At 50.6% G+C, this 903188-nt stretch overlaps 345 protein-coding genes and 5 non-coding genes across 351 annotated transcripts; 166 read left to right on the forward strand and 184 right to left on the reverse strand.

Annotated features, from left to right (window-relative positions):
• The first annotated feature begins 2531 nt into the window (after positions 1 to 2531).
• Positions 2532 to 4291, forward strand: LDX57_011455 (GMC family oxidoreductase). Its single transcript, XM_046093201.1, has 2 exons — positions 2532 to 3239; positions 3293 to 4291. Exons 1-2 carry the CDS (start codon positions 2573 to 2575, stop codon positions 4249 to 4251), a joined length of 1626 nt encoding a protein of 541 aa, XP_045949179.1. The 5' UTR covers positions 2532 to 2572; the 3' UTR covers positions 4252 to 4291.
• A 768-nt stretch (positions 4292 to 5059) lies between these two features.
• On the forward strand, positions 5060 to 6537 carry LDX57_011456 (uncharacterized protein; the record flags this gene model as incomplete). The annotated part of the gene is made up of 1 exon (XM_046093202.1): positions 5060 to 6537. The coding sequence occupies one exon, from the start codon at positions 5060 to 5062 to the stop codon at positions 6299 to 6301; it is 1242 nt and encodes a 413-aa protein (XP_045949180.1). The 3' UTR covers positions 6302 to 6537.
• Positions 6538 to 6565: 28 nt separating this feature from the next.
• On the reverse strand, positions 6566 to 7772 carry LDX57_011457 (uncharacterized protein; the record flags this gene model as incomplete). Its single annotated transcript, XM_046093203.1, has 4 exons — positions 6566 to 6807; positions 6868 to 7079; positions 7146 to 7664; positions 7768 to 7772. 4 exons carry the CDS (start codon positions 7770 to 7772, stop codon positions 6566 to 6568), a joined length of 978 nt encoding a protein of 325 aa, XP_045949181.1.
• Positions 7773 to 7993: 221 nt separating this feature from the next.
• LDX57_011458 (uncharacterized protein) lies at positions 7994 to 8452 on the reverse strand (the record flags this gene model as incomplete). Its single annotated transcript, XM_046093204.1, has 1 exon — positions 7994 to 8452. One exon carries the CDS (start codon positions 8450 to 8452, stop codon positions 7994 to 7996), a length of 459 nt encoding a protein of 152 aa, XP_045949182.1.
• A 680-nt stretch (positions 8453 to 9132) lies between these two features.
• LDX57_011459 (glycoside hydrolase family 88/105 protein) lies at positions 9133 to 10233 on the forward strand (the record flags this gene model as incomplete). Its single annotated transcript, XM_046093205.1, has 1 exon — positions 9133 to 10233. One exon carries the CDS (start codon positions 9133 to 9135, stop codon positions 10231 to 10233), a length of 1101 nt encoding a protein of 366 aa, XP_045949183.1.
• Positions 10234 to 10783: 550 nt separating this feature from the next.
• LDX57_011460 (SMP-30/gluconolactonase/LRE family protein) lies at positions 10784 to 12073 on the forward strand (the record flags this gene model as incomplete). Its single annotated transcript, XM_046093206.1, has 3 exons — positions 10784 to 11613; positions 11750 to 12011; positions 12065 to 12073. 3 exons carry the CDS (start codon positions 10784 to 10786, stop codon positions 12071 to 12073), a joined length of 1101 nt encoding a protein of 366 aa, XP_045949184.1.
• Positions 12074 to 12368: 295 nt separating this feature from the next.
• Positions 12369 to 13770, reverse strand: LDX57_011461 (uncharacterized protein). The gene is made up of 3 exons (XM_046093207.1): positions 12938 to 13770; positions 12561 to 12861; positions 12369 to 12495 (listed from the first exon to the last, which is right to left on the reverse strand). The coding sequence occupies exons 1-3, from the start codon at positions 13490 to 13492 to the stop codon at positions 12488 to 12490; spliced, it is 864 nt and encodes a 287-aa protein (XP_045949185.1). The 5' UTR covers positions 13493 to 13770; the 3' UTR covers positions 12369 to 12487.
• Positions 13771 to 14062: 292 nt separating this feature from the next.
• Positions 14063 to 14150, forward strand: LDX57_011462. Its single transcript has one exon. It is a non-coding gene; the product is annotated as a tRNA-Asp (tRNA).
• Positions 14151 to 14281: 131 nt separating this feature from the next.
• Positions 14282 to 15349, reverse strand: LDX57_011463 (putative NmrA-like family protein; the record flags this gene model as incomplete). The annotated part of the gene is made up of 3 exons (XM_046093208.1): positions 14282 to 14795; positions 14861 to 14955; positions 15041 to 15349. The coding sequence occupies 3 exons, from the start codon at positions 15347 to 15349 to the stop codon at positions 14282 to 14284; spliced, it is 918 nt and encodes a 305-aa protein (XP_045949186.1).
• A 366-nt stretch (positions 15350 to 15715) lies between these two features.
• Positions 15716 to 21801, reverse strand: LDX57_011464 (uncharacterized protein; the record flags this gene model as incomplete). Its single annotated transcript, XM_046093209.1, has 8 exons — positions 15716 to 17338; positions 17435 to 17944; positions 18027 to 18503; positions 18564 to 18774; positions 18840 to 20277; positions 20339 to 20596; positions 20670 to 21411; positions 21475 to 21801. The coding sequence occupies 8 exons, from the start codon at positions 21799 to 21801 to the stop codon at positions 16007 to 16009; spliced, it is 5295 nt and encodes a 1764-aa protein (XP_045949187.1). The 3' UTR covers positions 15716 to 16006.
• A 1236-nt stretch (positions 21802 to 23037) lies between these two features.
• On the reverse strand, positions 23038 to 24599 carry LDX57_011465 (aldehyde dehydrogenase family protein; the record flags this gene model as incomplete). Its single annotated transcript, XM_046093210.1, has 3 exons — positions 23038 to 23664; positions 23742 to 24521; positions 24582 to 24599. The coding sequence occupies 3 exons, from the start codon at positions 24597 to 24599 to the stop codon at positions 23038 to 23040; spliced, it is 1425 nt and encodes a 474-aa protein (XP_045949188.1).
• Positions 24600 to 25222: 623 nt separating this feature from the next.
• On the reverse strand, positions 25223 to 25826 carry LDX57_011466 (uncharacterized protein; the record flags this gene model as incomplete). The annotated part of the gene is made up of 2 exons (XM_046093211.1): positions 25223 to 25311; positions 25382 to 25826. 2 exons carry the CDS (start codon positions 25824 to 25826, stop codon positions 25223 to 25225), a joined length of 534 nt encoding a protein of 177 aa, XP_045949189.1.
• A 320-nt stretch (positions 25827 to 26146) lies between these two features.
• On the reverse strand, positions 26147 to 27212 carry LDX57_011467 (class II fructose-bisphosphate aldolase; the record flags this gene model as incomplete). Its single annotated transcript, XM_046093212.1, has 3 exons — positions 26147 to 26417; positions 26488 to 26997; positions 27112 to 27212. The coding sequence occupies 3 exons, from the start codon at positions 27210 to 27212 to the stop codon at positions 26147 to 26149; spliced, it is 882 nt and encodes a 293-aa protein (XP_045949190.1).
• A 343-nt stretch (positions 27213 to 27555) lies between these two features.
• On the reverse strand, positions 27556 to 28747 carry LDX57_011468 (Ldh family oxidoreductase; the record flags this gene model as incomplete). The annotated part of the gene is made up of 3 exons (XM_046093213.1): positions 27556 to 28497; positions 28552 to 28680; positions 28736 to 28747. 3 exons carry the CDS (start codon positions 28745 to 28747, stop codon positions 27556 to 27558), a joined length of 1083 nt encoding a protein of 360 aa, XP_045949191.1.
• A 491-nt stretch (positions 28748 to 29238) lies between these two features.
• On the forward strand, positions 29239 to 29309 carry LDX57_011469. Its single transcript has one exon. It is a non-coding gene; the product is annotated as a tRNA-Gly (tRNA).
• A 1760-nt stretch (positions 29310 to 31069) lies between these two features.
• Positions 31070 to 31603, reverse strand: LDX57_011470 (uncharacterized protein; the record flags this gene model as incomplete). The annotated part of the gene is made up of 1 exon (XM_046093214.1): positions 31070 to 31603. The coding sequence occupies one exon, from the start codon at positions 31601 to 31603 to the stop codon at positions 31070 to 31072; it is 534 nt and encodes a 177-aa protein (XP_045949192.1).
• Positions 31604 to 33234: 1631 nt separating this feature from the next.
• Positions 33235 to 33717, reverse strand: LDX57_011471 (Dabb family protein; the record flags this gene model as incomplete). Its single annotated transcript, XM_046093215.1, has 3 exons — positions 33235 to 33355; positions 33412 to 33640; positions 33699 to 33717. 3 exons carry the CDS (start codon positions 33715 to 33717, stop codon positions 33235 to 33237), a joined length of 369 nt encoding a protein of 122 aa, XP_045949193.1.
• Positions 33718 to 34294: 577 nt separating this feature from the next.
• On the forward strand, positions 34295 to 35945 carry LDX57_011472 (uncharacterized protein; the record flags this gene model as incomplete). The annotated part of the gene is made up of 3 exons (XM_046093216.1): positions 34295 to 34498; positions 34563 to 34836; positions 34903 to 35945. The coding sequence occupies 3 exons, from the start codon at positions 34295 to 34297 to the stop codon at positions 35943 to 35945; spliced, it is 1521 nt and encodes a 506-aa protein (XP_045949194.1).
• A 1702-nt stretch (positions 35946 to 37647) lies between these two features.
• LDX57_011473 (Zn(II)2Cys6 transcription factor) lies at positions 37648 to 39989 on the forward strand (the record flags this gene model as incomplete). Its single annotated transcript, XM_046093217.1, has 3 exons — positions 37648 to 37808; positions 37882 to 38828; positions 38878 to 39989. The coding sequence occupies 3 exons, from the start codon at positions 37648 to 37650 to the stop codon at positions 39987 to 39989; spliced, it is 2220 nt and encodes a 739-aa protein (XP_045949195.1).
• Positions 39990 to 40195: 206 nt separating this feature from the next.
• Positions 40196 to 41221, reverse strand: LDX57_011474 (uncharacterized protein; the record flags this gene model as incomplete). Its single annotated transcript, XM_046093218.1, has 1 exon — positions 40196 to 41221. The coding sequence occupies one exon, from the start codon at positions 41219 to 41221 to the stop codon at positions 40196 to 40198; it is 1026 nt and encodes a 341-aa protein (XP_045949196.1).
• A 434-nt stretch (positions 41222 to 41655) lies between these two features.
• Positions 41656 to 42718, forward strand: LDX57_011475 (RraA family protein; the record flags this gene model as incomplete). The annotated part of the gene is made up of 4 exons (XM_046093219.1): positions 41656 to 41721; positions 41871 to 42041; positions 42191 to 42361; positions 42434 to 42718. The coding sequence occupies 4 exons, from the start codon at positions 41656 to 41658 to the stop codon at positions 42716 to 42718; spliced, it is 693 nt and encodes a 230-aa protein (XP_045949197.1).
• Positions 42719 to 43252: 534 nt separating this feature from the next.
• On the reverse strand, positions 43253 to 45031 carry LDX57_011476 (putative amino acid transporter; the record flags this gene model as incomplete). Its single annotated transcript, XM_046093220.1, has 1 exon — positions 43253 to 45031. The coding sequence occupies one exon, from the start codon at positions 45029 to 45031 to the stop codon at positions 43253 to 43255; it is 1779 nt and encodes a 592-aa protein (XP_045949198.1).
• A 723-nt stretch (positions 45032 to 45754) lies between these two features.
• LDX57_011477 lies at positions 45755 to 45828 on the forward strand. The gene has a single exon. It is a non-coding gene; the product is annotated as a tRNA-Ile (tRNA).
• A 2018-nt stretch (positions 45829 to 47846) lies between these two features.
• LDX57_011478 (glycoside hydrolase family 11 protein) lies at positions 47847 to 48813 on the reverse strand (the record flags this gene model as incomplete). Its single annotated transcript, XM_046093221.1, has 2 exons — positions 47847 to 48431; positions 48521 to 48813. The coding sequence occupies 2 exons, from the start codon at positions 48811 to 48813 to the stop codon at positions 48032 to 48034; spliced, it is 693 nt and encodes a 230-aa protein (XP_045949199.1). The 3' UTR covers positions 47847 to 48031.
• Positions 48814 to 49608: 795 nt separating this feature from the next.
• On the reverse strand, positions 49609 to 50999 carry LDX57_011479 (uncharacterized protein). Its single transcript, XM_046093222.1, has one exon. It carries the CDS (start codon positions 50996 to 50998, stop codon positions 49709 to 49711), a length of 1290 nt encoding a protein of 429 aa, XP_045949200.1. The 5' UTR covers position 50999; the 3' UTR covers positions 49609 to 49708.
• A 366-nt stretch (positions 51000 to 51365) lies between these two features.
• On the reverse strand, positions 51366 to 52250 carry LDX57_011480 (arginase family protein; the record flags this gene model as incomplete). The annotated part of the gene is made up of 1 exon (XM_046093223.1): positions 51366 to 52250. The coding sequence occupies one exon, from the start codon at positions 52248 to 52250 to the stop codon at positions 51366 to 51368; it is 885 nt and encodes a 294-aa protein (XP_045949201.1).
• Positions 52251 to 52790: 540 nt separating this feature from the next.
• On the reverse strand, positions 52791 to 53099 carry LDX57_011481 (uncharacterized protein; the record flags this gene model as incomplete). The annotated part of the gene is made up of 1 exon (XM_046093224.1): positions 52791 to 53099. The coding sequence occupies one exon, from the start codon at positions 53097 to 53099 to the stop codon at positions 52791 to 52793; it is 309 nt and encodes a 102-aa protein (XP_045949202.1).
• A 1323-nt stretch (positions 53100 to 54422) lies between these two features.
• Positions 54423 to 54922, reverse strand: LDX57_011482 (uncharacterized protein; the record flags this gene model as incomplete). Its single annotated transcript, XM_046093225.1, has 2 exons — positions 54423 to 54766; positions 54835 to 54922. 2 exons carry the CDS (start codon positions 54920 to 54922, stop codon positions 54423 to 54425), a joined length of 432 nt encoding a protein of 143 aa, XP_045949203.1.
• Positions 54923 to 56974: 2052 nt separating this feature from the next.
• On the reverse strand, positions 56975 to 57316 carry LDX57_011483 (uncharacterized protein; the record flags this gene model as incomplete). Its single annotated transcript, XM_046093226.1, has 1 exon — positions 56975 to 57316. The coding sequence occupies one exon, from the start codon at positions 57314 to 57316 to the stop codon at positions 56975 to 56977; it is 342 nt and encodes a 113-aa protein (XP_045949204.1).
• A 2090-nt stretch (positions 57317 to 59406) lies between these two features.
• On the reverse strand, positions 59407 to 60968 carry LDX57_011484 (uncharacterized protein; the record flags this gene model as incomplete). The annotated part of the gene is made up of 2 exons (XM_046093227.1): positions 59407 to 60534; positions 60594 to 60968. The coding sequence occupies 2 exons, from the start codon at positions 60966 to 60968 to the stop codon at positions 59407 to 59409; spliced, it is 1503 nt and encodes a 500-aa protein (XP_045949205.1).
• Positions 60969 to 65499: 4531 nt separating this feature from the next.
• On the forward strand, positions 65500 to 66336 carry LDX57_011485 (uncharacterized protein; the record flags this gene model as incomplete). The annotated part of the gene is made up of 1 exon (XM_046093228.1): positions 65500 to 66336. The coding sequence occupies one exon, from the start codon at positions 65500 to 65502 to the stop codon at positions 66334 to 66336; it is 837 nt and encodes a 278-aa protein (XP_045949206.1).
• A 767-nt stretch (positions 66337 to 67103) lies between these two features.
• On the forward strand, positions 67104 to 67526 carry LDX57_011486 (2,4'-dihydroxyacetophenone dioxygenase family protein; the record flags this gene model as incomplete). The annotated part of the gene is made up of 1 exon (XM_046093229.1): positions 67104 to 67526. The coding sequence occupies one exon, from the start codon at positions 67104 to 67106 to the stop codon at positions 67524 to 67526; it is 423 nt and encodes a 140-aa protein (XP_045949207.1).
• Positions 67527 to 68320: 794 nt separating this feature from the next.
• LDX57_011487 (uncharacterized protein) lies at positions 68321 to 69361 on the forward strand (the record flags this gene model as incomplete). The annotated part of the gene is made up of 3 exons (XM_046093230.1): positions 68321 to 68552; positions 68614 to 69038; positions 69326 to 69361. The coding sequence occupies 3 exons, from the start codon at positions 68321 to 68323 to the stop codon at positions 69359 to 69361; spliced, it is 693 nt and encodes a 230-aa protein (XP_045949208.1).
• Positions 69362 to 71800: 2439 nt separating this feature from the next.
• On the forward strand, positions 71801 to 72365 carry LDX57_011488 (uncharacterized protein; the record flags this gene model as incomplete). Its single annotated transcript, XM_046093231.1, has 2 exons — positions 71801 to 71879; positions 71932 to 72365. 2 exons carry the CDS (start codon positions 71801 to 71803, stop codon positions 72363 to 72365), a joined length of 513 nt encoding a protein of 170 aa, XP_045949209.1.
• Positions 72366 to 72989: 624 nt separating this feature from the next.
• LDX57_011489 (oxidase ustYa family protein) lies at positions 72990 to 73963 on the reverse strand (the record flags this gene model as incomplete). The annotated part of the gene is made up of 2 exons (XM_046093232.1): positions 72990 to 73189; positions 73309 to 73963. The coding sequence occupies 2 exons, from the start codon at positions 73961 to 73963 to the stop codon at positions 72990 to 72992; spliced, it is 855 nt and encodes a 284-aa protein (XP_045949210.1).
• A 3330-nt stretch (positions 73964 to 77293) lies between these two features.
• MDR1_2 (GTPase-activating protein) lies at positions 77294 to 77857 on the forward strand (the record flags this gene model as incomplete). Its single annotated transcript, XM_046093233.1, has 2 exons — positions 77294 to 77566; positions 77621 to 77857. 2 exons carry the CDS (start codon positions 77294 to 77296, stop codon positions 77855 to 77857), a joined length of 510 nt encoding a protein of 169 aa, XP_045949211.1.
• Positions 77858 to 79333: 1476 nt separating this feature from the next.
• LDX57_011491 (uncharacterized protein) lies at positions 79334 to 80454 on the reverse strand (the record flags this gene model as incomplete). Its single annotated transcript, XM_046093234.1, has 2 exons — positions 79334 to 79937; positions 80003 to 80454. 2 exons carry the CDS (start codon positions 80452 to 80454, stop codon positions 79334 to 79336), a joined length of 1056 nt encoding a protein of 351 aa, XP_045949212.1.
• Positions 80455 to 80733: 279 nt separating this feature from the next.
• On the reverse strand, positions 80734 to 82901 carry LDX57_011492 (uncharacterized protein). Its single transcript, XM_046093235.1, has 4 exons — positions 82347 to 82901; positions 82070 to 82276; positions 81151 to 82001; positions 80734 to 81087 (listed from the first exon to the last, which is right to left on the reverse strand). The coding sequence occupies exons 1-3, from the start codon at positions 82732 to 82734 to the stop codon at positions 81619 to 81621; spliced, it is 978 nt and encodes a 325-aa protein (XP_045949213.1). The 5' UTR covers positions 82735 to 82901; the 3' UTR covers positions 80734 to 81087; positions 81151 to 81618.
• Positions 82902 to 82978: 77 nt separating this feature from the next.
• On the forward strand, positions 82979 to 84236 carry LDX57_011493 (uncharacterized protein). Its single transcript, XM_046093236.1, has 4 exons — positions 82979 to 83555; positions 83621 to 83728; positions 83788 to 83944; positions 83996 to 84236. Exons 1-4 carry the CDS (start codon positions 83248 to 83250, stop codon positions 84161 to 84163), a joined length of 741 nt encoding a protein of 246 aa, XP_045949214.1. The 5' UTR covers positions 82979 to 83247; the 3' UTR covers positions 84164 to 84236.
• An 876-nt stretch (positions 84237 to 85112) lies between these two features.
• Positions 85113 to 87133, forward strand: LDX57_011494 (fungal specific transcription factor domain-containing protein; the record flags this gene model as incomplete). The annotated part of the gene is made up of 5 exons (XM_046093237.1): positions 85113 to 85473; positions 85523 to 85827; positions 85898 to 86317; positions 86378 to 86610; positions 86665 to 87133. 5 exons carry the CDS (start codon positions 85113 to 85115, stop codon positions 87131 to 87133), a joined length of 1788 nt encoding a protein of 595 aa, XP_045949215.1.
• A 1354-nt stretch (positions 87134 to 88487) lies between these two features.
• On the forward strand, positions 88488 to 89745 carry LDX57_011495 (uncharacterized protein; the record flags this gene model as incomplete). The annotated part of the gene is made up of 4 exons (XM_046093238.1): positions 88488 to 88531; positions 88598 to 88889; positions 88974 to 89569; positions 89628 to 89745. 4 exons carry the CDS (start codon positions 88488 to 88490, stop codon positions 89743 to 89745), a joined length of 1050 nt encoding a protein of 349 aa, XP_045949216.1.
• A 1100-nt stretch (positions 89746 to 90845) lies between these two features.
• On the reverse strand, positions 90846 to 92020 carry LDX57_011496 (uncharacterized protein; the record flags this gene model as incomplete). Its single annotated transcript, XM_046093239.1, has 3 exons — positions 90846 to 91118; positions 91185 to 91813; positions 91906 to 92020. The coding sequence occupies 3 exons, from the start codon at positions 92018 to 92020 to the stop codon at positions 90846 to 90848; spliced, it is 1017 nt and encodes a 338-aa protein (XP_045949217.1).
• Positions 92021 to 92399: 379 nt separating this feature from the next.
• Positions 92400 to 93110, reverse strand: LDX57_011497 (zinc finger CCCH domain-containing RNA-binding protein; the record flags this gene model as incomplete). Its single annotated transcript, XM_046093240.1, has 2 exons — positions 92400 to 92728; positions 92810 to 93110. 2 exons carry the CDS (start codon positions 93108 to 93110, stop codon positions 92400 to 92402), a joined length of 630 nt encoding a protein of 209 aa, XP_045949218.1.
• Positions 93111 to 94137: 1027 nt separating this feature from the next.
• Positions 94138 to 94896, forward strand: LDX57_011498 (uncharacterized protein; the record flags this gene model as incomplete). Its single annotated transcript, XM_046093241.1, has 2 exons — positions 94138 to 94280; positions 94344 to 94896. The coding sequence occupies 2 exons, from the start codon at positions 94138 to 94140 to the stop codon at positions 94894 to 94896; spliced, it is 696 nt and encodes a 231-aa protein (XP_045949219.1).
• Positions 94897 to 95418: 522 nt separating this feature from the next.
• On the forward strand, positions 95419 to 97306 carry LDX57_011499 (uncharacterized protein). Its single transcript, XM_046093242.1, has 2 exons — positions 95419 to 95845; positions 95900 to 97306. The coding sequence occupies exons 1-2, from the start codon at positions 95493 to 95495 to the stop codon at positions 96744 to 96746; spliced, it is 1200 nt and encodes a 399-aa protein (XP_045949220.1). The 5' UTR covers positions 95419 to 95492; the 3' UTR covers positions 96747 to 97306.
• A 108-nt stretch (positions 97307 to 97414) lies between these two features.
• Positions 97415 to 98752, reverse strand: LDX57_011500 (NAD(P)/FAD-dependent oxidoreductase; the record flags this gene model as incomplete). Its single annotated transcript, XM_046093243.1, has 2 exons — positions 97415 to 98243; positions 98298 to 98752. 2 exons carry the CDS (start codon positions 98750 to 98752, stop codon positions 97415 to 97417), a joined length of 1284 nt encoding a protein of 427 aa, XP_045949221.1.
• A 579-nt stretch (positions 98753 to 99331) lies between these two features.
• On the forward strand, positions 99332 to 101175 carry LDX57_011501 (SDR family oxidoreductase). The gene is made up of 4 exons (XM_046093244.1): positions 99332 to 99541; positions 99635 to 99948; positions 100070 to 100440; positions 100503 to 101175. The coding sequence occupies exons 1-4, from the start codon at positions 99502 to 99504 to the stop codon at positions 100537 to 100539; spliced, it is 762 nt and encodes a 253-aa protein (XP_045949222.1). The 5' UTR covers positions 99332 to 99501; the 3' UTR covers positions 100540 to 101175.
• A 270-nt stretch (positions 101176 to 101445) lies between these two features.
• On the forward strand, positions 101446 to 102190 carry nctB (negative cofactor 2 transcription regulator complex subunit NCB2; the record flags this gene model as incomplete). Its single annotated transcript, XM_046093245.1, has 4 exons — positions 101446 to 101467; positions 101532 to 101558; positions 101726 to 101985; positions 102071 to 102190. 4 exons carry the CDS (start codon positions 101446 to 101448, stop codon positions 102188 to 102190), a joined length of 429 nt encoding a protein of 142 aa, XP_045949223.1.
• Positions 102191 to 102764: 574 nt separating this feature from the next.
• ARP9 lies at positions 102765 to 105372 on the forward strand. Of its 2 annotated transcripts, XM_046093246.1 has the most exons (3): positions 102765 to 102856; positions 102964 to 104410; positions 104466 to 105372. In XM_046093246.1, the coding sequence occupies exons 1-3, from the start codon at positions 102827 to 102829 to the stop codon at positions 105068 to 105070; spliced, it is 2082 nt and encodes a 693-aa protein (XP_045949224.1). In that variant the 5' UTR covers positions 102765 to 102826; the 3' UTR covers positions 105071 to 105372. The 2 variants fall into 2 exon arrangements, with proteins under 2 accessions (XP_045949224.1, XP_045949225.1); XM_046093247.1 differs by having other exon boundaries at positions 102765 to 104410.
• Positions 105373 to 105529: 157 nt separating this feature from the next.
• Positions 105530 to 107181, forward strand: LDX57_011504 (putative C2H2 finger domain protein (Kin17)). The gene has a single exon (XM_046093248.1). It carries the CDS (start codon positions 106129 to 106131, stop codon positions 106804 to 106806), a length of 678 nt encoding a protein of 225 aa, XP_045949226.1. The 5' UTR covers positions 105530 to 106128; the 3' UTR covers positions 106807 to 107181.
• A 303-nt stretch (positions 107182 to 107484) lies between these two features.
• On the forward strand, positions 107485 to 108557 carry LDX57_011505 (uncharacterized protein; the record flags this gene model as incomplete). The annotated part of the gene is made up of 2 exons (XM_046093249.1): positions 107485 to 107565; positions 107664 to 108557. 2 exons carry the CDS (start codon positions 107485 to 107487, stop codon positions 108555 to 108557), a joined length of 975 nt encoding a protein of 324 aa, XP_045949227.1.
• Positions 108558 to 108657: 100 nt separating this feature from the next.
• LDX57_011506 (uncharacterized protein) lies at positions 108658 to 109104 on the reverse strand (the record flags this gene model as incomplete). The annotated part of the gene is made up of 1 exon (XM_046093250.1): positions 108658 to 109104. One exon carries the CDS (start codon positions 109102 to 109104, stop codon positions 108658 to 108660), a length of 447 nt encoding a protein of 148 aa, XP_045949228.1.
• A 1156-nt stretch (positions 109105 to 110260) lies between these two features.
• Positions 110261 to 111566, forward strand: LDX57_011507 (pyrroline-5-carboxylate reductase). The gene is made up of 2 exons (XM_046093251.1): positions 110261 to 110635; positions 110695 to 111566. Exons 1-2 carry the CDS (start codon positions 110599 to 110601, stop codon positions 111525 to 111527), a joined length of 870 nt encoding a protein of 289 aa, XP_045949229.1. The 5' UTR covers positions 110261 to 110598; the 3' UTR covers positions 111528 to 111566.
• A 435-nt stretch (positions 111567 to 112001) lies between these two features.
• Positions 112002 to 113531, forward strand: LDX57_011508 (putative proline oxidase Put1; the record flags this gene model as incomplete). The annotated part of the gene is made up of 2 exons (XM_046093252.1): positions 112002 to 112567; positions 112621 to 113531. The coding sequence occupies 2 exons, from the start codon at positions 112002 to 112004 to the stop codon at positions 113453 to 113455; spliced, it is 1401 nt and encodes a 466-aa protein (XP_045949230.1). The 3' UTR covers positions 113456 to 113531.
• Positions 113532 to 114004: 473 nt separating this feature from the next.
• Positions 114005 to 114406, reverse strand: LDX57_011509 (uncharacterized protein; the record flags this gene model as incomplete). Its single annotated transcript, XM_046093253.1, has 1 exon — positions 114005 to 114406. The coding sequence occupies one exon, from the start codon at positions 114404 to 114406 to the stop codon at positions 114005 to 114007; it is 402 nt and encodes a 133-aa protein (XP_045949231.1).
• Positions 114407 to 115422: 1016 nt separating this feature from the next.
• Positions 115423 to 118890, forward strand: treA (alpha,alpha-trehalase treA; the record flags this gene model as incomplete). The annotated part of the gene is made up of 4 exons (XM_046093254.1): positions 115423 to 115434; positions 115505 to 117247; positions 117300 to 117584; positions 117640 to 118890. 4 exons carry the CDS (start codon positions 115423 to 115425, stop codon positions 118888 to 118890), a joined length of 3291 nt encoding a protein of 1096 aa, XP_045949232.1.
• Positions 118891 to 119544: 654 nt separating this feature from the next.
• Positions 119545 to 121969, reverse strand: cat1 (catalase catB; the record flags this gene model as incomplete). The annotated part of the gene is made up of 5 exons (XM_046093255.1): positions 119545 to 120639; positions 120689 to 120853; positions 120912 to 121327; positions 121381 to 121606; positions 121679 to 121969. 5 exons carry the CDS (start codon positions 121967 to 121969, stop codon positions 119545 to 119547), a joined length of 2193 nt encoding a protein of 730 aa, XP_045949233.1.
• A 2092-nt stretch (positions 121970 to 124061) lies between these two features.
• On the reverse strand, positions 124062 to 125239 carry LDX57_011512 (cupin domain-containing protein; the record flags this gene model as incomplete). Its single annotated transcript, XM_046093256.1, has 2 exons — positions 124062 to 124704; positions 124797 to 125239. 2 exons carry the CDS (start codon positions 125237 to 125239, stop codon positions 124062 to 124064), a joined length of 1086 nt encoding a protein of 361 aa, XP_045949234.1.
• Positions 125240 to 134893: 9654 nt separating this feature from the next.
• On the forward strand, positions 134894 to 135271 carry LDX57_011513 (uncharacterized protein; the record flags this gene model as incomplete). The annotated part of the gene is made up of 1 exon (XM_046093257.1): positions 134894 to 135271. One exon carries the CDS (start codon positions 134894 to 134896, stop codon positions 135269 to 135271), a length of 378 nt encoding a protein of 125 aa, XP_045949235.1.
• A 548-nt stretch (positions 135272 to 135819) lies between these two features.
• Positions 135820 to 136861, reverse strand: LDX57_011514 (uncharacterized protein). Its single transcript, XM_046093258.1, has one exon. The coding sequence runs from the start codon at positions 136642 to 136644 to the stop codon at positions 135910 to 135912; it is 735 nt and encodes a 244-aa protein (XP_045949236.1). The 5' UTR covers positions 136645 to 136861; the 3' UTR covers positions 135820 to 135909.
• Positions 136862 to 138353: 1492 nt separating this feature from the next.
• Positions 138354 to 139459, reverse strand: LDX57_011515 (Gfo/Idh/MocA family protein; the record flags this gene model as incomplete). Its single annotated transcript, XM_046093259.1, has 2 exons — positions 138354 to 139357; positions 139414 to 139459. 2 exons carry the CDS (start codon positions 139457 to 139459, stop codon positions 138354 to 138356), a joined length of 1050 nt encoding a protein of 349 aa, XP_045949237.1.
• Positions 139460 to 142571: 3112 nt separating this feature from the next.
• cbhC (putative cellobiohydrolase) lies at positions 142572 to 144462 on the forward strand (the record flags this gene model as incomplete). Its single annotated transcript, XM_046093260.1, has 8 exons — positions 142572 to 142653; positions 142710 to 142778; positions 142829 to 143123; positions 143176 to 143429; positions 143490 to 143627; positions 143715 to 143972; positions 144111 to 144352; positions 144418 to 144462. 8 exons carry the CDS (start codon positions 142572 to 142574, stop codon positions 144460 to 144462), a joined length of 1383 nt encoding a protein of 460 aa, XP_045949238.1.
• A 146-nt stretch (positions 144463 to 144608) lies between these two features.
• LDX57_011517 (uncharacterized protein) lies at positions 144609 to 146414 on the reverse strand (the record flags this gene model as incomplete). Its single annotated transcript, XM_046093261.1, has 1 exon — positions 144609 to 146414. One exon carries the CDS (start codon positions 146412 to 146414, stop codon positions 144609 to 144611), a length of 1806 nt encoding a protein of 601 aa, XP_045949239.1.
• A 787-nt stretch (positions 146415 to 147201) lies between these two features.
• On the forward strand, positions 147202 to 148935 carry LDX57_011518 (uncharacterized protein; the record flags this gene model as incomplete). The annotated part of the gene is made up of 2 exons (XM_046093262.1): positions 147202 to 147955; positions 148021 to 148935. Exons 1-2 carry the CDS (start codon positions 147521 to 147523, stop codon positions 148933 to 148935), a joined length of 1350 nt encoding a protein of 449 aa, XP_045949240.1. The 5' UTR covers positions 147202 to 147520.
• Positions 148936 to 149064: 129 nt separating this feature from the next.
• Positions 149065 to 149869, reverse strand: LDX57_011519 (uncharacterized protein; the record flags this gene model as incomplete). Its single annotated transcript, XM_046093263.1, has 2 exons — positions 149065 to 149718; positions 149768 to 149869. The coding sequence occupies 2 exons, from the start codon at positions 149867 to 149869 to the stop codon at positions 149065 to 149067; spliced, it is 756 nt and encodes a 251-aa protein (XP_045949241.1).
• Positions 149870 to 150652: 783 nt separating this feature from the next.
• On the reverse strand, positions 150653 to 151888 carry LDX57_011520 (NAD(P)/FAD-dependent oxidoreductase; the record flags this gene model as incomplete). Its single annotated transcript, XM_046093264.1, has 1 exon — positions 150653 to 151888. The coding sequence occupies one exon, from the start codon at positions 151886 to 151888 to the stop codon at positions 150653 to 150655; it is 1236 nt and encodes a 411-aa protein (XP_045949242.1).
• Positions 151889 to 153064: 1176 nt separating this feature from the next.
• Positions 153065 to 153436, forward strand: LDX57_011521 (uncharacterized protein; the record flags this gene model as incomplete). Its single annotated transcript, XM_046093265.1, has 1 exon — positions 153065 to 153436. The coding sequence occupies one exon, from the start codon at positions 153065 to 153067 to the stop codon at positions 153434 to 153436; it is 372 nt and encodes a 123-aa protein (XP_045949243.1).
• Positions 153437 to 154539: 1103 nt separating this feature from the next.
• Positions 154540 to 155586, reverse strand: LDX57_011522 (uncharacterized protein; the record flags this gene model as incomplete). The annotated part of the gene is made up of 1 exon (XM_046093266.1): positions 154540 to 155586. The coding sequence occupies one exon, from the start codon at positions 155584 to 155586 to the stop codon at positions 154540 to 154542; it is 1047 nt and encodes a 348-aa protein (XP_045949244.1).
• A 1749-nt stretch (positions 155587 to 157335) lies between these two features.
• LDX57_011523 (uncharacterized protein) lies at positions 157336 to 159102 on the reverse strand (the record flags this gene model as incomplete). The annotated part of the gene is made up of 1 exon (XM_046093267.1): positions 157336 to 159102. The coding sequence occupies one exon, from the start codon at positions 159100 to 159102 to the stop codon at positions 157558 to 157560; it is 1545 nt and encodes a 514-aa protein (XP_045949245.1). The 3' UTR covers positions 157336 to 157557.
• A 241-nt stretch (positions 159103 to 159343) lies between these two features.
• On the reverse strand, positions 159344 to 161214 carry LDX57_011524 (uncharacterized protein; the record flags this gene model as incomplete). Its single annotated transcript, XM_046093268.1, has 6 exons — positions 159344 to 159477; positions 159541 to 159680; positions 159733 to 159858; positions 159911 to 160450; positions 160509 to 160918; positions 161047 to 161214. 6 exons carry the CDS (start codon positions 161212 to 161214, stop codon positions 159344 to 159346), a joined length of 1518 nt encoding a protein of 505 aa, XP_045949246.1.
• Positions 161215 to 163749: 2535 nt separating this feature from the next.
• Positions 163750 to 164966, forward strand: LDX57_011525 (uncharacterized protein; the record flags this gene model as incomplete). Its single annotated transcript, XM_046093269.1, has 4 exons — positions 163750 to 163979; positions 164039 to 164162; positions 164221 to 164794; positions 164860 to 164966. The coding sequence occupies 4 exons, from the start codon at positions 163750 to 163752 to the stop codon at positions 164964 to 164966; spliced, it is 1035 nt and encodes a 344-aa protein (XP_045949247.1).
• Positions 164967 to 165866: 900 nt separating this feature from the next.
• LDX57_011526 (uncharacterized protein) lies at positions 165867 to 167001 on the forward strand (the record flags this gene model as incomplete). The annotated part of the gene is made up of 4 exons (XM_046093270.1): positions 165867 to 165955; positions 166004 to 166257; positions 166306 to 166395; positions 166451 to 167001. 4 exons carry the CDS (start codon positions 165867 to 165869, stop codon positions 166999 to 167001), a joined length of 984 nt encoding a protein of 327 aa, XP_045949248.1.
• A 706-nt stretch (positions 167002 to 167707) lies between these two features.
• On the reverse strand, positions 167708 to 168553 carry LDX57_011527 (uncharacterized protein; the record flags this gene model as incomplete). Its single annotated transcript, XM_046093271.1, has 1 exon — positions 167708 to 168553. The coding sequence occupies one exon, from the start codon at positions 168551 to 168553 to the stop codon at positions 167708 to 167710; it is 846 nt and encodes a 281-aa protein (XP_045949249.1).
• Positions 168554 to 168619: 66 nt separating this feature from the next.
• Positions 168620 to 169429, reverse strand: LDX57_011528 (ankyrin repeat domain-containing protein; the record flags this gene model as incomplete). Its single annotated transcript, XM_046093272.1, has 1 exon — positions 168620 to 169429. The coding sequence occupies one exon, from the start codon at positions 169427 to 169429 to the stop codon at positions 168620 to 168622; it is 810 nt and encodes a 269-aa protein (XP_045949250.1).
• Positions 169430 to 169573: 144 nt separating this feature from the next.
• Positions 169574 to 177723, reverse strand: LDX57_011529 (type I polyketide synthase; the record flags this gene model as incomplete). Its single annotated transcript, XM_046093273.1, has 5 exons — positions 169574 to 170593; positions 170656 to 175694; positions 175755 to 176373; positions 176426 to 177427; positions 177478 to 177723. 5 exons carry the CDS (start codon positions 177721 to 177723, stop codon positions 169703 to 169705), a joined length of 7797 nt encoding a protein of 2598 aa, XP_045949251.1. The 3' UTR covers positions 169574 to 169702.
• Positions 177724 to 178413: 690 nt separating this feature from the next.
• LDX57_011530 (uncharacterized protein) lies at positions 178414 to 179778 on the forward strand (the record flags this gene model as incomplete). The annotated part of the gene is made up of 5 exons (XM_046093274.1): positions 178414 to 178609; positions 178683 to 178759; positions 178822 to 179207; positions 179270 to 179331; positions 179429 to 179778. 5 exons carry the CDS (start codon positions 178414 to 178416, stop codon positions 179776 to 179778), a joined length of 1071 nt encoding a protein of 356 aa, XP_045949252.1.
• A 519-nt stretch (positions 179779 to 180297) lies between these two features.
• LDX57_011531 (uncharacterized protein) lies at positions 180298 to 181488 on the forward strand (the record flags this gene model as incomplete). The annotated part of the gene is made up of 1 exon (XM_046093275.1): positions 180298 to 181488. The coding sequence occupies one exon, from the start codon at positions 180298 to 180300 to the stop codon at positions 181486 to 181488; it is 1191 nt and encodes a 396-aa protein (XP_045949253.1).
• A 1316-nt stretch (positions 181489 to 182804) lies between these two features.
• Positions 182805 to 183972, forward strand: LDX57_011532 (SDR family NAD(P)-dependent oxidoreductase; the record flags this gene model as incomplete). The annotated part of the gene is made up of 5 exons (XM_046093276.1): positions 182805 to 183121; positions 183178 to 183255; positions 183326 to 183471; positions 183597 to 183698; positions 183773 to 183972. 5 exons carry the CDS (start codon positions 182805 to 182807, stop codon positions 183970 to 183972), a joined length of 843 nt encoding a protein of 280 aa, XP_045949254.1.
• A 1107-nt stretch (positions 183973 to 185079) lies between these two features.
• Positions 185080 to 190614, forward strand: LDX57_011533 (putative DEAD/DEAH box helicase). The gene is made up of 3 exons (XM_046093277.1): positions 185080 to 185126; positions 185171 to 187008; positions 187082 to 190614. Exons 1-3 carry the CDS (start codon positions 185103 to 185105, stop codon positions 190221 to 190223), a joined length of 5004 nt encoding a protein of 1667 aa, XP_045949255.1. The 5' UTR covers positions 185080 to 185102; the 3' UTR covers positions 190224 to 190614.
• Positions 190615 to 191005: 391 nt separating this feature from the next.
• rrp3 (RNA-dependent ATPase RRP3) lies at positions 191006 to 192403 on the forward strand (the record flags this gene model as incomplete). Its single annotated transcript, XM_046093278.1, has 1 exon — positions 191006 to 192403. The coding sequence occupies one exon, from the start codon at positions 191006 to 191008 to the stop codon at positions 192401 to 192403; it is 1398 nt and encodes a 465-aa protein (XP_045949256.1).
• A 354-nt stretch (positions 192404 to 192757) lies between these two features.
• On the forward strand, positions 192758 to 193762 carry LDX57_011535 (sugar phosphate isomerase/epimerase family protein; the record flags this gene model as incomplete). The annotated part of the gene is made up of 1 exon (XM_046093279.1): positions 192758 to 193762. One exon carries the CDS (start codon positions 192758 to 192760, stop codon positions 193760 to 193762), a length of 1005 nt encoding a protein of 334 aa, XP_045949257.1.
• Positions 193763 to 194179: 417 nt separating this feature from the next.
• On the forward strand, positions 194180 to 194935 carry LDX57_011536 (uncharacterized protein; the record flags this gene model as incomplete). Its single annotated transcript, XM_046093280.1, has 1 exon — positions 194180 to 194935. The coding sequence occupies one exon, from the start codon at positions 194180 to 194182 to the stop codon at positions 194933 to 194935; it is 756 nt and encodes a 251-aa protein (XP_045949258.1).
• Positions 194936 to 195003: 68 nt separating this feature from the next.
• On the reverse strand, positions 195004 to 195897 carry LDX57_011537 (putative short-chain dehydrogenase/oxidoreductase; the record flags this gene model as incomplete). Its single annotated transcript, XM_046093281.1, has 2 exons — positions 195004 to 195612; positions 195691 to 195897. 2 exons carry the CDS (start codon positions 195895 to 195897, stop codon positions 195004 to 195006), a joined length of 816 nt encoding a protein of 271 aa, XP_045949259.1.
• A 1282-nt stretch (positions 195898 to 197179) lies between these two features.
• LDX57_011538 (carbon-nitrogen hydrolase family protein) lies at positions 197180 to 198567 on the forward strand (the record flags this gene model as incomplete). The annotated part of the gene is made up of 5 exons (XM_046093282.1): positions 197180 to 197327; positions 197378 to 197868; positions 197978 to 198190; positions 198267 to 198311; positions 198388 to 198567. 5 exons carry the CDS (start codon positions 197180 to 197182, stop codon positions 198565 to 198567), a joined length of 1077 nt encoding a protein of 358 aa, XP_045949260.1.
• Positions 198568 to 199200: 633 nt separating this feature from the next.
• Positions 199201 to 201384, reverse strand: LDX57_011539 (extracellular metalloproteinase; the record flags this gene model as incomplete). Its single annotated transcript, XM_046093283.1, has 5 exons — positions 199201 to 199387; positions 199491 to 199905; positions 199984 to 200534; positions 200586 to 200980; positions 201031 to 201384. The coding sequence occupies 5 exons, from the start codon at positions 201382 to 201384 to the stop codon at positions 199201 to 199203; spliced, it is 1902 nt and encodes a 633-aa protein (XP_045949261.1).
• Positions 201385 to 203027: 1643 nt separating this feature from the next.
• On the reverse strand, positions 203028 to 205129 carry LDX57_011540 (flavin monoamine oxidase family protein; the record flags this gene model as incomplete). Its single annotated transcript, XM_046093284.1, has 2 exons — positions 203028 to 203305; positions 203356 to 205129. The coding sequence occupies 2 exons, from the start codon at positions 205127 to 205129 to the stop codon at positions 203028 to 203030; spliced, it is 2052 nt and encodes a 683-aa protein (XP_045949262.1).
• A 1819-nt stretch (positions 205130 to 206948) lies between these two features.
• On the reverse strand, positions 206949 to 208471 carry LDX57_011541 (MCT family MFS transporter; the record flags this gene model as incomplete). Its single annotated transcript, XM_046093285.1, has 5 exons — positions 206949 to 207102; positions 207172 to 207269; positions 207328 to 208092; positions 208149 to 208365; positions 208419 to 208471. The coding sequence occupies 5 exons, from the start codon at positions 208469 to 208471 to the stop codon at positions 206949 to 206951; spliced, it is 1287 nt and encodes a 428-aa protein (XP_045949263.1).
• A 464-nt stretch (positions 208472 to 208935) lies between these two features.
• On the forward strand, positions 208936 to 211275 carry LDX57_011542 (Zn(II)2Cys6 transcription factor; the record flags this gene model as incomplete). The annotated part of the gene is made up of 2 exons (XM_046093286.1): positions 208936 to 210137; positions 210195 to 211275. 2 exons carry the CDS (start codon positions 208936 to 208938, stop codon positions 211273 to 211275), a joined length of 2283 nt encoding a protein of 760 aa, XP_045949264.1.
• Positions 211276 to 213797: 2522 nt separating this feature from the next.
• On the forward strand, positions 213798 to 215442 carry LDX57_011543 (putative aromatic-L-amino-acid decarboxylase; the record flags this gene model as incomplete). The annotated part of the gene is made up of 3 exons (XM_046093287.1): positions 213798 to 213846; positions 213899 to 214829; positions 214881 to 215442. The coding sequence occupies 3 exons, from the start codon at positions 213798 to 213800 to the stop codon at positions 215440 to 215442; spliced, it is 1542 nt and encodes a 513-aa protein (XP_045949265.1).
• A 712-nt stretch (positions 215443 to 216154) lies between these two features.
• On the forward strand, positions 216155 to 217465 carry LDX57_011544 (uncharacterized protein; the record flags this gene model as incomplete). Its single annotated transcript, XM_046093288.1, has 1 exon — positions 216155 to 217465. The coding sequence occupies one exon, from the start codon at positions 216155 to 216157 to the stop codon at positions 217463 to 217465; it is 1311 nt and encodes a 436-aa protein (XP_045949266.1).
• Positions 217466 to 219246: 1781 nt separating this feature from the next.
• On the reverse strand, positions 219247 to 220755 carry LDX57_011545 (mannitol dehydrogenase family protein; the record flags this gene model as incomplete). Its single annotated transcript, XM_046093289.1, has 1 exon — positions 219247 to 220755. The coding sequence occupies one exon, from the start codon at positions 220753 to 220755 to the stop codon at positions 219247 to 219249; it is 1509 nt and encodes a 502-aa protein (XP_045949267.1).
• A 1718-nt stretch (positions 220756 to 222473) lies between these two features.
• LDX57_011546 (uncharacterized protein) lies at positions 222474 to 223130 on the reverse strand (the record flags this gene model as incomplete). Its single annotated transcript, XM_046093290.1, has 1 exon — positions 222474 to 223130. The coding sequence occupies one exon, from the start codon at positions 223128 to 223130 to the stop codon at positions 222474 to 222476; it is 657 nt and encodes a 218-aa protein (XP_045949268.1).
• Positions 223131 to 224851: 1721 nt separating this feature from the next.
• On the reverse strand, positions 224852 to 227110 carry LDX57_011547 (putative GABA permease). Its single transcript, XM_046093291.1, has 5 exons — positions 226619 to 227110; positions 226486 to 226556; positions 226312 to 226425; positions 226173 to 226255; positions 224852 to 226118 (listed from the first exon to the last, which is right to left on the reverse strand). Exons 1-5 carry the CDS (start codon positions 226787 to 226789, stop codon positions 224899 to 224901), a joined length of 1659 nt encoding a protein of 552 aa, XP_045949269.1. The 5' UTR covers positions 226790 to 227110; the 3' UTR covers positions 224852 to 224898.
• A 742-nt stretch (positions 227111 to 227852) lies between these two features.
• LDX57_011548 (uncharacterized protein) lies at positions 227853 to 229808 on the forward strand. The gene is made up of 4 exons (XM_046093292.1): positions 227853 to 228413; positions 228582 to 228800; positions 228868 to 229010; positions 229092 to 229808. The coding sequence occupies exons 2-4, from the start codon at positions 228642 to 228644 to the stop codon at positions 229567 to 229569; spliced, it is 780 nt and encodes a 259-aa protein (XP_045949270.1). The 5' UTR covers positions 227853 to 228413; positions 228582 to 228641; the 3' UTR covers positions 229570 to 229808.
• Positions 229809 to 232938: 3130 nt separating this feature from the next.
• LDX57_011549 (uncharacterized protein) lies at positions 232939 to 236038 on the forward strand (the record flags this gene model as incomplete). Its single annotated transcript, XM_046093293.1, has 3 exons — positions 232939 to 232978; positions 233032 to 234377; positions 234428 to 236038. The coding sequence occupies 3 exons, from the start codon at positions 232939 to 232941 to the stop codon at positions 236036 to 236038; spliced, it is 2997 nt and encodes a 998-aa protein (XP_045949271.1).
• A 926-nt stretch (positions 236039 to 236964) lies between these two features.
• Positions 236965 to 238016, reverse strand: LDX57_011550 (Kelch repeat protein; the record flags this gene model as incomplete). The annotated part of the gene is made up of 2 exons (XM_046093294.1): positions 236965 to 237797; positions 237857 to 238016. 2 exons carry the CDS (start codon positions 238014 to 238016, stop codon positions 236965 to 236967), a joined length of 993 nt encoding a protein of 330 aa, XP_045949272.1.
• Positions 238017 to 238874: 858 nt separating this feature from the next.
• On the reverse strand, positions 238875 to 239900 carry COQ2_2 (4-hydroxybenzoate octaprenyltransferase; the record flags this gene model as incomplete). Its single annotated transcript, XM_046093295.1, has 1 exon — positions 238875 to 239900. One exon carries the CDS (start codon positions 239898 to 239900, stop codon positions 238875 to 238877), a length of 1026 nt encoding a protein of 341 aa, XP_045949273.1.
• A 524-nt stretch (positions 239901 to 240424) lies between these two features.
• On the reverse strand, positions 240425 to 242250 carry LDX57_011552 (uncharacterized protein). Its single transcript, XM_046093296.1, has 5 exons — positions 241948 to 242250; positions 241756 to 241882; positions 241582 to 241705; positions 241083 to 241522; positions 240425 to 241007 (listed from the first exon to the last, which is right to left on the reverse strand). The coding sequence occupies exons 1-5, from the start codon at positions 242173 to 242175 to the stop codon at positions 240694 to 240696; spliced, it is 1233 nt and encodes a 410-aa protein (XP_045949274.1). The 5' UTR covers positions 242176 to 242250; the 3' UTR covers positions 240425 to 240693.
• A 1721-nt stretch (positions 242251 to 243971) lies between these two features.
• On the forward strand, positions 243972 to 244948 carry LDX57_011553 (uncharacterized protein). The gene is made up of 2 exons (XM_046093297.1): positions 243972 to 244361; positions 244501 to 244948. Exon 2 carries the CDS (start codon positions 244545 to 244547, stop codon positions 244911 to 244913), a length of 369 nt encoding a protein of 122 aa, XP_045949275.1. The 5' UTR covers positions 243972 to 244361; positions 244501 to 244544; the 3' UTR covers positions 244914 to 244948.
• A 539-nt stretch (positions 244949 to 245487) lies between these two features.
• LDX57_011554 (uncharacterized protein) lies at positions 245488 to 247339 on the reverse strand (the record flags this gene model as incomplete). Its single annotated transcript, XM_046093298.1, has 2 exons — positions 245488 to 245604; positions 245678 to 247339. 2 exons carry the CDS (start codon positions 247337 to 247339, stop codon positions 245488 to 245490), a joined length of 1779 nt encoding a protein of 592 aa, XP_045949276.1.
• Positions 247340 to 248805: 1466 nt separating this feature from the next.
• On the forward strand, positions 248806 to 250235 carry LDX57_011555 (FAD-dependent oxidoreductase; the record flags this gene model as incomplete). Its single annotated transcript, XM_046093299.1, has 2 exons — positions 248806 to 248967; positions 249030 to 250235. 2 exons carry the CDS (start codon positions 248806 to 248808, stop codon positions 250233 to 250235), a joined length of 1368 nt encoding a protein of 455 aa, XP_045949277.1.
• A 3347-nt stretch (positions 250236 to 253582) lies between these two features.
• LDX57_011556 (uncharacterized protein) lies at positions 253583 to 254347 on the reverse strand (the record flags this gene model as incomplete). The annotated part of the gene is made up of 1 exon (XM_046093300.1): positions 253583 to 254347. One exon carries the CDS (start codon positions 254345 to 254347, stop codon positions 253583 to 253585), a length of 765 nt encoding a protein of 254 aa, XP_045949278.1.
• Positions 254348 to 254469: 122 nt separating this feature from the next.
• On the reverse strand, positions 254470 to 255052 carry LDX57_011557 (uncharacterized protein; the record flags this gene model as incomplete). Its single annotated transcript, XM_046093301.1, has 3 exons — positions 254470 to 254579; positions 254670 to 254799; positions 254882 to 255052. The coding sequence occupies 3 exons, from the start codon at positions 255050 to 255052 to the stop codon at positions 254470 to 254472; spliced, it is 411 nt and encodes a 136-aa protein (XP_045949279.1).
• Positions 255053 to 255824: 772 nt separating this feature from the next.
• Positions 255825 to 257209, reverse strand: LDX57_011558 (uncharacterized protein). The gene is made up of 2 exons (XM_046093302.1): positions 256719 to 257209; positions 255825 to 256661 (listed from the first exon to the last, which is right to left on the reverse strand). Exons 1-2 carry the CDS (start codon positions 257059 to 257061, stop codon positions 256129 to 256131), a joined length of 876 nt encoding a protein of 291 aa, XP_045949280.1. The 5' UTR covers positions 257062 to 257209; the 3' UTR covers positions 255825 to 256128.
• A 1606-nt stretch (positions 257210 to 258815) lies between these two features.
• Positions 258816 to 260784, forward strand: LDX57_011559 (uncharacterized protein; the record flags this gene model as incomplete). The annotated part of the gene is made up of 2 exons (XM_046093303.1): positions 258816 to 260347; positions 260415 to 260784. 2 exons carry the CDS (start codon positions 258816 to 258818, stop codon positions 260782 to 260784), a joined length of 1902 nt encoding a protein of 633 aa, XP_045949281.1.
• Positions 260785 to 261638: 854 nt separating this feature from the next.
• On the forward strand, positions 261639 to 263043 carry LYS9_2 (saccharopine dehydrogenase (NADP+, L-glutamate-forming); the record flags this gene model as incomplete). Its single annotated transcript, XM_046093304.1, has 1 exon — positions 261639 to 263043. The coding sequence occupies exon 1, from the start codon at positions 261649 to 261651 to the stop codon at positions 263041 to 263043; it is 1395 nt and encodes a 464-aa protein (XP_045949282.1). The 5' UTR covers positions 261639 to 261648.
• A 321-nt stretch (positions 263044 to 263364) lies between these two features.
• LDX57_011561 (fungal specific transcription factor domain-containing protein) lies at positions 263365 to 265635 on the forward strand. The gene is made up of 2 exons (XM_046093305.1): positions 263365 to 264824; positions 264879 to 265635. The coding sequence occupies exons 1-2, from the start codon at positions 263467 to 263469 to the stop codon at positions 265315 to 265317; spliced, it is 1797 nt and encodes a 598-aa protein (XP_045949283.1). The 5' UTR covers positions 263365 to 263466; the 3' UTR covers positions 265318 to 265635.
• A 139-nt stretch (positions 265636 to 265774) lies between these two features.
• LDX57_011562 (TauD/TfdA dioxygenase family protein) lies at positions 265775 to 266617 on the reverse strand (the record flags this gene model as incomplete). Its single annotated transcript, XM_046093306.1, has 1 exon — positions 265775 to 266617. One exon carries the CDS (start codon positions 266615 to 266617, stop codon positions 265775 to 265777), a length of 843 nt encoding a protein of 280 aa, XP_045949284.1.
• A 578-nt stretch (positions 266618 to 267195) lies between these two features.
• Positions 267196 to 269143, forward strand: LDX57_011563 (uncharacterized protein; the record flags this gene model as incomplete). Its single annotated transcript, XM_046093307.1, has 4 exons — positions 267196 to 267441; positions 267688 to 267900; positions 267956 to 268601; positions 268658 to 269143. The coding sequence occupies 3 exons, from the start codon at positions 267196 to 267198 to the stop codon at positions 268568 to 268570; spliced, it is 1074 nt and encodes a 357-aa protein (XP_045949285.1). The 3' UTR covers positions 268571 to 268601; positions 268658 to 269143.
• A 149-nt stretch (positions 269144 to 269292) lies between these two features.
• LDX57_011564 (alkyl/aryl-sulfatase) lies at positions 269293 to 271137 on the forward strand (the record flags this gene model as incomplete). The annotated part of the gene is made up of 1 exon (XM_046093308.1): positions 269293 to 271137. The coding sequence occupies one exon, from the start codon at positions 269293 to 269295 to the stop codon at positions 271135 to 271137; it is 1845 nt and encodes a 614-aa protein (XP_045949286.1).
• Positions 271138 to 271770: 633 nt separating this feature from the next.
• On the forward strand, positions 271771 to 273297 carry LDX57_011565 (uncharacterized protein). Its single transcript, XM_046093309.1, has one exon. The coding sequence runs from the start codon at positions 271840 to 271842 to the stop codon at positions 273190 to 273192; it is 1353 nt and encodes a 450-aa protein (XP_045949287.1). The 5' UTR covers positions 271771 to 271839; the 3' UTR covers positions 273193 to 273297.
• Positions 273298 to 273868: 571 nt separating this feature from the next.
• Positions 273869 to 274204, forward strand: LDX57_011566 (uncharacterized protein; the record flags this gene model as incomplete). The annotated part of the gene is made up of 1 exon (XM_046093310.1): positions 273869 to 274204. The coding sequence occupies one exon, from the start codon at positions 273869 to 273871 to the stop codon at positions 274202 to 274204; it is 336 nt and encodes a 111-aa protein (XP_045949288.1).
• A 2705-nt stretch (positions 274205 to 276909) lies between these two features.
• LDX57_011567 (uncharacterized protein) lies at positions 276910 to 278055 on the reverse strand. Its single transcript, XM_046093311.1, has 2 exons — positions 277597 to 278055; positions 276910 to 277529 (listed from the first exon to the last, which is right to left on the reverse strand). The coding sequence occupies exons 1-2, from the start codon at positions 277913 to 277915 to the stop codon at positions 277024 to 277026; spliced, it is 825 nt and encodes a 274-aa protein (XP_045949289.1). The 5' UTR covers positions 277916 to 278055; the 3' UTR covers positions 276910 to 277023.
• A 492-nt stretch (positions 278056 to 278547) lies between these two features.
• On the reverse strand, positions 278548 to 279960 carry LDX57_011568 (uncharacterized protein; the record flags this gene model as incomplete). Its single annotated transcript, XM_046093312.1, has 1 exon — positions 278548 to 279960. The coding sequence occupies one exon, from the start codon at positions 279958 to 279960 to the stop codon at positions 278548 to 278550; it is 1413 nt and encodes a 470-aa protein (XP_045949290.1).
• Positions 279961 to 280492: 532 nt separating this feature from the next.
• LDX57_011569 (fungal specific transcription factor domain-containing protein) lies at positions 280493 to 282292 on the reverse strand (the record flags this gene model as incomplete). The annotated part of the gene is made up of 4 exons (XM_046093313.1): positions 280493 to 280855; positions 280939 to 281305; positions 281359 to 281959; positions 282016 to 282292. 4 exons carry the CDS (start codon positions 282290 to 282292, stop codon positions 280493 to 280495), a joined length of 1608 nt encoding a protein of 535 aa, XP_045949291.1.
• Positions 282293 to 284247: 1955 nt separating this feature from the next.
• Positions 284248 to 286019, reverse strand: LDX57_011570 (cytochrome P450; the record flags this gene model as incomplete). Its single annotated transcript, XM_046093314.1, has 4 exons — positions 284248 to 285239; positions 285306 to 285558; positions 285614 to 285786; positions 285869 to 286019. The coding sequence occupies 4 exons, from the start codon at positions 286017 to 286019 to the stop codon at positions 284248 to 284250; spliced, it is 1569 nt and encodes a 522-aa protein (XP_045949292.1).
• A 616-nt stretch (positions 286020 to 286635) lies between these two features.
• LDX57_011571 (uncharacterized protein) lies at positions 286636 to 288378 on the forward strand. Its single transcript, XM_046093315.1, has 5 exons — positions 286636 to 287030; positions 287099 to 287462; positions 287536 to 287653; positions 287710 to 287774; positions 287850 to 288378. The coding sequence occupies exons 1-5, from the start codon at positions 286884 to 286886 to the stop codon at positions 288194 to 288196; spliced, it is 1041 nt and encodes a 346-aa protein (XP_045949293.1). The 5' UTR covers positions 286636 to 286883; the 3' UTR covers positions 288197 to 288378.
• Positions 288379 to 288835: 457 nt separating this feature from the next.
• On the reverse strand, positions 288836 to 289249 carry LDX57_011572 (uncharacterized protein; the record flags this gene model as incomplete). Its single annotated transcript, XM_046093316.1, has 1 exon — positions 288836 to 289249. One exon carries the CDS (start codon positions 289247 to 289249, stop codon positions 288836 to 288838), a length of 414 nt encoding a protein of 137 aa, XP_045949294.1.
• Positions 289250 to 290919: 1670 nt separating this feature from the next.
• On the reverse strand, positions 290920 to 292867 carry LDX57_011573 (polysaccharide lyase family 1 protein). The gene is made up of 3 exons (XM_046093317.1): positions 291912 to 292867; positions 291754 to 291850; positions 290920 to 291675 (listed from the first exon to the last, which is right to left on the reverse strand). Exons 1-3 carry the CDS (start codon positions 292382 to 292384, stop codon positions 291115 to 291117), a joined length of 1131 nt encoding a protein of 376 aa, XP_045949295.1. The 5' UTR covers positions 292385 to 292867; the 3' UTR covers positions 290920 to 291114.
• Positions 292868 to 296142: 3275 nt separating this feature from the next.
• Positions 296143 to 297505, reverse strand: LDX57_011574 (cytochrome P450; the record flags this gene model as incomplete). Its single annotated transcript, XM_046093318.1, has 5 exons — positions 296143 to 296307; positions 296379 to 296414; positions 296472 to 296883; positions 296944 to 297330; positions 297387 to 297505. 5 exons carry the CDS (start codon positions 297503 to 297505, stop codon positions 296143 to 296145), a joined length of 1119 nt encoding a protein of 372 aa, XP_045949296.1.
• A 2392-nt stretch (positions 297506 to 299897) lies between these two features.
• LDX57_011575 (uncharacterized protein) lies at positions 299898 to 300233 on the forward strand (the record flags this gene model as incomplete). The annotated part of the gene is made up of 1 exon (XM_046093319.1): positions 299898 to 300233. One exon carries the CDS (start codon positions 299898 to 299900, stop codon positions 300231 to 300233), a length of 336 nt encoding a protein of 111 aa, XP_045949297.1.
• A 535-nt stretch (positions 300234 to 300768) lies between these two features.
• aspf34 (cell wall protein PhiA) lies at positions 300769 to 301773 on the reverse strand. The gene is made up of 2 exons (XM_046093320.1): positions 301295 to 301773; positions 300769 to 301212 (listed from the first exon to the last, which is right to left on the reverse strand). The coding sequence occupies exons 1-2, from the start codon at positions 301593 to 301595 to the stop codon at positions 300956 to 300958; spliced, it is 558 nt and encodes a 185-aa protein (XP_045949298.1). The 5' UTR covers positions 301596 to 301773; the 3' UTR covers positions 300769 to 300955.
• Positions 301774 to 308939: 7166 nt separating this feature from the next.
• Positions 308940 to 310126, reverse strand: LDX57_011577 (alpha/beta hydrolase; the record flags this gene model as incomplete). The annotated part of the gene is made up of 2 exons (XM_046093321.1): positions 308940 to 309806; positions 309872 to 310126. The coding sequence occupies 2 exons, from the start codon at positions 310124 to 310126 to the stop codon at positions 308940 to 308942; spliced, it is 1122 nt and encodes a 373-aa protein (XP_045949299.1).
• Positions 309940 to 311973, forward strand: LDX57_011578 (uncharacterized protein). The gene is made up of 4 exons (XM_046093322.1): positions 309940 to 310974; positions 311032 to 311216; positions 311288 to 311408; positions 311473 to 311973. Exons 1-4 carry the CDS (start codon positions 310673 to 310675, stop codon positions 311876 to 311878), a joined length of 1014 nt encoding a protein of 337 aa, XP_045949300.1. The 5' UTR covers positions 309940 to 310672; the 3' UTR covers positions 311879 to 311973.
• A 645-nt stretch (positions 311974 to 312618) lies between these two features.
• Positions 312619 to 313949, forward strand: LAP1 (M28 family metallopeptidase; the record flags this gene model as incomplete). The annotated part of the gene is made up of 4 exons (XM_046093323.1): positions 312619 to 312771; positions 312839 to 313271; positions 313336 to 313652; positions 313716 to 313949. 4 exons carry the CDS (start codon positions 312619 to 312621, stop codon positions 313947 to 313949), a joined length of 1137 nt encoding a protein of 378 aa, XP_045949301.1.
• Positions 313950 to 314500: 551 nt separating this feature from the next.
• LDX57_011580 (uncharacterized protein) lies at positions 314501 to 315940 on the forward strand (the record flags this gene model as incomplete). Its single annotated transcript, XM_046093324.1, has 4 exons — positions 314501 to 314702; positions 314772 to 315116; positions 315171 to 315839; positions 315897 to 315940. The coding sequence occupies 4 exons, from the start codon at positions 314501 to 314503 to the stop codon at positions 315938 to 315940; spliced, it is 1260 nt and encodes a 419-aa protein (XP_045949302.1).
• Positions 315941 to 316600: 660 nt separating this feature from the next.
• LDX57_011581 (NADP-dependent oxidoreductase) lies at positions 316601 to 317578 on the forward strand (the record flags this gene model as incomplete). The annotated part of the gene is made up of 1 exon (XM_046093325.1): positions 316601 to 317578. One exon carries the CDS (start codon positions 316601 to 316603, stop codon positions 317576 to 317578), a length of 978 nt encoding a protein of 325 aa, XP_045949303.1.
• Positions 317579 to 317719: 141 nt separating this feature from the next.
• Positions 317720 to 318693, reverse strand: LDX57_011582 (RTA1 domain-containing protein; the record flags this gene model as incomplete). The annotated part of the gene is made up of 3 exons (XM_046093326.1): positions 317720 to 318174; positions 318234 to 318482; positions 318546 to 318693. 3 exons carry the CDS (start codon positions 318691 to 318693, stop codon positions 317720 to 317722), a joined length of 852 nt encoding a protein of 283 aa, XP_045949304.1.
• Positions 318694 to 319960: 1267 nt separating this feature from the next.
• On the forward strand, positions 319961 to 321376 carry LDX57_011583 (RTA1 domain-containing protein; the record flags this gene model as incomplete). The annotated part of the gene is made up of 3 exons (XM_046093327.1): positions 319961 to 320111; positions 320169 to 320417; positions 320487 to 321376. The coding sequence occupies 3 exons, from the start codon at positions 319961 to 319963 to the stop codon at positions 320954 to 320956; spliced, it is 870 nt and encodes a 289-aa protein (XP_045949305.1). The 3' UTR covers positions 320957 to 321376.
• A 339-nt stretch (positions 321377 to 321715) lies between these two features.
• LDX57_011584 (uncharacterized protein) lies at positions 321716 to 322144 on the forward strand (the record flags this gene model as incomplete). Its single annotated transcript, XM_046093328.1, has 1 exon — positions 321716 to 322144. The coding sequence occupies one exon, from the start codon at positions 321716 to 321718 to the stop codon at positions 322142 to 322144; it is 429 nt and encodes a 142-aa protein (XP_045949306.1).
• A 1468-nt stretch (positions 322145 to 323612) lies between these two features.
• On the forward strand, positions 323613 to 324074 carry LDX57_011585 (uncharacterized protein; the record flags this gene model as incomplete). Its single annotated transcript, XM_046093329.1, has 1 exon — positions 323613 to 324074. One exon carries the CDS (start codon positions 323613 to 323615, stop codon positions 324072 to 324074), a length of 462 nt encoding a protein of 153 aa, XP_045949307.1.
• A 2897-nt stretch (positions 324075 to 326971) lies between these two features.
• On the forward strand, positions 326972 to 328403 carry LDX57_011586 (carbon-nitrogen hydrolase family protein). Its single transcript, XM_046093330.1, has 2 exons — positions 326972 to 327249; positions 327340 to 328403. Exons 1-2 carry the CDS (start codon positions 327205 to 327207, stop codon positions 328204 to 328206), a joined length of 912 nt encoding a protein of 303 aa, XP_045949308.1. The 5' UTR covers positions 326972 to 327204; the 3' UTR covers positions 328207 to 328403.
• A 69-nt stretch (positions 328404 to 328472) lies between these two features.
• LDX57_011587 (putative toxin biosynthesis peroxidase) lies at positions 328473 to 329642 on the reverse strand (the record flags this gene model as incomplete). Its single annotated transcript, XM_046093331.1, has 5 exons — positions 328473 to 328622; positions 328673 to 328808; positions 328861 to 329096; positions 329147 to 329218; positions 329268 to 329642. The coding sequence occupies 5 exons, from the start codon at positions 329640 to 329642 to the stop codon at positions 328473 to 328475; spliced, it is 969 nt and encodes a 322-aa protein (XP_045949309.1).
• An 803-nt stretch (positions 329643 to 330445) lies between these two features.
• Positions 330446 to 332376, forward strand: LDX57_011588 (putative arachidonate 5-lipoxygenase; the record flags this gene model as incomplete). The annotated part of the gene is made up of 4 exons (XM_046093332.1): positions 330446 to 330484; positions 330548 to 330805; positions 330864 to 331458; positions 331508 to 332376. The coding sequence occupies 4 exons, from the start codon at positions 330446 to 330448 to the stop codon at positions 332374 to 332376; spliced, it is 1761 nt and encodes a 586-aa protein (XP_045949310.1).
• Positions 332377 to 332552: 176 nt separating this feature from the next.
• Positions 332553 to 333407, reverse strand: LDX57_011589 (TMEM53 family protein; the record flags this gene model as incomplete). The annotated part of the gene is made up of 1 exon (XM_046093333.1): positions 332553 to 333407. The coding sequence occupies one exon, from the start codon at positions 333405 to 333407 to the stop codon at positions 332553 to 332555; it is 855 nt and encodes a 284-aa protein (XP_045949311.1).
• Positions 333408 to 333633: 226 nt separating this feature from the next.
• Positions 333634 to 335101, forward strand: LDX57_011590 (putative MFS monocarboxylate transporter; the record flags this gene model as incomplete). The annotated part of the gene is made up of 2 exons (XM_046093334.1): positions 333634 to 334174; positions 334227 to 335101. 2 exons carry the CDS (start codon positions 333634 to 333636, stop codon positions 335003 to 335005), a joined length of 1320 nt encoding a protein of 439 aa, XP_045949312.1. The 3' UTR covers positions 335006 to 335101.
• Positions 335102 to 336130: 1029 nt separating this feature from the next.
• Positions 336131 to 337970, forward strand: LDX57_011591 (cytochrome P450; the record flags this gene model as incomplete). Its single annotated transcript, XM_046093335.1, has 3 exons — positions 336131 to 336463; positions 336537 to 337146; positions 337207 to 337970. The coding sequence occupies 3 exons, from the start codon at positions 336131 to 336133 to the stop codon at positions 337968 to 337970; spliced, it is 1707 nt and encodes a 568-aa protein (XP_045949313.1).
• Positions 337971 to 339752: 1782 nt separating this feature from the next.
• On the forward strand, positions 339753 to 341585 carry LDX57_011592 (uncharacterized protein; the record flags this gene model as incomplete). Its single annotated transcript, XM_046093336.1, has 1 exon — positions 339753 to 341585. The coding sequence occupies one exon, from the start codon at positions 339753 to 339755 to the stop codon at positions 341583 to 341585; it is 1833 nt and encodes a 610-aa protein (XP_045949314.1).
• Positions 341586 to 342262: 677 nt separating this feature from the next.
• Positions 342263 to 343891, forward strand: LDX57_011593 (FAD-dependent oxidoreductase; the record flags this gene model as incomplete). Its single annotated transcript, XM_046093337.1, has 7 exons — positions 342263 to 342373; positions 342430 to 342555; positions 342626 to 342700; positions 342757 to 343117; positions 343306 to 343497; positions 343548 to 343748; positions 343800 to 343891. 7 exons carry the CDS (start codon positions 342263 to 342265, stop codon positions 343889 to 343891), a joined length of 1158 nt encoding a protein of 385 aa, XP_045949315.1.
• An 840-nt stretch (positions 343892 to 344731) lies between these two features.
• On the reverse strand, positions 344732 to 345068 carry LDX57_011594 (translocon subunit SSS1; the record flags this gene model as incomplete). The annotated part of the gene is made up of 3 exons (XM_046093338.1): positions 344732 to 344772; positions 344841 to 344927; positions 344984 to 345068. 3 exons carry the CDS (start codon positions 345066 to 345068, stop codon positions 344732 to 344734), a joined length of 213 nt encoding a protein of 70 aa, XP_045949316.1.
• Positions 345069 to 351169: 6101 nt separating this feature from the next.
• LDX57_011595 (DUF4267 domain-containing protein) lies at positions 351170 to 351565 on the forward strand (the record flags this gene model as incomplete). The annotated part of the gene is made up of 1 exon (XM_046093339.1): positions 351170 to 351565. One exon carries the CDS (start codon positions 351170 to 351172, stop codon positions 351563 to 351565), a length of 396 nt encoding a protein of 131 aa, XP_045949317.1.
• A 556-nt stretch (positions 351566 to 352121) lies between these two features.
• Positions 352122 to 352696, reverse strand: LDX57_011596 (uncharacterized protein; the record flags this gene model as incomplete). The annotated part of the gene is made up of 3 exons (XM_046093340.1): positions 352122 to 352169; positions 352218 to 352564; positions 352624 to 352696. 3 exons carry the CDS (start codon positions 352694 to 352696, stop codon positions 352122 to 352124), a joined length of 468 nt encoding a protein of 155 aa, XP_045949318.1.
• Positions 352697 to 353060: 364 nt separating this feature from the next.
• LDX57_011597 (glycoside hydrolase family 95 protein) lies at positions 353061 to 355500 on the reverse strand (the record flags this gene model as incomplete). The annotated part of the gene is made up of 2 exons (XM_046093341.1): positions 353061 to 354745; positions 354798 to 355500. The coding sequence occupies 2 exons, from the start codon at positions 355498 to 355500 to the stop codon at positions 353061 to 353063; spliced, it is 2388 nt and encodes a 795-aa protein (XP_045949319.1).
• Positions 355501 to 356408: 908 nt separating this feature from the next.
• On the reverse strand, positions 356409 to 357390 carry cp6 (putative carboxypeptidase S1; the record flags this gene model as incomplete). Its single annotated transcript, XM_046093342.1, has 4 exons — positions 356409 to 356473; positions 356524 to 356790; positions 356845 to 357358; positions 357385 to 357390. The coding sequence occupies 4 exons, from the start codon at positions 357388 to 357390 to the stop codon at positions 356409 to 356411; spliced, it is 852 nt and encodes a 283-aa protein (XP_045949320.1).
• Position 357391: 1 nt separating this feature from the next.
• On the reverse strand, positions 357392 to 358023 carry LDX57_011599 (uncharacterized protein; the record flags this gene model as incomplete). Its single annotated transcript, XM_046093343.1, has 2 exons — positions 357392 to 357749; positions 357812 to 358023. 2 exons carry the CDS (start codon positions 358021 to 358023, stop codon positions 357392 to 357394), a joined length of 570 nt encoding a protein of 189 aa, XP_045949321.1.
• Positions 358024 to 359089: 1066 nt separating this feature from the next.
• Positions 359090 to 360034, reverse strand: LDX57_011600 (uncharacterized protein; the record flags this gene model as incomplete). The annotated part of the gene is made up of 1 exon (XM_046093344.1): positions 359090 to 360034. One exon carries the CDS (start codon positions 360032 to 360034, stop codon positions 359090 to 359092), a length of 945 nt encoding a protein of 314 aa, XP_045949322.1.
• Positions 360035 to 361339: 1305 nt separating this feature from the next.
• Positions 361340 to 362892, reverse strand: LDX57_011601 (uncharacterized protein; the record flags this gene model as incomplete). Its single annotated transcript, XM_046093345.1, has 2 exons — positions 361340 to 362168; positions 362243 to 362892. The coding sequence occupies 2 exons, from the start codon at positions 362890 to 362892 to the stop codon at positions 361340 to 361342; spliced, it is 1479 nt and encodes a 492-aa protein (XP_045949323.1).
• Positions 362893 to 363718: 826 nt separating this feature from the next.
• On the reverse strand, positions 363719 to 365099 carry LDX57_011602 (uncharacterized protein; the record flags this gene model as incomplete). Its single annotated transcript, XM_046093346.1, has 5 exons — positions 363719 to 364121; positions 364182 to 364335; positions 364413 to 364722; positions 364803 to 364987; positions 365048 to 365099. 5 exons carry the CDS (start codon positions 365097 to 365099, stop codon positions 363719 to 363721), a joined length of 1104 nt encoding a protein of 367 aa, XP_045949324.1.
• A 1642-nt stretch (positions 365100 to 366741) lies between these two features.
• Positions 366742 to 367661, reverse strand: LDX57_011603 (putative short chain oxidoreductase/dehydrogenase; the record flags this gene model as incomplete). The annotated part of the gene is made up of 2 exons (XM_046093347.1): positions 366742 to 367312; positions 367369 to 367661. The coding sequence occupies 2 exons, from the start codon at positions 367659 to 367661 to the stop codon at positions 366742 to 366744; spliced, it is 864 nt and encodes a 287-aa protein (XP_045949325.1).
• An 866-nt stretch (positions 367662 to 368527) lies between these two features.
• On the forward strand, positions 368528 to 369977 carry LDX57_011604 (F-box protein; the record flags this gene model as incomplete). The annotated part of the gene is made up of 3 exons (XM_046093348.1): positions 368528 to 368776; positions 368831 to 369229; positions 369285 to 369977. 3 exons carry the CDS (start codon positions 368528 to 368530, stop codon positions 369975 to 369977), a joined length of 1341 nt encoding a protein of 446 aa, XP_045949326.1.
• A 1003-nt stretch (positions 369978 to 370980) lies between these two features.
• On the forward strand, positions 370981 to 372964 carry LDX57_011605 (cytochrome P450; the record flags this gene model as incomplete). Its single annotated transcript, XM_046093349.1, has 7 exons — positions 370981 to 371173; positions 371241 to 371370; positions 371417 to 371608; positions 371677 to 371828; positions 371898 to 372142; positions 372238 to 372509; positions 372571 to 372964. The coding sequence occupies 7 exons, from the start codon at positions 370981 to 370983 to the stop codon at positions 372962 to 372964; spliced, it is 1578 nt and encodes a 525-aa protein (XP_045949327.1).
• A 401-nt stretch (positions 372965 to 373365) lies between these two features.
• LDX57_011606 (uncharacterized protein) lies at positions 373366 to 374750 on the reverse strand (the record flags this gene model as incomplete). The annotated part of the gene is made up of 4 exons (XM_046093350.1): positions 373366 to 373520; positions 373591 to 374463; positions 374519 to 374637; positions 374692 to 374750. 4 exons carry the CDS (start codon positions 374748 to 374750, stop codon positions 373366 to 373368), a joined length of 1206 nt encoding a protein of 401 aa, XP_045949328.1.
• Positions 374751 to 376347: 1597 nt separating this feature from the next.
• Positions 376348 to 377457, reverse strand: LDX57_011607 (uncharacterized protein; the record flags this gene model as incomplete). Its single annotated transcript, XM_046093351.1, has 1 exon — positions 376348 to 377457. One exon carries the CDS (start codon positions 377455 to 377457, stop codon positions 376348 to 376350), a length of 1110 nt encoding a protein of 369 aa, XP_045949329.1.
• A 1326-nt stretch (positions 377458 to 378783) lies between these two features.
• TRP3_3 (anthranilate synthase / indole-3-glycerol phosphate synthase) lies at positions 378784 to 381012 on the forward strand (the record flags this gene model as incomplete). Its single annotated transcript, XM_046093352.1, has 3 exons — positions 378784 to 378919; positions 378993 to 379296; positions 379371 to 381012. 3 exons carry the CDS (start codon positions 378784 to 378786, stop codon positions 381010 to 381012), a joined length of 2082 nt encoding a protein of 693 aa, XP_045949330.1.
• Positions 381013 to 381216: 204 nt separating this feature from the next.
• On the forward strand, positions 381217 to 382625 carry YEY2_2 (aminotransferase-like domain-containing protein; the record flags this gene model as incomplete). Its single annotated transcript, XM_046093353.1, has 3 exons — positions 381217 to 381693; positions 381742 to 382118; positions 382178 to 382625. The coding sequence occupies 3 exons, from the start codon at positions 381217 to 381219 to the stop codon at positions 382623 to 382625; spliced, it is 1302 nt and encodes a 433-aa protein (XP_045949331.1).
• Positions 382626 to 383072: 447 nt separating this feature from the next.
• On the reverse strand, positions 383073 to 384807 carry LDX57_011610 (putative MFS transporter; the record flags this gene model as incomplete). The annotated part of the gene is made up of 5 exons (XM_046093354.1): positions 383073 to 383211; positions 383292 to 383456; positions 383523 to 384217; positions 384283 to 384672; positions 384730 to 384807. The coding sequence occupies 5 exons, from the start codon at positions 384805 to 384807 to the stop codon at positions 383073 to 383075; spliced, it is 1467 nt and encodes a 488-aa protein (XP_045949332.1).
• An 882-nt stretch (positions 384808 to 385689) lies between these two features.
• Positions 385690 to 387351, forward strand: LDX57_011611 (cytochrome P450; the record flags this gene model as incomplete). Its single annotated transcript, XM_046093355.1, has 4 exons — positions 385690 to 386248; positions 386305 to 386805; positions 386862 to 386979; positions 387042 to 387351. The coding sequence occupies 4 exons, from the start codon at positions 385690 to 385692 to the stop codon at positions 387349 to 387351; spliced, it is 1488 nt and encodes a 495-aa protein (XP_045949333.1).
• Positions 387352 to 387499: 148 nt separating this feature from the next.
• LDX57_011612 (alpha/beta hydrolase) lies at positions 387500 to 388664 on the reverse strand (the record flags this gene model as incomplete). Its single annotated transcript, XM_046093356.1, has 3 exons — positions 387500 to 387670; positions 387823 to 388408; positions 388468 to 388664. 3 exons carry the CDS (start codon positions 388662 to 388664, stop codon positions 387500 to 387502), a joined length of 954 nt encoding a protein of 317 aa, XP_045949334.1.
• A 253-nt stretch (positions 388665 to 388917) lies between these two features.
• pks3_5 (Mycolipanoate synthase) lies at positions 388918 to 393885 on the reverse strand (the record flags this gene model as incomplete). Its single annotated transcript, XM_046093357.1, has 5 exons — positions 388918 to 390665; positions 390717 to 391917; positions 392006 to 392031; positions 392079 to 392175; positions 392227 to 393885. The coding sequence occupies 5 exons, from the start codon at positions 393883 to 393885 to the stop codon at positions 388918 to 388920; spliced, it is 4731 nt and encodes a 1576-aa protein (XP_045949335.1).
• Positions 393886 to 394404: 519 nt separating this feature from the next.
• pks3_6 (type I polyketide synthase) lies at positions 394405 to 397010 on the reverse strand (the record flags this gene model as incomplete). The annotated part of the gene is made up of 7 exons (XM_046093358.1): positions 394405 to 394862; positions 394912 to 395024; positions 395079 to 395410; positions 395465 to 395577; positions 395632 to 395755; positions 395806 to 396313; positions 396379 to 397010. The coding sequence occupies 7 exons, from the start codon at positions 397008 to 397010 to the stop codon at positions 394405 to 394407; spliced, it is 2280 nt and encodes a 759-aa protein (XP_045949336.1).
• Positions 397011 to 400069: 3059 nt separating this feature from the next.
• On the forward strand, positions 400070 to 401344 carry LDX57_011615 (cytochrome P450; the record flags this gene model as incomplete). Its single annotated transcript, XM_046093359.1, has 4 exons — positions 400070 to 400121; positions 400189 to 400331; positions 400382 to 400868; positions 400935 to 401344. The coding sequence occupies 4 exons, from the start codon at positions 400070 to 400072 to the stop codon at positions 401342 to 401344; spliced, it is 1092 nt and encodes a 363-aa protein (XP_045949337.1).
• A 247-nt stretch (positions 401345 to 401591) lies between these two features.
• Positions 401592 to 403107, reverse strand: ERG4_3 (C-24(28) sterol reductase; the record flags this gene model as incomplete). Its single annotated transcript, XM_046093360.1, has 2 exons — positions 401592 to 401603; positions 401665 to 403107. The coding sequence occupies 2 exons, from the start codon at positions 403105 to 403107 to the stop codon at positions 401592 to 401594; spliced, it is 1455 nt and encodes a 484-aa protein (XP_045949338.1).
• Positions 403108 to 410131: 7024 nt separating this feature from the next.
• On the forward strand, positions 410132 to 410593 carry LDX57_011617 (uncharacterized protein; the record flags this gene model as incomplete). Its single annotated transcript, XM_046093361.1, has 2 exons — positions 410132 to 410214; positions 410272 to 410593. The coding sequence occupies 2 exons, from the start codon at positions 410132 to 410134 to the stop codon at positions 410591 to 410593; spliced, it is 405 nt and encodes a 134-aa protein (XP_045949339.1).
• Positions 410594 to 411583: 990 nt separating this feature from the next.
• On the forward strand, positions 411584 to 412567 carry LDX57_011618 (uncharacterized protein; the record flags this gene model as incomplete). Its single annotated transcript, XM_046093362.1, has 1 exon — positions 411584 to 412567. The coding sequence occupies one exon, from the start codon at positions 411584 to 411586 to the stop codon at positions 412565 to 412567; it is 984 nt and encodes a 327-aa protein (XP_045949340.1).
• A 2859-nt stretch (positions 412568 to 415426) lies between these two features.
• Positions 415427 to 418712, reverse strand: LDX57_011619 (HET domain-containing protein; the record flags this gene model as incomplete). The annotated part of the gene is made up of 3 exons (XM_046093363.1): positions 415427 to 417382; positions 417439 to 417729; positions 417783 to 418712. The coding sequence occupies 3 exons, from the start codon at positions 418710 to 418712 to the stop codon at positions 415427 to 415429; spliced, it is 3177 nt and encodes a 1058-aa protein (XP_045949341.1).
• Positions 418713 to 418740: 28 nt separating this feature from the next.
• LDX57_011620 (uncharacterized protein) lies at positions 418741 to 420658 on the reverse strand (the record flags this gene model as incomplete). The annotated part of the gene is made up of 2 exons (XM_046093364.1): positions 418741 to 419395; positions 419454 to 420658. 2 exons carry the CDS (start codon positions 420656 to 420658, stop codon positions 418741 to 418743), a joined length of 1860 nt encoding a protein of 619 aa, XP_045949342.1.
• Positions 420659 to 421016: 358 nt separating this feature from the next.
• LDX57_011621 (uncharacterized protein) lies at positions 421017 to 421741 on the reverse strand (the record flags this gene model as incomplete). Its single annotated transcript, XM_046093365.1, has 2 exons — positions 421017 to 421036; positions 421159 to 421741. The coding sequence occupies 2 exons, from the start codon at positions 421739 to 421741 to the stop codon at positions 421017 to 421019; spliced, it is 603 nt and encodes a 200-aa protein (XP_045949343.1).
• A 1525-nt stretch (positions 421742 to 423266) lies between these two features.
• Positions 423267 to 424343, reverse strand: LDX57_011622 (uncharacterized protein). The gene has a single exon (XM_046093366.1). The coding sequence runs from the start codon at positions 424305 to 424307 to the stop codon at positions 423288 to 423290; it is 1020 nt and encodes a 339-aa protein (XP_045949344.1). The 5' UTR covers positions 424308 to 424343; the 3' UTR covers positions 423267 to 423287.
• Positions 424344 to 426025: 1682 nt separating this feature from the next.
• On the reverse strand, positions 426026 to 427347 carry LDX57_011623 (terpene synthase family protein; the record flags this gene model as incomplete). The annotated part of the gene is made up of 4 exons (XM_046093367.1): positions 426026 to 426572; positions 426655 to 426755; positions 426948 to 426973; positions 427059 to 427347. 4 exons carry the CDS (start codon positions 427345 to 427347, stop codon positions 426026 to 426028), a joined length of 963 nt encoding a protein of 320 aa, XP_045949345.1.
• A 681-nt stretch (positions 427348 to 428028) lies between these two features.
• Positions 428029 to 428478, forward strand: ERG20_3 (Farnesyl pyrophosphate synthetase; the record flags this gene model as incomplete). The annotated part of the gene is made up of 1 exon (XM_046093368.1): positions 428029 to 428478. The coding sequence occupies one exon, from the start codon at positions 428029 to 428031 to the stop codon at positions 428476 to 428478; it is 450 nt and encodes a 149-aa protein (XP_045949346.1).
• Positions 428479 to 428541: 63 nt separating this feature from the next.
• LDX57_011625 (uncharacterized protein) lies at positions 428542 to 428883 on the forward strand (the record flags this gene model as incomplete). Its single annotated transcript, XM_046093369.1, has 1 exon — positions 428542 to 428883. The coding sequence occupies one exon, from the start codon at positions 428542 to 428544 to the stop codon at positions 428881 to 428883; it is 342 nt and encodes a 113-aa protein (XP_045949347.1).
• Positions 428884 to 429357: 474 nt separating this feature from the next.
• Positions 429358 to 430158, forward strand: LDX57_011626 (uncharacterized protein; the record flags this gene model as incomplete). Its single annotated transcript, XM_046093370.1, has 2 exons — positions 429358 to 429393; positions 429448 to 430158. The coding sequence occupies 2 exons, from the start codon at positions 429358 to 429360 to the stop codon at positions 430156 to 430158; spliced, it is 747 nt and encodes a 248-aa protein (XP_045949348.1).
• Positions 430159 to 430417: 259 nt separating this feature from the next.
• Positions 430418 to 431711, reverse strand: LDX57_011627 (aromatic alcohol reductase; the record flags this gene model as incomplete). Its single annotated transcript, XM_046093371.1, has 3 exons — positions 430418 to 431151; positions 431210 to 431623; positions 431676 to 431711. 3 exons carry the CDS (start codon positions 431709 to 431711, stop codon positions 430693 to 430695), a joined length of 909 nt encoding a protein of 302 aa, XP_045949349.1. The 3' UTR covers positions 430418 to 430692.
• Positions 431712 to 433274: 1563 nt separating this feature from the next.
• On the forward strand, positions 433275 to 434339 carry LDX57_011628 (transcription factor domain-containing protein; the record flags this gene model as incomplete). Its single annotated transcript, XM_046093372.1, has 1 exon — positions 433275 to 434339. The coding sequence occupies one exon, from the start codon at positions 433275 to 433277 to the stop codon at positions 434337 to 434339; it is 1065 nt and encodes a 354-aa protein (XP_045949350.1).
• A 388-nt stretch (positions 434340 to 434727) lies between these two features.
• LDX57_011629 (putative NUDIX domain) lies at positions 434728 to 435273 on the forward strand (the record flags this gene model as incomplete). The annotated part of the gene is made up of 1 exon (XM_046093373.1): positions 434728 to 435273. The coding sequence occupies one exon, from the start codon at positions 434728 to 434730 to the stop codon at positions 435271 to 435273; it is 546 nt and encodes a 181-aa protein (XP_045949351.1).
• A 317-nt stretch (positions 435274 to 435590) lies between these two features.
• LDX57_011630 (Zn(II)2Cys6 transcription factor domain-containing protein) lies at positions 435591 to 437124 on the reverse strand. Its single transcript, XM_046093374.1, has 2 exons — positions 437019 to 437124; positions 435591 to 436831 (listed from the first exon to the last, which is right to left on the reverse strand). The coding sequence occupies exons 1-2, from the start codon at positions 437109 to 437111 to the stop codon at positions 435665 to 435667; spliced, it is 1260 nt and encodes a 419-aa protein (XP_045949352.1). The 5' UTR covers positions 437112 to 437124; the 3' UTR covers positions 435591 to 435664.
• Positions 437125 to 437883: 759 nt separating this feature from the next.
• On the reverse strand, positions 437884 to 438861 carry LDX57_011631 (RTA1 domain-containing protein; the record flags this gene model as incomplete). The annotated part of the gene is made up of 2 exons (XM_046093375.1): positions 437884 to 438608; positions 438675 to 438861. 2 exons carry the CDS (start codon positions 438859 to 438861, stop codon positions 437884 to 437886), a joined length of 912 nt encoding a protein of 303 aa, XP_045949353.1.
• Positions 438862 to 439887: 1026 nt separating this feature from the next.
• Positions 439888 to 441251, reverse strand: HBN1 (putative nitroreductase). Its single transcript, XM_046093376.1, has 3 exons — positions 440414 to 441251; positions 440246 to 440360; positions 439888 to 440174 (listed from the first exon to the last, which is right to left on the reverse strand). The coding sequence occupies exons 1-3, from the start codon at positions 440747 to 440749 to the stop codon at positions 439972 to 439974; spliced, it is 654 nt and encodes a 217-aa protein (XP_045949354.1). The 5' UTR covers positions 440750 to 441251; the 3' UTR covers positions 439888 to 439971.
• An 807-nt stretch (positions 441252 to 442058) lies between these two features.
• On the forward strand, positions 442059 to 443018 carry LDX57_011633 (uncharacterized protein). The gene is made up of 2 exons (XM_046093377.1): positions 442059 to 442541; positions 442606 to 443018. Exons 1-2 carry the CDS (start codon positions 442417 to 442419, stop codon positions 442727 to 442729), a joined length of 249 nt encoding a protein of 82 aa, XP_045949355.1. The 5' UTR covers positions 442059 to 442416; the 3' UTR covers positions 442730 to 443018.
• Positions 443019 to 443332: 314 nt separating this feature from the next.
• On the forward strand, positions 443333 to 444479 carry LDX57_011634 (M20 family metallopeptidase; the record flags this gene model as incomplete). Its single annotated transcript, XM_046093378.1, has 3 exons — positions 443333 to 443868; positions 443927 to 444237; positions 444286 to 444479. The coding sequence occupies 3 exons, from the start codon at positions 443333 to 443335 to the stop codon at positions 444477 to 444479; spliced, it is 1041 nt and encodes a 346-aa protein (XP_045949356.1).
• A 3555-nt stretch (positions 444480 to 448034) lies between these two features.
• LDX57_011635 (uncharacterized protein) lies at positions 448035 to 449900 on the forward strand (the record flags this gene model as incomplete). Its single annotated transcript, XM_046093379.1, has 3 exons — positions 448035 to 448761; positions 448824 to 449410; positions 449495 to 449900. Exons 1-3 carry the CDS (start codon positions 448450 to 448452, stop codon positions 449898 to 449900), a joined length of 1305 nt encoding a protein of 434 aa, XP_045949357.1. The 5' UTR covers positions 448035 to 448449.
• A 247-nt stretch (positions 449901 to 450147) lies between these two features.
• Positions 450148 to 452350, forward strand: LDX57_011636 (oleate hydratase). Its single transcript, XM_046093380.1, has 2 exons — positions 450148 to 450880; positions 450960 to 452350. Exons 1-2 carry the CDS (start codon positions 450312 to 450314, stop codon positions 452023 to 452025), a joined length of 1635 nt encoding a protein of 544 aa, XP_045949358.1. The 5' UTR covers positions 450148 to 450311; the 3' UTR covers positions 452026 to 452350.
• Positions 452351 to 453705: 1355 nt separating this feature from the next.
• Positions 453706 to 455396, reverse strand: PELF1 (polysaccharide lyase family 1 protein; the record flags this gene model as incomplete). The annotated part of the gene is made up of 4 exons (XM_046093381.1): positions 454904 to 455396; positions 454502 to 454838; positions 454368 to 454448; positions 453706 to 454311 (listed from the first exon to the last, which is right to left on the reverse strand). The coding sequence occupies exons 1-4, from the start codon at positions 455044 to 455046 to the stop codon at positions 453706 to 453708; spliced, it is 1167 nt and encodes a 388-aa protein (XP_045949359.1). The 5' UTR covers positions 455047 to 455396.
• Positions 455397 to 457448: 2052 nt separating this feature from the next.
• LDX57_011638 (uncharacterized protein) lies at positions 457449 to 459418 on the reverse strand (the record flags this gene model as incomplete). The annotated part of the gene is made up of 2 exons (XM_046093382.1): positions 457449 to 458656; positions 458779 to 459418. 2 exons carry the CDS (start codon positions 459416 to 459418, stop codon positions 457449 to 457451), a joined length of 1848 nt encoding a protein of 615 aa, XP_045949360.1.
• Positions 459419 to 459812: 394 nt separating this feature from the next.
• LDX57_011639 (uncharacterized protein) lies at positions 459813 to 460511 on the reverse strand (the record flags this gene model as incomplete). The annotated part of the gene is made up of 1 exon (XM_046093383.1): positions 459813 to 460511. The coding sequence occupies one exon, from the start codon at positions 460509 to 460511 to the stop codon at positions 459813 to 459815; it is 699 nt and encodes a 232-aa protein (XP_045949361.1).
• Positions 460512 to 461179: 668 nt separating this feature from the next.
• On the reverse strand, positions 461180 to 461380 carry LDX57_011640 (uncharacterized protein; the record flags this gene model as incomplete). Its single annotated transcript, XM_046093384.1, has 1 exon — positions 461180 to 461380. One exon carries the CDS (start codon positions 461378 to 461380, stop codon positions 461180 to 461182), a length of 201 nt encoding a protein of 66 aa, XP_045949362.1.
• Positions 461381 to 462986: 1606 nt separating this feature from the next.
• LDX57_011641 (putative MFS multidrug transporter) lies at positions 462987 to 464872 on the reverse strand (the record flags this gene model as incomplete). Its single annotated transcript, XM_046093385.1, has 4 exons — positions 462987 to 463715; positions 463775 to 464204; positions 464263 to 464642; positions 464714 to 464872. The coding sequence occupies 4 exons, from the start codon at positions 464870 to 464872 to the stop codon at positions 462987 to 462989; spliced, it is 1698 nt and encodes a 565-aa protein (XP_045949363.1).
• A 1583-nt stretch (positions 464873 to 466455) lies between these two features.
• LDX57_011642 (EGFR-like transmembrane domain-containing protein) lies at positions 466456 to 467644 on the forward strand. The gene has a single exon (XM_046093386.1). The coding sequence runs from the start codon at positions 466572 to 466574 to the stop codon at positions 467517 to 467519; it is 948 nt and encodes a 315-aa protein (XP_045949364.1). The 5' UTR covers positions 466456 to 466571; the 3' UTR covers positions 467520 to 467644.
• A 376-nt stretch (positions 467645 to 468020) lies between these two features.
• Positions 468021 to 468403, reverse strand: LDX57_011643 (uncharacterized protein; the record flags this gene model as incomplete). Its single annotated transcript, XM_046093387.1, has 2 exons — positions 468021 to 468313; positions 468376 to 468403. 2 exons carry the CDS (start codon positions 468401 to 468403, stop codon positions 468021 to 468023), a joined length of 321 nt encoding a protein of 106 aa, XP_045949365.1.
• A 9925-nt stretch (positions 468404 to 478328) lies between these two features.
• On the forward strand, positions 478329 to 480265 carry LDX57_011644 (uncharacterized protein). The gene is made up of 3 exons (XM_046093388.1): positions 478329 to 478605; positions 478658 to 479151; positions 479242 to 480265. The coding sequence occupies exons 1-3, from the start codon at positions 478350 to 478352 to the stop codon at positions 479809 to 479811; spliced, it is 1320 nt and encodes a 439-aa protein (XP_045949366.1). The 5' UTR covers positions 478329 to 478349; the 3' UTR covers positions 479812 to 480265.
• A 136-nt stretch (positions 480266 to 480401) lies between these two features.
• Positions 480402 to 481635, reverse strand: LDX57_011645 (terpene synthase family protein; the record flags this gene model as incomplete). The annotated part of the gene is made up of 3 exons (XM_046093389.1): positions 480402 to 481048; positions 481120 to 481468; positions 481534 to 481635. The coding sequence occupies 3 exons, from the start codon at positions 481633 to 481635 to the stop codon at positions 480402 to 480404; spliced, it is 1098 nt and encodes a 365-aa protein (XP_045949367.1).
• A 1505-nt stretch (positions 481636 to 483140) lies between these two features.
• On the forward strand, positions 483141 to 483998 carry LDX57_011646 (class II fructose-bisphosphate aldolase; the record flags this gene model as incomplete). The annotated part of the gene is made up of 1 exon (XM_046093390.1): positions 483141 to 483998. One exon carries the CDS (start codon positions 483141 to 483143, stop codon positions 483996 to 483998), a length of 858 nt encoding a protein of 285 aa, XP_045949368.1.
• A 441-nt stretch (positions 483999 to 484439) lies between these two features.
• LDX57_011647 lies at positions 484440 to 484512 on the reverse strand. The gene has a single exon. It is a non-coding gene; the product is annotated as a tRNA-Ala (tRNA).
• A 126-nt stretch (positions 484513 to 484638) lies between these two features.
• On the reverse strand, positions 484639 to 486235 carry sdh2 (succinate dehydrogenase iron-sulfur protein subunit SDH2). The gene is made up of 3 exons (XM_046093391.1): positions 485583 to 486235; positions 485370 to 485521; positions 484639 to 485304 (listed from the first exon to the last, which is right to left on the reverse strand). Exons 1-3 carry the CDS (start codon positions 485998 to 486000, stop codon positions 484981 to 484983), a joined length of 894 nt encoding a protein of 297 aa, XP_045949369.1. The 5' UTR covers positions 486001 to 486235; the 3' UTR covers positions 484639 to 484980.
• Positions 486236 to 487585: 1350 nt separating this feature from the next.
• Positions 487586 to 489014, reverse strand: LDX57_011649 (polysaccharide lyase family 1 protein; the record flags this gene model as incomplete). Its single annotated transcript, XM_046093392.1, has 6 exons — positions 487586 to 487924; positions 487986 to 488219; positions 488269 to 488365; positions 488422 to 488547; positions 488611 to 488754; positions 488812 to 489014. The coding sequence occupies 6 exons, from the start codon at positions 489012 to 489014 to the stop codon at positions 487586 to 487588; spliced, it is 1143 nt and encodes a 380-aa protein (XP_045949370.1).
• A 2967-nt stretch (positions 489015 to 491981) lies between these two features.
• Positions 491982 to 495224, reverse strand: LDX57_011650 (putative nitrate reductase; the record flags this gene model as incomplete). The annotated part of the gene is made up of 6 exons (XM_046093393.1): positions 491982 to 492744; positions 492792 to 492915; positions 492964 to 493349; positions 493401 to 493564; positions 493623 to 494885; positions 494964 to 495224. 6 exons carry the CDS (start codon positions 495222 to 495224, stop codon positions 491982 to 491984), a joined length of 2961 nt encoding a protein of 986 aa, XP_045949371.1.
• Positions 495225 to 496300: 1076 nt separating this feature from the next.
• LDX57_011651 (uncharacterized protein) lies at positions 496301 to 497940 on the reverse strand (the record flags this gene model as incomplete). Its single annotated transcript, XM_046093394.1, has 3 exons — positions 496301 to 496978; positions 497048 to 497806; positions 497899 to 497940. 3 exons carry the CDS (start codon positions 497938 to 497940, stop codon positions 496301 to 496303), a joined length of 1479 nt encoding a protein of 492 aa, XP_045949372.1.
• A 1654-nt stretch (positions 497941 to 499594) lies between these two features.
• LDX57_011652 (SDR family oxidoreductase) lies at positions 499595 to 500062 on the reverse strand (the record flags this gene model as incomplete). Its single annotated transcript, XM_046093395.1, has 1 exon — positions 499595 to 500062. One exon carries the CDS (start codon positions 500060 to 500062, stop codon positions 499595 to 499597), a length of 468 nt encoding a protein of 155 aa, XP_045949373.1.
• A 40-nt stretch (positions 500063 to 500102) lies between these two features.
• LDX57_011653 (uncharacterized protein) lies at positions 500103 to 504222 on the reverse strand. The gene is made up of 6 exons (XM_046093396.1): positions 503641 to 504222; positions 503553 to 503585; positions 502108 to 503485; positions 500923 to 502052; positions 500500 to 500859; positions 500103 to 500450 (listed from the first exon to the last, which is right to left on the reverse strand). The coding sequence occupies exons 1-6, from the start codon at positions 504171 to 504173 to the stop codon at positions 500324 to 500326; spliced, it is 3561 nt and encodes a 1186-aa protein (XP_045949374.1). The 5' UTR covers positions 504174 to 504222; the 3' UTR covers positions 500103 to 500323.
• A 390-nt stretch (positions 504223 to 504612) lies between these two features.
• On the reverse strand, positions 504613 to 506189 carry LDX57_011654 (putative protein kinase; the record flags this gene model as incomplete). Its single annotated transcript, XM_046093397.1, has 6 exons — positions 504613 to 504788; positions 504834 to 505002; positions 505050 to 505360; positions 505424 to 505770; positions 505824 to 506099; positions 506170 to 506189. 6 exons carry the CDS (start codon positions 506187 to 506189, stop codon positions 504613 to 504615), a joined length of 1299 nt encoding a protein of 432 aa, XP_045949375.1.
• A 1788-nt stretch (positions 506190 to 507977) lies between these two features.
• LDX57_011655 (uncharacterized protein) lies at positions 507978 to 508508 on the forward strand (the record flags this gene model as incomplete). Its single annotated transcript, XM_046093398.1, has 1 exon — positions 507978 to 508508. One exon carries the CDS (start codon positions 507978 to 507980, stop codon positions 508506 to 508508), a length of 531 nt encoding a protein of 176 aa, XP_045949376.1.
• A 208-nt stretch (positions 508509 to 508716) lies between these two features.
• LDX57_011656 (uncharacterized protein) lies at positions 508717 to 509330 on the forward strand (the record flags this gene model as incomplete). The annotated part of the gene is made up of 2 exons (XM_046093399.1): positions 508717 to 508784; positions 508919 to 509330. The coding sequence occupies 2 exons, from the start codon at positions 508717 to 508719 to the stop codon at positions 509328 to 509330; spliced, it is 480 nt and encodes a 159-aa protein (XP_045949377.1).
• Positions 509331 to 510479: 1149 nt separating this feature from the next.
• LDX57_011657 (sugar porter family MFS transporter) lies at positions 510480 to 512285 on the reverse strand (the record flags this gene model as incomplete). The annotated part of the gene is made up of 4 exons (XM_046093400.1): positions 510480 to 510937; positions 511006 to 511246; positions 511324 to 512021; positions 512069 to 512285. 4 exons carry the CDS (start codon positions 512283 to 512285, stop codon positions 510480 to 510482), a joined length of 1614 nt encoding a protein of 537 aa, XP_045949378.1.
• Positions 512286 to 513112: 827 nt separating this feature from the next.
• On the forward strand, positions 513113 to 514362 carry LDX57_011658 (NAD(P)-dependent alcohol dehydrogenase; the record flags this gene model as incomplete). Its single annotated transcript, XM_046093401.1, has 3 exons — positions 513113 to 513127; positions 513205 to 513333; positions 513406 to 514362. The coding sequence occupies 3 exons, from the start codon at positions 513113 to 513115 to the stop codon at positions 514360 to 514362; spliced, it is 1101 nt and encodes a 366-aa protein (XP_045949379.1).
• A 4644-nt stretch (positions 514363 to 519006) lies between these two features.
• Positions 519007 to 520103, forward strand: LDX57_011659 (TauD/TfdA dioxygenase family protein; the record flags this gene model as incomplete). The annotated part of the gene is made up of 2 exons (XM_046093402.1): positions 519007 to 519816; positions 519927 to 520103. 2 exons carry the CDS (start codon positions 519007 to 519009, stop codon positions 520101 to 520103), a joined length of 987 nt encoding a protein of 328 aa, XP_045949380.1.
• A 1638-nt stretch (positions 520104 to 521741) lies between these two features.
• Positions 521742 to 529761, reverse strand: PKS2 (type I polyketide synthase; the record flags this gene model as incomplete). The annotated part of the gene is made up of 9 exons (XM_046093403.1): positions 521742 to 522386; positions 522450 to 522623; positions 522681 to 527742; positions 527798 to 528260; positions 528317 to 528510; positions 528563 to 528658; positions 528706 to 528731; positions 528784 to 529054; positions 529109 to 529761. 9 exons carry the CDS (start codon positions 529759 to 529761, stop codon positions 521742 to 521744), a joined length of 7584 nt encoding a protein of 2527 aa, XP_045949381.1.
• Positions 529762 to 533556: 3795 nt separating this feature from the next.
• On the reverse strand, positions 533557 to 536600 carry LDX57_011661 (uncharacterized protein; the record flags this gene model as incomplete). Its single annotated transcript, XM_046093404.1, has 1 exon — positions 533557 to 536600. The coding sequence occupies one exon, from the start codon at positions 536598 to 536600 to the stop codon at positions 533673 to 533675; it is 2928 nt and encodes a 975-aa protein (XP_045949382.1). The 3' UTR covers positions 533557 to 533672.
• An 803-nt stretch (positions 536601 to 537403) lies between these two features.
• UBA4 (HesA/MoeB/ThiF family protein) lies at positions 537404 to 538978 on the forward strand (the record flags this gene model as incomplete). The annotated part of the gene is made up of 3 exons (XM_046093405.1): positions 537404 to 537632; positions 537696 to 537909; positions 537976 to 538978. The coding sequence occupies 3 exons, from the start codon at positions 537404 to 537406 to the stop codon at positions 538976 to 538978; spliced, it is 1446 nt and encodes a 481-aa protein (XP_045949383.1).
• Positions 538979 to 539101: 123 nt separating this feature from the next.
• On the reverse strand, positions 539102 to 540011 carry LDX57_011663 (RlpA-like double-psi beta-barrel domain-containing protein; the record flags this gene model as incomplete). The annotated part of the gene is made up of 3 exons (XM_046093406.1): positions 539102 to 539232; positions 539341 to 539585; positions 539737 to 540011. The coding sequence occupies 3 exons, from the start codon at positions 540009 to 540011 to the stop codon at positions 539102 to 539104; spliced, it is 651 nt and encodes a 216-aa protein (XP_045949384.1).
• Positions 540012 to 540579: 568 nt separating this feature from the next.
• Positions 540580 to 542557, reverse strand: LDX57_011664 (putative amidase; the record flags this gene model as incomplete). Its single annotated transcript, XM_046093407.1, has 5 exons — positions 540580 to 541641; positions 541717 to 541982; positions 542051 to 542118; positions 542175 to 542296; positions 542372 to 542557. The coding sequence occupies 5 exons, from the start codon at positions 542555 to 542557 to the stop codon at positions 540580 to 540582; spliced, it is 1704 nt and encodes a 567-aa protein (XP_045949385.1).
• Positions 542558 to 543012: 455 nt separating this feature from the next.
• On the reverse strand, positions 543013 to 544770 carry LDX57_011665 (sugar porter family MFS transporter; the record flags this gene model as incomplete). The annotated part of the gene is made up of 3 exons (XM_046093408.1): positions 543013 to 543378; positions 543492 to 544636; positions 544701 to 544770. The coding sequence occupies 3 exons, from the start codon at positions 544768 to 544770 to the stop codon at positions 543013 to 543015; spliced, it is 1581 nt and encodes a 526-aa protein (XP_045949386.1).
• A 1155-nt stretch (positions 544771 to 545925) lies between these two features.
• Positions 545926 to 546750, reverse strand: LDX57_011666 (uncharacterized protein; the record flags this gene model as incomplete). The annotated part of the gene is made up of 1 exon (XM_046093409.1): positions 545926 to 546750. The coding sequence occupies one exon, from the start codon at positions 546748 to 546750 to the stop codon at positions 545926 to 545928; it is 825 nt and encodes a 274-aa protein (XP_045949387.1).
• Positions 546751 to 546832: 82 nt separating this feature from the next.
• LDX57_011667 (uncharacterized protein) lies at positions 546833 to 547018 on the reverse strand (the record flags this gene model as incomplete). The annotated part of the gene is made up of 1 exon (XM_046093410.1): positions 546833 to 547018. One exon carries the CDS (start codon positions 547016 to 547018, stop codon positions 546833 to 546835), a length of 186 nt encoding a protein of 61 aa, XP_045949388.1.
• A 344-nt stretch (positions 547019 to 547362) lies between these two features.
• LDX57_011668 (uncharacterized protein) lies at positions 547363 to 548385 on the reverse strand (the record flags this gene model as incomplete). The annotated part of the gene is made up of 1 exon (XM_046093411.1): positions 547363 to 548385. One exon carries the CDS (start codon positions 548383 to 548385, stop codon positions 547363 to 547365), a length of 1023 nt encoding a protein of 340 aa, XP_045949389.1.
• A 3541-nt stretch (positions 548386 to 551926) lies between these two features.
• LDX57_011669 (alpha-1,2-mannosidase family protein) lies at positions 551927 to 554530 on the forward strand (the record flags this gene model as incomplete). Its single annotated transcript, XM_046093412.1, has 5 exons — positions 551927 to 552012; positions 552090 to 552631; positions 552706 to 553139; positions 553203 to 553969; positions 554074 to 554530. The coding sequence occupies 5 exons, from the start codon at positions 551927 to 551929 to the stop codon at positions 554528 to 554530; spliced, it is 2286 nt and encodes a 761-aa protein (XP_045949390.1).
• A 1673-nt stretch (positions 554531 to 556203) lies between these two features.
• On the forward strand, positions 556204 to 558112 carry LDX57_011670 (uncharacterized protein; the record flags this gene model as incomplete). The annotated part of the gene is made up of 1 exon (XM_046093413.1): positions 556204 to 558112. The coding sequence occupies exon 1, from the start codon at positions 557213 to 557215 to the stop codon at positions 558110 to 558112; it is 900 nt and encodes a 299-aa protein (XP_045949391.1). The 5' UTR covers positions 556204 to 557212.
• A 1315-nt stretch (positions 558113 to 559427) lies between these two features.
• Positions 559428 to 561129, forward strand: rhgB (putative extracellular rhamnogalacturonase; the record flags this gene model as incomplete). Its single annotated transcript, XM_046093414.1, has 4 exons — positions 559428 to 560063; positions 560117 to 560155; positions 560216 to 560417; positions 560489 to 561129. 4 exons carry the CDS (start codon positions 559428 to 559430, stop codon positions 561127 to 561129), a joined length of 1518 nt encoding a protein of 505 aa, XP_045949392.1.
• Positions 561130 to 561767: 638 nt separating this feature from the next.
• On the forward strand, positions 561768 to 564300 carry GLC3 (1,4-alpha-glucan branching enzyme GLC3; the record flags this gene model as incomplete). The annotated part of the gene is made up of 8 exons (XM_046093415.1): positions 561768 to 561822; positions 561889 to 562013; positions 562125 to 562224; positions 562274 to 562386; positions 562442 to 563133; positions 563187 to 563522; positions 563585 to 564215; positions 564274 to 564300. 8 exons carry the CDS (start codon positions 561768 to 561770, stop codon positions 564298 to 564300), a joined length of 2079 nt encoding a protein of 692 aa, XP_045949393.1.
• Positions 564301 to 565743: 1443 nt separating this feature from the next.
• ATP2 (F1F0 ATP synthase subunit beta) lies at positions 565744 to 567904 on the reverse strand (the record flags this gene model as incomplete). The annotated part of the gene is made up of 7 exons (XM_046093416.1): positions 565744 to 565823; positions 565883 to 566732; positions 566786 to 567102; positions 567252 to 567294; positions 567387 to 567472; positions 567641 to 567810; positions 567894 to 567904. 7 exons carry the CDS (start codon positions 567902 to 567904, stop codon positions 565744 to 565746), a joined length of 1557 nt encoding a protein of 518 aa, XP_045949394.1.
• A 1369-nt stretch (positions 567905 to 569273) lies between these two features.
• On the reverse strand, positions 569274 to 569489 carry cox5_1 (Cytochrome c oxidase subunit 5B, mitochondrial; the record flags this gene model as incomplete). The annotated part of the gene is made up of 1 exon (XM_046093417.1): positions 569274 to 569489. The coding sequence occupies one exon, from the start codon at positions 569487 to 569489 to the stop codon at positions 569274 to 569276; it is 216 nt and encodes a 71-aa protein (XP_045949395.1).
• Positions 569490 to 569719: 230 nt separating this feature from the next.
• Positions 569720 to 570049, reverse strand: cox5_2 (Cytochrome c oxidase subunit 5B, mitochondrial; the record flags this gene model as incomplete). Its single annotated transcript, XM_046093418.1, has 1 exon — positions 569720 to 570049. The coding sequence occupies one exon, from the start codon at positions 570047 to 570049 to the stop codon at positions 569720 to 569722; it is 330 nt and encodes a 109-aa protein (XP_045949396.1).
• Positions 570050 to 571285: 1236 nt separating this feature from the next.
• Positions 571286 to 571570, reverse strand: LDX57_011676 (uncharacterized protein; the record flags this gene model as incomplete). The annotated part of the gene is made up of 1 exon (XM_046093419.1): positions 571286 to 571570. One exon carries the CDS (start codon positions 571568 to 571570, stop codon positions 571286 to 571288), a length of 285 nt encoding a protein of 94 aa, XP_045949397.1.
• Positions 571571 to 573283: 1713 nt separating this feature from the next.
• LDX57_011677 (SH3 domain protein) lies at positions 573284 to 575023 on the reverse strand (the record flags this gene model as incomplete). Its single annotated transcript, XM_046093420.1, has 4 exons — positions 573284 to 574507; positions 574565 to 574727; positions 574795 to 574878; positions 574932 to 575023. The coding sequence occupies 4 exons, from the start codon at positions 575021 to 575023 to the stop codon at positions 573284 to 573286; spliced, it is 1563 nt and encodes a 520-aa protein (XP_045949398.1).
• Positions 575024 to 577852: 2829 nt separating this feature from the next.
• On the forward strand, positions 577853 to 578432 carry LDX57_011678 (putative stress response RCI peptide; the record flags this gene model as incomplete). The annotated part of the gene is made up of 2 exons (XM_046093421.1): positions 577853 to 577910; positions 578002 to 578432. The coding sequence occupies 2 exons, from the start codon at positions 577853 to 577855 to the stop codon at positions 578430 to 578432; spliced, it is 489 nt and encodes a 162-aa protein (XP_045949399.1).
• Positions 578433 to 579020: 588 nt separating this feature from the next.
• she9 (putative mitochondrion biogenesis protein (She9)) lies at positions 579021 to 580592 on the forward strand (the record flags this gene model as incomplete). Its single annotated transcript, XM_046093422.1, has 2 exons — positions 579021 to 579618; positions 579691 to 580592. The coding sequence occupies 2 exons, from the start codon at positions 579021 to 579023 to the stop codon at positions 580590 to 580592; spliced, it is 1500 nt and encodes a 499-aa protein (XP_045949400.1).
• A 911-nt stretch (positions 580593 to 581503) lies between these two features.
• Positions 581504 to 582494, reverse strand: rip1 (ubiquinol--cytochrome-c reductase catalytic subunit RIP1; the record flags this gene model as incomplete). Its single annotated transcript, XM_046093423.1, has 4 exons — positions 581504 to 581685; positions 581748 to 581898; positions 581975 to 582063; positions 582215 to 582494. The coding sequence occupies 4 exons, from the start codon at positions 582492 to 582494 to the stop codon at positions 581504 to 581506; spliced, it is 702 nt and encodes a 233-aa protein (XP_045949401.1).
• A 595-nt stretch (positions 582495 to 583089) lies between these two features.
• LDX57_011681 (histone-fold domain-containing protein) lies at positions 583090 to 583854 on the reverse strand (the record flags this gene model as incomplete). Its single annotated transcript, XM_046093424.1, has 4 exons — positions 583090 to 583454; positions 583508 to 583598; positions 583648 to 583733; positions 583782 to 583854. The coding sequence occupies 4 exons, from the start codon at positions 583852 to 583854 to the stop codon at positions 583090 to 583092; spliced, it is 615 nt and encodes a 204-aa protein (XP_045949402.1).
• Positions 583855 to 584343: 489 nt separating this feature from the next.
• Positions 584344 to 587188, forward strand: GEF1 (chloride channel protein; the record flags this gene model as incomplete). Its single annotated transcript, XM_046093425.1, has 7 exons — positions 584344 to 584806; positions 584866 to 584933; positions 584983 to 585342; positions 585392 to 585469; positions 585516 to 585841; positions 585902 to 586256; positions 586304 to 587188. 7 exons carry the CDS (start codon positions 584344 to 584346, stop codon positions 587186 to 587188), a joined length of 2535 nt encoding a protein of 844 aa, XP_045949403.1.
• A 685-nt stretch (positions 587189 to 587873) lies between these two features.
• Positions 587874 to 588525, reverse strand: LDX57_011683 (uncharacterized protein; the record flags this gene model as incomplete). Its single annotated transcript, XM_046093426.1, has 3 exons — positions 587874 to 588107; positions 588233 to 588332; positions 588422 to 588525. The coding sequence occupies 3 exons, from the start codon at positions 588523 to 588525 to the stop codon at positions 587874 to 587876; spliced, it is 438 nt and encodes a 145-aa protein (XP_045949404.1).
• A 186-nt stretch (positions 588526 to 588711) lies between these two features.
• Positions 588712 to 589998, reverse strand: PDX3_2 (pyridoxamine-phosphate oxidase PDX3; the record flags this gene model as incomplete). The annotated part of the gene is made up of 2 exons (XM_046093427.1): positions 588712 to 589769; positions 589833 to 589998. 2 exons carry the CDS (start codon positions 589996 to 589998, stop codon positions 588712 to 588714), a joined length of 1224 nt encoding a protein of 407 aa, XP_045949405.1.
• Positions 589999 to 590698: 700 nt separating this feature from the next.
• On the reverse strand, positions 590699 to 594535 carry LDX57_011685 (pentatricopeptide repeat protein; the record flags this gene model as incomplete). The annotated part of the gene is made up of 1 exon (XM_046093428.1): positions 590699 to 594535. One exon carries the CDS (start codon positions 594533 to 594535, stop codon positions 590699 to 590701), a length of 3837 nt encoding a protein of 1278 aa, XP_045949406.1.
• Positions 594536 to 597027: 2492 nt separating this feature from the next.
• Positions 597028 to 598020, forward strand: LDX57_011686 (alpha/beta fold hydrolase; the record flags this gene model as incomplete). Its single annotated transcript, XM_046093429.1, has 1 exon — positions 597028 to 598020. The coding sequence occupies one exon, from the start codon at positions 597028 to 597030 to the stop codon at positions 598018 to 598020; it is 993 nt and encodes a 330-aa protein (XP_045949407.1).
• Positions 598021 to 598491: 471 nt separating this feature from the next.
• LDX57_011687 (NAD(P)-dependent alcohol dehydrogenase) lies at positions 598492 to 599382 on the forward strand (the record flags this gene model as incomplete). The annotated part of the gene is made up of 1 exon (XM_046093430.1): positions 598492 to 599382. One exon carries the CDS (start codon positions 598492 to 598494, stop codon positions 599380 to 599382), a length of 891 nt encoding a protein of 296 aa, XP_045949408.1.
• A 1184-nt stretch (positions 599383 to 600566) lies between these two features.
• Positions 600567 to 602078, forward strand: erg8 (phosphomevalonate kinase; the record flags this gene model as incomplete). The annotated part of the gene is made up of 2 exons (XM_046093431.1): positions 600567 to 600922; positions 600974 to 602078. The coding sequence occupies 2 exons, from the start codon at positions 600567 to 600569 to the stop codon at positions 602076 to 602078; spliced, it is 1461 nt and encodes a 486-aa protein (XP_045949409.1).
• Positions 602079 to 602804: 726 nt separating this feature from the next.
• Positions 602805 to 603218, reverse strand: LDX57_011689 (uncharacterized protein; the record flags this gene model as incomplete). Its single annotated transcript, XM_046093432.1, has 1 exon — positions 602805 to 603218. One exon carries the CDS (start codon positions 603216 to 603218, stop codon positions 602805 to 602807), a length of 414 nt encoding a protein of 137 aa, XP_045949410.1.
• Positions 603219 to 603744: 526 nt separating this feature from the next.
• Positions 603745 to 606319, reverse strand: LDX57_011690 (uncharacterized protein; the record flags this gene model as incomplete). The annotated part of the gene is made up of 2 exons (XM_046093433.1): positions 603745 to 605667; positions 605714 to 606319. The coding sequence occupies 2 exons, from the start codon at positions 606317 to 606319 to the stop codon at positions 603745 to 603747; spliced, it is 2529 nt and encodes an 842-aa protein (XP_045949411.1).
• A 1380-nt stretch (positions 606320 to 607699) lies between these two features.
• Positions 607700 to 608527, reverse strand: LDX57_011691 (uncharacterized protein; the record flags this gene model as incomplete). Its single annotated transcript, XM_046093434.1, has 1 exon — positions 607700 to 608527. The coding sequence occupies one exon, from the start codon at positions 608525 to 608527 to the stop codon at positions 607700 to 607702; it is 828 nt and encodes a 275-aa protein (XP_045949412.1).
• Positions 608528 to 609502: 975 nt separating this feature from the next.
• PAT1 (deadenylation-dependent mRNA-decapping factor PAT1) lies at positions 609503 to 612124 on the reverse strand (the record flags this gene model as incomplete). The annotated part of the gene is made up of 3 exons (XM_046093435.1): positions 609503 to 609626; positions 609678 to 611873; positions 611982 to 612124. 3 exons carry the CDS (start codon positions 612122 to 612124, stop codon positions 609503 to 609505), a joined length of 2463 nt encoding a protein of 820 aa, XP_045949413.1.
• A 524-nt stretch (positions 612125 to 612648) lies between these two features.
• Positions 612649 to 613005, reverse strand: LDX57_011693 (uncharacterized protein; the record flags this gene model as incomplete). Its single annotated transcript, XM_046093436.1, has 1 exon — positions 612649 to 613005. The coding sequence occupies one exon, from the start codon at positions 613003 to 613005 to the stop codon at positions 612649 to 612651; it is 357 nt and encodes a 118-aa protein (XP_045949414.1).
• A 1740-nt stretch (positions 613006 to 614745) lies between these two features.
• KRE2 (glycosyltransferase family 15 protein) lies at positions 614746 to 616144 on the forward strand (the record flags this gene model as incomplete). Its single annotated transcript, XM_046093437.1, has 4 exons — positions 614746 to 614793; positions 614865 to 615668; positions 615728 to 616016; positions 616080 to 616144. The coding sequence occupies 4 exons, from the start codon at positions 614746 to 614748 to the stop codon at positions 616142 to 616144; spliced, it is 1206 nt and encodes a 401-aa protein (XP_045949415.1).
• Positions 616145 to 616864: 720 nt separating this feature from the next.
• Positions 616865 to 617678, reverse strand: LDX57_011695 (mitochondrial 37S ribosomal protein uS12m; the record flags this gene model as incomplete). The annotated part of the gene is made up of 3 exons (XM_046093438.1): positions 616865 to 616930; positions 617023 to 617123; positions 617261 to 617678. 3 exons carry the CDS (start codon positions 617676 to 617678, stop codon positions 616865 to 616867), a joined length of 585 nt encoding a protein of 194 aa, XP_045949416.1.
• Positions 617679 to 618061: 383 nt separating this feature from the next.
• On the forward strand, positions 618062 to 618870 carry LDX57_011696 (proteasome maturation protein; the record flags this gene model as incomplete). The annotated part of the gene is made up of 3 exons (XM_046093439.1): positions 618062 to 618064; positions 618192 to 618633; positions 618806 to 618870. 3 exons carry the CDS (start codon positions 618062 to 618064, stop codon positions 618868 to 618870), a joined length of 510 nt encoding a protein of 169 aa, XP_045949417.1.
• A 1266-nt stretch (positions 618871 to 620136) lies between these two features.
• LDX57_011697 (uncharacterized protein) lies at positions 620137 to 621088 on the reverse strand (the record flags this gene model as incomplete). Its single annotated transcript, XM_046093440.1, has 3 exons — positions 620137 to 620294; positions 620361 to 620444; positions 620503 to 621088. 3 exons carry the CDS (start codon positions 621086 to 621088, stop codon positions 620137 to 620139), a joined length of 828 nt encoding a protein of 275 aa, XP_045949418.1.
• Positions 621089 to 623215: 2127 nt separating this feature from the next.
• Positions 623216 to 623491, forward strand: LDX57_011698 (uncharacterized protein; the record flags this gene model as incomplete). The annotated part of the gene is made up of 1 exon (XM_046093441.1): positions 623216 to 623491. One exon carries the CDS (start codon positions 623216 to 623218, stop codon positions 623489 to 623491), a length of 276 nt encoding a protein of 91 aa, XP_045949419.1.
• A 51-nt stretch (positions 623492 to 623542) lies between these two features.
• Positions 623543 to 624664, forward strand: LDX57_011699 (uncharacterized protein; the record flags this gene model as incomplete). Its single annotated transcript, XM_046093442.1, has 2 exons — positions 623543 to 624427; positions 624497 to 624664. 2 exons carry the CDS (start codon positions 623543 to 623545, stop codon positions 624662 to 624664), a joined length of 1053 nt encoding a protein of 350 aa, XP_045949420.1.
• Positions 624665 to 625841: 1177 nt separating this feature from the next.
• LDX57_011700 (uncharacterized protein) lies at positions 625842 to 626345 on the forward strand (the record flags this gene model as incomplete). The annotated part of the gene is made up of 1 exon (XM_046093443.1): positions 625842 to 626345. The coding sequence occupies one exon, from the start codon at positions 625842 to 625844 to the stop codon at positions 626343 to 626345; it is 504 nt and encodes a 167-aa protein (XP_045949421.1).
• Positions 626346 to 626460: 115 nt separating this feature from the next.
• LDX57_011701 (uncharacterized protein) lies at positions 626461 to 627246 on the forward strand (the record flags this gene model as incomplete). Its single annotated transcript, XM_046093444.1, has 1 exon — positions 626461 to 627246. The coding sequence occupies one exon, from the start codon at positions 626461 to 626463 to the stop codon at positions 627244 to 627246; it is 786 nt and encodes a 261-aa protein (XP_045949422.1).
• A 599-nt stretch (positions 627247 to 627845) lies between these two features.
• Positions 627846 to 628848, reverse strand: LDX57_011702 (uncharacterized protein; the record flags this gene model as incomplete). The annotated part of the gene is made up of 3 exons (XM_046093445.1): positions 627846 to 628019; positions 628115 to 628352; positions 628427 to 628848. The coding sequence occupies 3 exons, from the start codon at positions 628846 to 628848 to the stop codon at positions 627846 to 627848; spliced, it is 834 nt and encodes a 277-aa protein (XP_045949423.1).
• Positions 628849 to 630396: 1548 nt separating this feature from the next.
• Positions 630397 to 630786, reverse strand: LDX57_011703 (PaaI family thioesterase; the record flags this gene model as incomplete). The annotated part of the gene is made up of 1 exon (XM_046093446.1): positions 630397 to 630786. One exon carries the CDS (start codon positions 630784 to 630786, stop codon positions 630397 to 630399), a length of 390 nt encoding a protein of 129 aa, XP_045949424.1.
• Positions 630787 to 633299: 2513 nt separating this feature from the next.
• On the reverse strand, positions 633300 to 634347 carry LDX57_011704 (alpha/beta hydrolase; the record flags this gene model as incomplete). The annotated part of the gene is made up of 2 exons (XM_046093447.1): positions 633300 to 634121; positions 634177 to 634347. 2 exons carry the CDS (start codon positions 634345 to 634347, stop codon positions 633300 to 633302), a joined length of 993 nt encoding a protein of 330 aa, XP_045949425.1.
• Positions 634348 to 637419: 3072 nt separating this feature from the next.
• Positions 637420 to 637864, forward strand: LDX57_011705 (uncharacterized protein; the record flags this gene model as incomplete). The annotated part of the gene is made up of 2 exons (XM_046093448.1): positions 637420 to 637595; positions 637651 to 637864. 2 exons carry the CDS (start codon positions 637420 to 637422, stop codon positions 637862 to 637864), a joined length of 390 nt encoding a protein of 129 aa, XP_045949426.1.
• Positions 637865 to 637928: 64 nt separating this feature from the next.
• LDX57_011706 (uncharacterized protein) lies at positions 637929 to 638710 on the forward strand (the record flags this gene model as incomplete). The annotated part of the gene is made up of 3 exons (XM_046093449.1): positions 637929 to 638060; positions 638113 to 638187; positions 638246 to 638710. 3 exons carry the CDS (start codon positions 637929 to 637931, stop codon positions 638708 to 638710), a joined length of 672 nt encoding a protein of 223 aa, XP_045949427.1.
• A 2000-nt stretch (positions 638711 to 640710) lies between these two features.
• LDX57_011707 (fungal specific transcription factor domain-containing protein) lies at positions 640711 to 642536 on the forward strand. The gene is made up of 2 exons (XM_046093450.1): positions 640711 to 642196; positions 642249 to 642536. The coding sequence occupies exons 1-2, from the start codon at positions 640787 to 640789 to the stop codon at positions 642339 to 642341; spliced, it is 1503 nt and encodes a 500-aa protein (XP_045949428.1). The 5' UTR covers positions 640711 to 640786; the 3' UTR covers positions 642342 to 642536.
• Positions 642537 to 642804: 268 nt separating this feature from the next.
• On the reverse strand, positions 642805 to 642876 carry LDX57_011708. The gene has a single exon. It is a non-coding gene; the product is annotated as a tRNA-Arg (tRNA).
• Positions 642877 to 645501: 2625 nt separating this feature from the next.
• LDX57_011709 (putative SNF2 family helicase) lies at positions 645502 to 649686 on the forward strand (the record flags this gene model as incomplete). The annotated part of the gene is made up of 13 exons (XM_046093451.1): positions 645502 to 646010; positions 646070 to 646805; positions 646859 to 646879; positions 646926 to 647010; positions 647073 to 647160; positions 647218 to 647337; positions 647397 to 647554; positions 647613 to 647712; positions 647790 to 647877; positions 647930 to 648125; positions 648203 to 649110; positions 649169 to 649345; positions 649420 to 649686. The coding sequence occupies 13 exons, from the start codon at positions 645502 to 645504 to the stop codon at positions 649684 to 649686; spliced, it is 3453 nt and encodes a 1150-aa protein (XP_045949429.1).
• Positions 649687 to 650058: 372 nt separating this feature from the next.
• Positions 650059 to 650904, reverse strand: LDX57_011710 (uncharacterized protein; the record flags this gene model as incomplete). The annotated part of the gene is made up of 1 exon (XM_046093452.1): positions 650059 to 650904. One exon carries the CDS (start codon positions 650902 to 650904, stop codon positions 650059 to 650061), a length of 846 nt encoding a protein of 281 aa, XP_045949430.1.
• A 1309-nt stretch (positions 650905 to 652213) lies between these two features.
• LDX57_011711 (uncharacterized protein) lies at positions 652214 to 654821 on the reverse strand (the record flags this gene model as incomplete). The annotated part of the gene is made up of 3 exons (XM_046093453.1): positions 652214 to 654396; positions 654509 to 654636; positions 654724 to 654821. 3 exons carry the CDS (start codon positions 654819 to 654821, stop codon positions 652214 to 652216), a joined length of 2409 nt encoding a protein of 802 aa, XP_045949431.1.
• A 532-nt stretch (positions 654822 to 655353) lies between these two features.
• Positions 655354 to 659047, reverse strand: LDX57_011712 (NPA1/URB1 family protein). Its single transcript, XM_046093454.1, has 5 exons — positions 658871 to 659047; positions 657031 to 658809; positions 656174 to 656967; positions 655798 to 656124; positions 655354 to 655743 (listed from the first exon to the last, which is right to left on the reverse strand). The coding sequence occupies exons 1-5, from the start codon at positions 659016 to 659018 to the stop codon at positions 655420 to 655422; spliced, it is 3372 nt and encodes a 1123-aa protein (XP_045949432.1). The 5' UTR covers positions 659019 to 659047; the 3' UTR covers positions 655354 to 655419.
• A 415-nt stretch (positions 659048 to 659462) lies between these two features.
• PRP22 (putative RNA helicase-like splicing factor (HRH1)) lies at positions 659463 to 663149 on the reverse strand (the record flags this gene model as incomplete). The annotated part of the gene is made up of 1 exon (XM_046093455.1): positions 659463 to 663149. One exon carries the CDS (start codon positions 663147 to 663149, stop codon positions 659463 to 659465), a length of 3687 nt encoding a protein of 1228 aa, XP_045949433.1.
• An 861-nt stretch (positions 663150 to 664010) lies between these two features.
• SUV3 (ATP-dependent RNA helicase SUV3) lies at positions 664011 to 666311 on the forward strand (the record flags this gene model as incomplete). Its single annotated transcript, XM_046093456.1, has 2 exons — positions 664011 to 664163; positions 664224 to 666311. The coding sequence occupies 2 exons, from the start codon at positions 664011 to 664013 to the stop codon at positions 666309 to 666311; spliced, it is 2241 nt and encodes a 746-aa protein (XP_045949434.1).
• A 538-nt stretch (positions 666312 to 666849) lies between these two features.
• On the forward strand, positions 666850 to 669365 carry sec1 (Sec1 family protein; the record flags this gene model as incomplete). Its single annotated transcript, XM_046093457.1, has 7 exons — positions 666850 to 666883; positions 666970 to 667007; positions 667069 to 667156; positions 667219 to 667365; positions 667419 to 667621; positions 667677 to 668143; positions 668243 to 669365. 7 exons carry the CDS (start codon positions 666850 to 666852, stop codon positions 669363 to 669365), a joined length of 2100 nt encoding a protein of 699 aa, XP_045949435.1.
• A 429-nt stretch (positions 669366 to 669794) lies between these two features.
• LDX57_011716 (putative G-patch domain protein) lies at positions 669795 to 670592 on the reverse strand (the record flags this gene model as incomplete). The annotated part of the gene is made up of 1 exon (XM_046093458.1): positions 669795 to 670592. The coding sequence occupies one exon, from the start codon at positions 670590 to 670592 to the stop codon at positions 669795 to 669797; it is 798 nt and encodes a 265-aa protein (XP_045949436.1).
• A 198-nt stretch (positions 670593 to 670790) lies between these two features.
• Positions 670791 to 672195, forward strand: LDX57_011717 (putative oxidoreductase; the record flags this gene model as incomplete). The annotated part of the gene is made up of 2 exons (XM_046093459.1): positions 670791 to 670967; positions 671038 to 672195. 2 exons carry the CDS (start codon positions 670791 to 670793, stop codon positions 672193 to 672195), a joined length of 1335 nt encoding a protein of 444 aa, XP_045949437.1.
• Positions 672196 to 672445: 250 nt separating this feature from the next.
• On the reverse strand, positions 672446 to 673294 carry GAL10 (NAD-dependent epimerase/dehydratase family protein; the record flags this gene model as incomplete). Its single annotated transcript, XM_046093460.1, has 1 exon — positions 672446 to 673294. One exon carries the CDS (start codon positions 673292 to 673294, stop codon positions 672446 to 672448), a length of 849 nt encoding a protein of 282 aa, XP_045949438.1.
• A 149-nt stretch (positions 673295 to 673443) lies between these two features.
• Positions 673444 to 673704, forward strand: LDX57_011719 (uncharacterized protein; the record flags this gene model as incomplete). Its single annotated transcript, XM_046093461.1, has 1 exon — positions 673444 to 673704. One exon carries the CDS (start codon positions 673444 to 673446, stop codon positions 673702 to 673704), a length of 261 nt encoding a protein of 86 aa, XP_045949439.1.
• A 3898-nt stretch (positions 673705 to 677602) lies between these two features.
• LDX57_011720 (uncharacterized protein) lies at positions 677603 to 678904 on the forward strand (the record flags this gene model as incomplete). Its single annotated transcript, XM_046093462.1, has 1 exon — positions 677603 to 678904. The coding sequence occupies one exon, from the start codon at positions 677603 to 677605 to the stop codon at positions 678902 to 678904; it is 1302 nt and encodes a 433-aa protein (XP_045949440.1).
• Positions 678905 to 679090: 186 nt separating this feature from the next.
• On the reverse strand, positions 679091 to 682161 carry MCM6 (MCM DNA helicase complex subunit MCM6; the record flags this gene model as incomplete). The annotated part of the gene is made up of 4 exons (XM_046093463.1): positions 679091 to 679228; positions 679298 to 680272; positions 680330 to 680465; positions 680519 to 682161. 4 exons carry the CDS (start codon positions 682159 to 682161, stop codon positions 679091 to 679093), a joined length of 2892 nt encoding a protein of 963 aa, XP_045949441.1.
• Positions 682162 to 683293: 1132 nt separating this feature from the next.
• LDX57_011722 (uncharacterized protein) lies at positions 683294 to 683635 on the reverse strand (the record flags this gene model as incomplete). Its single annotated transcript, XM_046093464.1, has 1 exon — positions 683294 to 683635. The coding sequence occupies one exon, from the start codon at positions 683633 to 683635 to the stop codon at positions 683294 to 683296; it is 342 nt and encodes a 113-aa protein (XP_045949442.1).
• A 19-nt stretch (positions 683636 to 683654) lies between these two features.
• On the forward strand, positions 683655 to 684872 carry LDX57_011723 (uncharacterized protein; the record flags this gene model as incomplete). Its single annotated transcript, XM_046093465.1, has 1 exon — positions 683655 to 684872. One exon carries the CDS (start codon positions 683655 to 683657, stop codon positions 684870 to 684872), a length of 1218 nt encoding a protein of 405 aa, XP_045949443.1.
• A 4915-nt stretch (positions 684873 to 689787) lies between these two features.
• PHM7 (putative DUF221 domain protein) lies at positions 689788 to 692612 on the forward strand (the record flags this gene model as incomplete). Its single annotated transcript, XM_046093466.1, has 5 exons — positions 689788 to 690169; positions 690242 to 690859; positions 690938 to 691264; positions 691325 to 691723; positions 691783 to 692612. The coding sequence occupies 5 exons, from the start codon at positions 689788 to 689790 to the stop codon at positions 692610 to 692612; spliced, it is 2556 nt and encodes an 851-aa protein (XP_045949444.1).
• A 629-nt stretch (positions 692613 to 693241) lies between these two features.
• LDX57_011725 (uncharacterized protein) lies at positions 693242 to 694120 on the reverse strand (the record flags this gene model as incomplete). The annotated part of the gene is made up of 1 exon (XM_046093467.1): positions 693242 to 694120. The coding sequence occupies one exon, from the start codon at positions 694118 to 694120 to the stop codon at positions 693242 to 693244; it is 879 nt and encodes a 292-aa protein (XP_045949445.1).
• An 813-nt stretch (positions 694121 to 694933) lies between these two features.
• Positions 694934 to 695849, forward strand: LDX57_011726 (GPALPP motifs-containing protein 1; the record flags this gene model as incomplete). The annotated part of the gene is made up of 2 exons (XM_046093468.1): positions 694934 to 695530; positions 695646 to 695849. 2 exons carry the CDS (start codon positions 694934 to 694936, stop codon positions 695847 to 695849), a joined length of 801 nt encoding a protein of 266 aa, XP_045949446.1.
• A 1802-nt stretch (positions 695850 to 697651) lies between these two features.
• hasH (cytochrome P450 monooxygenase hasH) lies at positions 697652 to 699859 on the forward strand (the record flags this gene model as incomplete). The annotated part of the gene is made up of 5 exons (XM_046093469.1): positions 697652 to 697792; positions 697877 to 698061; positions 698153 to 698783; positions 698849 to 699068; positions 699137 to 699859. 5 exons carry the CDS (start codon positions 697652 to 697654, stop codon positions 699340 to 699342), a joined length of 1383 nt encoding a protein of 460 aa, XP_045949447.1. The 3' UTR covers positions 699343 to 699859.
• Positions 699860 to 700029: 170 nt separating this feature from the next.
• Positions 700030 to 701603, forward strand: hasG (FAD-linked oxidoreductase hasG; the record flags this gene model as incomplete). The annotated part of the gene is made up of 4 exons (XM_046093470.1): positions 700030 to 700197; positions 700248 to 700490; positions 700549 to 700902; positions 700959 to 701603. 4 exons carry the CDS (start codon positions 700030 to 700032, stop codon positions 701601 to 701603), a joined length of 1410 nt encoding a protein of 469 aa, XP_045949448.1.
• Positions 701604 to 702002: 399 nt separating this feature from the next.
• Positions 702003 to 706218, forward strand: hasF (Zn(II)2Cys6 domain-containing transcription factor hasF). Its single transcript, XM_046093471.1, has 6 exons — positions 702003 to 702653; positions 702708 to 703220; positions 703281 to 703951; positions 704027 to 704522; positions 704577 to 704899; positions 704958 to 706218. The coding sequence occupies exons 1-5, from the start codon at positions 702129 to 702131 to the stop codon at positions 704616 to 704618; spliced, it is 2247 nt and encodes a 748-aa protein (XP_045949449.1). The 5' UTR covers positions 702003 to 702128; the 3' UTR covers positions 704619 to 704899; positions 704958 to 706218.
• hasE (7-dimethylallyltryptophan synthase hasE) lies at positions 704825 to 706301 on the reverse strand (the record flags this gene model as incomplete). The annotated part of the gene is made up of 2 exons (XM_046093472.1): positions 704825 to 704942; positions 704998 to 706301. 2 exons carry the CDS (start codon positions 706299 to 706301, stop codon positions 704825 to 704827), a joined length of 1422 nt encoding a protein of 473 aa, XP_045949450.1.
• A 486-nt stretch (positions 706302 to 706787) lies between these two features.
• On the reverse strand, positions 706788 to 712795 carry nrps5 (nonribosomal peptide synthetase hasD; the record flags this gene model as incomplete). The annotated part of the gene is made up of 2 exons (XM_046093473.1): positions 706788 to 709741; positions 709807 to 712795. 2 exons carry the CDS (start codon positions 712793 to 712795, stop codon positions 706788 to 706790), a joined length of 5943 nt encoding a protein of 1980 aa, XP_045949451.1.
• Positions 712796 to 713540: 745 nt separating this feature from the next.
• hasC (O-methyltransferase hasC) lies at positions 713541 to 715275 on the forward strand (the record flags this gene model as incomplete). Its single annotated transcript, XM_046093474.1, has 2 exons — positions 713541 to 714144; positions 714203 to 715275. The coding sequence occupies exons 1-2, from the start codon at positions 713922 to 713924 to the stop codon at positions 715273 to 715275; spliced, it is 1296 nt and encodes a 431-aa protein (XP_045949452.1). The 5' UTR covers positions 713541 to 713921.
• A 422-nt stretch (positions 715276 to 715697) lies between these two features.
• Positions 715698 to 717148, reverse strand: hasB (MFS-type transporter hasB; the record flags this gene model as incomplete). Its single annotated transcript, XM_046093475.1, has 3 exons — positions 715698 to 716488; positions 716552 to 716910; positions 716979 to 717148. 3 exons carry the CDS (start codon positions 717146 to 717148, stop codon positions 715698 to 715700), a joined length of 1320 nt encoding a protein of 439 aa, XP_045949453.1.
• Positions 717149 to 718717: 1569 nt separating this feature from the next.
• On the forward strand, positions 718718 to 719458 carry hasA (Zn(II)2Cys6 domain-containing transcription factor hasA; the record flags this gene model as incomplete). Its single annotated transcript, XM_046093476.1, has 1 exon — positions 718718 to 719458. The coding sequence occupies one exon, from the start codon at positions 718718 to 718720 to the stop codon at positions 719456 to 719458; it is 741 nt and encodes a 246-aa protein (XP_045949454.1).
• A 1753-nt stretch (positions 719459 to 721211) lies between these two features.
• LDX57_011735 (uncharacterized protein) lies at positions 721212 to 721535 on the forward strand (the record flags this gene model as incomplete). Its single annotated transcript, XM_046093477.1, has 1 exon — positions 721212 to 721535. One exon carries the CDS (start codon positions 721212 to 721214, stop codon positions 721533 to 721535), a length of 324 nt encoding a protein of 107 aa, XP_045949455.1.
• A 663-nt stretch (positions 721536 to 722198) lies between these two features.
• On the reverse strand, positions 722199 to 723607 carry LDX57_011736 (uncharacterized protein; the record flags this gene model as incomplete). The annotated part of the gene is made up of 2 exons (XM_046093478.1): positions 722199 to 723554; positions 723605 to 723607. The coding sequence occupies 2 exons, from the start codon at positions 723605 to 723607 to the stop codon at positions 722199 to 722201; spliced, it is 1359 nt and encodes a 452-aa protein (XP_045949456.1).
• A 1271-nt stretch (positions 723608 to 724878) lies between these two features.
• LDX57_011737 (SGNH/GDSL hydrolase family protein) lies at positions 724879 to 725938 on the forward strand (the record flags this gene model as incomplete). The annotated part of the gene is made up of 5 exons (XM_046093479.1): positions 724879 to 725008; positions 725061 to 725100; positions 725177 to 725255; positions 725311 to 725701; positions 725805 to 725938. The coding sequence occupies 5 exons, from the start codon at positions 724879 to 724881 to the stop codon at positions 725936 to 725938; spliced, it is 774 nt and encodes a 257-aa protein (XP_045949457.1).
• A 361-nt stretch (positions 725939 to 726299) lies between these two features.
• Positions 726300 to 728157, reverse strand: LDX57_011738 (putative GABA permease; the record flags this gene model as incomplete). Its single annotated transcript, XM_046093480.1, has 6 exons — positions 726300 to 727084; positions 727160 to 727529; positions 727588 to 727598; positions 727659 to 727738; positions 727797 to 727981; positions 728044 to 728157. The coding sequence occupies 6 exons, from the start codon at positions 728155 to 728157 to the stop codon at positions 726300 to 726302; spliced, it is 1545 nt and encodes a 514-aa protein (XP_045949458.1).
• Positions 728158 to 728994: 837 nt separating this feature from the next.
• Positions 728995 to 730495, forward strand: LDX57_011739 (uncharacterized protein; the record flags this gene model as incomplete). The annotated part of the gene is made up of 6 exons (XM_046093481.1): positions 728995 to 729174; positions 729237 to 729341; positions 729409 to 729633; positions 729692 to 729834; positions 729885 to 729952; positions 730014 to 730495. The coding sequence occupies 6 exons, from the start codon at positions 728995 to 728997 to the stop codon at positions 730493 to 730495; spliced, it is 1203 nt and encodes a 400-aa protein (XP_045949459.1).
• Positions 730496 to 731786: 1291 nt separating this feature from the next.
• LDX57_011740 (uncharacterized protein) lies at positions 731787 to 732886 on the forward strand (the record flags this gene model as incomplete). Its single annotated transcript, XM_046093482.1, has 3 exons — positions 731787 to 732090; positions 732225 to 732564; positions 732637 to 732886. The coding sequence occupies 3 exons, from the start codon at positions 731787 to 731789 to the stop codon at positions 732884 to 732886; spliced, it is 894 nt and encodes a 297-aa protein (XP_045949460.1).
• A 96-nt stretch (positions 732887 to 732982) lies between these two features.
• LDX57_011741 (uncharacterized protein) lies at positions 732983 to 735788 on the forward strand. Its single transcript, XM_046093483.1, has 2 exons — positions 732983 to 734022; positions 734103 to 735788. The coding sequence occupies exons 1-2, from the start codon at positions 733821 to 733823 to the stop codon at positions 735569 to 735571; spliced, it is 1671 nt and encodes a 556-aa protein (XP_045949461.1). The 5' UTR covers positions 732983 to 733820; the 3' UTR covers positions 735572 to 735788.
• Positions 735789 to 735899: 111 nt separating this feature from the next.
• LDX57_011742 (putative isochorismatase family hydrolase) lies at positions 735900 to 736739 on the reverse strand (the record flags this gene model as incomplete). The annotated part of the gene is made up of 4 exons (XM_046093484.1): positions 735900 to 736440; positions 736502 to 736555; positions 736625 to 736640; positions 736709 to 736739. 4 exons carry the CDS (start codon positions 736737 to 736739, stop codon positions 735900 to 735902), a joined length of 642 nt encoding a protein of 213 aa, XP_045949462.1.
• A 319-nt stretch (positions 736740 to 737058) lies between these two features.
• THI6 (bifunctional hydroxyethylthiazole kinase/thiamine-phosphate diphosphorylase) lies at positions 737059 to 738982 on the reverse strand (the record flags this gene model as incomplete). Its single annotated transcript, XM_046093485.1, has 7 exons — positions 737059 to 737313; positions 737396 to 737496; positions 737553 to 737929; positions 737988 to 738398; positions 738464 to 738599; positions 738654 to 738830; positions 738883 to 738982. The coding sequence occupies 7 exons, from the start codon at positions 738980 to 738982 to the stop codon at positions 737059 to 737061; spliced, it is 1557 nt and encodes a 518-aa protein (XP_045949463.1).
• A 937-nt stretch (positions 738983 to 739919) lies between these two features.
• Positions 739920 to 745928, reverse strand: LDX57_011745 (uncharacterized protein). Its single transcript, XM_046093487.1, has 2 exons — positions 745801 to 745928; positions 739920 to 745744 (listed from the first exon to the last, which is right to left on the reverse strand). Exons 1-2 carry the CDS (start codon positions 745831 to 745833, stop codon positions 742298 to 742300), a joined length of 3480 nt encoding a protein of 1159 aa, XP_045949465.1. The 5' UTR covers positions 745834 to 745928; the 3' UTR covers positions 739920 to 742297.
• TIF5 (translation initiation factor eIF5) lies at positions 740600 to 741868 on the forward strand (the record flags this gene model as incomplete). The annotated part of the gene is made up of 1 exon (XM_046093486.1): positions 740600 to 741868. The coding sequence occupies one exon, from the start codon at positions 740600 to 740602 to the stop codon at positions 741866 to 741868; it is 1269 nt and encodes a 422-aa protein (XP_045949464.1).
• A 544-nt stretch (positions 745929 to 746472) lies between the features above and the next one.
• cdc17 (DNA ligase (ATP) CDC9) lies at positions 746473 to 749385 on the forward strand (the record flags this gene model as incomplete). The annotated part of the gene is made up of 4 exons (XM_046093488.1): positions 746473 to 746513; positions 746625 to 748485; positions 748550 to 748780; positions 748840 to 749385. 4 exons carry the CDS (start codon positions 746473 to 746475, stop codon positions 749383 to 749385), a joined length of 2679 nt encoding a protein of 892 aa, XP_045949466.1.
• A 650-nt stretch (positions 749386 to 750035) lies between these two features.
• On the forward strand, positions 750036 to 752736 carry dppV (dipeptidyl peptidase DppV; the record flags this gene model as incomplete). Its single annotated transcript, XM_046093489.1, has 6 exons — positions 750036 to 750159; positions 750245 to 751681; positions 751742 to 751964; positions 752020 to 752252; positions 752317 to 752528; positions 752595 to 752736. The coding sequence occupies exons 2-6, from the start codon at positions 750656 to 750658 to the stop codon at positions 752734 to 752736; spliced, it is 1836 nt and encodes a 611-aa protein (XP_045949467.1). The 5' UTR covers positions 750036 to 750159; positions 750245 to 750655.
• A 488-nt stretch (positions 752737 to 753224) lies between these two features.
• Positions 753225 to 753716, reverse strand: LDX57_011748 (uncharacterized protein; the record flags this gene model as incomplete). The annotated part of the gene is made up of 1 exon (XM_046093490.1): positions 753225 to 753716. The coding sequence occupies one exon, from the start codon at positions 753714 to 753716 to the stop codon at positions 753225 to 753227; it is 492 nt and encodes a 163-aa protein (XP_045949468.1).
• An 886-nt stretch (positions 753717 to 754602) lies between these two features.
• LDX57_011749 (uncharacterized protein) lies at positions 754603 to 755253 on the reverse strand (the record flags this gene model as incomplete). The annotated part of the gene is made up of 1 exon (XM_046093491.1): positions 754603 to 755253. The coding sequence occupies one exon, from the start codon at positions 755251 to 755253 to the stop codon at positions 754603 to 754605; it is 651 nt and encodes a 216-aa protein (XP_045949469.1).
• An 814-nt stretch (positions 755254 to 756067) lies between these two features.
• On the forward strand, positions 756068 to 758761 carry vtc4 (putative vacuolar transporter chaperone (Vtc4); the record flags this gene model as incomplete). Its single annotated transcript, XM_046093492.1, has 4 exons — positions 756068 to 756565; positions 756666 to 756911; positions 756962 to 758273; positions 758346 to 758761. 4 exons carry the CDS (start codon positions 756068 to 756070, stop codon positions 758759 to 758761), a joined length of 2472 nt encoding a protein of 823 aa, XP_045949470.1.
• Positions 758762 to 759410: 649 nt separating this feature from the next.
• CDC54 (MCM DNA helicase complex subunit MCM4) lies at positions 759411 to 762707 on the reverse strand (the record flags this gene model as incomplete). The annotated part of the gene is made up of 5 exons (XM_046093493.1): positions 759411 to 759992; positions 760054 to 761246; positions 761311 to 761382; positions 761436 to 762293; positions 762344 to 762707. 5 exons carry the CDS (start codon positions 762705 to 762707, stop codon positions 759411 to 759413), a joined length of 3069 nt encoding a protein of 1022 aa, XP_045949471.1.
• A 1164-nt stretch (positions 762708 to 763871) lies between these two features.
• Positions 763872 to 767631, forward strand: LDX57_011752 (putative DUF221 domain protein; the record flags this gene model as incomplete). The annotated part of the gene is made up of 3 exons (XM_046093494.1): positions 763872 to 764038; positions 764100 to 766552; positions 766616 to 767631. 3 exons carry the CDS (start codon positions 763872 to 763874, stop codon positions 767629 to 767631), a joined length of 3636 nt encoding a protein of 1211 aa, XP_045949472.1.
• Positions 767632 to 768029: 398 nt separating this feature from the next.
• On the reverse strand, positions 768030 to 768648 carry LDX57_011753 (lysozyme; the record flags this gene model as incomplete). Its single annotated transcript, XM_046093495.1, has 2 exons — positions 768030 to 768323; positions 768391 to 768648. 2 exons carry the CDS (start codon positions 768646 to 768648, stop codon positions 768030 to 768032), a joined length of 552 nt encoding a protein of 183 aa, XP_045949473.1.
• Positions 768649 to 770688: 2040 nt separating this feature from the next.
• rmt2 (protein-arginine N5-methyltransferase) lies at positions 770689 to 771978 on the reverse strand (the record flags this gene model as incomplete). Its single annotated transcript, XM_046093496.1, has 1 exon — positions 770689 to 771978. The coding sequence occupies one exon, from the start codon at positions 771976 to 771978 to the stop codon at positions 770689 to 770691; it is 1290 nt and encodes a 429-aa protein (XP_045949474.1).
• A 356-nt stretch (positions 771979 to 772334) lies between these two features.
• On the reverse strand, positions 772335 to 773832 carry PHB2 (prohibitin subunit PHB2). Its single transcript, XM_046093497.1, has 4 exons — positions 773542 to 773832; positions 773387 to 773455; positions 772963 to 773318; positions 772335 to 772888 (listed from the first exon to the last, which is right to left on the reverse strand). Exons 1-4 carry the CDS (start codon positions 773828 to 773830, stop codon positions 772568 to 772570), a joined length of 1035 nt encoding a protein of 344 aa, XP_045949475.1. The 5' UTR covers positions 773831 to 773832; the 3' UTR covers positions 772335 to 772567.
• Positions 773833 to 773870: 38 nt separating this feature from the next.
• LDX57_011756 (putative polyadenylation factor subunit CstF64) lies at positions 773871 to 776055 on the forward strand. Its single transcript, XM_046093498.1, has 2 exons — positions 773871 to 774121; positions 774180 to 776055. The coding sequence occupies exons 1-2, from the start codon at positions 774070 to 774072 to the stop codon at positions 775013 to 775015; spliced, it is 888 nt and encodes a 295-aa protein (XP_045949476.1). The 5' UTR covers positions 773871 to 774069; the 3' UTR covers positions 775016 to 776055.
• A 1584-nt stretch (positions 776056 to 777639) lies between these two features.
• Positions 777640 to 784285, forward strand: LDX57_011757 (putative SNF2 family helicase; the record flags this gene model as incomplete). Its single annotated transcript, XM_046093499.1, has 5 exons — positions 777640 to 777799; positions 777955 to 778099; positions 778265 to 779008; positions 779060 to 784009; positions 784075 to 784285. 5 exons carry the CDS (start codon positions 777640 to 777642, stop codon positions 784283 to 784285), a joined length of 6210 nt encoding a protein of 2069 aa, XP_045949477.1.
• On the reverse strand, positions 784033 to 785955 carry NUO24 (complex I 24 kDa subunit family protein). The gene is made up of 3 exons (XM_046093500.1): positions 785743 to 785955; positions 785310 to 785600; positions 784033 to 785226 (listed from the first exon to the last, which is right to left on the reverse strand). Exons 1-3 carry the CDS (start codon positions 785863 to 785865, stop codon positions 784834 to 784836), a joined length of 807 nt encoding a protein of 268 aa, XP_045949478.1. The 5' UTR covers positions 785866 to 785955; the 3' UTR covers positions 784033 to 784833.
• Positions 785956 to 786138: 183 nt separating this feature from the next.
• LDX57_011759 (uncharacterized protein) lies at positions 786139 to 786978 on the reverse strand (the record flags this gene model as incomplete). Its single annotated transcript, XM_046093501.1, has 2 exons — positions 786139 to 786785; positions 786975 to 786978. 2 exons carry the CDS (start codon positions 786976 to 786978, stop codon positions 786139 to 786141), a joined length of 651 nt encoding a protein of 216 aa, XP_045949479.1.
• Positions 786979 to 787101: 123 nt separating this feature from the next.
• aah1 (adenosine deaminase) lies at positions 787102 to 788160 on the reverse strand (the record flags this gene model as incomplete). Its single annotated transcript, XM_046093502.1, has 1 exon — positions 787102 to 788160. One exon carries the CDS (start codon positions 788158 to 788160, stop codon positions 787102 to 787104), a length of 1059 nt encoding a protein of 352 aa, XP_045949480.1.
• A 494-nt stretch (positions 788161 to 788654) lies between these two features.
• On the reverse strand, positions 788655 to 789959 carry LDX57_011761 (L-threonylcarbamoyladenylate synthase; the record flags this gene model as incomplete). The annotated part of the gene is made up of 1 exon (XM_046093503.1): positions 788655 to 789959. The coding sequence occupies one exon, from the start codon at positions 789957 to 789959 to the stop codon at positions 788655 to 788657; it is 1305 nt and encodes a 434-aa protein (XP_045949481.1).
• Positions 789960 to 790676: 717 nt separating this feature from the next.
• LDX57_011762 (putative DUF814 domain protein) lies at positions 790677 to 794184 on the reverse strand (the record flags this gene model as incomplete). The annotated part of the gene is made up of 4 exons (XM_046093504.1): positions 790677 to 792303; positions 792356 to 793944; positions 794017 to 794085; positions 794152 to 794184. 4 exons carry the CDS (start codon positions 794182 to 794184, stop codon positions 790677 to 790679), a joined length of 3318 nt encoding a protein of 1105 aa, XP_045949482.1.
• Positions 794185 to 797318: 3134 nt separating this feature from the next.
• Positions 797319 to 800776, reverse strand: LDX57_011763 (bifunctional cytochrome P450/NADPH--P450 reductase; the record flags this gene model as incomplete). The annotated part of the gene is made up of 6 exons (XM_046093505.1): positions 797319 to 798122; positions 798186 to 798748; positions 798804 to 799299; positions 799346 to 800207; positions 800254 to 800533; positions 800731 to 800776. The coding sequence occupies 6 exons, from the start codon at positions 800774 to 800776 to the stop codon at positions 797319 to 797321; spliced, it is 3051 nt and encodes a 1016-aa protein (XP_045949483.1).
• A 1188-nt stretch (positions 800777 to 801964) lies between these two features.
• On the forward strand, positions 801965 to 803778 carry LDX57_011764 (fungal specific transcription factor domain-containing protein; the record flags this gene model as incomplete). The annotated part of the gene is made up of 6 exons (XM_046093506.1): positions 801965 to 802040; positions 802088 to 802353; positions 802402 to 802416; positions 802464 to 802667; positions 802719 to 803188; positions 803237 to 803778. The coding sequence occupies 6 exons, from the start codon at positions 801965 to 801967 to the stop codon at positions 803709 to 803711; spliced, it is 1506 nt and encodes a 501-aa protein (XP_045949484.1). The 3' UTR covers positions 803712 to 803778.
• A 425-nt stretch (positions 803779 to 804203) lies between these two features.
• Positions 804204 to 804916, reverse strand: RET3 (coatomer subunit zeta; the record flags this gene model as incomplete). The annotated part of the gene is made up of 2 exons (XM_046093507.1): positions 804204 to 804444; positions 804552 to 804916. 2 exons carry the CDS (start codon positions 804914 to 804916, stop codon positions 804204 to 804206), a joined length of 606 nt encoding a protein of 201 aa, XP_045949485.1.
• Positions 804917 to 806041: 1125 nt separating this feature from the next.
• On the reverse strand, positions 806042 to 808072 carry LDX57_011766 (uncharacterized protein; the record flags this gene model as incomplete). The annotated part of the gene is made up of 2 exons (XM_046093508.1): positions 806042 to 807357; positions 807424 to 808072. 2 exons carry the CDS (start codon positions 808070 to 808072, stop codon positions 806042 to 806044), a joined length of 1965 nt encoding a protein of 654 aa, XP_045949486.1.
• Positions 808073 to 809432: 1360 nt separating this feature from the next.
• Positions 809433 to 810018, forward strand: RPL30 (60S ribosomal protein eL30; the record flags this gene model as incomplete). Its single annotated transcript, XM_046093509.1, has 3 exons — positions 809433 to 809505; positions 809589 to 809743; positions 809926 to 810018. 3 exons carry the CDS (start codon positions 809433 to 809435, stop codon positions 810016 to 810018), a joined length of 321 nt encoding a protein of 106 aa, XP_045949487.1.
• A 1293-nt stretch (positions 810019 to 811311) lies between these two features.
• RPL10 (60S ribosomal protein uL16) lies at positions 811312 to 811677 on the forward strand (the record flags this gene model as incomplete). The annotated part of the gene is made up of 1 exon (XM_046093510.1): positions 811312 to 811677. One exon carries the CDS (start codon positions 811312 to 811314, stop codon positions 811675 to 811677), a length of 366 nt encoding a protein of 121 aa, XP_045949488.1.
• A 967-nt stretch (positions 811678 to 812644) lies between these two features.
• Positions 812645 to 814480, reverse strand: LDX57_011769 (uncharacterized protein; the record flags this gene model as incomplete). Its single annotated transcript, XM_046093511.1, has 1 exon — positions 812645 to 814480. The coding sequence occupies one exon, from the start codon at positions 814478 to 814480 to the stop codon at positions 812645 to 812647; it is 1836 nt and encodes a 611-aa protein (XP_045949489.1).
• A 1740-nt stretch (positions 814481 to 816220) lies between these two features.
• Positions 816221 to 817014, forward strand: YSA1_3 (ADP-ribose diphosphatase; the record flags this gene model as incomplete). The annotated part of the gene is made up of 4 exons (XM_046093512.1): positions 816221 to 816262; positions 816329 to 816421; positions 816477 to 816717; positions 816773 to 817014. The coding sequence occupies 4 exons, from the start codon at positions 816221 to 816223 to the stop codon at positions 817012 to 817014; spliced, it is 618 nt and encodes a 205-aa protein (XP_045949490.1).
• Positions 817015 to 817186: 172 nt separating this feature from the next.
• LDX57_011771 (cupin domain-containing protein) lies at positions 817187 to 817777 on the reverse strand (the record flags this gene model as incomplete). The annotated part of the gene is made up of 1 exon (XM_046093513.1): positions 817187 to 817777. One exon carries the CDS (start codon positions 817775 to 817777, stop codon positions 817187 to 817189), a length of 591 nt encoding a protein of 196 aa, XP_045949491.1.
• A 272-nt stretch (positions 817778 to 818049) lies between these two features.
• On the forward strand, positions 818050 to 819203 carry LDX57_011772 (uncharacterized protein; the record flags this gene model as incomplete). Its single annotated transcript, XM_046093514.1, has 4 exons — positions 818050 to 818145; positions 818213 to 818323; positions 818396 to 818608; positions 818670 to 819203. The coding sequence occupies 4 exons, from the start codon at positions 818050 to 818052 to the stop codon at positions 819201 to 819203; spliced, it is 954 nt and encodes a 317-aa protein (XP_045949492.1).
• Positions 819204 to 820336: 1133 nt separating this feature from the next.
• Positions 820337 to 822587, forward strand: LDX57_011773 (fungal specific transcription factor domain-containing protein; the record flags this gene model as incomplete). Its single annotated transcript, XM_046093515.1, has 2 exons — positions 820337 to 822090; positions 822156 to 822587. The coding sequence occupies exons 1-2, from the start codon at positions 821737 to 821739 to the stop codon at positions 822585 to 822587; spliced, it is 786 nt and encodes a 261-aa protein (XP_045949493.1). The 5' UTR covers positions 820337 to 821736.
• A 181-nt stretch (positions 822588 to 822768) lies between these two features.
• LDX57_011774 (uncharacterized protein) lies at positions 822769 to 824208 on the reverse strand (the record flags this gene model as incomplete). Its single annotated transcript, XM_046093516.1, has 1 exon — positions 822769 to 824208. The coding sequence occupies one exon, from the start codon at positions 824206 to 824208 to the stop codon at positions 822769 to 822771; it is 1440 nt and encodes a 479-aa protein (XP_045949494.1).
• A 1109-nt stretch (positions 824209 to 825317) lies between these two features.
• On the reverse strand, positions 825318 to 827723 carry LDX57_011775 (protein kinase family protein; the record flags this gene model as incomplete). The annotated part of the gene is made up of 2 exons (XM_046093517.1): positions 825318 to 827518; positions 827576 to 827723. 2 exons carry the CDS (start codon positions 827721 to 827723, stop codon positions 825318 to 825320), a joined length of 2349 nt encoding a protein of 782 aa, XP_045949495.1.
• A 762-nt stretch (positions 827724 to 828485) lies between these two features.
• Positions 828486 to 831636, reverse strand: LDX57_011776 (uncharacterized protein; the record flags this gene model as incomplete). The annotated part of the gene is made up of 8 exons (XM_046093518.1): positions 828486 to 828877; positions 828933 to 829218; positions 829276 to 829644; positions 829699 to 830319; positions 830376 to 830384; positions 830447 to 830615; positions 830680 to 830901; positions 830963 to 831636. The coding sequence occupies 8 exons, from the start codon at positions 831634 to 831636 to the stop codon at positions 828486 to 828488; spliced, it is 2742 nt and encodes a 913-aa protein (XP_045949496.1).
• A 2019-nt stretch (positions 831637 to 833655) lies between these two features.
• LDX57_011777 (uncharacterized protein) lies at positions 833656 to 834437 on the forward strand (the record flags this gene model as incomplete). The annotated part of the gene is made up of 4 exons (XM_046093519.1): positions 833656 to 833710; positions 833771 to 834108; positions 834172 to 834338; positions 834416 to 834437. The coding sequence occupies 4 exons, from the start codon at positions 833656 to 833658 to the stop codon at positions 834435 to 834437; spliced, it is 582 nt and encodes a 193-aa protein (XP_045949497.1).
• An 854-nt stretch (positions 834438 to 835291) lies between these two features.
• On the reverse strand, positions 835292 to 837584 carry MTM1 (putative mitochondrial carrier protein). The gene is made up of 2 exons (XM_046093520.1): positions 837132 to 837584; positions 835292 to 837048 (listed from the first exon to the last, which is right to left on the reverse strand). Exons 1-2 carry the CDS (start codon positions 837379 to 837381, stop codon positions 835904 to 835906), a joined length of 1395 nt encoding a protein of 464 aa, XP_045949498.1. The 5' UTR covers positions 837382 to 837584; the 3' UTR covers positions 835292 to 835903.
• A 320-nt stretch (positions 837585 to 837904) lies between these two features.
• LDX57_011779 (putative F-box protein (Pof7)) lies at positions 837905 to 839615 on the forward strand (the record flags this gene model as incomplete). Its single annotated transcript, XM_046093521.1, has 2 exons — positions 837905 to 838294; positions 838362 to 839615. 2 exons carry the CDS (start codon positions 837905 to 837907, stop codon positions 839613 to 839615), a joined length of 1644 nt encoding a protein of 547 aa, XP_045949499.1.
• A 356-nt stretch (positions 839616 to 839971) lies between these two features.
• Positions 839972 to 842582, forward strand: prh1 (putative ATP-dependent RNA helicase (Hrh1); the record flags this gene model as incomplete). The annotated part of the gene is made up of 2 exons (XM_046093522.1): positions 839972 to 842140; positions 842241 to 842582. 2 exons carry the CDS (start codon positions 839972 to 839974, stop codon positions 842580 to 842582), a joined length of 2511 nt encoding a protein of 836 aa, XP_045949500.1.
• A 715-nt stretch (positions 842583 to 843297) lies between these two features.
• hsp60 (chaperone ATPase HSP60) lies at positions 843298 to 845258 on the reverse strand (the record flags this gene model as incomplete). The annotated part of the gene is made up of 3 exons (XM_046093523.1): positions 843298 to 844811; positions 844878 to 845019; positions 845148 to 845258. 3 exons carry the CDS (start codon positions 845256 to 845258, stop codon positions 843298 to 843300), a joined length of 1767 nt encoding a protein of 588 aa, XP_045949501.1.
• A 721-nt stretch (positions 845259 to 845979) lies between these two features.
• On the reverse strand, positions 845980 to 846849 carry LDX57_011782 (uncharacterized protein; the record flags this gene model as incomplete). Its single annotated transcript, XM_046093524.1, has 1 exon — positions 845980 to 846849. The coding sequence occupies one exon, from the start codon at positions 846847 to 846849 to the stop codon at positions 845980 to 845982; it is 870 nt and encodes a 289-aa protein (XP_045949502.1).
• Positions 846850 to 848004: 1155 nt separating this feature from the next.
• LDX57_011783 (ATP synthase subunit epsilon family protein) lies at positions 848005 to 848384 on the forward strand (the record flags this gene model as incomplete). The annotated part of the gene is made up of 3 exons (XM_046093525.1): positions 848005 to 848033; positions 848112 to 848226; positions 848307 to 848384. 3 exons carry the CDS (start codon positions 848005 to 848007, stop codon positions 848382 to 848384), a joined length of 222 nt encoding a protein of 73 aa, XP_045949503.1.
• Positions 848385 to 848867: 483 nt separating this feature from the next.
• On the forward strand, positions 848868 to 849406 carry MAK10_1 (N-alpha-acetyltransferase, non-catalitic subunit; the record flags this gene model as incomplete). The annotated part of the gene is made up of 3 exons (XM_046093526.1): positions 848868 to 848961; positions 849035 to 849102; positions 849221 to 849406. The coding sequence occupies 3 exons, from the start codon at positions 848868 to 848870 to the stop codon at positions 849404 to 849406; spliced, it is 348 nt and encodes a 115-aa protein (XP_045949504.1).
• A 23-nt stretch (positions 849407 to 849429) lies between these two features.
• Positions 849430 to 849696, forward strand: MAK10_2 (N-alpha-acetyltransferase, non-catalitic subunit; the record flags this gene model as incomplete). The annotated part of the gene is made up of 1 exon (XM_046093527.1): positions 849430 to 849696. One exon carries the CDS (start codon positions 849430 to 849432, stop codon positions 849694 to 849696), a length of 267 nt encoding a protein of 88 aa, XP_045949505.1.
• A 5-nt stretch (positions 849697 to 849701) lies between these two features.
• On the forward strand, positions 849702 to 851692 carry MAK10_3 (N-alpha-acetyltransferase, non-catalitic subunit; the record flags this gene model as incomplete). The annotated part of the gene is made up of 5 exons (XM_046093528.1): positions 849702 to 849707; positions 849738 to 850196; positions 850256 to 850513; positions 850572 to 850670; positions 850733 to 851692. The coding sequence occupies 5 exons, from the start codon at positions 849702 to 849704 to the stop codon at positions 851690 to 851692; spliced, it is 1782 nt and encodes a 593-aa protein (XP_045949506.1).
• Positions 851693 to 853161: 1469 nt separating this feature from the next.
• LDX57_011787 (Zn(II)2Cys6 transcription factor domain-containing protein) lies at positions 853162 to 853956 on the forward strand (the record flags this gene model as incomplete). Its single annotated transcript, XM_046093529.1, has 1 exon — positions 853162 to 853956. One exon carries the CDS (start codon positions 853162 to 853164, stop codon positions 853954 to 853956), a length of 795 nt encoding a protein of 264 aa, XP_045949507.1.
• A 761-nt stretch (positions 853957 to 854717) lies between these two features.
• LDX57_011788 (transcription factor domain-containing protein) lies at positions 854718 to 855596 on the forward strand (the record flags this gene model as incomplete). Its single annotated transcript, XM_046093530.1, has 1 exon — positions 854718 to 855596. One exon carries the CDS (start codon positions 854718 to 854720, stop codon positions 855594 to 855596), a length of 879 nt encoding a protein of 292 aa, XP_045949508.1.
• A 2912-nt stretch (positions 855597 to 858508) lies between these two features.
• On the reverse strand, positions 858509 to 859414 carry LDX57_011789 (aromatic alcohol reductase; the record flags this gene model as incomplete). Its single annotated transcript, XM_046093531.1, has 1 exon — positions 858509 to 859414. The coding sequence occupies one exon, from the start codon at positions 859412 to 859414 to the stop codon at positions 858509 to 858511; it is 906 nt and encodes a 301-aa protein (XP_045949509.1).
• Positions 859415 to 860819: 1405 nt separating this feature from the next.
• Positions 860820 to 862196, forward strand: LDX57_011790 (glycoside hydrolase family 5 protein; the record flags this gene model as incomplete). Its single annotated transcript, XM_046093532.1, has 3 exons — positions 860820 to 861548; positions 861628 to 862042; positions 862129 to 862196. The coding sequence occupies 3 exons, from the start codon at positions 860820 to 860822 to the stop codon at positions 862194 to 862196; spliced, it is 1212 nt and encodes a 403-aa protein (XP_045949510.1).
• A 599-nt stretch (positions 862197 to 862795) lies between these two features.
• LDX57_011791 (uncharacterized protein) lies at positions 862796 to 863299 on the forward strand (the record flags this gene model as incomplete). Its single annotated transcript, XM_046093533.1, has 1 exon — positions 862796 to 863299. One exon carries the CDS (start codon positions 862796 to 862798, stop codon positions 863297 to 863299), a length of 504 nt encoding a protein of 167 aa, XP_045949511.1.
• Positions 863300 to 864355: 1056 nt separating this feature from the next.
• Positions 864356 to 866547, reverse strand: LDX57_011792 (carboxylic acid transport protein). Its single transcript, XM_046093534.1, has 3 exons — positions 865628 to 866547; positions 865446 to 865576; positions 864356 to 865386 (listed from the first exon to the last, which is right to left on the reverse strand). The coding sequence occupies exons 1-3, from the start codon at positions 866179 to 866181 to the stop codon at positions 864530 to 864532; spliced, it is 1542 nt and encodes a 513-aa protein (XP_045949512.1). The 5' UTR covers positions 866182 to 866547; the 3' UTR covers positions 864356 to 864529.
• A 47-nt stretch (positions 866548 to 866594) lies between these two features.
• LDX57_011793 (uncharacterized protein) lies at positions 866595 to 868638 on the reverse strand. Its single transcript, XM_046093535.1, has one exon. It carries the CDS (start codon positions 867362 to 867364, stop codon positions 867011 to 867013), a length of 354 nt encoding a protein of 117 aa, XP_045949513.1. The 5' UTR covers positions 867365 to 868638; the 3' UTR covers positions 866595 to 867010.
• Positions 868639 to 869399: 761 nt separating this feature from the next.
• LDX57_011794 (flavin-containing monooxygenase) lies at positions 869400 to 871040 on the reverse strand (the record flags this gene model as incomplete). Its single annotated transcript, XM_046093536.1, has 1 exon — positions 869400 to 871040. The coding sequence occupies one exon, from the start codon at positions 871038 to 871040 to the stop codon at positions 869400 to 869402; it is 1641 nt and encodes a 546-aa protein (XP_045949514.1).
• Positions 871041 to 872019: 979 nt separating this feature from the next.
• LDX57_011795 (uncharacterized protein) lies at positions 872020 to 873798 on the reverse strand (the record flags this gene model as incomplete). Its single annotated transcript, XM_046093537.1, has 5 exons — positions 872020 to 872065; positions 872115 to 873009; positions 873070 to 873412; positions 873479 to 873622; positions 873715 to 873798. The coding sequence occupies 5 exons, from the start codon at positions 873796 to 873798 to the stop codon at positions 872020 to 872022; spliced, it is 1512 nt and encodes a 503-aa protein (XP_045949515.1).
• Positions 873799 to 874434: 636 nt separating this feature from the next.
• On the forward strand, positions 874435 to 877301 carry LDX57_011796 (uncharacterized protein). The gene is made up of 2 exons (XM_046093538.1): positions 874435 to 875077; positions 875126 to 877301. Exons 1-2 carry the CDS (start codon positions 874758 to 874760, stop codon positions 877146 to 877148), a joined length of 2343 nt encoding a protein of 780 aa, XP_045949516.1. The 5' UTR covers positions 874435 to 874757; the 3' UTR covers positions 877149 to 877301.
• Positions 877302 to 879016: 1715 nt separating this feature from the next.
• Positions 879017 to 880117, forward strand: LDX57_011797 (uncharacterized protein; the record flags this gene model as incomplete). The annotated part of the gene is made up of 1 exon (XM_046093539.1): positions 879017 to 880117. The coding sequence occupies one exon, from the start codon at positions 879017 to 879019 to the stop codon at positions 880115 to 880117; it is 1101 nt and encodes a 366-aa protein (XP_045949517.1).
• A 3924-nt stretch (positions 880118 to 884041) lies between these two features.
• LDX57_011798 (alpha/beta hydrolase) lies at positions 884042 to 884983 on the reverse strand (the record flags this gene model as incomplete). The annotated part of the gene is made up of 1 exon (XM_046093540.1): positions 884042 to 884983. The coding sequence occupies one exon, from the start codon at positions 884981 to 884983 to the stop codon at positions 884042 to 884044; it is 942 nt and encodes a 313-aa protein (XP_045949518.1).
• Positions 884984 to 886020: 1037 nt separating this feature from the next.
• LDX57_011799 (acetyl xylan esterase) lies at positions 886021 to 887383 on the forward strand (the record flags this gene model as incomplete). The annotated part of the gene is made up of 2 exons (XM_046093541.1): positions 886021 to 886813; positions 886931 to 887383. Exons 1-2 carry the CDS (start codon positions 886154 to 886156, stop codon positions 887381 to 887383), a joined length of 1113 nt encoding a protein of 370 aa, XP_045949519.1. The 5' UTR covers positions 886021 to 886153.
• A 128-nt stretch (positions 887384 to 887511) lies between these two features.
• Positions 887512 to 889134, reverse strand: LDX57_011800 (MFS transporter; the record flags this gene model as incomplete). The annotated part of the gene is made up of 3 exons (XM_046093542.1): positions 887512 to 888492; positions 888561 to 888947; positions 889015 to 889134. 3 exons carry the CDS (start codon positions 889132 to 889134, stop codon positions 887512 to 887514), a joined length of 1488 nt encoding a protein of 495 aa, XP_045949520.1.
• Positions 889135 to 891874: 2740 nt separating this feature from the next.
• Positions 891875 to 893197, forward strand: TRK1_2 (low affinity potassium transporter; the record flags this gene model as incomplete). Its single annotated transcript, XM_046093543.1, has 1 exon — positions 891875 to 893197. The coding sequence occupies one exon, from the start codon at positions 891875 to 891877 to the stop codon at positions 893195 to 893197; it is 1323 nt and encodes a 440-aa protein (XP_045949521.1).
• Positions 893198 to 893292: 95 nt separating this feature from the next.
• Positions 893293 to 893865, forward strand: TRK1_3 (potassium transporter; the record flags this gene model as incomplete). Its single annotated transcript, XM_046093544.1, has 1 exon — positions 893293 to 893865. The coding sequence occupies one exon, from the start codon at positions 893293 to 893295 to the stop codon at positions 893863 to 893865; it is 573 nt and encodes a 190-aa protein (XP_045949522.1).
• A 4984-nt stretch (positions 893866 to 898849) lies between these two features.
• LDX57_011803 (uncharacterized protein) lies at positions 898850 to 899695 on the forward strand (the record flags this gene model as incomplete). Its single annotated transcript, XM_046093545.1, has 1 exon — positions 898850 to 899695. One exon carries the CDS (start codon positions 898850 to 898852, stop codon positions 899693 to 899695), a length of 846 nt encoding a protein of 281 aa, XP_045949523.1.
• A 1775-nt stretch (positions 899696 to 901470) lies between these two features.
• Positions 901471 to 902916, forward strand: LDX57_011804 (universal stress protein; the record flags this gene model as incomplete). The annotated part of the gene is made up of 3 exons (XM_046093546.1): positions 901471 to 901709; positions 901775 to 902165; positions 902233 to 902916. 3 exons carry the CDS (start codon positions 901471 to 901473, stop codon positions 902914 to 902916), a joined length of 1314 nt encoding a protein of 437 aa, XP_045949524.1.
• Between the last annotated feature and the right edge of the window lie 272 nt (positions 902917 to 903188).

Consider the following 903188-nt stretch of genomic DNA (forward strand, 5'->3'; position numbering starts at 1 on the left):
CGACGTTCAGCCTATTCATAGCGTGAAATCGGAAAGTTTCAAGGGGCGAGAAATGGTTTTGAACCTCTCACATGGTTGAGGCATTGAATGTCAGGCATGATCATCCACTAGACTCGCTCGAGACGGTTGACAGAATGCGCGTCCTCTCGTCCCCACTGAGGACAATCGGTAACTATCACTTATAGTTACAAAATTTGCCGAGTCCATCGCCTTCGATGATTGAGTACAAATTGAAGCGTGTTAGATGCCGACGCATTTACTCCCCTTTCCAAACCAACCGTCGTTGAAGGTTCGTGGCTTCTAGGTTTCGCCCACAACAGCGACCTAATCGTCTCGCACCTCCTTGACGTGACTGAGAAATTGGAACACGGTTGTCGACCAGATTCTCGAAAAAGCCTCTTTTCTTGGTTCCTTGGCTGGACGACGACGCCCCGTTTGGTTGCCTGGACTTTGGGACCATCGGCAAATGGCCAAACAGTACGGATAAATATATCTCTTAGTTGGTCAGGCCCACATTCATCATGCCATGCAAGGGTCGAGACTTCAGACCCTGTCCCCAAAGGCCCCTGTACCTGGATGGAAGGATGGGAGGTTTATTGTGGTCCAAACCATCAGCGAACATAGAAAATTCGAAAACCCAATGCGTGTCGCCCAAAACCTCTCCAACAATCCAAGAAACCTTCCATTCACCCTCCACCGCGCCATGGAGTCTAGCTTTTGCTCCACCTTCCTTTTTCGGAGCATTGACTCCTGCGCTTCAAGATTGCTTACGAGGGCAATTTCATCCTGTATGAATATCTAACGGCCAGTGCGACACAATCACTTTGATATTCTTATAGAAAGACAATGCGCACTGTTCAGGTACTGCGGCATGGGCAAGTGCTCTCTGTGTACTGAACAGAGAACTGGAGACTCGAGGAGACTTTTTCTCCCCTTTTTGTGGGGCAGATAGTCTAGTCCCTTCCTGGGCTCCGAGACGAGAAAAGATGTGCCGAACATGTGGGTCCAACCTTGCATTTTGCTGCTTTGCATGATCCGGAGTGCGTACGTCGTACCCCCAGTCTCCGACACGTAGGCATATGAGGATGGCCAAATTCAATTTGCCTTTTTGCGATCATGCAATTCCAGCCGGCTAGGATCAGCCAACTTCTGAGAACTTTCATCTGTCGCCAGAAGGATCTTGCAGATAGTTCCTCGCCTCCCACTGTAAGGTATGGATTTCATTCGGAGTTCTGCCGAGGGTTTGATTCAAACCACCGTGGTACGCTCACCTTCAAACCAAGTGACCGTAGTCGGGGCAATGCTATCTCATGATATCTGAATTTAGCAGAACAAGAGCAAGAGCAAGAGGTATTCAGGAATTATTTCGCTGTTTACTCGGTGGTGATTACTGAGCATCGACCTGAGCATTGGCCATTGAGCAGCAGCCAGCAATACAAAAATGGTCATTGGATCGCAGAGCTAGAGTACGAAGTGGATTTGTGATTTCAGATTTACGGAGTATGTCTCAGATCTTGCCACCCAGTGGCTGTCTCTTCACCTACAGGCTATCTCATTCTATCCAAATTTGTGCGCTTTCCGGAGGCTCAGAAGCATTAACTACCATCGCTTCTTTCATTCTGGATCAAACAGCAGTATACATTCTGCCGATTGTTCCCCATTCATCAAACATTTACCGACTGAAAATGAAATATAGGTCCAGATAGCCTCTCCGGGGAGGATATCTGTTGGTTTAGAGGCAAAGCTCGAAGAACCACTAGTTTATGAGCCACTGCAAGCATTTTTCAAACACTGAATCAGTTCGAACTGAAGCAGGGGCCTGTTAATCGATCGTTACGGACTCAGGGAGAACAAAAACGATCGCTTTGGGGCATCAGCCGCAAGCCCGAGTGGAGCCGCGAATCGACGGAGAATCTCCATGGGCCTCGGATGTGCAAACTGCAAAATGCAGCCGGATAGATAAGGTTTGCTTTATTGCCGGTCCCTCCAACTGTACGAAGTAAGCACTAAGGAGTAAACACCACAGTTCTCGACAGGATACGAATAGTAGTATTAATAGAACGGGATTTGACATGTCCCAAGCCACGGTCTCTAAATGATTCAATGTCCTTCAATTTGTTTGTTCACCGACACTTCGCTCACCGAAAGGACGGCTACCTCCATAGTACGGAGTAGCACCATAGTAGTTCGACTATCTGTGGAATCACCGCCGATCAGACATTAGCAACTCCACTCAATGAGCCGCGCTTTGGATTTCTATTCCTCCGTCTCCCACCACTTAACCCCTGCCTGCGTTGCTGTCAATTTTTTCATCTTATCATCATCCTTGGTGCAAATTCCGACAGATACATGACTGCGATCTCGTGCATTCAAACCTAATATACTATATCAACTCCATCATGGGCTCCGCTAACCCGTCTTGGGACTTTATTATCGTCGGTGGTCAGTAATTTCGTATTTCGCACAGTACCGCTCATGCCGAGTCAGCTCGTTTCGAGATTCACCTGTTAACATATAAATTCCAGGTGGCCCGGCGGGATGTGCTCTTGCTGCAAGGCTCGCGCGGTCTTCTATGCGACCCAAGGTCCTCCTCTTGGAGGCTGGACGGCGCAACAATGACAAAGACCTGAAGGTCGATGGCCAAAGATGGACGACCTTTATGAACGGTGACCTGAACTGGGGCTACAAGACCACCCCTCAAGAGCAATGTCACGGACGTCAGATCGACTACTCCCGCGGAAAGGTCCTGGGCGGTAGCAGTGCCATCAACTTCGGTGTGTATACTGTAGGTGCCCGTGATGACTACAACCAGTGGGCATCTGCGGTCGGCGATGACTTCTTCAAATGGGAGCGCATGCAGCCGCGATTCAAGAGCCTGGAATCTTTCAGCGGCGCTATCGCTGATGCTAAGAATGCTAAATACGCGACCCCTAATGCATTTGACCATGGATCTCGCGGTGGCTTGAAGCTGGGATATGCCGCCGAGTGGGAGCAGGACTTGCCTCTTGTGATGGATGCGTTCGAACAGGCGGGTCTTCCTCGAAACCCGGATCAGAACTCAGGCGATCCTCTGGGGATGGCCCTCGTTATCAACTCTTCTCATAACGGTCAGAGAGTCACTGCTAGTGACCTCTTACTCGGCGCCCCTGACAATCTCACTGTCATTACTGAGGCGCCGATTCAGCGAGTTGTTCTCGATGGCAAGAAGGTCATCGGTGTGGAGTCCAGGGGAAAGAAATGTAAATATTGTCTCTGCAGATTAGACGGCATCAAGACTAACGCATACGTCTAGATCTCGCATCTAAGGAGGTTGTATTGACCACTGGCTCTTTGGATACTCCCAAGATCCTGATGCATTCGGGTATTGGGCCTGCACAGGAGCTCCAGAAGTTCCAGATTCCTGTGATTCACGATGTGCCCGCTCTTGGTAAAGGTCTTCGCGATCACTTCTTTGCGCCCTTGTGCTTCCAGCGCAAACCGGAAACAAATGACCGCAACGCCTTCTTCGGCAACAAGGCCGCCATGGACTCTGCCATGGAACAATGGAGAAAAGACGGCACGGGGCCCTGGGCCAAGCATTCCTGCCAGATTGCAGCTGGATGGTTCAAGTCGGACCGCGTCACATCTTCGGCCGAGTTTAAGGCCCTCCCTCCGGCAGTCCAGGATTTCATGAAGCGTGAAACCGTGCCCCAGTATGAATTCTTATCGCATTTCCCTCTCCACCTCCTCGACCCCGACTTCACGAAAGACTACAGCTACGTCTGCACGCTGGTGTTCTTGATGAACGAGCAGTCTAGCGGCGAAGTTACGCTGCAGTCATCCGACCCCGACGTGCCTCTTCTCTTCGACCCGAAGGTCCTTTCCCACCCATTTGACCGGCGCGCATGCATTGAAATTTACCGCCAGGCGATGGAGGTGTGCAACCACGAGGCGTTCAAGAAGGACAATGTTTCCACATTGATTGCGCCCGCCTCAGACTCAGACGAGGACATCTTGGAACACTGGAGGAACACTATGGGCTCTAGCTGGCATATGACCGGCACAGCCAAGATGGGCAAGCCCGGCGACGCTGATGCGGTGGTGGACCCTAAATTCCGGGTCATTGGCATCGAGAACCTGCGTATCGGTGACATGAGTGTGGTGCCGGTCTTGACGAACAATCACACTCAGGCAACCGCTTATGTGACTGGTGTGACGTGTGCGGATGCCTTGATTGCCGACTATGACCTCGATATTCAAGCCCGGCTGTGAGCGAAATTTTTCTTTCTTCTGAATGTTTGGACAGGTTTTTTTTTAGATATTAACGGTTACATTTGTCAATAGCATAATACGCGAGTAAGTAATATGAGTACAATATCCCTAAAATTCGACAATCTACTGCTTTATGTCACGATATAGATAGTGACATCATGCCGTTCAAATCAGGCATTTATGCCTTAACAACAAGGCATAAATTGCCTGACTAAGCGAACACGAGAAAGCGAACACGAAGCGGATTCGCATCTAACTTTTGCCTCTATCCCAACGATCATGTACAGATCACCATGTTCGCAGGAAACGTGGCCCCAATGACTAATACATCTATTCGCGTGCGGCCAAAACAAAGAGCCAGTCACACCAAGTCCCGGAATGGCTGCTACACATGTAAGCAACGTCGAGTCAAGGTGAGACGTGCCCAAAAATGTGTCCAGGTTCTGATACGCATGGTGGCGACCGGGCACAATTGCTGCTGGTCCTTCGGGATACCGATTTACCCGGGATACGCATACTTACTACTTTCTAGTGCGATGAAGTCCGACCGGTTTGTGGCGCCTGCTCGCTGAGGAACACTGACTGTTCCTTCCCCAGCCGTTCGCGGAGCTCCCCTAGTAGGCGGGTCGTAACTCATTCGGAGCCTCGATCGGAGGGTCCTCCTGAGCCCGACACACTTTTCTTTCCAGGCGACACATGGTCACGGGCATTCAGGTGCTCGATATCTGGTCCACCGCGGTCGGTGGACCCCAGGGTCGCCTCGACAGCGCTCGACGCAGAAGCCAGTCATGGTAGCGGCGCTATCAACATGACCGATCTGAAACTCCTGCAACATTATATGTCAAATATCTCCGGGCAATTATCTTTCAGTCCTGATAAGACGCGAGCTTGGAAGATCTTAATCCCCGAGATCGCAGCGGAGAACGAGTACATTATGCACCTTCTTTTGGCACTGACGGGCCTCGATATGCTTTGTGAAGACAACACGCCCGGCTCCAGTATATCAGAGCACCAGAGCCCCCTGGAGCAGCAACATAATGCCAACAACGGACCTGAAAGCCATGATCGCTATCTACACACTGTGATTGAGCACCATCAAAAAGGTATTCAAGGGTTTATACGAGAGTTGGGAACACTGTCGGATTCAAACGCGGAAACTGTTTTTGCGGGATCCCTTCTTCTGGTTGCCTTTGCCTTTGCGTCTCTTCGTGTGAAGAATCTAGACCTCACTGTCAGCGAATCAGAAGCCAATACGGGGTCCACAAGCTATGACACCCTCTCGTCTGACTCCACGATATTGAATCGACCTCGGCTTGACTGGTTATATCTTGTCCGGGGGCTTACATCTGTTGTTGAACAACAGTGGACTAAGCTGCGAACCGGTCCACTGAGGCAGATGCTAGTATTTAGCAATGCCAAAGATGGAGAAGTCTTGGGCAATCTCCTGGAAATCGTACCGGGAAATCTACCCCACCGAATGGCATGCTTCGCTCAAGGAGCCCATCAAGCGATAACCAGACTAAAAGCCTTCTCCAAAAGTTTAAAGTCCATTGTCAGCCCGACGACTATCGACTCGGATGCTCAGTCGCAAGAAACCCGCGAACAGACGGGCGGACCGCTCACCCAAAGTGAATTGATCGAGGAACAAGAATCCACTATCAGCATTCTCGATACCATATATAGTCGAATCAAAGCTGTCCTTCTCTTTTCAGACAGCGGTACCAAGGGCTCTGCTCATGCTGACTTGCAAGGGGAACTTGAGGACGCTGCAATCATGGCATGGCCGCACATGTTCCCTCACGGTTTCATTGCCTCGTTAGAAGCGAGAGAAGAACTAGAAACTCTTCGGTGTCAATCTTTTGTTATTCTTGCCCATTTTTATATCATTGGGACATTGTTCGAAACGCTTTGGTATGCCACAGGCAGTTTTGAGCGTGAAATCATGAAGATCCATGACCTCGCTCGAAGCACTGGGGACAGTCAATTGGTCTCTTTGATGCAGTTTCCTATGGAAGTCATCGCTGCTCGAAGCGGAACCACTCGGCCCTAATAATTGGATCATCGTCCAGATTTATACGACAATAATCGCTGCATGGCCCTACAATTGCGAATGGTCTATCGCAAGTCTACTACGTTACTTGCCGCGCCCAATCGGGCTTCTCATAGTTTCATCGGTACACCTGGGGCTCTTCGTCGAGGCCCCATGATTCATTATTTATTTATGTATAACATTGGATATCTCATGACAAAAAGCAAACAGGCAGTGACACCAAAACCTGACTCGTTCATCAACATTGTCGTCATAATCTTTGTCCTAATAGATGTAGCGGAAGTGGGGGTTCTCCTGGTCCGTTCGATCTTCAAATGCACGACCAAGGTTGTCATCATTGGGGTCTAGACCCGCCTCCTGCAACATACGCTCCTTCTTCTTGTTTTGCGCCTTCAAATAGAAGCGCAGGAAGATGACAGCCAGAGTCATCGCCGAGTAACAACCAAGATGGACACCGAAGGCGATGAAATAGCGCGGGGCATCATATTCCAGGAACACTTGGGGGCCTGGGTTCATTAGCTTTCGTCCTTGCCATAAGGTGAGAAATGTTGCGAGACTCTACTTACCGATCGCATTTCCCACGGCCCAGGAGACAAAGGTTGCGGCAACAACCACGGACTTCTTGGTGGCACCAGCAATATTACGAGAGACCATGGAGAGACACAGATTCTGAGCCGACCAGAAGGAAAGCGTGATGTAGTAACTGATGAGCAGACCAACTTTGGTGCCCATGTTGTGGTTCTCCACGGTCATGAGGACGATGGTTCCGATAAAAGACCTTGAATCGGTGTCAGTTAAATTGCTCCAGAAGTACAGAATACTCAAAGGGATCTTGAAAACATACGGGATGATAAAGCCCAACATGACCAACAAGTTCTGGGAGGTTCTCTTGACCAGCCACGCGGAAGACAGAAGCACAATGATGATATAGAAACCCAGAACCATGGCCAGCAGCTGGGTCTGGAGAGTGTTAAAGTCGAACCCGGTGATGATGATGTTCGCAAACGCTCCAAGGCCGCTAGTAGGCAAGGTTGTGAACACCTGGATGGCACAGTAGCAGTACATTTGAGGGTCACGGAACGCCTCCCACATCTGGTACGAGCGGAATTGTTTGTTCTGCAAACCTGTCTGATTGCCACGGACACGCTCGACCATCAAATGCTTGTCTTCTTCGGTGAAACACTTAGCTCGCATGGGCGAGTCGGGCATCCAGAAGATGACGAACGCTCCCCAGAACACAGAAATGATTCCGTATGTCATGAAGAGAGCTTGCCATGATTGGATAACGCGTTCGTTGCCGATAAGACTGAAGCAATATGCCAGGAGACCTCCGACGATCTGCTGGCCTCCGTTCATCATATACCTGCGTGGTGTTAGATCTAGGCCATCGATGTCCCTCCGTCTTAAGGTTGGAGCTAGCCACTTACCAATATGTAACCGTATTGGCCTGTTCTTCTCTCTTGTACCACATACTGGATAGGATCACGAAGGATGGCTGGCAAACGGCTTCGAAAATACCGAGGAGGGTACGGACTGTGACCAAGCCAGCGAAGTTATGGCAGGCGGCGTGCAAGGCCAAGCAAGCACCCCAAAGGATGATGTTGATACCCAAATATTTGGCAATGGGGACTCGTTGAATAATCCAGTTGGTGGGGTATTCGACGATCAAAACGGCGATGTAAATACAGGTTGTCAGCCAGGAGTACTAGATGAAGAGGGTACTCGGTCAGCATTCATTCGTCCTAGGTTTGAGAGCTCAAAGGGAAAACAAACCTGCTGTCCGTGCAGATTCAGTTGCTCTCGGATTCCCATGATAGAAGCAAACGACATCGTTCCCTTGTCAAGGGCTTGGAGGAAATATGTCAAGATCATGATTACCAGCACACGCCGGTCGATCATCCGTCGTAGTCGACGACTGGTAGCATCGTCGACTTCGACTTGACCTCGTGTGGCATATTCTTGGACCTCTCTGTCGACCCTCGAAAAGTCCATGTCATCTTTCTTCGGGTTGTCACTAGGAGAGAGCACCCGCTCAACATGCGAGATGTCTTTCTTGTCCTTGAATTCGCCCATTTCCGTCGCTGTCGGTGCAGGCACGGGGTCGATGTTGCCCTTGGCGGACGACACCGAGGGGGGTTTACCTTGAGCCATGACAGAAAGAAAAGATATCAAAGGAAAAGAGGACGGGCAACAGAATTGGCCGCTAAAGATCCTCTGTGGTACGTGCCAACAACAGGAAAAGAAGGAGACAAGTCAGGCGGTCCTTCCAGGGGTGGGTGGTCCAGCTTTTTATTATCGGTCAACAGGAGAGGGATCAACACTTATCCTAGCAGGGAATGTTGAGCACGGTGCCGGTGTGGCTTACTGGATAGTAGTACGGACAGCACGGTGTGCCTCTCATCTCATCATCCCCAGACAGCATTCCCCAGTTTTTTTCTTGCCTCTTCGCTGGCCATTTCCGGAGTAGACCCTGTCTGGGGACACGCGGGGATGATGGGCCGAAAAGACGGGGGACGGCAGGGGGCCATTGGACGGGATGGACCTGATCCATCAGCTCGCTAAGCCCAGGGCCAATGGCGACTTGGTGACTAGAATTTGGCAGCTGCTTGGCGCATGAAACTCGGGGGGTGATAGCCCGAAGCCACTGCATCCCCCGCGGAGAATTGCCCGCAGTTCTTCCGCTAATCAGCCGTGACTCCGCACGGAGAGGGTTATTAGTGCACGCCCCCTCCAGCCTTTCGTCCGTCACACGCCTCGCCGTTGGCTTTGCTTATTCTTTTGCTTATTTTTCTTGACTTTGGTTTTCCGCACCTCGCGTTCCACCTCCCATCATGGCCTCCAAACCGTCGCCTCCCCAGGTTCGCGAGAAAGTGGACTTGCTGATCCATAACCTGGTCAACATTAAAGATGCCACCGGTCAGTTCCTGCTGCGTCTGCAGGACGGTCGGGTTATCGACACTAAATCCTGGGCCGGCTGGGAATGGACGCACGGGATTGGTCTATACGGCATCTGGAAGTATTACGAGATGACCGGCAACCCGGACCTTCTGCGCATCATCGAGGACTGGTTTGCCGCCCGCTTCGCCGAAGGCGGCACCACCAAGAACATTAATACCATGGCCGTGTTTCTGACCCTGGCCTACGTCTACGAGAAGACGGGCAACGCTACCTACCTCCCCTGGCTCGACGCCTGGGCTGAATGGGCCATGCACGACCTCCCCCGCACGCGCTACGGAGGCATGCAGCACGCCACCTATCTCACAGAGAACTACCAGCAGCTCTGGGACGACACGCTCATGATGACCGTGCTCCCGCTCGCCAAGATCGGCAAGCTGCTTAACCGGCCCGCGTACATCGAGGAGGCGAAGCGCCAGTTCCTCGTGCACATTAAGTACCTGTTCGATACGCGCACGGGGCTCTTCTACCACGGCTGGACCTTTGAAGAGGGCGGCCACAACTTCGCCAGTGCCCGCTGGGCCCGCGGAAACAGCTGGATCACCATCGTCATCCCGGAGATCATCGAGCTCCTAGACCTCCAACCCACCGACCCCCTCCGCATTCATCTCATCGACACCCTCGAGGCCCAGTGCGAGAGCCTCCAGCGTCTCCAGGACCCTTCGGGCGCCTGGCACACCCTGCTCGACCACGCCGATTCCTACGCTGAAGCCTCCGCCACGGCGGGATTCGCGTACGGTATCCTGAAGGCCGTCCGGAAACGGTATCTGAGTCCTCAGTATCGCGAGGTCGCGGAGAAGGCCGTCACTTCTGTTTTGGGGTATGTTGACGCTGCCGGCGAGTTGCAGAACACGAGTTTTGGAACGGGGATGGGCGATAGTTTGGAGTTCTATAAGTTGATTCCCTTAACGGCTATGCCGTATGGCCAGGCGATGGCTATTATGGCTTTGGGGGAGTATCTGCGGGGAACGCTATAGATTTGGGGTGAGATGAGATGAGATGTTACGATACATTTATTTATGATTATATATCAATGCATATAGATGGTTAGGTTTTACATTCGCATTTGCTTGTTCTCCTGTTTACTCTTAGTAGATAAGCTTCTGCTGGTAGTAGCTTATTTTGCATCCCTAGCGTTTGGTCAGCCCTGCACTGCCATTGCAGAACATGTACAGAGTAAATAAATGTATGCAGTTGAAACCTTCCACTACGAGTCGTCTCGATGTCCAACAAATTAACAAACGTGCGATCATTCCTTATCGCTCATTGTTATCTCCACAATTTCCCCTCATTTTCGCTTACGCACGTCGCCTATCGTCCTGGGAGCCAGCTAAGCTCTAGTATAGGTCTGGCCTCGAGACGAGTCCCCGCTTCCCCCACAAACCGTCATGACTTAACTTCTCTTCCCCATGAACTTACCCCGATCTACCAAAGCCAACAACGGAAGAGATCTCGAACATATACTACTCATTTCATAACTAACAAGCAATCCGTGCAGAGAGTATCTACTAACTAACAGACCTCATCATGAGCCAACCCGATCCAGCTGCCTTCCGCATCCACGACACGCGCTTCCTCTCCATCCTCGGCACTACGCCTACCCTCGAGCTCCTCTACGAGAACACATCCTACCCATTTGCCCACGAAGCAGGGATCTACCTCCGCAGCACCAACACAGTCATCGTAACCAGCGCTCGCCTGACGGAAGACATCACCACCGACGCAAACCCTACCCAAACACAACCCCAGATCCAGAAGCAAAGCGTCCGCATAACCCGCATCAACCTCCCCACCACCCCCGTATCATGCTCCGAGATCCCAACCACCATCCCCATGGCCAATGGTGGTGTAAACGCCTCCCTTGACGACGACAACACGGTCCTAATCTGCGGTCAAGGGTCCCTTGACGCACCAAGCGGTATCTACAGTCTCTCGTTGACGGAACTGTACGAAGCTAGACTCTTAGTGGGCTCGTTCTATGGCCGTCCGTTCAACTCGGTGAATGATGTCGTCGTGCATAGTGATGGGTCGGTGTGGTTCACGGATCCGACGTATGGGTTTGAGCAGGGGTATCGTGGGAAACCGAGATTGCCGAGTCAGGTTTATAGATGGTGTCCTCCATCATCCTCATCCTCCCCCTCTGGCTCCTCTGTGGCGGGGGAGGTGGCAGTGGGGCTGAGAGATAGGAGGATAGAACTTGGTAAGGAGGAGAAGGAGGGAAGTATTCGCGCAATGGCCGATGGATTCGGCAAGCCGAACGGGATCTGTTTCTCGCCGGATGAGAAAACGTTATATGTCACGGATACGGACTGGTTGGGGGGCGATGGGAGCGTGGATGATGCGAGGGTGTCGTCGATGTATGTTCCGTTTCCCCCTTTTTTTTCTCCTTCCTTGTCCACGGTGTGTTGTATGAGTAGAATAGCTAGTTACTTTTCATCGTCGCAAGTTCTGGCTCACTTATTTATCTACTCTTACCTGGCTGACAATGTGAAGCTACGCATTCGACATAATCCACCGCCACAACTCCCCCTTCCTCACGAACCGCCGCCTCTTCGCAATGACCGACAGCGGCATCCCCGATGGTATTAAATGTGATCTCGAAGGGAATGTGTACAGCGGGTGCGGCGACGGGATTCATGTCTGGTCGCCGGGCGGCGTGCTGCTTGGACGGATCCTGATAGACGGAGGTGTTGCGAATTTCTGCTTTGGGAGAGAAGGTGAGATATTTGCGTTGAACGAGCATCGGTTTTGGAGGGTAGGACTGGGGGGACATGTTAGGGGGGCTTTGTTGGGAGTTTAACTCTTTAGGTCATCTGATGGGATGTTGATAAGTGTGTATATCACCTTGGATTTCGGGTGAAGACGTTAATAGGACGATAGGTTTATGCCAATGAACAAATAGAAAACACCAATGCTAGTGTTAGTCTAACGGATTCCTCAAAAGAGCCAGGTGCGGAGTTGAACGATGCAATATGCAAAGGTGTCAGCAGCTTTCCAAAGATTTACTGAGCCTATAGTATCATGACCCTAAAGTTGTCGGGAGTTTTTGGGAAATCATAACGCAGACTAGCCATTTGAATCAGACAACTGTCTTCTAAGTAACTATATGTCAGACGAAACAAGCCAGTAGAGAATAGAAACATAAGTAGGCTGTTCTGCCTGTTTTATCATAAACGCCCTGTCCATCTTATCCACCAGAAAACATTCCCGATCTGTTCGCGTCCCCATATATCAACAAACTATAATGTGACCATTAGCATCAATACAACCAATCCTCAACACAAAAGTCAGAAAGAGCACTTACTCCCAACAACCCCATTAACCGGAATATCAATCGACGTCGTATAACTCGCCGCATCACTCAGCAAATAGACATACGCACCCCCTAATTCCTGCACCTCCGCCAACCGCGGAAAGCCACCGTAGTACTTCATCTGCTGCTCCCAGTCCGGCTGCTGCGGCACCCAATACGTCATGGCGGTGTTCACGAGGCCAGGGGAGACACTGTTCACGCGGATGCCGTACTGCGCCCATTCCATGGCTAGGGTGTGGGTTATGTTGCGGATGCCCGCCTTGGAGGCGCCGTAGGGGGCGGATGGGACGCGCTGATTTATTTTCATGTTAGTTTCTCACAGGACAGCACCTGCAGGGGATATTGAGAGGATAGGATTTCCGACGTACCTTATTCGGACGATAAGAAGCCATCGACGCCGTAAACACGACGGAACCCTTAATGCCTAACTTGATAAACGCGCGGGCAGCCGCGCGCGCCGTATAAAACGCCCCGAACAGATTGACATTGAACAGCGATTCGATCTCCTCTGTCGTGAAGTCTAGCGCGGCTTTATGGTGCGTTCGGCCCGCGTTGGCGACCATGCCATGCAGGGCTCCGGCCTCGGCGATGATCTGGTCGATTGCGGCCGTGATGGACAATTCGTTGGACACGTTGGCGGTTAGGGAGAAGAGGCGGTTTGGGTAGCGGGTTGCGAGCTGGGTGAATTCGTCCCCTGGGGGGCTGATGTCGATTGAGTAGACTCGTGCGGCGCCGTTGGTGAGGCAGCATTCGGCGATGCCGAGACCGATGCCGCGGTTGGCGCCGGTGACTGGAGAGGGTGTGTGAGCTGGTGGGCTTAATTTAGGTTGGAGTCTTGTGGGGGACTTGCTTGCGATGACTTTTGAGGTCAGACTGACCTGGGTTTGGGGACCGGGGTTGGGGGCTTCAGCTGTCGTGGCCATGATGATAGTAGATCTCGAGGGAATAGGGGACTTTGGGGCGTTGTCGGTTAGAATTTGCAGTGACAGGTGCCTTCTTATAGTGATTTCTGGACTGCATGTCTGCAATTCCCATATGAATTGATCACACCTGACGGTTGCACGGCGTGGGATTCATTCGCCCATTAGAGGCCCTCGAGTCGGTGATACGCGGGGAAGATCGGCGCGGGGGAACCTCGAGACGAGGCAATGATGAGATTCCCCTGTTGAACCTATAATATATGTTTTAAGACTAGATGCGGGGAAGTTTATCGCCCTGCACCTCATCATGATTCATTGAGGTTGTAATATATATAACTCCCCCCGTCAGCAGAGCTCGGTCTGTTCAAAGATGAATGCGATTGAGATTGAGAGGACTTACTTTATAAAATCGGCATTTTGATGAAAGAATTAGTATATGAATGTAGACAAGAGAGGATAAAAATGATCCAAATTGCGTGTAACGTGAGCCTAGAGAGAAGAACATGTCAAAGATGTGATTTTAGAAATCTTTTGCTTGATAGAACCAAAAAGTGAGGCCGATAACATATCAATTCCTCGATGGTCTAACGGTCATGATTTCCGCTTGTCACTCAACAGAGAACGAGCGCGGGAGACCTGGGTTCGACTCCCAGTCGGGGAGATTTCTTTTTTCTTTTTCTTTTTTGGTCCCGCTGTGTCTGTCTCTCAATCTCGTCTATTATTCAAGACGTCTGTTGATTGAATCTTGGTAAAATCATTATCATAATATAATGCACTATGGTCTTGTGAAGACTAAACATAATTCTGATGCCACGTAAAATCCCGATTCTTCGTCAACAAGTCCCGAATAGCCTCACTCGCCTTAACCGGCTCTCTCCCCAAAACCTCCTTCATCAAGGGATGCGTCGTCCGCAACTCCCCCTCCTCAATACCCTCCCACCACGACCTCGTCATCTCAAAGAATGCAGCCGGCTTCCCACCCAGATCATTCGCCCCGTTCTTCCGCACATACTCGTCCCCGGAGACGATCTCGAACTTGACCTCCCGACCGGTCGTCTTGTTAATAATGTCGACGATCTCCGACGGCCGAATGGCCTCTTCCGCTGTAAGGAGCACGATCTCATTCTCATGGCCCCCGGCGATCATCAGGCGGGCGGTGGCTTCGCCGAGCTCGCTGCGGAGCGTAAGCGCCATGGGCCCGTCCGAGGGCAGGGAGATGGTGCGCGTCTCGGGGAACCAGTTGATGAAGACGGGGAAGGCGTCGGTGTAGACGCCTTCGCGGATGGAGGTGTATGTGATTCCGGATCTGCGGGTGAGGGTTAGATTCGATAGACTTTCATTGCTGAAATGGGTGAATTGATGGTGACTTACTCTTTGAGTAGATTTTCCGTGATGAGATGGACTTGCTGGACGGCTGCTTTCGAGGTGGATTCGAATCCACCGAATGCGAGTGATGTATACCATACCTATACATAGTGGACAGATTAGCCAATGGTTTCTATAACCCCCCGCTAGAAGCAAGAAACAAGTAGTAAGGGAGCGGGAACGTACATGCTTCACGCCAACCTTCTTCGCCGCATTAATGAAATTCTCATGCTGTTTCTGCCTCTTCTCATTATCGAACACGTTCGTGCTAACGAAGAGCAGGTTCTCGACATCCTGAAACGCAACCTCTAGCGACTCCGGGTCATCGTAATTCGCGTGACGGAACGCAATGCCTCTGTCTTCGAATTGTGCTCGATTCGACTCGCGCGAGGACGCAGCTGCAAATTCATGCGCGGGGAGGTTTTTGACGAAGTAGGCGAGGACTTGTTCGCCGAGACCGCCGGTGGCGCCGGTGATGAGGTACTTGAGGGTCATTTATGGGATATGAGATGTTATGTGTTGTGTTGTGGATTGGGGGCTAGATCCAAAAATGCCAGTGGTAGAGTTGGAGGGATTTGAATATGTTAGATTGAATGGTTGTTGGGTTCAAGGAGTCAGAGCATAGAGATGCTTTATATTTTGCATGTGCATTTCGTCATGGCCAAATAGAATCAATTAGCCCTCAATGGAACGCCAATGCGGTGTTATGTTGGTTGGTAATCGCCCTGCCGCATCGCGCCATGGTGGAGTGTATACTCCGTCCCCGTACTTGGGGGCGGTTAACTACACCGTAGTTGGTTAGTTACGTGGTAGCTGGGTTCACTAGGAATTAGTAATTCAAGCCTACTCCGGAGTACGAACCGATCATATTCATGATTGGTTAATCCTTCATTTATTTAGAAACAACTGCTTAGAAATGCGAACTGCTTCAATATTCACCCGCAAGGCAAGTCCATCATTACTGGTAGCAACGCGCTGCGCCAGTCCGAAAAAGAAAGAGGTCGGAGGAATCGATTCGGGTGCAGAGCGAGAAGATACTGGGAGAATATCTTTCCGCCAAATGCATGAAATTGCAGCGAATTTTACTACTAAATAACCACCGCAAAAGACGATCATGAGGGTTGAAAAGAAGACAAAGAGAAAAAACAAAAACTAAACCCGCTGCAACGCGAACTGCACCTGGCATCGATCCTTTAACCCATTCTCGACAATCTCAATCCAACTGACAGAGCTGTCATCCGAGTCGCCCTTGTTGTTGATCTTGGCCGTCCAGACGGACTGGATATATTCGCCCGACCTGACGACAAGTTCCTTCAGCTTGGTGGACGTGGCCCGAGGACCCGCCACCTGGAGATCATATTCGTAGTACGCAGAAGTAGTGCCCAGCCTTGCGGGAATGGGCAATTGTGCCGCCGTGGTGTCGGCAGGAGTCACATATGTGTACCCACTGCTGTCGTGGTTTGGATCGCTATCATCCACCAACTGAATATTCTCGGTCTCGTCGGCCCCATTGCGGAAGAGACACACACTGTCATCCCCGGAATAGAGAGTTATGACGGTGTTAGATATGGTCACATTGTCGGACGACTTGTTTTCTCCCTTGATTGTGATGGTCTTTACTTGTCCTGCGGCCACCTTGAGGTCGGAGATTGTGTATGAGAGCTGGGGGGAAGGAGCAGTATCAAAGGTGCCGATGAGCGCATGTGCCTCGTCGTCGATGAAATCGGACACAGGGTCGGGAGGCTGTTTGCTACCCGTGAAGAGGTTGATGAAGACTTGGACAACCATGAGAACGATGCCAACCACCGCCAGAACGGCCCCAAGAATCGGTAGCGCCACGCTCATGGTTTCAGTCACGGCCCAGAGCCCGATGTCGGATCCGACCTCGATCACATCCAGCAGTACCGTCAACCCCTGGACAACAACATTCAACACGCCCAGGACTTTGCCGGGGTCCGACAGAGAGTTCCAGTCATTGGCGAGGGAGAAGGACATGGCAACTATTAAGCCAAGGCCCAGGACGGCGTTGAACACCCGTAGCAGCTTGCCCGACCAGTTGAACTTTTTGGCTGCTTCTTCAAAACTGGGGGGAACGTCCTCGGCAATGGCATTAATATCTTCGTTCCACGTTTCTTCGCCCTCCGGCGCCGTGGTAACTCCCTCGGAATGAAGCCCGTCCGCCATGACCACTCGATAGTCTTCATCACCTGCGATCTTCTCCGCCACCTCGCCTATCGTCTCCCCATGCTCCATGATCTCTTCCGTCAGGTTCTGGCCGAGGGTCTCCATGTTGAGCTCATCGGCAGGTGTAGAAGCCGGCTTGGACTGGTAACTCTTCCAAGCCTCCAACCCCTTATCGAGACCGTCAGTCACCATGCGAATTACCTCAATGATCACGTCCGTTCGTTGAGCATCAGACATGTCATTCCACGATTCTGTGAGGGTCCAAATAGTCACCATTACCGTTGCCACCGTCATGCTAACCTGGTACGCATTCAGTCAATCTGCCTGATAATTCTTATGCTTGGTGTTGGCACCAAAAGCTACTGCCAAAGCGATAGCAAGGGCGAATGGACCTACCATGCATATCGTTGAGATTCCTTTCAACTTGGCCGCACCAGGGAGGGAGACTTTGCTTGCCACTCGATCGAAGGCTTCCCCGACCCATTTCCAGAGCGAGGCACCTCCAAAAGCAGCCTGGACCCCTTTGCCAATGTACGTTAGCCAACCGGTGAGTTCCTTCATGAATGAGGCACTTTTTTCGACGATCGCCGCCGCGCGCTGCGCAGCATCAGCTTGCTGGTTCAAGTTGTTCTGTTTCTCAAACTCTTCGATTTGTTCCCGCAACGCCGCCTCCACGTCACCTGAGATGGAAGGATCGTCATTGAGGACCTTCACGATGAGATCGTGCATGGAATCATGCAGCCATGGGTACTTGGCATCCTGATCCCCATCTTGTTCGATGTCCGCATATTCCAGACCATCCGACAAGATAAGGGCCATGAACTGGTTGAAAAATTGCCCTGCCCAATCCTTTGACGGACTCAGTATATCCAAGATGTTACATTGCTTGTTGATCAAGTTATTACCCTACCCCAAAAGAAAGGCTGTGTTAGTATGAAACTAGTTACATGGGAGCTAGAGGGTAGGAGGGTGTCAAGAAGGTACTAACACTGTCGTCGATGGGAAAGTTCGCCCACTTGCGCAGCTGGCGAGGGTTATTGAGAAGGAAGGTGCAAAGCTGTTCAGCCCAGTTATCCGGATTGTCTGCTCGGTACGGTGCCAATTTTTCCTCGTTCATCCGGAACATCGCCTCCCGAGAAGCTAGGCGGTTGATGTCGTTGTATTCTTCACTCTGCGAGAGGCTGTTTTTGCCATTCCCCTGCCACCAATACCAAAGGTTGTTCATCTCCTTTTCCGTGAAACTGTTCATGTACTTTGACGTCCGCCCAACGTAGCGAGAGATGAAAGCAGGGGCGTACTTGTTCTTGAAGAATTCTTTCAGCTTCTGTGGAAGGTCGTCGGCGAGAGAGACTGGAATATCCTTGTTCAGGACGGGCTTGGGCTGTTGCAGGATCTTTTCTCTTTGATTGCTATCCATGTGGTACAACATCATTTCCTTGATAAGCGTTTGCGTATCATTGTGAACCTGGTTGCTTCAAGTTAAGATTGACATTAATTGTATGACCGAGAAAGAGATAGGACGCACCGATATTTCATTGTAGCCTGCGAGGTTGACGAGATCTTTGATACTCAGCGCGCTGGAAGAGAGAAGAGTCTCCGTGATCCGCGCTGGTTGAAGCCGCTCGTTGGCGGTGTCGGTCTGTCCAGGTTTTGTGATGGGCGCGTACGCCTGGGAGATCTTGGAGCGACAGGCTTGAACTGCCATAGATGTGGCCAAAGTTCCTGTTACCAGATGACTAGACTCACGTCAGCACCATGAAGCCTGGCGATGGGTTATTTGTTGCTTCTCAGGACTTCTTACCGGTTGCCCTTGTTTCCTCGTTTCGTTGGATCGTATTCAAAGAAGTAGCCAGTGATCTTCTCATCAAGGAAGTCGCTGTCATCTAGTTTGAGCGTCATCTCCTGGAAGAGTGCTGGTATAGTCACATCAATGTCCAGGCCCGGGAAGCCCACATCGAAGGTCTTCTGGACATCCAGTCCGGTGTTAGATACAAAGGGAACCAGAGATGCACGATTCCATCGCACGTTGTACAGGTCATAGCTCTCGTAGGTCTCGTCACTGCTGTACAGCTTCCCTACTGACTGGTACAACTCTCCCAGGTGTTGCCCATACTTTTGGTTGATTTGGTCTCTTAGATCGTCAAGTGCAGGCAATCGAACCCCGGGGATGTTGACTCCCTGTGAGGCCCACCAGCCATCTTCAATGATGCCTGCATCGACTGGGTCCTGGGGTTCGGTTCTCTCTTCCTCATCGGCAGGCCAGATACTGCGATCATACGTAATCTGCCACTCTGACAAGGCTTGCCACTCACTGCCATCGTCATCCGCGCGCCTCGTGCGGGTGAATCGGGGGTCCAAGCTTCGGGCCTGTGCTTCAAAAGAATGGGCCTGGTCCCGACAGAGCGTTCTCTGAGGCTCGAATTCGGAAGATAAGTAGATAGCCCCGCGTCCTGCGGTCGCCTCAGAGTAGATCTCCACGACTCCATGCTCGAAGAGGTTGTGCTGTTGAAGTTCTCGCGTCCATCGGAAGCTTCTGTGGTAGGGGTCGTAGGTACTTCGGAGCTGCACCTCGTCGTCGACCATGAGATAGCCATCGACCAGCGTTAAAGTAGGAAGCTCATACCCGGCTGGTAGGCGGTCCGGGGCATGAGCGTCGAGAGCAAATTTTCTTTTGAGCCGTTCAATTGCCACTCCTTTGGGCACGTCAATGGCCTTCCTGAGCTTGACCCGGTCTCTGAACGACAGAGAAGCGATGGACTTCAATGGTACAGGATGATTTCCCTTTGAAGAACTGTATTGACCGAATAGTTCCCAGTTCAAGCGCTGGGAGATGGCCTGCACGTCGAATCGCTGGAACATGAAAGATAGCTCTTTGCAAGTGGACAAGAGGACCAGCCGTTGATCCTCGGGGACTTGGCGCAGCCTCTCCCCTGTTTCTCGGAGTGTATGACAGGGGGCATTCGTGTCAATCACATAACCATGTGCGTGGTAGGTCTGGTGCTCGGCAGCCAACGCCAATGTGTGTGTCAGTTCCGATCGAGGCACCTTGCCCCGGTCGATAGACTTGATTTCCACTGTAATCCATTCATGCCCCTCCAGCCGGAAGAGCATGTGCCCGACGGCGAGCTGGCCAATGTTTCGATAGGGATTGAAACATCGGGCTCCCTTCACATCCACTGCCCGTGGTCCGGTCGTCGTCTGAAACACCTGCGAGGCAGGCATGCAGGGAGGCTGTCCGTCTACACCCACTCGTGTTAGTAAAGAGCTATGTTAATCGTTTACAGTGGCAACTGTACTTACTGAACCCAACCAGCCTTGTCTTTGGTGACCGTCCAAGGCGATTCTGGCGAACTACAACCGACTTGCCCGGGTGATCAGGAGCCAGAATCACATCCCCTGAATATATGTCCTCCACCGGTCGTGAGCTTCCATCGGCAAGTGCAATAGGGGTTCCCGGCAGGAGACCAGACACCATCAACGGATTGAAGATACCGCAAACCTCTTCTCTGACCGGACGGTTATCCCCCACCAACCCGTACTGGCCCTCCTTATTGCATGCTATTACATAAAGTCAGAATTTGAAAGGCCAAGAGCCGAAAAGCCTTGCTTGATAACCGGATTTGCGACATACCATCGTGCAGCCAGGACTGGATCGAGGACCACTTCTTGGCTTTAAAGGCGCGATACAAGCCCTCCTCCCAGAGGGGCACAGCCTCGGATTCCCATGCATGGGTCAGCGCCATACAATATGACTGCCATTCATTCACTATCTCCTCCTGGTCCTGTAAGCGCTGCAAGCTCTCCCGTAATTCTCGATTGTACATATCATCTGCCACAGCTCGGGCCCCGTTACCGGTCTCACTCATCTCATAGAAAGCCTTGGTCACGGTAAATGTCTGCGCGGGGACCTGGAACCCGGTGGTCGCATCGAGAGGGCACAGGGCGAAGCTGGCCACGCGGCCACAGAAGCGGACGATGGAATCCATCTGGTCGGGATCTCCCTTTCCCCCGGCCTCCGCCCAGAGGGTATAAGACCATTGAACCAGGGCCTGGTAGCTCGGCCTGTTTTGAAACTCGCTCCCGGCGACCGGGGTGTTGCGGCAGACATGGTCCCGGTCGGACATGTAGTCGGCGATGAGCAGCCAGACAATACTGAACAGATGATCATCCCGGAGCACATCGGTGCGGACCTCCGTCCGAATGAATTCCGGATTGGTGATGAACTGCATCAAGGATCTCTTGAAGTCCTCGTTGTGCCACAAGTCGTCGATAGTCAGGGCTCCTCGGGATTTGAGGTCGCGGTTGACGTGCTCAACCAAGCAGAACCCTAGAAGGTTGGTGATGCATTGCAGATACCAAAGGTGCGAACTGTTCTGAAGGTTTTCCTATCAACCAACCGGTGATTCGGCAGAGTAGAAGAGTGCCAGTGAGCTTACCTGGTCCACGTACTGCCGCAAGTTCTGAGGGTCATCATCGCTTTCCAAACCCGCAATCCCATTCGCGACCGAGGGTATCATCAGCTTGGTCAACAGGTCGCCGATCCCGAAGATGTCGATAGCCCAATTGTCGGGATCGGGGTCATCTTCGGGGTAGGTCGGCGCCCGATCCACGCATGCTTGCAAATCTTGGAGACCACTGGTCCCCTGGAACTGGTTCCGGACCTTGTTGTGCAGCCGATGGGCATAGTCGACGTAAGGTAGCTTCTTGAGGCCTTTGGTTGCTTTCACAGCCTCAGCGAAAACTTGCTCCACGTCGCCTGACATTGTATCGTTGCACGCGGTTCAAGACGGCGAGAGATTCTTGCTTAAATTACTCTTGGGTTTGAATCCCTCTTTAGTCTGAGGAATGATGATAATTTGGAAATGAAAGAAGAAGTTGTTCATTGTTTTATACCCCCTAGTCCCCGTCCCTGGCTCCCCAGGCCCGCGGAGTCATTTTCATGGGTACTGAGGGGAATAATCTATCCTGCATATAATGACGACAAAGTGTCTCGTCAATTTCTAGGATTACTGCGATGGTGAGGTCAGTCTTGTTTCATCCAAGGCATGCATGGTAGGGATTGATGTGGGGTCTGCCTTGAGATGCTACTGAGTATACGCTGCAACTGGCACAAGGCTGGCTGAAACCCGAGATAAGCCATACATCTAGCGTTGATCAATTACTCGAGAAAAAGCAACGAGAGCCAGAAAGGTGGGGACTGGGCTGTAACCCCTCATTTGTATATTAAAGAACTGGGATCATATCAGGAAGGATCAATCCATGGAGAAGAGGAGAATGAGAGGGAGCTTCCCAGCCCTGGAAGCTGGAGGGAAAGGCTGCAATAAATGTCATTCAAACATCACACGTACTTTTGCAACTGTATTAGGCACTCTTGTCCTGGACGGATAAATGATCCAGACCACTGAGAAGTCGGAGGGGTCGGTCCACTCGCTCATTACAAAAGTACGAAGTTGCAACTGACTCGTCATCATCATTTATAGATGCAGACACCTTACCTCTTTTGTTTATCGGGAGATGTAACAGCCTGTCAGGGCCCCAGATCTTGTTACACATACTCCATAAGCTTACGCACCTGCGACTGGGAAATGATGTTGATCTACTTGGCCAAGCACTGACAGCAATTCTTATGGATTGTCCCAGGGGCCTGTAATGCCCTTTGTGTAAGGGCTGTGCCAATAATCTTTATGATTACTCGCGTGGGAATACTTGCAAAGGAGATCGCTACGGCGTCAGCCTGAGACACCTGTTACTATATTAACTGAGCACAAATCCACTGTATCGAGAACGCCAAACCCGACATTGCAATTCCGAATTGACACGGGCATTGGTCCGTTTAACGGTGGAATAGCGCCTTAGTCTTCAAACTAAAGTAGAATTTTTGCCACATCCTTGCGCGGGTTGGAGTTAGTGCATCCTAGGTGGGAGTTATTATAGATCCTTGAACAAATTACATGAATCAGACTAAAAGTAAACACAAACAACTTGTAACAGGACAGTATCTACAGGTTTTTCTTCAACCACAATCTCTGAGAATTACAATAGGATTTCAACCCGTCAACACCCCATTCCACACCGATCCCACTCGCTTTGTGGCCCCCGTAGGGAATGTTCGGCAGCACGTCAAAGTGTGAGTTCACCCAAACATTGCCAGCCTCTAATTGACTCGCGATACGCTGCGCTCTCTCCAGGTCCTTGCTCCAGACCGACGCACCCAGCCCCATATCGGTATCGTTCGCCCGATCAATTACATCAATCTCTGAGCTCCACTTCAACAGAGGGAGTATCGGCGCAAAGGGCTCCTCTTGAACCACGCGCGATGCCTCGGGAGGATTGTCGATGATGGCCGGCGGGACGAAATATCCATCTGACTCCGGAATAATGCCTCCCAGGACAGGTTTCAGAGCATCTTGCTGGATAGTCTCGAAAATATTCTTGGCTTTTTCGAACTGCATTTCGTTTTGAATCGGACCGATGAAGACGTCGGGTTCGTTTCCCTCGCCCATCTTGAAAGCTCGAACAAATTCCACCAGCTTGTCGCGGAACTCATCGTATATGTTCTCGTGGATGTAGAGTCGTTTGATCATCATGCATATCTGACCGGTGCAGAGGAACGATAGGACTCCCACCTATTTACGAAACGGAATTAGATCAGCAAGGATGATGGATGATGGTTTCAGACCGTCATAGATATGGCTTGACTCACCTTGGGAACCACAACATCTACATCAATATCATCGCACAAAATCGCCGGGTCATTCCCTCCCAGCTCCAACGTAACTCTCTTCAGGGTCTTCGCACAACTAGCCATAACCCTCCGACCCGTGACACTCGAACCCGTGAAGCTAATCTTGTCGATACTCGGATGTTCCGTCATCATCGGACCCAGATCATCGCCACCACTCAAAGCCTGCAACAGACCAGGCGGGAAGCATCTCGTGCCCAGTTCCGCAATCTTAAGATCGCAGTACGGCGTGAACGGTGACGGCTTGACGATCACTGCGTTACCCGTGTAGATGGACGGCACAATCTTCCCGACGGCGAGCAGGAGGGGATAATTCCAGGGTACGATGGCACCGACGACGCCCAGTGGCACGTACCGCTGAACTACCTTGCGTTCGTCTGTCTCTTCGACTACAGTCTCGGGCAGGTCGAGGGTTGTCAGAGTGCGTGCCCATTGTAAGGCCATACTGGTTTCCATCTGGGATTGGGCTATAGGTTTCCCTTGTTCGCGCGTCAGCAAGGAGGCTAGCGGGTCTTTGTTCTCTTCGATAAGGTCGGCGAAGGCGTTCAGTGCCGTTCGACGCTCCTCGAAAGAGGTGCGAGACCAGATTTTAAAAGCCGCGTGAGCTGCACGGACAGCATTGTCGAGGTCCTTGGCCGTGGATACTGGCACCGGCGGGTTCGGTTGGCGGTTGGCTGGGTTGATGCCGTGACGGGTGGTCTCGGTGCTGGTCAGTTCGTTATTGATGACATTATAGAAGGTCTACCACTATTAGTGTGCTAGTTCTGGTTTATCTTAACGATTAATGTCTGGGGACTTTACGGTAATATCCAAGGACATGATGGAATGACCGACACGGGTGACGACGAGTTCAGGTTTTCGGACGAGAAGAAGGAAGAGAAGGAGGGCAAGACATCTTATATGCCTGTCTTCTGTATCACATCTCATCCTGAAAGTGGCCGACAGCCCCTCAATTTACCGTGCCTCGTCACAGCCTATCTGAGTCGCACAATCTGCGTGCGACGATCTTTCTCTTTGGCTGGGCATGCGGGGTTCTGATACACGAGGCCAATCAAAACGCCATGATGAATCTCACAAAGCACGATGTGATCATATTGCAGAATCTGACAGCCAGTGGCACGCCCAAGGAAGTATCTCCCGCACTGAGGATACATCGTCGTAGTAATTGTAGAAGCAGAAAGGAAAGCTTTTTAATAGGGCGCGATACGACAACCACATAATCTTCCACATAATACTACAAATGACAGAAAATGAGTACAAGGTAACAAGCAAGAATTCATTTCCTATCGATTTACCAGTTCTAACTCTGTCTATGGAGTCGCAAAATCAAAATTTCATGCTAGGGCGACGACAGCAATGCCTGGCTCTCATATCACAACTAAGAAACAAGCAAAACATAAGCGAAACATAAGTGAAACATCCCCAGGCGCCACATCCTAACACTAACAGTAATCCTCCCCATTGAATGTCATGAAAACATTGCCCACATTACACGATGAGCTGCCCCCATCTGCGCTGTAAAGTGGCGACTCTATAATATGGTTAGCCTGGTTCCCTTGATAACATAGAACACCGCTCAAAGAAGACAAAAGAAAACTCACCATTCACCGGCAACGCCTGTCCCGGTCTCCTCACAATTGACAACGGCGACGGAGTCAGCGTATTCTCACAGCTGACTTGGTCCTCCGCGCCGTTTACAATGGCCGAGCCCGTCCACACATCGATGTGCCAGACGCCCTTTTCCCAGTTCTTGTCGCAGGTCGCGCAGAAATCCTCGTTGCGCAGGTACTTCTGCAAATAGGGCACGTAGATGATCTCGCACTCTTCGAATTCGCCGGTGCCTGTGGCGAAGGTGAGTGGGTCATCGTACGTGCCGATGCCACCGGCGCTGTTGCCCCGGCCGCAGTTGTAGAGGATGTCTGGGCCGGGAGGGTCGTTGTCGGGGTAGCCGTAGAAGGTGTGCGAGACGTCTTTGAGGACTTCGCAGGATGCCCTGACGGAGGGAAAGATTGCAAAGAGGAGTACATAGTCAAGGAACTTGTACATTGTGGAAGACATGGTGGATGGTGGATGGTGATTGTGTGTTTGAGATGGCTATCTTTGTTATACGTTTGAGCAGGAAGGTGCAGGTGGGAAGGAATTTGTGGGGAAAGCTGGGCGAAGGAAAGGCTTTTTGAATGACTTTGATTAGGCTTTCTGTCGAGTGATTGTGAGTCATTTGAAAGATTTTGAGGTCTGAGCCATGGTCGTGTGGCCATGTTGTCGTGATGTTGTCGTCATTTGGAAGGATGCGGAATATCATGGCTCACCATGAAGCAAATAATGATTAATAGATAGATCATCAAAGGATTACGGTCCGGGATCCGTCAATAGCGTCCTGATGACCCCAGCACGTCCATCATCCGCACAATCGACTTGGTATAGACCTCCACGGCCTGAACACTGAGCACAGTCAGCTCCATGGATCCGGTATTTTCAGCAACAAATTTCGTATATTCATCCCGCACAGTCCGATTCAGGTTGATCTTCCGAACACCGCACTGAATCGTTTCCAAGAAGAGCTCGTCAGAGACAGGGTGCGTTCCGTGAAGTGCCAAGGGAATGGTCGGGGATAGTGACTTCCCGATGGCTGCGAGTCTAATACATTCATTCATCAGCACCTTCCCTCATTCACCCTCCATACATAGCTTCGATAAATATGACATACCTCTCCAAATCCCACGCCCTCTCCGCCCCTCCCTCCGGATATCCACCATGAATATTCCCAAACGAAGGCGCCAGAAAATGCACCCCGGTGCGCCGAACGAACTCCTCCGCTTGATCCTCCCTCGTCATCACAGCCTCCATATCGACCGTAGGCAAACCGTCCTCGCCGCCCTCAATACGTCCCATCTCCGCTTCGATGGTAATATTCAAAGCACGAGCTCGCTGCACGATTCCTTTACAGTAGTTGATATTAGCCTCCTCATCGAGCGTCGACGCATCCACCATGATGGAATCGAACGGCAGAGTCAGCGCCAACTCGACATCGTCGGCCTTGATGCAGTGGTCGAGGTGCACGGCTATGGGGACGTGTGCAGCGTGAGCGCTGCGGACTACGTAGCGGATGAACTCAGGACCTTGGAAATGCATTGTCCAGGGGAAGAGTTGAATGATTGCTGCGGAGCGTGTGCGTTCGGCGGCGCGGATTACGGCCATTACGCCGTCGGTGTTGTAGCTGCGTTGTTGTTAGCTGGGTGTATATTCTATAGTCGGTAGGTAGCTCAGAGTATTTGTTAGGGCTGTGTTGTTAAGGTTCTGATATAGATGGAACGGTGGTAGTTATACATACCAGTTGTAGGCTCCGACAGCGTAGTTATGCTTGCTGGCATGATTGAGAATTCGCCATGTGAGGTTGCTTTCAGGATACATGTATTCATCCTTTGAGGCCATGATGTAGATGTATTTTGTCAATATCTACTGGTAAACTAGTAGATTTTCTTCGTGTATAAAGAAAGTTTTTGTATGCTTAGCGCAGGCAAGAAGATGGCAGCTGGATCTCAGTTTATAGCGCCCACTGGGCATGATCGGGCTCGGACCGGGTCCGAAAGAAGTGGGTAGGGTAGTTTGAGTAATCCTAACATTGATGTAGAGCTACCATGTAGCCATTCTTCTATGTATGTAGAGCTTCGGGCCTGCTGCAGCATATCGCATTTAGGGTTCTATACTGTGCCAATGAACGTAGTATAGAGTAAGCATACTACTCTAAATTAAATTCAATTAATAAATCTCTTGACTAATTAATAGAAAGCGGCGTATCCGACAAAACCAACTCATCGATCCCATACTGTTTGGCCGCGTCAGCAAACATGCACTTTTCAGCATCTGCATACGGAATTCCCTCCTTCTGGCGCTGTATACCCAACCGATACTCCGGTTCTCCAGGGAATAGTACCTCCGAGAACCCCGGCGCCGGACTCACCCCATGAACCCTTTGCACCAAGACATCCATCCTGGCCTTAAAGTCCTCCGTACTCATAAAAACATCCGGCTTCAACACGACAAAACAATGGCCCACATTCTGCGGCTTCACATCCTTATACTGATCTCCCACCTCCCCACCAAACGCCGCCCCCGTCAAAACCCCCGACATCACATCCATGAGGATGGCAATTCCCGAGCCCTTCGGCCCACCAATCGGCGCCATACTTCCATTCAGCGCGACCTCGGCATCAGTCGTTGGATTCCCATTCGCATCCAGCGCCCAGCCCAACGGAATCGGCTCCCCCCGGCGCGCCGCCTTGCGGATCTTCCCCTTCGCCACGACCGACGGCGCCATGTCCAGCACATACGGGACCTCAGAGCCGGAAGGCGCACCGGCCGCGAACGGCGAAATCCCCAATAGCGTCTCCTGCCCGCCGAACGGCGGCATCTGCTTCGCCGAGTTGGTGAATACCAACGAGATCATGTTTGCGGACAGCGCCTGCAGCACGTAGGTGGCGGCCATGCCGAAGTGGTTGGAATGGTTGACGGTCACCATGCCGATGCCGTAGATCTCGGCGCGCCGGATAGCGTCCTGCATGGCTTTTGTAGCGACGACGAATCCGAATCCGTTGTCACCGTTGAGATGCGCGACCACGGGGGTCTTTTCCGTGATCTGCATGTTGGGCGTTGCGTTTACGCGGCCTTTGCTGACGCGGTCGAGGTACTGAGGAAGACGGGCCAGGCCGTGAGTGTCCTACGTGTACTGCGTTAGTATGGATGGAGTCAGAGGAGGTGCGGTGGTACTCACGACGCCGCGCACGTCAGCCAGAACTAAGCATTCCGCCATGGACTTGGCGTCGTTTTCGCTTAGACCGGCCTTGACGAGCAGGTCGCGGGCAAATTTAGTCGCCTCGGCGGGGTTGGCATAGTATCGGGCCTGTGAGCATTGTTAGAGATATTGAATCGCACCTATTCGTGTTCATAGTACGCACGTCGGAAGCCATGGCGTAGATATTGAGATCGACCGAATCAAAGGCTAGGGAACAACAGTATACTGAGTGCAGGCCAAGCGGTCGTATAGAAACAGACAGAGGGATATGGGCGGTGCTCCAAACAGTTAAGAACTAATCGGAAGAGTCAATGTCTTTGTAAGATAAAGGAAGTTGAAGGGAGGAATAAATCCCGATATCTTCGTCGGATTCGGTCCGAAATCGCTCTGATTGGCCCGGGATATCATGTAGAGGAAAAGGGTTCGGACCGTAACCGATCGGACGACCCGGCAGCGAGCCGCAGAATCGAATATTATCATTCGGAGTGAGTTGCATAGTATCAATTGAATAGATCCCGTAGAAAATGTTGCTACCTAACCGTCCTTTACTTTCGCTCCTGTCGCTATGCACATGCCTAACAACGCAAACAGATAATGCTTACATTACTACAAATTCTAGATATCCACGTTTCTAATTCAATCTTCGATGTCTTTGTTTTCATTGAAGCATCATTGGTCTAGTGGTAGAATTCGTCGTTGCCATCGACGAGGCCCGTGTTCGATTCACGGATGATGCAATTCTTTTTTTCTGCATCTGTATAGCTCATTTACTGCTCCATTTAGTCTTGCCGCAGCTGACTGGTCATTGGAGGTCTTGAGCCACTACCGAACAGCTCCAGAAACACCCGAACCGGACCTTTAGCAACTGAATGAGGCAGTATCGCTGGCTGCCACAAATTATAAAGTGATCATCATTGACATTTTTTCCGCCAAGGTCCGGCAGCCACCAGACCATTTAATATGATATAGTGAAGGGCCTTCGCTGGTAGGTCTTAACTGAGCAGGCAGATACCATAAGTAGCAGCTTGATTATCGAGTGCTGTCCTTCTAGCCATTGGCCTAAATCAAATTAAAAGAGAAGCACGCCGCTAAAGACGAAACACAATCATTCAAACGGATTTCCAAATATAGATCAAGCCACCCCATTCTAGGGCGAGCACCAGAAATACTACAGCCGAAATCGTGAGGCAAACACCAAGCGGATTAAGCTGTTTGATCCGCTCCCAAAGACGCATACTACTACCACTAGCAGTAATCGCTGTCCTATCCTATCTCATGTCATCATTATCGCCCCCTTTCCTCCCATCAGGAAACACGAAAAACATGACTATCATCGCAACCGGCACAAGATACTCGTAGTTAGAGCGCTCCGAGCAAGAGTCCAACGACAGCCGAGACGCCAAAATCGGCTCTCAGAATTCCTACATATATTAGCCCTTTGGGCAATGGAACGGTCTCGGTGATATTACTTATACACCTAGCTGTAATCCCGCCGATCCGATTCTCTAAAGGGCACGGCCAAGAATCATCGCAAGGAAATTCGAAGCCCCGGCGCTCCCACGATAAAGACCAGCACGATCGTCTTTAGATAGATATATCAGGTACACGATTTCCAGTGGCAACTGCATCACCGACCCGGTTCAAATATAGGCGCACCCGCACCATGCGATATGGTTGGAGGAATGGATTTTGTTCGTGATTCTGGGGATGGCGGTCGACGGCGAGCGTTCCCGGGCCAGGTCATTTATCTTGTAGTTCTCAAAATGGGAGGACCAATGACACTAGGAACACACAAAGGGATGTCGAGATCATGAGAGCGGCAAGCTCAACTCCCTCGAGATAGTTGTTAGAATCCTCAGTTTGGCCCAGAAAGAATAGGGGGGAAGAATCCCAGCTTAGCGGTGCGAGTGATTGAGACGAGGAGTCTATATAAACCTATCTTGCTGATGGTTCGGGACAGTTAATCTCCGAGGCGCATTTAGATCTACTAAAATTTGCGCTATACCATGCACACATATCCAAGCTGAGTGAATTACGGACCTATGGGGGCCATCTCTAATAAATCTATTGCTATACCGCCTATTTTCATCGAAGTATTTCGGATTACAACATAAAAAAAGATCAAAATACAAGATGTGATTGACTCGGCATCCCGGAGAGTGGGCCTCGGAGACACCGGAACCAATCGGGGGCCTGTCATGACAAGCCCGAAGAGCAGTCTCCGAACAAAGCAAAATAAGTATAAAAAGGAGCACATCTTTCCCTTGACAGAATTGATTATAAGACCTTACCGTGCAAAATCAATCCCCAATTTTTTTTTCGGGGCTGAGTCCGATCCCGTCGGGCTGTACAAGAGTTTTGTCTACGATGTAAGTAGCCTTTGACTTGGGATCAAATTCCCAGGTGGCAGTAGTTAACTGGGGAGCAGTGTCTGTAATCCCGGTGTACCACGAGTAGTCTGCAGGGAGGATTAGACAATCATGAAGGGAAAAGAGGATCAAGAAGTCGGCACAATGGGATCTGTAAACCACACTTCCTTCGTCACTGGATGAACGGCCAGATCGTCGATGGTGTTGAAGTAATAGCCAAAGTAATTATCGAGCCAGGTTTTCGTTTCGTTCGTTTCTGAGTCCCAGGTCTGTAAAGAGGGCTTGAACTCCAGGCCAGAGGAATGGTTTCCACCAGATGCGCCAAACCAGACCAGACCGTCGCTGTAGTGAGCTCCGTTTGGCACGTAGACCGGCGGATTGGTTGTGAATTCGGAGAGAACCGGGGGATCGTGATTTAAATCTACAGATAACAATGGCAACTGATCAACGGCGAGCTCAGCGAACACCAGCTTGTTTTGATCTGGGAGATAAACATGGGCTTCGTGGACATCCTGGCTAACATGGAAGACAGTCTCCACAGAAGGCTGGGACCCCAAAAGCTCAAGTCCCCTTTCACGATCGAAAATCACAAACTTGACGTCACAAATCAGGTCCCATGATAGGCCTTCGCGGTTTGTAATTCTAAGGGCATCCGGTGACATTGCTGCAGTGTCGGAGCAACTTCACTCAAAATGGTATCTAACGATTAATTTTATTAGTTCAAGTCCATATGTTGGACGCAAGCAAGCCCACATACGATATAACTGCAGCATAATCATTGATACAAACACCATCCGGTCCGTAGGTTTCCAATAGCGGATTCTTAACTACCGACATGACGGCCTGGGCACAGTTCATAAAAGCCCGAACGCTTAAAGGAGCCATGATGTGAGAATAGTCGAACAATCTTTGCTGGTGATGGAGAGTACGACAGTGGTATGTGTTGAGTGTTGATCGAAATAAGACACGGCAACTCTCGAGAAATCCTGCATGCGTCTTTAAGATGGGGGCGGAGTGATTTCAAGTTCACGCCAGAGTATGGCATTTGAACCTGCACACTGAATTTACTACAATAGATAATTGTATCGGGTATTCGGCTATAATAGTTACCTCCGTGATGTCCCCCTTTGAGAATTCTACATTCGGTTGGGGAACTAGGTATTGAGATTATTGTTACTCGCGGATTCAAGTTTGTCCGTGGAGCTTTACTCGAAGAACCCCTAAACAACTATATCTATATGTTTGTCCAGCCGTTTACCTGGGTGATGGAGCCTGCGATCCAGCCATCGTGCGGAAGAGCCATTCTAGCAAGAACTCTTAAACGCATCTCCCCTGGCTCGATCGACCCTACAGTCAAAAATCCCCAGTTGGGGGATTCCATCCGAGGTCTTTTCGAAGCACGCTGTCGCGATGATCTGTATCCATTCTTGACAGATGTGGATGTCAACCTTACTGAAGGGACTGGCTTTAACATATTCATTGGTACACTCCGGATCGGGGGATATTAGAGGGTATCACTCGTATAAGCGCTATTGAAGCTGGTCTGGTTCTCTCTTTCGATGCTTTTGTCCAGGTCGTGCCTGTTGAGATGACGTACCAAGCAGACGAGATATTCATGTGCACTACTGCTGGGGGCATCATGCCCATCACAACCTTGGACGGAAATTCTGTCAATGACGGTAATGTTGGGCCGATCACAAAGTCTATCTGGGATCAGTACTGGTCGATGTATTACAATCCTAGATATACTATGATTATTGATTATAATGAGCCAAAGTTTTGACTGCAATTTCCATTGACTGGCTGAACAATACCGTATGCCATAACGTAATTCCAAAGTAAGCTGGTCTGGGCCCATGTATAGATTAACTCCCTCATTTTAGGTCTGCCGTAGACAGACCTCGACTTTTCCAATACGTACTAGATATCCGACATCTAACTAAACTCAACCACATACGACCACAGGGTGTGGAGAACAGGGCTTCCCGTCCGCTCAGCCGTACTTAAGCCACACGCCGGCCGGTTAGTAGTTGGGTGGGTGACCACCAGCGAATCCCGGCTGTTGTATGTTTTTCTTTTTTGAACTTTTTGCTGTTTGTTTGTTGTGCCTTCGTCAGAAGAGTATTTGTTTGGTATGACCTGATCCAGATCTTACTACTCGAACTATACCTAATCAATCTAAGAGCAATTTGCCGGTCCACTTACTCTCTTTCTTTTACATCGGGAAGCAGATAGTGGGGATTCAGACAATTTCTTAGCAATGAACGAAGACAGTATACAAAAACGGTAAAACCTAATGTTTAGCTGTGCTGTTAAGTACGGGAAAATCCCACATATGCTCATCCTCCTCCGCTACTTCAAAATCAAATCGAACAAGGTCTCCCTTATAAGGAAACATGTATGTGCTGGTCACCCTGGATCCAACTTAGAGTCTCCAACAAATACTTTACTCATAGGAAAAACCACTTACCAGTGATGCTCTTTACTTGCTTGATACTTCTCCAGTGCCTCAAGGTTCTCATGGAAGCTGAGGAGCGCAAATTCGAATCCCTTGCTTCTCTCGATGGGATCGGTGACGGACGGGCCACCGACAACGAGTCGATGCGACTTGACGCAGTCCAAGTCTTTCAGCTTCTTGAGTTCGCGCACGAACTCTTGTTTGTGTTCTGCCGTCACTTCGGGACGAAATTTGAACATCACTGATTGGTTCTGTTAATTGATTAGGAGCATGGTGGAGGGTTTTAATGTGTGGCTCACCCATGTGTACAATCGTCATTGTGAAATATTCGGTAAAAAAGGTGGATTAACGGATTAAAACCTGGTCTAAGTCCCGCAGAATATGAAGAGTCAAAATAATAATGTGATGATTTGCAAAATGAATTGACAGTTGAATGTACCCAAGCTAGGTGGTTCTGTTTCTTTTAGATCAGGCGGTCCGTAGCCATCTTTGGTCTGATTGTCCTCGGCCGGACTCCTGCCGTCATCCTTCGGAGTCGGAGCCGAAGCCCTCTACTTTCCGCGCCTCTCAGCTAGACAACGAAGCTTGGTCTGTGTTGCATGACAAGACGGTGCCAATGCTGATCCCCCCAGCCAACGGTTCCATTCAGCACTCCACTGAGTGTGGGCATTCCTTTATTTCCGTCTTGACATGAGCCCTACCCCATGGGGAAAGAATGAGGGGGTGAACTTAATGGGTGCTTGGAAATAGCAAAAAATGTATAAAAAGGTGTCTTCAAGTAGATTTGAACTTGGTTTCTTCCCCTGGAGGACGGATTATTTCCCTCTGTCTCATCTCCAGTCTTGTTTCTTTCCTATCTTCATTTTATTCTTTACATTCCAAGTCTGCCTCTATCATGGCTGACACTAAGAAAGCCGCAGCGCAGCCCCTTGAGCTTTCAGTCTCGCAGAAAGAGACTGGAGGCACTAATAGACTGGCTACTGCTCAGCAGATGTCACAGGAAGACTTTGCTGCCGCAGAAAAGCGTCTCAAGCGAAAGCTCGACATACGTCTTTTGTTATGTGTTTGGGTTATCTTTGTCATGAATTATCTCGACAGAGTGAGTTCAAGGGATCCATACCTCGTTCTATGTCATTTCCTAACATATTCTCTTCGTGCTACAGAATAACATAGCTGCTGCCAAAGTTGCCGGTATAGCAACATCCCTAAATCTGACCAGTACCCAATATGCCACGGCTGTGGCTATTCTTTTCGCCGGCTACGTCCTGATGCAACTTCCTTCGAATATATTCTTGGCTCATTTGCGTCCATCTATCTACCTCCCCACCTGCATGGCTATATGGGGCATGCTGTCAGCTCTGGTAGGAGCAACTCACAATGCTGGGGGGCTGTATGCTTTGAGGTTCTTACTGGGCTTTGTTGAAGCTGCTTTCTACCGTGAGACACTTCCTATCAGAATACCTTGTTTTCCTCACATGCAGTGGATACTGATTATTTTCATAGCGGGAGCTTTGTTTCTTATTTCCTCATGGTACAAACGTGAGGAAATGGGCGTACGCAGTGCATTTCTTTTCTCGGGGTCCCAGCTAGGAAGCGCCTTTTCCGGCTTAATCGGTGCGGGCATCGAGAGCGGCCTTAACGGAGCTCGAGGACTTGAATCATGGCGCTGGATCTTTATTATTGAAGGCTCCATCACTGTGTTTATTGCTTTGGTCGCGATATTAGTTTTACCCGACTACCCATCCAATACTCGCTGGCTCACCCCCGAAGAGCGCGCAGTGGCCGAATGGCGCCTGATCTCAGATGCCGGGCAGGTAGATGAAGATGACGAGCGCTGGAGCTACGGATTCAAAATGGCCTTTGCCGACTGGCGACTTTATGTCTTCGCATTGACATTCCTCTGCATTCAAGTGGCCAGTGCTACGTCTAATTTCTTCCCTTCCGTCGTTCAAACACTGGGTTTCGGCCGTGTTAATACGCTGCTGCTCACGGTTCCGCCATACATAGCGGCGCTCACCCTTGCGATCCTGAACAACTGGTCTGCAGACCGGTTGCAGAATTCCTCTTTCCACATAATATGGGTGTTGGCGGTGGCTATCGTCGGCTTCGTCGTTGCAGCCGCGTCCTTGAACACCGGAGCTCGCTACTTTGCTATGATACTCATGGTTGCGGGAGGTCATGGTGCAAATGCCGTGCTGCTGGCTTGGACGCAGAAAACCATGCTTCGACCTCGGATCAAGCGCGCATCATCGGTGGCTTTTGTGAATGCTGTTGGGAACTTGGCGCAGATCTTCTCTTCCTACCTCTACCCAGAAGAATCTGCACCGCGCTACGTCCTCGCCATGTCTGCAAATTCGGGATTCACGTTTGCTGCTATCTGCCTAACTCTCTTCATGCGGATTGTTTTGATCAGAGCTAACAAGCGTCTGGCTAGCGGTACATCCACCGTGGCGGAGGAGATGAAGGGTCAGAGCCAGGCCGAAATTGCCGGCTTGACTGATGAAGAACGTCTGGCTCGGAGGGAGGAATTCCGTTATGTTGCCTAGAGTGGGATTCCATCTCTTCTTTGTGTTCTTTTGGTAAAATTCGCATAGTATGACGTGCATTGAGCGTTTTGCTATGGATTTAGTTCTTCGGTCATTTTCATCTTCAGTCAATTACCGTCTTTGCTATCTTCGGTCATTTTCATCTGCAGTCATTATCTTCGGCCAATTTTATTTTCAGTCATTGCCCGTTCTTCAACTATTCCCCTTTTCGGTCGTTTTCCTTTTCGGCCCTTTTGAAACAAGGGCCTAGATTGACTGAGTCATGGCCTGCTTTTGTCGATTTCTTCCTTTTCTACTTCAGTCATTGCCTACTTCGGTACTCTTCGGCATTGCTCCAGTTATCTAGCAGTTATTTATTTCTCTTCTACTTTAGCCATTGCCTGCTTTGATTATCATCTACTTCAGTCAATTACTTCCATTTCTACTTCAGTAAAGCCCGCTTCAGTAATTATCTGCTTTGGTAAAAGCCTGCGTCAGTAAAAACCTGCGTCAGTAAATGCCTGCGGTAGTAAATGCCTGCGGTAGTAAATGCCTGATTCGGCTATTGCCTACTTCAGCCATTTTCTTCCTTTTTTGCTTCGGTCATTTCTTCCTCCTCTACTTCGGTCGTTGGCTTCTTCAGTCACTATCTAATACTGTCATTTTCTTCATCTTCCTCTTCGGTAAAAGCTTGCATCAGTAAAAGCCTGCTTCAGTAAATACCCGCTTCAGTAAATATCCTCTTCTATTATAATCTTTGATAAGATCTATACTTAGTAAGTGCCCTGGATAGTTAGAGGTTTTGAATTTTATGATTATTCTATTAGCTATTGCAATCTTCAGCAAGTATTCTTATAAGCAACTACTTCATTAGTCTTGAGTAGGCATCTTCTGAAGCAGGCAATGACTGTCACGAACTGACCATGAATTACTATATAGAGCGATACGCAGCCAATTCTGGGGACTTGGTTTTCTAGTCTTATAATAGTCTAGTAAATAAACGATCTATCAAATTCGAGCAGCATCAGATAGTAGAAGTGTATCTACTATTAACCCTGTAATAACAACAGAAGTAGGAACTTACTGAAGTAGGCATTTACTGAAGCAGGCATTTACTGAAGCGGGCTTTTACTGAAGCAGGCTTTTACTGAAGGAGTTCAGGATACCAGCTTCGGTCGTTCTACGAATTATTTAAAGACCCCTATATGATATTTCAATCCTCACTTCACAAGCTCTTTTTCTTAGCATTTCAAGACATGGTTTCGGGATAGAGACACTCATTACTATTCAACTAAGAAATTTTGTTGAGTTACATCCTCATCAACCAAATTGAATGACGAGCATGCCCTTACGATGCACGAATGACTTTATATAATCATACTCTACCACGATAGATGGAACTTTGAATTAAACAGAATGAATGTTAAAATGAGTATCGTAGGAAGATGAGGTCACGTGGGGATGGGATACTCGCGTCCCTCCCGGCTGCACATCCGTTTTTAGTTCCCTTCGCATCCATCGCGAGATCTCCATGATCATCAATTTCATCGAAATTGACTCTTCATATTGGTGTTGGTTCATAATTCTACTAAGATCTTGTAGGATCAAGTTTTCTTCATGGCAAAGTCCTGGTGAAATTGGTATAACCTCGTTCAGCCATGCCAGACTCTTGCAATATTTGACCCTCTCCGTCAACACTTGGTCGCGATACAACATTGCAGGGATGTCCGCATCCAATACGCCAATTCGGCGACGTCCCCTGGCATGTCTTCGATGTCGCCGGCGCAAAGTGCGCTGTGACGGTGGGGTGCCGGCTTGCTCGAACTGTGCAAAAGCACATGTGGAATGCTTTGAAGGATTGGCGCAGGCAGAAGTGTCTCGGAGGTGAGCTTAACATCATCATTTGTCTTCGCCGAGCCAAGAGCAACAACAATAAATAATCAATTTACGTGTTCAGCCGTCTCAGTTACCTCGAGAATCGAGTCCGTGAACTCGAGGCCCTCAACGGAGAACATGCCCGTTCTTCGGTATCCGCCCGTGGCTCCCCCGCGGACAATAACCGAGGCCTGTCTTTGGGAGAACGCGACTATCTCCTCCAAGAAAGACGCGACCACGATTTTACGCAAGTAAACCCAGCCCTATCACAACTACCATTACAGCCTCAGAGTCAAAGCCAAGGTCCTCCGAACAGCGATACACCTGCTGCTGGAGTGTCTCCGGCCGTCTCGGGCTCTAGCCGAATCACCCGAGACCAACCGTTGGCTCATGAAGTTGGCCTATTGTCTCTGGCGAACGCAGCCGATCCGAAATATCTCGGTCCATCGTCGGGAGTTTCATTTGCGCGTTTAATCTACGAGAGTGCACCGCAGTCCCAAGGCCTCCCGGCATCATACCTGCGAGAGCAAGGACTCGATTTCGGTCATGCCACCGACAGGCTGACGCAGGACGCGCTTGCGTCTGATTTGCAACCAATCGGGCTACCCTCGTTGGCTGACTGCAACCAGTACATGGAAGCTTATTTCGCTGCGACGTCTCTTTTGCCCTTTATCTCGCAAGATGGGTTCAGTGGTCTTCTGAATCATGTGCATCGGTTCTCTGAAACAGCCCCTTGGGATCACCCGTTGCCTGTCAAGTTGGCTTTTGCGCAGGTATTTCTTGTTTTGTCTCTGGGTGCTAGGTTCTTGGAAACAAAGCTTGGTGCGGACTTTTGCTCGCGTGGTCTGTTCGCCTCGGGTATGAATTATGCTTCGCAGATTAAATTGCATGACAACATTGAGGGTGTTCAGATCTTGCTTCTGTTGGTTCTTCACAGCTTCTTCAATCCTGAGGGGCTTAATGCGTGGTATTTATTGCACACGATAATCGCCAGTTGTTTGGATTTAGGGTTGCAGCGGCGTGACACGAGTGGGTTTCTTTCAATATATTCACAGTAAGAGTCACTAACATCGTTTAGATGTTCGACCTTCAGAACCCCTGGAACATCGCGCCATGCGGCACCTACGAAGTGCTCTGTTCTGGTCTGCCTACTCTATGGACCGAACGCTTACCACGATCCTAGGGCGACCGCTCACCTTGCGAGATGAGGCTATTGATCGTGATTTCCCTGGAATGGAAAACCAGGAGGAAATAGGAGTAACGGCCACGCATTGGAATGCAGCTCATCATGATCAGAATCATCACTTCACACTTTTGGATGCAGAAATGTCCCATTACCTGCCGTGCATATATTCCCTGCGCTTCGATCGGATAATAGCGGAGATCAAGCTAATGATCTACCGGGTATCCCGCGCACCGCAGCGATTTCCATGGCCTAACGATCTCGAGTCGTGGCAGATGGAGACCGAGAAATCGTGCGTTGCGCTTTTCCAAGAGATTCAGGACCGACAGCGTGGTCGTGCCATTAGCAGCTCTGGGCACTTATCAGGAGTCGTTGTCCAGAAATTGGAGCTCAAATACCACCAAAGTATTATGTTACTATATCGCCCAAGCCCTCAGATCCCTAAGCCCACTCCCAAAGCCGCTCAGGCTTGCTTCACCAGCGCAATGGAAATCATCCGGGTGCAAGCTGAGCTTCACCGATTCGCGAACATGGAATGCTCCTGGCTGTCAGCCCATTCCATCTTCGTGGCCACTATAACCATACTCTATTGTTTATGGACGTTTCCAGCCGTCCGGCAGGAGAACTCCCTCGGCTCGTGCCTCAAGCGTGCGGAATTGTCTGTTCAGCTGCTGGATTCTCTCCGTAAAACATGGCTTGTGGCACACGAAGCATGTCAGAAGCTGAGGAGGCTCATCGCGTTGACTGCGGAGGTTTATAATCCCAAGCAGCCTGAGCATACAACTGGCCAGCAGCTAGGCGGATTGAATGAGCATGCTTACAATTTAGGCTATGGTTCGCAGACGAATGATGGCGAGGCACCTTATTTCGGACAGCCTAGGGCGGCAATGAATCCGGAGCCGCAGGACAGAACCAACGTTCTTATCGACGAACTAGGAATTCTTCGCGACTTATTCGATCTCGGCTGGCTGAATGATGTTGACTTTGCAGCTCAGTCTGAGATCTAAGTGGGACGATAAACTTGAAATGAAAAAGGTATAATTGGCGTGTTATCCTCGGCTACCAACCCATAGTTATCAGACCGTCGCCTATATTTAAACACCATATCAATTCGACAATCTTTCTCAACGCATTTATATCTCCAAGATATTGCCTAAACACCCTCATCATCATAATCGTACAAAACTCTCGGATTCCCTACCCACATAAGCTCCTACTCCCGCTGCGACACCCACCGACTCAACGCCTCAGCCCAGGCCTTATCATCAACCTGCAAAAACGCCTCCTCCTGACTCGCACTCTTTCCCACCCGATCCTCGTGTCTCTGCGTATGAGGCCAATCACTCCCCCACAGCACCCTCTCCGGGTTCGAATCAACCAGGAACCTCACCAGCCATTGCAAGTCCTCATACCCTGGCGCTAGATTCGAACACCGATACGGCGCAGACAACTTTATCCACATATTTCCGCCCCGCAACAACCCCCTTAACGCCTCTAGTCCTTCCCTTTCCTCGGATCGAAGGTGCCGAGCGTCTTGGATGCAGGTAGACTCGTCACCAAAGCGATGACTACTCCCCGGTACCAGAGCGAAATGATCCACCACGACAGGGAGGGGACTTCTTGTGATAGATGCGCGCAAGTGGGGCCAGTGCTCTAGGTGCGATTGTTGGATTTGAATACTCCAATTTCCAGTGCCGTTGTCATTGTGGCCTTGTTTGGTGCAGCCATCTTTCCTGGCCCTTCTTGACTGCCACCATTTCTCCAGCCGCGCTCCTGTCGTCTCAATCAACCGCTTTTGGACCTCAACGTCATGCATTGCTTTCTCGCGGAAGAAATCGATCCGGACAGAGCGTATCCCTGCCGCGTTGTACGCGTCTAGGACGTCATCGGTGACGGTGTTGATGTCTAGAACGCAGATTCCGCGTGCTTGGGTCGGTCTGCGTCTGTTGTGTTCTTCTTTTTCTGCCTCTGGGTCATGGGCTGGAGCATTGAACTGCTTTAGAAAATATAGTAGAGAAGAGCAATCCGGTCCGTAGGATAGACCATGTGCGATGCAGACGTTCTGGACACCGAGGCTCTTCTCGAAAGCTTGTAGATCTGATAGGGATGCGCGGGCGGGCGTGAAGTGACGGCCTGAGGCGAAGGGGAAGATGTCGGGCTCGAAGATGTGATGGTGCGTGTCCCAGGCTCCTTTGGGGATTGGTTTGGGGGGGTAGGAGGGTAGCGAGGATATAGTCATGGTGACTTTTGTTAGCTGGTTGGGCTTAGTCTAGATGGGACAGGGGGGGGGTTCGGAGTGTCATTTGTTGATGGTTAGGGATGAAGAGAAGAAGTGAAGAATAGCTTTTGGATTTAATTAATAACAACTATTGATTTTACGTCCATCGTTCTCCTTCCAATTTATCTAGGCCAAACATATCCCGTATACTAACCCATAGTACTATCTCCGGCGACGGCTCCGCTCCGAAGCCGCGTCGGCTAAACCCCGTGTCCTCCATCGGCTATTCCGAGGGAACAACCTTTGCATTTCGCCGTTTCATATTTGGCTCTGTTAACCAGGCATATACCTATCAGGTACAAGGAATCAAGCCGTTCATGAATCTTTTCTTCTCACAAGAAAGTAACGCAAATAAATCAATCAACATCCGCCCACTACCCTCTCCTTCAAGCAAGATGTCCACCACCCCTACACCTCCGCAAACAATCATCGAACGTCTCCAACAATGGGGTGCCTGCGATGTAAGTCATTCAATTCCTATACATCACTACCTACATTTCTATAATGTTCCTCACTTCTCTTCGCGAGATCATCTAATCCCTCATACCCAACCCAACCCACTACCAAACACAACCTCAATAACAAGTAGTATACTAACACACATCCACAGGTAGCAGACGGTCTCTCAAAGCTCAACCACCCCAACGGCGGCTTCCTCGAAGGATTAACCCTATATTCGCCGGACTTCCAATCCGGAGAAACGAAGCTCATCGGCCAGGCCTTCACGGTGAAACTTGTCCCGAAGTCAGACGTCACGGCGCCGAAGTTGAAGGGGAATTATGTATGTTTTTCCCCTTCCTTGTTTCGTTGCTAGAGGGCATGCTGTTTCACGCCTACCTACTTACCTGAATATCTACTCATACACCCCATATATCCTATACTTATGTATGTCGGTATGGATCTTGTATTAACCCAACGTCTCCCTTCTAGATTGATATGGTCCCCCCATCTAGCGTGGTCTTCATCTCGCAGCCCCCTCCCCAGGTAAACGCCGTCTACGGAGGCCTAATGACTCTCCGGGCCCAGAAACTCGGTGCCGCGGGGGTAATCATCGATGGCCGGGTGCGTGATCTAGGTGAGCATCGGGCGGCGGGGTTTCAAGTAAGACTTTAACCTTTCTTCCCTAGGCGACTAGCAATTAGTAACATGATAACTAACAAGCTCCATACATAGCTGTTCGCAAAATCCATCGGCACAACCGCCGGCGGTTCCGTATGTCGCCCATCCGAAATAAACGTCCCCGTGCGCCTGAACTCCCACGATCAACCGAACGCGTGGATCCGGCCGGGCGATTACCTGATCGGCGACCTGAATGGCGTAGTGTGTCTGCCGCAGGAGATGGCGGAGGAGGTCCTGGATTTGATTCCGGGGATTGCGGAGGCGGATGAGAAGTGTGCGGAGGGGATCCGGGCCGGGAGGAGTGTGGAGGAGGTGTTTAGGGAGTTTCGAGGGAGATAAGTAACATATCTCTCTAGTATGCTATTGAGGGGTTGGGTGGTTGGGAGGAGGAAGGGAGTTAGGCGGTTGTTCATTGGAGTTGTGGTTTGTTTTGAGGGATAGAGATAGTAGTTTGTCTTTGGGCTAGGATAGAGATTCTATGTTGAAGGGTGATCGAATGAGTCAAAACAAGGAAGTGTTACAATTCAGTCGATCAAGTACTATTGACCTATTTAGATATGAGTATATACTGATACTAGCAATGATACAATTACGAAGCCTGCATCTGGGATTCAAAGTGATTCGTAGCTAAGCTTGAAAAATCAAAATTAGCTTGGTCTAGTAAATGCTTTTCAGATCAATATCGTTAAGTGCGTAAACGGGAAGCCGGTTCCGATAACAGGGTGGTCCAAACATGTCCGATGTACTCCGTGGGTCGTGGATTCGTTCAAGGCAGGGCGGATGAGACAGGTACTGCATACTATCCAGTGGGAATGGCAAATGACGCAGGGGCATGCAATTTCTACAAATGGCACTGGCAACATAGTCTGTGAATCACCCCTGGATCCACACAGACACCGTGGCGGAGGTGGTATAGATCATGAAGACAATGCCTAGAGCAACCATTACCATATCGCCTCGCTTGGCCCATGGGGACTCGGCCACTCCCTTCCAATGCAGATAGGCGGGGTATATGTACACCAGCGGGACGCAGGCAAAGGATCCGATCAATGAGACAAACTTGTCGAGGTCCCCTGCTCCAGCGGCCGAGATGACACCGCAGCAGATGACCAGTCCGGTGCGGAAAACGTTCTTCTTCCATTTGATGGATGTGTCGTGTTTACCGGACTTCGGTCCGAATAGTTTACCCTCGATGATGCGTGCGGCCGGGAACATCTGGATGGGGGTGCCGACTAAGATTGCGAGGGCATAGACGAATTGAATGGTGTTCACGAACGGGTCGGTCTGCGGGAAGTTACTGAAGATCTCGGTCTCCGTGTTCTCGCCAAATGTGGCGTAGGACAGAGCGCCAACAGCCGTGAAAAGAACCGTGATAATAGCCATGATGAGGTAGAGAAGCCGGTTGAAATGCTCCGGTTTCTTCATAGACGACTGGATGGGAAGTATCAACCCAATCCCTTCGAATGTGAAGATGGAGGATCCGATCGTCAAAGTAAACGAGCTGGGGTTAAATAGCTTGACGGTGGGCTCCATACCACGGGACATCAGCGAGGCAATGTCGTAACAGTAGATATAAGCCAGACCCAAGAGAATAAATGCATCCGCAAGCAGGGCGATCGGGCCCAATTTGGAGATGTTGCGGATCCAGCCGAGCGGGATAAGGATAACCAGCTGCAGCACGATCAGGTACCCGGCCGAGATAATAAAATCCGGGTTGGCAGTCACAGCCTGGAGGAAAGCGTGCAGGTTTTCGGCAGTAAAAATGATACAGGCACAGACAAATCCGATTTGGGAGATGGCGATAGAACTCAAAATGAGGGAGCGCAGTCGAGGACCGGAAATCCGTTCACCAATATCACCATACCCGCCACCGTACTGACGGCGACATTGCAGGAGCAAATTGAAGCACGCCGTCGAGATGATCGCGACCGACACTAGGGTAATGGACGAGAAGAGGATACCTCCGTTTCGGAAGGCCCTGGGCAGGAAGATGATGCCAGTGCCAACAAAGGCCTTGAGCAAGGTCAAAAAGGCTTTCATGTCGGACGCATCGCCCGGTTGGCCCACACGCGACCGTTTTCGAGATCCTAACAACGCTGTGCGTTCCGAGACATGTCTGCGACCTTCCTGCGAGTGTCGATCGTGCCGGTCCTCGCTGACCACCGACTCATCCTCCTCGGTATCAACCAGGTCCTCTCCCGCGAAATTACCGTACAAGTCCAAGAAGTCCACGAAAGAGGTTGTCACCCGGGGGTGGTCAAAGTCGGCATGTCGATGATGTTGAATGAAATGGCGTCGAAAGCTGCCTGGTTCTAGAGCGGCCACCCCCTCCTCGATGGCGTCTTCGGGCTCTCGATGGGGGTAAGAAAAGCTATAGGCTCGCTTGTCTAGTTTAGCCTGCTTGGATCTGGCCTCGATGCGGTAGAGATCACGGTGGACGTCACCGCCTTGGAGTTTGAGGGAGGACTGGGGCTCAGGCGCAGTGCTACTCGACTCTCCGTTGTCGTTCCCATTTTCCGACGGCGATGGGTACTGGTCGTGTAACGATGCGGTGAACTGCGGGTCGAGGTGCTGAGCGAGAATGTCGGCCTCTCGGGGGTCGGGTTCGTGGCCGCCCGGTAACAAGGAGCCGACGGGCGTGTGGTTGTCCATAGTATACTAAAAAGATTCAAGAGCACAACAATGGATAAGGAGATAGTCTCATCCTGTAGAGGATAATCTGAACGATGGATGGGTTTGTTTCAAGATGCCCGAAAGGCAGAGAATGTGGGAGAAAATCGACGAAGAGAGAAAAGAAGAAGAGACAAGAGAGACAAAGGATGACGTTAAACAATCCGTCCCGATGGGGAATAGCGGGCGTGCTGAGTCACCCGACGCTGACCCGGGGCGCATCACGAGAAGAAGCGAGAAGATCCGGTCTGGCCTTTGCTCAATCTTCAGGTCGGGGAACTTTATCTCTTTTCTCTGCCTAGTTGCCTCGGTGTCGGATGGTTGCGTCCGATGATGATCTAAATGACTACGTCGTGGTCACACGGTGGCACTATGTTTCCTGAACCCATGCCGGTGTTACTATATATCTTGGAACACCGGAGTACAATCTTCAACTACTAGTCCAACATTATCGTATGGAGATATCCTCCGAGGAGATATCTTGCGCTTCTCAACAGATCCCAGTACCCCTCGCATAGCACAATAAATTGCACATTCCTTATACCCGTATGGATATGTTGAGCAACTAAATTCAATCCCTGTACTCCGCAAGTTCGCAGCCAAGGCTCTTGGCTGTTTGCTTTCAATGTGCGGTGTGGCCATTATTTCTACAGATTTTAGTTCTAGAATCATATATGCAAGTATTTTTCGCCTCTCTCAACAAATGGTCCCATAACTCAGTCGGTTAGAGTGCGGAGCTAATAACTCCGAAGTCGAGAGTTCGAGCCTCTCTGGGACCAGTGTTTTTTTTTTTGCTTTTTCCGTCGTCTTCCTGGTCTTAACCTTTTCCGCTTTAAATTTGCTTTTTTGGATCCTGCAGCCCGGAATTTCTACAAGCTGACTTCTGCCTCCAGTATCCTTATTTGGACTCATCATAGATAACGTAATCCACAAGCGAGCCGCGGATACAACCGAACCGCGGATACTTTGCCATGGCCACCACTATTTGAAGCTATTCAACCACCAACTCCATTAAATTTGATTAACTAAATATATGGAAAAGTAGCTATTTATTAGGGCAATTTCGTATCGTATGTCCTATTATTCCACAGTCACTGCAGCGGACAGGAGCTTGTCGACGAGGCATCGGAGTAGATTTTTTAGGCTGTTCATTAAGTTGCGTATTCAGCTGTTGAATGCGATTTTGGCCTTTCTATACAGATAAAAGAGTATTATTTTCTAGTAGAGCACGTCTTCTTGCTTTCTTTTTGTATTTTCGCTCATTTTCGACTTGTAGAATCTTGATTTCTTGTTGTAAAAAAAGGTTGGTTTGCATCGCCATTTGAGCAGCCTTTTCAAGATGTTGAATATGAGCAATTGGACTATTAGAAAGTCTTCGTTTAGCATTAAGGTTGCTCTGTAGATTGCGTATCTTTCGATCTAGTTGATGAGTATTCTGTGGAGTCTGAAAAGTAGAGGAAATCGATTCTTCAATCAGTGATAGTGTTGGTGTACATGGTTGAAAGATAAGCTTAGAAAGAACTCGCTTTTGATCAAATGGCTTAAGTCTTGCCCCTGCAAAGCCACTGCAGATATTGGTAGAAGTAAAAATTTGAGCCCGAGTGTCTGGATATAGCGATAAAAAGTCTTCTTTATCAATATAATTATTATTTGCAACCATACGTTTTTCAAAAAGCTTCCCGTACGTTTTTTTAAGTGGACTGAAAACACTCACATCAAGCGGTTGAAAAAGATGTGAAGCGTGGGCAGGCATATAAAGATATATTATTGCATGTTTTATGTAAAAATCATCGAATTCAGCAGTCAAATGATTACTATGGCCATTCAGAATAAGCAAGCGCTTTGCATCAGTCATATAATGTTTAGAAAAGGGTTCAAAGACATTCTTTAGTCAAAGAAGATCTATTTCATCGGTAATCCAGTCATTTTGATTAGTTGCAATCCATCAGTCTTTAGCAAGCTTAGGTTCTTGAAATCATGCGGCTTGTTGATTGCCTACTTTGAGTATAATGATTGATGATATATGTATGCTTTTTGAACTGACGGTTTCAATGATTGTGATTCATTCACGATTATTTTGAATAATCCTGCGTGGCCGCTCACTACGTTTTATTGCAGTAATAATTTTAGCAGTTGAACAGAGCCTTATTGCAAAGTCAGTTTCATCGAAATTCCAGATATCGTTTTCATGTATGCTGTGTTCTTGGATAGTCTCATGAACAGTTTGAAATCATGATATTATAATCTTCGGATTTTCTTGTTTTGTGTGTTGATATGTAATCCGTCTGCTGTATCGTGTACGTAGTTGAGAATGACATTTAGTAAAATTATATGACCAATTAACTCCAATCATTGCTGTGGGATTTTGAAGACGTGAATGAAGTAATATCTCTGTCATTTCACGTAGGAATTCGGGCCGAATCAGAAATCCTCGTGTATCTGCATCTAATAATCGCTTAAGAAGAGTTTCTTCTTTGAGTTGAGAAAGTTTATGGCCATTGGCGCGTTTTTCTGATCGTGGTTTTGCACCGCGGAATCAATCGCGTAGAGTATTTTCAGGGATCGCAAAAATCTGTGCAGCGCGTAATATCGATTTAATTTGACCCTTCTGATAAGCTGAAATAGCCATCTGAATACGCGATTCTTTAGAAGGAGGCATATTGCATTTGGTGTTGAAGATATGACGCGTTGAATAAAGAGGGTGGAATCTTGATTGAGGATCCGCGGTTTCGCTTGTGGATTACGTTAGCATACACTGGTCACCAATACACCATCTGCCGAGAAATAGATAGTATCTCTGCGTAGAAGAGGGCCAGAATTCGATAAACCAAAGTGAATTCAGAGCAACGACATATAGTAAGACAGCATCATCTTCACAATGACCTAACTAACATAACCCACTCCCTCCGTCTCTGCATATCCTGCAAGAGCCCAGCCAGCCACATTCCAGGCCCCCAGAACATACATCCGTCTCGTCATCCCTTAGTAGACAGTAATCGACGAACTCCCACTACTCTGATAGCCCTCCGTCGCGACGATCTGATAATTATGGTTCCCCAAGCTCATGCCTAACCGGGACCAAGCGGCGAAATGGTTCGCGGTGGTCACACTCCCCCCGACGCGCTTCGACTGCCTGACTGACCAAAACTGCGTAAAGGTCTTGGTGCCCTCGATCGATGGCGCGTTGTACCGCACCGACGTGTAGATGTCATACGTGCCGCCGTCAGAGGTCACCGTGCCCTTGTAGGTGCCGCCGCTGCCGGGGTTGTAGTTGCCGTAGGACTCGACGATGTAGTACTCGATGAGCGGGTTCTGGGTCCAGCCGTAGATGGCGAGGTAGCCGTTTCCGCTGGGGTTGAAGCTGCCGCCGTAGTTGATTGTTCTGGGGAAGGTTAGCTGGGTGGATAGATAGGGAGGGAGGGAGATTGGTAGAGTGAGGAGGGAACTGTTGAGTATAAGGTGGATGCTTGCCTGGTACTTCCTGGATTCCAACCCTTTCCGCCGACAAAGTTGCCGACGTTGGACCATTGCACGGTGTAGGAGCCTCCGGCGCCGTTGGTGTAGGTGACGTCGCCGCCGCCGTCGGTCCAGAAGGAGTAGTAGTAGCCGTTGCTCCAGCCGGTGCTGCTGGGGGTGGAGCGTTCGACGAGCTCGTGCAGAGTCTCGTTGAAGGAATCGTTGGCGTACTCTGCTTGCTCAACAGGTGCGGAGAGAACTCCGACGGCAGCAGAGAGCGCCAAAAACAAGGCGGAGAAGGAGACCATGGCTAGGGAGTAGCTGTGTTGTGTTGGATTGCAAGTATGTTAAGGTAGTGTGAATCTGTGTTGATAGACTGTTTCTTTTTTTCCCATGAAGGATCGCAGGAGCCTTTTGTATACCTCCATCTCGGCATATTGAAGGCTTAGCTGGGATGCTATGTGCGGGGCCCCGGATGTTTGGAGAGCCTGAAGAAAGGGCCTGGAACGTCGGCTCTTGTTAGTTTAGGCTGATCAGTCGATCATCCATTTTTGCCGATGTACGGGACAACCCCATTGGTAGACAGGCTGAAGGGGTTCATGAAGGATGAATGATTGCCACAGCCTAAGACAGGTGCGGAGATCGTAGGAATTCGCTATCAATAAGCTGTTCATCACGCCATTACCCCGTAAAAGCCAAGAACCCACGAGTGTTGAGCCATTGTTTGGACGACACCATCTTTGCCTAATTGTGGACCCGTCAGAGTCAGGACTCGAGCTCATAAGAACTCGAACATAGCCTGAAATGTTTCAAATAGCCTCCTGAAGACACGCCCCTGAGACGGCTAATTCTTCACATTTGCTCATTCGGGTTGCGTTAGGACAGTGCTCAATTTAGCCTCTGCATTCGAGAGCGCCACGGAGGGAAACCCGGCTAGCACCCGCATTGAAGAAAGTGACAAGTCTACCCCGAGTTCTTGGGTTACATCGCGGGCGTTTATAGTCCTGCCAAGATATCGCTTAGAGGGTTCATTGTGACTAAGTTACCAATGCATAGCCGATGGACCTTTGGAGAAAATTTACTGCGAGGAAGTTCAAAAAATGAGAGCAAAAATGCATGGGATAATACCCGGTATTAATGAAAACAGACGATACAGATTCTATCATGGCTCACAAGCAGGATGCGACAGAAAGGCACGTAAGTTCACCTATCACCTTTCTCAAACGTTGTCGTCGACAAAGGAGATACAGATGTATAGGCCGGAGGGCTGTCCTCATTATGTGGCGGCGTTGAAAATGAGGTCTCCGTGACTCCCAATTCTTGCCTCGCGAACTCGGCCTCGACCTTCTTATCCACTCCACCGATTTCTTGGACATCGGCCATTATATTTATGGCTAAGTCGGCAAGGTTGAACTCCAGAGATTTGCCGGCACATTCAAACACAAACGACGCCGAAAGCGTGTACTGCCTGGATACGTTGAACGTGCTAAACGACACGTCCGATTTCTGGAACACGAGAGGTCCAAACATTTGATTCAAGTCGATCCGGCCCGATACTGGTGCTCCGACTGACGATCTCGACAGAATCTCGATGCGCTCGTCGACTTCACCGGATATAGCACCCATCAGGGACGGCGAGGCCCGCGCCGACGTGCGACTGACAACGAACATCGACACCGACTGCAGCACAATATCCGGGGCAGTAGAAACCGAAGCGTTTTCCATGAACGGAACGATTTCCAACACACACGGCAATGGCGTCGACTGAATCACCTGGGCGGAGTAGGTCAGAGAGACCTGGAAGTCAAAGCGAGGTAGTCGCGCAGGCGACAACCACGAGTGAAATTTCTCCTGGATGCCCAAATTCCGGCCTCGATTTTCAGGAAGCAAGCGTAAGCTCCGAACGGTGAACAGTTGCTCTCGGCTCTGTCGATACAACGACGGCGAATCGCGCTCCTTCTCCACCTGCGCTGCCAGCGGGAGAAAATTCAGCCGAACAATATCATCGAACAACGGCGTCCTCTTCCCCAAAAAGCTCTTTTGGGGTTTCAGCACTTGGGCCCGGATCCGATACTCGATCGCACATTCTAACTGGCGCAGAGTATCGCCCACTTCCGCCGCAAAGGAGGGCGGCAGCGGATGATTGACATCGCTCCGGAAGGGGAGTTTCTCAGGCCACTTGCCGCCCGACTCAGCGTGCGCCGGGACCATGAACTGAAATGGCCATTCATATGTGTCTGGTGAGACAGGGCCGCCGTTTCGGCTCATGAGAATTCGCTCTTTTTCAAACAGAACACATTTGCTGCGATAATTTGCGGAAGGGGCAGCGGAGCCTTTGACTTTCTTCACCGTGGCCTTGGAGCGCCCGGAAAAGGTCACCCGGACGTCTTGAATTTCAATCAGATTGGGGCACTCGAAGACCACCCGGCCATGGATGACTTCATTGCCTGAGTATAACGGCAGTGGGTTATCTAGATGGATGGCGAGTGGCATGAAGGCGGTCTTGAGGTGATGTTGGTGTCCAGTGAGAAATGGGAGGAGAATCTGACGATCACTTGATCATTTGGAAGGCATTGAATGGAAGGCGGTGCATAATTCAAACGGATCTTGGGCCGATCCAATAATAGAAGAGAATATAAGATTTTGGTGAAAGTGTAACCTTCCGTCATGCTTCTCAGGCTGCCACCTCAGGCATCCACTCAGTGCCCGTGGGGCGCGCGGCTGCCTATCGACCAATGAGAGGTAAATTGCTACGAGTACGCGATAACTGCCTCTTCCGGCGACAGTGATTGGGCCCGTTTATCTCAAAAAGGGTCTATCACTCTGCAGATCCCTGTTTTATTTTTGCTTGGGCAATTCTCTACTTCCTAGACAAAACCCCAGTATCCAACAAAGACTGCACAAACGACATAATGGCCCGGGTCCCTATCTTAGCAATCTTATCTCCATCCCCGGCATCCGGATCAAATGAGCAGACGGTCAGCGACTTTGGCGTCGACTTCTTCGGCACCAAACCCATGCATTCGACCAAATCCGATTCCGTCAATCCACCGGGCGAAGGATAATCATTCACCTTGCCGTACGACTCATCCAAGACGTCCAGATCAAGATGCACAAGAGCAGGACTATACGAGCGTCTCTGCAACTCCGCCTCCAACTCGCGCCGAAAGTCCACCTTCTTCGCCGCATCGCCCCAAATCGAAACCATCCCCGCATCGACAACCCGCTGTCGCTGAACCTCAGATTGGTCGCGTAGCCCGCAGTACAGGAAACGAGAGTAATCGAAAGGCTCGAACCCAGGGACGGTGTTCATGAGCGTGTGCCAGCTCTCCCCGCGTAGCATGGAGAGGCCCATGGCGTCGAAGTACCCGTTCTCGTTGACATTGGGGGAATCGAGATCGTCGTGGGCGTCGAAGTAGATGAATGCCAGATCGCGGATTTGTAGACCGCATGCGACGGCCGCGCTGGCCATGCAGTTCCCCGATAAGATGAGCGGGAACGTGTTGTTGTTCACGGCATCCGTGACGGCTTTGGAGGTGCGGCGGAGGATCTCAAAGCTGCGACCGATCTCGCCTTCGAAGGTATCGACTCGGTCGATTTCGGTGATGGTGATGTTTATGCCCAGCTTTTCGAGCTCTTGGATGAGGCCGATGGAGCGGAGTCGGTGCGGCCCATTGCCGACGCGATGGTCGCGGAGACCGACGTGGTAGGGGGAGAAGATGATGGTTATTCCGTTGGTGGACATGTTGGTGAGTGATTTGGAGGGGTTGGTGGGGAGATATGTGCTTTATATGGGGTGTTGCATGGACGTCATGTTTCCTGTTTCGGACATTTCCCCAACTCAGTGGGTCTCCTGGATGTGGTGTCATATCTGCTTCTGGATGCTTCTCCAAATTAACCCCAAGATTAGTAATGGACATTATTAACCCCATCACAGGACAGAAATATAAACAAGTCTTACGGAGTATACTGGTATCAGGAAAAATTAGCATTGGCAAAGACTTAATAAACTGTGTTAAGATCGCACGGAGTCTGGCATACATGACCTCCATGTAACGGACCATGGTCTCCTCCACCTAAATCTGACCAGTAGACGCGTTTTCAGCAGAGGGAAAATGCTAAATCAGCCATGCTACACTCATATAACAGAATTCGGTAATATCAGATCATTCCAATAAATATGAATAAACACTCAGATTCCCCCAAACCAACCAACAAACAAAAGCCTCACAGATAAGACCCAAAGAAAAGGATCCACACAAATCCCACCCCAAGAACCAGTCCCCTAATCCAACCCCTCAATAGTAACTTCCATATGAATCTTCGCATTCTGATGATTCTCCAGCGTAACAAGCCCCGTCTTCGCCAGATCCTGCATAGCCAGATCAAAATTTACGCCGACGACCCCGGCGTCGTCATCGACCTTCCACACATCGGCCTTCATGGGAAGTTGGCCCATTAGGGAGTTGACGGTCTTGATGGCCGACTCTTTCGTCCAGTCAAGGAGGATGGAAGAGCTGCGCGCGGCGATTGGGGCCGCGGACGCGCAGGTCATGAGAGCCATTGCGGCGGTTGAGAGGGTGGTGAAGCGCATTTTGGTGTTGAGTTGGTGGTTGGATGGTATTTTCTAGTTTGTTTGTTCTTAGATAAAAAAGAGTGACGAGGGAACTGGGATTGGGTTAGTTTAATTGGAGTTCTGAAAGCGACAGGTGAGTGGTAATGGTGTGACGTACGGACGGTGATGATATTAGAAAAGCGAGGCGAGGCGTAAAGAGCGACAATATAGCTATAGTAAAATGAACGAATGACTAGATGTAAAGTTCAAAAGAATGGCAGCTAGATGATTATCATAGCTTGAGGTCTGGATGGAGGGAATCAGTCGCGAGTGTCAATCACGTTCAGGAGATGACATTTGACAGGGTGTGATATTTTGAGCCTCGTTAGGAGATCGATCGTTCCTGTCTAGGTTAAGGGCCGTTCTATTTACTGTCTAAAATTTAGAAGAAGTATAAACAATGGTTGGGATGCTGATTGGGGATTGCATGGCGCTACTTTCTGGGAGATCCACCAAGGGGTTGTTGTTGTTGGCAGAGGCACTGAGATGGAGACTATTGTTCCTGCGCTGGGTGTCTTTTGCATTGAACACCAAATTAAAGATTTGGAAGCCTTCCATCCATTGCTTGAATTATCTTTGGTATTGAATAAGTTTTCAACATCCGTCAAATCCGATGGCTTGTTCCTGAGAGTTTTCTGGATTTATGGAATTTTCGCTTATACAAGTGGATCACAGATGGATCCTAATTTCGGCATCGGGAATTCTTAGTGGCTTGGTTCCTCCTGACGAAGATCGGTTCTATTTCCGGCTTAGATGGAAAGCGGGTGCCAGATCCATGATAAGGTTGGATAAACAAGCCATGCATGCGATAAGAGTTCAAGAGGCCAAAAAGGTAAGATGCTATATACAATAGGTTAGATATACAGACCCGATGATCAAATGTTAATCCGGACGGTACCAAAGCGCTGCGCAATGTTCAAGATTTCTACCGGGCTCTATCTAGATAAAGGTTTTAAATCCGACTTTCGCCGTAGGATTGGTGATCTTGGAGTTATACTATACAGAGAGAGAGAGCCAATGTTCGGAGAAAGTCGGCGTAAGGGCTTTGCCAAGCAAGCTGGTAATTGCGACTTTGCGCAATACCCGGGCAAAGCCGGAGAATGATATTTGAATGGCAAAAGCGATTAAAGTCGATGGACATTCTATTCCGACTGGATGGTGCTACCAAACCAGTGGCATGAATAGAAATTCGAAAGTATTGATTCGTCTTTGCGCCTGATCTAACCGAGTAGGATGGCTGTCAAACGGCAAAAGTAATGCTGATAATCACTCCTATAATCTCCCCGGTGCTGAACAACAAAACTAATAGTAGACGACAGCGTCCTCATTCATCTGGCCTTTGGCCTGTAGCTCCTTCACAGCCTCCTTGATACGAGCCACCAGCGCCTTGCCGTATTCCGGACCCAGTGGCAGTGCGGGTTTGGAGGTGTCGACTCGCAGCCAGGGAACGGGCTTCAGCCCCTGGGAAGCGTCTCGAAGCAGCTGTACTGCCTGATCACTGTATGCAGCGCCAAATATAATGGCCTCGACGCCCCAGTCGTAATTCTTGCTTCCCAGCGCGCTGTTGGCCGGGACGTTCTTTTCACCGCGCAGGAGGGCGGGAATCTCGTCCACTCCCGTATCGGTGGTCATGATGAAATGAATAACTGAAAAAGGATTTAGAAATTGGTGCATGGGCATCGGGATCTGATTGAAATATGGCCTATTCCTTTACCTTCTAATTCAGGTTTGACGGCTTCAACGACGGTAGCACCGATCTGCTCGCTCCTACCGCAGAGAATAACGGGGACAGAGTCTGACATGGTGAAATAGGGACCTGAGTTAGAAAGCTCAATAATGGAGTAAAATGGGAAAGAGAACGATGTTTTGCCAAACGAATAACAACGTGGTCATTGGACTCGCCTCCTTGGGTATGGACGAATGCTTCCCCGGTTTGAATAGTTAAGACGTCAGTGCGCGACAAGAAGGGGCCATAAATCTTCCTGCAGTTGACCTTAACCAGCGAATGATGTTACCGTCCATGGTGGCTGTGATCCCTGACGGGATGACATGTCATTTCGCTCCGCCATGCTGATGGTGCCCTTCTAGTGCTTACTTGACGCGATCCGTGAGGGGAGCATTACTTAGATCTTGTGCTTGGACAGCAGATGGAATCAAGGATGACTCGTGCTCTAGGCATCTCAGGTACATTCAACTGACTCGAATAGCCTTGCGTACAATCAACCCTTCCTAGATAAGGTTGAGTCGGTGTCTTCATGAAGGAATATTACCGATAATGACGAGATGTACTTTAATTCTCTTTTCCGCTCAAACCCGCGGATTTCGTGATATCCAATGGATTTGACACTAGAATTAAGTCATCACGGACCTCAAGAAGTAGACATCCAATTGACATTCCACTTTTTTGCCTGAAAGTCTCCTCTCCAACGTCTTACTATCTAAAACGAGCAAATATCTCACGATCAAAACACCAGGTTTACTATTGTGTTTTGTACCTCATCCCAATCCACAAACAAAATGGTTTCCTCATCCCTTGCCCCGGGCCCAGCTGGCAGACCAGGCTGCAAACTATGCGGTGCACCAACCGAAGAATTCCGAACGAAGGACTCAAACCCAAACGGCAACGCTCGCCGCCCGTTTCTCAAATGTACACGTTGCAGATACTTTCAGGGCTTCAATGATACTAGAGGCAATGACCCAAACAACCCTCCCTGTCACTGCGGTGCGTCTAGCAAATTGCAAATTTCAGGACAGAACAAGAAAGTTCCCTGGGCCTTGCACCTTGTGTGCCGTCTATGTCGCTGCCATTACTACGCGCCTGTCCTTGGGCCTGACGGAGAGCAAGTAACTTCAACTGAGGATCAAATAGTCGGTCTCGTTTGTTCTGGGGTAATTTAGTTCAGCTCTTGTTGGAAGTTTGATTGTGCTGGCGTCCTCATACGGAGAAGTGGACCATCCCAACACCCCTCGTACAGCTGGCTCACAAAATTATTTCTTATTGGTTTGTTAAACTAGTATCGTGAATGCGTTTTCAATCAGCTTATATCAAATTGATGACCTGGATTGATCTTATGCATTGGAATGATGCATGGAAGACCAGTAGTTCAAAACTTTGCATTTTCCACGGCATCAAAAGGAAACCTGAATTTTTTAGGCTATGACTTATCATCAGTCTGACTCACCGATCTTGATGAAAAAGCCCAGTATATTTACGAAATAACATTCTGGATATTTGCTTTTTATGTTTGGATTCCAGTATAATATCTCTGTAGTCAATTAGACAACCATAGTACCCACTTACAGCATTTGTCAGTTCGCCTTACCGGTTCCAACAGTGGATGCTTCTTCTTGCATTGATGGTGTCATTCGGGGAACGTCAGGACATGCGGAGTTGTATCGTTTGGTCAGATGATGATACTGAGGATATGTGTGCTAAATGGAGGTAGTAGTAGTAGTAGTAGTAGTAGTAGTAGTAGTAGTAGTAGTAGTAGTAGTAGTAGTAGTAGTAGTAGTAGTAGTAGTAATGACAACGACTTATCTCTGGACAAAAACCGAAACTGGTTCGTTTCGCTACAGACTAACTAATTATCCTTGAATTTCCTCACATTGTCACTCTTGAATATATCATTTTTACTTCGATCGAAAAAGGTGTCTTACTACAATTACGATCAAAGTAATCCTATTATTTGCTGTACTTGTATTCCATTCCCTTTTTCGTTGACTGCACCGAGATATGTCTCTAACCATTGAAAACCCCGTAAAACATCCTGAACATCCCCAGGCACAATCGAAGAACATTTTCCTATCATTTCCCTTGAAAGCCCTTCACTTTGAAACAACCGAAGTTAGATACCCTAAGCGGAATCATCTTGACAAGGGGTCGGGTCATCAACAACACAGCGCTTGCTGAGGACCTCACGCTTGAAGTCTTCGGCGCTGCACGAAGTCGGGTCATCAGGGACGCAGCGCTTCACAGGGACATCACGCTTGCCAAAGTCCCCAGGGCTACAGGAGCTCGGGTCATCGGGGATGCAGCGTTTTTCGGGGAAAGCGCGCTTGAAGTCCTCAGGGCTGCAGGATGTAGGGTCGTCGGGGATGCAACGTTTGTTGAGGGCAGCGACGTCGCCGGTAGGGGCTGCGGTTGCGCAGACACCGAGCAGGGCCATGACGACGTATATGGAACGGAGAAGGACCATTTTGGCGGAGCGAGGAGAGGATGTGCTGGTAGAGGATGGAATTGAGTACGGGATTCAAGAAGGATGGGCGGATATGCTACCGTTAAGATGTGGAAATGCACTGCTTATATACGATGGATCCATGATCACAAGCTAGCGCAGGAAGTACCTCTGTGCATTGCCTGATCGACATGCAAAAGGGTGCGTATGACGACGACAACGGGAATTACAGGGTCTGAAAGATTGATAAACGGAAAGCTTTCTCAGCGATGACGATCTTCTTGGCTGTCGGCGAAACTCCGAATCATAGAAGGCGTACGGAGTAGATTAGATCAGGATAGCCCGTGTCATTGGCAAGCGATGTGGAGAGATCGGCGGTGTCGATATTAACCTGCAGGACAAGCCGAGGAAATAGATGGAGAAGAGGGGATTGCTCCGGGGGATATTCCTGACGAAGAAAATTGGCCGTTAGTCGTTACAGATTATCATATCAGATCGGCAAGACAGCCGCAGAAAATACCTCATTATGCCGGGCTTAAAATAGATGTATTGAATAGGCCTCTCGAGCAATATGGAATTGTGACCTCAACCAGTGGGTGCTCTGTAATAATCTCAAGTAACCATCAACAGTAACCTTGCACAGTCAACTTATGAAGATCAAACTTGGTCCGATAACTTCTATAGCAGGATAGCTATTAGTCCCAATTTTCCTTGCAACTAAAGCTGTATCCTGCGCCGATTAGCGGGGCCTGTAAAGTCCCTAGCTCCCATACTACTATTACTTCTAGTGTCAACCTCGAGACCTAGATAAAATTATCCGTTATGCCTAGATAAAAAAAGCCCGGAGAAGAAGAAGCGCTATTCCCACGGAGCGACACCACCAATTCCAATTTCCGGCGTCTCAACCCCATTTCCCCTCGAGTAGCAAGAACACGCACAATATGTGGTAGGGTACGTGGTCTGATAATCTCACTGATAACGCATTTCAAAATATCCCCGTAATAGTAGCGACCACCGGACGTGATGATATAGCATACTTTCCCGGACATGGGTGCGTTTACCAAAATGGGCGTGATATTTTGCAGTCCGTGAGTTCGGGCCAGATAAAGCTGCTTAGAACGAGACCAAAAAGAGTACTTGAGTCGTCGAGGATCGTCAGTCCACCCTTCCGGAATTTCTTCGGGCTATAACTAGATTAGAATCTTTTGTGTTTTCTATGTTCTGGGGCATCGGTGATGGTGGGGCTTACAGGAATTCTGTTGACAGTAGTGCAGTGCGGGCACTGGTGGGTATTGCGGAAACGAGGCATGAGGCTTTTTTTTTTTTTTTTTTTTTTTTTCTTTTTTTTTTAACAAGTAAGGTCAGGGTGGTGGCTGTAGAAGAGACTGGATAGGAGAAGGGTGCGTTGACGTAGAGATAGAAGGTTATCTGGCAAGTCTGGTTCAGGTTGTTGATCAGTGAACGATGACGGCACAATATGGACACAAAACATGGACCCCCGTGACCTCTGTTTTAGCCCAATCTATTAATAACTTTAACAGAAAAAAATATTCCCTCTTCAGGTAAATTGACTGTCTGAGCAAGATAGATAGTCTAGATATGCAAGCATTCAAGATACATCTTATGATCCTGGTAGTAAGAGAAACATACTAGCAATTTAATCTCCCCGGCATGCTTTTTTCTTTCAAAGTAGCTACCTGGAGTTATCACATCAAGCAAGGAAGTAGAAAGGCGTCTTCAAATGTTTAGCAAGAGGATCTAATTATGGGGATGTCCAGTCGTCTAACAAAATGAATAATCATGATGATGTATAAAGACTGTCCTAGAATTGGTTGTGACTAGTGTTTTCTGTGCATTAGCATGATAGCAAAACAGAGTACCCATGAGCATCATAACCAACTCAAAAAAAGACCCAACGTTTCATCTATAAGACTTTTTCAACTGTTGGGTACAATCAAGAGTAGAAGTTTATCTCCAGTCATGGAGGATCAGCTAAGGTACCCCCGCTACCTGCTGTCTAAGCATTGCAACATAATCTCCATCATGCTCATTTGGTACATTTTTAGTGGTCAATCATGGCCATTGCCTCATGTATCTAATATACAAACATTTCATGAAGAAGCCGTCTGGTTGGTAGTCTGGATCAACACCCGCCGATAGGTTGTCAGTGGATGAGCTCCGTTATCCGTGACCTCCAAAATCAAATGCAACAACCAGCAGCCCGATGGGTTATCCCCCTTTCCATTACAGCTGTCGCTTGAAGAAGGAATGCTCATTCGCACCTGATGACCGTTTTCCGAAGTAGTCAAGTTCAGCGCGGGAACCTGGCCAGCCACGTTCCAATCATCCGATCCAGGCTCTTGGTACTGGAACCAGGTGTACGACAACTCATCGCCATCAGGATCATAAGTACCAGATGTATCAAAGCTGATACTGGAACCCGCCATAGCGGTCACCTTAAGTGGACTCAACTCTGTACTTCCATTAACCGAAACAACGGGGTGATGGTTCGCCTTGCTGAGATTCGCGGGTAGAGACCACTGCATGCGAGCGGCAAAGTCACTCTGGTAGGCATCACGCCATCTCCAGATACTCGCGAAGTTCGATTTGAACGTCCGGTTGTTGAGACCGACTACGCGATCCGCCGCATCGCTGTAATGGTTGTAGTTTAGAGCCGTTGAGGGATCAACCTTGGTGTATCGCCCGCCCCAAGATCCGTAGCCGGGGTTCTCGGGGTCGCCAAGACCGTTCTGGATGAGATACAGGAAGGTCGGGGTATCGCCTTCCATGATATACTTGAAGTCGGGATACGCGACGCTGCCATACGGGCCGATCTGGATGTTGTCGCGGAGCCACTGATGAGTGACGGTGCTTCCGTTGGGACCACCCTCGTCGACGCCGTAGTAGGTCTCGCCGGAGATAGCGATCCAGGTAGCAAGGCCGTATTGGTTCCATCCGTGGGTGGAGGAGATATAGAAAATGTCGGGATAATTGCGACGGATCCAGGCACCGGTGTCATCCTGATCGGAGATGGCATACACACGGAGCCGAGAGCGCAGAGTAGCAGCTTTTTCGGGCGAAAAGTGCTGGTGAATCTTGTATAACACTTGAGCGAGGACGTTGGTACCGCCCCAGGCGAGAACCCAGAGAGGCTGATCGGCCGCCTGGATACGCTCGAGGAGAAGCTTTTCGCCGTCGCTGAGGGTGACGTTGCTGCCTACTGCCTTCATGCCGTAGGTCTATGATAAGTTAGTTTTAGTTGAATGTGAGGATTGGGAATGACGTGGAAGTAACCCACCTTAGCGCCGCTACGCAGAATACTCCGGAAATAGTCTCCAGAGGGATATTGCGCATTAGGAGGGGCATGCTGGTTGAGGTTTGCCGTGACATTGCCGTAGGCGTTTATCACTTGCAGCATATCCTCTGGGTGAACTTCATCTCGAAGCCAAGTGGATGTTGAAGCGACGAGACCCTCGGTCTGAAATTGGTTCGCGTAGAGGAGATAGCGCGTCAAGGATTCTTGATCATCAGGTTCGTTGGAAATGTCCGAAAGAATGAAAACCCGAGGCCTGTTTGGGTAGGACACAAGGGACGATCTATTAACAGTCTTGCACAGCACTTGCACTGCTAAGATCCAAAGGATCGTCGACCTGAGCAAAGATGATGCCGCCATCTTGCGAGACCTCAAGGGAGCAATGATAAAGCAACTATAACCCACGAGAAATGCACAGATGACCCGGGCCCGGCAGGTTTTTATAACCGGCACGTGAGTCGGACCCAAGTCAAGATCTTAGTGTAAACCCGGCATTGACGAGCGAGGCTCTATCCGACAAAATCCGGGCACAGGCACTCTTTGCGGAGTTCTGCCGTCAATTTTGGGGTTCCGAAATCCCGGGGAACGCACCCTGCACTCGTCACGAAGCATGGTATGGACCCATGGGGAAGCAGTGGAGTGATGAAATCCACACTGGGAACGGCAGACCGTCCTCTGACTGGCTCAAGACTGAAGTACCTCCTCAGTATCCCATTGCCTCTCCGCCAAGTTGGGAAGTTGTAACCACAGCCTACCGAATTGCCCTCATCATTGCAGAGTTTTGAAGATTGGCACATCGTATAGCCTGAATAGGTTGTATCTGTGCCAAGCACCCCACATCTCAGAGAGATGCCAAAAATCTTGCATTGGTGAACATATCTTTTGTCGGGTAACAGTCCCAGACCACACTTCCGTGAAAGACTCAAACAAGCCAAAAGCCCCTTGGATTAGTTGAACTATGATTTGGTAAGTTCGAAAAAGGTGTGATTGTAGAATATGATAGTGAATGTTCTACAATGGCTGGGCCAAGGGGCGATTTGAGCACCTGAAAATTTACGTCATTGGACTGTTGGGGCTGGTGTGCCGACGGGCGGTATACCGCACGTTATCACCTGACGACCGGCCCCACCTGACGACCGCTTTTTCCCATACAAAATAACCCAAGATCACTAACTTTAAAGAGCTACAGTTCAACGAAAATAAGAGATATTGAAAAGATATTTTAAATAGATAATTTGTAAGGCTAGTTCTATAAGATTATTATAAAATATATATCAAAATCGCGTTATAAATATATATATAAAAGCTAAGTTTTTAAATAATTAAAGATAACAGTCTTTATATTATAATACTAAAGGATTAGTAGATATATATATAAAGAAGATACTATTATAAAAGTAATTAATAAAAAGTACTATAAAAATAATTTTATTTATTCTAATCTTCTATTAAAAGGCCATGTTTTTGAAATAATTTAAATTTTAATAATTATATTAAAAATCTGAATTCTATTGTAATATAAAATTAATAATAAAAAAATAAAGTATTAGCTTTAAAATATAGATATTTATTTTATATATTATTATAAAAAATATTTAAAAATTTATCAATTTAATAATATTTGTTTAGTTTTCTTTTTAAAAACTATCTTTATTTTAAAAGTTTTAATTACTAGTCTATAATAAATATATTTTTAAAATTTAAATAGCGTAAAGGATTATATTTATTTTTATTATATTGATTTATATAAAAAAGTAGAAATTACTGAGTAACTATAGTTTTATTTAGATATTACTAAGTTGTATTTTATATTGTATTTTTAAGATTTTAAGATAAATAATAATTAATTTAAAATATATTTGTAGGGCCTATATTTAGAACTTTTAATTTTAATTTTTAATATTTTTATATAATTTTTAGCTCCATTAAATTATTAACTTTTTTTAATTAAATCCTCTCTAAAATAGTTCATTCTTTTTTAACTATTTATAACTAATAAAGAAGATATAATATACTTTTTAATTATAATTATAATATTTATATTTAAAATACTTTAATTATAATTTAAATACTTATTATATCCCTAAATCTATATTATATAATTAATTTTTTAATTAATTTTATGTATTTGCTATATTTTATTGTAATTTTATACTTTTTTCGATATTTTTTAAAATAATATAATATATTATTTTAATTTAAGCGTATAATACCATTATCTATTTATTAATATTAAATTTATTAATATATTATTATTAAGTTAATCTTTTAATTCTTTTCTAAAAACGCCTATATTTAACTTGAATAAAACTATATAAGAATTAGTATAAAGATTATATTTTTACTATATTAAAAAGATATAATATATTCTATATCTAAATATAAAATATAAATCTAATATCTCTTATTTTCGTTGAACTGTAGCTCTTTAAAGTTAGTGATCTTGGGTTATTTTATATGGGAAAAAGCGGTCGTCAGGTGGGGCCGGTCGTCAGGTGATAAGGTGCGGTATGCGGGGAGCCGAGCCGATGCAAGTCGGGCAAGTTACCCGATTAGTCGTGGAGGTTTCCCATTTGAGAGACGCGAGTAATGTTTAACAATCTTGCGCTTCGGCATACCGAACAATAGAAAACATTGCTTAATATACACGGACAAACGACAGAGACTGCTTATATGAAAGACTGGATTCCTTGAAGCACCCTGAGCTTCATCGTCTCATCCTCCGACTTCTCTATCGATAGCCAGTTGGAGGTATCCCATCGGTCTACTTGTGTGTAGCTCAAGTACCTAATGGAGTGTCAGCAGCACCCAGCTTTTCAAAATATATACGATATGTAACTTGGGGTCCTCAGACAGTGATAGTCTTTCCCAATCAGGCCCAAGTATTTGCTACCGAAACCCAGGGCTGCCGTCGTGAAGCGTTGGAAAGAGGTTGGTCTGATACTATTATTTATGAGAGAGTGCTATCGTTCTGAGGGACGCCCAGAATATGGGCAGCCGATGTTAGTCATAGATGTAGCGGGCATGCTAATCCAATATACTGGACTTTATCTACTCCTCACTGGTCCTTGCGCGCTATGGCTTTTTTCAGAATGAATTGCTTCTTCGCTGCTCACATTTATCTCTTGGGTGTCAATATCCATCCTCTCGTGAAGTGTTCATTAATAGCTGCTACTTTATCCCGGAATCAACCTCAAATCACACACCAAGCGTATTGAGTTTAGTCCAAGTATTTAGACCAAACTTTTGTTGACTAAGTCATGGAATTGTGTCCAACAATCATCACTGAACAACCCCGAGGTCCATCCAATTTCGATACAATCATGGCGTTAATTCTACACTTGCAGATAGCAAGGAACTATGAGGAAGCCTGGCTGTCATTGTCAAGTGGCGTGCTGTTCACATAGATCCTATCCTCGGTAAGTTAACACCTAGAATCGAGGGATACAGACTTATCGGGTGTTGAAGACTGAAATAATTGAGATAGCGGGGGCAATATCGGTATATGCGCTTTTGTACTAAGCCGAAGCGATAGAGTGGTTAGAGGGGAACCCGATGATAGTTGTAGCATGATGAGAGGTTTCCTCAGGCAGAATAAATTCCTCAACACTGGCCGTGGAAGTGGACGCCATATCGTTATGGCAGCTGTTCGAGTCTTCACAGGACAGGCTGGTCAATATTGTTCGCATAATCGGCGTGCACAATGTGTCAAGATGACAAGACCGAAACCTCTTTGGCTTAACTGCGGAAGCTCTAATAGCCTTCCGACTCAAAGAAAAACTCGTGGTTCTTATTAAAACGATAGATTGTCGGGGCGGCGGACTATTCTCCGCCTAGCAGATCCCCCACAAAGCTTAGGGCTTGAATCGCCGTGCCAAAGCAGTAAGTTTATCAACATCTTGATTGCTAAGGGAGGTTTCCCCAGGTCATCTACGATATGGCCTTGCCCCAGCTCTGGTTGTGCCGCTGGCTCATGGCCAGTTATCGGATGGAACGACCGTAGTGTGCGCCGTGCTGTGGGTCTACATGAACCAACCAACACCCAACTAACAGTAGCAGTAAGCACTAAGATTCTTTTTGTTTTTTTTTTTTTTTTTTTTTTTTTTTTTGTAGAGAGTGGTATTGTTTAGCACGATTCCTTCGAAGGCGTGGGGGCGGAGAAGGCGCCACCTCCACCTCAACGACTTCCCGCCTCCGTTATCGTCTTCTGCTCTTCTCTTGTTCCGTCGCAACGCAAGTTCTGATTATGGCAACCTCCAGATTTAGAGTGATTGAGCACACTGTTCCTTGTCAGTCTATTCGGGAATATCATAGGGCAGTGAAGTCAGACAGCCCTGCGTTGCGGCTGGCTGTCAGGCAATATATTCCCCTTAAAAATGTCAGCCCGGCACCCGACGACGTCACAATCATTGCCGGCCATGCGAATGGAATTCCCAAGGTAGCTTCTCCAGGACTTGATACATTCGTAATCTCTTTTTGCTAAGCTTCACCCGATCATAGGAATGCTATGAGCCTCTTTGGGAGGAACTCCTTTCTTTGGCAAATTTTAGAATCAAGGCCATCTGGTTTGCGGACTGTGCCCATCAAGGTGCTAGTGGCATACTAAATGAGAATGTGCTCGGGGATGACCGTGAGCCACCCCTTTAAAGCATAAAGCCTGGCGGACTAACGATGGCTCTCTAGCAAATTGGTTTGACCATTCGCGCGATCTCCTATCCATGGTAAACCATTTTCGAGACCTAATTCAACCTCCAATCGTGGGAATCGCACATAGCTTCAGTTGCTCGCAGTTGTGCGTAACCAATCCTTCAGATTAACAGCCAGCTTGGCTTGCCATTTATAACGTAGTGCACGCTAAATATTATCGTGAATCAGTGTCCACCTTTCTATCATGCACCCGCGGTTATTTCACTCACTTGTTTTCCTGGAGCCCATGATTCAAGTCGAAAGTCCCGGCAAACCAGGTGGACAGAGTCCAGCTCTTTGGGCCAGCTCTCGCCCAGACCTATGGTCTTCACCGCAAGATGCCGAGAAATATGTCCGGAAAAGTCCGTTCTGGCGCAGATGGGACCCAAGAAGTGTTGATCGATATGTCCGCTTCGGGCTGCGGTCCGTCCCGACCGCTCTCTATCCCAACCACGACCCTGGCACTGTGACACTTGCCACGACAAAGGCGCAAGAAGCCTGGACATACTTGCGTCTGAATGCTGCTCCTCGAGACAATAGCGGAAACAGTAATGTGGAGCGTTTCCTCACCGCGGATCTCGCGGCTACGCCAAGAGACGGGCAGAACAACAGTCCCGAGTACGTGAACGTTTGTCCCTGGACGTGTATCGCCTTTGAGTATCTGTCCTACGTGCGCCCATCAGTTCTGTACGTGTTTGGGGAAAAGAGCCACATCAATATCCCTGAACGGAGAAGGGATAAGCTGGAACGCACCGGCAAAGGGCTAGGAGGGAGTGGAGGAGTCGCTGCGGGCCGAGTAAAAGCGGAGATCCTCCCAGGTGGATCGCACATGGCACCGTTCGAGAAGATACATGAAACGGCAGATGCCATATCGAGCTGGATAAGCTCGCAGAATGAACTGTACCAGACAGAGAAGGAGTTCTGGGAACGCCAGCACGACAGCGGAAAGTCGGAGCGCAACAGTATGGCTTTATCGTCGCAGTGGATGAAGTATGTCACACAGCCAGTTGATATCAAGCGGGAGAGGAAGTCAAACTTGTGATAGCCTGTTTAACCTAGCTATGGCAGAAAATCGAGTTTCGGATCGTGTGTGGGATGTGAGATGCTGGTAGAACAGTACTCAAGGGAAAATCGCCTGGTTAAAGCGGGCATGACATTGGCATCTCTCGAATTCGAGTTCATATATTTCTTGGCTGTTTAATTATTAACTGCTCTTGTACTCGCCTACCCTCGGCTGTTCATTATTCCAAATTTAATTCGCTATTAAGGAGACAGTGCTGATGCCACTTCATAGGCACAATGTATAATGTAACGAGAGTCGGGGGTGAAGCGTTTGCTTGTCCGAGAATCTAGAATTAAAAAGACTGTTTCTACTAATTATTCAGCTTTGACTCATAAGCAAGGTAATAATTAGATATCAGGTTTTCTTTTCTTAAGAGTATGGCATAATTTTGAACTTCCGAATGACCAGGCCCTTGTTCCTTCCGCATACGGTCGACATCCGAGGTCTGTTCGGATATCCGAACCAAAACGGCAAGGATATGTTGACTGGCGCCACACCGCGATGGATGACAATGCTGACCATATCATAGTACAGAGGACCAAAGAAAATTCTGCAATCCAAATAGAGCTATATTATAGGTTCCGAGATGTGAAATTTTTACTAATAGCAACAGAAGCACTTGTACAACGCCAGGGCAAGCTACTATCTATCGCTTTCACCTAGCACTAGAAACAACCTTTTTGCTATCATTCTATTCCATCCTATCCTTCGTGCATTCATTGAGCCAATTTACGAATTCGCCAAAAATGCAGACCTCTACGAACCAAAGCCACGACGCTGGAGATACCATCAACTGCAACAGCCTCCCGTGGCTCCCCCTCGCCCCTCAAGTCTGGATCAAAATCCTCAGACTTTCGCCAGAGACCGAATCCTACACCGTTATTGTGCGCGCCGAGCCCGGTGGCGTGCTGCCTCGCCACCGACACCTAGATAACGCCGAGATCTACATCCTTAAGGGTAACGGCGCTCATCCTCAGACTGGTGCGTTCGCGCAGGGTGACTACGTGACTGAGCGCAAGGGTGCCACGCACGAACCATTGGTGTTCCAGGAAGAGACCGAGTTGCTGATGATAAGCAATGGGCCTTCGGCTTTCCTTGGCGAGAATGACGAGGTTTTATACCTGATGGATGTGCCGATGTTGCAGCGGCTGGCGGAGGTCGCTCACTGAGTATACGTAGTGGGGCGTGAAGCATGATATAAGCATGTCATTGAAGCAGGTGTTTTGGTTCATTCAGTACCCTGAAAGCTTTGATTTTGAGATATTGCTTGGCAAGATTCGATTGGAAAACACCATCCCGCCCTTTCGGTTGGTGATTTGCATTGAAAAGCAGGTTTCATGGGATGAGCTTGCGAACCAAGAAAGGAGGGTGGAGGCCGCATGTTCTGGCCAAATCCAGTTGTTTCTCGGTACTAGGGGGGAGGTTAAAGTGTTTTACGCATTTGAATTGATGTGTCAATGCTATCTTGTGTCTTAACTGTTGCTATCACGTTCGAGGTAGCTCTACATCTTTTCATTCAGCTGTCAATCAACTCCAGGTTTAGGAACTACCAAGAGAATCTCGGCCATCTAGCACAGAAGAATTGCGAATCGTGTATATTAGGGCATTGTGCATGGCAGTTCATGATTACAATACAAATGTCATCTGCATGCATTTTACACGAAGAATTCGGACTTCCGAACTGTAGAGGCATGTATATGCGCGAACTTGGCTCTCTCAGCAGTTTGCAGGGATAAGAGTCTTAGATGCGTGCGGGGAAATTGGCCTAGATAAGTGATATTATCTACATAAATAGAGATTGTGATACAGGTTTAGAAGGTCACACAGGTACAGTCCACCATATATTTACCATAATCTATCAGACCCATCAACAGTCACTATGACTCAAGCAAGCATCTCCCTCAAGCCCTTGCCTAAGCCATGTATATTCACACTAAAACCAGGGGCCTTTCTGCTCCCCGTTATGTCTCGCCAAGGTACTGGACCCGGCATGATTGTCATGGTCCCGGATGACCCCTCAGACCAACTCACTCAGATCAATAATATCCCTTCTCCATCACTGAAATGGGCCGAAGAGGGTTACAATGTGATTGAGATTCAGGAATCGGCAATTGATCGAGGATACGTCCTTAACCAAGCAATGAAGACGTTTGAGCAGCAGGACAGGTGTACTACGGGTGCTGTCGGTCTTGTCGGTAGGCGAATATTGTTGTCTCGGTTTCATTCCATGCATACTCGCTAATGCAAACCTACAAGTGTACGGCTCTCAGCTTTGGAGAAAGGCAAAATGCCTTGCTGGATTTAACAGAATTACCGCGGCAGCTGTCTATGCGGAGGCTGCTGATGTCGTTCAGCTGGGATCAAATCACATTCCCACCGTTCAACACTTTGCAGGCCGGGCAGGCGTGCAGCTTCAGCGGAAAGTCTATGCCATGCAATATGAATATCCTGAGATGAATAGCTCGTCTTTTGCTCTCCCGGCTTCCTCAGCATTTAACTATGCAGAAGAAGGGGTCTCACATACTCGAAACTTGGCCTTTCTCAAGAGACACATGAATGGCCCTTACTTTGATCTAGAGGCCATTTGGGAGGAACATACCTACTATGAATTCGAAGATCGGTCCGTCGAACAAACTATGAACACCATGGTACAAGAGCCTTATGTGAACCATATACCAACGGTGAGTGGCACACCTAAACCATATACGTCGAGGATCGGCATAACTGAAACTATCCAAGATGACAGGGGGGATAGGTCGGGATGAACTGACACGATTCTATCGAGATCATTTTATCTTTAGCAACCCACAGGACACCAGAAATCAGCTTATCAGTCGGACTGTCGGCATCGACCGCGTTATCGATGAGTTTATCATGACAATGACCCATGATTCGCAAATTGACTGGCTGTAGAGTCTCCCCACGCTATCTAGATCTAGGGCGTCCGTTCCATTGCTGATATTTACAGGATCCCTGGAGTCCCACCGACTGGTCGCAAGCTTGAAATACCATTCATGGCAGTGGTCAATATTAGAGGAGACCGCCTCTATCATGAACACATAACGTGGGATCAGGGAACCGTGCTTAGACAACTGGGGCTACTTCCGGAATATCTCCCATACTCATATCCAGTCCCCGGAAAACCCTCATTGCCGGGTCAAAAGTTCGAATTTCAAGTTCCTGTGGCAGGATCTAAGACTGCTGCTAAGTTGCGTGACAAAAGCTCCGTGCCTTCGAACCAACTGTTGGGTCTGCACTTGCGAGTTTGTTTGATGGACAGGATTTACAGGCTATGACAGAATGACTGAAATTTGCCGCAAGGAAACGCATACAAAGCTGGCTGACTGTTCTTTACTCTACTTTTCTTCCCATTTTCTCCTTTCTACGCTTTTCTATTTTCTTCTTTTTTTCCCCTTTTGCTTCTTCCTAGCCTTTTATTTGATCTTTCAAGAGTGTTCAGAAATCCTACTTGTTACATGTCTACTCAAGCGATGAGGAAAGTCACCTTTTAAAATGGAGCGACAAAAGCAGTTAAATGCAGGGAAGTATTTCTCCTTTTAGGTATCCTGACACAGGTCTAATGGTTATGTTCACTGGCTGCAATAAGTGTGTCATTGGCCACTCCAGTAATATTTTCCGTACCATCTTTATACGCCCACCCTGCCAAACGTTCATCAGTCAGTGGTCTTTTCAACTACGAGAGATTCACCTGATACGTACCAAACTTGGGATGCATCAATAAGCCAGGCTTGTATATATCCACGCTTCTCGATCGCATCCAATCATCGATGCGATTCCAGTCTTTACATTGGTGGCGGCCTTGGTCAATGCCGAACGGAATTCGTTGTCTGGATCTGCGTGAGTACTCGAGACAGTTATCTTCACTGCGTAATGAGAAAACATACCCAACGCCCCATTGCATTGGAAAAATGGTTAAATCGGCATTGCATCTCACGGCATCCAAAAGGTATTGCAAGCAGTGTTCTGAAGATACAGTCAGCTAGATTAATTTGTCCTGGCAGGGAGAAGCTCACCGGCGTGACGTAAGAGCTCCACTTTCTGTTCTTCACTTCTTCCTGGATGGTAATGATCAAAGTACAACATGTGATGAACTCGCTTGATGCAATGCACGGAGTGGTATACTGCAACATTTGCGTAGATGTCGCCCGACCCGTCATTGAACTCTACAAGACCCGGCTGGCCACGGTAGTCCTCTGGGACCTCGTCTGGGGAGATCCGGATGTTGTTGTCTGCAGTCAGCTGTTTGTTAGTTCTGTGATAATCTGTCTATGACTACTATGCTCACGTTTCACAATATCCGCCCAGGCAGCGTCAGCCTCGGGACCTGGTGGCAAGAACATTGGGTGCTGTGAATCGGGCACCTTCCTCCCCTCTTCGTTATACGTTGATTTGTCTTGTAGGTCGAGTACAGTCCATGATATTGCTTCTTCCATGGGCGCTGTGAAAACCTGTCAGCAAAATCTACCAAAACTTCGAGTCGTGGCTGGTCTAACTGGGTACAAGGTTTGGTCCATTGATCCCATAGGAGCATTGCCTCTTGGTAAAGAGAAACCAAGTTGCACTGAAGAAAAGAATTGCATGGATCAAGACCGATAGGAATATCCATAGAATGAGTGACACGCCGCCTAATCTGCGCTGCGTCTTTTCCGTACAGGTGCCGTCCCCGGAGTCACTGTCATGTGGCAGAAAAGCCTCTGTTGACTCGTGTCCTTCAGACCTGGAAGAGCCGTCTCGGAATGGGTTCCTCATGCTCAGTGAACCATTCAGTGTGAGTTAGTCTCATTCTCGTTGCAAGCGATATGTTATCCCAAAATCTTGGACCTTGGGTTTTTGAACAAGGGTGGGCGGATCGCCGCTCACGCTTTCGCCAACGCATCCGGCTTTCCCCTTGCATGGTCGGTATAGTACATGATAAATCCATGTACAGGCAATAAATCCACTACCATACATAAAATTCACGCAGCGACGTCATCGCACACCAGTGGTATTGGTCTTTCTTGAACATCGTTTGTTAACATGGTATCCATGCGCCAAGTATCCTCAATTGCGGTGAGTATTGTGACTCGTAACACGTCAATATCGCCCAAGGATCGACCATATCTTACTCAACTTGTTCTTTTCGACCAAGAACCTCGACCTGCAGAGGATCATTGTGCAGCTTCGTTCTGCACCATAGCAGGATTCATGGTTCATAGTGGTACGTCGATCCCGAGAGTTTCCGCGGACGGATATCCCGTAGGAGAGTCTCCATTGCTTCCCATAAATATAACCATCCGAAATTCTCTGCTTGAACTAAGCTCTCAATCTCCCATAGTACTGAATTCAGTGATACCCTAAGCATACTACCGGCATAACACACTAGATCCTCACGTTTTTCTCACCTTTTCTTCTGACCTCAAACAATCAACCCTTTCCACACACCATGCAACTCACAAACCTGCTTTGGACCATGGGGCTCCTGGCTATTGGAGCCCAGGGATTACCACTCAGCAACACACCCGGTAAATAGAACTCCGTGTTGCGAACAAGAATCCTTACTGACAATGATCTAAGGTGCCCTTGATGCCAGTGTCCAGCGCAGCGGCGATAATGTTCCTCAAGTCCACAATGACCTCAGTCACGAACATATTAGTGGAGATCATCGACCCGGAAAGAATGCTGAAGCCGACCAGGGATATGAAGGCGCGGCGAAGCGCCGTTCCCCAAGCAAAGATGCGGATCAGGGCTACCATGGCGGTCCCGCCGGCCCAAGAAGTCTTGATGCCACTCGCGCTTCTATGTACGGCGTTCCACATGATGCGCATCAGGAGGCGGACCAGGGCTATGAAGGAGCTGCGAAGCGTTCTGGTAAAGATGCGGACCAGGGCTACGAAGGAGCTGCGAAGCGTTCTGGTAAAGATGCGGACCAGGGCTATGAAGGAGCCGGCGCGAAGCGTCTTTCTTCTGGTAAAGATGCGGACCAGGGATATGAAGGTGGTATTGCCTGAAGAGGGCTTGATGCCACTCCAGTTAGCAATGACCGTGTTCAACACAATGCGCATGGGGAGGGGATCAGGGATACAATGGGTTGATTTAGAGGAAGGGGCTATGTTGAAGTTGAGAAAGGGGCAAAGAATGTTAGAATCCAGTTTTATGATCTCATGAAACGTATTGTACGCGAGAATACCAAGATGGGCTACAGTGAAGATGCTCCATAAACTTCTTCCCGAATACAGCAGGTAATGGTCGCTCCATTTGAGACACTTCTAAAATGTCTCTTTCTCAATACAAACACTTAATAACTACTTGAAGATAGAAACTAATCAGATCAAGTATGCCATGCAGTTGGCGAACACGGATGACAATGTGCTCCAGACAGCTTACAAAAAGAATAGACCTTGTTGCTCATGAGCAGGTATTAACGACAAGTGGCCATAATGAGTGCAATTTGGGACTAATTAGAAGAGGATGCCATTGACATCAGAGGATTTGTCTGGAGCTTCTATTATCCCAAAATATGCCGGAAAATTGTACCTCTTATCATAGGTAACACAAAATCCTAGCACACCCTGCCGGAAGCACTGCTGTTCAAAACCTTGTCGCCCATTTTCCAGATCCTCAAACCTCAGTCATTAACTTTTGAACCAGTCCCTGCTAAGAGACCACTCCCGTATAGCCTCAAAGTTTCGGCAGGTGTGCGGTCGCTCCGTTTCGCCCACAAAGCTAGCACCACTAGGATTGCTCTTATCCCCAAAGTACAAGGGTTTGAGTGTCACCGGCGTCAGGTCAGCCGAGCACATAATACCCTGTCGTAGATGGTCCACACAATGATCTGCCGGCGATAAAGAAGCATTAGCATAGATTTCCTTCATTAAAGTTCGGCTCTTAATGCCATTGCCGAATATCAAAATTTGAACCCATGTTGAAAATCCAATGTAAGGGAATAATTACCGATATGTATTCGCATTCCTCCTTCTTCTTCAAGCCTCCGTCCGTGGTGATGAGTTTGACCGTTGATGTATCTTCTGAGCGCGTCCAAGCAATGCAGCGAGTGAAAGACTTCAACGCCACCAAACACGCCGGAGTGTCCGGTGTGGCTTCGAATGCCGACTAGGGGCTCAAGGGCCGGCAGGGATGGCTCATCTCGATCAAGCTGATCGACCTCGTCATCTTGCAGGACAAAATATCGACGCCCAAACAGCTTGTCCCAGGCTTTGTCGACGGCATCTAGGTCGCGGCCAACATATGCCGTCTCGCCAGGTTTTCCCTCAGCGCGATAGACGGTTCCATTGTCTGATACACGGAGACCCGATGAGAATTGACGTTGCTCCAGAGAAATGTGAGGTTTTGCGTCATCAAAGTCGGTAGTGAAACCGGTCTCGTAAGACCTTTTGAAGTGAAAGAGCGTATAGGTAGAGGGAAGCAGGAGAAAGAATTGTATAGTCGCGATTACCAGGAGGGCGAATGTCGAACATTGCCAACCATATCGTGAGAAACGCCTTTGGGAAGGCGATCCCTCTTCTGCTGTATCTTTTTCACAGTCGGAACTGTCATCCTGGTACTCTTGCTCGCGTTGCAGAAGCTTATAGCGTTGCGCTTCATCCATCTTGTTTCTATTGACGAAAAGGCTATAAACGCAATACACAGGTGGCATCACCACGGACAGGTGCAGGAAGGTAAGAAGATGAACATTCCACATGGAATCCACAACTTAAAAAATTCCCAGATTATGAGTTGAGGTTGTTGGAGAACCTCTAACAGTGTCACTGCTTTCGGGCATCAATAACACGCCGAGCCTGAGCCAAGGAAAAAAACTAAAAGTTACTTTCCATTCACACAAAGTCAATTTTACAGTAACTTATTCATAATAATTTAATGACTTAATCCCTCAATTAATTCTACATTAACCAGTTTGAGCTAGTCTGCTTGTGCTGGCCTATTCATTGTGTAGCCTACAAATCAAGTGTTCTTGGCATGGATGTAAGGGGGTTGAGACAAGGCGCAGTACACATCATTAAATCTACCGGTTCTCCTCAGGCGAGCCTTATGCATGCAACCTCGTATGGTGAAGAGGGGGCATACTTTCTCGTCTTTGTATTGATGTGCCACCCATGCAAGGCAAAGATACGCTGACCGACACTCTGCTTCTCGAAATCAATGCAGAGACATTTCCACTAGTAGCCCCTCGCTTTCTGCAGAATGAAAGAAATTTTTATTAGCATTAATAAACTAACATTTATGTTACGATAGAGTACATTCTTCATCATTTTGTAGTCTAGAGGGTCGAATAATCAGTTTGGCTGACTGACAACGTAACAATAGCAGGGGAAAACTATATGGTAGATTTATAGTGGCGCGCACACAATGAGGAGTAGAGTCTGAGATTACCTGTCGCTTCTAGCTCAGGCTAGATCAGTAGATTCTAAAAAATATGGTTTGGTAATCGACGGCGCGATCACGGTACGAATGGATACTTTGTCCGCAGCCTTTCTCCATACTTGAAGAACATCAGGGGAAGCGGAAGCATAGCTAATGCAACGAACGCTAGTAAAGAATTTCCCCATCCGACCCCTAGCGCGTCATACATGGATGGCCCTGCAAGTGGCAATACGGCTCCCATAAGTGAGCGAAGGACCGTATTAGCGGCTGCTGCTGACGCGGCTTGAGTGGCGAATGCATCGACTAGATACGCTTGGACCCCGGTCTGGAAGATTGATACAGATTAGCTTCCACGTTGAGGATACCAAACCGAAATGCAGAGCACTCAATACGGTAAGCGAAAGGAGACAAGGTAGATACCTACAAAGGAGACCACCACCCCAACCCCGACCCAGCAGGTCCCGATGATCGGGAGTATCCAATGCGCCTGCTTCTGAGCAGCCCAGCCGTACCAAAACAAGCCGATGGGCATGCATAGGCTAAGTGGGATCATGAGTGACAATCGATATTCTGGTTTATTTTGACCTTTGGACGCTGTAGCCAAGCGATTCGAGATCTTATCGGAGAAAAATCCCATTGCCAGAAGGCCCAGAGCAGACCCAAGCCCCAGTCCAATGTATGTCAGCCCTACAATGCTCGCCGAGAAGTTATACTGTTCTCGGTATATTTTCGACATGGTCGTGAATAGCAGATAGAGGAACCCATAGACCACCGCGACATACCAGGAGAGCAGCGACACAATCGGAGAGAACAACAGCATCTGGATCGGGCGAATGATAGTTGTCGCAAAGAGTTGTAATGGAGTCAAGTCCTTGTAAAGAACAGACTTCAGGTCGGTATTCCCGGTTTCTCGCATTAGGCGTCTTGCTTTGCGTGCAAGAATGACGGGAGCATATGTTTCACGGAGAAATATGAACGATATCCCAGTAGAACCGCCTCCCTGCATGTGTAGTTTGTTGCAATAGCGCTACCTTATCGATGGAACGCTTACCGCAATTGCAATTATCCAGAATACCCAGCGCCAGGAGACATCTTGGGTCAAGAACCCGCCACAGACACTAATGAAGTGTGTAATAAGTCAGCTTTCACATTTATTTATATCCAGAATGCATTCTCCTGCCACTTAGACAACGTACGGGCCTACCACGGGGCCAATCACCGGACCAACAGCCCAGATGGATATTGCTAACCCGCGACGTTCGGGAGTAATAACATCCGCTATAGTTCCAGCACCCAGAGCTAAGGGTGCACATCCAGCAGAGCCGGCCAGGAACCGGAATCCCACTAACGATGGCAAGCTCGGAGCCAGAGCACAAGCGACGTTTGAGATGACGAATAGTATGTTACATCCGTGATAGAGCGGCAGACGACCATAGAGTTCTGAGAGTGGTGCCACTATGAGAGGTCCGAAGGCGAACCCGAGAAGATATACTGAGACCACAAAGGATGACATTGGCTGGTTTGTTGAGTGAAATTCTTTCATGACCTCGGAGACGCCCGGGGCAAACATCGCCGATCCCAGTGGACTAGCACATGCTATCAACATGTGCTTCTACCTTCAAAAAAATGGGATATAGACCGGGGTTCAAAGCATACGTGAGAAAGTTGAAGATCGAAACGATTATAACTGTCGTTATCTTGAGGCTCGTTTTCCAGTTCATAGGATTTGCCTCGTCGTCGAGCCCATCCCAGTCGACAACATTGGGCATCTGAGAACGAGCTGGGGGTCCGGTCTGGATATCATGTTCGACATTTCGGCTGAATATCATATTGTTTGCTCTCAGTAAAGGGGTAATCCAATTTCAGGAGCACCAAGAGGACTTGGCGACTCATGGATTTGGGCAAGGCTCGACCTATAAGTGTATAGTAGGCAGGGATCAAAGTAGCAGAAGCCCGGACCTCACCAACGAGCTGATAGTGACGAAAGCTCGGCTATTCGGCGCAAATATGAAGGCACAGTCTCCTATCCGCTAATTAGGAAGTGGGACATGTATATCATTTCTCCCGTTAAACCCGTTGGCCTCATGGCGACTGGAGTGGCGCGTCAACCGAGCTCCGGCGTTAATCAAGCCCAGTTCCACCAAGATAGATCATCAGAAATACCATATTATCGAGACCACATGGTCTATCTTTCTCGCAAACTATGGACGTTGTCAGCTCATCCATTGCCTCTCGGCAGTCGCCCGGATAGATACCCAATCCGGTCGGCTTTCCGAAGCACCGAGAACTCAAGTGGGTCGAGAACCAGTCGCTCCCTTTTTTTCTTCACTGCACGACTAAGCACAGAGGTGAGTATGTCTTTAATAACCCACTTCGTCGACGACGGGGTGGTCTAGCGGAAAGTTCCTCTAGAAGGTGGGGATTGGTATGTGGTCGAGACCTTTCAGTATCCTTATTCAAAAGTGGCTTTCAGTTCCTCCCTCACCTAGATCATCATGCACACAACAATATAACTGCCTAGAGTGGAGGTGGTCATAACCTAGTGCGAATATTGAACATGCACGAATTACTGACAGACACGGCTTTCGGAAAACTGATCCGAGTCCTAAGCGGCCATCGGGTTCTGCTCTATCCCGAGGAATACGGTTCCGTTGCTTCAGAGTTGACCGATACTACGGCTAAGACAGAGCCAAGCTTGGGAAGACCTGCACTCAGTCAAAGCGTCGTGGAGCAGAGCTCACAAGAAACTGTTGCTTCTCAAGTCATCGACACTGCTGAACTTCCAAATGGAAACATCATCGTTGTTGGCTGGGGCCCTAACGACAGCGAAGTACGTTCACTTACCTACCTCTTTCTATGTAAATCTTGAACTGACGCTTGACAGGATCCCCAAAATTGGAGCTTCGGCAAAAAGCTGCTGGTCAGCTCCTTAATATGGATTCTGACTTTCGCTATCTATATTGGCTCAGCTATCTATTCTCCCGGCATTCCTGGCGTAGCCACTGAATTTGGTGTGAGTACGGTCGCCTCGACACTTGGCCTCACCCTGTTTGTGCTAGGATATGGTATCGGTACGTTCAATGCTCCTGGAGTTTCTTGTCCCCTTCTCACAATGATGTAGGGCCCATGATATGGTCACCTCTTTCCGAGCTTCCTGCAATTGGGAGGAATCCAGTTTACCTCTTGACCCTATTCGTTTTTGTACTCCTCAATCTGGCAGTTGTCTATGCTCCCAACTTCGGAGCGCTCCTAGCTTTTCGATTCATCACTGGGTTTATTGGCTCACCCGCTCTTGCCACTGGTGGCGCATCTATGGCCGACATATGGAGTCCAAGATCCAGTGGTTATATGATAATCATATGGGGAACATTTGCTATCGCTGCTCCTGTCCTTGGACCCATGGTAGGGGGCTTTGCCTACTCGGCCAAAGGTTGGACATGGACTATATGGCAACTCATATGGGTGTCTGCGTTCGCATTCGTTTTGTTATTCTTCCTCCTACCGGAAACATACGGACCTAATATTCTGTATCGTCGCGCTCGACGACTGCGTCTTGCCACCAAAAGAGGCATCTTCTTCTCTCAGGCGGAACTTGACAGTCATTCATCTTCACCAAAGGTTTGTTACTCACGAACATTCCCTTCAAACCCTCAGGCACTTACCTCACTTTAGGAACTCTTATTCGAGGCTCTCGTTCGCCCATTCCAACTATGCTTCTTCGAACCGATTGTCCTTGTCATGAATATCTATATCTCCTTGGTATACGGTATTCTTTACATCTGGTTTGAAGCATTTCCGATTGTCTTCGGTGAGATTCACGGATTCAACCCCGGCGAAAGCGGAGCTGCCTTCTTGGGAATCATCACAGGGACACTCGTCTTTGCCGTCCCGGGCTACTTTGCGTGGAAATATTTCTTCCAGTCCAAGAAGATTAATTATGATGGGTCTATGGCACCAGAGGTGCAAATGCCTCCAGCATTCGTGGGGAGCATCTGTCTGCCTATCTCTCTTTTTTGGTTCGGCTGGACTGGCAATTTTGAATCGATTCACTGGATAGTACCTATCGCGGCATCGGCACTGTTCTCAATCAGTGGATGTCTGATATTCAACCCCATTCTCTGCTACCTGCCACAGGCTTATCCGACTTACGCCGCGTCAGTTCTCGCTGGAAATGACTTTTTGCGTTCCTCGTTCGGAGCTGGGTTTCCCTTGTTTGCAAGTGCGATGTTTCACAATCTCGGAGTGGGTTTGGCCTGTACGGTGCTGGGGTGCATTACTTGTCTTTTTATTCCGTTCCCGTTCATTTTGTATTGGCGTGGCAAGCAGCTCCGATTGAGAAGTAAATATGCACGTCATGACATGTGATCACAGGATCTCTGGCTGCCGCTTGGAATATACTTTAGTGTTCAAATTACCATTTGGATGCTTTAGATTGCAGGGAATGATTTGAAATCGAGGCGCTCGCCTTGTCGAAAGGTCTCTGCCATCAACTAGCTCGCTAATCGTGGTGTTCTTTGATATATGCTAGGATTGACCGCCTTCTTTGGATATTGAATTTCTTATCTCTTTACTCCATCATTCCTTCAGTATCCATAGTCTATGCTAAATCAGTAAATCTTGTAGCTGGGTTAATTAACAGCCCATCCAGATCACGCATGTTATATGCTCCGCTTTCATCATCTCGAATAGGTACTGGCTTCGGCATATTCGCGAGACGACTTGTGAAGCCACGGGATAGTAGTAGGCCTGTAATTCTGGCTGCTTTAATGGCTCTGATTGTGTTACTGCTCAACCCTCCCGCTTCCTTGGTGAATGTGCTCCAGAATATGTTCTCCAAAGTGATGTAATCGTCAAACCGAACCCAACCATTTTTGAGGTGGATCTTACTTATTAGTCGTTGGTGAGAGTATAGGTTCAAGCCAAATGGCGCAATCTCTGCTTCGGTCCAATCAACCACCCCAACCAAATTGCAAGACGTTTCGTTCACGAAAATGTTGCAGACACCGAAGTCTCTGTGAAGTAGCACCATAGGGAGAGAGAAAATGGTCGGCAATAAGTTGAGAGACTCTTGGATTAACGGGTGGAAGCGATATGGGAGAGAAACAAGCAGTGAATCCAGTTCTTCTTGGTATCGATGGTACAAGTTGTCACGGTACGTTCGATCAACATGTTGAGGACTTTTCCATAAAAGAGCGAAAAACCTGACAGAAGGTATATTTAGCAACTTGGTGCATGTGTAACGAGAACAAGCGAACGATAAGCATACTTCGCGTTATCAATTACAAGATTCTTGCGCCATGAAGAAAACTCAGGTGAATTTTCGGGCACCTGACTGTTATGTGCCAGAATAAAATCCAGATAACTGATGCCTCGTACTCGGCTCATGGCATAGATGTAAAGAGGTTCTTTCCTCTCGATATTATCTCCAATCTGCCCCAAAAACCTCACGTGAGGCGCAAAGTGGCCGTAGATGCTTCGGGCAAGTTTTCCAATCTCCATACACAGTTGTAGAGACGCAAGGCGAAATTGGACGACGGACTCGGCATTGGGTCCTGCATAGACGGTATAGCTGCATACACCTTGCACGGGCACCGGAACGATATTCCCACCAAGATGCTCCCTTGCAAAAGCTTCACACGCTGAGCGAGTCACTGCAGTCTTCTCGAAAAAATCTGTAATTCCCTGGTCAACAGAGTACGCGAGGTCACTAGTAGCCATTGTGGGCACAGATCGCTTTGTCAAAGTTGAGAATTTAGAGATGTAGCAGGAGGTTGTAGGGTGAAGCGACGGGAGACAAGAAAGGAGGTATCTTATATATCCTTGTCAGGTGACAGAGCATTGACACGTCGACGCCTGACGTTTCTGGCCGAGAGATTGGTCACCCATCATGTTTCTGGCATTAGTTTTCTCAACGATTATTTGGCCATTCCCCAGGAACAGACATGATTCCCCCCCCTAATTCCAAATATTTTTGAGGTTTGAACCGTCAATCCATGTCCTTCATTGTTATCTCACGTGCGCAACACCTAGGGAGGCATTTTTCTGAACAAGACCTTTCTCATACTTCGACTTATGACATGAACAGTCTCCATTGCACCAGCCCCCCCTTACCACAACATGGAAAGATTGAATTAATGACTAAAATTGTTCAATGACACTCGACTTCGTTTGGCACCCACTCCCGAAGATATCGGACGCCTCGATGATAAGAACTGGAATCACTTAGCATTCCCGATTTCGCTACGGATAACCGATTTACGCATCATAGGCAGTGATCAAACCCTTGAATTTGTTCTTTGGGTCGTAATCTCTTCTCGCGGTCTGCAACTTATAGTAATGGGGTCCCCAGGTCTAGTGTGTGCGTTAGAGGCCTGGTCAGGAAGCTGCGACTTTTCAAAATCGAATGAAACATACCTTTCTCGCATCATGGAAGTCTTCAAATCCATTTGGCAGGTAGTGGACCTCTGCATCGTCACCGAGAACTCGGGATGCGGCCTGACAGGCAAGGTCTCGTGCAAGCTTCTCTTTGGAAGGGTCAGCATCGCTAGGACATCCGGTGCCGAGTAACAGGATGTGCTTTGCGCCCTCCGGCCTTGGCCAGGCGCAGTTCGATCTCGGTCCAGCTGGTTCACACTAAGTCTGACGGTTAATCCGTGCTCGTGCCACTCTTTCTAGTCGTTGGTTCTACTGACCGAGCTGAGTATCTCAAAAATGAGATAGGTGCAATCAGCAACCGACTCATCAAGTTGTTGAATCTCTTCAGACCATCGGACAGCTCTGACGACGGTCTCTGCAGATAGTTCTCGGATCATCAAAGGAGCCCAGAACTGTTTCATGGAGCCTTTGACAATATGTGCCTTGTCTGGACAGATGGTCAGCGCCTCATCCCTGGATACGAAAATCTAGATATCGCCCCGGTACAGGAGCCTCACCTTGCAAATTTGCAACTCCTGCTAGAGTGTTGATCTTAGTCTGATCGATCGCCCCGGGAATATCCAACGCCCATTGGAAACTCATACGGCCATGCGCTTCGCCAAGGGCGTCGAACGCATGAATGACGAGCATGTCCGAGTCCGTTCCGATGGATTCGAGCAGTTTCTTCTTGACGACATAAAGAAACATCGTGACCTTAGGATCAAGCGGCTGAGAGAGGAACGTGGCGATCCCTTCTGCTACCTGCTCAAGCCGTTCCCGGGGGACCAGGATCCGGCCAGACCAGATATCCTGAGGATAAGGGAATACTCGAAGCACAACCTGCACCACGACTACGTATCTGACTGTCAGCCATTGCTCGTGGTGAAAAGATTCCGAGGGTAATTGAAGGGTCACTTACCTCCAAAGCCACCTCCGCCGCCACGCAATGCCCACAGCAGCTCCGGCTCTGCCGAAGCCCAGACGACTGAGCCGTCATACTTGACGACCTTCGCATCTAACATATTCGCGGGGTCCGAGACACAACCTCGCTCGCCGGAGAGCCATGAAAAGCCTCCGCTGACAATAGTGCCGGCCACTCCGACACAAGGGGTGCGGGCTCCCACGACTTAGCATATCACGTCAGCTTTAGATCCCAAAATCCCTGATTAGGTCAAGGAAAAGCGAGATATACTTACTTCCATATTCCGGGGCCGCTTTTTCTAGGTTCCGATAGACCTCCGACCACGTCTGTCCGGCACCAATAGTCACCAGTTCCGAGTGTTGGTCAAAGTGGAAATCATCAAAGGCCGACGTATTGATCAGGACGTCCTTTGCGGATGCGGACATAAACCCCTGTCCATATATTCCGATATCTAAATCGGTCGAGTAGAGGTAGGCAACGGTTTTACTCAGTGACTCAGCTGATTTTGGTCGAACCACGATACCGGGGTTCATTTGCTTCTGAGAAGCCCAGGTTTGAGCAAAGCATTGGTATTCCGGTGACTCGGGAGTGATGATCTCATCAGGGCGTAGCAGCGACCGCAACACCGCATGCTGCTCTTCACTTATACGCACGTCAACCATGTTAATCGTTTCGATGTAGAGTGGGAAGAAGCTTGATTTGAGTTGCAGCTGCCTACAAAATATATGAAAATGATCGAGTGGATTATATGTAAAGTTTTCCTTCTAAGCTGTCCGTAGCACAGGGTGGGAAACATCAAGGAACCCATGCTTACATGGCATGATCGACATAATCGGTGGACACCAACTTCACTCTATTTCCCAACAACACTCTATTCTCTGAGACTGCCGGATCCACAACACTATTTGTAATTATAGCCAGTTGAGACATTTCTTCAGCGTCGCTTTTCGCGGTCCGAGAGTGAGCGAAAGGTTCCGAGATGAGGCCGACCGAGTCTGTTGAACCTCCGAGGAGGCATTACCTATTTGTCTCGGACTTCCGAGCCGTTTTGGGTGGCCGCCAATATCCCGAGGTTATATTCTTCAGAGAGAAGGCTAAATTAAAAAGGGGTTTTATTAACTAACTGCTACTTTATCGGCACTTAGCCCTTTTCAACTAGCACACTGAACAACATTATGCCCAACGTTCTTGTCACAGGAAGTTCCCGCGGCCTCGGGCTCGAGTTGGTGAAGCAGCTCGCTGTCCGTGCCAGCACCGAAGGAGGATTGATTATTGCTTCGGCTCGAAAGTGCAGCCCGGAGTTACATGAGGTCATCTCAGAGTTCAATGGGACTGTTGTGTTCATATCGCTAGATGTGGCAGATGAGGCCTCTATCTCAAAGTCGGCAGAGGAGGCCCGAACGGCCTTGCACCAGCGAAGTCTGGATATCTTGATCAACTGTGCAGGAGTACACAGCGACACTCATGGAAAGCTGGCTGACATGTAAGTATACGATCCTTACTCGGTTTTTCTGTTAGTATGAGCTAAGCCAGGGAAACAACCAACAGGTCGGACCTCGCATTCCAGCTATCTGTCAACGTGACCGGCACCCATAATGTCCTGCGCCATTACATCCCGCTCATGAAAGATAGCAAGCTCAAGAAGATCGCGAATATGTACGGTTGAATAGTCCTTCAGCTGTGACCATCTCCGGATGCTGACCGTTTACTCACAGTTCGAGCACATTCGGATCCCTAACAAAGGCTAAAGACGCGTTATACGCACCTTGCCCGGCCTACAAGATCAGCAAATGTGCCCTCAACCAATTAACCCTGCAGTACGCACTTTCGTACCAAGACGAGGGCTTCGTCTGTATTGCAGTAAACCCTGGGGTAAGTCAGTGCCTTCATTTTAGCGGCAACATCATGCTAACAGGTTCACAGTGGCTCCAGAGTGACATGGGTGGCAAAGATGCCGACCTCACCCTACCACAAGGGGCACAGGCGGTTTGGAACGTGGTAGAATTCGCCAGCGCCTCGGATAATGGTCGTTTCAAGAACATCTATGTGCCAGGCTGGAAGGCCTACGATGGGCAAGACATTCCTTGGTAATCCACTCAGTCGATGTATATAATCTGCTGTAAGTCGGAGCCTTCGGGCGCGCACATTCGGTTGTTCAATAGACTATAGACTCATTATTGTTCAAGATAGAATAGCAATTTTTTGATCTCCTATCAAATGCAATTCCTTTGCCCGCAAATTGTACACTGTTAAAAGATATGGGTATTCTAATTTTGATCAGATGGTAATCTTCCAAGCTTACTGAGCTAAAATTATTCAATTATTGGTTTCCCGCTCATACCCATGCGTTAAAGAAAACAAAATTCTGTAAAAGTATACAGTTGTAAATCAGGGCCTCTTCTCTGACCCACAACCAGACGTGATCAGTCAGCAAACAACCTCATCCCTTCCCGCCGCTCCGCTGGAATGCAGGCAGATACATCGAAGGAAGAGATACAAGGAAAAAATGGCAGAAGTTTCCACAAGTCTTGATGATATTCTCCCCGCTGTAGGTCTAGACCGACTTTGGTGTTGGAAATCGGTGAAGTAGACAGAGGCTAACCTGTGCCAACAGTGTGACCAATGCCATGCTCGAAAGGTTGTGGACCCTCCCCTCGTCCACTCAGGAAAAAGCTGGGTCCCTTTTCTAGGTTGATTCTGACTTAGGTACTTCCAATAATAGGTCAAATGTAACAGGCGATCGCCTTGCGCGAACTGCGCGGACGCCGGTGTGGAGTGCCGACGCTTGCGTCGCGGACGGTCATCTCGAAAACAGACGTCCCAGAGGTTCGCAATCCTCTAAAGCTCTCGGGGGTTTGAACAGATTCGGGGATAACTAACGATTATTGGTAGAGGATTCAACCCCCAGGAATCCATTTTGGATCTAGATCTTGAAACGCAATCACCTGAACCCCAAAGGAATAGCGCGAATAGCCACCGGTGGAGATATCAGGCCGGATCAGTAACGCAAAATGCGCCCACGCAAAGCCATTCATCCGATATGGATATGGCAGATGGCAGTATGGATGAAACAGCTGGTCTGGAGCAACCACCACAGGATCACGCCCGTAACTCGGGGCAAACTCCCTTTCCTGTAACAGCCCAACCGACCTCGGGCGCCAATGATTCAAACTATCATGCAATCCAAGCAAGAAACATCATTGAACTGGAGCTCGACGACTGCCAAGCCATAGGCCGTGAGCGGCAATCAATACTCAGATCTGCGCTTCAGTTGGTGAGCAGCGTCGCCGAAAATGAGCCTGGCCATTCGGGCTCCATCCCGGTGATCCCCCGTCCCACAGACCCGGCAATCACGATTCCAGAGGCACCCCCTCGAGAGCTGCTTTATATGCTTCTTGGAGGTACTTATGTGTCAAGTCCGTTTTTGACGCTATTACTTACTAAATGCAGGTCCTTTAGATGCCGTGCGGACACAGTGGCCAGATCATATACCGCAAAAGACCTATGAGCGGATGGTCACGACTCTCCTCCAAGCGGATCAGAGCAATGAATTTTTTCATCAGCATTCCGTCTGTATCTACGTGAAAGCTATATTTTACTTGTATCAAGTAACACGAACTACTGACAATCCTGTTCTTAAGAGGGAACTGTCACAGTCCAAGTCCGCCTACATAGCGGCTGCTGCTCAAAGCATTCAGCAGTTCAACATCCTTCAGCGACCAGATCTCTTGACTGTACAGGCTTTACTATCAAGTGTCAGTCACTCAACAGTATCACTTTCTGGGGCTTTTAGATTTGTCTATTCTACTGACATTTGTGTCATAGGCCTTGCTCATGCAGCACATAGGGAGATTCAACCAATGCTGGCTTCTCACCTCATATGCTGCTAGACAGATCACTTCGCTCAACTATCATAATACTTGTCACGCACCGGCAAATTCGGGATTGGAGCTGGAGATTAATTGCGCCGTTTATTGGTGTTACTACCTCGATCGGACTTTAAGTTCCCTTCTCGATCGACCTCCTTCTCTACCAGACCCTGTGGTATCTCCAACAGACCTTATTGTCATCGAAAGCTCTTCGGCATATAGTGGGCTTTTACACATTATTATTGAACTCGCGCAAATTCAAGGGAAGCTACACGAAATATCCTCCTGTCGAGAAAGCTTACCCAACAGTGTCATGTTGGAAAAGTGTCAGCTACTTGAAGCCGACATGCAGACTCTTCTTCCATACCTGAAATCGGTACGTCTCCTTGTACTATTCCTTAAATATTTGATTTATGCCAACGTAGATTACTTCTAGAATCGGAGCTCTTTTGCGAAAATGATACAATGCGATTGGGTCGCGGTCGACTTCTGCTACTATGCGATCTTTGTCGAGATCCATCGAATACACTTGAAAAGCTGCTTCACACCGCACATCTACCGGGAATGTCTAGTTCATGCCCGAAAGTCGCTCGAGGCATTTCACTTCCTTCAGCAGCACTCCGCTGAGATGCCAGGTTTTGACGACCCGTACCCGTCATTTTTGACATGGTTTGGCAACATCTTTCCCCCTGTGTCACTCGCTATATACTGACATACTGCAAGGACCTTGTTTCTATATCCTCTCAGCGCTTTCTTTGTGGTCTTCTGTCATATAGTTGGCACCTCCGATGTCAACGATTTTCAACTCTTGCGCCAGATAACCGGAAGCTTATCGCATTTCAAGCAAGATCCGCACCTTGGAAGACTGTTGACCCTGCTTCAATCACTACAACGACTTTGTGAGCCTTTGTTTCCAAAACAAAGCCATAACAGCGCTACCGGAGAAGACCCTCTGGCAGATGTCAACCATTCACTGGCACATTTCTCCGGAACAAGTGGCCCAGCTACCGAATCATTCACCTTCCCACAGTCCTCTCCCTCTGCTCTATTCCGTGATGACATGCCGCTGGTCAACGAGCCCATTCAGAACACGGAGCTAGACCCCTCGGCGGAATGGCAGATGTGGCAGCTCTTCACCAATCAGGTCCCAAATGGCTGGCTTAACAAGGGTGTAGACCTGTTCGATCTTTAGGCTGGTGGTCGCACGAAGCATGATCGGACAGGTTTGATTGACTGGCAAACTTTGGTTGCGATCTCATTAGATCGAAGAAACCCCAGCTTGTTCCATGGCAGTCGAATAGCCACGGATAGCCTCTAGATGGATTCGCTCATGCAGATCATCCCTACCGGCAAGCAAGAGGGAGCTACCTGCTGTACAATAAGCTATTTATACTCATGAGCTCCTCGACTAAGCAATAACGAATTTCCATTTCTAGCCCTTCCGTGAATATGTAGTCACAGCTGATTAAGTTAGAGAACTAACTATGCCACTTCCGGACCTTAATCTTCAGGGTTTATTTCAATAAAGCAGCCTCCTTATGTAACCGCTTAATTCTGCTAATGGCCTAAGGCAGCCCGGCTAGCTCAATCAAAAGAGCGTAGCACTTCTATTAGTAGTAATTCTAAGGTCGTGGGTGACCCCCACGTTGGGCTTTTGTCTGAAAATCTTTTTTTTCTGATTAAGTCACACCTGCTTCTCCCTCATTCGGGTACTCTCATGCAAATGAAGTAGCAATAATGAGAGCTATGATAGCTCACGAGGGCTAGGCCCGAGTCCACAGGTATTGTAGATACTGGATATTATTAGATTGTATATTTTAGTTAGAAATTAAACAAGATATAGTACTATTCTACTATATGTATAGAATACTAATTCTAGTAGAACATACAATATCAGTAGTTAGTAGAGGATCTGGGAGCTCTTATACGGCGTTACTACTGGCCTAAGAGAGGTTAAACACGGTTCTATTAAAAGCTGATGAGTTTCCGCGATGTGGCTGTCCCTAATACCTTTGGTTGAGGATTGAGCACTCCTGTCCTTTTTTATTGGCGAATCCATGAAGTGAAGGCCCAGTATAGATTGCGATATTGATGTGGAAAATGTGGGCGGAATACAATTTCCGCCCTGAATGTCTCCACCAGCAGACCCCATGTTGATTTTATTCGCCATTAACCCTGTACAATTTGGAGAACCCTTGCATAACTTGTTGGCTACAATCTGTCAAAGATACGCAACTCTGTGACTGGTTGAGAATAGTTGGAGGGGAACAGGAAGGACCGAATGCTTTGAAATCATAATTGGAGAGACACGTCAGAGGCGCTATTCCTCAAAAATGGGAGGCTCGCGTACATTCTCTTTACCTGCTAAAAAGTATCCTTTCTAGCCAGCAAAAAAGAACATACATACTGTAGTACTGGTTCGTTTGCATTTTTCACAGTCACCATAAACAGGTCCATCTTTCCTACACCTTCGCACCCACAACCTCCGCTCCGCTTCGCTATATCTCCTTATTAATTGACGGCCCGAGCGCTTCGTACACTATACTATGGCTCCTTTGAAGCTTCTACTTGTCGGAGCAACCGGTTTCATGTAAGTTGCGATCGTCCTATGCAAACTCGAAAATCTTTGGAATACACCAACTCTGAATGCCTGCAGTGGAGGAAGCGTATTGCAGGAGCTACTCGAATCATCGGAAGCACAGAACGCGAACCTCCAAATCACCGTCGCTGTGCGCCAACCCAACCAAGCAGAAACTCTTTCTGGCAAAGGTGTGCGAGCAATTCTGATTGCCGGACTTGATGACGCCGATGGACTCGAGAATGCAGCGCGCGACCACGATATTGTGATAAATGCCGGGACCGGTCAACATACCGAGGCTCCGAAAGCCCTAATTCGAGGTCTCGGGAGAAGAAAACAACAGACTGGACAGGAGGGCCATTTTATTCATGTGTGATGTCCCGCTTCTTTCCTTCATTCCTTACTATCCTCTAAAATAGGCATCACACTAATATTGTGCTCTGGATACCCTTAGCTCTCAGGAACAACGAACATCGCCGTCCCAAACATCACGCCTTCACCGTACCAACTGAGGGATTTCTCGGATGAAGATAACGACCTCTATGAGTACGAAAAGTCCCGTGCTGCAAACGACCCATACGGACAAAGAGTTGCAGATGTCGTGGTGATCGAGGAAGGCATCCGATTCAACGTGAGAACCTATATTGTCATGCCACCCACAGTCTACGGGCACGGCACGGGATGGTTCAAGAAACAATCTCATCAGGTCCCTACTCTGATCAGAAGTGCAATCAAAAGTGGTCGTGCTGAGTATATCGGTACTGGCGAGGTGCAGTTGGGCCACGTCCATGTTACAGACCTTGCACGTCTGTTTGGTCTGCTAGCCACAAAGGTAGTTGCGGGCGAGACCGTTCCTTCAGGCCAACAGGGCTATTATTTCACAAACACCGGATCTCATACGTGGCTTGATGTTGCAAACCTCATTGGCAAAGCGGGCTTTGATCTTGGAGTCCTGGAATCACCACTTCCGAGGTCTATAAGCCTGGAAGAAGGAGCAGTCAAGTTTGCGGATGGAGATGTTAAATTTGCGGAAGCTTGCTTTGCATCAAGGTGGGTTTCCTCTGTGACTTCTCATGATTTGGACTTTGGGTACTGATTGAGTCGCTAGTTCGAGCTCGCTGCCTCGCAGGGCCTTTGGCTTGGGTTGGAAGCCTCTCCATACCGAAGAAGATTTCAAGGCTTCGATCAGAACGACGTTTGAAAAGATACACAACGGAGGAGTGTAACTGATGATGGGTTCATTGCAGCCCTTGCTACCTGCACCCTTTAGAGCAGTGTCGACATGGATGAATGCCTGATCAATCTGCTCGACGACCATGTTCAGCTAGATACCTCGTCGAGGTAGCCACCTGATTGGATTAGCATCTGGGTTGCTCAGATGGGATGAGGATGGGTGGAGTACCTAGCCAGCAATAGATAAAATAATGGATAAAATCACCCGTTCGGACAGCTGGTGAGTACCAGTGGCCTTTTCTGGATCGCTGAGTCCTTTGTAGACGTACTATCGCATAGAAATGGTATATTGTTTATTGTTAAACCTTTGGAAGTCGAAGAACTAGAAGTAAAAGACAGGCTTGGTGTTTACAGAAGTGGAGGAGAAGTAGGTATCCAGTTGAAAGCTCGCTGAGTGGGACATCTCTCCCATGCAGCGGAAACCATTCTACGCTTCGCTACTTGCCCGTGCATATGGAGATGATCACCTAGGCTAGTAGAATCCAGTAGGTCCAATCCAACCCAGACTTGGGATACCACGAGCTACATAGAGATATCGGTTAAAGGTTACCTCTATGGTGACTTTGACAGCCGGGAAAGAGGTTTGCCAAGGTTGCTGCCAGTTTCAAACTTGAATGAGCTAAGGTCGTCGAAATGAAATTAAATTGCGGATCAACACGTAGTCTTGTCATGTAGCTGATGCGGTTACATTCCTTGCCACTTGGATTTTCTATGCTAGTCATAGACCTCTTTTCTTTTTGGCAATATTATCATAGAATGAGACCTATGAAATATGAGTAGATCATATGTCAATAGCGGCTACCTACATTGCCCAGGCCTGCCTCGCCTGGTCAAGGTTCATGAGATCACACGGGGATGGCACCGGCCCATGTATAAATTGAGGGCCCTGTTGCGGCGGCTTTGTATGGGTCCGCCTAGGAGTAAAACTCAAGGTTCCCGGTGCCAAGTCTGGACGTGATGCAGATCATGGCGAGGCCACCGCCAGTGTATGCCATCTGTACTTGTCCGCGCTTTCCGGGCGTCAATGATGAGGTGAAATATGAAGAACCTGCCGTGCAGGACCAGGATCATAGCAGATCAGTTGACCTGCCGTTCAATCACTGTCTTCATCCTCTTCCTCATTGACATTCGTGCTTGGTAGCTGAGAGCTTGATCCGACTTCGCTTTGTCGCTGCGTATCAGTGGTTCGTCTCCGGTTCTGCGTGGACTGTTCTGTCGAGGTGATCGCCCTCTCTCCAACGAACTTGTCCCCAGGCCACGGCGCCTTGCAGACAGGACATTGTTCCGCCTGCTGCACGCGGAAGAAATTTCGAACACAATGATCATGCAGTCGGCCTTTGCAGTCGCGGTTCGCGCAGCGTTGTCCCTATACCATGTCAGTCAGCAACAATCTTGTAAATCAAACCAAGACATTGAAAGTAAGCGCACGCACCACCGTGATGATATCCCTGCAAGCCGCGCAAAACTTAATCTTCTCTATCCTTCCCCCGTCCTCGTTCTCGTCGTTATACGTCGCCACCAACCAGCCTCGTAGCTCCATCAATCCGCGCGGACTCAAACTATAGTATCCCTTGCGACTCTTCTCAAACCATCCATCATTGACGAGCTGCCGAAGCACCGTTTCAGCCTGCGACATGCTCAACGACTGCGCTGCCCCGCCCTGCGTCTGGGTCTGAGCCTGCGAGTCCATGTTCGATTCTCGACGATTCGAATCCCCCGCCGATGCCTTCGCCAGCTGAATGGCCTGTATTCCACTGACGACCATCGCCTCGGATCGTCGCGTGTTGTGCGTGTCGAACATGGCGTCCAGGACGCGCTTCACGAAGGCGATTTCATCGGCTGTGTAGGTCGTCGCGAGCTGGGTCAGGGCGTCGCTGGTTGTGTTGACGAGCGCGTAGATCCGCTCCGGTCGTGGATTCGTAGTCGCGTCGGGATCTATCGTTGATTGGGTTAACGTGCTTCGGATTTCGAGATCGAATGGCGAGATCGCGCTGTTCGCTGCCGCAATGTACGAGGAGAAATCATCTTCTGAGACGTCTTCAGGGGAGACAGGTTCTCTTTCTGTTTCCAGGACAGGTCGGCGATTAGCGAGCTATTCCGGAATATAGAGGAAATTCTGTGGTTCGAAAAAGAGAAGGGAAAGAAGAAGTTACCGTTGACCGAAAAGATGGCGGCCAGGACGGCCGTGGCTTCCTCGACGGTCATGGTTGATCGGGCCATGAAGGCTTGAAGAAAGGCGCGATGGCCGTCATTATAGCGCTCAGTCATTTTGGATCTCGAGCTTCTTTGGGGTTTGAGATTGGAGCTATCGGAGAAATGAAGCTCTGACGAAGCAGACAAAGAAAACGCGGTCGACGCGGGGCGCGTCCTTCTCCAAGTGCCAAGACTTTCCGCCTTTAATTGGTTTCTACGGACATCTCACCCTCGACACTAAAAGGAAGCATATCATGATGAATATCACGACCAGAGCTTGATATCATAGCAATTAGAACAGGAAAAGAGAATGCAACACACAAGATATGAAGAAGGAAATAGTACAGGTGACAAAGAAAGGCCATTATCCCCAAACGCCCACAACAGACGGAAACAACAGCAGATTCTCTTTCTCAAGTAATAAGCACCGCCACCGCTAGGAACACTTTCAAATTTAATATCTCCGCCTCGTCGGCTCGGGGCTCGGACTGCGACTGACGCTGCGAGCGTCCCGGCCCCGTTCCTTCAACCACTTCTTCGTGCTGAGGCGAATGTCCCGGTCGAGCTCATTGCTGGGATCTTTCCGGTGGATGAAGTTGCAGAATCCCCCTCGTACACAGCCCTCGCCACTATTTAATCGACAACACGCTTCTCGGAAATCCGTCACCGGTGATAACTCGCAGTATATCGGCCGCGCTGCATACCAGCGCGAATTCAGCGCATCGCAGGCTGCTTGTGCATCTTCCTCGTATTTGAATCGAGCGTAGACGTTTCCGATGAGGTCTGCAGCGGAGAAATCGCAACGTCAATAAGACTCCAACACATCGCAAATCACGGATGCTAGGGGGCAGGGCAGAAACTCACGGTCATTGTTGTTATCGCAAACCACCAATTCCTCTAGCTCGCCGTATTTGCACATCTCACACCATACATCCTCGTAAAACGCATCGAAGTGGTTCTGCAGTTGGCTGGGGTTCATTTTGTTCTTGGGGTCGTAGGCGGGATTTTGGTACATGTTGGGCATCAGGATCGTCTGGGAGTAGGACGGCTTAACGTGCTTCCGGGAGCATCGGTCGCCGTGTCGGCAGGCGCCGATTTTGTAGTAGAAGGAGCAGTTGACCTTGTCCTGCTCCGTACCGAAGATTGAGGCGAGATAGTTGGCCATGGTGGTTGATGTGAATGCGCCCGAGTCAGATCCGCTGGAGGAGAGTCGCCGAGGGGAGGGATAAGTGAAAGGAGGTGGATAAGAGGAGCGGAACTAGAGGATAGGGTAGTGATAGGAATGGGCGATGATGGAGAAGCAAAGGAGGTCGTGCGGAGAAGACTCGCTGGAGCTCACTTTCATTGAAGATTCTGGAGATGGCGGGAATGCTGACTAACCTCCCCGGTGTTTGGTGCCTCAGGTGTTGATTTATCAGCCTTCCTTTCGTGTCTTCCAGAAGTGACTTTGACTTCAGACCTTCTTCCTTAGTTATTTCCTCTTGCACTCCTGATGTCATTGAACCTATTTCATTCTCCAATATCTGGAGAGGTCCCCGGTACTATGGAACCACCATCCTATATCTATTTGTTCCATTCAATCGTGTATATATAAAAGAGCTCAAATGCCTCAAAATACCCCAGAATGCTTGTCTCATTATTGAATCTACTGGAGAAGAACAATACAAAGTACATGCGCAAAATACACCGCTCACCTCTCACCTGATGAGCTCACTTCCTATAGAGAGATAACCCTACGAAACGCTACCAACACCACCTAACCATAAACGGTAAAAGTATGGAAGATGTCCTATAGTACAGTCAGTACAGAGCTTAAGCGAAGTACGGAGTACCAGTCAGTGAGATAAGGATTAAATCAACAATACTATGTTGTCATAAGGAGCATGTAAGTCTAGAACAACTATCTCAGCTTATAATGTGTGCTTACTCGCTGTCCTCTCGAATCTCACAATCGGGGCATCGGCTGTCCGTGCAGGACTTTGCTGATTAATGTCAATAAGCAGCACCATTGGGGTACTCTTGACGCATCAACAGCAGAACTCGTAGGTGTTGAAATTATCAATACTAAATGTGTACATGCCGAGATGAATATGAAGGAGTCCTTCAGGCGTAGTATATAGAAGGGCTGGGACAGTGACATTTTCAATATCATCAATCACAGAAACGTCTCTTCCAAGAACAGAACCATCACAATGTCCAACCAGGCAGCCTGGATCAAAGAGAAGCACGGCCGGCTCGGGCTCGACGAGGCCGAAATCCCGATTCCCGGTGATAATGAGGTGTTTGTGAAAATCGAGCTGATCGCCTTCAGTCCTATCGATTTGAAGATTCAGACGTAAGAGCGTTCCTCAGCTTTTCTTGCTCACCCTGCTCATTTTGTACCCAACGAACTCATCAGATTCGGCACCCATCCTGTCCCTTACCCCAACATCCTAGACAAGTCCTTCGCCAGTACAGTCCAATACGTCGGTTCCAACGTAACCGACCTAAAGCCTGGCGACCGAATCGCAAGTACGCGAGGAGCCAAGGCAGTCGGGGATCCTCGCCTCGGCGCGTATCAGAAATACGCCCTGGCGTCTGTATCCTCCAGCTCCAAGGTTTCCGCGGACGTTGACTTCCAGGGCGCAGCAACTTCAATTATGAACCTCGTCACAGTGGTTTCTGCGTTGTCGATTCATATCGGGCTTGATCGTGCGCCTCTCTCGGGCAAGCCGGAACCCAAGAACAAGACGGTCTTGATCTATGGAGGCTCCAGCTCCACTGGCGGATTGGCCGTCCGGTATGCTGTCACGGTAGGATACACTGTCGTGACGACCTCGTCGCCGCAGAATCGCCAGTTCGTGGAGTCCTTGGATCCGGCTTATATCATTGACCATACGGCGCCGGCGGAGACGATCGCCAAAGAACTTCGCAGCCAGGGTCCATTTGATCGGATCTTCGATGCGATTTGATTACCTCCTGTGACCAATATCTTGGTCAATGGGCAATTGGTTCGTTTCTATGGACCAGTTGGACTAGAACCGGACGGCCCAAAAGGGTCATGGGGAAAGGTCTTAGACATGGCTGTATATTTATCTTGAAGACCAAACCTGGTCGGGTCATTTATCCAATCTCACGTTCCCGAAGCAGTCCGCTGTTTCGTTCACGAGGTGTGTCGACTTCTTCTCCAGGGATAGATCACGGCATTTCTCGGTCCAACTCTCCCTCACCAGGGATTGTTTGCCGCATGAGAGGGGGCCAAACAGCCGCGTTTTCCCTCGCCCTGATGCAAATAGAAAGATTGCCTGACCGGAGGGGCCGGACTCGCGCTCAAGACAGGGATCTACGCTGACCGCGTGCGTTAGTTCAAGTCCCAAGGATCTTCGTTCGTCCGGGATCCGTAGGGCCTGCGTTTCCCATTTCCAGTTTAGCTGGGCGTAGGGACAAAAGAACCCGTCCTGTTCCATACAAAAACCGCCTCCGCTGCTCCCCGATTCTTCCTTTCTATTCTTCAACTCCCTCCAAACCCTTCTCAAAGGACACAAGGAACGACCTTTCTGCAGCCACAATGAATACCATCCTCAACCCAAAGGCCCTACTGTGTGCATTTGGCGTCATTGGGTTTTTAGGCACCCATGGTCGCACCGGGGCGGACGGGTCCACAGCCCTCATATCCAATGCCCTGGAAAGTCCCAACCCTTATAATCTTCCTGGCACCCACTCTGCTCTACATAAAACCTTTACCGGACTTCCACCGGTTGACTTCATTATCAGCATGCTGGTTCTATTCTGGTGGGAGACCATTGACGGTTCCCATCCAGCCACCTCGGCCATTGGGCTTTATTTCCTTGGGCAGCTACTACCGTGCATTGTCATCACCTATTTGAACGCCCTGCGAGGGAATAAGCCCAGCCTGGTCAAGTATGTACCAGGCCTCCTGTTGTTTTCGATCCAATGCTAACTCTCTATACCCAGACCCACTCTTTGGCTTACTCTGTTCCAGATTGGCTCTGTAGGGGCTACTAGCTTCATCTGGGCTCTTGCGTACACAATGAGGTCCCCGACTACCCACGCCATTCTAGAACCGCAGGTCTTGCAAATCTCTTCTCTTATTTCCTGCCTGGATTATGCTTGGCTCCTTGTTCCTGCATTGTTGCTTGGATACGTGCTTCCGGCGTTTCTTATGGGCCTGCCACCGACACTCGTGAGTAATACTTTTACTCAGTATGCACTCGCGGCCTGGAACATGTATCCTGCGGTAGTGTCGGTCTTACTTTACCTCCTGCGCACCGTATTTGCAAGATTTATTCGCCGTCCAGCTGCCGAACACGGAGAAAGCACTCTTGTCAAAGCCAAGTCACCAACAAGAGAAGCGGAGACTAGCCACCTCCACGCAGTTCGAGTCACCACCATCGCAACGCTCGTCCTTAGTTCAACGATGCACTTGTTTATCGTTGGCCTCTCAATAACTACTCTCTTATTTCCCTCCATCTTCAAACCCGCTTACGTCAACGAGCTTAGCCCCCGCGCTATCTTCATTCCTCCGGTAGCTCCAGGACCACGGGCCTTGACACCAGGAGACGGGGTTCGTGGCTTTCTACTCTGGGACCAGGTCGCGGGTTACTCTACTGTTCTTCTGGTTGTGCTTTTGGAGTTGCGTGGCGCATTAAAGGCCGCTCAGGGACTCGGTAGCAAAGCACCCACTCCGTCTGCGTGGATTATCGGAGCGCTTGGAGTCGGCCTCTCCCTCGTCCTGGGACCGGGAAGCGCATGCCTGGTGGCCAGTTGGGCCCGTGATGAGATTCTCTTTGGAAATTGGTGAAGCACATGACTTTCTACGCAGAGCCACCATACCCGTTCTATCGGCCTTATAGTTTGGGATGTCTACGCAGTTCATAAATGGACCAAGTATCGAGGCGGCGGAAACTTAGACCCGACCCTTTCAGCACAACAACATCCATTGGACCGTGTCTCTTGAATGATGAACGGTTATAGGAACTACCCCTGGGTATAGTTGAGAATCATGGTATATAATCCGTTGTGAGTCAAATTGGTAAACGGAAAATAAGTCTGTAAATCGTGCATATCAGGGGGAGGTTGACAGAGTGAGCAATTTTAGGTACTGCTCAGAAATACAATCTGGCATCCCGAGTGCAACCGACCGCGAAGAGAGCCATAAACATCCGTCCCTATGAGCCTACAGTTATAGTAACTGCCATATCAATCATAATACTCGTCCCGTTAATGCAGGACAAAAACGCAATTATATCAGACAGCTTCTCATTGTCTATAGTATATTCAATAAGTATGATTGTGGGTATAGACTACCTTAGTATACGTTAGTATATGCGACCAAGCAAATCGGAATCAACGTGTCATGCCTACTGCGATATGTCATTAGAGATCCCTACAGTGATCCAACAATATGAGATACTACGGAGTACTTCCCATGACTTTGCGAAATTGCCTCATTGTCGATAGCATAGTCATCTAGATACCCAATTCGCTCACATCCGCTGCAGGCCGAACCCCTCTCACCATATCGGCAATAACCTTCCCTGTTCCTAGAGACAATGAGATTCCCCAGGGCCCGTGTCCCGAAGCAAGAAAGACGCCTCCCTCGCGATGGGTCTTGACGCCTTTCCCTAATAATTCATCCTCTATCCTTGACACTACCGGTGTTCCCCACTGCGAAATAGGACGGAAACATAATCCTTCACGAATAACTTCCAGGTCATCGATAATAGCAATCTCTTCGTTAAAATCCACGGCATCATCATGAAGCTTCCCCATAAGTTGGACAGATATTTCCCTAAGCTTATCGAGATCCCTCCGTTGCATGGAATTCAAACTATCCTCTGCGCGTACGGGGAGCTCGGCACGAGGATTGTTCAAACCGGCGATGTAAATCTCACCACCTTGACGGGAGAAGATCTCCGGACTGATCCCCGACGAGGCAGGACTTTCGGCGAAGATAGCATGGCTGCGGCCGCCATGTAATTTCTGCTCATGCTCTGGCGTATATCGTGGGGAGCGGAGGACAAGGGAGTACCCCGCTAGAGAAGAAACAGGTATATCGAGCTGAGAGGATGGAAAGAGATCATGAAATGCCTGTGGGGTCCAAGGACCTGCGCACACAATCAGGTTCGTGCATGGTATAGTAGTCTCCGTATCCGTCCCGAGGTTCAAGATCGTGACCCCTGTGATGATTTCACTGTCTCTACCTCTAGCAAGTGAGACGGCTTTGGCAGGTTGATGAAGTTGGACCCCACGAGAAATTGCAGAGTTCATGAGAAACGTGGAAAGTCTTAGTGGATCACTGTTGCATTGGTTAGTGTTATAGTTCCCCATCCCTCCCTAAGAAGTTGCTTACACTTGGGCAGTATCATCATCACTAATCCTCTCCAACGCCATACCCTTCTGCCTAGTCAACCACTTTGGGACTTCAACTGTAGCTGGTTCACTTGATCCAACAGCAGTCTCGGATCGACTAGCACCTGCATCGAGCCAGTCGTCACCGTGAAGGCCCATTTCGCTGCCCACGCTAGGAGCCAGACTCAAAGCTGTGCCTTTCATGTAGCCCCATTTCTCTGAGCCACCATTCTCAGCTGCTAGAGATTCGTGTAGATTGAACGAAAGCTCGCCCAAAGGAGCAAGAGAAGGCGCGAACCAGTCTTTTGCGAGGAAGCCTGCAGCATAGCCAGATGCGCCGCTGAATAGTCGTGAAGACGGCTCGATGATATGAACGTCTCCGGCTCGTTGGGATTCGGATAAATAGTAGGCGATGGAGGAACCAATGATTCCTCCCCCGAGGATGACAGTTGACATGTTCGATTCCACGTTTAGGATTGAGTGGAACAGAAAACCACGATAGGCTAGTTAGATCGGATAGAGTAACTAATATGAGAGATCTTACTCACTTAGAATGCTGGGATTTCTGTTTACAATACCTGTGCGGTTGAATCCTGAGTAATGGAGAACGATTGTATTCCATGAGCAGGGACTATATTTCTCGTTATCATCAACGAATAATATCCATTGATGTTTTTCCTGATAGCCTTACCCAATGATGACCTCAGGATTAGTCTTGATGCTTCTGCGTAGGCACACAATCTATAGCAGGGTGCTTAACTACCTCCAGCATTAAGTAGACACACAAGAAAACACGCTATGCAAATAATCAACCGAGATAGACGGAACTTATTCTCAATACTCATAAGTCATAACAGATAATGCCAATCAGGGCCCCACCATCCCCTCATAGTTGGTGAAATGACATCACCATCAACCTTCGTATTTTCCTGGACTAGAGATGCTTCATCGCATTATTAATACACTAGGCATAATAAGAGCACACTAAGATAATTACATTCCATTGTGAAATATAAATAGAAATGTCAGAATGACCCGGAGTTTCACCAAGGGTCCCCGGTGTGCATGGGGGCGCCGCCGTTTTCCCGGCTAGCGGTGCTTATATTCGGAATCGTCAACTATATTAACCGCAATTCCTTCCCACCCAGTTCCATGCTTCCCAATTCACATCCTCTTCCACCACGGCCCAAACCAGTCAATTCAATATGTCGCCCAAGACTTTCATCGTCACCGGTGCCTCGCGAGGTAGGCAATCAATCCATCGGTCAATTGAATTCGATTTAATTCAATCCGCCGCTCGCGAACCCAAAAGCTAACTCTTCCTCTCCCACGATCCAGGCATCGGTCTCGCCGTCTCCAAGTTCCTGCTCAACGCGCCGCAATCCCACAACGTGGTCGTGATCGCTCGCAGCCTCGAACCCCTCCAGAAGCTGAAAGACGAGTACACGAAGCAAGTCGAAGTGCTGAACGGCGATCTTGCCGATTTCTCGCTCGGTCAGAAAGCCGTCGATCTGGCGCTCAAGTCGTTCGGCCGTCTGGATGGCATGGTCCTCAACCACGGCGTGCTCGGACAGGTGGGCAAGATTGCTGAGGCGGATCCCCAGCAATGGAAGGAGGGATTTGATGTCAATTTCATCAGTTTGGTGGCTTTTGTAAGTTGATTGCGCGGAGTTCCGCGAATGCTAGCCAACAACCCAATCGGTGGTGGGGGATGGCGGGGTTTTCAGTGTAGAAGTGTGTTATAGAATGGTTGCTGATGCTCGTTTGCTACAGGTGAAAGCTGGCCTTCCTGCGCTTCGTGAGGCCAAGGGCAGAATCGTCTTCACTTCGTCCGGCGCTTCCGTTACGGGCTACCCGGGATGGGGTCTGTATGGCGCGACCAAGGCGGCCATGAACCATCTCTGCCTAACTCTTGCCGGAGAGGAGGCCGATGTGACGTCCATTTCGATCCAGCCGGGCCTGGTCAACACCGAAATGCAGCGAGAGATTCGCGAAGACCACGCCACCACTCTGCCGTCGCACTTCCACGCGAAATTCACTACGGCCCACAAGGAAGGACAATTGCTGCGACCCGAGCAACCCGGACATGTCATGGCCAAGTTGGTCATTGATGCACCCAACTCGTTGAGCGGCAAGTACCTCCGGTAAGTTCTACACTCAACCTCTACGACTAGTGACTTTTACAACGATACTGACGAGACAAAAGATGGAGCGATGAATCCCTTGCAGCCTTCCAAGAATAGATTACTAGAGAAGATATCTGTACATGACAGTTAGTATATACCGCAATAAACATTTTCACGACATATAAGCAGCATGATTGGGTAATAATCAGCCGAAAGATGAAAAGCAATACATTTTAGAAGCATTAGGTGCAGAGCACCTTCATACTTAGCATGGAATGTGTAGGGTGTTCATCATATTACGAAAGGAAAAAACAGTGTCCAAGTATTCTCCGTACCTTTTGATTCTTCATTTATTATTGCAACTGAAATCGCTACCTCCCACCAATCGACATGCATTCGACTTTTCTCAAGCAAAAAGACATATGGATGAAAGGAGATATGGCTTGTGATTCCTAAAATTCTTGGAGCAAGTCAGTAAAGATCATCACAATGACTTGGCAGTAAACAAATGAATGTAAGGATTTTATCAGTGAGTCCGTTTGGCTAGGACAGTGTAGGTCACCACAGAAGGTCTGATAGGGGCGACAAGCAATGTTCATCATGGTAAAAAAAATCAAGAACTGGGCAGATGTGAGGAACGTACCATTACTACAGTTAGTGATCACATTGGCTGTGTGTGAAAATTTCCTCGAATCCTCAACATGAAAGGATTCCAGCCAGATTTCGGCTGTTTTTGTTGTGGGAAAAGTAATTGTCTGGAGTGAAAGAAGAAGAGGAAAAAAAAGTTGCTCGGCGAAGAAATACTGCCCGCCGAAGCGGTGAGTTTCTGCCGACCCATAGTGGCTCGCCCATCGTTGTTCCGTCCCGAAGGAGTCCCTCCGCGCCGGAATTCAAGGCAAGTTCATTCTTATAAGGAACAAAAGGCGCCCGCCTGGCTTGGAAACGTTCCAAGAAACCTTCCTCTGACAAGAACTCTGCATGTTTCTATGATCTCCCTTTGATTTTTCATATCTCTCTTTCACCATGTCCGATCGCGAGTTCAGTTGTACGTCTGATCATTCCATGTCTTGGCATTCTTTGAGGTTCTGTGCTGACTCGCGATATTGCAGCGAACGATGACCTGTCGCTTCCCAAAGGTGTGTGTTGAGCGCATTTCTTCCATGGCCTTTACGTTACTCTTCGCGCCCCTCGAGCTTGTCCGCATCACCGTGAACCTCTTGCTCGTCGTCTCGTGGAGATAACCCCCCATCGCTGCCTTTCGTCGCGTTTGCACCTCGCCCATACTAATCGCGACAATCTACAGCTACGGTCCAGAAAATAATCACCGAGATCCTTCCCCCCTCGTCGGGCCAAACATTTTCTAAAGATGCACGCGATCTGCTCATGGAATGCTGCGTTGAATTCATCACCCTAATCTCCTCCGAGGCCAACGACATCAGCGAGAAGGAGGCTAAGAAAACAATCGCCTGCGAGCATGTGGAGCGGGCCTTACGCGATCTTGGCTTTAGCGATTACATCCAGGACGTTCTCGCCGTGGCTGAGGAACACAAGGAGCAGTTGAAGGTATGTTGTGGGTTTCCGTGCGACGTTTACCGTCGTGGGGTTGCTAGCTAGGGTTGCTTGCTAACATGTTCGTCTCTGCGCACAGTCTCGAGAAAAGAAGCAAAGCAAGATGGAGCAGAGCGGGTTGTCCGAGGAAGAACTTTTGCGACAGCAACAAGAGCTGTTCCGCTCCGCGACCGAGAAATACCATGCCGCTCCTGAATAAATGTCCTGGGATTTTACACATACGTGGAGTTCGTGCCGTTTTGCTCGTGCTGGCCATAGAGGGAACTGGTTTTGGAGTTTTTGTTTCTGTGTTTTCTTGGCTTATTGGTCTTCGAAAGAAAGAAAAGTCCTCGGAGTTCAGGTGGCTGGGGATTCAATCCATAGCTTGTTGACAAGGTGGGCGGGTTCTTTTTTTTTTAGTCGTCATGCTTTGTGCTCTGTGTCGTCTTAGTACAGCAGTTGAATTGATACCTTTTTAATTGTCTTGCAACTGGTTGGTGTCCAGGATTTCTGCGATGCGTTTGGGGGTATTTTGCATGAGAGCATATATCGTCTGCTTTCTAAAATAAACCGAGTTACAGACACAAAGTTACACTTATTGACAGTCATTTCTTATTCATATAATCATAATAGAACAATCTTAGAAATGATAGATTGACAACAATGGGAATTTCACTATAACAATCGACACCAGCAAAACCAATTCACGGGTCGCGCTTAACCCGAAAAGGCGACCGCCCAACCTCTCGCGCGCGCAAAGTCGCCCGCTGCAAACACCGCGGAGGCATCCGTAGGCTGCGAAGGTACTGCGAACTGATTCCCTCCCCCCAAGTCTCATCACGCTGGATCGCCCAGGATGCCCCCATTCAAAGATGAGCATATCTTGGTATGTCCGACCGCCTTTGTCCCACCACCCACCTCGTCTCAGTCTGGTTCATGCACATCCAGCAATTAAAAGGCCACACCCCCAACTAATTCTCTCCACCTCTCCAGATAATTGCGCCAGGTTCGCAAGTGACCCTGGCGCAATTGGGTCTTCCGGAATCGTTCACGCCCGCCCGATTTCGCTTCCCCTCCCGCATGTTCCCCGCCGAGAAAAAGGGCGAGTATGAACCGTACAAGATCCGCGAGCGCCGACACGAGGTCAAAGTCGGCAATGGCGTCGACGCGCCGCCCAAGGAGGATGTCGAGATGAAGGATGCGGAGTCCGCCGCACCCGATGCCCCTGCGAAAACGGAGGCGCAGACAGAGGCGCCTGAGAAACCCGACGGTGCAGAACAACAGGAGGGCAAGACCGAGTCTGAGCCTGCGGCGGGACAAGACGCCGAGGGCGAGACGAAGCAGGAGACCGCGGAGCAGATCTACTACGAGGAGGATATCATGTCAGATGAGGGTGCTGTGTATCCGCTCCGGAATGGAAACATTGTCGATTGGCCGTGTTTCTTCGCCCTTCTTACGCATATTCACAACACGCTCAGTCCGCCGTTCCATACGCCAATCATGCTCATTGCCGAGCCCATCTGGACGGCGCGCGATCGGGAGGTGATTACCCAGTTTGTCTTTGAGAAGTTCAAGACGCCTGCGTTCTGTCTGATGGACTCTGCGCTGGCCATCTGCTATGGCTACGGCACGTCCACGGCCACGGTGGTCGATGTCGGAAAGGACAAGGTTGATGTCACCGCCGTTACCGATTTCCTCGTGAACGAACATGGAAGAGGAAATGCCCTCGAGGGATGCGGTGGAGACTATATGACCGATAGACTCCTCGAGTTGCTGGGTTCCAAGGGGTTCACGCGAGAGATGTGTGAGCAGCTCAAGAGAAGTAACATCACCGAGATTCTACCCGCCGGAGTACCTCTTCCTGGCGCGGCTGCTACCGCCCGACAGAACATCAACCCTGGAACGACCGCATCGGCAGGAAACCAAGGCGGCAATGATGCAGCACCGAAGGGGCCAGGAGAAGGCACTCAGGCCGGCCAAGAAGGAAACAATGAAGAGGACGATGAGGGAGTGCTAGATGTCGCAGCCATTGTTAGCGGCAACACGAGCGAATTCTTAGCCAACAGGGAAAAGGAGAAGGGTGACAAATCGACAAATAAGAAGGGTCAGGTTGACCAAGCAGGGAAGCCTCTTCGTCTTCCCAACTCCAAGAAAGAGAAGGCTACGTTCCAATATGAGGAGTTCGTGCGGATTGAGCCGGAGCACAACGGCGCCAGTGGTCCCGGGAAGTTCATTCGCCAGACACGAGATATCGAGGTTGGAGTGGAACGATTCTTGTCCGCAACCCCGAAACAGAAAACCGGAGATCGGTTTTCAAGCGGTATTCTGGATGATATCGCAACTCAGATTCATCACACTATCCTCGCTGTGCCTGATGCAAGCAAGCGAAGCGAGTTGTGGGACTCGCTGATCGTCGTTGGCAATGGCAGCAAGGTTAAGGGTTAGTGTTGCTTGCTCTTACAGGTCTCAGGATCCCAACTAACTATCTTCATCAGGATTCACGCAATCTTTGCTTGGCGCCATCACACAGAGGTTCATTCTCTCCCCATCTGCAACCATCTTCACCTCCGAACTTCCCTCCAACTTTTCCACGCCACTTCCTACGGGGGGCACAAACACGCCGGCACCCAGTGGCCAGCCTGGCCCAATGCACCACCCTGCAGGCCACGGGGTCAACCCTCTGCTTGTCGCCGCAACCCACTCCAACAACGCTGCGGTCGCCGGTATGCCTCCTGGAACTCCTTCGATGGACGCTGCCATGGCCTCCCACTACCGTTCGACCGGTCATTCTCAAACCCCAACCTCAGTCAAGACCCTTAAACCGCCAGAGTATTTCCCCGAGTGGAAGGAACAAAGCAACACCAACGCCCCCGGGGCCAGCGGCGCTGGCGGTATGAACAACGCTCCCGCCGCTGCCGGTGGACCTGGCAACCAACCCTCTCTAAGTGGCGGACACGGAATGGAGGAAGCAGTCTTCCTGGGTGCTCAAGTTGCTTCCAAGGTGATCTTCGTTCTTGACCAAGGACTGAGCAAGGGCTTTATGAGTCGGGTGGAGTATAACGAGAACGGGCCATCCGCGATCCACGAGTACATTATGTGATGGTGCTCAATTAATAATCACAACCATTGTATGAGAATACGTTGTTCGACAGAGTATTCAGGGAAAGATATGAAATTTCATAAAATCTTGCGGGGTTTCGGGCCTTTATTTCTACTTATGAAGCTTTTTTTTTCTTTTCTTTTTGCCTTTTTTGCCCGCTACGTTGGTTTCCTCTTCTGCTTTATATCTTTTCATTTGTATTCTATGTGGTGGCGTTTTCGTATAAAAACAATTTCCCCAAGGATGCGATCGATAGGCGGGGAGTCAGGTCAAATACATTGTTTGGGTATGAGCTTCTAATATGGAAGATTAATCTGTAACTGACTAGTACCTCAGTAATATTAGTAGAGACCAGAAGCATCATGGCCATTGTATGCTTCCCTTTTGGGAATGGCCGACTGTCGAAGTCACGTGCGTATTTATATAAGCCAACGCTCCGGGCGTCGCCACTCGCCGCAGATTGTCGCATCACCCACCGTCTCTTGGCGTTCGTTGTTTCTCTTTCTATATCCACCTGGTTCTCATATCCAGCCGCCAACATGCCTCGCGCCGAAGCCGGAAGTACGAAGTCGCTCAGCAACAAGATGAAAGCCGTAAGTCATGAGCTCCGCCCGTCGAGGTCATTTCAACGCTAACGTCTCGCAGAAAGGCTTGGGCAGGTTGCGATGGTACTGTCAGCTTTGCGAGCGACAAATGCGCGACGAGAACGGCTTCAAGTGGTGAGTTTGTCGACTCGGACTTTACAGGGTCTACCAATGAGCCAAGAAAAGGCACAGCGCTAACTCTCACGATTCCTTACAGTCACGTCCAGAGCGAAAGCCATGTCCGCCAGGCGCTTCTCGTCGGCGAAGACCCCAAGAAACATATCGAAGATTACAGCAAGCAGTTTATGAAGAATTTCTTGGATTTGTTGAGGACGACGCATGGGGAGAAGAAGGTGCATGTTAATCAGTTCTATCAGCAGGTTATTGCGGATAAGGAGGTGAGTTTGATACTCTTGTTACTTGTTTCTTGCGGGGTGGTGGGGTGTGCTAACGACTTGAATCTAGCACATTCATATGAACTCGACGAAATGGACATCGCTGTCCCAGTTCGCGGCGTACTTGGGTCGAGAGGGATTGGTTCGCGTCGAGGAAACGGAGAAGGGCCTTTTCGTGTCGTATATTGATCGGAGTCCGGAGACGATGAAGCGTCGGGAAGCGATCATGAAGAAAGAGCGCCAAGATCGAGGAGATGAAGAGCGGGAACAACGGCAGATCCAAGAACAGGTGGAGCGAGCCCAGCAGAACGCTGAGAAGGAGGAGGAAATCGATCCGGAGGCCAGAAACCTGCAGCGAACGGAGGGCGAGAAGGTCAAATTGAATCTCGGCTTCGGTCCCAAGCCCACTGCCACCGAGGAATCAAAATCCGAGTCCGAGTCCAAGTCGAAGTCGAAGTCGCCCACGGCAGAAAACGGTACACCTTCGGAATCCCCTGCCCCGGCGCCGGTCGAAGCGGCTCCGCAGCCAGCTCCCAAGATCTCGATGTCGTTTGGTGGGGATAAGAAACCCAAGAATGTGTTTGCCTCGGCGGTGAAGAAGAACCCTCTTGCCGGCAAGAAGGGCTTGGTCATGGAAGCCCCCAAAAAGATGTCGGAGCAGGAAAGAATCATGAAACAAGAAATGGAAGCGATGGAACGGAAGCGCATGCGTGGACCATCCGGACTCCCCAATGCCAAGCGCCCCCGAGTGACATGAATAATGAGGCCGAATCTTTGATTCAACATTTGGTGCTAGATCGGCACCTACGACTCGTCGCGCCGAGGCCATCGACCTCGTGATGACTTTCCACGACCTCGCAGGTCATCAAACTAGTGACCAATGATCCCTCAAATAGATTGCTGACACCGATCATTGGAGGAAACGCGTCGCTTCATCCCACCCCGATCAAGACGCTTACAGGATAGGTGATGGCTATGGTTGCGGCATACCTAACGACTAGAGTTCTTTTTTTCGAGCGGGTAGCGCGTTGGCGACGCCTTACTATCATTCTTGGTGTTCTCGCATTCTCACTTCAGAATATACTAAGCTACATTATATAAAGATGGCGACATAGATGCTGGGACTACGTCATTCGGGATTAGACCTGCCTTGATTAGCGTAGTCATTCAGTCAGTAATTACAGTCACGTTTGAATGACCCTTGCATAAACGCATAACTTAGACCAGAGTCAATTCTCCAAGACTATTTAGCCTCGAGTATTCTGCCCACGGCTCCACTCGTATCCAGCCGAACAATTTGGTCGAGGCGGTTCACTAATAGTCTAACCAGCCGGGTTTCGTTTCTCCAGTTCCGAACTTCGGCCTCTTCACCAGACAACGAACATCTCCGCCTGCCGTCACTTGGCCACACCTCGTGGGGGAGATTCACTCCACGATGCCAGCTCCACCAGGGAGCAAATCAAATCAAAATGCCGATAACGATACCAATCTGTGGAAGGAGCTTGGGTACGAGGCAGTCAGTGTGACCCTCCCCTCGCCTCCTCATCGCCATGCTTTCTTTACTAGCTTTATTTCTTATCTCTAACGCTCTTTTCTACTTCTTACTCAACTTAGCCAACGACTGACGTGGACTTGATGGAGCGGATCTGCGCTGTCACGAGCGCAGCCACCAGCGTGAAATTCACGCCCTCGTTGCGCGAGAACCCGCCGCCCCTTGTCCCCGTGGATCGGATCCGAAAGGGTCTGAATATCTGCCCGCATCGGCTGAACGGCTGTTTTCTGTTAGAGCTGGACGCGGCGACGATTTTGAAAGTCGGGGAGACGGTGCGCATGGGCGAAGCGGAGGCTATGATTCTGGTCCGGAAGCAGACCTCGGTGCCCGTGCCGAGGGTCCTGAATGCGTATGTGATCGAGGAGATAGGGTTCATTGTGATGGAGAAGGTGCCGGGCGACGAACTTGCGGAGACTCTACCCCGTGCGGTCAAGGAGTCCCTGGCGAAGGAGTTACGGGGGTATATACAGCAGTGGCGCCAGATTCGGGGCCCCTTCTTTGGTACCGTCGATGGCGGTCCGTGTCAGGACGTAGTCTTCAAGCATGCCTGGGAGAACAAGGAGTATGACTATGGGCCGTTCACATCCCGCCAGGAGTTCAATCTGGGCATGGTCGAGGCCTTGAGGAAATCGAGGCCTAATCTGACGCTGGAGACGGAGGAGGATACGCTCTTTGCGGAGGAGCTCCTCGGCTCTGGGGTTGACCAGGCCGACACTAGGGTATTCACCCACGGCGACTTGGACCAGTCGAATATCATGGTCCGGGACGGGAAGATCTCGGGCATCATCGACTGGGGGGCAGCGGGTTATAGCGTGCCGGAGAGGGAGTACTTTGGACTGCGATGGCCGACGCTGGATCTAGATTGGCGCGAGCTCTCCACGTCCATCTTACCGTCGGATGGGTACGAATTTTGGAAAAACGTCAACCGCGAGATGATGCGATACACATGTATCTAGATAGCATATAGACCTTCCTCTGCCCTTTTCTTCAGAGAACGGACGGACTAAACGAGCGAACGCCTTCCATCCAGCCCCCTTTCTCCTTCGCCCTTCCCCATCAAAACTTCCTCAACGCTATCCAATTCGCCCCAACAGCCCCCCTCACATATCTCGCCGGCTTCCCAATCATCTCCTTCCAGAACTCCGCCGTCCCAGGGGCAACCAGCTCCTCAATCTCCAGCGCAATCAACGTGCTCAGCACCCAATCCTGACAATTCCTCTTCCCATCCTTCGGCGCCTCCTCGTTCGCCACGATCTGAGTCGCCCGCTGCCGCTGCTGATCCGTCAGCGTCGAGATCACACAGAGCCCTAGTGCCTGTTGCGTATTGAGCCTCGTTCTCAGCCTCGGTTCGAATTGGAAAAACATTCCCTTGGCGTCGAGCGTGCGCACATGCAGCAGGTCGCCGTATGGGTTCGGGGGCTTGTTGATGGTGAAGCCCCAATGGGATGGGTCGTTTGGGTTTTCGCCGTCGCCGAAGACTTCAACAGAGAGTTTGTATGCCATCTCTTCCTTTTCTTTTGTCCCGTGTCCGTTTCGTTATTGCGCTCGCTGGAGGGGAGTGTTAGTTTTGTTGGGGGTAAGATGTGATGTGATGTGATGTGCATTGATAGATGGTCTGGTTGATCATACCTCACTTGATGTATAGCGAGGTGTGGTTTGTCTCACTGGTGGTCTCGAGGCTTCATCGTTTCATCCGTCGTGGACCTTTCATTGGGCGTGGATGTATGCGTGAGTAAGGTATGGATGACGACCTAGGTAGGTAGGTAAGTAGCTAACGATGCGGTACTATGACGCAGTGCGCACGGAATCCTTCGATCCTTCCCCAGTACCTAGGCCGGTTACTGGAAGCAAATAGCAACAAGAGCAGAGAAGCGAAGCGAAGCCGACCCGAGCCGATACGAACAGGTAGATAGGCAGAAGCAAGATAAACTAGCAATCCGAGAGAGGAAAGGATAGAGAGATACCATCTAGCTATCTCCATGAAGCTACTGCAGTCATAACTGATGGGAAATCAGGAAATCCCCCTCTCAATGGGGTGGCACATGGTATGTTTTGTTGGACTGGATTCTTTGTTTGGGGGAAGACCGGGCTGGCTTTCGCCTAGCCGGGCGCTTACAGGGGGCCCATGGGCTAGACTCCGGCTCTAGCATCCGAATTGCGGTCATCCGTTGGCTTGGATCCTGGAGGTTGTTTTCTTGTGGTCTAATGGGCTGTCTATTTTGGTGACTTTGTTTTGAGTGTGGGCACGATCTAGATGGTCGAGTGTGTAGTTGCATTGGTAAACCTGGCCCTTTGTTTATTAAGTCAATTATTGTCTGGTCTAGGTGGGTTGTCTATGAATTGTCTCTTCCTTGTGTCTCTTTCCTTGTTATAATAACAAGATAGGGGAGATGGTCATGTAGCCCTAGACACTCACCCGAGATATATACAACCGCACCTCGCAGCGCCAACACAAATGCAAACCACCCCAAATCACTGTTTCAAAGACCCAAGACATCTATGAACCTACACATATATATAGAATAGCTCACTAACCCAACCGCCTCCTCAATTTTCTTTCTCTTACGAGGGAACAATCATGGATGATGGATGCATGAAAAACAAACAGAAAGGAAGGAGTGGGTGAGTCTATTGAGCTCCACTGCCAACTTCCGTAGCTTGAGGCGCCAAGCATTCTGCTGCCTACCCCTCCATGTACTAGGACTTATGGGAATATATATACATGATCAGTGAACTATTCTGAATATTACCTAACCTTACAGGAGTTTGCGATCATATTGTATCGAAGGTGATTGATTATGATGGGAGGAGGGGCAACAATAGAGACCCCTTGCGGGTCTTTATCTGTTGTTCCTGCTCGGCTCCAACTCCCGAGCTGCATCCCCATCCCCATCCACTGATCATCGACTGTCATCATTGCAATTCTTCCATCCTGTCTCCTCTTACCTCTTCACCATCTCAATTACTATCCATATTCATCACACAGCCACCGAAACAATGTCATCCAGCCACACCATCGCATTCATCGGATGCGGTACGTCCAATTGATCCCTTCCAGCGATTCGGCTCAACCCCGACTGACTCACCATCTAGGGAACATGGGTTCCGCCATCCTCGGCGGTATCTTGGACGCAACCCGCGAGGAGTCCAAAACTGGAGCAACGCCCAAGATTCCCCGCTTCATTGTATCCACCAAGAGCGCAGCATCGGCGGAGCGCCTACGGTCGGCTTTCGAGGCGGACAAGGACCGCGTGACTATCGGGCATGGACAGAACTTACGCGCCATCCAAGAAGCGGACATCATTCTTCTTGCGTGCAAGCCGTTCCTGGCGGCGGAGATCCTCTCAGAAGATGGTGTCCCGAACGCTCTCGAGGGTAAACTGGTGATCAGCATCATGGCTGGAAAGAATCCTACCGAGATCCACAACTTTATTTACCCATCCGGCTGCAGCGGCAAGGCCCCGATCATCGTCCGAGCCATGCCCAATGTCGCCTCGCGGATCCGCCAGTCCCTGACCATCATAGAGGAGAACACCGACCTATCAGAGCATCTGTCGGAGACCGTGACGTGGATGTTCTCGCAGATCGGAACCGTCAAGTACCTGCCATCGAACCAGTTTGACGCTGGAGGCCACCTGGCGGGTGCTTCGATGGCCATTCTCACCGTCCCGCTTGATGGGATCTTGGATGGCTGCGTGGTGGAGGGAATCCGTCGGGCGGAGGCGCTGGAGATGGCGGCGCAGGTTCTCACGGGGATGGCGGGGCTGCTGAGGGAGGGGGATCATCCGGCATTGATGAGAGAGAGTATTTCGTCGCCGAGAGGATGTACGATTCAAAGCTTGTTGACGCTGGAGAGGCAGGGAGTGAGGGGGGCGTTTGCGGATTCGTTGATCAACGGGGTGAAGCATTTGAGAGGAGAGAAATAGATGTCGGACCGGGGATGTATTGAACACATGACTAGAGATGAAAATTAGATGGCCAATCAGTATGGCATAGATGAAAATAGCACTGGTTAATTAGTGCCTCGTCGAGAGCCCAAGTCTGTACTAGAATCTAGTCGGATACTGTAGTGGACAGCGATGTCATCTTCCCGTGACGGAACCACTGACCGAACATGACGGAAGGTGCCTCCGAGCTTATCTCCTCCTCCAGCAGGAATCAATCAAATAACCCAATTGAACAAACTGCAGTGGAACTGGATCTTTCGTTCAAATCCAAAGAAACCAATCGGTCCTCGAGCCGGACTACAATAACCCCTCGCCTGTATTCGCTGGCATTCGGTATCAACCAACCCCTCACATAGCGCATATCGCAAGCATGGGGAAAGGTATATAGTGCGTCGATGACAGCAAGGAGATGCACTGATTACTCTCCCCAGATTTACAGACGCGTCCACTAAAATGGGACTCAAGATCTCCTGGCCCAAGCGGCCAGGGCTCCTTCATTCCGGAACCAAACCACTCGGATATGCAAAGTCCTCGTCAACGACTCCTCACCATGCGATTCCGATTGAAGCTGCCTCTTCGCCGCCCAGAAAGGCTCCTCTATCGGTGATGCCGACGAAGACGTTCCTTCGATGCTTGTTGTTTACGTCGGTCATGTCTTCGCCGCTCTTGAGACCTTGTGTTTCGATACTGAAATATGTGGTCGAGTCGAAATCGTTCCTGCTCAGTCCTTCTAAGAATCCGGTTATGAATTACCTACTACGTACAACGATTTACAATCAGTTCTGTGCGGGGACAAATGAGGTCGGAGTGCGAAGGACAGTTCAGGATATGAAGAGTCTAGGATTTAAGGGGGTTATTCTGGGATATGCCCGGGAGTCTGTTGCGAGAATGGAGGGCGCTGATTCCCGATGGGAAACTATGAGTCAGAAGGCGTTGGAAGAGAGCGCCATAGAGGAATGGAAGCAAGGAAATCTGCGAACGTTGAAGATGATTGGCGAAGGAGACTATCTTGCCGTCAAGTGAGTCCACACACCAACTCGACCTAAGGATTTCCCTATTTTAACAGACGCAGATTCACCGGCGCCGGACCCGCGGCTGTCGAGGCTCTCGCGCGTGGCGACCCCGTTCCTCCCCCGCAGATCAAGCAGGCCATCACCGAGCTCTGCGCGGCCACTGCGGCACAGAAATCTCGTCTATGGATCGACGCCGAGCAGCAGGTCTTTCAGCCGGCAATCGACGCCTGGACAATCGTTCTCATGAGGCAGTTCAACCGACAGGGAGCCGTCGTGGTGCTCAACACTATTCAGGCTTACCTGAAGTCATCTGCAGAGAATGTTCACCATCACTTGTGCCTCGCCGGAAAAGAAGGCTGGTCGTTGGGTATCAAACTGGTCCGCGGCGCATACATCGCCCATGACGTTCGCTCGCGCATCCACGACACCAAAGCGGATACCGACCGCAACTACAACCGCATCGTGGAATGTCTGCTCACTCGGAAATTTCCACTGGGAGAGTCGGAGGGTACACCTGTGTTCCCCGACGCGCGATTGTTCGTGGCCACGCACAACGCGGAAAGCGTTCGGAAGGCATCTTCCCTGTTCCAGCACCGCGTTGTGAACGGGTTCCCCACGATCCCGGTCGAGGTGGGCCAACTGCAGGGCATGGCCGACGAGGTGAGCTGCGGGTTGGTGGCACAGCACCAGGCCGGAGATTATCTACCAGCAGAAGGAAAGCCTGTCGCTGCTAGCGCGGTCCCCGGCGTGTTTAAATGTCTGGCGTGGGGGACCACCCAGGAATGTCTCCATTTCTTGCTACGTAGAGCAGTTGAGAATCAATCCGCTATGGAGAGAACGCGAGATACGGCTGCAGCTTTGAGAGTGGAGGCGAGAAGGCGGATTGGATTGTGATTTTATTTTCTGACTCTATTAGCGTTTTCTACTTTTTATTCTTCTTTTCGTCTTTTTCTCATGTTCATCTTATGACCGACACGCAAATGATGTCTGATTTTGTTTATAATTGAAATCTGCCCAAGCCCCAGACGAGAAGTAGTTCGTAAGCCGATCTTGCAGGCTCAGATACATTATGCATGAGGCTAGTCTAACTAGATCTTGCCAACTCACGACATGCCGGTGTGCATGTGGACGAGATTAGGACAAAATTGCGGGGAAAGAAAAACATGGAGAGACCTATGTGTACTGCTATTGGCCATTAGGTAAAGAGTACAGACGCAGATCGAGATCTCCACCCCAAAACCGGTCATTTTACATACGGTTTAGATATCGGCTGTCGAAGCCGAGCTCGGTGCGAGATTCCGTAGGTAAGGTAGTCAGGTAGTCAGTCCTAACCCTTCTCGGAATTGAGTACATAGGCATGCAGCATGGACAGTCTCTTACTCGTATCCAACAGACCCTTCCAGGTGGACCAGGTAGCTCACTAGCTCAGACAGAGAGGCCAAATCAAAGCATCGGCCCACGCATCCCCTTCAACGTCTCCTTCACCTCCATATATTCTGCATCATCTTCCTCTAGCACGGCTTCCTGTTCACACGCCTCTAGTATCTCCAAGACATACTCCTGACAGTCCCATTCGAGCGTCTCGTTATCGACGCGAGCGGCGTCCACGATGGCTTGGATGGTCGGGATATCCGGGTCTCCGACTTCGCTGACGAAGATGGATTTGATGAATGTGTTCGAGTCGGAGGGAGGGCCGGTTGATGTGGCTTTTTGGAAGTGCGGATGCTCGCCGTCGACTTCGTAGATGTAGTCTTGCGTTGAGGTGTGGAGGTGGAGAGACCAGTGCTGGAAGTTGCCGTATCGGGGGTGGTAGATTGCTACTGCGAGGTAGGGGCGCGTGGTCATGGTGGTTTTGATTTATGGTTATAGAATTTAGGGACAAAATTGGATGGAAGAGGGAGGAGTTGAGGGTTGGTGTATAACTATAGAGTATAGGTATAGTATTGAAGTGAAGAGAAGGGAGACATCGTGATTGTTTGCCTGGAGCAAGGCAGCAGTGTGCCTGAGGCCTTCCAGTGCCTGAGGCCTGCAGTGGAGATCTTCTCCATCTGAAATTCCCCGACTTCTCTTCATCTCCCAACCCCCCACGACTATCTTCGTTTCCTACTACTATCCCTAAACCAGTTATTGGTGTTTGACTTTATCTCAAGCAGCTAGTAAGTGTCAAAATCCCATACTAAACCCAAAGGATCTCACCGTGGCTAAGGATTCTTCCCCAAGACGTAACATCGTCCATCATAGCGCATTCCGGGCCCTGCGGAACCCCAGATGCACCTGGACACCCGCCAACCCCACACGATGATGCAAGAGGCTTCCTCCACATTTTGTCATTGAGCTCGTCCAACCCGACGGGCTATTATCGGCCAAGCAAAACTCTGGTTCCGGCATCCCGCGTTTCCCTTCTTTGTGTGAATCCAGTTTTCTGGTGGATTTCTTTCCCCCCGGAAGTGTGGCTTGTTGTTACCCCGCATATTCGCTATTCCGGCGTATACGGCTGGCCTCTGAACAGTATCGGGGCTTTTCTCTTGCTATTCGTCTCAAGTTATATTTGCTATTTCATAAGGAAGAGCCGAGTGACCTTGGGTTGGAAGAAGAAGGCCGACCGACCGGGTCCCGGCATTTCTGGCTTTAAGCTAGAGGGGATTTCAGTCTGGGCGCTCGTTGGATCAGCGTCTACTTTCCCGGTCTTGGATACGAGTGGGTGGGGACTCATAGTCCACGAGCGAGGCGGGATTTTTACGTTATTATAACTGCCGTTGCTGCCTGCTTGAAGTTGGTGAGGCTTTGTTTTTCTACTTAAGGCCTACCTGGACTTGGTTCTCATTGTATGATTGTTGTTCGACGGCTAGAGACATTGCGCGATGAGATTGAAGGTACGTGATTTATGCTTTTGGGACGGTTCCTCTGCTTAGGAGTTAGCAACGAATACTCATAAAACTACAGGTTTTAGGAGCAGTACTGCTGCAGTCGTTTCTGTCGACAGCAGCCGCTGGCTCTTCTGGGAAGAATGATCGCATTACCAGTGCCTTGAATAGGCATCGCGGCGGCCATGAGTCACCTTCGGGCACAGGAAATGCCACAAATTCATACCAGACGAGATTCGACGGAGTAACATGGGATGACAACAATTGGATCCTGCAAACCACTGCTTTCGACCAAGGACGTTACCAGGCGCGTGGCTCGGTTGCCAACGGATACCTTGGCATCAGCGTGGCCAGTCTCGGGCCCTTCTTTGAAATCGATCGCGAGGATAACGGTAACGAGATTAGTGGCTGGCCCCTCTTTTCAAGACGGCAAAGCTTTGCAACAATTGCCGGCTTTTACGACTCCCAGCCCACCACTAACTCAACGAACTTCCCATGGCTGTACCAATATGGATGGGACAGCGTGATCAGTGGCTTGCCGCACTGGGCCGGACTCATTCTCGACCTGGGTGACGGAAATTACTTGGATGCTACCGTGGACAACAAGACCATCAATGATTTCAATTCTGCCTACGATTTCAAGGCAGGTGTCTTGACGTGGTCCTATAGCTGGGCTCCGAAGAGCGACAAGGGATCATTTGACATCAAGTATCGACTCTTCGCGAACAAGCTCAATGTCACTCAGGCGGTGGTCGATATGGAAATCACCCCCTCTCGGAACACAAATGCTACGGTGGTCAACCTCATTGATGGCAGATCGGCCGTGCGCACGGATTTCGCGGAATCGGGACAAGACGACCACGCTATCTTCACGGCTGTTCGGCCCTGGGGGATTTCCAATGTCACAGCTTACGTATATGCCAACTTGACAGCCTCTGCCGGGGTTGACCTGACGACGCGCACTGCTATCAAAGACAAGCCCTATGTGAGCGCAAATGCATCCTCAATCGCACAAGGCGTCAATGTCAAATTTGCAGCGAATCAAACCGTACGCGTCACTAAGTTCGTTGGGGCCGCGTCCTCCGATGCTTTTGAAAATCCACGAAAAATCGCCAAGCAAGCGGTATCTGCAGCATTGGCTGCGGGCTACCAAAAGTCACTCCAGTCGCATGTATCAGAGTGGGCTACTATTATGCCTGATAGCTCGGTCGATCATTTCGTCGACCCCAAGACCGGCAAGCTGCCCCAAGATGACCACGTGCTCGATTCAGCAATCGTCTCGGTCGCGAATGTGTACTACCTGTTGCAGAGCACTGTTGGCAAGAATGGAATTGCAGCAGTCGCGGGAGCCCCGGTGAATGACTACAGCATCTCGGTCGGTGGACTGACTTCTGATTCCTACGCCGGACAAGTCTTCTGGGATGCCGACGTGTGGATGCAGCCGGGGCTTGTCGCCTCCCATCCAGAGGCTGCTCAGCGTGTGACCAACTACCGCGTGGCGAAGTTTGGACAGGCAAAGGAGAATATCAAGACATCGTTTGCTGGCGCGAAGAATCGTACCAGATTCGAGCCCTCGACGGCAATCTATCCCTGGACGAGCGGTCGGTTCGGTAACTGCACGGCTACTGGGCCTTGTTGGGACTATCAGTATCATTTGAACGGAGATATAGGGCTCTCGATGATATATGAGTGGGTTGCGAGTGGCGATACGCAGCATTTCCTAGACGAGCATTTCCCGATTTATGATTCCGTGGCGACATTATACTCAAACTTGGTGGAGCGCAATGGGTCATCTTGGACTTTGACGAATATGACCGACCCTGTGAGTAAGGTGAGCTAAAATTGTTCTTTTCATTTTACTAACGGTCTACTAGGATGAATACGCAAATCACATCGATGCTGGTGGCTTCACGATGGCGCTGATATCGGAGACACTGGACAACGCCAATGCATTCCGCCAGCAATTCGATATGGAGGCTAACGAAACCTGGTCTGAGATGGCTCAAAATGTGCTGATGCTTCAGGAGGACGGAGTGACACTTGAGTATACCTCGATGAATGGAACCGCTGTGGTCAAACAAGCGGATATTGTGCTCATCACATATCCTCTGGCCTACGACAACTATAGTGCCGAAACGGCGCTGAGTGATCTTGACTACGTGAGATACCGTCATACCTGCGTACTTTCCCTCTACCCTACTAACCTCTTCATAGTACGCCAACAAGCAATCGGCCGACGGTCCAGCCATGACCTGGGCGATATTCTCCATCGTCGCCAACGACATCTCGCCCTCCGGTTGTTCAGCATACACCTACCATCAATACTCCTTCGACCCCTACGTCCGGCCCCCATTCTACCAGATGTCCGAGCAGATGATCGACGACGCCAGCATCAACGGCGGCACCCGGCCTGCCTTCCCCTTCCTGACGGGCCACGGCGGCGCCAACCAAGTCGCCATCTTCGGCTACCTCGGTTTGCGCCTCCTCCCCGACGAAGCCATCCACATCGACCCGAACCTTCCCCCCCAGATCCCCTACATCACCTACCGCACTTTCTACTGGCGCGGATGGCCCATCTCCGCCGCCTCCAACTACACGCACACCACGATCCGTCGCGCCACCGACACTCCTGCCCTTAAGACGGCTGACCCCCGCTTCGCCAACTCCTCCATCCCCGTGCACGTTGGCCTGGACTCCCCCAGCAACACGACCATCCACACTCTGCCCCGATCGGCCCCCTTGACGATCCGAAACCGGCAAATCGGCACCATCCCCACCGTCGACCAGAACATTGCGCAATGCCGCCCCGTCTCCTCCCCATCCGACTTCGAAGCCGGGCAATTCCCCATCTCCGCCGTGGACGGCGCCTCGTCCACCAAATGGCAGCCCTCGTCCTCATCCCTTACCTCCCTCACCGTAACACTCTCCCTTTCCGAGCACGACCGCGTCTCCCCGGCCCAAGTCCAGGGCTTCTACTTCGACTGGGCCCAGACACCTCCTGTCAACGCAACCGTCATCTTCCATGACGAGATTATCGAAAACCCGGCGGCTTTGTTCACATCCAGTTCCACTTCCAATTCTACCAAAAGCTACAGCGTGGTCACCCACCTCTCCAACATCGCCCTCTCGAAACCATGGCTCGCCACTGAAGATTATAACCAAGTGTCCATCCCCGTTGGAAACACGACGCACATCGAGCTCGACCAGCCCGTGCAGACGACGAGATTCGCGACGTTGCTGATAGTAGGGAACCAGGGTCTGAGCGCCAGTCAAGGTGAAGGCAAAGAAGGAGAAAAGAAAGAAGAAGATGTAGGAGCGACGGTAGCCGAGTGGGCGATTCTAGGACCGAAGCCGAAGAGTGGCAAGAAGAATGCGCACGAGCATGATGGCGCGAAGGAATTAGAGAGACGGAAATTAAAGGTAAAGGATGTGGCCTGGTTGGAGAGACGACAGAGGAAGTTGTAAGACAGGACCTACGGGAGTAGATACCTAGATGATGGGATATTCTAGCTCTAGGTAGATTAGAACAAATCTACTTACTGATTAAGGTATAGCAATGAATCAAATCTGGCTGATCTATCTATAACTAGTGGTTGATCTTTTTAAACAGGTAACTATTAACCTCAGTCACATAGGGATTTCAAAAGTAGAAGAGACACAGAGACAGAAACACACACACACACACACACAGAGAAAGAGAGAGAGAGAGAGAGAGAGAGAGAGATAAACCATGAGAAGCATGTCCGATATGCCCTTGTTCCCGTCACAAGTAGATAAAATCACCCATACGTCCATCTATCTAAGTAATTGTTTGCGTAGCAGCAGAAAAAAAGAAAAAAAGCCTATAATAAGTGAAAGGAGTTCATCACAATTCGACCATTGAATTGAATTGAATTGAATTGGATATAGAATGGCTAATACGAATGAATGCCAAAATCTCTTAAAAAGTAGATACAAGGAAAGATAAGAAAACCAGATGAAAAGATGCTTGAGATATGAGAAAGCAATGCCATGCAAAAAGCAAGCAACTCTCTAGTGTAATAATACCCCCTGTCATGAATGAGTAGATCATGAATCAACTAAGAAGAGGTAATAGAACAGACGAGACGAGGGTGACATCTAGTTATCCCTCGCAAAGCGATCCAAGAACTTGAACGTCCGCAGACCCTTCTTAATCGAATCCGCAAACGCATCAGTCGCCGACTGCGCCACATACACACCCTGACGACTGGCCGAGATACCAGCGCCCCTGAGCGCAGCAGCACCGTCACCCAGAGCACCAACGGGCTTACCAAACCGGAACCCATCGACGAGGATCTGCAAGGGCCGACCAGCAGGGAAGAACGTGGCCACGGACGCCGTCGCGTTGGAGGGGGGCGCCGTGAACGAGGACGGAGCGAACAGGCCCTCCGCGCCGGGGGCCACGACAACAGCATCGAATTGGATAGCGTCAGAGCCCGAGTACGTCTGATCGACGCCGTCGACCTGGCGCTCGGCGACGACGACGGTGTCGATGCCGCTCTTGGCGAGGGCGTCGCGGAGCTCCGAGGCAGCCTTGATGGAGGAGGCGTTCTGGGCGGAGGCCAAGAAGCCGAGTTTAAGGCCCTCGAGTTTCTTGAGCGGGTGTCCGAAAGCGCCGATGTTGGTGGTCGTGTTGGTATGGTAGAAGGTGGGGTCAGGGGAGGGTTCCTTCTCGCCGATGGCGCGGGCGACGCGACGGGCGAGGTCGTTGTCGACGCGGTTCAGTTGCAGGATGACGTTCTGACGGACGATGGAGCTCTTGACGTTCGAGGTCTCGAAGCGGATGGCGTCAATGAGGAACTGCTGCTCGGCGGGCACGAGCGAGTTGTAGAACAGACGGGGCTGAGACCACACGTCCCGGAAGGTAGGGCTGACGGAGCGCGTGAGATGGCCGCTGGGGGAGCGGTTGGGGGCCGTGAAGAAGCCGTCGCCGACGGTTTGGTTGGCTTGCTTGGGGGATCCCTTGTTGAGGGTGTTGGGGGTGTAGGCGTTCGGGTTCAGCGGAATGAACATCTGGCCGGCACCGTCGCGGTTGTTGTTGTGGATGGGGACGCGAGGCTGGTTGATGGGCAGCTGTTCAAAGTTGGGGCCGCCGTGACGGTTCAACTGCGTGTCAAGGTACGAGAAGAGACGGCCTTGCAGAAGAGGGTCTTCGGTGAAGTCGATGCCGCGGACGATATGGCCGGGTTGGAACTGGTTGGGGGTTAGAAGGGAATTATTGATATGGAAGGAAGGAACATACCATGGCCTGCTCGGTCTCGGCGAAGTAGTTGCGCGGGTTGCGGTTCAGCGTCATCCTACCGATCGGAGTGATGGGCACAAGCTCTTCGGGGACGATCTTGGTGGGATCGAACAAGTCGAAGCCGAAGCGGAGCTGGTCCTTCTCATCCATGATTTGAACGCCCAGCTAGATGCATGTTAGTCTAATGGAAAGTAAAAGAATGAAGCGGGAAAAATTGGCGTACCTCCCATTCCGGGTAGCGCTCCTCCTGGATGGACTCAAACAGATCCTGGCGCAAGAAGTCGGGGTTCTTGCCCGACACCTGCTGAGCCTCTTCCCAGACCAAACTGGCCTTACCCTGCAGGGACTTCCAGTGGAACTTGACGAGCTTGGTGGAGCCGTCTTCGGTCACGAGACGGAAGGTGTGCACTCCGAAGCCGTCAACATGACGGAAGGACCGCGGGATACCGTGACCGGCCATGGCCCAGAAGAGCGTGTGCAGCGAGCTGGGTTGTTTGCTGAAGAAGTCCCAGGCTGCGTCGTGCGCGGTGGCAGCTTGAGGAATCTCGTTGTCACCTCGGGGCTTGACAGCGTGAATGAGATCGGGGAAGAGGATGGCATCCTGGATGAAGAAGACGGGGATGTTGTTTCCGACAAGATCTAGGCGAGTCAATACGTTTGCTTGTGTCAAGTCTGCGGAGACAATGACTCACCAAAGTTACCCTCGTCGGTGTAGAAACGAGTGGCGAACCCGTGAACGTCACGAGCAAGGTCGGAGCTACCACGACTGCCGGCGACGGTGGAGAATCGCACAAAAACGGGCGTCTCCTTGCCCTTCTTACCGAGGAAAGAAGCGGCAGTGATGTTGGAGTAATCACCGTACGAGGTGAAGACACCGTGGGCACCGGCACCTCGAGCATGCACGGCACGTTCAGGGACCTTGGATACGTGTCAGAATTTGCATACTACTGGATACATGACAGAAACATCTATAATATGGGAGGGACATACACGTTCATGGTCAAAACGCTGGATCTTCTGACGGAAGATAAAGTCCTCCAGCAGGGTCGGACCTCGGTCTCCGACCTGAAGGCTGTCCTGATCGGCAATCGGCCCTCCCACATCGGTCGTGAGGAATGCATCCTTGTCATTGAGATAGTACTGAGACAAGAACTCCTCGGTGTTGGCAGCCGCACCGTCGTTCGAGGCGTCGCGACGTTCATGCTGGGTGCCCTCAGCGGCCATGTAGGGGCAGACCGCGTTGGCGGCGCCAACGAGGCCGATCAAGGGGGAGAAACGCATGGTCACTAGTATGCCGGTTGAGATTAGTGTGTGTGCATACGGAGTAAAATGACGGAAGTGGAAGGGCAAAGGAATAAGAATGGGGATGGAATGGAAGGGAATGGCGTGCCGATAGCAGTCGGAATGGGAAAAGGAGAGAGCAAAAGAAAAGGAGGAATGTGTGGGGTAGACAGGAAGACGAGATAGTATTCCAATACGAACCAATTGGGAAACCAAGGCTGAGACAGAGCAATTGTGAGTTCGGAGAGCGACGAACTGGCGCAGATCGAGGTACATGTCAGGAGTACTTATATGCAGAGGAGCTGCACCGGGGGGGTCCATAACCAATGACGAAGGGGGGAGTCGAAACAGAAAACGGAACAATCCATTGGGAGGAGATGATTAAACAAATTGAGTAAAAAAATAAAAAATAATGTGATACGGTGGAAACGGGCAAAGGCAACGATCAGGCCAGCAAACGAGCCCCGAGAGGCTTGGGAAGCATGACGCAGGAACGCCCATTCGTTCAAGGTCTCGTAGATCCATTCTTGGCGGAGGAATTAAAGGACGACCGAGATAAAAGTGGGTATCTCGTCTTTTAGACCGAAAGACAGCGGTCGGTCGCGGTCGCCATCAGTAATCCTGGGCCTGCGACTGGTGCTTGGTAATCCCCATGGTCTGGAGCTGCCCGCTGACTTATTATTAAGTGCCTGGCTTTAATTCATCAATCATCAATTCATTCTGGCCCTCTGACGATCCATTCCTCCAGGAGATATTACCTACTGTGTATGTACCCAGCGCTCCGTCGGTGGAGGCTGTTTCGGCATAACGGCCGATTCATCATCTTTCAATTTCTCTGAGACACGATCTACTCGGGAGGTTGAATCCGTCAATGACGATGCAGCACTGGAGATGAAGCGAGTCTTTGCAGGGGGGACTTGGCAGTTGGAAGTGAGGAAGATCTTGGAAGGTTCGGATTTTAGTTGGATTTGGCTTGCATCCGCTGACGGTCCCGTGCGCCTTCAGGCCCTAACTGACTGACTGCACTCGAGTCAATTCTTGAACGGCCGAAACTAAACAGTAAACCAGTCCACTCGCTACGAACTATACGCAGTAGTCATAATTCCTAGTCGTACAGGACTACACTAATCACGATCCTATGCAATCCCGCCTGCGTTGTCACACCAGTAGCGATCGTCATTGGCCTGCTGCGAACCTGCGACCGGCACCGGGATCCTGGGTTATGCAAGGGGACTCTTACCCATTTCTAAGAATAAATCCCCCTCTCAACGGCCAGTCTGGTTGGGGGAATTACCATTCCATTTACTATTGAGTTGCCTAGTAGGGATTAACGGTCGGGGTAGGTGGTTATTGAATCCGCTTTCATATATCCTTTTTGCTATCCTTGCTCAGTTATCTTACTTTGTCCTCTCTTCTCTTTCCTTTGCTCTGTTGCTCGCTTGAATTATCCTGTCCCTGCCTGATTTCGCTAACCGGTCTAATCATCTGCCTAGTTCCTCTTACCTCCCTTACTTGACCTAATCCTGTTTTCCGCCATCGTCATCGCCATCAGCCCATCCGGCATACACCCAGACTGAGTGCCAAGAAGCATCCCCGCACCAACAAAGCTCTTGGTAACGCGACTAGTCAAGCACTTCGCCGACTAAGAGCTCTCCATCTCGCCATCTCCTCGTCCAACCTCCTCCCGCTGCTTCCCCCCCACCGCGCACGCCTGGCGTCATATCCCCGGGCGGTGATGGATTCGCTCGGCCTGCATATACCTACACCTTACGGAGAATGGGCTATTCGGGATAGTTACTGTTAGGGATAAAATGCCTAGCGACCGCTACTCTGTAGTCCGTACTTTTCGGACGGAGGCCAATCGAATCGACGCAAATTCAATCAAATCAATCAATCATCACATCCAGGGATTTATTTTTAAATGGACGCCCCGGGCTAAAAATATATACACCCTACATATGCAACTCATGTCACGTTGTGTTCTTCCTTCATCACATTGGCAAGTGGACTCATTTTACAGGTAGTAGAACTACCTACTAGTGTCTATAGGTACCTCGGACAACAACCCCGACCGATCTCCTGTTCGGCCAATTTAGTACCGCGGGAAAGTGGGATAACTCCAGGTCTTGCCCCCGCGGATCAATGCCTGATCGACTCCCTCGCGACCGCTGCTGACATACAGCGCCTTCGCATAGGCGCCCTCGTTCCAGTACCGGTAGGAGACGTGTCCGGGGATAAATGCCACATCGCCCGTCTGCAGCCGGGCCTCCGGGTAGTCTCCGATCTGGATCGTCAGGGATCCCTCCAGCACTTCGAACGCCGCCGCCCCGGCCGCGTTCCACGTCGGGGCCTTCGCCGATGCCGTCTGTCGGCTCACGATTAGCGTGGACATGGTGAAGTTGGTGTCCTGCGACTCGGTGTTGGTGACCAGCGGCTGCACGATCTGGTATGCGCCATGCTGCGAGTTGAGGTACTTCGGGCCGTAGTTGTTGGCGACGAAATAAGGGCTGCCCGGCTGGCCGAGGGAGTTCGACTCGGTGTGCCAGCCGGAGTCCGAGGGAGCGGAGCCGTTGGCGAAGTCGCGACGTGGTTCGAAGTCGAGCTCGGCGTATACGTCGAATTTCTCCAGGCCGGAAACGCCGCCGGAGCCCTCCGCCGAGTCATTGCTGGCTTGAGGAATGTAGGGGGTGTTGGTCGTGGAGGAGAAGTTCTGACCGAGCGCGTAGAAGAGTTCTCTGTGAGTTGCGACCGTGCAAATCAGCTAGCTAATTCTTGGGAAACTCATGTGGACGGTGACCATCTCTGGGGCTCCTTCTCCGTTACTTACTCGAATCCGCCCGGCACGACGACGCCCACCATCTCCGTGTCCGGGTCCAAGATCTGAAAGGTATGCGTGGTGTTCCTGGGGACCGACCCGTAGTCTCCCTGTGTCAACAGACGGGCTTGCTGCTCTCCGTCGTCCTTCTGCGCCCACAGCTGGAAGCGACCCTTGAAGTTGAAGAAGTTCTCATAGTGCTTCTTGTGGATGTGAGGGAGGACGCCCAGGCTGCCGCTGGACGGGGCATTGGTGCTCATCAGAGTGAAAGCATAGTCGGACGAGGGCCCCGTCACCGTGAAGCGATACAGCTGGCTGCCGACGGTGACGGCATGCGAGTCGGCATAGTGGGGAATGATGTACGGCCGCGGCGAAGAAGGCGCGTCGTTGACATAGAGGTCACTGAGGGACTGCGACACCACCAGAGGCAGGAGGGAGAGGAAGAGGATGTTCATGGTGACTCGATACTGCAGGAATTCTGGCTGCTCGTCGGCTGCTCGAGCGATGTCTTGCGATCCCTTTCCTTATATGTACACTGACAGCTGCCTCCAAACGAACCGCCATTCGGAATTTCCAGACGACTGCCGACTCCATCAGGCCCATCTGTCGCTTAATGCCATCATGCACCCCGTTTTTCTCCATCGGCAACCCAAACCGTTTATCAGATCAAACTGGTTCTGCAGACTTCTGCCAATGGGTGGCCGGGTGGACGGTCGGGAATTCCGAGGCAGAATGAAGATCAGCGTCCCCACAGGGGGGAATTCGTCATTGAACCAGGCAGCTCCGTGCAGACGATCCGGTGTGCTTTCGGCGTAGAATTAATGCGAGATGGCCGAGCAGAAGAAGGATACTGGTCGATACTGTCTCCGTACTATGTAGGTTAGTCGGACTCCGGCCAGATCCCGGGGAATCAGGTAAAGATACACAGTACTCGCATTTTTGGGGGAGGTCGTAACCCGTCGCAGGATGCAGGATTCAATGAGGATCCGGGTGGATTGAACCGCTAAAACTTCGGACGTTTCGCGTTGGAGGAGTGGTTCAGGGACAACCGAAGCCCATGGCCCATAACCCATGGATGACGAAGCGTGGCTTCTCGTTACTCAGCGGAACAGTCGAACCGTTCCGTTCCTGCCTCATCGAGCTATTATTAGGGCTCACTCGACAGTGACACTGACAGGTACCAGGAGCTCCATGGCAAGCATCTCTCGGGCGAGAAGATCAGAAACCAGACCGCGGCCAGACCCGTCGGTGGAGACTCGTTTCTGCAGGGAATTTGACTATGGATTTAAGCTTATCACTCTGGTGTAACCTCCCCAAAGATGTACTGTACATATATATCGGACTATCAGTGCTACTTCGCTATCATAAGGAAGATGGCTTTGTTGACTCGATTTTCCCTCTCTGCAACAATTCCATCATCTGTTTCCATCCGCTTCCATTCCGTCCGGCGCCGACTTTTTCCTGTCGTGTAGTCTTGTCCTGTGATGGGAAGCCCTTCGAGTCAACCGTACGGAACTGACCAAGTTCGAATCAACCCAATTCTGGAACCCTTCTGGCTAACATACCCCTGACTACCCATAAGTATCGCTAAGAATCGCTCTGCACGATAGCTCCTACGACTCCACCGTCAACGCCGATCGCGCTGTCACAGGGTAGAACTTGCTCCTAGGCAGCAGCCTCCGATATGTATACAGCATTGCGTCGTAATGCAATCAGAATTGCTTCACATTTATCGAGCATGAGTGAGTGCCTTTCTCTGGAATCCGTAGTCTCCGTAGCCTATCAGCACTCGTTTCTGCCTTTTGACGAGAGAATGATGCTATAGTCCGCTCGCAACGGCTTTCTGGATTGGCCACCCTCGGGTGCATACTTCATCCTGGCAGCATCCTATGCCAGAATGGCCGCATTACGCGAGTCCTTTCCTTCATTAAGTTCAGCTATGACAGCACTCTCACGTCGACCGTGTGAGTCACACCAGAGTCCTAATGATGGCCATCTCCCCCCGTCCCTGAGATCTTTCTTTCTTCCCTCCCACGTCTCTCTGCTTTGTAGTATAGACAGCCTACTGTAGCACGATTCCATCCACTTTTCTGCTGCAGAATCACACAGACTTTACTCTTCTTGCTGTATTCTCCTCTTCCATGCTTGTCTTTCATGATTACTGACGGTTTGAATTAGATCTCTTGTGTCGAGCAGTTGACGCAGCTCCTGCTTCTTTCTGGTCAGCCTGGTCAGCTCAACGATTCAGTCGTTGCTTCTTGGCCTTGTCTTCGACTTTCTCTTTTTTGACTCGCTGCTTGAGGCCGTCTTTGTCTTTTTCTTTCTTTTGGGGGCGTGTTTGTGCTGTTTCTTTCTCTCTCTTATGTTGGTGCTGCGGTGTTGAGAGCTTTAGTGTGTCAAGAGGATGCCGTTTCTTTCTTTCTGTGTTATTCTTATCTCTTCGTCGGCTTTTTGCTGACATCTCGTCGACATTCAACTGGGCTCCCAGATCAACCAGCACAACAGGCCAAGTACCTAGCTGGGGTCATCTGGGAGTTGGGTGGGCGGGCGTTCCTGGTACGTCCTTTCTTTTGTTGCCCTGGACAGACCCAGTCCAGTCTCCTCCTTGAGAGGTGTGCGCTTCTTCCTCGCGTGAGGTTGAGCTTGATCTTGCATGATCGGTCCAACGACCACATCAAGAGCCATTCACATGGCAACTTCCCTTTCTTTTCTTTTCTTTTCTTTTCTTCTTTTTCTTTTCTTACTGCATTCTTCTTCTCCACTTACAAGATCGTCTTATACGTTCTTGTCTTTTTACGGAGGGAGGGAGGGACTGTATCTTCTTATATAGCTTAGGCAGTTTCTTTTGTTTGTGGTGGGTGGGTGGGTATGTACCTACCTTGGCGTTCTCTTTCTTTCTTTTCGTTTTTCTGCTTCTTCTTCTCCACCTACAAGATCGTCTTACATAGGTCTTACTTTTTACGGAGGGAGGGAGGGACTGAATTATCTTATATAGCTTAGGCAGTTTCCTTTGTTTGTGGTGGGTGGGTGGGCATGTACCGACCTTCGCGGCTTTCGCTTTCTTATCTTTTCTTTTGGCGTGTCGTTTGGGCGTTGTTGACCTGGGCTTTTCTGATTTGGGTGTTTCTTGTTATCGGGTTGGCATTTGCTGGGGGCACTTGGTGATCGATCTGGACATACGGACTGGTGGTCGTCTTTCTTTTCATTGGCGCATTGGACATGAAGGGATTTGGTGCTGGGCTGGGATGTTGTTTTTTTCTGGTTGAGGAGGATTGGACTAGGGGGCGGTGTTGGGTGTGGGTGTTGTGTTTTTCTGGTTGTGGAGGATTGGTGTCGACTCTGGCTGGACTGACTATCAACGGCGTCGACATCGACAATCTAGGGCGACTGGACCAAGCCCTGGCAGGGTGGCAGGGACGGGCTTGGGCTGCCTCGAGGTAGCATGTTGGTTTGGCTGATCATCGAGAACAGTGAGTCTACCCATTCTGAACTTGTAAAGTAGGTGCTGATATTGTGCAGCTTTACTGCAACGTGCAACTGGACCAAGCCCTGGTAGGGTGGCAGGGACGGGCTTGGGCTGCTTTAAAGCAGCGTGTTGGTTTGACTTCATCATTGAGACTAGTAAGTCTGATTATACCAAACCTGAGAAGCAGCAGCAGCAGCAGCTGATGTTGGTCAGGTTTTTTTGGCAACATGCAACATAGCCAAGCCCAGGCAGGGTGGTTGGGACGGGCTTGGGCTGCTTCGAAGCAGACTTGTGGCTTGGCACGATCAGTGAGAAACAGTGAGTTTGGCTTTTATCTTAGACTTGGAAAGTGGCTACTGATGTTGTGAGGTTCCTGTATAACTTGACCAAGCCTTGGTAGGGTGGTAGGGACGGGCTTGGGTTGCACTGCTTCGAAGCAACATTGTGGTTTGGCTGGACCTTTTGGGGATAGTGAGTCGACCTCTCATTCTATAATTGAAAAGCAGTTGCTGATATTGAGTGGCTTCTGTGATAATCGACCAAGCCCTGGTAGGGTGGCAGGGATGGGCTTGGGCTGCTTCGAAGCAGCACTGTGGCTTGGCCTCATCATTGCGAACAGCGAGTTTGGCTTTCATTCTAATCCTGATGAGCAGCAGCTGATACTGGGAAGCGCTCTTGCGTCTTAACCAAGCTCTGGTAGGGTGGTAGGGACGGGCTTGGGCTGCCTCGAGGCAGCGTGTGGCTTGACATTGCTATTGAGATCGTGAGCCTATCTTCCATTCAAATGCGAAAGTAACTACTCAACTACTAATACTGGCAGAATTTCCTGTACTCGGCCAAGCCCTGGTTGGGTGGTTGGGTCGGGCTTGGTTTGTCTCGTTTGGGCATATGGCTGGGTTCTTACTGGAAAGAGTGAGTTTAAATGTGCGGTTTTGGGAAGCACCTGCTGATATGGGAAGACTTCCTGCAACATGGTCAAGCCCTGGTGGGTGGTTGGGACGGGCTTGGGCTGCCTCGAGGCGGCGTGTGGCTTGACTGTTGTTGAAAGCAGTAAGTCTGACATTCGACTCGAATTTGCAAACAACCACTGATCGATATCTGCGATCTGCCTTTTTCAGCATCAAAAGCACCTAGGCCAAGCCCTGGTAGGGTGGTAGGGACGGGCTTGGGTCGCTTCGACGCGACGTCGTGTTTGGCTCCCGTGGTGGAAACTTGTAAGTGTCGCACTGAATCCAATTATTCAGAGCATCTGCTGATATCAAGAGTTCTGCGTGCAACTTCTTGGAAATACGCGTTTTGGCCTTCTTGGATATGGGCGTTGGTTATCGGCTTCTGTTGTCTGGTTTTGGGTTTCTATCAGCTTTCGTTCTGGCGACTTTCTTTTGCGGCGACATCGGGATTACCTCTTCGCGGTTCTGCTCATCATCTTTAGCTCAGATACATCACCAACGACGTCGACATAGAAGGCTGCTTGACCAGGCCTTGGTAGGGTGGCAGGGACGGGCCTGGGTCACTCGACAAAGCAGAAAGAAAAATTCGACGTTATTTTGAAGAGACTGTGAGTTTGATGCTGTTCTCAAGATTTGTGGACGTTTGCTAACTTCGTATGCAGGGGTTGGGAGGACACTTTAGTGGTACTGACCGACTGACGGCTGATGATTGACAACCTGTGACTGACGATTGATGCCAGATAATCGATAGCTAACAAACCACCGATTTTCTTTTATAGCTTTGGAATTTGACTTAATCTGACCAAGCCTCGGCGGGTGGTTGGGACGGGCTTGGGTCACAAAGTGATAGTGGGATTTGTGCGGCTATTGAACTGTGAGTATTCGACTGTCCAAATCCCAAGAAAGATTGCTGACTAGCAAAAGAATTAGCAGATTATCCTTATGGCCTTTTTTGCCACTCCGAGTTAATCTCGTGCTTTTACCCACCCTGGTTGGGTGGATGGGACGGGCTTGGGTCACAAAATTGACGGTGGGTCTTTGTGTGGTTACTGGACTGTGAGTATTCGACCGGTCAAATATCAAGATTATGTGCTGACTGGATCAAGGTGGTAGTGGGCCATGCTGCTGCCTATATTGAGTATGACTTCGTTTGACGGATTTCTTTCGCGCTTTCACCAAGCTCTGGTCGGGTGGATGGGATGGGCTTGTGGTCACTGTGAAGTTGGCTTGCTGCGGTGATTGCCGTTGGGAAACGGTTAGTTTATGATTGGCCCCAAAGGGGAAGAAGTAACTGATATCAAGCGCAGTATAGTTGGCGTGTCCGAAGCCACGACAATGACGTCTTTTTGGAGAAACCCGACCTTCTCTTAGGACTGCTACCAAGCCCTGGTTGGGTGGATGGGACGGGCTTGGGCCACTGAAGTGGCTTACTGTGCGGATTATTGCTGAGAAAGGCAAGTTCAGGATTAGTTGCAAAGATAAGGAGGTGACTGACTTTATGTGAAGTTCGAATGCTATAATAGCATTGACGTTCCTTTTGAGAAAGAAGGCGAAGTTGGCATTGGGATTGCTACCAAGCCCTGGTTGGGTGGATGGGATGGGCTTGGCTGTCTTTGCAGAGATACTGGGCTCTGACGGTGACTTGAAAATCGTGGGTTCATATTCCATTTCTTCATTTACTTATACCTACTGATTTTCCGAGGCCATTTGGATGAATTTCCTGCAACCTCAAGGCCTGTCTCAGAGCTGTTATCGAGTCCTGGCTGGGCGGATGGGACGGGCTTGGGTCTCTTCGCAGAGACATTGCTTTGGCGGTTATTTGAAAATCGTGAGTCTAATTGCCATGCTTTGGATCGAATGTCCGTACTGATAGTTCGAGGCCATTTGGATGAGTTTCCTGCAACGTCTGAGCATAACGTTTGACTGCTATTAAGCCCTGGCTGGGAGGATGGGACGGGGTTGGGTCTCTTCGCAGAGATATTGCTTTGGAGGTTACTTGGAAATTGTGAGTCTAGCAGTCATGCTTTGTATTGTTATTTGGCTTGTGATACTAGAGAAGACCGACAGATAATGTTGGTCTATTTCTCCACGACTTACTTCAGGGACCATGCTAACGATTCTTTTTTATTCTTCAGTATCCTCGGACCTCCGACCACGGAACCCGACCATAAGCGACCCGTTCATTCGAGCTATACCTTGGTAACATTGGAGTCTGGAGTTTCTATTCGGTTCGCGTCGCTCTATGGCAAGGCCGGGATGGCCATTGGATAGGGTTGAGAGTTACCGACTGAGTGAACGGGCACGAGGAGGAACACATCGGGACATCGGCGTCATTTCTCATTCTATTGTATCGTCACTGACTTTCGACGTAACTTTTTGAACATCAGACAGACGACAACCAATTCGGTAGCCACCTGAAACAAGGTGGAGGGTTAGGGGCGGGCCTTCGGTCGTTCATTTCAACCTGACGATCAATCAACGCAACTTCGACAAAACATTCGGTAGCCACCTGCGATAAGGTGGTGAGATGGGCCAGGAGAAGACTAATCTCCTTAAGAAAGACCTATACTTGCGACGACGTATCGACACTGGGACTCTTCAGCAAAAAACATTCGGTAGCCACCTGAAATAAGGTGGAGGGTTAGGGGTGGGCTTTCGGTCGTTCATTTCAACCCGAGGACCGATATATCGACATCAAACTATAACGATACCACCCGATTAGAGGTGGTGGGAATGGGGCGGGCCTTCGATCGATTATTCAGACGTGACGACCAATCGATATCGACTATATTGATACTGCAGCTTTTCGACAAAAAACATTCGGTAGCCACCTGAAATAAGGTGGAGGGACAGGGGCGGGCATTCGATCGTCTATCTCAACGTGAGGATCGATTAACACCAACTATCTCAAGATCACGAAATTTCGACCAAAAACATTCGGTAGCCGCCAGAAGAAAGTAGAGGAGGGGCGGACTTCTGGTCGTTCATTTCAGCCTGACGACCAATCGATATAGACTATATTAACACTGAAGCTTTTCGACCAAAAACATTCGGTAGCCACCTGAGATAAGGCGGAGGGAAAGGGGCGGGCATTCGATCATCTGTTTCGACCTGGATCGACTAAAAGCAAATATCTCAAAACCACGGTTTCTCGACAAAGTATTTGGTAGCCGCCAGAAATAAGGTGGAGGAACAGGAACGTACTCTCGGTCCTTTATCTCTGCATGGCGATCAATCAACTATAACAGCACAGTTCTTCGACAAAAAACATTCGGTAGCCACCTGAAATAAGGTGGAGGGATAGGGGTGGGCCAAGAGAAGCATAGCTTCTCGTTCTCAGTTAAACCAGTACCGACACATCAACATTAAATTATAACGATACCACCCGATTAGAGGTGGTGGGAATGGGGCGGGCCTTCGATCAATCATTCCGACGTGACGATCACTATCAACATCCATACACCAATATTGAGCCTTCTTGGCCAAATACATTCAGTAGCCACTTGAAACAAGGTGGAGGGAATGGGGTGGGACAACGATCGTTCATTTCAACATGACGATCAACAGCGACGACAGTAGCACTTTGACTTGCGATTTTCCGACATTGCAACTTTCCGACCAAAAAATATTCGGTAGCCACCTGAAATAAGGTGGAGGGAATGGGGTGGGACACAGATCGCTCAAACACTCGATATCAGGATCATCATCAATATCAGAATTGACATCGCTTCGACTTGTCGACAACAGAAGCATACGGCAGCCACCCGCCGAAAGGGTGGAGGGTTAGAGGGCGGGCAACCTATCAACTTCCAGCATATGCAGGTTCGATTTGATTTCGGACGAGAACCGCACGACGTCGCTTCTCGACGCGATCAGCGGAACCACGGACATATGCGACTGGGTATCTGGTAGCTTATATCGTGGCTTGGAAGGTGACGAGGCATTGGCGATGGCGGTATCGTCGAGTTTCAATTTCAGAGACCATTGGGACGTGGGTGCACAGGGAAGAGACTACCTCTGTGAGTCTATTCCTGCAAAGTGGGAAGAGACAGTCGATCAACTGCTAATATTGGTATCTAGAGCTTGGCGTATACGTACACCAAAACCAGACTGCGGAGTGCATTGCAACTGTCCACGGATTGCTGCGTCCATGCGAATGGGCGGGTGGTTGGTGGGAGCAAACCAAATATTACGGCCATGTTGCAGCTTCCAATCATTTTGGGCTTGGGCTTGGGCTTAGGAAAGAAAACAGTGGCTCTGTCTCTCGGAGGAAATGGTTTTCTATATGAGTGTCTGTGTTCTCAATGTGCGTCTTTGTGAATGGGTGGGTGAATGGCGGACTTTGCAATCCTGCAGGGGCTGGTATGATGTAGTGTTCGGTTGGTGAAGCCTTTATTGATGACTGTATAAAAGTGTGAGAGCAAAAAAATGGATTGTTCGGAGGTTTGGGAGCATTGCAGGAAGAAATGACATTGCTCACCTCAATATGCTCATCTTAAGCTCGAGTAAGCATCAATGGTAGCCGGCAAGGTCTGGATGAGCTCAGCAACTGAGATCTCGAACGCAATCCTTCTATGTGGATTTGTGGTCGAGGCCATCCAGTGGGTAGGCAACTAAGGACTTCGGGAAGAGAGAAATTTCAGAGTGGATCTGATTCACTGCGGTGACCTCGCTGCCTGGAGCTTGTGGAAGGATCCAGGGAAAAAAAGGCAAGTGACTACGGAAGTCGCAATGCCGAGGTATGCAGTGAATGGTGCAGGCCTAAGTTTGGTGGCGAGACCATTTTGATGAAAATCTCCGGTTGAAGGGAGCTTCCAGCAAGGTGATGACTGGTCAGAGAGTGAATCTCTAACTGCAGAGGCTGGCGAGGATGGGCCGTTTTTGATCAGCTGACCCTGGGCATAAATACTCCCTCAAGCTCCCCCGTTCTTCCACCTTCTTCCTCGCCTTCCCCAAGACTCTCAACAGAAGACCTGGCTTCTGAACTGCTTTCCAGTCTTCGTGAGCTGATAACTTGATGTTGATTGGTATAGCCATCGCATGACTTATGTTATCACATAAGCTAGGCTGCCATCGTCAGGACTTTGACTTCAACTTCCACCTTGGTTCGATATACCCTCGCCATACCCTCGACATACCCTCGACATACCTTCGGTGCAACTCCGGATTTAGAAATGGAAGGCGGCAAGGTCCGACATGGATGATTGAGTCTGGGGTTCAACAAATGATCTGGATGTGGGACTTCGATATGGACCTCGGCAAGGGCATCGACAGGGAAATCGCGCGGCACGAGGTGGATCTCGACTTGGACTTTACTTCAACATAGAGGAGCACTCGGATAAGCAATATCTAATAGAGCTGACTGCACGATTTCGACAATCTACAAATACTAACTGGTTATCGGGTGGTGCCTGCCTTTAGGTAAGGCTTCACCCCCATGCTAATTATTAACATATAATCTAGTTCTTTTCTATTTGGACACGACGGTGTATGAACTGTAGGGATTGGGGGGTAGGATAGGACTGGACTACGACATAACGAAAAGCGACAGTTGGAATCCGACAGGGTCAAGTGTTGAATGCTTTGAGGGATGACTTCGATCGATGCGAACGAGCCGGACGAACCGAACGAGCGAGCCGAACCGAGGACACCGGACGAGCGAAGAATTTAGTGGAAGTATGGGGGCCCGACCAATGTCGACAGGATATTGCAAGAGGGTGGAGGATCTCAACTTGGGCGGGCTTGAGGCTTGGGACACCACATCGACTGGAACGAGCGCGCGGACCGGACCGGACCGAGCGAACCGGACAAACTGGAAGGACGACCAACTATCGACACGGGAGGTGGGCGGGAATACGACAACGGACGAGCTCGGCGGCACAGCGAAGAATAGAGGGGCAACGACTGGAAACGAGGACCAAATCGACGAGCGAACCGAACGGTCAAACGACGAACCGAGCAAATCGATCGAACGGACGAACGGGCAAACGAGTGGAGGAACGACAGGGAGCTTCGACAGGGGTGGGTGGACCGAAGTACGACAACAGATTCAGCAGGATAGCGAAGGATAGAGGGACAACGATGGGGAACGAGGACCGACCGGCGAGCGAACCGAGCGAACGGACGAACGAGTGGACGAACAGGAATGGTATCTCGACAAACTCGACATGGAGTCAAGAATAGAGGGAAAACAACAAGGAACCGAAAGAAAGGGACACAGGTGGAAGACCAGCAAAGAAGATTCGACAAAGAGGGGGATGGCAGGAGAAACAACGACGGGACGCCAACGAAAGAGATGGACAAGTATAGAGACTGAGGGCCGAACGAACGAACCGAGCCGAGCGAACGAATCGAGCGAACCGGGTGAACCGAATGGACGACATTTTATACTCCCCGGAGTACACTCATGATCCCTCGGGTCACGGAATCTTTTGTTTATCTTCGTTGCTCTGTGCTTTGCACAAGCAACAACCCCCTCTTTTTCACCAATTTGGTCGGCATGCCCGGCTGCTTGGAGAAGAAAAGTAGGCACTACTCAGAAAAGGAATCACAAAGATGGATGGCAAAGGAAAGCCATGGACGATGCTTCATGATGATGCATGCAAATAGAAAATGTCACGGCTAGCAAGCATGGATATGATATTTCGCTTCAATGATACTCTGTCTGTTACTCTAGATATACAGGATCTGCATCGTAGATCAACCCAATTTAGAAACCAACAGAAACCTCATATCCTTCCTCTATCTCCTGCACATCGAAATTAGCTTTGCCCACACAGTCTCCATACTCATACGGCTTTCCAACGGATCCCTCAACCCCCTCAACAGAAGAGATCGGATCCCAAAAGCTCGCATTCGTCGCAGGCAACGAGTCACACGTATGACTGGGCTGTGCGTTCCATGGATAATATTCCACAAACCCGACCTGCGAGTTCGTGATCCCGCCAGCGCCCTGAGGCAACGTATACGAGCCGATATGCGTAGAGTTTCCATCCTGGGTATCGACCAGCGTCCCTGTCCAGGTTGTAGTCCCCTGCTCGTTCTCAACCACCAAGTGGTAAGTGCGGTCATAGGGGGCAGGGATCTCGACGCTGCAGCTCACTCCTTCGCCACCGTCTGCGCCGTCGCTGCAGTTGTCGTCGGAGCTGGTGGATCCGGGCACGAAGCTGGAGAACACGGCGTGGATGATGCTAGTACCGGTGGTGGTGTCAGGACGGGGTTGGAGTCCTGTGTATCCGATGTCAGAGAGGCCGTGGAAGCCGTATTGCTGGGCAAAGTAGAAGCCTGTTTCGTGGGGCGCGTTGGCGATGGATATCGGGAAGGTAATGTCTGTGAGGCCGGTGGATGGGGCCCCTGTGACGCTCCATTCTACTCCGACGAGGGCGGAGGTGAGGGTTGGGAGGACGGAAAGAATGGCGGACGTTTTCATGGCGAGGTTTGGCATGGTGCTGGTGATCAATTCAGTGATCGATTGCTGGAGGATGGGAAAAGCTAGACGGAAAGGACTGGTTGTATATAAACACTTTATTGCCTGGCTGGAGTGTTTGAAGAATGAGAGGAATACGCAAGGGATAGCTAGCTAATATTGTAAAGAATGTATGATTGATCGCTCAACGACCAAGGAGGATGCAAGACAGAAGGACAAGGAACGAGTAGAGATTGTTGAACAATTCTGATAATTTGTGTTCCGTCAAGGCAGCCATATGTCAGTATTTATAGCTATTGCCTGGAGGGTAGTAGACGGTTAATTCGGCATAGGTACTCATAATCGACTGAGTCGCGCACTGACCCCATGATGAAGCCATTAGAAAATCGAAATACAAAACTGGGGTTGAATGGTAATGAATGGTAACATCAGGCTAACCGACCATCTAGTTGAAACAGGAGTTAATGAAGGGTTCGAGATTGGCCTCACGATGATTTGACAGGCAGCTTGCCGATCGATCGCTTATTGTCCTCGGCTCCACTGGACGAACCCAATATCGACCTAGCAATGTAACATTGATCAGATCATCAAACCCTGAATGCTCCGGGACTCGTGTTTCAAGATTTTAACGCCTTGAAGACGGACAAGCGGCCTAGGCTTTTGAGCAAGCTCCGACAAGTGAAGTATCGTTCTTGTTTGGAGAAGGTGGAGCCTGTTCCTCAAGGAAGCTATTGTGGAGCAACGATATTATCTAGGAAGACGGTATGGGTGGGTCATTATCTTCAACCAGGAGACGGACGACAAAGAATTGTTGGGACAAGAAAATAAAAACAAAAAAGATGAAGGATAAGGCGACAACCACAGGGTCCAAGTCCACGAGATTAGTTCATCTTGCAATGCTTCGTGCACATTCAGGAATCTGACCTTCTCTATGCGCAAGTCTAACCCTCTGCCCAGCCCCAGCACGGAACAATTGTAGCCTTGATATTCCCTCGTCTCTGAGTTCCTCTGGATATGGTATTTTCTTGTCGGAAATCGCGCTTCAGTAATCACATGAAAGCCCGCTGGTCCACAGCAGCCGATCGATAACAATGTCCGGCAATGCTTGTTCATGATTCATCACTTTGCTATGGTATTCGGTCGGGAACAAACTAGAATCATGGGAAAGAGCGATATGCTCAGGCCAGTGACTAGGAGAACGCACTGAACCTGGGGTAAGGCAATTCTTTGGCAAGTACCGATGGCCGAAGGACGTACGATGAGCAATCCGGGGAGTCATTGGCCTCGAAAGCTATTAGTAGACTTTCTGTAAGCAGTTGCGAATAAAATGAACGCATGGGTGCGAAATGATTATACGACCAAAATTCCCTATGCCCTTGGATCGTCTCATTCATAGCTTTATTCATATCATTAGAGAAAGGCTCGGCGACATACGGGCTTTCATGGATGTGACAATGAGGTGTTCGGAATCCATGGGTATGAGAACCGTGGCTGGCCAGAGAAGAGGAAAGGCAAGAGCAAGTACCAACGAAGCCTGAGGCATCCGTGGTAACCTTGCGAAGATTTCGTCACCGATCATCCATCCTCTCCCGTTTCAATCAACGTACACAACAGAAGTTTCTCCGAAAGCCATCTTGTGGCACCCTGCCTGTATTTGTGTCTGCCCTTAAGATCTAGCAGCTCGAAACCACTGGATGAGCGGAATTGAGCTCAGGAGACTAATTACACTAAGGACCAACAGAAACGTCCCCACCTCCAGAACAAATGCTTTCGATCACGGCAAGATCAGCAAGAGCTTCCCTCGGTCCAGCCTTCGAATCTGCCTTTCCGAGTGATGAAGCATGAAGAAACGCTTTGATTTCTTCTGAGACGCCTTGCCCATCGATCACATCCTCACTCAGAACCTTACCTCCTCCATCCTCGAGAACGATTCGCCAACCGCCATCTGCCCCAGAGACTGTGACAACCTTTTCATCACCCACAAAGATGAATTCAAATTTACTTTTGGCAGATGCGAAACAAATACTCAAAGAACCCAACGTCCCATTCTCGAACCTTAAAGCCGCATTCACCGTGTCCACAGGTGGGAGATGAGAATGGGTTTGCGCGACAAGACTTGCAGTACTGACGATTTCTTGGCCCGAGATATACCGGATCAGAGCGACAAAATGCACTCCACCGTCCAGGATAAATCCCCCTTGATACTCGGGGTTCTTGCGCCATTCGGTTTCGTACCATTTGTTGCTAACAGGACGAATGTTCGACCATACCCGTGCGTGAACGTGCTTTAGACTTCCAATTTTTCCTTCCGCGACGAGATTCCGGACATGGGTGAAGCCACGGTCATAGCGAAATTGCTCCGCGATGGAGAACACCAAACCTTTTTGTTGAAAATCCTTCTCGTATTCGAGGATAAGCTGGGAAGCGGCTGCCACGTCTTTCGCGATCGGCTTTTCGCAAAGTACATGCTTGCCTGCTTCAAGACAGCGTCGGACAACGGTGGGTTGTACTAGGATGGGCAGAACAACGATGCAAGCTGATATGTCGCTACGAGAAAGTAGATCCGATAAACCTCGGCCATGGGCTTCTTCCTCATCGGAGTACACGTCGATTTGGGAGGCTGAAATACCGAGATCGTCGGCTGCAGATTTCAAGGATTCGGCTGAACGAGTTGAGCGCGAATACACCGCAAGGAGATCGGCTTTATGCTCGGCTATCGCAGGAAGATGGGCTGGTAGATACTTGTTATTCTCGTCAATTTGTGACTTTTGAGGTGGTTTCATTTACCCTCTTTAGCGAATATCCCAGCCCCGAGAAACGCGATTCCGACCATGATGTCACGAGCTTGAAGTTATGCTGCTATTTGACCGATCTCAGGATTTACAGCAGACGCTGTCGTTGGAAAACCCCCGCGTTTATCGAGCCAAATAATGAATTGATGTTGTCAGTCAGCTCCCCGCATCACCAAGTATAATCCGGCCCTTGCTCCGGCACCGAACCGGCTAGCGTGAAGTGAGGATTCGATCTACTAAAGGAATACTTGGGAATATGTCCGATCAATTCTCGACAGGAGCCCTCGGAGACAAATAGGGATTCTTAGAACGAAAAACATGAATGACATGTCATCATTGACAAGACCGGTTGATTTAAACATGTTTCCCCGTCATCAATGTCGATATGGACGAACCATTCGACTTAGTGGATCCCAATTTTCAACCAAGCAATGAAAAAAGCGCGTGGGCGCTAGAAAGCCGGTCCCTGAGACATACATCAGATGCCTGGGTTTTACTTAATGAGATGTTACATCTTTCATTCGGGTGGATCTGGGGCGATAAATCAATGACATATCAGTGGCTGATAGCAAAGTGGTAGTCAAGGCAGATCCAAATTACAGCGTGTTCCACCTACCGTCTTGGTGAAATGGGCTTCCAATTCTTGCTCGTGAGTAGGGCTGTGTCGGAGGCTCTCTGCAACTGCCCACCACAGGATACATGGGTCCAACTCGTTCTCCTGAGCTGTTACTCTGCTGGCGCGCAAGGCTGTGTAGCTGGAACTGGACAGCACAAGTGCTTGTGAGAGGCAGAGACTCTCCCCATTCTTTCACTTTCATTCATAATATTTTTGGCTCATGGTCACTCGCTGACAGGCCTATACTCCATGCGATCCTTCATCAGGAAATTGCTTTTCTGTCTCGGTATTTTAATTTGCTGCGTCGCGTATGGAAAATTGCATTTTTATCGCGACCCTGGTAGTTTTTTGACGACAAGAACAATGCTTTCGAACAGCTTTATTCAGAGCACCGCAAGAGAGAGATAGATGATTTTTACAATCACGAATAACTCCTACCACAGACGAAGACACGAAGTCGGGTCCTCGTCCAGCCCTGTGTGCGGCATTGACTTCGGTACAAAGAAGGAATGCCCAATATCTGGAAGTACGTGCTCGATCAACAGTCGTGACTGTAACATGCTGATCCAATAAGTCTGCACTAGGGAGCCTAGTCCAGGGGCTGACCAGGCAGGAAGGACAAGGTTTAGACCTTACCGTTCTTATCGCCGAGGCCAACGCATCAACGCATTCAAGCTGGGACAAACAATAGGCTCACAACTTGGCCGACAACCTATATACGTATAACGTGTCGACCAAAGAACAGTCGTACCTATATCGTCTGCAACAAACAAGGAAATACTCGGAGAAGGGCGCTTACGATTATGTTTACGCGTTGAAACCATGCTTCGAAGCGGGAACACCGTACGTTGCGATGTTGGAGGATGACATTATCCTCGCCGATGGGTGGCTCATCCGTACATTGACAGCTTTAAAGCGAATTTCCTCTTCGGGTAGAAGCAACTGGCTCTACATGTGGCTCTTCAACAAAGAGCTATCTATCGAATGGGCAAATCAATATGTACGGGGGAACAATGAACACTGGATTATATTTGGAATTGGAGCATTCCTCTCTAGCTCTGCGCTTTTTGCACGGAAGAGATGGAGGACAGCGCGGAGCTGGATTAACATTGAAACATTATGCATTGTGGTTTTGGTTTTGAACTCGACCTTGGTCATATTATTCTTTCCGTCGGGCAAAGCTTCGTTTATGCCGCCGTCGCCGGGAGTCGTCGAGGAGCCGTTTGGCTGTTGCTCAAAAGCAAAGGTATTCCCGAGAGAGAAGATACCGATGCTTATAAGCTTTTTGGAAAAGAAGCGAAAGGGTCAAGTTGATTTACTACTGAATGATCTGGCGGAGGAGGAACAGCTGGGTAGATATGCCATGTATCCGGTCAGGCGCAGCATATCGGTAAGTTATATTTCATTCTTTTTCTTTTTCGTTTCTGCACTTCTCGATCTTTCTTGTCTCTGTTCCACACTTCTTCCTTCTGCTTTTCCTTTATTGAAGTGAGCTAACATAAAGAAAGGTCTTGAATCTGCTAGAAAGACATTAAAGACCGAAGCACAAGCCATTTGGAGCATGGCGTTCGAAAACCCCGATGCTTCGGCGCTAAGGACTGAGTATCTACAAATGGTTAACGACTATTACTCTCGCTAACAAGAATAGTGACACAGCCTGAATTTGTACATAGACTATTATGACAGCCATCGGTGAATATGACCAGAACAAATCGTCCGCGGATGTCCTAGTGGACCGACAATCACTTCCCCACACAAGTAGACCGAGCATTTTGTCTATTGGGTTCTAAATGCCGTGAGTAACCCCTAGTTCATATTGCATGGGAGAACGGCCCGCGGAACCGTGCAAGAAAAACCCGTGCACACCAATAGAATCGGTCGGCAAAAGTAGACTGAAATGAGACCTGAAAAATTGAGCCCTGCAGATATGCGGAGTCAACAGCATAATTAAGCTTAACCGACAGTTCGATCAGCTGCAACAACTGCCGGGTGTAGTTCCTTGCCGAAAGAGGCACGGCCATGGAGAACGTATGATTTCGCCATGCGGGGAGCAAACAGGTCTGGTCAATGATTATGGACGCTAATAGCCCGAATTCTTAGACCCTGAAATCGTCATTTTCTAGACTGATAGAATGGTCTGGATGTCTTGGCTAGGGTCGAGGTGGAGGGGATGCACTACCAGGACATGATTCCGGGTAAAGTGCCATAGCCTAGACCTACACTGCTTCAATGTACCGACTAGGCGACATTCATTGCACAGAACGCCACATAAAGCCACTCATATCGGTTCTGAGCGGAGACAATGTGGTCTCTCCGGACACCACACAGCCGATATGCAAGTGACGAGCCGTCTTGTGACCTTCTCTTTCCTGCTTATTCTCACGATGGCTAATGGGCAAGAAGCATTCTCATGGCCATGCCAAATAAACCACGGAAAGCCGGGAGTTCGGCAGCCGATTCCGCATCGTGTATGGCTTTTGTTACTATATAATGCGCAGTTACGCCGGCAATTGGAAGTGCAACCCATCACAAACAAAATGCGGTACACTTCGAGTCTTGCATTACAGGTGTTGCTCTCCGCTGCAGCCGTCCAGGCTCAGCAGACTCTTTGGGGTCAATGTGAGAACTTAAGCCCAGCGTTCCTTTTCTTCACGAAAATTGACTCACCATTACAGGTGGCGGAGCTGATTGGTCTGGACCCACGAGCTGCGTCGCAGGTGCAGCGTGCAGCACCCAAAACCCCTGTATGTCTGCCTCCAAAGCCTTTTGCAATTGAGACTTACCCAGAGACCAGACTATGCTCAGTGTGTGCCTGCAACTGCAACTACCTCGACTACCTTGACTACCTCGACCACTCTGAGCACCACGACTCGGGTTACTACTACCACCGCAGGAGGATCAACCACGACGAGAACTACCACCTCGGCCACCATCACGTCTGCGCCATCTTGTAACCCGTTCAGCGGATACCAGCTCTACGCAAACTCCTACTATGCCTCGGAGGTGCAGAGCCTGGCTATCCCTTCTCTGACAGGCTCTTTGGTCGCAAAGGCTAGTGCTGTGGCAAAGGTGCCGTCGTTCGTATGGCTGTAAGTAACACTTTCACCGCACCTGCAACGAAACTTCACTAATTGTATTCAGCGACACGGCTGCCAAGGTTCCCTCCATGGGTACTCACCTGGCGGACATAAAGTCGAAGAACGCCGCCGGCACCAGTCCCCCGATCGCAGGTATCTTCGTGGTTTACGATCTCCCGGACCGGGACTGTGCCGCTTTGGCCAGTAATGGCGAGTACGCAATCGACAAGAACGGCGTCGCGAACTATAAGGCATATATCGATTCTATCCGGGCCCAGCTGCTGAAATATTCTGATGTGCATACCATTCTTGTCATCGGTAAGTCCCACTCCATCTTAATTATTCGGGAAATGGGTCTTTGAAACTAACGCAAACCAGAACCTGACAGTCTGGCCAACCTCGTAACAAACCTGGACGTGCCTAAATGCGCGAACGCCAAGTCCGCCTATCTCGAATGTGTCGACTACGCGTTGGAGCAGCTGAACCTGCCCAATGTAGCAATGTATCTGGACGCGGGTATGTCCTCTCTGCCCTGTGGACCTCACACCACAACCTCTTTGGAGATATGAATCCCTCAACTAACCAAGTCCATGAACAAACCAGGACACGCGGGATGGCTCGGCTGGCCCGCCAACATCAGTCCGGCCGCGCAGCTCTACGCATCGGTGTACAAGGACGCCGGGTCCCCCGCCGCACTGCGTGGCCTGGCTACTAACGTCGCTAACTACAATGCCTGGTCCATCGGCACTTGCCCTTCATACACGCAGGGGAACTCAGTTTGCGACGAGAAGAAATTCATTAATGCGATTGCTCCGCTTTTGCAGAATGCTGGCTTCCCGGCTCATTTTATCATTGATACTTGTGCGTTCTTTCCCTCCCCCTCTTTCATTCCAGTCAGGCCCAATATATCTCTCCTATGTCTCACAGGCCCCCCAATAAGGATAGCAGAAACAAAGAAAGGAGAAAAGCACTAACCACTGACTCATCTAAACAAAACAGCCCGCAACGGCGTCCAACCCACCAAACAAAACGCCTGGGGAGACTGGTGCAACGTTATCGGCACGGGCTTCGGCGAGCGATTCACCACCAACACGGGCGACTCTCTCGCCGACGCCTTTGTCTGGATCAAGCCGGGTGGCGAGAGTGACGGGACGTCTGATAGCTCCGCGACTCGGTATGATGCGCATTGCGGATACAGTGATTCTTTGAAGCCGGCGCCTGAGGCGGGGACTTGGTTCCAGGTATGTTGAGGTTCTATTCTTGTTCCGGTTATCTGATGGGGGTTTATGCTGACGTATTGGGGTAGGCGTATTTCGAGCAGTTGTTGGTTAATGCGAATCCGTCTTTCTAAGGGGTTGATCGAGCAGGGTGGCTGAGGTAGTGACCGATTTTGTTGACTAGGGTGATAAGGGAATTTGAAGAGCCCTACGCAAACTTCCAATTCTAAGTTTCAGAAGCGAAGTGCTACTCAATCATTTCAAAACCCTGCCGACTCTCTCACCATCTCTCAACATACTTCTGAAAGAAACCCACATAATCAAACAAACTCCTCTTATAAAACCTCGTAAAGCGTCCATCCGTCCGATTCACCCCCTGCAACCCATACTGTTCCCCATAACTCCCAAACTCGTTATTATCTTGCAACGACCACGCCAGCGCCCCAATAACATTCACTCCATCCTCCTCCCTCGCCTTCATCGTCTCGGATAGGAAATCGTAATAATACAGCGTTCGCTCGAGGTCATATCGCTGCGCCGACTCGGACCGCTTACTTTCCTCGAATGGGTTGAATCCGTACTCCGCGATCAGGATCCCGGACGGTCGGTACGTGTTCCAGATGTATCCGAGCTGTTGGCGCACGTACTGCGGCGCGATGTATGCGTAGTCGTTGGATGCGTGGCCCATGGCCCAGCCGTTGGATTGGATGTTGGTGAGAGAGACGCAGGTGGGCCAGGATGGGTGCGAGGTGTTGGTGACGCATGATTGTTCGTCTGCGAGGGGAGTGACGAACTGAGCTGTGTAGGGGTCGAAGGACCAGAAGTCCATGGTACTGTGTATGTGTGTAATCTGGGCGTCTGTAAGAGGTGTGAGGTTTGTGCCGTTGGTGTTGGTGTTCAGGGTTTCCTCGGGGTATTGCTGGCCGAGGAAGAGTGGGTTGGCCATGATGCCGAGGATGAAGGACTGGTAGCGCGTGGCGGCGGCGTGGTGGGTTGCGTTTTTGAGGTCCTGTGGGACGCCGAGGTTGTGCGCGAATTTGAGAGTGACCTTGCCGGTACCGCGGAGGGTGTCTTTGTACCATCTGTAGACGTCGGCGTGTGCGAGGAGAAGCTGCGTGAGGTCGCCGTAGGAGGAAAGCATGAGGCCAGGGGAAATGTTGGGTTCGTTGAAGGTTACCCAGTAAGGTACGCGGTCGGCGTAGCGGGTCATTGCGATCTGGGCGTAGTAGAGAAAGTGGGAGCGCAGGGAGTCGACATCCTCAGTGACAGAGGGGGGCATGTCGGCGTGGTTGAGCGTGACGATGGGCGTGACGCCGTACTCAAGACAGGTGTTGATGAGGTCGTCGTAGTGATCTAGACCTTGTTTGTTGATCGGGGATCCGGCCACACCGAAGGGCAGGATGCGCGACCAGGAGATAGAGAACGAGTAGTAAGGAACCCCGATGGCGGCAAGACGAGCAATGTCTTGCTTGTAGAGGAAGTAGTGCATGTTTGCTACGTTGGAGTCGTTGAGACTGCCGGTCTCAGAGGACAGGACGTTGCCGAGTTCATCCAATTTTCCGGGTCCACGACCTTCGAGCTGTAGAGCTCCTTCAATTTGCCATGCGCTGCTTGAGACGCCCCAGATGAAATCCTTGGGGAATCGGTATCCCGTGTCCGGAGGCGCATTGTATAAAGCCGGAGGAAAGACCAGCTCAGATTTTGCCACTGGAGTCGGGGATGCGGTCGTTGTGAATGGAGGCGACGTGGTATAGGAATAATCCTTCCACAGTGCAGCGTATGCGCTTTGGCCATACTGACCGTCCGGGGAATGGGTAATCGTAGGATTGTATGAATACGTCGTGGTAGTGACGTTATCCGGTAGCAACGTAGAGGCATCACGGAACGGAGGAGCGAAAGGGGTTGGGAAAGAAAGCGAGGAAGGTAGTGGCGTCGCAAAAACATCTGACGTCACCGGAGTATACTGGAACGATGAGTAGGAATGGGATGCCTTAGGTGAGGGTGAGGCCTGTGGAAATGCCAGCGCTGGAAGAGCGCACTCGAGCGCAAGACTTCCAATGGTCAACCAAGATTGACTTGAAGGCATTTTTTTGGGTTTAACCTGTGTACATTGAATCGCGCACTGGAAACCCCGCAAATTCAATTCTTAAATATTTGCAACCGGAATAACCTCGGGGTGTCCGATCAGCTTCACGATCCCCGCAATATCGCGGGGAATGACGATCATCGCCAGTTCGGATAACCCGAGAACTCAAGGGGAGGCTATTTATTCCCTTAGGTAACGGAATCTTTTAGCTCGGAGCAAACGGGCGGCAGTTGAAAGTTCCATGGCTCTGTTTTCGCGTGGTCTTAGTAAGGATTGAAACTGTCGGTCTTTGGGTTAAAATATCACATACCCCGCAACCCCACAGCGTTGTTATAACCCTGAAGAATCAGATATTTATTCAGTGGAGTCAGGAAAGGCGCAGGCGTCTACCCCACGCTAGAGTTATAGGTCTCCACTCCGAGATGCTGCCCTGTTTTGAATCGATTAATATCCCCAGATAAGCTTTTTCATGACGCGATAGGGGAACTTCTGGAGCTCACGTCTGCATCAAAAGGTGATATAAAATGTGATATCAACATCTTTCACCTGTTGTGGAAGCAAGGGGTTGCTGTGGGAAAGGAGAGAACCGAGGCAAGGGATGGCGGGATGGCATAACAGAGATGATGGATAACTGCTGCCTGCACTTGAATACAGAATATGAGCATTTAGAAACAAATCATTATTTACTCATTATTCTGCTGCGATTCAAGAGGGCTCATCATATTCAGCCTACAATTCACCTTCTGTTGGGCATAACAGCATTGACAATGATGGCATCTGACAATTACATTGCACATGCGCAGCGCAGCCCTAGCTAGGGGTTGCCATTTTGAGCTACTACAACTGACCTTACGATATCTATGTCGCAATAGAGACACAATAACCTTCAATAAAACCCCTATTCCCTAGATATCCGCCAAGCAGAAGATATACCCGGAGATCTAGAGCTCCCCGACGCCAAAACCTTAGACATTCTAAGCACATTCCAGGGGCAAGGCATCCTTCAAGAACAGGAATGCACTCCTGCAATAAATACAAACACCCCTCCTCCCAACATTCACAGTGGGCCATGTCGCATCTGAGCCCTGGTGCTCACACACTGCACCATGTGGACGCTCCTCATACTCGCATTCATCGCGGGCCACATATCACTCGCAATCTGTCAACACGCTATTCCTCCATCGCAAGATGCCTGGTATGATCAGCCAATCGACATCGACAGCTACGCGCCGGGTCAGATAATTCGCACCCGTCAAGTCTCTAACAGGCTTCAATCGCTACTGACTCTTCCCGTGGACGTCTCGGTCGAGTCCGTCCATCAGTATATGTATCGGACGACAGATAGTTTGGACAATGCAGTCGCCGCGGTGACTACTCTCATGGTGCCGTATGATTCGCATCCCACAAAACTACTCGCCTATCAAACCGCCTACGACACCTCCAACGCGGATTGCAGTCCGTCTTATACACTCCGGTACCGATCTTGGCTGGACGGAACAACCTCGTTAATCAACAGCACTGCCCCAAGTGACATGCCACTCGTAAGACCCCAACCCCTCCATCCCCTTCAACCCATCCAAACTAACAGCCTATCCTTTTGGAACAGCTAGCCGCAGCCCTCAATCAAGGCTGGTGGGTCCTCACAACCGACTACGAAGGCCTCGACGGCCACTACGTCGCGGGTATCGAATCCGGCCGCAGCACACTCGACTCCGTCCGCGTCGCCCTCACCGAAGGCCAAAAGATCGGCCTCTCGCCCGATGTCCGCTACGCGATGGCCGGATACTCAGGGGGCGCACTGGCCTGCGGATGGGCCGCCGAGTTGCAGCCCTCATACGCGCCGGAGCTCGAGTTTGCGGGCGCCGCGCTAGGCGGGACGATTGCGAACGTGAGTTCCGCGCTCCGACTCATCCACGAGAGTCCGTTCGTGGGGCTTGCGTTTCAGGGCATCCATGGGTTAGGGAAGGCGTATCCGAACTTGACGGAGTGGTTGGATGAGAACTTGCGGCCTGAGAAGAGGGAAGAGTTTTATCATATTGCGAGGGCGTGTACGGTTAAGGAGACGGCGGAGAGGGCGGGGAGCCAGGATATCTTTTCGTTTTTTGAGGGTGGCGGGGACGCGATTGAGGAGGATGTGCTGGCGTCGGTGCTCAGGTGGGCTGGAACGATGGGGGTAAGGGGGACGCCGAGGATGCCGATGTTGGTGTATAAGGCTGTCAAGGATGAGATTAGTGCGGGCGAGGATACGGACGAGTTGATTGATAAGTATTGTGAGGATGGAGCGACAATTGAGTATCATCGGGATCTGGTGGGGGGACATATCACGGAGGCGATTACGGGGTCGGCGAGCGCGTTGAATTGGATATCGGAGAGGTTGGATGGGAAGAGGGTGAGGCATGAGGGATCGTGTGTAAAGCGGAATGTGGTTCTCACGGACCTGGATAGAGGCACGATTGCTTATTTCGGGAAGGAGGTATTTAGTTTGTTGAAAACGGTTCTGGGTGGGATGTTGGGGAAGTAGGATGTTTGGTTCATATGTATAGATTGATATTTGGTATTCACATAGTGCTTCACAAGATAATATGGCTAGAGAGAATTGATATCACCAACTTGCGAAACCAGCGACTTGTGGGGAAGTAACCCTCCCGATCTACTCAATGGCGACATCTGCGCAGGACAGATAGATCTGTCCAGTCTGCCAAGAGTTCCACTTGAAAGAAAGCAGAGTATGGTTGGAGACGTAGTCCGGAATCTTCACCTTCTTCGTCACCGTATAACCCCCGGCAATGCTGGTGTAGCACGAGTTCAGCTCCGCGTTATCCACACCTTGACACTTGGGCCTGTCCGAGGCCTCGAACCCATTACATGTGAACCAGTCATTGCGCCAACACGCCTCGCCCTCCTCGCAGTCCGCACTGTACCCGCATTCCTGGCCGTCGACGTCTGTGCACTTCAACAGGCCCTCGTTGAAGCAGTCTTCCGCCTCCTGCTTCTCATCCTCGGTCGGCAGGTAGTCGGGGTCGAGCAGCTTGTCGACAATATCTTGGTTCTGGCAGATGCGGTAGCTGAACATGCCGCCGTGGTCGCCGTTGTGGTCGACACACCACTGCACTTCGATCTCGTCGCCGGCTTTGTACGTCGCGACAGTCGAGGTGCCCCAGTTGCTGGTGGGTTGGTTGTAGTCGATTCCGTCGCGGGCGTTGTAGCCGCAAGGGCCGCTACGGCTGATTGGGGCGGCGTCGAGATCGGGCCAGGACTCAACGGGCTCAAGGATGGCGCATTCGGGGCAGGAGTCAACTCCGGCCTGGAGCATGGTTAGAACTTTGCTATAGAAAGGGAAGAGAGGTGCTGACCTCGTTGCCGAGCTTGGTGCGGCTGTCAGGGATGTACATGTATCCGTGACCTGCCACGGTGGTGGCAAGGGCCAAGGAGAGGACGGTGTTGACTGTCTTCATTTTCAATGTGAAGAGAGGCTGTTCTTGATGTAGAGAATTGCTCTGAGGTTTGCTGTTGAACAATATAATCAAGGCAAGACCTCAACGCCCTTATATACATGACTAGATTAAGATCAACACCTAACATCGGCCCGAGATAAATGACTCAAGTCCGACGAGACAGGGAGCGGAGAATCCATGCCAGTGAGACGAGTAGCTCAGGCACCGGAGAATCATCTCCAGTCTGCGGGACCGCTGATCATCTGCGCTGCAGAGAAAGATATTGAGATCGGATTGGTCAGGGTCGGACTAGCAATGCCAAGGGTAATTTATCGTGCCTAGCCGACGTCGTATATCGCGGTCACTAGGAGGCTAGTCGCGACTTGGCAGGCTGGGAGATTGGATGAGAAGGTCCGGTAAAAGTCCGGTGCCTCGACTGCCTGTTTCGACGTCCGTGACGATTGTAGAAATCCTGCTGACATGGTCGACTTTGGGAATTGTATCTGTCAAGTTAGTTAAAGGTGGAAGACGTATTCCTGCCAGGTGTTGGTAAACAAGACAGGTGGATAGTAGTAAGGTCAGAGCAAATTGTATGCTTATGTGACATCATGCAGTCGGGTAATAATAGAATAACAAGAATTATTGCGTGCAGAAATGGTTTGATGGTGGCGCTGTATATCCTGGTCGTTTCGCGCTCGACCGCGGGTGGCGCTCTGCTACCCCGTATTCCTCATCTCTGCAGAAAGTGGACTTATTCAGACGCTCTAATCATTAGATCCCCATAATTCTACACAAGAAACCACCCTAGTCCCACTGTTTCCCGGTCCATATCTTTACCAGCATGGATGCCCAGTAGTCTCGGCCTTTGATTGCCCACACCACCGAGCTGGGCAGAGTATACCCGAAGGCCATACCAACGCCCTTGTTCTGCCCGATCGGCACTAGCTGCGATACCCTGGTGTCTTCTTTAAAAATCTTGTCGCCCCCAACTTCGGTTTCGGTCTTTCCCGAAGCGAGAAGAAGATCGCGCTTAATGTTGGCGCCAAGGACGGGAATAGCCTCGGTGATATTGTGAACCGACGGTTTCCCAAACGACGAGGCGTCGCCGATGCCATAGACCCGCGGACCGGCTCTATCCACACGCAACGTTGATGTGTTGGTTTCGACACGGCCGTCGGATGCTAGAAGCGATTCAGACAAGAAGCTTGTATTAGGTACTGCTCCCATCGCGGGAATGTAAATGTCGGCTTCGAGCGTCTCCCCATTGTCAAGAGACACAGTCGTTTTGGTCGCAATTGCAGTTTCAGTGCCTGCGTCGGCTGGCGTCACACTTTCGACCCGGGTGTTCTTGATCACGGTCACGCCAACGCGAGCGAGGAAATCCTCGGCCTTTGCCGCATTCCCGGGAGTCATGTCGGGAAGAATTTGTGAGGCCGATGTCACCACCGTGACTGGGACTTTTGGATTTTCCAGCTTGCAGCTAAACCAGCCTGCCCGACCGTTCAAATACTCGGCCAATTCGCCGGCGACCTCGACACCGGTAGGACCTCCACCAGCGATGACGATGCTCTTGGCAGCAGGAAGCGCTCCCCGCAGACTGGCCCAATTTTGGCGCAGGAATTCGTCGTCCCGGAGTAGGGTGATCAGTGGCGAACGGGTGGATGCGCCGGTTGCAATGACAAGAGCGTGATAGTCGATCGTCTCTACATTCCCATCTACCAGATCGATAGTGACATCTCGACTGTCGTGATCGACGCGCGTCGCTGTGCCATGCACAAAGCGAAAATGCTCACCGGGGTACTGCTCAAAGGACTTGGGAATGTTGATAAAGAACTTATCCTGTGCGATCAAGTCGTCGGCAATCATGGCGCGAGGACAGCCGGGTCGACAGATGGCGGTTGCTGAAGGGCTGACCAGGATGACCTGGTGCGTTTCCTGGTCGGGTAATTGAGGGATGACGTGTTTGAGAACATAATGGGCGGCGGAGATCCCACCGAACGAGCCTCCCAAGATGACGATGTTTTTATGCGGCGTTGACATGTTGATGATGATGGACTGTTCTCTTTGTGTCGTGGTGATCTATCACCTAACTTTTCTAGTGCAGACTGACCGTTTTATATATGTTTGGCAAGTGTCCCTGATACCTGGCTGAATATCGGATCGGCGGGTGGTTTGGAGGCCGACCGTCGGGCGATTGTCCGATGCTGTTTCCAGGAGCGAGGGAAAAAAGCAAGATTGAGAGATGATCGCAAGGGCGGACTGTCAGATCGATGGAGTCCGAGTAGCCCATCTGGGATTGTTTGGGTCCGTTCGTTGCCTGAGCGCCAAGAAGGTTTGTCTGGTTTGCACTGCAGCTATTGTGGGGTGCCTGAGCTCTGAGGCAGGAAGTTAGACACTATTCAGGATTCAAAAATTATTTCTTACAGTTGTCTTCTTTTTCTTTTTCTTTTTCTTTTATTTTCTGTATTTACAAAAGCACTTTTCAGATTTCGGCCCTGCAATTAGCATTCCGTTCTTAAATTTTGCATTTATCCCATAGTATGATCCCTTATTGATCCTGAAAGCCGCTCTAGCAACCACCTCTCTATGGTTTGATCCGCCCTGTTGACACCAACGGACAAGGCATATACTTCGACGTTCAATTTGAACACCATATAACACACTCATTTATATGCACAAGTACATACGACCACAGGGTGTGGAGAACAGGGCTTCCCGTCCGCTCAGCCGTACTTAAGCCACACGCCGGCCGGTTAGTAGTTGGGTGGGTGACCACCAGCGAATCCCGGCTGTTGTATGTTTTTGCCTTTTGCCATTTTCTTTTTGGTGCAATGGAATGGGGGTTGTTGTTGCTATTTTTTCTACTGGTAGGGTTGACCAAGTCATATATACCCTCTTCCTCCTCCACGGCTCCGTTGCGCTGATGACCCCATTTGCGAGGTCTTGCCAGTCGCCGAAATCTACGGCTGAATCGCCTGATTACCATTCATGTCCATTGGCATTGTTAGAACATGGAATTATGCAAGAAACGATACAATTGGCTGAATTAACACCAAGAAAGGAACGAGGATAATATCTTAGTGGCAAATGTGTGGTATATACATGTACAGGTATCCTCCTTCTATCCGACTCTCAGGACAATTTCGCGATATGGCACAATAATAATGAGGTTTACCATCCTCCGTGATGCTATTGAATGTTAGCCATTTCTATTGTATGTCTCAATTGTTGAGCTTGTGCTACTTACGCCGCCGGGAGGGCCATGATGACCAGGACCACCAGGACCGCCAGGAGGACCCCCGGGAGGGCCACCATGAGGGCCAGGGCCATGAGGACCAGGATGACCGAAAGAACCAGGAGGCCCCTGATGTCCAGGGGGAGCATGCTCTCCAGGGGGTCCCTGGGGCCCTGAGCCATTATTCCAAGGACCTCCGGGACCCCCAGGGCCTCCTGGTCCAGGCTGGCCGGGTTGACCCCAGCCTTGTGGGTTGTGAGGACCTCCTTGAGGCCCAGGGGGAGGGGGGCCCTGAGGCTGGTGGTGTTCGGGGTGGTGATGATGATGATGATGCGAGAATAGTCCCATGGTGAGTTGAGAATATGTTGATTGTTAGATTCTTCAGAAGATCAATTCAGTTTATCTGGGTGTGGCTCTGAGTTGATATAGGCATCTATCTGGCTTGCCTTGGCACTATCCTCTGACTAGGCGTGTGGAGTCAAACGCCCTGTTGTGGGGGATTGGCTCAATTTAGTGAAGCTTAGCCCCAGATTGCGTTGCGCCTTACGAAATGCCAATGCCGAATATTGCTGCTGCCTGCTCCGAGATTTTGATAGTTGATAAAGACTACGGAGTACGTCTCTTTGGCGGACTGTTGTTGAAGTTTTGAACTTAATGGTATCACCCATCTCGGCATAGTTCATGGTAAAATATGCAACCTGACTCCTCTTGATAACGTTGAATCTTTGTTTCCCTTATGGAATATATTCAATTGCTGCCTTCTGCATATATCCAAGTCCAGATTCGCCGTCGACACCACTCGGAGATAGATCGCCACTAATATGTGGATAGGGCTACGTACGCCCTCCCGTAATGGACTAGCGCGGTAGAGCCCTATTTATGGAGCTCGGATATACTCCGGTACTTCGGAGAAATTGTGTTCATTGATTTAACTGAGAGTAGCAGTGGTTCTAGCACTAAAGATTATGCAGCCTACTGCGTAGTATGTTGAGCAATTCTGTAGGGGTTTTGAACGGTAGGCCATCATGACAGTAATCGAAAGTGTGACGTGGCGAACATAAGTCCGGGGGTGACGCGTGAGAACCATATCTGTTAAAATTTTCTTCTATTTTATCCGTTCTGGAATCACAAGTGGAATTTGTACGATTCAGCCTTTTCGTCAGCCCAGCAGACATAGTTATGCAACGTTTTGGGGGCTATGAAGCTCCACTGGGTCCTTTTAAGGGGTGAGCACTGAGACGGAAAGCGCAAATGTCTGACTTGCCCACAAGTAACAAAGTATACCAAATGGAGTTGTCGATTGCTTACAATGGTTCATCGTGGAGATGAACGCGAAAGGTGTGTATAATGCTGGTTGCAAAGGTTAGGACCACATTAAAATCGTTTTAGATTACATCCACAAAATACAACACACTATAACATGACATTCCTTCACGTCCTCCAGCATCTGGTATTATCAATTTGGCTGCCATGCATCAAACTTCGATTTGATCAGTTTCAATGTCCTTGGAAGGTCAGACCGATTGCTTTCTGCCAAAACTCCCATCTCCTTTTCGATGAACCTCTGCGCAGATTCACTATTCACACAAACCCCAGTGAAAACAGAAACCTCCATGCTAATCTGACCGAGAAGCTCGTTGGCACCCCAAGCTGAAACAAGATCCGACACCGCAACGGCGAGAGCAAGCATATTCCTCTGAATTGCCTCACACGCCAAGACGTCCTTTACATGATAGCCGCCTAGAATCCCATCTCCAAACTCCACAACGATCACATCGGGATCACTTTGACTTGCTGCCACTAGTACTCGCAAGGCCGAAGTAATCACCTCACCAACATCACCACAAGTTGACGGAATCCCACCGTCATGCACCGCATATACTGGATCCGCGCCTTCTCGTCGCAACTTGGGCTTATCGCGCGGGGAAGCCGAGCCGGTCACTTTGCAGGCTGCGACGCGCAGGCCCTTCGCGGTCAACTGACGGATCAATTGGCGAACCATTCCCGTCTTGCCGACTTCCATGCACGTACCCGCGACCCCAATCAGCGGGGCCAGACGAGGGATCTCGTTGCTGGTCGGCAGAGGTGGAACGGTGGCTTTAATCGTGAGCGGTCGTCCGTCCGCGCCAGGGATAGTACCTAGCGCTGTCAACGTTGGTGGACAGCCGTAGTCTTCATTTCCGCCTTGTAGAACGCCGGCGAATCCACTCTCGCAGAGTAATTCGATGGTATCCCCTGGGGATAGCTTGCTCGGTACGTCACCGCTGTATCCGCGGATGGCGTGTCGCTTGCCCAGGATGACGGGTAGGATGTCATCGTCGGACACAGTGGTGAAGTCCCTGGGATTTGTGTCTTCCAAGGCGTTCATCCGGTCTCTTGTAATTGTTACTCGACATAGTACGATCAGGCCTTGCACGGGGTTGATGTGCTCATCGACAGTGACAAGACGGGGGATGTCATAGCCGGCGAGCAGCGAAGGGATTTTGGTGATATGATATTGCATGCTGAAGAGGTGGAGGGGCGGTTGAAGAATGGATAACTCAAATCAAACATAGAGGGTAAGAGTGTTTACGGTGGCTATATAACCATCGTTCATACCGTGACGTAAACAGGTCTGATCATTTACTCCGTATGTATTAGGTGTTTACGGGACTGTGCCCTAAATGACGTCCACCTGGCAGAGACATATTTGTTGACAAGAATAATAGTTATAATCTGTAAAATGGAATAAAAGGTCAATTGTTTATGCTCATGTCTTGTGTCTGTTCAAATCATGAACCATAATACTGGCTGGACCTTGAGCCGTATGCATTGGGACTCGATCAGAGGAACAGATAGAACCGAGCTTCAGTTCCTACCATGGGCAGACGCAGGGTGATTTCACTACCTAATGTTAGGCCGAAAGCTACCCAGAATGGCGCTCGAGAAGCAGTGACAAAACCCACACCATATGTGGTGTCCAGGGAACGGGATAATTATTCTGACTTATTGAAGTTAGATTTCGCGAGACTAGAGCGCTTTGGAATGTACCTACACCGTATAGAGTATCTTTCCTGAGCCCAAACGAGGGTTTCCCGGGAATAGGTAGGCGTTTGTGGATTGTGCTTGCTGCTCACCGAGATATGATCAGCGCTGTTGTGCAGATCATGATATCATAGTTCGATCAAGCCACTGATACAAGATCTATGATGGTTCGTGCCTGGTTTGGGGATGTGAGGCCGATCATCTAGCCACACCGACTTGGCATGCGGTCACATATGAGCTAAGACAGACAAAATATTTTCTTTTCTACGGAGAGGGGTTGCTTAGATAGAGTAGGTAGAGCCGGAAGTAGAACTGCTCGGCAGAGTTGTAGATATAAATGAAGTAGATCGAAGACAGGAAAAGATAGACATTTAAGTAGAGTAGACTGCAGAGTTAATTAGCTCGATAGAGTACAATGTAGATCTAATGGTTAGAATATCAACAAATTGCGCACGTGTATGCCTGAAGGGAACGGAAGTATAGTGCGTGCGGATTGTAGAAAAACGAAATTTTTGCAAACCACTAATTCAGTCAAACGGTGACGTTTGAAATTTGCTTCTATGCTTCATTTCTTGTCGTGTAGAGACATCTATCCTACCTATACTCTTGTCTGTAGGCTTTATCTTTGTCTTGAGGCCTTTTCTGAACAGCCTTGTGGCTTGAAGGTGAGCAAGAAAATCCCTTTATTTCTTTCTGAGTCAGGACTGACAAGAATGGGACAGTAAGATGATTGAATCGGCAGGATTGCCAGATATGTGGAGTTCGGATAGTATAGGTTTGATCATTCTAGCCCGCCCGTTTGCAACAGCGAGATGTTCAATTTGGTCTCAAGAATAATATAAGCTGTTAAAGCAGGAACAAAACCAGGTATACGGTAGACTCGTGACTCTACACAAGATGACTCTTGGATCGGGTAGTATCCTGCGTTCATACATCAAGTGACGAAATAATAAGCAAATAACAAGCATGAGTTAAGAAACAACTGTGAAGGAATGAGTGGAACTAACGATAGACAGGCAGGAAGAGGGTTATCATGAGGACATCACGGTTGGGTGAAGCAACTCCTTCATCTACAACTTTCCTTCCTAGAGTGAATATCTTGCCTTAGTTTCTTGCATACCTACCCTTGCCCTTGGTCTTATCCTTGGAACGTTAGACGCCAAAAGGGCCCACAGAGCAACTAACGCCAATTTAAGTCTCACAGGCCCCCCCCCCCGCCCCCCTCACAGGCTGTGGTCACAGTCACGGTGGCTGTTGTGGTGGCAGTGACAGAGCTAAAGACTGTAGGGGATGAGGCAGTCGTGGGAGTAGGCGAAATGCCGAGGCAGGAGCATGCGGAGCCATAGGCCGTAGGCGCTTCGTTGCATGGGCCAGTAGCGTATGGTGGCATAGCGGTCGGCGTAAAAGTTGTTGCGAAGGCTGTAACTCCGGGTGCCTGTCTTTTCTTCATCTACTCCACACATGCCACGGTTGTGGTTTGCGTGACGGTCGCCGTTGTGTCGTCCATGAGCTGCTTCGGAGAGAAGCCACACCAATTCACAGAACTTTCCCAGACTTCCTCCCCGCCATCCATGGCTCGCACTAAGTCTATAGTCTCAGGACTGACATTGACCGTCGCTGCTAAATAATGCAATGCGGTATTTCCATCCACATCTTGGTCCCGAACATCGAATCCACCCCATTCCAGAAGCAGCTGGATAGTAGCTAGTTGAGCACCGTTTTCAGCCTCAGTCATAGGGACGGGCTTGAAGGGTTTGTGCAGAATGTGATAGGGTGGCCTTGATGCACGGGTCTGCACATGTTCTGGGCTGGGCCTACTGTGCTGAAGCCATTTCGAATCGAGGGTCCGCGCGCAGCGGATACTGCGCTTAACGGCTGGTTTATCTTGGGTAGCGTAGTTGCCAGTTAACGGAAGCGACGCCACCAGGAGCAGTGTATGGCCTAGGGCTGTCTGACCGGCTGCGAGATGCCCCCCCTGGATAGAGCCCGCAACCCAAGCTAGTAAATCCGGGTCGTGTCTGGCGGTGGCGAAGTGCAGCGGATGCACGCCAAACACCGGGGTTCGCAAATGAGGCAAAACACGAGGATGAGCAAGTAGATCACTGATGCAACCTCGCACACCTGGTATTTCCAAATCACATCGGGCAATTGCGAAGGAAAGAGGGGGGAGTGCGACTGTAGGAGCCACCAGGGGTCGGTAGTTCGGGGAGTAGTTGTAGTTGTGGATGAGCTTCTGGAGCATATCCCGATGACCAGAAGCGATAGCTTGATGTATTGGTGATGAAACCGACAATGCCGAGAGGGATGCTTCGCTCGGGACTTCCAGCATATTGTTATCCTGGGCGGCTGTAGATGCTTGCCATGCGGAATCTTCAGCCCCTGCTTGATGCAACATGTCGAATATTTCCTCGCACCCGCATTGCGCTGCTACCTCTAATGACGTTAAAGCAATAGACATGCGCAATCTTTGGGCCGGAACATTAGGCTCTGTCCAAAAGCGGGGGAATCCAATACGTCGTTCATCCAGCTCGGCAGAGGTCAACGGAACAGTTTGGGACTCGATACCTTTAGCTTTTGCGGTCGCTAGGAGTTGTGCTCTCGGGGGACAGAGAGAAAAACTGGTGACATCGATAACAGAGTCACGACCACGTAAGAATCGAACAGAATAGTCTGATAGATCGATATGGGCAATGCCATTAACGTCCGCGCCCGATTTCAGGAGCAGGTCCACGTTCCGTAGCGATTTAGCCCGAATTGCTGCCGTCAGCGGAGATTCGTAATTTCCCCATATCGCCCCTGACACATCCATGTTAGGCGCAAGGAACTGCAATTCGTACTGATCCTCTTCGGAGAGCTCATCCCAATGACTGAGCCTGTCCTGGTAGAATGCCATGAGAGCCTCAAGTACGGCAGGATTAGGATTGCGTGCAGCTCGAACTGGTGCTGTATCCCACTCCAAGTACTCCAAATCATCGTTGGTAAGGTGATAGGCCATGACGAGCGGCAAAGAGTGAAGAAAAGAAAGATGGTTTGGTTGAAAAACAAAGTGGGGGAGACTGCGGTTTATGTACTCAGGCAATGCTAGAGTCACATGACCAATCCCATGCACGTACCCTAGTAGGCTTTTTTTTCTGTCTTTCATACAGACTATAAACTTGACTAAGATAAATTCACAGGGGCTGAGCTCTCCGCTCACAAGATCCACCTACGTAATCCCGCAGTATTCGAACCTACTTCTACTCAGAAACGCCGATGCAGTAGGCATAGTTAGGCCACAGTCCAGAACAATCTCCATTCAGAGCCCGGTTCCACTTGTAAAGCTGATCGAGCGTGATACCAGCATTCTTCGCCATGTCTGCGCAGTATACTCCTGGAGATTGTAAACATCATATTCTAGCCTGTTTGTCATAGGTATAGGGATATTTGTGCTCACCTTCTTTCTGCAACACCCAGCGATTGCAGTTTTTTGCAATACCAGATTGTGTTGGGCCAGGGGGCGTGTCGGTCGATGTGGGTGTCGGGACAGCCGAAGTCGTGGTAGGTGCAGCCACGGGATCGCCTTTGACGCAATATCTGACGGAATCGGTTAGAAAAGAGATAGATGGGAAATAGATGAAACACTTACGCAGTATTAGACAGGAGATTGGAGCAGATTGGGTTAATCTGAGGGTTCCAAGCACGCAGTTCCGAGAATGAGACCCCGTAAATCGCCTGCAGCCTTGTACAGTCTTCTCCATCTTCAATGATGTGCCTGGGGTGGTTATCAGTACCTAAATCGAGGGCGTGGCTTATTCGAAACATACCAGGCATAACACTTGGTAGTGGAACCAGTCGGTGTAGCTCCTGGAGCAGTGACATATGTCGAAGTGCTCGTGTTGCCGCTTGCTGTAGCGTTCCAGTCCCGAGTTGGAAAGACGCAATATAAGATACCTGGGGAAAGTGCAGAACAGTCTTTGCCCGCTGAAGGATTTATAGCAATGAGAAGCTCGACACTGATAGAATATCTGATAGAAAGTTGCTCGCAAGTGTCACCGGCAGAGATTTTGTGATATTTTCCACATTTGTCAGTAGTTCCACCCGCGGCGGTATCACTCGGCGTCACTGTAGACGTGGCATACTGGTTTGTCTTTGTGGCAGTTGCTCCTGGGATTTTTGTTGGGGTGTATTGTGCACCAGAAGGTCCAACACAGATGTTATTGTCGGAGATGAGGTTAGAACATGCCCTGTTAAGCGTTGGATTGTAGTTGATTAGGCTTGAGATAGAGATCTCCTGGGCAGATGCAATGGAAGCACAAGTATCACCGGCCTTGACTTTGTAGATAGAACATTTTCTCGGAAGGCATCTAAACATACGTATCCCTTGTCAGTGGAAAACGTAATTTTTGTTGGGGCATAACTCACAAGACTTGATCTACGGCCAAGTTAGTCCCGTCCGGGAAAATCCCATTCAAGATTCTTAATGCCCCAGTGGAGACCTCTTGTGCTTCAGCAATGTCTTGGATATTATCTCCTGATTTCACGGTGTAGTATCGATCTGATAAACACGTAGTGTTATCTGGATTGGATTGATCGGTTCCCGGGATCGAGGTCATGTTCGTCGCCGGGGGTTGCACCTCCGTGGGCAATGCCTCTGTGCCACAGGTCTTCTGTATCTGTGCCCAGTCGGTAGCAAGCGCCTCATCGTAGTTTGAATAAGCCGTCTTCTGCATTTGTTGGATCAAAGCCAGAACGCATGTGGAGCATAGCTGATCTTTGGAAAGCGCAGTCAACGAAGTGTCTTTCTGTCCCAAAGTCTCCTGGATCTTCCCGATCTGGTCTGAAATCATTTTAGCACAGATAAATGTGTTAATCAGCTAGCTAAACTTACTTGTACAGAACTCCCCAGTAGTCTCATCTTTTAGACAAGTACGATTATATGTTGACCAAAGATATCGCCTACCCATACCGCCGGAACACCATCCCACGGCTCAGGGTCGCCAGCGCACGCCTGTTGGACTTCATTATGGTATGAAGCCAAAGATGAGCCACAGGAGACATCACAAAGGCTTTGCTGCAATGTGTCATTCCCAATTGGCCCGTAGTAGTCGACCGTAGCCAGGGACTGCATGTACGGATCGCAATCCAATGCCCGGTGAAGTGCGTCCGTGCAGCCGCTCGATAGGGTAGCGGTCGAATTCGTGCCATCTTGGTACAGCAGAATCTCTCCTGATATGGGGGCAGCTGCTGAAGCAACTAACCCAAGTGATAAAAGCCACATGAGTTCAAGAAGTAAGGCAAAACACTGTTTATGGACGTCAATGCTGGCAAGCTGTCTGCGAGATAGTCTGATAGGATTCTAGTCAAATATAGGGAGAATCTAAGACTGCGTGATCAGCCTTTTCAATTGTGGAGGATATTAGGAAGTGAAAGAACTTTTCAATGCAATATCCTAGCAGTTGCGTTACGTAGACAATGCAAATTATCGCTCTATTCCGATATACTCCGTAGGAATTATCCTAATAGTCCATGTCGTTTAGGCAGGAGCATCTGCCCGAAACCGGCCCTGGGCATTAACGATCCACTTTTTGAGAATTCATTAATGGTGACTTGATAATAACAAGCGACAACAATGTGAGTCTACCAAATCGTTCTAAAGGGATAATGCGCGATTTCCTGGAGTGGTCTATGTAACCACACATCCTGTTCTAATGCATGCATAGTCTCTCCGAGAGCTCAGCTATGAGGGGTTCAGGGAGGAGGGTAATAATATTCCCTGCTAGCGTGGTCTAGATTATGGGCTTAGGCCTCTCAGACTGAGTTCAACTGATTTAATTTAAACTCGGCTATCGGTTTGTCGTAACGAAGAGCTGTCGGGTTCCTTGGCAGGCAGGCAGTGGCAAGATATATACCACGCTTCATACAATCGAGCGGCAATTAGTAACAAATTTAGTCCGTATTGTACCTCTACACGTACCCTGTGAACGGTATGACAGAGTAACGGATAAAGTGGAAAAGTAGTAAGGATGTAATAGAACGACGTTCTCAAGCAGTACTGAGTAGTTCTCCTGATCGATGCAGTATTGATTGATTACCCACCGTAACAGTATGCAGGCCAAGCCACCAAAGCCACCCGTCTCCGCATAGGGCAAAAATGGTGCAGCTAGCAGCTAGCTTCAATAGTGGCATTTTCTTTCCGAAACTAGCAGACACCGTTTCCATTATCAATTTAGTGGGCAGCTGAGCTCACTCAGAGACTGTAGTTACTCCGTATGTGCCTATGTGCATTAGAACAGCAGCATGCATTGTTACATCGTCTAGTCTGGGGTATGGCGTATGACCCATATGCACGGAGTAACTCCTTGGTATTCTGCAAATCAATTTGATCTTTTTTTTTTATCTTACTAAGTACTAATTCCATAAATGCGAGGCGTACGGGAAGTAGATCATCAATACTTGGTGCATGATTTCGAACAAAACAGTACATACTAAACATGATATGAACTATTCAGTTATTTTCTAAACAAGAGGAATTTCTGTGGCCAATATAATTATTGCTCGATAATGACGTAGAGGTTTACGATATTCCTTGACCAAAAAGACCGACCATACTGTCCAACGTCTGTTTTGGTGGCTTGGCCACGCTAGCAGGGGTTGGTATAACTCTCCGAGATGAACCCCTCACAGGGCAATTTCCGAAATGCCATCACTATCCCATGTGAATTGAGAATTCTTCGCTAGGGTAAAAGTACTCTGGTCAGGTTCTGGGATAACGAGATGTGTGCCCCTGCATTAGGCAATTTTGTTGGATCCGAGGTATCCGAGGTATCCGAGTTAGGACCGGCCAAATGCTGCACGATGGTGGGTTTGTGTCGGACTATTATCAACTGCAATAACCGACGGGAAGAGAGTAGAATGATAAGAAGAGAAGGTATTTCCTGGAGAATGGATGAGGGGAACCAACTCACAAAGCGTCCTACTTGCTTCGTTCCTTCGCTTTGCTTTCTTTTGTTATGATGAATTTGATACCTCTCATTTATATTGGTTTTGCTTTTTTTACAAGCTACTCAGTTGCAGAAGACTACACATGCAGCAAATCCAAGCCATGTGAGATTGGATGTTGCTCTAGCACAGGAGTCTGTGGCTATGGCCCGAAGTTTTGCGGAGAGACTTGTATCTCTGACTGCAATCGCAAGGCCGAGTGTAACCCAGGATGGGGTAGCAAGGTGAGTGAACTTGTCCGCTAACACAAAAACCTCTTCCCCCGGCTGATCATGAAAAGTGGTCTGAGTCAGATAAGTGCCCGCTCAATGTGTGCTGTTCTGAGTTTGGCTTCTGCGGGACCACCAAGGACTTCTGTGGAAACAAGACTGTCACGGCTCCAAAATGCAGTGGAGGATCTAGCTCGTCCAAGAGGACTATTGGCTATTTCGAGTCTTGGGGTATTACTCGCGGCTGTGATAGAATGTATCCTGAGGGTACGTTGCGTGACTTTGAGAGTGAACAATACTTATATTGCTGACTGCTGATAAGCTATACCCATTGGATCATATACGCACCTAAATTTTGCTTTTGCATTTATTGTAAGAAATGGGATAAGCTGCCCTCAAGTGGAATATGCAATTAACCACATGCTTAGGACCCATCATCATTCAAAGTTGCGCCAATGAACGACGGCGACGAAGAGCTGTACAAGCGCTTCACAGGTCTGAAAAATCTCTATCCTGATTTACAGACTTGGATCTCAATCGGCGGCTGGAGCATGAATGATGCAGGTCAGCCTACGGCTACGACTTTCTCCGACCTCGCGGCTTCTGAGTCCGCACAGAAGAAGTTTTTCGAGTCACTCCTTTCGTTTATGGAAACATATAACTTCGATGGCGTTGATGTTGACTGGTATGTTTTCTCACCCGCTAGGGAATCTGAGCATTCCTTTGTTAACTGAAGCAATGCAGGGAGTATCCCGTCGCCGAGGAGCGATCTGGCAAAGAGGAGGACTTTAAGAACTTCACTTCCTTTTTGCAAAATCTACGTGACTACCTTAGCTCAAGTGGACATAAATATGGACTAACAATTACGGTAATGCGCCCTTCTTTAAGATATCGAACCCCACTGATAATCGCTATGATCCATTCAGATCCCTTCGTCTTACTGGTACCTTCGTCATTTCGACATTGCGAACATGAAGAAGATCGTTGATTGGTTCAATATCATGTCGTATGATCTTCATGGGACTTGGGATAACGACAATGATTGGACAGGACCCTATGTACGGGCTCATACCAACCTAACCGAGATTGACAACGCACTCGAGCTGTTATGGCGGAATGATATTGACGCGGACAAAGTTGTTCTGGGTCTTGGATTCTACGGCCGATCGTTCACACTCCAGGATCCCAACTGCAAGGAGCCTGGGTGTGTCTTCAGCGCCGGAGGAAAAGCTGGACGCTGTACCGACTCTGTGGGAACTCTTTCCTTTGCAGAGATCAAGAAAATCGTGGATGATGGAGCGAAAGTGGACTTTGACAAGAAGGCGGCTGTGAAGATCGTCACCTGGGACGAGGACCAGTGGGTCAGCTATGACGATAGCGAGACATTCAAGTTGAAGTTGCAATATGCGAACAACCACTGTCTTGGGGGTACCATGGTGTGGGCAACCTCCATGGATGATTCACAGGGTTCTGCGTCTGCGGCTCTCTCCAAGCTCACTGGTCGGTCTGCAATAGCGTTGTCGGCCCGTTCGTCCTCCTCTAACAATCAAGTCCAATCTTGCCAGTTGGGAGAATGTGGCAAGAAATGTCCCAGTGGACTCAAGCCAGCCCAGCGAAGCGATGGCAAGAACAGAGGCAACACGGGGACGAATACAGGATGCAAAAATGGTGAACAGCGGTTATATTGCTGCCCTCCAGACAACATGCCAACCTGCGAATGGCGAGGAGGCGCACCATTCTGTGATGGGAAGTGTCATGACGGGGAGGTAGAAGTATCTAGCAGCACAAGTGGAACTGGCTCTGGTTGCTGGACTGGCCATAAAGTTCTTTGCTGCCTGCAGACGGCTGCAAACAAAGCGGTTTCTGAATGCAAATGGACCGGAAGCGCGCCTTTTTGCGCTGGCCTTGGTGGAAAGGCCGACTGCCCAGACGATCGGACGAGGCTCACGTATTCTAACTATGGAGCTGGTGGTGAACAGCCATGCATAACTGGAAGCAAAGCAAGTGGCCCTTTGATCGATGTTAATTCTATAGTACTGACAGTTACCCCCAGTCGTTCTGCTGTGACAAACCTCCCCCATATGAAAACTGCGACTGGTACTACCACGGCGGTAATATCTGGGGAGAAGTGCCCTTTCAGTGTACGGGGACTTGCCCTGCGGGGAAGGCGACCATTGCGACCGATCCTACAGGCTGTCTATCGGGTTTGTATTTGTCCTTTCTCAGACTAAGCTGATTGTTGGAAGTCGATTTCGGTGCTCTGGCTGACCACGTTGCTGCAGGCTACGGCTCTTTCTGTTGTGATTCGCCCGCAACAACGGTATTTCTGAGATATCGCTTCCAAAGACAAGATGCTAATTTGTGTTCCTAGAATGATCCTCTAGTCTCCGCGTTCTCTGAACGACTAGAAACGTTTGCTAAAGATCCAACGTGTGGCAAAGGAGACCGACAACACGGCAAACGCGACGATCACACCCAACTGACAAAGCGGCATGGTCTCAGCAAGACAGATTGGTCAGATCTATTAGTTCAGATTGCAGCTATTGCGGCAGGGACGGTCCAGACGTATCAAATGACCTTGATGAGCGAAGAATACAATACATCCTGGGCTGGCGACTCTGGACTAGGGCTTGGGCTCATGGGAGAATACTTTGGTGCTTGGTATGTGAGACTATAAATCGCAGTGGTATACTTGCTAAAGCTAGGCAGGCCCAATGCGGACAAGACTCTCCTCACCGAGAGCCTAATGTGTCTGGGAAAGAAAGGTGGTGATGTGGTCGATGACTACCTACAAGCCCGTTCGGATGTTTGTATCAGCACATGCCCTGAAGCCAGCACGAAGCGCGCAAGCTTAGAGGCTTTGGGCTTGCTTTCGAATCACAGCACTAAAACCCTGGGTGCCCGGAGAATAGATCTAGATGAGGAGCCATCTCCTAGTGGAAATGGGTACCTGCCAACCTGGAGTAAGTTGACCAACTTCGGCTCCCTGTGCTCTAGCTGACTCGCCATAGCGTACATGATCCAGGGTCTAATGGACGGTACACTCACCCTGGTCTATGAACAGCTAATTTACACCAATAGGGGTGAACAGTTTCTTGAGAGTAAGTCTGCACTGCATCCTATATAGCCCACCAAATCAAGGCTCACTCTTCATAGTTGCTTGGCGAATTCCGAGTGGTGACGAGGGCGCCGGTTATCGCGAACGTAATGATGATGAGTATGTGGTTTTCCACTTTCACTTTGAACATCTTCTCAATATCCACGGCACCGACTACGCTGGGGTCTACGCAATGGTTGCTTTCCACGGCCAGGGACGTAGTCCCAACAGCCGTGTAAATGGCAACGACCGTACCGACCGGAATTTACGAGCCGAGATTCTTCGCTGTAACACCGAAGATGAAGCAAATGAGTTTACGCAATACTGGTACCCAGGGTATGCTTCGGTTGACGCCAGGAGCAATTTCGGAAACTGGATAGTCGACTTTGGGGTATGGTTGCATGAACAGGATCTAGTCACCGCGCGGACTTTCACACACTTTAACCGTGGACAATTGGAAACCTACCATGATGAAGACAGCTTTTGTCCAGAACGCCGATACTTCGATTGGGGGGGGTATACTCGAAGTCGTCAATTTACTCCGGGAGGCGGATCCGAAGGAGACCCTAGCCAGGGCGAAGACGATCAAAATGACGATGACGGAGTATAGCCGACTATTTCGGTTGGAAGCTTTTGTCCCGTCTAGCCTCGTATGCAGAAACCAGATGTTATTATTTGTAGATAATAAATAGGTGCCGGGTAGACCTTTGTTTCTGTGATTTCCATTCATCATGCGAGATTATAATTAAGTTTCTCTGAACCCTTGGGAGGCTCTGTGATACGAATTAGGCTTGAAAAAGCCACCAAGCTCTTGATAAAATGGATATTATCTCAAACGTGAGTTGAGGCGAACCAGGCCACCTTACCTCCGCATCTAGGGGGCTTGAATTACCGGACGCAAGATTTATCAATGCGCTTGCAGAGACATATGTGAGTCCTTCTACAATCTTGGTAAAGCAGAGAAAGTGGACCGAGATCACCGTAGAGCAATGATATGTCTTCACTGCAACTTCTACCAGGTTATATGACTATTGAAGATGCTCACTGCTAGCTAGATAGTACAAGAGGAAATATACTAATTACTGGCTACTGGATACCAATTTTCCCAAACCCTCACCAATGGAATCGAAAGGCAAAGGTTCAAGAGACAATAGGAAGGGCTATTAGATATATACATTTTTCCTGACGTCTGACAACGATGTAGAATCAACTATTCTTCTACTATAGCCCTTATAGAGTCCGTAAGCTATTAGAAAAAAACAAACAGGTACCAATCCCAGTATGCTGTCGTCTTTGGCATACAATGAACTGGACCACTACCTACGCCCTCCAGAGGATCGCATTCTCCTAGCATAGTCTTCCCACCACTTGGCTCGGCCCTTCTCAACAAGCTCTCGCGGAGTCTCCCCCGCCGAATTAGGCTGATCCATTATCTCACTGCCCCCAGCCTCCAACAAGACGCCCATAATCTCACCCTGCACTCTGATCCGGTCATGTACCGTCGGGCCCTTAGCAGTTCCACCACTGGAGGCACGCGCAGAGAGAATGGCACGCATGGCCACGAGATGGAGAGGCGTGTTACCCTTAGAATCTGTCGCAGTGGCATCGGCACCGAGTCTGAGAAGATACCTAGTTGCCCGGATCTGTCGCAGATTCACGGCCATGACATGAAGAGCGGTGACGCCATTCTCATCAGCCTGCTGTACCTTAGCACCGTGAGACACCAGCAGATCTATCAACCTGGTATCGATGATATCGCCCTGCGCGGATTGATACCCCAAGGCGTGTAGTACACTCTGCCCCTTTGAGTCACATATACTCGCATCTGCGCCATGTTCGCATAGAAAGGTAGCAGTCGCATTCAAATGCTCGCAGTCACAAGCTGCATGGGCGGCCATGGCATGGAATAACGCCGTCTTCCCCTCATTGTCCCGCATATTGATAGTATCGTCTTTGCTATCCAGCAATAGCTTGAGTGGATCGATCATCCTAGGGGTAATAATTTCCTCCAGAAGCATGACCTCATCATAGCCAGGGCCACTGGCAGCCCAATGAACTGGCAAGCGTCCGATGTGATCGCGAACCATGACCATATCCGCAACGTCGACATCGCAGCCCCGATGGTCCAGCAATGCTCGCATCCCTTCGACGTTCCAATACATGCTTCCAAAGTGCAGCGCCGTCGCATCTCGCACAAGACCCCCGGAAGAGGAAATTTGTTCCAAGTACTATTGTTTCGCGTGCAAATCAGCCCCGTCGTCAACCAGCCGTTTCACCAGCGCATAGCTGGCCCGGGAAGCCGCTAGCCCGAGCACACTGCATCGCAGCCGTGGCGGGTCGTCCCGGTGATCGCGGACAGAAGCTCCCCTGTCGACAAGCATATGAATCAAGTCTTCCCGTCGGGCGAGTTCCTTGGCGACCCAAGCGTGCGTATCATTCCCGTGATAGTGCTCTAGCTCATCACTCAAATAAACAAAAGACTCTGCGGCCGCCAGTAAGGCCGTTTCACCTCCAGGTGCTTTGTCCTGAACAGTGCCAAGCGGAGGATCGCTATCCAGCAAGAACCGCGCCGTCTCGAGCTGCCCATATCGACAGGCGAGATTGAGTAGGAAAATTCCTCGCTGCTCGAGCGGTTCTGCCTCATTGATGTTGGCATGGTAATGGTCTAATAGGACGCGGAGAGCATCAATGCAACCGTGTTTGGTGGCGGTGAAGAAAGGATCAATACAATCTGGTGAATATGGATGCAGACCCACTGCTGGGTCTATTTTATCTTGGATGTATCGTTTGAGCATGGCCACATCGTTACGCTCAACGATGGTGGTGAGAAGGGCCATATCATCTGTCTCGTATAGACTGGACCCGTTGGTGTCGCGAAGGGTTGTTTTCCAGCCATAGTGATGACCTTGCTGGGCGTGGAACTGGGTGTATTCCGTATTTCTTTTGGTAGGTATTCTTGTGCGCGTAATGGGGTAGAGAAAGACGAAAGAGAAGACGACCTTGGAAGGGAGGAGGGTCGCTTCTTTTGAGAGATACATTACGCCTAGCAATACAACAGAACCAAAGTGGCCCCACCATGGTCTCACACGTGAAATAGAAAAAGGAAGAAAAAGGAAAGAAAAAGAAAGTAATGCCAGAGGTGTAGCTGAAGGCTTGCCAATCTAACAGGCTACTCTGAATGCCTTTCGAATAAAAGACTGATTTGCGAATCTAAATTAAGCCTAGACTCACCTGGTTCTATCGCACGCAAGTAAAATATATACATTGGTTTAATGAGTTAGACACAAATATAGGATATCCCTTCATCCTCTCTAGCTTTGACCAAATTGGCTCTTTGCTGTAACCAACTGACACAGCTCACCCATGCTAGTTTCCGCCATGATCTCGAAAATGCTCAGATCCGACCGAAATTCCTTGGAGACCCAATACCGCAGCTCGACGGCAACTAGCGAGTCAATACCGTACGTGTGGATTGGCTTCTGCGTTTCAATGTCCTCCTCTGGAATGCGAAGAGTGTTCGCGAGTTTGTGTTTCAACGCCGAAGCCACAACGCGCGCGGCCGTGGACGGATCATCAGCGCTCAAAGCCTCAACAAACTCCTTCTGGAAAGCCATGTCCGCTCCCTGAGAAGCGGCGGCGGTCGTGTCTTTGGACCGAGACGTGTCATAATCGACCAGCGACGCCAGGTTGCGGAACTGGGGTCGTGGGACCCAGCGCATCCATTCCTGCGCGTTCTGCCTCTCGCGCGAGTCGGTGTTGCTGCGCAGGTACTCGGGAATTTCGAGACCGGTGATCACCTGTGCTTTGCGCGGGTCTTGAGGGATTGGCAGATCCGCATTGCACAGGTAGTCCAACATGGCGAGATACTCTGCCTCTCTGATTCCTCGGTATCCCAGTTTATGGATCTGTTGGAGGGTTTCGCGGTTCTCCGCTGCGAATCCAATCCCAATGACTAGACCCAGGTCGAGCGACATTGCCTTCAGGCCGCGTGACGCGCGGTAGCGAGCTAGGACGTCCTGGTAGGTGTTGCCGCTGCAGTAGTTGGTCTGTCCACGAGTTCCAATGATGCCTCCAGCGGATGCGAGCATAACGAAGAAGTCCAATTCCTCGGGAAGTGCGCGGTGCAAGTTCCACGAACCGGCGACCTTGGGCTGCACGGTGGCATGGAAATCGTCTATAGTCATGGGTTCGAAAAGGTCATCCTGATACACGTGTGTTAGCCAGCGTTATTTCCTAATCGGGGACAAGTGAAGGTTGAACTTACGCGTACGACCATCGCTCCCTGGATACATCCTCGCACCGGGGGCATCGTCTGGGCACACACTTCCAGAGTCGATGACAAGGACTGGAAATCCGTGATGTCACACGAAGGCGCCGCCACGGTCACTCCTCTGGCAGTGATCTCGTCAATGAAAGCCTTTGCTGCCGCGGTCTTGGCTCCGGATCGACTGAGCAGAATGAGGTATTTAGCTCCTCTATCGGCCATCCATCGCGTCGTGCTCTTTCCTAGACCTCCGAGTCCACCCACAATCACATAGCTGGCGTCCTCGCGGAGCTTGGAACTTGCTGCCGTTGACGGTATCACCGAGAGGGGCTCCCCTTCCTTCATCTCCACTACTACCTTTCCTCCAGTCTTTCCTTCTTGTACGCACCGGAACGCGTCCTCGACTGACGATGCGGGGAATCTGTTGATCGGGCCCGGTGCCTGGATCTGTGATGTCGACATTAACTGCTCAACGGAAGCCATAAGCCCCTTGACCAGCGAGGTGGGCTGCTCAAGGGCGAGGGACAGATCGAAGCTCGAGTATGTGATATTCTGGGTCATCAAAATGTTAGGAAGATCCTCCAACGCCTTCTTGTCGCCAGACGAGATGTCAATGAAGCGCCCGAATGGCCGGAGGCATGCCAACGATCGGCGCAGTCCGTCTCCGGTCCAAGAGTTCAGCACGACGTCTACCCCATCGACTACCTGATTCAGCTGCGCCAAGGAGGAAGTGCCTCGCCCGACCAAAATGCGATCGGAGGGGACTCCATACAGCCGGGTGAGAAGTTGCTGTTTTTCCTCGCTCCCAGCTGTGGTGTACACCTCCGCCCCTCTTGCTCTGGCAATCTGGATCGCAGCTTGGCCTACCCCTCCAGCGCCGGAGTGAATTAGAATCGAATCACCTGTCTGCAGGCGTGCCAGGTTAACTAGCGCATGGTACGCGATCGCAAAGCTCAACGGGATCGAAGCCGCCGTCGCGAAGGACATTCCGTCGGGAATCTTCGTTACTGCCGAGGCCTTGGTCCGAATCTTGGTCGTGAAAGCATTCGGGGCAAGTCCATAGACGCGGTCCCAGGGCTTCAAAAGATCAGATGGAATTCCCGGTCCGACCTGCACGACCACACCCGAGAACTCCGTTCCTAGGCTGTCAGCCGGGATCTGGCCCAAGGCGATCTTGCAGTCCTTGAAACTAATACCAACGGCCTTGGTCTGAATCTCGATTTCTCCCGGTGCCAAATCATCACTGTTTATTTCCTGTTCTTGGAATGCTAGAGTAGCCAGGAGACCGGGGTTGCGGATGGTCAGGGACAGTGGCTTTGCCTCTTTCTTGTACGTCAATGCCCGCTGCTGTGGCCCCTGAACGTCAACTTTCGAAGCAATGTGTTGGTTGAAATAGTTCGCTTCAGTCACTCGGTTGATGTGCAGAGTGCCGCCTCGCTCTTCGTACTCAGTCTCGATTTCATTGGTAGAAACCTCACGAGATCTCAGGGATCCGGTGATGATGCGCTGCGTGTGAAGAGCAGCCTTTCTCCAGTCTTCATCGGGCTGTAGGGCGAGATCGATGAAATTGAATTGGGGAGTCTCGGAGGCAATTCCTCTCTTCAGACCTGTCACCATGCCCATCGTAGGGTCATCGTCTCGGCCGCGGGTAAGCCAAATCATACCCCAGGCCGACCGGACGAGAGTCTTTAATCGGCGCCAGTCTTCATTGCGGATGTTGGCTAACAACCCTCGCTCAACCTCAAGGAGGGAGATACAGAGGGCATCATTAACTTCGACTTCAGCCAGGTCTTCGTACACAACCACGCGCGTCGCAACACCCAGATCACGGACCACAACTTCCATATCACCCACCAAGGGATGCTGCAAAGACTGCTGATCAGCGACAAGAATCAGAGCCTGCTGGAATGGCAGTTCAGGCACCGGCTCGGGTTTCTTAGTTGCTGTCGAAATAATCATGCTCATGGTGTGACGATGGTCTTCGAAGTCCGGGGAAGAGAGATCCGCCCCGTTGAAGCCTGCCTCCTGGAGAGTATCAATCCATCCGTCGGGTGAAAGAAGGGGCCCCCAGTATCGAGTCCGCTCGCAGCTGAGCCACCATCCTGGCAGCAAACCGAAAATGAGCGGAATACGCAAGCTGCGCAGATTGGAAGGCTCGATCAGCACCAGCTTCGCATTTGGCTTCATGAGCGTGTGGACATTTCGAAGTGTCTCCGACAGATTCGTCGTGGCATGAAGAACAGCCGATGCCACCACGACGTCGTACTTTTCGGGTTCAAACCCTTGGGCTTCGGGATCCTTTTCTATGTCGAGAACTTTGAAGTCCATCCGGGGCAGGTAATCTTCGAATCGGTTGGCCGCTGCCTCGAAAAACGCCGGGGAGATATCGGTGTAGGTGTATTCGCCACAGCGCATCTGGCCGATTTTGCCATCAGCACGTCGGGCCAGTCGGTCCATAATAAAAGCGGAACTGCCTCCAGTACCTGCACCGATTTCCAGAATCTTGATGGTGGGGTCCTTATGTGCTAGGAGATCGATGTAATTTGCCGCTTTCTTGTTGCTGGATAGGAATGTTTTCCCGCCATAGAAATGCTGCGCCATGTTGTCTTCACCGAAGAGGACCTCCAGGGCGTCAATCTCTCCGCGCAGAATTGAAGCAAGGTTCTTCCCAACTTCATTTATCAAATCCATCTCCGGTGACGGGCGGATCTGCGGAAGTAGCCGCTGGAAGTAGTCTCGGTCTGTCAGCGAGGGTCTCTCCCCAGCCAGGGACTTGCTGGCCGCCTCATAGCGATAGACTTCCATTTTCATCCACTCAATATACTTCGTGATGTGATGTTTGTCGCCAAGCCAGCCATTCAACTCCTCGATGGCCTGTTTGGTGTAGAAGAGACAGGCGAGCTCGCCTTGATCGATCTCTGCTGGGTCGGGGTTATCTTGAGGCGTGACCCCCTCACAACATACATCGGCTAGCTGGTCGTCCGTCAGCAGACTGTGATCTGCTTTCCAGTCCATGTCAAATCCAATTATTCGAGGCACCGCGGGTGGCTCGAGGCTTGTGATTGCCGTCGCACGGTACCCTTCAATTGCAATCTGACATTCATCGGTCCGAGTATCGTACGCGATTGCAGTGACCACGGTGTCTCGATATCCGCGGAAGGTAGGTTCTGCGAAAATATGCAGTCGTTGCTCCGGAGTGTGGCTCAGCAGATCTTGAGATATCCAAAGTCGGTCGATGCGAGAGGGCACCATGGTGCGCAGAGGGTTCCAGGTTCCGCCAGACTCGCCCACTGCCGACAGCTGCATGAAGGCGTCAAGGGTGGTGGGATGGATAACATGATCCAGGGCCCATTCACTGTTTGGAACTTTGCTGGTCCATCGTCGGGGGTCGAGAGTGGCTGCGGCTTCCAGGCGATCAGGATTATAATGGACGTTCTCTAGACACTGGAAGCTCGGGCCATATTCAAAGCCATAGCTATGCAGGTTCGCATACACATCCGTGGAATCAACCGTTCGGGTACAACGGCCCACTCCATGTTCCCATTGCTCACGCAGTCGCGTATCCTCTCTGCGTCCTGCGGCCTGACCCTTGTATTGCGTCACAATCGTCGCTCGGCTAACTTCGGACCAGCCCTCGGATCCAACTTGGTAGAGTTGGAACGCATGACAGTCGGAGTCAGGGGTGGATTGTTGCTTCTGAGGTCGCAGGTGAACCCTTGTTTCTGTCCCTTCCGACGTCAGATCCACTAACAGAGCTTTCTCCAGTACTACATCCTGAAGACTATAGCCGGAGATCTCGCGGGTGGAATCTGCCATTTGCCGTGCGGCCTCGATGGCCATCACCATGATACCTGCGGCTGGGTAAAGCTCAGATCCATTAAAACAGTGCTCCTTGATCCAGGGGAGCTCCGACATTCTAATGATGTTTCTCCACTGCGGCTCGAGGGGATTCCAATCCATCGCTCTGGCTCCTAGAAGCTCATGCCTGGGTACAGCATTGAATCGGTAGTTGTGACTCAGTCGCCCTTCCAGCCAATGACCCTGGGTGTGGTTGAAAGGGTACTGCGGGAGGTCAACGAGCAGCTGCGCGTCAAACTCCTCTTGCCCCAGAGCATTCGGTGACAACAGATCGCAGTTGTAACCGTGGCAATGAAGATTGCCAACTAGCGTCAAAAGGGACTTGAGAGCATCTTGGTTCGCAGCCTGGGCGGCATGGTAGACAACTTGATCGGCAGCCGGCGTCGTCTCTAGTATTTCCTTCACTGGGCGTTGAAGCGCCCCATGAGGTCCAACCTCGACGAGACAAAGCCTTTCCCCGTCAGGTGCTTGGCCCTGCAAGGTCTCGCAAAGCGCCTGAACAGCCGGCGAGAACTTCACCTGAGAAACCATGTTTCGAACCCAGTATGCGGGGCTCGAGAGCTCATCGGGCGAGATCAAAGACCCCGTAACAGAAGAGAAGACTACCGGCGAAGTTTCCATCAACGCATCGTCTCGCGGGATAATGTCCTGGATCGACGCCTGGTATCCGGCAGCCGATTCCTCCATGCTCTTGGAATGGTACGCCACGGGCACTTTCAGCTTTCTGCAGAAGATCTGGTCCTTGTCGATCAGCGTCTTGACCATATCCACGCAGTCGCCATCGCCACTGAGCGTGACATTCTTCGGACTGTTGACACATCCAATTACCAGACGACCTTGGCCCATCTCTGCGTCGATGCGGTCGAGGTAGGGCTGAACAGCTTCTTGTCCCAACGCGACCGCGATCATCGATCCAGCCCGATCTTTCTGCGTATGGGCCAGCTTTGATGAGAACTCGCCGCGGAAGTACGCAATTCTGTACGCTGACTCGCGAGAAATAGACCCCGCGCAGTATGCGGCTGCGATTTCACCGGACGAATGCCCGACCACGGCGGACGGCGAAATGTTCCATTCGGTAAGAAGGTCGACGAGAGCGATCTGTAGGACTGTGCATAGGGGCTGTGCCACGGCTGGATCGTCAATCATGGCTGCGAGCTGGTCGTTCTGGGCTGATATGAAGTCTGCAGCGCGACAGTCAGTCTTCTACGTTCATATACGGACAGAACGGATGGGAAGCCTACCGGTCACCTTCCAGGAACAACCTAAGAATGACAGATACTTCTCGGCGTTCTGCAAGCTTTTCATGAACGTTGGGTAGATCGACAGCTCCTTACCCATGCCGTACCATTGCGCTCCCTGTCCAGTGAACACAAAAGCCACGGTCGGGTTGACGCCGGCGGACGATCGAACAGGCCGCGACAAGAGTCCACTGGCGAGGGCGTTCCGGACCTCCGCAACTGAGTCACCCACCAGGAATGATTTCCACGGCATGTTAGTGCGTCTTTGGGAGAGGGTATATGCAAGATCTTGCAAGTATGACTGGGGCTCCTGGCCGACTTCTGGTAGCCGGTCCTCATACCGATCGGCAAGACGTTTGATGCCGCCCTCGTCCGATGCAGACCAGATGAACAATCGGTGCCTTTTCTCCTCGGGGGTCTTCTTAGATGAAACCAAGCTATTGCTGTCTGGCAGGGATGGGGGGTCCTTGACCGTACGATGTCTCCCATTCAGGTCACGCTGCTCCAGGTAGTGGTAGGCGTCATCTAGAATGACATGGGCATTGGATCCACCATAACCGAATGAATTGACTGATGCTCGCCGCAGACCACGTCGAGGCCAGCTCATTGTTGTTGTCGGGAACTGAAAAGGAAGGTTAGTTTATTATGCGCCACTGGATTGTCAATTCACTCACCAACAATTTCCACTCCTCGGCAGGGATATCGGGGTTCAACTTCTCGAACCATGTATTCCGCGGGATGATGCCCTTTTCGAGAATGAAGATGGACTTGATCAGGCCTGCCAGCCCTGATGCACCTTCGAGATGGCCGATATTTGTCTTCACCGCACCAATGACTAGAGGCTCTGTTCGATGATCTTTGAACACATCTGCGATTGCTCCTGCTTCTCTTGGATCCCCGATCGGCGTTCCCGTGCCATGGGCTTCGAAGAATCCGGTCTCGCTGAGACTCAGCTCCGCTCGGAGATAAGTCTCTTTAATCAGCGCTGCCTGTGCCTCGCGGCTGGGCTGCGTGATTCCCGGTGTCCGGCCGTCCTGGTTCGATCCGGTATTCCGGATCACCGCGCGAATTGTGTCGTTATCACGGAGAGCGTTTTTCAAAGGCTTGAGAACAATGACGGCCGTGCCCTCTCCTCGTGCGTATCCGTTCGCGCGGTGGTCAAAGCTGTAACAGACACTGTCGGTGCCTAGGAACCCCAGATTCGAAAGGGGGATGTAGTTGGTGTCGGGGTTCAGCATCAGGTTACACCCGGCCACTAGGGACATTTCACTGTCGCCTCGTCGCAGATTCTGCACTGCCAAGTCCAATGCCACCAGACTGCTCGAGCACGCAGTATCCAAGGAGAGACTGGCTCCTTTCAGATCGTAGAACCAGCTCAGTCGGTTAGAAAGCATGGATGATCCCGTCCCAGTGGCCGTGTACTTGGCGTCCAATTGAGGGTCGCGGTTCATGATGGGATCAAACTCTCGCGAGAATGAGCCAACGTAACAAGATGTTCGGGATCCGATGACATCGTTCATAGGAATTCCTGAGTTCTCAAATGCATGGTATGTGCACTCAAGAAGACTCCTCTGCTGCGGGTCCATGCAGGCTGCTTCTGCCGGGGGGAGGGAGAAGAATGGAGCATCGAACAAGGTAATATCTTCCTTGAGAAAGTGTCCGCCCCGTGCGCTCATCTAGTCATTGTCAGAGCTTGCTATGAAGATGCTAGTCCCGGGATACTCACCGTATCGTGTCTGTCGGAATTAGGATGGTAGAAGGAGTCGATGTTCCATCGGTCCTTGGGGACCTCGGTCATGGCCGAACGGCCATCCAACAACAATTTCCAGAAGGTCTCTGGCGTGTCGGCATCTTGGGGGAATTTCAAGCCCATGCCGACGACGGCAATGGACTCCAACGCATCATCGTCGGTGGGAAGAGGACTCGAAGCAATAGAGTCCTCGGGTGTAGACGTTGAGATAATGGCAGGCATGATGACGCTAATATGTGGAGGACAGTTTGATATTATTACAATCTCTTCGTCTGTATTTCTCGAGAGTCAGAGGTGTCTTACGGTGTACTCGACATACCCTTTTTATATACTTCTCTGTCGCCTACCCAAGTTAAGAGCTATATCGCGACGTGCCGGCTATCAAGCCAACAGATCCAACGGCCCCATGTTCTCCGTCCACATGGCCGACGCCTCAAATCGCCAAGCGTGATGGCTGACTGCAGATAATCCTTGTCCGTGTTACTATAGCCCCCAAAACGCCTTCATAGACTCAAGTCACATTTGATGCTATGGCCGCCGCCCCCCGCCCCCACGAGCTAGGACGGGCGGTTGTTTGGCCTACATTTGTCCTACATCTCATCAGGCCAGCCATGCATGGCCCTTGCATATGCACAACCTACATTGGTTCGTGTATCACGAAACCAATGAATGCCGATCGCGGGGCTGACTCTGTTGGGCAGCTCATTTGCCAGGATGTTGCATCCGTGCGGTCCAGATGTCAAGTTTCTTGCTTATCCATCCTGCTCGACATTTTCTTTATTTATCAGTCGATCGGTCTTCATCGTCAGAGCCGTGTCTTCCGAGCCCTTTTCTGACCTAAGTGACGATTCCCCTCTCTATACACAAGCCAAACCATCAGTCAGCTTCGCACAAACAAAGAGAAAAAGAACAATGTCTGGGGTTCCTCTCCAACCGAGCGGTGCCATGGCACTCCGAGTGTCCGCGTCTATGATGGCTTTGGTGCTCGTTGCTCTTGGAATCCGAATCTGGGCTCGACTAAAGGCCCACAAGAGTTTTCTTCTGGAAGACCAGCTCATCGTCGTAGCGAGTGCTTTGTTCTATGCGGACCAAGCTATCTATCTATACGGTGAGGCACAACACCGACGGGAGAGACGGGAGAGACGGAGAGAGAGAATATCGGCGTGCTAACTCCAGTCTAGGGGTGATGGGAGAAGGGGCATCTGGTGGATCAGAGCCCACGATGATGCTGCCTCCCATGCTGAATCGGTACTTCCAGGTACGATTCCTTGCCACGTGCCCGCATCTACCGACTGATTTACTCACCACGCAACCCCACAGTATCTCTTCGTCCAACAAATCCTCTTCGTGCTGTGCATCACCGTGGTCAAGCTATCCATCCTTGTCTTTTATCGCCATATCTTCTCGACGAGGGCGTTTAAGCTGCTCAACTGGGGTCTCATCGCCCTCTGCTCGGTTTGGGGTATCACCACCCTCTTCCTGATCATCTTTCAATGCAAGCCTGTCTACGCCATGTGGACCTTCGAGTTGCAGATGTCCCCCATGGCGCAGTGCATCAACTCCTCGAAGTTGATTTTTGGGTTCGAGGTCACAAACATCATCATTGACGTGGCGCTGCTAGTGCCCCCTATTTTGATGGTGCAGAAGCTGCAGCTGCGGACGGCCAAGAAGGCTAGTGTCATTGCCGTGTTTTTGCTGGGCGGGTTGTAAGTTGATTCCATTCATGTGAAGCTGAAGACGGGATGTCCATTGCTAACCGATGGCTCAGCGTCTGCATCACCTGCGCTATTCGATCTCACTACATCTGGGACCCTGCCACGGGCCAACCGCGTAAGTTGAATAACCCACTCCTTGCATGAGTGAAGGGGCTAGTTCGACCAGCCCGGGGGAACTTAGTCGACGCAACAGAAACGCTAACATCCGATAGGCTCCCTGCCTGCCGCTATGGACTGGAGCACGGTGGAACTGGCCAGTGCCATCATTTGTGCCTGCCTACCAACGTACGGACCGCTGCTTAGCGTCCCGGCCCCCATTCGCACTTGGACCTCATCCCTGCTGGGCTCTTGGCGCTCTGTCAACAGCAAGAGCAAGTCCAAGATGTCGTCCAAGAACGAGACTTTCGCCGACAGCCAACATCTTACTAAAAATGGTACGCTGCATTCGACCTCGCAGTATGTGCCGCTGGGGGAGGATGGGGCCGATGCGCCGGCTAAGGCGGCTCGGAGTAGCGAGACGTATGAGATGCGACCATCGGAGAGGGGATTTCAGGTTGTCTAGTTTTGATTCTCTTGGAATCTTCTGTTCTCTGTTCTTTACTATTCCCCATGTTTTCTTTTGTTTTGTTCTGTTCTTTTTGTTCGCTTATTCTATGTAATATATACTGTGTCGGGATGATTTCCCCAGGGATCAAAGTCCTTGTTTGATTTATCCCTGCGTCGAAATGTTACAATCACACATTCCATGCGAGATTTACATTCTACCCCGTGTACTCGGTAAATCATGTCGACTTTCTGATCTGACCACCATCGTGGCTGACGGTCCCTGCGGACCGATGCAGAATTAGGGCTGACATCTCTTTGTTCGTGTCTCGTGCAAGTGCCTGTTGAACTAACCCTTTTCTCATAATGCCAATAATCCATGCAAGAAGATCTTTCTGATCCTGCCGAGGATGCCTTGTGCCAATTGCTCCTGAGGGGCCGTTCTTTGTCCCCTCACAGCCCACCGACTATATTAAAACGCATTTTCACACTTTCTCAGCTGCTAACCCGTTGACCCGCCAATTCATTCTAAGCGACTATGCCTTCTGTCCAGACCGTCCTCTACACCACCTACACCATTGTTTCCATCCCCGCACGCCTCGTGGCCATTCTCCTGTATTACATTCCCCAATCCACTCGCCCCCACCCCAAATGGACCTACCACCAAGCCGTAGGCACTAAGGTCTTCTCGCTCTGGTGGCGCTACGCGACCGCCGTGAACTTTCACACCCGCAAGACCCTCCTCCCAGGGAGCGAGGGCGACCGCTTCATCGTGATCCCACCCCCGTCGGATGCCTCTACCTCGACTAATCCTACGATCTACCGCGACATCCTCCTCTCCAATGACCAAATCCAGCCCCTCCCCGTCGGCGCTGTCTGGTACACCGCGCCATCGGTCCCACAGCCATCGCTCTCCACCCCGCCCGCCCGCCTCGCGATCCACTTCCACGGCGGCGCCTACGTCCTCGGTGGCGCCCGCCAAATGGAAAGCGGCTGGGGTCCCGAGGTGCTCAGCACCGCGCTCTCCTGCCCCGTCCTGCAGCCCCAATACCGTCTCTCCGTCGCCGAGAACGCCTCGTTCCCCGCCGCCCTGCAGGACGCTATCACGGTCTACGCCTACGCGCTGAACGTGCTCCGCGTGCCCGCCGACCAGATCATCCTGTCTGGCGAGTCGGCGGGCGGGAACCTTGTGCTTGCGGTGTTGCGTTATCTGAATAATGCTGCTGCTTCGTCTGGGGCTCCGCCGCTACCGCTCCCTCGTGCTGCCCTACTCTGGAGTCCCTGGGTCGATTTGTCTCGCGCGGCAGAGGACAAGGCGTCGTCGCATCCGCGTCGCGGTATGGACTATCTCTTCGGCGAGTTGGTCGCGTGGGGTCGTGAGCGGTTTATCCCCGAGGGATGGGAAGACGAACACAAGCAACCCCAATCCCAATCTCAGAACCAGGCCAACCCGACCCTTCCCAGCGACAAGTTCGCGTATATATCTCCCCTCAGAAACGAGTTCTACTCGCCGACGCCGGTGTTCGTGCAAACCGGCACGGCGGAGATCCTGTACGAAGATCATGTGCAGTTCGATAGGGGCATGGAGGAGCAGGGCACGAAGGTCGAGATGTTGGAGATTGTGAATGCGCCGCATGATACGTTTGGCGCGGGGTTGTTAGTGGGATTTGCGAAGGAGGCGGAGGATGCGGCGCGGAGGGCGGCGAGGTTTGTGGATGAGGCGGTTTGATTCCTTTTCTCCTTTCTGTCCTTGGCTTGCATTGGGGGGAGGGGTGTGGTTTGAGTTGTTACAGATGATTCTTTCAGGTTTCTTTGTTGTTTAGACGAAGCGATATATATTAAAAGCCTGTAAAGAGCTGGTCACGATGGATTCATTTGGCTTCACCCTTGACACACTTTATCCTCCATGGTGTTTCTCAAGGGGAAAACGTGCATACATAGTTCAACATCATATTCTAAGCTCACCCTTACCCAGGCCACGAACTGTCACCAGTGTGCAGCGAGATTAGCATCAACAACCCTATCTTTGCGGCAGGGATAGCTAAGACAAGAATGTCTACGGAGTAGGCTAACCTCGGCCCCTTATCTTTCCTTCTGACCTATTTGGAATGGTACGGTAAATTTACTCACAGTCTACATTTTGACTCGCCAATTGGATATCTCGTACATTCCTAGGCTATGCCAGTCTGAGTGGGAACCACGCGCTGATCACAATATATTAGGTTAAATCGGTCCAGTATAATATAATCAACCCAGCCAATAGCTGGTCTAGAAAGCCTCATCCCGCCACATATGCACTATGTAGATGAACTGTTGGGGGCGAGAACTTCTCATCCAAAAAAAAAAAAAAAAAAAAAAAAAAAGCGGAACAGAGGGCAAGTGACGGACCCCATTCCAACCACGCCAAAGATTGGGGGCCATTTCAAGACTGCAGAACGCCGAAGACCGACGCTCAGTTCCTGCACCGTGCACTCTGCACCGCTCAGACCAACTCACAAGGAACAATTAACTACTTCACTAGGCTGTAGGCGCCAGGAATGATTTCCAACGCCAAGCCCTGTCAGCTTACCCACAGCATTCCGGCAGTCGGCTTGAATGTAGGTACCTATTAGAATTTCAGCCCCCGCACCGGATCAAACCGTCTTTTCATAAGCAGTGAGGGCGGAGGCTTTAGTCTTGTCTTGCCGATGTTACATCGTTGCGAGGTATCTGGTGTTGGTGATGGTGGTTGAGTGGCCCGGAGGTATACGGTATGCAGGTACATTGGGGGCTGGAATTGTATCCAACGCACGGATAGGTTCTTCATTCAGTTTTGATCGAGATTAATGTGATGTTGCTTGTGCTTACATGGGGCGGAACCTGAACATTTTATTAGATATGGCCCACTGATATTTAACGGTCGACTTCCTAATTAGGAGTAGATTGGTGGTAACGGTTCTCAACGTGGCCTCTAAGGAAGACTCCTCTTCTTTTTGTTCCTCTTTTCCAAAGCCCCTGTGAGTTCGTATCCTCATTTACGTTCCTTCGCAAAAGTTCAATCCAACAATGTCTCGCCTCCAATCCAAGGTTTGCATAGTCACGGGCTCCTCGTCCGGCCTAGGCCGTGCCATCGCTCTGGCCTTTGCAAGAGAAGGCGCTTCGCTCGTCGTCTGTGGCGATGTAACCCGCGAACCCCCTCCGGCCGAAGGAGAAACTGAGGGAGAGACTGAGGGAGAGACCGAGACCGAGACTCTCGCAACCGATGTCCTCGTTGACCAGGTCCCCGGCGCTAGGGGTATGTATGTGCAAGTAGACGTGACAGATCCCGAGCAGGTAGCAGGGTTAGTCCAGAATGCAGTGCAAATCGGAGGGAAGGTTGATATGTTCGTCCTCTCCCTGACTACTAAAAGTGAGACTGCTAGGCTGATCAAAACCCCAGATTCGTGAACAATGCCGGCTGCGGGCCCTCGTTCACCAAGATCCACGACACCCCAGAAACCACCTGGGATGCAACGATGTATGATGATTCTGGTTGTCAGATCCGCCACTAACCATGACTGATGTATTGCTGTCTTCAATTGATGTAGAAACCTCAACCTCCGTGGCCCCTTCCTCGGCACCAAGTCAGCCATCCAGCAATTCCTCACCCAAGAGCCCGACCCTGTGTCCGGAGCTCGTGGGAAAATCATCAATGTAGCCAGCACGGCCGGGCTGAGGGCGTTGCAGTCATCGTGTACGTTGTTACCTTCTCTTCTTTCATTCCCTTCACGCGATATGGCTGTCCCTACCCGTCGGCGTCAGTCCCGTCACTCATGCGAAACACGATGAACTGATACGCCCGGATGTATCTCAATCTAGCCGCATACTGCGCCTCCAAAGCAGCCGTGATATCACTGACGCAGACTACCGCGCTCGAGTACGCTGCTGACAAGATCACCTGTAATGCCATTTGTCCAGGATGTAAGTTTTCCATCCTCTTCCCGGTTGTCTCTTTCTTGTCGACTAGTCCGTGCAGCAAAGCTAAAAGTGTACAGTTGTCCAAACCAGCATGACGAACTTTCTTTTCCAGAACCCAGATGTCAACCAGTTCATGCAAAAGAGCACACCACTGGGTCTGTCTCAGTCCGCACCCGAAGAGATCGCCAAAGCGGCGGTGTTTCTGGCCAGCAACGAGGCGGCGTGGATGACGGGGGTTGCGATGCCCGTGGATGGAGGGTTTACGGTGCATGATTGAGTTGGTGGATTGTTGGAAAGCAGGGGATGCGTCAAGCTCCCATATGAATGGAAGGAACCGTCTATACGGCTTTACTTTATGTAGCTCCAGCTTCTCGCACTTGGAATTAACTGGAACACACATACCTTGATCCTGAGACCTTGCAGTAAGAGAAAAGCAGAGATTTCCATTACCATTTCTTCTCAAAGGTACATGCAACTGGTTACACAAACAAACGCGAGCCTCCAGCAGAGAAGGTGGAAGGTCCCTGTGGTTGCCCCGCTGCAGACAACTTCTCCACTCCACCTTTTCTCTCTTTCCTTTCCTTTCCTGTCATCTCCCCTGAGTTCCCCAAATTTTTGCATTGAAGATTCCTCATCGTCCATCATTTTCGTTTCCAGTGATTCATCAAATCAACATGTCTCATCACCAGGCGCTTCTCGAATGGTATGTACTATCGCTACCCCTCCCTTGTCGACCATGGATATTGATGATTACATCCTGTCAGGTTTAACGGCCTCTACTCTCGCACACTCGACCTCGTCGGCGACTACGCGGGAGACGAGCTGTTCATCATCGAAGGCGACTCTCTACTGCTGCACTGCTTCTCAGACGACAAGCTTGACTTTTCTCCTGGTTTCCAACTGCTCCATGCGACGTATCTGGTCGAAAGGTTTCTTGCCCAGCTTCACCAGCGAAAATGCAATTTCCACATCGTGTTCTTTGCTCAGCATTCTCAGGCCTGTATACCCCCTCATGCAGCTGCGGATGTAAATCAGAGGTATCTGGTCGCGCGCGAAGCCATCTTGCATCATCTTACCCAGCATCTCTCAGAGTCGGCTTCTTCCATACAGGTGCGGTCGTTTGACTCGTATGGCTCCTTAGCCTTTACGGAGTACCTGGCTTCGGTCGGTGTGTACTTCTTGATGTGCCACGACGGGGCGTTCTCTCGACTTGGTTTTCCTGAGACAGAAGGGAAAGACAATCAAGTTGTTGAGGACGAGGCCTTGGACGAAGATGACAATGACGATGGCTCTACAGCTGGCCCGATCGTGGGTGTCCATTCGGCAAGGATGTGGAAAACCAGCATCCTTCTACGCAAGATGATCCACTGGTTTGTCTCAAACGGATACAACGTGGCGTTGATAAGCATGATTGAGTGCCGAGACACCAAGGTAGGACTCTTGCTTTGTTGATAGAACTTGTGCTAATGGTTCAGGTCATGGCGACGATACTAGAAGGCCCAGCACAAGCTGCGAAAAACATCTACAACTCTTCTGGTGATGGTTTGGAGAATTTTGGTGACTCCGCAGTGGACACCAGGGAATCCACAAGCTCCGTGGCCCCCATACCATCGGCTCCCGACCCTGAGCTTTCTGATGTCGCTGATGAGGTCTTGTGTGCTCTTTTGGCTATGATGATTGAATATGGCCTTACTTTAAGCCAACGAGAGCTGGCCATGCTGCTTACGCTAGGCACTTTGTTCAAATCCGGGCGCCATTCAGGTAACGACGACATCCTGTCCGCTCGAGCGATTGTGCTGCATGTCGTCATGATATCTGAATGCCGACTGCACGAAAGGTCGGCCAGAACACTAAGCTCAGTCCGAGCTTCCTCATTCCTCCAACGTTATGTGACCATTCTGCACCATACCATAACCTCGCAGTACTGGCGAAGCATTGCCAACTTGGCATCGACTCATGATGTGGCTGACCTGTTGGATAGAAGGCTTTTTCTTCAGACACTTGACTTGTTGGCGCATTGCAATGGGCTTCCACAAATGAGCTCCTCGGTCCGCAACAGATTTGATGAGCTGCAATCTCTTGTAAAGCGCATCTGCGATGTTAACCTCCAACGGGAACCCACAGCCGAGACTTTCGCAATCGGCCACGAACGTCCGCAATTCTCGGGTTCCACTCACGGTAACAGTGCAAGCCCAGGTCTATCGATGGAAAGCCTGGAAACAAGCTTGAATACCCTACCCACTGTTCTCCCATTCAACAACCTCGTCATGAATCCCCATCTTGCCCCCATATCAATTGCTGTGGACAAGTCTTCTGAGAAAGAGCTCAGCCCGGGCATGTCAAGAACATTTCAGGAATTGAGCCATTGGCACAGCCACCAAAGACCCCTGACCAACAAGCTCAAAACTCCTTTGACCACAAGACAACTTACTTTCCTCAACCGCCGCGATCAATGGTTTATGGCTGAGATCCGAAATTACGCTGCCAGTCTGACAAACCCCAGAGGCGGGACATTGGAGCCAGAGTCCGTCTTTTTTAAGCCTGCACCGGACAAAGATTGCAAACCTGGGAGATCAACGCCTTCGAGTTGCCCCAAGAAGCATGTCCCGGCAAAGAGTGGTCATGCACAGCGATCAAAAAAGTCGAAACCACAGAGTTCAAATGTTAGAGCCCAAGCTGAAGCTCGTCAGGAGTCTAAGCGGGCTGAAATCCATGAACAATACTTGAATGCTTGGAAGAACATGCTCGGTACCTTCCAGAAGGAGCCCAATCACATCAAGCGATACATGCAAGTGAGCCAATACCTGAAAGGTCTTACAAAGGAGCGGCGAGAACTTATCGAGCCAGAGGTTTTGCTCTATATCATCGATACTTTGATTCACATCTGGCTCGATGAATGCAACTCCAACAGAAAGGCAGATTCTCTGCACATCCCGGCGCTCATTTGGCACACAATTCTTCAAATTCAGAACAAGCGAGGTGTCACGGAAAGCATCGCTAAATGTGTCAACAATACCATCAAGACGTTAGAATTCCCGGCTATCAGTGTGCCATCTGAGGGCAAAAGACCCCTTTCTTTCTCATTCATATCGCTCTCTGCTTCAAAGACCAATTTGAGCATTGAGCTCTCCCCGATTGACTTTCAGCTAACCCATGCCGGTCCCTATTTGAGCCGCAGTATGGGGTCTGCGCCTGATCCCCGCGTGCATGACTTTGAGCCAGACCAATGGCAGCGGGAGATCCTTGACCAGATTGACGCGAAGAAGAGTCTGTTTGTTGTGGCACCAACTAGCGCAGGGAAAACGTTCGTCTCGTAAGTTGCCATGTCCTTTTCAACAGCGAAGTTCTTCAAGCACCAAAGGCTAACCAACGTTCTTACTTCGCAGGTTCTACGCAATGAAACAAATCCTCGAGGAAAGTAACGACGGTGTTCTTGTCTACGTCGCCCCCACAAAAGCTCTTGTCAATCAAATCGCTGCTGAGGTGCAGGCGCGATTCTCGAAGACATTTTCCCACAAGGCCGGCAAGTCTGTTTGGGCAATCCATACGCGTGACTACCGCATCAACAACTGCACGGGCTGCCAGATTCTTATAACCGTGCCGCATATTCTGCAGATAATGCTTCTAGCACCATCTAATGCCAAGTCATGGTCGTCGCGAGTCAAGCGTATCATTTTCGATGAAATCCATTGCATTGGCCAAGCCGACGATGGTGTTGTCTGGGAACAGCTCCTTCTTCTCGCACCTTGCCCCATCATTGCATTGTCTGCGACGGTTGGCAACCCACAGGCTTTTAGCAATTGGCTCTCCCTCACTCAGCAAGCCAATGGCAATGAACTGAAGATGGTTCAACACAAGACTCGGTATTCGGATTTGAGAAAATACGTTTACAATCCGCCTGCCGAATTCGCATTCAATGGCCTATCGGCCCCCTCACAACTGGCATCGCTTGGACTTGACGATAGCCCCAATATGACTTTTATGCATCCAGTCGCAAGCTTAATTGATCGGTCCAGAGGAATACCCGATGATCTGACACTTGAGCCACGCGACTGTCTAGAGTTGTGGAGGATTATGGAGAAACACAAGACAGATAGGTTTCCGGTTGAGACCGGTCTTAGCCCTGCGAATGCTTTGCCGATGGTTATCGCAAAGTCCGATGTTATTCGGTGGGAGACAAATTTGAAATCAACATTGAGCAGTTGGATGAAGGACACGAAGTCGCCGTTCGATAATGTGTTGAACGAGCTGTCCACAAATCTGCATAACAGAATTCAGCCGCCGCTTCAGGTCTCCTCAACCGAAAGCCAAGAGCCAAACACTGCTCGCACAGTGAGAGCTAGTAGTCTTCTTGATACTACCCTCCCACTCATCTGTTCCCTACATGAACAAGGCGCCCTTCCAGCGATCCTATTCAACTACGATCGAAGCCAGTGCGAGAAGCTATGTGAGCACCTTCTCGCCGAGCTACAGGAAGCAGAAAAGCGCTGGAAGACTTCGAGCCCAGTCTGGAAGAAGAAGATAGCCGAATGGGAGGCATGGAAGAAATCTGAAGCCAAACGGGCCAAGATCAAGCCCAAGAAGGGAAAGAGATCTGGTAATGATGAGGACGAGCCCTTGTCAAAAACGGAGAGGCTGCAAGAATCTGCGTCAGTAGAATCAAGCCTGTACGACTCGTTTGACCCCAATGAGCCCGTTGCTGGCTTTCACCTGGCAGATACGAGATGCCTTTCACGATCGGAGTTTGATGCCTATGCCAAAGAGATGCGGAGGCGATCTATCCCTGAATGGCTCATTGACGGCATGAACCGCGGGATTGGGGTTCATCATTCGGGAATGAATCGCAAGTACCGCCAGGTCTGCGAGATCCTTTTCAGGAAGGGCTATCTCCGCGTGGTCATAGCTACCGGAACACTGGCGTTGGGAATCAACATGCCTTGCAAAACGGTGGTCTTCACCGGTGACTCCGTTTTCCTCACAGCACTTGGATTCCGTCAAGCTGCTGGTCGAGCCGGTCGTCGCGGCTTCGACTTTCTCGGGAATGTGGTGTTCCAAGGTATCTCGTATCCCAAAGTCTGTCGCCTGCTGAGCTCCAAGCTCCCCGATCTCAACGGTCACTTCCCGGTCACGACTAGCTTGGTGCTGCGCCTGTTCATCTTACTCACCGAGTCCGGACAGTCCCCATTTGCTATTCAGGCTGTTAATTCCATTCTTTCGTGTCCCAGAATATATCTCGGCGGGCCAGAGGCAAAGCATACGGTTTTACACCATCTTCGCTTTTCGATCGAGTACCTGCGACGAAACCACCTGCTCGATTGGAGTGGCTCTCCATTGAACTTCGCAGGAACAATATCCCATCTCTACTATACCGAGAACTCAAGCTTTGCATTTCACGCACTCTTGAGCAAGGGGTATTTCCATGAGCTCTGTGAAGATGTCGATCGGAGCCCTGAAGTCGTCACGCGCACATTAATGCTTGTGATGGCACATATCTTCGGTCGACACTACCTTCCTCGAAAGACGATCGAAAACCACAAATCTGTTGTCAAGCACTCGCCATCAGTTGTTTTTCTTCCGCCCTTGCCCAAAGCAGCGGCCAAGGCAATCCGAGCTCACAACAAGTCTACCTTGGATATTTACGCAGCATATGTGACCACATTCATCCAGCAGCACATCAAAGATCCAGACTGCACGCTCCCACTCACAGGCCTAAAGCAGGGTGGAGACAAATCGCCCGTTGACATTTGTCCTTCTCTGCCCGTGCTCCCTCCGACTATCGTAAACTCCTCGTTCGTCGCCCTGTCCGGCCACCGCGACACCTGGTCCAGTATCTCCGAGCTTTGTAAAATGGTCCGCAGCGGCGTCTGGCTCGAACAATCCGTAGTGCCCTACGTGGCCATCGACCCCGAGGAGGATCATGCGCCGTTGAACGCCTATCTTTACGACTTCTTCAGGCATGGGAACGTGCACGCTCTCGAACATGGGAACATGGTTCGCAAAGGCGATATCTGGTTCGTGCTGAATGATTTCTCGCTCGTCTTGGCAACTATCGTGACGAGCTTTGAGAACTTTCTGAAACTGGCGCCGAACACCGATCCAGACATGTTGGACACACGTGGAAGTGGGGATGCATACGAAGACGAACTTGACAGGCAAGATATCGAGGGGGGGAATCCGTCATCCGAGAGCTCGTCGAGTCATCAATCGGTGACTCATGCGAGAGGCCAATCGACAAAAGTGTCTGGGAATATTGCTCCCGCCAAACCTAAAAAGTCGAAAGTTTCAGAGAACTGGGACGATGGACTCAGTGATGATGAAGCTTCTGATAATTTGGAACAGGCTTCCAATTTTTCTAGGGGCACGATCAGCCCATCCGAGAAAGCCAGTTCCTCGGCACCGGACTCCGAGAGAAGCGACTCACACTCACAAAACGAGGTCCTTGAGGAGCAGCGACTGTTGAAAGTTCTCAAGGGGTTCAAGTTGCTTCAGGCTGAGTTTAACGAGAAGTTCAGGGCCATGTGGGCGTAATCTAGTCGCGGAGTCATTTGTCGATTTTGGATGAGAGAATGATTTTTGTGACTTGTCATAGACCATTTATTGTCTGGACGGTTCTTGTTGTCAGTTTACTAGCATGGTTTGGAATCACTCTGATAGTTTTATCGTACTGAAGTTCTTGGAGAAATTCTTATTTTGGCGCGCTCCTTCCCCTTACGATCTGCACCAGCGGTCTAACCTCATACGGAGTAGTATATGCTGCCTTGCTGCCTTATCATGAGTAGAGCCATGGCACGTTGATGGTCACTCCATTCCAGTATTAGCAATTCGATGATTCATCTTTACCCACAACTTTCAACTCCTCCGTATAGATAGCACCGAAATAGGGTTTCCTTGGACCTCCTGGCTGGCTCGGAATCTAAAACACGTAGCGATACCACGGAAATATATTTCGGAATACTGAACACTGGGGCAAGGTGTGCGTTGTAGGGCACACAGCAAAGTCTAAATTACTCTCCATTTTGATACTAAAAAGCAGACGCTCGGTTGTTTCTCAAGTATTAAGAGATCTTCATGTCCTGACACACACACACACATCCAAATTGAAAGATGTGCTTGCATTTCGCCCAACTACAGAGCACTGACTAAGCAACCAGCCCACGTGACCGTTACTATCAGTGCAGCTTTTCCTTATCAGGAGATTTTTTTTTTATCTCCGCGGCGTTGCGATTTTCTTCGGGACTCAATTCGAACGCTGCCCACCTCCCTCTCCCACAACATCGATCCTTCAGTTCGAGGCTAGGTCGTCCGTCACCATGGCGCAAATCACCAAACAGCGAAAACTGAATCGCGAGCCCGTGAGCAAGAAAGCTCCTTCCACCTCTCCCTCGCCGTCCCCCGAACCCGAAGCATCGACAGAGCAAGACATCGCCGAAGAAGAGCCCGCGAAGAGTTTCCAAGAACTCGGCGTCATCGAGCAGCTATGTGACGCCTGCACGGAGCTCGGATACAAGGCGCCCACGAAGATCCAGGCGCAGGCCATCCCGACCGCCCTGCAAGGACGCGATCTGATCGGATTAGCAGAAACCGGTAGTGGAAAGACGGCCGCCTTCGTCCTTCCGATCCTCCAGAATTTGATGGAAACGCCGCAGTCCCTACACTCGCTGATCCTGGCGCCGACGCGTGAACTGGCGCAGCAGATCTCGCAGGTCGTTGAGGCTCTGGGATCGTTGATTTCGGTCCGCTGTACGCTCTTGATCGGTGGTGTGGATATGGTGTCGCAGTCTATTGCGCTGGGGAAGAAACCGCATGTTATTGTCGCGACGCCGGGTCGGTTGCTGGATCATATGGAGAATACAAAGGGATTTTCGCTACGTCAGTTGAAGTTTCTGGTGCTGGATGAGGCGGATCGGTTGCTTGATATGGATTTCGGGCCTCTGCTCGATAAGATCTTGAAGATTCTCCCGAAGCAGGGCCGCAAGACGTATCTCTTCTCCGCGACCATGTCGAGCAAGGTGGAATCCCTGCAGCGCGCGTCGCTGGTTAACCCCGTACGGTTGTCGATCTCTTCCAAATACCAGACCGTGTCTACGTTGATCCAGCGCTACGTGTTCCTCCCGCACAAGTACAAGGACATTTACCTGGTGTACCTCCTCAACGAATGGGCCGGACAAACGGGCGTCATCTTCACGCGCACCATCCACGAAACCCAGCGTGTGACCCTCATGCTGCGGAACCTCGGGTACGGCAGTATCCCCATCCACGGACAGCTGTCGCAGAGCGCCCGAATGGCCTCCATCACCAAGTTCCGCGCCAAGGCCCGCAACCTGCTCATCGCCACCGACGTCGCCGCTCGTGGTCTCGATATCCCCTCCGTCGATTTCGTCTTGAACTACGACCTTCCCCAGGACAGCCAGTCGTATATCCATCGTGTCGGGCGAACGGCGCGTGCGGGTCGCAGCGGTATCGCCATCTCGTTCGTCACGCAGTATGATATCGAGACGTGGATGCGGACCGAAAAGGCACTCGGCAAGAAGCTGGACGAGCATAAGATCGCCAAGGACGAGGCTATGGTGTTTGCGGAGCGGGTGGGCGAGGCGCAGCGATCGGCGGCCATCGAGATGCGGGATATGGATGAGAAGGGCCGGGGGTCGAAATTCCGGCACAAGGGGGGTAAGAGAACTCGTGATGGTATGGATGAAGATCAGGGTTGATTTTGTGAGATGTCGTACTAAAAGCGTTTGATTTTTATTTGAGCTTAATACCAATTTCGATTGTGTTTGATTTAATCCCGGTGTCTCAGGTCTATGGTTTACTTGTAGAGATCCGGTTGCGATAGGACCTGTATACCTCCCGGAATTCATTCTATAGCCAATGCGGCATGAAGTGAAGCTCATCATTAAAAACTGACAACGATTTGTTGCTATTTGCATGCTACGGATTCCGAACTCACCAAACCGGAAATCTGATTCCGATCATGCGGGGGTATACTTAACCTACCTGTCGAACCCTAGTATACATCCATACGAAACCAAACACTTCACCTACCTGACCCTGAACTTCAAGCCATGCAGTCCAACAAACAAGCCCTCGGCTCCCTCTCATTAGGCCAACACCCGTCACACAGCCTGGACCACAAGATCCAACTCGCCTCCAAATACGGCTTCAGCGGCATCGAGATCGTCTACTCAGACCTCCAGCACTACTCCTCCCAGCACAGGATCCCCATCCTCACCGGCGCGTCCCGCATCAAACAGATCTGCAACACCCACAACGTGGAAGTCCTATCCCTCGCGCCCTTTGAGAACTTCGAAGGCGCCCGCACCCCTCTCGCCGACCGTCTCGCCACCGCAAAACACTGGCTCAGCATCGCGCGCATCCTCAACGCCCCGTATCTGCAGGTACCGTCGCAATTCGACCCGAACAGCATCACCGACGAGACGGTCCTCGTGCAGGAACTCCAACATCTCGCGGACCTCGGGAGCGCGGAATCGCCCCCCGTCGCTATCGCTTACGAGTACCTCTCCTGGGGCACGTATTGCTCGACGTGGGACACTGCCCTCCGCCTGGTGAAGCTGGTCGATCGCGCGAACTTCGGCCTGTGTCTGGATACCTTCCACGAGCTTACGAAGCTCTGGGCTAGTCCGTTCGAAGTGTCGGGAAAGTACCCGCGCGGGGACCAAGCCCTGCGTGACTCGTTGCAGAGGTTCAAGACCGCCGTTCCGCTGGAGAAGATCTTCTACGTGCAGCTCTCCGATGGCGAGCGGTTCGATCCTCCCTTCTCGGATTCGCATCCGTGGTATCTGGAAGGCGAGGCGTCGCAGTTCACGTGGTCCAAGCACGGGAGGCCGTTTCCGTTGGAGACTGACCTGGGCGGATACATGCCTGTTCCTGAGGTCGTGAGGGCCTGGGTGCTGGAGACTGGGTTCAAGGGCTGGATCTCTATGGAGGTGTTTGATCGGCAGATGCGTAGCAGGGAGTTTGAGCCTGAGACGGCGGCGATTCGGGCGCGTGAATCCTGGCGGAAAGTCCAGGCGGCCGTTGTCGCCGAGGATTTGCCGGGGAAACTGTAGTTAGTGGGTTGAAACACGTGATGGCTGTCGGCCGAGTGAAAATGCAAATGCAAATGCCGGGTTTTTCCGCTTTCCGTCTTCTTCCGCCTCCGCCTCGCCGTACTTTTGTTACTACAGGGGAGGATGATGCTTTCTCAACCCCCCCAGCCACACACACTGCGTCGGTCGTGTCTGGCCTGTGCAAAGGGTAAACGTCGGTGTGACCAGCGATGGCCGAAGTGTAGCCGATGCCAGAAGAGAAAAGTCGACTGTGAATACGCCAATGTACCGCTGACTAGGGAATTGACAGTGTCAAAGCCCGGCACTCCGGGGATAGTTCGGGCCAGAACTTCCGCCGATCCTCGAATCTATCCTTCCTTGAGTCTGGAAATTGTCAAAGGGTATAGCCCTGATGTCATTCGTTTTCTTGAAGACGGGATGCGGAACCTTCCTGTCGTGTTTGCGCGATCTATGAAGACGATGTTCATTCATCCGGATTTGTTCGAGGGAGAAAACACCCCGGCTTCGATACTGGAGGCTCATGCGCTGTGCAAACTGCATCTCACGGCGACTGAGAAAGGGGATCTTGGCTCTCTAATTCCCGTTTTACGTTGCAAGTCCGCCCAGCTGCAACGGCAGATCAACCATGCAGCCAACTTCGAGGAGCTGCTCAGCTGTATTCAAGCATTGATTCTGATCCAGTGCATGTTGATTCTCAATGAAGACGATCGCGAGGCAACTCCGTACTCGGAGACAGTCAGCACGATGCTCATGGACCTGGCCGAACGACTATGGCAGCATGCCCCCATTCAATTACCGAACACGCTCAGTCCGAAACGCGCCTGGATTTTTGCCGAGAGTGTGCGCCGCACAATCATCGTGGGGTTGCTGCTTCGGAGCGTGTACTCGCTCAAGAAGAGGAATTATTCTGTTCGAAATCCGTTCATCGATTCGCTACCTTTCGACGTGCGAGTCTCCCTGTGGGATGAAGACTCGGCCGAGGTGTGGAGCGGAGTACTTTCTGAAACGGAGTCTTGGCGCTCGATCATGTCTCTGCATCAGTACTCTTCGCTCATGGACAGCGGCCGCACTCACGGCATTCCGCCGTTCGGAGCGTTGATCCTGGCGGCTTGCAAGGGGAAGACTGCGTCTGATGTGTCCTATCCCGCCTTGAGGTCGTACTACGTTTCGTGATGCGGATCAGTTTGAACTCTTCTACTGAGTTTCCATATCATTTACTTCCCTCTACTTAGACTAGGCCCTTATCGCAGGAACTGCTTCAGCAAACCCGACAACATCTCCGTCATCTGATGATACATCTCCTGTCTCTTCAGCTCAAACGCCTCGAAAATACCCCTCGCCGGCCCCACCGGGATCTGGTCCTCGCCCCGACACAGTTTCTCCCATGTCTGATCCGTGAACTCCTGCAGCGGCATGCCGATCAAATGCCCGTCCTTCAAATCCGGCTGATGCCTCGTATCATGCAACTCGGTCTGCACGGCTGGCGGGAAAATCTCCACGATCTTGACATCGCCCGGGCCGCTCTGCAACTGCGTGCGCAGCGCCAGGATGAAATGGTGCAGGGCCGCCTTGGAAGCACCGTAGTTGGGGCATCGCATCATTGGCACCAGCGCCATCTGGGAGCTTGTGAATGCGATCGCGGTCTTCGAGGGCCGGCTCTGCAGGTGCGGCAGGAAGGCTTTGGTCAGATGCACGGCGGAGGTGTAATTGGTTGTCAGTTCTGTTTCGAAGATGTGTATGTCGACGGATTCGGGGGTGGCGAAGTCGAAGGCGCGCTGGATGCCGGAGTTGACGAAGATGCAGTCAAGGTCGGGGTTGCTGGCAATGATTTCGGCAGCGAAGTTAGGGATCTGCATCGTTAGTCGTCTGTTTGATGATTGCCTTACCATCCTAACGATTCTAGGCTATGTCCGGGACGGGGAACTCACTTGATCCAGCTTCAAGCTATCAAACACCTTCGCCTGCACTTTCTTCTCGTCGCCTCCATACTTCTGCACGAAGTCATCCAGGTTTTCCTGTCTCCGACCAGCCACGATCACCGGGATACCATTATCCACGAGCTTGATAGCCAAAGCCTTGCCAATGCCAGACGTGGCACCAATGACCAGGACTTTCTTATAGTCGAACGACATCATATTATGGACAGCTTGAAACGAGTCAACAAAGTCTGCAATTGGATCAAAAACACAAGTGAAACCTGTCCTTCAATTCCAGAACAGAACACCCCTTTTTATACCCCTCCGAACCCTCTCGCCTTCAAAGTCTTGCTGCGTTCTCCCAACTTCTCGCTCGTCCTGATCTCACTCGCCCTGCGGAGACTAAACCGAAAGGAGCCGAAAAGTGGAGTCGGAGAGGTTGATGCCTGTGGGCCTGAACATCGTGAATGTGCTTTTCCGGGCTCATTGGAGGTGTGGCGGCGAGAACTCTGCGTCTGTGGCTTGTGTGGTCTGCTTGTAGTCATTGTGTTTTGGATTATCAAGCAACATGTTGGTGGGGAGGAATTCTAGAAGGAACTGTCTTTCGTTTGGGTGGGCTTATAGTTAGTCGGATGAGATGAAGAGAACATGGTCTTGCAAGAACAACACAGATAAGACAAGTGAATATGCATAACATTCTCAATTATCAAATTGCATATGAAGTATAGCAAAGCAACTGTATCTCTATGGAATGGAACAACCCAAGTCATGTGACCTTGCGTATACCTTCACAGTTCGAATGGACAAGGCTTGAGGGGAATTGCAAGAAGTAAGAATCCAAACCAAGAAGATCCCCATCTCTAAAGCAAATAGCCCATCCGAGGGCTTTGCACACCCGGCCGACAGCAACGCTGAACGGCGGCTGACATAAGCGCATCCCGGGATTTGCCTCCAACGTCTCCATCTGCCTTCTCTCTCTCGACCCACTTCGATCTGTAGACTAAACAGAAAAATCCCCCGACGACCTGTGGCCTTAGTTTAACCGCATCTTCCCCTCACCCTCAAACCCCGGCCTGCATCACGCCATGACTTTCCCCGACCCGCTGCTCCCTGTTCCGCGGTCAAAACCAAACGCAACGCTGAAGCAGAGACCGTGGTGAGGAGGTCTTCTCCACTATGCTGTCGCATCCCGGTCGGTGGTATATGCTGGATGACTGCGGCGAGTTGATCCAGACAGGCCGTTCATGCAGAGGCCGTTTCCGAGAGGCCCGGGTGGACTGAGATGCAGTGAAGTGAGGCGACGAGGTGGAATCGACTTCCGAGAGGGGATGCAGGTTGATTAGATATGGAATTGACGAGGTATAAAGAGGGGGTGAAGGTGCATTCAGTTTGAGGTTTCATTCACTACAAGATCAACTCAATCTTCGAGTCTCACACGAATCTTCAGTTCTCAATCTCTTCCCTTTCCGTATCTTCCACTTTCCACCAACCAATCTTCATCATGGCCCCCGTCCTCAAGAAGTACAAGGCTGCTGCCGTCAACGCTGAGCCTGGATGGTTCAACTTGGAAGAATCTGTCCGCAGAACTATCCACTGGATCAATGAGGCCGGTGCCAATGGCTGCAAGTTCATTGCTTTCCCTGAGCTCTGTACGTTCCATCCAAGATCACCACTAGACAACATCTTTTAACAGAACCAGGGATTCCCGGATACCCCTATTGGATGTGGAAGGTCAACTACCAGGAGAGCCTTCCTCTGCTGAAGAAGTACCGTGAGAACAGTCTGCCTTCGGACTCTGACGAGATGCGCCGCATCCGCGAGGCCGCTCGCAACAACAAGATCTACGTCTCGCTGGGCTACTCCGAGGTCGACCTGGCCAGTCTGTACACTACCCAGGTGATGATCTCGCCCTCCAGCGACATCATCAACCACCGTCGCAAGATCCGCGCCACCCACGTCGAGCGTCTCGTCTTCGGTGACGGCACCGGCGACACCACCGAGTCGGTCATGCAGACTGACATTGGCCGCATCGGTCACCTCAACTGCTGGGAGAATATGAACCCCTTCATGAAGGCCTACGCTGCCTCTTTGGGCGAGCAGGTCCACGTCGCCGCCTGGCCTTTGTATCCCGGAAAGCAGACCCTCAAGTACCCTGACCCGTACACCAACGTGGCCGAGGCCAATGCTGATGTATGTCCTTCCCTTTCTTGGGCCCCTTTCACCATCTATCCACGAGTGAGAAAAGCATGGGGAAAATGTTTGAATTCACTCAGCTAATAAGATCTTTTCTTCCGCGCAGCTCGTCACTCCCGCCTATGCCATCGAAACTGGCACTTACACTCTCGCTCCCTGGCAGACCATCACCGCCGAGGGCATCAAGCTGAATACTCCCCCCGGCAAGGAGCTCGAGGATCCCAACATCTATAACGGCCACGGTCGCATCTTCGCACCGGACGGCCAGAACCTGGTCCCTCACCCGGACGTTGACTTCCAGGGTCTGCTCTACGTTGACGTATGCCATCCGAGCCCTCAACTCCCGTTCCATATTCTCAAAGAGAGTATCCACTAACACGATTCCCGAATGATAGATCGACCTCGATGAAATCCACCTCACCAAGTCTCTTGCTGACTTTGTACGTTCCACCCCAGCATAACCACCCCCCAGTGACAACAACATAAAACCTGATCCACGCTAACAAAGCAAAACAGGGCGGCCACTACATGCGTCCCGACCTCATCCGTCTCCTCGTTGACGGCAACCGCAAGAACCTCGTCGTCGAGGAGGACCGCATCAACGGCGGTGTCAAGTACACTCGCACCGTGGACCGCGTGGGCTTGTCTGAGTCGCTGGACGCTAAGAAGCCTGCTGTTCCGGAGCAGGAGGAGTAGAATCAGCGCATGTTGATGATGGATAAAATAAGCCGTCATATGTACATTAGTTAGTTAGTGATATCTTGATAAGAGGGGAATTTGAAACACTGCTCTTTTATGCTTAATATTCTCTTCTTTTGCAATTTTACTTTCAGTTACCCTTTGGTGCTTTCTTTTTCATTTCTAGCAATCAATAGTTCTTCTGGATTGAAAGCGCGAGGCTTCTTCTGTTCTGTCAACGAGAGTCTGTATGGAACTGGTGCGTTTAGTCCCAAACCCATACTTCATTTGAGGGAAGGCAACTCAGCCAAGTAATAGATGGCTGGCCCGAACCATGGGTGGATTACAAGGGCTGAAGATCCACAGACCACCTTCCATTGTTTTGGCCTCTAGTCACGCCAAAATCCCGTAGCCCTAGGTACCCTACTACAGATAGTTATCCCCAATAACTTCAGTACATTTCTGCAAAGTTCATTCATTCGTTTTTACTTCCTCACCCCCCAAGTTCCCGAAACCCATAGGCACGGATTATGAAAGATGGAACCTCATAAATCACAATATCATGGTTTGTTCATGCCCCATCAGCATGAGGTATTTCCCATCCCACAATGTAGTTTAGATATCTTCCATGACACAACCCCTTATCTAGTTCTAGCACGCGCCAGAAGGAATCGTCGTGCTAGCCGTCCGGCTCGTGGCGCTGTAGCGAGCTCCGGAGCCGAGTCCGCGCTTCGCGAAACCCTTCCAGATCTCGCAGGTGTTTTCACCGCCGGTCAAAGCGGTGTCGGCGTCCAGGATGGCGTCGCGGGCTTGCACGAAGTTGGGGTTGCAGGGTTGTCTGGTTTGCATTAGTTAGTAGCTTTTCTTTGGGGGATTGGATTGGGGGGAAATGTGTGTCCCAGTCCCCAGTTAGTTAGGAAAAAAAATGAAAGGGAACGTACAAAGCCATCGCATCGATCACCAATTTCATAGTCAAATACTTCCCGTCAGTCGGGACACCATTCCGGAACGTCGGTCTCGGGGCATCGTTCTTGCCATGCTTGTCGATCAGGTTCCACAGCACCTCGTAGAGCATGCTGGCCCAGACGGTGCCGGCGGCGTGCACGGACGTCATGCCGTTCACGCTGGTGTAGGTGAGCGGGTTGGTGCTGGTGCTGGTCGAGTAAGGGTAGGCGCGGATGCCGATGTTCTTGTTCGCGGCCCACGCGCCCATCGGGTAGTCCTTGGAGCGGGTGTCGCCGGACTTCAGGCGGATCGCGGTTGCCATGAAGTCGCCCCATCCTTCGCCCATGCCGCCGGACTCGAAGGCGCTGAGACAGCCGGAGTTGGCGGGGCCGCCGGTGAGACGGGTGGAGACTATTAGGTGGTGGTGGTTAGGGGAGGGTTGGTTTGGTTTTGGAGATGGGGATGGGGATGGGGAGAAAGGGGACTTACGACCGTGAGTGTACTCGTGGATAACGATACCCGATTCGAAAGAACCGTCCCGGTAAGGAGTGGACTGGGTCCAGACGTACATGCGCATACGTCCGGGCTGTCCATCCGGAGGCGTGGCGAAGTTGGCGTTGTTGGTGCCCGAGCCATCCTGGGCGTTGAGGATCACGTAGTCGTTTCCGATACCGCCCTTGCCGGCGTTGTTCCACTGGAAGTTACCGGCCTTCTCGGTGAAGCCGAGAACGTAGAGCAGGTCGTGGTAGGTGTTGCCGGTGTAGAAGAGCTGGGTGATGGAGGCGTCGATGTAGGACGACGGGGGAGTCGAGCTGGTGGTGTAGGGGTAGCTGAACTGAAGCGACGCGCTGTTGGGGCGGTGGTTGTTCAGATAGCTGGATCCACCGCTAGGGTTGGATTGCGCGATGGCGTTGTTGCCGCGCGTGGTGGTGTAGTTGGTCGAGCCGTCGCTGATCCAGGTGAACTGCGAGGCAGAAATGTCCCAGGGGTCCTTGATTGTAGTGCGAGATCCTTCTGTAGGGTCGTTGAGGCCCCAGGCGCTGTGCTTGTCAGTATGCAACAACCGTTAATGGAGTTTGTTCAGAACTCACTAGACTTGATAGTCCGCCTCGGCGACGTAGTCAACGACACCGTGAACCGTCTCCTCATTGTTGGCATCGACATAGGACAGGAGCCAGTTATCCTCAATGTCGGTCTCCACTCTCCAGCTGAGAGCGAGCTTTCCATCCGGTTTCACGAAGTAAACGAGCTTGGCCTTGGGGTCAGAGACGGCACCCGAAGTACCCTTGAACACGTAGGACTCCTTCTCCTGAGTGGACTCGGTCGAAACCGTGTCCGAAGTAATGGACAGTTTCAAGGTGTTGGAAGCACCCTTCAGGGCAGCAACGGGATCCGAGAAATCTCGCTTGTTCAGCGGGTTGGCCTCGGGGATTGCGCCAGTGTAGAAAGAGTTGCCGTAGGAGAAGACCTTTCCGTCTTTTCCGATCTATAGACAATTAGCGTGGAAGGCGCAAAAGGCGAGATGACGGAACTAACGTTGACGTTAAAGTCGGCATTGTCAATATCAATGCCGTGAGCAGTCTGACGGAAGTTGACATGCGCAACTCCGTTGTCGCCAACGTAGTGGTCGTTGACGACGCGGAATTCAGCGTCGGGGACAGTGCTCTTCACGAGCTGAGTCGCCGTCTCGACGTAGCTCTGCTCTTGGAAACCACCGAGCGAAGAGGGGGCGTCCTCTACCGCCTCGGTCGAGTTGGTATACTTTGCCTGGGACACCAGGCGGAAAGCACTCAGATCGACGGTGCGACGAGTAAGGGCATTGGTTTGATGGGTGGGGTGAGCAAGAACAGCGAGAGGAAGGGCAATGGCCCCAAGAAGCAAGTTGCGCATCGTGATGAACGAAGACGACTAACTTGGATACGGAACGAACGTGAAGGGAAGTTAGATGAACACAAAAGCAAGAGACGTGGAAGAGAACGAGAGAAGAGGGCGGGGGGAGGGAAAAGGAAAGGAAGGAAAGGAAGGATGGAGGGCGAAGGATGAAAGTGACTACATTGTGGTCACCCCAGGCTCTATTTATACCAGAGCCCCCAGTGTTATCCAAGTGCTGGCTTAACAGCGAGGAAGATTCCGCGAACCTCCGTCTCTATCCCCGACGAACTCAGTCAAGATGCCTAACGAACAATAAGTTGCAGGTTCCCCTCATCTCATCTCCGAGAGTTACATTGCATTTGATCACACTCTCGCTATCTTCATGCGCCTTCGGGCAGGGGGATCAGCTGAGGAAAGCATCCGCTGGGGTGCTTTCTGCAGCAGCACAAACCGCAGTAGGATTGGCGCAGAAGGGAAGATTGGGGTGGATGATGTTGACCGTCGGGTCTCCGAGTAGACTTCCTGCAGAATCCACAGAGGATCCTGGGCAGGGGTATCGGACCAAGACAATTATATTGACCTTAGCGCCAAAATAGCGGACCCTGATTAAATGCGAGAAATACAAGCCGGAGAGTGCATGATTGCTAACCAATAGTAGTAGACAAAGCAGAAGGCCCTCCGTCGGCCTGAATTAAGAAGCATCTTGGCAGTTTCTTGGGTTACATGGAGGGATTTAGGCCACGCTAACTTAGCTCAGATATCAACCCCGCGGATTCTGTCTTTCACTTTTGTCAGCTGAAAGCGGCGATGCGAAGATGAGAAACATGTGGTGGGCGTTTTTGTTTGCTTGCCAAAAAAGAATAATCACGAGCGAGAGTGCGAAATGACTTGCTGGCAAATGCTGTGCAACCTGCAAAGGCACCTCGTGGTTCAGTCGTTATCAACGGGGCAAATCCGTTCGCGTTGCGACGTCGTGCAGAAGTGCCCAGGCGCGCCGTCGACAGGGGATATCCTGGTTGATTGGCGGGCAGCAGCACGCTAAAGGCAACACTTGAGGCCCCTGACAGCAGATAGACGTGCCCCGTCTTATTGGGTGCTAAGGGCTTGGCTGCTGCATTTGATTCATGGCGAACGTGATGCATGTCTTCTTTGATCATTTGGTGATACTCGACGGGAGAGTCTGACAAGATGTCCTGTAGTACTGCCTCTGACCTTGGGAGGAAGGATGGGAACAGATGAATTTGAAGAAAGGAAGTTGAAGAGAAGGGGAATATTTCCAGTCTAATACTTCTTATGCAGCTTAGGTAGCGAGTAATGCATCTCGGTTGTGCCTGCATAAGATTGATAAGGCGATTATCAGAGACGATGACGCCATCGACATTCTCCTTTCCTCAGGCATTCCACTTCCACCTCCTTCACTTCTTCTCTTCTGTGCAGCGAGTGAACCCCCCCAAATCATTATTCTCCTTCTATAACTATCAGAAAATACCCACAATTATCGGCAGTAATACAAGACGAATACTTCTCGAAGCGATCGCTCCTGATACACATGTCTAAATCTCTTAGGTCTGATAAACGCATAAATCATCCCATATGTTCTCACTGACAGTATTTACAGAGACCATCCAACCGATTCATAGGACATAACAACCCTATCACATCTACACCTTGATCCATCGTCCCATCCAGGTGTGCACAACACTCTTGGCCTCATCCACCAATCCAAGGTCCAGAAGGAGTTGTGTCGTTCCGCGGACAGCCGAGTCAAGTGCGGAGAAAATCCAAGCATGGGTGTAGCTCGTATGTTCGCCAATGAAGATGGTCTTCATCTCGGTCTGGTAATAGGCTGGGAGATACAATTCCTGCTGCCCAGCCCAGGGAGAGGCCCAAGCACCAGCCTGGTGCTCGTCGACTTCCCAGCATTGTCGGTCATAAACACCTATTCTTGTTAGTGGCTTGCTAAACAGCGGGAAAGGGGCTTGGAGGTACCTGTGAATTGCTCGGCTGCGATGGGTCCGTGGACCTCCACCATGGCGCGCTGCACAAGAGCGACATGGTCTTCAGTGCTCAGAGACGCTGTCGAACGAGATGGGGTGCCACTGATGTACGATGCGAGGATCACACCCGGTCCAGTACCGTTGATGTTGAAAGAAGGATAGCAGACATTGCCGACGCCAGGCACGTCCACGGTACCGCACCCGCCGTAAATGGGGTTCTCTTGGTGCTCCCAGAATCGCGTCTCGTAATGCAGTGCCACCTTGCAGGATGGACTATAGTTCATACTGGAGATGGCGCGACTGAGCAGCGATGAGTACCGCGGCAGATCCCATAGTCGGACCTTGCTGAACGGTGCTGCAACCACGGCATAGTCGTATTCTTCGCTTTCCGGGACCATCTGCATGGGATCATTTCGCCAGTTCACGGAAATCTTCTCGGTCGTTGCGTTGTACGTTAGACCGTCGACCTTGCGACCGAGGGTTGTCTTGTCCGCGATGTGCGGCCAGAATGCGCGGGGAAGAGACTCCAGGCCTTTGTCGATCGTGCGCCACGTTGTCGCTGCGAAGTAGATGTTCTCAAAGAAGTCGCCCCAGATCGCATTAGGACTGATTGCGCTAACGTAGTCGCTAATGTTGGCGTTATATCCCATGGCATATCGCAGGTAAGCTTCCTCAGACCAGTCAAGCAGTCCGTGCTCGACGGCCGCCTTGTGAGCACGGAACAAGTTCGAAGCTACCTTCTTCATCATGCTAACGTCCGTTTCTTGGGTAAATTTCTCGAAGTCGGCCTCGGCATCTGCAACGGCTGTCGCATTGGATGAGGCCGCCACGTATGACAGCGACGGATCTGCGTCTACCTGTCCGGCAGTCGGTATCCGACCGTTGGGGAGACGGTTTCCTCCGCTGGAGATGGGCGTGTTCGGGTTCTTCTGAACAAATGGGATGAAGTCAACGCTAAGTTCGGGATGGTCTTTCGCATTCATCTTGTTCAGCACGTCAGCCAGCTGGAACACCATCTTGTGGTCCTGGATGTCGAAAGTCTCGTTGGTCTCGGCATACGTGATGCTGACGGGGAAGCGCATAGGGCCCATTTCTTGATACTGATACTGGTCGGGGCGAGTGTCGTTGAGGTACTTGGTGCGGATACGGCCTCCAACACGATCCGATGATTCGATGATATGCCAGTTGTGCATACCCACGGACTCCAGAAGATGACTGGTGAGCAGTCCCGCCATTCCGCCACCGACAATCGCAACCGATGCGTTCTTCGCTTTGCTCACGACTGCTTTGCCCGGCTCCTTTCCTTTCATGTATGCCACGCCGTCAAACCACGGACCCATTGCATCTGCAACATCTGCGATACTCTCTCGACGAACGATGGGAGCAGCCACAGAGATAGGCTCGGACCTGCCAACTAGCGAGGAGCCAGAGAATGCATGCAAGCAGTGCAAATGCGGTGCGTCGGATGGCGTGGCCCACACGAAGCGTTCGGGGTATGCGTCGCGCTTGATGGACATCGTGCCGATGTCATGGTGACGTTCGGAAATGCTGCCAAGCTCACATTCCCCATAGACCACCTCGATGTCGCCGTGAAGATTGTCGTCCAGAAATTCCAGATGAACGTTATGTACCGAGTCGGCTGTGATACCGGATGGGATATGGAAACGAAGCAATTCAGACTGCTTATAGACAGCAGCCGCGGAACTGATGCTAGAAAGTCCCAGAGCCAGCAGAAGCCGACTCGTTCGCTTCATTGTCGCCGTCATGGTTAAAACAAAACTAATGATGTGTACAGAGAAACAGGGCTGCTGCTTCGTTCGGGTCTTTTATAGGCCTCCGACACACGCAACCCCAGACCGCTGAGCTTACCGCTATCTTCGACGGAGAACTTTCTAACATACATTGAGTCGGATCCAACCTCGTATCTATCCATGCCATCGATGGCGGTTTACGTAAATGCGACTTCTCGAGGGATCCGAAATCCATCTGAGGACTCCGAACACTCCGATGCTCCGAAAAAGAATGGCCCGCTGCAAACGATACCGAGTGCCCCATAATGACTCAACTATATCTCTCGCTCCTTATTCTTATCTCAGGCCTTGCAGTTAGAAGGCACGTTATCAACCCATGGCACAGGATAGCCATTCAGTGGCTCCGATTCCGATCCCCAGATTTAGCCAGACCACCACTACGTTGCTTTCCTCAACGTCATTATTGGCTAGATAGGTCGGAAGCAACATACCCATCTGGGGATCCAGCTAACACTCGGAGAAATTCCCCACATCTCACCTTAACTAGCATCGTTTTCGCATAGCGCTGCCTCCAAAGGCAATGATTGACACATCGCGGGATATCCGGAGACAGCCCTTATCAATATCGGAAGAGGGCAATCGAGTAAGGCTTCTCGGAGTGATGATGATAGGTCATGAACGGTGTCCCTCCTCTGAAGACTCTCGGAACCTGGGCAAGCGCGGGTCGAAGTGTTCTTGGCATAAGATTTAGGGTGCTCCGTAGCGTCGTTTGCTTTATCATCCCCACATTTGCAAGGCGGAAGGCTGCGATATCCCTTATCAGTTCGTCAAACACAGGGCGTGGAATTGTCTTATCTTGGGGGTTTGAACTGATAGAGCGATAAGACGAGAGGGGCTTCCTATTCTTACTCCCTTTTTTTCCCACTAACTGTAATTGTCTCCCTAGATTGGTTCGTTTAGACGATTACGACTACGATGTCTCTGATGACTTTTTAGGGCATATTTCACGAGGCTTAGAGGCCGCTAACGCAGAACATCACTCGGGTTCGGAATCGCCAACAAGCCGAAGCGATGCAGAGTAATAAGTATAGAAGCTCAATATATCTAACTAAAGAGGTGCCGGGGAAGGTCGAACAGGGGGATGTTTATATTCCACCGATAGTTGGGCTAGTAAGTGCAGTATGGAACAGTATATGAAGAGCTATCTCATATTCAGAATCTGCTAGCATACGTTCTAAGCCTCGTATAGGGACACGGCAATATAAAAGGCTATCCCAAAACCATAGGCATGTAGTCCCTGAGCATGTGGATTCAAATCCCTTTATTCCTATCATTCCCAGCATTTCATGATCATTCGTATTAATATTCCACGGAGCGAATGAAGTAAAAGAGGAGATATTAGTATATAATTTATAATCATCTATATGCTATCCAACACCTTAATGCACCATAGAGAAGAGACGTCCAAACATGCCTGGTCAGCCCTAGCTTCCATCCAAGCCACGATATGTCATTCGCAAGGCGCATCAGCCCTCGTATTCTCATCCGATCTGACACTCGACAGAAGTACCTTGCATGTCTATACCCCTCAGTCAGACAATAAGCACGCCCGTCTTCCTCGCAATTAGTGTCTTTCCGGATTCCATACTCGACGGCATCCGAAGATGGTTCGTGCCACATCATAATGCACATGCTGCTCAATTTATGCAGTCTCACTCCGCTTACACGAACCCCTCCCGCGCCCCCTTGCTTGTATGTATGCACCTGTACCCGTCATCGCATAACCGAACATCAGGCTATTTGATTATTGCTGGCTGTGTCACAACGTTCGATTTTAAACAGCAGCATACAAACTTTTGTTCTGTGCTAGCCGTGCAGCGATGAGAAGAAAGCTGCCAAGCAGGAGGCTGACACCCGAGTAAATTGAGAGGGGAAGGTAGCCGTATTTTCCGGCTAGTTCACCGCTGATGGGGACGCCTGCCATTGCTCTGTGGATGTGGGAGAGAGGGAATCAGCTTTTGTCAAGCAGATTATCGAAGGTGTTTAGGGATACATACGAAAGAGAGGTAGACGCCATGACGACACCGATCGTGAGGCCGAGCGTTCGTGGAGTGGCGATTTGTGCGGCGCAGGCTTGTTGGAGGGATAGGATTCCCTAAAGAATGTCAGCTTTAGTTGATATCCATATGAGAGGGAGGGCATGAGTTCCTTACACCGGAGGTAAATCCATACGCAGCAGCGAAAATGACCAACCCTGCGACAGAGGTCGCCTTCGTCCAGCACAGGGCAATGATCCCTGATAAGAGAGTGGCGACGAAGCAGCAGTTGAACCTGCCGTAGCGATCAGCGAGAAGGCCGGGAAGAAGGCGGCCGAAGAACGAGGCACCGTTGATGATGGACGTCGTGTAGAAAGAAAGATCGGAAGAGAACCCGTGGTCAACGGAATATGAGGTTGTATAGAAGAAGGGCGAGAACATGCCGAAGTAGATGATGAAGAACGCGACACAGGTGAGGACCACGGACGGCTTTCGGAGGAATGAATAATCTGTCTTCTCTGGAGTGTCTTTCTCTTCACCTTTCGATTCGGTATCATCGGAGCTGGGCTGCTGGGCCGTGGACGAGGAGGATTCGAGTGGCGGACGACACCACAGGCAGGTGAGAGCCAGAAGAGGAACCATAATGAACCCGGCAATTCGCATGGTCCAGCCGAATCCAACATTGGGCTTTTTCAGCAGCTGGGTGAGGACAATGGGCCAGACCACACCTCCCAGGGATGACCCGGAGATCACAATCGCCATCGCTAGCGCGCGCTTGACCTTGATATATTGGCCGATCAGTGCGAGTACAGGACATACTACCAGTGCCATTGATATTCCAAGGAGGACACCCTGGGCGAGTATGAATTGATAAAACTCCTTACACAACGAGGTCATCATAAGAGAGAAGACCACGCCCACAGAACCGATCAACACAGGCCACTATCCAGCTTTGTTAGTTCGAAGCACCAGCCGATTGAAGCGGCATAACGACCTACCCTAGGACCAAACGCATCTTGAATCGGGCCAGATATTACGGATACCGAGAAAACGAAGAATATGGCGATGGCTCCCAGCCAGGCGATCGTCGATTGCGATTTGTCGGCCAATTGGTTCTTTGCATAGTGTTCTTCAAAGACTGCGAACGAGTTCACGAAACCGACCGTGCAGAAAGCTCCAAGAGTTGCTCCTATGATGACGAGCCAGGCACGCTTCCTAAGAGGGAATTGTTAGTGCCTTTGCTTCATCTGGGAGAACGCAGCACGAACGTATATTCGCTGGGCGGGCTTTGATCCGCCACCGAGTTATCTGGGCTTCCCATTGTTCATACACGACAAGTGCTTAAAACAAAACAAACTCGTTGATTACAGCAAATTATCGAGATGAAGAGGCGTTTGGCTAACGTGCTGAGGCTGATTCCGTTCGGGATTTTGATCCGGGGGCTTCAGAAGCCCAACAGGCCCCTTTATAGCCGGAGTAAACAGATTCTGGCATTTTGTGATTTTGATCATGACGGAGGCTCCGGTGGAAAAATATGGACGAAAACAGAGATACCTAGCACTGCTGCACTCGACCTAGGAGAGCAGAGGACGCAGATTGCCTCCGGGCCCGGAGACTCCGACCGGAGAGTCCATTGCAAGATATCGGGAGACGAAATGCCTGAAAAAGGGCCATATGCCCCGATGGTCAACGCTGCAAGAGTCAGTATCCCGGACCTAGTCCAGCTAAAATTTCCTTCTTACTCTGCATCCCTTGTCCCAAGAATTCTTCCCATTTTGCGCGCCGATGAACTCTCTCAACAAACCCCCTCCGGCCATGGTCGGGCGATGGCACGTGACCCAGCCCGCGGAGTCTCCGGCGAAGCGGCGCAGCGACGCTCGGCCATCCGCGCCAACTGCCACGATGAAACGAAAGGACTCATCCCAGCTACCCGATCCAGCCCCGAAGCGTCGTCCCAGGCAGGATCCGGTCTCGTGTGATTCATGCAGACGGAAGAAACTCAAATGCAACCGACAGCAGCCGTGTGAGAGTTGTGTCACTCGAAAACTCACATGCAGCTACAGCCCTGGGGTTTCTGTCGCTCCGTTGTCCAAGACAGCAGCACACGATGACAATCGAACGGACTGTGACTCCACCCAGCCATATGCTACGGATGGGCCTCGAATATCCGCTGGGGTGCCTCCGCCGTCCGCTCCGGTCTGCCAGCAACATCCGCAGCAACGGTACAGTAGGGAATCAGCGGCCACCGCGGATCTACTGGAGCACATACACATGGGAGCGCGAGTGCCGACGGCTGCACCAAGGTGGTTGAGAGATGACTTTGATGAAACCATGAAGAGAGGTCTGTTGTCTATCGGCAGCCCGAATTCTCCATCAGGGGCTCAATCCTCATTACCTATGCGCGAGTGGAATGCTTCCCGTGAGAACCCGGCAACGATCAATCTGATCCATTTTGTGCCCACGAGACAGGAGGCGACCGCTCTTTTTCGGTACTATTCAAAGTATGTCGATTACTTGTATCACATCATCATTTTGAAGCGGGCGGAAGCACAGATCAACGGTGTTTACGAGTGCATCGAACGAGGGTCGCCGGTAAAACTCGATCATCTAGCCTTGTTGTTCAGCATCGCTGCGAGTGCCTTGTATTTGCAGCTATCGTCTGAATCATCGCCCTATTCGGAAATATGCTGTCAAGAGTTCACATTTCTGACGGGTGCTGCTTTGATTCAGAATAATCACTCTGCATCTCCCACCCTGGAAGGCCTCCAGGCGGTCATGCTTGTCGTACATTATGTTTGCAACCTGAGCTCCCATGAGTCAGTTAGCGCGTTGTTCATACACGGGGCTGTCGTGAGCCAAGCGAAAAGTCTCATGCTGCACTGTATCGACTCCCCTCGAACCCGCGAGGCGAGGGATCAAAGCAAGGTGGACCCTGTTGAGGTTGAGATCAAAAGGCGGCTTTGGTGGGATATCACGAGTAGTGAATGGTAGGTCTAGTTACCGTGCCACTCAGTCTCATTTGCTGATACTCTACACTCCTTCAGGTTTCTAGGTTTCCTGAGCGGCCCTCAAGAATGGACCTACCAAATTTATCCCACACACATGAGTGTGAACCAACCACGCAATGTCGACGACGAAGCTTTGGAAAAGAACCCGAGCCTTGCGTCATCACCCAAATCCGTGCCTACTGACATGTCTTTCACATTGGAGCGCCTGAAGCTCTCTTTCGTGATCCGCGACATTATAGACAAAATAGCCTACGAGCAGCTCAACGGGCTCGAAATCGACTATTCAAAGATCCTGGAACTAGATCGAAAGATCCACCAAGCTCTTTCGGAAGTCCCAGAGTTCTTCCGACTTGATCCCGGCTCACGGCGACGGTTTGCGAATCTCTACAAAGAGCGGCCAACCCTAGCGTGGCAGAGGTGTGTTCTGCAGCAGGCCTACTACTCACGCATCTGTCGCTTGCACCGCCAGTTCTTCATCCGCGGGGCGCGGGAACCAACCTATTCTTATTCTCACGTCATCTGTCTCCAATCCGCTCGCAAAGTGCTCGAGATCAAGAGGATCATGGACGAAGAGGAGCCCAAGTTCACGCCACCAAGCTCTGTTGTGTGGTCCGTGATGCACCACATATTCATGGCCGCTGTGATCCTGCTGCTCGACGTCTGTTTCAATTGGGACGACATCCTCGGGGATAAGCGCAAGGAGGAAGTCCTAGATGCCTGCCGCATTCTGAGTAAGGCGCAGCAATCGTCTTGTCTCGTGAAGGAAGGCATCCAGGCCATGATGAACATCCTCCAGAAGCACTGGAAGAATGACAAACTGGCAGTCCCTGGTGGAACGCAGCTGAACCAGCCTTCTTCACTAGTTGTTGGGCCGGCTGAAGATCCTACACAGCCGGTGATTGTTCCTTTTGAGCCAAATGACAAGTCAGTGCCTGTTGCGCAGACGTGGGACAGCGCTCCAAATGTACCTACAAATCAATTTGCCGATGGCGATGAGCGACAGCTCGAAGATGTATGGTCGGAGTTCCTCGAGAACGGTTACAACTATACATTCGAGGATGCGGACTGGACTGGACTTTTGACCGAGTTGACTAGCGCGACGATACCTTGCGGGTGATGTTGGTTATGAAACTGAATGCATTCATAGATTCATTATGAATAGCTAATATACCCCAAGCCTATGTTTCTTGAGATTACCTCGTCGGCTCAAGCTTGATTGCTCTTGATTCAGAAAGCCAACAACGATCGTACAAAAGCCACTTGGTCATCCCTCTTGCCCAAAAAATGACATCTGCGAAAACTCTACTCAACCACAACCTCCACCTTACTCTTGTCTAACATCGTTTGTCAGCAACGTCCACCATGAAAAGAATACCCACTCACAAAACGCAATATGATCCTTAATATTCAAAGCCGCATCATAGGGCTCCGGATAATACCACGCTACATTAGGAAACGTTTCATCTAGCCGAACCAGCAAGAAACCGTCAGCTCCGATCAACTTTTGACCGCAGGGTTAAACCTACCACCAACTGTGACTGAATAATACGACGCTGTTCCTTTCCATGGACAATATGTGGTCAAGTCTGTTTCTGCGAACTGGGATTTATTCTTCAGTGCTGATGGTGGGAACTAGATTGTAAGCGGGTTAGAATGTATAGTTAGATTGTCTGCGATGCGGTGCTTGGAGGAGGTGGGTGGATATACGTAAACGTTGCCCTCGACAGATTCCCAGGTGGGGGACTCTGCTAGGACGTTTCCGTTGAGGATGGCTTTGGCAAGAGGCATATTTATTTGGGTTGCTGTTTATCAAAGAGTGCGCATAAAAAAGAAAGAGGGGAAGGTGAGGTCAATGGTCGAGATCAGCTGCGGGGATCCCGGCAATGAGGGACGCTGCTTACGCGATATGCTACTTTGTGACTTACTTCCTTTGATCCACTTGTCTACTCCGAGCCCAGCTATATCCTAGGGGTAACCAATTCCCTTGTCATGCAACGCTTCGAAAGAAATGTATAACCAAGGCAAATGCGAAGGAAAGAGCAAGTGCATTTTGCCGGCTATGGCTTCGTACTTTATCTACCATCAGCAACCATATAAGGACTCACAATATTGCCACGACTCACTTTTGTCTTCAATACATTTGGCGATCTCACTCATATGGCTAAAGTCCGAGGTCCAGCATCTGAAAACAACCGATCCGAATCGTCCAATGCCAGTAGTATCGGGGAAAATATTCCGTCTAAACAAGTCCTCAACCTCAGACTCATCCAGTCCACTGTACGGTTCATCCCCAGTCACCATTTCATATAAAGTCGAGCCGAATGCAAAGATTTCTGTCTTCTCTGAAATGATAATTCCATCAGAAGTCGAAGGACGGTTCTGGGGAAGCTGGTGGCTAGCACTGTAGCACACCTTCGCAGGCGAGCCATTAATCGATGACCCAGCAAAGTCTCCAAGTTTTATGTTCAAGTTGCGATCAAGACAGAGATCCCCGCAGTTGATATGCCCATGTAAGACACCCTGGCTGTGACAAAACGCCAACGACTCTGCTGTTTGTCTCGCCCATTGAAGAAGAATCCCTTCAGGAGGTGCTTCATGTTTGCGCAGAAATCGTCGAACATCACCCTTCTCAGCGTACTCTAAAATGACATTGCCATTGAAAGTCTCAAAGTACTGTAGAATGGAAGTAGGTCGGTCTTTCGACCGGGCAAAGTGTTGGTAAATCTGCGACTCTATTGAACTACGTTCCTGTGCCTCTGGATCTCCATCATGGGGGATTTTCGCGACCCGAAGAGTATCCGGGTAGCGTGCAACAGGGCCTGTTGTTCCAAAGGCAATGATGTCTTGACAGTCAATCCCTGGGGGAAGTTTTGTGGTGTCGTTACTTTCTGTCATAATGGATAGCGAAGGAGTGGCCAATGTTGACAGAGAAGGGGTGTTTGTTGATCTGTCCAGGAGTGGAGATTATTAATCACATGGCTGGCGGATGCGTTTCTTGGCATATCTTGACATGTTTACACCGCATCAAATCTACAATGGACTAGTAGATAATTGATAGGGAGAGCATGGGTTATTGAAGGACGAATTTTCTGTTGCTCTTCAAACAAAGAGAACTTTCTGTTTGGTTCGTTATTATACTCGTCTGGCATATAATCGTGGGTTTTTACGATTCAAAATTTCTATATATATTTGATCAGGAATGCTTAAGCGCAGGGTAAAGATTGCACTTGGTAATGTTTTAGCTCACCAGGTCCTTCCTGATTCAGTATCCTAGGTCATGCTCTAGTGTTACCCAGGCAAATCCGTAGTTATCAAGTTGGATGAAAGTACTTGAAATGCAGGGACCCCCTGCCTCGCTGCCTGAGGCAAATGTGACGGTGCGGAAGTGCGGAATCTCGGAATGAACGCGCCCTAGTCGTGACAAGTTTTCCTTCCCCTCCATCATCCTTCTGACACTTCTCTCTCGCCCTCCTAGACCAGGTATAAGTTGACAGATTGATCCTCCTGTCGTCATCTATCTTCGGCCAACCCCCCTTCACTTTTAACGGTAGAGTTTCTACGCCTTCAACCGACCTCAGAAGCCCAATTGAGTTCACCCCGCATCCTCGGAAGCTTCCGACCGCCGGCAAAAATCCACAGATGGATCGAGAGCAATTCAGAACGGCGGCTCATGCAGCCATTGATGATAGTCAGTCAATCATACATCTTTTCCCAGATCAGCTCCACTAATGAGCTGACAGTTATCGGATACTTTGACGGCCTGCCGTCGCAGCGCGTCGTGCCCACGGTCGAACCGGGGTACTTGCGTCCTCTGATTCCTGAGAATCCGCCCGAGGAGCCGGAAGAATGGTCGCAGATCCAGGCCGATATCGAGAACAAGATCAAGCCAGGGTTGACGCACTGGCAGTCGCCTAACTTCATGGCTTTCTTTCCGGCCACGGTGACCTATCCTAGCATTCTGGGTGAAATGTACTCCGCCGCGTTCACGGCTCCTGCGTTCAATTGGCTTTGCTCGCCGGCTTGCACGGAGCTGGAGACTATTGTCATGGACTGGATGGCGCAGGCCTTGGGTCTTCCTGAGTGCTTCCTTAGTACGTCGGAAAACCGTGGCGGCGGTGTCATTCAGGTCACGGCCAGTGACACCATTGCGACGGTGATGATTGCTGCTCGTGAGCGACGGGTGTATGAGCAGGCGCGCGCTGAGGGGCTGAAGGAGGGTACGGTCGAGTTCGAGGATCGGCTGATGGATCTCCGACCGAGATTGGTTGCGCTGGGCAGCAATCAAGCGCACAGCAGTACCGCCAAGGGCGCTCTGATCGCGGGAACCCGCTACCGCAGCGTCACCGCGCAGTTGGAGAACAACATGGAGATGACTGGCGAGGGGTTGCGAGCTGTGCTGGAACAGTGCGAGAAGGATAACTTCACGCCGTACTATATCACTCTTGGAATGGGCACGACGAACTCCTGTGCCTTGGATCGCTTTGCCGAGATCAAGGCCGTTTTGCGAGAGAAGCCGTCATGGCAGAAAATCTGGGTCCACATTGACGCTGCCTATGCTGGCGCGGCTCTGGTGGCGGATGAATTCCAGTATATTGCCAAGGACTTTGCAGAGGGCGTGGACAGCTTCAACATGAATATGCATAAATGGCTCCTCGTGAACTTTGACGCTAGGTATGTTTTCAAAAGTTCGATCGCGGGACTCATCGCTAACAGTTTCGACAGTCTTCTGTTTGTCAGGAATCGCCACGATCTGACCGATGCTCTTGACATTACTCCAGCCTACTTGCGCAACCCCTACTCCGACGCCGGCACGGTCATCGATTACCGGAACTGGTCCATCTCGCTCGGACGACGATTCCGCGCCTTGAAGATCTGGTTCGTGGTTCGCAGTTACGGACTCAACGGAATGAAAGCCTTCATCCGGCGGACCATCAAAATTGGCGAAGTGTTCTCGGACCTGGTGCGCAGCCGATCCGACCTTTTTGAGATCGTTACCAAGCCTGCCTTCTGCTTGACTGTTCTCCGAATCAAGAACCCGAGTCACGCCGTCATGAACGGAGAGGCGTCCGTTGCGCAGCCGGACGAGAAAGCGAACGCGCTGACCAAGGAAGTTTATGAGCTGATCAACTCGCGTGGCGAGATCTTCATCACCTCGACGGTCATTGCTGGCGTTTATTCTATTCGCGTGGTTAGCTCGAATGAGCAAGCCGACGAGAAATACATTCGTCGAGCGTTTGACATTCTCGTCCAAACGACCGAGGAGGTCTTGCAACGGGAGAAGTAAGCTGATATAGGAAGTTGTATTTTTGGATATCAACCTACGTACATATTGCTTGACTAGATTGTTTGTTCATGTGTTATGATATATTTGTTATGAAACTTTCGAGATTTGGACCCGGAGAGCTTTTTGACGAAGTTGCGTTTCCTTCACTGTCGCCATAGAATTCATGGCTTGTTTTGGCTTGACAAACAATTGAGGTGACTGACCAGGAAAATTCAGGACACCCAGTCAACTAAAAGCTAACACAGTGAGCAAAAACGTTTAATCAAGGAGGTAGATCATATAAACATCGGGCTAGCCCAGAGACAAATTGTCGGAACCCGTCCGTCTCGGGATCATCTCTCACGAATTCCACCAGGCTGGCAAGGGTGTGACATTTCTACAGTCTGCACCCAGTCCAAGACAGCAATGCACACCAAACCTGAAACATCTAAGCCTCCCTGACAGTCACACAAGGCTCACTGAAGATTTCCAAACGGTCGAAGATCCCTTGCGAATTTACGAAGCGGCCACTAGCAAGGCAGACTGCGCCACGAGGGGGGCCAAAAACTAGTGCCAATCCTCTAAAATGTCTCCTTTTCCCAACATCTTATGATCCTCGTCGCGTCGTCGGTAATCCAAATTCTTATTCTCCACTGTCTTCAAGAGACGTTTTTTACCTGCCAATGGTCAAGGGTTCTTGAGTTAGTGTAGTAGAGCTAGAGCCCGCGCCAACATGCCTCGAAATGTACACAATCCGCTGCCATCGTCGCTGCATAGTAAGTTTCGATTTCCTGGTTTGCGCCTCGGTGACACTAACTCCGGGATAGGCGAATGCTTGAAGGCCCGACAGATCTTGGAATCGTTCATCGATGGCTCGTTCACAGGTAGTCCCGGCAAGGAAATGCCAGCGCGTTTCCTCGGCGAAGCCAAGGTCCGTAACCACCACCCCAGCAGAGCTTATGCCATCTCGAACACCAACACAGGAAGCAACACACGATCTAACCAGATACAGGGACTCGCCATCATCACGGTCACACGCGCCGGCTTCCTCGGATCCATCCGAATCGGGTCAGGGATTCTGATCGCCCGACTCGACGACGGCCGCTGGTCCGCGCCTTCGGCCGTCGCCACCGCCGGGCTCGGATTCGGCGGCCAGTTCGGCATCGAGCTGACGGATTTTGTATTCATTCTGAATGAGCGCGCCCTCCGCACGTTCTCCCGCACGGGAAGCTTAACGCTAAGCGGGAACATTTCCATCGCGTTCGGGCCGTTTGGGCGTAGCGCTGAACTGTCCGGCGGAGCGAGTAGCAACGGCGTGGCGTCGATGTTCAGCTACTCGAAGACGGTGGGCATGTATGGCGGAGTCACGGTGGAGGGGGGCATGTTGGTGGAGCGGAAGTCGGCGAATAAGAAATTCTATCAGAGTAAGGTCACCGCGGAGCAGTTGCTTCGGGGAGAGGTTGTTTTGCCGGCCGCGACACAGTCGTTGATGCGTGTTTTGGGCCATAAGATGTTCGATCCTCCGGTGGAGGTGGAATCGCGTGAGGTTGAGGTTTTGCGTGAGATTCCGCAGCCAGAAGGCATGGTGGAATTGTCGGCGCGAGCGGAGGCGCAGCCGCCGTCTGAGCTGCCGGTTGAGTCGAGTCGAGCTGGTCCATCACCGAGTACATCCCCGGGTCACGAAAGTGCGAGAGACTTTGGAGTTATGTCGGAACTTGATGGAACCCCGTGTACACCGCAGCCGGCTGAGTTGCCTTCAGAACCGAACGCGCAGTCCCAACCGAGCGCGCAATCTCCGACAACAGAGCTCCCTGCCCAGGTGTCGGAGAAGCCTTCGAGAAAGCCTCTACGGCAGGATTCGGGACAGTCATCGGAGACGCCAGATCCGCAGCCTACTGTTCAATCATCAGGGACACAAGAGGCGGAGCTTTCTGTGCAACCATCGCCAGAACCCACGGTCACGGCTGATGCCACGGAGAAGCTTCCTGCAAGCAATATTTTACCTCCACAGTCTCGTTCGGAGGGATTCATAATCAGCGCATGAGGGCAGCGACATACTCTTCTCACTATGGAATACTGCATAATATACCCCAAAAAGAGTCGTGATAGGCTGTTAATTTGAGACAAACAACCACTTTACACTGCATATAGACTGTTAAACCGTTCATATTGGTTATTCCCTTACCATAATGTTGATCTAATATCTCTTTCTGATAAACCTCCCATGCTTAGCCTTCAGGTGAGATAAAGAAGCTTACTTCCGTCACCCTCCACTCAAACTCAACAAAAACTTCTGCAAGCATTTTATAAAACCCTAAACCCGAGAACAGAATACGTACAATCGAAGCGCATACAAAAGTACCTAACCTCTCCCAACACCGTCGTAGTAGTCAAAAGTCCCTACCTACGAAAGCCTTACAGTAAACCCCATTCAGCCTAGCCGCCAGCTACATGGGTCTAGCCGTCTTCGGCAGTTCCTTTAATGCTCTGAATAATAGCGTGTGAGTAATCTTATTATTATTGATTAATTAATTAGATCTGACATGAACACTGGCGGTGAAGAATCCCTTCCAACCCCATGACCGTTGAAATTTTCCCCATGTGCATTTCTTTTTACCACCTACTTACCTACCTCAACCACGACAAACGGTGTACTCCGATACCAGACACCTACAGTACTTGACAACTAACCCCACGGGGGCTCCACGAAGCGGTCAATAGTGCTCCGTACCGTGCCCGTGGAACACTCCCCTCCAAATCCATCTTCGTGTTTTGATTGAGATCTGCATGATCCCTTTTACCACGATTCTGGACAGAAGGGAATTTTAGCAATTTAGAAAGAGGTATTTTCTGGGTTCTATAGTTCCAGAAGAACGGTTGATCGTGAAGCTTGTCAATAAGACGCAAATCCCGGAATTGAGTTTTTCTTTTTTTCTTTTCCCCCTCACCCACTAACTAAATCCCTACCTTATTTGACTAAAAAATTAATGCATATATTTAATAATAATTGAATAGATTAATAACTCCCGCCATCTGACCAGGATGAATAGCCCTAAGAGCCAGCCCAGCTGCACGGCGCTTGACCGACCAGGGATAGAGTTGCAGCTAAACTGGAAGCAGACAAAGAAGCTGTGTTCCTTTGTTGGCTTTTAGGACCTGCCGGAAACGTTGAATGGTTTGTTTTGTGGGTGAGGTGTTTTAGCTGGTGAGTTGGAGGGGGTTTGGGAACCTTGGTGCCCCTCCTCTCTTCCAACTTCTTTACCACAAGGCTACTAAGCTATCCACTATTTGGCTTGTTATCTGTCGATCTGCTCCCTCACGGTTATGGACCCTAGCGTGGGGACAAGCTCACACAGCAAGGGTTGGTTCACCATTATCCTTACTGGGAAGTTATCCACAGTTTTACAGGAGACACCGGACCCTCGATTCTGCAATTGCATACTCGGTACATACATGGAGAGAAAGAAGGTAGGTGTTCCGAGGTGGTGGAGGTCGTGTTTCGGCGTCCTCAGTTAGGTGCTGAGTATGAGAGGAATAGGTGAGAATTAAGAGAATTTTTATCTATCATCATCTATCTCTATATAGCTAGGTACTATTTTTTTCTCATAACTCACTCCTTCATAACGTGTCCAAAAAGGAAATAATAAACGTAGAAGCATTAAAGGAAAAAGTGTTCATAAACAAGATCAAGATCAAAATCATCGCTCGCACACGTAATACCCCGCCCGGTATTTTTTTCCCAAAAGAAAAAAAAAGGAAAAGTCTCGCCAATGTCAAATAAATACTTCATGTTCATATACCGTAGCACTGTCGGCTGGTTGGCATTTAATCAACATACTTGGGAAGAGTCTTGAGGACTCCATCCCGGGAAATCTCCTCCAGAGCCTTCGTGATCTCCTTCATGAACCGCTCGTCGTTGCGCAGGTCATCACCGAACAGGCTCTTGATGCTGAGAACCGACGAAGGATCGGTACCTCCAGCACGAGCCTTCGCCTGGAGCTCCTCACGCATGGGGTCATCGACTTCGAACTTCTTGCCGTTGTCGTCGACCCCGTTGATGTAGTGGAACCAGGCGGCGGCGACGAAGCACAGCCGACGGAAGGGACCCGTCACCCAGATGGCCTCGGCGATGGAGGGCATGATGAACTGGGGGATCTTGCCGGAGGCGTTCAGACAGATACGAGGCAGCTGGTCTTTGATGGTGGGGTTGGAGAACCGCGCCATCAGCGTCTTGCAGTACTCGTCGATGTTGACGCCCGGGATCTCGGGCAGCAGCGGCTTCACTTCCTCCTGCATCATCTGCCACACGAGCTTGTTGAACAGCGGGTGTTCCATGACTTCGTGCACGTATTGGAAGCCAGCCAGCTGGCCGGGGTATCCGATGGCGGAGTGGCTGCCGTTCAGCAGTCGGAGCTTGTGCTTCTCGAACTCCTCGACGTTGTGCACGTTCTTGACGAGCTGCACGCCGACCAGGTCGAAGGGGGGTCGGCCGTCGGAGAAGTGGTCCTCGATGACCCACTGCATGAAGGGCTCGGTGACGACGGGCCAGGCGTCCTCGATGCCGAACTTCTCGGCGAGGGCGGTCTTGTCGTCGGCGGAGGTCTGGGGCGTGATGCGGTCGACCATGGCGTTGGGGAAGTGGCCCTGCTCGTCGATCCACTTGGCGAGGTCGGGGTTCTTGAGCTTAGCGAACGACACGAGCATGTGGCGCGTGATGGCGCCGTTCTTCTGCATGTTGTCACAGGACATGGTGGTGAAGGGCTTCAGGCCCTGCTGGTGGCGCCGGGCCATGGCGGCGTAGAGGAAGCCGAAGGTGGTGCGGGGGGCGGCCTCGTTGGCCGGGTCCAGGTCGAACTGGATGTCTGGGTGCTCGCTCTGCAGCTCGTGGGTGTTCTCGTTGTAGTAGTAGCCGCTCTCGGTGATGGTGAGCGAGACGATGTGCGTGTCCGGGTGGGCCATCTTCGCAATGACGGCCTCCCGGTTGTCCGGGGCGAAGAGGTAGGAGTTGATGCTGCCGACGACGTTGGCGAAGCTGCCCTTGGCCGAACGCTCAATGACCGTGTACAGATGGTCCTGGGAGTTCAGGACATCGCGCATGCCGGCATCGAACGGTTGCAAACCCACGCCGCAAATGGCGTAGTCGGTGATGCCGTGCTTCTGCATCAGCTGGTCGACGTACACGGCCAGGTGAGCCCGGTGGAATCCGCCCACGCCGACATGGACGATGCCCTCCTTCACGGCATTACCGCGCTGGTAGGTCGGGACCTTGACCTGGGACTCGCCTGCCGTCGAGATCTGCGACAGGTTCTTGGTGTTGAGCTTGAGGGGAGCCATTGTGAATCAGACAAAGAGAATTGAATGAATGACAAGGGCGAGGATGTGCGAGAGGAGAGGGAGAGGAGATGAAAGGATGTAGGAGAGTCAAAGAACAGCTCCTCCAGGGTCACCGCCGGTTTTGACCGCTGCTTACCAGGGCAAAAAAGTCCAGGTAATCGCATTACATCATATGGTGGGGGGCAAATTAGGGGAACGCGATGGAGTGATGATATCAACATTAATTGACCTATCGTTTAGCCCACCCAAACAGCTCACCTGCCAAGACTTTCGCTTGTTTTTCTCGCACATTCCAAAACGGGTATCCCTTGGAGTTATGCAGACCAGATAAGCTGTTCTAATTTAGTCGGGGGGGCAAGCCGAATCCTGCGCGTTACTAGACTTACTAGGCCGAACACACCGTCTCCTGCGTCCGATCATCAGATGTGACTGCGTAATTCCCGTAAGAAAATCTCTTCTGCCGGTTGATCCTGATTAGATAAGCCTTCCAGACGCCGCCACCGGTGTCTGCCTGGAGAATCGGGCATCCCGACGCGGGCCTGAACGCGGCCCGACTCTTCCTTAACTCCGACCGGGTCAGTCTAGGCCTGGTCCCTAAGGCACCCCGGTGGGTCGGCCCATCCCACGTTCAATGAGCGGCTGACAGCGCAAGAATGCCGAAGACCTATACAATGCGCTTGAGTATCCATTCATTAATGTTTATTTATTACAACAGCAAGAAAGCCTTGACGTGGACATCCGCCGAGAAGTGAACAGGTCGCCGGCAGTTCAAAAGAAGTGAGCGAGGGTACAGCTACTCCAGCAAGTGAATTGACTCACTGTGATATATCATTTCTGAGCTTTCTAGACCCTATCACGAGGCCACAGGTAGTGTAGCGGGACACTAGATCTGCAGGAGAAAATTCTGCTGCATGGTGGTGGCGTGAAAAAGGCAAGTTAGGCGCATTCAACGTGGTCAGAGATTGCGGATGACCTCCCTGAAGAACGCCATTGGGTTAGGTAACACAAATAGCTGTCTAGAACTTTATCAGGAAGTCTGAATGGCGCATGCACACCGGGCCAGCTCAACCCCCCACACGGCCGAATTGACGCTGATCGCGTTCCTACATTGCGGCCCGAGTATCGCGGGGTGCCGAAATTGTATGGCGCACGCACCCCGTGCTAATGGTTTGTATCAGATTAATAATATTTTGCCAATTCATGGAGCCCACACTAGACTGATTCAGTAAATGCTATGAACAGATCAAGGCTTGTCTTTCTTCGCAAGGAGAATTTGACTCTCGAAAATCACCCCCAACTAAAAGATGTAAAAGGAAGATTGTGACATTGAATGGGATCGTTGTTAGTGAATAGAAACATGGCACCGAGGAGGGAAATATTCTCGAAACATCATTCATAGAAGGCCAAGGCTGGAATTAACTGCTGGGTGTCTTTCAGAGGGCATGGATGCTCGATTAGCTGTCTGGCATAGTGCACGTGCTTCAGTAACCCTATTTTGATCCTCAGGCCACGAGCTGCAGGTTTGGACTTGAACAGGAGAACTCCGTCTCAACTAATTAATGCCTGCTTTAATTTGCTTCCAGCAAGCCATTAATTTCTATTTGAGTATCCAATACAATACAAAGCCCGCATCTATTCAATTGTGTTAGTCAACAAGTACACCCAACCCTAAATAACAACAAACGCCAAATATCTATCACCTACCCACGAGGCCCCCTCTATTTGATCTTATACAAGTTCTTCAAAGCCTGCACATCCTTCGCGCTCGGCTTCGTCTTGGGCTTGGTTTCCTCATTCCCCTTCTTCTTCAACAGCGCCGGCGCCCGACGATCACGCGTCTGCGTCGATGCCTGCCCCCCAGCCCCGCTAGCATACAACATGATCGAATCCCAATCGACATCCTCCGGCCCCGCAGCCAAAGCAGTACTCCCCATCAACGGCAGAAACTCCACAGCCGAGAAGCCCGCCTTCGCGGCCTCCTCACGGGACTCGCAGATGCCATTCGCGCCGTTAATCTGCTCCCCAGTCTTCCCCTTGGTCTTCTCGTCATGATCCTTAAGATCCTGACAGTTGAATGTGAAGACTGGCTCGCTGATACCCGTGCCCCAGAACATGCTATCCTGGTGCTCATGCAGCAGACCAAACATATGTCTAATTTCGTGCGCCACGTCTGTGACCGCATCCAGCATCCCGATATCGCTGCGCGTGATGAGATGCGAGGCAAGCCCTGACCCGCTACTCGGGATGCCGTTGGACGTCAACATAACGTTTTTATTGTTGTAGTGGATCTTCAGGACATGCCTCTTGCTGAGTTTGAACTGGGCTTCTTTCAGCTTGAATTGTTTGGGGAGGCCGTTGCGGTACCGGAGCTCCATGGCTTGTTTGAGGATAGATTCGAAATCTTTTTTGGATTGTTTGTCGGCGTAGAGGTATTCGACTGTTGCGTCGGGCCAGAGCTTGTTGTTCGCTGATGGTTTGATGGCCAGCGTTTGGAGAGGGCGTCGGTTGGGTCGAGGCTGAAGTGGTCGTGGTGGCTGGGGTATGCGAGCACATGGAGGGCAAAGATGAGAACGGCGAGAAGGAGAGGGTAAAAGCGGAATGCCGTAAGGGGAGACATGTTGATGCTAGTGTTGGAGCGACCCAAGAACAAGCGTTCAGCGATAAGGCTGTATTGGACCTGGAGTACCAGATGGATAACATCCGCAACATATCCTGCTGAGGAGCCCTCTTATATACTACAGAATAAACATATATCGAACCAAAAGATAGAAAGGCCCTGGCATACGATCACCTGACAAGGCTGAGAATCCCGGGGTATATTCGGCCCCAATCCAGAGGGCCGCGTACTTCGCAGAATTCCAAATGACAAGCATCGTGAGGCTTATGCACAACAACTAGCCTATAAGGTTGACGTGATAGTTATTTTTTGGCACTTAATTATACGATGTGATGCCGATTCGATGGTCATCAGGAACGCAATAACAGTATTACCCTGACAAGCAGTCCTACGAATCCTGAGCCAGGCACCGCCAACGATCTCGAAGGCCGATAGATGGTTCTAATAAAAGCATGTGACCGAACAATCTGAATTCCTATGTTAGAATGTACTAACCCAGAAAATCCTTTTGTTGGTGTGATATAATGTGGTTCGGGCGATTCGGATTGCTATCTTATAAGCCCGAAGTGATCACCTATATCCTCAACGTTCGTAGATTAGAGAATGGAATAAAGATGTGGTTTGAGAAAGCGATCGCCTTCGAACCGGCATCTGTCTCCCTAAAGTCTGAATTATCCCCTGAGCCCCACGTCCCTCTTGATCCCCAGCCCCCAGACCCTTAATCGCCCCAGGCCTCACGGGATCAGCGTTCCTGTCAATCATACCAACGACCAATAAAAAGCTCGGCTGCCTCAACAATGCATGATGGTTATTATAAGATGTCCAACTAAACCCGGGCCCCATTGGCCACCCACGAGAGTACAACAAGCGTGATTCAATTAGGCGCCCTCCAAGTAAGCAGCGCCACAAAAGCTTGGTACAGTTGAGGTCTGTGACTAGATTTTCAAAGGGCACATGCAGATAGATCGGTGGATTATCAAATGAATAAAAGAGCCAGAGCGCAATTTATCGGTTGTTAGAACAGGCGGACAGTAAAGACATGACATGGGCTAGCATGTAGACCTCTGGTGTCAGACCCAACCCTCAGGGGATACGTCCTACAGGATTCCGGCGGCAAAGATCCTTATTCCTTCATGCTAAATTGTTAGATGTGGGTTTTGTGGAAGGCATTGTTTAAGGGTCAGAGATCTGCTCTTCTGTGACTGCGCCCTGGCACACGCTGATGATTTAAAATGTGATTCAAACTAAGGATGCCATGGTGGGCCTTGAATCTTACGTTTTCGTTTGCGCTATCGGGTTGCCCTTTCTTTAAACTTGGTGTTATATTGGTTCCAGATCCTTTTGTCACCGATTTGCAGACGTTGCTCTGGTTATTGTTCTTTTTGAATCTCTTGTGTTAGTCTTGTCTCGGGATGGGCGTTTTGGCTATGCTTTAAACCTAGGTAATTATTCGGCTCTAACATTATAATGATACATAAACGATTTTGATCTAAGCGGGTTTAAGCCCTTCTATACATATTTTCATCTTAACTCTTCTCCCCATCTCTCAAATCCGTCTCGTTCACCCCCTCAGCTGAATCCCCCAACTCAGCCCTTTTCACATCCACAACCGGCCCCTCATACACCCTCCTCCCAACGGCAACATACATCACCAAACTGATAATAAAAACCCCTCCGAACAACACAACACTCCAATTAAAATTGTCCAACGTCACTGGAACCTCCGTCGGCCAGAAGGACCAGAACAGCGCGAAAAGCGTATACAAGAGCGCCACGAAGTTGATCCACACGCCGTGCCGACCTAGACTCCAGCGTCGCGAGGGGAGTGTCTCGGGGTGGAAGATCTTGCGCCACATGACGCACGTGATGGAGACGGCGTAGGTCCACATGAGCGCCGCGACGTTGAGGGAGATGATGGCGTTGAAGGCTGTCTCGGACCCGATGTTGATGAGCGAGAGGAGGCCGGAGATGACGCAGGATAGGCCGATTGCGTTCACGGGGAGCTTGCGACGGGTGTTGACGGTGCAGATCCAGTTGGAGAAGGGGAGGCCTTTGTCGCGCGCGAAGGCGTAGGTCTGGCGCGCCGTGGACGCGTTGAAGAGGATGTTGCTGAAGATGACGGGGATGAGGATGATGGCTGTGAGTCCGTTTACGCCGGCCTGGGGGACGGCTTGCGCGAAGACGTAGATGAAGGGGAAGCCTGTTGGGTCGTCTAGCGCGGCCTGCACAGATGGCATGGCGAACAAGAGGGTGATGATGAGCACTAGGGCCATGAGGCCGTTGCTGAAGTAGCCCCAGGCGATGGCGATGGGGACGTAGCGGCCGGCATCGCGCACTTCCTCGGACATGTGTGCCGTTGCGTCAGAGCTGAGCGACCCGTAGATGGCGGAGATTTGACCGATCATCAAGGCTAGACCAACGTTGTTCCAACCCCCTAGGGTGCTGAATTCAGTGAAGACGGCCGTTGCGGGCTGGCGAGGCGCCATGGCCCAGAGGACGACGATGACTACGACCCAACAGAGAACGTGTAGTGCAAGGAGTAGGTTCTGGATACGAGGCATCCAGCTGGCTGCGTAGACGTTGAAGAAGTAGATTATGGCAATCATGGCAAACACGAACAGAGTACCTTGCCACCTTTGAGGCTCGTAGTCCGGGTTACGCACACTGATGAGACCCTGGATGATGGTTCCAGTCAGGAAAGAGCCCGAGGCAGCACCAGCTTGCCAAGCGAGGACCGACATCCACCCTTTGAGTTCATTAGATCATGTTTGTGCGGAGGACGCTATAAAGGTACACGAACCTGTGATATAACTGAGGAACTTCTGATACCGCGGCGACGCAAACTCCGACACCCAGTGGTATTGTCCGCCAGACGTAGGTGCCCTGGAAAAGTATTAGCGATGATAAACAAAGACGTCCTGGATAATCGAGGCACTCACATCGATGCCATCTCGGATAGCGAGACAATAATAAATCCAAATCCGACAAAAGTCCAAACATATGTCCAAAACAGACCCGCAAGTCCGCCGTCAAGAAGGCCTTCGTAATTCGATCTATGGAAATCAATGTGTCAGTGAAGGGGTCATCTAACAGCTCAGTAGAGTAGGACATACATCAAGATGAACTCCCAAGTAGCTTGAAGGACTGAAGCGAAACTCAGAGCAGCTAATGGTCGGAGATTTCTCTAGGAAGGATACGTCATTAGATTCTAATCTTCAATCCCGAAGTAGTGAACGTGAGACATACCTTGAACTCTTGCGCTTTTCCCATGCGCGTCATATCATCCTGATCAAAGCCCGTGCCATGTTCGATGGCATCTTTGCCACTGCCTTCTAGCTCTAGCTGATGAAACCCCGTCGACGTGACAAGCTGCTCTTCGTTTTGCACATGGGCGCCCTTTACCGTAGTGTCTGCCATGATTGCAAAAGGCTTCAAGGTCTCTGGAAGACGATGAATATTCTAAGAATCAAAAACCTCGCAACACCTTTAAGATTTGTGGAGAGAAAGTGGAAAGGAAATGCGGCGAGATAAGAGACGGGAAATTATCAGAGCAGAGGACGGAAGATTGTCCTCCACGGTCGCAGAATCTCGCAATCAAAAAATTTCTGCGCTGTGTTGTACGACAGGGGGGATGGATGCACGTTATTTAACTGGCCTGAAAATGACGGAGCACGCTTGATGCTACTGCATGCCGTCCCTTTAGTCTACCGGTGTGGAGAGCACGAGTTAACATGGGAGGCGAGTAGAAGTTCTCGCCAGGGCGATAACAAGGAGCTCTTGTTCTGGCTTCATTTAAGTTAATCTATCTTAATTCATCGTCGCCTCGAGGAAGAATGCAAGGGGTTACCACCGAGTTCGCTTAATGCCCAGCCGCTGAATCCCTGTGCACGGAAGATTTCACCATTGACCGACTGATATAACCTAATTATCGGCATACTGCTACTGCGAACAGACACTGACCTTAATTCTTGGCAGAAATGCGCCGCCGAGTTGTCTCCGAAGCCAGAGCATCCGGTATATGCCACCGTTCGCCTCGGCCGCACGCATACCAGGTCAACCCCTATACTTATCTTTAATCTCTCCTGGCCTCCCAAGAACAAAGAAGCAGTGCGCCTTTTTCATTAAACGGCGGTTTCAGCTGGCCGCGAAGCCATTTCCTGATCCCTGCTCTTTGCTCCATAGTACTATCAGTGTTAATTAACGCAACTCGCCGGGTTTGCGGATAGCCAGCCCGAGCGACCTGGAAAAGCATCGACCGACTGTCGATCTTCCGGGGGTTTGATCCTTCGGCGAAGCTAACCTTCGACCGGTCCTCTTAGCGTCTGAACGGGCTGTTCACTGCGCCCGGTCCGTCGCTCCGGACGAATCCCATCCGATCCCATCAAATTGTCGATGTTACCTTGACTAGCCATGCTAGTCCGTGGATGCAATTTTCTTTTCGTACTTTTCGGGTCGGGGTGATTCGTGATTCAGGGGAGCTGCGGTAGGTGGTCATTGGGTCGACAGTATCATAATCCTTGCTAGATACAGGAGAAGACGGGATTAACGGGAGTCAATGTATCAAGGGAGACAAAACAGATAGAAAGCAAAGCAACCCGAGGAAGCAAAATGGTCAACATTGCGCACGATTAGAGAAACCCGGAATGATCAGTGGCCCGTCTTACTTGGTATATCCCTGTCAATCCTACGATTCTCCCCGTTGAGTCCCGATTAAAATATCTGTATCGTCCGGATTCTCGCGAGCCTGTGGTTTATACGACGAGCCACTGCTATGGGGAGAGCGACTGTTCTTCCTCCGGGTATCTCTCCGCCCTTGACGGAGAACAATGATTATAACCATAATGCTCTAATCGTTATCATTGCGTCGTTTTCCCTTTTCCTCGCTATTGCGTCTCTCGCAATCCGGGTATACGCCTCCCAGAATAGGGGAGTTATTCTGAAAGATGATTACGTTTTGCTCCTAGTAGTGGTGTGTACGGCTCAGAGTACCGTGGATTTGAGAAGGCCATGTTGATTTATGCTTACAGTTTTTCTTCGTTAGGTAATTGCATGCACCCAGATCTCAGTGGCTTTGACCCAAGTACATTATGGCTGGGGAAAATCAAAGGATTTGATCTCCACTAACGACTATGAACAAATGACGAAGGTATAATTATCTTGGTTCAATCTCGTGTTTGTGAGTGTGTCGTTTACGATCAGGGAGAAATAGACTGGCTTTGCTGTAGATATCCTCTACATCATCGTCATCGGATTATCCAAAATATGCACAATGATGTTCTATCGGAATTTATCTCTACGCCGAAATACGCTTATTAGTAACATCATACTGGGGTTTTGTAGCATCTGGATCGTACTCGGAACGGTCCTACTGGGAGTCCGATGCAGCAGCAAATCCTGGGAAAATATCGATAATAGCTGTGCTGGGCTTGTAAGCACTCCTTCATGCCATTCCTTTGCCCTTGGTATGAAAAACGCTAACATATTTGGTGTCCTAGTATCCGCGCTGGCAAACCGTCTGCGCACTCGATATTATTCTTGAAATCGCGATCCTCGCCTATCCTGTGAAAATCATCTATAATGTCCAAATCGCGTTCGTCAAGAAAATCAAAGTTCTATGTATCCTGAGCTGCCGGGTTGTGTATGTCTGCCTGTGTCTCCTTCTCACCTTTCATTCCACTCCACCTCAGTCCGACTAACTCAGTAAATGTCATTCGAATAGGCTCATACCCATATCCGCTATCCACCTCATCTATATCAATACTCAAACCGCTTCCCCGAACCCATCTCTCGACGGCGCCTACGCCACCACAGTGGCAGAGCTACATATCGGCCTCAGCGTAATCCTACTCACGATATCATCTTTGAAGGTTTTCGTGGCCGCCTACGAAGACGACCAAGGCTTCGCCTATACCGATGACGGGTCAAAGTCACATAGTCAGAGTGGAAGGCCGACGAGACCGGGAACGTGGCGGGCTTCGCGTCCAGCGAAGGATCCCATGTTCAGTACCCCTGCCTGGGACGAGGAGCCGATTCTGCGGTCGTCGGTTCCCTCTTCACGGAGCCATGACATGGGAGCACTCGGTGGTGGGGCGATTATGAAGAGTGTGCAGATATCGGTGACGAGGGAGAGTATTGAGTTAGAGGACCGAGGGGCTAAGGCAGCGTCGGCGTCGGCGGAGGTGTCAGGGGCATTATAATCTCTGTGTGATCTTTTTATCCAGCGAGTCAATGTATATCAGCGGCAAACGGGCGGACTTATAGTTTTCAGGCATGCACTATTGCAAAATGTATTCCAAGCAAAACTCTACCCATATCGACCCATTAATCTTCTGGTCTATCTAACTTCATCATAGTTCCGGTAATGAAACCTCCCTAACTATCTCAGCTGGTCCTGTCAGGGGAAAACACAGAAGTCCAAGCGTGTCTAGCACAGCACAAATTTGTACATGTTGTTACGTACACTAATGCCTGAGGCAACTACCCTTTCCATCTATGTAACACCTAAAGATCCAAATAACGTTCGTCTCTCCAATACTCTTCGTAATGATGATGTCTTCCACTTAATCAGGTATTCATTGTCTACTGCACCAGAGTTCTTTTCTTCCTCAGGAACAGACAGAGGCTCAACCGCCAATGATGCGATTTATCAACTAGTAAGAACGAAAGAAGGTTTGTGTCGGATGCGCGCCTTGCAGTATGGATGTAGTATAACTCCATCCATTGACACCGCAAGGGCTTTGATAACTGGCATAAATTGGAAGCGTGACAACGACCAAGCGTTTCCATTAGATAGATAAAAGTATTGCGCAAGCTCACATCGTCTTTCCTATGTGGAATACTCATATTGGTGTCATGTTAGGAGAACAGCCTTGCGGTGATATCATCCATAGCATGTTTCATCATATCTCGTCTATTCATACTATCGCTAATTCAAGATTGATATTTCAGCGTCAAGAGACGTAGAAGTTAACGTGACATACCACAATGACAGTCGTCAAATAAGCGCGATAAATCCGCGTACAGGAGATGTCAAACGAGTGCTACCAGTTGGATAGCTGCCCTGCACAGTAAGGTTAAAATGCCTATGACGCATTGCACGACGCTTATTTCTTCATCGCGCGAAATGAAATACCAGGCCGCCCCTTGATAGTGGCTAGCATGGATTTCAATTCTTGCTCAGGCTCCTCAACTAGGCCCCGGTATGCGTATGATGCTCCACCGATTTTGTCTCAGCGATGATGGCATTTCAAATGACTTTTTCACGCTCCATCCCTCCTACCTCAATTACTCGCCACCAACAGAGAGGCTACACAGCCTACTGGCAAGGAAAACCCCTGTTTTCCCCATTTGTTAGGCTGCAGATACCCGGTGACACAGGGTGGTTCACGAATGCCGGACTCGTTAGCGCCATGATATCATAGCAGATAAACAAGCATTTAACCCCGAATTCAAGCCGCTGTGACACTGACATAAGCGAACAGTGTCAAGGCATCGCGTCCAATCTATCAGACCTGTCATGAACTAAGTTATAACCTAATTTACCTGTTTGAGACGCCACGTGAGAAACGGGATGATATAAGCGGGATCCCGGGTCAATCAACGAGCCAAGGAATGTAGGGATGGGGGATCCTGGAGAAATGTAGCCTGTCATCTAAACCATCGCCATAATATTTGAGTTTGCCTACCTGCCTACTCAGGCAGTACTATCGGCGCAAGGGAGAAATCAGGAGCAGACCAGGATATGCGCATCCGGACGGGTATGACAAGTTGTTGGGGATGGATACGTAACTGATTGAGGGCTCAGGTACTTGATGCTGTTGCCTTGAACTGGTGGCGCTGAATATATAACTGCGTTCCAATCCACGATTTGGCAAGGGTATGCTTTAAGACAGTGAGATTATTGACGTTCATCATCTGTCTTTTTAGAGCATTTCATTATACAAATTATTCCAGACGCTGAGCATTGGGGCGAACTCAAGAAAATGTCGAGCATTGCAGCAAAGCAATGGGCGCAAGTATCGCAGGACTCTGGATCGAGTAGGCAATCCCTTCCTCCCTTTATTCGCAATGATATCTCTAACCAAAACGTTATTCGCTGGCCGTTAAATTAAAAGAAATCCCGATCCCGTCACCTAAACCAGACGAGATTTTAATCAACATCAAATATTCCGGGTCGTGCCATTCATACTTACATCTATGGACTGGTCTGCTCAATCGGTTCCCACAATTTGCGATCTGCTACTGACCCGGCCTAGGCGATTATTCCACGAGTCCAGCCAAAGACCATGTTGGTAGGGCAAACCCCAACCTTATATATACGAGCATGTACACTGACCGAACAATATAGATGGCCACGAAGGCGTAGGTGTTGTCACCGCAATTGGCAACGAAGTCAAAAATATCAACATCGGAGATCACGTCGGAGTACAAGTGCGTTGAAGTCCAGTGACCGGTATTTCTTCAACAACTGACATATACAAAGTGGTTGAACAGGACATGTGGCAAATGCGAACCATGCAAGACAGGCACCTACCTAGATTGTCCTGATGTGGCGTTCACCGGCCTTTCAGTCGGTGGCGCCCTAAGCGAATACTGCACCTGCCAAGAGAGGCACGCAATCCCGATTCCAAAGCACTACCCACTGGAAAGTGTTGTTCATGTGAGAATATCCCTGTCTGTCCCTATCAACCGATATTAATATGCGAACTAGTTTCTCTGCGCAGGACTTGTAGCATATAAGGCCATCAAAAATTCGAGCGTGGCCCCGGGCCAGACTGTGGGTGGGTATACTCCTCATCAAACTTTATTTCAATGGGGATTAACATAATCTAGCTATTTCGGATGCTCATACGGGTCTTGGAGTCTTAGCATGTCAATATGCTAAAGCATATGGGCTGCATGTTATAGCCTTAGTCGAAGGAGGCGAGAGGTACAACCAGCTTAATGGGCATGCCAATCATCTCGTTGATTGCAAATCCACCGAGGACATTGTCAGCTCGGTTAGAAACGTCTCTAGCGGCGGTCCTGATGCGGCAATAGTTCTGGCGTCGGGCGGGACGTCATTGCAATCTGCTATACAAGTAGGTGTTGACAGGCCCTTTGAATGACATATTTACTGACGCGGAGGCAAGTTTGTCAAAGCAAGCGGTACGGTCGTTTTAGTTGGACTGCGACCAGGTGGCTCAATGGAAGCAGATTTCAGCGAAGCAATTTCGCGTATGGTGAACATTAGAAGTTCATTTGGAGGGTCCAAGCAGGATACGCAAGATGCGATGAACATATTCGTGGATAAAAAATTTCACATACTACCCCAAGTGTTACCACTCGACCGGTTGGACATGCTTCTACATGAGATGAAGCGAGGTATGTAAGATGCCCCCGTTTCTATGGTTCTCTTGATTGATTGAATCCTAGGTGTGCTGGTAGGGCGCACGACTTTCAAGACCCCCGAAAGACGTGAAGGGCGGCCTAGAATCCAAAAAGTAGACCAAGAGTCGCGTCGACGCTCGATTACTACGGACCAGACGGACACTGATTATAATATTGGGACCTTTTTAGGCCATAGGATGCAGGAGCTTGGCGTGAAAGATTTTTTTGCAGTGCCAGGTAAGTCTCTTCCGTCGTTGAACCCATGATTGATCTTACTAACATGTCCGTAGGCGATTCAAACCTATCGCTTCTGGATAGCCTACTCAAGAACTCACATTTGCGTATGGTGTCATGCTGCAATGAACTAAATACCGGATACACAGCTGACGGATACGCCCGCACATCCAAATCAAAAATTGCCTTCGTGGTAATTCCTTATATTGTCGGCGGACTGTCGATTATAAATGCAATCTCTGGCGCCCACTCAGAGCATTTAAAGGTGGTTGTGATATCGGGTTGTCCGAACACAGAGATGCTGACAGGCGATAAATTCCTACATCACACGCCCTCCCGAACAAACAAAGACCAAGCACTGCGAGCTTTTCAGGGCGTGACTGCATCGTCCGTTCGAGTTGATTCCCCGGAGACTGCAATTGATGTCATCGATGGGGCTCTGCTGAAATGTCTCGATAAGTCTCTACCGGTGTACATTGAAGTGGCAAACGATATGGCAACTGCACCCTGTCCGGTGCCGTCTCCGTTGCAAAGAAATGTCGATTCTGTTCATCAAGAGCGCGAAACAAGACACGCAATTGAATCGATAAAAAAAGCTTGGAATTCCGCCAAAAGACCCATTCTTCTTGTTGGGCCTCTCGCGCGCCTGGCGTCCTCCAAAGATGATGTGCAGCTTCTAGCCGAAAAGCTCGGTTGTGCTGTTCTCTGTCAGCCAGATAGTCGTTGGATACCCGAATCTCATCCCCAGTCGTGCGGTGTTTTCTGGCCGGGTGTTGCAAACGTTGAAGGTGATGAGATAGTTATGAGTTCTGATTTGTGGGTCGTCCTCGGCGGATGTTGGTCCGACCTTCACGTCCTCAGCATCAATACTCAGAATGAGCGCCATCGTATGCTTGATATCCAACCTGAGGGAATTCAACTTCCTGATGGTACGACTTTGGGGCCCGTGAATATTGAGTCTCTCGTCTCAGGGCTGATCAAGTCCGATATCACGACCAACGGCACCTCCATTCCTAGCTCGCATCTGCAAGTTTCAAGCCCAGTTCCAGGGGAGCTTGAGCTTTCCGAAAAGCCATTAACCATGAGGAGCCTGCTTGCTGGAATCCAAGGCATACTACGAGGGTACCACACGATTATCGCAGACACGGGAGAAACATGGTTTGCGGCAAGTCGTCTCAGGCTCCCAAGCGGCGCTGACTGCCAGATGCAAATAGCATATGCTTCTATCGGATGGTCTTTGGGAGCGGGCCTTGGGGCACAGATTGGACTTCCCGATCGGCGGGTAATCATTATGGCTGGGGATGGAGGATTCCAGATGACGGCTCAGGAGCTCAGCACGATGATTCGTATGAAGCTGAACCCGGTCATCTTCCTTTTCAATAATCTTGGATACAAGACCGAGGTAAGCTCTTTGGCAGTGGTACATGTTCAGGTCACTAATAGTGTGGATAGACTGCTGTCCACGAGGGCCCGTATAATTATATCGCCAACTGGGACTATACAAAACTAGCCAAATCTCTTTATCGCGAACCTCATGCGGAATCACACAATCCATATGCAACTGAAGAGGTGCCGAGAATGAAGAACCGTCCGATGTTCGCGGCTAAGATTCAGACCCAGGCTGACCTGGCATTGGCACTGCAAAGAGCCGAAGCGGAGAGCGGAAAGTTGGCATTTCTGGAATGTTGCATTCAGCCCGGCGATATGACTGCGGAGCTTCGCAAGTTAGGAGACAAGGTCGGAAATGAGATGGGAGCCTCCGACTCAAGCACGGAAACACCTGCCCCGACCCCTTCGCCGACTCCTTCGAGCGACAGTAGAAGTACGATTCCCTCCTCCCTGTCATCACCAGTTCCACGTCCTAGAGATGTTGGAAACCTTCGTGATCTGAACGCTTCAGGCCTCAAGATAACACTCACTAAGGAGACTCGTGAGGTGCCTCCACTTAATTCTCCAGATGTTCTTTCCCATAAGGTCTGTACGGACCACATGGTGCAAGCACGGTGGTCAATCGATGGAGGCTGGAATGATCCGGAGATAGTACCCTACGGCCCACTGAGGTTGATGCCCAGTGCAAGCGCCCTTCACTACTCGACGATGTGCTTCGAAGGCATGAAAGCCTTCCGCGGCATGGATGGACAATTGCGTCTTTTCCGTGCCGGCCTCAACTGCTGCCGGTTACTAGATTCCGCCACGCGAGTCTGTCTACCAAGCTTTAGTCCGCGGGATCTACACATCCTAATCAAGAAGCTCTGCAAGATCGACGCACCAAAGTGGCTCCCTCCCAGTCAGAAGGGCTCGTCCCTGTATATTCGACCCACTTTTATCGGCACATCCGAGGGGTTGGGATTGAACCGTCCAAAGGAGGCCCTCTTATATGTTATCGTCTCATTCTGGCCAAATTCCACAGTATCTGCGAGTCAATCCATCACTCCAAGCAACGGGCTGCGCCTATGGGCAAGTCCCAGGAATATGACGAGATCGTGGCCGGGCGGATATGGATCGGCGAAGCTCGCCGCCAACTATGGACCATCTCTTCTTGCGCAGCAAAAGGCCCAGGCAGCAGGATACGACCAAGTCATGTGGCTCTTTGGACCCGATCGTCAAGTCACCGAAGCAGGAGCGTCGAATTTATTCTTTATCTGGAGATCGCTCCAAGGAACTTTGCAAGGCCGGCTACAACTCATCACAGCGCCACTAGAGGACAACCTCATACTGCCGGGTGTGACCAGACGTAGTGTTCTTGAGCTCGCTCGCTCGAGAATGTCTATCGATCAATGCTCAATAGGCGATACAACTCATTCTGTCGAGCCGGTTGAGGTTGTGGAGAAGAAATTCACGATTCACGATGTTATCGATGCGGCCGACCAAGGGAGATTGCGCGGCGCTTTTGTTACCGGCACTGCGTGTTTTATTACACCAGTAACTTCTATCTATTTCGAGGGCCGCGAGATTGACATTGAGCCGGATGCTACTCCTCATATCGCATTGTTTCGGAAATGGATGTCTAACATTGTGAATGGCGAGGAACACAGCTCTTGGACGGAGGTGGTAGAGGGGTAGGCGAATCTAGTATAAATGTTTCGTTATATATTGTGCTATTTAATCACGGACTCCCTAGTCAGAATTCCGATTGAGCGTAGGCAAATATTACTTCCAGATCTGGTACTACAGAAGAGAACGCGGGGAAGCAAAGCCGTTTATTACCTTAGAATATTACCTGTCAACCATGACCATGATTTGGGACCGTCCTACTCGGCCCACAGTGTCAAATTTCCGCACGCGCAAATAACACACTATGTGATTGATATATGCAGCCAAGGCCAATCTATGCGTTGCTCATGTACGATAAAACATAGTCTGTGCGTGAGGCTGATGGGACACCGGAGCCAGGAACCTTGAATAGCCAAGGCAGTGTCAGGAAAGTATAATCGTAGTGTATAGGTCATATAGGTGGCTTGACTATTGTTATTGAGGGCAATAAATGAATCCCCTTGCCCCTTTCTCTCCTTTTCTCAGGGGGTGGATATTGGTGATATGGATCTTGGCCGTCACGGCTGCGTGGGTTATAAATGAGGCTACCCTTTGGCCATCTACTATCCACTATCCACCCTCCACAATCCACGAGCCATTAGCTATATCTACCTATCGTTCTACGCATCCATCTCGAATATCGGATAATCTCTACATACGTATATATCTCTGAAATGCGTGCCTCTTCTTTCGCCGTCTTCTTCATGGCTGCCTATGCTATGGCAAATCCCATCACCAACAACAAAGTGTCCAAACAATGTATGTGAATTGATTTCTATTCTATGACTTTGACAGCTAACTCCTGTTTACAGTTGGCAAAGGATTCGTGGATGCATTCTGTTAGCGAACGAGTCAAGGGCGGTCTATGTTATGCAGCGAGCTTTCAGATACCATTGTACATGTACCATGTAACCTAGGCCAACCATCATCCCATAATCCTCAATCAATCAATCAAATCAAAAATCCAAACGAAGCTTCCACAGATCTCCCAATCTCTCGTTATTCTCTCCCAACCCACCCTGAACCACTACTCCGTCGCCAACAGCCTCCGCATCAAACCACCCCCTCGCCACCGGCCCATCCCCCTCAACCCTAACCTCCTCCCACTTCCTCTCCTCGACATCAAAAGCCCACACATCAGAAAACATCTTCCCCGCCCCTTGATGCCCCAAAGCACTTGGATTCCCCTCCCCAAACATCGTAATCAACTTCCCCCCAACAGCAACCAAACAACTCACGCTCCGAGGCGCTGGTCCAGAAACCCCATCGGCAGCAAACGACACCGACTCCCACGCCTCCGTCCTAATATTAAACACATCAACCGCACCTCCAATCTCACTCTTCCCGTCAAACCCATTCATCCTAAACACCATCCTTTTCGCAAATGCAATCGACGTCCCACCTCGTGCTGCCCCGGGCGCAGCGGGTAATTCCCGCCAAACACGCGTGCGAAGATCAAACGACCAGAAATCATTCAGGCGGCCTTGCTCGGGACATCCTGCGTGCAGGAAAATCGTTGAGTGACCATCGTTTGTCAGAGCGTGGTAGCTTCTTCCGACCGGGTAGTTTGACCCTGCATCGGAGGGAGATACATGCTCCCAGATGTTGGTGGTCGTGTCGAAGACCCAGAATGAACCGTTCTCTTCGATGGGAGCCATGGCTGTACCGCCTCTGCCGGAGAAGATGTAGATCTTGTTGTTTAGGGTTGTGGATGCGGCGCCGACGCGCGGTTGGGGGGTCTTTGGGGGGTTCAGCTGGGTTATGGTTTTTTCGGTCGTGGGGGTGGCGTCTGTGGGATTGTTAGCTACGTTGTGTCATAGTTGGAGGAAAGAATGTATGGATACTCACTCTGGTTCAAAGGGATGCAGTATACAGAGGAGTCAACAGGTTCGCGGGGCTTTAGTTCTCCGCCGTATATGTATGCGTTGCCGCCCAGGACGGAGAGGGTTTGGGAGGACCTTTGAATGGAGCTGTGGGAGAGAAGCTTTGTCCATATAGGAAGAGCCATTCGGCTGGGATTTATGCTAGAATGACAGCGGCTTAACAGGTGAAGGTTAGGAGAGTGAGTGATTGCTTGTTGATGGAGAGATTCGAAGCGGCTTATATATTTCTCTCGAGGGGGGCTAGGTACTACGTTTTTTTGCACTGAATGAGGAAGAGTACCTTGAGGGCGAACGAGAACTATACTATCAAGGCCAATGTGAGGAGAGCGTAACTTTTTTCCCAATCCATCTAGCGCGATGTCTTCCTCCTGTAGGTATTGATTCTGATGTGGCTGGCAGGGTGTGGCGGGATGGTATTAGGGGAGCTGTAAGCTATTACACCTAGCTTACCAGTGTGGCGTATTAAATGAATACTTCAGGTAGGTTTAGATGTCGATCCCTTAAAATACTGTAAGGAACCGTAAGGCTGCTTGGTTTGGAAATATTGATGCCTGAGGTTGAAATGCCAAGCGCCCCCAGGTTTGCAAGACGAAGACGCAGGAAGGCCATTTTCGTCTCATTCACATTTTTTGATTTATCCCAGTAAGGTTCGCCATTTGTTCAACTAAGTTATGAGCATTGGGTGTGAGGATAGAAGAATGCCTACTGTAAAAATGTCCTTCTTTCTTTCTCTAACGGACAATTCCAGTGTGGGCTCGAGTTTACGAGAAATGAAAGCGATATAACGAAGCATTTAGAGTGAATGGTGGAACAGATGATTGAAAATACCAAGTGTTCATATTTTATTCCTGTGCTTTACATGCATATTTGACACTGGCACCTATAGACTGGAATCGTTCCATACACCTCACCTCCACTTTCCGCTGTCGACAACATATTCTACTCTTATTGTCCCTCCAACAATTTGTCCCGTTTAGGCCAGTTCATGATTGATTGAACCACCAGCTTTCCAGATAGGCGACCAGGAAGCCACCGTTCATCGATCCGCCCACAAAGCAAAATCCCAACTTGAACCACCGAGCACAACTCGCCGGTACATCTAGCTCAACCGAGGCGATCATTACGGCCAGCGCGACAGCGGTGCCGGACACACCCACAAGGAAATAGCCGGCTGGCATGTCAGTCCACACACCAGCCAGGGTCAGGAGAGCGAGCTGCAAGACGGCCAAGAGGGAGCAAAGAGGCTTGGTGCAGTGGCGAAAGCGCACGGCCATAGACTTGACACCGGCACGGACGTCGTCGGGGAGATCCTGGTGGGCGTAGATGGTGTCATAGATCATGGTCCAGAAAACCTCGGCAGCGCATAGAGCCAATGTGGCAGGGCCATTTCTTGCATTGAAGAAGGCCACGTCAATATCGAGGGAGTAGGCGGAGATGACAATGGAGAGGGCAAGGGGCACGCCGAGGATGGCCTGTGGGTAGTGGGTGAAGCGCTTGCAGAAAGGGTACAGGGCGTACAGGGCACCCATCACGGTGGCGACAGCGGCGCAGGGCCGGGGCAGTGGGTTGAAAAGCATCGCAAGAACTACCAGTTGCACAGCCAGAAAGACGTGGGCCTGCGTAGTCGACACTGCCCGCCGTGCGATCGGGCGCTGGCGGCAGCGGAGCACCTGGCGGTCGTACTCTTGGTCAATGTTGTCGTTCCAGGTGCAGGCGGCCCCGCGAATGAATATGTTGGCTACCAAGAAGAAGCCGCTCCCCCATAGCAGCTGCATCGGCTCCACCTTCTCTCTGCCGAGGCTGGCCGCGTAGACGAGACCAAGTACCGAAGGCATGTAGAATCCTATGAAACCTGCCGGTCGGTCGAGACGCATTAATTGCATATAGGGCACCCAGCTAGCTGGGCTCATCAGACCCAGAGGAAGGTCACAAGGAGGGGGAGGAGCGGAGCTCATGGGAACCGGCTTGACTGCGGCGCAGGTCTTGGTATCCTTTGAAGAAGATGCCATTTGTGCAATTCCGTGCGTGTAGAGTTGCACGGTTAAGGAAGAATAGACAGGATCAAGGAAGGGGAAAAGAAGAAGAGAGGGTAAAATGCGTCTGCGTTGACTAAATCAAAGGAAGGGTAGGGGAACACTCAAATACCTAAATGATCACCAGGGGTCCGCGGGGATATACAGTGACCCAAGACACTGTTGTCTTTACGGGAGAGTGGATTGCGACCCCTGGCCAGGCTAGGTCATGGTGATATGAAGCAAACAGAGAGCCCAAACTAAAGTGCGAGCAGTGTTATGTAACACAATGCATGCGAAGGCCCAAAAAGGTATCCCGTCTCAACGCCGAAAGGCTCCGCCAAGAGGCGAATTGGACAACTATGTAGCTTTTCAATGACCCAGTTTGAGACGTGGCCATCTCTTTGTGGCGAGCAATGAGAATAATAGTGCGTCAGCACGTTGTGGCTGGATGCAACGGTGCCAGAATCACAGACTCTGTACGGCAGATGGAACGTACAGAACTCCCTATCTGAGCACACCTTATTGATACATTGTCCCGGCATGATCGTGGGATTGTGGTCCTGGTTTATCCAGGTGTGCTCTACTTTATGAGTAGAAAGACGAAGAGATCACAATTCCGTACACATAGAACGGACAGCTAAGCAACAGGGGTGCGTGTAAACATAAAAGATTACTTGGCTTTAAAACTAGGTATGACAATTTGAGGATTGAATTTCGACTGGACAAAATCACTTCTGGCAAATCCTGAACCAATCAATCACTTTCTGGTTCACCGCGAGACCCAAGTTCAAACGGGCACAGTCTCGATGATGCTGTCCTTCAGAGTGGCGGTGTATGTATAGATTTTATTCACCTTCAAACCTGCACTGTTCAGAAGCTGATACCACTGATCCTGGGTGCGCTCGCGGGCAGCCAAGGTTGTCATCATCAGGATATCCAGTTGTGCGGCCTGCCAGTGAACCCCAACATCCGGAAGCACCATGTCATCGATGAGAATAACCGAATCGCTTGCCAAGGCATCGATGGTATTCTTCAGAATGGTGCGGACCTTATCATCGGGCCAGTCGTGGAAGATATTGCGCAGGTAATAGAACTTTCCTCCTACAATGTGTGATTCCAGTTAGGCCTATGTATATCTGAAGGTTGCGAAAATACTGGGAAAGAGAACAAACATACCCTTGACGGCTTGTGGCTGAAAGAAGTCCTGCGCCATGGTTTCCACCCTTGGGTGCTGCAGCGCATGTTGCAGGGTCGGCGCTAGGTCCTGTACAATAACTCGGCCCTCGAGGTGAGAGTACTTCTCACGGAACGCGATCGCTTGCTGACCGAAACCACCACCGATATCAACAAACAGAGCACGCTCTGGGCTCAGGCCCGTCGCGCGATCCAGAACTGGATACGCGTCCAGGAATGTCGGCATCCCCGCGCGATTAGTAGTCAGGTACTCCTGAAAGAAAGCCATCTTCTGGGGCTGCGTCTGGAGCCAGAAAAAGGCAGGCTGATCAGTGTTGAAAGCCTTCTGAAGTGCGGTGTTGGCGCTGTCTTCAGGATCCGCATATTTGGTCTCCTCCAGGAAGCTCGGCAGATTCTGGATGGAGGGGCCCATAGTGTCAAAACTACGCCGCAGAAAGGTGGTCAGTAACAGTTTCCTTAGTCAAGAGCATCTGGAACTGACTAATGGCAAATCGCCGCCTGAAAGCCAGACTGGGAGAAGGTCTTGGTGATGTTGTTGGCGGTGAAGGCATCTTTGCCTGTCTCCTGGATGGCACCGAAAGACGCCAGATAGCGAAGCAGGCGTCCTATAATTGTATGAGTGAACTGTGGCTCTCACATGCCTGGCTGCACTTACCTAGAAAGACGGAATCGGCCCCCGTCTTCTCGCTCAGTTGAGCGACGGTGAGAGGTGCCTGACCCCCTTCCAGGGAGCTGAACAGTTTGAGATTGACCCCAACGCGCAAAGCAGCCAACTGCAGATTCTATAAAACGATGACAGGTGAGTCATCCAAAAGAGGTATGGAGAAGCGGGCACGCAGAAACTTACGTAAAAGGTGAATCGTTGAACTGTGTCATTGGGCTGCTCTATCGAGTTTCGCAAGGATTGCAACGAGTCCAGGATTTCCTGGCGTTGCTTCTCATCGCCATGGTGAGCCAGAGTACGAATCTGGTCAAGCAGGTCTTCCATAGCAAAAGTGATACGAAAGGGTACAGAAATGTAAGCCTGATGACTGGAAGTGAGAGTTGTAGTACAAGGAAGAGAGACAGGAGACATAAGAGTACCAACTGTTTCAGTTATGGCCACCGTGAGGACTTAAATAATGCGATCCAGAGAGCCTACTAATAGGCATAGCCACGTCGCTGTACTAAAACACGAGTCAGCTACTAATCCCTAAATATAGTGGTGGGAATTTTGGAGGGGAAGTTCTTTGTGGCGTACCGCGGACGGGCAAAACCCGGCATGAATCATTTCATACTAGCTGGTATTAAGATCAATAGCCCCAGACCCCACAGGTTCAAAGCATGTCAGACAAAAGCAATCGTAATCAAGCGCATCAGGATTATTGATTGCATTATCGCGCGAGTCAAACACGATGGCCAAGGTGTGATTAGCATGCCCAGCACACTTAGCCCACCTGGTAGGGCCTTTCTTGCGTTCGCCGTAGAAATGATGCCCGAAGTCAATGCCAAGATAGCGTTGAAGGAAGAATTGATGGGCGTTGCAAATTGAAACAGGGGTATTACCCAGATCTGGATCAGTTCACCAGATGCCAACGGAGGCTGTATGGAACCACTAGCACAGCCGTATCATCAAACCAACATAATCCCTCAGATTATCCGTTTCGTCCGCGCTTTCCGCGCAGTATATTCATACATACACCATATCTACGGGGGCATGCTGAAGGTTTGATCGGAATGAGGTTGACTGTGGCTTCCAGCCAGGGCCCGGTTCCAGTCCAAGGCGCTAGTTGCGCAGGAATGGTATGCGTTTTCTCTCGGTGCAACCTTTGATCATCCCCCTCCCCCAACCAGCGAGGAATATGTACGTGATTGGAAGATTACTCATTTCATTGGACGCAGTACCCGGCCGGTTGATAGCAAACATACGTTGAACTGAGCAAACAATTTGCCGGTCTGATGACACTGTTTGTACTGCGAGAATATTCTGGCCCCATCCCTACCCCTACATAATGTTACAAACCCGGCCCTGGGTCTACCCATAAGTGTCTCAAAATATGTAGATGTAGGCCAATTCACAAACCTTGCTCCTACGCCGTCAATGGCCTATCTCGGCATCAGCAGCACACAAATTCGACTTTCATTCGAATTTGATGGCTTCATAAATAGACTGTTTTGCATCCCATTGCCTTGCTCAGTGCTCTTCTATTGCCTGATTTTGAGATAGATCTGCTGATCCTGTATCTAACTTATTTTCTTCGCCTTCCCACATATCGTCTACAGAGCAATATGTCGGCTGCATCAGCGGCAGTAGCTCCAGATCGAGGTCCTTCAATTATCATCATTTATTGGGTGGAAAGTGGGGTCGCGGTTTTAGTGGTTTCCTTGAGAGTCTACGGACGGCTGATATCCTCAAAGTTGGGCAAAGATGACTATGTCATGCTATTCACTTTAGTAAGATCTGGTCGCGAATGAATAGATGTCGGGTGCTCCAAGAGCTAATGGGTAGATGCTTTCTTTTAGACTTTGTTTCTAATTCTAAGTGGGTTTGCGACCTTCTTGGCCAAGAATGGAGGTTTCCGCCACCTAGCCGACCTAAGCCCCCAGCAACAGATGAGGGCAATCAAATACAACTGGATTTCCCAAGAATGGGGGATCTCAGGTCTTGTGACCGGCAAGGCATCGGTAGCCCTCCAGCTGCTGCGTATTATTGGGCCGAGCAACAAGCGCACGCGGTGGACATTATATGTCTTGATCATATCGCTTAGTGTGGTGAGCATCGTGAATTGCATCATTACATTCACTCAATGCAGCCCCCCTCGTGCACTGTGGGATCCCAGCGTTCCTCACACTTGCTGGGACTCCAAGGTTCAGAGTAACTACGCTATTTTCGTTGGAGGTGAGAACAGCTCCTTGATCTGATTTTGTACAGCGGCCTCGTTCTCACACACCCTGTGTCTTCATCTTCCCTCATTTAGCCTACAATGTCCTGGGAGATTTCACTCTGGCTCTGCTTCCCATTGGTATCGTAATGAAAACCTCTCTGAGCCTGAAGAAGCGACTGGCAACGATCGCTCTGTTAGGGCTTGGTGTTGTGTAAGTCGCACTTTTCTTCTATATCATCCTGCGATTCTGCACTTGTGATCTCTTCTTTTCCCTTGGATTGGCTCAGGATCTCGGATTCATTGAATTCTGACATTTGTGGTTCTTCCAGAGCAGGAGCGTGCGGCATCGTCAAAGTGACTCTCTTAGTCACGTTAAGCGCCCGTGCCGACTTTACCTGTACGTGCCTCATGTTTCTCTTTCCATTCTTATTCTACCCCTTCAATTCTACGCCCGGTTACTTCGACAATTCTTTACAACATTGACCCCTCTGCGGCCAATTACTGAAAGAGAATCAACAATTGATCTCGTTGCATAGGGAGCACCTACCCTCTCTACGTCTGGACTAGTCTTGAATTCTGGATGATCATCGTCTGTGGCTCCATCCCCCCCATCCGTCCCCTGTTTGGCCGGCTGTTCGGCTCGCGCAAACGGACTCCACCGAGTTCGAACGTTTTCGCCGGCGGCGACTACTCCGAGTTCAGTTCAGAGCCCAGTAATCGATCGCACAGACTCAAGCGGTATATCTACAATATGTCCGGTGGCCTAAACACTGGGCTGTCCGACTCTGCGTCGGATACTCAGATCTTGCAGTCACGCGTGGAGGTCGAGGCCAAGGGGTGTATGGGCAAGGGCCATGGTCATGGCCATCAAGAACAGGAGTTTGGAGACAGTACGAGGATTGTTCGCATGACTGATATTGTCATTGAGACAACGAGTTCGAGGCCTTAGGAAGTGTTTGGAGGAAGGTGGAAGGGGGAGGAAGGGGGGAGAACCAAGGCATCAACACACCACTGCTTAGTGCTTACATTCTCCAATACACTGAAAAGGGACGATACAGTTTGTATGCACCAATCATTTCAGTAGTCTGTCTTCCGTGGGGCTCCGTAGGAAGATTTAGGTTAGGCTGCTGCTTTACGATGGCGGGTAGCGTCAACCGGATGATGAGCCGAGGCGGCTAAACTAGGGCGGTCGAATGAAAATTCTGTGGAAAAACAACGCGGACAAAGTAGGTTCAGAAAAGAAAATCCTGGACAACAAAAACAACAACGCAAATAAGATACGAGGTGCATAAAGAGGGGAAAAGGAGGGTACAGCTGCGGCTAAGTTTGGCTTAATGGGCACAAACAAACACTCAGTAGCTTGGATAGCGGTGTGTAGCCGAAATTGGTTAGTCTATATTAGGCTATATTAAGGTGTGACTAGGGTCAATTCCTCCTGCCGGCCGCCAGATCATTTGCTTTAGTTACATCCCTTCGGGTCTGGACCCTCTACTCCGTACTCCCTACGAACCTACCCCTCTTCATCAAAGACCCGAGTCAATCTCGTTCACAAACTCATGTCCACTAAAGTGGGCCCATTCCCGACATGTTTGTACCATACTCCGAGGAATTTGGAATTTTTCAAAATCCTGGGGATGTTCCTGATAGGTCGTCAGAATGAAACCAACCCAATTAGGAAAAAGGACGAAGGAAGAAAAAGAAAATACAACTCACAATGATGTTTAGAAGTAATCCCGCACTGACATGATAGGACATGTGGCAATGCAGCGGCCAAACCCCAGGATTATCAGCCTGCCACTCCAAGACAATGTAAGCGGGCTCTTCGACCGACCCCGGCTGGAGGATCTGAGTGTCTCGACGTTGCGGGTTTTGTGGGTTGTTGACCACGCCATCCCACGTTCCGCGACCTTCGGCCAGGACCCAGAAGTTGTGGCCGTGGAGATGCATCGGATGTTGCATCTCGTAGAGGTTATATACAACCAGTCGGATCGACGAATTGGCGCCAAAGTTCCAGAGGTTCAGATCCGGGCTCTCAGGGTAGGAGAAATTCCCGTGGCAGCCGAGTAAAAGGACAGGGGTGTTGTAATTGACGCGGAAGGTGACATTGTTGACAAAGAAAAGAACATTTCCGCTCGCATTCTGGGCGAGGGTGATTTCGAGGGTCTCTGTCGTCGAGACTCTCGATGGCGGTGTTTGAGGGTAGTAGGGAACGGTGCTACTGAGAGGCTCATTCCGGCAGTTGTTGCTCGCCAACGAAGCAGTCGAGTTGCTGGTCGGTGTAGCGCTGGAATCGGCCTTTTCATAATAGATAGCCGCCCGAACTGTCTTGTACGTCGCCGTAGCGTTCAGACAATCCATATCAATTGACGCGCGCATCCAGTAGGCGTCCTCGGGCTTCCCGGCGGCCTCCACGACCACGTCTGTCCGCTGCCCCACGCCTAGGGTGATGACCTCGGTGGTATATGGCTCTAGCGGCACGAAGTCATTGGCAATGACCGTCATGACATGCCCGTCAATGCTGAACTTCTGATTGGCATTTGATCCGGTGTTGAGAAGCCGCAGCCTGTGTTTCTTGCCGGACGTGAAATTGAATCGCGCGAACCCCACACCAGCCTCGTTGTTATCCGCTCCATGGCCATTGATGAGATTGTTATCTACATTCGGGAAGGATGGAGGGATCGAGAGGATTTGTTCCAAGATGGTATAGTAGCTCTCGTGGCCATAGTCCGAGATCATCACAGGACCCACGTCCAGATCGTAGGAGGCGCCGGGCTGGACCGGACCGTGTATTATCATAGGACCATAGGCACCGTCAGTGTACTGAGCACTGTAGTGTGAATGGTACCAGCTCGTTCCGTACTGGTCGGCTTGGAAGCGATAGGTAAAGCTGGCACCTGGGGCGATCGGGCACTGGGTGATCCCCGGAACGCCATCTTCCCAAGGGGTTTTCTTCTGAGTCAATCCGTGCCAATGAAGGCTCAAGCCCTCTTCCACGGACTCAATTCTATTCCATACCGTCACCTCAATCATATCGCCCCAATTGGCCTCGATCATAGGACCGGGAAACTGTCCATTGATCAGGAGCCCGCTCTTAGCGTAGCCGTCTGGAGCAGTGTCCCCCCTTGAGATAGTGAAATTATAATACCGCGTCACGCCTGTGTCGGGCGGGTCGCCAGAAGGGAATACCGCTGACCAGGGCAGTTTGGCGGAACCAGGTTGCTTGTCTTTGCCCCCATTGTCCTGACGCCACAAAGAGAGAGGTTGCGTCGGCAGGCGGCCATAGGGATAGCGAGGTTCTGAGGAGGTATGCGGGGAGCCAGAAATTGCGGCCATAGCCCCCCCGAGGAGTGTCCAGAGGATCCAACCCAGTAACATTGTAACAACGGTCCCTATGAAATCAGATTGCTGAAGTAAATGAAGTGCAGTTTCAAGTTCCGTTTCAGGCACCTTTAATTCTCTCTGGTGGAATGGGGCCAATTTATACGTTCGGTTGGTCCTTGTGGCCGTAGTCGAAGAGCAAACCTCGTGGACACCGTCAACGACACCGCGCCATTGTTGAGCAACATTGATCAAAAAAACCCCTGGTCCTCTAGATCAGGAACGACAGGTTCTGTTCTGTTCGAAATAGTTCATCGCCCCCACAAGTGGTCAGCAGCCACAATCCGAGGAGGCCAGGGCGAGGTTGTTTGGCTCATAACCCCGCGAGAGAATATCCGCGATTCAAAGGGAAGGGCTGACCACTTAGCATACTGATCTGAGGTGTCCATCCAATACTGCCCCCATATATGGTCAGCTCTTGTTTGTGATGACAGCAAACATGCAGCAGTCTAAAATCTTACGTTTTCCAAGGCTTGCATCAGCGGGCGCTTCCGATCACAGGAAGATTCATGGGCTCAGTAGGACTTAGACATATGCTGATTGAACGGATTGTCTCCCGGATGGTAATAGTAGGCAAATTACCATACATACCTGCCGGTGCTAGCGCGAGCCGGGTCTTGAAAAGAGATAGTTATACTCTACGGACTGCAGAACCGTCAGAGAAAACATATGTTTTGTTAGTTTTGTCTTCAAGATTTTGATTTATCTTTTCATGAGATCTGACCTGCCATTTACGCAAGGTTCATGTAGAAATACCAGGCTCCTGCCGCGTTGGGCTATAAACTTTTCAAAATGAAAACTCGATCAATATTGATATAGTACAGGCACATATATTATCTCGAAACAGGGGATCCTTACATGTTTGGATCTGATACCTCGTGACCAGCATAAGGAGTTCGGACACCTTACTATCATGGTTCTTTACTCTTCGTTTTTCTTTCCCCCCTCCCTCGATAACCCCTGACTGTTGGCTTGACAGGGGTGATCAGGAACTACCGCTACGATACACTGACAACGTTTTGAGAAGGCACATGACATGTGAAGTATATACAAGGGACACTTAGATCCTCGATTAATTACACTAGATGTAAGTGATCTCACAATTGAGGTCTCACAATTGGGGCCAAATGTGGATCTAGAACACTCAACCTTCATCCTGTTCAAGCCAGCAGGTAGTCCGACCCCAACACGAAGTGGTTAGCCGAGATATCCGAAACTTAACAGTAAGAGTCAGGAGAGATTCAAGCAGCCCAGCAGACAACTGGATTTGTGGCACATTCCCATTAGAGAGAGCATTTATCGTAATGGGGCAGTAGCTTGGCGATGAGGTGTATTGGGAGGGTATTAAAGTGGACGCATTCCGGTGTCAATGGAAGGGAGGTTCGTAAATTCACCAATTAAGGAGATGAGGAGCCTCTGCGCACTATCGAGAAGAGCATTATACACGAATTCAATCGAACGTGATGTCTACTTACGGCAGCCTCTCGCACCACGGCGGCAACGGTGAATCGATCTGTTCCGTTCTGATAGTCGGTGCCGGCTTAACGGGACTGACGGCGGCCATCCGGTTGAGGCAGGCTAACTTCCAGGTCGTCGTGCTGGAAAGAGCCTCGGCATTGCAAAAGGTGAGGCCCGTATCGGGTAGTCGAAAATTAACGGCATACTGATGATCAATTGAGAATGAAAGCTGGGCGCTGGACTTCAAATTCCCCCCAACTGCTCCAGAGTTCTTCGGGAGTTGGGTGTCATGGAAAAGGTTGAAGCCGCAGCAACAGCACCAAAAGCCTTGATTGTTCGGTCTTATGTAGGGAGCCAACTCCACCACCAGACTATCAACTTTCAGCAGGCAAAGGGGTACGGGGATGCTCACCTTGTTATACACCGCGCCGACATTGCTCGGATTCTGTATGAAGAAGCGTTGAGGCTAGGTGTTCGCATTCTGTTCGACGCCCGCGTGGTAGATATCAACTTCGACCTGGGTTGCGTCCAACTTCACACCGGCGAAGGAATGAGGGCAGATTTAGTCCTGGGTGCAGATGGGGAGCACTCAGTCTGTCGGCATCTGCTCCTTGGCTCGAACAATGCCCCTTCGTCTAGTGGCAATGTTGTTTATAGACTCATGATTCCTTCATCGGCTCTCACAGCGGATGCTGCCCTCCAGGCTCTGATCAGCCCGGCCAGCATCCAGGCTTGGTATGGGCCTGGCTCGCATATTATATGCTACCACCTAGATCGTCAGAAGGTTTTGAACGTTGTCATGACACTACCAGCAGCCCATGGTGCATCACCAACAGGCCCCCAGCCAGCCGATGTCCAGGTCCTCCGGGATTACTTCCGAGACTGGGACCCCACCATTCAGCGATTGATGGAATTGACAGAACTGGCCCAATCGTGGACTCTGCTCGAGCATGAAACATGCTGGCAATGGGCCCATCCAAGTGGAAGATTCATTCTATTAGGGGATTCAGCGCATACCATCCTCCCTTATATGGCCCAAGGCGCGGCCATCGCGATTGAATCGGCCTTCATTCTTGCCGAGCTCCTCGCCCGCCAACGTCCATTGGGTCCGGCACTACCCGACCTTCTACGAGCCTTCACGGCTTCTCGCATGCTCCGAGTCCTCTGTATTAAGAACTGGAGCAAAGCCATGGAAGGCGCTTTCGAACCTGTGGGACACTCGGTCGATTGGGCTCGAAGTTGGTTCGACATGATGCGCGATTATCGTGATCGAGAGGACCATCTGAACGAGCAGCAGCTCTGGAAAGAAAGTAATAAATTTCCTTATCCCTTAACTGATCCGATGGTCCAAGATCTGGTCTGGGGCTTTGATCCTCAACAAGCGGCCGTTTCTGTTTGGAGGCAGTATACTAGAACATATGCCAATCCTATCTAGGATGCGGGCCGGCTACAATAAGTTTCGTCCTCGGCTCGGTTCCTATATGGCTATTTTCGCGTTCTTGCCTGTCTCATGTCTTTCTGCTTTCCCACCATTTTTGGGCTTTTTTTGTTGCCAACTATGATTAACAGCCGTGAGAAGAGATAATTAACAGTGCTTTGTACATAATTCTGGAAAGTACCGAGTCATTCATTAAAAGCCCTGGAATCAATCCTTCAATGGTCTCTCTATTTTCTTCCCCGGTTCCATCCTCGGCTCGACACTGGAAAAGCATCCCAACTGGCCGCGGAGACTGTGCAGCTAAGTATAGTGACGATGTAGTCAAGCGCCGTGAGGTAGGCTTCTCTGATATATTTGAGCTCCCACGTAGCTTAGAAACCTATATTAACGGGATCATCCTACATAGAGCCAAAACGGAAGTGGAACCTCGTCTGGCAGGCATTTGGAAAACACCATAGAGAGCTGCGAGAAATTCCGTATTTATAGTAACTGATAGCTTGTGACTGGATATGAACGTGCGATTGCTGGCTTGATTAGTACTCTTTAGTTGTTGTTATGGTCTAATTGATTTCTGAGGGGTGTTTGTAGGGATTGGTTTCCCTACTACCCTTCGTTGGAAATGCATGAGATGACCAATGAGACGAAAGAAAATAAGAAACTTATTTGCGGACTGGTGGTAGAAGACTCGCAAAAATCTGGGACCTATCTAAACTCTTCTCCAAGGAGACAAAGGGATCATCAAACTTGTTGGACACCCAGAAGCAGGAATTCGCCTAGCGTAGAACGCTGTCGTGGCACGGGGCAAGGCTCCTCCAGTAAGATCAATCTTTAAGCCTATTTCTTTGTTCTCCCATGGAACCCATCTAGCGGTGGTATATCACACAGCCTAGAGTCCCACATATCACAACCTGTACTTTTGTTCTGTCCAATGATAAATAAAGTAATTTAATGGCGAGACCCCCGAGCCTCGAGGTGTCGGCTGCATTAGGCTTTAGGGGGACAGACCTTACCACAGAAGCTTGTATATAAGAGACCTCTCTATAGCTTAGCTAAAGATAATAGGGCACACAGAACAGTTCCTTTACCCCTTACCTTGGTCCTATGGCCCCTGTACAACCTTCCTAAATGTCTTGTCCTAAAGCTCTCCAGCAATTCCTACCATTTCGCCGCTCTTGCAGTCTGAATTCCATATCGCCCCCAGATTCATGCACTTTATTCAACGCTGATATCATGCATCCATTCTTGCAAGTCGTCTTAGACCGAAAGTGAGAAATAATATCCGGTATCTATGGGCTAACCTGCCAGGACACAACGATTCGGCATTCATTGTCTGGCGTTTGCAGGTGCCAGGTCACACGGTCGGAAAACGCAGGGATCATAAAGGTATTCCTGGACTTGCCAACCGGCAATTATGGAGTCCTCGCCGCCGGATGAGAGCAGAGCGACGACACTCAACATCTTGGGTTGGGTAGGCTTCGGCCTGACGGCCTCATTTGTTGGGGCGCGGGTCTATACAAGAGTGATCATCCTTCATGGCGCAGGGTGGGACGATGCGCTATTAATAGCTGCTGTTGCAAGTAAGCCCTGTTTCTCTAGGATTGAGATTTCCACCTTCCATACTCTATGTGGAGTACAATCATGCCCTGAGGAAAGCAGCTAACAGGTCATAAATGGGGTGAAAGATATTGAAGGTCGTCTGTGTCTCCGTGACGTCTCTCGGTGTCACCCACGGGCTTGGTCGCCATTCTATTTACCTCACGCCGGAACAGATGAGTAGCACACTGTATTGTGCATCCATAATTCAGCCGATCGGGAACGCAGCCTTCTGTCTTCCGAAGTTGTCCATTGTGATATTTCTAAAGCAGCTCATGGGCCCGAGCATGAGCATCCGAGCTCTCCACTTTCTTTACTTCCTCCTCATCATCTTGTTTATCAGCTTCTCCATCTGCTCCATTTTGATCTTCGCTGAGTGCAACCCACCAAACAACCTTTGGCATTATACTCAGCCCGCCGAATGTCTTTCTCCAAAAGTACTGGACGGGATTTCATTATTTGCAGGGTGTAGGTCTCACTGCTTGACACCCCAAGCCTGAAGAATCTGACGTTTCCTGTAATCAGCTTGGTCTGCATTCACGGACCTGATATTGGCGGCCTATCCTGTTACAGTTCTATGGAAGTTGCGAATTCCATGCACTCGGAAGATCGGCGCTTGCGCTATCATGGGCACAGGTCTTATGTAGGTTGAATTGATTCGTGTTCACTGGTCATCCGTCGTGAGATCCAAGGAGATGATCGGGGTACGAGAGTGAGCGACGGAGCCGGACATGACTAACTATCTGCAATTTAGAGCCATGGTCTGCGCAATAATAAAAATCACTACCTATCCACACTACTACGGTCTCGATTACCCATGGGAATTCTGTTCTCTCCTCATAACAACATTGGGGGTTGCGCCTCATCTTACACATACCTGGAGACCATTCATCACCCACGTGAGATGTCGTACTGACCCATATGCCTCACCATTTTACAGTATCGAAACCGACGTTGTCATCATTTGCGCCTGTGTTCCAAGCCTCCCAAAGCTCGTTCGCCGAATTCTGGGAAAAGACACCCCAGAACAATCGGACGGCATTTACCCTTCCGACGAAGCCGAAAGGTCCTTGACCAATTTCGCGGGCTATCGACGATTCGGGATAACTCACGAGGACCATAGTTTATCGGATGTCAACCAGGGGGCTCCTAAAGTTGCCGCAGAAGGGAGGCCAGCTCATAGAAAGATTACCCAGACAATCATCAAGCAGACAGAAGTAGAAGTGCTCCGCGAGGAGTCTTCAGTTTGATGATATGTATACGGAGAAATTCAATGCATGCGCCAAGAGTCAAGTGTCCCATCGGCAAAATCCGTATCCGACTTTTCCTGGAAGTGGAGCCGAAGGATTACGCCTGTATAATAGTAATTTGAGAAATTCTTCCAACACTTGTCAGATGTGAATAGGTCTCGCTCATCATGGGGCCAGCGAGCAGCAGTCTATGGTCTCGCGCCATTTTATGCTTATTCAGGCTTGCACCAAAGCACTTCGCAACCCCCAGCTCATTCCGAAATGCTGGAGGATTCGTAGACTAGATAAAGCTTCCAATATTTGTGCTAGTGCTGGTCGTGCACCAAATGGTAGACCTGGTAGGATACACTCAATGCTAATGAGGTAAAGTGCTACTTTGACCCGCCTATCTCTTCGCAGAGCCTTAGTTTTGATAAAGAGACTGTAAATTTGAGATGGAATTAGAATAGGAAAAGAACCGTGTATTTCTTCCAAGAGAAACATGCTGTCCAGAGTATCAATTTAGATAGGAACGGCCTCAAACAAAGCATTAGACCCCACACCCTGGTTATCCGCTCGCCATACCTTGACGACCTTGAACTGGGCGCGTTCCAAAAGACTCTGCCACTGTTTCTCCGTACGCTCCAGTGACGAGAACATAGTCATCATGATGAGATCCACACTGGCATTAAACCGAGGGACGGCAATTTCGGGGAGGGTATTTTCGTTGATCAGCAGCACTGAATCGTCCGCCATCGCCTCCCGGATGCGCTGCAGGGCTTGCAGGGCCTGGTTGTCAGGCCAGTCATGAAGCACTGTGCGCATGTAGTACGCCTTTGCGCCACGGACGGGCTGCGCGTCAAACATGTTGTAGCCCTGGACCTCGATGCCCTGGGCTAGCGGTACCCGAATATCCCGGATGACCTCGGGAACGTCCTGCAAGATCAGGTGGCCGGTGGTGTTCGTTCTCTCCCTGAAGCGCGCAAGGTCGTGACCCTTGCCACCGCCAATGTCGACTAGGAGCACGCGGTCTGTGTCACCGTCGGACAACAGCCGCTCCTCCCAGGGGTAGAAGTCGTACCACTGTTTGCCCTCTACCGCCCGGTTTCCGGTCTCCATCACCACGTTGAAGGCATGCTGCTCATCTGGGTGCCGTGCCAGCCACTCAAAGTGGTGTAGCTTGGTGCTGTAAGCCTGCTGGAAGGGGCCGTCGTAGGCGTCATCTGGGGTCTGGTATCCTCTTGTTTCCAAGAATTCGGGCACGTACGCCGTGGCCCGCAAAATCATGTGGCTGGTAGTGGAGATCGAGTTAGTCCGATGTGGTTGGTCAAACCCGCTAGTATTTCTTTGTCCTTCTCGGCAAAAAAAGCAAGGAATGCGCAAGGGCCACGTACAAATTTCTAATTAGCTCACATGGTGGAGCGCCGGTCGCGAATCAAGGCTAAGGGTTGGGGATGGTATTTGTCCACCCCGGTCTCAATGAAGAGGCGATGGGAACTCAGGAACCGCATGATCCGCACTGCAATGTGGAAAGGTCGATTAGGAAATCAATGGGTCCCGGGCTGTTACCTTTACTAATAAGGAGGGGAAGAAATGGAATTCCTCTTACCCAACAAAGTTTTATCGCCCTTAGTTTTCTCGTTCAGCTCATTGACGGTCAGCTCCGCGCCGCCGGCAGCGGCAAACGCATCAAAAACGCCCATTCCAATAGCAGTTCGGATCATAACCAGAGGATGGGCCTACGGCAAGCTCTCCCAAGGAGTAGTGTTAGCACGTATTATTTATGATACCTGTCCAGATAGATTCGGGGGATTATCTTACCGCCCAGCAGATGTTTAGAATCGACTGAATAGGAGGTTCAACAACTCCACGTAGTTTGTCCAATGCATCCAGGAGATGCAAGCGCGCGGAGTCCGGGATCTCATCAGTAGGAGAGAGCTTGGACAACGCTGCGTTGACAGAAGCTGTCAAGTCGGCCACAGTTTCAGCCATTGTGTACATAAACGACGGAGATCGAGAAGGGAGCAGAAACAAGTAATTTTCCTAGATGAATTGTGTTCGTGGAGAATGACCAAAGGGGATAGCCATTTGTTAACCCATTTATACTGTCCCATCACTCTTGTCGGTCCGCATAACGGCCCATTCGTCTCTTTCCATTCTCTTTCGCCATCATAGCTGGCAGAAGGTATGAAACGATAAGCGTAGCTATTCTTGGGTGTATTATCGGCTTTAGCTTTTGCTAACCTTGCCAAGGTACTGCGGTCAGCAGTAATATGTTGCATTAAGGAGTCCAAAGGAGGCGCAGTATTGTTCCCTGTTGCGTAGTCTGGCAATCTCGAGAGTTGGACGAGATGTTCCCATTGCTCTTGCGTGTGTTGGTCATCCGCCAAGCACGCCATCGCCGCGACATCCAGATCGACGAACGCACGGGTCACCCTAGAGAGAGGACGTCCGCATAGATTCCTCGATCAGTAAATTGAGTCGGTTTCTAGGGTAATGCACTGGAGCCGCAGCAGAATTACAAACTGCCCATCTAGATAGTTGTGTAGCACGTACCAAAAGAAATAGAAGGCGGTTGGTTCCTTTTACCCGTTGGGGCATCCAGAAGTCGTTGGCCAGACGCACAACCATTTGGGAGCATGGTTGCTAACTAGTAGTTGCAAAAGCTATCCTCATTCAAGATGTTGATTCACAAGATCCGAAAGGACACCTGCTAGCAGGGCACGGAACATCCCCTGTGACAGCTGGCTGCGTAGAGTAAAATCCTCGGGCGGCTGTTTCCCCACCACTATGAGGTAGAAGAGGGGTGTCCGTGTTGTGGGTGCAGACATGAATTTTCATGTTGATGCAGGCAGCTGAAACAGTCATGTTAAAGGTAGGGACCGTCAAGTGTGACGAAGAACATTGGGCTGGTAAATGATGCGGTAATTGCCGTGGTGCTGGAAGCTAGCTGCGTTTACAAAAGTCCCTCCATCCAGTCACGCAAGAGGTTATATCTGTAAAACGGCTGAATTATAAACTCTATATCCAAAGACTCGAACCACACTCGATCGTTTCGTACCACACCTCTACGTGGTATGACGCGAAACACTCGGCTCCACTCCCTCTGCCCGATCATCATCCGAAGTATCATCCCAGACACTCTGCGGAGAAGGTAAAGGAGGCGACTTCCGGTTACGATCTCGGGAGGCTCCAAAAAGCACCATCTCTTTGAGAAGCCCTTGGTATGGATCCCAGAGCGAGAAGCGCCCACCAATGCCGTCAGACTCTGTCAACTGCCAGCTGCCGGATTCATCACCATGATGTTCACGCAACGCTTCCGCAAGCGTCATGTAACAATCCGCGAAGACTTCGTCATAGGGGTTGCCATCGTCTATCAGAATTGCACGCCTCTTCGGGTCTTCTTCAAAGTGCCAGAAGTAAAATGTTAACAGTTCAGATATAACCAGTAAATACTTTAACTTTAATGTACCAAGTCTCCGTTGTCGGGTCGCACGATCGACGATGAAAAAGCTCCAGAGTTGGTATATTCCTCGCGCAAATCGGTGTCGTTCATTGGCCGATAGAGCTTTAGGTTTTGGGGCCCGCGACATATGAAAGACTGAGATATTTGGGTAAGCAACCGCGCGAAGCTATTGGAGATGATCTATATGCTTACCTTTCAGTGCGGGCATCCATTGTGCGTTGAACTGAGCTATATTCAGCTCCACCACCTTCGCGTTTCTGATAAGTTGAAGAACGTCCTGCAATGCTAGACGATTTGCAGTTACGGAAGGGCCACCTTGATCGGCAAGTAGGGTGCGCGCAAATTTGCGGCATGGGATAGTCCGAGGTCCGACATTCGTGAATATCGAGAAAGCCTGGTTAATCCATAATATTCGATAGAGGCGACAGGTTGCTGCAAAGTATGCCACGTCTGAAAAAGATGGAAGAGAACAGAAAATGGACAGGATTAACTCATTCGGTAGCGAGCTGATGGGTGAAGTGGCTCTCTCCGGCATAGTCAACAGTTGATAAAGAGTAGATGATTGGGTTGTGTGGGAAAGCAAAATGAGTGAGCTATACTTACTCTCGACTCGAGAGAAGTCCAATCCACGACTTGGAGGATTTGAATAGTTGGGGTGGCCACCTCAGCAGATGAAGGTTCACTCGAGACGGAATTAGCAAAGGAGTATGTAGACAAGGTGAAAACATGGCTGCTACGGACAGAGAGAATTCCATGTCATGTCATGATCAACTTGGCGCCAAGTCCAACCATGAAAACAAAAAAACAATATCCACATAACACCATAATTATCTCCAGCGAGGCAAACACCGGGAGCAGCCCTGCTATTGCATACAGCCCTGTTGGTTTCTTTTGTTTCAGCCTTGTCGGGCACAAACATACACAACAGGTTACAGGGATCTAGCTGCGCCGACTGGAGCCGAAAATACATACATGTATTGGCTCAATGTAGCGATTTCTGTTCAAGACCCTATCCATTTGCTATTGACAGGGGTCCCCACCAACGTGCATAAACGAGGCCATCCTGATTTCTGTCTCTTTGTTAGCGAGTCAGATATATGCTCCTAGATTAGATGTTGGGACTTATTCAACTAAGCCATGTATCTACGGCGTAGTGCTGAGGGGGCTGAGTGGAATATCGTTTGATGGAAAATCAAGCTAACCTCGCGTTACTGGATACTTTGGTTTTAACAGAAACTTGGGGCAGGGTTCGTTATGGGGGCGAACATGGGTCTCTAAGTACGCGCTAAGTACGCCCAGCGAACCTGAAACATTGATCACCACTAGACGAGCTCCATGGCTTAGCTAGATGATCTGCGTGGTCAGCGATCAGTGCTCGAGCCTCGGTTAGATCAGCCAGCTTTGGTCAAATGCCAAGAAGACATAAATTTGCATAATTGACACATCAGCTTGCATAATGTCATTTCCTCGTCTGTATTGTCCCCTTGTACAGTACATTACATCCGTGAGGGTCTGTTGACAGACAGAGATGGTGCGTTTGGTACTTACGGCCGTTAGGGCCTGAAGTAATGAACTAACAATAGAGCACATCGTTACCAACCCGTAACTACAACTTAGCCAATTACAAAGACATAGTCATTATTAGGCCATTCGAACCCTCGACATGCCTCAAGGGGCCGAGGGGGGTGTCGCATATTCTATTATGGGCAAGCCCTAGGGTCACTGCAGATAAAATGGTATCAGGCCCGTAAGCTGCATTTCCGGGATCATCCAGGGTGTATAATTAATTTGGACTATTGTTGGCCAGGGAATTAATTCAACACTTCGAACCACGACCATCGTTCGTGAGGGAGAGTTTTACAGATATCCCTGAAAGTGGAGATGTTCTTAGGCAGCTACCCCAGTTCAAAGGCCAGGCTCTCGATATATCATCAAACAGACCACAAGGTATTGTGAAAAGTGGATATTTTTGGGTCTACCCTTTTATTTCGGATATGCAACAATGCCCTCTGAGTTCCCTGTACAGGTTTCACTCTATGCAAAGCCCCCAATGCTGGTTCATCTATTTGTCATGAGCGTACTTGGCCGCGATGAAAGAGATTGGAGGACAGTAGACACAAAATCACGAAGAGTATTGAGGGCGGAAGATCTATATAAAGGTAGGCGTATTGCGAGAGCTGTTTTGAATATCTATAACACAAACTCAACTTCTTGTCACTCTTTTGTACTTCTTTCATATTTTTCTTTTGAACTTTTATTCTTTAATCTGTTTCTTGTTACTCTTTCGTCATGCACCTGTCTCGCCTGGTGCTGAGACAAGTGGCAGTATGCCTGATTTCTCTCTTTTTACTATCTGCGCTTGACCATGCTTCCGCCTTGCCAGGCAGCAAAAAAGGCGGCCTTCTGTCTTCCTCCAAAGGCAAGGCCGACGATTCATCGAAGAGCGGGGGCCATTTACTTGGTGGAATTTTCTCCAGCGACAAAAAGGGACATGGTGACTCTGGCAAACACAATGGCCCCCGAATTGGCAGTTTTCTATCCGATGATAGGAAGACAGAGAAGGAGAAGGAGAGGGGCAACGGTTCCACTTCAAACTCCAGGCCAGGTAGCCGTGGAGGGTCTCGTGGGTCTTCGGGTGGAAAGGGTCGCGACTCGTCTCAAGGTCCATCCCGTGGCTCTTCGAACAAGCATCCAATCTCAGATGGAGAGGGCAGCTCGAACACCCATTCCACTGGCAAGCCCCAGAAAGCAGATGTTGGTGATATTAATCCCAAGGATGATGGCCCGACCCCCGACAAGAAGGCTGGACTTGGTATTGAATTTGAGGCTGGTCAGCTGATATTTTCAAACGATGATTGTGAGCGTCAGTCTACCTTCGATCTGAAAGGCATGGAGATAGAAGGCCGGAATCATCGAACCCAGAAATCTGCTGGAGGGCGTGGGACGAGCCTCAAGAGTAAAGGTGCTCGCACTAGACGTGGCACGCCTCCTCACAGCTGGTCAGGAAGCTCCCAGGGAAGTCGAAACAGCAGTCCTGGAAGAGGTCGCACCGGAAGTTCAAGCGGGAAAGGATCAAGTGGTCTTCATGACTCCCATCCGGGAAACGATTGGAGTTTAACAGTCGACACTACCAACAACATGAAGGGTAAATTAACTGGTGAGTACATTCTCAATGGTAAGACCATCAAGCTAGGCACCGGACGCGCGGGCAAAGCTGCGAAGGAGGTCCACAATGACTTTGTGAGTCACTACATCCCTATTCCACAGGCCATATTCATTAATTTTACATTCAATCAACAGATGGGCTGGAAGTATTCCCCGAATGAAAAAGTGACCATACCCACTGCTAAAGACAAGAAATGCCGCGAATGGAGCGTTGACGGTCCCAAATCTGATTTAACGAAAGGAATGCTCATGTGGCAATACCAGGTCACGGCACCACTGTCATTGGGAGCTGTGAATGAAGTAATCTCTATAGCGAAAAACGGGGGCAAAAACCCACTCTTGCGCGACGGAGATTTTGCCTCAAAGAAAGCGCTTGTTTGGGTGAATGAGGACTTCTTTCAGGCTATTCCAGAGGGTAATAAGCCAAAGGATGTCAGTGCGGATGCAATGGGGTTTCTATCTCTGATTGTCTCCTATGTGAAGGGTGCGCAAAACCGGTTGGAACAGGACCAGAGCCCTAAAACTCAGATCGCCATCATGCCCCGCTCAAACTTCGTGACATTGTACCAAGACGCCAAGGACGGATTCAAGGGTGACCTCTACAAGCTGGTTACGCTCCTTACATGCTATCAGAATGGTGAAGGCAAGGAAGTCCTGTATGATCTCCCCACTTTCCCCGGTACAACAGTTTTGCGACCGATACCTAATGTGCCACGGTTATAGATTTGATAACAGATTCTGTGACGGTGATATGAAGAACCCAAAACCGAGAAAGGACATTGATGAGATGGCGTATATGAAGCTCAAAGGCGTCAATCCCAAGACTAAGAAGCGGGAGGATAGGGAAGTGAAGTTGAGAGAATGGATGGATGGATTGTCCAAAGGCGAGGATCTGCTGTCCTATGCTGACGAAGTCATTGACGGACAAATCGGAGGACTGAAGTCAGCTCGTGAGGAACTTCTCAACTCCAAACGCCTAGTTCCTCTCTTTGAGTTTCGGGACATTGGTGCTGTCTCGAGCAATCGTTTTCAAAAGGTTGTTGATGATATCGAGGACAGCCTTGTGACACTCCATAAGAAGTACAGCAAGTGATGATGACTACTGCGTCATTTTCTGGTGTCACAACGCATCCCGATCTTCCTCTGTCCGCCTGTCGCCTGCTGATCTTCTATCAGCGCATTTGGGGATATCCATTGACAGCAGCTCGCTTTGTTGAATGTTGGTCTTGATTTATCTTTGTATACTGACCTTGTTACTGTCTACTTCTACATTTGGCTACCTGTACAGCACGGGTAGCGTTCTGTATTGGACTGAATTTATTCACCTTGTATAACATTTCGGAATTATGCTTGGGCCATAGATTGGGTGTGTATTCCGGTAGTTCAAGGACCTTCTCACAGATAGCCAGCCCACGAGAATAAATATTCATGCTGACTTTGTGCATAGAGATGCTGAGTCACGGAACGATTTTCGCCCCAGTTGTCCCAATGCGCGTGCATAACTTTTGGCCCCAATCATACCTCTCGACTCGCATAATCATCACTTCCAGAATAGCAAAGCAAAACAAAAGATAGCACAGAGTTCCATGCGTAATGAATGTTGTTACAGGACATAGCGCTCTTTCCCACTCTGCTGAACAATCAAGGGAGATCGTTGTTGCACTCCAGTTCCAGCAGATGAGAATGACTCAGAGCCAATGGCGTGATTTTGACATAACCGGGCTTTTAATGCTCACTGACTAAAGCTAAGTCTATCCTGTCAGCTAATAAGATTGTCATAAGCTTTGCCGATGTTGAGCTGATCGCAGTGCATGAGGCGGGCACCCTTTTTGGCCCCAGGACCCAATTTGATAAACCTGGCCTTAAAACACGAGGAGTTTAAATATCGAGCCTTGCCCGTCAGTGAAATTAAAACGAGTAATCCTTCAAGTATCACCGACTAAGAGAAATAACCAAAATGTCTTCTGAACATAAAGCTCTTCTTCTTGGCGCGGGATTCGTCTGTCCCCCGGCTGTACAAGCTCTATCTGAGGCCGGCGTCCACGTCACAGTTGCTTCCCGCACCCTCTCTGCCGCCGAGGCAGTCACCGACGGACGCAGTAACACATCGGCCATATCGCTGGATATTACCGACAGCGATGCGTTGGATTCAGCTGTCGCCGACGCTGACATCGTGATTTCTCTCGTCCCATACACACTCCATGCAGCGGTTGTCAAGTCCGCAATCGAGCATACCAAACCGGTCGTCACAACGAGCTACATCTCCCCAGCTCTGTGGGAGCTCAATGAGAAAGCCAAAGAGGCCGGTATCACTGTCCTGAATGAAATCGGCCTCGACCCGGGTATCGACCACCTCTATGCCGTGAAAACAATCGACGAGGTCCACCGCGCGGGCGGAAAGATCACCTCGTTTACGAGCTACTGTGGCGCGTTGCCGGCGCCTAATGATGCGAATAACCCGCTGGGTTACAAGTTCTCGTGGAGTCCGCGTGGAGGTCTACTTGCGCTTTTGAATTCGGCGCAATGGTATGAGAATGGCAAGATTGTGGAAGTCAATGGCGAGGATCTCATGGCTAGCGCTAAACCCCACGATCACTTTTCTCAATTTGATCTGGTCGGGTATCCAAATCGCGACTCGGTTGGGTTTAAGCAGTTTTACGACATTCCTGTGGCCGAGACTGTGTTTCGTGGGACATTGAGATATAAGGGATTCCCGGAGATCATCCGAACATTAGTCGCGATCGGATATTTTTCGCAGGAGAAATTGGCTGCTCTAGATGGAGAAAAGGACGGCTCGTTGACCTGGGCGCAGCTTACGGCAGAACTGCTTGGCTTGTCGTCAGATGCGAGTCAAGGTGATCTTGAGGCGGCTGCGTTAGAAAAGGCACCCTTCCTATCCGACGAAGAACGAGAACGCGTTGTTTCCGGGCTGAGATGGATTGGACTGTTCAGTGGGGACCAGGTTGAGGCGCATGGCTCCCCAATCGATACACTCTGTGCCGTGCTTGAAAAGAAGATGGCATATGGTCCTGGTGAGCGGGATATGATCGCTCTGCAGCACCGATTCGAGATCTTACGCGCAGACGGGGCTAGGGAGACGCGGTCAAGCACCCTTATTGAATATGGCGAACCGATCGGACCTGGCTCACGAAGTGCGATGGCTAAGCTGGTCGGATTGCCCTGTGCAGTTGGCACTTTGGCTGTACTTCGGGGACAGATCAAGGAAAAGGGCATGATCGCTCCCTGGACGAGCGCTCAAATTGCGACTCTACTGAGAGATGAGCTCAAGAAGAAGTACAAGATTCAGCTCAACGAGCGCTTCGCTATCGAGTTAGAGGAGCAAGTATTCTAAACGACATAGCCATAGATCACCACATATTTCTATGGAATTCGAAATTCCCCCCTATCACTTAAGCGTTCTTCTGCTACTAGGCCTGTAGAAGAGACTAGTGCGCTGCAATTTCTATGCTAATGCATCCATAAGCGTGATGACGTGCTGCCCCATCGCTATGGTCTCACAAGCACCGATTGGCGCCTCGGCTTTCAACCATCGAATGCGGGGAAGCAATATTAATCCGACTCACATCACGAAAAAAGCACTTCTTGAGAAAGGACCATGGCAACAGAGGTGAGGATTCGCAAGCGTATCCCTAAGTCTTGCAGGCGATGTCATAGACGCAAGCAGAAGTGTGTTGGCTTCCCGATATGCACAGGCTGTGAAGCTGCAGATCAGCAATGCCTTCGGTCGGAAACAACTCTGTCATGGCACCATGCGATGTCTAAGGATGCACTTGTCCAGCGGATCGAGCTGCTCGAGTCTAAACTGGCTGAAGCTGCTGGTCCATCATCCGATATCTATGATGCCACCAAGCTCACTGGGAGGCCATCCCCTGCCCTGTCCATGGACGAGAATAGAAGCGACACTTTGCCTCTTGTCAGCCTTGTGGACTCCAAATCGACATACCTGGGACCATCATCAGGTAGGACTATTGCCAACAGCCTAGGACGCATAGTGCAAGACGCAACTTGGACAAATTCTATCCCCGTCGAGACAACTCATCCACTCGACAGTCCATCTAGTCCTGCGGATGAAGTTGAGGCAGCACTTCCAGACGATGAACTAGGGAGTCGTATCCTTGAAGCGTATTTCCAGAACACGCATGTGCGTTTGCCTTTCGTGGATCGCTCCAAAATTCTCGAACTTCATGCCACACGAAATCTATCAAATTTCACAACTCCTGAGAGCGAGTTTGATCGCTTTAAACTATTCATGGTCTATGCCATCGGGACTGCCAATCTACAGATGACCGGGTCATATACCGGGATTCAACCAATTGCATTCTTTGGAAAAGCACTTCGATTCGATTCCTCAATCCGCAAATCCTTGTCTTTGGCCGGAGCAGAGGCAATGACCCTCCTTGTCCTCTTCAACTTACGGTCGTCAAACGCTTCCAAAGTATGGTACATGATAGGATCAGCTATGCGGATATGTATCGATTACGGTCTCCATCGAGAAGCCCATTATGCGAAACAAGGACCGTTCGAAGCACAGCTGCATCGTCGGCTTTTCTGGAGTATTTACATTCTCGAGAGATACTCTTCATGGTCTTTGGGGAGGCCATTTAGCATTGCAGAGGAGGAAATCGACGCCGATTTACCAGCCGATCTTGATGACTCCATTACCGATGACGATGTGATTGAACGTCTTCTGTTGAGCCCTAGTGACCCGTCTGATCAAGCACCCGGTCCAAATTTAAGACGGTTTATCTCATGCGTCAGACTTCAGCGGATCATGTCTCGCATCCATTTTCGCGTCTATCGAGTAGATGTGGCCCCGAGTACACTGGTGCCGGAGATATCTCCGCTTCTTGCTTCTTTGGAGGCGTACAAAGAGTCTTTGCCAAGTATGGCACCCGATGAAACAGATTTTGTCAACATGCACTGGAATAACTCCGTGCGAATGCTGTTGCAGCCCTTCCTCAATATCCTACCGCCTCACGATAACCTTATCGCGAGTTGTCTTCACGCATCGGGCCAGATGTGCCAGTTGTTCAAAAACCTTCGACAACGGGATCCATCAGGTTACTCTTTTCTTCTGGTCAATGGGATCTTCATGGCTGGACTCACTATGTGGTAAGTAGCAGTATCATGGGTTCTCGCGTACAAAGCTCACGGAACATAAAATAGTTTCTGTCTCTTCCGATCACCGACCCTACTAACGGGTAGTGTATCAAATGACTTGCGCGCTGCATCATCTGCCCTGTTTGTCATGGCAGAACGAGATTCGAATCTCAAGAAATATCGAGATGCGTTAGAGGCATTGATAACGAGGACGATGCACTTCGTCAATGGCTCGGACAGCACGAATAACTTGGACAGCCAAACCAGTTCAAATATGGATAACCATACGCCTGAATTTGGGCATACCTCCGATAACTCACTAGGACCTTTTCCATTCAAAGAGCAGGATTACACATCTAGTCACATACGAGGGTACCAAGGACCCGGATACGGCCTAGCTGCAAACATCGGCTATCCTCTCCATGACATTCTCACGGACGAGTTCTGGACGGGCGATCCATTCATGGCCATGAACATGGCTGATCGACTCAATTTCGGCATCTGAGCCTTCAAGATGGGGAGTTTATCGTATATAAGAAAGCCAATTACAAATGACATGCCGCCAACGTATCCACAATCCCTAGATCCTCCCGCCTCGACTTGCTTAACGGGTCAAAAAACGGCACCTCTCCAACGCCAACAGCACGATTTCCACTCCGTGCACCAAACCCGTCATGATCCCCAGTAGCCGTATGGAACACACTTCGGTTATCCCAGATAGCTACACAGAGTTAGCATGATTCCGACCCATTCAAGCTGAAAGACTTACCAATATCATTTGGATCATTCCATTTGAATCTGACTTGCAGATCGTGTCCATAGGTAATCAGGTCCTGAAACCACTGCAACATGTTTGCACTCTCTTTGCGGTTCACCTCGTTAATACGCACTGGAAATGAACCTACGCCGGAACCTCATGCATCAGTATCACACCCATTGTATTACATAGGCCCGCAGATAACTCAAGACCTACCGATCGGGAAAATCGACCTCCACCCGGTAATCGGATTCGTCCTCACCACCGGATGCGTCGCCCCCAGTTCCCCGCCTACATTAACGGGCGCTCCTCTCGGGCCCAAAAACAAATTGAACTTCTCCGACTTTGCCATAGCCCTAAACCCCGCGCCTATGTGATCGGCACTCAATCCCTCCAGAAACCGCTGATACGGCTTGCTAATCCGATCATAGACCTCATAGCCGCTCGCCCAGAGAGTATCTCCACCAGTCACCGGAAGTTGAGTCAGTCGAAGCGAGGAAAAGTCAGCCGGCGCATGCTCGAATGAGATATCGCTGTGCCAGACAGCCGCTTGAGTGGTGTACACGGAGCCCTTGTAGAGCTTCTTCCGGCCCTCGGAGCTGATCGTGCTGATTTGGGGGTCTGGGTCGCCGAATTCGCGCGCGTCGTTGGTCACTGGATGAATGTGGAGGCCATGGGAGGCGGGACGGCCCGTCAGTTCGCCCATGCGGAGGATGAGGTCTTTTTGGAGGTCGTTGGTCAGGTTGTCTTGGGCTCGGAAGAAGACGACTCCCCGTTCGGCCACTGCTTTTGTTAGAATAGCTTCCTTTGGGATGCACGGGTGATATTGGGGTGGGTTGTGTGTACCTAGAATGGCGAGGTCTTTGATCTTTCGGTCCGCGTCGTCAGCGTGGAGGATATCGTCGACGATGTTGCATGTGTTCTTTGGGAACTCAGTACCTATGACTGGAGTAACGAGGACTGGATTGTATGAGTCCAAAGAGCCGGAGGAATACTGGCGTTGGACTTGAGGCGTGGCACTCGTCATGGTGTGTTCGGACGAAGGCATAGTTGCGGTGTTGTTTCAGATACAAGTCACTCTGTCAAATATATCCATCTCTTTGCGTCACCCTTGGCAGTTTCTCATTTATATCTGTTCAGACCTAGATGGACTAAAATCGCTTACGAAGCCTGGATCAGGCGCGTCGGCTTTCGGCGTTTAGCGCACATGCCACCGTACGCCTGCGATTTCCTTCCAACACCTTTTTTGTCCTTTGGAATTAATCAAAAACCCAAATCAGAACGTCGCTCTACTTAGATCATAACGTGATTTTGTAAAATATTGCACATCGTCCTAGATATCGGACCCTTTCGGCGATAGGAAGCATTTCTTGGCACCCGTCTTCACTAACGCCGAAACCCGACGGCAATCGGGTTCTTCTCCGCATTTCATTTCAAGGGGATCAGGTATGGGTGATCGTTGATCTCTACCATTGTCGAATAAAGGCAAAGCAATTGCCAAGTTCCAGGAATTGTGCAATCGGCTTGACAGATCGCGTCGTGACAGGATAATGGAGAAGATATATTTTCTGGATCTTCCCGTAGCCGAGATGGTCCCTTTTCTGCATAGTGGTGGGGATACTCAATATGTCTGCTACAAGTGAAAACACAAGGTCTCCGGTCAATTCGACCCAGAAGATACCCAATGTGAATATCGATGAGGATCCAGAGTTTACGCCGCAAGAACAGCGAAAGATCATCCACCGAGTGGATCGCCGACTCATCGTTATACTTGGGGTCTTGCACACGGTCTCTTTGATTGACCGAGGTAACATCGGCGGAGCAGCAGTAGCTGGTATGAATGAGGAATTAAAGCTGGTTGGCACTCAATATGTACGACATTATATTACACGTCTCTACTCCATGATAGCTAACTATGGCAGAGTACCATCGCGGTGTCTTTTTTCCCGCCCTATATATGTCTACAGGTGCTGGGGCCGTTGCTCGTGCGGAAATTGGGTCCTATTCCATACTTATCTGGGATATGTTTTATTTGGGGTGCTGTGATGGTAACCCCCCCCTCCCCCCCCCTCTTTTCTTTTGAGCAAAACGCTGTCCTAGAAAGCTAATGTTGCTTAGCTATGCGCGGGGTTTGTGACGCATTGGTCTCAAATGGTTGGGATCCGGATTATAATCGGTGCATTGGAGGCAGGATTCTTCCCAGCGACGTTATACCTTATCTCGACCTGGTATACCCGATTTGACATCCACAAACGATTCGCTATATTCTACCTCTTGGGATGTGTCGCAGCAGCTTTTACCGGATTGTTATCGTTCGGCATTACGCATATGGTAGGACTATCCGTGTCCGCCTCATACGCTCCCCACATGAAACTAACCAGAGCAGCGTGGTCTAGGAGGCCTCTCCGCCTGGCGTTGGATCTTCGTCATCCAAGGTCTCCTCACCTGCGTTCTAGCCGCGATTAGCTACTTCGTCCTTGTCGACTTCCCCGACCGCATGGCAGAGAGCAAACGCAAATTCATGAAGAAGAATGAGTACGCCTTGATCCTTCGTCGGATCGAGAAAGACCGCGCAGACGTCACCGTCGAACCATTCAACTTAAGAAAATATTTGACCGCTGGCTTGGACCTGAATATATTGGGTTTCGGGCTGATTTACTTTTCGACTACCACGACAGCATACGCTATCACGTTTTTCCTGCCTCTCATATATCGCGAGGGAATGGGGTTCTCGCAGGGGGCATCGCTATGCTTGTTTGCCCCGCCGTATGCAGCGGCGGGGATTCTGATGTATGCGACTTCATGGATAGGGGATAAATATCGCATTCGCGGGCCGATTATTATTTTCAATGGGCTGTTGACCTTGGCCGGTCTTCCGTTGATGGTAAGTAATGTCGCCTTCATCCGTCTATCTACTATTTCTAAAGAGACACGACTAGGGGTTCGCGAAAAGCAACGCTGCCCGGCTGGTAGGCTGTTTTCTCATCACTATGGGCGCTAACTCCAACGTCCCAGCTGCCATGGCATACCAGGTACGTCCTTTCATATCTCCGCCTCATTCCTCCAGTGGCGCCTAAAACAGGATTAGGCAAATAACGTCCGCGGGCAATGGAAACGAGCCATCTGCAGCGCCGTCTTCGTCGGCCTGGGTGCGTCCGGCGGCATGACGGGATCACTTGTCTATCGGTCCCAAGACGCGCCAGATTACCACCCCGGGATCCTGACCTGTGTCGGACTAACTGCTATGAGTATCGTGCTGGTGATTCTTCTAACTATTCGTCTTCATTGGTGTAATCGGAAGGTTGATCGGGGAGAATTGGTGATTGGGGGTTTGCCGGGGTTCAAGTATACGTTGTAATTGGGCCACACAAGTGTCATAATGTAGAGGCAAATATGGCCAGTAGGGTGGGTATGGATGGAGAGGATATGCTTGGGATAAAAAGAATGTATTAGGTTTCTACAGTCGAGACTGAAATAATATATCCGTAAAATGGAGGCCGTCCTCATACGATTGTCTCGGAATCTTCTTCAGAAGCCAGTAGCCGAGGAGTCAATTGACAAATTTGCTTTCGACCGATTCCGGAACAAATAGTAAAGACTCGAGCGGGGTAAATGGCGTCAGCTTTTTATCGTGGAGCCCGCGTGTTCACTAACCGAAGGACATAAAAGCAGCCGATTTCCCCTGGTAGCTACATTCGACATTACCAAGCGCTACCCTTCACCATGGCCCCGCAAGAGCATCAGCCTGACTTTGCAGACAAAGCCGACTTCGAGAATGCTTCTCGTGGCTTTCTTGGATCTCTCGAGCCATGTATTATCCGCTCTGCTGATGGACGCGTGGTATGGAACAACGACGAGTACAGTTTCGTGCACAATACGGAATGTCCGGGGACGGCCAACCCCAAGCTCTGGCGCCAAGCTCAGTTAGCCTCTCAGCAGGGGCTATTCGAAGTCACCACAAGCATCTATCAGGTCCGTGGGTTTGATCTTGCCAACATGACGATAGTCGAGGGAGACACCGGTATCATTGTCATCGATCCTCTCACTTCCTCCGAATGCTCCGCTGCAGCGCTGGCTTTGTACCATAAGCATCGAGGCGACCGGAAAGTGACAGACCTGATATACTCGCACTCTCACATCGATCATTTTGGGGGCGCGAAAGGCGTTCTTCCAGACACTGGCAATGTACCGATTCTAGCACCGGAGGGATTCATGGAAGAAGCGACCAGTGAGAACACACTACTTGGTCCGGCTATGCGTCGCCGTGCCATGTATATGTATGGAAGCGGGTTATCTAAGGCTCCCGATGGCCAGCTGGGCTGTGGTATCGGTATGGCGGTCTCCAGTGGGACAAATAGCTTGGTTCCGCCAAACGAGACCATCTACCAAACTGGTGAAGAGAGAGCCGTGGATGGAGTGCGGATTCAGTTTCAGATGGTCCCTGGGACCGAGGCTCCGTCTGAAATGAACTTTTACTTCCCCGATCATCGCGCCCTGTACATCGCTGAATGCGCGACTCATTGTTTACACAACATCATCACCTTGCGAGGAGCATTAGTCCGGGACGCGAAAGCGTGGGCTCACTATCTTGATGAGTCCTTGGTGCTGTACGGAGACACATCAGACGTGTTATTTGCTGGACATAACTGGCCGACCTGGAGACAGGAGAATATCACGACGATGATTTCAGAGCAACGGGATCTGTATGGCTATCTGCACGATCAGACAGTCCGGATGATGAATACAGGGATGATAGGGAGCGAAATTGCAGAGACATTGACTTTACCACCGGCGTTGCAGAAGGCGTGGCACACACAAGGGTTCTACGGCTCGGTCAGCCATAACGTCAAGGGTATCTATCAGCGCTATATGGGTTGGTTTGATGGCAACCCCGCTCATCTATGGGAACATCCACCTGTCGAGAACGCTAGGAGGTATGTGGATTGCATGGGAGGGATCGATGAAGTTGTTCGCAAGGCGGAGAAATATGCACAAGATGGGGATTTGAGATTCGCGGCAACATTGCTCGGTCATGCAGTTGCACTTGATTCCGGGCATGAAGATTCCAGAAAATTGCTAGCGAGTGTGTTTGAAGGACTGGGATTCGGAGCTGAGAACACTACCTGGAGAAACTCTTATCTATCCGGCGCACATGATCTCCGCAGTGGCCAGAAAGGCCGGGCGGCACCTCGAGCAGTGCAAGGTTTCTCACCAATGCAGTCGGTAGAGCAGTGGTTGTCTGTTCTGTCTGTACGCCTAGATGGATTGAAAGCTGCCGAGGAGTCGTTCACGATTGATATTTCACTGAAGGATCTCGAGCAAACCTGGCGAATGATCATCAGTAATGGCGTTCTTACCTACAGACAACAGCCTCGTCAGTCGGTGTTGGTGAATGCGTTGCAATCTGGTTTGATCATCAGACTCGACAAAAGTCAGCTGAACAATATCCTCAATGGGGCCTCGGAGAAAGGGAAGATCGAACAGGAAGGGGATTACTCGCTGCTGGAAAGGTTCCTGTCATTGACAGGTGTGAAAAAGGATGTAGTCGGTGCCAAAAGCCATATATAGTTCGTTTGATATCCTATTAATTCAGTTTTTCTTTACAGTGTCTATCGGTAAGATGCTTTCCAGGAACTAATAGAAACACTGCCTCCCGTTCTTCAGAATTGAGCCTTGTCAGAACCAATCTGCCTATATTCCTAGGTATCTGTACATGTCAAACAGATAATAAGCAGACATCTGAACATACCGTGGAATCAGGCTGAAGATACCGCCAAGCAGTCGGTAACCCCTTCAAATTAGTGCCAAATGAGTGCAAGGGAAGTCGGGGTTCTAATTAGGAAAAAGCCTTGCAGAAGCTGCAAAAGTGAGTCATTCTTTCCTACACAAGAATGTTTGACCAGGTGTGGTTGAAACAAGTCCGCCTCATGGCGGGTAGAAAATTGAGAACATATTCCAGGGCATGTAGAGGGGAAGGGCTATGGTTACTGGAGAAAGCTTGTAGAGACGGAGCAGGCCCGGGAGGATTCAGTGGGGCTCTCTAAGCCACATCCTGTCCACTCCTGCGAGGTAGCGCTTAGCAAACTGTCGGAAAGGATTATATATAAGACTATTAAGGTGAAGGATTGATCGATAGTATGGTTTCTGGGGTGCCTGTAAGATTAGGCAGCATCTTTCTTCAACTATTTAATCCCCAACGCAGCGCCTCATTCCACATCTCATTCAACATACTTCAAACTCACTCTATTCTACCACATCGCTCAAAGCACAATGGACCCTGCTATAGAGCACACGCGGAAAGATGAACTGTCGGACATCGAAAGAGTGGCAACGCCTATGATGACTAAAGCCTTCATCTTCTATGAGACACTGCCAACCACCGATCTGGACAAAGTCATCGCGTCATTCAGAGAAGGCCTGAAGAACGCAACTCGTCAGGCTCCATTCGTGGCTGGAGATATCGAGCATGACACCACGGGCAAACCATGTATCATGACATATCCTGGAGAGAGAACAGAACTATTCCTCGTCCGTCGCTTCTCCACCGCGGAACATAAATCGTTCTCAACGCTCGCTAGTGGCGCATTCAGCCCTTCAGACTTTGACCCCGACCAACTGCTGCCTAATTTGCCATTAGTTGGAGCAAAGCCGGTGTGTGCGATTCAATTGAATATCATCGAGGGCGGTCTGATCTTGGGATATTCGTTAAACCACGTCGCTGGCGACTGGACATCCATGGATACGTTGTTGTCATTGATTTGCCAAGGTAGCAAGGCACACCAAGAGGGACGGGAGATGCCCACATATACTCCAGATCTCAATAGAGGCCCGTACAATGCTCAATTTTCGATCAAGAAGGATAACTTGCCCGAAGAACTAGGCATGTACTACGTGAAGGAGAAGGCGAAGGTCCCATTCATTCCCCAGCCACCACCGCCCTTTCAAACGAGCATCTACAGAACCACGGACGCGTTACTTCAGCAATTAAAACAGAGATGCACCCCCATGGATGGATTGGAGTATGTTTCATCCTATGACTGTCTATCCGCTCTTCTTTGGACGTCAATCACTCGCGCCCGGCTTCAGCTGCAACCTGAGAAAAGTACAACACCATCAACCTGCCTTCACCCCGTTGGCCTCCGCTCTCGAGACCCTGAAAAGAAAACATCGGAATTGTACTTCGGAAACTCTGTCTTTCCGGCTCGGGTGGGTCCGACAGATAGCCAGGCTTTGATTTCGGAGAATGGCCTCGCGTTCGCCGCCTCCTCAATCCGCAAATGTATTCAGCAGGTGAATATCGACTGGGCCGGAAGTTTGGCATCATTGGTGGCATCCCTCGGTCCGAACGAAGGATTGGGCTATCACATTGACTTTCACGATATGGATGTTATGATCAACAGTTGGTATTCTGGGACTGCTGAAAAATACGACATTGGAACTGGGTCATTGCCAGCTGCTTTTCGCACCGCTCGGCCCATCACGGGGGGTTGCGCTTTGGTTCTGCCTAACTTCAGCAAGGGAGATACGAGAGAGTATGAGATCTTCGTTCAGTTGGAGTCGCAGCAACATGAGTTGTTACGTCAGGATGCGGAATTTGCGAAATATTTTGAGCTTCTAGCATGATTCAGGCGGAACCACAAGGACGGCTCATTTAATTGCTGCCTGGTGTTAGTTTATTTAGTCACCACACGTTTTGAGATAATACAGGAATGAACTTAAACCTAATTCAAACAAGTCAAATTGGCGAAATCGTTCCATTCATAGGATGGGGGCCAAATTTTCGCGCTCTAGTAGCAATTGAGTGATACCAGATTCGGGATGGATCCATCATTTCAATGGTATAATAACTGTAATCACAGTCAAATCCTTTTCTGAGCGACTTGGACCTAGGGAATCGTATTTTAGATGTCGTATCCAATGGATCTTGTTCTAATAAGATCCAGTGCTACCAATGTGCCAAGATGCTTTCTTGTATTATGGTTCCGCAGCAGATGTATGAAGCTTTATATATCAAATTTGAAATTGGATGGTGACGCCTCTCCACTTCTTGTCAACTATACTGTATTGACCTTTTGAATCACTGAAATGTCACGATTGCATCCAAGAGCAGTAAACCTACACCACTGAGCCCCTATGACATCATTCCCTTCCCTAGTTGGCCCGACTAAAAATCCGAACCAAATCCGATCGTCTCCTTCTCGAGCCAAAAATCAACAAACCCAAACACAAAGGTACACTAAATCACTATCCTTATCCTCTGCTTTATTAACAACTGAAAAGCTTTTCAGTACACTCCACAATGTCCGAAGTGAACTATACCTGTCCAGTCCCTTTCTTCATGCGGATGCTCATCCTCACAACCGCGACCGTGGCAGCGATCATCTCCTGGCTTTTCTTAGGGTTCAACGCGGCCCCAACGCGGACTCTTTGCTTCATTTTTTACACCCTCCAAATCACTTGGTTTGTGATTGATCCTGAATTTTGCTACATTTGGTTCTCGCGAACGCAGCCGGATGGGACCAAGGTGAAGGTGAAGCGCCCGGTCATCGGGTTTAAGCGTTGCGAGACGGTCAGGGGGTTGGTGGACGATGAGGATGATGGGTATCGACATGAGAGGGCTTTTTTGAGGATATGATTTATTTTGTGAATGCTTGAATAATTTTTTCGGTCGTCTTATGTTTGAGCTTGGGGTTTTTTTTTTTTTTTTTTTTTTTTTTTTTTTGTATTTTGGAGTTGCAGGTTGAGGAAGCCGGCTTTTGTTTTGTCCTTCGTGATATATAAAATACCACCAAATGGACAAGGTTTTATGCGAATGTCTCGAAAATGTCGTTGTCTTCCATAAGAGGTTATTACTGATTGAGACCTAGACGATTCAAGGTGTATGACACTTGTTTATTTTAGTCAATCAAGGTTGCCTTGAACTGAGGTCCATTCTTCCATTCCTATGCGGCAGGCATGGAATAGCCAAGCCATGATAATCAAAAGGGGCGGAGGTCCTGCCGCCGTGCCGCCGACACAGCCCACGGCAAGCCTATCATGGCGAGGCCACCCCTGGGGAACGGTGGAGCTGCACATGCAGGTCCTGCACAACCGCTTGCATGCTCGGCCAATTGTGACTGCGGCGCAGGCGGTCGTCCAAAGATGATCAAGTTTCCCGCATGCATTACCGACAGTTCGATCGTTTACCATGATGGGTTGATATTCCTCGTTTCTCATTTCAGGAGAATTCAAATTATAGTTACTATTTGAAGGTTGGTGGATATCACAAAGTGTAATGCCATTCAGTTGGTCCATAATTAACATGTATAGCTGAAACACATCCTGGTTCGTGGACAGGCATTGAGCGCATAAACAGGGTATCTCTTATTTAACCTGTAATGCCTGACTTCAATAACATATAGTGATTATCCGTTCTATCTTTACCGCCCACATAGGTCCACATATACTTAGTTACCGCCGCTCTGTACCCCCCGGCACTCCAAGCATGCCTTCATCCCAGCAAGTCCCTGTAGTTATGGGCCTACGAGTTCGGCGCTTCAGATGAACCAGGGTGTATCGGTCAGCCTTGATCGTACTTTGTCATATGCAGCGTTCAGGTATGAGCAGGCCGCTGGAATAAATTTCAGCGCTACGCCGCTCAAGGTGTGAGCATCATCATCATCTCTAATTCAGCATGTGTCCGACAAAGATGGACATCGCGACGTTCGAAATGCCAAAGCTGCCGGCTGTTATGACCCAACACAATAAACCCAGAAGATTTATACACGTCATACAAGCAGTGCTGGGGCTGCTATGCCTGTACAGCTTGCTCGTCACTCATGGTACATACATTGGTATGTGCTCTTGTCCGACTGTGGAAGAAACATGCTGATAAAATCCGCCTAGCCAACCTGAGTGCCCCAACTATTCATCATCGGCCGTCAGCGGTTGGGAAGATTACAATGCTATATGATGATAGCCCTTTCCTCGAACGAGCGCTAGACACACACAGAGACCATAGTCACCGACAAGGCTATCCGCTATCTGTCCGACGTAATTCAGTTCTTGGTGGTGGATGGAACAAATACGCCATGCTTCTGTCCGCTATAGTCCAGGAGCTGGAAAAACCCCTGAATCAACGGGTGAAGTGGCTGTTGTAAGCTGCGGACCCTAAATCCGAGCACTCCATGTACACATTTCGCTGACTTTCATGAAACAACAGCTGGTTCGACAGCAACGCAATCCTCATGAATCCGAACATGCAGCTCGAGACTTTCCTCCCTCCATCAGAGTTCTCACACGTTCACCTTCTTCTCACCAAGGACTGGAACGGGATAAAAAACCATGTGTTCTTTCTCCGCGTTCATCCATGGTCCATCAAATTACTCTCCGCCGCGATCGCATACCCAGCAACACATGACACTGTGTCATCTGACCTGTCAGCCCTAAACAGCGCCGTACAAAAAAACGATTATTTCTCTCGATCGGTCGTCTACTGCCCACCACGATGGTTCAATGCTTACGCCCGCACCTCAAATGACGAAGGTTGGAGAGCAGGCTCATCCCCACATTTCCAAATTCACCCTGGCGATCTGCTCGTTAATTTCCCGAGGACGCCATATCAGCACTTGAACGAGAGCATGTTACCATATCTAGCTTTGGCGGAGAGGCACGAGAAAAGGTGGGAACCAAATGTGGAGGAAACGGGTTATGTGGAGGAGGTAGCGCGATTTTGGAAAAGTATCCACGGGTCTCCTGCTGATTAGTATTGAGTTGTTTGTGCGTGGGTTTTCTTGTATTTGGAAATTTTGTGCCGCTGTCATATATTGAATTTGTCTGATGCGGGCCATCTCTCATGTTTCTTTGTCTGATTTTGTTGTGTTCTTGGCAAAATATATCCCTTGTTTGGGTCGGTAAGGATTCTCAAATTAGACTAAGCCATAGTGCTATTCTTGGATCTTTAATTAAATGGTGCAAGGCTATGATTATTGTATAACACCAGCGCTCGTCAGCCTAAGAAGCGAGAAGAAAGAAAACCCACACGGCAAATCGCTCCAAATGCTACGGTGTCTCTCAATTGAGGGGAAGCAGACCAACTGCCAAGGAAATGCTGCATTCTTGACAGGGGTTCGGTGGAGATAACACCTGCGCCGCAATTTTGTGGACATGACTCGAGCCAATCAGCGTGATATTTGGAAATAGGCGCTTTCAAGGGGGTGACTCCTGTATTCTGAGCCGGAACAGTTTATCCTCTTGTCTTAATTCGGATTTCGAGACAGGAGTTGTGAGCGAAGGCGCAGGATGTCAGATATTAGAGATTGTTGACAATTCATGGAAGCCTCGGCCGCTCGATTCTATTTCCGACTCAAGTAAGCACGGATACATGTGCGTAGATTGTCTGCTGGCTGAAACAGAATTGTGCGACGGCTGCTGAAGTATGTCATCAAATCATAACGATAGCCTCCTAACATATCCCTATATAAACAGTCCCCGTCCCCGTGGACTCCCCGCCGGCATCTCAAACACAGTCTGCTGATAATTCGGAGGCAGCTCGGTCGGCGGCATCACCCTCACAGGAGCGAAGTTTTGTTCATAAGTCTGTGCCTGCACAATCTTCGACTCCCGTAATCTCTTCTCGTACATTCGCCGCTGGAACCAAAGCGCGCCCGCCATCGCCAAGATACAAGCGCCCAGCCCCGCGCCCACACCTGCCCCAACGATAGTGGTTTTTTCGTTGTCCTCCTCGCTCTGCACGCCGGAAGCCATGACTTTGCTCGTCACAGTGGAAAACACCGTCGCAGTCGATGTCGTCACCTTTCCGGATACCGTGGTAGGCGCTTCATCCGACGGAAGCATCAACGTGCCCATATCCATTTCGAAGGCATTGCCGCAGCAATCGGAACCGCTGGGACTACAACACCAATGTTTATTGCTTATGTTTGTGCACGGAAGGATGTGGATTCCGAATGTTGTGCGCATGTCTACAATACCACTGTCAGCAAACACCTCATCTTATTTTCTCGAAATTTAATCGCAGAATGGACTTACCCTCAGGGCAAATCTTCGGACAATCCGAGCTCTTCCATGTCTGATCGGTACATGTATTCTGTAGAATCAAGCCCGTATAGGGCTGCACCTGCGCAAGACACAACCCATTCGACAAGCAGACATCATTGGCTTCGTCGCTTTTTTTGTTTGTCGAGCAGCAAGCACTGTTTTCTCGAGACGGGAAACATGGTTCCATCTCGTCCAGAGCTACGCTGCTATCGCGCCAGAAACATTTCGTTGCGAGAATTGTGGGAAGGATTATGATTTGGGCAGTGAACCACACGAGGGCGCTTTCTTGTACTTTCCCTGAGATAAGCATCTTGACGAAGATGTCGAGTTAAGTGACTAAAATTGGAAACTAATGTCTGGCTTCAGAAAGAGACAACGAAGATAGAGGGGCAAGGTGACACAAGCAAACGCCAGGATGCAGCTGACATGAATAGATACTTATGATAAAATGATTATCGAGGAGCTGCAGGAGGGGGCGGGATATTAACCGCCGACCCTGTTCATAATGGTGGTTGAAACCGGTTCATGGGTGTTGGCGCCTACAGGACATTTCTCATTTGTGTAGATATTTGGGTTGGCCCGTGTTGACGTGATCCCTGCAGCTTCCCTGCATTTTAGGCGCTCAGCCCCGATTTTGTCAGCTTTAATCCGGAAAAGACCTGCTGGTGCGGGAAGCTCTCCTCTTTCTGTACGCGAGTAAGCAAAGACGTGAGAGGAGATCCCGAAAGGGGAGGTTCTATTTGATATTTGGATATAGATATCTTACAACCGACCTCGGTAGTGTGTGTTCTTTTTTCGCGATAGGGCTTCTGCAATTTCTTTCGTCGACAAATAATGTTTGATCTGCCGCCTATCAAACTGTCTATTGAATTGTGTTATGTGCTTCCTGTGTCTGACATGCGGGCGCAGCGGGTGGGGATAAAACACCACAGGATTCTCGAATCATGCAAGAACTTCACTTTCCACGGCCCCGATCGCCTCTCGCAGGACCCGACAGACTGTTTTCAACTGCTCCTCCGTTATGATAAATGGCGGCGCCAACAATACATGATCACCTCGGAATCCATCAACAGAACCAGCACCTGGATAGATAGCCACGCCCTTCTCGAACGCAGCCTGCTGAACACGCAGGCCGAATTTAAGAGCCAGATCGAAAGTCTCCTTGGATTCTTTATCGCGAACAAACTCAACAGCCCAGAATAGACCCCGGCCACGAATATCACCAACCGATCGGCAATCCTTAAGCTCGCTACGGAGCAGCTCTTCCAGGACGCGACCCATGTCCGCACATCGCGACACAAGACCTTCCCGGCGAACGATCTTCTGCACTGCTAACGCCGCAGCGCAAGATGTGGGATGTGCTTGGTACGTATGCCCGTTGTTATATGCGTTACTTCCTTGCCGAAGCACATCGATGACTTTCTTGTGGATCAAGACACCAGATATCGCTGCGTAACCACCTCCAAGTCCTTTCGCGACGGTGAGAATATCGGGAATAACGTCTTGTTCCTGCTCGAAGGCAAAGAAAGATCCTGTGCGGCCTACACCGCACATGATTTCGTCGAGGATCAGAAGGATGCCGTATTTATTGCACAGCCCACGGACTCCCGCAAAGTATCCCCGTGGCGCGGCCACGCAACCAGACGTTGCACCCACTACAGGCTCCGCGATAAAGGCAATGACCTTTTCAGGACCGATGCGCAGAAACTCATCTTCTATCTCTTGCAATAATCGAGTTTTGAATTGTTCCTCTGTTTCAGTATCCCCCTTGTAGCGGTAGGCATACGCCGGCGAAACATGGGAAACATGCTGATACGCAAAATCCTGATAAGGCACCTTTCTCGCCAGGTTACCAGAGATGGACATCGCAGCCAATGTATTCCCATGATAACTTTGCTTTCTAGCCACTAAATGAATCCGTTGTGATTCGCCCTTTTCATAGAAATACTGACGGGCAAGCTTCAATGCCGACTCGACGGCTTCGCTACCACTTCCGACAAAGAAGGCCTTTTCGAGGCCATAGGGACTCCCTTCGAGAATGAAGTTCGCTAGCTCCTCTGCGGCAGCGGTCGTGTAAGATTGGGTGTGCACGTAGCTGACTTTTGCAAGTTGGTCGATGATTGCTTGGTGGACTTCTTCGTGCCCGTGACCGATTGCTGCAACTGCCGCCCCGGCGCAGGCGTCGATGACTGTTTGGCCGTTGGAGAGGTATAGTTCTACCCCGTGGGCTTTTTCCACTAGCGAGGGTTCTTCGATTAATGATCGATGCAGCAGGTGAGGCTCTTGCTTCTTCTGCGTGACAGGCTCGGGGCCGTTCTGCCGGGGTAGAGTGTAGTCGTCTCGAGAAGGCGACATGATAGGTGATGACTATGAACCCTCTTTTGGATAAGTGGTGGGGAGAATGGAATTGATTGAATGTACTTTGACTTCAATCCCCGGTGACGGCGCCTCGCAAATATACCACTCTTGGTGTGGGCACTGGCCATTGTGATGTGGACCATAAACCGGAGAAACGGGATAGCATCTTGAAAGGTCACTGGCTGGCCAGGCGGGTCGAAGCCGAAAGCCGAGAGCCGAACATCGGTTTTGAGGTACTTCGGAAAAGAGTCGATGATCTGCTGCTGGATTCTGCATAATTGCTCTCAATGAATCCAATAGTATTTATTTCTGATAAAAATAAGTTCTCACCCCACCTAGTTGTAGTTGATTTCGGCCCTGCCATCACACATACGCGTGAATCCGTCTCGTATCTCAAGGAATGTTCGGATATCCCACTGGTTCGGAAACAAGAGTCTGTATTGATTGATTGAATGTGATTATCGCTGTGAATGCTGCTTCCCCAGTTTAATCCTTATACAGAAAGGCTATTGTTCACCCTTGCCTTAGCTTATGTTCCATCCAAACCTAAGGCCAGATCGACCTCCTCAAGAGAAGGCCACCAATGACCCCAAGCACCGTGATCATGCGCAAAAGCACTAGCTTCTACCAGCAACTGACCGAGCGGCATGTCAAGGTCGACTGTGTTAGCTCGCGTCTCTGGGATGTTGGATAGAGAAACATGGCCTGCGTGACCAGTGGCTCTTTCCGCACCCTCGATCTCTTGGATATGGTCATTGGATCTGTCAACTACACGAAATTCATGGATTGATTGATGCAGGATGTCAAAGTCAGCTCGCGTTTTTCCTTGATAGCGATGGCGGTCGGATGCAGCTCGTTCGTATAAGAGCGATGAATGTTCAATTGTTGCCAGCTAAACAGATGTCAGCAATTGCTCAGACTTCCAGCAACTGGGAGAAACTAAACAAATATGGCGAAACGCAAAGGCTCACTTACCCAACCGTCCCCTAGCTTGCAAACCTTCCGAAACTCTGAAAGATAGGCAAGACAGTAACCCAACCCTTGTTCTGCTCGCAGACTACGGCCGAGATTCATCTGCGGGAAGCGATGCACATAGATGTTATTAAAGGCCGCAGAAAACGCGCAAAACCCGATGAACGGCGTATACAAGCTGACACCACATTCCGAGGCTTCATGCAACAATAAAGCGATGTGTTCTGCTGCTCCGAATAATTGCGTCGCACTCTCTTCCCACCAGCCCGGTGGTGCCTCGGCTTCGAGTGTAGGGTGATCGACGGGACCGCGAGGGCCAGTCTCATTCAAAGGCAGGAATGGGAAGTATTCGCGATGCAACATTAGCGTACTAAAGGACCGCATTAGCCATTCAACGAGCAAGACGTTACCGGCTTGACATACCTGACATAATATAGTAGATTTGAGTACGTAAACGACTCCCCGTAGCCCAAGCTCATATGTGCAACGACACCATTATTCGGGTAGTATAGCCGATCATGCTGGCTAGCTCTCCATCTTTCGAGTTGGCTTCTAGTACGTGACCACGGAGATCCAGGGACCCAAGGACAATTCTGGGGAGCGCACATTCCCGGAGCCCGTCTTCCGTCGTTTAATATAAATGTCATTACCTGAGCCCAGATGTCGAATCCCGAGACCAGGATCTCAAAACTTTGTGTAATGTCCAAAAGCCCCGTAGGATGGTGTTCCGATCGCATCAGGCTTTCCTCGATACCGAGTGAATGAGACGCTAAGTCTGTCCCGAAAGCAAACTCCACAGTGCTCAGTGGGCGTAAGATCCCTAATTTCTCCATCTCCGACATAGGAAGCATGGGCGGGTTATAAGTACCCGAGCTAACCATCCGGTCCATGATAAAGCAGGCCCAGAAGACTCTGTTCTCGATTGCGACTGACATAACGTCGTTTCTCGTATCAGCTTCGGTATCCAGCGGGTACCTGGTCACTCGGAGGCTATGGATAGCCTGCATGATGCGGATCGCGATACCTTTGTCAAGTCAGCATGGGTTCATAAGAAGGTTCTAGGGGCATTCAGAAACCTACCACAGTATACCCAAGCTTTGTGGAAATTGCGAGATCCCCACTCGTGCAATGTTATGATAAGAAGCGATTGCACGACTTGTATGCTAGGGGGTTCCAGAACAAGACCAGAAAGTATCTCTCTGGTATAGATTGCATACGTGTCAGCGTCTAACAAGCCGTCCACCCATGCCGGATTGAAAATCATCCCATGAGGCTTCGTCACAACAAGAACAGCCCCTAGCAAAGCCTTGGTCTGTTCAGAGCGTGTGCAATCCAGCTCTCGAATCACAGAGGGCATGTGTAAAATTCCAAGTTCAGGAAACTTATTGTTGAAAATGTTCAGACATTTCAGAATCATATCCTTAGGCAGGCTTGAGATATGTTCATCGACTCTTCTCCTGTCATATTGCTGGCTAGAGTCATCACATTCGGGAAGCGATCTCGGGTTGTGTGCCGGCTGTGGCCTTGGCTGCACTTGCTCCTCGAGCGTCGATCGCTGATTTCCATTCCTCTGCCCTATTGAGGCGACTCGGGGCAGTTGTCTACTCTCTTTTGGTCTATAGGGGGATGGTCTTGTTAGAGAACACCCCTCTAGCCCTGATTTGGCACATTTTCGACAAGGTGCTTTTCCAGAATTCACGCATTTGATCTTCGATTTTCTGTATCGTCCAGGGATCAATTCACGTCCATCTATTGTTCTGTAACTACAAGGCCTTATGATATTGACTCACCGACAAAAGGCGCACGACAAACTTGAACGCATGGTGACAGTGTGGTCAAAAGAACTTCAGCACTGTGCGGTCTTCGGAACCGATCGGGAATGCTCGGCTAAGAAAGAAATCAGAGGAAAAGGAAGAATTCGCTCAAGAGCACTGTTCTGAGATGACTGTATATTATGTAATGTATCTCAATGATTATGACGATGAATGTGGTGTGAACGGGTGCTATCGTTGCTGTTGTGGCCAGTCCCGAAAGGTTCGGGTTGGCGAGTGAGCAAACTGCTGCTGATGCCTGAGGCGTCAAATGAGCGAGTCCACCCGATTACGGCATGGCGCTTGAGGACTCGGTGTCCAAGTTACATACAAACTGCCTAATTCTCGAGTTGGGAGTTCCGAATTATAAGAAATCTTTTTAAGCTAGATTCATTTCTGCTGAGATCCTGACAAGGGGTGGAGCAGATTGGGAAGGAAAAAGAAAGGAAGCCAATCTAATCTTCATCAGACCATTCCACGTCCGTTCTATACCATGAGACGCTCCCTTCCACTAGGGGATCCTAGTCCTCGCCGTCTGAGATCGTATTTCCAATTCCACTAATATCTCTGAGTTTGAACGAGGCATTGTCTCTCAGAGAAATCAGACCGTCAACCTGAGCGTCGCGCACCGTATTCACCCCTCTCTTGTACCCCAAAATGATAAGATATTCAAGGTTAGGGGGCTAGTGGTTTGCCAACTTGAGGTTATTGCTCCTTTTCATGTTGACCCCCTTAGCAAAGTATATCAAGAATATGACCCCGAGACTGAGCTGTTTCAATGCACAGAAGTTGTGGCGAAAATGGGCTTGACAAAGATCTGATTAATCTACCGATTTTGTAGGACCCTTGTGACATGTTTAGCTATAGAGGCCTTCGCAAATGACTCAGCCACAGGCTAAGTTATTATACGTGATAGTTCATTTTTGTAGAAGAATATAACTTGGTTCTCTAGAATTAATTTCTAATATCGGTCTTATTCCCTAATCATCCTATTACTGTATGTTTGGCATTTAAAAAATTGCTATAGTGATGGGAGAATTCCCATATTTAATCAATCAACGTCGATCCTGTGACTCTGTGAATTCGGAATATAATATTACTCCTTAAGCACCAACAAGAGGAATGGAACTTTTTCTATCAGAGTAATTTAAGGGAGCCCTTGTGAGTTACTTCTTACGATGAACTCTCCAGATAAGGGAGATAAGGCGTCTCAGTGGAGATTTAAGTAGCATACGTCTCTGTGCTTGCCATAGGAAGCATTGAAATCTGCTTCGGCCTTACAGCATATCTATCAATCCGCTATATATATATATATATGATGTGCAGGAAAGTTTGTTTGAATACTATAATGTCCTTATATCACGCATGATCGCGGAGGTATCATTAGCCACATGTTGGCAAGGAGGGCTTCAGGTGAAAAGTTGGAAATGGAGTTCAACATGTTTCCTAGGTGGTGAATGTTGGTGTGAGAATATATGCTGTTCGTATATTAACAGCCTATCTAGGTCCGACGAGACAAGTTCACCTTTATCCCAGTCTGCCGAAAGAAGAAGCTATTGTGGGTGCTCCAGACTTCCTCAGGGGACGCTAACTTGATATTGTAACGCGACACCAGCGTAGCCAGGACCTTATACACTTCCAACAAACCCAGATGCTTTCCAATACAAACTCGGCTCCCGCCCCCAAATGTCAGGTCGGCCGCATTCATCCGCCGGAGACGTTCCTGGAAAGCCTCTTCGGTCTCGTGTGCGTCGTCGCGCAACCAGCGCTCGGGACGAAAGACGTCGGCATCGTCGCCCCAGACGGACCTATTCCGACCGATTACATAGGGGTTCATTCCGACTATAGAGCCGGCGGGGACATGACGTCCGTCGGGAAGGGCTAAGCCGCCCACCGGGACGTATCTTTCGAGAAGCATCGCGACCCCGGGGTGAAATCTCATTGCCTCCCGGATCACAGCGTCCAGGTATGGGTATTTCTTGGTCGATTTATACGGTACCACCGGTGGGTTGGATGATGAGTCGTAGACAGGAACCTCGGTCCTGAGGCGGTTCCAGACGCGCGGGTTCTTCAGGGAAAGGTACAGTGCTGCATTTAAGGTGACAGCTGTTGTGTCAGCTCCTGCAATCATGTTTATCATCAGATAGGAGATAATCTGCATGTCATCCACCACGTCAGGGTACCGCTCCTTAGCCTCAATGAAGTTATCAAGAAAGTCAGGCTTTGCAGGATCATGAAAATCCGTGTCCTTGCCCTGAAGCCGGTCCACTAGATGCTGAATCGATATGTTGGTAATGTTGCCGAAGGACGGCGGACCAATACGGTAAACAGGGTTCTTGTCCAGCAAATGATCCAGGATGGGCAGTTGGCCAACTAAGGAAAAGTAGTCCATCGCCGTATCGGCGGTGCTCAAAGTGCCGTCGAAGTCAAAGCCTTTTCCCAGGTATCCAATGGGCTGGCTGAAAGTTGCTTTACCGACCACATCCCAGGTATCTGCGGGACGTTAGCTCGGGACCTTCAAAAGCTAAGCGACAGAGATCGACAAGGGCCAGTTCTCACAGAAGGCAATCCATTCGCCAAGATCGCAGGTTTTGGTGGCGCCGGATGCATCGATAAACCTCTCCTCCAGTCGCTGGCAAAGGTACAGGATCATCTCATCGATATGTGGCTCTAGTGGCAGCACCCCGGTCATTGAATAATGTTTGGAGATAGGTCGTTTCTGCCGTGCATGGACCTCGGGTTCGCACTCGCTGAAGAGATTGTAGATGATTTTTCCGTTACTCTTGGCGCTGCTGCCATGGTAAAACTCAGTCTGTTACAACCGTTTAACAGGATGGCTAACCGGTTGCTGGATGGGACGCCCTTACCTTGACGTAATTGGCCTTTGTGTTGTAGATTGTCTTGATCAAGTCGGGGATGTCTAGATCCAAGACATTCGGCGCGATACGCACCACCGGACCGTACTTCTTGTGTAGCTCCTGGATTACGCGCTGAGACTGCCCCTGGCGCACATAGAACATTCGCCACAGGTTCGTCCATCCTGCAAGAGCCAAGGTGAGCACAAGATCGACTCTATCAACTGAGACTTCCGGTCGATCTAACGAGACTGTCGTATGTCTTACCTGCCAGGAATGGGCCGGGAAAGCGGCGTAGAGGAGAGTTGAGATAAGCTGCCAAATACCACGCAGGCAAAGAGGCAAGACAGAGATAGAGAATCACGGTGGCGCCCTCTCTGACGCTCCAGCGTAAGCCTGCTGCAAGAGATGCCTCCATTATTACGATCGAACTGGAATATATCGAGCAGGATTTGTGACAGAGACTTCGAGGGATCTGAATTGATCTCAAGTAAATTGCAAGCGTCAAAATTTGGCGATGGACCAGGGGTAGTGTCAGACTCTAGGATGTCTAGGATGTGAGCGGGGGAGCAGACGGCTCCCTTCTCCGTTTCTCTAGTCTTTGGATAGTTTAGAGTCTGTGCCCTAACGAAGGCCTAGATTTCCGCCACCAAACGCACGGTCCGGCTGTTACACTGCGCCCCCGTGGCGCTATTGGCCTCTGCATGCCGCGATCGAGCGAATCGCAGCGAACAGACGGCAATCCAAGAGGCCGGAACGAACTTCCCCCCGTTGACACTTGACCTGTCCAGGGCACGGACGGCCGCGCTAGTCCCGCAAGTTTAACAAGGTATTTGTCTTAGCTTTTGTCCTTCCCCAACCGAGCGCCACGGGGATTCTTCCGATCTAAGTCCTCATCACGGGCCAAATATAGCTGGCGGCCAGAGAGCGGCCTTAACATAGTGCCCAAAGTAGAACGGAAAAGTACCCCAATGCTCTGGTTGGGACAGATCCCTTCTTCTCATCCCCGATCCGTATGCTCGATTTCAGGGAATTGGAATTGAGGAACAGCGTTACCCGTTGATAGCTCACAATCGCTCTATTCACCTGTCGTCTCTGATCTTCCTCACGGGCCACTGGACAATCGAGGTCATGTATTTCTATCGCCAATATGCCCCGAACTTGGGTCCTCGCTTTTCACGTCTTTTACGGGATTGTGTCGTCAAGAGCGGCTTCATAGTCCACTTTCCTACGTTCGCTTTTTGTCTATAACGCAAACAACGTTTACACTGCTTGTTCGAAGATGCTGGCCGGGCAAGGTATCAAGGCCGTTGCGGTCATGTGGGCGATGACCTTCATCTCCTTTGTCCTGGTCCCGCTGCGGCTATACACACGGGTATATATCATGAAAGGAGTTAGAGTGGACGATCACATCTTCAATTTGGCCTGGGTAGGTGGAACCAAATCTCACCGCAGTCTGCCATTCTTCAGTAAGACCAGATACTCACAGGGATATAGGTATTTCTGCTTCTCTACAGCGTCTTCATCACCATTGCCGGCGTCCACGGATTCGGACAACCCATAACCTCGCTTCCCATGGACTCCGCCGTCCAAGCCGTGTATACCGAGATGATCGGGCAAACCTTTGCTGTCCTAGGCATGGCCATTGCCAAGCTGTCGTTGGGCTTCTTCCTGCTCCGCATCGTTATCGAACAATGGCATCGGATCTCCATCTGGATCTCGATGGTCAGCCTATCACTGGTGTCGCTACTGACGGCAGTTATTTTCTGGACCCAACGCCTCCCATCCAATTCTATATATGATCCGCGTGTGCCAGGGCGTACCGTCGTTGCCGTGACTCCGTTCTCGGTTCTACTTGGCTGTGCGTATGCCCCTCGCCCCCTGGGCTGTTTGTTCTTTTTCGAGGTGTTCTTGCTGATATCTCTTACGTCCAGCTTGGTGTGCTGTAGTGGATTTCTACTTTGCCCTGCTTCCGTGGCTCTTCATATGGAAACTGAATATGAAATTCAAGGAGAAGATGTCGATTGCCATCAGTTTGAGTCTTGGTTTTATGTGAGCCACGTCGATGTCTCCTTCATTTGTTCCACTGACTGACCTTGCATGGACAGAGCCTGTGTCTGCGGCATCATCCGCACCATCGAACTGGGTGGACTGTCTAGCGCCAACTATACAGGTGAGTTGCTCGCTTCCGACATTGTACTCTTTCCTTGTCATCCTTGACTGACATCGTCCCTTCGATCCAATCCAGAGGATACGGTCAGTCTGGTAATCTGGTCAGGGGTGGAACTCGCCGTCACCCTCATCTGCGTTGGCATTCCCACTGTTCGCCCTCTTTACCGAAAGATCGTTCATGGATCTAACCTAGAGGACTCGGAAGGTAAATACGTCAAATATGACGATTCCAACCGATCGTCCCGCTTCCGGATGCGGAATTTGGCAAAGGACGACACTCTGTTTAGCGTCGTGCAGGAGAGTAACGTAGAGTCATATATCACTCGCGACAACCGGAGCGATGAGGGAATTCTTCCAGGTCAGAACGCAAATGGCAGTGATGCTATCCGCATTCAGGAGGAGATTAAGGTGGAGAGAGTCTAGGGTGAAACCCGTGCTGCAGTGTGCCTTTTGTTCCATCATATTGTGATTTGTCTGTTCACGCTAATCCTGCGTGTCATGATTCCGGAAGAGCTCGGTTTAGGGTCAGAGGTAGCATGGGTGATCTCAAAAGATATGTCTTTGTCCTGACAACATATTAGCTATATGTACTCCGTATACTCTACACCTGGTTGTTCTGGCCTGCATGGCATCATGCAAGGACAAACTTGTTGGGTGGAAATTGTTATGCATGATGTTGCAACTCGCTATGAATGAAGGACTTAGATAGAAAACTATAAAGTAAGTATTGGGAACCTGAACCGCTTTCCCAATGAAATTTACAGAATGCGCTGTGTCAGCGGACTAGGACTAGTGAAACACATAAGGCTTCGTCACAAGTGATTTTTAAAATATTAGTCTTGCGGCACCCTTCATTGTACAGATCGTACTAGCACTACAGTAAATTGACAGGAATATATTGGACCAAGAAAGTAATAATAAGATGGTCTAGAGACTCTTGTGGCTGTGGCTAAAGGCAAAATAAATCAGAAAACCAAGACTTGCAATTCCTATAACACCTCAAGTAGGCACTGCTGTATATGGGGAAAACAGACGTTGTTTTATCAAATGTCTGGCTGCTTTCTATTGCAAGCTGCGGTCGATTGTCAGACCCTGCTCCTGAAACTGGTGGGGGAAGACTGCCCGACCGGGGGTGATGGAGAGCCCCTGCAATTTGTTTCGAAGTTCCTCGTAGACTGCGTCAGGATCAGCAGCCTTGGTGGAGAAGCTTAAAAAGAATCGAGCATATCCACTCTGCACTGGTCCACTAGGGACTCGGTGATTTTTGTCGAGATTCATCGTATAGAAAATAAGGACCTGAATCACCCGCTTGAGACTAGACGTAGAGCTCAGCTGGCATTTGGTTTTGTCGCCGTTCTCATGAAGTGGGATGTCAAGCACGACCACGACTTCGTCGTTTGCCTGCTTGGGATTTGAGTGATCCAGCACAAGACCCGCTTCCTGTAGACCCGTCTTGCGAATGGTGTCCGTCGACATCGTTTCTTTGCTATATAAGAGATACTATGTATATACTAATAGACAGTTGAACGACGCTGGACTCGGGAAGTTGTAGGGTGGCTGTGAATTTTAGGATACGTGGGAAGAGAAAGTCCTATTTATATCTGCAGCAAAAATGGGCAGTGGCGGCGAATGCTTCCTTGACATCGAAGCGATGCATTCAATTGAATATGAGGCTGCCCTAATATCTCCAAGGCCTCTCGGTCAAAGCCGGTAGCTGATTACACTCATCAAGAGAACAAGAAAGGGCCATACAATGGGAGCTTCTGCCGTGGGCGGGAATTCTAGCAAGAATGTTGTGAAATGCCGCTTTTCCGAGGTTCAACAAAGACCCTTACCACGTTATTATTTCCTGAAGACTAGCGAAGTTCTTTGTTACCAATGTGGACCGCTTAGAAAGAATGAGCTTTGGTATGGCCATTCTAGATTTCTCCTAGTAACGGTTCTGACATTAGGATCCGTCCCTTGGGACGTTTGACTCTGCCCGGAAGGACAAAACGCACAGTTTGGTAATTTGTCTACATCGTTTCTCCAATTTGAGCAGCCAGCGCTTGTATACTACCGGTGACGGTCGACTGGTCGTGCGTGGGCATGATCCAGTCTATAGTCTAGTTGCCATTATCTTGAAGAGGATGAGCCGATGGGCGTCGGACGCGTATGGGGAGATACACAAACCCAAGGAGTCTTGTCACTGCAGTTGTGGGTCAGCCTTGTTAAAGGAGCAAATATTTGTTCCATCATTGGAATTCCAGGCCTATCACCAGCGAGGATGGTCTTGCAGCTGCGAGTCTCACAATGTCAATCCATCTGTCGTATCTCATGTCGGAGCTAAACGTGGGGACCAACACAACATTCTCTACGGAAGCCGAGTGACCAACCTGACTCTAATCAACCCAATCGGGATCGCATTCTGCAACAACCACATACTTCCGAAAAGGTCGAGATTCAGGGTATCGCGGGGAATCATGACAGCATGATATCGTCAGACAGCGTAGGCCAAGTAGCCCTAAGCTGTACCACGGAATGCCCGCTGTCACTCGCGGGGCGCAGTTGACCCACGCCACGAACCTGTCAATAAGAATTGGTCATTTACCATACCCCGACCAATCTATCTGGGCGCGGATGGCATCAGGGGAAGTACACCGTAGGTATAGGTAGAACAGACAGAGTACCTACTTAGGAAAAGGTTGGCCGAAGGCCTAGACACTCCTCCAGGTAACCTATACGGACACTGCATCGGCACGTCGTAGGAGATAAAACGACGAAGCCTGCGCCGGAGAAAGCGGGGCTCGTGTCAGCCGGGTATACGGCCGGCCCAGCTCACTCTCGACGACGGATAGGTAGTCTTAGAATCATCAGTCCTACCCCTGCATGACGCAGGACTAGGAGTCGGGCTGACACGCGCCAAGCGTTCGCGCGCGCCGCCGGCGCTTCGGTATCTGCAGCCACGTCTCGTCCGTGCGCTACCACAACAACGAGGTGGAGAAGGTAGGGAAAGGGGCATTTTCTCGCGTCGCAAAGGCCGACGCAAGAAGGCAAGGGAAAAGGTCCTCCGGCTGTCTCTAGCCTGGTCATCGCGGTGGCGCGTCGGTAGATGACATTCAGTTCCGCTCATTCCCAAGAGAGGCACGAGCCAATTAACTACAACAATCTTCTTATGATCTGCAGGTATAGATGCGAGGAAACGGCGTGCTATCTCAAGGATTATATTATACTAAGCTAAGATAGAGAACCTTTCGGGGGCCAAACATTCGAATCTCAATCCCGCGCAGGATTCATGGCGTCAATCTGTCCTGGCTCGGCGTCCTCCACTTAATTTGACTAGTCCAATCCGTGAACAACCTTTACAGGTTACCCTGGCCGGCGTTGGAGGCAGGACCGGTGCCAGCGGCGTCGGCGTCGGCAACGCTCTCGCCCTTGAACTTGGAGAGGACGTCAGTGGAGGTGCCAGCCAGGTCGCCAGAGCTGGAGAAGGAGTTGGCCACACAGGCGCGGTCGATGTAGGAGCTGCAGGTGTCGGCGTCGCTGCTGGACGAGAAGAGCTCACCAGCCATGGAGGACTCCTCAACGGCGGCGGTCACATCGGAGAAGGTGTTGCCCTCGGCAAGGACGTAGCCACCCTCGCCGATCTCGAAGGCGTGGTTGGTGTTGGAGTTCCAGTAGTTGTTGACGGCGTGCAGGTAGGTGTTACCCTGGACCTTGGGGGCACGGCCGCTGGTCTTGTAGAAGTAGTTGCCCTTCATGGTGACCTTGTCGCTGGAGCCGGTCAGGTAGACGTTCCAGTAGTGGTGACCGTCGCAGGTGGCCGAGTAGTCGGACTCTCCGTTAATGTAGTTGTTGGAGAGCGTGACGCGGTTGTCCGCCTCCGTGCCCAGCACGTAGTGCTGACGACCGATACGAGCAGTCTAGGAGACAGAATTTAGGTCAGTGCTGTGGTCTAGCTGGGACGGCAGATGCCCATCCCTGAGGGCAAAGTGGCTTACCGTAACGTGGTCAATCCAGACGTTGTCGGCCTCGTTGAGGGTGATGGCATCACCACCCCAGACGTACTGGGGGTTGATGTCGGTGATGGCAATGTTCCTATCGCATCCTGTCAGCCAATTGCTTGCTCCCTCGCCTCCCCCTTTTTCTGGCTACATACTGGACGATGACGTTCTCGACACCGTTGACGATGCGGATACCCTTGCCCTTGATGACACCCTTGGTGCCCTCGCCGATCAGGGACTTGTTGGAGCCGACGGTGATACCGAGCTGGCCAGCGTTGTCGTACTTGACGTCGGCGCTAGGGGCGTCCGACTCGTAGTTGGTGCACCAGTCGTCCTTGTTGATGGCGAGCTGGCAAGAGGAGCCGGTACCCCAGGGGGCGCAACCAGTCTCGGAGCTGGTGCCCTCGGTGCCGGTGAAGTCGAAGGTCTGGGAAAGGACGATAACGCGGGCCTCGTCGTCACCGAGGTAGGAGACCAGCTCGTCGGTGGATTCGGGGTAGACCGGGGTGGCACTGCCACCACCAGTAGCACCAGAGGCGAAGCCCTCGGCGGTGCCCTGCACGGAGGCGGCGGCCAGAGCCTTAGCGCTGAGAGCAGCGAGAGTGGTGAGAACGGCGGCGTACTTCATCCTGGAAGTTTAAATGTGGTATAATAAAGATTATGGTTTAAAAGAATGACAAAGCGTGACAAAAGAAACGAATGAATGACCGAAGGGAGTTGGTTGGGTTGGAAGAAGAAACGTTCCAGAAGAGCAGATCCGTCGGCACTTATATACCTTTGCTGCGATCCTTTCCGCTGTCTGCTTCGATCTAACTCTAGTTGTCTCCGTAAATGCCCACAGATGCCGATTCCCAATTCCCAAACGGACCTCAGGAAGCCATCGTTTGGGATCGGGTTGAGGAAAGGCTGCGGTAGGTGGGTAAACCCGCCCATGGTTATCCCGAGCAATATCCGCCGTCCAGAAGCTCCAAACTGGACGTGGTGAATGGCCATGTCGATCCTCTGGCAGGCCGATTTGGTTTGGGAAGGAGATCGACAGCGTTGAAGCGGCGTCTGAAACACCCCCACCGCGTCCATCCGGTCAAACCTCCGACCGGGACTCCGTAGGCACGGAGTTGGCAAAGAAGGGGGAAAGCAGTCGACCGGGGCCACCATCCAAAGTGCTTAATCCATTTAATTAATTAAAAGTTGAGTGTTTCGGGTTAATGGGCAAGTGAAAGCCCTTCCTCAGTCAGCGCTGCTTCATTAGAGCCCTCGGAAGTTTCCCGATTGAGGCTAAGGCCATGACGCGGCTCGAAGAGGGAGACATTTGGACGCAGAGAGACCGGATGGCAGATGCCAAATGCCCCGGGCGCGATTTCCCCGGGCTTTTTACTGCGTCGCGAGAGTGGTACTGTGGTAGAGACACCGTGGTTGCCAAATGGCTCGCGCAACGGGGATAGGCATGCCTGTAAAGCCCTACCGGTGCCTATCACCCGGCTGGACAGAACATGTTCCCTCGCCCGAAACCGCAGGCTTTACTCGGAAAAGACATGAAATGGTTGATCATACGACCCGTGTGGCCCTCCTTGGGAGTCTCCTGGGTACCCCGTAAGCGTCGTCGACTTCGTCGGCTTCTCCACCGAAGCCCTAATCTAACAAGGGTGCTCCACCACCAGCGCGCCTCCTCCGCAATATCCAACGCCGACCGGCGAGATTAAGCATGCATATTGCATTCCACAGTTCATCAATCCTGGTTCCTCTGAATGGCTGGCTGTTGGTTTGTATTTCAGCACTCAATTTACCCGTCCACAAAATGGTTCCACGAGCCTCGTTCAACGTTCGGCATCACTTTCTCTTCTTCCCATTCTCGACTTCATCCACCCCTGTCGGTGGCCTCGTGGTCTCACCTCCTGAGCGATCTTTATTACCGGGCAATGTCAGCTCCCACTCCGATATTGCCCAGGTGTGAACCAGGTCAGCCGTATAGTGTCACAGTGTGTCTCATTCGGTATAATTCTAAAGTGGGAACCGATGATCACAATCACCAACTGTCAGTTGGCTGTCGTTGTAGTGTAGAATGCAGCCTCATTGCCCTTTCAGATGAAAACCGGATCCGAAAGAGGCGAGACCTGTTTCCCAACATACGTACGGTCTAGCAATGCTAACACCTTTCTCAACAGACTATTACCATCGGCACCGTGATCCCTCATTTGGCGTCTCAACCTTCAGCAAAAGATACGCTGGCTCTTCTTGATTAAGAGAATGTCCTGATTATCTCCAGTTTGACTACGTTCTCAGTAGTGTCGGTCAAGGTCTCATGGCCAAGATTGTCGATCAGTCTCTCCGTACGGGTCTGCTGTGGTCCTAGAACGGAAGGAGGTTCTATCCTCGAGCATACTGTGAGATGCATCACAGTCACACATGGTGTCATCAATAGTGCCTGTTATCCTTTCGGGGGTTAATGATTTCGCCACTCGATGTCACCCGTCCTCCTCCGCCGGGCATCCCTTTTATGAAGGGATATTCTCCTACCATTCATGGAATAATTGTTGTCATAACAGCCCGATGTGCCAGAATGAACGATGGTCGCACTCAGGATTGCTCACTGCGTGTAGTGCCGGTTCTTTCTTCTGCTGGAATCGCCGATGATGTGCTCCGGTGTCCGCAAGTATTTGATACTCACGCCTCGTTGGCCACTTGTCAGTCAGCCTATTATGTACCTATACTTACTACCCAGAGACCGAGAGTAGAAATAAATATTATCGCATTCCTGCTGCATGTGCTCGATGATTTGGTTTCTGTTTATGCAGTTCTCCACTGCCTTGTCATTCAGTATCCGGATAACTTGGATGGGCACCGACGACATACCTCACATAGTTACATTCAGTAAGACATGACATTTGAGTCCTTACTCTAAACATGTGGAGATGCGAATATGCGTTTGTAAAGGTGTGGTTAGGATATGAGTGATTTGCTACTCATCGCGGCCGAGTCTCTATTTCCATCAATTCCTTCAATTCCTTTAGGCGCTTGACCACATATTGAGACGGACAGATAGATTATATATATCTATATAGGCTCATAGATTGCCTACGAGACATCAAATTGGTCTGAGGAAGGCATCTCAGGCACAGCATTCTATTGCTCTTGTTCACTTCTACGGAGCTCTAGTGGCCGCTTTGTGAATGCTAGATCGTCATGACGTTCGGTGACAAGCGGCTAGTTTTTGGAGTCACTGGTATTCTGAGATGTTGCTCTTTGCGAGACCTCAAAACCGCTCTAGGTTAGTAATAAAGATGGCTTGCTGACCGAGCGGCAGGATGGACGCAGAACAGAGTGGAAAACAGGAAAGAGGGACGTCGCCGCATTGGAAGCGTCGACCCCACTACTTTAATTAGAGTGGACCCACGGGGCCTTTTCACTATTTTAGTAGCTTTCCCCTGCCGCGTGGATCCATTCCTTCCTCGACCATGGGATGATGTGATGCCGTGATACCAGCGCACAATCCCTGTAGTGCGTCGGGATTGATGCAAGAGCACAAAGACCAGCTTGTCATGATATCAGACAGGCTCTATGAGGCCCGTTACGAAATACAACTTACTCTGTACCGATTCGAGACGGTCTTGGTCATTCCCTCCTATGATCAGTATTGGAATGAAAATGGACTTTCAGGAGGGAAAGGCTGTCGCTGGATATCTGGGATGATCAGGCTACCACGCTCCCTTTTCATATTGTATAAGATAAGGCAACGAACGGCCATGGACAACTCCCGCACATCGGCGCGCCTGGGGTCAAGGATAAACGCGGTGCTCAGAATTTGGGATGTAACAAACCCTGCACAGGCCTGTGGTTCCTGACAACCATGCTGCTGTCATTCGGAGGATGAAAATCCACGAGCTGGAGGCAACATACGTCCGCGGCATCAATCTCAGCAAGTTCCGTATACACCTCCTCATGCTGCCAATGCAGTCGATCTCATTCTCCGACTGTCCATTTCTTCCACCAATCACGGTCTGGTGGACCCAACCAACTGACTCGAAGGTCCAGTCTTGGCTTATCCTTGTTCGTACTCGGTATGTGCTGGAATCCTCGGACTAAGGCAGTCGCCAAGTTCGCTACGAGACTTTGGGTTGGCTAAATGCCAGTCCATCACTGTTTTTCTCGATATACGTACAATGTTACGCATGATTAGTGTGCATATTTTGCTTGTTTGACTTAGGAAAGCAAGCGCTGTCTTTTATCGGTCACAACATGTGTGATACTCAAACTAATCATGTACAAATCTAAGCACGAAAGAAGAATGTCAATCTCGCGGTAAGGATACTGAAAACATCTTGCACCACAATTTCCTAATCTGAGCTGGAATGGGGTTACTGACCTTCAGCACCTCAGATCTAGTATCTCTTATTCCATTTTGCCCTTCTTGCGTCGTCGAACCTTAATCTTGACCTTCACAGGCTTATAGAGCCAGTATGCCGTGGTTTCGATTTCTTCATTCTCAAGATCAAGCTCCATGTCGTACGATCGGATCAGCTCTGGAATTACCTTGTATATTTCGCACAGTGAGACCTGCGAGGAAAGTCAGGCGTTGCTCAATTGACGGGGCAATTTATGTGTGATTGGCATGGCGATGCTCTTACATGCTTTCCCATACACGTTCTGGAGCCTGCTCCAAACTGAAATCTGTCAGCTCTGGACGTAGCCAGTTAGGGACAAAAAGAAAAGGAACACACCTGAATGATATATCGACTCATTTCATCAGCACCGGAACCGAGCCATCTCTCCGGTCGGTACCACAGAGCGTCGTCGCCGAACACGGTTCGGTCCAGGTGCACGACTGCCGGGTTCACGCCGATACGGGTTTTCCCTGGGATCCAATGCCCGGCAATCTCGCAGCCGTGCTCTGGCACATTGCGTGGGAGCGTCAGACCCACGCTTGGATGGATCCGCATCGCTTCTTTGACACATGCGCCCAGGTAGGGCAGTTTGACCGCTTCGTCATAGGAGACGCGTGGGAAGCCGAGCTCACCGTTATTTGTGGCACGATCAATCTCCCGGCGAAGAACGTCGAGGACAGAGTCGTTTCTTAGTATATGATACAGGACGCCGGTCAAGGCAATGGACGTCGTGTCACTTCCTGCAAAGCTAGGTTGGTGATTAGACGATGTCTGTGAAAGATATGTTAACTATGGGCTTTCAGCTTACAAAGCACCATATGCCTCCAGCTTAACGTCATCGATATCGAAGTCTATTCTCTGACCCTCTTCGCGGTGAATCTTCAGTACTTTACTGAGCACATCGTGGCGTTTTGATACATTGTCGACTTCCTCGGACTGCCTTAGACGGTCTTCGACCGCAGCGTCGGCAGCCTTTGTCAGGTTTTTCAAAGCATTAAGGGAAGCCCTCATTCTAGGAAAGAAAAGGCCACTGAGCATGAAGAAGGGGCGAATGTATGTTGGCATAACGGCAGACAGTGTCATGACAGGAATCAAGGCATCCGTGGAAGACAAGTATCCCAAGTGATCGCTCTGGGACTCAAGAAATCCAAACATTTTGCCAAAATACAATTCGCCAATTACATCATATGCGTACCTGTTGCCAAGCGGTTAATCAGGACGGGAAACTGCATCTTTGCTGGGGTCGCCTACATTCGCGACCATTTGTAGAGGTCCACCGTGGCCTGTTGATCCGCGACTTCTCCGAATCGTTTTACAAGGAGGTCGGTACATGTATCCATGTGTTTCTCCGCTTGTTTGACACTTCCCATTGAATAGACATGACTAACAATCCTTCGCCGGCTTGCGTGTGTCTCTTCATCGGTTGCTGTGAAATGATCAGGGTATCTCGCTGTCGGGTGCGTGAGCTCGGGTCAGAACTTCATTCAAGTCTGTAAATTCCTACCGAAAGGTGATCGAAATGGTAAGTAGAAGTCCGTCTGCATTAATTAGAACGTCTGCCTGATTAAGCTAATGTCTTTGGAATTGCATTTATTACCTTAGTGAATCCGGACTTTATTCCATAAATCTTCCTTATCGCAGCTGGGTCGCTAACTGCAAGTTCATTCGGTGCGATGCGAATCACAGGACCTGCTGATGGTCGGTTACAAGGACTATATCGCAACTGCTTTCTGACTGACCGTGTTTCATATGCAGTTTCCACTGCTCGTTCTCAGCATTTCCTCGAGCCACCATCATCACTATCCATAGCCTTGAAACAGCAGCAAGTGGCGGCCCCGGAAATTTTGCCAGCGGATGCAGCCACCTAGCATAAAATATCCAGCCTAGCCAATACAATCCGGCAGACAAGGCCAGACCTTGGAGGATAGTTTGAATCTGCATTCTACCACTCAACGTCGACTGCCCGAGATGATGGATTCCAGAAGACGCTCCCTCCGGAAGTGCGTCAGCCTGGCTATTATACGCCACGCTGTTCGACAAATCACGGAGGGCTTGGCGTAATCTCCATGAGCAGGGATCATGGCACCGGCGTTCGCTAACATACTTAATAGTGGAGTAAGGTTGCATACGGCGGACTGTACTGGCTATGCGGCAAAAACAATTTTTGGATTTGGATTTTGCCGGTAGTACTCCGTGGCCTCAGATTAATCCCCTGTCCCTACCTACTCTACCTACTATGCTTACTCTGCATGTTAGATTAAGAGTAAAATATATAAAAAAGAAGATAGGGCAAGGAAAGTAGATAAAGTTCGTAAAGTATGATAGACGGGGTAGGCAGGATAAACGGGGTAACCGGGGTAAGTAGACAGGTAGGTAAGCACAGTAAATGGAGATAAAAGGGGTGAATTTCGTGTATTTTGCATGTAGAGCAGTGGTAATAAGTCTTATTACTATATAAGGAAGGAAAATCTGACATGTCATTATTATAGCGGTGTATGCGGTGAAGGCCTTAATGCAAAACAATAAAATAAACCGTTATTTTTTGCCGCATGGCCAGTACTGTCCGTCGTAGTTACATTTTATTATGATACTAATAATCCGTAGGATGCGCGCAGCTTAGCACTTCTTGGTCGGCATTTGCAACGAACTTCTTGCCTATCCCAGCAGCCCCCTGGAATGAACTTTGTCTATTATATTCGACCCCCTCCCCACCCCAATTTCTTTATGTACTACTTGCCTCTCGCGCTATCATGGGCGTTAACCTGCTAGCACGAGCAGCCCTTGCTGGCGCCATTTCGGACGACCAGGGTTCCCCTTGGGCCTGCCGATGTCGCCCCTACGTTCGGAGAATAAAGAGCACAGGAAAGCCCCGTTGACTGCTCTCCAATTCTTCTCCGCCAACTGAACGCAAAAATGCAATTTCTTTGGCTGATTATGCTTCTTGTCTACTGCCCGTCTCGGGTCAATACTGCAACAGCCGGGGTACCTACGTGTGCGGTAAGGTTTGAAATTGCCTGCTTCTCTCATGACTTGGTCCTGAGTCATTCTTCTAAACCCAGAAATATTGCGTTTCTCAGGGTCAGCAGATGACCCCGTGCAGTCTCTCCAACACGACATGCACCTGCGCGGACACTGGGTTCAAGGCAAGTTTCATTACTTGCGTCATGATGAATTGCCCTTTAAAAGATGCGCTTAGTATGTCCTCCACCCTCATTTCTTTCCTTTTTTTTTACTAGTCTGAGTTTAGAAGCAACACGCAATTGGACCAGTGCAACGTGTAATGAACCCATTCGCGATCGTTCCCATATTACTCCTCTCGTCACAACAATATTTGGCACCTTCGCCATTATCACAACGTTCTTGAGAAGCTTTCATTTTAGAACTCACTTTGGTATTGAGGACATATGCGCAATCTCAGGCTTAGTAGGTCTGTCTCAGAGTTTGACATCAGCAACTGCTAATTGGCTCAATAAGTTGGCTGCGGTGCCAATGGGGGCACTGGAATATCCGAGTAAGCATGCCATACCCATCGGGATCCCAGAAGTTCGCCCGATAAATATGCTCATCATGTTGTATTCAGTGTCAGCCGACGGTTTTGGCAAGGACATTTGGACAGTACCCTTTGATAATGTGACCAGGATTGTAAAAGTGAAAACGAAATGCCCGCGATATTATTCTTCAACTATGGTCTTGATTCTAACATATGCATAGTACACATGGATCACGCAACTGCTCTATATTGCTAGCCTTTCATGCGTGAAAATGGCGTTTCTAATTCTATGTCGACATATATTTCCCAACGACGGTCTTCGGAAAGTCATATATATTCTCATGGGAATTGTGCTGGCCTATTGCGTTGTCTACATGGTTGGTCTTGCATTTGAATGCCTTCCAGTCTCATACATCTGGACGCAGTGGACGGGAGAAACGATAGGTCATTGTTTGAACATCAATGCTTTTGGATGGTCATGCGCGATTTGGAATATCATTCTGGATTTGGCTATCATGGCCGTCCCTCTTTTCGGGGTCCGAAAATTGTCTCTGCGCAGGAGAAAGAAGATTTTGATAATGGTGATGTTTGGGGCTGGTCTTTTGTAAGCTCTTTGTCCCGATGTCGCTCTATTCCGAAGAATGAGCCGGTTTAACTTCTCTTAGCGTGACAATCATTAGCATTGTCCGACTGAAGGCAATAATTGCGTTTGCGAACACAACAAACCCCACATGTGAGTCCAATGGTGTGCCGTCAAACTGAAGTTAGAGGATTAACCTTCTCAGATGACAATGTACCGACAGCGTATTGGTCCGTGATGGAATGTTACAGTGCCATAGTGTGCTTGAACATGCCGGCCATCCGGCGTTGCTGGAAGTCATGCATATCCATGTGTGCATTTCGCTCGACTATAGTGCCATCGGATGGTGACCCAGTCTTGCCTATGAGAGGCAGGTCCAGGAGGCATTCTGTTTCTGCGGTCGTTGGGAGGATGATAGGGGCTAATGGCAACCAGCATAGCGACGTGGAAGACATCGAACTCCTCGAGACGAGGACACGAGAGAAAACCGCAGATGCGATATGATTCCGACAGTGGTTCTAAGCAAAATTGGAGTAAGGAAAGGAGAAATATTATGGGATGGGGCAAAATTAAATAAATCAAGTAGGTTTGTTCAATAGCTAGATTAAGATTTATTTATATACATTGGTAACAATATGTATCGCTGAGGATATCTGCCGTCTCTAGGTTGTGGAAGCGCCAGGTTCCCCGACAAAAGTATTATTCACATCCCAGGATGGGAAAGGATGACCGGCAATGCATGCTGGGCATTTACTCGGTGTAGCGGCAGCCGTTGGGGTTGGTGGTGGGGATGACACGAGCGGCGATGCCGACACAGTCCTTGTTGCCGCCGGGGTTGGCGTTACCAGCGGAGGCCCAGATGCTCCAGGCACCGTCGATGCTGTTGGGGCAGGCAATCAGGCTGCTGCCGTCGAACTCGAGGTGGCCGTTCTTGACGGCCCAGCCCTCACGCTCACCGTTGCGGGGAGTGGGCTGAGCACCGGTGGTGTAGCCGATCTTGCCCTGGCCTGTGATGGAGTTAGTTTACGTTTTAACTTTTAAAAACGTGGATCGATCTCGCAAGAAGTGCGATGCCAAGGAAATACGTACCCATGCCGGAACGGTCGACGTAGATCTCCTGGGGAGTAGCGGAGGCGTCGTAGAGGTAGAGAGCGCCGTCCTGGATGTAGAAGGTAGCGGACTGCTCCTTGGGGCGGGCACAGCTGGCACCCTGGTTGGGCAGGCCGGCGAACAGGCTGCTCTTGGCCGCGTTGAAGCCAGCGTTCTGGACACCACTGCCGGAGTGGATGGCAATGACGCCGAAGGTGTCGTTGTCAGAGACCTGGGCAGCAGGCATGGCAGCGGCGGTGGCAGCGGCCGCGGAAGCAACGAAGAAGCGAGAGAAGTGCATGGTGATTGAGTTGGTTGGTGAGGAAGAGAAGTTGGAAAGTAACTTGGAATGGAAGATGAAGATGAAGATGAGAGTGAGTGAGTGATGATAGAGACGATTCGGGGAGGGAATCAGGCCGCCTTTATAGCCATCGGGAGAGCAGCGATCCTATCCATCTTGACTCTTGGTCCAGAATCCGTAGACCACTGGGATAGTGAGTACAGTACTCACTTCGTCACCCGGTTTCTCCTCCAGACTCCTCAGGGCTCAGCCAGCGGGCGACGGGAGATGCCGTCATGCCGGCCGACGTACCTAAAATCAGGGCCCGGCTATTATTAGGTGTATTCGGTTCCAATTGGCCCCGTGTCGTGAGCGTGGAGCCCCTAATCGCCGCTAAGGGACCGCTAACCGCACGCTAAGGGCGTAACCCTGGCGGCTTGTTTCGGATCAGACGTGCCCGCAGCCCCCGAACGGCCAGCAATCAAGACATTGTCTCAACTGCGTTCTCTTCTAAACTTCTTCATTCTTTCTAGTTCCCTGTTTCCCTCTCGTCTCTAGTCTACTTCGAGTTGGCCTCCGGTGGGGTAGATCAGGAAACCATTGACAATAAATCAATACATAATACTAATAGGCACCGCTCAGCCTCGATGTCTGACCTCGTGCGCCTTGGTTGTCTCAAGCTCAGAATAGTCTTGTCAATAATTGCCTCTTCCGAGGTTCTTTTCCGTCGTATGATTAGACCATGCATGCGGTGAAGTGTGGCTAGAGCCTCGGTCGGTGGCAACGCTGCCACCGGTCACTCAATTCCGGAATGCCTGCCTGGGATCGATCAGGGTCTCCGGGGATTCGGGAGACTACTAGTAGTCTAGCAGTCTACGGAGTAGTACAACGGTGGTTCAGTCACGCCTCACGACAAAGAATAAGTAGCTTACACTGTGTACACCGTGTACTCCCCACCGTCGGCAATCCATCACCCACGTAATGAACTCAGCAAGCCCTCCGAGGGACTGCTAGAAAGGTTTGATTGAGTACCACGAGTCCACGACCTGACATCCGATTGACATCATTCCACCGTTAATGTGGTTTTCTCGCCACAACGGAAACCTCATTTCCTTCGTTTCCCCGACTGAGACCTGCAGGACGGACAACGATACCCACCTTCCCAATCGAACCTCGTCCCCGAGACGTGGGGACGCGCAGATCTACATGGTGCTAGGGATCGGAATTGACATTTTAAAATTGAAATTTTCATGAAATTAAATCTCCTTTCATGAAATGAAAAAACCCTTTCAAATTGCCAAGACTTTTGGGCCCATTTTTATAGTAAGTTAGGCTTATCATTGGCCCTAAGAGAAGGACTTGCTCTTGGAGTTGCTTACTAAGGAAGATTACCTAGATAGGAAGAATCCCCACATTTCATGTTTTGAATGAAAGAAAAACGTTGAAATTTCACCTTTCATGAAATTAAATATTTTTTTTGAAATGTCACCTACCCTATATGGTGCACCTTTTTTTAAATCACACTTCCCAACTAAATCACTTTCTATGAGGGACTAGACCCTGACCCTGAGGTCAAAACGAGGTAAGTTTTCTGCCAGTAGAAACCGACAGAAGAGATATGATGGCCAGCGCACGCTTGACGGTTCCTGGCCGAGCTCAACTCGTGCCACGGCGGACGTGAGAGAAACACTGGCCGTCAGATCTCCGGTCAAGGGTCAGAACATGCGCAATTGAGCGACGCTATAGCTGCGCAATAAGCGGGGGACGGCAGAGATCGAAAGATCGTATAGTATGACATTGACAGGGGATCATAGTCTCTGCCCCTCCGATCAGGAATGCAGACTCGCCCTCGTGCCAGTTAATCCAATGATTCGGCATCTTGATCCAGTCCGATCGTGGTATACTGATCGTGATATCATTTTCTCCTCCCGTTCCGTAGTCCAGTCTTCTTTGCTTGTCCATACCAGACCGAATCCGGAGTACGGAGTACACACTGCACAGTGTACACGTCAATTCGAGCTTTAGCACACATGGACGACCAAGTTTCCTAGTGCCCCGTAGCATGATCTGGTACTCTTCGAATTAATCAATTCTGCTCACGGTCATTGGAAGACAAGATCGAGATAACGACGATCCCAATTAACCTGGTTAACGAGTTGCTGCGATTGCACATGGCCCGTCCTTCTAATCAATAACTTGGAGAACTGGCAAGGCAATTCGGATCAATTGAGAACTTTAGGAATTGATTTATCTCCACGGGCTGAGCCGTATTGTTGCAATTTGCAACAGTTGGGTGAGCACTCAGGGCGTTGCCTGAGGCTAACGCCCAAGCATCTGGGAGAAACAACCCCCTCACGCCCTGCCATCTCTCTTCTAGATAGTAAATTCATCTCATAGAATTTGTTTCGATGGACATCTTCATCAATAGTCACCGTAGAAATCATTCCCAAACCCTGTTTCATCTACAGAAGTTGTTGTGCTCATCGCGATAAGTCACTGTTGACCTCAAAATATATACCCACAACGGGGCGAGAGAATATTGAAGGTTGTGCGCAGTACTCTAAACTTAACACTTATTCTTTCTCGAGACCAGATCAAACGACACCGAGTGAGTGTACTCTCCTATATAATTTTGTCGACATCCAGATAGGATACTGTGCGTGGGGTAACGTTATATAAAGTGACTACTGCTACTGTAGGAGTTTGGGATGCCTGAGGTTGCAGTCTGCCAACAGTACAACTCCATGGCCATTCCATGTATGCAGGCCTAGAGCATTGCTTCTGATCATCTCATCCCGTTGAGATGATTGCATCCATTCATTCGAATACCCTCGGCAATCCCCCTTACCTGGTCCTGTATTGCTGAGCGGGACAGCAGAAATCGGTGGCCTGAGGCTCCAAGGCATCGATTTCTCTCCACTCTCTCCTCCCCTTCTCTCTCTCTCTCTCTCTCTCTCTCTCCTTCCTCTCCTTCCTCTCCTTCCTCTCCTTCTTCTCCTTCTTCTCCTTCTTCTCCTTCTCCTTCATGTCTCGCTACTCCCCTTCTTCCGTCGCCCCTTCTAATCCCCAGTCGAACTAAACCGTCATCTTCCTCGTGATTGTCTAGATTAAAACTGGATCTATCTAATTGAGCCTGTCGCCGAAATACGACCGCCTCAACACTCGAGCCCGCGCGGAAGGACTGGACGAAGGGAGAAAATTGCCTCCACTCCTGATTCTGTTTTCTTTTTCGTGATTGCCCCATGTGGGCAGTGTTCATCCATTAAGCTGCATGATAGCTGGCGTGCTGAATCGATTAAAGGAATCACGAAGGCAACGGTCAATGGCGAAAACCAATCTCCTATCGACCCTTGGCTAGCGATCGCTTTGCCTCAGCGAGAAATGCATCTGCGAGTGGTTTCGACCATTGTAAGGTCACAATGTATGGGATTGGTGAATTTTGGTTGGACAGGGTGGCCGTCGCTCATCTGATGCAGGGGGGCTTGAGCAATGCCGTGGTGATGGCGGGGACTGCGGTCGCGCTTCGTAATGAAGCGACGAACTATAGCCAATAATTCTCCCTCACTTGTTTCGGGAGTCTTGCATGCCGCTGCAGCCCTTGGAAACCTGCAAGCCTTGTGCAGGTTTTCTCATATCTTCGTGCTGTTCGTTCGGCTGATGGCCGACCAGGCGATGGTAGAACGGGGCCGACCGTCAAAGTTCAACGAAGGAAGGCTGCCAGGCGCTTTATCGGATCGTATTTTCGTTCAAGAAGTAGTGCTATCGCTCGGAAACTTTCTGATTACATCCTGCAGGAGCCACTTGCCTACGGGCCAAAGCAGACGATGCAACAATGCCAGAAGGGTCGCGTCCACACGATAGCCTTCTAGGGAGAAGTTTCAATCAGTTCATGTCCTTGCGGGCGACATGCTTAGCGCCCCTGACTGCATTGATCCTTTCGCAAGACCTTCTCCTTGTCTGTCGCAACGAATCCTGCGTATCTCAAAATGCTTCTACTGAACCACCCACTGACAAGTACTGACGCATTGAAATGATCGGATCCTTTAGGCGCCGTTCTCTGGAGAAAGTTCACGACAAGCTTTCATTATATACGGAGAATGCGACCGCGAGTTGGTTGGTAGTCCTGCCTCCCAAGACAAGCCTATCCAAGATTCAGATGCCCGATGTTGCCACCCGAAACTGCAAATCCCTTTTTTTGCGAGCGAATGAAGGACCCCAAGAAATTGAACATTTCCCAGAAGCGTTTGAAGCTTGGCGGAGAGCGCATTACTTACATTTTTGGACCTACCCTGTCGCTTTTGACCAGCCCCGTCAAGTCGTCAACTCCTTGCCAAAGAAGGTGCTGTCCAACCCAACAAACTCGCCGCGAGCGGCTGTTGCTGGCATGCCACCTGTCGGAGGCCGATTCGCCAAAGGCCCCTTAACCATATTCACATGGAAACCTAGGTTGCCAAGAGATGTAGGACAGACAGGTGACGAGATCTCGCCGAGCGGAGCCGATGGCACTGCTGGTGAATGGCATCTAAAACGATCGCTTGTTCCGATCTTCCGGGCCTGAAGGCGGATGGACACAGTATTTGTAGGGTGGGTTGTATTGTCGCTTGGCCATTTGCTTAGACACCTGCCATCACCGGAAGGCAGCGTTCTTCCCGATGTGCTCGAGTTTGTTTCGGTCCAGGCCTGACGACGACTTGTCTAGTCTTATCAGGGCAACAACAACGATTACCCGAAGACTCTCCCTGCCTGATTCCTCGCAGATCCAGACGAGACCAGCGGAATCTCTCCCGTCGCCGAGTATGGAACAGGCTTCCAAGTAGACACGAGGACTTTAAACAACCTTGACTCTTCCATGTCGTTGCTCATCCTCTCTCCGATTAAAACAACCGATTTTCACGATCCCGGCCGGTCAAACTAGTCGGCACATCCTTAGAACCTATGGTACCGTACTGTCTAGTGCTCTTGTCTTCGAACCTCTATCGTGGTTCAATATAGAGCCATCGCGCTCACGAGGAGATACGTATTCTGATACACGCGCATATAGCAGAGCAACGAAACGCAGCGATTGAAATTCGCTGCGTTTTCATTATGAACCTCTTAGGTCGAACAGACCGTGGGTAGGACTACAACCGACATGAACGTAGGTAGGTATTTGTGCGGCGGGACTGCGAGGCGGCCGCACCTCGCAGGCGACCTCCGTGGAACTCGACTCCGCGAAACGAAGCGGCATGTCCTATGATAGGCTTGATGCTCGGTGATTCGGGCACCTGCTTGAGCATCTACTGCCCGTTCTCGCGGCCATTTATTTTGCGGTTCTAGTCACCCGTGATCTCTAGGTGTAGGAGTCTTCTCGAATGGCGTTGTATCGCACTCACACTCAAGTCCGTGGATCCACGTGTCTTTCAGGCGTAGGCGGAGAGTGTTCCGTGGCGTCACGTTCCAAGATGCATGGGATGCTTGGTTGACGGAGCTACGGCCTTGAGGCATTCGGTATTCGTCCAGATACACATTTCCTTCGTCAGCCGATCCAAACGTCTTGGCCGGGGGGGGCGAACTGCAATGGATGAACTCGCGGCTATATATTGCTCGGCCCGGACAAGTAGCGAAAACATGAATTATCCGCAGATAGACGGGTTTGTTATATTGACGAGAACAACAAAATCTTCAATTGAAAAGAGCGCGCCATTGCTAGCCGGGTATTATCCCAGGAGGCGCAAGGTCATCGATGTCGGAACAGAAGAAGCCTGTGACCAACCAAAAGACCACCTTTGCAAGCTTGTGCCAGAGCTATGAGTAAGAGAATATAGCCATGCCGACATTGTAGGTCATTCTGTATCAGGAGAATATGGAGAGCAAATCAAAGACCATGAAACGGAATCCAGATGGACCCAGCCACTCATTTCAGATTCACATGCGGCTGACACAAAAGGATTGGAACTACCAAGAACATGATGTTTAAACAGTTTGGGGGTGAATTAAATAGCAACAGCAGCGGTCAAAAAGAGCAAAGACGCCCCGACGACAGAAATCCCTCGCGCGCTGTGCATTCACCTTGATGAGAATCCAGTTGATCGAGCGAGTATCCTGGGCCTGCGCTGACCGTCGATCTTTGACAAGCGCCGACGTTGAATTTGGCTTTGGCTAGGCCCTTGTTGAATTTGAAAAATGAACGATCAAACCGATCTTTGACTTTTGCACCTCAAAACACTGATAGCGACCCAGCGCGATTCCAAATCCTTCAACAATTGAGACGGCCTGGAGTGTTTACTATGCCTGCCTCACCGGCCGGCGCTGGAGTTGTCTCGGATGCTCGAGGGACCAACATCAGGCATTGACCTGCTCGTTAAGGGGCTTCCCTCGGTCGTTGTTGCTGGTCTGAACAGGCCGGTGAATTAGCCTCATTCATAGCACAACCCGATGCGTTTTGGCTACAAGAGGAAACAGTGCCGTTAATATGAGAACTCCCGTAGTCCGATGCGGGCCATCACTCATCTTGCACCGATATATGGCGAATTAATTGCACGATATTACTGTGATATTAGGATTGCATAATGGCAGGTTCCAGCCTGTCCTCGGGCACACGCTGATGCCCTGATTGTGAGATAGGAACGTTTTCATCCCACCATCAGAAGGCGCCCGCGCCCCCCCTTTATCCACTGTGGTTCACTTCTAGACTTCACTAACGGGAGTTTTGGGAAAGAAGAAAAGGAGATCATGGCCACCCTTCGGCCGACAAGACCCACTGCCCTGCTTCAAGCGGTAAAAGAGGCCTCCGATCCTCCTGTTCGCGTCCTTCGCCTCGCCATCCTCCACGTGGAATCATCCCCATGATTTGCGGAAACGCGTTGTGATGTGCATGGTCAGTGTGTTTGGTGTTTGCGATGTATTCCTTGAATCCTTCGGCTGCATTGATGGATTAAAATCCAGTCAACATTGTACATGCAATTCAACTCTGATAGTGGAGGTGCCCGCGAGAATTGCAGACCCACCGAGGGCCCGTCGGGTTATATCCCTCAATTTATTTTTTTCAATTTTGTTGGCTGCTAGAGTCCAACGCAAGTTGAACTTGCTCCGTAATTGCCATTTCCCCTTTTTTGAGACGCCCGGAAGTCGCCCGAGCCGGGGTTTGTTCGGGTTCGCGATCCGAGGCTGCCGAGAATGCGAGCAATAGTCGTGAGTTATGCGAATTTGACTGTACGTGGCCACTGGGAAGGCAGTTGATGGTCGCCGAAGCATCAATATTATCGAGAATACCATGGATCTCATCACAATGAAAGATAAATACAAAGTATAAGTAAATAATCAGGTAGAAGCGTATAACTCCACGCACAGCAAGGAGTGAAGCTTATCTCCACGTAACACATCGTTCTATTGCTTTTCGATCCATTTCTGGATCACGCCGGCCACTTCGTCGCTGTTCTTCTCAAGGAAGACCATGTGGCCGTTGCCGTGGATACCGAGCTCGCCAAGCTGCATGTGCTCGGCGGAGACACCGGCCTGCTTCAGGAATTTGACCGTGCACCAGTCGTAGGGCGCGTGGTAGGAGGACTCGGTCGTGACCAGGACGACAGGGACCTTCTGCAGGTTGACCAGCTTGCGAGGCGTTGGGTGGTCGGCCTGCAGCACGCACTCGTCGCGTGCGGTCGAGTTGCTGGGTAGCTTCTTGAGCGCGAAGTCGGTCTTCGGGTTGGTGACGGCGGGCGAGTAGGTCAAGGGAATGTCCGATAGACCGTAGGCCAGCGACGAGGCGTTCGCGGTCACACCACCAAAGGGCGGACCGGAGGGCTCCAACGAGACGATGGCATGCACCAGGTCGGGGCGCACCTCGGTGAGAATCCAAGGCATAATGCCGCCCTGAGAATGAGACAATAGGATAACCGGGCAGCCGATGAGGTCCAACAACGCCGCACCGGCCCGCTGCACGGTGATCTGCTGGCCCACGGCCTCGCCGAAGAAGTCAACGGTGGAGGCGTAGTAGGTGTCGAAGATCTTGTCGCCCATGAGGCCGGTGCCGGGCCACTGGGTGTGCAGCGCCGCCTGAGGCCATTGCATGTACTTCTTCGGGGCCGTGAACAGCTTCTGCAGCTTCTCCGCACTGTAGGTCTTCATCGTCCCATTGCCGGGGACGTGAGGGCTGCGACCCCGGAAGGTCTGGTCCAGCAGGTAGCATTCATAGCCCTGCTCCAAGAAGTATGAGGCCCATCCGCGGCCACCGTCGGGCTTGTTCAGCCAGTTCTGCGACCGGAGCGAAGTCAGCCTGGGGAATTAGGGTTAAGGTTCGGAGATTTCTTATGACGTACGGTGCCTGTCTGCGCCTGGCCATGGATGAAGACGATGGGATGCGGTTTGGAGGCGCCCCCCTGGGGGGTGAGCTTCTCCACGTACATCTGGTCGGCGAACAAGTGATCGCCGTCCGCATTTTGAACGTACTGGCCGCCCACGTACAGGTACTCCCGGTGATAGGCAATCTCAGATGCAGACGAGTTGGCGGCGACGGTGTTGCGTGCCAGGCTTGCCAGGGCGATCAGCCCTGTCAGAACGCCACTGGACCACATTTTGGATTGCAGGGGTAGAATATAGATTGACAAGGCAAATGGAAAAGGAAAAAACAACAGCAAAGGAACGTGAAGGGAACAAGGATTAGGGAACGCCCGGAAGCAGCACAAGGTTCTCAAAAGACAAAAAAGCAGTGCCGGCCAGTCCGATCACAGCAACCGGGTGGATCCACACACATACGAGCCTCTCCACTGCAGAGCCGATCCTCATTTCCTTCAGTCAACGCCGTCGGGTCGACCAGAATTCCACTGCGGCGGAATCCACCCGCAAGTCTGGTGAGCCGCTGGTCGGCGAATGGACTCAATGGGGGTGGCATCATCCATCGAGCAGTTGGGGCCCAAGGGAAAAAACCTAAAAGGTTAAAAGCATCCGACCCCAAAGACGAAACTTAGTTGGCCTTGGTTCAATTTGTGCCCATCTCCGAGGCTGTTTCTGCTTTCTCTCCTTCTCTGGTTTCGTTCCTCCGTGGAGAGCTTTTTAGTGTGGGCGTCGTCCGCTTCTCGTTCTCTCTCCCAGATGGCTGACTTGGTCCCTGCTCGTTCATCATGGCGAACACGACGCTGGTGCTGCTATGGCTTTTCACCTGGTTGACCGTCGCCCTGATCACCACGCGCCTGCTGATGCGCAAGGTGCGTCGCAAGCCGTTTGTTCTGGGTGACTATCTGTCCTTCGCCGCTATTCTCTGTGCCCTCGTTCGGCTGGCCCTGGTGCATGTCATCCTCATCTGGGGCACCAACAACATGTCCCTGGAAATGCGGCAGGCGCACCACTTCACGGACCAAGAGATCCACCGGCGTGAGATCGGCAGCAAGTTCACCTTGTGCAATCGGGTCTTCTACAACTCATAGTATGATTGTCCTTGCCGCCCAGACACGGAGAAAGGAGGACTGACTCGTTGATCTAGTCTCTGGATCCAGAAGATCGTCCTGCTCGATACCTATCGGCACTTGATCCGAAATCTGTCCTGGGAGAGACCGACTCTCCTGGCGTACTTGCTGATCTTTGCATCCACCTATATCACCGTCCAGGTGGTGACCTTTACGGAATGCGACCCATTCAATCACTACTGGCAGGTGCTGCCTGACCCGGGTATGTCGCAGGCCCTTCACGCTCTTCTGGAAGTCACGAAAGGATGAAGGATAGCTAACCGGTTGCAATAGGCACCTGCTCCCAGGCTCAACTGCAACTGATCGTCCTAGGGGTCCTCAATATCATCACGGATGTCATGTTGATTGCGCTGCCGGTCCCCGTCCTGGTCATGGTCAAGCGATCGTTCGCTGAGTACGCCTCCCCCGCGTTCGCCTGTTTCTGTACGTAGTTCGTATGCTGACTTGGTGCATGAAAGAAAACTGCAGCTTGCCGCTCTCTTTGCGATCGGTCTATTTATCGTGGTCATTACAATTATCCGCTTGCCGCAGAACGCCGAACACTCCACCGTGCAGGTGAACCGCACGACGTGGGCCAATGTCGAATTATTCGCCGCCGCGATCGTGTCCAACGCCCCCGTGCTGTACGGCTTCTATCGCGGCAGTCGCGAGAACTCGCGCTCGAGAGCTACCAACACCGGGACGGGACCGCACTCATCGCGCGATCGGGCGCTGGCCTCGCAGGATCAGCCTTGGGAATTGCATAAGGTCAATCATCCGCGACGGACTTCGGCGCTAGGGTCCAAGCTGGCGGCACGCCCGGCGCATGTCTATACGGAAATCCACGGCGAGAGCAGCGTGAGCGTCGAAGCCCGAAAATCGTGAAGGTTTCATTTCGTTGGTGGTAAAATAAAAACGGTTCATAAGAGTTATACCATAATAAGATAAATAATACCAGGCATTTTCACGATGAAGGCCAGTTACTCTGCATGTCGGACTCCGTAGGATTTGGCGCCGTCCGTTCCATTTCAATCATGGAGGCCGACGTGAGCCAAGGATGCAGGAGACGGCTGGAAGTCTTCTTTCACTTCGCAATAACCGCCATTCACCTATCAATCACCTCGCGTCCCAGTTCCTGACGAACTGGCTGTCTTGGCCTTGCTTGGCGTCTCGGGCCTCCCACGGACCTCCGCGCGGGTTGTCGATCTGAGGATCGCCAAGTTGGATGCAACCGTGGTATGTTGTCCGGATGACAGAAGAGCAGTCAAGGGGCAGGAAAGACGGAATTACCTAGGAGCGTACAAGGCAGAGTGAAGGGATATTTTAGAAGACAACGGAAAATTGACGGGTAACCAAGCCGGGTGAAAGAACCGGGGAAGGCATCAAGAATCGGTGTCTACCTAGTCGATCGCTTTCTAGGCCCAATTGCCGTCACACAGCCTTTTCTGCAGCTCTGCAGGGTATTTGAAATGCGACGGGACTCCGGCGCGATGCAACCTGGGGAGTCGTGGCTTGCCAAAGTCGCTCTATAAATTGCCCGGGGGTCCCCCCTAAAAGGATGTGCGCTTGCTGGTTGTACTGTACCACCCTACATCCTTCATCCTATCTTACTCCCAGTCCTCATCATGCGGTTCCCAATCTATGCCACAGCGCTGGCAGCAACTGCGTCGGCCCTTGTCATCGGCGAGCGAGCCTCGTCCGAGGATCGGTACATCCTCGAGTTGGCCCCCGGCGTCACCAAGGTGGTCACGGAGGCCGAAAAATGGTCCCTCAAGGCTGTAAGCAGATATGCTTCCTAGACCTGACATGGATGGTGGTTTCTCACTTGGATTGTTTTTCATCTAGGAAGGCAAGCGGTTCTTTGACATTACCGACGAAGTGAGCACCATCAAGACCGCCAATGTCGAAGACTCGCAGCAGCAGCTGGCCGTCACCTATCCTAGCAAGGTGCAGTATAAGGATACGGTGGAGAAGCTGATCCCCCAGTTGAGCAAGGCCAACTTCCAGACGGTGCTCAAGCCTTTCTCCGGGTTCCACAACCGCTACTACAAGAGTAACTACGGCAAACAGTCCTCGGAATGGCTGCAGGCCCAGATCCAGTCGGTTGTGGATGCTAGCGGAGCTAAGGGTATCACCGTCAAGCCCTTCAGCCACTCTTGGACACAGTCAAGCATTATTGCCACGATTCCCGGCAAAAGTAACAAGATCGTTGTCCTCGGCGCCCATCAGGACTCGATCAACCAGGCGTCGCCTTCCACCGGTCGGGCTCCCGGTGCGGGTGAGTTGACTAGCCGCCGTTGTCCCGCAATAGCACTGAAAGCTAACATGCGTTGCTTCTTCAGACGACGATGGCTCCGGAGTGGTGACAATCCTCGAGACGCTTCGGGTCCTTCTGAAGGATCCGAAGGTGGCGGCGGGCGAAGCGACTAACACCATCGAATTCCACTTCTACTCGGCCGAGGAGGGGGGACTGCTGGGCAGCCAGGCCATCTTCCGACAGTATTCGTCGCAGAGCAAGCAGGTGGTGGCGATGCTGCAGCAGGACATGACGGGCTACACGGAGGGCACCAAGAAGGCCGGCAAGCCCGAAGCCATCGGCGTTCTCACCGACTACGTCGACGCCGGACTGACCAAGTTCCTGAAGACTATTATTGACACGGTCGGTCGCTTTCCATTCGTGTGACCTGTGAGCGTGGTGACTGACCGGACCTGCTTTCCATAGTACACAACCATCTCCTGGGTGGAGTCTCAGTGCGGATACGCCTGCTCCGACCACGCATCAGCCAACCGATATGGATACCCCAGCTCCTTTGCCTTTGAGTCGGAGTTTGGAGACGACAGTCCCTACATCCACACTGCGCAGGATACAATCAGCACGGTCGACTTCGATCACGTGTTGCAGCATGCGCGCCTGTCTCTGGGCTTTGCCTACGAACTTGGCTTTGCCTCGCTGTGAGGACTGATGGAAGGCAGCGATGGCGTTCAGGGGTCGGAATACATACTAAATGTGACCCTGGTCCTAAGATATCTGACATGTATGGAGTGAACTATATGATGATCTGATAAGATGTGCCGCTATCGACCGGGGTATTTCCGTCACATAGATTATGAAATCGAGATAAATCAGACCAGCTGGTCGGAATGGACCTTGGTTTTGTGCATGATGTAGCTAGGAAGGAGGAATTGGTAAGAGACTTCCCCTCTGACTCCAGGATCATTGGGAGAATTGGAAGTCAGCGTAAGTAGCGTGCTGTCAAGCCAAAGAAACGAGGATCTGAATGCATGTAGGCAAAAGACCTCCAGAAAGGGCCAAGGGCCAAGTCCCAAACAAAAGGGGCCATGTCAAATGCCAGGTTGCCCCGCCCCCCACTGCAGGTGGGGACTGATTGATAAGGCACTTAAATTGTTCTGGCTGTGATGGTCGCTGTAACGCTGCCCCTTTCACCGATCCTCCGACCTTTGATCTCCTGTGCCCCTCTTTTCTCCGCTGCCGTAAACCGACACGCCATGCTGAACCCGTCGCAGCCCGGTTGCGCACCTTTCAAGGTCCTGGTGGTCGGGGGTTCCTATGCCGGGTTGGCCGCCACGCTGAACCTGCTCGATCTCTGCCAGGGTCGTCGCCGTCGCTTCTCGTTGGACCCGGCTGATGAGGGGCCTCAACTGACGGTCCCGGTGCAGATTACCATAGTGGATGAACGGGATGGATTCTGTATGCGCATTGATCTGCAAGATTTTCTTGGTTACATTTGAGAGCCATGGCTGACCGGAGGCGTTGTAGATCATTTAATCGGCGTGCCGCTGGCCATTGCCTCCGAGGACTACGCGCATCATATCTGGAAGACATTCGATGACATTCCCGCTCTGCAGACTACCGAAATCCGGCGCATCCAGGGACGAGTCGTCAATGTCGACTGCGAGACCAAAACTGCTCGTATTGAGGACATCACAAAAGGGGGGACGGTGACCGAAGAGAAATACGACTATTTGATCGCATGTTCTGGCCTGTGGAGGGACTGGCCCAGTGCACCCAAGTCTGTTACTCGACACGACTACATAGCCGAAGCGACGCAGTGGGTAGAAGATGTCAAGAACGCGACGCAGGGAGTCGTCATCATTGGGGGAGGTATGTGCTCGGTCGCCTGAATCCCTCGACGCTTTCACTGAGAACTTTGTCCAGGCGCCGTGGGAGTCGAGATCGCGACGGAGATCAAAATGATGCAACCCCAAGTCAAAGTCACTCTCATTCACTCGCGCTCCAAGTTACTCTCCTCGGAACCCCTCCCGGATGAGTTTAGCACCAAGACGCTCGCGCGCCTTCAGTCAGATGTAGAAGTAATTCTTGGCGTGCGAGTACAGCAAACTACCGCCCACGAGAGCAACGGGGCTGGCGTGGCATCCGGATACACGCTGACGCTCTCGGATGGCCGACAGCTGCAGACAAGCCATGTTATCAACGCCGTGTCGGGGTTCTCGCCCACGACATCTTACCTTCCAGACGCCGCCTGTGACGAAGAAGGCTACGTATACATCACGCCGCAACTGGACTTCGCTGGCGATGTTCCTAACGCAGGAGACCACTATGCAGCGGGAGATGTGGTTCACTGGTCGGGAATTAAGCGCGGAGGAGCGGCAATGCATCAAGGTCACTATGCCGCCTTTAATATCCACCAGAAAATGTACGCACAGCTCTACGGGTCTGAGATCAACGTGCTAGATCTGGCAGAGGTGCCGCCCATGATGGCGCTGGCGCTGGGGAAGCAGGCGGTGGGTTACTTCCCAACGACGGGGCTCTCGGAGGGGAACGAAGTGCTGAAGACCTTTTTTGGTGACGATTTGGGATTCATGAGTAAGACGCCCGGTTCATTGTGAGAAAGTCGCTCCTGTGTACTGACTGGGTCAACAGTTTGTTGGAACTGGATGCGGCTAGGAGAAGCACCGCCGGCATGAGGAAATTTCATTCGAGTCGAGCACTTCTTAGCAGGGCCGACGATAGAGCGCTCCACCGTTGATAGTGTGTCTATATAAAACCATGTTTAATGAATCATGACAAGCATTGAATTATTGAACAAGACCTGGGACAGAAATCCACATATGGAGCTTATAAAACACGCGTCCAAGGTGGCACTAGAGTCGGTGGTGCGCATGCAAGCGAGTTTTCCTTGACCCTGAGAGAGCGTAGCCTGTACTGCCCCTCTCCAAACTCTTATAGTCTCGTAATGCAAAGGCAGTCCGGCCACAAATGAGCGCATCAACAGAAGCCCGACCGTCCGCGGAAGAACAGGTCTTTCAGCGGCCGAAAAGAGGCAGACAACGCGGACACGAACGCCACGTTCCCAAATCCGCCGTAGCCAAGAACATCTTCGCCCCGCGATGTCAGCAGTGGCGTCCGGCCAGGCCTCGTCAACTGCCTCTATTGGCGCAGAATCGCCTTTGCAGCGGTCTTTCCAAACCCCGCGGACATATCTTGCCGAGTTGCTGTCCGGGGAAACGAGTATAAAAGGACCCCCAAGCACTGGTGGCTACTGCTCATGAAGTAATGAACCGAGCAATTCAGTCTATTGGTCAATTTTGCAACAGGTAACAGGAATCGAAAGCCTTTATTTTACGATGCGAACCATCTTGCAGCCAGACCTCACGTCTACTCGGCTGGAATTAGTTGATCGACCGGTCCCTATCGCCAACCCCGAGGCTGACGAGCATCTCATTCGCGTGCATTGCACGGCCCCTTGTGCCGGCGAGCTCTTCTGGCCATCGATAGTCTCGGTGCCCGACAAGGAACCGGTGCCCTGCGACGACGTGGCCGGCACCGTCGTAACGGCACCGCCCAACTCGCCCTTTCGACCTGGGGACGAGGTCTACGCGCGCAGTAACTACTTCCGCCCCGGATGCGCGCGCGACTATACGGTAATCGTGACGGATGAGCTGGCGCACCGGCCGCAGAATATCAGTTGGGTTGAATCGGCTGCCACGCCACTCTCCGCCGAGACGGCCTGGCAGGCGCTGTTCGAACAGTCAGGCATTGGTGGCATCGACAGCGAGGCTTGGAAGAACAAGCGCATTCTAGTAACGGCAGCGTCGGGTGGCGTAGGCACCTGGCTGCTGCAGTTGGGGCGCCTCGTGGGCGCGCAGGTAATCGGCACTTGTGGGCCAAAGAATGTGGAATTGGTCAAGGCCTTCGGGGCCGCTGAGGTCCTCAATTATCGCGCCGATTCGCTTAAGGAATGGGGCCAGAATGAAGCGAACAAGGTTGACTTGGTCGTTGACTGCGTCGGGGGGAAGTCGCTCGAGGACGCCTGGTGGTGCGTTCGAGATGGCGGCGTCCTTATCAGTATCTACCAGCCTCCAGATAAATTGCGCCCGAATGATGTCAACGTAAAGGACGTGAAGGACATATTCTTCATCATGAAGCCACGCCGGTCGGATTTGGAGGAAATCACCAAATTGGTGGAGGCAGGCAAGTGCCGTCCACTGGTCGACAGCGTGTGGCCATTGGAGCAGTTTCAGGAGGCCTTCGATCGCCTGGGAAGTGGCCACGCGCGAGGAAAAGTAGTGCTGGATCTGATGCTGAACGTGCCCCGAGATTAATTCACGAGGGAGGTTGACACTGGAACGTCCCTAAGGCTTTTGTGGAAAAGAAAGTGACGAGTAATGCCAGGATATATGCTAATAATATTCATTGCGTATCGGGAATCTATGCAAGAAGATCTTGCGTGGCTCGTACATGCCCTATGGAACGCTGCGATACGTCGTGTTGTTGTTCAACATCTCCAGGTCATCCGTGTCCCACTGCTTCTCTTCGCGATTGGAGACGATCTTGCTAGGATGATAAACATTGAAGATGATGCAGCAGAGAAACATGAGGGCAGCGTCGAAGACGTACAAGTAGGCTTCCGTGCCCTGCAGGGCGCCGTCACTGCCTTGGACATACTCAGCCACTCGATAGACCGAGCGTACCATGATAAGTACGCTAACGACGTAGAGAACCTTCATGTATTTTGTCCACGGGAGCCGACTAGATACCATTTGGTGCATCGGCGTGGCTAGCATGCGTCGGTGAAAGACGATAGAGACGACGATGAAAAAGCCAAAGAAGACGATCTGCACGAACAGACCCACAATGATCATGTGTTCTCCCAGATCCTTCTTGTCTTTGCTGTCTGCCTTAGCCAATATACCTCCTCCTGCGCATGTATTAGCCTCCCAGTCATAGTTAGGCGGGTGCTTCACTCGAGTTCCATACCTCCACTCTGGATGAAGAACGACAGGACGTCGCCAGTGACGAAGATCTTGGTCAGCCAGGAGGGCCGGATGAGGGAGACAGAGCCGGCGTTTAAGAGACGAATGATGCGGCCCAGAATCATGTACACAGAGGCGGCGAACAGAGCCGGGGCGAGCAATAACATTAGGCTCTGCCCGATGTAGGGCTTCATCGTCCAGTCGGGAGTTTCGGTGGAGCTGATAAATCGGCATAAATATCCCAGGGCCTCAACTACAATCACCCCATAGGATTAGTGGGTTGAAGATGAACGGGCTCTAGCCAGAGGAGACTTACAAATGCCACCGATGATGAACGGAATAAAATACCACGTTCTGGATCGGAACATCTGCCACAGATGTGTGACTGTCGTCAGACCAAAAACCGCGGCGAAAGCCACGGCGGCGGCACCGGACGGATCGTAGTGATAGAATTTGTAAGCCATGATCGCTTGCTAGATTTGACGGATGAAAGAAAGTTGAGAGACGGCAAAAAGAACGTGAAGAAAGGTTCTAGAGGAAAATTAGAAAGAAACCGAAATGGATGGTGAACGAGAGTAAGAATGAAAGACAGTGCAAATGAGCGTCTAGGTACGGACAATTCACGATAGTCGCCGAATCATCAGGTGGGATGAAGGCATGATGGGTGTATATAACTGAGAGAACAGGAGATCCAAATGGCCGCCTGAAGGGGCTCACATTGTCTCGACCCTGTGCGAGTATCAGATTCTATCGATGTTGTTCCAAGAATAACATCCGGAGACGCTTGTCCCGAAACGGCAGCTGGTACGAAGTACGAACTGCGCCGGACCGATGCCGATAGTTAGTGGCCTGGCTTAAATGCCACAGAGTAATGTTAATCACCGCCACCTCTGGCCCCGAAATCTCTGCTGATACGTATACGAGACCCCAAACAAGGTTTGAAGTTTCAACGCCTGCCTTGTGCGATCGAAGTCATCATTATTGTGACTGCCTTCGAGCGCCGACTGGTACATACTCCGTAAACCCTTCGGGAATATCTTGGCGTCTACTCAGCGTAGGTACTGTCTGCATCGAATTCTGGGGCGAGCTCGTGGATCTCCGTAATGAGAGTTGGAGCACACGGCTACTCACCACGATAACATGAATATATAGAGATCAAGAAGTGATGAAATTGCCAAATGTTGCCGAGATATCACCTCGCGCGGTCGTTCGAGAATTCTCGAAAGCACGGGGTAGTTAGGGTGCTGCACATCACGTGAAGCGAAGAAATCCCCGATCTCCTCGATCAATGTCGAGAGTGGATAGATTGGAGGACCTTTCATTCCTTATCGATGGCAAGCTTCGTATACGTACCGATTCTCTTCGAGAGTCGAGCGACAGCCAGTGTGGCCGATCCTCTCAACTTCAATTTGCACGGGACCCACCCAGGCCACAAGGCACCCCACCCAGAGCTAGGCCCGACCGGGAGCGGCGTACGAGAACGAGGTTCCTCGCCCCCCAATCTCCCTCCCCTTTGGCACCGCCCATGCGCATCCAAAGATGGCACTTATGGCTGGATCAATTCTTATATTTTCTCATTATGGGCCTGTTCGTCGGGAAAGACATATATACCCCCGGAGTCCCACCCGGAGACTGGAGTCTCTGTGCACTATCTATTACTAGCAATATCACCACTTGCGGCCGACTTCACATCTACAGTGTGCAGTGCCTCTCAATACCCTCTGGCCAGCCATGGAAAATTTTACATTTTACTATTACAAGCCTTCGGGTCCGGCTGCAGGCATCTTTTTGGTGCTGTTTGGCCTCAGCACCCTTTTGCACTTCTACCAACTTATCCGCACGCGAACCTGGTTCATGATCCCCTTTTTTATCGGAGGAATTTGTACGGCATTCTGTCCTTAACCAACCCAGACGTCTGGATGCTGACTTGCTTGTGTAGTGGAAACCATCGGTTACGTTGGCCGTTTGCTCTCCTCTATAGAGTCCCCCGATTTCACCAAAGGCCCCTATGTTATGCAAAGCGCCCTGATCCTCATCGCCCCGGCTTTCCTCGCGGCTAGCGTCTACATGACTCTAGGTCGAATCATTGCCATGCTGCAAGCAGAAAGATACTCGGTCATTAAGCTGCGGTGGTTGACCAAGATATTCGTCGCGGGAGACGTACTATCCTTCCTCATGCAGGCATCAGGTATGTCTGCAGCAGTCCTACTGCTGGGTTGTCTATCGATTAAGCCGTTCATGAACTGATGGTGAGAAGGTGCTGGCATTATGGTGAAAGACTCGACTGATCCCACGACCGGTGAACGAATTATCATCGGTGGTCTGTTCGTGCAGATCATCATGTTCTCCCTCTTCGTTATCACAGCCATCGTATTCGAGATCCGAATGGCTCGGGCCCCCGTAAATGCTTCGCCAGAGGCATCGCAAATCTGGCGCCGACATATGATTGCACTCTACGCGACTAGCGCTCTAATTCTGGTTCGATCGATCATTCGAGTCGTCGAGTACCTCGACGGGTACGACGGATATCTGATGAAACACGAGGTATTCATCTACGTCTTTGATGCACTTTTGATGTTTCTGGCGATGGGTGTCCTGCACATCGTCCATCCCAGCCAAGTCAATGCTCTCCTGGGCCGGGGCGACCTTTTCATCGAAAAGGTCGTGATGACTCGCAAATCCGTCGCTGTCCCACCAGTGGAGATGCATGGTGCCATGGAGGCTTAACAATCGAGATAGTCCTTAATATTGATGATTCTACGGCATATGACAATGGGAGACTGTGACATCTGTGTTTCAAAATTTTCGGAGTCAAATAGGACTGGCGTTTCGATGTATTATATTGCTACTGGCCATGGAATTTCAAAGGTTGTCTTTTTTAAACATGTTAGCTCTCAGAAAAGGCGTGTTCACGTAGCAGATTTGCTATGACAACAGCCAGTAGTGTTGAATTGCCGAGCCCTGTGTGGGCACAAATGCATCCGGTTGACCTCCCTCGGGTTTTTTGTCCTTTGTTGGGTTCCTCTTTGTGGCTCTCTAGAGTCCATCACTTTCAATCTTCAGGTGGAAAATGCCATCCCGGGAACAAAGGAACTACATTACCGATCAACAAGACTATGTGCTCGCCTATTATCCGCCATATATTCCTCATCAAAATCTTGATCTTCCATCACGATCTTCGATCATGATGCCGCACAATGACATTCTCCGGTCAAAGACATCTTTACTCAATCTCTATGAAAGACTTGGATGGCGCTATAAATAGATCTCTGATTCAGTTGAAATTCGGCTTCCTTGACCACAGCCATCCCATCATCCCATCATCCCATCATTATTCTTTCCCTCACCCTCCCTTTTCTAGCAAGTCGAAAGCCTTGGAAGCCACCAACATATTAACCGATAGAGGGAAGGAGCTGACGTAAAGTGATATTGCTTTCATTTCTTTACTCTGGGTTTGAAAATCGCTGCGTAACAAACCCGAGAAAAATGACCGACCTTGTTTTCCAATCGCGCTGGGACTGGCTTGAGCAGGAGCACGGAATGGAGTTCGGGAACCCTGGAGGTGAAGAGATTGTCGTTCGCGTGGATTCCCTATGGTACAGCGGCGCGTCTATGAACCTTGTATTGGAGTCGATTCAAAAAAGCCTGGCAAATCGCTACATGTCAGGCGACTTTCGCAACCCCATATCTGCGCCCGTAGATGGGCATGTCCGTATTAAGATTGGTTATAGGCTCTGGGATTTTGATCGCTACTTTGATGAATTCGAGAAGGAGCATCCCGCAAAAATCATCGAGCGTATAAGACAGCTTCTCTTGCCCCTAGCCACCCGCGAGCCGTACAAGGACACCACCGTCTGGGGAAGAATGGGCGACGTGTCCGTCCCCAGCATGGTGATTGAAAAAGAAGAAACATAAGATCCTTTGATTATCGTTAAAGTCTGTGTCACTGTCGGGGTATGTTACTATTGTATTCTTTACCAAACCAAGCGCAAATTGAACGAGATTTTTGAATGACCAATAGACAATAGCATGCTGAATGTAAGTGTTATTTCCCGGATATAGCAGTAAAATAACTGAAGTAATCCGATACGTTCTCGTCACGTGAAACATAATCAGGACCGAAGTAGAGTAAAAAATCTAACCGGGATATTTCTTAGGAGGATGATGTGGTTTCGTTCCTTTCACTCCTTTGACCTGGAGACTCCTCCCAGCTTCTCAGTCGAGAGATGGCGTGAAGAGAGTAGATCACTGCAGTCCCCTGGGCCAACGGCACAAATATCTAGTACTTATATAAAAAAGCCTCCGAGCCTCATCGCATAAAGAAAACCGAAATAATGTGCGAAAAATGTTCGTTAGGCATATACAACCATTTGCATCCCCGTTCTCGGAACATCAACTCATCGGCGATCTCCACTACCAACATGGGTCTTCGTATGACTGAATACTACATCTCTCCACGACTAAATCTCGAGGATAGATATCAATCATTGGAATTTGGCTCCGTGGATCGGCGCAACGAGAATGAGATTGTTATACGTGTGCCAGTCCCTCTGAGCGAGATTCGACCCCATAGGCTGATGCCACTGACATACATCACCATGGAACTCGGATTCCGGATTCATTGGCGACATTTTCGAAATCCCCGGGAAACCCTTCGAGGCTACATAATGAAGATAACCTTCAATCTCCGGTTTCTACTAATGGATCCGCCACAAATGACCCCCGAGATAATTTTCGGAAAAGTGCAAATGATCCTTGAACATCAGGCAAGATCACGTTCTTTGCCTAATTCAGACTATTTGCACTTGGTGGAGGATACACCTAATGGACAGATGGTCTATCTCAAGATGACTGAAGGAACAGTCACCGGGTTCTGCCGCCCATATCTAGAATGCCCAGAAAGATCCGTTTGTCTTTCAGTCAGCTCCTTGATACGCCGTGGGCTTATTCTAGCGCTTTGCCAGAATTGAACGTGACAAAGGTACATTGTGATTGGGAGGCAAAGTGCCCTATTATGGAATCCGTTTTGAACGACATACTCTGTGCACAGGGTAGTCACTTTAATCAAAAGTGCCAGATGCCTCCTTGCACACGCAAAGATAAACAATCGTGTGTAACAAAGAGCATAAGAAATAAAGATACCTTCGGAAGCTTCCGCAGATCTCCGATAAAATATCCACAATGACCAATATCGGGTTGATGATCTTCATTTTTAGGCTACCAAAGAAAGTATAAATAAAGTGTTGACTCCGCATGAGCCCAGTTGATATTATGACCTCCATCAATCGACGACTTTCATCGCAGGTACCTTCCAACTTTGATATAGACCCCTGACCAACGTTAACCACCTGTATCAAGATCTTTATCCTTCAAATTCTGCACAATGTCAACCGGCTCATCCGACCCCTTCTGGGAGCGACGGTGCCGGCTTGAGCGGGACTACAACATGGGATTTTCGCCGATCACTTCCAAGTACGACCCCTTTTCGGTCACTCTATATTTCGATGTAGTGCTACCCATGGCAGCCCCGACTATCCACGAAATAACCTGCCAGATAACTTACCAAATCGAACAGTGTCTACAAACCCGCGCTTACCGGCGGACTACTATTTTGCTGCCACCGACGAAAACTCGCATGAGTGTCACGTTCGACCTACGCAGGTTCGGACCTGTCCACGATCCGAGAAAAACGACCCCGCAACTGATTTACAAGGCCATCATCAAAGAGCTTCAGCGATATGATAATGACTGTCGCAAATTCACGAAATTGGAGAGGAGGTATCAGATTGGGGAAGGGATGGCTCCATACCTTTGCGTACAAATGGAACCACGTAAGGAATTCTGAACACCGCTTCCGTCCGGAAATTCTTGTCAGTTGATCTATATGTGAGTTCCAATGGAGGAGAGACAATGAGAGAAAGAGAGTAGACAAATAAGAAAGCTCACAAGCAAGTATTACACGGATACAGTAATTCAAGAAAAGGTATCCACAGAATTGTAATGATATATTTTCTAATCAACGTAGGAAAATGTCATCTAGCCAGAGAGAATTCCCACAAACAAGCAATCCGAACAGAAAGCATTTGACGATCGCATTGATCCCCTTCAAACATAAAAGATCAAGATGATCAGATACATCGAATCCACAATATGCAAAGGGCCGGGTCCATAGAGTCGTCACATTGGCTCCCCGGTGCAAAGGGCCGGGGCATTGCCCGTCTTTAGACCGATTAGAACCATATACGCTTTCACTGAGCCCCTGCGGTGTTTTTTTTATTTTCCTTTGAGCTACGAGGGTCTCCATTTAACATGGTCCGGGTGGGCAAGCATGGGGATCTATGGAGGAGGCACCGAGATGCCTACCAACACGGCCGATTTCATAAACCACCCGATTCCTCAAAAAAGAAGACCGCCGCCCAGCAGAGCCTGGAGAACGTCACCTGCCCTCGGTTTTGCCTTAAATCGTTGTCACCTGTCATACATATTTCATGAAGGCCTTAAGCTCAGCCAGATCATCAAAGTATGTTGCATTCTCCGTCTTAAACTCATGACACCGTTGGAGAAAACTCCCATCAATCGTGAGGAAGCCTACAAATCTATCAGCGGACTTTTCGCAATGTTGGAAGCTTTTGTATCGATGTTATGTAATCTAGCATACTAGGAGTATAAGAAACACGTTCTTTGTCGGTGGACAGTATAAAACTACGTAATTCTTCCACAAGAAACCGGATCAAGAACTTTTGCTACTTTAACCACCGATCACCAAATGTTCGAGCGCCCCTCCTGATGTAAATAAAACATTGCTTCAAGCAGTATGCCTTAAGAAGCGGAGAGTGCATTGCGCAGCACCTGGTTCAAATGGCATTGGATAAGGCTATCACGCAGGCCATACAGATGAACAATCTGGCCTAAAGCAACCAGAATGTGAAAGATCTGATGACTAGCACCCTGCGCTGGAGAATTAGAATTTGGATTAAAGGGCAGAAAGCAGACAAGCGTACCAGTAAATCAAACTTTCGAGGCCAAAAGCGCTCCGGAAACCTAGATATATAGACAACGGTTCCGGCCGCATATGACATGCATGTAACGGACAGAGTTTCCAAAGGAAACGTGCCCAGTCCTGCTGCTCCCTCGACAAGAGATACATGACATATGGGTGCCAGTCCGCTGGCTGCCAAAAGAAGGAATACGGTGGCTCTGTAACATAACAAATTAGCAAAGCGAACAACGACAGCCGTGTAAAGTAGCTAAGCATACCTCCAATGCCCAGCTTGAGCTCCGTCCATGCGAGGATCAAGTGCAACCCAAAAGACCAATGCAGCGCAGAATACAGTGAAGGATATATACATTGTCTGAAGAATCGGGGAATTGTAGAGCCCGAAATATGTCACCGATGTGCACGTCGTAGATATAGTCATGATAATTCCCAGGTAGTCGAGTTTAAGAAAGACCGTCGCAACCTCCTCTGAATGGGCATTTGTGGCATGAAATACCGCCTGAAGCATGTTAGACAATTTTCACTTCGGCTCTCACACACCCAACACTCACAGAGAATATGAGGCATCCGGCCGTCCCGGCGATGTAAGATTGAATTGCCAGAACATCCGCCAGACTGACATCGAATGGTATGTGAGACACCCAATACTCGACCGCTAGGAGCAGCGCAACAAAATAGGCACCGGGAAGGAGATGAGACCAGGTATTGATAGATTCGTTATGGAGATAAAACAAAGACCAAAAGCATTCTTCGAAGGTGTCCAGTTGTGGTCTGTACCAATGCATAATATATGGATCCAACTGCATCCATTTTGGAAGGCGTGAGACGTGGAATACCTGTTGTTTAAGGGGGGCAACCGGTCTTGCGTACTTCTGCTTCCCTGCCTTAGGGGGCGAAGGCTTCAGCAAGAACGAGAGACCGAGACGCAGAGATTCGGATGCCATGATCTATGAGAAAATATCATCAGAGAATGCAAGATTCAACTGGAAGAAATCATTTGGTGAACGCTGGTTACTACACCTGCCCCCTGCTATAAATACGATGACCGAGATCGGTCAGGTAGGGCCGCGGATACCGAAGTCAACACGGGATGACGCCAGCTACATCAGTGACAATAGATGGTTCAGGCGAATGACTCCCCACTCCCAGAGGTTAAATCAATCTAATCCAGAGAAATCCATGCTAATCAGGGGGGCTGGAGACCGGTTCCAGGGCCATGGAACCCGAGACAGCAGCTGCCAGCATTTCCATTACCGGAACCCATTTGATAAACACCCATACATGAAGCCAGGAATGAATATTCAATCGGACCTGTTTCGGGATTCACCTTCCATGGGATGCCAGACCTGCCCTCCGAGTCCCGACTGCACCTGTGAGGACGAGAACCAAGGCCATAAGCAGCTCGGAAACGACACCCAAACGAGCAGGAGGGTGGCAGGATCCTTGGAATGCATGTCAATTTGGTATTCTTGCAGGCCAGAAAGCTACCAAACACCCGTATACTGAGAAGTACATGCGTCTCGGTCTTCAACATAGTTCGTATATAGCCATACTGTATATGACATACCACCCTCCATCGATATAACAGACGATACGATACGCCATCATCCCTTACCATACCGGACTGACGTGGCCCCAGAATAAGCTTATCCGCCGTTGCGTCCGACAGCCACCAAATGCTTACGAGTCCTGCCCAGTGAGGACCGCCGTACGCCAGGCTCTCTGATTGACCACTTCTGCCATGCCTTCATGTGGCTAGCGCCTTCTGGTTGTCGTGGAGGCTGAGTCATACCCAGCCGCATAACTAAGTTATCGCTCTGCCTCGGTATATCGAACCTCTTGCTCCGCCATGATTTGCAATCCACGACGCAAGCAATGACCTCCACTGGCTTCGCAACTTCCTAGTTCCATCTCGTTTCCGGAGTGGTGACGTTCTTTCGATTGCCAGATCTGATAGGGAAGAGGCAACCGTCTAGTCATGGCCCCCGTTTACAAGATTGCCGTTGTTCAACTCTATGTGAAGGTAAGCCTCGTGTTAACCCTTCTGTGCAGGATGACGAGCATCTGCTCTAAACCTATAAACTCTCTGCTAACACGACAATCTCTGTCATAGCCTTTCCGCCCCGTGGGAAATTTCGCAAAGGCCACCAAATTCATTCGAGATGCGGCAGCACAAGGGTGTCACCTCGCCGTTTTGCCAGAGTTCCATCTGACGAACTTGATTCCAGACGATCCTCGGTTCGCACCTCTGTGTGATGAATGGGAAACATATTTGCAGAGGTATCAAGCGCTGGCCAAAGAATGCGATATCTGTATTGTGCCCGGATCTATCGTGCGACCCACCCCCGGCGCATCATTCCATCCACCGGACATGCCGAAGCTTGAGAACGTGGCCTACTTCATATCAAACACGGGGGAAATTCTAGGATCCTATACGAAGAAAAACCTCTGGGGCCCAACGGAAAGAAAGCATCTGCGCTCCTCGGGTGATGCTCCGCATCAAGTCATCCAGACCCCCTTAGGACCGGTAGGGTTGCTAGTCTGCTGGGATCTGGCCTTCCCTGAAGCATGGCGCGAGCTCGTATACCAAGGCGCCAAAATTATCATCTTGCCAACCTTGTGGACACGAAGCGGTGCTTCCGATGCGGGCCATCGCTGGAACCCTTCGGCCGAGTCTCTGTTTCTCGATAGTATCATGACGGCGAGGGCATACGAAAATACCTGCGCCGTGGTATTCGCGAATGCCGGAGGACCACCGGGACGCAATTACTGTGGACATTCGCAGATTACCATCCCCTACGCAGGCCCACTGGTTCATCTGGGAACCTCCATCGAAGGTATGGCTATAGCAGATCTTGACATGCAGGTGTTGGAAGACGCCGAGACCAATTACTCCTTGCGGGCGGACTTGACCCAGGAGGATTGGCATTATAGACATACGCGCCGAGGTGGCCATGCACCCTCGAGAGGAAAACTGTAAGCCTTGTTGCAAAAGTGAATACATGTCAATTTCCCTCCATGGGTGATTCAATATTGTTACATTGACGACCGTTTATTTGTAATGGAAAAAAGGGCTGTGTATAACTAACATCGTCGACGACCCTACCCATCCCTCTGCTCGGACGTTATTATAGATAATTTTTAGCATTCAATATCTCAATTTCCCGAACTATCTGATGGTTGAAACAGCAGTCTCTTTCCTTCTCGAATCCGCTGATACTCGTATATTGTTGGTGTGACTTAAACTCAATCGCACTTCGCTCTTTGGAATCGTGCCTGCATTGGGCAGATGTCACGTCCTGGGTCCTGATCCCCTTCAGGGAATGGTCTCTGGATAGCGTAGCCAACGTGATGCGCCATGCGGTCGACGAAGGCGTTTGACTCCGGGGAGTAGTGCTACCCGAGTCAGCAAGAAGAATCAATATAACGAAGCAAGGGAATCCTACCGCCATTTCCCTTCGCTGGTAATTCTTGGGAATATCCTCATCCAAGTAAAATGTCTTCACATCATCCATGTAGAGCGTCGTCCATCCGTGCTTACCCTTTCTCCCCAAAACGCCCACCATATTTGTATACTGGGCACTATCTGATTGTCAGATCATGGGTTCAGCGGTTGAGACATGTCAGGTCTTACAGTGAACAAATCGCCCCTTGGTTTCCAAACACAAAGCTTGGATTTTCGGCCTTACTCTGGTTATGTCGTAGGTGATGGTGCTCCGCAAGATCTTCCAAGGTAAAGGTCACGCCATCCTTGGAAAACGATAGAAGTGATTCAAAGAGTGTCATGTTAATGTTGACATTGTCACCCACAGCACGGTCATTTCGCGTGGGTGCGGCAGGACAATTGATCACGTACTGAACTAGATCGTCCTAATCCATCATCAGTAGTTATCCATCTCAATCGTAGGATGACTGGATACATTGAAGTTGTCCAAATCAATGGTTTCCGGCCAGCCATGCATCGCGAATGTCGGGGCCAAAACAAGCATACTCTGATTCGATTAGTCAGTTTTCTAAATGTAAAACCAGCTGGGGACCGACATTATCGTCACCAAAGTTCCATACCCTTCGAACGGCGTGAGCAAGGTCGGTATAGGAAACGTTGCGACCGCTTCGGTTGATATAACCCCTGTTGGCCAAAGCATTTATCGCTGGACAAGAGGATCTTCGATACTCCCCATTGTGAGAGCCATTGAAGAAGCGTTCATAGTAATTGACCCTTTCATCAATGAAGAAGTCTTTTTTCTCCGGCAAGATATGAGAAGGGGTAGGAATGAAAGGCTCATTCACCCCAAACCCTGGACTAGCTTCCTGGAGCACCCGCTGACGAAAGTCCACCGCAAACGGCCAGTCAATCAGGGCGGTCGACTGAGTGGAAAAGCTTAACAGGACTCCGAGAAAAGCAAAGAAATTCATCTTGTTCAGAGATGTGAAAAAAGTGGGCGGGCATGCTCTTCGACTGTAATCCCGAGTCGATGGCCTCATATACTACCGTAGCACCTCGAGGGCACAGTCAGATGCCGTCCTAGGAATTCAAAGAGCAACCGGTTGCTCGATGCGGTAACCTCCTCTACAGAATCTCGTACCCAGATCCCATCAACCGAAGGATCCCTCGGACCATATCAGTGCCAGGTTGTCGGTTCCTCCCGCCTAAGACCCCGTTAGTGGAGGTGTTACAGGTGGTACCTGCTCTCGTATCCCGTCCTGTATGTTATGTACGTATGGTGGATACGGTATTGCAATGTTACTTGCCGTATATGCTTCCCATTCGTACCAGAAACTGTATATCAAACATCTGCGCGGCGTTGGTCAATGCCATTGTAAACCTGGACATCGTGTTACTATCCCGACCTGGACGTCCGGTAACAAAGGGTCCATCTCCCAATGGGAATATTACTCCTCGGGATTGACTCACAGCAGCGTTACACCTGATGTATGTGGCTCGCCGCCAAAGATCTATACGGATAAGATTCGAGATCCCGCCTCTTCAGGTCGAGAGTACTGCTTGAATTGAACACGAGGCAGCCAAAATCAAGGATGCCAGGGTCTCGACGTCAAGTTGTCATCGGGTGCGTTCCGCGGGGTGCGCAACGGACAAGGACAAGGAGATATTAACCATGGTGCCGGGGGCTCTGCCGGATATATACGTGCATTGTTGTTGTCTCTGTACTCCATAATCATCAGTTTTGATCAATTAACCCTATAGATTCTCATTCAGTATGAGAGTGTCCTACGCCTTAACTGCCGGCCTAGTGGCCGTATGTCTCCCTGCCCTCGCAAGTCCAATAATTCCACAGTCCGTCTTATCGGCGTCTGTCCAGCTACCTGGGGATGGAGGTGGCCACTACTCCCTGGCCATGTTCGACCCAAAGCCGTGGGAGCGGCTATCAGAGATCCAGCTGGCTCGCGCGGGCTATCTCTATGGGCCACCTCTTCTTGGGAATACCTCTGCCTTTCCAACAGGCATCCTTGGAGATGCTATGGTCGCCCGTGATCGCGCCCTGTGGTTCAAAGATGTGGAATACGTGACCCAGAACGTCTATCCAGAGCTGGAGAAGGCAGCTGCAGCGCTTGTGCAAGTGAGTACAGTTGCAGGTCCCAGGCTCACTTTGGGCTGGCTAGCTAACCGTCTAATAGAAAGGTGGTCTAAGGGACCTTTCTAGCTTTCAAACAATCTACGAAGATCAATGGATCGCAACGGTTCCAGATGGTGTGGCCCCAGGCATGCTGAGCAATTGGACGCAAGATCTTTTGTTCTCCATGGAAAGGCTGTCTACCAACCCGTATGTCGTACGTCGGCTGCATCCGCGTCACGACACTCTTCCCTTCTCAGTAGAGGATCGTGTCGTGCGGCATCTGGCAGCCGGGAGAACCCTCGCAGACTTACACGAGGAAGGCCGTCTGTTCATCGGAGATCATTCCTACCAAGCCAGGTACCCAAAGACTCCAAATCGCTGGACGGCTGCCTGTACAGGCTACTTCTTCATTCATCCTTACTCGGCGGAGTTCCTGCCGTTGGCGATCAAGACCAACATGGGCCGTGATTTGACCTATACCCCGCTGGACGATGAGAACGACTGGCTGTTTGCAAAAATGGCCTTCAGCATGAATGACCTTTTTCATTCCCAGCTGTACCACTTGGCCAACACCCACGACGTGGCAGAACCGGTGCATCAGGCTGCTCTCCGAACAATGAGTTCTCGACATCCCGTGAGAGGATTCCTAGACCGATGTAAGCTACCTTGATATACAAACCCCGAACTATCCATTAACGGTTCTAGTGATGTACCAGGCATATGCCGTGCGTCCCATCGGGACAGAATTTCTATTCAACGAGGGTGGCTTCTACGATAGTTCATTTGCCCTGCCAAACTTCGCCGGTACAAAGTTCGCAACCGAAGCGTACTGGGGGCACGCAGGGCACTTTCGAGCGACTGGATTCCATCGCGACCTGGCAGACCGAGGCCTGATTGACTGTAAGTACGGCCCACAGCTGACATCGTTTCCTTTCTATTCGACTGCATCACCTATGGTAGATGCTATACAGGACTTTGTTCGTGAGTTCGTAGCGTCATACTATCCCTCCGAAGACCTCCTGGCTCAGGACCAGGAACTGCAAGCGTGGATCGTCGAAGCCAACGACGAGGCCGATGTGATCGACTTTTTCAAACCGCCGCTGGTGGACCATGAATCACTCACTTCGCTACTCTCACACGTGGCCTTCCTCTCCGGTATTGCCCATCATGCTCTCAACGGAGCCACAGTCGGCGAAGCCTCTGGAATCCTTCCTTTGCATCCGTCATCATTCAACCGCCCGCTCCCCGAGACCAAGGGAAGTATTACCTCCCTTCTCCCCTATTTGCATAACGAAACGGAGGCTATAAAGCAGGCCTCCTTGCTGGTGCGCTTCAATCGCCCCTTGCTCGACGAGCAGGAGGGCAACCTTCCGCATATGTTCTCTGGCGTTCAATTTCTTTCGCGAGCCGAGGTATCAGTGCAATCAGCCGAGTCACGGTTTCGGGAACGCATGTTGAAGATTAGTGACTCTATTCGTTCGATGGAGTTTGATGAGAGGGGACTATCGCAGGGGATGCCATTCATTTGGAGATCGATTGACCCGAGGAAGATTCCTTTTTATTTATGCGTCTAAGAATAACTGCTACGTGGTTATTTGCTGTGCTTCATGTTCTTGAAGACTGATATCGTTTCACAATATCTTTTTTGATGGTAGTGTTTCCAGAGCGTTGTGTTTATAAGTTGGGAGTTTTTGAGACTGTAACCCCGGATAAGCAAGATGAAATAACATGAGTACAACCCCATGTTAGATCAGAGTTTCGAGCTTTTGGGGGAGCTCCAATTCCAAACACGTTCCACTGCAGCCCAGTACTTCGTCGCATCCTGGGCCAAATGAGCACAATGGCCACTCCCTTCAAACAGAATCTCCTGCACATTCCATCCCTTCAGTCGGGCGTCTTCGGCGTGGTCCTGGATATCGCGCCAGTCCGTCATCTTATCTGCTTTGGAGTAAAGATAGCAGATGTTTCCATTAACTCCAGCATTGTACATCTCCTCCCCGGATTCGATCGTCTCGTCGTCTAGCAAGGTGCGGCGCATCAGAGCAGCCGGGTTCTCGTTACCGCAGGCAATCCAGGTATAAAGCAAGACGAGGAGAAAGTGTACCACCATCGAGCTAACGATGCGACCGGCCGGAGGTAGGGAAAAGACCATGGCGTCGTAGGATTTCCAGTAGGTGCCCTTCGCCGGCGAGCTATCGAGCACGATACCCACGAGCGGCAATGGCTCCTGGAGAGTCTCGCGCAGAGTGATCAGCAGCTGCGTGGCCGTGTTTGTCCCGCCATTAGAAAAGGTATGGAGCAATATCTTGGGACGATGCGCCTTCGAGCCCTCGGCGAGCGTGTCGCGAATCGCTCTGACCGCAGGTTGGATCCGGCGTCGTTGATGGGCATAACTGCTGACCAGAATGGCCACCTCGGACTCGATCAATAAGATCCGTGCGCCCGGAGCGACCGCACGATGCAGATCTAGGTACTTGCCAATATGCTTGGACGAGGCGCCCAGCCAGGTGCAGATAACGACCAGCTGGCCCGGGAGCGGCTTTTCCGGGTAGCTGAGCCAAGTCCGAATTCCCAAGGATTGGAACTGCGGAAAAGGATGCGCCATGGTGACCGTTGAACCAAGGCTACGACCCCCTGTCCAGTGTCCGCCGTAAGATGACAATTGGGCAATTTCCAGAAAAAGGTTGTGCCGAGGTCGGTGTCTATGGAAGAAGCAGGTTTCACGCGGAACAATCAGAGGACGACGGCCCTTTTATATTGGTTCAGTATCCCCCGGAGTCGCACGCACGCCTCGAGACCTCCCACGTCACTTCAGAACCAGGCCTTTTACAATGGCTTCCACCCAGCAAGGATCCTCTGCTCCCAAGGAGAGTCTCGAGGTCGATGCATCCCTGGATCTGGGTCCAGGTCCCTCGGTTGCTCCGCCTCCGCCGCCCAACGGTGGCTTCGCAGCCTGGATGGGCGTCTTTGCCGGCTTCCTGCTGTTCGTCACCACTTGGGGCTTCTCGACTGCCTACGGAGCCTTCCAGCAGCACTACCAGACCGATCTACTGCGCGACAGCTCGTCGTCGCGCCTGTCATGGGTCGGCACAGTCAATGCCTTCTTCCTCATCTCCACCGGGGCCATTGCGGGCCCGCTGTTTGATCGAGGGTTCCTTGTCCATGTCATGACTGCGGGGTGCTTCCTAACCACGCTGGGTTTGATGATGCTGAGCCTCTCGCATCAGTACTACCAGGTCTTGCTGTCCCAGGGATTCTGCTGCGGCATCGGAAGTGGCCTGATCTACGTGCCAGCCCTCTCCCTGGTATCCACCAGCTTCACGACGCGGCGAGGCATCGCCGTGGGAATGGTGACCACCGGCGCCAGCATTGGTATTTGCGCTCTCGTACTTTAACCGTCGAGTACAGGTGCTAACAGAACTAGGCGGCGTTATCTTCCCCGTCATCTTCATCCGCCTCCAACCGCGTATCGGCTTCCCATGGACCGTTCGTGTCATGGGCTTCATCCAGCTGGCCTGCTCATGCATAGCAGTGCCACTGCTGGCGGTCACTACCAAGCCCAAGCGGATCTCTCCGCGCCAGCTGATTCACTGGCACGCGCTGCGCGAATGGCACTTTGACGCTTACGCGATCGCCAATTTCCTTATGTTCATGGCGTACTTCATCCCCCTTTTCTACGTGCCCTTCTTCGCAACCCAGGCCCTCCACACCGCGTCCGACCTCAGCTTCTACCTGATTGCCGTGTTGAATGCGGGCTCCGCCGTCGGGCGTCTAGGCTCGGCCATGCTCACCAGGCGGTTCCCACCCTCGTTGATTCTACTAACAAGCGTGGTCGCGTCGGCGGCGCTGTTGTTCGGATGGGTGGGTATCACGTCCCTGGCCTCGTTCGTCGTTTTCTGCGTTCTGTTTGGCATCTTCTCCGGGGTACTTATCTCGGCGAACCCGCTACTCATCGCCCATCCGGTGGTCTCGCCCTCACCGGCGGTGATCGGGACCCGCATGGGCATGCAGTGGTTTGCCACGAGCGTAGGGGTGTTGATCGGAGCGCCCATCGCCGGCGTCCTCGAGGGACATGGTGGAAGAAATGGCTATTTAGGACTGCAGGTCTTCAGTGCTGCGATCATGGCGGGGGGCGCCGTGTTCCTCCTGGTGCCCATTCTTGCTGCGTGGCGATATGATCGGAGTCGGAAGGAATCGCGATGACGTTGTCAATGGAGAGACTGCCAAGTGGCAAAGCAGAAGTCTCTTACCAAAATGTGTCAAATACGTACACCAATGATGCCGGGGTTGATATGTAGAAAAGTGAGGAATTCAGGCTTTGAATCTATAGTTACCTTCGTATACATCCTCATCGGTAATCCGGTACGTACTGTTTACATACTGGTACGATCTGGTATGTTCCGGTATGTTATTATAGGGTACTCGTACCATACCGGGTATGGATACGATACGATACCATATATTTCCAGGTTCGTTCCATAACTGACTTCTGTCCATCCAAACATCCAAACTGCGCTCTCTCGAACTTTCCCCAGCTGTCATTCATGTCATCCCATGGCATCCAGAACTATGCTAGATGCATCCGGTCGGCAGCCGCGTGCCTGCTTGGCGCACCTCAGCCACGCCACATCTGGAACGCCCACCGTTGACCTCAACCATGTGTCTCCAATGTAGATGGTCGAACTAGAACAAACGTCAAACTTAGATTTGCACCGACACGACACTGCCTGAATGGTGGCGGGCAAGCTCTACTTCGAGGTCGTACGGACTGCTCCTCCCTGGCGCCTTTGACTTCAACAGACAACCGCTGACGACGCCCAGAGCGAGTACCCGAATGGGGCAGCAGATCCATATTCCCCTGAGTCCGAGTCCGAGTCCAGAGGGAGTACATACTTGTCCTCTGGTATCCACCCCTCCTAGAGGCTTCCGAGATGCCTGATAGACTCCACGGACAACGGACCACAGACTCCAGGGTGCAGAGGCCGAGACCTGAACCGCATTCTAACTCCGCGGCTGACAGCCTGCTCTCGGACATGCGTCTCGATGTAGTAACCCCTAGCGAGGCTGAGGTATCAGGCTTCAGGAATCTTGAATGCGGTATGAGCTATCCATGGCCCCAGTCCCCCGATACGAGTACCGTAGGAATCCAGGACGAAGCAGCCAGGTTTCCCCTCGGATGTTGATACGAGCTTATATGGAACGCAAGGCTCGAGATAGCTTAAATGAAGGCGTTGAGCGTCTTATGCCTTCGCCGCCTTCCGTCTGTTTATTGGTTTCCATATCCTGTCATCATCTCACATCTTTAGGATTTCCACCGTGTCAAGCGTCATGGATAGTTTCAAAACGCACGACTTGCACATCCCGGCAACCGCGCTGGCGGCGGTGCTCAAGCCGTCCACCATCGTGGGCTTCCTCTGCGTTTTCCTCATATCTCAATTGCTGCTTTTTGCCGCACGATACTCCAAGACCAGCATGGCTGGTATCCCCGGACCCTCGGGGTGGCCTCTGGTGGGCATTGGCCTCGATCTACCCACCCGACCCCGAGAGCTGTTGAACAAATGGGCAGCAAAGTACGGGGATACCTTCAAGGTGCGTGTAGGCTGGTACGACTGGGTGTTTTTCAACAACCGGGATGCCGTGAAGGAGATCTTTGACAGACAGGTAGAGTATTCATTCCTTGCTCCCCCCCTTCTCTCTTTCTAGCTCGACGCCCTAATCAAGCATGTTTCATCAGGCCGCCGTCACGTCCGGCAAGCCACATCTTCCCATCGCTCAGGAGTACTGCCTCCGCGGCCATGGTGTCCTGCCGATGACATATAATGCCAAATGGAAGCGGCTGCATTACTACCTCAAGCAGCTGCTGAGCCCCCGCGCCTCGGCTGCATTCATTCCCAGCCAAGAGTTCGAGATTAAGCAGTTGCTTTCCGATCTGTCTGGCGAAGCCGGCAAGGACAGCTGCGAGGCCTTCTACATGCACATCCGCCGCATGACGTTCTCAATCGTCATGACCTCGGCTTACGGGCTGCGTATCCCCAACTGGGACTGCCAGGAGGTGCGTGATGTGTACGGCAATATGCGCATGCTGTCCATCATCCTCCGCCCGGGCATCTTCTGGATCGACACTTTCCCTCCGCTGAACTGGTTGCCTCGGTTCTTGTTCCCGTCTTGGCCCAAAGCAAAGGTCATGGCATCGATCATGCATAACGCGAAGATGAGGCATTGGGAGAACCTGAAAGAGCGGATTGCACAGGGTACGGCTCCGGAATGCTTCGCCAAGGATCTGATGGAGTCAAACTACCGAGACTTTGGTCTCGAGGAGGAGGCAATGAGCTGGCTGGCCAGTGGTAAGATGCATTTTTTTCGACCCAAGGAGAATGCGCATGGACCTAACATTGTCGCTTTAGCTGTGCCCGAAGCTGGTGCAGAGACCACCGCTAGCGCCTTGAACGGCATGATCCGCTACCTGGCCAGCTTTCCCGAAGCGCAGGAGGCCGCCCACGAAGAGGTCAGTCGCGTGCTGGGCAATGGACGCATGGCGACGCTCGAAGATGAGCCCAACATGCCGTACATTCGAGCCGTGATTAAAGAAACCTTGCGTCTCTGCCCCGTTGCCACCACTGGCCTGCGGCGTATGACCGACGCCGACATCAAATACCGCGACCAGACTATCCCCAAGGGGACAATCCTCTTGGCTAACATCAACAACCTGCACTGGGACCCCGCCTTCTTTGACGAGCCCTTCAAGTTCAAGCCCGAGCGATACCTGAACCACCCGCATCGATCGGCGGTTTACGCCGCCGGCGGAGATGTCATGGCGCGCGACCATTTCACCTTCGGTGCCGGACGTCGCATCTGTCCGGGCATCCATCTCGCGGAGAACGGCCTCTTCCTGGCCGTGGCGAACATTATCTGGGCGTACGAGTTCCGCCCACCCATCGGGCCTGACGGTAAAGAGCAGCCGTTGGATATCGGCGACGAAGGATTCATGGAGGGAGCGATTCGAGTGCCGCAGCAGTATTCCATCCGCATCTTGCAGAGGAACCCGGAGCGGGCGGAGACCGTTCGGCGACAGTGGGAGCAGGCACAGGAGGATGGGTACGTGTTACGGGGAATTCATGTCGATGCAAACGGGGGTATGAAGGGAGGAGTGAAAAAGGCGCCCAAGTAGTGTTCCCATTGCGCAGTTGCTGCGTATTGTTGCTGCGTGTTGTTGCTCAATGTTTCTTTCTTCGCCAATTAAAAATGATGATTACTTGCGTCGCCATACGTCGTCTAAACCTCATTTCCCTGATAAGAAAACTGGAAATGGTTCCCTGTATTGCTGATATCCCGAGATCTACAGATCAACTCGGTAGTTCCTGGGTCAATCGACTCCTTGCATCCATCCACGCAGCGGTTGCTTCCACCGTTAGACCTACAACGCCGATCATGCATGTCTCAGCGGCGTGGAACAGAAGAGTTTCGAGGTGTTGCAATGAAGGACTGCATGCGACGCGCTTTGCTCCACGCTATATCGTACCTACTCTGCGAACCTGGAGCTGATACATGCCTGTAGATCTCCCGACGTGTTGACGTAAGATGTCTAATTATTGGACCAAAATCACACGCGTCCCGGGCATTCCAATCGGTCTGAGTAATGAATGCGAATCCATTCTCTGGAAGCCGGAGGTGATCGTCATGGAGGATTGGCGTTCGTCGCGGGCGCATCGGATCCGGCATTGCACGACGATCACTCATTTGCAATCCGCAGTATGTGATCGGGCTCTAAGGCTCTTGAACACAAATAATTAGCTGCTCAATGCTATCTGCAACTGCTGGTGAAAAGGCTCGAAATTGAGACTGAGTGACTATAACCGGGTCAGGGTCCTTTCCACACCGATCGCCCGACTGATTATGACCATTTTAATGCCAATTTTCAGGTAAAATAAGGTGAGCATGTACACCGTAAGTGCCTGGAACGCGCGAGCTTCTAAGCGTTCTCTGGCTGCTTATTCTGCACCATCTCGGTTTATTCCTTCCATACAGCCATTCCGTAGCGCTTGCAGTGGCTTCGGGACCGGCGCTGTTCGGCCTCGGCATGCCGCTTCTGCGCACCCCAAGAAATTGTTAGAACGCAACAAGCGAGAGAGAAAAGAAGGCAAGACACACAGGATGATCCGTGAGTCAAAAAAACCCCGATTGGGTCAACTGCAGCCCGCGTAAAATCCTGACGCTCTTCGTGATTGAAAGTCGGTGTGATAGGGTTCAACCCTCTGGTTCAGGCACATCACATCTGTCCTTCAAGTATGGAATCAACCCCGGAAAACGTCTTCCGCAAGTCCTGGACAACTCAGGCCATGGTCCAGATCCTATTGGAACGTGGGGATTGGGGCGTGTGTCAACGGCGGTGTGCTGTGGATCGGATCATTTTTGTTATCTCTCGTGAAGAGAACCCCGGAGACATCGTGTCGCAGCAAGCCGGTGGATTAAGCCGGGGCGAGCTTTGCGCCGTGAAAAACCCGATAGGGCAGAGGTTCCTTTTCAGAAGGATTGCGAACATGCAACCCATGCAACCCATGCCATCCAGGGCGCCGCAGTCGAATAAGACCGCGGCGTCGGATATCAGAATCCAGCGAGATTGACGTGATGGTCGAGCGGCCCACATTCCCTCGCATTCTGATACGCGCAATTCTCGCAAGGGACCACCGCACCATGCAAAATCTTATCGCCCGGTGGATCTCCGCAGCTGCGCTTTGGTGGGAGCTTTTTGCCACGCTCGGGGAGAGGAGCCCGAAGCTCTTCTATAAAATGAGTCTTGCCCCGGAGGGGATGTTTCTGAAGTAGAATGTGTGATAGCACGATCGATATTCTATTCCAGCCACATGTTCTAATCACCCTCGCAAATAAAAGTCCTACCTGATCTCGCCGAGATTCATTGCGTTAAGAACAAGGCTGCAACAGCCTAGGCACCATGCCTGGGGAACCCTCCAATGCAGGAAAGGGCGGCGAGGCTGCAAAGGCCCCAACGGTCACCGTCACCAACCAGGAGGGCATCGATTCGGCGCCTCTGTCGGCGCGCTCCTCGTTGTCCTTGAACAACTATAATTATCAATCTCCCAGTACTCCAGCCACGGGAGCTCAAACACCCGATCCGTTGCTAAACCCGAAAGGGATCGTGCAAGAAGACGTCTTGAAGAACTTCCCCAACACAATCTCGCAACTGTCTAACGGTCGCCATGAGGAATATGAACTAGACCAGCACAAGGGCTCCGAACTACCGGGGCATTTCACCAACCGCAAGCCTTCGGCCACGCCTGGGTTCGCCGAAGAGTCCGGCTCTCCTCCGCCTCGAGCGTCGCAGGGCATACCCCCGGAGATCGGCAGCTTCGCCGCAGAGCTTGTCTTGATCATGGTCTGCTCCGCCGGTCTGATGCTTTTCTCCTTCCTCCTCGGTGACGTGCTAGCTCCTCAGGAGGAATTTCGGAACGCTCTCGGGATTTCCAGCACGGAGCTACCGTGGCTCGTTGGCTCGTTCAACGTGGCCAACGGAATATCCGTCGTTGTGTCGGGTTCTCTGTCGGACTTGACGCCGCCCAAAAGCCTCATGGTGGGCGCCTTTCTTTGGCTGACAGTGTGGAATATCGTGGGCGCTTTCTCTCTGCATCCGTCGCGATACGTGCTCTTCTTCATCGTGCGAGCCATGCAGGGGCTGGCCATCGGTGTGCTCGTTTCCGGCAGCATGAGCATTCTCGGCCGTGTGTACAAGCCGGGGATTCGCAAGAACCGCGTCTTCTCCGCCATGGCAGCCTGCGCGCCGTTCGGATTCTCTCTGGGCGCCATCGAGGGAGGGGCGTTGCATAAGAACCTGCCCTGGATCTTCGGCGTCAATGCCATCATCACCGGTCTCTGCGCCGTGGCCGCCTACTTTTCAATCCCCACGTTGCGGCCCGTTGCGGACGCCGACGGCAAGGAAGCACCCTCCCTGCGCCAGTTCGATTACATCGGCGCCACTCTGGCCATCCTCGGCTGTGTCTGCCTACTCTTCGGTCTGACGCAAGGATCCGTCACGCAGTGGTCCGCCTACACCTGCGTGCTCACGGCGCTGGGCATCGTCTTCTTGATCGCCCTGTTCATCGCCGAACGCTACGTGGCTCGTCCCTTGATTCCCACGCGCCTCTGGAGCACCAAAGGCTTCACTCCTCTCATGATCGCCTACTTCCTCGGCTTCGGCTCCTTCTTCGGCGCCTGGCAGTTCTACGCAGTGCAGTTCTGGCTGCGTATCCAACACGCCACGCCGCTGGCTGTCGCCCTCTACCACATTCCGAACGCCCTCGTCGGGGTCCTCGCCACCTGGATCGTCAGTCGCACGCTGCACCTCGTGCCGGGCCATTACATCTACGCCACCTCCATGTTTGCCTTCACGCTAGGCCCGGCATTCTTCCTGCCCCAGACGCCCAACACCACGTACTGGGCGCTGTCGCTTCCCGGTATGGCCCTGGTCACCTTCGGTCCGGACCTGGCGTTTGCGGCAGCCTCCATCTTCATCACTAGCAATGTGGCCCGCTCGTACCAAGGCAGCGCCGGCAGTCTGCTCGTCACGAACCAGAACCTCTCTTCGGCCATCATCACCAGCGTGGCCGACGCTATCGGCACGCGCGTCGACCGTGGTCCCGACGGGGAGGTTGGTTTGACGGGGCTACGGGCCATTTGGTGGTTTGCGCTGGCATGTCAGCTTCTGGCGGCGTTGGTGACGGTGATCTGGGTCAGGATTCCGAAGGAAGAGGAGAAGGAACACGTTACGTAGGATAGATTATTGGGATTAGATATGGTTAGGCATAGACATGGATGATTTCGGATACGACTGTTTTTTTCTGTTCTGACGTTACTCCCTCGTCATACCCTGATTTGCTCCGATTTTAGCTTGTAGATAGGACTTCCTTTCTCGTCAATCGTACTTACCAGAAGCCGCAGGACTCGAGATGGTCACGTATATGTTCCACAGCCCCATCTTCTGAACATAGGCTCAGATGACTCTACCATCCCACCGTCTCTCGAAAAATACACGTACACAAATGGCTTCCCCGACCCCCTCAGCAATGACCCGATTCTGCAGATCGCAGGTTAGTTGCGTTGGTCGAACAGGGGTCTACACAGTGGGCCATTCCGTTTGGCCTCTACTGTGACGGAGGGCCACCATCGTGATCCACTCACGCCCTTGCTGTACTTTCTCACACCATCCTAATTGGCAAATGGGGATATGAGGTGCCGGGACACACCTGCGGACGGCCTTTCCGTTGTCTCTTGGTTCGTCGGCCTTGATATCTCCGAAGCCGCTTAGTCGGACGCCCGAAGGCCGGGAACACGGGTCGAATTCATTCGAGTATAAATAAGGCATGTCGGTCTAAGGGGTAGATTAAGCAGAGATGATCAACTTGATCGATTTGTGCAGATCGACAGACAACGTCTATAAGTAAACATAGAATGACTACCCAGCAAAGGGGTCAGAGGCCCTTGGATGTGCTCGTCATCGGCGCCGGAATCGCCGGTCTAACAGCGGCCATTGCGCTGGGGAAGCAAGGGCATCGCGTTGTGGTTCGTGTCTCTATCCCGGTAGGGGTGACGGATCATTAAACATTTGGATGCGACAGATCTTAGAAAAGTCTAGGTTTGCACGCGAGACTGGAACGGCGATTAGCATGCCTCCGAACTGCACGGCGCTGCTACAATGGATGGGGATCGATCCTAGGGATTTTGGAGGCACGTTGCTTCATCGGGTTTGCTTCACTACACTCCAGTAACAGGAACTGCAAGCACGATAGGTGCTGATCAAGTATTTATGGCCAGATGCAACTGCGCGATCATCTGGGGAATATAAAACATGACCAAGACTACACAGCTTTGAGACATGCGTGGCAGGCCGTATGTCCAACCCGATTCATAACTGGGACGATTCCGGCATCTGACCATGCGAATAGGAATGGTATCTCATCCATCGGGTTGATCTACACAATCACCTGAAACAGCGAGCCTTAGAGACGGCGACCCTGCATGTAGAATGCAAGATCATCAATGCTGATATAACGTCCTCTCGACCTTCGGTAACGCTGCAGGATGGACGCAGATTTGAATGCGACATACTCCTCGGCGCCGATGGACTGCAAGTATGGGGTTTCCTCATTGACGCGCAATTCAAAACGGAGAGCTCACGCATTGCAGTCCGTCCTCCGAGCAAGCATAGCCCCCGGTTCTGCCGCCCCAAAGCCGACGGGAAAGTCAGCCTTCCGCTGGCTTCTACCGACAAACCAGTTGAGAAACGCCGCGGTGACGATCGAAGCGGTTCGCAACCCCGGATCATTCATTGAATGGGCCGCATCCGACCGACGGCTGGTGGTATACCCCTGCTCCGACAATCAGATCTTGAATCTCGCCGGATTCCTGCCGACGGCGGAAGCGGGAAAGTTGGGCGAAGGCGCGCGGTCCAAATTCAATCCGCAAGGCATGGGAACTAACGTAGAGGCATACAGGTTGGCAAGCAACGGGCAATAAAGAAGCCTTGGTGCGGGGATTCGCGAATTTCTCGCCGAGTGCCAAAGCACTGGTAGAAAATGCCGGCGACGACCTCAAGGTGTGGGAGCTATACGATATGAAGGCCCTTCCTTCGTGGGTCAGGGGACACTCGGCATTACTAGGAGATGCCGCGCATCCGTTCCAACCGTGTGAGTTTCGGATCGCAGATACTGGAAGGCACGACATGCTGATTAGCTAGATATGGGCCAAGGGGGAGCCATGGCGATCGAAGATGCGGTATCGCTCGCGATCCTGCTGCCGCTGGGCACGTTGACGAAAGATGTTCCCGTTCGGCTTGCCCTGTATGAGCAAGCACGACGCGGACGAGTAGAAATGATTCTGGAATATACCCGGATTAATGGTCGCGACGACGGCGATGACTCGGCCAAAAGGATCAACGGTAATGTTTGGCGATCCAGGTTCCAATACTTTTGCTGACCGAACTGTGCAGCGGACGAATGTGTTTTGCGCACAACGAAGTCCAAAGCTCGGGTGCTTTGCTCCAGTCGGCGGATGGACTCGTCCTTTCCAAACTCTAGATGACAATGCACGTTGATAGACGAATCTAAGTTTCACTAGATCTGTCGAGGCAATGGTATTGAATTTCCAACGGTCTTTGACGCGGACAAATGGTTCGCGGCGAAACCATCTAGGGACAGTTTGTGGTGGACAGAACAAGCCGCACTCTTAGGCACACTATACATCCAACCGTGCTGGCCAGTGTATTCAGCTCCTTTCCCTTATGCGAGGACGACACGAGGATGAGAATTCCCTTCTCACGATACGTCCAATCTCTGCTCATCCAGCTGAGAGGCCCGTATGTTCCAAGTATTGTGTCTGCGAGCGAGTCTTGTCCTCCATGCGCCAATTCTGTGCCGATACGATAGCCACAATTTAGTTATCGGATGTCAGTAGACGTTGAGTTGATCAGAATGGCGGGCATCGGAGGGTCAAAGGGAACCTGTCAGGACTTCGATGCATGTTCCAGATCGTCAGCAGTCGTCACAAATCAAGACTCCGACCATGGACCAAGGATGCAAGTTTAGTGCTTTTCCATTTTCAAGAAACAAAGACAAGATTATTATGTACAGTCGAACGGAAGCACACTACCTGAAGGGTAGAAAAAAAAATAAAACCTGGTATCTCGCCCGGGAACTGACCACCGTGACCGAGGTGTAGTCCCTAACTGACAAAGTGACTAGAGTAGCCGACATTGAACGTCCCGATTAATGCAATACAAATCATGAAAATTAAGGGACCGTGGTCAAGGTATCCTCGGCGCGTCCAATTCATCGGCAGGGGTGAAATGGTCCTGACTCCGATCCGCCGTTCGCCTGTCCCGCTACACATCGCTGGTATCAAAAGCCGAATTGATGAGAGAATTTATGCGCCACCGACGAGGACATTGTTGACGGGAATGTGGACTGTGATCGAATCGCATTAGCATTCGCAAGCAGCGGACAAGGGGGAGGAATAAAAAGGAGAGACGTACTCAGCTTGACAATGTAGCCGATGAAACCCATGACCAGAAAGCCCGTACCAACAGCCTGGCTGATCTTGATGAATTCACGCTTGTCGGCTGGAGGCATGGTAGGTTAGCAATGGTCGCGCGCGTGATGCAGGCAGAGAACTCACGCTTCTGGCTTCGGTTGATGAACATCATGCCATCCTTGAGGAATTCCCGAGGGACGTTAAGGAGTTCTTGCACCTGGTCGGACATGATGAGGAATTGAGAGGGCTATCTGAAAGAATCGAGAGGAGGGAGCGGGAGGGATGGCGAAGGGAAAGGCAGGACTGGACGGGAGGCTTGAGGGCATTTTGAGGCGATCGTGACGCCAGCTGTTCTTCTGCTGCCATCCCGGGGTCGGCTGCACATTGTTCCGGTGTTCACGGAACTGTCCGATCTCCGCGATAGTATTTCACTACCGAGTACCTACCTATTTTTACCTACTGTCTTCCATAGCTGTGGCTTCTTACTGGAATCTAGTCCCCTAAATCACTCTAAATCCAGATAAATGTCCCGGGAACCAAATCAGGGACTGTTCCTGTTCCGGCGATGCGTTGGGTTGCGGGGAATGAGTCAGCTGGTCACGTGTGTATGTGCCAACCTCACAAACATGACAAACACAACAAACAACCACCCACCACCCATTCAGGTGGATACAGTTCACGCGAGCTTATCGATAGGCTCGCTTGAGCCGTTTCATAATGTGGGTCCGCCAAGGCTTGATTTATAAGCAGAACGATTCGCGCGACCTTAAATATCTTACAGTAATCCGCTTTCCATGAAAAATTCAACTTTCTTTCTTATTTCTTCACCACTCCCTATTCCGGTCCGTCAAGCGCTTCTTAAGCGATTACAAAGTACTTTCTTACAAGTCATACTATGGATTCTACTGCAGATCCCTTGAATGAAGTAATCGATGTGGATGCTTTGACTACAGTAGGGAAAACTCCCAAGCTTGCCGGCGCTTGGTAACCGCTTACTAAGTGCTTATAGGAACCCGAAGATGACATTCCAATTCCGTTGACTCATGCGAAAACAAAGCCTCTTACTACACTAAAGGTTGAATATATTGATGATCTTCCTGAATACCCTCAATCTCATTTGCAAGGATATTCATATATTGTTGCATCAAGAGGACGATCATATGATGAATGCAAAAACCTACTATCAGAGGTACAGAACCACTTAATAACCGCTTGATAAGTACTTACGTTCTTAGGTTCAATATGCGAAGCGGCAAATCTGTGGTCGTAAAGAATCGATTTTTTGTTCATTTTTGGATTGTTTTGTCAGCCGAATCACATGGAATTGCTCAGGAATTAAAACATGCGAATTCCTTAATTCTGATCTCAGATTACATCATCATACTGCAGTAGATGAAGCTTTGTGGGAAAGGATTCGAAAGGCTCGTCGAAGCATTCAACTTTCTGAGACAGATAGGACCAAACGAAATGCATACAGGTATTATGACCACTTACAAAGCAGTTAGCAAGTACTTGATCTAATTTTTCCAGTTTTTTTCGAATGCTTACGCAGCGTTTCAACCGAGGGCATGCATGTGTTGAAAATCGGGAATCATGTAAACCGCTTTTTAAGCGGTATAATCAAGTGGTAAGCATTATTTCCTCTAAGTGCTTAGGAACTGTTTAACAACTACTTTAGAACGCTATAGGAGAACGTCAACCCTATATTGCTTGTGTCAATGATCTAGGGGGTCAGAATCCTTCTCATCTTCGAGAGTCTATTCCAAATCATACAAATATGGATATAGGCTTCTTAGAAAGTCTTTGTAATGAAGATTTACTACCTTCTTCTGAAGAATGTGGTAGTTTTGAACCTGTTACCTCCAGAAGACAGTGGTGCGGTATGTTATCTTTTTAATTACTTGCTAAGCGATTATTAACTGCTTATCCAGATCAAGACCATCCGCAAGGAAGTGGACGGATTATTACAACTAAATGCAATGTTAAATTCAGTGCATTATTGCCTCTACAGCTTCAAGAATGTCCATATTTCATCTTCACTTCGCATGGGATTCATCAACATATACCACCACCTCCAAACAAGCCTCCAGAACAAATTTTAAATGGAGTGCAAAGAATTATTCGTGAGCTTCGGGATCCTACTTTAACAACGTGTAAGTACTTTCTAACCGGTTACGGACTGCTTTTTAACTGCTTAGAATAGCTCAATTTCTCCGATCTCCACAACTTGAAAAGTTTTGTGAGCAGTATAATTCTTCAACCTTAGCTCAAATCCATTCATCTTTTTCAAATAAAGATCGAATCTCTGCAATTATTCAAAAAGAACGTCTTCTTTCAAATCCTGCAGGTCAAGGATTGAATGGTTTAATCTTTTTACAAAATCGGGATCCTTTAATAAAAGTAAGTACTTAGTAACCGCTTCTTAAGTAGTTACATTTATTTACTTTACTTAAGGAATATCTACGAGAATACTATCATGATTCAAATGGTAGTATGGCTTTTTGCGCATTCAAAGAGCAAATTCAGCTTCTTTCAGAATTAGGCTCATTTGAAGTTGATATGTCATACAAACGGATCCGTACAAAGGACTTTAATGAAGTTCTTTTTTCAACTTTTCTGACCGACCAGAAGAAAAGTGAGTAAACAGCAATAAAGTACTATTTAAGCGCTTACTAACTGCTTTATAAAGTTGTTACCCTCTTACGCGTCTTTACCAACCAGGAAACAACAAAAGGCTATTTTTTACTTTTTAAACGAGCTTTTCAGCTTATTGCAAAGGTAACAAGAAAGCCAGTTGAGTTCTATCCTATTCATGGCAATGGGATTTACGGTATAATTGTTGATATGGATAATAAACAATATACTGGTAAGTACTTATCAACTGATTGACAAATGCTTTCTAAGCGCTTCTATAGGTCTGGGGCAATATCTGTCTGAAATCGATCCGGAACATCGAGATTATATATGGCAATTGCAGAATATAATTGTATTCTGTAAAGTCCATTTCCAACGATCGATTTTGACTGCGATTGGCACTCAAAATCATGGTAGTGGCGTATGGAGTCGAATGATGAGTCTTATTGAATGCAAATCAGAGGAAGACTACGATGAGTTGATAAGATTATTAACTAGTATAACTACTTATTAACTACTTGAGAAGCGCTTGCTAACTGCTTATACAGCCTTGGAAGATCACAATGTACGAAATTGGGCTCTACACAAAAGTCGACCAATTATTAAAGCAGGTTTGAATAAAGCCTGTTCAAGAATTAAGCCTGTTTTCTTTCAATCCCTTCGCGATCATACAAATGCGGTTGAGCAATCTCATGAAAAGTCATATGCCTCAGGAAAGTTTTTACCGTTAACTGAGGCTGCTAGAAAGTACTTAGTAAGCACTTTCCAAGTATTTATGATAATACTAATAAGACTATAGCTCTGCGAAGCTTGATCAAAATGATATTGAGCAATATTTGCACTTTGATCAATATAATATTCATCATAGCTCGCGAACCTCTAGTATAGAGACACATTATCGGAGACACCTTTACCGTGAGTTCCCCCAAGTACTTATCAACCGCTTAGCAAGTGCTTACCCCCTCTTTAGGATCCCGCAAACGCCCTAGATCGAATTCTCAAGGTTCATTATATGACCCTGAAGAAAGGCCTCAATCTCAGGCCGTCTCTCAGTCACGGTCTCAATCATCAAGGCGTAGTAGAGACAGCGAGTATATTTCCCCCCTGCACAAGTACTTAGCAAGCGCCTAATAAGTACTTAGATCCGTTCGATCAACCACCAATCTTCGTCGTCTCGCTTCAACCAATACCCTTTCGGCCGAGCAGAAACGTCAGGAACTTGAGCTTAAAAAGCTTGAAGCTGATATACGAAAGCAGGAGGAAGAGACGCGATTGCAACAGCTACGAAATGAAGAGTTGGAATTGAATCTTATTGAGCGCCGGCGCCAGTTGCAAGATGATATAAATACTTATTAAGCAGCTTCTAAGTGCTTTTGCTAGGTTGAAATATATTTCCTTGACCGTAAGCGCTTTATAACTGATTAAGGGGTCCCTTGCAAGCATTTTAGTGGCGGACCCTTCTAAATATAACAGATATATATTCTATGATATATCGAGCTTCGGTAAAGGAATGATTCCATCTAAGCACTTATAAACTACTTGAGGTGATAATCTACTTTTTGGTAAGGAAGTTTTTCAAGTGCTTAAGAAGCACTTCTCAACTGCTTCACTTGAACTAACTAACCACGGCCATGTTTTTCCCCCCAAAAAAAAATGCTTAAAATCCTGGGCCCTTGGCCAAATCAAAACGCCTCCCTAGTTCACGTAACCAGTTGCAAACCACTTAAAAAACACTTCCAAAGCGCCTGTTTTTTTAAAAAAGAAAATTCCCCCGAACTCCTGTAACCGCTTGGAGACCGCTTAACAAGCACTTGATCCCTGGTATTTTTTTTTTCAAGCATCGTTTTCCTCGGCATTGACGCCAGCATTTTCCTGCTCATCGTTGTGGGTAGCCGGGGCCAATTTGTCGCAATTAAACAACAAGAAATGCTCGCAAAGATTGATATCTTTGCAACAATTTCTACGGTCGCCACAACTGCCGCAGGGAATCTTTTTGCCCATATTTCTGACCAGCTTCCGCATGTCCGTGATATGAACCTAAGCAGTCATTAATCGCTTGCCAAGCAGTTAATGAGTGGTTATAATCTTACCTTTCCGTCCTTTTTAGTCAGGGGCAAAGCTGGCAGGGGAATCGAGGCATTGCCAGAACCAAATCTGCCGCCGCTACTGCCGCCGCCAGTACCTTCCTCAAGCTGGGGCTCCTCACCGGAAAAAAGGTCCTTGTACCATTCTAAGCAGTTGTAGAGCAGTTAGCAAGTGCTTGAGAATCAGTTGTAATCATATTGAATATCCGTACTGATGGACCGATCCATTTCCTTCTGTCCGACCCGACCGCCCTTGTTATCCTCTGCCAGGCTGATGTTTTCATGCGCTTTGAGGTGGGTGCGAAGGTTATTGGTAGCCGTGTATTTCCTCTAAGCAGTTGACAAGCAGTTAGCAAACAGTTAAAATCATTTTATTTTTTTTTCACCTGGCCCTTGGCGCAATCCTCCTTCCGGCAAAAAAGCTCTCCGTAGTAGATAATCAGGTTGCCGGCACTATCCTAAGCAGTTCCAAATCAGTTAGCAAATACTTGAGAGGCTGGAAACAAAAGGTTTCCTCGAAGTACTTATAAAGCACTTCTCAGTTCCCTTTCTGAAAGGTTTCAAACCGCTTTCACTCAAGTGCTTAAAAAGCACTTTTCAAGCAATCTTTCCCTCCCTTTCAAGTATCCTTTCCACGAAAAGATTGCTCAAATGGAAAACGGAATGAGGTAGGAATCAGACAGAAAGAAGGCGAAAATAAGGCTTACCGTTTCGTAGGGGGGGAGGGTGAGCTGCCCAGTGGGCACCATACGCAGATACCAGCAGTACCACTTCTGAGGGGAAAAGTTAAAACAACTGCTTCGAAAGCGCTTGATAAGCGGTTACTCACATTTTTCGCCAGATTTGCCATCGTGGCGGCTCCGAAGCGGTTGCGGAGCGGTAAATGAGTATTTGTAATGAAGAGTGTATCAGAGGGCTTTATAAGTGTTTGGAAAGTGCTTTATTGAAGAAAGAAAGAAGGGGGGGGTCGAAGAAGGTGGGTTGAATACGAAGGTAAGGTGGTGTAAGAGGTCGTGCGAATTGAAAAGAAAAAATTTGGTGGTGCGAACGTCACGTGACCAAATCCTGCTTAATAAGCGTTTTCGGCTCGCGGGACCCACTTTCAAGAGGTCAGGTCAGCTGCAACCACCCCATTCAGGCCAGATCAACGAATCCCCAAGACGGACAGTCCTACAGAAACTATAAGATTCAGTTTCTATAAAAGATCAGTTCAGCTGTCCGGATCACTTTATACATCTTGTGTTGTTGTTCTGCCATGCCAAGGCTTTCAAGTCTGACCATCAGCACACGAAAGAGTCAAGATATATATTGAACTATACAAAGTCAGGATCACCTCACTCACGCAGCAACTCGGCCAGTCCAGCCCTTTACAGCGACATGACATGTTGAAAAACGACTTTCCATATCAGATCAAAGAACCAATCAACTGTTGGATGCGCAGGCAGCCTTGGGGCCAGCGTCAGTCAACCATACTCCGTAGTCCGCAGGATGCCTAGACCAGACTAAAAGGACCATAATCTGCCCCCAAAATAAAACCCCAACAATTCCCCCCCATTACTTTCTCGTCTCTGGTCACTTCAAATCCATAAGCCAGAATTCCCTTTCCTTTGAAATGCCCCTCTCACAATCCAAAGGCCTCACGGTCGCGGCCACTGCCCTTGCAACCACTTGTATCGGCTTCGGCATCAACGCCATCTTGCGTCCCGACAATGCCCTGACCTTCTTCGAATGGGACGCGCCTACCTCGCCGACCGAAAAACGCATTGTTGACGACCTCCTCGCCGTCTACGGCACCCGCGATATCTTCATGGGCCTGGCCGTCTATTCGGCCGCATACTTCGGTAGCCGCAAGGCATTGGGGTGGATCTTGATCGCCATCGGCGGGGTGGCCTTTGGCGACGGTGCGGTTTGCTGGGCCCACGGTCACGGCCAGTGGGGACATTGGGGTTATGCCCCCGTCGCTGTGCTGGTGGGCGCGTTGGCAACGGGTCTGTTGGACAGAGCTTGATCTAGGGGGCTCAGCTGGAATGGGATCTGCACGACTGGTCAACATGGGTTGTTAGTTCTGCGGTTTGTTGCTGGGAATGCGGTCTACTTCGTCAAAAACTTTTGTACTTTTATTCCTCCTTTCGTTTTTTACAAACTGCGATATCTGCACTGGCTGGCTGGTCTGACGATCTCGAAATGAAACAAGCATGGACATCTAGTTAACAATGTGTCGCTCGATAAAAGAGAGGCCTACCCCTTGCAGCGCCTAAACCAGCCCCCCGGGGTATGAGAGTCGAAGGAACTCGCGCAACAGGGAAGTGCCTCCCACATAAAGATTTGTTTGCCGCCAGCTGGAAGCTTAACCGCAGCATCGACCCTTACCTCTGTCTCTTTCGGTGGCGTGGTTCTAATCGCTCTCCGAATATGGGGCTAAGTCAAACTAAACGTGGAATCTACAAGATAGCAAACAAAAAGTGGAAGAGTTTTCAACAGGACGCTTCATGCACTTGGTTATACATAAAAAAAGCACTCTAGCAGCATGAACCCGTGTATAATCGCCTACAAGGCAGCTCGATCTACTCTCGAATAGCAAACGGTCCGGCAGCATTGAACAGACTCGGCATCTGACTCGTCAGCCCCTGCAATTCCTGAACGATTTGCAAAGATCTCACCTGAGGCGCCGTAGAAAGGACGGTGTCGACCCTCAAATACCAAACGGAGTCGTCATTCACCGTGGGCAAATCCTCCGGGACGGTAATCGTCACTTCGCCGTCGTGCTCGCTCACCCCGTCGGTGATTTTGACCCTCTCGTCCCATGACACCACGTCCCGGTTGCGGACGGGGTTGTTATACAGCCAGACGGCGTAGGGAGTGCCTGGGTACTGGGAGAGGCCCGAGTCGCAGCGCCCGGTGGGTGCACGGTTAAACTTCAGGGTGACTTCAGCTCCAGGGGCGACGGTGGAATGGTCGGGAATGCCCTGGTAGACGTTGATGCAGGCATAGTCGCGTTTACCCCATGCTAGACGAAGCCGATTAGCGTTGATATAGAACAGGGAGATCGAGGAAAGGAATGCTCACGGAGGTTTTTGTCAAACTGTGCGGTGGCAGAGACGGCCAGCAGGGCGGCGGAGAGAGCAGCTGGGAGCTTCATTTTTAGGTGGTAAGACGGATGACGAGATAGAATCGGTAGGGGAGACAGTTACTTGTCATGGAAGAAACAGGTCGCTTTATAATGGCGACAGGAGAGACCCACTGATGTTATCTTCGGGGCATGATCATATTCACGAACCATGTCTCAGACATACAGACTTGGCTTGTGTCATTGTCATGCGCCAACTCGGACTAAACGAGCGAGAGTATATTTAGAGTCGATGGGCGTCTTAATATAGTGCATTCGAATTGGGACTAACGAATGAAAGCGGAGCGAACAATTCAACCCAGCGATCACAGCGCAGGCAAACATCACCCCTGGCCCAAATGAAAATCAAGATACATCCTACACCTCACATCATACGTTATGACAGGCTGATTTTGTACGTTGACCCTGCCTTAGTCGCAATAGGACCTGTGTACTCTTCCCCATCCAGTGAGAATGACCGTCCACCCTGCACCCGAACCGCCAGCTCCCCTCCACTCTTTGACAGGACCGTCGCCTCCTCCAACTCTCCATCTTTCCATTGTATACTGATCTCAAAATTGCCCCTGGCAACCAATCCAGAAACACTCCCTGTTTTGACTGCCGACGGCAGCGCCGGCAGCAAATGCACAAGTTCGTGACTCTGCAGCAACATCTCCGCGATGCCCGACACAAACCCAAAGTTACCGTCGATTTGGAAGGCAGTGCCGGGTCCACCATCCGTATTCCACAGGTTCGAGCTCGGATAGGTCTGCAGAAAGGTTTGGGTGTGGTTCCATACGGCGTCGCCGTCAAAGAGGCGCGCATAGAGGTTCATTGTCCAGACGCGCGACCAGCCGGTACTTCCGCTGCCGTGCTCAATACGATGATCCAAGAAGCCCTTGGCGGCCCTGGCAAGGGTTTCATTTACCAATGGCGTCAGTTGAGAACCGGGAAAAAGGCCGACAATTGGGCTCATGTGGCGGTGGCCTGGAGCTGATTCTTCGTATTCGTCGCGCCATTCGAGGATCCGGCCGGTCGATCCAATCTGCGGCGGTTTGATCTTGGCGAGGTACTTGGCTGCAGTGGTGCAGCCATCGTCGTTCTCGGTCAGGGAAAGCGTGACGCATGTCTCATTGACAGCTGTGAAGAGCTCGTATAGTAGGGAGTTATCCATCGTTGGGGCAATATCGATGCCTTCCTTGCTGCCTGTCTTGGTCATGCCATCGGGCACGAGGAACGAGGCCTCAGGGGAGCAGGACGGTCCGGTGCTATAGTATCCTTCGAAGGTAAAAAGGTAGCAATAGTAGAACCGGGCTGCACTCTGCAAGAGAGGCCAAATGCGTTCTTTGAGAAAGACCTTGTTCTGAGTGAATCGGTATTGCTCCATGGCTTGAGACGCCAGCCACGCACCGCCCATCGGCCAGATCGTATAGGCGGTGCCATTGTCAGTGGGCGCCGCGTCTCCCCAAAGGTCGGCATTATGATGCAAGACAAACCCCCCGTCCTCACAGTGATACATGCTTTTGGCCATTTCTTCTCCGCGCGGACGAACTGTCTCCAATAGTTCAACGAATGGCTCGAAGGTTTCGGCGAGATTCGTGACTTGCGAGAGCCAGTAATTCATTTCCAGATTGATGTTTACCGTGTACTTGCCTCCCCATGCAGGGCTGTAGTCTTGATTCCAGATTCCCTGCAGGTTGGCTGGTAACGACGGAGACACCGAGCGCCTCGACGAAGCAAGCAGCAGATGGCGACCGAAGTTGAACACCAAAGTGACAAGCTCTGGATCGTCATCGGGGTTCTCCTTGTAGCTTTTCAATCGCATGTCCGTTGTTTGATTTCCAGCCGATCCGGATGAGCCTAAATCTAGATTCACACGGCCGATGAGAGCAGTATAATCCGTGATGGCTTCTTCTTTAAGATCAGGGTATCCTTTGTCGACTGCGGTGCCCAGTGTATTTCTCAATTGAGCCTCCAGTTCCTTTTCATTATCGTAGCGGTACGATGTTTCTGCATCGAAAAATATGTCCACAATCGACGCAGAACGCACGCTAATCGAGGAGCCATTGCTCGAGACATTTCCTGCCAGGGGTTTAGCAATTGTTCGCCCTAGGAATTAATAGAAGAATCCCACCTCCATCCGCGATGACTCGCAGGCCAGCAGTGAACTCGATTGGATTCTCATCATCGCTTGTACTGGCTTGCAGAAGCACCTTGCCGACTCCATCAACCTCTTCCGCCTCTTTCCGCAAGACATATTTCTCCCTTTCCAAAGAAACAGTCACATCCAGCCTTCCCTTCTCACTAGCCGAGACCCTAAACCCAAGTACATCTCCAGGGTAACTCGCAACGAATTCTCGCGTATATTTGACCCCATCATACACATAGCTAACCGCCGCAGTTCCACTATAAGTATCCAGCGTTCTGACATAGTCTTCTATTCCCTCTCGCTCATGGCCAAAGTCCAGAATCAAGCTAGCAAGAGGATGATAGCTCTGCGGGGAGTCCGGAATGGCGACCATATCGGCGAGAGCACGCTGGCCGGCCTCGGTCAGGTTGCCATTCTCGAGCAACTCTCTGACGTCCGCTAGGGCCTTGAAAGCATCAGGGTTCGCGCGCTCTTTAAACGGACCGCCCCAGATGGAGTTCTCATTCAAGGTCACATTCTCAACGGGAGTCCCCCACACCGCCGCTGCTAGTCGGCCATTTCCGATCGGCAAGATCGAGGCGAAATCCGACGCACCGGATGTATACCAGGTGGAATGCGAGGCATTCAAGCACGCGACGGCGGAGAGAAGACCTAGCACCGGAGGAACAAGAATGCGAGAAGGCAACATGATTAGGAAAGAAGTATGTTCTACAAAAAAAAAAACCGACATGAATCATGTAATTCGGGTGGCTTTTATACACCGGCATGACCGAGTTCCGATGTGACGATATTCCAAGACGGAGTTGAAACTAGTGAAGCTCTAATGCACCACCCCCGCGGATCATCGCCCTCTCATGTTCGGTGCCTGGGTATTCCACGAATAACAGTCTCAATTCGAGGATGAAGTTAAGAAATTCCCCGACGGTAGGCAAATTGCCTAATTTTCTCTTGGTTCAATGAGACACATGATTGTTTCTCGATGCCCTGTACAGCTGTCGCCGCGGGATATGCACTAGATTCAGCCCTTACTTAGTAAGGGCTGAATCTTTTTAGTGCAATGGGAAAATTCAACAACAGCCGTTGAGATGCTTTATCTGTTTGCATGGCTACCTAGCTCTGGATTCTCCACCTTATTCTGGGTTCTTGCTACGAAATATATAACCATCATTCTGCAGAACAGTGCTATTATCCAATTCGCCGTAAATATCTAGACCAACAGCTTTTCATAATCATGATCTCAATCACACAAAAGGATGAACAAGGACCAGGAACTAACAGCTGACAAGAGAACTTGACTATGAGGGGGATCTGTTGAGGCACCGCCCGAAGGGTTTGTATGGGGATGTAGGGTATGTAATTAGCCGAGAAGAGCTATAGGTTAATTAGAGGCACTATGAGAGAGAAAAGAAACATTTTTTGCTACTAAGGGGCAGTTATGCTTTCCAAAAGCTATTAAAAACTAAAGTTATGTGCAAAGGTAGGATATATGTATAGATTACCATCAGTCGGGATAAAGCCGTCAAGGCCATCCGTTCTGTATGTACATTGGGACCCAGTCGATAGGTGTCTCAAGACGATCAGCACTGGTCAGACACTCTAAGTCGAAGAGATAGGCTTCTTCTGCAGGGTCTGCTGGAATGCCTGGAAAGAGACCTCCGGTTCTGGGCGCTGTTAGCATTTGAATCTTTTAAAACCGACGGAAGAGACTCACGGTAGTAAGGGACTTCATGGCCAGCTTCGTAGACACGCAGGAACGAGAAGTTGTCGACCGTCTTGAAGGTGCCCTTCTCGGTACCGTTAACGGTGTACGGCTTTAACGATTTGCCCTTGAATTCATCCTGGCCGTCAAACTCGACCGCATTGGCCACGTCGTAGTTACCAACCCAGTTACAGATCCAGTCAGCGTCACCGGCCCACACAAGGACGGAAATGCCGGACTGCACGACCTCGGATAGAGCAGACAAGAATGATCGAGGGTCTATTTAGTTAGTTTTTACTGCGTCATTTAGTCCCTAAATTCGGGTTCACTTACTGTCACCGGTGGTTGAGAATTTAGTGCTCGCCGCGCTGGCACATTCGCTGTATTTAGACCGGGCTCCGATGGCCTTCTTGACCCCCTCATCGGCCAGGTAGTCGCTGTACGTTGATGGCGGCTCGGGGTCATCGGACGGCCGGCGCACATCGTACACATCGAAGTCGGCAGCTTGCATGATCGGGCCCTCGACGGTAGAGTAGCAAGTAGAAGAGGCCTCGCGACAGGCAGCGTTCGTTCCGGTCTCGGTGCACTTGTCCACAGCTGGTAGACAGATTGATTCGAGGTTCTGGAGGTATCCATCACGCTCCTTCTTGGAGATCAAGGAGCGGTAGCTGTTGTTGTAGGCGAAGTCGATGTAGGACTGTTGCTGGATCTTCGTGTCGAACCATCCGTTGTTGATGCCGAGGGCGACAAGGTCAATCTTTTGACCCTCGAGGGAGCCAGACTCGATGGCTTTGTTCTGCTCCTGGATATAGGAAGCGAACTCAGGGCCATAGTGACCTCCGTAGGACTAGATCGAACGTGTCAGTAAGCGACCGACATGCTAGGGATTCCAAGTCAAGCCAATCACCTCGGTGAAAAGACCAAAGTCCCGACTTTCGTATTCTGGGAACTGATCGTAGAATGCCTGCAGCAGTTTCCACACGTACGGAGCAGCCGTCTCGGTGCTGGTGACATTATTAGTGCCGTAGGAGAAACCGACACCGATCGGCTGATCGATGTACAGCATATTGGCATAGTTGTTCCAGCTGTGTTCGTTTAGCGACGGCTTCTTCTCGCCGTCGACAAAGTGGCAGGGACCATGTTCCTGGAAGAGCCCGATCATGGACGAGCAGCCAGGGCCGCCGTTGAACCATGCTGCGAGGGGAGCCTTTTTGGGATCGTTGCGAGATTCGAAGAACCTGTGGAGAATGGCGCCCGTTAGCTTGAGAGGATCCGCGGCACGGACATCACATCGGTATACCAGAACCACATGTTCATGTTCTCTCCGACCGAGAGATATCCGGAGTATTGGTTCACCCCGGGGGTCGTCTCGCAGATGCCCGAGTTCTTGACGAATTCGAGCTTTGACCCGGTCGCACGATGCTCGAAGACGTTGTAAGTGATGCCATCACGCTTGACGGTCGAGACCGCTAGGGCAGCCGGCACCAGCCAGGCTAAATTGAAGAATCGCATCGTGAAGCCGAAGGACAAAAGGTATAGATCATGGGACAAGCCCGGGTCCGGGAACAAGAAAAGGAACGGAAGAGAAAATGTTCGGCCTAAGCTCCCTGAAAACCGGCAGGTTAAGTACTACTACTACTGTAAGTATCAGACTGAGCCAAGGGAATCCCTCCGAAGGCCACCCGCATCCTTCTTGCAGTGGACGATCCACCGGGAAGCCGAATGAGCCCATAAGGCATCCTATTGATAGAGCACCGCCTATTGATGGGCAGCGTTATTGACCCTCTTTGTGCTCAGCGAGTCGACACTTGGCAGGGGCCATATGCAGCAATCAGAGCGACGGCTGCTGGACCCCCGAAGCTTTGTTGTCCGTCAAGTGGAGCCGGCGTCAGACGCCACCGCCGCGATGTTGGTGGCGGACGCGATGAGGCCGTTCGCAGCGTTACATTCCGGTTTGGCCCCAGCGAGAGCGGAGAAAGCTGTTGGCGCTGGATGATAAGTGGTTTGGCCTGGACGCCGCCCAGAACCGACGATCATCCACTGTGGGCCCAATCAGGGAATCCTGAGCACTGCCCAGAAATGTCGTCGTCAGTCCCTGGAGATCCCCGTCGGAAATCAGTTGGGGTCCGATCGGGCGAAAGAAATTGTATTGTCATCAATCAGGAGTACCTGAAGGGACCTTGAAGAGACAGCCCTTTTCCTAATAAGGAAGGCAATCTAGGATATTCTAACTCTCAATAATAGAAATACTTTTGTTTAGTATAGGTCATGTTTTATATTTTTAAGTTTTCAAAGCGTTGTTTGTGGCACTGAGAGGGTACTTGTAGTATTGTGAATGTGATATATCTTTTCCCCCCTCCCTGGCTGCAGCTTTCCGAATTTTCCTAGGTGCATACAGACTCTTGAAAATGCCTGCGCAGTGGAATCGGAGTTTCGGAGATCATTGGCCAGGGAGTGTACAACCTCTGGCGCTGCATCGTGAGAACTTTCCGAAATCCCTGCATAGCCGATCATTTCAATAGATAGGGTACACAAGTCCGTATACAAACTAGGAGATAGCTATAAGCTATCCTTATTCTCAAAAGGGCCACGCTTTCTCCCATAAGGCTCGTTGTTCGGGGTTTCTTGATTCGCGATGTAAAAACCTCTTCTTGGCACGATCCAGGCGCCTCACAACTTCATCATAGTCGCCCGGCGAAACGGCTCCGTTCCAGCCGCGGTAGACTCCAATTTCCTCAAGCACCTTTGCTTTCCTCTCCACATCCCGTTGCCATTTCGTGTATTCCTCGTTCTGTCTCTCTAGCTCACGGGGGCTATATTGTATCGGACAGGGAACGATTGGATTTCCATCACCATCTTCCCCAACTAGCTTTTTCCACACCTTGGGCTCTGTGGTAGCAGCAAGAAGCTGTTGCACGTGCGCTTCTCCGTCATCAAAGATTGACCCGATCAGACCAAAGATCTCAGCTTGTAGCGTCTCTCGATATTGGAATGCGCGGGTCAAATCACGGGCTTCTTTGTAAACCTGGGTCTCGTACAAAAGCCAGAGTGTCTGGGCCAGAAACAACTCTTTTGCAGCTTTCTTGTCTTCAGCATTCATGGTTCCGATATTTTCAGGGAGTTCTGGTTGCACAAATCGCTCTGGTTTTGGTCCGTCATAGTCGATGAGAGACGGGTGGTGAGTCACAAGAAACATGGGATAAATGGGGATAGCTTGCCAGTCAATAATGCTAGTGATTTTGGTGGGGTCATTCTTGTCGACGAAGATGTTGTCGGTATGGAGATCATTGTGCCAGATAATACCAGCATTGAGTGAGTCCTCGTGTGGTAAGATATGTTGGTAGACTTCGAGGAAGTCCCGTAGAACGGCCAGTTTTGCCTCCTTCGTTGGATGGTAGCCGTCAGGTCCATTGAAAATTCCCTGTTGGCAATTTCGGGGAAAGCTTTGAAATGGTTTTAGACAGGCCAGCTCTCGTTGAGCCAGCGCATTCATCGTCTCCTTTATGTTCGCCCCTGCCGCCATAGTCAATGCTTCCTGTCGGTGCTTTGTATCAGACGGGGATAACTTACATGGGCCTCGATAGATATCAATCTCTCCTCTTCTATCATCAAACCAGGCTCTTCCAGTTGTCGGTCCAATTGCAAAAGTGTCGTCAATCTTGATACTTTCCGTGTCGGAGATGTCAACGCGGCGGTATAGAGAGCCGTGACAATGAAACATCGCCCGTGATAAAGTACAGGTAATAGATCCGATTTCTTTCGCTATAGATAACTTATCGCGGGGTTTGAGATCGTCCCACACCCGACCAAGCTCAATACCTTCGGCCTTTTCCATAATCACATACTCGGCGCCTAACTTGCTGTTCCCAGCGCGGGAACAATAAGCGAGAACCTTTGGCACGGGAAACTTAAGATTTTCCCTCGTCTATCAGCTGGTTAGAAACTGCCTAATGCCTTGGATTTCTCCTATGTTGAGGGCATAATAATTCTCACGTATTGCATGGTTGCTACTTCTGAGGCAGTTGTATAATGACTCGGCCCCGCGTTTGGATTCGGAATTTTGACGATCAGTTCCCGTCCATCCTCCATAGAGACAAGAAAGGTTTTGTTGAAGTTGTCTTCAGGTAATTTGGAGACTCGACTGCAGACTGCATCGCCGCCAGCAGCTTCCACGGCGACCTCAACCAAAGCATCTAAGTTGAATGAAACGTATCTGCTCTGTAGCTGCTGGGTCTCGTTCCAGAGCCACCTCTGAGCTGAGTATCTGAATAGGTCTTCCGGGTCACAGTCTGATTTTTGGTCAACTGGCCATGTTTACGGTTCTTGAGCAACGAGCAGGTCATACCGAAGTGTCTTGCTGTCAGAGCTTGGTTTCTAGGGGCCACGGCGGATATCAGGCGGCGGTTAAGACCGCTGAACCGCAGGAAATGAGCTGGAATACAGGGAAAGTAAACTTTGCCAAATGGTATTGGCATCTTTGACGGCACTTTTGGTGTGGCGGAGATATGTTGTCCAGGAATGAGCAGTCCGACCTGAACTGTTTCACGGCAACCGACAGAGCCACGTGATAACTTGGCGTAGAATCCATTCCGCGAGGGTGTCCAGTGGATTGCCCAGGTTGGACATGCAAAATGATTGGGACTATGTTCCCGATAGGAGTGACGATATCCTATGGGCCAGAGTGGACAATGAATGGTCTGATGATTTAGTGGGCCGTTCCCCCACTGTCACGATATCAAATTGATGTACAGTATACTAATTACTGCCTAATATGGTTGCCCATCCAGCGGTGCAAGTACACAGTATCTCTCCGCGATCCTCATCCATATCAATAGCCCGGATCCTCGGAGCAGAGATGTTTCGGGCTCTTGAAACCACCCATATTAGCGGCGTTAATGAAACTCTGTGTTGTCTGTTGATCACCTCCACATATCGCACCGCACCAAACAGGACGCATCTTATGCCCATATGGTTGCAGAATATACTCCTTCATCTCAAAGTCCGAATCAACTGCCCCTCTAACATCGCAAACTGGAATAGTAAACACGCCTTCCCACGAAGCTCCCTTCTCTCCAGGACTGGCCCAGGCGTTTGCAACCGCATCTGACGCTCGTTCCGCCGCTTTGTCCGCATTATAGTCGTACCCGGCGGCATTGTACGCATCGAGCGATGAATTGATGATATCCTCAACGCTGACACCACTATACGGGCCCTGGCCGAGTTGATCCGCCCCGGGCGGAGAAGCGACCCATCCCCATTGATGCGCGGTGGTCGAAACGACATCGTTCTCCTGCCAGTAATATAGATACCAGGCCTTGTTGTCACGACAGACAACGGCTTCTTGGGGTCCTGATCCAATGCCTTGGTTATCACCGCAGGCTCCACCGCCCATGATGAAGACCTTTTGAGTTCTGTAGAGCTGGTTGATTGCCGTTCCCACCATCATGGCTGTCATGGAGTCGGTCACCGCGTTCTTGTCCACACCTGGATAGTCCAGGAAGGCTCCCCCGGAAAGGTATGATCGGATATCGGCCTTGTTGTACAACCTTCCGGCCATGAGGTCGTTGTTGGCTGTCGTGAAGGACTTGAGAGAGTCGACGACAACGGTGCCGAGGATGCTGCCGAGATCGGCTGATTTCTCGAAAGTGTCATCTTTGCTGTATGACAAACATATTAGGTCTCACTGGACATATAGGAGAGGTTCAAAGAAAGAATAGGAATGGCAACTTACTGATCCCCAAGCACCAGATTACCCGCCGCAATACCGCCACTGAGCAGCGCAGAGCCTGCACCAGCAACCGCACCACCGACCGCAGGACCCAGGCCCGCAAACGTCGCCCCAATACCGACGATAGTCGTCACTGCATTCAGGGCCTCCTTGAGTGCCGTCACGCTCTTCGCGTCCTTGTCCTTATAGAAGGTCAACGCCCACTCATCCTTCGACAGCGCCGCCCCCAGCGCCGTGGTCGTGAACGCCTCCCCAAGACCAGTGAAGTAGGTATGAAGCCGGTTAACGGACTCAAGCACATAATACGCCGGACGAATGTCATTACCCTTGTCATTCAGGACTCGATTATCGCACAGATTGAGGTCACAGTCGGTATCTGAGCCACTGTCACTGCAGGACCAATCTGGGTTGCCCATGGCCCATTGCCCGAATGCTCCGGCGAACCCGGCCGTGTTGCTGGAGACTTGGTCGGTGTTGCCGTCCCACCAGCTGTTCAGCCAGTCGGTGGTGTTGTAGGTGTCCCAGTCTCCTTGGTTCTGGTTGTAGAATTCTTGGACAGGACCACATCGTTTGTGGAGATGCGGTTGGTAGGATGGGATGCCTTGCACTGTAGCAAACAGCGCGAGCGCCGTGAAGGCGGCAGGGGAGAGCATAGTTTCGGGACTCAGCGATGAATCTCAATTGGGTCAGAACAAGATTTAGCAGGTATGAGGAGATTGGAATGGTGTTTCCTCAATCTTATGCTCGAGAAAATCGACCGTATATATACAAGTCCAAGTCGGAGTCTTCAAAGCCCCGACTCTAATTACCCGATCGGGAAACTGGTGTACTGTCCCAGAGTACCATATTCCAAGTGTTTCACGCTGTTGATCAGTGGTTCTAGAAACAAGTTTCATTGGCTCCCCTTGGTCTTGCAGGATCCGAGTGTCGATCATCATCCCCGATTAGTTGACCACGACTCTACTAAAGAGGCCTTAACCATGGTCTTCATGACGTGGCTCCTGGACATGACCGATTCAAACTTTTTCTTGGGGCACGAATTCCTTAAGAATTCCTTAAGGATTTCTGGCACCCAACCTATTGGGTATACATGCGAGGAATTGTGGGTTAACGTTCAACGACAAGGCGTAGACTCAGGATTGAAGTTACGCATGTATATCATGTCCTTACTAGGCCATTCGTACCTGTGGTTGAAGAAGCTTCGCTTTCAGGTAACAAGGCTTTCCTTCCACACGACATGTTCGTCCACGGAGATAGTCGCATGTCTAACTCAAACAAAGAGGACTTCGATTGTCAGTTGGCCCCCGAATGTAAATGACGGCCCAAAGCAACTACAGTACCGAGACAGTTGACTAATGAGCCATCACCATTCAATACCTGCCCTTCATTCAAAAACAACGTCTATATTTTATTCCCTTTAGTCTCTAACCAAAACATGATAGATTCGCGTAAATGCCTTTGGGAATGAATAGAAAAGCTTTAAACTTCCAAAATAGCCTTCTCGATCAAGGCCTTACTCTCGGTTTCCACTTTCGTAAATAGCTGAAGAGCGTCCGCCAAGCGCGTGGTGGCAATAGGATCGGCCTTAATGGCATCCTGCACGGCCGCACCGTTATTCGCCAGGTAGTCGACGTCTGTGCTGGCAATCTTGCCGTCCCAAGAGGCGACGAGCGGATCGATGCTGGCCAGATATTGCAGGCGCTTGGGAGTCGCCACGGTGTTCTGGTGACCGGGGTACTGAGGCTTGGGGACGCCACCCTCCCCAGGCTGCCAGGTGCCATCGTAGGGTAGCTTGACGAGCTCTTCCAAGACTTCCTTCGAGATGGTGGCAGAGTCGACCCCGATCTCACCCTGGGCGAGAGCTTCCTTGGCATTGATGAAGCTGTGGACGTGTGTTAGCTGATTCTGAAACTATATTGGCAGCTTGAAAGGAGGCTCATACTTGGCATTCTTGATCAGCGGTTGCTTCTTGCCGGTTTCTTTATGTAGGCGACGGTATGTCTCCAACATTTGAACAAGACGGGCTGAAAAGGGGTGCTGCGAGGCGGGATCTTCCACGTTGGGCCAGAGACTAAGATCAAGGTTCGCGCGGATCTCTGAACGAGAAAACGGAAGATAGAATATTAGTTGGGCCGCGCAGACAAGAGAATTTAAACCGAGACTGGGGTAATACCATTGAAATATGGGCTGATGAACAAGCAGCCAGCCTGACTGGCCGCAATGGCCTGGGCGAGCGAGAAGCAAGCAGTTCCCAGTGTTTGAATGCCTTCAGCTTGCAATGTTGGGCAAACGCTCAGAGCAGGACCCGTGCTGGGGATCTTGATGCAGAAACGGTCTTTGGAGATGCCCACGGACTCGAACTCCTTGGCATATAGCCGGGCATGCTCAAGAACCTTCTCGCCATTGTATGCCTCGGAAGGGGAGACCTGCAACAGGACGCGGCCTGAAATGTAATAGATTGATTTCTTGCACAGCAGAACGGCCTGATGTGAGGGGAACAGTCGTGTTAGTGATAAATAAAATACGACACATAGTTAACCACTCTATTGTCTTCGGGTCTTACAATGCGAGTGTAGATGGCCAGCCAGCCACGACCCTTGTATTCACGAGCAACCTCTGCAATCAACTCCTTATTGATGGGGTTCTCTAATTGCGCATGGACATGGATCTGGTTGCTGGTCATATCATGGGGAGTAATAGGAAGGTTCTGGATGAAGACGGGATCCATCCAATCAACATCCACATTAACTAAAGAAAAAAGACATGAGCTTTCACATCATGATCACCCCAGGAATAAGTGCAAAATACCTTGGTCCTCCAGGCGTTCAAGCCAGCTGGGAGTGGTAGCAGTGCCTATCATCGTGTGCGGATTGGGAATGGGCCGTAATTGGGACAAGGAATCCGGAGCGATTGAGGTGATAAATTTGTTAAGAAGAGGTGAAATGATCTCGACGGAGCTGCAACTTATATGTGTCTAGCTCCCAATGCCCCGCCATTCCCTCACACAGCTGAGAGGACCGTGGGGTACTGTGGGGGAAAATACTGAGTAGACCGGGGCGTGTGAGCGATCAGCGGCATCCGTCATCAACTTCCATCGGCCCATCTTGGTCGCCTTCAGACACCGCTCATGCAAGCACCGGAAAACCGCTGAGTGAGCATTGTGGCAATGAAGACAGCACATCCATGCTGTGTTGTAAGGCTGGCGATCCCCGCGGGACTCGAAGCTCCCGGAAGGCCGCTCTCGGCTGACCCAAAGGGGTAATGATTCCGACCTTCGGCTCGGCTCGGGATGATTACCGCTCATAGAATCCCTATTCGGCAGGCCATCCGCAGTGCTCTTCTCCAGGAAGACAATATGTAGTTGACAGCTGTTTGTGTCAAGTTACTTGGAACTGAATCCGTCTGTTTTTTGACCGTGAACCTTGGGATTCTTGTCTATCCTTTCACTAATCCCAATGAAGGCGAAAAGATCATTGATGGAGTCTCCGAATTGGTGCGGGTTGGGTTGCGATTTTGCAGTCCGACTCTAACTGGTGCTGCACATAGCACATCAGACGACAGAGCGCATGCTTTGGGATACGGAGTTAACCGTGCTTGTTATGCGGTTCTGCTATTCGATGGGCCGGGGCAAGGCGTCAGTTTGCGCGCCGGAAGAAGTGCCATGCGTCCTGACTGGGAGCAAACAGGCAATCCCGTGACCTGGGCAAGGAATGATATATTCTAAGATAGCATTTTCAAACTGACCACATTAGGGGTAAAGTACTGCTGCATGTAAGATTCTTTGAACCGTGGTTTCGGAAACCAATCAGAGGTATGCCGCTATCCCAGCACACAGGATATGTATGTCACTGGTGGATTCAATCAGGTGAATTCTCGATCCTTAAACTCTACAAGCGAGGTGTTCCGCAAGGTGTATGATTGGGCTGAGCAGCTCTAGACGCATACTTGCCACACGAGCTGCCTGCTCCCTTATATACTCGTTCATGACTGCTTCCAATAACTCATACTTTTCCAACTATGGCAAGAGCTCGTGAATATTAGTCATATTTCCTCGTGAGTTTCGCACAAACCACAGGCCCTATTAGTTTCACAACATCTTCTATCCTACTTTCTGCAAGGGACATTGTAGAACTTCCTTGAATCATTCAATGAAAGCCTCTGGTATTGTTTTGCTTAGTCCCATTATTACTTTCTATATTCTGCACCAAGACAAACAATGCTGCACATCACAAGTTCAAAGGTCTTGCGGATATAGACTCCAATGATAAAGTGTTCTACTTCCACAAAATCATTTGCTCAGGATTACGAAGACTTATGCATCGCTCCCCTGAATGTGGCAATGTAAAGTTCGGACAAACGCCTAGCCCTAGTGCCCCAAGTGCTATTATATGTATGTGTTCAACTACAGCAATAGGGCACAGGCCCTGTCGCAAACATTTCTGGTTGTCATAAGTCCATTCGATGATATTTACATTTCCCGCTCTTATTCGCATACCCATTCCTCATCCATCAATATTCGTGCCCAAAGCCACCTCCCTCGAAGCCTCCAAATCCGCCGAAACACTGTTTAACTTCACCTCAATCCTCGACACACAATCCGGCCCCAGGGGCAATCTCAAAACCTTCCCCTTCAACTCCCCCGCAACGCCTTCTCCCGTCACAGCTCCAAAGATCCTCGCGACTGCCTTTTCAGCATCACCTGGCTGCTTCCCCTGTGCGCTTTCGAACTTCCCAAGCATATCATCCACGGGTCCTCCACGGTAGGGCTCTGATAACGATTTATCGGTCTTCTGCACTGCGGAGAGGAAGTTTGTGCGGAACGCGCCCGGCTCGACGATCAGCACGGAGATGTTGAAGGGTGCGACTTCTTGAGCTAGGGATTCGGATAGCGCCTCGAGGGCGAATTTGCTGGATGCGTAGAGACCACACGCTGGGAGGGCATTTAGGCCTGCGATGCTGGTGATGTTGACGATTGTGCCGCTCCCTTGTGCGCGTAGCGAGGGCAGAAATGCGCGAATGAGTCGCAGGGGTCCGAGGAAGTTCGTGTTGAGTTGCGCGAGGGCTTCTTCGTCACTATACCGGGTTGATCAGTTCGGTTGCAATGTGTCGGAGTGGATGACATAACATACCTAATATCTTCGATGGCCCCGAGCAGCGAGTATCCAGCGTTGTTCACAAGAACGTCCACGCGTCCATAGATGCTCTCTGCCTTCTTGACCACGTCGGGGACGGTCTCGGCCTTGGTGACGTCCAACTCGATGACCTTTCCACCTCGCGACTCAATTCCCTGCACTGCGTCGGCGGATTTCGTGGTGCTTCGTACGGTCGCGATGACGTTGTGTCCGGCGGCCAGCGCGTGGAGCGCGAGTTGGTATCCGAAGCCGGAGGAGCCACCGGTGATGAACCAGACGAGGGGGGCCATTTTGCGTATGTTGTGAGGGTGTAGTCAATTGCTTCAAGATAGCTCGTATCTGTGAAAGACTGGTGAGATTTATTGAATCAAACTACGTCCTCTCTTTTTAAATACCCCTCCATCGTGACACATGGAGTTAACGGGATCGGGGATAGCGATGGGATTAAGCTCTCCTCCGCCCCTAGCATTTAGCGGCAATTCTGGCCGCAGGCCAATGACTCCTAGTACAGAGCACGGTTTATCCCCACTAATGTCGCCATGGACGCATCGGCGAGTATCCGGCGATTTCTAACTGTCCTCGGAACTGGTTGCCTTTTGGCGTGGATACTTGGCGTTCGCCTTTTGTGTTTCCAGCGTCTGCTTCAGGGTTAATAGATGTATGATCATAGCAGTTGCACTGGCAGCTCCTCAAAATATATAAACAAAAGAGAATATGAGTAATAACAGTGCGGATGAGCTGGTTATTACTAGATTTCAAACGTCTTATCCTCACTGATTGCTGAACTCCGGCCAGTATCTGGGTGTGTCTACATCATTTATGTAGACGAAAGAAGTCTGACCTGAGGCATCAACCCTGGGAGATCAAGCGGAGCCGGAATAACCTTGCACCCGATACAGTGATGCCTTAGGATGCTGGAAGCCCCGGTGCCGCAGCCTTGCACTAAGCCCAAATGGACCAAAAACCGGGCCCAGTTCCCAATAGATCCTCTAGCGCTCGCCCCGATTCCCGGTCGAGTCAGTCGGCAATAGCAGCTAGTGCGACTGGGGTCTGTTGCCTTCCCAAGATCGGTTCGCAATGGCTTGCGAAGCGAATATAAATTCATGGACTGGATCAGTCTGGTTTTGCGGATCAATTGAAGCCAAAATATTGCAGCATGACAGCTCTCGTATCTCTCCCGAACGAAATCCTCCATAGGATTGCCTATTATGCCGACCGCGAGGAATTGCTCCAGTTGCGGCTGGTCTGTCGGTCGCTGAGCAATGTTAGCAGGAGGTGGTTGTTCCGGTATGCCTGCGTGGTGCCGACAGATGAAAGCTGTGAGAAATTCGAGACGATCTTGAATGATCCGTCCCTTGCGTCGTGCGTGACGAAGGTGTATCTGGACACGGCTAATTGGGACCATGTGAGTTTTGACCTCCTTCGAAGAATTCTGTGACCAGGTGCTGATACAGACAAGGATATTGATATCGAGGAGTACGATGACGACGAGGGAGAAGAGTTATTTCTTCCACGGAGATATAGCAAACTGTTCAACCGACTCAAGGACTTCCCTAGTCTCCAAGGGGCTGTGTTGCGTTTTGCCCACGAGTGCTATGGACGAATATCACTCGACTCGTTCTGGAACGACTGCCAGCAAGAGCCTCCCTTCCGTGAGAGTGTCCTGGGGTCGTTCATGGAATCCGTGGCTTCCTTGCCGCGACCTGTTCGAGAGCTTGGGATTCGCGATCTCCAGAACATCAATCAGACGGACGAAACGATCGTGGAGAATACCAGAAAGGTTTTAGGAGGACTCTCTACACTACGGCTAAATATTACCAACGAGCATAGCGAAGGAAACGGAGAGAATGATCTGACGGTATGTTGGCGCATTCTCTGAGTGTTTCGAAGGCGACATGGCTGACCGTGAATAGCATGACGAACCGCACCAGTTCTTCTCAGAGCTGCCATCTGTCTGGCTACAGCCGACGTTAGCAAATCTGCAACATCTGACACTCTACTCGAGCAACTACTTTGGCTTCTTCCCGAAGTTCGATCCCACAGGATTACACTTCCCGCAACTCCAAACCCTCGCTCTCGGCAACCACGCCTTCGTCCACGACTCGCAACTCGACTGGATCCTCTCGCACGCCGACACACTCGCCGAGCTGTACCTCGACGACTGCCCAATTCTCTACGAAGTCGCAATCTACGAAAACGAACAAACATACCTGGACCCAGCCTCCTTCGGGTCCAAACAAGGTCTAGGGGAAAAGCATTACGCTGCGTATGACAAACGCTGGCATGACTATTTCAACGCCTTCAATGACAAGCTGCCGCACCTGAGACATCTCCGGGTTGGGCACTGCCCGCATTGGTGGGATGAACAGACCACTCCCTTTGAACAGGAGCAACATATCAAGGTGAGCTTGCCGAGGGATAGATATATGGTGTTTTGCGATGGATTTGGGCCGAGTCCGTACATGGAGGAGATGATTTATCGGGATGGTGAAGGGTCACGTCCGGATTGCTATGTGGAGGATCAGAAGGCGTTGGAGGAGCTGTGCGCGAAATTGGGCCAGAGGGCAGAGTGTGACCCGGATGAAGATATCTATGGTCACTTGTAGAGTTATGAATAATGAGGGCATTTTGTCAGAGCTTCAGTGAAAGGCGTGACATGTTTGGCGTTTGTTTGGGGACGGACAGTTTCCCCGAATAGTGGACCACGGTCAATACCAATTAATTTAGCACTAGGACAAAGCATGGTACATGTGACTGAAACGTCTTATGGCACTCTTCTTATACCAGAGTCATTTTTTTACATTGTATTGCTTTGCTATCTCTTTGTGCACAATTGGTGCAATTCCAGCCCACATATGAACACCATCAGCGACCAAAAAGGCTAGAGCAATATGCACTGTCATACTGTCAGCATGCTTATTTGAAAGAACTTGAATGAACAGTAGAAACACCAGCCAGTAGTTCTACAGTCAATTCACGTCCCCAATGACAGCCAAGAAAAGCAAGCTTCAAAGCAAACCCTTCCCGAGGAATGCAGTGATCAGAGCCAAAGGATGCGCTACTGCACCGATGACAGGATACAAATTCCGGCTTGCAGAGAATGACCTTGTCCAAGCCATGGCGTGGTCTTGTGGCCAACCACATCGCTTCCTTGTGACAGATCTCGTATAAACCTGGTCTAGGACTCCCCACTTGTGTGCCCTCCATTATGTGTGTTCGATGCAACATTGCAAACAAATGAGAGAGTTGTTTTTGCATCATCTGGTTGGTATTGCACTGGTTGTAGGGCTTAACACTTACTGAATGGGCGAATTCGTATTAATAATGAGATAATAACTTTGTTGTTAAACTTCTGCCTACCCAGCTCTAGACCAACCATGTGGTCTGTATTGCCAGACAATGTGATGAACCTGCGCTGTTTCGTGCACTGACTACGCAAGGGCGTATATCTATCAGGGCTGACGTTCCTGCTGTTCCCGCCATGAAGTCATCGCCGTTTTAGTAGAAACCCTTAGACATGGCATATTTATTCCATGGGCCCCGCCCGTCGTAACTCTGCTTCGCTGACCCCTTCAATTCCAGTGCCCTGTCACTACCTTTCTGTCCATCATGTCTGTGATCGTGTACTCTGCGTTGGGGGTGTTGTGCCTATTGCTCCTCAAATCTCTGTTCGGACGAAAAGGCTCGAGTGCTCCTCTTCCGCCCGGACCTCCCGGGAAACTCATCGTTGGCAATCTCCGTGACCTGCCACCATCTGGATCGCATGAATGGTTACATTGGTGGAAATACAAGGATCTCTATGGTATAGCAGATTTTCCTTCTCCGGGGTTCTACGCGCATAACACTAACGTAACCACCCATACCGATAGGCGGGATCAGTTCATTGAATATCTTCGGCCAAACTTTAATCATCATCAACGATGCGGACGCGGCGATCACGCTCTTCGAAAAGCGCTCCGCAATCCATTCAGCCAGACCGGAATTTCCTATGGCGGAGCTGTAAGTCCCTTTTCCTCGCTTTGATTCCTCATTCTAACGTACCTAGATCCGGCTGGGGCCAAGCGGTGAGTCTGCTTCAATGCACGCCTCTGTTCCGAACGCATCGCAAGGCCCTGCACCGAGAACTTGGTACCACTGCGGCGGTTGCGCGATTCAACGATGTCCTGGATATCGAGGTGCGACGTTTTCTGCTGCGGGTGATCCAGACGCCGGATCAATTGATGGAGTATATTCGAAAGTTAGTCCTGCTTCAGTTGTTCTCTTACATTCTCGACGATGGGTTAGGCTGAATGGTATATCGTGCAGACAAACCGGCGCATCCATCCTGAAGATCGGATACGGATATAATGTTGAACCAAAAGGCCGCGATCCGCTCGTCGATCTGGTGGAAAAGGGCATGGCTGAGTTCTGCGATGTCGTGGTTCCGCATGGATGGCTTGTGAATCTTGTTCCCGCTTGTAAGTAACGGGAGTCTCCCTCTCCCCGTGAGTATACAACCCACGAAGGGTAATTGACAACGATCGCAGTCAAGCACTTCCCAAGTTGGCTTCCAGGTGGCGGATTCCATAAGACAGCTGAGGAATACCGGAACAGCGTCGCTCGCCTGCGCGATCTGCCGTATTACTTCGTTAAGCGACAGATGGAACAGAAGAAAGACACCCCGTCGTTCGTGTCGAGTAGCCTCAATAAAGAACCTGTTGAGCCCGGCTCGGAGGATGAGATGGTATTGAAGTGGTCTGCTGTGTCGCTGTATGCTGGAGGCGCTGATGCTGTGAGTGACCTATCTTTTCCCGATTGACACCAACCCCTAGGAATAATCATGAACTATAACTGTGAGCATCACTAACGCCACATCACCAATATTAGACTGTCTCCTCAATTGCCTGCTTCTTCCTCGCAATGGCTCTCTACCCAGACGTGCAAAGACGCGCACAAGAAGAGATCGACCGCGTAGTAGGAACGTCCCGATTGCCTAGTTTCCAGGACCGCGAGAACCTGCCGTACATCAACGCCATGGCACAGGAGATTCTGCGCTGGCATCCTATCGCGCCGGTCGGTTTCGTGCATAAGTCTAGCGAAGAGGATATCTACGACGGATATCGCATCCCGAAGGGTGCGATCATGATTCCGAATATTTGGTGCGAACCCATCATACCTATCAACTAACACCCCTGCTAATTGACACCTGTCTGCTGATAGGGGCTTCATGCACGATCCATCGATCTACCACGACCCAATGGCTTTCAAACCCGAGCGCTTCCTCTCCGAGAAGGGCCACACGCCAGAACGCGATCCCAACATGTTCGCATTCGGCTTTGGCCGCCGGATCTGCCCCGGTCGGGTCCTCGCCAACGCGGATATCTTTCTCACGATTGCGCAGGCAGTTGCGAGTTTGAATATCATGAAGCCGGTAAAAGATGGAACGGAGATCCCCGTCAAGGCGGAGTTCTTGCCCGGTGTGATTAGCCATCCGGCGCCGTTTGAGGTTACCATTAAGCCGAGGAGTCGGGGGCATGAGGAGTTGATTAGGGAGGTGGAGCGGTTGGTGCCGGAGGAGAAGAGTGATGCGGAGGCTTTGATAAGAGGTGTTTGATCCATAGTCATCAGGTATGCACGCAGTTGATAGGTTTTGCTTTATTTTGTTCTTTCATAGCCAGCATAAAGGCGAAGGCCCTATTTGCTCACCGGACGCATTCATACTATGAGCGAGCTGGCAGATCGCAAAAAGAATGTTCATCTGAATTCAAACGGCCTCATTTGTTATCCTTGTTTTCTTTGAAGAGTTACAGCAGACCGTAAGAGCCAAACTGAGCCTATACTGGCTTCTACCGGAGTTTACTTAAGCAACGTTCTGGATTTGTTTTTTAGAGTAAACCACTAGCCCCAGTTCGTGGGTTCTCATTTTCAAAGAGCGAACAGTTTGAATAAATCAATAAATCATTGCGAAGTGAGCTTGGGTCTTGCGAATGGCGACACACTTTGCAGAAACCCGTATCAACCATTCCTCTGAAGATGCTTCAGCATTGCATCCCCCCACGACGCAGAGAAAGGCACACCTCCAATTCCGTGTCGCTGAGCATAATTCAGCCTGGCCTCCCTGCTCGCGTCAAGACCTCTAGATTTCATCAAATCGACGTGGGAAAGTGGATCTAGTGGATCATCAGTCAGCAAGATTCTACTACATGCATGAATGTATGGAGTAAGACGCCAGGAACTCACCTCCACCTCTGAGCACATCGCCGCCAGCCCTCCTCGGTATTGAACCCGCGCCTCCAGCTGTACTGCCAGGGTTAACGTTGCGGAAAAACCAGCTGAGTCCTTCGAGAGTCACTTGGATAACCGAACTCGCAAGCGACGGGGTGGCTGTTTGTTCTTGGGCTGTATTGCTAGATGTATGTGCTGCCAGCGGGGGGCTCGGGGTAGAGGCATCTGTATGAGAAGAGGCATTTTGGCTCGGTCGTGCTGCTGCGTGCGCGCTTGTGGTAAACTGCGACGGAGCAGGAGTAGCTAGCAGCAATATCCCCGCGTCCGTTTCATGAACGGGCACATTAGCATCCAGTTCCTCCTCGATCCTCGAGGGAACGATACTTGGACTGCTATAATGCCTCGCAACCATCTCCCTCGCATGTCGCGCGATCTGCTCGCGGTTGAGAAACCAATCAATAATCATACCGCTATCGTCACCAGCGCCGTTGTACTCCCAGCCGTGCTGATACGTCTTTAACCCACGCATACCAACACCGTCCTCCCATCTGCGCCGAAGAGACACAAGGCGCTGGCGGTAAGATGCCGCCTGTCCCGGCGTTGCCGTCCAGAAAGTTGTTATAAACGTGACGCGGGGAATGTACTGCGGTCCACCCAAGGCGCGGATGAACTGGATCAACTTGCGGTCAAAGTCATCAAATCGTTCTTGGGGGATGCAAGTGAGGTATAGAATCCCGGTGATACGGGCGAAGGGGAGGATGGATCTCACGCCGCGGATGATTTCACGGAATGTCCTCTCCTCGGTGTTTGGGTCGAAGCCTGGTGTGTCCATGATGAAGATGGATCTGTCGTTGACGATAGCCTTGCAGAGCTGGATGGTCTTTGTGACTGCGGCCCGACTGTTAGGCTTCGGAACAAGGGAATCCGAAAGAAGTAAGCTCACCGGAGTCAACACTTTGTTGCGAGTAGCCAGTGAGACCAGATAGGTCCTCTAGAAGAGATGATTTGCCGGACCCGGTTCGTCCGAGAATGATCAGGACGTCAGAAGGGGCTTTGTTCTCTCTGTTCTCGGTCAGTTACACGAGGTGTGACAGTTGGCAGGAGACGGAGGACAACCTGAAGTGAGCCTCCAGCTCTGCGAGGCATTCCTTGGTTCGTTTAGCTTCGGACGCCATGGATGATTGGATACTGAGTGTAGCGTAAAGTTGTATGAAGCACGGTAGATGAGCAAAGGGGACTTCAGTATCGGCGGTAGAATCAACATGTTGTGCCGGATTGAGAGTGTCTTATATAGGATGCGGTCCCATCCATCATACCCAACAAATACAGCCTTCACTTACACCCATGTTCCACTTGACGGGGCGCAGCGGCGACGACGTTCATCAGGGGGGGAGATACAGTTGTCGCTACGAACCAATCGTTCGTACCAAGGAGCTTAACCTAGAATCTGCTGGACTATGACATGGCTCTTAGGCTGTTTCGCATCTTCAGCTGGAGGCCTAAACCTCGGCGCTTAATCGTTGGCATATATGCATGCCACTTGGCGACATACCCAATGTGCCTACTTTCAGACGCTCTCATACTGCCAAGGCATCTACTTACGTATTCATTTATTGACTTATCTATCTATTTATTGATTTGTTCTTGGTCTCGAGCTCCTTACTCTACTATTCATTATAACGGCGCCTTTTCATGGACCTTAATTTGTTCATTGCGGGGCTGCGTTCAATCGCCTGTTTGGATGATGAGGATTTACTCCAAAAATAGACAAGGCAGTCCCCTATGAGATCATTTGATTGGAATCTACCGCAGCCTTGGCTTAAATTCAAGTTCGGCGTCTCGCCGTATCCGACCAGCTGATACTGGTGAGCTTCACTGGACAAGGCTGCTCCGCAGTGAACGGGGCATAGGGTTAGCTGCCGACGTGGCGATGAATTGACTACAGTAGAATTCAGCCAGACATACATAATACTCTGTTATCTGGCGCAGGGGCCGGCGCCAAATAAAACATCAAATAAAACAGACAGAGTTATGCCGTAAGGACCAACGATTTAATTGTCCGAGAGAACGTTCCAGACTCTAGATGCTAGGTTTGAGGTCAATGCAACCATAACCCATTTCCGAAAAAGAGGTTCTGTTTTCCAAGCACATTAGTACCGGGCAAGTTTGAAAAGACTTGTTTGCAGAAGGTGTCGCCCATGCTGACCGGGTGTTAGGCAATCATTTGCAGGCAGGGTCGCCCTAAGAATTCGTTTCTTCTGCGGGGTATCCGATGGACGTGTAGGGAGCGCTTGGGAGGTCATTCAAAATCATCTGAACTGTCTGTTCCGCAGTACTGGATGATAGAAGTGCCTGCCCTGGAGCTGCTGGTACCTAGGACACTAATTCGCATGTAAATTCAAGTATAGCACCGTTAATTATCATTAGCTCGCAAACCTCCCTAAGGTAGAGACCCATCTATCAGAGGATTATATCGTCATACTTGTAGGTGTCTGCACACACGTGGCAGGATACCAACTGCTTACGCCTGGTTTCGAATACTGGTGAGCTAATACTGGAGTAGCAATTGGCGAAGCGGTTTAGAAAACTAGATACAGAATAGAAAGTCACGAACATGGACAACACGACGGACAACACGACGGACAACACGACGGACAACAAACGGTTGAGAGCAAGGCAAGCCAATTGACGGGATTATTAAGAACCCTCTTGAGCACAAGGCAATAATGAAGGCAATCCCCCTCCAAGACGCTTGTCACATGCCAACGCAAACTATCTCTTTCTCTCGACTAGTATAGAATCATCCCCTAGGATGCAAAGATTCCGACGATGGGCGTCCTCGTAAGCAGCGGCGCCGGCCGCAGCACTCCAAGAAGCCACTCCTCCCGACCAGAGTGGCAGCATGACCGCCTCTGCAAGAGGAGCGCAGGGCGGGAATGCCATAGCAGCAAATCCAGCTGCCATGAAGCCGACACAGCAGCCAGCGAAACCAAAAGCCCCAGACTCCACAATGGGATTTTTCCTCTCTTCCAAGACCCCGATACATTTCAGATGCAACTCCGTTGGATTCCAACACAGGTTAAACCAGACGAGGTCCACACTGCGATGCCGCTGGCCCGTGATAGTAAGCGGAAGGAGGCTGTCATGGAATATGACAGGGTCATCCAGAACATAAGGCTCGTGAGTTGGAACGAGGAGATGGAACTGCGCCGCGTGTCCATGGGACGTAGTTTGAATGAGTGTTCTCCTGTCTGCCCTCATCCGCATACAGATCGCGTCAAGCTCATGATGATACCCGCCAAACTCAGAGCCAAGAGGGAAAGCTTGGTTCTTCGCCTCGAAGACTGGATACCAATCTGTATCCCGGTTCCAAACGTAGAAGTAGTGCCGCCGTTGATCACCGCTCTTCGCGCTGGCGTTCGCGACCTGAAGCATCTCGTACTCCACAAATCGATAGACATGCGCACCGAAGCCCTCCTGTTCCCAGCCCTGAATTTTTGCCATGTTGGTAATCGTCAGTTCTCGTTGGATACCCTGTAGACTTGACCCGACTCGATCAATCGCCTGCTTAACCTCAAGCAGGGCCACGGGGATCGCGACCAGCGCTTCGGCCTGGAACATGGCGATGAATTCTGCAGAGGAATTAAAAGCACCTGGAAAGACACGAAGATCATTCGACTGGATGTTGCTCAGGAAGCTCGGTATTGCGTTCTTCGCCTGCTTCATGGCATCCTCGTGTCCCAGATTCGACGACCGTCCGCTGTTGTATTGTGCCCATGCCCGTAACGCGGCGATGACGGCTTCCGAACCGTGTCGTTGGATAAGCACGGCAGCAGCCTCCCTCGTGAGACTTGCAATTATCAAACAAGCTCCGGGGTCCATGTTGGTATGGGTGATTGGTAGTAGAAGGGAGAACGTAGGAATTTGTGTGCCACTTGCAATCTTGTGAAATCCGGGAGATAGAGGAAGGATATAGGAGTGAATGGTTCACATGCGCCCACTGGGGTCTTAGCGCCTTGAGGTAGTTGCAATCTGGTTCCATCATGCTGATGTTGCTGAGTGTCTGCTGTTGTCCGCGTACAGGGAGAGCGGCTATGCTTCAGACTGCGTGCTGTGGCCCCTGCAGCAGCCGACAGCTGAGCGACTACTCAAACACAAACCATGATACGTGAGCCAACCAACTATTTTACACCAGATGTATCCTGGGAATACATACACCCTTGTTTATAAACGATTGGATCGTAGCTCGCGGACAGTGTTCATTCAAACGCTGTTGCCGTGCTACAGTTGTGACTGAGTACTCACAATCCACAGACAAAGAAATCCTGGTGAGTAGAGGTGATGTTTGGGAGGCGGCGAAGACCTTAGAGGTGGAGCAGGACAGGGCTCCTGATTAAGAGGAATTAGGCCTTGTGGGAGCAAACGTTGAGTGTTCTATACGGGAAAATGGTATCAGGGAAGCGGGAAGAATGTGTGTAGTGTGGCGGAAGGCGCTTTTGTCAACGAGAGCATGCCAGACACATATCTACGACGTCTCGAATCGACACGGACTTCTGTTCTGGTAAGTGACTGTAATGTACGAAGAAGTGATGATCTTTCTTACTATGTCACAGCACTGTACTTCTTTACCCTCTCACCCCGTTCTTTGCCATCCTCTGCAACGTCGTCGCTACATCTAATATTCAGATCAAAGCTTTTGAAAGAAGCGACTGCAAGTATTTCAAGCATACGTGATATGCTCCTTTAGCATCAATCTTCAAAACTTATTGCTGCATTTGATACGTTTCTATTTCAATCAGCACAATGTTCACAGACGACAAAGCAAACCCATGCGCAACCAAAGAACAGTTATTTGGTTTTACCTTTTAGATAATCAATGTTAAAGTTTCAATATATGTTCCCACATGTTCTAGTCCCAAAGGACTTTTTTTAGCCATGGAACAATTATCATTAAACCTCAATGTATATTCTAACGCATTCTAATCCCAATCCATCCCAGTCATTAACCTCTCAGCAAAACCCCTGTTGCCGGTGTTCGTGTAGCGTCGAGATTCCAATCTGGCCTTAACAGCCGACGGCCGGTATGTTGTGACTCATACTCGTTCGGTCTTCGGCGTTCGGAGGTCTATCCGTCTCGGCCCTTTTCCTAGACTATAAAAATCATGGCTTACCGGATTGAATCTTCTTTTTTTCCTCAACCTAACTATCATGGAACATATTAAGAATACCTTTGCGCAATGCAAGGCAGACGGTCGCCCGGCCCTAGTGACGTATGTCACGGCCGGGTTCCCCACGGCCCATGAGACAGTGGATATCATGTTGGGGATGGAGGCTGGGGGAGCTGGTTCGTTTCGCCCAATTGCTGTTTTTTCAGGTTCTCATGAATGGAAATGGGTTATGCTAAACGAACGAGACAGATATCATCGAACTCGGCCTCCCATTCACAGATCCCATTGCGGACGGTCCTACGATCCAAAAGTCCAACCTACAGGCTTTAGGTAACGGCGTCACCGTCTCGTCTATGCTGCAGATGGTGAAGGACGTACGGCGAAAAGGCCTTCAAGCCCCGGTTCTCTTCATGGGGTATTTTAATCCTATTTTGAAATACGGGGAGGCAAAACTGCTCAATGATTGTCGCGATGCTGGCGTCAGCGGGTTCATTATTGTGGATTTGCCGCCTGAAGAGGCCGTTCGGTTTCGGAATAGTTGCGCGGGTGCTGGGTAAGTTTTATTTTCCCTTTTCTTTCGATTCCCGATAGTTTGTTTGCGTGTTAGGCTGACGTCGGTTGACAAAGGCTGTCATATGTTCCCTTGATCGCGCCATCTACACCAGAGCAGAGAATGAAGACACTCTGTTCTATCGCGGACTCGTTCATCTACCTGGTCTCGAGAATGGGCGTGACGGGTGCCACGGGGTCATTGAACACAAACTTGCCCGAGTTGATGCAGACGGTGAAAGACTTGTCAGGAAATGTCCCTATCGCTGTCGGGTTTGGAATCAGTACACGCGAGCACTTCGAAAGCGTCACGTCCATCGCGGACGGCGCTGTCATCGGGAGCGAGATCGTAACGCAACTGTCGAATGCGCCCGTAGGACAAGGAGCGCATCTCATCCAGGAGTACTGTTCGGGGATCACAGGCCGGCGTGTTTCGAGATCGGGTGCAACTGCGCGGATCCCGGATATCAAGACCCAAACAGCCATGCAGGAGACCACCAAAGAAGACGAACCACCCATCACGGACACGGCGGGCCGTTTCGGCGATTTCGGCGGCCAATATATCCCCGAGGCCTTGACGAAATGTATCAGCGAACTCGAAGCCGGGTTTAACGAGGCCGTGAACGACCCGGCCTTCTGGGAAGAATATCGATCGTTCTATCCCTTCATGGGCCGTCCGTCCAGCCTACATCTCGCGAACAGATTGACCGAGTATGCAGGGGGCGCGAACATCTGGCTGAAGCGGGAAGATTTGAACCACACGGGCTCACACAAGATCAACAACGCGATCGGCCAGATCCTCGTGGCTCGTCGGCTGGGAAAGACGGAGATCATCGCGGAGACTGGCGCAGGGCAACATGGCGTTGCGACGGCTACGGTTTGCGCGAAGCTAGGTATGAAATGTACGATTTACATGGGCGCCGAGGACGTCCGGCGACAGGCACTCAATGTCTTCCGGATCCGCTTGCTCGGTGGCGAGGTGATCCCCGTGGAGGCAGGATCGCGCACCCTCCGCGACGCTGTGAACGAGGCGTTCCGGGCGTGGATCGTCCGGCTGGATACAACGCACTATATCATCGGGTCGCCGATCGGACCGCACCCGTTCCCGACGATGGTCAGGACCTTCCAGTCGGTGATCGGTCAGGAGACAAAAGAGCAATTGAGCCGGGAGATTGGAAAGCTGCCCGATGCGCTGGTCGCGTGTGTTGGTGGCGGGTCGAACGCCGCGGGCATGTTCTATCCTTTCTCAGACGACCGGTCGGTCCAGTTGTTTGGCGTCGAGGCGGGAGGGGATGGCAAGGATAAGCACTCTGCGACGTTGAATGGTGGCACCATCGGTGTCTTGCACGGGGTGAAGACGTACGTTCTCCAGAATGAACATGGGCAGATTTCTGAGACGCATTCGGTGTCGGCGGGATTGGATTATCCTGGCGTTGGACCTGAATTGGCGAGCTGGAAGCATGCGAACAGGGCGACGTTCCTAGCTGCAACTGATGCCAATGCGTTTGAGGGCTTCCGGCTATTGTCGCAGCTGGAGGGTATTATCCCAGCATTGGAGTCGTCGCATGCTGTCTGGGGAGTGGTTCAGGTTGCGCGTCAGCTGGGCAAGGGGAAAGACGTCGTGCTGTGCCTGAGTGGACGAGGCGATAAAGACGTGCAGACGGTGGCTGAGGAATTGCCTCGGCTGGGACCCCAGATCGGGTGGGATTTGCGATTTTAGAAGGCAGATAGAACTGTGAAAAGTTGTTGACCTCAAAAGCAAGAAGGAATAGTCGATAGTTGGCGTAGATCTGAATGGCCCGGTCGCATACCTTGCCATTTCGGGCATTTTGAACCAAGGTCCCACTTCACCCTCCAGCAGGTCACAACATAAAACACCCTGTCACCCCACCACCTTCTCGGAGGATTGGAAGAATAGTTGAAAATGTTGGAGAGACGCCAGATCAATTTCTTCCGGGGCTCACCAGCCCTAAACCTCGTTCCAACCGAATTACTCAAACAGGCGGCCTCCACTGCGTTGTCCGATCCAGCCATCTCAGGCCCAGGATGCGACTACGGCCCTGACGAGGGCTATTTGCCGCTTAGGGAAAACGTCGCCAAGTGGCTCACGAGGATATATCGACTGCCGCAGTCAATCAAGACCGAGCGGATCTGCATCACTGGCGGGGCGAGTCAAAACCTAGCCTGTTTGTTGCAGGTGTTTACCGACCCGGTGCAAACCAGAGCCATATGGCTGCCCCAACCGACTTATCACCTGGTATTTCAGGTCTTTGAAGATGCTGGATTCCATGGCCTGCTGAAAGCCATCCCGGAAGATGCTGAAGGAATGGATGCCAGGGCGCTTAATCTGGCAATATCGCGGATGGAGTCGGATCCGGCGACCTTGGACAGATTGTGTGAAGTATAAACTGTCGTGCCTATTTGGGTTGAAGATACTGACTTCGACTAGACGCCAATAAAACCACCATTGCCGTATCGGAAGATTTACAAGCACGTCGTCTACTGCGTACCGACATTCGCTAATCCCACAGGCGTCACAATGCCGGTTTCCCGAAGAGAAGAGCTTGTGCGAGTAGCGCGCAAACACGACGCGCTGATCGTTAGCGACGATGTCTATGACTTTCTGCATATATCGGGTGCAACAGCGTCGACGGGAGCGGTCCCTCCGCCGCGGATTGTTGATATCGACAGAACGTTCGATGGCGGGCTACAGGATCGATTCGGAAATGCTCTGAGCAACGGGTCGTTCAGTAAGCTTGTTGGACCCGGGTGTCGTGTTGGGTGGGCCGATGGGCCAGGTCCTCTGATGTATGGACTCTCTCAATGGTAGGTGATTATCTCTTGGGACTCTATCAATCGGATGAAACCGAGACTAACCGGGACAGTGGCTCGAATATCTCCGGCGGTGCACCATCCCAATTAATGTCAACGTTCATCAACCAGATTGTCCAAGACGGGTCATTGACAACTCATATCGACAAAGCTCTGATTCCGGCCTGTACGCGACGGTTCGACGCTATCGTGTCAGCTATCAAACACCATCTCGTACCACTTGGTGTGTCTTTCCAACCAGATGGAGAGAGTATGCCTCCCGGCGGATACTTTGTTTGGCTTACCCTTCCTGAGCCGCTGAGTAGCTCCGAAGTCTGCGAGCAGGCAAAAAGAGTAAATCTCATTCTAGGAAATGGAACAGTTTTTGCTGTGCCAGGGAACGACATACCAGACATTCTTCGTCGGCAGTTGAGGCTTTGTTATATGTGGGTGGATGAAGGGGATATTGTGGACGGAATCGTTCGGCTGGCGGAAGTTATCCAGAGTGTTTTGAGGGGTTGATGATGAAGTTGTAGTAGGGATCCCGTGACTATGGACGGTTTTGAATTGAGCCATGTGTGGTTGGTGTACGTTGAGGGGCAACATGTCCAGGATAAAATGTGAAAAGGGCAAATTATTTCAAAGGGTGGAAATTGGGCCGAACGAGCTGAAAGAATCACACAGTACAGCATCAAAGCGGGAGGAAATATCAAGGGCAGCGAACATAGCTAATTATTGAGAGACATACTCACGTGCTGCTGGTGACCCCAGGGAGTCAGTGTGGATCCCAACAGACAATACCCCGGCCCAGATGACGGAATTGAATCATGGATGCCATACTTTGAACCAGCAAAAAGATATGCGAACAGGTTCATCCAATCATTTTCTACAATTCACGGACAATTTGAACCAATTCATGCGAGACAGTCCCAGACAGATAGTTTACATTGAATATTATGTGTTGCTCAATTAGTCGTCTCTGGCATACGGACTTCGTTTCCTGAGAGCCGGACCGTAGTATCTAAGTAAAATGGTACAAGGTATGCCAATAAATGTTGCTATCAATGCAAGGAGGGTGTTGCCCCATCCGTTTCCTAGGTTGCCGTAACTTCATAAGGTTAGTATTTGGGTGGTCATCTAGTTGGGCAAAACAAGAATGCTCTGGGTAGATTATATGAAGAAGCTTACAGGCTGGGAGCTGCCAAGGGCAAGGCAAAGGCAAGAATACTCCGTAGGACGATGATGGCGGCCATGGCACTTGCGGCGAATTTTTGATAGGTGTCAATGATGTAGCCCATGACACAAAGAATTTCAAGGATGGTCCCGGCACTATAGATTGCCGCGCCGATATTTCTGGAACAGAAGATTAGCGCTAAGTCTGTATGAGCTGATTAGATTTGTTGCGAATGGTATCCTCACGGCATAATCCAATGAACATTCGACCTTGCACTCCAGCCATACCAAAATAACCCCACCGGTACGATAAATGCCCCAAGGATAAGCACCGGCAGACGGAACTCCGGCAGCCCATGTCCTCCGTTTCTATCGCACAGCTTCCGATAATAGCGGTCGGCGAGTCGTGTTCCGATCTGAGAAGCAATTCCCATTCCAATGAACATGGAAATATAGTTCAGTGATCCAATGGACACAGACTCGCCATAGACGTCCGACCAAACGTCCGGGAAACTCGCGATCAGGAGATAGAGAATACCATAGAGGTATGCGCAGTATAAACTCCACACTTGCACTACAGGCTGGGTAGCGAGCAGTTTAAAGGGTCTGACGATACTAGTGCTGAGGAGCTTCGCAAGCGAGATTGTATCGTGTTCGGTGTAGAGGTTGAGATTCCCAGTGCACTTGCGGAGGCGTCTACAGCGCTTTTGGAGAAGAATGGGGGCATACGTCTCCCGGAAAAACGGGAGACAGAATATTTGGATGGCACCGCCGGCAATCGACACGACATAGAAGCACCAGCGCCATGATGTATATTGAACGAGGAAGCCGCCTGCTATCGGGCCAATCGCTACTCCCGCGAGGGGAGCCAAGGTGTAAACCGCAAGAGCTTGGCCTCGTTCACGGGGTGTAAATAAGTCGGCGTTGATGCCACTGCCGATCTAGTAAGATGAACCTCACATTAGGAATCTAGAATGCCTTCTTGTGAACGGGACAAATGACATACTGCAAAAGGCCCGGCTCCACCCAAACCCGCAAAGAAGCGAAAGACAATAAGCTGGGTCGGAGTGCGCGACACCCCACAGAGCGTATTAAAGACGATATAAAATATATTTGCCGATTGAAGAATCAAAGAGCGACCAAACACCTCTGACAACGGGGCTGTGAATAACGGTATGAAAGCCGTTCCTAGTAAGAATGCCGACAGAGACAACACCGCTAGGAGGCTTGAGGAAAAGTGCAGATCCTCTTGGATAGCAGTCAACGCTGGGGCCATGGTGGCGGAACTGATCGAGGAGAGGAAGTTGAACAGGGACATGGGAAGAATTGTCGTCCATTTTCGACTTTGCGGCCAATTTTTGGGGTTCTCTGGGTCGTCGGGACCGTCCCATGTTACCTATACATGTTCGATTTAGTTAGAGGCAGACTCAACATGGTAGGATCAAGTACTTACAAGGTTCGGAACCGATACATTCTGTGATTGGAAAGTGGAATTATCATTGGGTAAACCACCAGTTGCCTTTTCAGCCATAGCCCGAGATAAGTTATAAATATGGATGTACCCGAGGCGATTATTCAGGCCAGGCGATGGCAATTATGAGGGAGTCGAAAGAGAGAGATGACATGCGAAAAGGGAATAAGATGAAAGTACAGACAGAATGATGGTCAAAGATTGTTTTCCAGATGCAAATTGATGGAAATGGCGAGTTGGAGGGATGGGGAGTAGAGGAGACAGAAGGAGCAGTAAGAAGGGGGAATGCGAATCACTGCCCGGGCCAGACCCAGGTACGGTAACACTTTACATTCCGGATACTGCCAGTAGTGTATTGCCGGCAGAAAACGGCAATAACACAAGATCATACGGTACTTTTCATTTCCAGGCGTAACACAAGTGCGGGTCGGTCCGCCAAGTGGGTCCCCCTGGGGTTACACCATGGAATTCCCGGCGAATCCTTCAAACTAAGACAATCAACATTTGCTCCTCCACATGGGCCTGAGCTTGTTGCCTGTTGGGTGCATAGGATGGATAACGAGGTCAGCGAGCATCGTCTTACTGTACTCAGCTTAGTCCACACACTCATCTCCAGATACTGGTCGGTTAGCACGGCACACCTAGGAAGTACACCGAGATTGTTGTCAACATTCACAATGGGGGCTATCTGACCTCAGCCGTGACGTGTCCGTTAATGCAATTACGATAGACTTTTTAAGTGTTGTATTACAATGACAGCCGTCTTTGTCAGTATAGTAAGACATTTGTGTCTTATCTTTCTGATCATTCCAAACCTTGAGCTAAGCCCTCGAGGGTATGATGCTGTGATTGAAGCCTACTCACGTCCATAACGCAGTCGGCTCGAGATACAAAGTACCAACTACTCTATCCTTTGCAAAGCAAAAGCTCCAGCTAAGCACCATGTGGCTCTACTTTGTGCTGGTCACAATACTAGTGATCGCAACCCGGCACATTGCCCACCGGATCAAAAGATGGAAGACCAATCGTCACTATGCCTTGAAGTACGGCACCAAAGACCCTGTCATACTCGCCGGTATTGCCCCTCCAGAGGGAGGAAATTACGACAAGGAAACCATGCGAGCATTTAAAGAGCATCGAGGTCTTGAACTCATTCAAAAGAGACACATTGCTGGAGGCTACACCTTCCAAACGCACACCATCGGTGGCCGGATCATCAACACCTCAGAGCCCGAAAATATCAAGACCATACAGGCCAGTCGGTTTGAGGATTACTCTCTTGGTTTCAGACAGGTTGCTTTGGGCCCATTGCTGGGTAAGGGCGTCTTCACCAATGATGGCAAAGACTGGGAACATTCTCGGGCGTTGGTCCGACCGAATATGAGCAAGACACTGTATACCGACTTTAGCAACTTGGAACGACATGTTCAGGAGATGCTTTCGCACATGCCGAAGGACGGAAGTACAATTGACATTCAAGACATGTTCTTCAAGCTAGCATGTAAGTACTACCATCAATTTGGAATCATATGGCACTATGAGCTCACGATCTCATAGTCGACGCCTCGTCTGAGTTCCTATTTGGAGAGTCAGTTCGCGCCTTCGAAGCCGCCGAAGATTCTGATGAAGCCAAGTTCGGTGCCGCTTTCGACTATGCTAGCGGAGAAACCGTCCGTCGTCTACACTATGGCCCATACTTGTTTTTGTACTTCAACAGAGACTTCACAAAGGCATGCAAGACTGTCCACAAGTTTGTTGACAAGGTGATTGCCAAGGCGGCTACTCGCCGTGCTCAGGGGAAGCCTAATCAGTACATCTTTCTGGACAGCTTGATGGACTCCGTTGCAGACCCTCAGAGACTGCGGTCGGAAACACTTAATGTCATGCAAGCTGGTCGCGACACAACTGCCAGTCTCCTTGCAACTGTATTCTACCTCCTTGCTCGGCATCCAGAGATATGGACGAAGCTGGATGCTGAGATCGGGGAATTGAACGGAAAGCCGCCAACCTATGAGGAGCTGAAGAAACTCACGTATCTGCGCTACGTGATGAACGAGAGTAAGTAATCGCGACCCTGATATAACAGTACTGTTGCTGAAAGTACGACACACCAGCTCTCCGTATTCATCCAGTCGCCCCCATCAATAGCCGCGTCGCCGTGCGCGACACGATCCTTCCAGTCGGAGGAGGGCCAGATCATAAATCCCCGATTTTCATCCCCAAGGGGCAGAAGTACGCGATCCCAACAGCTCCATGTTCCTTCAAGTGATTAATGGTCTTATTAACAAAACCAGAATCTCATTCCCCACCTACGTACTCCACCGCCGATCGGACATCTACGGCCCCGATGCCCATGAATTTCGACCCGAGCGATGGGGCGAGCCCACCTTCCGCCCGGGATGGGCGTATATCCCATTCAACGGAGGGCCGCGTATCTGTCTAGGACAACAGTATGCGTTGACGGAGGCGGGATATACGATTGTGCGTCTGGTGCAAACCTTCAAGGCAGTGGAGCAGCGCGATTTCACACGTTACAAGGAGTCTGTTCGCGTTTCAGCTAGCATTTTTGGGGGTGTGCAAATTGGGCTAATCCCCCGGGAGTAGTGGGAGGTGATTGATGGGGCGGATTAGATTGTTCTAGGAATCGTATAGCTGCAACGATGATTTAAATGAGCAGAATTACCATCTAGCTGTTCCGCACGATGTTTGTGTAATCAGAGTGACTTGCAATAAATCAAACGATGAGCGGCTATCATGGCCAATGTTTTCTGATAAATTCCAGTCCTTCTTTAACCCAGTCATCTTCCGCAGTATGCATGACTTCGAATCCATGATCTCCCTTCTGAAGACTTAACAAAACCGGTACTTCAGGCAAGGTCACCTTTAGTCGATCCGCAAACCCTGTAGCACACACCGATGGAACCTATTAATTTCCTGTCAGCACATCCAGACCCCAGTCTGCATTCTAGCCCGGTTGAGCCCCACTGAAAAGCTCGGTAAGAAATAGAAAGACCCGCGAAATAGAAGGTAATAGAAGTTGGGCAGATCTCATGAAAAAGGAAAGGGAGAACATACCACAGAGTCCTCCCCTCCCTGAACAAGCCAGATGGGGGGCAAAGAATCAACCTTCTCTATCATCTTCATCACATCAAGCTTGTCATCTGCCTTCAACCCCAACCATCTAGGCAAGTAGGCCTGCTGCAAGACACACGTCAAGAATTCCCACATCTCAACCGCATCGCCACTCGTCCTAATCACCCCCTCTTTCATATTCCTCGTATATTCTCGTATAATGATCTCGGCCTTTCGTGGTGGCGGCGGCCTCTTCCCTAGGATCAGTTTTGGTCCAGGGACTTTATAATGCGGGATATCGGTGTAGAGGGAGCCCGCGATCGACAGCAAGACTCTTATTTGCGAGAGCTGCGGGAAAAGAAGCGATGATTGCACCGCGAGATAGCCACCTGCTGAAGTCCCTGCGCATGCGACCCGAGAAAGGTCCGGGCGAGCGTGCCAGGTGGAGCTTTCTGTCGGGAGGGTATTGCGGAGCCAGATCCAGAAGGCTTCAACATCGGAAAGGATATCCGCGGCGTTGGACTCGGGGATGAGCCTGTAGTCGGGGGAAATGATGATTGAGTCTTTGGAGAGGCATAGATCCAGCATCCTTATTGGAGGGTTGTCAATGAAGACTACATTGAAGGGATGAGGTATGAGTTTGTTTACCATGGCGCAAACCAGCCTTCGTACATGCGGTCTCCGATGATGAATCCACCGCCATGCCAATAGACTAGAACCGGGTACTCGCCGCTTAGTTTACCTTGGAGTGACTTTGGAATCAGGATCGATGAATTGAGAGATTGGGTATTGATGACTTTGTACGTGAGGTCGACCCTGTCGAAGGGAGCGAACTTGTTGCTCATGGTGGCGGGTGTAGAGGTATAAGCAAACTGTTAAGGAGAAACGGACCAGAAGGAAAGAAGGGAGCACCAGGGGAGATACTCTGGCTTTATAGATGCGATGATCCACGTCGCTTAGATTATGCATAATCCGTGGCCCTGAACCCTAATTTATTGGCTAGATATCATTTTGAAGGTTATGTCTCAATGAGTAACTATAGGAGTCTACTTAGAATATGAACCCTGGGTTGAATACCAGTTAGATGCGGCAAAGCCACTATTTACTAGAATACTTCTGTTGTAGCCTCTTCGCGGCCAACCCACCCAGCGCCTCAATAGTACCACCGTTCATCAATTCCAAGACCGAGACATCAACACCCAGATTCTGCCTCCACCAATTCCGCACCTCAATCGCCACTAGCGAGTCAACTCCAACATCAGAAAGAGTTACGGACATCGGAACTTCGTCTTCCTCGCGCATTAAGAAGCTCGCCACACAGTGTGCCAGCTCGGCAGCAATGACATCCGCAGAAGCCTTCTGCTCTAGTTTAGTCGGGTCGCACATCATGCTAGCAAGGAAGTGCTTAAGCTGGTCAGCACCGTCACTTCTCTCCGCTTCAGACGTTTTTTGGATATTGCGGTAGATTGCCATCCGAGGGTCCCGTTTCCACATGCTGGCATTCTGAGGATCCATGATGGGGATACGCGAATCTAACGCCTGCACGATATGGCTGGGATTTTGGAATCCGGCGAATGCGGATGGTATCTTGGCCGGTGCATAACGAGATGAAGATCGCGCGATGGTGAGCTGCAAGCTGTCCAGGAAGTTTTGCTCTGTCAACAATGTTTCCAGGGTAGCGATCAGTGTCTCCCTGGTTGCTGGAGTCCGGCTCACGTATCCGACGTCGTCGACCGGACCGATGTTTATCACTGAGGCGGCAAGGCCCATATTCTGGCGATACTGGACGAAGGAGTCAAGGAAGGTGTTAGCCGAGGCGTAATTGGACTGGCCATAGTAACCAAAGGTTCCTCCAACCGAGGAGAACAGAACAAAGAAGTCCATGTCTTTGGGAAGGCACTCATGCAGATTCCATGATCCTTGAACCTTGGGGCGCACTGCCGTATGCCAGGAGTCAATATCCATACTGAGGACACCGACATCGCGCAGGACCATTGCCATCTGCATGACACCGGCAATTGGCAGAGAGACTTGGTCAACAGCGTGCTTAACGGCGCCCGGGTCGGCAATGTCGCATGCGAAGCACTGGGTAGAGCAACCCATTGTGTTCAACTCATTCAGGAACACGCGATCTTCCTCGGATTTTCCGGCAGATCTGGAGAGGAACATGAGATGGCGTGCGCCGTTGAGTGCCATCCAGCTGGCGATCGCTTTACCCAACCCACCAAGACCACCGACGAGGAGATAAGAAGCATCACCGCGGAACCGGGGTTGGGGAACGGTAGCAGTCAAGGGTAGAGTGTCTTCTTCGGGGAATTTGATCACAACCTTTCCGATGTGAGTTCCCTTTTGCATGAATCTGAAGGCATCTTCTGCATCCTCCGCATTGAACGTGGTGATCGGCGTAATGGGCTTGAAACAGCCATTGAGGTATTCATCCACCATGAGTTGCAGAAGACGCGCCACGGTCGACTTGTGCGTGACAAGAAGACGAGCGATGTCACCGCCGATGAAAGCTCGATTATCCTCAAACGGGTCCAAGGCCAGCTTTCCTCGGCCAACCATGTCGCGTTTGCCGATTTCAGCCATGGCACCATAAGGAGCAACGCATTTCCATGATGTGTGCAGCAACTCGCCCGATAGCGAATTCAATACCAAGTCCACGCCCACTCCATTGGTGGAGTTCATCACGCCGTCTAAGAAGCTACTGTCTCGGGAGTTGAAGATCCGGTCCCTTGGAACGCCAAATTCATGGGTCAAGAATGCGGCTTTTTCTTCCGAACCGACAGTCGCGTAGATATCTGCCCCGATCCACTTCGCCACATTCATTGCACAGATACCAACACCTAGGAACATTAGTGCCTGACTGCATGATCTCTCAAGTTATGATGACTTACCTCCGGCGGCACTGTGAATCAATATAGATTGGCCCTTCTCAAGTTTCCACTTCTCAACGAGGAACATCAGCACGGTGATGTAAACAACGGGCATTGTAGCCGCTTCCTCGTCAGTAAGCTGGTCCGGAATCTTAACGCAGAGACTGGCCGGTCTGTTGATGACGGTGGCCATTCCAACGGATTCACACCCGATAAGCATAACCCTATCGCCCACAGCAATGTTCGATACTTCGGACCCAACCTTGGTAACATAACCAGTACCCTCCAGTCCCAGTGGGCTGCTACCGTCTTTAATAGTATCTCCACCGGGTATAACGCCCATGGCAATCATGACGTCCTTGAAATTGAGACCTACAGCTGTCATCCGGATACTCGCCTCTTCGGCGCTTGGCTCACCCAAGGGTTGGCTGGCCCAGTGAAGGGTTTGCAATAATCCAGGAGTGCCAATAGTCAAACCCTTGGTTTCGGGCTCATCGGCAGTCTCACAAAGTGCCTTCTCTACCGGTACCCAGTGGAACCGACCGGTATTCAATGCGCCATTCGACCAAGCCCATTCCATGTCTGGATCCAGTTCGCCGATATCATCTCTGGAGCTTTGCAATGTTTCAATAACATCAATCACAGCCTGGGCAGCCTCTGGCTGCAAGTCTTCAAGCTCAAGCGTAGCAAAAGACATCGCAAGCTCAGACCTTATGGTTCTCGCCATTCCGAGAATCTGCGCTGCCTGCGGATCCTTGGGATTGATCTGGGCGGAGGGTGAAAGCCAAAGGACTGTCGATACTTGGAGGGAGTCCACGAGACGTAGGAAATTGGTGAGATCATCTTCGGAGATGTCTTGTAGCAGTGGTCTCTCTCCAAGGTCCATGAGCGAGATCAAGTCTTGGTCAGCTGGAAGGTCTTCTCCCCATTTGCGATGGTCCACCTCCACGCCTTGATTCTGGAGAAGGCGTTCTAGCTCTGACGCAAATTCGCTGGGCTCTGCAGCGTGAAGCAAGGTGACTCTCTCGGCGACACTGTCTTGAACAATTGGCTTTGCGATGATGTTGGCGTTGTAAGTGTAGGGCTGCTCATTGTCGAGAGTTACGGAATCGCAGCCCTCGAAGCCCGCCAGCCGTAGTCTTTTGTCCCATTCATCGGGCGAGATAAACGGGCTTCCGATGCGACCGTCCTCTTCGCTCAGCCACCATCCGGGAAATTGGCCCTGCATTACGTTAACAACGCCCAAAGAGTAACCTAGTTTGGGACTGGCCGTCAATCACGGAAACGCATATAAACAAGGCCGGGCTTACCATAATGAAGCTCATGGCGCGAGTTACTACTCCGGTCAGCGAGATTCAGGGGGTAATTGGGAGTCAAACATACTAGGACATAACTCCTGGAGAAACAATTGACCCTTCGGTTGGAGCAAGGTGCGCACGTTGGTCAATGTATCCTGCAGAAATGGCGTGGCGTGCAGAACCTATCATCAGTCAGCCAAGATTTCCTTCTCATCATATCCTTCTGCGCTCACATTAGATGCGATAATTAGGTCATATTCGCCAGCATTGAACCCTTGCTCCACAGGATCCCTGGATATATCGAGGGCCTTGTACTCAATACCGTCATAGTCCTTGAACCGCTCCTTCGCCTGAACAAAGAAGCCCGATGATATATCAGTGTAGGTATATTTCAGATACAGTCGCTCGTCGAAGTCGGATTTCAATTGCTCCAGGAATTTGGCTGTCAACCCGCCCGTTCCTGCGCCAATTTCGAGAATCCTCAACTGGGGCTTGGCATGGCCCAGCAGTTGCATGAAGTCAGTGAAATCCCAAATGTCGTTGTACCAACTGTAGATTCCGGTGAGAACACCATCCTGGAGTAGGAGATCAAGGTAGTCTGTTCGTCCTTCGTACACGTTAACAACTTCCTCGAAGGCCCTCTTGATGGCAGTCGCGGGCGCCCAGCCACCCGACGCGACACAGCGGTCGAAGACCTCTGGAATGAGGTCTTTGCGCTGGATCTCATTCATCTTAGTCAAGTCAAGGGAGTCATTCACCAACGGGTATTCTGGCTGCCGGAATCTGTCATGTTGCTCCTCTAGCCACACGCGATATTTCTCCATGTGGGGGTGAGAGGTGGATCGGCCTTTCAAGGCGTTTCTTGCTTCAATAGAACATAGAACATAGAGACGCTCAAGATCCTGGATCTGGTCTCGGATATTGAACTTCAGCTTCATTAGATCGCCGGCTTTTAGGAAGTCGAAATGCGGCTTCCACTGGAGCTGGAGAAATCTCAGTTCCGCCGGCTGATCGACACCAGAGTCCTCCATAGCCTTTCCTCTGAATCCCTTCAGGTAAAAGACCATCTCGTCGTCTGTGATGCCGTACGAGGCACCCTCGACTGTACCAGGCTTTCCAGCTGCTGCCGTACTAATGCTAATACGCTTCCCGGCTGCATCGCCGATATACATTTCCTCAATGAATGTGGGCAGGAACAAGGACTTGAAAGTCCGGTATATTCCTTGGCACGTTGCCACTGTCAAAGACTGGAAAACGAGGTCAAGAGTGGAAGGATGAAGCATGTATGGGGACTCGGCAGGTTCTTGCTTGTCCAGGATCTGGGCTGCCGCAACCTTGTCGGCGACACTGGCTGCCATATCCTCTAGACCAGTAAACCTCGGTCCATAGTTGAGACCCACTCTAGCCATGGTTGTATACCAGCGCGTCGACGAGACCTGCCTGTCAAGACTCTGAATGTTCTTTCGTGGGAATGGGGAAGCACGACCGCTACGCACGAGCCCAGAGCAGTGTTTATTCCAAGCGGATCCATCATTGGAGACAATCTGGAAATCATACCAGTCACTGTCCAGAGTCGCGGTAAGTCGTTGGGGTCGCAGCGTCGTCATAATCTCGACTGGTTTGTCATTGTAGAGAACAAGAGCCTTGCTCAGCTCCACGTCTTTCACCGTGTAGTCTCGAATGTCGTTGACTTGAAAGATCGCTTCGCCGGCCATGGCGATGTATCCCGCACCCGGGAAGACGATGTCATTTCCAACACAGTGGTCTCGCAGCCATGGGACATCCATGAGTCGCAACTCATTTCGCCACATCGGCGACACCTCGTTAGCTTCAATAACACGTAGACCCAGCAGGTCATGAGGAAGATGTTTGCGGAACCTCCAATTCTTCATGATCCGTGTTTCTCCCCAGTAGCTTTTGTCATAGTGCCAAGGGTAGGTGGGCAAGTCAGTAAGGACATATGCTGAATTAGATGATGGATAAGAGATCTGAACCCCAAGACAATGTAGTTGGCCAACTGCCTCCAGGAACGAAACAGTGTCGCTTTTGCCGCGGACCAGTGCAGATATATAGTTGATTGAGGTTGATTTCTCGCTATATATTTGTCTCAAGGGTCCAGCAAGAGCGGAGTGCGGCCCAACTTCTAGGTGAACACTGCATTCTTGCGAGCCAGAAATCAATGCACAGACGGCGGAATGGAACAGCACAGGGCTTTCCAAATTAGTTTGCCAATATTCCGGTGCGAAATCGGATGCTTGGTGGAGCTGCTTTGCTTGGACGCTGGAATAGAAAGGGATGTTCGGCGACTGTGGAAAAAGATGTGGAGTAATAAGATCGCGGTAAATGTCGCCAACGAGGGCCATATGATCTGTTTTTCCGTAAGCTGCGTCACTTGTGATTAAATAAGGAGATTACTTACGCGAGTGATAGGCCATTTCAACCTGGAGCCTGCGCGCAAACGTGTCGGGGTTCCCTTCCTTAATTCTCGCGAGCGTACTTTCCAACGGCTTCGAATCGCCAGAGAGAGTGACGCTCGACCCACTGTTTTCGCAGGCAACCTTGACTCCTGGTTCAAGGTACTTCGCAACATCATTTTTGGACATGCCGACAGCGGCCATTGCTCCCAATCGCTGAGAAGATCTGCAGACATACCCACGATAGTACGCGGCGATGATCGCCTCTTTCAAGGACAAAACCCTAGCTGCGTAGGCGGCAGCAATCTCACCACTTGAGTGTCCAACCACCGAAGAGGGAACTATATCCCAGGTTTGAAGAAGGTTAACGAGACCCAGCTGAATAGCTGTGCACAACGGCTGGGCATATTCCGCCCGACCAATGATGGCTCTGTCATCACAGTTTAACAACACATCTGTTGAAAGGTTAGCAGGAAAAGAAAGCTAGAGGACGGGTAATTTGACCTTCAATTGACCACGACGGTGCGTGCTCAAGCTCCTTCAAACTCCGGTCCATGGACCTAATGTCTTCAAGAAATGATGGGTAATCGAGCATGAGCTCCTTAGCCATATTAACCCTAGATATAGTCTAACATTAGCAATGTTTGAACATGAAAGGAATGCTCTCTCACCATTGAGCGCCCTGTCCTGTGAACACAAACGCAACCTTGCGAGCACCTTGAAATTTAAAAGCCGTGGAGACGTGGAAGCCTTCGGAACTTCCATCTACAACACTGAAACTTCTTAATTTCAGGTGCTCCCGTCTCTCTACCAGGGTGTAGGCCATATCCCTCGCATTTTCTGGGTGCTCAGCGAGATAGCACTCCATATTATGAGCTATCTTGTTCAAAGCATCGACGTGGTTTGCAGAGAAGACTAGAAGGCTTTTCTCGGGCTTCTCGATGGCAGGAGCTTGGCTGCCTGAGGGTTGCACGCCATAAGCTGCCGCTGAATCAATGATAAACTTATAGAGTCAGTATTCGCTGCTTGTGTTGTTTAATGGAAGCGATAGACTTACATGAGCATTTGAGCCACCGATGCCATAGGAATTAACGCTTATACGTTCGACACGATCCGTTGGCCATGGCGTCGGCTCCACAGGGACTGTCAACTTTGCGGATTCCCAAGGGACTTCGAAACATTAGCATCACCAATTGTTCTACTACTCTCGAACGAAGTCCTTACTAGATGGGTTGGGGTTATTGAATTTGATGTTCGGGATAATCGTGCGATTCTCCAGAGATAGCACAGCTTTCATGATGCTGGTCAACGCAGCCGCTCCCTCGCTGTGACCAAGGTTGGGTTTAATCTGTCTACTGTTAGCGGGCCACGCAACAATAGAATCGGAGTAAAACGTACAGCTCCGATATAAACCCCTTGCTCAAAGCACTTCCCAATGGCCGTTGCCTCGATAGGGTCACCGATCTTGGTACCCGTTCCGTGGGCTTCCACCATTGCTGTATCTGACAGTTCAAGCCCAGCAGCCTTGTAGGCTTGGCGAATGACAACATCATGAGCATCTGGGTTGGGAAGAGCCAAACCGTTCGTCTTTCCGTCCGCGTTGCTCGCTGAGCCCCGAATGACTGCTCGGATCGGGTTTCCGTCCTTTATAGCTTCATCGAGGCGCTTAATGTAGAGGGCCGTGACTCCTTCACCTCTCGCATATCCGTCTGCTGAGGCATCGAATGTTTTTGATGATCCTTCGGGTGAGAGTGCCATTTGTAGACTCATGCTGATGGTCATTCCCGGGGCAAGAATCAAATTGCTGCCGCAGACAATTGCAGAGGAAATCTCTCCCTGTCGGATTGCTTGTAAGGCCTGATGCAAGCTAAGTCCTGCAGAAGAGCACGCGCTTTTGAGGATCATACTATAATATTGTTAGACCTATCCTACTCCATCAAGCGTGTTTGAAACAGCAGTGCGTTGACTTACCTCGGACCCTTGAGATCATATTCGTACGACACACGATTCGGTAAAGCGAAGTCCAGACCCCCAAGAACTCTATAAGGATTATACTCATGTGTATCCTTGTGTTGTAGATCCTGCCAATCCTCGGAGAACATACCGACGTAAGTCCCGATATTCTTCCCGCGCCAGTTCGTCTCCCCTGCGCTCTCGAACGCTTCTCGAACCACCTCAAGCACAAGTCTGTGGTTAGGATCCACTTGCTCAATTTCAGCGGGAGTAAAGGAGAACATCGACAAGTCAAATTTTGAGAAATCAACGTCGTTTATGAGATAGCCATGTTTGGTGCTTATAGTTCCGTGCTTCCCATGGGGACTATAGTATGCGTCCACATTGAATCGGTCTTGTCCAATGACCGACCTCGCATCGCCTTTATTTATTAAGAAATTAAATAGGTCTCTGTCGTTTCGGATGCCTCCCGGGAGCCTCATTCCCATGCCACAAATCGCGATGGGGACTGATGGGGTTTGTTCGGAATCTGGCATGATGGGACTGGATTGATCGCTCATGATGTCCGTCTCATGATGCCCGTTGACTCCGTTGACTCCGTTTGTTTCAATAATAGGCGTAAGGCCGTTGATGCCACCGTTGATGCCCATGCTAGTGACAGCTGGTCGTGTTCAAGGAGGTATTCCGCTATAAGTGTTATTCTATTGAGAGAAAGGAATGTTAGTATGTTCAACTTGCATACCAAGCGGGAGCGTTCAAGGGGTTGTCAAAGACCTAATAGTATTGCAAGTAGTTTTTGCTACCAAGTAAATTGCGTCGTTGACTTCTGATTTGAGGGAATCTCCGGGAATTGGGTGAATAGAGATAAAGTATTGACCGCAATAATTAGCAACCGCGACGCGAAAAGTAATGTAATATAAGATTCTAGATCGTTTCTCGAACTACAGACCTTCTCTTTAAATTAGGTTCCCATGAACGTCTTTCCACTGCCTAAACTACTCGTTCCGTACCATGTCTTACTAGGCTATCCCATACGCCCCAACGATTCTTCTCACCGGATATTCACTCCGTATCTGAAACATATCCCAAAACTGTTGATAAGACGCTCCAGTGTAATCGGGGCCAAATGTCATCCCTCTCACGTAAGAGAACCATACGAATAATGTTGACTTGTTCTCGTAACCATTGTAAAACTGTTCACAAGTTCGGATATTTTTATCACAACTAGAGCCGAGATTCTAGCCGTCATTGAGGCAGTTATCACTTTGATCCACATATCGGCCCCCAGACGGAATCCCTCCGCCGCCCATATAGCGGATCTTTCGCGTTTCTAGAATACATGATACCAACATTTGAGTGCGCGAGTTAATGTGACAATGGCGAAGTAAACCGAGGTAGACAAGCCGTTCAAGGCTTACTCCGTACTCCGTAGTGGTGCGGATCAATCTTACAACCCTTGTTTATCAACCGTCCAAGCGAAGTTAAGGATCCGCTCTCATGCAGACGGGCAAAGTTCCCCGTCCAGTCAGCATTTGCTCTATGTGGCCTCAGATGAGACATCTTAACATGGACCGAGGGTATCTTGGAACGACTCTGTTAAATTACGCTTCCAAGGAAAGTTCGATCTTGATCACATGTGGTTCACTTGGCCTAAAATAGTCCATAATGGCGCACGGAATTGTCGGCATGGCCTGATGCGCTCTCTCATAGCTATGCCGAATACAATACTTCGGAACCTTACCGGTTATAATATGATAATCGTAGAAGATCTTGTCGCTTCCCTATCATGTTCATTTCCGTGTCTCAATCCAGCATCACAATATCGCAAGTGCTCCCGAAACTCCACCTATAGACAAAGCTTGTTGAGACAAGCAACGTGGATGCGACTTGGCTTCCTTGGCTTGAGGTTTTTGGCCCCAATTAATATAAATATTCCGCGCCATAATACAATACAAAGTAGTTACGGAATACAACACTCCGTGCCCAATCGATCCTTAGCCCGTTATGCACAGAAACATCATAAGAAGGGAAAAACTCGCTACATCGTATCGCGAATATAATCCACATCTTGGCCCCTTCGCGTCCGTGATACGTCGATAAGCGAGGAAGAAACACTGATCCACAAACTAAAACTAACCACTCCGTAACTCAGTCGAACATGCATTAAGCGACTATTGGCGAAGGAGCGATATCAACTAGGCAGAGTGGCTATGCTAAGCTTCGCGCCCACCACGCCCGGTCCGTAACCTGACCCTAAATACGGAATAGAAAGTGGGTAAATGGTAGTGTGTGGACTGTGGAAAGATCCAAAACGCAATCGGTTTCGACGATTAACAATCTCCTCGGAAAGGAGCTTCCGTTCTTGCCGGTTAGTGCTTACGGGCTACTTTAGAGGATAAGCATTGCTGGTGTTGAGCTTGGAACATCTTTGTATTTACTGTTTAGTGATTCGGTAATAACGAGGTATTATGACTTTGTGTCACGTTGGTTCTTGACCGCCTAGGCTTTGGCGAAAATATTGGTTGATATGTCTTACCGCCCAGGCGGTGGGAGACTGCGTGGTGTGTATATCAAGGTATTGGAGCCTAGGTACCACCTTACGCCAACCAAGGTAAGGTAAAATACTGCGAGTGATTCCGATCCATGTATTTTTCAAGACCCTAACGAATTGTTTCCGTGAGGTTGGACTCTAGGCACTGGTCTCACTACTCCGTGTATACTGTATGCTAGAGGCATGCCTATACAGGTAGATACCAATTAGCAGTGAAGTCCCTGTGGAATTGTTGGGAGCTTGAGTCTGACACTGACCCCTCATGAGGCTCGGATACTTCTGCGAAAGGATCGACTGGCCAGGTCGGCCTAGGAGTTGGTAGCTGGAGACAGACACCTAACTATTGCCTCGGGTCCTACTACAATCAACTCTTCAAGGCCATACATCGTCCTCTGCAATCTCTTATATCAGATTTCCTGTTCTCGTGATAATCAAGACCCGAACATTCTCTTTCGATTCGAGTCTTCCTCGATGTAAGCCAACAGCATCATACGCCAATCCATTATCATGCCCTCTCTACTACTCGCATCCTCCAATTTTATTTCCGGTTCACCGGCCCTTCTCATCCCACTATGCCTCGCCTCTGTCTACCTGATTTATTCCTTTCTCATTGCTCCTGAATCATCACAGACCTCCTCCGCCGCCCTATTCACTCCTGACAAAACCAGTTCGGGGAATAGAAAGAAGAGATGGCTTTACGACTCAGTCAGCCTGCTCCAGGAGGGGTACCAGAAAGTAAACATTAGTCTCTAGCAGTTCTTCCTGGAGTATCTCTAATTTCTTGTTAGTTCTATGGCAAGCCATTCAGAATCTGGACCACCGAAGGAGAGCAGGTAGTCATTCCGCCGGACTACGTGGATGAATTGAAGATGCTCCCCGATCATACGTTTCCATCTGCGCTTCGTCATGTGAGAATATACTGGCCTTGTTCCAAGTCTCCTGGTCCGTTCACTAAGCAAGCAGTACTGACCAGACTTTAGTTCTTTTTACATAAGTATCTATGGCCAATTGAGGTGTCCAAACTGGACTATGGCCATGTGGTTATGAAGAATGATTTGAATAAGAGCATGGGTTAGTAGATCTTTTGTGTTTATGAAGGGTCATGGAAGGATTAAATAATAACCCTTGACATGCATGATAGGCAGGATATTCCCCGAAATGCGTGACGAGGTCGACACCGTATTCCCTCTTGAGTTCCCGGAGAGCAAAGGTACGCCCACTCAGCCAATAACGTGAGCAAGTCCACGAGCTTCTAACTTGAACATGAAATACAATAGATTGGCACGCCATTCAAGTCTACCCTAAAATTCTACGTCTCGTCAGTCGCGTCAACGGAAGGATCTTCGTCGGAAACCCACTGCACCAGAAGGAAGAATGGATCAACATAAGCTGCAATGCAAGTCCCCTCTCCCGCCTCCATGTATATTTGACCCAACCTCAGATATAGTCTAACACCCTGTGTTTGTGAAGTATACGAAGAACGTTTTTCTTTCCTCCGCCAAGCTCCGATTCTTCCACCCTTGGCTCCGCCCTCTTGTTCAGTTCTTCATCCCCGAGCTACGAACCGTATGGCAATGTAACAGCAAAGCCCAAGAGTTGTTGTCTCCGATATTACGAGAGCGACAGGTCAACGAGAACGAAACAGGCTACAAGAAACCAAATGATTCGATCGAGTGGCTAAGAGACCTGGTTCCGGAACCGGACCGGAATGACCCGCTCTTCCATGCCATCTCGCAGTTGGGTATTGGTGCGGTGTCGGTGAACACGACAACACAACTGTTGACAAACTCTCTGTTCAATTTGGCCACGTATCCTGAGTATGTGAGCATTCTCCAGGAAGAAATAGATGCCGTAGGAAGCGAAAATGGAGGGCAGTTTACACTGGAAAGTATGGGGAAGTTGAAGAAGTTGGATAGTTTCATTAAGGAGACGTTGCGGTTTGATGGCCATCTGACAGGTAATTCAGCTACTAATCCCCTTTAATCTATGTCATGACGCTGAGTACTAACCCAAATTTTCTCAGCAACCTTTCAACGAAAGGCACTCCGTCCCATCACCCTCTCGGATGGCACCTCCATCGCACCCGGCACATTCACGCTGGCGCCAGCCAACGCCGTCAACTTCGACAACGCTATTTACCCTAATGCCGACACATTCGATGGCTTGCGTTTCTACAAGCTCCGTCAGAGCTCAGTCGATGAGGAAAACAAGCACCAGTTGACGTCAATTACCAAGACACAACTGCAATTTGGGAGTGGGCGACATGCGTGTCCAGGGCGATGGTTTGCCAGTCATCAAATCAAATTGGTCTTGGTAAAGGTCATTGATGGGTTTGAGTTGAGGTTGAAAGGGGACCAGAGGCCCAAGGGATTACTGTTTCAAACTAATCAGCTACCTGATCCGAAGGCGGAGATTCTGTTTCGTGCGAAGTGAGGGGGTTCGTAGGTCTAAATGAGCAGGGAACAATACATTGGGTGGTTGCTAGCTCTTTGCCTCGCCTCTATTTGGTTCCTTCTAGTCATGACCGGCGGCAATAGCCCAATTAACAGTCGGCTATCTCAACACAGGCAGCTTTATATTGCACTCCAGATGCAGATGGTCATTTTCAACCTTAACACACAATAAATTATAGACCTCCCCGTCCACTTCCCATATCCATGCTCATTAATCCCCCGTTGAATCAAATAACGTACTGTCGACCGATTAGCTTCAAGCATCTCCTGCACTCTCGGAAAATGTATCTTCAAACTCACCGGTATAAAGAGATATGGCACCTGCTTTTCGTACTCCCTCCATGCGTCACCATACTTTCTCCGGCATTTATTAATATCTCTCCTCGCCCGGTGGGCAATCATCACACTAAAGAACACCGGATAAAACCAAGGAAACGGGCTCTCGAACCCCGTAATAAGGCCCCACGACAACGCGAAGAACATGTCACAGCTATAATGCACCTTGCGCGCCAGGCCATACCATCCATCCGCCAGGATCTTGTCACCCGTCTTGGTAGGGATGGTCCTGGGGTTCTTGACCTCCTGCCAAGGAAGTTGCGGGAACGTTTTGCGTTTCACGAATGTGCCGCGCTCCATCATTCTGAAGGAGTTCTTTTGGCTATTCGCTGTGTCCCAAACATAGTAGACAAAGAGATATGAAATGAAGAGAGCCGTCAGGGCGTATTTGTTCCACGCATAGGTGGCGGGGTCACGGTTCGCGAGGTACAAGACGCAGTGGCAGTAAGACATAGGTACACCAGCCATGTTCCAGAAAATGAGCATAAAGCCGAGTTTCTCTTGATACATGTCCCACGTAGTAGTGATGAGGTGCTCAGCCTTGGCGCAGGCGTTGGCATATAGGAAATATGCCATGACCAGGAAGAGGACTTCGCCGGAGACGTAGCTATATTGTTCGTATTGGCGGGCTGCGGCGGCGCTACTGAGTCCGAACATGATGAACCATGGGATGCGCACCTCATAGAACATCTTGAAATCGAGGATGCCGAATAGTCGGGGATTCAGCTCCGCGCCCATGAAGAAGTCGTAGATCGGGTAGCCGGTTATGCGATGCTGGGCACCCCGCGCGAAGGCGGAAAAGTACGCGACAAAACTGACAAGGAAGCCAGAGATGATTGCGACGGACATGATGGGGCCGAACAGGTCGAGAAAGGTATAGATCGGGAAGAGGTTGGTGGCGTGCAGCACGCCCATGACCACAATGGTGAGGTAGAAACTGGTATAGGCCGAGCAGTGGTATTTCAGCTGTTTTCCACCTTCGTGTAGTAAGGGCTTTCCGTAACAGGTGAAGCCGGGCATGAAAATGTAACATGCCGCCTCGAAGATATAGTAGACCCAGTAGATCTTCCATGCCCTAAGACTTGGGAACGCATAGTCGTACGCGAGATCGAATAGATGCCCTGCGAAATTAGCCCAAGACTGGCCCTTTTCCGGGAGCGGTAGTTGTCCATCATAGAAGGTAGCCCCAATCCACATGTAATACATTAATAGAGGGAATCCAATCATCGCAGCAAGGTTCCCCAAGGAACCGCCGAACTCGAAATGGCCCGAATAGTCGACCTTCGGGTCCATGCCGGGTCTCCAACCTCCGGTGATGTGTTCATTGGCGAAGTCTTGAGCACTCCCAGTACAGTGACCCTTCGCACTGGGCTTCGACTTGTCCACAATTTCTTGGCATTGAGCCATGATGTTTTCGTGTCCCTGAGCCAGCTCAAGGGTCTCGTAGTTAGGGTATTGCTGACAGTCGTCCGCACACTGGATAGGAAATGGTAATAAATTTGATAGCCGGTCGAGATATTGAGAGAAAGGAGATAAAAAGCCGACCTTGGGAGAATCCCTGGATCTTAATGTTTCTAACACATACCAGGTCAGCAATACTGAGATTCTTCTTATACAATAAACGGAAAGCGTGGCCTCCGTGGTCTCCGCGGTCTCCGCGGGCGGCATAAGCACACCCCCAAATCATGGCCTCGTCGCTACGCCAATTGCAATTTTCTTTTGTAAGCACTAGGTCGTTTTGAATTGTACTGCAGGGATGCCAGAGTCCATGGTTTGCTAAATCTCACTGTGGCAGTGCTCCCTGTCATCCTTCGCAACATCGACTGGCTAAGGTGAGGGGGGTAAGAGAGCTGTACGGTCTTGGCACAAACGATGCAATTTTGCTCCTGATGCCTGAGGTTGCAGTCTGCCAAGCATTCGCTTATGTTTACCCCTTTCCAGGTATGCAACCTACTAGGAGGCTCTCTTTTTCCTCAAGAAATTCCAAGTTACTTCTCTGGATTAGTTTAGTCCTTTATATTAAACTGTTATCGCCAGTATTTTACAGTGGGAAAGCCCTCAACCATGTTTAGTAAGCGCTGCTGTATGTAGTTTGTTTTGCACCTTTGTGGAGATATATATCTGTGAAGAGACATGGCGCGGGTGCGCTGCATTATAGCGTTCACAAATGTGTTATAAATCACAGAATTGTTACTATTCGTAGTAGCCAATATGAAGACATACACAGCTATGACAGTGGCGAAGGAGATGTCAATGCGAGTTACGGGAACTTTTGGCCATTGGCGACCGGGGTAGAGCCCGATGAGGAGCAGCATGCGGATATAAAGAATGGGAAAAGATGTATATTATTGTTATGTGTAGTACTCCGTAATTTAAGGCTAATTGGCCTTCTGCCCACTTGGAATGCACTATCTAAATCCTGATCTCCAAGTGAGGTGAATTGACTAGATGTTGCCCACATTGTACTCGGCCATCAACAAATAGACCATTTCAATAACCCGACAAAACCCCATCATGCAAGTTTTAGGCCACTATCCAACGTGGGTAGCCCTGTTCCAATGAATATTTCTTCTAGGCGCAACTGCCATTCGGGTTTTCAGAATTGGGCTCGTTCTGCGTCATGCAAAGTTTGGAACAGCATGGGGTCTGAGGATCGCAAGGCTGGCCTTTCGGTGTGCAGGCCGTAGCCGAGGCAGCAATGAATGAAAGGACGAAGACAAAGAGACGCATGGTGATGTTTGTTTGTTGATGGTTGGGCTGAAGGCAGTTCCCGAGTTAGTTTCGAGGGGTCAAGGGGTGAATGCCAAGATTAGCAAGCAAACATACAAAGGGGAAATTTCTTTGTGATCTCTTTGCTTGTGATCGGTGAATACCCCGGGCGAAATCACACGTCCCTGTATGGAACTTCGTATAACCTTGTTGAGGCAACAATTTGTAGAACCCGAGCACAGCGTTGCATCTGGGTTGTAGGGACTGGATGCACCTCCGAGCGGGCAGGGCCTTAGAAGTAAATATGGCTTCGGCCTGTGGAGTACTTCGTACATACGGAACAGTAAATCCAGTAATGCAGGCTTTTCTATCTCCCAGAATTTATCCGAAATGAGGTGGATCTGAGCCATCAACTACTAGAACTATCGCTTACCAAGTGGGTATTGTGGTACATTGGGTAAATATTCCACAGGATCCATCATCTGCGGGGATTCTAGAAGGGCGATTACAGGTGAGCGGCTTGACAGGGCTCGGCGTTGACTGTTGGTTATTGAGGGGTAGGCGGCACCGTGGAAACTTTGAACCTCGGAGAACGTGTACTTTCCGTCCATCGAAGGATCTATCCTTCATGATTTATAATGCTCGAAATGCTAAAGTTTCTCTAGGCACAGATCATATCCATGGCCACAGGTGATTAAAGGGTGAATTCAATACCAATAGCACAAAGCGAGGAGTCTCAAGGGATGTATCCCTTGCTAGACCCACTACCAGCCACCAAATATATCCAGCGGTAGTATGTACGGGGTACACCGCTACCCCACTTTTCCATAGACTGCAACGCTGCTCGGCATTAGTGTAAAAGTCGGATGCAATATGAAAAAAAAGGGACATAAACCCAATCTCGTGGAATAGGAATGCGGGGAAGCCAATAACCATGCCCACTGATGGAAGCCCACGCTATAACGATAGTTCTGCCTTCGGATATGCCGGGTGATGGACAGGCATTCAAATCTAAGTGGGTAGGTAATTCAGCTGTTAGTTCTTCTTGAAATGATTTGTATGAGTATTGATTCCGTAGGATCCTCGCTGGAGCGCGGAGAGTTTCCCATTCTCACCGCTATTCTATGGTATTCTGTAGTGGCTGGTAAATGCGGCATATGCCATCTTAACTAGTAAGAAATGTCTCGGCCCTGCTTTCGACTACGCTTGTACTTGGCGTGTCATCTAGACTTTCACTTTGGCCCGAAAACCAGGCGAAGTAGCGGTGTCTTGGATAGAGCTTCGTTGAATCATAGGTAGCTGGTGCGCGTATTAATGGGGTGAAACATTATTCATTTAAGCCCGAACAACCTCGGTCCATCTTCAATAAAGGCGAGTCGTATGGAGAGTACTGGATAATCCGGAACTCGCTCGTGTTCCCCCATTTGAACTTCTTATATAGGCTTTTTCTTTGTTTCTTTTCGCATCAAAACAGCCTCGCTCGAATTTGAATCTTGTGGCATATCACAACGTCACCGTGCGGGGGACCAGGATAGTAAATTCTCAACTAGTGATCTAGCACAAGTGGTGTAGTAGCCTGAATCTGATCAGAAGACATCGGGTCATTTGGTGGGTTAGGGTTACACACATCACATGCTCTGCTGGTCATCGCATCAACCCTGGGATATCAAAGACATAAAAGGGTTACGATACCCGGGCGTATAGACTTATAAGAGAAGCTCATTCTATGCCCAATGATACATTTCTACGATCATTCTTCCCAGCTCTATTACAGGGGCTTGCAATTATCCTCATTTGTCCTCGACCCAGCTTTACTCAAGCACATTGAGCAAGAAAGCTCCTCATGTCCCAGGGCATTTTGATCAAGTGAGCTGTCACGAATCCCTCCCATTGAAACGATACGGCATCTCTGGCAGCTATTGTACTCAACGGTGCACCCAGAAACCATCGCCAATCGTTACCCAATCTCCTAGAAATGTTGTGTACTGCATTGGTACTCTTCGGTGTTATGGGCCAGCTACTTGCTCTTAGCTTGCCCGCAACGAACACGCCTATTTATCATGACCCACCCCATCTCCCCAGTCAGGACCCATTCTACAAGCCGAACAACGCATCATGGGTGTCGTCCCCGCCAGGCACAATCCTTGGATCTCGAAATGTGAACGTCGGCTCTACACTCATTAACCTCTCACTTATACATTCCGCATACCAACTCCTATACCGCACTACCAACGCACACGGAAACCCAAGTTACGCGGTAACAACAGTCATCATCCCGGTCAATGCGAAAACCAACAAGCTCCTGTCCTACCAGATTGCCTATGACTCTCCTGACAACAACTGCTCGCCTTCATACTGGGTCCAGGAGGGTGTTCCCCCACACCGGTGGGAAATATTCGGGGAGCTTGGGACATTGATTCAGACGTTCCTTGCCCAGGGTATACCGATCAACATCCCAGATTATGAAGGTGTGAATGCCGCGTTCACAGTTGGGACTCAATCGGGCTATGCTGTATTGGATTCCGTACGGGCTGTCACAAGATCTGAAAAAATCACCGGAATCAGCCCAGACGCCCAAACCGCCATAGTAGGATACTCAGGCGGGGCTCTGGCTAGTGAATGGGCCAGCGAGCTGCATTCCGTATACGCCCCTGATGTACGAATCTCCGGCGCAGCGATCGGCGGCTTACCGACCAACACGACCAAGACATTCTTCGCCATCGATGGAACTTTGAGTGCAGGACTCATCTCGGCCTCTTTCGATGGCATCGCGAATACGTTCCCGTGCTTTTCGGCGTACATAGATCAGCATTTGCTGCCAGATCATGCAGAAACATTTTATTCGACGAAACGCCAATGCACGAACGGAGCAAGGGGCGGCTTAGCTCCGTATGCTAACCAGAGCATAATCCCATACTTTGATAACGGTGATAGGATTGTTTATGACCAGGCGGGTTTGTTGAACTCGATTGGGACGATGGGTTTACATGGCATTCCAGACTTCCCGATGTACATTTGGAAAGGAACCAGGGACGAGGTAGCAGTCCCTATTGAGGACACAGATGCCTTGGTGGAGAAATATTGCGCGGAAGGCACTAACATCACCTATGTGAAGGTTGAGAACGGGAATCACTTGCAATCAAGGGCAGTAGGCTTACCTGGAGCGGGAGCTTTCTTGAGAGGCATATTTGGGGGTCAAGTGCCGGATAGGTGCACAACTACGACTATTCCCTTGATTCCATTATAAGGTGTACTGGTTGATGTTACGGATAGTACCAAAGACGCGGTCAGGTATGGGTTCTCGGGCTTTTGTCATGAGTTGGAGAGCGAACTGAAACGGAATTCATAGTTGTTAGGCAGAAATAGTGACATTATTAAGGTGCGGGCAGAAAGTTGCATTCTTCTATCCTATACGTCCTTCTGCAAGAGTCGGAAGCTTGAGATGCCACCTGTAAAAGATCGAAATGTAGAATCATATTGACCCTTCAGAGAAAAGCCACCTTGGTCTACTAAGCTTGCAGATGTAGGTTAGAGGCCAAGTGCCCTTGTTCATTAAGTCTTCCCGCTTTTCGTTTTCTATAAAGGGCAAAAAATACTTCCATGCTCTGATCAACATCCACAGCACGGTTAGAGCCATGGAAGCTAAATCGCATTCACCGAAGAACACCATTCCACGCGTACGCATCCACGCTTCAGATCTTGTCCACAATCTTAGAATCTTCTTCATAGCTAATGGTGTTGCTAGCACCATGTCGTGCTTTCATAGTTGGCGGGGAAGACGGAATTCATTTCTGCTGTAGTTTTTCGCGCAGCATTGTGGTCAAGATTTGAACATGCCTCTCAATGGCGATAGGGTCCCATTGATTGAGGAACTTTAAGGCTTCGCGCAAGATGTAGATAGCGGGATGGGCAGGGCTCCCGGAACTGAAACACATAGCATCGTCCCGAACCGCTAACGGGTTCGTTTCCCAGTCTAGGCGAGGCGCTCCGAGAGCAAGAGACCTCCGGCCGAACAAGAAGGTTTGTTCCAGAAATCAGAACCAGCAATTACGTTTGCTGTTGGTACTCCGTGCTAGGCAGTTTTATCAAATAAACTACAATATATGAGAAAATACGACATCTAATCTGAATAAGTCCATCGGGATCTAGTATTTCTGCCCATACCTCTCCTCAAGAAATAGGGACGACTCAACACCAATTCAACGATATCACTCGGTCATGTTTCACGTCCGTTAGATATAGTCCGGTGTATAATCACCTTTTATAGGTATCAAGTTTAGTTAGTATTTCAAGTCCCCTGTCCGGGCGTTCCCGAATCGCCAATAGATATTACCATATCAGGTAGAACACAGGATCTGCAACTTTCATTGATTTGACATAAATCGTCTTTTCGATACTCCAGTTGTTGCATTAGAGGCGCATCGATGGTGAAAACCTGGTGTCGACAAATTATATCCAACAACTAAGAATAGATACGGGAGGTCAGGTGCAGTTTTGGAGCTTTTGGGCTCGATAAAACGGACTGAACGACTAGAAATACCTCACCATTCCCGTACCGTCTTGCAGCAAGATTCAGCAGAGTCGCTATCAAAAAGCATAGGTTGTTCAAATGACTTGATCTGATAACGTCTGCCTAGTAAACCCTATATTATGGCTTGGGGATACGGCGCGGTCAAAAAGCGTCCGAAATCAACAAAGCTCCTCTCATGGCATAATTCCAGCAGCAGTTGGGATGTTATTCAATAATTTTCATCAAATATTAACCCGTTCCGCTCAAGCGCTCTTCACACAGTCCATCAAACAGCTCATTCTGTGACGCATTGAACAGCTCCTTGCAGGCTCCAATTCCTGCCCTGGCGGAAGAACTCGTTGAGCTCCTTAACATCACCTGTTACATTACCCACCTTCATTTGGTCGAAATGGACTTTTTCTTCTATTTGGGCCCCCTCCCCGGCGACAGCTCTTACCCCAAAAGCTCAGCAATTATAGTCAGCTGATTATTTAAATCGCCCTTTAAATTTCCGTACTTGATTAAAAGGATGTTTCCATAGCCTCGATGCTTCTGCCAATTGAGAACGTGATGACATCCTGTATGCAAGCAGCTGCTCGCTAGTTTAAAGTTACGCCAGAAGGTCACGTAGCTCCCATTTACCCATGGTCCAGCTAACTCAAAATGAGAACGGATCACTTTCTGAGAATGGGTTAGAGATTGAGGCTTCGTTTCTGCCACAAATCCCCGCGGGATGAAGCGATACCTGGCTCCAAACCATGTGGAGTTGGTCTCCACGCATTAGTCGCAAAGTTAGAAAGCCCCCGGTCATCCGAAATGGAAAGGTAGTAGGGCCTCATCCACTGACCAAACTGTAAGAGTACGTCACGACTACTTCCTTGGGGAATGTCTGGTTTATTCCTGAGTACAACAGCAGCTTTCATTGCACCCTATTGGTATGGAAGGCTCATACAGTCAGAATCAGTGCTATACATCCTTCCATGACGTTAGCAATTTCAACGCCGTATCGGTGGTCTGTAAGAACATAGCGGAACACATAAATAGAAATATCCTAACCTTTCCAACGGAGCCTCTCGAGGGATTTTCAAAAACCTAGTTTTCATATCTGGACCTCCATCAGTGTCTACAATCCGCCTACATATCCTTCGTTCTTATCTCCTGCGCTCTTGTTTGCAGTTGTATGTTTCATCTGAATCTTATCATTTATTGAAAATGGTGTACGAGCAAGATGGCTTGATCAGAATTGTGAACAAGAGTATCGAGAGCATCCTGATTGCCAAGGCAGATGCCCAGCCGTATGTGACACCTCAGTTTATGCTAGAATTTACCGTTTGGCATGCTAAATCAAACAGTGGAAAGTTTCACGAAGCAGGCGACAAAGACAAGGAGATCCCTCCTCGTGATCTGAACGATACGGAGATCAAGAGCAACGGGGAACTTACCGTCTACTTCTGCGGGCGCGAATATGAACCTACTGATACAGCGGGCTCTCTTGATCTTGTAGATCTTGAGGATGAGCGGATTGCTACTCTCGACTGGAAGGTGCCATACTGGTCGAGCACAAACACTTTCCGTGTGCAAAACATTAGGACCGGCTATGACGTGTCGGCTAGTGGCTACAGAACTAGTGGAACTGGACTAGGTACTGCCCTAGTCACAGTATCTAGGCGATGAAGTTTCAGTTCTTATAACACTCGTTGTATCTATCTTTGGTTAGTACTCTAATTCAAAAAGTAAATGTATTGAGTCATATAATCGCAATAATTGGACTTGTTCATGTTATAGAGCTATTGATTCCGAGTTCTTTCACCATGTTCAACCGTGCACATACTTGGTGCTCATATTATTATCATGGATCAAGTCGTTCGTTGCTGGAAGAAGCAATCGTTTAACTAAAGGGCACCCTAGTAATAAATTTTCTCTTGTGTACTGTCTAGCGTTTGTGAGTTTTTAGTGCATTTAATCAGGACAAGAGAAAGGTTTGTGCAATTGGTTGCAATAACCCTACTCTGCTGCATCCATTTCAGTTCTTCCGTCCAGACACGAGCAGTAGTTGATCGGATAGTTTTATTTCCATTCAGTAATCCCATAATCTTAACGCTGGTATATTTCGTCATGACCTTTCCCTGGAGAAGCAGATCTAACTATTTTTGTTTCGCCCACGTAGTGGGCAGACAAATAGGAACAAATAATGTAACATATTCCTGCGTATAGTAGAGGAATGCTCGTCATTGATTATGACGTTTCCGGGGTAGGTAGTAGATTCTCGACCCATAAGTGCGAAATGTAACATTCCCAATGCAACTTCATTAAGCCTTCTGCCAACCATTCGGCTTCCATTAGATGACAGGTACGTGGGGCTTCTCCCTGGAACAAAATTTTAATATTCTTACTAGAAGATTTATTATACGTATGTTCTATTGTATTATCCTCGTAGTATAATAATATCCTAATAGCGGCCTCGCTCCTATCTTTGAGTATCCAGCAAATATTATCCAAAACTATTCGAGCTTTGGGCAAATTTATAAATATATTGCTTGCCCAACGGCTAAGGTATGGCGACAGATCTCTCTTTACAATGGTTACGACATCGGTACATTAGGAAATATACTAACAATGTCAATAGATTGAAGCTCTCATCAGCTTGATCTATAGTTTCTCAAAATGCCATCAATCTCCGCTATAACTTATCTCATATCCTTAGTTTTCCTGCTGGCTAGTAGTTGCTCCGGTGACAATGTTCCAGGACAAACAGTGCTCGGGACCGACAGCCGCCGGCCCGTATACCTCATTGCCCACCGACTCTTGGAGAACAAAGCAATCCCGCAAGCTCTCAGTGACGGCGCCAATGCGTTCGAAATCGACGTGGCGCCTAGCAATGGAATCTGGTACGCCTGGCACGCTGACAAGTTCACACCCGGAGACAAACCGAAAGATACCATAGACGAACTTTTCGACGCCGTTGCCACCCACCGTCGAAACGGGAAGCCTATCACTTTTGTTTGGCTCGACATCAAAAACGCAGGCGATTGTTCCTCAGTTGGCAAAGGCTGCATTATAGAGCTCCAAAGAATGGCACAAAAGAAGCTAGAACCAGTTGGTGTCCGAGTCCTCTATGGCTTCGATGTCGACGATGCCGACAGTGATGCCTGGATGAGGGTTGCTCGCTCGCTGAGTGCAAACGAAGCAGTTGGCGTAAACGCCAGGGCGCAGCACGCCATCGATATTTTCTCTCGAGATCACAATAAAGCCATGATTCCTGCGCATCAGAGAGTTATGTCATTTGGTTTTTCATTTCTCTCCTTGCCTAAAGTCAGGGAATGCCACAATGATAGGAGGAACTGGGGAAAGTATGCCGGTGTCTGCTATGAACTCAGCGTAGCGGCTAAGGAGCGCGATCGTGCTAAACCGAGGCGTCCTAGGCTTGGACGAGTTTTCGGTTGGACAATCACGGCAGCAGAGGAAAACAGCGAGGTTACCGAAAATCTACTGGGGTTCGCAAAGGTTGATGGTCTGATCTACGGAGAGGTCCTCTCGGAGTACCGGGACAGCAAAAGCAATCGCATTGCTGTAGAAGAGATGAAGAAGTGGTTGCGGAACAATTCCAAAACACATCGGCCGGCGGACAGGGATGATAGTCCCTGGTAATCTTTGCTAACGCTAAAGGAGGGTACGCTGTTTCCTCGCAGTGATCGAGTTCTCCAGATCTGACCTGAAGCTTACTGGTTCCGCACCATACGGTGATATTCTTGGGGCCGACCTGATCAAAAAGTCCTCAATTTCTTTCTGCCCACTTGTTTATAAACTGGAGTAGGGTATCATACTCAGTTAATATTTTATTTGACTCTTAATATCCGCGAACTATCGAAACATGAAATTAACATCTTATTATTATATAACGTGACATTATTTCTAATATGACTGACAAAACATTATTCCATGCGATTTTAGTTAACTGTAGTTAACGTAATCCACAAGCGAGCTGCGAATCTAAGCGAGCTGCGAATTTTCAATCAAAACTCCACCCTCTTTATTCAACGCGTCATATCTTCAACACCAAATACAACATGCCTCCTTCTAAAGAATCACGTATTCAAATGGCTGTTTCAGCTTATCGAAAGGGCCAAATTAAATCGGTATTATGCGCTGTGCAGGTTTTTGCGATCTCTCAAAGTACCCTACGTAATCGACTCAACGGTGCAACATCACGATCAGAAACACGCGCCAATAATCATAAACTTACTCAGTTTGAAGAAGAAACGATTTTTAAGCAATTACTAGATGCAGATATGCGAGGATTTCCAATGCGGCCCGAATTCTTACGCGAAATAGCAGGAATCCTATTTCGCGCGCGTCTTCGAAATCCTACAGCAAATGTTGGTTCTAACTGGCCATATAATTTTATCAAACGTTATCCTCAACTACGCACACGATATAATAGACAAATTACATATCAACGTGCAAAACAAGAGAATCCAAAGGTTATAATATCATGGTTTCAATTGGTCCACAAGACTATTCAAGAACACGGCATACACGAGAACGATATCTGGAATTTTGATGAAACTGGCTTTGCAATGGGGCTCTGCTCAACTGCTAAAGTAATTACCGCAGTGGAGCGTAGTGAGCGACCACGCAGGGTTATTCAGGGTAATTGTGAATGGGTTACAATCATCGAAACAGTCAGTTCAAACGGCGTACATATATTATCCATTCTTATACTGAAAGGGACCCAACAACAAGCTGCTTGGTTCCAAGAATCTAAGCTTGTTGGAGACTGGTGGATTGCAACAAGTCAAAATGGCTGGACTACCGATGAAATAGGTCTTCTTTGGCTAAAAAATGTCTTTGAACCCTCTTCTAGGCGTTATATGACTGGTGCAAAACGCCTACTCATTCTGGATGGCCATAGTAGTCATTTGACTGCTAAATTCGACGATTTTTGCAAACAAAATGCAATAATATGTCTTTGCATGCCTGCCCACGCTTCACACCTTCTTCAACCGCTTGATGTGGGTGTTTTTGGCCCGCTTAAACGCGCATATGGAAAGCTGCTTGAGGGACGTATGGTTGCGGGTAATAACCATATTGATAAAGAAGACTTTTTATCGCTTTATCCAGACGCCCGGGTTCAAGTCTTTACTCCTACGAATATCTGCAGTGGCTTTGCAGGAGCAGGATTTAAACCACTTGATCAAGAACGAGTTCTTTCGAAGCTTACCTTTCGACTACATATATCTACACCTGCACCGTCACTAGTTGAAGGATCAATTTCTTCTGCTTTCCAGATTCCACAGAATACTCGCCAGCTAGATCGAGAGATACGCAGCTTACAGAACAGCTTTAGTGCTAAACGAAAGCTTTCTAGTAGCCCAATTGCTCATATTCAACATCTTGAAAAGGCTGCTCAAATGGCGATGCAAACCAACCTTCTTTTACAGCAAGAAATCAAGTCTCTACGAGCCGAAAACGAGCGAAAATACAAAAAGAAAGCAAGAAGACGTGCTCTACTAGGAGAGAATACTCTTTTATCTGTACAAGAAGGCCAAAATCGCGTTCAGCAGCTGGATATGCAGTTTAATGAGCAGTCTGAGGAACCTACTCCGGTGCCTCGTCGACGAGCTCCTGCCCGCTGTAGTGGCTGTGGAATAGTAGGACATACTATACGAAATTGTCCTAGTAAATAGCTACTTTTTCATATATTTAGTTAGTCAAATCTAATGGAGTTAGTGGTTAAATAGCTTCAAGTAGTGGTTGCATTGATTGAAAATTCGCAGCTCGCTTAGATTCGCAGCTCGCTTGTGGATTACGTTAATTGTGCTTTATTTGTAATACAACGGAGCACCACACCTAGATCACTGAGTTACGCTCTGGACCTCTCCGCTGGGTCCAGGACGCAGGATACGTTCCATGTGCCTTTAAATTGGGAAAGGACGCCAAAAAGAACTATCCCAACTTTCGGGGACAGCCTGTCCTGACGGTGTCAAGCCGACCCACACACCAACTCAACCCCGATTCCATTGCACCAAAAAAGACAGAAACAAAAACATACAACAGCCGGGATTCGCTGGTGGTCACCCACCCAACTACTAACCGGCCGGCGTGTGGCTTAAGTACGGCTGAGCGGACGGGAAGCCCTGTTCTCCACACCCTGTGGTCGTATGTACTGATTTAGAGAAATGACTTTATCATATAATACCTTACTTGGCCATGCTTGATTGTGAACTGTGCTCAACTGTCTTCTTAAAATTCTCTCAACCGCGGTGCTGGTATATCATATCCCAGGACCCTGGTGCTTATCTTATTCCGCTTTTCGATTAGTCGGGAAAGACATTCGTTTGCACCCTACAACGGTTATTCATTCAGTTCAAAGGGCGTATTTGGTATACATTCAGCAATTGCTCAAGAGGTATAAGTAGATAAATATATTCCAGCAAGTTCTTAGAATCGAAAGGATTGGGACGTGCTCAGACAATACAATATCGCCAATGAAATCTAAAGTTCCAATCAATAAATACAGATCTCTTGTTGCTCCACATACTCAAATTTGCTGCCCTGCTGTGCGATTCCAGGAAAATAACACTCTCCCAGCGTCCAGTACTGGTTTGTTTCTGGGTTCCGGCGGAGCAAAATTGGGACCGTAGCACCATGAACAAAACAAATTGTATCTCCAGGACAGGCGGCTGCGGGAACCAAGCCAACAGATCCCTTACTCGTTGTAGCCACCACCGCTGGTCGAAGGCCCTCTGCAAATAGAATGGCCGTTCTAACATACAGCCAGAGACCTCTCTTCAGCTCTCGACGCAGTTCCGCGGCGAGAGAGACAGGAGACCCCGAACCCCAGTGCGTGCCGCCTTTCATGAACTTTCGGAGCTCTTCGTAGGAATTCCGATAGTTCGGCACTACGCCGTTGACCTCGGGCAGGTTCGCCGCATTTCCAATGGCTAGCTTCCAGATTAGATCGTCGTGTCCCTGTTTGTATCCTGGTAAGGACTCAACCGTCTTGAATATCTCGTCGAGGTACTCTAAGATATTCTCCGAATCGGAATTGCACACGCCCACAAAATTCAAGGGTTCGGACAAGTGACCCTGGATCACGAGGATATGGCGCTCCGGATCCTTGAAGAACGGCGCTTGCACTGCGTTGAACGCGGACTCAGGACTCCCGCTACCGCTAAAATTGATATCTGCCGATCTCCAGGAAGTGACTGTCCGTGGGTAGGGTGTAGAAGTCCACCGCGGCACCCATGATGGCAGGTTGTCTGGCTCGCTGCTGACTGCTGCACGGGATAGTAACTGTAGGGCATCCCCTTGCTCAACAAACGCCGCTGCATATCTGTGCAATACATCCGTCAGGCTCGACCGATAATCGGGTCTGAACTTGTTATTCGATGCCTCGCCTGCAAGGGATCGCAACGCAAAAAGCTTATCACGCAGAAGGGAGCATTCGGTGTGTTGGAAAGCATCGAGAAGTTCCATCAAGCTGGGTCGGCTGGTCGTTTTATCCCAGTACCGCTGGCGTTCGCTGCTCAGACTCTGTATATTGTCGGTGTGACGAATACTGGGGATCTGAAGGTTGGAGATTGAAACTTTTGCTAAGTGGATGTAAATCTTGATCCCGTCCTCAAAGTCGTCCCACTGTAATTGATCCCGGCCGCAGACCAGAGTCAATTTCCTTGCAAAAACCACTTCCTGGACAATCCAAGTGCGACGAAACCATGGCCGTGCGATCAAGGCATTAACGGCGGCCCATCTGTCTGAGTTGACCCTCATGTCAGTGCCACTCAACTCTTCCAGAGGTATGCGTGCAAGGCATCTCATTGTGTCAAAAGCAAGTCTGCTGTCGCCGCTTTCTTTGCCAACCCAACCTAGAATTCCCGCCGCCTGACGAAAGATTTCATGCAGTATCTCAATCTGTCCAGCTTTCTCACTTTCATCTTCCTGGTTTATGCTGACTGCATCAACCCAAATCACCCTAGGCCCGTTCGTATCTCGAAGCATCTGCACTATGGCAAAGTACAACGATGCGGTCAAAGCTATAAACCCCAGATTCGTCCTTAACTTGAACGGCTTTAGAGACGAGCCCCATGTGTATGAGAGACCGATATATTCGATATTACAGTCATCCAAAGAAACCTCTTCAAGCGCACCGGAAATGGTCATGTCGTCCTTGTTTTCGGCCTCCAGCCTTAATAATCGGATTGAGCCCTTGCTCTTGAGGGGTTGATATAAATAAGAATGTTCGAGCGGGAGCGTGGGACATAGGTGGGTCTCCAAGAAGTGAGGACTGACGGTGATCCTGTCTAGCTCATCTCCAGTGAACAACTGCAGGTTGCCTTTCACATGCTGGGCCCATGGGTCTACAATAATAGACAACTGTGGATGCCCTTCCGTGATGCAAGTTAGCCTCAGAATTATGTAAATGGCTGTATTCGGGTTCGGATCAATTGAGATTTGGCGTGCCTGAAATCGATCAGCAAGGCGAATTCCTCTATCTTGAGAGATGATTGTCTGAGTACCTTCTCGAATCGCACAGGAGACAATTCTAACGAGTCTTCTTGTCCTTTCATTGACGTCTGCACGTCAAGATATATCTTGGTTGCTTTAAGGAGCGACTCCCGGGCTTCGCAATTGGCATATTTCCTGAAAAGATCTTTCAGGTCTGTTGAAGGCTCGTCAATCTCGAATGTCGCTGTTGGCTGAACCTCTGAGTCAAAGAATTGATACCCGGCTGCCGTTCGCGCAGAACTGGCCCAGTGTGAGTTAGGACAGTACCTGGGCCCATGAACCTCTCGAAGGATTTGAGACACCTGTGAGTCCGTTAGAAATATGATGCCGCGGTATGGTTTCTTTGTCACCTTACAAACAATTCCCCGAGAAATGTGGCCTCGGTTTGCGCCTCGGACTTGATATTGACAAAGGCTGTAAGAGATCCGTGGACATCTGTACCAATCCTAGCTGGAAGGGTTTCCGTCTCACGAATGGTCTTCCTATATGCTGCAGTATATTCCAGGTCGGAGAGAAAAATCACCTGCACAATATCCGTCTTTGGTGGCACTGCGTTCCGGTAAAGATCTCGCAAAGAACAACTCGGAATACCAGGGTCAACAACAAAAGGGTCGTGGCCCTCGATATAATAGTTCAGCCTCCGCTGGACCCTGGACTGTATTGAGTATCCCTGATTAATGTGGGATATCTTCGATGCTGGCTTCTTGCTGGATCGCCGAGGAGTGTAAACTTTCATTGGCGACTGGATGGGGTCATTCCTCTGCGAGGAAGACGTAAGCGGACCTTGCACGCTTGACTTCTCCATGCACTCAGAAGGGCTTGAGGTGGGTGATGCTTCTTTCTTGCTAGGGGATGGGTCATCACCTAGGCAAAGTACTCTACTGTTTGGAACAGCCTCGATAGGCCGCTCAACTTGTTCGTGTTCATTCAGCAGATTCTGTGAAAAGAACACACTATGCAGTGCATATCCACGCTTTTGCAAGACCGCTTGAACAAATGAAGGATCAGGATGGCTCAGTATCAGGATGACGGTATCCAAACACTCTGGGTCTTCCATTCCACACCGTCTCGCTAGACCAAGTGATACTCGGAATGGCATATACCCTTTGCGAATGCTTTCCCTGTCTAGGTATACTTTCAGCTTTGAGCCCTCCTCGACGAGATATCCGTTAGCCTCTTGTGGGTGGCTTCCAAACAAAGCCCCCGCATACTCCACTGCCCATTGCATAGTGACCTTTTGGGCTTTGTGAACTTCGATAGCTCGTAATGACTGAGCTTCCGGCATGTTTTCCTTATGGGTCAGGCTGTAAAGTCTATGCTGTTAGATACATCATGATAGCCCAGAGGGATTTGAACCTCCGCTTGATGGAATCGAACCTGAGTAGAAAAGAAACCTTCTGCTGCAGTTTCCTGGTAGCTGCACGGTCAATCGAGCTGGATCCTTCGTTGTAAACATGGCTGTACGATATTTTCGAGAGTAAACGGTCCTCTAGGCCAAAATATCGAATGAGGTGCTGCATTTGAAGAACGTCCTGGACATCAAATGCGAGCAAAGAAGAGCATCCTTTGAACGCGTGGTAAAGATAGTCTCTATCCGCAATGAACCACATTTCCTGTGCCGAGCGAAAAGACAATGACCATTCAAAATCTCGGATGGGAAACCGGACTTCCGGTCTAGTCCTGGTTTTTTTGGTCAACCCAGATTTGAATATCAATTCGTCCGCATCCCGAAAGAGCTGATATCTTTCGCCCTCGTGACAATTACTGGCTTCAATCAACAGGTCTTCCGGCACGGCGTCTTCGATACCAAGTATCTGCCGAAAAAGCTTCTCACATTCGGGGTAGAAGCTATTTAGTCGTGGAGTAAGTCTGACGCTTTTGGGAGCACCCCAAAAGCACTCTTCCGGTGTGCTCCATTTTTGTTCAGCAGTCGGGACATAGATCAAAGCCTTCTCCTGGAACTCCTTTCTGTAGGAGGAAAAGAAGTTAGTCAAATGGGCGGTGCGTATTACATCATTTCGCTCACCTTATCAAGTCATGGTCTTGCGTAGCTCCTTGTAGTTCTAAGTAAAGCTTGCCGACCTCTTCAGTATTGATTTGGTTGTTCCTGGCGCTCTCCAGCCATCTCAGGCAGAACTTTGCATCGAACCCTGTAATCACACCTATTCTCTGCAAGAACTCCCAGGAGGAATTGTTAGGGTCCGGAATATCAAGTATCGGTAGCTGGGTATCTTTGTATTCTGTCCATTGCGGCAGGGGAAGACATGTTTCGCGCAGCATGTGCTTGCGGCCGTTCGTGCACTGGACCTGCAGTGAGCCCAGAGTCTTATATATCCTTCCGGCTTCAGCCTTGTTCCGCCTCAGTGAGAGGGTATAGTCTTCCCAGTTGTCTCTTAAAAGGAGGAGCCAATCTTTGGACGGAACGACATCTATCAAATGCCGAAAGTCCTCCGCAATGTCCGATGTGCCTTTATCCGTGTTGAAAAAGACAAGACGAGGGATGATTGAAACCCCGAGTTCATCGCCCAACCAGCGGATGAACTCATGTTTCTTCGAGATCGGCTCCAGCAATCGGGGGTCAAGAAAGTGAAAGTGATCACCTGTATCCTTGAAATACCGACTAGCAGAGAATTGTTGATCGAGGTCGAGGTAAACTGAAAAGGAAGGTGCAAGCTTCCCACTTTTGGTGGGCACGTGAATCGTGGCCTGTTGTCGGTTTGTCCATTTGCTGGCGAATAGAAACTGAACATGGGCCAAGGCACTGTTAATGGAAACTGGAGGGGTATTACTATGCGTATCAAGGATCCGATCCTGGACCATATTGACATTCAATGGATATGCCCCTAGGCTGAGATAAAGGTTCTCCCGATTGGTGTCCTCCATGGCATCTGGCGCAATTAAGTTCAAGTCAAGCCCCGGAGGAATGTCAAGGTTGATCGATAGATTCTTCTTAAACAGATTTCCTTTTGATGCTTTTGCAGAGACCCATCGCCCATCACTCAGTGGGATGATCGGAAGATCGAAAGCCTTGGTAATATGCTTGCTTTCCGCGAGAAGAGTTTGCGCGAGATGGATATGCCAGCGAGGCTCTTTCGAACAAAAGCCAATGCGTGTATCGGCAATTTCATATAGCTTCTCGATGAATCCGTTGAAATCGAGCTTCCGCACACCAAGTAGTTTGAGAAACGACCAGTCATCATCGGAATACTTGTTTGATAGACAGACAGCCATACTTGCTTCGGTTTGAAACAGAGGCTGGTTATTATGATCTCTGTATTTCATTGGTACGTAGACCAAACAATTGGGTATCCTCGCAACACCATCTTCAGAAAATAAGACTCGTTCTTGTGACAGTCCGCGGTAGAGTTCGTGGTCAATCCCCTCAAAGTACTTGTTTGGGACGTGTTGATTTGGTAAAAGCCTCGGCCAGGCATAGCGCAATTTGGGCACACCTAAACAGCTGTAGACAGCTCTGATGAAAGCTTCCGGAATTGCTTCTCTGATTGCGCGGTTCTTTGAATTGTCGATTGCTATCTGCTGGCGATTGGGCGATAAGACGAAGTCCGCTTGTACAATAAACTAGTTGATCTCAATCACCACGAACAGCATCTATAGGGTCAGATGAATTACCTTGAATCCACAATCATCAATTGGGAGAAAATTGTAGAATGACCTAGTCTTCTGCATGCCGTCATCGATAGGGAAAATGATAACAATTTCCGTGCACTGACCAAGAGCAAGTTTCAGCGGGACCTGATGCTTGACAACAAGCCATGTTACTTCAACAACACCATCTGAGACCACCGAGTAGAAGCATGAACCATCTAAGGTACGGCCATCCAAAGGACGATCCTTCAATCGTTCGAGCACTAGTCTCTGTCTTTCACCCTTGAGGACTGGCTTATCAAACTTGATCCGTCGGAGTTTGCGAAGGAATAAGAGTATCAATGGACCGGATTCGGATAGCTCTCGAGACACCTCCCAAATCACTTCGGAATTGAGGAGGCGGAGGTACATGGATGTGCCTGTTGACTCATGACCTTCTGGGAAATTTTCATCCCAGATGGGTGCGATCGTCCCGAGCTCTTTATCCCCATCAAACCGGAAGGAGTAGGCGTTGGATGATATCCAGACTGTCTGCGCGACCGCAAAAACCGACTTGAATCCAATTCCCTTCTCGCCAATGAACTTCCGTTCCGTGGTTGGACTGATCTTGCTGCTTTGCCCTGCACTGCAAATTGCATCGACGTTCTTTTTGGTAAAGCCTGTCTCGTTACAATGAAGTAGCAGGGCATCTTCGCTGCACTTGATCATTAAGCTCGGTGTCTCCCAGTAGTTATATTGATTGTCATCCGCGTTCTGGATAAGCTCTGACAGGAAGTGAATCCTTCTGTCGCTGATATGAGGAAGCCTGCGTGTTTTGGACAAGGCGTCACGATATGTATTAGTTCTCGCTACCTCTTTTGTTTAGTGGGTAGCCCAGCGCATCCTTTCGCGCCGAGCATGAAAGCACGCACAGATTAACTACGCCTTTTACCCTAGGCTCCTTACTTAGACGCAAAGCATCTTGCTGCAGTCGTTCAACGTGTCGCTTGGCCTTTATGCGCCGGACTCCACGCCAGAAGGATGTTCTGAAGAAGACTTTCGGCAAGAAAAGCAGTGTCGAAATTGTCAGGAGTAAGACTGCAAGTATTGAGTAGCCAGAAGAAAGCGGCATGATCATCGCTGCGAAGCATCAACCGACCGCTTTATGATAAAGCCCTTATTGTTGTATCGAAAACACGTGGCATAAGTGATAAACAGCTTTAAAGTTATGATAAAAAATTGTTTCCGAAACACATTGGCAGAACTTCAAGAGCATTTTAGGTAGCTGAATATGGAAAGCCGCTACATAGATATGATGTGTAGAACAAGTCTCATTTGCCTCACCTGCGTTTTGGGCATTATTGCAGACTAGGCTACAGCGGGCTATTGAGTCCAACAATAAAAATATTTCTAACATGCATTGTGCCAATAGTATTCCAATACTAAGCTGAACTCGATACATTATTAATCTTTTATAATAAGTTTCTAAATTTAACATTACCACTCATTCTGTCTTCTACACACACGCAATCTTTATCTACTCCGTTCAACTTAAATGTTACCTGCTTATGTTGTTCGGGCCATTTCTTCGAGGAAGATAATTCTAAACTAAATTAATAGCAGTAGCCAGCTAATTAGGGTGGCAATCTGCGTATGCACGAATTAAAGTGGGAAGATTAGGCGAAACAAGTACGGAGTAGAGGTTTCTGGGTGAGGGAAGCAGCAAAACAAAAATCAATAAAGTTCTTTCGATACATCATGTCCACTTGAACCCCCAAATTCGAAATCTGACATATCTAGACATTTATGTCCTGAACAACAATTCAATTCCATCAAATTTCGAAGCCTTGCGGCAGGATACAGCGAAATAGAAATAATAGTCGGCAGGTCATATTGCCTCGAGTCCTGTCAGTAAACTACTGATATTTGGCTTCTACAACATCGCAACCTAACAGTTTAACATTGGTCTAGGCTATCGTGGTCCCATGAAGCGATGGCAGCTTCGTATGAATTCAGCTGCTTCCTTAGCGGCTCATGTGCATACGTGTCTCTAATCAGCACGACCCCTCCGTAGTAAGCCTCCAGCCTTACTTGCAATAATCAATCAAGACTCGTGGTTTGTTCTGATAATGGGAAATAAGAAACTAAATGAACCAATCGGTCACTTCCGTTATGAACTGTCATTTTATTTCAAGATATATATATCCTCGCAGATTTCAGGCACTATTTTCCGAGAATGACAACTACTGTATGTAGCGGCAATCCTTCTCCCAGATTACAACGTGACCCCTTCAGGACGAGTGCCCTGATCGTTCCAACCAGACTGGGCATTGATGTTTTCCGGTATGGAATTTATCATGCCCAACCGAAGTGCCCAGTCTGCCCTGCCCGAATCTTTTATCAGAGCCTCGGCAAGATCCAGTCGCCGGCGAAATTTCCGCCGCGGACCCTGAACAGTAACGATATGACCGTGCATTTGGAACTTCCGCGTAGAAACATTGACGAGCGCTAAGAGACCTGCACTGCCAAACAACAGAAGCATTAGAAGGACTTTGCCAAATGGCTTCGCATTGCTGGCCAGGGCGGCATTGATGTACGCCAGCAAGGTAGCGAAGCCGGAGGCGGTGCTCTCAAACCAAGTCATATCGCGTAACCATTGACCAGAAGTGACAGCCTTCAAGTCGTTCACAGCCCCAATCATCCTAATCCAACGGTCCTGGCTGAGCAAGACTAGGAGGTCACCATCGCCGTCCTCTCGCGCACCTCTCCACCCACGACTCCCTCTGGCCCGAACGAGAAGGAAGTTGATCAGGCGGTTGATAATCAATAGAATAATCACTGACAGACCCCACCAGTCTCGGCTGTAGACAAGCAGAGAGAGGACACTCAAAGTACTTCCGACTGCGAAGAAGTAGGCTACAATTCCGACCGGCGTGGCGGTATCAACGGCGAATAGAACGTCCAGCCAGCGGTTTTTCCCTGCCGTATCTGGGATTGCATTGACCGAGAGAGTCGTTAATTCTCCAGTGCGACCGACGTTTTTGAGGAAGTAAATAGTCGCGGGGTTCTCAACGCGAAAGACATAGCCGGTAGTCATAGCGGCGGCTGCAGGGTATTCACCATCGTTGACCCCGGCCGCCTTCTGCTGGCAGTGCAATCCAGGCGATAGTACAAAGATATCTAGGAATGCGGCGCTACCCGTCAATGCTGTTCGTTGCGCAACGACCGAGATATCAGCCAGGGAAACGACCCCAGCCAGGTCAAGCGAGAAGGACCAGGGGGCTGGAGAATCCATGGAGATTCAGACGTTGCTCAACTGTGTGAAGTGAGGAGCCGAATGTGTGGAAGTGTAGCAAGAAAAGCAATGAGGAGCGCAAAGTAATATGGGTATTTTGGGCACCGCTGACTTACAGTGAAGGGCAGCCAGGAGTTTCATAAGTCTTGGCCACACCAAGCCCCATTTTGTCAAAACACGACGTGGGCCAATGAAGATGATTTGAATAACGCCCTGCATAGGTAGTCACCCGCGTCACTGATTGTGATCCATTCTGGTGTTTTACCATCTCACTCAAGTAGCTACTCGTCCTGCATGAACGCATGCTACGTAGCCATACTGGCCATCTAAGTGGGTTGGTTAGGGCGTCTTCTTCCTTTGATAAATATATGCCTCCGCAATCAGCACGTCGTCCTCTTCGAGATGCACAACATTTTCCGCCGTTTCTTGTATACATATATCCTGATGGGTAATACTGTAGCCAGGCAATCTAGTGCTCAGTTCTCTTGCCATAGTCTTGACGGTTCTCATGAACAGGTTTCCCAATTATCGGGCCTCGCTGGTTGACCACTTAATATTCATCACACCTTCTGATCCTTCTCATTAGAAAGCGCCCAGAAACAGTAGCACCCCAGCTTGGTTCACATCACTACATCTCCAGTTTAACACCATATAGGATATCTTGGCGTCCAGTCACTCTCTGAACTGCTTTCTGTAAGTACAACTTGGCCTGTGATGGACTGGGAACGAGCTGTAAGACCTTACCGCGCCTCGCAAAGCCGAGCAACAACTTGGAGGCTTTTGATTACTCCGAACAAATCAAGCGATTGAGGACCCAGGTACCGGACCGTGTAGCACTAATATACCTGTTCACGATTACAATTTGTTACTTCTTTTACTGCGCCCTTTTTCCGTCGTCGATCATAGGGTTTCGAAAGCTTGTTCAGTAGAGAACCTCGTAACATACTTCAGTACAAAATAATAATAATAATAACAACAATATAAAAAAAAACAGAAGAAAAGAAAACAAATCTCAGAAAGCGAAAGACCGTAGCTGACGAGAGACAAGGTCCCATGTGATTTCAAAGCAAGAGGATCGATATTATTGTTGAACTAGGCGACGAGTAAGACAAAGATGGAAGGGGTGTTGCGAAGGCATCTATCTTATCGGCAGTAGATTGATGGCTTGTCTGTTGTTGGTCCAAATTCTGAGAGTAATTGCTTGAGACTCGTGTGATTTCTCAAATCTGCATACCACATGGCATCTCTTCCTTCAGCGTCAGTCATTCATATCCGCAGTAGCAGTCGACTCCAGAAGTAGGGATGCAATGTCCATGTCTCCATTTAAAGCCGCGATCACTAACGGGGTGCAGCCGTCATTGTCGCTAATATTCGGATCGGCGGAGAAACCAAGCAATAGTTGAACTGCAGCCTTGTAGCGACGAGTTGTAGCTTCAATTGTATGATCTGAAAAACAAAACAACAAAAACATACAACAGCCGGGATTCGCTGGTGGTCACCCACCCAACTACTAACCGGCCGGCGTGTGGCTTAAGTACGGCTGAGCGGACGGGAAGCCCTGTTCTCCACACCCTGTGGTCGTATGTGCTGGTTCAGACAATTGCCTGTTATATATACCTTGTTTTCTTGCATGCAGTAACCGATGTGACCTTTCATACTATCCTAGCCATCCACAAAAATCTTGGATGATTCTTTCTGCTAATTCCAGCAGACGCCGCTTAAGATGAAGAATCCCCGAATCCTCCCAAGGAATCTCCTAAGTGATCCGTCGAAACTGCAGAAGCCGACCCAGCGTCATCGTCAGAGAACCGAACGCCGGCTTCTAATCTATCTTTGTAGTATGACCGATAAAGGTTCCCCTCACCGTCGAAACCAAGATACCGTGGACAGGAGATGCTCCAGAGCATCGTCCCGGCTGTGAGAGCTTCTAGTGCATCAAGCCAACAAACAACAGACGGGGAACAGCTCCCCAAGGTGTCCCGCAAGCCGCGATACTCATTCTCTAGTTCTATCGCCTTCTTCGCTGTGGCCTGTAGAGCCGCTTTCGCCGAAATTGCTTCCGAGTTCATGTAGACATATACTCCGTTCAGGCAGGCAACTTGTCCGTTGGACCGGGTGAAGGCTTCATACTCCTTCTCCCAGGAATAGTAGTCATTGTAGAGACTTAACGCAGCGCAGAGAGTGGAGTGAATAGGGGCGAGCGTGGCATCCTCCTCGCTAGTCAATTCGATTTGTGTTGCGAACTGCACCAGAGCTGTGACGAACCTGGCCGTCGTTACCGTCAGCATACCACGGATATCGAGTGGGAGGGGAGGTGGACGAGGTTGTCTGGGGGGGTGAGTTTTACTTCCAACCGAAATCTTCAGATCGATCCCTCATATACTCGGAGATGGTCTCGTACTGGGTGTTATGGCGCGTTTGGATCCTAGCATCGGCAACCTTCCAGTTCTGCCATTGATGAAGTAAGGCTCTGCCAAACTTGAGGTTGCAAGCCTGCACTTGTTCAGCTATTTTAGGTAGGACTCTGGCCCCGCGTGCGAGGAAGTGTTTGGCGGTTGGAAGCTAAGCGCATAATTGCATTTTCAAGCCCCTGTTATCATGGCGTGGCTTACAAGGCTCGCCTATCTAGGGCTGACTTACCTCTGTTGGATCCAAGTTCCCAAGATCTACTCCAGTAGGGCCATGTTAGTTCAAAATTTGATAAATATACCGGCGAGAAAAGAGGCAGGTCACGATCCGGAAATAACTGACCGTCCTGTAGGAGGCTGACCTCCACGAGGTAGGATAATAGAGGCATGCGATCCGGCTTGCAAAACGAAAATGCGAGCGCGGGCAGGCAGCCTACGGTCAAGTGAAGAGATTTAATGACCTCGCCTTGATGCTCTGCCCCCAGAAGGTCGAGTTGGGCCTGAATACAAGCATCATCGCAGGTTTTGGGATCCTTGTATATTCGTGGTTTAAATTGAGACAGAAACTGCTCGTCCCTTTTATAAAGAATAGGATCAACGGCAAGAGTGGTCTCTACGGGGAAGGGCTCCATAGTAGTTCAAATATAGGAATGTAGGACCTGTTAATATGATCAATGTGTCCGCCTCGGATAGAATGATATCCTGGAAATACCCGCGGAAAGCAGTTCAGGTCGCCTGCAATCTTGGAGCAAGCGAGGAAGAGGAGGAGAGAGTCTTTGCGAAACCTCAACTCTGTTACGATAAGAACGCGGGGGTCGGAGAAATGCCGCTGCAGGCAGGGCCAACTCAGTCCACCGTAGACGGACAAGATCTACCCGATCCACTGGCAATCGGAGATAGAGGTCTTACTGGTTGTACTATGACACTAGTCCAGTGTGATGAGTTGCGACAAAGTTAATATCTCATCAAGACGGGGTTTGACCGGAACCTCCCCATAATACCGTTCCCTTAACACATCTCGTGCCTTTGTCTCTGGTATCGTACCTTCCTCAAATCTGTACCCATCGCTTGAAAGACGAATTCCCCTTCCTACCCGTCATGGCCTCCGCGACCAGCAAGGCCGAATTCAACGATGCTGTTCACACAGTTCTGCAGTCCGTTTTAACTGAGACCAAGGCACACAGAGTCCCGGATGTGACAATTGAGCGTTTGAAAAAGGTAGGAGCAGAGAAACGCATCCCTCCACTTGAACATCCTGTTACTGCACAGTTATTGATTACTTTTTCTCTGGTGCCTGGAGTATAACACGGGGAATGAACGAGTGTTCCAAAGCCGTCTTGTCCCCGACACGGGAGGGCTGGGTCATCGAAGTTTGGAAGGGGTATATCTATATTGTGGATGATATCATCGACGGGTCCGAGATTCGGCGCGGACGGCCCTGCTGGCATCTCCTACTGCCAGGCACTGGGCTGCAAGCCCTGAACGACAGCTGCATCCTCAAGTCGCTCGTCCACCTGGTTCTCAGGCGGTTCTTCCACAACAAATCGGCCTACCCACGGCTGAGTGATGTCATGCAGGAGATTACCTATCTTACCGAGCTGGGCCAGAATATGGACATCATGATGTCTCAGCAGAAGATCCGGCGCTCTGGACGCGGGCCGAGTACGAATGCATGGCCACCCTCAAGTGCGGCTATGCTGCCTACTATCAGCCCGTGGCTTACGCGCTTCATTACTTGGATCTGGCGACGCCGCATAATGTGAAGCAACTCAAACACATTCTGCTCCCTTTGGGAGTTCAATCAGATTATCAATGACTATCTGGATATGTTCGGCGAAGTTGCGCAGACCGGGAAGACGGGGACAGACATCGAGGAGAATAAGTGTTCCCGGGTTATTATCCGGGCGCTGGAAATATGCGATGAGAAACAGCGGCTGTATCTTCGAAAGCACTACGGCCAGTGTGGAAAGAACGAGGCAGATATGATTTGGGTCATTTTTCGCTCCCTCCCCTTGATTGAAGCATTCGGTCCGGAGCACAAACAGAGGGCAGATGAGATCCAGACGACGATTCATGAGTTGAATGAAAGCGAGGGTCTACGCCAACCCATCTTCCAAAATTTGCTCGATTACTTTTGTGGACTCTACCAGCCAGAGAGACCTGTTTAAGTTCCACGGAACACCCATGGGACTGACTTACAAACCAAGTCATCCTGAATAGCTAGCTTATATTGACATAATTGACCCATTCTACGGTACTAGATAAGCTATACTGCTGTATAGAACCCCGTTCCCATTCATGATAGCTCATCTCGAAGACCGGTGTTTATCGATGAAAACTATCTTCTAATCTACTCACAGTGCCGAGAGTCGATGCGTAGTAGTTTTTTATCAAAATAAGAAGCACACTCTAACGTGTGAATGGTTGTATAGAGCGCTACTGTGCGAGCAAAAGACAATACGACTTATTAAATCACGTCTTAATGTAGAATCAACATGCTGCCCTACGATGATCAATATACCCTGTTCCTTCCACCCCCTTGCATCTGACAGGTCACATGGCTACTGGGCTTACTACTACCCCACTGTCTAGGCTCTTCCTCTTGTCCTTTGCTTCTCCGTACCCTTTATCGCCACCTAATTATGGCTCATTCCATCTCACCCCCGCAATCCTTCCAGGTATGATGTTCTCTGCGTGTTGGCATGAGTACTGGATCAAACTGAATCTATTAGGCTATCGAACTACATGGTCATGAGATCGTTGCAACCGAGATTGAGCTGTTAGATCAACATCGACCAGTGTATCGCGCTAGACTCGAACCAGACTTATATCGACATACGATCCCGAGTACAGTCACCTCCGTTATTATTAAACAGCAGAAAGATGAATGGGAAGAAGAGTTCGAAGATGAGGAGAAGGCTTACAACAGATTGAAGAAGCTTCAAGGGGAAGTGATTCCATATTTTTATGGCCGTGGCTGCTTCAATGGGCAACCTGCACTTATACTATCGGATATCGATGGAATTACATTGAATGATCTGGCTCACAGCAACTACGACGTCCCCGAGGCATCGTTAAAAGCTCATCTGGAGGAGGTTTTCGATGCTCTTTCGACACATGGTGCTTTGTATCGAGACCAGAAACCGGATAACTTTTTTTTGTGTGGTGATTGTGACATCGGCTTTAGCAAAGCGATGGTGGTTGACCTCGAGCAGGTTGAGTTTCCTGGTCAACTTCGCCCTTGGCAATATTCTATCAACAAGGACGGAGCGAGAGCTTTGATGGAAGAGTTCAAATACAAGCGTGACCCCCAGCGCGAATCAACTCCACTTGACCTCTGGACTTCTGGACATCAGGACGGCAACCCACTCAGAGAATTAGAAGGTTTTGCGTCCGGGGTCAATCAACAAGGGATTGGAAGACCTGAACCTATTACGGCGTAAGGGCAATATATCACTGTGTAAATTTACAAGACATCTTTTCTTTTTCTCTGCTATGCTGAGGAAAACGCTAAAAAGTCAATTGATTGGGTGTGGTGATTGACGACATACCTGTGTTCTGTTTGTATTTTTGTACTAGCCCATCTTCCCCCTATATATCTACTAGGTGAATTTTCTCGCTGATGTATGGCTCCTAGGAAATCTAAGCAATGTGCCTTCTTATATCAGCCGCTGCTCATAGCTGAGTTTTAATTATATCATCCTCGTTCTAACATCTCCATGCCTTTGCTTAAATTCGTCCGGTCTAACATTATGAACATGCGGCAACGATGGAGCTTGGAAATTCTTTATTGAGACTTATCCCGCGGACAAGGAATGCCATTTCTTGTGTCGTCTATTAAGCTGACAGAAATTGTTATTCTTCAAGAGTGGTTGTATGTGGGTACATACTTGAACGTAGCCAGCAGCACACCAAACCCTACTTATCTGGTCAGCTCTATTCTTGAGTTCTTAGTTGGTCACAACATCTTTAATCGTCTAGCCTGAGCTCTTCACAACACGATTCACGGTGTCCTTGACACTCTCCAGCTCCAATCCTAACACATCGTTCCCAAGTCTCTCATCCCTTATATAATTTGCATTCAAACCAGGGATATTACCGAAAGAGATAGCTCGGACCAGGTTGAACGCGCCGCTGAAATCACCAGCTCCAAGCTTTTGCATTCCGTCATTAACCTGCTCGTCAGTCGTAGTCTTTGTGACGTCCCATTTAGCAGCCGTGGCCTCCTCCAAAGCGGCGAGAAGTTCCTTGTGGCTGGTCTCAACTGACGCAATAAATAGGTACTGATCCTTAGTCGCTTCGGGGCGTTGGAGGGTAGATACCACGGCCTGTGCGAGCTGCTTCTCATTGCTAAGGGTGAATTTCTTGTTTCCCCCGTTCCAGATCGTGGCTTTGCGGTTAGAGATATCAAATCCCAGGAAGCCGTTCTCGAGGCCCTAAAGCCGAAGTATCAGATATACTTTCTCTGATCCAGGGATAACTTTGAATACATACCCAATCGAACAGAAGCGACGGAACGATACCGGTCCAGCTGAGTCCCTCAGACTCTTTGGTCTTTAGATACTTGAGAACCTCTGTCTTTTGGCCAAACAGAGGCAACAGCCTCACAACGTTCTCGTTCTGGTTGCTGGCGGAGAACTCGGACGGGATGAAGCGCTTGACTCCGGCACGAAGAGCTGCATCAACAAGCTTCTTCTGCTCAGCGAAGCCCGTAGCTCCGACCGTGGAAATTACGGCATCCTTGCCCTTGAAGGCCGCTTCGAGATCAGATTCCGAGAAGTCGGTTTTGCGGACGGTGACACCGGGAGGGAAGGTAGCTTCGCTTTCTTTGCGGGTGATGGCAGTGATAGAGAACAGGGAGTACTCGATCAGGCCGTTGAGAATTATCTTTCCAATGCTGCCACTAGCCTGTATGTAGTTAGCATATGAGCCTTTTAAAAGTAGGTTGTTGTTCACGTACACCGACGATGGCAATGTACTTGTAACCGGTAGACATCTTGATATATGGTCTGAATTAGAAGTATCGATCCTTTCAATTGATTGGACAATAAATTGACAGTCAGATGTGATACTTTTCTTCGTGCTCAAAAGAACACAATCGAGAAGAACTCGGCTTTATTTATGTCTTGTTGTCTCTCTCGCACGGCCTGCTCGAAGCTGTATACTTCCCAAGTTCAGCCTCTCCACTAATGCTTAGCTAGTGGCCCCCAACAGACAAGAATCCACTAAGTTGCTTATTAGAAATACGGACCTTCCCTCCGCTCTCCGCTCCAGCCAATTGCCGTTCCAACTTGCACCTCCAACAGACTATATTTGTGGAGCTTTTCTGGCTCGACTCATCCCCCATTATTATCCCTCGCCCGTCCCGACCCTACTCCGTACTTACCCTATCAACGCATCACCCATCACACCGAGAAACCAACAACCTTCTCATTCTCGCTCTAAATCAACCGATACAATTAATAATAAATGCCTCGCAGAGTCATCTCATCGGGCCGATCGTGCCTCGAATGCCGCCGACGGAAGATCAAGTGCGATAGATCATTCCCGTGCGCTTATTGCGTCAAAGTCCATGTGCCATGCTCCTATCCACCGCGGAGAGCGGAGCGGACGCGATCGCCCAGTCCGAGGCCAGAAATACATGGAGCCGACCTTGAAGGACGCGTCGAGAGGATTGAGAATGCCCTAGACAGTTTGACACGGGATTTCTCGCAGATTAAGGACCTACTGCTGGCAAATGTCGGTCATTCCTCGAATTTGTCCGGCAGCAATGGCGAGAGAAATGATCACTCCAATGTCCCCCACGAAGATGATACTGCATGTCCTTCTAAGGACTTGCTTCAAGAGGTCTGCAGCCTGTGAATATTTGATGGGAATGAAGTATGCTAATTCTGAGGTAGAACCCTGAGCATGATGATATGCAATGCAATGATTCTAGGGGTCTAGAGTCGCCTACGCGCTGTGACCCGGAATATATCGCCGGGGAAGACATCCAACTGCGCTCGTTGTTTAAGTCTGAACCGGTACCCAATCTGCAGCATTTACACCCATCCCCAGTGACCGTATCATTCCTATGGCAGAAGCACTTGGAGAACGTGGATCCACTATTAAAGATATTCCATGCTCCCACGGTGCAGAAACAAGTCATGAATTTTGTCAGAGGACGCAAAAGCCACGACTTCCCAGCCGAGTGCTTGATGTTTGCGATATACTACTCTACTATTTTGGCGATGGATGCAGCAGAGTGTCAGGCAGAGCTCGGAGAAGACAAAGAAGAGTTGCTGAATAGGTACTTGCACTGTTTTCTGAGTCCAGTAGAGTGACAAGGACTAATTTTCGAAGATATCGGACGGGTGTTGAGAATGCCCTTCTGGAAGCAGATCTTGTCAACTCCTTAGATTTATCTGTTTTGCAGGCTTTCCTTATTTACCTTGTGGGTGCTGAGGATCCGAGTTTTCGCGAACAATTCTAACAGGATCATTAGGTATGTGGCAGACGGGACAAAGATGGGTCTAACGTGCGCAAATTGATGGGTCTTGTCATCGGGATAGCTGTAAAGATGAACCTTCACTATGACGGAGAGAGTCAACGTATCGAACCATTCGAAGTCGAAATGCGACGTCGTCTTTGGTGGCACATATGCATCCTTGACGTTCGAGCTGCGGAAAGCGACGGGTCGACACCCTACATTATGGAATCTCAATTCGATACCAAACTACCGACGAATGTCAGCGACGCCAATCTCAACCCAGATATGGGTAGGGCTCCTCAACCGCAAGTTGGCAAGACGGAGATGTTGTTCAGTCTGATCCGATTTGAAGTCAGCTATTTTGGTCGTCAAATCATCTTCCCTGATCGATTTTGTCGCGACAATGAATATCATTTACGGTCGCCGTTGGAAAAATGCACATTAATCGACAAATTCAGAGCGTGCATCGAAGAGCGATACCTAGCTCATTGCGATAGTAGGATTCCTTTTTATTTCATCACGATTGCCTCGACTCGACTTATCCTTGTGCGCTTCAAGCTCACTGTTGCAAAACCTCGCCCTGGGCTAGCCCAGAAAGACACAGCGCTGCCAGGTAACTTTCGAGGCATCTGCATAGACGTGTTGCAACATGCGCGCGCTTTGCGACGGTATGAACATGGAAAGCAGTGGCTCTGGTTGTTCCAGACATACGTCGAGTGGGAAGCGCTCGCCTGCCTCTTACTCGATCTCTGTCTAACACTATCCGATGCTCCGGACCGGTTTGTATGGGATGTTGTAGAAGATATATACAATCACTGGAAACAGCATGAAGAGGTGAACCGGTGGAGACGGTGGAGAAACATCGAGGAGCTTTACACACAGGCATTGACTATGCGAGACAGCCCCAAGAGTATCATGCCAAGCCCGGTCTCGAATGATCAAGACACGGCAGCCCCTGATATCGAATCTTCTCAACACCTCTCTCGTATGTGGGAACTGGCTAACGCTGCGGCTGTCACTACTGGGGTTGATGGCCCATCGGTGCCGGTGACCGGTAACGAGGCGGCAGAAATGCCGACATCTGGTACTGCGTGCGAATGGAGTGTTGGGTTGTTTGGACAATATTTTGAGATGATGGATGGTCCGCTCACATAGTTCAGGCGTGGGAGTCCTCAACCGCTTAGAGAGGGTTACTAGTTACGGAGTGCTCTGCGCGCGCATACTGGGGGAGCAATTGGCGGGACCCACCACTAGCTGCGCCCTGTTAACTCAGTCCTCTGGGCTTTTATCCACTATTTATCATCTCCCTGACCATCGTAATTCTGACTCAACAACATTGTTCTGCCTCACTTTGGCGTTTTATCGTGGCTGGCAAAGGCAGTAACACGCACCTACCAGGTACTGTTTCCCTCATTCGCCTTCAGGTTTCTATATCGCGATCGCGGCACTAATCAAGCATTTACATAGCCGTTGTGTTGCATGTTCATCTCGGTGATCCACGTGGACGCGTATCCTGCTCCCTACCTATACACCCACCATCGCCATGTCTCTTGTTTTAGGCAGATCCTTACACCTCTCTGATACTTTCTGTATCAGCTGTGGCACAGTCACTCTTGATACCACTCGAGCAAAAATACTCTTAATCCGGTGGAACAAAAACCAAGAGATCTACCTACCCAAAGGACGCAAAAACATCGGCGAGACGCTGAAAGATGCCGCACTACGAGAGACCTACGAAGAGACAGGTTTCCGAGTAACTCTCTTCCCTTTACCGGTTCCAACACTTGCAACTCCAGCAGGTGATGCTGATGCCGTCGGCGAACCGAGCAGCGCGACCACAGAACCTGTTGCGGTTAGCGAGCGGCTCGTTCACGACAAACTCAAGATCATCTTTTGGTTTGCTGCCAGAGGAGACTCAACCGCGGCGCCGGATACGAGGACGCAACAGGAAGGGGAGGACTTTGAGCCACTTTGGTTGGACCTGGATAGTGGAGTACAGTCTTTGAGTTTCGATGACGATAAACAGATTGCACGAGCGGTTATTGATATAGCCTCCACATCCGGCCACTTGGGTTCGGTGCAGCATTGATTGTTATTAGAATTGTTTGCTGTGTCGAGATGAGTTCGGTTTCCGGGCTGTTGGTATTTTCAACAACTCTTTGGTACTGGCCCCAAGAATCATCGGTTCAATTTTATCACAATTTACTTCATATGTTGTTACTCTCTCCTACCGGCATGCTGGAAATAATCGGAGCTTCGCACTGTTAAGCCGGATAGAGGGCCAAGGACTGATTTGATGTAGCCAGCGCCCCTCATAGAAATATTGCCTCTTGGCACTAATAGAATAGAGCTTTCGATGGGGAAAATAATTTCCTGAGTTTTACTCGATTGTAGCTCTCTCTCAACAACTGAGGTAATAGTATAGCATTAAAATGATACATGTAGAAATGACAAAGAGAGAAGCAGTGGCGCAACTCATATCACGGCGCACAAATCGTCCTAACAGGCCACTCAATCCACTGATGATAATCCACTCTCAAAGACGAGCGAATCCCCGAGATGACATGCATATCCCATCTCTCCATGAACCATGAGGGGGCCATATATTTCAACATCACACTCCAATGCGCTAGAATAACCAATGCTAAAGAATCCTTATCCTCTAACCGCCGCACGAAAGTCTCGGGAAGCCGATATATCCACCCAATCACGGCAGGCATCAAGTTCGCCCCGTCATCCCTGATGCTGCGGATATTGTGCATTTCCTCGAACGAAGCGATAAGCTTATCCATGGCTGAGACGTACAACTCCTTCTCAGATTCCGGAACGCTCTGGTCTAGAAACTGACGCGCGACAGTAAGATGAGCTCGCTGCTCACTTAACTCGGTTTCTAGAGCGGGAGTCATCTTCGGCGATTCTTGCTCCCCGGGGTCTAGGATTCCAGAGAAGACTTCCGTGTGTTTAGAGAAGAGGATGTATCGAACACCACGCATCAGGACAAGCCATTCTGATTTCCCTGATTCGCTGAAAACGAGATATTCGCCTCGACGAGGGCCGCGGGCAAAGTAGATGAAGCAGATAAGTACCGCAGAGAGATAAACCATCTGGCAGTTATCGGAGTCGAGCTTGGATAGGATATTCGTCACTGATCGAACACCGAACGTGAAGTGACTATCTGCCCTTGTGACATAATCATCGCGACGGTCGGGGTTCTCGTATGCGAGATGTAAAGCCGCGATTGCTAATGTAAGATGGTGAATAGAGGGAAAGCTGATCCCAGAACGTGGTACGTGCAGCTGCCAGATTTCTCTATGCTTGTCTGATGGGTCCCCAAAACTGGAATATGTTTTAGTGACGAATTGATGAAAGAGTTCTAAATCCGCGAACGATATCCCGCCGCTTTCGTGGTGGCTTGCCGACAGATCGCATTGAACTGCGGTGGAGGTAGAGTCCGTTGAATGGTTTTCATCAGCATTTGGCGACTCTGGCAGGGGTTGATATTTAGACGGTTTAAAGCGAAATCGACGAGTAGGAGTCGATTTATTAGGGGCCGATGTACCCTGAGACGGTAAAACCACGGGAGCGGAGAAATCGCATTCAACTGAATGGTGCAAGCAGTTGGTACATGTAGGTTTTTTCTCATCACACTGGAATGTGTCAGCTTGGTACTGGTCAGTCGGATCTGGAGACAGGCAGAGCGCAGAACAGAGAAAGTGAATGATTCTGTCCAATCTCAAAGACCTGAACATATACAGTAAATGATTGAAATGAATGGAGGACCTGAAAAGGGGAGAAATAGGAATAAAGGGTGACAAGTGCTTATTGAATACTTACTTTTACACGTCGCTTCTTACAATTCCTACAGCCTAAGCGAGATTTATGATGTGATCGCCTAGAGCGAATCTTGTTCTGCAGCTCAGAGTCCATGTTGGGGCGATGCGGAAAACTGCGTATTCGTTTTCTTTTGGCCGTCTTGGGAGGCGATTTCTCTCCCGGTGGATCAGCGCCCGTCACGTGTAAGTAGAGGCCTTAGGCAGCAATCTGGCTAGGAGTGGTGAGATCATAGTAACGTTGGCAGCATTTCTAGGGCCAGGAAGACAACACACTAGATAACCCACTATTTAACATATTTGGTTCCTTGTGTGTCGTCTGTTTGGTCAAGAATGGTTGTGAGAGTCCTGCCATGATCAGAATTGATATGAACTGTTTCAGAGTATATAATTAGTGACTAGGCCACAAGATTTCCACGGAGGAAGAAGCGGTTTTCCATGAATTAGCCATACCATGACAGACACTGGCATTGGCTGAGAAAGCTCCACGAAGCAAACATTCCCAATTTGGACTATCAACTTTTAGCTACCTTTTCAGAGGACCCGCTACTACCAAAGCCCTTTCGTTTTACAGACAATTTAGGATCCCTGAAGAATCATTCCAGATTTTCGATATGAAATAGAGTCGGTGTAATCTCTCTGCCATCTTCAACCTTCTGTGTGAAGAAGTACTGAAACTGACTACAGGCTGTAAGGGAGAGATGAACAAGTCAATGGAGCCTGTGGGATACTACCACTAATACAGCTTAGTAGGCTTATTATCTGCTGGTAAGAAAGAAACATTTATACAGGGTATGCCGATAGGAGGATACACGCAGAATTCCTAGGAAATGATTCATACAAGATTAACTGCTCATCTACTTCCTTCTTCAATCCCTTTGCTGCGCCCGATATCCCGTCAGCGGCACATCTGCCGACTGCGTCTCCCCAGCCAACGGCCCATACATCTCATTCGCCTTATTCATCGCCCTCAGCCTCTTGATGAGCAGTCCCGGATGCCAGATAATCAACACCGCGATCGAGATAAACATCATCACCGCGTCAAAAATGTAAATATACACCTCCTTCTTCCCCAGATCCGAATCCGACGCCCCGAACTCAATCGTTCTTATCAAGTTCCTGATCATGAGCGCCACACACGAGACGTAGATCGCCCACATGTACCGTTCCCAGTGCAGTCCACCATTCTGGTACGCGACCGGCGTGGGATCGCGCTTGAGCCGCTGGTGGAATTTAAACGCCACCCAGATAAACACGGCGAAGACGACTAAGGCGAAGATTAAGCCCACCAGGACAACTTTCACACCGATGGCCATAATATCCTGGTCTCCGGTGACTTGGACGCCGGCACCGAAGATCTGCGTCAGAAAGCAGAGCACGTCGTTGGTCACGAAGATGAATGTGAGCCATTTCGTGCGGATGCTGGAGTGGTGTTCGGCGTTGCAGACGCGGATGATTCGTCCCAGGATCATGTAGATGGTTGCGGCAACGAGGGGAGGCGCGCACATGATGAGCATCTGTTGGAGGGCCCAGGAGGATATTAGGGTTCGGTTGTTGTGTGACCATGCGCGGCCGTAGTAACTGAATGTTTCGCCTAGGATGAGGATATTGTTAGGGTTTGCTGTGGTGGTTCGGAGATAGTAGGTAGAAGGGAACGTACAGACTCCGCCAAGGAGTAAGGGGATGAAGTAGGCGGCCCGATAGGGAAACATGAGGACCAGATGTATAACTGTTGAGATACCGAAGATAGCCACGAAGGCGTAGCCAGCTGTTTTGGAGGGATTGTAAGGGTAGAACTCAACCCAGGGATCTGAGCCGTTTACACCAGGGTGAAATTCGAAATCCATTGTTAATTGGTACGGTCAACAATAAAGATGTGATGTGTTTTATGAGAAGCAGAAACAAGCATTCCATTATCCTGCCCGGAATTAACCCAGACTTATATTGTCAACATACACCATTTGACTATGTAGACATGCTTCTTGGATACGAAAGAATGACTAGATCGGGTTAAACTGCGGGCCCATAAAACGACGGTGGAGTGGCGCTAATTTTAGCCTATCGTTGATTGTTTCCCCGTGGTAGATTTTTCATGTATATTGGTGGATCGGGGCCATCCGCGCGGGCCAATGCGAGTTGTTACTGAGGCCCAGTAGCTGCTAGCTAGGCCTGTGCCGCACTCTTGTTGCCTCAGATTTGTAGATCCCAGCAAAGACTATAAACAATCCGGATATGTATGTCTTCCGATGCGTACATTGCTTCCTTTCTGGGATTGAAAAGATTTTCATTGCTGCCTTGGTTGATCTTTGAATCTTGCCTAGCGCTTCGTTCTCTTACATCACTTAGGTTCATTTTTGTCTACTCCGGAGCTGGGTAGTGTAATGACAAACTTTACAGTCAATGATAAGGCCCCATAATAATGAGAATGATCGTTTTAAACTACTATAATCTAAGAAATAGCCTACAGACCCATTTCTCTTGCCCCTTCTTGGCTTCACCAGGGACTGGCCTAATTGAGCTTGATCCTAATTATAGATCCCACATGGGATTGTCTTCTGCTGCGTCCATAATTGGTTCAAATCTTGGCCCAATCCTAATGTCAACTTCTGCAGTAGTGCTTGGTGACGTTGGCTGGCTTCTATCTGCTTGTAGGCTTCCAACGATTACTTAATATGGCCGATTGCGATAGTAGATCATGTTATGTTCTGAGTCTGACACGATCTGCTGTAATTCTCAAGGCAGCTTCGAGTTGATCTTGTCTATTTGTATGGGTAAAACGGACAAGGAACCCGTATCTCGTGAACAACAAAACCTACAGATCCATCGCGTAGACATCTTACTCCGACCTTACATGCTACATCGAACACCGAGGTCATAGATCATAAATCATCCACATTGGTCTATTCACATATTCTAAAGTGGATCACGCTAATATAAGAGACGTCATCAAATCATGCTTATTTGCCGAAAACCTTGAAGCGGTCCTCGAGAGGCGCGAAAGCCTTCTCGCCGGGCTCGCCGGCAGGGGTACCGAAGACGAGCTGGGCGTCGAGCTTCCACGAAGCGGGGATGTTCCACTCCTTCTGGATGCCCTCGTCGATTAGGGGGCTGTAGTGCTGGAGGTTGGCGCCGAGACCCTCGGACTCGAGGGCGGTCCAGACTGGAAGACATTGTCAGTTGAATGGTCTTGAGCAGATTGATGGCGGAGAAGGGGTGTAGGGCTCCACATACCGAGATACTGCGACATGGCGTTCGACTCCAGGGCGAAGGGGTCGAACTTGTCGGCGTAGATGGCGAACTTCTCCTTGATGGGAGCCAGGGACTCGTAGTCGACGAAGAAGAGGACCTGGGTCGATTAACATCGGCAATCAATGAGGAAAGCACACGTAGGGATCATACAGTCCCGTAGGCAGCACGGAAGCTCTCAATCTTAGGCTTGGTCGAGCTCTCAAACGCCTCCTTGGGGACAGCGCCGGCGGCAACAAGTCCCTCCAAAGCGGCAAGAGTGATATCCCAGACCTTCTTGTGCTCTTCCTTCAGAAGGAGGACGACACGCGAGGTCTGGGTGTTGAAGGAGCTGGGCACGTGCAGGACGGAGGTCTCAACGATGTTCTGGATGGCCTCATCGGAGATGGGGCTCTCGCCCTTGAGCGCATAGTAAGTGCGACGGGCCTTAACCGCCTCCAAGATGGTGGCGGTGGCGGGGTTCTTGAATTCAACCTGAGTAGAGCCCATTGTGACTAGATTGACGTGTGAGAAAGGAATTGAAGTTAATTGAATGCTTGAGAAATGAAGACCGAGACAATTGGGCACGCCGGTGACTTTATATCCGAGTGGACACCTCTCCAACTCGGTCAACAAACATCGGAACACCTTTCCACCCCGCTATTTTGGCCCCGAAGTGTGTGACGGATGTCGGCATTACGGCATTCGATGACCGATTATTGCGAATGCCGCCATCGCCAGCCAATAGACTGGCGTAGCGCCGGGGAAACCTGGCCTTTGTCAGCGCAGTGGGGACATTATTAATAGTAGAGCGGAATCTTGCGCGCTGGAAGTAGAAAGCGCGATTTAGTGGGGATGAATAAGGCCTTAGAAATTGAAAATTGCGACAGATTGGAAATATCAGGCGAGGTTCCAGCCGCACGCGACTCCTGTAGGAACGTGGCGGAAGAGTAATCAATAATTCAAGGTTGCAGCCTACGGACGCATGATGGTTGCTTACGCCGGAGTATTGTGAAGGCAGCAAGAAATGAAGGGAAAGAGTCAAAGCGACGGATGAATGTTTGTCCATCAAGACTTGGCGTTCTCGTGCCTGTCGGTATTCGGAAGAACCAAAATCCCGCCTTAGCAGCCGTTGATCAGGATGACTCAGCGGATAGATTTTTCCAAGACTTCCCATTGGACGGTGGCTGGACGGTAGCATCCGGCAGCCCTAAATCCGTTTGCATCACGACGTTATCGACAGCAACACTCCAGCTAGTAAATCTCCACCAACTGCTTCCCCATCGTACTTGATGATACTTTACTCAACTGCAACAAGCTCCACCTCTGAGTGCGCAATCATTCGTTCTGGTCAATGACACCTGCCCAATATCCGGAACGGCGAAATGCCGCATACTTGGCAGGATATATGGGTGACATCACGAGGTTTAGACTACACTTCCATGGGAATATTCAGTTAAGCTATTCATATCTCCTCGGAGCCCTCGCCTGCAGACCATGGAACGCTGTGCGTGCGTTGCAATCAATATCCTTAAGCCCCTCCTTATTACTACCTACACAAGCGCGTTGCCATGGATGTATCTATACGGAACTGATTTCCCGTCTAGCGCAATTGAACTACGCTCTCTCTTGGAATTTAGATGGGGCTTGAAGTGGGGGGTTCACACCTTGAAAAGTTCTACTTTTCTTGCCTTTACTTGTCTGACTTCCTATCTTTAGGGCACAGCACAACGTTAACAGCGCTAAGTGCATCGTGGTATGATCGCGCCATTATGCTGGTGTTGCTATCATGGACGGGGAGCTACCTTACACCCTGTAGCTCTGCTGGGGATATTCTCCTGGTGATGCTTTCAGCTCCCCTTATCATGCTGATGGGGCCTTCTAGTGGAGAGCTGTATGACGATAGAGACTCCCCTCTCCTACGACCGCACCCCATCATGTAAAATTTCTGTCGCAGACCCATGGCAACGTCGAGTCGACACCTCAGTCGTTTCGTGATTGACTTCCAGGAACAGCTAGGAACCAGGACCGTGGAAAAATTATAAGAAGGGCCTCAAATCTTGTCTTGGAATAACCAGCAATCACAAGCGGGCTCGGCCTTTCAATTCACATTCACCTTCGCTCAAGACCATTCGGGTTCTTACACCTTTATAATAACTCCTATCAACTCCATCAAAATGCGTTTCTCTCTCGCTGCCCTCTCTACCGTCCTCCTTATGGGCGCTGTCTACGCCGCCCCGGCCCCTGGTGGCAGTGACGACAAGGACGACGGCAAGACCATCAACATCGACCACCTCCAATAGTAGGTTATCCTTCGCATCACCTACCTTACCTGTGTCAGAACCTGTCCTAATGGCCTTATCCAGCATCACCAACAAGTACACCTGTGTTGAGGAGAACCACACCATTGATCTCGGCCTCCTGGTCGAGGCTGGTGACGGCTGCGCCAAGAGCGCCTTGCTTGAGCTTGGCCTCCTGAACATCCTGTAAGCCAGTGCATCAATGGCATGGCTACGACTAGGTTGGGGTTTTGAAAAGCCGACCTACTAAAATTGGGAATATTATAATCAAAACGGCGTTATTTGTTTTTTGATGGCTTATATGCGAGACTGTGTTCAAAATGTATCTAGGCTGTGGTGTTAGCTAGGTTTCCAATGATCAAGACATAGTTGTCGCAATTGTTGCGCATCTACAGCGTAGTAGAATTTGTGTGGTGGGTATCAGATAGTGGGATCCATTCAACACGGAAGAGACGTAGTATTTCCAACTATAGATCCCAAGTCCCGTGGATTAACTTCTGTTCGAAATCATCCTTTACTCTCAATAGCTTTTCCTGGGTCCTGCCGTCATCTCACTCTTGAATGCTTACTGATCAACATGCGCAGCGTACCTGTAAGTGATGCCTTGATGCCTTATTGCCTTACTGCCTGGATATCTCGGACGAGAACGTCACACGTCATACCCCGCATCTCGTTCGTTTCCCCTCACTTCCATGTTTAATGTTTACTTCTCTTTCCATTTCCCTTTCTCTAGGTATCAAAGGGAGAGAACATTTCCAATTCACTTACCCCAGTCATCTCAATCCCCGTCACAATGAACAAACCCCCCGTCGTCTCCCTCCTCTGCGACCTCATCGAGGTACCCAGCAACAGCGACCACGAACAAGACGTTGCCCGATTCCTTGATAATCATCTCACCCAACTCGGCTACACCGTCGAACGACTCCCCATCGCAGAGAACTCGACCCGCGAGAATGTCTACGCGTATCTTGGCTCTACGCGGAAAACTCGCGCCTGCCTCTCGGCGCACATGGACACCGTCCCGCCCCATATTCCGCTGCGCATCGAGGGCTCGACGATCTACGGTCGCGGGGCCTGCGATGATAAGGGGCCCATGGCTGCGCAGATCATTGCATTGGAGGAACTGCGTGCGGATGGGCTTGTGAAGGAGGGGGATGTGGGATTGTTGTTTGTCGTGGGCGAGGAGAAAGGTGGGCCCGGGATGATCGCGGCGAATGATCAGGGATTGAGCTTTGAGGGGGTAGTCTTTGGGGAGCCGACCGAGGGGAAATTAGTGGTTGGGCATAAGGGACATTTGGTCTTTGAGTTGATTGCGGAGGGGAAGGCCTGGTATGATTATTCTGACGGTTTGCGATTGTCTGACTAGACTAACTGACGAGTGGGAAAGTCACTCCGGATACCCCCATCACGGCGTGAACGCGAACACGGCACTAGTTGCAGCCCTGAATGATTTCCTGTCGACTGAGTTTCCCGAATCATCCCTTCTTGGCCCCTCGACTCTCAACATCGGCAAGATTGAAGGAGGCGTGAGCTATAACATTGTGCCGGCAACTAGCACTGCTCTCTGCGCTGTTCGCGTGGCAACTGACATGGCTGGGATCAAGAAGATTGTCGCGGACGTCGCTTCTCGACATCCCAATGTTAGACTTGAGTTCAAGTTCGAATACCCCGAAACATTGTTGGATCATGATGTTGAAGGTAAGTGGTATCCACGAGTCGTTATTGACCAGGGACTCACGATTGCAGGCTTTGAAACGGCTCCAGTGTCGTATGGAACAGACGTACCTCGCTTCAAGGGCAACCACAAGAAATATCTCTATGGGCCCGGGTCGATTTTGGTAGCACATGGAGAAAAAGAGCAGATCGAGCTGAGCGAGCTGCTGGAAGGGGTCCAGCAATATAAGAAGCTGACGCTTCATTTGTTGAAAGGCGATGCATGAACAGAGGCTAGGCTTGTGATGATACGGCAGCATATCGAGACATTTATGACTAGGGTCACTGTATTGCGATACATAGACTCAGGGCTAAGAATCATCATGAATACGCTCACAGTAGGTTGCACCGCTCGCCAATTCCAGGCCAATTCAGCTACCCCTAGTAAGTACATGGACCAGACCCAGCTGATCGAAGGTACCCAGTAGGGTAGGTGCTTCTGTTCGCGAAGGAGGAAGAAACGACATTCATGGAAAAGATACAACCCACGCCCAGTATGGCATTGCACGACGAGATTCTCGGACAAACGAACCTAGCTTGTGGCCGGTGGGCTACAAGAGAGCTATATAAGAAGCTACGGCGCAAGCCCGTGGGTTACTAGAGTCTAAAAGGCTACTGTGAGAGATTCAATCGAAATGGAATTTTCAAGACCACTCATGAAACAGACGACATAAGGTCCCAAGGTAAAGATAAAGAGTGATACAATGACTGTTATGACTGCCGGCGACCATGGTCTCTCGGTAACCTCCTAGGATTGAGCCTGTGCATATCTCCTACTGCTAGGGCGCCGGTTCTGGTTGAGGGCAATGGGTTGCGGTCGCTATTCCCTACTTTGACTTCTCAAGATCTTCCTGTGATGTCTCCATCGGATCAACTGCCGGGTCAGACTGAGCAGCGCCGTCTACCAGAGTTTGTTCAGATGAACCAAATCGGCCTGGTGTAGTCTGTGTACCTGATATCGGATCTTGGCTTGTCGCGGCGGGCTGGCCAGATGCAGCCTCTTGCGTTGATCCTTCACTCGATGCTGTCTGCTGGCCGGACGAAGCTTGCTGGCTTGAAGTGCTTCCTGTGGCTTCCTCGCTAGTTGTGCCTTCATAGGATGTTGTCACAACTTGTATTCCTGATCCTCCTTCAGCAGGTGTACCCTCTCGGGTTGCTCCTCCTTGAGCCGCTGTGCCTCCTTGATCGGATGTGCCCTCCTGACCGGATGATACAATGTGATCTGGTGCCGCTGTTTGACTAAATTCAAGTGGCCGAGTTGGTGGGTCCAATGTGTCGGCTATTAAGTCAAGCCATGCATTGTAGAGTTCGACGCTTGCCTGGCTAAATTTCTTGCCCGCATCACCGAATTTGACGACCCTATCCAACAGGATGATCTCTCCGCCATACACTATGTCCAGGGCTAGGTGTATGTGTCGGAGCAGAAAAAGTCGTTCTTCAGGGATCGGTCCGGAGTGGTCGCATCCGCTGCCATGGTTCGCTAGAGACTGTCCGTGTTCTCTGAGTGAATCTTGCTCGTTCCCGAATTTGGATCGCACTTGTGCCCATACTCTGTCCATGCATTGATCAACAACTGACGGAATCTTAGTAAGGCTATGTATTAAGGCGTTGAGGACTGTTCATGAAGGGCTCACATGAAGAGACCTCCCTGCCGATTCTCTCAGCTTCTTCAACAACATCCGGCAGGGACGGCGTTGATACTCTGGTTTCCCCTGAGCTTGAGGGGCTTTTTCCCTGGCGCGAGTCTTTGTCCTCGCACTCTATTTCAGTGTTGTGTGCTGGGACAGGGGTATCTAGGGAGCAGGAGCATTAAATTCAATCATCAGTGGTTACATATCATGGGGCTACTTACTCCCTAGCAGTGTATCCTCTCCATTTATATGTGCTAGTATATCATTCTCTAACCGTGCTACTATGGTTCTCCATGGTGGCAGCGGCTGCGGTTGAAGAGGGTTGTTATTCCCGGGGCGAGTAGAGTGTTCATCATGATCGAGGTCGGTGGGTTCTGTATCATTTTGGTTTGATCTAGACCTTTCTGGAGAGCGTGATCTTGATCCGGACTGGTGTCGTGCTGGTCCCCTCTCCTCTTCTCTGCGATCCCTGTATTCGTCTCGTCCGCGGTGATGGAAATCCCGGCCTCGGTCATTTCCGCGACGACCGAACCCGCGAAAAGACATGGTGTGAGAGTGTATGTGGAATGAAAAGGATTGATGACTATAGGGAACTGTAGTAATGGACTGGATAAAGTATGTTGTTGCTGTGAAAGTAAGTATGCGCGCGAATAGAGAATGTGGTGATAGTTGTTGTTTTTCTGTGAGGTATGTCCTCGTAGGTAGTCTTTTCGTATGGTGTCTTATTCGAAGGAGGAACGGCGTCCCATCGAAAGGAGCAGGTGCGGTCCGCTTCTAATGACATAGCAGTATCTCCGGTAGCTGATTCCATGATTCACACAACATTGCTGGGGCTGGCAGAACAGTTCAAGGCAAGTACACACCCGTCGCCTGCCCTCCGAGGAATGAAGCCTCCGAGTCAGGTAGTGGGATAGAAGACGTTTCAGTACAGGTACACCCAGCCGGTAGGGCAGCCTACCGGCACAGGACCCCAAGTGGACATTAAACCCACCCCAGGGGCCATCTTCGATTATCGTTTTCCAGGCAGCGTTTTGCTAGGGCTCTCGCTTTTAGAGTCTCCGGGCCCTTCATATCTTTGCATGTTTCCAATCTACTATCGCTGTAGAGTTGTTAATGAAATTGGATTTCCTGGAAAGAAACTGATATTTCTGAGTCTTGATGTAGAAATAGCTTGTTATCTCAATATCAGCGTGTTTTGTTTCATTTTTATTCGTCCTCAGGAATATTCTTTTTATTTTTCGTTGTTATATGTGAAGCCAAATAATATGAGATCAGCCACCTCGGTTTGAGAGGCATAACAGGTTTGATGTGTATGTACACATTGCTCCAAAGCTCACGTGGATTGATAATGCAGATGATGGAATTGCAAGTGCAACATCTTTCTGCCTTTTGTTTGTGGTCATTTAGTTTTGAAGGGTTCATTCGAATGGGAATAACAAAAGATGTTTACGCCGCTCTTCCGTAATTCGGGACCTGGTCACTCCGGAGAGCTGAATCAGACTCTACTTGCTGTTGTGGCAGCGTTTGAAAACGGATTTCCTTGCCTCTAGCCAATTCGATTCAGTGTCCTCCGACCTATACTTCGAGACCCGAACTGTGCATCTCATTTCGTGACAGCTCAGAGTTCCTGAGAGCCAAGAGAGACCAATAGACAATTTCACATGCAGTTTTCTAGGAAAGCTGATTCGGAACAATTATATGCTCACAAGCCACGGTATACTTATACTCTCCTCTATTTAACCTATGCATGTACGTCGCTCAGACCCACCAGCACCAAACGTCGTATTCAATACGCATCTTATCAGCCTTGCAGATCAGTCCCTCGGCATCAAGTCCATGATTTGTGCGACCCATCCACTAAGCACTCACATGAGCTCACCCATGACACAAACAACGAATCGATCTTCCTCTAATTTCACACTCCCATTGCCATATTCCCCGCATCTCATCCCCGGATTTCGACACCCGACGCTGCCATCTTGCCCTCCGACGCCAACGGTATCCCACTCGCAGGTCTCCAAACATAACATAGTCCTTATCTCCAGGATCGACACTCATACGACATCGGCTTCGTTCCATCCGATATTTAACACGTAGATCTTGATTCGTGCTTGATCACGCATAGTTTGTTCCTCGGTTGACGGGTACGGATGGAGAAGGAGCCAGACAGCCCCGAACGGCTTGGCCCCGTGCCTGATACCAGCACTGTGACCACTATGGTTCGTGCGAGATAGTAGTTGCTGGCATGGAATCTTGTGTTGTGGTGACGGCCCCGCTCTTCTTCATCCTCGGTCCGCGTTGCCGTTGGGATCGGCGCATGTGGGCTTCCTTTTGGTCCGGGGTTTAGTGAGCGTAGCTTGTTTCGGATGCATCGTGTTCGATACGTAGGGTGGTGGACTGATGGAGATACGATGGGATCCGGTGAGGATGGCTTTTATGATTTTATGCATGGTTTATTCATGAACAAATCATGCGATATATGTACCGTTTGGGTATCGGTAAGACGGGGTATATAAAGGAGTATATAGTTGTGTAGGTTCGGACGGCAGAATCCCAACAATTCACGATGGAGAATTCCGCGTCAAAGCAAGTCATGACGTTGAAGAACATCCCAATCAAGACAATCTTGTCTACCATATGGAACGATCCCTGGAAACGTATCGCTGCCTCTGCTGGCGTGGTAGCCACCTACCTTCTCATGGTCGCATCTCTGCGCTTCCAACGACTGCGTTCCGTCAAGCGTCAGTATCGCAGGTACGCTCGCCGAGAGAATATGGCGAACATGACCATCCACGATGCATGGGCAATTCAGAAACATATCCTCCAGTTGGAGTTTCCATCTGCCGCGTTGAAGGCTCTACAGTTTGCACTGTTCCGAGTATGCACTTATTCACCTGACCTGCAAGCCCTAATCCACTGCCTCTATCCTAACGACTCCAGACTTACGGCATCCCGTCTATATCCTCCCTGCTCCTTAAAACATCCCAATTCTCAAACACATCTACATCCTTCAAGCGCTACGCCGACACCGGCGCCCTGATCGGCCAATTCATGGCCTTCGAGCCGACCTCCGACCGCGCCATCACCGCTATTGCCCGTACACGATTCCTACACATCGGGTACCGGAACAGTGGCAAGATCCTCGAAGATGATATGCTATATACGCTGAGCCTGTTCGCTCTCGAGCCGATCCGTTTCGTGGGTCTGTTCGAGTGGCGCAGTATGAGCGAGCTGGAGCGTTGTGCGATCGGAACGTACTGGAAGTACATTGGCGATGCTCTGGGGATTAGCTATGAGCAGCTGCCGTCAGGGAAGACGGGTTTCTACGATGGGCTGCATTTCCTGGACGAGATTGGTAATTGGAGCCGAAAGTACGAGGAAGATAATATGAAACCGAACGTCGTGAATAAGGAGGTCGCGGATCGGACGATGGATGTGTTGGTGTATCCGTTGCCTAGGGGGTTGAAGGATTTCGGGATTCGCATCGCGTCGTGTACGATGGATGATCGGTTGAGGGAGGCAATGATGTGAGATCCCCTTATTCTTACTTGATGTCTGTCCTCGATTGGATGATTGGATGATTGGTTGCTAATGTTGTGGTGTTATTGCAGGTATGACCGTCCATCATGGGTATATCAATTCATTTTCTCGTCTATCATGGGCACGCGCAAATTTTTCCTTCGACACCTATCGCTACCTCGTCCGTACTTTCTCCGCTCAGATGTTTTCACCGACGAACCGAATGAGCACGGTCGCTTTTATGTGCGCGTTTGGGTCGCCGCGCCGTACTATGTGCAACCTACCTTCCTGAATCGATGGGGACCGGGAGCGTGGGTTAGTCGGATGCTGGGGTTACCGGTGCCCGGGGACGAGGGCGACAAGTACTATCCAAACGGATATGATACTGCTGATCTGGGACCGAAGTATTTTGAAGGAAAGGGGCGAAAGACGGTGCAGGATATCAAAGATGAGTTGTGGAGGCAGATGAAAGAGCGGCCGTTTGAGGTGGATGTATAGATGGGTTGGAGACAACCTAGTGGACTCCGAGCCGCTGCTACTCCTTTTGTTAGGACATTTATCCCTGCAGAGTTCAATGGAAAGGCATCACCTGAGCAATTAATTCATTGTATCACTCCGTGTCACTGTAAGACGAAGTCATGTCGTCATCGGGCCCGAGCCAGACCGCAGCGGCAGCTCGAACGGCCCAGCCCTAATGGCCTAATGGGAGGCGCCTTCTTCCCGGGAACCGCCCAGCCATTATCTCCTTCTGACATCACTCTCAGATCCTCGCCACCCGGGAATTGAAGCAAAGATAAAGAAAATATGCTAGGGATTTGATTGTACCTTCTCCGCATTTCCAACGTTCTTGAATCATATCCCCCACAGCCCGCACCGCAACCATCATCTCCATGCAAGCACTTCGCCGCCATGTCGTCTGAAAGCAGTGTGCGCAGCGTGCGCAGCGTCCCGTTACCCATTCGTCCGCCGGGGGATATGGATGCTTGGATCCTGGGATGTGGTCTTCCCTCGCTCACGGCCGCTGTTCACTTGATTGAGGAGGCGAAGGTGCCGCCAAACCGGGTCCACATTCTGGAGACGCTGAGCGTTGCGGGAGGGAGCACGGCTAACGGTGGAGATGCGGAGAATGGATACGATTACCGTGCCGGCGCAATGCCTTCATTTAATGATGTGTGCGTGGAAGAGTTGCTGTCGCTGGTGCCGTCCAAGTCGCGCGAGGGAAAGACTGCTCTGGACGATATCCTGGAATATGATAAGGCCAATCCGGTGGCAGAGGGAGCGGGGACACGGTTTCTTACAGCGAAGGGGGGAAAGCCATGCCGCATTGCGATGAAGAGCGTTACTCTAGGCCTACGAGATCGGATGGACCTTTTCATGCTGACGTCGAAGACGGAGAAGTCGTTGGGACGATCGCGCATTCAGGAATACTTCAACGACAGCTTCTTCCGGAGCAATTACTGGTTGACACTGGCCACAACGTATGTTTTTCTTTGTCACTGTCTGACACTTCGTATTGCCAAAGCTGTTGCTGACTTGAGTTGGTTCTGTGTGAGCCAGATTCGGTTTCCAGCCGTGGCACAGCGCCGCCGAATTTCGTCGCTACGTCGGTCGCTTCATGCACGATCTCCACGACCTGAATTCGCCTCGTCCGCTCGATCGAGGACACTTTAATCGACACGATGCCATCATGACCCCGGTTGCCCGATTCCTCATGTCTCGGGACGTCGACTTCCAGTTCCATACCACAGTAACCGATATCATCATGGAACCACGCAACGAGTGCGGTCGCGTTGCCGCGATCAAGTGTGTCAAAGACAAAGAGCCAGAGCACACCATCACATTAGGCGGCAGTGACATCGTCATCGTCTCGCTCGGATCCGTCATGTCCGGTGCAACGACAGGGGATAATACGACACCCCCTTCGCTCGAACTGATGGAGATAGAAAAGGACCTCGACGAAAATTGGCTTCTATGGCTGGAGCTTAGCACTACACACCATAAATTCGGGAATGCATACAACTTCTGCACACGCATGCAAGAATCAAGGCTCGAGACTTTCACGGTCACTCTACGTTCTGACACCTTCTTCAAGAGCATTGTGGAGGTTACAGGCAACCCACCAGGCAGTGCGTCGTTCGTCACCCTCAAGGACAGCAGCTGGTTGATCAGCATCAGCATTCCCGAACAACCTCTTTTCCCGGACCAGCCGGCCAACATCCAAGTCTTCTGGGGCTACGCACTGCACCCAGAAAAAGAGGGGAACTTTGTAAAGAAGCCAATGCTCAATTGTTCCGGAGAAGAGATAATGACAGAGCTTCTCGGCCACCTTAAGCTTCCACACGATGGGATCTTGGGTAAAAGCACTACAATCCCTTGCGTGGTCCCTCGCATGACAGCTACACTACTTCCTCGAGCCACTGGTGACCGACCGCATGTAATACCAGATGGTATGACGAATCTAGGCCTCATCGGACAGTTCGTTGACATTGAAGACGAGGTCGTCGTGACCACTGATTATGGCGTCCGGGGTGCGCAGATGGCAGTCTATGGCTTAATGGGACTGGATCGGAGAATGCGGAAGTCTAAGAGAAGCTCAGCCATTAATCTACTAGGCTTATTATAATTTTCTCTTGGTTTACCTTGAGTTTTGGGCGCTGGTGCTGGGTGTTGTTTCCCTTTCCTCATTTTCGTAGGTTTGAGGATAGCAATATTCTATTGCATAATTTATTTCGTTGGATGAGCCACCGAGGCCCCTCAACTAATTATCGCAATCAGTCGATCTGATTTTTCCATTGTAAACCGTAATATAAACCAACAATGTGCAACGTCTACCCGATAAATTCACGTCCTAGCTCGCCCTTCTATTGCAAGAAGATGGATGTAAAGCTTATGATACGCAGTGTGCAATTTAGAAATGGTGACGGTGTTAATATTGAAAACAATGAAGCTCCTCGAAAGAAAATAATTACAACATGAACCACCTAGCTACCTGTTCCATCAAGGCACTTGACGTGCAACATATAACTTCTTCTGAAGATGACTGCCCACGATCATCAAATTCAATGAGTCACAGTAATAGGCAGTAAAACAGGACAAAAATTCATTAAAAGCTCGTCTATCCACGTAACATATGCCGGCTATGTAAACGTCCCTCTTCTGGACGAGGGGTAACAATTCGGTTTCTGTAGCCGTGGGAAATGCATCAACTTTGGGGGCGATTAGCCTTTTGCCATTTTAGCTGATGTATGCTTATTTCTACTTACCATGAAGGATGTTTGAGAGTACGGAGGAAATACCCAAATGTATGATAGAGATAGGGCTCGGTGGCATATAATGTAGTGGAAGTGCAGACTTGTAAGATGAGCAGGGGACTGATGGAAGGGAGAAAGTTCAATATATTCTAAGATTCATTAATCTAGCTTTCAAGGCTTGCCATAGTTCAACATGCTGCAATTCACTCACCCCTCCTTTCCTTGATGAATATCCAGAGTATTCCCTGCAAAGTGATATAGTGAAGTCAACAAATCCGGTTATCGCATTCACTCATCCAAGCCGTAATCCATCTATGCATTAAGCAATACACATGCATGCTTTGCGAAAAGAAGAAAGAAGGAAACAGAGATAGAGAAAGAGAAACCGCCTGTATCTCTTGATAAACGCATTTTCTTCATCCAACCAAGCCCCGACAACCTTCAGGCCCGGATATGCCTCCCTTAACCCACTCATATCAGCCCCAAAGCCTTATCAAAGAACCAGTTGATTACCGAGCTAAAGTCTCTCGCAAGCTACAATGCGACATACACCACTTTCCTCCACGTCGTCGGCACTTCCCTCCCCGTGTTTGCCCTTATCATGCCCTGCAGATAGGGAAACCTTTCGGCGGAATGCCTATGGGCTGGGATTGTGCGTTCCGTGTTAGGCTAAGTGTCTCTACGTCTGTGTCCAGAGCTATCAGGTTCGTGCCACAGTGGATCCTTGATTGCCTGTGGCGCGGGTAATGAGGAGGGTGATTATCATTTTCAATACCAAAGCTCATCGACGCATTAACATGGGTGGGAAACAATAGAGGCATCTGGAATCTGTGGAGATATAGAGAGTGACGAGAGCGATGCTACAGAGCAACGGAGGTTGGGCATGATGAGGGTGGTGATGAGATGAAGATACGATCATGCTCACAAGGAGGTCAGTCGGAAAACTCAGGGCCCGATCTACCCCGACATTAAGCCAATATTATTAACGAGAGTAAGAAGAGAAGGTAAATTAGGCACTCCAGCCTTGCGGAGAAAATGAGCTACAAAAGAAATCAGATCCTGCCAACACCCGCATTGGCCTTGACCTTCGCCGGCACATCCGCCACGCCGATATGACCAATCAAGGAGTTCTTATACTCGGCCGCCTTGGTGAGAACAGCCTTGTCGGTCTTGGAGGTCCACGTGCCCGAGTTACTCAGGCGGTTCCATTCGCAAATGTATCCCAGATCCGAAGTACAGGCGCTGGCAGAGTCGACGGTCGGCACGTTGTAGATCAGGGCGCCACTCTCGAGCGAGGTCTGGGTCAGAGGAGTATCGACGTTGTCGAAGTAGTTGCCCTCAAGCAGCACATGGGTGTTGGTGTCGATGTCAAACGAATGTCCGCCGATGTTCTGGAAATAGTTGTTTACGCCGTGGAAGAAGATCTTCGAGTCGGTGTTGTCGGTGCCCATGTGGGGAGCGCGGCCCGAAACGTCGTGAACCCAGTTGCCCGAGAATGTGTACTGGTCGTTCTCACCGATGAGAAGCATGGTCCAGTAGTGCTTCCCGTTGCATCCAGCAGACCACTCGGTGCGACCATCGAACTCGTTGTTCGAGATGGTGACGCGACCGGCCTGGCCCCAGCCGCTGACAATTTGTTGACGGCCCGTCAGGGAGAACTGTTCCTTAGTGTCAGGGGGACTATGTCCATTGAACGTCCTTAGAATATCCATACCTTGTTGTGGTCGATCCAGACCTGGTCCGATCCGTCCAGAGTCAAGGCGTCTCCTCCCCAGACATACTGAGGGTTCAAGTTCTGCGCCGATATCAGCCATTCAATCTTTGCCCTTGCGAGAAGTCAACGCCTACCGTGATGTGAATGTTCTGAATGATCACGTTCTTGTTACCACCCCGGATACGCAATCCCTTGCCCTTGAGCACACCTTTGCTGCCAACACCGACGATGCTTTTGTTGGAGCCGACGTCCAACGGCTTGCGAGCAGCGTTGTCATAGGTGCAGGACACCCAGGTGCCATCATCGCATTTATCCTGGATCCAAGCCTGACCCTTGGAGGTGCCGCCTTCGCAGGTAGTCGTTCTGGTGCTGCAGCACTGGCCGGAGGTCGAGCCTTCGGTGCCGGCAAAGTCCCAGGTGCGGTCGATCAGAATGGTACGGGGGGTGCTGTCGGTGATCCACTCGACAAGCCTAGGATAATTAGCATCGAAATCGGATTGTGATAAAGTTATTGTGCATCATGGAAGAGCACTTACTGCTGGAGGCTGGACGGCGTGGCCGCTTGAGCATTACCACCACCGGTAGTTCCGGCGGCGAAACCCTCTGGGGTGCCTTTGACCTGGGCGTAGGCAGTCTGGGCTGCAAGGGCCAAAAGACTCGAAATGACAGCACCCTTCATGATGGCTTTTTTTTGATCGAATACTCGATTGATCTAAATTCACTGGGGTAGAGAATCCATATCACAGGGAAACCCCCTTCCTCTTTAAATACCCCAGTAGATTTTCTTCGCGACCCAAAAATAGCCCATCGAGATAAGCAGCATCCAAGACAGCCAGAGTCATGACACTAGTAGAGACAACTGACACGGCGATTTCTCCGACAAACCTCCATTCCCCTGTCAAATCATCTTCAATTGTAAGCCTTGAAATCCAAGCGAACGCAAGTAGAAACGTCGGAGAAATGCCTAGAGGAGATCGTCGTTTGACCAACCTCAACGGGCAAACTCGGCAATGGAACCCTGAGAGCCGGCGAACACCTAGATTTCGCACTAATGGCGTGCAAAAGCCAAGACATGCTGTTTCAGGAACGGCCTAACGTCCCCTGGCGTGGTTTGCGGGAATTGTCGCTTCGCCAGGCCCAGTTGCCAAGAGTTTTGGCGTGCCAAGACGTGCGATATAGATTGTTTTGCTAGGCGAGTCAGACAGAGCTGGTGGTGCAACCGACATTATTCACAAGACGTAGTTACCTCAATCTGGACTAAAAGAGGTGTTTTATATTGTGGCTCACCAGGGTACAGGGACCTGGGGTAATATTGTCCCCGCGAATCAGTTTCCTTGTCGAGTGAGGAGAGGAGGTTCTGCATGTCGGTATTCCTGGACAACACGGGGGTGGATGCTCTACTCCTCCACGGACACGGACATATATTAGTGTTCCTAGTTGCCTAGAATAGTAAAATCACCTCGCTTGGTTGGTGGCCTGTTGGTGCACACCCTTGCACAGCTCTGGAGGGTCGAAAGTGGGACTGACCGGTTTTGTTCCTGGGCCCTGGATCCACACAAGCACCAGCACTAGCATTACATCTCCATTCAGCATTGGTGGTGTGATATTCTAATCCACAAAACATCACCGAGGTGAAGGCCAAAAAATGATTGACCCTGAACAGAGAACCATTCCTATGTCAGGCACCCAGAATAAATATTTCCCATACGTTGAGTTTCTTTGCCAGCATAAAGTTTCGTACCATCGGTTCTTTAATTGTCTGACCTTGTGCTCTTGGTTTATATGCCCTAGGCTTAAAACTTTCAGACGTATTACGATACTTCTAAAAGTCGGTATCACCAGGTATATTCTTTCAATCTTCATCCCAATGCACTAGCCTATATTACCTAGGTGCTGTGTTGAGAGTGCGAAAGGCCCTGCTTGATCCAGCTATATTCATCTTTCAGGTACTTGTGCGCGCGCTAGTCTCCGGAGCGAGCGTGACCCTCGAAGTTTTCCGTATGCGCAGCTCTTCCGCACAACTGGCCGAGCTTGCCACTGGCTTCACTCGAGGTAATCTCTTGGTACGTAACAGTGCGAAGGAAATTACCCACCCATAGCTCGCTAGTGTACCGAGCTGCTTTGCGGGTAGGAAAGACCTGGGCTGTACTAATGACCTATTCGTCTGTAAGTATCATGGCATATATAAGGATCAATGCTGAATGGCCTACCTTAAGAACCCAAGTAGTCTCGCACCTCCTGCTCTATGGCAAGTTGTCATTTTAAAGCATTCATTACGACACAGTGCATTGCTTTTCGTGAAGCTCACTGTACCATTGCTTCGAGCTCATCTAGAAAAAAATGTGCCATTTCCTAAAGGCATTCATTCATACAGCTTTTCGAGTGAATGGTTTGACACGGCTTCCATCAAACCGGCACGATGCCTTGGGTTTAGATTTTCATCAGCTATAATATCATGAGAATATTATGAATAAGTTGGCTTGTAGATTGGACGTGACTACTGGTTGGGATCACTAGCCGTCAACCGAGGCGCCCTGGAAAGATTTATAAGCAGTGGTGAAGTACTTTAAGGTCCAGAATCATTGAATGTGGGGATTAATATTCAAAATAGCATAAAATCAGTCCATTGAATTACTCAAATATAACGATCTAATGTCAGAGTTTGGAATCTTTATTTTATTCTCTATTTTTATCTTCTCTTTTCCTTTTAACATTTTTTTGTTGTTCTTTTTTTTTTCTTTTCCCTCTCGAACATCACGGGAAACGGGAATGGATTTGCTCACTCTCAAAGCCCTAAAAGCCCTCAAAAGCCCACTTAGCCACCACCACTGCTCTGGTCATGATGTATCTCATCTAAAAGTCTCTCAACTATTTCTTTTTTTCTTTTAACCTTTTTTTACCTTTTCTCTTCTCTTCTAAAAATTACTAAGTATCCAAAAAAAAAAAAAAAAACACAAAACACTTTCATTTTCACAATTTCATCAAACGCCGTACGCCATGTCACAAAAGAAAGATTGTTTCAATCTGACCCTCGTTCCATAACGCCAATCATCCCATAATTCAAAAGCCAGAGGAAGCCAACTACCAGTAAACATCACATCCAGGCAGCATTTCACTCAGCAGGATGGACCAAGCTGAGCTCTTTGTGAAGGACTTATCAGGTGAAGGAGGCGAAGAGCTCCGACGGTGAGCATAGGTCGGCTTGGTCACTCCCTCGACGGACTTCAGTGGTGGGCTGATGCGGTATCGAGGGGGCACCCATGGCGAATTTTTGGCTGGAGGCACATCCTCGGGCTCTTGCGGCGCCCGGTCCTGGTTCACTGGATATGTCGGGATCAAAGGCGACCGTGCGGGTCCTGGAGGCGTTGGCAGACGGCCCCTTGGCAGCGAAGAATAGGTTTCTTCACTGGCGCCGAAGACCAAGGTTCCCTCGCTGGGGGCCTGGGCGATATTCTTCCGCCGAGCGTCCCTGAGAGATTGGATCCATTCGGTGAATTCACTATAGCGTTTCTTGGGAGCTTGGGGCGCGGCGTGAAGGGGCATACTCCACTCTTCAATGAACGCCTGAAGCTTAGCTTCTGGCTCACTCCGGACACCCTTCGGGGCTATCATGGGATTATCCGTGGTTTTGCCCTTGGGGGTGGTGTCACTGCCCTGGCGTTTAGGCCCCCAAAACATTCCATAGTTGTAGGAATCGAAATAGGGTTGCATCACTGGGTACTCTTTGGACGGCTCTTTGGATGCTTCCGCGTCGGTATTATCCATGCTGTCCTCGTCTTCATTGCGCAAGATATCGTCCGAGTTCGAGTCCGAGTCCGAGTCATCACTGAAATAGGAGACCTCGCGACCAACACGGGATCCTTGGCCAGACTCCCTGTCGTCAGAGGGGTCAATGAGCTCGAAGTCATCGCAGTCAAGATTACTCTCCTCACTGCCAGTGGGCGTCAGTTCCTGATTAGAAACAGGGGACTGGTAGAAATCCGCGGCCTTGTTGGGAAACTTGACAACAGGCGACTCGTCGGGCATCTCTTCCCAAGGCTCATAGGTGAAATCAATCTGACGCGTTCCGAAGGGGCTCTGAGCGTCGTCGAAATCCACAGGATCACTCCTTGGCTTTGTATATTCCGGGACCTTGAATCTGGGGGACGGAAGAGGTGTCCGCTCACTGATTGCATCATCCTGGGCGTTCGACAACTCAGGGGAAGGGGTCACCCGAGGAGCAACGCACGCGTCAGTGTCGACAGGGATGTTGGTGATGATGGGCGCAGGCCTTTTTCTCTGTCGCTTTGCTAGCGGCTCAGCCTCTTGTTCATTCTTCAACTTAGTATATCATCCATTCGCTGTTCGAAAGTAGGAGACTGCAACTGAACAGGAGACGGATTCGGTACTCTAGAAGGATTTTCAAAGGCACAATCAGTCAAAAACGGGTCACCGGCGTTGGGCTCACTCAGGAAAGCCAAAGAGTCAGAGGGCGTGACAGGGGCACAGGACTCCTTTGCTGGTTTGAGGGGGTCGATCTCGCGGGAGGCGCTCAGTTCCACAGGAGAATGCTGAGGAGATTCGACGCACGATGGGGAAGCCTGAAGCTCAGAGGGGTCCACATACAAGGGGGCATTTCCTGCGTCCATCTTCCGCTGGCCGTCGTCGCTGCCGACACTTGCGCAACTCGGTTCATAGGAGAAGTCCATCGGAAGGCACCTGTGAAGCACACATCTCATAGTCGAGAGGGCTCTTTCCGCGACACTGCCCAGGTTGACGGGCGCAGTGCCACTGAAAGGGTATCCTTTGGACACCAAATCCGTACCTTCAAGCTCGGTATATTGCCAGTCACTATCATCAGGTGGGTTACGTCCAACGCTTGGCTCAGCCTTACACTTGCCACAGTCATTGGCATCATTACCAAAGACGAGGTCATGGGTGAACACGGACTTTTCGCAGTACATCTCGCTCTTATGCTGGCGCATAGACACGAGGATGTCGGGGCAGCTCTCCATGCCAAAGGTGGCAATGTGGCCGCAGCCAGGGTAGTGATGAAACTTGTATCGACACATGTTGACTGAACGTAGCTGTTATCTCCTCTCACCGTACCAGCTGGTCAACAGTTAGTATGGTGATTGGAAAACTTGATGCGAACTTGCGGCTTGAGTGGTCCAGGAACAAGCGATGAAAGCTTACCAGAAGCCTGAGCACTTGTTTCAGTTGACTGTGAACAACCGAAGCCGCTGGGGATAAATTCTAGAATACTCGAGGAATTCGGGGGATATTTATAAATATGCGATCTAGGACTTCCCCTGGACAATTCCGGTTCAGACAATGTGATTGTATCGATATAGAGGAGAGTCGCGGTTCTTTGTTGACTATTTCCGGCATATGCCACAAAGCCGTGTCCTTTGCGCTGGAATTTCCACTTGGACGCACACAAAGATCACAGCATATGGACAGCAGCTATTGACTCTTTGATTGCTCCGGAGACTCTCGCAATCCGGTCAGGTACCGAGTGCCGGAATCCAACAACCACCACGCCGCACACTCGTGCAAGAATTTCAGCACTGGTCTCTCCAACGGTAGCGTTGCCTGTTTCTTGTTCTCTTTCGCTTTCTGAGTCCACATCGCCGTCTCGTTGCAGTAAACCACCTCGTCCTCTTCCTCCCAGTACCGAATCGCCAGTCTGCCTTCAATAGGGCCCTTGGCGTCAATCGCGAAGACTACTTTGTTGTCCTCGCGCTCGCATACCCGGTATATCCCATTAACCACGTCTCCTACCTGAAACCTGAGAGACTGTATATGCGATTCGCAAAACGTACATTTCCTCTCCGGCGTCGCGATCAAATGCAAAATATACGCTTGCGGGAAGTACGCAAACGCGGTCATATTCCGGCGAAGAAGGAGCACAAAGAGCTCTGAGAGATCTTGCGAGGGAAGATCCCGTCGTGATACTCGAGAAGCAACTCGGTCGTGGAAACAATGAAACTCGTCTGAGAAGACTGCGTCTGGAATCGATGTAATCGTGTTCCGGAGAGTCTCGGGAAAAGCACCCTGGCGATGTTCATGAGAAACTCGCTTGCTGAGAGACTTGTGGAATCGGTAGACGGACAATGCGACCCCAGAAGACAACAGGATGGACCATCCAAGCAAGGAGGGCATCGTGGTGGTTTCTAGCTCTGATTTTGCTGATCAGACTCGTGTTGATGTTGTAACAGGGTGTCGTTCTGTCGTAGCGGCAAAAGAAAAGCATATAAACTTCGGCTTCTGTTGAGACCAGGTGTTCAAAGAAAACAGTCAATCGTGTAGTGCTGATCAGCGGGTCTTTATATGCTCTGTGTACTGGGACCTCGTATTCGACTCTTGGCTTTGGCGCAAGTGACTTTGCGAGTACGAGCGCTTCTTTTGGGCTGTATGACGTCACTGATCTGAACCTATATCGCATTTTCTTTGCTAATCCCAACCATGACTATGCGCACTCCTCTTGGTATCATGCAGGGTTTTATCGTGCAGGTGGAAAGGGCGATCTTGAATGACCTTTACGATCTACAACATAGAATCAATCACGAGCAAGAAATTTCATGTTAGCGAATAAATTAATCGAGCAGCAACCACCTAAACCATCCAAATTGAATACTCCTGAACTCCAAATTCATTATCAATCTCAGCCATAACACCCATGACAAAGGCAGAGACAAGACTGCATAGATCAGGTATAGCTTCATGATCACCTTGTCCACATCCACTCCTAATCTGTCAATCCATGACCATTCCCCTGGAGATCTCTTCATTATCGACCTCCCTCAATTACCGACTCTGTCCCCCTTCGGTTACACCTGCTCGACCTCCACCGCTGCTTTCTTCGCCTTCCTTGCCATCCACTGTCGATATAGGAAGAGCGATACGATTCCGAATCCGACGATGAACACGATGCAGAAGACCAGCACCACGCCGGGGTTCCTGCTGGCCCAGTTGCTTCGCTTGGTGATTGCGCTGATTGTTTCCGCGTCCGGGAGTTTTGATACGGCCATGATCTGCTTTTCTCGCTTCCTAGTTTGTTCGAGAGATGTTAGCTTTGGGTCCTTTTTCGCGGTTGAGGCAACGTTATTTAAAGGCAAGAGTACTCACGAAGAGACGAGGTAGGGGGTATAATATAGAGTAAGGATGTGTCTGCGACTTATCCGGTGGTTGCGCCCGGGTGAAAAAGGTACATAAAAGAACGAAAACCAGCTCTCTTAAGGGTGAGGACACAAAAAATACAATCTCAGCACCAGTATCACTCTCTAAATACACGCCCACTGCGGCAGTCCAGCGAGGCAGCGGCACCCAAACCACGAGCAAGTGACCGGGGACGAAGAGCACAAGGGCAGTTGAAGTGGTGTATAGGAGAGGACGAGGATACTCCGGCTAGGCTACTAGCCCTGTATCCAGATGTGTCGGGAGCAGCGGAAAGGAAGGATGAAAGTCGATATCCATGACGTGCAAGAGAGGAGTGTATGCCACGTCGCCTCGGGTCGCTGGTCTGGGGTCGGTCTGTCAAAGAGGGGTGAAAATCCTGGATCCGGCGGCAGCCACGGAATGAGGACGGAAGTTTATTGTGTCGTGTAACTTGTATATGTGGTTTGAGACCATGGTCAGTTGTCTTTCCTTTCTTCGTGCTGGCGTCGTGGATTAATCGTGTCATAAGATAGAAGTAGATCAGGCGGATATGTTTGTCAGCCCGGCGATGTTTGAAACCCAGCACCATTTACCCAAACCCCAATATATATTTCAAGAACTTCCTTCACCACATTGGAAATATACAACCCCCATCCCTGTCAGTCGAGACAAGGTTTACTGATCCGCCCGTCCCGTCGGCGTCACCACTCGATCATATCCGCCGGTTATAGTGGACCATGACATGTTCGAATTTCTATCAGGTCAGACGAGGTCATATATCAAGCATTTATTAAAGGCTGATCTGCAGGAGAAATTGGAATTGACATGCACGATGTCAGATAGGGTTGGAAGCCCAGTAGGGATAGAGCTTCACCCTCAGGTATAAAACTAGTGACGTCATACATCACGACAGATTAGATAATCAGTGCATCACATTGTTGAAACAAGGAAGTAATTTTTTGACGGGGTGTATTCAAGTTATGGATATTTCATAGTAATACTGCTGCTTCAAGAGACGTATAGAAAGGCTGCACATTTTTGAATGGTAAGAGTATGCGATCATTCGACAGCTGTTCTTGTCAACCAGGATCATGTATATCATCTAGATCTACGACCTTCATAAGTTAGTATCCATGCCGTATTTCTAAATCATTTCCTTAGTTCTGCTCTTGGTGCTCCAGCTCTTAGCAGAGCTAGCAATGCACAGCTAAACTTTATGTTCGAAGAAGATACTCTTCGCGGTCCCTTCAGTGGCATCAGCACACAACATAGATTGCCTTGTGCTGCTATCATATTTCCATATAATCTGCCTCATCTTACAGTCAGCCTCGTTTCTCCCTATTATAATTGTACAATAATTGTACAATCATGTGTCAAAAACTATTACCCCATCATGCTGATACATGCCTTATCCCATATTAGCCCGATCAGATCTGTACATGTATAGCCATCACACGTAACGTTGCGTGCATCGACAGCCTACTTAGCTGATCCTTGAGAATCCCTTCGTTCATCCTCTTCGTGTCTATTGTCACCTCCAATTTCCTGCAAACTCTCCCTACTCTCCAGTCCCGCCCTATTCTTATCCTCCTTCTTAACAGATTTCCAATCCAGCACGACGGCCCCCAAAAACCCGATCGCCCCAAGCGCAACCGCAATGTAAAACGTCTTCATGATAGCTTGATTATAACCCCAAAGCACCACATCCACCATCTCGTTGGGGACCTTCTCCCACGGCACACTAGCGCCCTGCATCACAATCTCACTCGACAACCGGCCACCTAGCATACTCAACTCCGACGACAGATGCGTGTGGAAGACAGTCTCCGACACTGCTAGCGTCACGGCTCCTGCGAGAAGCTGCACGAATGATACCATTGTAATGGCCATCACGCTGTCTTGTGGCTTTACGGCAACCTGCGCCACCATGAAGGCGTTCTGGGTGCCGAGGCCGGCTCCTGCCGCCATGATGACCTGGTAGCCGAGCCAGGAGGCTGTGCCGGAGGTGGGTTTCAGAGTGGAGAGGAGGCCCGCTCCGATACTGAAGAGGATGGGGGACAGGATGATGAAGGGCGTGTAGTAGCCGATTAAGGTGACTAGGGTGCCGCCGATGAGCGAGAAGACGACCATTCCCAGCTCGGTGGGAAGGATCATGAGGCCGGAGTGTGTGGCGGACACGTTTTTGATGGATTGGAACCATATCGGGAGCTGGTTTGCTGTTAGCTTTCTGGCTGTGTTTCTAGGACTTGGCTGCAGAGAAAACGTACGTAATATACCATAACGAACAACGCGCCCATCACACATGCCACGTACCACAGTCCGCCGATGATGTTGCGGTTACGGAGAATGCGAAGGGGCACGGTGGCTCTCTCTTCCTTTGACCAGACCTGAACGGCGGAGAAGGCTAGCAGGAGCACGCCTGACAGGACGAACAAGAGGATAATGCGCCAGCTGTTCCACGGGAAGTCGGATCCACCCCACTGGATTGCGAGCAGTAAGGTCACCACGCCGGGGATGAAGAGCAGGGTGCCGAGGGGGTCCATCCGCTTGGTCTTCTCCTTGAAGTCGAGATGCCGCAGGGAGGGCGTTTTGGGCGAAAGGAAAATCAGAATGCCGATGAAGGTGATTGCTCCGCAGGGCAGATTGACCCAGAAGCACCACCGCCATGTCGCGTGGTCTGTAAAAGCGCCTCCTAATCTTCATTGTTTGACGCGTCAGCATAGAGTTGGAGAGTTAGGGCTCTGGATGTACTCACGGCGGTCCCGCAGCGCTGGTGATGCCCCGTACACTTCCCAAACAACTAATGAAGAGCGGGCGTTTCCGCAAGGGAACAATATAGAGAACAATAACGATCGCGCCCGAGTCAATACTAGAAGCCCCTATACCCGCCACACATCGTCCGATAATCAAAGCCACCGATGACGGAGCCACGCCGCAAATCAATGACCCAAGCTCGAAGAGAGCCAACCCGGATAGGAAGACCCATTTGGCGGGATAGAACATGTATAACTTTCCCCAGAGCATTTTCGTCGCGCACATTGTAAGCATGAACGAGCTGCTGTACCAGCCGATGTCGTTGAGGGAGTGGAATTCATCGGTGATTCGTGGGATAGCTGTCGCCAGAATGGTTTGATCCTAGATCATGACCGATGTCAGTAGGTCTTTTCATCATGTATAGATGGGGATGGGATATCGAATGTACCGACCAGACAGACACAGAAAAAGCTGAGAAGCAGTGTAGCGGTTAACAATATCGCCTCCCATAATGGCGGATACTCATGCTCGTCCTGATCGTTCTCTGTAAACTCACCAGACCGATCTAATGTGATATCTGGTGCTACTGCTTCCTTCCCCTGTTGGGTCATGTTCAATATTCTTCCTGGGCCGGAAGATCGAGCTCTTGTGTTGAGTATTTTGTTGGAATTGGGGAAAGGGGCTGTCACTGGAAAGATAACGGTTATTATCTGTATCTTGATTGTCACGCAAGGGTGATCCAGGAGGGAATCTAAACAATCTAGGGGTTGGGGTTGAATCAAGGGGTTGCTAAACCCATCACAACATACATGTGCGTCTCTCCTTCCTCGTCGCTTTGTTGTTGGGCCCTTATGTTCGCTTCATCTAGAGAGTTTAGTTTCCAATTCACAGCTTCTATTAACTATACATGAATCTTTTTGTTGTTGAATATTCAAATAAGACTTCGGCTCACGGCCATTGTAGCTGGCCAGATTCTATATCATGTCAATGAATTGGAAGTTTGAGAGCGAACAAACACCAGCCTCGCTTTAGTCTGCTAAGGGGAAGCCTCTTCATATCCATTAAAAATAAATTAGTGGGGAATCATGGGGAGTGTCAACGATTGTGATGCAAGATCTATCCGATCTACCTTCATAAGTGGTGTTAGCCTTTCCAACAATAGCCTTCGTCAGTTGTGTAGTGTCCGACCTCCTCACTTTATCCCTTGGTTCACGTATAAAGTCGCCTTCCACTGTACAGTCATTATTATTCCTAGAAGCTGGATGAGATGCTATCGCTGTGCGTGCTTTATGCTGCTTTTTTATCCTTTCGTTTTGGTCTCTAATATGATGAGCCTCAGTCTACATAGATTCGTCAAGGGATTCAAAGCCTATACATGTAATTTACCCTTCTTCATAAAGAATTGAATTACCGTCATCATTTAAACACGCCTTTTCATACATAATTTCTTGCCTAATTTGGCTTTCATGAATTCCCAAAGTACAACACGCCTTGCTGGTTATCTCAGGCCGCAATCTCCTACAAATTCCAGAAATAAATGAAGAAATTCCAGGGCAGGGTCTAATTCATGCCCTAGTGTTTTCTCTCCCTTGCTATGTCGACAATATCCACCGAAGGCATGATAGTCCCGGGCTCCTAAAGCACGTGGCACTCGACTTACGTCTAAAACAACAGATCCCAAACGGCCCCAGAAGATCTTAAGCAACGACCCCAAATCTCGAGTGAGAAACCAAGAAACTAAATCCCGTCCTGCTCGTATTCGCCCACCCACCACCAATCAGTCCCCCGTGCGACGTTCCATCCTGCAGAGCCCAGAGATTTAGATGAACAATCAGATTTTCTCCAGTCTCTCCTCCCCACTCGCCTTCTCCCGACAAGGCTCGGGCCTTGAGCCAGGCCAATGATGTCCAACTTGCCCTGGATTTCAGAGTCCTGTGTACCCTCCTGAGCCGCAACTCGTTCCTTCTCTGGAAATAAAACATTGACTAATCGCTGGGATCGATACGACCGGCTGGCTTTATGATGAATCTGACAGGGGAAGACATCATGCTCGGCTGTCTAGCCCGCAATGATTCCTGCATCTGGGGCCTATTCCCCACTCCTTCCCCCCCCCCTGAGCCTGACCAGGTTAGGTCAATCTGGTAGAATATATTGGCATGACCTGCCATTCCCCACTCTGTGCTTAAGATCTCCCGGTATTCAACTGATGCAGTGTGAGTGGCATCTCGACGTCGCTTTTTCCCTTCCCCCCATCTGCGCATCTGCGCCGGCGCCTATATCTCTATCTGGATCTATACCTCCATTTCCAAGATGATCCCTGCATCGCTCTCCTTCTCCCTTATCACACTCATCCTCCTCCTCACCAAAACCGCCCACTCCTGGACCTTCGTCTGGCGTAACGAATCCGGCCCCAACGTCGTCCACGAATCCAAACCCGCCAAATGCGTCCGCATCTACCACGAAAAAGGCGAGGAGTTCTCCTGGGACCCCGAAGGCGCCTGGTGTCTTCGGATCTGGGGCGAGGCCGCATGCGAGAATATGATCGGGTGGGAATGCGAACACACGCAGTGGCGCAAATCGGCGTCGAGGAATCTCTCGGCGTATGATGTCTATGTTATGCCGAAGGATGTCCAGGAGGAGTTTATTACGGAGACAAGGACGAGTTCGAGTTCGAGTGAGACGGGGACGACAAGTGATAGACAGGCTAGTACGACTGCGGACTCTAGCTCCGCGACGAGGACGGGGGTCTCGACACCGACACCGACACCGACGAGCGATGCGGATTCCGACGATGATTCGGGTGGAGGATCATTGTCGGGCGGCGCGATCGCAGGAATCGTGATAGGCGCTGTAGCAGGTGTTTCTGTCCTCGCGACGTTGTTTTTCCTCTGGGGCCGACGGAAACCTCGATCGATTGATGAATCTGGCGCGGGCGTGGCGTCGGATACAGCACCGCAGGAGACACACGCAGGTTCTCGCTCTGGCCATCCTCCTGGTTCTGGATATGGGTATTCACATGGCGGTGCAACGGGCTCGTCGAACGGCCCGCAAATGACGGAGGCGACGACACTGGTGGCCTCGTCTGATGGGGCCTCGAGATATGCAGATGGTGCTCAAGCGTATCGTCCGCCTGGTACGGGCCTGCCGGTTGAGTTGCCCGGGGAGATGGGAGGTGTGGAATTGAGTAATTCGAGGCAGTTGATGGAGATGGATGGGGAAGGGTATGTGAAGCGGTCGAGTTCGATTGCAAAGGAATAGTTGACGGTTTTGACCTGTTGGGTTTGTATATATTCAGCGTCGGGATGGATGGCGCTCATAGGGTTCTGTTACTCAAGTATGTAATGTTTAGATACCATCTAGCTTAATGATATCGTTGGTCTTCTCTCTCGCTTCCCTTTCTAGTCTTGGTCTTATTCAGCCAAACATGATAATGCGACCGTAATCTTATCATCTCGATCTAACCCGAAAGCCCATTGCATCCATATAAACACATAATCAATCAATCAAATGGTATCACACGCACATAAAAGCCTCTCAAAATACCAAACTCCCAGCTCCCAATGATCTAACTCCTCACTCCCTCACAGTCTGATGTACCTCGGTCCTTCCGCTCGCATGATACGTCGCCAGCATAGTTCCGCACTTGCCACAGAAATGATTAACATCTTTCAGCGAGGAAAGTAGGTAAGGAATGCATCCTAGACAAAAGCAGCAGCAGATGACGGCCGCCCATCCACTTTATCATCGTTAGCCAGTCTTCTAATCAAATCCACCCAGCTCCCATTGTAATACATACTGCGTCGTATTTCCCGATTCGGCCTCCACGCGTGTCATTTCCCGATAGCTGCAGACCGGACAATCAACCGGGGCTGGTCCCCGTTGGAGGGTGTGAAGTGGCGATGATGTGTTGTAACCACTCGGGTGCGGCATGCCGGGCTGCCAGACTGGGGGCTGCATGGGAGGAGCCATGTGTGCGGTTGGGGGGTGGATAGGAGTAGGTTGTTGGAATTCAGGTTGGGAGCGAGGTTGATTTTCGTAGAGAGGGACAGGAGCTGTCAAGATGGCATGTTAGAAAGGCAAAGCAAGGAATGGGTGAGTAGGAGGTAAGACGTACTGGAGCAGACTTTTTCGTCGTGTGACATCTTGAAGTACTCGACTTTATTGTTGGTTTAAAAGGTTGGAATCGTACTGTGCAGATTGGTGGTAGAGAATCCAAGGACGGACAAAGGGGGTGAGAACTATATGCGTATGATGATATCGGCCATCAAAGAAAGCTACACGGACGGCAAGGGATACTTATACCCAACGTCAAGTTGGCAACACCCCTATCTGTCACCGTGTCACGGCCACAGCCCCAGACCCTCGAGATCCATGGCCCCATGGGTCTCGTCGTCTCTAGATCCGCGATCGCGTCCAATAACATCCACCTGCCACACGAGCCATGATCTAATAGCATCGCCCAGCCAGTTATGGAAGGCTTGGGAACAGTCAGGGACGAGGATCGCATCCACTGATGGACATGCCAAGGAAGCCTTAATGCCAACAGTAAGAGTTTCACACGAGGCTCGCACGAGCTCCGCCCTGGAAGCGGAGCTTTTTGGCCCCCAGAGCCGCGACAGAGCCACGATGTTTTGTGACTTTTGTCCGTTGAGCCGTAGGGCGCGTCGATCCCTTCCTCAGGGGGTGACATCTCGCGAGGCGTTGTTCTTTATCGCTCATTCTGTTTCATGTTGCAATGCGCCCGGAAGGTTCCCTTCGTGGAACATGGAACTACTGTGTACGTGTGAATTGTACTTTGCATCAGGGGCTTGGCTGACCGATATTTAATTTCCCTTCATTTTAAATTTAAATTGAAGGTCAAGAGAACAGGATGCCGTTAGGTGCTTACTAGACCCGTGCCGACTAACCCATAACAGTTAATGATCTTCACCTCCTGGCAGTAGATTGATATCATCAGACTTTCGTGGCTCCTTTCGCTCTCATTTTCCGCAGTTGCGGAGAACGTCGAAGGCCATGAACCAAGCTGTGGTCCACCAAGCGCGATCTCATACCTCGATACAGTAGCAACGCAGATCATTACTTCATTTGAAAAACCATCAGCGGGTTAAAGAATTGGTGGGTTTCATAGATCATTTCACGCCTATGGAGTAACGAGTTTGAGATTTAATTCCCAGCAAAAGGCAGCAAACAGGTGAGGCATTGATGCCTGTTCGGGAGCTCTATTGGCTGGTTGGAAAGACATCAAGTGCCCGTGTTATCAAGAAAAGTGAGTTCTTTGCAAAACATCAGATCAAGGGCATTGATTTGAATCGCATTTCCTCGCCGAAGATGACGATTTTAAGCTTCTTTGCGCCCTCAATCTGTCGTTTTCGATCAGCAACTATCTCAGGGAATCTAGTATTGAAGCATGATGCGATAGGCTCACTTACCTGTGCGGCGAAACCTCACGTTTCACTGGTCACAGCAGAGACCGACCAGCCAGCAAGAGGAGAGACCCATAGCACCGTATCCCTTAAGGCTTCCCTCGAGGCCATTGTCTTGAACCAGCACCCCCCGCACCCCCGATGGTTCAGATTGCTGTAATAGCATCTTGGAACCGTGCATAGGGGGTGCGGGCTTCGCGAAGCGAAGGCACATTGCCTCCCATTTCCGCAATGACGGAAACTGTCTGTGCCCCAATCATCAACCGGCGAAACAAAGTAGCGCAAGTGACTACACCCCCCGTACATGGAGTGACAAGTGCACGACTGACTCAGAAATGCATACAAAATATCAGTATTAGATCGCCTTCATGAGTTGGAGACAGAGAGACAGATCGGGGCTGAACTCACCAAGGGTTTCTCAATCCGAGTGAGTTTCGCCAACGCATCTAGGTGTCAAGGCAGGATGCTTCAGAAGGACCCTCACGCAGGGTATATTCATTCTCAGGCGGCAGCTAGACGGTAGGCATTGTATTTTGGCGCTTGCTGTCTAGTCAGGATAATTGTTTAGCAAGTCCGCTGTCTGTGTGATCAGATGAGGGTTTCGTACCTTTTTGATTTTCAGCGTGGGGCGTCTGGCTGGGGCGGTTGTCTCCGCTGGGTAGGACCCTTGATTATGAATCTAGCGATAGTATTGCGATGACCGGAGGGTGGCATTCTGGTTCTCTTCAAGGTGGTTGATGACAACAGAAAACCAGAGGGTGGGAAGAGATGTAAAGACTGAGAGAGGGAGAAAGTGAGAGAAAAGGAAGGTACCAACTGGGTGGACCACGCAGTAGCCTTAGGCCAACAAGAGGGTGTGGGAATTCATTCACTCATTCCACTACACACTCTTAACCAACAAGATCACATTCCTCTCTGTCAATTGAACTCTTCCTAGAAATTCCCACCTAATGCGGAAGGCTGCTCCCAACAAAAAGACGACGTCGAACTTATCCTGCTACTCTCAACCAAACAGACCCGGCCCGGCCTTCACTACATCGCAGAAAGAAACATCGTGGGCTACTTCAGGTAATTGTATCAATTATCTCGGCTCTTTCTATTGATATTTTCCCAGTACTAAAATCAGCGTAACTCCCAACTGAAGCCACTCAAGCCCAAACTTATAGAGAAGTCAATCAGTTACAAGATAAATACCGCGTGGATCAGATGTTAAGGATAGGTCGTTCGCAATTTCATCCATAGGAGATCGAAACAGCTGATGCCTTGTTGAACGCTCTCCAGTCCTGCGGTGATAACTCACGTCTTCTGAAATCCTAGCCTCGAAAAATTGGAATTTTCTTTGACAGTCTGTGGCTCTGGATTCGAAACCCGTATGTTTGCAGGCTTTGAGCATGCCTTCTGGTTCCGGACCAGGTTTTCAGACTCGCGAGAATTCGATAAAAGCGATATAGGTTCAACGATGACAGATAAATGCTGGAGTAGCTGGTAAAAACGGCAACTCGGACCACAGATTCATAGCTCATGGTGTTTCCGTATTTCCACACCAGGTTATCGTTTTCTGGGCAGCGCTTTGCCGAGCGTACCCGTTCATTCATCTAGGATCAGCCACAGGTGTCGCTCCCTTCCTAGATTCTGACGTACACTTGAGACGCCAATACTAACCACGACCTCCTTTGACACAAACCCAGCCGTGGCGCTGCGCAAATCTCATAACCGCCACAGTAATACAGGTGTTCCTAGCCAAGCGCGACGGTATGACATCTCAGTTGACTCAGCGAATGGTAATCTTCTGGACGCAGAGCCAAGAACAGAGATGTGCGAAAAGCGCGGGAGGACGACACCGGGAAGAGACTCACTGAGCCTTCTCCATTATATGTTCATCTGTCACGGGGATTGCGGATGATAGAGCAGCGCCTTGAATGCTAGGACAAAGTCGCTAATGCACCAGACCCCACGCACAGAGCTGCCAAACCACATCCCACCTCTATGCCTTTCTAATCCAGGACCAGATGTGGCCGGTACTTGGAAACGTTGTTCCTAATACTCCGACATCTTTAATTGGGGAAAGACATCGTTAGAGGGCTTTGCTGAGCATTCAAAACACTTGCTGTAATCCGTTTCCGACACACGAAATATTGCTCGGGTTGGAGTACCTCTGACACCTGAGAGGCTTTGTTCAAGATCTCCATAATGATGCACGGGCTGGCGGAATTGTAGTTGGACTCACTTGTAGGGATATCGTATGTTCTTCGGCTTTTCGAATTGGGCCCCATGATACGCTTTCAACTGCGCGAAGGCCCAGGATCTAGGTTGGAATAAGGACCGGGACAGGATGGGTTAAGAGAGGGAGCAGAAGATAGGCCTTGAGATGGCTAAATGTGTGTCGTTATTGGAAGGACCAGATAGTAGGCTCCGGATGTGTTGCTCCGGATGAATGCCTGTGTGATGTAGCCGTATCATAACAACAAAAGTTGGGAAATGCACGAAAGACGGATGCTTGATGAGGTGCCGTTTGGTAGCAAGAATGAACAAATACATCGGTGAGGCGGATCGCGGGGTGAACTTTTGGACCTGTGGGTATTTCTGATCTCCCATCTTCATGAAAGAATTGATATGCCTGGCGAGATCGGGTAGACTGTATCACGCGATCGAGTTCATTTTCATCAATAGCAAGTCGCCGCCTCGCATGCCCAGAAGCTGGGAGCTATGTTTTCTTGTTCGCTTGGGCCGGTGCAGTGCCTAATTTACGACCCTGAATCGACTGGTGGCTTCCTGCGCGTACAAGCTGCGGGCTCCTTCTATGAATTGCGCTTCCGTTCTTGGGCCGCGATCGCACAGACAGGAGGGCACTCGTGTTCGTGGCTGTGCTGCTTCTGGTTGAGCAGAAACCCCACGAGTTGATCGGGAACCGTGCATGCTGGTTGATTTTCCCACGGAGTAGAAACGGTGCAGGTTCTCCAGAGCATAATGCCGCACTGCAATATCGTCGAAGAGGACACAGTGCATTGACCAGGCAATAGGGGTAGACAACCATATTTTTCACGAGATCCTTGATGCCCGAAAGGAAGAGCAACCCAAAACTTACACTGGCTCCCCTGAGTTTCGAAACCACTAAAGTAGCCGGGGTGATTCTCCCAGTCGCTGTGACCCCACAGGACCTCCATTCCAAGTCCACTAGCAAGGTCTATGTTCGACGCAAGCTCCTCTTTCCAGTACGCTAGAAGCCCCTTTGGCGCAATCACCAATATTATCCCCTGCACATGTGGCTCCATTTTGCGTGCTGGGCTTTCAGGATGACAGGATCACCAAATCTTCCGCGCTCCTTGGCTCGGACACTGCACTGAATGACCCCGTTGGTTTGACCGTTTCTTCCAGCTCCTGATCATTATACATGCTGTATATTTCGCCGAATGTATCGGCTAATCACGATCAGGCCCGATACTGGCACCGTCTAAGGAATGATACGTCAGATCAGGGCTGTGTAGGAGGGAACAAGAGGCTCCTGATCCCTGTCCGAGCGACACATTCTTTCCTCAGCCCTTCCTGTGATGGGATCGTGGGGCGGACATAACAAGTCGAGAAATATTGCGCAGGAGGATACTGCACAACAAGTGATTTGCTCAAATCTCCTTTCAGGGAAACATGGTCACCACACGTGTCATTCTCCGTGTTGCGCAAATGTCATATTCAAAATTCGGTCTATAGCCGTTGTCCTGCGGCTTCTCAGGATTGTTTGTATAAGGACATCTAAAAGAGCCGACTGGTTCTGCGGTATCCGGCAGAGTTCTGCCAATCTACCAAAGAACCGCTGGCGCGGTTAATCTTCCGGTTTCATGGTTGCAAAATACCATGTGGGCCGTCATGTGGTTTGGAGGATAATGCTGGCTTGGAAAGAGCGATAGTCTGAGGTGTGAGTGTAGGTGACAGTTGTGGCAAGCGTACCGTGACTTCGAGTATCCTCCTAGAAAGACCATCGGAGGCGAGTATGATTGTACTGTTGAAATGAACAGATCGAACAGATTATTGCCAAAATATCGACATCAAGACATTGGCAGCTGATTTGTGAAGCAAGACTCCGTCAGCTCACATGGACTTTCTTCGGACAGCAGAAACAGAAGTCACAGACTATCATTCCATCCTCTGTAGCGAAGCCGGTTGATGAATGTTTGGACTCCCGCCAAATCCGGATGTATGAAGCCTGAATGGAAGTGCAAGCTTCAGCGAAACCATGACCCAGAATCTCTTGGCTAAACTGTTACTTGCTGCTCATTCAGGGCGGCGATACCGAAATCAATCATAAGTTGGTGACTGTGCCAAAGTCGATACCGACGTTGCGTCAGTCAAAGCTTATCATAGGCGACAGATCGTGGACTATGCTGAACCTGTTCAATGTTGTCAGCTTTCACGGTGGATTGTATGAATCGGGCAGCTCATACTTGTCACGAGCGCAGCTCATCTCATTGACGTCCTTTAAGAACAAAGACTGGGCTTAGACTTGATCCAGACGATTGTACTTCCAGGTGAAAGGTCTCCGTTCCAACTCTCAATGTCTCCAGTTTCTCTATTCGCTCTGTTCACGCCACCGATTCGGGACCCGACGAGATCAAGAACACGCCAACATTGTCGGTTGAATATTCTCTGTCTCTGACCAGTCTTTTAAAGTTGACGTTTATCCATTTGTCCGTCGAGAAACCCCTCGGGCATTCTTCCAAAGAGACTCGATAACATAGGCCTCCGTCTCCTCGGTTGTGGCCGTCTTTAGACTCGAAACAGGCCACAAATGAGTCGCAGTCAGATAAAACATTCCAGGCAGTATAGGACTCGGGATCTCTCGAGAGGTGTTGCAACATGGAGATAATAGCAGCCGAACCTGCCGAGTTGGAGAAACCTTCTTCTTTGGCCCATATGTCGTGTGGCCTTGGTGTAGTATTGCGACTCAAGGAATTCCAAATCATAAGCGAAGAGCCAATACAGTTGAGCTGTATTCTAATAAAGGGTGGTGATTCGAAGCAATCTGGGAGCTGATCGAGACAAACAGATCTGATGAAATCAAGTTCAAGATGAGATTCCAAGGCTATTGTTTGCTTTCAGAAATCTCTCTAGCACCGCAATTCGTCACAGCTTGAAGGACACCGTTGGATGTATAGCACTGGTTGTTGGGAATTGAATGCTACATAGCATTCACAAACAATGACGGCTGAGTCCGCCAGCAAGGCATTCTTGTCCATTGACGCTGGGAAAATGCAACACAGGCGTCGTGCAGTGGAGATTAACTCAGCACGATCGGATGGAGCAGACACAGGAGGAAGATCACAAAGTCAATGTCCTCTGAACAACTGTCCTTTGCGTCCTTTTTGTTACAATTCACTTATCCACAATGCGTGAACTGCGCGGAAGACAACTCAGTCGCCAACTCACTTAAGATTCGTCACGGAACCTTCGAAATCCGCGCTCAGGTTGTAACTCATTCAAGACCGGACAATGGTGCACCGTTTGCGTCTCAGGATCTCAAACTCAAACATCAGCCAATTTGCGTATTCCGGGCCTTTTCCCGGCAATGAATCTGGCAGGGATAAATTCTCGAGGTTGGCAAACCGGTTCCTTATTCGAAGTGTAGCTTATCAGCGGGAAAAAAAAGTCGGAAAGTCCGTTCGTGGCATGATTTTGACAAGACAGTGAAGTAGCAAATGTTCTAAGGACGGGCAGGCCCAGGAATTCACACATTCGTGGATAAACGAATGCATAATCACACCCCGAAAACAGTGGCTCTGGGACTCTGGCACTTCTCGCACTTCTCGCACTTCTCGCACTTCTGACACTTCTGGCACGGTCTCCATCTAAGCTGGAATACTGCAGTGTTCAGTGTTCCTGGGTATCTCTTAGCCCTGTGGAAACCGCGGCGAGACTGAAAGTGCCGAACAATTCGTGCGGGACATATGTCGATTTGACACCCCGTGTCGATATTCAAAACCTCCCCAAAGACCGCCGCATTTCGACCAGGATATCGATCTTTGGGTGAGATTTGTGGACAAGGTTTCATTGCGACCACCTAGATCCCCTGTGGTGCGATGGTTGGCAGCACAGATTAGTCGAATAACAAGTACAACATGAATGGAACAGGATATGAATGCCCGGTGGCAGGTAAAACCTTTCTCCATGATTAGATCCACCATGCCGGTCAGGATCCAAGGTGCCCTCTTTGCCCGCAGTATGCTTGGCCCCGACTGGCTTTGTCTGGAAGAGGTCAATCCGAAAGCGGTTTGCAACATGTTGGTATATGATTCTAGCATATATGTAGGGGTCATGGCGATTGAATGCCTAAACAAGATGACGGTTAGTTTCTTCGGTCGATTGGGCCGAATAGAGCCGACAATAGATTGTGACGTACCGTCCAAACAATCAATGCTGTGGCAGGATTGTTCACCAGAACCAGCAGACTTATCGGTTGACGCAAGATGTCCACCCCGGTGTCTTAAAGGTGTGCGCTTAAACGTTGCTGACCAGCTCACCGGATCTGTGAGGGCGCATTGCCCTATCTTGAGACAACAGTGCTGGGCTCGTTATATTGGCCGGCTCAGCGTTGAGGGGGTGATTGTGAAATCCACATGCCGAATTTCTGATTCACATATCGTCTCCATGGAAGTCCGCTCGCCATACCTATCTCGCAGTGTTGTATCTTTGAACACACTGCGATGCCCCCGATAAGCCCGCCCATGCGACCAGCGACATGGCATATAATGTCCAGTGCGCATTGCACGGAATAATCAGCATATTCTGTGCGAGCTGAATTCCAACGCACATCTCGTTCGGCTGAAGCGAGAGCTCAGGCTCGATCATTTCATCCCAGGCATCCCAGACCTCAGCGCCACCTTTCGCAACGTCTGCGAAAAGTTCAACCAGTTTCATTGCATCAGGGCCTGCCTCGACGAACTTTTGTGGGTCGAATGTGTTGCGCGAAAAATTGTTATCGGCATCGATCCTTCGTTTGCAGCTTTGGGTTGTCAGTCGCATTCGGGGAGCTAATGCTCGGCAGGAGCTGGTACCGTAGAGTAGACACCATCTTCTCTATCTCCTTCACCATCCTGCACTAAATATCCAGACAGCAAGATTGTGGTGGTCCGTTCCCTTCCCAGCCTATGATATTCAAGCCAATGATAATTGGTTGCATCCCTCCTGTGCCGGTCTGTTGAGGGCCATCGGCTCAACCGAAGCAACAATAAAATGCAACGCGGCGTGAGAGAATTGAAACAAAGCCACGCGATACGTTTCTGCCAACAGAAAACGACTCGTCGGAGGCTTGGGGAACTGTCAAGTTCATAACGGAAAGACAACCCCAGAGTGCATCCATTGTCGAACAGTATGCATTGTTATTGCGATCTGGAACCCCCTGGCTTTGTTGCCGATTTCCAGAACCTTAGCGAGGTTCGCGGGTCTGTCCTCTGCGCCATTGTTTTTGTCCAGATTCTCTGTCGTTGAGTATCTCCACCACCTCTCGGAGACACCACCGGGGATGCGAATCAGTGGCTTCTGCAAGGTTCATTCTCCAGGGATCGACGGATTATTGAAACAGCTGATCCTAGGCAAAGGTTGCGAACCGCAGATGGACCGTTGCATTTTACTAGTGGTGAGGATAGTAGCACTAGCGCAACCACCATGGTGGTTTTCGAGAAGACAACGCCGCTAAATGGGAGGACTGCCTGGTCATTTGTTAGTAGTGCCTTGGTGAACTGAATGAGTGACATACCTCCTAGTATCTACCAATGGTCCACAGAGATCCTGACTGGGTATCCGTCTTGACCATGTGAGTGTCGTTTCGCATGTCAACGTCCAGTGATCCTGGTGTATGAGATCTCAGCATCAGTTGCATTCATCCAAGTACATGGGTTGATGTGAACTTACTCCGTCACTCATGTCATGCTCGTTCGGTGACTCCATCAGCAAGGTGTGCGTCTCCAACGCCAGGCTGCAAATGATATGTGCGGAATGAAGTTTGTCTTTGCACCTTGACCCACGAAGAGACTGAAAGTTGAAGAATCCATCGTCGAAAATGAATTGAAAGATCACGCGAAGAAACCCGGAAGTTGTTTCCCAATAAGGGCAACTCTGACTTGGGCAAGATCATGAGGAAAGACTGGTACTCTACTTGAGAGTCATCACTCGATGCCCCCGGCTCCGTAAGGGCGTTCTGCCCTACAAAGGCCACCCTCACCCTGGCAAGATCCGGTACACGTGCGAACGCGTTGCGCGTTGTATCGTTTCTGGTCTTGAAAGCTTGGTACTTGTGAAGGTCTTGTTGGACATCAATATGTGGAAGAAAAATAAGGGTTTCTATATAAGGAAGGGGCAGGGGAGTATATACGAGATGCGCAAAAACAAAGGAAATTGGACACAGACAAGACGAGGAGACAACAGGAGGAAGATTTTTCAGAAGCTTCAACCAAGGAAAATAGTGCTATATTTATGCAAATCCGCCTGTGCAAGTCCAAAGTTGACGTTCCTGGTCGATCCAGTCGATCCGACCCCCTCGTCGACTTCGGCGTAACTCCGAGGGCATCCCACCTCGGCCTTCGCAGCGATCCCACGCCGGCCGTGCCCTATATTAATCGCTATCGCATCTCCAATTCCGTCTCCCCGACAGTAACACAAACAAACAACAAAATCTAAAATGTCAAAGCCCGCCATCGGATTCGTCGGCCTGGGAGCCATGGGCTTCGGTATGGCCACCCACCTCGTCTCGCAAGGCCACGCCGTCCACGGATTCGACGTCTTCCCGGCCTCAGTGCAACGCTTCCAAGCGGCTGGAGGCATCGCTGCCTCGTCGCTGCAGGATTCCGCAGAGGGGAAATCATTCTACGTCTGTATGGTTGCCTCCGCGCCGCAAGTGCAGTCCGTCCTGTTTGCCGATGATGGAATTGTGCAGCGTAAGACCTCCCCAATCAAACCCCCTTCGGACCGACTCACTGACGATACCAGACCTCCCTCAGAACGCCACCCTCCTTCTCTGTTCCACCGTGCCAGCATCTTACGCTCAATCTGTCGCCGCGGAACTGCAGACTCGCGGCCGGTCGGATATCCACTTCATTGATTGTCCCGTTTCGGGTGGCGCCAAACGCGCCGCCGACGGAACACTCTCCATCATGGCCGGAGGGTCGGACGAGGCGCTCCAGAGCGGTCGAGACCTCCTTCAGACTCTCTCGGCGGAGAGCAAGCTGTATCTGGTTCCCGGGGGCGTGGGAGCCGGCAGCAACATGAAGATGGTTCATCAGGTTCTGGCGGCCATTCACATCCTGGGAGCCAGCGAGGCCCAAGGACTGGCGGCCCATCTTGGTCTGGAAGCCCGAGACACGGCCAGTAAGATCATGGCGTCTGATGCTTGGACATGGATGCATGAGAATCGATTTCCTCGGATGGTTGACGAAGACTGGAACCCGGGCGCTAGTGCGCTGACCATTATCCTGAAGGATGTCGTACGTGGCCATCTCCCTTGCTTTGGCGTTTCTGTTTGCAATGACGACACACCCTGAGTCTTTGACTAACCAATGATTCACCTTCTGTAGGGTATCATCACCTCACAAGCCCGCCAACACAAATTCCCCACGCCTCTCTGCTCCACCGCCGAACAAACGTACCTCGCGGCCATGTTACACGGCTACGGTCCCAAAGACGACTCCGCCATGGTGCGCCAATACTATTCCTCGCCCATCGCCGACGTGCAGAGCCTACCCACCACAGAGCAAACGCAAGAATCGCTCCAGCTCGTTCTGGACCTCATGTTAGGCATCAACCTCGTTGCCGCCGCGGAAGCCGTCTCCCTAGCCCGATACCTCAAAGCGGACATGACGCAGTTCTACCGATTGGTCAGCGACGCTGCAGGTGCCAGCAATGTGTTTGTCACGCGCGGATTGGAGATGATTGAGGGGAATATTGGGGCCCAAGCACCCAGGGGCTCGCAGACCGTGGATGAGGTAATTAAGAGGTTGGAGAATGTCGTACAGAAGGCGCGGGACCTGTACGTGCCGTTGCATCTGGCTAATGCGGCGTTGAATATGTTACTTGTTGCTAAGAGGGCTGGGTTCGGGGCGGAGGCCAGTACGAGTGTGATTAAGGCTTATGGGTATGAGTATTGAGGGTTTGCTTCGTTTCCGCTGTCTCTGTGATGGGTTTTGTTTGTTTGACAACGTATAGTATACGATCTGACGGGATCTTGATGACTGAATGTATTTTCTCAAACCCAAGCTTTCACTCTTTATCTCATCTCCAAGGGCTATTTTCTCCTCCGTCATTGAAGACAAGTGGGTCAGCTTAGGTCCTGCGGGTGTTAGAATCGGGAGATAAAGCACATATTCCCTTGCATGACACACTGTTATCTGCAGGTGCTCTTTCCGCCAGGAACATTTTCTTGCTTGAAACCTCGGTGCCTAGACGTCTTGTTCTATTCCTCGGGTGTTGCTGGTTGGATGATGTGTTGCATGATCAAAATCAAGTCTGGCCAGCATCCTAGCATCTTTCTTCAGAAGCGGGCGACTGGAATCGGGAACGTGCATAACCAACAAAATGGCACGTAATTACTTGCTCATTTCTAATTCTGGCTTTTGCAAGTTTTTCCTTTGATAGAGTAGGAAATCGAACAGGGTAGAAGCAGGCGAAAAGAATCAAATCGCATCGCTGCATCCACAACCAACCCCTATCCAGTCCTCTATACCTCTCGACATCCATTTTAAACTGCCTTAGCCTGGTACCTCTTCGCACTTGTACACCACTCAAAATGTGTCTGCATCAATGACGCCTCCAAACTCGCCAACGCAGCTTCCATCTCCATTCCCGGCACCACCCTCGCCCTCGCCTCCAACCTCTCAACCCTCTTCAAAACCCTCTCCAGAAACAGATTATGCAAACGGCAAACCTCCCCCGTCGCAGCTCTCAAACCTTCGTTCCCCACCGCCCACTTCCCGCTCTTCTTCATCTCCATCCCGCCCAGTAGAAACACCACCGCGTTCACGGCCTCCCCGGTGCGTATATCCTTCTCCAGCCCGATCAAGTCGTTCTGTAGCCCTGCGACGATGGCGATGTCATTTTGTAACTGCGTGGTTTCTTTGCTGGGCGGGTAGGGCTGGTTGTAGGCGCTTCGTATTAGCGCGAAGGCGGGTTTCAGACCTATTGTCTTGCGGCGGATGGCGAGGTAGGTGTCGAGGGTTTGAGGGAGGGATCCGTTCTTGAGATGGATTTCTTGCAAGAGGCCTGTGAATACGGTGCATAGTTCTGAGAAGAAGCCGGTTAAGAGGGAGCGGTTGTGGTGCGTCATGCAGTGGGTTTTGAACTTGGTGATTGTTTGCGTGATTGGGGGGTGTTTGGAGGTGTGGATGGCTGGGTTGTTAAGGGGTCCATTAGTATCGTATTTCTTTTGTGACCAGTCCTCAATCGTATGGCTTACTCACGTTCATCTTTCAACACCGCAATCGCCTCCTCAATCGCCTTCCCTGCGTCTTCTAAACTCATATCCTCGAGTTGGTCATCAACCGTACACAACGTCTCCAGCCACGCCGCCATGCAGATCCTGATATTCTCTTGGCGAATCTCCGGAAAGAAAAGGCTGATGGTATTGACGCTTGCGATGCTTTGTTGTATCGGGGAGCCATCATGATTGTCTGCTCTTTGGAAAGCCGAGAGGTGAAAGTCCAAGTGTGCGCGCAGGGTTTTGAAGAGGTGTTTTGTTTCCTGGTTCTTGCGCTTCTCTAAGTTAAGCTCGACACCATCCGACTTGATATTGTAGTCGGGGACTTTGAGCTGTTGGACGTTGGCGATGAACCTGTGGTTCTTGGACTTATGTTGTTGCTTTGATGGGGACGAACCTGAAGACAAACATCGTAACCCTTCAGAGTAATCAGGTGGCTGTTGACATCGGGGTGGGCTGAGTGGCGAGTATATTGATGTAGGGTTGCGGAGTCTGGCATTGTTGCTTGATGGTGGTAATAAGGTCTATGATGGACTGGTTCTGTCTCTTGGTCTTGGTGTTCTGAATGGCATTGAATAGTATTTATATGAGTATGTATAGTAACTGAATTTATGTCCAAACCCCTCTCCTTAAATATCTATACGCTTTACGCTTTACTCCCGGATTCGCATCATACCGCAACCTTATGAGGTTCTATTTACAATATCCCATGATGTTGTCGTTCTCTGGACATCGGGATAGGCGAGGAACGACGTAATCTGGATAATCATTCTGCTAAACTCCTAGAAGGGCGATAGGATAAATTGATGGACGGTTTCGATTCGCGTGAGATTGGCTGGTTGATGGATAGACGAAGGTCATTTCGTCATTCACACTCCTCATCATTGCTCTGATGCCATCGTGAATAACTTAGAAGTCAGGGGAAGTCACAGTTAAAAATCCTCAAGAGATAATATTGCATGACTGTTCAAAGGCCCTAATTAAATCGGCTGCGTCAAGACCGACCGTCCCTAGCAACATATGAACGAAAAGTCCGCCCAATAAGCAAAGGAGGAGACAATGTATCTGCGTCTCTCCGTTTCTAGAGCTCCATTTTACAGATCTAGCAAGTGAAACCAGGTTTGAGATTTTGCCATCGGCTTTGTAAGTAGAATTATACGTCTGTCTTGATCCAAATACGATATCGTACCTGTGTATGTACTGAGTCATGCAGTCCGGAATGTCGGTGTAGCAAAACCGAGGAACTCCGTACATGTACCAAATCTAATCTAGCATGCATATTCTGCATTTTGCTTGATGACTCTATCTTTCTTTTCGGTAGGGGTCGTTCCGCGTCGGGATTTGCTTCAAGACGGGAGATGCACGATGATATTGTGCATTCCACATCCTGCGGGGGGAATTCCGACACTGTACCTACCGGTTGTCTTGTCTTTTTGATGCAGGCATTACAGAGATAGGCTTCTCTAGGGTGGTGTGCTTGAAACAAAGGTTTTTTTTGAGGTTTTTGAGTCTTACAACAAACACCAGCTAGGTGAACCAAACAGTTCAATTTTCATTCTTTTTCCCTCGCTCCTTCTCTGTAATAAATGGGGGGGGTATAGAGTGAGGCATCCGAATATTGTGAATATACGGAGCTAGTTCTAACAACGGCCTAAAAAAATAAACTACAAGGGACAAAACGCCATAGAAAGAAACCAGTTAATAATTCCTATAAGTTTATACACTGTTCTCTCGGCAACCCCGCCAAATCGCAGATCAGTCCTCCGGTAAATAAGGATAGATTGACGTCAATCGGAGCAACTCCGGCATTCGGACAAATATCCCGACCTCAGGCACAATAAACCCATCTATCAACAGGAAGGTAACTGGAAATTAACTCCTATATCTATAACCATCCTTTCTTCTCTACCGATTCCTATTTTCTTTTCTCTCACTCTCTGTCTCTCTCTCTACTACATAACTCGCCCTTTTCCCTCCCCAACCAAACCAATACATACATCCAAAATGCCCCTCACCAACCGTGCCACCACCCTCCTCGACCACGCCGCCACGAACCACTACGGCGTCCCAGCCATGTGCTGCTACAACCTCGAAGGAATCCTCGCCACGGTCCGCGCCGCCGAAGCCAAGCGCTCCCCAGCCATGATCCTGCTCTTCCCGTGGGCCGTGACCTACGCCTCGGGGCTGCTCGTGCACGCCGCAGCCGAAGCCGCGCGGGCCGCGTCCGTGCCGATAACCGTGCACATGGACCACGCGCAGACACCCGAGATGATCCGTCGCGCGGCGGACCTGGGCGGCTTCGACAGTATCATGGTGGACATGTCGCATTACGAGAAGGCGGAGAATCTGGCCCTGACGCGGGAGCTGGTGCGTTATTGTAATGAGCGGGGCATCGCGACGGAGGCCGAGCCGGGGCGCATCGAGGGCGGGGAGGACGGCGTGGCGGATACGGTTGATCTAGAGGGGTTGTTGACGACGCCTGAGGAGAGTCAGGAGTTTGTGGATACGGGGATTGATTGGTTGGCGCCGGCGTTTGGGAATGTGCATGGCGAGTATGGGCCCAGGGGGATTCAGTTGGAGTATGATCGGTTGGAGGGGATTAGGGAGAAGGTTGGGGACAAGGTGAGGTTGGTGCTTCATGGGGCGGATCCGTTCACGGAGGAGATTTTCACGAAGTGCATTGAGTGTGGCGTGTCGAAGGTCAATATCAATAAGGTGTTGAATAATGAGTATGTGAGGGTGCAGAGGGAGAAGGCGGGACGGGTGCCGTTGACGACGCTGTTGGAGGAGGCGACGGATGAGATGCAGAAGGCTGTGGAGAGGTGTATGGATATGTTGAAGTCGTCGGGGAGGTATCCTTGATTTTCTGTCTTCTCCTTGTCTTTCTATCTTTCGACCTCTGGTTGCTATACAGGTTGAGTGAGATACTAGGATCAGGCTATTGCTGTGGATGGCTGGACGTCTTGTGTATATAAGCTTATGATGAGAAATAGGTGGAGAATTCAAGTTGCTTATTGGGCGGATGATATTATTTGTTTGTTCAAATTACTATTGCGAATATAAGAAGCTCTTCGGGGGTATGATTCATTGGCGGACAACTATATATTTCCACCCAGGCACCGGATGAAATTGCCCCCCTGATCTCGATCATGAAACAGTAAAAGACAACCATAACGGCTAGATTTATAAATGGGCAACAGACACGCCAACTAATAAATTATAAAAAAAGACCAGAAGATCAATACAACGTGTAGGAAGTAAACGGACACTGTCCGGTGAAGTGACATTTAAAACAAAAAAAGATGGACTCTAAGGGAATCGAACCCCTGACCTCCCGCATGCAAAGCGGGCGCACTACCAACTGTGCTAAAAGCCCAATTGAGATGTTATCCACCTTCATTCATAGCTCTATATGGCAACTCTCTCGTCTTGCCAAAGGAATGCCGACCAGGTTGCCGACCGTCGCATCAGCATTAATTGAGCTTCTCTCATTCGCTTGAAGCGGTTATGGTATCAACCGCACTCAGTCCAATGGAGTGCTAGGCATTGATGTACACCTGTAACTGATTCACTCCACCTGTACAATTGAAGAACCCCAAGTGAAAGAAGTTTGTCTGATAATGAATATTCACAATTTACACCTAATGAAACATCCGACATGAAATACCTCACAAGTCCGAGGGAATAAAAACAAAAAAAGGAAAAGAAATGAAAAAGCTAGATAGCGACAAATGAGACATCAAAGGAAATAATGATAAGGTAATAAAAAAGAAGGATGCCAAAAGAATATCACAGAATATAAACGCACAAGTCTCTTTTTTTTCTCCCTTCAAGATTATCCACCTTAGTGAGCGGCCATCAGCTTCTTGATCTCCGCGATCGCCCGGGCAGGGTTCAGACCCTTGGGGCAGGTTCGCGAGCAGTTAAGAATGGTATGGCATCGGTAGACGCTCATGCTGTTGTCCAGCGCGGCCTTGCGCTCGGCGGTCTTCTCGTCACGCGAATCGGCCATCCAGCGGTAGGACTGCATGAGGATGGCGGGACCGAGGTACTCCTCGGCGTTCCACCAGTACGAGGGGCAAGAGGTCGAGCAGCAGGCGCAGAGAATACACTCGTAGAGACCATCCAGCTTCTTACGGTCCTCGGGGCTTTGACGGTGCTCCAGACCCTGCACGACATATCGTTAGCATCGATTCGCCACACGTGGCTCGGGAGGATCGGGTGTCGACTTACATCCTCGGTCTTGGTCTCACGCTGCAGGTAAGGCTTGATGGACTTGTACTGCTTGTAGAAATGCGTCAAGTCGGGAACCAGATCCTTGACAACGTAGGTGTGAGGCAACGGGTAGATGCGAGACTCCTTCCCCGTGTCGGTCGGGATACGGCCTATTCTCCCTGTTAGCGCCACATCCTCCATCACCGCCCGAATGGCAAAAGGAAGGCATACACAAGCAGGCCAAGGTGTTGACACCGTCAATGTTCATCGCACAGCTACCGCAGATACCCTCTCTGCAACTTCTCCGGAAAGTCAAGGTGGGGTCCATCTCGTTCTTTATCCGGATGAGCGCGTCGAGCATCATGGGCCCGGTCTTGTTCAGATCCAGCTGGTAGGTCTGCATGGAGGGCTTCTCGGTGGGCTGATCGGGGTTCCAGCGGTAGACGTGGAACTTCTTCACGCGAGGGTTCTCGGACATGTTGGGGTCCTGGTTGGTCGAGGTCTTGGTCTCGGGGACGGTCTTGGTGCTGGCATAGCCGCCAGCTTGAGCGACGGGGTCGACGGTCGCATAGGAGCGAGCGAAGACGGCGGGGCGGAACAGAGGCCGCGAGGATGCGACGAGGCGCGAGGTCGAGCGAAGAGCGGCCATGGTGGCTTTTGTGGATCGCGCAGGAATCAAGGGTTTTTGGGAAAATTAAGCCGGAAAAGGGAGAGTCCAATCGTAGGGCGGGTAATAGCCGCAGGGAAAGAGTGAAAGCAGGAGGGGAGAGTGGAGTGGAGGAGGGGAGAAGTGAAGAGAAGAGAAGAAGCCGAGATGGAGAGGAAGCAGAGCAGCCAGCCAGCGGCAATTGAGGCAAAGCAGAAGGAGATGAGGCAAAGGAAGAGGTCGCTTTGGGAGCTGCGAGTCTTTTTGCCTGAGGGTTACCTCGGGTCTGCCGGTCACGGGGCTGACTCAGCAGCCGCCAGCCAATCACGGGTGGGCTAATTGCAAGCGTCGGGGATACACGGCGACACTTTGATTGCTTAAACATTTTGCCAGTCAAGAATATTTATTCCTGTAGCATTGGATTCACACTTCTATATATTTTCATGATTTCCTACTTTTACTTCTACATGCAGGTTATCCTTACTGCTCGCATGACATTACACCATGACCTCCACAACTACCTGACAAGGTACTTGTACTTACGTCAAGGGCACCGTCCCAAAGGGGCAACGGAACCGACTTTCCGGCAAGTTGCCGTCATGTGAAGTTCTGCCGCCTGAGGCATAAAGGCATCCCCGTCGGCAAAAAGGCATTTCCACTGCCGCTAGTCCGTTTCGGTCATATTGGCCTGAGGACAACCTTCTCACGAAATTATAGGGAATTCTGCTCAGCACACTTTGTTGGTTCAAAAATATTCCAAAACGAAAACTCCAAATAATTAACACTTTTTACACACTGTCTTGGATGATCAATCTATCGCCCAATTGGACACTTATCATTTCGCTATAATCCAACCCCCATTCCCAGATTATGATCTAATATCGTTCCAGTCCTCATGTAAACCATTGAAACAAACCCGAGACGCAGGGGCCTGAACCGAAGCAAAGCATCCCCGACAGTGGACCCTCCACCTAGTGTGACTGTGATACAAATAAAACCTTATTGATCAAGATCGTGTGAACGGTTACCCAAAAAGTTCATACTCCTAATGGTCTAGAATCATCGATGGGATTTGGGTCTGGGAACGTTTCATCGAAGTGATACCTATGATCTTCCATGGTAGGGCTATTTAGTGAAACGACCTTGCGAACGCTGAACTGGCGATTGACTCGTCCCGGTAGATTAAAGATCTGCACGAACCGGTGATCTTGGTCTGAGCTGCGAGTGCTAAGTCATTCATTTAGACGTTCTGTTAAGATTCGGTCGCATCCAGGAAGTCAAACTGCATCTGATAAGAAAGGAAGAGTCAGGGCTACATGGATCTCGTGACCTGTGTCTCTACCGGTGTACTCTGCAAGTTTACCAGAAAGGAAGAAAATCATGTGTAAATAAAACCACCCAGGGTTTCATTGAACCAAATTAGACTAATATTCACTAGGAACATATGCAACAGGCACAAGTTATATATCTAAAAAAAGAGAAAGTCTCAAACAATCTCATCCATGCATGAAATGATCTCCTCGTCCACTAGGGACGTTTCACGAGGATCTGCAAGGGAAGTGGAAGTAAAAAGTAGCGTTTAAACCGCTTACAGATGGCCCTGGCCAGCGCTGGAGGAGACGCTAGAAGCAACGTTGCCGTAGGCAGAGGCCGAAGCGATGTTCTTGCCCTTGAAGTTAGCCAGGAAGCTTTCGTCGGCCTGGTTGAAGGTGCCGGAGCTGCCGAAGCCGTTGAGCTCGCAGGAGCGGCCGAGGTAGGACGAGCAGACTTTGTTGGTGTTGGCGTCGGGGGCAGTGAACAGGGCACCGTTGATGGGGGACTCGGCGACGACGTTGATGTTCTGGAAGACGTTGCCCTCGGCGAGAACGTAGCCACCCTCGCCGATCTCGAAGGCATGGCCGGTGTTGTCGTGCCAGTAGTTGTTGACCTGGAAGGGGTGGGTTAGTGGTGGGGTTCTATATGGGATGGTAGGTAGTGAAGGGACATACGGCGTGCAGGAGGGTGTTGCCCTGGACCTTGGGGGAGCGGCCGGAGGTGTGGTAGATGTAGTTGCCCTTCATGGTGACCATGTCGGAGGAACCGTCAAGGTAGATGGCCCAGTAATGGTAGCCGTCGCAGGTAGCGGACCAGTCGGACTCGCCGTTGATGAAGTTGTTGGAGAGGGTGATACGGTTGTCGGCCTGGGTTCCGAGGACGATGTGCTGGCGACCGATACGGGCAGTCTGTTCTGGTTAGATTCGGTAGATATCATATGGATGTGTAGCAACGTACGGTGACGTGGTCGATCCAGATGTTGTCAGCATCGTTGACGGTGATGGCATCACCACCCCAGACGTACTGAGGGTTGATGTCGGTAACGGCGATGTTCCTAGAGGATGATTCATTAAGGAATATTTCCAGATACAGAACCAATTGCAAACTCACTGGATGATAACGTTGGAGGTACCGCTGACCATGCGCAGACCCTTACCCATGATCACACCCTTGCTGCCCTCACCAATGATGGTCTTGTCGGAAGCGACGGTGATACCGAGAGAACCGGCGTTGTCACTGGAAAGGAAAGGAGTCAGCAAAGAAACTTAAATCTTGCAAAACTGAAGTATCCAAACTCACTAGCTGACAGAGACCGAGGGGGCGCTGGACTGGTAGTTGTTGCACCAGTTGTCCTTGTTGATGGCCAGCTGGCAGCCGGAGCCAGTACCCCAGGGAGCGCAACCAGTCTCGGTGGTGGTACCCTCGCTTCCGCGGAAGTCGAAACTATACAGATGTCAGAATCAGATCGATAGCCACTGAGAGTGAACCGGGTGATCGCACGTCTTGGACAGGACAACGACACGGGGAGAGCTGTCGCCGAGGTATGAGACCAGCTCATCGATCGAGTTAGGGTAGACAGGAGTGGCGCTTCCACCTCCAGTCACGCCCTTAGCGAAACCCTCGGCGGCGCCGGAGACGCTGATGGCAGCAGCAGTGCTGGCGAAAGCAGCAGCCGCCGCGCTGAAAAGCCCGGTGTACTTCATGATGGAGAGAATGACTTGAGACAAAAGAAAGGAAATCCAATAAAGAAGGTATTAATTAAAATTAGAAAATGGAAAAGAAAAAGAATGAATGAATGATTTGGTTAAGAAAAGAAAGGCCGTATGGAGGGAAGGGAACCCCGGTCTTTATATCTATAGAATCTCCGGAGAAATAAAATCCTTGCAAGGCCATGCATGCCTCCTACCCCCTGGGAAGACAAACATGGAACCCAGTCCATCATCACCGCTATCCAAATCATCCAATAAACCGGACCGCAAGAATAAATTGGGGTCCACGAGCATGGCAGTGAAACAAGCCATGGCAGCCGGCGATAACAGGCGAGTGCCCCAGAGTAAAACCGCACCGTTTCCAGTCCGCCGAAACTAAGAGGCAGAGGCCCATCGGCGTGGGTAAATTCCTGGAGGAGAACAGGCATGTCCGGTGCTCAACCACGTTTCTCATTGCGGCGTTCACGAACGTGTAGATCCATTCCGTTAATGAGGAGGTGGACGGTGGAGTGATTCGGGAGATTTACGGTGTTTCACGATGTCCACTAAGGCGCTCTTAGTCTTAGGCCGGGAATAGTCTCCCCCCTTCGAACTGCTGACTGGCGGTGGACTGCTTTCACGTTAAAAGCAATTACTCCGTCTTGGCGACTTGCTCTGGGGTGCCGGACAACTGCCGAAATTGGAGCGAGAGTAGAATAATCAGCACGGAGTAATATATCGTTACTGTTAGGCGCTGTCTGGGTGACTGCTGACCGGAGATGTCATATTCCTTCGCCTTATCTCGACAATATGACAAGCAATCTGTAAGCTCCCCTCGACCAGCCCTCTTTCTCCCGTCTGAATTTTCGTCATTTCTATTAGCACTAAAGGGGCAAATTATACGCTGTACGGCGTGAAAAGTGAAAACTCTTTAACTCCGTTTGAGATCGTGGCTAATGTGGACACCCTCCAGCCAGGAACGGTGATAGTCCGATCCACCGGCCCACCGACTCGGTCTTTGGGATATAAAATTCTCAGATCATATCGTTCTCCGTCCTACTCCGTCGAATGCTTCCAGAACGTGAAACTACCGTTCTGTTCAAGATTCCGTCGACTTCCGAGGAATCTTTAATCGCCAAAGTCCACAGAAAGCAGTCAGCAGGCGCGATAATATAGTCACAATTGAATACATCAATAACCAACCCGTCATTCTAGCCTTACAAGTAACAACGCCAAGCTAAGAACTGTCTGGTTTTCAGCGGTACATCACCCAAGAAGGCAACTCAATCCCATCCTACCACTCATCTAGCTTTCCAAATTGTCCTAGCCTCCGGGCACCGGGAAATGACATTAATATATTTTGATTACCACCAGGCTAGCTCGCAATTAGAGTATAAGCTTGCTTGAAATAAAGCTTATTCAGCGGGCTGCAGTGCCACCGCCCACCGTCCAAGATTGTTCTGCTTCGCTGGAGACCGGATTGTGCGCCATGCGGGGCCCGACGAAGACTGATTCAAGTCCTTCCAATTAGGCTCTTCCGCTCAGAGGGTCGCAGGATTTGATTACTCGGGGATAATGCTAAAGGTGACGGACGGTGGCTGATGGCATGATGTTGAGACAATCAATTGAACGAATGGAAGATGTGGCAGTGCTTCGTTGAGATATGCAGATTGACGTAGACGAGAATAAGAGTAGCACAACAGAGAATGAGAAATTGTACTTGGGAAATTTACTTGACCATGAGAAAGAGCAAACCTAATAAAAATCCGGATGAAAAATCAAGCCTCACCGGATGATTGTCTCTGTCAACTAACCCTGAGCCTTTCCGGGCACAATCTCCTAACCACCATGCATCGTTCTAGAACCCGATTAATATACATTAATTAACCTTTCAACGGAGCATTTAGCCTTAAATTGCTAGACTCCATGCGTACGCACTCATCCATGCAAATTGCACGCTTAAATAGCAGCATTACTCTGTAGTCCGTACCTGACAGTTATGCCCATGCCGGCAGTCTACGGTCTGCAGCCCACAGGCGGGATTAACTAGAGGCTAGAGGCTAATTGAACTAGTCCATGTCTCACTCGGAATCCACTTGAATAATCAAGTCTTTCACTTTCATATATTAAACGCCATGTAGACTTGGTCTAGCGCAAGATCGAATAGAAAGATGAAATCCTTCTTTCCTTACGTTTTATCCCCTTTTCCCTCTTTGGCAATATATGATAGGGATGTTAGGCTCGGCGATGCTTTCCATGTATGATTCATGAAGATGTATACTGTGCAATCTCCGCGGGATTTAAATCAGTTCTTTGGAAGAAATGTTCTTTCCAGGCTTGATATTCGGACTAAAAAGGCCGATTACATATGGTTGATGTTTCTAACCCCCTACCCGAGGAACAATGACCTACCAACCTCCTTTTCGCCCAACTTTCGGCGGAAACAAGTGAAGAAGACGCTGTTGCTTGCCTATACAGCCAGATGAGAAGACAACGCGAGGTTTGCCACGAGGATGTCCTGAGATATGTAGGACTCAACCTAAGTCGGCGTTTGTGGATATGGCAGTCGACGATAAGATCGGCGGAGTATACACATATGGCCTCACAAATATCTATTGGGCTCAAGGAAGGAGATCTCTGTTTCTCGAATGCATATGACGGTCGGTTGTGGCAAATAAGAAAAGGGTACATGAGCGTTGAACGGTATGGTAGAACCTATACCGGGATAGAGGTCGGAGATAGCTCTGGATGTTGATCAAGAAAACAAGATATTTATAGACAAGTAAATGTTGCAATAGATGCTCTAGACCGCTTTCAATGGGTTCAATCGATGATAGCCAAGGAAAAGATGAACGCCTGTTCTTTCTTGAGCCGCCAGGGAAAATAGGAGGAAAAGAAGAAGTGATTATTAATAGATAACTGAAAAAGCAAGGGCTGAATTGCGCAGTATATTGTAGAGAGTAGATGCTCGATGACCTTAACTTAAAATCCAAAAACGTTATGATCTTTGTGATACCCCCAATTTTCCAATGCCGTCGCGACTGCCGTAATCAAGGCAGGTGGTCCGCATAGAAGTGCGACAGTCTTCTCGTCAGGCGCAAACGCATATTTACGGAGCATTGACTCATCAACATGCCCGCGCAGTCCAGTCCAGCTCGGGTCTGCTCGGGAAAGGATATGGTAAACGCGAAGTTGATCGGGATGTTCCTCTTCAAACTTGGTCAGTTCGTCGTGCATTAAGATGTCGTTCTCAGTTTTGTTGGAATCCACGACTTTGATCTGCGTCTTATCCTCTGGAGAAGACAAGATACGCGCGATGACTTGGTAGCCGGGGGTGATTCCAGAGCCGCCAAGAATCAACTGAATGCGATCAAAATGGTACTCCACGTCGTCAATCAGAAACTTTCCGTTCCCTTGGTAGCGGATCTCGCCGGTCGGCCCGGTGATGTCGATCTCTTGATGCTCGCGCAGACAGTCGAGGATGTTGCTCATCGTGCCGCCTGGTTGCTGCAGATCGGGCTTGTAGGTTTTGACGACGAGGTCAAATGTTCCGTCTTCCTCTTCTTCTGTTACCGGTCTGACGGGCGTATATGACCGGAAGACCATTTTATCTTCAAAGTGGAATCCGACTTGCACATGCTGCCCGGTTTCTAGACCGAGCTTCTTGCCGTCTGGCAAGGAGAACTTATACCGATTCGTGTCGTTAGAGATTGCAGTCTTTTGCAGAAACTTGGCTTGGATCCATCTTGGAAATGTTAGTGTGTGACTTGGACAGGGAAGCGTATAGCATACTTGTGATGTTTCAGGGCCATGTCAGGTTTGTCATGCGATTCATCGGCTTCTTTCTTCGCTTCCTCTTCTGCGAGCTGTTTCATATAGTCCTGCGTGTTCTTTGTAACCACGCCAATGATGTGTTCTGTGACGTAATTAGCGATATCCATGTGTTAGAACAGGCATGACAAACTTTGAAGTTCCTCGTGAGCCTGAGTATCATGGATAGACTCAAACTCGTCCGTTGTCTGCATATGTACCCGGCCTGCGTGTGCTAAAATGGCGGCTTGACCCCCTGGATGCCACCCGAGAACGCTGGTCGCGTCGTATACTTTGTTATTGATGACGAGCCAACAGTCCGTTGCGGTCGAATGCTTTTCGATTTCTTCACGATCGTATTGCGTGACCGGCGTGTCACCCTCTTGCTTCCAGTCGTTAATCTGATTCGCGCGGGAGGACGCCATCCATCCACCATCGCCGCTCGCATTAGTTGGATGGCGGAATTGTAGGACAGATTTAAAGGTATCCGGGTCTTGAACAATTTCCGACTTTACCACAAACTGGGCATTGTTCATCATTCTGTGACCAGTAAGCCAATGCAATGATGAGCAGGAGAAGCGTTTAACTCACCCCTCAAGATTCCACCGGATTTTCTCTGGTTGCGTATTTTTGTTGACATCCCAGCATCGAACTGTGATGCTTTCCGCTTTCAGAAGTTCCGCGATGGGAAGATCATTGTACCAGTGCAGCCATGTCCAGAACTTTCGTCCATGACGCAGGGGTGCATCCGGATACTGTCGCTGGTAAGTAAAGGGCCATGCAAATCGGAGGGCAACCCTGTGTTAAGCTCACCTGACGTGTACAATACAGCCAGCTGTTCCCTCCATCCAAGCTAATCTCGACACGTTGGATTTCATTCCCACCACCATTATATGCGTATCCCTGGACCCGGTATTTCTCTCCGTTTTTGGCACCCTCAAGCTTAATCTTTTCACCATGATCAGGTCTCATGATGACCGAGTTCAGCATCTGTTCCATGCATGCCGTGCTGGGATGATTGTACATGGCTTTGCCAAAATCCGAGGATCTATCCTCCACAAAGCTGGGAACCACACGGTTGTCATATATATGATAGTGACTGTCGTTTTCCTTGTCCGTTACCCAGATGCTTTGCAACCATTTGACACAACGACCGCCGACAAATCCAGGAACAATGAGTCGGACGGGGTACCCATGGTCTGCGGGCAATGGGTTATTGTTCATCTCGTAAGCCAGTAATACATCGTTTTCCGGATTCATGATATGATCCAGTGAGATAGAAGTCTCGTATTTGCCCTCGGCGCATGTTTCCGACCCTTGGAAGTTGACATAGAGACGTTGGTTAGGATAATCCGCCATCAATTGCTCGATTTCCGCCATGATTAACACGTCGCGTAGAAGCACACCCTTCCAGTATGCGCAGCTGACTGCTCCGGCGCCCCAATTGAATCCCATGCTTCGCTTGACCATGTTGACTTCTTTTCGACGGTTGCCGTCACAGGCAAGCACAACGGGGATGTTGATGCTCTGGAATTGGTCCACCAAGTCATCCATGAATAAGCTCAAGGATATTCCTGCCGATATCTCGAGCTTATGATTTTCCCACAGAAGATGTGGCACGGGGCCATGGCTGCGGACATAGTGCAGGGAACTGGGAGTGATGATACCTGCATCCAGAAGCTCCGATAGGTTAGGCTCTGCATTGAGAGGATGCCTACCGGTTTGCCGAATGAGACGATCCGACCGAGGGACCCAATTATCGGGCGTGAGCTTGTCCTGGTCGTTGACATCCGCAGGCATAGGCGCATCTTTCACGGGAGAAACGCCCTTTCCGTCGTTGATCTTCAAGGTGCGGAAATACTCAGCTTCATCCTGGAGATTCTTCAGGAACGCCAGTTGCTCAGGGGTGTACTTGTCATTTGCCGTCCCGTTGATGCCGTTAGCCTGCGTATGCGGCTTTTTGGGATCCTTCTTGTTGATCGGCCAGTCCTCCTCATATTTAATGAAGTCTTCGGTCGTATGCAACACGTATCGCCAGTGCTTAGGATGCACTTCCGGTCGAGTTAAGTGGAAATCCTATTGAACGAAATAGAATTAGCCTATTTCCCCTTAAGAGATCGAAAGGAAAAAGAAAAGGACAAAGCAACCACTTACCTCCTGGTCCTTCATGAAATCCCTCACCGTAAGCAACTCTCCCTTGGCCTTCATCGCCTGCAACATCTCCACCTCCTTCTCTGACAGCTCCTCTAGCTGAAATCGCGGATCATCCCCATCGTGCGTAAGACCCGGGAACCGATCATCTTTGTTCCGGAGGCCAACGCGATGACTATGAACCTTGTTCCAATCGGGCTCATTGAAAATGTCCTCTCTGGTCTTGGTGCTCGGCGGTGGGGAGATGGCAGCGGGAGGAGACATGTTGGTAGACTGTGCTTGTTCTGTTCAGGTCTGATCGATGAGAAAGAGCACCGAACACCCCCCAAGACCGTGAGATTGGGGGGGTTTTGTAGACAACCCGACACTGGTTAAAGGGAACTATATGCGTGGCTGGCTGATGAGAACGGACAGCTGTGCATACATACATACCATGCAAGTATGTGATGTCCGCTTCCGGCGCCACATTCTCATAAGTCATGACTCGACTTGTTCGTCCCGTCCCTCGCTCCCGATCAGGGCCTCCAATCATCGTCGAGGTATTGATATTTCTTTTTGGCCTCTCTTCTAAATGGATGGAGCTCACTGGACCACAAAGTCTATGGATGCATATAGAGACGGCATGCTAGCTCCATCAATTGACATTTGGACTAGACCTGGCAGTCATGAGACCAGCAAGTGCAATCAGCCGCACAGGTGTCGGCTGAAGGTTCTGTAAGGAGCCCTTGTTTCTGCGCAAGCCTGCCATGATCATAATCGAGATTGGAATCAGCAATTGGTTGCACAACAAGACCATCAGGTCGCGCTGTCTGGACTGGGTCAAGAGAGGATCGACAGCCGCAGCGGGTGCCTTCCGGACGCGGGACACGGGCACGACAACACGTGATCTTGGAATGCTCTAACCGAATTGAGGAGAAAGACCTTTATTGCCTTATTGCCTTACTGCCTGGTGATTTTGTTGTGGCCTTGCGGCCTTGTTGCCTGAGAGGTTCCCTGTCTCGTGTGGTTTCCTCGAGGAATGTGGAAAGTTACAAGGAGACAGATGGCTCTTGAGGAGGACAGGTTGCTCTATATGCGCGATTGAACCAGATCAATAGAACTGATGAAGAGATCTTGATACAGAAAAGCGACCATCTAGACCATGCAGCATGCCATCATTGTAAATCTGTATGCCTGCCCAAAATGCTATCATCTAGAGGTAGGTATAATCCCAATTTTCATCGCTGCATATCTTACAACAGAGACGTGAGCACTCAGTATTACTCGGCGCTTCACAGATGTCAATCCAATTTCTAATCCACAAATCCCTCCTCACCTCAACAAGCATAGAAAGCAGAATACTACCTCACCCTCCCCCAAACACCCCCCAACACGGCCCCCAGAGCCGCAACACCCGTACAAACCGGCCAGAGAACCCTAAATCCATCGACGTAATCATCTCTCTCGCCACCAGGCATCAACGCCCCGAATTCAACCATAAATGAAACCTCCCCGGGAAACGGGAACCGCCTCTCCACGTCCCAGAACAACTGATTGAGCATGATGGTCCCACTAATAGGAATGGCAATACACATGCCCCATGTCCTCAGGATAGAGTGCAGTAGGATCGGCGGGATTTTGCGCTTAGCGTACCCCTTTGGGAAGGGGTCTGTGTCGGTGTCGGACTCCGAGTCGCTATCGGGGTCAAAGGGACGTGTGAACATGCATCGGATGAAAGAAGGGGTGAGGAGGGCGTGGGAGAGGCCACAGATGAGAAAGAGGATGACCCAAGCCGAGGTCGGTGTCTTGAAGTCGAGGATTGTGAGACAGCCAGTTGAGATGGTGGCGAGGGCCCAGCCGAGGCGAAGGATCCAAGGGTTTAGGTTTGGTTGGTGGGAGAGGAGGCGTACTTTTTGGACGAGAATGAGAAAGGGGAGGGCGAGTGCGACGAGGGCTACGAGGCCTAGGCCGGTTAGGGCGTGGGGGAGGTATTTGACGAAGATGAGGTAGAGGGGTAGAAAGTGGAGGTGAGCTGATATCTGTCATTTTGGTTAGCTATACTCATGTGAAGGTTGGTTGTGGGGACGTATAATCCGGGGAAGACTAACGATGAGTCCGTGGATAAATCCACTAATGTGTATCATGGTCGTCGAGAGCGACTTAAACATGGCGGAGCTGAAAAACGGATGCACCGTCCAGAATCGCTCGTAAGCGACCAAGACGAGCAGCAGGCTTGCGCCCACACATATCGGCGCCAATGTGGCTGCCGTATCCCATGCAAAGCGTGTGCCACCCCAACTAATTCCGATCAAAAGACATCCAACTCCTAGCAGAATGAGGAGCGAGCCCAGCCAGTCTGTCCGGCGCAGTTTGCATATATAGCCCGTCTTGCCCTGTCCACATCCTCGCAAGTCCACGGCGAAAGGAACGACAAGCATTCCCACGGCGCAGAATACAAAGCTGGAATAAAATAGCCAGATTGTCGTTGCATAGTCGCCAAAAAGTCCACCCAGAATAGCACCAACGATAGACCCCGTCACCTGCGCACGGAAAACATAGTTCGAGAACTGAAGCTGATAATACTTGGGTATCGAATTCGTGATGATCAGAAACGATGCAGCCAAAATTCCACCACCACCTGTTCCCTGGAGTGATCGACCGGCGATTAAACCAGCCAAGTTGAACGCACCCCCGCAGACACCTGTTCCGATTGTTGCGAGTACCACTGCAGAAAGAAGGATCGGCCCGTGCCCGAATACATCCGCCAGCATAGATGAGATCGTTTGACTTGCTGCATTGGCGAGGAAGTAGGATGTATTGATCCATAGGACATTTTCGAGGGGCTGACCTAGATCGTTGGCCAATTCCTGTTTGGAAAGAAAACATGCACGTTAGCGGGTGGCTAGTTCGGTAGCTTTGCCAGGTTTTTGGCCTGCCCGAGCTGCAATCGAAGACATACAGGAACCAAAGGAATAACCACCACGGCGTTAAATGCATCCATCGCCACTAGGATGCAAATACAAGTCATAAAGAGACATTCTGGGACGCCTGGTTTCCAGCCCCCTTCCAGTCCCGGTTTTTCTTGGTGACAACATTCTAGATCCGGGTTGGCGTGTGGGCTATTAATATTATTATATTCGTCGCCAAAGCACTGAATGCTAGTGCGAGGGCCCTTCTTGGAACCGCCTTGGTTGCCATTGTCAGCCTTTGCAGCGACAACTTCGACTAATTCTATTCCTCTACCCATTTCATTTGCTCAACGTTAACATCGAAAGCGATATGAATACCATAACAGGGAGGGAGTTTGGACACGGCGGCGTCATAAATGGGGCAGAGTTGCGGCGGACAAGGTGAAGCGGCGCAATTCAATCCGGTTGTACAGCATCGGTGAATTTAATAAAAGATTGGAAAAACTCTGAAATCACACATACCTTCTGGAGAGAGTTAAATATACCTGTCACTTTGGTGAAGTAAAGGGCTTTTGCTCTATGGACACAAGCCACTAGAGTGGGAGAGGGGATTCCGTCGCGCAAGGGATGATGGAAAAAGCTATTGATGCCAAAAAGGGGTGTCATCCATATTGTTGGGCTGCCTGCGACCTACTTACATACGGATGAGACAGCACCGCAGGTCGCAGAAACTGTGAAATCGCCTCATTATGAAGTTTATAATAGAGCAAATCACACCTGGGAAGTCGTCATCACCATCAATTTTGGGAGTTAGCGGGTTCGGTGCATTCCCTTCTGCATCAGCGTTTGGTCTTTCGCGGGAATGATTGGCCCAGTGGGATGTTGGAATGCCAACGCAGGTCCCAAGTTATGCAGACCGCAAGAAATAGGCTGACCCAGTAGAGTAATGAATGACGTGGATCATGGGGGCCTCCCCTTGCATGAGTGGCGGTGTTGCAGATATGCTCTATCAGACTTTGTACTCCGTACTCCGCATTGGGTTTGATGATCGGACACCGAACCAATGCATGTGGATGATCACCGTCGGATCTGCCTCAGGGGAAGTGACACATTTTAATATTGCGAGACGATCAGCACCAATAAGTACGCGTGTCAGATCCGATCTGTGATTCAGCCGCGCCATTGAGGCAAGACATAGCCACCGATCCCCACGAAAAACTGCATCGCTCGGCCCATGAACGCGGTCACGTCTTGTCCCAACCAGTCGGGAAGAAGCTGCGCTCTGGTGGACTCCATCTGCCGGATATACTTCCCCGCGACCTGAGCTCGTCAATCTCCCCATCAAATGGCTAGGAGTTAACGAGCAGCTTACAAGAATACACTCCCCTCTCGCACCCTCATCTACCGCGATATTCGCAATCGCCCCCGCCACGCCCTGTGGCGTGTTCGCGTCCAAACCAGCTTCTTCCCACTTCTGCGCGAACCCAGCCGTGATCTGCGTCGGCGTGAAGAAAGGCGCGACTGCATTGACTCGGATCCCGTACTTTTGCGCCGTCTGCTGAGAAGCCCGCAGAAGCCCGATGACGCCGTGTTTTGAGGCAACGTAGGCTGCAACTCCCGTACCACCGAAATAGCCAGATGTGGACGCTAATAGCACGATCGAGCCGGGAGTCCTGTTGAGTTTCATGTGATGCATTGCGAGGCGGAGGGCTTTCTCTTCGGTGATTAGTCGACTTGCCATGCTAGCTATGGATGTGATGAGGAGAGCCTGAAGGGATGGAGATTCATACTATTCAATGTCCCTTTCAAATTGATGTCGATCACTCTGAATCCCTCCACTGATTCTGTCAGGTTTCCCTCGTCGTCAACATCATTCAGGTCTAGCACGGGGCTGGATTCCATAGTTCCTGCATTAGCGATTACGATATCGACCAATCCAAATTTCTGCGCAGCCTGGTTGAATAGCGTGGTCATGTCAGTCCAGTTGAGAATATCCGCTGCAAGGAAGACCGCGCGGTCGGGATGAGCGAAGGACTGAATGAGACACTCGGCCCTCTCACGGCATGATTCCAAGTCGGAGATGACTACGTTGGCGCCATGCGCGTTGAACAATGTCGCTGTTGCGGCGCCGATGCCATTGGCTGCGCCAGTGATAATAACCGTTTTAGTAGCAACCTGGGTAAGAATGGAGGCGTCAAGGTGGTATTCCTGCATTTTGCGATCTGATTATTTCTGGGATGAAGAATGCAGGAGAAAGGGATGAAAGTGTGGAAGAAAAGAGGGAGAAGAAGAAGAAGTAGAAAAGAAAACAAATGACGTGATGAGGGAGCGGGGTTATCGGTGCTTTTGTCAGCTGCTCGTCTGCGACTCTACATATGCAAGGCAGGAGATGCAGGAACACTGTAAACTGTTATCTTTGCTTTGTATTGTATACGGTGGGTACAGGCACTACGCTTGTCTATGCCACGTCAATGGCTACTCTAACTTATCGCGATCGGTCGCCCTCGACAGTCGCGACACATCAGCCGAGGATTTGGCGCTGTGTGCCGTGCTCACAGCATGGAACGAAAAGTCGAGTTCTCCGACCAAGGTTTTTACATCGCTAAAATCCGTCAGTCAGGTTTACTTCAAGTGACGGATACTCCACTCACCGCATGAGTCTATCCACATCGCCCACAATGCAACGAGTCGAGATCTGAAGCACGGCGAAAGTCGCGAACCCAGGCTCCGCGATGTGCCGCAGACTGAGAATGTCTTTGTCCAGAGCTTCGAGCCTCTTGGAAAAGCTATAAGGTCGAGGTGTCTTGAGGTAAGGTGGCAGCGGTTGTCGATTGGTGATGCTGGCTGATAGAAGGCAGAGCACAGAAGTGATCTCATGAGTCGTGATGCGTGCGCTGGCCACCAGTCTTCGAAAATCGTGAAGCCAGACAGAGTTGCTGTCTTCGGGATCGTCACCTAGCTGCAAGAGGGTGTCTGACGCATATCCGAGAAGACTCAGATAACTGACAATGCTGGTTAGGGTTAGCGGGAAACACGCAGAAGCAGAGCACGGAGCGAGTTTGATTAAGATATACCTTTCTATGCATGATATGATAGAATCATATTGCTTCTTGGGAAAGCGACCACCGATCGGCACTTCCCATTTCAAAAACTCGGAATAAGTTCGCAAGCCAGTCAGCATAAGCATCTGCTTAGAAAAAACCTTGTTCCGGGCCTTCAAAAGCCGACGCCCGGACGAGGTCTTCAACGCGACGTCGCCCTCGTCACCGCGCATGCGAGCGTTGACCGTTTCATGGATGATCGAATAATAATTGGCCAGCAAATAAAGCGAGGCTCCTAGGCTCTGACGCAGGACGGAGTGTTCCGAGATAGGATACGGAAAGAAAGTCCAAAAGAACGAAACCGCAATACCACCGGTCACTGTCGCCAGACGATAGGGCGCAAGAAGGTGAATAGGGTAGAATGGCTGTCCATTGGACGTCGCAACCTGCTCGCCGACCTTGCGGACCTGGAGCTCGTATCCAACGATCATGGACGTGGATATGATAGTAATGATGCCAACAATGCGGAACCGGAACATCTTGATCGGAATGTAAAACATGATAGATACGAATATGAAGAAGAAGACAATGACACCGGGCGTCTTCTTGCCAGGTATGAACCAGCACAAAAAGCTGAGTATCATAGCCAAAACTGTCCCCAGGATTCGAAGGACAAAGCCAAAGATACTTTGGCCGGATGTGGGAGACATGCTGAGGTTCACCATGACCATGGCCCACACAAAACGCTGCTTGATGAAGAAGGTCTGGGTGTCATGGATGAAAGCCACCACCGCAATGGTCATGGTCGCACAGGCTACCCGGAAACCATACGCGGACTCGGATGACCGTAAGAGCGAAGGAATAACTCTGATTTTGTCCCCGAGCTTTTCCCAAACGGTATGCGAGGGAAGATGCTCCGGATCCCTGCGATGCCTGTAGGCCTCGCCAAGCTGCAAGATGTTGTTCTGGGTGTGCATGTCACCCATATTGTCGTCTTCGTGGGAATCATCTGCCTTGAACACGCTTACTCCCCATTTTCGCACACGCTTCCAGCCTGGGATTATCAGGTGCTTCCTAGAAAGTTTTCCACTTTCGACTCTCTCGTCTGCAAACCGGACGAATTCCAACACAACATGACCAGCCGAATTGAGCAGTTGTTCCATCTGCGACGAAAGTTAGCGTTGCGAATCATTTCTCACCATACCAAGCAAAACCTACATAGAGGAATAGGTACAGTTGTCGCCTACTTCGATCACGACCGATTCCGTACTCGTCCTTGGGAACGTCGTCCACGTTCAGATTTGCGGATGAAGGCCGTTCAAAGAAATCGGCGGGTAGCTTAATCCCTTTTTCTTCGCTCCAAGTCCTCAGAGCAAGCTTTTTGGCCACCTTGAATTCGCGCAGCTTTCTTTCGAAATGTGTGGCAAATTCTTTATCGCCGGGACCAGGGCCAGCCTCCACGTCTGCGGATCCATTCGCTAAATTTGTAGCGGCTTTCTTGGGGGGTTTAGCCAATTTGAGCACAAACAAAGCATGCTGGAGACCTTCATCAATTGTGTGAATCATGGAATCGAATGGATCATGGACCGCTCTCATTATATCGTTCCACTCCTGCACAACCCGATGACGAATGACGTCCGGCGGTTCAGTTCCCATGGGATCGATTGGCTGGTTCCACTTGTTGTAATCGGAGAGACGCTGGAAAATATCGACGACGAAGCTAAGTCCGACGATTGGGATCATGATCTGCCGCAGGTGTCTAAAGATAGCTTGCAGGTCGTCGGGCCCTAGGTTTCCGATCGCCATCTCACGCTTTGCAAAGGTCAAATCAGCATGGAGCTTGGCGTGGAGATCGGTGAGTTTTCGAACGGCCGCCCGAATGGCCTCAGCTTCGGGGCTGTAAACCTTGCCCTTCTCTGTGATTTTTTCCACGTGAGAATCGTACGTCTCCGCGCGTCCAAACATATCGTCCCGTTCAAGTGTGCCGAAATAAGCCGTGTGCGCATTTAAAGCCGCACGCAGACCTCCGATGTAACCTGCCATTTCCTTGAAGACTACTTTCCTCGACGTGACCGGGAAGATGAAAAGACAGGTGCCTGTAGAGAAGGCTAGACCGGTAAGACATGCCTCGAGTAGTTTTGTGACCATGCTAATGGATGCGGCCATTGTCGGCAGCCGCGGGGCGTACACAAACGTCACATTGGCAACGATTGAGTAGATGATCACGGGAAATTGAAATTGCTGGTATTTGGCACGGAACGAGTGGACGAGATAAATCTCGAAAAATAGCCAGACGCCGCTGACCGCAGAGGCAGACGAATTGTACGGCGTCGCAGTGATGCCACCACTCCCGTTCGTCGCAATGTTCGAGCTAGAGGAACTGGGAATGGAAGACGGGTCGGTATGCTCGCGGGCTTTCACGCTCGAATACATCATCAGCAGAGCCACGGCGGATGCAGTGCAGACTGCCAAGACATCGAGAATCATCATCTGAATGAACTTGGCGCGAGGCATGATGGCAAAACCTAGCACCGACACGATGGCCACGAGGTATCCGACCGTGTTAAAGCGCGAGGCAAATGCATCGGCTTGGTAGCTTGTCGACGTTAGTAGATATTCCAGACCGTAGTGGCCCGATGTCGGACAGATAGATTTCATCTTACGCCGCTAAAGCTATCGTTGGCGGGATTGCGCCTCTGCCGGCATGATCAGTCCGAAATTCTCTGCATGGTTGGATGCAAGGGCACTCACTTCATCATCAACGTCACGGTCGGGATATCCAACTCCAGCCGTGCCCAGCCATTCTTGATCCTCGTTCCCAGACTATTCTTGGGCTCCTTCGTTGGCTCGGGCGGGTCTTGATGGGACCACTGCGAATCAGCCGATTGACTCGAGCTGGTACGCGAGGCCATGTTGACGCTTTCTGGCGAGGAGTGGCTCGGCGACAAAGCAACACTGGAATCTGCGTCCCCAAATCCCGAGCTGCAGGCGGACCTTCTCCGCCCGTCGTTTTCAGTCCCGCACGTGATCAGACAGCGAGTGCATCGAGGCTTCCCAAACGACCGTTCAGGTGGCGGGAGAAAGCCGAGGGCGATGGAGATGATAATGCGGGGATGTAGCGAGACGGGGAAAATTCTGTTTTGGCGAACATTAAAAAGTCTGGCATGGGAAGGAACAGGCGAAGATTGAGGATCGGCAGGCCAAATTTGTGTGGGGCAGCAGAAGAGCAGTTGCCAAGAACCACGTGCGTCTACGAAGTATGAGTTACAAATTGCAGAGAACATTGAGTATGTATGCCACGGGGCACTACAACAGTTGCTAGTATAGGAGTCATTGTCATTAATCCCTGATCAGTCAAGGGTCAAATGAATGCAGGAGAAAAAGGAGGACGTGAGGCTGCCCGACTGCACCTCGGGAGAATTGACGTCATCGGCATGGTCCATCCTGCTAAACATGCGAGGCCTCCGCTAGTCGTTGCCCTATCAATGCTTAGTCCCCTCGCTAGAATCGTTTGTGATCACAGAGTGCATTCCTGAAAAATATCTAGATGCGTAACCATCGACGACTCCAATATGAGTTATGAAGAGCTGGGACTCTTTCGCGTATGGCCGTTTGATATATCGAATCGTAGTACGAAAAGGAACGTCTGAACAGCCAAGTTTTTTTATGGCAAAGAGATATCTATCTACTGTACGGATAACCAACCCCATGCGCAGGTTTCTTTCACGGCAGCCATGGATGGGAGAGCAGGTCCTCCGCCGTGGTCCGGTCCTCGGGTCTCCATCGTAGCATTCCAGAAATAAAGTCTACAAACTGGGGCATTTCACCGTCACCATCAATCTCCTTAGCCATGGAAACCAGGTCCTTTTTCCCAATAATATTCGGGTTTTTGAATTGTCCTTCAAATCTGTTAGCTACGTCTAGCTGAGACACAGCTAGCATACCTTCAGCGTCAAAATACCGAGATGCTTCTTTCCCCCGGCTAAGAAGATCAAGTGGAGGAGGCCCCAGGAGCGTGATTATCTGACCCAGATGTGCTTCGTCTGCAGAGCCTGAGACGCGAGAGTCCGGTGGCGTATCGAAGAGTCCGCGGCCATAGAACAGGTCCCAAAGCTGATAGACTGTTAGTGGTGATCAGAGTTGTGATAGTGAGGTTTTACCATAACCCCCAAGTTCCAAATGTCAGCACTGTAGCTCCAATCGCCTCCGAGACAAACTTCCGGGGCCCGATATCCCTCTGGCTGGATGGGGTGGGTGTTCGGAGGGCCGTCACCGCGCACGGCAAGCCCAAAGTCAGTTATTACCGATCTACCTAGTTCGTTGGGCGACAGTCCCCAGTAATTTCGGGATAAGTATATGTCCCGATCGTCCAAGTGTTTCCGTGAAGAGGGGTTGTTCATCTCATCCTGTGCGACCGAGTTCAGGATAGACGGGTTGCGTAGGGACAGTAAGATGTTATCAGACTTCAGATCTTGTTTGTTTGTTAGTTGTGACCGATTCTAGAAGTGGTTCGGTCGGTTAGATGACTAGTTACCTGTGTGAATAACATGGCATTCGGTGTGAAGGTACCGTAGCCCTTCTAGTATGAGTTTAGACACCGGCTTCAAGACGTCGAGGGGGATGGTGTTTCCCTCGAAACGACGCTTCAACATCCATAAGGGTTCACAAAGCGCATCGAAGACCATGCAAACATGAGTGCCGCCCGGACTAGCAACACGAAACGAGTCTAACAAGATGGCGACAAAGTTGCGGCCTGGATGCTGGGGATTTGCTTTGGTTATATGCTCAGTAATGCGCACCTCCTGCTCCGCAGACTCCTGAGATGCATAATTGCTTGCGTTGACTTTGATGGCCACATATCGGGGTGGAAGCCATCGCCACCTATGACATAGTGAGATATGGGTTGAAAATACTTTTAGATGACATTCGCATACTGATGGAGATCCCGTGCTAGCCATACTGTCGAACTTGTTCCCCAGCCTATTTTGGCGGCGATTTGATATCGGTTATTGAGGATCTCATAAAGACGTACAGGATAAAAGTGCTGAGGTTTATAATGGGGGGTGTGTTCTTCCTCAACCAAGTCGGCCAAAGGGAGTAATCTTGGCGGGAGAGAGGGAGGTTTGTAGGGAACGGATTGGATAAGCCTTCTAATGTACATGGTCACACCGAGATGAGTGAGTCGTTGCTCACTCTGGCGTTGACCCTTGCTGGGCGGGTTTATATAAGCGCCGTATGAATCATGCACGGACCAACACTCCCTGCTAAACATGCACGTACTGGGTACCGATTTCGTCCATTCTAGATATTCACGAAGAATAGATCTCATGTATAGAATCCCCTTTCTGAGATTCATGGGTGGTCAATTCTTGCAGCCAAAGTATCTATTTAGCTGTAGTTTATCTATCTCCAAATCGGATCCCACTAGCCAATCCCACACAAAAAGTGATAAAGTAGACAACGACATAAGACTCGTACACTAAGTCAATACATAAGGATCAGCTGACTGTTGATGTTCGAATGCCTGAGGCAGCACGCCAAGCATCGTGTGTGTTGACCCCTCCTTGTCCCTGACTTCTTCTACAACCTCCCCCATCATCATCATCATGATTTTGTTATGTCCTTTCATCGGATTATCAAGATAGTCAACACCGAACATCTCTATCAAGACGTGCTACCGAGTGTGATAATTAGGGGATGAACCTGTCACGAAAATATATCCACGAAACGTAACATCTTTGACTCAACTTTGGTCCCTAGTGGTTGCCATTAGGATTTTGGCTATCGGATTTTTATAGTGTATTTTTCCCGCAACTATATTAGGATCTTCAGCGGCAATGGATATACTAACGTTGCTAGATGTGAGCCATCGAGTGATATCCGGATTGTATGCAGAACAGCCAAGGCGCATGCTTCGATCCCTCAGTTACCCATCTTAGCCATCAATAACACCCATCTAGATTTATCAAAAAAACATCTCTCTACCGTGATACCTTCTGAAAATCTCAATAACTCCGACAGCAATCCGAAGTCATGGTTGATATGAATTGCGAACTACGGCCCTCACTATGAGATGTTGGTAAGCCGATATGCCACTGATTCCTTGGAATATTCAATCATCTGAAAACTCAGAAGTAATTGACAAGATTCATTTCATGGCATACCTACCCTACTCCAAACTCTGTCCAGCATGGCCAGCAGAAGGTCTCACGTCCACGGAACGGACTCGGAACGGCGGCAACGGCAATTTACGCGGCACTCAGGTACCACAAAGTTTGTCTGGGAGAGAAAAGTCAAAGAATGAGGTTTATCCCAGCCCTGTCCGAATATTGAAGCGGATTAGACTTCAGCAGAACCATGGTTCGGTACTTGAACGATACAGAGCCTTTCTGGTCTTGGCATTGTCTCAGATAGCTGTCCAACGCTAAGCTGTGCTCCATGACAGCACATCTTCCCGGACTCGATAGTGATACATCTTCAGTCGCATGTGTCTCATCTTATCCATCAGCTTGACCCAGTTGACACATAATGCGGCCCCTCTGGCCCCTCTGTTGGTCCCAAATGACACATCTCAAGGGTGATCTCCCGCCGCTTACACACACCGAAAATCGGATCGTCGGCCACAGTGGCAAGGGGCAGATTAACCGACCCGGGGAAAAACCGCTCAGTTCCCTTGATCGATTATCAACGGTTCCTTTCGAGAGTTCATCACGATTGGTCATCCCCTGGCACGAACAAGGCACATTGTTGACAATTTTTTTTCTTTTCCCTCGGCCAGACTTGGCAGTTGGCATTTTCAACTGCCGCCCAATAGGGCAGGGCCAGCGACAATCGGCAAGTGACCGGTGGAGGTCCGTAACCGCCCTCAAACATGGACCTGCTGCAGAATCAAGAATGTGATAGGCCGATATGAACATCCGGAATTCTAGAATCTTGCAGCTCATGCACCCCTGGTTTCAAGGGACCACAATGGCGAATACCTTTTTTCGCGTTCCTCACGCGAGGAGCTCTCGGGGGTACAAAAGCCTTCAAGGGGGCCACTGTCCTAACGGACTTCTTGTAGAACACACCCTCTATTTTTCTCCGCCATGCCTCTGTCACCACTGACCACGTTACTGGCTACTGCTGCCAGCACCCCCTTGCTTTTCTCCACGGGGGTCACGGCGGAGAACGCCACGTCCAGAGCTCAAATCGCAATGGACGTGCTGCAAACGTGGTATAACGGCACCAGCGGGATCTGGGATACTTGCGGATGGTGGAACGGGGCGAACTGCCTCACGACGCTGGCCGACTTCGCGCTGGCGGATGAGTCGGTGAACGACGCGGTGGTGGGCGTGCTTGGGACCACATTCCAGGTCGCGACGATCTCGAACCCTATTCCCGAGCGCAGCGGCAACGAATTCTACAACATTACCAACGAGAAGCAGGCTGGGTCACCAAATGCCTATCAGTGGATGGATGGTTCTTATGACGACGACTCGTGGTGGGCGCTTGCGTGGATCGCAGCGTATGATGTCACGGACGATGATGAATACTTGGACTTGGCGATTGGCATCTTTGACAGACTGGTATGTTTGACTTTCTCCCCTTGCATTTTCCCCGGACTGTCCTGGCGGTGATGGCTGATGGGCATTCATGCAGAGCAACACTTGGCCTTCGAAGTGCGGGAACGGAGGAATCGACTCGGATTATTCACATGTCTATGTCAACGCTGTCACCAACGAGTTGTTCTTCTCCGTCGCGGCACACCTGGCCAACCGCGCCTCTGACAGCCAGTATTATGTCGATTGGGCCCGTAGTCAGTGGAATTGGTTCAATGCTAGCGGCATGATTAACGAGAACTATACCGTCAACGATGGACTCACGAACGACTGCGCTAACAACGGCGACACAATGTAAGTTCCCTCAAGATTTACGTTCCATAAAGCCTTTCCCCTCTTAAGCTTTTCTGTTTTGTTAAGCTTTTTATCGTGGCGCTTGCTTGCACTCAATCCCCCAAAGATAAAAACAAGGTTAACAAGAACCGCAGTTGGACCTACAATCAAGGCGTCATAATCGGCGGACTTGCCGAATTGCACCGCTCGGTCTCCAACTCATCAAACTCTTCTTATCTCGACATGGCCGGAAAGATCGCCAAGGCGGCGATCAACGAGCTCGCCGACGACAACTATGTGATCCGGGAATCATGTGAACCGGACTGCGACGCCAACGCCACGCAATTCAAGGGCATTTTCATTCGAAACCTAAAGCTTCTACACGCCATCGCGCCGGACGAGGAGTACGCGAAGGTAATTCGCGCATGCGCCGATAGCATCTGGGACAATGATCGCAGTGATCTGAACGAGTTTGGAATTAATTGGGCCGGGCCTGTCAGTGCGATCGATGCGTCCACGCACAGTTCAGCGATGGATGCGCTGGTTGCGGCCATTGACGAGGATTGAAGATCCATGCTTTTGAGTTGAAAGATAAAAGACACCGACCGTTGAAACACCCGCTGCATGTGACGCGCTGGCCGTGCCGCGATCTCGCCAGCACGGGTGTACTTGGATCAAGTGGTCCGTTCAAAAGCAAACTTACACATGACTGATCATCCTCATGAGGATTCTCGCTTGAGTTTCCTGGACGGATGAGTCGCAAGACCTCGAAGGCTTCACTCCTTGGTTTGAAACTGAGTGAGTGAAAATGACGAACTGCTACGCGCAGTATGCGAACATGATTATAGATTATAGATCATAGATAAGATAAAGCGGGAACGCAATAAAAGTCATCTTGCATTTTAGAGAATTCATTTACTTCTCGAGAAGAGTTTCACTACGAATGATTATGAGAAGAGATATAGCCACTAACCCTAACTTGCCTCGCAGAACAAATCAGCTAGTCAAAGAAAGACTGAACTGTACTGCCACGACCTGATTATAAGGACCTTGGGCCTTTAGGTGAGGTTTGCGATAAATGTGAAAGGTAATAATATTCTCGGATACCATTTTGACCTAAATTGCCGGTTCTAGCTCAATCCCTGCCCTAAAACATGCATTGGAGTGTTAAAAGTCGTAAACCCCAGGTTCAAATTTATAGAATTTCGTATCTTACCACACGGCACGAAAGATTCGCATTTATTGGGGACCTTGAGGTCCGAAAAGCCTACTATCAATTTAAAATGCTGTGGGTTCAATATGCGCCTTGATTGGTGCAGCAGATAGGCCGAACAAAAACGTTGACAGGCGTGTTGATAGTGCGAAGATTTTGCGAAGAATTGGAATTATCAATAAATAGTTGACGTGATGAAAGGATTTTATGCGCGCGCCGCTGCACCTTGCATGTATTGATACGGCATTGAGGTCTGATTTTAGAGAGCGAGATCAGTGGTCACCTGGGAACGCGGTGGTCAAGAGCGGTCAATCAAGGCATAGTAATCCATTAATGCGCACTGGTAATTCTGCCCTAATGGTTCCTATACCCTATATAGATAGTATAGTGGAATACCTTGATCATGATCAAACCAACAATATACTCACAATTGTGTTTTCTGAGATTCCCGAGATTACCCATCATGTATAACATCTGATTCATAGCAACGGGGCATTAGTCGTTTATGCCGAGTGTTCTATTGCTTCACTGTGCGCCTCCTCCATAACCTCCACGTCGCAATCAGCGAATGCCTTGTCACCAAATGCAACCGCAATCTCCTCCAGGGAATGGTGTGCCGTCTCCACATAGTAGAAATGGACAAGAATTGCGGACGAAATACAGAATCCCGCAATCACAATATAAAAATAGCCGTGGATACCAGCGAAGGCATCCGGGGACACCATACCAATGATGAAGTTGAACACCCAATTGCTAGTCGTGGCTAGGGCCATACCTTTGCTCCGACCGCGTAGTGGGAAGATTTCTGCAGGTAACAGCCACGGCATGGGTCCCCAGGTAAACCCATACAGAATATTGTAAAGCATAACGAAAGCATACTGGCCGTTTGCTTTGACTTGGATATCGAGGTCGATTTCCGTGAATACGCAAACAATTGCTAAAAGAATCGACATACCGAGACCTGTATGGAAATAGAATTGCCAGTTAGTCAAACATCCAACACCTTCATCCGGCAATGGAAAGACTGACCTCCAAGTATGAGTAAAGGTTTGCGGCCCCATCTGTCGGCCAACCACCAGGTAACGACAGTCGCAGCCGTATAGGGAAGAGCGTTTGCAGCCGTGTACAATAGGGACTTTCGGTTGTCGAAACCGGCGGATGAGAGGGTACTTGGGAGGTAAAATGAGACAATGTTGATGCCGTTAATCTGTGCAAACATCTGGACTGTGATTCCAACGATCGTTCGCTTTCGATAACGGGTGAACATTTCCTACCAAATTGTTAGGCATTGTTCACGATCGCTAGATATCATGTGGGCTGAGTAGCCGGTGACAGGAAGCAACTTACCATCCAGCTGGACTTTCCCAGATTACTCTCATAGATAACCGCCTCATGAATCTCGAGGAAGGTTCGTTCGACGTGATCCGCTTGCGTATCGCCGTTAGAATGCAAATCTGCGATCGTCTGCAGACTTTCGTCCACAAAGCCATTGATTGCCAGCCATCGGGGGGTCTCCGGCAAGAAGAAAGACATGGCTAACAACACAAAGCAGAGAGAAATCTGGACAATGAACGGTCCCTGCCATGACAGGTGATTTGGCATAAGGAAGTTGAACCCGTAGTCCACCCAACATGAAAGCATATATCCTGCAATCAAGAAGGTATACTCGATTCCAACCATCAATCCTCGACGGTGGGCCGGCGCGATTTCCGTTTGAATAATAGGTACAGTCATAGAAAGAAATCCGACACCGACTCCCTGGATGGTACGACCCGCAACGAATGTAGCAAAGCCAGGTGCAAACATCTGGATGAACGAAGCGAAGAAGTATATGAAAGCGCCAACGCGGACGCATTTCTTTCGACCGATCATGTCTCCAAGTCGTCCGGCTATGAGAGCTCCGACTGCCGCTGCTGCTTGTAGACATGCGACGGATATCCCCGTTATCGAAGGATCGACTCCACTTGTAGTCCCGTCGGCGCCCCCATAGTCCTTGAAGAAGCGGGAGACAAACACCTCGTTGACCAGCAAGCCGGACATGATACCTATCAAGTCAGCTGCTAGTCTTGTATTCCACCTTGATGACTATTACCAGAGTTGTAACCGAAGAGTGCATCCCCCAAACTGCCGAAGGCACAGGTTGCGTACAATAAGAGCGCGCCTTTGAAGGGATATCTAGCCGAGATTTTCTTCGGCTTGAGCTTCTTCTCCAGCCACCCCTGTTGCTCCTTGGCCTGCGCAGCCACGGCGAGGGACCGCTCGCGAATTGACGAGTAGGGTGTTGTCTCGGTGGATTTGGTGACACTCATAGCGCCGGTGGAATGCTCTTAGACAAGCACAGCTTATTTCAAAGAAATTATTCAAAATCTCTGCTCAGACAGCTGTAAGCAGTCGGTATGAGGGGTCTATTTCTACTCCGGATTCTGTCCCGTGGGGTAGCGCCATTTTCTTCAAATTGCTGGGGAAAGAGACTGTGGGTGGTCACCATCGGCATCTCGAGAAATGCCCGAATTTTCGAGTTTCACGTGGCCCGGGGCTGTCATTGGAAGACGCGGGGAAGCTAACCGTCTCGACTCTTAGGCAACCCGAAGCCAAGCCGTGAATGTTTAGCCGGGGACATCGAATGGTGCCAATAATGTGTTCCCGTTTGTTGACCTGTGGGCTCTGCCGGTCGAGGCGGTTCCGGAACAGTGGGGCCTGAGTCTCGGTTCCGGTGGCAAATATCACGGTTCCGGACGGCTAGATAGATTGATCACCAGTACGGAGACATCGGATCCGGATTGCGAGATTTAACGGGACCTCAAAGAGTTTGCATTTGACCTCGGGTGTTCTTCTCGTGTGGTGCGTTTCACTCGTTCGTCAGCTATAGGTAAGGTGGGTATAGTCTGTCGTTGTGTGTGTGTGTGTGATGAAAATGTTAGTGTCCGGATCCGCTGAACAGGTAGAATGTTCCGCTGAGATCTATCCCATTTCCTCTAGCCGAAGCTGGTCGGTGGAGACTCAGCAAGACCCATTGATTGGGAACCAATAACTGTGATTGATGTTACTGGCTCAGCTCGCCTGCGCATATACATATAAAGCGTTGGCAATCCCCTGGAGGATTTTAGCCAAAGGAACAAACCCAAACATGACTGTCATGAACAATTCCCAGGTTAGTTTGTATCCAGATCACAGGCAAAGCAAATGATTGTGTGGTGAATAGCCTTATTGATAGTGAGACATCTAAAGCTCCCGAACGAGGCTTTCGTGCTGCACCCAGGAGGCCAATTTTCGTTTGAGGAGCGCAGCAAACCGACCATTCAATCTCCCCGGGATGTTGTAGTCCAAGTTATGGCAACCGGCCTCTGTGGCTCAGATGTGAGTTGTTACATCAATGTTGCGTGTGAATGTCCATCTTTCCAAAATGGGCTAATGCCCTTTTCTTGATAGGTGCACTACTGGCAACACGGCCATATCGGTCGATATGTCGTCGAAAACCCTATCACTCTAGGCCACGAGTCAACAGGAATTGTAATCGAGAGTGGAAGCGATGTAAAGGGTCTCGCAGTCGGCGATCGCGTCGCCTTGGAGCCAGGAATCGCTTGCAATACCTGCAATCATTGTCGCTACGGCCGATATAACCTTTGTCAAGACATGCGCTTCGCCGCAACGCCCCCGTACGACGGAACGCTCGCCAGATATTATCGCCTTCCTGCAGAATGTTGCTTCAAGCTACCATCACATATCTCCCTGCGAGATGGCACTTTGATCGAACCCCTTAGTGTCGCCGTGCATAGCTCTCGACTGGCAGGCAACATGCAAGAAAAATCGGTTATTGTATTCGGAGCCGGACCCGTTGGCCTACTCTGTTGTTCCGTCGCGCGAGCATTCGGTGCATCGATTGTGGTTGCAGTAGACGTCGTACCAGCTCGGTTGAACTCTGCAGTCAAATATGGTGCCACGCACACACATCAGATGACAAGCGAGACGGCAGATAAAAATGCGGCGGATTTGTTGACTGCGGCGGGGCTGCTCGATGGCGCTGATATTGCTTTGGACGCGACTGGTGCGGAACCTTGCTTGAATTGTGGTATCCTCTCCCTCACGCAGGGCGGGTCATTTGTTCAAGTTGGCTTGGGAAAGCCTAATCTTTCTCTTCCGGTCGGTCAGATTTGTGACAAGGAGATTGTCTTCAGGGGCAGCTTCCGGTATGGACCTGGTGACTTTCAGTTGGCCGTTGGATTGCTGGACTCGCGACGGGTGAAACTTGACGGTCTCGTCACCCACGAGTTCCCTTTCACTGAAGCAGAGCAGGCCTTCCACAATGTAGCGGCACGGTCTGGAATCAAAAGTGTTATATATGGACCAGGAGTTGACGAGGAAGCTGCAAATGTAGCATCGAAATAAGAATCCAATCCCCACACACGAGTGTTCGGTCCTATTGCAATACACAAATAACGTGCCGTGTCTCATTTCCAAGATTATCCGGTGGCCATATTAAAAAAAGTTGTTGAATCGTTCATATGATAATCATGTCTCGTATTGGTTTCATGTCATGTCCCACAGCCAATATAACCCTCCTTCGGTATTGTCCTCATAAATGCCTTCTCCCAAAGGCCGAGAAATCCCAGGCATACTCCAGACATCAGTTGATTGCCATGGGATTTCCTGCTGTATGCCTGGCTCACTTTCATGGTATGAATCGTCACGAGTCTCTGAGGGAATATTGGAACCGAAATCTGCTGGCCCCAAAGCTAAAAATCATTTTTCTGCATTAGCAACCTTCTCATTTTGAACAGCAGTTGTGGCTTCAAACTTACCATGCTGAACAGATGTCAAACTGTCGTTGAGTCGTACAGCCCATCTCAGGTCCGAAAGTTTTTCATTCATAGCAAGATGGTGACGGGTATCCAGTGCAGCATCTAGCGGCAGCCGAAGAGTATCCTCCACAGAGAACGAATTTGAATCTGCCACAGTGTGAAGAGGTATGTGGCTCACTGCTTGGCCGTTCGCAGTAATGGGGCCGAGCATGGCCGCCGATTCCCGACGGAGAAGCATCACGACAACATTCTTCAGAACAGCAGTACTTTGTTTGGATAAAGCAGACCGTCTGCCAAGCAAGTCTTGCAGACGAAGAATTCGAGTGATAGTTCGCTTGACTTCCTGCGCGGTATCAGACAAGGGTTCGGAAAGAGCCATAACAGCCAGCACTATTGCAGCGTTAAACAGGTTTATGGCGAGAAATGCGACGAGGTGGCTATCTGTGGCGAGCTGCGCAAGAGCGGGTAGTTCTGTGATTCTCGATGTTCGTGTCGCTGCTTTCATCCATAACTCTGAGCTGATGGTATGACTGCCGAGAGTTGGAGATTCAGCTTGAAAATTTGTTTGATTCACTGAAGGGGAAGGGTACATGGGCGTATTCATTTCGCTTTCATTGGGTGATCGTTTAGTGGCGCTATAGAAATGATCGACTTGTCTCGCTAACAAAGGACGATGTAGCACGATGAGAACATTGTCGTAGGTGAGCTGTAGCGAAAGGGATTGTAAAGCATATGCTCTTACTCTTGGCCCACTTCTGGGATCAAAGTCACGATCAAGGTCCAATACTAAATCATTTGGCAAGCAGGATCTCCATTTTTGGAGATGCTGTGTGACCCTTTCGACAAGAGCAAAATAAGTGTGTCCGTTAAGATGCTCCGAAGTCCTCAAAGTCCGTGAGCCGAACACAGCCTTCAGAGCTGGCGAGGCAATCAAGTAAAGCTGATTTAACTCCCGTTGGTACGTGGAATAGCACATAGCGTTGCTTTGTCCCGCAGGCAGATCAATGAACTTCGGGTTCTCGAGCACGTCTGATGGCATTTCGAGATTGCAATCCTCGTCGTTTATGCCCAGCGGACGACCATATGTAATCGATGCAAACCTATCCCATGTGTATACTGTCCACCAAACTCTTTTCCTTTCTTCGACATCATCAAACTCTCCTCGGGAGAGTCCTCGGTGCAACCCCAAAGACTGTGACATTTTGATGGTCGCACCCAACAAGGAAAATGACAGGTTGGGTCGGCCGTGGTAGACGTGATAGGATCCTAACAGAATGCAGGTCTGGGCGGCGGTCACTGAAGGTATATCCATCAAGTCCACCAAGTTTGATTCAACAAGCTTCAACAATCTTGCTCCCACTGTTTTGAAGTCTTCGGCTTTATCGGTTAAGTCACCACCAGTTCTCTGAGATCTATACCACGAGGCCATTGCAAGCATCATCGAAAGTAGGATAAGGAATGGTCGTTGAGAAGGGAAAGCACATCCATCATTGATGGAAAGCAGGCTCTTTCGAAATTTTGGCTCGTAGATGACAAGAGAAAACCAATGCACGGCATCAAAATAACCCTCCAACAGGCTAAAAACAATGTCCATTGGAGGGAAACACTGGTCTATAATGAGGGATATGGGAAGTCGTTGGCTATTCGCCGACGGGCTTGCACGGGGGTTCTCAAAGCTGGTCTGATAACCGGGGATAGCGGAAGTGGTCTGTTCATCAATGTGGTGATTACCAAGTCCACATATCCTTTGAGCAATACCTATAGCCGATTCGGCTTCACCGCAATTCACGGATGATGGTGCGTCATGCCCATTGGGGATGAGTTCGTCGCCTCTCGAGTGCGCATCTGCTGGCCCTTGGTCATGCGATTCTGTACCCCGGCCAGGGACCATTCTAGGCGGGAATTTCTCATTGGAATTCACTGGTGAGATCTGGGGTCGGTGATGGGTCAATCTGGAGTTTCTGGTGCCCAGGCGTCTATTGCTGCATGTGAGCATTGAATCCATCGCTTGCCGATGTGGGAGATTGTCAGCTCTAGACGTACGTACTTCGGCGGGTTCGCTCTTCGTGATCGAGCTGGTGTCGTGATTGGTAGGCAATCCACATTTGCCCGGACGCACACTGAGCAGGGTCGAACAGGATCACACTATTCCTCGTTCAGCATCTGTCTCGAGTTTCAGAATTGATGTGGCCTGGGGTGGTTTACCCGTGCTTTGTGGCGCCGGCACCTTTCGCAGGCGCTCCTCACTCTGGTTGGTAACAGAGACCGGACATAGGCTTCGCCAAGGTCCTCATCCATGATATACAAAGGACAAGTGGTTGCAGAAGCAGGTCTTCTAGACCTGGAGTTTTCGGTGCAAGTGGATTTCCGCAATGTTAATGGAAGCGCTACAGACGCACCCGCCTCCGCTCCTGACACACCCCACGTGACTGGGACGGGCCCTTAGTCAGCCCCCGTGCCTCCCAATCTAGTCTAGTGTCATCGGATACACTCGTATACTTATTTCTTCTTATATAGTAACCTTTCCATAAACAATCCTAAATTCTTTCTATAATACTATCTAGAACACACATAAAACCCCCATTCTGAACTTCTGAGCACCAGCTGTTCCTTCTTATACTAAAAAGCGTGGGTATCCGCCCCGAACAGACAGAACCACTCCATATCCACATACCCCAGGGCCCAGTCTTTTCACAAACTAGAAACCAAATCAACACACGCTACGCCAAGAAGCCAACGTCAATCAATCTCACCCCAGCAGGAAAGCTAAATCCTAGCGCTGCCGGACGAAAATCCTCAAAGTCCGACTACTCTAAACAACGCTAAACTCGGCTCTTCCCCGCCCCCAACGGTTTCATTCTCCGGGGGCCTCGGGACCCGGAGCCATTCAGAGTTCTTAACGAAGCTCCACTGAGGATGTACGAAGTTCAGGACTATAGTTCTGCATGCTAGTGGACAGGGATCTGAGATTACCCATCCCATCTTACTGTGTTCATCCACTACTTGCCAGGTGGCGCTATGCAGTGGTTTTGCAATTTTCAATCCATCTGTATTGCTCAATCTCACTGCATACGCATGGATCGAGATATAAGCTATACGAGGGAGTGCGATTCGCTGATCGAGAATGTTATCTTGCGCTAGTTCCCTTAACCTACCCACCAACGTCAGATTTAAAAATGCCAGGTAATACCCACCTACTGTGTATGTGGCATACACCGTATACATTGATTCCACAAAGTTCCAAAACACCACCCCCACCCCGCATAAGACTAAAATGTACGGAGTAGTAAACCCTCCTTCAAATCGGACGTCAATCCCTCCGCCCCTCCGGCTTACCATGTGGTGGCTGTCCGCCCGGGTCGATCACCCCCCGAACTAAGAAAAGGTATCCATATTAGCTATACTTAGGATTGTGGTTTGTTCAACATCTGCGTCAGCGGCTTATGCACGGTCATACTAACAACTCTCTTTTCGAGCTCGTCTCGAGTAACTGACGCGAAGTGTTTTGATCAAGGGTTGGTGATAGGTTGGTCTAATATGCCGGCTTGGCTGCTTACTGCGTATTAAATTAGGTGAGGTGCTGGGAGTTTGCTCGTACTGAGTACGGGGGACGGAGAGGTTTGATGTCCGATATTGCATTGTTAGCTTGGTTTGAAAAACTGGGCCAGACGACCTGAGGTATTTTGAAGTAGCCGAGATGCTCGAGTAGTGGGTTGTTTGGGGATTGCACCTCTATACCCTCCCGCGGCATACTTGATGCTGGTGAAGATTCTGTTTCCGTTGAGAGTCTAGATTGTGTTATCAAGGAAAAGAATTGTTACTTGTGCTCGGTTGTAATGACTCTGTTGAACGCCTGGTACCCTGTGTTGTTGAACGTTCCTCGGTTTAATTAACATCTGTCTGTTGTCTGCCCACCATTTTCCGGTCTTATATCGTTTCAATGGTCTGACATGACCTGACTTGATAGCCTAGTCTGCTGCCATCAGTCACCAGGATTCGATGTTGGTTTGCTCCTATCCTATCGGACTTGACGTCTCCGGGGTGGCCATGCTTCAGTACGCCTTAGTCAACTTCCACGTAGTAAAACCAGTTGTCGTATAAATCTCTTATTCTGCCATCTAGGCTCAATTAATCTATATATTCCTACTGATCACGTTGCCCATATACTATTCACACTACACCCTACGCCACAGAAGACTCACTCGAACTGGTCTATCAAAACCTCACCAACATGGGCTCTATCAACGACACCCCCTCCCTAACCTTCCATCCCCTCCATCCCACCTTCGGCGCCGAATGCTCAGGCGTTGACTTCTCCAAGCCCGTGCCCCCCTCGACCATTGACGCCATCAAAGCTGGTATGGCCAAGTACGGCTTTCTCGTCTTCCGGCGCACCCAACTCGACGACGCCGGCCACGTCGCCTTCGCCTCCCAACTCGGCGACCTCGACGACTCCACGACCTGGATCAAACCGGGTCAGAAGTACCGCCTGGATCCATACACCCAGCTCACGGACGTTGGCAACATCGAAGCCGACGGCAACGTGGTCCCAACCAGCAGCCTTCGCCACCAAATGGGTCTCGGAAACGGCCTGTTCCACGTCGACTGCTCTTACAACCCTCGTCGGGCGGGGTTCTCGCTTCTTCGTGCCCATCAACTCCCGCCGAAGGGCACAGGCGGGGGCACGGCGTTTGCAGACACGCGCACGGCCTACGCTGAGCTCGACAACGACACGAAGGCACAGATAAATGACTACGTACTGTGCCATTCTCTGTGGCATAGTCGACGGCTTGGGGCGCCGGACTGTGATTTCCTGAAGCAGATGAATCCCGTGGAACTTGGGATGGCGAGACACAAGCTGGTGCAGGAGCATGAACCGAGCGGACGCACGAACTTGTATATTGCCTGGCATGCGTATAATATTGATGGGTGGACGAGAGAGGACAGTCAGCCGGTTATCGAGCGCTTGTTGGAACATGCGAGTCAGGATAAGTATACGTTTCAGGTTGATTGGGAGAATAATGGGGATTTAGTCATTTGGGTGAGTCTCTTTCCCCTAATCATTATTTTTCTCGCTATAGTATTCTGCTCTCTGGTGGTGGTTATGATTAAATGGATGAGCTACGGATGTGATAAACTAACAAAAACCAGGACAACACATGCGTCATGCACCGTGCCTGCGGCGGCTCCTTTGCAGGGAAGTACGTCCGCGACATGAGACGCGCGACGGTGCACGATTCCTCCTCCACGGCGTGGGGACTGAATGAGAAGACTGATTCTCGAGCTGGTATGTTCGGTGCTGGAATGCCGAAGCCAACGCAGGGATAGATCTGAGACGTAGGAGGGAGGGGCAATAATATGAAATAGCGAGGAATATATTCAACACTTGACGGAATATTCTATCTAACCCTCCTCTCTTGTCATTGTCATTGAAATGTTATGGAACGGTTTATGTGTAATGTTAACAGAAATGTGTGTTTGAGTGGTGTACTTGGGTAAGATAAGGAATCAACTTCCTTTGTATGCATGGTATGCTATTCAACTCAATTGTATATGCGAGAGGAGTCATTCTTAACTAATTGCCCGCGATATATCATTCCGTAAAGGAGGTTCGTATTGTGAGTCTTTGAGCATGACCTCGAAAGCTTTCCCATCGATGCTATACAAGAAGCCCGGGCAGACCTTCTACGCACGCGAAGAAATGCAAGATTCGTGTCCCTTGTACCAGACACTTTCTATTTAGGTAAAAGTACCCAAAAAGCGTCCACAGCCAAGAAAAATGAAACAAAGAGCCTGTCTCTGGAAACTTGGAAAACGAGTCTAACAAGCAAGAGTGACTAAAATAAGACAAAATAAGACAACAGACGTCCGAATGGGAAAGTCAAACAATACGCCCGAGGAGGAATAATGACCAAAACACCATACAAATCCCAAAACCGCAATCCTACTCCACAACTAAACGAAGAAGCGAAGAAGGATGCGACACGAGGCGCCCTAATGCACCTGAAGATGAGGACCTTATCCTATGCGGTTAATATTGCGATGTGATCGGGATCTTTCCGGGAAATGTAAACTAATACCGACTCAGCGGTTTTTGAAAGATTGATAAATAGGTAGATTTTTTTTTTTTTCGATATTAATATTGATCCTTCGAACTAAGAGCTCCTGCGGCGAGTGTAGATCCCTGTTGTGTAGGTCGGTAACGGGGCTTGAAAAATACCCGCATCATCACGGGAATATCCCCGAGTCCAGTACAAATGGAAAGCCCGTATTGCAAATCTTGCTGAGACTATTGTTTTATCGCCACGGCTTACCGATCAGAACACGCCACGGTTCTACTGTTGAGTCCTCTATTGGGCATTATTCTGGGTTTTGGTCTATCCACGTATGTCATCAAGGTTGAACTTTTCTTGCATACGTACACTCTGATGGAAGATGGAATAGAGACTTGGCTTTATGGTTATGAGTAGTATTTCAGGTTGTTTGTAGACCTGTAGGTATCTATACCTAGATCATATGGAGGGTGTCTAGTTCAATAGTATGAATTTGAGTCAATTATTGCTGGAGATCTACTACTCGGCCTTGCCATGTTTCCGAGAATGGGTAAATGGAATATCCCCCAATCATCGAAATTATGTAGGAAAGTCCATGTTCGCATGTTCATGCATTCAACTGGTTGGGATCATCGTAACACATCCGCGCTCTCTGCATGGCTACTACCTAATTTAGCTATCTGTATCTGATGTCAAGAGACATGCAGTCAAAAGAGGAGATACGACGGAAACGAGATTATACGAGTACGATGTGTCATGAGGACCTCAAATGTGAATGAACTCATATCCTTATTCATAACCTAAAATGTCTGCCATATACTCCGATAGAAGAACCAATGATTCAAATGCAAAAGTCTCAAAGTACACCGAACACCGGCATTTGAAACCAAAAACATATACCAAACTCAGCCATCTAAGCCTTCGACGCCTCCCTCTGCGACAAGATATGCGTCGCCAGAGCCCTCAAGTTCGCTGCGTGAGTGATAGTCGTTAACGCCAACTCCACGCTCGTCTCGCGCCGAATCCAGTTCCTTAGTTCAACAGACACCAAAGAGTCCAAGCCATACGATGAAAGAGGCGCGTCGGCTTCCACCTCGTCTCGCTCGATCATAGTCATCGCAGAGACCTTGGTGATCAGGGCTTCGATGAGACCCGTCAATGGGTCGGCAGCTGTAGTCCAGGAAGCCAATGCCGCCTGACCGCTGCCACCGCCGGTCTCGGCTGTGTCACGCTTGCGGTGATCCTCGTTGAGACGCTCCCGGATGTGCACGGGGTGGAAGTACTTCCAGGGAAGGTTGTCGACGGATTCACCGGACAGGGAGAGCTGGAACGCGGTGGCCCGGCCGTTGTGGTTCAAGGGAGAAGATTGGCCGATCACGGCGCCCTTGACCATCGTTTTAATGTCGGCCATCGTGAGCGTGGCGCCGAGTGCGCTCTTCAAGCTGGCGGTGAGTTCCCGGTCCGCAACGTACCCGACGTCGACGACGACAGGGAGGGCGATGGAGACGGTGTTTTGGCCGCGGGAATTGCGGAGCTTCGTGAAGGCGTCATAGAAGGTCTGAGGGAGGGGTTAAACGGTTAGTAAATCTGGGGCATCGATTCAAGAGCTCTAGTTACTTACTGATGTACCGCCGTAGATACTTTGTCCGACGTTGCCGGTGTCTCCCAGGAACGAAGACAGAGCAATAAAGAAGTCGAGATCTGGGAACAGCGCATCCAAGTTCCATGCACCTTGGATTCGAGGCTGGGTAATGGTGCGCCAGTCCTCATATGCGGCGTTCTCAAGCAGTTTGTCCTGATGGCAAAGTTAGTCTGGGGAACCGAAAATGCTTGAATTGAGCAGACAACTTACACTCAACAGCAGCGCACTGTGCACCACACCACGGACCGGGGGAAGGTCCTTGATTGAGTCCATCACTCTATCAAGGCTCTCCTTTGAGCCAACATCGCAAGCAAGAGCCCTAACATGAACATCGGTACCTTCGTATTTCTTCAGGAGCTCTTGGACCTCAGACCCAGAGGCGCCGCTGCGACCGAGGACGACCACATTGCGGCCACCGTTATCGATCATCCAGTATGCCAGCGAGAGACCAATACCGCGAGTACCTCCGGTAATGAGATACGTCGCATTGGGGTTGAGCTCCACGTGTGTTGGTTGTAGGGAGCTCTCCGCCAGAACACGTTCCTCCTTGCCAAAGGTGACAACGACCTTGCCAATGTTGTCACCGGATCGGAGAGTGCGCAGCGCCGTCGCGAACTGGGAGATAGGAAGCGCTGTAACAGGCTGAAGTGGCACTATGACGTTGCGTTGAAGCAAGTCGACCACCTCCGACAGGGTATCTTTCAGCTCTTCTGGGCGGTGCTCGAAGAGCTCTCGGATGTCAACACCACTGAACGTAACATTGCGGTTGAAGGGCTTCATTGGCAGGTTTGTGTTCTGAAGGGCGTCCTTTTTGCCAATTTCCACGAACCGGCCAAAGTTCGCCGTCAAGGCCCAGGTCTCGTGCAGAAGCTCTCCGCTGAGGGAGTTCACAATCACATCGACTCCCTTTCCTCCCGTGGCAACAAGGATGCCATCGCGGAATTCGGAAGTACGGCTGGAAAAGATCTGCTCCTTGGGGATGCCGTATGTCTCGTGGAGGAAAGCCCTCTTGGCCGGAGTACCGGCGGTGGCGAAGATGCGAGCACCCAGGTGCTTAGCAAGGACAACAGAAGCTTGGCCCACTGCCCCGGCCGCTGAGTGAATGAGAACAGTCTCATTTTTGCGGAGCCGGGCAATGCGAATTAGAGCAAGCACGGCGATTGAGTAAGCAAGTGGCAGGCTCGCCGCGTCAGTGCTGCTGATGTTGGATGGGAGTTTGGCAGCATGCCAGGCGGGCATTTTCTTGTATGTGGCAAAGGCACTGCCATCAAGGGCAAGGAAGAACACCTTGTCTCCTTCCACAAGATTATTGACGCGAGAGCCGGTCTTGGTAACCTTACCAACTCCATCAAAGCCCAGATGAGACCAAGGAATTGAGCCCAAGACGAGGTCAAGATCGCGCGAGCTGACACCTGCCGCTTCAACCTCGACCACGACCTCCTCCGCGCCCAACTCCTTCGTCGGGTCACTCGTTCGGCGGAAGTAAAGAGAATCAGGGCTACCCGCCGCATCGATGGTCATCTCCAGAGCCCCTTCGCCCTGCCAAATATTCTGCACTGTGCGGATAGGGACGCCCTGCTCGCCGGCGAACTGCTCCTTACCTCCCTGCATCTGTCGCATCCGAGGCAGATGGATCGAGCCGTCGTGCCAGACATAATCCTGGTCCTCGCTGGCAACAACTTCTGGATCGCGCAACTTCTCTGCGAGTTTGGTGATAGCAGATGCGCCTTGAGAGGTCGTAGGTACATTGTCAAACCACAGCAAGTTCTTGGGCTCATTCTCCAGACGGAAAGTGCGGAACATTCCCTTGATAAACTCGGCCTCCGGTGTATTGCCTTCAGGGATCACCCACAGCAGCCCAGTGTTGTGCACGAGGAAGTTCTTCAGAACCTCAAAGGTGTCTGCGTCGACGTTTGCCAGAAGGCTCTGGCGCGGAGAGTCGATGAAAATGCAGTACGGGTCATCTGCAGGAACAACCTCACCAAGGGGTTTGACTTCGGTGGCACAGCCAATACTCTCGGAAACATTGTCGGCCACAAGCTGAGCGAATTCAACTTCCTCATCATCAAGGAAGGGCCCGCAAACGGTGATATGGGAGTCATCTGCATGTCTACCGACGCGATGCGAGCAAATCACGCTCAGCATTTGCTCGGGCTTGCCGGGATAGTCCTGGATAACAGCATCAACTCCAGAGAAGCCGGAATCCAAGAGACAACGCTTCCAACCATCCACTGACAGAAGAGGACCTTCCTCGTGGTCACGGTAGTGGTCCTCAGCATACCACCAACCCGGTAGCAGAGCGAAAGGAAGCGTGGGTGGCGGGTGCTGGCCAGCCTCTAGCAAAAGAAGCTTGCCTTTAGGTTTCAGGAGACTTCGCACGTTTGTCATCGTCTCGACCATGTTCGGCGTTGCGTGCAAAACATTGGAAGCAATCACCAGATCATAGTCCTGCGTCGCAAATCCCTGGCTCACAGGGTCCTGGCTGACGTCGAACTTCTTGTAAATGATGCGGTTGTTCCAATCGGCCAGCTTCGTGCGCGCATTCTCGAAGAACCCAGTCGAAATATCAGTGAATGTATAGTCGAGGAAGGCTGGCACTTCTCTGTCGCGAGACAGAGCTTCAAGCACATGTAACGTGGTACCGGCAGTACCACCGCCGATTTCCAGAATGCGGAGATCCGGCTCGAGATCGGACAGGTGAAGAACCCATTCACCCAAGACTTTGCTAAAGTGCGCGTTTCCTACGTCGGCTTCGTAGTGACGCGTCAGGAGACCATCTTTGAGCATGATCTCCAGAGGCTGTACCTCTCCGCGCAGAATGGGAACGAGCTGCTCGCCGATGGCGCAGAGCAATTCTCCCTGGGCATCGTGGGTCCGAACGTCTTCAATCAGCGCAGTATGATCGCCACTCAAGTCAAGGCCCTCTCGCGCGACCTCGCGAGAAACAGCTCTTGCTGCCCAACCCACAAAGCGTGAAAGGTGATGCGGAAGCTGGGACCGATCATCATTCGCTGTCTCCTTCAGAGCCTTATTCATGAAGTAGGCAGCAGTGTGGTTCAACAAGCGCCGGCGTCCGTTTTCCTCCTTCGTCAAATCTCCAACTGAGAACTTGCCATATAGCTCTGCAGGAGGGATGAAATCAAAGCTAGGAACCAAGTCCCAGCACCAGGTCGATGGAAGGTGGGCAGCTGGATCATCGCCTTCGGCTGACAGGATGGAGCGGAATGTCACCGATTCCCATTCAGCTACAGGCAAGAGTCTGTTCTGACTTTGAGCAAAAGCGGCGACGCCAATATACATACGGCCACCCTTGACATCATAGTCCAGGAGACGAGTGACGATGGTAAATTTCTGCTTTGGGTCACTGGGGATGCGGTTGGAGACTCGCAGACGGCTGATGTAGTTGGGCATCTGCGCGGGTCGTTTGCCATCGACTTCTTGAAGAGGACCACCACCCTGTAGGAAACCATCCAGGGTTGGTGGGTCGACAGAAACGGGAGATCCATACTGCGTCGGCAGCGAGGACTCGAGGTCGCGCAGTTGCGCTTCGATGACAGTGTATCCTTTGCCTTCGAGGAATTTGACGGTGCTTTGGAAGGCCGGTCCATACCGTGTACCGCGCTGTCCAGCCGTCACGTACTCTCTTTGCGCATCATGCTCTTTGAGACCAGTGACATTAACCAAGGGAAGGGAAGATTTGAATGTCGGGGTTTCGGTGGTCATCTCGGTGGACTCGGGTTCAATTCGACCATAGCAGTGTCTTGTCCACCCTTCAGATTCCTTCCAGGTAGAGATTTCAAATGTCCAGACTGTAGAAGAGAACGTTCCCGTGCCTGTGGGAGCTGGTCGCAGAGTCGTGGTCATGTCGACCGTTTCTTCTTCATCAATTTCTAGACTGCGAATGGCATGGAAATCGCGCACGACCACGGCAGCCGCCTCTGTCGAGACAGTTCTTCGGACTGCTTCAATAGCACACGACAGATATCCAGTCATGGGGAAGACCACAACCCCAGCCACATTGTGGTCGCGAATCCACGGGAGCTCATCAAGATTGAAGACCTGACGGTATGACCGCTCGCTACCGCCGTTGGAGGCTGCCTTCCGACCAAGCAGTGGGTGGTAAGGCTCTCCGGGGAACATCTTCTCTTGCGTTGCGCGAGGCTTGTGCTCATATTTCACTGACTTGTCCCAGGCATACGCCGGGAGGTCTGTGAGGACATGGGCGTTGTGAACACCAGTCTGGTTGATCAATCCCAGTTGAATGGTTGGACCCATGGTGAAGATGCTGCCGGCAAGGCCGAGCAGCGCTTCATCGCCAGGAGTACCGCGCACTAGCGAGGCCAGATAGGTGAAGGAAGTTTGACGCTGCCCGTTGCGCTGGCGGATGAGGTCGACAGTCTGCTTGATCGGACTCTTGAGGGCCGCGTGCGGACCGACTTCGACAATAACGTTGGGCAGCTTCTTACCATCTTCTCCCTTCGGCGCGAAAATAGCTTCGATTGCGTCCGTAAACCGAACGGGTTGCACCAAGTTCTTGACCCAGTAGGAAGCATCCACAGAAGCTGGGTCTACGACGCCACCGGTGACGGAAGATACGAAAAGTGCACGGTTGTCGCCCTCGGAAACGGCGGAATCCTCTGCGTTGCAGTAGGGCTTGATGGTCGCCAGGTAGGAAGCCGCTACTTGCTCCATGTGCTTGGAATGGTACGCCACCTCGATCTTGAGACGACGAGCAAATATGCCCTGTGCATCTGCGACCTTGTGGATATTCTCAATGGATGACTGGTCTCCCGAGACAGTCACGCTCTGTGGGCTGTTGATAGCGGCAACAGTAGCGTATCCGTCGGCATGCTGCTCGATGAGCATCGATGCGTCTTCGAAACCAATACCCAACGCCAGCATACCCCCCTTCTTGGTTTGTTCGCGAGCCAGCTGGGCTGCAGCCTGGCCACGGAAGAAGGCAATGGCAATGGCCGCTCGGAAGGAGACCAGACCCGCAGCAAAAGCAGCACCGATCTCTCCACTGGAGTGACCGGTAACCGTCGTGGCAGTTATTCCCCAGCTCTTGAGCAGTGTCACCAGAGCCAGTTGAACGGCAGTGCAGGCCGGCTGGCTGATCTCGGCCTCGTTAACTCGCGACTGGGCGGCTGGCTTGGCCAGCTCTGAAGTCAAGGACCAAGTCGCCCCCATTTCCTGGAGATGGGCTTCAGCGCGGTCAATGGCATTTGCGAAGGCCTTGTAATGTCGGAGTCCGGAGGCCATCTGAGCGTGTCTATTCCGAGTCAGTTGAGGATTGTCAAAGGATCTGAGGGACTGAATTAACGTACTGAGCGCCCTGACCAGTAAAGGCGAAGGCAATAACCCGATCCCTAATTTTGCTTGGCTTGGATGTCGATAACTTCTCCTTGAGACTCTCCACCGAATTGGCTGTCGCGGCAACACGGTATGCGTGGTGAGTGCGGCGCTGGCCCAGAGTGTAACTCAGGTCTTTCAAGGATTCAATTGACTGGGGGGCTGTTTCCAGGTACTCCTGGAAGGATTGCAGATACGATGTGAGACTCTTTTCCGTTTTGGCGGAGAGGACAAATAGTCGCTGTGATAGGGAGTCCGGAGCAGAAACGCCATTGGTGCCGTTTGCCGCATCGATCAGGCTGCCATGTCCATTGGCACCATTGGCTTCAACGCCGTTCGTGCCATTGATGCCGTTTGCAACACCGTTGGTGCCGTTAGCAAGCTTGGAGCTCGAGGGAGCTGCCTCGAGAATGACTGCAGAGTTACTTCCGCCGAAACCTGCATTCCCGCATCAGCAATCTAATACATCTCGTCAAAGCCAACGATTCACTTACCAAAGTTCGTCACGATCACTCGTCTTGGCTCGTTCTCGGGCCAGGGAACCGGAGCTTGGGCAACCTTCAACCGGTCTCGTCCCTCGATCTTGACATTCATCTTCTCGAAGCCAGCTGTGGGCAAAATGATCCCTTTCTTGATCATAAGAATTGCTTTAACAATGGCAAGAATTCCACTCGCGCCTTCCAAGTGTCTACAAAACTAGTTAGACGGGGGCAGCCAAGCGATAAACATTCAGGACTTACCCGAAGTTTGACTTGATGGATCCAATGTACAGCGGATTGGAGGCAGTTCGGTCCTTGGCTAATACGGACGCGAAGGAACCAGCCTCAATAGGGTCACTGTTAAATTAGCTTAGAGCATGGGAATGACTGTTGGAAATACTCACCCGGCTTGCGTTCCAGTTCCGTGACCCTAGTGATTGCTTAGCAATTGCATTGAGGACAAATAAACAGGCAGTACAAACCTCAACAACAGGTGTCTGAGAGGGATCCAAGCCAACAGCTGCATGAACCTCACGCAAAAGCCTCTCTTGGGCTGACCGGCTAGGCATGGTGATACCTTCCGAACGACCGGAGTGGTTGCAGGCAGAACTGCGAATGACGGCATGGATGGGATCACCATTGCTGATGGCATCATCCAAGCGCTTTACCAGCAAGCATGCAGCACCCTCACCACGACCGAACCCAGCGGCTTTGTGGTCATATGAGTAACTGCGACCATCGGGCGATAGAGCTCTTTGAACGTATGATTAGTGTGAGTCAGGTATGATGAGATGAAAATCGACCTACCCCATCTTCTCTAATGTGATCCATAGACTAGGACTGAGACATAGCGCTGCTGATCCCACAAAAGCAGCAGTGCAGTCTCCATTCCTAAGCGCCTGACAGGCCTGATGAGCTGCATAGGCACTGCTTGCGCACGCTGTATCAATAGCAACGCTAGGGCCATTGACATCGAAAAAGTAAGAAAGACGATTGGCAAACATGCATGAGGCGACGCCAGTGGCCGAGAAAGTTGATGTTGAATAGAGGTCTTCGGAGGTACGGTGCGCATATTCTTGAGATCCACAGCCGACGAAGACACCGATCTTCTTGCCCGCCAGATCGATGAGGCTGTGCCCGGCATTTTCGGCCGCTTCTAAGGCACATTCCAGCATCATTCGATGCTGGGGGTCAGAGTTCCGAGCTTCCTCGGCTCTCATGTTGAAGAAACTGGCATCGAAGCCGTAAATGTCATCGGGAAGGAAATGCGCACCCTGTGATCGAAAGCTGCCACTTCGCTCTGCGCCCGGGTTGTGGTATGCCTTGTGGTCGAATCTCTCAGCGGGCATCTCAGTCCATGCGGACTTTGCTTCTGCCAGGTAGTCCCATAGTCCTTTTCTCCCAACGCCAGGGGCGCGGTATGAAAGGCCAACAATGGCAATCGGGACGTCGTTGGTCATGTTGAATTGTTGTGGGATGTAAAGTATTTCGTGGGTTCGTCAGTGGTGTGTGAGAGAGGTAGAGAAGGTGGACAGCGGAGACGGTTATATAGCTGGATATCTGAGATATTATCCAAGCTCAGAAAGCGTTGGGGTAAGATGATTGCCTCATTGTAAATTGGCCACCAATGAGTATGCCTCCTGTCAGATACTAGTCGGCTCGTCTATTCCTGACGTTAGTTGATAGTGCATGTCCTATCTGATCTCCCAATAGTATCCGGAGTATACATCGTCCCGCCATTTTCAGGTGTGTGGTATCCTTGTCCGAGTAGATCCTTGAGCATAGAATATTGATAAACCAGGATAATATTCCTTCCATTCGTAAGCCGGAGTTTGAGGCATGAGAAAACACCGGTCACATCAGTCGCCACGCACAGCTTGAGACTCCATAGATTCCTTCATGGAACCTGGGTCACTGAAACAATCACTATCAGTCTGGTTGGCAATCAGAGCCTGGGGGCCGAAGTCAATTGTTGCCATTGGATCCTGGGGGCTTGGTTGTTGAGCAGAAGAGCAGGATGGAGGATGGAGGATGGAGAACGGAGGGCGGGGTTTACCAAGTAGAGGTTTAGTTTGCTTCAAACTAGTCGTCCCACGTGGTGGGGATGGAGTAGGACTGACTGGAGTCCGGCACGTAAATTTAACAATTAGAACACCCCTTGGCTACTACTTTTTTGTAAACGCTTAGGCGTCTCTTACGTTGGGTTAGCAAAGGCTCGTGCGGAGTGGGTATCTGTCTGGTGGAGCTCGGACTATACATCCAGTATCATCGTCCTGATAGCTCTTCGACACCTTTGCAGTTCGATTTCATATGGAGAAGTGTACTGAAAGGCCTATTTTTCCAGTTAAACTTATTCAGCAGGTTCTTAACGCAATGTTTGGGCGCATCCAACCCTATCTCCCATTCCCTGGTATGCGATATCACGTCGTGGGAAGTGTATCGCTACGTTGACCACATTGGGATCAGCCATATTTGCCTAGTAGACGCACGCAGCATGCGGCCTCCGCCTTGCTATCTCCACAGAAATGTAGATAGTAACCCCTCAATCCCGGTTATATTAATTCCGTACCAAGCGAAAGCCACAGACGCCAACACGCCGCGTTAACCGGTTGTAGAATCCTCCATCGTCTATTTCTTCCACATGCGGATATCAGTATCTTCCTTCGTTTCTTCCTTCAATCCTCCCCTCAAGAGATGCGCTCTGTTACACTTCCTTCGTTCATTCCTCCGTATGCATGCTCCAAGTATACAGAACGCCATGCAATCAGCATGCTTCATTCAGCGGAGACAAGCATGCTACAATATGTGGCTGACTCTATTTCTCATCGCGTCTAGTCAGACTACGTCAGAGACTACCATAAGCCTCTCAATTCCTGCTCAGAGGGCATGTCGAAGCATTCTGGCGCATAAACTGAGCTTACTTTAGGGTTGCTGGAAGAGGAAGTTGGCCAGGGTTGGATGGGAATGAGTGGTGATAACAGGACTTTTGAGGCTGACTTTTACGGGGGGTGGGATGAGCAATCTGAAACTACTTGATCGCCTTCAGCATTCTGCACTATATCACTATCTCACTATATCCGCGGATCCCTGCACATAGTATGTACCTAGAGCCCCTTTGGCGAGGCTGTATTGAAAAATACCGGTAAGTTTCACTCCGGTACCGTGGTATTTGACGGTATTTGGCAAGAACGCAGCTAAGAATATTAATAGAGTCAACTGTTGATCGACGCCAGCCTTCCATTGGGAAGTAAGCTGGTCGCCTAAATCGACAATAATTCAGTTCGGGTCCGTTGGAGCTCCACCAACGTTTCTTCGCTTTCTTTTATTTCTCCTCACTACTATACTTTCTCCCCCGGGACCGGCCCGCCGGGTGGCTGACATACTAAGGTCACTCAGGCCATGCACCAAGCACTCTAAATACCGCCACAGCGTCACTCTCTGCATACGTAGACCGGCGCCACTTAATCTAACGGACCTGTCGAGCTTGTCGTGGCCTTGAAACCAGCCCCCACAGTGGAATCGGAGTTCTTGTTCTCCGGAAATTCGGCCTCTTGGTCGGCAATCTGGACACTTGGCCGGAGGGGTTTTTGATCCCTATTCGATCTGTCTTAGAACTCGCTTTACCTTCATATCCTTGAGACTTGGGCCAAGTGTCGGATGCAGAGTCGGAGCCGATGACTGCGCCGCACTATGACTATGCAGGTCGTAGTTCAGACCGTCGAGGTTTTTCAGATCGAGTGTATATTGCCCAGGCTTGGTATGTTACAGGCATCCTACGTGCCTCACTAGTTATCTAACTAACTACCTATTGTGCCTATTCGCCGACAAACCGACATTCTTCTCCCGCGAGAACACGTTCAAACTCACATCAGATTCAAGAACACCCAGAATAAGAGCGATCGTAGTCCCAACAGTCCAGCGGACTCTAATCTGTGGAGGATCTCCGCGGTGGCCGCCAGTAAGCCCGATCAGGAAATGAATACCAATCTCGACATGACTCGGTGAGCTTCAGATTGCAGATCATTCACGCTTTAGGAAGGTAGCTTAGGTCTGACTCTTATGCATTGCCTAGCGGAGCAAGGATGTCGAATGTTGACAGCCTGCAACAGACCAAGGTCAGCCCACAAATTCTTGGTTGTCTCATTATACGAGCACAGGGGGCTTAGTCTGATATGTCGTTTTGATTGATGACCGATGAATGATGACAAACCAATGCTCCTCTTTCTTACGACTCGACAGGGATGCTCATCCATCAATAATCTTCTCAATTACCTACGATGGAAGTGCCTATCTTCCTGGAGCATCCAGAATAGGAAGGTCAACGGGTGTGGATCTGACCCTAGCGCCGCCCAAAAATTCTCCGTTCCCCGATGAGCTCCACTGTAATCCCGGGGATCGCCCGACGATGAGAGGGTTTAATACTCGTCGCTCTTATTTGTGGTGTGCTGACCGGACTTTGTCCGAACATGTCATCCTGCGGTTTCTTGGATTCTGCTGGGCGCTGCGTAGTAGTATACTGGCCAAGGCTTCACTCTGCTTGGTGCTTTAATCTAGTCTTGAAGAGACCGATAATAAATAATTGTATAGAGCGATGTCACCTCGTATTGCGAGATGCAGGATAACAGATACCAGATACCACTTTAGGCTTCGCTGGCCAGCGGCCCAGACAAGCGAATTTTTACTACATGAGACATTCGTTCCGATTTGAACAATGCGCTCTCTCTCCAGAGGTGCGTGGAGGAGTGGTGTCTCTTGGGAAGGTCTACCGTAATCTCCAAAGTAGAACGTGCTGGTTCGGTAAACAATTCTGTTTCATATTCTTATGTGGGCTTGTTATTGCGTAGGTTCAGGCAGGACACCCATGCAGAAAGAAATACCGCAATCCTGCGCTGTCAACGCGCTACGAAGTCTAGATTGTGGCTTCGAAGGGTTCTTTTTCTTTCTGCTTTTTGGTCTACGTCAGGAAGGCTTGGTCCAGGCTCAGGAGATTTGTACTAGCTGAATTGGTAGGATTCCTTCTATTATCCACCTGGGGTCTATCGTATCAACATGAGCCGCAGATGATGAAATACATGGCTGGTGAGATTGTTTGCTCACGTTCACTGTGGTGAGGATTTCGTTGTTAGTAGATCGTACTTCTAGATACTCTTTACTTCATGTATAACCATGAAGCAAAACTCATCGATAGTTGACACTATATTCAATTCAGACAAGTTATGCCTCAATACGTCTCACCGTCACTAAGTCTTGAGGGCCTCGCTGTGGGGAGGTCGTACTTCTGGGAGTCTTTATTTCAAGTGTAACCATAAAGAAGATATCTTCGATACTCGAAACTATATTCACTTCTATGAGGTTATCACTCTAATATCTTCTAAAACATCGGCGTTCGCGGCGTCACAACAGATTGCACCTTGACCTTCAACCACTCCCTTATAGCCCCCCGATCCAATTTCCCCGACACAGTTCTCGGTAGCTTTTCCACTATCAACCAAATAGTAGGCACCCTCTCAACCGGCAACCTAGACCTGGCGTAGTCTCGAACTTGACCCAACCGTTCAGTCGCAGCATCCTTCTCAGTATCCGGTAGGTCCTGGAGCACGGCAGTTCGCGGAAATTGCGAATCAGCCAAACACACAACTGCAACTAGTTGCGTGCGACCGGCCGAAATCTTCGCGGAGGTGACGATCTCCCGAACATGGGTACAGCGAGCCAGAAGACTCTCCAGCTCCTCGAGCTGGAGTTTCTGTCCACCAAGCTTGACCTGGTTGTCTTGGCGGCCGACGAAGGTGATGCTTCCGTCCGAATTGTATTTGGCCAGATCGCCGGTGCGACAGAAGCGGGTTGCGTTTCGCTGGTAGGTTGAGGCCCAGAGAGGTGGCGAGATGAAGGATGGGGACGTTCTGGGGTCGTCGTTGAGGTAGCCGCGGGCGACGGAGGGCGATTCGATCCAGAGTTCCCCAACGTCGCCGATGGGTGTCAGTTCGTTGGGGTTTCCCGGCTTTACGATCCAGATGGCGCTGCCGATTGGGAAGCCAATGCTTTCTGGGTTCTCGGAGTTCGGTTTGAATTCTGCGATGGTGCTGAGGAAGGACGCCTCGCATAGTCCATAGCCGTTGAAAAAGCGGACTGCATTGCTCCAGGCGCTAGCCGTCTCAACGTCGATGGGCTCGCCGAGAGAGACTAGTGATTGTAGACAGGAGCACTCATCAGGTGACATTGTCCGGATTACTCCTGGAGGTAGAAATGCCCAGTTGGCTTTGCTGGACTGGATGAAACCAGGGAGATTCGATGCACTCGCCGCCTCAGACGGTATGCAAAGGCATCCACCGAACAAGAGAGCCGCGAATATCTCGCCAATACTGGTATTGGAAACTGGAGCAGCGAATTGGAGCACCCGGTTCCCAGACTGCAAGCCGAGACGTTCAGCGAGGGAGGTCAAGGACGAAGCAAGATTGCGGTGCTCAACCGTGACTGCCTTCGGAGCCGTTGTGCCACTTCCACTCGTAGAAACGATATAGGCGAGATCTTCTGGTGAGCTCGTCCTATTACCAACCGGCCCAATATGCTCTGGAAGTGCAGCCATAAATTCTTCGCTAACGGCAAAAACATCCGGTGCTAGATTGGCGGAGTTGCTATACTCTGCAGACGAAGTCAAGACGATTTTCACGTTCGTTGTAGAGACGATAGCGGCTCTGTAGTCATACAGAGCATATTTATCGATCTGTACGCATGCTCCGCCCGCTTTGAGGACCCCAAGCACGGCAACAATAGCCCAGAGAGATTTTTCGAAAATTAGGGCCACTGGCTTGTTAGTAGTGACACCCCTTCTCCGTAAATCATTCGCAAGGAGATCCGACAATCTGTCCAGTTCTTCATAGCTCAGCTTCCCATCGCTAGCTTCCACTGCGACTTGTTCTGGGCGCACGCGAGCCTGAGCACGAAAGACGTCGTGAACACACTTTTCGACCGGATCAGGAATGCTTTTGTTCCACTTTAGAATCTCTGCACGGTCGCGTTGATTCAATAACTGTAGTTGCCCCAGTTTGGTTTGCGACGGAACCTCCGTGAGCATTTGCAATGTGTGCTCGAATTGGTTCAAAACTCGATCCAGTTGGCGCTCATCCAGAACAGCAGGATCGTTCCTCGGTTCAACTAGGATTCCATCGTCATAGAGGCTGCACACCAGTTCAAGGCTAAAGGAGCCCTGCGGCCACAACAAGCGTTCAAACTGGACATCTGTCGCCTCTGCAGCGATCGGTAACGGTGGACGAATGTTAATCAAGGCCTGAAATCCGGAAGCGATACGGGCTGCATCGCTGAGGGCGCCGATGCTCTGAATGCCATATTGCAGGGTAGGCTGTGTTTGCAGTTGGCGCAAAGCCGTAGCTCGATCTTTGATGAGCTTTTCGACCGTTAGATTTCGCGGCAGCTGAACCTGTACCGGCACTTCAGCCAATGTGGGCCCTAGAGCGTTTTCCAGGCCGTTTAAAGCAGATGAACGACCGGACAAAACAAGACCGAACGCAACATTCTCGCTGCCCGTATAAACACCCGTCGTCAAAGCCCACGCTGCCGCGACAAACGAAGATAGATGGGAAGGAGACAACCCCTCGCCAATTCCCTTCAGTGCAATTTTCCGCGTCCCTATCTGCTTCGCATGGGGGGCAAACCCGGGGCTCACTGTCGGAAAAAGAGAGGGAACTCCTTTAAAGCGAGGACCCCAGAAAGTCTGTGCCGCAGACTCGTCGATGCTCGCGACATGCGCCACGAAGTCTTTAAATGGAGGTCGCTTTTTCGGCGATTGGCCATGATATGCGCCCACTACATCTTCTTTGAAGAAGGTAGTCACGGACCAGTAATCCATCACTGCATGATGGATCGTGGCCACAAACTTCCTACCGAAAACGGTAGATCGGAAGAGAGGTACCCCCAGGCCTAGTTTGTGTGCGTTCTCATCGTCAAGATACGCATCGAGGTCCCCAGAGTTGGTTTGCGTGACATGTTCTTCATTCGTGATAACCTGCAGTATTCCTAGTCGAGTATTGACGAACCGCGTGCGTAGAATGGGGTTCGCGGCGACCACTTGGGTCAGAGACTTGCAAAACCGATCAATATCGGCTCCAGGCCCAAAAGAAAGAGCTAAGTGGAAGACTTCGGCTCTTGCAATGAGTCGGACTTGGAGAGGGGTACAGCTGTATACATCCTCGATCTGCTCTTCGGGCACATTGCACGTTTGGGCGATTTCTGTTAGAGTCTCGCTGTCGATATCGGCTTTCGACTTCACTCTTTGAGGTCCCATTGTCGAACAGCAGAACTAAGTTCGAAAAACAAATGCAATGGCGTAAGGACCAAAATTGTCGTATGAGAGGTGCTTCAAAATCTCGATAATGCACCGAACAGAGCTAATCAGGATCAGACTAAAACTCTTGGTTTCATGGATGGCAGAACTCACAATGAGAGAGCAACATAATGCCTCTTATCCATTTGCACGACCCAATTTGTAGTAAAGTACGGGGGGCTGGCGTTACTGGCCCAACTCTCGCAGGCCTAGCCATTTTGATACCGGCTCAGCAGACACAAATGGTGGCAAGCGCCTCTGACATTTGCTTATCCAAGATCAATCGGTCCTGGGTAAGCTGGATCGGCCAAATCCTCGAAATATTAATCCTGCGTTGCTTTTTCATGCTACTTGACTGGTTGAGATTCTTCCGGTCAAACCGAAACCATAGGCCCACAGTCCCGGGCGGAGTGAAGCCCCTGCATAGGAAGAATGGCAGATAGTGACGAAGTTCTGGCCAGCCGCACGTCAGAAAGTGAGAGGATAAATCGGATCCTCGTGACTTTCGGGGCGGCGTAATTTGTGTTTCACAAGAAGGCCCAGTGAAACTTTCAATACCAGACGTCCCAATCGATTTATTTCCACGGAGGCGCTGATCAGGTGACTCTCACGTGTCGACGTGCTCTCCGGACAAAAACGGACTAGCGCCATCGCGATAAGATTGCTCGCGCGGGGTCTTTTTCTCCCACCTTTCGATCATCCTCCCAGGTCGTGTGTACGGCGTTTTGGTCATCTTTCAGGGACTCGTTCTTTTCAATATTCCTATGGATAGTCTAGAAGACAGATGCGCCTCGCTGCGCGCTCAGATTGCCGCTACGGAAACCCAGCTGGCGGGTTTGAAACGCGACCTGGAGAATGCGGAGCAGGCAGCCTCGACAACCAGGGCGCAGGAGGCTGCCACCACTCGGAATGAGAACAGGAAATGGCCACTGTTGGGCGAGGAGTATCGGCGCTATGGGAGACAGATGATTGTTCCGCAGCTGGGATTGCAAGGTTGGTTGAGGTCAAGCTAGCACTTTGAACATTACGTTAACGAGGCCTCGGTTGATGATACAGGGCAGTTGAAGTTGCGCGCCGCTAAAGTATTGCTTGTGGGAGCTGGAGGTCTGGGATGTCCGGCCGCCTTATATCTGGCCGGCGCGGGCGTGGGTACGATAGGCCTCGTCGATGGCGATACGGTTGATACGTCGAATTTGCATCGTCAGGTTCTGCACCGAAGCGAGAACGTGGGGAAGTTGAAGGTGGACAGTGCGATCGAGTACCTGCGCGAGTAAGTAGCCACCCTATTTAGCATGGGCGCCGTTCAAGGGGATGAGCTGACCGGCTGTGTGCTTAGGTTGAACCCCCATCCTACATACATCCCTCACCGAGCGCACCTCTCCCCTCAGGAAGCACCAGGCATCTTCGAGAAATATGATTTGATTCTTGATTGCACCGATAATCCGGCAACTCGCTATTTGATCTCTGATACCGCTGTGCTTCTTGAGAAACCCTTGGTTTCGGCGTCGGCCTTGCGCACTGAGGGTCAACTCATGGTGTTGAATAACCCTCCTCGACCGGTCGGCGACAAAACCGGAGGCCCTTGCTACCGATGTGTCTTTCCCCGACCGCCGCCGGCCAACAGTATTCTGAGTTGCGCTGATGGGGGGATTATCGGTCCTGTTGTGGGCACGATGGGCGTTCTCCAGGCGGTCGAGGCAATCAAAGTAATCACTGCCGCAGTTGACGAAACAAAGCCGCCCTCGCTGCTTATCTTCTCCGCATACTCGGCGCCTCAGTTTCGATCTATCAAATTGCGATCCCGTCGACCGAACTGTGCCGTTTGTTCTGCCGAGGCTACCGTCACTCTTGACTCTGTCAAGTCGGGGTCTACCGATTATGTTTTCTTCTGCGGCACCGTGAACCCAGAATCGCTATTGACTCCGGAGGAGCGGATCTCGCCATTGGAATACCAAACCTTGTATTCCCAGTCGTCGGGAGAATCTCAACCCCAGAAGCAGCCCACTATCATCGATGTCCGCGAAAAGGTCCAGTATGATATCTGCAGCCTGGACAACAGCGTCAACGTTCCCATCTCAACCATCTTATCCGGAACAGCCACAACAAGCACCGAAGGCAGCGAACAATCGACTCCCCCATCATGGCTTCCAGAGCCCATCGCCTCTGACTTGACTGGCCCCATTTACGTTGTCTGCCGTCTAGGCAACGACTCCCAGATCGCCGTCAAAAAGCTCAAAGAATCAGGGTTAGATCGCAGCGGCCAGCGAACGATCGCCGATATCCGCGGGGGATTCCGTGCCTGGCGCGAACAGGTTGATCCTGAATGGCCCGAGTATTGAATGAGACAGAAGGGCGACAAAAAGAAAAAGAGAGAAGACACGACCTGATGCATCACGCATGTATTAATCATGAACACCGTACATAGAATCAGCAGTATCATTAGTTAGAACCAGCAAGCCACATCACAGCGTCTTGTCAACCGGCGCCTCATCCAACCACGCCCATTCAATCAACACGCGACCGAGATCCATGTCCGCGAGCCGTTTAAACACCGCCGAAGAAACGTCCAGGTCGGTGGCCTCGCATCCAACGCCTACATTGTCATCGTTAGCACTTGAGCTATGTTATGTTTCATTTCCTTCCGCCTGTCTTTCCCTCTTGTCCTTTCCAAGAGGAAAAAGGGAATGAAGAAAAAACCTACACCGATCCACAACCATCACATCAACACTACTCTCCCCCCGTTTAACTCTCAACTTCAGTCCGCACAGGGGATTCGCATTCGGATTCGAGCCCGTCGACGCCGCATCGAACAATTTATGCGAGACCGCGCATATCATGTCCGAGCTGGAACTGGTGATGCCGCAGGATCCCAGTGCCGGGTCGTAGTAGGTCAGGTCGCCTTTGTAGGGGCCGCCGTGGGCGGTCGGGAGAGGGAGGTTTGCATGTCTAGAGTGGTTTGAAGCGCGTCTGTCAGTATTCAATTTATTCGAACTGCATTATTTCATGGGTGGCTGTTCGGATGCGTTGCGAACATAGAGGATATACAGAGTGTGAACAGGATAAATTGAAATAGTATAGAGAAAGGAGATCAACTCACCCACTCCCCCTCCTCGTCAACCCAACAGCAAGTCCAAAAACCAGCGCAATCAGCGCCAAACACCCAAAGAAGGCCACGACAATAATCGTCCGTTTGCGCTGTGACAGCGCGAACCACCGCCGGGTCCCGTTCTGCCACCATTGCGGGCCTGAGCCTGGCGACGGGGCTCCCGGCCCCGTAGGCGGAGGCGGAGGCGGAGAAGTCGCTGTCGTTGTCGCATTCTCCTCGTCCTTGGGTAGAGGTAAAGGTTTGCGTTTAGGGACGTCCATGTCCATACCTATACCCAAGGGGCGGTTATTTATCTGGAATGATTGAAATGGGAAGGATGGGGGAGTGCATGATGGATGAATTGGATCATTGCGACCGACAGATTTGGGAAAAGATAGGGGTCTGGGGTACTTGTCGCTAGACACTTTAGGTGTAACTCGCGCCTTTTTGCGACGCGAGGGAAGTCAGTCCTGATTGGCCTGAGGCTGTCAGGCACCGGCTGCCCCAGGCATCCCAGTCAGGCGAAATGCTTGGCAGGTTGCACCTCAGGCATTAAGGCATCAGGGCATCAACAAGGCCCAAGTATATCATTTGCGGGGATTCTATTGAAGATGTCTACCAAACGATTCCTATATGTTCTTCTTCTATCCGTAATAAGTTTACCTTTATCCACTGATGTGCCAGAAATAGCCAAACCCTAGAATAAGTTCGATTTCGACAATCAACCAAGCATTATAGCAACCATATGTTGAGAAATATTAAATGCTAACTACTGTCCATACTAAATAACAACCAACCCCCCTAAGCATTATAGTTTGGTTATGTCATATAAGTTCAGTCCATTTCAAATGAAATTCACAAACCACACTCCCCAGCCTCATGATCATCATCCTCATCCTCTCTATCATCGACAACGTCCCTCAGCTCAGCTCTCGGCTCAACCACCCTCTTCAAAGTCTTCCTAACCAGCGTCCTCTGTTCAAATGCATACGCCATCCCAACTAACTCCTTCTCACTCCACTTCTTACCCAAGAAGCTGATTCCGAACGGGATCCCCGGCGCAATAAATACCATGTCACCCCGATCATTATGCTCGATTGCCGACGAATTCGGAAACGCACCCATCGGGACCGTAATGGCCGGCGCACCGACTAGAGCCGGAATATCGGCTGCGATGCCCGTGGGCAGGATGATGGCATCAAGCTGGTGACGGGACAGAGCGCCGAGCAAGCCGCCTTCGCCACCGTAGTAGAGGCTTTTTTGATACATGGCCCAGAATTCAGGCGATGTGTTTGAGAGGCCGGTGGAGATGGCGAGGTCCCAGACTTGGGTATCGCGGGAGGGATATTCTTCGAGGGGATCCTGCTGGGTGAAGCTGCGGATGTCGGAGAGGTTGTGGAGGTTGTGTGGGTTTGTGGTGAGATTGTCGTTGAGGTAGTCGGAGATACTGGAGATGAAGTCGATGGCCATGACGGCTAGCGTCGTGTTTCTGTCCGTGATGTATTCCTCGTATGCGGTGAAGTTGGTGTCGCGAACAATGACGGCGCCGGCTTGGGCCATCACTGACACTGCGGCCTTGAAGGCCGTGGCCATGGGTGTAAAGCTTCCGGTTAGAGTGCTTAGGACGTTCTGAGGGATGCCGATTCGCTTTCCCTGTAGACCGGAGAGCTGGCAGGCGGCGACATAATCGGGAGGAGAGGATCCGTATGGCGAGGCCAGGGTATAATTGTCATAGGGGTCTGGTCCGGTCATAGCCTGCAGTAACAACGCGGCGTCTTTCACGGTCCTCGCCATGGGTCCGACCGTATCTTGACGGGGACTGACGGGGATGACCAGACGGCGAGAGGTCAAACCGACTGTGGGCTTGATGCCCACGATATTGCTCACTTCACTTGGAAGGAGAATACTCCCGCTAGTCTACGAAATGGTTAACCCATCCATCCTCGTCATCCATTCAAACACAAGAAAGCAAAGCCAGATAAACAAACCCACCTCCGTCCCCAGTGCTGCAAAGGCCAATGCCAAATCAGTAGCCACGGCACTCCCACTCGAGCTCCCATTGGGATCCTGCTTGGGATGATAAGCTGCATATGTCTGACCGCCACGCGCGTTCCACCCGTTAGAGGAATTCATCGACCGGACATTCGCCCACTCCGACAAGCTGGTCTTCCCAAGAATGATCAGTCCGTGGTCACGTAGTCGAGCTACGACGGTGGAATCGTCATCCAATTCAGCTCCCACAAGAGCGTACGAGCCAGCTAGAGAGAGAACACATTAGTCTACTGGACACGAATCAAGATCAATGCCGCAGGAAGGAACCACATACCAGCCGTCTGCATCTTATCACGCGTTCCGATATTATCTTTCACGAGAACCGGTAGCCCATGAAGAGGTCTATACACCGTCAACAATAAGCCATTGTTCCATCAAACGGAAGGTAGAAGACATACCCACGGAGATGACCCCCCTCTCTCTCCTGATCCAACTGCTCGGCAATTTTCAGGGCGTCGGGGTTTACTTCCAGAACTGCGTGGAGGGTGGAGTTCACGTCGTTGATTCGTTGAATGTACGCCTGATATCGTCAGTTCGATGTATGTCCAAGTATAAACCCCACATCACAACGATATAGGCACGAGGAACAACATACATTGACCAAATCCACACTCGTGAAGCACCCATTCTCCAAGCCACCATGGAGCTGATCAAACGTCGCATCGGTCAGACTGGGAAGGGTACAATCATTTCTCTTCGTGCCAACGACTATAGACGAGCGTCCATCGACAATAGTACCCAGGAAGAACGCAAAGAGAAGAAGCCAAATATGAGAAATCATGATGAAATTGTTAGGGAGAGCAATGAAGAACAGCAATAGCTTAAAGCAAGAAAAGAATGGTCCAGAGTGACCTAGAATGCGAGGGTTATGCGATGGTCTCCCTGTTGGCTAGGGGCAAGGTCACTAAACGTAGGCGATTGTCAACAGAGAGGTATATGTGAAGTGATTAAGATTTGGAAATGATGATGTTTAGCCGAGTGGTAAAAGGAAGGACGTTCGACCTCGCACAGGAAATGCAGTGCCACGATTTTCATCTCCACTAAAGGGCCTTGTCTCCGCGTTGTGAAACCCCAGACTCAGAAACCGTTGAATTTATGTGCATATCATCTAACGCTCTAGCATACCGTATCTAACCTCTCGGCCATCTAATTCACATTTATCCCAAGTCTTCCAGAGTATAAAGTCATGATACAATCATTTAACGTCACCACAGACAAACACACATAGGACTCTGCCTAGTGCTTGTCCTGCTCGCCAGGAGCAACATTCACGGAAGTAACAGGGCTGTTCTCCTCATCCGTACGCTCAATATGAGTGGTCACCCCCTTGTTCAGAGTATGTTCCACCGCCGCGCGCCGGTCAGCCTCGTCCACAACGCCAAAGAGGACATCCATTTCCTCCAGGGTTCGGCCCTTGGTTTCCTTGGCAAAGAAGAACACAAAGACACCCATGGCCAGGCAGAAAATACCGAACATGAGGAAGGTTCGCCAGCCCGTGTTGTGGATTGCATGAGGGGTCACTTCGGTAATGACGAAGTTGAAAAGCCACTGCGAGGTGGCTCCGAGACCAACTCCGTACGCTCGTAAGCGGGTGGGGAAAATCTATTGACACCTCAGTCAGTGGACAAATTTATTGAGAGTGTGGGGGCTTAAGGACACATAAGGAAGAAGGCTGATATCGGAGCGGTCAGGGATATAAGACAGGAGCATCTTACCTCACTCATGTACACCCATGGAGTGGGACCCCAGGAGAAACTGTATCCGATCACGTAAAAATAGATCATCACGACCATGGCAATGGAGGCCTTTGAGACACCCGAGCCAGCCTTGTCCGGGTCAGGGGGGTTTGTGGCTAAGACAGCGCCGATGATAAACATCATGCTGGCCATCCAGGCGGAGCCACCCAGGAGACTCTTTTTCCGACCCCATCGGTCGATTCCAATAAACAGGAAGATGGCCGTGGCGACGACCTTCACCGTTCCGTAGACACCCGTAGCAAACAAAGAGGAGTTAGTGGCACTGAGACCGATCGTCTGGAAGATCTGGGGTGCGTAGTATCCGATACTGTTGGTGCCCGAAAACTGCTGGCACAGCATGAGAACGAAGGCAAACAGGAAGCGGTTCCGGTTGCTCTTCTGCAGGAACTCCTTGTAGGTAAGACCCTCCGTGGCGGCGTTCTCTTCTGCGATGGACGCGCGAATCTCGGCAATCTCTTTCTGAACGCCTGCCTCATTGGGCGACTCATTCCGGATGTACGCGAGCGACTGCAGGGCCTCCTCGTGGCGGCCCTTGCCCGTCAGCCAGCGGGGAGACTCCTTTAGGAAGAACAGGCCGATCAGCATGAGACCGCCGGGAATGAGCTGGATTGAGACCGGAATACGCCACTGCTTGGTACTGGAGGGCACCCGCAGGGCAACGCCGTAGTCCAGCCAGTAGGCGAAGGTGCTTCCGATGACCAAGAATTCCTGAAACATGCCGGCAATACGACCACGGGTCTCGGGAGGAGCGTTCTCGCCCACGTAGACAGGGGTAATGCTAGACATTCCACCAATGCCCAGACCCGCCACCACACGACCGGCATAGATCAGCCCGATTTCATGGTGCGCACCGACTTGCAGCGCAGCTCCGACCAGGAAAACCATGGTAAATATCATCAGCGAGTAACGACGTCCCAGACGGTCGTTGAGGAAAGCAGCAGCGATGGCACCGAAGAAACAGCCCGCCGTCAACAGCGACACGACATTGGAGGAGACCTGAGCATTGGACGACGACTCGAACCCGTCGGAGTCGAGAGGCAACCCGAAATCCCGTTTGAAACTGTCCATGGCCAGGACACTACCCATGACACCGGTGTCATATCCTAGAAAAACATTCCACATTAGCCAATAATAACATATATCGGTTCAGAACAAGACACGACGAACCGAAAAGCAGAGACCCCGAATAGGCCACCGTTGTCAAGATATAGACACGATAATTCTTGAAGAAGCCCATGATGACGAGAATCCCCTAGCCTAGGTACACAAAAGGGAGGGCTTTCTGGGGAGAGAAAAAAAGGGAAAGAAACTGGGGCATCTTCCCCAGACACAGGCCCTATTTATTTCTTTTTCCTCCCCCCATAAATCCTACCCCAACCCATCCATTCCTTCCTCCAGACGAGCCCCATCCGTCATCACTATTTCCGATGGGCCGGAGACCGGATGAATGACGATCGTAAAGATGGGGAACACTTATTGGGGACAGCAAAGGGTGACCCCAGTTTCTTTTGCTCTCTCTCGGCGCCCTGTGCTGAATCTAGCAACGCCGTGGGAGGACACCGACTCGGCAATGCTTCTTTCGATTCCGGGGGGTGGATACGGACGGAGAAATTATCGCAGTCGTGAGGAGATGGATTTTTCCGTCCACTGAACGGCGGTCACTAATGCGCCGCTAAGAGCATCGTTTCCGGTCCTTTTGACTGGGCAGCTGTCGGTGGCTGCGATATAGGGCGATCATGCCAGGATTAATTTTTCTCGTCCATCCCCATTGCCACGGAGAGTCCACATTCCGACAATAATGATGAAAGAGGGATATCGGTGCTGCAACGATTGCCAGAATATGGGCTGTTGGTTGCATTGAAGTGGATGAGAAAGAGAAAATCCATTCCTTCTTGGAGGCGGTCAAAATGGCCTCGATGCATGTGACCTGCGCAACCCTCAACGTCTTTGGCCTGTCGCCCTGCAATGATATTCCTAGTCCGACCAATCTGTACTAATCAATTAATTAACCTTGTCTCACACCTTCATCCGCAGATATTTCTCTTCTAACCAGTCCTCAATCCCTGCTTATCCCCTCTCTTCCTCCCCTCGGTGTCGCCATCACCTTGATATGATCATTCGGATTCGCCAGCTCCTCAAACCCCTTCTCAACAATCTCCTCCAGCCTCACTTTTCTCGTTATCATGCGTTCAATGCCTGCCAATTGACCTGGTATCTTGCATAAGCACGTTCTGGTCCGGACGTAACCGCATTTAGAGTGACACTCACCGACGACAAAAGCAGCTACCACCTCTTGGAAATCTCGTTCGTCATACGCCAAGGACGCTTTGTATGTAAGCTCCTTTAGCAGAAACTTGAGAACAGGGATGGTAATCTTGAGCCAATCAAGGCGTCAGCCAGTCAGCCACTTTTTCTTTCTTTCTTGTCTATCCCGTTTCCCGTTCCTTTTCCCCGGTCCGAGGCCAGTCGGAATCCGCTCTCCCCCGGACGGAGAATATGATATGGAATGATATGATGTGATGCGAACAAGTGGCCACAGTGTAACCGCATATGTACTCACCGGCACCTTCGCAATCGCCAGATTCACATACTTCCCTGCGAACCTAAGCGCCTGGCACGCGGCGTCCATCCCAGACTGGGCGCCCGCGCAATCAAACACGATGCCGACGCCTTCGCCGTCCGAACTCGCCTCCCGACACCGACTCACCACGTCCTCGCTCGTCGGATCCAAAACCGTCTGCACGAGGCCATTAAACGCTTCCCGTCTTTTCGCCGCCGGCTCCGACACGACCACCCTCTCCGCTCCCCTCGCCCGCAGCACAAACGCAACAGCCACGCCGACGGGGCCTCCGCCCACAATCAAAACGGGCGTTGACTTGACATGCGAATCGGGCTCCTGGCCGTTGTTATGAAGCCCGGACAGTCGCACGGCATGCCACGCCACCGCTAACGGCTCGATCAGGGCCGCGGTTGCGAGATCGACGTCGTCGGGCAAGACATGCACGCTGGACGGCGACACGGCGACCGTGCTGGCCAGGCCGCCGCCGCCACCCGAGAGGCCCATGAAGCCGACGGATCGGCAGCAGTTGGTTGCTGATTTGCTGCATGGCGTGCAGCTAGAGCAGTAGAGGCGTGGGTCGAGGACTACTTTCTGTCCCGCAGTGAGAGGGGTGCTTGGTGGCGCTTGAATGATTCGGCCGCTGATTTCGTGGCCCATTGTTACAGGTAGTGTTTCCTGCGTCAGAGGATGTGGGCCTCGTTGAGGGCTGGGGATTGCGATGGGTCCTGCATCTCTCATATTAGATAACACTGTGAATGATGGGATGGGGTGAAATAGAGAGCTTACCAACGAGATATTCGTTCAGGTCGCTGCCGCAGATCCCGCACCATTCGACCGCGACGAGGACTTGTTCCGGGGATGGTGATGGAAGAGGGATCTCTTCGATGCGAATATCCCTGGAGGCGTAGTATCGGGCGGCTTTCATCGTGGCTTTTTGGTGTTTGACTGGATCTTGACTGCGACTATATGATGTTGCTGAAGGGAGATTCTCAAATGTTGGCACAAATGCGGGGGAATCTAGTCACTCTCTCCATCTTCTGCCTGCTCGTACCTCGGTTTAATGGGTTTGCTGGCCAATGGATTACAGCTCGTGTGACGTATCTCCTCAAGAGGGGGAACATGCTGGATTTAACGCTCAACAGAAGGTTGCTCATCTCAACAAGCTTCACCCAGACTAACTTGAATACCACAGCTAGCGATAGAGATGGCGAGTTGAACCGACGGCTATATCTTCACATTTGAAGGGAAATACACCAACTACATACAATCTCAAAGCTTATAGTGCGCCCTCGGAACATTATCATAGTAAGGCACCACTACCATCCCCGGATCATCCGTCTGTCCGACCATCGCCGTCGTCATCGGATGAATCGGCTTATCATCCACGATCAGATTCACGCAGCTAGGGCCCTCCTCCTTCTGTAGTCTCTTCACCGTCTCCGCAATATCATCAATCTTCTCCAGCTTGGCACTGGCATTTCCCAAAGCCTTCGCAACAAGGTCATACTCCGCCACGGGGCTCAACGAGCTAACAGGTCGGGCTGGGTTCTTGCTGCCATATACCAGCTGCTGGCCGTTCGAGCTCATGCCCCAGCAGTAGTTGTTGACCACCACTGTCAATATATTCAGATTCATGCGCTTGAAAGTATCGAGTTCCATGAAATGAAACCCGGCTGAGCCGTCACCGTGTATCATGACGATTCTGCGATGAGGCACTGCGATGGCGGCTCCTAGGGCGTACCCGAATCCGTTCCCTAGGAATCCGAGGTTTCCTGTCGAAGTCAAAACAGCGCTAGGTGCACAGAGATGGACCACATCGCTGGCCCACCCGGAAGCCTCGCCGCCGTCCAGAATGACGATGCTATCTTGCTCGATGGACGAGAACACATGCTTAAGGGCGTGGTACGGGTGGAGCCGCCCGGAAGGCTGTACCTGGGGCTCAGTTTCAAAGGGAGATGGCAAACTCTTCAGGGATAGTGTTTTTTGGATCCAATCTGAATCAATATTGGAGGACAAGAAGTCGAAATTGGCGTTAAGCGCGGCCAGGAATTGGCCTACGTCAGAAACAACACCCAGATCAACAGGGAGCGTCCTGCCTATTTCGCCGCCGTCCACGTCGACTTGCACCAGTTTGCAGTTTTCCCCAGGAATGATGGCGCCGCTGCGCAATCCGAGAAACATCCCAGTTCTTGCACCCAGGAGCAGCACGAGATCTGGTTTAGGACCATCAAGTAGAGCGAGTTTGCCGGCGGAGCCGCCATAAAATGTACTTGAAGCCGGCACAGCAGGCATTCTAGATTTCGGCGAATGGAAAATAGGAATACCGCTGTTCATTGAGAACTCTACGACCTGGTTTCCAGCCTAGCAGCCGCTCCGTTAGTCTTGACAGAACCCAAAAAGCACATCCAAAGTCACATACCTGCTCTGACTTGACCCCCGTACCAACAATCATCACCGGTCGCTTCGCAGACTTCAGTAGCTTCGCGGCAGCCTGGACAGCCTCGGTATGTGCACCAGGCGCAAACGCCAACGGCGAGGAGATCGAGCCCCATGAAATCAACGGCCGATGAACCGGCGAGAAAAGCACATCGATCGGAAAATCGACCAACACCGGTCCTGCTCAGGAACTCTGCGATTAGAAAATTTCTTACAAATCATGAATGACATGCACTGAACCTACCCGGAGCGCCCGACAACGCCGTCCTCACAGCCAACGAGATAATCCTCGGCGTATCCTCCGGGTTCGTCATGCGGTGCGCGAACTTGGTAAGCGGCCGCGAGGCCACCACTTGGTCGATAACTCCTTGGAGTGAGTTATTCTCTGCATCTCTCAACGGCGGAGACGAGGTGATGCAGAGGATCGGATGGCGATCGGCCAGCGCCGTCGCGAGGCCAGGAATTCCATTCGAGAACCTTTGCATTCGTCAGTCCCTGTGGCTAGTGACACGACATACCTAGAAAGTCAAGAGTAGGATATCTGCGGGTCCTCTCACCCGCTATTAGCCGTCACAAAACACACCCCAATCTTAGAGGTCAGTGTCGCGTACGCCTCTGCCGCTTGAACGGCGACCGTTTCATGACGCGTATCGATAAGCCGGATGCCCGAGAACTCGCATCCCATGAGAAACGCATCCAGATGGCCTCCGTGCAGCCCGAACGCGACCTCCACACCGATATTCCTGAGCGATTGTGCAAGGAGGTCGCCGCCGGTTAGTTCTCGGGTCCCGGGGTCTTGAAGCGTGAAACCGGCCATTTATCTTGTTTTCCTGCTAGCTATTCAGAATGGATCCTTGATTTCAGGGTACGCTATCGTGCAAGCAGGGAAATGCAACTCCATTGTCTCAATGTTCCTATAAAATGTCTATAGCTTGATGGTATCCGCACTGCGTTACCGAGGAACAGTTCATCGGTAGCACAGATAGTGCGGGGTTATGACGTGGGCAGAGAGCGAAGGATCTCCTTCAGCAAGGAGAGGGGAAGATGAGCTTGCTCTCCCTGCATTTGATTCTGCATAAAAACGGGTGTATTCTTTGCAGTGTGCAGGTTCGATCAGGATAAGGACTAGGCAAGAGCCCTACTGGGTTGTTCCATGGCTTCCACGGCGCGTGGCGGTCTGCTAGGGATGGCCGGGATGCGCAAGAAACAGGGATTTCCAGGACCTGGGAAGATCTGTATGTAAAATGTCGTAGCGACAGTAGAATTCATAGAAGCACTTCACTCAAGGATCGAATGGCTGATGTTGACGAGACGAAGTTGTTGATGGTCTGCCATCGCCAGTATGTGCTGACTCATCAGGCTGTGAAGCACGTGTTGCAGCGTGCCTGAATCAGGCAGGCCATCGACACCTCAGGTTTGAAAAAGATAACACATCTGTGAAGAACAGGAAAATGCATACTGCCTTATGATCAGAGCGTGCTAGGTCAATTTCAATAAGGCTGCCCCTTGCGCCATGATGTCCGAAACAGACCAGGGTATTTTACCACCTGACTACAAGACATGAACGCACTCGAAGTATGGGACCTGCAACGAAGTCGAAGCCAGGGATACTATACCTATCGGCGATTCAGGCAGACAGCCAGCCCTACAGTCATAACCTGGAATGAACCATCCGGACAGTCCACGGGTACATACCCAGTACAAACTATATATCTTCACCAGGTCATACTATCCACGACATTCACTGCCAAGATATATACCTGGTGAACTCGATGGTCGGCAAGTCCACCACAACCCTACTTTCCTCTCCATTTCACCTTCATACGCAACAATCTCAAGGGCTTAGAGTCAGTATTCTGCTATAACTTGCAAATAAAAATAAATAAATAAACAAAAGAATGACCCAGCTCACCTGACCATCCAATCACATGACCTAACAGGCTAACCCTCGGCCGATGATCGACGGAGCATGTGGGTGGATCATTGGTGATTATCAGGGGAACCCAAGTCCGCACGCACTCCCGAAGAATGCATGATCCGCTCTGCAACAGACACTCTAATTCTTGCATCTTCGTGATTCTTGATTCGGGGGCCACATGTGGGCGGTTGACTGGCTCTGAAGGCTTGTTGCGAGGGGGGATGCACTATTTGCGGACGATGATTTGCTGGTTTGCTTGTGCATGAAGTGTGCATGAAGGACTTATCTATGTGGTTATTGATTTTCATGCGGCACGATAAGTCGAGAGCTAAAAGGGGCACATGCGTTGTTGACTCGATGCTGTGTGATGTAGGGAGAAAACCGACATACCGACTCATCACTTACCTACTAATTAGTTAGCTTGGTCTGATTTCTGTGAAATGGGAATTGAGACTCGGTATCTTGTAGACTGGACTCCCCCCACCTTTGAGAATGTTGTCCTTTTTTCTTTGTCTCTTTCTCCCCCCTGGCTTGGTATGCATCCTATCAGCATTCCGACTAAATAGCGCCAGCGACAAGAAACGGCTGGAATGCTTCTCTGCGCACTCTTGTGTAACTGCAACGGTAACGCAGACAGGGCTTGAGCCTGGCGACAGGATTCGACAGGATTCGACAGGATCGAGGGCCCTGTACTCAAGGGGACTAGCTAGTTCGAGTCTGGCATCAGCCATCGAATGTAACTATAGAGAAAGGGCTTCTTGAGTAACCTGGTGCCTCTTCCTTTTTGTTGGAAATAACCGATCCATGGATGGGTTGCATGCATGGAAATAGGTACATGTCCATGCCCATATCGCACTTGACCCACTATCATCTCTGTATTCCCTGCCTATTCGCAAGCCCTAAATTGGTCTAATTGTCCTCACTTCTCAATCATGCTTAATCTTGTTAGTCCCTTAGTCCCACCATCACCCCTCTCTTCCCCCCCTTTGGGTCTGTCTGTCCCCCTGTCTGTCTGATCGACCCGATTTCCGTAGGCTAGATTAGATCATTAAAGACGATGTTCTGTCCCATCCACCTGTGATCTCACCATGTGCGACCTTCCCTTGCACCGAGTGGCCTAAGCCTATACGCTCCCTACGCCTGAGCATGGAGTGACCCCTCCCATGATCTCGTCCATTCGTTATTCACCATCCGGTCTCATGGTCCAACTGCCCCGCGCGAAAGAAAGCGGGCACTTACGCTCGTTTGCATTCAAAAAAAAGATTTTCCCGGTTTTCTTTCTTCTGGCAGATTTGGATCATTGCATGTCAACTAGAAAAGCTGCTTTGTTGCACGCTGTCGCTGTTGCTGTTTTCATCTGCTTTTTGATTGTAGGACAAGATCTCCCCTTCTACCTCCCGAAGTTTCAAGCAACCTCGTGGCTGTTTCTTCAACCTGGCGATCCTAACGACTCTCGTTCCAGGTTTTGTCTTCCTAGCCATGGCGTTGTGTGCCGCCATCTTGGTGCTCACATTGGTGAGACCGATAGTCTGGGCCGCCGATTTGACCTCCCATGTTGATCTTTTGTGAGTTTCCACCCCCTAGTATCCAGAGGATGGTCTGTGCCACCAAGCTTGTATATTAACATCACTCGACAACAAAGTTTGGGCTCCGAGGGTGGCGGCAATAACTTCCCTGGAGTTGCTCGTCCATTTGGCATGGTCAAACTGGGTCCAGACTTATACATCAAGGGAACGGATGCTTATTCCGGATACCTGCCCAATGGCGAGTTCTCCGGGTTCAGTCTGATGCACGAGCAAGGCACGGGAGGCGCCCCAAAGTATGGCACGGTGGCGCAGTTGCCATTGATTGGCAATGTCACCAACCCGCTGTCAAATAAGACAGTTGCCCGATCCGGCACAGACGAGGCGTCCGTGGGCTATTATAAGGCTCAAACCTCGGATGGAACTGTAGTCGAGCTGAGTGCTTCTGCCCATGCCGGTATCTACCAGTATACCTTCCCCGAGGGATCCCAGGGAAATGTCCTGGTCGACGTCTCACATGTGCTGCCCTCCTTTCGAGGCCAGGGCCTGGGTCAGGGGTATAAGGGAGGAAATATCACTGTATTCCATGACGGCCACTATGAAGGTCACGGTGTGTATGATAACGGATGGAACCGTTCGCCTGATTGGTCCATTTACTTCTGTGAGTTTCTTGAGCCATCCTGTTCCTGCATCTGGCGGGCCGATTTTCATCTGAACTGACTGTCGAGCAACTAGGCGGTTACTTTGACAATGCTCCTATCAGGAACAAGACCTATGTCGGGACTGATGCAGGGGGTAGCGTTGAGCAAACAAACGGGTCCGCGACGTCCTCGGAGGGTTCGACTCGAATTGGAAGCGTGTTCTCTTTTCAGGACTCCAAGGTGACCTCGCGTGTTGGGATTTCGTGGATCTCCACCGAAAAGGCTTGCAAGCACGTGCAAGATGAGATCCCAGATGGAACTGACCTAGATACCGTCGTCAAGGACGCCAAGTCGGAGTGGGATTCGGAGGTCTTGTCCAAAGTCACCACGTCAAACAACAACCAGACGAGTCTCACCTTGCTCTATACCTCCTTGTACTTTATGCATTTGATCCCAACCAACCAAACTGGGGAGAACCCCGGTTGGACCTCGTCCGAGCCATACTATCAGGACATTTTCACTTACTGGGTAAGCACTCTGAGACCAACCATGAGGCTCCATGACATTTCCGATGCTAATCATTGACGGTAGGACCTTTTCCGCTGTTCCACGGCGCTGATGCAAGTCCTGCAGCCCGAGGCATATGAAGAACAGATTCGATCTCTCATTGACATCTGGCGTAACGACGGCTTCCTTCCGGACGCCCGTTCGTCCAACTACAACGGCCGAACCCAGGGCGGCTCCAATGCGGACAATATCCTGGCCGACGCCTATGTCAAGGGCGTCCGCGGTGCCGTGAACTGGGACGATGGGTACCGGGCCATGGTCAAGGACGCAGAAGTGGTCCCACCCAACGACCCGGTCGACTCGATGGCACCAGATTCCTCAACAAAAGAAGGCCGAGGGGCCTTGGCAGACTGGAAGAATCTCGGCTTCATCACGCCAAAGTATACCCGCGCCGTCACGAGGGCCGTCGAGTATTCCTGCAACGATTTCGGTGTGCACCAAGTCGCCTTGGGACTCAGAAAGGACGAGGATGCTGAGAAATATCTCAATCGGTCCCGGAATTGGCAGAACCACTGGAACCCCAACGCGACCTCCTTGGGATTCTCGGGTTTCGTTGTCCCGCGCGATCAAAATGGGTTCATCGAGACCGATCCTTTGGGAGATAGCGGCTACTGGGGCGACCCTTACTACGAGGCCAACTCGTGGGCGTACTCCTGGGCTAGCGTCCATGATATGAAAAAGATGGTCCAGTTGATGGGAGGGTCTGAGACCGTCGTAAAACGATTGGATACCATGTTCACCGAGGGTGCCAGTGGCTCCAGTGGAATTATCTTCGACTCCACGAACGAACCGTAAGCATTTTCCCCTACTGAGCGATTGGTTCTAGAACACTCCGACCGGCTGGAAGGAATCCGATCTTGATGGAGACAGCTGATAGACTGACTTTTTCGCCCAGCATGTTTAATATCCCGTATCTGTACAATTATGTCGATCGACAGGACTTGTCGGTTGTCCGTTCCCGCCACGTCGCAAAGACTTACTACCATACGGGTCGGAATGGACTCCCAGGAAACAGCGACGCTGGAGCAATGCAAACATGGCTTCTGTGGAACATGATTGGCTTGTATCCCATCACCGGCCAGACGACATTCCTAATCCACTCACCCTGGTTCGAGTCCCTGACGATCGATCTCGGAGATGACAAGAAGCTGAATGTCACCGCCAAAGGCGGCGATGGAAATGGTGACACCAACATCCATGTGCAGCGACTCCGGGTCAACGGGAAAGACTGGAAGAAGAACTGGCTCACCTGGGACGACATTTTTGCCGACGGAGGGAGTCTCGAGTTCGAACTGGGCGGCAGTGCAAGTGACTGGTTCACAGGGGACTTGCCACCCAGCCCGGCTTCTTGAGATTGCACAGATGATCTGTCAGGAGAACTGGAGACTCGGGGTCTCTGAAAGTGGGTGCACTGTACATAGCAAATTAGCGCGTCACGACATTTCGAATAATATAATTGGGTTGGAAAGGAGATAAAGAAAAACCCACAACTCACCAATCGGGGTACTACTAGGCTTTTCCTTAGTCCGAAGGCCTACCCCCGGTAGCCCGCACACCATGTACTCCGTAGGGTCCATCGAAGTTCATCAGTCATCGACATGGACCTACTTACGGAGACCCTCGGGGTGGTCCACTCAAGTCACTGGGTGGACAGCGACCCTGTAAGGCCGGTAGAGGCAGGTACCCGAGGATTGTTTGTTGTTGGTTGGTTCTGAGATGATCCTACGGAGTACAGAGAGCGACTTGATCCTGATCATCACAAAGACCTGCCAAACTGTCGTTGAATCATCCTCGGGGGGGGACAATTCGGCATGATGAGAAATCATAGCAAACAGCCGCATGATAGCCGACCGAGACTTCCAAATACCACGCATTGGTGGAGGATCAGGGAGAGAAACGACGGCAAAAGTTGGTCGGGACGAACGGAAGAGTGGAAGAGCGACTCTCCATCGACTCCATCGACAGCTTGGCTGAGAGATTTAATTAGTGATCTGGACAGAGATCGACGTCTCCACAGCAGTCACTCCAGCTTGCAGATCGCTCGCAAGGTTTGGAATCATCCAGTCCGCACTTCCCTATTCAGTTGTTCCTGACGACGATGCCATTGCTATTCCTCAGCACACCCCACTGGGTTCTGCTGCTCGATATTTCCCCTTTTCTCTTCCCTGTTTTTTTATAGAACGATGCTCATCCGGATGTGCATATCTGCCGTTATGTCAACGTGTGCCAACGGCCTAATGCTCGGAAACTTAACCAACTATTTCAACCGATAACAACGATGAGCAGTTCAGTGTTACAGGAAGCATTTGAGGTGGACTTAATGGGCTCCGTAGAATCCCTAGTCAGTACTGTGTACTCCGTATGCCAGACAGTCAGTCCGTCGTCCGGGCGTCTCTCTCTCAAGTTCGGGGCCCACTCTCTCTCCCTCTCTCTCTGATTGTCGGCAAGACCCGCGAATTCCTAGGATTCAATGCCAGCGAAATAAGAACTCAAATGCCGAGCGATTCGCTCTAGCAGACAAGAGATTTAATTAAATGAGAAATCGAAAAGGTACAAGTCACTAGCAAACCTAATCGCGAAGGAGAGAACCCTTCGACCGAGTCCCTGGATAAGAGAGTAAGAGACAAGCGCACATTTGCCGTGGTGGGCCCGCGGAGGTCTGAATGGCGCTTCCTGACGAGTCATGGCGTCGCTTTGTGTTTGCCTCCCATTGGGTCTGCTTATCTGGAATTGTAAGCTTAAACTTCCATGGCATCTGCTAGAGTCCCCAGTTCAATCAAAGTCGGTATCGACCCCAGCACCGGCTCATCTTTATTGGCAGGTGGTAAATGCAAGGCGCGCTCCAAAGCCGGAAATGCGAATTCCAGATCTCGTTTATCGCGCTGGATCGATCACTTCAGGGATTGTAATCAGAAATACTCCGTATCTAAGAGTAGATGCATGCACGTCTCATGTCGGGAATATGACATGTCCATTTGCTGTGCACTGAGCCACTGACGAAGGGGTCTCTTGTCGGACTCTCCGGCACCCCTGAGCAGTCAGTCTAGTCGTTTGCAAAGTCTATATCCCAGATACTATAGGTAATAGTGAAAATGGCGGAATTTCGCCGGTTCCTTGATTGGGTACCAAAATTCTCAGACACCACGAGGTCATGAAATCTCCGGCTGAACGATGGTAGTGGTGCTCGTTCCAATAGTCCCGATAGTCCCGATGGCGTTAGGACAAATTTTAGAATTGTCCGTCAAAAGTATCCGGTCGAAAGTGGTAAGGTCGAAGTGCAGATCCTAATTGGCAGTGACGGCATGGAAGACCCGGAATTTCCATGCAGCGTGCAAATCAGCGGGTCCTAGCAACTCTCAAAGCAGCAATAGTGACTAGGAGTCCGATTGCAACTATCCACCTCCCATATGGCGCTGAGTCGGATTGTCGCTGGATGTTCCTCATCCCAGAATCAAGGAAAGCAGTGACAAGGTGATTATTTGTGCTACAATCGTGCTATTTTGCCACCAAACTTTGATTGCTGTGCTCACAGTGCCATTGTCTCCTGGCTGGGAGTTTTCGAGGCAATGATGGTGATTGTGGTCGTGGTGCGCCAGGCAATTGCGTATTGCACCATACCGATCATCGCGGAACCGTGAAAACATCAACTCCATAATTCGTATTCTGTGCCATACCCTGTATCCACCATCTAGTCATCCGAGGGTTCCATCCATATGGTATAGTCGAAATTGCCCCTATGAGCAATAATCTTGTTCGTCCGTATGGAGTCGACCCGCCCTGCTAGCGAGCATGAGGTCCAACTGCCAAGTTCGAATTGATAGCAAGAAAGAATTATCCCTGATCATCTGCAGTATATAAGGGCATCAAGTTGCGCCCTTCTGTTGTCTTTCTTCTCTCCATCCAGCGGCGCATCGTTCTCTCATTCCTTCATTCCTTCGTTCCAACCCAGGTCATTCTTTAATACCTACCTGACATCACTCTTTTGATACCACTCCTTTGGTCCTTATTTCTTTTACCAAACCAACATCATCAAAATGAAGGCTTCTTTCATCACCCTCCTCGCTGCCCTGGCCACCTCGGCCGTCGCCGCCCCTGCTGGTGGTCTCCCCGTTGTCGGCGGCATCACCAAGACTGTCACCGAGGGCGCCTCTGGCTCTTCCGCCTCCGCCTCCACCACCCCGGTGGCCTCCACTGGCGCTGACGGCCACATTGTCAAGGATGCCGGTCATGGTGTCCACCAGGTCCTGACTGTCACCGGACCTAACGCTAAGAAGCTCCTCGTCGAGCTCAGCCCCGAGGTTGCCGGTCTTCTGGCCGGTCTTGGTCTCCCCGGTGTCGGTACTTCAGTCGGTTCGATCGTGAAGACTGCCGGCAACGTCGGTGACCTTCTCAAGGACCTTGGTCCCGTTGTTGACGGTCTCCTGACCGTTGTCTCCAAGGATCTCGGTGCTCTCCTCATCCAGCTCTCTCCTGAGGTTACTGGCCTCGTCTCCGGCCTTGGCCTTCCCGGTGTCGGTGTCCCCGTTGGCTCCGTCGTTGCCACCCTCGGCGAGAACCTCAAGCGCTCCGCTGACGGCAAGATCGTCGAGGACGCTGCCCCTAAGGTCAAGGACGTCCTTGAGGTCACTGGCCCCAACGCCAAGCGCCTGCTCATCCAGCTCAGCCCTTCCGTCGCCTCCCTCCTCTCCAACCTTGGTCTCCCCGGTGTTGGCGAGCCCGTCGGTGAGGTTGTCAAGACCGCTGGCAATGTTGGTGATCTCCTGAAGGACCTCGGCGAGCCCGTTGAGAGGCTCCTCACTGTTGTCGGCAACGACGGCTCTCACCTGCTCGTCAAGCTCTCTCCCAACGTCGCTGGTCTTCTCTCTGGTCTCGGTCTCCCTGCTCTGGGTACTTCGGTCGGCTCTGTTGTCGCCACCCTCGGCAAGAACCTGTAAAAATTGTGAGTTCACTTCATTCTTGTCCATCGTGAGAACAGCCTGCTAATTCGAACAGTACGCCCAGCCTTGAACCATTAGCTGCGGTCTGAAGTACAGACCGCAACCAATTTATTCTTCATCGCGAGAAGCCTTCGAACTCGACATGCGAGCAATGAATTAGCACGAAACCGATGTACATTAATCAGATTGTGCTGCGCCTTTTGGAGTCCAGATAGAGAGATCTATTTCGTTGCAAATATTGGCGGCACCCAGGAATATAATTTTAATACCCCTAGAATTTTGAAGCTTTTCTCATTACACTTCGTCTTTTTTCATATGTAAGCATCACTTCTTGACTTGGGTAACCGACCCCTTTTGGTCTCGGTAGTTGTAGAATTGGAGACTTGGAGACTTTGGAGTCGGGTAAATCATGGCTAAACTCGGGTCCTTGTTAGCGTCGTGCGGCCACACGATTGGCTATGGCACCCACTTTTCTCTGATGGTAGGCAAATAGTAGTCGATGGTTCCCATAAGCAATGCTCTAGGGTGTTTCAGACTCCCTGGAATATTAAGGGATGAGCGCAAACTCTTCATCTCCTGGCAATCTCAGCCAACACTCAACAGTCAACACGTCGTTGGAAATAAGCTTAAGCTTTTTAGTCTCTCTATTCAGGTCGTAGGTCTCGTGGCAGAAATGTCATGCTGCGGGAAGCATCTCGTTTACGTCAAGTCTGTATCACGTTGCAAGTCCCGAATGCTTCAAGTACACGGTCATCCATCAATTCCGGTATCGGTAGTAAACACAGGGTGCTCTCCAATTATGCCTGGGTCCGCGATCGAGTGCAATTTATCTGATTCGGCCACCAGGACATAAACAATTAAAAGCTCCGCGGGATTCCAGGGGCATGACCGCTTTTATCAACACCACACAAAGCTTGGCGTGTTGGAGGTTTCAAGATGTGCCGCTATTGTCGTTATCTGGTGGCCGGCCCAAATTAGATGCTTGATGATGCCAGAAGGAGTCTTTCAGGGCTGAAGGTGGCTCCGTCGAGAGCGATTTTGAGTGGTCGAATCTGCCATAGTTTGTTTGGTAGCACCTGAGCTAACTTCTGTTGGATATTAAACGCTCTATATGGATTATGGAGCTTTTCGAGCCGTTTCTAATTCCGGCTTTGGTCGGTCTCACTCTCAACCATACTTATTCTCTCTTGCCGCAAGGCTCTTTTGCTTCTTTTCTTCAACCCTCAATCTTTCGTTTTTATCCCCTTCTTCGCCCTTTTTGTCTTCTGCTTGTTCGTTTCTGTTTTCAATCATTTGATACCACAGACGAACAATGCTTTTTAATACTGTTTCTTTGCTCTCCCTTGTGGGCCTGGTGCCTACCTTTGCCGCTGCGCGGCTTTCCGGCTCTGTTGGGCCATTGACTTCGATCTCTGACAAAGCCGCTGTCAAGACTTGCAACGTCCTTGATTACGGTGCGGTCGCCGACAAGTCCACTGATTTGGGCGAGCCCTTGTTATCCGCATTCAATGACTGCAAGTCCGGTGGTGTCGTGTACATCCCGGAGGGAGACTATGCGATGTCGACATGGGTGAAATTGGCTAACGGTAAGGCCTGGGCCTTGCAGCTTGATGGAACCATTTACCGCACCGGTACCGACGGCGGCAACATGATCATGATCGAACACACCGACGACTTTGAGATGTTCAGTAGCACCTCTAAGGGCGCCATGCAGGGTTCTGGATATGAATTCCACAAGGACAACAAATGGAGCGGACCTCGCCTGCTGCGAATCTGGGACGTTACCAACTTCTCGGCCCACGATATTATCCTGGTTGATTCCCCGGCTTTCCACCTTTCCATCGATACCTGCACCAACGGCGAGATTTACAACATGGCCATCCGTGGTGGCAACCACGGTGGTCTGGATGGTCTTGACGTCTGGAGCAACAACATCTGGATCCACGACGTAAGCATCGATGCCTTCTTAGCTCGATTTCTCAGCAACTAATGCCCGCTCAGGTCGAGGTTACCAACAAGGATGAATGTGTCACCGTCAAGGTAAGGTTCTAACTTGCAGATCTGTCCACCATGGAAACCTGACTCTAACGGTATTTGCAGAGTCCTTCCCAGAACATCTTGGTCGAGAACATCTACTGCAACTGGAGCGGTGGTTGCGGTATGGGTTCTCTCGGTCCCGATACTGAAATCAGCGCGATCACCTTCCGTAACGTGTACACCTGGAACTCGAACCAGATGATGTTTGTCAAGAGCAACGGAGGCAGTGGCACTGTTTCTGATGTGACCTTTGAGAACTTTATCGGTAAGCGACAATGTTTTGCGATTTATCCCATGACGCTAGGGTTAAAGGCTGATCGTCATTATCGTTGCCAGGTCACGGCAACGCGTACTCCTTCAACATCGACAGCTACTGGAGCAGCATGAGCAGCCAGGGCGGCAAAGGAGTCGAGCACAGCAACTTCACCATCAAGAACTGGAAGGGCACTGAGGCCAACGGCGCCGCGCGTGGACCCGTCAAGATCATCTGCCCCGACGGCGTTCCCTGCTACGATATCAACTTTGAGGATTTCGCCATGTGGACCGAGGAGGGTGAAAGACAAACCTACGTCTGCCAGAACGCCTATGGCTCCGGCTTCTGTCTTCAGGAGGGCTCCGGTGACTCTGACTACGCCGTGACCACGAGCACCGTCACCCAGGCTCCGTCGGGCTACTCTGCTCCCACCATGGCTTCGGACCTCACCGCGGACTTCGGTAGCACCGTCTCCATCCCCATCCCGACCATCCCCACCTCGTTCTACCCGGGTGCTACTCCAATCAGCGCCCTCATGGGGAACAGTGCTTCGGCTTCTGTGAATGCGCGTGAGGCCGTCGTCGTCGTGAGCTCGGCCAAGAGCACCGCTGCTGCGACCACCACCCAGGAAGCCGAGACCACCTCGGAACCTACTGCCCAGCCCACTGGTGAATTCCAGGCTCCCCATTTCTGGCGCCACCATCATCGCCATGGACACTTCTAGATAGTTGTTGACAAGACATGGCGTTGGTCTTTCGATTCTGTCGGGGGTCCGATGTCGTTGACGGCTTCAATGGGCCAAGAGTATCTCCTGCGGTGATCCGACTAATTTTAAATCGCAAGCTATTGAACCGTGCCCTAGTGTATCATAGTTTGTTCAATTAAAAATCTATCCGGGTTGCTCAATTGATCCGTGGTCAGGGGATGGTTATTGGGATCGTATGTCAGTACTGGAGTAAAACGAGTACGACACTTTGAACAATCCATCCACTCCCGTAATCATCAAAGATAAAACCCACCTCAATAACGATTGATGCATGATAAAAACTTGATAAAATGTCGATCGCGTTGATAAGGCGGCGTCTTAGTGGAGGTAAGGGATGGGAGGGTTGCAGGGTTGTTGTACAAGGAAGAGATGTTTGTTGACAATTGAGGGGGTGATGTCACATGGGGGCTTTGGCCTCGACCTTCCCCCGCATGGCATTCAACTCGCCTCTCAACAGTTTTCCTCCGACCTCTTCTGATTTCTACTCCTCTCAGATGATCCTTTTTTCGCATAGTTTTGAATACAATCCTTTTGTTTTGCAACGTATCTCTTGCCATTGGCGATCTAGAGTTTATCTCTAGTGTTGTTGACCCAGAATGGCCTCCACCCAAGCTCCAGACAGCTCCCAGCCAGTGCCAGAGGATGGCACAGGTACGCCCCCAGATCCAATTTTGTGATATTTTGGTCTCTTAGAATTTATTGGCTAACGTTTCTCAGGTGTGATACAGTTGGATCCTTGGCTGGAACCTTTCCGGGAGGCTCTGCAACGCCGATTCGGATTTGTTAAACAATGGGTGAAGACTATCAACGACACCGAAGGGGGACTGGAGAAATTCAGCAGGGTCAGTGACTTTTACGATTCCGAAATGACTCTCGTCAATTGATATATGATGGAAGACTGTGATGGAAAAAACCATGGCACGGTGGTCACGATAGCTAAATTGATGATATAGGGCTACGAGAACTTCGGCCTCAACGTCCACCCGAATGGTGACATTACCTACCGAGAATGGGCCCCCAGTGCTATTGAGGCGCAGCTGGTTGGCGAATTTAGTACGTCTAAATATTTGAATCTTCTTGTAAGCCTCGCTGAGACTAGCAGACAACTGGGACGTGAGTGCCCACCCAATGACCAAGAGTCCCTTCGGTGTCTGGGAGGTTACTGTATCGGCAAAGGATGGAGTTCCGGCCATTCCTCACGGCAGCCTAATCAAGGTATTCTCCCGTGGAAACACGTTTTGTGCTCTTTCATCGCGGCTCACTTCTGCAGATCACAATGGTTACGCCCGCTGGAGAGCGAATCTATCGAATCCCAGCATGGATCAAGCGCGTGGTGCAAGATCTCAGCATTTCTCCTGTGTATGATGCGGTTTTCTGGAATCCACCTGAATCAGAGCAATATCAATTCAAGCATGCGCGTCCCAAAAGACCTGAGAGTCTCCGTATCTACGAGGCCCATGTGGGAATCTCCTCGCCAGAAACCAAGGTGGCGACGTACAAGGAGTTTACGGCCAACATGCTGCCTCGCATCCAGTATCTGGGCTACAATGCGATCCAGCTCATGGCCATTATGGAGCACGCCTACTACGCCAGCTTCGGGTATCAAGTGAACAATTTCTTCGCCGCAAGCAGTCGCTACGGCTCGCCTGAAGACCTGAAGGAGCTCGTTGACAAGGCGCATAGCTTGGGACTGGTGGTGCTGCTTGACGTAGTGCACAGTCACGCGTCGAAGAACGTCCTCGATGGGCTGAATCACTTTGACGGGACCGACCATCAATACTTCCACGGCGGTGGGAAGGGTCAGCATGAGCTCTGGGACAGTCGACTGTTCAACTATGGCAGTCACGAGGTTCTGCGATTCCTTCTAAGTAACCTGCGGTTCTGGATGGATGAATACAGATTCGACGGTTTCCGCTTCGACGGCGTCACTAGTATGCTCTATACTCATCATGGAATTGGAACGTACGTACTAGACTCGCCCACAATTGTGCTACATAAGATTAACTGTCTTCTAGTGGATTCTCTGGCGGCTACCACGAATACTTTGGGCCATCAGTGGATGACGAGGGCGTCATGTATCTGACGCTTGCCAACGAGATGCTCCACCAGCTCTACCCCGATGTCATCACCGTCGCAGAAGACGTCTCGGGAATGCCAGCGCTCTGTCTACCACACGCTCTTGGAGGTGTTGGCTTCGACTACCGTCTAGGCATGGCCATCCCAGACATGTACATCAAACTCCTGAAAGAGAAATCCGACGACGAATGGGACATTGGAAATCTCTCATTCACCTTAACCAACAGACGACACGGCGAGAAAACCATCGCCTACGCCGAAAGTCACGACCAAGCGTAAGCCATCTGTTCCTCCCCTTCATCAACACAATCCCACCCCAACTAACAATACCCCCCAGCCTCGTCGGCGACAAAACCCTCATGATGTGGCTCTGCGACAAGGAAATGTACACGCACATGTCCGTCCTCACCGACTTCACCCCCATCATCGAGCGCGGCATGGCCCTGCACAAGATGATCCGGCTGGTCACGCACGCCCTCGGCGGCGAGGGCTATCTGAACTTCGAGGGCAACGAGTTCGGCCACCCAGAATGGCTCGACTTCCCGCGTGTCGGCAACAACAACTCCTTCTGGTACGCGCGTCGCCAGCTCAACCTGACCGAGGACCCTCTGCTTCGATACAAGTTCCTCAACGAGTTCGACCGCTCCATGCAGCTCACCGAGGCCAAGTACGGCTGGCTCCGCGCCCCGCAGGCATACATCAGTCTGAAGCACGAGGTCGACAAGGTGCTGGTCTTCGAGCGTGCCGGACTTCTCTGGATCTTCAACTTCCATCCCTCGCAGAGCTTCACGGACTACAGGGTCGGTGTCGACAAGGCGGGCACGTACCGGATTGTATTGGATACTGACGACAAGGCGTTCGGCGGGTTCGGACGGAACTTGAAGGAGACGCGCTTCTTCACGACGGACTTTGGTTGGAACGGTCGGAGTAATTATTTGCAGGTTTATATCCCGACGAGATCGGCTTTGGTAAGTCTCTTCTTTAGGACCAAGTGGTATAATAAAGATAAGTACTAACGTGAACCAGGTCCTCGCCCTCGAAGAGACCCTCTAGATCTAATCTCAACAGCATACGCTTGCCATCATGTTCAATGACTATCTTTGTCGGCTACCAAATGTGGTTAAACATCTAGGCAAGCATGTAATAGCACAGCATGATCCGTTTCAATCATTCAAGTTCGATTTATCTGACTGTCTGTTTTTCATTCCCCATCCTATCCACTTGATGTTCCTCTTCTTCCCACGCTTGTCGTACTCGTGTCCACCTCTGTAGATGTAAAAGCAAAAACACATGACAATCCAGCGTCTATCCATCTACTGCCCCATCCAACTCAACCCAAGCCACGGTTGATAATCTCAAAAAAAGGCTCAAAACACAAACTCGTCCAGAGATAGAGATAGATAGATAGATAGATAGATCCATCAATCCATCTATCTATCTATCTGAAACAAAAATCAAGCTGCCCTACATATACATACCTACCAAGACGAGAAAGAAAGTAGACCTCCCTCATCTTCATCTCTGAGTCTTGAAAAAAAAAAAAAAAAAGAAAGAAAGAAAGAAAGAAAAAAAAAGAAAAGAAAAAAAAAAAAACCCCCTTCGTATGTATCCTACACGCCTTGATTACTTTACTTGGCCTTTTCCTATCTTGTCTGAGCTGGTCTGAGCTACCAATAGAGAGAGAGAGAGAGAGAGAGAGAGAGAGAGAGAGAGAGAGAGACTCATACCTATATCCCCTTAGCTAAGGTAGATAGACTAGACGTTCTGGCTTAATCAAGAAGCCCGGACGAACGGAAGATAATAAAACGAAACAAACAAACAAACATAACAAGGAATCATGCCAAATCAGTCCCATTATCAATATCCGAATAATCTAACTAACTACCTACCAGGGAACCAATGCAAGCCAGAAATGATGACTAGATTTAGTTACATGTTCAACTAGTTGACTCCTATGGAGAGATAGGAGCGGCGACATACGGTATATAATATCCGGTAAAGAAAGCCAACTCCCAACTCCCAGCTACAACTACAACTACATCTACAAAACCAAGAAAAAAGGTAAAAAAGAAAAAGAGTCTCAACAAAAGAAATGAATACAATTGTCCCAGCCCCAGGGTATCAGGCTGACTGTGGTCATTTTAAAAACTTACTTACATGAGCACATAGGTAGTGTAACACAAAGTCTAGAGTACAAGAAATGAGGTCTTTCCACCCCAATTTCCCATCCACAATCCAGACTTTAAAAAAGGGTGGTTGGTCCGAGGGTTAATCAGTGGCGCTCTTTTTCTTTTTTGTTCAGTTTCAACCTTTCTTTCTTTATAGAAGGGATAGATAACCTCTTTTCTTTCTTTCGACTTCCCTTTTTCTTTATTCGAGTACTGTACACGTATCGATTCGAAAACGGAACATTTCAAAGTGAAAAAAGGTAGTCCATATTCTAACACGGAAAAAAAGGGAACAAAAAAAAAAGGGCGCTCAAAAACAATATTACATTTACTGGCCCTCAAGCTCAGCCAGAAGCTTCTCACCCTTGGCGCGGGCGGAGGCAAGGTTGCCAACCATGTAGAAAGCGGCTAAGAGGAAAGTTAGTAACAAGGTCGATTTCAAATAGATCAGGGAGAGGAAAACTTACACTCGGGAAGGTCGTCACCCTCACCGTTGATGATAGCCTTGAAGCTGCTGATGGTGTCCTTCAGGTCGACCAGCTGACCCTCGATACCAGTGAAGACCTGGGCGACGGTGAAAGGCTGGGACAGGAAACGCTGCAGCTTACGGGCACGCTCGACGGTGAGCTTGTCGGCCTCGGAAAGTTCGTCCATACCGAGAATGGCAATGATATCCTGGAGGGACTTGTACTCCTGGAGCATCTGCTGGACACGGGTGGCGGTGTTGTAGTGGTCCTCACCCACGATACGGGGGTCGAGCATACGGGACTTGGAGTCCAGAGGGTCGACAGCAGGGTAGATACCCAACTCGGAGATACCACGGGACAACACGGTGGTGGCGTCCAAGTGAGCGAAGGTGGTGGCGGGGGCAGGGTCAGTCAAATCGTCAGCGGGCACGTAGACGGCCTGGACGGAGGTGATGGAACCCTTGGTGGTGGTGGTGATACGCTCCTGCATACCACCCATGTCGATGGCCAGAGTGGGCTGGTAACCGACGGCAGAGGGGATACGACCCAGCAGGGCAGACACCTCAGAACCGGCCTGGGTGAAACGGAAAATGTTGTCAATGAAGAGCAGCACATCCTGACCCTCCTCGTCACGGAAGTACTCGGCGATGGTCAGACCAGTAAGGGCGACACGGGCACGGGCACCGGGGGGCTCGTTCATCTGACCGAACACAAGGGACACCTTGGACTCGCCATCGAGCTGGATGACACCGGTCTCCTGCATTTCGTGGTACAGATCGTTACCCTCACGGGTACGCTCACCGACACCGGTGAAGACGGAGTAACCACCGTGAGCCTTGGCAATGTTGTTCTACTATGCATTAGACAGATACTTTGGGGGATGATCCGGTGGAGACAACTTACAATCAACTCCTGGATGAAGACGGTCTTACCGACACCGGCACCACCGAAGAGACCAATCTTACCACCACGAGCGTAGGGGGCGAGCAGGTCGACGACCTTGATACCGGTCACGAGAATCTCGGCCTCGGTGGACTGCTCGGTGAACTCGGGGGGATCAGCGTGGATGGGGGCGTACTTGACGGCCTTGACGGGGCCACGCTCGTCAATGGGGTCACCAGTGACGTTGACGATACGGCCAAGGGTGGCAGGACCGACGGGAATCTTGATGGGAGCACCGGTGTCACGGGCAGCGGCACCACGGGTCAGACCCTCGGTACCTAGAGGTGCAAGTCAGCTAGGTTGCGGTCGATGGAAGATGCGAATCGGCGGTCAAGCATCGAGACGAGGGATATCAATATCAATGTTGATATATTGCCAAGCCCAATGCATGACGAATTGCCGCCGAAGGGAAGGAGAAGAAGCTTACCGTCCATGGCAATAGTACGGACGACGTTCTCTCCCAAGTGTTGCTAAAGTCAAAGTTAGCTAACTGAGCTTTGTCAAGGACAGAAAGGGGATTGATGTCATCAAAAGACAGAGCAATATCAAAAACACAACATACAGAAACCTCAAGCACCAGCTTCTGGCCATTGTTCTCGGTCTCAATAGCGTTGAGAATGGCAGGGAGCTTGTCACCATCGAACTTCACTGCAGCGGAGAGTCAGAAATCGTGTATCGAGCTTCTCAATTGGATGGAAATCGATGGTTGTTGAGATGGAATCGAGGCGCGGAAAAGATTTTCTTCGCGTAGCCCCGGGTAAGGGAAGGGATTTTTTTCCCGCCCTCTCGGTAGGGAGCGACCGGATAGCAACATACCGTCAACGACGGCACCAATGACCTGGTGAATCTTGCCGCCCTGAGCGGCCTCGGTGCTGGCGAAGCGGGCCAGGGAAGGGAATCCATTGATCTTGGAGGGCTGGAGGGCGCGACGAGCGACGGGGGTAGGTCGGGCAAAAGCAGCCCTCCCGAAGGTCCGGGCGAGACCGCTGTTGGAGAAAAGAAGCTGTTAGCAAAGGAAAAAAGGGGGGGAGTAGAAGACGAAAGGTCAAAAGTGGGCGGGTCAACACACCTCTTGAACATTATGATGGTGTTTAAGAGCGAAGATGGGGAAAGATGAGGTCAAAGGGACGAGAAGATGGGGAGAGGGAAGAGAGAGGGAAGGGAAGGGAAGAGGTTGAGGTTGAGGTGGACACGGGCGACTGTGTCCGGCTTAGCCTTTCCGGGGCGGTTTTGCCGACGATCCCGTGATGTACCGAGCAACGCGCAGCTTCGTTTTCCTCGTCAAGTTGTCTGCACTTCTCCGTTGCCGGGGTTATGGTGGTATACATATTAAATTAGAGGTGTTCTACAGTATTATTCTATCGTATGCTTACTGTTACGGGTGTACGTGAAGCACTGAAGAAGAGGTGGTTCCTCCGGCACTTACTCCGTAGTTTTCCTTTCCCAGCTTTGCCCTGATGGAGCTGGACAAGGAAGAATTCGCACACAAAAGAGGAGCTTTCTTGGCGCCCGTCGGAAGGGGAACTGGGAAGGGGGGGAAATGGTGCCAACCTGGCCAATCGTCGCCGGGAATGTCCTTCCTTTCCCCCCAGCCAGGGGAGACCATGGGCGGTATTATCATAATAATTATGAAAATTCAATACATGCTAGGAAATAAAATAAGATCAATATAAAACAAAAAAAAAAAATATAAATAAATCCACAGAATAAAAATAAAATAAATGTGTCGGTGGAGGACGGCGCCGACTTCGTCCGTGTCTGTCCTGTTTCGGACGAACGCCCATGAAAAAATTCTGACGTGTTCCCGTGATGCTCCAGGTAAACATCGGTGTATGCTCGATGCAGTCGACATACGGTGTACACCTCGTCTGGAGGATGTACTGTCGGAAAAACAAGAAAATACAAGAAACATAATTATGATGATCAATCTAACATGAACAACAATTTTGGCAAGGAATTCGACCCCCGTCAATTACTCCATGCCTCCGTAAACTGACCCCGGCCGAGTGTTAACGTCATCTCCTGGGATATATCCAGTTACCCAGAGTAACCATCCCCAACGATAGAACAACATACTCCGTATAACATTGATAACACAGCTATTCTCGATAATAAACATGTAAAAAAAATTATTCCTAGAGACAAACCCCGACAAGTCCCGCCCTACAGACCAACTAGAGACTGCAACAACCTTCTATGGCTACAAAAGAGATCAATTGATTATGGCACAGTACGAGATACACAGGGTCTTTTAGGGTTGGCGGTGGGGGGGCTGAGATTGGCAAAAACAAGTAGGACACAAGACGAAGAAAGGGAAGCGCCCGACGACAGATGAAAGACACGGCTCCAACGCGTCCGTCAGGGAATGGGTGTGCGTGTTGGGTTGGGCCAGAGCAGGTCTGTCCCTATTTTGCTAATACCTAATCCTCCCGGATCATGGTCCTCCAGTTTACGACTTCTCGGCAGGGGGGCTCTGCACGAAGCCAGGGCCCTCGTAACCCTGGGCGCTGATGCCGTAGATAGGGTTGATCTTCTCACGCTGTTGGGGGGAGGGGTCGTTAGCAATTGCCCTTCTCGGATGGGGAGTAGCAATGTCTGTCTGATGTAACAGCAGATCAATCGGGCATGACGTACCAGAGCGTACTCGTTGCTGGCCTCCTGCCATTCCTTAGACATGGTCTTAGGCTGGGGCTTAGCGAACAAGTGGATGACGTAGAAGATAGCCACGGAGACGGTGGTGAGCTGGGCGACCTTGATGAAGATCTTAAGACCCTCTCCCTTGGGAGCCTGGGCGCGAGGGCCGTGAGGACCGAAGGCAATCCAGTAGGCTAGAGAGTGGGGGGAAAGAGACGATGATTAGCAAAATTCTGATAGAGCCGGGGCAGCCCGGGCATATCATCGTGGAAATGCCTTACCAGCCTTCTTCTCCTGCAGGGTCATCTGGTGCCAGTCGACCTTCATGCGGTCCCGGAGCTGCATCCACAGATCGGCCTGCTCCTGGGGAGGGAGAGCCTCCCAGCGCTTCTCGATACCGGCGAGTGTGGGATTGGCGATGGCATGCTCGGAGGCGGCGCGGGTCTGCTGGGGAGCGACGGCCTTCTTCTCAGCCTGAGGACGGGCGTTCAGGCAAGACAGGGGACCGGGGACGGCGCGGAAGGAACGAGTGGCAGTGGTGGGCACAACCGAGCTGCGAGGAGCAGCGCGAGACACGGAGCGAAGGAACATATTGTGGGAGAGGCGAGCGCACACTAGACAGAAGAAAAATAGTCAATTGATGTTCAAATACAGAATCTTGGGGATTCGGAGAACAATTACCTCGAGGGGGGAAAAGGAAAGGTAAAATTGGGGGGAAGAGTGGAGGAGGGGGGAAGATCGAGACTCGCGATGGGAGACGAAGACGATGTTGGACTGTGGTTTGAGGTGGAAAGGCGAGCATCCGGACGGGCCAGCTTAGTCCGCTTTACCCCGGCCCTGATTGGTCCACGTCCGCCGGCTATCCGACCGTCTTCATCTCTTTCGGTCGGAAGGTCTATGAGTGACCTACTTATGACTTAACATCCTGGGTTTTTTTAATCTTTTCTAAATGGAGTACTGTTGTTATACCCTATGGTTTTCACAGTATCTCAACAAGAAGTCTCAAAGAAAATAAACAGAATTGAACAATATCCTGGACGAATCCTTCGCTGACATCTGCCCATCCCTCGAATCCCGAAAGCGCCCGGAAGTCCAGCTCTAGTTAGTGCCGCCATCCTTATCCTTCTACGCACAGGCCTAAACACGAGAGATCCATAGATGAATGGGAGGTGATGCCGTGTATTCTACTCTACACCGAAACGCTGCAATTCACTCCCCATACAAGGCAGCACTATTCTGTACAGGCAAACGCTGACACAAGAAAGAAAGAAAAGCCCCCTCGATCCCAATCGCTGGTTGGCGGAAAAGAGTGCCCGGGAAGAAACGACGATACGGTCACTATGAAGGGCAGACAAGTCGTAACGATCTCATATTGGAACTAAATGTGTGCAGGGAGAAAGGAAAGGTTCATGGGTGTTGGACTTCATTCCGAAGTTTGGCACTCCGCCGTCTCGAAACGGAGTGGTGCCGTGTAATCGCCATCACACGCGCACAACACACAAAGCTCACCTAAGCCCGGACCCAGCCGGCGCAGGTCATTTATTTGCCGGCCTTGCCACCGCTGGCCTCGGCCAGGACGGTCTTCCATTCGATGTCGCCCTTGTCGTCGGCGTGGATGGAAGTGTGGATGTTCAGCGCGTTCTTCAGGTTCTCCCGAGTGCTGGCGTAGATCATGGACCACTAATTTTCATCAGTTAGCGACCGCTTCCTCCGACCGAAAGACGACAGCAAGAGAACAACACAAGAAAGACAAATCATACCAGAGTAGGGGTGTCGCTGGGAACCCAAGAGATGAAGATGATCTTGCTTCTACAGACGCAAGTCGAGTCAGCCAACCGTTCTCCCATTATATCCATTCATCCGTGCACGATTGTTTCGCGGAGGGATTCCGTCGTACCTCTTGCCCTCACCGCCACCGAGATCGAACTCGACGTCGTAGACAGCATAACGAGGAGCGGGGTTGCCCTTGTCGTCACGAGCGGCCTCGAGGTGAGAGCGGAAGACCTCGTAGTCGGGGTCCTGCGAGACCTCGTCGATGACGACCTCCTTCTTGTTGTCGGCGATCTTGAAGATGATGAACTTGGTCTTGGCAGCCTTGCTACCTCCGCTCATGCGGAATTCGTTGAATGCATTAATGCACTCATCGGTGATGGAAACACTGTTGAACACAAACACAACTGGTCAGCACTTGGTTCGACGAGACCTGCGTCATCGGATGTCCCCGAAGCGGGTCGAAGAGGACATGTGGAAGTGGCGGCGGTCCGGCCGATGACATACCCAGAGGCGAGCTAGAAAGGCAACGAAGAAAATCAGCATTGACAACTTATCAACCCGAAGGGAACGGTCGAGGGGAGTAACACGCACCGACATGGCTGCTAATGTGGAGAGAGAGGAAAAAGGTAGGGAAGTTGATAAACCTGCGCTTAGGGGGCACGCGATGTTAGTTGCCTTGGATTTCTTTCTCGCTCGCTCTCTCTTCCTTGTTTATAAGCCCCCTCAAAAAGAAAAAACAACCAACAACCAGAATGACGTTCGTGAGAGACGAAGAAAAAGCAACGCTCGAGATGGATTCAAGGAGGAATACTCACAGACTGCCTGCAGAGAGTCAAGGGAATTCAAGGGGAGCGGAAGAGGAGAAGGGAGAACGTAATAATGGGGGATGGATGGGAACCGAGATGGAGAAGATAGAGGGGCATTTTGCGGCCGTCGCTGGTGGGGGGGCCGCCGGACCCTCACGTGATGTGGCCGTCGCACCACCAGCCGCGTCGCCGCCTTCCCCTGAATTTCCTTCTTGCATTACAGTAATTCTACATGGATCAAGCGATCCGGTGTCTGCCTACCTCCAGATACCCCCCGGTGTGGGGAGCTGAGCAAGACACCACCCGTAGGCATAACCATTCCTCCTGTTCTTAGCCCGGCGTTTCTCACCGAAACTAAACTTACCGTTACTTCCAACCATGGGACTAGCTCCTGCTAACCGAGTGTCATCACGTCAAGCCAGCTTGTACCTGTACCTGTTTTCTTGAACCTACAACAAATGACTGAGTTACTCTACGAGTGAGCATCTACTATCTCAATATGACGGGGCAGACCTTGAGTTCGACTGTATCGTTCAATCCTGGTGACAGTTTGGCAATATCTAAATATCTATGTACATACGTCAATATGCACTCAAATCGCTTGGCTATAATAATAACACCCATCAAGTCCGAATTCGCAGTCGGTGTCCATTTCGTACCTGCAATAGCCGAAAGGGAAGAAGACTTGGAGACCGTCGCAGTCGTCGGCTCCAAAGCTGAGCAAAGACACAACAAGGGTACAAAAAGAGAAAGAGATGATATACGACAGGGGCTCTCAGAGCAAACAACCGACTATTTGCCTTCGGAGCAATGTAATAGACAAGAAAGAATAGAAAATCGAAACTAGGGGTATAATATACGAGAAGTAAAAGCCACGTCGGGTTGTCTCCGAACGATTCCGAAGGTACCTGAGGGATGACAGGAGACATGCGCATGACTAACGCTGGCGCAGATGATCGTCAAATAGAAACGGCGCCCTCCTTTAGGCCTTCGTTCTTCACCTGAACCTATACGTCATAGGCTCGATCATGCCGGTAGGACATGTCGGCGAGAACTCCAGCGTTGACGGGGATGGGGTTCGAAAGACGGCTTCTGCGGAACATTGACGTACGTGGCGAAGGCTGGAAAGGCTTGAATGAATAACAATCACAAGAGAATAGACAACGGCGCTATCATGAAAGGCGTAAACCGGCATGTAAATTGTGCATGCAAAGGAAATCTTAACATGGCTGACTGCTGGTCATCGTTAATCGTCGTCGCCCGATCCTCCGTCGATGATCTTTCGCCAGTGTTGCGGAAGGCAGACGCAGACCAATGGAAAGGCTTTGATGTCTCCCACAGGCGCCGGTGATGCGGCCGGGCGATGCGAGCCGTTGGACACCCCGCTGTCGCGCTGTTCTCGGTGTCGCGCGTCATAATCTTCGGCATTCTCGGGGATACGAATTCCTGTGGCCCAGCCGTCATCCCATATACCAATGATCTTCAACATATCTCCGCGATCCAAAGAAAATTCGTCGTTTGCGCGAGGCTGGTATGCCCACAATGCGGCAACGCGATCGCCGGGTCGAATGTCATCTTGGGAGTAATAATCCTGGAAAGAGGAAAGCTGCTCGGATTGTCCACTGGCGATTCCCTCGGGAGACGAATATTGGCCGTTGGTGCCGGAACGAGGCGAGGTGTCGCTACCTGCGCCGGCAAAAGCCGAGTTGCTCGAGAGCGAGCCGTGTCGCTTGCCTGCCGTGGGGGGTATTCTCTTCGACATCGCTCCAGGGCTGGCTCCGTAACCTTCGGAGTCGGATGAGTCGCTGGACTTAGCACCGCCAAAGAAAGCCGCGGAGTTGCGAGACCGCGCCGGCGACGAACTGGGCATCTCTCGTAGGGCAGACATTCGCGCAACCCTTCCTCCCGGGATGGCAGCGAATCCTTGCTGACCGGCCTGCATTGATGGCGATCCTTTTCTTTGGGGGTTGGGTTGATTCAGGGCCCCTTCGTTCCCCGTTCGGCGCCTTCGTCGACAGTAGATGAGACCAAATGCCGCCAACGCAGCCAACAGGGCGACTCCGGCAACGGAACCAATCACAACTCCGGCAATCGCTCCGCCAGACAAACCGCCGCCTGAATCACCCGCAGTGGAGTTGGATGTCGAGGTAATTATTGGTGGTAGAGTCGTCGTCGGCGATGGCAGCGTCACATCCTTGCAGCGGCTTCCGGCGCTTGCGTTCACGCAGCAAGAATCGGTGGAGTTGGGGGAGCTTCCGGCGCAATAGCCGCACAGGCCCACCAGATTGGATCGGAATCCACACTCCTCCGGCTCGTTATCGGCTGCCGATATACAGGTCACCGTAAGCGAATTGGCAGGCAGGGCGCAGACAGTGAAATCGGAGCGGATTTGATCCATGTAGTTCCCGTCTCTCTGCGGACACAGGTCGGCGTTAACCAGGATTTCTTGTTCGCTTCTGGCCATCAGCGCCTAGAGGTATATCGTTAGCAAATGGGTCTGACTATACCATGGGTGGGCGCCACATACACAATCGTCAGCACAGAGCGGTCTGGATTCCTCGCTAGACAGGTTGCAGTCATTCTTCGAGCTCTGCACGATCCCATTGCATATCGAGCTCGTGGTATAGCGGGCGTAGTAGTCATCGGTGTCCGTAAGATTAGCGCCTCCACAACCCAGATAATCGACGTATCTGACCATTACACGACGGGCGTTAGTGGATCGCGATAGATTAGAACGGCACGGGTTGACGAGCTTACTTTCGCTTGACGTAAGAATCTTGGACGTACTTGTCCAACGCTTCGTCGAATTGGGTCAGGTTCGAGACGGATTCCATGAATGGACTTTCATATGGTTAGCAAGTCTCGGCGTGTAGAAGGGCGTTTGGCAATCTCACAAGTTGGTGTGAAGACTAGAGTTGGTCGATATCGAGGATCCATTGAAAGCCGGGCATTGCTTTGATCCGGTGAGGGAGATGCAGGTAGCCATGGTGATCCTCTACCCGGCCAGGGCTTCCTTTGGGGGCTCTACCGTCGCAATTGAGAGGTTGCAGTTGACGATGTCGAAGTTGATAAAGGTCCGTGTTCAAGTTGATCGCAAAGTTGAGGATCAAGATCGCGTTCGGTTATGGAATCAATTGGAGGCGACTCTCATATTGTTGCACGTGCGCGAGTACTGGGAAAAAAGGAATGGACGTCGGTCTCAGGCCACGGCGGTTGTGAACGCGTCGAATATCAAAAGGAGCGAAATGAGACCCAATCCAAGAAAAGGGAAAGGTTCCCAGGAATTGTCGCAGAACGGAAGGTCAAGTAATCAAAACGAGCGGCTTGGCTCCCAGAAAGAGCCAGGAGAGTGAAGGAGAGGACCCTGAAGAGGGAGGGAAAGAGAGTGAATGAGAGCGACGAGGAAGAGGAAGCAGGCGCTTTCCAATTCCAGGAAATTGCTTTGTCCTTGCCTGAGGCCCGCACAGAGGATCGACCGAACGAAAAGGATTTTCTGCCGGGACCGGGGCGATAATAATTTAGATTCTAACGACGGCGGCGAATGCAACCGCAATCTTTCCACTTTCGCAAGGGCAGACAGGTCCAAACTCAAAAAGTCTATCGTCAAAAGGGGGGAAAACCAGAGTCACGAAGCAAGAGTCACGACCGGATGGGCGATGGGCGGTTCGCAAGAGGAACCGGCGTCTTCCCAATTAAACCCGACTCCACACGAGAGGAACTAACTTGCTTAGGATGGTAGCACGGCCTTAGTCTCACTGGTCCAGAGCTGCTAAAAAGATGCTGCCTCCGCAAGGTTCCCCTGCTTGCTGCGGTGCAGATAAAGAATTGAGGCAGTTGATCGATAGTTCGACTTAGCGACAGGGGAAAATGCGATCCGTCGGTTGAGAGATCAATCGATGAATTGATTGCTCTTTCGGGGAAAATCAGAGCAGTTATGCCAGGGCAAACAAAAAGAAAAGCCCGATGCAGGAACGACCAAGGTTATCGATCTATTTATTTGTACGGCGTGATGGACACTCGAAGGTGAATCCAGCGTTGACGTGGCACGCGGTGAGGCTTGACAGGAGGCTCGCTACATCATTTCAGGCACTCGGTCTGTTGGACTGATTTTTTCCTATTTTTTCTAGATTTTGTTTTGATTTTTATTTCGACATCTCAACCACTCCATGTGTTTTACCGAATCCACACGAACGGTGGAACTTCGCGCGGGACCAAAAGCGAGGGTTCCGTGGAACAAGGTAAGGACGGGTTGTTCTATTATAATTAACATATCGATTGTAGGGGTGTTGGGCCATTGTTCTGGAATGTCTTGATCGAGTCGGTGAAGGAAGGTCAGGCTCGGATTAATGACGAGTCTACACTACAGTCACTCTACTCCGGTAGGGCATCAGTTGATAACGTTGTTCATGTCACTCCCGCCCTCGTCGGCCCCGTCGTTTCGCAATGCGTGGCATCCACCAGTCAAAAGCACCGCGGCTGAGCTGGTCGATCCCTATTTTAGCCTCGCCGATGACTTGGCAAGGGGTCCTGCCTCGCGGAATTTAATAGACGCATGCCAGATCATTCGAGCCAGACAGCCGTGTCCAGGTTTTGTTTCAGCAATCAGTAGTCAATTTGAAACACCACCTTCCCATGCAAGGGTTATATTATGGGATGCGAGGGTTGAACGCTTCGCTGGAGGTGATCAGGCTAGTACTGAATACTCGCCCTATATATCAAATTTGAGGCACATACCAAGGGCGCGTCTGGAGGTGTCGACATTCGTCGTATCTGCAAGGTAGATCTGATCTGAATGATCTGGACACTCCATGTTCAGACAGTATCCACCCGGGTCATAGTGATTGAGTGGAGGTCATTTATCATTGTTATCATTGAAGTACTGACATCAAAATCTAGAAATGTTGGTGCTGTAATCTCGTCTCTGTTAATACACTAAAGGCCATATTCCTACCTCTTGAAGGCTCAAATTCACATATACAGGTGCTTGGTTCGCTTGAATTAAACACCGTATAGTTGGATCAATAGAATCCTGTTGTTCGTATATATTTAGTTCCGCCGATGCGTAACCGTAGTTCCCACCCGAGGACAATGCCGTTCAGCCTAAACCTGAGTAAGGTGCATCAAACACAAACACAGACAAAGCAATAGGCAGGACAGACCCACAGATTTATATTGCCAACTCGTTAGTCGAGATGCGTTGGTCCTAGGATACGATGAATGTTGGGGTTATCAACAAGCACGTACCGCCGGTAGTGACATAGTAAAAACCCGATACTGTGACTGTCGGGGAAAAAGTGCAAATAAATTAGACCAGAAGCTTCTTGTCTCGGTTAGTTCCTCGCGGGATCTAAAGGTACAACCAATCTTTGTGGCAAGTCGCTGAGTTGAAAGGGTATTTCTGATATCTATGAATGGCAGTGGTATATATATCAAGGGTCCACTCTCAGGATATGTTCGTTTATGTTGGACGTATGAAATAGAGGGGTTCAATTGTACAAACACAACACAATAGCTTCTATTATTCCATTGGCCATCAGGTCGATTAAGCTCTCCATCTGTATACAATGTCTACAATATACACTGCCTACAACTACAAAGTGACTGTTGCCTGGACCGCCGCATCAGGTGACTCCGCGACGTCATCTGACCGCAGGCATCCGACGTTTCGTCATTCCAAACATTTCGAGGCGATGTCAGCTTTGGTCCCCCCCTCACATACCTCAAGCATCGTGATTGACTGCTTCGTTTGCTTAACAATTAGAGACTCGTGTAAATAGGACCCCTATCCAGTCTGTGACTTACCATCCCCGCCACAATGTGTGGTTCAGATATCTTCCTGGGCATCCTCGCCATCTTCTTCCCCCCCGTTTCAGGTACGTGACCCCTCTCTCGACCTCTCCAGACCCCTCTATCCTTGACTCTCTGCATTGATATAATCTTCCTGCTAACACCCTTGCCCTCTAGTATGGATCAAAGTAGGCATCTGCACAGCTGACTCGATCATTAACCTCGCTCTTTGCTGCCTCGGCTACGTGCCGGGCCTGCTCCATGCCTGGTACATCATCCTCAAACACCCCGAGCCGGATTATGACGACCCAAGCTACGAGCCCGTCCCCGGTGGTCCTGCTCGGGGCAGGGACGTGGAAAACGGTCGCGTGACATACTACTACGTTTCGCACCAACCGGGCCAACAACCACCTCCCAGAGCCTACGGCACGCTGGGATCGCAAAATCAAGCCCAGACAGCCCAGGACGGCCGCCAGGCCGCTCCTAAGCCGCAGCACGGCCACGCCGCCGAGGGTGGAAGTAGCAGTCAGTCGCATGATGATTCTCGGCCCCCACCGACATATGCGGAAGCAGTGAAGGGAGACAATAAAGTACAGAGCGATGATTGAATTGCGATAGAAGAGAAGCAAGATATGAGGTGAATGTTAGTTGGTCGAGGGCCACTGCCGTTTATTCTATTCTTGCTTGGTGATCGCTTCTGCTGTCGACACTGACCCTTCCCCTCCTGCCACCTTGATAATCGGAACGGAATTTTCTATGAGATTACCTTGGCCATGGAATTTGCTATGTATTGTACTTAGGATCACTTAATGCTTATGTTTATCATGTCAGCGAGTCAATAATAAAGATACCTTGGGATTTTCGAATATGGTCAGCCCTTGCTGCTGACTTCTGCTTCTAGTCCGGGGAATAAAGATCGCCTGAAGTCTTATGTCCAAATGAAGTAAATATAAACCCATATATAACCCCCGACCTTGCATTCACAAAGCATACAAATAACCTACCGCCAAGCGTAGTTCGCAGTTATCGATCATCCGATCTTATCAGAAACATGAAGAAGCGCGGAGATTCCGCCTGAACTTCGCTTTCCCGCCCGCCTTTCCCGACCTGCGGATCAACCCTTGAACGGTCAACTCCAACCCAACCCAACCGACCCAGCAATCTGGCCGGCTTCTTCGTGGCCCTCCGACCCGGCCATGCAGTCCATGCCAGTGCTGTTCCGACAGTCTCTCAGACACACTGTCAATCTCACCAGACCTTCTGCTCCCGCCGTGCGCTCGCCGCTGCTGTCGACCGTTGGCCCGAAAGCTCTTCCCGTCGGCAATACCCCCCGGCGAAGCTTCTCGGTCTGTTTACAGTGCCAATTCCGGAAACAGTCGGTTCTGTATTCGACTAATGAGTCGGATAAACTGAAAGATGGGAAGCCGGCGGATCAGTCGGTGAATGCAGAGCTGGCGGAGGTGGTGCGTGACGGCATCCTTAAGACCGAGGTGGATGCGGGGAGCAGCAACAGCAGCAGCAGCAGCCAGGGATCTCCCACTGCGACGGAGAGTACAAAGACGCACAAGCCTGAACAGTCTGAATTAGGGGGAACCCATGAGGGCAAAGGGCAAAGCTCATCAGGGGATGGTAGTCTTCCGTCGTATCTGGAGAATCGCAGATCGCAGTTTGCGAAACAGTTCGGGACCATGATGGATAACTTGCAGTCGAATGTTTTCGTGGCAGGCCAGCGATTGAACGATTTGACTGGCTATTCATCAATTGAAGCGTTGAAGAACGAGATTCATAACCAAGGTACGTTTCACTTCTGCAGCAACCTCTTCTTTACACAAGATGTCCTGCATTCTAACCTTCACTCCCTTCCAGAGGAACGCCTACGCACCGCCCGCCTCCGAGTCCGCGAAACCAAAGATGCCTACTCCGCCGCTATCAACCGACGATCGACCTCCCAGCGTGAAGTGAACGAGCTGCTGCAGCGCAAACACGCCTGGTCGCCTGCGGACCTGGAACGCTTCACCCATCTCTACCGGAACGACCACACCAACGAAGTCGCCGAGAACGAGGCCCAGGAGGCCTTGTCGGCGGCGGAGCGCGAGTCGGAAGAGGCCGCCGCACAGCTAAGCCGGTGCATCCTCTCTCGATACCACGAGGAACAGGTCTGGTCGGACAAGATCCGTCGCATGAGTACATGGGGCACATGGGGACTGATGGGCGTCAACGTGCTCCTCTTCCTCATCTTCCAGATCGCCGTCGAGCCCTGGCGCCGTAAGAGGCTGGTAAAGGGCTTCGAGGAGAAGGTCATTGAAGCTATTGAGAAGGAGAAGGTCTTGACACAGACTCAGGTCCTTGGTGCGGCGAATGTGGTGGCTCAGCAGAGCCCTGTCCCTACCACTACCGCTACTCCCGAGATCGCTGAAGCATCTTCTTCCACGACGGCATCTGAGACCTCCGAGCAGCCTGTCTCCAGTGTCAGTCCTGTCGAGCCCGCCGAATTGGCCCCAGCCACTACTACTCCCACCACGCCAACCGAGCCCACTCCCACCCCCTCCACCGAAAACCCCGCCGCCTGGGACGATACCATCAAAACGCAAATCTCGCGCCTCTCCTCCCCTCAATCCGTCGAATCCTGGCGCCAGTACTTCCACGACCTCTTCAGCGACCGCAGCATCACCATCACGCAGCGGGATCTCTCCTCCGTGGCTCTGCAAAGCGCCGCAGCCGGCGCGGCTATCATGGGCCTTGTCATTGCATTGATACGACCGCGGTGAAGCCTGCCATAAAATCGCAAATGCATGGATAGATATCGAGAGACAGAAACGAGGGGATGTGCGTGTGTGCCCAGCGCAGCGTGATGTTTCTTCTTTGTTCCAACGGTCCATTCCGGATCGAACACGTACTGTACAAATATTCTAACCTACGTATCTAGATATAAATAGACTTGCCTCCCATGTGATGTATAAATTGATCAATTCTCCTGTCCCTTTGATATCTCCTTTGGCATAGAACAGTCCGCTTATTTTACCTATCTGTATACATAAGCTCTTGGTAGCGGTGTGAAAGTAAATATAACGCACCGGGTGCGCCTCATGGAATATACAGGACATTCTGGTCCTCCAACACAGGAACCAATAAGTGGATTCAGCCGTCCATCAGTCTGCAATGGACATCGAGCTCAGCCTCACACGCAGGAGTAAACAAAAGATCATATGTAGGGAAACTAAACTCTAGACAGAAGGACGACGGGAGTTATCTGAAGCAATCAAACAAGAGGCCCAGCTTTTTTTTTTGGGTTTATTTTTAGGATCCGCTTTATCATATCGATGGATGCATATTAAAACAAGGTCTCTTTAATCTTGACACAAAAATAAAAAGACATAAAACAAGAGAGAGATTTCATCTAGAAGAACACACACACAACATACACAAACCTGTCTTGTCTCTGGCCCTTATCCCCTCCTCCTGGTTCTCCCCGCTCTTTCGCAACTCGCACTCACACTCACACTCGATATACCTGTCCATCGTCTAAACAAAAAAAAAAGGACTAAACATATGGCAGTAGTGGTGGTGGTCGTACACGTACAGAGCCCCCAGTTCGGTTGTTTAAAAGAACAAAGAACAAAGAAAAAAACAAATGATGGATTGTCAATATACAGACTCAGTTTTGTTTTTTGCAGTTAATCTAACCGATGACCAGGGTCTCGTCGGTGGGGAAGCTGTACTGAGGAACCTCGAGGTTCAGGGGGGCAGGACCCTTCCTTATACGGCCGGAGATATCGTAGTGAGAACCGTGGCAGGGGCAGAACCAGCCGCCATAGTCACCGGCCTCACCGATGGGGACACAACCCAAGTGGGTGCAGACACCTGCAAGAGTGAAACGGTTAGGGAACAGGATATCGCAAGGCGTGGTCGGGAAGAGTACGTACCAAGCATGACGAGCCACTTGGGGTCCTGGACGCGCTCCTCGTCGGTCTGAGGATCACGGAGAGTGGTGTGGTCGATCTGGTTGGCCTCGTCGATCTCGCTCTGGGTGCGGTGACGGATGAAGACGGGCTTACCACGCCACTTGATGATGACCTGGAGAGGGATTGCGGTCAGTCTTGAGGCCTTACAGACACGATTAAATCGTAGGCTCCCTGGGATATGGACGTACGTTCTTGCCCTCGGGGATGGCACCGAGACCGATCTCAACCTTAGCCTGGGCGAGGACGTCGGCGGAGGCGGACATGTTGACGAGGAAGTCTGTTGATAAGAGAAAATTGAAGGTCAGCCCATTGCGTTCCCGACCGAGCCCGCCACCCATATCCAATTGTTGATTCCCAATATCGAAACCCATCACCGTCGATTCCGCCACTTTCCCATCGGATTAACGACCAGAAACCCAATCACGTACCCTGAACGGTGGCCTTGGCACCGACGGCAGAGGCCAGACCGAGCGAGCCGGCCATGAAGTAGGAGAAGACCTGGTTGGAGCGGGGGGACTTCTTGGAGGAGTATTTGCTGAAGTCGGGGATCTTGGTGGTCGTGGAGCCGAAGGGGCTCTGGAAGGAGGCCTTGGAGGCGTCAGCGACACCCCGGGACTGCTGGCAGGAGGCGAGGGCAGCGCGCGAGGTGGTCAGCTGCTGGCGGGCGCAAGAGCGCAGCAGAGAACCGGAAGCGGAGGCGAGAGACATGGCGACGAGGAAGCAATTGCAAGCAATCGCAACAAAGACGACCGTAACGGTGGGGGGTGGGAGGGGAGGAGGGTGGAGTTGAAGGGGGATAGAGGAGGGAATTTCCTAACGATGAAGGATGAAGTCGGCCGGGATGGACTTGCGGGAACCAAACCAGAGCTTTCGCTAGAAGCGATCGGAATCACGGGGCGCCTCATTGGCTGAGGGGGGAGACCGCCTTAGTCAGATTGTATACTTACTTAGTTAAATAACTGACCTCATATTTACAGATTGGATTTCCATTGAGTTATATAGTAATGAATTATTATTCTTTATAAGACAATTGTGATTTTTATTCTTTTTCTTTTATTTTTATCAATGAGTTTCCAGTCCAGCAGGTATACTCCGTCCTCCCGTCACTCGACCGATTCATCCCGACCGCTGCCTTTTCTGGATCCGTCATTTCCCGTTCCGTCCCTTCCTACTTTCTTAGTATACAAGCACGAAGGACTAGATACTCACAAGTAAAAATCCAATTAATAAACGTTAACCCGTATATTTACTCCCGAAACTCCTCCAATGCTCCTTTTTAATTGCCAGTTTCCCAACTCTCATATCATCCATCGGCCATCTCCACGTCCCCGTCTTGAGTCCCTTCTTGAGTCCCTTCTTGAGTCCCATTCTGCGCATCCACCGTGCGATCAACCATCAGCGTACTGATAGCTCCCGACGCATGCATCACCGTCGGCGCTCGAGGACTCTTCGAGAGCTTCTCCTCCGATACGCGCTCCGGCTCTTCCGACTCCCCATTCGTCTGCTCCGCCGCAGGTAGGGCGCCGTTTATCGTGCGTTGTCCCTTCTCGTACTCAGCTTCCTTGGTGGCCTCCTTTGCCCGCTTTTCCTTGAATTGTTTGTAGGTGGTCGTTTTGGGAATGACGTCGGCGAGGAACTCTAGGTTATCGATGCGCGATACGGCCGTAGCTGTTTGACTGAGATTAGTATCTTTCCGTCATCTGGGAAGGAGTGCGACTAACCGAGATCTTTGTATTGGATGTTCTTGCGCGGTTTTCGTTCGGACTTGACGACGTTGTGGCCTTGTTCCGTGAGGTATTGGATGAACATTTCCTGATCGGTCAGCTTCTTCAGTGGAGTTGGAGCAACGCGCGGGACGTACGGTAGCCATTGCGATCACAAAGGTGGCGTTGCTGGAACATTGTACGATGTCTTCGTCTAGCTGGATGATTTTTTTGATCCGGGAGACTTGACGCAGTCAGCAATAGAACCTTGCAGAAGAAGATTGGAACGCACTGGGAAGAGCGCTCTGGCCGGTGATCTCGTCGGAGGGCGCAGACTCGAGCGCGGTCTTTTCTTTGGGAGGCATCGTGTCGCGTCGTAAAATCGTCGGAGGGATTCTGGGTATAATAGAGGATGGAGAAACCGAATCTGACAAAATTCGGTGTTGATCAATGAAGTGTATGTAGTTGGTATTCTCCGATGGCGTGAGGGAAGCGTGGAGGAAATCGAGGCGCGTGCGGTGGAATCCACGCGTGGCGGAAATGAGTAGATAATCGCAGATAGTAGCCCTGGCGATTCGACTACTGTTCCTTCCGGCTGCTAGCCAGGTTGTCGCGATTGAACAAGATGCAAATCTAAATTCAACAGAACTACAGATCATGTCTGACTTATTCTAATTCCTCGAATTCTAGATCCTCCATCACGGACGCCTCTCACGTGGGCGGAGAAGAACAAAGGAACCCAACACGGCAATATTAGGATTCCCATCGATCGAGACCGAGTCCAGACAACCTTCGTTCACCTCACCAGCGATGCCCTTCCTTGTCGCCCACGAGAATGATATGATATGAATTCAATGCGCCCCCCGTCTCCTTCCCCGCGCTCCCCCTCCGTCTTATCCGAGCGACGGATTCTGAGGAGGCTATCGGGCTTATCCTCGCCCGTCGACCAGCAGCCGTCCCCCGATAACCAACCGACCGCCATCACCGAGGAGATCAGCGAGATAAAACGGTACGAGGACTTTACCACCATCGACTGGGTGCAGGATGCGGTGCAGGAACAAGCGCGACGTCGAGCGAAGCGCCGCGATGGCTCGGGCTTCTGGGATCAAGAAGGCACCTTTGGCTGGCGACGAAAGGTGCGCGAGTCCTACGACGCCGGTCAGGCCTGGCTCGTCATTACCCTCGTCGGCGCGGCGATCGGGTTGATCTCGGCGCTCTTGAACATCATCACCGAGTGGCTGTCCGATATCAAACTGGGTCATTGCACCACGGCGTTCTATCTCAATGAGAACTTCTGCTGCTGGGGCGCAGAGGGAGGTAAGCGGGTACAACACCCGATTTGCGATAGAGAGGTTGACTGATGGGCTTCTCTGCAGGATGCTCTGAATGGAAGCATTGGACCTCGCTCTGGCTTGTGAATTATATGATTTACATCTTCTTCGCGGTAGGTCTCCAGCTGACGTGGCCTGGATTACCCGGCTAAGATCATCTAGGTCCTGTTTGCCTTCGTCGCCGCCAGTCTCGTCAAATCGTTCGCTCCGTATGCCGCAGGCTCCGGCATCTCGGAGATCAAGTGTATCATTGCGGGGTTTGTGATGAAAGGGTTCTTGGGCGCATGGACACTCTTGATCAAGTCCATTGCGCTTCCGTTGGCCATCGCATCTGGCCTCTCTGTCGGGAAAGAGGGGCCCAGTGTTCATTTCGCTGTTTGCGCAGGAAATGTGATATCCCGGTTCTTCAGCAAGTATAGACGAAATGCATCTAAGACTAGAGAGGTCTTGACAGCGACAGCCGCGGCCGGCGTGGCTGTCGCATTTGGAAGCCCAATTGGAGGAGTGCTCTTCTCCTTAGAGGTATGCCTTGGATTAAGTTGGATTTTGGCTCGATTCTAACTAGACCTAGGAAGTCGCATCTTATTTTCCACTTAAAACGTTATGGCGAAGCTACTTTTGCGCATTGGTTGCAACTGGTGTTCTGGCGGTATGTCCCCTCTCTCTGTGCAAACTAACAAGCTAATAAAATCTAGGCAATGAATCCCTTCAGAACCGGACAATTGGTCATGTTTCAAGTACAATACGACCGCACGTGGCATTTCTTCGAGCTGATCTTCTTTGTCTTCATCGGCGTTTTTGGGGGTCTTTACGGAGCGCTTGTCATCAAGTGGAATCTCCGCGTCCAGGCATTCCGCAAGAAATATCTGTCCCAGCATGCGGTTATGGAGTCTGTTATCCTGGCGGGTATCACAGCTGTCCTGTGTTTTCCGAACATGTTTTTGAAGATTAACATGACAGAGATGATGGAAATTCTGTTCCGGGAATGTGAGGGTGGCCATGATTACCACGGGCTTTGCGAGTGAGTCTCCATCGGCTAATGATGAATGTCAATGGTTAATGAACTTTACTGATGGACCAGACCGAATCGTCGCTGGTATATGGTCGGATCACTGGCTGTCGCCACCTTCCTCCGGATCTTCCTGGTCATCATTTCCTACGGGTGTAAAGTGCCGGCTGGAATCTTCGTGCCATCGATGGCCGTAGGCGCGTCGTTCGGGCGTCTGGTCGGGATCCTTGTGCAAGCGCTACACGAGTCCTTCCCGGACTCACAATTCTTTGCTTCGTGCGATCCTGACGTTCCGTGTATCACACCCGGCACGTACGCCTTCCTCGGTGCGGGTGCAGCGCTGAGTGGGATCATGCATTTGACCATCTCGGTGACGGTCATCATGTTTGAACTGACTGGCGCACTGACTTATATTCTTCCCACCATGGTCAGTTTTCTTTCGTCTTAGTACTGAATCCTACTAATTATGCTCAGATCGTCGTCGGCGTCACCAAAGCGGTCGGCGACCGTTTCGGCAACGGGGGCATCGCAGACCGCATGATCTGGTCGAACGGATTCCCCTTCCTCGACAACAAAGAAGACCACGTCTTCAACGTGCCCGTCTCCCACGCCATGACCAGCGACCCCCTGTCGTTGCCCGCCTCCGACTTCCCCGTCCGCGAAGCCGAGCACCTCCTCAGCGACAACAAATTCCAGGGCTTTCCCATCGTCGAGGACCGCTCCTCCAAGATCCTCGTCGGATACATCGGACGCACCGAACTCCGCTACGCCATCGACCGCGCCCGCGCCGAGGGCATGGTCTCGCCGACCGCGCGCTGCGTCTTCACCAAGGAAGCTGCCGAGGCGGCGGTAGCGCGGCGGGCGTCGGCGTCAGCATCGGCGTCTTCCTCGTCGCGCGCCAATCTCGTCCCGGACACCTTCGATGCCATCCACCGCAGCTCAGGCACTTCGTATGTGGACTTCAGCCGCTACGCCGACCACACGCCCCTCACCGTGCACCCGCGCCTGCCGCTCGAGACCGTCATGGAGATCTTCAAGAAGATGGGCCCGCGCGTTATCCTCGTCGAGCACCGCGGACGCCTTACGGGTCTCGTCACCGTCAAGGACTGCCTCAAGTACCAGTTCAAAGTGGAGGCCGAGGAACAGGCCCTCGCGGCGACTAACAATCCCCAGGAATTGCGGCTGGGCGAGCATCTGCACGGGCAGGGCGATACCTTGGAGGAGCGGCTGTGGAGTTTTGTGCAGTCGTTGATCTCGAAGATGCCTGGTCGGAAGACTCGACCAGGAGTTGGGGATGGATATCACGGGGTAGGCGGCGACCAACCTAATGGGGGTGTGGAATTGGAGGATAGGCAGTAGGCCATGTTTTTACTGGACCGGTTTAGTTAGTTTTGATCATTTTAGATCAGGAGGCCAGGTTTGTCAGTTCTGTATACATTTACTTACTACATAGAGGATTCTGGGTCTGGTATCCAGTATCGAATATAGACGAATCCATTATGGTATGCTATTCCATTTTCATATCAACTACTCACCATTTTGCTGGTATCTAGTCTATCTACCAACCTACCCCTGCTGTGCCTAGACTCCCCAAGAAGTGGAGTTTGCTTTATACACAATCCCACCTCAACAGAACAACACCAAGCACAATAATCCACCCCAGCTGTACATAAGTGCAGTGCCAGCGTAGTAATAGTACACAATATGTAGTATAGTATATAGTCAACTCCTGAACACCTAGCCAGTATGTACAAACAACCGAGACAAAAGTAGAATAAAGCAACCAGGTCAGCTACAGTGCTGTACCCTTATAACCAGCCTAAACTCCCTCCATCCCCTTCCGCTCCTTGCTCTAGGTAGGTATTATACCATTTACCATGAAGCATACACCTACCCCCTTAATCCTATACAGTTATCCTTCATGCCCCTTCTCATCCCTCCACAGCGTATATAAGTATACCCCCGTAGCCCCCTTACCCTCTATACCTCCCCCCCCATCATCCTGATATGATAAGGTAAGAAGAGAAAAAAAAAACACAAAGGATTATTGATCCCTCATCCCCACAAGCACACACCCACCCCCCATCAGACCCGCGCCAACCCACCACAGCGGCGCCACATTCTCCTTGAAAACCAACATGCCCAGCACGGCCGTGACGAGGAAATTCGCCGACGTGTTCGTGATGGAGACTTTTGTTGTCGAGGGCGACGCGGTCAGTGCGCGCGTGAAGAGCGCCCACATGGTTACGTTGCTGAGGAGGTTGAGGCCGAAGAATATCTATCTCATTGTTCTTGTGTTAGGTTCGGGGGTCAAAGATTTGTTTGGAGGAGGTAGGTAGGTGTTCGGTGCATCAGGTAGTAAACAGGAGGTAGGTATGGGGTGTGAAGTAAAGGTGGACGTACACCTCTAATAACGAGCTCCATGAATGGATGCTGGTCGAGGGTGGCGTTGAAGAGGGAGAGGAGGAAGGCGGCGAGGGAGGAGGTGTGTGTGTCTGTTGTCCTGGGTCATGGGTATTCTTGGTTAGCATTCAATGGTTCTATGTAGTAATTGTATGGGATCGGACAAGGAAAAGGGGAGGGAGAAGGTACAGCTTTGCGAAGAGGCCGTTCAGAGCGGCGAATGCGCCGCTGGTCAGGGCGAGGATGATCCAGCGGGAATGGCGCTTTTGGTCGGATTGCGAGGGAGGGGTCATTATGAGTATTATATATAGTAAATTATAATATATTAAGTAGATATGTATGGATATAAATATCGTATGATATTGGAGGATTGAAGTGAAAGAGGGAGATGGTAACGCGACGGAAGTTGTCTTTCTTGGCATCTTATCTTATCTAAAACCCCCGTATAGCTTCACAGCTCATGTATATCTACAGTACATCTACGGCGACAATCGCTGAATCCGCCATCTATACGTCTCCTTCTCTCTACCTCCCGCCCCATTCTCATGCACCCTCACATATCGAAACCGATCATGCAACCGACTGCGTCTCCCCTGCCAAAACTCCACCGACTCGGGAACAATCCTCACCCCGCCCCAGAACGGCGGCAGCGGAATCTCCTTCGTATCGGCAAACCGCTTCTCCATCTCCTGCACACGACGCTCCAACAACGCCCGTCCATCATCGATATCCGTCTCGTTCACATCCCCGGGGATCGCCGGCACCACGCCCGTCACCTCGTCGGCCGCCAGGCTCTTCCGCCGCCGGTCGATCAGCAGATGCGGCTCCGTCTCCCAGAGCACTTTACTCTGCCAGCTGGCCCAGGCGCCGATCTGGCTGCCTCGTTCGCGCGTGCGCCAGTATAGTTCGCTTTCGGAGCGGCTGAGTGGCTCGACGAGCCCTTCGATCCGGACTTGGCGTTCCAGCGTCGACCAGCAGAACGTCAATGCGGCCCATTTGTTGCCGACTTGGTCGAGTTGTAACTCTTCTTGGAGGTTGAGCTCGGGCGAGGGCTCGGGCATTGCGCGTAATACGTCCCCGTCCGCTCCGTCCGCCTCGTTCGTAGTGCCGAATACCTGCCCTCCCTTCCCCTCCCGACTTCCCCAGTTACTATACACCACCCAGCCCCGCTCATCCAGTTCCTTTAGATACACGATCCGCGCGCTGACACGGCCCTCTGGCAACGACGCCGTGGCCAGGGTACACGTCTCTGGCGCCGAGGATGCAGGTAGCCGGGAATCGCGGAACCAGGTGTTGAACTGATGCAGCGGGTTGGTCGGGTGCATCTGCGAGACGGTGAGCGGTGGGTTACTGACGAACTGGTGCGCGCGGGCCGGATGCGAGACGATCTGTTTTTCCTGGACGGAGTTGGGGGTGCTGGTTTCCGAGCGCAGGGATTCGGCGACGAGGCGTGTGGCGGCGGAGGGGGGCACGTCGGGCGTGCTTGGGGGTGAGGGTTTATTATCGTTGTCGGGCGTGGCGATATCTCCTGGGGCGACTATTGGAGTTAGTATATTGGGTGATGGGATAGAGGGAATGAATTGAGATAGAGGGGAGATACAGATTAGTTTCTTGGGCCGTTTGGTGTCGGCGTCCCCGGTGGGGTGCTTGGGGTGGTCCATGGTGGAAGTAGAGGAGAGTCTTGAAAGGCGGAGATGAAGATGGAGGTGGAATTGATAGAGATGGAGAGGGGATTGAGGTAAACGGGATGGTCGGAGAAAGCGCATAGACAAAACCGTAGACTCCGATGAGTTGAGGGAAGATGAAGTCGGAGAAATGAGGAGGCGATAAGAAGAGAGACGTATGTGGGGGTGGGGCAAGTCACGTTGACTTCTGGTCTGATCAGAACTACATCATCTACACCTGCAATCACAATCACATCTACGTTTACAATAAATCCTCAGAAGATCAAAATTAATATCTTTGTTCAATTCAATCAAACCCTGTGGCTTGACGAGGCTGTCAGAACAGCATGAGTTGAGAGTGGTCTAGAAACAGACAAAAACATATAAACATCGAAGATATACGCAAAAAGAAAATCCCCAAAACCCATGGTATACATCATCTGGTCAGAATCCCCGTCTTTTTTCACAGAACGCCGTCACTCGCTGAATGCAAAACCGAAGAATAAACCGAAAAACCATTAACAGAACAAAACAACGGGGGAATCATGGTTGCCTCCCATAAATGCCTGATGCAGACAAGAGACCGTCGGGCTGGAAATCAGCCAGATAGACAGGGATCCAGCCCTGAGGAGGGATTAAAAACGGATTAGGATGCTTTTGTTCCAGTCAAAAAGTAAGGCTTTTTGATTCCCGAGGAATCACGAATGGGAAGGCAACGTCGTCCAGATGACGAATGCAAATTATACTCTCTTTCTCTTTCTTCTCTTCTGTTCAACCTCCCTCCCTCTCTCTATGTATGTGCTTAGAGGGAGGCGGTAACGGCCGCTCCGCCGACAAGATCAGCGATCTTGCTGGCAACGGCGCTGGGGTAGCCTCGAGAGAGCATCTCCTGCACGGTGCGGGAGGCTCCCTCGTGGTCCTCAGACAGCAGGAAAGCCCGGGTCATGGCCTCGTAAGTGCTCGGCTCCCGGCGGGTCACTCCGATGCTGTCGTACACGGCCTTGGCCTTGGCAATGTTGCCCTCGGCCGCCCACCCCTGGATGAGCGTGTTGGCAATGTACGCCGTCATCTCCACGCCGCGGCGGGCCATGTCCTGCACGATCGCCTCGGTCTGGCCCACCTGCTGGTGAGACACCATCGCTTCGAGGAGGGCCTGGTACAGACACGGCTGCACGCGCACCTTGCCCTCGGCCACGACGGAGCGGAACACGTCGTGCGCGGCTTCCATGTCGTGCATGACGCATCCCTTAGCGTGGATGAGCGATGCGTAGTGCACCGCCTCGGGTCGCTGTCCGCTGGCCTGGATGCGCTCGAGCACCTTCTCGGCCGCGGGCATGTCCACCGGCTCCAGCGAGGCGTACGCGTCGACGAGCAGCTTGTAGGTGTGCATCGTGGGCTGGATGTTCCGCGCCAGCATGCGCTCGTAGTAGGCCAGAACCTTGCTGCGGTCACGCTTGGTGTTGAGGAAGTACTGGATCATCGTGTTGTACGGGGCGGGGCGGGGGTTGTAGTTGGGCATCGACTCCATCTCCTCGAACATCTCCTCGGCGAACCGCTCGTCGCTGACCCGGCAAAGGGCGTTGACAATTGTGCCGTACGTAACGCTCGTGGGACGAACGTTTTTGGCGCGCATCTCAGCAAAGTACAGCAGGCAGTCATCGATGCGACGGGCCTTGCCGAGCTTGCCGATGAGGGTATTGTACAAGAACGAGGTGGGTTCGACACCCTCGGCCACGGCGCGGTGGAAGATCTTCAGCGCTTCCGTCGCCTCGTCGAAGGTCTTGGTAGATCCCTTGAGGGTCGCGATGTAGAGTCCGAACGTGTTGGCCGATGGCGCGGAGCCGAGTTCCAGCAGCTCGCCGTGGTACTTGGCGGCCAGGCTGCGGTCGCCCAGCGTCAGGCAGGCGGCGACCATGGCGTCGAGGATCGACACCCAGCCGTACTTCACCGCGTGGTACTGGGGCAGGAGAGGCACGTCGCGCCGGGCCATGCTCAGGATCTCGTGGACGAGGTCCACGCGGTTAATTTTGGCGGCGGCGGTGATCAATTTGGCGTAGGTGATGTAGCGAGGGTGACGACCGGCGCGGCGCATGTTGCGCACCCGGTTCAGCGAGTCGTTCAGATGCGACTCGGCACGGCCGCTCGTGCGCTCCAGCTCCTCGGCGATCGTCGCCGATCCGCGAAAGTCGGTGGCGTAGACGTAAGGGTCGAAGGAGTCCTCGGCGGGCGCGGTGCTCGGGTTCGTCGAGAGCTCGGAGACGGGGCTCATGTGGCGATCGGAGACGAAGGACAACGGGGGGCTAGAGGTGAGGCCGAGATGGTCGTGCCAGCGGCGGACCATGTCGGGTCGGCTGTTGAACAGCTTGCCCACGGCCTGGTCCACCACGCGGGTGGTGAAGGGGTCCATCTGGAGACCGGTGGCCAGGGCGATGTCGAGCATGTGGGCGAAGCGGATGGGGTGGGCGACGTCGAAAGCCGCAGCGTTGCCGTTGACCAGCATGTTGGCCTGGATCTGCAGGGCCAGGGTTAGGTCGCGGGCGTTGAGCTGCGAGATGCTCATGGGACCGAAGCTGGCGACAACGTGCTCGGCGACCGGGGAGACCATGCCCCCGTTCTCAGCCATCGACCAGAGTAGAGTCATGGCGGCGGGAGGAGTGAGGATGGCGGCAGATTGGCTCAGGACGCGACCGAGAAGGTGGATGCTTTCGTTGATCTGTTCACGAACGGGTTTCAGCAGAAGGGGGTTGTGGTTGACAGAAGACGACGAAGCGTTGCGAATCCGGGTAAACATATTGCGGGCACCCCGTAGGGCCTCCTCGATCTGACCATTCTTCAGCAGGGCGGCGGCGTACATGACGGTCGGCTGGATCATGTCCGACGTAGCCTGACCGGTGGTGCTCAGCGCGTGCCACAGGGACCGGGCCGCGGTCACATTGCCTTGTCGGACGTGCAGCGCCAGCAAGGAGACGGCGGGGGCCTGTCGGAGGGCCCATTCGGTGGGCAGACAATCATACGCCTCGGAGGCAGCCTTCAGGTTGCCGGCATCCGCCGCGGTGATGCAGATCTGGGCCATGGCATGATCCAGCGCGCTATCCTGCAAGCGGGTCTTGGCCTGGTCTAGCGCCCTATCATGCTCGCCGGATTTCAGAGAGTGGCGCACCAGCGCGTCCTGCACAATCACCGACTCAACGGCGCTCTGACGAGTCTCGCGGTTCTCGGTGACATCGTCAAACGAGGACCGGATGCGTTCCACAAATCGGAGCGCCTCCTCCTCCTTGCCACACGAAAGGTACGCCTTGACCAGGGCAGCGTATACCTGCGCGTCCAATCGCTGGACGATGCTGAAGGTACCGTTATCGTCCGACACCGCTAGCGCCCTGTATTCGTTGTAGCACTCCACGGCGCTCCGCATATCTCCGGTTGAGGCAAACGCGTCGATCATCGAGGGGAAGATCGAGGCGTGCGGGGTCACCTTGTGGGATTCCATGTGAGCGTAGACGCGCACCATGTTTTCGACGCGGCCCTCGGCGGCACAAGCGGTGATCAGGTAGCGGTAGGTGTCGAGGGAGAAGACCAGGTCGGCGTGTCGGGCGATGGCCGTGTTGAAGAGCTTCAGGGCGATGTCGAGCGAGTGATCCTCGTCAAGGATTGCGCGTTCCAACTCGCTGGAGTGCAGCATGAACTTGCCGTCCTCCTCCATGCCGCCAAATCGTAGACGATCCTGTTCCAAGAGTCCCTTGGCCTTGATCGCATCGTGGGCACGGACGACGAAAAGCTCGACCAGCGTGCGATATGTCTGCTCGTCGGGAATCACCTTGCGACGCAGCATGTCCGAGTAGACATCCAGCGCCTTCTGGATGGCCTGGGCGCTATCACCGTGGAGTTGAATGGCCGATTCCAGCAGGGCATTGTAGGCCCCGACCGTGGGAGTCAGACCATCTCTCAGCAACGTGGCAAACGCCCCAGGGATCTCGGCGTACTTCTTCGTCGACGCCAGCTCAACGATGCGATCGGACGCAGTGTTGGAGAGCTCCGCCGTGGCATCCGAGATGGCAGCGACGTCGTCTGGTAGATCGGGGAACGCCTCGGTGGCGTTCTCGGCCTCGACCGCTTCTTCCGCCTGTGCTTGCTCTTCCGCAATCTGGATCTCACGGGCCACAGCTTCCTCTACCTGCGCACCGACGTCGGCATTGGCCGAAGCCTTGGTGAGATGCGGCGACCGGTGAAGATTCTCGTGCGACTTGGACGCGCTCTCTTCCTCCTTCGCCTTGGCAGTTTCTTCCGACGACGGCTTCCACCCGATGCGTCGTTTCATCTGCAGCTGCTTCCAATCGCTATCATCTCCGGTTTGCTGGGCATGTTGCCAGGCCTGATAGTAGGCGGCTAAGCCCACGTCGCCGGAGCCGGAACCGCCCTGACTGGCCTTAGCGCCGGCGCCGGAGGAAGAACTGGACGGTTGGAAAACATTCTGAAGAGCGGATCGGGAGAACTTGGCGGCGGGTTGATTTGCTATTTGGTTGAAGGTGGCGGAGGATGTGTAGGAGGACTGCGACGCGGCGACTACGGATTGAGCATAGCCATGGGTGAAGGCTTTTGTGAAACTCTGGCGCGCGAGGTGGGTAAACGGTTTGAAAACCATTTATCTGGCGGGCGACCTCTTCAGGGAGAAGAGGCAATGCTGTAGGAAGTTAACGCGTGATTCTTGAAGGATTTTTTTTGATATCCACACGTGCGTGTCCTTTGCAACGCTGGACGCACTTTGTAATCAAAATAATGGAAATGATGCAGGTTCATTTGACGATGACCAATCGCCAAAGGAACGCGCCCGGTAAGGGGAGGAATGGATATGATTAGGGAATGGAACGAGGGTGAATCAATTTCGTGTGGGAGAAAAATGAATGGAAAAAGCGAGAGAGCAGAATAAAAAAGGGCCCGTCAGCGGAGGAAAGCGAAGGATATTTCAGAAGAGCCGAGAATGATCGGTATCACTGGCTGGCCTGAAGGGGACTAGCGCCGATCCCAGGCCAGGCGATACCTGTTTGGGACGGGCGGACCAAGGGAGCTGCGTGGAGCGTCGGACTTAGGCGTCTGCTCCGAGGATATCCTCGTACTTGACATTTATCGAGTATGGACTAGGGTAGGAGAAGAGAAAGATTAGGAACTACGAGGCTGTGCTGCGGGATGCCTCCGTACAAAGGTCCTGCGGTCATGAATCCCATCTCATACTCCGTCAATTGAAACGCGAGGAAGCAGAGTTTTCACTGACAGGGATCAACCACGGATGCCTCAGGCCAGGGGACACGCGATCAGGTGGTCTTCGCCGGTCGGAGCGGCTTCCGAGTCGGCCAATGATCCGCCGGGAAAGAGCGGGGCCGCGGGAAAGAACAGGAAGCTAAACCGCTCAGGTAAAGTGCCTGGCCCGTGACTCCCGTGACTCACGCCTTGTCTTTCCGACTCTTTTTCTTCCTGCCAGTCCGGACTTTGACTGCGCCTGCTCCGTCGCTCGGATCCTCCGTGGGCCGAGTCTCCGGAATGGAGTACTTTTGTCTCTCGTTAACCTCCCAGGGATGAGGCATTATTCATCTCACATCCTGACGATGATTCACGGTGGGTTCGAGCATTCCAGAACGATGTTCTTTATAAATAGTTGGGTGGATTCACATCCAGATGGAGCTATACTGATACGGAGTAGTACACGGTGTACAGTGTACACTCATAGATCCATAGCTCTCACTCTGACCACACAATGACATCAAGTTCCTTGATTCCGACCTTTATTCCTTATGGACAACCCCGCAGGTCACGCACATAAGCCCCTTTTTGACTTTATCAGATCCTCCCCGACGTGGTATCTAAGCTGTTAATCCCACGAATCCTATGCCCGAATCCTACCGCGCCGTACGTCATGTCGGGGCTCGGAGATTATCAACCTGCCAGGCCGAGTGCAGACCCCGGAGTTCCAGGGTCAGCTTCCGTGGCAGCTACTGAACTCTGCGTCTGCATTGCGTTTCTGGATGGTTGCCTATTTAGATAGCTACGGAGGTCGGGGAAATGGAGAAATCCGCTCACCCTCGGCTGGGCTCGTGCGAACTACTCCGTACACTGTACTGAAATCCTGTTTCATCTCTTCCTTGTTAGTTCTGGATAATGTGCTACTGGTCTGGAGTTGATTGGCCTAGATGTAGATTCCTCCGCATGCTTTGGATGGATCCGGGGATGCTGCATACCTAGTCAAATATAACACTGGATCCTCCATTCAGTGCATCAGTCACTACCCTCTAATCAAATAGGTTGTCAGGGTCTTAAGCTAAAGAATATCGGATGATGATTAATATCTTGAGAAATTGGCTCTAGGGTAAGACACCCTGTTGTTGACTCTATGGCCTAAGAATTCATTCATAGAGTAGAAAGAGCTCTCTTCTGCATCAATCTGCATCCAGTGAACACATGCAGAATGGACACAGGTAGGCATAGGCATACTGATGTGAGTGAATCGCATCCTCTGAGACCAGATTAAAGCCCCAACCCCTCCCATAACGTTTGCGTTGGAACATGAAGCCGGGACATTCTGACTTTTTCCTTTCGGTAGTAGATGACAGGAGAAAGTAGAGAGAGAATGAATAGATAGTATTTTCCAGTTTCCTTCCTCCCTGACTCTTGTGTGTACAGGCACTTAGACTTTACCGAATTGGTGTATTAGACGTCTATACAGCGGGATATTTTCCATAGAGTAAACATATTAGTAGTGTACTTTTTTCCTAGCTACTACTGTAAGAATGGGCGATAGGCCATGGGTTTCCTCAAAAAGACAGCTGGTATTAGTTACACCAGTCAATGGTTCGCAGGAAAATGTCCTTTCCAGCTGGAATTGCGGCTGAGGATTGTCTATTTTTACACTGTTGATAATCACTAATTTAGTTGGATAAAGTAGTCAACTATAGCCAGTGGGTTTGCATATAGATCCGAGACACTTCAATTCACTGTTTAGGTGTTCACCGTCGAGTGTATCTATGAGATTGATAAGCCACTAAGATAAGACCTTAATATAAATGTATCCCCACACTTCCCTTTGAACATCCTCACCACCAGTCCAGCTCAACACCTCACTAAAGACCCCAACCTTCAAATAACATGTCCAACAGTCCACTCGTGCTCCCTCGTCCGGGAGCTTCTACAAGTTCTACAACCCCAATCCCAGCCCCATCCGAATCCGCCTTCGTGGCCACCTTCGGCGCCCTCCTCCCCGCAGCCCAGTACCTCCAGACCCCCCACGGCCGCGCCGCATATTACTCCCTCCCGCCATCATCAACATCATCCACATCCTCCTCCTCCACAATCACCCGCGTGCTATTCATCCACGGCGTCCAAACCCCTGCCATCGGCCTCCAGCCTCTCGCGCGCGCCCTATCCTCACGCTTTCCGCACGCACACTGCGTCCTGCTCGATCTCTGGGGCCACGGGCTCTCCGAGACGCCCGTGCTCCCACACGAGCCGGCGCTCTTTCATGCACTGATCCTCGCCCTCCTGACGCATCTGGACTGGCCCAGCGCGCATCTCATCGGGTACTCGTTCGGCGGATCCACGGTGGCTAGCTTTGCGGCAACGTACCCTGCGCTGGTATCTTCTATGGTGCTAATTGCGCCGGCGGGGTTGTTAAGTGCGGCGAACTTCACTGACGAGCAGAGGGGGTATCTAGCTGGTGGGGATGCCGTGCTTGAAGATAAGGCGCGCGCGTGGATTCTCGAGTTCCTGGAGGGTGGAGACCTGGTTGTTCCATCGGACTGGAAGGAGAGGGTGAGTAGGGGGGAGGTTGTTGCTGAGGCGGTGCGCGCGTGGCAGATGAAGGAGCATCGGGGGCATGAGGCGAGTGTGGTGGGTGTGTTTAGGGATGGAGGCGTGTTGGATAGACATGCGGAGTTTGAGGAGGTGGTGAGGAGGGGCGAGGTTAGGGGGTTGAGTGTCCTTGGGGAGTTGGATGATGTTTGTAGTGTTGGGGATTTGGAGAAGGTTGGGATGCGGAATGTAGTTGTAGTGAAGGGCGTGGGACATGCGGTGGTCAGGGAGAGGGTGGAGGAGGTTGCTGGGTTGATTGAAGAGTTTTGGAAGATGTTGTGCGTGATGTGAATGTACTAGAGCGCGGTGTTATAGAAGTAGAGCTGTGGCTGAGAGCTATCGCTTATACGAATAGACCGATTTGCCCAACGCCAATTCTGCGATACGAAGTCGGATGCTTTTCCACTGGTGCGCCAAAAGCTCACAAACCCTATTCTGCTGAACAAAGAGATTATTGGAGAGTTAGCTTCAGCTGATTAGAAGCTTCGACGGCATATAAAGAGAGTAAGCTGTCTTACTCTACCAACGCCATCACAAAACGTCACCACCCATCTATCAACCACAGTACATCCCCTTCTCATCATGTCAGAAAACACACCAGATCAGCTCCCTCGAACGATGAAAGCATGGACATTCAGCCATTCAGGACCTCCACAATCAACACTGCAACTATCCCAAGACCTTCCTCTACCAACCTTCCGCACCGAAACCTCGCTCTTAGTCCGCGTATGCCATGTCTCCATTCACCCTGGCACAGTAATCATGATGAATCTAATCCCATCTCTCTTCCGACCATCTTCAACTATCTGCGAGACAGATTTCTCCGGAATCGTAGTATCAGTCGGCAAGAAAGTCCCCGAGATCGCGTCCTCGATTAACACTCGCTACTTTCCCCCAGGCTCCGCCATCTTCGGCTCCCTCCCCGTCTCCAAACACCTCAAAGGATGTGGAGTCCTGGCTGAGTACGTCGTCGTCGAGATGGCCTCTGTAGCTCGGAAACCTGAAAATGTCTCGTTCGCCGAAGCCGCCGGACTGCCTGTTTCGGGCTCAACGGCTCTCACCCTTCTAGACGCCGCGCGACTCCAGCCAGACGAGAAACTGCTTCTGAATTCTCCGTGTGGAGGAATCGGACACTTCGTGGCCCAGTTGGTCAAGACACAGGGGGACCACTACATCGTAGGGATCTGCTCTAGGAGATCCGCGCAGCTGGCTCGGGGACTAGGATGTGACGAGGTGATAGACTATCACGCGACAGACGACGGGACCAGCCTGGAAGCAATTCTATCGTCCAACTTCCATGGAGACAACGCATTCGATGCGATCATTGATGCGCACGGATCTCAGCCCCTGTGGCATTCTGCACCGGGGTTCTTGAAACCTGGCCCCGGCCATGCATATACGTCTGTCGGGCCGGCGTTGAAGTCATACACCTTCCGCGCTATGTGCCGTGTGTTGAAGGATATGGCTCTTAATCAGCATTTGCCGAGGTGGCTGGGTGGTGTAGCGAGAGAGTATAGGCAGGTTACGTCGATTGTGGACGTTGAGAAATTGGAGCGGTTGAGAGGGTTGGCGGAGGAAGGGAATCTGAAAACGTTTATTGGAGGAGAGTGGGATTTTGAGGATGCTATTCAGGTATGTTCCTTCACTTGTTGAGGTTAGAAAAGAAACTGATATGTAGTGCAGGCGTACGAGGTGCTTATTAGCGGACATGCTAAAGGGAAGTTGGTTGTTCGCGTTTGGGATCCATCTTCTGGTGCGAGTTGATTTGAACGTTTAATTGATTCTGATGATCTAGGGAGACTGGTAGGCTCGTTCATGCTAGAAGGGATTGTCGAAGCTTTGTGAAATTGCTGAAGAGATTGTACCAATAATAGCCATTTGTAACCAGGTCAGCCTGAACATCTGGATACTGCTTAATTATTTGACCAGACGATGAAAAGTTGCCGATATGCAGTGCGAGGGAATCTTGTTGATTTATCCTTAGATCCACTGTTAATAGTCAGTTGTTATGTCTCTGTTGATGCACAGCCCATGGCTATACCCAGCACACTGTATGATCTTCCTGAGCAGGGCATCGTGATCCCCGCCCAGATGAATACATATTGTGGGTTAGATGAGATGCTCTATAATGACTTCGCTTCAATATTTGAAATAGTGCTCACGAACTCTACATCCTTCCAGTTCTAGAGACAAGGAGTATGTGGAAGCAAGGAAGTAAAGTATAAGATGTGCATCAATTGGATGCACAACTGACAAATCAACATTATGCAAGACACCTGACAAACAGACCATACCTATTTCAGCTAGCATCACAGCCACACCGTCAGCCACTGAAGAGCTCCAGCCACAGAGAGAGCAAACAATGTAAACATGGGCGTTCCTCAGTCGGCAATTCTCTTGTCTTTTGAACAACCCTGGGGCAAAGTCTTTGATAGACCCTTGTCATAATACAAATTTGAGGGGCATTGATACCCCCGCAGCCCCATGGTTCCTTGCTGAACGCGCGTCGTGGTTCCTTTGCATTCACCGTTGCGATACCCCCCTTATCTAGGCGGGGTTCCTGGAGATCCCCCCAAAATTTCCAGTCCGACCTGAAGATCAACACGATTCCACCCTCCGATGTCATTAGGCATTTAACCTCCTTTTTTTCACCTCTTGATTCTCTCACATAGTGGGTTTTGCTTCCTGGGAATTCGGTTTTGCATAACACTCTTCCTCACGCCGTGCTTGCTGACCGTTTGTTTACTCCCAGTTTCTAACTGCCCGAACATAACTACACGCATTTGCGACATTCTCCCTCGATAGATCAATCTATTCCCGACCAGACAATCAGTCCAATGTCTGCACTTCCTCCTGCTGTCACCGCCTTGTCCGCCCCGGGCAAGGTTCTACTCACTGGTGGCTACCTCGTTCTCGACCGCAACTACACGGGCACAGTCTTTGCGCTCGACGCAAGGATCCATATCGTGGTGCAACAACTGAGACGTGGCCACCGCAGAGGACCGTCCGAGTCAGGGAAGTCCGGAGAAGGCGCGCCGACTGGAGCCGTCGAGGAGGGCAGTGCTGTGGACGAGAAGGACAGCGAAGATATTGTCGTGGTGCGCTCGCCGCAGTTCATAGATGCGTTGTGGGAGTATGGCATCCAGCGTTGCGAGAACGGCGGCGGTATCAAAGTCGTCCAAAGGAATGATGGGTAAGACTTCATACTGTTCTCATGCCCAAGGTCAAAAACTAACATCGCTAGACGTCACAACCCGTTCGTCGAGACCTCCCTCAACTACGCGTTGACCTACATCAGTTACGTCGCCGACTCCAAGGACTTTGGATCGTTGTCAATCACCATTCTCGCGGATAATGACTACTACTCTGAGACCGCTTTCTCCAAGGCGTCCGAGCTACAATATGCGGGGCGATTTGTGAACTTCGGCGTGCCCCTGCACGAGGCGCACAAGACGGGTCTTGGCTCCTCTGCGGCCTTGGTTACATCTCTCGTATCTGCACTGGTCATTCATCGAACAATGCAGCCTGATGACCTCGGTGCCGCTCGCGACAAACTGCATAACCTGGCGCAAGCAGCCCACTGTGCGGCTCAAGGAAAGGTGGGATCCGGTTTCGACGTTGCCGCCGCGATTTACGGCTCTTGTCTCTACCGGCGATTCTCCCCCAGTATCTTAGAGTCCGTGGGCGATGTCGGAACTCCCGGATTCGAGGAGCGACTGTTCGCAATCGTCGAAGACGTCAACCCCCAACACCCCTGGGATACGGAATGTCTGGATTTCGGCATGCAGTTGCCCCGCGGCATGCAGATGGTTCTATGTGATGTCGAATGCGGCTCTCAAACCCCATCCATGGTCAAGAAGGTGCTTGAATGGCGCAAGCAGAACCAGCAAGAAGCCGATCTGCTCTGGGCGGCCCTGCAATCCAACAACGAGAGACTGTGTCTCGAGCTGAAGCAGCTCGCGCAAAACCCGAACCATGAAAGGGCCACTGACTACAGTGACGTCCGCAGCCTGATCCAGCGCTCGCGCAATCACATCCGCAGCATGACCCGGAAAACGGGCGTGCCGATCGAGCCCAAAGTGCAGACCGAGCTGCTGGACGCCATCTCCGAGATCGAGGGGGTCGTCGGCGGCGTGGTCCCTGGCGCTGGTGGATACGATGCCATCACCCTCCTGATCCGAGACGACCCCGAAGTGATCCACCGATTGAACGATCTCTTCGAGACCTGGGAGAGTAAGGTGGAAGACGACTTTGGTGGTAAGATCGGCCAAGTGCGTCTCTTGGGTGTGCGTCACGGGTCCGCCGGAGTGAAGAATGAATCGTTGGACCAGTACTCTGGCTGGGTATGAATCCCTTTCGAAGGATATCCCCGAGGAACACAACGATAAAAGCCAGGGCATATTTCTCGCAACGCAGAATGATATGCATGCCTGACGGACCTGGTTTCAACTTACCTATCGCCGGCTCGGCGCAGATCCCAGCTCGATCTGCTCTCTTTGTGCCTTCGGGCACACCTTTCACTTTCCATTTAACGATAGGATGACATAACGACGAGCATATTGCATGTTTTAGAATAACATAATCCATCAGATCCAATTCACTCCAATTTGACATTCATCAATCAGACTAGCTGGCGCCTCTGGGAAGATACGACGTGATAACTATATTATTCTGCGAAGTCAGGTCTCCGGAGCTTGTCAGGCGGCCCGTCCTTAGAAGTAATCGAGCTGTCTTTGCCACGTGAAAGTAAGCTTATCTATTTCCTCGGTGCGTTCCTGGATTGCTGGTTGATTTGCTATCTCCTACATACACTAAACGGCAAATTAGGCGGCAGGAAAGGAATGCTCGTAAAACACAAGATTAACAAGGTTTGTGACGTTCAGTCTGTTGATTTCATGTCGTTGTACCGGCCTGACAAGCTGACAAGCTGACAAAAGAAAGGATCAAGCATCTCCCAGATTTCCGTACATGGACATGATCACGTTCACGGCCCGCTTAAAAGTGTATTCATCGCCGTCGGCGAGCTCCCTCAAAACCCAGCGACGTGTATCATCACCATGAAGCCCTCTGGCAAATCAGGTCCCCATTGTCGGCCAAACGTCAGTCCCCAAAACCCGAGCCTCCAGTTCTGCGCCCCTCTGCAAGTATTGATCCATCGACTCATCCGGGTCCTGCCTCAACAGAAGGATCTGCCTGATGGCTATCTGCTGCCGAAATTGCTTATCGATATCGTTGATCCCGTAGTGGGCCCTGAACAGCCTCTGGAGGGCATCCCAATCGTTCTTCTGCTGGGGGAACAGATAGTTATACCAAGTTCTGGCATTTCCTCGAAGGTTTTGTCGGAAGAGGATGCAGCGGTCCCGATTTGATGCCTCTTGCTCATCGCCGTTCTTCGAGAGGGCGTAGCTGATATCGTCTAGGTATTCTTCCGGGTCTTCTTCGCCGTCAAGTCGGCCGTAGAACGGGTTTATGGAGGAGGCAATAGACATTCTTTCGAGGAAGTTGATGATTGTTGATGAATGATAAGTAACGAATCGTATTCAGCTGGATAAGGCTGAAGGAACGATCGTGAGAAGTAGTAAATACTGAGAATATTTGAGTCAAGCGATATGGTGATAGTGGTGTTAATGAGAATTGATGGTGGTGAGGAGAAAGAAAGGAAACTGAAGGTGAACCAAGGAGTTGAAATGTCACGTCCTTTCCCAGTCTAGAAGGCGCTTGCCAGGCCCCGTTTCGGCAGGAACTGAATTCGGAAGGCAGCGGTCAATACAAGGTTGAATGCATTTCATTTGAAGTGTAGACGAATATAAATCCAAAAGCAATACCAAACACAACTGAATCAGCCAGCTGAACTTTTTGGTCTAGTCGGAAGTCATACCGATACCTGGAATTTCTACAATGACCCTGATCCTCCGCTAAAGTTCCATGTAACCATCGTCTTTCTCGTCTAGTTCGAGCCCTTCTAACAGGGTGCTGAGTCCCGGTGCCTCCTCGTCTCTTTCCTCGCTCACAAGGCTATATATGAGGCGGAGGGATGTTCATATCGAGATCTAGCCAGTCGGAGAGCCCTAGGATACTGGGGATGTCAAGGTCAAGGTCGAGGTCGGTGGATTCTAGGTCTGGATGATGCTGCGGGTAACGGGTTAGATCCAGATATATGAAGGTAGTGGCAGGGGGTTCGTTGCTTGAGGAAGGTAGATAAAGAGAGAGGGGAGACAGTGAAGGAAAACATACCAAATCGAAGTCCAAACCACTCAGCCCCAGCCCCTGAACAAATAGGCCTTGACCCTCCCCATTCAAACACAATCCCCGCGCGGCCTTCTCTTGCAACAAAGAAAACGACTCGCCCAGACTCTCTTTCACAGTCTCATAAACCACCCTCTTCACACAGTCCCCTGTCTCCATCGCCCGAATCTGTCCCAGTATCGCCGCCAGCAGATTGTACCGCTTCGAACTAGGCGTTCCCAGCCCGATGACCTGGAACAGCTGAGCCAGGATATGTCGCATAGCATTCAGAATCGGGGCTCGTGATGAAGCCGCAAACTCGTCCATACTTGTCATCGTCATATCCCCCGTGTCATCCGCAGTCTCCTCAATCTGCCATGTGACTTCTAGCCCTAGTATGGAAATGATATCTAAACTTAGTGGTCCCTTCAGGCAACTTCGGCCAGTGATCAACAACCGGGAGAGGTCGTCCTCAGGAGGAGAAGGGAGGTTAAGGGGTTGAGCGTAGCGAGCTATTGTCATCGCTGTGTTGAGGCAAACCTTGCGCGAGAAGTAGAACTGTGGGTTCTTGGGGGACTGTAGCATGAATGGGGTGTGGAGGATGAGGAGCCAGCGGCGGAGAGTCATGTCGAGGTAGGTTTTGTGGAAGGGGGCGGGGTGGAGATGGCGGGTTGTGTTATTCTTGGGGGTGGAGTTCTCTGTTGCTGAAGGGGTGTTGATTGTGGAGGCGAAGAAGGTTGTGATGTTGCGATATGCGGCTTGGAGTTGCGTTCCGAGATGAATGGTCTGCGTGTAGGAGAGGGCGGATCGGTTGGTGAGGGCTTGGATAATTTTTGCACGAAGTGGAAAGGTCTGGTGGAGGAGGCGTTGGATCGATGTGTCCGTCATCTCGGCGGTCGGTCTCGCTGGGACCGGAGGAGAAGATGAGGAATTCGGGTCCGGGTCGAAATCGACATCGTTCAAGTTCGACGGTGGCTGTGTATCAAAATCTGGGATGAGAAGGGGCTGAATAGATGAGTCCATTGAAGCCTGGACCGCAAGTTCGAGTATCGTTGCCCACAGACGAGCCCGCATCTCGGATTGAAAGACCGATAGGGCTGGAAAGTGCCTCGAGTCTAGATGAAGTCCCATCGTCATGGCTCTCTGCATAAGCGAGCCTGCCGAGAGCCACGGCGAGGCGCCCATGGCGTTGATCTGTCGCGCGATGAGTAACAGACAGAAGACCTGGATTCCGTCAAGCCCTAGGGTGACTTTCTCCGACGGCCCAATTAGCCACCACTGCGCGGCATGGGTCCAGGTCTGTATGATATGAACGTCGTGGTCGGTGCCGGACTTTCCACGCTGCGGATGAAAGACAGTACCGATGGCCAGGATGAGGACGAGTTTCATGAGGAAGGCAGTAGAGGTAGTAGGTGATGAGGAAGAGCGCCGGGCCCAGAAGTGGTGGTATTCGCGCCAGAAGGACGGGAGATGCAGGATGCGATAGATGGGTTCGAAGGTGCGCAGATAGCCGTCAACCAGTTCATCGCAGATCTGACGTGTTGGGATACTCGTCTGCACGTCTGGGACTGGCTCGTTAGGCTGGAAAGATTGCCGTGCTTTAACGGCGTGTCGAATTCCGCGACATTCTTTGATGCGGGTCATCAGGTCGGTTTTAAGGGTTTGAAATGCAGAGTCTGGCTCCTGAGATTGTATGACATGGTTGATTTGGAGCTGTGCATCAGTTAGTCAAACACTCACTAGATGAAACGGATGTTACCTTATCAATAGTGTTTGAGTAGTGACTCGGTCCCAGCAGCTTCATCTTACTAGACGAAGCATGTAGACGCGGATGCACAGCATCAATACATAGTCCATCCTTTTCGCCTCCCTGCACCTTCTCAGACAACGAGCCCTTAGACAACCGCTCTTCGATCCCTTGAAGACGACTACTTAGCTCCTGCAACGTTCCATCCCGATCCGACGCCGAAGTATCTCCCTGACGCGAGACCAGATCTTCCAGGCGCTGCAAACGAACCCGAATTTCACTGATCGATGAACCCTCAGTATTTACACCCGGAGACCCAGCTCCCTGCGAGCTCTCCCGCGATGACCCAATTTCCACATCGGCATTAGAGCTCGGTGTGGGATGATTTCCAGGCCCATGCGGACGTGATGTCCGAATAGGCGATAGAGATGCAGTAGCAGCAGGGGCAGTAGTAACAGCAGCAGTAGCAGCGGTATTGCGATACGAGCAGCTCAATGAGCCCCGTGCACGCGTACAAGGACCGCAAGGCGCAGTACGATCGCAGCGGACTTTGCGGTGTCGGCATTGCTCGCAGGACTTGGCTAGACGGCGGCGTTTACGCCGGTCAGGTTCGGTCATTGCTGTTAAGCAGGTGGTAGCGGCGTTTGTCTGCTGCTTAGTGAATGCTTGAGTGAGAGTGCTTTAGGCCGAAGCCGATGAATTCGGTATATTGATGGATGCAGAAGATAAAATGGTATGGTTGTTGTCCTTCGGGATAATAAATAGAGAAACCCCGAGAAAGTAGGCCGAGGCCGAATGAGTTCGGTTTTGGGAGCGTGATAAAGCCGAGAACTGGGATCTAGTAAACCGAACTTCGGCCTTTTCTCGGTGTTAAGGGCTCAGAGATCGGAGGTAAACCGCCATGCTGTAGTACATACAAATACAGCTACCTGGCTTAGCTACCAGGTACTATCATCCATTGTTGAATAAATTTAACTGAATAACTTACTCACTATGCGCGCTCCTACCTCCTCTCTCAGCTACTCTCGTTATCAGCGACGCATTCATCCCAGAGGTCTTGGGCCTCGGGGTTTCGGAGGGCTTGCGAAGGTCGTGGTCATGGGGTCTTGTCTTTATTTTGTTTCGAAGAAGCTTCTACAGTGAGTGTGACTACTATCGGTATAAAGGACGGAGATATGCTAATTGTGTAGTCTTCACCATCAGCCTCATCTTCCTGCGTCGAATACAGCATCTGTGTCTTCGACTGACACTCAATCATCTTCTCCGCATCAAGTCAACGGAACTTCGAATACGTCTAGTCGATAATCTAATTCCTCAATGGAGGATAATCAAAGGAGATGTGGATCGTCTTCCTCTTTTACATTGATCATAGGAAGATTGTGTTCAATACGTGTTTTTCATACAATAGCCTACCTCGAACTTGTACATAATAGAATTTATTCAAGAACACTTACACTCAATATCATGGTGTTCCTTTAGCAAGTGAGTGTTATCAACCATGACACGTATAGGCCTGCCATTAGCACTGAATACATGAAACTAGAGTAGCGATAGTAATCGGAATTACCTAGCGTATGATCCGTGGATAAACCTATACTATAGATACACATAACAATTGAGAATTGAGATGTAGAAGAACTATAGTTCGTCCAATCGCAGAAACACACTTTCCTTCTCTTGTGGTCGTGCCGATAATGTTACAAATGGGTATTACACGCTAACAAAAACAATGAGTATAGCAAAAACCAAAGAGAAGTGGAAACAAGAATATAATGAGGGGAAAATAGGATAGAAAAACAGATGTAAGAAAATGCAGAAGACGCATAAGGGTAATTAGACGCTATGCAAGGATGAAAAAAAGTAAAAACTTCAAACAAAAATAGTATATAATCCAAAATACCAAAAGAGAAGTAATAAGAAAAGGATGCAAAAAAGCAAATAAACAAAGTCGCAACCAAAAGCCGAGAGTATAAATAATAACAAACAACGAGCAAACGTCTATAGTTCGTGCAAGAGGACACCGACTCCCACAGATGATGGCAATGCGCCATTGGGAGCGTGCCCATAATGAACCAGGTTCAGCGTGACATTCCCATACCCGATCGGGTAATCCATGTCTTTGAACTTGCGAGTTCTGAACAGGTATTGAGTAGCCTCGATCGCATCGTTGAACACATCCTCGGGATGTATGGACTCTGTCTCAACGGTCAGGCCCACTCTCACCATACCCTGGGGCGGTTTGCCCGCGGGGTTGGCATACTCGCGCTTCTCGCTGCGCACAATCAGCGCCCCCCATGCGCAGTACAGTAGTTCCTGCGTGTCGTTTAGGTTCTTGCACAAGCTCTTCTTGAAATCAACGTACAGGTTGATTTTGAGCTCGTTGCCAGGGTCCAGCATCAGCCCGGCGCTCTCTAGCTGCCGGCGCCGATGTAGGCTTTGAAGCTCGCGATCAGCCTCCGGGGCCTGATTGTCTGCGCAAGTCTTCGCATTAGACGGCTTCATGATGAGCCGCTCGAGGGTGGCTGGATCAGGAGCGACGTATTTCTCGTCCTTCATGGCGTTGGCCACATTGGATACGATCTTAGGCTTCTTCCGGGGCCTGATCCGAACAGGCCCTTTGTTCTTGCGCTCTTCGTAGAGAGCGCGCTGGAAGGCCTTGTGTTGCTCAATGAGCCGGAGCCGTCGCGTCAACGAGCTGGTGTACTTGTAGCTCGTCTTCTCGGGCGGCCCCGGCGTGAAGTCCGTGTAGGGGGAGTAGGAGAACTCCGAGCCCCCCGAGCTCTCTGGACTGGCCATTGTGAAAAAGTCTGAGTCAGTCTCTGACATCTTGATTCTGAGTGTGTGTATGATTTCACTTTGCCTGGTGGCTTTTTCGGTGTAGAGTCAGCTCAGGGATTGGGGGTCAGGAGTAGCTTACTGGATCTTGCAAAATAAGAAAGATTTGGTAGTTACTAGCTGCATTGACCTCCGTTTGTAGAGTTGTTCGTGGGTGATGGAGAGAAGAGGTACTTCTGGTGTGCATTTACGCCAGGGTATTTATAGCCTGATCCCTGGAGTATATACCGGAAGATGCCGTCTTCAGGGGATGGCATCTTTGTTGAGCTGATTTTTTTGTCCGACATGGCATCATAGGGCAGCTTCCGGTAGTTTGTGGTCAGGCGGATGGCTTTCCCTCTGATCATGTGAATGCTTTGTTATATCCTTTATTCATAAGATTTTTGCTACTCTATCATCCGGTCTGAGGAGCGGAGATACTCTGGTGAATATGGGATTCCCCACTAAGTGATGGTTAGACCTGGCTCAATGATGTACAGTACCACAAGATGTACAAGTTCGTTTGAATGATGAATGAAAGCTAGAGATTAAACAAGGGTTTGAATAAACATAACGTAAATAACATTCAGGTTGATATCCCCGTGTCACGGAGTATCCTTTTCTGGATGTGTCCGGTACGCGATGGGGTCACGTGATATTGTAACATGGTTGCTTCAAAGTCATCAACCTTCGGCATATTGTCATCTCTTCCAGGCCTTTAAATCTCAAATCATAACAGAGTGGCCACTTCGCTCTCTCAAACTTTCTGACTAGTGCCTCTTTTTCAGAACTCATGCGGAAATTTCCTGCAAATGCAAAGGTCACTAAACCTTCAAAACTCATACCTCCCTAAGGAGCTGGTCTAGACATCACCCGACTAGATGCGTGGAATCCGGCAGCCTCAGGGCAAAAATAATGAGGCTGGAACCTGTCGGGTCCCTCAAATGACCAGAAGCTGACTGTAGGACAATGTAAACCTGTTCGCTTCTAACCAAGCAGTTCAACGTCAAGGCCGATAGCACGCATGAACAGGTTGACGTTTCCAAGTCGCTGAGCACCCATATCCACGGGGAGTGTCTTGCTGTATGTCACAGTCTCCATCACACGGTCCCTAAAAGGTGGTCAGTACAGTTTTTCAAACGAGTGCTAGTGTTTCACTTACTTCACAGCAATGACCAAGCGCTGCTGCTGGTCTGGACTAGCTCCAATACCAACAGCAGCCAAGAACTGCCAAACATACATGTCATCGCCGGTATTGATCGATCCGGGGAAGATATCGCCAAAAGTCGGCTCCAAAGTGTCGAATAGCACATTAAACTTCTCCACCCACTGCTGCCAGTCCCGTTCCGAAGCCTGTCCGGCTTCCTTGACAATCTCTGCTCGGCTGAGTAGCATCGTGAGAATGCCCAGTCCAATACGGGTTCTAGCAACCAGGTGCACATGCGTCTGCGCGATGACAAGTCCCAAGAGTCCAATGATGATGTTGAAGGGGGCCTCATTGACGTAGCCGAGCAGGCTAGGCATAACGGCCTGGGAGAAGAGGTCAATAGCCTCCCGAACGGCCAAGGAAGGCTGCGTCTCGCCGGGCACAGGCTGTGCGCGCTGAACAACATCCAAGGTATCTAGATGGACAACAATCATGGTGAGGATCGTAACTCTCTGCTCCTGATCGATATGTCGGAAGATACGCGGGATGGCCTTCTTGCCCTTGGGGTACGAAAGGAAAGCGATGAAGGGATGAGGGGTATTGGTGTTGGGGACAATAGGCTCCATGACCTTGAGCTGTTGCCACAGCTTTTGGTTCAGCGAGCGGACCTTCTGCCGCCATTCTAGGTGCTCTTGGATAGCTTCAGGGTCATTCTCATCCGGCGGGGGCGGCATTGTGCGCTCCATGTCCTCCAACTCCATCAGTGTGCTGTAGACGCCCTCAATGTTGGTGAGAATAGACTTTCGGTCACTGACACTCAGATCGGTGTGAGGCTTCTTGGTCACCTTTGCTCCATCGGAACTCTCCGGGCGCTTGAGGTTGAGCATGGGTTTCGGCGTCTTGGCATTACTGAAGGAAATCTTGCCCAAACTTCCCTCAATAATTAGCTGCTTATTTTTCGGCTTGGCCTTGGCAGCCTCGACTGCACGCTGCACCTGCTGCTGCATCCTTTGCATGTGGTTGTCCGCGCTCTGGGCTTGTCTCCTGGATCCATGGCCACCTAGACGGTTTCCTGTCTGGAGAAGGTAGGTTTGCGCAAAATGGCCGAGAGGCTGGTGAGGATGCTGTCGGGGAGCACCACGGATCTGGCTGTAGACTTGGTAGTAGAAATCCTCTGCCAAGATAGCTTCCGAATCCGAGTCGGCAACGTTTCCAGCCGCGGCCACCAACTGCTGCAGCTGAATCCGGGTGATAAAGTTCTTGTCTTGTGGCGTCATCAAGCCGTTGCCCCGAGATAGAAGGAAGATCTTATGATTGCGTTTGGCGCGTTTGGCATCTTCCATCAAATAAGCTATCCGTTGCTCTTCCGTCAGATGCATCAATTGTTGGGGGTTGGTAATCAGAGGCAGGGAGTTGTTAGCAGCTCCACGAGCAGCCTGGGAAGGCATTTGCTGCTGTTGAGGTCGCTGTCCCCGCGGAGGGATCGCTTGGCGCTGGGGAGGCGGAGGGGCCCCCATGTGCTGAGGGGGAATGTTCGCATTTTGTAGAAGATGTAAGGGAATGTTCGGCGCGTGTCCTGGAAGAGGGAACGGTTCCGGAACCATGGCGGGGTGATGCATGAGTTGCGCTGGCGGGATACCCTTGGCAAATTGCGCTTGGATGAACTCCGGGGGCAGGTGGGGAAATCCTTCGGGGACGCCAGGCATATGCTGAAGCTGCTGCAGAGGATGAGATGGCTCAGGCATCGATTGCGGCAGCGATACGGGCAGTTGAGCGGGCATGGAAGGATGACGCAGCTGCGCCTCGACCTCTTCCAGGCTCATCATCTTCTTGGCTTGTTGAGGAATTGGGCCCGCAGGTTCCGGCTTCTTCTGCACGCCCCAGACACTGGATTTGGCCTGCAGGTCAGGAATGTAGCCGGGGTCGTTGTATTTCTCATATCCCGTACGTTTCGGCTGCTGAACTGCATCGCTCGTCGGAGGAATATCGGCAGGCTGCCCTGATACTGGGGCCGGGGGAGGCATTTGAAGGTTGTAGCGGACCTGTTCCTCGCCGATGACATCCGCGACCAAAGCAGTCTTCCCAAAGAAGTCGAAGTCCTTGCCAACGGCGCCGGGTTCGGGGCCCCCGCCAAAGGTATCGTCGTTGAAGGCATCCTGATCGTCGTCGAGGCGATCACCTAGACCGTCGTACGTATCCTCAAAATCGATGCTGCAAGACCGATTGCCGTGAATTAGTCAATTGGATCTTGTGTTCCTAGTTGGTGCCAATCAAGTACAATCTTGATCGTCGTGCTAGAAGATGGCCAGGTGCACTTACGCATCATCGTCTTCGTCCTGAAGCCCTTGAGCTCTTGCGCGAGCGACTTCGGCAAACGGGTCAGGGGTATCGAAAATACCCCTCTGCTCGCCCGGAGGAGGACGATCCCTCGGGAGGGTGGTATCGAAGCCGAAGAAAGACATCTTCGGGAGGGGAAGGGTGGATAGGAGAGGGGTGGAAGGTGGAGGAGGGGAGGGCGAGAATTAGCAGCGCATAATTGGTAGTGCGGGATGAAGTTGGCCTGCCACTTGGTTGGGTCTGATATCACCCGCTTAGGATTAGCCGCCGGGCGCCCAACCGGGTTAGCGCGGTGTAGCGGGCTATGTTTATGCCTGAGGCACCAATCGGTGTTTTCATTTAGTGCCTGAGGCATCGACATGAGGATGCATTCCCTTGGATGTATTTCGATCTGTAGGTCTTGGATTCAGGTTACTCACTAATCACAATATCTAAATAGTTTATGTTATTACTAGCGAGTCGTGGGCGTTTCCACATTCTGTAGAAGGGTGAAGAGGCCTGTTCAATCTATATGACCTGGCTCTATATAGTAAAAATTGAATACTACACTGCGAACAGCGAATGGATAATAATGAGCGAGCAATGATGTCCAAAAATTATACTCACTCAAATCGACGGCAAGCAGAGGAAGTGTAGCAACTAACCGGAACTAGTTATTATAGCTGCCTTCTTCGTCTTCTTCTTCTTCTTCTTCCTCTTCCTCCTCCTCCTCTTCTTCCTCTTCTCCATCTTCTTTATCCAAGTTAGTAACTCCCCGAAGAGCTGCAATACGGTGCAGAATCCATTGCAGTTGTAGCAACTCGAGCGACGGCAAAGGAAAGTTTGTAGGATCCGATGTCTCGAGTTTAAAGACCGTTCCACTTGTAATTATCTCCCCCGTCGAGGGATTTTCCAACATCCCTCCAAAGTGGCTCGAGTTGTGGCGGGGTTCAAGGGAAGGCCGACGGTTGATAGAAACGTGCTCTTCAGTGTAAGGAGCAGGCATCCAAAAGAACTGCACAATCATGATATCTGATACCTTTCCGATGGGTCTCAGTGCACACGCTGCCTGCTCCCATAAACAACGCGCTGGCAAGGTCATGAGCAAAGTATTGGGCATAGTCTCTATCCATTCAGGTCCTGGGACAGCAAGCTTCCATGCTGTGACTTTTTCCTCCGTAAAAAGAAGATCGAGAGTTTTCCAAAAGTATTTGGCTTCTTCTGTGTCCTCTAAAGAACAGGGGTAAATATGGCATGTATCGAGCAAGTCGCGGCTTTTCGTGATAACGCAACTGCCTCGATCCCGTACAAGACAGCATTCCCGACAATGGGTTTTACAGGCATGCTGATTGTAATCAGTTTTTGGAGAAGGACATTCTTCGGATTCAGAGCGGGATCGTTCCTTTTGTGGACTTTGGTTCTTAGAAAGCCCTATGTACAGTAAGTGAGTTAGCCGCCCCCTTTTCGCAAAGGACCAAGTATCAACTGACAGGACTTAATTATATTATCCAAGGGATAGTGGAAGAGCATAAGAAGTCTCGCGAAATTTTGTACCATCTCTTTGTACGAGTTTTCCGATGACTCGACTAACCCTCGAAGCTTCTGAACATCGGCGAACCACAGAAATAACCATGAGGTTACTGGGATTCTATTTACTCTAAGACAGCTACCGATTTTCGCGATCAGTGTGGCTCTCTCAGGGTCACCCAGTTCTTCCGAGGCAGACATCATCAGAGAGACGAAAGGGCAGGGACCTTGTAGATGTGGCAGATTGAGAGAGATAAAGGTATCAAAGAAGCTAACAGATGCCAGAGCTCAAGGCGAATTTGGATCAAGAAAGAGAATAAGAGAAGAGAACTCCGAGCCTAGATCTAGATTGAAATCTAAATTTAATCACTATGAGTAAGAACTCCGTCAGACTATCATCACAACGGAGACTTTCTCCGCCGAAGTGCCCTCTCCTTCACTTATTGAGCGAAATGCAGTAAGGATGTTCATGTAGTATTAGTAGTATTCAACGTCCAGCCAAGGAGCGATAATGGTCCTCTTTGTTTACTTCCTATTGAGGTACTCTGTACATAAGGTCTGATGACGAAGTAAGAAGTATACAATCTCCGTTCAGGCGACTATATGATTATGTAATACTGAGAGCCTGAGACACGGTGACGGCCAGCCTTAAAAGATGCTAATCTCCCTCAGGGTGCCACTAATTCGAATTAATTACTATGGAAATACCCACCACTTCCACCAGTCTGGCTGAAACCCGCGCCCGTCGTACGTGGCCAGGCCAATAACGACCCATCCGCCCATTTCGTCTTACTCGACGTTAATTCTATTCTTGTCCGGCTTCTTTTTTGCCTTCGCCGCTTTTCTTTTCCTTTTCCTTTCCCCTGTTCTTCTGTCTCTCTTTCATCCATCCCTCCACCTCCATCGTTTTCCATCAGATGTAACTGGGGACTGCCACGGCCGATTTATGACCGGATTCCTCCCCTACGCCCCTAAATTCGTGCATTGACTGCATAACAATCATCTTCCGTCGCTGTTGTCCGCGCCATCTGGCATACTTGTCGGATCGTCCGTGTGGGTAGAGCCTCTCTCCACATTTCTATAAAACCGGTCGGAGATCTTAGTCGACACTCGACCTGCTCCTTGCCTCCCTCCTGTCGCTCGTTTCACACGTCTCCAATTATTCAACCCCTCCGACTTCCAGCTAGGCATCCGAATTCCGGCTCCCCGGACTTGACAGTCTTGGGCAGTTCTCTACACAATGTCGTCCGGACCAAGGTACATGAGGTACCTGCTATTGGCAGCCGTGGTAAGTTGGCCAGCCAAAATCTATCGGTCAAGGACTTCTTGTTGCTGACACGATGCGCTTGTTTACGTTAGGGAGTGGCATTTTTCTTCTTCATCTCGAGAAGCGCGATTCCCATCCCCGAAAACATCGGCGCCAAATTGACACCTCACACCAACAAGGATGACTCCGTATCATCCAATATCTCCCCTCCCAGCGAGAACCCCGTCAAGCAACCCTCCGACCAGGCCTCCGGAAGCGCTGGCGCTCCTGCGGCCAACCGCGTGAATGCGACGTTCGTCACCCTGGCGCGTAACTCCGACGTGTGGGACATCGCCAAATCTATCCGACAAGTCGAGGATCGGTTCAACCGGAACTACAACTACGACTGGGTGTTCCTGAACGACAAGGAATTCGACGACAAGTTCAAGAAAATCACCACGGCGCTGGTGTCCGGCAACACGCATTACGGCGTCATCCCGAACGAGCACTGGTCGTACCCCGAATGGATCGATCAGGAGAAGGCAAAGGACGTCCGGAAGCAGATGGGCGAGAAGAAGATCATCTACGGAGACTCGGAGAGTTATCGCCACATGTGCCGTTACGAGTCAGGCTTCTTCTTCCGTCATCCGTTGATGATGAACTATGAGTACTACTGGCGCGTGGAGCCCAGCATCGAACTCTACTGCGATATCGCGTTTGATCCGTTCCGCTTCATGAAGGAGAACAACAAGAAGTATAGCTTCGTGCTCAGTCTTTACGAATACTACGATACCATTCCTACTCTGTGGGACAGCGTTAAGAAGTTCATGGGTAACCACCCCGAGCACATCGTTGATGGAAACTCGATGGACTTCTTGAGTGACGATGGTGGAAAGACCTACAACAAGTGCCACTTTGTAAGCACCCTCATTTACTCCATATCACATGGTTCCGGCCTAGCTAATAACGGCAACAGTGGTCGAACTTCGAAGTCGGAAGCTTGGAATGGCTGCGCTCCAAGGAATACATCGACTACTTTGAGTCTCTTGACCGGGACGGTGGCTTCTTCTACGAACGATGGGGTGACGCGCCGGTGCATTCCATCGCCGCCGGACTTCTTCTAAAGAAGGAAGAAATCCACTTCTTCAACGAGATTGCCTACTACCACATCCCCTTTACTCACTGCCCAACGGGCGAGCAGCTCCGAATGGATCTCAAGTGCCACTGCAACCCCAAGGACAACTTTGATTGGAAGGGTTACTCCTGTAAGTCACCGTAACACCTTACTTGACCGTTTTAGTTCGATTGTCACTGACTCGGTTACACAGGCACGTCGCGGTTCTTCCAGGTCAACGACATGACTAAACCCGCAGGATACGAAGATGAGAGTTGACTAGCCGTCGTCGGGAAGGTCATCCTGGCGGTTCTCATCGTCGGTATCATCATCCTCATTATTAGCGGTAATCTTCGCGCTCGAGTATTCCGTGGGGGAAGACGCGTCTCCGCGGAAGTGATCTCGAAATCGAAGACTTTCTTGAAACGATAAGTGACATCTATCATGTTATGTTACCTGTCGGACTTTTTGTCAATTTTATTTCGTATAAAATCTGGGCGTTCATGTATCATGTTTTATTATTGGAGTTTTCTTTCCCTCCTTTTACTTTTCTCTGTTCTTCGACAGCTCGTTTGCCCGCTTTTATTCGACATGCACAGTATATCCGGGGCAAGCAATCTGGCTATATCCACTTAAGCAGCTACTCTAGTACTGCATTTATTGTCATGTGATGTGATGCGATTGATCGGGGAAGAAAGACGGAAGCAAGCAAGCAAGCAAAGAAAACCATCCGCAAAGAAATGCTTCATAAATGTACATAGGCGTTTTCTGATAACGACAACAATCCGTTTGGACAAAAACCAACATAGAGATATGATAAATAGTACAAGGCAAGGAACAAACAAGAATCTCTCATCCAACAACATACAGCGCCTGTCTTCGTCTCCTTACTTCATACCTTAGTCTTCTTAACCTAGGCACGGTACAGACGGACTGAAAGACCAGGCCCATCAGTAATTAGGCAGCACCGGTGTAACCACAATCCCGACCCTAGCCAATCTAATCGCTCTTGGGCTTCTTGGTGCCGTATTTCGATCGACTCGTCAAACGGTTGGAAACACCACCCTGTCACAAAGACGGTCAGATACATATTCTGGCTGGCAGGATGCGCCTCTTCATAAAGAGATAGAGAGTAGAGAAATATAGACGAGACATACCAGATCCATAGCACCTCGGACGCAGTGATATTTCACACCGGGACAATCCTGGGCACGACCACCGCGGACAAGAACGACACTGTGCTGCTGGACGTTGTGGCCTAGAGACATTCGAAAAAAAAAGGCCATATTAGGTACCAGTCAAGAAATAAAGCATAGAGCATCTAAGAACCCGAATGTATTGCCATAGGAGAAGAAGCATATGCATGAAAAGAGAGGGTAGATATAGACAACTCACCCTGACCCGGAATATAAGCCGTAATAACCTTCCCATTACTCAACCGAACTCTTGCGGTCTTTCGCTCCCCCGAGTTCGGCTTCTTCGGCTTCGTAATACCAGTCTTTAGACACACACCCTTCATCTCTGGCCGATCCTTCAGCGCCGGGGACCGCGAGCGGCGCGCCCGCTGCGCGCTCCGGCAGCCGCGCCGCACCTGGTTATACGTCGTCTGGCGGAGAGGGGAGGTCGAGAATTGGCGGAAGCCGGGGGTCGCGGCGGCGGCGATGGCGGAGGGCGTGCGGAGGACGGGTTGGAAGCGCGGGAGGAGCGGCGAGCAGGTCGGCGTGGTGGTTTTTCTGGGGAAGGGGATGGCGGAGGGACGCTGGACTAGAGTCCGTAGCGTGCGGAGCGTGAGGGAGGAGATGAGCGATGGCATGGTTGTTTTGGGCCTCAAGGATTGGGCCTCAGGGGACGGAGGGTTGTGGTATTGGAGGATTGGGTGGATGGGTGAAGCGCTGATCGGGGGAATTTGCGATAGATATCATGTGACCTGGAGTGGCGGAGATGGTCGCTGTGCGGCGCCGGAGGAGGAGGAGCTGGCTGGACGCGCTGGCCGAAGTTGCCTGGCGGAGCTGATGACTACGCAGGTTATCGGCGGCGGTCGATGTCAGAGCTTCCTTTCCACCTTCGGCTTCATCTTCCCTCTAGCTTGACCTTTCTTGCTGAACGTCTTCCTGTCCTTCCTGTCCTTGGGAAATTGGTTACTTCTACGATACACCGTTTTGTTCAATACCCATTAGATTTACTACCACCGCCAACATGGTATGTCATCCCCATCCATTAACCCATCTTAACTACCTACCTATCTACCTCATTTACCATCTACCTCCCATCAACCATCCATCCAACGCCAATCCAACCTCCCTTTCTAACTGACACAAAAACACAGTCCCTCCGCATCGCACCCCCCGCCAACCACCCCACCTCAACAACCAACACCTCCACCCGCCAACAGATCCCCATCTGCCTCCCCCGACCATCCAAAGGCGCCCCCTCGGCCCCGGGCCTCCCCGACACCCTCCGCGAGAAGATCACCCAGCCGGCGCCCTCAGGCCCCCCGTCGTCGCAGACCGGCGTCCCGGCGTCCTCGCACCCCCTGGAAGCCCGGCTGCACGCCTGGCGCCAGACCCAGGACAGCATGAAAATGGAGACGCTGCGTCGGGCCTACGGCATCGCGGAGCCGGTGCGTCGCGGCATGGAGCTGAAGTTAGTGCGCGATGGCACGTTCCGGCCTGCTGTGCTGGGTGGTGCTAGGGCGGGGAATCTGCATGAGGACATTCTGGTCTTGGGTGGTCGGGATGCGGAGATTGGTTGGGAGGATGTTTTTCAGGGTGTGTTCCCCCCCATTCTCTTTCTTTCCTGTTTCCTTTGCGTTTGCCTCGCCGTTTCTCAGGGGGGGCCTCTATGTCTGTCATGCGAGGTTCTCCTTGGGATTTTGGGTTCTATGGCAATGGGATAATGACAAATGACATTAGAATCGATACTAACTAACGACTTCAATAGGCGACGAATTCAAAGAACCCCCTACGTTCCACGACGAGATGGAGAAGAGACTGCGGATGGACTAGATTCGAGACCCTTCTCTCCTTCCTTTTCTGTTACCTTTATTCTGCGTCCGTTCGTCTACTTCCAATATGATGTCCATTGTTCATACGGATTCGCCGTTAGATTCCATCTAGGCGTGGTTGTAACATGATTCTGATTTTATCAGGGTTCTTCCTTTCTCTCTCCCTCTCTTTCTTTCGTACGTATTATAGGGAGTTGATAACCTTAGGTACCTGGGTCCAAGCAGGGGGAGGGTGTTGACGTAAATAAAGTAGGCAAGCAACTAGCTGACCAGGGCCCTACTAGGTAGTGCCTAATTTGGATAGTGGAGGTGAACAGGGAAAATAGACGGTTTGTGGTTACACAAGAATTTGTCAGTCGAAGGGATGACGTTTACAGTAGTTATGATTTCTTCCCGTAGGCTTTTTGTGTTTGGATTACTGCTGAAGGAAATAAAGAAAAGTTGTTTGTACACGCCAGCTCCTTCATTGATAGATAAACAAGAAGCGCCAGAAGAGACTATATACGTGCACACAATCAATGCGCAGGTGTTGCACCACATCAGTTGGTGAGGTAGGTACTGGGTCCAAACCCGCCTGGAGATTGGGCCGAGCTAGAAGAAGTCCCGGTGGAACGAGTCATACATACTGCCAAATTTTGACTCCTGAATGACCAAAAGGAAAGAAAAAGAAAGAGACAAGGAAAGTGTGGGGATAACCGAACAACGAACAAATGAAAGGTCAGGTCATATTTGTCAATCGGATAGCAAAGCCAGAGATGCTACAGTAAATAAGCAAAGGTAACGACTCCGACCAATCCAATGAAATTAGCAAAAAAAATTTGAAATAGAAAAGGGGGTATATAATGAACCGGGAGGCGGGAATGAGAAGCGTCAAGCTGCTCAATTGGTAATGCAGGGCCGTACACGGGGGCCGTTCAAATAAATTCCGGATGGAAAGATGTCGCAGATGTCTCGGCAGTGAAGGAATAAATGCCAATTTCCAAAAACGCCGTCCAGCTGACCAGCCAGATATTCTGCATCGAAGCTATCAGACAATGATAGTCTTTGCCCAAGCAACTCGAGGATAGAAGAATAGAGAACGAGCAAGATGGGCGAGATAAGATGGGACTTGGGGGTTGTTCTTTAGGCCCAGTGATGTAAGCCAGCCAACCAGCCTGCAGTACATTGCTGCGGCCATGGCGAGGGGACAAAGAACTGTCGATCAACGATATTCTGATGACCGGGGGCCCCCAAACCTTCCAGGTATACGGGTACAAAGGGTACCAGCTTATTGAATGACACAACGGCAACCGGGGCTCCGTTGACTGCCCTCTCGGTCGCGCGGATATTGTCCCTTGGTTCCCTTGGTGTCTTCGTCCTCGATAACCTCTGGAGGCTTGACGGTCATATGGACAACATTGGGAGCGTCGTGGTTGAATTTGGAATCTAATCCGCAGGTCAGCCTCAGGCCATTTTCTGCGAAAATCGCGAGCAGTGAACCGTAGTACATACCAGACAGGGGTGCTTTGTCGTCGAGGAGTTTTCCGAACGAAATTAATCGGATCGAGGTGGGCGAAGCCGGTCGCGGTTCCCATTCTGAATGATCATGCGTCAGTACAAGCGGGGCGATACATCCGGCAAGGGGAATGAATACCTGGTCGCCATCCCTTCCAGATGAGCTCCTTCAGGGTGTAGACGCTCATGGCGAAGGGATCGTTGTTTTCCACATTGACGGACTGTTTGCGAAGGTATTTTCCATCGATCTTGAACGGATGCCGGGCCCCGGTTATCAACAGGAGTGTGATCAACAACGACGGACCCGAATCTTCGTCTTCCTTCGCCGAGGTTTCGGAGACCGGCGACGTTGACTCGTGAGCGACTTCGGGGGTTTTGGGTTCGTTTGACTCCTCGGCAGGAGCTTGGGTGGTCGGGGGAGCTTGGGTTGTCGGGGGAGCATTCAGTTCGCTGAGAGCATTCGGTTCGCTGACTTGGGGAGAAGCGACCGGTTCCACGCTCTCGTTGCCGGCAGCAGGTTTCACATCCGTCGCGTCAGTTATCGTGTTGTCGTGAGGAGCGGTCTCGGACTGGACATGGACAGGAGGGTTCGGGTCCTGGGCGGGTTCTGATGAGAACGGGGCGAGCGGAGGTAGTTGGGGAGGCAAATCCAGCGAGAGGGTGGGCGCAGATGCTCCATCATTTTTGGTATTGTCATCCGGCAGCGGATGGTCGTTGGGAGCCATGACGGATGAGAATGTCGTTCGAAACGAGGGGAGGCAAATTCCACCACAGGGTTGAAGTTGGTCGTAATAACGAAGGAGTGGGAGATTAATAGGGGGGCGGGATCGGTCGCTGAGAGGCGGGAGTTGATGTTCCAAGTGCACCCGACTGATGAAGATAATGATGACGAGATGATCGACGAGGGGAGGGAGGGGGAAGGGAAGGACAAAAGAACGTTAAATGCGAAGCAAGCTAGAAAGAGGAGAAGGGGGAGCGAGAGAGAGAGAGAGAGGGACAGGGAGAGGGAGAGGAGGATGTGAAACGATCCGCGGCTAAAGGAAAGGAGGTCTGCTCGTCGGTGGTCCAAGCAGAAAGCAGACTCCTTAATTGGGGGAGAGGTGGTTCTACTGTCCTTGGAGGTACACAGTCGAGAGGAAGGGCGAGAACAATTGAAAGAATGGACAACAATGAAAGCAAGAAAGAGAAAGTCAGCCAGTTAGTCTTCCAAGTCTTACTGAAGGACAAGAAAGAGGAGAAAGACGAGGCAAAGACGCTCATCCGGTTGGCTCGACGGTCCGGAGGTGGGCCTTTGCCGAACGGGTACCGCGCAGGTCTCTTTGCGTAGCGTTCATCGCTGAATGGTACCACGGGGGTACTTTCACTTGCACTTGCACTATGCCTCTGTCGGAGTCCTCTGTACTTCTGTCCTTTACTAGGTCCCCTCCAGTACGAGTCAAGTCATGGAAGATCTTCCGGTGCAATAGCGACCGGTCAGACGACATAGGATCATCACTAGCTCAGGTTACGTGAGGGCGAACTGTCGATCCGGCCATCATGCGGAGATGCTGCAGTTGCTCGCTGCTTTCCTCGTTATCCCGACCTGTCAGTCCACGGGGATTTCTTTGAAGAACGGTGTATGGACATTGGACAGATCAGAGGATATAGATAGCTTCGGGGAGAGCCGTCCTTGGTGAGACATGGAGTTTTCTAGTATATATTCTCTCATATATTCAAATATCATATTATGTAAATCAATCCTCACTCCGATAAGGCAGTTGAGCTAAAAAAAGGAAGAGCTTCTAGACTTTGGCGGTGGCGAAAAACTGCATGTCTCGAAGGTCTCCCTTATCGCTCGTCCAGTAAGTATATTAATAGTAATTGGTTATTGCTGATGTATCCCTGAAAATCAACCTGATCAAACAAGAGTCATCTGAAAACATCATCATTTGAAAAATTAATTAATTAAAATGATAGAGCATCAAGTGGTGTGATGTGGTGCGGTCATTCATCCCTTTATCTCGGAGAGACGAAGAACAAGCAACAAAAAGGCGCACGTTAGCGCCATACCGCCAGTCCAGCTCTTTTCCAAGGAAACCAAGGATGTTCAGGAACTCGGCACTTAGTCCCATCGACTACGCTGGACGCTGTCAATCGCAATTCCAGTTTCTGTACACCGGAGGCATGCCCTACCGGCCCCATCGTTCAGGAGAAAAGCGTGCATCGCCTGATCTTCCCGACTGGTCTTGTTGTTGGGACGAGGAATGTTCGCTGGCAAGTCTGACCATCCAGAGGCACATTGGCACATTCTCCGTCCGTTGATCGTCACCATCAGAGCTTCCTCGACCGGATTGTTTGGAACGAGGACAGCAACGTGCATGTTTTCACCGTGACATCATCTCCTTCTTGGGCACGCCCTTGCAGCCGACCAGACTCTACCATGGGTTTGGAGACGAACAAAAAAAAAAAAAAAAAAAAAAAAACAAATCCCGTTCAGTAGAACGAGGATAAAGAGAGCTGGCAATGTCCCACTCCAACGAGTGTCTCAAGAAGGAAAAGAATTACCTCAAGCTAAGTTGGGCTACGATCGTGGCAATGACCTAGAGTGAGAAAAAATTTTTTTTTCTTTTTTTTCGAGTCAAGTGAGCCAACTAGCACACGAATTAGCGCTGTCACGCAACTTAGGGCCGATCTATATTGAGCGTCCCCAATCTAGAACGCGTTCTGGTGCGAAAATCGTCCTTCGATAACGGCTTGGGTTATCCGGGTCATCTGCCCTGGAGCCTTCATCACCCATCCCTGAGAGATATTTATTTACCATGTTCCCCTACGTCTCCTGAAGTCAAGTTCATCTCACCACACATTCAGAAAGGATGTTGCAACATTCATTGCGAGACACTGCGCGATCGCTGGCGGGCGGTCGTCGCAGTGCCGCCGATACGGGTCTCGACATTGTTAGTATGGAACCCGCCCTATTCATCCCACCCTGCGCGAACAAACCGGCGGTTTTCCGAGGAAGCTGTATCGTGAACGTGCATGAGAAATTGCCCGTGAAGAGGTTGACGGTGAACCTCCGTGGTACCTCCAATGTGAAATGGTCCTACGGTATGTACACACGTGATGCGACGCCTGGGAGTATACCTGGCTGACACTTGTCCTGCTCAGGCCGCCATGAAATGAGAACCTTCACAGACTGCAAAATGGTTGTCCTAGGCCCTGAGAGTTCGGACCAGGCAGGCAAGATGCAGAAGGCTGCATGCGTGGAATCGCCCGACTGCGACCGCGAAAGTTGTTCTGCAAGCCAAGAGAACGGCCGACTTTGGGACGCACTCCAGAAGCGGCTTCCTTCTAAGGGCACTCGCAAAGCCGGTGGCTCGAAATACGAGCTACTATCGCCTGGAACTTATGAATACGGCTTTGAGATGGTGCTGCCGCCCAAGCTACCGGAATCTATCTGCGTGCGCGGCAGCAATGTTCAGTACAACGTTGAGGCATGCCTCGAGCTTCCGGGGCGCTTCAGTCACCCCATTACGCAAAACATGCCGATAGCGGCCGTTCATTGCCCGGAAGACGATTTCTTGGAGGATGCCGAACCGGTCTACATTTCGCGTAATTGGCGACACCTACTTCATTGCGAGGTTACCTTGTCAAGGAGAGGCGCTGCGCTTGGCGATCAATTGCCCGTTGTCGTATCCCTCGAGCAGCTGGGCAATGCGAAACTACAAGGATTAAAGATCTACCTTTCGGAGAACACGCAGTATCTGCAGCGAAACGGGTTGGAATCCTGTCTGGGCCCTTTCAAGAGGGTTCTCCTTCACGAAGCGGCGGGCGACTCTCTGTCCTTGACATCGTCATCTCAGCCCGACGCTCAGGGTGAGTCTACGGAATCAAGCAGCGAGAGCACACCCGAGGATGATCTGGGATCGGATGCGACCGAGAAACCCGGAGTCGCCGAGGAGGCAAAGTTGGAGATCAATTTGTCGTTGCCCAAGGCCATCGCTTTGACGAAGCCCGAATCCGATGGGAAGCTCAACATGCACTTTGACACCAAATACCAAAATGTCCAAGTTAGCCACTGGCTTGAGGTAAGTACCCACGCCGACACCATTTTTCTTCCGGCGCTCCGGGACTAACGATGGCTCCTGAATCAATAGTTCGAATTCACCTGGTCTCGACACGGTTCGTCCGGACCGACTGACGTCGTGAAGATGGCTCGAGCTCCGTTCGTCCTTCGATCGTGTTACGCTCAGCCGGCCAATGCCTCGCTCCCCGCCTACGATTCCGAATCTGAGGGCACCCCAAGTTACGTGGACGCCGTGTAACTTCCGACAGTCGAAAGCCGCTGGGTAACCCCAATGTCAATCTTACATAAGGTCAGGCGAAGCTTTTGCCAACCATCCGACTGCATCCTGCTGTGGACGAGCGGATTGGTGCGACGAGCCAAAAGCGACCTCGAACACATTGACATTGCTGCGGAAAGAGTTACCCACCGAGCTAGGATATACTAAAGAATCTTATTCAAGAAATGGAGAACTTTCTCCACCCCCTTCAAAAGTCGCGTCGACTTTTCGGGACCAATGTGGTTGCCGCAAAATGTGGGTATCTTCACTGCGAACCGGCCGCTGACTCGGCGCCGTTACATCATGTACTTGGGCTAATGATCTTCTCTCTTCAGAACCCCGTGCAGCAACGCATCATGCACGCATCATCGCACTGGAATTTGCGTCAGAATCGTGCTCCCTTACTGAGCTATAGCTGGATCGCATCGTTGATCTGCTCACCGACCCAATCAAGGGATTAGGGCGTGATGTCAAGCCGGAAGGAACCGTGGGTTGGACAAACTGTATCTGTATAGATGGTAGAGGATCTCAGAGTCAGTCATCTGGGAAAATGACAGAAAGTATATCGCCTCGATTTATTACTGCATGCGGCACGTAGCGTTCACTCTCCCTCGGGATCTCGTGGCGCAATGTTTCCCGAACTCTTCTAGAGTGTTTTCCGACCTTCTTGGATTTTATACCCCGAACCTCTCCATCTTTCATCCCCATCTTATTTTACCCCGGCTTCACTTTTCCCCTTCGTACTCGCTGTCACCACGGAAATTTTATACAAGCTGTCTCGTATACTTAGCACAAAATGGCGCCGCCCACCTATGCGGGATTGTCAGGCAAGAAACTGAGCTGGACAGTTTCTACCATCGCGACAATGGGTTTCCTACTCTTTGGATATGACCGTAAGTCCTTAATGCCTGTCACTACCCCTTGAATGTCTCGCTCACCGTTCTTCCAGAGGGAGTCATGTCCGGGATCATTTCCGATCCCGCTTTCAATGACATGTTCACAGCGACTAAAGGAGACAACACAATGCAGGCTACCGTGACTGCTGTCTACGAAGTTGGTCAGTATAACAACTCCCCGGGCATTGCTCGTGCAGACGAGCTGAGATCACCTCTCTATAGGTTGTTTATTCGGAGCCATTGTCGCGCTATGCTTCGGTGAAATGCTAGGCCGCCGCTGGATGGTGATTATCGGCGCAACGATCATGATCGTCGGCGTCATCATTCAGGTATCTGCCATGCCCGCGTCGCTGCCTCTCCTGCAATTCATCTTCGGTCGAGTCATCACCGGCATTGGCAACGGCATGAATACGTCGACTATCCCTACGTACCAAGCGGAGTGTTCCAAAACGCATAATCGTGGTCTCTTGATTTGCATTGAGGGCGGCACTATCGCTATCGGCACGATGATCGCTTATTGGATTGACTACGGCGCCCACTTTGGTCCTCAGGATTTGGTCTGGCGGTTCCCGATTGCGTTTCAGGTTGTCTTTGGGTTTATTATCATCGTGGGAATGTGGTATCTTCCTGAATCGCCTCGGTATCTCATTGGACATGGTAAGGTGGATGAAGGCCAACGAGTTCTGGCTGCGTTGGCTGGGACTGAAATCGATCACCCACACACTCAATTGGAAAAGAACCTGGTTCTGGACTCCGTTCGAGCGTAAGCACTTCCCAGACAACCGCAACAACTCCACAAAACTAACCCATCTCAGCTCCGGCAACACCGAATCCAAATTCAGCGATCTCCTCACCGGCGGCCCCTCGCAGCATCTCCGACGCATGCTGGTCGGCTCCTCCTCTCAAATGTTCCAACAAATCTCCGGCTGCAACGCCGTGATCTACTACCTGCCCGTCCTGCTGGAACAATCCATCGGGCAATCGCACAACTTCGCCCTCCTCATCGGCGGCATCAACATGATCTGCTACGCCATCTTCGCCACCTTCTCGTGGTTCTTCATCGAGAAGATCGGTCGCCGCAAGCTCTTCCTGGGGGGCAGCTACGGCCAATGCGCCGCGATGGTCATCGTCTTCGGGTGTCTGATCCCAGGCGATTCGCAGACCGCAAAGGGCGCCGTCTTCGGTTTCTTCATGTATATGTGTTTCTTCGGCGCGACGTGGCTGCCCTTGCCGTGGCTTTATCCGGCCGAGTTATCCCCGCTGAAGACTCGGTCTAAGGCCAACGCCATCTCTACATGTAATAACTGGCTCTTCAACTTCACCGTGGTCATGATCACCCCCGTCATGGTGGACCATATCGGCTGGGGCACGTACCTATTCTTCGCGGCGTGGAACGCCGTCTTCATCCCGATTATCTGGCTCTTCTATCCGGAAACAGCGGGTCGGAGTCTCGAAGAGATCGATCTGATTTTCGCAAAGGGGTATGTGGAGAAGATGAGCTACGTGCGGGCTGCGAAGGAGTTGCCGAAGTTGTCGGATGAGGAGATCGAGAGTAAGGCGGCGGAGTATGGGATTTTGGATAATAGTGAGAAGGTCGAGGAGCGGGTTATTGAGAATGATCCGGCTGCGTCGGCGGGACGGGCGTCGTATTTGCCGACGCAGTTGTGAGTGGATATTTTGTTTGTCGATAGATAGACAAAGTTAATATACTTGAAGAGGGAGTTTCCTGTTGGTTCGCCGTTCTATGATAATTTTGGGGGGTGGGTTATTCGGTTTGTTGCTTATGCTCAGAGATGCGATATATCTAATTAAACATCACTTTCATTGTCCAAACTATATATACATGTTAAATCCCCGGATAGCACCCAGTTTACTCTACTTTCTGCTCCAGATATAATAGAAAAAGTGTGGCCTCACCCATGTAACCTAGGAAGGCAAAACTTCTGGCGTGGTACCAGATAGTATTGAACACATATCTCCAGAAGGCTTATCTAGGCCCTCGTACAGGCGTGGATTTAGCGTAGGAAGTAATCACGATGTTCGCAATGTTATTTCATGTATCGCCCACTGCTTAGCTCAGGGGGTTCGCGATCACTGACTGATATACGTATGTATCTCGAAAATCCGGAGTACGAGTTTCTTCAATCTACTACACGAGCATCGGATATCTTAAGCGAAAGCCATAGTATTAAGATAGATAGTAGAAAAGGTAAACCCGAATCGAATGTGAGCACTATTTAACAGGAGAAAACGGCCTCAATCCAGTTTCAGTCCTCCTTGATAGTCGAGCCTACAGGACGGCTCACCTCATACCTGGCAAAAAGACGCACGGGTGCAGCTTCATCCCCTTGGGATTCTACCTCAAAGCTCATAAGCGGAGAATACTGAACCACTATGTTCTTGCTCTCGCCATCGTAGTGGGCCTGTAGAATCCTGCCGTGCTTTGGGCCGAGATAGGACAGAACGAGAACCGATCATCAGATTAGCATTTTAATATGATATAGCCAAGCTCGAGGGGGTTAGAGCGGCAACTCACTGGCATGATAGAATGGAAGATGTAATCTCGGCGCTTGTACCGGAACTGGAGCACTTTTAAAATGGCCTGAAGTTCTCCAATCGCAAGAGCCTGGTCCGTTCCGTCCAAATCGTGGAACATGCAAACCACTATGTGAGGGTAGTCAGGACTCCCATATTCTTCCCCGGACTCCCAGTACCAGGGCCCTGACGTCTGCTCCAGCTCCAGATCATCTCGTGGGTCTCGTCGATCGCGATCGCTAGAGATTAAAGATGAGAAATCAGTATCCAATAATCAAAACACAGGATGGGAAAGATCGTCCCCAAAACGTACGCGTGAACACGTTGCAAGGAAGCAAAATAATCCAGCCCCCAGGGGTACTTATCCGGAACCAGATAAAGGCCCTCGCGGGGTTCTATAACAAGGCCCTGAACCTGTTCAAACAACCCTCGAGTCACTTCCAGTGTACTCTCTTCTTGAGGCGTGAAATGTTCGCCTGCCATCGAGCCCAGGCCATTATCTGCCAACGGATACTCGTCGATGATAGATGCCACGAGGGGTTTGAAGAAGCACGGTGAAAAGTCCAACTCATCTTCGAGATCAATTTGCCTCGGTCGGAACCCAAGATTTTGAAGCTCAGGAGTTGGGAACAATCCCTTTTTCAGGGCTTCTACATCCTGGAGCATCTGACCCAGATGCTTGAGGATATCTGCGCGGTGGGACTGCAGGTCGTTATACAAAGTCAATGTGGCCATGGTGTTCGCGGACAGAGAGTTGGTGGGGGTGGGAGTCCTAGTGTGGAGGTTGGTAAAGTGAGGAGTTGTGAGTCGAATCCAAGATAAGTTTTAGCTCTTCATCCAGGCTTTTGTCATTTTGACCTTATCGCGTGTCATGATGGCTGTACCGTGGTGCATTGTTTGCCTGAGGCTCGACCTGCCAAGCAACATCTCACTCGATTATTTTCTCGATCTTCGGTATGTCTATGATGTTTGAGCTGGAACCCCCATAGCTACCGTGCAGTGCATTGTCTTCCTGTCTAAGCAGCTTGAAGTCAATACTAGCTAGGATCCCATTGTTACCACGGTATTTCCTCGTTCCGCTCACCAGGAATTGCGTTATGCTATTATTTCTGGGGTTCTTCTCTTTACAGAGCAGGGTATACTATGAACAGAATTATACCCCATATCCTATATTGGGCCACTTTAGCAAACCCTCTCGGTTGTTCCGGCTCCGGAAGATCAGCGCGGCCCGCGATACTTCCCATTCGAGGCATAAGTGATTATTCGGATCGACATGAGGAAGACGGCTGGCGGGGATACGCAGCGGCAGTTTGCCGCTGCGTACGCTAAGGTACTCCGATGTGTGCTTTCTAGATAAGGAAGAAACCCGAGGTACGCGGTTCTTGTTGACGTATAGACAGACATACTGCAAGGGCTAACGAACCTCTGACTAGTCTAGACTTTACGTCTAGGTAGCAGATGTCGGTCGCCAATAGTTCTGGCGAGGAATAAAGATACATACTCACCTTTGCTTCTTGATTGCTGGCGGGTTGAGCAAACTCCGAGGGTAATATAAAGGTTTGTTTCAGTGCGTCATGTTTTTGGACTTCTTTCCCGTTTTCTTGTTTATATCTATGACACTACCAGATTCAGTACTACATAGCGAGTCAAGAATTTCAATAGGGCGAGTGGATAGATAGGATAGCCGGTTGGGACTGGAAAAGACCTTTTATAGAGATATGCACTGCCTGTATAAACTGAAGTCTCCCATCTTACAGGTTGCGCAGCTTGAAGTCAACATAACTTGCGGGTCCGAAACCTGGTACAGAGTACAGGAGCAGCAATAATCAAGTATTGCTAGTCGCTACCGATTTAGACATTGGAGATTGATTTCAACGTTTCAACCGCATAGTGAAAAACAGATCAACCAGCAGGTTCCTTACACAGATAAAGAGCACAGCCTGCGCAGGTCACTAGGATTAGACTTTGATTAGGTACAGTAACTACAGTACACCTCATGCCGTTGACCCTTTAGTCTCTCATGAATGATCGTAGATCTGAGAATATGGCCCTCTTGATTGGTCAATATTTCAATAAGTGGGGCAGACATTACCGGGCGGTTCGACGGGACGGGCCGCTTGGTCTTCCATAGCGACCATCACCGCACCCCATCGGAATTTGCGGTGCTGTGCCATTGTAGGTATCTGTTACCCCTGATATCTATCCTTCGGCCGGCTCATATTAGGCACTAGATTGTTGACTACCATTGCAATAAAATTCATTGCAATACATGAAACAATAGCCTCACAATTTAGCCTGAGCCTGCGAATCCGTATTCACCTTCTCATGCTCCGCAAGAAGGCATAATCTCCCGCCATCAACTTCGAACATCCTTGTCTGCAGGAACGCCTGTTTCTCCCCCATATAAGTCAACTCGCAAACAGCCCTCACTTCAGCGCCCCGAGCTATTGGTCGCAAGAACGACGTTCTCAAGCCTTTACTGACCCCATACCGTGAATAGAGACCCGGTTTGGACATTGCAGCTAATAGGATGGTGGTCAGCTCGTCAACCAAGGTGATTGCACAGCCACCATGCATGGTTTTGTTGATGTTGGACATCTCGAGCGTTACGGTGAATCGGAATGTCACGGATGGTGTGGGCTCTAGGGAGAAGTCTTCGATTCGGAGGTGCATCGTTTCTGGGGAGGTAGGCCACAGCTAAGAAGGAATTAACACTTGCGTATGCAGCTTGGGGATTATGATAAATTCGATGAAGTGGTGAAAAGTGGTCTAACCTTTTCTTTTGGATTTTGAGGGTACATGCCCTGGTACACTTTCAAGAGACCATAGAGCTTTTTCTTGAAGCCTTCGTGATCAAGTTGTTTATGGGACATTGTTGGTTCACATAGATATAATGGTTCTGGGGTGAAATATGAACTAACGAAGAAGGTATGTGTATTCTTGATTGATGTAGTTGAGGAAGTGAAATGGTCGACAGCAAATTGACATATTGTACAAGCTGCCTCCTCTTTCAAATATTACGGTCTGTGGTGGCTGCAATTAAATTGGCAGATCGAAAGTATTTGGACCCTAATAAATGTTGAGTTTAGAATATGCTCAACATTCGTCGAAAATTTGCGTGTCAAACTATATCCACACATATGAAGATAGTGAGCGAGCAGTTGTGGCGGCAAAAAGGAACCTTATTTGACAGGTGTCTCTTTGAAAAGAGTGCCTTTGAGATCGAGAGAATGTGCCCCACTCACTCCCAATTGACAATAAAAACCTATAGCCGTTCTAAGCACATAATCAAGCCATAGTTCCCAGCATGTTGAGCTAAAGATCTGATCTTGGGCCTTGTTGGGAAGTTTGCCGGTGCGCTGCAACGTGAAGAGTCCATTACATAGATACACACTCTAATTATGAAATCAGGTCAATGGCCACTCACTATGTTAGAGCTTTCATAACTGTATCCATCTCACAATAAGTCTGTTACTGTTCTGTTACCGCCGGAGATTTGCTTGTCGGGGCACCACCTTGGGCTCGGTCAACTTTTTCTGCCCAACAGTCTGAGGCTACTATTTGGCCTGCCAAACTCTGGCTACTCATGTGGAACTACATACGTATGTTCTAGAACACAGTTCGAGTGTGAATACTACTTAAGTTTCAAGTCTGTCTTGGTCTATAAATTATCTAGAAAGCCACGCCCCTCGACCTTGGTGAATAAATTGCGATGACGAACTAGTAGTTTCATTTCCCAGATCTGAATCCTGAATTCCTACCTATCAGTCCTCTCAAAGTAACATAACACATCTTTTTCCAGCCGCATGACTCAGGCCTGTCCAGTCTCATTGCCGAACATGGGCTTTTCTAGGCTCTGCAACCCAAGAAACTGGGACTATTGTGCCCTTCTCTGTGGCAACCTATATAGCCTGAGCCTGCTTGTCGCACTCGCAGTATCTGAGCTTCTGCCTCCAATCGCACCATGGTGGGATGCTGAAAGACTCCATGCTCATATATTCGCTCACAACCGCGGCATCCAAGCTGGCACAATTTATTCATGATGGCTGGCGCCTTCTATCTCGGTCAGCGGCAATTTCCAAACAAATCAAACTCATCCCCGCGGTCGATCCCATACTTCCAGACCTTCAGCTGGCCTGTGGAGCGGCGGGCTTTTGCAGTTTTATGATTCCGTCTGTCTGTCTTTCATTGTTGACGTTCCGGGATTATGGCCCGCAGTTAACGCAGTTGATCAATGATGCGTTATGGATCAGCGCTTTGATCCCGTGGCCTATCTTCATGGCCCAGTGTCGGACAATCGCGTGAGCGATCTTCTCAGATCGGAGTGCAAAGCCTGTTCTTTCGAGGAGTATGGGTGTGATGAATTCGTGGCTTCAATCGTGTGGTCTTTGGTGGCTGGTGTTCATATCAACCATACTGGTCCTTTTGCGTGGAATAGAGGTTTTGCGTTCTGGCCTAATATAGTGTTTATGGGGCTTGTTGTTGTCTTTGATGGATTTGCTTTGCTGAGAACCTTGCACTATCGGACGGATGTTGAAAGAAATAATACGTGATTTGTTGAGTTCATACCTATATTTAGTAGCTATGTCGATTTAGCTCTTTTTTAAATCTTTCCATATTTCGGTTCACATTAGAATACGGACGATTGACTAGGGCGATAGAACACAGATCTCCTTGTCCATGGCAGCGCATCCATCACCTCTTAGTACTTCCTGGCCTAGTTCCAGTAACACAAAACTTTTTACATAATGTACTGACAGCTGTGGAGGTGGCTATATGGCATACGATGGTTCATTAATCTATGGAACAGCCCCATACCCCTTGCCTCTGTATTATACCTCGTGATGTCTCAGCAAAGCAAGCATCCACATTTGGATGTTAATCCCATAATAAAAGCAAGGTATCTTCCAGACAGCTCGCTCGGTCTATCCCAACGGGTTGCAGTCATCAGAATAAAATTAGGCTAATCTTCCTGGCTTACGTTGGAACACCATTTGAAGTGAAGCTATTATCACGCATTTCAAATATGGCTCCTTGCTCCCGGTGAGTTTAATATAATGTTACTCTTTAACACATAAACATGCTAGTCCACTGATAATTGAAGGTTCCTCGGACCATATGGGCTTGCGGAGGAAAATATACTCAATTATAACTTTAAGACATAAAAGCTTCAGATCAAATCATTCCTACTCCAGCCAAACCTTGACAGCCACTCTCAACGCTTCATCAATCCAATCTTCCTTAAAAGATGAATCTGCCTCAAAACCATGTGGACCCGGTCTCAGAGCCAAAACAATCTTATCCCCTCCCTGTTTATCCTGCAAGACCTTCCTCGCCCTCTCGACAAACCTGACACTGGCCTGATGTGGGACAGACTCATCATCGACACCGTGGAAGATGACCAGACCACCACGAGGCAGCCTTGCGTCTGGTTTCTCCAATCTGGCGAGCTGGAAAAGACGATCCGACTGTGATGAAGTGTCAGAGCCACGGATCCAAGTCTCGTAGCCCTTCTTGTGTCGAGACATTGCCGCTGCAATAGGCGTTCGCTCTAACGATCTATCGGATGATTCAACATTCTCGACGTTCATGTTCTGAATATATTCATCGTAGACAGAAACGGGTAGATCTGGGAATTTTGCATTCCACGTTTGTGGATGCAACGGCACTTTATCCCAATGAAGTGAAGGATAGGCTGCTGTCCCAGCGCGGATCTCGTCCGGATGACTCAGTGTTAAATAGACGCTCAATAGCCCGCCTGCTGACTCGCCGGCGGTTAGAATCCGGTCCAAGTCAGGCTCTATCGGGGTCGAATGGGCTGCTAATAGGTCTTTGGGATGGGTCGAATGTAGCCAGGTCCAGAAATCTTCAACGTCGTCGAGGATATCGAGGCCGACGACTTCGGGGAAGAGTCGATAGTTGGCGGAGATGATGATTGCAGATGCAGATTCCGCGAGGTCCAGTAGCCATTTAGGAAACCAGTCTTCATATAGCGAGTCGCCGGTTACCTGAGTATGATTGTGAGTTGTTTCTAGCAGCTCATATCGTCTGGGGAACACATACTAGTCCTCCACCATGGAATCGAGCTATAATAGGCCTTTTTCCGGCTGGCAGTGTGCGAGGGATTATCATATCGACACCGATATCATGATTGCCTACTCGTTTGTAGCTGGACTGGATGACAGTAAAATTGGCAAACTTCTGGCCAAAATTCGAACCCTTGTAGGTTGTCATGCTGCAGAGTATTTGTGATTGGAAATGTTTGGAATAAGAGAAGAAGATAGAGGGTATTAGGGATCAATGATAAGCGATTGATGTTCAAGTGATAGTTCTTGGATAATGGATTATCAGAATAATGGGAGTATGAGCTGGAAGTCTACTATATTTATAGCTGCCGGCGGACAGTATAGCCTATTGTTGGAATTCGAAGGATTGTTTGCATACCTCGACAGACCCTCTTGTTAGTGTTACCATGAAGGCTTATACTAACGCCATTGGACCGTTGATTGGTTCAGAGGTCCTGCACTAGTGGCATTTGCTTGGTTTATTCTGTTTGTTCTGTTTGGAATCATTTGCATCTATTGTTTGTTGTGTTTGCTCTCTTTGATAATACCTTTCAACCAATTAAAATATTCAGCGCCAGATGTTGTCCTAATTGGGTAAGGTTATGGCCCGGAAGCCCTAATTGCCAGCGCATGAGGCGAACACCTCTATCATCTTCTGGGGCTGTCTCTCTCATAATTTTCTACGGAGGATTATGCTGAGGATCACGGCGGAGGAGGGGCTCTGACTCGGTATACACTCAGTGCCAGGAAGGAGTTATTCAACATATCGGGGGGTAATCCGACTCTTCGCTCGGTTTGGTCCACAATCTAGACTCATTTGTCTCTCTCATGGCTGGCCAGCTTGCACGATCGTAAGTTTGCTTACCACACCCGGAAAGACCGGTCCATTATATCCATTGACGGTGCCTCTAAGTAGTTCACGTATTACGCTTTATCCCGAAACCAGCAAGTTGTGCAGAATGCAAATGCCTTCCCGGATAGTCTACCCCTTCACTTGATCATGCTGCTCCAAGAGCTTTTCACCACTTGCGTAAACATATATCACATACCATCAACCAGTTAGCCCTTGTTTGAGGTCAGTCACATGTGTAGCGAGAGCGATGGGGCTGAGATATGCGAATCTCAGGGGTGGAACGAGACCCAAAGCTCAGGCATTGGAGGGAGTTATGATATTTCTAATCGCATGTGCAGTACGGAAACAATCCGTTAACCAATGGTCACAAACCAGAAATGATATTTACATGGATTCTGAGGAGATCGGCTGCTTGCTGATATCTGCGCAGAAGGCTGGATTCTTCATCCTCCCGAGGACCGTATGCCGCAGCGTCTGCAAGGGCGATTTGGCATACCGGCCTCCTGGATGAACACATAGTGCGGGCTTTTGGATGTTGGCACACGAATCACAACAATCCAAGAAATACCGCAAGGACCCGAAACCTTGGGAATCTGCGAAAATGTTATCCCGGCGTATCTTAGACCTTGCAAGATACTAGACATAGTAGAACTAAGAATTATCACATGAAACGGCGAAAATCATTTTTTTCTCAAGTACAATGTTCTGGAAACACGTGAGTTATTCTCAGTGGCCCCGAACTCCAAGTCCAACAGATACGTAACTAGGCAAACCACTTCCTCTATCCTTCTCAGCTGTGACAATCACTGATGACTCAACTGAAGCCCTCGCCAAGCCAATGCCTGCAACCAATTCTCTAATAGGTATAGCCAAGAAAACGATCACTCAGCCTATGTCTGTCTTTCCAGTGACCCACCAGTAAACTCCCGGTTCTTTGGGATTCGCTCGAGAGTTCTCCGAGATATACCAACAGGAGCTGAAAGTAGCAAAGAGTGATTTTAGAAAGCCTTCTTCTTTACTTTCATGATAGTGGCCGGCAAGGAGCGGCTGGATTGCTTCCGTTGCTTCCTGGGCGTAGTAAAACGGAATTTTGGGGAACAGATGGTGAACCACGTGGTAGTCGATGATTTCGTGGAAGAAATGTCGACCAATGAACCCAAAGCTGCGGCCAACGGTGCATAGAGCGCCTTTTGTAAAGGACCATGCTTCTGGTGAGAAATGCGGGACTGAAGGGTGGTTGTGGTGGAGGTAGGTAATTGCGACTGGCAGGTCTTATTTCAGCAATGTTTTGTTGATTAGAGAAAAATGAAAAGGAAGATTCAAATCTTACCGATCCAGTGATGAACCCAAAGATATGGGACGAAGTATAGAAGAACAATGTCTACCAATCCCACTTTCATGCCAACATAAGTTAACATGCACCCAGTCGCAAGTAGCCCAAGGTCGGAGAGTATAATGTAAGCCCGCTGTGTTGAGGAGAAGATCTCACTGGTTGGGTCGTAATGTGAAATAATCCTACTTTGCAGCTGGCGATCTTCATCAAACCCACTCTGCTTTCCACCGCTCGCGTAGGAGATCAGATACATCTGCCATGCAACTAGTTGATGGCCGATCAGGTACAGCAGCGTTACAGATGGCGTCTCTTCAAGAAGTTCGGGGATTTGGTCTGTCATGCCAATATTGTGCTTTTCCTTGAACTCCGCCTCGCTGATCGGAACGAAGGCCGTGTCTTTAGTTAGGTGTCCGGTATAGCGATGGTGGCGCGCATGAGTGATCTTCCAGGATCCTCATCATGATATTCACCAGGTCTTTTGCAAGTGTTGCTCTTTTCGATTAGACATTTAGACGTCATGTCCATTGGATTTAGTTAATGCGTCCCACCTTCTTTCTTACGTATGTGGACCAGAATGTTAACGTCCCAATCTGTAAGCAGCGGAAGGCTAAAAGTAGACTGGAAAGTAATGATTTCAATGCAACATCTAAAGATCTTCACATGAGTTCAGCTTGTATTATGCTCCTATATAATCAACTAAACAGAATCACCTATTCACTAAAAGAAAATCCACAATTCCGGCCCTTTATCGTTGCGAAAGGGAGCTGTGACAGAGGATATATAAGCATCTTCAAGCGATATCAATCGACCAGTGAGCCTACTTGACTACGAAAATGGTGCCTTGCGAGGAACTTTATCTTATACTTCGTGAAAAGGTGGAAAGCGACCCATCTGCTTCCGCCTTGATCTTAGTCGTCTCTTTCGCTCTTATAAACCATGTCATTACCATCCTAGAAGCCATACGTCCCCCGTTAAGGAAAGTCCCAGGACCATGGTATGCACCCTTGACGACGTTACATCTTCGATATGGTTTTGCCACTGGTAAGATTTGGAAGATGGTTGAGAAAGGTCACAAAACGTACGGACCTATCTTCCGTCTAGGTCCTCGCCAAATATGGGTTTCGGAGAAGGCAGCCATGAAAGCTATTCTGCAAACCATGGACCTTCCTAAAGTGAACATGTATGCAGAAATCTCGCGTGATCCCCTGAGTCCCGGGCTGTTTGGAGAGGTGTAAGTTCATCAAGTCGCTTGGTTATCACTCGCAATAGGTGCTAATGTTGCATAGTCGACCGGGCCCTCACAAGAACTTGGAGCGATTTTTATCACCCGCGTTCTCAATGAGCTACGTGGATAATCTTGACCAATTCTTCTCGCTGTGTGTAGGCTCGTTAATTGACAAATACCGCAATCAAGCGTGCCCCGAAAGTTATCTTCAGGCACCAACAACAACGGAAATAGACCTAATGAATGGCCTACATAATGTGGCTCTTGATATGTGAGTTTCATTTTACTGTAGATAACAACCATGAAAAAGCCTTCTTCATCACTCGATCGCTTCCTAGAATGGGCGAATGCTCTTTTGGTCGAGGGTTCGGGCAGACAAATCCTACCAAGGACGAATACCTCAACATTGAGGAGAGGATTTGGAAACACATCACAGATTCTATATTCTCGGGCATGACACAACGGTATCAGGTATAATAAGCCCTCCATCATTTGTCGCGATCGTTTACTGACTCCCCAATAGAGAGTTTATTTGAAGAAGCTTCTGAGAAAACTCGGGTTCAGCCTCCAGTATGACTGGCCCGCAGACATGATCACCGTAGGCCGGACCGTAAAAATTTATTGATCTGTTAACACTAATGCACATACTGCTTCAGGGCATTCAAGCAATTGTTCACAGTCGCGCGGCGGATAAAACAGCTTCACGTACAGATCTCCTGCAACGTCTCATCGAAGACGGCACCCGTCCGGACAACCTTCAGAAAATGACATCCCGTGATATCATTCATCAAATGGCCGAGATTCTTCTTGCAGGGTCTGAGACTACGTCAGGGACTATCGCCTGTCTGCTTTTGGAGCTCGCGCGCAGCCGGGACAAAAAGAAGAAATTGCTCCAATCACTCCCAGTGCTGAGCCCAGACGATCCTCTTATTGATGATAAGACTATACGGACAAGTGATCAATTCAAGTATCTCAATGCTTGTATTAAAGAGAATCTGCGAATGCATCCGATCGCGAGTGAGATGGGGCGCAAGACCGGCAAGGAATGGTGTCATTTAGCTGGCTATGATATTCCTCCCGGTACTGTTGTCTCCGCAAGCTACCGAGATCTGAAGCAGTGAAAATTTCTGGCCTGAGCCTATGAAGTTCTGGTCAGAGATATGGTTAGATACTGAAGAGGAAAGGGAGGGTGCTCCCAACCCTGAGTGAGTGTCATATGTCCTTGTTATATCATCTGTTGTACTAACAACTACATAGTCTGGGCGCGTACTATCCTTTTTCTGCGGGAAGCCACTCATGTATCGGAATGAAGTAAGAGCACCCAGTACCTTATATCTAATTTTGGGATACTAACTGTGTACAGCTTTGCATGGGCTGAGATGCGAATGGTTGCAGCCAATGTCCTGTCCAGGTTCGACGTCGAAGAGATACCTGGTCAAGATGTTGACTATCGGCAATATACCACCATGCAATTCAAGACAGGGTCATGGAAAGTTCTTCTAAAGCCAAGGGCTAAATCTGGGGGGTTGTGAATGGGTCAAAGGTGAAGAGGTGGAACCTACAATCCCGGAAGTGAAGCCAAACGCACCCGAGTACACTATCAACCCTGCGTTTGTTGTAGCGAAGTCCATGCAAAAGATGAAGATGCCGGTTAATAAGAGCCTCAATCGTGAATACGTTCAGTTTGCCATATCTGTCAGCCTTCTGAAAATTCCGTGGATGATACGGCCGGATGTCGACGCAGCGCTGAGAATTGCATACAAGTAGCCTGCAAGCGTTGGGCCCATACCTCTGGTGACTGCGTATGTCGGGATGCAGCAAATCGGGGTAAAAATGCCCATGAATCCACCTTTTCACTTGTAGGCGAGACATCTCCCTCAGTCGTTTGTAGATGTCATGTTACACTGAAACGCCTGCAAGACCTTGCACCACTAGAAAAGAAGGTAGTTGAGTGGCTTTGTATTATATAAGCTGGACCACTAGGCTAGAGCCAGCTCCAACCTCGAGGAATTGAGGCAGAATATAAATTGGAGTTCAAGATAGAGCAAGGAGGCAGTATACTTGCCCGTTTGGGCAACGCCCGGAAGATGACTAACTCGGACTCGGCAAATGGCAGACCAGACGGACCAACAGCGCAGCTTTCTACGGCATTGGAGCCGGAGAATGGCACGCGAGACGGACATCAACCGCAACTTCTATCTTTGAAAATCAGACCGGGGACATTCCTTCGGAGATTATTTGTGATGTCTTACGATTGATCTGATTAGACACATTTCGAAGCATTTCGGAGCTAAGAAACTGCATATATCAAAGCAGATAACGATGGCCGAGCCCGGACGTCGACGCAGAAGGCCAGCTGTGTGAGTCCGGACCCACCTCTTGTCTATCTGCATACTAACGACAAGAGCCGGACATAGTTCGTGCGCTCTCTGCAGAAGACGCAAGCTTCGTTGCAATCGGGAGAACCCCTGCAGCAACTGTCTGAAGGCAAGGAATGCTAGTTGCATCTACGAAAGCCATTCACCGTCTCCACAGCCCGCCCCAACATTGCGCAGGCTAGCTTCTGATGAGAATGCTCCGTATACAAGCAGACAATCGACTGTTTCGAGCAATCTATCAAGTTCCTTAGTTAGCTCTGCAATTGCACTGTCGCCTGCGAATCAAAGCTTTAGTCAAAATGTTGAGCTTATGAAATGCCGAATCAAAGAACTTGAAAAACAACTGTCCAAAGCGACTTCTAAATTCACGCCTCGGTCTCATGCTTCCCCTCCAAACTCCGAGATTGAAACGGCGGCATCACAAATTGGTGGGACTTACTACTTCCATCGTGAAAATAGTCTATTTGGGCCACCGCAAGGATTAACTCGCAGTGTCATGCATAAGACTCGTCTGTTTGGTCAGAGTCATTGGATTGTTGGGATGTCTCTTGTAAGGCCTCGTTACACGTTCGTTCGAATCTTCATTGGAGACTCAACTGACTCATATTTTTATAGTTTAAAGACTTATTGAGTCCTATTGACCCTATGTTGCGAGACGGGATACACGAGGTGTTTTCCGGGGTGCAGAAATGTAAATCCTTAGCTAGGGTTATCAAGTCACAGCGCGCGCCTCCCTGGCCCACTCCACCGACTCCTGATCTACCGCGAGTAGATGTTGCTAATGAGCTTGTTGACTGCTATCTCCGAACCACGGAGACGATGCACCGAATCCTTCATGTTCCCAGTTTTAGACGGGACTATGAAGCGCTCTGGATAGCGGAGGCTAAGCCGGATCCAGGTTTCTTGGTCCAACTTAAGCTTGTATTTGCTATTGGTGCAGCAACCTACGATGAAAACTTCTCACTACGTTCATCGGCAGTTCGGTGGGTATACGAAGCTCTTACTTGGATCTCTGAACCTGAGTTCAAATCTCGTCTCGGGATTCAATTTGTGCAAACCAACATTCTACTCTTGATCGCTCGGGAGACAATAGGTATTGGCAGGGATTCAATCTGGGTCTCGGCTGGCGAGCTTCTCAGAAGAGCAATGAGTATGGGTCTACACAGAGACCCATCTCGGCTGCCGACTAAGAGTACCTTCATTTCCGAAATGCGCAGAAGGCTGTGGAATACCATTCTGGAGCTAGCCCTGCAGTCAAGCATGACTGCCGGGGGTGCTCCGCTTATTTCGCTCAACGACTTTGATACGCAGCCACCGGGAAATTTCGATGATGAGCAACTCATTACTGAGGGTTCCGCCCCGATGTTGGAGAATGATTTTACAGAAACATCCATCGCAATTGCCCTTCGTAAAACATTTCCTTCGCGGCTTGCGGTGGCGAAGTTTCTAAATGATATCAGCTCTCAGGGTTCATACGAAGAGGTTCTACGACTTGACGCAGACTTGCGAGCGTCATATAGGGCCCTGACTCGAACTCTCCAAGGTTACAAATCAGACAATGGGAAATCACCGACACAGTTCGCCAGCCGCATGGTCAACTTTATTATGCACCAGTATGTATCCGCTCTTCATATACCTTACTTTGGGCCGTCTTTACGGCAGACAACATATGCATTCTCTCGAAAGGTGGTCGTTGAGACGTCGCTCAAAATCTGGTATGCGGTATATCCAGCATCGTCGGTCATGAACTGCCACAGTGGTAGCGATACATTCTCATCAAACCGCGACGACTTTGCAAGACTCGCAGTCTGTGGCTCCGGATTCTGCCGCACTGTTGCCTTACAAGCTACCTTACTTATCTCTGGGGAGCTCAGAGCCCAGCTCCAAGAAGACGAAGGTCTCGGTCCTGTCACCTTGCGACCAGATCTTTTGGCTGCGATAGAGGATGTGAAGCCTTGGTGTATGCGATGTATAGAAGCCGGTGAGACAAACATTAAAGCATACCTGCTAGCTTGTGTAATCGCTACGCAGGTCCAAGCTCTCATGCGAGGGCTTAGTATGGAAGAGGTTTCGCGACTCCTTATCCAAGCCGCAACTGAGGCCGGGGATACCTGTTTATCAATACTTGAGCGAACTGCGGCGCAGGGTCAAGCGAATGGAGCCTTAAATTCCCACCCGCCAATATCTTTGGACACCCCATCCGAGGGCCTGGGGGATTGGGATCTTACAGTGAGTTTAGCATAGTCCTCTTTCCGGTGACCGTTGCTAACAGTTATATCAGATGGCAGATGCTTTGTTTAACCCGGGTAATATGGAATCTTTAAGCTGGGCGTTCAATGATGAGGCGATGCAGGAGGTTGTTACCTGGTGGTGAATCCGCACATCTCTTCAGCACTGTAAAGCCGCTTGTAAGGGTGAGTATGTATGGCGTTATGCTTTTATTCGGGCTTTCCTCTTACCAAAAATGAGGGTAGACCAGGCTGGCAGGAGGTCTTCAAGGGATATGCATGTACATAATCGGGCTATTGCTGGATCGGCTTTCCTGGCGAAAAGGGCACCAACAGTGCAGTGTACATTATACACGCGTTTTCTCTTTTCTCTTACATGATGGCAGTCTTTCCTATGGAAAGAAACTTGATCAGGATGTACTGTACTATCTGAAGGACGGGACGGCAAGCAAACCTCCATACGGTTGCAGAGTTGTTAACGGAAAGAGTTTAGCGTGGATATCGTCTTCACAGAGAAACGAACTGGCGCTAGTCCCGAAGAGTTGGACCGAGCACACATTAGAAAAAAAAACTAACTCCACTTCACATTGTCAATGTGAGCAAAAAGATTGACCGACGCAGGGGTCGAACCTGCAATCTCTTGATTCGTAGTCAAGCGCCTTGCCATTGGGCCAGCCGGCCTATTTGTTGTGTATTGTTTAATAATGCATTAAATATGTCAGAATGTCATTTCTGCTACTTCTCCCTACAGACTAGACGGACATGCAACCGACAAGAACCGAGCAACTACATACCTCCACGTTTTCGTCACAACAATCATAGAAGGAAGGTACTCGAACCCATTTCGATATTGTCGCATTTATTGTAGCCAGGATCCGTGAGTATACATTCCTGTTCGTGTTTACGGCACTGAATTGTCTATATCAGTTTGGAACTGACATAATGAAGATATATTCGGAGGCAAGCTCCCAAGCGTTTCGCCGTTTCCTTATGAGTATTCTCCGAGGCATTTTCTAGATAGTCAGCGCCCTGAAAGACCTCGATTCTTCCTACATCAATCAGTCGATAATTCAATATCCTGTTTTTGAGCTGCTCACATTCTCAAGTGAACTTACCTACTCGGATTTCCCATCACCAGGTTAGCCGATCTGAAGAAATGCCTCGAGTCAAATCCCTTTGTCGCCTTAGACAAACTGAAAGCACCCAAGTATACAACCAGATGTTGCAAAAACACATCATCTCCAGGCATTCGCCAAAGAAATCATCAGGCCTAGGGTGCGGAGGTTATATCGGTATGATTTGTGCTGCTCTCGATATCCAACTGCAACGACATGTGAATATTCCCCATCTAACTGTGGTGTCAACTCTCTCGTTATCATGTCTCGCTCCATCCTCTCCCCACTCTCCTCCAAGGTCCGAAAATGCTTGTCGAGCTTATCCATATCAGGCGCGTTCTTTCCCATCTCCTTGATCTGATCACGCAGGAACCGATTCTCGGCCTCGAGGAGCCGCATCTCCTGCACGTACTTCTCATTGCCCCCTTAAACTCCTGCGGCATAATCTCGAAGTGAGGTTCAAGTCGCTTTTCGGCTGTCTCGTCTCTCTACTATCCTCTTATCTTCTCTCATCATCTCTTCTCTCATCATCTCTTCTCTCATCATCCCTTCTCTCATCATCTCTTCTATCCATTAAGCAAATAATAGTCCTAACGTTCGCTTCCTACCTTTTGATGGTCTTCAGCCATGATCATCCATCTGTTTCTATGCATGTGTTTTCTAAAAGACATATTTACAGGGTAAGTTCTGTTCATTTTGTGCTTCCCACATCTGCTCATCAATATTTCGCTTAAACGATAATCTATAACAACTACGCCTTTCTCAGTTTTTACAACCCCGCTTTTCTTCTATTCGGTTGATCTCCATTCCGGCCTCGTAAATTCTAGAGCTCTCTAATCATGGGCCGGACGGCGGCTATAAATGCTTGAATTGCTCGATCGAATTTCTCTTCCTCTTCTCTCTCGCTTCTTCACACATCCCATTCGGCCTCGGAGAAAGACTCTCACATCTTGTATCTTTCTCTATTCGATCTATCTCCATTCCGACAGGTACATTCTAGGGCTTCCTAATCACGTGCTCTACAGCTGCCATAAATACTTTAATCGCTCGATTGATATCATCATCTTCTCTCCTCTTCACACATCCCATTCCTCCTTGGAGGCAGGTTTTTGCATCTTCTTCCCCTATTCTACCCATTTCCATTCTGATCTGGTACATACTAGATTTCTCCAATCACGTGGTGAACAGCGGCTATAAATTCTTGCATTGCTCGATTTATCTCTTCCTTTTCTCTCTTTTTACACATCCTACTCGGCCTCGGAGTGAGACTATCACATCTTATATTTCCCTCTACCTACTTCCTATCCATTCCGATCTACTGATCTCTTCAATCACGTGTCCAGCGGCGGGTATTTATACTTGTATTGCTCGGTTGATTCCTCTTCCTCTTCTTTCCCTTCTACGCATCCTTCTCGTCGGGGTGAGACTTTTTATATCTTCTATTTTCTCTAGTCCATTCCTTTCTATTCTGATCTAGAGCATACTACGGATCACGTGCTCAGCGGTGGGCACAAATACTCGATAGCTCCGTGAATAGCTCCGTTGAGATCTTCCTCTTCTCTCCTCCCCACACCTACTTATTCTCGAGGCGAGACATATTGTCTATTTCCCTCTATCCCATCTCTCTCCATCTCCATCTATTACACCCCTTTCCATACTGACCTAGAACATACTACTCTCAAATCACGTGGCCAACAGCGGGTATAAACTCTTGAATCGCTTCGTTGGTTTCTTCTTCCTCTTCTCCCCTACCCCTCATCTTCGGAGTAAAACTCACATATTCTATTCATCTCTATTCCATTCCCCTCCATTCTGTTCATCTCCATTTCAATCTATTCCATTTCTTTCCATTCTGGTCCAGTACATACTACTTTCAAATCACGTGGCCAACAGCGGATATAATAATTCGAATCACTTCGTTGATTTCTTCTTCCTCTTCTCCTCCCACTCATTCTCAGAGTGAGACTTATATCTTCTATTGCCCTCAACTTCACACTATTCCATTCCGTCCTGGTCTAAAACATACTACTATCGAATCACGTGGCCAACAGCGGGTATAAATCCTTGAGTCGCTCCATTGATCTTTTCTTCCTCTTCTTCTCCTCTTCACACCTCTCACCCAGCCTCATTTCCCTCTCTTTACATCAACACCTTGACCATTACCGTACTTTAGTATGCAGCTTGCGCAAAAATGGATCCCCAGCAAGTGGTTGAACACCACTCCGAGCATGAGCTCGAACAGAGCAGAAGACTGAAGACCGAGATGGACTTCGAGGGGCAGGCTCCTAACTTCAAGACCAGTCCTTCTCTCAAGTCCGCTAAATTGTATGACCCCACTGAAGTCAAGATCTGGGATTCATCACCTGTTATTTCCACCTTGTCATCAGTTTCAGCTCAGAATCAATCAGGATCTGATGCCAATTGCCCATCGTACCAGACATTGCCAGATTGCTTCGATGATACTCCAATGACAGAAGATGAAATATCGCGGATGTTCGCTTTGATGAATGACAATTCAAATGAAGAGCTGTTCGTGCAGCAGCCGAACTTGGAACTTCCGGAAGTTCTTCTACCAACTTCATTTCCCGAAACTGGCGAGGCCTCCACGGATATTATGCCAGACGTAACTAAAGAATCAGAGTGGCCTCAGGATGACAGTTCGGACCAGATGGAAGCAGCGGAAGCCGAATCTTCTGCAAAGTGAGCACCACACATGAGAAGAAATAGCAATGATTGTGATTTGCTGATTTTATTTTTAGATTTGAAGCAGCTCAGGAATGGTTCGATAGTTTGGAAAACCCCACCATGGTTGATTTGGTCACATATCGGCGGGCTATAATGGACGAAAATGCGCGCAAGAAGCAACTTGTCAGAAGAAAGGCCGTTGAGGCTCAGATGATGAGAGATAGAGAAGACCTATCCGATGCTGTCGAAGATGAGCAAGTCTTTCCTTCGCAAGGGCAAGATAATGCAGTTCTGGATGAAAATCGCGAAGGTACCAGCAATGCAGCTTCAAACCAACCTCAGGCGACAAAACAACGACGCAAGAAGAATTTAATCACTGCCAAAGAAAAGCAGAGAAGTATTCAGCTCGGGCTTGATATAGTGCTCAGAAAAGTGCAGCCGAAGAAGAGAGGAAGGAATGACCGAGATTCTGCTTCCGATGCACCAGATTCATCTAAACGCAGCAAGAAGCCAAGAAAGTCCTCTCAGAAGCAGATGCATAAGAAGATCATGTCACTTTTCCAGTCCAATTTGATTCAAGATGCCCACGCGAATGCGCTTCTGCCAGCAATTCCCCGCTTCAACAAAGCCGATAAGCAGAAGGCTCTCACTGAACTTATTGCAAGCATCCCTAATGCGGACCAAAAGGAAACCAACTCCGACAAGAAGGAGATCATAGAAGCCTCGAAAAAGTTCAATCCCAGCGCCAAAAGTGACGGCAATAATGGCTGGAAGATCAGAGGCATCAAGTCGAGTTTGTACCATTATCAGGTTCGTTACCCCCCAGAAAGTGGTCCTGGGATTTATATTGACAATAGCAACAGCTTTTGGGGGCAGGATTCATGGTATGTATTTCTGGTATAGTCTAAAGGTTCAAACTAACCTGAACAGCGTGCACGGGAATTATCTGACCATGCTCCTTTCGGTGGACTTTTGTGCGACACCATGGGATTTGGCAAGACTATACAAGCCATCGGTAAGTTTTGCGACTTACTTTTTTTACTATGTGGTCTTTGAATGTATCTAATATTGTAACAGCGAATGTCGTCGATGGGAGGCCCGCCGACGAAGACGACCCTCTGAAAACCACATTGATTGTCGTGCCAGCGCATCTTGTCGAGCATTGGTGGGTCTTTTTTACTCTTACTCTCAAATTGAAGGCCTAACAGACTAACATACCAAGGCGCGAGCAATTTGTCAAGCATTGTGAGTCGGAAAAGATGGTCGATGCTCTTGTTTACCGCTCGAACTCGAGATTGGACACCTTCAATGCTATCAAGGGTCTGCAGAAATGGGAGGTTATGTGAGAATGCCCGTTTCTTATACCGAATTCCCAGGTCCCTAACATACTAATATCTACAGAATCACAACGTATGAGGAGGTTCGACGTTCTTATCCAAAATCATCGGTTGCGCCTAAGGTCACCGACCCAAAGACGCTCACGGATTGGTGGTATGAAGTCTTTGAGCAAACTGCTGGTCCTCTGCATCGGATCAAATTTTTGAGAATCATTCTCGATGGTAATGCCTACCTTATCTTTCTACCGTTGCTCGAAGCCATCTAACGCTTTGTACATAGAGGGACATTTTATCAAGAACCATGTTTCTCAAACTTCCATCGCGGTGCGTGCGCTTACCGGCCAATTCAAATGGATTCTAAGCGGGACTCCAGTGCAAAAGTAGGTTCCTTTTTTCCATTCTTTGCATGGAACTATTATAGTGAGGGACGGACGATTAATTATGGGCTGTTTTACAGTTCTATCCAAGAATTCTACCCACTTTTCGACTTTCTTGGAGTCCCGGGGAATGAAACGTTTGAGACCTTCGAGGAATACTATTACCAAGTGGGTAGCTTTGTGATGCGGATTTTCATGCTCTACTAACGTCAGAAATCAGGATGATGAATCGCAAAAGCGTTTGGTGAACATACTTCGCACGGTGATGTTTCGGCGAACCCATGCCAGTCGACTTTTTACCTTGCCGGTTATCAAATTTCCCGACATCGAAGAGCGAATCGTTACGACCGAGTTCTGCACAGCAGAGCGCGAAATCTACGAGGCCATCGTCGATGTGTTCTTTAAGAACATTAACAGTAAGAGAGCCGACAGGTTTTCAACTTTTTGTTTCCAACATCTTTCTTTCGAGAGCATGACTAATCAAAAAGTTCAGGTCTAAACGCAATCAACAACCCAAAGCTTGCGCAGTACCGATGCGTCCTGACGATGATGCTCAAACTGCGAATGTTTTGCAGCCATGCCCTCACAACGCAGAGTATGCTCAAGGACCTACTGTCCGGACCGCTTTCGAGAGAACTCACCAACATTGAGCGAAAATGTAGAGATCCCGAAGATCCCTCCGTGAAGATCTCCAAGATGATTCGGGCCATGGCCAAGGGTACCACCCTGAAAGAACAGCAAACACAGGCAGAAGATCCCAAAGATTCGACACCTACTATCCAAGGCGACAAAGCGAAACTTATTGCCCAGTTTCACGAGAAAATGTGCAAGCTGCACGAGGAAGAGCAGTGGGATGAACGACTGGATCGAACAAATTGTCCCAGCTGCAAGATGGTCCCTGTCGTGCCCGTGATCACCTCATGTATGCACTTGTACTGTGAGGAATGTTACTATTCCCTGAGCACGAACGACCCTTCGCCCAGCAATTCGAACCCCAAGTGCGCCGAGTGTAACCTTGTTATCGACGAGGCAGCATTAGGCGTCGAGGTAGAACACGTCGATGTCTCCACGCCCCCCTCCAGCAAAGCTGCGCAGCGAAATAAGCAGAAGCCTGAGAGAAAGTGGGCAAAGGGCAGATCCGGGGGTGGCATGTTCAGAATGTCCACACCAAGATCCGAGACTGCGCCGGTGCCCGAAAAAGAAGAAGAGACGGACTGGATTCCCGTCTGCGCGGCAAATTTCCCCAGTTTCCCCAGTGCCAAATTAACCAAGATCAGAGAGACTGTGGCACATTGGATTGCGGAAAAGCCCGATGTCAAGGTGGTCATATTCACTCAGTTCTTGGATTTTGTGCGCATCTTGGCCATTATGTGTCATGTTGAGAGTTGGCCTTATGCATGCGTGGGTACCAAGCTTATTTCATGCTCATCTTAGTATCTGAGAGACTAATTTTCTATAGTTGACGGGGAAAATGCGCCTTCACGCTCGCGAGGAAAACTTGAAGGAATTCGCTCACGACGGTGAGATAAGAGTACTTATTGCCAGTCTCAAAGCAGGAGGCATTGGACTTGACATGTCGATGGCGAACAAGTGTATTCTGGTCGATCTGTGGTGGAACGAAGCCATCCAAGATCAGGTACGTAATTTCCAAATTTGTCACTGCCCACCCCCCTTTTTACTTTCGCAGAGACTAAATTCACTCCCCTGAAGGCATTTTGTCGTCTTTATCGGATCGGCCAGGACAAGAATGTCGAATTCGTGAAGATAATCGTTAGCAACACCATTGACGAACATCTACTCGATCTTCAAACCAAGAAGACCGAAGAGATCTCTTCCACTATGGGCAACGACGTCTTAGCAGCCCGAGAAACTGTGAAAACACTGTTGCGGCTGTTCGGAGATGTCGAGGATAACGAAGATGGCGGGCTTCGTGTCGTTCGTCACAAGGATAAGAAGGGAAAACAGGCTGTGCATTGAGCTTAGGGGTTATCGTTTTCGTTCTCATTCAATTTTCCTTTGGGGAGTTTTGTCTTTTTGAATTTCCTTTCTTGAAAAACAGAATACTAGTTGAATGGGCAACGGTCGATTGGGGGGTGGATACGACATTTTAGGGGCATTTAGTTTGGGCTCATTCTCTGCGGTTACTTCTTTGACGCAGGTGGATTTTCGGAGTTTATTTGGTATTTAACTTCTTGCATGCAATCTGAAAACAAAAAGCCATTTTGGCAACACCTCGTTACCTCCTAGATCCTCAAGAAAGCTCCGTAGAACCCATTCAATAAGCATATGAAATCACCCCACTTAGTCAATTACGACATACGACAAGAACTGCTTCACTAAATCATGAAATCATACAACTGGAAATCGAACCCTAGGTCTCCTGGGCCGACGAGGTCCTTGGGTCACAATTTCGGGACAAATAGGACTCATCGATGGGATTTCAGTCAGAGGCGAATAGATCGTAGACAATTCGGGGGCCTCAGCAAGCGTAGGAAAGGGTCGGTAGAAGTATCCCATCTCATCTTGGTAGTGAGTATTCATAGAATGGTCGTAGCCACTGTTCGTCAAAATCACATCCTGGTCCGCCTCGTCGTCTGCATCGAAATCATCGGGAACAGAAAGATGGGAGTGTCGTGGTGGGGAGGCGGGTAGGAGAACTACTCCCTCTGCTTCTGAGGCCCAGAAATGTCTGAATGGCCGGTCGTGATAAGTGTTCATGGGGGTCTCTTGAGTGTGAGCATAGTCGGGGATATGTTCAAGTTCGTGGTCTCCGTCTTGGATGCTCCGTACAGGTTCCATGGCCGAACTTGAGTTTGGAAATATGGAAGTTGCCCGGTCAATGGAATGTCCTCTCGCATGAGGAAGGTTGCTAGCGTAAGGAGTGCTGCCTGCATTGGGGTTCTCGGCTTCGTCATCAGCGTCTTCGTCTCCTTCATAATTCTCCTTGTTATCATCCACGCAGGAAGCATATGAAGGCCAGGTATGACTAAATTCAATATGCGAGGTAGCAAATCTCATGACGTCGTCGGGGTCTTCGAAGATGGTGAATCGGTTCGATGGGTGCGAACCCGTGGATGAGAAGCTGGTTATGTTGCCTTCAATGGAACACGGGTGATGCATCGAAGAGAAAGACGAACGGCCGGTTTCGAGCTCAGAATACGTGGTGTCTTGGTAAGGGGCGGTGTCAATAGCCATCGGGACGCTGAAGTTTTCTGAAATGTCTGGACTCATCGTAGTATGAAGAGGTTTCATCATTATCGGAGTATCGTCTTCATGGTGTGAAAGAAAAGAGCCCACTGCGTTGGTCTGGTACTGGTACTCAGGCAGATCATCCCCTCCACTGTATACCCCTCCTTGTAGGGTGTCGATTGGTCGCGCATCATCTCCAAATCCTAAAATTCTGGGTCTTTTAGGTCGGTTATTAGCGCCATGATCCGAACGATCAGTGCTGTCGTCTTCAATTTCAGTAAACGTTCGAGTTCGGCGGAGTCGGAGGGTCAGTGGTCCCTGTTGGTCGTTCGCATCAGTCCCAGTGACATTGACATCAACCGGTTGGTGGGGGATTGGTTCCTATAATTCACACTTTGATGAGTATCTGAGGAAGACATCATCATACTCCCTCCAGGGGAAGTTCCGGGTCAGAAAGACACTCACATGCTGATCGACATCAAGACAAAGCTCAAAGTCGATTCGATCCATCATAACAGGCTAGATGAAGGCATATAGTCAGCTGACATTCTCTCAGTTGAAAGTAACCAAACTACGACAGAGCTGCATGGGCTTAGTCTCGATATTGGGAGTGGTTACAGGTAAACGAGGCATAATTATGGTGGATAGTGGTGACGGGGCTGAAGGAGGATGGAGGGGCGTCTTTACCATCGAGAGAAGACTTCTTATAGAGTAGAAAAGAATGGCGAAAGCCTGGGTCTTATCCAGCGTTGTCCTCAGCCAAGTGGGGATTCACCTTAGAACGAAGCACATTTAGGCGAAAGTGGTAATAGGGATGCAGGCAGTTTCAGAAAAGGCGGAACTTGCCACTTAGATGAGATACCTCGAACAGGGAAAGTCTCAGAACCTGGGATGATGAAAGAAGACAGGTGACGGGCATTATGGGTGAGAGAGAAGTGGGAAGAGAAGAGAGGGAGAAGGCAGCCGGGCCAGAAGAATTTACTGAAGTCAACACTAGCCCCCTGACAGTAACCATTGGTGGATTTAAGGATAAGTCTACGACCAAGGGCCCACGAAGATTTCCACGTCAAGTAGTAGATTCAATCGAAGCTATCCAGCCATCTACCTAGATATACAAGCTTGGAGAGCGTTGACAGCCGTGGTGATGCCAGATACTCGACTAGGAAATTGTTTTCACTGCATAACTCTCCGTTGTGTCAATCTTCAACTTCATGGCACAATTACGATCACCCACTCGCTTCGAAGGTATTCCTCTCATGCGCAAACCAACTGAACCAGCAATCTGTCTTTTCCTCGACATCTGCAGATTCCATTCCTATCTGAACTGCCCCGGGCCAATCATACCACCGCGCGCATCCCCACCAACCTGACCGAACATATCCAGCAAGTGTCTAGAGGATGGCGGCGGTCCCTGGGGACCAGGGTTCCCTTCGAAAGGACCCTGTCCGGCGTGACCAACGCCCATAAGAGCCTCGGCGTTGGGTGGCATCGGAGGGAATCCAGCCGGGGGAGGGCCGTTCATATACCCAGGAGGTGGCATCATGCCGGGAGGAGGGGGAAATCCAGCCGACCCGGCGCCGCCGGCGCCGCGAGGGAAGGGCTGTCGATCGCCGAGGGGAGGTACATTGCCGTGCATGGGCGGTATCATGTTTGCCATAAAGTTGGGGTTGATGCCCCGGTTGGGCGTCGGAATGCCTGGCGGAGGGCCCATGGGGGTCGCCGGTCCACCGGCCTGCTGCGGAGGCATCTGGTGGTGGCCATTCCATCCGGGAGGAGGCATGTGCTCGAAGCCTGGGGGTCTCTGCATGCCCATGGCAGGAAGTCCTTGACCCTGCGGGGCCCGCGATCCACCAGGGGTGATGGGAACCTGGCCGCCTTGAGGGAAAGGCAGGTCATCAAAGTAACCCATTGGCGGCCCGTTTGCGGGTCTCCGCCGAAACTGTTCAGGATCCGGCCGCTGCAAGTTGGCTATCGCCGGGTCATCAAGGAAAGGTGGCACCTTCTGTGCGGAGGAAAGTCCGGGAGGAGGGTGAGGCAATCCTTCTTGCATATTCATCAAGCCGGGAACCGGGCCAGCGCTCTGTGGCTGACCCTGGCCGCCCTGTCCCGGGCTGGTGATGGGGCTCACCTTAACTTGTTGCATGAGGCGAAGCAAATGTTCTCTGTCTCGAGCCTGAGGATCCTGAACATATAGGTTCTCCTTCAGAGGAGGGCCAGCATGCCGAATCGCTGCATCCGGCATGGCTACTTGTTCGGGCCGTCTGAGTTGCTCACGAGTGGGAGACGAGACCGCACTCTGGGTTTGTTCCATGTGCACGAGAGAAGGGGGGCGATTGGCTTGCACGTTATCGTTGTGAGGAGTCGCGTTGCGTGACTTGCTAGTGCCCAGCATTTGTAGGATGCGCTGGAAACCCTCCTGGTCCGCATCGGCTGAAGGCGTTGCCGACGACGGGGGTTGAGGCACGGGAGATCTGCTTCCCATTTGAGGAGGAGGGTCGGGCTCTCTGGCGGCAGGGCTCCCGGGAGGAGGACTGAACAGTCCAGCAAAGCGGGAAGACTTGGCCGACTTGCCCGGCGCGGGCGCGGTCTCTTTTTTGGGCGTTGATTCCAAAGGCAAGGCCGTGTTAATGACTGGGGACGGTTTGCCATCACCTAGAAGCCCAAAAAAGCGTTCCATCGCCGTGTCTCCCTGGAAAGGAGCGCCGTTACTGCTGAAAATTTCACCATCGGTAGGCTTAATCTCGGCTTTGTCAGAGGTGCCAACGGATTGCTCGACGGGGGATTCTTTCTTCTCCTCCACGGGTTGAGAAGATCCCGCCTTCATCCTTTCTTTCCACCGTTCAAAATCTTCTTGAGTATGCACCCGGCGAGGCTCGTCCCTGTCGTTAGAGTCCAACCACTCGGGCTCCTGTTCGAGTTTGGCGCCGCGAGTCCAATCACGATCCGCGCCGTGTCGGTCCCTACGCCATTCGCGATTGCGGACCGGTGTCTTTTCCTCTTCGGCTTCATGTACATCCTGGGTGGGTTCGTCGCGGAACCAGCTTCCTTCGTGGCGCGCGCGACCTGGCTGGCCGTCCCTGCGGGGAAAGAAGCGACCGTCCTTGTTATCTCTGGCTCCTCTGTCGAGATTGGGGTCTCGTTGATCGCGGTCCCGGGTCAAGTCCCGGGCACCCTCCCAGCGGTCGAACTCGCCGTTCCGTCTGGGCTTTCGCTCCTGTTCGTCTGGGCCAAAGGTGCGACGCGGGCGTGCGCTGTTCCAGTCTTCTCGGTCTAACCGTCGACCATTGAACGTGGTTTGTTTGCCATCACGCCGATCAAAATCTCGATCGCCAACATCTCTTTCCTTGAAGAATTTGTCGCGGAAGTTGAACCGGTCATTCTTGGGGTCATCTGCGTCGGGTTGCTTTAGTGGTCGTTCGGTCGAGTCGATGGAACCTTTGGTCGTCACTCGAGAAGCGGACGCAAAAGCAGTCTTCGGCGGTCCAAGAATGATGTCCTCTAGAACAAGATGACAAGCCCCTCAAGTTAGCGAAAATCACCCTAGCTATGCCCGACGCTCTGTTTGGCAAAAACCACACAGAGGATCGCAGACAGATTCGCCATAATTTACCTGAGTTCGAACCACGTGATACGTGGCGAGCTTCAAAGATGCTCGATCGTCGCGGGGTGGTTTCAGTCGGGTTATTAGGATCTCTGGGGTTGGTGGTTTTGCGTTGCGTTGTTGGGTCGGGGATCGGGCTAGCAAAGCACAGGCCAAATCAGTCTCACGGGGCACAGAGAGCGCAAAGGAGAGCGATGGCGGAACGAAGACAAGCGACGACTTACCCCATCCATTCTTCTACGGGAGGTAAAGTAGTAGGCTTAGTGACCAGAGGCGACGAGCGCAGCCATAGCAGCTCATCGATCTGGTAACGTCGCGCCATGGAGATCGCAGACTCTGTGTGCGGAACGATGATATCGGCAGGCTATTACGTTGTTTTCATTGGCTCGTGACGATCGAAAGACGCGAAGATCGGAAGCGTAAGAAGAAGACACGATGGACAGAGAACTCAGGCGAGTAAACCCGAGGATAGAGGGCGAAAAGGAGGATAGGCGGAGAGCGAGGATGGATGGAGGATGGGGAGTGGCAGTCGTTTGAGAGAAAGAAGCGGGAGGTGAGGCCGGCAGAAATTACGTACCGTAGGGAACCCCGACCGCCACTTGGGTTTGCTTGGTCAATAGGACGTTGCAGCAAGAACAAGCGACTAGCGTGATTCCAAGTACGGGTGAAATTCCGTTAGAGGGAGGGAAAGGGGGGCTGATCAGAAAAGTGACTGCGAGACAGGGGATTCAGGATGATTGAAAGTCAAAGAGAGAAGCAAGTGGGGGAGAGTCCCGTGAACTGCCTTCGCTCCCGTCTTCTGCCGTCTGTCACCGCCCCGCACAGATCTATATTGTATTGTATGGCTTCAGTTGAGTACATTATCGCCTAGATAAATTCATCTATACTCCAATATCGGTACATGGGCATCTGCTATTCAGTTAATTCCCTCTCGTCATGTTTCCAACCGCCTTGCCCACGGCTCCTCCGCTCCACTTGGCAACCCGTTCCTTATCCGAGGATTCATGCAAGGAGTTGGTGATGGCCGAAAAACTCGACGCTTCTTTGGCACCGACGACCGGAATCTGGCTTTGAATCCAGCTGACGATTCCTGCTCGGGTGATGAGGGTCGTGCTACCTTGTACCTGCGTCGAGCGATAGATCAGATGCAAAATCTTTCGTTTGACCGAGACACTCGTGCTGGGAGACTCGTAGAAAGCAAATGCGCGCTCGAACACATTGGCGCGACGGTAGATTTCCATGTCCTAGTAGGCGAGTCAGTGAAAGAAGGCACACGATAGATAGCAGAAAACCCATACAGTTCCGGTGCGAAGGCCTTTAACCAACAGATCTAGGAGCCAATTGGTCTCTTCAAAATGACCGTCATCCAACTCGGGTTCCCGCAGCAAGATCTTGTCGATCCAGTAGGAGGGAATCTTCTCAGGTTCCCAAGTAGGCGCTTTCTGGAGGAAAGCGTTGACCTTGCCGTAGAGCTTGTGCGTGGGGTTTGTGAGAACTGCAAGACAGCTGGCAGCACATTCTCCCACTATCCACGGCAAGGGCGATTCAAGGCCAAGCAGTTTGACAGTCTCGTAAAGCTCTCCGGTGAGGATATAGACCGATCGCCATTCGGCATATTTTGATTCCTAGTCCCGTTAGTCCCATCTCGGCTGCAGATGTACATTGCAGACTTACCCTGAGTTTAGCCATGAATCTAGCGATATTGCTGAATGCTTGTCGGCGCACTTCCTCGTGCTCCGAACACAAACAGACCATCAATTCCGCCACTGGACCCTGCTCCACGGACACCTCCAGCTCTCCTTTATCCCATTTGTGCAACTCATTCCGCTCGTCACTTTCGACGGGAAGCGCCCCGAACATCTCCAGTAAGTCCACGCGCGGTTGCTCGCTTCCTACAGTCGGAGGGACCTTTTGATCCAAATTCAGGCCCTTCTTCTCCAACGGGTCGTCCTCTGTATCTTTCAGTGCCTTTTTCAGGGTGGACTTGAGCTGTTTCTTATCGGTGGCGCCCACCAGGGAGTCACGAACACCCTTTAGCGCTTTCGAGTCTTCCCCAGCCTGCTTCAATCTCCCCAGCACTTGAGCAGCCCATGCACACACGGCACTTTGAGCATCTGCGTCTCCAGATCTTACAACAAATGGCCACTGCTCACTGATAGCCGCCACGATAGAACTGGTAGGTTTAGATTCGTCTTGTGTGAACGATCCTAGTAAATCTTGATAATGAACTTGTTTTTTGGCAATGCGGCAAACGCAGTTGTCGAAAAACGCAAGTTGGTGTTGCAAGCGTGCAGTATCCGAGGTTTCGAAGCTCGACAAAAGTGCGGTAAACGAGGATGCACTTTGCAGGATAGAGTTCTCAATGAGCACCGATCTCAATAGGCGATAGATATCACCAAGGGATTCCTGGGACGACGCTTCCACGAGGACCTTCGTCACAGAGGTGAAAGCAGAAAATTGCATAGAAGCTAGGTTTCTATTAGTTTGTGGTTTCTAGCTTTCATCGGGAATGAGGGGATAAAGCGACTCACCAGGTTGTTGCCACCAACGGATCGATGCCGACTGCTGCGCAATCTTCAGGATGCTTTGCAGCTGACTGAGCAACAGTTCAGAGTCGTCCGATGAGATGGTGGGCTCATCAAATCGTTTCAAAATTTCAACCATTATAAGTGAAACATCAAGGACCTCCTCAAAAGCGGAATCCGGAGCAACCTCGTAGAAACAAGAGAGCAATTCGGCAACGGCTTCCTGCTGTTGCAAATCTTCCTTGGCGGTTCTTTTGTAAAGCTGAATGACATCCTTCACGACGGGGCACCGACGAGAAAATTCAGCGACTAATTTTCCCGCAGCCTGTTTCCAAAGCGGCTGGCTGACTCCGTGGTCGGAGTTGAAGATTTGCAGGACCTTCTGCAACTTCTTGAAGGAGACCGTGATGAGACGAACAGCGAAGAGAGTAACGATCTCCGTGTTCAGGTTCAAGCACCGAGTGAGAACCTTTTGATTCAGCGGACGCGGTAGAATGTTTTCGATTACAACCGAGGGCGCCGGGGGCATCGGAGGCAGTTTGTCTTTCCAACCGCAGTTCCTCGGAACCGGCAGACTCACCGTCGAGAACAGAAGTGCAGATTCGGCCAGCCATGACGGCACGGGCTTCGGATCCGATACGAACATGATCTTCTTGCTAAAGAAATCGGCCACTAACTCAGGCGCGGCCTTGAAGATTGCCACAAGCAACTCAATCTGAAGACTGTCCGTATCCGGGCGAAGTGCCTGAATTATATAGGAGAGCACTCCGTTGCGGACTGGCACGGATTCCCGGTACTTGTCAACGTAGACTGCAGAATCGAGTCCCAACTCAATTGACGCGTCGTTATCCGCCGGCAAAGATTCAGGGTCGCTACCGTTAGGGTACCAGCCTGTTTCCGGTAGCAACACGCCGAGCTCAGTCTTGGTGCAGATGTTCATCAAGATCTTGTGAATCTCATTCGCGACAGAGAACCCTGTGGGATTGGGATCCTCGGACTCTCGATCGTAACCATACAAAGTCACCAGTCGCTCCAAATTCCAACGGCTGAAGAACAGCTTCTTGGAGTTCCGGGGAAGCGAAGCATCCTGAACGATATCGCGATCAACAGCCTTGATCACGTCGATGACAATGTCTCGCGGGTCCTTTCGGATGTGCTCGAAGAATGCTCTCATGAGTTTACTTTGCTCGACGATGTCGCTTTTAGCGGTTGTGTGCTGGACTCGCAAGTTCGCCAGGACAAATCTCTGAGCATTGCGACGCAAAGTCGACTTCTGCGCATCATCGGAGGCCTCTTCCAGCTGAGCTTTGTTCGGGGTCAAGAACACCTCAAGGCGCTTGAAAGTGATATAGCGCGCCCCGTAGACTAGACGGGCAACGGCACCTCCATCGAAGCTGACCACCTCGGTAAGAAGACGCAGACACGGGGAGATCAAATGTTCCTTCGACTTTGTGGCGGTCAACCCACGGTTGAAAAACCTTAGCTGCTCCTTTTGCATCAAGAATTTACACAATGCCGTTCCGAAGTCTCGGAAGTCCAGATTACTAGATATCGTCTTGAGGAAGAGCGCCAGCACAGAGGGAACCATCGTCAACATGGAGTCATTATTATTAGTGTCCGCGAAGCCCCAGGCCTGGATTAGATCAGGGAAGCAAGACGCCTCCTCGCCATTGTAGGCGATCTGCGAATCACAATAGGCTTTGAGCACGCGGAACTTTTTGGCTTTCTCGCCCTCATTCTCCGTCTGTGGGATGGAGAGCAAGTATTCCTTGAACTTTCTGAGGCCTAGTTTATTCTGTAAGTGTTACCCGTTCATAACAAATGAATGCATGGTTCTTATGCCTACCTTGTTTGGTCTCTTGGATGTTTTGCTGGAAAGTCAGGATAGCACGGAGTTGCGTGTGAGACGTGATGTCGGACTGGACAGTGGCCTCCTCGCCGGAGTCCAACTTCCTCCGTTTCGTCCGGGGGAATTGATTGTCCGTGTGCGACATGTTGGAGCAGTAATTAGGATGGAGATCTTTGAGCAAGAGAGAAAAGATGGAGGATGCATGGATTGATTAATATGGATGACCTAAGGATCTTCCGACAGATTTTTGCGGTCGCTGATTGGCCGGTGCGGCCCGCGCCAAGGCATCGCCGAAAAAGGAAATCGCCTCATGAAGAGTCGAGTCTAGTAGTCTAGTATACTCCTAGTGCATCAAGAAATCTTGTCTAGTGAGTAAACATGCGTGCCAGTGTTATCGTTTACAAGCGAAATTCATCTTCATCTATCATATCTATTGCTCATTAAAATACAGTTTATGTTTCGGATATAAGACCAAAGCACACGTCCAGTACCAGAACACTTCACACGGGTATTCTCCTTAGAACTACAGTATGTACCCAGGCAGCAGATGCAAAATAAGATCTGTGGATGGAAAGAAACAAAGCAGTAATCAGCCCCATGTTCCTCCTCCTCCACCTCTTCCTTGGCGTCTCTGCGCAGACAAACGCCAGTCGTCTTCCCCGGCGAAGCGATTATGCAAGGGTTGAATACGTTCGGCCTTCTTCCTCTTCGAAAGACGGTCCGTGGGTGCCACCTTGAAGAAGGTCGGGGCTGCCTCGACCAGCCATTTCGGCTCAATGGATGTCGTGCAATGCATGTATTCCTTGGTCGTGAGGACAAGAGTATGGTAGATGACATGCTCGGACGGTTTGCCGAACAAGGCAGAGCTGGGATGCATGTAGACCGGAGTGCCCTCGACCAGTGTCTTGTATCCTTCCTGGGGATCCTTGCGGGCCGCATTTCTGAAGAAACCGGTGCAAAGGGCCTGACGGACTTTGGTCGTGTTTCTTCCACACGAGACGATCCGATGGTGATACCGGTCCATGATGCCCATGAGCTGCTGCCGAACATCCTGCGCTCGGCGGATCTGACGCGCCTGAATGAAATTCTCGAAACACCAAGCATTGTTGAACTTGGAATTCTTCCACCCATTGTATACATTGAGCAGCGTTAGATGGTCGCCGTGAGGGTCATGGAACTTGGACTTCTTCTGGTCCGCCTGATGCTGCTTCTCCTTGGGGCGATAGAATACCGATTGTATAGACAGCATAGCGACGATGCTCAGCATTTCCTCCGAGCATCCCATATCAACCGACGCTATAAGTACCTTGGCAAGGGCAGGCTCCATGGGGAAATCAGCCATCTTTCTACCCAACCGGGTGAGAAGACCTTCGTCATCCAGAGCTGACAAAGCATAGAGCTCCTCCAACGCAGTAAGCATGGTGTTAGTTGGAGGCGGGTCCATGAAGTCGAAGTGCAACAGGTCATTGATACCCATGGCCTTCAGCATGAGAATCGTGTGCGAGAGGTTCTGACGCTGGATTTCGGGAATCGTCGTTGGCAACATTTCCGACTGGTATGCGGCTTCGGTATACAAGCGGAAACATTTTCCTGGTCCGGTTCTTCCAGCACGACCAGCTCTCTGTTTGGCTTGTGCCTGAGATACCGGGGTAACCACCAACGAATCCATACCTAGCTTCGGATCGTACGCGTTCTGCTTGACGAAACCAGGATCAATGACGTAGTAGATATTGTCGATGGTAATGGATGTCTCCGCAATATTCGTTGCAATGATAACCTTTCGGCCGCCATCAGGAGCAGGTTCGAAAATTCTGCTCTGCATTTCACTGGGAAGGGCGGAGTAGACAGGGAGAATAACCAACTCCGGGACTGTTGACCCCAGTGCTTTCATGCGTTCGTAGAGAATCTCACAGGCTGTATCGATTTCTTCTTGACCTGTCAGGAAGACGAGGATGTCACCCGACGGCTCGGTCAGATGAATTTGCATAACGGTGATGAGTGCCGCATCCAGATAATCGGATTCGGGTTCTTTGGAGTACATGATTTCGACAGGGTAAGTTCGGCCAGGAATCGAGAAGATGGGGCATCCATTGAAGTATTCTGAGAATTTCTCAGCGTCAAGAGTGGCCGATGTAACGATCAGCCTAAGGTCAGGTCGTCGCTTTATCGTTTTCTTGAGCAAACCGAAAAGGACGTCAGTAGCGATTGTTCGCTCGTGGGCCTCGTCAAGCATAATCACAGAGTACTTTTTCAGATCCGGATCAAGCAAGACTTCTCTTTGGAGCATTCCGTCGGTCATATACTTGATCTTCGTGTCTGGACTGGTACAGTCTTCGAAACGAATTGTATAACCAACTTCTGCACCGAGTCTACAGCCGACTTCTTCAGCCACACGCTTTGCAACCGACATTGCGGCCACACGCCGGGGCTGAGTACATCCGATGATGCCGTTGTTTCCGTACCCTGCCTCTGCCAAATACTGTGTTACTTGTGTCGTTTTACCGGATCCAGTATCTCCAACCACAATCATTAGCTGGTTGTCACGAACAGCATCGAGAAGCTGGTTGCGGAATTTGTAGACAGGAAGACTCTCTCTCTGCTGCTTGATCGACATAGTTGTCCGTTTGCCCAATGACTGGTTTTTGCCCATTGTGACTCGCTTCCATTCCGGCACCGTCTCGTCGGGTTTGGCTTGTTGGGTGGTTCGAAGGTCCGCTGCGAATTTCCGCTCTTCAGGGGCAACCATAGGATCTTGCCATTGAGCGTTAAGATCGACCTCTGCAGCTCGCTCGGCGGCCTTATCCTGTGCTTCTTGCTGGCGTAGCTCTCGTCGGTCTTTAGCCAGCCCGGTTCCTGCCATGGCTGCACGATTCAGAGAGCCATCAGGAGCCTTCACAACCCTGATGGGCGATAATTCTAGAGACATCTTGGTCTGTCCAGCCAAGAACGGCGGCTCTTCGTCTTTAACTTCAATGTCAATATCTTCCTCCTCCTCAAATGTACCCTCACCTGTCAAGGTAGCGTGGTACTCTTCATCGATGTCAGGATAATCGGCCGCCGAGACAGCACCGGACGCGATTAACTGCTTGATCTCCCATCGTTCTGGCGAAGTCATGCGCTTCCGGTTTTTCATAGGCTTTCCGTCTGCTTCCTCGATAATGGGCACATCGGAACTCAAGTTTCCGTATCGGTCCTTGCCGGAAGCCCCATCAAGACGCTCCATGTTGGCACCAGACGCAAGGCGGCGTTGTGGGATGAGATCAAGCCCCGTCATTTGGTCAACTTCCTTCATCGACAGTCCAATGCGCGATCCTTGTATACTGACAACTTTGACCTTAACCGGCTGACCTCGTGAAACTAAGTCCGAGGGATGGTTGACACGAGCGCCTTCCTGCATAGCAGAAATGTGTACGAGACCGTCGACCTTGCCTTGAACGCCTTGCAAGTTCACAAAGGCACCAAAGTCCTTCACTCCAGTAACGCGCCCATCGTAAACCTTGTACAATATCGGTTGGTCATCTAACTCGACCGGTGGTGGTTTGCGGAAGTCATCATCGATTTCGCGATCGCGTCTCTTCCGTCGGTCGCTGCGGCCGTTGCGATATTCCTCATCCTTGCTGCTATATTTCCTGGCCGAGCGGCCAAACTCATCCACGTCGTCGTCTCTCTTCCGATATCGCGGGCTATGGGACCTCGATCGTGAGCGGTATTTATCGTTGCGACGGCGTCCGCGATCGTAATCCTCGTAGTCGGGGCTCCTGCTTCGCTTCCTGCTGCTCCGATCCTCTCTCGTCGTGCGACCCTTCTCTTCTCGGGCCTTCCCCGCTAGCCCCTCCAGCATAGCAAATGTATCATCCATCGCATCAGCCTTCGCGTCGCCTTCGTCCGCATCCTTGCGAGAATCGTAGTCCTCCTCGTCCCACTGCTGCACCTTATCCGGGACAGCCAGGCCCTTAAAGACACGAGCCTTCTTTTCGAGAGCATTCAGCATATCCATGTCGTCGTCACCGTCTGCCGCTTTCGTTTCGGCCTTGTGGGTCTTGTATTTGGGATGCATAGTGAGCACCAAGCGATCGATACTCTCCAGCAGACTTTCCGGAAACTCAGCTCCCATTTCCTCCATCGTCTTTTTGAACCCGGCGAATGAATCGCATTTCAGATGTTGGTCTATCACGAACTCTGCCAGCGTCTTGTCATTAATACCCAGATGGTTTTGAATCTCGCCGGTGATTCGCGACACGAGCGAAAAGAGCTCGAGCGACTGGAGGTCATCCATGTCGGCGGATGTGGTAGTAAGGACAGCTAGAATAGACGTGTGGTAATCATAAAATAAACCAACTCAATAGAGGGTCACTTTCATTTGCGAGGGAGTACGAAGCCCCTCTCTGGCTTGGGAGTTGCGGTTTGCGACGCCTGCAATTCCGAAGCCGAGAAAGCTCCCGGGTGCGGAAAATCGTTGTGGCGCCGCCCCGATAACGATGTACTGTTGGAACTATAAGAATCGACCTCTCGCTGTCTTTACCCAACTGCTGGAAGTGGCTGATTTGAGGCCGGCAATATCATTCATGCAACTGCTATAATATCGTATTAATTGCTTTTCGATTTCGCGACTCGGAAATACATTCGTGGTTTGCGACGAACAAACTTAAATGCGAGATATATTTAACAGCGGTGATTTCATAACATTTAAAGATGCACAGGTACCTCAATAGTAATCTATTACAGCAACCACATTCAGCGGAGCCTTGTCAAGGCAATCCGTAATTGATAATCACTAATTATCTTCTATCAACAGCATGGTAGTGCCGTGATCCTGGTCATAGATTATGACGTTTATTAAGGGTTCATATTTGAATGCCTGAGGCAAAACGCCAAGCAATCGCATTTCTCGCCGTTTCGCCTCCGGTCTACATTTCTTCCTCTCTTTCTCTCTCTCACCTTCGCTCCCATGTCCCCCTAGCCTCCGGGCCCCATTTGCGCTCTTAAATGTACGTGAACGCATGGATTTCGCTCGCTGATTTCTGATTTCTGATCTACAGAAGTTCTGGTCCGTTGTTCTTAGCTGGTGCAATTTCCTCGCCTTCGACTCAACCATTCGCCTCCCTCACGCATTCTAATCCTCTCGCCCCGTCGAGACATGCAGCAGGCATGGACGACTAGAGGCAAATCCTGCCTATTGTGTACTTACCAGGCACTGTTACGCCCCGCGACAAGGAATTTTACAACCACTTCAGCACTGCAGCGAGCCAAGAGCTCGTCAAAGAAGAAATCGGAAAAGAAAGATGCCGATGTAAGTCTGCCATGCTACCGGCTGCGCCCGAGGGCTTCACTAACCAATTTTCCCTGCAAGGAATCACCTGCAAAGCGTTCCGTTAAGAAAACCCTAAAAGACTTCGGTCCACCTCGCAGAAGAGGCGAGAGGGAACAGATTACGGTCACTGATTTCGCCGGGATTACCGAAGCCCTTCTTCAAGAACACCGGGACAGCCTTTCCGACAAATCCATTGCAGCAACAAAAGAATGGCGGGATTTCGAACGATATGTGTTAAATGCGTGCAAGATTGAAACCAGGGGTATGGGCACCCCGACCAGCCCTTTGCGACAACTGAAGGTGGCACTACAGAGAGCATATATCAGAGATGGGATCAACGGACTAAGGACTGAGCTGGGGTATCTCCTTTACGCCCACGGTCTCACGCTCAAGTATTCCACGCCAAACTTGGAACACCAGAAGCAAGTGACCGATCTCAGCTATCCGGCGGAATGGTACCCACAGGCACGGTCCATCCAACGGACAATACATCTACATGTTGGGCCAACGAACTCGGGAAAAACGTACACTGCGCTTAAGCGACTCCAGAACAGCAAGAAAGGCTTCTATGCCGGTCCGTTAAGGTTACTCGCGCAGGAAGTGTATCATCGGTTCACAGCCGATGGAACCCCATGTAGTCTTGTCACCGGCGATGATGTCAAGATCCCCGAAGACCAGTTGCCGTCCGTCATGAGCAATACAGTGGAGATGGTCGATTTATCAGAGCGTTTTGATGTTGGCGTTATTGATGAGATTCAAATGTTGGCAGACCGCTCCCGTGGGTGGGCTTGGACTCGTGCCCTCCTTGGTGCGCGTGTTACCGAATTGCACCTCTGTGGCGAGACCAGAACTGTGCCTTTGATTCGTAACATCGCTGCGCTTACGGGGGACAAACTTGAGGTTCACCACTATGAGCGATTGAATCCTCTCAAGGTAGCAAGCAAGAGTCTTAACGGTAACCTCAAGAACCTTGAGAAGGGTGATTGCGTTGTGGCATTTTCTCGAGTTGGAATCCACACTTTGAAATCAGACATCGAAAAGGCCACCGGGCGACGAGCGGCGATTGTTTACGGTAGTTTGCCTGCCGAAATCCGTACTCAGCAAGCCGGCCTATTCAACGACCCCGACAATGACTACGACTTCTTGGTTGCCAGTGATGCTATTGGCATGGGTCTCAACCTGAGCTGCAAACGCATTATCTTCGAGACTTTGGTGAAAAGGGTACCAGGTGGTCTCCAGAGGCTTTCTGTGCCGGAAATCAAACAAATTGGTGGGCGAGCGGGTCGTTATCGGTCGGTAGGGCAAAAGGATGGGGATGAAAACGATGGGCAGAATGTGGGCTATGTGACGTCTCTGGAAGAGGTAGACCTGCCTTACATCCAAAAGGCATTGAGTACCGAACCCCCTCCCATCAGTGCTGCCGGCATAATTCCTCCGGATTCTGTGTTCCACAAACTGGGCGCCTACTTCCCACCAGGTGTACCTTTGGAATACATCATCAAGCGCACCTTTGAAATCTCTCAGGTCGGCTCCTTGTTCTTTCGTTGCGACCCCAAGGGTCAGCTCGAAAATTCCGAGATCACCGATACAGTCCCTGGGTTACGGTTGGAAGACCAATTGACGTTCATGGCGGCTCCTTTGTACACCCAAGGGCAAGCAGCGAAGGACGTTTCGCGTGCGCTTGCCGAGTGCGTTGCGCAGAACACCGCCGGTAAATTGTTGGATATTCCGGAGCTCAACCTGGAAATCTTGGAGGAGCCAGCGTCTGGCAGCAAGGAATATCTGCATCAGTTGGAAGGTCTTCACAAAGCCCTAATCTCATATTTATGGCTCAGTTTTCGATTTGGCGGTGTCTTCACTGATCGTACCCTTGCCACTTACGTGAAGAAGATGGTGGAAGAGAGGATGATCAGAGCTTTGACCGAATTTTCTGCCAACAAGAAGCTCAGAAAAGACGCCTCGCTCCGACGGCAGATTGCCCTGCAGAAACAAATTGAGGAGCATAAACGGCTTTTCTCCGATTTGGATTACCAGCCTATGGATGGAGAGCAGCATTCGCTTCCGGTCGAGCTTTCTGCGGATGACCATCATTTGGCGGAGACTCCTCCTGAAACCAATCCCATGTAAAAGAGGGGAATTGAAAGATGCATTCCGTTTCTTTGGATTGGGGCTATCACGCTGAATAGCCTGACAAGTGATGCAAATGCTTGTGAACATAATACGTGAAAAACTTGTATATTAGCCATTGGGCAAAAGCATTTGAAGCTCGCTGCTCGATTGTATTATAGAGATAAGAGGGTATTATAGAATAGAGAGGATTTCTTCTGTTCATGCTTTCTCAAGAAGAAGTATATCGTCCTGTAGTGTAAGGAAGCATGTCGGAAGCATCCACTAGCCTCACCGCCCTGGTACTGCCGATCCATCGGGGATGATGCATGGTGGGGACTTGGAGGAGGGTCTCGCTGCTATTGAAACGTTTCAAAAAGACAAGCTGGACGAGCAAGACCTCCCCCGCCCCTGATCGCAATTTATTCCCGGTCGCCTGTGCCGTACTCACTTCCCTATCATTTAATTCCGCCGTGTCGCCCTCGACTCGCAGCTTCGCCGATTCCAAGGTGTTTTTCCATCCTATCGATGCACCGCTGAGGGCTGCCGGTCAGCCAAGATGAGCACCTCCCTACTGAGTATCCAGCGTGATAGTGAGTTATCGATCGCAATCGGGCCTCTCTTGAGAGCTTCCCCGCCAAGTTCCCCTGTATGCTAACCACCGCGTGCCACCTCCTAGTCATCCTTAATACGATCCGTTATACCGCGGGTGATGAGGTATGATCGGCCTTTCGCTTACCGTGAATCGATGACGGAACTGACGAGGAGGGGTTTTTAGTGGAAAGTATTGGTTGTGGATGAGACCAGTCGGAAATTGATCCTTAATGCCGTGAGCGAGGATGACATCCTCAACCTCAACGTCACCAGTACGTCTCCGTCTGCTTCGACAAGGCAGGAATTGCATTAGCTGAATTGTCATCTGCGCAAGATGTCGAACAGATCGAACATCGGCGGTCGCCCAACCCGGGGATGGACGCGCTCTACATCCTGTCGCCGCAAACGCACATCGTGGATTGCCTGATGGCCGACTTTGAACGAAAGAGATACAGAAAGGCATGGTTGGTCTGGACAGCAGGTCGGTCACCTCTTGCGTTCCCCGGTCGCGATCGGCCCTAACATCGCCAATAGTGCTGGAACCGCAGCAGCGCGTGCGGCTCGAACGATCCCAGATGGCGCAAGATCAAATCGCCAGTTTCCGTGTCATGAATGCCGACTATTTCCCGCGGGAAGCGCGCGTTGTCACCTTTCGAGACCCTTGGAGTTTCCCCGTGTTGTTCCACCCGGGGTGTAACCATCTGATTAAAGGGCACCTGGAGTCATTGGCACAGAAGGTGAGAGGCCTAATCGATGAAGCAGTGGACAAACCATGACTGACTGGGATTCAAGGCCGTGTCGATCTGTGTGAGTCTAGGAGAGTACCCAACGATCCGATACTACCGCCCCAGAACCCCCACGCATGAAGCCAGTGTCTTGTGCTCGCACTTGGCCCGGTTCATTCAGAATGAACTAGATCAATATGCGCATTTTCAGCGCGATTTTCCTCCTCCATCCCAGCGACCTCGAGGTGTTCTCCTGGTGGTAGATCGATCTATGGATCTTGTCGCCCCCCTCGTCCATGAGTTTACCTACCAGTCCATGGTGCACGACCTGCTACCGATCAAAGACGGCGACAAAGTTACCTATAAAACGATTGTCAACGAAGGGAGTCACAATGAGGAGGTGAAGGAGATGGAAATTAGCGACCAAGACAACGTCTGGGTCGACTACCGACATCTTCACATGAAAGATGTTCTTGAGAAGCTAGGTGATGACTTTGCCAAGTTCAGGGCTGCGAACCCTCAGTTCGCAGAGGAGTAAGTGCAACCCTTTCCCCTCCTTTTCTCCCATATTTTCTTCTTCCGGCACATTCGTTATTCTGGGCGGAAAAAAAAGTGTCGCTGACATGGTCGCAGAAACAAAGCCAACGTTAATACGATTAAAGACATGCTGGCGGGTCTCACCGAATTCCAGCAGGGCAGAGATGCATACACCCTGCACCTGAACATGGCGCAAGAATGCATGAAGCTTTTCCAGGAGCACAAACTCATCGAAGTGAGCTCTGTGGAGCAATGCCTGTCTACGGGCCTAGACGAGAACTACAAAAAGGCCAAGGGACTCGGTGCCCAATTGGTTCAATTGTTGGATGATGACACAGTCGGACAATCGGACAGACTGAGGCTATTGCTGCTTTACATCATCTATAGAGGCGGTATCCTTGGTGGAGATATCAGAAAGCTTCTGGCCCACGGTCAACTTCCGCCGCAGGACGGAGAAGTCATTTACAACCTGGATCTTCTAGGAGCTAGAGCGGAGAAGCCCCTAAAGGACGAGAAGCCGCCCGTCCAACCACTTTTCGCCAGAAAGCCCCCGTCTCCTGCCGAGGCTGACGAGACCAGCTTGTCTCGGTATGAGTTGAATGTGAAATTAATGCTCGAGGATCTCATCCGCGGAACCCTGGACCCAACCGTGTTCCCATTTACTCGGCCGCAAACGGATGCCGATGGAATGGCACAGCACCAAGACACGCTCGCACAGGCGTCTCTGCGAAGTGCCAAACCGACCTGGGCCCGAACTCGCTCGGCCGCAGAGCAACCCAAGCAGCGCATCATCGTCTTCATGGCGGGCGGTGCCACCTATGGAGAGACTCGCACCTGCTATGAAGTCTCGCAAACCTTTGGCAAGGATGTTTTCATGGCTACCTCCCACCTGCTAAGCCCCAGCTTGTTCTTGCGACAACTCGGGGACCTCAGCACCGACAGGAGACGTCTGGATATTCCGGCCGAGCGCCCCAAACCCACCGCTCCGGCCCATCTGTTCGAGAGAGAGCCGCCACCGCCGCAACCCGCGCCCAAGAAACCTCCTCCTATGCCGAATCTCAATCCTCCAGTGCCTCCCTCGCAGGCCATGGGCGCAATGTCGTTGGGACCCAGTGTTCCCAAACCCGCCAACGGCACGGCCACCGCTGGCTCTCCTGCGCCCGGCCCAAAACCCCCCAAGGAGAAGAAGGAGAAGAAGCGGCATCATTTCTTCAGGTAGTTTCCCTGCTCAACGCCTTCCGAGTCAGCTCGAGCTTGCGATACCTTGTTTAGTCCGCAGCCATTGACGTGCAAGATCTGCGGACGCCCCTACTGTTTAATTATAGCAATGCTGTGATACCATCTTTTTCCCCCCTCATTCCCACCTCTCCCTTTCTTATGTCATGTGCACTCGTGGCGCCGTGGCACCATTCTGACTCGATTCATGGTCTCTTCTCTTGCATCATCTGACGTTCTTTTGTGGCATATTCTCCCATAATCAATTGTATGTAGCTCAGTTCAGACATGTATCCGTCACTTGCCAACCGCCCACATATTCACCATAATGCCTAGATAGAAAATAAAACCCAGGGGTATCACACGCTATTGAACGCCAAATCAACCATTCCAATCCCTCCAACTGATCGTATATTTTTCTTTCTTTCGCCCGCTATCCCCCTCCACTGAGATACTTCTGCACGTCATCATTCTGATAGAACATCTCCCGCAGACGATCTCCTCGTTTCTTCGCGTCCGCATGTCCCTTCCGCACCTGTTTCGCATTCAGCTTCTCGACCTTTGCCGCCGGCGCTCGACTCTTCATTTTCGGCTTCTTGCCCCTCTCTTCCGGATCCCCCTCCGCACCTAATCCCACCGTATCGACCTTCAACTTCCCCTTCAACGGCTCTCGAATCCCCTCTCGCCCCGGAGCTCCAAGACCTCTTCGACTATCGGGATCCCACCCGTAGGCCGAGAGATAGCGCAGGCCGTGCCGAGAGCGGTCGAGATGTGAGGGAGGGTGCGAGTGCGTTAGACACACCTGATGCGCGAGGGAGGCTTCGTGCGGTCGGTTCTCTGTGGCACCGGAGGATCCATCTGTGCTTTCAGCCAGGGGGAGTTGACAGACTTCGCAGCGCGCGGCGGGGGCATCGTGAGGTTGGGACGATGCGGATGGGGATGGAGGAGCGGAATGTGTGGCGTTCGGGTCGGAGGTGGACGGAGGGGGAGTAGATGTGTCCGGTTTTGTGGATTCTGAGGACTGGTTCTTGGATAGTACAATAGAGAGGTATTTGTTTGCGATGGAAGGCCCTGTCTGCGTTGAGGGTGCCGGCGCAGACGATATGCGGGTCGTGTTGAGTTCGTGGTCGGAGGAGCGTACAAAGTTCACGCGTTTGCGACTGATGCCGGCGCCGAAGACTCGTTGGTCTTCAAGAGGGACGAAGTAATCTTCATCGTCGTCGGGGGCCATGGTTGTGTAAGGGGGATGGTGGTTGTTGAGTGAATCCTTTTTTGCATCAACTGCTGTCGGAGGCGGGAGATCGGCCGCTAATCTTTCTGAACGGCACTCGCTCGCGCTGTGTCTGTCCTTTTCCACCCTCCTCTACTCCTCCGTCTGGTCACCTCTCCCCCCTCTCCCTATCTTCCTTCATCCCGTCTCTCCGTCACAATGCCCATCCCCATAATCACAAAGGGGATCATGGAGGGCATCTCTTCCATCCCCTACGCCTATAGCATCCTCAAGCTGATACCATGGGTTCTCGTCGTCGCCGTGCTGAAATACTACTTCGGCGGAGCACGAAACAGCTCCGAACGATTGATGCATTCTAAAGTCGTGATGGTGACGGTATATCATACACTTTCTGTCCCCTTCCAATCATACCTCAACCCAACTAATTTGCGAATCAAACTTCCAGGGCGGAACATCCGGTATAGGAGCCAGCGTCGTGCACGAGCTCGCCACGCGCGGCGCCCAAGTCGTCCTCCTCACGCAACACGCCCCCTCGGATATCTTCCTGGTCGAATACATCGACGACCTGCGCCGATCCACCGGCAACCAGCTCATCTACGCCGAACAAGTCGACCTCTCGTCCCTGCACTCGATCCGGACCTTCGCTACGAAATGGATCGACAACGTCCCCGCCCGTCGTCTCGATATGATCATTCTCTGCGCCAACACGGCGAACCCCTCGTCCAGCGCCCAGCGTGACACGCCCGACGGTCTAGACGAGGAATGGCAGGTCAACTACCTCGCCAATTTCCACCTCCTGAGCATCCTGAGCCCGGCATTGCGCGCTCAGCCAGCCCACCGCGACGTCCGAGTCATCTTCACCACCTGCTCCAGCTACATCGGAGCGACGATCGACTTGAAACAAACGGATACGGCCGCATTATCATCAGCCACCGAGGCCGCCGCGTCCTCTCGAACATCCACCAAATCAACCAAATCCAACAAGCCCCCGAAAAAGACCGCATCCAGCACCACCGCCACCGCAGCAGCAAAGAAGGTTAAAAAACCCAGCCTCTTCGCCGCCAGCAAACTCTCCCTCATGATCTTCGCGCACTCCTTCCAACAACACCTCAACGCATTCAGACGCCCCGATAACCAACCGCCCTGCACGCGCGTCGTGATCGTCGACCCGGGATTCAGTCGCACCCCGGGCATGCGGCGCTGGCTGACGGGAGGCTCGTTGCTCGGCCTCCTCGTGTACCTGATCACGTGGCCGTTCTGGTGGCTAGTGCTGAAGTCGCCGCAGCAGGGCGCGCAGAGTATATTGTATGCGGCGATGGAGCAGCAATATGGTCGGGGGAGCGGCGGGTGGATGATCAAGGAGTGTCGGGAGGTGGATTTCTCGCGTAACGAGGTGCGCGACGAGCAGGTCGCCAAGCAGCTGTGGGAGTTCAGTGAGAAGCAGATCGAGGCGAAGGAGAAGGAGGGGGCGGTGAAACGGGCGTTGGCGCAGAAGGAGTCCGAGCAGCAGCAGGACAGTGCGAAGAATAACACTCCGGGCAAGGGGGAGAAGGAGCCTACTCCGGGGTCGAGGCGGAGTCGTAAGGCGAAGGAAAACAAATGAGTGGATGGATCACTTGAAGCTACCTAACGGCTTCTTCTTCTCAATTTTGGTGCATATAGAATATATAGAGGTTACGCACCAGGGATCAATTACACAAGGCGTTTTACGGAGGAAATGAGTGTCCAGAAAAGGGAGGTGAAAAAAAGGAAATTCGTCTCTTTCAATCTACTAAAGTTCTCGTGTCTATGTCCATGCGATTACTTCTTTGCGTTTCTCTGCTCTCTGCAGAAGCAAGCCGTCCTCTCGTGATCTATTTCTTGAGCTGGTCCAGCAGCTCAGCCGGGGGCTGTTGACGGTATCCCTGGGGGTTGTTACGGGTCCAGAGCCAGAGATCCTCACAAGCCTGCTCGAGAGTGCGCTCGGCCTTCCAGCCCAGCTCGGTGTTGGCGCGAGTGGGGTTGGCAGTCAGGTTGAGCACGTCTCCGGCGCGGCGGGGAGCCACTTCGTAGGGGAGGTCGCGGCCCACGGCGGCGGAGAAGGCACGGATCATCTCGTAGACGGTGCTGCCCTTGCCGGTACCCAGGTTCCAGGCACGGACACCGGGGTTGTTGGAGCGCAGGTAGTTCAGAGCCTTCAGGTGACCGTCGGCAAGATCCAGAATATGGATGTAGTCACGGATGGCGGTACCGTCGTGGGAAGCGTAGTCTGCGGGATTAGGGTCAGTCATGTTGCAATTTATGCTGATTTTTGCCTCGAGTAGGGACAGGGTCCGGAACTCACCATCTCCGAAGACGAGCAGCTTCTCACGCTTGCCGGTAGCGACCTGAGCCAGGAGGGGCAGCAGGTTGTAAGGGACACCCTGGGGGTCCTCACCCATGATACCGGAGGGGTGAGCACCAGCGGGGTTGAAGTAACGGAGGAGGGCACCGTTCCACTTCTTGGCCTCGGCCTCGTTACCGGCCTTGAGGGCGTTGTTGCGCTGGGCGTTGATCACGTCGGTGATGGCGTTCTCGACAGCGAACTTGGTGTTTCCGTAGGGGTTGGTGGGGCCCAGAGGGCAGTGCTCGGGGATGGGGATCATGTCGGGGAAGCGAGTGGCATCGCCGTAGACGGTGGCGGAGCTGGAGAAGACAATGTTGTTGACATTGTGGCGGACCATGGAGCGGAGCAGGCAGATGGTGCCGTAGACGTTGACGTGGTAGTAGTCCAGAGGCTTCTCACCGGACTCACCGACGGCCTGGGGAGATTCGCAAACATGTGAGCCGATTGCGAGGCATTGTGGGATCGGGAGCGATGGAAAGATAGAGTATGTACCTTCAGAGCAGCGAAGTGGATGACGCTGTCGATGTCGGGGTGGGCCTCGAAGACCTTGTCGAAAGCGGCCTCGTCGGTGACATCCAGGTGGGCGAACTCGGCCTTCTTGCCGGAGATCAACTCAATGCGCTTCAGAGCCTCGTCGGAGGAGTTGTACAGGTTGTCAGCGACGACGACCTTGTAACCGGCCTCGAGCAGAGCGAGGGTGGTGAAAGAGCCAATGTAGCCCGTGCCACTAGAGGATTGCGGGGTTAGTTCTGGGAGGTATGTTCCATGAAGAGAAAGACAAGAGACAGAAAGGATGAAAGACAAGAAGCAGATGCTTACCCAGCGACGAGAACTGAACCAGCAGACATTATGACGGAAGCGATTGAAGAGAAATCGGTGAAGAGAGAAAAAGAGAGAGAGAGAGAGAGAGAGAGAGAGAGAGGCTTGGGAGGAGATGAAGCAAAAGAAGGAAAAGGCGGGATATTTAAGGGGAAAGGAGGGGCCCGTTTGCGTACCGTACGCGCGGGCGGTAATTTACGTCTTTCCCCTCCGTCTTTCTTCTTCTTTCTTCCTACACAAATACAACTACAACTACGGAGTACAACTCCCCCCCTCGAAGGATCCCCATCATATGCCCTTCATCTATCATCCTAATCTATTCTTCTCTTCCATCCATCAATTGTCTTCTCTAAACCACCGCTCAAATGACCAATCACCCCTCTCCCATTCATTCTGCATCGGCCCCTGGTCGGTTGCGATCGTCGGTACAGGCCGAAGAGGCAACGTCAACCGGCGGGACGATCATCCCTTCATTTAATGGCTTAATGCGCGTTTCTGCACCGGGTGTCAGATATCTGCCAGGCACCTTTGTCTTACTCTTACCTTGCTGTACGGAATAGATATCGAACGCGTGGTCGGCTTCCCGTCATGCCATGCATTACTCCGTACAGACTCCGGCTGAAAACGGGTCGGGCTATCGGCGTTGCCTGGGAGTCTGGAGAAAATTACTCCGTTCTGGCGAATGTGCCTCACCCTCTCCAGTCTCCAGACTCCCCATCCCACCGGGCAATGGGATTGTTCCGAGCGAAGTCCGCAGCAAGTGGCCTCACCTGTTCTCCCAATCGTCGTCATCATCTCGGCGGGTCGAAGGCTCCACCCGAGTTAGTGGGCTCACTATTCCCAAGAAAACGGACCAAGGGTCCAACCGGCAGAGCCAGTCAAGTTTTCTGCTTCTGGCCGTCGTTCGCTTCGGCTGTCATGCGTTCTTTGGATCGCGTGGTATGGTACACAGCATGTTCGGATTGGCCTCTGGGTCAGGAACGTGTTCGGTTTATTCTTAGACTGCGGGACCAACGGTCTGCTCTGGACCGAATTCACCTGTCGGTTATTATTCCGTACGGTGTAACTACTAACTACACAGTGGAGTGTGATCTCGGTCGGCTAATTGAGTTCTTAATACAATCGACGTCATCGGGTCACCGTAGTGATCGTGAAACAAAGGCCAGTCTTCATTTGTACTCCGTACTACGTTCTGGACTAAGATATCACCGGCCTTGGCACTAGTCCTACTCCAAACAAGCTTCAGAACATATCCAGCCCTAGCGTGAAGGTGCCAATTACTAGGAGTTTCTCATGCTCCTTTTCGCGTCAACGTCACGTTGGGTGCAACAGAGTAGTCTGGTAGGAGGGAATCCGCGGAGACCAAGAACCACGATCTATGAATCAGTTCGCTCGCATCTATACCGAAACACCGAAGTCAAGAAAGGCTTTGTTCTCAGGAATGATGTGAACAGGGTACTTGCTAGACGATACACAAATATTGCTAGGGTCGTAGCAAACAAGTCATTGTCTAAGGGATACTCAAGATGAAAAAACCCGGACAATCACTTCAGTACCTACGGCATCCTTCAAAGAATTCCAAGCTCCCTGGAAAGCTATTGAGGAAGCCAAGTGAGGGAGTTGACGCCAATTATAGACCATTGCGATCGGCTCAAGCGCAAGAGGTCCTTCATAATTGGGCGACAGCGAAGTTATGATGAATCTGTGAAAAACAAATCATGCTTATATATCCGAAGAGGTACTTACTCATCGCTAGGCCTCGATCTTTACTTCATTCGGATCATACTTATGTACACGGCTTCTCTGCAAGGCGCCGAGACTGATTTTCTTTCCGTTTCCCTTTTACCTGGATCGAGTGTCCGTTGAACACTGTGCTTTAACCCGAAAATGTCGATCCAATTCGCAAAACGACTGCCACGTTTCGTATTCCCGTTATACTCCGCAGTTGTATTCGGCGCGCCAGGAAACGCCCCAAGCACAAGCTACCTAAGGCAGCTAAATCGATGGCAAAGCTCATGGCTGGATCAACCATGGTGGTAAGGTGAGGTCATGGTATTGCCCAATGAACAGGTCACGCCGCAGGGCTAGTAGACCTTCTTGCTTCCCTTGGTTTGTTTTTCAAGATTACAGACCGCGAGTTCATGACTGGGAATTGATTCTGCAAGGAAGGATTGAACAGGCTGAAAGACTTGGCTGCCTCCCTCTTGCTGTGTGAGTTGGCAAGGCTAAACTTAGCCATTTCTAAAGACCCCCCAAATGGAAAAGCTAACTTGACAATAGCGTCAACAATCACCCACGTTAACCGCAATATGGAAAAGAAAGCAAAGCAAAAGCTCCCAAAGTTCAAAGGGGAGAGGTGAAACAATTACTACCTCAATAAGTGGCTCCTAGAAGTACTTGCGGTTGTCTTTAGCACCGCTTGCTTTCTCACAATCTGTGACATCCTCCTAGCCTTCGGTAATGACACTCGACCCAAGCTTCCGTACAACTTATCCTTGAAGGCCATTATCTCGGTGCTCGCAACCGTCGCAAAAGATCACTGCTGTTCATGATCGGAGGGGGGGTCGTGAGCCAAACAAAGTGGACCTGGTTTCGCGGTGCCCCCAGACCACTCCTCGAGATGTAGGCCTTTGACAGTGCCAGCCGAGGGCCGTTCGGGTCGCTCAAGATGCTGTTCCGGAAGAAGCAGTCTATAGCATATTTTGGGCGGGAATCATCGTTCTGTTCCTTGTCTTTGACCCGTTCATTCAGCAAGTGGTGAGGTACTCAACTCGATCCGCCCCGTGAGCGGCGTTGCAATCTGTCGTGATCGTGCAGTGGCTCTGATTGATCTTCCCTGGTCTACTAGTTCTTTCTGGGATTCTTTTCTTCATTCTTGGCCTGCTCGCAAACAAGAAGGTCATGATAACCGCGTGGAAGTCGTCTGTGACAGCGTACTTTTATTATGGCCTAGGAGACGTGGGCCCTAGCGATTACACGACCAGCGGTAAGATGGAAAGAACAGCCGGTGACACTCATGTGCAACTGCTATCGTCCGACGAGGACGGGGATCTAAAACTAAAGGGGAGAACGACGGCAACAACGTAGATAAAACACCCTCGTCAGTGGATTATAGACATTTATGACTTGGATGTTCGAAACTGTTAATGTCTTATGCTCGAGCCGAAACACTTCAATGACATAGTCATTCCTAGGCGCCTGGCTCTACATAAAATCCTATCATTATCCTATCAACTCTATTATAGATAATAGGATTAACATATGGAGGCTAATCGAAGACATCACCCATGATATCATTGTTCCTGCTAACAGCCACAATGCATACGACCTCATCCACGCGAGACCAGAACCAGAACACTCGCGAGTCATGGACATTCTCACCTAGCATGGTTCCTAATCCTCCCCTGTCCATTCTCCAGTTCCCCTGTCTGAACTAGAAACTAGTAGCCAATGACCACCGTCGTTCAACTATAATTAGCGTCACGGCTGCATCTCGCGTCGACAAAAGCCCCAAACCCCTGTAGAAAACTACGAACCCCTCTTTTCGTGAGACCCCCTGGTAAACACAGCCTCGAGGCCCTCGTCGTTCTTCCAGCCCATCTGATTTAGCGTCCTCGCATTCCTATTCCGAGGACTGTGGTATGGCTATGTAGTCGTGACGCAATTTCCGTGCCGACTGGGATCATGTACAGCCCCAGGCAGCACAAATCGATATAAATAAAGCCTTGATCCCTTCCCTCTAGACCCAAACACCCATCTTATCATATCCCATCATCGCCATACCCCACCGAAACAAACCGACACAGTACCCACGTACCCAACCATCATGTCTTTTCAAAACCACCACCGCCCCATCGCCTACTCTTCCCCATTCATCCCCCCTCTCTCCGACATCATCGGCCTCGAACCAGAAATCGATAGACGCTGCGCCGGTCTCGCCCCCTCACAAGGTCGTCGGTGTCGCAACCACACGAACCAAAACGGTCGCAGCTCGGCGATGATGCTTCTGCACCAGGGCACTAAGGACCTTCGCGCTGGTCGGAGTATCGATACCCTTTTGGCAGAACTCGGTCCGCATGTTCTGTGTTGGCGGCATAAGGATCAAGCTTCGGGATTGGAGAGGATCTGGAGGGGGAAGGTCAGGGCGTATCTGGATGAGCGGGGGGCTGTTGCTGCTGCTTCTTCTTCTACGGCTTCTAGACGCTCGACGGCGTCGACGAGACAGGCGAGGCCGGATGGGTCAGCGAGGCGAGCAGAGCCAGCGAGGCTTGAACCCCTAACTATCGCTCGGGGGTCCGCTAGAGACAATACGAGTATCAACGACCTGACCGTCCTGATCGACCAAGCCCTTCGGATCAATATTGACTTGAGAAGACGTGTCGAGGAGGCTCGAGGTGAGCTATCAGTTACTGCTGCGCGCTCGTCTCCTCGTCAGCAGGAGAATAGCAGGTCCAGCAGAAGCGCAGTCGTCAACTCCACTAGCGCGAGGGGCAGCACGTCGAGCGGAAACACTCTTAGGACTTCTCCCGAAGAGCGCGTTTATATCACGGCGAGAATACCCTCCACCGGATATGGCAGTTCGTCAGAAATCACAAGAACCGTGCCTCGATCCATGCAGGTGCAGGGACAGGCTCCTGTTAGTCGAACAAGGGCATCAGCTTCTGTTTCAAGCCGGAGTCAGAGTCAGAGCCAGGACACAAGATCAACGACTTCGGATACTGCGGTTCGCAACTCCAGGAGTGCTGGGATTCAGGACCGTCGGGATGAGACTCCACAGGTCAGGCGCCGCAAGGTGGAAGGAGAGTGTGGGGTCTGTTTGTGCGAGTTGCGTGTTCCGAAGCAGGATGACGATGCGGATGATGAAGAGGAGAGCGATCATAGCGAGGATGAGGACCACGATGAGGGTGATAATCAAGACGACAATGACGACGACGATGATGAGCATCAAAATGATGAACTGGCTTGGTGCAAAGCCCGCTGCGGAGTCAACTTCCACAAACCGTGCATCGATCAATGGCTGAAAGTAGCTGGCACGCCCACGTGCCCAGCATGCAGAAGTATTTGGAGTCGCTCAATGATGAATGCGGAAGGGTCTCTTTCTAATTTCGATATCACCGAATGGTTATGATTCGATAAATTATCTATTGCTTATTTGGTTATCATTCACAAGATTTACTCGGGCTTTGCGTCCTCAGCTTCTCTCTCCTATAGTAGATTATCTTCGTTTGATCCCCTCAAGCTAGATGACCAAAATAGACCATAACACGTGGAAACAGTAGCATATGCAATATGTATCATTACTCTTAATCTTATCTTAGGCATTAAACACTAGCTCATCAGCCGCACAGTTGGGATGCAGAACATAAACCGTCCGCTGCAGCTGTTCTCCTTGGGTTTCGTCATTGGCTGTGTCAACCAACCCCTCGCCTCGGATGGGCATCAGAATGTTGTCCTGAAGGGAAGAAGTGGTTAGCATGGTTTTCAGACAGTCTTTCAAGTAGTTAATACTGGGGATACAAACCTTCACCATGCGCTTCAAGACCTTGGCAGACAAGGCACGCTCCCGTTGCAGGTCCTCCTCGGTGTTCAGCTCCGACTCAACCTGCTCGAGGTACCAGACAATCAGGTCCTCCTGCTCGACACCCTCGCCGGACGCCGCCTCATCCTGGCTGAGACGCTGCACGATCAAGTTCAGGATCTTCATGTACTTATCGAACGAGATCTTGGTCTTCTCGCGGGGCTGTTTCGGCTCCTCGTCGGGCACATCCCGCATAGGACTGTCGCCTTCGCCCGTCTCGCCCATTTCCTCATCTTCTTCCCGGTGTTCTTCGGCGTTCTCCTCGTCGTCGACTTCGACGTCGTCTTTCTCGACGGTGACGATACTCTGCCGGAGGAGATCGTAGGCCTCGCGCACAAAGCTAGGTACGATCTCTTCCACGCAGTTGGCCTTGGCAACCGCTTCGGAGAGACGGATCAGGGATTCAAGCTGTCGGACCGTGATGCGGTAAGACGACCGGCCCATGCCACCTTGGGCGTCGTTGGCACGGAGTTCCTTGTACTTCTCAACGAGCAGCGCCTTGGCCTCGTCGGTGAACACCGGTTTGAACGTGCGAGCGAAGCGAATATACCGTTGCAACTGTTCGGTGCTCAACTCGGGCTCCACAGCCTCGTCACGGTTCATGTGCACGTTGACAATGTGGTCCGCCAGATTGCGATCCACCGTCTCGTTGGGTTCATCCCTAATCACGAAGAAGAGATCGAATCGACTCATGATGGGAGCACTGAAGTTCAGATTGGCACGCAATGGCACCTTGGGGTTATACCGACCGCCGATCGGGTTGGCGGCGGCAAGGATCGATGCCCGCGCATTGAGGGTGGTGTGGATGCCGGCCTTGGCGATAGAAATGGTTTGCTGTTCCATAGCTTCGTGAATAGCCACCTGGTCACTGATATCCATTTTGTCGAACTCGTCGATCGCACAGATACCGCCTCCGTTCTAGGAGAGTTAATTAGTATCCCGGGAGAAGGTAGCGTAGGAGATGGTATGACATACAGCAAGCATTAGAGCACCAGCTTCGATGGTGAATTCTCCGGTCTCAGCATCCTTGACAACAGAGGCAGTCAAACCAGCTGCAGAGGAAGCTTTACCACTGGTGTAGACCGCACGAGGATGCAGGGAGCAGATGTATCTGGTGTTGTCAGCGCAAGATCCCAGGACGGTGCCGGTTGATCATGAACTTACTTCAGGAATTGACTTTTGCTGGTCGACGGATCGCCAACGATACAGATGTTAATATCACCACGAAGCTGCATGCTTTCTTGCTCCGTGGTCTTGCTGACACCGCCGATCAGCTGAAGAAGCAAACCCTTCTTGATTTGCCGGTGACCGTAAACCATAGGCGCAATAGAATCCACGAGGCGGGAATATATGTAGTCGGAATGCACCAGTTTCTTCATATCCTCAACTTCCCAGGGAGTTAGGCTCTGAAGGAGCGCCTCTTGCGCCTTGTCCTCAGTCACATCCTCGTCCGTGGGGTTCAAGGCGTTGAGAATATTTTGCGCCTGGCCGTTCGCCGGCTGTGATCGCTGACCCGGAGTGGACAGATCGGGAATGACCATACAAGACAGGAAGCCAAGTCGGTAGGTCAAATCTTTAGCGCCAAGAGCCTTAATGCCTGTTACTCCGCCGCCTCCAACCTCACCCGAACGGAGACTGTCGTCGCGGACGGCCTCCGGGCGCACACCAGGAAGTCCCAACTGGCTCACATCGGGAATGACAATCAAAGTACCGGTAAAGATGCACCGCTCACCAGCCCTGGCACGGTCAACCATCTCACCACGCAGGATCACATCCATGGTACGGGGCATGCTGCCGGTGGGGATTTCATGGGACGATTCCTGCAATTTCACCTTCTGCCAATCGACAAAGGTGCTCTTGCCGATATCCAGCCTCCACCCGAAACGATTGCCGCAGACGTTGTTCGGACATTTTGAGGGCTCGGTGTACTTGAACGTCTGCTCCACATCGGGAATGACCGTCTTGCACTGTTCACATATAAACGTTCCCAAGGACAATTCAGGGCGAATTTCCGACGTTCTCGTGACTGTGCCCGACACGGACAGCAGCTTTCCGATCTGGGAGGTCCGTAGCTGCCGGAGTCGAGAAACTAGGGGTAGGTTGTAGAAAGCCAGGGAGAAGAGTTTGTCGCTCTGCTGGTGGCGCGTCTTCTGTCGGTGGGTTTTTTCCGCTTGGTGGGGGTCCAGCGGGTTCTCGCTGGTACTGGCACCGGCTGTCAACATCGACGAGGTCGCCTCCTGGTTCGAAGGATCGATCTCACGATGGATTGCGTAGTATTCTGGTACATATTTGGCGATCAAATTATGCAAGGCTTGTGTTAGGAAGGGATGAAACCGATAGTATTGGTTCGTGATGGCGTCCGCCAGAATCTGGTTATCCAAGGTAGTCAGATGAGCGAAATCGACGTAAAGGGTCGAAAGGCCAAATTTTTGCATGCCCTGAATTTGGGCGATGTAGTATTTGTCGCTGAAAGCTTGCGACGAGGTCGGAGGGGGTGCCGACGATAGCGGATCGTCGACGAAGGTCTCGAGCAATTCTTCGAATGCCTGGCGTACTTTTTCGCCCGCAACGTCGACTACCGGAGGAGGTCCTGGCAGGTAGGGATTTCGGAGTCGGCTGGTGGTCGACGTGCCGTTCTCGGGGACCTGATCATCTGGAAAGGCATGCGCATCGCTCATGGGACCATTGCTTTCGGACGGGGGCTGCGGCCGCGAGCTGGGGAGCTGGTCGGAATGGAGGCGATAATCACGAGGCCCGGTCGTCGAGCCCAGCTCGGACTGCAGGACGGCGTCAAAGAGGGACGACATGGTGGGACGAAGTGCGGCCAACAAACGGCCGCTGAGGGTGATAGAGTAGGCGAAGTGGTGAGATAGGATAGGTTTGGTCTGCGACGAAGGAATGGACGGGAGGGGTTTGTTTGTCGCAATTAAGCAGGCGGGGGTTGATTTCGGGATGGGTGGGATTTCCCGTTGCTGGGGAAGGGAGGAGTTTGGCGATAATCGCTCTTTTGCTCTTTTTGCTCTTTTTTGAGTGGGACGCGTACAGAACGCGAACGCGTCGGAGAAAGGTTCCTGCGACATCCGACGCGTTAAGTGGTTTTCCTCCTGCTTACTTCAGCGGTGAGTGCGCACGGACACCTCCGCCAACTTGCCATGTTGCCAGGATGAACCCTGCCAGTGCATGCAGGCTAGCCGCATCTGGGCAAAGGTCCTCGAGCCCTCCGGCCAAACGACCAAGCGGATCCTTTCCCAGCCAATGACTCGCTTCCTCAGCCATTGATAAACTTTCGGAGTCAAATCCACGGGGGTTGCACTAGTCCCAATGGAGCTGCTGGTTGAGAACTAGAGGTCGGGGTCGTGCTAGGTTGATAAGTGCTAACTGTATCTGCTACCTGCTACTTGACACTTATGCGCCTTGCCCCCCCGTACTGTACGGTACAGTGGCACTCGCCCTTTGGAGTAGATAAGCTTGCTCTCCCCGGCCATGTCTCAATCTGACTACCTTCTCTGCCTAACCGGCTCAAAAGTCGCCGTTTTGTCTTCAAGCCACGGTCCTGCAATGACGCCCTCAATGCAATTGTCGTATTCATTGGCGCCTTCCTCCTGATCGTGACCTCGACATGCTGTCCTGAGGGCCCCTTCTGCCGCCCCCCCCCTCTCCTCCGATTAGTCAGTCGAATCGCATCGCAGAGAGTTCCTCTGCCCATCTAGCAATGTCTGCGGGCAGTCACCCTTCGGCTGAGTTGACACATTCCGAAGCGGCTTCTGATGCGTCTTCACGACTATCCGGGCAAGGTCGGTGGCATTGGCCCCTAATTCTTATGGCTGTCTCCCCTGTTCTCGTCCACCCCAAACTGACCAGTCATTTCGTGCGATAGGTTCGCCTGACGAGGCTCATCAGAGTCCCGTCAAAATAAAAAGACGAAAATACCCTTCTTCATCAGAGAATAATTCCGCCAAAAACCAACTTTTCTACTTTGTCGACTCCAACTCCTCGTCCCGGGAAAAGCGAGCACATGTAATGCGCCACCATGTTCAGGAGAAACGCAGACAGCGCAAGCATTCCCATCCCCGCAGAGACCTTCTCGGACGTTCGCTTCACTATTTCCCCTGGCAACATAAAACATTGGACTTGGAGGACGAGGACTTTGACTTCAACGAGCCCGTCGGACCTCGGGAAAGCCCAGATCGGATTGAGTCGGTGGCGGACGACAAGGCCTTGGTATGTGAAACCGCCATTCCCGTCGTCGCATTGATTCGCAATTGCCGATGACAATGCCATTGAACAATGTCTATTGATTATGATCGATGTCCGTCTGATTCAATCTTCAACTGCTAATCCTGTTGGGTCACAGGTCCCCGCCGGGTTTCCGATGCTGAAATCCGCTTCCTTCCCCACAGATGACCCACGTCCCGTCTCGCCCGTCAGTTTACTCGATGCCTCCAGAAAAGATCCTTTCGACAGTTATCCCGTTTTCTGCTCCAAAGCCGATCTTGAACTGGCCGACTATTGGACCAACCGACTCACTTACTGGTCTGGCCAGAATAAATATGTAAAAAATCAGATCTTCCGCACAGCAATGAGCCATTCGCTAGCATTCCAAGCTGTTATTCTCTCATATTGCGCCCGCTGGAAACTTCAGTTGTATAACTTATCAAGCAGTAACGAAGCCGACACTCATGTGAAACAGGTAACAAGCGATATCGACAAGGCTTTAACGGGATCCTTCCCCATTAACGCAGACAGCCTTGCCATGGCCATGACGGGGATGGCGCTCCAGGAAGAGCGCTTCGGGACGAAAGAGAAAGCCAGAGGATATGCGGACCAGGCCGTCCAAATCCTGCGGTCCCGAGCGGGGGCCAGCAACGCCGTCGAGGTCTTCTTACACTTCGTGCGATACCTTATGATCCCGCCTCCAAATCCCTCCGGAGGCGACGAGAATCAGCAATGGCTTACCACGTTTCTTCGCGGCGCAGAAGAGCTCATGTTGGAGCACAACACAAGAGCATATCTTTCCTCCGTTCCTCAGCGCCATTCTGCTTTTCAAATGGATAGCCCTCTATTTCCTTTACTCTCCAGCGGACCGCGCCCTTCTCAGATCCCCGAAGATTCACGCATGTACGTTGTCCGGAATGCGCCAACCCAGGAACTCACCCGCACCGCGGCTTTGATTTATATCACGGCAACGCTCTGGGATTTCCAAGATTCTCCAAGCAAGACCGGACGCTTCCTCAACCATCTCTGCACCATCGCCAAAGACCACGAACTCGATCGACACCCGGCCTGCGAGACTTTTATCTGGTTGCTATTAGAGGAGAGCTATGATCTGGACTTGAAAGATCCCGAGCGAGGCTGGTCCACCGGCGAGTTGTTGAAGATGCACAAACAGCTGCGACCGGATCTACAGTTCCAGTTCAACGAGATTCTCTTTAGTTTGCTAATGCTCCTGCCTCCCATTCGAGGCATCGACACATTCGAGGAGGAAATCTGTTCGGCATCCGACACGTCCGACCTCTGAACGACACCCCAAAAGCGCAGCGCATTGTCTACCCTCAGCAATTTTTCTTTCTCTTTACTTGGCACGACACGCACAATTCAGCGGTAACAACTAAGCGGTTTGCAGGCAGCCGTATTACAATACACTTCTCTGTCTTGCATGATTGAACCAACTCGGTGCATTTGTACATAGTAGCACTAGTTTTTAGACCGTGAATAAATTAATGGATGACCCTGTTTTTCTTACTCAATTTCAGCTCGTTTATTTGTTTGCTTATTCTAATCTACAGTGCACTGTGTACAGTACGGTGTACTGTATGTGCTATATGCATACGCCGTAAATCTCAAATGAATCTCAGTCTCACCCCCCTTTCCCTCGTCCCTCCCCCCACAAACAAACACGTCTTCGAATTCTCATTGGCCTCGACGCACGGGGATGCGAGACTCGAGGCCCGATATGCGATCGACCTGCATCCGTCTCCCGCGACACAGCATATGGCAGGTCTCGATGCGGTGCGGTGGGCCTGCGGATAGACACGCAGCTTTCCATTTTTATTTTTATTTTTTCTTTCTAATTCGGCTCGACCCCTTGAGTGGATATCTGCATGAGTAAAAAAGTACCGAATGGACACGTTGACCAATAAGCACGATCTTGTCGGCCTTTCTGACTCGAGGGGTGGGGTTCCAGCTGGATCGTTTCCCGTATTCCGGTAAGGGAGCTAGACCTTAGATGAGCCTGGTGAGGGAGTAGGTATGTGTCGGTCGGGGTTTGGGGTTTTGCGCCCCGGCACTAGGTACGGTGTATGTCTCACTGGTGAAACGCGTGGATCAAAAAGTACTGTCTCGGATGGGGTTTGGGTTTGGGCTTTTTACCTAGAAAGGGGGGAGGGGTTGTTTATGGTAGATTTGTTCTACAGGGATGGGGGTTGCTTGGCGGTTGGTGTTTTATTTGTTGGTTCCAATAAGTAGGTAAGGACACTTCTTCAAAGTGTACTTATGCGTAGGATACTCTGGTCAATACTGCAGGAAAAGTCGGCCTATCTAAAAGGCCTTGGAGGAGTAAGCAAACAACCAAATGCTTGGTAGCTTGCCTCAGGCATTCAAAGGCCAACATACTGCCCCAAGCTGGCAACCATGAAAGCATACAGACTTCCTACATAAGCAATTTTCTTGCGACAAAGGAGGTCACCAAGACAATAAAATGCTCGGTAGGGACTAATCCCTATACCGGCTGCTTCAGCCCCTCGCTAAGGCCTTAAATCGGTCAAGATGGGTCCTATACCGCTTACCCCCTTCGCTAGAGATACGGTGTACATGATCTTGAACGAGATAGATCAGATGAATAGTATTATTCTCTTTATTTTCGCTCAAAGCTCATATCACCGGTTTGTTTCATTCTTGGATGTAGTGTATTCTCTAGAACATAACGAACCCTGTTATATATTCCAACATGATCGACCCCAGCCTGGTTGGTTAGTTCGCTCAGGGCATCGAATCAGACAATCCAAATGAGCACAATACCGAATGCCCCAGGAGTAGACATTGACAATGAGACCAGAGAAGGAAATTCAAATCGCTTAGTCCATACCATGATTGCGGAAGTTTAGCTCGCAATCGCCGGACAAGGAAGGCCCTGGTCAGAAGCACTCTTGGCGTTTCCCTACGGCGGATAGCAGCGGCCATGTTGAAAAAACGCTGATTCTCACTAAGGACGTTCACCGATCTCTTTACCGTTCTCGCTTAAAATGTCTTGAAGCCTTTATTTGAATATTGTGTGTTCTTATTTTGATTATTTAAAATATCTTGTTTTTTTGATTCATAAACACTGTTTAGTCGTCTGACAGAACATTGTAGACCCATTGAGATCGATGCGAGGTTGGAATATCGATGTTCATGACAAAAAAAAGATTCAGCGGCGCGACGTTGTGATTGTTTAACACGGAATAAACGAGGCCCAATTCATCAAATCAATCGTAAGTGGAGTTAAGATCGCGCAGCACAGAAAATTGATTGATTATTCAAATATTATGAATCAATACATCATTCGTGTAAAACGTGAAAACCGAATTCAGCGCCGCGACAATTATTATCATGCTAATCTTTAATTGCGCGGACGAATCGTCGTGCAATTCGACTAATAAATATAATTGAAATGTCTGTGTACAACATCTAAACAAGACTTTGCATTTTTATGTGGTGTTCAGGATTAATAGCCACAAAGTGAAACCAAGTAAGTTACATATTAACATATGTATAGTTTCATAATAGAACGAATTAATGACTTTTTATTCTGCCGGCAAATCCATTATAGGATGTTGCTAATTTTAGTAACAAATTGCGTTTTTTCAACATGGCCGCTGCTATCCGCCGTATTTCCCCTTTCCTGCACGATGGAAGTGTCATCGTGAGCTGTAACCAGGCAATAAGAGATCAGGAAGTTAGGAACCAGTCCGAGGGAATAAGCTCGGTTGCAAGAACGAGTCTCAAAATTAGGAACAACAAACTAAACATAGACAAGATAACATGAATCGTAAGAAACCCCACCCCCCCCCCCCAATCTTCATGAAGTCACTACGGTTCCACCCCGGCCGAATTCACAATCGCAAGGAGGCAAGGGGAGCGAGAATGATATCACGCCCATGTGGTTTTCCACGGGAGAAGTCAATAAATTGGGGATGGAGCTGTGGCTTGCCGGGTAATTGCCTAATGTATGAGATAGAGCCGATCGACCCATCAAACAATTGCCCTCCAGACCAGAACGGGGGACCGAGACGGTCCTGCCGCTGCCCTGTCAGTTGATAGATCAGAAGATGAACATAACGCGAGGATGTAAGCGTCATGGATGCTGTCATCGTTTCAGGGACCATGGATTACCCCTGTGGAGATGGACATGGAGATGGGGAGATGGACCGGATGGCTGGGCACATCGCAGTCGGGTCAGGTGCAGACCCGTTCGTGGGGAGGAGGGGAAGAACGGGGAGATAGGGCTGGCGAAGTGAGAGGAAAGACTCAATCTAATTGATCCATTTGGGCTTTAGAATTGGCCCAAACTTCAATGTTTTTGCGTGACAGCCGGATGGGGAGATTGAATGATTGATGATTGATGATTGATTGCCGTGGCTGGGATTCTTAGACGGGAGAGGCGCCGATCATCATATGATTGGATCTGCACCGTCGACAGGCTCCCTCCCAATCCCGTGGCAAACCTGGGCCTTTCGTGTTGTCAAACTGTGTACACCGGTGTATGTTCGATGCTGTGCCACGGAGGAAAACATGCAGGCTGGCAGACATGACGCCGCTGGTGATGCGGACCGTCGAATGGACCTACGGATGTGGTCTTTTTGAGTTTTCGACGGATTTGACCCCAAATGCGAAGGTCGCGTCATCCAGGATGCTGTCCGGATCAGCTTCAGTCCAGAGTTGACGACGGAGTGACGGATGAACGCCACTTGCTTCAGGTGTCGGGGGCGCTCGTACCCAGGTACCATAAAGGTACCGTCGTCCCAGGGTCACAGCCTGCTATTTGCCACCCAGCACAGGTACCTCCCATGTACCGGGTACCTCGTCGTACCTCATCCTTACGTAACGGCGCTTCATGTGACGCTGCCAGCGCATCCACGGGAGATTTGGAGTGTTCGCTCGCCTACGGAGTCTTCCTCCTACCGTACGGAGTAGGAGTCTGCCAACACGATTCATTCGCAATACTCCCTCGTTCAGTTCATTGATCTTGATCTTGTCCAGCCACCCACGGTCAGCCACTGCCTTATCATCAACAATTAATTAACCAACTAACTAACTACGGATCCAATAGGGCCAGCACTGCCTCCGGTGGCTGAAGCGTCCTCATTTCAGACGGCAAATCCGAGATCGTCGGCCCTTATCGAACTAGTCAAAACAAAGTTGAAGGGGGATCGGGCATCGCCTGGGCCGGCCTCGTCATCGCATTCCATCTCCCGCTCTCTGGCGCTCTCTACCAAAGATCTCATCTTCCGATCCATGTCTGGTTCAACTCTGGACACGCCTCTGACTCGCTCTATCTCCCCGGTGGAGAGCATCCCTTCTTTTTTCCTCCTCTATTTTTCAATTTTTTTCAACACTAGTTCCTACTAGCTCTCCTTCAAAGTAGCTATCCTAGTCGCAACAAGCCAACGAGGAATTTTCCTACGGAACCATTCTCCTGGTCGTCCATTCATTTTCGCCAGAAAAGCCCCAATTGGCATGTTCGCTTGGCGCCTTTGAGTTTTTGGGTTTCGGTGACCAAAGATTAACAACATTATTGAACGATAAAAAAAAATATCCAAAAAGGAAAAAGAGCAGAGGGCATCCACCCAGATATCGCAACCCCTCTCTCCCTTTAAGCTTTGAGTCCCTTGAACTCTTCGTCACTCTCTCTTTTATTTCTTTTTCTTCTTTCCCTTTCCTCCCTCCAAACCTGGGGTTGATTCATTCTTTAATTGGGTTTATCATAGCCCTCGATCGTCGCCTTGATCATAAATCTTTCATTCTCCCCCCTTTTTTCGGGATTCCCGCAGATTCTGCCCCGGTCGGCGAAGCTCCAATCCCGAAACAACTGCTGGCTGCACGTGATAACCGGCTCGTATCTCGATCCCTGAATAAAACTCCCATCAGAAGGGCAAACGATCGAAGCAAGATTCACCTACGCTGTGAGGGAACGGGTCAATCTGATCCACCATCACAATGGGAATATATGATGCTGGCCTAACGGGCCTCCATCACATCCACCAACTGACCCGCCGCGCTGTAAGCTCCCTTTACGTGCCCTCCAATCAGCTGCGATCGCATCACCCTCGAAAGAAAAAGAAAAGAAACAAAGTTCTTAACTAAAGTTGTTGCAGGATGACAACCCGCAGGATACGTCCAACTCGGCCTCGGGATTGGTCGTCACCTTGGTCCCGTCCTTGGTGGTGGCCGTCGCGATGGTCCTGGTGTTTGTGATTCTGCGTCGCAGTGAGCACCGTATGTACATGCCGCGGACGTACCTGGGAGTGTTGCGCCCCGAAGAGCGAACGCCCCCTTCCTCTACTGGTCTGATTGGTTGGCTTCGTGATATGTATCAACTGCCCGACGAATATGTTCTGCAACATCATTCTATGGATGCCTACCTCCTGCTGCGCTTCTTGAAGACGGTTTCGATGATCTGCTTTGTGGGCGCCTGCATAACTTTCCCCATCCTCTTCCCTGTCAATGCGACCGGTGGCGGCAACAAGCAGCAATTGGACCTCTTGAGTATCGCCAATGTCTCGGATCAGACGTACGGCCGCTACTTTGCCCATGCTTTCGTCGCATGGCTGTTTGTTGGTAAGGCTTCCACCAAATCTCCCCGCCAAACCCTGGCATGGCTTTCTTGGGGCTAACACAATTGCCGTTCAGGATTTGTCTTCTTCACCGTCACCCGTGAAAGTCTTTTTTATATCAACTTGCGACAGGCCTACGCGCTTTCTCCGGCTTACGCCAACAAAATCTCGTCGCGAACCGTCTTATTTACCGCAGTCACCCAGGATTATCTGAGTCGCGACAAGATCCGCCGGATGTTTGGTCCCGCCAAGGTGCAAAATGTTTGGATTGCCACGGACACCAGTAAATTGGAAGAGAAGGTTGAAGAGCGCACCGATGCTGCCATGAAGCTCGAGGCTGCCGAGACCAAACTCATCACGCTTGCCAACGCCGCGCGCCTCAAGGCTTTGAAGAAGCAGGGCAACGTGGAAGACGGCCCAATCGTTCCCGAGAACATCGGAGAAGATCCTGATGATGAATCAGGCTCTGTTGCTGCTCGCTGGATCAAGCCGAAGGACAGACCTACTCACAGACTCAAGATGCTCATCGGCAAGAAGGTGGACACGATCAATTGGGCTCGTGCTGAAATCGAGCGTCTCAACCCCGAGATTGAGGAACTGCAAGAGAAGCACCGTGCCGGAGACGCGAAACTAGTCTCTTCCGTCTTTGTCGAATTCTACCACCAGTCGGATGCTCAAGCCGCTTTTCAGTCCGGTATGGTTCCCCATCTGTTTCTCCACACCCCTCAGAAGAATTATCATGCATTGATTTGGAACTAAAACATGAATCTAGTTGCTCATAACCTTCCCTTGCATATGGCCCCGCGATATATTGGTCTCGAACCCACCCAGGTCATCTGGTCCAACCTGCGTATCAAGTGGTGGGAGCGCATTATTCGGCATTCCGCGACCATCGCTTTTGTTGTCGCGTTGATTGTTTTCTGGGCAATTCCTACGGCTGTTGTCGGTGCTATCTCCAACATCAACTTCTTGACGGACAAGGTCAAGTTCCTTTCGTTCATTGATAACTGTCCGGACTGGCTCAAGGGTGCTATCACATCTCTTCTTCCGGTTATCTTGATGTCGGTACTCATGGCCCTGTTGCCTATCATTCTTCGATGTAAGTCAATCCTGTCCCATATACATGGGAGGCTTTCTTGCTGACCCCGGTCTTCGATAGTGATGGCAAAGCTTGGAGGCGCACCTAGCCAGGCTGAGATCGAACTGACCACTCAGAACTTCTATTTCGCATTCCAAGTGGTTCAAGTCTTCCTCGTTGTTACCCTTGCCTCGTCAGCCAGTTCGGTGGCCACTAAGATTGTGCAACAACCTCAAGAGGCTGCTTCATTGCTGGCCAACAACATCCCCAAAGTCTCGAACTTCTACATCACTTATATCCTTTTGCAAGGGCTGTCCTTCAGTTCGGGCGCGTTGCTTCAGATCAGCGGACTGGTTCTTGGTAAAATCCTCGGAAAGTTCTTGGACAACACTCCCCGTAAAATGTACACTCGCTGGTCCACCTTGGCCGGGCTGGGATGGGGAACCGTGTACCCAGTTTTCACTCTTCTGGCTGTCATTGGTAAGATCCTGAACACCAATTTCTCCTTAATATTCTACTGACCTGGACTCGGAATGCAGCCATTACTTACTCTTGTATCGCTCCCCTGGTTATGGGTTTTGCCACCATTGGTCTCTATCTCTTTTACTTTGCCTACCGCTACAACATGCTTTACGTTTCAAATGCGCACATCGACACGCAGGGCAAGGCATACGTCCGCGCCTTGCAGCACATCACAGTCGGCTGCTACCTTTTGATGGTTTGCTTGATCGGTTTGTTTGCCATTGGAACCGCTAGCAGCAGAATTGCGCTGGGTCCCTTGATCCTCATGATCATCCTTCTGGTCTTCATTATCATCTACCACCTGTCCCTCAATAGCGCGCTCACCCCTCTGATCAACTACCTGCCCAAGAACCTTGAGGCTGAGGAGGAACATCTCCTATCGCGCGAGAAGGCCGACTTTGGCCACTCCTCCGATGAAGCGGGACCGAGCGGCCCCGGACCGCGCGAGGGTGAAAATGGTGTGGAGACGGTCGATTCTGCCGAGAAGGGATTGACCGGCGAGGCGTCTCAGGAGGAAGGCAAAACCAACTTCCTGGTCCGGTACCTTCGACCCGACAAGTACAGTGGATACGAACAACTTCGACGCTGGGTTCCCAACGCCCACGAGTCTGCCAGCTATCCTCCCGAAGTTGAAAGCGCGGCATACCACCACCCAGCAATCAGCGCCCAGGCACCTCTTCTCTGGATTCCCCGCGATGAGCTGGGCGTGAGCAAGCAGGAAATCGCGCACTCGATCAAGGTGATTCCCATCACGGACGAGGATGCTTGGCTGGACGAGAAGAACCACATCCACTGGGATATGGACAAGGGTGTCCCGCCCATCTACGAAGAGAAGGTTCACTATTAGGCTCCCCATAGTCTGTTCCGTTTCTCTGCACTCGCGTCTCATGAGATCCAATCATGAGGCCCCAGTCTACGAAGTCCTAGTCCACGGGGTGCATCAGAAAGGAGGTGAATCGCATGTATGGACTATATAATTTTTTTTTGATACCCGCATGATGGTGATGTAATGTATTGGATACTATGAGATATGTGGGGTAATTAACTAATGTTGATTGCTATATATTAACTCCATCTGCTCTGTCGAGGAAGGCCCAGCTCGGCTTTCCTTCGTGAGAGATGGTTTGAATGTTTCTAGATGCAAATCTACGTTATTCAATGTAATAAGATGAATGTTCTTGACAGGCCTCTGATTGCTCGTGTGCGCAGCTCACTAATTATACATCGGATGTGATGGACTCGTCGCAATGCTAGCTAGCCTGTTGTTTTCTCCTTTTGAGCACCTTCGTTATGTGTCCCACCATCTTCTCGTATTACCCCAGCCGCATCTGGTGAACCTTTCTCGATATGGCGGTTCCTCTTTCTTCCGGCCTCACTGTCGATGTCCCCTCTTTGCTACCGGTCATGTTGTCGAAAGTTCCTTTCTCGGCAAAAGGAACTGATTGAGCACCTCGACACAGACGGCACAGAGAAGACTCAGACCACTCTGGCACAATGGCGCAGATCATTAGCATCCAGAACGATATCCGCTTCCTGTCCCTGACGGGGGCGATCAAAGAGGGTCTCAAAATTGAGGACCAGGGGAGCCCCAGTGACTGAAGCGGCGGTTATCATGATCTCTTGCGCACAGAAGGGTTGTTGGGAGGCGGCGGGCTGTTGCACACGAGGAGGGGGCTGATTGCTGAGTTGGTTTCGCAAAAATCTGGTGATTGGACGTGGTGTACCTGGGGGAGCCAACTGCCACTTTTCCACAAGGGCTCGGTGCTGACGACGCGAGATGGAAACGACAAGAACAAAGCGAGTCTGACCGGAGGAATTATGAAACCACCAGTGAGCATCTTCTCGCAATTTTGGCAAAGACTCGGAAACTCCTGTCTCAACAACAAGAGTGGGCCAGCCGTGTGCGTGGTTGGGCCCGCCCTGCCTCGATGGAGGCCAAAAGCAGTCGTCGGGCTGTTTCCCTTTATTGCCAACGGAGGATTTGTGGGTGGTTGTGTTTCCGAACATTATGCTATCTCTGGAAATGCCCATTTGGGAGCGGAGCTTATAGCCGACTTCCTCTGTAATCGATCTGGTGGTCACGTCATGTTGCAGAGTTGGGATCACTTTTATCAATGCTGTGGTGCCCTCCCACATAAACCGAAATGTGATGCCCCCAAGGCACTCTTTGCCGTTGTCAAGTCGCTGGCGAGCTGATTCAGTAATGCCCAAGACAACGAGAAATTGATTTCCGCCCTCGTTCCTGGTTAGCTGATCAAGCACATGTTCTGCTGCGCTCTTGATTTGGGCCATATGACGAAAGTCAAGAAGTGCATAGTTCGAAGGAAGACCGCTCATCAGTCCGTGTTGCTCCATGACTTGCCGGTTGCGGGGAGATGCAAGTGACTGTACTGATTCATCAGAGTCTGTTCGGACAGCTGCCATGCTTGCATATTCTAAGGGCCTGGAGTGAGGATAGGCATGGGATAGAATTAGAAAGGACTAGGCAAGAGGTGCAAAGGGGAGCGAAGTGAGAGGACAAAGAAAGAGAAGGTGAGACGCTTATTTCGAACGGAGGGGACATTCATTCACTAAGTAATCAGTCATTTACTTTACCTAGAAGATAGACTGCCCACAAAAATTCGCAGTAGTCAGGTGAATCTTGAGTTTCTTGACAATGTATACTGGTAGTAACATTCACTTAACTTTTGTCACAACGCTACTGAAGTTCTCAAGATGATATCATAATGATGAGAGCTTGGCAAGGACTTCTGCAAGGAAAAAATTAGTATTAGACATCAACATCACCTGGTTTTACATGTAGCTTTCGAGGACCGCTGGGTGTCTACTTCAAGGTTGGTCACGTGTGCACTAACCGCATGGGGACTAGACCGAGGCCAGAAGTGAGGGCCATTGAAGGCGTATCCATGTGAACAGTTCTATTGTAGCTAGTGCAGGAAGACTGTGTCGACTTGAGCTGAAAGAAACAAGATAGAATGGTGTCTTATCATGAACAACAACTGTCATCGTCGCATGACTAGTACTATCTCACGTTCTTTCTTGCATAGGTACAGAAAAAAGCAGGCGGTGAGAAAGACTAGACTCTTTTCGTCCGTTCATCACCGGCAATTCATCATCTTGCATCCATCTCCATCTCTCTACAATCCGTACATAATCCCCTGACCAAACATGGACCAGCGCGAAAAACGAAAGCTGGATGACTCGGCCACTGACGGGCATAGCACCGCCACTGACAAACGCCCCAGGGTGATTGGCCCCTCACTACCCCCACCATCAGACGCCCCGACGGCGCAAGACGACAGCGCCTCCAACTCCGACTCAGAGAGCAGTGATAACGATGACTTCGGACCCGGCCTGCCGCCACCAGAAGGTTCGGGCCCTGCGGCAGCCGAAACCAGCAGCTACGGTCCAACCATCCCCGCGTCGTCGTCAACCGAGCAGCCAGATGACGCAGGGAATGCGGCCTCCCGGCGCGACGACTGGATGCTTCAACCGCCTGACGACTCGAGCTGGGCGACGCGAGTCGACCCGACGAAGCTCCGGAACCGGAAGTTCCAGAGCGGGAAGCCTGGCTCGAGTCGTCCTTCTGCGCCGGGCGGCGGGGTGGATGCCTCGTGGACGGAAACGCCAGAGCAGAAGATGAGACGGCTGCAGGACGAGGTGCTGGGTGTTTCGACGGCGCCGGCGGGGTCGGGGCCGAGGAAGGAGGATGAGGGGGATTCGAAGAGGTCGAAGGTGATGTCGGAGAGGGTTGAGAAGTTCAATGTATGTTTGTCCTCACCTTTCTTCCCTCTGTTTTAAGACCGCGGTTGAGCCGTTTGCCCGGTTGGACTGAATTACTATGCTTTGGATGGTGGATTCGGGTGCTAAGAATATACAGGAAGCGCGACGGAAAGAGAAGGCCGCGGAGGGGGCGGCGCGCAAGGAGAAGAAGAAAGAAGAGGACGATGATCCTAGTCAACGAGCCTTTGACAAGGAGAAGGATATGTCGCTGGGATCTAAGATTAGTGCGTCGCAGCGGAGGGAGATGATTGATAAAGCGTCAGATTTCGGGTCCAGGTTTACGAAGGGGAAGTATCTTTGATTTTTGTTGCCATGGCGTGGTTTCCATTTATACTCTGTGGACGAGAGGGCTGAGTGTGTTATAACTGGATTGCTTTTGTGTTGATACCGAATTCTTGGGTGATTTGTCCATTTTTCTTTGAATCTAGAATTGGGGTTAAGTTTGTGATATTGGTCTATTAGTTGGGGTTATTTTATATTGATTGGAGAAGCGAAGGATGTCTTGTATCGGCCCTAGACGTATGCAGAACCATGGATCAGGAGGTCTACATTGCGATGAGAACAATATAGTAACTGTAGTGTCTTTGACAGAAGTATGTGTTTTCACATCTTGAGTTAAGCACTGACTCGTAGGTAACGGAATAATTGAAGGGTCGATGCCCAGAGAATCAAATACACAACTGAATAGCGTACTTCTGGCTAAGAACCAACAGGGCTGACTTTGCATGGGCTTTTTAGGAGTCGCGAATAACTTCTGTAGATGTAAGTGGCGTTCTTTACGTTATTGTTCCATGTTGCTAGTATAGACAAAGATAACAGGCGGTCTAATAGTACAACCAATCACTATAAAGTTTTCAGTTTTGCATTCACAAGAAGATGCTTTCCTCTGTCATCGAAGCCTTGGTCTCCTTGATAGGCATTCTTTTTACAATCGCCGCTTTAACCTCACCAATACTGTCCAGCAATTCGACTCCATATTTTTTGCACACGATCTGCACATTCCCCCTCTTCCAGTATCCCTTAGGGCAGACGGCGATTGCTTTCCCCTGGAACCTTCGCGCAGAGCCCAAACTCCATCAAGCTGACAGGCGCCTGAGTAGCCGGATGGAAGTAAATGATGACGATGTCGGCTTTCTCTTGTCGGTCGAGTTCCCACTCTACTTGCTCACGGTACGGAGCAAAGTCGATGTCCTCGCGCCACGAGCTATCCCAATCAGGGCGGAAGGTATTGTATATTGTCACACTCAGGTCGGAAAGGGAAGTGGATAGAGTCTCACGCCAGTCTTGCGTGTCGACATCCTTAGTAGCGGTTCCGGCAAGAAAAATGGACATCATGGAGCGTGGTGGTTCTTTCGAAGGCGCGTAGATGATTTGACTCTGCTTTGGAGCCATGTTCAAGGACGTATGCAGAGATTTTCTTGGTGGCTGTTTGAGAAGAGGAAGAAAGCGAGGCATTGTTGCAGAAGAGGGGATTCCGTGCGGGGTACAAGTCACGTTGCGAAGTGTCTGGACTTTCCTTGTGAACCGAGACATGTTGCGATGGATGATACAACAGTCCTAGTATTGGAGCGAGAATCCACCTATGAACTGCGCACGGAGGATTTCCCCACGTGGTCAGCATCTTCCCTGCATAGTGTGCATTCGTGCTTAATAGTATGCATGACCCCTACCTAGTACTCGTGCTATACTAAATCAACAATGATATTACCTTGTCTTGCGAAGTCGTCCTCGCTCGCCCCTATTCAACACAATTCGTCTCATCTCATCACATCTAATCCACCCATCCTTCAAAATGTTGATTACAGCCCGTCATTACACAAGGCTGTACGATGCGATGCTTGTCAGCTCATCGCATCGTATTGATTTCTCGCCGAAACCGTGCCGCCCCGCGCCGACCCTTTATGCCCCGAAACCAATCCTCGTAACTCGACCTTGGGTCATAAGTCCCGACGGATACGGCGTCAAATCTCCGTGTCCTACGGACCCTGGAGCTTCTGCGATTTCGATTATCCCTATAAATATGCGACACGTGGGAGAGAGCTAGAAGATGCCACCTGACCTGATTCGACCTCGACACGATTCCTTTGTTACTTGAGGCTCAGAATGGACTCGTACCAGAATTTCTTCTTCGAGGTGCCTTCGGTTTCTGTCGCGGCAAAGATCAGTCTTGGATTGTCTACGCTGGTCGTCGCGTTGGTGATATTTTTGGTTGCACCGAGGGTAGTGCTAAATAGCGTTGCAGATGTGAGTTCTTGCGTCACTTCTGTATCACTGACGGGGATGAAACACTTTTGAATCAAAGAAACTGACCGGTGTATCTTGGTGAAGGGCATTCTATCGACCATCTATCGCATTCCTACGACGGATAGGAAGAGATCAATACCAGGGCCAGCATATACCTTCCCCAATGGCCAAATGATCGATAAGTTCCTGGCAGCGAAAGCGAAGAGCTGGGAATGGGAGGAGAAATATGGCAAGACGTATCGCATTTGGGCAGCGAGTATTCCGGAAGTGTATGTTCTATCTACAATATACTGGCCCACATGTCCATCTCCTCTTTGATCGTCCTCGGTATGTTAGAAGCGTGATACTAACTATTAGCAGAGTCATCACAGATCCCAAAGACGTCGAAACCCTCTACCAAGATTCCGCAGACCACAACAAGGCGCACCAAGCAAATGCCGGCTGGCTACTCACCCAACTCCTCGGATCCGGTCTGGGTCTCATAAATGCACCCCGCTGGAATGTGCTCCGCAAGACCCTGGACCCGATGTTCTCCCATCGCACTGCCGTACGTTTCTTGCACGAGAGTCTCTACAGGGGGGCCGAGGAATACGTCGCGGGAATCCATCGGTTCGCACTGCCAGTGTCCAACCAGGAATCAAAGCACCAAAAGGGTGTCGTGATAAACGCGACGCAGGCATTACAGCGATATCCGTTCTTCGAGGTCGCGTCGATGTTCTACGGGAAGATGAGCGACGAGGAGCAAGAACGGCTGTGGGATCTGGGTCGTCGGTATTCGCAAGTTTTTGCGGCCATCGTGGCGGGCGGGATCCATCGGACCAAGTTTACTAAGTATCTTGGGACGAATGCGTATCAGGATGCGCGGGAGTATCAGCGTTTGTGGAAGAGTTTCAACGCCGATGTGTATGGGGCTAGGAAGAGTAGTGCGCCTGAGACGCCCATCGTGCTACTGATGGAGGCGGCAGAGCGAGGCCAGCTGACGGGGAACGAGGTATGCAACTTACTGTTTGATAGCTCTTCGTTTTAGTCTGGACTAACATCCATGGTTTGCTCCAGGTGACAGATACTATTGCGGAGTCGACCTTTGCGAACTTGGATATCGTCACGCATGTGATTTCTTCCTGTATTATTCTCTTGGCAGACTCGCAAGAAGTCCAAGATGACTTGTTGGCGGAAATGCAGAGCAATCAGAAGGGAAAAGAGGAATACATCGCTCGGAAGGATACCCTGCTTCATTATTGCCTTCTAGAGTCCCTTCGTCTGCGACCGGTTCTATGTGAGTATCACAGGATCATACCAAGATCATTTATTCCAGAGATACTGTATACTAACTGCTCCTACAAGCATTCACCTTTCCCGAGAACCCTCCCCGAGAAAAGATCCTAGGCAACTTCATCGTCCCCAAAGATACCACAGTCATCGTGGATGCCTTTGCTATTAACATCCGGAACCCCTTCTGGGGCCCTGATAATCGTGCATATCGCCCCAGTCGGTTCGAGGGAATCAAGCAGAGCCAGGTAGGAGCAATGCCAGTCAAGCGATCTAAATGAAATCAATCTAACCGATATCTAGCTGCGATATAACCTCGCTACATTCGGCTACGGACCGAGAAAGTGTCTTGGGCAGCATATTGCCGATAAGATCATCAAGTCGGTCGTATTTCACCTCTTCAGCAAGTATCGGGTATCACTTCAACCGATGCAGGCGATTGAGGGGGATTTCAAGGTTGATAAGACGAGCTGGGTGGCGTTGTATGATGTGGATTTGAGATTGGAGGAGAGGGCGGAGGCGGCTGGGGAGGTGAGAGATTCCTGAGCATTGTAGGAGATTTCTCTGAAGCAGGATTTGAAGATAAGGTTACGACTCCAAAGCAATAGGCTGTCTCTTAGATTCGGCTCGCGAAAGGCCTAGGTAGAATGAACGTTGAAGTTTATGACCAATTTCTTTGTTTACGATCCCAGGTAATAACTAAGGCGACGTCCAATTAATTCCAAACGAGTTCCCGAATTGAAAGATTCTTCAGATAACACCATGGAATGAGGTGAGCTCGGCCCAACGGCATGTAAAAGTCCATGCGAAGGGCAAATCGGCGAATAAATAGCACTGATGCCGCCGTGCACCGAAGCCGAGTCAGCCAAAATGCGGGACAGTGACAATGTATGTAGAGTGGCACATGAAATTGAAACGAGATGCAATTCCCTAACAAAAAAAAAGTCAATCTACGCTAAAAATCCAGAATGGCCGGAAATATTAAAGCAGAGCTAAGCACTCGCCTGTCCGCATCCAATGTGATTGTGGAGGGCGATGAGGCATGGGAAGATGCCCTCAAGCGGTGGACGAAGTATCGATCAAAAGTCCCTGCTGCAGTGATTCAACCAACTAGCGAGGAGGATGTGATAACAGCGGTGAGAAAGTCAGCTACCAATATGCTTTCGACTGCTAACTTTATCTGGAGGTTTCTTATGCCGTGCAAAGCGACAGACCGTTTGTGGTTAAAGGCGGAGGCCACAGCAATGGATTCTCGACTATCGACAGTCCTGGGGTTGTGATCGACCTTTCTAAGATGCGTGAAGTCAATGTTGACGTTGAGAACCTGCTGGTGACTGCGCAAGGAGGAGCAACCATGGGCGATGGAATCAAGGCCGCCGGGGCAGCTGGGCTAGCTATTGCTACTGGAACGTGCAACGAGGTGGGACTGGTAAGAGATAAACCGACCCTAGTTTCTCTAACAGTCTTCCTAATGGTAATATGAATAGATTGGCGCCACGCTCGGAGGAGGCATTGGCCGATTCCTTGGGCTTTGGGGATATGCCATAGACACTGTCGTCTCCATGCGGGTCATCGTGGTGGATCAAAGCGGCACGGCCCGCGCAGTTGAAGCATCACGCGAATTCAACCAGGATCTCTTCTGGGGACTGCGCGGTAGTGGTCATCTATTTGGAGTGGTGGTGCAGGCCACCTTTCGAGCACACCCGTGGCACCATGATACCTGGCACAGCTGTCTGGTCTTTAGTCCGGCGGATGCAGGGATCGTCGCAGAAGCAATAGACCGCGTCCACTATGAGGGAGGAATGCAAGGTCGGCTGGTATTCTGCGCACCAAATAAACAGGTAGGAAAGCCATAAAGCCCAGTAGGCAAGAATTGCAGGGCTGACTGATGAAATAGCCTGTCGTGCTTCTCCAGCTGTGGTATGTTGGACCACCCGAGGATGCCGCCAACAAGTTCGACACCCTCTTGTCGCTTCCCAGCATGAAAAAACACCCATTGAATTATGTTGGCCGTCTCATTCCGTACTCGAATCTCAACGATTCCAGTGACCGCATCTGCGGCTACGCTGGGCGAAAGAATCTGGCAGCATTCGGGATGAAGTCCATATCTGCTGACTCGTGCACTGCTGCGCTCAGAGTGTACATGAATTTCATCGACAGATATCCTGATGCTGCCCAGACACACATCTTGACTGAGTTCTATGGCATGGACGTGGCGAAACAGCTTGACTGCGACGGTCAGCAGACCTCTATGACCAGAGAGGCTCGGCAAGAGGTCAAATACTGGGTCATGCCATTGGCTTGGTACGAGGACCCTAATCTGGATGGACACTGTGCACGTCTTAATCTGGACATTCGCGAGGCATTTTTGACCCAGTCAGGAGGTGAGCGTCTCAATAGTGTAGGGTACGTTAATATGCCGTTTGAGGATGATACTGCACATAGCATTTTCGGCGAGGCAGAACGACTGGACAGACTTCGGGAGATGAAGGCAAAATGGGATCCTCTGGGAGTATTTCAAGGCTTGATAAGGTTTTGGTGATGATTGGGACATGGTTGAATATTAAATAATATGCTCGTGTAGAGACAAAGAAGACGCTTTTCTGCTTGGGGAGCCCAGGCCATGTGGGTCTGGGGATCGTCGCTGATGTGGATCTCCTGAATGCCATCTGCTTTAAAAATGCACTCGCATCTCTGGAACAATGCAAGGATGTAATCCCGGACTCTTTTCTTCATCCATTGACTCAATTGTATTGCTCCAGGAATTCATTTCCTCGCTAGTGCCTCCTTTAGGGTCGTAAAGCAGCCTCAGGCAAACTCTGAGTCAGCAGGATCAGGGCTATGTGCGCTAACCCCAACGCGGCTAGCGGATCACCGGTCTACAGGCATTCGCATTTCGCAGCTTCCTTTCGTATCTCGTTTCGCCTCTTTGCTCCTTCCAAGTCTCTTGCAGCTATCAAGTGAAGCCCTCGGTGCATGCAGTTTGAACCTGACCATCTGAAAGAGGACAGGAAACCCCCCCCACTCCCAGATCAGAGGACATTGATACCCTCCCGTCCATCGTTTGATGGACTCCACGAAGACCAACCCCACGCCGCTGCCTGGGGGCATTCAGAAAGGCCGTCAGCGAACCATCACTGCATGCCTGACATGTCGTCGTCGGAAAGTCAAGTGCGACCATGTGCAGCCAGTCTGTTCCCCATGTCAGCGAGGCAATCGAGTTTGCACATACGTGAATCCTCAAGTGTCGTCGCAGGCGCAGCCCCACTCGACGGCCAACCGTGTGTCGCGATCTAATCTGCGCTCCGGCCAAGATGAGATCAGAAGCCGTTTGGAGAGGTTGGAAAAGCTGCTGGAAAGGGCGATCGAGGGCGGTGTTAATGCTAACGCCCCACCGCCGACGGATGCGCAGGCTTCTGGTCCCGACGCGTCGCAGGATGGAGAGCAAAAAGGTGTCGCTAGCATTGCGATGCCAGACCGTGGGAACGAAACTTTGTCTGCTGATGGATACGATGGTGCCTTGCTACTAGAACCGGAAAGCGGCCAGTCACGGTGGGTCTCATCCCTGCACTACGCGCTGCTCGCGGACGAGGTATGATTGCCTGATACAGCCTGAGCTACCAGCGACCATGGCTAATTCGACTAGATTCACGATGTGAAAATGTTACTCGGGGACCAGGCTCGGAGCGTTCCTGGGGAAAGCCCATCCTCCGAACGGGATACCACTCCATTTCCGTTTTCCAACACCGGCGTTGACAGCCTTACGCCTTGGCTCCCCAGATCCGCAGAGGATTGCTTTGAATATCTAAAGATATTCTTCTCCAATGTTGATCCGATGACACGTCTGGTGCACAAACCTTCTCTCCGACGACGCATTGCGCTTTACGTCAACCAAACATACGCCATGAACCAGGACGCGGGCGAAGAAAGTGAAGAATCTGTGCCGGACCCCTCGATCCACTCATTTGAGCCCTTGGCCTTGGCTGTTTTCTATTCAGCTGTCAACAGCCTGCCACCAGAAACCGTACTCGCGCAATTTTCTGCAGACAAGGAAACGCTGCTGGCTCAGTTCCAAAGGGGAGTGGAGCTAGGACTTGGGAGGGAGGGCTTTTTGACAACCCCGAACATCGAAGTCCTGCAAGCGTTTGTTTTGCTTTTGGTAAGTTCCAAGTATTGATCTGCATGTCCGTAGCGGAAATGATACTCATAAGCCAATTAGACCTGCCAGTCACGAGAAGATGACATGTCAAGAACATGGACTCTACTTGGTCTTGCTGTTAGAATGGCACTCTCGCAAGGCCTTCACAGGGAACCTTCTTTATTCCCTTCAAAAAACATGGATGTCGTTCAGGTGGAGATTCGCCGGCGATTATGGCATCAAATATGTCATCTCGACTTCAGGTCAGCTGAAGCCAGAGGGCAGGAGCCAACCATCGCCGACGAAGATTACACAACTCTGTTACCCAGGAATATTGACGATGAAGAGCTTGTCGAAGGAGCACACCTCACTACCGATACGTATTCGCCACCGGGATTTACAGACATGACGGGACACCTCATTCGATTAAACGGAATCCACTGCTTCAGGAGAATTGTGCGAAGTACTTACCGCCTAGAACGACGGCTAAAGTCTTCGGCCGTTCAAGGAAATCCCAGCTTGTATCCAATTGCGGAGCTCCAGGCCCTTTTCATCGAAGTCCGTAATATGGTGGGCGACATGGCCTCGCACATTGAAACCGAATATCTGCAGTTCTGCGACGCCAATATACCAATGCAGCGCCTTGCGCTTGGACTTTCGGCTGTAATTGAATGGAGGTGCTGGTCAATCTTCTGGCTACGCACCCCGAAACAATACCGTGAGGCGGTGGTCACCCCAGATATCCGACAAACGTGAGTAAACCGTTGTTATAAGAGCAACTGTCCCCTTAAAAATGATGTACTTACGTCTGACTCTGGTCGGTCTAGCGTATTGGAAAAATCTGTAAGCTTGATGGAAAGCATGAATATGATTCCGGACGACAAAGACGCTCAAAGATTTCAATGGCATATCGGAGGTCACTCCTGCTTCCAGGCAATAATGCATATCGTGTCTGAGTTAGAAACACCAGAGTTCCAGGCGGCTGATCACAGTATCCTTCGCTCTCGTGCCCTGACCGTCCTGCGTGATACAATGAACATGAAGGGACGTGAAATGAGCTCGATATGGAATGTTATCAACCGGATAATCTCAAATTGTTTGGCCAAGAACTCTCAACAAACATTCCCTTTGACACCATATTCGGCTCTCTTCCCTCCTAACGGAATAATACCCGACATCAGCACAACAGCAACCATGGCAGCCCCTCAGACATTTGCAGAGACGCCTGCAGCACAAGGGAGCTCGGTGATAGGTGCCCCATTGCCCGATATTGGTGACCTAGGAAACCTCGATATGCAGGATGTATCCATGTCATTTGACTGGGTGGGTGATCCTACAGTTCTTTGAGGAGCCTTTTGCTAATAATGACTGTTTTAGGGATTTTGGAACTTTGATCCCACTGATATTAACTCATATTAGTGTCTTGCTGGACGCTTGCGAAAGTTACTTCTATTGGTAATTCAAATTGTGTCTAACGATTGATAAGAAAGATAGGCCTCCACATCTTGGTTGTGGACTGTCGACCAGGGAAGCCGCCATCAACGTGATACCATTTCATAGAACAACGAAAAACAATGGAATGCATCAAAAAAGAAAAGTTTCACTCAAACGAAGGACTCTGCGCCTCATACGCTGTATACCCGGGGACTATAATACATGGTCATATAAACGCCTTTCTGCTTCTTATAGGAAAATGACAGGTAGGTGTGTGTGCCAGTAGATGTGGACAACGGATGATGTGGGCTAAATTTGGTTTAGTGTTCCTAGGCCTTTTGTTCAGGGGAACGGGAGAACTTACAACAAATCTTCAAGATCTTTGGAATATCCTCGCTCCAGTTGATTCCATCCCAGCTTTCCAAAGAATTTCTGCAGTCTCCCAGCGATCTGTATATCATTTTCACAATAATGTCTGACAGGAAGATACACCTTGGGTTCCGGGAACCATTTGCCCGGCCGCAGCTCGAAATTGAAGATTGTTCCCGCTGTCCGGTGGTCGTTCTGTGGCAGGTCTGCATTTTCGTCCGCGACGTCAAATATTGTTCTCCACAGCTCGTCCAGCAGCTTTACGGCTTCGGTGGTGTTCTCGTCTATCAAGCGACCCCCAAGGCAATATGCCTCTTTTACCTCCCGCAGCGCGGTGTGAGGGATGCGTACATATATCTTGATTCGAGACTCAGCTTCATCCACACAATCCACGCTGATCATCTCTGCCTTAGCTGCTCCATTCAAGCTCGCCATCCACGCCTCAAGCACGGATAAAGCTGTAATCGCTTGAGGACCCCAGAGACTGCTTTTTTGTGCCAGCCGCAGAATCGAGTCCGAAATCACTTTCGTTGTGCTCTGTCCAGTGATCATCGCCTTCAAAATGGGAAAGAAATAGGCTTTGCTGGTCACGCCACCGGCGTCCAAGTCGAATGCAAGGAAGCTTTGTGTGGTGTGTTCGCCGCTTGGAAGTTTGTCTCGGAATTGAGGGTGTACATCGGGGGACACGAAAAGCTCGGCACGGAAATGTTCGAACATGGACAAATTCGCACCGACTTCTGATGCGGCATACGAGTGCATGAACCGCATGACCGCGGCTTGGTTGAATGGATCTGCGGCCGAGCCTGCATCGAAACCGACAGGCTCAACACCAAGTCGAATTGTACTTTGGGACTCGGCATTTCCATTCACATTCCAACTGGGCTCGAGTGGGGAGAAGTCGTCAGTCAGGAAAGATCGCCAGGGTGCGTTGGCCGGAGACGGCTGGACAGAGTTCTCGAGCGGCGGGCGTGGGCCAAGTAGGGGTAAAATGTGGGTGTGATAAAGAAGCAGGTACTTGTAATGGGTATACAAGGGATAATCTGCCTTCGAAAGGAGCTTGCTCATCAACGGACCAGTTTCTCGCCACCAGAATGCCGTGGAAGAAGTGGGAGCAGGCAGTGGAAGGGCCGTCGTGAGTACGTCGTATGGAGTGAAAAAAGCAAGCGACAAACTGTCTCTCGTGTCGGTGTCACCATTCGTCAACTTCTTCTGCATCTTGGCAGGGGAGCCGTTTACGCCGTTGAGCCGAGTGAGCGTACCCGGGGACGAAGGGAACAACGATTCGGCACTAGCAGACATGTTGAATGGATTCAAGTCAAGTTGGACACCTTCGCTATCCGGAATATCTCTGAGGATCTTTCTACTACAGTGAATGGGTGCATGCGAAGCTAAATATACAACTGCTTGGATGTCATTGTGGTTCACTCAATGCTATTTTCAGCTCACCATCCGCAGCCCCCCAGTTACTCGGCCACGAGTGCTCCAGGTGGCCCTTGATGGCCCGAATACGGCCTGACATGACGCAAAGTACCACAGTAACGGGGCATTAATTTTCGGCGTCCGAATCCATAGAAGGATCCTCCGATAGGGAAGGCTGAAGCCGCTGAACCTAATACGCCCCGGCCGTGCTAGGAATCGAAGACGGGGATATTTTTGACAACAAACGAGCCTCTTTGTGTAGTAAGCCTTATCGGAAAAGGTAACAGGGGGCCGAATAACTCGTTCCATTCGTTTAACTAACGTTTTCTTTGAACCCGAAACAACTAGCAAAGTACACCGTTTATCCTAGGCGGATCCGACCATCACACTACGAGCCGCTAATTGTCCGATACTGCCAGCCACAAACACATCACGGAGACTCAGCTGAATCCCACGCTCTTCACAAAGCTTCTGCAATCTGATGGCGTCCATACTCTGGGCGCCTAGTTCCCAAAAAGACTTTTGGCCATCGATTTCCGGTTTGTCAAGATCAAGACAAGCACCAATAGCCTCCGAGACAATCCCAATCCCAACTGCATCCGTTCCCACCGTTGCATCGACCCCATTGCTCAACAGTCTTTTCTCCTGCAGTTTCCGCTCGCCCAAATCCTTGGCTTCCTGGGCCATCGTATTCGTGCATCCTGCCCCGCCATTCGGTGCAGGCTTGAACGATGTCGCTCCCAGATCTATAATATCACCAGGCGTGGTTTCCAGAATCATGAGCTGCAATACAAACGTCAGAGCAAACTCTAGCCGCTGCGCAGCCTCTTCGCTGATACAGCCCATATCATATTCCATATCGATCAGAATGTCCTGCTGCGCCGTCTCCGTGAATTCGACCGTCAGAGGGAACTTTGAGCCGCCCGTATTCCTGCATGGGATGGGCTGAACCTCTGCACATTTCAGTTCCAGGAACGGTCGTCGGTCAGCCGCAGTATGATACGTGACCATAACTTTGAAAAGGGGCTCAGAAAGGCTGGGTGCGCACTGAACCAGCTGGCGCAACGTTCGGAATGGAACAATATTCGCCAGAGCCTGTTGGCTACTTTCCCGAACTGATGTCAGGAATTGGAAAAGTGTTTTGTGTTCCGATATATTCCTCCGAATACGAATTAACAAGCGATCAAGAAAAAGACCGGTCATGTGTTCTGTCCCGCCCTCCGTGCGATGAGTGAATGGCGCTGCGAGGAGCATGTCATCGCGTCGGTCGACGCACTGTAAGCAGAAGAATACCCCTGCTAGCACAAGCTGATGCATTGTAATTGACGCTTTGGTGGCGAGCTGGGACATGCTGCGGAACATGGACGGGGAAAGGCTCCATGAACGGGTCAATCCCATGTATGTGGCTGGCGCTGGCTTGGGACGGCCGAATGTGACCGGTGTAGGGAGGTCAGACAGATACGAAGACCAGAACGAGAGAACCCGTGGGATTGGCTGTACGGTTTGAGACCAGTGTGCCCAATCAATGTATGTCTTTTCAGGCGTTGGCCTTCTGGGTAGAACGATCCCCGCCCCAGCTTGAGGGCTTGCAGCCAGGAAATCGTATGTTTCTGAGACCTGATTGAGGTACGTTGCCATTGTGGTTGCGTCACCGACGACGTGTGACATGACGACCACCACCATGGCCTGCATCGGCGTCCCAATGACGATAGAAACATCGACAGGTGGTTCCATGGCGAGGTCAAAGGGCTTGGTGACTCGGCCGTGAACAAAAGAGCCCAGATTACCGGTCTGAACGATACGGGGTACCTCAGGGGTACCAACCAACAGTGATCGGGAAAATTTTCCCTGCAGAACCTGATACCTAGAACGGAATACTTCGGTATCTGCTGTCACAATCTGAAAAGCACTAGCTAGAGTCTCAATGTTTATGCCGCCTTGGATTTTGCAGACGTAGTTCATGTTCCCAGCCGGAGAGCCACCTGAGATAAGGTGATTGAGCAACATTTCCTTCTCCAGATAAGATAGTGGGAGTTCACTATCTCGTGGGATGGAAGGTGTTTCTAGGAAGGATGTCACGGGTTCATTTGTGTTGGTTGAATGGTTGAGGAGCTCCTCAATGGCAAGTGACAAGTCCTGAAGGGCGGGATGTCGAATGACAGTTTTCAGCGGCAATGGGCGGATGTTCCACTGTTTGGAGATGGCCTGGGCCACTTTTATCTGCAACAAGGAGTGACCACCGAGCTCGAAGAACCGGTCCTTCGGACTGATGGGCATTAGGTTGAGATCGCGAGCGAGAACCCCTGCCCAGATGGCCGCAACGGCTCGTTGGGTATCGGTCTCTAGCTCTTCATGCCTCGTGTTTAGATTGTCTTCCTGAACTAGGTATTTCTTCAATGCACTAGTGTCGACTTTATGGTTCGCAGAAATAGGCAGCGTCGCAAGTGCGACTATCCTGTTTGGAACTGCATACTCGGGGAGGTGCGACTCAAGACGCTTCGCCAAACCGGTGATGTTGATGGTTTCTGGAGTCACAAAAGCAATGAGGTGTCCGTTCGACACGACGAGAGCGATGTTTCTCGCCGCAGAGGCCAGATTGGAGATTGTGCTTTGGACTTCCCCGAGATCGATTCGGAACCCACGAAGTTTGATCTGATTATCTTCTCGGCCTATGTATTCGAGGTTCCCGTTCTCGAGCTGTCTTGCAATGTCACCGGTTCGGAACATGGCTTGGCCAGGGTGAAAGGGGTCGCTTAGGATGCGCTTGGCTGTTTCATGCTCGTTGTGTAGGTATCCAGGCGTGACTTGTACTCCGGCAAGATAGATCTCTCCACTGACACCAATTGGAACTGGCCGTTTCATCGCGTCAAGAAGATAGCACGATGTGCCGGGCAGTGGCTTCCCAATCGACACTCTCTCCCCTGGACGTAGTCTTGCAACTGTGGAGATTAAAGTGCACTCTGCCGGACCGTATCCATTCACCATGATGCGGCCAGCGGACCATCTGTCATTGAGAGCCTGGGAGACTGCTTCTCCCGCGACAGTGATAACTTTCAAATTAGGATAATCGGACGGATCGAGCGTTGCAAGCAGGGACGGAGTTGCCATTGTTGCATCGACTCTTGAAAGATGGGAGATGGGGTTCTCCGGATCTTTAAGGACGAGCGTTGCTCCAAAGCACAGGGTCGAGAATACTTCCTTGATGCAGCAGTCAAATCCAAGAGAGAGCATTTGTGCGTTGCGTTGTCCTGGACAGGAGTGTAATCTTCCTTCTCCCTGGGAGATCACGTTCAGGATGCCTTTGTGCTGCAGTTGGACAGCTGGAATGTTGTTAGCTTTTGCACGGATTATGCTCACAGAGGAATTCGGAAAAGGGTCAACATACCTTTGGGTAGACCCGTGCTTCCAGAAGTGTATATCAAACAGGCGATATCATCACCACTACCTATGCTGTTGACAGGGGTGATGTCTTCAGAGGCGGGATCTTGCGCCATAATCGACTCAACGTTAAGAGATGGAACGTCACACGGGACTGTGTCTTGCTCGGGATTGGTGTACAGCACAAGCGATGCTTGACAGTTTCCAACCATGTATTTCTTTCTCTCAGTCGGAAGCCTCTGATCAATTGGACAATAAATGGCTCCGGTTTTAATGGCTGCAATCATCGCGAGAACCCACGAGAGGGAGCCGTCACTGACGACGCAGATCACTTCCCCTGGTTTTGCGTGCTTGGAGAGTCGTCTGGCGATTTGGTCGGTCATTTTGCCGAACTCATGATATGTGAGGGTGCTCGCTAGACCCTCAACAGCGCATATGTTAGGGTGTGCTCGGATCATGTTGTTGACTGCCTGCGCTAAGTTCCCGGCCTCACCGGGTATTCCGGCCAGCTGTGCTGAGTCTGGAGTGAAATTACCGATTACAGTGCTGGTGAAGATGGTTGAAGTTATCTGATCTAAGTTAGATATTGGAGTAGCTTCAACAAGTCCTGTGAGGACACTGTCAAATTGGCGCATCATCCGTTGGATAACTCGATCGTCGAAGTGAGATTTCCGGTAGAGAAACCGGACATTGAATTTCCCTTCAGAACTATCTAGTAATACTGTCAACGGGACTTGTGTGGCTTCAGTGTAACGTATATCCTTCGGCGCGGAGACCAAGTTGGATTCCCAAGGAGATTGAGGAAAGTCATATTGGAGGGCGAAAAGCGTCTCGAAGAGGTCTGCTGGTTTGCATCCCGAGGCTTCCTGGATGAGGGTAACGGGCGACCAGTGGAAGTCTAGGATACCGCATAGACTTTCGAATACGGACCGTATAAAACGTTGCACGGGCAGACTATGATCTGTGTTGACTTTGAGAGGCAGAGTGTTGATCATAGGTCCGACGACATTTTCAACTCCTGGGATTGGGAGACTTCGACCGGAAAGAACGGCTCCTACGATTATGTTTTCGGCGCTGCAGTATCGGGACAAGAGAAGGCCCCATGCAGCGTATAGAATCGTCGCTGGAGTGACTGCAAACTTCTCTATTGCTGCGGTCTCAAGAGCTAGTACGCTGGCCCGGAGTGGATAGGAAACATCTGCTTGCGTGTAGTCGTTGATATCGGATGGCGGAGACAATCGAAGTCTTTGAGCGGGAAGGTATCCGTCCAGATACTCTTTCCAGAACGTGACAGCTCTGTCCGATGACTCGGATTCCAACTTGCCGATTGCATGAGAGACTTGAGCAAACTGTGACGCAGGTGGCAGCTTTTGATTGTCGATACAGGCGGCGAAGTCGCGCATCAATGTTGCCATGGACCATCCGTCAACTAGACTGTGGTGGACTCTCCAGATAAACCGAGTGCGGCGATTATGCAACGTGAGTAAAATGACCTGTGACAATGACTTTTGATTCTCTGCATCAAATCCAGGAAACCCATCGAAATCCATAAGCCCTTCAGATTGACTGGCGCAGTCCCACTCGGATTCGCTGACTGATCGTTGTTTCCAAGCAAAGTCAGTGTCGTCGGATATAATCTGAGCACCGCGTGAGGCAGTCAGAACGAACGATGTCCGTAGAATTTCATGTCGCCGGTGAAGACGGTCCCAGGCAGCATGAAGAATAGGCGTCAAATCCTCTTGCCCAGGATGTTCGAATGTAAAGGACGTCTTGATAAATGAATGCCCCGGATTGGAAAGGCTAGCACTAACCATTCGGGTTTGTATGTCGGTCATGGGCGATATTCTTTTGCTTTCAAGAGATCTGATCGTCGATATCTCTTTTTTCAGGTGATCTAGTGAGACTTGGTCCGCATGCGAAGGATAGGGGGCATTATCCAGCCTGACCCGGGCGATTTTGGCTAGCTTGCCCACATCGTCTAGCATGAGAACCTCAGCAACACCTATGTCAAACCCCATCTTTCTCAATATTGACACTAGCATGACAGCGGCGAGAGAATGCCCACCCAACTGACGGAATGAGGATCCCTCATGAATGTGAGACTGGGGCAACCTGAGAACGTATGAGAAGCCCCTTTGCACAGCTTCCAATGCGGGTAACCCTTTCTCTAATTTGTTCGACTCTGCTCCCTGCTCTGCTTCATGCATATGCAGCAACGCTCTTCGATCAACCTTCCCGTTGCTAGTTGTCGGGAACTCATCCAGGGAGTAAATCGTATCCGGGATCAAAAATGAGGATGTAGTTTGCTCAAGGTACTCTCGAAGGCCTGCTTTGGCTTCAACTGGGCTCACAAATGCAATCAGTCGGCCTTGTGACATGAACGCGGATGCGCGCTTGACCTTGTCGAAGGACAACAGCACAGGCTCAACGTCGCCCTCGAGGTTAATCAAAAATCCTCGGTTCTTCACCATGCTATCCTTTCGACCACAGAATTGGATTCCATAATCCGTAATTTTTCCATAATCACCGGTCTTATAGATCTTTGTGCCATTCCGGGTTACAAAGGATTTTGCAGTACGATCCGGATCCTGAAAATAACCGAGAGCTAAACCCAGCCCAGCGATGCAAATTTCCCCCTCGGAAGACTCGTCTCCGTACTCGTCGAGAAGAAGAATAGTGCTATACGAGATTTGAAATCCGATTGTAATGGGATTTCCAGGTAATAGATTCGCCATGAGCGCGGTGCAAGTTGTCTCCGTGGGTCCGTAAGAATTGTAGAGCCGTCGACGAGGCGATGACCATGTCTCGATCAGTGACGGGCTTGGACTCTCACCACCCAGGAAGATTGACTCGACAGCGTCAAAGCCAGCTGCCGGATCAAGTGTCACCAAGATGCTTGGAGTTAATGGCAACACATGACATGTTTTGGCTGCTGCTTCAAGCGTTGTGGGATCAGCCAAAACAAGGGTGCCACCGTTGCAGAGGGTGTTGAACATGACACCAGCACATACTGAACGAATTTAGTGAGAACACAGTCTTATAGTCCAGTTGCAGAAGCTCACCATCAAATGCAATTGAGCATATGAGTAACACCCGTGTGCCGGCCTTCACGTTCAAGTTAAAGGGAAGTTCGCCACCCTCTGTCACATAGCGCGAAATGGACCTTTGGCCAACCATGACTCCTTTCGGCTTCCCTGTCGTTCCGCTTGTAAAGATAATGTATGCCAGATCATTACCTCTATCTGTCACATCCGAGACTCTGTTCAATGCCGGGGCTTCCTTAGTTGTCTCGATATCCTCAATTTCAGTATTTTGCAGTTCGATCCGAGAATACGGGCAGGAATGAATTGGGGACGTTGAAGTTGAAACAATGACATGCGGATCAACGGCTTGAAGGACACTACTTATTCGATCTTCACCCCATGACTCTAAGTCAATCGGTACGTAGGCAGCACGAAGCTTGAGGATTGCCAAAATCGCTGCAACCATTGCAATGGAGCGGGTAGAGAGAAGAGGCACTATGCATCCTGACCCTATTCCAGCTAGGCGCAATTTTTCGCTCCATCTCTCCGAAAGTATATCGAGCTGCGCGTAAGTGATATTGCTCGAGATTTTCTGGTTGGCAGTCTGCGTTAAATCCTCGACAGCGACAGATGAAGGCTGATTTCGCAGTTGGGCGGAAAAGTGGTCAAGCAGGCAGGTAGCGTGGTAATCCATTGTTGAGAATGTGTCAAAGATGGGTTGAATTGTGTGCACAATGATTTATGCTACCCAGATATCTTGGACTTTTGAAATTTAGAAGCATCGATCTCGGGTCCCAATGCCATGAGCTTAGTTTGAAGCTCTCGGCTGAGTGAGACAAAGGAAAAGCCGAACTGCGGCGCCCGAACGGCTTCGGCGAGTTTGTGTTTCTTGCTTTTTCGATATCCTCCGAGAACAGTCAGATCGGTGTTGAGACTGGAAATCGAAATTCATGGGTAACTTGTGGGTTTATCTTCGAGAGTAAGGCCCGAGTTTGGATGCAAATAATTCCAACCGTTCATACATCGTTAAATAGGCACCTTGACTTTCTTTTTGCTCGAAAGATCGGACATCCCAGAAAGCAACGAGAACTCGAACACAATGGAAAACGAACTGGACCATCTGAATTGGAACATCAACCACGCTTTGTCGCAGCTTGAAGGGCCTCTGTCGCAAGAGCTTGACTCGTGCCTCGAAGTCTCCCCGACCTCAATGAGCACGTCCAGCGGGGCCTACCAAAAGCTCCTAGACACTGTGCAAGTGTTGGACAAGCTTCTTGTTACTTTGACCCCGCCTCATATGACACTGGTAGATGGCGTATTTGGTAATCCTTTCCGCAAAGTCATGCTCTACCTCCAAGACGTCTGACTGACCAAATCCAGCCTTCACAAACAGCAAAGTTCTACTGTGCGCATCAGAGTATGCGCTGGCTGACCATGTCCAGAGGCTCCAGCCCTGCAGCATTTCCGATCTTGCTAAGTCCACCGGTCTGCACGAGCAAGGTCTCTTTCAAATCGTTCGATACCTCCGTGAAATGGGATATTTCCACCAGGACCCGAAAACCGGCAGACTGTCGAACAATAGGCTTTCGGACCTGCTTCGTAAAGACCATTGGGCCACTTGGCTCAACTGGGTCGACTTCTTCCCACGAGAGTATTACGACCTGATCTCACATCTGCCTGACCAGCTCAAGCGCGATCAGCCCAAAACCGCCACAGAGCTCTTCTACAATACTGACAAGCCCATCTACCAGTACCTGGCCGAAACAGGACGAATCGCGGGTTTCCACAAAGTGACCGGCACCGGAAGCGTCGTCGAGGCTCCGGGACTGCTGGCTGATTATCCGTGGAACGAACTCAAGTCCGAGACCGTTATGGACATTGGTGCGGGTGTCGGAGACTTCATCCGTTCGTATCTGGAGCGATTCCCGGACGCCACGGCCGGTGCTTTTGAGCTCCCATCCACCGCAGAGATTCTGCAACAAAAGTTTCCTCCAGAGGATCCACTGACAAGTCGACTTGTCTCCGTGACTGGGGGAGATTTCTTCCAGGACGAGATCCCGAAATCGTCTGTCTATTTGCTTCGATGGATCTTGCATAACTGGGGCGACGAAGACTGTGTGAGGCTTCTTCGTCGGATTCGAGATACTATCATCCTGACTCCCGGAATCAGTCGAGTGTTAATTGTGGAATCCGTTCTGTTCGATGGCCGCCTGGGTCGCGGGGCACGGTACGCGGATATTCGTATGCTAGCTCGGTGCAGAAACAAGGAACGCACGCTGGAGGAATACAAAAGACTGGCAGAAGAGGCTGGATGGCGCCTGGACAAGGTTGTCTCTCCGCGAGGTTGTCTCACACAGATTATTGATTTGCGCCCGGTGGGGGCAAGCTCAGTGTCGCCAAAGCTGGACGGCAATGGCAACGGGGGATTGGAATGGGAATCCGAGTTAAGATAAGGTGTTGCAGAATGATCCATGTTCGGGGGTGCATGAGTGTGTGATAAAAGCTCATTACAAATTGCGATTTGGACATTTTTCATGCTCTGGAATTGCGGAGGGTGGTGTGTTGGGATATCTAATCGATAGTCTGTAGAAGCTTGGGGAGATTGTTGCAAGAAATGGTACATCCGAAGTAGCTATGGAGAGAAGGGAAGGAAGATCCTTCTGTGATGTTTGTTATATTTGCAGGCTTGTTTCCTTAATTGGATAAAGGCATCTACTCAAGAAGGTTGGGCCCATCGAAAGTGAAGAGAAGGAAACGGAAGAGAAAGTCAAACCAGCCATGAAAGAAGCGGAGTTCAATTAGTTCAACATTAGGTATGGGTAATTTCTAAGTTAAGCCACAACGCAACAAAGCAGAACCAGACTGTCTTGTGTGATCAAACCCTTTTCAAGATTTGAGGACCACCCTTGATAATCCGGGCAGCCGCCGTACATATTCCTCCAAGGATCATGGTTGCTCCCGCAAAGCACATTAAGCCCGTGAATTTGTCTCCCTCTCTGTCCTTGATGGCTCCTTCGATAGGGAGACCTGTCAAAGCGCCAAGAGCAATTCCCAAGCAAAATCCTCCAAGCTTAACGCCAATCTCGTCAACACGATCTTCCGCGAGGGCGACAACACAGGGGGGTCCCAGGCTGACGAATCCGCCACTGACAAAGCCATAGAGCAAGGCAAAGACGATGATTCCAGCGAGAGACGTGTGGAACTCTAAGGGAAGCCAAAATGCCAGTACCAAGATACCGGACAGTGTAGTCACCAAGCACATAGCGTTGAATTGGCCGATGACATCGCTTGCCCACCCTGGCACAATCCGACCAACCAGCGATCCGGCGTTAGCGATAGCCAAGCTGTATTGGGCGAAGTCCTCGTAACCATGAAGAGAGACCATCTCCGGCAAGTAGTTCAAGGGTGCGAAGAGGCCCCACATGGTAAAGAAGCATCCCAGGACAAAAAATGCCCAAGGCCAGCTCTTAAAGCCACGGATCCCACTTTTTGGAGCAGCGTCCTTTTCTGCCGGGGACACTTTGCTCAATGGAGGAAATGGAGAGGAGCAAAGAAGATTTGCAATCAACAGGAGGATGCCCTGCATCAAAGCGGTCCATCGGACAGCGGATGCAAATCCTACTTGTTGTATCAGACGCGGCAGCATGCATGGATAGATAACGCCACCTGCGCGTCCAAAAATAGTCAGTCATCACAGAACTTTGAATATACGAGAGTCGGTCCTCTTACCTAAACTACTGCCAGACGAGACAATGCCCACTGCTAAACCTTTCTTGGTCGAGAACCATTGTGTTGCGGTAGCCATTGCAGGGAGAGATAGTCCGGCGGCGGCGAGTCCGAATGCGACACCTTGAGCCAGCATTACCTGCCAGTATTGCTTACACAGGCTCAACATGCAAACCGAAAAGACCGCAAAGACACTGAATGGTGGCAGCAGCTTGCGACATCCGTAGACATCAATAAGCTTGCCAACGGCGGGTCCGAACATGAACAGAAGGAAGATCTGAAGAGTGGTAATCCAGGCCAAAGAGGACGAGGTCTGATCTTTGAACATGGTCTCGGAATAATAGAGTTGAAAGATACCGCATCTAGATGATCGATGGTGAGCAGGATTCATGGATTCGGGGCATTGGCAGGAAGTAGATGATACACATACGCGTTGACATAACCGAAGGAGCAGAACTGCAACAGAAACGAGCCCGCCACGCACGCCCAAGCTTTGGCACCGCCATTAGGTGGAACACGCTCAAGCGGCTTAGCATCCGCAGCCTTCTCCTCCTTGTCCATTGTGTCGTTCGAAGGTCGCTGGCCCAATGAGGTCGACATGGTGACTGAAATAGATTGTTGACAACTAACGAACAAGACGTGTGGGAGAGATTAGAGGAGAAGTCTCGAGGCAGGATCTGTGAGAAATCCCCATGCTGTAGGGGTCTATTTTATGATAGCCAGCAGTCATGATGCGAAAGTCGCTCGGGCTCGGAGGGTATGCAAAAGCTCGGCCTCGATGAGCGCGAGAGGAGCAGCGACTCCTGAGGGACTACCGCATTAGGCAATCTCTCGCCTGAGGCAGCTCGGCCGAGGAGACGGGACTGCGAGCTCGGCCGAGGTGGCTTGTCCCGTGACGGGGCGGATCGACGCCAAGACCGGCGATCTCTTCGCTCCTCTCCTCTTAAGAGCCCTCACGCCATCCTCACACGGGCCCAAGCCTGTCAACGCGCGAACTCATTGGGAATCGGGTTGGCGTCTGATCTAATGCAACAATATTTACCATTGCCCATCCCTGTTCGTCTTTGACGACAACCGTTCTGGCTTAGGGAGGAAAAGGTAGCATAGAATGACCACTCAACGTCCATGGCAGCGATCCCGCACAGAGTCACTGACAGCTACGCCTTTTACGAGGGCTGAATCCCCGGTGGCTGCTGCTCATGCCGCTTGTTTCTTACAGTTGGTGTGAGCTGACCCCCAATACGATATGGCGACAGTTTCGAAAATGAAAAGTTCTTTGCTAGCTGTCTACACTCCCCCTGTCATCCTAGGAGATTGCAAGGCTACTCCGTGTCATTGAATGAAACTCAAGCCCATCAGATCTCCGGATCGGGCCAAACGTTTGCTTGAATTAACCATGGGGAATAAGCCTTGGAGAAATAGAGTATTTGTAGGCTAACTGAATATGGGTGCATGGTTTCATTGCATGTCTTGGGTTTCGCCCCCTCAGACTTCGCCATCCTATTTGAACTCCCCTCAGGGGTCTTCTTTGTATATTAGAGGCCAAGCTTCCTGGAACAATGCTGTCGAACCATAGTCATCTGCCAGAGAAACGGCCACTCCTTTGCTTCTGTTCTTGGCACCATCATGACTACGACACTCCCCTTCTTGACCAGCCCGTCAGAGCCACCACAAGACAATCCGGCCCACAAACAAAAGCTACGATCCGCCTGTGACTCTTGCCATCAGTGCAAGGTGAAGTGCTCGGGCGGTTCCCCTTGCTTCCGTTGCGCGTCTAAAGGCCTTTCGTGTCGCTACGGCTATCAGAACCGGGCCGGCAAACCTAAAGGAAGCAAAAACCGTAAGACATTGGAGAGGGCACATCAAATGCGCCTGCAGTGGCTTACAGAGCAGCTGCGGGGGACCAACTGTGAACTTGATGAAATGGCTCTTAATCTTACAGACCCTTCATCACTTTTACCAAGCCCAGCACTCTCGGTCAACCGCCGGAAACCCGTAAGTGATCCAGAGTAGCCAGTGTACCCTTTTGGATAACAGCTGATTCCAGTCCAGGCTCATACCCCGCGATCATCTTCAGGGTCGACGCCTCTTAATCCCGTTCTGAAACCTGCCACCGGAGATATCATAGGTGAAACCGACCCATCACCAGATGGCCTTGATGCTTGGACGATGGAATTGGGGTCCATCATGGATACGACGCACGGGAATCAGTCCGCTAGTATGGAAGGCTTCACGACACCATTGTCGTTCACAAATGGGGCCGGCTATCTAGGACAGCCTAGCGATCCGACAACGCCCTTGACATTTGACTTGCCTTCGCCGCTTCCCAACATAAGTGAAACAGGGACTGCTTGCGCTTGTGTCCAGAAGCAGGCCAACAACGTCACCACATTGCATCGGCTCACGTCTCACCAATCGTTAGATCGATTTGATCTCGCAATGAAGTCAGTCACTGCCACACTTGAGACCTGCGACAACTTTAATGCCTGCCTGGAATGCGAGAAATCCTTCTCGGCGATCCTCCTCACACTGTCTGCGATGGAAATGATTTTCAAACTATTTGAGCAACTTGTCATCGGCAACCAAGGCTTGCTTCCGCCGGAGGATCAACGGTTGACCTTCTGCTCCCTAGGCGATTACAAAGTCAGCCAAGAAGAGGGACAGGCTATTCAGAATGTCCTGCTCAAGATGACCTTGTCCAAGGCAAAGCAAACGCTGGATTCGTTGCACAACCTCATAGACGGGCCAACAGATTCACTAGATGAACTCGAACGATACGAACCGCTTGCTGACCAAGGTACACAACCTACTTTGGGGGGACTTTCCACCATCGATCGCAATTACATTATGCAATGTATCACCCGCAAGAAGACAGCATTAGACGCTATGATGAGGACAGTCACTGTCTAAAAATAGCACCACCTTACACGTTATCCAAAGCATGAAACACAACTTCTTTCTCTTTATTTCACTTCGCTGCAGAAATTGCCCGCTTCCGGTAATCGGGGGTTCGTTCACCTCCGACACGCGCCTCAGTCGGCAGCGTAGTGATTGAAACTAAGCCGCGATGATGCAAGCCATTCGGCAAATTTGGTGAACAAGATCCGTTCTGATGTGAGCAGTAGGATCCATTGTGGGTTGGTCGGTTCGTATAGAGTGAACTTGTCGTTGGCTTGGTCATGGATCCCTGGCTTGGCGACCCATCGTAGCATCATTCGGTGGATTTACAATTCCATGTCATCTCATCCCTTTCGTATGCAAGGTTACTTAGACATGGTGAGATTCATCACGATCGCCCCATAGGTAGCAAAAGCAACGGTTTCTGACACCAAAGAATGCGGGAAATCCTCTGACACATGGTATATTCTGACTAGCTCCCTGCTCCCTGCGCCGCGTAGACCCTTATGTCTCTAGTATCGGACGGGTCAAGAAGAATCTCCTTGTCGTCCGCAACATTCCATGGTCACATGACAGATCGCCATAATCAAAGGCTCCCAGCTCCTGAGAGCTTCTTATCCGTAACGAACAACACACCTGACTATTTAGTCACCTAGGACGAAGTCGACTATGTGGCCGTGTGATATTCAAAATTGCAGCAGACCTGCCGTACGTTCTGACGGAGAATGTATTATCTGTGACCGCCATCTCTGTGTCAAACATATTGACCACGAATGTCCCAAGTGGCAGGTAAGCAAACTAGGTTGTTGTTATCTCACAAGCGACCCTGCTAACAGCCAACATTAAGGATGGTGAACCATACGATTCCGCCGCTCGAGAAGCTGAAAGAAAGGAGATCACGAGGCTCCTTCAATCTCTTGACCTGGGTGCACTTCTCACAAGAGCAAGCCATTTGCGCAATGGCATTCCTTGCTCTTCGCCGCAACCTCTTCTGTACGACAGATCAACACGCTCATCTGTGATGGGAGGCTTGAACTATCATATAGAAATTCTATTCGACGATGGAGTTCGGTGGTTAGTACGTATCCGGAGATTCAACGCGGCATCTCCACCGCCCGAACTGCGTGATTATATCATGCGGAGTGAAGTAGCAACTCTTCAATTCCTAAGCAACACAAAGGTTCCTGCTCCTAAGGTATTCGATTACAGTCTGCAAGGGGAATCTCCTATTGGAGTCGGATACATTCTTATAAAGAGACTCTCGGGGAAGTCACTGCGCTGGTCTCTGGCTTCTCTAGAGCAAAGGAAGAAAATCATGAGTCAGCTGGCAGATATATATATCGAATTGGAATCATATCCCTTCGATACTATGGGATCTCTGGACCGACCAGGGACCAATCAACCCGGACCTTTCGCACGAGAATCATTGACGGACTATCATAATTCGCAAATGCTTCCTCTCGGCCCTTATAATACTCCTAGAGAGTATCTTTGCGCAAGCATTGAATTGATTCTGGGGTTGATCATGAAAGGCGAAAGTTACGCGGGACGTGAAATAGATCCATTCTTAGTCCATCGCTTTCTTTTGAATTCAGTTTCCGAGGTATTGCTACATCACAGATTTGACGACGGTCGATTCTACCTGAGACACGCGGATGACAAAGGATATCACATCCTTATCAATGATGATTATGATATTACAGGCATTGTCGACTGGGAGTGGGCTTATACGGATTCGAAGTCTGCGGCATTCAAATCTCCAATCATGCTTCTTCCCGTCGCGGACTTTTATGATGGGATCAATAGTATTGGCGAGGATGAATCGGTCTTTGCAACAATACTGGAGACTAGAGGCCATCGAGACCTTGCAGACGTAGTAAGAAACGGCCGAATCCTTCATCGCTTTCAGTTCTGCTGCGGGTACGACTTCGCCGATTGGGAAGGCTTTTTGGGTCTTTTCCAGGGTCTTCGAAATGCCCTGAACAAAGATGTAGATATGAGCTGGGAAGTTTGGAAACAGAATGCCTTGAGGAGATACTCGGACGATGAACGGTTGAAAACTCTCTTGGCACGGTATCAGGCACCATGAATCTTTGCCTCTAGGCTTGCGAGATTGACGAATACAGTGCAATAAGATCATACTCTACCTCACTTTGTTAAGGTGGCTTTGTCGCTTCACGATTCCTTTCCTTATATGTAGCTATGCAACCAATCAACAGGTCTTGTTTCCTTCATTCCCTTTGATTGGGAGAGCAACGTCCCTGGTGAGCCCCGCTCTAGGACTATGCGTGGTCTATGAACGATCAATTTTCTACTTAGCCAATTTCATGGTCAGCTAGTCTCTGGGCTTCTCAAAGTATTCAAGGCTGGCAGGTGACGCGCGATGATTTAACGGGAAGCCAAGTGACTCGGTCCGGGACAAGGTTACCCTTTATGCCACATCTTACTTCTCGTCTTGTAGGGGTTCTTTGATAGTCTCATTAAAAGTCCTCTTGTGAAGCACTTGAAATTTAAGCTTTTGTTGACAAAAATGGCCTACATTGTGAGGGAGAATGAAAAGGGTTGGCAGGAAAGTCATTTCGTCCGAAAGATAGGAGGATATAGAGGGGGGCGAATCCTGCATATTAGTTGCTGTTTGGTTTATGAAGAATATTTATACCATTCGAGGCAATAAATTGAGAGGGGTATCTTGAGTATAATACATGAGAGTTGAGTTTTATATCTTACAAACCATCAAAGAGCACCACAGCACTCAAAGTTGCATCCACCGCTCATCAACTTGCTTGAGAAATGACCCACGAGTAGCCCATTCATCATGGAATGGCTCAACTACAACGCCACGCTGCTCAACAGCGCGGTAAAGCTTTTCGCACTCATCCTGCGCATCTCGAAGCGCGTCCTCCGGAGCTGTGTTAAGTTTCTTTCGGCGGTATGAGTTGTTCTCTGGATCCCCATAGTGTAGGTCGAGTACAAAGCTAAGTCGTTTCAGATTTGGTAGAAAGTCGGAAGAAGCGAAGGACTTCATCCAATTGTCCCACTCGCTGGTCTTTACAAGCGACGTCGGACCTCTAAAGCGTAAAGTTGAGAGATTTGGGGGGAGGATCGTGTAGAGAGAGGAAAGAAGGGTTTCACTCTCGAAGACCTCGCCAACTGAAAGAACGAGGGTTTTCAACGTTGACAGCTGCGGAAGGATACATGTAAACAGGCCTTCCTTGGTGAAATGAAAATCTAATCCGTCTGTAGAGCGAATGTTGAGTGTGGAGAGCCGCTCCACGATATGAGGAAGCGCAACCGTCATTCGGTTGAAAGTGTCGATGGAATCATTTTCAATGATCTCCAGTTTGGTCATCTTGCTGGGTACTTCTTTAGGAAGAAGCGGTAGGTTATCATTGCGTGTGGTTGGCGGCAGCGTTGGTTCAATCCCCACCCATCGCTCTTTGATGTTTTCAACGACCAGTTCTGGAATCGATATCATCTGCAATCTCTTCTTCTCGCTGGCGTACCTGGGTTCCTTTTCTCCTCGAGCAATCGCTTCACTGTTCGCTTGACATAGTTCATTACTCGTCGGGCCTTCGAATTGTAGTCCTGATGTTAATAGTAGAGCGAGATGCTTGACTCTTCCTTCGAGAACGAATGAACTCCGGAACACTTCTCCGCAGGCGCTACTAACGCAAAGCCGTTCCAGCGGCCAATGTTCCGGTAGTTCCGCGTCGTTCAACTCCTCGTTGAAACCACTGCACATCTCCAGGTCCTTTATCTGATTGAGATGGTTTCTAAGCAGCTCCCATTCCACGTTCGAGGGTGTATCTTCCGTTATTTCGAGAAACTGAGTATCCCGGGGGATCTTTTCCAGTTGCGCAAGGAGTAGGTCTCGGTGGTCATCTTCTTCGGTTTCATGGGGTCCTTTAACCTGCACTGTGAACCTAGTACTATCTGTACGAGGTAACTCTGTAGTGAAGTGCTTCCGTGTGAATGTATTTCGAAGTGGTGGAGGATGGATAACTGTGAAGACTGTCCGGCAGATTTTCGATCGCGTTGTTGCCAGACAGGTATGATAGCTCCCGAGGGGTGAGAGGAGGCCACGGAAGAGCCTTCGACAGGGCACTAGCTGTTGAGGGGTGAGAGTCATGCTATACGGACAAGGTTGGGTAAACCTACCATGGTGTTTGACCGAAGGAAGTGTGTTTAACGTTTGTTTACCTGCCGCCGTCACCTTGGCGCGTATGTACGGAGTAGACAGTGAATCATGCCCCTGTTGTCTCACGTGATGGCGACTCGAAGACAAGGTGGATTGCAAGCTCCCACCTCCGCCTTCTCATCAATGGATTGAGATGTCAATGATTGCCTAGTTACGGCGGGGAATTGACCTTACTGGACGGACATGGTCATGGACATTGAACAATCCAAGTGGGGATCGGGGATCGGCCATCCCCACGCCTCTCCACAATTCCCTCTCATCTCCGAGAATCATCACTGATCGACGAATGACATTCAGATCTAGACAATCTATACTCAACTAGATACGCCTCAAGGACTTTTGATGCCTCAGAGAAACAATGTGAAAAACGCAAATTGTCCCAGTCATGGTCTGCTCTGCCGGTGGGCTATGCATATATAATGGTACAAATCTCTCCTTTGCACTCAAGCTCGAATTGTTCTACTCAATTTGCCGGGACACTTTCTTTTCCCTTGGAAAGTAAAAATGCTTGAATCTTTACCTGCTTTATTATGCATTCAATCGAAAAGCAAAGAAATAATAACGGAGTCCAGTCCTCTTCTGCGGAGGGTTCAGTCATCGCCCCTGGCCTCCACGATGAGAGAATCGAATGCTTAGAGAAGAGAGCTGCTTGACAAATTCTAATAATCTATCGTCATTCCACCGCGAATACCTTCTGAAACGTCACAGCACACTGGATTTGGACCCAATTCCCAGTCCATCGGGTGCAGACCCATATAACTGGCCGACATGGAAGGTAAGATAATCAGAATATGAGAATGGATGGGTGTGGAGCCATACTAAGAGATATATGTACAACAGAAGACTCATCTTGTATTATCCATTTCACTCCGGTCATATCGCCATAACCATACATTGCTTTGCCCGGGTATCTGGTTCAGAGTAGTCTGGTATAGAGAGTGCGTGCGGGTAATGGCGCTTGTTTGACAAGTCTCCTAGTAACTTCGGCGTGCGACAGGCAGCCGTACAAGGACAGGAAGATAAGGTGGACGCCGACCTCCGTGATGAAAAGGGAAAAGCGGAGAGCGTCGGGCGGTAAGGGAAGGGGATCCATCATTCTGCTGAGGCCCCGCCGGCGTTCTCGACTTTCCTTCCCTGCAAACCCCTCCGACGATCTTTTGCTACTTCTTAGACCTTGGCAGATTCAACACAATAGACTTCTACTAGATTGATTCATTTAGACTGTTCGATCGATATGGGCTCATCTGCCGTGCAAGATGGGCTATTCAAGCCCTATGATCAATTCATCATCTTCGGTGACTCCATCACCGAAATGTCGAGTATCCAGGACACTGGGTTCGGGTTAAACGGAGCGTTGCAAGATGGTATGCGCTTTATTCCTAGTTTTTCAGTGAATCCATACTAACTGCCTGCCAGCGTACCGTCGACGACTTGATGTCATCAATCGTGGGTTCAGGTATGCTCAGTAATATCTACTTGAATCAAATCTAGTGACTACTGGGAACTTTTTCTCATCGATGTGCTGTTTTTAGTGGCTACACAACAGCCCACGCCATCAATGTCTTCCCAAAGTTCTTTCCCACACCAGAGAAAGCCACTGTTCGATTCATGGTAACAGACTCTATATTCTTCGAATCCTCGATGCAAATTCACTGACACCGATCAGGCGATATTCTTCGGCGCCAATGACGCCTGTGTCCCCGGCACCACGCAGCACGTCCCCTTGGAGGAATACAAGCAGAACCTGAAAAGTATCATCCAGCACGAGGCAACAATTGCCCAGAAAACCAAGATTCTAATCCTTACTCCAACACCTGTGAACGAGTATCAGCTGCAAGGTTTCGACGAGGGTAAAGGAAATGCCCATCCGAGCCGAACCGCCAGTTTTACGAAAACGTATGCGGACGCGGCTCGCGAAGTCGCGACCTCGACTGGGGCGGTGGTTGCCGATGTTTGGACGGCGTTTGTTTCTGTTGCGGGATGGAAGGAAGGTCAGCCGCTGCCTGGATCAAGGGACTTGCCTGAAATTGAGGCCTTTAAAGCACTCTTTACGGATGGTACATTCATTTCCTCTTTTTCTTTCTTTCTTTCTTTTTTTTTTTTTTTTGGTTCCGGAAGTGTGGTCCGAATTATCGACAACATGCTAACCCTGTATTTTAGGACTACATTTGACTGCGGAAGGGTATCGCGTGGTCTATGATGTTATTATGAAGACCATTAGGGAGAACTGGCCGGACCAAGACCCCGAGCAGCTTCCCCTGATTCATCCCGGATGGATGGAGGCCCCGAAATGATGGACACAAAATGTAGATACGGTCAGTCAGTTTTTCTTAGATCGATATATGACATAGGAGCGTCAACATTAGTCCTTCATAAATATTTACATCAGACAGCGATTGAGATGTCCGGGTCATTGATCCCTTAAACACTGCTGAAAACGATTAAGTCGACTTTTGCCGACATGGCTTTGACTGGCATTTCGCTGAGAATAGCTTGTGCAAGGCCTAAACAATCGTCCAACATACATTTGACTTTGACTGTCTATACTTCATCTCAAAAAAAGACAAGATCTTTGATTTTGAAACTTTATAACACGAGAAACAGCAAATAGCATCTATAACCCACCGCTTCGCCCTCTTTAATATCGCCAATGACTCACTCCCGAGAGTACTTCATCGTCGGACCATTCCACTTGTGCCGTCCGCGAACCACCCAGTCACCACACGCAAAGAGCATGACAAAGCCCAACACCGGGCCTGCATAGTTCATATTCTCCGCTGTCACAGGTATCTCAGCCGGGAACGGCAAGAAGATGACAAAATACGTCGCGAACAGAATCGCCACCAGATTCACCGGCAGCCCCCACTTGCCCATTGTAAACGACCCCTGCGGGATCTCGCCAGGAGCAGTGAACCGTTTGATGACCAGGAAAATCAACGGAAGGAGGTAAGAGATGTACAAACCCATGGTGCTTAGCGACAAAATGGCGTTGAACGCGGCTGTGGAGCCAATCTGGATGAAAGACAGGGCGATCACGCACGACGCGACGAGGAACAGCGCCCGGATGGGGATCTTGTACCGCGGGTCGACTTTCACGAAGAAGTCAGAGAACGGGAGCCCGTTGTCTCGCGCAAAGGCCCAGGTGAGACGCGTGACGGAGGCGAGGCCGTTGAACAGCGCGATCCACCCGGGCAGCATGCCCATCGCCATGAGGATGTAGGTGGCGGTCTTGGAGCCTGTGGCTTGGTAGGCGATTTGGATGATCGGGTAGCCGGTGGGGCTGAGGAGGGCTTCTTCATAGCTGCCCATGCAGTACAGGGTGGCGATGGCGTAGCCGAAGGCCATGATGGCGTTGATGAGCGTGCCCCAGATCATGGAGCGCGGGATGACCTTTTTCGCGTTCTTGACCTCTTCCGACATGTGGATTACGCCGTCAACTCCTGTGGAATGATAGGTTCTGGGGTTAGAAAGTTTTGAACAACCAAACGATCGATTGGAGGGGATGAGACACGTACCACTCAGAGGTGTCAGGACCCCTAGGAGTCCGACGGAAAAGACCACGCCCGGATTCTGCCAGCCACTGAGGCCACTGACAAATGTATCCCAGACAAAAGCATCGGGATTGCGAGGGGCAAGGATGACAAAAGTTGCAATGGTCACCGGCAGAAAGACAACATGCATGATGCCAGCTACGACTTCGATTACGGCAAGAACGCGACGAGCGAAGACGTTGATAACGATCGGAATGAGGACAACAGCCCACATCAGCAAAGTTCCATGCCATCGTTTGGCTTCATATTCCGGATGACCGAGAACAACCATGCCTTCAATTTCGGTGCCGATGAAGTAAGGTGAAATACAGACTAGAGCAGCCCAAGAGAAGACCTATCAAAGGGTGTCAGCATCAACGCCCTATGGAAAGCACTAGACAGAAGCATCCTACGGTAACCCATCCTGCACGTAGGTAAGTCAGTGTAAATTCGACCTTATCGCGAGCCGAGGAGATTCACTGACCTTGGAAGAAGCTGAGAAAACGAGGGTAGCACGGCGCAAGAACATAACTCCAGTGGTATTGTGCTCCCGCAGTCGGATGCCTGTTCCAGAACATGAGTTTTCTGATTTGGCGATAGGCATGGGAAAGATGATCCTTACACTGAAGCTAGCTCAGCCAGAGAGCTCGCAATAGCCAGATTGCCGACGGCACTGATGATGATGCCGTATACAATGACCGCAGGACCTCCGTTGGCGAGACCAGCCAGCAAACTTCCTCCAGTTGCTTCCCAGGAAGCAAGTAGTGTGGCAGAAAATGCCAGGGATGAAAAGAAATTCAGGTATCTCTACAGGGATACTGTGTCAGAAAACAAAGAACAACGAAAAGGTGAAGAGGGGCATGGCTTACCTCCAATTGTTGTCTCTGGCGGTAATCGGCACTGGCATTTCCATGCGCATTGACTTCGGCCGGTGCTGATCGAACAGCGCTGCCGCTCTTCATCTCAACCTCTTCGTCGTACATTTTCAAACTTCCAGTGATGATTATAGATTTCCCCCGGCTGCGACAAAGAGTCCAAAGACAGAGACAGGAGAGATTGTTCTCTGTGAAAAACAATCCTTTTCTCCTCCCCTGAGAGGAAAAATCTAATTACCGCATCGCATATTAGACGGACAAGTGTTTCCGGCGAAACCCCCGAAAATGGCAAGTTGGCACTGCACCCTGGACCAAATCCATGTCGCCCAAGGCATGCGAGTATGGCGGGATGCAACCGTGATAATATGGACATATGAAGTCGCCAATGAGAAGACGGCACTAGATAACTTAGCACGCTAGGGCTTGCCAGCATCGGTATCGAGGCTGCTGGCCAAGAAGTTTAGTGGGACTTAGTGAAAGACTTAGGGATCGACCGTCCCCACGCCAGTTTAATCTCGGGCAGATTTGAGGTTTCCAAGCCTTTTGATCCTTTCTTCCGACGTGCCGTCCTACGCCCATGGCGGTCTTAACTTTCTTGGAAGGCCGCAGTGCCTCGGATCAAGTGTTGGTGGTCTGGCCAGTATGCGGTAGTGTTTGGGCCTTCTCGCGCGATTAACTCCGATCCTGAGTTGGTCTATTTCCCTTTGCTAGAGAGGCACATTGCTTGTGACCAGGGCAAGGCAGGGATCCGGAGCGGTGCAGTTCAAATCACCCAGGAGTCACAAAGAACCCTGGCCTGTATTAGCCGCCATGGGTGTATCCAAATGACAAATGTGGGAAGCTGTGTCTTCCCTCAGTTCCCCCTTGGACTTTCAGCGCTTCTTTCTCTCTCCCTCTTTTATTTCCTGCTTGTTTGTCTAACTATGATGCTTCATTATTGTGAGAATGCCCGACTCATTAGCCCCTTTCCAGGTCCTTTCCGATGATAATCGTGGCCCACTTGTTACCCTTGTGTCTGTGGCCTTCCTGATCGCTACGATCATCTTTGTCGTGGCAAAATTTGTGTCCACAATATACTTCAAGCAGCGGCAGACAATTGTTAATACGCCGATATGGATAGGTGTGGTAAGTAGCAAAAACAACAGATGAGAAATTTGTAGGATATTGACAAACATTACTATGACCAGATATTAGCAATTATCCAAGTGGTGCTTATGCAAAAAGCTGTGGATCACGGATTGGGAAGACATGTCTCTACCCTCAAGACACCTGCCCTCCACCAAGCGAGCAAAGTAAGTAGTGAATATGTCCTGCTCTGCCTTACAGTACGGAGTACTCACTCATACACTTGATGCATAGTTTTTCTACGCTGCACAATTAATCCAGATCGTGATCCTCTCGTTATCAAAAACTTCCACAACTCTTTTAGTATGGAAACTGACGCCTAACAATCACATTCGCCGGGCTTGCACCATCACCATTGGCCTGACTACTGCATGGACCATATTCGCGCTGTTTGGAATTGCTTTCCAATGTGAAATGCCACGACCATGGCTCTACGACCCTGATAGATGTGGCGGAGAGGTATGAATCGAAACCTCGGATTTAAAAAGCAACAACTTGCTGATATCTGTCATCCTAGGGCGTCATTGTCTATCCGATCTCGGCGTTTCACATCCTTCTTGAAATAGTCATCATTGTTATACCCTTCTTCATGATGCGTGACGTTCAAATGGCGTGGCAAAAGAGACTGAAAATTCTTTGCTCTTTCTCAGCGCGGTTTCTGTGGGTGATTCCATCCAACATTTTACATCCCTTAAACTAATACTGGATAGTATTGTCTGTCTCGCGATCTCGCAACTTGTTCTTCTACCGTATTTTCTACAATCATCCGACCCTACTTGTACGAGCCCCTTCTTTCATCCACTCCTTCATACTACCTCCAACTCTAACTGCATCGACAGGGGACATCATCTCTCCAGCCATCTGCGGTCAAGTCATGATGTGCGTAACCATTACCATCGCCTGCCTCCCTACCCTCTACCACATCTTCGCCGGCCTACATTCCGGACTTATTACAACCCGACTCCCCGATGAGGTCGAGCTCTCGCACCCGAAAGGAAGCGCATACATCAACGAATCCACGATCAGCGGCAGCAGAGCACGAGAGAACTATATCTATACGGGGTCAAAGCATCGCAGTTTCCTCGACGCCAGGAGTTTGAGGAATACAAATTCGGCCATAATCACCGACATAAGTACATCTGGCCATCAGGAGCGGAATGGACAAGAGACGATGTGGCGATCCAGCGCCAGCGAGAGCACCGAGAGCACCCGACATTTGACCGAAGAGGCCAGGCCCGGCGGCGTACTTAAGACGGTGGATTTTACGGTGGAGGTGGAGGAGCATCGATCGGACGAGCAGGGTTCTTTGTCCACTCGCTAAGAATTATTAATTTTATTAGCTTCATTGATTATGCGGTCAATGCTAGATCCCCGTAATTAAGTAGTTCGTTCTTCGTAATTCTTCCTCGAAGGGGAAGCTGTAAACAAAGTACTATCCACTTCACTCGCACAAATAGTTGAATTGCTTAATTAAATAATTCCTACTTACGAATATTCGCCGACAGCTGTAGCCCAGAGCCCAAGGGCTTTGAGACACGGCCAATGCTGCGCCGCAATATAAACGGCCTGCGGGCCATGACTCGCACCCCTGTATACTACGGAGTAAACCCCCGATCTTCCCTGTCGTCCAAGCGCCTCGGTCTCTCCACCATTCTTAGCACGGATAAGTCGGTTGTGCTCTTGGTCTTCCGTGCTTTATTCGAAACAATAATATCGCAGGGGTAGTAAACTGTAGGGTTAGTTAGATGGTAGACGTGGGCAGTTGATTGAAATTGACTTCGTTAATTAGTAATTAGAGGATAGTTGGATAGTTGGATAGCTAGATTTATCTTCCTCCAATTAATAAAGTATTGGTTTTGTATTAGTTAGCATGTAGTGAAGGTTTCTGGATTACATTGGTGCAGATATCCCATCTTAGACCTAGGTTTTGTGTTATAATCTATCTACATATCCATTGATTATTCCACTCCCATGTCAGTATGTGTATATCGCTTGTTATAATTGGGCTGGCTTCACTCAATGGGACAACAGGAAATCCTGCGCCATATGACGACTCTTTTGTTTGTTGGTACACGAATAACAAAAGGCTGCATATGATCCTAACTACATTTTGAGCTACATAATTATGTAGTTGCATGTCGAGGAAGAGGTCTTCTTGCGTATAGAGCGTGAGAAAATGCGAATGCTTGGCATGTTGCCTCAGGCACACAAAACCCATATAAATTTTGGTGGGAAACCGCAATCTTCTGGAGGAAAAAATCATGAACACCTACGGAAGCCACCGCTGCTATGCATTGGATGTATGTCTGCTTGAATTCCAGAAAAGAAGACAAATGAGAAAGAAAGAATGGAAAGGCGAAACCATGGGTTCATATGTTCAAGGACCAAACGGTGCGGATTCTGGGACATGAATTAAGCATAAGCAAGGTGAGAAGCCCCAGTAGCGAATGTCTCATCAGATGAATATCGAAAGCTCGAGATTGCCATTCGAAGCAGCAGATCCAAGACAGAATAGAGCCACGTGACCGTCAGGCTATGTCGTTTATCAGGCGAAGGATTCGGTGGGGAGATGGCAAATCAACCCTTCATCTCGTTCCTGCAACCAAGAAGCAATGGCACAAATTGCTCGCAGCCAGATGAGAGACCTCGTCTCCAATGTATCAAGAATTCCTCGTCCGCTTTGGACTGCCGGACTCGGTACAATTGGCAGTTTCATGCTTCTTCGCTGGGCGAACTCTTATCTATCCAAGTGGGGGCTAAATAACAATGTCAAGGACAACACATGGGGCTGGAGCCGAGAGATTGTCGTTGTAACCGGGGGAAGCGGTGGCATCGGGGCAAAAATCGTCTCGTCTTTGGCCGGCCGTAACATCAAGGTTATCATTTTACATGTCGTAGAACCTAGCGAAAGTCTGGGTAAGTGAGATGATGTCATTTAGAGCTGCCGTTTTTCATCCTCTTTGCCAGCTGGCTAACGTTTTGACCGAAAAACGGTGGTTAATAAACTCGGAAATATAAGGTCGATATCACCAATGTCGAAAACCTACAAGCCATCGCGAAACGCATCCGATCGGAACACGGCAATCCCACCGTTCTCATCAACAATACAGGAACAGGGTCCGGCAGGCCGATCCTTGGAATTCCCGCGGCGCAAGCTCAGAAGATTTTCAATGTCAACATTATATCGCATTTCTCGTTGATCCGAGAGTTCCTGCCATCAATGGTGGCCCGGAACCACGGACATGTAGTCACCATGGCAAGTACGGCCTCATTTCTCACGCAGGGCACCAACGTGGACTATTCGTGCACCAAGGCCGCGGCTCTATCGCTCCATGAGGGACTCGGCCAGGAGTTGCGATTCGTCTACAAGGCACCTTCCGTTCGAACGACGTATGTTCTTCCCCAGTGCAAGTCTCGATTATCTCGGCTTGGCAGGTTGACTAAATCATTGCTTCATTCAAGAATTGTGCACCCCAGCTGGGTTCGTACGGCTATGATTCAGCGGTTTCTAGACAGGGGTCTAGTCAATAATGCTGCAATTGATCCGGAAGACGTCGCGGAAGCAGTGGTTAATCAGATACTGTCTGGCTATGGAGCCCAGATTGTGCTTCCGTCTAGTTTGGGGCGGCTTTCGCTATTTCGGGGTCTACCATCGTGGTGGCAGGAGAAGATGGGTGGTTGGTTGACGGGATCGTATTTGCGAATCAACTGAGGATGCCGAATGTGAGGGGATAACATTGAAAGAATGTGAGGGGATAATGAAAGAAGAAAGAATGGAAATGTTTGTTTGTACTCCAAATCCGGGGAGGAAAGCGGTCTAGACGGACCCAATCGGTTGACAGGCGGAATCCCCTCATTTCTTGTCCGACAACCCAACTTGCTCTCCTTCTGCTCTCGTTCTTTTAGCTAGCCTTTTGCCTGTCACATTGTTCCTTTGTGACTTTCTGGCACCATTCTCCATCATTAACGCGTCCAGTACTCCTTACTTACTTGAACATCCCGCTATTATTCAACTATCCCCTAACCCTCTCGTCGGAGAAGAACCTACCTCCGTTCCGCGTCTTAAACCCTCTCATCATACACCGAAAGGGATTCCCTTCACGCTGGTGCTATCTCGTTGAGACTAGCCTTTATTAAGCCTTTCTCGCTTCCTCGCTCTGCTTTCGTATTCTTTTCGCTCAACTTCAGTTGTCCGCAGGTAGTCGCTCGGCATTCGCTCTTGCAACCGACACTCGTTCCGTATCACCGTCCATCCCTTCTGCCGCTTCCTTCCGATCCATTTGCCCCCATCGCCTAAACCTTTAATTCTATCATCCATTTCAATATTTCTCTTGGGTCCATCTCGTATGTTTTTGGAAAAGGCACCGGATCTTCATATTTAGTCATTTGGGTGGACGGCCGTACGGCCGTCTGTCAGAGCAGCAGGGTGGAGGAGTTTCGAGGAATCAAAGAGGGCCACGACAGTACCGGATCACGACAGGATACCTGGGAGCAGGAAGATATATCTGCCCAGACCTAGGAGGGTTGGCGGTGCATAATCATTCGAACAGAACGTCGAACAGGGAGACTGGTCTTGCTTTTTCTTTGACTTTACCACGTTTGCCACTTTGGCAGTCTCCTGTCAGTGCTGTTCCACGTGTTCGGATATGGACGCTCAGTACCCTTTTGCCTCCCGCGACGATATTTGGCGCGTTTTTGAAGAGCTGAAGGAGCTTCATGCTACCCAGTTCGAGCAGGCGGAGCGGATTGCGAGACTAGAACGGCGAAGAGACGAGGATGCGAGATTGAGAAGCGTCTGGGGTCCTTTGTCGCCATTTCCCGGTTCCGTTGGAGGTACAGTATCCACAGGTATGCAGAAGCTTTTCATTTCGAGATCGCTTTGTGTTTGAATCTGATTAGGCTGACCTTTCCGTCTTTTCTTGCCGCAGAACCTATCTTTCATTCGCCGGCCGACGCTTTCAAAGGGTTTGACCAAGGACACCATTCTGGCGCAGTGACCACGATGGGTCTTGATAATGATGACGAGCCACGGCGCGGGACATCCAGGGCAAACAGCGTTCGTTTCGATGAAAGCGCCATCCATGGATATTACGGACAAACTAGTCGTTCCAGCAGCGAGATTCCGCTGAGGACTGGAAGCGGTATGGGGGCCCATCCGTTGACCGAACGATCCTTGTCACACCGGTCAGATGGAAGGCAGAGTTCATCCGGCCATTCCCATCATTCCGCCAGGGCCAACAGCCTGGGCCTGGACACAACTAGCAAAATGATGGGCCTCTCCGCCAATGGATCCCCTCTCATCCCTCCCCCAGGGCTTTTCCTGCTTGGGCCTGTTCCTTGCATTATCCGGTGCTGGTTGACGACCAATTTCTCCAATGATTCACTCCTTTACGCGGCCGTTTGTTCAGGGTCGTATGTTTCGTCGCTGGGGACCACGATGATTCGGAAGCTTGGTCTGGCAGATTTAGTGATCGAAGAAGATGGCCTGCAATTCATCAAGCTTCCGATGTATCTGCCCGAAGCTAGTGTACATCAGGCATCGTCACGGTCCAGCAGCCCAGAACCCCAGGTTCCATCACTGACCGTCCGGTTCCTCGTTCGTGAAGTCGATCCAAGTGATCCCTCTATTCAAATCGCCATTGGAAGCGACGTCCTGCGCTCTCACAATGCTGACGTGCTTTTCTCTCAAGACAAGATAATCATGGTCGATGACGAGAGAAACAAGATATCGATTCCTTTAGTTCGGCCGGAGGATGACTCGGCCTTCAAATCTCTTCGCACGGTGTCGGATGGGTCGCTTTGTCCGCGCATCGAATCCCACCAGGGCAACGAGATCAACGGACACTCGAACGTCGGTCTTATTGGACAGCCGATCGGTTCCCCATCCCAGACCAGATCTGCCAGATCTATGTCTGCTTCCGCCAGTGGCTCCATTGAGGAATCCCAAGAGAGCCGAAAGGCCCAATCTTGGGATAATCATGAGCTTCCTGGCTCCGAGAATCCTCAAGCTTCAAACAAGCCCCCGGTATCATTGGAATCTCAAGCCGCAGGGTCGACAAAGGTGGAGCCTGTCGGAGTTTGGGGTTCGTGGAAACGCGACTCCAAACTGGATGCAAGCGCATCTGCGGCAGGTAGGGCATCTCGAGGTCGCCCCATGAAGGTGCTTCGACCCACCAAAGCGTCCTCGCGCACTCCACCAGTTGGCAGTGCCCCTAGGAGCTCCAGTGCCGATCTTGGAGAGACACCGGCCTCCTCTCAACCGGCCTCGTCTCGCGCTTCGCCCGACGAACCGCGAACCGGAAAGGCATGGGGATCTAATCCGATCGGGGGAGCCTCTGCCTTTGGGTGGCTTAACTCCGCCCAGCCGCCCAGTCGGGCCGTGACGAATCCTAAATGAAACAGATTAGGAATGCGTCGGCGTAGGTAGACTCGAGTTCGGTTCATTTAAATGCGTGGGATACGAGGCAGGTCTGGTCATGTTTTGTCAATAGGGCACATCAGGCTTGGGCATGTACTATGCAGTAGCCGTTTTAATTCGCGTAGTAGCAAACCATTCCCATACTGGTGATTATTAACCGTTGGATCAAATTGAGAAATGTATGTTAATCTTTGGAACCTTATTTAACCCATGGTATTCGTCCATAACATTCCTGCCCCGAACGCAAACAACTATCATCTAGACCTAGCATGCACACTCAAAGACCCGGAGGGAGACAGAAAATAGATCAAATCCTCGAAAACACCTCCAACGCCCCCTTCGTCTCCTCCTTCATCTCCTTCACCAACCCACTCACCCCCCGAAACTGCTCATGCTTCGCATCCCCCAACATCTCAAACAAGACACTCTCACTACTCGTCACGATCGCCCCCGCATCCCGCAGCCTCGCCAGCGCAATCCCCCTCTCCTCCGCATTCACACTACTCACCCCATCCACAAGCACATACACCCTATGTCCCCGTTCCAGCAGGTCCAGCGTCGTCTGCGTCACGCAGATATGCGTCTCGATGCCGACGATGATCGCGTCGAGAGGTTTATTCGCGGCCCCCTTGGTGTCGCTGAAGGGAGCCTTTGGTAGCAGGGCGTCGATCTCCGGCGTGATCATCGAGAAGAGGGTTTTGTCGACGTTCGCGCGGATGTGTGGGCCTTCGAGGTGGGGTTGGAGTTCGGTGATCGTGTCGCCGAGTTTCGAGCGGCTTTGCGTCGTGATGAAGGTTGGGATTGAGAGGGCTGCGCTGGCTTTGAGCATTTTGGTGGTTGTGGGGATTCTGTGGGGGTGTTGTTGTTGTCAGTATGTAGGTTGGGGGTTGGGGTTTGAGGAGAAGGTACAGTTTGGAGAATTCGTAGATCGGGGTGCGGAATTTCTCTTGGAGATCGCAGATACTGGGAAGTGAGAAAGAATATTGTTAGTATGTTGGCGGAGTGATTGGATTCGGGTTGGGATCGGTTTACAATAGTGCTGGATTGCCTGGATTGTATAGCCGGGTTAATTCTATGGCTGTCCTGCTATGTGGGGAGGGGATGCATTGAACTCACGGATGCGAGCTGCTCGTGAAATGGACGCCATTGTGAATGGATTGATGTGTGCAGTGTATATGGGAATACGATACTCGGACGATATCTGTGCCTTCAGCTGTATAGGCCTGGTGGCGGACGAAAGGAGGAAATGGCTGGCTTGAAATAGTCGAGAGTTGCAGCGGAGGAAGTCGGGCGGGGAAGTCCGCGAGGAGAAGAATCGCCGTGCGGGGAACGCTTGACACCTGGGTGCCTGAGGCATGAATATCATTGATGTCTATTCAACTTTTGGTATCTATATCCATTCAGTTCGTGTGTGGACTTTTTCTTTCCCTTTTTTATAGTTCCATTCAACCTTTTCGCCTCATCGACTACAAAATGATTTCTCGCACCTTAGTCCGCCCAGCAATCCAGCTACGGTCGCCCTTCAGAGCGGCCTGGCGGATGGCATACAGCTCGTCGAGGAATGCAGGCACGAAGCTTCCGGGTCCGCGAACGTGTTCCTTGGAGCCTGCGTTCTCGGCTGCGATCTCGTACATCAGAATACCGGAGAGGACAGCGAGTAGTTTGTCAGTTGGGTGGGTGGTTAGGAAGCAGCCGGAGACGGTGCCGACAGCGCAGCCAGTCTACGAGTTGTTAGCGTGATTTCTTTCTTAGAAACAGAGCGTGTCTGTTCGGCTTTTATGAGGGGATTATAGTTTGACGTACTCCCGTGACTTGTCCAAGCAGCTCGTGTCCGTTCTCAACCGCAAGCACTCGCTCTCCGTCGCTGAGATAGTCGACAGCGCCGGTAAGAAGAACGACATTATCTGTTGGGTTGGGTTAGTCTCCTATTCCGGAAATTCAACAAGGGGGCTATCCGTACGCTCTCTCCGGGCCAAATCCCGAGCCAACGTAGCCTTCGCTTGGCTATCAAGGTTGCTTGGTCCGCTGTCGACGCCCCGCTGTGTCACGCCACTGCTTCCATAGACCTGTCTAATCTCTCCTTCGTTTCCTTTGATGAGATCAAAGTATCCGCCTGCCATGAGCTGCTTAACAGCTCCGCGTCGGATGTGGGTGGCAGCTGCTCCGACGGGGTCATAGACGACAGGGTTGCCGCGGGAGTTGTAGGCCTTGATAGCCTTGAGATAGTTGGGAACACTCTCGCTGGTCAGGGTCCCCATGTTGATGAGCAAAGCGCCGTCGAACTGAGCGAGATCGACGGCTTCATCGCCGTAGGGCGACATGATCGGTGATGCGCCCCTAATTAGGTGTTAGGCAAAGGAGGATGAGATGTTTTTACCAGGTTCGGAGGACGTACATCGAAAGAGCAACATTGGCCACGAAGTTTGCTACAACAAAGTTGATCATGTTGTGTACTAAGGGATGAGCCTGAACAACCTTCTGGACGATGTGTGGCACATCTTCAACCAGAGAAGAGACCTCCCGAGCCTGAGGTGCCGGCCCACGCACGAAGGGTGGTGGAGTAGCAATGTGGTCAACGAAGGCCTCGGCGGCAGCTTTAGGGTCGTCTGCCGCCATGATAGCGCTGACAATGGCAACACCATCCAATCCCTTCTTAGGGGACTTGGACTGGTAGAAGACTCGTTGCACATTAGACAGGTTGATGCCGCCAATGGAAACGGTTCCGACAGAGCGGCCAGAGTCTGCAATGGCGTTTAGGATAGTCTGGGTGCCAGTCGTTCCAAGAATTTGTTTGGTATTGGTTTTCCTAGTCGATGTGAGTGTTTGATACAAGATAATTGAGTGCAATTCATCTGCGGCATGTTCACTTACGTGGGAGTCGCGAACATCGCTCCTATTCCGAGATAATCGGCGCCAGCATCAACGGCTTTTTGGGCTTCCTCGATGTTACCTGCGCTGATACCAATGATGGCATCTTTAGGCAATAGTTTCTTGGCCTCTTGGATAGCTATAATTGTTTAGTATCGAGGCTTGCACGTCCATGATAGACACGGTGACATACTCATATCATCCTGGCCAAGGTGAACTCCTTCAGCTCCCGCGGCAAGAGCAACATCCACTCGATCGTTGATCAGCAAAGGCACCCCATACTTCTGAGTAATCTGGTGCAGCTTTCTAGCCGTCTGCACCTGTTCCCCGGTGTCGCTCGTTTTCTCTCTGTACTGAACCACCGTCACACCTGCGCGACGCTAATCAGCTAGAAGAAATACCCGGCAACCGGCAGACCTTACCTCCTTTGAGGGCCTCTTCCACCACGGTGCATAGATCACGGCCCTTGAGGATGGCAGGGGTCGAGTCCGTGACCAGGTATAATGACAGATCCAACGGCATTATCTGGATGGAACAGTAAGCTCTTCATGGTCTTGATCCAGGTGGGATGGAGATGATGGCAATGAGGGGCAACGTGGGGCTCAACGCGACCCAGCAAACAACAACGGATTGTGCATGAAATTCACAGAGATTGCAGTAACTTACGGCAGGATGGCGGCCAATGGGCTACTGAGCCGTTTACCAGGATAGTTGATGCCGCAGAAAGGTGCGCAAGTCTGGATAAAAGCTTCCAGTGACGTTGGGGATCGGGTGGGGTCTGCGCCGAAGTTAGTCATACTGCGCCTGTAGGCCGACTGGTCAAACAATGCCAGTGTCTATCTTGAAACAGAATCATTAGTGAGTACGACTAAGGAGATATAACCAAAGAGAATGCTATTTTAAAATTGATATTGTCGTTTCTCAAGCAATGGGGCTGAAATTGTGGTCAATGTAGGGATCGTGCAGCAGCGGATATCCCGTAGGCATAGAGATATATATGCTTCAGCCGCCGACGCAAGTGCAAGTCTACATTTGGCGTGCCTTTCCAGTACATCAATTCCCTCATAAATTGATTGACAGTGACTATTAGAAGACAGCACTGTCTTTGACGACAGTGGACATTGCTACCAGGCTGCAAGAGCATTGGTTCATCGGCTGAGTACGCGTGAACTACGTAGTAGATTCGAAACGACAGCAATACTTTGTTCTGGACGATGTCTAGAAAGACATGCTAAATCCGAGCAGGACGAACCCCGAGGACAACTGGGTGTGCACCGTAGCGACTAATAATAATTATTAGCGAGTCAACAGGAGCAACAGTCGAGTCGAACAACGACAATAAAGGGAAAGCACGTGCTCTCGGAAGCGGACGGACCGGCGATCCGGCGGGAGGGGCTGAGTCAGCACGAACTTTTCACGGGTCTTGGCGGCCGATTCGGTTCGTCCCTTTTTTTATTGTTTGGCACCGTTTTTCGACCTTCCTTCTTCCTTCCTCTTTTCTTTCTCTCCCACCCACTTTTCCATCGATCGCTCATCGCAGTCAAACCATCATCAACCTCTCAGCCCTTGGTGCTGTTATTTCGTCTTCCAAACTTGCCAGGCTGTTAAATACAGCTTTAGGTACTTGCCTCGCGTTTTGGTCGCCTCCCACCTTTTCACTCTGGTTAGTCGTGTACGGTGTTTTTTATTGAAGTCTTTCCACCACGGTGGAATATCCGTTTGCGCGGGATCTGACCTGTTGTCTTTCGCCCTCTTCTTCCAGAAAAACCATCCGTTGGTTTCTCTCTCTACCTGCCAGAGAAAGCCACAGAATCAAGTCGCTCGAGAACTTGTCTATGTATTCGTCCTGCGTCAGATCTTTCGAACACCACCTGCCGCTCAAGCTGCAAACGTTTCGCATCGCGCCGAAACCTTGTAGTATACACCAAAAGTCCTGTGGCTGAAAGCCTGCCTTATTCGCTGTGACCAGTCGTTTCGTCGAGACGATCTCAACCGCCACCATTTTCTACTCAAGGAAATCAACTACGCATGTCTTGTTATTTCAAGACATCCCGAGTCCCGATTTCTTCCCGTCCTAGAACATCCTTCATCTAAAAAGACCATTCATTTTTTCTTGAAGAGACTTTCTTCTTCGTCATCATGGCCACTGTCAACATTCGTCGGGATGTCAGCGATCCCTTTTACCGCTACAAGATGGAGCGCCTGCAGTCCAAGATTGAGGGCAAGGGCAACGGTATCAAGACCGTCGTCGTGAACCTGAACTCGGTCGCCCAGTCTCTCAGCCGTCCGCCATCTTATGTGATCAAGTACTTCGGTTTTGAACTCGGTGCCCAGGCCAACGCCAAGCCCACTGATGATCGTTGGATCATCAACGGTGCTCATGATGCTGCCAAGCTCCAAGACTACCTGGACGGATTCATTTCCAAGTTCGTTCTTTGCAAGAAGTGCAAGAACCCGGAAACCGACGTTATCATCAAGGATGACAAGATTATTCTGGACTGCAAGGCTTGCGGCCAGCGTTCCGATGTTGACCCCCGTTTGAAGCTGAGCACCTTCATTCTGCGGAACACTGCCACCGGCAAGGGAGGAAAGAAGGACAAGGCGGCCAAGAAGGCTCGTCGTGAGCAAAAGAAGAAGAACGATGACACGGCGAACGGAGAAGAAAACGGCAGCCCAGGAGACAGCAACTCCGACAACGGCGATGAGAATGGCGACGAAGCCTTGGCTGCAAACAGCGATGATGAGCTTACTCGCCGCATCCAATCCGAGGCCAAGGGCATCGAGGCCGACGAAATCGAGGATGATGACTGGGCCGTCGATGTCTCCGAGGAGGCTGTCAAAGCCCGCGCTAAGGATCTCCCCGACGACCTGAAGCGTTCTCTTGTCCTCGAAGATGCGGAGGAGGATGGAGCCGATGGTCCTTCGGCCTACGACGAGCTTGGTAGTTGGATCCTCAACGCAGCCACTGAAAAAGGTGGCATTGCCAACGTTGACGATGTGGAAATCTACATCAAGGCCAAGGAGTACGGCATTGAGTCCAAGCACAAGACCGTTGCTGTCCTTGCTCAGACCATCTTCGATGAGAAGATCGTCAAGCAGATTGCTTCCCGTGCCGGCCTTCTCAAGAAAATGATCACTTCTGAGCGCCACGAGAAGTCTTTCTTGGGTGGTACCGAGCGATTCGTCGGCAAAGACCGCCCGGAACTCCTCAACCAGATCTCTCCCATCTTGCTTGGCTACTATGAGAACGACATTGTGTCTGAGGAAACCCTCAAGGCCTGGGGCTCTAAGGCCAGCAAGAAGTATGTCGACATCTCCACCAGCAAGAAGGTTCGCAAGGCCGCCGAGCCCTTCCTGCAGTGGCTCGAAAACGCCGAGAGCGAGGAGGAGGAAAGTGATGACGAATAGATTGCTGATCTCAAGATCCATCATTCGACTCTATTAAACTTTCTATGTTCGTGCCGTTACTTGTTAAGACCAACTATTATTCAATCATTCACTTTGCCGAATATCGGCTAAATCACTTCAGTGCTTTTTTTCGGGCAGAAAAACAGAACCAGTAAAAGAGACCAAGGGAATGTTATCAATTGGTCAGATAGCCATTCATCAATCAATCACTTCTCTTGAAATCTATTCATCCCATAATCTCATGGAGCAGGTTTACTATCGGTAACTAGGATAAGGGAAGTCAATTCCAGCATTTAATCTCGTAGTATCTATCAAATAGCTATAGAATTGGACGCCCAGAAAGGAAGATTTATCCTATGATAACTCTTTTGCAACCAATTGTCAAAATTTACATCGAAAATCGAATGCTCTGCAATATCCACAATATGCTCAAAACGCCAACATCGCAAATTTCAGCCCACTCCCGGGCATAGACCAGCTCTTCAAAGGCTCATCCTCGACCTCCGTGATCATGGGTGCCTGCATCTGGCGCGTTTTGGTTCTCGTATTCTTCGTCGTAAGATCAAGCACCTGGGCTCTTTGCTTCTCGAAAACAAACCACGTGAGGTCTGCGTTCCAGGTTGTCATTGCTAGGATGGCCGCTTCGATGGACTGGATCTCTGCTTCTGGTGAGGCGTTTCCCGCGTGACTCTGGAGATGATAGACGCTGTAATAGTCTGGGCCGGCGAATCGAGCGATCCATGCGCCTAGGAACTCGCAGATCTGGTCCCCTGTTGAGAGAGGTAGACGTACGTGAGTTAGGAGGGTTATGAAGAGGGAGAGGAGCGAGCGCCAGAGGCTGTGGTGGGGTGTGAATGCGCGGGTGCCAGAGGGAGCGGACCCTGTTGAGGAGAGGGAGAGGGATTGAGTTAGAGGGGCTAGGGTGGTGGTTTGGGCGTCCAAAGTCTGCTGCTGTGCTGCTCGTCGCTCGATGGCTCGTTCTGCGTCAGCGCTGACTTTCTCCCAGGCTCGACGGTAGAGTCGTTCCCAGCGGGGATATTCGTTTTCGATTCTGGAGGCCATGAAGTCGCCTGCGTTCTTGCACATTTGTTCAATGGCTAGACAGGCTGTTGTGGTGACGTAGATTTCTTCTTGGAAGTCGAGTTCTGAAGGCCCGGTTTTGGTTTCGGGGGTGGTAGTCTCGGAGTGGGTTTTGTTCATTAGGGCGTTGGATGAAGATGTGGGCCCAAATGAGGTAGGGAAGGTGATGCGTGCGGCTACTGAGGGCCATACATCGTTGATGAGTGGTAGGAAGCTGTTTTCGTGTGCTGCAAGGATAGGTGAAACCTGGATGAGGATGGAGAGGAGAGAACGGCGGAGATAGGGAGAAGGAGAGGATAGATGAGAGGGGATAGATTTGACGATGTGAAGCAGTAGATTGTGAGACTTATTCAATGGTTTCTCTTGATCGTCAGGCTCACGCGGGGGTGGCAATGACTCGTCGGGTTCTTGTCCCAGTGCATCGTCCAGGTTGATTTCTTGGTCCGACTGGTCGGGTTTCTTCGACTCTGTGGTCCACGGCTGCTTGGGATGTGGCATCTCGTGCGGCTCTTCGGATAGTTCTTCGGAATGCTTTGCACGCTTTGCTTTGCGGTTTGCTATGTCTTCCGCGAGGGTAGAGACCTGCAATCTCTTGTAGTGTTCCTTGCGATGATCAACAGATTTCCCTTCGCCATTCTCGATTGCGAGGAACATGGGATTCCTGGTCCCCTCCTCAACAATAGCGGCCAGTGTTTTGAACATGATTTCTACCAGCTTTGGATAACCATGGTATAAATCCAAGATTCCGAAAATTGAGTCCACCAGGTCATCGAGGTAAGGAATCAACCGCACGCCACACAGCTTGACCATCATGAATAATACTTGAGGTGGGTAAGGTGAAACGTCGAACGTATTGAGTTTCAACGCGATAGAATTAACAAGGTAGTCAACGTTGTCAATGATCATGGTGCTCGTGCTTTCATATTTGCAAGATGTTGTTAGAATGTTCAGACAAGTCATGGCATGTGTCTGGAGGTTGGAATTGCTGGAGGCTAGAAGCTGGAGCACAGGATACAATGCATCCATTAGCTCCGGGCGAAACGCTTCTTGAAGTTGTTGTGCTTGCAATGCTACCACTTCCAAGGCTAGTGCCGAGACTCGCCAATCTCTAGACTCATTGGCAAGGGGCTCATTAAGTATTGGGAGTGAGATGTAATATAGCTCTTCAATCATACTGGCCCTACTAGCAAGCAAAGAAGAAGAGCCGACGTCGTCAGATAGGAAATCGTCAAAAGCTGCTGAGGGTTGGGTGTTGCTTTTGAGGAATGCCAATGCCAACCAAAAAGGAGCAATTCCGACAGTACCGCTCCCTTGATGGATGCGATTGATGACCAAGCGCGTAATATCACCACCGGAATCGGATTTATTGAGGCGGAGAATCATAGACTGTAGATCTCCTAGAGTCTTTTGTTGACTCCTATGTTCCAGTAGCACAGGTGCAAATGAGATTGATTTACTGCCACTATGGATAACATCCAAGGTATGATCATTCGATGTTTCATAACTCATTTGTGTCGACTGATTCACTGCAGCAGCGACGCTATCGCATAAGCCTGATGCGAGACTGCTATTGAGAATATCCGATCCCGATTGCAGTTGGGACAGTATTTGAAACGCGGTCGATATTTGTTTGAGGGCCCATTGCTTGGCTGTTTCGTCATTATTTTGCATGGTCCTTGGAAAGGCAGTAATCCAAATATGCAGGGAGTTTTTCAGGGAGTCCAGAACGACCGGGTAGACGGTAGCAGTGTGTGAGAGTGAAGAAAATGCTTTGTTGGGTATTTGGCCCTCTTCGAAGTCCGACAGAACAACAAGAGTGTCGACAACGATAGGGATTGACTCGTGTAGAGTTTCCTGGCATTCTTCCACTACCATCAGGCACAACTCCAATAGTGACTCTTGCACCTCTTGCCTTTCGTGCCGCCGTATTTGGATGATGTTTGCAAGTGCAAGTTTCATCTGAGTGGCCGTAGCTTTCAGCCAAGATTGATCAAGAATAATTCGATCGCTCGCCTTCTCAGACTGAGTGAGTGACTCCGGTTCGGCGTTTGCGGCCAAATCGTTCAGGACTATTCTCAACATACGAGTGAGAATATGAAGACACAAACAGAGAAGCTTGTAAGAGCGCCGTGTCTGGGTCGAAGGTTTCAGGACTTTTACCAAAGCCGAGACAGTTCGCGGCATCACACTAGCAAGAACAACTCGGTCGGTAATGCGGCTGTAGAGCGCATCAAGTGCATGCGCAGCAGAGACACACACCTCGTCAGACTTTACGTCGACGGCGCCTTCCAACAGAATGTACACCGTTTGGTCTACAACAGTTGCCGTACCGATCTCGTGGTAAATCGTGCGCTCAGCAATAGGGCCCTCCAGCACTTTGAATATAGCCGAAAGACACTCAAATCCTGCAATGGCCAATTCCACAGGCTGGGACTTTGAAGCCTCGTCCGTGCCGGCCTTGCTAGGTGTGCCGCCCACGATCAACGTTAATAGGATCATGAGCTGTTTGCCCATCTGTGGGGATAGGCGCTCGCGCCATCCTTCGACAATGAGGAGTCGCAAGCATTTAACAGCCAATTCTAGGCAGTTAGCGGGGATCCTCTGGGTTTCGTTGAAAATATGCGATAAAGGAAAGAACGCATATTCTGCTAGCTTCTCGTCGAGTGCATTTTTCTTTGCAAGATCATTTAGAACATCATGCACTGGATGAAGAGCCTGGAGAACATCATTGGGCGATGCTTGCCGACCGCGAAATTTGAGGCCCACGGCACTCAATTCGACACATGGCGCACGAAGCTTATGATCTTGTTAGAATGGCTTCTCCAACTTTGCAACTTGAATCGATTTCATACCTGCTTGAAGCATTCCTGCCGCGAGCTGTCCATGGTAACAGTAGCAGAGCTGACAGGACTTCTCTAGTACTTGAGCATCAGGATCGTCACAATGGCCTCCTAGACAATTTGGACCAACGGGCTTTCCATCATTCTATCTGATGCCGAAGATGTCAAGAAGCTCTACAATCCTGACTAATGGAATTGACGTAGAGCCACCATCCCCGAATGGGAGGCGGTCAACATTTGTCCCGCAATACTGCCGGATGATGTTTGCACTGTTGGCATCGATCGGAAACACGTGACTTTAATTGATGCGCGTCACGTCGCGTTCCCGCACAGGCTGCCAACCGGGCAGGTGGTTGCCTTTGGCCGGACATCCAATACTCGACGCTTATAAGCAGCACTTTTCCTCTCTGTTGCCTCCACCGGATGCTTGCTCAGGGACTTACGGAAACGACGTTTTAGACAACGTCTATGTCCACTCTGCGTGATTCCGCGGTAATTGCGCTTCATCTACACTGTCGGAGACCTGTTACCCGTATCCCAACACAACGAGGTGGATTTCTGATTGCCTGTTGCGATTTCGCCGACAGAAATCGTAAGTCTTTTATTAGACTCAATCAGAGACATTCAGCAGCATCGTTCTCGACCACTGCGCTTTCGGTTCATCGTCCATTTGCGCTCTTCACCATGTCCGAATCCAATAAGGGTAGGAGGCAAGCTACGCTGGGGTATGTTCGTGATTCTCAATCAACTCTCGGGTGTGTGTCTGTGTGACTGCGGCAAGGATGCCAATCTGACAGACTCTATACGATTTTGCTAACTTTTGCTTCCGCTCGTAGGAGATTCTTTGGTTCCAATGCAGACCCGAAGGAGGCCCCCAAGAAGCAAACAACCTTGGCTTTCTCTGGGAAGAAAGATAAGGCCCCCAAGGCCTCTGCCGAAGGCTCTGCCGAAGGCTCTGCCGAAGGCTCTGCCGAAGGCTCTGCCGAAGGCTCTGCCGAGGTGAATGGATCTGCTGCGAATGCGGTTGACGCCGATGAGGTTGATGCAACGGAGTCTTCGAGCCGGAATACAGACACCGAAAAGACGAATGGAAAGCACGAATCAAATAACCTGAAGAGGGAGAACTCTAGAGATAATGAAGACAGCGATGGAAGCGATGTACAGCCTGTCCAGAAAAGGCGCCGGAAGAGTCCCCGGAAATCCGAACCCCCCGAATCGCCAAAGAAAAGGTCTCCTTCACCCAAGAGTCCGAAAGTGAAGAAGGAGACCAAGGCAAAAGAACCGTCCCCTGCCGCCGCTAAGAAAGCGTCCGGGGATGAAACCCCGGAAGCGGAATCCGAGCAGGAGTCACCATCTGCCAGCGAGGAGGAAGACGAGAAGCCAGGTGCCATGAAGGAAACTATGGCGAAGGTACAGGCTACATTGAAAGCAAGCGGGAATGAACCATACCCTGATTGGAAACCCGGCGACCCTGTGCCCTACGCGGCGCTGTGTACGACTTTCTCCCTTATCGAAATGACTACGAAACGCTTGATCATTTTGGCTCATTGCTCTCTGTTTCTGCGCCAAGTCCTTCGCTTGACTCCCCAGGACCTTCTCCCTACGGTCCAGTTGATGATCAATAAGCTGGCTGCGGATTACGCTGGCATTGAGCTTGGAATCGGCGAGTCTTTGATCATGAAGTCGATCGGTGAGAGTACAGGCCGAAGTCTGGCGGTCATTAAGGCGGACCAACACGAAATCGGAGACTTAGGTTTGGTGGCTGCTAAGAGTCGATCGAACCAGCCGACCATGTTCAAGCCGAGGCCTTTGACTGTTAGGGGCGTCCATGAAGGCTTATTGGGCATTGCTAAAGTTCAGGGCCATGGATCTCAGGATAAGAAGATCTCTGGCATCAAAAAGTTGCTTTCCGCCGCCGACGCTGCTACAGCGGGAAAAGGCAGCAAAGGCGTGGATATCACCAAGGACAAAGGCGGTCCTAGCGAGGCTAAGTTCATTGTCCGATTCTTAGAAGGAAAGCTGAGACTCGGACTCGCCGAAAAGACGGTTCTTGTTGCGCTTGCTCAGGCTGTGGTTGCACACGAGTCAGCTCTTAAGGGCGAGAAGGCCCCTTCCGCCGAGAAGATGGCGGAGGGAGAAGCGATTTTGAAGACCGTATACAGCGAATTGCCTGCGTACGAGGTTATAATTCCTGCAATCCTTGAGCATGGGCTACTGAAATTGGGTGAAGTTTGCAAACTCCAACCAGGTATCCCTATCAAGCCTATGCTTGCTAAACCGACCAAATCTATTACCGAAGTGCTTGATCGATTCGAAGGTAGGGACTTCACGTGCGAATATAAGTATGATGGAGAGAGAGCGCAAATCCATTACGTTGCCCCAGATTCTATTGACCAGTACCCCGGTGCCACGGCTACGCTACAAAGAGACACCAAGGGCCTTTCTGCAATTTTCTCCCGAAACTCCGAAGACCTGTCCAAGAAGTATCCCGATGTACTTGCCAAACTGGACGGCTGGATTAAAGAAGGTGTGACGAGCTTTGTGCTGGATTGCGAGACAGTTGCTTGGGATACCGAGAACAAAAAGGTTCTGCCCTTCCAGCAACTGATGACCCGCAAGAGGAAAGATGTGAAGGCGGAAGACGTCAAGGTCAAAGTCTGCGTGTTCGCATTCGATCTTCTCTTCCTGAACGGAGAGGTAATGAAATCTCCCCCCACATTGTTTGACATTCAGCGCTGACTCGAGATGCCACGAATTCTAGACAACCGTTAAGAAGTCATTGCGCGAACGACGTGAGCTGCTGCACCAATCCTTCCAGGGTATCGAGGGCGAATTCCAATTTGCCCAATACGGCAACACTAACGTTGTCGACGAAATCCAAAATCTCCTGGACGAGAGTGTCAAGGCGTCGTGTGAAGGTCTGATGGTGAAGATGCTGGATACCGAAGAGAGTGGTTACGAACCCAGCAAACGGAGTCGAAACTGGCTCAAGGTATGTTTTATTCGAGACGTGACAGGCGTGTCTGACTGGGAAATTAACTGTGAGTGTAGGTGAAAAAGGATTACCTCAGCGGTGTTGGCGACTCCCTTGACCTTGTTGTTCTTGGAGCATATTATGGCCGCGGAAAGCGCACGTCTGTTTACGGCGCGTTCCTCTTGGCGGCGTACAACTCGAGCACGCAAACTTACGAGACGATTTGCAACATTGGCACCGGCTTTTCTGAAGCCATTCTGGAGGAGTTCCACAAAGCTCTCTCCCCTCTCGTCATCGACCGACCAAAACCCTTCTATTTGCATTCGACGGTGCCGAAGGATCAGCCCGACGTTTGGTTCGAGCCGCGACTGGTCTGGGAAGTCAAGACGGCCGACTTGACTCTCAGTCCGCGATACCAAGCCGCCGCCGACGAATTTGTAGGAACGACGGGGGGCGGGAAGGGCGTGTCTCTCCGATTCCCACGATTCATTAAATCCCGGGATGATAAGAAACCCGAGCAAGCCACGACCACTCGCGCTGTGGCGGAAATGTATCGGAAACAAGAGGCGGTCCTGAAAGAAAATGCCGGCAAAGGTGGTGTGGACGATGATTTTGAGTATTAGCCAAGATGACAGGATTGGCGTCACCGAATCGACTTTACCATTGTATCCATACTCTAGATAATCTGTTATGATGACGAGCGTTGATTTTTTTTATTTGCAATTCAGCTCCGGGATGAGGGATCCGAGACAAATCCCAATGGCGACCGACCGGAAGGGTCAGTTGGAAATTAAACGATAGAATCGCGTAAGCCGCGATCCCGGTGCGACCGTCCGATTAATCAATCCGCGAGATGGGGCATCATAATGCCATCATGTCAGCCGGGAATATTCCCAGACATTGCTACTTAGTGCATTGGAACGAGGGCAGGATAGCGCTTATCACCGGCGGCGGACTCCGCATCGGGCGACGGATGAGGCTTCTCATCAGCCGGGTCTGTCGTGAAATGATGCCATCTGCAGACTAGAACCAACTAGATATGCCGGACTGGCTTGGCATTGCAACCCAAGACGTGGGGAAATGAGGGCAAATGAGGGCTAAGGAGGGCAAAGAGGACGATGTAACCTGTTTATCATTGCTTGTCCGGTGGGTCACGTTGTCAGCCCGCCTTCCCCCTTTAGGCAGGTCGCCCTGCCGTTCCCTGCGGAGTCCGGCTGCTTTCCTCGTCCATAAAAGCCTCGCCGGGGGTCCCTGCTGTGCTTTCTGACCAGGCATTCGAGCGTCGGAAGCTTCTCTTGCAGTCCAATTCTGTGAGCGTTCATCCTTTCCAGCATGGGAGCTTTTCGTTGGCTCTCAATTGCGGCCGCTTCGTCGGTCGCTTTGGCCCTGACCCCGGAGTATGTTCATCCCTGCGAACCCACCCCCGTACCATGGGCGTTGGCCCCCCGTTGTGGAGCTTGCTGACCGACTCGATCTACACAGACAATTGCTCAGTGCTCCCCGGAGATCTGAGGCGATTCCCAACCCTTCTGGTGTACGTTATTTTTTCCGATCAATTGACCTCAAGGTATCGATTGCGCCCGGGACGCTAACTGTCATTCTCAGAAACTCGCCGTGTTCTCGACGTCGCAATACTCGTTCGACACGCACAAGGGCAATTCCTGGTGGAGCTTGTTGGACCTGAAGTCTGGCGACATCAAGCCTCTCACCAATGACAGCAATGTCTCGGAGATTGTCTGGCTAGGTACCGATGACTCTACCGTGCTCTACGTCAATGGCACCAATGCAGAGGTCCCCGGAGGCGTGGAACTGTGGGTGTCGAAGATTTCGGACTTTACCAAAGGGTGAGTGACTTTAGTCATCTCTCGTGTAATACTTCGGCTTCAATGACTCATGAAACGGTGTGATAGTTACAAAGCCGCATCTTTGCCTGGTCCCCTATCGGGCTTCAAGACCGTCACCACTCACTCCGGTGATATCAAGTTCGTTGCGTACGCTGAATCATACGCCAATGGCACTGTGTACAATGAGGAGCTTGCGGAGACCGCGCTGAGCTCTGCCCGGATCTATGACAGTCTCTACGTGCGTCACTGGGACTTCTATCTCAGTACCAGATTCAACTCCGTGTTCTCCGGTACTCTGAAGAAGTCCGGCGGTCAGAAGTCTCAGTACAGCTTCAAGGGAGGACTGAAGAACCTCGTGTCCCCCGTGAAGAACGCTGAGAGTCCCTACCCGCCTTTCGGAGGCTCCTCGGACTACGACATTTCTCCCAACGGCAAGTGGGTTGCCTACAAGAGCAAGGCTCCCGATGTTCCTCGTGCCAACTACACCACGTCGTACATCTACCTTGTCCCCCATGACGGTTCCACCAAGGCTGTCGCTATCAACGGACCTGACAGCCCCGGAACTCCTAAGGGCGTTGCTGGAGACTCCAGCGGTCCTGTTTTCTCCCCCGGAAGCGACAAGATCGCTTACTTCCAGATGACTGACGCGACTTACGAGTCTGACCGTCGCACTCTGTATGTCTACAGCATCGGCTCTAAGAAGACCATTCCTGCCGTCGCTAAGGACTGGGACCGTTCTCCCGACTCCGCCAAGTGGCTTGACAAGAAGAACCTGATCATTGGCAGCGAGGACGAGGGCCGTCAGCGTTTGTTCTCGATCCCCGCCAATGCCGGCGACGGCTTCAAGCCCAAGAACTTCACGAGCAATGGCGCTGCCGGCTCGTACTATGTCCTTCCCGATTCCACCATCCTGGTCACTGGCAGTGCCATCTGGACCAACTGGAACGTGTACCTTGCCAGCCCCAAGAAGGGAGTCTTCAAGAATTTGGTGTCTGCCAACGAGATCGATGCCGAACTCAAGGGACTTGGACCCGCCGATGTTGACGAGTTCTACTACAAGGGTAACTGGACTGATGTAGGTGATCTTGCGCTGTCAGTTCCTCGGGAATCATGCTAACTGTAGGAAACAAAACAGATCCAAGCTTTCGTCATCTACCCCACGGACTTTGACAAGAGCAAGAAGTACCCTCTTGCCTATTTGATTCACGGTGGCCCCCAGGGCTCGTGGGCCGACTCGTGGAGCACCCGTTGGAACCCCAAGGTGTTCGCCGACCAGGGCTACGTCGTTGTCGCACCTAACCCCACCGGTAGCACTGGTTGGGGTGATGAGCTGACCGACGCCATCCAGAACAACTGGGGTATGTATCTCGCCTCTTGATGAACTCAGTTCAAGTTGCTAATGACATTTCGCAGGCGGAGCTCCCTATGATGACCTCGTGAAGGGCTGGGAATACATTCGTGACAACCTTGACTTTGTTGACACCGACAACGGAGTTGCCGCTGGAGCTAGTTACGGAGGTTTCATGATCAACTGGATCCAAGGAGGTGACCTTGGTCGCAAATTCAAGGCCCTGGCCAGCCACGACGGCACCTTCGTGGCCGATGCTAAGATCTCCACCGACGAGTTGTGGTTCATTGAGCGCGACGTGAGTCTTAGCCTGCCTTTACCACATATAATATGAGCTTATGCTGACCTTGCTTTGCGATCAGTTTAACGGTTCCTTCTGGGGTGCCCGTGACAACTACCGCCGCTGGGATCCTTCCGCCGTCGAGCGGATCCTCCAGTTCAGCACCCCTCAGCTTGTCATCCACAACGACAAGGATTACCGTCTCGCTGTCTCGGAGGGTCTGGCCCTGTTCAACGTCCTGCAGGAGCGTGGCGTTCCCAGTCGCTTCCTCAACTTCCCTGATGAGAACCACTGGTAAGTGCCACTCTGTATACACACCATAGAATGCCTGTATCAATTGCTAACCGGTAATCGAATTAGGGTTGTCAACCAGGAAAACAGCCTCGTGTGGCACCAGCAGGTCCTTGGCTGGCTGAATCGTTACTCTGGCGTCGAGAAGAAGAATCCCGATGCCGTCAGCCTAGACGACACTGTCATCCCGGTTGTTGATTACAACCCTTGATTGCTCGGTTAAACGTCTCGATTAATCATATTCTAATCCGAGAAGCCCGGACTGTCGATTTCTCGATAGGCCCTGTACAGGTAGACATTTTTTTGGTTCTTCCTTGCCATGATACATGATGCACATACCTAGCTTAACATAATGAATTACTGGGGTTTTTGTCTTGCGATTAGTTCTATCACTTCTTGAAGTTGAGAAAGTGTCTGTGTGACCTTCTGGATGACGTGATTCAATATTGCATATCTTGCAGTGCATACCTAATTAAATGACAGAGGACGTGGAATAAATCATAATACATTAAGACGTAAGCAAAATCGTAAATCAAAAAGCAGAGGAGGCCTCCTCATAGGAATTTCCTCATCAGCGTCGTGTTCATAGTTGGGAATCAAGAAAAATCATAGGCCAGAAAGCAGAACTTTTTGCAGCATCCTCCTCGCAGTCTGTCAGCAGCCATCATTGTCTTCAACGTCATTTCCTCATTCGCAATGTTAGTCATTGCCATCTTCGTCGTTCCCATCTTCGTCACTTGAACTTTCTCCGTCTTCATCATCTCCATATTCGTCGGATCCATCTTGGTCATCTTCAGTAGTCTCCTCCTCATCATGCTCGGTTTGATTTTCCTCCATAGCATGAACGAGGTCGTCTATAGAAGCGACGAGCTTCTGCAATTTCCCCTTAGTCCGCATGTAAGCACGTTTCTTGGCGAGGTATTTCTGGTTAAGATCAACACTGAGCTTGTGAATTCGACAAGAGACTTGAGTGACCCGACGCGTTTCCTTGTAGATTCGACCATTCAAATCGCAGGTCCGATCAATCAAGTCGGCGGCCTGGTGAATTATTTCGCGAACCTGTTCAGTTGGCTTGCTGACAGCATCCAGCGCTTCGTAGAACAGGATCATTGCTTTGACGAGCTCCTTCGTTTCTTCCGAGAGATTGACAGGCTGGTTGCTGGTGCTGTCTTTGGTTCCAGTTGAAGCCATTCTGATGGGCGGTTCGTGTTCAGCCTTTCAAGTTCGAGTTCTATGTGAGCAAATTCAGAGTATTCAGAGCAGGCTGATTAAGAATTGAGGATGTGGTGGTTGACGATCAGATTGGTCACATTGGGGCCTGTCTAGCGAGGCAGGCTGTGTATGATGAAGAAGGGATATCAAGGTCTTCTTTCACCTTTCGAGGTCAATTGATCGTCAAGAGAATTGATCAAATGACAAATTCGGGCTGGATATGATTCAGTCAGGATTTGTTGGACGATTACCAATGGAAATATGAGAGATAGGTCAAGTTGAAGAGAAAGGTTGAAATTAAGTATTGATGAGACGGTAAGAATGAATGGAGATTAAGATGGTTAAGTAAAGTTAGATGACAGTCAAACTAAATGATCCAGCACATAGACACATGTCCATTCCTGTATGCGATTACTTGTAATCAGCACCTTTTGGAACAAGGCAAAGCTGGGATTAAGGGCTATGCGAGTCAGAACAGACAGCCTTGAAGCTGAAGGCAATCCTCAATAAATCGTGGAAGAGAATGTGGAATGCTAGTATCGAGTAAGATAGTGGGCTATGTCGTCGTCTCTAGAATAACACGATATTTTCGAGCTCCGTCTCTTACGTGAACTTTCTGGGGCTGACTTATTGGGGATTTTCCTAGTGGTGTGAGGAATTGGAACTATGCAATATGCCTTTCGAACTACATGAACCCTGTATAGATCATTAACAACGAAAACAACCGTTTATATTTCGGGATATTCACTTGCAAATGACCTGACGACTAAAGTTGTTGGCGTATGAGACCACCTGTGCGCGGACCAACTATTTCGGAAGTAATAAGGAAATGTAATTCTTTATGCAAGCTATCTCGCCGCCTGTTTCATCCAGCTAATGGGGTTTGGTAATAGGCGCCGCGAACTAAAGGCAACGGCGTTCGATCGGGCCAAAGCGTGGCGGCGGCGGCCTTAGCAGCTTCGCACTGTTTCAGATCAACCAACATTCCGACTTGGGCAAAAAGATCGATCTGGTTCGTGACCCAGTATCTGCATCCCACACCCATTGAGGTGAACTCGTAGCGGTGGCGTCCATGCTCGGTTAATTTGTGCAAGACTCCCGCCACCGTAAGCCCGGGAATCACATCGAGCGGAAATGCCATTACGGCGTCGGGTGGCAGGGCCGACTCTAGCTCGCCGACGGTCAAAACCGCCTTGGAACCTCCGTCGAGGATGGTACTCGGGACGACGCCACTCGCTTGACAGTCCACGGCGACCGAGATACCCTTGGGGGTCAGGAGATAAAAACACCAGTGGTTTGTATTGTCAGATTGGATGTGCGGCGCGGCGTAGATGCGCGAGACGGGGATTTTTAATATCTGGGCTTCATGCGACGCCGGAACGAACCGAATGGGCTCGTAGTCGGGCATGGCTAGAGAGTGGGTAGACACGAGGGGATTATTAGCTGCGCCGGGGGGAAGGGGGGCGAGACTCGTCTCGCGGAGCGAAGAAGCATTTATCTGCTCAGACTGCTCCATAGCAGATGTACGTACTTTGCTTCGGTTGAAGCCTAACTTCCTTAGTGCTTGTTTGAACCCCACTTTCATAGAGAAGACTTTTCCGATCTAGCTTGCTTTGAGCGTGAGTGACTTAATTTCCGTAGTCATTCCTCTTGAGTAGTGATGGTTAGTGAGCATGAAGACGAGGGAGAGCTCGGGGTTATATGCTGCAGATATGCAACGGCCATTCGGAGGCTCCCGGACTGATCACTGCAACTCCCGTGATTCTCGTAGTATCTTGCGGGAGGAATCCATGGAGAGTTAGTCTTCGACGTCATGAAACCGGAGGTCGTAACTCGTTACTCGTCGGACCAGCAGGGTCCACCGGGGACGAGCACATGGTCGAGCGAGTGGATGAGAGAGCGAGAGAGCGACTCTAGCGGCTGTCACCTCCCGCGCGGTGGGGAAGGCGGTCACGCCAATTGGCAGTACCCTGGGAGCTCTAGCCTCTCTAGACTCACGTAGCGTGCCTCATCCCCGTCCTCAGTTACAAGGTACTGCTATCTATCGCTACCTCTCAATCGCCGCTGCCCTGCTCCACTGTCTCTTGCGCCCATATTTCCCCAGCTGATTGTTTTGCTGTTTCTCCCTGTCCTTTTCTCTCGATTTCCCACCCTCATAATGCTTCGTGTTGCCCGCGCGACCCTCTCCAATTCCTCTGCCTAATCAATCCCTCCTTCAATCCCTGCGAATCCCTTGCGACTAAGTCTCGACCTCCCTGTTAATCCATTTTAGGGATTGCACTGCTACTCCGCCCAGAATGAGGTAAATCCCAAATCCACCCTGCCTCTGTATGCCCGTGAATGCTCATCTTCACCCCGCCCGCAGGTTCGGCGAACACCTTGGTTCGTCGATGATCAAGGAGTACTACTGGTACTACATCGCCTACGAAGACCTCAAGAAAGCGCTGAAGACGGGATACGTGACTGAGCCGACCCCAGAGAACACGAAACCCGATCGCAAGCCATGGACGGAGGATAACGAGAAAGACTTCGTCTCCTTGCTGGAGAGCGAGCTCGACAAGGTGTTCAACTTCCAGAAGATCAAGAGCGAGGAAATCGTCCGTCGCATCCAGGTCAGCGAGACGGAGGTCAACAGCGTCATCTCGCGTCTCGAGAGCTCGACCGACTCGCGTCGTCAAAGCATTCGTCCTGGCGCTGCTCCGCCGTCCGATGAGGATTTCCTGACGCTCGAGCAAGTCTTGAGTGACATCATCGCCGACGTCCACGACCTGGCCAAATTCACCCAACTGAACTACACCGGCTTTCAGAAAATTATCAAGAAACACGATGTAAGTTATGGAATTAAACTTTTGTCATCGAATCGGTCGGGAAAAAAATTTAAGAAAAAAAAGAAGCGCTTCGTTCATCTATCTTAACACATGAGTTTAGAAACAAACGGGATGGTATCTCAAGCCGGTCTTTGCCGCCCGACTCAACGCCAAACCATTCTTCAAAGATAATTACGACGCTTTTGTCGTGAAGCTATCCAAGCTATATGACCTCGTCCGTACGAAAGGAAACCCGGTCAAGGGAGATTCGGCGGCCGGAGGCACTCAGCAGAACTTCGTCCGTCAAACCACGAAATACTGGGTTCACCCCGACAACATCACGGAGCTCAAACTCATTATTCTGAAGGTAACCAATGATCGCCCCCCTTCTCAATGTCCTTCAACTAACTAGAACAGCACCTCCCAGTCCTTGTTTTCAACCCGCAAAAAGACTTCGAGGAGAAAGATACCGCGATTTCGTCCATCTACTACGACAACCCTGAGACATGGGAGCTTTATCAAGGTCGCTTAAAGAAGACAGAAGGTGCGGAGGCTATCCGACTGCGTTGGTATGGTGGCATGGAAAGCGATCAGATCTTCGTCGAGCGAAAAACCCACCGTGAGGACTGGACCGGAGAGAAGTCGGTGAAAGCTCGATTCTCTCTCAAGGAGAAAAACGTCAATGCGTTCCTCTCTGGCCGGATGACGGTAGAAAGCATTTTCGATAAAATGCGACGGGAAGGGAAAAAGAGCGAGGACGAGATTAATGACTTGGAGCAACTGGCCCGCGAAATCCAATATCGCGTCATTACCCGCAGATTGATGCCCGTCACGAGAACCTTCTATCACCGAACTGCCTTCCAACTTCCTGGCGACGCAAGAGTTCGTATCTCTCTCGACACGGAACTGACCATGGTCCGGGAGGACAATCTTGACGGTCGACGGAGGGCTGGAGACAATTGGCGCCGTATGGATATCGGCGTCGATTTCCCATTCTCGCAACTTCCCGCTGAGGATGCTGAACGATTCCCCTACGCCGTTCTCGAGGTCAAGCTCCAGACGCAAGCCGGCCAGGAACCGCCTAAATGGATCAGAGAGTTGACGGCCAGTCATCTCGTGGAGGCCGTTCCCAAGTATAGCAAATTCATCCATGGAACGGCGACGTTGTTCCCCCAACGCATTCACCTTCTTCCTTTCTGGATGCCGCAGATGGATGTCGACATCCGCAAGCCGGCGACACGCCAATTCGGTATCCAGCGACCCCTTCAAAGCACATCTATATCTGCCAATGAGACGCAAGAAGACGATGACTCGGATGACGAAGAGGACTCGGAAGGTCCAGGCAATCCCAGAGTGGACCGCCGCCGAATGGAGTCAAATGCGGACGAAAATGGTCTATTCGACGACGCGGATGGAAATGCTCTGGACATTGAGGAACGCATTGCCGCGCAGCCGCTGCCCGGGGATGAGGATTACCCGCTGTACGATTCTGATGAGGAATCGGTTGACTCTGACGAACTGGAGGAGGCCCGACGAGTCGGAGGAGCTTACTACTACCAGCAATTGATGAAATATTACACTCACCGGGCTGGAAAAGCAATGTTGCACGGATGCAAGGCACTTATCCCACGTCCCAGACCGACAAACCTGCCAGCTCCTGAGCAAAATGGCATCAGTGTTATCGGAAACCAGCGAACTCACCAACGATTTGCGGCTCCCAAGGGCAAACGTAAGCAACCCCCCACCTCGCTTTCTGTTCATTACCATGTCATCGAATAGTAGAAATACTAACCAACCGCAGGGATTCACGTTCCCGTTCGTGTGGAACCGAAGGTGTACTTCGCAGCCGAAAGAACCTTCCTCTCTTGGCTGGAATTTTCGATCCTGCTGGCTACGATAGCAGCCACCTTGCTGAACTTTGGAAACGATTATATCACATTTGCCTCGTCATGGGCATTCACTATCCTGGCCGCCTTGGCTCTGGTATACAGCCTCATGCTGTACATCTGGCGCGTGGATAAGATCCGCAAACGACGAGACGTCAAGCGCGTTTACTACGAGAAATGGGGCCCTACTATCGTCGGAATTAGTCTTGTTGCCGTGGTCATGGTCAACTTTGGACTGCGGATGCGACAAGTTGGATTCACGTCCAAGGTTGTTGACATTCAAATGGGCCGAGTATTGGACGGCGGACAACTCCATGCGGACGAACTCTGATGAGACCATGCCTTTTTTCCTGGCCCATCTCCAATTCTTCGAGCTCTGACATACCATTCGTTCTATTCATGATCTTCTCTTTCGCCCATCATCATTCTTATGAACTTTTTCGGTCCACATATTTTGAAACGTCTGGCTTATGCTTCATTCCCCTTTCATTTCCCCCTGTTATCTTTTCCTGGCACGTTGGCAAAGGCGCTGACTAGACTGAGTATATGAGCAATCATGGCACGTACGAAACGAAATTTCCCTGTACAAAAAAAGCGTTCTCTGAAATTGGAAAGATGTGTTGCTTGTTTAGTTGTTACTATATGTTGAGAACTCGAGTAATTAGTGAACAGGGCAGCTATTGCTCATGAAAGTGAATAAAAATCCAGCAGTTATGACAACTTGTACGGTAAATGGGGCTTGAATTTGTTTTTATCTCCAGAAGACCACGGGAGTGCAACTAATAATCCAACTATGGCATATACACACAGATTACACAAACACCAAACACCATTCCTCCGTTATAAGTTGAACCCGTTGTGATTCGACGCGACTGACTCATCCGACATGGGGGGGGGGGGGGGGGTTCGCAATCGCATCAATCTAGATATTATGTAGTCCGTTGCATCGTAATCTCATCAACCAGCCTTTCGCCTCCATATCAGACAAGCGTACCCCCGACGCGACGAATGCTTCTCCGCGCGCCGTCGCCCAAAACATTCACGTGGCCTTCAGTCTCCAGGGCCCGCACTGCGTCTGTAAACTGGGCCCCGTCCAAGGCGTTGTTTTGCTCGTTCAGCACCCGGAAAACCTCCGCCCAGCGCGCCGTACCGCCGCTGCCAACCTCGTCGACGGCTGATAGCACGCCGCGCTTCAGAGTCTCGCGTTGACGCCGCTCGCTGGCGCTGGTGCCCTCCGTCAACAGGCCCATGTCAATCAGTCCGGTGCGAGAGTCCGTTGCGGCCTGCTTGATGGCCGACCGGATCAGACGCACCGCCTCTTCCACGTCGCCGGCGGTCACCTCGGGGGACAAACGCATACGAGCGTGGGCCTCCGATAGACGGATCATAGACTCCAGTTGACGAGTCGTGGCAGTGATTCGTCGGTCAGCAGAGCGGATGTCGTCTCCCAGCTTACGCATGTTAACATAGGCATCGGAAAGGACCTTGCCTGCCGCAGGCGTCAAAACCGGGTGGACCTTGTTCTTGGCATAAGTGATATAAGCCGTAAGGAATTCAACGGGCTAAAAGATACCATCGGGTTAGTCACGTATACTGTATGAATCTGAAAGCTATTGAACTTACCAAAATCTCTTCCTCGCTGGCATTGTCCGGTCTGTCCTCGAGATACATGTTGACAAGATGCTTTGCCAGACGACGATCTTCTTGTTCATCCACGCGATCGAGCACAAGGTAGACCAAGTCAAATCGAGACAGGAGAGTGGGAGGCAGATCAATGTTCTGCGGCACTGGCAGGTTGGGGTTATATCTGCTCCCAATGGGATTGGCAGAAGCCAGAATGCTGGTTCGGGCATTCAAGGTGGTGATGATACCGGCCTTGGCGATCGACACGGTCTGCTGCTCCATCACTTCGTGCAGGACGGAACGGGTTGATTCGTTCATCTTGTCGAATTCGTCAATGCAGCAGACACCGCCATCGGAAAGCACGAGGGCACCCGATTCAAGAACCATCTGACGCGTTTCGGGATCGCGAGTCACGTAGGCTGTAAGACCGACGGCGGAGGAACCCTTTCCGCTCGTGTAGACACCGCGAGGTGCGATTTTGTGGACATAGCGAAGTAGTTGGGACTTCGACGTCGAGGGATCACCGCAGAGAAGCACGTTAATATCGCCACGATAACGTGGGTTACCGCCCTTCTCGAACGACTTATTAGTTCCTCCGAACATCTGAAGTAAGATTCCCTTCTTAACATCGTCCATTTCGTAGACACTGGGCGCCAAGGACCGGGACAAGAGCTCGTAGATGTCAGGTCGCGAAGCAGTGCGCTTGATCCGATCTTCCTCTTCGGCTGTGATTTGGCGAGTTTGCTCGGCATTCCCGGCAGCTTGATCAGAGAGTTCTTCCTCGACGGTCGACACGTCAACGCCCAATTTCTTGCGATCAATCTTTTGCACGTGCTGAACATCGATGAAGGTTTTGAAGAGTGCCCTCTGAGTGCGCTGACGCGGGTTCACTCGAACGGGGTTGCTGCTGAAGATACCGGTGACTTCAATACGATCACCAGCCTTGCAAACGTCCACCAGTTCGTCATACACGCAGAGAGAAACCGAGTGCGGCGTTTGACCGTCGGGGATGCTATCGGGGGTCTCCTGAAGTTTGATAACCTGTTTGTCGGAGAAAACGCAGCGGTTGTGAATAAGCTCCATCGAGTTTCTTTCCTTGCACACTTGTCTAGGACAAACTGTGGGTTCCGCGATCCTTCCTCGGTCCATGTCGACTTGAACCCCGTGATTGCAAACTTGGCAGCGGAAGAAAGCTAACAATTGGAGGCTAGGATTAGTACAGAAATACACGACTGTCGGAGGAAGGATCAAACAAACCTTCTTTCATTTCTGGGATGATGGGTGTAGCTCTAATCACCAATCCCTTGACGCTCACCAACTTGTCCATGTCTATATGAATTAGTAAAGGGACGGGGCACAGGGAAGGTTATCCTAATACATACCTGCGGGATCGAGTTCACGCATGTTCACGGATGAATCGAGTCCAAACGGCAGAACCTTGAACATCTTGGTCTCTACCTCGCCAACAAGATCGGGAATCTCATTTAATGGCATATGACCAGTTTCGATCATGGCGTCGGAGCTGGGGACCGCCGGAGCGGAGCTCAAGTCACGGGAATGCGTCTGATTTCGCTGGCTCTTGGTTCGAAGGCGCTCAACTTCCTTGATGGCAAGCTCAACCATAACTTCCTTGATAGTCTGGTCCATCAAAGGAATGATTTCAGAAGGGTAAGCCTGCAGTTGATGCCACAATTTCAGGGTTGACGGGTATGATTTGAGGTTTTTCACATCAAGGTTAAGAAGGTGGACACCGAGTTGACGCATCGTGTTCAGGGTGTTGATATATTCTTTTTCCTCCGCCGCATCACCCATACGACGAGTTTCGTCTTCTGTCGCACCTTCTGCCCACAGACGGTACTTGGTTGTAAAGTTGTAAAGGAAGCTTTTGAAAGCAGACATAGAGTCCTGGATGGAGATGTTCGTACCCCAGATCACAAGGGACGAGGCACCACCGAGGGCCTCGGCCTCCGAGGTACCGGGATGGATGTTAGAGAAGGTCGCATCTGACTGCGGCTCTCCATCGGCAGCAGGCATCCCATTAGCATCGACAAACACCCTACGCCGGCGACTAGGGGTAGATCCAATTCCGAGATCATTGCGACGGGGGACACGTTGTCCAGCAGCAGACGGCCGCGACGAGACGAAGAGGCCGCTGCTGCTGCTGGGGATATCAGATCGGGGTTGGCGGCTATGGGCACGAGTGGGACTAGAGCTTGACATGTAACGAATCGGGGAAGAATCTACCCAGCGTTAATTCCAAAGCATGGCCGTCAGATATTGTTTGACAAACCTCTCATGGCAGGACCGTTGCCTCGGGGGGTCGTTTCTCCTTCATCCATCGCCGAAGACGCTCTGACGGGCGAGCTGGGTTCGTCCATTCGGGCATCTGGCGTTTCGGCACTGCTGTTGTTTCCTTTTGTCGGAGAAGATTGGAAGAACAGGAGAGACGACGACGGGACTGCAGCTTCGCCCCTAAGGCGCCGAGACGCACGAGGAGTTGTCTGTAATTGTTCATCTGCTCCTCCCGGAGTCGGACTGCTAGGCGGCTGCTGCTGTTGCTGTGACCGAGTGGAACGAGTTGACCGGGCGGGGGACGAAGTGGCCGTGTCCTTGGTCGGACGACCCCTACGGCGAGAGGAGGCAGGAGAAGACATGACGAGCTGGCCCTACTAGGGAGCAGTCCACAAATGAATGGACTTGACAGAGCCGATTGAGATCGATATCGAACCTAACGGCAATGAAGTGGCTGGGGTGGAGTGGGTGGACGTGGTGGTGGTTACGATATTGAAGGGCGGCAGCGGGATGGCAGATGGAGTTTGATGGAGTTGATTTTCTTTTCGTTTTCGTGGACTCCCGGGGCAACGCGTGCCGACGCGACCGGCGCGTTAAGAGGTTTCCTATTCGGGGCGACGCGGGTCATCAGCCACTTAGTCACGTGCCTTGACTGAAAAGGGGCTAGTGACGACTAGGGCAGGTGGTTCGTGTTGCGCCACAGAGCCACCCGGGGGAAAACCGAAGACCTCAGGCACGCCAGGCCCGAAGGGGATTAGGTTAGGGTAGGCATCGACATTCCTTGGATCCAATCCACGATTCATCCCTGCCAAGTGCCAACAAAGGGGCACTTTCTTCATCGTCATCGATCAGGGGTTCTATTGTTATCTCCCCAAAGAACAAAATTGACTTGGATGAGATAAAAACCACGCTATCATCGCTGACATAATTCCTCCATCATTTTTCCCCGATCGATCCTCTCTCCTCCCCCAGGTCTCACAAGGCGAGAATCGTCAACGCCGGTGAGACAACAGCAGGCGCTGTGGGGCCTTAAGGCGAAAGTTTGGTTTCAGCAGGCGCTTGATGTCATTGCAGAGCAACGATCTGCTCATCCCCAGCGCATTTCCCAACTTCCCACAAATCGCGGCGCTTCTGCCCTGCTGACTTGGCACGCCGCTGAAACATGAATGGTCCATTTCTTTAGCAATCGGTGCCACTGCTGTCATGCCTTTATTTACTTCTTCTTTCTGCGTCGCTTCATTGATCCCTATTCCGCCCTCTTTAAACGCCCGCCCTTTCTAAAAACAGTCCCCTCGTGCTGCTATTTTCGACTCCTCCCTTACTTTAGTTACCGGTCCCCCGCTTCGTCTATCGACATGCCACTCTGATCTTCAATAATTGAACTCGTTATGCCCTTTGTACCCCCGTCCGTTATATCACCGTTCCGCCCTCTTCTGCGCCGCGTTATCTCTTCTGCAAGTCCGGTCGGCTTCGGCCTCATACCAAGCATTTAGAACGGATCCGTAGGGCCTTCGTTGATTACCGCCATGTCCAACGATCTAGGGAAAGCCCTGGAGCACGCTGGCGGTACGGGGAAACAACGTGAAGGAATCGGGATCAATACCTTCCTTGCGTCTTTGGGTACTGCGATCGTGATTTTCGCGGTTGAGTTTCTACTGTTTTTGCTTCTCAAGGGAAAGCTTACTCGCATCTAGTGAGTGTCGCCATGGTTAGTGTTTTATGGCTGAGAGTATCGCTAACGCCACCCCGAATAGCCAACCAAGAACCTACCTCGTCCCTGATAGAGAACGTACCGCGCCCTCCCCGCCCGGATTTTTTCGATGGATCGGCCCTGTCTTTCGGACCTCCAGCTCTGAGTTCATTCAAAAATGTGGTCTCGACGCTTATTTCTTCCTGCGATACCTACGAATGCTCCTGAAAATATTCGTGCCGCTGGGATGCCTTCTACTGCCAACCCTTCTACCTCTGAATAAAGTGAACGGGAAGAATCAGAGCTACAAAAATGGGACCGCAAGTGGAGGCCAGTGGAATGTTACTGGTCTCGACCAACTAGCCTGGGGAAATGTCGCCCCTGAAAATACGAGTCGTTACTGGGGACATCTCATTATGGCCTTTATAGCTATCGTTTACGTGTGCGCCGTTTTCTTTGATGAGCTCAGAGGATACATTCGCCTTCGACAGGCGTATTTAACCTCTCCGCAACATCGGCTTCGCGCATCTGCCACAACCGTTCTAGTGACCGCCATCCCTGAAAGCTGGCTTTCGGTGGAGGCCCTTGATTCGCTGTATGACGTATTTCCTGGGGGTATCCGCAACATTTGGATCAACCGAAACTACGACGATCTCAACGAGAAGGTGAAAGAACGGGATGACTTGGCTTTAAAGCTCGAGTCTGCCGAAACCGAATTGATTATCAAGTGCAAAAAGGCGCAACTAAAGCAGGCGAAAGCTGAAGCCAAGAAAGCTGGCAAGGACGCGAAGGTGGTAGACAAGCAAGAAAAGCAGGAGGCCGATAGGAAAGCTTCCCAGCTAGCGATGGATGCTGGTGTCAGTTCCGGTGACCCGCATCAAGCCCATACGCTTAATCAACTACTCCACCGTCGCGGCTCGAAGAAAGAGCAGGATGAACAAGGGCATTGGAAACGACTTAACCCTTTCGATCCGGCCATTGAGGCTGCCGAAGCGGTCGGCCAAGGAGTTGGAAAGCTGGGGAAATCTGTTCTGGGTGGTCTCAAAAAGGTCGAGGACGGAATTGATGGAACCTTGACTCGTACCGGTGGGTTTGTTCCTGAAGAGAACCCACATGAGACGACTGGGGATCGGGGACGTGTTTCTGGCGGCGATGGACCGCGCGAGCCTCTGTCATTGGACGCAAATCACAGCGACGCAGGCCATGAGAATGGTTTGAATTACAGAAGCCCGAGGAATCAAAGCCCCAGTGCTGCGGGTCTAGGCTCATCTTCTCAACCCAAAAGACCGTTCTGGAAAAGTCGAGGGTCAGGCAATTCTAAAACTAGCAGCAAAACTGAGCCAGACGAGCTTCCTTTGACAGCCTCCGAAAGCCCCGTCGACGGGGGGGAAGCACTCGGCTCTGACCCGAATGTCTTGCCGACAGGAAGAGAGGACAGTAAAGCCAGCAAATCTGGGGGTCGCCAGGAAGGAGACAAGGTAGACGGAGAAGAGTACCCAATCGCTTACAACGAAGATTTCGACAACGAAGACTTCGGGGAGCCATTGTGGAAGAAATACATCAAAGAAAAAGACCGCGACACCATGCGATTGCCGATCTTTGGTTGGAAATGGATGCCGTCTCTCTGGCTTATCGGAAAGAAAGTCGACACCATTGATCACTGTCGCAAAGAAGTGGCACGGCTAAACTTGGAAATCGAGATTGATCAGCAACACCCCGAGAAATTCCCGCTGATGAATTCTGCGTTCATTCAATTTAACCATCAGGTGGCAGCGCATATGGCTTGCCAGTCGGTCAGCCACCATGTCCCCAAACAAATGGCCCCTCGCATCGTGGAAATCTCGCCGGACGACGTCATATGGGACAACATGTCAATCAAGTGGTGGGAACGCTACCTTCGTACATTCGGGGTTTTCGCTCTTGTCTGCGCTATGGTGATTGGGTGGGCGTTCCCTGTAGCTTTCACCGGTTTACTTTCCCAGCTATCGTACCTGGAGGATGCTTTCACCTGGCTGTCGTGGATTTCAAACCTACCAGAATGGTTTGTCTCAGCCGTGCAGGGCATCTTGCCGGCACTGTTTTTGGCCATCCTTATGGCCATATTGCCTTTGATCCTTCGTTTCCTCTGCCGAACTCAAGGTGTTCACACAGGCATGGCCGTGGAACTCACAGTTCAGCATTATTATTTCGCATTCCTGTTCGTGCAACTTTTCCTGGTTGTGGCCATTTCGTCTAGTTTTTCCACTATCATCAACAACGTCACCAACGTCACCAGCTGGCCCGAACTCCTAGCACAAAATATTCCCTCGTCCAGCAACTACTTCTTCTCGTACATGATCCTGCAGGCCATGTCAGTGAGTGCCGGTGCTCTGGTTCAGATCGTCAATCTTGTCAGTTGGTTCATTCTTGCTCCCTTTCTCGATACGACCGCAAGAAAGAAGTGGGCGCGAACAACCAACTTGAACCAAATGCAATGGGGTACCTTCTTTCCTGTTTACACTACTTTGGCATCAATCGGTAAGTTTGTCTTTTGATCATTGGGAAGAAACGGCCGGAGACCGAAGCTAATATCAAGAATAGGGCTGATTTATTGTGTTATTTCACCGCTCATTCTTATCTTCAATATTCTTACGTTCGGCCTATTCTGGTTCGTTTATCGTTACAATACTCTCTATGTCACCAAATTTCGCTTCGATACTGGCGGATTACTTTTCCCTCAGGCTATCAATCAGCTATTCACGGGATTGTACGTCATGGAAGTTAGCTTGATCGGACTGTTCTTTTTGGTCCGTGATGTGCAGGGCTCTGTTGCCTGCAAAGGTCAAGCAATTTTTATGATTGTGGTGCTCGTTCTCACGGCCGGGTATCAAATTTTGTTGAACGAGGCTTTTGGGCCTTTGATTCGTTACCTCCCAATCACTCTCGAGGATGATGCCGTCCGCCGCGATGAGGAATTTGCACGCGCTCAAAGAGCGAGACTAGGTTTGCCAAGCGATGACGAGGATGAACCCGACTCGGTTGAGCACCAACTGGCGGAGAACGAGCGCCGAGAACGCCAGGCTGATAGGGTATCTCACGACATTGAGTTGAAGCAAATCGAAGCCAACAAAGAACAGCATAAGCATAAGCATACCGCAAAGCGTCCTGGGATGACGCCCAAACGTCCATCGTGGGTCGATCGGCCCTCAAAAGGCCGGTCATCATACTTTGGTGGCAAGTCCGACAACTCTGTTCCCAGTGTACAACGCATGCGCGAGAAAATCGCCGAGGACGCCGAGAACCAAGGGCCCCCAGCCCGCCACGTTGGTCAGGGGATATTTGCTGGTATCCATGATGAATTGGAGGATCTGACTCCAGACGAGCGCGATCAGCTGGTGCAGCGCGCTTTCCAACATGATGCCCTCCGGGCCAAACGCCCGGTGGTCTGGATCCCGCGAGACGATATTGGTGTCAGCGACGACGAAGTCTATCGTACCCAGCGATTCAGTAAACATGTCTGGATCAGTAACGAGTACCAAGCCTTGGATGGCAAGTGCCGCACTATCTTCAGTCGCAGTCCCCCGGACTTCTCTCAGGTGGATCTCATTCAACTGTAAATATTGGCAACCCTGTGTAAAAAGCAAAGAGAAGGAAAGGACGAGGAAATTAGTGTACATAACTGGAATGACTGACATGACACGGTTTGTTGCTTTCGTCGATTGGCCTGGCGTTTTGTGGGTTTGTTGTTTGTCGTCTAGAGATTTCTGTGGGTTCAGCATAGCACGTCTTATTCATTCGTGACAGTCACAAGAATTCTTGAAACAGGCTGTTCAGTGTATAGTCTCCCAAAACATGTATAAAATAAGAAAAAAATCAAAGCTGAATTCTGAAATTGGGCCCTATTGACCGCAAACCTCTCTTCAAACGGCGAATCCCAACTCCCAATCGTTAGTTATATAAACCCACTCATCCAAAGCACCCGTTCCATCAAAAGTCAGCTCCCCCTCTCCCCAATCTAGCAAGGAGCAGGCAACGCCTCTCCCTTACTGGCAGTTGCGAACAACTCCAACTCGGCATTTCGACGATTCACCAGACCCTCCGAGACCTCGCCGTTCGCGTGCACCCACTTGGGCAACTCCTCCTGCGCAACAACATCCACGTCTTCGCCGTTATTCATCCGTCGGACGAGCGAGGACGATTGCATGCCGCCCGCGCCGACGTTGAATGTCCACGAGACGAGAGCGCCGTATTGGTTGTCGTTGAGAGTCACGGCGTCGGCGAGGGCGTTTGTGACGGCGTCTTGGAAGCCCTGTTATTTGGATCGACTTGGTTAGCATGGAGCCATACTGTAACTATGTTTGTATTCACTAACTAACCTCCAAGTCATCAGCCAACAGCTTCGTTGCAGTTTCTTCAGTGAGAGGCTGCGAGTAGGAGACGTCCGAACAGGAAGAATCCTGACATAGGTGGCCGTATCCAATGGTGGGATTTCCGTAGCCGTCGTCGTAGGGGTTGGGGATCATCTTCTCATAGCCCTTGAGCAGGTCCAGGGTTGCGTCGTTGACGGCGGGGCCGACGCAGGCGGCGGCAGCGAGGGCGGGAATGAGAGCCACGAGGAGCTTGAAGGATGACATGTTGATAGGTATTGTGTGGTTTTCAATCCAATATGAGGGGATTGAAGTCTGGAATTCTTCGATTGTTCGGAATCGGTTGCTGATAACGGATGGATTTTGGTGGAGGGGATTGAGTCCACCTTTTATATTCCAAACGTTACCTACCTTTAACCACTGTAATTCTCCTGCTAGAGATCGATGAAGATCAGCACTTGAATCCACAGAATACGAGGCATCACGGAGTATGGGGTATTCTGGGACGATCCTTTGGCAGGTCCCTGATCATCTAGTTCTCGTTACTCCTAGGTGAAGTTCGCATAATGATACTCGATTTATTGCATGAGCTTATCCGGCCCCTCAAACCCCCAATTTTCGTGGAATTTCTGTCCTGTAAAAGCCGAGAAATCTGCATTGCCAAGCGAACCCTGATCGTATTCAACGGGGCAGTTGGCTCGTGTCGATGCTGATCGTGCCCCATTTTACCGTGTTCCTGCATGCAATCGCCCCATTTCTATGCTAATCTGCAGACACGATACGCGGATTTGAAAAGTTTGGGTGGCTGTATGGGTCAGGAACACGATGATCTGCATCTTCACTGGCTATTCTTAGATCGCTTGAACGTCATCGGCGCAGTAGGTATCGTGTTCGCTTTTCGAATTAGCACTTCAGCAGACACAATTGCTAAATGCTAGAGCTATTGGAGTTCGTGAATCCCTTGATTTTATTTAGTGATTTTTAGGATGTTCTTAGATTCAAAGGGGTAGGCCTTAGTAGGTTCGAGATTGTCGCAATCCACTATGACGATTTTAGAAGTAGAAATCGGGGAAATGTGTCGCAGCATTAAGGACGATCGACGGTTCACCAGGATGGTTCGGGTAGCCAGAAAATTTGGGGTTACATCGATGTTGAGAATCGCTCAAGTGGTTTGACCACAGAGGCCGTCAACGTGGTGCGAAAGGTGATTCTTTGGGGGATGCCATAACTAGACTTTTTTATCGGTCCGGAATAGAGATAGTTGGTTCTAAAACCATTGATGTTCGTTGAGCTTGATCCTTCAAGCGGCGATGCCTTCTGGGCTGGAAGAAAGTATCCAGATCCGTGCTGTAGTACTCAACTAATAAATTCGCTCGCCTCCTAGCAAATTGTCCCATTCGGGATCAAAAATAGATGCGCCCATGATGTCGAGGAGACACTGAACTTTCACTCTCCAGAGATTCGCTAGGTATTTTCTTGGAACCTAGCATTGACGCTGCTATATTCGTCACATTTGACTTCTTGTGGAGAGAGCGCTTGTCGTAATAGATACCTCTTGGCCACTTTGAAATGCATCATCCTTGGTCGCCTTTCAGGGTCCTTGAATCGTTAGTAACAACCCTAGTAGCAACAGAAAGTACTTCGCTCGGGTTCTATCATCTTTGCTTTGGGATCCGCGGGCTGGCTATGACAATCGTGTGCACATTTTGTATCATCTTTGCCTTCGATTCCTTTCTGATCTTCAAGACATTATAAAGCCTTCTGTTCTGCGTAATAGACGTCGATGAGCTGATACTTGAAAATGAAAGTGACACTGACTTTGCCTGGGACATATCATGAGAGAGGGGGAGTTGGTGGTGGGCAGGAGAAGACCAATGGAAGACATAATGATAAAAGATTCGCTTCGGATCAAACGCCATTTTCTGGTGAATGAGATAGAGGAAGGTAAATAAGTGTGGATGTTAAGTTGGCATTGTGATCTGACATTAAGTGAATCAGCAGCTTGTAGTCACTCGTTTTTGAGTTTCGAATCGTTTCCATCATTAATCTTCGTGTCCTTGGGTCAGCGCAAATCTCTGAACTAGTGTCCAAGAAGCCCTTTGCGAGAAGAACATCCCGACATCGGTTGCAGATCGGTTGCATGTTCAGTCCCAGAGTCCACAAGTGCTCCTTAGCAGAGAGCAATGAGGTTACTTTTGGCAAGACCTTGCAAACTCGATGACCTAATGAGAGTACGTGAGAACATCAGCTGGCCGTCGTTTTGATTGTGATCATTCATCATTGTTGCATTTCCCATTCTATTTATTTTTAATCCATGTATCTGCACAAGGGCAGTCGGTATTTCTCAATGCGCCAGTACGGTCGGCGCACGCCGTTCCATTCCTCCTCCAGCGTAGGCACGGCGATTTCCTCCCATTCAACATCGAATCCTGCCTCGAAAAGATCCATTTCCACCACCTTCTGGTAGACATCGTAACTGATCTGGCGGTCGGCGCCCATGCCGTTGAAGAAGCTCCATTTGCCTTCCTGGTCCAGCAGACCGATGACCTGCTCGCTGAAGAACTCGCGGAAATCGCCGTACGACTCGGCGAAGGTATCGTAGTAGATGGCATCGAACTGCTCGCCTTCTCCCACCAGGGTAGGGAGGATATCCTGCCACCTGCCCTCGTGGATCTTGACTCCGGGTTTCTCGTGCCAGCCCTTGCGCTTCATTTCCGCAACCACGTCCGGGTGCGCCTCGATGATGTGGTGCGCGGCAGGCGACTGCTCCTGTAGAAATCCATCCACAATGCCCATGCCGTGGCCGACGTTGAGCACACGCAGTCCCGGGGTCGGGAGAAGCTTCTTCGCCGACTTGGCCATGATGTCCGACTCCCAGGCCATCATCACACCGTTCTGGTCCTGATCCAGCAGGCGATCCTGCTGGAAGGTAAGGTTGGAGTCTAGGTAGCGCGACTGGGACACGTCTGGCCCGGCCGCCTCAACCTGAGTAGCATCAACCAATTCAGGTGCCGTCTGGTCATCGGCGGTCGTCTGCTCGGTCGTAGTAGCCTGCTCTTCCTGCTGTTTCTCGGCGTCCTCGCCGCCTTCTTCCTCGTCCTCGCCCATCTCCGACAGCTCCTCGTAACCATCTAGTCGGTTAAGCAGCAATTCAGCCCGAACACCCGCATCCACGATCATCTCGTACAGCTCGTTCTGTCCAATGCGTTTCGCGATACATCCAGGCGTCTCGTTGTTCAGATCTAGGTCATTCCAGATCGCTCCCTCCTGCAGGAGGAACCTGACAGTGTTCACACCCGATTCCACAGCGCTTTGATCCTGGCTAGGCTGGACGCCGTTCGCCTGGGCGCCATTGGGCGCCCCATTGACGGGCTCATCGTCCGATTCACACGCCGCGATGGCCGCATGGAGGGGGGAGTATCCTGTTTCCGTGTCTTTGACGTTGGCGGCGTTCGGGACAGCCTCTTGAGAACGGATCAGGCGACGGAGCTTGGGGATATCATGTTGCGAGGCGGCGAGGAGGATCTCTTGAACTTGTAGGTCGACCTGGATCTCTGCGTTGGGGTCGATTTGGATCTCGACGTTTGGGTCGGCCATGTCTGGCGGGGAAATGGGTTAGCTTTCGCTGTCAATTCTTGAAGATTTTGAGGACCGTCGATGCGGGGCACCTGCGACGGAGGAGGGGCGGGCAAACGTACTTCTTGCAGAATTGGGATGTGCGGGATATATTTGAAAATAGAGGCAAAGAAACAAAGGCCGTCAATAATATTCCTTTTGACACCCACCGATCTATCGCTGAGTTCGAGGGTGGAGATGGGGAGATGCAGAAGGGAAGAGTCGCCGAGTATAAAATTTCCGCCCGCCGCTTTCGTCGAGGCGCGGAGAAAAAGCGAGAAATCCGCTTTACGACGCCAAAGAGGAGAGAGCTCTACACGTCACCATAAATAGGCAGATTCATAAGGAGAGAAGAGAAAGATTTCGCCTGGTAATTCGGAGAAACTCGAAGACAACTATTTGTACAAATACCCCATGCTACTCCTCCCCTCAGGGTCACGTATTCCACCGCCGCGTCGAGACCGACAAGAACGAGCACCATTACATTTCAATTAAACAAAGACCAAAGCCAAGAGAAGCTGCTGCCGCCCTCTTGTAATAAACTCCTTTTCTCATGCGAAGGGGATTATGCTTATTTTTCCTCGCTGTTGACGTTGACGTTCAAGCCCAAGCCCTGCGAGTCCAGGTACAGCTTGTTCTGGGCGCCGTTCTCCTGCAGAATCTGGGCAATCTGGCGGGCGTTTTCAATCTTTCGTAGCTCGATGTAACTCTTGCTCTTCTTGATCGCGTCTCCGATCAGCTCGGCGGATCGGGCCTCACCCTGGGCACGGACAATGAAAGCCTGCTTTTCTTGGCGGGCCTTGTCGACCAGGAAAGCCGCCCGTTGGGCTTCTTGCTGAGCAACCTGCTTGGCTTCGACGGCGGCGGTAAATTCGGGGGAGAAGGTTAGGTGCTATAACGGACACCGATCGTATTAGTTATGGTCAAAGAACTGCCATCGGACAAAACAGGTTAAGAAGTGCATACCGTAAGCGACACATCGTCAAGGGCAATGTTGAACCGGGCTGCGCGGCGAGCAAGGTTATCCCGCACCAGTCGGGCGACATTCTCACGCTGAGTGATCAGCTGGCTGGCGTTGAACTGGGCCACCACGCTCTTCAGGACCTCGTTCACAATCGACGGAAGCACACGCTCGTCAAAGTCTTTACCGAGGGTACGGTAGATCTGCGGAAGGGCATCGACTCGGGGTCTCGACAGAACACGGCAGGTAATGTTCACCATCTGCAGATCCTTGGTACCCGTCAAAGAGGCGATGTTCCGGGGCTTCGCGCGCACGTCATAGACAACCGGCGTCTCGACCCAAGGAATGTTGATGTGGGTTCCTTTGCGAGAAAAAAGCAGTCAGAGAGGAAAATGGCGAATGATCCCATGAAGCAAGTTTAAACCATACCTTCACTGTAGATATCCTTCTTCACACCACCGATTCTAGAGTACTTGATAGCACGGTGACCACCATCGACTATACACCACCGCACGTCAGCCACGATTACAAAGCAAGATAAACCAACTGCGACAGCCACAACCTATGTCGAGAGGCCAACCTACCGTTGAAGAATGAGTTCGAGATGGCATATCCTGCGAGGCCGACAGCGACGAGGGCGGCAACGACACCACCTCCGGGGCCTCCACCGGGGGGCCGTATGGGCATACCAAAGCCTCCGCGGCCGCCGGTCCTCTGCAGCATCGCCTGGAGCTTCTCCAGCTGTTCCTTTGGTGATTGAGACATGATGGGTGATGGTGTGGGGGAGAATGGAGGAAAAGCAGGTCGGAAGGTGAGACGAATCGAAGCCGGCGGAGGTTCTGCGGCTGCTCTCACCGCCCGCGGCATTTCCATCAATTGCATCGCCGTTCATTGTTCCTCCTCGTCTTTGTCAATCTTCTCGTCCTTACAGAGGCGCAACGACTTCGACCTTCCGATTCATCTGGTTTCCTGCAGATCTCAGTCCTGCTATCATCGCTCAACCAGAAAGTGTGGCCATACCCCCGCTGCGCCCCATCGCGAACGCTCTTTCCGCCAAACACGGAGCTTGACAGATTGATCGACAGAGCTTGAAATTCTACAGAGTCGCAACCATGGCGCCCGAAAGAGCTGGCAAGAGTGTTTTCCTGGGGAATATCCCCTATAGTATGTTCACTATAATACACTGTCGCTTTCTCTCAGATACTAATGCCTGTTACTACAGACCTCACCGAGGAACAGGTCAAGGACATCCTCAGCACCGCCGGCACAGTCACCAAATTCCGCCTGATGATGAACCCCGAGACAGGCAAACCAAAGGGATATGGCTTTGCAGACTTCGCCGACGCCGACGCAGCCGCCTCCGCCGTTCGAAACCTGAACGATTACGAGATCATGGGCCGGAAGATTCGTGTCGATTGGCCCCATAACAATGAAAAAGACTCGATCCCTCCGGATTATTCACAGACAGGCCAAATGCCCGGGCAGCCGGATAGACAACTAGGAGGTCAACAGCAGGCGGCTCCGTTGCCTCCACTGCCCCCCGGTGTGGAACTGCCCCCGCATCTCGATTGTCCGAACGCGATCTCTCAAACCCTATCCTCTCTTCCTCCCAATCAGCTACTAGAGGTGCTTTCTCAGATGAAGCAGTTGGCCACCGTTGAGCCTGCGCGAGCCGCCGAGCTCTTGCGAACGGCTCCCCAACTAGCATACGCAATTTTCCAAGCGCTGCTTCTGATGAATCTGGTGGACTACAACACACTCGGCTCGGTTGTGGAGCAAGCCGCGCAGCCTGCTGCAGCCGCTCCTCCTGCCGCAGCGCAGGCTTTCCAGCCTTTCTCCGCAGTACCTGGCCAAATCTCCACCCCTCCGATGGCTAATACGCCTTTCAACCCCCAGCCGGTACCGCAAGCGGCACCGCCACAGCAGGTCCCTGGCCAGGACGAGCTGCTACAGCAAGTGCTCTCCATGCCCCAGTCGGCCATCGATGAACTCCCCCCAATGGAACGGACCCAGATTATGCTGCTGCGACAGCAGCTGATGCAAGGCGGAATGCGATAAATGAGCCTAAATGAGGAGGCGTTTTGATGTTCTTTGATTCATTTTCTTGGATAATCGACTTTTTTGATCAGCAGATGGGATGGCGCACATGGTTCACTTTCAATTGTTACTCGGATGTATACTTAGATACGTGGAAGATATCCCATATTTGGTTTTTCCTTTCAGCAATGATGACGTGGTCATACAGAGTATCGAATTTAGCTCTAGTCTTTTCGATGCAGTCTGGCTCTACATTCCTTCGGCTAGATTTATCGTAGTCATTTGCAGTAGAGAAATATTGGGTGTCCTATGAACTGGGGTGGCCAACTCGAGGCTTCGGAAAATATGTCACCAAAATGAAAGTCCCAGAATATTCCTCCACGTTTCGTTTCATAGATAGTCAATGTAAAGGGAAGGAAATGGAAAAGAAAGAACCTGAAAGTCAAGACAGTGCTACTGGTATGCCATTCGTTTCTGGGTATTCGGCGAAGTTCTCGCCGAACCTCAGGCATCAATGTAAACCCATAATGTACAGTGAGACTACCCTCAAGAATTTGGGTCAATTGGTAGGCTACAGAGAACATTCTTTATCTATCGAGCCATAGACAGACTTCCTTCTGCTGGGTTGGTCAAGAAGGACAGGAAAGCTAGTGTAATAAGGACCATTCATTGTTAGGCTTCCATGTCTTTGCATGAATACTATGTCAACTACATGAAATATGCTATGAGAGCATGTAAAAGAATAGTCCGGAGCTTTGATTCCAGTAGCAGGCAAATCAAAAAGCTTATGCCGGGCTTCATTTCCCGTTTGTAGTTGGGCTCGCCTTGATTGCCTACTATCCCAAGGAATCAGGATGCAGTATCAGGAAGATTTCCAGCTCCACTACAGTTCTCCTGGGTTGACAAAGACAGGACATATTTGCATTTCTTCCATCTGGAGAGAATAACGTTTGCTCTTCATATCTACTCGCCGCTCTACTATACCAAATGGATACGTGATTGATATCTACCCAATCCTATAGATCCAGCAGTATAAACCAAACAGTATTGACAAACAACCAAACTATATACTACTCTAACTTTCTCACACAAGACCGAAACAATGGAAAGAGCCACATAAAAGAAGTAAACGCAGCTGTGCAATCACCCCATTGGCAGAAGTCCCAGGACCCGCATCACGTTTGGTTCACCGATTGCATCGCCAGCCCAACCAGGTAATCAACAACTGCACTAGACGAAATGTTCCATTTTCTTTGTACTAGTGCCTTTCCCCTGTTCCCCCCTCAATTTCCCACTTTTCTTCTCTTCCTCCTCACCCTCTCTCCTCTCACCGCTTTCCTCTTGTTTACACCTTCTCACCACCATTCACCCCACGTGATCCATACGTGCCCTATCTTGATATCTGCATTCTTTGGACTATTGAATGCACCCAGTCTACTGCTTTGTCTATTTTTCTTGTATCTTTCTTTTTGGGTCTGTCTTGGCTTGGGCAAACAGAAAAACGTGACTTCAACTTACTCCACGTGATCCTGACGTGCCCTATCCTGACTCCCTTCACGTCTTTTTATGCACGTAACTTTCTCTCTTTGAACGTATCAAGGTGATCATCTTGATCAGATACTTTGTTTATTCTCTTTTGGAGGGCATTTGGATTGCTTCTGGTCAAAACAGGGATCTTGTCAGTCCCAGTGATTCGGACGTGCCTTGTCCTATTCTCGTCTTGTTCCTCACACCTTGGCGTTGCTTCACAGCTACAAGTTTTGTGTCTTGGAACGTGTCTGTCTTCAGAGAGATCATTCTGTGTTTCTTCCTTTCCTGTATTCCATCTCTTCTGTGACTTGTGGCTCTTGTTGAGAAAGACTGAAGGAAGAAGGTCTGCTCATCTTTTCTACGTGTTCCTCTCATACCTATCTCAGATTTCTTTACGCCTTCACATCTACGGTCTCTGGTTCTTTGAGTGTGTCAAAGCCAGTGTTCTGTCTTTCAGATCTGTGTCTTCTCTTTCTTGGACTTCTTCCAACCAGGAAAACCGAGATACCCTCACTCCGCGTGCATCATATCCTATCTCATAACCATCACAGCTTCATACTCAGAAAGTCAGCTTGACCAGCTCTTCTCTTCTGTGTACAGGCCTTCTTCTTCTTCTATTCCTGACTTCTCTGCCACCAAGAAGAGGGGCCTGGGTCCACGGGGCTCATCATATCCTATCTCATATCACATTCTCATCTACGTTCGACCCACATCAGTACCACTGATACTGAGATCCTACACTTGTCTTGAGAAAAAGGCATCTTGAGCATCTTCCACACAGACCAAGACCAAACAGATCCTCCCCCTTCAACCCCAAACCTCCAAGAAACGAAATCGAAGACAGAGAAAAAATGGCCCCGAAAAGAAAATCCACCGCCCAAAACACCTCCTCCTCCTCCTCCAAACGCCCACGCCTCACCACCAACAGAACCAAACCCACACCCAACCCCCAAAAAGGCTGGCCCAAAACCGCCTCCGAACGCCTTCTCTACGGCTTTCGCGACCCCATCACCTACGACATCGAGGTGGACGAAAACACCCCCGAACTAATCCGCAGCCGGCCATACGACGGTAAAAAGACATACAAGACGCGGCTAGCAGAGGGCCTGCCCCCGATGCACGACCTGGATGAAATCTATCGGTCGATGACGAGTCGGGCGCTGGAGCTGGGGCTTGCGAAGGTCTTGGAACATCTGGGGGGCCGGGCGTTGCGGGTTGCGACGGTTTGTTCGGGGACGGAGAGTCCGTTGTTGGCGTTGGAGATGGTTGGTGGTCGTGAGTTCCCTCTCTCTCTTATCTTTATTTTCCATCTTTACGTGTCGTGGTTCTTGTCGTTGTCGTTGTTTTTGATATTGTGGGTGGTGGTAGAGAGGGGGTTGATAGAGGAGAAAGCATTCCTTGAGCACGTTTCTGACTGACTGGTATGACAGAACTGGAAAAGCATTTTGGCATGACCCTGCCGTTTCGACATCTCTTCAGTGCTGAGATCGTGCCGTTCAAGCAGGCGTACATCGAGCGCAACTTTCATCCTCGATATATGTTTCGGGATGTGAATGAGCTGAAAGATCGTGTGGCGTAAGTTCTCCTGTCTACGCCTATTGGCAATCTGTTTCTTGGCTTTTTCAGAGTTTGTTTATATTTGTTTTTGCCTATTTTCTATTTTAACATGTTTTTTTTTTTCTCTTTTCTCTTATCTATGACAAATACCCCAATCTGATACTGACATCTCTTCTGAAACAGAAAAACAGCGTACGGGTCCCTGGAGAAGCTTCCCAAGAATGTGGACCTCCTGGTGGCAGGCTTCTCCTGCGTTGATTTCTCCGGTTTGAACAACAACCGGAAGCAGCTCGACGAGCAGGGAGAGTCTGGAGGAACGTTTTGGGCAATCATCCGCCACGCGCGGGTCTACCGGCCCCGGATGATAATCTTGGAGAACGTGAATACAGCACCGTGGGATATGATTGTCCAGTACCTTGCTGAGATTGACTACCTGGGAATTCATGTGGGCGTGGACACCAAGGCATATTACCTGCCTCAGACCCGCGAGAGAGGATACATGCTGTGCGTTGACATGAAGCGGATGCAGGATCGAGGCCTTACCGAAGAAGCCATCAAAGGATGGCCTGAGCTCGTTGGCAGCTTCCGGCGTCCGGCCAGCTCCCCCATCGGCATGTTTACCTTGTCCGCAGACAACAAGCGGCTTGAGCAGATTGAGAGGGACATGGCAGCCCGTCAAGCCGCGGCGACCACGCGCTCTAATGTGGGCTGGGCGAAGTACCAACTTCGTCATCATTACTATCGCGTCGGCAATGATCTTGGCCACAAGCGACCCGTGACTAGGTTTCAGGATAACGGCGCTCGACAAATGCTCGACTTTTGCTGGAAGATATTCTGCGGGGCTATCCCGGAAAGGGTGATTGACACCATCGACTGCAATTTTCTTCGGAAACTGCAGAGTGAAGGTTACGACATGAACTATAAAGAGTAAGTTGAATCTCTGCATGTAGGTTTCATGCCATGCTAACGCATCTTCAGGCGATGTCTGGAGCTTTCTCAGGGAATCGACCGGGATACCGACAATCGTTCTTATGGCATCATCGGGTGTATCACTCCCAGCGGCATTCCTTATCTCACCACAAGAGGCGGCCCCCTGTGCGGCATCGAGGCTCTCGCCCTGCAAGGCTTGCCTGTTGACAAACTCATCTTAACACGGGAGTCGCAGCGTGACCTACAGGATCTGGCAGGGAACGCAATGAGTTCGACTGTCGTTTGCGCCGCCATACTTGCTGGCCTGATTATCGGCCACACGGTCTTCGAAAAGGGTGAACGGCCTCCTTCGCCCAAGTGCAGCACCTCCAAAGCCAAGAGGCTCACCTTTAAGGGAACTGTTTTGTTGGCTCGCGGCAAACACGTTGTGCCTCGCTCGAATGACTTCTTTATTATCGGTACAATTTTGGAAAGGGCTGCCCGCAGCGCCAGATTATGTGTTTGTGAGAAGCAGTCGGCCGTCCGTCAGGATATCCTCAAGTGCAAATTGTGCGAGCACACAGCTTGCGCTGGATGCGCCGGCAACCCGAGTCATTCATACACCTCCCTGAAAGTGATCAGAAATCTACCTTCGGACTTCGTGACGGATCTTAGAAAGATCATCCCCAGTAGACTGATGGTGTCCGGTATCACCGCGGAGAGCTACAGCGACCTCAGAAATGACAGCTCGGTTATCTGTCCTTCTGTCATCTGGGACGATTACCTGGCCGCTGTGATGCGAACGGTAGGTGATGAACTCCGCTTCTCGGAAATCACACGGGGAACAGCCTGGGTGGTCTCCTATGTGAGTAGCCATTCCGTCCTCAACCTTGTCATCGATCCGGCAGGTGGACTTGAATGGCGCTTTTTTGCAAAGGCATTGGAGACCGAGCCCGCGCGTTCAGTGAACCGGGAAATCCTTGCGAAGCCAATTGCGCGGATGAGGGTCGCGTCACCATCCCTGTTTGGAGGTACCTGGCAGGTTTGTGCTCCGCTAAGCTCAAGCTTAGATCTCATCTTTAAGCCGGCGGGCGTGAAAGTGCCGACTTACGAGGCAGTCTGCGGCCTGCAGGGAGAAGGTATCCCATCGTCGAAAGTTTGGTCCCAGGTCGTCGTCCAAGGCTCCGATGAGGACATGAACAGACTCGAAATCGATGTTCGAGGAACATACAATCTTTTGCCCGAGTGCGGCACGGCGAATGCATCCCTGCACAAAAGGGAAGCCAGCGAGAACAAGCCAGCAGTATATCTGTTTCTGGATCCGACAAAGCTGGGCGAGCCGAAGTACGACTCATTTGTCTTCGCCCTGGAGCATGCGCGAGATCCTAGCTATGCACCGCGGTTAACCCTTGCCGAAGTGGCTCACACTTGGCGTCCAAGTAGACAGCCTGAAGCTCACCAGGAGTCTGTCCGTACCTATTATCGCAAATGGATCGATGTCGAAACAATTTTCTTGCAGCCCTACTCCTCCGATACTCCTATCACCTTCACTGGCCCGGAGCCGGGGCACATCATCTCGATCGATCACACTGAATGCAGCAGGCAGAATATCACCTTGCTATCATTTTCAGCACCATCTGCCACCATTGGCTCGTTTGGGACCGTGGGACCGTGGGAAGCCATGAGCCCTTTGGACTCACAAGCTGAATTGAGGGATTTCGCCTGGTTGCTGCTCAGAGTCACCACCTCTACCGGCTATGAACATTGGAACCGGGTCATAGAAAAGCAGGCATGGAATAGCGATGAGAAGTTTTCCGGATGCACTGTCTGCACTCCCCAAAAGCCAGCGATGGTCTGGAGCTGCAGTACACGCGGCGTCATCAAAGCCTGCGAGGATCCGCGGGACGCCGCCCTATATGAGAGGCAGCTCAAGTCGAAGCCAGTCCCTTTCTTGGTGTTCCGCCGGGTAGACGAGGCCAATTCTGTAAACATGCGAGTCACTCTCAATGTCCAAACTCTTCTACATCAGGCATACAACAAACTTCTTGGTTCAAGCACTATTGGGAGTGCTTCCTTTCATTGGCGCTTGGTCCCTAACGCGCACGACACGAGGAATTTGGCATTCTCGAAGTTCGAGCTAGGTAACAACGACGCGGACCCCGAATCCATTCAGCCCCCTAATTTCAGGATTACGCTGCGGCCAGAACAGCTTCGGTCTTTATATTGGATGGTCAAGCAGGAAGGTGACGACATTGAGCCTTTCGTCGAAGAAGAGGTGGAGGAGGCTCTACTTGCTGAACTGATGTGGCGGGCGGAGGCGAAAGTGAGCGCTCCCAAAACAATTCGTGGCGGTCTTGTGGCAGATGACGTTGGTTACGGGAAAACAGCCATCATTCTTGGATTGATCGATGCGCAATCCAGACGGGACAGTGTTCCCCGGCCTGCGCCGACAAAGGGCTTTATACCAAGCAAGGCGACCCTCATTTTAACTCCTCGCACGATTTTCACACAATGGATGCTCGAGATCACCAAGTTCCTTGGGACGAAATACAAGGTCCTTGGGTTCAACAAGAGCTCTGACCTCGACAAGGTAACCATTCGCGAGGTTCAAGAGACGGACATTGTTTTGATGGCTTGGGAAGTTTTGGGTGATCGAAAATATTACCGAAAAATGCAAATGTTCACCGGTATGCCACGAGTGCCGCAGCCAGAAGGTCGCAATTTCGTGGACTGGTTTTCGGAGGCCCATCAGTCTCTCACCGAACAGGTTGACACCCTCATGGACCAGGGTCCCTCTGCATTCCTCGACTCCTTGGAGGCCAGACGCCGGAGGTTGAGAAATACCACGGCGAATTTTACCTACACCCCATCAAAGCGACTGAGAGGAAGGCATTATGCGGAAGCTAATGCAGATCAATCTCGCGATGCAGGCATTGACGTCGAGTACGCAGTCATATCTAGCGCCGACGAGGAGTCAGACACTGATGACGGAAGAGATCCCGAAACCCTCCGGTCCAAGATATCCCAGCTCGTTCAACTGCAGCCACTGAGAACATTTGCTCCCCCTAAGAGGAAGAAGAAAGGAGAGACGGAGGAGCAGGATGTGGAAGGGGATGCGGCGAACGAGGAGGCAAACGAAGACACTGCCCAGGCCGAATCAGATCGCGACGACACCGAATACGAGGACATCGATGCTCCCTCGGACCAGAACGTTGCCACCTCGAGCCGTGAAGATGCCAACCCAAACCGTAAAGGTGTTGGCAGAAAGCGTAAGACCGTCAAGGCCGGCGGCAAGGGCCAGAAAGGCGATGCTGGAGCAACAAGTCGTAAGCCAACACAAAGGTTGTTCTGGAGTGACAGAGAAGGGTTCGGCATAGACAGGAGGACAAAGGATCAAGACTGGGACACGATGAAAAATCTGACGATCCACGCTTTCTCGTTTGAACGTCTAGTCATTGACGAGTTCACATATGTGAGAGTTGAGCCCAACCCCATCGCAGCTCTACAAGCTCGCGCCAGATGGGTACTGTCCGGGACGCCGCCCTTGAATAACTTCGCCGATGTGAATACGATAGCGCCGCTCTTGGGGGTCCACCTCGGCATCGACGATGATGACATGAAGTCACATAACAAGCTTTGGAAATTGAAAAAGAAAATTCAATCAGACGCAGAGGTCTTCCAAGCTTACCGAGCCCCTCGAAGCGAGGCATGGCACCGGAATCGACATGAGCACGCCCAGACGTTCCTCGACCGCTTTGCCCGCAAGAATGTTCCGAGCATCGGCGAAATCCCAATCACGGAGCACTTCATTCTCGTTACCCTATTACCAGCTGAGACAGCGATCTATTATGAGCTTCATAGGCAACTCCTAGGGCTGGAAGAACAGGTTATTCGCGGCAGCCGGAGTAAACTCGGAAGCGAACGGACAAAGCGAATTGATGAGATCATTAACAGTAGCAGCTCGGCCGACGAGGCACTTCTCAAGCGCTGTACAACTCTTGCTCTCAGCAACCAGTGGAAAAACGGAAAGCCGGAAGCTACCACCTGCAAGTCTCTCATTGAGACGCGCCAGGACCAAATCGCCGCTGCCGTGGAGATTTTCGCTATGGAAGTCAAGTTAGCCATTTGGCTGTTGGGAAAGGTTGACGAGAACGAACCTCATTTCGAAAAGTTCACCGGGAGTGTGAGAAAACATGATTTCGGTGATGATACGGTGACAGCGAAGGCTGAAGCTGTTATCCGGCAAGCATTTCTTGATCAGACGGAAGAAGATTGGAAACTCTTCTTTGCAGACCCTGAGCAAGTGGCCAAACCGACCGGCAAGGCAGCGGCAGGGAAGACAAATGAGAGAGCCGGTGGAGGTGCGCAAAAGGATAAGAAAAAGGAGGATAAACTGCCTGCGCTGCCGGACAGGCCAGAAAAGAAAGAAGAGATCCGCGCTGTACTGAGGAGAACCGTGGCAAACATGCGCAGCTATCTTGCTGAGTGGGTAATGCGAGCAAGGGCCCTCAGGTTCCTCGAAGCCATGCATCGTGTGCAAGCGAACCTGGAGTTGAATTGCGACGACTGCCAGAAGAGGGTCCGCGGTCCAAGTGAAGTCACCATTCTTGGTTCATGTGGCCATTCTATCTGTTCCGGCTGTGCTTTGAAATTCAACGCGAGCGAAGAATGTGTGCTCCCAACCTGTCAGGGCGCAGCGAAAAAGGATAATTTCATAGACGCATCAGAGCTTGGCGGCAACTATGGGGATATCAGCGCACGATACGGAGGGACCAAGATCGACAAACTGATCGAGATCATCGAGAGCATACCCCAAGGCGAGAAAGCGTTGCTATTTATCCAGTTTGAAGAGATCATGAAAGTGGCCTCGAAGGCCCTCACCCTCGCCAAGATCAAGCACACTGCGATCTTCGCAGACGACAAAGCGTCGACCAAGAAGCTGGAGAGGTATCTGACAGAGGGGTTCGGAGAGAGTCGGGTGTTGATGTTGATGTTGGGGAACGAAATGGCGGCGGGCCTGTAAGTCAAACCCAGCGGTTTCCGATCCATTATGCTCTGCAAGCATGACTGATGTTCTTTGTTAGGAACCTCCAAGAAGCGAATCACATCGTATTCCTCTCACCCATGCTTGCAGAGACTCAGTACAACTACGAGTCGACAATGATTCAGGCAACGGGACGGGCCCGGCGGTACGGACAGACGAAACACGTCCATGTGTATCACATTCTGGCCAGACGGACCGTGGACGTGTCCATCTTTCAGTACCGCCGGGCCTCCGTCCTGGGGAAGGGGTGAGAGGGGTACGATGTGACTCTTGGGGGGATTGAGAAAGAAGAGGGAAGGGGAAAGGGGCAAACAATGTAAATCTTACTCTCTGGAGTAAGGAAGGCGGAGGAGGGAAGATGAGATGAAGGTTGAGAAGTGAGAATTGAGTTGGAAAAGTGAGAAGAGAAGGAACGTTTATTTACTTGGGGCTGGACCCTGGGCACATGACCAAGAAAGTGGAAGAAGTGGAAGTTCTCACTGAGGAATGCGTTAAGCTGGAAGATCACGGTGAGACTCGAAAGCAAATGGATTTATTGGGTTGCTGCTAAACAAACTCTTCAACAATGGCAGGTCGAGAGGACTGCCCACCATCATCTGAGAATTTTGGCCTTCCTCCGAGGAACAAAAAAAAAAAGAGGAACAACGTACTGTACAATAATCGACGCCTGGCGGTCCCTGTTCGTTACTACCAACCAGGAGAATAGAGATAGGAAAAAAAGAAAATGAGAACTAGACAATCACAAGACATCAAGTCAAAGACAAATCTCCCTTCGCTTGAATTATGAATTATCTGGAATTTATTGCTGCTGATCCAAAGCACCGTCCTTTCGCATCATCGTCTCGGGGTCCCACACGGGTTCCCGCAGGTTCGTGAGTCCACCGCTGTTCTCACAGCTCTCTCGGCCGCTCAGAGGTCCGGGGGCAGGCACCTGGACGGGCTTGCCGGCCTCTGTGGCAGTCGTGGAGTCCTTCAGCGCGGTAAGCAGGGTCTTGATCGACTCGGGAGTCAGATCCTCGTAGTAGTCATCGTTGATCTGGACCATAGGAGCGTTGACACAGGCACCCAGACATTCGACCTCGACGAAAGTGAAGAGACCGTCTTCAGTGGTGTGTCCGGGCGTAATGCCAAGGTGCTCCGTGATAGCCTTGACAATCTTGTCACTACCGCAGCCACCCAGCTGGCACGGCGTCTGATGAAAGGTCCCGTGTCAGTACGTGTCACAACCCCATTGTCGGACGAAAATATTATGGGTGTGTACGGGAAATATCATACCGTCGTGCAGAGCTGGACAAAGTACTTGCCCACCGGCTCCCGGTTGTACATGGTGTAAAAGGTCGCGACTTCGTAGACCCGCATGGGGGGCATCTCCAGGAGACGGGCGACCTCGTTCATGACGCTGATGCTGGTGAAGCCGTGCTGGCGCTGACCGAGATCCAGCAGAGGCATGACGGCAGCCTTCTTGTACTGGGGGGGATAACGCTTGAGGATCTCATCGGCGAGTCTGAGGTTCTGCTCGGAGAACTGGAAGGGGATGGTCGGGTTGTTGGTGGGCTTGTTGCGGTGCTAATAGGGATAACCGGTCAGCAAAACATCGATGGGGTCGATAATCCGTCGCATTGGATTCAATTGAGCCGGTCAGACGGATCCGCGATATCCGCGACAACTCAGCCCTCCTGGACGGGCTCGTGCACAATTCTCAACGTACCACGGCAAGGGAGTCGCTCAATCGTTGCGGACCAGCCGAGAAGGGTCTGCATTGGGACTTGGGGACGGACTGGAACAATTGACGACCGACCCGCGGGACGACGGGGAAGAATTTGGAGGCCATTGCTGGCGGCGGAGGGGGGATCGAAGGTGGGAGGAGGGGGGGGAGATGGAGATGGAGATGAAGACGAAGATGAAGCGATGAGATCGACTTCGAAGAAGGCGTTTTGCGGGTTGCTGCCTGGGGCCAATCAGGGGCGACGAATTACTCCCGCCTTCTGCGCCAATGACCGCCTTGCCAGTTCCACTTCTTCATCACCCATCATCAACTTCATTCATTCATTTTACATTCTTTTTATCAAAGAAATGGCTGATTTACTCATGCCTAATATTCCACTCATACATTCTCCATCTTATAAACCTCATACGCCACCTCCTCGTACGGATGCGCCTTGACCAACGCCTCCACCGCATGCAACATAATCGACCGTCCCAAACACATCACCTCGACCTTCATCTCCTCGACATACTCCAACGTTCCCACCGCGCCAATCGTCGGGTTCGCGCCCCCGGCTGGCATGAACTGTCCCTGTCCGGGCATCTGGAAGCAACACTTGACATATTTACCACCCGGGAAGGTGCCGGCGCCCGTTGCGAACACGGCGTCCTTGACGGCATCGAGATGCGAGTGGGGCACGAAGAAGACCAGCTTGTAGCGGTCGGGAATGGTGTCCGATGACATGGCTCTCGTTTGTAGGTGTATATTTCGGTGTAGACGAGTAGTATTGAGGGTAGGGAGTCCGCTGGTAGGTCTCGAGATACGAGTGGCTGGTGTGGCAGGTGGGCGGGAGAAGCGTAGATCTGACTGTGAGAGCGATGGTTGAGCGTGGAGGAACCGAGTCCCGACGTTACAAGAGGATTTCGAGATGGCTTTGCAACCGATGGAGCGGGTTACGCTGGTCAAGGAGCGCGCTTGCATCGTCAAGCTTTGAGAGGTGGAAATGACGTTGTGACCCTTTCCGGTTGGGCTTGTTGCTTGGGTGGCTGTTAGTAATCCGTGGGGCTCTAACGATAGAGTATATCGAGCATGTCGAGCTATATCTTCGAGATTCGTAATTCGGGAGGACTGTCGCTATGCACAGTCTAGCTGAAGACTTTTGGAGTTAGTGAATAGCCCTCTGATTGTCACAAAATATATCATGCTATCTTGATGAGCATAACTCTGATCTATACTCATCTTCTCGATTCCGTCTACTTCTCTGGTATATCTTCATGACCCCAGGAGATCCAGGTCTTACACTACAATCTCTTGTACAACATGAAACAGTCATTGAACTTCATTAATCATCCCTAATCCAACTCATACAGCCACAGCCACATGCCTTTCAACATGAGTATCAATATGCCCCAACAACTCCGCCTTCCTCTGCTCATCAATCCAACTCTCACTGACACTGTTCTGCGCAATCACCTTCCACTCATCCACCGAGAGCTGATGCGCCTCCTGTACAGCACAGTAATTATCCAGAATATACCCCCCAAAGTACGCCGGATCGTCACTGTTAATCGAGAACTTGACGCCCGCCTCCAGGAACGTCCGGATCGGCACCTCCGCGACGGACTTGACGCACCGCAGCTGCACATTCGAGATCGGACACACGGTCAGCATGACGCCGTCGCGGGCCACACGGTCCATCAGCACGGGGTCCTCGACGAGCCGAATCCCGTGGTCGATCCGTCTAGCCCCCAGCTCTAACGCTGTGCTGATGTACGACGCATCGCCTTCCTCGCCCGCGTGCGCCGTCAGCCGGATCCCCCGCTCCGAGGCAGCGCCGTACAACTCCCGGAACATATCCTTGGGGGGCCCGACCTCCGTCGAGGACCATCCCAGGCCATGGACGAGGTCCGTGTCGAAGGACTGATGCGCCAGAGCCTCCTCATAGACCGAAGCAGCCGACTCGACAGAGAGATGGCGCACAAAGCAGAGGATGAGACGCGTGGAGAGGCCGAGTTCCTGCTCAGCGCGCTTGCAGCCCGCCACGAAGCCCGCGACAATAGTAGCGTAGGGAATGTCGCGATCGCGATGCACCTGGGGATCGAAGAAGACTTCAGCGTGGTGGACGCCGTCGGCGTGGGCTTTCTGGAAATAGGCCCAGGCGAGGTCGGCGAAGTCAGACTCGTGCTGGAGCACGGACATGCCCGTGAAGTAGAAGCCGAGGAAGTCATCCAGCGACGTGAAGTGGCCGTAGCGCTGCGTTAGAGTCGCTACGGACTCGTAGGCTGGGTCCTGGGGTAGTTGCACGCCGTTTTTAGCGGCTAGCTGGAAGATCAGCTCCGGGGTGAGGCAGCCTTCCAGATGGACGTGGTGCTCGCATTTAGGGAGACCGTGGAGGAAGTCGTGCAGGTCGGATTGACACATCGTGATGAGGAACGAGTGTACGAAGGAATGATAGAATCAGATAAAAAGCAATGGGATGAAAAGTGTATAAACAACGAACGGAAATATCCTGGATCAAAATGAGCGACAGTGAACAAAAAGAAAAGCACCGAAGCCTTTTTAAAGAGTTCTAGAAGATAGAAGACAGCATGTTTAAATCATTAAATGATAGTACTGCCCTAAAACACGCCGGCCTTAAAAGGCTTAAAAATTAGACTGCAGAAAGGCAACGACCCACTCTTGTTCACTAATCTGATAAGTTTGATGGCCTTCGGGGACTTCCGACGGAGAACGGAGAAGGCGTTCATTCATCTTATCCACGTTATCTACTTCTTGGAATGTTCTGCGCAATCATGATAATAACAACACTTGATAATAAATTGTAAGTATAATATAAAATTCTATCCGATAGTAAGATCATTAAGCATAAATCTGAAACAACAACTCCTTCTACTCCCTCTATATCAGAATCCATCTCATACTCTCAATTCGGCGCCGGCGGCCTTGCGCAGTCGATTCATGACCGCAGCGGCCAGATCACCGCTCTGATCCGAGATCCCCTCTACGTAGATGACATCGACCTCCATTTCGTCCATCGCCCGCAGTGCAGAGAACAGTCGACGCGCGATCGTCTCGACGTCCGCGCCCAGGTGGCAGTCAAACGTCTCCTTGGCGGCCAGACACCCGTTGATCCGGTCGTTCACGGGGGCCGAGAATCCTACCAGGTTGTCGACCAGGGAAGGGATAGGCTTCAGCGTCTTTTCGATCTCCTCGTCCGACAGTAATCCCAGTCCCTGCTTCCAGTTGCGAGTCCGTAGGATGCCAATCATATGCGCACCGATCGCGGTATCTTCCAAGTCCTTGCGGATGTGCTTGGACACGGCCTTCTCGTCGGAGTCGGGTTCGAAAAGCACCACGCGCGCCTTGGGCGAGTAGTGTCGGTACTTCATGCCAGGCGCCCGGGGAACCTCCTTGACCTCCAGACTCCCGTCGTTGTAGCCAATCTGCACATTCTCCCACCCAGCACACGTTCGGAGCTCCTCGATGCCGATTCCACCCGGTCTCAGGATCGCAGGCGGTTCCGACAGCCCGTCCACCACCGTACTCTCCACCCCAACACCGCAGGCACCGCCGTCGAGAATCAGCTCAATCCGACCCTCCAGGTCATGACACACATGCTCCGCACTAGTCGGGGAGGGCTTCGTAGACGCATTAGCCGACGGCGCGGCCAGCGGCCTATCCGTAACGTGGATCAGCAACCGTGCCAGCGGCGACGAGGGCATGCGCACGCCAAACGTCGTCAAGTGGGAGGTGACTTCCTTCGCGAGCGGCGAGCCCGACGGGTTCGGCAACAAGATAGTCAACGGACCCGGCCAGAACCGGTCGATGAGGGCATGGTAGATTTCGGGGATCGAGTTCTTCGCGGTCTTGGTCAAGCGCGTCGGGCTCGCCTGCACGGGGTTAAGCACGCGCTCCAACATCTCCAACGAATCCACGTGGATGATCAACGGGTTGTCCGAGGGCCTCTGCTTCGCCCGGTAGATCCCCTGCACTGCATCGCTGCGGGTCGCGTCCGCGCCGAGTCCGTATACCGTCTCCGTGGGGAAGGCCACGGGGATATCGCTCGTTCGCAGAAGCTCCGCGGCCTCTTCGATCGCGGCGGCCTCGGGTGTTTTACTATTGCGCTCGCTATCCCACCATTCGGCCAGTGACTTATTTCCGGGTCCCTCCTGGTTCAGTCTACGGACCGACAGAATCCGAGTCGTCTCCTTGGGCGCCATCGTGCGGGTAGAGGTCGAAAAAAACCGAGTAAAGCTGTGCGGACGGCCGCCAGCGACAAGGCGAGAGAAGAGAGACACCAGCTTGACTGAAGAAATGATTGCTTTTTGTCACGTTTCCCAAAATCTCCACGGGTCGCGAAAATGGAGTAACCGGCCCTCAGGTCGTCTAGAACAGGCAGGGAAGCATGAAAATCGATCGAGTCGCGGGGTTGAGTCAGGGCCGGATGCGAATATAAGGCTAAGTGGGGGGCAAGAGGGCTGTTGGGTCACTGACGCCTTATGTGTTAGAGGATTTCTTGATTCGATGTCCGCCTCGTCCCACTTGGGAGCAAACTTACCCAAAACTCAGAGCATTGCGGTCTCAAAAAAAGAGTCGAGCGTCTGTCGGCGAAGAGACCGAAAATCTTCGCGATGACGTCGGAGACCATGACTAAGCGAGGCACATGGTCCTGCTTGATGGCGACAGGTTCTCAGGACAAAAGATGGTCTGCCTGGATGGTAGGAATGATTAAATCGCCGGGGAAGGTTGGTGAGTGAGACTTGTAGTTCTTGCTTCCTGTTTCTCGGTTTGTGATGGAGGTCTATACATGCATTTCCTGAATTGCCATCTCAACCAACCCAACTAAGGGGGAAAAATGGGGGAAAATATAGATACACGAGCACAGTGTATAGATTCGGTGTATAGATTCTCAAGCATCATACCAAAAAGCTGGTCGTCTATTTCTTCTTGCCTCCTTTGCCTCCTTTGCTACCGCCGCCACCACCACCTTTGCTCTTCCCCTTCGCATCTCCGCCTCCACTTCCACTGCCTCCGGTCATGATTCGTACTTTTCCAACAGGAATCGTGTTGATGATCTCCGTATCTTTCCATGTCTTGAGCAGCTCTCCTTCCCGGGCCCGGATCTTCTCTGCGACAACTCTAGAGATGCCTGCATCCTCAGCATGCTCCTTCTTAACCTTTCCAGTAGTTGTCTCGGAGACCCATCGGCCGAGAATCTCCTTGACGGCCTTCCCCTTCTTAACCGAGCCCGGTTGCAACTTAGTCTTGTACTTATACCTCCCCAATGACGCCCACGGAGCGCACACGGCGATAGCTGCAAGGATCTCGTCATCAGGGTGAGGCGTTCCCACCAGTGCCGGAATCCAGTCAAGATCCGCAGCCTCGGCAGCGGCCGTTTCCTCGTCGTAGTCGTCCCCAGCGCCTTCTTCGAACATGGCCTGTCGTCGTTTTTCAGCCTCGGCGGCGCGATCGTGCTGGGCCTTGCGACGCTTCTTCTGTGCCTCGATTTCTCGATCCCTCTTCTCCTTGGCCTCGGCGGCCGCGGCGGCCTTTTCGGCCTTCGCCTTGTTGGCACCGAGGAGGCGCAGAGCCAGTTCTCTCTCTTCGTCGTCCTGGTCGGCGTATTTGGCTGCGGCCTTCTTTGCCTTGGCCTTCTTGCCTCGCGTCACCGGCTGTTTTTCTTTCTTGGGAATGGGCTCGGCTGACTCGATGGGTTTGCCCTGTCGCAGTTGGCGCCGTTCCCGGGCAGAGAGGTGCTTCGTGTCTTGAGACCTTCCGCCGTTGAAGGCTTCCATGCTTTCTGTATGTTCTTCTTCTGCCTCCTCTTCTCCTTCTCCTGTCTCTGCGAGCTCATCCTGATCTTCTGTTGCTTTCAGGTCATTGTCGTCATCCAGCTCGGCACCGTCGGCCTCCTCTGCAGTATTCTCGACAGGAGATTCAGAGGGGCCTCGCTGTAGCGGGTTCCGGGCAGGCACATTGTCATTATTTTCGGGTTCCTCCTCCTCCTCGGAACTTTGATCTTCTTCCGGTTCTTTCTCTGGCTCATTTGAGGTTTCGGTGGGTCTAACCTCTTCTGCAGGTTGCGTCTGCTCTGTCTGTTGGGCCTCCTCTGCTACCTGGGTCTCCTCATTTCCACCGGCGGCCGATTCCGCAGAAGCAGGCTCATCAAAGATGGCCAACTTGTGATTCCGAAGACTCTCCTTGCTGACCTGGAACATGACTGCAAAGCCTAATACAAGCTGAGATGGTGCAAGGAAGTTCTTCTCTCCCTTCACCAAGAATTCACCAGTCGGCAGCAGACCGCCAGCTTCAGCGGTCTTAGTGACTTGGCTCGCATGAGCCCAGTATGCAGACATGACAGCTTTGGACTCCCAAGCATTGGACGTGGCAACACAGAGGTTTCCTGCTTGGGAGAGAGTGCTGGGTGGGATGGGAGAATTCGAAGCAGTCGATCTGTTCTTGACGATCATGGGTCTGGCACCGTCGAGGTCGGCATTGACGAAGATATCGCCCTTCTTCAGATGGCGGCGGTAAAGGATCTCGCTCTGCATAGCATCGCGACCACTATTTAATCATTAGAAAAGAAATTTGCGAGCACAGTATAAATAAAACTTACCCCAGGACCAGGTATCCCTCGGATGAGATGAAGAAGAGGAACTTTTCAAACCAGAAGGGCTTTCTGGCCATATGTAGGACCTGTTTCTCCTGCTTGAGACCTTTCTTAAGATCCTGGTTGACCTTCTTCTCATGGCTCTTCAATGCCTTCTCTGAGGACTGCGTCGTCCTCTGTTCTTTAATCGCGGCCATCTTCTTTTGATCGTAGTACTGCGTGGCGTTTGCCCACGGCGAAAGACCGAGATCAATGTCAATGGTTAACTGCTCCGGCGTAGAGCGTGCAGTCTGGGCCTCTGCGTGCTCTTCGTCAGACTCGGACTCGGACTCGTCGCTGGAGAACAGTCCATTTTCTTCCTCCTGCTCCTCTCCGGCTTCTCCAAGGAGCAGGGTGATCGTATTCTCGTACAACTTCAAGGGCAACTTGATGATTTGCGCCACGGGGTTGCCTCGGCCCTGTTCCATCTCGATCAAGCGGGCGATTTCCACCCAGTCCATACCCTGTGCAATCAATCCATTTACTGCATCCATTGCCTCCTGAACCCGATAGACATTGTCCTCAATGGCGCCTGCTTTGCGAATATGCAGTTCCTGCGTTTCCTTCAGCGCTCCGATCCGTTTCTCGTGCTCCTGTCGCACTGCCTCGAGCTTTCGTCTCGCCGTTTCTTCGCGTTCCGTCAGCCGCGACTCGAGCTTCTGCGTCTCAATCGACGAGAAGTATTCGTCCACCGTCGCATTCAGCGACGGGAATTCCAGAATGGTCACGCCCGGCTTCTTCTCGAACTGTCGGGGCTTGAAAGGATGGAAGTCCTCGTACAGCAAACTAGGCTTGTCCGAAGGCGTCTCACCCTCCCCGGTCCCCTGCTGAGTCTGCGATCGCGCATCCAGCTGAGCAACAATATATCCCGGATGATTCTGCTGCGTCGACAACCGGACCGTCTCGCCCTCCGCCTCTCTCAGCACGCCCTCCACCTTCTGCAGCAGGTCCTCATCCTGCAAGACCTGATCCAACGGCGTCGCGGGATCGATCTCCCTCACGGCAAACGCATGATCCAGCAAGAGCGGCGGATACTCGGGAAAGCCCTGCGACAGAGCCTTCCTTAGCACGTCGGCGTTCTTCTTCTTCGACTTCTTCGGCGCCCCGTCCTCGCGCGCAAACAGCGCCTTCGCTTTTTCAACCGTGTCGCGGATCCGGTCCATCGTGATCGGCGGTACGCCGTTGTAATTCTGCTTGTTCGTCACCGTGTACTTCAAGCCGACGCGAGCCTCCTCGCCCTCGGAGGCCGAGACCTGGCGGAAGACAGCGAGCATGTTGTACTCGCGATCGGTGACGATGATGTTCCCGCCGGCGAAAAACTCGAGGAACATGTGGTAGGTGTCATCGCTGAAGGAGATGTCGATGACGCGGTCCGTGCCGATCTGCTTGATGGAGGTGATGCGACGGGATTTGAGAAATTTGCGCAGTCGCGACACGAACTGCGAGGGTGCCGTGGCGGTCGCTCGCGAGTACTGCGTAACATGGCATCGGAAACCGGAGTCGACGATAAATTGTTTGCGGTGGTCGGGTTTGGCGAGCTTGAATAGGAAGATTCGCTACCGGCAGGAAAAATTTCCCCTGATTAGCATATTGTTACCGGCCGCCATACGAAAGATCGTTCTACTTACCGACGAAAGATCGTAAATGTTCGATACTCGCAGATTGACCAGCTCTGAGGCCAGTTCCTGGGAGATGACCTGGTGATTGTGAGTTTCCCGCCATCGCTGTTGTCGCTCCAGGGACGAGTGTGGTCAGGAACAAACCTTGACGTCCAAAGACGAGAATCTCTGTTTCATCTTCTGATTTCTTGCGCGGAAGCTAGTCTAGAATCAAAGCCAATCCTGGCAGATGTGGAAGGGGAAAAAGATTTGACTCGGGCGATCTGACGGGGAAGAGACCTGCGTGACGTATGCGGGGCAGATTTTCATCGGTAGACTTACCTCAGCAAGCTCAGTCGCTGGCGCTAAACTGCCTCAGGAACTATGCTAAACTATCTTAAACTATCTGACCAATTAGAATGGAGATTAAAAACTACATCTACACGGTGTATTAAAATTTTGTAAATAATAATGATAATTCGTGCTAATAAGAAGGAATCTATTTACTTATGATGAATTAGATAGTTTAAGATTATTCTAGCATCTGCTTAGTCCGAAAAGAGAGATGGAGGCAAAAAGAGAAAAAATATAGTTGTCCGAAGCAGGGTTCGAACCTGCGATTTATTGTGATACTCAATGTAAGCTGGAAACTGTTAGTTTGGGTGAAAGCTAGGGAACATATCGGGCAGACTAACACAATCGTCATGACCACTAGACCATTCGGACGGGACATGTGGAGCTATGATCCACAAGGCATATATAATATATTTAAACAGTGGTCGACTTTAAACCTCGCTTGTATGGCCTCGCACCTGCCTATTTCATTTGCTCTGTTTCTCTCTCTCTCTCTCTATGTCTTTCTCTATCCTTTATTAACAGGTGTAACGCTATACCTTGTTACGATCATTTTCAGTTCAGTCATGCCCTAGAGATGTCTTCTCCATTTAATTTTAGCGATGGAGGGCCGACCAACAAATATTCGCCAACCAACAGTCTAGTAGAGACTGGTCCATCTATTTGGGGTAGTCCATCGAACAGAGCCTCTGTGAAAAGCAACACCAGCCTCTTTCTAGAGGGTTTTATGCAAGACAAGAGGGAGGTGACTGTGTACCATGAACGTATGCCACTTAGCTAGGTCTATCCTTATCAAAGGTGCTATCAAAGAGCTAACAAGAGAAGAAGAAAATGGCTTTCACATACCCGACGATGAAGCTAGAAACGAAGAGCTACGAATAGAGGAGGAAAATGAGCTGTTTACGTCAAACATTGGGGATAAAGATCAATATGTTGGGAACACCGGATCTTTTTCACGCTCGATCGGCGTCATGGAGCGTCAAATGGGATCCCGTCTGAATATCGAAGAAGAGGATGCGGTACCAGAAATCCCTCGCCTACCATCCGAGACAAAAGAGCAACGACGGGTTATCATATTCCTGGACTGACTGACAATGGCTATACTCACCCTTGATTCTATTGGGAATCCTGTCCGCCGCGCTTGGAGAGAAGCCTTCCTTCGAAGACCACCAGACTTTTGGATAAAATTCATTTTCCACATGACCACGCAAGAGTTCAAACTGCTAATTGGGAATGGTAGGGCTCCGCGCTTTGAGGACTTTTTGGCTTTGAAATCTACGAGCTCCGAAAAGCCAGGAGTCTACCTTTCACTAGTGTCTCGGTATGCATCTACTTCAGATCAGCATGTATACACAGGATCAGCTACGAGTAACCGCGGTGTTTTGCATCGATGGAGACAACATTCGAAAGAAAAGCATAGTCGCTACCAGGCGTAAGTTACTAGGTTATATCAATCATAAAAAAGCGGAAGAAAGCTTAACTGACTATGGCCATTAGGGCAAAGGGATCCTACCACCACGGCCTCCTATGCGACCCAACTATTCAGCGACAAAGGAAATTTGTTGTTGTCGCTGAAACAACGTATGCAAGTACCCCGAAAGCCATTATAGATATTAGAATTGCCTGTGTTATGGCGGAAGGAATTTACACACATTGGCTCCATGGAATTGCGCAAGCGCATCTTGCAGCTCAGTATGACTGGCTGCCTCTCTGTCCCTGGAACGCCGATGATCTTGATTTTTCAGGCGCCTGCCGCTTTTCCCCTTTCCGAATGCCAATTCCAGGAAGAACTACTACAAGAATGGCTTCAGCCTCGGAGCGGCGTGCTGAGAAGAATAAACGCGAACGAGAATGGAGAAGAAATCGGTCCCCCACAAAGAAGGCTGCCCGCAAGCGATGGAATGAATTATATAACTCAATTGCGATTCAGAATACGAGGAGGTATCGGGAAAGAGTAAAGAAAAGGGCGGTTGAAAGCATCGAGCATGAAGCAAACGAGACTGGTCAAAAACAACGGGCCTACAATTGTTCTTTTTGTGGCGAACCAGGCCATCATATTGGTGGTTGCCAAGGAATCGGTGCCATGGAATTGCGAGTGGCCCCTAAGTGCTCGAAATGTCGAAATGAGGGGCATACTATGACTTCTTGTCCCCAGATAAAGGAGTAATCAGGACAGTTACAACTCACAACTTGGCTCATACCTTAGTACGAAATGATTCCAGACATGCATAACAGAGTGGTTCCTTGCACATTTCAAATTTCTCTGAGTTCTAACGTAGGATCATCAGCCAGACCACGGTCATACTGCAACAAGTAGTTATGCGATCCGGCAACAATCACAGGCCTAGCATCCACCATATACTACCAGCTCTCTGCTATCAAGTGCTCACACACCGCGCTATTCATCATTGGCCGATCCACGAAGATCGGGCATTTCCTTCAGGCATGAAAATAATATTAACAAGATTTACTCTAAAAGCCCCCAGCAGAATCAAAACATTCTACAAACAGTACCTTTCATATATATATATAAAAAAGAAAAAAATCGAGAAGAAGACAAGTAAATAGTATCATCCGATAGACAGAATTCGTTTTCATTCATTCTTACAGGAACAAAGTCGAGGCCAACGGGGTGAGTAACAAGCGATAGTGGACTTTTTCTAGAACTCCTACTATTTAACCCACCTTATACGGAGTATATTACTTAATAGGTTAAGTGGTAGAGTCGCTTCAGTTTCTTATATTAGCTTTTATTTTCTATTTATGTTTCTATTTCAAATTGCTTTCTTTCTTTCTTTCTTTCTTTTTTCTTTTTTTTTTTTTTTTACTCATAGGGCGTTACAGAGGTACTAGCTCGTAGAGTAGTACTCTACCTCCTACCGGCTGAATCTATAAAACCAATTTATTGCGGAGAAGGGGGAAGACCTAAACTGCGATGATTTCTCAGGTGTGCATCCGGGCACGAGCCACGCTTGTCTTCAAGAGAAGATCTCGACCAAGTAGCGATCTTCACTGATATCGCCACAAATACCTTTCATAACCATTTTCACGCCTTCCGCCATCCTAGGCGCTCCACAGACATAGCAATTCGCCCCTCGGGCCCAGAGGTCTCGAACCTCTCCTTCATGCTCTTGAAGCACATCCTGAACATACTGACCCTTGCCGCTGGAAGGTCGGCTGTAGGCTCGGTAGCACTTGACCGCACCGGCCGCCTCCCAAGCATCGAATTCCTCGCGATAGAGATCGTCAAGCTCGCTGTCTCTACAACCGAAGAATAACAACGCAGGCGCCAAGCTGCTGGTGTCTTTCCGTGCTTGGATGACAGCAAATCGCTCCTGCGCAAACCCGCGGAACGGAGCGATTCCGGCTCCTGCGGCTATCATGAGAAGAGGTTTCGATTTGGGGTCCTGGGGAAGAGTGAAATTGTGTCGTGGGGAGCGAATGGACATGTTGATGAGGCTGCCAGGAGCAAGCCAAGCTAGGTAATTGGAAGTGACGCCGAGGAGTGCAGAGCGGTGCAGATCGGTTGGTGGCTGGTGAACGACTGAATAGGTGATTGTTGCTCTGGCAGGATCCTGCAGAGGAGACGATGATATGGAGTAAGTCCGAACGCGCAAGGGAGGGAGCATTGCGAGGTATTTCTCCACGCTGATCTGGATGGTTCTATGTTGCTCCAGTACGTCCAGAACAGAGAACTGATGTTGATCCAACTCCTCACTGAGCTGTTCCAGGGCCCGTTTTGTGGGTTCGTCATTAGCAAGGTCAGCCAAGTCTCGCATGCCCTGGAAGACTGGGAATCAGTATTGACGGTTTTCTGAATATATGATCACAGGGAGTGAACTTACGCCCTTGGAAACTGGCTGATTCAACTCCACGTAGCGACTGAACATCTCATGGGCTGTCGTCTGAGCATTTGACTGATGCTCTGCCTTCTGAACGTGGCTGTTACCAAGCACACTGTCCCAAGATAACTGAAGCCGTGCTAAAACGCGCTGCACAGTCTCTGGCGGATTAACGGGCAGAATTGCAATATAATCACCCGCCTTGTACGCGGATCCAGATGGAAGTTGGATTTCCATGTGCTTCTTGACTTGCGAGTTTGACGTAGTTAGCACCCTCGTGTCGGAGACGTATGCCTTGCAAAGACCAGATTCAAGGAAGTTAGCCGTTGAAAGGTGATCAAACACGATGGAATTGTTTGGATTTGTGACTGTTTCTGAGGACATGCCATTGCTGTTCAATAGGACCGGCCAGATTTGCTTTTCCCACTCTCTCAAATTGGTGACCATGTCACTAATCGACGCGTCGGCAGTATACAGAGGGAAAAGCCGGTTCGCCCCTCTTTGATGCATGTGGTTGTCGATGAGACGAGGTATCCTCTGAAACGTTGCGTGCCAGTCGCGATGTCCTAATGATGAGTGAGTTAAGGGAGAAACAATAGTCACGCATGTAGCAGAGCTTACCACAGCCAAACACGGCATAATTGACGCCCTGCAGCTCATCTCCAGACAGACTCTGTACCCAGCTCACGAAATGTGAGGCATTCATCGGTGGCTCGCCGTTGTACGTCGACACGAAGATGATTACGGGACGGTCTTTTGGCAGCCTTTCTTTATATGAGTCCAGGGTATCAATCATCGCCCGATGCCCATATTGTGCCGCACCGGATGCGAAGCGATGGGCCAGAGACCGAGCCGTGCCGTTGTCAGAGCCGTATAATACAGTGATAGGGGCCAGACTCGGATCCTCTTTAGGCTGGTCTAGCTGGATGGCGTTGCCTTCGAAAGCAAAATCCATATTGGGCACATTGTTCAATAACTGCGTGTACTTGCCGTTATCTCTCAAGCGAGCACGGATTTTGAAGTCAAGGGGATTGAGTGTGATGGCGTCCTTCCAATGAAGCTGGTAGGACGGATCATCCATCTCAAAGTTAAACGTGTGTAGCAACATCGCAAGTGTCTGGCAAGAGTCAGTCGAAGAGTCTTAGTGAGTTGAGGAGTCTTACAATCTGAGCTTCCTGCCATGCAAACGGACGTCCGATGCACGCCCGCGCCCCAGTGCCAAATGGTTTCCAGGCTCCCGCGGGAAGTTCTTTGAATCTCTCGCCCAGCATTCGTTCGGGTCTCCACTGGTCAGCGTCATCCCCAAAGACCTTGGGGTCTCTCTGCGATGCAAATAAACAAACAAAGATGCGATTTCCCTTTCTGATTTGATATCGACCACCGATAATCTCATCCTCGCGCGACGCTCGGCCAAACAGTGGTACTGTAGGCTGCAAGCGCAGCGTCTCCCTGATGATGGCGTCTATGTATGGCAGCTTGGAGAGATGGTCAACGCAAAGCGGCTCGTTACCGAGAACTCGATCCACTTCTTGCTGTGCTCTCGTCAGCGCCCCCGGATGATGTAACAGAAAATATAGCGCAAAGGACAATGTTCCGGAAGTCGTCTCGTGTCCGGCACCCAGCAGGCTCAGGATATTGTCAATCAGGCTCTCATTGCTAAGCCTGGCACCGGTCTCTGCGTCTCTACCTTCCATCATCGCTGCCAGCAGATCATTCTTTTTCTCTGATGACAGGTCGTGCCGTCTCTCGTCTATGACCTCCTGAGTGATTCGGCGCATTGTGTCAATATCTTCGTAGTACTTCTTCGTCCTGAAGGGATGCAAATTGTTGCCGAAAGGAAGGCGCCAACTTCGGGCGTCCACTTCTAATAACCAGCTATTCAGTGCTTCGGCAAATGGATGAACCTGATTGTGGTCGTAGAAGGTGTTGAATCGATATCCCATTGCACAAAGGCCAACTACGTCCAAGGCCATACGCGTCAAATCGACATTGACATCGATTACGTACGATGGCCCAAGCCTTGCCCTAACAACTGATTAGCTTGGCCACCGTGTACAATGGCTGTACGCACCACTTCAGACATAACTGCGAGACAATATCTTTCATATCATCAAAGAGTTCTCGGATCTTCACAGGGGAGAAACAGGGCATCGCAATGCGGTGAGCAACCCTCCATGCCGGATCGCTTGTCTCCGCGGTTATGAGACCGTTGTTCAGGGCTGATCGCATTTCTCTCAGGCCGCCATCGATCTGTTTTTGAAATCTGCTCTCATCACAGACCTCGGCAACCAGAGCTGGAGAGTTGACAACGACGATGGTTTCACCCAGCGCATTGACTTGGTAAATTTCCCCTGCGATATATCATGTCAGATTGGGGTAGTGGTGCAACAATGGCAAGGACCCAACCGTATTGCTTGGCCATATTGAAAAATGACATTGCAGAGTCACCCGGAGTAATGTCAAAGGCACTTCCGATAAGGGGTAGTCCTGTGTTGCTCAGTATAATTCTCTTTCACGACATCCGAAAGCGAACGTTGGCACAACTTACCATAAGGACCAGGAATAGGCGCGCCCTCGCAGTCAGAATGCGACATGATCTCGGTGCTAGCGAAGAATTGACTGATCGAAGGGAGTAGTAGTGGTTAATTTGGAAGAAACCAACATGGGTATTTAATATTTATACGTGGATTGACCACATCCACGTATAATCTTCGACCGAACTCCGGCACACGATTTCATCTGTCGTCTGATGGCTATACTCTCTATACTGCGTAGAAGAAGAGACCGAAGTCCGGGAGACCCACCCGTAACCAGTATATTCAGTTCACCCCTAGATTCTACTCCGGAGTAGATCTCCGAGAGCGGCTCCACAGGCTTCTGCAGACTTCCTGCCAAGACCCGAAGTCCGGATTCCTGTCTTTCCTTGATGTCAGTGAAGTCCGTAAGAGATTCCGATGCCTCTCATCGACACTCCGTCAACTGTACTGCTCTCATCGACCAATGATGGAAACTGACACGGTTCCATTTCCCGGCCCCAAAACCTGCAAATCCTGCGATCATTGCAGGGATCGCAAGGTCCGCTGTATCTGTGCGTTGCCGCTCAAGATCGCTGCAGAACTAGACCTAGTGGTAACTAACCCAATGGACAGTCAGCTCTGAGCAACGCTCTGCGTGTATGAATTGCATCGTAAGAGTGACTCCAGGAATGAGACATGTACATGTGCCATAGTCAGCAGCTGACGGCTTGCTTGAGAAACGAAACGAGACTTGTCGGTTTACTCAGCTTAGGCGGAGACTAAGAATCCCTAAACGACTACAGCAGAGTGAATGTGAGCATAAGCACCGGTAATCAAGTCACCGGTGGGCACACAGTTCTAAGAAGGATATAAATGTAGCACTTCCCCATAATTCCAGTGAAGAACGACAGCCTCTATCCCCCGCTTCCGATCATGCCTTCCTAGACTACATACTGGAACACAACGGGAAAGGTGAGATTCTGCATGATGATTTCACCGTGCTTCGAGTAAGTATAGCTCTCTCTTCGAGTAATTTGTCTTTTGCTGACAGGGTGGTAGGCACCGGATCATGATGGTATGCTCTCGCCGGAATATGTTCCAAGTCGAGTCTGATGATCTATAGTAACGAGTTCGGGTCTGGCGTTCTTCTCGGATCAGAAAATTCGCAACTTTTCTCAGAAACTGGGAAATAAAAGACTGAAGAATCTAGTCGAACGAATCGAGGAACTGATACAAGGCCGAATAGTAATTCGCGATACGCCTTCCATGTCTGCAGTTGAATTCAGACGCCCTGTCCTCTCCAGAACTCTGCCGGCGGAGCTTGCAAGGACTTATATCGAGTGTAAGGCCTTCTATGTGTTCTAGAGGCGAAGATACTGACTGCACTAGCGTACTTTGCCCATCTACACCCTGTATTCCCGTTCGTAGATCGTGCAGAGTTTGAAGAGAAGGCATCTGTGCTTGATCTCTCTAACCCCAGCGCATCGGACGCAGCGTTTTCTGCACTGTATCATTCCATCCTAGCATTGGGGTGTCAATTTCATGAGCGCCACAATTTTGATCCTGGTCAAGGAGAAGCGTGGTATCTTTTTCAGGTCTCGCTAGGCTATATTCCCGATATCCTGGCCCCGAGAGAATCGTTGACCGGTCTCCAGGTAAGGCGACTTCAAAGAATGAATGAGCAGTTTCCTAATTCAAAATAGGCTCTTGTTGCTATGGTGCGTTACATACTAGCTTCACTGACATCCAGAAGCTAAAATTCTAGCCCCAGTCTATCTTCGCCAATACGACCTGCTGCCTTCAAGTTGATGAGATGCTCTTGATGGAAGCGACACGGATGGCCCTCTCACTTCGATACCACAGAGCTGTGGGCAACAACGAACATCGCTATAACTCGGCATGTCGCAGAACATTCTGGGTAGTTTACTGCATGGAGAAGCACATGACCTTCCAGAACCAGAGAGCCTCTGTACGTCTTTTAACGTTCTCTCCAGTTGACTTACGCTCATGTACTTGATAGATGATCCCAGACTGTGATATCGGCTGCCCCGTCCCTGAAACCCCCGAGGCCATCTTTGGAGGATTCAACTGGTTCTTCTCCACGGCCCGGTTCAGTCGCATTCTTTCTCGCGCATACACGACCCTCTTCTCTATCAGCGCGATGACGCACAGCGTCCAGTCCTCCCGCTCTTCCCTCTCTAAGATCGAGGAGCAGGTCGAGAATTGGCGGATGACCGTTCCAGTGGAGTTCCGACCTGGTTGTCCGGTTGATCTGCACCGGTTACCCAGTCTCAGTGTAAAGACTGTTATACTTCGGACTCATTTCGCGTACTATGCCTTGGTCATCGCTCTCTCACGACTCAAACTGTATTTGAATTCGCGAGAACCCGCAGCTCAATTCCAAGAAGCTCGATGCAAGCTTCTCAATGCAGCGCGTACGGTCATTGAGATGACCCAGTATATTGAAGTCGCGTCATACACGCCGCTCTTGTAGGTTCCCTATGAGTATAATATAACCGATGCTGATCAGATACACAGCATCCTAGCATACCTGCCCCTAGCAGCACTCTTCATTCTCTTCGAGTTCGTAATCCACAACCCCACGCATCCGGAAACGCACATCAACCTGTCCCTGCTGGATGTCGCAGCAGGCCATTTCGGCTTGTTGCATTATACGTCTGGCGGATCGCTCCCTTCCTCGATGGTGGCCGAGTTCGCCGATATTGCTCGACAGCACGTTAGAGATTCCAGCTCCAGTCTGGACCATCAACAACCAAAAACCGGGTTCGACATGGACCATCCGTCCGGGGGTAGGTCGGCTCGGGAGTTCTCAAATGCTCCTTTAGTGTCAGAAGGGTTTGAAAGTAACGATGGGGTTGGATTCCAAGCTGATACGGCGGTGTCTGGCGAGTATGCACTTGACCTGGGCCAGGGATTTGACACCATCGCGCTGCCTGATCTTGACTTTCGGACTTTGTTCGGATCTGTTCTCCCTGATCTAGGCGTAGATTAGGGGTGTTCGGTTTTTGTATCCTATAATATCAATTAATTACTATATTATTTTAGCAATAGAATGCGATTGAAAGTTCAACAATAGTGAAAGATACTAAATCTGAAAAACCATTTCCACTTTTGTTCAATATTTTAAAGCTCATGTCACAGATTAATTAGATCTCGTCTAGAACCCCTTAGGTCAGCCCCAGTGTCCTCTGTCGTGAAACATAAAAAGGAGTATCTCTATAGAATAGAATCCCCAGGCCCCTGGAAGAAAGCAAATCGGGAAATACCAAGTGAACAGACATCATGAATAGAATGAGCAAAAAAAAACATGCAAAAACCACGCCGGAACCAGCCAGATACGAATGATGAAATAGAATGCGAAAACAACAGAAACGAGGAAACAAAGAAAGAAAGAAACAAATCAGATGTATATCCATGCCAATTCAACAAGACCAACCACATCGCAGTATCCATACCTCCACTCCCATCTTGGCACCCACCGGCTCTACATCTGCCGCAATCCCTCGGCCAGACGCCGCTTTCCAAGCTCCCAGGCATTGAGGAGACCTTGTTCCGAGAGATCGATGCTCTTGAGGTTGGGCGCATCGGGCGCAGGAGGACGGCTGACGCGGGAGGCGATCAAGACGGGGTCGGTTTCCAGGATGATTCCGTCATCGATGATCTCGTCGATTGCGAGGGCCACGAGGTCGTAGTTTTCGACGATTGTGCGCTTGTCGGTGGCGCCCCTATGCGATGATCGAGTTAGTGGACATTCCTCTCCCCCCATCTCTCTCTCTCTCTCTATCTCGCCCCCTTCCAAGACAGACACAAAAGACCAGACGAAAATACATACTTGAACAAAATCCCCAACGCATCCCGCAACGACAGCACCACATTATAAAGCAAGACCTCATTCTCCTCAGCACCCCCAACCACGTAAAGCATCACATCGCTCTCCATCTTGAACACCACGATCCGGTTATCGTACAGAATGACATCGCTCGTCGACTTGTTCGTCTTCTCCAGCAGACCCTGCTCAAAGGCCTTCTGCTCCTTCACGGTCGGGTAGGGGTTTGCGCCGGGGTAATCGGTCGAGTTGGGAGCCACGCCGGCCGGGGGGTGAGGCGGCGAGTAGTACTTGGCGAAGATGCGAGAGCCATCGTCAGCCGACATGAGGATGACGGCGTTGACGGAGAAAAGGGATAGTGAGCCGGGCATTTTTGAAGGCAATTGCTCTGGAAGGCGTTCGTGGGGAGAGGCAGGCCGGAGGTGGACAATGACTTGACTTGCTGTTTACTCCGATTGAGTTACTGTCAACTTGTCCGCTATCCGGAGGCCGGGGTAATATTGTTCCGTGGTATACACCAGATATTCTAGGTACTCGGCCAACTCCTGTTATTACTACTGGGTTGGGTTTTTTCCATAGTATGTTCACTCTGCTGTTATTGAAATGAAGTGATACTGAGGATACTGGGTTTTCTCATCCGATTTTCACTCAATAATCATGGGTGGAGCATAAATGACGGAGAACATATATATAATTTCCGCTCCGAATAAGTAATAGAAGTCAACGCAGCACGAAGGCTTAAACACTAATGTAATACAATACAAATACAGTCATGACTTGTCAAGACATTCTCTGTTCTAGAACATGAGTTATATTATATCGATGTTTCGTGTTGAGATGAAACTCCACATCCGCTATTACTCAGGGACACAAGTGCCAATCGTAATCAGAAAGAGAGAAGAAACAAAGAAGGATCGTCAGGGATGCAAATTTCAATTGGATAGATATACATACATGGTTGGGCCGAGAACGGCCGAAAACAAAAAGCCATTAAAATAATGTATACAGAAAAGTTATCACTCTATAAAGGAGTATATAGGTGGATCATATATGTTCATCAAGGAGAGGGGGGCATCAACAATGGCCAAATCATCATCACAAACAGTCTTCAACGTATGTCTCAATAACAATAATAAACAAAAATCCAAGCATCGTCCAGATAGGGGTAGCATAGCAAGAATGCCCCGTCAAAAAGTGGCCATTAGACGTCAAAAAATCAATCAGCACATAGCAATGGAACCAAACAAAAGGACATTAGCCCAAGTCTATCATGATGATCAGTAACAGCAAAAAGCCACAGGGTATTCAAACAAAATGGCATCCTGGCCGTCTCCTAGAAAGCCCATAAGACATAGAAGTGGCCAGTGAAGAGTAGGTAACGTTCCATAATCGGGAAGACGCGTCAAAGAGGGCATAAAAGGCAAAAAAGGAAGGTCGAGAAAAGAACATAAACAAAGAATGAAAGAAGGAAAAAGTCAAGGATGTACATCAGAAATTCAGGTCTGCGCGGACTCGCTGCCGTTGGAGGTTGGTCGGTTAAACCATGGAATCCAGCTTCCACGGTTGGCCTTTTTCCGAGCAGCCTCTTCTTCCTCGATTGCCGCTTTGGTCTCACTGACCAGTCGCAGGGGACGGAGCTTGCTCTGGGTCATAACCGCGCCGGTGTAGTTGGTCATCCCAGAGCTGGAACGGGGCGAGCTGGATGTGGCTCCGGTAGAAGCGGTGTCGGCGATCGGATCGCTGGTCACGCTGTCCGAGCTGCTGAGTCGACTGCGTTCAGGCTGGCTGGACAGAGAGGGCGCACGACCGCTACCGGACATGTAGCTGGTACCAGAGAAGGCACTCTGGCGGTTTCCAGGGCCCATGATGGTCGGGCTGATGGGACCGCCCGAGTTGCGCCCGCGGTACATTTGTCCGACGACGGCAGCGGCAGCAATGTCGGTCTGCTCAGATCTGGCCCGGCGATGACCCGGGCCCGATCGCACCGACCCGGCACGGCCGAGAGGAATGCTCGGGGCGGTATTCGGGTTTTCGTGGGCCGTTGGGGGAATGGTGATGGCGCTCGCAGCGGAGGTAGGAGGCGGCATCATGCTGGCTGGACGCGACCGCGGAGGGCGGGTAGCATTGGGGCCTGGACCGCCGACCACCGACCGTGCCCTCTGCAAGAAAGAGGGTTGGGACGCATCGTCCTTCTCGGAAGGAGTAGGAGGCAGGTCCTTGTTGCTGCCGGCAGGCTGCTGCTTGGGAGGGTCATTCTCGTTCTTGTCCAAGATGGTTTCGAACCCTTCGTGCTGCAGCACGCGACTGATGATACGTTCAATGTACAGAGTCAGGGCCTTGTTCTGATCCTTGAGCATCTTGATCTCCGATTCAAGCTTGCGGGTATCATCCGTGTCCGCCCTTGCGTCCACAGAATCCAGTTCGTCAGCTAGCGAACCTAATCCGCTGCCGGACTCCTTCGACTCGGCGTTGTCAGGGTTCACTTCGCGCATGAAATCGCCCTTTGTAAAGTCACCATTCAGCGTTCTCTCACTCAGAAGGAGCTGATAACTTTCATTGTCTTCCATCAAGCGAGCGTTGGCCATACGGGCCTCAAGCAACTCCTTCTCCAGCTCGCGCTGGCGGCCGCCGCCTTTGTTCTCCATCTCGACCAGCTTGATTTGAGACTCGGCCAGCTCGAGTCGAAGCGACTCGATCAATTTATCCTTCTGCAACAGCAGCTTCGAGTTATTCCGAGACGGGCTGCGCTCCAGCTGAGACGAAGGCGCAAACTGCCCGTCCACTTCGGGAGACGATCGATTCCGGAAACTGGCTAGAGACGGAAGTTAGCAAATGACGAGGACCGGAAAATCCAAACGAAATGGAAGGGGAGCCCTACAAGAGCGGGAGACATTCTTGTCGCCCTCGGCATTGATCCTCATATCCTTCTGGGACAGAGATTCCTTCAGACGCTGGATGGTGGCCTGCATCTCTTCCTCGCGGCTCGCCTGCTGCTCCTTCTCCTGCAGCATGGCATTCCGCTCCTGCTCATGTGCCTGCTCCAGATCCCGAATTTTGCGCACGTGGTCCCGCACCTCGCCATTCAACGAGTCGATCCTGCTGTCCTTCTCGTGGGCCTGATCCTCCAACTTGCCCTGCTCGCTGACGGCCTCGTCCAGGCGCATCTGCAAGACGCCGAGCTGCTTCTGGTACTGCTCGGAAGCGGTCTCGGCCTTCTGCAGCTGCTCCTTCAGATCCTCGATGAGAGCGGCATTCTGGGCGCGGGCTTCCTCCTCGGACGGGTCGGGGGTGACTTTGGGCACGCTGGACATGCTGAGATTGGAGCGACCGGGTTTTCTGGCAGCCGCCCGCGCGGAAACGGGAGCCGAGCCACGCAGCGACGGGGAGCGAGACAGGCCATTTGTCGAGGCACTGGGCGAGCGAGAATGGGTTCGCGAGGGGGTGCCGCTGGCGGACGGGCTGTCACCGGTGATCGAAGATCTGCTCGAGTTGCCCGGGGTTCCAGGCTTGCGAGGCGTCGCAGACATGGTTACCGGCAACAAAGAGACTTTGAAGAAGGTGGGATGGTGGTTTGGAGAGGCAACAAAACGATCTGGAAAAGGGGTGGAGAAGTAGACAGATCGAACAGGGATGGATGAGACTGCGATGAAACGAGCGGGAAATTAAACTGATAAATTTAAGGAACGGAGGTATAAAGTCGAAGTAGTAGCGGTCAAAACACAGTGGACACTAAAGTAGTTCGGAGTTGGTAGCAGCAGTAACGGAGGACTACCGGTAGTGGGGGGAAGTAGTAGTAAGGAATTAGCCACCTCGGGGGAGTGCGGGAAGAACAGAATTAAAGAGTACAAGAAAGATGGAGGAACAGAAAACTAAGATAAACTGATCAGAGACTCCAGCAACCGGCAAGGACGAGGAGCGAAAACAAATAGTCCGACAAAAGCAAAAGTGAGGGATAAAAGAAAGTATTTTGTAATCGTATGGAAACGGCCGTAAGTTACCGCGTTGCTTTGGGGCTTGTCCCAACCCGGCCAGCGCTAAGCCCCATGCAGCGACATATCATATTATTTATGATTTAATTGTGATTCTTTTTCTCTGTCTTTGGTTCATGCATGGCAGAAGTGCTCGTGGGATGCTATTCTTGAGGGGGGCTGAATCAACTACGACGGCTTTCTCGCCCCTACTCCGTACACCTGAAGATGATGCATCATGGTGTACGGAAGAAGTAACTAAGGCATTTGATCATCATCGTTTATCCGGAAATATAGATATTCAGGAGTACCTAGTATTAGTATCTTCCACCCTCCATCACTCCCTCCTGCCTTGCAACGTACAGGGTCTCGCCATCTGTCAATCCGAGGACCGAAATGGAGGAACACCCGACAAGAATAGAAACGAACAAAACAAAAAAGAGGCCGGTACCCAATCATGGATATCCCTCTGGGAAAGGGGATCCAGATGAGCCCGAAATTGCGCCACGTCTGCCGACAACGAGGACGATGCCTATTCCCTGGACGACGGGGAAGTCAGCATCCGACGTACATGTAGGTACCTGCACAGCTGGAACCAGTAGGCAAGGTACAGGCTGCTACATACTTTGTAGTTGCCCCCTCGAGGCCCGATGAGGTGGCTATCCTTGCACAGTAACTACGGGATATGAATGCCTGAATGGCCCTACGGAAGGATGACTCAGCAACCACCGTCTCAACCGGGGAAACAGACGGACCGGGACTAGCTCCGCCCACAAACCGAAGCCCGGCAAAAGCGATCGCCCGAATTTTCTGATCTCTACATCTTTTGTCAAAAGACGGCCGGAGCGCAGTTTCTCATCTTCAACCCTTTCGCCCTTTCTCCCAATCCTAAGAACTTCAAGTTCTCCCCAGCGCAGCGATGGCCCCCAAGAGCAAGAAGACCGGTGACACCATCAACTCGCGCCTTGCGCTTGTGATGAAGTCCGGAAAGGGTATGTTCTGCGTGTTCTGAGATCTATGAAATTTAGGTGAAGTTTTGGATGAAGCGATTCAATGCTAACGAGTGTTCTCTCAGTCACCCTTGGCTACAAGTCCACCATCAAGACCCTCCGTACCGGCAAGGCCAAGCTGGTCATCATCGCTGCCAACACCCCTCCCCTCCGCAAGTCCGAGCTTGAGTACTACGCCATGCTCGCCAAGGCCCCCGTTCACCACTTCTCCGGAAACAACGTAAGTGCTGTCGATTGCGCGTGCTTTTGTCCATTGTTCTTCTCTTGTTCCTCGATGCCACAGCTGTCCGTCCTGGCACGGTTGCGGCTCGAGGAGCCGCCCTGAGAAAAAGCCATCCTGCTACAGGCTTTGGAGGGTACCAACAGATGGCTGACCGTTTGTCTCTTTCCCTCGTAATACAGATTGAACTGGGAACCGCCTGCGGTAAGCTGTTCCGTTGCAGCACCATGACCGTCCTTGACGCTGGTGACTCCGACATCCTCACCAGCCAGTAAGGGTGTGCAAGGGACGAAGGGATTCTGTTATGTCTGAACATGAGAAAAGAATTGACTCCGGTCTATGCGACCGGGCCGATGTTAGATAATGACAAGAAAACTTGATGCCTGGATCTTTGGTCTAGCGGTCCTCAAGTGGGACTCCGTACTCCGTAGGTCTTATACTTCGTATATCAACTACGTAGAAGGATTCTTCGCCGAGGTGTGTAGTAAGCGGAAGTGAGATGAGCATCGATGATATTCCGCCTCCGTCTCCTGTGCTGGTGACAATCTGACTTCAACCTGACTCACCGTCGCCATGTTGACTCACGGATCGCGGAGAGTAATTCCACCGTCTTTCTCGCCCCTCGGAAAGATCCATGCGATCATCAATAATCATCATCAGCAATCAAGAAATCACGAGCGATGACGACCGAAAGCAGAAAGCGGAGAAACCTGACAAATCGACGGCGCGGATGCAGTCCCGTGATTGGCGCAGAGGCTAGGGCTTAGGGCTCTTGCCACTCGTTAGCGGGCGCTGCTTGGAAATCAACCGTCGAAAGTGCCCGCGCCCCAAGAATCCCCTTCCCTTTTGAACTCCCGACACCACCCTTTTCGACAACCCACCCCCCAGTTCGCAGGAAGTGCAGCCAGGTCATTTCCAGCAGTCAAGATGGCCCGTCGTCCCGCGAGATGTTACCGCTACTGCAAGAACAAGGTGCGTGCGATCTTTTGATGATTTTCGGATTTTTTGCGACGTTTTGTGGATTTTTTGGGCTTCGGTATCTCGCTTGTGGGGAGGGAAGGAAACGAACAACGTCAACCACCACCGGATGAAGAGGATAGACGCTATGGAGGATATATCGACGCTCTGCTTTTTGATGGAAGAACATGCTATTCGATGGAATACGGAAGACTAACATGATTTCGGTTCTTATAGCCTTACCCTAAGTCCCGGTTCAACCGTGGTGTTCCCGACCCCAAGATCCGTATCTTCGATCTGGGACGTAAGAAGGCCAACGTCGATGACTTCCCTCTGTGTGTGCACTTGGTCTCCAACGAGTACGAGCAGCTGTCCTCCGAGGCTCTCGAAGCCGCCCGTATCTGTGCCAACAAGTATGTCGAATCCTCCCTCTGTCTCTCTCCCTCGGGCGCAAACAACCCCAACCCTCCGCGAATCGGCCCTCGATCAGCAGTTGGATAAACAGGAATTAACATCCGATCTCTCCTAGGTACCTCGTGAAGATCACCGGTAAGGAAGGTTTCCACCTTCGTGTCCGTGTGCACCCCTTCCATGTCGTCCGTATCAACAAGATGTTGTCGTGCGCCGGTGCCGATCGTCTCCAGACCGGTATGCGTGGTGCCTTCGGTAAGCCCAACGGTCTCGTTGCCCGTGTGAACATCGGCCAGATCATCCTGTCCGTCCGCACCCGTGACTCCAACCGTGCCGCCGCCATCGAGGCTCTCCGCCGTTCCATGTACAAGTTCCCTGGTCGCCAAAAGATCGTCGTCTCCAAGAACTGGGGTTTCACTCCCGTCCGCCGCGAGGAGTACGTCCAGCTCCGCCAGGAGGGCAAGCTCAAGCAGGACGGTGCCTACGTGCAGTTCCTGCGTGGCCACGGTCTCGTTGAGGAGAACATGAAGCGATTCCCCGACGCCTATGAGAACCTTGCGGCTTAAATGGGCGTGTTTTCTAGCGTTAGGACAAAAAAGAGATAAAAAGAGAGACCAATTTTCCGAGTTTTTTTACCATTATCTTCTGTTCGCCACGACTGTTCTCTTGTTTTTTTTCTACAACGTGATGTGTCATGTACCCGTGTCTATCACGTACGACGGAGTTGTATAATCATGGATTTTCCTCGGATTGTTCTTTTCCAACTCCATTTTTCGAACTAGTAGATGTCGGATCCTTTTCGTAAGAACTTTTCCAGTTTAACAACACTTGACAATGTTTCGTATGGCATCATCTACATCAATTACAACAGGAACATGCACATCCTACAAATGTTGAAATGATTCAAAATAATTGCCAATGGAGTAATTCGTGCACATTTAGTATGACTGTCATTGAATGAACGAGTTCATATGTTCAGAAGATGCAAATATATATCCAATCAGTCAATATCAAAACCCATCTGAAGTACACCCAGAAACCGTAAAGGCCCCGTTAGATACATACACAAAACGACACCGTACATGCACCAGACCACGAATATATATAAACAGATAGATGAGTTTCGGAAACTGAAATGGAAAAAGGAACTCACGCCAAACACCAAGAACGAGAGGCCATCCATCCACCTGTCACCCATAAGATGAAGTCAAAGATGAGGGGATCATATGAAATAGACATTTAATCAGAATGTATGTATGTATATATGTGTATGTATGACCGTGTTGAAAGACCGAATAGAGAATAAACGAAAGATCAAATCAACCCGAACCAGAAGGGAAATGATAGAGATAATAGAGACAGGACATCATGTTGGGGACGAACATCAGAGACTTCGGAATAAGCAAGTCAATCTAGTATTGCGAAATTATGGAGATTCATGGCCAGCATGCAAAGACCTAGGGGTGCTTGGATGGGATCAGCTCTGTACAAGTCCAATAGAGCATCGCGATAACCAACCAGGGGATGAACGACCTAGACGTCTCCCCACGCCCCGAGACCAGCTCCAACGGGTGCAACGGCGCTGCCGCTGTCAACGCTCCCGCCGATATCCCAGTAGTTGCGACTGGACCCGGTCAGGGTTCGCCGGCTGGAGATAGCAGAAAGCTTTGCACTCTGACTAGCACAGCTGGAACTGGGCCGGCGGAACTGCTGGCGTAGAAGCGGCGACGAGACGCCCACCGGCCCGGAATGGCTTGCAGAGTACTGGGACTGACGTCGAATCTGGGCCTGTGAGCGGGAGTGGGCACGCGCGACCAACGGGTGGTGCTGACGAATGATCGCCGCGCGGCGGGAGGCGTCTTGCTGGGGTCGACGCGAGGCAGCGTGGTGATTATCGGGGTTACTATTTCGACGACTGAATCGGTTGCGGAGATAGCGGAAGACTATCATCACGTCGAGTTCGCGTTCCCAATACTCTTTCTCCTGGTGAAGACGGGAGGATTCCGATAACGGCTCGGCCGCGGAGCGATTGGTGTCATCATCCTCGATGCCCCACTGAGCGGCATGCTCCCGACTGCTGCTGGGGTCACGAAGAGTGGGAGAGAATTGAGGCGATAAAGCTGTATCTTGATCGCTTGTAGTCATCATGGAGTTTGGCAGAGCTGCCGATCCCGTCTGGGTTTGCGTGGTTTCTTCTTCGGGTAGACGCCCGAGAGGCATCCCGGCGTACTGATTCGGGACGTCATTAGAAAGGTTGAGGTAGGTTGTGAAAGCACCGGGGTGTTCACACAATTGGTGAACCAGGACTCCCAGTTCATGTGCAATACGCTGGAGGAGTTTGGTCTGCCAGAGACTCTGGTCGTCACGCACGGAGTCCAGCTCCAAGCCCAGTGCCTCGTCCATATTCGACTCGTAGACTGTGCCCGCCGAGGTGTCCCTGTCTTCATCCTCGGTGGCTGGCAAGGACTCTCCGAAGATAACGGACAGCAAGGAGTCATCAATGCCAATCAAATCTCGGATGACTTTGCGGGTAAGACGACGCCAGAGGGATTCGTCCTCGTTGCCTTCTGATTCAGCCGCAGAAGGCAGAGTGTCTCTAGGCACCTCTGGTACGCCGGCCAGCACGTCTGCAACTTCAGCGTGCGAGACGGAATGATCACTCAGGTTGCTCACGCGGCTGTTGCGCCGTCTCCGCGTCTCCTTCTCGATTTCCTGTAAGAGCGCCCGGCTCTGGTCCATCCTCCACTTCTCGATCCGCTGCCATCGCTCTCGCTCAACATCGGTCGGACCCTCATCTGCGATGGAATCCAACTGTCGCTGAACACTCGATCGTCGCCGGTGTGATAGTTCGGGCCTCCGGTTGGGATTGTATAGCTCGTGCTGCCACAGCTGCTCTTGCACGGGCCGACTAGATGCCTGAAAACTTCCCAGTCCATCATGAGCCGGCAATAGAGCTGGGGCTCCTTGATCCAGCCTCGGGGCAGACTCCTGATCTAAAGACGGAGCCCGGAACGCATGCAGACCGTCGTCCAGGCTGTCCAGCTCCGTCCCGTCCTCATCCAAAGGTTCCTCCAGAGCATCTTCATCTTCCTCTTCGTTGTCCTGATCCCAGGCCGAACGAGTCGGCGTCCCGAAGGAGCCAAAGTCGCTGAGACGCGAGGCTCCTACCGTTCGTTGGGTGCGATCAGTGGAGGTCGTGTGCGTGCGAGCGGTGGTGGAGGGTTGCGTGGGGGAGAATAGCACCCATTCTGCGGAGTCGGATTCGGGGAGTTGCGAAAGATTCGACGGCGGATCAAGAGCGGGAGGAGGAAGGGAGGTGGAGTAGGAGCGCTGACGGCGAGGGGCTTGAGGAGGTAGACGAAACGCCATGAGTTGGTGAGTAGCGCGAGATTAGGAGGAATGACGGAGTGATCGATAAGAGCGACTCGGGGTGGATCTTCCCCGCGTGGTCAAATCGGAGGGGAAAGTAGAGGGAGAATACAAGTACAACAGAGGACAATAATTAAAGATAAAAAAGAGGTGAAGAAGGACAGTCTAGCCAAACAAAGATATCAGTCGAAACAAAGGCCAGATAGAGGGAAAAAATGACGAGTCGCAGGTCCGGTGGTGATCCGATGCGAACCAACCAAATCCCGACCGGCGGATGAGTTGAGATGGAGGGAAATGACGTTTCGCCGACTAACGGAACCACAATCTGAAACACGTCGATCCCGTCGCGGTGAAAATTTCTCCAGAGGAAAGGAAGAGGAGGGAGAAAGAGAAAGGAGAGAAGGAAAAATGGAGAAAAAAGAGTCAAGTTGGTGGAAGAAGGAAGATGGTGAGGACTGACTTGCGGATGATGCAACAGTCAGCCGACCGCAGGATAAGTAAAGTAAGTACCTTGATAACGAGAGATAACGATCTTATATGATTAAGATAGACTGATTCTCTCGTCAGCTTTCGGTCCAAATTGCCTGACGCTGTCATCCCACTCGCAGACTTCCAGAACAACTCTTTGAGTACACTGTACACCGTAAGTCGATCCTTTCGTTCGAATGTCACTAATGAGATAAATGAATCAGTGATGTCTGAAGATCGGATGATCTTCGTCCACGTGACGCTCCTAAATCGGCCTTGGGCAGGTAAGTCTTCCTACTTCTTCCTACTTACGGTGTAGTTCCCTAGTATCTGCGCGATTCAAGCGATGATTGCACGTTGACGTGTCCGTCGCCCGTCGCTCTGATTGCTGGAAATCATGCAAACGCCACCAACCATGTCCCTGAGAGGCTGGACAGGATTCCCCTTCAACTTGAAAGGTTCTATCCTTCGCCCTTCCACGGGTGACATCAACTGTGAGTCTCTGCTCCAGGTTGTTACGACCACAGAAACCATAGTTTCACTCAGCCATGGCAGACACAAAGTTTGAAGGCGATCAGGGATTCGGCAACCGCAGCGTGGGGCTGGCTGACAAGTGACAACAAAGAACGGGGTTGCCTCCAATTGGATTGTCTGCCTCAGCTGACGAGAGGACTAAGGTGTATGTCAGGAGAGAAACGCAAGGGTGATATCGATAACAACCTCTCATCTGTCGACCCCTTAAACCGGCCACCCAATCGAATAACTAACCATCTCGACCGTACTCCGTACTCTATCGGTGTCCGATCAATGGCAAAAGATCTGCCCTAGGAGAGCATGGCAATGATTTATCTGCGAGAATGCCCAATTGTACACCGCTGTAGGTGCAATGAACGATATGATATACCGTTGGATCCTGGACCGTACCTTGCAGATGTCCTCCATGGCCGGTCTCTGCCTGATGCTCCTCACTTGGGCAGGGGACCGTCAGGTACACACATTGTCCCATATGTAGAACTTAAGGGACATTTCAAGCTAGTCGTCTCCGTCAGAAAATGAATCTTCCGAACGAGATGATCGCGTAACTCTGAAGATCGATCAGAATGACCTGTAGCGGTTGTTAATCTTATTGGTGGTGAGGCCCGCTTTTTCCGGAGTTCCACCGCTTGTTCGTTTGGAAACAACGAACAAAAAACAAGAACGCCAACAAGACTTATACATTTCAACATTGCAGGCAATTGATCTTGAACAGTGATATTCCGCCAAGTTCAAATCATGCCAGAGCTCAAGTCGAAGCTTCTCTCGCGGGGTCCCTTGGTATGCGTTCTGAAGATCGGCATTTCTCTACCATGACGTGTTCCTGATCTCAAGTGAATATTATAGGATCCCAAAGAAGCCGAGTGGAAGACCCTGGTCAAGACGACCTACCTTGATCCAAATGGTGTCGAAAGAACCTGGGAGTCTGCCGAGCGACTGGTAGTCCACATCCATCGCGAATTTTCCTTCCCTTTACAGCTAATAATGTTGACAGACTCGACCCGCCAGCTCGGCCGTTGATGGCGTCGGGGTTATGACAATCTTGCACAAACCCACAGGCCCCGAGCTGCTTCTCCAAAAACAGTACCGACCGCCGATCAATCAGATCGTGGTGGAGGTTCCCGCGGGCATGGTCGACGCCGGAGAGACCGTTGAGCAATGCGCCGTGCGGGAGTTGAAGGAGGAAACGGGCTATGTTGGGGTAGCGAAGAAGACGAGCCCGATCATGTATAACGGTTAGTATATCAGCTTATACTGCGGCTTCGCACAGAACTAACCCCAACCAAACAGACCCTGGCTTTTCCAACACCAACTTCAACCTCGTCCATGTGGATGTGGATATGTCGCTTCCTCAGAATCAAGACCCCCAGCCAGAGCTGGAGGAGAACGAGTTCATTGAATGCTTCACGCTTCCGTTGAGTACCCTGTACGACGATCTCAAGCGCCTGGAGAAGGAAGGGTACGCGATCGATGCCGGGGTAGGCTCACTAGCAGAGGGTATCCAGGTCGCCAGACGATTTCAATTGTGTTGACCGGATGGATAGACCTAACTCAGTCATAGAGAGATAGAATATAGATAATCCTTGTCGGTGTTTCTAGAGACCCAATCCCACAACTGCGCATCTCCTTCATTACTTTCGGTGGACGTTGCTACCAAGCAGTAGCCACAGCCCGTGCTGGCACAATAAGAATGACTGACAATCATCAATGAGACTCCGGCACGCCCTTCATCCCCCCTAAATCCTCCTCCATCGACACACCTCCAGCCTCCGCCGCTGTGGCATCTATCAAAACATACACCATCCTCGCCCACTCCGTCTCGCTCCGATTCACCCACTGATGCATGGTTCCCCTCTGCACCACCACATCGCCGGGCCTCACCGTCCTCACCTCCCCATCATCCAACAAACAGTCCAACTCGCCCACCAACACAAACCCGTAATCCAGACTGACCGTACGATGCATCGGCGAGCGACACCCCGGTGGATAATCCACGTAGCGCATGACAATGCCGCCGCGTTTCACGAGACCGCTGTCCTGGCTCCGCGCAAACGTGGTCTTGTAGTCGGTTAGGTCTTGGTCGTTGGCTAAGGGAACCGGGAAGATCGAGACGGTGTGTCCGAGGAAGAAGCCCACGGGCATGGTTGGGTCGTCGCTGACTTGCCAGAATTGCATGCGCTCTGGGAGGGAGGTCGAGTAGATTGCTTTTCCGGTGGTGTCGTGGGTGGCGATGAAGCGGTGGATTTGGGGGAGGGGGTTGCTGTAAGGTTTCTTTTCGGAGGGGTTGGTGGACATGGTGATGATTTAAGTAGTGGTAGATGAGGTTGCGTGAAGTTCTAAAAATTAGATACCAGGAATTGAAAGAGAAATAGGGAGAGAGATTAAGATATGGCCTCAGGCTATTCTAGTATGGCTGGTGGTCGGACCGAACGATGTGAAGAGTCGGACCGAATGGGGGCCTTGCACCGAATGTCGAACGCCTTATTTCCAAGGCAGGAGGCATGCATTTACGATCGTAGCAGAGCAGAACTGCGTCTTGCAAAGTACAGATTCTGAATCTTTTCAATATGTTGCCGTTCGTGCCTCATCCTCTCCCTATCCCAGTGGACTCGCCCTTCCCGGTCTCCAACATCCCGTTTGGGATTTTTAGCACACTCAAAAAGGTTCGTTAGAAATACCCTCAAATAGCTGCTCGACGATCTGATACTGACCTGTGAGCGGAAACAACAGCCCCAGCCCCGACCCGGGGTTGCAGTTGGTGAACATGTCCTGGACCTTTGCGCCCTAGCAGCCCAAGGCCACATCCAGGGCTCCGAGCAGATGAGGCGCGCTTTGTGTCAGGTATAGAAAACTTAGCATCAGTTGAGGTTGCACTATTCATAAGAATTAACCAACAATTTTTTCTGGCTCTAGCCAACCCTGAACGACTTTGCCGCGCTTCCAGGTCATGAACGAGCCGCTGTTCGCAGAAGTATTCAGGAGCTCATCACAACTAGAGGTTCTCCATTATACGACGAGCAGGGGCAATCGAAGTATTTAGTTCAGAGCGCTGATGTGAATTTACATCTGCCAATGACTATCGGCGGGTTTACCGACTTCTCATGCTCCCTAGTTCACATGCGCAATGTGAGTAGGACTCCAGAGAATCCCTATATCGGAACGAGAGTTTGTCTAATCGACAGTCTAGGCTGGACGCATTGCAGGTCATCCTCAGCTCCCGGCTAATTTCTTCAACGTACCACCAGCATACAACGGGCGAGCCTCCTCGGTTGTAGTGAGCGGTACGCCAATCCATCGCCCCTATGGCATTCGACCAGATTCCCATGACGACCACATTGCATTTGGTCTAAGCCAAAAGCTAGACTACGAAGTTGAACTGGGAATGTTTGTGTCAAATTCCATACCGCTCGGCCAGCGAATTTCCGCTTCCAAGGCGAAGGACCATATCTTCGGTTTCGTGCTTTTGAACGACTGGACTGCCCGAGACATCCAGTTCTATGAAATGACGCCGCTTGGCCCTTTCAATGGCAAAGCTTTCGCGACAAGCATCTCTCCGTGGATTGTCACCTTGGAGGCCCTTCAGGAGGCAGGTGCCATCATTCCCGTGGATAAAGACGGGCTTCAAGACGAGCTTCAAGGGGGAAAAGCGTCCACAATCCCGTTTTTGCAGGCGAAGGAAGATGTTTCGGCAGAGGTTTTGACATTCTTGGATAGTATGTGACTGGTCGATCCTGCATTTGAGTTGCTGGTAAACACTGAATAACCTATGTATTACTTCGCAGGAAACGACCACAGTCGAGTTCTAGTTAGCAGAGCTGAATCTAAGCACATGCACTGGTCCCCGTTCCAAATGCTCGCGCATCAATCTTCGTCGGGATGCGGGCTTTCCCCAGGCGACCTCCTAGGAACAGGAACCTTGTCATCCCCTGGACCAGAGGACGGGGAGCAATGTTTGAACGGAAAACCAGGGAGTTTGGGCTGTCTTTTAGAGCTAACAGATGGTGGAAATATACCGATCAAGCTTGGCGTGAACGACCTAATTGTGAATTGGTTGGAGGATGGAGATGAGGTTATTATCGAAGGTTGGGCGGGAGAAGGAGAGGAGAGAATCGGGTTTGGGGCCGTCCAAGGGAAGATCGCCCCTGCAACTGAATGAGTTTGCTTACTCTTGAACCGCCTGATGTTCTGTTAGTTGGGATTTATGAATGAAATATTCATGGCGCCCTACCGAACTCAAGCTTTTCTTCTGATAGATTCAGGTAACATAGCGCGCCTGAGAATGCAATAGCATGACTGAAGCCTCCCATAACACAGTTCTCATTAAAATAAACGCCGAAGCAGTCTCATGTTATTAATTAAACAAGATGGGTACTCAGTATCCAAAATATCTTTCCAGCCTTGATGCCTCTGAAGTTGGTGGTGGTGGAAGTGAATTAGTCAAACCAGACAAAGACAAAGAACTGAGCTGGTGACCTGCATTGAGCTGCCTTCCCCTCACCATCCTCTTTTATTCCAACTAATCGAACTTCTTTACATGATCTAGCATCCAGACCTAGTTCTTTATTGTGAAAATCTATGTGCCTTCATCTACAATGTCAACAACTCGTTCTCCTAGCGAGGTGTTGGACAACGCTGAGATCCTTCGTGGATGTTCGAGTGGCCGCGAGAACCTTCCTTTCGAATCGAAAACGGCCTGTGTAAGATGCCGAGGTCAAAAGGTAAGCTTGTCTTCCTTCAAATGATATTCATTGGTCCTATTAACTTGCTTGAATGGGACTGTAAACTCTAGTTGCGATGCAGCAAACACCTACCTTCTTGTCTACGATGCACAAAGCAAGGCTCTTCCTGCGTATACCCGCCAGAGGCTGATCAAACAACTTGCTGCTTTGCGCAAAGCTTCGCGGACTCAACATGAAGAAGACCAGTTGATCGATGTCCTGTCTCGGGGTAGTACGAGGAAGCGGAAACGGAGGTATAGTGGTCTAGAAAGATAGTCGGCTGATGATTAACTATCTATTGCACCAGTGAGCCATCTGCGTCCCATGAAGCCTTCGGAGACATGTCTATACCGAATAGAAGCTCGAATGGCACTGCATCTGTCTCTATGCAGCCCCTTGACTTCGACCGACGTATATCCATCGAAGGGAACAGTCAGGACGAGCTTCCGCCGCGTGCATTGGGCCTCTCTCTGTTAGAGATCTACTTTGAGAGAATATACAATGCCCCTCTCCTGTTTAGCAAATACAGCCTCATGAGAGACTATCTGGAAGGAAAGTTACCGGACTATCTTCTCCGGGCTCTTTTTGCATTGGCATCCATGTAAGGTTATAATTCTAACATCATCTGTCCCCGAGCACTTGGTAATAACCCTGTCAAGATTTCTTGAAGGAAGTCATATGTCGACCTTCTCATCCAATCAGCCACTCGAGTTGAGCACTCTGAGACTGTTTGCGAGTCATGGCCGACCCTGGGCCGAGTCGGCCAGCAGAGAAGCGCTGTCGCTAAGTGGCCAGCCATCACTATTTACCATCCAGGCGCTCGAGTCCCTCACTATCTACTGGTTTGCCACCGGTGATAATCAGTGGGCTGATATACATCTGAGTACGTTCGGCGCCTGGTGGAAATTTTGAAACAAACCTTACTCATATGCAAATCTGAACAGCTGTCGCTTATCGATCCTGCTACAATGCTGGCTATAACAAACTCCTCGGTTGGACAGGTGACTCTTGCAGAATGAAGAGAACAGAAATAGAGCGGAGATGCTTCTGGGCTTGTTGGGCAACTATGTGCATCGCTGGACAGCCGAAGGCGTATCTGAAATCTGCCTGGCTGGAAGCCGCGGGACTACCGTTGCCGGTTCCTGTTGATAAAGACGAACCCGCCTTCTGCACCGATCATGCGAGAAAAATGGATACCAGTTGGAACTGCTTGGTTCTTGATGAAGCCGATCCTGATGATAGCCCACTTGAAAGTACCGTGATTGCAGAACTTCTCAAGTTTATCGGAATCTGGTGGGTTAGTTTTGTGTGATAAGATCAAGCGGACTCTGACGATGCAAGTACAGGGCAAAAACACAGATTTTAGTTAAACAGACACCAGATGCCACTACAATAACCGAGATTTTGAATCTTTCCTCCCACACCACCGGACTATACAATTCGTCTTCATTCCCCCCTCCCCCTAGTATCTGGGACGGCACCTCAGCCAGCAAAGAAAAATTTCTTCTAGTACACAGTCTCTACCATCTCTGCCAGATGACCCTTAACCGCGCTATGGTTCCTCGACTGTGTGGCCGACGACAGAGCCAAGTTGTACCTGAAGATATTGAGAGAAGATGTGCCCATGCCGCTCTAGGCTACGCCAGGCTACAGGGTTGGTTGGTATTAGATCATCTGGCTCAATCATCAGATGTGACGAGAATATCCCCAATTGTTGGTTTCACTGCCTTCACTGCGGCGGTGATTCTTGCCCTATTAACCCAATCGCAAGATCTGAGAGGGGTATTAGAAACGCATAACAACATGTCAAACGATGATGTAGCTTTGATACAAGCGCTGATAGGGCTGGTCAGTCGGCTATCCCAGTACTGGAAAGCCTTGCAACGATTGGTAGGTTTTTATATTCCTCCCACGGCCCCAGGATTGATTTCATTGGATTTTAACATGTATTCTAGTCAACCAAGCTTCACATCCTGGTGGCACACCGATTTCCAGCCGAGCCCGGTGGTACCGAACTTGACACTGACCCGATATCAAATCCAAGTGGACAAATCAGAGGCCCGCCATCTGTAGAAACAGAGCACTCGGCCCTGTCTAGTGGATATGTCTACACATCTGAATCTGAGACCGAAAATGGTTCTGTAACGCAGCTACGGAGGGCTAGCAGGACCAATGATCAGTCCGACGCATCGGTCAGGCGTAATTACACAAATACCAGCGAGGAACCGGGTCCGTCTTTCAATTCAGGGCTTCTTGACGATGCCTGGCAGCCGACGAGCAGCCTCGACGCCTGGGAAGGCTTCACAAATTTTGCCACTGGCGACGCTGACGCTGGGGCCCTGGATACATTAACGGCACTTTTCCCCTCAGAATGGCCGCTATATTAGCATATAGGGACGAATAAATTGGTGAAAGGTTGGGTAGCAAGTCGCATCCAAATGGCCATATGTTTCTTTTTTACGCCTCTTGAATCTGAGGGTTTCCCTAGTGAACAATCTCGGTTACTATTGTCATGTAACTCACAAATACACTACCGACGAGTCGAAAACGGAACGGATATCTCTCAAACTAGACCGCAAACGCTCTACTCCACTGTTCCCTCTGCATCGACGTGTCTATCCTCGCAGCCTCCGCAACAATCCGTCTCGACCTCGCCTCAACCTGCCGTCTCAGACTCGGCCAATCCACGCCCACAAGCTTTCCATCTTTTTTCACAATCCTCCCATCCACAACCACCGTGTCAATTTTACCCGGCGAGGTATGAAACACCACCGTCCCAACCGGATCAAGCACCGGCACCGTATCAATATCATCACACCTGAACAGCACCAAATCCGCCTTCTTCCCCGGCGTGATCGAACCCACCAGATTCTCAAGATGCATCACCTCCGCACCCCCCATCGTTCCCATCCGCAGTACATCGGCTGTGGTCCGCTTCAGAGCTACCGGTGGCGACGAGACAAAACCCGCATTCTCGATTGCTCGCTGAGTCTGCACCGCCAGTCGCATCTGCGCTACGAAATCATTACACTGATTCGACGTGATATCGAGTCCCAAACCGACCCGACACCCTGCGTCTCTTGCCTTAAAGACAACCGGATATCCCATACCCATCTGCAGCTCCGTGTCGGGGGTGCCGACGATCCCGGCCCCGACGCGTGCAATGGCTGCCAGCTCGCCATCCGTGAAGGACGCGCCGTGGCTGAATACAAGGTCTGGAGCTAGGAGGTCCGCGTCCGCTAGATTATGCACCACCCGAGCGTGTCGAGTGTCGTAGTGGCCCATGGCCACATGCATCGTGGTGATCCTGGCACCTAGGGTCCGCGCCACTTGGAGATCCGCCACCGTGTCGTCGATACCCTGGCCTTCTGGTTCGCGGGGCGCGAACCCAAAAGTCAGGAGTGCTTTTTCGGGATCTCGGACAGGGAATAGCTCCTGACGAACGCGCAAGGCGTCGTTCTTCCGCATGTCCAGATCAAATACCGCTGCTGCCTGGCCCTGGCCCGGGAGGACCGGGTTCTCGTACAGTCCGTAGCAGAACGTCCCGCGGATACCGGTCTCCTTGAGCCCGTTCACGGCGGCATCTGCGTGCGCAGGACTGTTCACGACGTGGCAGTGGTCCAGGACGCAGGTGACGCCGTTGTTGAGCAAACTGAGGGCTCCGACGTACTGCGCGAGGTGGACGTCGTCGGGCGTGAACAGGCTGCCGTAGAGGGTGCGCATCTCGATGCAGTAGTCCAATAGGGTCCAGTTTGTGGCGACGCCGCGGAGCAGGTGCTGCCAGACGTGGTGGTGGCCGTCCACGAAGCCCGGCGTGACGATACAGTCCGTTCCATCAATGATCGTGGCCGCTGGGGCGTTGTTGGGGACTGTGAGGTTTGGGGCCAGGGCTTGGATTCTGTCGTCCTTCATCAGGATGTCGCAGTCTGTTTGGTTGCCGATGTCTGGGTCGATGCTGAGCACGGTGGCATTGCGGATGAGCGTGAATCTGGGCTGCTGCTGCTGCATTGCGAGCTCTGTGTTCTTCGATGATCACCTAACAGTGGTATCTTATGTAGAGATCTACTCATCTCGAGAATGAATCCTGAATTTAGGTCAGAGACATGATTGTCAACCTCCCTCTATAAATAGAGGGAAAGATTCGGACCTTCCTCTATATTTCTTCGGACCGAATCGGTCCTTCGGTCGATGTTTGCTACTTTTCTTTGTTTCAATGTTGCTTTCTTTGTCCGGGGTCATTCGAAGAGGACAAGATGTATGGTTGTTTCTCCGAGCCAAGACCCATTTCCCCTCACTATTTTCATGGTAGAGTGTTTGCTATGGTCAGTACTCCGCATATCCTCATGGGCTAACGAACAAGTGCGATGGGACTTGGATTTGGCCGGTGATTGATTGACTCTCTCAGCCTAATGTAGCCGCTCTATTGCGAGCAAGCAGGTAGCCCATCTAGCACCAAGGCTTCCTAAACTCCACCAACTCCTGAGACACAAGATTCGCAGAGACAGAAACATCCATACAGACATATCCATTAAGTGATTGTGACATGGAAATATGCGCTCATACTAGGCTAGACACCTCTAGTTCTTGAATGCTAGAGAAGTATAGTCCATAAGCATGCAATGGTATGGCCTTGATCTAGGCAGTTAATATACCTTTCAATGATCATCTCAAAACCAGCAGATGCCAAATATTCTGCTACCGCATATCATTTCTGCACAGCTTTTCGGTGGGCTATATGTAGGCAAATGGAAATGTTCTCTTTCGGCCAGATTAACGGCATTATCCCACTGGTCGGTGGAAACCCTTCTTTGATTAGACGATCGTAATGAAGAAGTGCAATATTGTATTTAGCTGCAGGGCTCTCGCCTGGGAACTTAAGAAAAACAGTTAACTATTTATGATTCCTGAAAAACACCCCTTTCATCGAGCGCCGCTCCGCGGCTGCATAAAGAATATCAAATAACTATATGATATTTTTCTAGATAGCCTCGTTGACCGCGAGAGCTTCATACAATTCAAGCATCCTACACCTGCAAGTTCCCCCATGATCTATGGCGACTAGGGGACAGTGTGGTAGTACTGTTTGCTTGTGTCCGTGAAAAGTTGGTTGTGCTTCGCTATCGGATTAATGGATCTTCTCGCGCCTGGCTGAGCACGTTTTGAAATCTTTCATAGAGCCCGTGGTCTTCCTCTTCCCACGGTTTATCCAGTGGAAAGACCTCCTTCCGCAGCCGGTTTACCCATGGAATGAGAGCCTCGTAATGGGGAGTGAAATTGTCTGTAGCGACTTCGAGGAAAATGGATTCCTTAGCCACAATCCCGAGTTTCATGACAGCCAAGTCTCTCACATTCGCGTAGTTCCAGCTGTCGAAACTAGGCACAACTCGGCTACCATTGGGCCCATCATAATGTATGCATATCCAAAGAATAACCCAAAAGAAGGACTCTAGGTCGTGCATAAAGGAATGCCTCTCGCCCAGTAGAAGACCTATCGCCATGAAAGCCCGTGTCCCCGTCTTGGCTCTCGCCCCGGAGGGCCTTTCTCGCTGTTCTCTGATGGCAAGGTCCAGATCAGTGAGAAAACCTGGCCAAGATGGGTTTTCTTCTTCTTTATTCAAAATCAGATTACCCGTTGAGATATCACCTTGCAACAACCCAGCCTCCATATGCAAGGACCTGTAGCCTTGTATACAACTTTCTAGCGCGGAGAGCATAGAAATAGGTGATCTGGCCTTGTATATAGGCGTTCCGTAATCACGTACGACAACACGACGATGAACCCGATTTGGCACATCAAGGTTCGCGCGTTTCGAAGGGGAGCCTAGACAGGTGCGTTTACTAGCTGGCTGACCGGCGCCAGCACGGCTGGATGATCTTTTGCGGCCTACCGTGTTCGTCGGACGGCCCGTACTTACCGTGTCCGCTGCGTTCGCAGCCGGTGACTCCTCAGAGCGTGTCGGCTGGTAATTTGCAGCTTTCCTCACATCAAGCCCCCGGCGAATGTTGTCACGGACATCGTCATTTCTTCCGTCGATCTGGACTGTTTCGTGTGAGTAATACCGAGCCACATTTATTACTCCCTTTGCTGCTGCTTCACATAGAAGTTTGCCTTCTTCATCGCGCTCTGGATACTGCCAGGAGTCTTTGACCACTAGTGGTATGTTCGTCTCATCACCTTCGCGGTGAGCTTTCCAACAGATTGTGGCCCGGCCAGCAACGCATTGGGCGCGCCGCAGAAGTTTATCAATCACAAGGCGTTCGCTCTGGCCGTCACGCATAATTTGTACATATCGTCTACCATTGGAGGACGTAATGACAGTAGGGTCAAACCCCAGCTGTGTGTGATTCATATACAAAAAACCCAGCATGGACAGGACAAACTGTTGTCCGTCTTGATTGATATCGAATGGTGAAGAAGCGATGACCCCAACGCGGTCGAACTCCCATAAGCGCATAATTGAACCACACAACGAGAATCCAAATGCAAACAGCCTTGTATCTTGGGCTGTTAGCACCTCCCTTGCATAACGACCTAGATCGTGCCACGTCCTCGACGCAGTATCTGCCTTTGGGTTGCTTTTCAATTTGCCCAACACCATGACATCTGACCAGCTGTAATTGGTCTTACCGTTTCTTTGAACAAACCCAACATTAAGCTTTCGATCGGCTTTTGATCCTCGCAAAGGTTGATTTGGCTGCGCCAAGATTGCACGAGTTGTAACTCTAGGAAACCCAGCTTCGACCGCAAGGTCATGAAGAAGACGGACCTGTCTGTCCAGCCAGTCCAGAACGTCCTTCTCGGTAGCATCCACCGGCCAATCCTTCCAACGATTGTCTTCCTTGAACAGCGGCTCTGGGTCTCCGTTGCATCTTGCGTAGACGGTCGCAGCGATATCCCGGAGGCCCTTTATTTGACCAAAGAAAGCATCGATGAATCCAGGTACGCCGATATAGATCGACCCAAGCTCCTTTTCTAGTATGTCGTCGTAATTACTCCGATGTTCAGAAGAGTTAACCAAGCTGCTTGTTGTGTGTAGGAATGGTGTTTGGTCAAGCACGAGCAAGGCTGATGATGGGGGTGTAGATTCGCGGACGGTAGCATATAGTTGGTCCCAGATGATGTTATCCGGTTGCTCATCTAAAACTGCGTTGAGTAGCGACTTGAATTGATTTACCTCAAAACCACCAAAACTGATCGGAGCATTCACTCGTACGAGATCACTCAGTAGGTTTTTTCGCCCGTTCGCTGAAGGGAGCTTCCGCGTGTCTGGTAGAGCTCGTAGTGCCGAGATCAAGTTGAGTATCAAGTTTTGAGTGTCTAGGATCGCATTAGTTGCTGATCATTGTGTCATGGCGTGATGCAGTTGCCCGGTACCTTGGACATCAAAGGAATCTAAAGAGCCCAGGCTTACGGCCAGGCCCAGGTTCTGGCATGTTTCCCCGAAAGCATTCCGAAACGCGTCCAGCTTCTTTCCAATAGGCGCTGCATTGCTTGTATCGGGCCGCTGGCGTGATTGATTCATTTCCTACTAAGTCGCCCGACCATTAGTAAAGTAAAGTGGGGACGTAGTGGTGTCTGGGGAGCGGGCCCGCGATTACCTGGCCCTCCCCCGGTGATTCGTTTTAAGCACGCAGGTAGACCGAGAACTGTCGAGAACTATCGAGAACTGTCGAGAGCTGGAGTATCTGATTGTAGTTGATTGACTTGTTGGTTGGTAATGCATGTCGAGGCGAACAGCCCCCTTTGGGATTGAAAGTCGTATCTGAGAAGTTGGAAAGAACTCCAACCCAACCGGCCGGAGAATTCACGGAGAATGCACGGAGAATGCCGGCCAGAACTGGGTGGGCGGTGGGTGATATTGCTGGCAGATGAGGCGGTGAAAGTGACCCCTTACCAGCAGGCAAGGTTCATCTCAAAACCAGAAGATGCCAGATATTCTGCTTTCGCGTATCCTTTTTTGCATAGCTTTTCGGTGGGCGATACGGAAGCATAAATGACTCCTTGTAGCGAATTCAGGCAGGGCTGATTTATCCCCTTCTTAATCCACTGTGGAGCTCTCTGAAATCCCCACAAGGCCGGGGAGATGGTATGGAGTCGGTGAGAGGGTCGAAAAAAGTAGATATGGGTGTGTATACCAGGTATGCCTATCCTATAGCACAAATAATCTAAATATGCAGGCTGATAGAATGTCACTCTTTTTATGTAGGAGGCTTGGTCAACAAGATCGCACCATTGCAAACAGACATTGTGAGCTGCCCATAGCATACCGAGATAGGAGACAAAGCTATGCCATTTCGCGATCCAGCCGCCTCTCCTTTCCAACAGCGTCATAATCCACTTTCTCGCCATCGGAGCCCAGAACAGGCGGAGGTAGTGGCGATATCACCCGGTCTTCATGCCGATCCCAGATATCGTCATCTTTAAGTTGACGGTTTCCGAGATATCGACCGAACCGTTCCCTTCTAGTAGTGCGTTCAGTATTAATCGATGGAGTGGCCTTCTGTTTCTTTGTGTTCGATTTGTTCCTGTTCCTGTGGAGCATCATGCCTAAGGGACGGAAAATGAACTCTCTGGTTACGCCAAATGCAACTTTTTGAGTCTTTGCTGTAATATCGCGGAGTCGTTCACTGAAGGCCATTAATAGGGCGATTATGATGATTGCGAAGGAGGTTGGGCCTTAAGCATGATTGTTAGTTAATGGGCCAAACGAATTGTATGAGGTAACCCATACCTGCAATGGACAACATTTGGGACATGGTTAGGTTGGTCTCTTCGCCGCTCCATTCACGAACATTGATGCCAAAGAGTGAAGTAAAGAAGGACAACGGTAGGAAGCTGTTCTGATCATCAGCACTGATCCCTAATGGTAATGATAGTGAAGCCACGAACATCACAGTGAAGATAGTGAAGACCATGACGGACTGGGATTGATCGCGTGTGACTTCGGCTTGCCATCGAGCCATCCGGGACTCGTCTATGTTGGCTTGTTCTTGTTTGATGTCGAGAAGGCTTTCAGCCTGGGCGTGCAGATCGTCAGATTATTCTTTTCACTTATCGAACAACAGGCGACTTACATCCTTCTGTGCTGAGTATGCGTTGTCTTTCATCTCCAGAACCTGGGCGTGGTAATCCTCAAGTCTCGAGAGGGCAGATTCAATGAAAGCCTTACCGTACCCTTTCTCTTCAAAGTAGCTGGCCATTATTTTAACAGTTACTGACTGTTGTTCGAGAAGCTTCAATACCGTTCCTAGCTCGTCCACAATATCCCTCAACTCTAAGAGGGTTGAAAGGTCCGCGCGATGTTGGTTAACAATCCGATAGTCTCTTTCAAAGCGCTCTTCCGTAGTCATTGGCTTTCCACCAGAGGTTTTGTTGTAATCCGAGGGTGTGACAATAAATCCTCGGCCTCGGAAACGCTTGAATGATCTGGTCATGGACTCAATCTGTTGTCGTCAGTTTGATCACGTTTTAATGTAATTCGAGAAAGGCTCCCTTACCAGGATGCTGATGGATTCTTCGAATATCCGGAGTATCTGCAGGTCATGATGCAGGGTCCTATCCAAGAGAACAGTGACTGCGTGCAACACTATCAGTGCAGCTAGGTCGCCAGCAGTCTCGAATCGCCTTGCAAGGTCTCCATTAAGTTCGTTATAGATACTGTTAAATAGGTTGGCCTGTTCGTATAGTTTTCCTTCGGCGGTAGTGGCTTCTTGCTTGGGGAAAAAAGTAACGACGGTTCTGGGGTCCACAATCCATAACCAGAGTTGGTCTACCATCAGGACCTTTCCATCCATAATTGGCTTTGGCGGATCACCAGTCTCTTGAAAGGATGACAATTGTCCGAGCTCCTCATTCGGGTCAACCAACTTCTTTGTGCGTTTCCACAGCATTTGGTCATCGTCTCTGGCCACTGTTGATCGCAGATTCGGATACCCATACTGGTCCAAGGTTCTCCGTATATGGATAGGAGGCTCGCTACCTAGAAATTCCCAAATCAATTGCGATTCATGACTGGCCTTGGATATTGAATCAGGGACTGGCTTTGATCGTCCTTGTTGTAATCGCTTCTCGACAGCGTTCCGCCGCTGAAGCAGGTTACAGTATGTGTCCCAATGAAGCTAACCACATACAATGAGCTTAGTTTGTCAATAGCTCGAAAGTCAACAAAACTTACGTAGGGAAGCTGATAGAGCATACCGACAAGTTAGCATTCGATAGAAGGGATACTCAACTGCACAGACTCACGTATATGGCAAGCTGAGGATCCTGAATGTCCTCTTCCTTGTCAACAGTCGTAGGGTTATCCTGTCTGGAATGGATACATGTAGGTCGTACAAATCGAGCATGGGGTTCTAAATGACGCGCCCTGACAAGGTTTGAATACCAATTTTCTTCATTTATGAACTTCCTGAAACTATATTCGAGGAATTTTGATATTAGCTAGCATTTTCGAGGAGACTCAATGACAAGAGGCTCACAATTCAGGTCTTTGCTCCTCTTCACACGCTTTGGATAGGACTGGCGGCACCCATCCCGTATGTGTATACGGAACGTGTATCCAGATAAGTTTCTCGCTACCCGGTTCGGGACGGTCAAATCGAGGAGCAGCTCGGGGAATTTCGCATCGACTTTGATCAAGTCGTTCTCTGGTAGGCTTTGGTACGGGAAGAAGGCTTTTGGATTGCGACGAAACCCTAGCCCTGAGAATCATGAAATCAGTCTAGTACGACTCAGGCGTATTTAGTGCGTATCGCAACCTACACATTTTCAACATGGGTACCGCCTCCCGGCTCTGTATTATTGTCCTTGGATGCTGAATCCCCAATTTGCTCATCAAAGTAGCTCTCTACAGCAGGCTCTGAGACATGAATTCTGGGTGAAGGCTGAGCTAGATAGCTGCGACTCCTCTTCATGGTTGGCCTTGATGGAATGCTCTTGTTGTGGGCTGCCGCAACACCTTCCGGGTCCAGTTCATCGAAAGAGCTGTACTCAGAACCTGCCATGGCCGACGATGGTCGACTATCGAAGCTGCTGACTGATGAATCATCGAACGAGCCAGAAGTAACTCTACCGGTGCTTGTTAACCGAGATTCTAAGCAAATCGTAGGTCCGTCCTTTAGATAATCACTGAGTCGGGTTTTAGTAGACCATAGCTTCAAAGGAGATTCATCGCTAACACCGCGAGCTGTATCCTCATAGAATCCATTGACCTGGATCAGCGTTTCTTCCTCCACGTGCAACGGAACATCCGCCATGAGAGATAACTGTCGAGCTATCGAGGTCGATGCTTGTAGTTCTTTGATGAAGCTTTGTCTTGTAGTCGCTTCTTGGCCTTTGAAACATGCCGTTCCTACATGATCCGTCGCCAACGGAATTTCCTTCTCATGCTCAAAATCCAAGAGACCTGACCTGATAGAGGTGATGGGTACGTTCATGTCCACAACCCCATGGGTACTGGAGTCTGTAATAGTAAGTATTGAATCGACCGTCTCCAGAAAAGACCATAACTTGATATCCGCCGACATTGACCGAAATTGGTTGTTCAAGCGAAGAAGCTTTGGATGTCGAGGCCTGAACAACTCTCGCATTTGATGTGGAACGTGATATCTGGGTTGCATCAGGCGACGAACGCTCTTGGCATATTCCGGCGCAGAAAGATAAGTCGACCCTTTATGCGGAGTTGCCAGGAAAGCGATCCCGTAGCAACTTGAAAAAATGGAATTGAGGTGCGATGCAGAGTGACTAGCAATAACAAGGGCTGTTTTTACCACCAGTCCACCGGTGCTGTGACATATGAAGAAGATGGGCCGTCGGCTACTCTGGACGGGTATGAATGTTATTCTCCTGACATATCTTCAAGACTGGAGCATATTACTATACCGTGTGCTGTCTTTCGTGAAGAAGCTGCATGAGTAATCTGTGGCCTAGGGAGTCCAGGTCATCCTGCGGACTGAGGGTTCCGTGATCTACTAGCAGCACTCGCGCATTGGGTATATGCTTTGCTAGATCGGTAGTAGGCCACGATCTCCGGGAATCCTCGTCAATCCATGTTTTGCTTGGATCGCCTCCAATTGAAGGGACGGCAACGATACTAAGGATAGTTAGTTCAAGAGCGTGGCAGATGACAGATCGACACGAACTCAACGTCTGTTTCTGGCTGCACAGCCAGTTTGTCACTGCCATGGGTGCTTGGTGCCATCGTTGAAAGCGAGCCGATAAAACATCGAGGCAGTAGATTTAGGTACGAATTCTCTTTTAAATGAGGAAAGGCTGGCAGCCATCATCTGACAGCCATCTTCCAGCGGAAGGAGCATGGCGGCTGACATCATTTGGTGTTTTGCAACGGCCTCGTGAGGTCAGCCCTAGCAAACATAATACCCGCATTCCAAGGGGATCGAAGGAAAGAAAGGCCAATCATGGCGGGAAAGAAGAGGAGATGATCGTCGAAAAGGCCCGAGACTCGCATTGAAGGATGCGCTCAGGCGCCGCGACACATGACCGGGCGAGCCAGTCACCTGCAAAATCAACTTTTCTTATACGGAGTAAGTTCTGCTGGCCATAGCCTAGACTGTAGCATATAAATGTGATATTAAGAACAATAATGATAACAATAATGATAACAATAATGCTTACAATAAATTCCAGCCGGTTGTATGTGATGATACACGTGACTGCCAACTACTCCGTAGGGACCTCAATCTGAGAGCGGATTGTCCGCCTCACAGGGATCGCCAGAGAAGGGACGGACAGCACTGTGGTGGGCAACACGCGAAGGAGAATCATGCGCATTCAAGCCCCTACCTGTACACATGGGAGGATATCCACCGAAAGATCCTATCATGGCCACCTCCTGCGCCCGAATTTGCATCCATGGCCCGAGGGACCTCTGGTTCCCTTAATCCACCCTTGCTCTACCCTCCAGGTTGTTACTCAGGTCGGCGTCCAACCTGGACAAGGAAATGTCATCAACTTTACCGGGGAAACTATTATATTCGCTGTGGTTCATATTGCAACTCTTCCTAACTTGGATGAAATGGCCTGAGATTGCTGGCAGCAGGGGAAGGTCCCGGGAATTTCTACCACAAGCGACGCCAGAACTAGGTGGGCGGTACATGATATTGCTGGCAGATCAGGCGGTAAAAAGTGAACTATTTCACAGAGGCAATGTCCAAACAAACAAGCGTCCCCGATACACATAAACCCTGATGTCAGAATGGCAACCTGCAGTAGCGTAACATCCCTTCATGATCTTATGCGACACCACAGCGAGCTCTTTGTTCATCCGCTCTTATGGACGACCCATCACCTTAGCCTAGTGGGCTGTCGGTTCGAAAGTGTTGTTGATGTTAGCACAGATTGCATTCAGCATAACCACAAAGAGGAGCAAAGACCCCAGTCTGGATCACCCAGTGATGCTGAACGTCTCGCAATGCATTTTTCACATGCTGTAAAGCATGGCTGCCTTGTCAATCTTCTGGTGGGTGAGAGAAACGCATTTGCTAAGAATCGGTAAGAGATGCAATTGAACACAAAAGGAATTCTACTAATACTAGTTTCTGAGTAGCACAGGGTCCGGATTTTTCTTTGCTCGTACGCTTGTTCACCAACCAAGCTATACTGTATTTTATCGCCACGGACGACTCGAGGACCACATCTGTCAAGGCTCGCCCCCGTTGGTGGGCTATTTACACTACACCCATGTCAATGGAGGCCGCAATGAGAGATTCAAGGCTTGCCCAGATCCAAGTGGACGTAGCAACAAGATTGGTGCGAGAATTGGACGCAAGCGACTCGCTCAGATAAAACCGAAGGACTGGACTGAAGACCCATACTTTGTCTGTCTCTTGCTGGCTCTTGCGCAACTTCAGGAACGCAAGCTGAAGTCGTCCGAACCACTTACTTATACCGTATGTCACCATTTAGTTCAAGTGCTAATTTCAATCCGGAGATCTCAGCTTACCTGCTTCTAGTCGCGTCTTTTTGTGACCAACGTATTAGAACGCGAATACGTCTACTTGTACGACGCAGACATCACTACCGAGCTTCTCAAGACGCTCAGGGAACCGAAGGCTGCTACCACCTGCATCAAATGGCCTACGATTCGGCGCAGAAAACTGCGTTTTAAGCCTTACGACACGTTCGCTGAAAGCCTTACTACTGAGCTAGTGGCTCCTAGTCCGTTATGGCTCACAAAAACTTCAAATGCTACAAAAGGTGCCAGCGAACGCAATACTAAAAGACCTTGCAATCCAGAGGAAGTAAGCGAGAGCCCACATAAGACAAGGCGACTAACATAGAGTCCCTGGATCTTGATATAACCGATTGCGATCGCTGCGAGCAGTGCAGGGCCCCGGACTTTTATACCCAAAGCGACTGCACCCTTGGACAAGAGAGTAGAAACAATCATGGGAAAGCTATGGACCTTCTGCAGGAGAGTCGGCGTGTGAATCGCCTATTCCCGGCGAGTCAAGACGAGACATCTGCCCTGGATACAGTTCTTTGAGGGCATTGAGCTTTAATACAGAGGTGATCCGGCCTTGACTTTGATGTTAGCTCTATTTGACTCGGACACTGAGGACGACTGCGACACTGAGCCGGGGCACGTTGTTTCGGTCAATGAGTTTTTCCATGTATAGAAGGCGCACAATGAGGTTATCAACGACATTGTTGCTCGTGGAGACGAGACAGCAGCCAATGCGTTCTCTATGACCGAGCCCGGTTTTAACACCCGCACACCAACACCTGCCCCTCGGCGTGGTCACCAGAGACAGTTAGAGACGCATGATGCCAACCCTATTCATAGGATTGCTGTCTCTAACAGCCCCAGGGCAGGGAAATTGACTGTCCCGACAGAGTGATTCTTGCTTAAGGACAAACGGTTCTTTGCACATTCACTCACGGCGCAATCCTACCCCATCTGAACTGATTAATCTACACCACGGAGAGAAGGAAGCTGTTGTTTTATAGCAAAATAATACTAGTATCTTTCCTCTAACAGCAACTAAACAGTTCAATATAGCCTGTCAAGGCAGTATAAAAAGTATCATTAATATTATTGTCACTTCCTAAAAGTAGCTGCATAGTTCCAGTGTGGCCTTCTTTAGAGACAGCCTGGAGAGCAGATAGAACAATGAGAAATTACATCTAATTAGTATTTGAAGGTAGTAAAAGTAGCGTTATATCAATTCACTATAGGTTAGGATATTACCCGCAAAATTCAATAGTACAAAGTTGATTTTGCACGTTGGCTGCAATAATCCGTCGTAGGTAGTCAGCATTTAGAAGGGAGTGCCAAAGCATTTGATATTCAAGCTATAGTACATGACTGAGGGAAGATGTTCGTCTATTGAGAAAATACATATATGTACAGAACGTGCAAATGCAAGGCTTTTTGCAAGGGGTAGAAAAAGAAAATAGCCTCCGTCCCCTAGACCATATTCACAACCAGGCCTGGAGATAATGCTCTATAATCTGAAATGCGAGGCGGTATCATGGCGATTAAGCGTATAGCAAATAAGGAAAAAGCAACGAAGCCGGATCCATAATTAAGACAGGGGATAATAGGAGGTAAGATAACGGATGTGAGCGGAGGAGTGGTCGAAATTAACTTAGATGCGGATCCGAGACGCGGTCGGAGTGATCGCTGGCCTTAACGGAGAATGTAGGCTTATAGGATAGATGATATAGAGAAGCTCCGGAGATTCACGCAGACCCGGGCTCTGCATCGGTGTCCCGTCTTTCGTTGACACCCCGTGCCATTCTCTTCCCGAGTTCATATATCGAGATCATAATGGCACAGGCAGGTGCCACTTTCAGGCACCGAGCGACCCAGCCACGGAAGAGTCCAGATGTACCTTCCTCCCGGAAGATGTGTAAAAGGAATTTGGGTAACGAAAGTTGCTCCGGGCGCAAGGACTTCTGTGCAGCACCTCCAGCGGAAGCAGGTACATCGTCGCCCATGTGCCGAAAAACCTGCTGGCGCGTTTTGCCCACGTCAAATGGCGTAGTAACAAATGCTGCGAGTGATCCCGAGGTAGCACCCGCAAAGAAGCTCTCGAAAAAGGTAGGTCCCTCTGAATCGTGCGGTGAAGACCGACTCAGTGTCGATCCGCCCGAGGAAAGATGCTCGTGTGACTTTTGGCGAGCCTCCATAAGATGTTTCTTCACTTCCTCATATCCCCACCAATACAGGCCCGAGAAAGGGACATCACGCCACATGGTTAGTGTCAATCCTCGCCAAAGAGAACTGTAGCCGTGGACCTGTGTCATCTGGTGTAAATCCGTGAGAGTGGTCTTGAAATGGTCTGTGCCGGTGCCGGGAGTAGCCTGCAGCCGCGTCCGGAACATTTCGATTGGACTGATAACAGAAGCCGCAGCGATGCGAGCAGTTGACCCTGCAACAAATGCAACGTAGGTGTCCGGAAGGAATCGCTTGATGGGACTTCGGCCGTCCGATCGCAACCAGTCGTATCCAGCAAAATAGATGATATTCGCTGGAATACTCATCATCATGGTCGGACTCAGACCACGCCAAAGTGTCCATACTCCTTCATTCCGAGCGATCTTCCGCAACCCGTCCAGAGTGGAGGTGAATGTTTTGCGCCGTGATTCCTCCACGGCGCAATCCGCCATGGCGGCTGAATGAGCGCTGATAGCCCCCGGGCTAGGTCCAACCATACATATTTGCGAGTTCTGTCCGATCCAAAATACCTCCCGACAACAAGCAGTTACTCCCAGGTTCGGAGGCATGTTCTTCATCGGTTGGAGAGCATAGGAGGCGAAGGGAGAGGTGTTCTTGATTGGTGACTGCGACTGAAGACGGACGCGCACAACATCGAGCGGGGTCACTAAAATGACCTTGTCAATTCCATGGCTTTTTGCAGATGTATCATCTGGGATCTGAGGGAGAAAATGGGGATGTTCTCCTTACCTAACAGGTTCGTGAGGATACTGCCCGAGGTGGCGGAAACCATCCGCTGGGTGAGCGAGACATCGTCCTTCCTTTCAATTTCACCGGCGTCCGGGCCAGGGAGAGATCCTGTTCCAGAAGTAGCCGCCATATTTGTGTCTTCAAAAGAATGCCATGACTCTGGGGAGTCTCTTGAGAACCCAACAGCAGCCAGCGTATCGGTGGAGCGATATCGGTCTTCACGCGCAAAGGCTGTCCTGAGATCGGACATTCATTCAATGGCAGGATGCGAGGACAATGGTTTGAGATGTTTAAGGGCGATTAATGACCAATCTTTGATGGATTCCTGGTCGGACACAATGGATCCGGGGTCTGTTGACTTGAGCGCGCAAGGTGGATGAACAGTGGGGGAAATCCGCGGGCAGCAAGGCAAATGCGTCAGAGGAAAAAGAAGGCTTCGGCTGTTGGCGGTGGCGCTCGGACCAGTTTTGATTAAGCCCGGAGATAAGACCATCGCCGCGGACTTTGACGACTTACTTTTCTCCTCTCTTACTTTCCCCCTCAGTTACGGTCTGACTTCCGTCGAGTCGTCTCTGTTTCTACTGCATTTCCCCTGTATCGATATGGATTTTTGAGATCTTCGTCGTCCTTGTTTGTTCCCCGCGGGATTGACTCTCACTCTCCATTCTAATCTCGGTCGAGAGCTCCTGCACACGCTTATCAATCAACGGGTACGGAGAACCGTCCTTCCGCCACTTCTCTACTACAGACACCACTGTCCCACTGTCGCAATCATGGCGGACAACGCCGAACTCGAGTCGTTTCGGCGACAATGGCGTGAAGAAGTTGCGCGTCGCTCCAGACCTACGCCGCCTCGGCCGTCGCAACCAAGACAGACGACGACGCCGTCCACAGCCCGCCCAAGTCAATTCCCGCCCACTCGCCACGAAATATCCGAGCGAAAGGAGATTGAAGATGAGGAAGGGGCAGCGTCGCTTGACCAGGGGGAAATCGTTCAGGGTGTCGGTCAATTAAACCTGAGCGCATCCGATGAGGATGCATTCCACTCGCAAACGCCTCGGAAAGAACCCAAATCTGCCCTCGAGCACTTCGAACGAGCGGTCGAGAAGGAGGCGGAGGGGAACCTGGGGGATAGTTTGCAGCATTACCGGAAGGCCTATCGGGTAAGCTCAGGAGTATTCGGTTGATCTGTTCCGGGCCTATACTAAGCTTTCTGTACCTTTTCCACAGTTGGACTCGGCGGTCGACAAAACGTACCGCGACAAGCATTTTGCCTGGGCGTGGAAGAAACCGGCACAAGCTCCCTCCGCTGCGAACAAGACTGCCCCCACGGTTCAACAGTCCGACGATGTTCCTGAGACGCTGCCAACACCTGAGCTCATTGCGTCGTTTGCCCACCTTCCCATTCCGCAGGCGGAACCCGTTATTGAAAACACCCCTCCGCCTCCCTGTCCCATTGCAAATGTCCCGTCCGAGGTCTTGGTTGAGATTCTCAGGCACGTAGCATTGATGGACCCTGCGTCTTTCTGTCGGACCTCGTTGGTTTGCAAGCGCTTCGCCTATCATTTTGCCAACGAACAGCACATCTGGAAACGTCTCTGCCAGGGCTCTGAATTTGGCTTCAAGGCAATGCACTATTCCTTTGCCTGTGACATCATGGGCCACCGGGAGTACACTTTGGGACCGCGCTATACGCTTTTCCCTATGGACTCTTCGGTTCAAATCCCCAAGCCTTTGTCTTCCTGGAACGAGGTGTTTCAAATGTACCCGCGCATCCGCTTCACAGGTATCTACATCAGCACCGTCAACTACACCCGCCCTGGTGCGGCTTCATCATACCAGAACGTCGCGTGGAATAGTCCTATCCACATCGTCACCTATTACCGATACCTACGGTTCTACCCCGACGGAACCGTAGTCTCCTTGTTGAGCACCGTGGAGCCGCTGGACCTGGTGCCGTACATTAGCAGGGAGAACGTGATGGCAGCGCGAGCAGTATCTCACAAGCAACACCATCGTCACACCTCCGAAGCAGGTCATGCATTATCTGGAGCGACAGAACCAATCCCTCCCGTCGCGATGGGAGCGCTGAAACAGGCCCAACGAGGTCGCTGGCGCTTAGCTCACCCGTCGCCGAGCTCTGAATCGCCTGAAGAGGACGCACCGACAGATCCGATCTCCGATTTCCTATCGTCTACCGGTAAAACTTCGTCGGATGACATGCTCGATCCCCGGGACATTGTCATTGAGACAGAGGGCGTAGGCCCAAAGTACACTTACGTCCTTTACCTGTCCCTTCGGTCGACTGGGACGGCATCCCGCCCTAATTCCGGCGAAGCACCGCCTAATACCTCGAAGAATACGAAGTTGGCCTGGAAAGGCTACTGGAGCTATAATAAGCTCACTGACGATTGGGCTGAATTCCGACTACGAAATGACCGAGCATTTGCATTCCGGCGTGTTCGGGGCTGGGGTATGAACTAGTTATAGAGTATATAAACGAGACTGAAGGAAAGCTGGCTCAGTTGCTGAGCAGCTATACGGCGTAATTGGCGCTTCATCTGGGAATTGGGCTCTTGAATTATTCGCTATCTAAATATATAAACCAGAATAGAAGCCAAAAATTGCAGCAATCTTGAGTTTCTTTCTCTGGAACATCTGCGAGATCACCGGAATCTTCACGCCAAGCCTCTTATCGATAAGCGTCGCCCAAAAAATTTCGGGGTTTGCGCCAACCAGTCGATCTCAGCATCTCCGACTCTCCGTTGTACACAGTACCCTACACTTCAATTATACCGGCTCCAGCTACCACGGTGTAGCTAGCGAGATTACAATACATCATGCCGGAAAGGGTGCGCACGGTCTTCGCCGACTCCGACGACGAAGCGCCCGTCGCCAAAACGCAGAAGCCCGTCGACACCAAACCGAGCCACGAAGTCGATTCCACGAAACGAAAAGCCCCTAGCCACGAGGATGGCAAGAAGAAGCCCAAAAATAAGAAACGGAAACAGGATGAATCGACGCACCCTCGATCTCAATCTCAACCTTCGACCGCCGCAGACGAGAACCGCGCACCGACCCCACGAACCGCCGACGAGAGGGCAGCAGCCCGAGCCGCAGCAGGCAGCGGACCTGGCAAATCGAAACAGAAGTCCCAAAAGCACAAGCAGGATCGGGACCAGAATCAGAAGTCGTTCAAGGATAGCAAGCGGGATTTCGGTCCGCTGAGGGAAAAGGCCAAAGCGCTCTACGAGATCCGGAAGAACCTTCCCATCTTTCCCCATGGCGATGAGATTCGAGAATACCTGCGCCAGAACGACGTGATGCTGTTGATTGGTGAAACGGGTAGCGGAAAGAGTACGCAGATTCCGCAGTTCCTGGTGGATGAGCAGTGGTGTCGGCCGGTCAAGACAAGCGTTGCCAATGAGGATGGTTCACAAAAGGAATTGGAGGTCGGTGGGTGCATCGCCATCACGCAGCCGAGACGAGTCGCGGCGATTTCGCTGGCGAGACGTGTTGCGGACGAAATGGGGACACCTCTCGGTTCTTCTTCGCCAGCCAGTAAAGTCGGATACTCGGTTCGATTCGATACGTCTACGTCGCCAAGTACGCGGGTCAAGTTTCTTACGGAGGGAATGCTTCTGCAGGAGATGCTGCGTGATCCGTGGTTGACCAAGTACAGTGCCATCGTGGTCGATGAAGTGCACGAGCGTGGTGTCAACGTTGATCTTGTCTTGGGATTCTTGAGGAATATGGTCTCTGGGAAGCGCGGGGGAAGAGGCGGAGTGCCCTTGAAGGTGGTGGTGATGAGTGCCACGGCTGATATGGAAAGTCTGCTTGGGTTCTTCAAAGAAGGTTACCAGGCCCAGCGTGCGATTGAGTCGTCAGGCTCAGGAAACAACGCGGATGGCAAGCCAATTAAACAGAAAGACGCCTCGAAAAAGAAGGCCAGTGATGAAATTGCTGTCTGTCATATCAAAGGTCGACAGTTCCCTGTCAAGACGATCTACTCCCCAGAGCCAGTCCATGACTTCGTCGACGCAGCTCTCAAGGTCATCTTCCAAATTCATTACAAGGAGCCTATGCCCGGTGACATCCTAGTCTTCCTGACTGGACAAGAGACCGTCGAAGCCCTGGAAAAGCTGGTGAATGAGTACGCCGTGGGGATGGATCCAGCACTGCCCAAGGTGCAGGTTCTCCCGCTCTTTGCTGCTCTTCCTCAGGTTGCTCAGCAGCGAGTCTTCTTGCCCGCACCACCTCGGACTCGCAAGGTCATTCTCGCCACCAACATTGCCGAAACATCCGTCACGGTGTCCGGAGTACGCTTTGTGGTCGACTGTGGAAAAGCCAAGGTCAAGCAGTTCCGCAGTCGCCTTGGACTAGACTCCTTGCTGGTCAAGCCCATCTCGAAATCTGCCGCCATTCAGCGTAAGGGTCGTGCCGGTCGTGAAGCCCCGGGTCAATGCTATCGACTCTTCACCGAGAAAGATTATCTCGATCTCGATGAAGTCAACACCCCCGAGATCCTCCGATGCGATCTCAGCCAAGCTCTCCTTAACATGAAAGCTCGCGGCGTTGACGATGTCATGGGCTTCCCGTTCTTGACGAGACCTCCCCGCGAATCGCTGGAAAAAGCTCTTCTGCAATTACTGAGTATCCAGGCCCTCGATGGGACGGGCCAAATCAGCGAAATCGGCCAGCAGATTGCGAAACTCCCTCTTACCCCTACCCTTGGTCGCGTGCTTCTCGCGGCGTCGGAACACGGCCCCGACTGTCTATTAGATGTGATCGACATCATCTCCTGCCTGAGTGTGGAGACTATCTTCCTCAACACGACGACGGAAGAGAAGAAAGAAGAAGCCGAGCAAGCCCGCCGGGACCTCTACCGGAGAGAAGGTGACCATCTCACTATGCTCGCCACCGTTCAGGCCTATGCAGCAGAAAATACGAACCGAAAGGCCTGGGCGGAGAAACATATGGTCTCGCACCGAGCCATGCAATCCGTCATGGTGAGTACAATTTGCTTTCTACCTTAACTCAATCCCCTCCCTTCCCCTACCCTTAACAAGCAAGTACCAAAAGCCCAACTAACAACATGGGGATCAACAGGACGTCCGCAAACAACTCACCACGCAATGCCGCCAAGCCAAACTCCTCCCTCCCCTAAACGGCCGCGAGACCAACGACTCCGTCATCCGAGACCCATCCCCCGAGCTGATCCTCAAGAGCTTCCTGCGTGGATTTTTCACCAACACGGCTCGTCTCGTGCCCGACGGCAGCTATCGCACCGTGGCAGGGAACCAAACGGTAGCGATCCACCCGTCCAGCGTCCTCTTTGGCAAGAAGGTCGAGGCGATCCTGTATAATGAGTTCGTGTTTACGAATCGGAGTTACGCTCGTGGTGTGAGTGTCGTGCAGATGGGGTGGATTGAGGAGGCTTTGGTGGATTAGACGCCTCTTTCCTCGGGATCTTTTTTGCCGTTTTGTGTTTATGTATATGTTGATGGCATAGATAGAGGTGTAGATGTAGAACGATATATACCCAATGTGCTAATAAGCATTTTCCATCTTTTGTATGCGCACTACTCCTCGTTATGCAAGAACTCAAGGCTTTTATTGAAAGGCCACGTAATTCTAAGTAGACCAAGGCCTTATACCTGAGCAATAGTCAGTCCTTACAGTGCCGATATCAACACTTTGAGTATGATTCCTTATGTAGGCTGAGAACGATCTACCAAAGGATTATGTCAACCAGCTACGATGCCCGATTACAGGTCCGAAAACAAAGTTAACGTAAAAGGAAATTGTAGGACCACAACATCTAACGGCGAGTGGAGTACATAAAGTACATGATATGATACACTGGACTCCCTGAGACTTTTTCTGCCCAACATAATTGGAGTGGAGATGATGTATGAAGACGAACCAAATGAAATCATAAGGTAGAGAAAAACGGGAGGAGAAATGATAAGGTGAAGGGAGGTAGTAAAAAGTTCGGGTAATCAAAAAAGACGTGCAACACATTAAAACAAAGGAAAAGATATTAAAGGAAATCAATATGAAACAAAAATGTACCAGGAAATGGCCATACTATGCTAAGACACGCTCGAAGGGAAAACCTTTGCAAAACAAAGACGGGTCAGGGCGAGAGGCGGCGCGGCGCAGTTTAGAACATACCGCCGCCCATGCCGCCCATACCACCCATGCCACCCATGCCGCCAGCGGGGGCGGGAGCCTTCTCCTCAGGGGCCTCGACGATGGCGACCTCGGTGGTACCGAGCAGGGAAGCGACACCGCTGGCATCAACCAGAGCAGTGCGGACGACCTTGAGGGGGTCGACGATACCGGCAGAGATCATGTCGACGTACTCGCTCTTCGAGCTGTCGAAGCCACGGTTGAAGTCCTTGGCGAACTCATCGGTCAGCTTACCGACGATGACGCTGCCCTCAAGACCGGCGTTCTCAACGATAGTGCGAGCAGGGCGGGTGATGGCGCTCTTGATGATGCTGACACCCAGCTGCTGGTCGAAGTTGGCGGTCTTGACGCTGTCAAGGCCGTTGGCGGAGGCCTTGAGCAGAGCGGTACCACCACCGGGGAGGATACCACCCTCAACGGCGGCACGGGTGGCGTTCAGAGCGTCGACAACACGGTCCTTCTTCTCACCGACCTCAACCTCGGAGGCACCGCCGACCTTGATGACGGCAACACCGCCGGAGAGCTTGGCCAGACGCTCCTGGAGCTTCTCCTTCTCGTACTCGGAGGTGGTGGGGTCGGCCATGACGCCGCGGATCTGCTCGCAGCGCTGGGCGATGGAGTCCTTGGTACCCTCACCGTTGAGGACGATGGTGTCTTCCTTGGTGATGGTGATGGAGCCGGTGGAACCGAGCATGTCGGGGGTGAGCTTCTCGAGCTTGATATCGAGCTCATCAGTGAAGACGGTACCGTTGGTGAGGACAGCAAGATCACCAAGGATGCTCTTACGGTTGTCACCGAATCCAGGGGCCTTGACGGCGGCGACCTGGAGCTGGCCACGGAGCTTGTTCAGGATGCAGACGGCGAGAGCCTCACCCTCGATGTCCTCGGCAATGATAACAAGGGGGCGGCGGAGAGTAGTGGAGGCCTCAAGGGCGGGGATGATGTCCTGGACGGCGGAGATCTTCTTCTCGGAAAGCAGGATCAGGGGCTTCTCGAACTCGACCTTCTGGGCCTTGGCGTCGGTGATGAAGTAAGGAGAAGTGTATCCACGGTCGAAGCGCATACCCTCGGTAACCTCAAGCTCGTCCTCGAGGGTCTTGCCCTCCTTCACGGTGATGACACCCTCCTTTCCAACGCGCTCCATGGCGGTGGAGATGAGCTTGCCGACGTGGGTGTCGCCGTTGGCAGAGATGGTAGCGACCTGGGCAATCTCCTCACCGGTGGTGATGTCACGCTTGTTCTGCTGGAGGTACTCCACGGCAGCCTCAACGGCAGCCTGAATACCACGGCGCAGATCCATGGGGTTGCAGCCAGCGGCAACGTTCTTGACGGTCTCCGAGAAGATGGCACGGGCAAGGACGGTAGCGGTGGTGGTACCGTCACCAGCCAGTTCGTTGGTCTTGGAAGCAACATCCTGGAGGAGACGAGCACCGAGGTTCTCAAACTTGTCCTGGAGCTGAACAGCCTTGGCAACAGTCACACCATCTATTCAAGTCAGTGTCTTGATACATAGCGATGAATCGGGGGTCGGGAGAGATGGATAAGACCTACCCTTAGTGATCTTGGGGGAGCCGTAGGGGGACTCGATCAGGACATTACGGCCCTTGGGACCCAGAGTAGAAGTCACAGCCTTGGCCAAAGTGTCAACACCCTTGAGGAGCTGGGCACGAGCCTCAACACCGAACTTGAGGTCCTACAGAGCGAAAGAAAAGATCGTTGTTAGCATCGGGTGCCGACGGGACAGGACTTCGGTAATCACGGAGGAGCCGACCGGCATCTTTCGCGTGGCATTGCGAAGAGGAACGTAAGCGTAAGACGTACCTTGTGAGCGAAACGCTGCTGCTGCAGGTTGAAGCCGGCAGGCTTGTAGAAGGGAGCCCGCTTAGAGGCAGCAGAAAGGACAGAAGTCCTGGCGGAGAGAGCTCTCTGCATCTTGGTAACAAGGGAGAGAAGTAAAAACAAGACAAACAACAAGAATTGATTAAGAAATAGGCACCGAGATGGATCTGCCCGACCAGAACTCCCAGAGCAAGAAAGTATAGAGAAGAAAGAATGAGGAGGGAAGAGGGAAGAGAGATGGAGAAGAGATGGAGATGAAGCCAAAGTCTGGAAAATTTTCCAGGCGCTTCTCGATCCCCGGATTGTCTTGGCGGCAGAAGCTCCTAGAAGGTCACGTGGTCCGTTCCCGAGGGAATCGCTCGGCCCGTCGGAATTCTGGGCTTTAGCGTCCTCTACAACTTGTACGGTGTGCGTCCGAGAGCACGACGGACCGGTGGATGTCCAGGGAGTACGAAGTAGAGGTGTGTCCATTCTGCATTATTATCATGGTTAATATTTTCCTGAAAAAGGACTCCCTGCTAACATCACATCCAGTATGTAGCAATGCATGATTTTCCCAACGGAAGAACAAGAACGCATAAATACCGCATCCCGAGTGAATCCTGCCCATCAAACGAGAATTCAATAAACGCAAAACCAAAGACATATCAAATGAATAAGATCCAGTTGCTGTGAAGATAAAATGACGATAGATCAATGCTTCTCCGAAATCAAGTCCATACCATATTCTGATCAAACGCCGCAAAATGAACGCTCAACGGGAAATTCCAATCAAAAGCTGCCTATCAGCTGATCTTTCGCCTTTACCTAGACTTCAATAAAAGTTTAGGTTTCCGTCGGTCTCCAGCAAGTCTTGATAACTGAATGTGGGATCATTCAGGAAATAACCTTCCCCCATCAGTCCAGTGGGGAGCTCGCTGCCATTCTGCAGGGGCGTCGGTTCATACGTGATGCCGTCATGAGTTATATATGAACCCTCAGGCATGTTCTCAAAAGGCTGAAACAGCAAATAGTCAGGGTCGACTTCAGGATTGATTTCAGGATTGACCAATGGCTGATCCACATTGAAATTAAACCCCGGCTCACTCCTATTGTTGCCAATAACATCCAGGTCCGCTCCACCTGCTTCGGCCGGGGGGAGGGCAACTTCTTCTTCCTCGCCTCCAAAAAGCGACTCCTGGTTTTCTTCAGTCTGGCGTCTATACTTGAGGACAACGATTTTAGATCTTTCGACGGGGCTGGGACTAGACTCCACTGAAGAGTCATCCGAAACGTTACTGTTTGGGAAATCGAGAAACGAAGCACCCGGCACCAGCAGCTCCTCAGAGCTTGCACTGACTTCCTCCCGCTTGTCTTGCTCCGAATCGGACTCTACTTTGATTGGAGTCGACCCGCGCCTCTTGGCCATTTTAGGCTTTCTCTTGGACCGACGTTTCTCAGTGTATTCCTCGTCCGAAGAGGCGTCATCGCATTCAAAATGTATGGACGACTCGTCATCGCTTCCCGACGGGCTTTTGTGGGCCTTGCGCTTTGATCCGGTGGTGGTAGGCTTAGACGGTTTGATAGCGGCACCAACTCCGCCACGTCGAAGGGGTGGAGGGACATCCTTGCCTGTCGCAGCTCGGCGAGCGCGCAGCTTCGCCAAGTGCTGGACGATCGCTCCTTCGGTGACATTGTGGCCCATGGTCCTAGCGACCTCCGGCCACGGGATCTTCACTGACTGGGCGTTACAAACCGATTGTACACATAGTAGAAGAAGCTCATTCAGATTTTCTAAAAGTCGTCAGCAGGAACCGGAGTGATGCTCAAGGTAAGCACACAGTGCAGGGAATACACACCATCCCAACGGACTAAGACACGCTTCTTTGGTCTATTCAACATTTTCTTCGGGGGGCCCATCGTGCGTGTCTCGCTTGTGCCGGAGTCTGTCTCTGTCCTATTGAGATCCGGATCTGTCACGCGCACTGTCGAAGGGGCAGAGCTAGTCAGTCGATGACATCCGAAAGCCCGAGAGCTAATCGGCGATATACTATATGTGTTGAGGTCAGCTGTTCTGTTGGGAACCTGGGCAGGCGCAGAGTGAATGTGAGGTAAGAGGAGCTGCGAGAAACACAAGCCGTCTGCAGGTAGAGGTGTTGTGTAAGGTGAACAGACAAGAGCTTTTTGGACCGGGACGTAGGGACCCAAGCACAACAACAAAGAGTGGTGGAGAGTTGAGCTCCCAGGCTGGAGAAGTGGTTGGCACTAGTAAAGCTCTGGTGTCGTTGGTTGTTATAAGGCCCGTTTGTTGTCGTCGTTGGTAGTGTAGATACGGCACTAACAACACAGGGAACGTCACAGGGCGACCAGAACAGTAAACCATTAGTCTAGCACAGATTTTAATATTAGTCTTCAGTTTTCGTACGGGCAGGGCAATAGAGAAATATGTTTTTGGACTATCTTAGAACTCTTCTTCATACTATATCATAGAGGTAGAATTGTGCAGCATATATATAGTTACAGATTTCCGTGTTTCATTTGTTAATCTAGGCACTGGGATAAGATGCGGAATACTTGCCCGGTATATGTTGACTCCTTCAAATCTCTATCATATCTAACAGCCATTATGATCCTCCAAGTTCTACATGCCAAGTGAGAAGACAAATACAACTACTATGATGCTCAGGATGGACGGATGCACGTTCACCTGACGGACCACCGATCACGGGAAGAACAGATCACGTGGTACCAACCACGTGACTACTCACCCGAACCTCCGGGAAGTCGCTTTGCAACGCATCCCGAGAGTCCCTTGTGCCCTTTTGATTTGCATCTCTCCCATTCTCCATCAACCGTCACAATGGCCTACTGGAAAGCTGCTGGTCTCACGTATGTCTGCTCTTTGGTTCCTGCCAGTTTTTCCTCACCTTCGATCCCTCGACTCCGACCGCTGACTTGATCCCCCAGCTACAACCGCTACCTGGCCGTCGCTTCTCGCGCGGTCCGCCGGTCCCTCAAGGACGGTCCCCGTACCGCTGCCGAGCGCCGTGGACAGATGGACCTTCGTTTCGCCAAGTGGGAGGTTCGTTTATGCCTGGATTGATTAGATATAGTGGTCTTGTGGATGTGTAACTGACCGGATGCTTTCTCCCTCGGTAATAGAACGGCAAGCAGGGTGAAGTCAAGCCCCTCGGCCAGGTCAACGACGAACTCATGGCTCAGCAAGCCAACTCGAAATAAGCGAAACCCGATCCCCAACAATCGATGCGAAGACCAGAGTGGATTCGGAAGCAGGAATGAAGAATGACTTCGGGGGAAATGGTTCGCAGCGAAGTGGACGATGATTGCAGGATCCATGTAGCATATTGGCCCCGTTCGATCAGGTATAAATAGAAAGAAAGGGCGGTTTATTCTAAAGCTCGCTTCTCTTTTGACCATAGTAGATCTCGTGGTTTCGTAGCTCCTGTTTTGACCGATCTAAAGCCTTCTGCAAAGAGTGTCTGCCCGGGGCTGCTCTGCGTTTGCCGCAAGTTTTGCCCGTCCGCCGCTCTCCCCGCCCTCCTTCTCTTCATCCCCTCTCCCCGAACCTCGTTTTCTTCCCCCTCTTTTCACTCTAATTGTTTTATTCTTGTCTTCTTGGGACTCGCCCACTTTGCCGGACTATTTCAACAGGCTCAGTACCGGAAAATCTGGCAGCTGGCTGCGGATTGACGAGTTTCTTCTATGCTGCCCACCAACGAGGCCCCCAAGATGCGAGTCACCTCGCAGTCCGTCGTCCCACGCGACATCACCGAAGAGTTCACCACCGCTGCGTCAAGTGAGTGCGGTCCCGTCTATATCGAATTCGGAGGCCATTGGAGATGTCGCTAACGCCGCTTCTCTGTTTCCAGCTCTTCAAACCGGTCAACTCGTCAAAGATGAATACTTTACACTGTTCGAGGCAGTGGGTGCGCTGGAGGTGCGTTGCGCGTGGCCAGGAACGCCTATATTCTACCTTATACTGTCCCATCGCGACAAGACTACCCACGCAATAGATAGCCACTGGTTCAGGAAGACTGACGCTTGCGAAATTGCAGATCATGGACTCCAGAATGGACAGCGGATACCTTGGGCCCGGTGAGAACAATGCACAGGCCCTAGAGGACGACTACGATATCATGCGGGAGCTGGCTCCGGAGGAGGTCATTGGGATAATGGACGAGCTGCTTTTCCACGAGGTTGGTGGAAATGATCCCACATTCTACACACGGGAGCTCTGCTAACGAGATCGATGGCATTACGATAGATGGCATGGCACAAAGGCCACCCGCTCTCGCTGACCCTCTTTACGTCCATATACCTCGATAACCTATTATGGCCCGTCCCCAAGTCCCTCGAAGAAGCCCATTTCAGTCGTCATCAGCCAGGCGAGAATAAGGCGGAAGCAGGATTGGTACATGGGGTGCTGCGCGCATACTGTCTTGCGCTGGTGAAATGCTGCGATTTTGTGCATTCGCGAGTGGCGGCTGAGTACTACTATGAGGTAGGTGGTGGTGGTGGTTTCGCCATTTGATAGGGATGTTGGTGAGCTGTTGCTGATTCTATCATATTCAGGAGGAGGACTTCGTTGCGCAACTCTACAATCGCAATTTACTCTCACAGTTCGACGTGCACTACTTTCTCAACCTATTGGATCGTGCGATCTCGTGGATCGACGAGCAAGAGGGAGAGGTGGATGAGACTCTCAAGGAAGCGATCAAATGCCGTCTTACCTTCCGGCGCGACTTTCTTCTGGGGCTGAATCAGGATATTAATGTTATAGACACTCGGTCCTCCGAGCATTTCACGTCCTGTCTATCCAAGTTGGATACGCTCGCTAAAACCCTGTCCCTGGGCAAATCGGTTCCCGAGGCATTCAGTTGGAAAATTCAACGGAAACTGGCTAGCACCGTGCCTCCTCGTCCGATGGTGAAGATCAGCTCTGACGATGCGCTGGCGCATCTGAAACGGTTGTGCCAGGATGCCATTGACCTACTAGGACTTCTTGATTACCGAGGACCGCACAACATCAAGGTATGATCACGGTGTCGTTTGTGTGCCATCCCCCTCATACTTTATTCTGACTATCTCAGGTGGCTATCTGGACGCTGTTGGCCCGAAAACCCCAACCATCTGTATATATCCGATCCCTTCTGCAAACAATCATCGTGAACAAAACAACCGTGCTGGGAGCGATCCCGGTGAAACAATTCCTTTACGACGAGCTAGGGGAACTGGTTCTTCCCACCAGCACGTTGCTACAAGCTAGCACGGACGAAACCGAGATGCCGACCGACCCCCGCTTCCAGATTGCCCAGCACATGGACGCTTTTGTGAAACGTTTCGCTCAGGTATTGTTCTTGGCCTCCACCATACCTGACTGAGACTATAAACTTACATCTTCTGTAGCCCTTCGTGGATACTTTCCGAAGCGCCTGTCTGAATCGCTGCCGCATCCGCCGAACGGTCTGCCACACCATCCTTGACTGGGACAACCTGCAGATGGAGGTTAGTACACTCACCTCGCCTTCCAGTTTCTGCGTTCTATATCTAAGCACCACAACAATCAGGCCGAAGACCTCGACGAACAGCTCCGCACTCTGAGCAACGAGCCCCCTTTAATCCTCTCCAACGGCGACGCCACCTACTCCTACCCCCTCAGCAGCTGGGCCTACCACCAGAAACTGAACCAATTCCGGCTGATCCTACAACTGGGCTTCGAGCTCTCGATCTACTCGCCCGAAGAATTGCCCGGCATGTACTGGTACCTCTCGCACATCTGCTCCACGCACCTGGGCCACATCGACCGCATCCGCACCTTCACCGTCGGCACAGCGAAACGCAACCTAACCAGCCTAGCGGGCAAAAAGCGCCAGGCGACCGAGCGACACGCCGTGCTGCAAAGATCGCTACGCCTGCTCGAGCGCCTAACGACGCAGATCGTCGCCGTCGACGCCTTTGCCATCGCCCTGCACGCGCTCTACGTGCTCCTCGCGCGCCACAAGGTCCTCCCGAACGCCGCCTCCCCGACGCAGTCGTATGCCCGCGACCGGCTGCGCTACGAGCTGCGCATGAAACCCTTCATCCCTATCACGTTACCGGAGCTGGTCCCGTTCGAGGAATACCACCGCGAAGCGACGCTGGACGGCGACTCGGACGCCATCGTGCTGGAGCGCGCCACCAAGGCGATCTCCGAGGCGCGCAGGGCCTGGGAATCCACCTTGGCCAACGGGGCGTTCGTCAAGGACGACGCCGACTCCCCACCCGCAGGCGCGCGAGCCATCGAAGAGAACTGGAAACAGGACGTCAAGGACACGATGCGCGCCTGCATCGGGGCCAGCATTGCCATCGAGACGGTGAAAAAGGCACTCGCAGCTCGGTCCGCTGCAGGTGCAGCTAGTGACCCTGGAACCGCGAACCCCTCTGACCCGCTGCGTCTCCACGTGAACATCCCAGAAACAGGGTCCAAGACGCGTTGGCATGATTGGTGGGTGGTTCCGCAGGTGTCGCAGATCGCGAGTCCACCGTGAATTACAGAACGAAAATGAAAAAAAGGCAAGTGCCGATGATCATGTCGTTTTTGGTAGAAGGAGCGGGGCAATGTACGATTGACAACGGTCAAGGGGAGAATACAAGAGCGATGAGGGGCAAAGAGAGAGGAAGAGCTATCATGACGTTATGGATATGAGCGATAAATTCCCCCACCAACATTTAGTAGACCGAATCTAAAAAATTCGCAGAAAGGAAAGAAATAAACAAGAGCAACTAGATGTATCGAGTATAGACAGTCGAACTGGATCCGCTACTCCACCGACAAAGCAAGAGCCAGCGAATGATGCCGAGTGACGATGGAGGCAGAGTTTGGGATGGGACTGGCCTGGCTGCGGGTAACCGCAGTGATCGACAATCTTCTGGATAAGCAAGAGGAAGAACAAAGACGAGGGATTAAGGTAGAAGAATGGGATTGTCACGAACAGATTGCCTGGGTGCAGGCAAATGGGACAAACTAGCCAGCCTGAGGCCGGGCAATGCCGCGGGGCCCAAAAAGTTGCCGGGATCCTCATTCCTCACTCCTCATTCCTTCATTCCTCTTCTTCTCAGGGTCCGACTCTGCAGCCATGACTTCATCGCCTTCGATGCCCTCTTTGGCTGTATACTTCCTAGTCATTCGTGCTTCGCAAGTCGAGATGTCGGAACCTTGAATCCGGTAAATCTTGATCCATCAGCGGATCTTTAGTGAGATCGATCCAGATCTGATCGGCACCACGCCATCTCGGGACACTTTGGCCGCAAAGGACAGCAAGAAGAGCGTCGCCAACAATCGAAGCGAAACGAAACGAGACCAAAATAGACCGTGGCTGCTTCTCACTAACGAGCGCCGGCTGATTCGTCCATTCGCAGTTGGAACCTCTCATCTAGATGTCCTTCTCCAGACGGCACGGAACGCCTCGTCCACCGACGCTCTGACGATTCCCAACTTCTATTCGCTCATGCTGTTGCCAGACTCGTCCATCTTCTGCTTCTCTTTTGCCCTCTTTTCCCACATCCCATCCACATAAAATTCCGTGGCTGACCTTTTCCCTCCTCTTCCCCCCACCCGCAGCAGTTTGGCTCCGGGTCTCCGTCGCGCTTGAAGGGATCGATCATAACCAACTACCCAATTTAATTGATTTTGATTTTGATCCTTCCTTCGCTTCGCTTGGCTTCTCTTGTTCTCCCCTTTCCCTTTTCTTCTCCCTAACTACCGCAAAAGCCCCAAGGCAAATTTCCCTGGAACAAGCCAACCAACGACGATCCCCGTTGTCTCTTACCCCAACCCGCCCTCTCCGATCCATGCTTAATAACCCAATTCCGTTCGATGCCAATCACGCGTCTTCCGCCGTGGCACGCAGTCTCCCAGCTCGATACTCGCTCGCTCCCTCTCGTCCCCTCTTACCCCTTCTATCCCCAGTTAGCGGGGCGGTCGGGAGCTTCGCTCTTCTCTCGGTCCTAATACGCGATGCCTACCTATCCGATTCGACGCCGTCCTCGTGAGTGCAAGACCTGCCTGCCCTGTCGAGCTAGCAAGGTTCGTTGCGATCGCAACGTGCCCTGCGGAAACTGCGTCAAGCGCAACTTCAACTGTTCCTACGGTCGCCCGCCCCCAACGCTCCCCACGCTCCCCAAGCCGGCCCTGGTTCCCGAGCCTTTCCCTACGACGGCCTCGACTGCCTCTACGCCTCAATATTCCGCCACCTACCTGTCCACCGCGCGAGATGTGCCCTACGGTGCCGAGGCCTCCGATGACCCGCTCTCCGACACCGTGACCGTGTCGCAGATGGAATGGGATGAGATCAATTCCAAGATGCAGGCGATGGAACAGATCTTGTCCAGTCTCCATTCCTTGTTCCAGTCCCATTCCGCTCACCTTACCGAGCCCCAGTCCGAAGTGTCGACGACGGAGGAAAAGCACACCCCGGCAAGCCAGGGAATATATGGGGCCAACGCCTTGAAGACGGGCCCGGTACATATTGGTTCTCGGTCGGCGTTGGTGGATATATTGGATAAGTCGAAAGGGTCGGACGGGACGGCGGACGCACTCCCCAAGGATGATCTCTTGGCAGAGCTGGCGCTCGGGAATGAATCTGCCGCATATCCCTTCGTGGACCTGTGGTCGTCGGATCCATACACCTTCAATATTGCGGGCGTGTGCGGTGTGCTGCCGGATGACGAGCAATGTCGAAAGTGGGTGACCTTCCCCCAATCCCCATTGCTTCTGTCGGCGTTGCCTACGTCGTATGCGACTGTCCGCTGATCGTTGCGTCACACTCTGCAGATTTCTAGGGTACTACCGGGATATCGGTGCGGTCCTCTATCCCGTACTGCCGAACGTCGACAAGCTGGAGGACGATATGAATCGATTACTTCGAGGGAGGCTGGCCGCGGGGGGTGTCTATCGGCCCGACGCCAATGGGTTGATGAAGCCGTTCGGCATGAGTCTACCTTTCCTGAGTCTGCTGTTTGCCGTCCTCGCGTCGGGGTGTCAATTGTCCGATCTGTCGGGGAACCAAAGAGAGTTAACCTCATGGGTTTATGGTGGGTGCAATTCTGCCTTGGCTGCTCGTTCGTCCCAAACTGATGTCGGTATAGTGTCGTGTTCATACCAGTGTTTGCGCATGATGAACTATGTATCTCAGCCGACCATCGAAGTTATCCAGATCCTGTTGATCATCAGCAACGTGCTATCATATAATATGAACGCCGGTGCATCATATACCTTACTCGGTAAGTGCTCGGAATAATCTGGGGTCTCGATGTCATGAAGCCGTTGTTAACGTAAGTTCTGAACGTCAAGGCATGACGGAGCGAATGTGCATGGTACTTGGTCTTCACGTCGAGACCTCGGGGTTCTCGCCAGCTGCTCAGGCGATACGGCGAAGGTTATGGTAAGCGATGGCTCGAACTGTCTCCGGCATCATTTTCTTTTTTCTCTTTGTAATAACTCGAGATCTCAGGTGGACAATGGCTTTTCAGAATAGCCATTTCTCTCTGGCATACGACCGGCCGTCGATCACCATGGTCAGCCAGCCGGAAATTGCGTACGACCCGAAGTCGATGCCGGGTCACCGCTCCTACTTTGAAACCCTCTGCCGGATTATTTCGGTCGTGCTGGAGATGTTGCGGGAATTGATGTTCTCGCACCATTCTCACCTGCGATACCATGAAATACGCGATTATAAGCATCGCATCGAGCGGATTATCACGGAGGCCGCGCCGCATCTGCGGTACCCGGAAAGATGTAACAGTCTGGCCCAGAACATCGAGCGGACGGAGTTGCGCCTACACTCCTCATACTACATCTCGGTTATGTGCCGTGTGGCGTTGGATCCGGATGCTCCTCTGGACGAACACCGTCGCGGAATTATTCGTAACGACTGCTTAGACAATCTGATCAACACGATCGAAGCGTTTGTCGAGCTCCACTCGCTCAATTCCCACTGTTCGCGCACCTGGATCAGTCTCCAGCGATCGATTGCGTCCGCCTTCCTTCTGGTAGCAAATAACAATGACCAGATTCACACTCAAACGTGGGATCTGATTCAAAAATTAGAGCGCGTCCTTGCGGATCATGTATACGCCGATGGCGAGGCCGACCAGAACATTCGGACCGACTCGGCCAAACATCTCGCCTCGTCGCTGCGAGCGCTTCGAGAGGTGAGCGCCGCGTTCCACTTTCGGCGAAAAGGAGCGTCGGCGCCACAGACAGCGAACGCCACGCCCATTTCCCCCGCCACGGCGCTCACTTCCCCAGCATCGGTCAATGTCGGTCCCGGCATCTCGTCCAGCTATCCGCCGCAGTATGATGCCCGAAGGGAGAATGGGCATATTGGCGACATTCTCAACCGGGTGTCGGATGTGATGCTCTTCCCGAGCATGAACATGGGAAATGCATGATTTCGGACTTGCTTCATCTTTCGTAACCAATTTCTGTCTCCATATTTGCGGGCACTTTACCACTGCGTGTCTCCCGCCCGTTTACCGGAGGAGTGCAAACCCCTGTAAATAGTGTATAAGTCATCTTCTTGCACGACGCGACGCGATTTCAGCATCGTGACCAAGGGATCTGAAATCGGTCAGTCTCCCTTGTGACGGAAACGTTGCAGACCATGGTCGTCTCGTCTTCCGTCGCACTCCACCCCGACGCAGGACGCGGAGGAAGAGCGGTCGGGGTGAGAATCCGACGGGAGGAGGGGACATTGGTTCGCGAGCGTGGGCGGCGGGGATACGGCGTGGTATTTGTAGCTGAAAGGAATGGAAGGAAGGAAAGAACGAGCCAAAAGAAGCAAGCAGCGGCCGATTGGCAGCACGTGGCCCGAGCATTCCCCGCTTCGGCCGAACCGTGGGCTGCCTCAGAGAGGCCTTGCGTTCCTGACTTCTTGGGTCTTTCGTGATAGTCAATAATCAAGGGCCTTGCCTGCCTGCTTGGTATCCCTTGCCTTGTGATCGTCGTTCGTGTTCAATCATTCCATAATTCCGCACGTCGGTACCGTATGTGGCGCTCATCTTTGTCGAATGGGACGTGGCATCATCGAGGCTGTCTGCCGGTGATGCATCTTCTGTGAGAATGAATTGGTTTGTTGTGCGGTGTCAGATTCTGCGGCATTTGCCTTCGGACCAAGATCGGATTTTCCGAATAAGGGGCCAAAAAAAAGCCAATCCTGGCCCTTGCAAACGTCTGATCACCAACGGCGTCTGGCGGATCGGACGACCGTTACAATTCGGCGATGCCCAGCAACCTGCATGGGAGGGGGTTGGAGAACCGGATGGCAAAAGGACAGATGTTTGAAAAATAAAAAAGAAATACAAACCCAGGGAAGTCAGAAAGTAGGGTGAAACAAACGACCGCTCGGCTCCGAGGGTTGAGACTTGGAGTTGAACCGTTGAACCCCCTCGAGGATAACCAATGCGGACAGACTTGTGGCTGGCTCACCTGAAGGTCGAACGTCTGGCCGCCACACACTTACGGACTAATGGTCCGTTTGTGGGGGGGGCTTCGTTTCTTCGGATCCGAGATTCGAAGGCTACAGCCGACATCTCCCCTTTCCATCTTAGATCGGCTGCTTGTTTTCCAATCCTACAATCCTATCAAGTTTGCAGCTCGGAGATCCGGATAATATTACCACAGTGTTGGCACCATCACCCCCGGCCCGAGTGGAGATGCTCCCCTCGTTTCTTAGGAATCACAACGACGTTTTTCTTCCATCGTTCGACCTCGTCGGCCGTGACCGTTGACCTCGGCCAATGATTCAACAACGACAGCCAACATTCGAACCACACGTGGCGCGAAAGGGGTGACCCTGCGCCAAAGCGATCATACAATACTCGCAGGGATGAGTAACCCGGCTTCATCCGTTGGTTGATTCCTTGATCCTACCTTGCGCGGGTTGAATCTAATTTCGCTTGGGGTTTGGTTCTCGACGGTCGACTACAGCCTGGAAGCAATCGACGGACATGACAGACTCGACCAGGAAGTCTAGAACCGGGGTGGTGCGATGGTCGACTCGAAGACTCGGCCGGCGGTCGGCCGTGAGCTCAGAAGTTGAGATTCACCCTGACTGCTGCAGTTCGGCAGAGACAGGTTCCGGTGAGGGGCTCAGAGACCAAGCGCAATTTGGTCGAGTCAGTTTCTCTCCCGCGTGGATTGATATTCCTTGGTCGAAGAAGGTCTCTACCCGCGGATCCCGCAGAATCAGAAATAGGGGCTACGACGAACACCAGCATGGCATGGTCATGGACGATCGGAGAACACAAGCCTCCGACCTCACCCCCATCACCCTATGCTCATGTCCGCACAGAAACTGCTTGGGGTGGAAGGTGGCATGTGATTATGGTGATGCGGTGGATACACATAAGATATCGTGGCCCGGACTTGAGTAGAGAAGGACATCGACGGGAGTTGATTCCTGTTTATGGAGGTTTCTTCCTGCCCCTCGTTCACCTCGTAGTATGCGTCCCTATCCACGGTTAGTGACGACTGGAGTGCCATACATACCATACCGTAAGGAACATGGGCACAAACCCAAGAAGGAACCTTAAGAACCATGGATTATCAGAGTAGAGGCAACAAATCTTCCATTCTGTAGCTTGAAATCAACTGAGGATATACCCTGTGTACACACGACCCTGGATGGAAAACCCACAAACACGAGAAGGTGAAACAAACACCAGGCAAACCTTAAATCCCCTGACTAGTGCGCTTCCGGCCAATCCGTCCCTGAGGACCCCAGTTGCCTCTTGGGGACGATGCAAATGGTGCATACAGACAAACTCTTTTTAGTCACTGGTTCTCCACGGTACAAAGTCCTCCGTAGTTGGTTCTTGCAACTAAGCTTTGTTGTCGGTGATGTCATCTCTTTTGGTGCTGAGCACCTTGTTCTTTGATCTGTGTGTGGCCATCCACGCATTTGGCTAGTGACCTCTTTTTTTATTTCTACCGCGACAAGGGGTTTGCTCAGCGACAGATGGCATTTCCGCTAACTTGCCGCTAATAAGGACCTCTTAGAATCTTATACGGAGTAAGTTTGAAGAAATTCCAATTATAGAAATGCTTCCGGAGTACTCCGTTTCGACTAAGAAAAGGTGCCTTTGCTACGGAATTTCCGTGCAAGCCATCATCGTCAAGGTGTGCTTTGAACTAGCTAAGAAACACAGAAAAGACAGCAATGGGACAGTAAATATGGATGATATTTCGGCAAAAGAAAAGATCTCTGGTCTTATCATGGCGCTCGAATGGCCCATTTCTCGAACGCTCCGAGTCCATCAAAATGACTCGCCCAGACATCTTAGATAGAGTCGGGTGGGCACCTTCAACGCTTCAAAACCCTCCTGAAAATGTCCTTCACATCCTCGTCTGAGGCTTCTCGAATGCCCAAAAGCTGGTTGTCTGTCCTGGAGTATACTCCACCAAAGCTCGGGTCAAATATAGCACGGAAGATGTATGGGCTGAAAGTCTCGAAGTCCAATAGGCCCTGTGCCAGTCTTTTGTCTGACTTGGCAGTCAAGTCATCGAGTTTGATGCTGGTGGTCGTGTCCCATGATAGTTCCGGAGCCACTTCCTTGGCTAGAGATACCAAATGCTTCTGTGTCGTGACAAGGCTGTGGACGAATACTGATCGGTTTCGGGTCTGGTCCAGATGCGTAAGGGTAGATATGACGGCCTCGGCAACAGATCCGAGAGTGGTTGCGCTGAATGGCACGTCACCACCATCATATAGGCAGGTGTTCTGGCCCGAGAAGTCGAGTACGAAACTGCGACTCGAGCCCGCGTCGAGCCAGGCACCGCCGTATATAAAGGTATAGGTGAGAGTGGAGCGCTTGGCCATCTCCACCAGGTGCTCCTGAACTTTGACCTTGGGCCGGAAGATAGGGAGAGTGCGCGCCTTCTCATTGTCGAGGTTTGCACTATATTCGGAGGGTATGAAGCGAGATACACCGGCCTCGGCGGCGGCATTGATGAGGGCGATCTGTGACTCGGCCGCGACGGTAGGAACGAATGACAGAACAATATCTTGCCCGGCAAAGGCACATTTCAGAGACTCGTGAGACGAGTAGTCAACATCAAGAACCTTGACGGTGTCAGGAAAGCTGGAAGAAGAACCAGCACGCCTCAGGACTGTGACAGTGAAAGTGCCCACATCCAGAAGCTTCTTTAGAACAACCGAGCCAAGCGTTCCCGACGCGGCAATGATAGTAATATTCTTTGCGGACTGCATGTTGTTGGATGTTGGGAATGAGGGATATGCTCTCGATTGAGCATCGTACTCAACCTTGCTATGAAAGGTTTGATATATACATCAGAGCGTGGTTAGTTGTTTGTAAGCGATGACAAATTGCCAAAAGGGAAGAGGACGTATTTTCTCGAATCTTGGTCAAGCAAGGCATATACTACAAATGCTCGGAGACATTGACGGAGACATTGGCAGGGCAGGGCAGGGCAGGGCTCGTCGGAACGGAACCTGTGAAGCTCGTTATGTGCCGCTTAGTAAGGTGGACTTAGCTAGACAGAGGCGTCTGGAGATAGTCCATTATGTGCATTATCAGGACTTCTATTGCCGGAATCTTCTTCCGTCCAGATGTAATCTTGGTTGCACCTAACCAGTACTTGGCTGCACATCTTGGACAGAAATGCGGCCGTATCTTCTGGATGCCCCATCGGGGGTAATCGCCCTCCGCATCATCACCAACACTATTGCTATCTATACCCCGGTAGATACTGGCTCCCCACACGTGGCGGCTGCCACTCAGGCTGTTCCGCTGCATGGCCCGCCCCAGAAGGCCTACACGGATATTCAACAGATTCATGCGATTGTCAAAGATTATGGCGTCTTTATGGCGCAGACCTTGGTAGATCAGAAAAGAGACACTCACATCAATCGACAGATCATTTCGATAGAGTTAACAATACAAGCGACTCTCGAGGCATATTCAATCCGTACCGAGGGGTCATTAAGAATGATTATAAGTAAAATCTCAACCATGCCATACTCTGCATGCTGCTTTTACTACATCAAGGCTAGTTCCCTCTCTGCTCTCAGCCCCACTCTTACAAGCCCCTTCTTCATCAAACTGACTGCTACGTTACCCCATCATCAGCCACTGGAATCTCGATCTCTGGCGCAAAATAGAAATGCTCCTCATCAAGCAATCCTCCGTAATCATGCCAGGGTCTACTCCGTATCGAACTACGACCCAAGCTGGATTCTCGAACCGCCCCCATCCAGCACTGCCGATCCAGGCACGATCGGCATTCCAAACCCCCAGTCCACCGGGCTGAGCCATCCTTGAGCCCGGTAGCATTGCAGTTCGCACTCGCCCACCGAATTGGGAAAATGGGGTCTGCAGAACTGAACTCGGGGTGGTGAATCCTTTCCTGTCGCTCTCAAACTGCCTAGACTAGATAGTCTGATATGCGAGGGATGACCCCCGTCATCTCCTTGGATTCTGGAAAGTCATAAATGAGGAGCTGGATCTACATGGCTCATCGAATCGTGTCGGCGGGCATTCTTACAGAAATATAAAGCCGTGGAAACCTGGGCCGCGATTGAATTTCTTCAATCTTCTCTTCCATCCTCTCGGACGCATCCTTCAGTTATAAGTCTTCGATCACATTCAGCCACAATGGATAAAGCTAAATTCTCCGCTCTCTCCCTTCTCACCTCCCTCTCCCTAACCGCCGCCTGGCTCCCCGAAACCGACAAGGAAATCACCTCTGACTCCGGCACCAACCTCTTTAGCGGCTCGAACGGCAAGATTCGCGGCGTGAATCTCGGCTCGCAATTTGTCTTTGAGCCCTGGATCGCCGAATCCGCCTGGTCCGATCTCGGCTGCAAGGACCAAAACTCCGAGTTCGACTGCGTCTCCTCCCTGGGACAAGATGCCGCCAACGCGGCCTTCGCGAAGCATTGGGCCTCGTGGATCACAGAGGACGATATCTCGCAGATGGTGTCGTACGGACTGAACACAATCCGCGTGCCGGTCGGGTATTGGCTGAAAGAGGACCTGGTGTATAGTGACAGCGAGCACTTTCCGCAGGGCGGCGAGGAGTACTTCAAGAAGGTGTGTGGCTGGGCCAGCGATGCGGGCTTGTATATCATTGTGGATCTGCACGGGGCGCCGGGCGCCCAGACGGCTCAAAATGCCTTCACAGGTCAGTATGCCGACGAGCCGGGCTTCTATCAGGACTATCAGTATGAGCGCGCGCTCAAGTTCCTCGAGTGGATGGCCGACAAGGTCCATGGGGACGAGGCGTATCGGAACGTGGGCATGCTGGAGGTGGTGAACGAGCCGGTGCAGAATGCGGATCAGACGGCGTCGATGAGATCGAGTTATTATCCGGATGCGTTTGACGTACGTACCTATAAATTATCTCCTCCCTCACCCTATACCCATCCCAAAGACAATCCTCTCCCGCTAACATCCAGACCAGCGCATCCGCAAGGTCGAACAAAACCTCAACATCGACAGATCCAACTACCTCCACATCCAAATGATGGACAAGCTCTGGGGCGCCGGTGATCCCCACGAGTCCCTTTCGGACGACTACTACGCCGCCTATGACGACCACCGGTACCTGAAATGGGCGGACGTGGACGTTTCGCATGACAGCTACATCAGCACTTCATGCAGCGACCAGCTGGACAGCAACAAGCCGACGATCGTGGGCGAGTGGAGTCTCAGCGTGCCGGATGACGTGGAGCACACCGACGAATGGAACCCCGACAGTAACCAGGACTTTTATAAGCGGTGGTTTGCGGCCCAGGTCACGGCGTACGAGAGGCAGCAGGGATGGGTGTTTTGGACTTGGAAGAGTCAGTTGGGCGATTTGAGGTGGTCGTATCAGGGTATGCCTCCTTCCCTTTCCTCACGTTCTAGGTGCTCTTTACTTGGCACAAGTGTAAGAAGAAGCTAACCTGATCCGTGTCCCTAGATGCCGTTGAAGCGGGCGTGATCCCGAAGGAATTGAACTCACTGGCTGATCTGGGAGTGTGCAATTAGCGCACTTTCATTACAATATCCTTCATTGACCCACTAACGTACCTCTTTAAAGTCTACAATTAAATACTGGAATCCTGTTCAAGAAATCAGTAAGATCTGATTGAATATCAGCAAACGCAGCTCTTCTCTTAGATCCAACTTTATCTTTTAAAATGCCTTAGGGAATATAATAGTAGCTCACCTTCGATTTGCCGATTCTGGACGGCCCTGGCCCAGCGTTTCGACCAGGTTCTCTTTTCGATCTGCATACCGCTTGAAGTTGCGCGCATGCAAAAAGTAGGTAAGCGCTCTAGGACCTTTCGAGAGTTCATTCCCAGACATCGATATCTGAGATTCTATCACCTATGACCGAATGACTAAAGCAAAAGAGAGAGAGAGAAAGAGATGGAGTCAAGTTAAACACAAAATTGAACAATGAAGGAGGGCCATTACATATGTAAGGTCGCTTGCCTAAGTAATATGGGCTTCCAGTGACGTGGTGTTATTGTAGTATTCAGTTCAGCCTTGGTTGAACCAGGCACCTTATGACTTCCTTACGCGGTCAACGAGCCGACCTTCCCACTTTCGTACTCCAACTTCCCTTCAACCTTCCAGCAAGCATGTCTCTATTCAACAACCAGGTTATCTCAGGCTTCGGTAACATCCTAAAGCCAGCGGCTTGTCCTGCCACTGATAAGCCAGACAAGCAGAGATGCTTTGAGATGATTTGCCTCTTGCTGAGCCTTGTGGGAAACTACGAAGGCATTTTCATCAAACCCGACGATCATGACCTACTGCATATCCAGCTTCACCCCCTTCCTGGCGGGGATGGAGGGCCGAGTGAGCATCTGCGCCAATTCTTCAAGCCCTGGGCTCGTTCTGAGATCGAGAAGTACCCAATCCACTTCGACGACTCCATGTTGGCCAAGGCTTTGGAATATCGGAAATACGTCATGGCACACGGCCCTAAATCCGAATATGTTCGACAAGGGTTTACACTCTTTGAGCGGCTAGGCTGTATAAGCTCGATTCTGGTTTCCGAGTTTATGGAATATACTAGGAACAACATGCCCGATGGCCGACCCACGATCAGGTCGATGACCCAGTGGAGATATCAACGGTGAGTTGAACGCCCTCCAGCCCTCCCTCATCACCAGACAACGAAATGTCGGCTAATTGCATGAGCCTATCGAGCTGTCTAGTTTCTGTCCTTTCAGCCCGCGCGTGGACAATGAGTTTGAGGCCTCAAGATCATCAAAGCCGAAGTGGTTCATTCGCCCTACCTGGTACATCAGTAGCAGAACACCGCATTTAAAAATGAATATCCCTCACGAAGTGATAGGTGATCCAGATATGCTGCTCCGGAATGACGTTTTGACGATACTCGTGGCATGAAGGAGCGCCTTGAGCCGGGTAATCTCGAGAAACATATCGTTATTCCGGTGAGTAACTGACGCCCTTCTCCTTTCCAGTCTAAGCCCGGAACACCGTTTTCATCACATAAAGAGTAATAAAAGAGTGAAAAAGCTTACTTTTGCTAATTAGAAGGGTTCTGGCTCAGAATTGACTAGGTGATGGTTTTCCCGTTTGTGGGTGAACGCCATGGCAAGGTGTTGACGGCCTCCTTTAACGGTGAACATCTAGTGATCCAAGCCTCTCGCCTCTATCAATTTTCTAGTACCGATACCGGCTCCTTTAACTTCTTTCTGAGATACTTGGCGGCCGAAGTGAGTGAGGAGAGCACGACGAGTCGTCAGACGGTGGAGTATTGGGGGGCTGCCTATCAATCTTGACGTTGGAGCATACGATCAGCCCTATGTAGGAGACTCAGAGCCATGACTTCTTAAGTCTAAGATTTGATCCACGGAACAACCTGGGGTCTTGACTGTTCAAACAATCATCGCATTGGTTGACACCCTTCTGGAGATACAACGCACAAGCGAGCGGATATACGGAGTCCGTAGCCGCGGCCGGACTCTGGTTTAATTAATGTATACTCGCTAGTGTCAAAGCGAGGATACAAAACCCCACGGGGAGATCCCCAATAGGGTTAACACTTAACAGCCTAGTCTCTGTCGGACATGATAAGTCCGGCGAAATGGCCCCAGAGGATTGCGCCGACTGGATCAGGCGGATGAGGCGGAATTACCGGCACGCAATACCCGGTCAAATGAGATGTGATATCTTGATATCCCATTGTCATTCCCTAATATTAAAGACTAAGTACATCTCGCTTGCCACAGGCCGGATATTAATATTGACGTGTTTCCAAGTAGTCTCGTCATGTCATCTCTCATCTCTACTTCGATCCTTTCTCGTTATTCCTCTGATGCTTGAGTTTAGGTGTCGTTCATCTAGATCTTGTCGGCTCGTTCCACGCGCTCTTCCGTCGCCTTGTGTTCCATCTCGTATCCCGCCTCGATGTCCTTGATCTTCTGCTCCGCTACAGGGTTCGAGTCTACGCCTGCTACGGCCGTTTCGAATCGTCGACCGCGCTTCTCGGGTCCAAAGGCCGTGGTGACCATAATTCCCGTGGCGATGATGGCTGTCGCGACGCCCATGGTGGGCCCGTAAGCGGGAGCCGGCTCACCCCCAGGGCCTTTCACGAACGTTTTCTCGGCGATAGCGTTGACGATCTGCGCCGACGGCGAAGAGATCATGTTGCCTAGTTGGTAGGTGATACCGGGGAACGACGAACGGAACGCCGGCGGAGACAGCTCGTTCAAGTGGATGGGAATAACACCCCATGCGCCCTGGACGAAGAACTGAATAAAGAAGCCCGTCGCGCTGAGCGATCGCTCGGTGTTGGGCAGGATCCACGCGGGGATCAGAACGGCGGACAAGAAAGCCGCGACGATGATGGTGCGCCGACGACCGAAGAACTGAGACAGATAGCCCATGATAGTCCCGCCCACGCAGGCGCCTGTCTTCATCAGAATCGAGGCGCGCGACGCTTGCGGGTTGTCCAACCCCTTCTGGGTCAGCATGAAAGTCGTGTACGAGTCCTGCGATGTGTGAGAGTAGTAGTTGAACCAGGTCATCAGGATGACGCAGTAGATGCACATCTTCCATTCCTGGCCCAGCATGTGCTTCGTTTCCTGCCAGAATGCCTTGGCGTCTTTCGACTGCTTTCCGGCCTTTTTGGCCTCCAGGAATTGTTTGGACTCGGGGAAGAGGATTCTAACGAGACCGACGCCGATGGAGATACCGGCTATAATGGGGGTTAGCATGTTGATCATGTTATCTTCGTCTGACAGACAAATGACATACCTGCGATCCAAAAGACCGTCTTCCAGGTCTCCGTCCCGCCGCCCACTCCCAGATTCGCGCAGGCTGCAATCACATATCCCAGCGAGTATCCTTGCTGCAAGATACCCGACATCAATCCACGGGCGTTCACCCTGCCGTCATTAGCTACAAGGTCGATCGCGGGTATTTCTGGCGATACTCACGGGCAATGCTCCAAAGCCATGGCAATGGCGTTACCATACACACCTCCCATGAACAACCCGAATAGACTGCGCACCGCCAGGAACTGTTGGAATGTTCTGCTATAGATCGTGGCAATCTGCAGCACACCCAGCACAATCATGTTGATGACCATAGGCCACTTGCGGCCGAACTTGTCGCCAGCCAGACCAAAGGCCGCGGCACCGACACTGCGCAGCAACAGGGTGAGAGTGATGGCCGTGCTGATGTCCGTCTTGGAGCGATCATAGTATTTTGACAACTTGACAGTCTGAATTGACAGCGCATGGAAATCAAATGCATCGGCCGTCCAGGCTGTAAAGCCGACGATGAAGAACAACCAGTCGCGTGCGCTCAGCTGCATGAACAAGCTGACGGGATTCTTCAGAGGTTCGGGGGACTGCCATTCGGTACGAGTCTCGCCATACTCGTTGGTGACTTCCACACGCTGCTTCCAGATGAAAAGGTCATTCCAGGCCTGCTTGGTGGTGGCCCAGATGCCTTTCGGGATGGGATCGGCAGGCTCGTTGGTAGCCATCTTCGACCAGCACGACACGAGCGAACAGGAGAAAAAACGAGGGAGAAAGAGGAGTTAAACAAGAAAGAAGAGTGGAGAGTGTGTCTGGTCGAAAGAATCAAAATTAAGTACGACGTGCGAATCCCAGCCAGGCCTTTTATACCGTCCAAATTGCAACGCAAAACCCCCACCATCCCACCTCGAGTCCTCGACGCAAATTTCACCTCTTCCTGGATCTGTCAGCTCTGCTTTCCCCACGGGGATTCAATGCGCGACCCCCCGCATGACGCTGTGATATCGATCCCCAGTCTCCACGTCTCGTCCCTCCAGGTCGCGCGCCGACAATCCCCGCGAGAAGCTTCCAATCTGGTGGAGCCAAGATGTCGCCAAGCGCCTAAGCATGGGCGTGGCTGTCAGCACCATCAGCACGCGACTCTGGGTTGCCGTTTGACGTCGCATCTCTGGCTCTGGAGATGCTTTGCCCAGACGGCGCTAACCAGCCAATTCGATCCTGGAGGGTGGGGGGTTTTTTTCTCCCCTTCTTTCTGACTCGTAGAGTTGGCAACAGACTGTTGGACAAGGAGAAAAAAATGTCAAGTCCGCCACCGGCCAGTTCCCGAGTTGTTGCAATTAGGGCCGAGGAAGTCAAGTCACTCAGATTAAATGAACATGTCATTTTTCCCGAGCATGGTGGTTCGAAGGGTGGGAATTAAGGAAGCTGAGATGAGGCCGAACACGGGCGTTCTCTCCCTCGCATGCCTCCCGACAAGCATCCCCCCATGATGCAAGAATGGACATCTCTCGGGCCTTCTGATCTACGGACATGGGCCGAATACGGGGCGCCCCATTCCTAGGAAAATTTCAACCCCAGGATTCCCCCAGACACGCCGATCCCTATCCCCGCAGCCAATCGCACCACTGGTATCATATTAGACCCTCCGAGTCGGGGGAGAGGAAAGTCGGCCTGCTTCGACCGCTGGTCTCGTACGTCTCGCACGCCGCAGACTGCGTGGCGTCGCTTGGCAGAGCGGCCTTGGAGGGGGTTGTGATGTCTTGGAGACGCTTGTCTGGCAGGCACTGCAAGGCTTGATCCTGATTCTCGGAGAGGATCGGAAGGGCCAGTGTCGCACGAAGTGACAAAGAGGAGATTGACAACTCTCAGAATGTCTTGTTGGGTGCGCTGATTATGAGCGATTTTCAACATATTGTGGGTTTGCGCCAAAGGAACTAGATATCGGAGGTGCCTTTCTCTTTTAGTCTTGGTCCTTTGCAGTTATTGAGGGGCTCCGGGGTCTTGTCGGTCAGTCTAGACTGGGGTGGTCTCACGGAGATATCCTACGGGGTACACGGGATGCCCGTTCGTCGGATGCAAGTCTCTCCTGTACCCATTCCGTGGGGAGATGAAGTCGGTATAGTAACCCTAACTAGTCATCGCCATCCCTGTCTAACCTGGGCCGCTAGAGCACCACCACCAATCAAGCAGAGCGAAAGCGTTGCCGTCTCGGCTACATTGACTGAAGAAGAAAGATAAACCAATTCTTTGTTATCTGGAATCAAGTTTCCGAGTCCTTCCTGCCTGGGGATCCCGATATTGGCTCGGCATCCTGCTGCGGTGGCAGTGTCCGAACTAAGTCTCTACGGAGGAGGTAGTATCATTTCCTCTCATCTCATCTCCCCCGTGTCTTGGTACTCCGAATGTTGTTAGTGCTATTGGCAAAGATAGCACGTGTGGACTCTCATTGGACACTGGAAGCGCTGTACACTAGAAGCTCGACTCGTCTCCACTTCCTGTCTCATCTAAGAGCCTGGGTGACTTGCCGTTTTCGTTAACTGTTGAGGCGCAGATTCATTCTCGCCAGAAGTCGGATCGGAAAGATGTTTCTTCAACGTCTTGGTGGCGCCGATTACCTCGGGCTTGCTTCAATAATCGGACGAAGTGCGATTCATCATACGATCGGGAGGATTTGATCTCGTCATGCAGTGGCATTTTACGTATCAAGGCTGTCGAGCTTATCTCTTGGGCTGCTCTATGCGCCGGAATCGGCTTTGATTGAGTCTTCGCCATGAAAGGCCGAGCAATGTCTGGTTCCGAGATATTCTCTAGCTTCTGAGACAGACTTCCTTCCTTTTCCATGAGTTTCAGTTTCTTTGTCAGACCCTTGATCTATACGATAATCGTCATCCAGCTAGGGAGTCCCGTACTGTATAATAGAGCGCCAGCGCTACCGGCGGAATCCCACTATGCAATAACATCACCACCTAATACTCCCAAACACGGCCCAGCACAACAAAATATTTCCTTTACATAACCAATAGCAAACTGAGCCAATGATTCCTTATATTCTAGAAGATCAGTTCCCAATAGGGCTTGTTTAACGCCCGAATGCCTGCCACGACGTCAATGCCGTCCGTTCACAGTAAAGATCATCGTAGGGCTGACTTGGCGCTTTCGGCTTTCCTTTCATTATCTCGGATTCAAAACGCGATCCTCAAACCCTGTCAGCGTTGCATCAGGATCAGGGTCTTGATCCTTTTGAAGTTTGTTTTTCGAGGTCTGTGCCAGGGTCCATGGTTCTGGTGTTATATGGCATCATGGACGATTGCTTTTACTGGCTCCGCGGTTTCCGTGTCCATGTGGTGGTTCATGCCAGTAAGATTTCCAGAAAGGCAGGAAGAGGGGGAGCAATTTCTCTAAATTGGGATAACCTCACCCTGTCCATGCTCGCTAGAGATTCCAGAATCTTCAATGCGTCTTATAACCCTACCCTTTGCAAAGATGCCAGGATGTCACTGACAAGTGGCAGGAAACCACGCCCCTAGAGCGCTGAACGTATTCACCCGAGCGAAAGAGAACCAGCTACGAGACCGGTTTCTCAACAGGAATTGACGGATCGAGATGAGCATGCTTTACGACTGATTTCCTCTTCGGTCGGTTGATCGGGGCTGTTTGATGGCGATGAGGTCGGGATTGGGACTAACCTCGAAAGTCATACTAGACGTGGTTCAGGATTGACTCGAAGTCGATTTTGATGCATCGGTATGATGGTGTCTTACATCTCTTGTATGCCCGTATAAGAGAGGGAAGGTAGGCTAATTGAAAGTCGTGTCGAATGCAATACAAGGGAGCCATCTCTTCCCCCAGAAGAAAGTGGCATTCTCGATGGACGCGAGTTCATTCTTTAAATAAACGGATAGATGTCAGTAAACAAGGGGACTACATGACTATATCACACGATGAACTATAAATGCGCCTCTGGCTCCTCACCCGTTCCAAATGGCGCCTTATACCCCACAAACCCCTTCTCTTTGACCTCAGTCATGATACCTCGCAGCCTGCCCAACCCACCAAAGAAGAAGGGTACGGTGGTCGGCTTGCCAGGGATATTCGAGTTCGTCAACCACTGCGGCACCTTAACGATGAGAGTCCCGTTAGCGCCCGTCCGACAGGTCTCCGTCCAGTCTCGTTCGGCCTTCTCAGTGGGTTCGATCACGCAGCGCCGACCTGTTCGCATTGACGCCTCCTCAGCATGACGCACTAGATCCGTCATGAACTCGACGTTTGTCTCGGACAGCGTGCTGACGTTCACGAATCCCCCGTTCGGCCCGTTGATCATCACCAGGTTCGGGAACCCGCTGGCTCCCTGACCTAGGTAACTGATAGCGCCGTGTGCCCACTTGTCGCGCAATCGCGCCCCCTCTCGTCCGCGAATGTCTATCCGTCGGTAGCTGCCGTCGTAGGCGTCGAAGCCCGTCGCGAAGATTAGCACGTCCAGCTCGTGCTCGGTGCCGTCAGCTGTGCGGAGCCCGCGCGGCGTGATCGCCTCGATTGGGTGTTCGCGCAGGTTGACGGCGAAGACGTTGTCGCGGTTGAACGTGTCGTAGAAGCCGTCGTCGCAGAGTGGTCGTCGGGCGAACAGATCTGTCGGCATCAGCGCGGCCCGCTTGACGGGATCTTTCACGATGGAGGCGATCTTGCCGCGGATGAACCGGCAGACTTCCTTGTTCGCGGCCTCGTCGACCATCACGTCCGAGAACCCCCCGAACATGAACCGCAGCCCGTTGCCGTCTTGCCAGAGGTCTTCGAGGAGCTGCGTCCGCTCCGCTGGGGGCAGCGACATCAGGGTCCGCGAGGGCTCCGTGAATCCCATCGCCGTGAACGAGCCTTTCGCATCCCTTATGATCTGAGAATATCGCGCGTTAATGGCCCGGCGGTCTTCTGTCGTCACGGGCCGATTGCCGCTGGGCACGGTGTACTGGGGACGCCGGATGAAGACGTGCAGCGATTGGACATGGGGAGCGATAGCCGTGACGACCTGCGTACCAGACGATCCGACACCCACGACGCCGACACGCTTACCCGTCAACTCTACCTCGGGTCTCCAGGCCGCCGTATGCAAGGTCTCGCCGCGGAAGGTCCCCAGACCGGGGAACTCGGGCACGTGGGCCTGATGCAGGATACCCAGCGCGGAGATGAGGTATCGGGTGTAGAAGACGTCACTGGAGCGACATCGCACCGTCCAGCGGCCGGCGGCGTCATCCCATACAGCGCTTGTCATTTCCGTGCTGAGCTGCATGTGCGGTCGCAGGTTGTGCCGCTGCACGACGTGTCGCAGGTACTCGAGGATCTCGGGCTGGGTGACGTACCAGCGCGGCCAGGGGTATGTCTGCAGGAGCTCGGTGTCGAAGGTGTATCGGTACAAGTGGCTCCAGGTATCACTCATGGCGCCGGGGTATTTGTTCCACCACCAGGTACCCCCGACGTCGGCGGCCTTGTCGATGGCTTTGACCTTCAGGCCAAGTTGCAGGAGGGAGTGGAGGGCATAGATGCCGCCGAATCCGGTGCCCACGACGAGGGCGTCGACTTGTTGTTCTTGAGGCATGGAGAAGAAGGAGTATTCGTAATAGTAAGACAGGGGAGAGGCAGGTAGACGATAGGAGATATTTAAAGAGCCAAAAGGATGAAAGGGGACACAGACAGAGAGGACGGGAAACACAGATTCTCATCCCCCAGGAACCACTCCAAAAGAAGCGACCGATCATATATACCTTCTCAGAGTCAGCACACCGTACTTCTCTCCCCTCTCCTCGCCACCGTGTTTCATGCATCACTCATATCTCAACCACCTCGCCCAAGCACAAAATGCATGCCCAGACCTGCCACCAGCAGATCCCAGTGAAGAAACACGACTCATTCAAGGCTCTCTCCACCTATCACGGTAACAAGAAGAGTACGAGTTGCGTCATTCACACACAGAAGCTTGAATCATGATTGCTAGGCACGGTCCACAGGAAGGGATACTAAGTTTCTGACCCCTCACACTTGGGTGTTTAGTTTGTGTCGGGGATGCAGGCCGTGCAGGTAAGAGACGATCGCGCGGGCCGAGAGGGGATGTGGCTATGTATCTGATAAGTGTTAGGTGTTTGTCATTTTGTTTGAAGGAACAAGGATAGGTTTCGTGGTTTGATTGCAGAGTAAGTGAGAGAATGAGAGATATTTGACATTTATATCGAGGCTTCAGCAGGTCTGTTTGCTGGTGCTTCCTGTTTGTTGCACGATCAGGCGCGGACAAATGATGGACAGATTCTAACGGCAGGTGGAGCCTAGTGCTGATCTCCGGCATCCTCGGTTTGCGAAATAGCAGGAAGTTGCTCCGTTAGAGAATAACGCTTCATTAGCTAATTCTTGTCCGGTAGTTCCTGTATAAAAATAGTAACTGATGTTCAATTCAAGATATGAGACAATCTTATGTGCGCATGCAATGGACAAAATTGAAAGAAACAATGAAAAGAATTGGAATAACTTTAAGAGCATTCCCAGTAATACTTGTAGATACTGTGTACCTGACTGTCCATAGATTCTTAATCAAGGCGAATGGGGAAAGGATTGCCCTCGATCCATCGAGTACTACTCAAAATTAGCATCGCATCAAAGATATCCGACCGCGCAGACCTACTAGGGCTCCATGTCCTCCTTGGTATAATGTAAATCGCCATAATCGGTTCCGTTAAACTTGCAGTCCCCGCCACGCGAGCAACTGAGACCGTGCGGACAGTGGTGACTTAAATAACAGTTGTAGTTATCGCATTCCGGGCCGTGGGAACACATCGTCGTGCGAGCCTTGTATCGGTGGACGGCGACTTCCCCGGGGGTGAGCTTGACCGAATGTTCCATCGGACAATTGGGTTTGCGCTCGCAGCGGCCCACGAGGTAGAGCCCGTTGCAGAATGCCTTGGGTTTGATTCGCTCCACCTTCTCCCGGTAGGAGGCCTGGTCGGAGGGATTGCTGGGGTACTTGCTAGGCGGGTCAATCCGTAGTCCGTCAAAGTTGTAATCAATGACTTTAGGAGGTTTAGTCTTGGCCGGTGCGATCGAGACATTTTGATGACCATTGGCGCCACCGGCGGATGCGTAAGTGGACGACGTGCTGGCGGGATACTGAATGGAGTAGCCGCCATTTCCAGAACTCGCGATCGATTCTTGATCCGGAGATAGAAGCGGTCTGGCAGTAACGGGCGAAGATTTATTAGGAACGGGAGCAGAGACCGTTGGCGGCTGCTCAACTGGGGGCGACGCGAGGGCTGTTACGGGCTTCAAAACCGTCGGGGACAGGTTGCGCCCGGGCTCCGCGCGCAGCGGCTCGGTCCGAAAGACGGAATCAAAACGAGTCATGGTGAAATCTAGGGATTTAAAAGACGGCTGGGCCGGTGTAGTTTCTAGCAGGATGATGCGTTCCTTAGCCTCGAAGTCTCCCTCGTGCTCCCGCAGCTCATGGAGATAACCGTTGTCGTGGCAGCCCGCAAAGAAGATCTTCTTGCATTGGAAATTATTGTAGTAGTGGGTAAGCATTTCTAGACGTCGAGGTTAGCCAAATGAAGTTGGGAGGAAGAACAAGATCGAAGCCAACTAACTACGCATCTTAGAATCGGCATTCTCCTTGCCATGGCCCACGTTGACAAAGTCGAACTCCGCTCGGCTGTTAGTAAAGAGTTCGGCAAAGAGCCGCATATGGGCTTCCTGTTCAATCACCTTGGCCGTGCATAGTGATTTGGCAAGGCCAGTCAGATTAACAAAGATGCGGACTATAACGGGGACCTGCTCCGTCCCTAAGGGCGTGTCTTTGAGATGGCTTCGCACAGCCTGCCGCAGCCGAAGGGCCGCTTCAGGGGCTCCCTTTTGAGGATCACGAAGCAAATCATCGTGGAAAATGGCACCATCCCCATCCACCAGGACGACCACATAGGGTTCCTTATTCTGGAAGCTGTCAGCCGCTCAGCACATTCGAGCTGAGAGGGGCAGGAGCCAGTAGGGGAGACATACAATCGTATAGTCTAGCGCCTTCTTCTCTTCCCGCAATTTACGAAGCTCAAGCTGATACCGAGTACGAGACTCTCGTTCGTGTTCCAACTCGATCTGAAGATTTTCCGACTGGTATTCATATTCGCGGGTTCTCTCCAGGAGACTCTACCACGAGTTCATCAGTCCGGCCGACCGTCGAGTGCCCAACAGAGAGCAGAAAACAAACAAAGAGCGACAGATCCTGCGGCACCACTCACTTTGATTAGATCCGCTCGCTCAGCGTCCAGGTTGGAATAGCGTTCGAACCGAGCGACTAGATCATCTACTGCCGAGCTCATCATGGGGGGAATTAGACAGCGCGTTGGATGCTCATCGGGGGGAGGTGGAAAAGAGAAAGAAAAACAAAATGAAGGATCGACTTGCAGCAGTTGCCTTCCAACTTCCAATCAGCGGGAGGGAGGGAGGTTCCACCGCCTGGCTGATCAAGAGGAGGAATGAGAATGGATGGCATCGTTTGCAACCTCCTGGTGGTTTTCACATCGTCCGGTCTGGATTCCTATTCCTAGGGAGATTCGCAATTCACCAGTCCTCCCATCTGAATCGAGTTCATTCCGTCTGCTGTAGGCCCATTCACGCTTCTCTCCTGACGCGACCGTGGGGAAGTGGAGCCATCGTACTTTGGTTGTTGGATGTTGATACTATTCGCTGTTCGTTATCAAAGACCTTTCCCATCAATTCTGGCTCCTCATTTGAAAGAGCAGCGATTATAAGGATGGTTCACAGTCAAATTGAATGCCATTGAATGCTGGTGATCTTCACTGCTGTCACTGTGAAACGTCAAGAGTCAAGAAAAGGGTCGGCGCGTGGTCACGTGAGAGGAAAGGTCCCGATTACTCATCTTGGTGCCTGGGCGCCTGGGTGCTGCTGCCTTATACCAACCACAAAGACCTGGTCAACGTCAGCATCAGACTCAACAGGGAAGAACCAAGAATCACTTCCGATGCTGAAGGAAAGGGCCTCTACTCCCGAAAAATTAGACCCAAGTCCCGATACCCGTCCCCAAGTGCTATCTCAGAGGACCTATATCTGACATCATAGACACGTTGTGTGTCGGGATTGCGCCTTCCAACAGTAGCATACTCTCTGCTCTTGCCATCATTCTGTGCTCAGCGGGAAGGTGTCTTCCTTTTCAATATGATGAACTTTGCCCGAGGCCCTCCCTGGGCTATTTCTCCATGTTCCATAACTCCAACCATCCTTAACGCAACGTTCTCTCCGGGAAAAAACAGGCAGATTACCAATGATGCGTCTCGTTCTGCTTTGCTTCTTACTCTTCTGGGGCTCTTGTACCGTCCGTGCCCAGGCTGAACATGACAGTTCAGTGGGTTGGGCGCCGCGTGGCCTCTTTCGCCCTCGCCAGAAAAACGGCAATCCCCCTTGGAGTCCCCCTGGGAGTGCTGCACGGTGCCCCCAACATGCTGCCAAAGAGATTTCTGCCCCCAAAGCCAATGTTTGGCAGGGGCTATTGCCTGAGGAAACGGCTTCCGTGGTGGAATGGCTACATCAGCAGCCCGAGTTGAATCTAACTGAGAAGAGTGCTGGATCCTGGGATAACTCCATGTGAGAGCGGGCTCTACCTGCCGATGGGTGCTTGCTGACCAAAGATAGTGCTCTGGTCGAGCTTTTGCACCCGAACAAGAGCAAAGTCGTGCCCTATCTCGATGATAACTGCACTGCCCCCCTACGGTTTGCCCGTGTCACCCTGGATAATCGTGCTACTGTTGACGCGCACTACGCCGAAATTCGCGTCGGTCCGCTGCCAGTCGAGCAGAATGTAACGCAATGGACGCCACTGGGCTTTGACTGGACACGAAAGTCGAATGGGAAGGTACGCAATCTGTACGCCGACCTCGCATCCTTGAGAGAATGGATGTACATCATTAGCGCTAGCATTGCGGATATCACACTGGATCTTTGGAACGGCACCGCGCTGGGCCTGGAAAACGACACTCTGGACATCGCCGGGTTTAACCCTATGTGGCAGGACGACGACCGCGTCGTGCGTTGGGATTCTTTCTGGAATCAACCGACGGACGAATTCGACGCCCAGAGCCTTCTACCATTGGGGCTTTTTTTCAAGTCTGATGTGACCGGTCGCGATCCTTCACAGTGGGAATTACAGGGCTGGTTATATAACAACATCTTCTACAACACTACCGACGCTTTTCGTGCGGCCTATTATTCACCCGGTTTCGTCAAGCTGGGCGCCAACATTGAGGGCGACTGGGCTCGCACCGGTCAACACGGCGAGACTTTTCCACAGGACGAGAAAGAGCCCCCCGTGTCGGTGGCTCCGGGAGGCAATCGGTTCTCGATGGATATAGAGAAACAGTATGTTACGTGGATGGATTTCTCCTTCTACATCGGCTTCTCGCGCCACACCGGGGTGTCTCTATTCGACATTCAATACCAAGGTCAGCGTATCCTATATGAACTAGGCCTACAGGAAGTATTGGCCCATTACGCAGGCAACGATCCGGTACAGTCGGGCATGACACCTCTGGACTCCTTCTTTGGATTTGGGTCGAATACTTTCACGCTGATCAAGGGTTTCGACTGTCCCTCCTACGCCACCTATCTCAACTCTTCGTTCTACTTCAACGAAACGACGCACACTCATATTGATAGTCTGTGCCTGTTCGAATATAACGCCGACCACCCACTTCAACACCATATCGCCGACGAATACTCGGGCGCCACCCGCAACGTCTACTTTACCCTGCGCTCGGTGGCGACGGTTGGCAACTATGACTACATCCTCAGCTATACATTTCACCTGGACGGCTCCATCGGCATCGATGTGCGCTATTCTGGTTATATCATAGGGGCGTTTTACGCACACAACGACGACTACGGTTATCAGATTCACGACGCACTGTCTGGGTCGATGCATGACCATGTCTTGAACTTCAAAGCCGACTTCGACGTGGTCGGTCCGGCTAATTCGGTGCAGCTAACGTCGGTGGTGCCTGTCTCCAAATCGTATGTCTGGTCCGATCGGCCGCGCAGTACCATGATGCTACAACGGTCCCTGATTGCCACTGAGGATGATGGCCGATTAAATTGGGAGCCAAATGGCGCCAAGCAAGTTCACATCGTCAACCAAGACGCGCCAAACCGCTATGGAGAGTTTCGTGGCTACCAGATTTTGCCCGGACATACAGCGCATCTCACGGTGCTTAACTCGAGCAACTTGGCGAACGCGGCACACTGGGCCGAGTACGACGTCCAAATCACCCGGCAGCATGACTGGGAGCAGCGTTCGGCATATCCGCTCAACAACCTGGACGTTCACGATCCACCGATCGACTTTGACGACTTCTTTGACAGCGAGAGTCTCAATCAGACTGACTTGGTCGTCTGGGTGAATCTGGGAATGCACCATGTCCCGAACACGGCGGACCTGCCCAATACTGTCGTCACAACCTCGCATTCCAGCGTGCGCTTTGTGCCGGTCAACTACTTCCCGCTTAACCCCAGTCAACGCACTATTCAAGCGGTGCACATCAAGTACGGTAATGGGTCGGCGACAGTGGAGGACTTTGGACAAACGGGAGAGAGTTGCGCAGTACCCAGCATCGAGGAACAGCTGGAACCGTTGTATGAATATCAAGTGGATGTAGAGCTCTGATAGCTGTATGACCCCAACGGTTATTTGGTTATCCTTACATCAACCCAAAATTGTTAGCCAGAGGAACCTTCGATGGTCTTCTTTCATTGTGCTTGACATGAAGTATAGGCACTGCTCCTACAACGGTAGATATTGAAGTATACAATACACAAGGATGCTTTAGTATTCATAAATACTGTGTTCCATCATAATGAAAAGAAACAACAAAGGCCCCGTAGGCAGTAGATAAGTAATACGATCGTTTGCCTTTCTCACTGATTCACCAGTCAGCAGAATCTCAGTCATTCTACCAGAATGAGAGGAGAGGAAAGAATCAGTAATGTTAGCAGAACATTGGCCACGCCATCCCTTTGGTGCATTTAACGGTCGTAATGGGACCCGGCCTCGGCAAATATGATATAAATTGCAGGGTCGCGCTGCGAGATGAAGAGGCGTCTGTCCATCGAACATTAGTCCCAAGAATTCGGACACATACGGCAGAGACTCACTTATCGCCAAAGGCACTCTATGCTCGAGCGATGCTCAACGTCATACCTGTGCGGGCCATTTGCTTCCATAGAAGCTTGTAATGACAGGATAACCCTCAACAACAGCCCGTTGTAGGAGGCGTCACTTGTTGGCCCCAAGGGTAGGGTGAATGCGTGCTGAAAGTGTAGATTCATGATGGCCTTTATTCAGGCAAGGTCCTAGTATACCTTTCTTTGCTCATCTGAAAACAGCAGATGCCAGGTATTCTGCTTCCGCGTATTCTTTTTTGCATAGCTTTTCGGTGGGCGAGACGTAAGCATGAATAACCTCTTGTAGCAAGATTGACGGCATTATCCCATTGATCAGTTGGTATTCATTTCACGTCTCTCCGTCTTTGCGGTTGAATATCTTGACGATCGGCTATGCTGACTTCTGAATTTGCTGTTCGATTCCCTGTACTTCGAAGATTCCCAGGACGAAGACGAAATGCCTCAGTAGAGTCAAGAGAGCCTCGTTAGTCAGGGCACAAAATAACGAATTCCTTGAATGTTGCTCTAAGTCTGACGCTGTGTATTGTACACAGCACTCGAGTCGGACACACAAGCCTTTGAAGGCTCGATATTAGCAATCGCAACTCTTCTTAATCTCTTAAAGGTGAAAGGTGATTTCAATGTCGATTTGGGGAGTAGAATGGTAGATTACCTTCGACCTGCAGGCACTGCTTCTGGAACTCCAACACGAATGGATGATCCCGCCAGTCTGGGGATATTTCGATCAGGTTTCCTCGTTTTACTTGCATACTATCGACAATCATACGCAGGTAAGCCAATCCCTTTCGCATGTCTCAAGAGCTCCGCTGCCTGCGCCCCGATCTGGATATTCTTTGCGTTGAAGCTCCCACGACTCCATCCCATGTGCGTTATATTCTGAATCAATCTTTCGGTCAGGTTGCCGTTCTGGTGAAGCTGGTGTTGATTTACAAGAATTCCACTTTCACTCCACTTTGCCGTAGAGTTAATGCCATTATAAGTTTCACAAAATCGGTGTTCACTCCAGGGTTGGTGATGATTTCACTGTTATCACTCAATAGATGGGACAAACTCCTTCACTCCTCTCTGCTTAATCCTTTTCCTCTTGATCATATGTTTTGCCATCTCTTGGGACTTCCGGCTTGAGCATGTAGCGAAAGAATGACGAAGAACTGGATATAGTTCTGCCTCGTATTGATGGCGGTTGCCGGATCCGAATTCCGCCCAACACTCATTAAAGTTCTTATCATGTAACGATTCCCTCATCGTAGTCAAACTTTTCGATGAGTCAAAGTTTCTCTTCCACCTTACAAAGATCATCTATTTTCCAAAGAGCTTCAGTTAGTACTCAAGTGCTCAAAGTGCTCTAACATGAAACTGGATTCGGACACTCACGTTCAAGAGTCGATCCAACATGGATCTGATGAGAGGCGAGCTCTTTTGACAGAATTAGCGTCTGCTCTCAAAGTCCACGCCGTGCCCGCGTCCTTCTGGGCGTGCCTTCAGATGTCAGATCTTTCAGCCCTGAAATCCTTTGTCCAACAAGCGAAAGTGTCCTATCAACAAGCATTGCTCCTCTGGAATAGCTTCGACCTCATCCCACGACTCTGGATGCTGAGAGTTTTTTGTCTGTCCGACACTAGAGAAGCTGTAGAACGTGACAAAAGGCAATGTGTTTTGACCGGCTTCGCCCCCGCCTTCGCCTACGAAATCTTTCCCGATGCACTGAAGATAGACTCGCTCCCCGAGTTCTGGGAGCTACTGCCGGTCCTTTTTGACCGGGAGACGGTGTGCAAGTGGAAAGAGGCAGCGTTTCCAGATCCGGCCAACCCAACCACTTGCATCCCCCAGCATCTGATTTCTCTAAGCCCCAACCTTTACCATATTTGGTCCAAGGGGCTCTGCGCATTCAAGCCGATCTCGGTCTCCGCTGATCAGAAAGAGCTCGAAATTGAATTTCACTGGCTTCCTCGTGAAGCACATGGTCCGCTTGATGATGTCAACCTTGACCAAACTCCGCTCTCATCGGCAGGACTGGAAGGTGTTGACGGAGCATACCTTCACGCATTCAAGGGGCCGCTCATCAAAACCGGCGACAGATTCCTTCTGACTACCGAAAACCCCGAGACGCACCCGCTTCCAAGCTTTCCGCTTCTCGAGATGTCTTTCAAGCTGAGCTGGATCGTCTCACTATCGGCGGTGAAGGAACCTAGCTGGGGCCAAGAGGATGTTGACTCACACCCACTAGAGGAGGATATTGATTCACTCCTCGCAGAAGAACGCCGGTTGGGGAATATATACGGCGACGATGATGAGGACTATGATTTCTTCTTTTTTACTAATCCAGCTGGAGAAACGGTTCCCGAGGTATCCGCGTCCACTGCTAGGACTCAGAACACACCCTTAGGAACCAGGCAGATGTCCAGTTTTCTGGGTCTTTTTGATTACTCGATAACTTTCTCATCTTCTTAAGGACCTTCTAATTCTAATATTTCTTGCTTTTGTGAAATCCCTGGTACCTTCCCTAACACTATAGAAGTGTAGTCGATAAGCATGCAACGGCCTTGATTCGGGTAGGACACTATTACACCTTTGTTTAAGCATTTCGAGACCGACAGGTGTTAGTAAGCTCTTTCTTGAATTCCACGAAGACGACGCTTAATGAACTGTGCGTAGAGATTGTGTTCGGGTCTTCCTGTTCCATGGCTTTGGACATACAGATGATCATGAAAAGCAGCTGCCCTTGATAGCCAGTATACTGTGTATGAAGGGAAATATCTTGGATGGTGTATTTGGCACTCACAGTTACCATAAACTGAGACCGGGTTTTTATCGTTCTCACGTTTGTCTTAAGGTCTGTACACTGTCAAAGCCTCTTTGGCGTCGCGAGTAGACGTCTCTACTAATGTAGCCGGTTACAGTCTTGCCAACAGCCAAGCGCACCACTTCACCGCTCAGACTGGGGCATTCAGCGATACGTGGACGGGACCAGGCGTCTCTACGGGGTCCTCAACGCGCATCTCCGGCAATAATAGAGTACTGTGAATAAAATTCGACACCTCAAAAGAAAAATCATACTTTAACAACAGGGGCCCTGAGCTTCCTGTCCAGAGGAGCTACATTAAACCTCGCATAATGAGGCCGGCAATCTGTTAAGCACACGAATATTCAAACACTAGAAATCAAAGTCGATAGGATCCCAGCTTGCGCCTGGATCTGGGAGCCGTATGGGAGCTGTCTGGAACTGATCCAGTTGTTGCAACCAGTACGTCTCGTCGAAGGTATGTGGCATTGCGTAGGAATCGAGGGTCAGCGATGTTTGCATGGGCTCTTTGCTGCTTGATGCATCCAAAGACAGTGAATGTTTTTCGCTTCCGGCCGTGAAATGGGGTGTCAACTCTGTCGTGGTATCTTGCATCACAGGAACGGGGGACTTTGAGGTAGAGACTGGGATGAAAGGGTTATTGCGGGTTTCGGAAGAATCATAGATTTTCTCATAGCACCGTTGAATGACTCGAAGGCCTGATCTGGCAACCGGGTTCACAGTTTCCACTTGTGAAAGTCTGTCTATTGATTGCTCTAGCATATGCTTGATATGTTGTTTTGTCTGGTGGCTTTCCGGTGGGCACGTGCGCAGTATAACGCATAGTAAGATCGAGGCATCGATAGTAAAAAATGCTAGACTGAAGAGCGGGTAGTGATGTTTGCTGGTCTGCCCGAACAGACGTTGTTGAGATTCCAATGTTGCAAGGGCGGCCTTCAATGCGGCTTTCCGGCTCTCTGCATGAGTTATGACATGCGGTCGATGTAACGTCATAAGAAATGAGTTCACTAGCTGCCAAGTTTCCTCTCGCTGCAGTGGGAGGTAAGGAAATTCCCTGTCCCAACGGGTGTCAGGATTTTCAGATCGAAGATAAGGCGGTGCATTATCTAGCAATGAAGTTACTTGCTCATGAAGATCTTGTATAACGGAATAGTCTTTGGTGTAAGGCCTGCCGATCTTCAGTGCCCGCATTTTGTGGACCTTGTGGGCAAGTGCATCTTTTAGCAAGCATGCTGAGACCGTTGTCGGTGCTGAACTACTCTTTCCCGGTTGCACGGTTCCTGGTATGGCCTCGGAGGGAGCGACTGGTATATTACAGTCAATTGGTGGTTTGACATCGCAGTCATCCGCATTGATCATACGTGGTCGACCAAGGATCATAGCCATAAAGCTAGGCAAGTTAGACAGGAATGGCCAGGGCCAGTGCGTTATAGCGTACCTATCCCATGCAAATAGATTCATCCAGGCGCGCTTCTTGTACTCTTCATACCATAAAATACTCAGAGTTTCTGGAATACTGTCAGGACCCGACTGAGTCACGTCTCTGTGTCTGTGGAGACCTAATTCTTGCCCTTGCCTTGAGTTCGCCGTTAGCGCTTGCATAGGGAAGAACTTAGGTGATCAAGGATTTCTCGAGAGGGGAGTAGAACAGACCTTATAGAGTTGCCTAAACTATGCCATGCTTCGGCACCTTTCCCTAGACTCTTGAGCCATAAAGAACGGAGATGATCAGCCTGGACAGCAGTAAGAGTTCTATTCTGTCTTCCGAGGATTGTTAACAGCTCTTCCCCTTGATCGCTGTATTCCTGTGACGTGGCAAGCTCCCCTGATGACAACTGATCTTGAGTGAAAGTGTCGGGTTCCCAGAACTGGAGTGTGAGCGCGAGTACCTGGAAAAGTAGGGTCGGAAAGTAGTGCAACTCTCTCGTCAGTTCCTGGGGTTTGAGATATGTTAGACTGCTTTGCGCAGTCTTTCTCTTTGTCCAATGCGACAATAAATCATCAAAAAACGGTCGTTCTAGGATAAAGTAATGCCAATTCACATCGTTGAAAAAGATATCAACTAGACGTTTGATCACGCTAATTGAGGGTAGCTTAGCGAGAAGGCCGCGAGCCTTTTCCCCTTGCAGGGTAGACTGAGAGGTACTACTAGTACAGGTAGCAGCAATTGTATGAAACTCGCCATTGTCTTGCAATATCTTTTCACCGTTAGTCAGAGCTCTTGTGCAGCTTTGGTATAACATACCCGAGTCAGTTCCATAAAAGAGTTACTGTTATCTATGGATGAATACCCCAGGTTAGCCGAAGCCTCCGAAGCCGGCAATATCGTGTTCGGTCGGTCTTGATTGTCAAAAGAGTTTGCCGTGGGAGTATTAGGCCTATCAGTATATTGGACCTCATGATTGGATCTATACACGGTTATCAGAGGTTTAAGATTCAGGAATACAAGCAGCTGTCAACCAGATGAATGATGAAAAAGGATACTAACGTGGATAGAGTGTCGTAATGGCAGCTATTAGGGACCTTGCGTGCTACACAGTTATTACATGGACATTTGCGGTCACACTGCAGCTATCAGTGAAACTGAAAAGATTGAAATCCGAGGATGAGGGAGACAACTCTTTGCTTTCTTCGGTAACATTCGGAGCAAGATGTCACCACGCGTCTGCGTTTTGACAGCGGTTGGGTGGCACGTTGATGCATTCTGGAGACTAGGCAAGGTGATGCAAGGGATAGTTGCTCGGAAGGTCTAGGACTCTACTGGGGACTGTACCTGTAGAGCCGGGGCTGGAAGAATATTCTTCCCATAGATCATCATTTTAACAGGATTACTCTACCTAAAGGCTTCTGTGAAGTTGATTTACATCCTACTGTCAACGGTCTGCAAATACACATAACGAAGCTAAAGTTGCGAAGACAGGTCAGAATTCACCCAATCAGTCAAACACTGAATGCGCTTCTTCAAACTCAAGTATTTTGATCTAACTCTTGAAGGGGTGGCTAGAAGGGAACGTCATGGTGGGTTCAAAGTCCGGTAAACCCGAAGAGCTCATCATGGGTGTCCTCGGATCGGCCGATGGGTTTCGGGCGAAATTTTACCTACCTTGAGAGGGCCGAAAGCAACTTCGAATAGAGGTTTCGGACCATGTTTCGGACGGCTTTCAGAGCTTAGAGATCCACTGTTCCAAATTTGATTACATTGTCATCACGCCCACGCCGATGAAAGCGGCGATAGGAGCTAGACTCACCACGTTCCACTGGGACCCGTTAAAGTCGCCATGGGCATTTTCGGGCTTCGGCTCTCTGGTGGACTGCGTGCGATTGTTTCTGGGTCGCTCTAGTATAGCATGAAGTATTTAAGGGTGAAATTAGATCAGACTATATCTCGGTTTCTACTCTCGTTTCATCATGAGTGACAAAATTTGTGCCATTGCTAACAATTGGACCTGGCCTTAAGGTTACTTATTGGAATAGTAAGGGTTTATGCGTGCGAAACACATTGAAACATACATAACACTAATTAAACATGCCAATTCTTTTCACAACATCGCCGAAGTTCTAACAGCCACCATTCAATTGTCAACGCCGAGATGTTTCTCAAGAAACGGCAAAACCTGACCAAGAGCAGGCTTAACAGCCTCCGGCTTATCATAAAGCATATAATGCGAAACACCTGGAAGAACAACAAGACTCTTCTCTTTGGAAGCAGCACGGCCGTGGATTTCCGAGGCATCGCGATAGGCACCGAAGCTCCCTGGTTTGTCACCAACCACCACCATGAACGGTCGGGTCATGAGTTGTTCGGCGTGGTTGAAAGCGTCCCATGCCAGGGCAGCACTATTGAAGGAGAAAAGACCACTGCAGGCGCCATTGGATGCCTGGCCACGCTCTGTTTTGTAATACTCGGTGGCCTCGATAGTATCAATGTCCGTCGTTGCCTGCTTGGCTTCGGCAACTGTGGAGGGGAGATAGTTCAGAATAAATCGTTGAGCCCCCTGGGCCTCGAGAGTCCGTTGGTTGGCGATCTTTTCTAGGGTGTCGGCTGGGTCGAAATTACCGAAGGCTTCACGAGTGAGGCGTCCAAAGTTGACGGGGGTGATTCCAACGGCGCACTGGAGGCGATAGTCGGTCATGATGGCATTGAGAGCGTAGCCGCCTCCACCGCAGATGCCCAACACTCCGATTCTCTTGGAGTCGACGTAGGGAAGCGTCTGAAGGTAGTCCACCACGAAGCGAAAGTCGGAGACTCGAAACTCGGGGTTCTCCATCAGGCGAGGCTCAGCACCCGAAGCGCCTTGGAAGGAAGCGTCGAAAGCCACGACCACAAAGCCGGCTTCGGCGATCGCCCTGCCGTAGACACCACCAGACGTTTGCGCCTTGCAAGAGCCGATGGGATGGGCAGACACAACAGCCGGGTATGTCTTGTTCTTGTCGAAGTTCGGGGGGGAGTAGATATCGGCCGCGATGTTCCACGCAATGTTGGGAATAGCGACGGTCTGGACGGGAGTAGGCATTGTAGGTGAAGATGAGAATGATGAGATGAAAATATGTTGTTCCTCAAAATGCTTGAGAGGAATTGAGAGTGTATGCAAGTCCAGCTGGTGGTTTATGAAGGAGCTCGATATGCGGTAGCGATGCCTTCATTCTTCGGCCGATGGGAACTGATCGTCCGCGACAAGCTTTACTTACCCCAACAATAACCCTACTTCGGCCGATTGATAACGATTCATCGGGTCAGCACATATTCTGGAGCGGCCCAGGACTTAGCGATGATATCTCCGACCGAGTAATCGAGAAGGAGTCAGGTTGTCGGGAATGCTGACGGTGAGTGGTGAAGTCTTCGGGAGAATTAATGGATGATGAGCATCGGCGGGGATGTAGCTGAGGTGCCGAATCCCTGTCAATTTGAGATCTTCTTGTATAATAATGATGCACAGTGATTCGACGAGATGCTTGATAGTATGATTGAGTTGGGATATTGTAAACGGGAAATCAAGGAGAAAAGTCTCTCTTAGATGGCCGATGCCAGTCCCCATAGTACTGTTATACACCACCAAGTACAATTTACCACTTTATTCTCCTCATATATATATACGTAGTCTGTTGTCATTCTGCCTCCCTATCTTTTAATTGTGTTTGTCAATCTTACAATCCTTTTAGACTAGATCACCTCCAGGACTCCCAAATATATACCCAGAAGTGGGATTTCACCTAGACATTTATCTACTAAAGTCAGTTCATACCACTTGAGTACAGCTCAAAGTGCTCTTATATGTGCCTATATACAGATAGCAGACTAAATGAATCCGATAGGGTTGACAGCATTTCAAGAGCCACGGCCATCGGTCGATCTATAGACCAACAGGCTCGAAAGGAACACAGGGTGCTTAACTAACTGGCTGGGTTTAGTACATGCTTAGGCTCTTCGCTCAGAGCTTTCTTTGCCTCCTGGGTTTTTCCCCATTTCTCTAATCGAATCAATCCTGCAGACCAGCCCAACTCGTCACGGCTAATATGCCCCCCCCTCCAGCCTATGCAGGTCCTTTTGGCTGAACTGCCCGGCTAGAGAATGGCCGACTAAACATGCACGCTAGACCGGCCTGAAACAGCGTCTAGCGCATTTCGTCACGGAGCAAGCATCACTTTCTGCAACACTCCACGCTTCACTGTTTTGATCCCTGTCAATGCGGAGAAGAGCCCGTTTTGCATACCATGTCTCCGCTCGTCCGTCAACGCCAGGAGATGCCGTTGTAGTACTATATAAACCATGTAACAATAGTCGGACGGCACCGCAGTTCCTACAGTACTGTACATCCTCGTTCCAGCTGCCCTCGCTAACAAGCCAGCAATCAAAAGGATCAAGCAAGATGCACCCCCTCACCACCCTCCTCCCCATTTTCCTATGGGCACTCAGCACCACCGCACTCACCCTCCACCATGACGACCATGCAAAACACCTCCTCCCCCGCGCCGGCTCCCTCGAACAAATCACCGACTTTGGAGATAATCCCACAAACGTAGGCATGTACATCTACGTGCCGACCAACCTCGCCCCGAACCCCGCCATCATCGTCGGCATCCACTGGTGCACGGGCACCGCGCAGGCGTTCTACACCGGGTCGCCGTACGCGACCTACGCCGAGCAATACGGCTACATTGTGATCTATCCCGAGAGTCCGTATGAGGGCGGATGCTGGGATGTGAGTTCGCAGGCGACGTTGACGAGGGATGGCGGCGGAAATAGTAATTCGATTGCGAATATGGTGGCTTGGGCGGTGGAGAAGTATGGCGCAGATGAGGAGAGGGTGTATGTGACGGGGTTGAGTTCGGGGGCTATGATGACGGTATTTTCATTCCTTGTTCTGTTCCTCTTGTCTTTTCTGTGGGAGTGAAGCGTGGGAAGTTTGTTCGATCTGTTGATCTGACATCTAACGATTTGTTGATATGATATGATATGATAGAACGTCATGGCAGCAACATACCCCGACCTCTTCGCCGCCGGAATCGTCTACGCCGGCGTCCCAGCAGGGTGTTTCCTCAGCACCGCGGACGAGAAAAACGCCTGGAACAGTACCTGCTCCCAAGGTGACTCAATCACCACGCCCGAGCACTGGGCCGCCATCGCCAAAGCCATGGACCCCGGGTATGACGGCCCAAGGCCCAAAATGCAGATCTACCACGGCAGCGAAGACGCGACGCTGGATCCGCAGAACTACTACGAAACGTGTAAGCAGTGGGCGGGGGTGTTTGGGTATGAGTATGAGAGTCCGGAGGAGACGAAGAGCGATACGCCCCTGGCGAACTGGGAGTCAACGGTCTGGGGAGAGAGCTTGACGGGGGTGTTGGCGGGGGGTGTGGATCATGGGATTCAGATTCAGGGGGAGGAGGATATGGTTTGGTTTGGGTTTGCTTAGAGGGATTAGGTATATGGGTATGGAGGTGTGGTTTCGGTGGATGGGATTGTTCCTGGGGAGAGTTGGGTTTCGGAACTATATCGTCTTCGCATTCATGGATTCATTCAAATACTATCATGTTCCTCAACTCAAGGCGCTCTCTCCCTCCCTATCGCCCTCAACCTAGCCCCCCACACCCACAAAACCAACGGCGCGGGAATTGCCAACCCCATGCACAAGAACGCCAACAAGCTATTCCCCCACCCATACCCAAGTCTCTCATACAGCTGCGGCGCAAAAATCGGAAACGCAAACCCCAGCATATAGGAGAGCACACGCATAGCAGCACTCGCCGACGCCGTATGCGTAAATTCATCAAGCAAATAAGCCAAACAACCTTGACCGATCATGAAGCTGCCCCAGGTGAAGATGGCAGCGCCGATGTCCACCACGATCCAGGGCGCGTGCTTCTCAGCTGACCAGCCGTACCAGAACAGGCCGACGGGGATGAGCACCACGCTGGGGATGAGGTAGGGGACACGGAACTCGGGTGTGGGCGGGGATGCTGGACCGGCTCGGTCGCGCATCCGCCGGTAGATAAAGTCCATGAGGTGGCCGCCGAGTTGGGCTGAGAGGGTCGTGCCGACGGCGATGGAGATGTAGTTGAGGCTGCTGATTGTTGAGGACTGGCCGTATCGGTTCATCCAGAGGGTGGCGTATGTGGAGAGCATGAGGATGTAGATGCCGAAGTCGAGGGCGTATATGAGGGACAGGAGTTGAATGATGGGACGGTGGACCATGAGATGGAGAGGCCTGTAGAGGTTCTTGCCTAGTTGAGCGCAGAGACTATCTGTATTGTGGTGCTGCAGGTTGGGGGTCTGGGTGCGTGCTTTGCGGTGGAGCAGAACAGGCGTGTAGCATTCTTGAATCACGACGGTGCCTAGGAGCAATACGGCGACGTCGAAGATGGACAGGATCCAGAAGAGCCAGTGCCAGTGGAGGTTCTGTGCTGCGAGGCCGCCGATAATGGGACCTAATGCCGGACCCAGGAAGGGGATCAGGGTGGCTAGGGCTAGCGATTTCCCGCGGTCTTTGGCGTGAAACATGTCGGCCATGATGGGGGCTGTGAGCTGTAGGTGAATCAGTTCATATGCACTATAACGTAGAATGACTGCTGCGAGATTGATCAGGAACTCACAGCGATGCCCACACAGCCTCCAATCGCAGCCAGAAACCGCCCGACCATCATCAGCCCAGGAGAATCCCCCACCGGACAGAGGCTATTCCACAAGATATACCACACATTACAAGCCATCCAGACCGGCTTGCGACCGTACATCTCCGACAAAGCGCCGACAAGAAACGGACCAAACCCGAGCCCTAGCAGGTACACAGAGAAGGCGATCTGGGTTGCCAGCTCGCTCATTCTGAGGTCTTCGGCGATTTGGCTTAGGGCCACGGCCATCATACTGGCGGACATAAGTCCGGCCAATTGGGCGCAGGATACGACCATTGCGATGGAGACTTTGCGGGTCAAGGTCCAGTTGTAGGGGTTTTGGGGATCGTCGGGGCTGTCCCAGGTTGCCTAGAGAATTTATGATTAGTCTTGATTTCTGCGAAGGTAGATGTTTGACCAAGCACAGAGAACCGACTCCGTATGTTTCCTTCAACACATCGAGCTGTGCTTGAGCATTGAGAGCTTCTGTATAATCTGCCTCCTGCTTCTCGGCCTCCACATTCGGGGATACTTCTAGTCCTTTAGCAGCGTTCATGATAACAATCTCATGAACAAAAACTCGAGCCTCTTCGTCACACAGATCAAGTAACCATCGAAGAAACTACCAACTGTCTGTCCACGACAACCCTCCATCCTTAAATAACCCGAACACAAATACACCGAACCCAGCAACATAAACCCGAGTCGGATCATCACGAACCGACTCGGATCAGATAAGTAACTGACCTATGAACGCCCCTCACGCATGAGCTTGTCCATCATCAGTCAGATTATAGTCCCATCCCGAACGAGCCCATCTAATCTGATGCAGTAACCCGCGCCGAGTAACCCGAGCACCGTCGAGCGGATCTGCTCCAATCCGACCAGAAAGCGGGTTAGTAGGGTTGCATTGCGGGTGCTACTAGTCTGTCTTCCCCCGTACGATGGCGTGCTGGAAGGAAGAGATAACAAAGAAGAGTTGGTTCCAAGTGACTCATTCTCATGCATGATTGCAGGGGTCTGTTGGTCGATTCGGCATTCGGATGCTGATTGATAAGATGGGGTGTTCCAGGCTGCAGTGGCTGCCTGGTAGGTTGATGGGCTTGGACTGGATTGTTCTGGTATGCGATCGATGTAGTGAAGGAAGTGTGGCAGGTTATCTCGATCGGACGGTGGTTGTAAGATGTAATGTGTTCACAAGGATAGAATCAATTTCTTCAGTGTTATGGTTAGCACCGTGTTCTTTCTACGCCATCTGAACCAGAATATCCGGTAGAAAAGACTGCTTGGTTGTACACATGGACTACAGAATTCTACTTTTCGGCAATGCGCTAGTATAGCCGCTATATCAATAGCTGGGTTCGTAGTTGAATTGATGTGTTAGTTAATCTGACATGATTTTCCACGTTCTCACGAACTCAAAGTCAAGCAGCTCGTGGACGCCAAAACATTGCCCTATATCAACAAACAAAAAGGTGAACAGATGCCTAAACAACAAGGCAGTACAAGAAATAGAATCCATCTAGCTATGATGGCCATGGATAGAGCACCACCGCGCCCTGTCCGATGCACCACTCAATCATCCAGGGCTCATTCGTAGTATCAGGAGACAAGTCACAAGGGATTTCAGAGCTCACTGTGAGATCAAACCGGGCAATATCTTGGGTGAGACGAGCCTCTTTGGTCAATTCCAATTTCCTGCAACCATCAATCCACAGTGGACCTAAATCTAAGTAAAATAGCGATTTTGGCATAAATATCCCAATGGTCGCCCAATGGACCATGTGCTCCATGCGAATATACTCACCTCTTGACGCCAATGTTGCGTCTTCAGGGCAAATAGAAAGGCATTTATAGTACGAATAGCCTGGAAAAAACCCCTCGAAAATGACGGTCGAATTTGGGGGCTGCTGGAGAAGCATCCGCCGCCAGCTTGCCTCCGGGCGCAAATACGCCTGTTCTCTCTCCCTTGAGAGTTGTGGGATGTCGGGGGAGTAAATGAAGTATTCGGGTATAGTTCGCGAGAGTCGCGCACAGATAATATCTCTCCATATTCTTTCGGCCACAAGTGGGTTCATGATGCTGGGCTGGTCTGGATCTACCGTATTGCAAGGGATATAAAACAATGCCTGCTGTATCCTGCGGGAGGACTTGATCAGGTCATTCCACATATAACAGACGCGAGCTGAGATTAGCAATGTGTGTGTATCTAAGTTCAGCAAAATGGCTTCCAGGAGCTCTGTGATATAGAATAAACCATGAGCTTTGCTTTCAGGAAGTGTTACTTCAGACATCTTGGCTGAGATTGGGAAACTCGGATACGTTCGAGGCGGTTTGGGAGAAAAGTTCGTTGGTTGTTGACTTTGATGAATCGAGAGTGCTCGACAGAATCTATGTTGGTCAATCAGACTGTGAGTCATTGTGAAGCTTTCTGGTCTTGATTCCGTGATGCCGTGATTCTGTCGTCATTTGGAGTATGCGACTGCTTGGCTCATCATGGAAAACATAGCAATCAACTCGATCGCATACCACTCCAGCAGCTTATGCAATGAATTAGTCAGTCAATCTCAAAGTCAGGAAACCAATACTCACCTTAAATTGCTATAAGGTGGATGGTCCAGATCCACAACCAACGTGACCTGTCCAGACAGCCCTAATCAATCAGTCAATCAACGCCTCATTCAATACCTACCTAGCCACTGCCAAACAACAATCCTCACCTCCTGCTCCTTCCTACTCTCTCCGGTCTATTTCCCATTAAGGTTGAACAGCCTCAGAAACCGTGATGTCAATGGTGGCAAATGAGCGATTATTCCCGTCCATTGGTTGGTCCGCCCACCGTTTTCCTTCCGGAGCTCAAGTGCTCAACGAGAGCAGACCAGACCGGCTGGAGGGAGCTCGCGGCTTGCATTTGCTTTTCAAGCCTCGCATATGAAAGAATGCTCGAGTGAGAGCCAACAGGTTTTTCCTTTCCGTCTTCCCCGCTCTTTTCAGAGAACCTTCTTTGTTCGCTATTTAAGCTAGCTTTTCCTGTCGGCTGCCTGCTCAGTGGTTGTGGTTAAAGAGCGCAAAGAAACGAAGGACGTAGCGATGCTATCGGCCCCTAGACGAGGTATTTGTTGGCTTTTGTGCTAGCACGTCGTGTTCAAGTCTTTGCTATTTATTGCACGTCCTATTTATCGGCAGGTAAGTTGGACGTCTTTACGCTCCTTCCTTACCTTTCGGATTTTGCTGATTAGTTAGTCACCTTTCGGTTCAGCTAGTTCCTCGCGTCGTCTTCCCTGCTCGTCCTACTGATGTCTCAGCGAGATAATTCTCCCCTGCGACTCTATCATCATTACATCTACATTTCCTTTTGGGTTGTTTTCGCCTCGGTGATCTTCTATCTCCCGGGCGGGGTCACCTATACCAATGCCTTGCTTCTTGCTTCCGGCGCCGCGACCCAGACAGGTTTGAATCCCGTCGATCTGAACCGGCTCCATGTCGTGCAGCAGGCGATACTGTGGGTCGTGCCCATGGTCACCAACGTCGTTTTCATGCACTCGCTGCTCGTGCTGGTTCGTCTGTATTGGTTTCGGAGACGGTTTCGAGGTGCCATCCATGACGCTAAGACGCTCTGTCGGACGCAGCGCCGGAGAATGAATCAAGAGCTCGGTGCTCTCGAGGAGCAGGAGCGGAACGCCGTGAATATCAGCAGACCGATAGTGCCACCCTGGTCGGGCAACAATGAAGAGCAGCCTCTGCTGGGGAGGATAAACGATGATGACGACGCGGTATCTCCGCGCAGGTACCAGGCCACTAGCCCTCATATCACCTTTGAGGACGACAGAGAGCTGGGGAGCAAACACAGGCGTCGTTCGAGCATCGGGTCTCGCCGACGTTCGATATCCGAATCAGTCGCTGATTCGGGCGTGAACGATCCTGCCGTCGGTATGCCACCGTTGCCCTCTTTGATGTGGCAATCCTCCATCGCCAGCTATTCCGACTGGAACGAGGCGCAGAAGGAGGAGCTGGGAGGCATCGAATATAGGGCACTGAAAACGCTGCTCATCATCCTGGTCTGCTACTTTGTCGCGTTCCATGTGCTGGGGACGGTGCTGTTCGTGGCGTGGGTGCTAATCAGTCGACGGCACGACCCGATCTTCTCGGACATCCAGGTCGCTCCCTCTTGGTGGGCTGTGTTCACTGCGGGTTCCGCGTTCAACGACTTGGGGTATACTTTGACGAGAAACTCCATGGCCTCCTTCCGCACCGATGCCTTCCCCTTGCTGGTCATGACGTTTCTCATCGTGATCGGAAACACGGGGTTTCCGTGCATGCTGCGGTTAATCATCTGGATGCTATCCAAGGCCACATCCTATGGCACCACTTTGGATGAGGAGCTGCAATACCTGCTCAATCATCCACGGCGATGCTTCACGCTGCTCTTCCCTAGTGCAGAAACCTGGCGTCTTGCCGCCGTGCTGTTGATACTCAACGCGATTGACCTGTTAATTTTCTACACCATGCAAGAGGTAGGCATCTTATACCCTGAATCGTACGCTCGACCAGATATTAAGGCACTAATGCAATTCAGATCCCGGGTGACGAGCCCATTTCACCGGGCATCCGCTTCGTGAACGGACTCTTTCAGATCGCGTCCACCCGCACGGCCGGGTTCAGCATCATCTCGCTAGGTCACCTGCATCCCGCCGTGCAGGTCTCCTTCGTGGTCATGATGTATATTTCCGCATTCCCCATCGCCATCGCCATTCGGAAGACCAACGTATACGAGGAAAAGAGCCTCGGCATCTACGACGAAGACGAGGACGACGAAGACGAAGCGGCCAAACCCAACGCGAACCGTGGACTCGCTGCGCACATCCAGCGTCAGCTCGGGTTCGATCTCTGGTATGTGATGTTGGGGTTTTTCTTCGTCGCAATGGCAGAGGGACCACGGCTGCAGCCACACGAAAAAGACATTGCCTTTTCGCTCTTTCCGATCCTCTTCGAAATTGTCTCCGCATACGGCACGGTGGGTTTATCGCTGGGATATCCCGGGACTCAGACGAGCCTCTGCGCCGAGTTCAACACGGTGTCGAAATTGATCGTCATCGCGATGCAGGTGCGTGGTCGACACCGTGGTCTGCCACATTCGCTGGACCATGCAATCTTGTTGCCGTGTGAGGTGCATCAGGGAGAACAGGGTGAATGGCCGTGGAAGCGGTGGCTGAAAAAAAGGGGGTCAAACCTGAGTAGTTTTTTCCTGCATGGTGATACTCATGAGGAAGCGGAGAGAATAGTGTGAGTAGGTTCATTACTCAATGTAGTAATTGCTCGGACTTTATGCACTGGGCATCACCAAATGTAGCTGTAGGACAACAGAAGATAGCCATATCAATGACTGATCGGCTAGGACGGCGCAAGTCAGCATTGGCTGTCGGTCCGGAGCGCCGGAACCCACCATTGTCGCACATCAGCACTCCATCTTTCCTTTCCATCGGACTTGCCGAAACTGATGTATACAGCCCGGGCGCATACCGATCAGTAATGCTAGCATCATATCATTATCTGACGGCAGGTCACCACCGTTCCAGATCCAATTAGACCAGGGGGGAGGCTGACGGGGAGGAAATAAATTCTCATTCCCAGCCGACACCGACGCAGTCAGATCTCATTGTCATCACATTCACGACTCGACTCGACTCGCTCCGGAGAGAGCGAGGTAATTCCGAAAAAAACCTAAAAAGGGATTGCATTGGACAATTGGGCCCATAATCCATTCTCGAATGAGTAAATCTGCACGACCCGTACGAAGTACGAAGTACGGCTAGAAGGAAAGAAAGTGGAGCTTGCGCCGGTAAGAACCATCAAATTCTTCCATGTGAGTCAATTCCAAGGATATTCGGAACTCGGCGCGGGCATTAGCACTTTAGCAGCGAGGAAAGGGAAAAAATCATCAGCCCTAAACTGGATCCGCTCAAGGGTCCGAGGCGAAAAAAGAAAAAAAAGTTCACGATGAAAAATCCGATCCACGGATGAAGGTCGATTTGACAAGTCGGAGGCCCGGCGAGATTAACGCCGACTCCGACCGCCGTCTAACGTAATCAGTAAGCGAACCGGCCATGTAAGCGAGCCGGCCAGCTTGGCAGCCCGCATACATGCTTATATTAGAATTTTGATTTATATACAAGATAGATTCTTTGAAGCCCGAAATCAGGTGTTTCGATTAGGGCACCTTGTTCGTATGTGTCCTACAACATGACAATTACTGCAGCGAGACGGCGCACGCCGGCATGACTGATCATCCTTAAGCCCTGTATCACCGGCTGCTTCCTCTGAAGATTGGACGTGTACGAAGGCCTCGCATGTTTCCTAAATAATGTAGCCATTCAAGCCATTCATCTGATGTTGATTCCGCTGTTCTTTTTTCTTTCGTCGTTCAACAGCCTCACGAAGTTGGGAGTTCTCTTGTTCCAAAAGAATAGTTCGGTTCAGGGCTATCTCAGCGCCTTTGAAGATATATGATACGGCAGTTTGTATAGGCGAAGCCAGAGGATCTGTTTCTTGAAGCAATTGAAAAATTTTTGACTCATGTCTCTTGAATTGCTTCAAATTCTTAGGTGTTTTGGTGACAGTTGAAGTTGTTTTTTAACTGCTTGGCCGGCTTTTCTCCCTGTAAAAGATGAACTTATTCAAGACCTTGCTTAGATTGAAAGAAACGATTCCGGCGGCTTTGAAGGCACTTTGGATATTCATTTTGTTAAAAGCTTGAACATGAGCTTCCGAATAAATGTCAAGAAAGTCAATCTTCTCAACATGGTGATATTCAATTCGTATAAAATGTTCAAGAAGACCGTTATACGCCTGCTTTAATGACGAGAAGCAGGTTACATCCAATGACTGACAGAGATGAGAGGAATTGACAGGCATACACACTGGAATAACGTTGTTCTCTCGGCATATATCATCAAACTGAGACGTTAAATGAGAATCATGTCTGTCAAAGATCAAGAGACTATATTGGTCAGTTCTTCGGTCCTTGATATAAGAAATAAAGTGTTCTTTAAGCCAGTGTTCTCCGATTTTCCGATTAGTCCAGCCGTTTGGCGATATCGCGATACGCCACGAAAAAGGCAGGCTGCCTTCATATCATGCCTGAATATGCGTCTTCGCCTTCAACACCAAATACGCGGGCAACGCCCAACCAGTGGCATTAATACACTCGATTGAAGTTACCCATTCGCGATTGCCTGACTGTATAAAGAATGGTCTTCTCTTGCAAAAAGAACGCGTAACAACTTTGGCTATAGCCATCAAGCCCATAGCGAAGCCGATTTTATCAAAGTTGTAGATATCTTCATCTGCAATTCTATATATAACGACAACGACTTGAACGCGTTGAAACCAGACCTGTATAACTTCAGGATTCTCACACTTTGCCCGTTTATAGCTAATTTGACGAATAAACCGACTCTTCAAGAAAACATGCCAAAAAATGAAGTTATATACCCATTTCTCGTCTACGAAGCAAGTTCTACCTTGACCACGCTTCTGCAGCAAAATTGTAGCCATATGACGGACTTAAAAATGTCTTGACGCTGCGCCACATTGATCAAGCGAATGAATCCATTCAACAAGTGCATTCTCTTCTAAAGAAGTCAATTTATAGGAATTGGCGCGTGTTTCCTTGCAAAATGTGATTCTTTTGAAGCGTTCTTGCAGTGTTGACCGAGGAACTTGGAAAACACGCGCGGCTTCACGAATTGACGAAATTTGATGTTTTTGAATAGCCTCAACTGCCAAACAGAGCCTGCCTTCTTGTTCCACCAAGACTTTTGGCGATTTAGACATTTTTGGTGGAGAAATTGATGTTTGAATAGCCTTATCCCCAATGGATGGGCGATTCTTGTTGGGGTGGCCGGTTCGCCTACGTGGCCGGTTCGCTTACTGATTACGTTAGATGAGATGAGTCAGCGGAGATTGTCACAAGGGAGTTATGCATGGATGACAGTGTTATGCAATTCCATGCACCAGCTCGTAACGAACGCCTCTTGCTGTTTTCAAGAACTGCCAGCCCTACTGGCTGACCTCATGCCAACTCTAGCAACATCCCTTTTCTTTTTGCCTTGCTGCAGCTGCCGGCTTTACCCCTGACAGGTTTTTCATCACGGTCATGTCATTCTTCAGATTCGCCCAGACCGGATGAAATCATGGGCGTTCGGTCTCGACGATCATTTGCGCCGGCCTGGAGGATCGGTCGCCGTCGTGACGTCATGACCTTATCGGACAGGGACGGTGGCAGCCTATGATCGAGAATGCCATTGTTTGGGGTCGACAGCAGGCAACATGCTGCGATGGTTCACGGCAGACGTGGCTATTAAGTATTGGGGTTGGGGATGGGAGATTGTTAGGTATAGAGCAAGGTGGTGATAGACAGGAGTAATCAGATGTACTTCGTACTTCGTATATCGCCCCGTATGCATGGACATTGTATGTATCCACTAGTTATCCACTATCCACTATCTCCTTGTGCAATGTAGATGCCAGATACGGAGACCCGAGACACTGATCGTGATACAGCCTCCGGGTTGTGGCTCAGATCCACAAGGCTGTGTGTCTCATCTTAGTCGAGCTGGGTAGATAACATGTTAGATAAGTCCGGTCTGGGGATGACCGCCTCATAGTCGGAGATTTGATTTGATCTCGTACGATCTGACCTCGTACTGTGGGTAGATTGTTATAGTCCCAACGTTGCGTATCACTAGATCCGTATCTCTCTGCCTGCTACCTGGCACAGCCCCGGCGGATCGACCCCTTGGCGGGAAGGCTGCCAAGAGGGATTCGTGGAAGGGGGTTATCTGGGGATAAGCCCAACCTCTCTACCGACCAGTGGAGAGCCGCAAGGTGCAAAGCCATTAGTTTCCTATGTAAGAGAAGCATACGTGCTCGACTCGCAGGGTCCCCCTCAAGGAGGGGAATGTGGCAGCCTGTGTCACGCCTCCGTGCCTGCGTGTGTGGGATTACGTGGTGATCTCTTGCAGGCATCAAAGAGAAGGTAAGGTAGTTGATAGGTGACGAGAGTGTACATACTCGGAACTCCGCGCACCAATGCGGCGCGACAGGTGGCCGTCATCCGAGAAACGATTACGACCTACTCCGGGGGAAGGAGAGGAAGCACCGACCAACCTTAGGTAAAGAATGGAGATAAACGAGGCCGGACCGAGCGATGTGTAATACGAAATTACGGTTATGGGCATAGTTGGCCCAGAGAGGCAGCTGAGGGGCTCCTCGGAGATGGGGAATAAGAGTCATGATGACTTGCCAGGTTGAGCCGCGCCTTGTTTTTGGGGACACACGGCGTTGCTTGGCAGTCGTACTTCCTTATTTGTGATGAGATATTGGTAATTAGTATTCCCTTTTCATACGAATTATTATTGTGGTTGACATTAAGTATGGCAGAAAGACAATGTAGATGATTTCCAAGCACTACTCTAGACAGTGAAAAGACATGCTCACTAATCGGAAATTGGAAATCCATACGGGAGCAACGGCAGGATCTTAACGGAAGTAAACCAACCGGAGGGAACGGCGCGGGAAGATTGGTCATCCGTGACTCACAGAGGGAAGGCGGTCAATCTCTCTTTCCGTGGTTGCGCTGTTTCTGTCTGCCTCCGGGATCCGATCGGCGTGTCGGACTTAGACGGTGGATTTAATTTTTTAGCACATGGAAAAGAAAAGAAATCAATTATAAATGTTTAATGAAAAATCCAAAGAAAAAAAAATGATTCAGCCTACTGGATTTTCTCAACAAGTGGATATATCAACTCCTGCTTGCCCCGTTAACTCGATACAGTCGCCTTTCTTGATATTATTTACTCTACTCTACACCCAGACCGATAATTCGCACGTCCGCCAGCCAACATCAACCTACATACATCCATCCACATAATCCTACACCGTACATGATACTACAGACTCCTTCCAGTCTGCCCAGCCAACAATCATTCGTCTGCCAGCTAGCCTCGTCAAACGGACAACCGGTGGATCCCAGCCCGACCATTGATTTTTTCGACTTGCGACGATAACGCGTCTATCATTATTGCAATAGTGCGACCGCATTCTTCAGGCTGCAAAGGCCAAAGACAGAAGTACTAGCGATAAGCGTTGACTCACCGCCCCGCTCTGATTGGGAGATCGCCCGACCGCCGGAAACAGCCACGCCCGACTTCTGCCTGAGTCACGATTTCTGGGGTTGAGCTCATAAGCACATCAACGCCGGACTTTGCGCCATGGCCGTCTCTGCCTCCCCCACACCTTCGTCTTCTCCTTCTTCCTCTCCTACTTCTACCTCTCCCTCCCGCCCTCAAGTCTTCTCCTCTCCCAGCTCCTACTTTAATTCTCTGGTTCGTCGACGCGAACAAAAGAAAATGAGCATCACTCAGACATACTACCTCGCCCACACCGCCCGCAAGAAGCTCACTCGGGAAGCTTCGCGGGCGGACCACGATCTGCGTCTCCTCGTCGGACACGCCAACCTCCTAGACTCTCTCATGCTGGACCTCGCCGCCGCCGAACAAGAACAAGAACGCTGGTTCAACCAGACCGTCAGCGGTGCCACCAAGACCACTCCCGACGCCGAGCCTCGCCGCATCCAATGGGCCGAGACCGTCGTCGAGGAGCCCGAAGAAGACTGGGACGGCGACGACCTGTCGGACGTCGACTCGGATGTCAGCGACGATGACTCCGACCTGAGCGAAGATGAATACGAACCCACCCTCTACGCTCCCGTCGTCCGCCGACGAGCTCCCTCCCCCGTCGCGGTCATCCGCGAGAAAGAAGTGGAGGAAGACTACGAGACCGACTCCGACTCGGAGTTTGAATATGACGACGCGGAGGATCTGGAGGAATTGACCCTCACTCGATCACCCTCCCGACAGTCACCGCCTGAATTGGCCCTGGACTCCGACGAGGAGTCGGAAGATGACTCCATGCCGCCGTCCCCGCCTCAACCTACCCTGGACTCCTTCAGCGAGAAGGAAGCCCAAAGCACCGAGATCCCGCTGTCCGATGCCGAATTGGACCGGGGGTATTACATCTCCAATCAACCGCAGAACCCATTGATTGAAGCCTATTGATTGGGCCTCAATTCCTTTTCGACGACTCAGTCGTTGTATCATACTGCGATGTAATACCCCTTAATCTTTTTTTTTCTCTCTCTCTCTCTTGGGATTTTCCTCGTGTGTTTTGGCATTTTTCCAGCGGGTCCGGCGTTTATCATTTTTTGGATACAAAAATTTCTTCTGGGCATTTTGGTTGGCTACTTCGGATTTAGCACTTTGCATGGTGCGAAATTGCATTTACTGGTGTTCAGACCATTGCGTGCCTAAGTGCACTTGGGCATATTTTTTATTTGATAATACTCTCCTCTTTGACGGATTTGGGATTGCATTGGATTCCCCACTGTTGGGCCTTGTTGTACATTGGCCCGGGAACAAATATGGCATGAAGAACAACGATGATGATTATACATAGCTAGAATATTATATATAGGACAAGAAATTGAACAAACAATTTCCACTTATCAATTTTCCCTTCCTGATAATCAGATTATCTATCTACTATCTACTCCTATCTCCAGGTCCTCAAGACTCGGGAATTCTTCACCCAATCTTCCATCGCCTTCTGGCGGACCCTAGAAAATTTGCGTGCTTGCCCGGCGGCCCACAGGCCCGATCGTTGGGCAGACTATCGTGTCTAGACTCTAGACTCGACACCGCCGATCATTCAGCGCCAGCCGAGCACACCGCCCCGTTCGACATGATGAATCCATCAACCCATGGGCGATCAGCCGCCGCGGTGATTTGCTGCACCGCGACTAACTTATTGGGTGTGTCGACGCCGGAACTCACTAGTTAGTGGCGACCGTCACCGTCCTGACGGTCTGGATCTGCAGCGGTGACTTGGTGCCTGCGACCGACGGTGAAGTGTTGGCCTGCGTCTGACTTGTCGTGCTCTGAGCCGTGATCACCGATCACGATCATCCGTCTGGGATTTTCGGTTTCTCAGCGGATCCGCCGGACATTTCGGAAGGTGGGTGCCGTCGCTGATAAGATTTGGATTTTTATGATTTTTGGACTTTTGGGGGGATTTTGGGGGCTTTGTTTTTCTGGGCGTGCGGATCTTCGGACGCCGTGGGTTCCGAAGTACGGAGGAAGTTAAGGAACTAAGAAAGACGGGTTGCGGTTTAGTTAGTCGGTTGCTGTTGTTGGATCAGGTTTTGAAAGAGGAATGTTTGGCCGAGGCGTTGTTCGGATGATGGGAGTTCCGGGATAGTTTGTATCAAGTGTCAATGTCAAATGCGAACCATGTGGTGGAGTTGTGATCCCGAGTAGTGTAGGATAGTAGAGAAGTCATGTGGTCGCCCAACGTGACTTTGACCCAGACAGGCAGGTCACCGCCTTAGGCAGCAACCCCTCCTGCCTTCGTCATTCATTCAGTCATTCTCCATTCGCCATTCATTGTTCATTCCACCTTTGCATCCCTTCTCTCCTGCTCCCCTGCCCATTGCCGAGCTTCGACTGAAGGGCACGAGCTCCAGCTTGGCCCCTGCTGACCTCGGAGAGTTCAAGCTCATCCTTGTCCCCCTCTCCCAGCGTGCAACCAACCCCTATTCCGAACCATGATCTGCGACCTCCGAATCATACCACTAGCAGAACTTCAAGAGCTTCACGGTGGCTGAGCTGCGGGGTTGATTCACTTCTGATCCCATCACCTGTCAACAAAGAGACGGCTCTTTCTATAGCGCGCACAAACACACTAACTCCTCCGCCGCCTTCCTCTTTCTTTTCTTTCTCCTCCCCTCTCTCCCTCTTCCGACCTCCCTTCTTGCATCGTCCCGACCCACCACACCATGACATCGACTCCGCCCAAGAATTCGCTCGATAGCGACGAGCACTCGCTTGAAACCACCGACACTCGACCCTCGCGCATCTCCCACGCTGCCCACCACCCTCGGCAAAAGTCCATCCAGTTCAACATCGGCGGGTCAGAACCTCAACAAGTTTCGTCCCGGGCTTCCAGTCTCGCGGGGCGCAAGCGCTCGCAGCAGAACGACGACAAAGCTCGAGGACATTCGCCTCCGCCACCGCAGTGAGTTTTGCCTTCCCCGTGCTGACCCGTGAACATTGCTTGCTGACCCCCCCTGCAAATCTTAGAACCTACGAACGAGGTGTTTCCTTCAACACGTTCGACAATCCCGACGCCCCGGACTTTTCGCTCACCTTGAACTACAAACATAAAGGCTATCAGTCGACTCGGCGCAGTCGTACGTTTCTCTGCGGCACCGACCAGAACGATTACTCGGACTTTGCGCTCGAATGGCTGATCGACGAGTTGGTGGACGATGGCGACGAGATTGTCTGTCTTCGCGCGGTCGAGAAGGATTCGACGATTGCAAGCGACGCGGGAATCGAAGCGGGCAAGTACCGCAAAGAGGCAGAAAAGCTGTTCGAGCAGGTGATCCAGAAAAATAGTCAGAATGAGAAGGCTATCAGCTTAGTGTTGGAACTGGCGGTCGGGAAGATTCAGGAAATAATCCAACGCATGGTATGTTTTGCGTCCCTGGGGTTTTTTTCCCCCCTAGGCTTGTGGAATATTGAGCTGACAAACGTAGATTCGAATCTACGAGCCAGCCCTCCTTGTCGTCGGTACACGTGGCCGCAGCCTTGGTGGCGTTCAAGGGCTCCTTCCGGGCTCTGTCTCCAAGTACTGTTTACAACAATCGCCGATCCCCGTTATTGTGGTCCGACCGTCTACAAAGCGCGAAAAGAAGAAGAAGAAGCGTCTTGCGGATCCGACTCGGCGCAGCTACAATAATATATTAGAAATGAGCGAGCGACGGGGGAGTCACATTTTTGACGGCGGTTCCAGCACGGAAAGCACTGTCTCGCGGCTACCGGGTGAAGAGGCAGCGGTTGCCGCGGCGTTGGGTCTGCCTAAGACCTACACCAACTCGCGCAGCTCCCTTTCCACATCCGAGAGAAGCAGTGGCAGCCACGACGATGCGGACTCGCCATCTCCGAACGCGGATATCGACACTGCCAGGAGCCCGGCGACGCAGAGCCCTGAAACCACCGAGAGTGACACGGGAACAGATGAGGAGCCGTCGCAGCATCAACCATCCGATCGCAACGGCAGCGTCTCGACGCAAGGAAGTACCGCCTCCACGGCATCGACCACCGAAGACGAGCCGGTGAACTCTACGGGCGCCAGTGAAAACCAGACTCGGTTCAAAGATAATATCCCGGTGATCGTCACCCCGGATGATAGCTCCAGTTCGAAGACCCAGAACTCTTGAACGGGCATCAGCTTCGAGTATTCATTTGAGCTCTCCTGCGCCTCCCAGCGGCGTATCATTCTTCTCTTCTCAGGCATCTTAGCCTCGGTTCATCCATCAGCCATTCAAAGAACCTCCATAATAACGATGACCGACTCACAACCACTCTGTTTCACCCGTGTCAGAGTACCTACCAGCGAGGACAAGCTCCCTTCCACTCACTCTATGCACATACATCGTATACAAGACATAGAAATAAAGGGATCACAAGCGCAAGCCCACAGACAGACCGA

This window comes from Aspergillus melleus (assembly GCF_016097325.1).
Source record: "Aspergillus melleus strain CBS 546.65 chromosome Unknown contig7, whole genome shotgun sequence".
Lineage (NCBI taxonomy): Eukaryota > Fungi > Ascomycota > Eurotiomycetes > Eurotiales > Aspergillaceae > Aspergillus > Aspergillus melleus.

Excerpts from the sequence above, each read along its gene's own strand:
- LDX57_011553 (XM_046093297.1), top strand. The coding sequence starts at position 244,545 with ATGATCATCGTCTGTGGCTCCATCCCCCCCATCCGTCCCCTGTTTGGC.
- LDX57_011636 (XM_046093380.1), top strand. The coding sequence starts at position 450,312 with ATGTCGTCTGAAAGCAGTGTGCGCAGCGTGCGCAGCGTCCCGTTACCC. Across the intron at positions 450,881-450,959 it reads TGGTTGACACTGGCCACAAC|ATTCGGTTTCCAGCCGTGGC; the intron begins GTATGTTTTTCT and ends TGTGTGAGCCAG.
- PHB2 (XM_046093497.1), bottom strand. The coding sequence starts at position 773,830 with ATGGAAATGCCGCGGGCGGTGAGAGCAGCCGCAGAACCTCCGCCGGCT. Across the intron at positions 773,456-773,541 it reads CTCGAACTCATTCTTCAACG|TCGATGGTGGTCACCGTGCT; the intron begins GTAGGTTGGCCT and ends GGTGGTGTATAG. Across the intron at positions 772,889-772,962 it reads TTGACGATGTGTCGCTTACG|CACCTAACCTTCTCCCCCGA; the intron begins GTATGCACTTCT and ends TGTCCGTTATAG.
- LDX57_011712 (XM_046093454.1), bottom strand. The coding sequence starts at position 659,018 with ATGTCGCACACGGACAATCAATTCCCCCGGACGAAACGGAGGAAGTTG. Across the intron at positions 656,125-656,173 it reads GATTCATGGCTAAACTCAGG|GAATCAAAATATGCCGAATG; the intron begins GTAAGTCTGCAA and ends TAACGGGACTAG. Across the intron at positions 655,744-655,797 it reads AAGGCCTTCGCACCGGAACT|GACATGGAAATCTACCGTCG; the intron begins GTATGGGTTTTC and ends CTCGCCTACTAG.
- LDX57_011745 (XM_046093487.1), bottom strand. The coding sequence starts at position 745,833 with ATGGACAGCTCGCGGCAGGAATGCTTCAAGCAG. Across the intron at positions 745,745-745,800 it reads GGCAGGAATGCTTCAAGCAG|CTTCGTGCGCCATGTGTCGA; the intron begins GTATGAAATCGA and ends CAAGATCATAAG.
- LDX57_011793 (XM_046093535.1), bottom strand. The coding sequence starts at position 867,364 with ATGTTGAAAATCGCTCATAATCAGCGCACCCAACAAGACATTCTGAGA.
- LDX57_011533 (XM_046093277.1), top strand. The coding sequence starts at position 185,103 with ATGATTGAGTGCCGAGACACCAAG. Across the intron at positions 185,127-185,170 it reads TTGAGTGCCGAGACACCAAG|GTCATGGCGACGATACTAGA; the intron begins GTAGGACTCTTG and ends CTAATGGTTCAG. Across the intron at positions 187,009-187,081 it reads GCAGGGAAAACGTTCGTCTC|GTTCTACGCAATGAAACAAA; the intron begins GTAAGTTGCCAT and ends CTTACTTCGCAG.
- LDX57_011707 (XM_046093450.1), top strand. The coding sequence starts at position 640,787 with ATGCACCGAATCCTTCATGTTCCCAGTTTTAGACGGGACTATGAAGCG. Across the intron at positions 642,197-642,248 it reads TGGGGGATTGGGATCTTACA|ATGGCAGATGCTTTGTTTAA; the intron begins GTGAGTTTAGCA and ends CAGTTATATCAG.
- LDX57_011644 (XM_046093388.1), top strand. The coding sequence starts at position 478,350 with ATGTCAAAGCCCGCCATCGGATTCGTCGGCCTGGGAGCCATGGGCTTC. Across the intron at positions 478,606-478,657 it reads CGATGATGGAATTGTGCAGC|ACCTCCCTCAGAACGCCACC; the intron begins GTAAGACCTCCC and ends TGACGATACCAG. Across the intron at positions 479,152-479,241 it reads CCATTATCCTGAAGGATGTC|GGTATCATCACCTCACAAGC; the intron begins GTACGTGGCCAT and ends CACCTTCTGTAG.
- LDX57_011561 (XM_046093305.1), top strand. The coding sequence starts at position 263,467 with ATGTCTAAGGATGCACTTGTCCAGCGGATCGAGCTGCTCGAGTCTAAA. Across the intron at positions 264,825-264,878 it reads ATGGCTGGACTCACTATGTG|TTTCTGTCTCTTCCGATCAC; the intron begins GTAAGTAGCAGT and ends AACATAAAATAG.
- LDX57_011741 (XM_046093483.1), top strand. The coding sequence starts at position 733,821 with ATGGACGCTCAGTACCCTTTTGCCTCCCGCGACGATATTTGGCGCGTT. Across the intron at positions 734,023-734,102 it reads TGGAGGTACAGTATCCACAG|AACCTATCTTTCATTCGCCG; the intron begins GTATGCAGAAGC and ends TTCTTGCCGCAG.
- LDX57_011796 (XM_046093538.1), top strand. The coding sequence starts at position 874,758 with ATGATGCGTCTCGTTCTGCTTTGCTTCTTACTCTTCTGGGGCTCTTGT. Across the intron at positions 875,078-875,125 it reads GGATCCTGGGATAACTCCAT|TGCTCTGGTCGAGCTTTTGC; the intron begins GTGAGAGCGGGC and ends GACCAAAGATAG.
- LDX57_011547 (XM_046093291.1), bottom strand. The coding sequence starts at position 226,789 with ATGGCAGACACTACGGTAAAGGGCGCCCATGTGCAAAACGAAGAGCAG. Across the intron at positions 226,426-226,485 it reads ACTTGGGAGTTCATCTTGAT|ATCGAATTACGAAGGCCTTC; the intron begins GTATGTCCTACT and ends TGATTTCCATAG. Across the intron at positions 226,119-226,172 it reads GTTCCTCAGTTATATCACAG|GGTGGATGTCGGTCCTCGCT; the intron begins GTTCGTGTACCT and ends ATGAACTCAAAG.
- LDX57_011558 (XM_046093302.1), bottom strand. The coding sequence starts at position 257,061 with ATGCCGGAGAGAGCCACTTCACCCATCAGCTCGCTACCGAATGAGTTA. Across the intron at positions 256,662-256,718 it reads ATGGATGCCCGCACTGAAAG|TCTTTCATATGTCGCGGGCC; the intron begins GTAAGCATATAG and ends CAAATATCTCAG.
- MTM1 (XM_046093520.1), bottom strand. The coding sequence starts at position 837,381 with ATGTCCGATCTCAGGACAGCCTTTGCGCGTGAAGACCGATATCGCTCC. Across the intron at positions 837,049-837,131 it reads TATCCTCACGAACCTGTTAG|TGACCCCGCTCGATGTTGTG; the intron begins GTAAGGAGAACA and ends AGGTCATTTTAG.
- LDX57_011578 (XM_046093322.1), top strand. The coding sequence starts at position 310,673 with ATGGCGAACACGACGCTGGTGCTGCTATGGCTTTTCACCTGGTTGACC. Across the intron at positions 310,975-311,031 it reads CGGGTCTTCTACAACTCATA|TCTCTGGATCCAGAAGATCG; the intron begins GTATGATTGTCC and ends TCGTTGATCTAG. Across the intron at positions 311,217-311,287 it reads GCAGGTGCTGCCTGACCCGG|GCACCTGCTCCCAGGCTCAA; the intron begins GTATGTCGCAGG and ends CGGTTGCAATAG.
- HBN1 (XM_046093376.1), bottom strand. The coding sequence starts at position 440,749 with ATGGGCTCTACTCAGGTTGAATTCAAGAACCCCGCCACCGCCACCATC. Across the intron at positions 440,361-440,413 it reads TCCGTGCTGCCTACGGGACT|GTCCTCTTCTTCGTCGACTA; the intron begins GTATGATCCCTA and ends TAATCGACCCAG. Across the intron at positions 440,175-440,245 it reads CGCCATGTCGCAGTATCTCG|TCTGGACCGCCCTCGAGTCC; the intron begins GTATGTGGAGCC and ends AATGTCTTCCAG.
- LDX57_011792 (XM_046093534.1), bottom strand. The coding sequence starts at position 866,181 with ATGGCTACCAACGAGCCTGCCGATCCCATCCCGAAAGGCATCTGGGCC. Across the intron at positions 865,577-865,627 it reads ATGGCTTTGGAGCATTGCCC|GGTGAACGCCCGTGGATTGA; the intron begins GTGAGTATCGCC and ends TAATGACGGCAG. Across the intron at positions 865,387-865,445 it reads GACGGTCTTTTGGATCGCAG|CCGGTATCTCCATCGGCGTC; the intron begins GTATGTCATTTG and ends CCCCCATTATAG.
- LDX57_011552 (XM_046093296.1), bottom strand. The coding sequence starts at position 242,175 with ATGTCTCCTGTCTCTCTTCCTTGTACTACAACTCTCACTTCCAGTCAT. Across the intron at positions 241,883-241,947 it reads TTCAACGATTCACCTTTTAC|AATCTGCAGTTGGCTGCTTT; the intron begins GTAAGTTTCTGC and ends ATCGTTTTATAG. Across the intron at positions 241,706-241,755 it reads GGCCGATTCCGTCTTTCTAG|GACGCCTGCTTCGCTATCTG; the intron begins GTAAGTGCAGCC and ends ATACAATTATAG.
- LDX57_011633 (XM_046093377.1), top strand. The coding sequence starts at position 442,417 with ATGCGTTTCTCTCTCGCTGCCCTCTCTACCGTCCTCCTTATGGGCGCT. Across the intron at positions 442,542-442,605 it reads AACATCGACCACCTCCAATA|CATCACCAACAAGTACACCT; the intron begins GTAGGTTATCCT and ends GGCCTTATCCAG.
- LDX57_011492 (XM_046093235.1), bottom strand. The coding sequence starts at position 82,734 with ATGGTTGACGTGCGTATAAGTGAAGAGCAGCATGCGGTGTTGCGGTCG. Across the intron at positions 82,277-82,346 it reads AGCGGCCCCGGAATATGGAA|TCGTGGGAGCCCGCACCCCT; the intron begins GTAAGTATATCT and ends TGATATGCTAAG. Across the intron at positions 82,002-82,069 it reads CGGCGGAGGTGGCTTTGGAG|TCGTGGTGCAGGTTGTGCTT; the intron begins GTAAGTGACCCT and ends TCAGATACGTAG.
- LDX57_011493 (XM_046093236.1), top strand. The coding sequence starts at position 83,248 with ATGCCCAACGTTCTTGTCACAGGAAGTTCCCGCGGCCTCGGGCTCGAG. Across the intron at positions 83,729-83,787 it reads CTCAAGAAGATCGCGAATAT|TTCGAGCACATTCGGATCCC; the intron begins GTACGGTTGAAT and ends GTTTACTCACAG. Across the intron at positions 83,945-83,995 it reads GTATTGCAGTAAACCCTGGG|TGGCTCCAGAGTGACATGGG; the intron begins GTAAGTCAGTGC and ends ACAGGTTCACAG.
- LDX57_011573 (XM_046093317.1), bottom strand. The coding sequence starts at position 292,384 with ATGAAGTACGCCGCCGTTCTCACCACTCTCGCTGCTCTCAGCGCTAAG. Across the intron at positions 291,851-291,911 it reads GTCGAGAACGTCATCGTCCA|GAACATTGCCATCACCGACA; the intron begins GTATGTAGCCAG and ends AGGATGCGATAG. Across the intron at positions 291,676-291,753 it reads TCTGGATTGACCACGTTACG|ACTGCTCGTATCGGTCGTCA; the intron begins GTAAGCCACTTT and ends TCTGTCTCCTAG.
- sdh2 (XM_046093391.1), bottom strand. The coding sequence starts at position 486,000 with ATGGCCGCTCTTCGCTCGACCTCGCGCCTCGTCGCATCCTCGCGGCCT. Across the intron at positions 485,522-485,582 it reads CAACACCTTGGCCTGCTTGT|GCCGTATCCCGACCGACACG; the intron begins GTATGCCTTCCT and ends CAGGGAGAATAG. Across the intron at positions 485,305-485,369 it reads GTGAGACCAAGACCGAGGAT|GGTCTGGAGCACCGTCAAAG; the intron begins GTAAGTCGACAC and ends TATGTCGTGCAG.
- LDX57_011630 (XM_046093374.1), bottom strand. The coding sequence starts at position 437,111 with ATGGACTCTGAGCTGCAGAACAAGATTCGCTCTAGGCGATCACATCAT. Across the intron at positions 436,832-437,018 it reads GTAAGAAGCGACGTGTAAAA|TGTGATGAGAAAAAACCTAC; the intron begins GTAAGTATTCAA and ends GACACATTCCAG.
- LDX57_011507 (XM_046093251.1), top strand. The coding sequence starts at position 110,599 with ATGTCATCCAGCCACACCATCGCATTCATCGGATGCG. Across the intron at positions 110,636-110,694 it reads CATCGCATTCATCGGATGCG|GGAACATGGGTTCCGCCATC; the intron begins GTACGTCCAATT and ends CTCACCATCTAG.
- NUO24 (XM_046093500.1), bottom strand. The coding sequence starts at position 785,865 with ATGGCCTCCAAATTCTTCCCCGTCGTCCCGCGGGTCGGTCGTCAATTG. Across the intron at positions 785,601-785,742 it reads TGAGCGACTCCCTTGCCGTG|CACCGCAACAAGCCCACCAA; the intron begins GTACGTTGAGAA and ends TATCCCTATTAG. Across the intron at positions 785,227-785,309 it reads TTGTCCAGCTCTGCACGACG|ACGCCGTGCCAGCTGGGTGG; the intron begins GTATGATATTTC and ends ACCTTTCATCAG.
- LDX57_011642 (XM_046093386.1), top strand. The coding sequence starts at position 466,572 with ATGATCCCTGCATCGCTCTCCTTCTCCCTTATCACACTCATCCTCCTC.
- aspf34 (XM_046093320.1), bottom strand. The coding sequence starts at position 301,595 with ATGCACTTCTCTCGCTTCTTCGTTGCTTCCGCGGCCGCTGCCACCGCC. Across the intron at positions 301,213-301,294 it reads CGTCGACCGTTCCGGCATGG|GCCAGGGCAAGATCGGCTAC; the intron begins GTACGTATTTCC and ends ACTCCATCACAG.
- LDX57_011461 (XM_046093207.1), bottom strand. The coding sequence starts at position 13,492 with ATGGCCACGACAGCTGAAGCCCCCAACCCCGGTCCCCAAACCCAGGTC. Across the intron at positions 12,862-12,937 it reads CTTCTTATCGTCCGAATAAG|CGCGTCCCATCCGCCCCCTA; the intron begins GTACGTCGGAAA and ends AAAATAAATCAG.
- LDX57_011499 (XM_046093242.1), top strand. The coding sequence starts at position 95,493 with ATGAATACCATCCTCAACCCAAAGGCCCTACTGTGTGCATTTGGCGTC. Across the intron at positions 95,846-95,899 it reads AATAAGCCCAGCCTGGTCAA|ACCCACTCTTTGGCTTACTC; the intron begins GTATGTACCAGG and ends CTCTATACCCAG.
- LDX57_011756 (XM_046093498.1), top strand. The coding sequence starts at position 774,070 with ATGGCGCCCGAAAGAGCTGGCAAGAGTGTTTTCCTGGGGAATATCCCC. Across the intron at positions 774,122-774,179 it reads CCTGGGGAATATCCCCTATA|ACCTCACCGAGGAACAGGTC; the intron begins GTATGTTCACTA and ends CTGTTACTACAG.
- LDX57_011586 (XM_046093330.1), top strand. The coding sequence starts at position 327,205 with ATGGCCCCCGTTTACAAGATTGCCGTTGTTCAACTCTATGTGAAG. Across the intron at positions 327,250-327,339 it reads TTGTTCAACTCTATGTGAAG|CCTTTCCGCCCCGTGGGAAA; the intron begins GTAAGCCTCGTG and ends TCTCTGTCATAG.
- LDX57_011501 (XM_046093244.1), top strand. The coding sequence starts at position 99,502 with ATGTCGCCCAAGACTTTCATCGTCACCGGTGCCTCGCGAG. Across the intron at positions 99,542-99,634 it reads CGTCACCGGTGCCTCGCGAG|GCATCGGTCTCGCCGTCTCC; the intron begins GTAGGCAATCAA and ends CCCACGATCCAG. Across the intron at positions 99,949-100,069 it reads TCATCAGTTTGGTGGCTTTT|GTGAAAGCTGGCCTTCCTGC; the intron begins GTAAGTTGATTG and ends CGTTTGCTACAG.
- LDX57_011504 (XM_046093248.1), top strand. The coding sequence starts at position 106,129 with ATGAACTCGACGAAATGGACATCGCTGTCCCAGTTCGCGGCGTACTTG.
- ARP9 (XM_046093246.1), top strand. The coding sequence starts at position 102,827 with ATGCCCCCATTCAAAGATGAGCATATCTTG. Across the intron at positions 102,857-102,963 it reads TCAAAGATGAGCATATCTTG|ATAATTGCGCCAGGTTCGCA; the intron begins GTATGTCCGACC and ends CCACCTCTCCAG. Across the intron at positions 104,411-104,465 it reads CAATGGCAGCAAGGTTAAGG|GATTCACGCAATCTTTGCTT; the intron begins GTTAGTGTTGCT and ends TATCTTCATCAG.
- LDX57_011455 (XM_046093201.1), top strand. The coding sequence starts at position 2,573 with ATGCGACCCAAGGTCCTCCTCTTGGAGGCTGGACGGCGCAACAATGAC. Across the intron at positions 3,240-3,292 it reads GGAGTCCAGGGGAAAGAAAT|ATCTCGCATCTAAGGAGGTT; the intron begins GTAAATATTGTC and ends GCATACGTCTAG.
- LDX57_011567 (XM_046093311.1), bottom strand. The coding sequence starts at position 277,915 with ATGCTTATCTCAGGGAAAGTACAAGAAAGCGCCCTCGTGTGGTTCACT. Across the intron at positions 277,530-277,596 it reads TCCGAAGATTTGCCCTGAGG|ACATGCGCACAACATTCGGA; the intron begins GTAAGTCCATTC and ends GTGGTATTGTAG.
- hasF (XM_046093471.1), top strand. The coding sequence starts at position 702,129 with ATGGACTCCACGAAGACCAACCCCACGCCGCTGCCTGGGGGCATTCAG. Across the intron at positions 702,654-702,707 it reads ACGCGCTGCTCGCGGACGAG|ATTCACGATGTGAAAATGTT; the intron begins GTATGATTGCCT and ends TAATTCGACTAG. Across the intron at positions 704,523-704,576 it reads TATCCATGTCATTTGACTGG|GGATTTTGGAACTTTGATCC; the intron begins GTGGGTGATCCT and ends TGACTGTTTTAG.
- LDX57_011514 (XM_046093258.1), bottom strand. The coding sequence starts at position 136,644 with ATGCCAAACCTCGCCATGAAAACGTCCGCCATTCTTTCCGTCCTCCCA.
- LDX57_011653 (XM_046093396.1), bottom strand. The coding sequence starts at position 504,173 with ATGTTCTCTGCAATTTGTAACTCATACTTCGTAGACGCACGTGGTTCT. Across the intron at positions 503,586-503,640 it reads ACCGTGACGTTGATGATGAA|AGGCGCAATCCCGCCAACGA; the intron begins GTGAGTGCCCTT and ends TCATGCCGGCAG. Across the intron at positions 502,053-502,107 it reads AACTGTACCTATTCCTCTAT|ATGGAACAACTGCTCAATTC; the intron begins GTAGGTTTTGCT and ends CTTTCGTCGCAG.
- LDX57_011548 (XM_046093292.1), top strand. The coding sequence starts at position 228,642 with ATGATGTTCTATCGGAATTTATCTCTACGCCGAAATACGCTTATTAGT. Across the intron at positions 228,801-228,867 it reads ATAATAGCTGTGCTGGGCTT|TATCCGCGCTGGCAAACCGT; the intron begins GTAAGCACTCCT and ends TTGGTGTCCTAG. Across the intron at positions 229,011-229,091 it reads ATCCTGAGCTGCCGGGTTGT|GCTCATACCCATATCCGCTA; the intron begins GTATGTCTGCCT and ends TCATTCGAATAG.
- LDX57_011571 (XM_046093315.1), top strand. The coding sequence starts at position 286,884 with ATGCTGGCCGGGCAAGGTATCAAGGCCGTTGCGGTCATGTGGGCGATG. Across the intron at positions 287,463-287,535 it reads GTTCTCGGTTCTACTTGGCT|CTTGGTGTGCTGTAGTGGAT; the intron begins GTGCGTATGCCC and ends TCTTACGTCCAG. Across the intron at positions 287,654-287,709 it reads AGTTTGAGTCTTGGTTTTAT|AGCCTGTGTCTGCGGCATCA; the intron begins GTGAGCCACGTC and ends TTGCATGGACAG.
- LDX57_011565 (XM_046093309.1), top strand. The coding sequence starts at position 271,840 with ATGGACCCTGCTATAGAGCACACGCGGAAAGATGAACTGTCGGACATC.
- LDX57_011622 (XM_046093366.1), bottom strand. The coding sequence starts at position 424,307 with ATGGATTCTCCAGCCCCCTGGTCCTTCTCGCTTGACCTGGCTGGGGTC.
- LDX57_011479 (XM_046093222.1), bottom strand. The coding sequence starts at position 50,998 with ATGCCACTCGCCATCCATCTAGATAACCCACTGCCGTTATACTCAGGC.